Consider the following 1,153,433-nt stretch of genomic DNA (forward strand, 5'->3'; position numbering starts at 1 on the left):
AGGGCAATAAATCCCAGGCCAAATTGAATAGCTCTGAAATTTACGTGGGTAGTTTTGAAAATGGTAATGATGAATGGTGTTCCAGCACTGCTCTGACAATGAAAAATGTGACAGTGGTATTTCACAGGATGGAGCTGGGTCCCTACTGAACTGGAACCGATCACCTGATCCTGTGAAGTGTCTCAACGCTGGAACCATCAGCATGCTTGTACTTTTGTATGTTGCCAGAAGCATCAGTGGACAGATGTTTAGATGTGTTTTCTGACAATACCCAACATCTACCATTTAAAAATATAAAGAACCATGAAATAGTATGTAGTGCTTAACTTTTGGAAAACATTTGTTCTATCAGCCCTTACTACACTGTTTAATAAAACATGAGGTAGCTGAAAACATGGCTTGCAGTTATTCTCTAGCTGTTGCTGTTTAAAATTGTGAAATGTCCTGGCAGTACAAAACAAGACATAGCCAAGAAAATGCTGGGTTAATTTACCCAGACACTTACCCAATAACTCAGCCCCCTGTGTCAGGTGTGTTGGGGCATCCTGTTGGAACAGTGGCAGTCAGCAAGCCAGCCCTGGGGAAAGAGACATTGAAGCAATGCCCCCATTAGGACGCCAGACTAAAATGAATTCTTGTCCCAGAGAGAAGCAGCAGCCAGGTCATACTGCTTAGGAATGAGGATGGTATCACCGTGGGCAGGTTTGTTTCAGTTCTGGAGAAATGAACTAAAAATTTGTTTTAGATCGCCAGTGACAGACGGTTACATCCTCGTCTGTAGGAGACATCTGTCCACATCCCCAAACTCTTAGTAAGGAATGAATGAAGAGGCCAGGTGTTTTTTATATATATATTGAAAGTCCTAAATATTATCCCATGGTAAGCTTTGCATTAGCAGTCAGTAGACACTAATCTTATCGATGGAACAAAGGCAGGGAGGAGCGAAAAGAAATTCTATTTCTTTAAGTACTCGATTCATCCCAGTCTTGGTTTCCAAAGGATGCTTGCAAACTTGGAAGATTACTCTGAAATCTTCATATTCTGTGGGAGCTGTAGCTTGCTTTCTGAGCCCCCACCACTGTCCTGTATAAGCACAGTTCCTTTGGTAAAGTATGTGGGGATTAGTCCCACCATAGTAATTGGAGGTTGTGGCCCGTGGGGATTTGCCTGGTTAGCCTCAAAGGGCTTCTACACCCATTGCAATCTCCAGCTGACTATTTTAAACCTAACTCTTTCATGCAGCAGTTTTTTCCTCCCAGAAATTTAGTACTTTAGGCATGCTCTTTGGTTAACCCTCCTTGGAGGGCAAGTCCAGGAAGCCTTGGGCAGTTCATTTTAAAGGTTTGCTTGCCTAACGATGCTCAGAATTGGAAAGATCTTGTGTTCCTTAAGTTCTTGTACCTTCTTCTTAGAAGTAAGGGTAGCAAAAATCTTTCCTGGTAAGTGAAATATGAATCATATCTCAGAGCTCTGAAAATAACTTGCAAAGAATTTATGGATCCCTGAAGTTCTTCTGGGTTTTATATTGTTTATTTTCCTTTCTAAAATAAAATAATTCACAGGTGGTGGGTGAGTTTTCAGTGTGGGTAATTCTGAATAAAAATGGATGGCAAGAAGAATTCCTTCTAGAGGGTCAGTTCCACTGTGACTATCTAAGACTAATGGTACTGGATTAATAATACAGGGCTGCTTTAATATTCACAGCCTGCTACTTACATAGGCCAGAAATATTTTCACTTTTATGTGCTGAACAAAATTGTAACGAGAGGACAGTTTTATTGCAGCTGTGTGCATAATGGGTTGCACAGGAACCAGTCCTGTACATTAATCAGCATTTGTTGGCTATTTCCAGAGACTTGACCTATAGTTGCCATTGCTGCTAAAAATTCACTGATTTACTAGATTAAACTGGCGTACAGATGCAGGAATTGTAAACCACAATCTAACAGCACTGGGTGGGACTCAGAAGCCTGCAATCAGCTTCAAGCTTAATTTTTGGGAGGGTTTTTCTTTCTAAACCTCAGATAAGGAACGGTGATCACAAGTAAAATATGGAGGAAAAACTTAATGAGCCATGTTGATTTAAAATGAAGAAAGAGAGACAAACAGCTGAATTTACAATCTGATTTGCTGGATTGTATCTGGGACATGAAATAATATAGACTGGAGCTCAAATATATCCTTTTGCCACAGGGTACCAGAAATAATGTGTTCTTACTTATTAAACATGTCCTTTGCAACTTTTCTTCAAAATATATTCAGTATATGTTGACTAAAGGCCATAACCAGTAGAAACAGCAATGTGTCGAGTTGTAGGAAGGTGTCTGGTGGTATACAGCAGAGATCAATGTTAGGCTGTAATCTTACTTTAACATCTTCTCTAGTGATCTGAAAGAAAGATTAAACTGCACCTTAGTAAAATTCCCACAGAGGATATGAAATCAGGACGAGTTGTGAACACCGTTGAGACAAGGGAAATGTGAGGAGCCCTAGAGAATTAAGAAACGTAGGCAGCCAATTAAATAAGAATCCGCTAAAAAATTCAGCTGAGGAAAAATAATCCAAAGCACCCATTCTTCATGGGAGGCAGAGAGCTGTGAAGTAGTGATGCTGAAACGGACTGAGGGGCAATAGTGCAGCGCCAGGGGTGTAATATGCTTGGAGGCAACAGAGGACAATGAAGCTTTGAGCTGCATGTACACTGGCATCCCATCCCAGCAGGGGTAAACCCCTCTCTATCTAGTTATGGTGTGTTGCTTTCACTATGGGGCACCACATAGCAGAAAGATACCGAAAAGTCATCACCGTTCCCCGGGGGCTGGAGAGATGGACTTGGATGGAAAGACTCAGAGGTGAACACGTTTAGTGTCTCAGGGGAGGACACAATGAAACTGCGTGTTTGCGACGGGGGTGTGTGTGTGTGTGTAACTGAAATTAAAAAAGGGGAAAACGTAGGGCAAAGATTTAGCATTATTTCTGTTTTAATTGCATGGCAGATGCATGGATAGTCTGGTGATGGGGGCCGTGTCATTACCCCTGCCTGTGCTATACCCGCTCTGCATCTACAGAGAGGACTTCCCTTGCTAAGACTGCCAGGCACTTTGCAGCAATATGGATGGAACTCAATAACAATTAAAAAGCAAACCAGGCACCCCACTACTATAACTGCTAGGGCACTGTTAACCTTGTGAACATTAGCATTAAAATGTTGCTTTGAAGATCAATAGCAATACACATGTGGTATTTAAATATTTGTAATCAATGTAACAGCCTGAAAACATTCTTAGAGGGCCACTAGGTCTGGAGAAAAATGACAAATTAAACGTTAGTTGTATTTTTTCCAATGACTTGGAGATCAATAGATGCCAGATTCTATTTTAGTTTCCATTTAATGTTTTTATTCTTTACTCTCATTTCTGTATCTTTTTCTAGCCTATCCTGATGCATATTTACATCAACTGGCAATCTGAGGATCCTATTTGTCCAGAGACAGTGTAACAAAAACTTATAACTTTTCATGTGTCAGATCTCAGGAGAAATGTATTTATTACCTGCAGGAAGGGGAGGGAGGCGTAGAAAGGAATTGGGAGGGGGAGAAGGAAGACATAAGAATCAGTTCTAGTCACATGTCATAGTTTGAAAAGATTGTGGCACAGTGGTGTGATTTGTCAGGCGGAAAGAAACAGTAGGTGCTTTAACATTGATCACCAGAATATCATCACATCCTGCAGTCTCATCTTAAATATGCATTGACTGTAAAGCAAAAAATCAGGAAAAAGCTATCAGGGCTGAAAGCTTTGCTACATCATGCAAAGGTTTCAGCCATTTCCCTCTTTCCAGAATAATGGACAATGGAAGTCCAGCTAATTCAATAACAAACAGACATTTTCTTGTTTTTTGAGCTGTAAAGTGCAAACATTATCACAGGACGTCTAGACTAGCTGCTTCATCCTAATCCTACTTTTCATGGGGAATTTCTTCTTTTGCATCAATTCTAAATAGCTAGTTCTTTATCAGAGTCTCTCATTTTGTGGCTACCATCTCCATGCCCCCTGTAAGCTGAACTGAATACAGCTTTCTTTCAGGAGGAACAGGGAAACTGAATGTATTTCTAGACTTTGTTCTCTTTGGTCACTAGCTGCCTAGTCCTCTGTCTACTAGACTCAAGATTTATTTCTTAATTGGTTTTGTAATGGAATCATTTATAATCTTTTAGGTAAGAAGACCTTTTTAGATTGTTGATATTATCTCACTGACACATCAGGTATTGGCTGCGATTTATTTGGATTAATTGGAGGGATGTTCGGAAAAGATAGTATACTTGTTTGTTTTCTGTTTTAGTCACATAGTTTCATGATCAAGAAAAATGGCAGCAGAAGACCTTAAATGTTATTACAATGTCCATAGGGAATTTTTGGTGGGTATGTTTGGATGTTAATTACCACAGCCGCTAATTGAAGAACGTACGTAAAAGGATAAATGGACACAAATCAGGTATCAGGAATGGCAATATACAAAAACCTGTAGGAGAACACTTCAACCTCCCTGGACACACACTAGCAGATTTAAAGGTAGCCATCTTACAGCAAAAAAACTTCAGGACCAGACTTCAAAGAGAAACTGCTGAGCTTCAGTTCATCTGCAAATTTGACACCATCAGCTCAGGATTAAACAAAGACTGTGAATGGCTATCCAACTACAAAAGCAGTTTCTCCTCCCTTGGTGTTCACACCTCAACTGCTAGAAGAGGGCCTCATCCTCCCTGATTGAACTAACCTCGTTATCTCTAGCCTGACTCACTCTTGCTTGCATATTTATACCTGTCTTTGGAAATTTCCACTACATGCATCCGACGAAGTGGGTATTCACCCACGAAAGCTCATGCTCCAATACGTCTGTTAGTCTATAAGGTGCCACAGGACTCTTTACTGCTTTTACAGATCCAGACTAACGCGGCTACCCCTCTGATATGTGCGTATACAATGGATTATAATGGGTCCCTCCGATCCATTACATCGACCAGGAGCATACTGTAATACCCTTTTAAAAATAGTCTAAAAACCCTTTAAATAGTGGTTTTGGAGTTTTTGCAAAGTTCATACGTCCCAGAGAGAGCAACTATTTTTTAAAATATTCTATACAAAAACAAAAGAGAAATTAATCCATTAGCCAATAACTTAAAGTGATTCTTACTGCTTGACAAATAAACAGCGGGATTTGGAGTTTGAGAGATACTGTATTTGGTCATCACCTGGGTGGGCATGCAACACAGACACTCCAATAAATATCATCACACACTAATTATAATAGGGATCATGTGCATAAGTCCCTCTGAAGTCAGTGCAGGATAGCTCTGTAATACCTGGATGCAAGACGGCATGGAAAGCATATATTTCAGCCCTGTCTCTGAATTTCCTTTCTTTGTGGCTTCGAGTCAGACCAGCATCATCACTCTAACGTAGTTTCTGTCATGATTTAATGTGCATCTTTCTTTTAAGAAGCATTTTAATTCCCTCTTTGAAATAAAAAAAAGAAAACATAAATCACAGACAGAATCTTTTAACATTTACCGTTTAAAATGAATTCCTGTTGAGAGTCTCTTAAGCTAGATTTATATCTGATTTTGCATTGAACTGTGTCGTTATGTGGGACTGAAAAACTCTTATAAAATTAAGCATAATGTGAAAACATGCTGAAAAGACAGTTCTGCAGAAATATGGAACATTATTGTGTTAGAGAATATTGCAGTGAAAAATATGCAGAAAGGAACAATTACCATGGACATTTTCCTCTTAATGATCCTTGTATAATTCTTTGGTGGAAAGGTTTGTTGGTGTCTCCTTATCGATAAATGCAAATTGAGAAAGCATTGATATTTTCAAATCATATGAAATCAGTACAAAGAACTAGCCTTTTATTTGGAGCCAGACTAGCGGGAAGCCAGGGTGAGTTGGACTAGACACGCTGATATTGGTATCCTAGAGAACTGGAAAGTTACAGTCCAGATGAATGGGGATTTGACCCTGTTGACAACACAGAAATGAGTATTTAAAAAAAAAAATACTCAGCACAAATGCATCTTTATCTCCTGATTCCTCCCCCAAACCCTTTGACACCTACACCCAGCAAGAAGGCTCTGTTGAACATTGCATTGATGAGTTGAAGCCTTCTTTTCTAGCCAGTGCTTTATTTTGAACCAGCACTGCAATGTAATATGAAACAGTACCTGATGGCTCTGGTCCCCTTCCTCTGATTTCTCCTTTTGCAGGGGGCAGTGGGAAACAAAGTCCTTGCTAGGAGCACTAAAATGAGAAAGCTTTCTCCAAGTGATCATGTGAGGAAGAAAATGACAACATTAACTTTGCCCAGAAGCATACTTTCACGGAAGAAGGCTGTATTGGTTTTAAAAGAGACCTGATTTAGAGGGAAAGTGAAGGCAGCTATAAAAAATAGATAGCCAATGGAAGAAAGAATAAACTGATAGCAACAAATATAAATCAGAAGCTAGGAACTGTAGAAAATTGATAAGGGAAGCAAAGGGACATAAAGAGAAATCTATGGCCAGCAAAGTTGAAGGAAAATAAGGAGTTTTTCAAGTACAATAGGACCAAAAAGTTTCCTGACGGTGGCATTGATCCATTAAAAGATGGAAATGATAGAATTATCAATAATAATGCAGAAAAGATGAAAGTGTTCAATAAATAGTTCTGTTCTGTATTTGGGGGAAAAAACAATGATGTAGCTATATCATATGATAACACTCTTTCCATTCCACTAGCATCTCAGGAGGATGTTAAACAACAGCTACTAAAGTTAGACATTTTAAAATCAGCAGGTCCATATAACTTGCACCCAAGAGTTTTAGAAGAGCTGGCTGAGGTGCACACTGGACAATTAATGTTGATTTTTTAAAATAAGTCTTGGAGCACTGGGGAAATTCCAGAAAAGTGGAAGAAAACTAATCTTGTGCCAATATTTAAAAAGGGTAAACAAGATGACCTAGCTTATTATAGGCCTATCTGTTTGACATTGATCCTGGGCAAGATATGGAGTAGCTGATATAGAATTAGTTAGTAAAGAATTAAAGGAGGGTAATATAATTAATACCTATCAACATGGTTTTGTGGAAAATAGATCCTGTCAAAGTAATTTGATTTTTTTTTATTAGATTACAAGTTTGCTTGATAAAGGTAATAGTGTAGATGATGTAATATACTTACACTTCTGTAAGTCATTTGACTTGGTACTGAATAACATTTGATTAAAAAGCTAGAATGATATAAAATTAGCATGGCACACATGAAATGATTTAAGAGCTGGTTAACTAGTCCCAAAATTTTATTTTAAAGGGGAATCATCTAGTGGGTGCGTTTCTAGTCAGGTCCTGCAAGGATCTGTTTTTGGCCTGATGTTATTTAAGATTTTTATCAATGACCTGGAAGACAACGTATAAATGATCTCTGATAAGGTTTGCAGGTTCAACAAAGATTGGGGGAAAGGTAAATAATGACGAGGACAGGTCACTGATACAGAATGCTCTGACTTGCTTGGTAAGCTAGGCTCAAGCAAACAATATGCATTTTAATATGGCTACATGTAAATGTATACATCTAGGAACAAAGAATGCAGCCCTACTTACAGAATGGGGGACTCTATCCTGGGAAGCAGTGACTGAAAAAGATTTGGGGGGTGGTTGTGGATAATCAGCTGAACACGAACTCCCAGTGTGATGCCATGTTCAGTAGCATGCAACCTGGGACGCATAAACAGGGGACTCAAGAGTAGGATCAGAGAGGTTATTTTCCATCTGTATTTGGCATTGGACTCATAGACTTTAAGGTCAGAAGGGACCATTTTGATTGTCTAGTCTGACCTCCTGTACAACGCAGGCCACAGAATCTCACCCACCCACTCCTGTAACAAACCCCTAACCTATGTCTGAGCTGTTGAAGTCCTCAACTTGTGGTTTAAAGACTTCAAGGTTCAGAGAATCCTCCAGCAAGTGACCCGTGCCCCACGCTGCAGAGGAAGGCGAAAAACCCCCAGGGCCTCTGCCAATCTGCCCTGGAGGAAAATTCCTTCCCGACCCCAAATATGGCAATCAGCTAAACCCTGAGCATGTGGGCAAAACTCACCAGCCAGACACCCAAGAAAGAATTCTCTGTAGTAACTCAGATCCCAACCTATCAGGGTCAGCAAGTGATATTTTCATTATATTACACTATTGTTGTGTTCATCCCAAGAATTAAATACTATGATGGTAATTTAATAAAAACTGGTAAAAATAGAGAAATCCTGGTTCCCACATAATGCCGAAAAGGACAATTTTGGCAGTCATACTGCAGGTCTGAGTCGCTCCTAATGGCAGGATTCTAGCTTTATTTATTATTTAGTTTTACATCTTTCACCTGAGCCATGGATTGTCTTCTAGCTTGTTCTGTTCCTTAAATGTTCTCTTAGCCTGATTGTAGCTTCCCAACAGCTCTGTTGATGGAACCTCTCTGGGCACATGCAGACGCAAGCCATATGGATTTTGTTACAGTGCTCATAACCTTTCCCTTTATTCTGTATGAAGCTGTCAGCTTTCTTCCAACCCTCTGGGATCTGGATTGGCTGTAGTCCCTTCTTTAGCATGGATATGGAGGAGAGAAGATTGTCTGCACATAAGTTATGTTTCCTAGCTACGACTCCTATTCTGACCTTCCATTCCTGCCATCTTATGTCTGGGCGGTGTTGTGTTTTGATAGCAGAAGCAGAGAGCTAAGATCTCTGCACTGCAGAAATAGCTGGATTGTTCTCTCTCCCAAACAGGCCACAAGGTGTGGTGCAGCACTCCCTTTGGCAGAGAAATCAATTTCTTCTCTACCTACATCAGGATCAGAACACCAGATCTCAGTGTGACCTCAGCTTGGCTGCAAATTCATTCATCAATAATGAACCAGAGGTGGGCCCATTGCATGAGAAAGCGTGTAGCAAGGTTTGTGACTTCAACCACCTTAGCAAGTACACGCTCAAAATGGGAGACACACCCAGTCAGGTAGCAGCTAGGATTGCTTGGTCCGGTATTGGCTGGGGAGCCAGTGTAGGGACTTGACCCTCAAGGGAGGTGGGGGGTGCTTTGCCTGGAATGTCTCAGCAGGTGCCTGTTGGAAATTCCTTATGGTTGTCCTGTTCGTTCCTGGTCTTTTCTCCTCAAGACAGAGTTTTTTTGCTAAAGGAAGCAAAGTTTTTTTTGCAAAAAGAACGAGGAGTACTTGTGGCACCTTAGAAACTAACACATTTATTGGGCATAAGCTTTCACGGGCTAAAACCAAGCCCATGAAAGCTTATGCCAAATAAATGTGTTAGTCTCTAAGGTGCCACAAGTACTCCTCGTTCTTTTTGCTGATATAGACTAACGTGGCTACCTCTCAAAGTTTTTTTTGAGATTTAAAACCTAATCAATAGGCCTCTTACAGCTTCAGATTTTAAAATACCACAGTACTGCTGAGCTGTAATTTAAGATTATGAAATTAGCAATTAAAAAAAGATAATTACCACTACCCCACGGTATCTTGATGTGACTAATTTGAAGCCACTTGCTTGTGTTATACATGGAAGATGGTTTTGGGACAGATGGATCTTGGAGAAAGGTGAATATATTTCCTGTGCCTCTAGAGGGCTGTTTCAGCTGTTGGCAGAACAAACAGGAGAACAGCGATCTACAGGAAATGTTGCTCAGTCTTACATTAGCAATGGTTTAATGTATAAATTTTATTCTTTGAAATTCAAAAAGAGGAAAATTCTGCAGTTTCTTAGCCAACTGTTCTCAGCAGCAGACTGTAAAATAGCAATAACAAAACCTAATGTTTCCCAGAGCATAGTCAATCCCCACATTTCCAGACACCAAGAGTTTCCTACCAAGTGTTATTAAACTATACATATAAATCTGCTGCAAGGCGCATCAGTGGAAGAATCAGGTTTTGTGAGGGGGTTAAAGAGAGACCCTGGAGGACCTTTGCCCCTAATAATATATGCATATGTGTACATAATACACACCTAAGTGTATGTGCGTGGGGGTGTATGTATGTGTGTATAATTATTGCAGTGTGTGTGTGTGTGTACATACACAAACATACATTCACATACATGCACTGTTTGGTTAAGTCAGTGTTGTTAGAATACTAATCTCAATTTCTGCAGTGTCTGATGGATTACCTTTGAGTTTTAGGCCCCAGTCTCTCAAATACAAAAGCAGTTGTGTAACTAGACTCCCATGGAAATCAGTGGGACTACACAGGTGAAATTTACATGCATGCGTAAGAGTTTGCAAGATAAGGGCTTTACAGTGTTACCTGTGTGACTAATGGTCAAATCCTGCAGCCAAAACTTGTATCTTGGGCCTGGTCCACACTAACCCCCCACTTCAAACTAAGGTATGCAAATTCAGCTACGTTAATAACGTAGCTGAATTCGAAGTTCCTTAGCTCGAACTTACCGCGGGTCCAGACGCGGCAGGCAGGCTCCCCCTTCGATGCCGAGTACTCCTCTCGCCGAGCTGGAGTACCGGCGTCGACGACGAGCACTTCCGGAATCGATCCCAGAAGATCGATTGCTTACCGCCGGACCCGGAGGTAAGTGTAGACCTACCCTGGCCTCCCTGACTTAATTCTGTTGTGCTCTGTGGGCCTGATTCTGATTTACACTAAGGCCACAGCACAACACTAGCATGGCAAAGGAGCCTTAAGATGGAAGTAAATTATAGTTGCACACTGGTGTGAATGAGAATCAGATCATGTGACCCCATTGGGAATTTTGGCTGTTCAAGGAATGTCCAGCCAGGCCTTGCTATAATACTTAGAACTGGTTTAAATAGATATCTATTTGATTTGAAGTAAATTTATGTATAAAACTTACTTGGAAATGTGTACAGTAGTTTCCTATAAATAGTAATCCCACATCTCTTTAAATCTGAGACCATTGATGTGCTTATTGTTATTATTATTTTATTTTATTAATGAAAAGGGCTTTCTGAGGTGGAGATATGAATAACAAATTTAAACATTATGGGAGCAAAGTCTTCGATTCTAGATATGAAATTGCCTTTCACAAAAGGCTGTGCCTATTCATATTGACAGAAGTTAATGTAAATAGATTTTCAGGTTTTCCTCTCTGTAGATTTTCTCTAATATCTGCTATTGGATTGTGCTGTTGATATGGGTTTAGCATTAAGCACTTCCTCACCTGTTACCAACTCTTGCTTTCCATTAAAAAATGTAAATCAAGTGACTTTGAATGCTTCCAATTTAGATTTTTGATAGAAAAAAAGTTAAACTCAGAGCATTTGCTGATGATGTGGTACTTAAACCTGAGTAAAGTAGGAAAAAAAGATTAAATTAATAATGCAGAAACTTCTTGCAGTATTGCTTCAGTTACTGGTGTTCCAACTTAAATTAACTTCACTGTATATTTAAAAAAATTTTAAGCCAAAAAGGCTAAATGCTCAGTTCTGATTCCTTGATTGAAAAAGACAAATGGCTAAAAGGTGCTTAATGACATGGCCTCACTCCCTTAACAACTGAGCAGGGATGCAGGAGACCTACAGAAAAAAATGAAAATTAAATTGAATTTCAGAATTACAATTTTACTTTTGTACTTTCTATTTTGCAGTTATTTGTATTTTTGCTTTATGTGCAACAAATAATTAAAACCTACTTTACTGTGTTTTTCTTGGTATCAAACTGTGAGTTAGAATTAAAAATAATTGTACTCATAGAGCTTTTAATTAAAAATGGGGTAGGAGGTCTTCTGGCATGGTCCCAATGTGTTATGCAGTTACTATGTTAGGGCCTGATTCTCGGCTCTTCGTGGGCTCTGGGTTCTGCCCATGTGAATCTGATTTCAAGATTGTGGCTTTTGGTTCTTCTGTGAAGGTCCCAGCATGTTCAACAGACCTACAGAAGACCCAAGTACAAAAGTTTCCCACGCTCTGGGATGGTTGATTTGCAGAGCTAAATAATATGGCCCAGGAAACGTTCATGAATGTGTAATTTTCCCATGCATTGTTTGGTAACTACCTCACTTCAGTTGGCCAAAGTTCCTTTTTCATGTTTGCTCTGGGCCCAGGCATGCAGCCCTTTCTCAGGCAAAACTCATTCGTTTTTATTGAATAAAGGCTAAAGGCTAAGGGAGGACCTTTATGAATTTCATGCTTTTTCTACATAGCAGTGGAGAGTCTTGTTATGCCTAGAAACCTATGTTAATGCATAATGATTTATGGAAAATGTAACTGAAAAGAGGAATTGCAAAATTTCTCTGTGTAAAGTATGCCAAAATTGACTGTAGATGGGGTGTAAGTCCTACAGAAGTGGGATCCTTGAATGATAATAAATAAGTTTTACATTTCTTTAGCATTCTTCCTCAAGGATGCTAAAGTGCTTTCCATGCTTCACAAACTGATAATGCAGGAATTGGTCACCTGTGAGGTGGAAAGCAACAGTACACATGGCAGTAGGCAGCAGTCTAGGTCAGGAAGTGAAGAAGAATCCCATGTCCGATGATATGTCAGGAGAAATTTAGGAAAGTAGAATGTAATTGCTTGAGTAGGAGAATGGACTTACTGTATAGCTGGGTTATGCATCATGACTCTAAGTTATTAGGCCTATCAATGACTATGATAGGTGTGTTGCGGGGAAAAAGTAAAATGAATTAAACCTCTTAATAAAATAAACTATTCTAGGCCAAAAATCAAGGTATTTGCCACAGTGAAGTTGTTGACACAAACATATTCACATCTGGTTCCCCTTGAAAAATGAACAATGAAAAACACTTTCATTTTTGACAGAATTAATGATGAAGAGTTCATGGATTCCAAGGCCTGATGGGTCCACTGTGATCATTTAGTCTGACCTCCTGTGTAATACAGGCCAGAGAATTTCTCCAAAATAATCCCTAGAGCAGATCACTCAGAAAAACATCCAATCTTGATATAAAAATTGCCAATGATAGAGACTCTACCAAGACCCTTGTTAAACTGTGCAAATGGTTAATTACAATCATTGTCAAAAGTGTATACCTTATTTCCATTCTGAATTTGTCTAGCTTCAACTTCCAGTCATTGGATTGTGTTATTCCTTTCTCTGCTAGATTGAAGAGCCCATTATTAAATATTTGTTCTCCAAGTAGATAATTATAGACCATAATCAAGTCACCCCTTAACCTTCTCTTTGTTAAGCTAAATAGATTGACCTCTTTGAGTCTGTCACCATAAAGCAGGTTTTCTAATCCTTTAATCATTCTCATGGCTCTTCTCTGAACCCACTCCAATTCATTAACATCTTTCTTGAATTGTGGGCACCAGAACTGGACACAGTATTCCAGAAGTGGTTGCACTAGTTCCAAATACAGAGGGAAAAGAATTTCTCCACTCCTACTTGAGAGTCCCCTGTTTATACATCCCAGGATCGCATTAGCTCTTTTGGCCACAACATTACATTTGGGAGCTCATGTTCAGCTAATTATCCACCCCAAATCTTTTTCAGAGTCTCTGCTTCACAGGATCAAGTCCCCCATCCTGTAAGTATAGCCTCCATTCTTTGTTCCTAGATGTGTACATTTTATTTTAGCCATATTAAAATACATACTGTTTACTGGTGATCAGTTTACCAAGGGATCCGGATTTGCTCTATTTCAGTGACCTGCCTTCATTATTTACCATGCCCCCAACTTTTGTGTCATCTGCAAACTTTATCAGTGATGATTTTATGTTTTCTTCCAGGTCATTGATAAAATGTTTACGTAGAAAGGAATGTTGTAGAAAATGAAATACTCTTGTTTATTTTTTAGCAGTCTATAGCAGACTGGAGTCTCTTTACAGTGTTTGCCTATTGGGTCTCCAAAGTGCAGAGAGACTCTTTGGTAGTTTTAGATTGATTAATTATTCTAGTTTGAGTTATGTAAAAGAATTGATTTATTTTTACTAACTATTGTGAATGTATGTACATTAATTAGCATCCCTTATTGAATTATTTTTTTTCTCTTTTGCATGTTTAGAATATTTTGTAGTGATTAAGCTGCTCTTCTAAACTAGCAATGGAGGCCTCGTTTGTAGCTCAAACACTAACCAACATGCAGCATGTGAGGAAATGATTTAGAATTCTTTTTTTGTATTTTTTAATATTCCCAATAGGGGATGTCTGTAGCGCATCAGACTGTTTTCATGTGATGATTTGTGGACAACTCCTAGAGACTTTGAATGTAGAATCAGCACTATAGAATCATAGGACTGGAAGGACCTCAAGAGGTCATCTAGTCCAGTCCCCTGCACTCATGGCAGGACTAAGTATTATCTAGACCATCCCTGACAGGTGTCTGTCTAATCGGCTCTTAAAAATCTCCAATGATGGAGATTCCACAATCTCCCTAGGCAATTTATTCCAGTGCTTAACCACCCTGACAATTAGGAAGTTTTTCCTAATGTCCAACCTAAACCTCCCTTGCTGCAATTTAAGCCCATTGCTTCTTGTTGTATCCTCAGAGGTTAAGAAGAACACGTTTTTCCCCTCCTTCTTTTAACAACCTTTTATGTATTTGAAAACTGTTCTCATGTCCCCTCTGTCTTCTCTTTTCCAGACTAAACAAACCCAATTTTTTCTATCTTCCTCATAGGTCATGTTTTCTAGACCTTGAATCATTTTTGTTGCTCTGCTCTTGACTTTCTCCAGTTTGTCCACATCTTTCCTGAAATGTGGCACCCAGAACTGGACACAATACTCCAGTTGAGGCCTAATCAGCGCAAAGTAGAGTGGAAGAATTACTTCTCGTGTCTTGCCTAAAACACTCCTGCTAATACAGCCCAGAATGACGTTCATTTGTTTTGCAACAGTGTTACGCTGTTGACTCATATTTACTTTGTCATCCACTGTGACCCCCAGATCCCTTTCTGCAGTACTCCTTCCTAGGCAGTCATTTCCCATTTTGTATGTGTGCAACTGATTGGAGTACTTTGCATTTGTCCTTATTGAATTTCATCCTATTTACTACAGACCATTTCTCCAGTTTGTCCAGACCATTTTGAATTTTAATCCTTTCCTCCAAAGCACTTGCAACCCCTCCCAGCTTGGTATCGTCCACAAACTTTATAAGTGTGCTCTCTATGCCATTATCTAAATCATGTATCCCTCAAAGCAGATTGTTACTGAATATCCTTCAGTTTAGGACTTTGTTTAAATGTAAAGCTAAAAACCATGCAAATCCCACTGGATATTGGCTTATGTAGGACGTGATGCTGAAAACACTTAAAGATGTGAGTAAATATGCAGTTGCGTAGTCCCCTCCGTTCAATGGGACCATTGGTAGGTGTGAGCGCTTGTCTAGGATCAGGTGTAATACTTGGCTCTGTGGGTGCAAGTAGTTAATTTAAGTGGGTGTATATTTTACAAAATTTAGTATACAGTAGAACCTCAGAGTTACAAATTGACCAGTCAACCACACACCTCATTTGGAACCAGAAGTATGTAATCAGGCAGCAGCAGAGACAAAAAAGAGAGGAAATACAGAACGTAAACTACTCAAAAAATACAGGGAAAGCAGCATTTTTCTTCTTCACAGTAACGTTTCAGAGCTGTATCAAGTCAATGTTCAGTTGTAAACTTTTGAAAGAACAACCTTAACGTTTTGTTCAGAATTATGAATAACCTCCATTCCCAAGGTGTTTGTAACTCTGGGGTTTGTTACCGTATGGTTAAACATTGCCGAACAGAGCTTGGTTAATTGTGGTGTCTTTCAGCTGTTCTCTGTTTTGTTCTGTTGCAACTTACTGGAGCTGTAACAAACTCTTTGTGGGTCATTATACAAATGTCAGAAATTGCCGGAAATGCTGACTCTCAAATTCCATGTTGGTAGCTGAATTTCCTCTAGTAAGGTATTTTAGACCTGAATTTCTGTAATATTGTCACAACATGAGAGTAAGTGAGTTATCCTGAGAGAACAGCACTCCTGGGTGCACAGTGAGTCATGCAGTAGAAGTAAATGCCTTCAGTGATCCTCAGTTTGAGGAGCTGTCCAGTTCGCAGGCAGTTTGGGGGGAGTGGAGGAGGACGTTTTCTGTCACTGTACACTGGCCCAAAGGCTCTATAGACTGTTACGTGTCGTTGATGGAGATTTGCACTCCATACCTACTTTTTCTTTGAAGTTTTATGTAGGTTCCCCCCCTACTTTTAACAGCTCCTAACATTCTGCACTAATAGCATCATATTAGTGAATCGTTAAAGTCATTCTTGATTTTGCAGTTTAATTTCTCCCCACATTTTCTTGTGTTTTTAGTGCAAATCAGTTATGCCTTTCATCCAGTGACTTTCCACCATCTCCAGTTCCAGGAGCAGAGCAGTTAATTTTCCCCTTCCTATATTATAAATGTTTGGGATAGAATGATTGGTAGGGTGACCAGATGAGATGAAGAAAATATTGGGACACCAGGAGGGAGGAGGGACAAAAAAAACGGTGCTGCCGGCTGGCTGAGCAAACAAACAAACAAACCCGGCGGCGCAAAATGTCTCCTGACCAGAGATCGGTCGGGATGCGGGACAAACAGCTCAAAATCAGGATGGTCACCCTAATGATAGGGGCTAAACATAGTTTTAAGCAGTGACCACTATGCTAACCTAAAAGAAAGTCTTGTTAGCATAGTTCCAACTCTGAACTGGGCTTTAGGAAATTTGGTGGCTTAACATCAATGTTTTCCTTTTAGTGATTTAGCCTCCCCAAATAGGCTTTTAATAACAAGTTCAGCTTAAAGTGTGATTTTTAAAAATGATTTAGCCCGGTCTGAGGAAAGCCCATCGGCAGAAGGTCAGAAGCCCTGTCCCAGCAAGGCTCTTTGAAACATTTATAATGGAATAATTAATTTTGAATTTTATGTTTGAATTTATTTTTTAAAATGCAGTTGTGCTTCCCCGAGTTAAGGTATATGATAGCCAGCCTGCTGTTCCGGAACTTTTCTGTGCCAGCGAGGAAGAACGTTGAGCAGGTGGAGTTTCTCGCGAAGCCAAGCCTTTCCCTGGCTTTAGCGCAATCTAGGTAGGGCATGTCTATGCTACGGGTGCTCCCGTGGCACAGCTGCAGCTCTGCTGTTGGAGCACCAGAGCATAGTTGTTTCCTGCATTGATGGAACGGGATTTTCCATTGCTGTGGTTAATCCACCTCTCTAAGTAGCAGTAGCTAGGTCACAGATGAATTCTTCGGTCAGCCTGGCTGCATCTACATTGGAGGTTCGGTTGGTTTACTTACAGTGCTCGGATGTGATTTTTTTTTTTTTTGTCAGGCTCCTGAGTGATATTGCTTTGTCAATCTAAATTTTAAGTGCAGACCAGGGCTTACTCTGCAGCAGCTTGGTAGGGGGATATTGGAGTTCTGTATCTGCCTCTTTCCCATGTTGTCACCATTGTGTGTGACTGCTTCTTCCTTCTCGTGGCGAACTGGAGAGGTGATGCAGGCAGTTGGTGATTCTTGACAATGCTAATGCCATGAACGGGGCGGCTCTATGTTTTTTGCCGCCCCAAGCACGGCAGTCAGGTGGCCTTCGGCGTCATGCCTGCGGACGGTCCGCGGTCACGTGGATTTGGTGGCGTTTCTGCGGGTGATCTGCCGGTCCCACAGCTTCGGCATACCCGCCGCCAAACTGCCGCCGAAACTGTGGGACTGGCGGACCTCCCGCAGGCATGCTGCCGAAGGCCGCCTGACTGCCACCCTCACAGGGACCGGCAGGCCGCCCCCCGCGGCTTGCCATCCCAGGCACGCGCTTGCTGCGCTGGTGCCTGGAGCCGCCCCTGGCCATGAAGTGGCCTGGAGGAAGTGGTTGTTAAAAGTAGTATGTGTGTTCCAGGGAGAGAGGGCAGGACTGGGTTCCAGCAGGGTTCATGTTAAGGAGTGTGGTGGGTTTGTTTATTGAGAGCGAGGAAGTTGTTAGAAAAAGTTCAATCTATGGCCAAGAGGATAATAGACAATGAGAATTTTTTAAACAAGAACCAGTGACTGGAAATTGAAGTAAGCAAAGTTCAAAGAGGAAATAAGATGCAAATTTTAAAACCATGAACATAGTTAACAATTGGAAAGAGAGGTGGTAAATTCTCTATTATTTGGAGTCTTTAAATCAATGCTGGATCTTTTTCTAAAGAATATGCTCTAATTCCACCACAGGTGCTCGGGCTAGAAGCAAGAATCTCTGGGTGCAGTCTATTGCCTGTTATGCAGGAGGTCAGACTAGACCATCGGTCCCACAATGTAAGCAGGACATCCCTAGGGAAATCTGCACCATCACTGTTATGTGCCCCTTACCTCTAGCTAGTCCATGCTCTTGTGGGCGGGGACATGCTGCACACTTTGGGATGTGCTGGTCTGGGTGATCATAATGGTCCCTTCTGTCCTTGAAATAGATGTTTGCAGCTCTGGAAAAGGGTCATCAGGAAGCTGCCCAATCACCATCCTCTCTCTCATCTTCTGATTTTATAGAGTGTCTCTGTCACTCTGGCAAGGTCTAGAGACCTCATGTTTAGGGCCCTTCCTGTCAGGATTCAGGCCTGCGAGTGGTGTGAAGGCTGCGCTGGGCTCCTGCTGGTTGTGAAGTGCTGAGGAATGTTGTTACAACTGCTCAGTGCTGCTGTTCTTGGTGCTCTGGTGATAGCTGCATGAGCAGAGGACACGGCTTGCTGATTCAGCCGACCTTGACGTTACGCATAAAGAGAGACCACAGGCTTGGTTTGGTGCCGAAGGCGCTTGGCAAGGTTCATTGTCGACAAAGCACGGTCCTAGCGCCCCGATAATGTTATCAGATAGCAACTGTGAAAAAACGGGACTGGGAGTGGGGGGTAATAGGTGCCTATATAAGAAAAAGTCCCAGAAAACGGGACTGTCCCTTTAAAAACGGGATATCTGGTATGCCCGCAACAAGGGACCCATTTGGTCTGCACACCAGGATGTGGTCCCCTCAGTGAGTGCGAAGTTACCCCTTCTATAATTTCTCCTTTCATGCATAGATACAAACAAGGTACGGATTATGCTCCAGACATTGCTAGTTACCAGCCTTCTCCTTGTACCTGCTAGTTCGAACAAAACATCCATATCCATTACCCTGTCATTCCCTCCCTATCTTCAAGGTCCGTGTGTTCCTGTACCATCTCCTAAGAACGTGTTCACATAGTTACTTGAGAACACTGGGTGTTGTACCATCCTCTCCAGCCAGGAATGTGCGGACTTGGTTTGCCGATACCTAGTGTGCTGTTATTTTGCCAAGCCCAGGCCAACTCTGGTTCACAAGCCTTTGGTTCTACTATTAGTTATGTCTAAAGCTGCAGCAAGGTCTACAGAGGATGAAGTCCAAGTGTTCATGCAAAGCTTTTGGGATCTATCATTGGTCTTGTCTTGTATTTGTATTGAGGCTACATTTTTGTTTTGTTTTTTACATTCATGGCATATATTGCAAGGCCTGTTTACTCAGGTTTTCTTTGTGGGGTATTGTAGTGTGTTTGAGGTTGTTAGTTTTCTTGTGTACATTCACCAGTACTGGCTATTGGATTTACTTTGTTTTTTTATTTTGTTCTTATAAGAAATGCACATAGGCTGTAAGCAACATCTGAGTTTTTAAATAGAAAACCCCCAGACCCTGTAACTTCTCAACAGTCAGAACTTAAGGAATATTAATTTTAGGAGTACTTGATGCAATGACATTATTGTGAAACTTCTTCACAGTCAGATGATTTCATCAGAACTTAGGATTTCTAAATGTCATTTTATAATGTCTAATTAAGGTATCAGTTTGAAGACATCATGTTATTTTAATTGAAACTGTAAGAGTAATCTATTCAGTTTTTCCTGTTAAATTAAGAGCACAGACCTTTAACAGATGATTAATAAGACATTGTTATTAATGAAAACATCCTGCCATTTGAAATCTAGACTCTTGTCTTGTTGCGTAAATGGAAGGAATGAAACCTATATCTCTAAGACCAAATACATCTTTCATTTATTCTTATTTGGAGCCAGCTAGTAGTCTCAGTGCCATGAGTATGCCTCTTTTGGGAGATTTAAATGTGAAGGGATTGGGAATCTATTTTCTATTGGGCAAGACTTAGTGAATGAATTGGTAGCTGTTAATAGACCAGTAGGTCATTTGATTTATCCCTCATAAAACAAGGGAGAAAAAGGGAAAATAATAAAGAACATTTTGGACAAAGACAGATACTTTATCCACTAGGCTAACAGGCCAACAGCTTTGGTTTGAGCCTCTAATGGATGTTTTCAGGCCTAGAAATAAATACGTTTTTGTGTCATGAAAAAAAAAAACCAAATTAATAATGTAAAAGCTCCCATTTCTATTCTCCCCTTGCCTGGCTGGCCGAGTCTCCGAGATCAGCATGTCTCAGACATGCTCTTGGATACCATATTTCTCTCCAGGGCGTTGGGTTTCTTTTCCTATGATTCTTTCTCTGCCCTCTCTCCATAGAGGATTAGCAGCACCGGAGACCCTGGGAAACCAGAATATTTGTCATTTGCTGTTCTGTGTGCTTTCTGAAAGTGGCATCTAAATAATAAATCCTTGGAAGGGTCTTACACAGAAGCTAGACTGGCTGATTGTTAAAGGGGCTAAGAATGGAACGTGGAGCCTTTCCTCCTCTAGGTGACTGGTTCAGATTTGCCCAGTTCAATAGTATCTGAAAGTCCTTGCTGTCTGATAGCCATCGGGAGCATGACCTTAGTTATCTGGTGGCCTGTGTCTGTCTGTCCTACTAATTTAAGTGCCTAAACACTGCTGTGCCCACTCTCCCATTCCTAGTGGGGCAGGACAGAACTCCACCACTGATATAATTAACTGGCCCCAGCTGATTGTCTCGGTGGAGAGATCTAGGTCTGAATTAGGCCATGGGGAATGACCTGTTCCTCTCTGATTAGCCTTGGGGCTCTCCTTGTCAGGGAGGTGTTTGGGGAAGCCTGCAGAGCAGAGCCAGTGTCAGTGCTGAAGCCACACAGAGGGCACCAGTTCTATCAATCAGGCACCTTTTACCAGTGCTAAATGCTTTTAGAAAAGACCTTTATGCATTGACACTGGACTTCAGCTACCAACACTGACCCTGCTGGTAGGTTATTGATCACCATTTTCCAAACAGCTCTGTAATTTTTATGGAGCTGAAACTCCCATTAATTCCTGAAAGATTATGTGTATGAGAGGGAATTAAGCACAGGTTTTATATTTTATAATTATCCTTTTTTTCCACCCAAGGGGATAAGGAAACTGGGGCTAGTGTAAGTTTCTGACACAGGGAATAAAGACAAATAACAGAGCTCTTGTAAAATGCTACATGCAGACCAATCATTGCTGTCTTTCTCTTCTAGGGAATGGAGTGAGTCTCAGTACAGCAATGACTGTAAATGATTCAATTAGAGTTAGCTTCAGATATTGATAATAAAATCTAGCTTCCATCTAATTAGGTAGAAGATTAGTTGGTGTACCCTTACTCAATTAGAAAAATACATTTATTTTTGTCTTTAATTCAGTCACAATGGGGAAGGGAATTCAGTAATTTGAATGCTGACTTTCAGGTACCTTGCATTACCAAACCAAATGAAATAACATTCTGCTATAATGTTTCATTGCTCTCAGATTTATAGGGAAAATTAAAATGAATCCCACATTAGTATGTGGTCATATATAAAACAGCAGCAGCTAAGATCTTTGATAGGCAAATATCCTGGTTTGGGGTATTTGTAGAAGGAAAGAAAAGGAAAGTAGGCCTGTTGAGTTCCTCTGCTGGGTTATAGAAAGAAATAAGAAGAAAGAGAGAGAATCTTTATTTGGCAGCAGCTTTCTGTACATTGTGAAATGATGCAACATTGAATTGCATGATTTGAAATTTTATTACTGCCAGCCAGGATCTCTATTCATCTTTTTTTAATGTTCTTTCCCCTCCATTTTGTGCCATTTGTCAGAAGTTACCTGCTAAGGAAAACAGCCTCTTTTCTCTTTGCAAATAAAAGCTTTGCAGCTTGTTTTCAAATGCTAAGGATCTTAACCATTTAAAGCAACCAAAATTAATTGTAAATCTGCTGTTAGTTTCTGATTAGGAAAAAAATTACAGGAAATGTGTACTGCTAGACTTAAGCAATCAGGAACCGAGCTCCATTCTGTGCTTTGTGAAGTATTGAATTTGTTGCAGAATAATGTAATTTCTAGAGAAATTTGTGTAATTTGGCAAGGAGTGAGCTGTGTGCCTGAGTTTCACTGTCTGATTTTCAGGGTTTGTTTATCAAGAAAGGAACTCTCCTTTAGTTTATGACATCACCGGGTGTGAGGGCATGCACTCCCCACACTAGCCTTGCAAGAGCTGACTCTGGCCAGGAGGGCCCAATCAACTAATTAGGCTGCAAGCAGGGGACATTTAAGTTAGAGGCAGATAATTAAGGACAGGCTCACCTGTGCAGGAACAGGCAGGGCCTGTAGAACACCAGTTAGCTGGCCACAAAGAGCTGGGCTGCTGGTGCTGGGAAAGGCTCAACAATGGGAATGGGAGGCTGGCAAACGCAGAGCGGGAAGCCCAGGGAAACAGCAGCAAGAGGTAGGACTGTACAGGGACTGTGGCTCCTTGTTCGAGGGTCCCTGGGCTGGAACACAGTGTAGCAAATGGGCCTGGGTTCCCCTGCCAACCACTGGGGAGTGGCAAGGGCATTGGAGATGCCAGCCAGCCAGCAGGCCTGGGAAGAATGTGAATTCTCTGGAACCGGAGGACTTCAGTGACCTGGCCAGAGGGCCAAGCCACAGAGAGGAAGCTGCAGACATGGGCCTGAGCGTGGGGGGCAGCAGAGCAAGACAAGCCAGGAGAAGACCACACCAGAGGAAGAGCACAAGCTGGCAGAGCTAATCCCCAGGATGGCCAGCAGGAAGCGCCGCTCGCGGTGAGTGGACCCTGTGACCCAGGGGAATAATTTGAATGAAAATTATTTGTGCCATTTAGTATGGATGTGAAAGCAAAGAAAAGCAGCCCCGAATTCTAGATGAGAGCCAGGAGAATCGATGGAAAACATTTGAAAATCGGTGTAACATTTTTTGGCACTACACTTCATCCCCAAAATGTCACAAGTCTGAAAAGCATTTCCAGAAGTCAGAAAGGCCCCTACTTATGAAATGCCAACAGGATGACACAGGTGAGTTCCAGAAGGAAAGAGGAGCTTGTGGTTTAAGGTGCTCAGGAGACCCAAGTTCTAATAGTGGTTGGAGTGGGTCAAATTTTCCATGCTGCTTTCGTTTGTGAGTGTCATTTTCCACATTGTTGTTGGGTGATTTTCTGAATTCCAGAATGGTAACTTTTGTATTTAACAAAAAATAGTTGCTATGAATATTTTGGCTAGTTGTGTATCTTAAAAAAAAAAATAAAAATACATAGACAAATGCAATGGGTCCCCTTCCCAGTGCTGCATTGAGCAACAAGATTAGTAGGCACAGAGCCAAAGTTTGGTAATCTTGATGGAGAATGGATGTCTAGACAGATGAGGTGTCAGAAATCCAGCAGGCAGCATTGAAGGCTAGAGAAGTTTGAGCAGAGTAGTCCAGGTCCAGCTTGTCCTTCTTTGTTTGCTTAAATGTCTAATGCTGTTTTTTCTTTATTTGTTTTTTTGTTGGTTTGTTTTTAAAACCCTCTCTTTCTGGTGCTGAGAGTTAATGTTCTGCTGACATTTGTTCACAGAAATACAGCTTTGATTTTATTATACCAGGGCCCTTCACCCAAGTATGGTTAGGGGTCTGTCAGTGATTCTGTTATGAGCCCCTTTTTATGACTTGGTCATAAAAATTCCCTTCTGGGCTGAAAGTTGGCCGTTAAGGCCTTTTCTTTTTCCTCCCCGAAACTGGAGAAAAAACAGGTGGTAGTTTGAAATGGTAAGAGTGCAAACCCCACCTCTTAGAGGAGTTAGCCTGTTAGTCCGATGATCAAATGACTAAATACCCAGTGTCCCCTCTGTTTTCATAGATTGGAGAGTGTTCAGTCTTTCTATTGCTATTTGAAAGCGCTGTGTACCTATGGGACTAATCTGTAAGGCCCTGATCTCACAAACGCGCGCGCGCACACACACGCACGCACGCTTTCTAGATGACAATAATCCCATTGAGCTCTGTGGAGTTCTTCTCATGTACAAAGTTGAGCATGTACATAAATGTTTGCAGGGTTTGGGGCCTGAGTGATTCGAAACAGACTAGATGTCTATTGCAAGGGCCTCTTTCCTCTGTGCTGGAGATCTGGCTCCAACCTGTGCTCAGACACACTGGCTCCCTGGGCTAGAGAGCCTACTATTGGAGCTACGCTACGATGGAGGAGATCTAGGTTCACTCCCTAGTTCTGGTCTCTCATTCCACAGGCTAGCAAGGGGCTGTGGCTGCTAACTTGCTGCGCATATATGGAGATCTGTGGGTGCCAGGCAGGTAACATGCACGCTGTGCTTTGTCACAGGCGTAACCAGCATTCTTCCAATCGCTAGTGAGAGCCAAAAGCGAGTGCACACATTCCCTCTAGGAGGGTGTGCACAAATGTGGGCCCGCTCACCTGTTTGTAGATGCTGAATGAGTTATGTTGAGCAGGTGAAGTTAATTCTGTTCTGTGGGGAAATGCTTCCTCGCTGTCTCACTGGAGGAGCTAATGTAACACCGACAGACCCTGGTCATCGGTGGGCGGGATTGAACCTGAGACCAATGGAGCTTAGTGCGTGAGCCGCTACTGCGTGAGCTAAAAGCCATATGGCTCTTAGCTAAGGCTGTAGAGAGACTCCATCTCTCTCTCTCTAAGTGGTCTCGGTGCCACTAGATGGGGACAGAGCCCCACACTCAGGCAGTGTGTGGGTTACACTAGGTGAGCTGGAATGGCCTGTGGTTTAAAGCAGCAGCCAGAGCGTGCACTTCAGTGGTGAGAACCTGCTATTATCGATTCCTCTGGTGGAACAAAGCTGTGTCGTGTGTCTGGGGTCCTGGGGGCACGATTACCTTGTGCCAGTGACGTCGGTGACTGATTAAGGAGCGACCAGGGTTTGGTCTGAGGTCTTCTTTGCAGCTCACTGGGACAAGGTGGCAGCGTCAGGCCTGGAGGATGGCAGGGTGGAAGGAAAAGGGGGCACAGTTTCTTGTGGCTCCTCCTGGGGTGCTCAGGAAAATGGTCTACAATCTGGCTCCTAGGCCTGAGGTTCGTGCCTTTCCCCAGAGCGTCAGAGGCACAAGCCAGTGCCTAGTAGCTGGTCTAGCTCTGCAGGTCAGGCTATGTGTGGGCTGCAGGCCTGAGTCCGAGTGTGTTCTGTCTGCGTGGGTCAGGCTGTTGTTGTGAGCAATCGTTTCCTGGTGATACGTCTCCCAAGTCAGTGTTTCATGTGGTCTGTGTCCTTGCAGCTCAGGCTTTCGCTAACTGTTCAAGTTTTTTTGCTGTAAGATGGCTACCTTAACATCTGCTATTGTGCGGCCAGGGAGGTTGAAGTGTTCTACTACAGGTTTTTGTATATTGCCATTCCTGATATCTGACTTGTGTCCATTTATCCTTTTACGTAGGGACTGTCCAGTTTGGCCAATGTACATAGCAGAGGGGCATTGCTGGCATATGATGGCGTATATAACATTGGTGGACGTGCAGGTGAATGAGCCGGTGATGTTGTAGCTGATCTGGTTAGGTCCTATGATGGTGTTGCTGGTGTAGATATGTGGGCAGAGTTGGTATCGAGGTTTATTGCATGGATTGGTTCCTGAGTTAGAGTTGTTATGGACAGTGTGTGGTTGCTGGTGAGAATATGTTTAAGGTTGGCAGGTTGTCTGTGGGCGAGGACTGGCCTGCCTCCCAAGGTCTGTGAAAGTGAGGGATCATTGTCCAGGATGGGTTGTAGATCACTGATGATGCGTTGGAGAGGTTTAAGCTGAGGACTGTAGGTGATGGCCAGTGGAGTTCTGTTGGTTTCTTTCTTGGGCTTGTCTTGTAGCAGGAGGCTTCTGGGTACACGTCTGGTTCTGTTGATTTGTTTCCTTATTTCCTTGTGTGGATATCATAGTTTTGAGAATGCTTGGTGAAGATCTTGTAGGTGATCTGTTCAACCATAATCACTGAAATCTTAAAAACTGTGTTGCCATCTTGAAGGTTCCTGGTGTTGAACTGAGGAACTGTGAGAATTAAAAACCTGCATCCCTACAGCTTAAACTAAGAGGCTCAGTTCTAGCCCAGATGCTGTGGGTAATGGACGCTGAACAGGAGAAGCATGAGGAGGTGGGGAAAGGAGCATGTGCTGGGGAGGCAAAGTCCTGAGTTCTCTTTGTGGCAGCCGTTGAACCACTGTGCAAAATTTAATAGAGGATTATCTGCCTTAGGCTCCTTTGAAAGCCTATGGCATAAGTGCCCCATTCCCTTAGGCCCTTTTGTAAATACCAACCTGTATCCCTTCCTTCTCTGGGACTGTTCAAAGAACTGCCATTCTCTACTGAACTCTGGGTTATTCCATAGCGGGTGTCTACCTCCCCCGCAGGAGTGCCATGAGGGTTAATTAGTTTTATGTTCAACAGTTTGTATGTTCACAGTGCTCTCTCAGGGTGCAGGATTATTATTAGGTATTACATAGTGGGGGGTTTCAAAGTCTTTGCCATATCTCTGCTAATCTAATATGAAATGGAAACCCCACAAATGGCTGTGGTTACCCTAGTTTCATATTGTCAGTCAGCAGATCATAAACTTCTTCAGAGATGACAAAGCGTTGTTGGCTTCTATATAAAGACAAGCTGGCTGAATTGAAATTGTTAGGGAACTAGCTTCCGGTCTCCCTGGAGGACATAAACAACTTTCAGAATCACTAGGCTGTTGATAAATCCATAGAGATTTAGACTAGCCTTTGTGACACAACACACGCAATTTTCTGTTTAACAGAAACCTGGTCCCTGAAGGAAAGGAACCAAAAGGGATGCTCTTTGGGTTTCTGTTTGGGGGTTGGATTTTTGGTGCAATACTTTTTGTTAGAAGAACTTACATCAGAAATGAATTTGGCCCAGCACACCATTAAATTTGTCTTGTGCAGAGCCCCACAAGAAGCTTGTGCACTGCCTAAATCTCTTCGCCATGGCTCGCTAGGCTTTCTGATTTGTCTGTCTTCCAGCTAGTCAGGAGCTCTTGCCAATCGGCATCTCAGCCTGGCCCATCCTTGTGTGTTTTTTGTCACTACAAACTCTTTTCTGTTGTCACCTGGCTATGTTGCTCTTCAGTACACATGGCATGCCTTGCTGGTCACAGCCTTCTTGTCATTACTACTCTCATGATTTCAGTGTTTAGCACTTTCCCCGTCACTGCTGCGTGATGCCCACTCTGCACAGAGCGTGTCTTAAAATCATCCACCTGCTGTGTCTTTGTCTTCATGAAAGATCGTTGTATTTCACATCATGGTGTGGGTGTGTGTATATATAATATATTGATAAACACATTATATCGTTGTAACAACTTGTGTTTTCCGTTCCCTCGCTGGCATTCACATACGAATACCTATAGATCAGGTATTTTATCACTCCCAAAATAAATGTACTGTCTATGCAGACTCTGCAACAGAAATAGCTGTAAATGAAAGGTTAACCCCTGGGGTTGCAGTGTGAAAATGACACATTTTGGTATGGGTATAGGAAACAACAAACAGAAGTATGTTACAGCAGTGTGACAGGCAGAATTTAAAGTGACAACGGGAACCTAACAGCTCCCTTGCGCGCGCCCCCCCCCCCATCTCTTCCTTACTTTGCGCTGTAGGAATCAGACTTCTTATGTTGACTGAACTGACTTGAAAGCGGATTTTTCTCTCTCCCCTCAGCTGTGGTCTGTAAATAATCAGTTGTTGCAACTAGTTCAAAATAATTCTTTATTCTAAAAGTCTTCAGACCTAGAGGTATAGCTCTGTATGATGGTAAAACGGAATCCAGGTGTATGATAAAACCTGTCTAGCTGCTGTATTTCATCTTCTGCAGATGTTTGAGTTTGTGCTTTGGCCCTTGGGCTGCAGTGACTGGCTGATGCATGTTCCTTGCAGCAGAGGTGTGGAGGGCTGGGAGCATTTCACAGCTAGGGTGCTGACCCCCGCCTGCTTCTCTGGGGGTAGGCAGTCAGCAGGTCACATGAGTATAGGGGATGCTGGGCACAGGGTGTGCCTGCCATGAGTAGGTTCCTTGCTGATGCTTTGGGATTGCTTATTAAATGGGGTTGTTTTTTCCAGGGGCTATGAGGGAGTGACGAGGAAACACTCAAAGGCCTGTCCAAGCAGATGCTGTTACTAAATTGTCTAAAGATAGGGTCTATACAACTTGGCAAGGTCCCTTTTCATTCCCAACACCCGGGAAGTCTGTGTCTCTGTACGCTTGTAGCTCCGTGCTTTGTGTCAAAGCTGAAATGTCCGTGCCTCATGCTGGGTGATTGCCGCATTACTGCGGTGCAGCAAGGTGAGCTAAAGGGGGTTCCATCCTTCGCTCTCAGTGCCCTGGCTTTTCGACAGCACGGAGCCAAGTTAAGTGAGTGCCACGCTGCTGAGGATTTATATGGAAATTGTTTCCATGCTTTGTATTGCTACAGCTGCCCACACCCTTTCCTGTCCATTCAGCTTCGTGTGTTCCAGTGCCGTTTAGTAGCAAAGGCAAGGAAGAGCAGTGTGGTGTTTTCTGTCTGCATCTGGCAGCCTGGACTGCTCTGGGTGGAAGGAGCATCCCAAGTGAGTGACGCTCCCTTGGGTGGTTATTACAATAAGGGAATTTTAATTAATAGAATATAAAAATGTCTTGCTGATGTCAGCGCAGACATGGAAGCAATGAAAAGCAGCCACAATACTCCCCTGGAAATGGCCTTCGTTGCACATAAAAGTAAAATTAATAAGATATATAACTTTATGTTCACTTACAGCATTTCATTACCACAGACAGAAAGGCAAGAGGCCTGGTCCACAGATCCTGAAACCCAGACTGCACTATTCCTAGCTTCACTAACCTTTGCTTAGAAAATAAAACCATTTCAGCCTACAATACAGGGCAGGAGCGGTGACCCACTCAGAGCCCCTGCCAGTCTGACCAGTGCTGAGTTTTGCAGGCATGGTACGTGATTAATAGGGAGATTGACGCACAACACACTTAAAAGAATTTGGTAACTAACATGGAGCTGTTGATTAAAAACTACTTTACATCCATTTAATGATAATTCATAACCCTTATACAGTGGTTTTCAACCTTGAAAAGCTTTATATACATTAGCTGGTGCCATACTGCAGCTCAGAGTTGGTTACTGAACTCCTCCTCCTCTTCAATCGGGAAGAGAAAATCTTCCCAGGGAGTATCACCTTAGCCTGATCTCAATTCAACAGGAGTCAGCAGCCAATAGGAGAAATTTCAACCCAAATGATAGTTTTTGGGAGTAAAATTATAAGCCATTGAAATAGGGGTCTTGAATAGATCCCAGGAGTACTACCTACTACAGTACCAGATCATATCACTTGTCCATGTAGTCTGGCAGCTTGGCTTTAGCATTGATAAATTGGACCATGAGTCTATCTAGTTCAGTATTCCACCTTCTGTGGTACCAGATCAGACCATTGGTCTATCTGTGCTAGCATCCTGCCTCCAGCTGGAGACAACCAGGAAGATGTAAACCCACTTGTAATTAACCTCGTTGCAAAAATATCCCACATTGGAAAAATGTTCTTACCCCAGCTGATGATCATTCTTCACATTAGCATGAAGATCAGGAGCCCTTGTAATAGTTTCCTAACTAGTGCCACTGAAGGTGGCATTTCTTTTCATATACATGTCTTTGCAAAGTGTGTGGTCTAGTGTTTGTGTAATTCAGGGCCCTGTCTTAATTGACCCCACTGCCAAAATGTGTGCAATGTCTGTGCGCTGCTCAAGTCAGTTTCCAGAGTTCAGGAATACCTTAGTTTGTGTTCAGTGGTTTGCTTCAGTGTATTATCTCCTATTCCTTTCTATCTGTAGTATCTCTCTCAGAGGAATCTATTGCTACAACGTAGATTGAATGTTAGAATATATTTCTTCGTTTTTATTGTTTCCCCGATCTCTATGTGTGGCTTTAGCAATTGCATGATTTGATTTGGGAGTATTTATATGAAACTAGAATCTGTGGATGAGAGAGACCAATTAGAAACTCCAACCTGCATTCACCATGCAATGGAATAAAAAGGGTCTATCTAATGTGTGTGTGATTATTTTGTTTGGGTTGAGGGCCATCAACTTACACAGTGCAATGTCAAGGAATGTGTGTGAGGAAATCTGACTTCTACTGCATTCAGTTTTTTGTATTGGAAATCTGACCTTTCAACAGCCTAGTTTAATATACCAAGGTCTAAAAAGAGGCTTTAGAAGAAAGTTTCAAAATAAATGCCCCCATGCCTCTCTGCCTCCCCCCAAAAGCCCCCCAAATCCTGTTGTCATAGTCTGGATTTTGTTACTTTAGCAGAATACCACGTTAGGGAAATTTAAAGTTGGTGCTACCTCCTTGCAAAAGTGGCTCACTTTTCTAGCTCAGAATGTCACCAGTGCAAGTTTCTAGTTAAATGAACATTTATATATTTTTTGCAAGATAGGTGCATTGATTGCCTCCTTGCCCCTTTTAGAGAGTACAGTCAAAGTTTAGACTAAAAAATTTGCTAGGAAACATTACAGTGACAAAAATAAAATTAAATAAGAGCACTGCTAACCACAGGGGAAAATTGCATTTATATTTTAAAAGGCTGTGTGTTGTTGACAGATGTTCATAAAGCCTGACACTAACTTGACTCTAATTCTCTCCTGGCTAATGAGAAACCTTATTTGCTTCTCTCCTGCTTTCCATTTTCTCTGCAGCTTAACAAGTGTCATCTTTTTCTGTGGTTTCTGATTATTTTAGGCCAAATAGCTGATCAAATTAAATTGCATTTCATTTTTTATTCTGATGATGCTAAGCAGGGTAGCGAGAACTCTACCATCATATGACATTCAGATCAGTTTGTGTTTGTAACATCCAGAATATTAGTGGCTGTGATAGTGCACGAAACCCTCCACTCCCCCAGAGAAGAAGGTGGAAAATGAAAATGGATGGAACTGAATTAAGAGGAAACCACAGATAAAACTGACATGAATTTATATTTTAATGTCAGGCCGACAAGAGAAGGGAGCTAGATACAGGAAGTCCGCTTCCTGGACAGTGGTGGCCGAGAAGGAGGCTTTCCAAGTTCCTAATTTCTTTTATTTAGAAGAGATCCCAACCATCAGAAACAGTATAGTAAAATCCTCAAGGAAACACTTCCATTCCACACATGGTAATTAATAGTCTGGAATTCAGGCTTATTTTTAAACTAACAATTTATTACAGAAGAACGAAGTAGATAATCTAAATTGACATGCATGTATATTATGTGAAAGGAAACAGAGGCCAGATGGGAACACCTGATACATGTTGCTTTTCGGGAACAAAGCAGCATTTATTGAGATGCAAGAGCCTGTCAGAAATGTGGTGAAGTTGGGGGAGAAAGGAGCTGAAATTCAGGTTGACTCCACGCTGTATGGAATTTGAGAGCCCTTTAGGCTTCATCTCTGTGACCAGAGAGTTAGTGAATTTTGCCGCAAATGACTCAGTTCTCCAGAGCTGGTGGAGCCCTGTCTGTGCTTCTGCATCTGATGAAGCATTTAATCACAAAAATTGTATCTCTACTTAGAGTCAGGGTAACGGAGGTTCAATTCTACCAGCCCAGCCTCTGGATAACTCATGGCATGAAGTGGAGGGATATTCTTGCGAGGGATTCTCTAAAGAGTTTCTACATCTGGATAGAAGCCCCTAAGAAAAGCACATGGGCAGAGCCTTCAAATGCTATCCTCTTGTGTCATGGCTGATTCTTCTTGATGTCCCATGACTGGCTCTAAAGGGAACTAACTTCCTTGGTGTTCATTTTGTACATAGTGAGCACAGCTGAGTTTGTAAATTAAGAAAACAAAGAGGCATTTGCAGCTACAGGAGAAAGGGACACTTTACTAATTCAAAGAACGGGGAATATCTGGTCCTCTTATCAAGGACCTTTAAACATTCCCCAGTCATTGCATCTTAAATCGACCATATCACTTGTTTGTGTAAAATGGGATTTATTTGTACCACCAGCTCTATCCAAACTGGAGCCAGCTTTTTCAATGAAGGACATTAAAATCATTGTTTCGCAGTAGTTTTGGTGAACATCCAGTGTTGGCCTTCGTGTCTGCCATATATCATGGCACCAGTTATAGACTCAGGGCACAGCAGAGGCACAGAGCCTATCGTGGGGGAGCTGTATCAAAGGGCTTTGGAAGCTCTGGTGCTAATGTTTCCTTAGCAACATGAAGTTCCTGAAGTGTTTTGGTGTAATACTTTCCACTTTCTAGTGTGTTGTTACTCAGGTGCCTGGCCTGTTTCTCTGTGGCCATGCAGGGCTGAAGGCTGGTATGGCAACGCTGCACTGGCTGGACTCAGATGCAATATCAGATGGTGGCTAAAATGGATTCAAAACAAATAACCAGACAACTATACATACAATGTGATGGGGGCTAATTTAGCTACAACTAATCAGGAAATAGACCTTGGAGTCATCGTGGATAGTTCTCTGAAGACCTCCACGCAGTGTGCAGCAGCCGTCAAAAAAGCAAACAGGATGTTAGGAATAATTAAAAAGGGATAGAGAATAAGACGGAGAATATCTTATTGCCCTTATATAAATCCATGGTATGCCCATATCTTGAATACTGCGTACAGATGTGGTCTCCTCATCTCAAAAAAGATGCTGGCATTAGAAAAAGTTCAGAGAAGGGCAACTAAAATGATTAGGGGTTTGGAATGGGTCCCATATGAGGAGAGATTAAAGAAGCTAGGACTTTTCAGCTTGGAAAAGAGGAGACTAAGGGGGGATATGATAGAGGTATAGAAAATCATGAGTGGTGTGGAGAAAGTAAATAGGGAAAAGTTATTTACTTGTTCCATAATATAAGAACTAGGGGCCACCAAATGAAATTAATGGGCAGCAGGTTTAAAACAAACTCATTCAGTGCACAGTCAACTTGTGGAACTCCTTGCATGAGGAGGTTGTGAAGGCTAGGGCTATAACAGGGTTTAAAAGAGATCTGGATAAATTCATGGAGGTTAAGTCCATTAATGGCTATTAGCCAGGATGGATAAGGAATGGTATCCTTAGCCTCTGTTTGTCAGAGGATGGAGATGGATGGCAGGAGAGAGATCACTTGGTCATCATCTATTAGGTTGACTTCATCTGGGGCACCTGGCATTGGTCACTGTCGGCAGACAGGATACTGGCTGGATGGACCTTTGGTCTGACCCAGTATGGCCGTTCTTATGTTATGAAGTATCAGGGGGTGTGCTTTCACTCTATGCATCCGAAGAAGTGAGGTTTTTACTCACGAAAGCTTATGCCCAAATAAATCTGTTAGTCTTTAAGGTGCCACCAGACTCTCTCTTATGTTATGTTCACTCTCATTTAGAAATGCTTGCTCTGCTGAATGGATCATCCAGTCTGACTCCCTGCCAATGTCTTGTATCTCTTCCCTAGGATAATTATTCCACCATCTCCTGGATCTCCCTGTCCAGGGAGTTTTCCTTGATATCTACTTTAAATATTCCCCTTTGTGTTTTCACCCTTTAGTCTTGGCACTACTTCCCTTTAGCCCTTTTCCTGCTGCTCTCAAATACATTTCTTCTCCCTGCTTGGTATTGGTTTCTCAGGTATTTGCAGACAGCTTTTGTCCTCCCTTCAGTTTTCTCGTAGCCGAGGTGTATGTACTACGGCTGTTTGTCCTCTCACTTACACTGTGTGACTCCTCTAACTTTAATGGAGCTACTCTTGATTTATGCTGGTGTCAATGGGAGGGGAATTGGCCCTATTGTATGAAGAGTTTAATATTTCTTCATGCCCAGAACCCCTGGACTCCATATCTTAGCCCACACCAGAGCTGTACAGAGAAGAACTATTGCTTCCTTGCTCTGTCAAATCATGCTTCTGCATTTGCAGCCTTGTTGTCTCTACAGGTGACAGTCTCAATGCTCACATCGATATTTGTGTGTAAACCAAAGCTGACATGTAACATTAGCTCATCCCAGAGTGTACGTAGCCGTGGGTGCTCCCGAAGCATATTCACAGAAGCACTTCTCATTCTCTTGTGCCCCCAACATTGATCTGAATATGGCAATTTCATTCTTGAGACTAACTGGTGTCCGATGTATCCTGTCTGGAATCTGAAACCATGTTGCCCTGCTCTGCTGCTCTCCTGAATGTTCTTCAATAACCACTCTCAATTTTGGGGTGGTCTGTTTCATCTGATGGCAGGAGCAGGATATTATGCTGATGGTTACACCATCAATGCCTACACTGAGAGCTCTATTCCTAGGTCACCCTTGGGGCAGCGTTTAGCTTTGGAGATCATCTCCCTGCACACAGGGGGACTCTAGGCAGATTTGTAGGCATCTCATGGCCTTTCTAAAATAGCTTATCCACTGTCAGTCCTTGTAACTCTGAGTAGGATGAAGTCCGCAATCTCCCTGGAACTGTGGAAGGTTCCTTTCATCCCTGTCAAACATCCGGTGTCCCTTCATTGATGCAAGAGGAAGGAAAATGTATTTATTCAGAAGGAAATATATTCCCCATAATGGGACTTGAGCAGACCAAACAGCTGTGCTCTGATGAACTGAGAACATGGTTGGGTTTCTTCCTGGCAGGTGCAGGACTGAGCCCCACATAATCTGAGAATTAAGACCTCATTTGCTATGTACTGTGTCTGTCTAGGAGGCACTGTAATGCCATTGGAAACCGGAGGGGGGCAGTCCATCACGTTCGTTGTCTGCCCATTCTGTTTGTGTTGTCAGAGGTGCAATAAGTCACAGAGCGAAGAGCAAAACTACCTTATGCTGTTCATCGTGAGTTTTTAACTCAAGGTGGATCCAAACTCTCTGGTTTTAGTCGTTCCATTTTATTAGTAAAACGTGTTCTAAAGGATGTTGCAAAATGTAACACGAGTAAAGATTTGGCTTCACTCGACTTGCTTTAAATTCATTTCTTATTTGCTCTTCTTACTTTGTTGGCAAATAGGTAGCACGATATCAGAGTAGTGAAGTCTAGCTTCCTGATCCCTTATTTGATATTCCCAGAGAATGCAGCGTTGCAGCTGCTGCTTCCAGGAAACGTCGCATATTTTCCAGTAACTAATCCATGGAATGTTAGAGCAGGTCCTCTTGTTCAACTCTGGGTGTTTTTGCTATTATTAAATATTTAAAAAAACAGCCAAGAGGCTGCAGTCACATAGTCCTAGTTTGTGGTTCTAGTTCTTTTGCCATTGTAACCTCCTAGGCTGGCATCCTTATCTGGCACCTTGAAATTATCTGATTGCATTATAACTTCATGTTTCAGCTGACAGTATGCTCAATACAAGACTACTGAGGGAAGTAAGGGCAAGCAAGAGCAAGGTGAGATCCAATACCGGCTCTCAGTAGGCAATACGAGTGTATATGGCATCTTGGCAAGGAATGACGCAGGCAGAGCTTGCCCAGGTGCTGCGCTAGTTCTGCCTCACGGAGAACTCTGGGTCAATCAAAGACATCGTTCCCTAGGCCTGTCAGTCTGGCACCTTTCACCAGCTTTACATTCAGATTCTTTTTTTTTTTTTTTTTGCTTGTTAAATAACAACCAAGAAAACCCAAGAGAATAATGAGGCAGAGACGACATTACAACAACTTGTAATAAATTGCTCCCTTTAATCTCAAGTCTCCCAGTGATGGGTTCTGACAGCTACAAGGATTGTGTATATATGGCTGAACACAGCTCAACATAACTCCTGCTACTATTACTGTATTTCCATTCGCCATTAAAGCCGGGAATTCAGGGCTTATAGAGGCAGGTGTTTTCTGAGCCCAGTTGGGAGCAGCTCGGGGTTAGTCATTTGCCATTTTGCCCTCATTTCATGCATTCAAAATTCAGTGTGTACGTGTATCAGTTCCTCTCAGGAAATAGTTTGCTAAGATAAATTTGCTGAATATGCTTGTTGGTTACTGTATGTGCCAGTGTTAAAGCACAGCTAACGAGATAGCTTGATCACTTCATACAAACCAGGAAGCACTGCTGAAGAGGCTACCAATGGCACCATCACTTGCACAGTCAACCGGGTGCCACACGCTACACAAGCAAAACATGAATCTGCCCTGGATTCCCTGACACATCATAACTTCATCATCCACTCTAGGTCCCTACTTCAGTAATGCATTTAGGCATTAGTCCATCCTGGTTCAGCAAAGCGCCTAGTGCTTAATTTAAAGTACAGGTTCTGCACAAGAAAACATAAAATCATCACTGATGAAGTCTGCACGTGACAAAACCTGGGGCAGCAGCAAATAATGAAGAGGACAGGTCACTGATTCAGCATAATCTAGATCAGTGGCTCTCAACCTTTCCAGAAAACTGAACCCTGATTTGTCGTGTGTACCCCCCAAGTTTCATCTCACTTAAAAACTACTTGCTTACAAAAATCCGACCTAAAAATCCAAAATGTCACAGTACACTGTTACTGAAAAATTCCTTACTTTCTCGTTTTGTTTGTATGCAATTTTAGTTTTGTCCTTACTTTGCAAATGCTTTCTATGTAGCCTGTTGTAAAACTAGGCAAATATCTAGATGAGTTGATGTACCCGCTGGAAAACCCCTGTGTACCCCAGGGATGCATGTACCCCTGGTTGAGAACTGCTGACCAGCAGTTCTCAATCCTGGGGGGCCATGAGCAGGTTTCAGGTGGTCCACCAAGCAGGGCTGGCGTTAGACTCGCTTGAGCCCAGGGCAGAAAGCCGAAGCCTGAGCAACTTCGCTTTGTGGGGACCCCTATGGTTTTGAACCCCAGGCAGTTGTCCTGCTTGCTACCCCATAGTGCTGGCCCTGGCTTTTGTATGCAGAAAAACAGTTGTGGCACAGGTGCACTGTGGAGTTTTTATAGCGTGTTGGGGGGCTCAGAAAAAGATTGAGAACCCCTGCTATAGCACATTTCTCTGGCCTATTCACTTTTTGGCCTCCCAGCCAGGGCCGGCTCCAGGCACCAGCGCAGGAAGCAGGTGCTTGGGGCGGCCAATGGAAAGGGGCGGCAGGTCTGGGTCTTTGGTGGCAATTCGGCGGCGAGTCCCTCTTGGAGGGAAGGACCGTCCGCCGAATTGCAGCTGAAGAATGAAGCAGCGCGGTAGAGCTGCTGCCAAAGTCCGCTGATCGCGGCTTTATTTTTAATTTTTTTTCTTCGCTGCTTGGGGTGGCAAAAAAGCTGGAGCCGGCCCTGCTCTCAGCTACGTGCTTAAAACTGAAACATAATGTCTGGAAGACTTCTCTGTCTGCCGGAAACAGACCTGGTGAAGGAACTAAGTAGCCTTTCTTCAGACTTTGGGTGTGAGTGAGTGACTCTTGTACTGAATGGTTCCAGGAGCAGCTTTCCATTCACTTCATGAAGCTTCGACTTCTCCTGGGAGTCCATGTGGCCTCTGCGTGGCTGATCTGGCCCAGAATTCTGGCCCTCGAAGCTTAACCCATTTCCTGACATGTTTGTCTGACCTGTAAACATCACTCTCTCTCAAATTGAAGTCTCTGAAGACTCTTTGCTTTAATTGCCTTCCCTAGTAACCTGCTCCATAATGTTCTCACCCTTTGTGTCCTGCCAGAGTTCCACTTGTAGCCCTATTTGCTTGACTCTGAGCTTGTTGTGACTTGTAAGATGGTGCTGCCTGTGGCCTCTGGATGAGGTCAGGGCCCTGGTGTGCTGGGTGCTGCACAGACACAGAGGAAGACATGATCCCTGCCTGAATAACTTGTGCTCTCCCCAGTTTACTGGCCGCCTCCCTACTATGAAAAGTGAATCTCTTCCCACTTCATGGACCTTCTTAGCTCACCTCAGAGTCTCTTCTTCTTCCAGAGATCAGCAGCCTGACACCTTCAGTCACAGCTTTGATCCTGGCATTTGCCTCATATCCAAGGCAACAGTCTCCTCATGGGACAGTGCATAGGACCAGACAGAACATGGGGGGTGGGATTCAAACAAGGTCCTCATGTGCTCGTCTGTGTGTTCAACCCTTCTGCTGATACAGGCTAGTATCCAATTTGCCCTTGCTACGGCAGCCATGTTGGGCTGATGCTTTAAAGGCCTATTACAGTCACAGTTTGGACTGACCATGGTTATTAACACTTTCTTCAGGGAGGGCATTGATATGTTCTCTCCAAGTTCCCTCCCCCCCCCCCCTTTTTTTTTTTTAACTGACTGTAACAATTAAGATTTGGGGGATTGTTTTCTGCTGATGGCAGTTTGTAGTTGATTCAAAACTCTTCTTGTAATGTTTCTTTGAGGTTTTAGAAGGTGTGTGTTGTGTGGGCCAAAGAGTTTAAAAAGGGACAAGTAATGCCTCAGGCCAAAGCCCAGTGTGGCAGAAACTCACCAAATACACCAGATGGAGAAACAGGTTTAGGAAGGGACAGCTGAATGTGGAAGAGAGGAGATTGTTCATTTGCTATTAGTCAGATGTTTGGAGACTTTGGGGCTCTTCTTTCTTCATACACTTTGCAATTAAGCAGGGAGCATAAATGCAGAAAGCTGGATTTTGCAGGATTTGGGTCTTTCTCTTCTGACCTTGATGGTGACATGCTGCCTTTTGTTTGTAATCTTGGGCAAAGAGCAACTGACAAATGGTTTGATAGGAGACAAAAGCAAACAATAGACTCACTAGAAAGATACAATGAATAGGATTTAATTGAATTTTTTGTGAAGACATTGATTTGACCCTGTAGGACATATACAGTAAATCATTAGGGGAATTAATACACATTAACGTGCAGTTTATATTATCACAGAACTTTTATTATGCTTGTTTTGTTTTTTAATTATTATTTCAATGACTTTGTGTTTCAAGTAGTGATAAATCTATTTCATTTTTTTACATAAATGGGGCTAGTTTCATGCGGTGATGTACTTTGCAGAGCAGCTTATGAATACTGCACATTCATTAGTAGCAATGCTCATGCTGCAAAACTGAACACAGGCTGGTTTATACATTTCTAAAAAGTCCGTTAATCACCAGCCATTAAACCCAAATGTTACAGTTCAACCTCAGTATCTTGCCTTTTCTGTCAGGCCCCTCCAGATTTCTCTGAGATTCTTGGATTTCTAAACTAACACAGCCTAAGAAAAGAGTTTTTGTTAAACGTGTGAATTTAGTGCATTGGGGCAATTGGATCCATAAAATTAGGCCAAATGATGGATCAAGAAGTAACTTAATAAAAGTGACTTGATTTTCGAAGGTGCTGAATGCCTGCCGGTCCCTGCTTCCACCGGACTTGTGGGTGTTCAGCACTTCTAAAAATCAGGCCTCTTCTACTTACCCGCCTAAAGATGGATTTGGGAGCCTGACTTTAGGCCAGTCATATTTGGAAATTTTGGTCTGTGCAAAAAAGGAGGCGATAGTGCTGACTGTAGCTGACTCATCCCTAGGGCAGGGAGGTGCTGTGATAGCTTTGACAAGTGCACCTTCATACTGGTCCTTGGAGAACTCCTGTTTCCCACTCCCTCTCCTAGGAGAGAAACACCCTGCCCTCCCTCTGCCTGTGTATTTTGATCCTGCAGCAGCTCCTCCTGTTCCAGCCCTGGGCCTCTCTTGAGCAGGCACATCCCGTGCTGCCTTAATAGTGCTGAATGATGTGGCATGTATGTGATGGGCACAAATAGGGCCACAGGTTTCCAAACATTTCCAGTTGTGACTTAGGCTAACTCCTGAACTGTTGTGTTATCCCTACCCCACAGAACCCCAGGCCAGCTTTTGTATTCAGCAGCCCCTGCTTTCCCATAGCTTCCTTGGCAATTACAGTTTTGTAAACCTAACTTCAGTACCAGCAAATTGGTTGAAACAATAGTCATAGGTGCTGGCTTCCTCCGGGCCCAGGAGGTGTTCAACACGCCCGCTCCACCCCAGGCTGTGCCCCTGCCCCACCCCTTCTTCCAAGTCCCCATCCTCGCCCCACCTCTTCCCGCCCAGTTCCGCCTTCTCCCCGAGCATGTTCTGTCCCCGTTCCTCCCAGAGCCTCCTGCACACCGCAAAACAGCTGATTGCAGCGGGTGGGAGGTTCTGGGAAGGTGGGGGAGGAGTTGATCAGCAGGGCCGCTGGCAGAGGGGCAGCACTGGGGGAGAGGAGGGAGTTGGTTGCTGGTGGGTGCTAAGCACCCGCTAATTGTTTTTCCATGGTTGTTCCAGGCCTGGAGCGCCCACGGAGTCAGAGCCTATGACTATAGTAAAGAGCAGAATTATTAGAGACACAGAAACACAATATGTTGGAGAAGAGTCAACATGACTTTTGTAAAGGGAAATCATGCCTCACTAGTCTACTAGAATTCTTTGAGGGTGTCAACAAACATGTGGACAAGGGTGATCCAGTGGATATAGTGTACTTGGACTTTCAGAAAGCCTTTGACAATGTCCCTCACCAAAGGCTCTTATACAAAGTAAGCAGTCATGGGATAAGAGGGATGGTCTTTTCATAGATCAGTAAATGGTTAAAAGATTGAAAACAAAGCTTAGGAATAAATGGTCAGTTTTCAGAATTGAGAGAGGTAAATAGCGGGGTCCTGTGAAGATCTATACTGGGACTAGTGTTGTTCAACATATTCATAAATCATCTGGAAAAGGGGGTGAAAAGTAAGGCAGCAAAGTTTGCGGATGATACAAAATTACTCAAGATGGTTAAGTCCAAAGCTGACTGCGAAGAGCTACAAAGAGATCTCACAAAACTGGGTGACTAGGCAAGAAAATCCAAAGAAATGCACATTAGGAAACATAATCCCAACTCTACATACAAAATGAGGAGGTCTTAAATTAGTTGTTACCACTCAAGAAAAAGATCTTGTAGTTGGCCTGACTAGTTCTTTGAAAACATCCACTCATGCAGCAGAAGTAAAAAAAGTGAGCAATGTTAGGAACCATTAGGAAAGAGATTTTCTGTTTTTATTATCTATCAGAATGCCACTATATAAATCTGTGGTATGCCCACACCTTGAATACTGCATGCAGTTCTGGTCACCCCATCTCATAAAAGATAAAGTACTGAAGAAGTACAGAGAAGGGCAACAAAAATGATGAGGGATATGGAACAGCTTCCATATGAGGAGAGAGTAACAGGACTGGGACTGTTCATCTTAGAAAAGAGATGACTCAGGGGGGCGACGATAGAGGTCTATAAAATCATGAATGGTTTGGAGAAAGTGAATAAGATATCACAAGAATCAGTGGCCACCCAATGAACTTAATAGGCAGAAGGTTTAAAACAAACATAAGGAAGTGCTACTTCTCTCAATGCACAGTCAACCTATGGAACTCATTGCTAGGGGATGTTGTGAAGGCCAAAGGTGTAACTGGGTTAAAAAAAGAATTAGGTAAGTTCCTGGAGGATAGATCCATCAATGGCTATTAGCCAAGATGGTCAGGGTCACAGCCCCTGTCTCTGGGTGGGCCAGAAGCTGGGACTGGATGACAGGGGATGTATCACTGGATGATTGCCCTGTTCTGTTCATGACTTCTGACGTACCTGGTGCTGGTCACTGTTGAACGACAGGATACTGGACTAGATGGTGCATTGGTCTGACCCAGTATGGCTGTTCTTATGTACAGCAGTACTGTTGTGCCTGATGAATGTGCAATGCAGCCATATTAATGTCCCATTGCTACAGAACAGCGCGCGCGCTCTCAGTGGAAATCCTAAAAGAACAAATGGCACTTTCCTAGCCAGAGCAATGGACTGAAAAATGACATTTTCCTGCCTTCTACCTCTTCAGTTCAGCCCCTACGTTGATTTGGGTCTGTTTGTTCCCAGGAGTTGTGAAGCTGCATAAGGAGGATTTTGGCTGTAGCCCTCAGGGCTGTATACGTTGCCCTGGTTTTCTCTGAAGTTAGTTCCATTTTGTTTCTGGTGTCTGCACTGTCTTCAAAGCAGCAGTGGGTGCAGTAACTCAGCACCCGTGTTATGAACTGGGGCCAAGCTGCCTTCTGAACACAGTGCTCACCTAGCTACACACTTGTAACTCCAGCCTCCTAACCTTGGTACTGTGCATTCAAATGTTTGCCTTCTCCCAGCGCTGGCTTATCCATCAGGAACTGCAGCACTGCTCAGAAGTAGAGATCACAGCTACAAACACCCAGGGTGACGCACCACACCTTGCAATTCCACAACTGTTGTGACCTGTGAAATCCTCCTGCAAGGTTGTTTAGCTTGTCTGCTTCTCTCACTCAGGCAAGGCTCTTACGGTCATGGCAGATCCCCGGTAGCCATTCCTTCCTGATCAGAGAGAGTGACAAAGTGAGCACCCAAGAGCTAAGCCACAGTAAGTGAACTTAGGCTGGTCGGGAAGAGGGGTAGCAGAGAATAGAGACTGATCTACCTGCAAAGACTCCCTTGGGAACTGATTATTAAGCTTATTAACTCCTGACACTAGTCTTATCTGTCCCAGACCTCTCTGCAGCGTATAGGAGGAGAATCTTGCTTTCCCTGTATCACCCCCAGCTCTCAGGCCTGCTACACTCGGGTGCCATTGGGGAAGGGAAGGCCTCAAAGTCAGGAATTAGATAGTCAGGAGTCCAAAAGGCTCTAGAATTAGAAGCAGGTTCCATCTCTGGCCCTGAATAGAACTGCGGGGGTCTGAGAAACGCTTCTAGATTCCTAAATGCCCCAGGAGGAGAGGAAGACAGACAAAGCTGGCAGGTAAGAGAAGGTACTGGTCAGGTTGTGTTGCCCCCTGCCACTGCATGGGAGGGGACACCAAGTAGGTGGCAGTGACCTCCATGGTGTTGTGCACTCCAACCTTGCATCTTCGGGGGCACAGGTTGGGAGGGCTGAGCCAGTCTGGGGCAGATCTATTTGGGAGAGAAAACGCCTCCATCATCTTCCTTGCCTCCCCTTGTCCTCATCCCCTAGTATTTGAGCACTTGCTCACAGATTTCCCCTGGTCTTGGTCAAAGCCTTGTGGGAGAGTTTCTGTATGCGGTGAGGAGGGATGTGCTTTACTGTTCCCATTCTGTGTAGCTGATTCCTGCGCCTAGGAGAGCCAGTCTGTTTCTGGAAGCTTTGTGAGTTCACCCTTGCTGTATAATCATCTCTAAACATTTTCTTGCTGAAGGATGAGAGGCTACTATGTCCACAGCAGTGCCTCATTACACCAAGGACTTCACAGGCATCTTTTCTGGGACCACAGACGTCAAATGTGAGGTTGCCAAAGTAACCACGAAGTAGGATTAAAAATCAGCCAAAAGAAAATAAGTCATGATCGCTGAAAGAAAGATCTGCAGTGAGGATGCAGATGCGATTGATGATGAAGCATAGTTAACAAGTCTGTATATCTGGGAAACACAACCAGTGCTGATGCCCAACTTCCTAAGGAGATGAAAGCAAGAATTAAAAAGACAGGTGGAGCTTTTTCGAGACTGTCAAATATTTTGAAAAATGCCAAGATTCGCACAAGAACCACGATAAAGTGAACCACGTTATTGTGATGCCCACATAGTTATATGCTTCTGAAACCTGGCCAATGCTAGAAGCCCATGACAGGATACTTAATGCCTTCCATGAGAGATGCTTGCGGAGAATACTTGGTGTCCACTAAAGTAAATATTGCCGATGTGTTTCAAAAGACTGATCAACAGGCTGTACAGACAATGATTGAGGGAGATGGCTGAAGTGACTGGACATGTACAGATTAAAAAAGAGATAGTCCTAGACAAGCTCTTGACTGGACACCACTTGGTGGAAGATGGAAAAGAGGAGGACAAAAGATTATATATAAGAAAACCATTGAGAAAATGTCAATGTAATAGGAACAGATTATAAAGAAGCAAGAAACGTGGCATTGAACAGAGGGAGGTGGAAACACTGAGTTGCCTTGTGTCATAAATTACAAGAGCATCTAATCCAATAATCGGAATGCAGAAAAATTCCATGTCCAGTGGGTCTGTTACCACCATCTCCAAGCAGGGTCTGCCAGCACATTTCTTTAGCTCAAAGAGCTGAACATGGCATCTGCAGCCAGTGATGCTTTTCAAGCATTATTTATGTTCAGTCTGATTGGATCAATTATTCCGCTAGGAAATCTGCTCTCCTTTATACTTGTGTTGTTTACAACTTTGCCATTATACCCTTGGCTAAAGACCCATCGTGCAGCGCTTGGTACGGGAGGTTAATATCCATTTGTTTGTTGTACATCAGAATCAAAATACAAAAACACCAACTATGATAAAAATTAACACCTGACTAAAAGCCATAAGGAAAGCTAGGAAATTCATCGTTAAAGCTGCCACTGTGTAATTAGGATTGTCAAAGGGTGTAGCTAGGAGCAATTGCTAAGGAATTAAGAAAATGTAAATTTTTAAGTTAAATAATAGGAAAAATCTCCTAATGGTCATATGTGCTAAGAAGTGGTCATCTCATTACTTGGGACACTTAAAACTGTGTCAGAGAAAGCACTAGCAAATATGATTGGGTTCATTTATAATTCACCTCTTGCAGACAGTTCTGTGGTCAGAAAGCAAAAAGTAAAATCATTCAGGAGAAGGCCAGGAAGCTTTGTAAGGAACAGTCCTGTGCTGGCTGGCCTGAGGCAAAAGCCTTTGCTGTTCTGGGTGATTTTGTTGGTTTCAGACAGGCCCTCTGCATAATTATGACTTTTTTAAAATTTTTATTGATTTATTTGGTGTTAAACATTTAGGGTGAAACCCACCACCAGCTTTCTGCTGATGACTCCCTGCTTGTAGCTCCATTAGATCTGGTACAGTGTCAACTAACCATTCTGATCTGCAGACTGTGTTAGGTACTTGCATGAATATTGTAATGCTCCAGGGCCCCTTTTGAGATCAGCATCACCGTTCCAAAACAAAATCCAATTGAAATCTATTGCATTTAGCAGAGTAAATATCCTACCTACAGTTCTCTGAAGCCTACCTGCAAATGGCACGTATCCTCAGAAGATGTTGCCCATGATACAATGGACATTTCTTTCTGTTCAAACTCCTACTGAAACAATGGAGTTTTGTGTAGTAAGAGTGTGCTGCAGCAAGCATATGATCTAGCCTGGATGCCTACAAAGATTTTTTTTTTTTTTTTTTTTAATGTAAAGCTAAGCATCTCCAGTGGATGAACTGAAAGCTGTGAGGCCAGACACTATGTATGTTCTGCAGCTGCAAACCCAGCTACCTGTTTTGCCTCCAAAATAATGTTTCTTTCCAAGCTGCCAGAAATGATTAGTCCATTTTAAAGACTGACCATATGCAAAAGCTAACCCTGATCAGAAATGGCTTTACTGAACTATCCAGAATTTAGGAATTTTTTTTCAATTTCTGAATGATAAAAACAGCACTGATTTTAATAAATAATGTAAAGAAATTGTAGTGGAGTTGACCTGCTACAGTGCCGGCTTCTGGCTGAATGTGAGTTAAAGCCCCCTGTAAAAGGGGGGTTTAGAATGGAAACAGCTAAGCCTCTGGAGTCTTTTGTGGCTATTAATCACTTTAAGCAGTTAGTTTTTTCCCCTCTTTGGTGTATGTTTCTTTCCAATGTGACAAAAAGAACATAAATTTCTCTCTCATAACATTGATTCTCTTTATAGTAACCTTTGAAGAGCAAAATCCCTTTATATGTGTTTGATATAATATATATTGCATCAAAAGCTACTCAGCAAGATTTCTTTGATTGACTGTTTCAAGGAGCAGGCATGGATCTCCCAGTGCCATACTAACATACTTTCACACTCGTATCTTTTATTGACTGGCTGCTGTTGGAAGGAAGGAAAAAGAAGTTAAATATCTTTGTAGGTCCCTTTTTATAATGACTGGCTGGAGGATTTGGATAGCTGACTGTGGGCTGGGGATGTGTGGAACTGGGTCCAGCTCCCCTGCCAGGCACAGGCAATAGCAGCATTTTGGGAGTGATCGTGGGAAATGTTTTCCCACCCACCTTGTCTGGAATATTGGCAGTCTGCCTTGCCCTGAAGGCTGAGGTATCTACCTGCTTTAGAAAAAAGTGGTTAGGTCTGGCTGCAAGAGAAGTTCAGTTAATACTTTACCCCAGTGCTAATTGTGTGCCTTCAAATTGTCTGTCTGTTTCTGGGGGGCTGCTAGGTTTTTAGGGGCTTGTGAGCAGGGCCCTGCACAAGGCTTTCAGACTCTAGTTTAAGCGATGCACAGGCCTTGTGCAGATTCTCTGCCCATAGCTGAGTTGCACGGTCAGCGAATAAGGATCCCAAAATGGCTCAAACATTTTCCTTTAAGCAGCTGCTGCAGCATGAGACGCTACCAAGGAGCCCCTGGCCTGGCATGTCTGTGTTTTGCCGGCAGTGTTTTGTGTAATCGCATCTAAAACATTGACTCCTCAGGCTCTTTGTTTAACAATATTTCTAATTGCTGGGATTGGTCTGTTTGCAAAGGCTTGGAGGGTGGAGCCTTTATCTTATGGGACTTCCTTTGACATTCCTTTTGTTTGGAACAACAAAGAGTCTGGTGGCACCTTAAAGACTAACAGATTTATTTGGGCATAAGCTTTCGTGAGTAAAAACCTCACTGCTTTTGGAATTTAGTTTCTTTTGTAGATAATGGGATTCCATTCTGGGGTGTGAAGGAGCCAGTGAGCTGTCAACTGGGAGAGGAGATACGAGCTTTTGATCAATGGCTTCTGTTTGTTTGTATCTTGGATGTATTAATGTTCAAATTTTCTCTCTGTTTTTATTAATCTTATTGGAGGTGGGGTTATGATGTAAAGTTGAGAGAGGGCTTTTTTAAAAATGTGTTTCTTTGCTAGTGGCTGAGTTTCTGGGTTGTGAGATCTCTTTTCATTGTAGACTGTTTGGAGTCTCTTTTAGTGCCAGCAAATGATTCTAACACATCTGCCGGCTGCTTGTGCAGCTAGAGTTCTTTAGTTAAATCACACCTGAGTTTGTTTTACTTGTCACTCAATGCACAGTAAAACAGGGGATGTGTTTAATAACAGTCCTGGTAACTGGAGGCCTGTCTTTATTCACAGAACACAGATCCACTGCATGGGCAGCAGTGATACACACCACATCTGTCAATTTGCCCCTAGGATATCTCCAAGGAGTGACAAGGGAGTTCAGAGTCCCTGATCAGTCTGCTGAATGCCAGCTGCAGGAGGCCAGATAGTGGCAGTTGTGCTGGTGGGTTTTTGTTATGTAGATATGTGTATTACTGGGAACTGGGTTCAGACCCACCATCTCCTTTCATGTAAGCCAATTAACAGCAGACTAAGGGTCACTACTCACATGGGCCAGATGTTTTTCTCCTCTGCTGGCATATGATGCAGTGTGGGCACTGGTGCTGTATGGCTTATGCATGAGATGACTTGCATGTGCATTGGTAGGGGGATGTTTATTCTTAAATATATTTGTGTTTTGTTGTTTTGCTCCCCACCACAGATGCCATGGGATGTAATAGAAAGAGCGTTTGGTGTATCTACATTAGAGTTTAGCCTCAAGTTTTCTGCCGCTGTGCCAGTTGCGCTGACTCTGCATGTTTCACTGATTCCAACAATGCAGTGTGTCAGGGCACTCCTCTTTTTGGTTGGCTTTGTGCTGTGAGCGTTCACTCCAAGTACTGCTGAACATCACTGAATCACTGATTTCTTCTAGTTCTACAATTTGTTAGGTTGTAGACAAGAGCTTTCCCAGCTTCTTGTTACTGATGTAGTGACAGAAGTTGGCACGTAGGTGTCAAACTGTAATATGAATCTTTGCTTGTTTCTCTTCTACATAATGTAGAGTCGTTTGCATAGAACGACTCCTGGGCTCTTTGGTTGAGAGACTCTCCTTAAACGAAATGTTACTTTGATTTTCTATTTCATATTTGAATTTCGTTTGTGGTTGTTATGTTAGCTGCATTAAATAACTGAAAATGCTCTTTGTAAATACAATAGGAAACATTTACAAATTGCATTCAACGAAGTGGGCATTCACCCAAGAAAGCTTAAGCTCCAAAACATCTGTTAGTCTTAAAGGTGCCACAGGACCCTCTGTTGCTTTTTACAGATCCAGACTAACACGGCTACCCCTCTGATACATTTACAAACTAGTACACGAGTTAGGTTTAATGGTAATCCTGTGTGTGTTGATCTTTCCTTTGTGACATGCATACATAATATTGCTGAAGATACCCTTGCCACATCATAAAATTATGAATGATGATATTGCTGAAATGCGCTGTGATGAAGTGATATCTGGCTGTGTGAAGATTTTAGGTATCCGGCTGTGGGTGCATGCGGAGAAAGTGAAATAGATTCAGTTAGATTAGGTGGGAGAAGTTATGGAATTTATATTGGACTAGACCATGGCATTTGATATGACTTAGTAACTCCTTGATAGGTATGTTTTTGGATAGTAAAACACTTCCATCCTGTGCACCGCCAACACAGGGTCAGGAGTCATGTGGCACCCCTCAGCTGTGGCAAGGGCACGGGCACTGTCTGCTCTGCTGTTGTGGGTTTTTTTTAAGATGTGAAACATTTTCTGTTTGTGCAGTAATTATGTTATTTTAATGCACTCTGGGGGATTAGGTCACACACCCACCTGTGTGTGTGTGTGTGTGTGTGTGTGTAAGAGAGACCATTTGGGTAGTCCTCATTAATCTCTTCGCCTCCGGACTGAGGTTTGTCCTGGCACTGTAAATCGATGCTCCATTCAAATTAGCGAAAAGTCAGGCCATAGATTGCCTAGAAAATTGGGCTGCATTGGGGATGAAGTGATTGCTTTGAGGAGCCTAGTGGTATTTTTGAGAGAACCACATTTATGGGAGCTACTTTGGCCCTTAGTCTTGTTTTTCCAGTAGTCTGTTTCCAAACCAGCCAGCCAACCAACAACCTACCTTAGCTGATGCTTCCATGATGAAAGTACAGAATCCAGTTTCAAAATAGCTTTATGTTGCTGCTTTTTTCCTTGCAGTTTCAAGTGGGCTTTATGAAGTGGCTACATTCAGATCTACTCCTCTTGGTTATAAAGATGAGCGTTCTGGGACAGGTGCCTTTTCTATGCTTTGTGCAAGTCCTGTTTTGTTACCCCTTTTTTTGCAGTTTACATCCTCCTAATGCATAAGTCTTTGTAACTGTGGAGGCTTTAGTTAGTGCATGAAGTGCAGCATGGAGACTTGATTGTCTCTCCATTGTAGAGACTTTAATTTGTCCGGTTTTGTGAGATAGATTTTCCTTGTTCTCCAAAGGTATTTCCTCTGGATGAGGGAAATCAGCCTCTAATATGTTGTTAAGCAGAAAGCCCCAGGGAACTCCTATCCTAGTTGATGTGAATCCTTCCTTTATCCTCTTATAAGAATTGAATTATACTTTTAGAATTGTCTAAAGATCTATCCCTCTGAGCCTTAATTGAGCTTTTGTCTTTCATATTCTCACAGTGGGGATAAATGATCCAAGGGGGTCTGAGTGACCATGCTGAAAAGACACACTTGTTTGGCCACAGTTCTGCAGCACACTTGTCTGATGGCAGGATCCATCCCCATGAGTGGCTTTCAGAAATTCATTGCATACCTGTGGACTTCAGTCTGCAAGAAAACCATGTAATGGGTTCTAGATTATGAAGAGATGCCTGACTTCTCCATAGTAAGGGGGAAGCAAACCTCTTGTTTATAAAACCAATTTGCATCTCCCACTTCTAACACGGTGAAGAGCAAACCACACCCTAACTGAAAAAGCTGTGTTGTGTGAAATCTTGTTTGGGTGGGACATACTGCTTCCACTCCCATCGTTGTATGTAGTGTCGGTCCCAGGGTATTAGAGACACAAGGTGGGTGGGGTAATATCTTTTATGGGACCAACTTCTGTTGGAGGGAGAGAGACAAGTTTTCGAGCCACGCAGGTCTCAGGACCTGAAGAAGAGCTCTGTGTGGCTCAAAACCTTTTCTCTGTCCAATAAAGGCTATTCCCTCTCCCAGCTTACTGTTACCATTCCCCGACACTTCGTTACGAAGCATCATAGCCTGCAAGCGACCAGGAAACCCTCCACACACTCCAAGTGATAGCTTGCGGTTCCAGCACAGTCCTCAGTACACCTTCTGCATGCTAAATGCACGTGCCCATTTTTAATCTGTTTAAAAATTGCTGTTTGCCTGGGTAGGCAGGTATTTTTATGCAAGGATAAGAATAATGTACATTTTAAAATCCATTCAGCATTGGGTCTGCTGAGATACACTGAGCAAGCCCAGGACACCAGTGTAGAGGTGGTGGTACAGTGGTTTTTACCTTTTTAATGTTAAAATTTTAGACCCGTAGTTGTTTTCGCAGGTATCGGTTGTGAGGAGAGGGAAGATATTAAATATGCAATATTCAGGTAGGCTGATGGGTAGCTCAGGGTAGGACTTCAGACCCATTAGCTCCTCCATTCCACCTCCCCAAGCTGAGTTTGTTGACACTGGTTTGCCACAAGGGCTCCTGCCTCTAACCTCTGATGTCCTCATACCTACAAGGACTGCTTTATGGCAGCATCGCCTCTGGGCAACTTGCCCTAGGCAAAATCCTAAACCTGTGATCCACTGAGCACACCTCCTTTGGAGGGATCTAGAGTTCAAACCAGCTTTATCCATCTCTATATGAAGGCATTTGTTTCCTTAAATGCCTGCATGTACAAACCATCTGCCAATAGCTGCTTTAGGGTTCTGTACTAGAACAGACAATGAAACCAGATTCCAGAAGCTCTGCCTTCCTCCTCCAGTGCTGGTCGCTCCGTTCCATTCTAGGGCTTGCTTTCCATCCGAGCGTAGGATTGGGTGCGCACTATAACCTGCTTTAAACCCTCTTGTTTTCAGTTTTTACTAATTTTTACCTAAAATTTCCTGGGTTTTACAAAGTAACAGTGGGTCCTGTGGCACCTTTAAGACTAACAGAAGTATTGGAAGCATAAGCTTTCGTGGGTAAGAACCTCACATCTTCATCGTTCTTTTTACAGATTCAGACTAACATGGCTACCCCTCTGATACTAGGTTTTACAAAAACTATTATTCAGTTTTTACTGTTTTTCCCCCCCCCCCCCCAGGCAAATTTTAGACCACTCAAGTACATGAATATACTGAGTGTTAGGAAAATTCAACACCTTCTGTTAGGTAGATGTGCTTATGTTAATAATAAATTAGTCTAAGTGTAAATGAGAGACTCTTGAAGCAAGGCAATGTAGTGGAAGAGACACAGGCATGTGAACATACAGGTCATGAAATAAATAAACCACAGCATTAAGCTGCTTTTACTTACTTTCTCCATTTATTGCTTTTTTTTCTATCGTCCTAGCCCATGATTTTTATTTATCCAGAAAACTGTGAAGTTAATTTTTGCACTGATTTTTTTCAACTCTCCCCTCCCCACCCCTTAGCCTGAGTCCTGTGAACACAAGTCAGCTTGCCCACACCAGCCACAGGTGTCGGGTGACCAGACAGCAAGTGTGAAAAATCGGGACGGGGGTAGTGGAGGGATAATAGGAGCCTATATAAGAGAGAGTCCCCAAAATCGGGACATCTGGTCACCCTACATGGGTGTCTAATTGCAGCGTAGACCTAACTTCCATCTTCGTTTAGTTGCACATTGTCAGAGTTTTAGAACTTGTGCTTGTTTCACTTTATTCATCTGATTTGATTGGTTGGTAAAAGTGCAGCATTTGTTGCTTACTCCAAGGCTGTGTCCAGTGTAGCTGTTCCAGGAATTAGATTCTGGGGGGGGTGCACGACATTATTTTGACACTGCATTTTAAATGGCATCCGATCAGAAATAACGAGGGGGCATATTCAGGACCTCAGCACAGCCTTCTTCCCTTATTCATGTATGAATGGCATTGCTCAAATCTACCGCAATAGTAATTGTTTTAAAAATGCAGGCCAATAATTGTTTGTAAAATGAGTCATGCAATGGATTCTGGGAGAATTTATTTGTAGTGTAAACATGTTAGTTAGAAGTCATTAATATGACATTCACACAACTCTAATAAAGTACCTAACACAGAGAGATCTGGCACCACTGAAATACTCAAAGGACATTAAGTATGAGTCTTAAAACCAAGAGTATTGGAAACAAGATATTTTTACGTCTCGTTTGGGAGTAATATAATTGCGTTTTGTGGCTCTAGCAGATGCTTGGGCCAGCTGGTTGGAGAGCATTGTTTTTTTCCCCCCCTTAGCTTTGGTACCATACAGATAAAATCCTTATATAGAACTCTCATAAAGACCTCTCTTTTTTTTATCATCTCATGGTCGAAAGACCTATTTTTGTGTGTACATAATATTCTGGATTGTATAGACTGTAGACACTTTTATTACAAAAGCACTGGAGAATAAACTACAAATGTTTGAGTCTAATTTGAGGCAATACAACATTCAATCCGGCTTTACTGACCTTTTCTGTCTAGCTACTGCTATCCAAATCTCCCTGAGAAGAAACACCTAGAGCTGACGGAGACTTAGTTGTTTGTTTTTAGAGAGAGATTATCAATTGACATAGAGCTGCAGCAGTAAACACTTCTGAGTGCATCCTTGTGGATGGGGTGCCAGAGGGACGTTACCCCACGCTATGTTGGATTGCAGGCTCTCTAGGGAACATTGGACGGACTGAACAGCTCACTTTTGGTGTGAAACTTACATAATGAGCTCCACATTTACGTATAAGGTTCCCAATGCTGGTCATCACTACCACAGCAAAGTACTTAATGTAATAAATAGTTTATTCTTCCAACTTCCCTGTGAGGCAGAAAAGTACCTGCACAAGAGCATACTAGAGTGGTTGTGTTGGCACAAGCAGTGTTTTATTTGTGCCAGGGCTGCCCGGCTCCTCTGGGCCCGGCGGTTCAGAGCCCCGGCCCCTCTGGGCCTGCCGCATCAGTTATGAAAGTAAAAAAATTTGCTTCAGCCCCGGCACTTCTGTCATTACAAATTAAGCACTGGGCACAAGACAGCATTGGAAGCTGTATCATTGTGAACTGTAGGCAGAGTTGGCTACAGCAGATTTTCACAGTGGCTTTGCGCTAAAGCAAAGTTGGAGAATATGGCTGCCCCTGCCTTACACTGACTCTAATGGATTTGGGGTCAAACTTTGCTTAAACAACATTTCATTTTCACATTGTCTAGTGCTGAATAGTTTGCCAAGAAAAATAGGAGCAGCTGGATTGGCTGGGTGCGTAGGTCAACATGTTGCCCTGAATATGGGTCATTAATGAGAGAACATTACTGGTCGCACGCTTGCTAACACTTCATGTTGCCAAAGCTGGATTCCAGGGGGGAATATCTTATTTTTGTGTGGTATTTTTGGACAGCCTAATTATGCAAATACTATACTGTGAACCCTCTCCTTTTCCATGGGAGTTGTGCTTATGACCTTCCCGGTTTGTGCGACTTTAAGACAAATCCTTAATGGGATTTCCAGCTTTTTACTTGTCACAGTCGAGCCTTGCGTCTCACTGTTCTGTAAATAGTTGAGGTTATTTCATACATTTTCATGTGCAGTTCTGTCATCGTGCAGCTGAGACGTTCATCGGACTAGCGCAGGTTAGAGTTTTGGGGCATGGTGAGACCTAGAGGCACCATTTGAGAGAACCCGGTGCTTGCATCCAGCCCGTGAAAAGCTGTAATACTTGCGCTGTGTATATCCATGAAAAATTCTTTGCTGTCACATTTGTTCCTATGCAAAGGCCCTTTTTAAATACTAATTTTTGATGCTGCTTCTGTCATATTGAACTGTTGTAATTAGTAAGTGGCAGCCGCCCTCTTTTTTTTCCATTGAAAGCAGCTCCAGACGATGGGAATCAAAAGGATCACTGTAGAGGCTGCTGTTAACAGTGTATCAGTCGTGCCTTCTGTAAGTGTTTTTAATCTGTGGCCCCCATGAGGTGCTTATGTGAGACCAAAGACACCGTGGGAAGCTGAGCCAGGAAGTGTGTGGGTTTTGAAGACAGCATGTGTTTAGGGTCCAGAATGGCTGCCCGAGCTGTGGATTCTCCATGCGGCAGGCAGAGCAGAATGTGGCTGTGGGAGGCAGACACGGTGGTAGTAGCGTGGCTGGGTCACAGCCAGGAGGAGACTCCAGACTCCAGCATGTTTCATGTAGTGTCCTGTATCTCTGAACACTGTACAGAGTTACGCCCTGATGTGAGGCCAGAGAATGTCTAGGCAGCCCCTAACCATAGGAATGCGAAGCTCTCCGTCCAGGCTGGGGTTGGTGACTCAGGCAGCCAGTTCCTATTTGCAGTTGTCTCACCCCTAAGGGAGTGATCAGCGACCTGACCGGGCTGATGGCTGTGCAGCAGGTGATGCTGCACCCGTGCAGTGAACAGAAGACCCAGGAGCTCGAGGAAGGGAGATGGAAGGCGAAGACAGGTCACTTGGGGCTCAGGAGCAGCCAGGCACCTCCAGGCCTAGCTGGGAAAGGCAGGGAGTCGTGAGAGAGTTCTTGTTACTTCAGAGCAACTATCTTTAAGACTCCCCTTATTTACCCACAAGGAAATGTTCTCCTGGGTGTGTTTGTGGTAGAGCCAGCTTGACACCTAGTGGCCGACTTGATTTATGGCAGGTAACACAGCCTGACCTTCGCTCTTGTGGTTTAGTTAGATTTCTCCTCACTCGGCTCCAGGCAGAGTGGGGATTTATGAACCTGCATGTGCTGGTCACGTCTTCATTCTGTGTGAATCATCATCAGTCCCTTTCCTAATGCTGCCAATATAATTTAAAGAAACAGGAGTAAAAAATATCCCTCTAAACTTGTTGTAGCACATCCTGTATTGGGCTGGCAGGAACAGCAGTGATCATTAGAATATCTCTGAAAAGACATCTGCAGCTTTTTCTGCAGCCTGACCTGAATTGAGTGGTTTGAGCCTTTACCGGTACGGTAGTTATACCCAGGATACAGCTCTGTGCTGAATTAAACAGTCTCTCATGCAGCGCAGCCTATCAATCAGCAAGCAGGGAGGCATTGACATAATTTATAACAAAAAGCTAAAATAAAAATGTTCTTGTGGCTGGTTGGGATTTGAATCCAAGCCGTGGAGATTAAATGATGCAAAGATAAAGTGTCTTTGCCTTCATGTTATTTTGCCTTGTTCATTCTAGCTCACTTTACACACCAGCCCTATCGGTTTCCCAGACACTATGAAGTATGTTTGAGCTGGGTTTGTTACTTGGGAAGGAGGCCAGTGCTAACAATCAGAGAATCCTGTGGGTTACTTTGAGGGGAGTGTGCCCTGCAATGTCAATATTAGGGACAGATCTTGTCTGGGTGCTGCTGTTTTTCTCTTTGATTATTGATAGCACAAGTGACATGCTAAAAATGGCAGCTGGACTTCCTTGCCCTGTTGCCAATGCCCATGCTTCTATCTCACCAAGCTGAAATGGACACCCGCTTTAAGCAACCAGTGGCTGCTGTAGAATGAGAGGCTCTGACTGGGATCCCATATAACAATACCTCATACAGATAGTGCTTTTGGTCCATATATCTCACATTGCTCTTCAGAAACAGGCATGTGGAGGTGTTACTCCCAATTCACAGATGAAGAAAGACGACTTGCCCAAAGTGACACAGCAAGTCAGTTTTGGAGGTGGGAGCAGAACACAGTTCTCCTGACCCTCAGTCCAGCAGCTACTCAGACTTATTCCTGAAGCTGTTCATGCATTGGGATGTGCAGTATCCTGCACTGCAAATCTGTTTGGGGAAACTGGTTTAACTTGTGTGAATAAGAAATATATTATGAGGGTTGTGAGAGAGAGACGTGGCCTGAGTCCAGGACACAAGCATCTCCTGGATTCTAAGCTTCGGTCTGTCCGGGGTGAGTCATGTAACCCTTCTGCACCACCCCAATCGGAAGATTGACCCTTAGGAGTTATATCTGGCCTATAAAGCTGTGCCGAGGGAGAGCACATTCATCAGAGCGAACCCCATTAGCCCCATTCCAACACCATGCCCTTTTCCCTTTTCTGTTTGAAATGTGTAAATCATCTGAACATCTTCCCTGCTCAGTCACCTCACTAGCCCTGCTAATCTGAGTCATTGCTGCTCTATAAACCCCCATTACAGTCCCAACCCAGACGGGGCTCCATGTTTGGTAGTCTCCGCACCTGCTGGTGGTTGGACAGGAGCTCACAGCTGAGAGAGGTTGGATCCTCCCTCACACCCAGCCTCCCTGCCAGACATAGTTTCTCTCTTTTTTGGTGAGGTATTTGTGTCCTGCAGCATTTCCAAATCCAAGCATGTGGGCTAGAATATTCTTCTTCTATTTTAAATGAATGCTAAGATTCTCTCTCATTCACATGATTCCAGGAGCTGGGGCTTTAAGAAACACACCAAAATATTGCAAGACTTGCTGTAAAATCATGAGTGTAGCCAACAATGGTCCTGTTTCTATTCTACGCATTGGGAATAACATTGCACACAATTTTATGCAAATTATAATTATTAAACACAGTTCTAATGCAAATAGTGTGGGGTAGAGGCTATAGGCATGAGACACTGGGGAAGAAATGCCAAAGCAAAGCTGCTTTCATGCAGAACCTCCTGCGTTGGAGCAGTTTGTGTTTTTCTCTCTCAAGTTCTTGGAAATTTTTACAACGGTAATGTGGGATGTGCTGGTTCCCAACAGACCTTGAATGGTCTCTTGAAATATGTGTTAACTACTTATGCTAAACAATCTGTTCCACCTTGTATTTTGCTGTGATACCCTGAGTACCTTTCCCAGGCCTGAAGAAGAGCTCTGGGTAGCTTGAAAGACTGTCTCTCTCACCAACAGAAGTTGGTCCAATAAAAGATATTACCTCACCCACCTTGTCTGTCTGTAGGAATCTAGACGGTCTTAGATATTCAGACATAATTTTGACATATGCCCAGAGGCAGAGTGCTACAGCCAGTATGTGGGAAATGGGAGTTCTGCCATCTTCTACTTTTAGCTCAGGAGCAATCACCGATTAGAGAGATTTGTACAAATCTAGTAGAGTGCTTGCCTCTTTAGGATGGAATTGTTCCACAGTGGCTGGATTGTTCTCTGGATGGTTTAATGACACTGATATATGAGGAGTTATACTATCTGTTGAGGGTGGCAGTGATGGGCAGGCACTGGAATGTGCATCCTGGTGTGGTGTGCTTAGGGTGGGGCGTGCTCTGTCTGGGTGAAAGCCAAATGAACGGGACTTCTGCAGTCTCTTCTGCTGGAGTAATACTTGCTGAGGAGAGGCTTTTGTACTGAGTTAGAGCATGACAGGCTCTTTCTGGAGGGTTGTCTGGCCACATGCAGGTCCCCGTAATGAGTCTACACACTCAGCAGTTCTAATGTTCACTCTAGCATTGCTACTGCCAGTATGCTACAGTTGTAAATAATGAGGGATGAAGTGTTGCCCAGCATATTCCCTCACAGAATGCTTCATTCCTTGCTTTAGTCTGTAGCATCCTCTGAGCTGAGGCTGTGAACCTGCTCCCTCTAAAGGGCTGCCCAGAAACACTTCTTCCCTTCCTAAATCATCTTAACATCTTCCCTGCTCAGTCACCTGACCAATGGCAAGAACAGCCTGCATTTTGTGAGCAACAGATTTAAAAATAATAAAAGGAGATTTTACACATTGCATAATCAACCTGTTGAACTCTGTCACAGGATATAGAATTCAAGAGTTAAGCAAGATTCTAAAAAGGATTAAATACTTATAAGACAATGAGATGATCCAAAATTGTATCAGGCGTACTAAGATAAAACCTATTTCCAAGACGTAAACCATCTACTAACAGACAAGGTTATGAAGAAACGTCTTCTACGGGCAGGATATTGCATAATTGTCCACTAGGGGGTTTCTTACACCTTCCGCTGCATTGATGGAGCCTGGTCTGATCCAATACGGCAATTCCTATGTTCTGACAAACCAGGAGAGGAATGGTCTGGTACGTCACATCTGAAGGTGGGGAGTGACTAATCCAGGGCTATGTGGAGATGCTGTGAGCTCAGTCTAGTGTCTTCCTCTCCATACAATGCACGTGTGCATAACTCCAACTCTGGTGCGGTGCTTTGCGTCTTCTAATTGAAAACTGATCATCATTCCTATTCAGCAGCTTTTTATCAGGCTTAAGGAAGTTGATTTGGTGTTTTGTAGTAATTTGAAGTTTATGAAACACATATACCAGCACCATCTTAATTTAATTTACAGACTCTGCCAATTTCCTGTGAGCAAATCAGTTCTCATCTGGAAGTAATGGGCCGTATCATGCCTGCAGGTGGGAGCAATGACTTATGGTGATGTCACCCACTGGCTTTTCATGGAAATTATTAATAAATCCATAATTCTATCTGCAGTGATGTTGTGTGTATAAATATTTAATTTACCTTTGGGTGCCCATGTTTTCACCATCGTGCCCTTAGCTTTCTGACTTAGCTCAGAGGAGCTGCACAGTAGATGAAGTTATCAGAGCTTTCTCTGTGTAGGGAAAGGTTAATGTATTTCTCCTTTTTCCTTTTAATCTTTACACAGTTTGGCTTTGGGGGCTTGGGTCTTAGAATCCAAGCTGGCAAAATATAACTTCTCCTGCCTGGATGAAAGACTTAAAAGATGGCTCTGTCTCTGGCAGAGGCCTTCCTAACAGAGAAGGTTGTGACTGTGACTAAGTGAAGACCTGTTGCCTGCTTCTGTTGTTAAATGAATGGTATTTGGGGTAGGAAGCCATTTCTCATGTTTTCTGTTTAAGGACTGAAATATTTTGGTCCTAACTATATAGACTTGCCCTTTCCAGCCAAAGGCTTTCATCATTATAGCATGCCAAGTGGTACACAGAAGACGTTTCAAACTGGATTTAAAGTCCAGGATTTAGCAGCAAAGGCGGGATCGAAAGTATCCTACTTCAGGGTGGAGCAGATTTAGAGAAGTTCTGTTCTGTGAAACTTTCAAGTCTCCAAAACTACTATGCAAGTTAATTCTTTTTTGCACATTTTTCTTTTTCAGGAAATTGCAGCTTATTTAATAACATTTGAAAAGCATGAAGAATGGCTAACGACTTCCCCTAAAACAAGGTAACATTGCTAATATTGCAGCTTGTGAAAATGTACATTGATTTATTTTCACTGATGACTTGACTTGCTAATCAATTCATTGGGCACAAAGTGAAAACTCCAAGTCATGCTTGATAGCTTGTGACACTGAAGTCTCATTAATTGACTTAATGAGTGTTTTATTGAATGAAATCAGATTGATTAAAAACAGACCACCTGCAATCTTGACAGGTAAAAGTTTTAACCTGATGATTTAACATTTAATTGTATCCTTTCAGATAAATGCATTTAAAAGGCTTTGTTGAGTGAAGGTTGTAGGCTATTTATCTTGACAATGCTCCCTACTGTCACTAATCTGTTAGCCAGAAACTAAAAAAAAAAAAAAAAAAAAAAATTCCTTTTCACTTTTCCTGTTTAAAATGCAGACTCTAAGTTTTGTTTGTATTTTGGCATGTTTCTTGTTGGGGTTAAGTGTCTGGCGGCAAGGAGATCCCAATAAGCCAAATTAACAGGCATGTTTGCAGTTTATTAAGCAGTAAATGTCATGTATTCTTCTAACTGCCATAAATGTTTAACTTCTGCAACCCGCTGGGAACTGAGACAATAAATTAAAGACTGCAGATGTTTTCCTGTGGTGGAATCCTGATGATCATTTTATTATGTTGAGACATGAAGTTACACTACTTGCGACTGAAAACAAGAAAAGGAACTTGTGCTTACAGAGAGTGTATAAAGTTCTGGGGTGTTATCTAAAACCACATTTTTATTTTCTAAATTACAGCATCTTTCTCATTAACAATGAATGGAGCAAGGGTTTATTAGTCAGAAGAGGGTTAGCTCAGCAGGCATCTGAAGTTCTGTTTTTCTTGCTGTGTAGTTGGGAGAAACCCAGTGCATTTTCACACCTGTTCACAACTAGGCTGTTGGATCACTGGTGTGAGAACACATTTTTGTTGTATTCAATGTTGTAGTTCAGGCAAGACCTGCCCCAAAATAATACAAGAAGCTCTAGTGCTTTTCCTGGGAGGAGGCCAGAGTAGCTGGAAGTGAGGCTTTCCTACTTCTGGCCTCTGCAGTTCAATGTGCTAACAACTGCCTGGAGAGCAAAGACAATGCTTAATGCAGACAAGAGGGTACTGTAAAGCCAGAGAGTACCTTTTCCATCCCCAATTGGGGATGTCCCCAAGAAATGCAAATGCAGAGCGAGGTACAGCAGACACAGCACAAGATGAATCTTTGATCGTTTGTTGCTTGGTTTGGCATCATATTCCTTTGTAATTAGTAGGGGCAGAAATTATAGTAAGATACAAGAATGGTTATTGACCGTAACAAATAGTACAAATTAACTTGCTGAATGTTTAATAGCTCACAGCTGAGGGGAAGATTTAGACAAAGGAGGATGGTAGAAGAGCAGTTAAAGAAAAGAGAAGGGTGGCTTTCTTTGGGAAGTTAGAAAACAACTTCTGTTAAGCTTAGGACATTCTCCACCCCCATTTCTCTAGCATTCAAGCTGCCTTAACATCCTCTTACATTATTAAACAAGTTCTTCATTAATAGTTATCAAAATGGGGTGTGCGTTAGGATTGAGAGGTGAGAGATTTCATATGTTATTGCTTTTACAGGTGATACACCCAGTTCCACCAGACTCAAATGTATTACTACAACAGTTGATAGTTCAGGTTCTTGCTTTCAAGGAACTTTAGGTGCACACTGTGATAGGATCCCTGGGGTGCAGCCTGGGACTGTGGGACCTCTATGCTCTTAACTCTCCAGCCTGGGCTGTCTCTCACAATGCTTTGCTAGTGACAAGCAGCAAACCCCTCCAGGTGCTGTTACCACTCAGTACAACTGCATGTGGAGCCCCACACCCAGCTAGATTGCATGAATGTTCCAAGAGCCACTCATGAATCACACAGAGAAAGGCACCAGCCAAATCCTCCCAGCCTTGTACCTCAGGAATAAAATAATAATATACCATCTTGCACTGCTCAAGACCCTTTCTTAAGCAATGCAAGTTTATTAATTGGTTCACCACTTCATCAATGGAAAGTGGATATACACCAGCCTAAACCTGAGTAAATTTACCAAGCAATTCATGCAAACACACTGGTAAAGATAAACAGTAAAACAAGTTTACTGATTACAAAGGATAGATTCTAAGTGATTATAAGTGAGGGGCAAAAAGTAGAATGGTTACCAAAATATAAGCGCACAGTCTAAACTCTCAACCCTATTAGACTGGGCAACATCTAGATTAAGCAGTTTTTCTCACCCCACTGGATATTGAAGTTCATAGGACACATGTTTCACCTTTGAAACCTGGGCCAGTCTCCTCTGTTGGAGTCTTCAGTCTTCTGAGTGTCCTTGTTGCTTGCAGCATCGATGAGGGCAGGAGAAAAGGCCAAGCATGGGGCCACTGTATTCTGTTTTATACCCTAAGTCCATATGCTTGGAGAACACAAGTCCAAGCACGTCTGGTGGGTATTGCTGAGTCTCCAGGCTGGATTGAACAATTCCCCTGGCGTGACCTTGTGCAGGTGAGTCATTGCATTGTAGCTCCCTTGCTGGACAATGGCTGTTGATGGTTGGTTGACACCCGATTGGGCGTTGGTTACTTTCCTTGCTATTGTCTTTGGGGGAGCTAGTACCTGGGCACTTTCCAAACCCACAGCATATTTTAGTGACAACCAAACAACACAAATCTCATAACTTCATATGTATTAATGATATACATATTTATATGGAACAGTGGGTTTCAGCAGATCATAACCTTTTCCATATTCCTTACATGGCATGCTTTAGTTGCAATATCACAATTATGAATGATGAATATGGGGGTTACAGGGTGCTCCCCTGGGGTGCAGAGTGTCACACACACCTCTCCAGCCTAGCTGGGGGTCTATATTTTATCACTAGTGACAGGCATCTCAATCTGCAGTCTCTGGGTGCTGCCACCTTTTTCTTGGGGCTGTGTAAACAGTTTGTCTCATTCCACCCATTGGCTTTAGATCAATAGGTAAAACGATTGCATTTGGAAAAGCTGTTTTCTGACCTAGGAGCTTGAGTTATAGAATTAATGCAAAAAGACGTCTCTTTATGCTTTGCCAACTCAGTCTGTTGAGTGGTCAGAAAGCATATTAAGCAGAGTCGGGATATATACAGCACCATTAAATACATCAGAAATATGCATGTGTTTGTAGAAATGTTTTTAAGACTTTAAGGGTTTGTTTAGTTTGCTAAAGGCAATGCATGAAAATAGCAATTTTCCTATTAATATTACAATATCCTGCTCCTGTGTATTTATACTTGAAAGCATAATGTCCCATGAGGAGGAAAGTTGCAACGGCTGTTCAAGGACCTTTTTAAATTAGTTGTTGAGTTCATTTTGAAATTTTTTTAATATTGAAATTAATTGGTGCAGTTAAATGCTGAGTTCATACAAACAGGCCTCTTGGTATTAAAGAATTAATGACATCGATCCAGCACTGAACCGGAACATTCCCCATTCTTCGTTTGCTGCTGCAGGTGCTGCTAATTTCATCTTAGAAATTAATAAAAATGAATTGCACAACTGACACTTAGAGTTTCTTAATGAAATGATACATAGTGTGAGCTGAGGAATCGCTATGGAAATGAATCGCTGTCGTCGGCGCTCATAGAGATGTTGGGTATGTAAGTTTCAGGAAGGGGTTGACCCTTGTCTGTGCTGCTTTCTGATGGTCTAACAACACAAATAGTCCTTATTGCATCCTCATTGTAAAGAGGGGCTTGGGAGCCGGCTGTTTGTGATTCAGTAATGGGGTGCTATAATGTTTCTTTAGTGGGAGGAAAGGGGCTGGGAATGACACTTCTGCAAAAGTAGTTTTCTGTCCACAAAAAGTTGTCTGTTGGATATTTTCCCTATGAGAAGTGTGGAGTGCAGGTTCCAAACTGCAGGCTGAGTCATGTGTGCATCAAGAAGAGAGTAACTTGGTGTCCTCTGCAGGTCCTTGGCCATGATGTGTCACGTTCAGTGGTGTAACTGAAGGCTGGAGTTCAAGATCATAGGGTTAAGCCCTTGTGTGTTGAATATTGATGACAATATTTCATTACAATACAATAATGTCACATGACAAGAGCTAATTGCAAACTAATATTCATCCTGAAAGGTCAGTAATGGGATGTTGTGAATGGCAGAGATGAGACCCTTTGCAGAGTTGGCTCCAGCTAATGTTGTCTGTTCAGAAGGGAATGTGCAGAGGTAATTTGAAATATGCATGTGAATGACTTAGGAAGGTGCCGTGCCAGTTTGTCCTTTTCACGGGGTAGCACAGCTCTGCTGTCTGACACTAGAACGAAGGGCGTGTTTATAATGGAAACCTAACGCTTCTTTCACGGCTGGGGCGATTGCTCTGGCTGAAATGTGTTGAATGAGGGTTGGCCTGGGAAGAAATAATTCTACTGCACTAATATACAGGCTGGCAGAAGAGGGAGTGGTTCTAGGTTTCAGGCAGTATCTACATGCCTGGAATTTCAACATGGCTTAATATTTTCCATTTAATAATTCACTGAATTACCCTATAATAAGGGTATTAATAAATTAGAACAACTGAGTTCCCATGTTTACAAAGAAATGGTGCGCATGGATATCCTAATATTTGTATACTATCTCTGTAATCTATGGGTAAGAAAGTGCCTTATGCACGTCTATTAACAGAATCATAATGACCGAAGAAGCAATGAGAAATCTTCCAAAGTGTCAGACACACCTGATTTTATTTTTTTTTGAACGTATGAATCTATGAATTTCACAAATCTCCTAGTAAAGTGACTTTCTAGTGCTCAATAAAGATTAAATGTTGGACAGCACTGTAGTTATTTGGTTTTGTAGAACGAAGACTGTTATTTTTGCAAAATATGCTAATAAACATACTGGAGATTATTATAACTAATTAGTTAAAACTAAACAATGTATAAACATAAATTAACAAAGTACATTTGGTGATGTAGTAACCTTGATGTTTTCTTGTAATCATATTTGCTTGCTTACTTGTTAATTTGCCAACTAATCCACAATGGGTCTTCTAGTCATTAGTGAGAATTAATAAAGTTCGACAGTAATGTAGCACTAATAAAATCTTTGATGCTTCAAGATTTAAATGCAAATCATGGAAAATTACCAAACATTCCCATAGGAAATGGAATAAAATTATTTTCATTGTGAAAGGCACCCTGGTTTTCAGTGGCACAATGGATTTTCCAGACACAAACAATCTTGGTTTCTCCCTCAATACATTCTATAACTACTGATTTTTTTCATTTTCAAAGCACGTTAAAAACTTTAACCCTCATAACATCACCGGCTTCAAATCTCTCACGTCCCTGGTGAGTGCCCTAGCTACTGGGCTATTGGTTGTTCTGGGGTGAGTCTCGGTTGTTGACCAGGGGTCCCATGCTTCGCCTGCGAAACCTTCCTAATGAAACCAGTAGCTCTTCCTGATTTGGCACAAGAACTTGAACTTGGGTCTCCTACAGCCCAGGTAAGTGCCCCTACAACCAGATTAACTCTTATAATCTCTCTCTCCCTCATGGCCCAATGACTATTTATACAAATCAGAACAGCTCCAATGGGGGGTAGGGAGATAGGGGGAAGGAATGGGGAAGAGTGTGTGTAAAAGACTGACTTTATAGTCTCGTGGTCAGGGTGCTCATGTGAGAGATCGAAGTTCAAGTCTTTGCTCTGTCTGATTTAGACCAGTGACTCGAATGTGCATCTGCCTGACCACTAGGCTGTTGACTGTTCTCAGACAGTCTCTTTCTCTCTCTGATTTTGACCACAAATTTCATCCTAACAAAACTTTCCTCAACCCAGAACTGATATGATTCCATGAAAAGTTTTCATTTCCATGAAAAAAGTGTAGTTCAAAAGTTCCCAACCAGCTCTTAGTATTACCCTTGTTTCCAGCATGAGGAAACTGAGGCACAGAGCGGTTAAATGACTTACCACAGGCTCAAACCAATGGGACATTGGTAGAGTGGGGATTAGAATTGCAGGAGTTGCAGACCCATGCTCCGTGCACTGGAGTTAGCTGTTCAGTCCACTAGATCAGTTTCTCTATAAGGACTACAATTTGATTGAGAATTAAATAGTGTCTCTTCTTGCAAGTGATAAATATAGATTTTACCATCTACATCTGTGCTTTGATGCAGGGTTATTTATCTCTTTCATGCTACATTTTGTAGCATTATGTTAACCACTTTTTCTTTGCTTGATGATATTACTTATTTTATGTTTTTTATAATATAAAAATCAATTGAAGTGATTAAACAGAAAAAGGAGTCTGACCTAAGCTTACAAGAAGAGGATTTTCAGAGTACAGGTATCTCCATTTGTCTTTATCTCAGACTTTTAAGTCCTAGATGTGGCTAGACTTTGAAAAATGTGCATCAACTTTTCAGCACAACAATATAAAATACAGATTCCTCAAGAAAACTTAGCTCTGAGTCGCCTCCCTCTTGTGAATTAAGTGAAACTCTGAACAGCAGGTGTTAGTCAGCAGATCACTGGGCATGTTCGAATGGATTGTGGTCACATAAATTAGAAAAATCAAATTATATCAAATTAGAGTTTCCTGACCGAACTAGCTGCCTGACAGGTGAGGACTGCTGAGAGGATGATTTCAGGTAGACCTGTTTTAACTGCCTGTAACATTTGTACTTAACACTGTCCTTAACTTGTAACACTACTTAATTTTTCAAAGACAATATGACCGATCCTGTGCTGATCCATGTGTTCAGATATGCTGTTAGGTACCTCCAGAACTCTGCATGGACGGTGGTCATGATTGAAACCTAGAGTATTTCTGCAAATTCAGGCCTAGGTGTTACAATGGGCTACAGAGATAAAACAGGTGATACAGAATGAAATTACAGTCATTACAGCGCATCTAATACTGGGATCCTGCAAATGTCTTCCTAGTTTAACCAAATTAAGACCGCTTTAATTCTGAATGTGTGTGTCCACACAGGGTTTTAATGCAATGTGCTGAATCCACTTTAGATTCTCACCTTTAATAAATTTGGATTAATTTTCCCGAGTGTCCCTGTGTAGAGAAGCCCTTCAATAAACACACTGCTCAAACATTTGGTGCAGAGAAGAGGATGGGAGTAAAAGTAATTGTAGAAAAACTTACACCAACTACTCTGGGAATACAGCCACTCTTGACAATTATGGGTGATCTTTTTGTTGTACTGCATTAGGGGCCTGCTGTGCAATTAATACGGTCATATCCTGGTTACATAGTACAGTGTTAGAGGATTTTGTTGGTATGTCTTGCAAATTCTTGTTATGACATAAAACCTACAATCATTGGTGAAGTCTCAAACCCGCCTGAATGGCTCCACATTCCAATTCCAAGTGATCGCTTTGGCAGTCTGAGAATATGCCATTGTAGCAAAAGCTGAAAATTAATTTCAGAGCCAGTTTAAAAGTTCTGGCAAAGTCTGCTTTTCAGTTACACAGTGTATGCTTGGCCATTTCACTTCTGCGGGAGTTAGGTTTCTTGCTGCCCCTCTAGCCCGTGAGAGAGAATGTATGATTTAAACAAGCAGGCTGCTGAAACTCAGCTAATGCCAAGTCTCATTGGAAGTGGCTGTGCTTTGAATATTTTTTCCCCCCTGAGTATTCTACACAAACCTACTTTTCTTACTCATTGGGCACGCATGTCTTATCATTGCACCTTGGTGTGTTTGCTATGATCAAAGACATTGATCGGGAATTAAGAGGGGCATTCCTTCCTCTGGAAACAATCTGCCTCCTTGAAAAGCCTCTTTGTGTCTCTCTAGATATTTAAATTCCTACCATGCAGAAGCATAATGACTGAAGGCTAGAAAGGAGGGGTCTTCGAACACCAGCCTATTCTTCCTGAATTAAAGGCACTTCCTTTTGCTAGCTCTGCTGACTGTCATGTTGAGGATTTCCCTTGCTGAGACTCTGGTAATCCTGAAGGAAATGGCTGTAGTGGGATTTGCATTCTTGTGTAGTTCTTTCAGTGCCTCACAGTCCTGTTTCTGGGTGGAGATTTCACTCATTAGCTCCTGGATGTTGCTTCACCCCCTTGTCAGCAAGCCCAGAGAGAGCACAGTCACACAGCTGGATTGCAAAGAAATAGTAGACACCAAACTGCTTGACTGAGGCACAATTCCAGACAGACACGCCCTGATTTCTAAATCTAAGCACCTTTAGAAGATGTAAATGTCCCATATATGGACACTTAACATTGTAGGCACCTACAACAGTCAGTTACTTGCTGAATTACCGATGTGAACGTCCCATTTGGGAGCTGAGTGTTCCGTTAATGCCCTGCAAGTTGCAAAATTGCCCCCCCCCCATTTTTCTTTGCCCTCTTTATGTGGCATCTCGCCATCCCAAGTCTTATTTTCATTACTACCACTTGAAAGACATTCTGATATTGGGATGTGACTGGGAGTGTGGTGGGCAGGGCAGGCTCAGAGATAATGCAAAACAATTGTGCTTTGGCTCTGATACTCACAAAAATAGCTGTATTTTTTTTTTAAAGCATTTCCTTATAAATGGTTGGTGCTGTGGTGAGCTGTACTCTGCACTAATGAAAGGGGGGGGGGGGGAGGCGGGGAAGGAAGGGGGAAATCCCAGTTGGAGATTCTCAACCCAGGAAGGTGGCGTCTGGCATTTCTAGGCAGTGAGACTTGGCAGTGATTAATATTTCTGAAACTAAAAATGTTCAGTTACAATGTACTCATACAAATCAATAGCAATTTACATACAGTGTCGCTATCTATTTGTGGTAATTTAGTTTTACTTCTGCTACCTGCTGGTTTATTTTTAGCATTTTAATTTCCCTCTGCTGGGTTAGGAAAACAAGCATAGCTTTTCATTTAATAGACAAGGACAGTAGAGTGTGTAGTGTTTCCTATTGATAAATTCTGACCTCATAAATCAAAAAGTTTGCAAGACTCAGTTCATAACAAATAAATACATTAAATAAGGCCTGGTCTGGTTTGTAAAGTGTTGTTGGAAATGGAGAATGTGCATTTCTCACGTACATGCATGCGCACATGAACAATTTATAATTTCCGACTGTTCAGAAGTAGTTGAGGGCTGAATTTTTATTTCACACTTTTATATAGTGCACAGAGCTGTACAGAGAACATGGAGCCATGATCCCTGCCCGTAAGTGTTTATAATCTAAAGGTGAAATTCCAGGGTTTCTGTGGGATTTAAGTGGTGCATAGGCCCCATGCCAGCCCTTTGAATTTTGCTTTACATGAAAGACCCAATGCAGGGAAATAGAACATTGGGAAAGGGAGTCTTATGCAAAATGTCATTTTTGGAGGGAAAGCAGGAAGGAGAGAGCTTTTGGGAGGTTTATGAAGGAGGTTATGGAGGAAATGTGCCATTGAGGATCAGTGAGGATATTCAGGCATCAGGAACTGCATGAGAAGAGGCCTGAAAATGAGGGATACAGTAGGGAACTGGAATAAAAGGGGCTCAGGGCCTGAGTGAGAGATGGCCTTTAAGGTGAATAATTGCCATACCAACTGGATGAGCTGTCCCTGAGATACAGCACTGTCCACAATCTACCAAAGGAACAAAATCCCTGATCTGTGTGTGTCTGTTTTTCACACTGCATGGGTTGCAGTTAGACAAGGTCGCATGGTGTGGGGGCCAGTACTGTTACAAGTGGCTTTGCATTTTGGTTGGGGGATGACCTCTTAAGGAGTTGACTGGGCCAGAGAGATTGGGTTTTGCAATGCTTATTGGGGTTTGAAGGGATTGTGTTGCTGTTGATCTGTGAGCTAATTAGATGTGATCCGGTTTTCAAGAGAATTCAAGCCAAAGCCCTAATCAAACCCTCAGCCAGGAAGTGGGAAAATAAATAGCACTTCTTCCTGCGTTATTCAGATGGGAGTCTCAGGCTATGTCTACACTACGCAGCTTTTAGCAACACCGTCGTGTTGCTACAGCCGTGCCGCTAAAAGTCACGCAATGTAGTTGCTGTTTGTCTCTCCTGCCGACAAACTTCCACCCCCAACGAGTCGAGTTAGCTTTGTTGGCAGGAAAGCGCTCCTGCCGACAAAGCGCTGTTCACACCGGCGCGTGTTGTTGGCAAAACTTTTGTCTTTCGGGAGTGTGTGGTGTGTGTGTGTGTGTGTGTGGGTTTTTTTTTTTAATCTCTTTTGTTGTTCAATTGTCAGTGTAGACAAAGCCTCGGAAGGGCCTAGTTTGACTCTGCGTTTCTCTGGTGACTCCAGTAGCCAAAGCAAGCCATAGGGATTGTGTATTACAGAGACTGGTTTGAAATCACTTTTCATGATTTAAAACACTTTAGAGTCATTGTTTCTCTCCTCCCCTCCCCCAGTTATTTTGCAGACTCTAGAGCTTTCAGGTTTGCTGTGAAATTCAATTCCATGTGTAGACTACGGGCTTGTGCCGAGGCTGAAGAGGAAGGTACTAGCCCTCGATAAGATTGAGAGGTAGCAGGGCAAGACAATGTCATAGTTTCCTTTTCAACAAAACTGCCTCTAGGCACAAACGCACAAAGCAATGTGAAATGGATTATTCCCCCCCACGAGTGACGACACCATGGTGAAATAGCAGCTGTCCTGCGTTGGGTGGGCTAGGCCGGACCTGAGCATTGCATGGGCACTCGAGGGGTTGGGGAGATGGAGAAAGGAGCCTTGCATTGTGCTCCTCAACAGAGGCCAGCTGGGCTCCTAACCCACAGCGAAGCCAGAACCTCCAAGCAGAGGGGCAGGGGACAGCCGAGTGCACCCTGAACATGTGAAAGATGGTGATTAGCAGATGCTGCTGCATTGAGCGTGTTCTCACAGGAAAACCTTGCAGTCCTCTCCCAGGCAAGACTCCCACTGTCCCTATGTTATCCCAGACATAGAATTTTGCTGCAAGTAAGTAAAGTAAGGGGAAGAACATGGTAGTTAAGAAAACAGTCACTAGACACTTCATTTCCTAAGAGACAAGATTAAATTTTAAAATAAACCTATCATTTGAAAGTAGGGAAATCCAGAGTTTAAGGAACTACCATAACTCTAACCTCCCAAACAACATTGATTTTCTCTCTCTGTAGCAATGCAAAGCTCCTATTTCCTCCTCTTCCTTCCTTTCTTCCACACGCTCTTTGTAAGGTGTTTATTATTGGGCCTAGGACTTTCAGAAGGCCCATCTTTCCTTTGGCATCTTTGTTTTCATAATGGCTTGAAGGAAGCTGTAGTCTGTAGCTGCTCCTGTCTCGAAGGTGGAGAAGACACTAACTGTACTTGTCCAGCCTGTGTGTGCATGGCAGAACATTGGCTTTCTAACTGGCTCTGTGCCCACACATCTCTAGTGCTCTGTTGCTGTCTAGCCATCGTCTCTTTTCCTGTAAGGGCTTTGATTTCTCTTTGCAGATGTGCTAGCTCTGACACTGTGGCACATGGACAATTGTTGGAATCTCAAAGAAAAGTGGGAAACAATGGCCCTCATTAAGTGATTTGTAGGACTAATAATTTATAACATTACAGCATGTAGAAGCCACAGAAAAATATTCAAAGAGGACAGGAATCTGCACAACTGCTATAGGACTAAGAAAGAGGGACTCTCACTTTACTGGTTACTAAAGAGATGAAGCTCGTTGATACCGATTGATAGGGCTGTCTCAGGGTTTCTGGTTTTTCTGAGCATTGCTATGAGGACAGAGCTAAGGATGAGTCCTCTAACTGAATGTCCCTATTTCAAATATTTGGATTTCATTCAGTCTAACTTAATCTCTCAATTTTCTGAGTATTTAAGGTTGGTTTTGATTGAAGTCCTATTTCTTTCCCTTGACCTTCATTCTAGCTTAATGAACATTTTGTGTCTTGGAACTTCCTTAGTTGTGAGTTTATGAATTTTTGAAATGTCTGTAGGCTGCCCCGGGAGACAGGCAGCCAAATTCCCTAGGGGAGGAATGCGGCTCATCCAGCGTACATAGTCCCTGGCTCCCACGTCTGTTCCTATATTTAGAGGGAAGGCAAGAAAGCAACCTTAGCCAGAGATACTAGTGTGTGTGTGTGTGTGGTTACACTACCCCATACATACACATTACATAATCACATTATATTTCTGCTATTAGTTTTTATCAGAAAGTGCCATGGGGTTCTAAAATGTTAGAATTTTGCAGTATATTAATTTTGTATTGAATAATTAATAGTAAAGTTAATTGATGAATTATTCAATTTTCAGGTAAAAATAGGGTAATAAATATTCATAACTTATTTTATTATGGGAATTTCCATTTCCTATATCATTAAAAGCAAGATTAACTAAGGTTGGTTTTAAATGAAGATTGAAAACAATTGTGCTTTAGAATTAATTTACAGTGTTAAGGTCATTACCTTGCAAGCACAGCTCTCTAGTGCAGTCTGTGCTGAAGAGCTTGTATTTTATTGCACTGGGGATATGTTGAAATTTTCTCAATTAGCTGAGTTGATTATTTTTAAATAATAAAAAAAAAAGTGTGGTTTATACTTTGTTTATTTTTTAAATCTTTTTTTATTGTGAAAAGCTCAATGCACATTACAGTGCACAGGGTCCTTCATGCAAAACACCCTGCCAGTGGCTCTCTCAATTTATTAATTCGGGGGCTCTTAACTTGGCTGCTTCCACTGATTGCAGCTGGAGTAGTATGGCAGAGGGTGAGGGGTGGTTCCAAGGCAGGAAGGTCTCAGACCCTGTAGGCAGGTCTATATGCAGCCAAATTACCACTTTAAATTCCAGAGACCAGTTGGCAGCCAGGACAGGCCACAAAGCATTAGTATAAAGCACTCTTGGCACATAGGCCCACGTAATAAAAAGCCAGTGGCATTCTGCACTAATTTACTGGCCAGCATTGGGGGCTCCTGAGTCAACTATCATGGAAACAACTTTTGGAATTTCCTGACATTTGAATGCTTGCTATTTCCCCTATAGCTGGCTGGAAAATGGCATTTCAGTTCTGTGAACATTTTTGAGATTTTGGGAAAATTTTCTATCCCAAATTGGGATAAAAAAAACAAAAACTTGAAATTTTACCTGGATCTAAATTTCTGCAATATTTTGGAAACATCAAAACTTGCTTCCAGCTGGGACGTTTCGCTGTTTTCTAAGTGAAATATGCTTCCTCGGCTCCCCAACAGCTTGCTTAGCAGGATGCCGGGAAGTGTATGGGGAGGGGGGGGGGGGGAGCTGCAGAACTACAAATGATTTTCCAAGGAAGAACTGAAATTTTCCTACAGAAAATTTAAATTTTGCAGGAAGTGAATTTCCTGATGGAAAACTCCCAATCAGTTCGAAATTCCACCTTTGCATTGCATTCACACAGCTGTTTTGTGTTTGTCAGTGAGGTGCAGTATAATGTGGTCCCAAACTTTGCGCATAGAGCGGGGATCCCCAAACATATAGCCAGGTATTTGAGTTGATTTATTAAGACCTTCACAGTTATGCAGTGGCCAGGAATGATGCAAGTGTTACCACTCTAAAAAATCCTAAGAGAAGAGTGACACCTAATGTATTATTCAGAAGAGGGCTCCCTCTTACTCTTAATGAGAAGTTCTTCTACACATGGACAGAGATGCCGATTGTGAGTTTCTCACTCTCCAGCAGTTGCTGAGACAATCTGCTTTTAAACTCTTCATTTGCTGCATTGTGCTGAGTCCTTTCTTTTTGTATCTTTTACAACATGGGTGGTTTTCCCCTTAGTGACTTTCCTAAGCAGCAAGAAAATAGAGTTCATTGTGCAAGGAATTTAGCATGTGTGGTTTTGTAAGGGCACATGGTGGCATAGAGGTGAGAGATCTAGGAAGGGGTGAGAAGGAAGCAGAGAGGTTAAAATGTGTAGCTTTGTATCCAAAGTCCTGCTCTGGTTATTGCTCATCAAAATATTGTTGGAAACTAACTAAAGCCTCTTAGATACATTAGCTAGGGCTATAAAGAGCCGTATTCTCTCCTACACCTAACGTGTTAAAGGGGTTGGGGTCGTCAGCCTTTCCTCAAATCTGTTCTTGCCCCACCCACCTACATAGGCTGTAAAAGCTGCTTTTCTGCTTGTGCTGCTAGAATTTTTGTTTTTATTTTATGAAACGACACAAACTGCATATCTGTGTTTAGCTCAGGAAATACGTGTGCAGTCAATTTCTTTTGTACTTGGGATAGTGCTTGACACCATCCCTGCTTCATACGGCACTACTCATCTTAACTTTTAAGATCTTGACCCTTTTTTCATATTGTTTTGTATTTCCAGGTCTTTTTTTCCCCTTGAAGAGGATAAACTGTACTGAGATGGTTTAATAGCCATTGATTTGTAATGATTTTTAGCCACCGTGGTCCAGAAGAGTTGAAAAGCCAATAATTAATCCTTTCAACAGCTCATCTCTTTTGTTTTAAAATGACCTAATAGCAGAATTGCTAGAGCAGTCAGGATGCCTGACCCAGATCAGTTCATTGTCTTCAACTATTTCATTCAAATATGTTTGCCATGAATTATTCAGCAAGACAGCAGGTGAGAGCTTGTGCTACCGGAGAGCTTGTTTTATTTAATATTTAACTAGTAACTCAGAAGAATGGCATCATTGTTATAGACAATACCTGCAAACTTAGCAGGAGAATAAGATATCTATGTATCCTAAAAGGATGGGATTTAATTGGTGCAAATGCGGATATTTTCGTCTTTGTCTGAAGTGCTGTGTAAGGCAGTTCACTCTGCTTTTCATACCAGTTAATGGGTACAGCTGCTCATGAGTGTGCTTTTACTGTTCAGAAACAGAATATTAACTTCACCCATCCTGTTTTCCTAATATTGCAGATACAGACACACTTTATCCCAGAGGAAAACATAAGGGTTGGGCCTCATGTTGTCTCCCCTACCTGATGACTTCTTCAGTGGGAGCAAGTGGGGTGGGTTGTATCCCAAAAAACCCAGGCAGCCACTGATGGGCATGGCTGGGTCATTACGTTTAGAAGAGGGACGAGCTGACTGGTCCAACCTGCTGTCCTCCTTGTTTGAAATCCTCCAGGGTACCAGGCCATGGAGGCTCATGTTCTTGTGCTTCTTTGCAGCCCACTCCCAACAACAACGTCCTTAGTCCCTGTCTGCCTCTGCACATAGGCAGCAAATCGGAGCCCAGACACCATGCTGGTGCGGATGGGCGCGGCAGCTGTCAATATTATCTGTAGCAAGCAGCTCTGCAGTTTCAACCCCATCCTTCCTTTGGAAATGGAGAACCCTAGAAAATGTGGAATCATCAGAAAAAGAGTTTATCTAACAACATGTACCAATTAATTATTCAGTAAACTGGTGTCTGCTTTCACTGAGGCTTGGTAAGCTCTCCCATCAATAGATGTCAATGAAAAAATTATACTGTTCCATTTGGACAAAATTGAAATTCAGAACTTGGACTGGTTCTGATTGAACTTGGCAAGATTCAAAGGCTGCTGTGTATGATGTGTGTGTTATCAGTAGGGCCCTACCAAATTCATGGTCCATTTTGGTCAATTTCACGGTCATAGGATTTTTAAAATAGTAAATTTCATTCTTTCAGCTATTTAAATCTGAAATTTCATGGTGTTGTAATTTTAGGGGTCCTGACCTCAAAAGGAGTTGGGGGGGGGGGTCGTCACAAGGTTATTGTGTGCGGGGGTTGCAGTACTGCTACCCTGACTTCTGTGCTGCTGCTGGTGGCAGCGCTGCCTTCAGGGCTGAGCAGCTGGAGAGCGGCAGCTGCTGGCCAGAAGCCCAGCTCTGAAGGCAGAGCCAGGGCTGCCCGGGCGGGGGGGGGGGGGGCAAGTGGGGCAATTTGCCCCAGGCCCCGCAGGGGCCCCCATGAGAGTTTTTGGGGGCCCCTGGAGCGGGGTCCTTTACTCGCTCTGGGGGCCCCGGAAAACTCTTGCGGGGCCGGGGCCCCCAGAGCTGCTTCTGCTCCGGGTCTTCAGCAGCAATTTGGCGGCGCCACCAAAGACCCCTGGCTCCCTGAATCCTCTGGGCAGCCCTGGGCAGATCTGCCACCAGCAGCAGCGCAGAAGTAAGAATGGCATGGTATGGCATTGCCACTCTTACTTCTGCATTGCTACTGGCAGGGCACTGCCTTCAGAGCTGGGTACCCAGCCCACAGCTGCCGCTCTCTTCATGCCCAGCTCTGAAATCCATGCAGAAGTAAGAGTGGCAATAGTATGACACCCCTAAAATTATCTTGATTTCCCTACAACTCCCTTTTGGGTCAGGACCCCCAACTTGAGAGAGGCTGGTGTCCCCTGCAAAATCTGTATAGCATACAAAAGACCAGATTTCACGGTGGGAGACCAGATTTCACCATCCGTGACCCACTTTTCATGGCTGTGAATTTAGTAGGGCCCTAGTTATCAGGGATTCAATAGAGCTCATCTGAATAAGACATTGGCTGTTTCTGACCTGGTGAGAATGAAGAGATGAATGTGAGGAGACTTCTCCTTATATTCTGAATGATGGTTGTGGTGAAACATGACTGCTAGAACTAGATCTCTAAATGCCTAAAAAGAGTTAATGCTCTTGGATTAAAACAAATAATAAAGAAATGGGAGCATATGAAAAACCGAGGAGAGGGTTTCTCTTTCCCAATATCGGAAACTCATCGAGTTTACAGAGAAAAGCTTTTCTCCAAGGAAAGTCTGAAAATTGCAGGAGGACCAAGAAAACTTGTATTTGTTCATGGTATTTAACATGCTAATAAAATTAAAGACTTTGTGGCATTTGAAATTCTTTACAGTTTAATTTATATTCTAGTATGGTAATGAAGAAGCAGCTTTTGTCCAGGAGGTGAGATATGCAAAAATAACCTTTAAGTTGCTCATAATTAACCTTTAATGATATTCTCTCACTTTACCAATATATTGTGTACATCAGAAATGTACCATACAGGGAGAGTGGCTGCGGCTGCTTGTTGCATCCTAATGACCTGCAAAACACGGATGATTAAAAAAACCAAAACACTTTTATTGAGGTTATTTATTTGCAATGTTTTTATTCCAAGAAATCTGGCTCTGAAATTTGAATGCTGATGATTGCAGCCAAGCATCTGAGTTATTCTCCATTCTCCTATGATTAGCCAAGAGTGATCAGGACGCACAGATTCCATTCTAAGGCGTGTGTTGTGTCAGAAATGTGGATAAATGGGCTTTTATGCAATGAATGGTTTAGAAAGTGTAACATTTACCGTAAAGATGGTATCTCTATCTGTAAATTAAATTAAATTGTACTCTAGTTGCTTTGTAAACATGCACGCAGAATCTTGAGTTGGGAATAGAGTTTTGCAACACCATAACTGTTTGTATGTCAGGAACACAGTAAGGAAACTTTGATTGAAGGGAACTGTGCATAATGGAGGGCCTGCTATTCAGATGTAGTGAATACAAATTGATTTGTATAATAAACTGTTTGTCAGACGATGAAGAGCTGACTCCAGAGGCTGATTTTTATGCTGAAGAACAGCGTTTGGTGTATGTAATAAACAGACTTTATCTTTGTGTGGAATGAGAAATAATTTGCTAACCCAGTAGTTTGTGTATTTCACAGAAACACATGCTGTTCATACGCACACTCTGCTGTGGTTATACGTTATAACCGTCTTTCACTGTTTCCTTAAAGGGGCCCTTGCGTCCGCTCAGATTTAAGGAATTATGGAATTAACTGTGTTTTCTCCTAAAGCATTCTAGCACTTGAGCCAGGAGGGACTTGACTACCATTTGTAGGATAGCTTCTCTTAGTGCCCCACAAACAGAACAACTTTCTAAACCAACTTGGATCCTTCCCCAAGCCTCTGAGAGTTCTGGAGTCAAGGCAGCAAGAAAGGGGCTAATTTTTTGTATTTATCCATCCAAACAGAATCAAAGCAAGGGACTTGGGAGATACAGACCAAAGCCCCTCTCTGCTTCATAACAGCGCATTCCCTAGAAAATGATACTATCATTAGAAGAAAGAATGGGAAAATAACTGTCTTATTGTGCCGCAGTCAAGCTCTAGAGCTACAGAAGTTATGAAGCTGAATCTTAAGCCAATCTGCGTCTGTCCATCTGACTTAAATTCGCTCTGCAGCACAGATAATAAACTCTCTCAAAGGGTGAAATTCAGCCCTGTGTAGAGGGCTCTAGCCTTGTGCTGACTTCCTGCGCGGTGGTGCATTTCACCAGGTGTGACTAACACTGATAACAGCCCAACGGTGGGTCTGGTGTGGTGGTAGCAAAGGGGAGACTTGCAAGAAACATGGATGGCAGTCGCAGCACGCTTCTCTGTTCTTTGGATTTCAGAATTTGGATCTATTGGAAACTGAACGCTACGGAACTAATCCAGATATTGAGCTTTGTCTGTGGTCAGTATTACTGTTGTGTGTGTTACTGTAGTGCCTAGGAACCCAGTCATGGGCCAGGTCCCATTGCACTAGGCACTTTACAAACCCACAACAAAGACAATCGCTTCCCTGAAGAGCTTGCAATCTAAGAAACTTGCTGTAGTAACAAGGCTGCTGCTGGTTTGTGTGCTTTTTAAATCTGATCTTTTAAAAAATCACAGCATCTTCCATGGCTGAATGTGGGTCTCTCAATACTCCGTCCTCCCCCAGATTAATTCTTCATATTCCCAAGAAGCTGCACATTCAGAGTAATGCAGTTGGAAATTAACTTTCATTTGATATGCTAAGAGTTGTAACAGTTGTAAGTCTCTCTGATGTCAGACACAATAGTGTGTTTAATTGGATCAAATGCTCCATGGGTGATAAGGCTTTATTGATTCTCAAGTCTTTTGATGTTATCTAGGAAAACATTAAAATATCAGTCACATTTTTCTCATTAAGGCACCAGATAAATATTACACATTTCATAATGTTTGCAGAAGAAAGGTGACCAGCCTCCAGGAGAGATGTCAAGGATGAAACTATTTTGTAGAAATTAACCAACTATATGCAGCTTGCTTTCAAGTTACACAGCGCCAGTTAGAGCTTTATATTTTGAGAAAAGGCCACTGATTGTGCCAGTGACGGCAGAGCAGCGAAACAGTTTGATGGGTGCTCAGAGCACTGAGAAGTTCTTTCTTTCTAGTCTACTGAGCAAAATAGTGAAATGTCCAAATTTTACGTATAAAGGAAGCATCCTTTTACATTTCTGTTATGTTGATGTGGAGCTGATGTGCAACTGAGAGACTCCAGATTGGTGTCGCCACGAGGGCTGGGAAATATGAGCCTTTGTTTCCATTATTCGTATTTTCTTTTGTGAAGTTATAACTCAATAGGCCAATACGTGGCTGCATGTTATGGACCACTCCCTCAGGAATACAGTAGCCCTGTCCTACCTCAGTTGCCTGTAAGGCTGATCTAAGGATGGAAAAACAGCATTTGAAATGGGAGGTCAAAAAGCAGTGGTACTTTTCCCCAAAAGCATCATCTGCCACACCCATGTTCCCATCAGTCCCCATTTGTTACACTCCTTTGCCGTTCTCCCCCTCCCCCCCCCCCCCCCCCCGCTTTGCTCCATTTGGCAAGGAAAGGCTAAGGGAAGTTTATAAACTCCAGTCTACTAATTTGAACCACCACAGAGGAATTGTTTGAGGTGACCTGAGAGGACACAGGTACGCATACTAGATTGAAGGGAAGGAAGGGAAATTGTAGGCTGAATATGAAGAAATATAGCCCAACAGTGAGGTCTGTTAGGGTGAAGATCACTATTCCACAACCCATGTGTAGGGCTCTTTAAAAGTAGGCTGGACAAAGCACAGGAGGCAGGGGTGTATAGTGGGGGTGCGGAGAGCCACTGAGCCAAACCCTGTATGTAAACCCTGTATGTGATAGAACCACTTCATGCCAGGGAGTGCAGCAGCCCCCTCCACCCAGCATCTCTGGTTCCAGCACCTATGATCGGAGGAGACACCAAAGGCAGCAATCCTGTATCCCAGGAAGATGGAGTAGATAACCCAGTAGATCTTTTCCATTTCCATAGATTAACTATGGTACAGAAGCCTGTCAATGCGCTCCAGTTTAGGTGCTGTAGGTCAGATGTGACACATTAGTGAAGTATTTCAGCATGCATTTCAGGTGTTTAAGGAATAGTCACGTGGTAGCCTACACCAGAACACTCTGTACATTTACTATTATGATAATACATTGCCACATCGCAGGGGTTCTCAACCTCCTGGAGGCTGCAATCATTCTTCATTTTTCTCCCTTTCTGACCGCCCCCCCCCCCTTTTTTTTAAAGAGTCTCATTAGCCCTTGTGGTTGCAGAGAGACCCTTGGAAACATGAACCAAATGTAACCGATGCAGCTGTTCTGCCCAAATCTGCAGACACCCTGAAACATGTGTTCTCGGGACGTGAATGACGCCATTCATCTCAGTTAATCCCTATGGACTCTGCTATTCTGTGGCCAGAGTTTGGCACTTCCAAGATGCCAAGCCTTTCAGCATTTCTGCCGTGGAATTTTCTGTTTTACTGCAGCTTGACACTGGCATTTTGTTTTGTCTCCCTGCCTTGGTGAGACCTGTTGGCAGCTGCCCCTCGCTATCCGGCTTTGCCTTCTAGGGGGAGTTCCTTGGGTTACAGTGTGTGCTTCCATGGAACTAGGTCACCCCCCTTTCCGACCTGTTCTTCCCTCTTCAGTGGATCTGCTGCTTGCATTCATGGGCAGTGGATGAAGCTTCCCCTGTCCAGCCGCTCCTGGCCGAGGCTACGCTCCTGTTCTACCCCATACCGCCTCTTCCCCCGAGGCCCTGCCCCCACTCACGCCTCCCCGTGGCCCCGAAACCAGAAAGCTCTGTGCCCCCGCTGTGGCTTCTCAGCCCCTGGGCCACGTCTGGGGAGTTTTTTCCGGGCCCCCCCAAATCCGCCACTGCCCCCCAGCCTCCATTACACGTTGCCCATGCTTGCTGTGCAGCGACCCTCTCTGGCAGACTCTGACCAAAGCACACCCCGGATGCTAGTCAGCAACCAGGACCCATCAAAGGAGATGTTGGGGTAGCTGGCCCCGGATTCCGAGGGGTGCGTGCAGTGGTAAGGAGGAGGGAACATTGAGCCATTTGGAGCCCAAGTGTCCATCTTTACAGAGAAAACCCTGGAGTTCTTCAAGGAGAAGCAGGTGAGTTTACAAAATCAAACACTGTTTTATTCTATGGCAATGCTGCTGAGCATCAAATTTGGTGTCCTCGAGACCAGCGAAAGCTGCCTCGCCTCAGAGACTTGGGGAAACCCTGATTGCACACTGTGTATCAGATGTCATTCATGCTATATTGGTCTTTGCTGCTGCCAGTCAAAGCCACTCTCCTCCAGTGACTCAGTCAGCTCATGACAATTTATGACCTGGCTGCAGATGTTCAGGAACCCCTGTTTAGCAAAATTCAGGGGAGCCAGCACTTCTCAATGTGAGTGGATGAAACCACAGATGTTGTCCTCTGCCCAACTTTGATCGCTTGTCCAGCCAGTGGGAGTTATCTGTGCATGAGGACTGCCTGTTTCACTCTCCACTGACAGGACATGCTATGGGGGAAGCTTTCCAGCAAGCAATTCTTGCAGCTGGGTTGGATTGGCATTGCTGTGCAAACACAGTAGCCTTGTGTATTCAGTCCAGCCCATTGCACTCCAAGCCATTTGAACTCCTTTGTTCAGTTCGCTAGGAAGTGTTGGAGGCATAGAGAATGCGAGGACGAGTCCTTGACAATCCGTGAACTTTAGTAAAGGTGAGCCCACTAATGCAGGCCTCTGCATTGGTCTGTGAAGAAACAGGCACTTGGCATCGGCAGAGCTTGTTGGCTGTCTCGTGGCAGAGTTCTGGACTGCTTGTGAAGCTCAGAGACGAGGCAAGAGTTTCATGTGGTTCTACCCTGGCAGAATACTTCCTTGACCACCTTTTGGCTTACTCTGAATGCTTCTTTCCAGTCGGACAATGTGACATGGGTTCTTAACGTGGGGAGTGGGGTGTTGTGATTCCTAACAAACAGTTGGGGTTTATGACTACCCTGCCCTTCCTAGTTTGCTAAATGCGGGGGAGGGAGATCATGGCTAGAGGGGTGAGGGTCCAGGGTACTCCCAGTATGGAGAAGGATGGGAACTCTGGCTGGATGAAAATAGCTGTTTCTCTGTTCTAGCTCTGGTTCATTGCTCTCTTTGATAGACGGTTCATTAAGGCATCTCCGTTTTTGTTTCTTCTTGCTGTGGATTTTAAACTGCTCATTGATATCTTGGCAGGATTTTCAAGGTGCTGCTTTTCCTTTCATTCCTGCTGGGGAAATGAATATTTAATGAATGACTATGTATTTCAGTGGAGGGTTCTTTGCCACTGCTGTCCCTCCAGAACAGATGAAAGATTGATGCATGTTTGTTGTATGGTTTCTCTCTTTGTTCCCAGGATAAGTGTAGGAGTCCTATAAACTTTTTACCAGAACCTGCCCTGTTGGAGCTCAGAAGCCAATTGCTGCTTTAAGCGATAGAACCACCAACGTAATTTAAAGACCCATAAGCAGCGACTTGCAAACATTTGATGGGAATGTGGGGAGCTAAAATGAGCAACTGTCCCCTACTGTGTTTACCTGGGGAGAAAACATTTATTTAGCTATATTCACATATCACATCTGTTTTGCATTTAAATGGAAATATTTTCCAATGTTTTTAATGCCATGAATTGGGTTAAACATTTTAAAAGGTAATAACATAAAAAGGACACACAGAGTGCCTGCTACTCACTGGAGAGCAAGTGAGGCATGCACACAGCCTGGGCTGGCACTACTACGTTCGCTGTCTTCCCAGTCAATGGACCGGACGGGCTCACAGTGAATTTATGAGGGTTTTATTCCCAAGTTCTGACTTCCCCTTATCTCACACTGAACGCTGCATCTATGGGTGGGAGAAGGGGGGAGCAAAAAGGAAAAGATTTGCCAAACATTGTCCAGTGCACAGAAAGAAATACAGCTCAAGGGTGCTCTGACACCATTTTTTTTACATTGGTGTAAATCCACTGGTGACAGCTGTTGAGACATAAACGGGAGTAAGACAATGGACAATCAGGCCCATAATATTCAAAAAGGACTATTTAGTAAAACTCAAGAAAGCTGCCAACCGTCTCTTCCCCCACATGCTGCATGAACCTACACCAGCCAGATCCGAGGCTCCGTCTCCTGCTCACGGCTGCTTCAAGTTACCAAACAATAATCTGCTTATTAGTAATACAGAGCTGTCCCTGTGTAACTGGCCGGATTTCCAGAGCCCTTCATGTTGCGAAGTAGAGGAAAGAGGTCAGCTGCTCTTGCCATGCAACATTTCCCTTTTTTCTCTCCCTCCGCGTCCCTTCAGGAGGTGGCTGCTTGCCTGTCTGCCGCCCCTGAAATGCTGGGGGCCGCCATCCTGAGACAGCCCACATGGTATTTACTTTGCAGAGTTGAGTGTTGGCAGATGCATGGTTCAGTGGCCTGGCCTGGCCTGGCCTGGCCTTTGTGTCCTAGGAGATTACTTTCTGTTGTCGCAGAGCACAGTACTGCAATGTGCAAACAGCCCAAATAGTAAATCAAAATAAGGTGTGTGATACTAAAAAGAATATTAGACAAAGTCAAATAAGGCCTGATCTGATATTGGCTGGCTGATATTTGTTATGGAAATGTCTTGTTTTTCCACAGACATACTCACTGTGATGAGTCAATCCCACTGGTCTACTCAGTGACTAGCTTGATGAGCGAAATGATGATTTAGGATGATGCATCCTAGCGGTTTCTCCTGTGCCAGGTTGCAGTCCAGTGGCAGTGGTCCTGGGGCACTTATTCCAGTCGTCTCCTGGCCCCATGCTGCTGCGTGATGCGAGGTAGCAGTGCAGAACTCTGCAACTTTTAACTGTGCCTGATGCTGTGGCTGCCTCTGCCTCTGTTTAGTCTTCATTTGATAAAACACGGTCCTTTTCCTGACGATGTGAATGTTGCCACTGCCTAAATCTCATCACCTGAACACAGAAGCTTTAGATTTGCCTATATATGTCCCATTGTCTAGCAATAAAGAGCAAGTTGCCTTGTGTTCAAACATGCTTTTTCATCCATTTTGGCTGGCAGAGGGTTACCCATGGGCTTCAGAGCTTGAGTGGAGCCTACACAGTCATTCTGAGGGAGTCAGTTTTTCCTCTGAACACATCCTCCTGGGGAGCAGTCCCTGTGGCTTTGGCATGGAATGCAGTCTCCTAAAGTCATTCCCTCATGTCCCCTTTGTTGGCCAGTAGGGTGACCAGATGAGATGAAGAAAATATTGGGACACCGGGGAGGAGGGCGCGCAAAAAATAAAAAAAAAGCCGAGTGCTGCCGGCAGAGCAAAATATCAGGACAAATTGCATCCCGACCAGAGATCGGTCGGGACACGGGACAAACAGCTAAAGATCGGGACCTTTTCATTTTGTTTTAGTTGTGAATTATTCACTTGTGAAATAAACTAAACCAAATTAGGCCACTTTAATTCTGGAAGACGGTGTTCACACGGGTTTAATGCAGTTTAACTCATCCACTTCAAATTCACACCTTTAGTTAATTCAGATGAATTTTCCTGGGTGTCCCCAGGTAGACAAGCCTTGAGAAATAGCTGTCCCCAAATCAGCTCTCTCTCCTCCTTGCTGTCCAGATTTCATTCTGTTGTTTGTCTAATTTCATAGGGCAAGGACATTGTCTTCTTCTATATCAACTGCCTTTTATTCCTGTGATGCTATATCAGCAATTATAATAATAAACAATAACATATTCCATTATCCTAATGACTTATTTATCTGTATACCTACATATTCTTCTGCAATCCCGCCCCTTCCCCGTCTTGACACCTCCTAAGTCTTGGACATGGTGCATAAATAGATGTTTCAAAATGTTGGTCTAAATTCCATATTCTGGCATTTGCCTTTGATTCTGAGGTTCTGTGCTAACACAGTGTCCTGGATACATTTGTTTTAAAATTCATAGACAACATTCTTTATTTTTAAATACGTTACTTGCAAATTGCCAACGGTCTATTTGTTCCAGGCAATTGTGAACACAATCGGTAAAGTAAGCATCAAGTAGGGTTTAATTGCTCGCCTAATGGACAATGACTGATGAGGATAAAGTCCCAGCTGGGCTGCACCTCCGCTTTCCAGAAGAGCCACCTTCCTTGCATCAGGTTTACTCACTACACTGTACTTTTAAAAATGTTCCACAGTGAATATTTTCAGAGCTCCCTGTGCTTCCCATTTCCATAACCTGTTCGGTTCCATCCCTCGTGTGTAGAATCTCCTGGGGCTCGTGAGCCATAACTTTAATTCTTATGACAAGTTGCACTCCCATTTTTATAAGTTATTAATTTCAAAGACATGCAAGCCTTGCTCAGGCTCAACAACAACAACATAATAATAATTAATATCCCTGTCATAAAGTCACTGTAAGACATTCGGGACTTTATTCTTGCATTCATTGCAGTGCTGCTTTTCTCTGTTTTATATCCAGAATTCAGAGAATTATTTTCAGTCACCATAAATCTCTTCTATAAATCTCTGATCAACTCTTCAGGATCAGCCAGATTCGCAAGCTTGCATCTAGAACAAATGTGTTTTGTAGGAAACTTTGCAGCTGTTCTGTAACCTTTCATAATGCAGCTTTCACCGCACTACTGTGCAGTTTGTCTGTTTGAAGGCTACTGTGATCATAATATACTAATCATTGCTTTAATATCCTTGGCAATTGATCGTCTTCTAGTTTAGACTGAATTATATAACCTTTAATAATATATTCTAATAACTATTATTGAATCTATTAATCACTAGATGTCCTGTATCTTTTACTTCCATACAACACCAGAGCATGAATTTAGGAGATGCTTAAATCCCATAAAGGCAATCAGTATCAATGTTCACAATCATGATAGTTTAATTGAAGAAAAATGCTTTCTTCAGATCCTTCTTGGAGCATCCCATATAATGGTAATTCTGAGAATGTTAAACTGCATTCCATCTTACAATTTGAAACTGGTCTTGTTTTACTACAAAGACCTAAACAGTTTCTCACATGAAGACCCTAAACTGTCAGCTAAGAAGAGACACAGAGGAAAAGTCCTGACTTTGTAGATGTTTCTCATACCCACATAAGATGACAAGCCCTAAGTTGTTTCATAAGGTCTATGGTGCCTTATATTTTTAATATTTCACTGGCTCTGTTACACACGCACACACAACAATCTCTGTCAAAACTGTTTCATTACAACTACTTACTAGACACAGCTGTTCACTGGAAGTGGCTGCCTCATGCAATTGTATTTAGGAACTTGCAGTTGGGTTGAATACTTAGTTTTTTGGATTCAAGATCTGAAACTGTGTTTTGTTGGCACTTTCACAGAAGGTTAACTATTCACTTTGTTGCTTGTCTTTATTATGCAAAAGAGTCAGGGTCCCCCAGCATACCGGGACACTGCCAAACTCTTTGAATCTAATGTGCCTGTTCTGACAGTACCTCAGAGCACTCCCACCCGCACCTTGGGCGCTCTGTCGATACAACTTCTCCTCTCAACTGGTGGTGGTCTTGGTGGTGGTCTTGGTCCAGGCACCCACAGTCCCTTCTTCACTTTCCACTGTATAGATTCTTAGACTTATTGTCTATTTGAAGAGCGTCCCACACATCCAATATATCAATTCAGCACGTTGTGTGTAATCTGTTAGCTTTCGCTATGCTGTCTCTTGGCTCAAGTCCTCCGGCATTTGTTTTTGTGTATCTCCTTTTTAAGCTCTCATTTTCTTTGGCTTTTTAAATTCCATCTTCTGTTATATTGAGCCTTTAAGTGGTTCAGTGCTACGTTGTGTCTGGCAGCGCTGTGGGACATTCTTACATGGATGAAAAGAGCTATGGAAGGAGTTGTGCACACCCATCCACCCATTCTGGGTCCAATAATTGGGTGACAAACCTGATATTTACCAGGGTTGGGTTATCCAGCTCTAAAATAGGGCAAAACTACATTTTCAAGGTGCAGTATTTTGTTTTTAGAGAGGATTCCTCTTTCCCCATTCACCAAGATGTCACATTCCTGCCTGTGGAAACACTTTCATGTGTCAGAGTAGCAGCCGTGTTAGTCTGTATCCGCCAAAAGATCAGGAGTACTTGTGGCATCTTAGAGACTAACAAATTTATTAGAGCATAAGCTTTCGTGGGCTACAGCCCACTTCATCGGATGCATGTAGTGGAAAATACAGTAGGAAGACATATAGACACACACACACACACACACACACACAGAGAACATGAAACAATGGGTGTTACCATACACACTACAAGGAGAGTGATCAGTTAAGGTGAGCTATTATCAGCAAGAGAGAAAAAGAACTGTTTGTAGTGGTAATGAAAATGGCCCATTTCCAGCAATTGACAAGGAGATACGAGGAACTGTGTGTGGGGGGGAAATAAGCATGGGGAAATAGTTTTACTTGCACACTGCAAGGTGTGAGCACAGATTCTCAAATCTGATCTCTCTTGGTTTGTTGGCGCTGAGGATTTTTTCACCCAGCTCTGAACATTACTGTTGCCCTGTATGTATTCCAAACTGTATCAGTGTACAGCTTCCATGGTTTTGGAGCATGATAAGGCACAAAGAAGGAGGCTTTGTCCCAAGAAACAGTGTATATGTGGATAAAATTTTCAGATCCGAACTGGATTTCTGCAGATCCAGGTGTTAAGATGATCTTTGAATCCTGAGAAACCTAGATTTAAAAAAAATCTGCCAAGGATTTTTCTTAAAATTCTCCTTGGTTAGCATTCTTGCTATGTGCACTGTAACAATACTTTAATATAATTAAATATTAAATTCCATGTAGAATCTAGTGGGTAGGCAGATGTACTGGTATGTTAAACTTTATGTTGCTTGAAAATGGTTTTCAGGTACATCAGAGGGAGACCATCCAGCTGTAAAATTATCTGCTTTATGATGCTGCATCACAGCTTTGGTTTTCCTTTTAATTAAAAATGTACCTTAAAGTCTAGCATCCTCAGACAATCTTCACTCTCACTTTTTGTTTTGTTTAATTTACCTACAGAATATAAAATGACACAATTGTTCCATGAGCGTTTGGTATTGTTTACAGAGAAAATGCATTTCAATTCAAATAATTTTTCCATTTTGCTTGGTTGATCCAGGTTTTTTTTTTTTGCCTTTTAGTGAGGTTGTGGGAAATGCCATAACAGATCAGACCATTGATTAAAAACAAATCTGAGCTCCCAGCATTGATGATGTAATGTGATCGCTGGCTGTGACGCTTTTAAGACATTGCCTTCCCTTCCCAGACCACCTACATTTGAGGGATCAGGTGGCTCATAAGGACCATGTTGTATCTATTTGTAATGTTTGGAGAGACAGTGTGGTCCAGTGGATAGGGCATTGGACTGGGACACAGTAGACCTTTATTCTCTACCCACATATGCCAGTGACCTGCTGTGTGACCCCGGGTATGTCACTTCACCTATCTGTGCTTGTTTCTCTTGTCTGTTGAAATGGTAAGCTATGGAGGGCATGAGCTGTTTCTTGTAATGTGTTTTGCAGGGCACCTAGCACAATGGGGCCTTGATCTCAGTTGGGGCCCCTAGGCGCTCTCATATTACTACTATATTTCATGGTGCATCTATAATATTTGGTTTCACACCTGAGTGGAATCCCTCAACCTTCCCCATAGGCTGTATCTGATAGAGAGCCAGAACCTGTGACCAGGCCTGGGTGAGCTCATCTGCTGACATCCGTAGGTGTTGCAGACATGTATATCTGGTCTTGCATATCCACAGAACTTGAAGTGTTTTTTTTTATTGCCTTTGTTTTACAAAATTTACACATTTAAATGAAAAATGAAGACAATTTTACAGAAATAGAAAACAATCTTAATGCAAAAAAAGTCATCCAAATATTTCTTCATTTAATAATGTTTGAGGACTGCTGGCTTTAACAATAATATTTAATGACACTTGGCGCTTCTTTAGTCTCTTCCATCTGAGGCTCTGACTGCTTTAGGGTCCTAACGTTGACGCTAGGAAATGTTGTTAGAAAGCTGGGTTTTCCCTGCCTCTCAGTGAGCCACATCAACGGGTCACACGGAGCCACATCAATGGGTCACATGGAGTGTCACAGAAAAGTCCTCCAAGGTCAGGCCAGAGTGAATGTTACATTATCCCTGGGCACAGGCAGCAGCTGTAGCTCGGGAGCTAATTAGGAGGGAAAAGTGCAGGATGGGAGAAGCCACTACTTGGGCTTGATTCTGCTGTCTCTCCGCTATGCAATGGTGTAACCCCATTGCTTTCATTGGAGTCGCATCTGATTCTCGCAGGTCTCAGTGAGAATAGAATTGAGCCCCTTAATATTTCTAAATCTAATTTTTTATAAATGTAAGAAAATGATCATCTTAATGGGGACAAATAAGGCCACTTCCCCACATTAATTTGCAGAATTTTAATGAGGCTGGACCTGTTCTATAATTGCACTGTCTTGGAATGCTGGTTGGATCTCTCCCTCAGTCCTGCTCATTTTGCAGTAAAATTTAAAAGCTCGTGTTTGAGAAACAGGTGTTAAGTTGCACACTTGCACCTATACTTTATCATATACTAGCAGGGTTGTTGACGCTGAGTGATACAGATGACAGAAGGACACTCAATTTCACTTGTAAATAATGTTGTATATTTTAAGTCCTACTGTAAATATAAGTGACAGGCTAATGCATCACTTTGAGGTACAATGGCAGAGACAGGCAGAGGTAGGATTAAACTCTTACATGCTGTAGTCTTATTTGCAGCCCTGTTTTTGTCATCTTGATAGAGATACTGGATTCTCCTGCTGACCTCCTCACGAGCGCCTTTGCTCTGTTGCTCCAGACCCCATCACCAGTTGAAGGACCAAGCTTGTCTCAAATCTTATCTCAGAGGAAGATCTTTAAATCCTTCTCTGGTTGTGTTCCCTTTTCTTCCTCCCTTGGGATCCTAGCCCTTTAATGGTTTACATCCTCTGACGTACTAGCCCCTAGAATTAGGATGCAGAGTAAGAGTGATGTCAAATGTCAGACACTTGGCTGGCATCTGCAGCCGTGCTGTGCAAAATAGCACAATAACGGGGCGCTGCCTAGCAACTTGGGGAAACTTTGTCTCATGTGGGTTCCAGTAGGAAGCGCAGTTGCTGCTGTGGCACTGATGGATGAGCTGCAGCCTCTCAGAAACGTGGGCTTCTTGGGCTTTGACTAGGAGTCGTAGCTTGGTCCATTTAGGGTTATATTGTCCTCAGTCACCTCTTGATTCTGGAGCCATCGTTTTCTTTCCAGACCCTTTTAGCCCTTATACATGCCGCCATCAGCATTTTAGCACCAGCTGTTGCAATTTAGCCTTCTTTAAATTGTAATGCTGCTCTGTGTCTGGTGGTGATAAGAGACCCCCAAAACTCACCACTTTCTTAAACAAGGGCATTGGCTGTTCTGCTCTGTTAGAATGTAAGAGTTAGCAACAGAGAACCCGCCTTCTCCAAAGCATTGCTTCAGTGCCCCAGGTCTTGGTACGTATAAAGTTCTGAGAACCTTTATAGCCTCCATGACAAATGATTGTTTCTGGAACTACGGAGAGTGACTAGTAGCGTTGGAGTTTCCAAAAGGAAAGGGCTGGCTTCGACCCCAGGCTTGAGTGAACAGTGTGAGTGTAAGGAAAGGAGAAGAAACCATTAGCCGTGAGCAGAGCTGAATTTGGGGGTTCTATGCGCACTCACATTTTAATGCTTCAAACCTCAGAAGTGGGCTGCCCTAGGGCAACATTTTAAACCTGGTTCCCTTAAGAGGACTTCAGAATTACATGTAGGTGAATGCTGTTTCTAGTAAGCTCGTGTCATTCTTATTTTCATGGTTGGGGCAGCTTTGAGTGATCTGTATTAATAAAGAATGAAGTAGAAAAACTGGCACATTTCAGATAAAAATACCATCATTACAGGAGGTGGGGAGCATGGACTAGGTGCCTTTCATCTCCAAATCTGGCACAGGTGACCAGTAAAATGAGTTTGGAGTAGCTCAGCCGGGTCCCCGGGGAACACTTGTTTAACAGATTCCAGTTTGTGTTTTTAATGCATGCTAGTGCTGCAGGAAAGCGTAGTATCCCCTAAGATGCTGTGTGTCTATTTGCAGAAAACTGAACACCCTTGCTATGCCCCCTGTCCCGCCCCCGCTCACTCCATCCCCCCTCCCTCCGTCGCTCGCTCTCCCCCACCCTTGCTCGCTCACTCATTTTCACTGGGCTGGGGCAGGGGGTTGGGGTGCAGGAGTGGGTGAGAGCTCCAGCTCAGGGTGCAGGCTCTGGGGTGGGGCCAGGGATGAGCGGTTCAGGGTGTGGGAGGGGGCTCAGGGCTGGGGCAGGGGGTTGGGGCATGGGAGGAACTTGGGGCTCTGGGTGGCGCTCACCTCAGGCAGCTCCCGGAAGTGACAACATGTCCCTCTGGCTGCTAGGCGCAGGGGCATCCAGGGAGGCTCTGCGTGTTGCCCCCACCCTGCCCACCAGCTCCACAGCTCCTATTGGCCGGGAATGCAGCCAATGGGAGATGCGGGGGTGGCGCATGGAGCTCCTGGCCGCCCCGTCCTAGGAGCCAGAGGGACATGTCGCTGCTTCCGGGAGTGGTGCGGAGCCAGGTAGGGAGCCTGCCTGCGCCACAACCAGACTTTTAACGGCCCGGCGGTGCTGACTGGGGCCGCCAGCGTCCCTCTTCGACCAGGCATTCCAGTCAAAAGCCAGATGCCTGGCAACCCTAGGTTCTAACTGTAAAGACACTGGGATATAGTGCAGGGAAAACTGGACTTTCTATTGAGGAAAAGGAGCAGAGCTGCCCCAGAATTTAAAAGGAGAAATAGGAGAGAGAAGGTGGTGTTTGAGAGGCTCTGGCGCTCCCTGACTTAGCAGCCACCTGCCCTGCACAGAACGTGCCTCTGGCTGCCGGAAGCAGCCTCTGTGGCCAAAGGCTATTTATACTTCTTTAAACAGAAACTAGCCACGTAGGCTTGGAATTTGTCTGCGCTGGGAATGGCGTCCAATGCCAGGCAGTCAAATGCAGAGGAGCGTCAGCATGGCAGTGGGCAGCAGGGATGTTTTGTTTCAATGAGGACAAAGTGCTTCATTTCGACTCTTCCCTTTTGACAATTGTCATTTTGATATTTTAAAATAATCAGAAATTGGTTTTCATGGGAAACGATGATGTTTCATTTTGATTCGGGGTGAAAGGAAGTGTCGGAATTTGCACACAATGAAAGGTTGCGTTTTGACCAGCTGTAGGCACAAGATCTCGTTCAGGCCAAGGGTGAGATTTTGTGCAGTGCCTCTAAGAGGTGCAGCACTAAACTCACAGCCCAGGGGGAGGAAGGGCTCAGGTGTCTTTAAGCCTGGCCTACGCTGGTGGCTACAGAGGCTCTCGGCATAGTTTAGATTGCCCTGGGGCCTGCATGCTTCAGTCCTGCCCTGACACACTCCTCCTGCCTCTCACCCCCCCCCCCCCCAACAGGGACTGCGAGGGGGAGTCTTGAACGGGAGGCTTCTGCACTTTCCTATTCATATGACGTGAGACTTGGTGTGCCTGTGCAATTTCATATTGCTGCCTCCCTGAACTCTAAGGGTTGTGTCAGGCTGCAGGAAAGGAAACACCTTCAAAGCAGCTAAGAGAACAATGGTGCTATTCCAGGGAGATGCTGCTTCCAGGTGCCAACAAAGTTAATGGCTCCTGTTGCCAAGGCTGAGACCCTAAAGGTCAAAAGACCCTAGCTGATAAAAAGTGCCCTTGGAGGAAAGGAATGGTGGAAAGCGGTCAGCATGCTGTGAGCCTGACAGTGCAGGAGAGAGGTAGCATTTGCTGACAGCCAGGCCTCTGTAAGCAGGGTCTAAGCAGTTAGAAGTATAGGTAAGATCCACATGGTTAAGCCTCTTTTTTTTGTTTTTAACCCATGTCTGACTGCTGTATTCCTGTGCTATTAATAATCTGCAAGACTGCTGGAGAAGGCTATGTAGTCCCTGTGTAATAACGACTAGTGTCAGCTCCTGGGGAGAGGTCAACGGCAGGGCTCACCCCAGCCAGACCTGCTGAAGTTGTCACAGCTGGTACCCAGAGGGCCACAACCCAGGTCCTGTCTAAGAGTTCTGTTAGCTGCCTTTGTTTGATATCCACAGCGCTGTGCTTAGACTTCTCCAGCTCCAAGGACTTCTGATCCTAATTCAGCTCCTGAACTTCTCTCCCTGCTGGCTGCTCAGTATCTACATGTGCAAATGGGATCTTAATAGTTAATTTCTACAGATACAAATAAAAAAAGTTAAGAGATGAGGAAATGTGTGAAGGTCCTTTCAATTAAGAGAGACAGAAATTGTTTCAATAAAGTGTCTGGTCTAGGAGTATCTATTTCATTTGTTTAACTAGGTGGTCATTAATATTCTCTGTGAAACTGGTGCTGCGGATGCATGATTCATACCCAAAGTGGCCTTTAGTTTAAATGAAGCCAGACCACTAAGCTGTGGGATTGGAATATATTCCTGCAGGCTCTTTGAACAAGGGTTTTAAATAGTCACTATGGAATGGCTTTAGAATGCTGGATGCAAATACTGTTTTCTGATCGGCTATCCGTAATGATGTCAGACCTTTACCAAGAGCTGGGAATTGACTGGGGTTGTGTCCTGTGCTTGTTTGCTTGTTTTTTCATTCATTTCTAAGCTTTATTTTCATTGATTGTCTGAGTCATGGAGGTTTACATTTGTTACAATGGAAACTGATGATACATGAGTCACACTTAAGCAATAGATCTCGCACTTTTGTAAGATAATGGACTACATCCACCTGGGATCTGCACGAGCGTTACCTGGCCTAGGGCCCACTGTAGTGGGAAAAGGGAGGAGAATCGTGGAAATGGAAGTAGCCAGAATCTGGGCAGTGCTGGCCAGGAATGGGCCGGGCCAGGGCAGCCTGGGAATGCTCCGAATTCAGTGCTCTGTTCTGTGGAGCTCAGTGATATTTAAAGTTGACTCTAACGGCAGAAGCCCTGAGGGAGAGAAATGTTGCTTGTCATTCCCCTGCTACCCCAGGTGAATCTCTCCAGGGACATGAGGAGCAAGGCTGGTGTAATTTGGCCCAATGTTCAGATCCTAAATGTAAAATAATTCCCAGGAGCTTTTCAGGATGCACATTTATTGAATGGTTCTGGGCTCTCCCTCCTTGCACCTTGTATGACTCACAGTGTGCTGTATAAACTTGGAGAAATCCCCAGCCCATGAAGACCCAGTTATATGAAATGTCCTTCTACACGGTCCTTCCTCTTATGAGTTTTTGGAGAGACGATACATTTGATACAGTCTACCTATGACTCAAGTGCCTGAGAACAAAGGGCATCTGCTCAGCATGTAGGTCATAGAGTCGAAGAATGCAGAGAGCTGCTAGGATATCTAACCCATCTCCCTGCCAAAGGAGGATTGCTTCCTGCAGCACCTTTACAAATGTCGCGCCAGACTGCAGCCACTCAGGGAAGGTACAATATTTGTGTCCCCCCCCCCCAAAAAAAGTCAGCGAATCAGCATGAAAAACAATTTTATATCCCTAAATATTTTTTCTACATTTGATATAATTTTGTGCCTTTGTGTGTGATAAAATTAGAGCTGGGGAACAGCCTGCTGCTGCAGAAAGTTGGTGCATTTTAACTCCGTGACTAAGTGTGAAAAATTGCAACTATTGAACAGCCAATTGGAAGCTTTTCAAATACTTGTCAGGGCTGAGATGCCGATCATTCCCTCGGCAGTTACTGCCATGAGGCCAGGTGAACCGATCTGCTAAATTCTCAGATAAATGCTTTCACTTCAGTATTAAAAAACACAATGGCTAGGTAAGGTTTCCCTGCCCCTCTGCGAACACGAGTCTGTCACATTCTTGGAATGGAAAGGAGTGCAAAAGAAACCTTGTGTTTCAGGAATGTATAGGCTGGCGGGTCTGGCCTGAACAGTAATTGGCCTGAAATGACCAAAGTTGTGATTAATGTTCCGTCTGATCTGTATTTCTGTTTCCTCTCCCCAAAATACTTGGGAAAAACAGGCATTTTCCCGTGAGCTTTCCCTCTAACTTCAGCTATGCCAAGTCCAACACCGTGAGACAAATCTGGGATTGTGTAGTTGGTCAGCCTCCCACCTTGCTTGGGATGGAATCTTCTGTTGCAGGGCAAGATGGTGAGCTGTTGATCTTAACCAGTGCCAGCAGTAAACCTGTCTTCCCAACCAGGATCCCACTGTATCGGTTCCTCTCTTCTGGAATTGCTGCAATGCAAGACTGCCGTGCACCCCAAGGCCGAGGAAAGCAGAGCTAATTTGGGAGCTGGAGAAGCAGGGCAGAGGCGATGGCTGAACAATAAAGTAACCCCATAAAAGGAAGCAGGAAACCCGTCACGTTTGTGTATACTTCAACAAACAATATGATTGCTGTCCTGTGGAGCCACTGCATTTCTGAGCAGTCAGCATGGTACGAACTAGCATCGTTAGCATGTTTCCTCTCCCCAAAATACTTGGGAAAAACAGGCATTTTCCCTTGAGCTTTCCCTCTAACTTCAGCTATTTCAGGCTGTCAAAGCTCAGGAAACTAATACTTCCGATGACCTGACAAAGTGACCTTCAATATATGGAGATTTACTTGCATATTGCCTGGTCCCAAAACTGACTGTCTGAAACTCCCCAGACAGCATCCAGAAGCAACGATAGTGCTGTTGGAAAGCAGTGCTCCTGTGGCCTTTCTAGAAGAGCAGCTTCCAGAAAACTTCAGTGAATGGAGAAACTGTAACTTCTCCTGGGTGTGTTTGTTCCTCTCCTTCTTTAATGCAGTCAGTTTTCAGAGGAAGCACTCTCACCTCCACAGGCTACTGTGATTGCTGAAAAACCAACCTTCAGATACACAGAAATAGCCTCGAAAATGACCTGTTTTGGTTAGCTCAGGAGAAGCTCCAGAAGAGAGACAGGAGTCTGAAAATGCACAGTGAATCTATCAAAATGCATCTAATTGTGGAAACCACTTCTGTCCCTCCTTATGTCAGCCCCGGGTAATCTCTCTTGAACCAGAGTGTAATTTAATAAAACGGGAGATAAGGAATGAGTGTGGTAAAAAGGGACTCTTAGCACCAATAGTTCTTGTTGTGTCACACTGCAAGTGACTAACAAAGGCTTCATTGCACTCACAACAATTGCCCAACTAGTGAGTCTGTTTTCAAAGCTTACGCACAGGGGTGAGGTAACAAGGATGGGACCCTTCCATTGCTCACTGTCTTCACTGGATGGCGATTCTGGGTGCTGACATGAAAATGAGCAAACCAAGTGTGACGGGTTGGATGAGAGAGTGTTATCTCTTGCAAGTGTAGCAAGAACAACATCTTTCCATGGGGTGCTCTGGACCCCTTTGGGCACCCCACTTTCTGTTCCCAACAGGTCAGCTGGATGGACCCCCCCCCTCCAGGAGACCTGACCCCCAGGTTTCCCTTAAAACCTGATCCCCAAGAGAGGGGCTGGCATTTTGAATGCAGACTTTTCACCCTTCTCCTGGGAAAGTCCCTCCCTACAAAAGGTGGGCGGACTCTCTGGCCTCCCCTTACCTTCCATCTGGGCTTCCCTCTTTGGGCTCCCCTCTGGGTCTGACACTCTTGTGTCCCCCAAAATGGAGCAGGGTCACCTTCCCGCTGTGGACTCACTGGCCAGCAAAATCCCCCCCTTTCACTCGGGTTGGGCTGGCACCCAGCTACAGACTCCTTGGGGCCTGTTCCCACCGCAGCGGTCCCCAGAACCCCAACTTCCACCTTTGGGACACACACCTCTGTGCACCCCAGGGCAGGCCCGGCCCCCTGCTGACCTGCAACTTCCTGGCAGTCAGCAGCTGTGGTGGCCTCCTTGCTACAAGGTGGTACACCCTCCTCCCTCCGGGGAGATGATTACGGGACAGGAGCTGGCTTCGTCCAGCCCCTCCCTCTGGAACTTCCCTTGAGCCCCAGGGCTATAGGAACCGGCTACAACCAGCCCTGACCCCGAAGCGGCATCCTTTACTGCTGTAGAGGAATCTAAGAGACACCCTCCTATTCCCCCAGCAGTCCATGTGACTTCACCCCCCCCCCCGGGATTTTAGCACAAGATTCCTTCTCACTGCTAACCAACCCTGGGACAGATTCTGCCACATTAAAGAGATCATTCCCCAGTAGAAACGGTGCAAAATTGTGTGCCACCGTTGCAACAGTCAGCTCAGCCTGCAAATCCCGAGTTTGCATGTGTACTTTAGCTAAAGGTGCAAGGACTTTGTAACCCCCGACCAGCTCTAATTCTGCCATTTTACCTGGCAACAAATCCTTCTCCTAGATCAGGTCCCTCCGGACCACAGAAATCTCAGCACCCGTGTCCCTTAATCCCAGAAGCATTTGACCATTCAATTTAACAGCCTGCATATGCTCATTGCTGGGTTGTGTGGAAGCAAGCTTTACAAATCCTGTGTGGAAAGAGGCCACAGCCTGGCTCTGAGAAGCCGCAGCGTCACTCAGTAAGGGACACTTATTCCTCAGGTGCTCAGTGGACTTACAATGATAGCACCTCTTGGGCTCCTCTGCTTGCACAGGAAATTTGGGACGAGTACCAGGGGAATGGGGAGGTGACCGCCCAGCCTCTTTTTCCCCAGACCCAGGGGTAAAATGGTGATTCTGCTTTCCCCCAATCTTATACCCTTCTGCCAGTGGTCTGTGTTTGATTGCAGCTTGTGTTTGCTTATAAGAGTCTGCATACCCAGCTAATTCACCCACTGCATTTACCTTTTTGTCCCACAAATACTGTTTTACCTCATCATTGCACATATTCAGGAAGTGTTCCTGAGTAACCAGATCACACATCCCTTCAAAGCTGGTAATACCTTTCCCCCGCACCCATTTATCTACCAAATCTCTCATTTCATTGGCATAAGCCACATTACTTAATCCAGATCCCCTCTTAAGACTCCTGAATTTAATCCTGTAGGTTCCAGGTGTAACCTGAAACTGTTTCAAAACCAGTTCCTTAAATTTACCATAGTTTGAAGCATCATCAATAGGCATCTTATTAAATATGTCCAGAGCTCTGCCAGTCAATTTTGCTATCAATGTGGTCATCTTCTGATCTTCAGGGATGGCATGGAGGGTGCACAGTCTCTCAAAGGTGATGAAATACTCAGCGATGTCGCTGGACTCGTCATACTGTGGACATAGTCGCTCCCATTTGTGGATTTTTGGGGAAGTGGAGCCAGCAGGGGGAGGGTTTTGTGTCCTCGACTCCATAACAGCCAGTTCATGTATCTGGGTCTCCGTAGCCCTCTCGTGGGCAGCTGCCTCTGCCTCCATAGTTCTCTTGTGGGCAGCCTCTTCCCTCGCCTTTTCTGCCTCCACAGCACTAATTTCTAATTGTCTTAGTTCCAGCCGTCTCTTATGTTCATTTTCTTTCTCTTTTGCTTCCAGTTTGGCCAGCTTTAGTTTAGTAGTGGTGTCACTAGTACTCATTTTCCTGCTTTCTTGTGCTGGGCCACAACCCCTCTCCAGTTCACTGAAACTGAGATGCACTCAGCTCAGGGGATTCTTAGTTAACAGAGACTTTCACAGTGTTCAGCTTTTCTGGGCAATTTGCACCCTGTGCAGTTTTAGTTTCTTCTGATCTTCCTTCTTAGTTATTTTGCTTCCTTTTATGTCCCCACGTCCCTTGACCAAAATAAGCAAACAGAAAATAAACCAGTAACCACTTTCTGTTCTCCAGCCACCACACTTAAAACTCACTTAAAATCACCACCAGTATCTCAAAGCAATCAGCTGTGCACAGATCTTGCCGACTACGCCACTGTGATGGGTTGGATCACAGAAACCCCCTTGGCAGCTGCCACCTAATGTACCAAGACTACTTTTATTCCTGTTTTCCCTGCCAGCTCAGGACTCCAGCACCCTGTCTTGCTGAGCCAGACGCTCCTGTCTGCTCCAACACAGACCCAGGATCTGAATCACTTGTCCCAAAGCTGCAAGTTTACCTGAAAACAGCTCACAAAAGTGTGCTTGTCTTTAGCACTCAGATGCCCAACTCCCAATGTGGTCTAAACCCAAATAAATCCGTTTTACCCTGCATAAAGCTTATGCAGGGCGAACTCATCAATTGTTCGCCCTCTATAACACTGATAGAGAGATATGCACAGTTGTTTGCTCCCCCATGTATTAATACATACTCTGAGTTAATGAATAAAAAGTGATTTTATTAAATACAGAAAGTAGGATTTAAGTGGCTCCAAGTAGTAACAGACAGAACAAAGTAAGTCACCAAGCAAAATAAAATAAAGTGCGCAAATCTATGTCTAATCAAACTAAATACAGATAAGTTCCTCACCAGTTCCAGAATGCTCCCTTTTACAGGCTAATCTCCTTTTAGCCTGGGTCCAGCAATCACTCTCCCCCCCGTAGTTACTATCCTTTGTTCCAGTTTCCTTCAAGTATCGTGGGGTGGGGGGTGGAGAGGCTCCTTCTTTAGCCAGCTGAAGACAAAATGGAGGGGTCTCCCACGGGTTTAAATAGACTTTCTCTTGCGGGTGGAGACCCCCCTCCTCCCTCCTATGCAAAGTCCAGCTTCAAGATGGAGTTATGGAGTCACCTGGGCAAGTCACATGTCCCTGCATGACTCAGTCTTTACAGGCCAAAGCCATTGTCCACATGGTATCGTGTATGTCTCCAGGAAGACTTCTTATGTGGATTGGAGCATTCCAAGATGCATTGTTCCCCAAGTGCTTCCTGATCAGGTACTTAACCTTGCGAATTCCTTCCTAAAGAAACTGACCAAATGCCTCACAAAGCTTACTTTAGAAACCAAGCAAATATACAGCCCATATTCTTAATCTCAAGTAGAAAATGACATATATGTACAAATTGGATGAATAGATATAGTAGATCATAACCATTACGGAGATATGTTACATGGCACAGGCAGCACAAAACGTATTCCAGTTATGTCATCCATACATTTATAAGCACACCCCCTCCCCATAAAGCCTTATGGGGTTCACTGTCACACCAAGAATCCCATAACTAATGCAGCAGCCAGCTTTCAGGGCTTGACACTGCAGAGGAGAGCTGCAGATTGTCAGGCTTATAAGTAGACGGTAAAGTCCTGAGCAAGACAGGGGAATGCAGAGGACTTTGGTTCTCCATTAATGTGAGCACTAGTGCCTGGCGACTGAGTTACACCTTACCCTCCCCCACGCTTAGTCTCCATATACATCTGCACCAGAGCACAACAACCTTTTATTCCCTTGATGGCAGTATGCATGGATTTGCAAACTCGAGGCCGCTCCTTGGAGAGCAGGGGCTGCCTGGCCCAGCTGTTAGTGGGCATGTTTTATACCCTGGCAGTGAGGGTCTGTGAGCCTAGTGCAGGAACCATGAAAGTGACTTCATTAAAATAGCAATTATGAGATTATTGAAAACTCTTACTGCAGAAATGAACTGAGGCAGGTGCTGTGCTGTAGCACTCACTTCTCTCTGCCGCATAGGCCAGGTAATTTGTGTCGGAAAAAGCAGAGCTGAAAAGTGATCGTTTGACCAATTTTCAGAAATAATTCCTTTCATGTGAGATGCTGGTGGAGAACTGGCAAGCCTTGTCACTAGCTTCTTGGAAAAGTTCATATAAATATTGCTGAGGGCAAATTGGGACAGTGCCGTTAACATGCCTGGACAATATCAAACTTTAACGAGTCGCATCAAAGCGTTGAGTGTCAAATCCATTTATGCACTGTTCACAGCTTGCTTGTGGATTCTGCTAGGGAAGTGTCCTGTCAACTTAGCTTTCACAGAGTTCAGTGGCAGCACCAGAGCACCTACACCCAACGTGGAATTGCTTACTGCAGTCAGAAGGTGGCAAAGTTTTAGCTTTTCACTCATCAGGCACTCATGAGTGTGTTACATGAACTCCGTGCTAGGAACATGAATATCTGTGTGTAGGTAATGACTGATATTTGACAACACCTTTTATCATTTTTGTGACACTTCTGGAAAACAAGTTCAATCAGAGCTTGTTCTTGTGGCAAAATCTTGTCTCTGTACCTCAAGTGGTGAAACTTCACCAAGGCTAGCAATGCCTTTCGTTCAGTGACGTGTGGAGATCTGCGGGGTGGAATAGGTACCCCATGCTTTAATCAAACAATGTTTGCTTATAAACAAAAGGAGAGAGCTGATATCTCTTCCCACTTCCTGGTGCACACACTTGAGGGCCATCCATGTTTTAGGTATGTAGACCAGGAACCTGGCCACGTAAGTGCTGCATAAAATGCATTTTTCCCCTCTTGTATTCAATCCTGCCACTAGTGTAATAAAGCTAACCCTAGCTAGGCTAAATGGCAGTTAGAGAGAGCTCATTTATGGAAAAGAAACAACTATTTCCAACTGATTCAGAACCATGGAGTTGTGCATATTGGTAACTTGAATTACCGTATGCTGTTGTTACTCCTATCTGGCTAAAAGGTCAGATGTACAGATCACAAGCAGAGATCTGCTAATAGAGTTAATTGAACTGCATCCAGGGCACAAGTTTGACTTATAAATGTTTTGGAATATTTTAAGTATGCAAACTTGCATAGCTATGCTCCTAATTGCTCTCCTTGCTTAAAATCCCAAGGTGACATTAACATTTAAAGTATTTCAAAGGTTGTGCTAGGATCTTGTGGGATTGTGTGACTTTGCTTTCCCCCAAGAGTTAGCACCAGACTACTTTAGTATAGGTCATATTATATAGCATTATTACACATTGTCTGAATAAGGAATGCAAATTTCTCTGCCCACCAGCATATTGGGTGACTCATCAAATGATCTGCCTAAGTTACTGTGGTTTGTTTATAGTGAGAAAATTAATGCTACAGTACAAATGTTTACTGTATAACAGGATTTGAAAGCTGCTAGGAAAAGGTTGAAACTGTTGGGCCAGTTACCAAGAAAATATTTTTCTTTTATTTTTTTTGTAAAGGAGGTTTTGGTTCACTGAATAACATACTGCCCTAGCCATCAAATGCTAAGAGGAAACATATCCTGGAGTCAAATTGTATTGTCTGTCTCCCTGTTTCTAGTTTGCAATATTTAAAGTGACAGATTATTAGAATTCTCAATGTTAACTTAACTTGGTACAAAAGAGAGAAAACATGGGTCTGAAATATTCAGTGTTGTTTATGCCAGTTTCTTGTATTTAATTTATCTCATTGGGTTCCTGAAAGCTCTTTTATTATTATTATTATTTGTACTACCTTAGTGCCAAGCACCAGGACTGCATTGTGCTAGGCACTGCACAAACACAGACCAAATGCAGTCATTCCACAGAATAACAGAGTAAGAATCACTTGTCTTTGCTGGCCTTTGTGGTTAAGGTTGGTGATAAAAGGATTCTTGATTAGGTTATACAGAGCTGACCAATGGGGCTCCTGAGTCCTGTAACTTGAGAGACTCCTATTCCTGCCCCAAATTCTGTGGTCTAGGGATCCATGTTAGATCTCCTGCATGGGGAATACCATTTGGCTCTGATAATTTTAGTGACTGTCCCAATGACAACTATCCAAATATCTTTCCTCAAGGATTTGAGCTGATTTTTATTCCCCCCATCTGCTTTTATGATGATGTGGAAGAATAACGTTCAACATTCCTTAATGAACGCATGCACCAAGAGAAGGGAGAAGCTGAAGTTTTCTTTGTGTGACAATGAATTTTTGTTGAATTGTGCGAGATCTCCAGAACCATTCCCTTCCCCTTGTGCCCCCCCTTGTCCTTGTGGTGGTCAGACAGTAGCACAACTGCTGTATCTCACTGGGTAATAGAGAGAAGATTTTCCAAGACTCTGGTTTTCATATTGTTTTGTACCATAACCTTCCAACCCCTCACCTCTTTCATGCCAGTATTCATTAGGGATCGGTGTGGATACAGATGAGAAATACAAATACCAGGACACACACACCCATCCCAAAAAGACAGGTTAGTTAAATATATTTTTCTTCCAAGAATCACATGTAACCAGAACTGCATAGAACAGCTGTCTGACCTGTCTTATTCAGGAAGTATTTTTTAATAACTTCTCTCTTCAATAAAAATAATAATGAACAAAACCCCATTTTGTTATGTGCTTTGAAGTCATAAAGTTGAAAAGGCGGAAGGATTTTCTAATCACTTCTACATTCGTCTTTCCCCCTCCACCCTAGTGTACTAAACAGACTTTTCCAAATGCCACTCTGCACATCTGCTCTGCCATTCACCTTTTCTCTTTTTCTTTCCCTTTTTCTCTTAATTTTTTTAAAGTAATCCAGCAGTGTGCGTGCGTCAGTTTCATAACCTCAGAATTCAGGGGGGCTTACTCCAAAGAATTCCAGGTGCCAAACCAAAATAGAGCAAAACCCTGTCAAGCAACTAGCCACATAAGGTGCAAACTTGTTCAAAGAATAATTGAGAGTACAAAAGAAGTCGGTACATTTCCGAAACACAGATGCTGATTTTCAGAAGTACTGAGCCAACACTAGCTGCTGGTGAAGTCACTGGGAGTTGCAGGTGCTCAGCACCCTTGGGAATCAGGCCATAAAGCTTTCATAAATGCATCTGTGTCTCCTAGCAGTGATCTGTTCAGGGGTGCCCAACACCGTTGTACTGATCACCAAAGAAAAGGCCAGGTTCTGATGCTTTGAGTCATGTTTGGTTCCTCACCCTATAGGTGGGGCCCCATTGATTTTTATGGGAGTCTTTGTGTAGTCAGGTTTTACTTGTTGGGATGGAGATCCTCCGCTGGTACAAATGGTCAGAGCTCCACTGAAGTCAAAGCTGAGGATGTGCTGTGTTGTAAGTGAAGGTGGCAGAATCTAGGCCAACGTGGTTAGGGCACTCACAGAATTGGCTGTACTGGATGCACTCAGGTTTGGCAGCTTTCCCCTCCCCTTTCCCATTGTAGTTGTTTGTAGTGATTCCTTGGCTTGGGTTATTGTAGAAAGACTTTTGCAAGGAGGTGAGTGCTCTGAAAATGGTCAGGTTTGGGCTCATTCTTATCCCTGTGAGAGGGAATTGGTGTGACATATAAAGGTGTTTGCTCCAGATGCTTTCTTGCTTTTGCTAGCTTGTTGCATTTGTGCCAAATGGCACTGTGAACTTTAAATTCATATTGGACAAGTTAGTGCATTTTGGATATTATGTTTGATATTTGTTACAATTAATTCTGTTTCCCACAATTCAAGAGCCACTAATGCTGCGTGTTCTTTTGCTTTCAGATGAAATGGAAGTCAGGGAAACTGGTCTCTGACCTTTCTTAATTGTTGTTGCAACTTTTACTTGTAGCAATTTAGTCTCTCCAAGATCCTCTAGGTGAGAATGGGAATATAAGTGCACAGTGTTACTATTGTTACTGTATATCTATTGTTAGCTCTTTCCCGTGCCTTCCTGCATCAGCGTTACGTCTGTTCCCCATCTCAGCTAGCTGTGGTCTGATACAGCATGGATTAATATTTCTCACATTGTCGTGCATTTTTCCTTTAAACCAAATATCTCTCCTTATAGTAGATTGCTGTCCTTTATAATATGGGAAGTATTTCTCAGTCACTTTAAAAGTTCTGCTTCATTAGCTTGGTGACTGTTTGGTAATTTGCAAAGTCACTTTCACAAGTTTTAATACTGTCTGGTTGAGAGTCACAGTAATAAATGTATTAGATCTTAATAGTGTTATGATTCTGTCTGAAGTGAAAAAAATTAGTCCGTAATTAGCTCTGACCTCTAGTTAAGCCAGTGCCATGTAAAAGATTGTGGAGATTGTGTGCAGAGAGCACAGAATGTTGTGATAATGTTGGAGGGCCTGAACTAGATCTTGCTCCCGGTGAGCCTGGACAGGTGAACGGTAACATGGCCTTTTCAGCCACTTACAGAAATGTGCTGTTTCCAATTTCATATGCAGCTCCCACTTGAGTAGACTACCTAGGTAAATGACAGGGGAAGGCAAAATTAGACAAAGGAGTAGGATAGATCTCATTCAGTTGAGCAATTGCATGTACCTCTGGCCTCTTCTCCAGAAATGTGTGGGCAGCCGAGGAGAGTAGTCTGTTCCAGGCAGCTTCATCTGGTGTGTCCAGGGCAGAGCACCCTCCTATCGGATGGGATATGGGAGGTTCAAACCAAAAATCAAACAAAAAATGAAACTATCAGTGTTTGACCCTTAAACATCAGAGCTGGACTGGTGTTTTAACAGCTTCCGTTTTTTCAGGGAATGACTCGAGTTTTTCTTTAGTGTCGGGGATGTAGATCTTCTCTTTCCAGCTATAATTCCGTGGCACCTCTCTTGGTCTGGAGATTTTAAGAAAGGTTCTTGTACTCATTCCTGTTCGCTAGAGCTCTCCATCAACCCTCTTGCAGCATCAAGCTTTGGTGATGGGTTAATAGAACTGAAACTGGATCTTAATTTACCAAAAAGAGGATGATCAAAGAAGGATCATATCCTGGTACAGTGCGTTAGGACTGGGTCTGAGTACAGAAAGCAGCACACCAGCCTGGGGAAATTCTGCTAAGCCATTTTCTCCCTGGCTTTTCTTTTCAATACACTGTAAGCGTGCAGCACCCAGTATGAATTGTGCTGATCTCTCACCACCGAGTAAGAGTGCGATTTCCAGGGAACATATGTGGAATCCCATATCTCTGGTGTCTGTCTGACTCTTATTGTCTTAGTGAGCCATATGAATTTGGCACCTGTGGTGGAGCGCCGACAATTTTTCCGTGTCACATTAGCATAGACTGCTCTAGCAGAATGTATGGAGAATCTGAGAACTGCACATTCCTGTTTGGCTTTACTGCCATCCTGATAATATGCAGGTGATGCATTAATGGCCTTGTGCTGTTTTGTAATAATGGCACTGCTAATGGATTGTAAATATCTGTGCTCTTTGCAAAGAACCATGGGGAAATGCACAGGTACACACATCACCCACATCTCAGGACCGAAGGTCTGAAACTATATAATTGGATTCCTGTCTTTCCTTTGCTTTCTAAAATGGGGACATATGAGAGAGACAAATCCTTTCAACAAGGACCAGCTGTAACTTCAGTTTATTAACTCTTGTTTTACTTGTCTGATTCAGTTTTTGGTTTCCATGTTACTTTTGTGCTGTAAACAATGGTGCTTTTCCAAAAGTTTGCAAAGATGTTCTAAGCAAAGATTAATGGCAAAATAGATTTTGACATTTTGATAAGAACTAGTTCACATTCTGTATTATGAATTTTTGGTTCTAAGCGGTTTTGAAAAGTCACTGTGAGCTTAAATCTTGTTTGTAAAATCTGCATATTGCATCAGTAGCAAGAACTGTGTGAACTCAAAGGTCATTTCATATACACTTGAAACAATTTGGGATGAATGCAGAGATGTTGAATTAGAGTAGTTTTCAGACTTACTGCCATTTGTGGGTGTTGTTGTGATAGATACATAATGAATGTCTTGAACTTCTCAGTCTCTCCTGTATTTGGAATGTAAAAACATGGACCTTTAATGGAAATGTTTTATATTCATGAAAAAGACAAAGTCCCTGCTACTTAGAAAACTTGGTTACAATGTGAGAATGAATAAATACATCAAGCACAGTGTGACTGTCTGTCGACTATTGTGAGAAAATATTAAAAATTGTATTTTAAATACTACAAGATGCCTCTTAGTATCTTGGCACAAACCTGACAATTGTCATGAATTTTCCCTTCCGTCCCCTGACAGCCCCCTGAGAGTTACAATCCAAGCTTTTGAAGAAACCTCCCACTGGACTGCCTGTCTGGACCAATATTAGTGAGACTAGTCTAGCCAGTAGGTGACATTGTGGGTAATCTTCCAGGAGAGTCGATATAAATTAAACACAGGAAATCATTCAGGGAGAAAGGGCTTGGAGAAGGAAGATAATCAGGAAAAGGTTTGGGTGCCATTGGCTTAAATTTAGGATGCAACAGAAAACAATATACTCTATGGAGAACAGAATTTGCTTTTGCAGAACACATTTCAATAAGGAGTTGGGCACCAGGAGGGCAATGATCATGCAAAGCAAACCAAATTTGTCTTTCCCAGTGCCATCAGCTATAGTTCACACACAGCCTTGCACACTGGAACTGGTTTTATTGTAGAGAGATCAGGATCCTTAATTATGTTGTTTAAAATTGTGTCCTAGGGAGTGTTAACCTCCACGCTAGCAGTCCCTATTCAGAGGACTTGGAATCGCTCTGAAGGATATCACCTATAATAAAGCAGCTCTTCCTGCACTACAGGATCTGGACTGTTGTCCTGGTGTAGGACTTCGGTCTGCAGCTTTCTGATCTAGTCATAGCTGTAAGCACAGAGCCAGAATATAGAAGCTGAAAAACAAGTCTTGGTGTGTGTGTGTGTGTGTGTGTGTGTGTGTGTGTAGAATGCACTGCTGCTACACCTTCCCCTCTTTCTTTCCTCCGTCACACAGCAAATTTCCCACTAACAAGAAAAGTAGAGTTGGCAGGTCTGACAATACGACTGTTCATGTCAGATGGTAATGAAGAAGTTCTGTTGCCAGGGAGTTAATATCAAGGCAGTTTCCTCCCATGTTTTCCCCAAATTGTTAGAACTGTCCTGACAGGATTTACTAATTTAAAAAAAAAAATAAAGTTTTTGTTATAAGGGATTTTTGTAGCACTAACAGAGCCAAAAGAGTATTTCTGCTCATGGCCCCAAACCTATAGTATGGGCTCATCTTCTTTGTGTATTGGCAAAATACACAAAGAAGGTGACACCAGGCCAATCTCTTCTCCAACAGTGTGAATATACACAATTGCTAGAAACGTCTGCTGTGTAATCTGAATTCATTAGAAATTTTGGCTAATTGACTTTATCAGTCCATGCTGCTAGTTGGTTTTAATTTTCCCTTTCAAAATCTGTAGCATGTGAGATGTGCGACGTAGAATATTAATGCCCAGAATGATGCAGCATGTGATACTACAGTGGCATGAAAACCTGCCTAAAGCAAGAGAGGTCACTAACCAAACAAATATGTGCTGGCCGTGGCACTAGTTAACACAATTAGTTTCTATACTGAAGTGGAAACAGGAGAAAGACCGGGTAGGGGGAAGGGAACAAACTGGCTTTCAAAAAGCAATTATAATAGAGTGAGATATTTGTAAAAATTCTCATTAGATCTGTGAATGTTCCTTCTTCCAGAGTCAACATCATTTGCTAACATTTAAATGAGAAAGCAGAAAAAGTACATACAAATCATGGGGACTTTTTTCACTTTAAAATAATTCCGTACATTTCAGTGAATGTGCACTAAGTCATTGAACTTTGCACTGAATGAATGATTGTGACACATACTTCCTCCAGTGCAGGAGTGGCGTCAGGGTTTTTGCCAGCCTAGGTGGCAGCACTCCTCCTCTGAGCATTCAGGGGGCCTGGGGTCTTCGACGGCGGGGGTCCTTCTGCTCCGCCTCTTCAGGGCACTTCGGCGGGGGATCTTGGAGCAAGTGAAGGACCCGCCGCTGAATTTCTGCCGAGGGTGGCAAAATGCCACCCCCCAAATCCTGCTGCCTTAGGCAACCGCTTAGGGTCACCTAGTGAAAGCGCCAGCCCTGCTCCAGTGTTAACTGTAGTACAGGTTCAGTGTAGAAACCATGGACTCAGTTCTCTGAGGTGCATGGGAGCTCGCAACTCCCATTTAAGTCAGTGACTTGGAGATGCTTAGTACCTGTAAGGGCTGGTTTACAATGTTGGGTGGGGGGGAAGAGATCGATTTAAGATACGCAACTTCAGCTATGAGAATAGCATAGCTGAAGTCGAAGTATCTTAGATTGATTTACCTTGGGTCCTCACGATGTGGGATCGACAGCTGCAGCTCCCCCGTTGACTCTACTTCCGCCTCTCGCTCTGGTGGAGTTCCGGAGTCGACAGGGAGCGCGTTCGGGGATCGATTTTATCGCGTCTAGATGAGACACGATAAATTGATCCCCGATAGATCAATTACTACCCACTGATCCATCGGATAGTGAAAACGTACCCTTAGTAAAAGCTTAGCATGTCTCAGGAATAGGAGCTCAGACCACATAAACGCAGAGAGAGGAGTGTGTTCTTTTGAAATTGTGATTCTAAATTAGGGTACATCTCCTTTCCCTGTTTTGTGCAAATGTGCATCTGAATTAAGTGGCCAGTATATGATTTCAATAGGAAATGGGTGGCAGCTATACATTCTTGGCATTAGGTATATCAAAGGACGGACACACACACACACACACACACACACACACACACACACACACACACACACACACACACACACGTGTTATCTATCAATGTCTTTTTAGTGCATCAGTCACCATGATATCTAGGTATTTAATTTAGTGAGTAAATTACAGGGAGGAAGTTTCTGTGTGTGTGCTTTCCTGTTTCATTTAAAATGATTCATTATTTTGGTAGTTGTAATTTTTATTATTATTATTGTTTTATTTATTTTTACATAGAAGAGGTTAAGGAAATTCTTGGTGTAACCTTGAACCAGAGTAGAATTCTCCTGGCGGAAACCTTCAGGTGTATATCAGAAGGTTCTGTGGGTTCCCAGTTCTTTGCTGGTGAGCTGTTGCTTGAAAGTTGCAGGATCAAGTATCATGCCATCAATTAATTTTTTACTAAAGAGGGTTATCCACCCAACAGAGGGCCATGAATCATTTTGTCACTCTTTGTGCTGACTGTGCTCATTAGTATTCCACTGTCAAAAATTGGCCTAGTGAATTCAAGCACAGAGAGAACTCACAAAGACAATATCTGGTCTGGCTGTTCTGCTCCCGTCTGTCAATGCTGCAGAATTAGGCAGCAGAGTTGCACTTTCAATATTGGGCAATAGACAAGTGACAGTGATGGAATTTGTTTAATAAAAAGGCATTTGTGCTGCCACAGTAGAACCATTCTGAATGAAAAACTGGCCCTTGAGCAGATGACCAAAGTCATCAGCCTCTGACTTATTAAGAGAAGAACTCAGAAAGCCTTCTCAGGGCTTTGGAATGAAATGTGAATGCTAAATTACAGTGAACATAAGAACAATAAGGAGTCTGGTGGCACCTTAAAGACTAACAGATATCTGTTAGTCTTTAAGGTGCCACCAGACTCTTTATTGTTTTTGTAGATACAGACTAACACGGCTACCCCGTGATAGTGAACACAAGGGATCTTTGGAATCCTAAACACCTTACCTCCAGGCATCAGTAGGCCAGGGAAAAGCAAGGTGCAGTTATACACTTGTTCTGTTTCAGAGTAGCACCCGTGTTAGTCTATATCCGCAAAAAGAACAGGAGTACTTGTGGCACCTTAGAGACTAACAAATTTATTTGCGCATAAGCTTTCGTGGGCTAAAACCCACTTCATCGGATGCATGCAGTGGAAAATATAGTAGGAAGATGTATATACACAGAGAACATGAAACAATGGTTGTTACCATACACAGTCTAATGAGAGTGATCAGTTAAGGTGAGCTATTACCAGCAGAGGAGAGAGAGAACTTTCTGTAGTGGTAATCAAAATGGCCCATTTCCAGCACTTGACGAGAAGATGTGAGGAACCGTAGGGGGAAAAAATAAACACGGGGAAATAGTTTTACTTTGTGTAATGACCCATCCACTCCCAGTCTTTATTCAAGCCTAATTTAATGGTGTCCAATTTGCAAATTCATTCCAATTCAGCAGTCTCTCGTTGGAGTCTGTTTTTGAAGTTTTTTTGTTGTAATATTGTGACTTTTAGGTCTGTAATTGAGTGACCAGGGAGATTGAAGTGTTCTCCAACTGGTTTTTGAATGTTATAATTCTTGATGTCTGATTTGTGTCTATTTATTCTTTTACATAGAGACTGTTCTGAGGTCTGATTCTAGGCTCCCTAAATCTCCATGAAGAGGGAATGCTAACTCCTGTGTACAGCACAAAAGGGTGTGGAAAAGACATGCTAAGGCTAACTTTAGTATGGTCTGTGCCCTTATAAGGGAAAACCCCAGTGCTCGTTCACTAATGGAAGCTTAAACTTTGTTCACTTGATTTTATACCTAATATTTCTTCAGGATTTTGATAAATTTATTTGGATTGGTTGCAAACGTTAGAATATCAACTTTAAACTAAGGAATTCTATACTACTTTCCTGTATGGATCTAAAGAAGAGAGCTAGAAGACAGAATAGTAAGCATACCATTCTCATATCTTATTTAATTAAATTTGTCTGTTCTACTTTTAACTCATCCATTCCAATGGATAACTATATAAGGAGAAACTGTTTATTATTAAAGGAAGGTTGATAACCAAACCATTTTAAAACACAGAATCATTATCACATTTCCACACAGTCAAAAGCTTTTTCACTATGAAGACAACTTTAGCTGAAGTTAAATTAAAAATTTTGAGCAACAGTGCTGACTGTTAAAATGTCAACATTTATCCACAGTCATCACAGAATGGTATCTGGGATACTGCATCTTTTATATTATTCAGAATAGAAAATAACAGTTATCTGATTAAACAACATGGTAAATGAGAGATGAGATTATTAAATCTTGTTGCTCGGTCTGAACTATGTCTTGTGTTCCCAAAGGCAACTCTGTTTGGATGTCTCCAATTTGGAATATCTTCCCATCACAATGTGAACGTGTTTGTAAATATTTTACACTGTGAAGGATCAGTGAAATGCTCCTGCTCACATGGAAGTCAATGGAGTTTTGATGTCTAATCTAATATGCCTGTTAGTGTAGTATGAAAGCATCACTGGCATCAGTGGGAGCAATATCACACCCCAAATGGGTCTAGGATTACAGCATTGCTGGGCGTCATGTAGGGGTGTCATTATCAGAGTGCTAGGTGTTCTGAGTGCATCCCCATATTTATTATAACTCTATTCAACACATTTGGTAACCATGAGTTCATTTCACACTGAAGAGCTTATAGCCGTTTCACTTTACTGCTCCTTCTGTTCTTGCAGCTATTGATCGCTGTCATACATCTCTTGTTTTCACTGGACTTTCCAGCAATGTCACATTGTTCCCCGGGGTTCTTTTAACCCAAAGCTCTTGGTAACTTTACTCTGTGCGAGGAGGTGTCGGGAAATAAATCAAGGGAGACATGGCCGTCCGACCGATAGATGGCTGGCACAAACAGGACAACACGAGTGCTTTCACTTAAAGCTAAACTTTACTAGTCTCAAGCACTTACACTCGTCCACAACAAGATTAGTAAAACACCCCCAACCCTTGATAATTACCAAAGCTGAGTGTGGCTTTCGAGTGACACAGCGGCAGCCCATCTGCTGCTGGGGAACACAAGATGTATCCAGAGGGAGAATCCAGTCCCCAAACGAGTCCCGCCTATCTCAAGCTTTCCCCCCTTATTTATACATTAGTAATACAATGACATGTCCCTTAAAGAAAACTTGTCAAGTAAGCAGTTTCAAGCAAGAGGCTCCTTCTGATTATTGATTAACCAGGTGTGGGTTTTTCCAGAGCCCGCATCCTTGAAACCTCAATAGACATTCCTGGGGCATATCCTACTCTTTTAAAAAGCATGTATCAGCAACTTCAACACAATTCTTATCAGAAAGGATGCGGGGTCAAGCTGCCCCTTCCGTGGCACCCCAAAACCCCCTCCCCTCCTGCCTTGGTCAAGCTGAGTTTGCTGACTGGCCAATTCACAGCTTGCTGACTAGGTTGCTTTTTAACAATAAGCCATAGTGGTTTTAGGCACTTTACTGGTTTGCCAAAGTCTCCCTGAACATCATCAGCTACTGCCAGTTCAGGATGTTCATCTTGTGTCCTTTTTCACTATGAACATTATTTTACAAATGTCTAACAGGTTGCATATTCTCAGTAGTAGAAAAATCAATAAAATAACTTAAGCTAGGTATGGTGTTATAATTGTAAGGTTAATATGGTTAATTAATTAAACATAAAGCGTTGTATTCTGCCCCCAATGCTATTTAAATTACCAACAAGTAAATTACAGCTCCCCTTGGACACACTTATGTATGCTTACAAAATTGAGGTACACATCCTGCATCTTTAGAGTTAAGAATACTTTTCCTTTTGCAACATCCGCGCTCTTTAGATTTGCTCATCTGTCAGAGGTGAGGACTCTACTCGGGAAGAAAACCCAATCTCGAATGAGAACACTATATTTAAGTGGAGAAACACTCTTTCATTGCTTCCCCCAAGCAGACTTCGTTTAAGACCTGAGTAATTTTTTGTTTAAACTGGGAACCATATGTCAATTTTCAGTTCTGATGATTTAAAACTTTTAATTTCATACATCACTTCATAGGTAACCATATATAAAGGGCAAAATAATTAGATATTTGTATTTTTGTGTTTTCAAATCATATAGTTCATATGAAAGCTGACATTTAATCTTGTTTTCTTGCAACTGATTGAGTTTGACATGCCAGTGGTCTAGGCAAGTGAACACAGGATGTAATGATAGTAAAACAAATACAACTTCTAACTGGTTAAAATAATTAGGAGAATTGCTGTCTAAGTGTAGTAAATTGAAAAGTAGATTTAAAATGCATAGTTAGGATTTAATGGTACTAGGTAATAAACTATGTAGAAATAGGATAAAAAGCAGCAGACGACACAGTTTGAAGTCCTTAATATTTTTAGCCACCTCAGTAGAGTCCTGCAAATCTGTGGATATCCGCTTTATATCTGCGGATCAGATTTTGTTCCCATGCAAGGCTCTACCCCTCAGTGTTTAGGGTAAGGGTGGGGCAGGACTGGTAGGTGTCTTGCATTCACATCGCATGACGTTCCCTACCATTTAGAGCATTCAGTGCTAGACACTAGCAAGCTTGCTGTTGGAGTAAGCTGACTTTGATCTCATGGTGCAAATTTCACTCCCCCATCAAAGGAATGGTTCGCGACTCCTCTGAAATGTGATTAGAGCACTGCTAGATGCTAGTGTTCATACCTGAGCAGGCTTTTATTGCCATGACAGGCAATTTATCTACTAACACACGTCTCAACAGAAAACGCTTTAGGAAGCTTTGCCTCTTTCCATTGCCAGACCAGGCTCAGGATTGTCCCAGCTTTAGGATTAAAGTACTAATATCTGTCCAGCCCAAACTTGTAGGTGTCATTCCACTTGTGTGTGTGAACCTGAGTTATGACTCTGAGTGTGACAGAGAACTGTGCTCCTTGTCAGAGCAGTGAGTCCTGCATCAGGGTGAGATTTTTTCTTCTCAGCTCTTCATTGGCTTTGGCTTTAATTGCACAAAAAGTGGTAGCAGTAGAAAATACAAAGAAAACCAAAATTATGCCAAGGTGTGCATTCCTCACAGTAGATTCTTTAGATTCTGGAACCTTTGATAGGTCCTAGATCTCATAACCATGGGTCAAGTTGCCTAGCACTGCATAAAGAAAAATGGGGAGAATTTAACAACCAATGTTCTGAGATGGTGTCTCCCTGCAGAACTGTCCCTTGGATTGCAGAATTCGCCACCACAGGAAAACACTACCTGCTTTGTCTGCATTCTCAACATGCGCATCACTGGTACTTCTAGGTGCAGTGGCAGCTTTTCTCCTGTAAGAAGACCACCATCTCCATCCCTCTATTTGTTATGCCACTCATTTTAAGGAGGATTATTCTTGTTTGTCTCCAGAGAAATGTTGCTGGCCATTTTCCAGGCATCGGTTTTGAGGCATGGTCCATGTAAACAGATGAGTCCTATGTCATGCCCTGATAGTGACAAGGCTCAGGCCCATCTCAGTCTCTGTTGGTAGAAAGTTCCACAGCCAAGGGCCTGCCACCATGAATGAGCTATGGGGTCAGGTACAACTCACTTGCCCAGTGTTCTCAACTGTGTGATTTCTGACTAGCCAGCCCACAGTCCACTAAGAGCTTTAAGGGTTAGCACCAGGACCTTGAGGTCCATCCCTAACTGGATGAAGAGCCATTGCAGCCTGCAGAACACCATGTGATTCTCTGTCACTGGTCTGTCTTCCTAGTAAGCCAGCTGCTGTATCTTGTTCCAGGAATTCTTCTGTATTGTTTTCCTGGTTAACCCCATGGGAAGGTTATTCCCTCTCTTCCCATATGTGCCATACTTGCAGCTCAGTATTGTGCAACTTCAGCCTCCTGGCCTTTCATTCCCCAATGTTTCAGGAGCAATACACTCATTAAAATAAATAAATAAATAAAAAGCAGCTGCCTGTGATTTGTGCCTGTGTATGTGAGTACCAGTGCGCTCTGAGTTCATTGATCCTTAAATGAAGTCTCGGAGTTCTGCCTCTCGGAGTTGCTCAGGGGATGAAATCCTGGGTTGGCTTCTTCTACTCTTTTCTACAATATCTTAATCACCAACATTATTTTTTTCCATCTTGTCATATTTTATCTTTTCCTTTTCTTTGAGAAACACACCCAATAAGTTTCAGAGGGGTAGCTGTGTTAGTCTGTATCAGCAAAAAGAACGAGGAGTCCTTGTGGCACCTTAGAGACTAACACATTTATTTGGGCATAAGCTTTCGTGGGCTAAAACCCACTTCATTGGATATCCTGTTCTTCCCATATCCCAAGGCTCAGAGGTGGGCAGGATCCTGTCAAAATAATGTGGCTTTTTTTAATCTTCAGGCTCTCCCTTCTATACCCACCAATGCCTAGGAACAACAGTGAATGTTTAATGACCTTTTACACAAGTAGTTCCATCTCTTGGGAGATAAAATTAGATCTGCTTCTCCTGGCATGTGAGAAGCTGGAGCACATCCATCATCTATCACCTAAGTGCTTGCTGTAACATCCTGAAATGAGTTAGAAGTGACATCTGCTTGAGCAGTCTCTTTAGGTGCAGTTGTGTAGTGCGACACTCTGAAGTCATACTATTTCTGGCTACTAAGAACAGATGGTAGCAATCTCTCATTTAATGGATACAGTGTAAAGCCTAGGTATTAGATTACAAAAGATCTTTCCGTCTGCATGTGTTTGAAACTCAGACTTATATATGTATTTGGTCACAGTCTGGCCTGAAGTTAGTACACGAGCAGGTAAACTGGTAAAAGTATTGCATCTTTGGGTACGTCTATACTTACCTCTGGGTCCAGCGGTAAGCAATCGATCTTCTGGGATCGATTTATCGCGTCTTGTCTAGATGCGATAAATCGATCCCGGATCGATCCTGGAAGTGCTCGCCGTCGACGCCGGTACTCCTGCTCCGCGAGAGGAGTACGCGGAGTCGACGGGGGAGCCTGCCTGCCGCGTGTGGACCCGTGGTAAGTTAGAACTAAGATACTTCGACTTCAGCTACATTATTCACGTAGCTGAAGTTGCGTATCTTAGTTCGAAGTGGAGGGTTAGTGTGGACCAGCCCTTAGTAAAGTTTATACAGCACTGTAGTATTTTCCCTTCTAGGCTTTAGAGATTCCTAAAAGTAGCACTGAAGTGGATTCTTGACCATCAGAGCAGGGGACATGTCTACTGCTATCTTTAGGATGATCATTCCTAAGGTTTCTAGCATCCTTGAGAATTTACTTTGGTTGATCCCACTGACCGTGAGCTTGCACGCTGTGAAACTCTGTTTTTATAGTTGGAAAAAAGTCCCAGCTCGTTTCTAGAAATGTGCAATTTGCAGTTTTGGATACAATGAAACTCGGCTCATGGTGCCAGGCCAAGCTGAGATGCTGAAGAAATTAAGGGGAGTTTTTCCTTTGTCTTCACTGATGCCTGGGTTTGGCCCAATAAAGTTATATGGTTTTGAAATGACTTTGTTATAAGAGGTTCCAGTATATTGAGTAAGGAATAGCTCATTGTCCTCGTGGCACTTTGAATTAATCAAGATTAAAATAGATATCATACAGTGATTTTTATATCAAACAGCATAGAAATGCAGAAGAGCATGGGAACAATTCTGAATGCATCTTACTGCACAGTGTCTTTTCTTGAGGGATATAGAAAAGGTAGCCCTATGAGCCCTATGTCTTCTGGTGGCCAATGGGAGGAGGGATAGCTCAGTGGTTTGAGCATTGGCCTGCTAAACCCAGGGTTGTGAATTCAATCCTTGAGGGGGCCACTTGGGGATCTGGGGCAAAATCAGTACTTGGTCCTGCTAGTGAAGGCAGCGGGCTGGACTCGATGACCTTTCAAGGTCACTTCCAGTTCTAGGAGATGGGATATCTCCATTAATTTCATTTCATTTAATTTCAATTAATTGGAATTATGGGATTAACCACTGCTATACTATAGAGTAGTTATTGTATTAAAACTCCACGGCTGCAACTACAATCCATAGTTGTCATCAATCAGGAAAAATTATGCTTTAAATATAAAAATACACCAAACTAATGTACTCCAGTTGAAGGAAATATTCATGAGAAAAGGTTAACAACCACAATGGAATTGTAATCAAATTTCTTAATTATTTCCATAAATCTAGTGTACATACCAATACACAAAGCCTTCCTTCAAATAGTCACGGTTTACAAGAGACTTGTATGAAAAATAAAATCCCTGTGTTAATGGAAGGTTTCTAAATGAAAAAAACAATAAGGTTGAATTGAAAGCATATTACACAAATGGCAGTGGAGGGTGCATGACAGGCAAATGTTACACATGTGTAATCAGATCTAATAATATCCAGCATTAGGGGATTTTATTTTTGGCAAGAAGGTACCAAGTATGATATATTTTTTTTTTAACAAAACACCTTAAATTTCTTCTACAGTAGCATTGCTGGTGGTGGTAAGTGAAGGGCAGTAATTACCCAGCTGTAACATGATACCAATTGCTGACAAAAGAAAGGGGGAAAAGGAATAAAGCAATGAATACCAGGTATTTAAAATACCATTCTCCCACAGTATGTTGCTTATACTACAGCAAATACAGCAAGCATATATCTTAATGTCCTTTGCATACTTTACTAAATTTAGAAATTGATAGTACCACCTACAATATTGGGAGGGATACATGAAGTTTAAAAAGGATTCTTATTAATTTGCATGATCTTAAATCAGGGTATGTTGCTTAAAAGTTAGTTCAAGATAAATTCATGTGAAAATCAGTAATTTCAACTAAATGATAATCCTAAATAAACCCTACTATAATTTATGTAAGGTAAGAAATACTTTCCATTGAAAAGGTCTGGGAAAAGATGGGGGTTTGATGAAAACAATTGTGTTTATACTATAATAGATAATCAGTCTTGCATAAAACCTATAGGTTGTTAGCAGCTTTATCATGAAATGCAGCTACTGATCCTAACATAAGTGAGGGACACTTAATAGTTCAAAATATCTCAAGTTGCTGTTTACATTTAGATTTGCTTGCTTATTTGATTGGAGTTTGTGTTTTTGTATGTTTTGTTTTGTTCCCCGTGGCCTGAATTTTTTGGGAGGGGAGGAGGAAGGGGAAAGACGGAGAAGTTGTTGATTCATGTGAGAAATTCTTTTAATTTGTGACAACTTTGTATTATGGTAATTGTATAAAATCAATAATTGAGATATAAGATGAATAACATTAAAACACTTGGAATAGTCTCATGAGTGCATAAAAATTAAATATTGGAATAACATTCTATTTTTTTCTGTGTATAAGTCACCTGCTTAACTCTTCAAGTAAGCAGCCTACATACAGTATCTTGTTTGAACAGTTGGTCACATCTGCATGATAACACAATTCCATTAAGATGTTCATATATTCAGTATACAGGCAATTTGCCAAATAGGGTAGGCATGGTGTTAAACCATAATCAGAATAAAAACGGAGAATGCAGAATATTTGAAAATATTTCCTGAGCCAAATTCTCAGCAAGTATCAGTCTACTGATGGACACCGAATTCAGAAGTTTGTGTGTCAGCTTCCCTGAGTTATGTTTCTGTGTTTTTCTGTGCAGGGAGTATACTGAATAGATCAGTATTAAGAATGCTGGTATTCTGAATAAATTGCAGCATAGACTTTATCTTATGACTTTAGAATGTGAAAATGGCAAAAGAGAGAGCGAGTCATTTTAGATTTAAAATACTTTAGAACAAGTCAAAGATATTGTACAATCAGTCAGAAGTATGCCATGCTGAGACAGCTTTAGGTGCTGTTTGTGAACGTGTCTTGTGTGTTTTACACTCTGAAGTAAAAAAATACATGGATAACAAATTGAACTGATGGATACCATCTTATTTTTGGTTTGATATAGATGCCAAATGATGTGCAGAGGTAAGATTTTGGGAAGCTGGCCTGCAAGGTATCATAGAGTTTTAGTTCTGGCAAATAATAGAACATGTTTTTCACGATGTACATATGTACTTGTCAGGCTAGTATCCGTATGTCACCCAAGATAAATATTTCATTATGTCAATCACGGTAAGAAAAATACAAATAAAATACGTCCCCCTTTCATTTACTAAGACTAGTTTACTCTTAATTCTGCATGACACTGTGGGCCTTCATATTTCACAGACCATAATTAGATTACTATGTTCTACTGGAATAGTTTGTGTTAATGAAGTCTGATTGGGAATATAGAACAGATTTCCTCTAAAGAAGGCATTATGTGGTTATTTTCACTGTCTGGGATTCCAGTTAATTGCATTGTCGTCATTACTAAATTGACATAAATCGGTATCATCTTGAGGTTAATTTTGAAGATGGGAGGGGGAGGGACTGAACTTTTTTGTGAAGTTCTGATACAGGCCTTGGTTCAGCCAGGTACTTAAACGTGTGCCTAAATTATAGCCGATGAGTAATAGCCCCATTGCGATCAATGGACTGACTGGGACTGCTCATGTGTGGAGGGTTAGGCACACGCTGAATCCAGGCTGCAGTCCATAAAACAAACAGCTTAACTCCTCTGTTTAAAAGATAAATCTGTGAAGGGGGGGAGACTTTCCGTACGTTGTGAGACCCCCAGGCTCCCTTTTAGTCACTTGTGTGTGCTGTGCCCGAATGTGTATGGAGACTTTGCCATGACAACTGCTCAGTGTGGACTGCTATTGGGCCATGTGCTCCATCATATCTTTTAAATTGTGATTGAAATCTTGTATCACTGTCTGAATAAAGATGCAGAGAAAGTTCACACTGAGTTTTATGCCTATAAACAGCTGATATGTCTCGGCTGGAGGCTAGAAACACCCATCCTCTGAGCCTGATTTGTGACAGGTTGAACACCTCCTGTTCCGGGGTCAGCCCAGATTTGTGTATATAATTAGTATTAATCAACAATCAAACAAGTTTGTGTGTAAATCAACGTTTTTAATTAGGTTGCTACATTGCGTAAAATATTTTTGGACTGTGGAAAAAGAGCCGTTGAAGGTTGGTTAGCAGCACTCTGTTCTCACCCAGCGTTTTCATTAGTGCTGTGCTCATTTTCATCAGCTTTTTGCTTTGCTAATCAAGAGACTATGACTTTGGCTTTCTACATTTGCATTTTGACAGGACTCCCAGACTCGAGCTTAAGTGCTATGTAATGCCATGCACTGAAATAGGTTTCGCCAGTTCTAGTGGCTTGTGTGGAAGTAGTTTCCTTCATGGGGTTGGGGGTAAGTAAATAAATTGATGTCCAGCAGATCCTGGCTGTAAACAACTGAAATGAAAGAAGCCATCTTATTCCAGGCTAGGCAAGGAGCCTGTCCGGCCTCCCTCACAATGAAGCCAGCAGTAGTTACACTGGACTCTTAGCAGAGCTCAGCTGAGAAGATCCATCACATCACACAGGGTTAAACAGAGCGCCCATCCCAAGCTCCCTAACTTGGCATGACCAGCCGGTTGCATTGTCACCAGCTGAAGAGATGTCACCTCATTGACTTTCTTTTCTTTCCAGCAGCGTCAGGTCAAATGTGTTCATTCATTTTCTGACAGCTGCTTCTGCTGAGATATTTTGTGCATGGCATGTTGAATGCAGAACTTGTCCTCAGTTTTGTTTAGTCCCTGAATGCTTATCACCAAGCTCTCCTCTGCACTGCTCTGCGGTAGCCCAAGGTCCATCCACATTTGCATTGCTTTTTAAAACTAATTTTCAGGGGCTTGGAAGGAGCTATGGAAGCTGGTAGACAGTGGCTGTCTGTACGGTTTCATATGGAGAGAGAGAGAGAGAGAGAGAGAGAGGATTGCTCAAATAGCCATAGTGAGACAGATATACATTAAAACCAATTGTCCTGAAATGCATCCGGCTGTTATCTGTTTGTGCAGACTGTGGCAGTTCATTCCTGTCCTGTGTTGGTGTGGTGTGCGGGACATTTCCTGGGGAGGACACCCACTGCAGCATGTGTTCCCTGCCTCTGCTCCACGCCGTGGCAAGCACTAAATGGGAATGCTTCTTGCGTTCAGGAGGCGGCAAGGACTGTAATGGTGGCTGATCCCTGTGTTGTGGGCACATGGGTTAGGGGAGGCACAATCGGCACAAACATTGTTAGGCAGGCAGCATGTGCACATTCCCAGTCTCCTTTTGGACGCAACCAAGAGCTGCCTTCAGAGCTGGGCGGCCAGAGAGCCACCCTTACTCCTCCGTAAAGTTTTACCTTTGCCCTGGGTGGCTACGGGGGAGGGGGAGCTAAGGCCAATTTTGGGGTGGCTGTAGTTCCACAAGCCCTCCCCTAGTGTCATGTCACCTGTGTCTGACTGTTAATTATAAATTACTTTTTTCCCCCTGCCGATCTGTGTTCTGATTGATCTGCAGTTTAATGCGGCTCTTCAGCTGCTGAACAATCAAGTCCTCTGTTGTCTGAGTCCCAGGCCCGCCTTAGGGAAAATCTGGCGCCCTTTTTTTGGAGGCGGAGGCGGAGTGGGGCTAGATGGGCTGCGGCTGACGGGCAGAGCCCCGTGTAAGCACCCTGTGAGCCCCTGACCGAACATGTGCGTGCTATTGGTATGCCCAGTGAGGGGTAGCTACTGGTTTCAGATGATTTGTGCGTGTGCTGCTGTCATGCACTTTTCCCAAACTGGCTGGATCTCACAGGAGAGCAGTAGGAGCAGAATTGCAATGTCTCCCCTCCAGTTGGTTACGTGGGGTAAGGCAGTAGGTTGGGGTTGGTCACAGACTATGCCTTTCTGCCGGGCAGCTCCATGAGCTGTATGCAGCTTCAGAGGATGTGGAGAATCTCCTGCAGACTCTGTTGATGCATCTGTGAGTGTGGGGCCACACAGGCTAGTTACAGCTCTGTGCCCCGAGGGCTTCGTGAGATGAGATTTGTTCCCATAGCACTGCTGTGCTCTTCCCTAGCACTGTTTAGCATAGGCTTGTAAGGCCGTTTTACAGATACTAACCTGCACAAATCCTCTGCACTACATAATCTCCCATGTAGTACCGTCTCCTTTTACAGATGGAAAAGATGAGGCACAAAGCTGTTAAATTACTATGTGACTTTGGGCAATGAGACAATGTCAGAACTGGGAATAGAATCCAAGAGTCTGGATTCTGTCCACCAAGCTATGCTCCTCCTATGCTAACAGTAGGGGAATTTGGCTGCTCTTGGGGACTCAACTCCATCAGACAAAGCATTGATGGACCATTTTAGCCAGCACGGGCAGGGGGATTTTGTCCCTGGCTTCTGTTTGTTTGCCAGAAGCTGGGAATGGGCAACTTGCTGATTCCCTGTTCTGTTCATTCCCTCTGGGGCACCTGGCATTGGCCACTGTCGAAAGACAGGAGGCTGGGCTAGATGGACCTTTGGTCTGACCCAGTCTGGCTGTTCTGTTTCTCCAAACTGAAAACTGAGGTGTGTGAAACCCTCCCTATATCTTGGAGACATTTGCACCCACTATCAAGTAAACAGCTGCTATAGTAACTAGATTTCTGTATGTAAATTGTAGTCCTAATTTATTTGTATCTTAAATTAGTATAAATTTAATGAAATTTTGATCATTGGAAGTTGTTTACAGAACAAATTCCAGGGAAATTTTAAAGTGCTTTTCTTCCTTTTATTTTTGTTTGATAAATGACAAAATGATGGTCTAGTAAAATATCTCTCACTACATAAGGTTTTTAGTTCTAAATGTGAGGGTGGGTTTATCATAGTAGTGGATTATTCCAAAAGTCTTATTGAACTAATGTTTGAATTTCAGGTTGCCATTCGTCACCATATCTCCTGTATAAATACTATCCTCAGATTGTTTCAGATCTACTAGTCTGTTGTTAATAATTGTGCAACAGAAAAATCAGTTTTCAGAGGGGTAGCCATGCTAGTCTGTATCAGCAAAAAGAACGAGGAGTCCTTTTGTGGCACCTTAGAGACTAACCCATTTTATTTGGGCATAAGCTTTCATGGGCTAAAACCCACTTCATCAGATGCATGGAGTTGAAAATACAGTAGGAAGACACACACACACACACACAACATGAAAAGGTGGAGGTTGCCATACCAACTCTAATGAGACAAATCAAGTAAGGAGGGCTATTATCAGCAGGAGGAAAAAAACTTTTGTAGTGATAATCAGGATGGCCCATTTCAAACAGTTGACAAGAAGGTGTGAGTAACAGTAGGGAGAAAAATTAGCATGGGGAAATAGTTTTTAAGACTGGGAGTGGATGGGTCATTACACAAACTAAAAATTATTTCCCCATGCTAATCCCCCCCCCCCTACCGTTACTCACACCTTCTTGTCAATGAAAATCTAAAGAGGTGCATGGAAATATCACAGTCCACATTGGGAGCCCAGTGTTGGGGACAATGACTCAGGTTTTGTGTCCGGTTCATTTACATCTCATTGTGCAGATATATCCGATAATTCCATGTGAAGCTCCTGGATGTGATTCTTATTTACATTAATGTCCCTTATCCCTCTATGGCAGTGTAAAGAAGCCTTAAACTGGGCTTAAATTTTATTTACCGCGACTTGTCTTAAAGAACTGTTTGCATTGCCAGAGTGAGATAGAAGAGAATTAGGCCCTCCATCTCTTACTCTGAACTGTAAAATATGGGATGAAAAATTAGACCTCCAGGTTTCTGAGAACACTTCCTGAAAGTGGAAACAAGATGATTTCTACTGGTTGGAGCGTTGGCATATTATCATCATTTGGAACATCTGATTTTCTTTCCCCTTTGAGGACACTTGGACAATAAATTACGAAAACTCAATTTGACAAAATATTTTTTTAAACCTCAGAGAACAATTCACAATGAATAATTTATCCAATGAATTTAGCCTCCTTTTTTCTACATAAGGAATCACCGCAAGCAGATTGCACATCTGTCACCGTTATTCTTTACTTTAAAATATTTTACAAATTTTATTAAATTCTGTGGGAAACTATCCAGCATCATCCTGTGATCGGGGTTCTGGAACTTAGGGATCTGGGGGGCAGCAGCACCCCTGGCTTGAAGTGGTTTCCATCATATACCGGGTTTACAGTTTTGTTCAATGGGTTTCAGTACCCCCACTAAAAAAAATGTTCCAATGCCACTGTGAATATCTGATATTTGTTAATGAAGCTTAATTGGTTAGCTGCAATTGGTAAGATTAGCCACAAGGCACTGTTTCTGTTCCTTGATTGGATGTGCGGGCAAGGATTTCTGGTATGAATTCTCACATGTGCAAATTTAAAATTAAGTTCATACAAATACTCGTATGGGTGACTTTGAGGTTCACTTCCTACAAACCTCTGCGTCGGTAAACTCGATTGCCAAAATGTTTGTGCAAAGCAACACAAAGCATAGCCAAAGCAGTTGGTTTCACAATTTTAGCAAATAGTGACTGATGGTCTTTTGACAGTATTTACTGATTCTAAAAATAAAGTACCTTTGTCTAGGCAAGAAATAACCCCATCTCCATACTGACCATGGGAGAATTCTGGTAGCTATTGCTTTTGTTCCATCCCTCTCTTGGCACAATATTAACTACAGTGTGAGCTGATGGTTATAATGGGTACATTTAGACAGGTATTGAATGTAAGGCACATATCTAAATATTTGTGATTTTTACAGTTTCCTAAATCTTAGATTAATATCCTATCATTTTTTTGGCAAATGTATGGGCAACATCTTTCAATGTGTACATCATCTCAGGGTACATCTACACTACAGCGGGGAGTCGATTTAAGATACGCAAATTCAGCTACGTGAACAGCGTAGCTGAATTCGACGTATTGCAGCCGACTTACCCCGTTGTGAGGACGGCGGCAAAATCGACTTCTGACGCTTTTTGTCGGTGGCGCTTACTACCACCTCTGCTGGTGGAGTTAGAGCGCCGATTCGGGGATCGATTGTCGCGTCCCGATGGGACGCGATAAATCGATCCCCGAGAGGTCGCTTTCTACCCGCCGATTCAGGCGGGTAGTATAGACCAGACTCAGTCTTTGAAAGCAATCTCAATTTTAAAATGATTTCTACATATGATCCTTTATATACATTTATTAGTATAGCGGGATTATTTCCTGCTGCTTTATAGACATGCCTTGAGGATTTCTTTTTAAAAGCACCCCAAGATTTTCTGCACTAGAGAGGAATCTGAAAGGAAAGACAGCAGGAAAAGAACACCTACTGCACTTCATGTACCTACGATACATTAAAAGACACTAAAATTGCAGTGTGTTTCACTAACTGCTCTCAATGGAATTTATGGATTTGCACATAACACCTCAATGGTGTAAAGAAATTTGTACTATATTCAAATTGATGATTCTATCTAGTTCAGAGACTTCTCTTTGTAGAAAGATTATTGGAGCACTGGGGTCTAATTGTCCAGCTTCATTTTTGAAGGTTCTCCCTTTCTGTTTTGCTTTCTCCTTGAGCTATCTCAGAGCTCCCTGCAATGATCACCTAAAGACTGTTGTTGAAGACTAATCCCAAACAAAATTAACCATACCTAACAGCATTTATTTTGCGAAGTGCATTAGACATTTTTCCAGTTTGATTATAAAAAATGTGGTACTGTGTGTCTTCAATATAGAAGGAGGACACTTGAAGGCTCTAATACTGTAGCTTAAAATCTAAAAATATGTGGAAAGGATAATATTTTGAATCTTGTTTTGTGTTCTAGAAAAAGGGAAAACAATGGTGTAATTTTATGTAGAATGAGAAAATATTTTGTGTCTTCCCTCCACCCCTCAAAAACACCCCATCCATCACCCCTGGTTTTGTGTTTAAAAAAAATATATATATATATTTTTTTGGAATCCAAACAATGCACCATAATAAGATACAGAGTTAAGCCTTGTTAAAATAAGTTTTTAAAAGTTAATTGGAGCCCTAGGTCCTTGAGATAATGACTTGTTTCCATGGAGAGAGCAATCAATAACTCGAAACGACTGTTAACACAAAGAGCAGGTTTGGAAACCCTGTAGCTAAATTTGAAAATATAGATCAAACAGGGACTCTCCTAGGTGCACTAACAGATATTTGAGTGATTTATATGAAAACAATTTAAAGCATTCACTGGCTGTAAGAACTAATTTTCAATAAATCAAACCGCATCCCCATAGGAACAAGAAATAAATGAGGGCAAAAGAAATTGCTAAAGGTTGTTGAGCAATAAAGAGATGGGTTCTAGTTCTCTTAAAATTATATTTAAATGGACAAAGTTGATTTAACTGTCTTTTTTCATGTCTAGTACTAAGATTTAGGTCTATAGCATGCCATTATAACAAGAAATTATTCATCAGAAGACTTTTAGTATTTCATGTGCATTCCACTTAATGGCGATTTTAATATCCCAGCTTCAGTCCTAAATCGTTATGAAGAGGTTTCAATTGCTTGGTATACTGGGAAGTCCATAAAAATTGTTTCTAGAAAATTTTCAAACCTGATGTAAAGATACAATTATCAACATCTGATATTATCCAGTTATGGGAAAGAAAAAATGTCCATGATACTATTGTTAGCCTGCACTACAGTTGCACTAAATGTATAACCGTGGGATTCTACAAGTTTCCAGAAGTATATTCCTAGTTAGTGAGCCTAATGACAAGGTGCTAAAAACTAGTTCTGACATATTGCTTCATTAGAAAGAAAAGAGATTGCTTTTATGGTCATGTTAGGAAAAGGATGTACTTTTGTGTTCCCTTTCTAAAGGTGTAAACACTTGGTGTAATTTAATTGGCAGAAAATAACATAGCAATTTACCAAAGTTCAGAATTACTCAGATGGCAGAGACTATGAAAACCTGACCATGATTTCTCAATTTTGCTTTGGAATGGTCCAGTTCCAGAGATTGTCATTGTAAAATAAACTGTAAAAGTGGAATGTTGGCCCTCCGGATGTCATTGGGAGTTTTACTATTGACTTCAGGGGGCCAGGACTTCATGTTGAGTGGGAGAAAAATAATGGGGGGGAGGGAGGGAAAGGAGAAAATTCAAATGATGAAACATATTTTGTGTGAAGCACATGTCTGATTGCATGCCCCCTGCACTAAGGATTGTGGAGCTTTTTGTCCACTTCCTGTGTTGTGGAATTCCAAAATAAGGGATTTAGGGAGGAATTTTCAAAAGTGCTGAAGTAAATGAGCACAAGTCTGATTGAATGTCAGCGGGACTTGTGCTCCTAAGGCTGTTTCTGAAAAACCCACCCTTAAACAATTTCTTCTGGATTTAGAATCTATATAGGAAATACCCTAGACAGAGGAACTCTCTGTATGCTCAGGGTGTGGTCTATTGAAGTTAATGGTAATCTGTTTATTGACTTCAGTGTGCTTTCAGTTAGGGTCCTAATACTTAGTAACTACAATGACTGAATACACCACAGCTCCCAGATCAGTGTGTCCTTGTTATATAAGCAAAGCACATGGAATTTAGTCACATAACCAAAATGGTTAAAAATTACTAACCTAGAAACTGCAGCAGAAAATTTTCTAAGCTCTAGAATGCAAAGTTTCTACACTGGTGGATTGTGTTCTTTCTCTAAATAAGTTTATGTATGAAATAGGGTACCATGTGAAACATGATTGCTAGAGAAACATATCTGGTAAGAGGAGGCAGAAGCACAAGTCACAGATGGGTATAGAAACTGCCCTGGTTTTGCCTGTACAAGTTCTGGTAATAAGTTGAGCTGACTGGAAAATGGAATTTCTGTCCTGAGGGAAATTCTGAAAATTTTAAGTTTTGTTTTGTTCGAAATCAGAACACATCAAACCTTTGTATTTCCTGCAAAAGGGCATATTCTGATTTGGGAACATACCGGAGTCATGGCCGCCTGTCCTGGGTCTCCAAGTTCCCCAGCACGGCTCCTTTTTCTTGTGTTGTACCCTAATGCTGTGAGACTTGAGTGGGGACAGAAACCCCTGAGCTGAGAATGGGAAGGATGTCGGGGGATGAAAATGTTGGACTGACTATGGGTGAGGGGTAGGTGCTAATTCTCGGGCTGGCAACAGGAGGGAAAACCCTTGCCACTGTAACGACTCTTTCTGTTGAAATTTTTGTGTTCCCACAAACATTTTGATTTCAACAAACAGAATTTTCCTGCAGAAAACTGTTCCATCAGAATGTTTTTGACCTGCTCTGTTAACAAGAGCATAGTTAGGAGTGGAGTTAATAGGCCCATGATATGGAGAGAGATGGTGTGATTCTTTTGTGCATTCACTGACGGTTATCAAAATGTGGCACCACTGGCACTGATCCCTTTTCTTTCCCTCAACCACGATTCTTTATGTAAAACTTTACAATAAAATAAATATTTGCTGAAAAGGAAAGGCTATAAATTCCAGGGTCCCTGCACTGTTCCCTATTCGATCTACTAGTTAAATCAAGGAGCAAATGCGCAAAGCAAAAAATAAAGTTGAAATTTACATTCTTTTCAGGAGCGTCATAAAAATGGGACTTAAAATATAAATAAAACCTATTGATATCAATCAGTTTTATTATGAAATTGAAAGCCTGATCTGTAGCTGCTCCATCACTCTCTGCCTCCTTTATGTCTTGGAGGCTTTTGTGGAGATCTGTAGGCAAAGCTCTACACATACATTCATAGCTGCATGTAACTCCTGGGCGGATTTCATTCGGAAAGCAGTGCTGTGATAGCTATGGATTTATCCCGGGATCCATGGCATTGCTAGGCAGATGATGAAATTTCTGAGCTGCTGCATAGCAATTTGCTCCCCACTCACCTTGTGTTCGGACTTTAACTCATTTCTGACTAAGATAAAGAAACAAAAGCAGTAAATAAGGGTTGCTCCTCACTGGGTTTTCTTGGGGGGTGCGGTGGGATTGTGTCAGTATAATTGCAGGATAGAATATATAATGTTCCAAATCTTTGAAAGGGTGGGCAGCAAGAAGTGGAAGACCTAATGGAACATATAAACCCATGAAAAGTCGGGGCGAGAACAAATCAAGGTCTTGGAACAACTGCTCTCTTCTCCCACAGCAAATGACGCCCCTGTGTTTTCAGTGAAAATCTGCATTCGCTTACTGTAAGTGTAGAGTAATGGATAACTCTCAACGGTAAAGCACAGGCCAGGTCTCCACTCCTCATTGCTCTCTTTGTAGGTGCACCTCAGAGGCTTGCGCACCAATAGCTCAGTGGTTTGAGCATTGGCCTGCTAAACCCAAGGTTGTGAGTTCAATCCTCAAGGGGGCCATTTAGGGATCTGGGGCAAAATCAGTACTTGGTCCTGCTAGTGAAGGCAGGGGGCTGGACTCAGTGACCTTTCAGGGTCCCTTCCAGCTCTATGAGATAGGTTGCTAGTGCTGCTGTTTCTCCTGTGTTGTTTGAGTCATACCGACAGTGTGACTCTCATCACAGGGTTTGGAACCAATACAAAGTGTTCAGTTAAAGTGGAAAAAATGGAACAAACCTGCCTTTTCAAGCTTTCCAACATCCAGGTGTTGCGAGGCATTATTCTTCCCTACCATTTCCTTGTATTGCACTTACAGAGGCATCGATTCTAAGGCCAGAAAGGACCATTGTGATCATCTTGGCTGACCTGTAGAACACAGGCCAGAGAATTTCCCCAGGATAATTCCTAGAGCCGAGCTTTTAGAAAAACATCCAAACTTGATTTAAAAATTGTCAATGATGGAGGATCCACCACAACTCTTGGTAAGCTAGTCCAGTGGTTAATAACTCTAACAGTTAAAGAAAAAGTTTACATATTTCCAGTAGGAATTGTCTTGCTTCAACTTCCAGCCATAGGAGGATGTTATACCTTTCTCTGCTAGATAGAAGAGCCCATTATTAAAGATTTATTCTCTGTGTAGGTACTTATAGACTCTAATCAAGTCACCCCATATCCTTCTCTATGTTAAGATAAATAGATTGAGCTCCTTGAATCTATCACTTTATGTATGTTTTCTAATCCTTTAATCATTCTCGTGGCTCTTTTCTGAACCCTCTCCAATTTATCAATGACCTGATAACAGAAGAATGGCCATACTGGATCAGACCAATGGTCTGTCAAGCCCAACAGTGGCCAGCGCCAGGTGCTTCAGAGGGAGTGAGAACAGAAGAAGGCAGATATCGAGTGATCCATCCCCTGTCATCCAGTCCCAACTTCTAGCACTCGGAGGTTTAGGGACACCCAGAGCATGGGGTTGTGTCCCTGACCATCTTGGCTAATAGCCATTGAGGAACTTATCCTCCATGAACCTAATTCTCTTTTGAACCCAGTTGTACTTTTGGCCTTCACAACATCTGCTGGGAATGAGATCCAAAGGTTGACTGTGTGTTGTGTGAAGAAGTAAACCTGCTTCATATTAATTTCATTGAGTGACCCCCTGGTTCTTGTGTTATGTGAAGGGGTAAATAACACTTTTTCTCCACACCATGCACAATTTTATAGACCTCTATCATACCCCCCTCAGTCATCTGTTTTCTAAGCTGAACAGACCCAGTCTCTTTAATCTCTCTGTGATGGGTTGGATCACAGAAACCCCCTTGTAGCTGCCAACTGATGTGCCAAGACTACTTCTGCCCCTGCTTTCCCTGCCAGCTTGGGACTTCAGAGCCCTGCCTGGCTGTGCCAGACACGCTTGCTGGCCACAAACACCGACCCAAGTTTGAACCACGTCCCACAAACTGCAAGCTTAATTGAAAGCAACTTAAGCAGTCTTCCTGTCTTTAACATTCAGATGCCCAACTCCCAATGGGATCCAAACCCCAAATAAATCTGTTTTACCCTGTATAAAGCTTATGCAAGGTAAACTCATAAATTGTTCGCCCTCTATAATGCTGATAGAGAGATATGCACAGCTGTTTGCCCCGCCCCCAGGTATTAATACATACTCTGGGTTAAATAATAAGTAAAAAGTGATTTTATTAAATACAAAAAGTAGGATTTAAGTGGTTCCAAGTAGTAACAGACAGAACAAAGTGAATTATCAAGCAAAATAAAATAAAACACGCAAGCCTATGCCTAATACAGTGAGAAAACTGAATACAGATAAAACCTCACCCTCAGAGGTGTTCCAGTAAGCTTCCTTTTACAGACTAGTCTCCTTCTAGTGTGGGTCCAGCAATCACTCACACCCCTGTGGCTACTTTCCTTTGTTCCAGTTCCTTTCAGGTATTCTTTGGGGTGGAGAGGCTATCTCTTGAGCCAGCTGAAGACAAAATGGAGGGTTTTCCCAGGGGTTTAAATAGACTTTCTCTTGTGGGTGGAGACCCTCTCCTATGCAAAGTCCAGCTCCAAGATGGAGTTTTGGAGTCACGCGGACAAGTCATATGTCCATGCATGACTCAGTTTTTACGGGCAGCAGCCATTGCCCACATGCTATTTTGAGTGTCTCCAGGAAGACTGCTTATGTGGATTGGAGCCTTCTGAGATCCATTGTTCGTTAAGTGTTTCTTGATTTGACACTTAATTTGCACATTCCTTTCTCAAGAAGCTGACCAAATGCTTTACTAAGGCTACTTAAAAATCAAGCAAGTACACAGCCAATATTCATAACCTCGAATACAAAAATGATACATGCATTCAAATAGGATGAATAGGTTCAGTAGATCATAACCTTTACAGAGATATGTTACATGGCATATGTAGCATCAAACATATTCCAGTTATGTCATATATACATTCATAAGCATATTTCCATAAAGCCTTATGGGGTGCACTCTCACACTCTCTCCTCATATGGAAGCTGTTCCATACCCAGAATAATTTTTGTTGGTTTTCTCTGTACCTTTTCTAAAATGTCGTCTTTTTTTAGATGAGGTGACCAAAATTGCAGTGCAGTATTCAAAGTGTGGGTGTACTATGGATTTATATAGTGGCATTCTAATATTTTCTTTATCTATCCTTTTCCTAATGGTTCCTAACTTTGTTAGCTTTTTTGACTGCTGCTGTCCATTGAGTGGATGTTTTCAGAGGACTATCCATGAGGACTTCAAGATCTTTCTTGAGTGCTAACAGCTAATTTAGATCCCATCACTTTGTATGAATAATTGGGATTATGTTTTCCAGTGTGCATTACTTTGCACTTAGAATCATAGAATCGTTGGACTGGAAAGGACCTTGAGAAGTCTTCTAGTCCAATCCCCTTCACTCATGGCAGGAACTAAGTATTATCTAGACCATCCCTGACAGCTGTTTGTCAAACCTGTGACAATGACAGAAATTCCACAACCTCCCTAGGATATTTATTCCAGTGCTTAACTACCCTGAGAAGAAGTTTTTCCTAATGTCCAACCTAAACCGCCCTTGCTGCAATTTAAGCCCATTGCTTCTTGTCCTATCCTCAGAGGTTAACGAGAACAATTTATCCCCCTCCTCCTTGTAACAACCTTTTATGTACTTGAAAGCTGTTGTCATGTCCCCTCGTTCTTCTCTTCTCCAGACAAAACAAACCCAGTAGCCTTGTCTGTCTTCTGGCAAACAGAGGCTAGAGACACCATCCCTGCCCAGCCTGGCTAATACTCATTGATGGGACCTATCCTCCATGAATGTATTTAGTTCTTTTTTGAACCCTGTTATAGTCTTGGCCTGCACAACATCCTCTGGCAAGGAGTTTCACAGGTTGACTGTGCATTGTGTGAAGAAATACTTCCTTTTGTTTGTTTTAAACCTGCTGTCTACTAATTTCATTGGGTGACCCCTAATTTTTGTGTTACGAGAAGGAGTAAATAACACTTCCTTATTTACTTTCTCCACACCAGTCATGATTTTATAGACCTCAATCATATCCCTCCTTAGTCGTCTCTTTTCCAAGCTGAAAAGGCCCAGTCTTATTAGTCTCTCCTCATATGGAAGCCAATCCATACCCCTAATAATTTTTGCTGTCCTTTTTCTGAACCTTTTCCAACTCCAATCTCTCTTTTTTGAGATGGGGCGACCACATCTGCATGCAGTATTCATGATGTGGGCGTACCATGGATTTATATCGAGGCAATATGATATTTTCTATCCCTTTCTTAATGACTTGCCAGAGTTTATGCCTCTCTCTATTTTCCTCAATAGGATTTGGCTCCCAATTTTTAAGGGATGCCATTTTGCCTCTAACCACCCCTTTTTCTCTGCTGTTTAGCAATGATGGCTTTATTTTTGGGCATCATTCTTGAATTGTGGGCACTAGAACTGGACACAGTATTCCAGCATCGGTCACACCAGTGCCAAGTACAGAGGTAAAATAACCTCTCTACTACTGCTTGAGATATCCCTAGTTAAACATCCCAGGATCGCATTAGCTCTTTTGGCCACAGAATCACACTGGGAGCTCATGTTCAGCTGATTATCGATTACGACCCCCAAATCTTTTTCAGAATGATTGGTTCCCAGGACAGAGTGCCCCATTCTGTGAGTATGCCTACATTCTTTGTTCCTACATGTATAGGTTTACATTTAGCTGTATTTAAAAACCTATCGTTTGCTTGCATCCAATTTACCAAGTGATCCAGATTGCTCTGAATGAGTGACCTGTCCTCTTCATTATTTACCACTACCTCAATTTTTGTGCCATCTGCAAACTTTATCAATCATGATTTTGTTTTCTTTCAGGTCATTGATAAAAATGCTAAATAGTGTAGGGCCTAGGGTGACCAGATGTCCCGATTTTATAGGGACAGTCCTGATTTTGTATTTATTTATTTATTTATTTATTTTGTCTATTACCTCCCACCCCCATCCTGATTTTTCACATTTGCTGTCTGGTCACTCTAGTAGGGCCAGGAACTGATCCCTGTGGGACCTCTCTGGAAACAGACCCACATGATGATTCCCCATTTACAGCTACTTGTTGAGACCTATCAGTTTTTAATCCATTTGACGTATGCCATGTTGATTTTATATTATTCTAGCTTTTTAATCAAAATGTGGTGCGGTACCAAGCCAAATGCCTTGGAGAAGTCTTTTATGTCAACACTGTAATATGTAAGACCCACTGCACAACTTGCTGCTAAAATACAATGGTCACATAGGGCCTGATTCAGGAAAGCATCTCTGTTTGGGACTGCTTTTAAGCACATGCTTGTATCCAATTGAAGTCAGCAGGACTTAAGTGCTTTCCTAGATTTAAGCATGTATATCAGTGCTTTTATGGATCGGGGCTATAATAAAGTACTTAAAAGACAGACCATATGAATGCCAAATTACCTGTGACTTTACAGTAGTGGAACCTTTTTAAAAAAATAGCAGTGACCAAAAGTAACTGGTTTCAGAAATTAATCCTGCCTGAAAATATCTCCAGCAGTTGGAGAATTGCTCAGCGTTTTTTTTTTACTGTGCTTTGCATTGGATATTTCAGTATAAATTCTAAAAACAGATCTTACAAAAAAGCTTTCTTTTGCAGCACATAAACAGTCTTGTAGCATGGCATAAATGCTAAATTTGTACTGATGTTCACTTCAGTCATTTTTTGTTAGAGCTGTAGGTAATTACACCCATACTTAATGAATAGCATTAGTTTTATTGATGAACACTGAAGCTACATGCTGGCAGGAGGAGGTAAGGCTTAAGTTTTATGGCCTACTGCTGCTATGAAAAAGCATCTAGACACCAATTAATGTTTCTTTGATGGGATTAGTCACTGCATTAATTGCAACTTTGGATAAAATTTCTAAGTCTGTTCTTTTAGACTAGCTTTAAAAATATTATCAATATGGAATAAATTCCCTTTCATCTTAAATATAAAGACAAAAAATAGCCAGTGTGTTTACATTTTTTGTGTGCTTTATATCTGTTCCTAAATGGGTAAGAAGAGTATCATCAACGGAACCTTAATTTCATTATATGTAGAACCCAATGAACAGGTTAGCTTCTGGCACACACAATTCAAACTTCCTTCTCCTGCTGTATAATAATCTCAGGATTAACTAAAGAGAGCAAAGTCCTTTAAAGGCGAAGAGTAATTCAGTCTCCATGCAAGATGAAATATTGCCATGTCCCCTCCTCCCCCCCCACCCCCAAGTTCTGTGAATTTGTGTTAAGTTATTCTATTAGGTTATTTTTATTTGTGGCTCTGCTGCAAGAGGCTGAGCATAAATAAACCAGGATTGTTTTCTCTTTAGGGTAAAAGGGTAGTACTTATTTTGGGGTGGGGGAGTGATTTTTGTTTTGTATATACTGTCAGCCAGTGGTATTCCTGTGAAAGGCAACCCCACCATTCTGAGCCACGTGCCCCCTCCTCCCCGATTTAAGGATGCCAAGGAAAAGTGAGTTTGTCTAAGAGTTATTTTTAAATGGATTATGGATTGTGCATATGGAGAGCTATGATTTTAAAAAGCCATTTTCTACAGAGAAACTTAAATGAAAAGTTTGTTGGCATCGTATATTGAAATGCATGCAGCTTCGAAAGAATCCTGAGGATGCATCTACTGTAAAGTGTGTTCATTTATTTGTGCGATATTGTAAGATGGAATCGTGTGCTCCTGTATTTAATTACCCCTGATTGAAAGTTGTGACTTCTGAAATCACTAAATTAGCTTCCTTGAGCAGTGAACGCATATGGTGCCATTCAAATTGTTTGAAAGCATTTTTGTCCCTCCAAAAAGATCCTTTATATATTTTTTTTCTGTTTCGGGTAAAACTGGTCAATGTGCAGAATTTTGTTTCCTCTCTTAAAAAAGACCAGTAATATAAACAAGCAGACTTTGGATTTCTATCCCTTCTAAGAGGGAGAGGGCAACAGTTGAAGGGATGGAAGGGATAGCTCAGTGGCTTGAACATTGGCCTGCTAAACCCAGGGTTGTGAGTTCAATCCTTGAGGGGGCCATTTAGGGAACTGGGGTAAAAATCTGTCTGGGGATTGGTCCTGCTTTGAGCAGGGGGTTGGAATAGATGACCTCCTGAGGTCCCTTCCAACCCTGATATTCTATGATTCTATGAACCCAGGCTACTTGGAATTCTTCAGAGTTCGGATTCTTTTTTTATAAAAGGAATTAATTTTCTAAATATTTGCTTAGGGCCAGAAAACAGCCTGTCCTGTATGCCTGCACAACTCCTTACTCCTCCGAGAGAGCTGTCTATACTGTGCCAGGTGCACAGGTACCTCTGTGGGAAGTGCTGCGTGCCTCCCACCCCTGGCATGCGGGCAGGAGGGAGCAGGGAATGGGTATAGTCTAGGCTTCACACCAATTTCCCCCTTTCCTCCCGCTGGTTGGCACACCGAGGACGTATGTTGTGCCAGGTATTTCTCTTCCCTCCTCCACTTGCTCCCCACTCCCACCCCCAGCAGGGAGGGACCAGGAAGATAGATTGTGGCTCTGAATCAGAGTTTCCATCCCATCTTCTCCTGAGGCCGTGCAACAACATGCTGGTGAAGGGAAGGCATTGACTACGCTCTTCTGAATGACTCGGGCTGACGTAGCTGAACTTTCTTTTTTTAGCTTCAGTCTCAGGCTTGGAGCTACGGTACCAGCTTTGGATTTTAATCTTCTGATGAAGCCAGTGGTACAGTGGGGAAGAATATCAAGGCAAATGAAGACTTATGGAAGCCTGTTTCTCAATGGAGAAATAACTTCTGTCATTGGGTGGTTTCTCTCTAAATACAAGAAATAAGAAAGATGCGATATTTCTAAAATCTTGTCAGTCAAACTATCATAATCAACAGTCACCAAGCATCCTTCATCACTCTTCACATGAGAGCTGCAGTGCAAGAGCTTAGAAAAATCCACTGAGTACCGGAAAAAGAAATTAATGGGATGGTTTACGGGAAATCTATCCTCTGGAATGTTTGATAGCACTTAAATAGAGCCGAATTCTACAAGATAAAATGTCTCTCTTGGAACGCGACATCAGAAGGGTGTGGTCTGAATGGAAGGCACTTGGGAGCACTTGATCTTGGCAGTTCTTGCCACTTCCAAATTGAGCCATCCTTTTTTGTATCTGTTTTAATTCCTGCCTTTAGGACTTATGATCACTCTTTTCTTTGGGGGTGTAGTGAAGTGCAGCTTGATCCCTCTTGCTTCTGCCCCTGCTGCCCTCACAAAACCAATCAGGGACACCTCAGGTCGATGCAATCACCCGTGTATTTTATTTGTAGTCCTTTTCCACCACCAGCTTACTATCTATGTACAGGGTTTTACAGCCAGACTTCACCAGCAACAGACCAGAATCACCAGTCCCTCCCTGCCTCTGGCCTTTCTCTTCCCCCTCCCTGGCTTCCCTCCTGCCAGCCTTTATAGCCCCTGGCTAATGAGGCTGGCAGCTGTTCCTAGTTGCCAAGCAGGCAGGGCTATTTAGCCTGCCCCAATCCATTCCTCTTGATTGGGGCTGGTGTGCCAGGGGGCTGATTAAGCACTTTGTGCCCAGAACCCTGTCACAGGGAGATTGGAGGAATGGAGGGGCTGGTTTTCTCTGCAGTAACTGGCTCACATCAATCACCAACTCTGCATATTCCTTCTCCTCTTGAAGAACTAGAAAACAAATGTTGCTGTCCTAGGTGATGGGTCTTTGCTGCCGGATGAGTTCCACAGGTCTCTGATATTGTCAGATGTGGCTGGGAAATGGACCAAATGTGATTTCCAGCTAAATAAATCCAGTGACATGACACAAAACAGATGACACTTTTAAGCAAATCCACTCAGTATCAGAGATGAGGGAAATAATGGGACTGCACCATCCCCTTCAGATATCGCGTGTACAATCCAGTGTGTGTGTTTGTTGCCTTTTGTCCTTAATACAGACTAATTTCCCAACGTACTCAAAGCGCTAGATGGAGATCCCAGCAATGCATGAGCATGACGTCCTCACAGCTTTCTCTGGTCTAATCAACTGCAGTAGAGTATTTTGTAGTATTTCTCAATCTTTTCCATATTATACACTACTGCTTAGAACCAAAATGCTCTTGTGAACCCTCTTCCTCCCCTCCCCCCCCCAATCCACAATCACCCTGCACCATGGGAGAGGGGGATTTTCAAAGGCAGCAATGGGAGCTAGGCACCCAGCGCACCATGGTATTGGAACACCGTCCAAACTTAAAAATGAACAGAAATAGAAAATAATATGTGTGTGGAATGTGGTTTGAGTTAAACTGTTGGAATTTAAACTCTTTGTATTCTCTGTCAATTTATTTTAGCTGTGAAGCATTAAAATGTGTAGAGTAAACAGTAGGTTAATGGTAAGGGGTTTCAAAGAAGAAGTATGTTTTCACTGTAGCTCAGATGTTATAGGTACCACTTATGGCCTTGGTATCTGAAATTGGGTGTCTGGTGACTAATTGCCACAGGCCATTGCAGCTTTCTTACTGTGAAGGCAAGTGAGTAAATTAACCTGTAGTGGCGTTACACCCACTTATGCTGAAGTCAGTGGAATAGCATCTATTTACCCCATCAAATATTATTTTCTGCAGTTTTTCTGAGCTCAGGTTTCTTTAGTAAAGTAATAGGTTGTGGCAAGGGTGTTTTCTGTTGAAGAAAATGGTAGTATTTGATTCTTCTGCCATTATTATGAGCCATCAACAACAGTGCTGAGGAGGTGCAAAGGCACAACAAGAAAAACAGGCGCATGTTTTGCACCAGTCTGGATGTTGAAAAGTAGAAATATGATTTGACATGTGGAATAATCAAAGCTGGCACATGCTATATTGTTTGCATGCCATCATATGACAGGCCTTCAGCTACCAATTTAGCAACACAGCACGATGATAATGGTATACAAACTACAGCTAAACAACAAACAATTTAACTTTAAGAGTTAACAAATAAAAAAGCAACTTCTTTACTAAGTCCCATAGGAGGAAAAGTTTAATTAGCTATTTGGAAGCAAATCAGTACTCTTATAGCTGGTGGAATATTTCAGGTAATAGAATAAGGACCTGCTTGAGGGTTGATGAAGAGAGAGAATGCTGAACAGCCCACACAATCCAGATCCTCTTGTTACTTGCTAAAGTTAAATATTTAGAGAATGCTCAGCCAGTAATGCTTCTATGTTTTAAGTGTATTGCTATTTCGGGAGAGCAAATGAAAACCTTATGGTAACTGGCACTTTCCCTCATACCCCAGTCTCAGCCACTATGTGACTTGCTGCTCTGTTGAGAGCAGATTGGGAAGCTTAGCAGCAGTGACAGATCTGCCGAGCTGGTGTCACTCCTGCGTGTATCTTGACAGTTAAACATATTGGTCCTGGCTTAGATGCCACTTCTTCTTGAAAACATTTGCTCTCGTTTGGACACACACAGTACCTGGTGCTTTTAATGTGTGTGTTATGACACTGCTAGAGAGCGTACCTGAAGTTCTTTGAAGCTCAGACACAGCCCATGTATTTTGTTTAATTTAGGGCTGATGCCAAAATGATTGATTGTGATTTGTAAATATCATTTTCATTTGTTCTACCTGTACAAACCCTGCAGTCTGATTTACGTTATGTTCTCTAACATAGCAAAGAGCTATCCAGTATTGCCCATGATTCTGGGAACCTAACCTGGAGGTGGAAAAGCCCTAACTGTAATGAAGCCCTGAATCTGAAGGAAAAGATGCAATTTCCTTACCAAGAACAGGTGACAGAAAGTGTCCTTGACAATTTTCCCCACCTGAAAATCCAGTAGCTGGTGATCGAATGGGTCCTGTAGGTTACAAACCTTAGAAACACCCCACACTGTGAAACTGGGGTCACAAACCTGCATTTGTGTTTGATTTTTGAGGGGTTTTAGAAACTAACATTGACTAATAGCAAAAATATTGAGAAGCTAGGCTAATGAATGAAATAAGGCTCGTCCTGTAAATTGTTTGTGATAGGTACCAGTAACATCAGTCTGCCAGCATCATGGGGCAACATTTCCCTGGGTTCTGCTGTTGCTAAAAGGGGGTTCCAATGTATTGCTTTAGATACAAACTTGGGGATCTATTCTGCACGATCTTACTCATGTGAGAAATCCCATTGCCTTCAATAGGACAGTGAGGATTACTCAGGCAAGGAAAGGCGTCTTGGCTCTCACTCACACACAATCCTAGACTGCTTTTCAACTGTTGTGAGAAGGACTAATGCGAGGAATTTGTCCTCTTCACTTATTTTTAGTTTCTCCCTTTCATTCAAGTGGGATCCAAAGTTAGTGATTCAGTACAATGATTTTATTAAAACCCCATGCCTCTTTTTAGGACCTCCCTTGAAGTCTCCAGCTGTCAGTTTCTAGTCAGTTTCTGCACCAGTAGTTATGGCCTTTGGGAATGGAAATTAATTTCTGAATATTATCATGCAAAGATTTAGAAGAGAGCAGAGAGCCTCTTTTCCCCCATCCCCTAAGCGTATGGTAGCTCCAACTACAGAGAACAGCCAACAGCTTGTAGGAATAAGAAATAATGCCATCCAAACTGTTAGGAGTCATTTCTCAGTACCAGGCTTAGAAAGCCAGACTTTCAGGCTTTCCCTATGTAGTGTGTGTGAACTGAGTCTGCTTCTTGTAGATGAATAAGATATAAGAAGGTATTTCCTGCTTTACCATTGCCATAGTTAAGTTATATGGTCAGAAAAGAGGATTTTCCTGCCTATGTGTTGGGTTAAAAACCAGAGTGGAAAAACTTTCTGCCAAAGTCCAGTTCTGTCTTTATGTATTGTTCATGGATACCATTGCAAGTAAAGCATCTCAGCAGAGAAATCAAATCAAACTCAGAATCAAGATATATCCACATTCTTTCTAGTATTATACAGAATAGGCCTTCCTGTTTTGCAAAGAGAGTAAACTTTGGCACCCAGCCTTCACCCTGACAGTATTTTTTAGGAGCATTGTCAAGGTTGGCAAGCCTAACATTTGTCCTAATAGCTTTGGTTTGGTTCACATACCGTAACATCTCATTTAAAGTCATCCCGGTTAACCTTGTTGCGTTCTTACGTTGCTGATCAATTAGGGAACATGCTTGTTTAAAGTTGCGCAATGCTCCCTTCTAACGTCGTTTGGCAGCCACCTGCTTTGTCCACTGCTTGCAGGAATAGCAGCCTGTTGCAGCTAGCTGGTGGGGGCTTGGAACCAGGGTGGACCAGTCCGGCAGCCCCCCATCAGCTCCCCGCTCCCCTAAGTTCCCTGTGCAGCAGCTGCCAGTAGGCTAGCAATTGCAGCTGTCCCTCCCCCACTGCCATGTGCTGCTCCTGCCCTCTGCCTTGGAGCTGCTCCCAGAGACTCCTGCTTGCTGTGCGGGCGGGGAAGGGGGGGCTAATGTCAGGGTGTCCCCCTCCCCCCCTGCTCCTACACCCCGCTTACCCCTTCTTCTCCATAGAGAGACAGAGAGAGCCTGGGGCAGCAGCTACTGTCTCAACTTCCTGATCTATTTAAAAAGACAATGCATTTAAGAGTGGGTCATCTTACTTAAAGGGGCAGTGTGCATTTCTCTCTCTCTCTCTCTCTCTCTCTCTCTCTCTCTCACACACAAGGTGTGTCTGTCTCTGCTATGCTTTCTCCCCTCCCCTCCATTCCTGCTGTCTTGTAGAGTGAGAGGCTACATTAACAACAATGTGTTAACCCTTGAGGGCTCAGCCGAGTGCTAGTTCATCATTTAGCACAGGGGTTCTCAAACTGGGGGTCGGGACCCCTCAGGGGGTCATGAGGTTATTACATGGGGTGTCGTGAGCTGTCAGCCTCCACCCCAAACCCTGCTTTGCCTTCAGCATTTATAATGGGGTTAAATATATAAACAAGTATTTTTAATTTAGGGGGGGGAGGGTCGCACTCAGAGGCTTTCTATGTGAAAGGGGTCACCAGGACAAAAGTTTGAGAATCACTGATTTAGCAGCAAGGCATTCCCTGGGAAATATCCCACCCTCTTCCACCCTCTAACTTCACCACCTCAACCAAGCTTCACAATCATCATAGCTGTGAACAGTATTAAATTGTTTGTTTAAAACGTATTGTGTGTGTGTGTGTGTGTGTGTATGTATGTATGTATATATATATATTTTAAGCGAATCCAATTTCCCCATAAGAATTCATGTAAATGGGGGGGTTAGGTTCCAGGGAAATGTTTTTCACCAGACAAAAAAAACCTATATTTTATATATGTATGTATGTATGTATATATAAAATATAGTTTTTTTTTGTCTGGTGAAAAACATTTCCCTGGAACCTAACCCCCCCATTTACATGAATTCTTATGGGGAAATTGGATTCGCTTAACATCGTTTCGCTTAAAGTCGCATTTTTCAGGAACAGAACTACAACGTTAAGTGAGGAGTTTCTGTATCACCAGCCCCTACGTCTACCTGCTGGCTCCATTTTCCAAGACTTGGATTGTTGTAATTGTCACAATCCTTCTGGCTCACAGGAATGAAGCAGGCTGGGAGGCAGCATGGCAGGACAGCCAGATATACCTGTATGCTGAGGTTGGAAGACCATACAATGGATGATTTCATTTATGGGATTTCATTTATGCTTCAGTTCAGCCATTGGTTTGATCTTGTTGAAGTGGCCTCTCTCCTGTTCTGCATGAGCTGGAGCTTTCTGGAACATTCTCTACCTCATTTTGGAAGAGCTGTTCATAGCATTTTCCGGATCAGGAGGGAGGAGGTTATTGCGGGGGTCGTTGATGCCTGTTGACCGCAGCGCGTCCCGTTATAAAAACATGAGACCTAATTTTTATATTTGTATGGTAAAGAATTGAGCTGCTCTAAATAACTTTCACAGATGATTGAAATAATTGCAGGGTGGAATAGAAAATAATCAGTTTTAGACACCACCCTTTCTAGAAGAAGGGTTTGGGGTGACATTACTCTTTTGTCCCAGAAAACCAGCGTCATTGTTAGCTTTGCAATATTTACAGCATGCTCTCAGCCACTTGAGCTCCCTAGGCAGTAAAACGTAGTTTTCCATTAAATGATATGTCTGACATTTACCAACATTTTATGTGACAATTTAGAAGAAACTGGTTGCATTAAACAGCCTTATTAATATTGCAGTAACATGATTAGGGGAACATCCTGGTCATTTGGACCAAAGGGGCTTTAATTTATGAGTTCAACAGGGTGGCTATGAAGTGTCTATTGACCAAAATACCTTTACCACAATTCATATTGTATTTACTGTCCTAGTGTGTTTGTGTCTCATAAACACACTAAGGCCACGTTTCTTTGGCTTTCATTATCCAAACACGAGAGTTTGTTTAAAAAAAAAAGACTGGATATTAAAAACAGAAAATGAACATGTATAAATTAATTCCTGCCAACTTGGTTGTTAAGCTTGGATTTGGTCACATTTTGAAAGTATTTCTGGTTCAGTTTAGATCCCAGATCTATTGTCTCTGTTGCAGTTTATGCCACCAGTTTGTTTCATTGTTCGTGGCATTTCGTGCATTCATTGTGGCAAACCCAGTAATGGAAGCGTCTTATAAAACGCAAATGGAGATGGACCCATCCCTTTGCAAAAGTGATAAATTGCTAGGAAAGTTACACCAAAGTGGTGGTGTCAAACTTGAAAAAAATAGATTTAACTTGAAGAATTCCCTGTAGTAGAAATCTTGGGAAATGTTGAAGAGCTCATTCACAAAATTATTTTGCTGAATTCCACTTGATTTTTATGTACTTCAGTTATCTCAGAGGGGTGTTGTGAAGCTAAATTAATGTTTGCTAAGCATGCTGAGATCCTCGGATGGAAGGTGCTACAAAAGTGCAGAGTATTACTACTGTACTAGAATAAATGCAGAAGGGACATTTGCAGTATGTGTGTGTAATTTGTGAGGGTAATACAATAAAAGTTTAGGTTTAAAGAGGAAGATTGAATTTAGGTAGTTTATGCCCTGAGTATAACACACCTACATTAAAATGGGTGTTAGTAGCTAGTAAAATGTTATCTACATCCTCACTGTGTATTTTTTAAATTTATAAAAGAATCCATTGCTGTGTCATCAATGCATCAAGTCACAAAACAAGCTGGCAAACCTTGAGGAACAATTTTGTGGTCCCTCGTTGGCCATCAAATCATGTTGAATTTATCGGGGGCACCATTGTATTAAAAACACTGAATAATAATAGAGAAAGCCCCTTAAAAATGAAAGTCCATGTATAATGGAGAGAGCTGGTTGAAGATAGGAATTTCCATCCTGTGGGAAGTTCTGAGGTTTTGAAATTTGGTTTTATCCTGAATCAGGATAAAAATTCTAAATCTTGCAATTTTTTGGTTAAATACAATATTATAAAATACTTATTTTTGACGTTATCAAAATGTTTAGTTTCAGTAAGATCAAAATGCTTTGTTCTAACTTTATCATTTTGATTTTTATGTTATAATTAATGTAACAGTTGACAGGATAAAGGGCAGCATGTGTGGGAAGCTAGTGCTGCAACCACCTGAGTATTATTTGTAGTGAGGACACACTGAGGACATCAGCCTTAAGGGCTGTCAATCTGGGACTTTTCACAAGCATGGATGCACTTACTAAATGAGGTGCCATCCTGTCTATTGGACTCATTTGTATTAACATATAAACTTTCCCATAGTAATGAAGATGAGTTTTTTCACCATTTCCTTTATTAATCACTTATTGAATCAGCTTTTGAATAAGGATCTGAAAAATTGCTCAGCAGTAAACATTGGTGAAACAACCAGTTCTCTCCTGGTCTGGATACTGAGATTTAAAAGCCTATTAGTTGCATATTAGTTAATATTTTTCAACACGTTGTTGTTCCATTTTTTAGTATTTTTATCATGTAGAGTAAGTGCATGTGTCTGGCAGAAAAAATGACCCAATACAGTTCAGAGATCCTTGAACTGAGGCTGCATTACATGGAACACAGTATGCAGTGTTGGTCCCAAGATATTAGAGAGACAAGGTGGGTGAGGTAATATATATTTTATTGGGCCAACTTCTGTTAGTGAGAGAGAAATATGTGTTAACTATTTATGCTAAACCATCTGTTCCACCTTCTGTATTTAGCTGTGGCACTCTGAGTATCTTTCCCAAGACCGGAAGAAGAGCCCCGTATAAGCTTCTCTCTCTCACCAACAGAAGTTGGTCCAATAACAAATATTAACCCACCCACCTTGTCTCTATGAAACACAGTGCCGTCCTTGTGGATTGTGTCAAATTTCCCTTTTTAAAGCATATATAAGAAAAGGACCCCCAGTGTCTTTATCACCACTTTGGGAAGTAACACAGTTTGGACAAAATTAGCCCATGTGCCAAAATATCTATTTATCTGATAGCCATAATAGAGAGAGAGAGGGAGACAGACATCTCAAATCTCATGCATGCCCATGATGGAGTGTTTTCTGCTTCATAATGATTCTTCCTGTCCTCCTTCCCCCAGGCCACAAACAAGAAACCTGAGGAGACTTACAGGCAGCTTTTAAATGCCACAGAGTTATAAAAGAGGAAATCCATAGTTATAACTTAAACTTCATCCTTAAAGTACTCTGTTCTATTTCAGTGTTAAGCAAAGTGTCATACAGAGCTGATAGCCAAGCCCCTGCAAGTGGGATCGGAATTAATGATCACACGCTCTTTGTTCATGAAGAACACCACTCTCCTCTATTCAGGGCTTTTTCCCTTTTTCTTTTTATAGTTTATGAAAAAAATATTGTGGGCTGTTCTTCTGTCCTTGGTACTGATGGATTGCTGTGTGAAAGGGTGGCTCTTTCCTGATGGGAACAGGGCTCATCCTGATCTCTTGCATTAAGGAGTTCCAGAATCTAAGGCCTTCTGCTGAGACCATCGCATACCATGGCTCACAAAATGCTCACCCTAGGCTCTGATAACTACAGCATCCCCTTTGAGTGGGACTTGATGGCACGGCCATCGAGTGGGGCTCTGCTCTTGGGCAAGGGTCCATAGTAGTAGATCTGATTGCAGGGGTGGGATGTTTTTGAATCTAGGGACTCCAATGTTTGTTTATGTAAAGTATTGTGCACAGCTGTGGTGTTATTGAGTAATAATAAATAGAAATGCCATTTATGAAGTTTCAGCATTGTTATTGTTCCTGCACCAGTCCTTTCTAATACCATTTATCTATCATAAACCAAACAAAATCTTCTAAAAGATTTTTGCTGAGTGTGAAAATCTCCATCAGAACATGTGGGATTGTTCCCTTCACCAGTTTTTAGCTTATCACTGCATTTCTCACCTGCAGAACAAACACCATTTGATATGGTTAAGCCTCTTTGCTAAGAGATGACAGATAAATTTTTGTTTGTATTAGATTATTAAGTAATTATTAGAATATGACAAGTCAGGAGCTGTTGTAAGGATGAATTGTCATTTCATGGACACAAGGTTTTTTCAGAATATATGTGAAACTTGTGTTACTCAGCAGTGGTTTCCTTCAGAAACTATCTCTGGTTCATTTTCTCATTCATTTAAGATAAGGGGAAAGGTCTGACTGAAGCACACTAATGACTCAGAACTATGACTACTCCTGCCTTTTAGTCCGTTGTGCCTAGGTATAAAATGTCCAAGAAAAATTTAGCAATCTGTTTGCTTTCTAACTGTGCTGTTAATGTCAGCTTCATTAGACAGTACATTGCAGCCATCTTGGATTCCTTCCTTTTCTTATATATTCATCTTTCCTTCCTACCAGGGTAAAAATCCGTGCTCCATTCAACTCAATGGGAAAGCTCCCATTAATGTCAGTGGAGCCAGGATTTCATCCCTTATTGTTATATCACATGTCTATTACAGCACTTCGGTAACAGGCAATAAGATAGGTATTGATACTGTAATCTGGGCACACCTGATAGAAGGCAGTGATGTCAGCAGCCAGAGATTTAGAAAAGTGTGTGAAGATTTCTCAGTCCTGGAGGGTCTGTCTTCGGGGTAAGTTCTCTGCCTCAGAGTGGGCACTGTGAAACTTTGTATCCAGAGCATAAAGGAAGCTTGAAATGAGAAAAATAAGCATTATGAACAGGTGCCTGTCCCAACCTGCTATCAGTCTACACATTGTGCTGTGTCACAATTTCATTCCTTCCCAGGATTTGTTTTTATTAACATAGAAATTAACAATAAGATCATGTAAAGTTTAGCTGAAACCTTCTCACCAGATGTGGCTCTTTCAGGCATCCTCCACCTGGACTGTTGAGCCACTCTGTAGATCTCGTGTGTGGAAAGCCATATGCATCAAATCTGGGGGAGGGGGGTGGGGCGGGTAATGAGGAGGGCTGGTCAAAAGGCTTTCTGGACAAACAAAACAAAGCTTCAAAGGATTTGAATATTTTCACCCCAAAATGGTATCAATTGTCATTTTCCAGTTTTTGACAAAACAGTTCCAAATTAAAAGTTTCAATCTAATCAATTAAAAAAAAAGTTTCAATTTGAATTGTATTAAATTAAATGAAAAATATCTAGTTTTCTCCCTTCTCTCCCATTTTTCATTTGGGAGGGAGAAAAAGGTATAGAAAGGAAGAAAAATGTGTTTTTGAATTTGTTCCATTTGATTTAAATAAAAATTTAATCATTTTGAAACAAAATATTTTAAATTAACCTTTTAATTACAAATTGTTTTGACAAAAGTTTTGAACGCTTTCGAAAAATGTCATAGGAAATGAAGATTTTTTTGTTTTGTTTTGTTTCGTTTGAAATTTTCTGGGTAAAAAAGTTCCGATTTTTCAGTCAGCTCAAGTAATGAGTAAACAGTCTGTGTGAGCCAGCAGAACCCACTTACAATTACATTTTTCCTAGTAACCTGCTAAGAGGATGTGGTGTTACAGACACACACTGCTAGCATGGTCCATCCAGAGATTATAATTATTTATAAAAAGACTGACTTTGTGGGCTGAGAACACCTGTGTGCTAGATTTAAGCCCAATACAAGGGAAAGCTACCACATTGTGAGCGCCTGAAAAACATTTTATTCAGATGAAAAATTAACAGCCCTGTATTATTGGCATTGCTCTGGGCAACACAGCTGTAGTAATTATAGATAATTTTTGTTTCACTTAACACATGCTTTCAGGATTTGCATATCGTCAGGGTCAGTTTCCAGTGCCTCTCCACTTGAAGGGATACAATTAAATTACTTTATTCACCGCTGTCCTTTTGTATCTCTGATTGATAAATGTATTCAGTGTGCATGACAGTAGTATGGAAAAAAAGAAAACAGGGCTTTCTGCTGGCCTGCGATTTGATTAATGACCCGATCCAGAGGGGATAGTCCCATCTTTTCTTTTTATTAAGTGTACATTAGGGAGAATGACATCTGATATTAAATAATATACAATTAATAACTCAGTATTCAATCGCAATAAACAATAATGCATAATTAATTCCCAATAAATGTAGGCAACCTATTTCTTTAAATATGTTATAAAAATATGTCCAGACTCCTGTATTTTATGTAGTTACAATAATTCCTGTCTCCCTATTTTCTGCCCTCTTGACCAGTAGTTTACGACTATGTCTAAGGGGTCCACAAAAGGTTGTCATTACCATAGAACAGTGGTTTTCAACCTGTGGTCCATGGATGCCTGTGGATCTGCAGACTACATCTAAGATTTCCAGAGGGGTCCGCACCTCCAGTTGACATTTTTTGGGAGTCTGCAAATGAAAAAGGTTGAAAACCACTGCTCTAGACAGACATGTTCATGAAAATTCAAGATTGTACATGATGGTAGGTACTTGGAAATAAACTTACATTCTATATTTACACAACAGAATTGCAGATATTTGCTTTAAAATATTTTCCTTTTTCCACACTCCCTGTTTCCCACTCTGAAAATATACCAACCTTCCTGTCCCCAACAGATCCTCAAACCTAGGAGGCTCTGCTTTGTATTTCAAATTTCAGCCTGCAGTCCATTTTCTAGTGGGAAAAATGGTGAGCGCTGTAGCGAGAGTGTGGGGAAGGTTTGCTTGGCTGCCAGTGCAGTATTCCAGGTCAACCCTGCAGAGGAGTAAGGGACCTTAAAGGATAAATACATGTGGAAACAGAAACCGCTTTTCCATTATCCTCACTTGGCAGCAGGCCCTCTGAACAGTATCAACCAGGCCCCACGCAGCACGCTAGGCCTCAGCTCAGCATCACCAGAGCAGCCTGGGGGCCTGCATCTCACAGGCTGCACAAACCCCGTCTGCTCTGTCCCATCTCCCCTGCCCTCACATTAGCTGGGCTCAGAGCAGCTGGTGCAATTCCTGCTGCTGGCCTCTGGGGAGTGCTGGTCTGCCTCCTCCATCTCGGCTCTCTTCATGGCATCTAGGCACTTTGGAGCGCTCAGGAGGGAAGGGGACTGTGGCTAGTAAGGAAATGATGGGGAGGAAGCAGGGCCGGCTCCAGGGTTTTTGCCGCCCCAAGCAGGCAAAAAAAAGATGCGATCGCGATCTGCGGCAGCAATTCGGCGGGAGGTCCTTCGCGCCGAGCGGGAGTGAGGGACCCGCCTCTGCCGAATTGCCATGGCCTAGCTGGACCTGCCGCCCCTCTCCAGAGTGGCCACCCCAAGCACCTGCTTGCTAAGCTGGTGGCTGGAGCCGGCCCTGGGAGGGAGGAGGGCTGTTCCAGTCTCCCAGGGCCCCCACTGCCTCTCCCCACCTCAGGATCCCAGAGCCCCCCACAGGCCTAGGGCTCCTACTGCCTACCCACCTGCCCCCACTTTCCCCCTTTAGGGTCTGAGACTCCACCAGCCATGGGCTCCCCTGACTTCCCCTCCCCAAGCTCTCAGAACCCATCAGATCTCCTTATGTAGAGGAAGCTCAGGTATAAGGCATGCCAATATTTGCTTAAACATTCTCAGATGTGTATGTATATATAAATATATCCCTTTAAGACCCATCTGATGTAACTAGAACATGAGAATCAAATTTCCACTTAAAAAAATAATTAGACTCCAAGATTTCAAAATTTGACAGACCTTCTGTCACAGCTGCTTATATAGTCAGCTAATGACATGCTCAGCTCTGGGCTGGTCTATGGGTCAGAATGATCAAGGTGATAACAAGGAGATTTTTGATTTATCAGACATTTAGTGAATATATTTCATTTCTAGATATTAACTTGCACAAACAAAGAAGTATTACCTAGTTTTAATAACTGTGATGCTTTCTATTGATGGAAAGCTGGCACAAATATAGTATACATGTGTAGTTAAAGGCAAAAAGTAATTTTTGAATTACTGGTTTTCTGTAAATATAGTAATTGAGTAATTATTATCAGAACCAGGTATTCTTTTAACATACTGAAAATCACTTGTATGTGAAACATGACAAATATGTTCCCAGTATTCTTTTAATTCGCTTTACCCTATAGCAGCAGTAAAACTGCAAGAGGAGCTAGAGCTTACAGTATGTGTAGATTATTTTGGTTCATATTCTTTCCATTATGCAATAATATTAAAATACTATTTTATTATTTCCAATATAGACTTATTTTAATGAAATGAAGATGGCTCTGGAGCTGCAAACTAGGAGCTAATCAAATAAAGTAAATTGGTGTTTCCATTCTAGTACTACTTATTATTGCTATGGTTCCAGGTGAAGAATAAAAAAAAAAAGCAATTGCTTTTCATATCTGACCAAATGCAGCACAAGTTTAATTTATTTCCCTTACAAACCTCCTATAAACATAAACTAGAATAGTCCAGTAAGAATCTATGATCACAGAAGAATCTAAGTTCAGGTATGCAACTTTCTTCCTCCTAAAATCTTGAATATCCTGTAAAAGTTTGAGTGGTATTCTTGAATGTAAGTATACAGGCAAAGCCTTTAGATGAGATCGGGTTTTGTAATATACCAATTGTGCATTCTGAGGATTTGTATCAGATCTTGATCTCTTCAGCCTTGCTGTAACCATCAATTTATTACTCCTGGCTCTGTTTGTGTGAGACAGAGATAAGCACAGGAGACGCACCTTCTCTATTTTTTCTTACAACAAGAGAGAAATATAGGAACAATTTATATCAGGTTAAAATTGTTCCTCATTTTTATGAAGATACCCAAGAAACAGCTGTTTTCTATCAGCATTAAACCAACTTGAAACAGTGCTATCAAAGTGAGAGACTTTCCCAAGATTTGTAAGAGGCATTTTTTTAAGTAGAGAAAACGGGAACAGAAGGTTGTAACTTATTAGATTTTTAACCAAACCATATTAGCTGTGTGTTGTCCAGTGACATCTTATTCTGTTCCGTGCTGTGTAATAGAAGGAAAGGTGTGTGTGTGTGTGTGTGTGTGTGTGTTTTAAAGAGCTTTATTTATTTCAGCCTTGCAAAATCATCATGCAATTGTACTAGGCCAGGTACACAATCTGGTCACCCACTCATGCTTTAATGATGATGGTAATGAGAAAATGAATGGTATTCTAATCACCCATCAAAAAATTACTCAGCCCAATCAAGTGGGTGTGTAGAACTTTTCATGATTGATTTCTATATTTAGTGTTTTGTGTAGTTCTTTGTGACAAAAGTAGCTGTAACAAAATCAAAGTCAAAATGACTCAGTGTCTCACCTTTCATCAGTTCAGCATATCCCATCAAACAATACCATAAAGAAACTAAGACCATATTGATAGTGCTAGTGATAATCTGAGAAAGCAAGTAAACAGAAACATTTGGGCTGATGAAAAGGAATTGTTGTATGCACGTTACAGATCATAAGTAAGGCTACATTTATGTCACGGAGGTCATGGAAGTCACGAAATCCATGACTTCCAGAGACCTCCATGACATTCTCTGTTTCAGCCTCTGGGGCTGCAGGATTCTGGAGCTGGCAGCCGGGGGGTTCTGGCGACAGCAGTCACCCTGCAGCTCCGAACCTCACAGCTCCCAGCCACCATGGTGGCAGGGGAAACCATGGAACCACAGCAGCAAAAGTCACAGACCGGTCATGGCTTCCGTGAGTTCTTGTTTATTGCCTATGATGTATCCGTGACTCTTACTAAAAAGAACCATGACAGAATCTTATCCTTAATCATAATTCCTCACTCTCACCCAAAGACTTGCATGCACAGTGAACAGAAGGGCTGGTGGGACTGAACCCCCGACAGCCACGTATTAGAGCATTATCAGGGAAGAAGAGAAATTACTCAATGTCACCCTGTGAAATCTGAGGGAGGAAAGAGCAGAACTCTTGCAGAGCCACCCAATCCATACCAACATAACATTCCAGTCAAAGGTATCAGAAACCACTGAGACCCCTTCTGACATCTATCACTAGACGTGAATCATCAGTCAAAGATATTGATACCGTCTCCATGCAATATCCTAATCTAAATCTGTCTTGCATAGGTTTTCCTATTTCACCGTAGTATCTAAGTGCTGAAACCAAACTGATCAGGATTGAGGAGTTTTATGGACTCCAGAAGTGACTGGAGCTGCCCCATCACCACTTTCTTCGCCACCTGCCCTAAAAAGGTGGTGATTTGTGAGCCACGAGGCATACTTCAGCGGGTCTGACAAACACCAGTCTTTGAGGTTTTGAAGAGAGTTTGAGTTGACAGGTGAAATGACTAGAACTTTGTAGAATAAACACTAACAACATATGTAATATCTTTACTGAATTAATCCAGCACTATCTGCAGGTCTGTCAAATCAAGACTGTAATTTCGTTGACGCGAAAAGGTTAATTTTTCAGAAGGTTGTGTAGCAATACAGCATGGAAGCAACTTTAAGAATCCTTAGTTCTGGTCCACTCAAAAAGTGGTAGATTTGGTCTTGAGAATGATGCCAGATTTAATCCAGTTAATTATAATAGGATTATATCAAAATGTTCTTAAAGCCCTTCAGCTGAGAGATAGTCGGGGTGAAAGCTTCCTTGTGACATCCAGCTCTGGCTCAGATGCTGAGGAGTGGAAACAGGTAGCAGTTATCCTGCTGCACAGTGAGATTAGCAGGAAGGAGCGTAAGACGTTTGACATTATTCTGCTCAATTGAGATCTTATTACAAGATGCCTGAGACTCTCTGCTAGAAAGCTGATGGTGAAAAAATATTGTGGGTATGAAAATGGCCCTGTGGCATATATGAAGAGTGCTAGGAGATGCTCAGATGAAAAGGGCTATGTAACTGCCAGCTGGTGGTATTATAGTAGTGGCTAAGCAATCATTGGGCTCCTTTCTTTTATATTTCTTTTGCTGTTTCATTGGCCTTGGAAAGCACTCGGGTATCTCTTGTTAAGAATACAATTAATATTATATTTTAAATGTAAAATTGTGTATTCATGCACTGTAAACACAGAATACAAAATCAATACAAATGTCTAAGGTTCATCCTTTTCTTCCTATCCAGACCACCAAAATTCTCATCCAAGCCTTCCCCCTCTCTGATCTTGATAACTAAAACTGCCTCCTCTCTGGCTTCCCTATTCCCACTCTCCAGTCCATACAAGAAACAGCTCTGTGGATTGCCTTCCTTTTCCACTGCTCTGACCATATCACCACCTCTTTGAACCCTTCCATTGGGTCCAACTGTTTCACTGCATCACATTCGAGTTTCTTGTTTTCACCTTCGGGGCCATTCACAAATCTGCCTCTTTTTACTTATCCCTTCTTGTCACTTATTGTGTCACTCTCCCTGCGCCTCCTTCCATTCTGCCCTGTCTGCATGGAACATCCTCCCTGAACTGATCCATAAGTCTCCTTGCGCTCTTCTCCTTCAAACCTCTCCTCTATACCCATCTCTGCTGAGATGCTTAAAATCAGCTAATTAATGATGTCTTGGGGCAGATGAGAATAGTGGGCACTTAAGAATTGCACATGTATACCTGAAACTATAACCATCTCTCCCCCTGCTCTTTGTGTTACTGGCTTTCTTAGGGTTTGAACTCTTTTGGACAGAAACTTCATGTATGTTTGTACTGGGGCTGATTGTAGACTCTGGGTGCTATCCAAGTATAAATATTAACAAAGAGTAATGCAGGTGTGCAACGGAGTTGCTATGGAAACATTTCATGACCATGTGCTAGTCAGACTAAAAGCTCTTTGGGGCTGGGACTGTAACTTGTGTTTTGGCATCCACCTGGATGAGGCCTTTAAGTGCTACCAAGATGTGCGTTAAAATGTTAATAAAAGCCCAAGCAAACAAAGAAAAATACAGAGAAATGGGAGATGCTCATCTCGATGCTCCAGCCCGTCTGAGTAGCAGGTAGAGAACCATGGGTTTGCATAGCATTAATTACTCACAGCTCAGACACTGGAACAGCCACCTCAGTTCCTAGCAACTTCGCATTTGGAGAATTGTGCACGGAGGCTGTACATGATCCTTTGTTTTATTCAGGTGCTCACAGTAGCTTGGCCCAATACAAGGCATAAAGTCGTGTTCCCCACTCCCTTTTTGCAAACGAGGTGGTGATAGAATTTGGTTGGTGTATTTAGGCATCACAGAAGAAATGCCAATATGGTGAATATTATTGTTTGGCTTAAAAGTGACAGGAAACTGGCTGCTAGAGTGTCTTTTCTCAATAGTTATAAATAGAATTCAGTCAGGTTGCTTGGATATGGTAGGTTCATCTTCATGGTGAAAGAGATTTGAAGTAGTTTCTTGTCCATGTTAATTGTGTTCCATTTGGTGGGTATGATTCTGTATACCTTGCAGGGCATTATTTAGGGAAAGAGATGGAAGGCAGATTAGGTAATATTTCAGAATGAACATCGCTTTACTTACATACATGAAGGCGAGGACCAAGTGCAGAAGCAGAGAACAGGTATGTTGTTTTGTCGCAGTCTCTCCACATTGTTTATGCGCTTTGTTTTGACATACAATAAAGACAAGTATATTAGCTTAGTCTAGATCATTTCAGCTGGGGTAAGGCTCAGAAGAAACATGTCAATAGCATATGGTGTATAATGATGACCTGAGCTTAATTGAGTATTTAGTCCAGTGTTGGTGTGAATTATTACTAACCCCATTTACAACAGTTACTGTTTTGTTACTGCATTATTCCTATGTAATAAAACATTGTTACATGTAACCACTTTCAAATAGTGGCAGTCTGCATTTTTACAGAAAATGGAGTGTGAAAATCTGAATAAGATGATACTCTTCTGTTTATCTTGTTGGAATGGCTGTGTGAAGCATAAAAGTAGGGGGGGGGAGATGTTTTTCCACTGGTCTAAGTATTGCTTTTTTCACCTCTGGTGTGGCTTTGAAACCACAAGCCAATATTGTATAAAACAGACCACTTAATTTGGCTTGTTTAAAGAGCTTTCTTGGCTGGGAGCTATATTGAAACTCTCTGCTGGCACTGAAAATGTTTAGTAGCATTTGTTAGTTCCAAATAATTCTTTGCTCCTTCTGAAAATACAGGTGCCCAGACAGAAAAATGTTTTTTAAAATCGAATTCTGTAGAAATTGGTGTGAAGTATATTGTGTAGATTTTTCCTCAAAGGTTTCTGTATGTTAATTTGTTTTGTTTATACGAGTTCAGGAGTTTTACTTTATCAAATGTCGCCAGCGAAAGCTTTTCTATGAAAGTTGTTTATTGCTGCTGCTGCTGCTAATGTTGTTGTATTTCTTTCTGTTCTTGGTGTTCCAAAGCCAAATTACTGTGACTAATGTACCACTGTAAATTTTTGCAACCATCTACATTACTGATGTCTGCATGTGATGCATGGTGTCTTTTTAGTGATTTCTTTTTATGTTACAGAAAAATGGCATTTCTGCTATATCAGTTTAGCATGTGATGAAACATTTCAACAAAATATTGTAGTGTACCAAAAAGATATTAACGACTGTATATTGGACAAATAGTTATGCTTTCCTATTGATATCCCAAAACTTCAATAGATGATTCCTAAGTGGAAAATGTGTTCAGGTAGCTTTGAAGTTAAGATGATGAACAAAAATGAAAGAGCTATTTTAGGTTTAACATTGATCTAAAGTGCGTGCAATGAATACCATGTATTCTGGTATAAATGAATGCCTTTTCTATTTATTTTTTGCTAACATATTCATTCAACTGCTATTAAACCTTCTTATTACCTAATCCTGGTTGATGGATTAAAAGATGTGGTAGAAGTTCCTTTAAAATTAAATGAGAGACTGTGTACCATAAAATAACCAGCATCCTTTCTCTTTCACCTTCTTTTTCTTCTATTTTTAGAGCATAGCTCAGCCTATGGCTAATATATCATGGTCAGACAGTGGATAGTACTAACAGAATATTTTTTTATAACTATCATTGACACATTTAATTCATTAGGTACAAAATCCCAAGTAAATTTTTGCAGACCATAAAACATAGTTAATCTGGTGAGCAGCAATCAAAGGTGAAAAATTATGTTAAGCCAAATGTAGAATATTGCTTTTCTGTAGAGACTTTGTGGTCTAAATATCTTTCATCATACATTTTTCTAGTGTGTTTCTTTACATAATTCATCTGTTTCTTGTTTTCAGACCACAGAATGGTTCTATGATACTGTACAACAGGAAGAAGGTGAAATACAGGAAAGATGGATATTGCTGGAAAAAGAGGAAAGATGGGAAAACCACCAGAGAGGATCACATGAAACTGAAGGTCCAGGGAGTGGAGGTAGGAGAACAAAGGGTTTGCCTTTCAGCGGAAGGAGCAGTGCTTCCATTAATTGCTCTTGTTAACGTAAAGTTGTAAATACTATATGTATATTTGCTGAATTCCTGTTTTCCCCCTAAAATCAGTATTATAGTTTTTAGTAAAATCTAAATGTGGCTTCACTTCATCAGAATATTGCCCACTCTATAGTTAAGGAGTCAGAGTGTTGTTGAAGATATTGAAGTGTTGGAAAATGTTTTTTCCAAGGTGCACACTTTTCTATAGCAGTTAGTTACAAAGGCATGCAAACATCTCAAGCATGGGTTGCTAATCATTTGCAAGTCTTATCTCTTAGAAATGGGTAAGCATCAGTGCCTTCACGTGTATATGATTAATATGCACTTACTACTTGGTGACTGTCATTCAGAATTTCACACACATGCATACGTGTACATCCCTTTTCTAGACAGATCATTCCTGATGGAGGCCTCATGAGTGTCATTAATATATTTAAATAACCTTTATTGATGGGATTGTTTGTTTTCAGTTTATACCATGTGCCTGTTCTAATAGACGCAATGCTGCTCTCAGCTACGTGGTTATAACTCCTATTGTACTTGATGGCGGTGTATAATCAGTGTCTCTAGGCACATATAACAATGGTAAATCTATATTGACGCCCAAATCAAGTGCATTACAATAACTTCATCCAAAAGTGACACAGGTCTAGAGTACTGTGGCAAGGAATGGTCACAATCTTTCTGCCAAGTGCAGATTAAAAGAACTTTTGACCACTACAGCTGTCTGGCCATCTAGAAGCGATAAAGTTTAGTAACAAAATGGGCAGTATATTACCTGCAACATTCCCTTTAATTGTTATACCAGTGAGCCCCAAATTCAGCAAGACACTTAAACATTTGCTTAACATCAAGTATGTCAGTAATTCTGTTGATGTCATTGGGTGTATTCATGTGGGTAAAGTTAAGCACATGCTTATAATTTGCTGAATCGGGACCCTAACTAGCACCACCTCTCTTTTATCCAGATTGAGCACCAGACAGTTTGCTGCCATCCAAATCCAAATCTAGACCAGAATTTGGGAAAGCTTAAAAAAAATTGCACCATCTGTGTCTGATGAAACAGAAATACAGCTGCGTATCATCAGCATAGTGATGGTACAGCAGCCTAACCTAGTGTACTATCCTCTCCTGTTTTACTGTAGCCTTGAGACGTACTTTAGGAATGATGTGCTGAAGGAAAATGTGAGCCCAGATATTTTTTTCTGCATCTGGTATTGTGTTGCAGAATTTACTGTTTACTGAATTTACAAGACCACTTGAGTTCAATGGATTATCCTACCATACTGAAGTTTCTTCTAGGCACTTTATCATTATTACATTTTGCAATACATATTATTGAGTTTATTATGTTTAAAATAGCATAAATGGGTTTTGTTATATTACACCAGAGATGCAACTTTGCTCTATAATTTTAATGTCTAATACCAGTACTTTTTAGTATGATGAGCAAAGAAATGTTACTATAGTAGAAATTCTGTAAACTCTTTGCTCAGGTTTTTCACAGCATGATTTAATTGACTGCAATGAACATTAAAATGCAGACTACCAAAAACAGTCACCAGGAAGCCCATCTACAGAACTGTGACCATTGATTAGGACACTCATGACTATAGATAGCAATTTGTCATCAGCCATTTTTTAAAATAAACCCGTTATGTGAAAAGAGTCTACTTCAGCTATTGCATAGTCATAGAGTTTAAGATCAGAAGGGACCCTTAGATCATGTACTCTGACCTCCTTTACATCATAGGCCATTAAATGTCACCCTGGTAATCTGTTTTGAGTGCAATAATTTGTTTGACTAAAGAAAAGCCTCCAGAAAAGCATCCGGTCTTAACTTGAAAAGATCAAGTGCTGGGGAATCAACAATTCCCTTGTTACTTTTGTTTTAATGGTTAATGATCCTCACTGTTAAAAAGTATAACTTATTTTTAATTTGAATTTGTCTTGCTTTGGCTTCCAACCATTGGTTCTTGTTTTGCCTTTCTCTGCTAGACTAAAAATCTCTTTAGTAGCCAGTATTTTCCATCCATGAAGGTACTTATAGATTGTAATCAAGTCACCTCTCAACCTTCTTCTTGATAAGCTAAACAGATTGAGCTCTTTGTCTCTCACTTTGGATAAGGGCAGAGCCAGAGGTCACTGCTGTGGGTCTGGCAGGCTGATAAGTTTGGATGGAAGAGCAGGGGAAAGTTTTTTCCCCCAAATTTCATATCAGGTAAACAAAGCAATGGGCAAGCATGACCTTGGTTCCCAAAATCAAAATGGTGAAAGACTGGTGAAAATGTTCTTGGCATTAGGGCTCATAATTGGCAGAACATTATTACCATCCAAAGATATCCATTAAGTGATTTGGAATTTTCCAGACTGAGTGACTAGGAACCAGATTGACCATCTATGTACGTTGATATCATAGATTCCACAACAACTGTAGCTAGTTTCCAGACAAGGATGCCTAAAGTCTGGATAAGTGAAGACACATGGAACTGAATGAAAGAAAGGAAACCAGCCAAAGCAAACTCTTCAAAAACATGTCCAGAGAAAGGAAGCAGCAAAATGTCTATATACAAGAGGATAAAAAGTAGTATGTGAGGAGACAAAAAGAAATGCACAGAGAGGAATGCCAAAGATGCTCAACAGGTTGCTGAAAGAGGTGAGAATAAAACACTTAATCAACTCAACAAAGTTCTGACTGGCAAGTTTATGTCAGCTGCAGTGTCTGTGAAGGGTAACTAAGGAAAGACTTTAGCAACAGAAAAAGAGAGCGACAGATGGAGCACTTTCAAGAGGTACAGAAAAGACCAATACAACATAAAACACTGGCTTTGACAAAGAAATGAAACACCCGCAGTTAGAGAACACAACTAGAGTTGGGCAAAACGTTTTCATAACATTTCACGTCACAAACATAGAAGTGAAAGACTCAATAAAAAAGTTAAAACTTGGGAAAGCTGCAGATGAAGATCAAGTCACGAGGGAAGTGCTGAAAGCTTGCAATAATGAGACCATCAATGAAATTATTGAACTCTTCAACAAATATGGAAGCAGGAAAAGCCTCCAGAACAAAGGAAAATAGCATTCTAGTCAAAATACCAAAGAAAGGTGACCTAAAGCAATTGCTACAACTAGTGAGATGTTGCACTCTTTTCAGTGATAGGATAAGTTTTCTTCTTAAGCAGAATAAAGGATGTGATTGAGGCAGAGTTAAAGGAAGACCATGTAAATTTCAATTGAAAAGGCCATATCTTGCCCAGATTTTCACCCTATAAATAATGGAGGAGAACATTGAATGGCAAAAACAACTTATCATTAACTTAATAGATTTTAAGAAATCATTTGAAAGCCTACATCATGATTGACTGAGGAACATATTAAAGCAGCATGCAAACAAAAATAATATAACCAAGGCTTTGTATCAAGGTGCAGCATTCACAGTTAAAGTAAATGCAGACTTGAGAGTACGGTTCAGTGTAGACACTGGTGTCATACAAAAATGCATTTTTGCACTGCAACTGGTTGGTATTGGCATTGACATTGACTTCATTATGAGAAGAAGTGTAGACGGATATAACACAGGCCTCAACAACCGTATACTAGATTTAGAGTTTGCTGCTGATGTTGACCTTTAAGTGACCGCTCGTGTGAAGACTGAAAGACTGCAGCATTGCAAAAAAGGTTAGGAAAAAACAAATCTAACGGGAGGCCCAGCAACTCCCTACCCAAGCATTACTTTAGAAGGCAAAGGAATACAAGAAATGAGTTAATTTACATATGTTGACAGTAACATGCAAGCCAGTGGGGATGTCCGGAAGGAAATAACGTCACAAATTGGTAAGGTGACCGAGGCACTTACCAGTTTAAAGAAGATTTGGTTATCAAAAATCAGCAACTTAAAGATCAATCACTGAATCTTCAATTCAAATGTTATTTCCATCTTAACATATGGATGTGAAAGCAGGCAATAAAGATACAGACAGCCATCTAAAAGCCTTAGAAAGCAAATGCACTAGAAAAATACTAGCCATTACATGGAATGAATTTATTTGGAAATAAGGCATACCTTTTTAATGGAGAGAGTATTTAACTATTTTAACAATTTACCAAGTGTCATGGTGGATTCTCCATCACTGACCATTTTTAAATCAAGTTTGGATGTTTTCTAAAAGATCTGCTCTAGAAATTATCCTGGGGCAGTTCTCTGCCCTATGCTATTCAGGAGATCAAACCAAATGATCACAATGCTCCCTTCTGGCCTTAGATTCTATGAATAACAAAGGCCAAGAGCCATCAGATAGTTCAGTAACCCTTTATCTTTTTAAAGTTATCCAGAAAAGAGGATAGAAATATTTGGATATGTGTTAAGAATGAAGCCTGAGCATCGGTCATGGCAATCATGGCATTGGGCAGCGGGAGGAATGTGCCAAAAGATCTGACTGAAATAATCTCTTCATAGAACAATACTCAGAGAAGGAAAATTATGGAATTTAACAACATAGAGGGTATGCACAGCGTGGCCCAGAGATGGGATAGTCTTATTTGTGCCGTGAGTGACATCTGATGCCATGAGAAGGATTCAGATTCAGAATCAAATTAATCTTTCAAGTTCCTAAAGTTTCATATCCCTTCAGTAATGAAGAGCAACTTCACCCATAAAGGATGAAAATTCTTCTCCAAGGAGTCAGCACACTCGGAGCTGGATGTCGTTTAGGTCCCTACTTTGTACTAAAACAGAAGACTCATTAGACCTACAACCATTTAATCACGATTCACTTCGGGAATCCTGAATGTTAAAAAAAATGTCATTGCAAATAACATGGCTTAGATGATTAAATAGATTTCATCTAGGGCTTCCAGCAGATGCAGGATGCTCTTTCTAAGTTTGACATACCAATAGTCTCTTGTAATGCTTTATGTAGTTGGATATTGAACTCTATTAATCATTTCAAATAAGTCTGCTTCTGTATCAAACAGTGCTAGTTGTAGGAATTCATTCACTTGCTTATTTTATGTGTAAATCAGAGTTTTATCTTGTGGAAAGTATTTTGATGCAGTATGTTTCCTCTTCATGCTCAAGCAGGAACTCAAACAGCCTTATCTATAGTCATCAGTGATTGAGGATGGATTTTTTTTTTCTTCTCAGATAATTAGCTAGACCACCTTCACTTCCTGGGCCGTGGCTCCTGGGTGATTTCTAGGCCACTTGGCTGACAGTTGCCTTCCCCCCACAGTGCCTCGTGTGTGCCATGGGAAGGGATAGCTCATCTCCTGGCTACATGCATTTTGACTGTTGATCTGTTCTCCAGGCACCTAGCTTCTGGTTCCCTCACTCTCTGCCTGCAATCTGGACTCTAGTTCTGGCTCCCTGGCCCCCTGCTGCCTACTTCCATGAAACAGTGCAAGGACTATGCATTTCACACTCGTAGGGAAAGCTGGAGAGCAGTAGGCGGAGCAGGGAGACTGTAAATATAATGTTTAGCACCTGTCTACAAAAAATGGTGGATTCCATGGTATCTTGAGAGAAAAAAAAAAGCCAAATTCTGTGGCTCTGGAGTCCATAGGGCCTTGATTGAGATGAGTGGGGAAGTTGTGTGAAGCTGGCTAGTGTGTCGGTAGATAGAACTACTTGGTATATACATCGGGTGCTTAGTGTTTGTCTTAAGTGTAATGTTTACTTTGGAGTGGTGCCTGTTGGTGTGACTACCAGCACAGTGCAGGTAAATAGAATGCCCTGAAAATAGTTCTTTACGGTCCACATTCTGTCATCGTCCCTCCCTCTGTGAAGTACCTTATCCTGAAATCTGGCTGCTTTCACTGGGACAGATCATCCCCTTCTGGCATTGGTGGTGGGGTGGGGAGAGAACACAAATTCCCATGCATTATTCCATAGTGGAGAAGGAAGCAGGCAAAAGTCTGGGGGTCCTGTCCCAACCCTGGGGGATTATATAAATAGCCTTCGGCTTACCTGGGGATACCCCAGTGCCTCCTCATTTGCTGTGTCCCTTAGCTGAGTTCTTGTGGCAACAGGGATTCCCCCTGCTTGCTCCTGCTTCCTCCAGGGCCCTGAGACTGCAGACGGGCTTAGCAGGTTGCACTCGCTTTCTTGGGGACGCTTCTGTGGGGAACATTGTACATCTGGTCCGGATGCAAACCTTGCATCCTATAGCTGTGTAGCATCTGGAGCCCAGTGGGAAGTGCTGCAGGGGCATCTGAGTCCTCTGCTATGCACCCAGAGTGTCTTTGATAGACGCCACTGGGCTGCATGTGCTTTGAAGTACCACTTACTCTGACTACGCCTGGCAGAATCAGGCTATAAGCTCTTCTTATATATGTTCCCTCCTGTGCTCCTTAATTTTGCTCAGTAAAGCAGCATCATATGGATTACCATGCTTAATTTTTAATAACCCTTAGCAATTTTTAAATATTTCTGTCAGGATACTTTTTCTCAAGATTAAACAGTCCAAATCTTGCCAGTGTTTCTAACGTATTTGCTCCTCTTTTGCTTATCATTTTTTGTTGCTCTGCACTGAACTCTCTCCAATTTAATTACCACCATTTTTCTACTAGGATGACTAAATCTAGACCTTGTACTACTGCAGATGTGATCTAATCAGTTCTTTAATAAAGATATAGAACAAGGTCCTTAATCATAGGCGATACCTATCTTGATACAAGTCTATTAGCCTTCTCCACTGCTCCTGCATGCTGGGCTGAACATTTAAATGTTGGATCTATGCAGCTTACAGCATTATTACATATGGTGCTATGATTGTATTGCCCTGAGCTAATAAATGGAGGGAATCTCTTCTCTATTAAGTGCGTAGGATTAAGTATCAATATTGCTATAATTTTTTCCATTAGATGGCCTCAGTTTTGAGAGTCTGTGAGGCTCCCACGCCTGCCTGATTTTTAGCAAGGGTTGTTCATATTTTCCCAATGTAGTAGCCAAAAAAATAAAAAAAGATGTAGCCACTTGAAGTAGGGAAGATGAAGATGATCACTACCCATTTGAATCCAATCCCTCTCCTTCCCTTTCTTTTATGGCAGGGGCATGACTCTACACTCATTCTGTAGTTGGAAAAGCATCTTCATTCCAAAGGACTAAAATCATTTGCAAACCCTCTGCCTGTAAGTGATGTGTTCTGCATCTTCTAGTGGCTTTGGGAAATGCCTCACCTCTGGGGTAATCCCAGGCCCACATCATCCAGCCCAAGCACAGAAAACACCCTGAATCACTCCCTAACTAACCTCTTGTAAGACGATGTCTTGCTGCTGCCTGCCAGGTCATTTGGCTCACAATCTTAAATCTCAGTAACAACCTTCAGTCTGAACTGTAGACAAAGTCCTTCGTCATTTTTGTGACTTCTAAATGTTACCCACAGAAAATAAATATTGTCTAAAGTTCTTGATTACTTACTAGTTTAACTCACAACACCTTTTGTTGTTTGAGGCATGGAGTTGTGGTCTTACGTTTCTGATCTCATTCCAATTAGAATGAGATGTTCTTTACTTGGACACTTGGATAACAGATTTTAAAAAGCTCCTTCTAAAGTTGGGATGATATTGTAGTTACCACATTAGGAATTAACAGGGCATGAAATAACTGTCTGCCTTGTGGCACTGCCAGATCATTTCAGGTCTGCTTGCAGCCAGAAGATAAATAGGTATCATACTTTTAGCTGATGGAAAAATACTTAAAAAGAAGTCAGCCAAGAACATTGGTAGTATCCAAGTCAAGTTTTGAAAATGGCAGTTAATAGGCAAAAAGGAGAAACAAAATTGGCAATGAAATTACTGACCAGGCAAATTTTCAAAAAGGGTTTTATATTTAGTGTATTTTTATTATGAATTACTTCTTGAATGCCCTCAGCATGCTTTGTGCTGTGCTCATTTTAGCTTTTGGTTGAAAAAAAAATCTTTTGAAATGAGTTTAGATCAATTACTTATTTTCACGGTGTTGATTAACACAGTAGAGGAGAATTTGGTGCATATAGAGAATACAGGTAAAGCAACTTCAGTAAAGCTAGAAAATGGAACAAATCTTGCTTAATTTCTTCTCTTGTATGTCAGGGTGATGGTGAATAACTCCATGAGATTCTTAATCAAAAAGTTGTCTAGGTTAGCATCATTGGTCACTGTTTCTTCATGTTACTTTCTTGGTTAAACTGGCGCACCATCCTCTAGAAAATTCTGGGTAAACAGACAGTGAGAAGTTCACTTGGTCTGTCCCTAAATATCTCTTTTTAAGATCCAAATCCATAGTCCTTCTTTAATTTCTAATTAGTTAGGATCCCTGGTGATATGTTGCTAATCAATTCACATAATTAAAAAATTTAACTAATAAATAATAGTAAGTGGTGTGTTGAAATAGCAGTAGCATATTTCCCGACTGACACTGCTCTGAATTTACAGATGGTTGGTTCAGTTAATGTATTTGCCTTTCCTTGTGCATGAATCTCTCTCACTGTCTATAAATTGCATATACACCTGAATGCATAGTAAAATGTTGCTAAAACAAATGAGGTCCTATGGTCATAGTAATTCAGGAAGTGGTCTCCTAATAATTGGGAATTCTTCTGTCCTTTAATCTGCTAATAGGATCAAGGGCAAAGGGAGGAAAGAATGGGGAAAATGAGAGGAGAGAAAGATGCTGGAAATGTAGTGAGTACTACAGCATCCAAAAGAGAACAATTCCTGCATTTCTGAATCTCAGTGGAATTCTTGGCCCTAGGCAAATACTTCTCCGGGGCTTGATCTTTCGATGATGCACATCTGTTAGATAACTGGTGATGGAGCCATGCTGAAGTCCAGGACACAGTAATAACATTAAACAGTAGCAGAAGTTGAAAATCTACTTTGAGACCATTTGGTTGTATCATGCTGTGAGGCTACTTTCCATTCTGGTACCTCTGATTAACAGGTTTATCTGGAAACTAGAAGGGATAACTTAGACACTGGCAAAGGGAGCACGCTTCCCATTGTTTTAAAATTGTGAACCCCAAAAGAATGAAAGTAGAGTCAATGGTGAAACCGACAAGGAACAAGAAATAGAAACCCTGGAATTGCCAGAGCTTTTTCTGAGCTCACAAAGTCGCTTTAATGGGTCTTACTGAGCAGTGACCTTTCTAATAGCAACCAAATGCATTTTTATTTGTGACCTTAGCCAATTTGAACCCAGATCTGCAAAGATGATTAGTCAGTATATTAACCTCATGTCCCCTCCTGATTCCAAATGTAATTGGGAATGAATACTTTCTCTTGTCCTTAAATCACTTGTGTTTGGATACATATAGGTATCTGAAATGCCATGGAAGTTATGGCTATGAAACAAAACACTAACTCTGTGAAACAAGAGTTTGCTGCTAATATTTTTTTGCATTCCACTAGCTCTCTTCATCTGAGCTCTCAAAACACTTTCCAGTAATTAATTAGCTGAACAATGTACTTGTGAAGAAGGTAAGGGATATATAGTAATCATTTTACCCACTACTGAAACGCAGCCACCTCTGGGTTGATGGGAGCAGCTGTTTAACAGTTTACAATAATGCTACACAGCTGTTTAGAACAATAAAACAACAACACTACATTCAGTTGAAACTACTGGGGAGGGACGAGTATATAAGAAAGCAGAGCGTAATTACCCAAGTTGAAATTTTGCCAAGATAATGGTATTAACCCCCAAGTCTTACAAAAGTTCAATGGGATTTTTTTATTGTCATAAATGTTCAGAAATTCAGTGTAACATGAAAGATATCCCAGCTTTGGAGTGCCCCGAAACGCCAGGCTGACAGAGAGAGAAGGGTGCCACTACTGAATTGCCAAGGCCACTTTCAGCAGCACTTAGTGCTTACTGGGGGTTTCCCATCAAAGTATCAACCGAGTTTGACTTTGCTAGTTTGAGATTTGATGGGACCCTACATATCTAGAGAGTGGACCATTATCCACCCTGGATGTGTTTCATATATTACAATACGTTAAATTTTGTGATTTCCTTTTTTAAAACTTGATTTGAGTTTTATTAAGTGAGAAACTCCCTTGTGGGAAAAGAGCTGCAGAATTCCAATTGTGTATGCAGAACTTGTATTTAATTATTATCATAACAGTCCCTTAACATTATTACACATTAGCCCACAAGGACATGTATGGAAATTTTAGAGTATTCAATTTCTATATAAACTCTGAAACATCAGTGTCAACATTCACAAAAGACTTCTTTAGCATTTGGGTCCAAACATGCAGCATACACATTACGTAGGCTGTATAGCGTTGGTGATAATAGCATCATTGATTATTACAGCTTGGAAGCTGGGAATACGTGTTAAGAACAAACTACCTTTTTCTCTTAGTAAGTGACCAAATGGGCTTTTTCTGCAGTATGTAAAACAGTCCCTCACTCAGTCTTAAACTATAGATTGTTTTTACATCTTTCAGTTAACTGCCATTGTCAGTACAATTTATTGCTAATTTATTCCTGGAGGGGGAAGCAACTTCTAAGATCAAATATTCAAGCAACGCTAATCTCAAAAACCATTTCTAGGTTCTGATCCAATTCACTTTCATTTACATGAGTTTTACTCACCATCAGAGCTGCGCTATGTAGTTTGCAAACTAATTAGGATCACATTGTTTAGTCAGGCTGCTTAATGCATTCCAGCAAAATAGAGTAGGACCAGCTTGGAGAAGAAAATAGAATTGAAGGTGAAAGACTCCTGATACCATATGCACACACACGTGCGTGCCCACACATGCGCAGTGTTGCAAACAAAAAACATTCAAACTCTACCCCAAAGAAGTGACAGGTTTTGCATTAACTTATTCTGGGCGGTCGCTATTAGGTGTTGCTTTTTTTAACCTCCTTTTATTTTTCTACTTCTGTGGGCTTAACCTTCATTTGATTTTTCCCTTGCATATCCTCCCAACGTGACTCAGAGATGGGGTGGTCGCAGTCGGCCATGATTCATAGTGGGAGAAGTAGCTTTTCCCCAGCTTTATTCTTGTAGTTCGTTCTTGTGATTCTGATTTCTGTCACAAGGTAGTATTTTAGGGCTGTAGTGAACTCCTCACAGAGCCCCCTCCATCGCAAAGGGTGCTTGCTTCTCTGCCATGTCAGCTACTCCTCTTGGAGAGAGAAACAGGACTGAGGAGCGTGTTAGTGCATTTGGTAGCGTTTGAGTTTGCTTTGGGATGGATTGGGACATGCAGGAATGAAAGACAGACACCGGGATGGATTTTAAGAAGCAGGCTGCAACTTTAATTTAGCAACTGGGAGGTGTGCCAATGCCCTTCTCACTTACCTAGGTCCAATGCAGAGTTAGAGTTCCCACCATTTAACTAGAAGTTTGGGGTAGGGCCTCTTCAGCCTGTCCCTACAACCCAGCTCACTTCTGAATCCTCTCCCACTCCTTCCCTTCCACCACATAAGGAGATTAAACAGTACCAAGGGAGGCCTTGGTCTTGGAAGACTTCAGGTCTCCCCTTCTCCTTTCAGGCACAATCCCAGGCCTTTTAAAGCCATTATCTGCATGGAGACCAGTGTGAGTTGCGGCAAACTGAACATTCCAATATTTATTATCTTGTAACATTTAAACTTCCGTTCTTTCTCCTTTAATGTAACTATGCCCACCTAACGCTGCGAGGAAGGTGAAAACCTACCACATCTCTGCCAATTTGACCCAATGGGGGAAAATTCCTTCCTGATCCCCCCAACAAGACAATTGGTCAGACCCTTAGCATCCTGGAAGCTCAATATACTTCAACTATGGGGAGGCAGTGGGGTGGTTGGGGGTGGAGGGGGAGAGGAGGGAGCCAGGCAGCCATAGAGGCAAGATTGCTCTGGAAAGCCTAGAGAAGGTTTGAACTGAGGCCAGCCAATGAGAGGCAAAGAACACCTCCTATACACTGATACGGGGAGGGGCAGGAAAAGGTTAGAATGTGACCACAAACAGATTCCAAGACTTCCTGCACGATGTTGGCATTTTGGCATCTCTGCCCAGTGGCTGTGTCACAACTTTGCTGGGTTGAGATGTCCTATCCACCACCTCTCTGCTGCGTGGGGGTGGCCTGTCTGGTGTCCTTGCCGAAGAGATGCACCCTGGCTAGGGCTAAGAACCTTGTCACCTCGTAACAAATAACAAGCAATACAGACTAGCTAGAACAGAGCCAAATGGAAAGTGGATTAAAATAGCAAGTGTAACTTGGGAAAGGGAGAGTCTGTAGCAAGGGCATTTATTAACCATGGAGTATTTTGAAAGGCGCTTGGACACATTGAATTTAATAAAATCCCCATGGAATAGTTACAGTGAAGAGGACACACATTATTTCTGCATGTTTAAGTATTTACATGACAGTAGAAGAAAATTAGTGCCTGTTACTTTAATCTTTGCTGCCATAATTTACATCCATCTTTAATGATAGATTTGATGGGTAGACATTTATTACAGATGTGTAAAAATGTTGATTCTTCATGAATTGATTATTTGGAATTTATTTTATTAAATATTCTAGGTGGTGTATGATATACTGAACGTATGGTCATTACAGCATCTTAATGATTCATAGATCTATGGTAGTGCTAGGGAAATCAAAGAGCTAGTTTACAGTTTCTGAAGGAGAATATGGATTATTATTAAATCTGGAATGAGTCTCCGGAGAATCAGTTCTGAAGGGAACATAGATATCAATAATTCCTCTTCTACATTGGGATCCTAATGTATTCACTTATAGTAACATAAATTCACAGTGAATGGTTGTGCTTTCTGACAGTTTTTCCTAACACAATATACACATGAAAGGTCTTTTTTTTTTTCTTCAGCAAATACATAACCTGCCTAATCCCTTAGTTATGATAGCTTGTTTTACAGTTTATAACTTTTAACAATAAAAAGTTTTCTTAATATCTGGGTGTTTCAGAGCCTAAGATCCTGTAGAGATCGGAATAATTTTTTGTATGCATGTGATTTTTTAGTGGGAATCTTAAGTCTTCGTTTTCTTGGACGGGACCTATGATTGTTACTAAATCCACTAGGGGTCCTCTAAGTAAAAGCCCAAAGAAGAATGTATGCAAACTGTTACTAGGTTTTTAATTTGAGCAAATTATTGTGGGAAAGGTTGGTGACAAAGAGGTGTAAACTACTCTTTGTTGGGTAGAACTTCTGGTTAGTTATTTTAAACTCTAGAGATTTTTTTTTAATGCACTTTGGCCAAAATTGCATAACATTAAACAGTGCTACATCATAGGAAAGCCAGCTTTTCCTGATGTAGCTAAACATCACTTTGGTAACACTTTAAGAAGAATGCTGGCAAGTATGCTATTGCATGTGGTTGAGAACTTAGCAAAGTCTCCTTCCCAAAGAAATGGATGCAACAACATACTGGGCTTGATTCAGATTCTACCTACACTGGCTTTACATTGTTTCTCTCTGAGGACTTCAGTGGAGTTCTTTCTCCTTTGCACAAGTGTGAGTGAGATCAGAATCAGACTAAGTGAATCCACTGTTATGTTTTTAAAAAGGAAATGAAGAAATCCACAGGCTCCTTGTTTGTAGGTTAACAGGACAATGTGTGGGGATTCGATATTTGTTTATTGATATTTGCATGACATCTTAAATCCTTTGTTTTGTTTCCTGGTGGCGCAGACTGAAATGCACCTTGTTACCAGTATATTGCTCTATAATGTTCAATGCACTGACAAAATACACACTGGACAAAGATAATTTAGCAATAATCTAAATTATTATTTACTTTCCTTAGAAATATTCTGGCCTACCCTAACCAGAAATCAGGGTCTTCTATACAAAATCTCCAGGTAGAACTTATATGAAGTTGGACATTTCTCACAAACTTGTATCTTTTGGGATACTGATGTAGAGCTTATGGCATCTATATGCCCCAGATGCACGGGGTTATCAGAGTTATTATTTTTAGTCATTGGAGTATGAGGAGAAAATAGATAGCAGGCAGCACCGAAAGTCAACACATTAATGCATCAGTCTTTAGACATTTTTGGTCCAGAAGAGCAAGCTACAGTCTGGGCACAGTCAGTATTCTCAGAATTTCTCTCCCTAGCATGACTCCGCAGGGACTGATATGCTAGGGTCTTTGTGGCATGATGCTTGTTTTGCATGGGTATGGAAAAAAAGAGAGGATTGTATCATTTCCATCATTCTGAAGCCTAGGATGGCTTTCTCAATGAGTTCTCCTGATTTAGCAAAGGACTTAAGCGCATGCTGAATTTTAAGTATGTGTGTGATCTATCTCTGTTCAGCAAAGCCTTTGCACACATTCTTAAATGCTGTTGACTTAAATGGGACTTAAGTATGTGCTTAACTTTAAGCACATGATTAAGTGTTTTTTCTAAAAAAAGGATAGGATCATTTGTATGCTTAAAGTCAAGTATATGCTTAAGTGCTTTACTGAGCTGGACCCCAGGCTACTGAGGAATTCGTACGTAACTGTTAGCTTTTCGGTGTAGATCACAGTAGTTGAGATGAACTTTTAAACTGTTTGCTAAAACAGATTAGTCAATGTTCATAGGAAATGTATGAAATAGTAAGACAATGCAGTACAGCGTTTACATCACATTTTATTCAGTCTCCTATAAAAAGGCAATATCCAGTTTATACTAACTGGCTACCTGATAAAAGTTTGTTTTGTTTATGGATAGCAACTTAGTCTATAAAATTGTTACTTTGAGGCTTCCAGATGGAATCACTTGGTAAATGGAAGGAGCCTTAGAAGGAGGGAAATGAAAATGAATTCACGAAGAAATAAAGAATCTGTTTCTTATAGTTCCTTTTGCAAATAGTGCTTCCAATGACATATTGTGAATGGACTGAGTTATAACAAAAACAGAAATAAAAGAGAGCTCCAGGGTAGAAAGAACAATTGTTACACTTACTTTAACTGATATAATGCAAAGCAACGTTTTTTACACTCAATTAGTTCACATATTGTGTTGGACACAAACCAGAATGTAGAACATTTTTTGATTTTGTTTTTACATGATTAAGGGAGATGACATAAATTCAGTACATTACCCTCTGTTCTTTCTTTTAGATGCTTTAGTCTAGCTGTTGGTTTTGCATGAGTTAGTGGGTTAAAGAATTTTTACTCTGGCTTAATCTATTCCTGATATAGGAAAACTTTTGTAACTAAAACAGAGCTAAGGTTCTTTTTTCAAAGCAATTTGTTTCATTGTATCAACAACGTATTATGCTGCACAAATGTTTATGAAACAAGATTAAAAATAGGAATTTTTATATTGGTATGTTTTATTTCAAAATGTTTGTGTTTTGAATTTTAGCGAGGGATAAATAGTATGGTAGCCAACAGCTGTTTGGAAACATTTAAGCAGCAAAAAGTGTGTGGCAGAGTATTTCAAGAAACTTCGTTAATTTATTGTGCTTAATGATCTTTCCTTGCATTTTTAATGTTAATACAGTAAGGTTAATCACTATCATGTTTGATTGCTGCTATGACTATTTAATACATCCTGAGTATAGTGACAATTTTTAAAAAAAATATACATACCTTTGATAAAATTATTCTCCTTGCTGAGAATAAAAAAAAGAACAAAACCAACCAACTAAACAAACAAAAAACCAGGATCCTGTGCTGTTCCAGGTTATGTGCCAGTAACCTGTCTGGAAAGAATATGGAGAAAAATGTTGTGTAACTACTTAAGGATTTTTATGATGAAATTAAAACAATAAGTGTTAGTATAGATTTATGGATGATTTTAAACACCCGAGATCCATAAACATTTTATATATACAATATGTACATTGTCAATTTAAGTAACTTATCTAGCAATATCCATTTTTTTACTTGTGGATTCAGTTGTGAATGAATTCCCAGACTTCAGCTTAAAAAAAATCATATTTAGAGAAAAAGAAGATCAGTAAATGCAACAATTTTTTCCTTCTGTGTTTGGTGTTCTATAATGAAACTATTAATAAACAAAATAGTAGGAACCTGCTGGGTAAAAATTCCAATTACATGTTTTACTCCAAAAAGCACATCAAATAAATATTGCACTTTGTTATTTCTAGAAGATGCATCAGCTTTAGTTAATTTGCATAAATTATACAACTCATTATCTTTGTTTATAAAGCTTTAGCAAATTTTTGGCTCATGAATGCTAAGAAATCTGTTAAATTCAGTGCTATCTGCTTTACTACCTATTCACCTTTTTAATAATTTACACAAAACATATCTGTGACAGTCCAGGAAGTGCTGCCCTTTACCAGTGATCAATGGGATGCATTAAGTTTGACTTATGTTTCTTAAAACTAAAAAAAAAAAAAAAAACGCTTATGCTTTTCTCTGTGCTTTTTAAAAATTTGTTGTATTTCCATGACCCACATCCACATTTTTCTAGACTTAACAAGTTTGATGTAAACACATGCACATTTATATCATTGAGTTACAAAGGTTTAATACTGTTCATGCACTAAAAATATGGTCTATGTAGCTACACTGAAGATTTAAGAATATAAGTTAAGATTTAAGTGTATGGGTTAATAAACAGTACTTAACTCCACTATTGAGTGTGACTCTGATCACTTTAAGGTATCTTCTCTTAGTATTTACCTGATTGATAATATTTCTGGTGGCTTATATTTCACTGAACAAGTGTTTTGTGATGTGTCTGGACTCTATTTAGATTTGGAACTGTGGTCAAAGGACAGGAATATTGGAATCCTATATAGTTGTGAAGACTTCCTTCTCAATTAAATATTGTATATTTCTGCATTGACTAGACCATTCAGGATATCATCCTTAATACCAGCAGCAGGGCAGTAAACACATTTTGAATGATTTATAATAGACTGTGAAGATTAATTATGAATTGTAATAGTAAAGAAAGTTATTGTGATGTATCTGTGAAGCTGAAATTATTCTCATTAGAGGAGCAGAGACAATATTATAGGTTGAGTTTTGTGTGGAAATGCTTTTATTGCTAGGCCCTTGTGTGTCTGCAATCATGGTCTGAATGTGCTGATGTGTTGCTCAACTGCCTTCATTGGCTGAGTTAACCTTTGTTGTAAGAACACATAAGAAGCCTTGTGGGAACAAACAAATTTTTAACTGGCAGGTTGCTGTAAATCTGCTTGTTGTTTTTAATGAGTGCAGAATCACAAATTCAGGTTGTAATGAATTCATATATTCTAGGCTGGACCCTGGGGCACAATGTCTCAATCGTGGAGTAAATTTTGGGGAGCACAAGCATTCAAAACTTAATTCTGTTTGTTGATTTTCCATTAACGGGTGCAAAAATCCCTCCCCAAATCCAACAGTAGTTAGCTGGTGTACAATTTAGGTATTGTACTGCTGCAGAATGGATTTGACTTTGATTTTCAGGGCTAGTGTATGAGTGCTGACTCACTCTTTTATTACTACATGGTTCTTCTTACTGGACTGTGCTCTCATTAGGCACTGAAACTGCTTGGAGAGAATGCAAATTAGCACAAACAATTCCAGTGTAAAGGATTCTTAAATTGTGCACTTCATCAACAGGCAAAGTTGTTCTCTTCTTCTCAGCCTCCCATGCCCCTTTTAAAAAGTCTGCTGTGAAATTCAAAGCTGGTGCAGGGAAATGTTGTCAGGATCTAGGTTAGATTTAGAATCTGAACCTGAAACCCAGATGTAAATCCTATCTCATCGGATTTTGAGCCCTTAATGGCATTGAACTTCTTGTAGCTGATCCACCATCTTGGACCAGAATTGGTGAGAAAGGTACCAAAGGGCTATTGAACTTGGCTCATCATAAAGAGAAAAAGGGAAATGCGTTTAGCTAAAATGAAATGTGTGGTTTTTTTAAAGCAGCTATTTTTTTCTTTTGATCTTTAATTTAAAACAAAACAAAATGGGAAATTCAGAGCTAAAGCTGAAACTCTATGCTTACCCCTCCTGTTGTGTTCAGCTTAAGAACAGAAGAATGGCCATACTGAGTCAGACCAATGGTGCATCTAGCCAAGTATCCTGTGGGCTAGAATGCTACTTTACAAATCCCTGGTATGCCTGCACCTTGAATACAGCATGCAGTTCTGGTCACCCCATCTCAAAAAAGGTACATTAGAATTGGAAAAGATACAGAGAAGGGCAACCAAAAATTATTAAGAGTATGAAACAGCTGCCCTATGAAGAGTGATTAAAAAGACTTGGACTTTTCAGATTGGAAAAGAGGGGACTAAGGGGGGGATATAAGAAGTCTGTAAAATCATGAATGGTGTGAAGAAAGTGAATAGGGAAGTGTTATTTGCCCCTTCACATAACAGAAGAATCAGGGATCACCTAATGATAGTAATAGAGAGCAGGTTTAAAAGAAATGAAAGGAATCACTTCTGCACACAACGCACGATCAACCTGTGGAACTTGTTGCCTGAGGATGTTGTGAAGGCCAAGACTATAACAGGATTCAAAAAAGAACTAGATAAATTCATGGAAGATAGGTCCATCAATGGCTATTAGCCAGCATGGGCCAGGGTGCAAAAGCATGCTCTGAAGTGTCCCTAGCCTCTGTTTGCCAGAAGCTGGCAGTGGACAACAGGGGATGGATCACTGGATATTTGCCCTGTTCTGTTTGTTCCCTCTGATGCATTTGGCACTGACCACTGGTCTGACTCAGTATGGACTTGCTTATGTTCTTGTGGTTAATAGAATTTGATCAGCTTTAGCTTCATGGGGGAAAGGTATTATTTGCTCTTACAGTTTTCAGTATCCCTGCACTTTGAAACGTTTCCAGGAAGATTAATTTAAAAGTGCAAAGTGCTGAAGAGTTGTTTGATTGAATTGTCAAATGATATTGGGGCATTGTCTACCCCCTCATAGTGTGATGTCCCAGGATGACCGAGATTCAAAGTATTTAGAATATATTGGGCCCTTAGAGCCAGAAATCTTGTTCTTAAGATTAACTGTGGGTCTCATATTAAGCTTCTGTTTTCCATTATACAGGGTTTTCCGGCTAGCTTTACAAGTTATTTACTAGGAAGTTTAGCTTTAATATGTGCTATTTGTAGTTGTATTGACAAATAGGTATACCTAGCACTGTAGTTTACTAATGTAGCTTTTCTCTTGAATCAGAAAATGGCATGCCTTTGTCTGAACAACCCTCCAATGCTCCTGTCCTTTGGATCTCCCAAAGGACCCTTCACTTTTGTTTTTAAAACAGGGGGGCTTCGTGAGTTAGCAAAAGTATTGTGTGTGTTTTCACTGTAATAGGAATGTCCATAGGGGTAATACAGTGACTATATCCAGATGGCTTAGGTCTTGTACTCTTTAGATCTATAAGGCCAGGGGGCTTGCAGCTCCTGAAGCTGTCACAAGACATCCTACCAGGGCTGGGGCAGCTTTCTGGCAGAATCTAAAGCAGCTTTATATCGGGAAATGTGTGAAGCAGCTGTTTGGAGCAGTTTTGTGCATTTAGAAAACAACATACATAAAATGTTCAGGTTTCAGCAAAGTTAATTTTTTTGCTACAAGCTAGCTGCAGGCCATGGTTTTTCTCCTCAGTAGCCTGTTTTTAGTACTGCTGTTCATGTCCACATCATACTGTATTGGGAGCTAATGCAAGCTGCATCTTTTAATACAGGCATAGCTAGGGCTTTTAGAACAGTTCTTTGGCTTACAAGGCCTCCAGGATTCAGGGGCAGCTCCAGGCACCAGCGCAACAAGCGCATGCCTGGGGCGGCAAGCTGCGGGGGGCGGCCTGCTGGTTGCTGTGAGGGCGGCAGGCAGATGGCTTTCGGCATCATGCCTGTGGGAGGTCTGTCAGTCCCGCGGCTTCGGCGGCAATTCGGCGGCAGGGATGCCGATGGCGCAGCACCGGCGGACCTCCTGCAGGCATGCCACCGAATCCGCGTGACCAGGGCGTGCCGCCGAAAGCCACCTGCCTGCTGTGCTTGGGGCGGCAAAAAACATAGAGCCGCTCCTGCCAGGATTAAATGAATGCAGAACAGAAACATCCAATGTAAATCATTTATCAAGTGGCTGTGGGCTAGTGGGGATAGCATAATAGGACCTAGAGAAGAAATATCTTAATGTTATTTTATTGCAGTGGCCTGAGAGAGAATTTGCACAGGTGGGAAGTAAGTATGGGAAGAGGGTGTTTTCATACCATATGGAAGTTAGAGATGGAAGAACTCTGTCAGGGTATCTAGTCCCATCTCCCCGGCCCAAGTGCACATGTACTCCCTGAAGTATGTTGTGCAATGTTTTATTCAGTCTAGTTTTAAATGTCCCAACTGACTGAGCTACCACTACTTCTGTTGGGAGGTAATTCCACAATCTAATAGATCTCACCATCAGGAAACCTTTCCTGCTGTTCAGCCTAATTTGTTTCTTAATTTCATCCTGTTGCTTGGCATCCTCTCCAATAATCATTTGCAGTAGTAATTCCTGTATGTTGATGTAGAGGCCTGATACGTCAGAAAACGTTCAGTAATCTTTTCTGGTGAAAATACGATATCTGTGCTGTTGCCAGGTTCACGCAGGGGGATTTGTTGCACAAGTGTTCATTGTGCTAGTTTGTCTTCAGGATGTTTTAACTTGTGTGGCCAATAACTACAAAGTGTCGTCAATTTCTGGAAAGGAGAATAGATATAACTGGCTGATCTGGGATACTTCCTCACTTTCATTAGTTATACTGGACCCTCCAGAAACATACACACACCTACATGCACAAGCCTGGAAGATTTCTTGAGGGGGTGTCAAATTCTAAGAACAAGGATATTAGCATCACATTTCTTCACTAACGTTACACCTCTACCCCGATATAATGCTACCCGATATAACACGAATTCGGATATAACGCGGTAAAGCAGAGCTCCAGGGGAGCGGGGCTGCGCACTCCGGCAGGTCAAAGCAAGTTCGATATAACGCGGTTTCACCTATAACGTGGTAAGATTTTTTGGCTCCCGAGGACAGCATTATATCAGGGTAGAGGTGTACTTGAAATTCTGAGAGGACATAAGGGAGCTCAGAGGTTTCTAGAGGGACAAATGGTGTATACAGTACTCACTAACTCGTGACTGGCCCTCCTGAATAGAGATGGCTGCTATGGAGGCAAGTGCACTAGGTTTCTTTCCTACTTTCACTTAATCTCGGGGGGCAGAGGGGAAAGTTGCTTTCATATTTAAACTGCAGTGAAAATGTTAGCACTGTAAGTTACTTTAATGCCGGGACTGCTGGTCTTGCTCTGCAGTTGCTGGATTGCTTTGCTTTACTCCAGGGACACCCCACTGAAATCCAAGCAATGTTAGGATGCATGTACAACATGCAGCAATACAACAGGTGTCGTCTTCTTCCCGGACATATCCGGGATATTTAACAGGTAGCAAAATGCCATGGTTTAAATACTGGTAACTCTTTTTCAATGGCTTTATGCACTCCTGAAAAAAACAAATAGTCATATCAAACAAATGAGAGCGAAGAAAACAAAGCACAAACAGATGTGTTTTATTTAGGATTCTTCTGCAAATGTACTTCTGCTTGGTATTGTGCGTGGAAGTGGGATTTTTTTCCGCTATGGATAGACATAGGATCATATTATCAAGTTTAACTGCTAAAGCAAAATGTCAATAACATACAGAATTACTAACCGGCTCCTATTAGTGCATATCATCTTCAAACTTTAACACCCCAACCTAGGTTCTCCTATAGCAGCATGAGGAATGTAAATGACTTAGTTTTGCATTTTACTTTCATAAGTGTTTTATGATCGCAAAAGGCATCCAGAGAAAAACAGTTGTCTGTAAGATTTACTGGGTAGACTTTTAATAAAAAACCCATAATCTCATGTAGTTTAAGCACGCTTTCAGGTTCAGAGGCAAAATTAATCTTCTGTGTGAAAATAAGGACAGTTGCATGTGTTCCTGTAACACACTGGATCAAATTCAGCCCTAATGCAACCGCATTGAAGTTCAAGGAATTACACCAAGGATGTCTCAAGCCTAATATAAAGTATTTTCTCCTTGTTGGTCTCCTGGACTCATTCTTAGAGCCCTAGTTACCCTGCTGTAATATTTCCACTTCCCACTCTCCCTTAAAACTGGCACATCATTGCAATATTTGCACCTTTTTATTCATTTTATAGGCAGCCATAAAAATGGATGGTGCTGTCCAATAGAATGTGAAGGGCACAGCTAAAGAATAGAATCACTGCCTCAATTAATTTATTGTCTTACTGAGCTTATATTGTGTGCTAAGGACATTGCCATGCTAATTTATACAAGTAATACTAAATTTAGGAGTTGATACAGAGCAATCCATGCAATCAGTTTACAGAAAAACGTAGATTTGTGTGCTAGGTGGGTGGTGATTGTACCTGGAATGCTTTGTGGGACGGGTAAGTTTTCAGGAAAGGAGGAAGATAAGGCCTTGTGGCACAGCATGCAGTGACAGTAATTTTGGTCCAAAATGTGTGTTCCTTTTGGTGTGTGTCTATGTTTTAATAACCATTGGGATGCCGTGTAATATGTAATATGGCAAATCGGTTCCTGCCCCTTGCCTCAGGTTCGACATCTGTAAAAAGTGGATAATAATGCTTACTTCCTTTTGTAAAGTGCTTTGATAACTCTCTGCAGAAAGCACTTTAAAAGAGATTACATCACTATTCTTATACTTAGGAAGCTGGAAGTTTTACTTCTCCTGAAGTTTTACTCGGTTAAACCGCTGAAAATTTACTAAGACCATGTCTACTCTACAAACTTTCAGTCGACGCAAGTTACTTTGGCATAAAGCCATTGCAGTTAGTGTATCATTCCTGTGCGTGGGTACTTGGTATCTTGTGTCAGTGCTTCGCATACTCACCCAGAGTGCTTGTGTTGACACAGAGTGCAGTGCACTGTGGATAGATATCCCGGTATGTCGTGCACCACCTTCTGGCTCGGTGCCTTTTGGGGAGTTTTTGGATTGAATTCTGAGGCACACATGAGCCACCGGGGGTAGGAGGGACACACTGGGAGCAAGGGGTGAAGTTCCCATTATGCAACTTTCTCCATACAATAATGCCACCCTTATCCCATAATTTTCACACCTTTTTAAAAAAATCCCACAAACCCATGTGACACTTGCCAATATCCGCCATCTCTGACCAAAGCATGGAGCCGCACAGCTCTGCACAATTGTCATGAACACTGCAAACCCTGAGCTGTAGGAAGTACTCCAACAGGGGACCTGATGATGCCTTTGAGGACACATCGCTAGGGGTCCTAGTGAAAAACAACTGATGGGTGTTGGGGGCATTCAATGAACAGCTACAGGCGGTAGAGCTGTGCTTCTGGGCCTGAGAACTGAATGCTGACTGGTGGGATTATAGCGTAATGAAGGTTTGTAAGGATGAGCAGTGGCAGCAGAACTTTCCGATGCAAAAGATCATAGCCCAGCCCTCCAGCTCAGGGATACCCAAATGAGAGCTGCACAAGTAGTTGAGAAACGAGTGGCAATCGCACTGTGGAAGCTTGCAATGCTGGGTTGCTATTGGTCAGTGGGAAATCATTTTGATGTTGGGAAATCCACAGTGGGGGCCATTGTCATGCAAGTGTGTAGGGCCATTAATCTTATCATGCTACACACCAGGGTGACTCTAGGCAATGTGTGTGGCATCCTGGATGGATTTGCAGCTATGGGGTCTCAAACTACGGTGGGGTGATAGATGACTCTCACATCCACCCCTATTTTGGTCCCAGCCCACCTTGCCAGAATACATCATCAGAAAGGGCTACTTTTCTGTGGTTATGTAAGTGTTCGTGGCTCACCAGGGACGTTTCACTGATATCACTGTTGGCTGGTAAGGGAAGGTGCATGATGCGTGCAGCTTTAAGAACACAGGACTGTTCAGAAAGCTACAAGCAGGGACATTTCCCCCCTAGCCGGTGAATTACCATTGGTCATGTTGAAAGGCCAGCAATGATCCCAGCTCATGAAGCTGTACACTGGCCACCTTGACAGCTACGTGGAAAGACTCAGCTACTGTCTCAACAGGTGCAGAATGACCATTGAATGTGCTTGCAGTAAGTTGGAGGGATAGTGGTGGTGTTTACTCACTCAATTAGATCTCAGTGAGAAAAATGAGCCCAGTGGTTATAGCTGCTTGTTGTGTCCTGCATAATATCTGTGAGACAAAGTGGGGGAAATTGTTGTCAGGTGGAGGGCGGGGGTGGAGCAGCTGTCAGCCGAGTTTGAACAGTCACACCCAAGGACCAAAAGAAGAGCTCAACGTGGAGCTATGCAACTAAGGGAGGCCTGGAAAGAGGATTTTAATGGTCAGCCACAGTAATGTGCTATGTTTGACTGTGGTCTATCTGGCCCTTCAGTCCCGGGCATGTTAGAAGTTGTGTAGTGCTTGGAGTACATTTATTAATATCACACTGTCTTTTAATGGACCTAAGAACTTTGCAATGCTTACTGCACATTTGTAATTATTATACTGTGTTTTTCACTGAATCTCTGAGTTCTGTGGTCCTATTTTATTGCAAGTAATATGTGCTTTGAGTAGTGCGAGGCATTCTGCAGTATCCGTTGTGAAGTAATAAAGACTAATTGATTTCCAAAAAGTAAAAAATTATTGCATACCAAAAACAGTGAAAAAATGTGTAATTTAAAAACAATACAATGCAAACTTATAAAATAAATTAATGGAAAAGAACTTTAAAATTGGAAAAGCAGAAAACATTCCTGTCCATTTCTGCCATACACCAACCATGGCTCTCACAGGTCAGTGTATGTGAAGCTGTGGTTTTCGTACCATCCCTGGCATAGAGTGGGGAGAAAGGATGTGGCCTGTGATGCTAAATGGAATGTTGGGGGGTGTACGTAGCGGCTGAAATGGAATTCTGCATTCCCCTGCAAAGTGGGCGAGCCTGTGACTGTTGGACCTGTAGGTCAACAAGAGTCTGCAGCATTTCTGTTTGCAGCCTGGGAAGCCCCATTATGTCCTGGTGCATCTCCCTCTCCTTTTGCTGGTGGGACTCCTGGGCCTTTCTCCTGTCCTCTCTCCCCGCCTCCAGGCTGTCTGCTATATTCACCCTCCAGATGGTCCAATGAAGCACTGGCTTGTAAGATCTCAGTGAATGTGTTCTTCCTAGTCCACTTTTTTCTCCTCCCCATCAGGAACAGGCATTCCGTGGTGTGGAGGAGGCATCTCTCAAGGCCGCATCAGTAGCAGCTACAGGTAAAACAGACAGGTGTATTATTGTATTTACAGTAACAGCAGAAAGCAAAAGGTCTGTTTCAGAGCTCCCTTCCCTTATTCCCATAACAGTTTTACATAAGACATGCTTATTGACACATGAGCTTTGTAGTGCCTCTGGACCCCTCTCCCTGCTCCATGTGTCCTTCCTCCTCATTACTGTTTGTGGCAGGGATCTGTGTCTCAGTGTCTTGGAAGGTATCCATGGAGCTGTGTTGGGTTCTAGTGGGGTCTCTACCAAGTCTGGCATGCAGTTCATTGTAAAGCAACCGGTTGGTGGCTCAGCACCAGATCAACCGTAGGCCTCCCTGGCCTTGTGGTATGTCTGCTGCTGTTAGTTTCCTTAATGCAGCACTGCTGCTGATCCCAGTCGTGGCCCTTTGCCACCATCCCCTGTGCAATCTTGTAGTAGGTATCCATGTTTCCACGACTGGTCTGTAGCTGTTCCTGTATAGCCTTTTCTTCTCACAGGTCCTGGAGAGCCAATATCTCCTGTCTGTTCCAGGCAGGAGCATGTCTGGAGTGCGGAGCCAACATGGTCAGCTGGGCAGTTGTACACAGCAAGGGAGAGCTTCTAGATGTGCTCACCAAGCTCGGCAATCAGGAAAAGGCATTTCAAAAACACACTGGAACTTTAAAGGTGGGGATGGGGATGGCTTCTGCTCTCCGTGACTGCTGGGCAGTGGCTGAGTGGACACTGTCAGGCATTGTGGGACAGCTGCTGGATAACTTTTCAGATCAACAGAGGTCCTGCAGCGTCTACCCTTGCACTGCGTTGACCACAGTACATTGACCAAGCCTCAACGCTGTTCGGAAGGCAGGGTTACAGCATCACCATAACAGGCTGCTTGGGAGACAGATTTCAATGTAGACACATGCGTAGGTTGATGGAGGTTGATGGAAGGCAACTTTTATATCGGCCTAACTTTGTAGTGCAGACCAGGCCTAAGGGACTTTGACCACAGAACAAGTTTTATCCCTTATTTAAAAAACAAACAACCAAAAACTGAACAACAATAATGTGGAAAGAGAAAATTAAAAGATCAGGTGTTGAACTGAGATGTTTAAAAACTATGAAAGTGATTATTGCAATACAAAGGAATTCAGTTTGGCTTGATTGAGTATAAATGGGGTCAGGATCCATTTTGGGTGGATACAAAGTAGAGTGTAGGGAAATTCCATATAAAGTGCAATGGTCTCTTCAGTGCAAGGTATAATAATCATGGTGTGGCACAGGTTTGCAATAATTGTTCAGGTAATTGCTTTGTAATTGACTGTATCAATTTTTTCCTGTTTAATAAAAAGAATAAATAAAGCCGAATCACATGAGGTAGGATTGCAATTCAAATTCCATTCATTAAAGGCTGAACATTTGTCATTTAGCATGTAAAGTCAGTTTCTATGTAAATTATTCCAAAAGAATCTCCATGGACTAATGACGTTAGTGTCTATGGATTGAAATTGTTTGAGTAATTGATACTACAACTGCATGGCATACCTTGGAAAAAAAAGAAACTGGTGATGTACACTTCTCTGGCAGAATTAGCAGTGTGACTGCTAAATGTGTTAGATGCATGAGTACTTTACTATCAGACATCCTAAATAACATGACTTGTTAGTTTCAGTTTAAATATTCAGATTTCTTCTAGTTTGTTTTTATTATGCTATAGATGTTGTTAATAGCAAAAAAAAGTTCAATCAATGTCTAGAATACTTACATCTTTCTACTGACAAGTCCTTCAGACTTTCTTGCACCTGGGCACCTGTTCCCTCTTCCATTGTAGCCTGAGATACAAGCACCAATTGTTAGGTGAGAATAATATTACTTCCAAGATCACAATTGAAAAAGTAAACTCTTCAGTTGTTCAGAATACTTCAGTGTTCAGGTTTCTGAATTTACCTCAAGTTCTGAAGGTGAGTCCAAACCAGTTTCAACTATTTATAAATGTCATGCATCCTGGTTGAATCCAGTCCCTGAAGGGAACGTGAAAAACAGTTCATTATTTATTTAGATTGAAATACAAAGAAGACTCCTGTGCACATCAGTGGGCACCCTGTGTCAACTAGTCAGAATCAGATTCCATACCAGCCAGCAGCTTAACAAAGTCAGCAATTTAAAGCAGTAAAATATATTCAGTCCACCAAAGAGCTTCATTCCATTTGCCCTCTCCAAAGCCCTAGCAAATACAGAGTGTATTTGCAGCACATCCTATTGGACAATATACATAAGTGAAACTTGCTGTAATTTTGGTAGTTCCTAGGATTATCTTCTGTAAGTGAAAACTGAAGTGGTTAGTGAGTCCAGGAAGGAAAAGTAGGGGGAGAACCCTGCTGAAGAACCCAAATCCTTAACTACATAGGGAGAAATTGGCTTCTGGGGTGGGCTACCTTGTGGAGGAGTCTGAGTCCGAGAGGGCTGAGTTCAGTGCTATTCATTCCACCATCTAGGAACCCTTGGAGCAACCTGAGTAGAAGGCCTGGACTGGCCTTTTTGTTCAGATGTGGGTGGTTATTCTTGTATAGAATCCAATGTGTTTGTTAATAAAGTCAAACCCCAGGAAGAGGGTGAGTTTTGATCTTACACAGGGCTGTGAATTGTGTTTTTGGGCAGATGGAAGGTCAGCTGCTCACAGGGACATAGGAACAAACTAACTGTGGTGTATTTTAGGAAGACAAGATTATCTCAAATCCAGAACAGGTATAAAAGCAGGAAAGCTGAAGAACTGGTTACAACTCCTCAGCTCTTCCCTTCGATGAGTACAATGCATTCCTTGTGAATCATGCCTCTTAAATGTGACCTATATAATACCCATTTTGATTTTATAACAGTAATACTTGGCACATGCATAGTGATTTTCATCTGAGAATCTCCAAGTATTTTACAGACCTCTGCTGTATACTAATATCAAAATAACCTAAACAGTGTTTTAAAAAGTGTAAAGCTCTGGAAAGGCTGTGATAGTAACTGTGGAGGTATTCCTCTGCTGAGAAGTTTCCAGGACAGTCACCTCCTAATCAAATCCCGTGTTAGTAACATATTTAATCATAGAATAAACTTGTGTGGAAAATAAGACTAACCATGAAAGTAGATAAATTCATTTCTTTTAAAAGCCTTGAAACTCTTCTTAATTTTTTAAATTGCGCAATTACTCACACTAAATATTTAAAATAATTTCAGGTTCAATGTAGGCTTGCAACATCAATATAATCGCAGCAGCTTAATTTGGCATAAAATGTCTAATGAAATATTTTAATACAATTGTACATTCAGTTTACTAGTTTATTTCAATTTCATGGTGTATTAGTAGTTTTTATACTATTAAAAACCCTTCCAGTTGATATTCTTGTTTATGGGAAAAGCCTGGTGTTAAGAGGCTGTCTTCTGCCTGGGGTTGTTGCCTGTTCTGGGTCTGACGTTCTGACAGCCCAACCCCTCCATGTTTCTTGTTAGTCACAAACACAAAGTGAAGGTAAAAATCTCACTGAGCACAGCAGGAGTCGCCCAGCTCCAGGGGGTTGGAAACATTTGCTTCTCAGATGCTAACTCCTGCTTTGGTGCAGGTGGGCACTGGGCAGGGACGGGAAGAGGTAGAGCCCGAACAAGAAGCTGGCCAGTGCAGCTGAGCTGCCGTTGAGAGAGATGTAATTGTTGCCAGCCCTAAACTTGGCACAGATTACTTCTCCCCTGGAGCAAATGGGGAAACCAGGAACCAGATTGTGACTCTGGGTTAGTGCTGGGGCAACGTAACCGTGTGCTACCCCTTCTTGAGGCAGATTGTAAAATAACAAACTTGTCTGCTGTGAAATTACTTTGTATAATTGCATACAAAATGGCAGCAACATCCATGACATCTTGTATAGCCACAGACAGCAATACAATACAAAGCAATGGCTGATTCACCTTGGTGAAGAGGCAGTGTTGCCTAATGAACAGAGCACTGGGCTGGCTGGGATTCAGGTGACCTGGGCTTTGTTCCTGGCTCTGCTCTTGGGCTGGTGCGAGGCCTTTGCCGGTTTGTGCAGCATTTCCCCCATCTGTAAAATGGGAATAATGATACCGATCCCCTTAGTGAACACGTTGAGGTCTACGGATGTAAAGGTCTGTATGAGAGCTTATCATCATCATTAGTAATTATTGGACTCCATCGTGACTTCCCACCTTCCCCTGGGGGATCTGTTTTGAATTGGTAGGGTAATCTGGGATCATCTGTCCATGATGTACAATCATCACCTGCCCATATTACTCTTTCCCTTCCTTCCGTCTCTGTCTGTTTTGTCGTCCTAGAGTGCAAGCCCTTTAGAGCTGAGGAAAGTATCTAGCAAATTGTGGGAACTACCAGAAAGAAATAGATCATGAGTGATGAATTCCTGGGGGATTGCTGATTCATTGTGTGAAGGTCCAGTAGTTAATACGCTCTGTAACAGTGATGGTAATCCCAGCTGCCGTACACAGACAGAGGAATACGTTAATGAGAAAGGGGCCAGATTCTTTGTTGCATCTATCCTGTGCTGGACCTTGACAGTCACTCCTCTCTACTGACAGTTAGTTACCTGGATGTAACCACTCCCTAATTCTCTTATTGCTTCCAACTCTAGGCTCATGGTAGAGCAACTTGAATCTTCTGTAGTGTTCTGCTGGCAGTGATCCTTAAGGGACCACCTCTCACCTGGGGATATACTCTGGCTGTGGGGAGTGAACTATCCTCAGGCTCTGCTGGTCCATTGTCAGCTGGGGATGCCCTGAGTAGGCAGAATCCCCAGCAGGGGCGTGAGGGCAAAGCTCAGCGTCACTGGCACTAAGTGGCTCAGAAGGAACCGGTCAGGGATGAGACTGCCTGTACATTCTAATTCTGTTGAGTGCTGGACACAAGATGGAGACCTGATATCTCTAGTTAAATGAAGAAGGAACTTTCCCTAGAGCCAAGTACAATGTCTTGCCCGATTAAAGCATCTACAATAGCAATGGCTAAAATTTGTCTGAACATTTTCCGTTAGCATTACCGTGCAATTAGAGATGAGGATGAAAGTGGAAGGTGGCATATAGCATCTGGGGCCTTGTCTACACTACAGAGTTTTGTCGATAAAAGTTATGTCGACTCTCAAAAAGTGCTACAATAAAAATCAGTATTGTATGTTCACACTCCTGTCAGCAGAGCACGTCAACACAGGGCACTAGCATCAACAGCGTGAGCAATGCACTGCGGATTACCTATCCCACAGTCCAGCTCGACACTTTCTGCCACTAGGTCTTGTGGGAAGGCGGAGCGGATTGTGGCACATCTTGGGACCAGGCTCAATGTCCCATGATGCATTGCTTTCTGTCCCAGCCTTCCATGGCCTTCCGGCTTTTTTCCCTGGCATTTTTTCAACGTCCCTTATTTGCTGTGTACCCAAGCATCGTGAGAAGGGATGGATCCCGCACTGCTCTCCTATGCTCTGATAACTGTCATTAAGACGTCGCAGATGGCAGTGCAGTTAATCATGAAGTTACTAACTGAAGAAGACTCCCAGTTGCCTGACATGCTGTGTGGTATGGATAGGAGCAACTTTAGATTGCTTTTGACATTCACAGAACAGCTGCAGAGGGTGAACCATTGCTTTGGGGCTCAGGAAACAAGCACTGAATGGTGGGATCGTGTTGTCATGCAGGTGTGGGATGATGAGCAGTGGCTACAGAACTTTCGGATGCGGAAAGCCACTTTCCTGGAACTGTGTGCGGAGCTCGCCTCTGCACTGCAGTGCAAGGACACCAGAATGAGAGCTGCTCTCTCGGTAGAGAAGCGCATGGCAATCGCTGTGTGGAAGCTGGTGACTCCAGACTGCTACCGGTCAGTCGCAAATCAATTTGGAGTTGGGAAGTCTACTATTTTGGCCACATTAATGCAAGTGTGCAGGGCAATTAATCGCATCCTGCTACAAAGAACTGTAACTCTGGGAAATGTGCATCAAATAGTGGACCGCTTTGCAGAAATGGGGCTCTCTAACTGTGGAGGGGTGATAGATGGCGCACACATTCCAATTTTGGCACCAGACCACCTTGCAACAGAGTACATCAATAGGAAGGGGTACTTCTCCATGGCTTTGCGGGCACTTGTGGGCGTTACACTGACATCAATGCGGGACTGCACAGCCTCCTCTCCTCATATACTGAGCAGATCCAGCAGCTCCGCAGTGGTCCAAGCGGGAGAGCGTTTGCTGCGGTAACCTGCCATGGTCACCTAGGAAAATGCAATGAGACCGCTCCATGCCGAGCAAACAGGAAATGGGTGGTGGTTTACCTGGATGTAGGGCAGTGGAGTTCAAACTGCTGACCAGAGTGGTCATGATGGGCATTGTGGGACACCTCCTGCAGGCCAATTAAAGCAATAAAACCAAGCATGGTGTCTACACTGGCACTTTGTCAACAAAAATTTTGCACAAAAAGCCTTATGTCTTTCGTCTGGGTGGTTTTATTTTGTCACCAAAACAGGGCATTTTTGCCACCAAAAGTCACCTCGCAGTATGTACGCATTCACTGTTTTGTCAACAAGAGCTGTCTTTTGTCGACAAAATGTTGTAGTGTAGACAAGGCCTAGGTGTCATTAAAACCAGGGCGTGCCCTCTGACATTGTCACTTGCAAGGCAGAGAGATATTTGCATCTTGTCTCTTTGTAGTCAGTAGTTATTATTGTGGATACCATTGAAAAGAGATCAACAAATTGGTGTGCTTTGTTAGAGATAAAGTAAGCATTTTCTAACTCGTACCTCAACGTATTTGTCTTCTAAAAGCTGCCTTTTTTTTTTTTTTTTTTTTTTAAGTAAAAGGAATGGTCTTTTTCTTTTTCCATTCTGAAAAAAACAAAACAAAACCATTTAATGTATTTCTTAATTATTGATACTATAATTAATAAGAAAATTAGTATAGGAAAGACCTCTACATATTGTTAAAAATCCTTATTAAAGAAAATATTAGAACAAGAATACAGATTTGAAATGAGTCATTAATACACAACTTTATATGCCCATCTTAAACCAGGGGTTTGTGCCATGGGGGAAGAATATAAAGCACAAATACACAGTGACATTTATATTGACTCTTTCAGTTTGAAGAAATTTTAAATGAAATATGTTTTCCACCTGCACTATGAAAAATCCATTTATGGAAACAAAATCCAATAGGAGATCTAAAGATTGGTGGCCAGAAATGAAATATTTTGAGAATAAAATATATGGAGATTGGATTGTTCAATCTGCGGTCTCTGTTTAACGTGCCAAGGATTTGAGCTGAAGGTTGAGGTTTATTGGACTGAACTTCCTCCTGATAGTGTTTGCAAAACAGTTTTTACATCTTGGCAATTTAGAAAAATAAAGTTTAAAAAGAGCCACCCTAATTTATCAGTCAGAGACAATAGGCTGCATTCACTTGGAGCCCCTTTAGACCAACCTCGGTATACGGAGATACTTTTTGTGAGAACATGTTGGCAAGGAATGTGCCCTGAAAATCACGTCTTAATTTGGAAGATTTAAAATATTATTTTCCTGAAGGATATTTTTATGCATCTGTAGATTTCTCAGTAGAAATTGGTTTCCCCTAATTTAACACCAGAGAAAACCAGAATTGTGGATTGATTGACCAAACCAGTTAACTCGTTCTAGTAAAGTTAGTTTTTGAAATAAAAATTGATTCTTCACCGGTTCCATCTATTTTATATGGATTTCATTGCTGTGGCCCTTCTCTTATGTCACAAATCAAAATCAAATACTATTGACTATATGCCGCACCTTTCATTGTGAATTCGTAGAAATCACATAACCGCAGTGTCCAGGCTGTGCATAGACGTGGCACTAACTATGTGCTCAGCTCTAAAAACGTCTAAATAACATTGGATGTTACACTCTGTTTTTGCTTGTGAAGCAACTTGCACTCCTGTTACTGCTGATAGCTTTGTAATTCCTGCCTAAAATCTCATTCTCAACACCTGTTGAAATACCTGATCCTGACAGGTTCCATTTCCGGTCCAGTGAGGAATCGCGACACATTGTTTTTATTGCTGCATTTATCATGGATAACAACTTTAGTATCCCTCCTTTCTTTTCTTGCTGTGACCTTCACTTGTTTAACTGTAACTCATTTGAAAGGCAAATATTCTCCACCAGCTACTCAGTTTCTAAAGGACTATAAATGAAAGATAGTACTTGGACTAAAATCCATTGCGGTTCCTCATAAGATTAGCAGGTTTACTATTTCTGTCCATATGATCACACAATGTCCAGATTATTAAACAGTATGTGTTTTGTAATCTTATAATTACATTGTCAGCTGTGACTGAGATAACTTTGACAGAAAATGCTGAGTTTCTGTATGTTGTACAACATTTTTACCTGAGCTCTTTGTGTGATATCACTGTTTTTGTTTCGTTTTTTTTGGGACATTTTAGGAATTAAAACCTATTTTATTGTATACCTCCAACATGCAGATTACAATAAAGATGACTTCTTGTTATCAATACCATGTGCCATCTACTTAATAACTGTCTATACAGAACAGGTGAATTACATCCTGATTTCAGAGATTCCTCTTTGGAAGAGAGAGAGAGTTTGATTCTGATCTCATTTATAACAGTGCAAATCAGAAGTAAATGCAGTGAGATCAAAATCAGGTCCAGAGTCTTAAATGCTGTTGGGAATTTTTTGAAAAGCAAAAGTGACTCTTCTTTTATTTGGTGCACTTAGACTTCTGACTACACAGAACACAGTAGGAAGGAAGTCAGCTAACATCATTCATGCATGTAATCTTAGGTCCTAGTCCTGCAAACAGCTCTGAGTCTACTGGCAGTGAGCTGCTTGCATGACTGGGGCCTGAGTAGTTATGTTAAGATGAAGGCAACTTGTTATAGTTTCTTCATGTACAAGCAGCCATTAAAAAGTCAACTTTATCAACTGTTTACCACAAAATTGACACACATTTCCTATTCTAAGTAGAACAGAAAACTGGATTTCACTATGTGGTAACATTTAGCAAATGCTGACTTTTTAATGGCAACCACTGTGTAGGATAATGTTTATTCAACTATCATACTGGGATGATATGAAAATTAATTAGTTTTTGTATATTTTGTATGTTTTTGTATAGTTTTTGCACTTTTGAAATATAAAGCATTGTATGCATGCTAACTATTGCTATGTTGCAGAAAATATATAAACTATGAAGGTCAAAGTGGAGCTATTGGAAAATTCTTAGTGGCTAAGGAATGCCATTTCCATAGAGAGAATAAAGAGAGACACTGAAAAAAATATGTAATGATATTGCCTATATTTTCAAAAGGTCAAAGAGCCATTTGAATGCCGAGATGATTTTTACAGAGCTCTTGGGGACAGACTGCCTGGAAAATGTACATTTTCTCTAACTGCTTGAAGAACTTTAAAAGATCCAAGTGTCTGATTTAAAAAAAAAAAGGGGGGGGGGAGACTGTATAACTGTGCTCTTTTAAATTGGATATTGTGCATGCAAACTGACAATTGAATCTGTCCATTTATTAATGTTAACATCCTATTTGCATGTGCAATTGTAGAAGTTGTACTTACCAATTAGACACAAAATTGTGTGCAGATTCTTAAATGCAAGTTTTAGTCATGCATTTAAGACTATAAATGCGTTGTACGTGACAAATGAGGATGGACGCTGTGCATCTAAATAGTGGATGTTAAAACTGTAATTGTCCATTCAGCCTGCTGCTTTGTCAGTTGGTTATATACACTCTCACTTTAGTTGCAAAGTGTGTGCAAAATAATCAGTTCCTGGAAAATAACCTTGTTGTGAAAGTGTTAAATAAGCATCTTAAACACAAAAGCACTAATGAGATGTTAGACCATGTTAACAGAGTTGACAATGCCTGGGGATGTGGTGGGGTTGAGTGGCCTAGAGATGCTTTACATTCAATGAATATGCTGAACTTGAAAACAAGATACAAACAGCCATTTAACAAATTGAATATTCTATTTCTGGGAGTAAATTAGCTGGAACATTTCTCCTGGGAGTGCCTGTGAGCTGAGATTACTCAGCACTTTTCCAGAAGACACTCAGCACCTTGCAGGATCATCCTTCAACCAAAGCTTGGAAAAAATACATTGGAAGGCAGGAGGAATTAGCTGAATCAGAAACTGTTCTTTGGGTTTTCCTGGCACACTCTGGGCTGGGCAGGGCAAAGGGGATTTTAATGCACTAATTCCATAGCAAGAAAATACAAACAGCAATTTTAAATTTTATTATTTGGGGGAAAAAAGGAAAACTAGTCCTTTCCCACTGCTTACTTGTCTGAGAAATAATCTGGTTATTAGGTTACTCTTAGCAATTGCTTAATCTTCGCAAAGTCTCTGAGTATTATAATTGTATGGTAATATATTCATTCATTGCTGCGTTTTCATATTTCTACTGCCACCTTGTGGCTACCCAATGTTAACATCACCCTGTTGTAGATCTAATTTTCTTGTTGTAGGGGAACTAATAAAGTTGATCATTAGAGGCTCCTGACTTGGGCAGCAAAGGTGTGACTGATTTGTTTGAATTCTTTAATCACCTTTTCTGCTAGCCAGTCAACATTAGACCCATCTTCAGTCCTTTCCACTCCTCTGACACAGGCCTATTATCTGTCCATTCACACCATTCCTCTGTTGAGAGAGCCTCCTCCTTTGCTAGCCCCACCGACTGCAATAAGTGTCCTAATATCTCTGTCTCCATAACTCTTCATCTGATTTCAAATCTCAGCTGAAAAACACCTCCTTCTCTTGCCCTTTGTTGTTCGTTCCTCTGTCCCTTTATAACTCACTATTTTATACTTTACTTAACTCTGCAGCTCAAGAAAGTTGTATTTATTACATGTTGATTTCTATAAGGGAGCACTCGTTTGAGTTTTGACTCTCTGACAGATCAGCTTGAACCTTTTGTGATTGCTTAGTAGCTGAATTATCATGGCCTTTGGGACCCTTCCTAATGTAAATGAAAGCCGATTGCTTCACTTAATTTGGAATGCTGCAAACTTTTACAAAATGATATAAAAATACTGACTTTGCTATTGACATAAAATGTTCTACAGTAACAGACCAGGAAAAAAACCACCCCAACCTGGATGTGGTATTCAGCGGTAATTGCAAGGTCATATTTGCTTAACTGTTGTTTGAATTCAAACAACAAGAAGGGGAAATCAGCCTGAAGTCTTAAGAAATAATGGTGCATTAAGCATCTTTCTGGAATTAGAATTTCTGACTGCAGGGTGTGAAGGCTAATCCTAGGACACTGACATGGTATTGCATCTGGCTATACCGTGGGTCTCTTGGAATCTACACAGTGCTACGCATGTGACAGTGATTGTCACTGGGAGAACTGCGTCATGAAACTGAGCATTTAACTCTTCCTGACCTTCATCAACATAGCGCAGTCTCTCAGGACTCTGTTCCCACAAGTTACATTTCCAGAACTGCTTTCCCCTGTCTGCTTATAGCCAGTTCTTGTCACTTATTGCAACAAATATGGTGTATTATTCCATAAAAAGGCCCCATGCTACTAAGGACTGCAACATTTTACAGTACTATAAATATGTTTTTGAGGATTATGTCTTCTGTCTAACCTAAGTACATTCTATAATACTATGTGAGTGTTACTGTTTATGGTTGTACTTTGACTGCAATTTTTGTATTCCTGTTATCATAAACAAATTGTTAATAAAATGTAAGTGAAAAAATGTTTTATGCATAAAAATTGAAAGTTGTTCATGAAATCTATGTAGTGCGAGTGCTGTGCTTGCTAATGTTACCTTTGCTTTATCTAGCTACGCAGTGTTCATAATATAAGCAGATTTGCTCCCTTCTTAATCCTGATCAGGAAAGCTCATTGCTATCATAGTACATATGTTTCCATACAGGATATAGTATGTTGCCCCCTGTGACCAAATGTCGACAGTGTGCCCTTGTTGCCAAGAAGGCTAACGGCATTTTGGGCTGTATAAATAGGGGCATTGCCAGCAGATGGAGGGACGTGATCATTCCCCTCTATTCGACATTGGTGAGGCCTCATCTGGAGTACTGTGTCCAGTTTTGGGCCCCACACTACAAGAGGGATGTGGACAAATTGGAAAGAGTCCAGCAGAGAGCAACAAAAATGATTAGGGGGCTGGAGCACATGATTTATGAGGAGAGACTGAGGGAACTGGGATTGTTTAGTCTGCAGAAGAGAAGAATGAGGGGGGATTTGATAGCTGCTTTCAACTACCTGAAAGGGGGTTCCAAAGAGGATGGATCTAGACTGTTCTCAGTGGTAGCAGATGACAGAACAAGGAGTAATGGTCTCAAGTTGCAGTGGGGGAGGTTTAGGTTGGATATTAGGAAAAACTTTTTCACTAGGAGGGTGGTGAAGCTCTGGAATGGGTTACCTAGGGAGGTGCTGGAATCTCCTTCCTTAGAGATTTTTAAAGTCAGGCTTGACAAAGCCCTGGCTGGGATGATTTAGTTGGGAATTGGTCCTGCTCTGAGCAGAGGGTTGGACTAGATGACCTCCTGAGGTCTCTTCCAACCCTGATATTCTATGTATTTTTTATGCCTTTTCAACTAGAGGTGGCTCTGAGCTTCAGAAAGTGGAGTCAGTTAATTTTTCTTGTCACACCTGTCCCAGCTCCCTCTCCCCCCAGTTTTAAGTACAGGCATTTATCACAGGTTTTATTTACTCTTGTCTCTACCTATACAATTGTAAATTCACACTCATTCAGCTTTTTTGTAGCTTACCCATGGCTGTAGAAGTCAAACAATGCAGACTTTGATCATTAGAAAATAAATGAGTGTTATCAAGCATATCAACACTTTACTGGAATTTCCAGATTGGTTACAGTCTGGGGAAAGGATATTTACCCCCATGTTGATTTAAGAAATAAAGCTGCTATTCTTGATCAGTACCTGCTATTTTTAACTGAGCAAAAGTTACTGTTCTAGATTTCTTCTGTATTGCAAATGCAAAACTGATTAGGAAGATTGGTATAGTTTCCCCCACCTCATTTTTGCCAGTGTCCTTTTTATAATGTACCTCAGCAGGCTGTGACTTCTGGCTTTGTTGACATTCTTCCCATTACATTGGATTTCCAGATCAGCCTGTGTGTGATCTTTGTGGATCACGATGCCTGGCAGACTGGCTCATTATACTGTGACCGTGGGTAATGAGGGAGAAATATATGAAGCCCAAAACAATGGCTTAGGTTATGGTCACTTGGGATTCTTTGGTCCCTTGCCTCATTGTCTTTGCATCACAATAGAGAATATTGTGTGGCTTAATCATTATTTATAAAGGGCTTTGAGATCCTCAGATGAAAATCATCTCTATTCTGTGCAAGTACAAATGGTATTTTGTTTTTTCCCCTTAGAATATGTTGATATATTTTCTTCTGCTGTTGACGCTCATTTCTTGCACAATTTGTGCAAGCCCAAGACGATTAGCTCTTCCTATTGGTTAATGACTTGGCTGAAGATGTCAGATGGGAACATTTTCTTTTTCTAACTGTGTTTTTTATAAAGAAAATATTTTGTTAATGAGGAATTTCCACCAACGCGACTGTTCTAGAGTTGGGGAAGTTGTTCTCCTTCCTGCACAGCTCGTCTTCTTCTGATTGATTTAGCTCTTCTCTTAGGAGGTTTTTAGCTCTGCTCTCAGGAGGGGTGTCATGTTTATGCAGCTACTGACAAAACACAGCACTACCAAATTCTGCACTTGTGCACAGGTATGCAATGACTTTTGGCTTTGGTACGAGGTTTGTCTTTGTGCCCCCCATCAAAGGGCAGAATTTGAGCCTCAGTGATAAACACTTTCTACCCATGCTCCACAATAATTACTGCTTTAATTGAAAGACAAGCAGCTGAAGGCTAAAAGCCAGGTGCTGTTCAGGGGATGGTTTGAGCTTCCCAGGGTAAATGTCTGAAGTCCACCATTCTTCCCAGTGGGTTTGAGTATTATTATTAATAGGATACCATAGGTCTCCACAGACGTCCCCAAACCAGTCATGGGGAGAGAATATTGACTTTGTTGCATTCTCTCAGTCTCTCCTGAAGTACCTTTGGTGGGGTCTGCCCTACGCTGCTGGGGGAGGAGGAACATTCTGTCGTATACATCCCCTACCTCCTGAGTCTAGTGAAATGGCCAGCTGTGAGTTAATGCGGTGAACCAGCAACTTCCCTTCCTGAATCTGGAGGTGGGATTTCTGTGCAGGCAGGTGGAAATGTCAGTGGATCTGTATTGCTACACTTAGGGAATTGTATAAAGGTGCTTGTCCCACAACCCACGTGTGTCTGTTGCCAAACCCACCACCAGTCCCGTGGTGGTGTCAATGCCTTACCCTGACTTCTTAAGGGAAGATTCCAAGCAGATTATTGTGATGTTTCATTGCCGCACGTTGGAAACTTGTGCATGGAGAACATGTGGCTGAGTGCATTCTGTTACAGGTTATAAACTAGTTAGCTGGTTTAATGATCACTCTGTACCTAAGTGACAGCTACGAGAAGCACTTTTAGCATGTTCTAGATTTAAGAAAAATCTTTTCCTTGCTTGAAACAGATTTACACAATTAAGGAATTTGTTTAGACTTTAAGTACTTTTTCTACTACTGCATAATAATAATAATAATTAATAATAGAGTAATTTTGTAATTAGCAAAAAATGTGCCATTTCCAATAAGCGATCTTAGTTAGGAGAAGGAAAGCAAAATAATATTTTTCTCTCTCTCTCTTTTAAGAAATAAAATATTTTTTTTTGGTGTGGGGGTTGGGGAGAGGTGGGGAGAATGCTGACTAAGCATCTGAGTCCCTGTCAGATGGTGTGGTACAAAACCAGGACCCTTCCCATATCTCCATGCACACGGCATCCTCGGTGGGGAGAGAAATCTCCTGAGCTCTGGGGCTTTTCAATATCTAATTTGTCATACTTTTCAATTAACACTTTTTGAACTACAGTAATTGTATAAAATATATGGAAAAGTTTTGATTAAAACATGAAATCCGAAGGGTTATTAATGACTGGAGGGCATTGGAGCTTGGTGCTTACTGTGGGTTCTCTTGTCAATTTACAGCATTTAAAAACTACCACTGATTAAAATGATGCTATCTATAGCCATTTTATTTGCATAGTCTACGTAGCTTTCAAAGTAAATATTAATTCCATTATGCCATAAACTTTTATTTATCATGACAGCAAACCATAAAGTTCTCCTACTAGAATATAGCCACTAAATTGCATATCCTAGATCAGGCAGAGCACACACATTGAATTCAAGCAGCATTACCTACCATACTTTAAATAAGTCAGAAATGCATACTGTTTAACGATGAATCTTAGCCTGAGCTTATGCAGAAAATCTTCTTTCGCCATTATCCAGCCAAATAGAAATATGAGCAGAAGGCTGCACTTGCATAACAACGGGCATAGGCCAGAACTGGAGAGCAAAGTGCACAGAGCCACCAAGCAGTAATTCACTGAGTGTTCCTTGCATATTATATGTTTGACTTTTTTAATTACCTAAATTACTCATTAAAAGTGCCTTATAATTGCCTGACTCTGTGGTATTGTGAGAATTGTAGGTTTTAATTATTCTTTTTTTTATGTAATGCAGTTGACTTGTGCAGGGTGATTATTTAAAAAGATGGATTTTCGTTAACTCTTGTGCTAAATGAAAATAGATAGCTGTATTTATTAGACGTGTGGACTATTGTTAGAATTCTAGAATTTTCCATAAAATATACAAGGAATTTAAATGGGAAGCACTGCCACTGGCTACCTCCAAAATGCTCTCACGTGCTTTGTTGCCACATTTTAAAAACAACTGTAGGAAACAGAAAGAGATGAGTGTTTGTTATTTTAGCTCCATAATGCCATGTGCAGAGGAGATTTCACACTCTTAATCTCTGCTCAACCATTGTTTTGAGGCTCCAAACAACCAAGATTGATAGTACTGTCTGAGACCTATGTGATACCTACTTGTGTATTTTTAGTATTCTTTGTTGTTTTTTTGCAATTAAATTGTGTGCAAAGCTTTCCAGCAATCTTCCCTGTTCCATGTGTACTTTCCTTTTTCCATGCATCCCACCTTCCCTTTCTCCTAGTTTGACACTGGACTTTTGCAAGCCAAATTACAGTCTTCAGACTGATTCTTTATCTCAACGTTGACTACCTTCTCCTCCTGCTTCTCTCAGTCACTACTGATGCAGTCGCTACTGTGACAGTTTGTGGAACCTGTTTATGTAATTGCACGAAATTCTATTAACACTGTTTCTGACTATGACCGTCAGGGTGGCTTGCCCTACAGTGTTGATTAAATCTTCCATTTTATGGCAGAAAACATACAGAGCTGGTCTATACTGGAAACTTGCATGGGCATAGCTATGTCTCTCAGAGATGTGAAAAATCCACACCCTTGCTATGCCGACATAACCCCTGGTGTAGACAGCAATACGCTTCAGAAGAATTCTTCTGTTGACTTAGTTACTGCCTCTCAGGAAGGTCGATCACCTAGCTAGACTGACAGGAGAGCCCCTCCCATCGGTGTAGGTAATGTCTAAATTGAAGCGCTACAGTTGCAGCTCTGCCCCTGTAGCATTTCAAGTGTAGACAAACCCAGTGTCTGAGAAAACTGAACCATCAGCAATTAGCCTTGTCCTGACAAGACAATGAAGGCTACCAGCCAAAGACTATTGACTTGCTAATGACTCTTATCTGTTCCAATGACTCTCTATGCCAGCATCCCATGTTAGTGGTGGTGGCAGGGTGGAACACCCCCCTCCACCGGAAGGATTGAAAGAACGTGTTAAAAACTGCTTTTAAAAGTACATGCTGTCTCTAGTAAAAGAGAAGACCGTTGCCAGGAAGAGAAGACTGAGTAGGAGGAATGGGAAGTGTCCTGGACTCCTTGAAGGACACGAACTAAAACTCAAAGGAAACTGAGGGAGGGTTTTGCATGCAGGTGTTTATTTTCTCCTATATCTGTAACAGTGCTGCTTTGCTGTGAGGACGGTGTAGGATGTAGAAGTTCCTTGGCAAAGTTGGCGTGCTACTTGCTCTAACTATCATATAGTCCCTTAAGAGTTAAACTATAAACCAGAGTCCCACAAGATTGGACCTTTGGGAAGATGTGCTTAAGCTGTTTGGGAGACTTGGATGCTCATCGCTGGGCTTGAGGCCTAGAGCAGCTGGACCAGGGGATTCCACTTCCTGAGAAATGGTACCAGGCAGGGAATCTACCCAGTGAGAGTCCAAATTTAGAGAGAGCGTCTGGATGCTGCTCTGACCCAGAGCACACAAGATCCAAAGGTTGGGTTCAGTATAACTGGCTAGTGTCCATCCACAAGGAGAAACTCAGCCAAGGTTGTAATAACTACTTACATACAGAAGGACAGGCAAGCAGTTTTGCTGGACCCAGCAATAATTTCATTCCAAAAATGCATTGGCATGAAATGCATAGACAGTTGCTTCTTCTTTGTTGCCTATCTTATGCAATGCACCCTCCACTGGGAATTCCAGGTGAGACTCATTTGGCATGAGAAATAATAAATAATATGTCAAAGCCACAGTAGATGTCATTAACTAGCCACTAGTTGCATATGTATAAATGTTACGCAATCCTAAACAATTAATGTGGAGCATTGAAAGCGATAAAATAGGTAATTGTAGTATCCACTTTTGGAAGATCTTTAATATATAATTCACATGGCGTAAAGTAGAATGAGAGAAGAGCTGCACTTTTTCCATTTTAAGGGCACCTAAGAAAAGCTGGTAATACAACTCTTAGAGAATCATGCATTAAAAAGGATTCTAGTAGCCAAGGCCATCCTTAGGATTGATGGGGCCCTATGCAGTATTATTAAACTGGTGCCCCTGTGCCCGACAGCAGCCCGGGCTTGCAGCCTGCCGGGGAGGGGAGGGAAGGACAGACGAGGCAGTAAGGGATACCGAGCTGCCCAGCCGGCCTCACAGCGGCGGAGAGTCACATACCTGCAGAGATGCCCGTACCCTTTCCCTCATGCAGAATGCACGGCGCCGACGCCTTCGGCTCTGTGAATACGGCCCCTGCCTAAGGAGACTGCAGTGTGCACTGGGTGTGCGGGAGCTGACCCTCTCTTACCTGCTGTCATGGGCGGTGGGTGAAGCTGCCGCTTGGGGAGGCTAGCTCTCCAGCCCACCTGTGGCTCTGCCCATACTCCATCCCTGCTCTGCCCCAGGCCCCGCCCCCACTCTGCCTGGGCCCCGCCCTCTCCCCACTGTCTCCCTCCTCTCTTCCTTCCCCCTCCCTGATCACCCCCTTCCAGCCAAATCCCTGAACCCAAATGAAGCAAATGACATTTAAAAAACCCACTCTTTTGGAATTTCTTTCTAAAGAAAATGGAGCATGTTTTCGACTGCATGCCAGAAGGTGAAGACTGGACATGCAGAAGGGACCTAATTAAAAGCACTAAATTTGGGAACAAAAAATGTCAGTCACGGGTTTTTTGAGGTACCCTGAAGTTTGTCAGAGATTTATTTGCAAAAACTTTGTAGTAAGGGCAAGTCAGCTGTCCTGCTGAATACAACATTAAATATTATGGAATACATGATGCAGTTCTTCTCTGTTTTACATTTTCTTAATCAGTATTTCTAAGCTGATTTTATATTTTAAATGTATTCTTAAGCCTTCATAAAGTAATCATTCCAGATTACTACATATTTAACTCACTGAAACAAAGACATTATTTTACATTAATCAGTCACAGAGGTTTAGTGTGTTCATAACAATGTTCATTGCTTTTAGAAAAAGGGAAACTAATTTACTTTGTGTGATCTCCATAACAATAGACATGTTTATGAAATTTTAACAACTTAAAAAAATGTGTTTCCAAAGATTTAGGCATAACAAAGGATTTTATCTTACTAAGGTACTGATTTTGCTAGAAGGTTCTCTTAAAACTAGTTCATCAAATAGTCAGAAGTAAAGAAAGGACAACTAGTTTGTCCAGCTATCTTGCAGGAAAGGGGTGTTGTCCCTTTAAGGGCTCTCTTCAACAGGGTGGTTGAAGGGAGAAAGGGATGGGGACAGAAAGGACACGAAGATTTTGGAAGCAAGTTTTTTGTACTATAGTAATTAAAATTAAAATGTGTATTTTAGAGAAGGGTGATCCTTTAAAGGATTTATTTATTTAAACTATATGTCTGAACATCCAAGCATTTAAGGCTAAAGATGAATACTCTATAATATATAGAGAATACTCTATAATAAACTATATGTCTGAACATCCAAGCATTTAAGGCTAAAGATGAATACTTTTAGATTGTTCATCTAAAAATCTATAAAAAATTTTTAGAGATGTGATTTTATCGTCTTCAGCAACACACTAATGAAATATTTTTAAAGCAAATTTTAAACTAAGGTCCTGTAGACTAAAAAGTTCTGAGTAAATATTACAGTCATGCACAACTGTTTTTGTCAATAAATTCAGAAACTGACAGTATATACCTGGGGTTTGGCAAATGCCTGTTAAGTGGCTTCATTACCACTTGAATGGTTCTTTAACAGTTTCAATGTTGTGCTAATAGGTCTGGCAGGCTGGAAGCTTTTTCACTTTTACCTTACTAGAATAGATCCTCTCCAGAGTAAGAGACACCAGCTAGCTGTGGGAGCCTGCAGGAAGGGTCAGAACAGGTATAGGAAGAGGTGGAAGGGTGGACACTAAGACACGGGGGTGCCCCAAATTTTCAGAATCATCTCCTAGAACTCAGCCATGTTCACTAATGTTCCATGGTGCATTCTCTCACTCCCCAGTTTTGTGCACCCTTCTCACAGATGCTTTTAATGGTGTAAATGTGGGAGTATTCCCAAGTTTTTTCCAAGCAGTGTAACAGAGTATGTTGTATTTGTATTCAAGGTAATTTTAGACTTGATTTCTATTCTTATACTTAATCAGAGAGAGGCAATAAAGACCATTGCATTATTGTCATAGCTATTTATATCAGGCCATTGGTGTACGTGGTGCTTTCCAATCATGTAAGAAAACAAAGTCTGACTCTGAGGAGTTTACTATCCAAGGCTCCGATCTCTCAAACATTTTCCACCAGGCATGGTGCTTGCTACTGGACATAGTCCCTTTGAAGTCAGTGGGAATAGACACAGCCCAGTAGCAAGTGTTTTCAGTGAGTTCTGATGAGAGAGGTTGTTCTAGAATCAGAGAATCTCAGGGTCGGAAGGGACCTCAGGAGGTATCTAGTCCAACCCCCTGCTCAAAGCAGGACCAATCCCCAACCAAATCACCCCAGCCAGGTCTTTGTCAAGCCTGACCTTAAAAACCTCTAAGGAAGGAGATTCCACCACCTCCCTAGGTAACCCATTCCAGTGCTTCACCACCCTCCTAGTGAAATATTTTTTCCTAAAATCCAACCTAGACCTCCCCCACTGCAACTTGAGACCATTACTCCTTGTTCTGTCATCTGCCACCACTGAGAACAGCCTAGATCCATCCTCTTTGGAACCCCCCTTCAGGTAGTTGAAGGCTGCTATCAAATCCCCCCTCATTCTTCTCTTCTGCAGACTAAATAACCCCAGTTCCCTCAGACTCTCCTCATAAGTCATGTGCCCCAGCCCCCTCATCATTTTTGTTGCCCTCCGCTGGACTCTCTCCAATTCGCCCACATCCTTTCTGTAGGGGGTGGCTCAAAACTGGACACAATACTCCAGATGTGGCTTCACCAGTGCCGAATAGAGGGGAATAATCACTTCCCTCGATCTGCTGGCAATGCCCCATCTTATACAGCCAAATTGCCGTTGGCCTTCTTGGCCGCAAGGGCACACTGTCGACTCATATCCAGCTTCTCGTCCACTGTAATCCCCAGGTCCTTTTCTGCAGAACTGCTGCTTAGCCAGTCAGTGCATGGGATTCTTCCGTCCTAAGTGCAGGACTCTGCACTTGTCCTTGTTGAACTTGATAAGATTTATTTTGGCCCAATATTCCAATTTGTCTAGGTCACTCTGGACATCCCTACCCTTCAGCATATCTACCTCTCCCCCTGCAAGCTTAGCTTCATCCGCAAACTTGCTGAGGGTGCAATCCATCCCATCAGCCAGCTCATCAAAAAGATGTTGAACAAAACTGGCCCAGGACCAACCCCTAGGGCACTCCGCTTGATACCAGCTGCCAACTAGACATTGACCCATTGATCACTACTTGTTGATCCAGATGACCTAGCCAGCTTGCTATCCACGTTATAGTCTATTTATCCACAAAAAGAACAGGAGTACTTGTGGCACCTTAGAGACTAACAAATTTATTAGAGCATAAGCTTTCGTGGACTACAGCCCACTTCTTTGGATGCATATAGAGTGAAATAAATATTGAGGAGATATATATACACACATACAGAGAGCATGAACAGGTGGGAGTTGTCTTACCAACTCTGAGAGGCCAATTAAGTTAAATCAATCCATACTTTTTTAACTTGCTGACAAGAATACTGTAGGAGACTGTATCAAAAGCTTTGCTAAAGTTAAGCTGTATCACGTCCACTGCTTTCCCCGTATCCACAGAGCCAGTTATCTCATCATAGAAGGCACTGGGGTTGGTCAGGCATGACTTGCCCTTGGTGAATACATGTTGACTATTCCTGATCACCTTCCTCTCCTCCAAGTGCTTCAAAATGGATTCCTTGAGGACCTGCTCCATGATTTTTCCAGGGATTGAGGTGAGGCTGACCGGTCTGTAGTTCCTCGGATTCTCCTTCTTCCTTATTTTAAATATGGGCACTATATTTGCCTTTTTCCAATCGTCCAGGACCTCCCCCGATTTTCATGAGTCTTTGAAGATAATGGCCAATGGTTCTGCAATCACATCAGCCAACACCCTCAGCACACTCGGATGCATTAGATACAGCCCCCTGGACTTGTGGATGTCCAGCTTTTTCTAAATAGTCCTTAACCTGTTCTTTAACCACGGAGGGCTGCTCACCTCCTCCCCATATTGTGCTGCCCAGTGCAGTAGTCTGGGAGCTGACCTTGTCTGTGAAGACCGAGGCAAAAAAAATGCATTGAGTACTTCAGCTTTTTCCACATCATTTGTCACTAGGTTGCCTCCCCACTTCAGTAAGGGTCCCACACTTTCCCTGACCACCACCTTGTTGTTAACATACCTGTAGAAACGCTTGTTACCCTTCACATCTCTTGCTAGCTGCAACTCCAGTTGTGCTTTGGCCGTCCTGGTTACACCCCTGCATGCTCAAGCAATATATTTATACTCCACCCTAGTCATCTGTCCAAGTTTCCACTTCTTGTAAGATTCCTTTTTGTGTCTAAGCTCACTGAAGATTTCTCTGTTAAGCCAAGCTGCTCTCCTGCCATATTTGCTATTCTTTCTGCACATCGGGATGGTTTGTTCCTGCACTCTCAATAAGGCTTCTTTAAAATACAGCCAGCTCTCCTGGACTCCTTCTCCTCTCATATTAGCCTCCCAGGGGATCCTGCCCATCAGTTCCCTGAGGAAGTCAAAGTCTGCTTTGCTGAAGTCCAGGGTCTGTATTTTGCTGCTCTCCTTTCTTCCTTTTGTCAGGATCCTGAACTCAACAATCTCATGGTCACTGCTGCCCAGGTTGCCACCCACTTCTACTTCCCCTACCAATTCTTCCCGATCTGTTAGCATCAAATCAAGAGGAGAACGGCTCCTGGTTGGTTCCTGCAGCACTTGCACCAGGAAGTTGTCCCCAACACTCTCCACAAACTTCCTGGATTGTCTGTGCACTGCTGTATTGCTCTCCCAGCAGATGTCAGGGTGATTGAAGTCCCCCATGAGAACCAGGGCCTGTGATCTGGAAACTTCTGTTAGTTGTCCGAAGAAAGCCTCGTCTACCTCATCCGCCTGGTCTGGTGGTCTATAGCACATGCTCACCACGACATCACCTTTGTTGCTCTCGCCTCTAAACTTAACCCAGACTCTCAACAGGTTTTTCTCACGTTTCATACCAGAGCTCTAAGCAATCATACCGCTCCCTTACATACAGTGCAACTCCTTCCCCTTTTCTCCCCCTCCTGTCCTTCCTGAACAGTTTATATCCATCTATGACAGTGCTCCAGTCATGTGAGTTACCCCACCAAGTCTCTGTTATTCCAGTCACATCATAGTTCCTTGATTGTGCCAGGACTTCCAATTCTTCCTGTTTCTAGGGAAGGAGTGCTGTGAAGAAAGGCACAGAATCAGGAATGGGAGAATGAGAAGAACCTTAAGGAGAGAGGATTAGACAGAGTACAGGGAATGAGAAGTGGTGTGGAAATAGGTGGTGAGATGTTGGTGGGGCAGAGCTGGATACAGCCTTGCAGATCAGGCCAAAGTGTTCAAACTTGAGCTGGAAAGTGACAGACAATGCCAAAGGGAAATGCAATCATATTTGTAACTGCCTCAGTAGCCTGTGATCTTTGGTGGAGAAATTGCAAAATCTGGGAAGAAGGCTTAGAAATTCCTACAAAACCAGGTCCAGAATGCTTATATACCACCAGTTGTAGGACTGCTGTGAGATCTGAGAATCCTGTCAGCATACAAGTAGCTGATATTTGAATTGTAAAAGCACCTTTGAAATTGCTCAGCTCTTGATTAAACAAAAAAGCTCAAGAGGTCTGTAAATAGTTAATGTTAATGTTAAATTATCAAAATCAAAGTGGTGTGTGTAATGGCTGTTGAAAGCCCATCTAGAAGGGCACATTGATTCATAAATTCATAGATGTTAAAGCAAGAAGGGACCATTCAGATAATCTAGCCTGTTCTCCCACATAACACAGGCCTGAAAATATCTCCCAGGGATTCCTACATGGAGCCCATTCCCTCTGGTTGAGCTAGGCTGTATCTTTTAGGAAGGTGTCCAGGCTTGATTTAAAGACTTAGAGAATCTGCCACATCTTGAAGTTAAAAATGTGCACCTTATTTGCACCTGAATTGTCTAGCTTCCAGCTATTGGATCGTCTTATGCTTTGTCTAGTAGAGTAAAGAGCTGTCTACTATTAGAAATGTTCTCCTCAGGTACGGACTTATACACTGTGATCAAGTCACCTCTTAACCTTCACTTGGATAAACTAAACAGATGGAGTTTCTTAAATCTGTCTCCCAAAGGCAGGTTTTACAGACCTTCAATAATTTTTGGAGACCTTATCTGAACCTTTTCCAGTTTGTCAACATCCGTTTTAAAGTGTGAATCCCGGAAATGATCACAGTACTCCTTGAATACTCTCTCTAATGTTGTGTAAAAAGGTAATAATTTCCCTACTTCTTACCCTATATTACCCTGTTTATGCATCCAAAGATTGTATTAACTCTTTTACCTACTATAGAGCACTGAGAGGTCACGTTTAGTTGGTAATCCACTTTGACCCCTAAGTCCTTTACCAAGTCCTTGCTTTTAAGAATATAGTCTCCTATCCTGTGAATGGGATCTATGTTTGCTCCTAGATGTGTCACATCAGATATGGTTGTGTTCAAATGAGCGCAGTTTACCAAACAATCCAGAATGCTTTGTAGAACTGACGTGTTATTTACCACTCCACCAGTTTTTGCATTTGAAAAGCTAGAAAACCTGGTAAAAACGCAAGGTATCCCCTTAATAAATGGCCCTTTTGCTGATTCTGTGAATCTTAGTGCTGAGAGTCAAAAAGTTTTAAGAGAGTATTCTGAGAAAATATTTGTGCTCAGATCAACTCCTTTGAACTTCAAATAGTTCATTCTCTTTGATTACAACTTTAACAGGCAATTGTATCTGTGAAGATGTACACAACTAGGCTGATGGGGTATGTACTGGTAAATATTATGTAGATAACGAACAATTGATAAAAGCAAACCTTATTGTGTTTACAGTGAATCAATCCGATGTACATTTTCTTATGTAAAGACATTATTTCTAAGGTCATAGCTGAACTTCAGAGGAACCTGCTAACATAAGAGACAAGCCCAAACTCACTGTTGACAATTAGAGGTGATTCTCCAGTGTAATAAACTCTTATAAAGGTTACAGGAAGATGAAGGGTCTTCTAGGTCTAGAGTGCTAAGATTCTCTTTCTAAAATCTTCACACTTAGATTTGGTCTTAGGGTTAAAAATTGTCTGACATACGTATTTATATTTTAAACTTATTTCATTTTCTCTGATAGTCTGGTGTCTGCTGCAATCTAATTCTGGTAGATTACCAAAAAGAATCATGATAGAATATTTGCAAAGTGGGACAGAGTATTTATATCCCAATCAACAGGGCTGGAGAAGATTTCACCTTGTGTCAAGGGCAGGGCTAGTGATTTTATATAGAAAAGGTATAGGCTAAAGGTGCTGCAAGTCAGTCTGCAGTGCCAATGCTGATGGAGAACAAAGAACAATGACAGAAGTTGTGATGGATGAACCATCAGCCTTTCCTATATGGGGGAAAGAAGGTATTGGAGAACAGCGTGAAAGGCAAAGAGGAAAGTGGTCATGTTGTTGAGTGAATCCCCAACCTAAATGATCAGAAGTTGCTTGACATGCTGTATTTCAATATGATTTTATTTCAGTACAAATATGCCCAGATGCACTTGAAATTGAAGCAATACATGAGGGAAAATCTGAATGTCAAAAGGCCACTGACAGATTGTCTTTTGTGTTGTCAGAACTAGATATTTGACATTTGAAGGTTTGAGAGTTGAGCTCTGGTCAGTAGCATGAGTGAAGGCCATGCCCTACTCAGTCCCTCTGGCAAGAAACACGGATACTAGCTGAGACTGTCAGGTCAACATCCACAATAATCAGAATTTTAATTCAGATTTAGAGTATCTGTTAATAGGTCCATATATACTGGATCATTTCTCATCCTTCCAGATACATCCACGTGATAGTTATTCCTTTTATTTATTACTTGTATTCTAATGACACCCAGAGGTCTGACTCAATGGTGGGTCCCCATTGTGCTAGGTTCTGCACAAACATACACGTACAAGGGATAGCTCAGTGGTTTGAGCATTGGCCTGCTAAACCCAGTGTTGTGAGTTCAATCCTTGAGGGAGCCAATTAGGGATCTGGGGCAAAAATCAGTACTTGGTCCTGCTAGTGAAGGCAGGGGGCTGGACTTGATGACCTTTCAAGGTCCCTTCCAGTTCTATGAGATAGGTATATCTCCATATTATATTATATTTATTATTACACACTCCCTTGTCCCAGGAGCTTATAATTTAAGAAGATAGGTGATATACAGAAGTTAGAGAAAGGAAAGCTGCAAAATCTATACACACTTTTAATGGACAAGCCCTGAGCCTAGCTGTCGCGTTTTGGCAGATTTATTGTAGGTGTCTCAGCAGAGGGGAGAGTCTGAGAGCATTGGATCTGCTGAGACTGCTCTTTCAGTGTTTATCATTTATTTTTAATTTTAATTTTTTAAGAAGACTGCTGCAGTTATTATGCTGCATCCTGATAGTGTTCTGAGTCCAAACGCGCACTGGTTCTGTGTGTTGATTGTTCGTAGGTGCTGGAAAACTATTTTCTCACCAAATTGTATTTCCCTTTCTTGCACAAACTGTTTTTTACAGAATCCTGTCACTCGTTCTCTAATTTCACCCAAGAATGGCCTTTTCTTGCAGTTCCCATTACTAAAAGCCCTTCTCTACACTCTGACTACCAAAACCTCTTTCCACTCTCCCTGTTCCACCCTGTCCAAAACAGCCCTATCTCCATCACCTTCCTTCTTGGAATCCCATCAATGGCTTCCTGGTCCTTTCTGTATCCAATTCAAGCTCACATGTACATCTTTGTCCTCTTTTTCCCTTCATTCCTCCCAATCCTTACCAGTAATCTCTCCAGACCTTCCCCTGAACTCCTGTCTTGTATCTTGTCTTGCCCTTGTTTACCTTCTCTGTCCTACAATGGAAACTCTTTGGGGGCGTAGGATATGCCCCACTCTTTGAGGAGTGTTGTGTATATTTATAGGACTATATAATGATTAAGAACGGTGATGATAAAAAGAAGGATGATTTAGGCACGGTATTTTGGCAGCGCAGTTACATTGCTAGTAAGAATACATTTTGCTCCTAGTGTTAAGAATTTCTTTCACAGAGTAAAAAGAGCATCTCAGACCTTTATGAAAAGCCCGTTTTTATTGCAAGGAACTCACAATAACAAGCAAGACCTTGAAAGGTGCCTCATCTTTACAGGCTTTATTTTTTATTATACCAGTTCCAACTCTGGATTTTAAAATATATTTTTCGGAGTGTCTAAGTGCGGAGGGACTGTCTTTCTCTGCTTCCCCACACAAGGGAGAGGCAAATGGAGCAAGAGAGCATCTGTTTATTCATGAGGACTGCAAACTACTACTACTTAGTAGAGAAGGGCTAGAGCAGGAACCCCAGAACCACTTCCCTTTTCCCAGATCTGGGCGGGAGTACAGTGTACAACGTGAGCTCAGCTTCGGGACTAGCCTCTCTAACGTTTTAAGTCCAAACAGTGAATCTGGACACTCTTCTATTTTGGAGAATTTCAGATTCAGACCCAGGTTGTGGCTGAGCTCCATAACCAAGGATTATTTCGGCTAGATAAAATATTAATGCCTAGATTGTGGCTGGTTCTGGCTGGTATCCTTTCTAGGAAGAGAGAGTTTCACTGCAACAGGAACGTGCTGTTGAGACTGTGCAAACTTTCTTTGGTCTGGATAATTTGGGATTATAACTTTAAAATGTGAATAATTGGCTGCATGCAGAGCACTTTTTTGAGGCTGTAGAATTTGAATATTGACTTGTCTCATTAAATTTAGTAACAGAGCAACAAGCTGCAATTGTCAGGGTCTGGAATGGATTGATAAAGTGTTTTACAAAATCTGAATAGTTACAGCGTTTTAAAATGTGGACCAAGTGGCACAGCGACTCAGTTGCAGTGAACGTTCACTTCTGCTGTTCGGAGTTCTATTCCTTGCTTAAATCATAAGTGAAAATGAGCATAATGATCTCAGACTAGTCTTGGAGTGTTACAAAACCAATACATAACATTATACGGCACAGGACTGTTGACAGTATATTTTCAAGAAAGGCACCCTAGCACATTGACTTCAGGACAGAATTGTACTCTATCATCATCAGATTCTACTCAGTCCGTTCCTCTTTCTAGCCAATACTGTTCAGTCCTTCACTCGTGAACACAAACACATTGAAACCAGGGAGACTTTGACCCTGCTCCCATTGATGTTAGACTGTGCAAATTGAGTACATGTCGATGGAAAGGGTTGGAGATCTTGCTGTGAGCATCATGGATCTGTCCTGACTTTAGAAACCATCAGAATCATTTAGATGCAGAACACAGAGGATAGCCCTTATGGACACACATGAAGGATCCTGGAAATAAAAGTGAACCCTGCCTGTGCCTTTTCCCTATGTAATTAATCTACAGTTATAAGTCTGTCAGTTAGTTAAATGGGGAACAACATCTTTCTGACATTTCAGCTACTTAGTTAAAATGTTTCCCCTGAGATCATGGCGAGCAAATGTTTCTCTTCTAGGGGTCCCCTGCACACCTTCATAACCGAAGGAAACTGGGGTGGAGCTGTGATTATCATCTTGCCAGAAATAAAATGTGTGATGATTAAAAATATGGGTTCTCTGTTTGCAGAAATGCAGAAAACATTGGGTGATTTGTTAGAAGAGGTCATGGATATCTGAATTTTTGGAAAAATTAAGCTGAATGGCAGAGTAGAAAAATTTTGAAGTTCCTGTGGCAGTATTTACAAACTGCTGCATTTGATTTGATCCCAAATACTTAAAGGAAGAATTTGTCTGTACTTTTACTTTATCAGATTTAATGCATGTTTTCTCACTTATCATTGTATACTGTATTGCATTGGATCTTTTGCATGCTTTATCCTGAGAAAAAATTTTGACAGTGCAACAACTCTGGGTATATTTGCATATATATTTATTACCTTAATCTGAGAGAGAGAGGTGGATTCTCAAAGTTTTTAAGTGATTTTATTTGAATTAAGAAGAAATCTTTATTATGCAAATTTACAATGTGATCAAAGCTACAGGCAGATGTTATTGATTTCTTTTCAAAATTAGTCAAAACTGGAAAGGAGTTACCCATATTTATGGAATTTCTTGGATGGATTCTTCAGCTGAGATATCAGCCAAAGTGGATTTCTGTGTGAAAGAATTATTGTATATGACAAATCTGAAAGAATGTGCATTATTTTCTGGCTGATCTAGAGAGTGGGAAGAATATTAACCCCAAAACCTAAATTGAATTTAAATTGATAGCTTGTTTAAAATAAAAATGCTTAGGCTTTTCCTTATATTAAAAAAAATGAAAAACATTTTGTTTAGAAATTGTCAGCCAACTACCAGGAACTGTTGCCAACCTGTCAGACTGATCAGAATAGGAGAGGAACACATGTAATGTTATTTACTAAAGGAAAATCCCTGCTATCATTTCACCATCTCCAGTGTTAAAAAAGCCCAGTTCCATCTGTGACTTGAATGAATAAAGATTGTGTGACATTGCACTCCATATGATTTTATGAATATATGCTAATGAGTGTGAATATAATGTAACTGGGATATGCTTCATGCAAAAGATCTCTTGTAAGGTATCATTACAAAGCTTATAATCTACTGAGTGTGGTCATCCTATTTGTTTGTATGTATGTATCATTCTTGTATCTGAAACTAGAAATATGAAATATAACTCTGAGATCCTATTGTAATTATGCAAAGTGTGGGCCATTAATGGTGGTCTGGAATCTTGATGGCTCCCATCAACTAGGACAATTGGTTGTAAATGGCTCTGTTTACTTGCAAGCCTTCCTGTGAGTCAGACCAAGAAGAATGAAGGCTTGGGGTCTCACAGAACATGTGACCATGTCACCTGGTACTGGAATCCATCTTAAACCTGGTGCTTTTCCATTTAGAAGGAGGGGTGTGGACCCAGAGAGACAAAAGATTCCTGCCTGTGCCAAAACTATATAAAGGGGTGGAACAGAACAAAGGGGGTTCCAGTCATGAGAAATCCCCTAGTTACTACCTGAGCTGGAGGTAACAAGAACTGTACCGGGGAAAGGATTGGGCCCAGACTAGGAAGGAGTCCAATCTGTGAAAGAAGCTTATTGGAACATCTCTGAGGGTGAGATTTTATCTGTAATCAGTTTCTTAATGTATTAGGCTTAGACTTGCATGTTTTATTTTATTTTGCTTGGTAGCTTAATTTGTTCTGTCTGTTATTACTTGGAACCACTTAAATCCTACTTTTTATACTTAATTAATAAGCAAAAGTGATTTTATTAATCCAGAGTAAGTAATGAATACCTGGGGGAGCAAACAGCTGTGCATATCTCTCTATCAGTGTTATAGAGGGTGGATAATTTATGAGTTTATCCTGTATAAGCTTTATACAGAGTAAAACGGATTCATTTGGGGTTTGGACCCCATTGGGAGCTGGGTGTCTGGGTGCTGGAGACAGGAACACCGCTGTTTTCGGTTAAATCTGCAGATTTGGGGTGTGTGGTTCAGACCCTGGGTCTGTTTTGGAGCAGACTGGCGTGTCTGGCTCAACAATGCAGGGTTCTGGAGGCCCAAATTGGCAGGGGAAACGGACTCAGAGGTAGTCTCAGCAAATCAGGTGACAGTCCCAAGCGGGTTTCTGAGACCCAACCCATCACAGATCAGATCTGAGACAGTTGATCATGGGGCTTTAGTTGCTGGGCCATTCCCCTTCTCGCACCTTCTCTGAATCTGTATCAGACATAAGCTTTCACCTTTATTGAATGGGGCTGCAGACCTGTCAGATACTTGCTTTCCTATCCCATCCCTTTGGATTGCTGAGCTATTTCTGTGGAGAGATGAACCATGTTGGATGAAATGAGGGAGAACCTCCTGCCCTTCATCCAAATTCAAATGGAGCTGTATTTAAAGCTCCCAAATGTTCTGATTAATGTGATTCCCAGACCACCATTTTACTTCAGTTTCACATGTCGAGGTTCCAGCCAAGGTCTAGAATCGGAAATATAGAAATCTTGGAGAGAGGTTTTAGAATAGTCTTTCCAGCCAGAATTGTAATAGAAGTGCTGGATATTTTAGTCAAACTTTGCAAACCCGCGAGTTTTGGATAGTTCAGATTAGCTTCAACTAAGCATCCAAACTGAAACTGAACTCTGAATTCTTTGAGGTTCCTCTTCATGTTCTCTTCTGTTTGCTTGAGTTATCCAAGTGTTGTGAAATCACAGTTACTTCCATTGTGATGCACTTGTGATGTCATTATTAATTCTGGATATAACAGACCATCATGAATCAAGCAAGAGGAGAAAATGTCTTTTGTTTTCATACACAAATATGTTAGTCTTTAGTGGTGATGCGAAAGGAAACACGGATTCAAAATGTTAGAGTGAAATAGGGTTTTAGCCAAACAGGGTGTTTTTAAGTCTAACTTGGTGAGCTGCAGGCTCTTTAAAACCTTCCATGCAGATCATAAAATCATAATTAGATTGTGCTATGTTCAGCTTTAACTTTCTCTATTGACTTTAACTTGACTTTAAATGTGTGTGACTAAATGAGAGGAACTTAAAACTAGTGTCTTGTGTTCACAGAAAATGGTGGAAATTCTTTAATTTATAAATAGGAGTGTTCTGTGTTTCATATTCTGAAGCCCAGTGAGGGTAGCATGGGGGAACTGGAGGAGAATTGCTCCTTACAGCCTTTGCTCCAAATGAGAGTCACAGGAGCAAAAGAAAAGAATCAAATCTGCCTTCTCCATCTCAATTGGGAGCGTGCTTTCCAAACAACACTTGCAGTAGTGGCACCCAGTGAAGTATTTTGTGTGACCCTGGCAAGGAATTTCACTTTGTTGAACCTCCGTTTTTCTGTCTGCAAAATGACGTTAATAAAATCGACCTGCATCACCAAGGTGTTCTGTGCTGTGTTGTCCTCAGATGGAAGGTGCTGTACAGATTCCATCTTACATTATTTTTTATGTCCTGTCAGTAAAAAGGAATACATTGTAAATTATTTGCAGAGTCCATATTCTGCATGTGAAGGAAGTTGCCCTGGCCAAATGTAGCAATTCAAGAGGTTAGTCAAGTAAACACATGAAATGATGTTTTTCTATTGATACTATATAGTTGTGCATGTGTTGTTTTTGTGCCATTCCTGGGATTTTGGCTAGGTGTCGAAGTTAATCGGTTCTTTTATTTGGTAGTTCATTGTGTGTATTCAAGTTGATTTCAGCATCATTTTCACACTGCAGATTTCAATTAGAATTGAAGACGTTTAATCACACCTAGGACAAGCGCATAACTGCTCAAAAATATAAAGCAATTATTTAAACATGTTGATGTGCTAATTGGTGGTTAGGTATTGGGGCCACAGGAGCCATATGAGATTACAAGGATAGTTTATATTGTCATTTTCTTTTGACTGTTTTTCTCAATATAAATGTTTAAAGAAAAGCAGGTAGATCCTGAAACTGTATCTGCAGGGTAAATAGCACGGAGGAAATCCCTGCTTTGCTTTGCTCGTGTGCTACTAGCTATGAACAGAAGTGACTCAGTTGGACTCAGTGATAACAGGCATTTAAGAAACTTATTTGAGATCACCAAATTCTTAGCACCAGATCTGGCAAAAAAAAAAAAAGCTTAAAAAAAACCAACTAGTGAGTGAATTTTAGAACTTAGAAAGAAGTGAGATTGACGGAAGTGTTGTGTTTATCCACAGAACAGGCTCTGCCACCACAGAGGAGGTGCAAGGTCTCCCAGCACCATGTCTGAAATTGAGCATGGAAGGATCACCTCTGGGTTTCTTAGGGATTCGTCTCCATGCTCATTCAGTATGGCCTCTTGATGAGACTGCAAAAACAACCTTTCACATCACCTTTCTTAAAAAGAGATATTTCCATGATAGCGCATATCAGAGGATTTATAGATTCCAAGACCAGAAGGGACCATTGGGATACTCCAGTCTGACCTCCTGTATAACATAGGCCACAGAACTTCTGCAAATTGATTCCTAGAGCAGATCTTTTAGAAAAACATCCAATCTTGATTTAAATATTGTCAATGATGGAGGATCCGCCACAACCTTTGGTAAATTCACCATGACCCTTGGTAAATTACCCTCATTATCAAAAATGTATGCCTTATTTCCTGTCTGAATTTGCCTAGGTTCAATTTCAACATTGGATAACGTTCTACCTTTCCTTGCTAGACTGAAGAGCCAATTATTGAATATTCATTCCTCATGTCGGTACTTGTATACTGTGATCAAGTCACCCCTTAACCTTCTCTTTGTTCAGTTTAAATAGATTGAGCTTGAGTCTGTCAGTATAAGGCATGTTTTCTAATCCTATAATCATTCTTGTGGATCTTCTCTGAACCCTCTCCAGTGTGTCGACATCCTTCTTGAATTCTGGGCACCAGAACTGGACACAATATTTCAGCAATGGTTGCATCAGAGTCAAATATAGAGGTAAAAAAATCTCTCTACTCCTACTTGACATTCCTCTATTTATGCATCCCGTGATCATATTCGCTCTTTTGGCCACAGTATCACACTGGGAGCTGATTCAGTTGATTATCCACCACAACGCCCCAACTCTTTTTTAGAGTCACTGCTTTCCAGGATAGAATACCCCGTTCTGTAAATATGGCCTGCATTCTTTGTTCCTAGATGTATATGTTTATATTTAGTCATATTAAAATGCATATTATTTCTTGTGCCTAGTTTACCAAATGATCCAGATCACTCTCAGTCACCTGTCCTCTTCATATTTACCACTCCCTCAATTTTAAATGTTAAATAGCATAATTCCAAGAACCAATCCCTGTGTGATTCCACTGGAAACATACCCACTTGATGACGATTCCCTTGTTTACAGTTACATTCTGAGACTTATCAGTTAGCCAGTTTTTAATCCATGTAATGTGTGCCATGTTAATTTGATATCATTCTAGTTTTTAATCAAAATGTCAGGCGGTACCAAGTCAAACACCTTAAAAAAATGTAAGTGTATTATGTCAACACTCTTACTTTTATTAGTCTTTAGATGCAATGATTTATGTCCATTGCTATCATAATATTTTAATGTCCTATGCTTAGGGATGTCCGTTAATGAAAACAAAACATGAAATGCTCAATGGGAAAAATTCTGAGACATATGGTATTTTATTTCCAATCAGATTTCTTTCTGAAATGTTCCAGTCTTCTATTTTAAGGTGAGGAGCATAATTTGAGTCTTGCTGATTGTCTACATTATGGGGGTTAGTGCAGCTATCACAACTATGACGCTGTAACCCCATATGGGGACGCACAGTGCAGCGATGGATGCGGTTCTTCCATCGCTGTAGTAATTCCACCTCCCCAAGTGACCGGTAGATAGGTGGATGAAAGAATGCTTCTGTCTATCTACCTGCATCTATACTGGGGATTTAGATCAGCAGAGCTGCAGCACACAGGGATGTGGGTTTGTCACATCCCTGAGAGCATAGCTATGTCAACCTAAGTTTTAAGTGTAGACCAGGCCTTAGTGATGACTCCTCTAGTGTTCAGTATTAGTTGTCTAGTTATGGCCCCATGACAGCAGGAAAGTTGTCTTTTAGTATAGTGGGTTTAAATTAGAACTTGCACTCCATGGGACTGATGTGAATTTATTAATTCCTCACTAGTTAGAAATTTCTCCTGCCAACAGGCTGTGACATCATTATTGACTAAAAATGCAACCATTCATCCTTTTGGACTGGAAAAAGAGCAAGAGAAATATGAACTCATTTGTTTTAAGCAGGATATCAGAGCCTAATGTCCTTCTTTTTGTCTGGTTCAATCTCATCTTTCACTCGGGATTTTGTGGGACTCAAGTTTTCCTGTGAGCACTTAATAAAATGTAAATAATAATAATTGCCATGATTTTGCTTTTGCTTATGCTACTTTTACATTGATGTCTCTCGAGTGACTGGAAGGTTTATTCTTTATTTGTGCCAGGGTAAGTCAGATCAGATCTTATTTAAATATTCTGAAATAATGCAGAAGGAGCTAGAGATGGGAAGTCTTTAAGACCCTATTGCTTACCCATTGTAGTTCCAAACTTCACATTCCTGTGCCCTGGTAAAGCAGCGTTTCTGCTCAGGAACTTGGTACAACATGTTTATTTTATGAATGGCTTCAGGGAGAGGGGGGAAACCGCCCCCCCCTGCCAGGATGCCATACAGGAGATTGGTTTTATTATGTTTTGTCAGTAAACAAAAATTTGGTACATTTAATACTTACACAAATCCTGTGGGATTTCTCTGATGAATGCAAAATGACAGTCATCACAACGTTCCATCTAAACCCAAGTTGGTATGTAGGAGCCTATTTTATTTTTAATGTAAACCCCACCCAACCTGTTCTGGGGGAGATGAGCACAGATAATCTAGAGCTTACACTTGTATCTATCACTCATATTGTTTTGTTATTTTTAAGCATTCATGTCTTTTCTTTTTTAACTGTTATTAGTGTAATGCCATAATTGCTTTTCACCTAATTTAGCTGCCGAGTACAGATTGATAACATGGTGTTATTTAACTGATTTGCTAAATAGAGCTGCAAAATGACACACATGAGGGGTGACTTTACATAACAGCAATATACACTTCTTTTTTAGCAGATCCATTATTTAAAATCAGGTTGATGGTGCAATGTATTATTATCTTTAGTGTGACAAAAACAAGCCGTAAAAAATACACATTAGTAGGGTTGTAACCTCTGGAGCATGGCAAGTGAGTTTACATGTAATGATATATGGTGAATTGATTGTTAAGGCCATATTTTATTATACATTTGCAGACTGGTTTCTTAGCTACAGTATTACACATCTGACCATCTTTTTATGCAAACACTTTTCTTTTGTGTTCGATACCTTTGTCCCCTTGGGACAACATGAACCTTCAAGATGTTAATTTAAATACATATACATTTACATACTTATAGTTTACTTGCATACATAAGGTGTATTCTGCCATTAAGAATTGCATTTTACAATGGAGCCCTGCATTTTAATTCATCAGCATCTCATTTAGTTTAAATTACAAGGGGATTCCTAACACGAGAGAGGAGTTTGCCGCAGTACTGGATACACAAACTGTCCCACAAAAATCAGTATGGCTGAATCCAAGGTCAAGTGAAATACACCTCTACCCCGATATAATGCTTCTCCTTGGGAGCCAAAAAATCTTACCGCGTCATAGGTGAAACCGTGTTATATCGAACTTGCTTTGATCTGCCGGAGTGCGCAGCCCCGCCCCCACGGAGTACTGCTTTACCGCGTTCTATCCGACTTCGTGTTCTATCGGGGTAGACGTGTAAATGTGTAGCTCTTCTGCTCTTACCTGCAGTCCAGTCGAGCACAGGTTTGTGTTCCAGCCCATAAAACCTACATCATACCCAGACATTGGGGATTCAGTATGATTAAAAAAACTTTCTGATTTAAGTGTTAGGACGAGGTCATGTCTGATTTGTGGGCTGGAACTCCCATAGGGAATCTTGATGTGCCAGGTGAGGAGATATACTTGAATCTTAGAACCAGCATTCTCTGTCAGAGAGCTACCACGTATCAGTAACTTCAGTAAATATATAAACATAATGTTGATCTCTAGTGGAACATGCAACCTGATGTATTTACATGCGGTGGTAAGTTTAAACAGCTTTAGACAGCGTTTTCCTCTGATTTTGAATAAAGCATTCTTGTGTCCTACTTAAAATTCTCTCGCCATGTTTACGTTTTAATAGGCATTGCTGTAGAATAGATATTTTTTTTTTATTGCCTGTATATATCAGTAAGGGAAAAAAAGCAAAGCGGCCCAGCTGCATGTTTCTATAGAAAGCCCTCTCCTCCAACTAATCAGCAAACACAACAGTTCTGGGCAAAATACCATGTACATTTTAACCTGTCTGGTAGCCAAAGCAAAAATATATGCAATTGGATGATTAATATATTATACCAGGAAAAATTTGACATTAGAGCTAAACATTTCCAAAGGAGTCAGCTGGAAAAAAATGAGCAGCAAACAGAGAGAAGCTACATCTCATTGCTCCATGCCGAAAATAAATCTCTGCTGTGTTTGTTGGGTGATGGTTAGGAAATTTAAACAAAGCACGTAACCGTCTCAAAATATTTGTCCAGAATTTGTTGGAATATAGGAATGGTTTTCCTCCACAAAGGAGTTTGGTGAAATTGACTGACATTCAGAAAACTCTAGAAATAAATGCAATTGTAGCCGAGCTCTTTGGAGATGTGTGGTAACACTCTTTTTATTGTTTCCTTTTCTGCATGAAGGAAAAATCCTGCCTGCTCAGTGTGTAATAAACAACTTTCTGTTCGGTAGTTAGTCCCTACGTAGTAGCTCCGTGTTGCTGTTAAAGGCACGAAGGATCTGCTCATCCTTGCATGTAGTTAATATTAACTTTCTCTTGTGTAAAAGGTTCTTCGCATCATTGTTGATTTGTATAATACAATAAAATGAGCCAAGTCAGCTACTGTAGCATTGCACAGACCAAATTGCCAGCTCTTTCCCTAGGAAGTCTTTCTCTTTCCTCTCCTAGCATTCCCAGGAGATACCTAATTAAAAACTACAGATGCAGTTTAAAAATACACTTGCCAGATGTTTGTTTAAAATGACCTATAACTGGCAGCAGAAATAGAAAAGGCCGAACATGTTTGATGCCATAATGTAACCTTTTTGTAGACTGTCATTCTGTATGTTAATGAAGCACAGCTGAATTTAAAAGCCAGACCTGCCAAACCATAAAACAAACTGCTTTGAAAGCAATGCATCAGTAATTCTTATCACCTGGCATCTGGAGCTCCTGTGAAAGCTGACTTTCTAACTAGAACATAGCATATCATGGCTTAGGAGGAAGCTCTGATTTTGCAATTTGCAGGCAATTTAGGCTGATGGATCTGCTTGCTGAAGCTAATACAGATCTGTTAAGACAAATAATTTTGTCTGCAAAATTTCGCTTTGAAACATTTCAGCATTGATTTTACTAGTATCATATATTATGTTGAAATGCAATGTTGATAGATATCTAGATGCCAAACAAAGTTGCACAGGCTATTTAGTTAATCAGATATGTTTTAAAAAATTAAACTAAAGTTTTGAGTAGGATATGAAATGGTTATTGAAACTTTAATTTTCCTCTGGAAAAGCTGAGTGATTAGGAATATAGAACCCTTTTAATCAATTTGTTTAAAGGAAATTGACTGTCTCTTCCTTACAATGACAATTTATAGACAGCAAACGTCTATTGGTGCACTTACTAAAGAAAACATACAGGTTAAATAACAGTTAAACTAGTAGCTAGCTGTCAATATATAAGGAATTCAAACTATTTTTGTGGCTAATGTGAGGGCAGCTTTTAGCTTTCAACCATATGAAATACCGGTTTTTATTGCCTTGTACCGTTTTTTTAAGCCTGTGGCTGACATATATTGATGTGCCATATCTTGAATTAAGATACGTTGCTTGCACCTGAGAGTCATGGAAATTGGACACCAGGAATAAATTATTGCAGCTTTTCTCAGAAAAAGACAATTTGTACTCATGGAGGAGTACAAATAATATGCAAGTGTGTATGATAGCAAGAATTATGGGTTTATCATATTCTAATTCTGCCAATTAGTAAAGGATGACACATTTGTAAGTAATACTATAGGTAGACAATGTGCAATTCGAGTCTCATTGCAGTGTTTTTTCCTTGAACTTTGTTAAATAAAACTCATTTCCTAATTTTTAGTAAACGAGTCACAAGCTGTTACCCAGAGATGTTGTTTATAAAAATGATGTAACAAACTATTCAATCATTTCCTTTCCTAAGCTTGTTCATACAACAAACTATATACAGACATGTGGTTTTATTGCCTTTTTATTGCCTTATTAGAAATGTGTTGATGTGTTCCCCAAAATAAACATAACAATAGCCCAGAACACCTACCTCTGCTTAATATTTAATGTGTACGTATTCATGCTTTTTTATTAGGAATCATAAAGGCATCCAATTTGAAAATCTGAAAATATCCAATACTATTCCATATTTATATTTAGCTGCACAGTTCCTCCCAAAGTAGCTCTACTGTACAAAGCATACATAATAGAGGCTAATTGATCTGTGGAAATCCTATCCACACAGACCAGTAAACAGTGTGGCAGCTGGAAGTATTAAGTGTTCATAATCACCTAAGGACCCTCTTCTGTCCATGTATCTTCGTTTTACTCTGATTCAGTAACCATGCCTGGATGAGCGTCTTGATCAGCAACTACTCAAATTACATCACATTTCAACCTCTTTTTCAATCAGTCATCTATGGGAAAGTGCCTACCTTTCTTTGTAGGTAAGAGCTGCAAATTCACATTCAGAATTTTTACTCATGTTTCCTGCTATCTGTAGCTATGTAGAAGTGGGTGTGAAGGGGAAGCAGGAACTCTCTATCACATGACATCACTCTCTGGATGTTATTCTGTGCAGATCCAAATTGATGTGCTACCATTGCTCCTGGGAGTTTGTTTCAATATCTTGTACTTCAGATTTACTGGCTTCCTGAATGCATCTGGAGCACTGGATTGGAGGGATCTTGAAAAAGTCTTGGGGTGACTCCTTCAATTGCATTAGTTACTGTTAAAAGTAATAGTAGCTAGAAATTGCTAGGATTATGGGTCAGTAGGAAAATAAGGAGAGCAAGGCATGCTAAAGTAACAAGAGCTTTAAAATTCCGGTGGTCTTGTTGGGGAGTTTGTGTTCTATTGAATTATCGTTAATTCCTGAAATAAAAGCCACTCCCTTCCTGCTGGAATGGTGAGATGATACGGCCACAGGACTTTCTGTTCACTTCATGGACCTTCTTATCACATCTCTAGCAGAACAGGAGAGTTGGCAGCCTCTGGATCCAGAAGAACAAATACGAAATGGTGGAACAAGAAGGCCGTGGGTGCTGAGAAGAAGTGGAAAGACTGATGTCCTGTTCTTCTCAGACAATGAGCTGTAGTCAACAGGGACTAAAGAGGAGCTACACACTTTTCTTAAAGGGATGGATCATTCACAGATCTAATCTCATTATAAAACTCTGGCCATGTTTTCTCTGTGCCCCTTCCCCTCCCCTTCCCTCTCCCCCCCCCCCGCTGGCGTGTGTAGCTCCCATTCATGTTAATCAGGGCAGCACCCCGACCCTAAAGGGTTACTTCCTGCTTTTTCCAACAGGATAAAGAATGTGTTAACTAGAGAACAGGTATCTCAGGTCTGGTCTACACTAATGCTGTAAGTTGATCCAAGTGATGCTAGTTCAGTTATGTAAGTAACATAACTTAAGTCGTCATACCTTAGATTGACTTACAGCGGTGGCCCTCTATGCTATGTTGATGGGAGATGTGCTCCTTCTGCCCCTTGGTAAGGTGGATTATGCACATGAATGGCAGAGCGCTCTCCCATCCATTTAGCGCGTCTTCACTAGACCCGCTAAATCGATGCCGCTGCATCGATCGCAGTGGTGCCGATTTAGCACATAGTGTAGACAAGACCTCAGGGTGAGTTGGAGCAAGGAGAGAAGGAATTAGGAAATGAAAGGAAGCAAAGTGTTTGTGTGTTAAATCTAGAATGGAAGAGAATGGACACAAAGCATTGATAAGTATTGGGAACCATTTTCTTGGATGAGTTACTGACTCCAGTGCAGGAATAACAAATAAAAGGCCTGGGTCAGATTTCTAATTATCTGGCCACTCGTTATGTGGATTGGTACAAGTTATCGCTCAGCATGTTGACAACTCTGCGACTCCCTTCATCCCTGTCCAGGGCAGCAGGGGACACAGCCAATAGGTGCAGGTTGTTGTGGCAGAAGCAAAATATCTGCCCCCTTAGTTCCCTAATTTCAGGAACAGTGCAGTAAACCTGCTTCTGGACCATTTGGAAGGAGAGGGGGGGTGGCTTCATCTGCCTACTAACGACCATATCTGGGGAAGTGCTGTGGTTGCCCTCAACTTTTCTTTCTATCTATTTCATTTTGATGACAGAAGCCTTCCTAATTTTCATGCTTTCTCCTTCAAAGTCGTACCAATGCAGCTACCGTCAGGGATGAAGAGGTGACAGCAGCACCTGTCGTACAGGCAGCTACCCATTCATATTAGTTTAACGCTATGTGCTGGCATGACATATGGATGAGTACGTCCCTCACAATTTGTGTGTGTGGAGGGGAGAAGTGCAGCAGTTTCACAATATGTTCTGGAAGTTGTTAGTGTTTTTAGTATTGAACAGAGAGAGGTTTTGGAGATTAGCTGCAAAGTTGCACTCATTTTAGACCCTGACATGGATAGTCAGACCCTCAGCCCAATCCCCTCTGGAGTAATTGCTACACTCTTGAGACGTGCCCCAAATTGTGGAAAAATTAGAAAGAGAACACTGACTTTGTATCATTTCTGTAAAACTCATATTAGACCATTTTAAAATACTCATTCTTTTGCATAATTTTAACAGACTAGAGACCAAATAGGATCTTGAGTAAGAAGAGCAGGCTAGCACTGTTTTCTATTCTGTGTTATATTCACATTTCACGAGGTCTGAAACTAACCTGCTTTGTGACCTGTTATATGGAAAAGAATATACTAGACTATTTAAAATGGCAACATAATCTTAATCTAGCCCTGGGAGCACACCTAGATATACTATCACGTGAGCAGGGAAGATTTCATTCTGATAGCGCATCTTCTTATGAACTTCATAGGTAATGACAAATGTTAAATTGCACTGACATTACAAAATTTGAGTTGATAACTGACAAGTAAAATAGCATTGTTTGTGTGTAATAGGGAGCCTTATATTATGCTTGAAACTACCAATAGACATATTAGAAAGCAAAAGGTGAATACAATGTAAGGTGTTATATAGGAGGCCGTCCCTATAGGGCCAGTGCTGTGTACTGTAAAGGGTTTGCTCACAGGTCTGCAGGCTGGGAATGTGCTGCTTTATTCAGCTGCATCACAAACAAATTGAACGGGGAGAAAAACTGACACTAACTAAGAGGAAGTCTGGAGGCGCGAAGCATGGCTCCATTCCCTAATACTCTTGGTAACTCGGTTAACCACATCACGACCACTTTACTGTACTGTGCAAAGCACAGCATGTGGGAGACCTGGAGTTCTGGAAAATGGGAAACAATAAACTGATGAAAGCATTGCAGACTCTTCAAAACCTAGCAACACTGCACCCAAATGCAAAAGGGGAATTGTTAACATTGAAGAGTAATCCATACTAGCCCATTGAGAAAAGGTATGGCTGTATTTGAACTGAACTGTCGCCCAATTCGGAGTTGCCTTCTAGTAAATGGCTGTGAAAGAAATGCAACTGATTTAGTACTGATGAGGAGTTTCCATCAAGACTCGTTTGCCAATAGTAGCACAGCAAGAGACATGCTTATAATGAATGTGTGATTGTTCTCTCCTCTCATAAATATCATCTGCATGCATTATATTCAGGCAGCCTCAGTTCAGTAATTTGGTCAGAGTCCAGTGCCGCCTCTGCAGAATTTTAAATCGTGTCTGTCTCAGTCTGGGCTCTGTGCCCTCTCTGTGGAGTAAATAAGAACCTGAAAGGGGAAAATGCTGTGCCTCATATAGCAAAATGAAGTTAAAAATACAATAATCTAAATGTCTGTTATGAATTGTGGGAACTGTATAAAAGGCCTTTGGATACTAAGGTAGGAAATCTGTTGTATGTTAACTGCTAATGAACATGGAATCTTAAGGCTTTATTCTGATCTCTCTTGTGCTGCTGTAACTCCATTAACTTCAGTGAAGTTTCTCCTAATTTCCCATGGCAGAGCTGAGATCAGAATCAGGTTCCGAGTGGGCTGGTGTTCTGTTAACCCTTCCCGTTTGTCTGCTTAGTCTCCTGCTGCTATCCCTGGCCCAAGACTTAGTTGTTCTGTTCAGCACTAGTGATTTAGAGGGGGTGGCATGGTAAATTAAAGTCCCTGCCAGCTGCAGAGTTGGCTGCCTGGCCTTTGGTCCCTGCAGGCCTGCTGACGAGAAATCCCATCCCTATTAGGCTCTTTATGAACTGCTCTGATAAAAGCCACAATAAATTTATCTTCATTACAACTGCCAAGGCAGCACTTGAGGTACCAGGTCCACAGCAGTGGAATCCTCTGCCAGAGGGACAATGATTTACCATGGCACCCACATGAGGAAAGACAGAGCAGGGTCTTCTTCGCCAGGAGACTTAGGCAGGTACAAACACCAGAAGTAAGCCTGTGACTTAAGGGCAGAATCTAGTGATTTTCCCACAGAACAGAAACATCCTTTTTCTGGCTTCAGTGCAGTTTTGCTTGCACAGTTTCATCTGCACTCATCCTCTTCACCTATCAGTTATTTGGGATCACATACATTAACCTGGCATTCATTACATCTTTTGCCCCTACATAAAAGTTTTGGATACAAGTTTTTCGTATCTTGCAGTTTCCCAAAAGAATTACTGGTAACCTGACAGGGGTAACATTCAGTGCTGTCTGTTTTCAATCTTCTTCAGCATTTTTCAGTGTGCGCACTCCTTTTCAGTCAAGTAGCACTTCCAGTACTTTCTGTGCTTGTTTTAGTAAAACACTGTATAGCTGATGAAATGGGATTAACTTCTTTGGCCACAAGGAGGCAGCTCCCAGTATGGGTAAGTAAAACCACCAGGATTCATGGAAGATGGGTGTTTGAAGTACTTCAGCATAGTCGGATAATGAAGGTGCTCATGCAGAGTAAAAACCTGCTGCATTCACATTCTCAGCCTCTTGGACTAAGAGAGATTTTGTGGTGTAAGGACATGAGACTAGGCTGCATTTAGGTCCATTTCCTATCAAAAGAAAGGAAATAGTTCAATTATACTTCAAGAAACATGCTTAGGAAGAATTGTCTGTGTGAGGTATCCCTCCCTACTGCCTAGATTTGTGATGATTATGCAAGTTTCAGTTGCTTGGGGCCTGCTTTAAAGTCCCACATACCATGAATATACACCTCTGTACCAAAGGAGCCTGCACATTGTCCCAGTATTTGTGAACAATGTTGAGAGGAGAATGTATTTGTTTTTCTTCTCTGGGTGAGTACCCCATTTTTTGCATCCTGCCTAGAGCCTGGCGATTTTCTGGGAGCATAATATATTCTAGGAGACAAAATACTAATATCACATTATGCTCCAGGAGATCAATCTTACATTGCCTTCTCTTTAAATATATATGTTATATCACAAGAAGCTGGAAAAGGCAGGGTTCGGAGGTAGAAACTTTCTTCTGTGACTGTAGAAGGTGCAGCAGTTACTAACAGTTTGAGTTTAAAGTTGTAATCACTTATATTTCCAGCAGTGTAGTCAGCCATAGCTTTGTAGCTTCATTTACTTCCGAAAAAGATGAACAATTGATCGTGTTTTGCTACAATATACTTCACCATCCTATAGAGCACAAGATATTTGCTGGTGAAGTGTCTTTCATTAGAGTTCATTATAAATGTGACCTAATGCATGAAACAGAACAATGGGTCAAAGAGTCTTAAAATGTTTGTAAAATATTTTATTTGCATATAATTTTTAAAATATGACATGCAATTTAATTAAATTGTTTATTATTTTACTGCACCTTTAAGATTTTTGTTTTCCATTTAAACTTTTGCTGCCTTAGACTTTTGAGGATTTATTGAAGAATCTTTTTCTCTCCAGGGCCTGGAGATATGAAAACACGGGAAGATCAGTGCAGGGGGGTTAGCTGTACAACTTGCATCAATGTTAAAAGGATTTGCCCTGCTAAATCCTCATGTGCTAACCTGAAGCTGCATTCCCCTAAAAAAGACTATGCATCACTAGAAATCACAAGACCCCATTCTGATATTAACAAGTGTTGATGCCCCTCTTCCATTACAATGCAGCAACAACTACAGAAGGAATAATTTCCTTGTGGGAAAGGAGTTTATGGCAGTGCTTCTTCCTTGTGATCCTCTTCCAGTCCACAGTTCTGATAAGTAAAAAGAGATTCCTTTGAAAATGTTTTACGAATTTGATTGTGATGAGAACAGTTTAGTCTTTGTACATAGGAGGCTGAGGGGCAACAATTCTTGGAACCAAGGAGGCCAGAAACAGTGTGATTTCTTTTGTCCCATGAAAATAATTTGCATTTTTCTTGCATATCTTTCTGATTGCTTTTCTCTTGCTCCTTCCCCTTTTTGAGCCCTTAAAATGGGATTTTCCCACCTCAGTAGGTATAATCAATCAAACTCTGATATGCTATGTTATTAAGGCCTATGTTATGACTGCCCTTTGAGCATAGTGATCTTGGCTTTAGTTTTATAAGCAATGCATCACATGACAATAGCCCTGTGGTTCTTGTCCTTCTGACCTCTACATACTGCTAAAATATTGTCCTATGGATATGAAATGAAAGGGTACAACTTTATTTCTTCAAAGATCAGCCAGTCTAGCCCAGAGGTATAATAAAATTCCAAACTTTCCTTTTAGGAATCATCTTTTTGTAAGAAATAGCTTTCAGAGTTAAATGGTAGGTACACAATTGTGAAATAAAATATCAAGGCTCAGTGCCTTGAAGCTGTGTAGAGTTTTATGTTGTAGTGACTGCTCAGTTTCATTAGGAGGGCTACATGTTATAAAAGTGGTTTCTTTGCCTATGGAAGGCCGTCTGTGCAGAAAGAGTTTAAACATAAACTTACTGTGTCTAATCTTGCCACCAATCCTGTCACATTGGGAGCCTGCAAGGGCCTATGCTCGTATTCACTAAAATGTGCCTGAAAGATGCTCAGACAAATAATCAACTTGATGCTTTCTGTCTTTAGGGTGATGACTCTTTCAAGATTCATCTCCATCCATCCTCCTAAGAAATAGAACATAACTTGATTCGTTATTACACTGGAGCTCTAGTAAAGTCTCATCCGTTAGGGCAGTTCAGAGATAAATCCTGGCTTGTTGTTTGAATGGAATGTAGGATACATTGCGTCAGACATGACCTCAATATAAATTGGTAATCTGCACAAATGGACTGCCTCATTTAGGCTCCTAGATAAGAGATTGAAGTCCAGGACCTCCATGATAGTATTCTCTGAAATGTTACCAGTTCCATGCGCAAGGCTAGCTAGACAGGCCACTGCAGGGTCTCAATGCATGGATGAGACGATGGTGTAGGAGGAGGAGAGGGTTAGATTTATTAGGAACTGGGGAAACTTTTGGAAAAGGAGGAGCCTATACAGGAAGGATGGGCTCCACCTAAACTAAAATGGAACCGGGTTGCTGACACACAATTAAAAAGGTGATAGAGCAGTTTTTAAACTAAGGGCTGGGGAAAACCGACAGGTGCGGAGGGGAATGTAATTCGGACAGAGACATCCCTTGGGGAGGATCTATTAATGGAGATTCGCTATATCTAGTAAGGAGGAGAGGATGGAAGATGATAAAATATAGGTAGGATCTGATGCGAAAAAGTCAAATGAAATAGTCTCATAGGACCAAAAAAGTGCCACTGTGGCTAAACATCAAAGTAAAAAGTGATTAGAGGCAAAAAGGCATCCTTTAAAAAGTGGCAGTGAAATCCTATTGAGGACAATGGAAGGGAGCATAAACTCTGGCAAGTGAAGCGTAAAAATATAATTAGGGAGGCCAAAAAAGAATTTGAAGAACAGCTAGCCAAAGACTCAAAAAGTAACAGCAAAAAATTTAAGTACATCAGAAGCAGGAAGCCTTCTAAACAACCAGTGAGGCCACTGAATGATTGAGATGCTAAAGGAACACTCAAGGAAGACAAGGTCATTGCAGAGAAACTAAATGAATTATTTGCATCGATTCGTGGCTGAGGATGTGAGGGAGATTCCCAAACATGATCCATTGTTTTTAGGTGACAAATCTGAGGAACTGTCCCAGATTGAAATGTCATTAGAGGAAGTTTTAGAACAAATTATTAAATTAAACAGTAATAAGTCACCAGGACCAGATGGTATTCACCCAAGAGTTCTGAAGGAACTCAAATATGAAATTGTAGAACTACTAACTGTGATATGTAACTTATCATTTAAATCAGCTTCTGTACCAGATGACTGGAGAATAGCTAATGTGACGCCAATTTTTTAAAAAGGGCTCCAGAGGTGATCCCAACAATTACTGGTCAGTAAGCCTGGCTTCAGTACTGGGCAAACTGGTTGAAACTATAGTAAAGAACAAAATTGTCAGACGTATAGATGAACATCATTTGTTGGGGAAGAGTCGACATTTTTTTTGTAAAGGGAAATCATGCCTCACCAATCTAGAATTCTTTGAGGGGGTCAACAAGCATGTGGACAAGGGTGATCCAGTGGAGATAGTGTACTTAGATTTTCAGAAAGCCCTTGACAAGGTCCCTCACCAAAGGGTCTTAAGCAAAGTAAGGTGTCATGGGGTAAGAGGGAAGGTTCTCTCATGGATTGGTAACTGGTTAAAAGACAGGAAACAAAGGGTAGGTATAAATGGCCAGTTTTCAGAATGGAGAGAGGTAAATAGTGATGTCCCCCAGTTGTCTGTATTGGGACCAGTGCTGTTCAACACATTTATAAATTATCTGGAAAAGGGGGTAAACAGTAAGGTGCCAATGTTTGCAGATGATACAAAATTACTGAAAATTGTTAAGCCCAGAGCAGATTGCAAAGAATTACAGAGAGATCTCACTAAACTGGATGATTGTGAAACAAAATGGCAGATGAAATTCAATGTTGACAAATGCAACGTATTGCACAATGGAAAACATAATCCCAACTATACATATGAAATGATGAGGTCTAAATTAGCTGTTACCACTTCTTTTCATAACACAAGAACTAGGGGTCACCCAATGAAATTAATAGGCAACAGGTTTAAAACAAACACAAGGAAGAATTTCTTCACACAAGGGACAGTCAACCTGTGGAACTCTTTGCCAGAGGATATTGTGGAACGCCAACACCATACCAGGGTTCAGAAAAGAGCTAGATAAATTCATGGAGAATAGGTCCATCAATGGCTATTAGCCAGGCTGGGCAGGGATGGTGTCCCTAGCCTCTGTTTGCCAGAAGCTGGGAATGGGCAACAGGGGATGGATCATTTGATGATTACCTGTTCTTTTCATTGCCTCTGAAGCACCTGGCATTGGCCATTGTCAGAAGACAGGGTACTGGGCTAGATGGACCATTGGTCTGACACAGTATGGCCGTTCTTATGATATCAAAAACAAAACAGAAAAACAAAAAGTAGGAAAGTGATTCAATTCTGAAGTTTAAATTCAAACAAATGCAACTTTTGATCCAGTTTATTAATAGCCTACGTGGAAAGGAAATTGAATGGCCCAGCGGGGTTGTATATGAAAGTAGAGCCATTGACCTCGAGGTTGCCAGCTCAACCCTATCCATGTACTGAGGCAGGCTTAACTTGTGCACTAACACTTTACAATTCTAAAGGTTATTTTTCTTTGAGCTATTCGCACTTTGCCAAAGGCTCGTGTGTGATTTTGGGAAGTTCTGGACAGCAGTGTCCAGTGATGCTGCATGTGCAACCTACCTGTGTCCTTGTACTCCCCTACCTGAGAGCATATAAAGGTGTCGTCCCAGCTACCGCTCAGTAATCCGTTTTTTTCTACTTGGCTGAGAATCATATTACATGCACCATCACTGCAACTCAGGAGAGTAACCAGAACCCCCTAACGTAGCCAAAAACGACAGTCTGGGCAAAGAGAGAATTCCCATGTTAACTTGTTTCAGAGTAGCAGCCATGTTAGTCTGTATCCGCAAAAAGAAGAACAGGAGTACTTGTGGCACCTTAGAGACTAACAAATTTATTAGAGCATAAGCTTTCGAGTGGGCTGTAGTCCACGAAAGCTTATGCTCTAATAAATTTGTTAGTCTCTAAGGTGCCACAAGTACTCCTGTTCTTCTTCATGTTAACTTGTTCTTTGTCAGACACAGGCTAATATTCTTGTTCCTCTCCCACCCCCATCAACCCAAATACTTAGCTGAACTCCACCGCAAGATAAGCACAGAGCAGCTACCAGCTCAGACGAAGGGAGGCTCCCCCTAAACCCACCTGTTGGAGCTACTGCTTGTAGATCAGGTGAGTTCCAGGCCAGATTTTGCCTGAAGTCACGCAGAGGATGAAGACACAGGGTTCAGCAACCAGATGTTATTCAAATGTTATTTCACTTAAGTAATAGCTAATGAAATTCTTTCAAGATTTGATAGGAAAAATGGCTACCAGACTAAGCTCTGACATGCCCAGTACCATTTCTACAGGGAGGATTTTAGGGAACTGAGGCAGCAGTTCTTCAAGCAAAGAATGATATCGGTGTTGCCAAATTCTCCTGTAAATGGGTGAAATTACAGTAAAGTCGGTGAAGCTGTGGCGATTCAGACCTGTGGAGACATTAGCCCATGGAATAAGCTACCGGGGAAAACAATTGAATCAAAGAGTATAAATAAGTTCTGAAGTAATCTCAGTCAGTTTTCCAGTGAGGAGGAGAGGGAGGGGAGGTCGGTGGAAGAAGAAAAAAACATTCAAGAGCTGGTATGTTGCCTCTGAAAAGGCTTGTCCCTAAAATTATTTTATATGTGTGTTAATCCCCCCTGAAAGCTGGGCATCATGAAGGGAGATGCCAATCCCATTGTACCTCCGGTAGCTTCCGTGACCATTATGGCATCCTAACTGCTTATTAATAAGATATGAGGCCCCTAAAGGGAAGTGCCAGTTTCTGTGAATGAAGATGAGGCGTTTACAGGTTTCTGATCCATCTGTAGATACTATGGGGCATGTTCTTCCAGTGATGCAAAATAGAATTACCGGAATTTTTACGGGGAGCTGTGTGTACATTGAAGGGAGTCTGTACCTCTAAACTGGTAAAGAGGAAGCATAAAGCCACTGTTCGAGCTAACTTCAGGGCTGATGAGTTGCTGAAGAACAAAAGGTCAGTAGATAGTGTTAGCAGAGACAGAACCTCAGGCCTGTGAAACTGTGCTAATTATTCTTTGCTTGTCTCTCTTTGCAACAGACCTTGTCCAATATTTAAGAGAAAATAATAGAAACTCTAAAAATTAAAAGACACTAAGCAAATAAACATTTTTTCCTTAAAAATACATTGCTGCTTTTTTGTGAGGGCTTACTGCCCGGTTATTACAGGGTTAGTCCCTGAGCAGTATGCCTGCGAAAATGGCACTGTCGATTTTATGGTTATTTTCTCTCAGTGGTTTACAGATCATATTTGCTGAGTTGACAGAAAAAGAAAGATGTTTTTCTTAACAGCTAGTGCTACAAATTCACCTGGGATCTGAGAGTCGAGATAGGTTCTTTCTGACTCATACATTATAACTAGTGATAAATATTCAACTGGGACAAATTCTTCCCTAGTTACACCTTTGAAACCCAGTAAATTTCAGTATATAGGTGTAATTTAGGGAAGAATTAGGCTCTGAATTCACAATTTAGAGCCTGATCCAAAGTTCATTGAAGTTGACAGAGGGACCACCATTGACTTTTGGATCTGATTTTTAATGAATGTATCTGTTGATCACAAGTGAACCTAAGTAGAATCTAACTCTCTCTCTCAGCGGTGTCGGTTTTGCAAAACTAACCGGAGTAAAAGATAGTAAAGGCATTTTTGTCACGACTGATTGTGAATGTACTGTACTGAGGCTGTAGAGCTGTTGCATAAAAAAGTGTGTTTCATGTCTAGACCCAGCTACAGCAAGGTGGCTATTTCTTCTAACCATCTGATTTGCAGCCCAATCAGTGTGGAGAGGAGTTGCTGCCTTTCATAAAACTATTGCACTTCAGTCCAACTCTTTAATAGAATAACAGAAATGTATGGTGGGAAAGGACCTTGAGAAGTCATCAAGTCCAGCCCCCTGCTCTTAGGCAGGACCAAGTAAACCCAGACCATCCCTAGCAGGTGTTTGTCCCACCTCGTCTTACAAAACTCCAGTGATGAGGATTCCACAACCTCCCTTGGAGCCTGTTCCAGAATTACCTGTATAGTTAGAAAGGTTTTCCGAATACCTAACCTAAATCTCCTTTGCTGCTCCAATTACTTTGTGTCCTACCTTCAGTGGACAAGGAAAACAATTGATCACCGTCCTCTTTATAACAGTCCTTAACATATTTGAACACTCTTATCAGGTGTGTCTCTCTCCCCCCCCCCCTCCACACACACACACTTTGTCGTCTTTTCTCAAGACTAAAACCCAGTTTTCTAAACCTTTTACCATTTCTGTTGCTCTCCCCTGGATTCTCTCCAATTTATCCACATCTTTCCTAAAGTGTGATGCCCAGAATTAAACACAGGACCCCAGCTGAAGCCTCACCAGTGCCAAGAGCAGGACAATTAACTCCCCTGTCTTACATGCAACATTCCTGTTAATACAAAATATTGGCCTTTTTTGCAACTGCATCACATTGTTGACTCTTATTCAATTTGTGTTCCACTATAACCCGCAGATCCTTTTCAGCAGTACTACCACCTACCCAGTTATTTCCCCATTTTACTGTTAAGTGGGGAGTTTTTTGTGTCTGGGAAGTCTGTTGAGCTCACTGAGTATGTAATAAGGTTTGTATTAAATTGTTGTGGATGGACATTTAGATAAGCATATAGTATGTAAGTCCCTTATAGATCCTACAGGTTGGAAGATAATTAATTGGCATCATAGTTAAAATGTTAAAGGAAAATGATCGGTACAATAGGCCAGGTTTATCTCTAAAGTCAATGGAATTGCCTGAAACTTCCATCTGAAATTGTAATTACGCCAAGGATAAATGTGGCCCACTGTATTTTTAAAGAAAATAAAATGGAAAGTAAGTAACAGCCATTAGGAGAATAGGTGAGAAATGGGGGCTGATGTGCAAACAAGCCACCTTTGTTAGTAAAAAAATACACAACTGATTCAATGGCAAAAATAAATAGGAGGATTCAGTGCTAATGGTCTGAAGGGGTTGGAAGCCTCCAGACTCAAATATTAAGAGGTGGCAAAGTATTTAGTGTTCTTTATTGCTGGAAATGTTACACTTCCATTTACCTCATTTTAATTATGAATACTATTCCTCAGCACAGGGAGTGACTGGGCAATTGCATCTACTAATGGTTAGAAGAAATAGTTTAGATTTTAGCTATTCTGTTATCTCACTCTCTCATTAGGGCATCTCAGTTGCTTTTAGGAAAACCATGTAGATGTGCAGACTATGGGGTGTTTTATTTTAGGATCAGTGTTAGCTGATAGTGGTACTTTAGTTTCAAAAGTATTCTTTATACTTGATCTCTCTGTAACAGTTACATATTAATCTTACTGGAAAATGGGGCTTTGTTCCATTGTCTGTTGCCAAGCCCGAATCCTGTCATCTGCCTGTAGTGTAGGTCTTACACTAGTGGTGGGCCGCAGGGATGTGCTGGCCACTACTTCACAGAGCTCCCATTGGCCAGAAATAGCGAATCATGGCCCAAGGGAGCTGCGGGGGGCCATGCCTGCAGACAGTCAACGTCAGCAAAATGTGTCACAGGCCGCAATCAGATTACCGTGATGGGCCGCATGTGGGTTGCCCACCACTGTCTTATACCATTACCAGTTGTATTGGTTGGAGTATGTTATAACCATGCTGTGGGGTTTAGACAACAAACCCTAGCTGTGATATAAACGTAGTCATTAGTATTCTGTGCTTGTGCATGTTAAAGACACCATGGAATAGTGATAATTAGATAAAGCATCATTTAACATCATCACCAATGTACTTCACATTTATTTATTCACCATTTTTCACCATAGTCAGCAAAACAGAAACTCTCTAAAGCATCCAATAAGTATAATATCCCATGGCTGTTACTTAATTACTGGTTTATGAGGATCATAATTCTTGTTATTGTAGCACAGACTGTTTTCTGAGAGATCCACGGGAGGTGTCCATTAACTTGTCTGTCTTCCTTGTTCTTTTTGTTCATTGTTTATTTTGGCATCAGGATGTTGTAATTGCTGTTGCAATTTAGCAACTTACATACCCAGCATGCTACACTTAAGTTGCAGCACATTCCCAAGCTCAACGAGTCCAAATGAGAGACCTTTGTTTTTTACTAGGATTATTTGTCTGTGAAATGGGGTGGGGGGGGAAGTGTTTACAGGTGCATGAGAAATAAATCCCATGTATTCCCAATTCCCTCCTCCGCTCTGTTAGGGGCACTCTGCCACTGCACTCATCCAACCGCAACATGGCATAGTTGTCACTAATAGTAAGGACCATTTTCTAGTATGATCTTATGGTTCTTTATCTCTTTGTCTATGCTAGGGATGTTTTTGATTGGTTGGGGGTTTTGGGTGGAAGGAGCTATCCATGTTGTAAATGTCATTCTTATAGAGAATGGTCAGATTTATCTAACTTTCTCTGGACGTTTGTTCCATAGCCAGAACCCATCAAGAATGTTTCATCTCCTGTTCTCACCCACGTCCTCCTGGACTTTGTGAATCTAGTCCTTACAAAACTTCTTTGCCATGAAAAGGTGTGACCGAGGCTCTGGATCACCATGCCTATTTCATGGGGGGTTGTTCTTGTAGAAAATGCCTATTTGAAAGGTCAATACCAAAATGAGCTGGGGCAGAGATGTGCAAAGTGGTTTGTGAGGTGTGAGATCTTAGCTAGGCCATTAAGCCTTTGAAAGGCAGCTGCTGATCATTGCCAGGGGTCTTTGTACCAGTGGCCGATTTAGAGTTAGTAGGGCCCTGTGCGCAGCTTCATTTTCATTCTTTTTTTCTTCCTCCTCCTCCTATATTATAAGTAATGGGAAGTAAATGAAAGTAAAGTGAGGTACCTTGATTGGGGGCAGGGGGTTGGGGTGCGGGCTTTGGGAGGAAGTTTGGGTGTTGGGTGCGGGCTCTGGGCTGGGGCAGGGGGTTGGGGTGCAGGAGGTGGTGTGGGGGTGCAGGCTCTGGGAGGAAGTTTGGGTGTAGACTCTGGACTGAGGCAGGGGGTTGCGGTGTGGGAGGGGGGCAGGGGGTGGCTCTTACCTCTGGCGGCGCAGCTCCCAAAGCGATGGGCACACACACCCCTCCGGCAGTGGCTACTAGGCGGGGAGGGGGGAGACAAGGAGTCTCCATGCGCCATTGCCCACAGGCGCAGCCCCCACAGCTCCCATTGGCTACAGTTCCTGGTCAATGGGAGCTGCGGAGTCAGCGCTTGGGACGGGGGCAGCACACGGAGATGCCTCCCTCGCTGCCAGGGGTGCGCAGAGACGTACCAGCAGCTGGCTGCTTCCAGGAGTGACGTGGGGCCACCGGCCATGGCATGCAGGAAGCCAGCCTGCCTGAGACTGCTGCGCCACTGGCTGGGACTCAGGGGTGGGTTGTCAGATATTTGTCCTGCATTTTAGGGCCCCCCTGTCGGTGGGAGTCCCGTGCCACCACATAGTTTATTTCATGGTAAATCCGCTCCTGCTTTGTATCCTCAGAAACGGTGTAGAGAGAGAGCAGCAAGCGCAAATTCTGTTGTGTGCAAAGGTGGGTAGAGAAAAGTGGTTTGGACGTGGAGGTAGCAGTCATTGATCAAGGGAGGGGTTCCTAGACATACAGTTGACCCAGACAGAGGGGCCTGATAAGATACTTCTGGACACAGCAGGAAGCTAGTCTCTGGACAGCAAGTGATGCTGGTAGGCTGACCAACGATTAGTTAGAGGATAGAATTGTTTTCATGAGTTTTGATCTATTTGCTTTACTTTCTTCTCTGTAACTAAGCTAAGAAGGCTGTATCTAGTTTAAGCCCATAAGAGGTGTAAATCTAGATACGATAAGCAAATAGTTTTTCATTTAATTCTATTTTCTCTGTTTTTAATTAATCTTGTTTTTTGCTAGAGTCAGTGTGGTCTGGATGATTTCAGGTTGACGTCCCCAGAAAAAAGAGAAACTTAAGGAGAGGTGCTGAAGGAGGATAAAGACTTTCTGGAGCTTGTGCCCTCTTAGCAGTCATAGTCAAGGGGCAGAGACAGACGTGTGTGCTCCCAATGAGTTGTATTTAAATCAGGCTGCAGCAGGAGAACTCAGGAGGACAGGCTGAAATATATCAAAAAGGAGCTGAGACTTGGTGATGAGTTGGTTACAAGGAGGCAGGGCACTCTTCTTGTTTGACCCCAAGTGTTGCCAAGCAAAATTTTTGTGCATTCTGTATTGACTGACTCTGCATATTTTCACATTCTAAAGTATTTTGTCTCATGTTGCACTGTTTAACTGAAAAAGTGATTGGAAATTTGCTTACTTGGATATTTATCTTTGATTCTTATTAATAATTTTAGTAGTTACTTGTATTGTCATAATATCTAGTAGCTTCCACTAGGTCAGTGCTTCATTGTGTTCGGCACTGTACAAATAAAGTAAGCAAGAGTCTGCTCCAAAGAGCTTGCAACTAAAAGACCAGACTTAATAGGTGGATGAGGTAAACAAGAGACTGCGGGAGGGAGGATAGGTAACTTTAATAAAGAGGCTGGTTTAGTATAGATGAGCTGTGTGTACAATTCCTATATGCTCTAAGCCCATAGTAACAGCACAGCTGTCCAGCTATTACCAGAGAATAGATGTCTGGTAGAACCTGATCAGAGGTGGGCTTACAGAAGAGACTTGGAGGAGGATACTGTGATGGTTTTGTGGATTTTGACAAGTTTTTTCCCCATATATAAGAGGTGACATAGGAGAAAGCAGGAAGGTGTTTGCAGGAGAAACAGGTGATTGTGCTTAGCATCACGGACAGAGCAAAGGCAGGAATTGACATCACATCTTTTTCACAGACTTCAGGATCTGAATTTTGTTTGGTGTATTTTGGATGCCAAAGTAGATGGAGCTCATTCTCTGAAAGATATGTATTCTAACTGCTGTAGTGTGTGACTGCTTCATCTTAAACATCAATTTGTCTTGCCTCAGTGTTGTCATGGTGCTAATTGCTATTGCACAGGGGCTATGTCATTTCTTTGAAAAGAGTGTGTTTGATTTCCTAGAATTTTTATATGCAAAGATAGCATGCTCTTTGCTTCTGTTAGAATGTCTTCTAGTAATTTTCACTCTACTCAGATGCTGGGATGTTTGTCTCATAGTTTCCTTATGACTAGCATGCACTATGCTATCCGAACGCCAAGTCAGAGTAGAATACAAATTCAAGAAAATAACACCTACCAACATTAGCTTTTTCTCAGGGATCCATTAAAAATTCATTAAACTTTTCACAGGCATCAATTCTAAGTGCTGAAAAATTGCTGTGGTTTACAAAATGCGTGGAGAATGTGAAAGGTTTCTGAATCTCCTGTCTTTTGTGACCTCCCTGTAATGCTGTACAAGAGCTCAGAGGTTTCAGTCCATGCAGACAGTTGGGGTTACAAAATATCTTGGATTTTTTAACTTGTACATTGGCATCCTACGCAAATATGCTTGTTTAAAAAAGGTCATTGTTTTAATGCTTGTATTCTGTTATCTCCTACTGCTGCTACATTACTACTTAGTATGAACTTAATGTACCCGCAATATTTTCTCCTGTTCATAGAATATAGAATCATAGACAATTAGGGTTGGAAGAGACCTCAGGAGGTCATCTAGTCCAACCCCCTGCTCAAAGCAGGACCACCCCCAAATAAACCATCCCAACTAGGGCTTTGTCAAGCCGGGCCTTAAAAACCTCTAAGGATGAAGATTCCATCACCTCCCTAGGTAACCCATTCCAGCGCTTCACCACCCTCCTAGTGAAAAAGCTTTTCCTAATATCCAACCTAAACCTCCCCCACTGCAACTTGAGACCATTACCCCTTGTTCTGTCATCTGCCACCACTGAGAACAGTCTAGATCCATCCTCTTTGGAACCCCCGCTTCAGGTAGTTAAAGGCTGCTATCAAAGCCCACCTCATTTGTCTCTTCTGCAGACTAAATAACCCCAGTTTCCTCAGCCTCTCCTCATAAGTCATGTGCCCCAGCCCCCTCATCATTTTCGTTGCCCTCCTCTGGACTCTATTCAATTTGTCCACATCCCTTCTGTAGTAGGGGGCCCAAATCTGGATGCAATACTCTGATGTGGCCTCACCAGTGCCGAATAGAGGGGAATAATCACTTCCCTCGATCTGCTGGCAATGCTCCTACTAATACAACCCAATATGCCATTAGCCTTCTTGGCAGCAAGGGCACACTGTTGACTCATATCCAGCTTCTCATCCACCGTAATCCCCAGGTCCTTTTCTGCAGAACTGCTGCTTAGCCAGTCGGTCCCCAGCCTATAGCAGTGCATGGGATTCTTCCATCCTAAGTGCAGGACTCTGCATTTGTCCTTGTTGAACTTCATCAGATTTATTTTGGCCCAATACTCCAATTTGTTTAGGTCACTCTGGACTCTATCCCTACCCTCCAGGGTATCTACCTCTCCCACCATCTTAGTGTCATCCGCAAACTTGCTGGGGGTGCAATCCATCCCATGAGCCAGATCATTAATGAAGATGTTGAACAAAACAGATCCCTGAGGCACTCTGCTTGATACCGGCTGCCAATGAGACATTGAGCCGTTGATAACCACCTGTTGATCCCGATGATCTAGCCAGCTTTCTATCCACTTTATAATCCATTCATCCACTCCATACCTTTTTAACTTGCTGTCAAGAATACCGTGGGAAACCCTATCAAAAGCTTTGCTAAAGTCAAGGACTAACACGTCCGCTGCTTTTTCCCTCATCCACACAGCCAGTTATCTCATCATAGAAGGCAATTAGGTTAGTCATGCATGCCCTTGGTGAATCCATTTGGACTGTTCTGATCACCTTCCTCTCCTCCAAGTGTTTCAAAATGGATTCGTTGAGGACCTGCTCCGTGATTTTTCCAGGGATTGAGGTGAGGCTGACCGGTCTGTAGTTCCCTGGATTCTCCTTCTTCCCTTTTTTAAAGATGAGCACTATATTTGCCTTTTTCCAATCGTCCGGGATCTTCCCCAGTCGCCAGGAGTTTTAAAGATAATGGCCAATGGCTCTGCACTCACATCAGCCAATTCCCTCAGCACTCTCAGATGCATTAGATCCGGACCCATGGACTTGTGCTCGTCCAGCTTTTTTAAATAGTCCTTAACCTGTTCTTTCACCACTGAGGCCTGCTCACCTCCTCCCCATACTGTGCTGCCCAGTGCAGCAGTCTGGGAGCTGACCTTGTCTGTGAAGGTCGCCTGCCATATTTGCTGTTCTTTCTGCACATCAGGATGGTTGGTTCCTGCGCCCTCAATAAGGCTTCTTTAAAATACAGCCAGCTCTCCTGGACTCCTCCTCCCCTCATATTAGCCTCCCAGGGGATCCTGCCCATCTGTTCCCTGATGGAGTCAAAGTCTGTTTTTCTGAAGTCCAGGATCCATATTCTGCTGCGCTCCTTTCTTCCTTTTGCCAGGATCCTGAACTCTACCATCTCATGGTCACTGTCACCCACTTCTACTTCCTCTACCAATTCTTCCCTGTTTGTGAGCAACAGGTCAAGAGGAAAATGGCCCATAGTTGGTTCCTCCAGCACTTGCACCAGGAAGTTGTCCCCAACACTCTCCAAAAACTTCCTGGATTGTCTGTGCATTGCTATATTGCTCTCCCAGCAGATGTCAGGGTGATTGAAGTCCCCCATGAGAACCAGGGCCTGTGATCTGGAAACTTCTGTTAATTGTCCGAAGAAAGCCTCGTTTACCTCATCCTCCTGGACTGGTGGTCTATAGCAGACGCCCACCACGACATCACCCTTGTTGCTCTCGCCTCTAAACTTAATCCAAAGACTCTCAACAGGCTTTTCTCCAGTTTCATATTGGAGCTCTGAGCAATCGTACTGCTCCCTTACATACAGTGCAACTCCTTCATCTTTTCTCCCTCGCCTGACCTTCCTGAACAGTTTATACCCATCCATGACAGTGCTCCAGTCATGTGAGTTACCCCACCGAGTCTCTGTTATTCCAATCACATCATAGTTCCTTGACTGCATCAGCACTTCCAGTTTTTCCGGCTTGTTTCCCAGGGTTCTTGCGTTCATGTACAGGCACCTAAGATAACTAGCAGATTCCCTACTTTCTCAGTATGAATCAGGAGGCCTCCCCTGTTGCATCCTGCTCCTTGTGTTTCCGCCTGGTATCCCACTTACCTCTGGGCTTAGGTCACCATCCCCCGGTGAACCTAGTTTAACGCCCTCCTCACTAGGTTAGCAAGCCTGCCTACGAAGATGCTCTTCCCTCTCTTCGTTAGGTGGATCCACCTGCGTAACCAAGCATTTACCTCCACAAGTTGATGGTCCCTACCTGGGCCTTTTCCTTCAACAGGGAGGATGGATGAAAACACGACTTGCGCCTCAAACTCCTTCATCCTTCTTCCCAGAGCCACATAGTCTGCAGTGACCCACTCAAGGTTATTCTTGGCAGTATCATTGGTGCTCACCTAGGAATGGGTAGTGGTCTGAGGGCTTGATCAGTCTCAGCAGACACTCTGTCACATCCTGAATTCTAGCTCCAGGCAAGCAGCACACTTCTCGAGTCTCCCAGTCTGGACAGCAGATGGATGACTCCATCCCCCTTAGGAGGGAGTTCCCCCCCCCATCTCCTCCTCTTGGAAGTGGTGGTCATGGATCTGCCATCCCTAGGACAATGCATTCCATGCCTTCCGGTTGATGGGGTCTCCTCCTGATCCCTTCCCTCAAATGACTCTTCCAAACCATTCTCCGCCGTAGTACCTGTGCAGAGAGCCTGAAAATGGTTTCTTACCTTTATCTGCATTGGGAGTACATGGGCTTCTTCTCCTCTTCTTCTGGAGGTCTGTTGTGGAGCATGTCTCCATGCAGTACCCAAGTTAGATGGCATTTTAAAGTTGCCAGTTCATGTTGGTTAGGCAGTCTGCTTTCCTGGATTTGCAGTTTACTTAACCTTGCAAGCACTTAGTTCTGGACTAAACTTGAAAATAAAGATTTTTAAATTTGATATATTCCAGGTTTAAGCAACAGGATCTCAACTCCATGAGCACTTTGCAGTTTGGCATGTAATCATTCAAAAGGAGGTAGGGTGTTATAGCACTTTTTGGAGCCTTTTTACTCCACATTTAGAGCTGTGAATAAATCCTTGTGTTGCAGGATAAAATGTGATTGTAGTATATTATTTGGGCTTGACATTTATGGCAAGTATAAACAGAGTGTTATTACTGCCAAATCATCAGGCTTAGATCAAGGGAAAATGGCAAGCTGAGAGAGCACGCAAGTGAGAGGAGCTTTTATACAAAAGAGAACAAAGTGATATGCTCCAGCTTTTAATACTACCAGCTATAAACTAGAAAAGCGAAGAGCAGAAAATTGAAACCATCATGCAAGTGTCAGGTCCAGGGGCATCCAAGACAGAAGTCTCTACTGATAAATATGTGGTGCTGGCTTAGGATACAATGGACCAGCACAGGATTTTTTTTGGGGAAAAAAGAGCATTTAGTGTTGTAACCTTATTCAGTATTGATTCCCACCCATCAAGAACTCTGCTGTTACCCTTCAATCCTTTGTTCAATATCTCTGTCTAATTAGACGACAGTAAAAAAAAGTGCTGTTCACATTGGACCGGAGCCCTTCTGAAATGGCAGTAGGGGTCCTTCCTGACGGTTCCTTTGGCTAATTCTGATATAGGTCCCGCCTCAAATATCCGGCCTTGGGATGCTATTGAGGTGACCCCTGTCTTTCAAAGGTCATTGTTTTCAGTATCCGGGGTGTCATCGTTCCATCATTTCAGCAATAGAGTTCAACTGACTTCTGCCTTGCAAAAAAGATTTGAGAGTCCTTATTTCCTAGTTAGACTCCTGTAATTCACGAGCTGCCAGTTTACTTAGGGTTGTGGGTTCTTCAGCAGTCACTTGCTTATAAGTAAGGTCCAAGTATAGTGTTTCTAAAGGACGTCTGTGCTGCAGTTGGATGAGTGATTGCAGTTTGGGTAGGTATACCTGTGCTAGCTTTAATCTAGTTAGCATGACTAAAAATAACAGTGAACCCCGGCATCGGGTAGCCACAGGAGTATATACTGAGGGTCCTGGGTGGGCTTGTACAGCCTGCATTGAAGCCCATGCTGCCATATCTTCACTGCTATTTTTAGCATTGCTAACTAGATTAAAGCTACCACAGGTACGGCTATCAAAGATGTAATCACACCTGTGATTGCAGTGAAGACAAATCCTTAGTCTGTTGCACCTATTCCTATGGTTTCCCAGCAAAAGACCCTCTGAGCTTTAGGAATATGTACCTCCACAATACAATTTACAAAAGTTGACTCTATAGATCCTTTTTTTCTGGCCACTTCCTTGTGGCAACTAATTGTTGCATGTTATTTTCTGTCAATATTATTAGTTAAAGTCCTTGGAATTTATTGATCTAATAGCTCTCTAAATGGGCATTTTTGAAGCTGAGATTCCAAATGTCAGATTGCTTACTCTTTTTAAATCTATACTGACATAATGTTTGTTGTTGTCTTTCACAACTGACCCTGAGAGTGTCTCAGATGCTCTGGTGATGAGTACTGCCGAACACACATGTTGGTATTGTGGCTGACTTATGTGGTATTGCATCATTTTTAGTAGTTTTTGTGATTTAAATAAAAACAATTATCACTGGACTCCTTGATACAGGAGACTGAAGATTCCAAGAAGCTATTAGTCATCTGACCCCATAGTTAAGTGTTGCCAAGCAAAATTTTTGTGCATTCTGTATTGACTCTGCATATTTTCACATTCTAAAGTATTTTGTCTCATGTTGCACTGTTTAACTGAAAAAGTGATTGGAAATTTGCTTACTTAGTTAAATGTAGACTCCATACAACTCAAACACCAACTTTACACCTTTCTTTTTTTTTCTTTTTCAACTTCTTGTGTAAGAGTTCAAATGGGGGTGATGCAGCTGATGCATCTAAATATCCATAAATGTTATACACATTGTTTGTCAGTCACATGCATCAGCTGCCATGTTCTAACAGGATAAGAAATGTCCCTTTTAAATCTGAAAACACTGGAGTTAGTGTTTGCTTCTACATGTTTTTAGAGTATTATAGCATGTTCTGTAGGATCTATCTTGCTTGAAAACTAATCCAGCTACTCCTCTCAGTTTATATCTCTTTTTGACTGTGCTATTCTCAGTGACAACACCTTATTTGCTTTTATTGAAGATCTAGTTGCTTCTCCTGTATAGAACAATCCTCAGCACCTTCTGCCAGTGAGTGATTTGCCTCTAGGCTGCTGTCTGGGGCCATACATTGTAAGAACATTTCTCCTGTGCTTCAAATACTACGTTGCCTTCCCAGAAGTGGCAGATTCAGTTTAAAGTCCTTCTATTGACTTGTCAGTAGAGCTGAGCAAAAAAAATAAATAAAATAAAAAACAAATTGGCGGCTGTACTGAAAAAAATCAAATTGTTTAGGGTTGACTTGAAATGGAAACGTTTTGTTTTTTCTTGCTGAAATGAAAAACTGAAAAGATGTTGTTTCCAGTCAAACAAAATATTTTGTTGGAGCCAAAATGAAATGTTTCATTGAATTTTTGGGTGCTTTTTACCTTTTAAAAAAAATAAATCTAGCCAAATTTAAAAATGAAATGTCATTTTGGAGCAAAAAAGACTGTTTGCCAAATTCATCCTGAATTCACCCATAGTTTTGATTGAGCAGAAACCGCATTTTTTGCAAATAGAAATATCTGAAAAAATTTGCCCAGTTTTACTCGTCAGTGCTTTGCAAGTCCAACACTTTGTAGTGTATCTCCCTGACATTTTGATGACATAAGTTCCGGCTCATCTCTTGGAGTCCACGGATAGGATTTATGGTCTTGTTTCTGGATAGTAGGCAGATAAATGTCAGAGATTATGTCTGCCAATGGTTTTGCTCTAAGCATGAGTTATTCATTTCCAGGGGGTCTGCACCCACTCTGCAGTTAAGTAGGAGCAAACCTAAAATAGTTTCCTTAAGATTTTTACACAGCTGGTGACATGATTTAATGTGTTTTTCTTTTTGTTATTCACATGTGGATTTAGATTTCTTCTCTCTGTAATAGTGCAGACAAGTCTTAACAACATTTTCTTGAATTGTGCTATGAAAAATAGATTAATTAACTAATTTAAAAGTTTAAAGTAATTGTTGATGAATGTGATTTAATCTGTTTTGTTACTCATGTGGGTTTAGATTGCTTCTCTCTGTATTAATGCCGGGAAATCTTAATGACATTTTCTTGAATTGCACTATGAAAAATAAAGATTAATTAACTAATTTAAAAGTTTAAAGTAATTGGGATGTCTTGGCTTCTCATTCAGCAACAAACATTTCAGGGGCATTGTTGACCTCCATTCTGTCTCATGAATATGCATTTTGGTTTATTGATAATGTTTTAGTAAAGTGATAAGGTAAAGAAAACTCAATTTCTAATGTATTCACTGTAGAGTTTTATGGGGAGTGGAATCCTTTGTTGGTTTCTGTACATGTAGTTAAAATCCCTGACTTGACAAATGAGATGTGACCTTGAAGTAAATTTGCCTATTATCTAGAAGTCATGCTAGCAGATATTAAAAATTGACTTCATTTATTTTACGAGGAGTTGGGGCATGTCAAGCTGCTCATAATTAGTGATAAACTTATTTCTGCTTGACTACTTTTTACATTGTTTATATTTTTTATTGATGTACTCATGCATATGTAGCTATCATTCTAAAAAGGAAATGATCAGGTCATTTATAATGCAGTCTATGTTCTTCCAACTTGTTGCAGGAATGTCCCTTAATGTATCAGTAACATCATCCAGGTTTTATTTTGGTTTGACAGTCTTTAATCACAGCAGCTAGACAGACTAGTCATTTTTGAAGCTAGTGAAAGAGATCACACCCATTCGTTTTCTCCAAGTAAGGTAATGGGAGACTCCTTACCTGAGTATAAACAGACACAAAACAGCACAATTGCATCTGCAGGACCTCAGCTTTAAAAAAGCTGCTTGAGCTCTGATATTTATTTATTTCTTGTTACAACAAACAAGGAAAAAAAGGTCCTCCGAATGAAATAAAAAACTGTGAACAGACAACTTCATTTTTGACTCTTTGACCCTGTGTCTTAATGCCATATGTTTGTATGGTACGGCTTTGAAATAAACACAGTGGCAGTACCTGTATGTCATACAGCCACCAGAACGCTGCTTTGTTGTTGAACAACCATACTAAATAACTTTACTGAAATATTTGTTCAGTATTTTAATAACTATGTTTGACTGTCAGTTTGGGGGGAGAGGTTAAGTGAGTGCCATCAAACCCCAGAATGTACAGGGTTATCTTATATATCCATAGTCTGAGTAGCCCTTTCTATCTTTGAACTGAACATTTTGAGGTCCCAACTTCTCTCATCGCTAGTTTTCATTCACATTGATTTTTTTTTAATTTAGCAGATTTGTATCACGTCTAAGGAAGATGGAGGAAGAGCACTATGGGAGCAGGTTAGAGCACATCACATAAAAGTCTAAATCCCTTCCATGGCAGCACAAACAAATCCAAACTAATTGCCCTTCCATCTTTCTCAGGCTTCACTGTAGTTCTCTTGTAGTCTCTACCTCAGGGCTTCCCCTGTAGGAGCCTAACTTGCCCCTGTTGTGTTCTTCCTTCTTTGTTTCCTATTTGTTAAACCCTATCCCAGGGCTTCTCTCCACCAGAGACACCTGTCCCACTACAGTCTCTCCCCACCTGAGCAATCTCAGTCTACTTATAATGCCTAGCTCTGCCTCCTTTGGCCAAGAGTCAGTCAGTCATCCCTCAGGTGCGGAGTGTGACTAATTGGGCTTCTGGCCTGGCCTTGCAGGTGCTTGGGGGTTCAGTCCCATTACAGGTACATTCATAGATACAGCAGGGGCTGGTTCTGCTACACATACCTGGGGTTCTTCACCTCTCTAAGGAAAGAGGCAGGAGACATGGTGGTATGGTAGAATGTGCAAGTAGGTGCATGGAGTGCAACATGCCTTGTCAAATGAGAGCTTAATCAAAGTCCCGTCAGGCATTTCTGTTTCTGTATACTATTCTAAATCCACTCTATAGACTGGGGACAAGAGAATTTGTGTAAGTAAGTTTACGGAGAATGTGACAGGGTCATTTTTTCCTGATACATGAATCTGTGGCTCTTGGACAAGAACAACACAGGCCATTGTTAATAGGATTATGTCACTGAAAAGATTAAAATTTTCTTTTGCTATATTTGTTTTGCAACAGGAACAATTTCACATGGCTGCTAGACAATTATTTCATAGGGGGAAATCTCTGTCATTATTTTGTCTCATTCCTACATCTGTCATGTTCCTCCATGAGCTTTTCTCTTTGGTGCGCTAGATACAACCATGTAGTCATCACTATTAAAATGTGTCTCACTTATGATGGAGAAAACCGACTAGATTTCATGTTTGGTTCTGGAGCTGATTTTGGCCATGATAACAGATTGTCTGTAATAACTATTAGTATATTTATTTCTTTGTTAAAGTAGGATCTTGTGAGACTGTGCTAGGTCCTTATCAGCTAGAATACAGAAGGATGAGTTGGCAGCTGCTAGTTGCAAAATGGCTTGTTAGGGCTGCAGCTGCTTGGCTGGGAAAAAGCTCCTGTTAAAGGGCATCCCTGCACAGGGAATCAGGGAGAGACCAGGAAAAGTGCTCCTGGACTTGGGGTAGGTTTGGTGTTGTGCCTTTCACCACTGGATCACCAACTTTCTGTATCATGTTCGCTTTGTGAATTTTATGGGCATTCACCAGCAAGGTATTGTGCACTGACTGGGCTAGATGGGGACGAATAAAAGAACCTAATTGGCATTTTCCATTTCTAATTCCTATGATTCTGGACATTTCATACCAAGTTCAGTAAGTGGCTAAATGTTGGATGTGTTTATAAACTTGACCTAGCTCAGTCAAAATCTTGAAGCAGTGTTGATGTTATAATTAATTATTGCGTCACTAATTAGCAATATCTGAACATTTTCTTGAATTAAACTCAGCATGATTCTTTTTACTTTTAGTGCTCACCTGTAGCAGATCCTTAAATTACTAGATAACATGTTGGAATCACGTTTTTGTTGCACGTTTTTGACCTTGTGCTATAATATAGTATTTTATCATCTGCATAATCCTGGACACTTGCTGTAATGCTCATGTCTGAGCGATTGTTAATAAATAGCCAACAGCAGAATAAGCCAAGGATTGACCTTTTGTAGAACACCATCTGTCACAGGAGCTTTACTTTATCTTTACTTTTAACATTGATTTCTAGTTTTTTTTTTTATTCAGGATATTGTAGTTGTCAGTCCTGTAAGAGCTCAGGTGAATTTGGGAAGATCCCAACTTTGAGAGCAGCCTACAGGCGCACCAAGAGAAAGTCACTCCGAAAAGCACAGCTCTGCAAAGCCCATGTGCTCATGCAAAGCCTAGGAGAGAGAGGTTGTAATCACACACCCAAGACATGCCTCTTGGGGTCATGGTACATCAGTAGGCAGTGTGCTAGAATCCTTTCCGGCTCTTTCTTGGTTGATGGACCTGTTTACAGGAGGACAAAGGAATAGGGCCAGCTCCTTGTTGTCTCTTTTTTTCCCCAGGTTCACCAGCACAATACAGGACAGGAGCTTGTCCATGTATTCTAAGTAAATGTGTACTTCCGTCACATAATCGAAGAGGAAACCATGGTGAGGTAGATGTCCCAATTTTTGCCAACAAATTGTTAATAGAGGCCTGTTTTGAGCACACAAGTTTACTCCCCAGGTTTTTTCACTTTCACTGGCCTATTTGCAAATATGACCCAAAGGTCACTCTTTCTTAGCCTTGTTGCTGGTTGAAGAAAACATATCTTAGTCAGATCCATTTCCTTTGTGAATTCTCTGTAATCTAAGCACTCCTTGAACCAGAGAAACTAGACATGGGGAAAAACCTGTTAGGTGTAACTGTCTATCTGGGCTAACTATTTTTTTGGCCAAGGTTGGATTGTGCCCTGCAGTATGTTTTCTAATACCGTGCACAGTCTTACATGTCTCAAGTGATGAGGCTACCATCACTTCCCCAGAAGCCAATTTTATAGCCTAATAGATTTCGCTGTTTGGAAACTTTTCTTGATATTCTGCTTTAATTGTCCTTTCCTCAGTTTCTTCCCATTACTTCTTTCTGCCCTCTCCCAAATAATATCTTGCCTCCTTAGGTGTTTGATATTTTCACATACATAGACTGTTACTTCCATTATACTACTTCTTCTCTTTCGTATAATAGAAATTTTTAGCCCAATACTGTATAGAGTCCAGAGTCCTTTCCTTGGACAGAAGGGGATGTCAGAAGAGCCACAAGCTATAACATTATCTGTTTCTTTCTCCGAGTTCAAATTACACTTTCAGAAACTTCCTTTGAAAACTGTCATCCTCCAGCAGATGAGAAATTATGTATTTTGAGGCATAAAGTAAAATGCTATAGAGACTTTCAACCATAATAATAACAACAACCTTCATGGCTTACGGAACCAGGGGAATGAAAGGTGGAAATTTCCCTTTTAAATCATTACCCATCATCAAGGAGATTTTTCAACTCAGCAAACTAGGCTCAAAGGCTGGCGATGCAAGGCAGTGGGAGACACTTTTGTGCTTATGCTATGGGACTGCCCAAAACTTATGTATACATTGGGGTGAGGGAATGTTACATCTCAGCTTTGTTTTACTCATAGTTCCCATAACATATGAACAAAAGTGTTCCTCACTGTCTTGCATCTCCAGCATTGGAACCTTCCAGGAAAGCATCCCAGGGGTTTTAAATCCTCTAACATCACACTGAATGCTCTAACTTTGAGTGGCAATTGCAAATGTCTTGCTCCATGAACAGAGCTAACAGCACCAACATAAAAATGGCCATAGTAGGTCAGACCAATGGTCCATGTAACCCAATATCCTGTCTCTGTCAGCGACTGGTGCCAGATGCTTCAGAGGGAATTAACAGAACAGGGCAATTTTGAGTGATCAATCCCCTGCCATCCAGTGCCAGCTTCTAGCAGATGGAGGTTTAGAGTCACCCAGAGCATAGGGTTGCACCCCTGGCCATCTTCACTAATAGCCATTGATGGACCTATCCTCCAAGAACTTATCTAATTCTCTTTTGAACCCAGTTATATTTTTGGCTTTCGCAACAGCCCCTGGCAACGAGTTCGTTGTGAAGAAATACTTCCTTCGGTTTGTTGCTATCATTGTCTGGTAGAATAGTCTCTTGGGAAATACAAAACAAGTAAAGGTGGCAGTTTCAAGATCTGCAAACCTCTGTCGATATGGCTTAGTATGGCAGCTCTTCATGATATTATATGCAAACATAAGATGTACTATTTGCTCTTGGCACCCAGAAGAGGATCTTTTGTGTAGTAGTTACTATCTATGTATTAACTCATTATGATGTGGTCTGCTTAATAATTGTAGATTATCCTGGTCAAAGTTTCTCTCAAAAGCTGCTTGTAAGCCAGTATTTTATTTTGCTATTGAACCTCTTCTTTCTTTGTTTCCTGCAGCCATACTGCTTTTGGATGTGATCTCACAAGATCTCATCACAAGCAAAGCAGGGTTGGGCCAGGTCAGTACTTATACAGGAATTTACCAAGGAAAGCCTAGATACTGAAAGAAGTTGTCTTGGTTCTTCAGTAGGTGGCTCTTTTCCCTCAGGATGGGTGCTGAATGGGTGCTGAACTGGTGCTGCAAGGATGGCGGTGGGGCTTTTGAGCTTGTGCAGGTGCTGTATTTTGAATGACATTTAAAACAGGTGTTGGCCACTCACAGTCAGTAGGGGTGTTAATCCCAGTGTCCTGGTCAGATTCTACTTGGGGTAATTACATTATGACTCCTTAAATTCCTCTGGTAACTTCAGTTTGAAACCAAACTCTTCTTCACTTTTTGTCCTAAGGGTTGCTGTGTGCTACTTAACAGCTTCTGTTTTCCACCTTGAAGATGGCTGCATTTCAGATCTGGATTATGGAATTCTTCACCACAATGCTAACACAATCCGAAGTATTTTGTGTCTTTAGCAAATGGAATTAGTCACAACAACAATCTAAAATGCTTTCTTAGCGTATAGAAATACTGTACAGTGGTCACCATTAAAAACTTTCCAGTTTTGCCTTTGGAAGTAGATAATGTTACCAGGGTATTTGTATATTTCCTATTCCAGTTAAATGCTATTATAATCGTAGGTTTCAGAGTAGCAGCCGTGTTAGTCTGTATCCGCAAAAAGAAGAACAGGAGTACTTGTGGCACCTTAGAGACTAACAAATTTATTAGAGCATAAGCTTTCGTGGACTACAGCCCACTTCTTCGGATGCAAGAAGTGGGCTGTAGTCCACGAAAGCTTATGCTCTAATAAATTTGTTAGTCTCTAAGGTGCCACAAGTACTCCTGTTCTTCTTTTTATTATAATCATAGTTTGTGCAATGTTATTTACAGGCCCCAATTAGATATTATATTATTACCTACAGGCCCCCGGTATTTAAATGCCTAGCACAATTTTGATGCTCTGTAAATAATAATAAAAAATACATTGGTATCATTGAAGACATTTGTAAAGATGGTTCTGATCTTGCACCAGTGAAGTCAATGAGAGTTCTGCCATTGATGTAATGGGTGCAGGATTAGGACCTATCCTGGCACTACTCTACCAGGAGATACAGATTTGACATGTCTCACCCATACGCTAATTGTAGTATTCAACTCTAAAACAAACTAGAGTTTTTCCAAGAAAGTTTCTGAAATGGGGTTACTACAAATATTTTTGTTTTCTCGGGCAATTCAGCATAAGAGTTTATTGATTTAACAATAAAGGCCCTTGAAGAACAGGCTACAGACTGTGCACACAGTGCCATTCTTAGTGATTAAATTAGACTCTGATATCCAGCCAGTTTAACTGTTGGATCACTGAACTTTATCTGCAAATTACCCTCCTGAAAGTGAAAGTTAAAACTAGAAAGTGAAAACTAGAAAGTGAAAGTGGAGTCTGTTTTTCTGAAGCTGATTTATCTGGATTATCGTCTCCAGAAGTTAATTTTGGACCCAGCTGTATGTCGGTTTTGCTTCAATTTATGCAAAAAGTGACCTTTGTCTATATTTTCCTCCATTCCTGTCCTCCCTTTGCAATCTTTTCCTCTTCCAAAAAAAAAAAAAAATGCTGACAGGTGCTTTCTTCCTTGTCATTTTGGAGATAGTCAACAAATTCTATGGAGAGGTGACCTCCATTATGAGAGAGAAATCGGCATTTGGACAGAGCCCAAACTCAGGCACCGTAGTCCTCCTCTGACTGGCAAGGTGACATTGTATGTCATATCAGCATTCATGACCAGCTCCCTGCTCCTCAGAGAGTAATTATTTCTTTCAGAGCGAAAGGTCCAATTTGCTGTGAAGAACAGAGCCCCAGGTAAAACAAAAAGAGCCTGGCTGTAAGCTCCCTTGACATAAAAGAGGCACAAACCCGAATTTTACATCATAATAGCCATTCAATTTGATTTATTATGTTTGTTTTTACTTTCCTTCTGTCAGATCGTATTAGGATGTTTACACTTCAGTTTGCTCTGTGCACAGTTCGGTAGGCAAAGATTGCTAAATTACAAATGACACCAGTGCTGGGATCCTAACCCTTTGGCTCTGCTCAGGCTACTTTTTATGCCAAATCTGCACATTTTGGTACAGATTGCAGGATTTATTGCTTTGAACTCTTGCTAAACTAAACACACTAAAGACTCTTCAACTTTCTCTCAGCATGAGTATTAGAATTAGAGTAAAACTGTTGGGAGGGAACAAATGCAAATGTTACGAATGTGCTGGAGGAACAAAGGAATCCTGTAACAAAGTTTTCCAATCTAATTCAGGTAAAGGTAAACCAGTTGAATCTACGCAGCCAAGGCTGCTGTTCAGACTTATTTAAATTACATACATTCAGTTCTGCGAGTTAGCTATGGCAATGCACTTTCTAGTCCTTCCCCCTCTTCCCCCCCCTCTACCCCCTCCACCCCGGAGGAAACAGGTTCATGAACTCTGCTGAGATGCCCACAAATCCCTGAGAATCTTATTCTGTGCTTATTGTCATAACAGTAGATTCATAATCTCAGATAGATTAAACCCCTGGAGTGTGTTGCTCAGTTCATAATACATGGACACTTGCTGTGGGATTCTCAGTCTGTGATACACAAGCACTTGGCACATGGTCCTTTGTACGTTGTTAGCTGTAGGTGTAGTATTAGTATTGTTTGTTCCACAGTGGTTTTGAAAGATCCCGAGGGGCTGGAGTGCCATTGTGTTAGGGTCAGTTCAAATACATATGAAGACATGGTCCTTGCCCTGAAGAGCATACGGTTTAAGCCCTGATCATCCTATCTGATTGTGCAGGCAGACTCACACCCACATGGAGTCTCTGTGACTCAGTGGGGATTTACATGGGGTAGGGGACCACCCATGAAAAGCATTTTACAGGCTGGAGGCCTAAATTATCTAAGCATTTGGCATGTGAGAGTCAAGCACGTGTATACTCTGGGGGTGATGTGTTATGTGTGGTCCTTGGCCTGAGAAATCATACACAATAGCCTGTGCAGATTCTTAAAATCACATAGTGACGTGTGCCTCAGTGTCTGAGATGAGACACGCTTAATGTTGTTAAAGAATATGATTTTATTAATCACATTTCCTCTGGGTTGTTGAGCTTCCCCTAAAGTGCCAAACCTGCCACTAGGGCTACATCTTCATTACCTGCCTGAATCGGCGGGTAGAAATCGATCTCTCGGGGATCAAATTATCGCGTCTTGTTGGGACACGACAATCGATCCCCCGAATCAACGCTTGTATTCCACCAGCGCAGGTAGGAGTAAGCGCTGTCGATGGGGGAGCCGCGGAGGTCGATTTGCCGCCGTCCTCACAGCGGGGTAAGTTGGCTCGGATACGGATATCTTAAATTGACACCCCCCCTCCCCCGTAGTGAAGACATAGCCTAAGATTATCTCCTGCACTGTAGCACATTTGTTGTGCATGTCAATATGGCATAGAGTGAAGATTCTAGAACATTCCCATTCTGTCGGAGATGGGCACACACTCTTCTAATTGAACTAAATAAACTTCTGCTTACAAGACTGCATGCTGTAACAATTAGGTCTTCCACAATCCTTTTCTCAACTTTATTTGATCCAATGTATTTGGAGAGATAAAACTTGGAAGGCAATTGACTTAAACATGGAACAAATGCAGCCTGGTTATTATGGTGTATGCTAAATTTTAATGGCATTTAGAAAGTGTTTTGTGGGGTAGATAATAGAAGTAAACCTATCAAACCTCAACTATACTCTGTTTTATAGTGCAGAACATTTTTGTGCTACAATCCAAAGGCTTTAAAATGTAATAAGGTACATTTGAACCCACGGGTTTTCAAATATATGTAAAAATGTGCATATAAAAAATAGAATAAAAGAATCCATTACAGCATAAGTAGAATTCAAGTGAAGAGATGCATTACCGGAAAAGCTTTTAACATTTCATGTGTCACAGATGATTATTTATTGACATGTATTATTGTTCAAAGATTAAAATATTGCAAAGTTAGGGGGGGAAATGCAGTCATGGAGAGGGTTTTATTTCTGTACTATTTTACACTGGTTTTTTACTCCTAAATACAATTATCACAAAATCTACATTGCATTATTAACTAACTTCAGTGGAAAATTCCATAGGAATATCTCCTGCTTCTTTTAGTGTAAAAATGTGAACTTGAAAAGAGATACATTTCATGAGTTTGAAATATTAGTTTACATTTCTGAACTGAGCAAACTCAGTAGCTGCTGCTGTCTAGTTTTCACTTACAATTTTATTTTCATTGTATTTCTTTTTAAAACGTACTGTGCTTTTTTTTTTGTATAGGTTTATAGTCCTTTCCTCTTTGTGCCCTAATAAAGGTGTTTTCATGCATTCTCTGCAAACCGTTGCAGAGAATAAGCCAGTAAAACTCTTTCATTAACAGCAGTTGTTCTGCCCTATTACTGATTTTGGTGAGTGTTTCATTTTTCAGTGATGTCACTTTAAGGAAAAGTTACAAAATTAAGAACCTGATTTTGATCTTGCTCCCATTGGGCATTTAGAGGCTTTATTTGCAGCATGGGAACATGGCTTACTAATGGGATCCTAGGTTCAGAACCAGCCTATATCATTAGTCACCCTGCTGTCCAGTTTGTGGTGGACACTGTCCACATCACAAACCCCCCACCATAGCTGGTATCAACTGGCATCTCCGCACAATGTTGCCACTGCTACTACCAAATAATAAAAATACTCCTGTGGCTTTCCACCCTGAAAGACGGTGAAAAGATTAACTAACCTTCACTGGGGAAGAAGGTCTGACTAGCCCTCTTTTACGGATGGGTCAAGTGAATGGCTGGCAGACTGTGGATTCCTGCTGTCATAACTCTAGCCCACCGTGCCATCTATGTGTAGTGATTACACATGTTTGTGGATTAGTTAATTTTCAAAAATTAATGACTTTTAAACTCTGCTAGCTTACCACTGTCCCTTAGCTCTTGACTCCATTAAGCTGCTGAAAGCATTAGAAAACCCTTTTTTATATAATACTAAAAATGACGGGGCCTCCCCTGCAGGTGTTTTAATAAAGATGAAATGTATTTTTGAAGCTAATCTTGTGTAGGCTTCCTCCAAAGAATCTCTTTAGCATTCTGCAGCGGGCCTATTTCTGTGTAAATTGTTTTACTTGATGGATAGATGGTGATGGAGAGAGAAGGAAAAAAAATAAGAGGGGGAGAAAGCAACTCTTGCTTCACAACAGTTACTAGCCTGATCTCTCTCTGTTATGTTGAGACATATACAGGCTCCTCTCAGACATATTGGACAACCAAAGGGTGCACTTTCCGGGCTGGTAACCCCGGGCCTTACATACAGATGGAATCCGTGGCCCATCAGCAGGAGCAGAATGATGTCTTGATTTCCAGTGTACAGTTGCTATCAGACATTCCGCATTGAGAGCTTTTTTTCCTTACAAAATATCCATATGGCCTGCTTAGAGAATATTGTAAACAAAGTTTCAGACAAAAGTCATTAGTTGCAAGAATTTTAATGTACAAAAGATAAACAACAATATGTGACTGGCGTCAGCAAAACCAAAGACTGTTGAACTGAGTTACTTTGAAAGTGGAATCACAGGAGCATTATTATTTAAAATAGAAGTAACAATCAAACAGCAGGCAAACCATATAAATGTACATGGAATAGGCACAAACCCTCCAGCTTTAGGGTTTAAAGCCAGTCTTTAACTACTAGGGACTGGGATGAGATCTTCATGAAGGGCAGATTATACCACCTCTACCTCCTGCAAAGCATCTGGTGCTGGCTACCTTCAGACACAGGATACAAGACTAGATGGACTGACCACAGGTCTTCTCCAGTGTAGAAATTATTTTCCACATATACTAAAAAATACTCCCACATGTGCACAGCCACACTCATTTACTAACACATTCCTGTGCAATTTTTTACACATTTATCTTGATCCTTTTTTACACACCCACATGCACTCGCTCTCTCTTAATCCATGCTCAATTACACATGAGATATAATCATCCAGATTCAATAGAATGTGGTGATTATCTGAAAGAGGAAAGATAACCAAGAGATCCTTCTTTTAGATCTCTTTGCTTTTATTCCTAATGGGGAAAACTTCTAATAATTTGGAGAGCAGTATTAATCTTTTGCTTCTGAAAAAGGAGCCTGCATCTTTAACAGAGCCTAGTTTTGAAACATAACTCATGGAGTTCTACAAATACCCCATCAATAGTGCAGCGGCTCATTGCATTGTCCTCAGTGCATGGAATCTTCATTATTTGCACTGTTGATAAAAGGCAGCATTTTTAGCAGATCCGCACTACTCCATTTAGCTGAGAACAATGATTTATTCCCCCCTCACTAGTGGACATCCTCTGTTTCCTTGGGTAATAAAGAACTCCCACACTGATGGGGTGAATGGGAAAGAATGGCTGTCGAGGATGGGAAAAGAACAGTCCTAAAGGAAAAACTATGAAAAAAGCATTTTACTACCAGCTCTGTGACTTAAAAAAAACAAAACAAAACCTACTGCACAGGCTCCCAAACTAAACAATGGAGTCTAAAAATTGCTAGAAAGCAGCTGCACTCTCTCACTCTGAGAGGCTTCAGTTCTCTGTGTGATGGGAAGCAGGTGTGTGTGTGTGTGTGTGTGTGTGTGTGTGTGTGTTAGAGATTGTTTGCATGTACGTTGTGCAGGTGTAAGAGTGTGTGAGTCTGTGTGTGTGAAAGAGATGGGGAGAGAATGTACTTCTAGGCAGGAACACCACCTATCCGCTGTGCGTTCTTGCACAGATGCAACGTTTTATTGTACTTTCCTCACCGACAGTGTTGTGGAATCAAGTAGCTAATGCCGGCACATCTCTTGCTGATGGAAAGTACTATATTAGTAATATATTATTATACTGTTAATGCTGGATATTATTACTCGTCTTTTTATACTCTCCCCTGGTTCTCTGTGGCTGTCCATCTCTCTGTGTATGCTCTGTACTGTATATGATGCTTTTCTATATTGCTGAGAGGTGCTAAATGAATTACATGGCTTTTTTTAAAGGAATGAGGGTGGAATTCATGATGGATCTAAAAGAGTGAACACTGTGGGCCGCTGGGATAAACTGCTAAGGAAGAGAGCTGAGTTGCTGTCCTTAGAAGTGTTCGTGCGGGGCTAGATTCCAGCCATTGGTTCTTGTTATGCCTTTTTTTGCGAGATTAAAGTCCCTTTTAATACCCAGTATTTTCTCCTCTTTCAGGTATTTACATACTATAAGCAAGTCACTGCTCAATCTTTTTGATCAAACAAACAGATCGAGCTCTTTAAGCCTCTCATTGTAAGGCACTTTCCAGCCCTCAAATAATTTTTGTGGCAGTTTTCTGCACCCTCTTCAATTTTTTAACATCCTTTTAAAAATGTGGGTACCGGAACGGTATGTACTTTTCCAGTATTGCTCTCACCAATGCCATACAGAAGTAAAATCACCTCTTTACCCCTACTCGCTATTCTGCTGTTGATACATTTGAGGATCACATAAGCCATTTTTGCCACAGCTTTGTGCTGGGAGCTCATGTTCTGTTGTTTGTCCTCTACGACCCCTGAATCTTTTTCAGAGTCGCTATTTTCCAAGATTCGGCCCCCCATTCTGTAATTGTGGCCTGCACTCCTTGTTCCTAGATGTATGACTTTGCATTTGGCTCTATTAAAACACACTTGTTCCAGTTTACCAAGTGATCCAGAGCACTTTGTATGACTGCCCTGTCCACAGCATTATTTCCAATTCCACAAATCTTTGTGTCATTGCAAATTTTGTGAGTAGTAATTTCATATCTACTCCCAATCATTAATGAAAATGTTGAATAGCATTGGGTCTAGTACTAATGGCTGCAGAACCCCACACGAATCACCCCGATTCTATGATGATTCTGTTTATTTAATGATGATTCACCATCATTGACTGGGATCTGTCAGCCAGTTCGCAATCCATTTAATGTGTGCTTTATTGATATTGTATATTACAATTTTTTAATCAGAATGCCAAGCAGTCCTAAATCAAACACCTTACAAAAGTCTAAGTATATTACAACTTTGCAATTACCTTTATCAACCAACTTGTAATCTCCTCAAAGAATGAAATCAGGTTTGTTTGCCAAGACCTATTTTCCATAAAACCATGCTGACTCATATTAATTATATTCCTATCCTTTAATTCTTTATTAATTGGATCCCATATCAGCTTTTTCATTATTTTGCCTGGGATTGATGTCAGGCTAACTGGACTATAGTTACCCCCGTCATCCTGCTTGCCCTTTTTGAATAATGATGTGGTGGTGCAGATTACAGGGTAATTGCACACAATAGAACTCTTACGTGTAATTACCATGTTGTAACCTCCCTTTAGTTTAGAATGCAGAAATAATCACATATTTATTTGCTCTGTAATTACATAACAATGTACTCCCTATTAAATTAAGAGGTCAATAATTGCCACTTAAGTAATGATTCACAGGAGGTTTGAAAATGTGAGGGAATATCCACTGCTCATAAACTCAGAAAAGATTAATGACATATCAGCACTGTCTTGGGCAGAGACAGAGGGTTTATTGTTCCAAAGAAGGAAAAGACCATCAGAATTCAGTCTGACTTAACCTTTATAAAAGGTGAACACATTAAAGAGAAGGTCTTGTAAGTGGCAAATTCCTCCTCAAAATTCTAGCTAATATGTAAAATGAAAGTGTGTATGGGTTGAAATTGAGGTGTATTGGCAATGATGCATGTAACAGAGAAGACTGGAAATTTGAGGCATAAATACAGGACAGCACAAGGGTGCATGCATAGAGCTGGGGGTATAGGAGTGTTTTTTTCCTTGATTGGAGTAGCAGGGAATCCAGCAGGTCAAAACTGAGGTACATTGATTAGATTTTAGGATGGGGTGTATGTCAAGACTGGACTACTGAGAGGTTCTGAATGGAGGATTGAGGTGCATCTGCAGAGCTATAGAGAAAGCCGGCACTGTTACTCCCTAGCGTTCATGACAGGTACAGTCATTCAGAAATAAAATAAAAGGAATAAGCTAAAATAGATGAGGCACCTTGTCAGCATCCAGTAAGAGACTAGGGTAAGCATAGGTGGAAAGCTGCAGGATAGCTTATGTTTAGGAAAATATATAATTTAATGACTGGTTTCAGGTCCTCCTCAATCTCAGTTGCTCTAGTTTGTGGATAGATTTGACATTATTTACAGTCTTTTAATTATTTAGGGACAAATCCTAGATGGGTGTAAACTGTCATAGCTCCATTGACTTTAATGAAACTATGACAATTTACACTCCCTGAGGATCTGCCCCCTGGATTGCTCTCGGATGTGAAAATCAGTAGACAGTAACTTCTATGGCTGGTTTCAAAGTAGCAGTGAGAAATGAGGCATATTGTGAGGGATAAAAATGTGTGTCCCATTGATTTGTCAGAATTTGTACTGCTTGTTCTATATACCACAATAACGTTTAATGGATACTTGAACCATCTCAACTGGTGAAAAAGAAATCATGCTTCAGATAGTCACTGTTGCTATGGAAACCACTGCTGTTAGACCCTCATGGCCAGGCTCTCTCTGTGAGTTGGAGAGGTGGGGTTGTGTTATAACTTCGGGAGGGAGAAGAAAACAACACACACAGCCTTCTAAAGTCTATAAAGGGTGTTTAAAAACTGGTGTTGTTTACTGCGTGCCTTTAGATTTGGACTGAGCATCTGGCCAGCGTCTCTAAGTGCTAGTTAGATACCAAGAGGAATTAGAAATACCCTTCCTTCCAAAATGCCTTGTGTTTTACATACAGCAAAACCTTTCTTTTGAGTGTGGGTTAAATGAAAGATTACTCAGAGTGTGATGGTAAATAGTAAGTGAGGAATTCCAGGCAGAAGGACATAAATACAGATTTGCTCGGCCATCTAACATCTGGGCATTTCCTGCTATAATGGCCTTTTAATTGATTAGTCCAAATATAAAAGATTCATGTTGTCAGCTCCCTCCAAAGCTCTTCAGTTCCATGTCAGCTCAGAAGCAAACAAAAATGGCTGCCAAATTAATGGGTTTACAGTCCCAGAGATACAGAGGACGGCAGAGCTGGGCACAGAGGGTTCTGGAGGAAGGGCAGAATTTCAGGAAATCTAAAATGCAGAGTAAACATCTAGCAGTTGAAATCTCCAACTGTACAGATCAATGAATTGAAGGTGCGTTGTGCAAAATATGGTACGTGGGCAGCTGGTCTGGCTCACAAAAATACTTGTGTCCTGTCCTCCACCATAGCAAATAATGTTAACACTGGGCTATAGGATCCTCAGACTGGTGAGCGGGTTCAGTATGTTTAATGTCTGAGACGTTATTTCCACACAGGGGAAACCCTCTTTTGTGTGACCAGGAATCTGGCTGAGCTCGGATGTGCATAACATTCAGAGCTAATTGACGCAGCCTTGGTGCACTCGTTTCTGCAGCAGCTCTCACCTGAAGCTGGTTCACCTGAGTGTGAAAAGCTTTTCATCTGTTGGTAACAGACTCAACTATCTCTCAAACTCAACACTTAGTTTTTTTGCCAGTTGCCTGCGCAAGAGACTCACCGCGTGATCAAACCAGAAAAAAACCAAAAGTTCCAGTTGCTAAAGTGTTTTCCTTCCTGTTGCTCCTTCCCCAGCACAGGTGGCGTTTGTTGCCTGAGGTTGCTGATATATGAAGATTTTCATGGCTGCAGGCCCCATCCTGATACTTTCATAGCTATGAGTCCCACCTTATAAATCCCACGGTGCCTACTGACCTCCTGACTGATTTTTCTCTTGGGTTGTCACAATAGATCGTTGGCTGGTTTTCTGTGTCTACAAAGGCTATAAAAATGTTCCAAGTAAATATGTCACTGGCAGATGATGCTTGAGAGCCTGGCAGGAGTCTGGCCCCTTCATCTCGATGCACAATGCAGCTTCTGCCAGAATTTATCAGCTGGAAGCAGAAAGGAGAGGATAAGGAAATGCTTGTTTCCCTGCAGATACTGATCTAAACCCTTTGGTAGAGAAAGATAACTTCATCATGTGTGAGCCTGCAGGTGGGGCCTCTGTATGGACAGATTACCTGGGGGAAGGAGGCGAAGATTGTGTACAGATCACGTGGGGAGATGGGGATTTGAGAACAGATTAGGTGGGAGTGGGAGGGCTCTCTGCCCAGCCACCGCGCAGCGTGTTGGGGGCTCTCTGTCTGTCTGCAGTTTATCTGGGAGGAAGGTTGGGGTAGTTGAAAATCTTAATCTCCCCACCAGATTTGCCGATGGCACTGTTCTGTGAGAGTGTCTTGCAGTTAGGATGTAGGGTTCAGTCCGTTTCTAGCAGTGCTCTCGTTTCTATAACAAGAGGGGGCCTTCTGAGACCAGGTCTCAATGTCCATGGAAATGTGTGGATGATCTCCTGATAGCAGAGTCAGTGAGATTTTTACTGAGTAGCAGGAGGTATTTCCAGAGACCAGTCAAGTAAACACACTGGTCACAATTCGGAATTCATTTTCCTCTGAGACCTTTACTGAAATATTCTTCTGTTCCAGTCCCAGTCACGTAAAGGTGCCCTCGGCTGCGCCTCCTTTAGTAAGCTGCAAACTCAGCCTGTTCTTTCAGATTCAGACAGGGGTAGAAGTCCTCAGTCTGGAAGAACCTTTTTCTGAAAGGGACTATTTTTTTCCTCATCTCAGGTAACCTAGCCATGCCCCGTCCAAACCAGTGAACTCTGGAGTCAAAATTCCAACCCCTTCTCCTTTATACAGTCTTTCTCCCACCATTTTTGGAAACTAACCAAAGATTTAACAGGGAGGAATTACAGTAATTTTCCAAAAACAAATAATCTGACATATGCATTTTTCCATCAAGGTCTGTGCTCCATGCTGTCACTCTCACTCTTTGCATCCACCATTCCCATAGCACACCCATCCACATGCCTCCCGTTTAGTCTATAGATGTTACTCGTATGGAACTTGAAGATCTGTCACATGGCTCTCCAGCCCTTCATCTCTCACTCTTCATTACGTAGAAATTAAGCATCTTGCATTAGAAGAGCACTCCTTCTCAAATGTCAATTCAGGAAGTGCTGTAATGTCAATGGAAGTCAAAGTGTTGGACCTTGTTACGCACTGGAATTGTGCAGGTACAAAACCTTCGCTGTATCTATTTTGCCAGTTGGGGTTTACCCATCAAGAAGTCCCTAGGTTGCTCACACCAGGGAGACTAATTATTTGTTCATTGATGAAAGATGGTCCCAGTCCACAAGGTGTGGTTCCAAACTTTCCCAGAGTTCACTGGTGCTCTGGCCCGGCCTTAGAAGGGCTGCAGTACAATGCTGCAGCTAGAAGTTCGGTGGGTGATAGTCTCTTGGCTTTTGATTATTCTAATTGTTCCTCTTGTTATTTAAGCAGCTGAGTCAACATTTCCTCGGCGTTTAAGAAAGTTAATAGGGGAGCTGAATAAATATTTTAAGGTCATGTAAGTGCTCATAGGAGGGTTGTTTATTTTCAGGCTTGTGTAATACGATTCCTGTGCTCTTCCATGCAGAACACTTCACATTTGTGAAACTTTAGCATTCAAACTTAATATTCATAGCATTCATAAAATTTGCTGTAGCCTCCAACGGGATTAATCTTGGGATAAATAATCAGCAAACTGTGGTGGGGTACAAAGTGTTCATGTATTAGCACACACTCAGGTGAAAAGCCTGTCAGAAATACACACAAGAAGAGAGATGCTTAATTGCAGGGGGTTTCCCACCCACACCTCTGAGGAAGTTACATCCCCCTCTGAATCAGCCTTTCTCAGGCCCAGGTCCTTTCAAAACGAAAAGGTTGCATGAGTACTGTGGCTTCTGTGGAGCTTGGCTCGTTCCCCAGCATTCTCACTGCTGCTCGGTCTTGGCTGTTTCCCATCTAATGAGGACTGCTGCACACTTCTCACCTGAGAAAAGGATATTTCTCCTTAGCTGCTAATTTCTCTTATAGAAAACCTGCTTTGGTGAGCAAACTCGCCCAGTTGGTTTAAAAGAAGATGGAGGTAGTAATAAAAATTAGTATCCCTCTCACTTGTAGTTTTTTCTTTAATATGAAGTCTCTCTTTCTTTGTAATCTGGTGCTAAATGTTCTATTAATGTTGTTTACAAGTTTGGAAGGCCCCTTTGTGTGGGATTCATTTTTAGGCAGTGGTCAGAAAGTGACATGGCCCCTAACGGTTTGCTGTGTTGTTTTAGCTGTGTTGGTCCCAGGGTGTGAGCGAGACAGGTGGATGAGGCAATATCTTATTGGACCAACTTCTATTGGGTGGAACGTACAAGCTTTTGAGCTTCACAGACTTGAAAGAAAGCTCCATGAAGCTCAAAAGTTTGTACCTTTCACCAACAGAAGTTGGTCCACCTCACTTACCTTGTCTTTCTCATGACCCCTGATTGACATTTTGTCTACTGCCTCTGGGACCTAGAAGTGGACACAAACACCTTCCAGTGAGGGTTGCTGGCTAGGCTTTCTCAGAGAAGATAAATTAGTGACCAAGAAGAAATTTCCCTGTAATTCCCACAGATGAGTCTGCTAGGAGCCATCTGCTGATGTTTCTCATCCTCCGCCCGGTCAGTGAAATTTAGATATTTGCAAACCCAGTTTCCAGAAGAATGAGGGGCAGATATTGGGAGTAGAGGAAGCAGGCTAGTCTATATAGGCGGCTGTATGGTAGTGGCTGAGCATTTTACAATTTTTAGTCAATTTATTTATGAATCACAAAATGTGAAAATAAATGTAAACAAAAAATATATAAACGGGTTTAATGTACCAGGTAACAGATTTTATCTGCTCGGGTCCTAATTCATTAACCTTTCGCTTGTGCAGGCATATTGTTATCTTTGTAATTTCTCTGTTTGGCCATATGGGTTTGTTGGCTGCATAGTTTTTATCAGCAAGGAAGCAGCAAACTTGCCATCTGGGTGGTGTTCATCCAGCTACTTGAAATAGTTTTAAAAATATGGGCCTAGGGAGCCCCCATTTATCCCACATTTTGACATGGAGGGGGCACTTCCACAGTCTAATAGATCTCACTGTCAGGTACCAGAGGGCATCACTGCTCAGGGTGAGGCAGTCTGTGGACACAGGTTGTTTATGTAACTGATGCTTCTTTTACTGACACTTCGGGTGTCTAATAGCCATCACTATCTTCACAATGTGTGCTTGTGATACCACTTCAGAATCTCTGGCATTGGAGCAAAAGGGACTCCTCTGTATTATCATCATGCAAAGGTGCCCAAAAGATGGAGAGGCTAGTACTGCAGTTAATAGAATTGCCAAGTGACTTTGCAAGAGAAGATGCTCATTTTTTCTTTACATTTTACTCAGTAAACACTATGCTTTCATCTCACACTGGTATTTTACTTTATATCGGTTGCTTCATTGCTGCAATGACCAATTTCCCTCTGCCCCTCCCAAAAAACAACCCTGCAGAAATGCTCAGAGGGTCTAAGCATTTGCCAGTTACACCTGAGGGTGCACTTGGGATGTACCTCACTATTGGGGGTTCAGAGGAGCCTTCTGCTAGGGGAACTGCCTACCTCAAGTTTTCTTGTAGTTCACTCTTAAGCACCCGGCAATGGCCACTCATGGTGACAGGATACTGGACTAGATGGACCACTAGTCTGGTCCAGTATAGCAATTGCTGTAGTTCTACCATCATTGCTTGAATCGTTTAGCTCACCAATAGGAGAGTGAAGACATCATGCCATATTATTCAACGGCATCCATAACATTTCCCTTCAGTCTTACATTTGTTTGCAGCCTATGTAAAAGTACTAGTTCCCATTGCTGCCCAGTTTTTGAATTGTCAGTATGCTAAGATCTACCTTTCAGTATTTCATTTTACACACAATGCTGCTTTCTTTATATACTATAGGATGTTCCAAAAATAGCCATGTTTCAAAGAGGAGCTCACAGGCGATTTTGCTGTTGGCAGTGAAATACATTTTTATTGTGGTCTGGAGCAAAAAATGCAATGGATCCTTAATTGAAATTCACCTTTAACATTCAAGGTATTTTTATTACAATTTGAAATGCATTGTGGCAGATGATTATCTTCAGGGATTAGCTTTCCTTTGGGACTTTACTTTTTTGGTGATGTAATTTCAATGGCACCTTGGGCTAATATTAGGGGGGCAGAGGCAGAGTTGGTCAGATGATGCAGCTTTGTTAGACACCACCTCCTACAGTATGTTCTGCTGTGTCATATCTGGTACTCCTGAAAAGGCCCCTGAAAGCTTCCCTCCCTCCTCCTCCTCCTCTGAAACAATTACTTTCCCTTATATTAATTTTTCCAGTTCTACTCAAAAAGCCTTACTATATTCCGTTTCCCCCTATGAAGCACAGAATTAACTAGGTATGGTTAGATTATAAAATGGTAAGCACAAAATATGCATAGCCGAAAAGAGCAATTCTTAATCAGCTGCCATAACTTCAGTAAAAATAATGGTAATTTAATTAATCGTACAATGCCACTGCTAGTGATTGAATTTGTGGAGTTTAAGGAAATTAATATAAATTGTGTATTACACTCTTATTAAGAATACCAAATCCTAACACATTATGTTTTGACATGTCTATTATTTATATGCAAATATAGTCTTTTCTACAGAATTTCCTTGGAGATAAACATTTTATTAGAAAGTTAAGGAAGATTTCACAATGTATTAATAGAAGATAATCAACATGTAGCTTGTGACTTTGGGAATATAATTGTAAGAAGTGTGCAGACTAGCTTTTATATCATTATTGCTCTTTATTTGAGATGCATTCAGAATGAGATGTTACTTAGAAATATTGTATGCACTCTATATAAAATCTGCATAATATGCACACACATTCTGTGTGTTTGAGTGTAAGCTGAATTATGCCTATTTAATAAGAAATTATACACAGGATTTTTTTACAATTATAAACCTAAATTTTTATTCAGTGGCCATACAAAACTGCCTTTCTTCTCTGCATGCTCATGGTAATGGTGATTAACAATGATTTTAGTATAATGAATCCATTTCAGAGGTTATATACATTGGTCACCAGTAAAAAGTCAACATTTACTGTACCAGGGTACTGGAGATTTAATTGTTTGCAATTCTGGGTAGAAAGGAAACCTGTATTAGCCTCAGACACCTATGTGGTAGTTGTTAGTACACTGACTTTTTAATGCGACTACTGTATTTCCAAACCAAACAAAACTGCAGAGTCCAATCTAGAGTTTGATTAGTAACTGAGATGGGTTGTGATAATGGAAAGGGCAAAAGGCAATTTTTTACCAATCATGAAATCTGTAGCAGTTCAGCAGCATCCTTATTTTCTATGGGTCACAACAAAGGAACATTTCAGTGATAAAAACAAACCACTGTTTGTTGCAATATTGTCTACATGTGAACAGAGAGGAGAGGAAACATTCTTTATATAAAAATGGACAAATCTAGTTAGAACTTTGTGTGTATTTGTAAATTTGCAGTGCTGGTGAATGGTACTTGGCAGACTGCTCTGGAGAATGATGTGCTTTGTTTCACCATAGAACAGGTGAATACTGTGTGTTTTAGGACACACTGAAATATTCGTTCCTAGTTGTTACTCAGGTTTTACAGTGATGGATTCATTTTATAGATAGATAGATAGCAAAAATAGATCTCTGCACATGTCATTTAGGACAATATGATCCACTTTAGGAGCAGGCTTCAAAGGTTACTTCTGGCCCTGTACTTTACAATACCTCTCTAAATTAGCCTCCCCCAAGGACAGAGTTACATGTATAGACATTGTCTTTTGACGGATCATTTTGCTGACATGTTGATTTACAAGTTGAATGTTTATAGCACGTTAAGTAAATGTCACAGAAGTATATATCTTTAAGAGTAATACTCTCAGTGACTGCAAAATGATAAACTATGAGATTGGACCCCCTACTTCCTCCTGTTGGGTTTCAGTCAATATTTTATTGGTACCTGTGGAATGAGAGCATGTTATGGTCACTGCTGGCAAGGTCAAGCCCTGCTGGATTAGCATCTTTTTGTTCCAGACAGAAAAGAAGCCCCATTTTGTGGGGGTAAACATTTTATTGTGGGGAAAGGAAATCAGATGAGCAGGTGGTTTACAATAAAACAGATATGCATAACAGTTGCAAAAGAAATTCAATCTTCTGCTAGAAATAGCAATGCAATCATCAGCATTTTAAGAGTGGTAATCAACTAAACCACAGTCAAAACACTGACTCGTGTTGAGTACCACTTCCTCACATGAATAGTTCCAGTTGGCTTTGCAAGGTTGTGCAAAAATTGGTAGTTTCTTGAAGGAAGCTGTAGATAGTGTTGGAAATTAATTTGAAGAGAGGTATGGATAGATCAATGGGAGGAGTCTAGTCTGTTAGGGTATCAGGCCTTTTGTTTGTGACACCCTCCAATTTTTTCTAATTGTGTTGTGTTTGTAAAATTGTGGCATCTTAACAAGTACCTGAAGAACACTTTGTTTCCTTACATTACGTCTTTGTATGTCTCTAAATTACTGTGATTGAGCTTTAAACCTCAATCAGAGTTCATGCATCCAATAATAATAATACTTCTATAGTATTTTCTTTGCAAAACCCATTACCAATATTAACTAATTATTTGGATACCTGTAAAAGGGCAGGCTTGTATTGGTGTTCTACCTCTGAAACAAGATAATTACAGAGGCTCTTCAAATTTTAAGTATTTAGTTATATTTATCAATTATTAGTAAAGTTAAAAAACCTAACAATCTAACTGCACATGACATAATTTATAAAAATATGTATTTGATAGGTCTTCCTCATTAGCTATTGTTTTCTTTGAGTAGAGCAATCTGTACAGATATGCTGAGTTCACAGCAATGTACAAAGTCTCATGCTTCTGAGTCAAACAATATTTTTTGTAATAATTTTGTTAATTTTAATTTAAAATAATTTTACAGTAAATTTTAAATGTTTAAACCATACTTCACAAAGCTCAGTGAACCACAGTTAGCGCTATATGACACACACAATGTTTGTGAGCCAAAAACTAGAATTTCTCTTTCCATGCCCAGTTAATGAGGAGGATTGGAATTAAAACCCAACTTGGACTCAGCAGGTTTTGGAGAACTGATGGTCACTGCCAGTTGATGTTTTGTACTAGGTCTCTGAGGGACCAATTCTGGTTTCCTCATTGGAGGCAGCTGCGCTTGACATCTAGATTCCATTGACACTCGTGCTTGTGTATATTTCCTGGGCACCTAAGAGTCCCAAGAAATCCCACCTGATGGAGAAATGCTTTTGTTTTAACAGTATTGGCAGGCTACATCTTAGCATTATGTTTTTATGTATGTTCAGCTTTCCTGTCTCAGTTGATGATGATAAAGGATACAGCATCATAGTTAGGAAATCAAGATAAATATGGCTCTGGAACAGAGAAGAATGCCCCAAGGCCCCTGTTTGCCTTTTTCACTGTGTAGATTGGTGCTTCTCTTTCTTTTTGTTTGTTTGCTATTAATAGAATGTTTAATCTTAGTTGGGCAACATCAACCAATATTACTTGAACAAATAAGTCGGCATAGATATTTGCTTTAGGCTTTTAACTTTCAGTTTGAATATATTTCAACTTTTTTGTTTGAATAGCTTCTCTATAGGGATATTCTGAATGTTTAAATTTCCTCATCACAAGTGGACTGTTGAGTGAAGTAAAATAGACATCTTGGGTAATGGCTCATAAGATCAACTCCCCTTTGCATGCAAAAGGGTACACAACTTGTTAAATTGTATACAAATATTGGACTCTGAGAGAGAAATAATCATAACAGATAATAAAATGTTTTTTCTGCTCTATTTACAGCATCATTATGACACTGGCAACATCACTGTATTTAAAGCTGAGTTGGCATTTACAATCAAAACCTTGACACTGGGGCACAGGGATCACATCTTCGCCTGTATACAATTAAAATGTACTGAGATTTAACTCAGAAATTAGATGTGGAAAAGACAGCACATTAGCCTATCTAGTCCCGCCCCCTGGCAGTATAGGATTGTTCTCTACATGTATTCTCCAATGCTTTATCCATTTGTCTTAATGGCCTAAGTGATGGGGCTCCCAATTCCACAGTCTAATAGATCTCACTGTCAGGACATTTGTCCTGATATTCAGGCTAGATTTTCCTTTCCTCATGTTCAGCCCATTACTCCCATTTATTGCACTTTGGGCCATTTTAAATGGTTCTTACCTCCCCCCCCCCCCCAAGTGGTTAGACCCATAGCTAATTATCCCATTAGCCCATTCGTTATTGTTTTCAGCCTAGATGCAATGTTTATTTCGTACTAAAGATTATTCTAGTGAGTTTGGGAAGTTTATTAGTTAGGGTGCATCAAAAAAATTTGACTTCCACCTAGACGTTTTTATTTTACTAAGTTCTAGACAAGAACTCCTTTGGTTCACAAAAAAAGGAGTGTTAGAAATGGAAGAGAATTAAAGTGGGTATTACATAATTCAAAGGGCAGTCTATGGGCTGTAGAAGGGAATGGTAAAACGTGAAACTTGGAGTGTAGAAGGTTTGATCACAGGGACTCACTAAAAGGAAGCTCATGCTGTATATAATTAACCGGATAAGCCCCTGTAAACTACCCAGATATTGTTCAAGGCTCTAGGAAACCATTAATTAAAAAAATTACACCCTGTGTGTAGGGAGGGAGTAGGAAACTCTGCAAGAAGATGTTTCTCAACATGAGCTCAGCACATGGAGGACTGGAACAAAACTGTGTTGAAATGACAGACAAATATAAGTATGAAAACAGTGACATAGGCTGCTACTTTGAGCTCTCCAATTCCCTGCAGACTTGAATGGTCCTTATTGTTATCTGCTCCTGTGAATGTTAGTATGCCAAATCTTATATTGCTTCTTCAGCCAAAACCCCATTTGGGAATAAACACTCACTTGGGAGTTTTGCCTGAGCAAGGCCCAGAGGATTTAGCTGAGTAAGAGTACAACGAGATCAAGAACCTGATCCTGCTGTCATAGTCACTGGGAGTTTTGTTGACTTCAATGAGCGCAGGATCAGAAGCCAAGTTAGGATGTCAATGCAACAATAATGTTAAAAAGTGGGCCCAATCCTACAGTCCTTATGTGCACACAGCTCCTATTTCTTTCGATAGCTTCCCCCGCCCCCCATGCACATAAGTGCTTCAGTGTCAGAACTCTACGGTGCAAATCTCTAGGAATGGTTTCATAGTAAGAGAAGAAATGTTGAGTAGTCTGTAATCCGTATCCCTTTCTGAAAAATGCTAAAATATTCAACAAAGATTGTGCACAGTCTTGGAATAGTGTAAGAGTGTGATTTCACTGCTTTAGAGACTGAGTGACAAGTTTTGATCGTACTTCATCCATGCAACTTAATTGACTTCCACTGAGCTACTCCTAATTTACACTGGTGTAACTGACATGAGAAACAGGCCCTTACAGGAATATTTTTATGAGGGTTATGATCCAAGGTAAAAGAAATTGATTCTGAGCTAACGTAACATGAAGGTTCAAGACAAACCATTAAAAGCCAGTAAATCATTACTTAACTCAAGCCCATTCTGCTTATTGAGGGACCTTGCTCTATGGTCTTCCCTGTCATGGAATTATCAAACAATTAAGATTTTTATATGCCTGGTCAACTGCACCCCGGAGACCCTTGGCTCAGCAGTTCAATCTCACAGCAGGCTTCATTTAGGATCTTCATTCGTTGTGTTAGCTTGGATCTCAGCTTCAAAACAAAATACTTGCTGTCGCTTCATTCATATATACACACACCTATACATATTTACTCAGAAAGTTGAACCAACATCATCTGTCCAACGGACATGCATGAAGGAACTTGAAAAATGGATTTGCAAATGTTGATAGTATTAAAACAGATCCTGTATACTGATGGGCAGGAGGCTACGATAGAGAAGAATTCTGCAGAGTCTTAAGGTCAAAAATATGCTTATCAAGTTGGAATCTAGTTTGATGAAGTTCTTAGGTTTATCTGCCTTTCTGGAATGTTATTTCCAACACACTCGGGCTTTGGTTTTTGCTATATTTTTTTTTAAAATTTGAAATTAATATAGAGAAAGTACTATTTTATTGTAACCATTTTGCAGTCATATTTAGCTGGGATTATACTGTAAATCCGTACAGGTTCCTTTTTCAGGAGGATAAAAGATTTCTGCATGATTTCTTGGTCTTGGCAAGCCTACGAATGAGGTCAGTCTAGCTGAAAATGTCCCTCTTCCTTGTGCCTTTCCCATTAGTACAGCTGCTGTGGTGGCACGGCTGCCTCATCTGTTACTTTGAGGGGAGGATGCAGAGGGTGGCTCTGTCCTTGGTAAAAGCTGTCTCGTTAAATATGCCTGAGCAATCATTTGACAATTAACGGATGCATACGAGCCAGGTAGGATAAAAATATATATCCATCTTTCACTCCTTGCTAAACTCTAACTGTTCTTACAGATCATCTGGAAAGTAGGGTATTTAACTCAACATGAAGATTTTTTAACCTTTTTAATACTGATACATTTGTTTTGACTTGGAACATTGCCAGGTCTAATAATAAGAATGACTTCTAATGATGGGGCAACAGAGAAAGCTTGGGGGGAATATAACTCTGGGAATCTAGTCTCATTCCAGCCTAGAGTAAAATAACTGTTAATTATGAGTGTTGCTCATTAATTGGTTCTGTGGTCTTATATAGAAACAAACAGATTATTAGGGTAAGGAGTTAGGTGAAATTACACCTAACTCCTTACCCTAATAATCTGTTTTTCTTTTTAACTTTGGAAATCCATTGATTCTTATTAATAGGTGTATTCAAATTAATTTAATTTCATATTTTTCCTTCAGCTTGACTGCAACTTCTGTCTCTCCTGCCCTGCTGTATCATCAACTCTCCATCTTATTTCAGATCTTAGCTGAAAAAAATGTTCTCCCTTGTGTATACAGCTCTCTATAAGTAATAAATAATTTCACACTCATTCTATTATTTTTCTCTACAACTATACTATTGAATTCTGTAAACCAATTTCAGATACACACAATTTGTGAGAAAAACCTTGTGCTAAATGTAGTTGTATTACATTATGTGGAAGGACCCATCCTTCCTGTCTTCCTTCATTTAGAAATCCCAAATTTATCTGCATCTACTAAGTTTGGCATTTTAATAACAGCAGCATGGGACATTCTGAACTATAATTGCTTTGGTGAGCTCTTGTCTGAGAGACCCTTGGGTTATCAGTGGTTCACAAACCAGTTTTGGCTGGTGCCTTCTAGTTCAATAGATCGAGGCTGACAGCACCATGGGGGGCCAATATCCTGCTGCCTCTGGCTTGTGGTCTACCTGTGCTTGAGAGGAGTGATTGTCCTAGAAATGATTCTGAAATATTCTCTTCCACAGCATGCCATCTGGTCAGGTCAATGCATTGCTCCCGTGCAGAGAAAGAGAGAGTGAGACTAAGGGATAGACTAAAATACTTCCTCAAATTTGCCTAATACTATGCTATGTAGGAGTTAGCATTATCATTATATAAAATATAATAAACAATGGGCATACCTTGCTTCAGTGATTTACCCTTGACTGGTCCCTTAAACATAGATACCTGCAGCTACGAAACAGGCTGTAGATTAAGGATAGTTCTGCATGGGCACATAGCTTGCAAGGTAATTTATCTTACTTGCTATGCTATGTGTGGAGAGAATGAGTGTGGAAAAATGTGCAGCGGCAGCCTCTGTCACACCAGAGGTTCCGAAGGGTCTGCCAATTTGTCTGAAGGTGGCTGGGTTTTGAGTTTGTTACTCATTTGGGAAGATTTTCTAGAATTAGGGGGGAAATCTATCTTTTTAAGGCAAGAGAGTCTTCCGCTCCCTTTTGTTACGGATTGTGATACGGGAACTGGTGTCCCAATATGTATCTTAATTGAAAGGAAATGTACATGAGAAAAATGGGGACATCTACCTTGAGTAGAAAATGCTTTTAGAGGAAAACAGCGTGCTCTTCAGAATGAAGAGCTCTAATTTCCTTCCATACCCCGGAAGCCCAAGGTGTCCCCACAGCTCCAGGCTTGGCCTGAGACATCAGATCAGAGACCTGGCTAGATGAGACGGACAATTAAAATGAAAACCGAGATTTAAAAGTGCAACTGCAAGATTTTGTTTTAAAATGAAGTGAATTAACATAATATTTTATGCAGTATTTATTACCTCTACTATTTTATTATCTGTATAATAACTTTTAGAGACATATCTGTTGCTTTGCCTCCAGCCCTGAGATTTAATAACTGTTAACAGGACACTTGCATAGCTCTGTTGTCTTATCCCACATTTTAAAGACTGATGCAATGCTAAAGGCAGTTTAGGATTCAAATTCCACAGTAGGCTGCTCGTGCCCTCTCTGTATGGTGCACATGTTCAATTGCATCATTCTGGTGCATGATGTTCTAACCTATGTGGAGGGGGGTAAGTCGATTTATTTACCAATTCTGTGCTACAGAATTCCTCTGTCTGACTTAAAGTATTTAAACAGACCATGAATTCATATGCTTGCAAGAGACTACAGCTGGATTTTCTATAGGAACCCTCTAAATACTAAAAGTGGAAATTATAATAAGGTTCACTTTCTTTTTTTCTTCTTCTAGGAACTCAGTTCCAGTCTTTACCATAGGACAGTTATATCCACCCAGCAGTTTAAAATTTCTTTTTACTGAATAACACTCCAAAGACAAATCATTATAGCACAGCAGTTACAACGTGACCTAGCTAGACTAACGTCACTAATTAGAGATTTGTTATTTTCCTTTCCAATGAAAAATATAACACGGCCTAAACCCAAATATATTATATATTATTTTAAACCATACAAAATAAGTACAGGAATTAGGACTTCTGACCATCAGAGATCTTCTGCTCTCACAGAGGCTCACCCTGGGTATTATATTGGCAATTAGATAAAACATTTAGTTGTCCCCCGTAACCAATTTTTCAGCATCCACAATATTGAATGCACACAACTTTAAATAAGAAAAGCTAACAATTACTATGGCTGTTAGACTTGCATGCTGTCTGTGGTTCAATGATGTACTATGACTCATGAAGACATTTGGCTTCCAGTAAACTATTTATGATGTTTTCCCAGTCTCAATCCCACTGACTTCAGTAAAATTATACTAAATTGTTTTGCGATCCAACCGACAGATTCAGCCCGGGTTACCCCTGGCAGCTCTATCTCATCCCTGCTGAGTTGTGCTGAATCTGACCAGTGTTCTATCAGTCAGAGCACAGGGCCTTGTGTCTCAGCGATAGATACAGTCACACACATACATCTGCCCTACTTACTTACTTCTAAGCTTGCTTCTTAGAATTAGATGACCAAGGCAGCATCCTTTTAGGCAAGTAGCAGACTTCCCTATCATTTTAACTATAATCCATTGCTATATTTTAAAAATATTTTCCTTTTTGGGGCTAAGGACTTTACAGGTACCTTAACATACAAATCCTGCAGACCAATAAGGTCCAACTAACCCTTACAATTACAGAAACCTGTATTGAGAACCACCCCACAGAGTCAGTCTGGGTTACCCCTGGCAGCTCTATCTTCTCCCGGCAGAACTGGACTGAATCTGAGTGGTACTCAAAAAATAGCTGCCAGTTTTGTACCCTTGATAGAACTCGCTACTGCTTAGTCAGGCACTTCCAACTTTTAACTAAGGGTGTGTGTGGGTGTGTGTGTGTGAGAGAGAGAGATATGCAGAAATGTGCCCTTAATGAAAACACACCCAGCAGCTACTGAGCATGGTTAACACCTTCCTGCTCTCCCTCAAATGTGCTGAAATAGCAGCTACTTGTTTGTAGTTACTCAAGCCTCTCTGCTGCCACCTTGCCTGGGAATGTTTCCATAGCAACTCAGAGCAAGTAGAAACAGCAATAAGGTTTTTGACTGAACGCTAGAAAATAAGGTGGGGGGGGGAAAGAGGGTTACATGGTTACTACAGTCCACAGCATCCCTGTCACGGATGGATCTGAGCCATGGCACCTTCAAAACCAGGCAGACGAGAAACATGTGTCTTCAAAATGTATTCAGCATTGTATTTTTAAGCTGTCATAAACCGTCATCCAGAAGAGTAGCAGAATTAATTGAAAAGGAAGCACTTCCTGCTTGAATGCTTGAAATAGATGAGATTTATTTGTTAACTAGCAAATGCACTCATTATAATCTTTAGGCTTGGGTAGATAGTGTAGGATATCTGAACCTTGCATTGAACTATCCTCTTCCAAAATGACAGTATCAGGACGAGCAGGTTTAGCAATTTGCAATCATTCCTGTTTCGTTTTGTTTGTTTTCAAACGGCCAAGTCCCACCAATCTCTTCATATCAGGGGCTGGGTAATGGTGCTTACATCATTCATAGACTAGTTATATTGGTACAAATAAGCCCTGGCTGCTCAGTAAAAGCCTTTGATCACAACTGTGTGTGCAATTCAAATCCTGCATCAGGGCTGTATGTTTCATACAGAGATGTGTCCTGCTGGAATGTTTGGAACAGGGAAGAGTAGTGGGGTATCTGCTAATTCTCTATGAACTCTTTGATCACTGTGGACAATCAGATGGAGAGAACCCTTGGGTCAGTAAGTCAATATTTTAGTGCTGAATGCTTTAGGTAAGTTCTCTTAAGCTGTCAAGGGAAAGAGGAAAGAGAGAAGGGCAGATTCAGGACTTCCTCATCAAGTCAACCTTCTTGTGTGTTCCTTTCTGGACAGCGTGTTATGTCACAATACATTACTTGAGTTAGCAGAATACAAGGGCAGATTAATAAGACTCTGAAGCTGTTGGTTACATATGTTGATAGATGCTGCTAGTCTGGCGGTCAGTGCAATTAGCTGGTATGGTGCCAATATTGTCAGTTTAAATCCTGCTTGAACTGAAGTTTCAGATATTTGGTGATATAGATATTGGCAGTATAAATATAATAATAAATCTATCATTCAGATCAGTGATGCCCTCCAACATCACACTTTGCTTGGTATCATCTGATCAGCCCAGCGAGGCTGCTGAGAACAATTGTATATGAAGAGTTGGCGTAAGCAAGCATGTGAGTGATATCCACTGCATGGCGAAAGCTGTGTCCTTTGACTCAATATTGTCCCTGTACAATCTATGGGATTCTCCAGGCAACTTTTCAAAAACATTTTGGCTCAATAAAACACCACTTATAATTCTTCATTCTGTGAACCATGTTCTTTATTAACACACAATCCTGGTTGCCAGACAGTCCTGTATTGGTCATGGTTTAATACAAGAGAATTTATATGGGCAACAAGCAAACTTCTTATGCTTAGCCAGTCCAAGTCCACTAGCATGAAGGATTAAACGTCTCTTTCCTAACAGCACTTGTAACGATGACTACTGGTATCTGACCTTATTCAGAAAAATTCATCTAGACAAATTCTGATAAGAAATAAGGTGCAAGTTTTTTAACAGTGCTGGTTATTAATCATTGAAACAAATTACCTTGGATTCTCTGTCACTTGCTGTCTTTAAATCCAGACTGCATCCAGCTCACCGGAAGTTGTGGGCTGGATGCAGGAGCTGGGTGAGGTTCTGTAGCCTGGGTTATGCAAGAGGCCAGACTTGATGATCATAATGTTTCCTTCTGACCATAACGTCCATGAATTCTTCTCCCTTGCCTGCACCAAGGCCCTTCGCTTGGCGGGAAGCGAGACTATTAAGAGAGTCTCTGTCACTGTATCTCAGAGTAACCTCCTGTGCAGCATGACTGTGTCTCCGTCCCTTCACTGCCCTTCTCGGACCTTCCTGGCTGTCGCTCACAGAGCCCCCCCTTCAGCCTCCCAGTATAATTATTTATTTAAGTACATGAGGGCCTAGCAGCTAACTAAGACCAGGGTCTCCTTGTGCTAGGGCACTTTGCAAACGCAGAGTAATAGACAGTCCCTGCCCTGGAGATCTTACAGCCTACACGGGTACGACAAAGGGCGGGGGAAAGGGATATAACATACAAGCAGAGTGATAATTTCATGGCTGAATCTCCCAGTGCCCCCTTTTTCTCTCCTATGGCCAAGTCTTTCTGGAGCTTTTGTTTTAGTTTACAATCATCCAAACAGACAGCCAGACAACAGAATGAATGGAATTCATTTGGAGCAGGACCCAAATGTTCTAGGGATTTAAATAATACAGCTGCTACTGCTTGCTTCAAGCGGGGGTGGTGCATTAGGATTTCCCTTTTTATTTTCTCATAGTTCCAAAACAGTTTCAATATTTTATAAGGAGTCAGTCCACACAGAATAGAGTAATTGATATTAGCAATTTCAGTTCCCTTTAATATAACAAATCTCAAGTGTGAAACCTCCTTAGTTGATTATCAGCATAAAATAAAGGTCTTTTTAGTAGAACTAAGTTCTCAGTTCATTTTACAGTTGAGTTGAGTAAAAATATCATTACAATGAGGAGAGCATTACACTTTATACCTATTGTATCTGCCCGATTTTGTGAGCGAGAGAAGCAGGTTTCCCAGCAGTTGCTGTTTCTCCCAGAATCCTGCCTTTCTCCTCACTGCAATACTGAGAGGATGGTATAAGTGGGAGCGCTAGTGCTGTGGGGACTAGCAGCAGCCATGGGGATTGCATCAGCTTGGAGTCAGGGAACATGTAAACCATGAGGAATGGGCAGGCAAGAAAGAGCTGCCTTTGCCTGTGGGGCCAGCAATAGTTCACAAGAAATGTCATGACAAAGTAACTATTTCTCTGTATTAAATCACTGGTCTCACCTGCTACATTTATCACACAGGGCAGGACTTAAAAGTTATAGGTACAGAGAACCTATACGGAGAACATATGTGGGAGAGAAAATACATCCTGCAGGAAATACCTGTGCTGCTAAATCTTGCCATGTTTGCTTGCACAGGAAAGGTGGTAACAGGAGAGGCTTTGAACTTCATCTTAAAAATGCACATTTTGCTTAAAAATATTGAATTACAAGCAATGCATATAGTTTAAAGAACTATATTTTCTGACTGGTTTTACTAAAAGTTTAAAGAGTGAATTACACACAGGACAACTACCCATCTATGTGTTTCTCTTGCCAGTTTATTATCCAGTTAACTATAATGGTATCAGTGCATTGGTCTGAGACTGAAACCACTTAGAGACATGTAGCTAAATGAAGTATTAATTGAACTGCTGAGGCACACAAATGGGGAGCATGCAATGGCTTTGGGTTTCTGCTGTAAAAATGAGGTTGGAGCAGTGTAAAGTGTTTTCAGCACAGATTCCCAGAGAAGGCTCCGATTCTTGCGAAATTAAAAATTGCAAATAATATCTGCAGACATAGAAAAGATAATTAACATTAGAACATGTTGCACTTCCAATGTTCAGTACACGCTGGCACATGCCTGGAAATGCCCCCGGGTTGCCTACTTTTGCCATTCACTGCAGCAAAAACTCAATGTTGTTTAGCCATTCCCCATTCCATTTTCTGCAAAAATGGCTGCTTTCATGGAGTGAAGTCAGAGCCACTGAACTAGACTGAGGTATTAGAATTACAAGAGAGATTTGTCAAAAACCAATTTTTTTGGTAGATAACCAAACCTTCCAGAGGTAAATAAATATTAAGACTTGCCAGAAGTTTTAATTGCAGAGCAAAATGTTACCAAATGAACACAACACAGGGTCAGGGGGTTCTTGAGTCCCTATCAGCTCTTGAAGGAGATTAGAAAACTAAACAATTTAACATCCGATATGATGCCGCAAGTTAATGAAATTGTGCAGCAAATGCATTGTAAGATCCTCACTGGGGCACTAGACGAGCACTGCATTTTCAGGAAGAGACCTTTATCTTCTCTGCTGTTAAACTGTTGGGATGTGGGATTGGAGAAGAGGTCAGTTCAGATAGTGCCCTGAGAGATCTTACTGTAACCTCAGCTCCAGAGCAGTTGAAAATCTTGCGGGTGTGCAGGGTTAGTAAACTTACTGGCCTGACCAATTCCTGCTGCAATGCAGGCCTTGTTCTCCTTCTGTCTGTGTTATATTAGCTACCTGACAGGCTGGAGGGAATTCCATGAGTTTGCTATCAGCTGCAGAGAGAGACAGATGTTCAGACCCAAGGTGACGCACAGCAGCAAATGCCTGCAGCAAGAAACTATTAATGCTGCTAGTCAGAGAGAGCCCCACAGTGCTCCATACTGCAGCAAGACACAAAATAAATAACTGTTTGTCAGTCATTACCGCTGGAATTGTTTTTCTCTTTAGGTGGAGAGCAGCAGCGTTGTTCCTCTAGTCTAAGCAATGTTCCACGTACATTATTTACCTTTTAAGGATCCATCAAAATCCTCCAAAGATCTAAAAGTGAGTGGTGGTGATGATAAAACCTGGCACATGTCATTTTATTTTAATGCATCCAGGTTTCTGCATTAACTTTCTCTAACTCCATAGGAACTAAGGGATCTCCACCAGAAAAAACAGAGGGAGAAACCTTTGCCATATCAATAAGTTTAGTGTGTGGAGGGGCTCTCTCTCTTGCCCACTTCTCCCCAAGAAGATGCACTTGGTCTGCAGCTGTATCATTGGCAGAGCACAGGAAACTAACTCAGAAATTGGTGTAGGAACAGACCAATCTCCAAGGGTGACGTCTTCATGTGTCCTCCAAGAGCGCTTAGGTGATCCTCAGCTCAAATCCAGCCTTGGCATAAATCAGTCCCTCTGCATTCATTGACTTCAGTAGTTACACCCACTTATGGCAATGTTATATTTGGATGTGAGTTTAAAAGAAGATACTGTCGTTTGTGAGGAAACGTACTCAATTCCAAGAAATGAAAATGGAACGCCTACTTAGTTAAAAGTGAATAGTACAAAATAAATAAAGGTTTCTGATAGACAACTTTTATTTTATTGTTGCTGTATCTCTGTAGCTCTCATCTTTGGACCCAGTAAGAAGCCCTTCTCATTGATTTCAGCACATTTGGCATTGGTTCCTCTCAGGTAGACAGAATACCAGAGTAGATGGATCATTGGTCTGTTCTGACATATTAGTTCTTATCAATAAATTTTAAAAGGAAATTTTGACTTATGGGAAGACTTAGAATGTGGGGAGTATTTTAAGGACAGTTATGTGTCTCTAGGTAGGAAGCAGTATTGGTGACTCAGTAAGTGGCTGACTGTGTATTGTTTTGAAATCATTATGCAAAAATGTGCACTTTGACAAATGGATCTGCCAGTCCAAATACTACGAGAGGAACACTAATGCCCTTACCTCTTCTCCAGCAAGGAGAGAGACTGTTCAAGTATATCAGAATCTACATGGAGAACAAATATTTCATCATGGGCTCTTCAGTCTAGCAGAAAAGTATAACATGATCCAATGGCAGGAAGTTGAAGCTAGACAAATTCAGACTGGAAATAAAGCATACATTTTTAATGGGGAGAGTAATTAACCATTGGAACAATTTACCAAGGGCCATGGGAGATTCTCCATCACTAACAATTTTTCAGTCAGGATTGGATGTTTTTCTAAAAGAATTATTTGAGGGATGTTCTTTGGCCTCTGTTCTACAGGAGATCGGATTAGATGATCACAATGCCCTTGGAATCTATGAATCAATGGAATCTGTGAATGTATCAATCGGATGGTCAGTGGCAGCCTAGCACAGCCAAGGTCACAGAACTTATCCTATAGAGACAGATGGTGGAATAATGTTTAGATACAATTGAGGACATTTGACCAAATGCTAGAAAGTTCATTTTGATTAACGTGGCTCAGATTATGATTTAGGACACTTTTTTGCTGCCCAAGTCACAGTTTTGGTGCCAGAGTCCAGAGATAAACCAACAGACATGGGGCAAACTATCAAAAAGGCCTGAGTAAATTTATACTCCTGAGCTACTTTGGCACTTTAAAAAATGTTACCCATGAACATCTATTACATTACCCTGCAGCTGTGTTAAATCCACTTGAGAGACTGAATTCCCAAACATTTGTTCCTAGTGTCATAATTTATTAAGTTATTATTTATTATTGTTTTATCTTATTTTTGCTACTTCTCCCCTCCCCTCTTGCTGTTAATTGGTTTCACCCACTTAGTATGTCGTGTTGTACAATGTGAGCTATTGGAGCAGTGACTCTTATTCACTGTGTGTTTGTAGAATGCCTAGTATGACGGAGCCTGACTTGGTTGAGGCCGCTAGGTGCTACAACGATGAAAACAATAGTTATTAGAATAATGCAGTTTGAAGTCAAATAGTAATTTTCTTAAATATTTGGTAGCTTATATTAATAGTAAATTTAATATTTTCTTCTATAATAAGTTGGATGTAATGTTATTGGGAGCCTTCCAATGGTGCTAGCAGATGCTAGTTGCTAATTCAGTGTATGTAATGTATAAGCAATTAGATCTTGGAGAAATGCATAGTTAGCTGTGATGCATTTCTTTTTGGAACCTGAGCAAATCATTGAGAAAGCGTGTTTCCCTGACTGTCTGAGAATCACTTTCTTACATGTAGCTTCTGCCCTCATGCTATACTCATTAAAGTGGATAAAACATGATGAAATGCTAAAGCTTTATAGCCCCTTTATACCACTACATCAAGTATTTGATGGCACTATTGCTGGCTTTCTGTAATTCAGAAAAAGTATGAAACTGAAGTCCTGACCATGTGTGGTCATTAAAACCCTTAACCAGTTTGGTCATTCTGTCTACCGAAACACTACTTTGGTGTTGTATTCTTCATTTCCTTGTATCGTTGTATATGGTGCTGCACACTATTAAATGGATGTCCTAATTCATCCCAGATAGGATTGCATTTCATTGGTGGGCGAAGTGATTCCTATATAAAAGCTAGAGCCTGCAATGCAATGCTATTTATTGGTAGAGTATTTGAGCATTTTGGGATTATTGGATGGAACATGCTGTATATAAATGACACCTCAGGATCTCTGTACCATTCCAACAGACAAGTGAATTCCTTACTGATGATTTGCTTTATTTATTTATTTGAGGATCTTAAGAAACTCTTATCAACTGTAGATAAGGTTCCAGGTGATGGTTTGAGAGGATGGATGATCCTGTGGTTAAGGCAGTGGGCTGAGGATCAGGAGATACCTTGTTTTGCCACAGACTTCTTGTGTGACTATGGGTAAATCACTTGCTATTTTCCTGGGTACAGGAAAGCACCTTTGTTGAAATCAGTGGGACGTGAGCACATGCTAAAAGTTAAGCATTTCGCAGAATACATCTTTTGAGTCTCATCTGCTCACTTGTAAAATGGGGATGAAAATTCCTTTCTCCCATCCTTTGTCTGTCTCATCTGGGCTGTTCAGATTGTAAGCAAACCTTCAACTCCATGGGTCTTCACCTTAGACTACAGGTTGTCAGACACTTCTGTGGGGAAGTAATGTATAGGGAAATCTCCATCTGATTGGCTGCTTTTCCTCTACCTCCTGTAGAAAGGCAGCCAATCAGAGAGATTGCAGCCTGTGGAGAAGCTCTGCTTGGCTGCCCTTCTCCGGGAGGCACTTCAGGACAGTGACTGTCTCTTACAGTGTACATGCAGCTCCTACAACCTATCCTGAAAGATGATCCTTTACTCTCACAGATCTTGGGAGACAGACCTGTCCTCGCTTACAGACAACCCCCCAACCTAAAGCAAATACTCACCAGCAACCACACATCACTGAACAAAACCACTAACCCAGGAACCTATCCTTGTAACAAACCCCGATGCCAACTCTGTCCACATATCTATTCAAGTGACATCATCATAGGACCTAATCACATCAGCCATACCATCAGGGGCTCGTTCACCTGCACATCTACCAATGTGATATATGCCATCATGTGCCAGCAATGCCCCTCTGCCATGTACATTGGCCAAACCGGACAGTCTCTACGCAAAAGAATTAATGGACACAAATCTGACATCAGGAATCAAAATACTCAAAAACCAGTGGGAGAACACTTTAACCTGTCTGGTCATTCAGTGACAGACCTGCGGGTGGCTATATTACAACAGAAAAACTTCAAAAACAGACTCCAAAGAGAGACTGATGAGCTAGAATTGATATGCAAACTAGACACAATCAACTCCGGTTTGAATAAGGACTGGGAATGGCTGAGCCATTACAAACATTGACTCTATCTCCCCTTGTAAGTACTCTCACACTTATTATCAAACTGTCTGTACTCGGCTAGCTTGATTATCACTTCAAAAGTTTTTTTTCTCTTAATTAATTGGCCTCTCAGAGTTGGTAAGACAACTCCCACCTGTTTATGCTCTCTGTATGTGTGTATATATATCTCCTCAATATATGTTCCATTCTATATGCATCCGAAGAAGTGGGCTGTAGTCCACGAAAGCTTATGCTCTAATAAATTTGTTAGTCTCTAAGGTGCCACAAGTACTCCTGTTCTTCTTTTTGCGGATACAGACTAACACGGCTGTTACTCTGAAACCTCCTAATATAATGTGGCCCAATGCTAGTAAGTAATGGCCAGTTGTTTCCAACATGAGCAGGCTTGGCATATGAACTAATCTGTGTCTCCTCATATTTTCTGACTAATTCTGTCCTGTTTCAACACTTTTCAGAATAGGAGACCCAAAATGCAGTTCTGTGTCTGCATAGGGCTAGAGCAGGAGAGGGAAGAGGGAGCTACTAGATACACAGAGCTCTTCTTCTGCAAATGGACTTTGAGACCAGACTTGAGCTGGACAAAATCAGATCTGCAAATAGGTGCCAGTTATACGAATGTGCATACAGTAGCTTTCATAATAAAAAGTCTCTCTTAAAAGTAAAAAAGACGTGTTTCTCCCAGCAGAGTTTAGGTGAGTCAATCTGGATATTGTTTCAGTATCAAATCAAATCAATACAATTGGTATTGAACTCAAAGAAGCCTTCATTGTTGATCTGAAAGCTGTGTTGGCTCCAGTAACAGTAACAGGACAGGTAAATTACTGAGGAGGAAGCTCCGCGTCTCTGTAATTGTTTGCTCTCTGCCTGGAAAGGACAAGGAGCTTTGAAGGGGGCAGTAACTGTGAAGCTTTGTGTTTCTTACAAAGGACAGAGGATGTGGGTTTAGCTTTTTATCTTGCTTCTTGCCTTTCCTTTATGAAAAGTATGAAGTTTGTATTACAATTGATTTTACACTGAGCCTGGTGAGAGGGAACTTCCTGCCTTAAGGCAATATAGGTAAATGGAAACAGATTTGCTATTTTAAAACAAAACTGAACCAGGATTTAACTTTAACCATTCCAAAGTGCAGTACAGCAGCCTGGTGAATTTGCAGAAAGAAAATAAACTTGGGTGTGACAAATTTTAGTAAACAAAAAGTTCACCTTAATCACATAAAGAAAAAGGTCGAATGCACCATTCATTCCAACCCCAGCAGACAGAGGCAGCTAGGCATGATTATCAGAGAAAGGGACACGCAAGATAAGCTAATCAGGAAAAAGGAGTATTTGGGGGCAAAGGACCTGGTCTAGCTGTGGCTGGTACATATCACCCCCCAGTTTTATTGATCCCTGGGCCTTGAAACCTGTAAAGATCACTGGACTTATGATTTCGTTTGTGTGTAAAATCTGTATGGCAGAATCTTCATGTCTACATTAGGTTTTTTGTTTGTGTTAAATGCTTTATTTAGTGATGTTAAACATCACTTTGTGATTTGTGTATATTTTTAAAGTGTTTCCAAGAAAAAGGCGGCTTAAAAATCCTTTAACATAGTATTTAAAACAAAGAGAAATTGTATCTTCTGACAATATTTATGCCTTGGGATTGAAGATTTTTAAATAGATTTGTATCAGCTCAAATTGGAGAACTTATAACCTGTTAGTCCCAGTATTTGTGACATTCTGGTGTGTTTCCATGCACAGAATTGTGATGCCATAAATAAGGGCACCCTGAAGGTTTCATACTCTTTAATGTCACTGAAACACAGACTCTGTGTAAAATATGTGGAAATGTCAGAAATATAACAAAATGCTTCTCAGAGAGACATTTTTTAGTTTGTTGTGCTGTTTTCAGAAGGAAATTTATTTCTTGTCTTGGAATACTTTGATTTTTAATTCAGTGTATTTTTTTCAAACTTTGTTTTATTGAGAATCAGTGACACATACTCACTGTAAAATTGGTTTTCCAAGAAGTTTATCTTGTTCCATTTGTCAGGAGAAAGGGACAGCCCTGGTTAAAACTAGATCTTTCAGATTCTTTGCTGTCTAAGCAATCAATAAGCATTCGTAAGGGGCAGAGTCTGTGACCTGATGACAATAATTTCAGTCATTTTAAAGAAAGCACTCCTTACTTCACTCTGGCAGACAAGGTCTCAGTTTCTATCCCTTCACAACAAATGCTGAGGGCTAGGCGGCGGCACCGGGTTAGGACTGGCACACAGACAATACCAGCTGAATCTCTTTTATGCAACCACTCAGCTTTTAGGGTTCCTTGCCCTTAAAAAAACTCATCCACAAGAATGAGTTATTTATCCACATTCTGAGGTCTAAGTTAATCATTGCATTGCTCCTGATGAAGACTTTCTGAATAGTCAGGAGAACAGAAGAAAACAGCAGCCTTAAACTCAAGTATCTGATTTCAGTGAGCAGGAATTCCAACCCACATCTCTCAATATCACAATATAAAAAGGGGAAGGTATATGAGTGAGAAATTACAAGACTACACATAGCTATGAATGTCTGCTGTAGACAGGCATGTTCTGATTAATAGCTTTTATTACTCTGTGCTACATATTTACTCTATATGTACATCTATTGAATATTGCTCTGTATCTTAGTCATATTTTGAGAATTAAGTATAATTTGAGAGGCACATAGGCTTTGTGCAGGCCCTGTGATCAGGGGTAAATTTTACTGTGTAGGATCACCAGGTAGCCAGAACTGCGTACTTCAGCATCAAAGGACTGGAATGAACACTTAACTTGTCAGTTCAGATTCTCCTCACCACGATAGAACAAACAGGACCTCCTGCCCCAATCCAACATCTGAACTCACGTATGTGTGTCCTCTATGTTACTGCAGCTAAGACCTGTATGCCCTTAGTTTGCCTTCTTCCAGCTGAGACCCTAGCAGTGCTGAGTCTGTCTCAGCAAGGAATCAACATTGCCAGGCCAGGCTAGCTGGAGCTGTGGCCTGTACAGAGCCCGTCTCAGTTGGGATTTGCCTGCCTGTGGCTGGGTTAATTGGGATTGGTCCTGCTTTGAGAAGGGGGTTGGACTAGATACCTCCTGAGGTCTCATCAAACCCTCATCTTCTATGATTCTATGAAACTCTGCAGCGATTGACATGCTAGGAGTTTATGATGCCCAGCACCTTACAAGTTCAAGACCTTAGACTGCAGGTTCCTCTGAGCAATGATTTGCCTTTTGATTTGTGTATAATGTGCCATCCACTCAGAGGACACATTAGAAGTAGCAACTGGCTTCTCATCCTCAACCACTCAGAAATAAACTCACTGAATCACTCTGAGTGTTTATGGTGCAAAATTATGTTACTGCTTAGTACATCCTTTTAAACTAACTCATATAGTGATAGTAACTTGTTAAATGTTAATGTTAACATTAACAGTTAATGTTACTGTTTATTACTTATCGATACAGGTTTACATAAAAATAAAATGACAGATCTGTGCCCCCAGAATCTTTAGCCTTAATTAGACTTTAGGTAGTGAAGAATGGCAGGAAGCAAACTTTTGGGAACTATGTCACAAGTGAGAGCATGAGATGGGTTTAAGGGCCGCTTTGGATTTTTAAAGAAATACATACAAATGATTAGCTGAGTGTTTGGCCAGGTCCTGAATAAAGGCGAAGGTCAATGATGGAGGCAGAGCAGTTAATAAGCTCGAGTCTTGAGGAACGATTTGGAAGTGGAGGAAGCATTGAGAAGTCATTCTAACCTATGGTGTCCTGGCCCTAGGCAGCTTGGGAGTTCCCATTCAGCAGATTGCATCAGGGAATCCCAATCCTTTGTATCAAGGAGCTCTGGCACCGAGTGACTGTATTCTCCAGCAAGGGCTACAGGAATATGTCCATGGACCAGTGTCTGTATATTTGAAACAAAGTTGTCTTAGTCTTGTAAATACATTGTCTGGAATGTTTCAGATGCAGTTTGCTGCCTTTAGTGACTTTATTCATGGTACAGTAATAGAATAGGATGCTGTGAACAGGAGGCTCCTGGACATTCTTGCTGCATTCCAAGAGTATGTAGGGTAAGTACAAATACACCTCTACCCCAATAGAACGCTGTCTTTGGGAGCCAAAAAATCTCACCGCGTTATATTGAACTTGCTTTGATCCACCGGCGTGCGCAGCCCTGCCCCCCCGGAGCACTGCTTTACCGTGTTATATCCGAATTCATGTTATATCGGGTCGCGTTATATCGAGGTAGCGGTGTAGTTGGTACATGAGGATATCAGGACTGCAATATGCGCACACAGGAAATTTCACCCTGCTCCTGATTTACACCAAAGGTAAAAAAATGGTTTTCTTAAGACAGAGAGAGCAGGCAGTGTAAGAGATCTGTGAATTATTTCCAAACTACATAATAATTGATTGGCTATCTAAGCCCCATTATGCATTTCCCTATAAATGACATTAACAAAGTTCTTCCTGTCAGAGCCATCCTCTCATGGGGGCCTGGAAAAGCTTAACTGTGGTTCTTTCACTCCATGTTTTCACCTGAATAATACAACATCTTCATTAGCCACCCTAGCAATAATCTGCTACTGATTGAGATTAATAGAGAAAATATTTTCTGAACACTTTAGTATGCATTTTCATTAATCTATGTTCAGAAAATTAATCTTGTGGGGCGACCTGCAAAAGGTGTTAATTGCAGTTTCAGATATAAATCGATCAAAAGTTTGAAGAGATGCACTAACAACTGCAAAACAACAGCCAGATTTTCAGAAGGGAATCTCCATGTCATAGTCCTTTTGCTTTATGCCAATTTAAAAAAAAAATCTCCTCTAAACGAGGTGCAAACCTGGCTTTTTATGGGCCACAGAGATGTTTTATATTCCTGCCCATAGCAGCGTAGGAACTTTCAGTCACCAAATTATTTCCTTTATTCTACTGTATGAGTTGATGGATTTTAAACAAATAAAACAACCCAACAGCACCCAAAGCTCGTTTCCTCCCAGTAATGTGCAGTGCAGTGGCAAGCGATTGCAGGTTGAACTTTGAAAGGTGATTTTACTGGAGCTGTGGCCAAACATTGCTGCGAGCTGCAACCTATGAATGACCAGTGGTGCTGGGACTGTCTGCGTATTGTTGTGAGCGTGGAATGAGGGTGTCGCCATTCGAATTCTGGGGAGGTCACAGTCAGGCTTAGCTCAAGATGATGGGGAAGCAAAAAATGAAGCCTATTCCCAAGCCCAACACTCAATTATAATTTCTGAAGAGCATTGCGAGTCTGTCCATGACAATGACGGATGCATCCATTATCAGAAGAGGAAGGGAAAATACAGCAGAGCTGCTTGGGCCAAAGTAAACACAGAGAATCATAGAAGATTAGGGGTGGAAGAGATCTCAGGAGGTATCTAGTTCAACCCCCTGCTCAAAGCAGGACCATAAACATCTCCGCACTTGAGAATTTGCTTGCTTTGTGCACGTTTATGTTCTTGTAAAGTTCTTATATTCAGGCTTAAACAAGATTTTTTTTTCTCTCACCAGTGATAAGGAGCTTGTTTTCTTTGTGTGCAGGGATTAAATGACTGTTGTAGCCCATGGCTGAACTGTGGGTTCAAAGTTAGTTTATAAGCATGAAGATAAAGATATAATGTAGCAATGCAAGACACCTACAGGCCCAAGCCTGTAAGACATTAGCTTAAGTGCTTAGCATGAGGAAGTTAAGCTTGTAAATTAAGCATAAGTAAACTGACCAGCCGTGACCCTAAATCACAAGATGGCACAAGATGTAATTTTGCAATAAAAAGTTCTGCTGAAATTCTGCATAAAATGCTGACAGGTAACCACAAAAAATCAGTTGATGCTAGTTTGGATATTTTAGAATAGGAACATCAGCAGATGTTCAACTGCAAAATTGATATAGTTTTAACATACATGCTAATAAGTTTCAGATAATTAACCTAGAGAATAATGACAGCCCAACATTAGTAGTGAGGAAGTTAGTTATGGGCAAAGGAGGCCGAAAACATTTTTATGCAAATTCATGGCAGCCAAGAGATCTGATAACAGGCCTAACCATGACCTAGACTGCTGAGATCATCACCCTTGGAATCATTTGGCATGCCAGAGAGAGAATAGGACCCTCGTGGATTACCTCCCTACTTCTAGATCTCCACAGGGATTGTATGAGTATGCATATGACATGATGCTGGACACCAAGTTAGTATTGCATTACTGCCAGGGCCTCCGAGAGTGGGTTCGGGCCCTGGTGAAAAAAAATTTCCAGGCCCCCCCCAGCAAGGGTGGACCGGCTAAACAGGGCTGGGCCCCGGGCCCCCTTCCGGACCGCCGGGCCCCGGTAATCTGTACCAGCTCCCTCCCTTCTTGTCAGCCCTGATTACTGCCCCATACTTGTTTGGATTTGATGCGTGTGTGTTTACTAACTGCTAATAAAACTGTTACAATGCAAAAGTTTTTCTCTAAGTGTGTTTTGCAGCTGTGCATGCTGGGGTTTCCAACTAGAATTTCCAATTAGAATCGCAATTCTAGTAACTCTGGGCCTGATCTTGGAACTGAAATCTGTCAAACCTCAGAGTATTGTCTGGGAATTCTTAAGTAATCAATATAATTCATATATGATCATTAGATCAGGCAAGATCCCTAATGGTGCATCTTTCTCCGGGTTCACAGAGAACTTACTACAGAATTGATTTATATTTTATTATTCTGGCAGCTCGATGGCCAGCTTGGAGATTTATATATTAAGCAGATATAGGCACGTAGAAATGCCATAATTTGGACTAAGTAGGCAGTGTACATATTATCAAATACACTGTGCATGGAATATTCCCATGTTCCTAGCTCAGGAGCTAAGCACAAACCTAAGTGGGGACAGCATTCCAGAGCACACTCAGACTAGGAATTAAGTGTTATTGTTATACTCTAATTTTCACACTGCAGCAGACTCTTGTTTGTGTGACTTGTTTTCAGACCACTAATGCATGATAAGGCAGAAGGTGCCTTTTCTGGTTCACGTTACTTCTGGGCTCCCAGTTCCCGCAAGGTGGAGTTCACACAGGATAGTCAGCGCCCAACCATGTTTTGCAGGAAGAGAATCTGATATGGGTCACCCTTCACCTAAGAGCTAGTGTCCATGGAATGTGGAAAGGAATAGCAGCTCCATAGAGCATTGAGTTGTTCTGTGCTGAAGTGATGGAGAGGAAGATTTCGATGTTATTACGTAATGGCCCATTACTCATGCTCCACCCTGGTGAGAATAATTCTTAGAAATAGATTTATCCTGGATGAGTTCACACTTTATTTGTTAGTTAAGAACATCATTGTTTCTTTTACTTTAATGTTCAGATGGCAGATCATGCGTGGGAGGGGGAGGTGAGGCACTACTCAAGAAAGGTTGGGGTAAATATGACATTCGGAGTACATCTGTATGACTTAGTATATTGAACAATATACCTACAGTATCTGTCCTGTGAAACCTGCACTCTGTTCTCCTTGGCAAGGTGGATTGTTAAACATGTCTAGGCTGCATTAACATGGTACGAATACACAGTGTAGTTGTTGCTGTGTTGGTCCCAGGCTATTAGCGAGACAAGGTGGGTGAGGTCCTGAGACCTGAAGAAGAGCTCTGTGTGGCTCGAAAGCTTGTCTCGCTCACCAACAGAAGCTTGTTACCTCACCCACCTTGTGTCTCTCGATACAAATAAACAGTTCCAGGGAGTGGGCCTGATATGTACCTACTTGTCACCAGTACAACTCCACGGGTTCTAGGTTTACATGGCTGTGAGAACCGAATCAGACCCACACACATTTTACATATTGCGTCACGTATCCTTTATTCTTCTCATATGAATTAAACATGGAGTAATGTATTCCAAGTAACCGAACTCTATGCACCTTCTGCTGAGACCACATCAAAATGGGTGTTGGAGCTTCTAAAGAGGGGCTTGTATGGTGTGCCATTGGAACTGTGCCGAAAACAGGGCCGGCTCCAGCATTTTTGCTGCCCCAAGCGGCGGGGGGAAGAAAAAAAGCTGCAATCGGCGGCACTTTGGCAGCAGCTCTACCGCCGCCGCTTCATTCTTTGGTGGCAGGTCCTTCCCTCCGAGAAGGACTGAGGGACCCGCTGCCGAATTGCCGCCGAAGAGCCGGGCGTACCGCCCTTTTCCATTGGCCACCCCAAGCAGCTTGCTGCGCTGGTGCCTGGAGCCGGCCCTGGCCGGAAAGGATAGTGAGTCTCATGCCTGGGAGTGAGAGTAGATGGTGAATATTCAGCATCAGTTCTAAATGTGCTTTAAAGTTCTTTGGTGGCCCTTATTCTTGAGATTGTTTCTGGGACAGGGACTCACTTTTCCCTTCCAACTCTTCTCTGCTTCCTCCTCACAAGTAAGCCTGGTTCTGAGCTCCTCCTAGGATACATGAAACCTGTGCGCTCTGGAAGTCTGTATACTGAACAAGGGTGGTTCTTGGAGAAGGATTATTTGTTTACAATTACTGATAATGAAATCTGACATGGAAGTGACACTGTGCATGTCATGTGACTAGCCCTGAGATGATGATTTATGTCCACTCTTACTTATAAAAGTGCAGTTGGTAAATTCTTTGATTTGAAAATCTGCAGCCAATGTATTGGATAAAACTGATGAATTTAAGGGTTGAGGGAACAGGTTTGTGCACTCCCAGAGGACTCATTTTTAATGGTACTTTTTGTTGTGTTAACATGCTGTTTATCTTCGAATTTTCCAATTTGGGGAAGCTAGCAACACAGGATTTTCTTTTTCTTCTTGAAATCCCAAACAAACGTGAGTTGGTTTCAGTGACTGAGAAAATATTGCTTTTTGATTTACTGCTGTAGCCAGCTTAAGTAAGACTCAGTACGTGGTCAATCTCAATGAAGTATTTTCACTTGACAGTAAAGAAGTATTTGAGTATACATTCCTGCCTCTTCCCCAGGATGCTGATAAACTGCTCTTTACAAAAATGAAAATAAACAATACTTAAGTTTACAAATGCCACAATCAATCTTCCTCTGAGCTATCAGATGGTTGTTAAGGTTTGAATTATACACATTACATGCAAAAGCACTAATCAGTTTTTGAAGTTACATTTTTATAATGGAAACAGGTAAAGTTTAGATAGGGCTTCAAGTGTGTATGCATAGGGGGATTTAATGCTGGCCTTGTAAGTGGATACTGCTCCTAGAGAATGAAATGTTATCATTTAAGTCCCACTTAAACCTTGAAAACAGAGCTTACCGTAGATTGGATTTAAGTAGCACTTACTTCTTGCGCAGCACTGCAGTACAGGGTTTGTTTCACCCCTTTGGAGTTGAGCACAGTGAGCCTTTGCGTGTAGGATACTCAACATCTACAGGAGAGGGTAGATAAGGTTCTTCTACTCATGATTACAGGAGAAAGTCTATTTGTCACGCAAGTGGAAAGAGTAGGATTAGTGTAGAACGTCTACTTCTTGCAAAAATGTTGGGCCACCCGTCAGGAATACCAGCCATAGCAGAACCCAACAGATGTGCCCATAGATGCAAAGCAAATAAAAGTGCTTCTCAGAGCAGCTGCTTCTGGAGACAAGACAGAGTGCAAGGACTGATAACAGCCGTCTAGCATGTCAGTCTTGCCTCTGGTTTAAGTAAAGGGATAGCAAGGTTGTGCTTTGTGGCAGCCTTCAGGGTTCGGAAAAAGTAGTTTGGTTTGGGCTGCAGGATTGAGAAACCTAGCTGAGCAGTCTCAGCGAGGGCAAACTGTGAACGGAGCCTTTTGGACTAGAAAGAGCAGAATAAATGACATATAAAGTTCAAAAGCTTTGTTTTATAAATTATAATTGCCCCTCCCAATTGAAATTGGAAGCCTGAAAGCTAGGTTGGGATGAAGTAAGGCAAATTCCATAGTGGCCGATGTCCTGCCAGCTGGAAGGAGGCATTTCGCTAACTGTGATACCAGCAACCTGTTTGGCCAAACGTCTCTGAACTGCTGGGTTTTTAAAATAAGTGTCTAGGAGAAAGGCAGTTTGTTTTAACCCCCCAGCCAATCATATCTGACTTTCATCAGTGATTGGTGGAACCTTATTCCAGATGTATAATAGCTAGTGCTTATCTTTGGCCATAGCAAGAACTTGAAGCCCAGAGAAACAGAAAGAGGCAGGTTCATTTCAATTTGAGCAGTGTAGTTTCATGGAGTATCAATTATCTAAACAGTGAGGTCTAGGAAAACTACAATTTTATGTAGAAAGTGCAGACATGAGGCATTTTGACTCCTAGCCTATTATCTGCTCCATAACTGTATTGATTCAATTGATACTCTTTGTTAGCATTTTCTGCCTCTTAGTTATAAAGTATAAGTGGTTGAAGAGGTGTATACATAAGATCCCATCTGCAGAAGAGTTTATAAAATGAACTTGTATGAAAGCTTTGGGTTAGGTAATCCATAATTAATCAGCACAGTTCACAGGTCCATTGGATACTAGTGACAAGTTATTTCAAATAAAATTAAATCCCCTCACTCCCCACCTTTTATATGGGGGAGATTTCAGATTTGAATGCAGCGGTGTTCTGCAGTTAATCGTGTGTGTTTGGTTTGGGTAGTTTTATTGTTTATATGACAGTAGCAGCCAAAGGCCCAATTAGGATCAGGATCCCATTGTCCCAGGTACTCTTCAGAGGTAGACTGGGTTCTAGCCCAGACGAGTTTACAATCCAAGGGTCAGATTGTGGCCTGGCTTGATGTGGCTATCTGGCGTATAAGGGAGAGTTATACCTTCCCCTCATCGTTACTGCAGACATGAAGAAAAGAGCAGGGGTGGTGCGCGGTACTCTGCCTCACGTGCAGGTGGGTGAAGTAGAGAGGGACAGGGGCAGGGCAAAGCCGTGGCTCCCCCTCCCATTGCCCTGGCCAGCACAGTTCAGTCAGCATGAGATGGACGTCGAAATCTGCCCCTGGTCACACGGGGAAGAAAGGACAGTTCCTTTCTTTGAGGTACAATTTCTTCCCTGGGCTGTGGCTGGCACGATGACTACATATCGACTCTTACACAAGGCTGGGGTAAAGAAACAATCTACCTTTAAGTAAGATGCAGTTTAAGGCTCTGACACAGGAAAGCACTTGAATGTGTACTTTGGTCCTACTGAAGCCAGTAGGACTTAAACTCGTACATAAAGGCAAGCTCGCAATTAAGTCTTTCCTAATTTTTTTTACAAATAAGGAACGAACTAGTTCTTGGTCCTTGATCTTTGCCTTCCCTCCCCCTCTCCCCATTTTATCAGGGCATGTGCCAGATTTTTGCTCCTCTCTGGGGTTGAGTGTTGTATTTTCCTTACTCAACATTATAAGTGTCATAATTATGAAATTGTTTTGAACAACTCTTCAAGAAACAAAGCAATAACTTACAGTATCTTAGACATAAAGTCATCCCAGGAAGACAAGAGAATGTTTTCTGAAATTTTGCTGTTATTCATATGCCAGGATATACCGCTACTGTATATCTTGCAGTAGCAGTTCTCTTCCAGCATTTATTATCTACCATGAAAATGAGCTTTCTAGTCTTTGATGAAAAATTAATACAAGTAAAATATCGACCTTTTTGCTGCTTATTGAATGTCAAAAAAGCTCAGTTCTGTTTGCTCATTGTGAACTTGAATAAATTTAGCCACGCTAATCTTGTGATTAGTGTTTTGATGTTTGGATTTTTGGGACATGAATGAAATATTTAAAATTTGATTGTGAGCAATGTAAACTTGGTATTTCTACAATAGCTTGTCCAGAAGGACATTCTTCAATGCATACTTGTTGTAGTTCCTGCCATAGCTTGTGGACTATAGTGAAGGCTTAAGGATTTTAAATTGGAATGGTAAGATTGTGTTATTGGCATACAGAATAATTTGCTTTAAGATGTAGAAAAAGTATTTTATTCAGGGATTCATTGAAAGGAAGTTTGAAGGTCCGATCCTTCCAAGTTTTGAACACATTTGGTATATTTTCAGAATTGCAGGGCTATTTCATAACCTTAAGTGGCTTGGCATGAGAAATATTTTTTAGTGATGATGAACTGAATATTAATTTCTGAAGTCCCCTGCTTGGAATCCACTCAGGCTTTCCCCTCATTTCATCATGTTTTTTGCCTAAATATTTTTGTGTGATTAACAGGTAAAATATGACATCCTTGCAAAGAATTTAAATTGACCACACAGGGAAGACTTTTTGGGTATTGTTTATTAAATTCCAGAACTTAATCGTTTCTTGTTCTAAAGGTAATCAAGAAATAAAAAGAAACCTGGACCAATACATTTTAAGTGGCTCACATCTACATTGAATGCAGTCATTTTTAGACCAAGTCTGATGTATTCTTAGGTAAATTTCTATTCTTGTGGGTTAACGCTTTTACTAGCATGTGGGTTGATTTGGGCAGGGGGGTAAATTTGTAAAATACTGCTTTACTTGCCTGATTCTGAGAGCTGCACCATCACCTTGTGTAATCAGTGGAGTTGGGATTCTGGGAACTTCTTGGAATAAAGCTCCATGCGCTGTATTTGCATTATAGATTCTCATCAACCCAGCCCTTGATGTTTTTTCAGTAGTGCAAATACATAAAGCATATTCAATATGTAAGATAATATAGGATCAAACTAATAATAGAGGGGAAAAAGTAGCATTAAAAAGAAAACTTTATAGCAAATCAGGTATATCTAGTAGAGGATAAATTGATACATTTGCACACACTTCTCCATATGTAGTAGCTTTGAAGTTCCCATGCCATAGAACTAGGCTATCAGTTCCAGGATCCTGCTCTCCCTAATGTCAATACATGATGTTTCACAGGTGAGCGTATTTTTTTAAAGTCATCTACCAGATTGTACAATGCTATGTATATAGTGGAGGAGTTCCTTCCTGATCCCTGTGACAATCAATTTATGCTTTGAAGCATGAGATTGTATTATTAGTAATGGACAAACTCCAGTAGTTTGAAGGTTCCGAGATCCTTGCAAACTGCTTTTTTAATGTATTTGCTGCAAAACTAGGGCCAGGTCTTGTAAACCCTTATGCTCCTGCGGATTCCATTGGAGCAGTTTTGGTCTCTGTTACACTTTTGTGAATTTGAAATAGTTTCATTAACGTCCATGGCAGGGTTTCTCAAACTTCATTGCACCGTGACCCCCGTCTGACCACAAAAATTACTAAACGACCCCGGGCAGGGGGACTGAAGCCTGAGCCTTGCTGCCCAGCGGGGTGCCCGCCGACGCTTGAGGGCTTCAGCTCTGGGCAGTGGGGCTCTGACTTCGGCTCAATGTATCCTGTGCATCAGTCTTCACAGCAGAGGAGGTGAGGGGAAGTCCCACAACTGAGGCATTCTTTTTCAGTGACATGTCCCAGATTGAGGTGTCAATAGAGGACATTTTGGAATAAATTGAGAAATTAAACAGTAATAAGTCACCAGGGCCAGATGGTGTTCACCCAAGGGTTCTGAAATGGCAGAACTACTAACTGTGGTATGTAACCTATCACTTAAATCAGCCTCTGTACCAGATGTCTGGAGGATAGCTAATATAATGCCTATTTTTTTAAAAGCCCACAGAGGTGATCCTAGCTATTACAGGCCAGTAAGCCTAACTTCAGTACCAGGCAAATTGGTTGAAATTATAGTAAAGAACAGAATTGTCAGGCACGTAGATGAACACAATACGTTGGGGAAGAGCCAACATGCCTGATGTAAAGGGAAATCATGCCCTACCAATCTCTTAGAATTCTTTGAGGGTTTAAACATGCATGTGGACAAGAGTGATCCAGTTGGCATAGTGTACTTGGACTTTCAGAAAGTCCCTCACCAAAGGCTCTTAAGCAAAATATGAGGTCATGAGATAAGAGGGAAGGTCCTCTCATGGATCAGTAACTGATTAAAAAATAGGAAACAAAGGGTAGGAATAACTGGTCAGTTTTCACAATGGAAAAAGTCAAATCGCAGCATCCCCCAAGGATCTCTACTGCGACGAGTGCTATTCAGCATATTCAATAATTATCTGGAAAAGGGGGTAAACAGTGAGGTGCCAAAGTTTGCAGATGATATAAAATTACTCAAAATTGTTAAGCCCAAAGATGAATGTGAAGAGTTACAAACGGATCTCTCAAAACTGGGTGTGGGGCAAGAAAATGGCAGATGGAAATCGAATGTTGATGAGTTCAAAGTAACGCACATTGGAAAACATAATCCCAACTATACATACAAAATAATGGTGTCTAAATTAGCTGTTACCACTCAAGAAAGAAACTTCGGATTATTATGAATAGTTCTCTGAAAACATCTGCTCAATATGTTACGAAGCATTAGGAAAGGGATAGATAATAAAACAGAACATATAATGCCACCCTATAAATCCAATGTACGCCCACACCTCGAATACTGCCTGCAGTTCTGGTCACCCATCTAAAAAAAATACATTAGAATCGGAAAAAGTATAGAGAGAGGCAACAAAAATGATTAGGGATCTGGCACAGCTTCCATATGAGGAAAGATTAAAAAGACTAGGACTAGTTGGCTTGGAAAGAGATGACTACCGGGGGTATGATCAAGGTCTATAAAATCATGAATGCTGCACAGAAAGTGAATAGAGAAGTGTTGTTTACCCTTTCATGGAACACAAGAACTAGGGGGTCACCCAGTAAAATTAACAAACAGCAGGTTTTAAACAAACATAAGGAAATACATCTTCACACAGCGCGCAGTCAATCTGTGGAACTTGTTGCCAGCAGATGTTGTGAAGGCCAAAAGTATGGCTGGGTTCAGAAAGGAATTAGATAAATTCATGGAGGATTAGCTAAATTGGTCAAGGACACAACCCCATACTCTGAGTGTTCCGAAACCTTTGACTGCCAGAATCTGGGACTGGGGGGATGGATCACTCTATAAATTGTCCTGTTCTGTTCATTCCCTCTGAAGCATCTGGCATTGGCCACTGTCAAAAGACAGGATACTCAGCTAAATGGACCATTGGTTAGCCATTAATTTAATCAAGAGACCCTTTGTTGTTTTATTATACCATATGTTAAAATCGAGTGACTAAACCCTTCATATTTTTGTATGCTATACTTCAATCACAACTCTGCTCCTCTAAACTAAATAATCCTATTTTGTACATATATAAATCTATTTAGACATCAAACCATCTTCATTAATCTCCTCTGAATTTTTTCAGTCTCAGCTCTCTCTCTTATAGCTGAAGCAACCAAGGTATACATTAGTAGTTAGTACAGATTTCTATCTGATTTTCCATTTATGCTGCTGACATGATTAAAGGCTTCAAGTAAAACCTCAGTTAAATCCTGTCATACCTCAGGTCCGTTATTTTTTCTTCTATTAGGATTTTAGGCATTTCTTTGACATACTTTTTATTGTTGAGTTAGGAAAAAAACACTTGACTCATTTGCAACATTTTTATTATATTCCCTTTATAACAATTTCTAAAAGAGAATAAAATGTTTTCTGTATTGTGGCCATATTTCAGTTTGACTTTAATATGCTGCATGATTTTCCAGCTCATAGTTCTTCTAACCTTGTGGTGACAGTCAAGAAATCTTCATACCTGAAAAAAGGTGCAGCTGCACAAGTTACTGGAGATGCAATATATTGTGTGGGAAGCCTAATTACTTGCCGGCTCTGGGATGCTCTGGCCCGGAGTTTTTACATTTCTTGCTTAAGTAACTGCGAGGGAGGGTTTGTGTTTGGCACATTTTCTCATGGGAAAAAAGTAGCCTTTCCTATGGCTCTTTGTGTAATTCACTCACTCAGTGAGCTGGTTTTCTCCAGTCTAAAGACAGATGACCCTAGATTTCCAAATTAAACTGCAAACTCTGAGTCTGTCATTTGGCTTATACAGTTTTTCCTCTGGGCATGATCCTGAGATATGCTAATTGCTTGTGATCGCTAATAACTTTACCTTGCATGAGGTGGTGTATAAAGTTTCATCCCAGACTGCTTATGCATAAGGCAGAATAGGTAGTCTGTTCTCTAACCACTTATCATATACAAATGTAAGATGTTGACAAGCTAGTGAAGTAACAATCCTGATGCTTTCTGCATCTGACTGGATATATATGCTATTTGGGCTGTGATTCACATATATTTTGAGCCATCAGTGAGTTTTCTTGTCACTTACTAATTATCTTCCTCCTCTTAGTCTTGAATATTCTTTTGGACTATAATAACCTCAGAATGATTGATATTAGTTGTCAGTGCAGCCAATTCTTCTCAAGCTGAGCTGTTCTGAAGCAGTCAGTCCTGATGATGTCGCAGCTCTAATTGTGCCCTATTCTGTAGGTGTCCCAGGAGACCCTACATGTTCATTTTTAATGCTTCAGTGAGATGGATAATGCATAGATCTTAAGGCCAGAAGGACCATTATATCATCTAGTCTGTAGGGTGACCAGAGAGCAAGTATGAAAAATCGGGATGGGGTGGGGGGTAATAGGAGCCTATATAAGAAAAAGACCCAAAAATCAGGACTGTCCCTATAAAATCGGGACAGCTGGTCACCCTACTAGTCTGCCTCCTGTATTCATCCAGTTACTCCGTTATTGAGCTCAATAACTGGTGTTTTGGCTATAGCATATCTTCCAGAGAGGCATCCAGTATAATCCACCATCGGTAGTTTGTTCCAATGGCTAACGATCCTCGCTGTTAAAAAAAAGTATGACTTATTTTTAGTTTGAATTTGTCTGGCTTCAGCTTCCCAACATTGGTTCTTGTTATGCCTTTCTCTGCTACACTAGAGAGCCCCTTAATACCCAGTATTTCCTCCCATGAAGGTACTTATACATTGTCATCAAGTCATCTCTCAATTTTCTTTTTGATAAGCTAAATGGCATTGCACTGGGAATTCATGTTCAATTGCTTGTCCACTATGACCCCTAAATCCTTTTCAGAGTCTCTGCTTTCCAGGATACAGTCCCCCATTCTGTAGATATGGCCTGCATTCCTAATTCCTAGATGTGTAACTTTGCATTTGGGTGTATTAAAATGCATTTGATTTTAATTGGCCAGTTTACCAATTGATTCAGATTGGCCTATATGACTACCTTGTCCTCCTCGTTATTTACCATCCCACCAGTCTGTCATCTGGAAATTTTATCAGCAGTGATGTTTTATTTACTCACAGATTATTGATGAAAATGTTGAATGCATTGGGCCTAGTACTGCAGAAATCCACTAGAAACACCCTGTTAAATGATGATTCCCCCATGACAACTACTTTTGCAGAGCTGTGGGTTAGCCAGATTTGGCAAAGGGTCATAGATCTTTTAAAACCATATTTAGTCTCCAGGGCTTCTCTTTCAGGCCCCTTCTCCTGGAAAAAGCCATATATGGGAAGGAGGAAAAGAGGAAGACCTGTAATGTGCCGGGTGGGCAGTGGAGTTTTCCCTCAGTGCACCACATTGCTAGAGCGTGAGCGTCTGTCTGCGCACGCTGTGGGTGCTAGGCGTTTGGGATAGGGTTACTTTGTGCACTGCAGTGTGGATGCCAGAGCCCTCGGTTCAAGCAGGGGTCAGAAAATTCTTAACTTAGGGTTAAAATGTAATGGAGACACTCAAGCCCAGGGTCCCCTGACATGGGTCAGCTGACTCAGGTCCCACTCACCCTAGGCTCACATTGCAGTGTAGACATACCCTCAGAGATCGTATAGTCCTTATTCACCCCAGCTCCTGCATAGTATCTGGAACATGCTTCTGTGTTTCACATCTCCAGCTGACTCCACTTTCTGCTTCTGCTCATATGAGATTGCTCTAATCAGTTGATCACATGGGCACTGGAGTCTGTGGACATGGACGTTGGTTTCTATGCATTCACTACAGCTTTTATCTTTCCTTTCTAGAAGCTTCTGTACCAGATCAGTTATTCCCACTTAGAGATTCAAGCCTTTATCTTTGGAGTTCCTGAATCTGTGGGCTGCTTAATTCATGCAGAGCTTTGCATGCCATCTCTTTATCTGCTTGACTACCATCACCTGAGTTAATCGCTATACCACTGAACCGACCCTTGTTTTCAAAGTATCCATCAAATGAATGGATTTAAAGACATAGGTCAGAGAGAAAAAAGATCTTTAACAAGCTGGTACAATTTGTCCTCCCAGTGTTTTTAAACCTGGTGCTGAATGATTGTCCCTTTGCTTTTGTTGAAGATTATACATTTGGTCCTGTTTGAAATAAGTGCATGCGTTTGTAAGTGCTGTCACTGTGCTTCCCTACTCCTGTGCTCATGCAGAAATCATGTTTGTAGAATTTTCTTTTTCTTTCGCAATAACAAACACAGATGTGTAATGGAAAGAAACATTATGATTTGGGTCCTTGGTTTCAAGTAGCTGCAAACCTTCTGTAAGATAGAGAGCTTGTCATTTGCTAGGTTTCACTCAAATGTAACAAACATTTGCTGTCTCCCACAGAGCCCAGTATCTCTTGTTATCTCTATCCAGGGCCCTTCATCTTTCCAGCAGACCAGAGGAGAATTATTTATTATATTCTTTATTACCTTCTTTGCAGAAAATGCCTAAGCAAATGCATTAGGGAGAAAGGCTGATGCCTAGCAGGCAGATTAAGAGAAGACTTTGCTTTACCTTGTTTGTTTGGCAATTTTTTTGCACACCAGATAAACCCTGGAGATTTGCATAGCCTTTTTCTCAAGTGTGTCTTAGAGAAAGGCACAATATTAAACCACTTCTGTCTCTCAGGCATATAATCAGGAAAAGTATGCAGACCGTAAACTGTCCTCACCACAGCAATCCTAGGGTGAAAAGGCCTCAAGATGCCCAGTAGCCAGACTCACCAGGACTAACTAGGTAACATGTCTCTGCTGGGCAGCCCCATGACCACAGCACACATGGGCCATCCATTGAGTTGCTCACTGCTGCCGGACACAGGCACAGTCCAGTCACAAGTAATGGTTAAAAGGAGGATACAAGAAAAATCTTTTTTCACAGTTCAGTATTTTATGGGACAAACATTCTGTCCAGCTGCATGGGCTGTCGTATTAATTTAGATGGAATAAAGGGCCCAAAGAGGTAAAGATGTTAACATGACCCTGAAATTGTCCAACATTAAGCAGTTTTAAACGAGGTTTGGGGTTTGATATACAGAAACCTCAGCCTGCATAGTGCCATGGTAAACACACCATTACCTTTTATGAAAGATACCAAAAAGGAGGGGGAAAAGTTAAAGCATTTGAAATATAAAGTATTAAGTAAGGCTTTTATTTTAAAAACATGTCTTGTTTCCTTTCCCTTTAGCTGGAGAGAGATTTTAGAAGGAAAACCCTGCTACTTGGCAGTCTTAGATGGTAATAAGTGTCCATTTTGGGGAAAAGAAAAATAGTAATTTGAGATGGGCTGGTACTGTTGTTGTTAAAGTCCAATCTTGTTTCCTAAATGACAAAACACACACAAGAGGGAAGAAAAAAAGAACTTCAAAGATAGAAAATGCAGATTCTGTCTGATGTTGACTTTCACTTCCAATCTCGCTGCTAGAGAAACATAGGAATAGCACACAGCCTTACTAGTAGGTTAGATAAATGTCTATCAGGGATGGTCTAGACAGTATTTGGTCCTGCCATGCGGGCAGGGGACTGGACTCGATGACCTCTCGAGGTCCCTTCCAGTCCTAGAATCTATGAATCTACTAGCCACTGCAAGACCTGGCAAACGTATACTAGCCTTGGGCAGTTCAGGGCATGCCTCTTTGTGCTGCCTCTTTCTGGTCAGAGGCTCACATGCAGTCTTGGTTAGCTAAGCCAGACTCTTACTAGACAGAATGGAAAGGAGAGAGAGAGAAGAGAAGGCATAAAGTATGGAAAGAAAAGGGTGGTGTGTGTGTCAGACAAAGTCTCATATCCCAGCTGGCATTTGAGATTTAGCCAGAGCCAGTGGAAGTGGTGGTGTCATCTGAGTCGCTCTCTCTGGCTTGGTCTGGTTGGGACATCTCTCAGGATGTGAGCGAAGGCACGATGGTGTCACACTGGATCGTGGCAATTAAACTCAGTCGTGGTGAAACGCAGCCAGCACCACAGTAGCCAGCTTTTCCTCTTAGTCTTTATCTGAGAACTCTAAAAGGGAGTGATGGAATCTCTCGTTCCTTCATTATTTTGTTTATGAATCAGGCCTAAATTGTGACACACCAATTTTGGTCCATTAATTTTTGGTCCCCTCTTTTCTTGTTTACCAGGCATGATTCTAACATAGACCTTGAATTACATTAGTTGGCCTTTTTGTTTGGACTAATTCAGTAGTTGTCTTCCTTCTGCACCTTTTCCCATCAACATCTATTGTTGTAAGTTATTTTGACATTTTATGAACTTTAACTCACTTTTCACAGTTGAATGCACAATTAGGGTAAAATCGTAGGCCGCTCTGATTCCTGCCCTCTCTATTTATATATGGAGAAAAACCAGTGGTTCTTTACTCTAATCAACAAGGGGCTGCCCATTCAATCTCTCTGAACCCTCAGAGTAGTGCACAATCACCTTGTGCTGCCATTTGTGTTATACATCAAATCAGGGTTATTAGAAGCCTCAATGGGGCAAACTGGTATCCAGCACATCTCTGTATTCTAATTCCAGGGGAAGCTGCTGTTTAGAAGTATCTCTGGTTATTGTATACACATTAGGTCAACAATTAAACACATTTTGAGCGTGCTGTTGTGCACGTAATTTATGTGAACGTTTGTTGAGGTGCAAGAGAATATTGAGGCTGTGTGTTGTGTGATTATGCAGGCTGCAGCATGACTAAGGTTTATACAGTTCACCCTTTATACTCTATAGAGTACTTTTTCTAGTATCCCATTTTCATATTTTACTTAATCTAACATAGGGATTAATTTTGTTTTTCCCATCCTCTACCTTCTCAACTGTCAGTGATGCATCTTAGTATCTTAACTATAACTGTATAGCCTAATTATTGTTTGCTTTCTTAATTGGTTCTTAACATTGTCTAACATTTCATGTAGTTATTCATCGCTATTCCATGGTTCTTGCAAATTGTATGTCATTTTATACTTACTGTGAGACATATTTATAACCATTGGTTTTGCATTTATCTGTTCTATTTTACTTCAGAATGGTGTAACTATTTTAGTATGTTAACATTCATCATTCTGAAAAAATAGCTTTCAGATTTTATGTTGGAGAATCTTGGTAAGTTGTTTAGGATCAAAGTGTGATCTTTAAAGTGCAGAGATATGGCCTTCAACTCCCACAAATCTTTCCTGGGAAGGTTGTGAGAGTCCACACACATCAGTGTCCTAGGTCTCAAGGAAGAGAAAGATAGCTACCAAAGAATTAGACGAGGTCTCTATACCATTGCAAACAGTACTGAGCAGCAGGATACTAGACAGCCAAAAATGGCTGGTCACAATAGCACTGCCTTATCTGGCCTAGGAACAAGTCCTTATATTATATTCACTGCCTTCAATTTTCTGACTGGAAAGTAGAGTATGAATATGTATTATGAAGTGCTTGATTAATTACACTATTCAGAGTGGATACATCTTTTAATGATTATTTCCTTTTTAATTAGAATTTATCTGTACGCCAGCCACTGACAACTGGATTATAAGAGTATCTTTTATCTGTCTTGTAAAAAAAAAAAAAAAACCCACAGCAGGACAGAATATACAGTTAGCTTTAGTATGTATCCAGGGTTCTTCTGAAGCACAGCTACATTTTATTGATAGGTGAGGAGGTCTGGAGATAGTGTTCTTTTTCCCATTGTTCTCAGATAGGATTAGGAGGGCTTCAAGATGATAATGCATCACTTCATTTTTTTTATTCACGAACGAGCTTTATGATGCCTTAAGCTGACTGAAGTCCGATTAATGAGTTCTTTGCTACCTAAAAATACAGAGAATGAGTTTAGGTCTAACATAGATATTAGACTGGCCTTCTCTGACATTTTGATTAAGACACTAGAACAATGCAGATTCAACATGGCACACATTAAATCGATTAAAAACTGGCTAGCTGATAGATCTCAAAATGTAATTGTAAACAGGGAGTCATCATTGAGCAGGTGTGTTTTGTGGGGTCCTTCAGGGATTGGTTCTTGGCATTGTCAGAGAGCAGTCAATCAGGATCACTTGGTAAGCAGTGTGCAAGCAAACAATATGCATTTCAGTATGGCCAAGTATAAAGTCTCACATTTAGGAACAAACAGTGCAGGCCATATTTACAGGATGGGGGACTCTAACCTAAGAAGAAATGACTCTGAAAAGGACTTGGGGTCATGGTAGATAATCAGCTGAACTGAGCACCCAGTTTGATGCTGTTATCAAAAGGGCTAATGTGATCATTTGAAGTATAAATATTGAGTAGGAGTAGAGAGGTTATATTACCTCTCAATTTGGCACTGGTGCAACTGCTGCTGAAATAGCATGTTCAGTTCTGGTGTCCACATTGAAGAAGGATGTCAAAAAATTGGAGAGGATTCAGAGAAGAGCCATGAGAATGATTAAGGGATTGGAAACATACCTTAAAAACTCAAGGATCTTGATCTGTTCAGCTTCTCAAAGAAGAGGATAAGGGGCGACTTGATTATAGTTTGTAAGTATGTTCACGGGTAACAGAAATTTTGATACTAGAAGACTCTTAAATCTAGCAGCGAAAGGTATAACAAGAACATGGACGGTTTAGACTTAAATAAGGTGCAAAAAGTACCCAGTAAAGATAATTAACCATTGGAACAATTTACCAAAGGTTATGGTGGATTCTCAATCACTAGAAACCTTTAAATCAAGATTGAACATTTTTCTAAAAAATATGTTCTAGTTCAAAGATAAATTAATTCAGGAAAGTCCGCTAGCCAGTGCTATGCAGGAGGTCAGACTAGATCATCAGTGGTCCCTTCTGGCCTTATAATCTATGATTCAGTAATTAAAGAGGAAGTATAGTGTAAAAAATGGAAAAATATCTAGGCCATTTTTGACAGATTATGGCATAGTTTAAAAGATATTTTGCAGTTGAATAATTGACCATGACTATTAGCCCTGAGGAAAGAGTACCCTCTTTTCCTTTTTAACTTTGTGGGAATTCTGTAAACCTGTCAAGAATCCCAAGTACAAACTCTACGTCTTGTACTGTTTGAGTGGGAAAGATTTGACTTTTTTTTCTCCTTTTTAAATTCATCTGCATCGGAGTGAGATTCCTTCTGTAGGGTTCTCACCCAGGCTGTGGTGATTAAGCACTTAAATTGATTAATCAAATTTCCTGTGATGAGAACGACTGTCATTCATTAATCTGAGCAGGATTATAAATAAGAGATGGCAGATACAGGAGACCAACATGTTGACAGATACACATGCTGGTTTGAATACAAATTGCACTATTACATCTAGAGGGTTTTAGCTTTAGGCTGTCTAGGGATATCGCTTCCCTAAAGATAAAATTAGACTGAGATTAAAGTATCCCCATTTTAATAAAAAAAAAACGCATTTATGAGCAGGCAGCTACTGTAGGTGAGCATGCAGGTTTGCATACCAATTATTGTCTTTCAGTGATACAAGAAAATATCTGCTGGTTCTATAACAGCATCAAGCTATGGAATTTGTTTTACTTATAGTTCATTGAAGATTTTTATGCGGCTAATTTTACTCGTGTCAGTCAGAATAGAACTCTGACAGGTATTTGTCTAACCTGTATTAATGCATGCAGCAATACGAGCATTTCATAAAGTCTAAACACATTCCTATTATTCTAATACCTGTTTTAACAATCCACACACACACGTCAGCCAGACTGGTTCCAGCAATGTATTTGTCAGTGTTTGTTTGAGACCTACGGGCCAAAGTCATACTGGGTCAGACCAACGGTCCATGTAGCCCAGAATCCTGTCTTCCAACAGTGGCTGGTGCCAGATGCTTCAGAGGGAATGAACAGAACAGGGTTGTTATCAAGTGACCCATCCCATCGCCCAGTCCCAGCTTCTGGCAGGCAGAGGCTTAGGGATGCACAGAGCATGGCGTTATGCCCTTGACCATCATGGCGAATAGTCATTGATGGACCTATCCTCCATGAACTTATCAGTTGTTTTTTTAACAGTTATACTTTTGGCCTTCACAACCATTTGCTGGCCACAAGTTCCAAACAAGTTGACTGTGTTGTGTGAAGAAGTACTTAATTATGTTTATTTTAATCATGCTACCTATTAATTTCATTGGGTGACTCCTGTTTCTTGTGTTATGCAAGAGGTAACTAACACATCCCTATTCAGTTTCTCAACACCAGCCATGATTTTTTAGACCTCTGTCATAACCCCCTCAGTCATCTTTTTTCTAAGTTGAACAGTCCCAATCTTTTCAATCTCTCCTCATGTGGAAGTTGTTCCATACCCCTAATGATTTTTGTTACCTTTTAATGTACTTTTTCCAATTCTATTGTATCTTTTTTGAGATAGGCGACTGGAACTGCATTCAGTATTCAAGATGTGGGGGGACCACGGGTTTACATAGTGGCATTGTGATATTTTCTATCTTATCTATCTCTTTCCTAATCTATCTTGTTCCTAACATGGTTAGCTTTTTTGATGGCCACTGCCCATTGAGCCGATATTTTCAGAGAACTATCCACAATGACTCCATGATCTCTTCCTTGAATGGTAACAGCTAATTTAAACTCCATTGTTTTGTATGTATAGTTGGGTTGATGGTATCCAATGCAATTATTTTGCTCTTAACAACACTGAATTTCATCTATAATTTTGTTGCCGAGTCATCCAATTCAGTGAGATCTCTTTGTAACTCTTCACATTCATCTTTGGACTTAAAACCATCTTGAGTAACTTAGTATCATCTGCAAACTTTGCCACTGCCCTGCTTACTGGGTTTTCCAGATCATTTATGAATATGTTGATCTGCACAGGTCCCTGTACAGATCCTTCATGGACTCCACTGTATAAACTGACCATTTATTCCTAACCTTTGTTTCCTATCTTTTAACCAGTTACTGAGCCATGAGAGGATCTTCCCTCTTATCCCATGATTGTTGAGTTTGCTTAAGAGCCTTTGATGTGGGACCTTGTCAAAGCCTTTCTGGAAGTCCAAGTACACTGTATCCACTGGATCATCATTGTCCACATGCTTGTTTTTAAAGCCTGAATGAATTCTAATTGATTGGTGAGGCATGATTTCCCTTTACAAAAGCCATGTTGACTCTTCCCCAGCATATAGTGTTCATCTATATGTCTGGTAATTCTGTTCTTTACTATAGTTTTAACCAATTTGCCTGGTACTGAAGTTAGGCTTCCCAGCCTGTAATTGCCAGGGTCACCTCTGGTGCCTTTTTTAAAAATAGCCATTAAATTATCTATCCTGCAGACATTTAACTTCCATTGATATCAGTAGGATTTAGGCACCTAAATCTGAGCCTTCACCCATAGTGTGTTTAGTGACACTGCAAACCATTTCTTTCCTGAATGAGTGAATGCTGCAGAGCATGCTGAGATTAAAGCTATCATTTCTCGTTGAACTGGTCTCATACATTGTTTTCATAAATATTTAAAGAACTCTTATTAAAAGAATTACCATCATAAAAATTTAAGAGTTTGATAAGGGACATCCAGAATGCTACTATTTTATTTCAGTTTTTGAGAGGGAGATGAAAAGCGAATACACTGCTCGTAGTCACAGAAAGGTGTTCGTAGTTGTGCATAGTTTTAAAAATGTTTGTTTTCTGCATTCTTGCTCTCCCAGCCTTCCTTTCTTCTCTGGTGTGCTGCTGTGTAGCAAGATTGCCTTTACTTCTGCCAGCAGAATACAGGGCTCTCGTCTACTGCTGGCAATGGCAACACCCGTCCTTCCTTCACTTTTGTGCTGCATGCCTGATGTACTTCCTCCACGTTAACGGATATATAACCGATAGCTTCCCCGCTTCCAGCACGCTGCATCCTGGGACGCTGCCTGTTCGGTGATGGTGTGCTCCACCCACAGCGATTGCTCTTTCCTACATCTTCAGATTATAGATAAGTGTGTGAAAGCGACTTTGCCTATACTTGGAGAAATCTGGGGGGCACTCCACTGCTTGCCATTCTGTTAGCTGCAGAAGGAGACTCATTTCTTCGGCTGTTTATTTCTAAGGATCAAAAACCTTTCTGCTTGGCTGATTTAATCCAAGCCAATTGTGGTGAATGGGGCATCAGCTATTGCCCGTACTTGGACACCTCAGAAGAAGAAAGGATGTGGCTACTATAGAATATAAACAGCCCACTAATAAAGAGCTGACCTTGGATTTTAATTTAGTATTGAGCTGCAGGTAAGGGATCAATGGGTAGGCTCAGCAGGATTCAATAGTGGGTAAGCGAATACTGTCACTGAATGCTATCACTATTCTTATAGTGGAGGCCAATGTAAAGGAAAAGGCTATAGAAGAGAGGGGTCTCTTGAAAAGGGGCTGGGAAATACTAGAAAACCTGGTTGCTGAATTTTTTTAAACCTCATCACAATACAGAGAGTCATTCCCTATCCACATCTGCACTTCTCTGGTGCAGGTTTAGAACTGGCAGTTTTGCTAGGTGGACTACTAGTAGTTCTTTTTACAAAAAAAAAATGGAAATAGTTGTTTAATGAGATCCAATAACTGCCTAGGAAGGATACTGCAGAAAAGGACCTGGGGTTTGTAGTAGATCACAAACTAAATATTAGTCAACAGTGTAATGCTGTTACAAACCAAGTGAAGATCATTCTGAGATGTATCAGCAGGAACGTTGTAAGCAAGACATGAGAGGTAATTCTTCCACTCTACTCTGCACTGATCAGGCTTCAACTAGAGTATTGTGTCCAATTCTGGGCACCACACTTCAGGAAAGATGTGGACAAATTAGAGAAAGTCCAGAGGAGAGCAACAAAAATGATTAAAGGTCTAGAAAACATGACTTACGAAGAAAGCTTGAAAAGATTGCGTTTGTTCAATCCGGAAAAAAGAAGACGGGGGTGGGGGGAGGGAAGGGGGAGGGTGTTGCATGATAAGTGTTCAAGTACATAAAAAGGTTGTTATAAAAAGGAGGGTGATGAATTGTTCTCCTTAACCACTGAGGACAGGACAAGTAGTAATGGGCTTAAATTACAGCAAGGGCAATTTAAGTTATACATTAGGAAAATCTTCCTTAACTGTCAGGGTAGTTAAGCACTGGAACAAATTACCTAGGGAGGTTGTGGTTTTTAAGTACAGGTTAGACAAACTTACTGACCCTCCTAGCGGCATACGACAATCTTCAGAATTTTGAGAGCCGAGGCGTCTGCTGGGGGCTCAGGGCTTCAGACCCGCAGCAGGGTGCTGTGGCTAGAGGCTTCTGCCCTGTGGGGACAGGGTCTCGGGGTTCAGTCTGGCAGGGCAGCCCCGCTCCTGCTGGACCCCGAGCCCCAGCAGGTACGCCCCGCAAGCTGAAGCCCTGAGACCCCCCCACCCCACTGGGCAGAAGCCAGAAGCGATGTCACACTGATGATCCGACCCCACCCCACCAATTTTTGCCAGGGTTTGCTGGCCCTGCTTGCTCACATGGTGCCGCCAGGCCCCCTCCCTACATGGCAGCTGCGGAGAGAGGGAGCGACAGACAGCTGGGAGCTGCAAGGAGAGCTGTTGCTTTTGCTACTGCCTCTCAACCTGGAGTTAACAACTGGGAGCTGCAAGGAGGGGCTGCTGAGAGGAAAGGGTGTATGTGACTCAAGCTGTTTCCGGGGGGGGGGCCCAGCGGCAAACCTTTAAATTGTGCCCCCCCTTCTCTCAGCAGGCACCAGTCGTCTCTGGCAGAAGCCCCTAACCAAGGGTGAAAGTGGGCCGGTACAATGTACCGGTAAGAAACCAGTACCAGCCTGTATGCAGCCGATGTTAAAGCGCTTGGGAGGGGTGGAAAAGTGGTAGCTGCCCCTGGCCAGCAATTTAAAAGGGCCCAGAGCTCCCAGCCACCACTGTTGCTACCGCTGCAGCAGCCGGAGCCCCGGGCAGCACAGGCCAGGCAGCGCGGATGGGCTGTCTGGGGTAGGCTGACCCCCCAGTCCCGCCCCTTCCGCCTGAGGCCCCACCCCTTTTGGGGCCCAGGAGCCGGCCCCCATACCAGTAAGAATTTAATATTACTTTCACCCCTGCCCCTAACCTGCCACCCCGCTGCAGGGCAGAAGCCCCAAGCTCCCCTCACCCCAGTCTGGTAGGCGTAGAATGGAGGGGAGGGCATGGAGGGGCTCTGCAAACCGTACTTTAACTGTAAAAGAGCCACATGCGGTTCGGCCACCCCCGGTCTAGATAAATCTTCGACCTGTCTTGGTGCAGGGGACTGGACTAGATGACCTATTGAAGCCCTTTCTAGTCCTATGTTTCAATGATTCTATGATGTGAACTGGCCAAGTGTTAAGATGTGTAGATTTAACCCATTTCATGACCCTATTATTATTTTTCAATAACAGATGTTAGTAGCATTTGGTTTGTAGCAGGATCTGAAAAAAGCATGCAGTGATGCACAGCTGTGGAGTGAATTTTGGAAACCTGCACTGACTTTTCAGGAATATGTCAACTAAAGACTACAGCACTGATGTCCCCAAAGATGTTGCTATCCTCTGACAGCTCAAGTCCATGGTGTTACTGTCCAGAACCATTGCTGCATTCACCTTTTCCCCTGTACTTTTCCACATTGCTGCCATAAAAACCACTTCATTCTCGATCAGCCCTCAGCATCCGAGTGCTGCTGCCTAGAACTAGTGCTGCTTTCACTATTACTCGGACATCCTTGGAACCAACGTCTTATTCTGTCTGATGGGCAGTAACATTTTTGAGTTTGGGCTCTGCTGTGTAGGCAATGACGTTATTAACAAGGTTTAACTACTGAGCCTGTTTCAATAAGGAAAATTGACGGGTCTGAAAAGAGATTCAGCACAGGATGAAGCAAAAGCAGACAGCCCCACAGCTTTGGAGCAGGATGAGTCACTGAGACTGGACCCTGTGCTGTGTACTGACACCCAGAGCCTTCCAGGCAGGCTTGTCCTACCTGACATTCCTCTACAGAGAGGCGTCCGAGACTGTTCTTTGTCGATAGGTGCTATACCAATAAAAACTAGCAGGATCTTATTAAAGGGGACAAGATAAAGATGCTACATTTATGATGATGATAATTTGATTTATGACCAATAATTAATATCTTAATCCTTATACACACACATTATACCTAATACCTATATATACACACACACACACACACACACACACACACACCCCCATCAGATGTTCTGCAGCTGCTGCATAGTTAGCAGTCCTGCTTGAGTCTGTGGCTTGAGTTTGCAGCTTGGGTTCGTAGCTTGTGGCGGTAACTGGCCAGGAAAGCCGGGCACAAGGACGAGCTGGGTCTCTGTTGGGCATGCACCGATGCCCTTCCATGTTGGCAGCAGAATGTTACCCTCCTCCAAAGTTTTCCATCTCACCCATCCTTTTTGTAGGCGTTAGTTTGAATCCAGAGTCTATAGGTTTTGCTGTGTCAGGCTGCCTTCAGGTTTGGTGATTGATCACCCATCAATTGCAGACATGACTTTCAGCCTTGGACCGGGCTTTGATCTTCCTTCTATTGTACCTTTTCTTTTTAGGGTGGATTCTTTTTACTTTGTTAGGGCTCTTGTCTGCATCTTCAGACGTTGGTATTTAATCAGGACAGGCTGGTGCTGGAGGTTGATTCCATCATTCATACATACCTCATTCACACATCTAAACTAAACTAATAAGATTACAGCAGGGTTTGCAAAAATGAAGGTTGCAGCAAGCCCTTACAAAATGGAGTAAGCGTTTTAAAATGGGGTTTGAATTACAAAATGGCAAACAGTGAACAGAAGTTACACTGTAGGCAGGTGTAATAAATGGTGAACAGAAGTTACAATACTGAAACAGTGCAAGTCTTAGTGATTTAAGCAGGAATTGGATTGATAGTGAAACTTACAAAGGCAGCTGACTGAACAGCTATGGCTCTTAACAAGCATCTTAACTGCTAATTAGCCAGTTATTGGGGTAACCGGTTTTATGAATGAATATTGTTTCATTCATAAAACTTTACTTATGAAGTTACATTAATAAAGTGAACAATTAAAAACAATTTCATTCATCAGTTCTACATAGGGATCTGGTTGAATTAGATGTGCAGCCTTTACTGTGTAATATTCTGCTGTATATATTGCACAGTGGAATCCCTCAGTTTCTTCTATTGTAATTGCTTCCATAGCTGCACTAACCCAACACAACAGATCTGCTTCCTCTCCAGCACCCACAAACCAGTAGGCACTCTGGTCTTCCTGAAACTTGAGGGATCTGCTTAATTTTCCAGTGTAAACCCAAGTCTGTGTGCCCTTGTGTTTTGATATTAGGCAGGGTATCACACCAGAACTGTCTTTCTCACCACCAAGCATCTGGGCCCAAAATCTAACTGCAATTTTAAATAGATTTTCCAAGTCTATTCGAAGTACTTAGTGGTTATCCAACCTGATTTGCTTATCCCCGTCTGAGATGCGTTGTTCAAGTGACATGGGCCTATGTTTCGGGGACTGAAAGTTCTGGGTTCTGGGCCTTGTGTACCTTTGAGACACTCCCCGAGGGCACCATTCCCTGCCACTGCTATGTTACAATGTCTCTTCCACTGAAATCTCTTCTCCATGCTTCTTGCCTTGCTGGCAGCACAATTTGCCATCTTCTCTGTGTAATTACTGACCAAAGTGCCCAGTTTAGGTGCCCATCCATCCCACTCATGAGATGTTAACTGCAGTCCTAAGAATTTACACCAAACAGTGTGACTGCTTGTAAGGTTACACAAGTGAAGCTAAAGTGGCTGTAGTGTTCACAGGAACTCTTCCTTGTCTGAGAGCGAACACTTACCATTGGATAACACTTACCACTGTATTCTTATGTAAATGACGCACTGGAAATAACACTGAGCCTTCAGGCCCAAGATCTCAGGCCTGTGCTTCAGCTAATGGAGCTGCCTCATTAGCTAAGCCAGTACAGGAACCGGTTACCCATGTGAGGAGATTTGACGTTTATCCTGCCCCAGGTAGGGATTGGTACACGCAGAAACCAACCATCATATTGCCTTGTTAGATCACTGCATAGCTCATGGGTAGGTCATATGTCACTTTTAATGTGACAATGTGATTATTTTTGTAAAATGTGCCAGAATTATTTGTGGAAGATGTTGAGGGGAGGAGCATTTCTGTCCCACTCTGAGAGAAATGAATGAAGAAATGGACTGCGATGTTTAGAAGCAGGGTGAAAAAAGTTGGATGGTGACATGGATCAGTTGTGTAAATGTATTGCCATTAAAAACGAAACCAGAAGCGCTGTTCTGTAGATGAGGGTGCTGCTGTAAATGGTATCCACAATCTGGCTAACCAGAGGCAGAATTTGAGTTTCTAAAGCCTGTTACAATTAGGGTGACCAGATAGCAAGTGTTAAAAATCGCCACAGTGCTTGTGGGGTAATAGGCACCTACATAAGACAAAGCCCTGAATATCGGGACTGTCCCTATAAAATTGGGACATCTGGTCACGCTAGTTACAATGCACCTTTGTCTGAAGTGACTCTCAAGTGACCGCTGATGCACCAAACCAGCCACTCATTCATTTGAACTATGTTGCGGGCTCTGAGTTTGAGAGAGCCCTTTCGGAGCCTGTTAGGAAAGCTGCTGCCCCTATCATGGGAGAAGTGATCAGTCAGATGTGACGTTGGCTTTTCCAGTAAGACACAAACATTAGAAGTCTGAATCTTCTGAGACCTTGCCACGGAAACTGTTGCAGGTAATGATACATTCAGACTCCTTCTCCCCTTTGTCACATGCTGCTTTCTTTACTGAATAGAGAGCGCCAGAGAGAGTCTCCTCTGAGTGTTCTTTGCTTACAGAAAAGAATGAGACTGAGGACATATTATACCCTTGGCACTCACTTCGGGAGGCTTCTGGGATTGAATAGTTTGTTCTGAATTGTAATGGAGCTAGGGATAAGAAATAGATACAGAATTTTTATGGTCTAGTAGAGAACTTTTTGTATGTGCTATAAAAAAGAAAATGCAAATATCTATCAGCTAAGTATTAGGTTAAAACATTATTAGATAAACTTAACATTAGTTTTATGGCCCGACTATGTATTTGGCCCTGTACAAGACACAAATGAAGCTAGCTACCACATGAAAAACTCTCAATATAAAAGCCAGACCTAGAGAAACCGGAACTCTCTGGGAGACACCTAATTTAGATAGCTTCGGTCTCTCACCCTCCCTTCAGTCCATTAGGTTAGTGAAGCATCTGAAAGACACAGGACGATGTTCATAGAGGAAATGAGTCTTTAGGAGGGATTTGAGGGTGGGGAGCGGTTGGGATCTGGTTCACAGGGACTAGGAGCTCGTGTCCCTACATAGGTGTTCGCATGGAAGTAGGTGTGAAGATGAAAGTGGGGAAATGGAGAGGTGGAAAGGCTTGTCTCAATAACACAGGGTGTGAGTGCAGACACAATAAAAGCTGAGATATAGAATTGTGGGGGGAGGATAGCTCAGCTGTAAGGGCTTTGGGGGAAGGGCTACATCTAGGTCTGCATTTTGTTACAGGGCTGCCACTGCTGACTAAATAAAGCCCAAGATTTTGAGACACGACTGGTTATTGTGGGAGCCCCAGTTTTTAGGGGCTTGATTTTTAGAGGGCTGTGCTCAGTGCTTTCTGAATCAGGCTCCTTTAAGGTGTCTCAAGTTGGGTACCAAAAATCACTAGTCGCTTATGAGAACGTTCTCCAATTGTCTAATGTCCTCAGAAAAAAAGTTCCGGTACTGGGGGGAGTTAAAATCTGCAGCAAGTGAACAAGGACACTCGCAGTGATCCCAAACTTCCATTATAGGAAGTCAGGTTTGGAAAACAGCCCATTAAACATGGAAATAGTTCATGAAGTATCAAACATTTCAAACATTTATTTCTAACAAGAGCAGAGGTAAATAGAACGATCTTTGATAACAAAAGCTGTCAGTGCTGCCTAGGTCTTGTAACTGATTAAAAAAACCCAGAGCAAAACCCCATCTCAAATCTCAGACCAAACTGAGTGTCCAAATCATACGTAGTTCCCCTGACGCTAGTAGAAGTTGCTTCTTGTGGTAAATGAAATGCACGTGAAACTGGCCATGATGCAAATTAGAGTATCCACACATCTAAGCTTCCTTAGTGGCTTAGTACTTAGGCTGTCTCTTCATGGTAAGGGAAGCTCATCCCTGTGGAGAGGGCCAGCACAGGGTCTGGGCACCACTTAATTCCCTCCGAGATGGTCATAGACCTTGTGCTGGCTCTCTGCACAGAAATAAGTATTTTACTACTGAGTATAATTATAGTCCCTGAATGAAAGTGAAAAACAAGGTGAAAATCACAGTAAAGCCAAACCAATACACGTACCATGGGTCTGGACTTGCTCTACATTCCCGCCACCCCACCTTTCTCATTAATGGAAGTCATGACTGCTCTGTATTCTCCAGGAAAATAAAGCTTTCCCTCATGGGATTAGATTTTGGTCTGTCATCCTGTATCTTGAAGACTAAGGGCCTGATTTTCCACTGCCTTGAATCTCATGTCAGTATTTTCACCTGAGTAAAGTGAGCACTGTGGCCCGCATTCAGCAAAGCGCTTAAGCATTTGAGTGATCTCATTCCTACTCTGCAAAGCACTAAAGCATGTGCTTAAATCCCATTGACTTCCATGAGATTTAAAACCCTGCTCAAATGCTTTGCTGACTTGGGATGGGATCACTCATGTGCTGAAAGATACACATGTGCACTAGTATTTTGCTGAATAAAGACCCCCTCTGAATAATCTTGAAAAACAAATGTAAACACATTTAATGTCTGTGTTTTGCTAAGACCAGTAGTTTTGAGGACGGGGATGGGGCATGTTTAGCAATGTTTTTGTTGGAGGATGTGCTGTGTTGGGGAAATTGTGAATGCCTCTCTGTGTTATGACAATATTTTGCTTATTAGAACAAAATAAAAATCTCAAGTGCAGCCGGCTTCCCTCCTGTTGGGTTCCTTGCTGCTGCAAAGTTCAGCTGCTGTTACCCCGCAATCTCCTAGGCAGGCAAATTGGGACTGATTTTTTTAAAGGAGTGTTTAGGCTGGTTTCCGAACATGTCATTCTGCCCTATGAGACATGTCAGAAAATTGCCTCTCCTGGTGTTGCTCACTTGACCAAGCCTCCATCACCCCTTCCGCTTCCCCAGCCACAATCTAGTGTTAAGGGAGAGAAAGTAAGATTGATGGCATTGGAATCCCTGTGCATGGTACTGGCATCAAGTCGGGATTTTATAGCAGCACATTGGCTTTTCTTACTGAATTTTGATTAATGGAGCAGGCTGGAACTGGTGAAGTCTCCTAGCTATTTAGCTGACAGGAATGAACGTAATCTGATGTTTAAATGGATTTGGAACGTGTCTGTGGTTTTAGCCTGTGTGTCCTGAAGGAAAGACCATCTGCTACGAGATAACCTGATCTCAGAGGGCACTTATTTCATGTCTGTTTGAAAAGGCAGATGACACTTATATAAAGTTTTGAGATTTTTCAGTGCTTGCTAATTTGGGGGGAAATAAGCACTTGATTTTAAATACCCACAGGTTTTTTTGTTGTCCCGACTCTTTTAACCCTGCTCTGGCCTTTCAGTTTCACTAAGAGAGAATTTCCTGGGTTCTCTTTACAAACACAGATGGAAAATTGCTCCGAGGTACAAAACAAAAATTTTACTGCAAACAACCAGCAACCTGTGGTGAATATTGATAACTACTTGCACGCAGTCTGGGTAAATCAGTTTCAGGAAGACTGGATAGAGAAGTGGGCTGTAGTCCACGAAAGCTTATGCTCTAATAAATTTGTTAGTCTCTAAGGTGCCACAAGTACTCCTGTTCTTCTTTTTGCGGATACAGACTAACACGGCTGTTACTCTGAAACTTGGATAGAGAGTGCATCTGCTGGGAAATAAGCACGTTAAAACTGCTGGGGCTTTTAAAATAGTAAAATACCATAAAATGTCAGTGAAAAAACTGGAATAATTGCTACATGTGCATATTTAAATAAATAAATTAAATAAAGGGAACATTCAAGATAAATGCAAGAGAACAGATTTGTACTTTTTGATTTATGCCTCTGGAACTCAGGTTATTGTGTGAAAAGTTACGTGTTTCTTTTTCATCCTCCTCCCCAAGGAGAAGCGCTGAGGTGTCCTTGCAAGCCCGCACAGGCAGGTTGGATTAAATGATCCACAGGTTCCTAAGCACTCCACGGCACACAACTTTTACATTGTGCCTGCAAGATTCCTTACCAGAGCGGTGCTGGTTAGGGCTGTGCTGGAATCTGACTGCTCATATTTTAAATGAGCAGAATAACGACATAAAACCTGTTTCTTTCCCATTTATACGTCCAAGGAAATTTGTACCACATGCAGCGTGCATGTCATTACACGGTTTAAAATACAGCATTCCCTCTTTCCCAAGCCTCTTATATAGCAGAGTAGATAATTTGCAGGGCTGAGGTTAAGAGCAGATCTTGATTGGGCTCAGAGACTGTAGTTAATTTAAGAGACCCATATCTTTTCATTAAGAATAAAGTTAGATCCTCACTCGCTTTCCTGGGAGGTTTGATCATGGCTGCGGTTGCTGCTACTGTGAGGCAATACATTATCCCTGATGAAAATCTGTGGAGGCGCTCTGAAAATGTAGGTGTAATTACAGATGGATATACAGTGCAGTAGAGTTGTTTAATGGATGTATGATTAGTTGCTAGGCCTAAGTACACACTGCTTAACAACATGAGGCCTAACAACAGCAATGATGGCTTTTCATCCAGCATGCCTGTTAGTATCACAAGCCATTAAAACAATTGTTACCCTGTTGTCTCTCTATTCCCTGTCCCTTATTTTTTAACCATTTGCCTTTTGTTCTTATCTGCAATTTTAACTTCCCACTGTGGGCCACAAAAATGTTACTTTTAAAAGTTAATCTTAGAACAGTTAGCATCAATTACAGTGTCCAAAGAAATACAGAAGTATTTGCTCTACCTACTAAAAGAGGCAGTACAAAATGGAGCCTAGTGTGTCTTTGCAGATCTACGTAGTCGTTGGGGCCCAAGATTGTCGTTTCATTCTCTTCAAGGTGGGGAATGAGCTCTCAGTTTGCAGCAAGAACTGCTTGGCACAGGGCAGAGGCATTTTGCTTGTAGAAACTGGAGATTCAGAAGTGAAAGTACCTAGGAATGGCAGGGTGTGAGCCCTAGGTGTTAAACGCCAGTCTTGCAAAGAAACTTAACAAAGACATTTTTAATTCTGAGATTCTAATGGAATAAAAGACCAGAATATCCCCCTTTGATCTGTCTCACTTTACTTAGTGTCTCTTTGTTTTATTGTACCAGTCAGTCCCCCTGGCAGAAGCTGACACCTCAATATAATTTATTCTCCTACTGGGGGACCTATAGACCTGGACTTATAGGTGAATAGACCGTTGTGAATTACCTCCTGGGATGTGTGGCTTGAATTCTGTTATCTGGCCCATCTTGTTTCAGGGGCAGGCAGGGTTCTGTAAGAGTGCAGGATAACATGGGGCCAGGGAAGTGGTCTCTTTCTTTTACATGTTCATTCATTGACTTCAGGAGTCATTTCAGAGGGAATTTTTCATCCTATGTGGAAAGGTTTGTGCAAAGTAGATTTTCTCATTTAACTGTTTTATGGATTTAACTTGCTTGCTAATCAGATTCCTTTATTTGGGGCATTTTCGTTGTGCCATGAGTATGTTTCTTTGAAAAGACCGTTTGTTTAGGGATTTCAGTGTAAATCCCATATAGTTAGGGGTTTGGTATATGGGAAGCGTGCCCTTTTGTTAACAGGTTAATTCTTCTGTGTCTCTTCTTCTATCTGGGAGAAGCAAGAAAGGCCTGAGAAATTGGCTGTCAGGCAGAGGAGAGAGAAGGAGCTCTGAAGAAATTGCTTGTTGAATGGGGAAGGAAGGTGATCTTCTGATTTACATTTGCTGAAAGCTCACTGCCTGGGAAAGGAGCCATGGTAGGAGAATTCATGCTGGGCTGTGAGTGAGAAGATGGAACTGTCTCCTGTCTCCACTCTGGACAGGAGGCAGGAAACCCCCCATTTTCCCATTATTCTGCACTAAATGTGTCCATGATGTGTGCAAATAGCAGAGATATTTGAAAGTTGAGGACTCATTCCAAAATATTTACCCAGGTGCATTTCTTAACATTTTAGAGGTGCAGGTTTTATATGATTTGGTTTAACTTTTTATTAGGGGAATTGGGAATTGTGTGAAAATCTGAACAAAATCCATAAGGATTTTACTTTTTAAAGTAAATTCAGTGTAATTCAGTGGGGAGAAGGATTTCAAAGCTTGTCCAGCCCTATCTTGAATTTCTGGTTCTCTTGCTTTTCCATTTTCATCTTCAAGGTGTTCTTGTTAAAGAAGAGCACCTCAGACGATCTTTTTTTTTAATAGGACACAATAACATTAAGGAGCTAAGCATAAAAAAAACCCCACAAACACTGATATTTTTCCAGTTTTCAGCATGTTGGTAACATAATCTGTGAAATGCATTTAAAATGGGCAAGTCTATATGCAGAAATCGCTGTCTCTATTGGAAGAGGGCCTTTTAAGTCAACGGAACATTCATTAGTAAGGTGTTGTGGGATCTACAAGGGCCTGACTCTTAGGGAGCTGCCGGCATAGACAGGGCCGGCTCTAGGATTTTTGCCGCCCAAAGCAAAAACAATTTTGCCCCCCTCCCTTATTTAATTACCCCACCCCCAGCCCCGCCTCAACTCCGCCCCTTCCCCAAATCCCCAGCCCTGCCTCCTCCCCCCAGGCTCTCAAGCCTAGGAGGGAGGGAGGGAGGGGGAGAAGCGGTGCCGCGCCGCGGCCACTCGGAGTCTCCCCTCCCCAGGTTTGAGAGCCTGGGAGGGAGGGGGAGACTCCGAGTGGCCGCGGCGCGGGCGCCGCTTCTCCCCCTCCCTCCCTGGCTCCCAAGCCTGGGAGGGAGGTGGAGCGGCGGCGTGCGAAACGGCCGCTCGGGATCTCCCCCTCCCTCCCAGGTTTGAGAGCCTGGGAGGGAGGGCGAGTAGCGGAGCGCGAATCAGCTGTTTTGCGCGCCGTGGCAGCAGCAGCGGAGGTGAGCTAGGGTGGCCGGGGCACATTTTTAGGGGTGGCATTCTGGCGCCGGCCATGCCGCCCCTAAAAATGTGCCGCCCCAAGCACCAGCTTGTTTTGCTGGTGCCTAGAGCCGGCCCTGGGCATAGACAGAAGCCAGCTGTAGCTGAGTCTCTCTAAAGACATATACAAGTTTCACATCCAACAGGGACTCGGCAGTATTCTTCCTCTAACCGTGCACTGGGGATTCTGAGTGCAAAGACAATGGCATCGCTTTTGCAAATTGTCAGGAGTTTAACCAATCTTTGAGCTAGATTAAGTTGCTTGCACAGAAGGCATTGACAAAACGATAGCTCCGCACACCCCTGTGTTACGGCAAAGAGTTTACCATAGGAGAGGAAGGGGGGAGACCTTGATTTTTGCATATTCAGACTCCTGAATTTCTGCTCCACCAGCAATCTCTGTTTCTGGCATGATATGGAGACTGCTGGCTTGTTCAGAGAATGGAGACAGTGCCAGCTTTCACCCCGAACACTTCCCAGCTGTTAGCACGCAAATTCATTGAATCGTCTTCTTTGGTTTCTCTTCCTCAGCAGATATTAGGAGGATAAACCCCAAGTGCTTTCACCACCCTCCAGATGGGGAGAGCTACAGAAAACTAGTCTGTGCTGACAACCCTTTGGCCAGCAAAGTGTAACAGTCACACGGAGGCAGTGTCTTAGCTAGCTGGGTCATTAGCACAGAGAGGAGTCTCCTGAGGTGACAGAAGTTTCAGGACAAAATCCTACATTTCTTGCACGCCTAAAATTCCCAGCGAAGTCCATGAGAAATAATGGCAAGAAAAATAATATCAGTCCCTTTTATTTGTAGTTCCATTGGTGCCTCGGCAGGGAATTGGATAGTCTCCTTGGGCTCAGGTAGCCGATGGTTACGGGATTAACTTCTCAGGACCTTTGAAACCTTCATTCATTTATTCTAATTACATCACTGCTCTGCACTCTTCTGGCTTGTTTGCCTGACCTCCATCCTTAACACAGCCCCTCCTGAGAGAGGACACCTCTGCTGGGGGCTTTTGTCTAAGCGTTCATGCACACTTTGAGCTGGAGGCGTGATTTCCAGCTTGGGTGCATGTATATGTGCTAACTTTGATAGTGTAGCATTACAAAGTAGAGGGATGAGATGGGCGTCCTGAGTACAATCCCACCTGGGACCCTGGGTACTTACTCGGGGGCCTACCACATCCCACTGCTGGTGCCGGGGTGGCTACACTTCTCTTTGTAACGCACTAGCTCAATCAAAGCTAGCACGTGTGCATCTACCCGGGGTGGAAATCACCCCTCCAGCTCAAAGTGCAGGGATAGCCTGGGATCTCTGAGTGGGGCTAGGGCTCCAGACACCGCCACCACCTCTCCTTACAGAGGCTGTTCTCTTTGGGGGACTCTGTGAGCAATTACCCAAGCAGCAGCCTAAGACTTGCATTAAAAACAAGATTTATTGAAAATAGAGAGAAAGTGGTTGTAAAATAAAAGAAGCAATTTGGGTAACGCATCTAAATTTTAACTTCTCATAAGCTAGAGAAAGTCCTCTCAGCTTATTTACAGGATAATAAAAGGAAATGTTACATTTGACTCACTTTTGTCAAAGATCTGTTGTCAGTAACCCGTCTCCCTCCTCTGCTTTCCCAGAACACACACTCTGAGAACCTGGTTCTTAAGTCCCAGGTCCAGATCCAGTGCTTCCATATGCCTGGCATATAAGAACGGCCATATTGGGTCAGACCAATGGTCCATCTAGCCCAGTGTCCTGTCTTCCAACAGTGGCCAATGCCAGATGTTTCAGAGGGAATGAACAGAACAGGTAATCATCAAGTGACCCTGTTGCCCATTCCTGTACCTGAGTGTTTACTCATTCATTCTGGTATATCATCATACCAGACAGCCCCTTTCACCATAGTTCTTTGTAGATAGATCCACAATGGGTGTTTTTAAACATTTGGGATCCTCAGGGTGATTGTCATCTGGAGGAAGGTCTTTAGAAATGCTAATTAACTTCCTCGCCAAGCAGACAGTTTCTGGCCTGCCAGAGGTCCATTGAGCATATCTGTCTGCATTTAGAAATGCAGCTTATGGACTTTCATAACTCATTCTTAACATCATTCTATTCTATATTAATTATTTTCCTCTTGTGTGTCATCTCTATTACTGGAGGTTTGCAGCCATGGTAGCCCGTTCTGTACTATGCTCTATTAATCTCTGTGTGGCTGTATAGTCCCTTTTGATCCACCCAAAATACCACAACCTCTATCCAAGATCTTCTTTTTCTACCTTGTGTTCTTCTGCCGTTATCTTTCCCTTCCAGCACCCATAAACATGCATCACCCACTGAACACATCTAGCTATGCAGGTACTGAAGGCCAGTCAGGTGGCATAGCAGTTGAGGAATACTAGGTCAGGTAATCATGGAATAATTTGGGGGCTAATACGGCACAAGGGCCCCAAGAATCCAATGGAGCCAGTTTTTACAGACTGGAACCCTAACTTTTAGCTAAAGGCTTAACCCACAAGGCAGCAGGGATTTTAACTCATTGACAAAAACAGACCCCTCAGTCACAATTATCATCTGTTTTACAGAGGGGAGGAGGGACGTATGGGTGAGGCAGGGATTAGCACAGGGTCACACTTACTCCACTCGACCAAACTATTCCCCGTTTGTGACCAGCTTTTTCCCTTTCTCCCTCCCTATTTGTGTGGGGACGGGGTGGAATGCCTTCCTGGGCTTTTACACCCTTTGGGATGAGATGGGATCAGCTTCTGCACTGTGAGGGGAGAGGACAAGGATGGTGGCTGAGCGAGGGTTACAAAGAGACCCTGGACTTTCCTCAGTCATAGAAACACTGATCTTTTCAGACTCGGGATGGGGTAGTCTGCTGAATTGCTCACCCAGTGTGGTGCGCTGTCTGTTGCCCAAAATGCTTTTGTGGTTTGTGTGATGGGTCTCACCCCTCACATACACATGTTCTATTGTGCCTATTTTTTTCCAGTTCCTTGGGAGAATGAATTTTTGTCTGTGATGTAACTTGTGAGGAGGTGAGATGTGCATGCTGAGTGGTGACTATAGACCATTCTGGGCAGGAGGTGTCCCTGGTGAGCTGGCATAGCTCTCCGGGAGTAGGAATCAGTCCCCTTTTCCCTTGATGCATCAGGCTGCAAAGGGGAGCAGAATGCTTTCCTTGTCTTTACTGGAGGCAAAGAAGCATTTTTCCAACTCTGAACACAGAGGCAACTGAGAGGATTCCATTTAGCATTTCCCTTTAAAGACAAATTGCTGCTGTTCTTGCGTTGAATTCTCATCTGGAAGGCGACAAACTTCACATTTTCATATTTGTATCTGTTTTCAGAACAGAAATCAATAAGCTGTTGAAGTGGCTTTTCCCTTCAGGTGGTTCAGAAATGTGGCTCCTTTTCTTCTAGAGATTTTGTAAACTTAAAAGAAAATAATGAAAAAAATGTTCCTCTATGTCCAGCCCATTAATTCTGCATGCTCAGGACAGAATTAACCTTGGCAAGCCTTCTAGAGGAGAGAGTAATTCTAACCTTAAAAATCTGCTGATTAAAGCTGGTTTCAGGAATTCGATTTCACTTAATGCCTTGGCTGGGAGCCCAGCCCAGCATTAACATAGCTACAGACACACAGGCTTTGGCGTTTTTTACCTCTCCAATAAAAAAAAAAAAGCCAATGAAACCCCTTTTGCATGTTTTAAGCAAGAATTCATTTTAAGGACTCCTTTAACTAAGTGGATTGAGTATGTCATAGTTACCTAGCTCCTACGGACAGCAGGGGATGTAATTCTGGCCTCCACACAGCTAATTATATATAGAAATGTTGGTAAATTTACACCACTGATCTCATTCTAGTCAGACACATGGCAAGCAGGTTTGGGGAATAGGAGATTGTGGGAGCTTGGCAAAGAGAAAGCATCAGATTCCCTATGAGGGAATCGAGAGAGGCCAGAAAAGGTGAGTTTGCACAGGTGCGATGGTATGGCTGGTTGGTGTGAAGAGATGCACTGCTTGCTGTATGGGCCTTGTGGTTAATTAGCTTGGGTTCCTCGGTTCAGCAGATTGGTTTTTATAGGTAAATAAGCACAGGCCTCTCAGAAGAGGGAGCCATTCAAGAAAATAATTTTGAAAATAGGTATTCCCTGCATCCCCCTCATAACCCACTGCAGCTCATCCAATCCTAGCCGTGTTGTCTGTGCTGTCTTCTCTGGCTCATGTCCCAGGATCAGTATTCGTGTTCCAGCATCTACAGTCTGACGTTGATCTGGAATGCAGTTCGAGCCGTGGCTGCACAGCACTCAGAGACAGGGCCACAACGTGCCCCAGGAGGATTCCACGCAGCAAAAGAAGGGTGTGAAACACCCTCCCCACACCACACAAACTCTCTCACTCTTTTAGATAGAAACAAAGGACAAACATTAAGTAAACCTTCTTCCTGCCCTTGTTCCCAAGGGCACTTGCCACAACTTGGCACCTATGTTTAACCACATTGATTTTTAATGTAAAATGCTTGAGAGATGAGCATTCATAGGTTCTTAGGCTGGGTCCGGTACTGATATCTCGCTTTGCTTGCTGGCTGGAATGGAAACCGAGTGTAGCTGGCTTAACTTTATGGGCATCGGGTCATCAGAAAAGCTTTGACATATTCTGTGCAGTGAGCCAAACTGAGTCTGGGAATCCAGGATTCTCCCGCCTGGATAGCGTCTCAACGCTGGGGAGGTATGTGCTCTATGCAAGAACACAAAACAACATCCTGCCACTTAGGAGCCCAGCACAAATATCACTGGGCTTTCTTTAGCCGTAGGGCTACAATGCAGCCATGTGCAAAAGCAGCAAGGAGCAGAGGCTTCTGATCTCTTCCCAGCTCCACTCCTTTCCCTGGAATTCCATCCAGTCACTGCTTTCCAGTGCTCTGTGACATAAATTCCCCTCTTCTGGGCCTGCCCTTCTACCCTGCATACCCCTATAGAGAGGGGAGGCTACTGTGGTGCTTCACCCTTTCCTTGGTATAGAAACCCCATTGTACTCTGTTTTTAGCAAAATGCTCCATTCCCAAAATCCCTGTTAGCAAAACTCTTCCATAAAGTTGCAGTAAGTGGAACACAGAGCATGCACTCTGCGACTGCGAAAGTGTCCTTTGCTGTCTGATTGGCCTCTAGAACAGTGACAGCACCAGGAGAGGCTGGAGTTTGCAGTTCTGTTGCTGTGACCCATTGTTTTAAGTAAGGATTGGGTTGGGTTCATTGTTGCCCTTAAGGAAGACTGTCAAAGATCATAATTAAATCTCTCTGTCATTCATGTGTATGATCTGTCCTCCTCCAATCGCTTTGCTTTCTGGCTCTAACAACAAGCCTCAACCTCAACCCTGACTGGTAGGACCCAGCATGGATGAGGTAAAGAGGAGTTTAGACTTCATCACCCATTCACCGCTCATGCAGTCCTTGGAGTCCGTGCTGAGACTGGCGCAGGGGAGGGGGACGTTAGTGACAGTTACGTTGGTCTTTTTGTGCTGTGGTTGCCTGTGCTCTAAGAACTGGTCTGGGGCCAACAGCACATTTAACATAGGCTATTGAGCACCTGTCCGATGGGAGCAGCTTTGAGTTACTACATCCTGGCCAGATTTGAACAAGTGACCGGTAGTTAAAGGCCAAGTCTTTCACAAAATTGTAATTTTATTCTTATGGGTTCACAAGGAATTTATGAAACTCTGGAGTGAAAACGAGGTGAAACAGGGTGAGATTCACTAATGAAACTCATGTTTGCTTCCCAAAGGTGCTTACTGCAGCCTGGAATCAGCTCAGAGAAGGACTTTCCCAGTCCTTTGCAAATATTATTCATCTTCGTACAAAGAACAGTTTTACCAAGCGGTTGTGGAAGGAGTCCTGTGCTCTTTGGGTGCCGTTGCAGTGCCCTGGTAATCGTTGCCTGATCTCACTGCATGGCAGCATGCCCAGAAGAACAAACTGTGTGACAAATGGGCAGGGAATTTCAGAAATACTACAGATGCATAATCCTGTTACAAATGCAACAATATGAAAAGCCACTAATCGTGTTAGGATTCAAACTGCACAAGCATGATGGCTTTAATCCCAGTCCCAGTTGGGGGACACTGCTATAGTCTCCATTCGCCACAAGGTGCCTGGTACTTGCAACAGCAATCACATTTCATGGGGAGCAAGCTGCCTCTCACATTGAGTGACATACATAGTTCTTTGCTCTGGCCTCGGTCACCTACCTATTTTGGGTGTAGGGTCTTCTGCGATCCCTGCATGGAGTCAGCACGTCTGTCTGGCACAGGAGGGCTGGGTGTAGCTCTCTCCAGAGCCTGTACGGGGGTGAGCTCAAGGCTCCATACACTGCCCCTGTTGTTGTAGGAAGTGAGGCCCCTATTTTGTTCAATAAGAACCCCAATAGAGAGAGACACTGATAGTTGCAGTACATTGCGTTATGCCCTCCCTGTAGGAGGCCAAGACATCCCAGAGAGACCTAAAGAAGCTGTGTTATCCTGACTGGAGTCTGTCTCTGGTAGATTGGGATGGGGGGGTGGCTGAATCTGAAGCAGACTTCTCCACTGGCAAACAGGCAGAATGTCTTCCATCCCCATCCTGGGTGTTTGCCTGTATGCTTCCAGTTCTTTTCCTGAAATGGATGGCCTTGGACTGGGATAACAGCAACTGCTGGGAGACAGGGAGGGAGAATGACTGAGCTGCATGAGAAAGGATCAAGGAAAAGACCTTTCTCACCTTTGGGGTTGCCTGTCCCAGTCTCGCGTTGCACTAGCACCTTCTCTCTTAAGTCAGGTGAACTCCTGGTCTCTGGTTTATGATGAGAACTACTGTTATCTGTATTCTGACAGCAACCACGATTTGCTAAGCACTGTCTATACATGGACACAAAGGCTGATCGTACGTATGTCTTTAATATTAAGATCTGCATGAGCACACACATAACGAGTTCAGTGGGTTCCTAGTGAGGCCCAGCATAGGCTCAAGGCTAAATCGGAATAAAAACTGCATTGGTAGAAACCTAGTACAAACAATGAAGACACGGCACAACCTTGCTTTTGACACTAAACTGGGAGGAGTGGTAGATACGCTGGAGGGTAGGGACAGGATACAGAGAGACCTAGACAGATTAGAGGATTGGGCCAAAAGAAACCTGATGAGGTTCAACAAGGACAAGTGCAGAGTCCTGCACTTAGGACGGAAGAATCCCATGCACGGTTACAGACTAGGGACCGAATGGCTAGGCAGCAGTTCTGCAGAAAAGGACCTAGGGGTTACAGTGGACGAGAAGTTGGATATAAGTCGACAGTGTGCTCTTGTTGCCAAGAAGGCTAACAGCATTTTGGGGTGTATAAGTAGGGGCATTGCCTGCAGATCGAGGGACGTGATCATTCCCCTCTATTCGACATTGGTGAGGCCTCATCTGGAGTACTGTGTCCAGTTTTGGGCCCCACACTACAAGAAGGATGTGGAAAAATTGGAAAGAGTCCAGCGGAGGGCAACAAAAATGATTAGGTGACTGGAGCACATGACTTATGAGGAGAGGCTGAGGGAACTGGGATTGTTTAGTCTGCAGAAGAGAAGAATGAGGGGGGATTTGATAGCTGCTTTCAACTACCGGAAAGGGGGTTCCAAAGAGGACGGATCTAGACTGTTCTCAGTGGTACCTGATGACAGAACAAGGAGTAATGGTCTCAAGTTGCAGTGGGGGAGGTTTAGGTTGGATATTAGGAAAAACTTTTTCACTAGGAGGGTGGTGAAACACGGGAATGGGTTACCTAGGGAGGTGGTGGAATCTCCTTCCTTAGAGGTTTTTAAGGTCAGGCTTGACAAAGCCCTGGCTGGGATGATTTAGTTGGGAATTGGTCCTGCTTTGAGCAGGGGGTTGGACTAGATGACCACCTGAGGTCCCTTCCAACCCTGATATTCTATGATTCTATGGGTGTCACATCTCTGCTTCTCCCATTCCCAGGCCACAAGAGAAGAAATGCATGCCCAGTCCTACTGGCATGTATTTGAAATTGGAGTAATCAATTGCCACTGCACCTTCAGGATGACGGTGGACTAGATTTCTCTATAGTTGGCTCCAGCAGAAAAGCTGAGCCCTCTGGTGTCCTCCTCAAGATTGGTCCTTGGCAGCAGCATTATATCACACAGCCAGCTGGGTCTGTGACTAACAGTGGGGTTTATTATAGCTGGGTTTTTTTGTTTGTTTTCACTACTGTTGCTCATCCCTTGTCAGCTGCAAACTGAACTATGAGCTCTGGAATTGTTTATTATAATTTACCTATGCCCTATCCTGCAAGGCAGCTGTACATATGCTTCAAAAAATAAAGCACTAAATAAAGTGTTAATTACTGGTATGGACTTTGAAAAGAGTTCAGAGTCAGAACCCAACATCTGGAACTTTTTAAAAATCTGGCCTAGTTGTCAGTGATACAGCACTTAAAAATCTAGCTCTGAACACTATTGAAAATTAGGCTTCCTGTCAATTATAACCCAGGTTAATGGTGGCTGGAATTCGTCTTATTGTGTAAAGAAAATAAGTAAGTTATTCCTTTTTGCATGAATGGTTGGTGTCCTCCTGAAATGAATTGTCCAGTCCAATTCTCTGTGGACAGTTGTCATTGTCTCCTTTCCTGGAAGTCTCAGCAGAGAGGTCAAGGATGGACTGAGCAGGGGGAATGAACAGACTTAATGATACTATTACTTCCATAGTGATGGGGACTTAAGACATGGAAAAGACCCAGAGCAAAACATACAACAAATATGCCAATATCTTCACCAGCCTCCTTGCTGGACAAGTCGTGATTCTTAGTGGCGGTTCTTTAATATCCTTTGAACTGGGATGTTTGAGAAGCTGCCCCAAAGAATAGTCAGCACATGTTCCTGGGGATTGGAGAAGTGGAAATGACTGTGTGAATAATTAACTCCTCTTCAGGGAGTGCAGTATTTCTATGCAATCACATGAGTCAAGCTACCTTGTTAGTGTTGGTAAAACAGAAAGCAACAAAGAAAAGGCTGATTAAAATATTAAGTACGGTAAGCGAGGGACTTTCAGGCCTCCTTATATAAGGAAATATGCTTTCTGTGCACTGTTTTTCAGTTTTAAAAAGTCCCAGTTGGTCAGAGTTCTCACTTTCACCTTGTAAGTAGGTTAGAGATTGGTGCCAAGGAATATTTTCCCTTTGACAAGATGCAAACTTCCTAGGCTTTGGTCCTGGAGGAAGGAACTTTTCATTTAGGAGTTGAAGGAGCTGGCAGTAAATACACTGTTCTTGGGCACACCCTTGGCTCACTGTTTATTATTAAATCATATTAATTACATTAGTGCCTAAAGCCCAACCAAGAACAGGGCCCCATTGTGTTAGGTGCTGTGGACACAGAGGGGCAGTCTGTCCTTGCCTGAAGAGCTGCCAGTCGCAATAGACCAGACGGACACAGGGTGGGAAGGGCTGGAACACACCAGCAGGGACCTGCATGATGGCATCAAATGGCATGTCAGTGTCAGGTTTTATTGGTTTGTTCCTTTGGGGGATTACTTAGGAGGGGATCAGCTACATGGAAAGAACAGGGAAGGGAGGGGCAGGGTTGAGGGGGACGGGGCAGGGGAGAAGAGAGTAAGGGTGCAGGTGTGGAGTGATGCTGAGGTGAAGAGACCCAGGGGAGCGGGGTTAGAGCAAACGGCCAATCAGCACAGGGCAGAGAAAGTCCAGTTAAACTGTAGGAAGGTCTCTGAATGCCCAGTGGTCCCTGCTCTGGCTGGTTCTGATCCTACCAGCTGGGGCTCTGGCTGGCTCCTCTCTGCAGTTCTCCCCCAGTGCTACATGGTGGGGTACCACCAGAGGTGGGTGGTGAGGTCTTCCCTACACTGGTCTGGGTCCAGGCAGGTGTGGGGAGGAGGGAGACCCTGGCTGGGCCCCAGTTTACCACTTCCCCCAGCTTCCCTCCAGTGCAGACCCTGCTTTGGCTACTTCTAGTCATACTCAGTCTCCTCCTCGGTGTTGTATCTCTTTGCAACGCCCATGGGACATCAGCTCCAAGAACTTTTACCATAGAAGAAATTAGAATACTCTGACCTGCTAGACGCAGCATTCTAATCAACAGTGACAACTCCTACAGTTCATTTCTGTGCAGAATTTTTATATTTCAGGAAATATGAACAGGAAAAACTTTCATTGCCATTAAATATCCCTTGTAACTTTCAGATAATATTAATTAAAAGGGGAGTTCTCGTCTTTTCAACCATTAGTAACTTTTCCAATAAAAGAAAACCCTTTGGTCTGAAATCCCACCGGGCTCGTCTCAGCCTATCAGTGCATTTACATTATTATTTTTACTATTGAAAAATGTACTTTGATCAGAATTAATAACGTGCCTTTTTAATGCCTTTTTAACATGTGTAACTTGCCCTTACAGGGGAATGGGCTTTTAAAGGTTTGAGTTGGCTTACAAAAACGGAAGTAATAAAAAATTTGCAAATGACGCAAACACTGGCTAAAATTCACCCCAATGCAAAGAGCAGCAGATTCCACTTAAGTCTTCGTAAGTGACTAGCTCTCTACAGAGGGGCAAATGTAACCAGTGTGCACAGAGTGATATTTCTATATGCTTCCTATTGGAGGCACTGCACGTTAACCCATATTTTCTGGCTTATACTATTTAACATTTTAGCTATTGCTGAGCAATGTTGTCCTTTCATGACCTATCATTTGCCATCCTGGAAATCAGTAACAAACCAATGCAAGAGTCCCTGGTTTTATAAAACTCTGCTATTAGCTCTAAATAAACTATTTCAGTATTATTTAAATTGGTTTTTAAATTATATTCAGTCTAGAATTTGCTATTGTCCAGAAAACAAAAACTTGTAAGGTGACATACAGATGAGGAGAGAATCCCTTTTCCTCCTTTGTGTCCATGCAACACTTGTCTTTCAGACAGAAGCCGTGTTTAAGTGGGGAAAATTTCTCTGATTATTCACACTTACAACTTTACGTGAAGGGCACCTAGGTTAGTCACTCGCTCACTGTTTTCTTCACCCTTTTTGTCATATTATTTATCGGGTACCCTCAAAGTCTCTCAGGTCAGAGCTATATCATTCAAGAAACAGTTACTAAAAGACTCTATAGTGCCACCTTCTGTCCAGATGTATGCAAAGAGAGCCAGCATTTGATGAAAAATGACTGAAAATCCAATTTTTCAGCTTTGTTTCAGTAAATAGGGAGACACTTTCATTTTCTTATCTTTAATTCACTGTGATAAACTAATCATAATCAATTTGTTTAGTGTTAATGTGGCTGTCATAAAAATAACTAAAAGTTATTGCTTCCATTGGATTGAAACTAACTTCGGACATCCACTCACACAGGGGCCAGAGGCTAAAAGTGGAGAAAGCACATATGACACCATTCAGATTTACAAACTGGCATTACCTTCAGGGGGCAGATCTAAAATATAGCCCTTCCAAAACTCCAAAGCAAGAAGAAAGGGATAAAGAGTGGGATTGATCACAAGTTAAAAAGTGGAAATCCACGTAGTATTAATAGTACTTCTATCCTCCTAATTGCCCAGAAGAGTTTGTATAGTTTCCTTGTGATGTTTCTGTACTGCTAGAACCAGGGAGTGGTAAGGCCACATACCAATAATTCTTAGATCATGTGATTTGTGACACAGGATAGTTGTTTTAGAGTGGACACAAATGTCATCCATGGATAGTTCAGTGCTTGGAGTGGAAAATACAGTAGAGAGGTATAAACACACAGCATATGAAAAGATGGGAGTTGCCTTACCAAGTGGGGGCTATCTCTCTACTATATTTTTCACTCCATGCATCTGATGAAGTGGGTTTTAGCCCACAAAAGCTTATGCCCAAATAAATTTGTTAGTCTCTAAGGTGCCACAAGGACTCCTCATCATTTTTGCTGATACAGATTAACACGGCTACCACTCTGAAACCTATCTAGAGGATAGTTCATCTTTGTTGAATTGGTTCTGCATTTGCTTTGGTATTTTTATTAGTATTATATTTTCTCATACTGTTTCCTGATCCTGGAAATTCTTGGTTTTTGTGTTATTCCATTTAAAGGAGTCTGAAATTCTATAGGGAATTTCAGTAATTATTCATACTGACCCATGTGGTTCTTCGTGTTTTTTTCATGTAGTAAATACCAAGCTACTCCTTCAAAGCCATTCTCCTGTTAATATACAATAAAGAGCTTGAGAACTGACACCTTTTTCCTTAAGCACCCAATGCTCTCTCTCTCTTTGCAAGAGAGCAGCTAAGGAGGGCATGTCTGGTTCAGGAGTCACAGGAATCTAATATGTTTTCTAATACCTCACCTGTCACCAGGAGATCTGAACACTGATGCTGTCTACTCTGGGAAGCCTGGTTTTATGACATCCCTTCACAAAAGTCTCATGAAAGCTCCTTTGCAGGAGAGTATAGAGATCAAGTAGGGAGAGGGCAGAGCTGGGCTGACAACTGTCTGCTGGATTTTCCCAACACTCTCCTCCCCCAAAATCAATTTGGTGGACTAACCCAAGCAAGCTGCTTGAAAGCATTGTCTCAAGCAGATCTGCAGTTACTGTTGGTTGAGGGCACTGCACGCCAGGGCTCTTGCATGCAAATCTGGACTCTGATGGAAGAATTCCAAGGAAACCACACAACTTTCCACATACACACACCCTGCTGGGAATAGAGGTTGCCAGTTAAAAATGCCTTTCATTGTTTTATTTTCTCAGCTTGTTCTGAACTAAAATTCATGGCATGTCTGACTCACACTGTAAATCCAAATTTACCATCTTATCAATTTTTTAGCTATTCTTTCGTTTTATGGTGGTTAATTTATTAACCTTGGAAATCCCCCAAAACAATCAAGCTTAAGATATCCTGGCTTTTATATTTATATCTTAAACATGATTTTTATACTTTTTTATCTGAAAATTCATTTAATGTTTATTGCAGTCTTCACTCATGTCGTCTTTATTCTAGCAATTGGATTTATTAAGATTTGTTTCTTCTGCTACAGCACATTCTCCTGCAGCTGTGTTAATTCTGAAACACAAAGATATGATGTCACTGAGAAAGAGAGCTTCCCTGCTGCCTGTGCCACCCCAGATCTCTGTAAGCCAAAGGAGCTAATTCACTTCCAAACCACCCAAGTTAGAATAGCCAGGTTGACAACTACATCTCGAGATTGGGTCTCATGTCGCACCCTTTGTGAGAGAATCAATTGCATGTTTTATGTATTTTGTAAGGCACCTTCACATTTATTTTTCTATACGACATTTGAATTTTCTTAACACTCTGCTCAGATTTTGATAAGCAGGTTTATTGGGTGTGAGATACTTGTGCCTCTTTAATTATGCAGACCAAGAGGTAATGGCACGCCTAAAACCTTACACAGAGAGGTCTGGGAATGGGGCACTCTTTATATCCACAAGCTAAACAAAACGCATGCTAAAGCAGTCCCAATAGTCACCGCATCTTTGTTCTGTACTGATTTGTACTGATTTTGTGTGCTCACAAAGAGTAACTATGATAGCACAGTAAATCAGTGTAACTATACTGATTTACGCCAGGCGAGAAGCTGGCCTTCTGTGACACATTGCTCAGTATTTTGGGATTCTCTAATGAAGAATCAGGTGTTGGAATTTCTCTCTCTCTCAGCAATAGACTCATAGACTTTAAGGTCAGAAGGGACCATTATGATCATCTAGTCTGACCTCCTGCACAATGCAGGCCACAGAATCTAACCTACCCATTCCTGTAACAAACCCCTAACCTATGCCTGAGTTATTGAAGTCCTCAAATGTGGTTTTAAAGACCTCAAGGTGCAGAGAATCCTCCAGCAAGTGACCCGTGCCCCACGCTGCAGAGGAAGGCAAAAAACCTCCAACCCTCTGCCAATCTGCCCTGGAGAAAAATTCCTTCCCGACCACGGATATGGCGATCAGTTAAACCCTGAGCATGTGGGCAAGACTCACCAGCCAGACAGCCAGGAAAGAATTCTCTGTAGTAACTCAGATCCCACCCCATCTAACATCCCATCACAGACCATTGGGCATATTTACCTGCTAATAATCAAAGATCAATTAATTGCCAGAATTAGGCTATCCCATGATACCATCCACTCCATAAACTTATCAAGTTTAGTCTTGAAGCCAGATATGTCTTTTGCCCCCACTGCTCCCCTTGGAAGGCTGTTCCAGAACTTCACTCCTCTAATGGTTAGAAAACTTCATCTAATTTCAAGTCTAAACTTCCTGATGTCCAGTTTATATCCATTTGTTCTTGTGTCCACATTGGTACTAAGCTTAAATAATTCCTCTCCCTCCCTGATATTTATCCCTCTGATATATTTATAAAGAGCAATCATATCTCCCCTCAGCCTTCTTTTGGTTAGGCTAAACAAGCCAAGCTCTTTGAGTCTCCTTTCATAAGACAGGTTTTCCATTCCTCAGATCATCCTCGTAGCCCTTCTCTGTACCTGTTCCAGTTTGAATTCATCCTTCTTAAACATGGGAGACCAGAACTGCACCCAGTATTCCAGATGAGGTCTCACCAGTGCCTTGTATAACGGTACTAACACCTCCTTATCTTTACTGGAAATACCTCGCCTGATGCATCCCAAGACCGCATTAGCTTTTTTCACGGCCATATCACATTGGCGGCTCATAGTCATCCTGTGATCAACCAATACTCCGAGGTCCTTCTCCTCCTCTGTTACTTCCAACTGATGTGTCCCCAATTTATAACCAAAATTCTTGTTATTCCTAAATGCATGACCTTGTACTTTTATCTTCCTATCCCGGTCCTTCTCTGTATTAGCAATACCTCCCAGCTTTGTGTCATCCGCAAATTTTATTAGCACATTCCCACTTTTTGTGCCAAGGTCAGTAATAAAAAGATTAGATAAGATTGGTCCCAAAACCGATCCCTGAGGAACTCCACTAGTAACCTCCTTCCAGCCTGACAGGTCACCTTTCAGTATGACCCTTTGTAGTCTCCCCTTTAATCAGTTCCTTATCCACCTTTCAGTTTTCATATTGATCCCCATCTTTTCCAATTTAGCTAATAATTCCCCATGTGCAACCATATCAAATGCCTTACTGTAGATATCTTTGTAGATACCTTTCATCTAAGGATCTCAAAATGCTTTACAAATGTTAATGAATGTCACCTCATAACACTTAGGTGATGTAGGTGTTTCACCTGCTGTATAACCCATAGTACTTCTAGCAGCATCTAGATGTTCCTTGAAGAGCTCCATTTTAAGTAGTGACCCAACCCTACTAGTGAGATCTAGTGGGATCACAGCGCAGGGACAACATTGCTGCACACAGATAGACTCTCACAACATGAGTATTACCTTAAATTCCTCAAGTGGGTTTTTCGGAGCTGCACACTTTTCTTATAACAAATTGCATATTGTTTTAGATTGTATCAATGAATCCCATGGGGAATTTGCAAAATAATTGTCTGGTTAAGGAGATTCAGAAGAGAATAAGGAGATAAGCAGAACAGTAAGCCTGAACACTGCCAAACCATGCCCTTTTAACCGGGAACTCATGCTATCTAAGCATCTTAGAGCCCACTTAGAAGGAAATACTGTGGTTCAGGAAATTTCTAATATAAGTCATAAGCAACTTCATTTTAAGTTATAGGGATGTATTTTCTTCTGCCAGTTTCTGTGCTGTTTTCGGAACAATTTAAGATTATCTATTAAATGTAACCTAGATTCTGGTGCGTTGATCAATGAACAGACTAATATTCAGAATACTCTGATCACTGAGCACCTAAGGCTAAATCAAACTGGAATCCATTTAGTTAAAATTAATTTTAAAGCAATTCACTACTTAATGAATTCTATAGCCCCATCTTTTGGTGAAGGAATGGGATTTTAATTGGTTTGTCTAATCTCAGGTTAATATTAACCAATTTTTTTGACTAAGCAGGTACCACACATGATAATTTAAGCCCTCTGTCTGTATTGAAGGCAGTGACAGAACGAAGGTTGGCTTTCTGTATGTGGAATTGCTCTATGACCTTTGCTACTAACCTAATGCCACTGAAAAATAAATGCCACCTGTGATACTTCAGCTTAAATGTAGAGGTTTTTCTTTTGTGAAGTCTCTTTCCGTTTACATCCTTCATTTGGCTTCAGTTACATGAAAATAGAAGCTAAACCCATAAATATTTCCAGCCTTTGCATTTCTGCAAAATACAACAGAAGGGGGAATAAGCTACGAATCCATTGTGGAGGTCTCACTTCTGACCTTGTGATCGAGGACAAGGCATTTCAACCACTAGTTGGGGATCTGAGTGCAGGGTCATAATCTCTCTGGCCAGAATTGGAGCTACAGTGCCTTAATCTATAGCAATTCGTAAAAGAAGAAACACGGTGCTCCGTGTGTTAGCTTTCCCAAATATTCCACCAGTATCCGCCTAATGAAAGTTAAGAAACTTCCCACATAGGGCATCCAGAGACTGTACCATGTTTAAGGAGCAATTCTTTGAAGTTACCTGATGCTGACAGTGCAATTTAGATATTGTGATAATTGGCAATTTAGAAATACCTGAGATTATGTATCTAGTGGGAGGCAAAGTAGTCTTGTTCACCACTTACTTGGTATCTACTATTCACTGATTCCACACACACGGATTATGATGAAGTGGGAATGTTCTTAATGTGGTCTTTGAATACTGAGTGGGGGGAGTATTGACCTGGGAAGGTTGCAGGGGAGTTTTGCTGGGACTGTCTCCATTGGGGATGGGAGACTGGCCTTGAGGGAGGATACCTGAGCACGTAACATGAGAACCCAGGAGGGGGGTTGGAGGCCAGGTAACACCTCTGCCCGGAAAACTGGACAAAGGCTGGGGGAAGAGCCGGGGGGAGGGGGAGTGAGACGGCTGGAGGGAGTTTCAGTTTGGAGCTGGCTGGGGAAATGGAGAAGAGCCAGATGGGGCCCTGGCCTCCCTGCCTCTCTCCCTCCCCTCCACCCCCCCCCCCCAGATGGACTTGACTGACTGGGTCCTGTTGTCTGTACCTGCAAGACCTGTCTTGGACTGCGTTCCTGTCGTCTAAATAAACCTTCTGTTCTACTGGCTGGCTGAGAGTCATGGTGAATCGCAGGAAGCCGGGGGTGCAGGGCCTTGTCTCCCCCAACTCCATGACACGGATTTATCCCTAGAAAAAGACCTGCCACTGATATATTGCAATAATGAAGCCTTTGAATCTTGAAGATGAAGCATTACTACAAAGCAGATCCTGAGCATTACAAAGAGCAGCTCTATCCCAAATGGGAAGTGCAGGAGCGGTTGCCCTCCTTACATAAGAGCAAATTGTTCTGTGTATTGTGCTACTGCATTACATGCTCCTTGTTATGGGACAGGAATGGAGTTTGGGGCCAGCAAGTATCTAGGGGCACATCCGGCCTGGTGCCAGCCCATCCGCAGAACCCTGGGCCAAATTAGCATGTTTGGTTATGCAGGGCCTGGGACCAGTTAGCAGACATGCAGGGCCAAGTTAGTGCTAGTGCGTGTGTGGCCTTGGCCTAGTTCACATCAGCAATCTTTGGAGCCTGTGCCTGGCTGAGCTGATGAGTTGCTTGGCAACCATTTACCATTGGCAGGTAAACAAGGCCTAAGCCAGGTTAGTGTCAGTGAGCATGTGGTGCTTGGGCCTGGTTGGAGTTAGTGGGTCCTGGACTGGAATAATGTCAACAGTGGGGTGGGGGGACTGTCACTTAGTTAACACTAGGGAGCAGATGCTAGTTCCCAATAGCAGGGCCCATGTCTGGTTAGTATCAGCTGGCACACAAGGCCTGGCCTAGATATGGAGGTGGGCCTCAATCAATGTTGGTGGGCATTCAGAGCATGTGAGCACTGTAATTAAAAACTTGCGGCTAGCCTTTGTCAGCGGACTTAGACTCATGGGGTTGGGCAGGGCTGTTTACTGGTGGTGTAGACATTCGGACTTGGGCAGGAGCCCGGGCTCCCGGACCCCATGAGTGGGAAGGGTCCCAGAGCTCAGGCTCCAGCCTGAGCCCAAATGTCTACACCACAATTAATCAGCCCCATAGGTCGAGCTCCCAAACCCAAATCAGTTGACACGGGCCAGCCACAGGTATTTAATTGCAGTGTAAACATACCCTTAGAGCCCACGTAGCACTGATTGGTATCCTTGTGTCAGTGGGCATGTGGGGCCTGGATTTGGTGCCCAGTATTTGGTCCTGCCATGCGGGCAGGGGACTGGACTCGATGACCTCTCGAGGTCCCTTCCAGTCCTATAATCTATGAATGAATAAGGTTATCACAGCACTATAAGGGGTCTGAATAAATTGTTTGCATTGCCACCATAGAGTTATAACAATTTCTAATTCTCAGGCTTCTCAGGAAATATTGATTGTTAAATTATTGCCTGGAAACTTTTTGGGACACCTCAATTTTTTCCCCACCTGATAGGTAGGGTGACCAGATGTCCCGATTTTATAGGGACAGTCCCGATTTTTTGGGCTTTTTCTTATATAGGCTCCTATTACCCCCCACCCCCTGTTCTGATTTTTCACACTTGCTGTCTGGTCACCCTACTGATAGGCTACCGCCTGAAATGAGAAGAAGACCAATTCTGAGTCAGCATAATCATATCTTAAAAACCTTTTAATACAACATGAGCCTGCAATGCATCCCAGAATCTCTGTTGGAGATTATCCTAAATAAACAGTGTCTGTTTTTCTCCCATTCTAAATGGTGGGATTAAAATGCTAAAATGTTTAGCTTTTCTTTGGATTATTTTCTTAGAGTTGGGTTGGGTTAAATTTGTTTTTTGGGGAATTTGTTCATTTCTCATTTTTTGTCAAATTTACCCTTGACATATTTGAAAACCTTGTTAATCTTCAGCATTTGTATTTTTAAAATAACTATATGGTGGAAACTAGCAGCCCATAAAATCCTTTTTAATTCGAGTCGACCTTGTGAGTGATGATCTTGCACAGAAGAAACAACAGCCAGCCTCTTAGTACATTCACTGATAAGCATGCGTTTTTAATGCACACCTGAACCTGGGTTTTCCTTCGCACTAATCCTGTTATGGGGCATGCTAATGAGGCCAAGCCTGGCAATCTTATTGTTTGCAAAGTATTTTCTTAGTTTGTGAAGGTTCCTGCGATGCTGAAGGATTATAAATCAAGATTTGTGAAACCTTTTGTATTGGGATAAAATGGTCAATTCCTCTATTAGAGAGATTATGCAAAGAGAGAATATGTCACGGTGCAGGGTGCTATCCAGGTTTTATTGCCATGTAGATTGGAGAACCGGCATTACTCAGGCATAATAGAGTGCTAAGTAAATTATTCGGGGCACCCAAACAAGTGCAGATAAAACCTGGATTCCACCCCTCTCCGTAACATTAGTAGTTATGCCGTGATATCCATATCTGGGAGAAAAAGATATTAAAGACAATTTGAACAAGATCTAACGATAGGATTTTGTAATACCCATTTGCTTGTGTCTTAGTTAATATAAGTTTAAAATATTACTGAGTTTTACCATATTTAGGGACAGTTTTACAGATGGAAAGAAATTTTAAAATCAAGAAAAACAAATATAACCTGAAAGTTTTCTTTAATAGAAAATAGTTGAGCAACTTCCATGCTACAGCCCCCCTTTTAAAAGCACACTAACCCAACAACAACCCCTTCTCCCAGCTCAGGGACCACTTAGCCCCCACTTTTCACAGAGCAGACCCCTGAGAATGGAGCCACCTGGAAACCTTACATCTCCAGTGCTCTGGGGCATCTACTTGGACTGTTCCCATAGTGCTTGATATATTTCTGCTGGAGCTGAGTAAAATGCCAGTGGAACTGAATCTGCCACAGGAAGAGTTTTTATCTTCTTAAAACCAAAATATAATTCAGTGTGAACAGAATTCCCATTTGGTCCAGTCGTGCTTTCTAGATCCCCCTGAACTAAGTTCAGGAATGGAAATACCAAAGGAAATGTTTGAGAGAAGCAGTGCTTCTGTCATGAATCTGCTCAAGCAGGGAACTACCATTCCCATCAATGCTCTGACTACTGATTTATGATCCTCCAGGGTAGACATGAAGGCACATCCCCTTGCCCAGCCCAAATAGCAGGGAGTGAGCAGCAGGGCCGGCTCCAGGGTTTTGGCCGCCCCAAGCAGTCAAAAAAAAAACAAAACAAAAAAACCCCCTGCAATCGCGATCTGTGGCGGCAATTCGGCAGAAGGTCCTTCGCTCCGAGCAGGAATGAGGGACCATCCGCCGAATTACCGCCGAATAGCTGGACCTGCCGCCCCTCTCCGGAGTGGCTGCCCCCAGCACCTCTTGCCAAGCTGGTGCCTGGAGCCGGCCCTGGTGAGCAGGAACTCTGTGGGAAGACCTTGACCCAGGAACTAATCTGGCACTTGGTGAAGCAGTGGCGGCATGGCAAACCAGGAACACCAGGGAAGGTGGATGCACAGGGGAACCGCCAGGAAACTGTCTATTCTATTTTATTCTATTCTGTGTCAGTTTGTATACCATAGATCTGAACATCTTCCAGTAGTGCAGTAAGCAACATGACTACACGCTTGTCACATGTTGTTTTTCTCATCCTCTCCCCAGAAGGAGAAGTCTGTGCATTGGAATGTCTTGTTTAGGTATGGTTTTATTATGATGATGTCATTATTAAATAAACTCTACCTGTTGCTGTGTGTTTAGAGACGGTAAGGTTAAAGAAACGTACTTTGCACTGGGAGCGGAAAGGGGTGTGATTTGTGATGGCCCTGAGTTCCTGAGGGAGTTCATTCCGCAGTCTTGGACTGCCCCTGGAGAAGGTTCTGTCTTCCACACAGATGAGCTTTACAGTCTTTGTCCTTGACCTGCCAACAGTCTTTTAGGTATCTTGGGCCCAGGCCATGGAGTGCTTTGAAGTTAAGGACTGAGACCTTGAATTTCATTCGCAATTCAATGGGAAGCCAGTGTAGAGTGGAGGTGTGATGTACTTTGCGTTACCGAGGAGACACACTGCAGGGTTTTATACTAGTTGGAGTTTCTTAAGCACTGCAGGCTTCATGCTCAGGTATATCACATTTCTGTAGTCCAGCTGAAAGGTGACGAAGGCATGAATATCTGATACCAGGTCTTCATCCACCAGGATGGGGCAGAGTGTCACTGCTGGACATCGCTGCCAGTTTCAAGCCTTTGCAGGACTTGTGGAGAAGCAGCAGAGACGGGGCAGGGAGCCACTGTGGAGTGGTCCCTATCAGACACACCACTAACTGATCCTGGACAGGAAACCTCCAAGTTCCCATTTGCTTTTAATAGAAGACTGGATTAAAGAGGGCATCCCAAGCAGTAGGCCTGTAGAGCCCTAACCCTCAACTGGAGTGCTCCCCAGGGGCCCAAACAAGAAATGTTATTTTTCACTTTGAGTTGTAACTGTTTAAGCTACTATTCCTAGGGTATTTGAACCTTCCCCTTTCTTGCCAGCCATAGTAAAATACCATTTTACTTTAGCCATGTGTCTGAGTGGTTAGTGGGACCCACCAGGGTGGCAGTGTAATTTGCCCAGCTGGTGAATTTGGTTGGCAGGGTTTAGGGGTAAGGTGCCATAGTGACAAGGTGTCGGAGGACTACTTGGTGGGCAGAAATTAACAACCCTGTTGACTGACGTTTTACCCCTGAGCCCCGAGAGTGGAAATAGGCCCGTGGAAGCAGAGAGCTATGGCAGCCAATCTTCATGCCTGAAGCATAGAGAGGGGGTGGCCAAGGCTGTGCCAGCTGGATCAGCCATTTTGAATGAGCTGCCTGACTAGATGGCTGGAATGAGGCCACCAAGCTGGATTTTTGGCCCGCTGCTGCAAGGCAAAGCCCAGGAGGTGTTTGAAAGATGGACACACGATTCCCAAGGCAAATACACCTCTGTCAAGGCTGCCCTGCAAAACTCTGTGGATCAAACCACAGATGCAGAGTGGAACTGAGCAGCCTTCAATGGCTGGACACAATGAAAAGGAGACTCTCTCAGCGATTTTGGCCGTTTACCGATGCCTCACCACTTCCCAGACTGCGAAGACTAAATGCAGGATTCAGTGGCCCATTCGGCTGGGAGAGAGATCTGGGTAGCACATTAGAAGGAGAAACCTGAAGAACTGGAAGAGGCCATTAGGGTTGCTGCAGAGCTAGAACTAGCCATAAAAGCAGCAGCAGGAGGGGGCCCAGGTGCACGGCACTGAACTGGAAGTTACTGCTGCTACAAGAAAACAGGAATCAGACTTCGGAGAACTGACGGCGGGCATGAGAATGATGCAATGTGTTCTTAACCAGCTGAAAGCAGAAAGGGAGCCCTCTAATCCTGAAAAAACTGGTGGAGAAGACAGGGACATAGGAAGCAATTAACTGTGACTGACAGACAACTTCTGGTAGAAATGCCCACAGCAGGATAGCTCCTGGAGGCAGGGAAACAACCAAGGGAAAGAGCCAAGGCCAGGCCCCTGTCTGCAGATCAGTAAGCTCAAAATGAGAGACTCTAGCAGCCAATAAGCTTGGGCCCAAACTCTAGATCATGGGTGAGATCAGTGGATGTGCATGTACAAGTCTGGTAGACTCTGGGGCACAGGCTTCTATTGCACACTCATGATTGTGGGATTCGGTCACTAAGACAGACTGGGGTGGTCCAGGTTGCAAACCAAATTCAGCTCAAAATCATGAGAATATGGCAGGTGCTGGTGTGTTGGAGCCGCTGGGTGGAGCCTTCTACTGTCACTAGAACTTCTGGGGTGAAGGAGCCTGAAAGAGAGAGAAGAGGCAACTATTTAAAAAGGAATTAAAAACAAGCCCTGTAAAGAAGCTGATAACTTACTCAGTTCTGATATTTATTTCACCATTATAGAGATGATGCAAATGTTCAGCGAGTGAATTTGCTTTCTCTTAGTCCTTCAGTTTGTCATCCAAATGTTGCTAATATTTACATGGGACTGCTCATTTTAAAATATTTATAACATATAGTTTCTAACAGTTTTAATATTTAAAATGTTTTGGCACTAAAGGGAGCTAAGCTTGTTTGCCAAAACCGTTAAAAGAACCCAAAGTGTAGTAACCAAAATCCAGGCGTCTGCAGCATTTGTGCTGTCTTCTCAGCTATTGTCATTCTTTGTAATCTTGGTGCAAAATCCCTCCCTTTAAACATAGCCAATCTATACATATGTATGTAGCTATTATTCATACCTTGATGTCTGAACTGTAGCTGGAAGGCAGAAGCCAGTGCTAATTCTGTTGTATAGATCATCTGTCACTGAATACCACATCCCTTCTTCTCCCACCTGGCATGCACTCACATCAGTTCCTTCTCAGGATTTGAGTGCTTTGCTGTTACAGCCTTCTTTTCTCTAACACAACATTGCACAGGGCAGAAATCCTATTTTTCATTAATTGTTGAGAAATTAGGACTAGGAAAATTTAGAACAAAGCTATATGCTGGGAGGTCTCATGTTGCCAATTGTAGTTAAAGATAGATATTTACATTTTAATAAAAAGACATGAAAATAATTAGGAAACTAGAATAAATTATCACGACGTAGGTACCCCCAACCCCAGGTGTTAGAATCACTGACTATTATTTCATGGCTTAGTGTAAGATCCATGGCGTTCTCACTTTATGGCAGCATGGCAGGAGCACAGTTCTATGGGTCAATATGGATTCTTCTAAATTAATCCCGTTTCGGTTCTTCGTCTCAACCAAGGATATAAACCAGGATTTATTTGCAAATAAAAAGAGATACCATTCAAGCTCATTATCTCCTTATATCAAATGAATCAATAGACTGAGCTGGGGACTCTTCTACTCATTGGACAGTGGGACACACTTTGGGCCCAATCCTACAAGTTGCTGAGTACCCCTCCACTCCCATGACTCCACAGGGTACTCAGCAACTGCAGGAGCAAGGCCACGGTTAGCCTGTTACACTAATCCTACAGAAATTCTAGTTCTCATTTTGTGTGTCCCATTAAAGGGCCTTGGGTTTTCCCCAGATGTTAGATGTGTTAAAGAGAGTACTGTAAAGCACTTGGTCTCTTCTTGATGTTCATAAAAACCTTCCCATGTTATTGGCATCAGGCAGAATGAGCTTTATGGTCTTAACGAACAGACAGTTGCATTTTCTGTTCATGTGTCAGTGAGATGGGCTAAGTGTCAGGGAAGCTGGAGCTTAGAGACAGGGCAGGGAGTGTTCAACAGTATTTTTCAGTTCAAGAAGATCTGATATTCTCTAACGCTGCTGATTTACTCCCCTTCGGTTGGTATATTTATTTCAGACTGAAATAAGATCCTGCTTGCCTTTTGTATGCAATTTCAGCACCATCCTCCCGCAAAACACAGCACCACAGAGGTGACTTTGAATATCTGCTGTAAAGAGGAAACTCTTCCTTGCCCTGACATTACATTAAAGGGAAGCTGACAGGCTTTTATTCTCCTATCTTAAAGTTTCTTCTCATTTGATGGGAAATGTTCGCTGGATTCTAAATATCTCATTGTTGGATGACTCCATCACTGAGTAAATAAAAAGAACAGCCCGAGGGTTAGTATCCCCTATGAAAACAATATGGTGTGCTCCTCAGCAGGGTCAGCATCATTAAATAACCAACAGATGCTATTTCAGCCAAGTTTCAATCTCACTTCTGGGAGTAGTGGTGGAAACCATTTTTTCTCCTTTTTCTCCTTTTATAATAGCAGTAAAACTATTTTCATTACCTGTGTGAGGGGGCTCTTGCTGACAAGAGTTTCCCACTGTAAACTGGGCTAACCTCAATGAGTCTCAGTTCCTTATATGATGGGGACTATTAACCCTCAGATGTGAGAGTTAATTAGTTAACATTTATCCAGCACTTGGAAGAAGTAAAGTGGTGTATAATGGCTAAGTATTATTCTAGTCAACACAATCTGTAGAATAAAATGCAAAAATTAAAAATTAGTTTAAAAAAATCCACGACCAGGAGAAATTGGATTGTTCCCTCCCCTCCCCCCCCTTTAGTTGTAGAAATACTGATACTGCTGAGAGGCACATGACCACTCAAGGGAAAATAGCTCATGAAATCTGCAAGCAGGTTAGTCAGTGGTTGCAATCTACCATTTAAGGGAAAATGTCAGAACAAGAATCTTCTTCAGTAGGAGGGAGTGTAATATCATACTCCCTCTCTCCATTAAAAGCCAAAGACGCCAGAAAAGAATATTGCTTTCTTAATAAATACAGTTTGGACAGGAATTGTACAGGGATCTTTGAAATTAATTCAGCTTTGGTTGGTTAGTTGGTTTGTCCTGGGTTTAGCTCACAACTGACAGCGATGTTAAAAGTTCTAGCGTATTGGAAATCTGATTTTCTTGCAACCAAAATCCCTTAGCCTCATTGATTCCCATTCACATACAAGTAGGATTCAAATCAACTTCATTAACAAAATGTCATTTTGGCATTTTATGTGTAAAATAAAGTATTGTGAAATTTTTAAAGCCAAATCCATTGATTTTTTTCTGTGGGATATGTTATGAAGCAGAGTTTAAAAAAAGAATAATCTTGAAACAAAAGATGGAAAAATACAGACCAAACCAGCTTCTTTGTTGCGTGCCTGGAGTCATGGTAATACAGTGCAGTGTTATTTGCTCTGACCTTGTCTAGATGTCTGAGCTTTGAGTAAATACAGTAGCTTATCACTTAAGTGGTTATTAGGAGAATCTAGGTAGTTTAATAAGTGGTTTTGAAGGCAATGGCTCCAGCTTTGTGATGCTGATTTAGAAAATCAAGTCATTTGATTTCAGTAACATATCTGGTAATAAGCGTGCATCTCTGAGGGGTTTCTGTGTAGTGGAAGCCAAAGGAAATGGTCATGTAACATTTTTATTTATTTATTGCTTCACTCAACCCTCCCTAGCGCTTTGGGTGCAGGAACAATGTTCAACATAAGGAACCCTCTCAAGTGAACGTAACCAAAACCCTCTCTTCACCCCAATCTCCACCTGCCAGCCCTATCCAGACCCTGCACGGAGAAGCACGTCTTGCTGCATGACCTGATGGTTAACAAACGTGGACATTGGAAAGCCAATGAAGGCAGGAATTGAGCTCTAGCGCCAAGGATCCTCACCTCACCAATGCTGAAATCCTGGCCTAACTGAAGTCAATGGGATTTTACTATTGAGTTCAATGGGCCCAGGATGTCTCCCAAGAACACCCTTCTTCTAGCTCCCTCCTGATTCACCCCGGGGGCCTGTCACATGAGGCTTTAGCGGATCCTCTGGGCCAGTGTGAATTTAAATGGCATGTTTTGGCCAGCTTATAGATTCCTGACCAATGGAATTTAGAACTGGAACTGACAACCGACTCAGAGCCCCAGGGAGGTGTTAGCGAGGAGAGCTTGGTGTGAGGTTTGCAGAGGGTTTTTACTTGGCTCTGTTAATTGTAACTGAACGATGCCGTGCCTTCCCTGGCCTCGCTTCAAATTCCCATTTATTGTAGGAACCTGACTGGAATTCTTCTAACAATTGGTTGTTCTCTACAGTTTGGGGGAATTCAGTTCTTATGAAGATGAGGCACGAATAACTTTTCTGTGAGTCAGTCAGTGCAGGCGGATGTAGCACAACCTTTTTATAGAGCACTTTGCACCAGCAGGTCGCTTTCGCATCACCCCCATTTTACAGAGGGGGAACTGATCCACAGATAGTGGAGGTGACTTGCCCAAGGTTACCCAGCAGGCCAGTGGTAGAACCAGAAATAGAGCCCACGTCCCCTGAATCCCAGTCCAGTGCTCTATCCACTACGCCACACTGCCTCCCTAGTTGTCATCTCATGTTGATTGTTTCTACTTGAAATAATCTGAGAATTCTATGCCACAGGTTCTCAAAGTGTAAAGCAGGGAGGGATGTAAAACTCTAGTTTATTAATGCTTTAAACCTGTGTAAATGTTAATGAGGTACCATTCTAAAGTATAGGTGTAATTTGATCTGGTATTCTGTTTTACGAGCAAGATCTATTCAAGGTATTGATTTTAGTAAATACCAACATAACATAGCATATAATGTACTGTAGCTACCAGGCCAATCCCTGGAGCAGGCTTACCTTTCTTCTAACCTTTGGTTACTGTCTGAACAGTGATTTCCTTCAGTAACGCTGTATCTCCTTTTTCTCCCTAGTGCCTATACGGCTGTTATGTCCATTCGTCCATCATCCCCACTTTCCACAGAAGGTGCTACTGGCTTCTTCAGGTAAGGTGACGTGACATGACATTTCGTACTGTGTTTTGTTCTATCGAGATTTGTATGGCTCTGGCTTTCATTGCCTCTAGAAAGTGATCTATAACTTTCTCTGCTCTTTGTCTGAAAGTGACGCGGATGTCTTCAAATTAATAGGTATTTATTCAGAGCTGTGAGATGATTTTTTTTTCTCTCGATAACTGTTCAGCAACATAAAGGTGATAACTGTTTAAACATCCCCTACACCCAGAGACAGCTAATGAGAGTGAGATTTCTTAGTGTTTCCTGAAATGAGATGATGTTTTGGACATGAAGCTATTCACAGGCAGTGAGGAGCAAAGAATGCTGACTGCTACATGAATATGGGATGTCACAGGAGCGAAAGAAATCCTATGTTGATGATTAGGTTTTTGTTTGAAAATATTTCAGTGCAGAGTATGTGGCAAATCATAGTCCAGGAAAGTGGGGTTCAACCTTTGTCCTAGAACTCCTGTACAGTTTTCAAATATTTCATCTTACTAGTGTATGCTTAGTAAAGTCCCTTGGAAGTTTCAAACTGAATTCTCATCACATTCCTAGAATGTGCAGTGATATTAGTTGGCTGTTAGAGGGTTTTTTAGAACAGTTGGTCTGTGCATGCTGGTTATTTATGGTGGGCTTGCACATGAGTGCTGGATTGTATGTGATAGTCAAGGATTGCTGGCCTTTTTATCCTGGTTCATTATTGTTGGGTTGTTCAGAAGTGCTAGATGGCGCTAATTAATTTTCTTCTTCTTTTTGTGTGTGTTGTGTTGTGTCTTTTAGCAAGTCAGAATAAAGTTAGACAGAGAGGCACGATGCATAGTCAGTGCTTGGCATATCCGATCTGAGTCGCTGCAAACTGCATTGAGCTGGGGTTTGGTATTCGCAAGTTATTAGCCCAGCTGCAGAATTTTTCATTATTGTTGTTATGATGTATAAACACATGCCTTCTAGCAGCTCATTTGATCAGTGTTTGGAAGATCTCAAGCAGCCTTGTAGCAGATTCTCTTCCCTCTCATCCAGTTTTCCCTCCCACAGTTTGCACATAATCTCTGTGCTTTTATAATTGTTTCGTTCAGACCTTTGAACTTCATTTCCCTCCTTTAAATTTGCTTACTATAAATAAGTCAATAGAGTCTGGTAACAGCATATGATGAAAAAATATCCTTGCAGCCTGAGCCCGAATGCCACCTGCTTGAGACTGCAACCTAATATAGCACCAGCTAGATCCATGCTACCGGAAAGAGCTATTGAACACTAGTGGGTTTTACGGTGCATCAGCTCAACAACAGATAATACATAGTGCAGCATTTCCTGTAACTCACAAGGTTTTTGCCTCCTGTAGCTGGAAGGAGCTGCAAAGAAGCCGGTGTTACTGTTGCTTAGCTGAAAGGATAGTGCTTCTGCTTTGAGATCCACAGACCTTCCGTTCATGTCCTTTCAGGGACAGAGACTCACTCACACAGTGCCCTTTGAATATACGTCCGGTATATGTAGTAGGATACAGCTGGCACTTGGAAGGAAGGGGAGAAGCCTTTTGTTGGTACGGCTAAAGGAGCCATTATAAGGTCGCTGTTCAGTGCACTGGTCTGAACAAATCGCAAACTAAACTTAGTAAGAGTCCAATGTGCCTTAGGCAGCAGACAGCTGTTTGTTTTATTATTTAACTTCCGTCTCTGCTGGTGTCTGTGTGATGGATGATGTGACACAAGAATCCAATTGAAATTCTAAATTCAGTCAGAACTCTGCACAGCACCAGTATTTGCATTCACTTCCCCCTGCTGCGCTTCCTTCTGCGGCACTCTGCTTTCCTTGGGTTACTCAGGTGCTCCCTCCTGGCAAAGAAGGGGCACAGTGGCAAGAGAAGCAGCCAGATCTGTCCCTGACGGCTCTCACCAGGGATGCTCTGGGGGTCTGGTGGGATGGTTCAGTACCTTAGGTTTTCTTCACAGCCCTTTAACTTATTCATCTCTTTTTTTTTATCTGCTCCTTTGTTGTTGTTCCCCTGTTTGCCATTCACTCTCTCTTCCCCTTCCCCTAACTCCCAGAAACACAGGGAAATCTGCTGAAAGAAATTGCTGTAAAGAGTGAGCGAAGTAAATGTACGAGAAAAAACCTGTAGCTTGAATGTAACAAATGTAAAAAAGACTATTTTCTATTAATGTCTCTGTGTAGAGGCTTACCTCCCATAGTCCAATATAGTGCTAGTGAGCGAAGATATTACAGAGTTTACTCTGTGTTCAGAGGTGCATAGTTGTCAGCCATTCTGTTACTGGTTCTGCACATACCCTGAACCACAGACCGTTCCTGGAATAATTAGCCTCCTCCAGGCAGTCATTGACTCTTCCCCATTAGCACTCACCCTTCCCTCCTTCCAAATCAAATCGCCTGCTGTCCCCAAAGCCTGACAAGTCCAGAGCTCTTCTCTGTCCCATTGCTCCAAAGGGTTTTTATTTTCCCTGTCGGTCTACACCAGCCCTGTGAACCCAACTCCAGTGCTTTGAAGTACCTAAAGCCTTACCAGCTCACTGGAGTCCATTTCTATTTCATGAGCGTTTCATAGCAACTGAACAATCTTGGGGAGGAGTCCTTGTCTTCGAGGAGAAATGCACAGATTAGGAACCTGAATACATCCTTTATCCTGTGCATTGTAGAAAATGACTCAGAATCCCAAGTACAAAACTCCAGTCCAAGATTTATCTGTGACTTTTGCGGGTGGAAGGTGCTAGCTAATGCAAGGTGCTGTAGCATCATACTGTCACACCAAATGGGTAGGGGACTGGGCTCTCCCCGCACATTGTTTGTCGTCTTGAAATAATCATAGCTTCCTCATTAGGGAAGTTAGGGCATGGCGAGTTTGACTGGATCGTGGCCTTATCCCTCTCAAGCACCTCTGGGGCCCTGCAGGATTATTCCATGTCCAATACACTATTCTGTAGTTTTTCTTGTCCAGTGTGAAATGTCTCAAGCCATGAAGCTTCCATCATTGCCTTAGAGAGACTATTTTACACCCTCACAGATCTCACTGTCAGAACATTTTCATTAAGCCCTAATCTACCAGCCTAGACAATTCCTGTTCCCTCTCGGTGTTCGCATCTTTCAGACACTTGTGCACAGTGTGTATGTCCACCGTTACTCACTGTTTGGCCAACCTGTATTGGTTCATGTTTAGCTCCTTTCCTCATAGGTCAGTCCCTCCAGCCCCTTAATCACCATTCCCATCTTTTTCTGTATTTCCAATACTTTTGTCTGCATATTTCTAGTGCTGAGTTGCCCAGCACTGCAGACAGTATATTCTAGGGGCAGTCTTACCACCACCACATAGAGAAGGGATTCACCTTCTTGGTCACCCAGGAAGCCACTGCGTATGCTACCCAGAATCGCCTTTGTTATTTTGCTGCCCTATCATTAGCAAACTCCTATCCAATTAGCTGTATACGAATACCACAGGTTTCTTTCAGCTTCACTGAGTTTCTCTCTCCCATTCAATAGGGGTGTGTGCTGACTTTTAGACAATCCTCCTTCAATCTGATAATTGATTGGGATTGAAACAAGTGAACTGGAAGTACATTTCTTATTATCCTATTTATAAAATGTGATGCAGTACATTTTGTTGTGAATGTTGTATGCTCTTATTCATAAACAAGGACACATTGTGCCTTCATTGTATAAGGAATAGGAGTTTGTGATTCATTAAAGTATCTTCCAGATATAAATGGGCATCCTTCAATCATGCTCTCAAGGTTGTGCAACTCTGTAAAAGAAAGGAGTTAGCCAAGAATGGATGACCCTCATTCTAATAGCTACACAACGCTTCTCTTCAGCTCCAGGATGAATACAGGGACAAGCAAGATCAGAAAGAGAGAGATGTTATGATGCCAAGAGAAACTTTGATGAGTTGAGCCCTTTTTATCCCTATTTCAAAGTTATGACAAGGAAGTTGTTTTTGGGTTGGAATGTAAATGACTCCATAGCACTCCTACACCTCATTCATCATTTCAGATTTTTAACCAATAGGCAAATATGTTTTCAGATTTGGAGGCCAAAAGTTAGGTGTCTAAATCCTGAATAACTGGCCTGATTTTCAGAGAGGCCAAGCACCTGACTTCTGTTGCAGGTCAGCAACCCTGAAAATCAGGCCCCAGAATAGGGTGTTCATGTGGAGTTAGTTGCCTGTCTTTAGGTTGCTGACAATGTTGGCGTCCTCCTCAGACAGTTCTTACATTTCCATACTGATAGAAACCAACCGTTCATAACTGTGCAGCCATCTTCCTTTCTATGTAGGTGCTGGGCTTCTCTCAATCTACAGATGGGATCATTGCCACTAGAACAGTTGGTTTAAATGGGAAATTAGAGAAACGGCAAACATGACTATCCCTGCTCTTCAAGTTTAAACATAGTAACTTATCTCTCTGTTAACTTTGATTGTAAGGATACTGCCAAAAGTTCCCCAATTTTTCATTTCTATTGGGAAGTTTCTTCTCCAGTTCTCCTGCTTCTTCAGAAGGGCCTGATGCTGTTTTCCATAAAGCCACGTGGCTGCACACAAATAGTAAATCTCATAGTGAAAGAAAACTTACTTAAACTAAGTATCTTTTTAACTTTCATCACATGCTTTGAAATAAACAGATATCGATGATAAGGACTTGATGGCTTAACAGGACTGGGAATAGGATACAAAACTTTTCATTTCTAGTTCACAGGTTTAAATATGGTACAAGATGGTAGCAATAAGTCAAATACAAAACAGTGGGCAACAAACATACGGGCTAAAGGAATATAAGAACTGCCATACTGGTCAGACCAATGGTCCATCTAGCCAAGTATCCTGGCTGTGACAGTGGCCAGTACCAGAGCTTCAGGGGATAGGGGGAACTGTCCAGAGCAGGACAGTTGGAGTGATCCACCCCATCCACCTTAGCCTGTAAGGATAGAACAAGAAGCAATGGGCTTAAACTGCAGCAAGGGAGGTCTAGGTTGGACATTAGGAAAAAGTTCCTAACTATCAGGGTGGTTAAACACTGGAATAAATTGCCTAGGGAGGTTGTGGAATCTCCATCTCTGGAGATATTTAAGAGTAGGTTAGATACATGTCTATCAGGGATGGTCTAGACAGTATTTGGTCCTGCCATGCGGGCAGGGGACTGGACTCGATGACCTTTCGAGGTCCCTTCCAGTCCTAGAATCTATGAATCTTTCCCTCCCGGCTTCTGGCAGTCACAGGTTTAGGGTTGCCCCAAGCATGGGGTTTTACCCCTGACCATCTTGGCTTACAGCCATTTGATGGACTGATCCTCCATGAATGTATCTAGTTCTTTTTTGAATCCAGTTATACTTTTGGCCTTCATGACATCCCATGGCAATGAATTCCACAGGTTAATTGTGCATTGTGTGAAAAAGTACTTCCTCTTGTTTGTTTTAAACCTACTGTCTATTCATTTCATCGGGAGACCACTGGTTTTTGTATTGTGGGAAAGGGTAAATAACATTTTTCTATTCACTTTTTCTACTCAATTAATGATTTTATAGACTTCTATCATATTGCTTCTGTAGTCTCTTCTAAACTGAACAGCCCCGTAATATTTTTAGTCTCTCCTCATATGGAAGCCCTTCCATACCTTGATCATCTTTGTTGTCCTTCTCTGAACTTTTCCCAGTTCCGCTATATCCTTTTTGAGATGGGGTTATCAGACACAGTATGCAAGGTGTGGGTGTACCGTGGATTTAAATAATAGCATTATGATATTTTCTGTTTGATTTTCTATCCTTTTCCTAATGGTTCCTAACATCTGCCCATTGAGATGAAGTTTTCAGAGAACTGACCATGGTGACGCCAAGATCTCTTTCTTGGAATATGGAGGATTCACTTCCTGACAGTGAAACTTCCCAAATTTCCCAAGAGAAACAAATTCTGCAATAAGACTGAAGTAGAAAATTACAGGCCCATTAGCTTGACATCTCCAATACACAAAATAATGGAAGCTATTTTGAGGAACAGGTTAAGTGGGTATATGTACTAATTTAATAAAGGACAATCAGTATGCATTAGACTGAAAAGACCCTGTCCAACCTCTTCATCTTCTGAAGGGATCATAGACAACTCTGATAATAGCAATGCATGAGATGAGATGTCATTTATTTACATTCCCAGATAGTTTTGGATGAAGTTTTAAACAAGGCCTTTGCTCCAGTTGTGGGTTGTTTTCAGATGTTGGCTTCAGCCTCAGAACTTGAAAACAGTGAAGACTGCTGAAAGAATGGTTAAAAATGTTTTTAAACAAACTATTTCAGTGAAAAGCCCAGTAAGGTTTCTTGGACCTGCAGTTAGTACAGCAACTTTTCACCTCTGAAGTTCTGAGTCCAGGTTCTCACAAATTCTGGGTTCAAACTCACAAAGGACATTCATTTGGAAGAGAGGTCTAATCTGTATCGCTCATAAAAATGCAACAACATTATAAAACCACCTCAGCACACTGCAGATATCTCTAGGATCACCCCCTAATCCACTAGGGATTGGAAACCAAACAAGGCTTAGAACCCACTCAGACTTGCTTTTCTCAATAATAAAAATGTGGGCACACATTCTAAGTTCTTCGTCACCTCTCACAGGTGTATATTTTTTGCTGCTTTTGCCAGGTGATGTTTTCATCACAGTTTTTGTTGCCATTAGTCAATACAATGACAGAAACAGGCTAGTGATCGATACGGGGATGAGCATCAGCGGAACCTAGGCCTTGTTCCAGCTTCTTGAGATGCCTTTTGTTTGTAAGGGACCTCGGTGACTGCTGAGTGGGCTGACTCAGAGGCAGGATCTGAATAGTTTACACTGGTCCCAACTGACAGTTCCCTCCATTCACATTAAAAAGACCAGGTTCTGCAAAATTCTATCCTAGCTCCGCTCAGGAGAATCTTTTCACATAAATAACTTGCTTTCATTATGTAATATAAATTGCTTCTTCCTGTTTATAAGCAGGCTGGGGCTTCATACTGCTGCCCCCACAGGCAGAATCGACTGAAAGAGGCATTTGTGGCAATAACATATAATAAGATAAGATAAGATTAATCTGTTTGCAAATTTCTCAGAGGAGGGGAACTGATGCTAGACACAATTTTCTTTGTTTGTGGGGTAGGTACTCAATTCCCTTAACACCTTTTCATTCTGCAAAGGATGCCGTCTGCAAGGGATGCCATACTGAGACCCATCCAGGCGGATGGTGGATGGAGATAACATGCTGGAATTCTCCATGCCAAGAGGGGTTCTGATGATGACAGCGATGCTACCGGGAGGATATTGTGGGACCTGCTCTATTCTGACATTTTATAGCTTAATGCTGAGCAGGTTAATGGGCCAACTAGTCCTCTGAACCATGGGGTTGCCAAGTCTAGGAGGGGAAAGAACTGCGGTTTATTGGCCAAGACATCTGGCTGTCAGTGGAAGGCACCACGACCTTAACCATCGGTCAGAAATATTTTAGCATGCTGCATACATTTTAGAAACTGAATTACACTTTCACCAGAGAGGGTACAGAAGTCTTGGCAGCCCTAGGGCAGTAGCTACTCATTCACCAACTCTTCTGTTGGCTCAGGTCAATAGAAAGCATGCTCATCACCATGGTCTGATTGCAGGGCATATAGGTTACTTATGAGCAATGGTGTGTTCTTAAAGAAACATTATTTCTCTTATAAAATACATACACAAATTGTTCACATCTTTTCCCACCCATTCCACTTCCACACTCATTAACTATATACCACATGTCCACCTCTCATTTATACTCCCAAGGACTGTATACTGCACCACATTTTGAGCATTTTATTTTTTTCTTCTTTCACATTTTAATAGTATTTAATGCAGTGGTGGGCAACCTGTGGCCTGCAGGCCATATGTGGCCCATCAGAGTAATCCCCAGCAGGCTGCGAGACAGTTTGTTTACATTGACGGTCTGCAGGCACGGCCGCCCACGGCTCCCAGCGGCTGCAGTTTGCTGTTCCCAGCCAATGGGAGCTGTGGGAAGCGGCGGCCAGCACGTCCCTGCAGCCCGCACCACTTCCCGCAGCTCCCATTGGCCAGGAACGGTGAACCGCGGCCACTGGGAGCTGTGGGTGGCCGTGCCTGCAGACCGTCAATGTAAACAAACTGTCTTGTGGACTGCCAGCGGATTACCCTGATGGGTTTCCCACTACTGATTTAATGGATTATTTTCATGCCACAAAGCAAGTATATAAATGGCAACATCTGGCATTCTCCAGTGAAGCAGTACTGGGTTGGGTTTTTTTTTTTACTGTCACACAACTACAGCAAAGTTAGTTATTTTCATATTATTGGGAAAGGAGCCATAGAAGGGGTTATTTTGGGATATGGAGCCTATCATCTCTGGGGTTTGTCCTCAGGCCAGGTCAGTACCAGGTGATGGTTGTTCTGTGGCACACAGTTTGTGAAATGAGTTGGTGGATCACAGTCCAGTTCCTGTTGTCACTGTTGACCTCACAAAAAACACCATGAGGCAAACATGCAGTCAAGCCAGGGCTGCTTGCATCTGCCCAGCAGTGGGTGTTGTCCAGGGTTCTCCACTCGGTGCCCCCCCTCTGACTTCCTGTTTTTGACCCTGTGACCCTCACTCCTGTCCCTGTTTTTGCATTTGTTTTTCTCCAAATTCAGCTGAGACCTGGATCCATGACTCCTCCCCTTACCCTGGGGGAGGGACCTTTAGGGGTGGGCAGGCTTGCACCCCCCCAGACTCCCGACAGGTGCCCCTGCAGTGGAGCTGAGGTGAGTCAGTACTCAGGTGTGCAGGAACAGCTCAGCTGCATGGACTTACCCTCTCAGCAGAGCCTATCCCTGAGCCCAGCCTGGCTCAGGTATTTCCCCAACCCCGCCAGAGCTGCAGATCAGTCTGTGAAACAGCACTACAGCTGCCTTGCAGTGGAGCAGACTCTCGAGACTCTGGTCTGCTCTTGCTCCTCTTCCTGCCCCAGCCTGGCCTGAGCCCTGTCCCACTCTTGCCCTTGCTCTACGCTGACATTGCTCCAGCCCCGTTACTGACCCTCTCCAGCGTGGCCTCCGCTTTGACTCTCCCTGGTCCCTCGAACTCTGACCACCCGCCTGTATCTGGACCGTGCTACAGTACTGACTTGGCTTGTCACTGGACTCTGACCATCCAGCTTGTCTGACTTGGCTTGTCCCTGGACTCCAGCTATGGTACTGATTCTGGCTTGTCTGTGGACTCTGATCTCAGTTCTGACCCCAGCCTGTCCATGGATCTCGATTCCAGTGACATCCTTGGCCCAGTCCCGACCCTATGTCTGACTTCGACTTCTGCTCCAACCACTAGAGCTGACTATCAGAGGTAGCACCTGACAAACAGTCTTTTGCCCTTCCTTCTTGGAATTCCCAGCATAAAGGCCTAGGTTTGAATGGGCCATGCAGGCTGAAGTCCCCCTTATGCATATGCATTACACTGCCATCTTCAGGTATGTGCTTATATCCTGTATCTCTATTAAGATACTATTTATTATATGCACAGCCACCCAGATTCTTTTCTCATGCACTGCATACAGTGCAGTGCAGCCAATCTTCTCTCCAAAGAATGGTAAAAGTAATTTAAAAATCCACAATTGAGCTCTGTACAAAGTGCAATTTTCAAAGACTCTTATCTAGACCAAATTCTAGCCAAGATTTGCAGGTTTGGCATTCCTTCACAAAAAGAGATGTTTCCATACAAAGCTTTATCTTCTGACTACCAGCTATTTCAGCACAGGTGCTGTTTGTAAAAGTTGCATGAATGGTTTATAATGGAAAAAGCCTTGACATTCTCATATGGGACATGGTCCTGAAATACCCCCCTTTCTCTTTAGTCCCCCCAAATTCTATGTATTAGTTTGATGTATTTTTAAGGATTCTGAATGTTAAACAATTGCTTTTCTGCACTAGAGGACAGTTCTCTAATTGCAGTAATGTCATGTGGAAAGGCAGCACTTTCTTCTCTAGTTGCATTTGAGCTGGGAGTCAGCCTTCAGGCTGCTGCAGAGTATTAGACTGATGCTGCAACATCTTTGAGAAGTTAGAAATGGGTGTTAATTTACGCAGGCAGCTTTAGTGTGTACCTGTAGGGCTGAGTGACAGCCAGCTCCTAACAAAAAGATGGGTGGTGATCAATGAAATAACAGCCACAACAAACAAGGCACTTTCATCTTCCCGGGTATTTTCTTCCAGGCCCAGGCCAGCAGATTCATACTAATAAATGTTTTCAGCGTTTGATGTTGCCAAAGAGAAATTGCCCCAGCCTAATTTTCAGGAAACATCATTGTTGTTATAAAGTGGTGCTAGAGAGCTGTGATCGCAGGTTGCCTATAACACATGCAACAGCCGCTGATTAGAGGCAGTAAATAAATCTCCCTGTGTGGAATCTTCTGTTGTTTTCTGAAGGATTCCCGCTTTTTTCAGATGTTTTAAGCTTTCTTGATAATGCTGTGTTTACACCCTTAATTTTTAAATAGGTTTTTGTAATTGTAAAACATACATTGTAGTTTCTCTGCCAAAGATATTTACCTTCCAGCCTCCATGCACTGACGACCTCTCATTTACTTGTTGGATGCAAATGAATGAACCAGGACAAAGTGTTATTTTACAACATTTTTTCATATTTTTGTTTTAAAATTTTCCCATTCTAGTAGAATAAGTTCATGATTTGTACAAGAAACAGATAAAGCAATAAGGCTGATTGTGTTAATTCCCGTTAGTAATTGTGCTTGCTGTGGATGAATCTTTAATAGCACCTTTAAGAGATGCCACTACAACGCCCTTTAGACCTTTAATTTGCCATATTAGTTATTAACTAGTTGGGAATGTCCTCCAGTGTCCAAGTATCTAACTTAAACCTCTACAAGAAAATAAAACAGAAAATTAAACTGAAACAGCTACTAATATTTGAGGTCCCAAATCAAGCCAATATCTTGTCCTTTTAACTTCTCATACATTGGCTGTGTACAGATGACACCTAGAAACACTTCCAAAACAAACAAGCAAAGTACACCAAAAGCAGCCATGTTGGTCCCTGGTGTACTGAAAACTAAGGAGAGCTGTCTCTGCAGTGCTACCCTGACCCATTTCACCACATCCAGATAACATAGAACATGCCCAGTGGTCCAAAAACAATCTCAGAACCAAACTACCTATAACTTGATTTTTTTAAACAGAAAAACCAATTTAAAAAAATCTGCAGGCTATTGGAGATGAGCATTTCATTGTTACTTTAATTACTTTGGGGTAGCTGACATATCTCTAGTGTTCATCTTTCTTCATGGTATCCAGTGAGGGAACCGGCCCCTGGAAAAAGCAGATATTCTGCAGTTCTTGCAAATTCTCAGCAAACAAATACAATTTCAGCCTAGATTGCTTTGAGACATTTTCTGTGTGCCCCTATGAAATTTGCACTACACCTAATTTAGACGTGGACAGGAAAGCTATCTGAATGCTGAAAAAGCTGATACTGCATGACAAGGCTGCCTTCCTTCAGAGGACTCCTCTAGGCTCACATGCACTGAAGTGTCAAACCAGGTGCCACACATAGTAGAATATTTTTTTTTTGGCAGTACCTATTAGTTTAATAAAAGAAACAGAAATTCAGCTGTTTGCAGTTAGTCAAATAAAGAAGCAGTATTGCTTAAATCTTTTCTTGGGTATGAATAATGTCAGGTCCTCAGGCTCATGAAAAGATTACAACAGTTAGCTACTGTAACTGAATTCATTGGCTTGTTTGACAGTAAAGGGATTGTGTAAGAACACAACTGCTGTGTATGTTTAGATTTTCAAAATGACACCAGATTTTCTGTCAATGGAAAACAAGTCTGTTTATATTCACTATGACTAATGCTGCAGGAAATTTAGATTCTTGGCCACAGTCAATTTTTAAACATTGGCATAGTTCAATAACAAATTATAGAATTCCCGTCTGTCTATTGGTAATTAGCACCCCAGGAATTTAAAATGCTGCTAGCTGCCAGGCTCCTATGGCTGGCTGCAGTTTGCAAAGATTATTGGAAACTCTCACCATCCTTTCCTGTTAATGCTGATGCATCTCCTGCCTTTTCCACTCTCACATGGCAAATCTACTTGTTGGATACTCTGAGCTTGTTGGATACTCTGAATTGTTTGTGTTCCATCCTGACGCCAACAAATTAGTTTTTCCCATTAAATGAGATTTTCCTGATTTACTTTAATTTGATTATGTTAAAATGCTGTAAATGGGGGAAGTGACATTACAATATGGATAAGGTCTCCATTTCTCTTAGACTCAGGGTCAACAGGGCCACACCAGGCACATGAAGTCTGTCCTAAAGGGTCATCCTAAAGGACCTTGTGAACTTCACTATTGGTTAAATATTGTCTCTTTCTTGAAAGATAGAGTGCGTTCAAATTGGTGCCTTTTCTGTAAGTGTTGACTTCACAATATCTTAAATGGAGCTAACTTGTATATTTTATTTGCTTCCCTTTATTATTTGTCTTTCAAAATACCTTCCTCTTCTGCTTCAATAAGTGGATAAGAAAACAGCTACAATCTTGACAAACAGAGGTCAGTGACCCATCATAGGGCAGAATACAGCTGACTTGACAAAAATATCCAGCAATAGAGCTGGAGACAATACTGCAAAAAATAAAATGAATTGTGAACATTCATTCAAATGAAACCTGCACGTTTGCTCAGAGAATATTCATCATTTTATTCATTTTCTATTAACACTTGTAGGAGTGAGTTTTTGTTGGCAAACTTCTTTGTGGAAGGAGACAGTGTCGTGAATACCTGTAAGAATGGGTATTCCTCGTGGAAGTGTTTACATAGCCATCTTGACCGGTCACACAGGACAGACAGTGAATTAGTCATAACCAGTATTTGAAGGCAACATGTAGGCAGATGTCTCTTCCCATCAACTGTTCACTGAATAATTTCAAATGATGTGCCAATTTGTAAATGTCAGAATTTGTTCATAGGTAATTCACAAAGTGGGGGCAGGCTAATTCATTGAATTATGGGTTAGCTGGCTATAGTGTGCCTAGCCCTGCCCAGCAGATAGCAGAAGCCTCAACAGTGGGTGGATTTATGAGCAGTTGTCAGACAGTATCTAACCATGGGATGCAGTGATCTGTCCAGTATGAAAGAACTTGTCGTGCTCAGTGTTGGAAGGGAGCGGGGTCCATGCTCTGGGTCACAGGGATGTTGTCTGCAGAGGAGTTGCACAATTCCAGAGTGCCTCCAGCCACAGATTTCTTTGGCAATGAAGTCAAAGAAGTTTTGCCATTGGCAATGCAGATTTGTACAGCATTTTTTAGGAAATCTGTACAATTCATGTGCTCCCATTTGGGCACAATTTGTGTGGATCATATGTGCCAGCATTGACATGGTATAGTTTTCTCATGCCCGCTAGTGGATTAGAGAACATAATGTAAAATGTATGACAGATACCTGTGCCACCACAGGAAGTTCTGAAAAGTGAATGAGGAAAAATAGGCTCAGCAGAAATCTAGGAACTCTATAATCTAGTGTATAAAACAGTCTCTGATGGACCTCTGCTCTTTGGCTGTTCACCATGGACGTTGTAAAGAGCCACAAGATTTACTGCAGCACCTACCACAACGGAGTAAGCTTAAGTGACATTCTACGGCAATGTTGCACATCTGTAGCACCATACAGATGCTGCTATTCTGAGCAGGCATAGTGTAGCCTATAAGAAGCAAGGGAAAGATTCTGAAGGAGAGATTCTAATTATCTAATCATCTACTAACAATATTAAAACAAAATTTCATTCAGTTGTGCATGTTTTAGCCATCTGTACCTCTTAGACTATCTCTAAGCAGACTCTAAAAATCAGAGACTCTAAATTTGGTTTTTTTGCAATATATGTTTCTTTAAACTTTTTTCTGGATTTTCTTCTGATACTTGAATATGTATCTGTTATTATTAATGCCCACATTATGCTACATGTTTCCCAAACATAAAAGAAATCATGGTCCCTTCCTGGAAGAGCTGCACATCTGAATGCTGTAGGCAAAAGAGAATCAAGGCTTGTAAATCCAGTTCAGATGTTTTCTTATGCACAGGCTGTGGCTGTCCTCAGAAATATTTCCTATTTCTGCTGTCACCTTTGCATCAGACATCCCTTCACATTCTGGGCATGAGGCAAAATAGCTCTTTCCTTTGAAAAAGAGTCTTGACAAATAAGCATCTCCTCGTTATCTCAGAGCTTTTGCCTTGCTGCGTTCTACCATTCTGTCCTAAGTAACAAAAGACCGTTTCCAATTTTTGTTTTATATAAATTGGGAATATTAAAGCCTCATAAAAAATCTTGAGACTTTTTGCACAGTAACAGTTTTTATGTTTCATTGGGGTAAAATAGAAATGACTGGGCAATAAAGCATTAAAGAATGTGCACTGTATGTGGGCACGTTAAGTGTGTCCTACATTATTGAAACAGTGACGTATTCATCTAGGCACTCAGCATAATGAGCCTTTGCAGTTTTTTGTTATAGGGATACAAACTGTTGGCATTATACGAACACGTTTTCCCAAAGTGCGAGTTTTAACCTATATGATCAAATGATGAGTGTATTGTAGGATAACAAAGGAGGACACCAAGACTCTAACTGGAAGCAGTGTGGTCTGGAGGTTTGAGCACACAATTGGGACTCAGGAGGGCTGGTTTCTATGCCCCATGAAGTGGATTTGTTGTGTGATCTTTGGCAAATTATATAAGCAATCTGAGACTTGACTTTCCCCATCTGTGAAGCGGTGGTGATAACTTCACTCACTTTGAGTGAAGCATTTTGAGATCTGTTGTTGTCATCTATATTACCAATAGCATCCAAAGACCCCATCATTCCAGTGTTATTCAAACACACATCGAGGAACAATCCTTGCTCCTAAAAGTTCACAATCTAAGAAAATCTACAGATGAAACTATAAGTGCAAAGTATTATTATTGATTCCAATGCGTTATTGGAGGCTTCAGGTATTAATGGAGTATGAATTCAGGTCTGAGTACTGAAACCATTAATTGACTAAGAAACTTCCCTTACGGGGAGGTTACTGCCCATTATGAAGTTTTTCACATATTATTCTGAAGCGTCTAGAAGTGGCAGTTGTCACAGACAAGATACTGGGTTAGGTGGACCCCTGGACTGATGCAGTATAGCATTTCCTGAGCTCCTAAAATGCTGTGAAAAGTGAAATCAGAGCCTAAGGTTTTACAAGTGTTGTCTTGTTTGTAATTTTCGGAATTTCTAAGGACTCTGAGTTCCTGGTTCTTGGGCATGCTGTTTAGACTGCCTAGTTCTGACTCAGCTTCTGGCTTTTCATTTTACAGCTGTGCTGACCAACTCGTATAGGAAGTTAGGCGAATTTGCCTGAGATCACATAGCCTTTGTCTCCTCAGAATTCGGACATATTTAGTACTTACCTTGGGCAGCAGCTCTTTATATCCTTGAAATTCTGAACACACACTAACTATTATAGGCCCAGCCTGGCTCCAACTTTTGCCGTGGCCACTATACTTCATTGCCCCATAAAGAGAATATGGTAAATAGCAAATAGTGCAACATCCGTTGACCACACCGCAGTTCACAAGATACTATGGAAACTGTCATTTTTGCTGGGGATAACTACACTGATTGGAAATGCTTATAGATGGATATTTATAGTAAAGGCACGTCAAGAGGCCTGATTGAATATCCTTAGAGTAACGTTTTTAATTTAAAGATACTGTTGACTTGACCATAGGACTGTGTATTTTGAGAGTTTTACTAGATGCATTCCTGGATATGGAACTAGCTTACAGTGCTGAAGGACTTGTCTTTGACATTGGGCTAGCGATGACTGGCATCTTAAGAGTACTTTCAGCACCAGCTCTGGCCATCTTTGTTGTCAGTGGAGTACATTAAAATCTATCCACAGTCCTATACCTCTTTGCCATGTTTCACAGCTCTCAACTATATAAAAGCAAGAAAGAATAGCATGTAAAAAGATCTGTCTTCTATAAGCATGACCTTATCATACATGATGAACATTTTTATTCTATGCAAGTTGTAGATACCCCTAGTGAGCTTCCTTATATTCCTTTGTACTAAATTACCTGTAAAAAAGAGATTAAGAATCACTTCTGCTTCTCATGTAGTCCCTTTAAAGACACACAATGCTTAAGCCACTGCCATGATCTAGTTTTCTTTTAACCACACATTTAGTGACCCTTGAATAACAGGACTGAAATATAAAAAATATTCACAGAATGTATGGACCTGGGCAGTCTCATTAAGATTACAGGATCTAGTCAAGACTTTTCAGCATAGTAGATATTCCTGCCTTCTGCACTTCTACCTTTGATTTCAGTTTATTCTGATGAGTCAGATGTTGTAATCATAGTGTTTCGTTTGTTAGTCTCTGCAGTTAGTCATATTAGGCCAAGTTATGTTCTCTTTGGGCATCAGATTAATATGTAAGAATGTTTGCAGTAGCTTTTCTAGAACACTGGAAACTGCTTGTAACCAGGACTTCCTATTCTCATAAATGCCCCAAAGGTAATTTTAAACAAGCATCAGACCTTGTTTTCCTGATATTAATTCACTTTTGTGCTCTATTGTACTTTAGTGTTCTGTGCTGATCCCTTTGGCTCTCAGTGGGCCAGAAGCCTTACCAGTTGTGTCATTTGTTTCAAAATAGAGTTGTGTGTGACATAAAACCTAGTGTGCAATATCACTGTCCGCGTTCTCATGTTCCAGTTGTCTAGAAAAGGCTGCCATTGTTTTTTATCTTCCACCTCATTCTGAATGGGAAAATTTCCTTTGTGGTTTTTGTCTTTCCTCTTTATTCAAGACCAACTATGAAATTTGCCATTTGTTTACTCTGGCCAATCCTTGAAATCTGCGGTCATCTGTCATAATTTACAGGACCTGACTGTTAAACCTGAAGATAAAGGGGAAAGACAAATGAAGCAGAGTGAGAAGTAGTTCCTCAGAGATGGAAATTATTAATTAGTCTTATTATCCAGAACTTGTCAGTCTGCTAATCCTTCACTATGCAGAGTGCTTTATGCTTCCAATACTCTGTTCTGTCAGCTTTGCTAAACAATTGCTTTGAATACAAAGACTAAGCAAAACAGTTTGGTTACCATCTTTATTTGTCACACCAAACAAATGCTGTTCTCCGTTGCACGTGTCAACTTTGAAAAGGCAGAGGGAAACTAAAATCTCCTTAATTTATATTCTATATTGTTTATAATTTGGGGCTTTTATCCAGTTATGCATGTTGTATAATCTTCTGTTGACACTGCACCCCTAATAAAATAATCTTCTTTAAAGCAAAGGGGGATTTGATCTTTTTCAGAGCAAAAGACAAAAGTTTGCCTCAAGGAAACATTTCCTTTTTTGCCTTTGAAAACAAAGAAAGAATCAAGAGTAAAATATGAGTCAGAACTTGAAAACAATGAAAAAATAAAACCAGCATCACCAAAACATAGATACTTTTTAGATCTCTCCTCTTTAAAATGGACTGCTTGTGAAACACCACTGCCACAGAAGCTGGGCTCTGGAAATGGGTCCTTGGGAGCTCCAAATTAGAGACGTTCAGTATTTGACATTTTCACTAGAACAAACTAAAAATGATGCAAAGATTGAAAATTGAAGGAAACAACAAGTGAAAGGGAAGCAAAGGAGCTAAGCAGACAATAGTGAATTTGGTGCCCATACTGAGTGATCAGCACTACTCAGTATTATTTATGGTGTCTCATGCTTGCTGTCCACTGCCCAGCTCTGTGCTGCATCATTACCCAAGTTCCCCACTTCCATCTCAAATTCCTTCCCACTCCCTGCTATTGCTGCCAGAGTTTGTTCACTGTTCATTGACTCTCTGAGACGAGTACGGGTGTTGACAATATTAACTTTTAGCCCAGCCAATCTCAGTTAGGTTCCCCACCTTTCTCTCTTGGCAGAACAGTGATAAATTCCCTATTTTCCTAGACCAACCTGGATTTTAAAGTCCTAGAAATGAAATCTAAGACTCCTTCACAATATGCCGCTGAAACATCTTTTACAGTTGTCATTAACATCAAAAAAAATGAAAAGCAACCAATTTCTCTTTGAGAGCATTCAGCTGCTGCAGGTCTGCTATTTGTCATCCTCTCTTTCGATCATTTTCTGCGTCTCCCGGAGGCATGTCAGTGCAATCGCATCTCTGCCATGAAAGGGAGGAGGAAGGAGGCCTACTGTCGCTGCCAACACTCATGATAGGCATTGAAAGTCACACACTGCGACAGCTGCTCTTGTTCTCTCTGACACTCTCTCCTGTTTGCCTCCTTTTAAACAGTCTCCTTTATTTTGCAGCTGTATGGCATGAATGCAGAGAGAGCTGCTGAGCCTCTGTGATGCACCCTAACCTTGACAGGCTTTACTTGACCTCTTGGATTCTGAATCTCACCAATGTTCATTGTAGCTGGAAACATTTGCAGTTTATGTAGGAAATGTGGCTTTATGTTTGTCTCTCAAGTATTCAAGTATAGCTGTCGGTGCTCTTCCTACTGGTGAAGGTCCCAGTCTAACAGTGACCCTTTAATTCATGTTGAATCCCTGGCAGCCAGACTGTGCCCTGCGGAGAGTGCATGCTTAGGCCAGACTGCCTTGGTCAAGGGCAGGTGCTGTGGGTAGAGGTCCTACAGGAATCTTTGATAGATATGTAGATGGAGAGATGCTCCACAGATAACAGCAGGCATCTTATGAACACAGGAGTGGCTTATGAATACAAAAGGGCGGGTTTGGGACTCTCTCAGTCAAATCGAATTTCCTATTCCAGGGGTCCGTGTCCAATAATCTCATGGTAATCTGTTGTTTTGACCTTTTCATGTGGTGAGCCATGTAAATCAGGAGAGCTGAGAGTGAGCAATGAAGGATGATCTAGCAGTGAGCATCAGGCTGGAGCCCTTAATGCTCTACGGGGCACACTCTCTAACCCAGGTACAATCTTTGTCATGAAAGTGCAGTATTGCTTTGGGGGCTAGCTGGACTCCACTTGAAATACCTTTGTAGCTTAACTCTCTTTATTTAAATTAAGATTTTTTACAAATTATTGTTGTCAAATATCTGCATTCTCTGATGCAGTGATTCCCCCAGGGAATGAATGAATTTACTCCCCAGTGGTTTATCTGTTTGAGAATGTTTAGACTCTCTTACAACTTTGTCATCTCCATCCATTTGACTAAAACTGAATTCCATCTGGTCATCTCTGGCCAAGATAGTTACCTGGCAATAAGCTCCTTCCTTAAACTCGTCTGTCTTATTCTGATGCTATTCTGTAAAACATATTCCAAAATCACCTTGCTTAGTTTTACAAAAGTAAGTCCCCTCGGTGGATTTAGACTAAGAAATAACCTCACCTGAATATCACACTGCTCCATGCTGTCAGTATTCATGGAGATCTAGCAATCACTGTGTTGTCGGGTAGCTACTCAGTAGTTATTTATTTTCACCCAAGTATTCTCTCCTGGAAACAGGGAAGCTTCATATGTCCCTCCCACAAAGCTTTCCCAGCTACTTTTTCCTCGGGCATAAGCCCATTCACCAATTCCAAATTCCCTCAAATTGGCTTAACTCTCAAAACCTTTTTAATCTGAGTGATGATTCCATGACCCTCCCTAAAGGCTGAGCTCCATAATCTTGACATCTGGCCCTTTGACTCATTCAGAGCGTTTCCTGCCTGTTTCCAAGCTGGAATTTCACAATGCAAACCTGTGTGTCAGGAGCAATTTATGTCATCTTCAGATCTTCAGATTTTTTTACTCTCCAGTCTGTTGTTTTTCTGTAGAACTTTCTCACAGCAACAAACTGTGCTGGTTAAAATTGGAACTGCAGCTCAGACTAGGACATACCCTGCTCCTTTTATAAGTCAAGATATCTTCACAACACAAGATGAGTTTTGACACCTGCAGGATGAGTTAAATGGAGACTGCAGTGAAATGCAGCAATAACCCTCTGCTGATGTTCCAGTGTAGGGAAGACAGCAATGATTTCATTATCTAGAAGACTGGAAACATTTTAGCAGGAATGGGCTTTATCTTTTGTAATGTTTTTATAAATAATTTATTAATATACTTGCTGCATTTTTCTGAGAATATGGATAGGAAAGCTAAATGTATAGAGGGCAGCCTATATTCTGAGAGAGATGTGCCAATGGCTTCATGATTAAAAAACAATTTCCAACCATTTTGAACACACAAACTTTATTTTAGCTGAGATTTCTATTTTTGTATCACCCCCACCTTTTTAAAAAGAAAATCAAGGATTAATTCCCTAGATATATGAGAAGACTGACATTAATGCAAGCAAACTAAAATGAAATCAAAGTACTTAGGTTTTGCTTAAATAATCTGTTGTCATTTCTAGAAGAAGAGATGCATTTCCCAAACTGTTTTAGGACGTGTGCTGGTTTCTAATCAAGAGGCATTATTATAGGGGCAACATAAAAAAGTCCAAAACATGGATGATTCCTGCGAAATTGGAAAGCAGATTTTATGCTTTTGGCTCTTTGTGGAAACGATGTACCATTTGCACTTTACATCTGACTTGGGAGATTGAAAGCAGCGTATCTGTCACTTTATAGTTGCTGTAATACTGCCATGTGCTGTTGGCTCCGCTAATGTAACAAAGGATAGCAGCACATGACAGAACCAACAAAATGTTACCATGCAGCCATTTGTTTAAATTCTGGCAGGTCTGATGTGACACTGGCCTTATGCAAACAGACTATTTGTCTATTTTCAGTAACTTATACCATGAGCACCTGCACTGTCTAAAACATATTTTTCCTCAATAGCTATGAAGGGACAGGAAACAAGATTAGTTCAGCAATGTCAGGGACCCTGCTGAGATGTGGTGTCTGCATGGGGCAGATTACAATTTTAAAGACTGTATCCAGGACTGGAAGTGAAGTTTGGGACCTGGTTGCTCACATGGACCTTCCACCTTCTTGTATAGTGGGGTCTCACATGCCGGGCTTGTGTATGTTTTCAGATTCTGCTCTGCTTTCTGGATCTGTGATGCTATCACACAGTTTTTCTCACTGCGGGAACCAAATTGTACAACAGCACACAGCTCCACTGGAAATGGAATCAAACTAAAGACTCCAAGGCCTTTATTACTATTCTCTGTATATTGAGGATTAGGCTTTTGGTGACATTCAAATTGAATCCTAATGCTATTTTGAAATATATAATACACTAAATTAATTCCACCTCAAGTTTGAGCTAATGGTTTATTAAAATTATGCACGCCACTGTAACAAATCTCTGCTTCCTAGAGCAGGATATTTAGACTTAAGAATGTGATGATTTTGCTGTTCTCAGCTGCACACTGGCAGGGAGATTACTGTAGCAAACTTTTAGATCTATGGATTTCTGAACATATTGTACTGTACACTTAAACTCCACCTTCTCTGGAAAGAAATCATCTGGGATTGAGGTGCAGAGTTTGCAGTGAGTTAATGAAGGAGCTTCCAACCTGTATGTCTTCAGGGCCCTTATGTCCCTCAGTGCCCCTGTTGCAATGAAAGTTGGTGTTTATAAGCTAAAATTATATATTTATGTGAATGTTTGTAAAATATTTTGTGTTCTCACACCTGACTAATGTTGTACATACCCCTTTCTTCTCTCTGACCTGCAGGGTAATGATGAGGAGAATGGACTGTTGATACTGAGTTTTTGGCACTGTGTAGTTTGGTTCAGTGACAAATAAGGTCATATGATCCCTGAAAGAGGTCATATGATTACCAAACAAAGGGCAAAGCCAACTGTGCTATGATAAAGAAAACTGATAACTCATAGGGAATAAAGGAGCTGTCAGAGACACTTTGCTGAGGAAATGTACTAGATTGAGTGAGGAAAGGAATTTCCTTCACCGCCTCACAGGCGATTATGCTGACGTGTTTAGTTCAGTTAGAGTAGATACATCAGCTTCTCTGCCAGATGCTCTGACTGTGTTGCTGCTCTCTTTGAATCCCGTCACTGGCTTCAGGTTCAAGCTTCTCATCTTTGTCCTGAAGGCCCTACACAGCTCCACTGCTATCTTCATCTCTGTTCTCATTGCCTTCTGTTCCCCTGTCACTCTTTCTGCTTCTCGTAAGCCGCATTCCTAACTGTCCTGACTCTCACGGTCATTTAAATGTAAGGGAGCGTGTCCCAATTAGCTACTAGAGTCTTCATCTTGTTGAGGATAAGGAGGGAACAAAACTATCTAAATATGTGACGTGCTTTCCTGGATCACAAAGATCCCGGAGGTCATTGGAGTCCCCCGGCCCAACTCTCCTTTACACCTAAGTTATGCCCTCTTCAAACTGCATTACATTGCCAGAGAGGCATAAAAGGACCTTGGTAAAGGAGAATCAGACCCCCCACACACACAAAATTGTACAGAGATTTGTCTAGGTGTCAGACAGCTTTAGTATCCTCCTCCTTCTGTCAGCTTCACTTTTTTTTCCCCGAGTCCCCATATGCTTGGATCATCTCCTTCCTATACGCAAGTCAACCATATTATTTTCATGCAAATCCCAATTAAAAATACTCTTCTAATACAAAATCTTTCAGCAGTCATCTTTCCTGGACGTGGGCACTGCTTTGGTCTTGCACCATCACCCCGTACAATATAGTAGTCCCTGATGGCTTTGTGTATTTTTATTAATGTTTGAATACCAAGGGAATTACCCATTTGGTTACCCAAACATCACTTCGCGGAGGGAAGACTTCCCACCAGATGGCTGCCATGACGCTTGCTGTTAAAAATCCTTGACTAGACTAAAAGCTTCTTACCTGCCATTTGCTTTATTTTAGTATCAGATGGTGGGAAGGACACCAGATCTTCTGGCTCTAGCAGAACCTGTTCATTTGTTCTCTCTTGTAATACATAAACAAATTGCCCTTTATTCACCTCTGACTGCTTCCTATATGTAAATTGGAACATTCCTTAAATGTAATGTTGATTTGATATTCCACATATCTCATGAGTAACATGAGCTTGTTAAATGTTGAGTTGCTATATCTGCTAGATGAGAATTGATAGCTTGCACTTGGAGTAGGCAGGTCGAGAACTTTTGGAATTTGAACCTATAGGCAGAAAGAAATGGATCTGTTTATTTAAAAAAGTAACAAAGTGCACCTGCATCAGGATTCTTGTACTAGCTTTTCATGTGTTGAACATTGCTGTAAACACTTATTTGCAACCTTTTGGCTAAGCTTGACTGTGCAACATCAGTGTGAAATACGAATCGTCCTCTGCCCAGAGAATTCAGGCCTCCCTTTGAAAAAGGGTGAATTCAAAATGCGAAAAGGTCAGAAAAATGGAGAATTGTTTTTATTTCAGTGCAGCAGCCTGGTTATGATGATTCTATTATTCTTTCCTTTTTTTGTAATTTTAAGTATTTGTCAGAGACACTTAGTGTTTTCAGACAGGTACCTCTTGTTAATTGATATCTCGTGTGATTATTTTAAACTGAAATCCCAAGCTTTTTCTAGCCCCTGCCACTGCACTCTTGAGAGCTTCCCTTTTGGTGAGCACCAGATGGGAATTATTTGAAGTGGATACATCAGATTCTGCCTTTTTTTCCTTACTGTTGCCAAATTCATTTCAGGAAAAGGCAGAACTGAACTGAGAAAAGTGTTTGCTAATGAATTCATCCAACTGAGTGAGAAGATGAAGGAATGTTCTGCCAGTCTGACATAAATGCAAAGTTCCTTAGCCAGCGCTTTCCATCTGCAATGGGCATCAGGAAAAAATAATAGATTTGTAAAATATAATGCCAGAAGGAACCATAGGGATCATCTTGTCTGACTTCCTATATAACAAAGGCCATAGGACTTCTGCGAATTAATTCTTCTTTGAACTAGAGCAGATCTTTTTGAAAAACATCCAATATTGATTTAAAAATTTCCAGTGATGGAAAATCCACCATAACCCTTAGTAAATTGTTCCAATGGTTAATTACTGTCACTGTTAAAAAAAATTGTGCTTTATTTCAAGTCTGAATCTGACTCGCTTCAACTTCAAGCTGTTGGATCTTTGTCTGCTAAATTAGAGAGCCCTCTGTTACCAATTACATGAGGAACAGAACAGGCTGTAATCAAGTCATCCCTTAATCTTCTCTTTGACAAGCTAAATAGATTTAGCTCCTTGAGTCTTTCACTATAAAGTATGTTTACCAATTCTTTAATCATATATATGGTTCTTCTCTGAATCCTCTCCAGTTTTTCAACATCCTTCTTGAATTGTGGACACCAGAACTAGACACAGTATTCTAGCACTCGTTGCACCGGTGCCAAATACAGAAGTAATATAACCTCTCTACTCATACTCAAGATTCCCCTGTTATTCATCAGCGGATCACATTAGCCTTATTGGCCACAGCATCACAATGGGATCTCATGTTCCTCTGATTATGCACCATGACCACTATGTCTTTTTCAGAGTCACTGCTTTCCAGGATAGAGTCCCCCATCCTGTAAATATGACCTGCACTCTTGGCTCTTAGATGAATGACTTTCTATTTAGCTGTATAGAAGCACGTATCGTATGCTTATGCCCTGCTTACAAAGCGATTCAGATCACTTTGAATCAGTGACCTGTCCTCTTCATTATTTACCACTCCTTCAGTCATCGTGTCATCTGCAAATTTTATTAGTGATGCTTTTATATTATCTGCCAGGTCATTGATAAAAGTATTAAAAAGCATAGGACCAAGAACTGACTAGAAATGCACCTGCTCAATGATGATTCCCCATTTACAATTACATTTTGAGACCTATCAGTAGCCAGCTTTTAATCCAATTAATGTGTGCCCCATTGAATTTGTATCATTATAGTTTCTTAATCAAAATATCCTGGTGTACCAAGTAAAATGCCTTACAGAATTTTAAGTATATTACATCAATGCCTTTAACTTATCTCTTCAGAAAAAGATGTCAGTATAACAAGATCTGTTGTCCATAAACGTGTTGATTAGCATTAATTATATTGCATCTCCTTTAATTCTTTATTAATCAAGTCCCATATTAGCCCCTCCCCCCCCCGGATTGATGCCAGGCTAACTGGAGTAAAACTACCTAGCTCATCCTCTTTAGCCTTTTTAACTATTGTCACCAGATCAGCTTTCTTCCAGTCATCTGGAACTTCCCTGTGTTCCAAGTCTGATGGAAAATGAGCAACGATGATCCAAAGAGCTCATATGCTACTTCTTTTAAAATGCTCAGATCCAAGTCATCCCACCTGCTCGTTTAAAAATGTTGAACTTAAGTAGCTGCAGTTTAACATCCCTCCTGAGTTACTGATGGAATGGAAAGTATTTCATCATCATCGTATGATATGAAAACATCATGTAACTTTTTCCCAAACACACAACAGAAATATTTATTGAACACTTCTGCCTTTTCTGTATTATTATTGACAATTCTACCATTTCCATTTTTATGGACCAATACCATTGATAAGAATCCTTTTGTTCCTAATGTACTTTTAAAACTTCTGGTAGTCCTTAACTTCGCTGGCCAACAATTTCTCCTTGTGTCCTCTTGCTTACCTTACCAATTTTCTACAATTTCTAGTTTCTAATTTATATTTATTACTATCAACTTGATAGTAATAAATTGATAGGTGTTTTCACATCCCCGATAAGCTAGATTGATTTTTTTTTTTAACGAGTATAGTCTTCTTTCATGTGTATTTTGGGCATCTCGTAACAATTCCCCATTATTAACATTTTCTGATTAAATTATTTCTTCCAACTCATAATTGTTTTTAGCTTGCTTGAAATTGGCCCTTTTAAAGCACCAAGTGTGTGTATATATATATATTATATATATATTATTCTGTTTGCACATAATACATATGATCAAGTTGTGATCACTTGCACCTTAGCAACCATTAATTTTTAACTATCAAGATGAGGTCCAACAGAATATTTTTGAGTTAAGAAATCTTGATTTATAATTTTTTAAATCTGAGGATATTTTAATACTAGCAGCAAGAGACCTCTAGCATATGTCACTCAATTGAAGTCCTCCATGATAATGCAGATTTCCCCCCCCACAGGTTATAGATAGGTGCTTAAAAATCTGGTAATCCTGTTCTCGTGTGTGATTTGGTGGCAGACACCAACTAGTACTCAGTCTTGTGCTTTATCTGTTAGTACATTGGTCTATAGGCATTCAAGATTATTTGCTTCTGAGTTGTCCATTACTCAGAAACAGGTGGTGCCACTTTTGGCATTAAATGCCACTCCCCATCCCCGTTTTCCCACTCGAGGCTTCCTAAGCAGGGCATAACCATTGATTTTCACATTCCAGGCATACCGGTCTCCCCATCAGGTTTCCGTAGTACCAACTAGGTTGAATTTGTGCTCATAAATGAGAAATTCCAATTCCTCTTGTTTAATACCCAGGCTTCTAGCATTGGTGTATAGACAATTAAAGAATTTCTTCTTTTCATGTCCATTAGTGCTATGATTACTTTTGTTTTCAACATCATGGCTTACTTCTAAATGAGTGCTCAGTTGATCCCCCTTTTTGTTGTTAGTTTAGTAACCTCATGTCCTGCTTAGTCTAGCCAGCCAGTTCCCTAAAAGTTGGTTCCCCTTCTTCTGAGATGAAGGCCATTCAGACTCTACAGTCCCTTCTCCCATACACATATGCTTAAAATGGAGCTTTAAAAGTGCCTAGCTGCAAACTTGAAATTCTCTCTAGAAAGAGCCTGGACTTGAGACATAACACAACATTGGTAGAGTCGTTATCAGATTCAGCAAAATAAATTAAATGTTCTTGCTTAACAATAAAAGGCAAGACCCTATATACTATCTCATCAACTATCCCTGGCCCTGTAATGCTACGTGTGTCACCCCCACTCTGTGCAGTGTCCGCCAAATGAATGATGGTAAATTATAGAAGAGTCAAGGAAGGCAGATGAAGTTAATCTCAAACAGCTCTCAGGCTGCCTATCTTTGTTGCCACCTACAAATCTCCTTCTTCATGTCACTGCCCCCTCAGCTCAGTTAATGAAGTTCTGTTTGTACCTCTCCCCCCTCCCCATTGCTGCCACATGTGGAATGCCCTCCTTAAACTGGTTTGCAGGGACACCACTCCTTCCTTGGTCAGATCACTCTTGAAGGTCCACATCTACAGCAACCCCTATATGAATGAAGAAGACATTTATTTGTTTTTAAAATTGCCCGGTACTGTGTCTATGCTTTTGTTGAACATCCACATAATCTTAATCACTGTAACCCCTGTCAGTCCTCCTCCATCCCACCCGACTTTTGAGTCTCCCCTTCATCATGCCTTGTCTGAAGCTAGATTGTGAACTTTGGAGCACAGCAATTAAACATGACAGTCAGGGGCTGAGCTGGAGACACGTGAGAAGCCATGAGAGTAATTTGCTAGGTCTGAGGGTCATAATTGTATTTTGGCATGGAGATTATATGCCATGTAATCATAAAAAAGAGACTTTTAGTTAATGCAAAGGAACTGCTTTCCATGATGCTAACAGATCTTATAAAAGAATCTGAGGATTTTTAATGTCAAGCAGGGATATGTAAAGTGGCCTTTGTGTATGTTAGGCAGGGTATATATGATATACCATCCTTAGTGAAGATTGGTAAAGGCTATTAAAAATGCCCAGAGATCATATTCTGCTCTCTAGAATTATGTGCCTACCTGTGAAGCCATGGGAGTGACATGTACAATACACCATAATCTGTTCTGTTTTTGTTGCTTTGCAGTCCTAATTATAGGACTTTCAACAGCTACATGAGGATCTAAAAATCCCATAGGAATATGCATTCACTTGGATATTTGATCTCAAATACAAGACACTGTCTTGCTTTTGAATCTAAATATAAAGCCTGCCAAATTCAGGAAGAGAATGAACTCCAACCTCAGTCACCTTCATGCCAGTGTTGTTTTGTGCCAGGTTATAGTTTAGTCCTCTTTAAGTGATTTGATGGTTCTGTTTAATGTCATAGTGAAAGGGCAAAAGCCCGAAGAGAATGCAGTAAATGGCTTTTTCTCTAGACCAGGCATCATACCTGAGGGCATAATTTTCTGAGTCAAGGAAAAAGTGTTAGACTTCCCTTATCATAAATTTGTTTCTGAGTTAAACATCAGCCAGTTTTGCTTCTGTTTCATGTGATAGCCTTCAGAATGCACCAGTACTTCTGCTGCATTGATTAGACTAGCAACCAGATTTATTAACTATCTGCAGTAAGGAAACCATGATTTACCGAGAGTGAAGTTAAAATTCATATTTTGTCCGTCAGATCCTTCCAAAATGGGACAGTCTGAGATCATGAAATCAGGTTTCCCCAGAATATTATATAGTAGCACAAACCAGCTCTATCAAATTAACTGTATCTGCGCCACCTTCCCCTTTTATAGCCATGTATTCAAACCCATTTTCGGGGAGAGGGTGGAAATTATCTGGGATCCTCACCTTCCTGTAGTGAGGGAAAAGAATGTATTTAGCAAAGACCCATCTAATCTGGTGTCCTGTCTCTGGCAGCAACCCATACTAGATACTTCAGAATAAGACCTATCCTCCTCTGTAATGTTCCTCACTCAGATTTGCTTTCATAGAATATCAGGGTTGGAAGGGATCTCAGGAGGTCACGGGCAGATTTTTTTTTTCACACCACGCACAGTCAACTTGTGGAACTCCTTACCAGAGGGTGTTGTGAAGGCCAAGACTATAACAGTGTTAAAAAAAAGAACTAGATAAGTTCATGGAAGATAGGTCCATCCTATTAGCCAGGATGAGCAGGGATGGTGTCCCTAGCCTCTGTTTGCCAGAAGCTGGGAATGGGCAACAGGGGATGGATCACTTGATTCCCTGTTCTGTTCATTCCCTCTGGGGCCCCTGGCATTGGCCACTGTTAGAAGACAGGATACTGGGCTAGATGGACCTTTGGTCTGACCCAGCATGGCCATTATGTTCTTATGATTTCTTCCTGACACTAGTGATAAGATTATGGAGTTGAGAGCACAGGCCATTTCTATGCTGCCCAGAGTGGCTGCATGGAAGCCTGGTCATGTGTGTCACCACACAGCAGCATCCTCAACAAAACAAGCTGCAGCAATCAGTCTCTAAGGGCCTGGCTACCTATGAGAGAAACAAAAGATGTCACTGGACAGCAGCAGGATCGTGCCTCTTAGTTCCCCATGACCCGCCCAGTAAATAACAACACATTGGCCTGTACAGCCTGCAAGACAATCATGCATGCCCACAAAAAGAATGCTAACTGTCCGAGGAATATAGGCGATCCTAGCTGGAACTTTGATATTCAGAAGATTGCAGATAAGGTTCTGAAAGGGATATGTAGGCAACAGGAGGGTGTTCTATCCACCTAGAGCCAAGAGGCAAAATGTGACTCTAAGAATGGATAGACTTAAGTCAACAGTTACATCTATTGGTGATGGTAGATTTCAGCACTAAAGATTCGGCTTCCTGGGATACCTCACAGCTTGTTGATGACCTAAGGGGGATTTTGAAGGATGCTGAAGGAGAAGACTCTCCAAATGACCCTCTCAAGATTTGTCCTGTCCTGCAGGCAAAGGCAGGCAGAAGGTAGAAGATTCTGGAGGTGAAACTTTGGCCACATAGAGGGTGAAATGTAGAGGATTTTGGTTTTGTAGAATGTTGGCCCAGCTTCTGTGGGGAGAGGGGTCTGTACAGTTTGGATGGCCTTCATCTCAGTAGAAGGGGAACCAGTCTTCTAAGGGACTGGCTGGCTAAACTAGTCAGGACAGAAGGGTGTTAAGGGGTGAAAAAGGGAGGATAAGATGAGCACTCATTTAGAACTAAATATTAGGTATTTCAGAAACCAAAGGCTTTAAAAATGAATATGTTTAAAATGAATAGTACAAGATCTCTACAAGGCAAAAATAGTTAAGGGGAGATGTGTTTAAAATGATTTCTAAGCAACTATAATTTAACTGCTCCTATGTCCTTTTATCTTTAGCTTTGAAGTACTATAACTTGTAAAAAGAAGCCACTCGTATGATTTTCTGTATGAAAGCCAACATTATGATGGGCAGATGTTTCTCTGGGTTTATTTATTTTCTCTGGTATGGAATAGCATAGAAAACGTGATGGGATCACCTCAGAGAAGCTTTTTTGCAGTAAGACAAAACTAAGTATTCTAGCATAATCCTGCTGTAGTTTCAAGTAACAGAATTCTTGCTTTTATGTATTTATCTGAGAGTATCACAAAACTTTTGTTTTTGTCCCATCATTCAAATTGACCCTTTGTTACAATGATAGGGTAGGCACATGTTACTATCTACTGTGAGCTTATGTTGTAATATATTAATATACTAAGCTACCTTTCAGGAAACACTTACTGTCACTTTGTAATAAAAAATGTTGAGCTTAAAACAACTTAGTGATTCCTTTCATGTCTTACCGGCATCCTCTCCCTAGACCATGCTATCATGGAGAACAAATATTTAATAATGAGCTCTTCAATCCAGCAGAGAAAGGTCTAATACAATCCAATGGCTGGAAGTTGAAGCTGGACAAATTCAGATTGAAAATAAGGTGTACATTTTTAACAATGAGGGGAATAAGCCATTGTGATTATTTACCAAGCATCATTGTGGATTCTTTGTCACTGACAATTTTTGAAATTAAGATTGGATGTTTCTCTAAAAGAATTGCTCTAGGATATCTTTTGGGGAAGTTGTGTGGCGTCTATTATACCCAAGATCACACTAGATGAGCACAATGGTGTCTTCTGGCCTTGGGATCTATGAATCTGAGAAAGGCAATTCAAATCAATTATTGAGATTTGCTGGGATACATTGCCAGGCTTTCAGACATGGACAAAAGATGGTCTTCTGGTTAGGGAATGAATTGGGACTTTGGGTTCAATTCCTGGCCCTGCCACAGACTTCCCCTATGATCACTGTATCTCAGTTTTCCAGTTGTTGTGAGGATAATAAATTCATTGACGTTTGTTAGGTGCTCTGTGGACATGGCCTAGAGAAGACAGTAGGTGATGGGGCCATATGTTATAAGTAGAGAAAGAGCTGGAGAAAGAAACTAAATTCTGCTTTTAAAGAAAACAGGACATTGCACTGCTCCTGGGAAGTAGAGTTATAAATGGGCCCAGAGAGTTAAAGGTGTTAACATGACTTGCTTATTGAAAGGGTTTTAAACAAGGTTTGGGATTTTGAGTACAGAGATCTCAGCCTGTTTAGTATCATGGCAAACACACGCTATACTTTTTAAATCTTTTATTAAGGATGCAGAGAAAAAGGGGAAAAGTTAAAAGTTTTGAAATCTAAAGTAATATAAAGGTTTTTTTCAATGACATTTTTATTTCCTTTCCCTGTAATTATAGATACCACCACCGTCACTCCATTTGGCACTCTTTTAAGTGATCTTAAAGATGGTAGTATATGTCCTTTTTGGAGAAAAGGGAAGAAGTTAGTTGAGATGGGCTGAGGCTGCTGCTGCTGTTAAAGTTTGATTCCATTTTCTAAAAGACAAACCAGACACACAAGGGGACAGGGAAAACCAGTGAAGACTGAAAATGCAGCTTCTGTCTGTGTTGCAGCCAGGGCCGGCTCCAGGCACCAGCCGACCAAGCACGTGCTTCGGGCGGCACCTTGGGCCAGGGCGGCGCTCAGGTTTTTATTTATTTATTTATTTATTGGTTCGTCGGGGCTCTGGAGGGGGTTTTTTTGTTTGTTTCAGTGGCACGGTGCTCAGGGGTGGGGCTTCGGCCAGCACGGTGCTTGGAGGGGGGCGGGGCTTCAGGCGGCGCGACGCTCGGGAGGGCAGGGGCTTGGCGTGGCGCTTGGAGGGCGGGGGCTGGCACGGCGCTTGGAGGGGGCGGGGGCTTGGCGCTCGGAAGGGGGCTGGGGCTTCAGGCGGCATGGTGTTCTGGGGAGCAGGGCTTCGGGCAGCGTGGTGCTGGGGGGGCGGGGATTTTGGCGGTACTGGGGGGGGTACGGCGGCGCGGCGCTCGCAGGGGGACGGCACTCTTCTTTTTTGCCTGGGGCGGCAAAAAAGTTAGAGTCGGCCCTGGTTGCAGCCTTGCTGCTAGAGAAAAACTGGCCCAGCATGTGGTCTGATCCGCCACTCTGAGACCTCCCAGACTTGTACCAGTTTCGGTCTGTTCAGGGCATTGCTTTTAGCTTCCTCTCTGGTCGCAAGGTTACAACAGTGCTGCAAAATGTAAAATCTTGGTCAGCTAAGCCAGACTCTTATTAGACAGAAGGCAAAAGGAGGATGATAGGAAAGAGAAGAAATAAGGTGGGGCGGGGAAAGGACACATAAGGGTTGTGTGTGTCTGGGGAGGAGAGAGGGGGTGATGAAGTCTTGCACCCTAGGTGGTATTTGGGATTTAGTCAGAGCCTGTGGAGGTGGCAATGTCATCTGGTTCCTCTCTTCAGCCCAGTGTGGTCAGGTCATCAGTCAGAACCTTCACAACAAAGGCCCAATGGTATTAATGGCAGATCGCAGGCAATAGGAGTGGTAGCCAAGATAGTGAAGCTTGCACCTTCCAGCTCTCAGCCAACAGTTGGTGGTGGTTAGCCATCTTGCAGGTAATTTGTAATCCCGTGTGTTCTTTCTTGCCCTTTTTTTTTTTTTAAACACCCCCCCCAAAGGGGAGTGATGGGCAGAATAGCCCCAACCTTTATTAATTTATTTACCAATTAGGCCTAATTTTTGACACACCAATTTTTGTTTATTAATTGTTGGTCCAACATTTCTTTTATTTACCAGGAATGATTTTAACAGAGTTCTTGAATTATTAGTAGGTCTTTCTATTTGGACTAATTTAAGGGGTTTGGGGGTTTGCATGTTTTTTCCTCTTTTTCTACTTTTTCCCATTAACATTTGTTGTTAGAGGCTGTTGTGGCATTTTACAAACATTTACTTACAGTTAAGCTCACAATTAGGATCAATTTGTAGACCCAGTTATTACCACAGTGCTGCTCCTGGGAGCTGAGCTCAGATCCCAGGCCTAGAAGTGCAGGGTGCTGCCTCACATCGTCCTGCTCAGCAATGTAATGTGCTGTCCATGAGTGCAGAATTCAGAATCCTTGGGTAACATCCACTAAACAGCAATCAGTCAATAAAACAACAAACCCCCCACACAAACTCTTACCCTCCCAGAAAAAAAATTGTGCGTGAGCAGCCAACTTACCTAGATTTCTGTAGAACATGATGATGGCTAAAAGAAAATATATTGCTTAATGTTTATCTCGACTAGGGCATGAAGTCCCAGAGTTTCAGTTTAAAGGTACAACATCAAAAGAGTTAATTAAACCATCATTTGCAGCAGAGAATTACACTTGTAAATGCTGAAGCTTCATCTAGGAAAACTTGAAATCTGTAGAGAAAAGAGAGACACAAGATTGTTGAATTATATACTGTTGTCTGCAAAATAAACTACAAGGTACTATGTCTTGCATCAGACTATAAGGCTGAATTCAAAGCAGCAGATTTATTGGGCTGCTACTGAGGAATGAGAGATACAGGCCTGTAGATAATTGAAAAATCAAATCATTGTATCCGCCCACCTGACAAACTTCTCTCCTTGTGAGTGACAGAGGCTTCTGTTAATGTCCCAGCTACAAGGATTGCAAACCCATCACTTCTCTCTGCTGCCATTTTGTTTGTCATTTGTGATAATTGTCATCTATAATTCAGCAAACAATTGCAGTCATGTGTTGTTGTGTAGGGGACACAGAAGGTTTCTGGGATTTTTAGTGTTCTTTATTAAATGAAAGCTCATTTAATTTACATTTTTCCTGCAACCCTTTAAAAGCCATTTGGGATAGATCCCACAGTAAATGAGGCTGCTTGCATTGCAGGCAGAAACTAAATTTTGGCTTATTAATCACACAGAATGTTTCCCTTTTGTCTTTGCTAACCTCACGGGCGGCACTGCAGACATATCAGAGTCCAGTCTGAGCTCAGTGCTGCTTCATCACAGTTACAACACATCTATAACCTAAGCGCATAGGTGGTCCCCACATCCACAGGTCTTGCAGTTTATCATTAGTTGCATTTTTGGACTGATAAAATGTACCCCCCTATTCTGGGCCTCCTGCTTCCTAGAAAAGTATCCACAGATTCGAGGGGTGGAGGGGTGTAGAAAGAGCTAGTGTTTCGTCCGCTGCAATGCTCCCTCCTTCCCTCAACCCTCCATTGGGAAGAGTCGGGAGGAATTTGGTAATCCCTGCTGGCGGATTCCCACTCTCGAAACCCACAGGTGAATCTGGTGCAAGTGACTGCAGTATCTGTGCTTGCCAGTGACTAAAGGGAGGTGGGTGGGAGGAATGTTTTGTGTGTGTTTTTTCAGTGCCTAGTGCAATGGGGCTGGGGCTGCTAGGTGGGACTGAATACAAATTAATAATAATCATCTGTAGGACTTGAGATAGCACCCTGGGCTCTCATCCTGATGGAAGAATTAAAAGAAAACCCCACCTGAAATACCCAATGCAGAAATAACACATGTATAGAGAATTTGATCCTAGGGATGTCTTTAGCTAAGGACAGTTTTACTATGTAAAGCATCTCAAGGTATAAGTTTATGTGAACTATAAATGACGACAATGAGCAAATCTCCATTAATAATTTACTCGAGCTCTTAATCTGCCCACTGGAAAATACACTCTGGGACTTGGCAAGTGAGTTAAAAGTCACAGAGACACCTCAGTAAATGTGTTTATTTTTTTACGTTTTTAAAAGGTGGTTAAAGTCCTTACATTTCCCTTTTCCCCTTTTAATCCACATATTAGTAATTGAGTCCTCAGCCATTTCAACTGTTCTGAAAAACCATGTGGGGAATTACACATGGTTATATGAGTAATGTGTCAGATGTCAGCTTGTCGTTGACTATTTGTGATTCTGGTGTGCAATCTCTCAAAAGAAGCTTGACTCTGTTTAAGTTTTGGAGTGCTGCACTGAGGGACAGGAGGGGCATGGAGGTTGGTTTTGATGGTGGGAAATAGATCTGCTGTTTTTCTCCAGTTTTTTAATTGTTTGAGCTTCAAGGCCAGGAAGTGCCTAGTGGGCAAATGAGCAGAAGGTGATCTTAGAACTTACCCGATGGCTGCAGCATAAATCAAAGCAGCTTGGGGAGGTGGGGCCTGCACCACACACTGGTTGTTTTACTAAGTTATGTTGCTCAGGCGAGAGAGGAGAATAGGAGTTGCTATTTGCTGGGAAAAGATCTTCCTGTTTTCCCATGATCTCCGCCACTTATCCTTTCCCTCCTCGGCCCTCAGTCTTAAGTCCAGGGAATGCCCATTCACCTGGTTATATTTCCCTGACTGGTGAATTTAAGCCAATTGACATGAGAGATTTGAATCAAGTGTGTAACCATCAGATATTCAGCAGTACACACCACGGGCCGGCCAGCCCCACCACTAGTGATAGCCATCAATTTCATAGCTGGCTTGCTGGAAATAATTTTCCTAATCAGTTTATTAAGATTTACCATGACTTAGTTTCCACAGAAGCATTCTTTTAATAGTTCAAAGGCCACTTGATGTTACATCCAAAATACAAATATAGGCATGTACACCTGTATTCTATACCCTAGCAACAATACTGTTATAATATTTGCTGAATATTCACAACTGGATCAGGCCCGGGAGACACCTTCCCATCATGGCATGATTCCAGAGAGGTAAGGAAGAGCTCTGGCAAAGCACCCCTAGTAAAGCTTGCTTTTCTATATACTATAACAAACAGGTGAAGTCAGTGCTGGTGGTTAGACCTTTGCTAAAGTCAGCAGAAGCAGTTTAGGGCTGCACTCTGACCTCTTCAGTTCTTTCCTCATCACACTTTCCAATATTTTTCCCAACTACCAGACTAAGCCTTTCTAACCAGTTATTTACTGTACCTGGTGTCCAATTAAACATGTTTTCTTTATTTCCCAAACCTCAAATAAGATTACACTGGCATTCCAAAAGATCACTCCAGGTTTAACACACTAAATTCTTCTTTCTCATGAGTTCATTCTTTTTGATCACATGCTGTGGGCCTATAACTCATGCTAGAAGTCTAAATACGAAGATGGGTGAACTTGAGTGCCTGATATTAAGTACGGATATTGATTAAATAGGCATCACCGAAACTTGGTGGAACAACAATGGGACAGGGTACAAAACATATATAGAAATGACAGAGTAGGTTGCTCTTTAGTGGAGGAGTGGTGGTGGCACTATTTGTGAAAGAAAACAGTCAAATACAGTAAAAATCATACCATAGATGTACCACATGTTACTTGAATAGTAAGAGTATAGCAGTAGGAATATGCTACTGACCACCTGTCCAGGATGGTGGGGATGACTGAAATGCTCAGGGAGATCAGAGAGGCTACAAAAACAGAAAACCCAATAACAATGGGGCATTTCAGGTATACCCATATGGACAGGATCCAGAGATAACATTTCTAGACACCATTAATGACCGCTTTTAGAAGCAGTTAGTCCTGGAACTCAGAAAGAGAGGGGCAGTTCTTGAATGGAGCACAGAATCTGGTCCAAGAGATTAATATAGTAGAGCATCTCAGTAAGAGCGACCATAATGTAATTAAATTTAACATCCTTATGGGGGGGGGGGGAGATACCAAAGAAACCCACCACAAAACACTTAATTTCAAACAGGGGAACTACACAAAAATGAGGATAAAATGAAAATAAAAAGAAACAGTCAAAACAAGAATAAAATCGCTGCAAGCTGCATGGAAACTATTTAAAAACACCACACTAGAAACTCAAACTAAATGTATACCCCAAATTAAAAAAAAAAACAGTAAGGATCATAAAATGATATCATGGCTAAATAGAGTAAATGAGGCGGTTAGAGGCAAAAAGGCGTCCTTTCAAAATTGGAAGTCAAATCCTAGTGAGGAAAGGAGTATTACACTCTGACAAGTCAAGTATAAAAGTATAATTAGGCAGTACAAAAAGGAATTTGAAGAGCAACTAGCAAAAGACACACAAACTAAAAACAAAATGTTTCTAAGTACATCAGAAGCAAGAAGCCTGACAAACAATCAGCGGTCTACAGGACAGCCAAGGTGCTAAAGGAACACAAAGTACAAAGAAACTAAATAATTCTGTGCATCAATCTTCACTATAGAGAATGTGAGGGAGATTCCCACACCTGAGCCCTTCTTTTTAGGTGACACATCTGAAGAACCATCCCAGACTGAGGTGTCAATAGAGGAGGTTTTGGAACAAACTGGGAAATTAAGCCGTAATTAGTGACCAGGTCCAGATGGTATTCAGCCAAAGATTCTGAAGAAACTCAAATATAAAATGGCAGAACTATTAACTGTAGTATGTAACCTATCACTTAAATCAGCCTCTGCACCAGATGTCTGCAGGCTAGTGTAATGCCAATTTTTAAAAATGGCTCTAGAGATGATCATGGAAATTACAGGCCAGTAAGCCTAACTTCCTTACCAGGCAAAGTGGTTGAAACTATAGGAAAGAACAGAATTGTCAGACACATAGATGAACACAATATGTTGAGGAACAATCAACATTGCTGTTTTTTTTTTACAAATCATGCCTTATCAATCTATTAGAATTCTTTGAGGGTTTCAACAAGCATGTGGACAAGGGGGATCCAGTGTACTTGGACTTTCAGAAAGCCTTTGACAAGGTCCCTCACCAAAGGCTCTTAAGATCAGTAACTGGTTAAATGTAAGTAACTGATTAAGCAAGATAGTTAAGTCGAAAGCCAACTGCGAAAAGTTACAAAGGAATTGCAAAAAACTGGGTGACTGGACAACAAAATGGCAGATGAAATTCAATGTTGATAGATGCAAAGTAATGCATGCAGGAAAGCATAATCCCAGCTATATGTACAAATGAGGGCTTCTAAATTAGCTGTTATCACTCAAGAAAAAAGATCTTGGAGTCATCTTGGATAGGTCTCTGAAAATATTTGCTTAATGTGCAGTGGCAGTCAAAAAAGCTAACAGAATGTTAGGAACCATTAGGAAAGGGATAGATAATAAGACTGAAAATATCATAATGCCACTATATAAACCCATGGTATACCCACACTTTGAATACTGCGTGCAGTTCAGATTGCCCCATCTTAAAAAACTGATATTAGAATTGGAAAAAATACAGAGGACAACAAAAATGATTAGGAGTATAGATCAGCTTCCATACAAGTAGAGATTAAAAATACTGGGACTGTTCAGCTTGGAAAAGAGACAACTAAGCGGGAATCTGATAGAGGTCTGTAAAATCATGACTGGTGTGGAGAAAGTGAATAGGGAAGTGTAATTTACCCTTTCACAACACAAGAACCAGATGTCACCCAATGAAATTAATAGGCAGCACGTTTAAAACAAATATAGGGAAATGCTTCTTCACATGATGCACAATCAACCTGTGGAACTCGTTGCCAGGGGATGTTGTGAAGGCCAAAAGTATAACTGGGTTCAAGAAAGAATTAGATAATTTCATGGAGGATTTGTCCATCAATGGCTATTATCCAAGATGCTCAGGGACACAACCCTTTAAATATCTGACTGCCAGAAGCTGGGACTAGATGACAGGATCACTCAATAATTGCCCTGTTCTGTTTGTTCCCTCTTGTGCATCTGGTATTTGGCCACTGTCGGAAGACAGAATTCTGGGCTAGATGGTCCTTTGGCCTGACCCAGTATGCCCGCTTTTATGTACTTATACTAATATCCAAACTCAATTTTAAAACCATAATTCACTCAGATGTAACGTGGGCCTATATTCCTACATAGACTAGGTGCTAGTGCTAGCATCAGAATGAAAATGTTGACACTCTTAAAGATAGCAATATCAAAGGCTCCTTGGAATAATTATGTGTAGGAAAGTTCTGGAAGTACCTTTTAGACAGGTATCCCTTCTACATGTTGGGATATATCATTGGAAACCTATCCAGACTTCTCTTGCTAATTATGGACCTGATTCTGCTACCTTTACCCCAAAGTATCTTACTCTGTAAACAGACCCATTGACATCTGGGGTAAGGTGAGAGAAAGAGGCCATATCTATTTACATTTATGAAGGGTTTTCTCAAGAAATACAATTTTAGGGGACTTTCTAAAATATCTCACATCTGTGGATTTTGTGTCAGAGTCCTTATTGAAATTTTAGTCATATCAGTTTTCTTCCATGTATTTCTCTCTGGTTTACACCGCACCTCCTGGTTGTACCTTAAACTCTGTCACGTAGATTTTTCCCCCCTTAAATCAGAGAATATTTCATACTTCTCCAAAACCCATTGCTAAAACTTTACACACTGAAGTATTCTGGGGAGTGTTTGGGTTATTTAGCTGATTAGTTGTTATTTGAGGTTTGATGTTCAGACAGCATCACAAAACAATTGTGGTTTCTCACTGTAGTTATCATGCATTCTGTGTTTTCTTTAGCCATGTTACTATATTTTTAAAGATAAAACATAAATGTATATAATGCTTTCGGTCTGTAAACAGGAACCCCAGGTCTGCAGTGTGGTCATGGAAACATGCACTCCAATTCAGCAAAATACTTAAGTGCATACCTATTCCCCACTGACTTTAAAAGTTAAGCATGTGCTTAAGTGCTTTGCTGAATTGTGGCCTTAGAAAGGGTTCTTCTCAGAATAGCCATATCAGATATTTAATATTCCTGAGCACTGCTGCTATTCTGAAACATTACAGCCAAAGCCTGCCCAGTTCCTTGGGATTTAATCAGCATTAATCTCAAATCAGGTTTTGCTCATCTCATGCTTACAGTAATTAAAAACTAGATGTATCTGAGAATAAGAAACAAACTAAGCAGCAGATATGTTGCCTCATCTGTTCTTTTGGGGACTTGCCTTATATGCATCACATGAACTCTTGTAAAAGAAGGAGCTCATGTGAAAAATAAATTTCCTCCTCAGATCAAAGGAAGGAGGACAGAGCTACTACATCAGTCTTGATGTGAGGGTTGAGCGAGGTGCAGAAATCAGCCCTGAACTCTTCCTGCAGCATTTGGCACCTGTACAAATAGCTTGGGTCTCAAATGCTGTTATTCTTTCAATTTTATTGAACATTAAATCCATCACCAAAATATGCAGAAAGAAAAATGAATGCAACATCTCTCAAGGTCACTTATGTGGATTGTTTCCGTGGATGTACTGTAGTGGCTTTGGGCTTTGTTGTAATAAAGCAGCATCAATTCAGGAAGCTATACATTTCATAGCATGAGCTCCAAATCATAGAGCAATGTTCCTCTTTTTACTGAAAAGTATAGTACAAATATACCCTATATATATAACAGCCAACCTGTTCAGTGAGGCACTCAGATTAAGGGAAATTATACTAATTCCGAAATGTCACCTCCTATCTGCCATGTACTAACCTGTACATTAGTACTCTTTCTTCTCAGAGCCCCAGTGACCAAGTGACACAGGAAGGAGTCGCCATACAAGTAGGACAAGTTCTAGCATCTGTGGCACTTCTGCAGCTGAGAGCAATCCATGCACATGAACCCCAAGTTCACAATAACATTTAATTTTTAATCCATTTAACTTTTATTTTCTGTCTTAACTTTATGCTGAGAAATTGGAGAAAGTTTGGGGGACAGGCAGCGGGAGGAAGGGGACCGGGTTTTGAGTCTCTTATGTCTTCTCCATTAACATGAATTATTTGTATTGTCCAGTGTCACCTCCCAACTGTATGGTGTCCAGTGTAGCTGTATAGTCACACATCAGATTTCCCAGTAAAAGTGAGCCTACCCACAGGAAGCTTAGAGTTAGATGTGACCTGTTTTGGTGGACACCAAGTAGGAGATAGTTCTTAGAGAAAGGGGAGGCAGTTGTACCAGCAGCGCTTTTTGAAGATTGAACTGCACAAGGCAGTGGGCAGACAGCGGTGGAGCTGGCCAGCACAATCTCTGTGTGGAAAAAGCTGTCACAGAGATATCTGGACCAAATGGGAAAATAAAAGTAAAATAAATGTGTTTTCCTCCCAATCGTCTCTCCATTTACAACTTCACTTGCTTGTGCAGTTTCCAGACAGAAGATGCCTGTGAAGCAAGTGCTCCCCTGTCCCAACAACACAGCACTTTCTCTGCTAGGGGCTCCATAGGACATATCACAGGTCAACACACCGGACTGAGCAGCCTGGCAGCCCCAAGCCCGTACCGAAGAGCACTTTCCCCCTTAAGGCTTGTGCAGCTCCAGCATGCCCCACAGAACTTAAAAATCTGACCTAGAACTACCATAGTTTTGGAGGTACATGGACTCTGGGCTGTAGCAGTGGACTTTGCTAAGAATGGGGCAGGGAAATGAGAGGCCAGAATGAAATGGAAGGTTTTAAACCTTAATCTCCCTCTAGTTCAAACCATCCTGTAAGGATGGAGTCCAGGTTCTCATTTCTTCTTCCACTCTCCAAAAAAAAGGAAGCATTCACACACAAGACAACACTCTGAGTTATACGTCCACAAGAGAACCTTTCTAAATAAGTAAAGCTGACATTTTTAAAAGCCATTTTCCCCCAATCTGTTTGCATTTGCTTGAGCTTGACATGTATATATTTATCCATTGCTTAAGCTGTTAATCAGGAAACGGGAGCTGAATAAACAGATCCTTGGGCATTCTTCAGAGATGGGTCTTGGGCTGAGCTTCAGCATTTCCTCAAAAATGTTGCTTTCGCTTTTCGCTTTTCAGTCAGCAATAATTTCAGCACAAGGCGTCAGTCTGATAAAAGGGTGGAAATGAATGTGTTTGCAAAAGTAAATTACAAGCTCTGGGCCACTGTGTTTGGAGTAGAAGATGAAGGGAGAGGTCTAAACAGAGTGATTTGTTACTACTTATGTCCTGCCAACTTCCTGATGGTCACCCTTTGAATTTTTGCCTTTATGTCACCATGGGGAAACTGTCTGTGTATCTATGGAGAATTCATGGTAGGGTAGCATGGTATAAAGGTTTTATCAGCATGAGAATGAGATTATTTTTACCCAGAAGTGGGTCATGTAGGTCATTCCAAGTGAATGACAAAACCTCTACACCTCACCTCACCATCATGCATTCTACATATGCCACATTGAACAGAACATTTTAGAAATGTTTTCAAGGGTTTTCAGAAAGGTTAGTAGGACTATTTTTCATTTTTCTCTAGCTATAAATCTTAGTGCCCTAGTTACTGAATGCAGCTGTGCAGATTTAGATGGAGAGAAAAGTTATAACTCATAGATATTAGAAACCTAAAAAGTTACCTAAAATAGCTTTTCTATGCATAATAAAGTCTGATATCTTTGGACTTCCCAGGGCTAGAAGTGGCCAGTATGTGTTTGTTTAAACAACTGGGAATGTCCTCCCTCCAGGAATAGAAAGAATGTCGGCCATACTTACCAGATGGGGGAAGCAGTGACTCTGAAAAAGATTTTTGGGAAAAGTGATGGATAATCAGCTGAACATGATCTCCCAGTGTGATGCTTTGGCCAAAAGAGCTAATGAGATCCTGGGATCCATGAACAGGGGAGTCTTGAGTAGGAATATAGGTTACTTTACCTCTGTATTTGGCACTGATGTGAAGCTGCTGGAATACTGTGCTTAGTTCTGGTGTCCACAATTCAAAAAGCATGTTATTAAATTGGAGAGGGTTCAGAGAAGAGCCATGCAAATGATTAAAGGATTAGAAAACATGACTTACAGTGAAAGACTCAGAGCTCGGTCTTTTTAGCTTAACAAAGAGAAGATTAAGGACTAACTTGATTATAGTATATACATATCTATATGGGGAAGAAATTTTTAATAAGAATTATAGACCAGTCAGCTTAACATCAATACCTGGAAAGATTCTGGAACAAATTATTTAACTATCAGTCCCTAGAGGATTATATAATAGGGTTAAAAGGAATAACCAACATGGATTTGTCAAGAACAAATCATGCCAAAACAATTTAATTTCCTCCTTTGACAGGGTTACTGGTCAGGTGGATGGGGGAAACAGTAGTCATGATATCTGTTGATTTTAGTAAGGCTTTTGACACAGTCCCACATGACATTCTCATAAGCAAACAAGGGAAATACAGTCTAGATGAAATTTCTATAATGTGAGTGTACAATTGGTTGAAAGATTGAACTCAAAGAGAAGTTATCAATGGTTCGCTGTCATGCTGGGAGGGTGTATCTAGTGGGGTCCCACAGAGGTCAGTCCTGGGTCTGATACTATTCAATATCTTCATTAATGAGTTGGATAATGTAGTGGAGCATTTGCTTATAAAATTTGCGGCTGACCCCAACCTGGGAGTGGTTGCAAAAGCACTTTGGGAACAGGATTAGAATTGAAAAGGACCTTGATTAATTGGAGGATTGGTCTGAATTCAATAAGATGGAATTCAGAAAGATAAGTGTGAAGTATTTCACTTAAGGAAAAATCAAATGTGTGAGTACAAAATGGGGAATAACTGGCTAGGTGTTCAGCTAGTACAGCTGAAAAGGATCTGGGGGTTATAGTGGATCACAAACTGAATATGAGGCATTACATTGTTGAAGTTGCAAACAATGCCAATATTCTATGGTGTATTAACAAGAGTGTTTTATGTAAGATAGGGGAGGTAACTGTCCCGCTCTACTCAGCACTGGCGAGGCCTCAGCTTGGATTACTGTGTCCAATTGTGGGTGTCGCACTTTAGGAAAGGTGTGGACAAACTGAAGAGAGTCCAGAGGAGAGCAACAGAAATGACAAAAGGTTTAGAAAACCTGACCTATGAGGAAGGTTTAAAAAAACTGGGCATGTTTAGTCTTGAGAAAAGAAGACTGAAGGGAACTTGATAACAGTCTTCAAATATGCTAATGGTTGTTATAAAGAGGATGGGAATCAATTGTTCTCCATATCCACTGAAGGTAGGACAATAAGTAAAGGTTTAATCTGCAGCATGGAAGGTTAGGTTAGATATTAGGGGAAGTGTTCTCACTCTCAGGGTAGTTAAGCTTTGGAACAGGCTTTCAAGGGAGGTGGTGGAATTGCCACCATTGAGGGTTTTTAAGAACAGGTTGGACAAACACCTGTCAGGGATGGTGTAGGTTTGGTCCTGCCTCAAGCAGTCATCAATTCCAGCCACCTGATCTAAGATCCCTTCCAGCCCTACATTTCTAGGATTCTAGTAGAAAATGTTCAGTTCAGCCAAGCAGCCAGAAGCTTGTTGACTCCTGTGAACCTTTTGAAGCTGCCCCCTTACAGTGGCTTTCACGCAGCCCCAGGCTCAGTTTCTCCCTGTGTCTCCTCTATGACACTGAGCACCCCTTATTCACAGGCTACACACTATTGTAATAGTTTTTGTACAGAATATGCCTAGTGAGGTATCATTTGAAATCTAATAACTCAGTGATCAATAATAATCTTGCATCATGTATGTACATGATGGGTATTAAGACATATGGATGTATGCTGAATTTATAACTAATGTGAGTGTGAACCAGTTATGTCGGCGGAGTTGTTAAGCGGGATTATCCAAAACAAAGGAATGTGTATTTATTTCAATTTACAAATAAGCAATAAACAGACCCATCAAGCTAACAAGGGGTGGAGGCAAACTTCATACTAATAAGTGGGGGGAAAAGACAGCATGGTATCTACACCCAATAGGGGAGAGAAGCTTGGCCTGGGTTTTCTTATTCAGAAGCAATCATTTCAAAGATTTACTGCTCTGTAAAGAAATGGGGTCTAAACCTCAGGTGATAAGTTATTGAATCAACTGATTGTATATAATATTACTGCATTGTAAGCATGTATAAAGTGAGGTCTTTTCTGAAAGCTTATGACATACTGGTGATTAATATCATTGTGAGATGTATGTATTAGCACTATTTAAGGAATTGTGAGTACTCATTGATCTTAGGCTGTACAGTCAGCCCCAACAGCAGGGAACGTCACAGCTCTCTACCTGTCTCCTGTGTAAATTAAGCAGGGTGGAATGAGAAACATGGAAGCTCCATTTACACAGAAATTATACAGAAGAATGGGAAGCCCACAGAAAGGCAAAAACAGCATGAGGTCATCCTGCCTCTTGAAACAAGTTAATTGAACTTTGGAAGATATAAGCAAAGACAGAAGCCAACTTTGGCATCCATCACTAGACAGACACAAGGGAACCGAGCCCTTGCAAGCTGAGAAAGAGAGTTCCTTCGACCAAGGGGGAGTTGAAGCGTCTGGAACTGAGTATAGGTGAGAAACCTGCTTAAGCAAAGGTCTTTCACCTAAGAAGACAAGAGAAGCCAGCACCTTGTACTTTTGTAAAAGGCCTTGATGGAGGGAAAGTCATCTATGGCTGGGAAGAAGAATGACTGGTGAGAGAAACCATGCTGAACAAAGTCTTTTCTTGCTAGATTAAGTTTTAGACCTTAAGAAGCCTATTTTGTTTTGTTTTACTTGTCATTATTCTTGTCTTCATTCCTTATACTTAAACTCACTTAGGCCTATGTATATTTTGTTAATAAATTTATTTCATTTTTACCATAAACCAACTCAGTGCTGTGTTTAAAAGGAAGAGTGTATTCACCCTAGTTAAGTTAATATGCTGTGATGTGTTTTGTCTTTAGAGGAATAAATGAACCATATGTTTTCTCTGAGTTGTCCAGGAGAGGGCTGGACATTGCAAACCACATGGTTTGGAGAACATTTGGGATGGGGAGTGTGTTGGGGTCACCTTGCTTTTGTAACCAAGGCTGGTGGGAGCCAGGAGGTGGGGCTGTGGACAGGTTGCTGGGGGCAGAACTGCTGGCCCAGGGCAGTCTGGTACACAGACACTCAGGGTATGACCTGCACGCTGGTAGGCTGGTTGGGAGCAGCCTAGGTTGGGAGCTACAGCAGCAAAGAACTGTGAGGCACCCAGGGTTACAGGGCAGGTGGTCTGGCTTGCACCCCAGAATGTGACATCCTCCCAATGACCTCTGGCTCCCTCTGCCTTTGGTAATTTAGTGACTAGGCCTGCACTGTCCCCAGTTCCAGCCTAAAGCTCCTGTTTAGGGGAAGGAAGAATAAGGAAAGGACTTGATTAAAAAGTGCATTTGCTTTTTTCTCTTGAATGATATTTGCAGTGAAAACTGTGCATGGAATTTATACTTCTTTCATATGATTTTGACTGGTTTTAGTACACAAGTTCCGAGTAGAAAATGTAGGCAATAAAAATTTGATGTGGTACTGTATATAGCTAAGCAGAATCTTTTTAAGAATTCCAACTCTGGAATATTTATTTTGTGTCTAGCTTCAGTTTTAGTGCCTATTTCTATTCTGCAGATGCCCTCTTTAGCCTGTTAACCAGTTTATAAAGAAATCATCAGCCTCTCTGACTCATATTGAATCTGTCTGCATCACAGAGCAGGCATGAAATGTTTCGTCAGTCACTGGGAGTGAAGTTTCCAGTGGAAACCACAGCTGCCTAGAGTTCTCCTTTAGTTCTGTCACAAGAAAATCAGTGCTTTGTTTAAGCTTAATGAAGAGGCTAGAGGTCTTCAGGCTCACTTGAGCTAGGTGAATTAGGACCATAGGGAATAAGATATTATCAAGTTGTTGGGCAGTTCTGTAGCTGACAAGAAGATGGTGCACTTGATTTATATTAAGTTGTGAAGTCTATTGAGAAATAGAAATAAATTTACTGAGTTTTAGTAGGGAAAGTGTAATAAATTTTGATTTATTATCCTCTGATGCTTGCACTTGCTTAGCATGCAAAACAAAACCGTGTAGGGACAATAGAAAATGGAGCTGAGATGGCTAGGATGAAAATTCACTATCTAAAGCTGAGAGTTGTCAGCTCCTGAATAGCTGTTTTTTGCGGTGGAGAGAACAAGTGTTTATGCTAATCACGGCTTCTAACGGTCAATGCACTGGGCAGTGGTTGACAAAAATGATCCTTCCCCTTTTCAAGGCAAGCTGGAATATTATTGTTCTTTCCATGAAACAGTTAAATATTTCTGGTTCTGCCCATTTCCTTCTGTGGCTTTGGCGAAATCATTGAGACAAACATTTTTCCAATATAAAACAATAAGAATTTGGTACCTCTGAAATCCAGGTCCAAAGCGTCCAATGCTTTGCTAGTGACAAGCAGCAAGCCCTTCCAGGCGCTGTGATCACTCAGCACAACCATATGTGGAGCCCCACACCAGGCTAGATTGCATGAATGCTCCCAGAGCCACTCATGAATCACGCAGAGAAAGGCACCAGCCAAATCCCCCCCCCCCAGCCTTGTACCTCAGGAATATACCATCTTGCACTGCTCAAGACAAGCAGTGCAAATTTATTAATTGGTTCACCACTTCATCTATGGAAAGTGGACATACACCAGCCTTTGCAAACCTGAGCAGTTTACCAAACACTTGAAGCAGATTCACTGGCAAAGATAAACAGTAAAACAAGTTTATTGACTACAAAAGATACATTTTAAGTTATTATAAGTGATAGGCCAAAAGTCAGAGTGGTTACCAAAAGAAAATGAAATATAAGCACGAAGTCTAAACTCTCAGCCCTATTAGACTGGGCAACAACTAGATTAAGCAGTTTTTCTCATCCCACTGGATATTGCAGTTCATAGGACACAGGTTTCACTCTTGAAACCTGGGCCAGTCACCTCTGTTGAAGTCTTCAGTCTTCTGAGTATCCTTGTTGCTTACAGCATAGGTGGGAGAAGAAGAAAGGCCAAGCATGGGGCCCGTGTTCTATTTTATACCCTCGGTCCATGTGCTTGGAGAATACACGTCCAGGCATCAAGGAGCCCCTCTGTGCTTCCAGGTATATTATACAGCTGCTGCTTTATTTATCATGGTAAAATGGCACAAGATGTCTGAGGAAATGTTTCTGTGAGTTTCTGTCTGCAGGCACAAGGACAATGTGCTGCTTGTCAGCACAAGCCTCTGCCCTGGATACATTTTCCTTTTAAACAAACTCTTAAATGAAATGCGTCTCTAAAAATGGTTTCCAGGCCCTCATGCACAGACTGATTTCCTGATGCCTCCAGACTTCTTCTCATGAAACTATTCTTCAGCTGATACAGAAGCAAACTGAGTTTGCTTGGAGAGCTCTGGTCTACACTCGAGTGATTGGAGTGGTCCCCAGCTAACCATACGCTCATATGTAATAGGAACTGGCATGGACATAAATGTAATGAGAATTTTTTTTGATTACACAGTGGTGTTTTCAGTATGACTATTATTGTTTCCTTTGTCTTTGCTACACATCTATATACTCTATGAAGGACTTCTTCATGAAGACTCAATAATGTTAGCAAAGTGACATACAAGGTGATATTGAAAATAGCATGCTGCAATGGAGGGAACTTGCTGTGAAGGTAGCAAACAAAACCTGTGCACAATCGTATGTTGATAGATTCCAAAGACAGAAGGGACTATTGTGATCATCTAGTGCAGTGGCAAGGTAGCGTATGGGTCAGTGTAGTGCCTGAAATAGATTCATTTCTCTCATTATTATTTCACCTTAATGAAGTTATTTTCTTTTTTGCACAATTATTCTTTAGCTGTTGCTGTTATTGGGCACTTTTACTGAGGCTGTGCACTTGGTCTCGGCAGGTTAAAATGAGATACCGAGGCCCATTTGGCTCTTACCTGTGCATTCTCCCTGTGGGATGTCTGTATCTTCTAGCGTAAAAGGGGACAGATTGTTTCCACTCTTGTGAAGCAGTGAAGACCCCACTTTGGGACAAGGAAGGGTTATAAGACAGTGATTGTCAGTATAAAGCCTTCATTCTTCAGCTTTATTTAGATATCTTAGAAGGCAGCTTATTGTTTGGACCTTTCCATACTTTGCCTGTCAGGCCCTATGGTTTCCCCAGTGTGATTTCAAGACTCAGCTGATGGGTTTAGAGTCTGTAGAAGCTATATAATTGTTTGAGGAATGTCAGGTCTTGGACATTGCCAGTGGTGGATACTGGGCTAGTGGGACCAGTATGGAAGCTTTAATGCTATGTTTCTAAATATTAGGATAATGACTGATTAGGAGCTGCTCTGTAACAATTATAAGGAATTGTATATTCCGTATGTTTGTCTAGATAGTTCTAAGAGATTTTTATTGTATGAATATGTTGTTTTGGTGTAATAGCGGGCCATTGGAAAAAGCACGCAGGAAGGCAAACCAGTGATTCTAAATAAGACATTGCTGAACAAGCACTCGGATATTGTTACAAGACAATGGGAGGACATTGTCTCAACCTCCCTGCAGAGCTCATCAAACTGGTTTTGGGCAGCAGATCCAAGCCCAAGAAAAACTGGGAACAAAGACTTGTGGCGGGATTAAAGACGCTCTCTAAAGGACAAAGAGCGAGAGAGTTGAAGAGAAGACAGACCCAGTTAAGAGTCGGGAGTAAGATAGGGCTTTATGTAAGATAAACATGCATGTAGACTTTTTGTTTTAAAAAATCTAGGTCTGTTAAACTAATTATCATGCAGGTGGAATGAAAAGTGAACAGGGTACCCCTGAACTTCATTATCCCTACCTGTATTGATTGTTTCCTGTCCTTGAGCAGGAACCTTTTGTATGGTGATCCAGTGGACAATAGCATAGGTTCAGTGAAGTCAGTGGAGGTAACTGATTTATACCAACTCAAGATCTGGCCTGTTATGTCCCACTGATAGTCAAATTGATACTGTCTGTCTGCAGAGGCAGCTGAACTTCTTAATTCCAGTTATTCCCATCCAGTCACTGTACTGGTGAGAACAATAAATTTTGCAGCCTCTTGCTGCTTAACTCATTTGCTGTAGTCACTGTTTAATAAAACAATAGATGTCACCAAATATAAGAACTCAAGAAACATAGTGAAAATGCCTGAATAAGGATAAATCCACAAACTGTTCACATCAAGTGCTGCCTTAATCATTTATCTGGATTTTCGGAAAGAATTTTGACAACTGACCTTGGCAAGCTCTAGGTGGCAATGTTAACTGTCCAGAAATTCTGTGGCATGCTGAGCTAAAACATCATTTTAGCATTTTAATTGAAAATTATAGAAAGGCCACACATTATTGTGCCTCGTGTAGGCTTGAAACATGCACTATGGGATGGATGCTACCCAGCCCAGCAAATCAAACCAGCTCCTCTCTATAATCTGTTAACAGGAAAATATTTTCCAGTCACATGTTGTTGTAAGGAAACTTGCTGAAATTTACAGCAGGCCTTTTTCGTCACTCTTTGTAAAGTCTCTGTCTCCCATGTGACGCTCCAAAGGAGGGATTTGTTTACATGGCTCACTAGAAAAGAGAGAATCTTGCTTGACATAGAGATAGGCCAGATGTGCGAACATCTTCTAATTCATCATCCATTCTGTTTCTGATCAGATACTTTTAGCTGGGGACCTCAACACACCAGTGCGGTGGGTAAGTAGTGGTATCCCAATATTTAGGGTGAGTAATCTGAGACACACACAGATGAAGTGACTTGCTTTAGGTTACACAGCTAGTGAGGGAGAACTATGATTAAAACCCTTTTCATTCCTGTACTCTTATTTTGTACCATGGGACCAAAGTCTTCCTATGTTTTGAATTGTAAGTGAACCTCACTTTATTGCACTATAATTTGTGAACATTATATTGTGGTAACTTGATTGAAACATGAATTTCCTTTTCAAAGGAAATAGAAATGGGCTGTGTGGAAGTTTGTGTTTAAATTTACATTAACTTCTGAGCAGAAACCTCAGTACCAATGCAGTGGCTCACCTCTCTTCAGGATGAGAAGTAAAGCTGGGGGCATTGGTAGGGTTGCCAACTCTCCAGGATTGTCCTGGAGTCTGTAGGAATTGAAGATAAATCTTTAATTAAAGACTGTCATGTGACGGAACCTCCAGGCAGATGTCCAATCAAAATTGGCAACCCTAGGTAGTTTAGAACTACCTTCCTAAAAAGGCAGCTAATAGTGTTAGTGCTAGAAAGGGAACAGCTCTCACTCAAATAAAGGGAAGTGGAAGTTCCTTTTTTTGCAGTCTAAATATCTTCTACTAGCCATGTTCCCATCCCAGATAGCTGAACAAGTTCAGCTGTTAATGTAACAAAGTGAAAAGCATCACGATGGAGGGATGAGAAATCAAGTACAAAACAATTCTCCAAACTTAAAAACCAAGTTTGGATCCATGTTTAGCATCTCAGGGTCATTGTAAAGCTTTTTAACAAGGTTCTGGTATAATGTACTGTAGAAAAACAGATTTTGTGGTCTTCAGCAGTAGACTCCACTGCATCCATGAGTTATTGTCTTTTCAATGCATTTTAACACAGAGCTGGAGGCTCAAAGCATTGAGAGCTTTTTACTAACATTTAGTGATAAATTTTTGTCTCCTGTGAGTAAACAATCTGCTTCTTAGCCACTTTTTTTCAATTTAAACGAGAGTACATTGAAGCCGTCTTGCACAAACATCTATTTCTGTCAAACAAAACTGTAGGGTTTGGGTTGTTTCGGTTTTTTTACTTCTAGTGTTCTCATATCAAATCCTCACTCAGAAAATACTGCTCTGAGGTGGGTGGAATGGCATGTTGCTGTATAAAATATACCTGTGCTTTTTTAAAGCCCATGATTTTATGTTGTGGTGGGCTGGGATTTGGGGTAGGAACGAAAGATTGTGGCATCGTATTTGATTTCTGAATCATTAGACCAGACATCATAGCTCATGGACATTCTGACCATTTGTCCTTCTGGTTTACTCTTTCTGGATTATTGTCCATCAGTTACCAAATGGAACAGGATTTCGGAGTGGCTTATAAATTAGGGCCATGTTACAGCAGCACCCCGTAGTGCTGCTATATTTTAGACAATGTCAGAGTTTCTATTATAAACCCCATTTTTCAGAGGTTTATAGCTCAGCCACAAAAATTCACTGTGTGCTGGGATTTTGAATATACCAGCCACATCCTGGCCAGGTAGAGGATTCCTTCGCATTTTTTTTTTTTAAATAAAAATATTTTGGCCTTATTTAGAGAGAGAGAGAGAGAGAGAGTGTACTCTCGTGTTTATAAAGTTTCATAAAAAACCCTATGTTAAAAGAAGGTTATTTATGTTGCAAAGTCAAACACTTGAAGGTTTGGAAGTACCAAATTTATGGTTGCTAATGCAACCTTAACTCTTCCCCTTTGTATTTCTGTCCTGCACACTGGATGAGACAGGGCTCCTGTGAAAAAAATGTGATTTTGTAATTAAAGGCTGTATCATAATTTATATGCACAAGGGAGACAAAAAAAGGTTACAATGAAGTATTTCAGCACAGACTTTTGGTGTTGGGGAGCTCCAGCCAGATATGGTGCCTCTATCAGTGGCAGATTCGCCACTAGGCTGAGGGGGCCCATGCCCAGGGGCCACGGCAAAAATCCACCACCAGTGGCAGAAGCCTGGCACCCCTGCCACCGGATGGGCAAGGTGAGGGAAGCCCCCGTGACCCAACCCTGCTCTGCAGCAGCAACCCTGGGTGGGGAAAGCCCCCGCCAGCGGTCCCCGACCCTGGCCTCGGTAGCTGCTGCGGACAGGAGAAGCCCCTCCTCCCCTGTCCACAGGACCCCAACCCCATCCCCAGCAACAACCACGGCCAGACCCCATCCCTGGCAAAAGCTGTGGGGTAGCAGGGCAAGCCCCCGCGCCCGACCCACTCTCCGGCAGATACGCCGGATGGGAGAACCCCAGCACCCTAACCCTGGTCCCTGCGCTGCAGCCCCAGGGCCGTGGCGCGGGGACAGAACTTCTCCAGTCTTGGGCCACAGTGGGCTGGGCGCAGAAAGCAGGGTTGCGGGGCTGTAATGCCGGGGGGTGGAATGGGGAGGACCCTGGATGGAACAGGGGCGGGTCCCAGGGAAGGGTCAGTAAGGGGTGGGGCTGTGGATGGGGCCACAGGCAGAAGGGGTGGAGAGGGGTCCCCACATGCTCTGGCCCAGGGTCCCAGTAAAATTTAATCTGCCTCTGGCCCCTATGAAAGAGCGGGGAGGAGAATATGTGGTTTTCCCCCTACCTAAGATCAACATCCTGCCTTGAACAACGTAGGTATGAGAGCTTCTCAAAGAAAAAGGCTGCAAGAATCTTCAGTAATGGAAAGTGTTAAGCAGTATAAATATAGGGGTCTTTCCAGGTCCCCCTATTTTATTGGTTGAAGTTTCTTTTTCATAGCTTAAATAATGAGAAAAAGACTTCATGGTAAAGAGTAGAATCTGACAAGCTTGCTACTGGCTTTTGTTAGGCTAAAAACAATCAACTGTTCGCAATATTAACCCTAAAGGCTTGGCTATACTTACGTGCTGGTTCGGCGGCTGGCAATCGAACTTCTGGGTTCGATTTATCGCGTCTTGTCTGGATGCGATAAATCGAACTCAGAAGTGCTCCCCGTTGACTTCGGTAATCCTGCTCGCCGCGAGGAGTACGTGGAGTTAACGGGGGAGCCTGCCTGCTGCGTCTGGACCGCGGTAAATTCGAACTAAGGTACGTCGACTTCAGCTACGTTATTCACATAGCTGAAGTTGCGTGCCTTAGTTCGAATTGGGGGGTAAGTGTAGACCAGGCCTAAGAGTGGCTCTTACCTATTGTAAGTTAAGTACAATGACTGCTGCCCAGTTCTACTACACAAAACCTAAGAGTGGCTCTTACCTATTGTAAGTTAAGTACAATGACTGCTGCCCAGTTCTACTACACAAAACCTCCTAAAATCTTATATATAGTACAGTTTTAATGTCCTGTGTTAGATCTATGATCTGCATGTTTACGTGCCTTTGAATATGTATTTATAGTATTCTTTTAAAAATATATGTAGATAAAATAATTATTTCCAAGATGGGTGTTAACTGTAGGTCTTACCTGCAGCTTGTCCCTGCTCCATTGCTGATTGCTCTATCAAAACAAAATCCAAGACAAGTGAGAAAACACAAAAGAAAGACACATTTTCCACAAAGTTGTGAGCACTTACACGTAAATCAAATACAAAGAGACATTAGTGTGCATACACAAGGCACGCCCTCCACCAGGATGTGCATTTGTGTGTATACACATTCTGCATGCACCTCCATCAATAGAGGGATCCTGGCAGCACACATACACCTGCACACATAAAGGAGGGGACACACGTGAGGCTATTTACACACACTCCATTCGAATGTAAAGAATGAGAGAGAAACAATACTGCAAATTGGAGTTAAAGCCAACTATTGCTAATTAGTTCTTTTTTGGCTTGTATCGCCGTGAGTACTAGATATATTTCATAGGATCACTCATTATTGGGAGACTCCCTGCAATCCAAAAATATACAAGGCTTATGGAGGACAGAGATAAATAGAAAGATGGGATCAGTCTTAACTTTTCTTTGTGTGATTTGCTTTATATGGGTCTTAACATTCTTCCATGTACTGTGTGTGCGCATCTGTATGTTAATGCATTTTAACTTTATTACTAGAATGCTGCATTAATTTTCCTCCTGAATTCTGTCTTGTAAGAAGCACCCTATAAAATTTCTTTTCAGGTGCTGCAGTAGCAAGAATACATTAAAAATTGGTTTGTTTTATGTGTCATATTGAATTATAGTCTGCATGGAGCAAATTTCTACCATCTCTTTTCTCCTGTGCTACCCAGTATTTCTAAGCAAAGTCCAACCCTAAGTAACAACATACTGTTCCAAGCATAATACCTAATGACAGTGGATTTCATAGTGTGTGATGATATGATTCTTATACTAAATCTAACCCTTAATCTGAGAATGGAGGTGGAATTCTTTCATGAACACACTTGCATCGTCTCATTAAATACTCACATCTTACATTTTTCTTCAAATTGTGTCCTTATGGGATATATGCACCTTTTATCACAGATTTTCAGTACCAGTGCCTGTTTAGCCTGTGCATGTACTCCAGACATCCTCATTTCCCATATCACGGATACATAGAGCTGTGTGGGCAAACCACCCAACAGCCTGAAATGAAGTGTTTAGCATGCCCACTTCTGCTTTGGTCTAGCTTAGCTTTGAATTCTCAATTCTAGTTTTAGTTTAGTTTAATTCTCTAATCAAATCTCCTTAGTTTATTTGGAAGTTTTCTTTTTAATACAGTGAGGGCTGGGCTGTGGGCAGCCTGCATGCACCAGCCAGTTACCAAGTTGCAGTCAGGAGATGCGAAGTGGGGTGGGATCGAGCCAGGTCAGGATACCAGGGAGACAAGATCCAGCACCAGGTTACAAACAGCAGGCAAATAGCAGAGTTGGGGACATACCAGGGTCAGCAACAAGAGTCTAGGGGCCACAGCAAACCAAGGTCTGGAGCAGAAGCAAGCAGGTGCTCTGCATCATTTCTCATATACCTCCCCGTGATGGCTTCCTAGTTTACATACCAGCATCAGCCAATCAGTTGGCTGCAGGGGGCTGCCACTCAGGTCCTGCTGAATGGTACTTCCTGGAGTGCCTACCTTCAGAGGGTCCTCCAGCGGAAACCCAGTCTAAGCTTCCAGTGGCAGACTTCCTGAGTTTTCATTTAACTACTCCCACAATGGCAAGTTTAATCAAAGAATTGTTTAAGCTTTTCCCGCTAATCAGAGAGCTGACTCCTGTATGGGATTTGAACTTGGTCCTTCATTGTCTTATAAAACCTCCCTTTGAACCTCTAGCTAAGTGTTTTCTGCTGCACTTACTTATGAAAACAGCATTTTTGTGGCCATCACTTCTGCTTGTAGAGTCACAGAATTAGGAGCATTAATGGCTGATCCACACTTTGTTTTTTTTTTAAGTATAAAAAATCATTTTGCCCAAGTCCATGCCTAAAATATCCTCTGATTTCCACTTTAACCAAGTTATTGACCTTCCTGTGCTTTTCCCAAAGCACAGCAGACTAGAGAGGAAGCTGCTCTCCATACTTTGGACATTAGAAGGAAATTAGCCTTCTATTTGGATAGAACCAAACTACCTAGAAAGTTTTCCAGACTGTTTATTTCAGTTACGGACAGATCTGAATGATCCACAGTCTCCACCCAAAGACTTTCAAAGTGGGTTTCCAGTTGTACACTTGTTTGCTAACATTCAGCCTCCTTTGAGAATAACAGCCTGTTCTACAAGATCCCAAGCCGCCTCCGTGGCACTGTTAAAACATTTACCAGTTGCTGAAATTTGCGAAACAGCAACCTGAGCATCAGTGAACACTTTTTCCAAATGCTATGCCCTGGTACACGCCTACAGCTCAGATGCTGCTGACGTCATGGTAGTCCTTTCTTCAGTATTGGATCTAGTTCCAAAGCTCCATTCTTCTTCAGGGGATACTGCCAGTGCTTGGGAGTCATCTGCAATGGAGCACCTTTAAGGGACACTACTCAAAGAAGGAGGAGAGATTATTCACCTTGTGCAGTAACTGCACTTCTTCGAGATGTGTGTCCCTATGGGTGCTCCAGGGTCCTTCCCCTCTGCTTTCAAGTTTCATCTTGCGGGACATCGCAGTGGAGACTGCAGTCTGCCTGGAGCATTACTCCTTTTGCTTGTTGTGAGGATATCTGGATTTCGGTCTCAGGGCGTGTTCTCTAAGCTGGGAGAGTTGAAGGCAATCCCCCTAGCTGATTTAGAAGAAGTGTTAAAGGAGTGAAAAGGTCCAGCATGTGGCACTGAGAGAAGGTGGAAAGTATGTAGAATCTGAACTACGTAGACTCAATTAAAGGAAGAAAGGTGATGAATGGATAGTTACCTATTTATTTATGACTACAAAACGAGCCATGTAGGTTCAGGCAGGCCATCCAGGGCAGGCGCTGATAGTCCTGCTATATAAGGCTCTAGTTTGACCCCTCCTAAGATACTCTCTTCAGTTCATTATCAGAAAGTTACTAGTAAATTGAAAAGAGTTCACAGAAGAGCAACAAAAATAAACAGGGTCTGGCAGGAATAGGAATATAGGAAATGTCATTTTACATCAGACCCGTGAAACATTTAAGAATTGATAGGACAAGTACTAGCAAATGTGCTTCAGGAAACAATCCTGTACTCATAGGTAGATAAACTGGGTGCCTGAGATGAGTATTTTTCATCTATAATATTTATTATTGTGTTTATGCAATTTAAACAGCTTCTTCTACGTACTCAGCAACATGCCATCTGCACCATGAATATTAGCCTTCCTGCTGTGCTATGGACAGAATATTTCTTATTTGTGTGATGTGATATGAGACCTGTGAAAATTGTCTGAACCAACTAGAAACTAGCATACTGGACTTCGTTTTAAAATACCAGCTTTAATGGACAACACTCTTAATAATTCTCTTGAAGAGTCTGTATTATCCAGCCCGCATCCGATGATACCTTCCCAAACGTGGAAAGACGGACTGGAGCAATCATATTATCACTAACTTTCATCCTCCTTCAGCACAGAGCTAGGATCATGAAGGGCAGCTTTGCAGGGAATGTTCATTTTTATTTTTCAATACAGGACAATTTTCTGATACCCCACCAGCTGGTAATCACCTACCTTCCCTTTCAGAAAGGTCACCTAGCAATATCAATTGTCATGTACAATTGCAAAGTAATGCTATAGTTAAGACATAGTTAGAGAACCAAAATGAAAGCCGCCTTGTCCTGCGATGATATGTATTGGTCCCGCTGCTGACTAGTGACTCCTGCTATTTCCTGATCAGTGAAAACATAAATTCTGCCCTCCTTGGATATCTGATACAATTTTGCTAGAGCTGGTCCTATTAGTGAGTTGTACTCTGGATCTGTGCACAGTGCACTTTTTTAATCAAACTCAAGACAGAGAAGGCTTTAGTGGCTGTGTCAGAAATGGTTACACTTGAAAGTGTATGAGACTGCCTGACCCTCCTGGAAGAGTTTGTTCTTATAGATTTTCCTATTGGATCTTTCTAACCCTTGTAGGTCCTGCAGAGCTTTTGCGTTTCCACTCAAGCCTCCCTGTCTGAGGACCCTGATTCAGAAAATAAGTGGCTACCATATAACTTGGCTGCAGGTCTCTAATGTGCGCTTGGGACTGGAAAAAATTGAACACACAGAACATGCTGTAGGCTGTGTACTCTGCTCTGTCCCATGCATAGCTTCACATCTATGCTGCAGAGGCCATTTTCTCAGTGGTGACTTGCTTCTGGAAAGGTAGTAATGGGCATAAGTGCTGGAACTAGGGATGCTGGGGGTGCTTCTGCATCACCTGGCTTGAATTAGTTTCCATCATACACAGGGTTTACAGTTTGGTTCAATGGTTCTCAGCGTACACCCATTGTTCCAGCACCCCTGGTAATGGGCCAGGGAAAGTGATTTGCCCCTCAAAGTTACATAGCTCCTTCAATACAGCACAACCCAAATGTTCTAGAGTTGCATTTTACGACTCCACAGGGCAAGTCCTGGTATTTGATTCTTTCCTCTCCCCCCCCCATCTATTTTACCATCCTCTGGGTTCATGTTATAAAGCTTTGGGTGTGTGTGGAAGCAATGCCAAGGGAGATATATGTAGCTGGCTGCTGCAAAACCAAGATTTCTTTTTTTAAAAAAGCAGGAAAAATATATTGTCTGCTTCTAAAACATATTTCCCTGTTATAAAGCACCAGTCTCCAAAAAGCTACTGCATCAGTAGCTAGTGAGAGAGACTGGATCAGTCTAGTGTGCATATAAGGGATTGTTACTTAGAGCCATGATCTTAAATAAGCTACGGAGTTTGGGATGCTTTTGCAACCTAAAATACTTGCATTGGCAAGAAATAAAGCAAAATATGTAACATTTTAGATACATTAATGACATTGGTTTTATAGAGATATTTTAACTAAATATAAGCAAGATATATCCAACTGCTCCAATCTAGAGATAGGAAAGGAAAATTAGGGGCTCCAGTTACACCCTCTCCGGAATTGCCTCTCTGCATTGAATAAAAGCATCTCAACAAGAAGAGTTAATTGAGTCATATCAGAATTATTTGTAAATTTGGAAACTAATTTTATTTTTTCTTTGAAAAAACGAGTTTGAATAAAATCACATAACGCCAGCCCAAGAGGAGTGTCTCTGCTCCCAGATTCTGGTGCATCTCTGACCTTAGGGATGCTTATTTACTAGCTGTATAGCAAGAAGATTGAAATGCATCATTAGCAAGCAGCATTATGTATTATCTGGAGAAGATCCTAAAGGAGTAAATTAGGAGAGAAACATCTGTTGCTTTTTCTCTTTGTTTTAGTGCTCAATCTGGTGCTAATTGTGGCCTTTCATGACCTTTTTATGTGTCCCCTCATCCTAAATATTAGACGTGTTTTGTTCATTAACTTCTGATGTGTTGCAACCTTCTGGGTGAATTGGTTCAGAGATCCTCTCTGACATATAATCTGACATACAAAAGAGATTTGTTAATTTCTTCTTTTCCTTCACTCTGTCAGACAAGCTCTCAGAAATGGGGAGGACGGGGTATTGGGGTAGGAGGCAGGGAGCACCAGAGCAAAGGGGGGATTGGTACTGTTGAGCATTTCTTCCCTAACTTCACACATACTCGCCCTTTATTGCAGAAGAATAGACATTGTTTTGAGTTTCTATAGAGTTCTGTGGGTGAAATCTTTCTCCTGGCTCTATGTACGAGTAGCCACCGTTGGTGCAAGAAGGTGCCACAGGAATAGGGGTGGAATTCCCTACCCAGACCCAGTGAGTCTTAACTCGCTGCCAAGGAGCCAGTCAGCTGCTGTTCCTCTGCCTGGGAATAGCAATCGGAAGGCATGTCAAAGGAAGGAGATGGTGCATCCCCAGCTGCTCCTGGGTCACCAGGTAGCAGCCATGGAGAAGCATTTTCTCCAGATGACCAGAACAGTGTTACCTTCTGTGTTTGATGCAAGACCTTGGCACACTTATCTAAGCCTTTATGGCCTCAAGATTAGCCACTGCAAGGTGCTCTGCATGGGGCTGCACCATCCAGGAGCTATACAGGCGAGTCTCATTTTATGCTGGGGTTACGTTCCGCTGTCAGCGCGTAAAGCGAAAATCGCGTATAGTCAAAATTACATTGAGTGTAATGGCGGGCGGAATCGCCCGCACTACAGGTACAGTATACAAATTGTTAATTTTCTCTTTGTTTTGTGTTTGCTGACCGTGCAAAGCTGAATTCGCGCATGTTAAATGTGCGTAAGATGAGACTCGCCTGTAATAGTACGGAATACAGCTGCTTGCTTATCAAACAGTGATGTCGGTAGGGAGCTCCTCACACTGCTGCTCCCTGGCCTGCACTGGTGCCTGGTCATCTCTGGGGGAAGCCATACACTGAGATAATCAGAGGTGCTCCTGCTGCAACTCCCCACACCTGCTCTCCAATAATCCCAGTCTGCTGAGCTCCGGTCTCTTTGAGCAGGCTGGGTTGCGGACGTGCTGGCTGAGGTGATTGGTGGTGGAGATCTTTAGATGGGTGGGGGAGTTTGAGCTGTAGTAGGTTTGCTAGCTGGGTGGTTGGTATGTGATAGAGGAGGGTAAAACATGCAGCAGATTTGGTTTTGCATTGATATTGGTAGGGTGTTTAGAGTCTGGGTTACGCCACGTGATCACACAATTCAATTTCAAGGCCGAACAGCCTTTTTAGGGTGTGTCCCTTTAAAGTTTTCTCATGCTCTTTCTCCCACTTGCTCTTTCTCTTTAGAGCCATTGTTCCACCTGACTGCCATTTCTCTCGGCCCCTGGCACTGGGGAACAGCCTCAATTGCCCATACAAACCCTTCTCACCAAAATGTTAATATGGAAGGAGGCATCAAGATTTTACTTTGAGACAAAAGCCACTTACATTTAAAATAAAGTATATCCCTTTGCTCTCCAAACAGACCCCTCTCTCCTCGTACAGAATAGCCTAGCGTCTTTCAGTGCCACTTCTAAGTCGAGCTGACACACCTTCAAACTGACTAACCAGCCTGCTCCGAGTGGGTCTAGAGTAGACGCCTAAGTCACCGTAGTAACCGGTCTGCCCAGGGAAGGAAGCCGCCTCAAAGGCTTGCCAGAGGGTGAGTATGAAGGCCTCCTTCCTCTGGAGCCTCTCCAGTCAGAACTAACTTACCAAGGAAGTGCATGAATGCTGTGGTGATGGGATAGACAGACAGACCCTCTGCTGCCAAATGCCTTGTTCCATTACTGACAGTAACGCAAGGTGGTGTAAAAAATTTGTTTTGCCCCATTCTGAATGATGAAACTAGGTGCCCAGCAGTAGAGAATCCGCTCCTGACTCTCTAGGAGGTAGCTAGTTGAATCTCACATTCTGTGCTCCACACAGTCGAATCCAGCGTCAGGCATTTCATTCCTCTGCTATCCCTCGATCTTCTGCGCAAGCACTTAGAAATTCCTTTAGACGATGATGGCCGTGGTTCATCTTCCTGAAATAAAATGAAGGATTTATTCCATCTCGTCTGTAGAGATTCTCCTACCTCTGGAAAATGGGCTTCTTATTTTCACATCCCATCAAATAACAACCCGAGACAGAAACAGAACAGAGCAAAAACTGTAGCAAGTTGTGAAGGTAATATAGAGATGTTTCGTGTTGTCATAGCAAAGGAAGTTTAACAGTTGACATGGAGACAAGCGGGACAGTTATCGCTTCCTCCCTGTCCCGGGATTTCCAGGATTTGTGCAGTTCTAATGAATTCAGCAGAAGCTGCTGCTGCTTTCTTTCACCGTGGTGGAAGGGTTCCCCTCGTTTGCAAGGAAGGTGAGCTAGGGAACGGAAGGGTGGTTGTTTTCTCGAATGTGAAATCCCCATCTGACCTGTTCAACTCTCCTGGCAGACTTTAGAGAGCGTGTTGATTTGGTAAGTCTGTGCCATTTAACACCAAGTTGCAGCAGCAGTCACAGTCACAGAGGGGTTTTGTTCAAGGCTTAAAACACTTGCTCAAATTAATGACCAAAAATGTCAGATGTGTCCACAGCTAATTATTCATTAAATGTGTAATTAGTGTGGGATGATCATGACATTTTATTATTATTAATTTTTATACTGGAATAGGAATTAAATTAGTCTGCAATCACAGAACCCAAGCGTTAACTCCACATTGGGGATGGTTGTGTTGTGTGGGGAAAGCATTGGCCAAAGGTTGTGAGGTTAAACCCGTGAACGGAATTACCCTGTTTTACGTGGATGTGTAAAATGGATTGCATGGCACTGACGTAGAGGCAAGGAGAGTATGTTAACAGAGGAGACATATTTCAGCCCTCCTGCATCTCATGGAGGCCAGATTTGAACTGGTTACAGGTGAAGAAGTTCTCTGATTAAACATCAGCATTTTGGGGATTGCAGTGCTGATCACAGGACCAAATTAATGCTGGCATAGTAAGCAGAGAGGCTGCTGGATTTAAGAAACATGAAGAGTGAATTAACCTTTCTCCCTACTATAATGGGGTTCCTGTAACACAGAAAAGGAGAAAGGATGAAGCTTTGTGAAGAGATTTACCCTGCAGCTAGCTACTGTTGCTATAGTTCATTCTTTCTTAAATGGAAAGATACAGTCTTCATTGCTCTTCATCTCTCACTCTTTAGAAGCCAAATGTTACAAAAATTCATGAAAAACATAACATGCTGTTGGCTTCAGAGAGCACAGAGAATACAAATCTGTTCTCTGGTATTGTAGACAGCGGACTCCTCATTAAATGTATGAGAAAAACGCTCAATGATCTCCCTGCTTGCTCTGGTGGCACTGAGACTCCAGGCTGTAGGAAAGAATACTGCATGGTTCACAGCAACAAGTCATAATGGTTTTTAATTTCTACTTGTGGTGCTGAACTTCTGCACTTCTAAGAATTTATCAAAATCACGACTTCTCCCCCTTCCCTCTTCCCCATCCCTCTGTTTCCTTGGGGCCCATGATGAGCACGTCTCTAAGTGAAAAAGGGAAAATGAAGAAAAAAAATATTTGACTATGGCTGAAATGATAACTAGATGCTTGAATTAGAAACCCTCTCAAATCATCAGAACTTCATTTAGAACAGGATACATCAGAGGTGCTTTGGTTGCTTCTATGGTGAAGCAATCTCAATTCCTGTTGAGTTCAGTATGAGAGAAGTTAAAATTGCTGACAGATCCCATGTGGGGGTAAGGGCTGTCCCGTCACAGGAATTCGACATAGAACACCCTGTCCTTTATATTAGTCAGAAACTGTTCTCTAGAGAGAGGGCATGTCTAGTCATTGAAAAAGAGGCCTTAGCAGTAAAGTGGGCTGTGCACACACTGAGGTATCCTCTATAAGAAAACTCCTTTTCCCTGGTAACTGACCAGGCCCATCTATGAAGGTGGAACGCAATGAAGGACACCACCCAGTGCACCATATAATGCAATCCAGGTACAGCACCGAGTGGCACAAAAACATTTAAATGATGCTTTTTTCCTCCTGAGGAGGAGTGTCCTAGATTTAACTCTGAGTACCACAATCCCATCTTGAGGGGGAGGTATGTGACTAACCCTGCACCAGGAAAGAAGGGGTTAAAAAACAGCTTTAGGCCTTGCCCCGCCACACTTGCCGAGTGGGCCAACCTTGGAGGAGGAGCCCAGTTCAGAAGGACTAAGGCGTGGGAGCTGGACAGACCTCTCTCCACTAGCTATCTGGAGGGAGACCCAAGTAAGGAAAGGCTTGCTGACCCCTCTGAACCTGGGGACTAATTGAGGAAAAGAAGCAGTGGACTGAGCCCTGTAGCTGGCCCTAGTGACAAGTCCGTCCATAGAGGAGAGCTGGGTGACTCCTGCCTTGAGGAGAGTGACTGAGGGACTGTGAACCCAGCCCCAGGAGCCGTCCTGGGGAGACTGTGTGAAATATACCTCGGCTACTGCTGGTGAGGATGGAAGCAGCTTTACCGAAGCTCCTCGGTAGCCAGCTGGGCAGAAGCTATTAGGCGCCACAAATCCAAAGGGAATTGAAGGAGCAATCCGTAGCTGCCTAAAACAGGGTCCTGGGCTGGAACCCAGAGGAGAGGGCGGGTGGGCGGGCCTTGGCTTCCCGAGCTGACCCCTAGACCCAGGGGAGAAGGGCAGACTCCAGACTGAAAGAGGTCAAGAACGATGAGCCACAGATAGGGGCCTGGCATAGAAGCTGCTAGACTTTGACTTTTTCTGTCTTATTGACTGGACTCTGAATGACCCCAAAAGGGGTGACACTCAAGTGTGACCTAGCAGCCTGGGACAGCCAGTCAGCAGAGCAATGGTGGAGAAAAACCCTGCAAGGCCGCACCTAACTGCGAGGGGGCATCCTTTCTGCTGGGTCACTTTGCCGCACTTCCATTTTAAGGGTTGTTCCCTGAGTCATCTTACCGTTCTTAGAACGAAACATGGCCTGGAAAATCCAGATCTTTATTAATACATAAGGAGGTGTTTTGGTGCAACAAAGCACTCATTTTCCATCCCAATTTAGCTCAGGCGCTACCATGTCTATTCAATAGAAGATACATACATTGGTTAAAAGAAGAACAGGAGTACTTGTGGCACCTTAGAGACTAACAAATTTATTAGAGCATAAGCTTTCGTGGACTACAGCCCACTTCTTCGGATGCATATAGAATGGAACATATAATGAGGAGATATATATACACACATACAGAGAGCATAAACAGGTGGGAGTTGTCTTACCAACTCTGAGAGGCCAATTAATTAAGAGAAAAAAAACTTTTGAAGTGATAATCAAGCTAGCCGAGTACAGACAGTGTGATAAGAAGTGTGAGAGTACTTACAAGGGGAGATAGAGTCAATGTTTGTAATGGCTCAGCCATTCCCAGTCCTTATTCAAACCGGAGTTGATTGTGTCTAGTTTGCATATCAGTTCTAGCTCTGCAGTCTCTCTTTGGAGTCTGTTTTTGAAGTTTTTCTGTTGTAATATAGCCACCCGCAGGTCTGTCACTGAATGACCAGACAGGTTAAAGTGTTCTCCTACTGGTTTTTGAGTATTTTGATTCCTGATGTCAGATTTGTGTCCATTAATTCTTTTGCGTAGAGACTGTCCGGTTTGGCCAATGTACATGGCAGAGGGGCATTGCTGGCACATGATGGCATATATCACATTGGTAGATGTGCAGGTGAACGAGCCCCTGATGGTGTGGCTGATGTGATTAGGTCCTATGATGATGTCACTTGAATAGATATGTGGACAGAGTTGGCATCGGGGTTTGTTACAAGGATAGGTTCCTGGGTTAGTGGTTTTGTTCAGTGATGTGTGGTTGCTGGTGAGTATTTGCTTTAGGTTGGGGGGTTGTCTGTAAGCGAGGACAGGTCTGTCTCCCAAGATCTGTGAGAGTAAAGGATCATCTTTCAGGATGGGTTGTAGATCTCTGATGATGCGCTGGAGAGGTTTTAGTTGGGGGCTGAAGGTGACAGCTAGTGGTGTTCTGTTATTTTCTTTGTTGGGCCTGTCTTGTAGGAGGTGACTTCTGGGTACTCGTCTTGCTCTGTCAATCTGTACATTGGTTGTGCATCTTGAGTTCTTACTGCAATAGGAAGGTAGGATTATCTATCTGATATAAAGATATAGAGGCCCTGATGGTAAAGTTATTTGTTTATTTTATTAAGCCCGTTTGGGCCAAGGTGCTGTTCAGAGTGCCAGATCCTGTATGCTCTTTTTCCATAGGAACATAGCAATGGTCATATCAGAACAGACCAGGGGCCCAGCTATTCCAGTATCTTGTGTGATACCGGTCAATGCCAGCTGCTTCAGAGACATATGTAAGAATGCCTGTAACAGATAATTATGAAATCTCCTGGCAAAAGGGGAAGTTTCTTCCTAATCCTCTCTCAGTGGCTGGCTTATGCCCCAAAATCTGAGTGTTTCTGTTTCTTATCAGGTATTGGTTTTATCCTCTGTAATATAATTGTGGGTGATCCCATTATCAATATAAAAGTCAAATCCTTTTATATTCTCTATTCTAGAGACCCCAAGCAAAACCGGGCCCCCAAAAGATTGGCATGATCTAGATGCACATAGTAAGAGACAGACGTTGCCCCACAGAGCGTGCAGTCTAAACAGAGAAGACAGACAAAGGGTGGTAGAAAATGAAGATCATCTCCTCCCTTTTACAGATGGTGAACTGAGCGTTAGGGAGAGAGTGATTAAGGGCCAGATTTTTCAGGAGCCCAGCAGCCATGATGGGAACTAGATTTTCCAGAGAGTTCAGCTCCCATCTTGGTCCAGTTTTTCAGAAGTGCTCAGTGCCCAGAAACTCCTGCTGTAATGCTTATTGACAGAGTTGGAAAAGAGCTCACCACCCAGGCTGCAGCCAAAGAGCTGAGCTTTTCTGAAAAGCTGATCGACTATTTTGATGCTAAATGGGAATTGAGGCTTTTGGCAAACCCAGCCCTGAGAGTGGATGCTGAGCTCTTTTTCAAATCTTCCCCAAATGATGTGTCCAAGGTCCCAAGGAAACCTGTGGCAGAGCCAGGAGTTGAACTTAGATCTTCTAGGTCCCAGTTCAGTCCCTTAACCACAAAACCATCTTTCTTCTCTATGTAATTTTTAAATTCTACTCAGTCTTTGCCCTTAATGCTATCTTGTGTTAATGAATTCCAAAGGTTAAGTATACAGTGTGTAAAACCTGCATCGTTTTAAATTTGTTGCCTTTCCATTTCGTTGCCTTTCCCTTTGTTCCTATCCACCCTTTCTCATAATACAGGAAACATCTTATTAACTTCTGTATGTCATTGATTATTTGTACACCTTTGTAATATGCCACACCTTGTTCATCTCAATTTTAACCTAAACATCCCCAGTCTTTTTACTCTCTCCTCCGATGGAAATTTTTCCATATATTTGTTCTTTTTAGTCACCCTTCTCTATAACCCCTCTGTTTCTTCTATATCCATTTTGAGAGGGGATGTTCAGAATTGAACCCAGTATTCTAGGCGTGGGCATTCCATTGATTTATATAAAAGCATTCTAATATTTTCAACATTTGTGTTTTCTACTCCATTATTTATACATCCTAACATTTTGTTTGCTTTTTTGATGACCACTGCATGTAGAGCAGAGGTTTAAACTGAGCAGTCCTCAGTGATACCTAGGTCTTTTTCTTGAGTAACTATGGTTAATTTAAAGTCCAGTGATTTGTACAAGTAGTTGACACCATTCCTTTTAAATACCCTGCATTTGTCATCATGTTGCCCTTTCACATAGATTTGTTAGATCCCTCTGAACATCTGAAAAAGTCTTGATTAACCTAAATAATTTTGTGTTATCTGCAGATTTTGCCACCTAACAGTTCACCATCTTTTCCATATCATTAATAATAGTATTAAACAGCATCGATCTTGGCATGGAATCTTTAAGCACCTTGCCGTCAGCCATATGCCTTGTTTAAAATTGACCATTTAGCTTTCTGCCTTAGCCGGACAGTCCACAACAATAGTAATGTAAATTTTCCTCCAAAAATTCTTTTTATCATTTTCCCAACCTCAAACTGGAATATCTCAGTCCTCTAGTAATGTGGCATGGTATGAATGAGCCAAGCAAATTAGAGATAAGTGACCTCATGTGCTTAGTCAGCCAGTTCTCAGTATAAAGACAAAGAGCCTTGTCAGTGACAGGGAACAAATAATTATTTTCGCAAATGTTGATTTTTATGGCATGTTATTTTAGGAGAGTAGTGACGAGCCCTTAGCTTCTTATATAATCTTGCTTTAAACTTAGGGTTGCAGGATGCAAGAAATAAGGCTGCAGCCTCCTAAATATCAAGCCTAGTTGTCTTCATTAAAGTAACAATAAACTTGAAAAGAGCAAAGGCAAATACATTGGGTTCTGTTCATTAAGAGACTGGCTGGTTTCTGGCTTTGTTGTCTTTTAATACACCAAGAACAGATGCAGGTTGACAAGTGGCATCAGCCAAGGGACATGGCTTTATAAGGTTCTGTTGAAATAGGGCCTGGAAATAGCCGACTGAAATCTAATTTGTAGCCAAATGGAATAAATTGGAACTGATAGTTATTCAATTAATGGCATGGGCAGCAAGGTGAGGTCTCCTCTCAAAATAGCAGAATAAGGGTTTCTTGACAAGGAGGTTGGGGAAAACAGGGCACAGCACCAGGTTTTCAATCAAATTCAGCCATTAATCATCAGAGCAGCAGGAGGGAGATGTGATTACTATAGAAAGAGTCAGCAAAGTGGTTTAACTGAAAGCTTCTCTACAGTGCAATGTGTGATAGAATCTAAAACCAAATCACTACTGGATACACCACAGATTCTACTTTGAGTAAAGTGCCCCCGATTCAGGGCTGCACCAGCCAATAATATAGGTATTGCCCCTGTGTGTCAATCAGGCCAAAAATAGTCTGCTCATGTGCATTGTCCCTTTCTCCTGGATGCACTTTATCAGCACTGATGGGTAAGCTCTCTGGAGGACTGAGATACATTTCACTGTCTTGGAGCCTGAAATTCCTCTTCAAATGATTTAAATGGGGATCCTGCTAAGCTAGTTAGCTGAGTGGTCTGAAGTCTGTTGTTTCTGAGGGTCACATTTGATGGCCACCTACAGTGTCTTCACTCACATTTCTTGGGTTCTGTTTGCATTAAATATCTTTCAGGTCTTGAAAGATGGAATCATGAGGTTAATGCATCTGACCCATTGTCCTATTTCTCATTTAGCGAGAATATTTATGTATTCCTTCGGTTAGACTGAACCTATCTGCATGCATTTTCTTACAACAGCAGGAATATGGATTCTCTAACCATTGTAAAATTGGCAGTTTTTCTCTTGATCACTTTGTGCTGAGCCTTCAGAAGTATGGATGTTGAAGGTGAAAAACTACCAACTACTCAACTCCACTTCCAGTGAACAGCCCACGTACCCAGGCGTAAATTTCTCAGACAGGAGATTATTACAGCTGGCAGGTGGGGCTATCAGTGTAGTCACCAAGCTCCTTAGAGTGTTCTGCACTGCTATGAGAAGTTCTGCCTGGGTATTCCTGCCGTTACCCTTTTTGCATATAAAGAAGAATGGAAACTTGTCAGTGGATATGAGGGCTCCGCTTAGAAAGGCAGCAGGAGATTAAAGGCTTTCTCAGGCAGTTTAATGAAATGTACAGGACAGTCATGGGGGAGCGAGCCAGACAGTGGGGCGGACTGTAGCTCTCCCAGAGGGCGGGAGCTGGCCGAGGGCTGGAGTGCGACACTGACCCAATATAGCCCACCTGGTCATTTAGAAATTGCGTCATGTCTCAAAAACCATGAGATTGGCTTAAAAATCATGAATTAAAAAAATTATAGTTTGTGTTAATCTGTCCTTTTATCCTGTGGAACCCAAATGCACAGGTCTGGGTGTTTCTACTTTTGCTATCTCCATGCAGGCGAAGCCTCTCCTGTATCTCACATGCTGATTTTAGAAATTCCTTTTATCCTTGAAGAGTTGGGTTTCCTTGCTGCAGGAGTTTGGTATGAATGGACAATTTCTGTGTCCTTTTATTGTTCTTGTATGGAATGAGAGCACAGAGTAGGAGGTTCATTAATATATTCACTAGCCTTCTAGAAGACTCCTATGGTGCAGTGTTTCAGATGTTTGTATAATTTGCATAGTGATGAAGCTCCCATAGTTCTCTTCACCACAAGGAGACCAAGAAATATTGAAGTTTTTTTTATCAAAAGAACAATTTCTCCCTATGCAAATGGCTCAGTAATAATATTATCAGTGCAGCCTCAGGCATAGACAAGCTGAATGGAAGAGAAGCTGAGTTTATGGTTTTCAGCATAATGATTTTAAGCTTTATCAGTTCAGTATATAACTAGGAAAGGGAGACTCATTTTACCTTGAATAATATGATTCCTTGGGTAGAGGAACAGACTTTCATTTAGGGACATGCCAAAAAAGTTACCTAACTAGTAAATTCTTAATTCAATGTCAGTGGCTAAAAACCTACTGGATCTTCTCTATGCTCTTAGGTCATTATGTGGAGAGAGCCTGGAAGGGTAACTGTTAGTACTGCGTGTGCCCTACTCTGTGTAAACCTGGTTCTTTCTGTGTTCCCCGCATGGAGCAAAGGTCTGAGTTTTCCCCTCACACATTCATGCTTTCTGGGCTGCAAGGGTAGTCTCTGTGAACTCTTTCTGAAGCAGAGCTGCTCTGCATGCCCTTCATTTAGTGCCAGCCCTGCTCTCATTGGAGTTACTGGGAGTGTTGCCACAGCCTTCAGTAGGACCAGGATTTAGCTCACAGTGCAGGAAGCTTGGAGCTTGTCTGCAGCAAAAGACTCAGTTAATATATTACCACTGGGATTTTAGCAGGTCCATGGAAAAGAACTCTGCTACTGTAAACCTCCTAATAGCAGAAGCGGCAGGAAGGGGGAGGCTTGCACAATGAAGCACCTCCCTGACTGAGCCAAACTAACCAGCTATCTGCTAGAGCACAAAACGAGGCCTTCCCTCCCGCACTCCTTGGCAAATCTCCAGCTCTGACCAGCCTTTGGAGTTTTACACAGTTGTGTATTATTTGGCATTATTCGCTACCTTGCCTTGTAATTGAAGACTGTGTTGTACTGCCCAGGCAACCTGACCGTTGTCAATTCCTGACTTTTCCATGCATATCTGTGCACCCTTAATGGTCTCCTAATGCAGGTTTTTAGGACTAATTATTATTTTCATACATGTGTCTTATGAATTTTTATGAGCGTGTCCGGGCACAACACGTGTGTGTGTCCCCTGGGGAGGCCAAGTCAGGGGTATGTTTGTACAATCTGTAGATAACACCTTTGAGTCTGTTCCATATCGGGAGCCCCATGCCTCATGAGGGGGTTAACCTGCAAAGTTTCTGAGACCCTCGTAGCTCTACAGGTTCCTCTTGTTTCCATGGTGTTTACCACAGACGCCATCTCATCCCGCGCGATAGCTGCTTCTACTTCACCTGCCTTACAAACCTGTAATGGGCCTTTCCTTCAGAAAGAAATGGGTCACTTAAGTTTTGGACATGGAGATTCTTCTGGCAATGAACTAATGTGATTGAAAAGTTAACTTAAACTACATTGGCCCTGGTGTTTGCTCCAGTTGAATATTGCTCTGAGGTCTGGGAATGCAGTCATCACGCTGGCTTGTCAACATTATGCCACTTGTATTGTTATTAGTGGCTGCTTGAATTATGCACCAACCTCTAGTCTGTTTGTGCTAGTGCACTTCACTCCACCGGACCTTTGACGAGATGCCATTATTGTTAAGTGTGCCTGGAGAGTTGTGATAGATGAAACCAACTTATTACATCTCCTGTTGACTGATGCCCCATTCTCAGACAGGAATCAACACACAGTGCCAACTGGAAGGTCTGCTCGTATTCGAGGGAGGAATACCACTCCTGCAGACTGGGGTGTGACATCACGGCTGCTCTCTCAACCCCCCCTTTGCTACGGCAACTCACGCGTTCTTGGAGAAGAGTGCTACTGGCCCACTACCAGACACAAACTATCCGTGCCGCCGGAAGTGGAAGCATCAGTGGAAAAGAGAGTCTAACACAAAGTAAATGCAGGAGTTCATCACCACACCTGTCTCCTTGTCCCCTTAATAGTAGCTCCTAGACCAGCCCCAACAGGCTACTCTCTCGCTTGTCCAGAGTTGCTGCAACAATGTACAGACATGGCCTGGGTTCCTCCCCACTCTGTGACAATAACTCCTGTGGTGGAAGAGGGCTCAACCCAACATCTGGAGGGCAGTCAACACCACCTAGCCTCCCGTGATACAGCGGTTATCCTCTCATTACAGAACCTGGACATCAAGCTCTGACGTCTGCACAAGAGAAAAGACTGAAGAACTGGTGCTTGGGACTCAACCGAATACAAACACTGTGGTCAACAAACGATGAAACATGCACAAAGCCTGGCCTGGGAATTGCATCCCAAATTTTAATACGAATACAGTCCAATGTACTTCATAAAATCATAATGTGACATTTGATCAGAATATTTATGATCCTTTAATAAAAAGGAAATAATCTAAGGGTGAGATTTTACACAGTGACATTGATTTGATACATGTGGAGTCATTAGCAATTTGATGCTGTAGCTTTCTCATTATAAACTTCTGTGGAAGAGGAAAATTAATTTTTCTGTGCTGTCAAAAGTTCTCTAAGCAGTTCCTTTCCCTCCTGGATAACCAGATCGTAAATTCCCTGCGCACATGCATTGACCCCCATCTCTCTGGACGATACAGTAGTTTAAGTTACATTCTAATTAAACTTGTTTTACAGAGGAGAAACGTAAAGAGTAATGTAAAATAATAGAGGCATACCTACATTGGTTTATAATGAGTATAAAACAAGACAGAAGCTAGTATAACAGAAGACTCCCAGAAGGGGGCATGGATTGGAAGGTTTGGTTAGGAGGACAAATCTTTTTAGCTTTTATGTGGAATAATTTTTGCAAATAGGAATAAAAGAAAAATCACAGGGAATATTCTCATTGTAACATCTTTAAAATCTTGAGATGCCCCTGTGTGTGCAAGCACTGTATTATCTGGTGGGAGGCATAAGGAATTGCATCAGAGTAAGAAGTAGTACCGTAATTTCTCTTCCTAATCAGTATCTATTCTCTCTGAAGCCAGTAGCCACGTGCACGATGGATCCCTCCACTGCTGTCACCCATGCCATTTATTTAGTGCAGTTAGAGACAATTTTCAGAGCACACGACTATAAAGCACACCTGAGTAACAGATGAATCCACTTACTTATTTACCTAGGTCTCTATCTCACTTAGATTAAAGTGTTTTCAAAGAGCATCATGAATTTGACTTACCAAATCCATCAGGTAGATTCCCTGTCCTTCCAGCCATCCACATCAATTAGCCCCAATTCCACAGACTGGGGAGAAAAGCCCTTTTCCTTCAGTCCAGCTCAATGGCAAGTCCCTGGCAAACTCCCCTGGGGTGCAGGCTTTCATACACAGACGTGCTCCAGTGATACTTCCACCCGCATGATCAGGGATTCTCCACTTACTGGGGGCGCTTCTCATCCCCAGAGCAAAGTCAAGGTTCAGTTGAACTGCAGCTGTGGAACTGGGGACCACAAGAATACAAATAATAAATAACAATTGTTTTCAGTCCTGGTGCTGCAGGATGGGACACAGGGAGGAGGGCATGTTGCCCACCCCCAAAGGTGTGTGCATTGGGCAAATGACAAGCATGCGTAGTCATCTGTCTGTGGTATGGGGAAAGTAAAGGGTCTTAGGCAGCCTTCCCAGAGACAGGTTAAAGATTGGGTGTAGATCCCAGTGCCTCTTGTGGGGAGAGTAGATATGAGCGGATTTCATTGCTTTCCATAAGGAAACTAATATGACTCGTTATGGTTCAAGGAGGTTTTCTCCAGTGTAAGGATTTGGAACAAGCTCACAATAAGCTTTGCAAAATACTAGATTCCCTGAAACTCAGGCAAACAAAAACTTGCAGTTTTCACACAGCTTCAGTGTTGTTGAAAATAGAAGAGGGGATGAGGCACGAGCTGCTGTTTATGGTTCAGGATGGTGAACAGTAAAAGCATTAACTGCTGTAAAAGTTCACAGCTGAGATGTGAAGAAAATCTTGTAAAGCCAGTTGCTAGAAAGACAAGAACTTTGGAAGGAATCAGGAAAAATAGGTAAAGACTTTAAAATGTTTTTCTTTTGGACAGACTGTCTATGCTCGATCATGATTCCAGGTTACTTACTGATAAGGCTTTAAACTTAAAGCAGATTTTTTCAAGACTTCCAGAGTAAAACTTACTAGAGATTTCAACCTATTTTAAGTCTATGAGCTTTGCATGATCATGCCTTTAGGTCGGAACATGGGTCTAAAATCTCTCCCAAGAATAATCTTTCAGAATTAGAACCCTCCCTGTAGCTGTATGGACACGTGTAGCCATCTTGGAACTCTGGCCAGACTCCTGCTTTCAGAAAAGGGTCCTATATCCACTTTCCAAAATCATGTGGTTCATGAGCTAACACTTCCAGATATTAGGAAGCCAGAACAGTACATGTGAATACCAAATTTTTAATTTCCTCATGGACTCGTCTGTGGTGTTCTCGCCATAATATCTGTATCAGAGGGGTAGCCGTGTTAGTCTGAATCTGTAAAAAGCAACAGAGGGTCCTGTGGCACCTTCAGTTAGTCTCTAAGGTGCCACAGGACCCTCTGTTGCTTTTTACATAATATCTGTGTGCTTCATAAACATGAATGCATTTATCTTCACCTCTGTGATGTGAGGTGGAATTATTGTTCCCATTTTGCAAACAGGGAACTGAGGCACAGCAAGTCAGGTTATACACCTCTACCCCGATATAACATGACCCGATATAACACGAATTCTGATATAATGCGGTAAAGCAGCACTCCAGGGGGGCGGGGCTGCGCACTCTGGCGGATCAAAGCAAGTTTGATATAACGCAGTAAGATTTTTTGGCCCCCGAGGACAGCGTTATATCGGGGTAGACGTGTAATTTTCAAATGCTCCGCTTACTTTGGGTATTCAGCTTGAGACACTTAGGCCCTGGTTTTTCAGAGTACTTAGCATTTATATAGCATGTCATATGTTCAAAGCACAGCTCCAATTTACTGCAGTTACAGTTGTGAGCACTCCGCACTTCAGCAGATCTGGGCTCAGGTGTCTCAAACTGATCGCCCAGAAATTGAGGAACACACAGTTAGTGGCCCCCTGTGAAGTTTTTAGAAGTAATTTGCTAGCAACACACAGGAACTTTGTGACAGATGCAGGGATAGAAGTCAGCTGCTTTGACCACAAGACCATCCTTTCTCTTCCTGCATTCGCCTGCCTCGTTCACTACACACCTTCCAGCTTCTTCAGCAAAGGAGGCATGGGTCCCACAGAAAACAGCATCGTTTATTACTCAACCTTGTTTCATTCCCAGAGCACGTCCATCCTGTGTACTGAATGAGGTAGGGTCCTGTGGAGAAATAGTATGTGATCATGTAATTAAAGACTAAATCATAATGCGTATGCACAAGGAGGGCTGAATTACGGTTAATTCTGGATTTCCTAACTTTTGAATGTTTGACTTTATAACAATAACATTATTTAAACATGAGGTTTGGATGTAATTTCCTCCATTTTTTAAAAAGCAAACTGAACCCCCTCTGCCCTGTCCCCGGAATTCCATCTTGTGAGTCACAGGCAAAAATAAGACCTTTAGATTCACAGCGCAGACCTGTAACACTTGAGCTAACAGAGTAACTGTTACCAGGAGTACACTGTTATCCTCTATATGGCTCAGTCTCTACAGAGGGATGAGACACATTTTGCCTGTGGGTTTTCCAGCTATTTGCTGGACAGTGGAGGAATGTTGAGACTCAGGAATCCTGGATTCAATTCCAGGTTGTGGAGGGGAGTGAGCGCAAGTGCTTACAGACTGGGCTGTCCTTGTTATCCCTCTGCTCCTACACATTCGCCGGTCTTATCCCTGTGCCTGTCCTCTGCTCCTATACCCCTTCCCCACTCACTTCTGTTCTCTTATCCCCCTGCACTTGTCAGGTTGCTTCCCCCTTCTTCCACATGATTTTTTTCAGAATATCCAATTCATGAGAAATTTAAAAAAAAATTGGTTTTGTTCCAGGTTCTTCCAACAAAACCAAATTACAAAATGCTAAAAATTCTATGACCCCCAAATCCCGAGTTTTGGCCAGTTCTAGTGGCAGTGAAATGGAGGTTTGGAACATGACCCCCTATCTCAGTATTATTTGTTTTAAACATTGACTTTAAACATTAGTTACAGGATTTAATCCTGTTTCTTCCCACTGTCCCCTTGCACTGAGTGCCTCCGAAATGCCAGTCTGTATATCTACCTGAACATGTAAAAGAGCCCCACTCCCACAGTAGAAGGTGGGTATTAGCTCTGCATTTTACAGATGAGGAAACGGAAGCAGAGAGGAGTTACATGATCACCCTATGGCAATACTGCTTTGTAATGAGTCTGTGACAGTGCCTGGAATCTAACCCAAATCCCCCACTCACTCCTGTGCTTTGACTACAAGATGAGCATTCTCCCAATTGAGGAGCTTGGCCTTACTTTAAGATGCCACATAAAACCTAATACATATTAAGTTTCATTTTTAAAATAAAATAAGCAAGACTCCATTTTAAACCAAGCAACTGGCTTAAATCAAAATACTTAATTGAACGGTAGGGCAGCTTCACAAGCATAGGTATCTGTCTTCCAAAAGACAGGCAAAATCTGAATCCTTGACAGAGTTGATCTTAATATGATGAAGAAGAAATGATGACTGTTTCTTTTTGCTAGGTGTGATATTGACAGCAGGGGCTGAGATCTTGTAAGGGCTCAGGAGAACCCCAGGTGCTCTCTGGTGTTTAATATTGCATGATAGCCTGATGGTTTCTTGCTGACAAAACTTCTATAGTTCTTAATATCAGCCTGTCTGCATTCATCAGCTACAAAGCTTTTCTCTCCTGTTGGGCACTGGAATAGCACTAGACAGCAAGTGGAGAAAATGTAGGAAGCTAATATGATCATTTTTTAATCTGATCTGCCATACACAGGAGGATCAGTTATGCTGTGATAACTGAAAGTTATGATGTAAAATAGAGAAACACTAGATTTTAGTGAGGCAGTAGGAAATATATTCCCAACCACTTAGCTGGTCCAGCTGCAGCATTTGCAATAAGCATGCTGGTTCCTGTTACCTCTTCCCAGCCTGGTGGAGACGGGGCTTTAGGAGTGCACAGCATTATTATTACTGTGTGTAAAGGGCTAGAACCTGCAGCACTTACTCACATCAAATGGTACTTTGCTCCCAACTAGTCCATGGGGCTCAGTGCCATCCTGATCCTGAGATTCATCGAAGGTCAGGAACATCCATGTGCTTTTGTGTTTTCCCCAACAGTCATTGCCCCAAAGGTCAACTCACTTGCCAGTTTTGCAGGCCCTCATCCCATCTACCAAGGGAACGTCTTTCAGAACCCCTGAGTGCACACTGGGAATTTCCCATCTCCGATCTGGGAATATTCCATGTGCACTAGAGCACTAGTTAGTCCTAAACAACATAAATATCCCCTGCTTGTTAACATATCAACAGGCTTCCCTTTCTCGTGGACAAGGATTTGGCATGTTTACAGTCAGGCTTGTCGTAAAGGGCAGTGCATTCCGTACCATGTGTGCTCTCTGATATTCCCTTCTAGTTGTCTTCCCATCAAGCTCCATAAGCTTCAGTGCTGCTATAGTCTCCTGGAGAGGAGTTTCTGAAAGAATGGACCCTCACAGACTGCAGTAAGCTGCCTAATGCAGTCAGGGAATGGTTAGATTAGAGATGCACAACTTGAAAGGTGATTTAGTGCCTATATAATTTTAGGTTACCCATTAAAGTATACTAATTCCCATCCATGCTCTGGGGTGTTCAGCATATGTTTAGCGAAGTAGTAGTCCTAGGGCCGTGTGACATATGCTGTGCATTAGACCAGCCTCCTCATTTTAATGACTTCATCTAAAAAAATGTGGCCCTGGGCATGCCAGGGAACATCACACTCAAGAGCTTAATCATAAACAAAGTAATGCAGCAGGGTTTCATTGGTACTGTAGGAGCTGGGTTTGTACTGAACACTTTACCCAACATATAAAAGAGACAAATGACATAAATGTGCCAATGCTTAGCAGTGGGACTTCGTGTGTCCAAAAAGAGGCACTCTGTATGGAACTGAACTGGGGTAAGAACTAAAACAATTCCTTTGTGGCCATAAAGGAAATAGCCTTGTTGGTATCTGGTAGAGAGGAGTCAAGCCTGAGCAGCTGCCTTTTTTGCTGCACATTGAAAGTATCATCCAAATATCAGTACGTTACGCAAATGACACCTGACCCTCCTATTGTGTTCTTCCCTGCTCAGAATGAAAAACATCACTGCTCTCCGGCTTATTTTTATATTTTCATAGGTGGTGGGTTTCCCTGGCCATCTCCCGCCCCTCTAGGACAGCAGCCTTCTCATGGTGCTAGCTAACACAGTAAGTCCTGGAGGTTTAGGCTGGATATTAGGAAAAACTTTTTCACTAGGAGGGTGGTGAAGCACTGGAATGGATTACCTAGGAAGGTGGTGGAATCTCCTTCCTTAGAGGTTTTCAAGGCCTGGCTTGACAAAGCCCTGGCTGGGATGATTTAGTTGGGATTGGTCCTGCTTTGAGCAGGGGGTTGGACTAGATGACCTCCTGAAGTCTCTTCCACCCCTGAGATTCTCTGATTCCAGGTGGTAGGAGTCAGTGCTACACTCCTGAAGTTTCAGGATTCAAACCCTGATAATGCAGCATATTTTTTGGTGGGAGAGGGAGAGTAAAAGTAAAGTTATACATATCAGACTTTGTTTTTCTACCTTTTTGAGAATTAAGGTTGCGTGGGCACCCATAAATCTGGCATTTCCTAACTTTCAAGTGCTTGAGTTTGCAACTTAAATAATTTTCTTTTAATATAACTTTTGGATGTATACACACAAACACACACGCACCAAAGTTAGGAAATGACAGATTTATGGGTGCCCCTAATTTTAATTCTGAAAAAATTCAAAAACAAATTCTAATATGTGTAACTTTCATTCCCTTCCCCCATTCCCCCAAAAAATTATCATCAACCGTAGGTTTTGAACCTAGAACATTCAGCAATGCAGCACAGACTCCACACGCTTCAACTACAGTACTAACTGCATTAGCTAGTAGCATAAGAAGGCTGCTATCCTATAGGGGGACTATATGAAAAAGATAGTTCCTGCAGGCCCTGCATTCAGTCAGTACACTGGTAAGTGTGGGAGAGACCTAAGGGAAATCAGAGAAATTAAGAGTCCAATTTTCCCAGCATTAATCTTAACAATTAGACATATTGCTCAAAAACAAGCTATCTGAGTGTGAGTGTCGCCCTTGGAATGAGGCCAGGGCCAAGAAGAACTCGTCGTCTTTTCAGTGTAAGTCCAAGTTAGCTAAGGACTACTGTGTATGCACTACTGGAAATGATGAGCCCGGCTTCTTCATTTGTGATGGCTCCTCTCCTCCTCCCCTCTCCATCATGTTTCATGCCCCCAGGCTGTACTGTTGAATACAGCTTTCTGAGTCACTTCAGAGTGAGAAGCATGTAAAGAATTTGACTTTGTTACCACATAATATTCTGATTAAAAACATGGATTAAGAGCTGGGTAACTGAGAGATCTCAAAACGTAGTTGTTAATGGGGAAATATTAGCTAGTGGTGGTCCCGGATCTAGTGTGTCCCTGTAAGGACTGGTTTGCAGAGTTATAAATAATGAGGAGGCAAATCACTGGTACAGAGTAATCTGGACCTTTTGACAAAGATCAATCAAACAACATGTGCTGTAGCAGAGCCACATACAAGCGTGTACCTACAGGAGCAAAGCACTGTACAGATTTACAGCATCCTGGCTAGCAGTGACTCTGAAAATGTCTTCGGGTTCATCGTCAACGGAACACGAGCTCCCAGTTTGGTGCTGTGGCAAAAGTGCTAACAAGAAAGTGTGTCCAGGTCCAGTTCCCTCACTGTAAAGGGCACTTAGAAAAACTGGACAGAGTTCAGAGAAGAGCTGCAAGAATGATTAGATATCAGGAAAACATGCCTGACAGTGAAAGACTAAAGCAGCTTACTCTGTTCAGTTTTTCAGAGAGAAGGTTAAGAGGCAACTTCATTGTGGTCTATAAGAACCTTCCAGGTGAGACGATCCCTGATACAAAAGGCTGTTTAACCTAGCAGACAAAGGCAGAACAAGATCCAATAGCTGGAAATTAAAGTCAGCAAAGTGAACACTAGAAATAAGATACACATTTTTAACAGTGAGGGTAATTAACCATTGGAGCAAATTACCAAGGGATGTGGTGGATTCTCCATCACTTTGAGTCCTTAAATCCAGATTGGGTTTAGATATGCTCTGCTTCAACCACAAGTTATTGGCAGGAATCCTTGGGTGAGATTATATGGCCTGTATTATGCAGGAGGTCAGACAAGATGAGCATAATGGTCCCTTCTGGCCTTTAAATTCATAAATCCATGAAAAACCCAAAGGTAAAAGAGGAAGCGCGAAATGCTATGTGTCACTATAGACAATGGGAGCTGACGGTTCTCAGGGTTCGTGGACCACCCAGGTAAGAGATAATTGGTGTGTGTGTGATATTCAAATTGCACATAAAGAATGTGTGTCCAGGGATTTCTGAGGCAGTGGCACTGGGGAGCCTGTCAGCCGCAGAAAGCTGCACATTTCACCTCACTCAAGAAAGCGTCCAGGAGATTTTAGTAACCTTTGCTCTCAACAAACTGCCTGCTTAAAAAGAAAATATCCCAGCAAAAGTGAAGCCACCCATTTGGAGTGACTCTGCAAAACAGAAGCTTCTGTTGATAACTTTAGACTGTGGGTCAGAGATGCCAGATGGACAGTCTCTAGTGCCTGTGGTGAATGAATCACCAATAGCCAGGCTGTATTCGGAGGATCTGCCTATATACGTGTGCTGAGTCATCTGGCAGCTGCACCTTCGGAGAGGACATGTTAACACAAACTGCACTTTCTGTGTGGCTGGCAGAGAGAGAAGGGCGGGGCTGGGGGGAATATGGGGCTGGGAGATATTTTAAAATGGAAAGACTATCCGGACTAAAAAAGATGAAAATCTGTTTTGCTCTCCCTGGACTCCTAGCTTCCTCCCCTCCAGCCAGCTGGCAGGACTTCGCTAAATATTTGAGATGGTAAAGGACTTAAACGGGATTACTTCTGGATATGAACAATTAGAATTGTAAATGAACTATCATCTGAATGCTCTCCTGATACTGATTCTGCAGTGATGTGTGACACTCCATGACAGTGAGGCTAAGAAAGTCAAGTGCAATGTAAGGAGAATCCTTTCTGGTACCTAGTTATGTTGTAAAGCAGATATGACCTAGTGTGAACCACACCTGGTAAACTGTCCCTTCTGCATGGTCAGGAAAGCTGCATGAAGTTCTCTCATATGCCTCAGACTTAAGTTATTTGTGTTTATTGCAAGTGTAGTTAATAAATGGGGAAAATACAAAGTAGGTATGAACAAATATAAAATCAACCCATTTAACGATGTATCAGTTTTAATTAGTTACTGTAATATATTTTAATAAGGTTTAGGGCACATTCTTTTTAACAGTGTCAACTTCAAAATCTTTTGTTTCTTTAAAGTACGGTACAGTATTTTAATACCCAAGGAATACAACTCAACTAATATTAATGTAAAGGGACAAATCTGTATTAAGGCAGCAAATGAATTTACTGCACAATAAATGTAAAAATATCCATTTAGCTATGCACATAAAACAAACCCTTGGCAAGTCACACAGCCACTCAGTAATCATGATTTATCCTACTAACTGCCAGTGCTCCAAGTGCATGCAGCTGTGGACTGATGGTCAGGAGGAGAACACTGCCCTACAGCAGTTTGAGGGGTCCCACTCACTGGAAATGAAGTGAATGGAGACAGCTCACACCTTTTCAGGGTGAATCCTTCTTAGCCTGGGAGGGATCTCTTGTTATTGCACAAAGGGTGCAGGGTCAAGGTGGGCTTTGGAAAGCTCAATCAGAGGATGCACAATCCCTTTGCGCCAAGAAATCCAGCTCTGCACTGGAGACTGGGTTAGTGGACATATGCACGCACACGCACGCTTGAAAAATTTTCTCGTGAAAGGCTCTAACCATTTGAATGAAATTAACCAGTGTGTGTTAAAAGCCTCCAGCCTGACGTTTTAAGGTGGTTTTTATTTGTGTTTTACTGATGTGTTGAACTGATCAAAGTGACTGTCAGTGAATTATTAAATATGAAATCAACTGCTTAGGCACAAAGCAATCTCCCTGTCCCTAGCAGTGAAGGAGATGTGTTTAGAGGGAAGGGACCACACAAAATGAAACATTCACCAGAACCTGAAATTGCTTCCCTTTCTGGAGCCAAGAAGATCAGAAATTTGCTCCCTTTCTAGTTTCAAGAGGAGAGATTGTCTAAAATGCTGTTTTCTCACAGCAGAGATCAGAGAGAAAGTTTAGCAGAAGCTTGGGGAGCTTCATTCCAGGAAAACAGCTGCCTTCAGTTTCCAGTAATACAAACACTACAACTTTAAGTACCACATTTTTCGCAAAAGGAAAGGAAAAATCTGATGCACAGGATTATCCATCCAACCAAAAAGAGTTTAGCATCCCCAGTTGTTTCTAGGGGATATGGTGGAATCCTCTTTGACTTAAACTAAGGAGCCACATTGTTTTCCACATGACTTCTGCTAGTTTATGATAATGACTTAAGGGTTCCATGTCTATGCTGAAATTGCTTTCTGGACAGTTTAAGGTTAGACCTGGGCTATTTAATTAGCGTTAACAAACATAGGAGACTACCAGTGCTGCTGACAGGGAGGATTTATTTATAAATATACATGTGTTTATTTTTAAATTAACATTATAAATGATTTATGCTCTTCTCTGTTACGAGTTGGTGCCCTGGAAGCACAGTGGGTTGCTCTGAGCAGAGCTTTTTGAAATGTGCTTTTTTTCCCCCCGGATCCTCTGTCCTGGGGCTACCTTCTGCTCCTCCTTTGTGTGCAGTTCTACTCAGAGACATTGTTAATTAGAGGGGGGAAAAGAGAACAAGCAATAAAATATGCAAAACTTGCTTACCTTTCCGCATCTGATCCTTGCACCAAGGGACATTTTCAACAGGTGTTTGTGTGAGGCTGGCCTCAGTTTCTTCCATATTAGATTGAAGCCCATATTGCTATACAGAAAGGATGTGAAGAATCCAGCATTGCCTTTTGCAGTCCTCTTTGACAGGTGGAGTGGATGTGTGTCCTGGGTTTCTACACACCAATATTCATGCTTTCTCTGTGGTAAAGTGGCTTTGCAGGCAGAATGCTGGGTTTACGGCCTCGCAAACCCAGCCAGAAAAAATGCCATAGGGGCCTTATGCCACCTATCCCATCCCAACATTTTATGGCAGTCCAGTGAGTCTGCATAGGCCTGCTTTCTGCTGTTCCAAAATAACCACCCCCAGCAACAGCAAACCCATTATGAGATGGAGTTCAAGTGCCCCTGGCAGAATCTTTTGCTTGTTCTGCCCTGCCCCAGACCTCTGCTGCGACCTGCATTGTTTAAAGAAGTTTATCAAGAACAATGAGGCCAGAGGGCTGCATTTGACAGCAGCACCATGAATGATGTCAGCTAAGGTATTTAGGCTGAAGCTTACCATATGCACAGTACAAAGGAATTTCCTTCATGGGAATATTTGATTAGAATAAAGGAAAGATACTTTCAGCAAGTCCCTGTGAATATCTAGTGATCTGTCTTGCTTCACTTTGTATCTGAAAATGTTCTGAAGTTGAGATGTCGATAAAAAGAAAGCTTCATAAAACAATGCCAAAGAAGAAATGAAACCCTTTTATCTGGTTCCTAGCCAGTCCCCTGAGGTTCCTGAGACATAGGAGAGGGGGACTGCAAGGTCATCTGATGAGAGCTAGCTTAAAAAGACTTTTTTTTTTTAATATTTGCATGAACAGTTAACTGGAGCAATCCGCAGAATGTTTATGGCTGGATTTTGGCTTCAGAATGGATGAAAAAAAAAAATTTTTTTAAATCCATCTACAAAATGCCTTGAACTTTAGTATTGTTGTGTGCTCAAAATAATGTCAGTCTTTTAATGTTTGATGCATTGGGTGCCTGCAGGGCATCAAAGGATTTTGAAATGGCAGGAGAAGGGGAGGGTTACTGTGGGCATTAACAAGGATCCTTTTGATCCATGAAAGGGGAACACCTGCTCACTACCAGGCAGAAATTTCAGTGTAAGCTTAAGAATCGTCAGGGCAGTGTCATATCTTGAACAACAGTTGGGAGCTGCTATACATTGCTTAAATATCAACAATACCCAAGCCACCTCAACAGCACGGGGTAATCCAACCTGCCTTGTACCTGAAAAGTGTGGGCTGCGTGTTCCAAACCAGAACGGAGGCCTACTTCAGTGGGATCTCCTACTGACCAGTGCTGGTACCTGTTACATTCCTGGTCCATGTACCACCTCCTAGCTACTCGGTAACTTCACTTTCTCACAGGCTTGCAGAAGCCATGCTTAGGTAAGGTTAAAGCTAGTTTATTAATATAAACCCAATTTCCAACCTTATTTCCAACTTCCCCCAAAAAGAAACCAATCTCCTTGAATTTCCCAATGCTATATTTTATCCCAGGGAAGAATTTTTCCAGGAAGCTTTTAAAAAAATCAGAAATGGAAGTGGGGGAACTACAAAATTATATGTCAGGAACCTGCAATAGGGTGTATACGTACCCCCGGCCATAGGATGTGTATGTACCCCAGGCAGAGAAGGGGCTCTATAGTTCAGGGATCTAAAACAGAGGAAGAACTTTTTCTATCTAGCTCAGCCTATGTGTGAAACAAGGTCAGGAAGCCAAAGGAGGGAGGACTAGGAAACTGACAACCTTGTTTACAACAGACTTTGTAAATTAGGGACTGTGTGTTTTTATGCTGCTTAAAGCAGGCCATCCTTTACTGATTGGTCTTTTTGGACCAGGCTGGAGAAAACCCCAATCCTGACTTCTCATATATAAGTCCAGGATAGAGAAATGCTCCCGGGCAGAGGAAAGTGTACCTTAAAGCTTCTGGACACAGTATTTTGTCTCATTTTTTATTTCCTAGTGATATTGTGCACAGCTAATGTCATATGTAATTAATTCCATGTAGCTCCACCATTCAGAATCTTTGATATCAAGAGTGTTTGTCTTGATATTTGATACATTTGTTCATTCACCTTGTACCCTGTCCTCTCATCATTAAACTACACTCACCTAATCACCTTCCAGGTGACAAGCACTCATTGGATATTTTCTGAATACTAGATTCAGAGAGTAGTTTCAGCTCCCCAGCCCATCACAGGGGTAAATGGTCAATCAGTAGAAAACAAGTTGGGCAGATTTTAACAATGTTGGTGTTTTTCCTCTGCTTTGAGGTCTATGCCCCTTTTCCATAAGGTTCTCCCCTGAGAGCTGCTTTGTATCTTATGCATGTTGGATACATGCGAGCTGCTGAGTGCCATGGTCTGGGCCTGTTCCTGATTCTTGAGAACAAGCTGAACTTCGCTGTCAGTTCTTGGCGTCTCTTCTCTCTCTGTCAGTGGTACAGCAGAGTAATATCTGCTGATACAAAGCTATGCATCTTGGTGTGTGACAAATCACTTTTTAATTGCTTGAAGGAAGAAATCCATTAGTCTTCCCTTTACGTGAGAATAATAATAATAATCTGCGAAGCATGAGCCGGATGAAGTAGGAATCTGTGGGCTCTGCTGCTGTTTTCAGTTTGTATCAATGTCCGGGCTCAGAGTATTAAATTTCAATATGACAAAATTGAACTGTCTGACACCTCAGAGTGGTTTGCATGCATGAATCACAAGGGGAACAAGCACTATAGAAACAGGGAAGAGCATTTAAATGGTGCATTAATTCTCCAAATGAATTTGTCACGTTTCATGAAAAATCCATCTCCTCTTAAACAAGTTCCAGTAATCAGTCTGCTCGGCAGCAGAGCAGAATAAAAGCAAGTAGATTTGGACCCTTCTGGGCACAACATCCACCAGCTTCCTTGCATCTCATGGCTTCCCACGCAGAAAACCTCAGAGCGTTTCTTCATGTTAAATTATCGTCCTCTATCTTCATTTAAACTTATTGCTATGAAAAAACGTTCAAAAGGTCTCTGCTGAGCTGTCAACAGCTGTGGTTTCACTGACTGCCTTGACTGGAGTTGATGGACATTTCAGACAGATTTGGAGTTTCTTTAGGTATCTTTTATTGGAGGAATCCAGTTTATGGCAAAGACTGAATCCCCAAGTACCTCTGTTATTAAATTTGACATCCCTACTGCATCTAACTAAAGTATCATTAATACAGAACCCTGCTCTAGCAGATCTGTCAGTAAGATACAAATTCTCTTTCTGGGCTAGCAGCATAGATAATGCATTTGCAAATGTCCCTTAGTTAAAAAGAAGTGGATTAGGTCATGATGTTCCAAAGCTATTTTAAAAAGATGTTAAAGCCCCTGAATAATTTAGTTGTTTTGTCACCATTATTGTATTTAATGAAAGAAAAACAATAAAGAATATTCTCCATGTGATTTTGATCCATGAGATACAGAAACTCCATTTTTAACAAGCATCTGCAATTGTAACGATCGCTGTGCTCAGGATGAAGCTAGAAGCTCATTATGTTTTGAAATATAGGACAAATTACATTTTTTAGCTGATTACCTTAAGTGATTAGGTTTATAATATCCCTGATTAGTCTGAAATTTAGGAATCATGAATTTTAGATATGATAATTGACAACTAATTTTCCTCCTAAAGATGAATAGCTCCTTTCTTTTGAGAGACTCAGTGTCCACTAGAATCTTCCTGTTATGGTGCTAGATGAAGTAGTTGTGAAGTTCTAAACTGATTAAACTGGAGTCAAGCTGTACGGATCACCAGGAAACTATGAAATATTTAACCATGTGATGTATGGCTAAGAAACCTCCTGGGCACAATTTGAGATTCATGTGAGACCCATAGGATATCACACATGCAGTTCGTTTTCCACATTACAGCAGCCAAGGACTGCTAAAGGGAGAGCCAGTGCCCAGTATGTGCTTACGCGCACATTCCCGTTGGCATCATTTGTCAAGCAAAGAGCCCCCAAATCTCTTTTTGGGGAAATAAAGAAAGCGCCTGTTGCTGTTTTGCTCTTTTGAGAACACGAGAGTGACAATTTCCTTTTATCTTGCTGTACCAGGGTAACCTATACTTGCCTGATAAACAGTGATCCAAAGCGGCCACAGATTACTATGGGACAGGCTCACATCCCAGAGGCACCCCCACTTGGTTAGTTTCTCTCATTATGTTTTATTAGAGCTCAGAGTTACGAATCTACATAAAAAACACACCACCATGATCTGCTGCTCCGTCTCTGCTTTCACCCTTTGAAAAGAATTCCTGGTGTTCTCTGGGGGAGCATGTCCCACTAGCATCCCAAGTGGAACATTCAGGATTGAACAAGATTTATATGAATTCTGGGTAACGGGAAATGATTTGACATAGACCTATTTAGAAGATCATGTTATTAAACTGATATAACATTATCACTGTGATTTCAAATCTATAACTTTGTTAAAAATAATTAAACCTTGGTACTGAGGTAGTTAACAAATTTAAACTTACGATACAAACTATTGATCAAAACAAGGAGAGATTATCTGAATTGTATGCTATATTAATTAATTAAAGAGTAAGACCCTCAAATCAGATATATTGACCGTGGGGAGACTGATTTCAGAACTGAAGAGAGCTGTCAAAGGAGTATAGCGGCAAACCTCTAAAATGCCTGTACTATACTATGAGGCTCTTTTAACATCTCAAAGATTATATTGAAAGGGAAGACTTTATGCAAATGATGTAATTTAGCATTTGGTGATTGAATCACAGATGATAAAGATTTTGAGGGAACAATTAATGAGACAAATTGATGGGATTTTGGGGCCCCTATACAAAACGATTTCATTATCTCCTTTACCAGTAGTAAAAAATGAGCATCTAGCAAGAAAAGATTACCCTCTTTATGCTTTTTGCTAGTTGCTACTCATCTTACAATAACAGCCCATTGTCACACACGCCACACTCCAAGTCCCATATTGGACAACTGGCTTTTGCAGACCTTGGGATGTTCTTGCCATGGGTAAAGCCTACTAACACAAAACTTGGTGAAAATAATCACCGATATGTTGCTGTTTAACTTCTCTTCCTTAAGCACACTGAACCTGATACTCAAACAGCAATACCATCCAATTTACTGAACTTGGGACCATGTTTATTTTCCTTGTATTATATGTTAATCAATACTAAATGTATTATGTTAATTTATTTAATCTATGATTACTTTTAATTATTATTTATAAGTGAGGTTTATGTTCTTTAATTGTGCTTTCAAAACAGAATAACTACTGGTTTCAGTGTCCACAACAAGTGTACAACAGTATTGCAGTTTGCAGTATCCAAAGATAAACTAAAATGGACCAAATCTATGTTATTCCAGAACTTGTCAGAGACCAGAAACGATCTGTATTCCTAGCATTTTACCCATGCTATCCCGGAGATGTGCCCACTCGTGAGATAATGCACAGAGAGTAGCGTGTGCAGCCTGCTGGATGATGTTGTGAACTGGTGTGACCGATTGGGGAGATGCCCATGTCAGGGTGAATTCCCTGTGGTTTTGTAAATCCCATTTTGTGTCAGGGGCTCTACTTTGTATTGTAACCTTTGTGGAGTAGAGCATTCATTTGGTGTAATGGGGACTTGATGTCTGCGAAGCTTTGATAGAGCCATCAACTTTGAATGCCGGCCCCGGCCCCCGGCCGACCACCCCCGGCCCGCCCAGCACTGCCAGCCGGCCCCCGGCGGCCCAGCGCACCCCCCGGATCCCGGCCCCGGCGGCCCAGCGCACCCCCCAGATCCCGGCCCCGGCGGCCCAGCGCACCCCCCAGATCCCGGCAGCCCAGCGCACCCCCCGGCTCCCGGCCCCGGCGGCCCAGCACACCCCCCGTCTCCCGGTGGCCCAGCGCACCCCCCGGATCCCGGCCCCGGCGGCCCAGCGCACCCCCCGGATCCCGACCCCGCGGCCCAGCGCACCCCCCCGGAGGCCTGGCTCCCGGCCCGACCCCCCGGCTCCCGGCCCCGCGGCCCAACGCACTCCCCCCCCCCCCGGCGGCCCGGCTCCCGGCCCGACCCCCCGGCTCCCGGCCCCGCGGCCCAACGCACACCCCCCCCGGCGGCCCGGCTCCCGGCCCGACCCCCCGGCTCCCGGCCCCGCGGCCCAACACACCCCCCCAGCGGCCCGGCTCCCGGCCTGACCTCCCGGCCCCGCGGCCCAGCGCACCCCCCTGGCGGCCCGACCCCGCTGCCCAGCGCAGCCCCCGGCGGCCCAGCGCCCGGCCCCGCGGCCCCGCGCACCCCCCCGGCGGCCCGGCTCCCAGCCCCGCACACCCCCTCGGCGGCCCGACCCCGCGGCCCCGGCCCGGCACCGTGACCCCGGCCCCGCGACCCCGGCCCAGCCCTCCCTCCCGATTTTCCCGGACATGCCCGGCTTTTGGGGGATTTCCCCCCGGACGGGGATTTGAGCCCCCAAAAGCCGGACATGTCCGGGAAAATCCGGACGTATGGTAACCCTAGAAAATCTTCATGTTCAGAAAACACGGGTATCAAAATCTCCTGCGGTCAAGTTAGTTCAGTGCACCTGAACTCTACCTTCTATTTCCAGCAGAAGAGGGAAGGCTAAAAATAGAAAGTTCAAAGGCAAGAGAATAAAGTGGGAAAAGTGTTGGGTTTTTTGTTTTGTTTTTTTTTCTCCTAATTCCAGTTAAGTCTTTTTGTGGACAACAACTGCTTTAAATAAAGCAGAATGTGGCTGGCGTGACTCATAGCCCCTAACTTTAAAATAGAAATCTCTCAAAGAATAGGGGAAATTAACAGCAGGTCCTTAATCCAGTTAGGGGATATGACTGGACTGGGGTCTAGGAATCTGAAATACTGCCCTGGTTGTACTGGGAGCTGCAGCAACAGTGTAGAATTCTGCTTCTCTAGCAGTGGGAAAGGCAGTAGAAGTGGACAGAGAAGGACAAAATATTATTATATTAGTAATAGCAAGTAGTGTCTCCTGTAGTTAAAGTAGACTGACACTTTCCATTATAAGACTCTGATTCCAATTGATTATAACTTTCTCAGACTTTAACTGTTTGGGCTGAAATTTTACATCCTTGATGTCTGCCTCTGCTTATATATTTTTAGAAAAATTCAGATAAAATGGTACAGCCATTTTCAGGAATCAGATTAGGGGAGAATGTTATTTTGCCCATGTTAAATTTTTTTACAACTATTTCATTGAGAAGCTCTAGCATCTCGATACTTTGACACAAGAACTTGAAATTGGAGGGTTTGCGGGGGCATATGGCAAAGATGTCCCTTTTGTCAAAATTTGGCCAAGTTATGAGCCTCTGAAAAATCTCAGTTTGCACATATTGAGTGGGGCCTTACTGGAGTTTGGCAGCTACATTCTCCAAAGAGTCCATGTGCACTGAGCATGCTCCATCCGCTCACAGTTCCAATGTGCTGACAAGACTGTATGTACGCTCCCCACAGAGCAGCTGAGCATGCTTTCTTCCCAGTCACCCTGGGCCACTGTGGAACTAGGCACCAGAACTGGGAGCAGGGAGACTCTCTCGTGCTCTCAGTGTTCCTGTTGCTGGCACCTGGGCAGCATGGAGTTGAAGTAAGAAGCAGCCTGACAAAAATGCAGAGGGGTGAGGAAAGCTGGAGAAGGGGGCAGGAGCCCACAGGTTCCATAAACACTAGAGCACTCCTCCCCTCTCCCCCCCAAAAAATCTGGAATTAACCCAGCAGTTTCTAGTCTCTACTTTCCAGTACTATCAGCAACTATCCAGGAAACCCACTGGCAAACTCTGCATCTCATCTCCTTCTAATGGTCGGTGCATGTACAGGATAACAGTCTACTACTTCTACCAATTATTTCATTAGCTCAAGTAGTAGATGTCTGTGCTGTTGATCTAAAGGTATGAACCCTGCTGATGACCCAAGTTGGGATCAGAATGGTTCCATGTGATAGAATTTGTGCTTTTTCAGTTTTTATTTTCTTAATTAGAAATACAACCAAAAACTATGTGAAAAGAATATCAGGTTGCATGATTAAGCACTCAAAAGCTAGGAAATGCCAGACTTAAGGTTATCCATGCATAAGAACATAAAAATGGCCACACTGGGTCAGACCAGTGGTCCATCTAGCACAGTGTCCTGTCTTCTGACAGCGGCTAGTGCCAGATGCTTCAGAGGGAATGAACAGAATAGGGCAATTATTGGGTGATTCATCCTCTGTCATCTAGTCATAGTTTCTGGCTAATAGCCATTGATGGATCTATCCTCGTTGAATTTATCTAATTTGTTTTTTACCCCAGTTATACTTTTGGCCTTCACAACATCCCCTGGCAATGAGTTCCTCAGGTTGACTGTGCATGGTGTGAAGCAGTACTTCCTTATGTTTGTTTTAAACCTGTTAATTTCATTGGGTAACCCCTGGTTCTTCTATTATGGGAAAGGGTAAATAACATTTCTTTATTTACTTAACGCCATTTGTGACTTTATAGATCTCTATCATATCCCCCTTTAGTCAACTCTTTTCCGGTCCCAATCTTTTAAATTTCTGTTCATATAGCCCTAAAGCAATAATAATAATTAATAATGCAATAAAGCTTTCCTATGCATAGGCATTATGATGCAGTCTTTAAACTCATGACATGTACCATTTTTCCACAGGGACCCCATTTTCTACAGACACTAAGGAGTCTAAATCACGCTGAAAGGCAATGGGACTTAAGCTTGAAGTCACTAAGGTGCTTTTGAAAATTTTATCTTAGAACAAAATAAATTAATATAGTATAACTAATACTTAGTCCTGCCTTGAGTGCAGGGGACTAGACTAGAAGATCTCTCAAGGTCCCTTCCAGTCCTATGATTCTATGATAGCTAGACCTGCCATATTCAAATAGTGTTTGAAGAAATCAGTAGAGTAGTAAAAATAATGCTGATGAATACACAACATGTGCTATTTCATGGTCATAACATAATCTCTCTTTATCCAAGGAACAATATAACTGTCTATTAAATATTAATTAATATTGTGTAATCGCTGTAAAGAAGTCAAATTCAGCGGTCTCTTTATAGTGTGCTGGATGCAGATTACCAAAAAAATTTAGATCATGTGCATTATCAGGTCAGCTCTCCAGCCTGGGATAATAACGACTTTTCTTCTGCTCAGAGGTGGTTTTGGCTATTTTGCCAGATCAGGAATTTTATCTTTAATGAATATTTCAGTGTAAAAAGAAAGCTAGGACAGCTTGTCTGTGGGGTGAAGGTTACCCCTGAAAAGAATCAATGTTTTAAGTGAAATTCTAGTGGTACCTAGTCATTGTGTTGGCCCTTTGTAAAGGGGAATTTCACTCTTAACGCTAACCTCAATCCGAATGTGATGTGATAGCGATAAATCTTTCCTCCTATTTGTACTCTATTTTTATAAGGAATATTCATCTTTGCAGTTGGGGATTAATTTTACATCTGAATTTATGGAGACTGTGGTATGTGCAAAGAAATTATACTAGTATAAACATTTCTGATGGAGTTTAATTGTTCAGATTTTAGTAAACAGTCCCTAGTTCACTATCCAACCTGTAACATGAAACACTTCTCTGGTCACAGTGCTTTCTTGCTTATGGGACCAATAAATGAATTCACATTTGCAAGTTAGATAAACCATTTGAATGTATTATTGATGCAAACAAATGAGGGTTCAGGCTCTAGACAATAGCTAATGAAGCTGACTTGACACAGGCTGTTCCCGCTGAAGGGTGCCAAGTTTCAGTGCAGAAAGATTGATGCCAGTTTTATCCCATAATTATCCTGTGGCTTACACTCTTTTTATACTTTACTTGCCTAGGCACAAGACTTAAAGACACCACAACAGGTAATTAATTATTGGCAATCCACTGGCAGCTATTAAAAAAAAAAAGATCATGCACAACTGATAGCATGTGGCTTGTCTGAGCTTTCATCTTTATATTGACTCAAAGCCCAGGGATTCTGGATTTTTTCTAGTGAATTTTGCTATTCAGAATGTCTTTCAGAAAAAGTTGAGCCATATGTTATCTTTTCTGAATGAGAAATGTGTTTTTCAGCTGTGGATTTCACCTACTGCTAATAACCTTAATTAACAATCCTTTATGTATAGATCTGGATTATAAATAGACCTTTCAGAATTAAAATAAATACCAATTCAAAGGTCGGTAGAGACATTGGGAAAATACCTTCAGATGGCTTGTAGCTTTACCTATCACACATGTGAAAATGTTAGTTTCCTGATTAGATAGTCTCCTTTCCCTTGAGGGCAAATGGTTTCCTTGCTATTACATCTCTGAGAGGTATATTCCAAGGTCTCAGTTTAATCCAGAAAATACATCTTGATGCTGTATGGCATAATGCAGGACAAATCTGCCATGTACACGGCGAAATCATGCTAATTGGAACTAGATAACAATTTCCATTTTGAAAATGAGTGTTTATGACCCTAAGAAATGGATGTAACCCAAGTGAACAGTATTGTGTCTTTTCTGCAGATATTTCTGATCTTGGCTAAGTGCTCCAGAGATTGTGCACATCCTCACAAATATATGTGTAGTAACAACGAACAGCACACCCTTAACGACACTATCCTATCATAACAGTGGTGGATATCCAATAGGTAGGATCCTCTGGTATCTTCACGGTTCTTTGTGAAGCCTCCACTGAAAACTGCTGGAGGGTTTTACAGTTAAGGCGCTGGTTTGGGTGGGACTCAGGAGATTGGGGTGCAATTCTCAGCAGTGCCACAAATTCCTTGTGTAACCTTGAGCATATTACTTAATCTCTGGTTGCCTCATTTCCCCCATCTTCAAAATGGAGATAATGCTTCCCTAACTCACAGGGGTGTTGTGAAATACAGTAATGAATGATGGTGAGACATTTGAATTCTATGGTGATGGGGCCATACAAATACCTCACTAGATAGATTTATGGGTTTAGAGAGCCTGAGGCTGGAGGATACTATAAAGTTTTGTTGCCACAGGTTTGAGATAATGACATTACCATTAAGATCTTCCCAAAGAAGTGGCTATAACAACACCCAGAGCAGCTTCCAGGATTTTTTTTTTTTTTTGTCCTCTATGGGGGAAAAAGCCAGAATCCAAATGCAAGTGATCAGATCACAGCCCAACTCACTGGCTGGCAAAGAAAAATGCTGAATGACTCGGAAATGGGTTTTGTCCTTACAATTGCTGTAGCTTTGCCTTTTCATTAAAACTATTGTTTCCTGGCAGCGCAATCCAGAAAGCCTAGCAGATTGTACTTTATACAGATCAGCTTGGATCCATTTCCATAGATACTTGATGGTATGTTGAAACACATTTTGCTTTTTAGATATAGCAGAAAAGTGGGTTCTTATTCCTATTCTTCCCATTGGTCTGGCATGGCTGCCTAGAGAAAGTAGTAGAGAAATGCACAGTTCTGCCACTAACAGTGAGAAAGTGACACCCAACATCGCATCGGGCAAAGAGAGCAGGGAAATGTTTTGCTTCAGTTGTCTGGGATGTCACCAAATCTTGCAGCGGAAATGCGGCGCCCTGAGGCTAGTGGGTACAAGCAGAGAGAACGGGTGCAGTGTTGGTATAGATTCTGTTACTGATTGGGGACCATGCAAATTTGTTTTGCAACAGCATTCTAGTTCCCTTCAATGGATATTAGTATCAAGAGAAGCATCAGGGCGATTTCACTGCAGTGTCCTGCTTACTTTTCTCTACTTCAGTCATTTCCTTAATTTACTTTCGAAATGTCATTAAGCTGTACGTTTAAGTTCTTCTAAATGTAATAATTTGTTGATGTCTGTGCCATTGGTCAGGAAGACAGAATTAGGCAAGGTTAAGGGAGAGCATTAGGTGGTACCTTCACTCCTGGACTCTGGCTGCATTGTTATTCAGTCAGCTCTGGTTATTTTCAAAGATGAGGCAAGAAAAATGAGTGGGCTGAAACCATCAGCATCTCCTGCTGCCTAAGAAATTATCATTCCATTGTGTAGCAAGTGCTTACAGAGACATTTCATCTCCAAAGTTCATAGGATGAAACAAGATTAAAGGGACAGTGTGTCAGGACCAAGAGCTCCAATATTTACTTTGCTGTAAAGATGACGTGATTCCATCATACTCCTCTCCTCTTCTCTAATAGAACAAGGCTTCATATAGGATTCTCAGACCTGTACTGAAACTGCTGGGACACTGGGGTGCTGAGTGTCTGGGACTGTGCACCTTACAAAGCCCTGTCCAGTTCCTCCAGCTTGATCCCTGTAAGTAGGAATGGAATGGGAGTAGTTAAGGATCCAGGGACCTGATTCTCTCCTGCCTTGCACCTTGTGCCATCATTTATGTCTGTGCAAATTGAGTGTAAAAACATGATCTCTGGTGTGAGTGAGAAGAAAGTTCTGATTTGGTGTTTTACACTCACTTTGCTCAGCAGTAAATTAGGGCACAAGGTCCATGTCATGGAGAAAATGTTCCCTGATCACTGCATTCTTCAGCAAGATCTGGAGTATTTGAGTCCTTGCATGCTTGTGGGAATAAATCTGGAAGTGCAGCATATGGTCATAGTTCAAAGGACAGCTAGCAGGGAAGTCTCATTTCAGACCTCCAGACATTTTTTCGAGAGTGACCTTCTCTTTGTTGCTTAGATTCGTAGATTGTAAAGCCAGAAGGGACTGTTGTGATCATCTAGTCCAGTGGTTCCCAAACTTGTTCCACCACTTGTGCAGGGGAAGCCCCTGGCGGGCCAGGCCGGTTTGCTTACCTGCTGCATCCGCAGGTTCGGCCAATCGCGGCTCCCAGTGGCCGCAGTTCACTGCCCCTGGCTAATGGGAGCTGCTGGAAGCAGCGCGGGCCACGGCAGGTATACAAACCGGCCCGGCTCATCAGGGGCTTTCCCTGCACAAGTGGCGAAACACGTTTGGGAACCACTGATCTAGTCTGCTCTCCTGCACATCACAGGCCATAGAATCTCACCCCACACTGCTGTACTAGACCCATAACCTCTGGCCAAGTTACTGAAGCCCTCAAATCATGATTTAAAGACTTGAAGTTACAGAGAATCTGTTTTATAGAGTCCGGCCCTAAGGCTGGCTTGAGTGGAAGTTCAGTGCTCCTCACCAATCTTGACTGAACACACAGACCTTAATAATTTTATTTTAAAACAAAGGATTGAACAATATTTTCCCACCTGATGCTGAAGACACTGGGAGGAATCTGGTTAATTAAAACCTAAACTCCTTGGCCATAGAGAAATGTCAGAATACCACCAGGAGCTTTCATATAACTTAGGATCTATGGACAAATCCATCTTGGGAGCAGTGGGAAGAGCAGGGAATCTATTTATAAGCCAAGGGCCAAATTCTCTTCTCAGTTACACCTGTTGACTTCAGTGGGCTTGCACTGGGATAACACAAAAGGAATTTACCCCCAAGATGTAGGTGAAACACTGTTAGTGTTTTGAATATAGGTGCATCTTCATTAAAATGTTTATTTCCTTGGGTGGTCTGACTGTCACCAGCAATGCAACAAGCCAGGAGCCTTTCAGAATGAGCTGCAGGGCTAGGTACAATGGGCAACACTTTTTTACTTTTCCTGCAAGTCCTCACTGATGAATCTTATCACTTCAGTCCCAGACAAATAGATAAATTCTCCAGCCCAGTGACAGAAATGAGATTTTAATTTGTATGGTTTTATTCAGTAAATGCCCCAAAACCGAGCACTTTTCAAAAGGAAACTGCAGATTTACTCTAACCTTTTGGGAGAAGAAGAAAGACTTTTTTTTTAACAGTTCAAACACAAAGAAAATCTCTTCCTCTCTATAGAATCGTTTTCCAAAGAAACCTCCCTCCCCCACTACCGAAAAGATGCCCCCCCCTTGATATACCTGTTCTGATTTTTTTTTCCTGTGCTCTACAGTGGATTCCTGCCTAATAAATTTATCATGATGAGGTGGTGGTGTTTTATTAAAGAGCCCTACAGCTAAAAGTGGCAGGGTCCCTTAGCACCCTGTAATGAGAAATGGAAATCCGCATCTTGATGTGGTACACCCAGCCTGCATTCTTGTCAAAGCAGATTATCACCACCTCAAAAATGTCAGGGAAGAATTTGTACATGTACATTTGACTCTTCCACTTTTAACTTCCTTTTCTGCTGCATCAGAATTCATGTACATCTAAGAGACTACATCCTAAATATTATCCCTTTATAGATCACATTGGGGCTCCCTCTAATTATGGGATATGCAGCATGAAAATGCATTCCTTACAGAAAGACATTAATGTTAGGGGCACGGAGGAAAGGCATCAGATTCATTGCACCTCCTTTGACGGACTTGTTTCTTTCCTGAGATTGCAGAGCAATGTGATAGTCCCTGTGTGTTCCGGCATATTTAGAGTTACACCAGTGTAAAACTGGAGTAATGCAGTGGGGAATCAGCCTCACAGTTTGTGATTTCAGGAATCCTGACTCCAGGTGCTCCATGGAACACTTGAGAGCATTGTCAGCAACTGCGAACAACCTCCTGACTTGGGTGTGTACTCCCAAACTCTTCACACCAAACAAGAAGGGTGTGAAGAGTTTGGGAGTACATCTCCGAATTCATCTTTGGCCTTGGCTACACTTGCAGATGTACAGCGCTGTGAGTTAAACCTGACTTCGTGCAGCTGAGTAGGGAAAGCGCTGCAGTCTGTCCACACAACAGCTGCCAAGCGCACTGTCGTGGCCACATTTGCGGCAATTGCAGCGCTATTGGGAGCGGTGCATTATGGGCAGCTATCCCACAGAGCATTTTTTCCCATTCTGGCGCTGTGGGTTGTGGGAAGGGGGCAGTAGGTGCGGGGCATTCTGTGTCCTGTCCCATCGCTCCGTGATGCATCGCTTCGCATCCCAGAAATCCCTTTGTTTCCGTCCACCTTTGGCGCCATCTTTCAACGGTTTCTGTGCAGCGCAATCTGTCTGTGGGAAATGGAGCCCGAACTGCTGAGGCGTATGCTGACGAGTCTCGCCAGCACATCACGTTTGGCTGTCGAACTATTCCTTAAGATCCAAAGTGACAGTGAGAGTGAGGGTGAGGAGTCCGACAATGCTATCGAGCCGCGTACGACATGAAATTGCTTGTGGCATTCACGGACATGCTCAGCACCGTGGAACGCTGCTTTTGGGCTCGGGAAACAAGCACCGAGTGGTGGGATCACATCGTCATGGAAGTCTGGGATGACGAGCAGTGGCTGCAGAACTTTTGGATGAGAAAAGCCACTTTCATGGGACTGTGTGAGGAGCTCTCTCCCACCCTGCGGCGCAAGGACATGAGATTGAGAGCTGCTCTGCCAGTGGAGAAGTGGGTGGCTATTGCAATCTGGAAGCTGGCAACTCCAGACAGCTACCGGTCAGTCGCAAACCAGTTTGGAGTGGGAAAGTCGACCGTTGGAATCGTGTTGATGCAAGTTTGCAAGGCCATTAATCGCAAGCTACTCAGAAGAACTGTGACTCTGGGTAACGTGCAGGAAATAGTGGATGGCTTTGCACAAATAGGGTTCCCTAACTGTGGAGGGGCGATAGATGGGACGCACATTCCTATTCTGACACCACCCCACCTAGGATCCGAGTACGTTAATCGGAAGGGGTATTTCTCTATGGTTCTCCAGGCGCTTGTGGATCACCGTGGGCGTTTCATTGACATTAACACAGGCTGGCCCGGAAAGGCGCACACATCTTTCGGAACACTTGGCTGTTCAGGAAGATGCAGGCCGGGACTTTTTTCCCAGAGCGGAAGATCACGGTAGGGGAAGTTGAAATGCCCATTGTGATCCTTGGAGATCCCGCTTACCCGTTAATGCCGTGGCTCATGAAACCCTACACAGGGAGCCTTGACAGCAGCAAGGAACGGTTCAACTACAGACTGAGCCGGTGCTGAATGACTGTGGAGTGTGCCTTTGGACGTTTAAAGGGCTGCTGGCGATCTCTGTATGGGAAGCTGGACTTGGCTGAAAACAGCATCCCCGCGGTTATATCCGCGTGCTGTGCCCTCCATAATATTTGTGAAGGGAAGGGTGAAAGCTTCACTCAGGCATGGACCTCCGAGGTTCAACACCTGGAGCTGAATTTGCACAGCCAGAGAGCAGGGCTATTACAGGGGCCCAGCCTGGGGCTGCAAGGATTAGGGATGCCTTGAGGGAGCAATTTGAGGCTGAAAACCAGCAGTGATATCTGGTGCCCTGCACGGGAGTGAAGTATAGTAGTTCCAATCTTTAGGAATCAGTGTCTGCTAAGCAGAGAAGCAGACTTGCAGTGCCTGTTTATTTCCTGGGCTAAGGAGTCTTTTACTTTATGCAATAATAAAGAATGTTTTCAAAGCCACTTCAGGACAGCTATACTGCATGGTGATGGGGGTTGAGTGCAGAGGGTAAGGGTCATGGTTTTCAGGGCTGGATGGTGAAGATACTGGTGTTGGAGGCAGCGGGTGGCGTGAAGAACACGGAAGTTGGGGAAAGTGGGTTGGAGGTGACAGTGGGGCACAACGGAAAGAGTTTTGGGACAAGGGCTGTGGGGGGGGTGGCGTTTGCGGTACTGCTCCTCTTTCTGCATGGCTACCAGCTCCTGGATAGCATCTGCTTGGCGCTCCAGGATGCTTATGAGTCTATCAGTGCTTTGCCGCTGGTGCGCTGCGTTTTCCTGGTGGATCCTGCTTTCTCTCTCCCTCCAGTTCTGTGCTTTCTCATTCTCTTTAATAGATTGCCGCATCACTTCTTGCAGCATGTCTTCTTTGCTTTTTTGCGGTCTCTTCCTGAGTCTTTGCAGTCTCTGAGCAGGCAATAACAGGGACGGCTGAGGTCTCAAGGTTGATGCAGCTGTATAGGCAAAATGCAACATTTAACAGAGGCAGCATTGTTTATACCAGACAGAGTAATGATTCCTCCCGCACTTAAGGAGTAGAAAACACACAGGATCTACACAATAGCATAATTGTCCCGTACGAAACAGAGCGCGCACATCCCACGGGAGCCTCAAAATGGTGAGTAAGGGGGACTGATTGTTTCAGGGCTGCACTGTCCTCTGGGTTTCTGTGCTTTGGGGAGAGCCAACTGCTTCAGGGGGCACCTACACTGAACACTGTCCCAACATTTTCCACAGGAGTTCGTCCTGGACGATGTCTCGCTGCTGAGGGTGACCTGGGAAGCAAGGGAGGGTCTTCTACTGCAATGCGGCTTCCGCCCTGGCCCATATGCAGCTTGCCTGTGTGTAGCAATGGTCCCCCCGCCCCTTGCGGCACAGTGGCGCGGACATGTTAGCCTGGCTGGGACAAGGACCACGGTGGTTCTACCGATAAACCTGCGCAAGCGCATTGCACACGTTCTGGATGAGACATTCGAGGAGATTACCGAGGCCGATTACCGCGATGTGATAAACTACATCAATGCACTATTCCATATCTAGGCATGCCTAACCCTCCTCTCCCAAAGAGCCCGCACCGAAAAAATTCCTTCCCGAAAAAAAAAGCCACTTACCGGGAACCTGCTCTTCTGTTTGTCCTCCACCAAGTACCGGCCGCTGCGACTGGCTACCTTCCTCCTGGCTCAAGAAGAGCTCCTGGCTGCATGGCTCCAGGGATTCTGAGGTGTCTCCATCCGGCCCACCACCATCACTCCCGTTTTTCTCCTCTTCCTCCTCTCCCCCTTCTCCCCCACCGGCTCTGAAGTGTCCATGGTGGTGCTCGGAGTGGAGGTGGGGTTAACTCCAAGTATCGCATCCAGCTCTTTGTAGAATCGGCAGGTCGCGGGGGGAGCACCCAAGCAGCCGTTTGCGTCACGGGCTTTGCGGTAGGCACTCCGCAGCTCCTTGACTTTAATCCTGCACTGCAGGGCGTCCCAGTCATGGCCCCTTTCCATCATGTCCTTTGATACCTTCCCGAAGGTATCGTAATTCCTACGGCTGGAGCGCAGCTGGGACTGTACAGCTTCCTCCCGCCAAACACTGATGAGGTCCAGCAACTCGCCATTGCTCCATGCTGGGGCTCGCTTGGCGCGTGGAGGCATGGTCACCTGGAAAGATTCGCTGATAGCACTCCACACCACGCCGGGCTGAGCAAACAGGAAAGGGATTTTTTAAATTCCTGGGGAATCTAAAGGGTCGGTGACATGGTTGGTTACCTGAGGCCAGGGCAGTAGAGTTTGAACTGATGACCAGAGTGGCTAGAACAGGCATTGTGGGATACTGACGAATAATTCTGGAGGCCATTCACAGTGCATTGGGCGGCCACACTGGCGCCGCAGCGACAGCGCAATACTCACTATTCCTCTCGGAGAGGTGGAGTATGTGCAGCGCTGCAACCACGGAGATACAGCGCTGCAAATACCTTGCCAGTGTGGACAGAGAGTGAGTTACAGCGCTGGGGGCGGCTTTACAGCGCTGTAACTCGCAAGTGTAGCCAAGGCCTTTGAAAGGTTTGCTAGAACATCACCACAGGAACAGAAAGAGAGAGAGGGTTAAGCTCCATACCCTTTTGCTCCTTGTGCTAGTTAATGTAATTGAACTGAAAGTTGGGACTTCTTTCTCCACAACCATCCCCAATACACTAAAGGTGAAATTCATTCCAATGAGGGGACCAGCACAAGGGTTCTGCATCCCTCAATCCCCAGGTAAAACTGGCATGGCTTTGTGCAGTTCCTTGCATGGGGTGAATTTCACCCTGATAACCCTGATTACATTGTCTGGCTTGTTGATTGTACATTGGTGTGGAATTTTATCTTGTTGCTTTGAACGGCCTCTTAGAAAAGCTTTTATGAGAGATTTAAGGGCCACACAGGAACGTTCAAATGAAAGGAACATTGTTCTCCATTGTCATTAGTCCTGTACCCTGGCAGGAACTAGTGGATCTCTCTGAAAGTAATATGGCACATTACTCTGATATTCAAGAGTGAAAGCTCCTCCTCTCCCCCTCCTTCCCACCTCAGTGGTTAGAGGAAACATCCTCCTGACAGAAATAAATTACAATTAAGTAACCAGTGAGCTATTGGAATGACCTAGAGACCCGCCACATGGGAGGAGCAGTTACATGGCATTGAGCTGGACTGTCTTTTCTTGGGGAATGTAAAAGGGATTCCGGAGAATGTATCAAATGCCTTCATCTAGAAGTCACAGCTGGAATTTTCCTGCTTTCAGTTCTAATTCTCACTGGTGCCAGCTTGAATTCATAGATCTAATTGCTGGTCCTTCACCCTGTGCAGGTGGCAACCAATTGGCCAGTTGGAATGAATAATGCATCAGGTTAAAGGCTTCCGGGGGATAGTTATACAGTCAAAAAGGTTACAAAAACTATTGTTAATGCCTAAACACTGAGGTAGAACTATAGCAACTTGATTAATTGACTAAATCATACAGACTTTGACCTACCTCTCAGAAGTTTAATGAATTAGTTGATTAGTTACAGAAAGTTGCTTTGCCACAGAAAGGCAGAGAAGGTCGTTGGTTTTAGAAAATGACCCACGCAGCTGGCTGCCAGGATTCTGCCTTTGGCAGATGCCAATTCTGTCCACATTTCCTTACAACTTGGGGGTGAATGAGATCCCTAGACACTATACTGAACCCAGTGAGAAAGGAGCATGTTCCACAGACCTCAGTGCATGTGACCTTCCATTGCTTATCAGCATCTTTACCCTGACAAAGCTTGCTTTATTTATTCATCATTCAGTTGTTTCCATTTCCTTCCCTCCTCCCTTTCTTTTTATCTCTTCCTTTTATGTTCTGATGCATTGAAGGGAAATTGGTGCTTTCCCTTCTTGTTGTGCTCAAGTCGTGTTTTGTATTCTGTATGAAAGCATGTTCTCCATGTGCTACTTAAGGATAACCTGGACAAATAACTCTCTGGCCATGTGATTAAACGTGGTTATATATCCAAACAGTTCTTATCAGTAGCAATCTTCTTCTCTTAGAAGAAAACTGAAAACCTTGTCCAAGTTACTGATGTGGGCAGAAATGTTCTGAGTTGGGGGCTGGGATAAGGGTTGGTATAATGGCCACAGGACATGATTTAGTCAATAAAGCAAATTGGTTTAAATGAAAATAGAAAAGTAATTGCAATCTGATGTGAACCTAATATAAATCCCAGTTTGCTTGGAATTATTACAATATATTATTTATTACATTAAAGCTACAGTATCAGAGGGGTAGCCGTGTTAGTCTGTATCCACAAAAACAGCGAGGAGTCTGGTGGCACCTTAAAGATTTAAGATTTATTTGGGCATAAGCTTTTGTGGGTAAAAAAAAAACACTTCTTCAGATGCATGTTTTGTTATCCCATTTTTTCAGTTTGCATTGTACTAATGCATAACTCTTTGTAATTGTGGAGGCTTTAGATAGTGCATGAAGTGCAGCATGGAGACTTGATTGTCTCTCCATTGTAGACTTTAATTTGTCCAGTTTTGTGAGATAGATTTTCCTTGTTCTCCAAAGGTATTTCCTCTGGATGAGGGAAATCAGCCTCAAATATGTTTTTAAGCAGAAAGCCCCTGGGAACTCCTATCTTAGTTGATGTGAATCCTTCCTTTATCCTCTTATAAGAATTGAATTATACTTTAGGTCTGGGAAAGGTACTCAGGGTGTCACAGCAAAATACAAGGTGGAACAGATTGTTTAGCATAAGTAGTTATTGGGAGTAGACCACATCCACCCTGACTGAATTGGCCTTGTCAACACTGGTTCTCCACTTGTAAGGTAACTCCCTTCTCTTCATGTGCCAGTATATTTATGCCTGTATCTGTAATTTTCACTCCATGCATTTGAAGAAGTGGGGGTTTTTTACCCATAAAAGCTTATGCCCAAATAAATGTGTTAGTCTTTAAGGTGCCACCGGATTCCTCATTGTATTAAAGCTGCAGTTTTTCCACTTACATTTTATTCATTTGTGATATGTTTAACACCTTTTCCATGGTACACATGCATACTCAAAAGGTACAGGTTAGATATGCATTCACTGTTACACAGTCAGGGCCGGTGCAACCACTGGGTGAACTAGGCGGTCGCCTAGGGTGCCAAGTGGTTGGAGGCATCCAAGATTTTTCTTTTCTTCCCTCCCCTCCCACAGAGTGCGGCCTGATTTAGCCGCTCACATTGGCCTCCAGCAGGCAGAGTCCCTCCCCTGCTCCCCCCCTCCTCTTGCCTCAGCATCGCATCGCCAGCACGCTGCAGGGGAGGCGCTGTGTGCTCCACAGCCTGTTTGTTTTGGCTCCACGTGGAGCCAGCGGCTGGAGCGGCATAGTGATAAGGGGAGTCCCAGGGGGCTGTCAGGGGGTGGGGGGGAGGGTTGGATGGGTCGGGAGTTCTGGGGGGGGGTCTCTCAGGGGGCGGGGAGCGGTTGGATAGGCGTGGGAGTCCTAGGGGGCGGGGGTGTGGATAAGGGTTGGGGCAACCAGGGGACAGGTAGGGGATAGGGTCCTAGGGGGGCAGATAGGGTGGGAGGGTCTCAGGAGGGGGCAGCCAGGGGACAAGGAACGGGAGGGGGGGTTGGGTGTTCTGAGGGGGGTGGGAAGTGGGAGAGAGTGGATGTGGGTGGGGCTCTTTTTTGATTGTTGAAATATGGTAATCCTAAAAAAGTGGTGCCCTGGCTGCCCCTAAAAAAGAGGAGGCACCGGAGAGCCAGAGCGGCGGCGAGCCCCAGCCATGGAGGAGTCGGCGTGGCACAGGGGGCAGCAGCCCTGCAAAGGTGGCGGCACTGCTAGCGGGGAGCAGCCGCACCCCCTGTCCCTCCTGCCCAGGCTGCCCCTCCCCCAGGGGCTGCTGCAGGCTGCAGCAGTTGCATGTGGTCGGCGGCCCCTGTGCACCCCCCAGCTCCCCCCTCGCTGTGCTCGGGCTCTGCGGCTCCCAGGCATGTGAGCTACCGGGGTGCAGGGCCCTGAGCCTACCCTGGGAGGGGCAGCGCCAGTGGCGGCTCACGCTCCCGGGAGCCGTAGAGCCCAAGTGTGGCAGGGGGGAGCCTGAGCACGGCGAGGGGGCAGCTGGGGGGCGCATGGGGGGCCTGCATCCGCTGCAGCCTGTAGGAGCCCCCAGGGGGTGCCCGGCCACAGCCTGGGCAGGAGGGGCGGGGGACACAGCTGCTCACCGCAAGCCGCGCCACTGCTTTTGCAGGGCTGCTGCCCCCCTGCGCCGGCTCCTCCATGGCTGGGGCTCGCCGCCCCCGCAAGCCGCTGCTCTGGCTCTCCGGTGCCTCCAGAAGGCGGCTCCTCCCTGCCAAGCTGCTGCAGCATCCCAAGCCCGGCAAAGCCAGTGAATGGACTCGGGGCAGGGACCCCCGGGCTGGGGTGGGGTGGGGAGGGCTCGTGGGGGGGCTGTGCACCCTCCAGGGGAGTTCAAAGGGCAAGGAGGGGGGAACCTGGTCTGGGGAGCAGCCCCTGGGCATGGCTGGCCCCTGGGCAGGCTGGGCCCTGGGGTCTATAAAGGCTCGTTGGGATTTGCCCTTCAATGAACCAATGTTACGGGGGGGGGGTGCAAGGTGGAAGTTTCACCTCGGGCGCAAAATATCCTTGCACCGGCCCTGTACACAGTTACTGTACTCATCCACACAATAGTGTAACGGTATTTCTGTGTAGATTTATAAACCTAATTCTAATCTACACCATACAATGGCACTAAATGGTGCAGTAACTCTGATTTTTGGTTTGTTTTACTGGAAAGTAGCTGCTGGTAACAGTCTGAGATTATCATGCTTTATCAACAGTTTTACATGGTTATGTTAACCTAAAATGGGTCTGAGTTTGAGCTTTCTACCTTAAGGGGAAAAAAGTGAATTTGAGCACTGAAAGTGTGCTGCAAATTCAAATGGAAACTCAGCAAGAGGACTACAAAGAGAACTTGAGGGAGGACTGTAACACACAGTCCAAATTTGCAGCTAAGTGCCTTCATCTGTATCAGCAAATGTAAAGCTTTCAAGGTTTGGAGTAGAAGAATGCCAGAGCCAGTTGGGAAAGCTGGAGTTCTAAAGGGCACTGGGAAAACCCTTACATGACTTGGAAATTGAACAATTTAGACTGCCCCCCAATTTTGCTTTATTGAACTCAAGAACTGGAGAAGCTGATAGCAAGGAAAGATACTGAGTCAGAGGAATGGGAGGAGAGAGAATTTAATCTGACTGACTTTAGTGGGAGTTGAGAATGCTTGACACCTTTCAGGATCCAGAGAGTATCAAGACACCTGTAACACACCATTAAACCAACAGTGATGGGCTAAAGGTGTGTGCAGGACTTCCTCCAAAATACATTGTCAGACAAGGGGCTGCAGGTTTTACATACGGTTGAAAAGGAAACATTTCAGAGGCATTCCCTGGAAGAGAAAGCAGGTGATGAACATTCACATTTTGGATTGCCAGCTCTGTGTAAGTTGCTGTTTTTTCCAGGTATAGTCAATTCCTTTGGAGTGCTGTCTCTGTGGCCGTTGCATTGTAAGCTCCCTGCTGGCTTTTTCTTAGGCACGTGATTTAAGTTGCTTGTTTTGGTTGGTTGCACTCCATTTTGATTGATTGCAGACCCTTTTCTGGGATGTACAGCACCCCCTCGAATAGCTGTCAAGGTCTCAGAGAGGCATGGTACGCTCGAGTGCAACTGCAAGTTTTCTGTTCCCTTTGGGATCCTAGTACACCATATATAATCAGGGGGTGGATAAATGGGGACTGACGGTATTAGCATTTGGGGGGTTGCTAATTATACTAGTAGTTGCACTTCTGAAATGAGTTTCTACTTACAGTTTGTTCCAAAGGCAGTTGTGTAAAAGCCGTCAGACTAAACTAGCTCCTTAGGGGGCAAAGCAACCCCCAGTTTATTTTAATGGGTTCTTGTCAAATAACTGATTGGAATAAATGAAAGAGCTCTTGGAGCCTGAATATTTCATGTAAAACTTTCCAATAAAGAACAGGATTGATTTGGAAATGTCACTTGTGATCTAAACACTTTAACAGTGAAAATATCAGGCTATAATTAGTAACAAACCATTTTTCTTTCATTTAGTCTTAGGTTTTCTGAGTTCTTGATTTTCTACTTGGTGTTAAGACTAACCAAATTGGTCATAGAGTCATAGCCCTGGTCTACACTGGAGGGGGGTTGGGGGGGATCGATCTAAGTTACACAACTTCAGCTACATGAATAACGTAGCTGAAGTCGACATACTTAGATCTACTCACCGCGGTGTCTTCACTGCGATGAGTCGACTGCTGTCGCTCCCCCGTCGACTCTGTCTGTGCCTCTCGCGGCGCTGGAGTACAGGAGTCGACAGGAGAGCGCTCGGGGGTCGATTTATCGCGTCTAGACAAGATGCAATAAATCGACCCTTTCTGGATCGATCGCTACCCGCCGATCCGGTGGGTAGTATAGACATACCCATAATGTTTAAGGCCAGAAGGGACCAACAGATCATCCTGTCTGACCTCCTGTATACTACAGACCACTAGCACCACCCATCACCCGCATACTAAATCCATATCCCACACAGACCTGTGCAAACCGTCTGGATATTGCTGTTTCTGACATTCTGAATAAACTCATTCCAAGGAGCAAAGGAAATGCAGTGTCAACTCCCTGATTCAAAATGCTTGGCCTGAGTAGAGGCACCATCCTAGTAACATGCTGTTATCTTCTTCACTTCCTTAGCAACTGGCTCCAGCTGTCAATGGGCCCCAATGTCTCAAGCTGCAGAAAGTGCCAATTCTTTATTTGCTTCTATTTTCACTCATCCCTTGATCTCCCAAAATGCTGGGACTCAGTTATTTAGTCTCCTTGTTTTGTCTCATACTGGTGAAATTCACCCCTATGCAGAGATCCACCATGGAGTATGTACCATATAGCAAGGTATAAGTTAAAGGAATTAGTTAGGGAAATGGACTGCACCGAAGAACTCAAGGATCTGAATGTGGAGGAGGCTTGGAATTTGTGGAGGCTTTAAGTCAAAGTTGCAGGAAATACCTATATCCCAAGCAAGGGGGGGGGGGGGCGGGGGGGGATTGTAAGGAAGAGTTGCAGACCGGATTGGATGTACAAGCATCTCAAACAGGTGATTAAGAAAAGAACAGCCCACAAGGAATAGAAGATGGGATGGATCAGCAAGGAAAGCTACCTCTTGGAGGTGAGAAAGTGCAGGAAAAAAATGAGAACTGCCAGAAGCCAAGCGAGTTGGGCCTTGCAAAGGAAATAAGAACCTTTTACCATTGGTTTTATAGCCCGATAAATAAAAAGAAAACGGGGAAAGAAGTGGGACTGCTAATTACTGAGGATGGGGTGGAGATTAAAGATAATCTAGGTATGACCCAGCATCTAAACACATGCTTTGTCTCAGATTTTTATAAGGGTGAACTTGTCAGGCTGGAGGGAGGGTACCAGTGGATTTCCTCAGGGATTGGTCTTGGGACCAATCTTACTTAACATTTTCATTAATGACCTTGGCCCAAAAAGTGGAAGTGTGCTAATAAAATTTGCAGATGACACAAAATTGGAAAGAATTGCCAATATGGAGGAGCACCAGGGTATCATACAAGACGTTTTGGACCGACCTTGAAAACTGGAGTAAAAGAAATGGGATGAAATGTAATAGTGTAAAGTCATGCACATAGGGACTAACAACAAGATTTTTTGCTGTAAACTGGGGACATATCAGTTGGAAGTGACATAGGAGGAGAAAGATCTGGGTGTTCTGGTCGGTCACAGAATGACTATGAGCCACCAATGTGATGCAGCAGTGGAAAAATGCTAATGCAATCCTAGAATGCATGAGGCAAGCTATTTCCAGTAAAGATCGGGAAATATTAGTATCATTACATAAAGCACTGGTGAGATGTCATCTGGACTACTGCGTGCAATTCTTGTCTCTCATGTTTAAGAAAGATGAATTCAAACCAGAACAAATCCAAAGAAGGGCTATTAGGATAATCAGAGGAATGGAGAGCCTACTTACAAGATGAGATTTAAGGAGCTTGGCTAGGTTAGCCTAACAAAATGAAGGATGAGGGGTACTTCCGAGGGATAAACACCATGGAGGGAGCGCAGTTATGTAAGTTAAGGGCCAATGGTGGTATTATGCCGACAGACACTGGTCAGCAGCAGCTGGGATCAAACCTGGGACTTCTGGAGCTTAATCCACGACCCTTTGCTCTCCTGCATGAGCTAAAAGACACATCTCTTAATCAAAACAATAGCAGGCTCATCAATCTTTAGTTGATCTAGGTGCCACTAGAAGGGGGACAGAGTGCCACAGCAAGCAGGCCTGAGTTGCAGTCACACAAGAACAAATGGATGTAAACTGGCCGTCAGTGTGTTTAGGCTTGAAATTAGATGGAGGTTTCTAACCATCGGAGGAATGAAGTCCAGGACCAGCCTTCCAAAGGGAGTAGAGGGGGCAAAAAAATGAACTTGTTTTAAGACTGAGCTTAAAGGCGGGGATGGTGTGACGAGATTGCCCACAGTGACACATGGCCCATCCATGACCACTATAAGCAAATATCTCCAATGTCTAGGGAGAGGTCTGAATTTCTGTAGAGAATACTTTCCCATGTGTCTGTCTGGTGGGTCTAACTGATCGCCATATTTGGGGTCAGGAAGGAATTTCCCCCCAGGTCAGATTGGCAGAGACCCTGGATTGGGGGGTTGCCACCTTCTTCAGCATTGGGTATTGGTCACTGGCTGGTGTGAACTAGAGTAAGTGGTGGTTTCTTTGTAACCTGAAGTCTTTAAATCAAGATTTGAGGATGTCAATAACTCAGAAGTTCTGGGCTCACTACTGCAGGAGTGGGGGAGGTTCTGTGGCCTGCGATGTGCAGATGATCATGAAGGCCCTTTCTGGTCTAAAGTCTATGAGTAAGTGGGAGTTAATTGGGGCATAGGCCTTATGCTGGCCCTGTGCATGGAGGTGAATTTCATTGATGAGCAGAATTTGGAAAGTGTTGTGGTGAGCTGAGAGTCATGTTTCCAGGCAGGAGAGAGAGAGAGAGCATTTGTGGTGTTTTATTTTCTTGTAGTCTAGGTCCACGTGCTCTCCTGGTTCTTAACTAATGAGGGCTGTACAGTTTATTTTATTTTATGTTTTTCATAAGAGAAATGGACTGACAGTTGTAAACTCATCTTCCGGAGGAGCGTGAAGATTTCATAAATCTGGTGTTTGATTTAAGTGGTGATGATGATGCCATGTGAGCAGGCTTCTCTGTCCTTATTAAATTCTGATGCACAATACAAGGCCAGGTCATTCCACAAAGATAAAATAAAGCATGTAGTATGTCCATCAAAGAGAGTTGTGCAAACAATGGCCCAATTTCCACAAGCCTCTAGAAAATGGCTTCCAGTATTTTTCACTTGAAAATAGTCAATAATTTCTGTGAAGAAGCTTTTCTAGCTGGGCCATAGAGCTGAAACACAGTTTTTGATAGAGTAGCAAATGTGGTGTAACCTGATACCTCTAGGGGAGAGACATGCAGAGCTGGTCAATAGGAAAGAAGGTGGGAAGGAGCAAACTATTAGACAATGGCAATGCTCTCTCTGGTATTAGCATGAATCTTGAAAGTGTTATTGCACATGAAAAGCTATTGCAAATGCTGATCTAGTCATTAAACTGTCCATATATGTATTCTACCAGACTAGTACACTTGACTTCATTTTAATGATTTCCGACTGCTTGTCAAGCGGCTCAGAAACTTTCCTATTTAACTAATAGGAAGAAGGTGTGTTGGAGTTCTGTAGCATTCTCCTGTAAATCCAAAGTCTCCTGGAAAGGGAAAAGCCATTAATGTTGCCTGACGGTGCACTGCAGTAAAACAGCAGAGTCAGAATTAGAGAATAATTGCTGGAGAAAACACAGTGACAGTTCAGAAACTGTGAAAAGCGTATTTCCTCAGAATCTGTTTTCTGAAAGTCGTAGCGCACATTTTAGTGTTAGGAGTGAAATCAAATAGCTCTGTGCATTGTGAGTAGCTCCCACTGAGTGTCACATGGCTTGAGTATCTCACTTCAGGGAGGGAGGGCACTACCATTTTCAGTTCAGCCACTTTCTATTTTTAACAATGTTTACAGGGTAGACTTTCAAACTAAGATTTCAGAATAGCTGAACGATCAAAACAGTCATGCAATAATGTCAGAATTGGAGCTGTAGAATTATTAGCTGCATGTGTCAGAATTGTATAATTATATAGGAATAATCTCAGCACACTAAACCTGTAAACCTGTTAAGAGTTAATGTTAAAAACCATACAAGCATGTGTGTGTTCGCCTCTCTAACAAATTAATTCAGCTTCCTGACTCAGAAATCCCTCCCAGATTGGCAGAGCTGCCTCCGATTTACTCTGGGGAATGTATTAGCTTTTTAATTTAGTCTTCTATTTATAGAAGAACCAACAGGACTGTAGTTTGTTTAGAACTGCAGAAAAATGATGGTTTTGCTTGACACTCAGTTCCATACAAAATAGCAAGAAAATGTCTCATTTTAAAGAGCCCCATATCTGCTCATGGGGCTAGCGTGAGTGCTGTAAGGAAAAGGTCAGAAGTATATTCTGAGTTTATGGATAATGAAGTTGCCCCATGCAAAAATAATAATATGCCTCTTTCTCATGTTTCAGATGGGGTGTCTTCAGGCAGACTGAAGCTGCCCCAAATCAATACACTTCCTTGATTTTCTTTTTCCCACCTGAACAATGGAGGGTTCTCCCACTATGAGGGGTCCAGGCAAGGGGCAGTGCAGCTCCCCTCCTCTTCTACAACAGGAGGGAGAGTCTTCCTTCACTCCCTGTCTCTAGATTAGGAGAGTGCTACCTTTCCTTCCTCCCATCCCCTCACTGGTAGGACTCACCTGATGAATCTCAAGTGGGAGCAGCAGAAGATGATGGTGCCTGGCAGGATTGTTCAGGCTCCCTTCCAGGAAGTGGAATGAGAGAAGTGAAAAACTAAGGAAAATATCTTGCATTTAGCTGTGATGCTGGGAGTACCTTTCCCAGACCTGAGGTTGAGCTCTGTGTGGCTCAAAAGCTCATCTCTTTCACCAACAGAAGTTGGTCCAATAAAAGATATTACCTCCCCCACTTTGTGTGTCTATGGAAAACAGAGGCAGGCATGAGGACAGGAAAAAGTGGATGACAAATGGAGAAGAAGAATAAATATGGGGGAGACAGACAGATTCTGATCACCTTACTCTGCAAAAAGTCCTACTGCGGTCAGTGACACAGCTTGTGGAGTAAGGGTGTCGGAATGTGAGCTACAATGCATGAGCACCCAGAATAGTGTAGAGACCTGTACTAATATATTGCGCTAAAATCCACAGTGGGGACCCTCCCTCACAAATCCCTGCGTGCTTATCCCCGTGCAGGGACAGGAACTGTGGCTAGATACTTGCAACAAATAAGAAATGGAAAAAAAGAAATGGAAAAAATTATACATGCAGGTCATACACATGTATCCCTGCACCATTTATATGACAATGACATACACAACATAAATTCCATTTGACCAGCTCCAGTCATTTGCCTCTCTAAATCATCTCTACCTGAGTTTCTTTTGACATTTCAAGCCTCTGCATAGCTTTGAGATGGTCTCCATTTGAAAAAAAAACCCTATTTCAACGTTTCCTTCTTTCCCCAGAAGTGTGTGTCGGGGATTGAAAATGACACTTGCTATAGACAATCCTGCAGCAATGAGGTTTAAGGTCTAATCTCTTGCAAACTACCTCAATTGGACTGCACCGGATTTCTCTCACAGAAGAGCTGGAACCCATAGGTTGCATTGAATGAGAATTGGTGAGCAATCTGGGCCATAGCAGATCAGTTCTTAAAATAACAATAGCCTGATTTATAGAAAAGCTGCCTTAGATAATTTCTCTAGAAGTTTTCTAAACAATTACTCTAATATTTCTGTCACTCAGATGCTTGTATGTGGTTAAGACAACCTTGGAAACTAACAGTATTCTAAAATAACTTTCATTTAAGGTTTCAGAGTAGCTGCCGTGTTAGTCTGTATCCGCAAAAAGAACAGGAGTACTTGTGGCACCTTAGAGACTAACAAATTTATTAGAGCATAAGCTTTCGTGGACTACAGCCCACTTGCATCCGAAGAAGTGGGCTGTAGTCCACGAAAGCTTATGCTTTAATAAATTTGTTAGTCTTTAAGGTGCCACAAGTACTCCTGTTCTTTCATTTAAGGGTTTATCTACATGGGGACACTTAGGAAACTTATTCCGAATTAACTTAATAATGCACCAAACCATCATGTATCTTGATGATGTACTTAGCACTAGTCTACATGGAGACACAAGTTAAACTGAATTAACTTGCAGAGTGGATTTATTAAACCATACTAAATCCCTGTGTCTGGATGCTTTTATTCAGAATTAATGTGTCCTTAATTCAATTTAACTTCCGAAGAAAATGTTTGTATGTGTGTTCACACATAATTTACTCTGAATATATGTGGCAATATCAAGGGCTTTTTTGGCCACATTACTTAAGAGCATCCACACAAGGGTTTTATTTGGTTTAACAAGTCCACTTTTCTAGTTAATTCAAATTAACTTTCCTAAATACATCAAACAAATGCATGATGGTGTGGTGTACTATTAAGATTTTGTCAACGTTAATTTGGTGTGACCTGCCTATCTTGCCTGAACTTTTCCCACGTGTGACTAATGTGGTCAGGAAAATCATTATATAACCACATATCTACGGTGTGTGTGTGTGTGTACATATGATCAACTTCCCTGTGTTGCACCACGTATATCTAGCCAACTCCTTCCCTTTTTCAAACACCCTTAGTCCTTTCAGTTGTGGGCGGTTTCTTATCTCAGGCTTTCAGAAATCCGCTCTTCCTTTGTTCAGAAATGTCTTGCTTTGCAGCCTATGTGGAGCTGTTATGAATTAGGGCCCCAGTGGAATGATTATTTCCCTAAATTCCCTTTCTCTTCCTAACTGCTCAGAAGTGGGATAAACTGGTGAAATGGCTGGGGAGTTCAACCTGACACCTCTGTAATGCTTAATTTTGGAGTTTAAATAAGTAAAAGAGAGAGACTCCTAGGTCTTTAAGGGAATATCCACCTCCATTCTGCTGCTCTTGTTGTTGTTGTTTGTTGTTGTTTTAGAGAGAGTAATGCTGAATGGCAGGAACTCCCGACTGAGGCCCAGAGAATGAGCTCAGCCATCACTGCCTCTTGATGTCAGACTGCTGTTCCCTTTCGCTAGGAAACGCATCCACGTGGATTCAGGGACGCTTGTTCCTCCCAAGCTGCACATACAACAGTAACTCCATCCTTACTAAGTGACACAAAATGTAACACAAGGTGACAGAGTGACTGTGGTCTGATTCACGTTGCCTGTTTAGGAAGCTTACATCTGACCCAGTTCACTAGGTTTGTCTCTATGAGGTGCAATACCTGTTGAGAAAGCATCATGTTTTCTTTCCTCTTTTAATCCAAACTGTTGAGATCAGCAACGGTCACTTATTGTCATATGGCAACACTAATGTTCTCTGATACAGAGTAAGGCAGCAAAACAATACATTCCGAATTGTTAGTATGGTATTGCCACCCTTACTGCTGCGCTGCTGGTGGCGGTGCGCTGCCTTCAGAGCTGGGCACCCAGCCGACAAACGCTGCTCTCTGGCCGCCCAGCTCTGAACGCAGTGCAGAAATAAGGGTGGCAATACCATGAGCCCCCTAAAATAATCGTGACTCCCCTGCAACTCCATTTTGGGTCAGGACCCCCAATTTGAGAAACACTGGTCTCCCCCGCGAACTCTGTATAGTATAAGGTAAAAGCACAAAAAAGACCAGATTTCACTGTCCATGACATATTTTTCAAGGCCGTGAATTTGGAGGGCCCTACTTATTTGGTTCTGATCATTTAATTGGATTTTTTTTTTAATTACAGAAAAGAATCCTAATCCTGCAACAGTCTTACTTTTAGCATTTCGTAGAGGAATTATTATTGAAAGCCTCTAATATTCCCTCCCCAAAAAGGGAGGGGAGCATTTTCAAAGGAAATAATATAAAACTTTTCTCTGCTGGGAGAAAAGGCAGGGAGCCTGGGGTGGAGGGAACTGTTATGCTCCTGTTGTTAAAATAGCTCACTTAAATGTGCACCTAGTAGTTCTCCTTATTTAGTGCATTGAGACACCTGGAGCCCTACAAATATTTTGCAAAGCATAGTTCCATTTCAAGTCCTGCAAAATGGTAACAACTTCACAATTTCAAAATTGTTTACAAAATTATGTTTCTATTTTGCAAACAGCTCCGTTTATAATCCTGTCTCTTCCCTTCCATTGACTTGTGTTAACTGCTTTTTAAAGAGGCTGCATGTGCTGTTCATGTGAGGCTTTGTTTGTTGTTAGAACGCCACTGAACAGGCCCCAGAGACACTCCCCACGCAGGGAGTCTGGGACAACAGCCCTGACTGTATGTCTACACTGCAATGAGAGGGGTGACTGCAGCATGGTTAGACATACCCGTGCTAGCTTTAATTTAGCTAGCTCCAATAACAGTGGCAGTGAAGCCCCCAGCATGGGCAGCTGCCTTCCTGAGATCCTGTTATGTACTGGAGCGACGAGTCGCATGCTGCCTTGGCTTTGCCTTGTTGTTCTAGCCCATCTAGATCAAAGGTAGCTTGGGTATGCTACGTGTGCTGTAGTTCTGCCCTGAGTCTTGTGTCCAGCCGTGGCTCATGCAGTATAGCTACACCATGAGGGCAAATGAGTTGCGGTGGTGGTGAGGCGGGGTCAGGGTGGGGGTGGGGGATGTTTTCCAAGCATTAATTGATGGAGTGCTGTCGACTTCTTCCCCCTTCTGTTGTGTAAGGAAAAATCATAAATGTGCTACGTTTCCAGGGAACAATGTATAATATTTTAGAGATTAATTCTCCTGAAAAATGTGACCTTTCATTGCATCAGGGATTCTTTTGAAATAAACTCCTTTTTTCACATAAATAGAATGTGAGCCTATAAGTTTAAATCACCATATGAATTCAAATTTAAATTGGAATCACCAAATACAAAGTACTCAAGCTGTAGTCTTGGAATCTTCTGATTGCTAGAATCTCATTCTTGGTAGGACTGTATTTTCCAGCCAAAGGTAGAAAAAGCCCTGTTCTCCATTGTTTTAAATACACTAAATGTGGCAGTTAATCAGAACTAAATGTTCCTTGGATGCAAAAACAACGAGGCGTCCTTGTGGCACCTTAGAGACTAACAAATTTATTTGGGCATAAGCTTTCCTGGGCTAAAACCCGCTTCATCAGCTGCATGGAGTGAACAGTCAGAGGCCATATACAAAAGAAAAAAATAAGTCCATGATGATACTGTATTAGAAAGGGGATCACTCATTAAATATACAGCAGTCAATATATGAGTTCTTCCTGAAAGTCACTGCTGAGGCACTATAGAGATGAATATTCTGTGGAAATAAGTCATAAAGCCAATTATGTCTAAAGTAAAAATGGGCTACAGTAAGCAAACCCATTCTATAAGGACCAACCATAAAGTCTGGGATCTGAATCTCAGCATGTTCATATGCAGGGGAACATTCCCCATCCATCCTTTGATACTACGTTACATTATGCTGGTTCATTTTCATGTCCTCCTTTTGACTAGATCCTATGTGCTTCATTACTCCTTTCCACAGACGTGGGCTTATCCTTTATGATATGGACGAGTGGGATTCGACCTGCTGGAGCACATTGCTCTTTTCCTCCCTTGTTTGTGGGAAATGGGGATACAAGAATGTAAAATGGCATTCTTAAAGGCAAACTGTAGAGCTGTCCTGGCCAAACTAGACAACATTAGCTGGGAAGGGGCATTCATAGAAATGAGAGAAATGTGTTATTTTAATAATCTATTTCCTGGAATGTCTGAGTCATTCCTCATACCAGAGCATGTCAGGCACTGTTAAGAAAACTGAATTATTTTTATGTGACATTATGAGACAAACCATTTAGCCATAGAAATGTCTTTTTCCATGAGGTAGGAGCTCCCGAGGTTACAGGTACTTGTAGGGTGAACAGGTGCCAACAGGGCTGCGAAGCACATATCAACCTTGTTTATTTTTGTTCTACTCCACTAAGTTAATTGGGCATCAAATACCTTTCAACTGAGTACTTAACGCAGGCTGGGAATTTCCACAGCTGTTTCAGATGCACTATTTGGTTGACACCCTGAAAATGAAATTCATTAAACGACATAGCTACTGCCTCTTGGGGAAGTGGATTAACGACGTCGACAGGAGAAGCTCTCCCATCAGCGTAGTGGCATCTTCACTAACGTGCTACAGTGCTGTACAAGAAGACAAGCCCAGGAGATGAGTCCCTTGGCTGGACTGCAAGCAGGACCTATCTGAAGAAGTGGGTTTCAGTTATATATAGTCATAATTTTTATATTTCCCCAGGCATTGCTCTGAAAATAAACCAGCCATTGCTATGATGTGAACTTGTGACACTGAACAGTGACTTGAATGAGACTATGTTGGGAAACAGCTCAGCACGCTGCTCTGGCAGAATAAATGGGCCTTAAGTGGGTGTAAATTGCATGTACACTGCTAGAGTAAAGTAAAGGGACCTTCGTGTAAATTAGAATAAGGCCCACTGACTTCCTTTGACTCTCTAAGCTGAATAAGAGAGCCCTTCCTGTAAGAGAATGGCAGGTGTTACAGGAAAGGATCTTAGTGCAGACAGCACTTGCTGTATTTTACTCATGTGGAGGGGTATGGAACAATACCAAGTCAGTAAGATCCTGTGAGTAGAAGGACTCCAACCTCAATAAGAATACCAAGGAAGGAAACCAGGCTGAAGACTTTATGTAGGAGAATAATTCAAATTCAGTTTTAGGAAGCTTCACGTTCTGCAATATTGGTCTAATCTTGGGTTGGCTGTGTAACACCAGCAGAAAGCAGAGGCCCTGCAACACCTTCATTAGAAATTCTGCATCACTTTGCCCGCTTTTGTAGCCTTGAGAAAACCGCGTCCAAGCCACTAGTTGCTCTGTTTCAGAACAAACTCATTTAGGAATGAGTGCCATTCTCAGTGGTAGCAGATGACAGAACAAGGAGCAATGGTCTCAAGTTGCAGTGCGGGAGGCTTAGGTTGGATATTATGAAAAACTTTTTCACTAAGAGGGTGGTGAAGCACTGGAATGCGTTACCTAGGGAGGTGGTGGAATCTCCTTCCTTAGAGGTTTTTATGGTCAGGCTTGACAAAGCCCTGGCTGGAATGATTTAGTTGGGAATTGGTCCTGCTTTGAGCAGGGGGTTGGACTAGATGACCTCCTGAGGTCCCTTCCAACCCTGATATTCTATGATTCCCCCACCCACCCCCGCACCAAACAGTTTTCACATTAATGGTTTTTGTAGTGACACACTAATCCCCTGTGTTACTTTCCTTGCTGGATTTGGACTATGAAGAGCTGTTCATGTCATAACACAAATTTTAAAGAGTGAAAGGTCACTGGGTTCATTTAAATATTGGCATGTGAACAGGCAATCAGATAGTTGAGTATATGCTATGAGTGCAAGGTCACAGCAGGATTCTGTATCTTCTCATATGCTAAACGCAGCTTGGAGAACATGCTGCTCTGTGTATTAGAAAGTTTGAACAGAAACTGCTTGTGGCCAGCATGTTATAGGGGTTGCATCACGTATTGGGACATAGGCACTGATGATTGTGGCATATTGGTTTATGCTGAGCTTGAGCCGAAGAGTCATGAGACGCTCATTGATCCCCATGGGAAGCTCCAAAAGCTGACTGGTGATCTTATTTTTGATGGCAAAGCCAATCCCGTGAATGCATCTCTCTTCAGGTGGCTTTCCTTTCCGAAACTAATGTGTAACCACCTCCATCCTCACTAAGTGCAGCAATGTCAATATTGAGTCTTGCCAGTTCTTTCTGGGCATGAGTCCATAAGGGTACGGACATTCCAGGTGAGGAAATTCATTGTCATATCTCTTGTGTCGGCTGCGGAATTGAGTGATCCCCCTGGATCCAGTCGGAAGAGTGTGAAACAGCCCATGTCGGGGGCACCTTTTCTACCCCCCTCCCCATTTGGGGTGAGCAGAGGGGATCCTCAAAAGCCCTGCTGAGTCACAGCCGCTGCTGCGGAAATGCACGTCTGTCTCCTCCAAAAACAAGATGACTGTTACCTGGCTGCCACCTGCGTGCAGATTGGTGACTAAAGACTCCCAGAGATCATTGCTCCTGTCTTCACCGCCGCTCGTCCATTGCCGCAGGGCTTTGTGTGGGTGTGAGCCCTTAGGCTGCACGTGAAATCTTTTAACGTGGGGAAAACAGTGCGCAGGCGGTGACCACATGAGACTTGACAGGAGGAAAACCCTGACCCAGCGGCAAGGAGATCCAAGACAACCAGGGGCCTCCCTCCTGCTGCAGCCCTCATCCGCCTTCCCAGCCACAAAGTACTAAAAGATCCTCGATATGCACCCGATCCATCATTGAGGTCCTGTGAAGTTTGGTCCTCGGTTCGTCAGGAGCCTCGCCTCAGACTTGCTCACCAAGGGGGACCCTACCAGGAGTATGAAAGCTCTGGACGATGTAGCTCTGAGGGTCTTTAGCCCACGCAAGCCTCTCTTACCATGACAACATCAGGAAAACCAAGGTAATCTACCAGTCCTCACCTGCACAAACTACTCTTCATACTCCACAAATCACCATCAGTGGAGAATGCCTGGAAAATGTGGAACTGTGATAGACCCAGACCAGTTGGGAACAGCAGAGTAGCAGAAGGGAGATATACTGGCCACTGGATAAGTAGTTTTCTGTTCCCTGAGTGACCAGAGCAGGGGCTGCTCCAGGCTAATAGACCACCTGACTCCAATTAAACTGCTAAGAGTCAGGTGAGGCAGTTATGCACCTGACTCTAATTAAGGCCTCTCTGATGCTATAGAAGGGCTCACTCCAGTCAAGCTAGGGGGAGCCGGGGAGAGGAAGTGTGTGTGAGGAGCTGGGAGCAAGAGGTGTGCAAGAAGCTGAGAGTGAGTAGGCGCACTGCTGGAGGACGGAGAAGTACAAGCATTATCAGACATCAGGAGGAAGGTCCGGTGGTAAGGACAAAGAAGGTGTTGGGAGGAGGCCATGGGGAAGTAGCCCAGGAAGTTGTAGGTGTCGTGCAACTGTACCAGGAGGCACTATAGACAGCTGCAGTCCACAGGGCCCTGGGCTGGAACCCAGAGTAGAGGGCGGGCCCGGGTTCCCCCCATATCTCCCAACTCCTGATCAAACACAGGAGGAATTGACCTGGACTATAGCTTCTACCAGAGGGGAAGGTCTCTGGACTGTTTCCTGACCCACAGGGTGAATCTGTGAAGGGAGGAAATCCGCCAATAAGCACAGGACCCACCAAGGTGGAGGAGGAACTTTGTCACAATACCTTGGCAGCTACCTCTCCCAAACAGCCAGCATTGACACAGAAATTGAATACAGGATCCGCTGTGCCAGCCCATCTTTTGGAAGTCTACTCAAATGAGTCTTCAATGATAGAAATCTGCAAACAGGCACCAAGTTCTTGGTTTGCAAGGCCGTTGTCATCCCCATCCTTCTCTATGGGTGTGAGACCTGGGTAATTACAGACGACATCTCAACCAGCTGGAGTGGTTCCAGCAGCGCTGCCTCAGGAGGATTCTCAGGATCAGCTGGGAAGACCGACACACTAACATCAGCGTTCTCTCTGCTGCCAACATCAGCAGTATAGAAGCGCAGGTCATGAAACACCAACTCCGCTGGGTTGGCCACAGTGTACGTATTCCTCGCGAAACAAGTACTCTTCTCTCAGTTAAGTCAGGGAAGAAGGACTCGCAGAGGACCGCAGAAGTGCTTCAAAGACACGTTGAAAGTACACCTCAAAAAGGGAGGCATCAACCCAACAAACTGGGAGGACTCAGCATGGAACAGAACATGGTGGTGTCACATCATACACTACACCACAGCTCACTTTGAGGAGAACAGAGGTGCTCATGAGACAGAGAAGTGACAAAAGAGGAAAGAAAGGGCACAACAGTCCGGCCGACAACTATGTCTCCTCCAAGATTACACCTGTCACTTTTGTGGGAAAATCTGTAGGTCACGAATTGGGCTCCTCAGCCACGTAAAACCCACCAATGAACCCCCTTGGCAGACATCATCCTCGCAGTGAGGGATAGCTGAAGATAGGGGTTGCAGGAGCAGGCGGGATTATGGTTTGCCCACCACTAGCATAGTAGAGCTTTTCTAGTAAGAGTCCGTGTACATGGGGATTGGTGTGGTATGTTGTATGCACAGTATGCTTCACCAGCAGTTCAAACGTGTTCAATCGTAGCTTCCTGCAGGACAGTTTACATGTTGCTCTCTGATATGGGCATTCTCTGAAGGAGTGTCCATAAACGGAACGTCAGGAAATAAACCAGCAGCGCCCAGGGAGGAAGGGGGTGCCATGCACGTTGCACAGATTGCTTGGCATCCTTCAGATGTAACTCTTGTGCTGCATGGGTGACTCTGCACTGGGAGACCAGTCATCACCTAGGCAAGGCAGCAAAAGGTACCAGGCGCTCACAGGATGGGGGTTTAGGTTTCCTTTATGTTTATGCCTGTTGAATGGTGACATATAATATTGTATCACCCTCTCCTGCTCGGGGTCCAGAAGGGAGCTATCGTATTTGTGCCAGTGGAGCAGGTGTGGTTCCTATGCCATATCTGTGCTGGTAGGGACAGGGGGGTCCTACTGTATCCATGCTGGTGGGGGTAAGAGGGCTCCCATATCCATGCCCAAGGGCATAGTTCCTCTATCTGTGCAGTCAGAGGTGGGAGTGGGGGGCAGGCCGTGCTCCCATATCTGTGCTGGTGGGATGGCTCCTCTAGCAATGATGTCGCTGACAGAAAAAGCTATGCCATTTCCAGACTGTAGAGAAATTCATCATTCTCCAGCTGTCTGCATGCTCCAGCCCAAAATGAAATATTGAATAGAAAGAACTGAGTTGACGAGGTCTATGCCAGACCTTCATACAGATTCTGTGGGTTGTTTTCTGTCCTGTTGCCTCTACACTTGTAACTTCAACTAAATATGCAAGAGTAATAACCCTCACCTGCACCTTAAACATTGGTAAGTGAATGAAGTGTTTAGGTCACATACCATACACCAGTCAAGCTCGTTCGAACTGGCAGGCCTTGAGAGGCCAAGGATAAAAAGGGTAATGGAGCCCACACTAGCCTGCCCTCTCCAGCTGCTGACCCTGAGGATCTCCACCTTAGAACCTCAGGCCTGGGACTCCCTGCTTAGCATCTGTCACTATCCTGAAATGCAGTGTTGGGTGGGGGAGGGCATGGATCTAAAAAGCATTTCAAGTGAGTTTGGTTGTTTTATTGAGGAGGGGGGTTAATTGCATGTTTGATAAATAGGGTAATTCCCCCCTTGGATGAGCTATTGATCAGAGCAGGACTGTAAAACACAGTTGTCTACCTGGCAATGTGGCTTGATCAGGTTTTAATGTGGACAATGAAACCACGTTCTACAGCATTTGAGTATTGATGGCTGGAAGCAGGTTTCTGCAACTCAAGGAATGCACACTGCCATTTGTTTAATTTGTGGGCTCCTGTCTCGGGTCCCTCAGGGAACATGTGTCTTCTGAGAGTAAATCCAAGTGATTCCTGGAAAACCACATGTCAGTTTGATGGAAACGGCTGTGAAACCAGTAACAGTGACGGTAAGCTACAGGGGGAAATGTTAATGCTTTTCTCATGGGAGTAATTCAGCATATGGATGGTGTGGGGCTCAGGTCACCTGCTGGGAGAAGACAAACAATATTCATGCACAGGGCCAGCTCCAGCAATTCTGCCGCCCCAAGCGCAAAAAAAAAAAAAAAGCCGCAATCGGCGGTGGCAGTTCAGCGGCAGGTCCTTCACTCCTAGAGGGAGTGAGGGACCTGCCGCCCCCGAATTGCCGCAGCTGCCGCCCCTCTCCCTTGGCCGCCCCAAGCACCTGCTTGTTAAGCTGGTGCCTGGAGCCGGCCCTGTTCATGCAGTCTACGTCAGCTAGTGTAATCACTGAGAACGCTCATGCTTGAGAACTCACTTGTTGGGCAAGGCAAGACTGATTCATTGAGGGGGGAGCATTAGAAGGTATGTGTTGTGTAGCAGAGCTTCTCTGCACTGGCTGTTGGCTCTTTACTCAGACTTAGCTCTGTAGCTGATGCTGTCAAAGAACCCCAATCCTTCTACGTGCCAAACATGGTAACTACAATTTATTCCCAAACTCCCACTGTGCCTCTCCCCCTAAAAACAAGGTGAAAATCTTGAATCCAGCTCCCAGCCCTAGTGCTACTGATGTTGTACTAAATAAATAGGAATGCTGAGCTCTGCACCCAGCTCTCACTACAGTGTTATGTACCAAGTTAAGGCTGTATTCTTTGTAGTATGGGACCCTCCTCTTTATCTGCCACACACACCAATCACATTATGTAGTCTCTGAACCAGACTGCAATCCACTGGTGAATTCTGAAAGGACATTTCTGACACGATTGGTTGTCATCACTTTCCTGTCTCATGTCCTTCTTTCTTCTTTCTGCACTTCATTCTGCAGTCTCCCAGTGAGATGTATAAACATTCTAAAAATGTCCATCAGCGTTCTTACTCCTGTACTGTTTTTCCGGTGCAGTTCCGAAATAAGGCGCCTTTACAGGGACAAGATGGGGGAGGTAATACCCCTTATTGGACCAACTTCCATTGGTGAGAGAGATGAACTTTTGAGCCACACTGGGCGTGTCTGCACAGCAAAGAGAGCCTGCGGCTGGCCCATGCCAGCTGACTTGGTCTTGCGAGGCTCTGACTGCAGGGCTGTTTCATTGCTGTGTAGCCTTCCAGGCTCGGGTTGGAGCCCGAGCTCTGGGACCTCCCCAACCCACAGGGTTCTAGATCCCAGGCTCAAGTCCAGGCCCAGAAATCTACATAGCAATGGAACAGCCCGAGCCTGCAGGTGTCTAGCTGCTGTGTAGACAGACCCACAGAGCTCTTCTTCAGATCTGGGAAAGGTACTCCCAGCATCACAGCTAAGTGGAAGGTGGAACAGCTGGCAAAAGTAGTTATCGCATACTGTAAGGGACCATTCAAGGAAGAGTGGCTCATTAACACCTCTGCAGTCATAGGACAAAAAGAGGCGGTTAGGAGTAGGTTACAGATTGGATTTATGTCTGTAACCCACAATCCCCCCCTCTTTGTGCTATGGTGATTAATTCTGAGAAGCGTTTTCAGTTTATCTGAGTGAAAATTAATGTTCTAAATACAGATGTCTGTTCTCCCTTTGATACCTGTGTAACTTCATGTCAAGAGAAGACTCCAGAGTAGAAACATACTTGGGTACACCGGCCAAACCTTTCTCCTATGTAGTTCACACATGTGCAGCCAAATTTTCAGAAGCATTCACTAATTTTGTGTGCTTTGTTTCTGAGTGCTCAGCATGAGACACCAGGTACCCAATTTCCAGAGGTGGTGAGCCCCCCAGTCTCTTTGCCAGGTTTGTTGAATCAGGTTAATAGTATTTTTCTAGTTACAGCAGCCTTTTGTACTTTTATAGTGTCATCCATCCAAGGGGCTTAAGCATCTCCAAAAGGGAGTATATGGTGTTATCCACATTTTCTAAATGGGAATTCAGAGGCACAGAAAGGTTAGAGGGATGCTGATGACTTAAAAACTTCTTCCTGAAAAGGTTTTAACTAGTGTCACAAGTAACACCTGAGAATCTTCTTATTGAAGAAGATGAAAGAAGGAAGTTTCTTCTGTCTTTGCAGTTTATTTGCTGCATGTGACAGCACCTTGAGTGCAATCACTTGCACCGTTTCCCCTCTCTATCCTGTTAGGCACTGATCCAGCAGCTTGTTGCGTGTGGGCAGACTCCCATTAAGAGCCCCCTTTCCATCAGCGGGGCTCTGGGTGGGTACAGCATTCTGCCCATGCACTGCAGGTGGTAGGATCAGGACCCTGGTCAGTGCTCCCTGTTGGGTGAGTCTGTCACACATCAGCAGGGGACAGAAAAAGCATATTTTAAAAATAAAGAAGAAAATGTGATTGTAAAACCAGCAAAATAATGAAGCCCACCCAGGGAAGGGGTGATATCTGAACCTGTTTGTGACACTTTAAAAAAACAGACTTGATCTACAGTTGTGTGTTCTCGTAGTGACTTGCTCACTGGCACGCTGTGACTTTGGAGGAACCTAGGGGAGTGGAGACGAGGGGACAGTTTTCAGAGGCGCTCAGCACCAAGGTGCACCCAAGGTGCTGTCCACTTTTGCAAACTTGGTCACAGGAGGCTTAATTTTCACATTTCACTTACGCCAGTGCAAATCTAAGTAATTCCATTGATGTCAATGGGACTGCTTATATGCTTAAAGCTCCCAATCAGTACATTGACCGCCAATCAGTAAGGGTCAGATTGTGATAGCCTGAATAGTAGCATGTACCAGAAACCGTCCCACTGAAGTCAATGGGGCTTCTTGCGGAATTAGGTACTATTAGCATGAGTGAGGATATTGCTTAGTACTGAAAGTTTCCCCGTTGTGGATTACACCAGGAGGGGCAAGGGCTAACTACACAGTGTCATGAAGAGGTGAACTGATGAGGGAAGAGTGAACACCAGCCGTTCTGTCACTATAAAGAGCATTCAGCAAACAATAAAAACACAAATATAACAAACATTCCAATCTGGCCATCTGCAATCTGTTTCCTCTGCCTCTTTATTCCAGTGTTCTTGTCTTTATTACAAACTTCCATGCAGTTTCAGGGAAAGTAAATTCTGAGTGCTCACATTACTAGGTTCTGCTGCTTTAGCCATTTTTTTTAAAGGAATATACATTAGACAACTGTTGTTCGGCATATCTTATGGTATTTTGCCTGGGTTTGAATATGTAAAATTACTAAGCTGTTTAATTCAGCACTTTCTGCATTAGTTTGAAAACATAACTCTGATTCTGGCTTCTTGTAGCAGTAGTGTGGAAAAATCATTGCAGTTTGAATAATTTAAGCTCTGTTTGTTGATAATGTGATAGAAGTTCCATATCTGTAGCATTCATCTAACAAGTTAGCTGAATTGCTTTGCACTCCTGTGTAGTGCGGGACCTGCATCTGGACATTTGTCAGCTCCTTTCTGACGAGTTACCTGTATTCATCTGACAAGTTGCTGTAATTCCTGTCATGTTACCTACACTTCCCAGAAATGTTGTCTCTTTCCTTTCTGAGATGGCACCTGCAGCCGTTGAAAAGATAGCTGAGTTCTGCTATGTTACTAAGACATCCTATCTAACTAGCACATAGACTCTGTGCAGATGAAGAATGACTTTATTTTCCTTCAGTTAACTATTAACCTTAAATTTCTCCCCTAAGCTCTTGCTGGTTTACTGGCACTTCATTTTTTAAAAATTCTCTCAGAAAATGAGTGTAGCTGCTAGGTATTAATGTCACCGTCTGGTTTGTTTACAGGAAGTCTGGGAATAACTTTGGCTATGGTATGTCTTCCTCATGGCACCAATATGGTATTTAGCAAGAAACAAGGGATTCCAGTGTTTCATCCATCTCCTACTTAGTGCCCATCTCTATTCTCCATTGTGTTTCTAACCCTCACAATGAGGACAATAAAATCTGTTCTTTATATTCAAATGAACACACATGGCTCCCATTGTACCACCACCATCTTTCCAGACTGACGCATGCATCCCAGGAACAAGCTATGTTTTTAAGAGACTTTTTCCCCCAGGGTAAGTAGAAGGGAAGCTCTGAGTCTATCTTGTTGAAACTGTCAATAATATTTTTAGTTTTTCAAATCTCAAGCATCAGGGCAGGAGTTGATTTCCACATGGCTCAGGGAGGGAACTTCCTTTCACTGTGTCTAGCATTGCACTGAAGCATTAGGAATTAGCCACTGCTGGAGTTGGAATACCAGACGTGATGTATTCTTATGACTTATTGATTTGTTTGTTCAGCCCTGACAATGTGCTCAGTGCTGTAGTCAGCACAGAAATAAAGGTTCCTGGCTCCCAATAGCTTATAGTATAAAGACAGATCATGGCAAGACAGAACAGTGGGAAAGTGAGAGGTGGGATCATATACAGCTTTTGTTGTTCCTCCCTTGGTATCGTATCTATAGGCTTGTTTCTTGAAGACATCATGGAAGAACTGTATTTTGAAGCAGCATGAGAGCTAGGAAAAAGCAGCGATTAGGTGAGCCAGGAAGGTCGTTCATTCTACATATAAGCAGCAGCAGCATGCAAAAAGGAATGGGGAAGGAAAGACATGAGGCCTCAAAGCTTCCATGCTGACCAATATGGTCCCCTCGGTGCCACGGTTCCTTTCCAGGCTGAGAGATTCAGGAAGTTTCATTGATTCATTTTTGTGGAAAATGTACCTTTTCACTCCACCTAACAGCAGTCTGACACCCTGAAGTGTTGGGAAGAAAATACATTTTATTTCTTAGCTCCATTGACATGATCTGTGCCAAGGTGACTTGAATACCTCTGTCACATGACTGCGGTTAGTATCCTCTGATTCCATTGGTTACTCTTACAAACATGTTTTCTGGAAGATCTTTCCCCCTGGGCATTTGCCCTGTCCTGCTTGAAACTCCCAGCTCCCTCGGCTACATGAGATTTGGTTCTCTCACTCACACACAGTCTGGCATTTGAGGAGATGAGAGGTGAGGCTGCCCTGATTAAAGTTTAATGAGGCGTGGTATTATTGAAGGCCCTTTAGAGTCCGTGCTGCATTCATCAGTGGATGTCTCAGCGGGTTTTGCGTGGGTGAGTCCCATCTCTCCTAACACGAGGTCAGCCTCTCTTACAGCCTGCACATGGTGAGTATGTGACTCAGGCCGAGGTGGGGAAATGGGGAGGGAATTAATTTTATCTCCAGCAGCTGGAGCAGGGGTTCCCTTTTAGTTGTTATTTGCATACTTTAGCCATTGGAATTGAATTTGTGCCCATTAAAACTAAATTAGTGCTGCCCTATTAACTCTATCCCAGCCCTCTCTCCAGATCCTCTGTCCCTGAAACACAGACACACAATTTGTGCTGGAATCGGCTGAAAAATTCTGATTATTTTCATGTTTCTGAGAATAATCTGAGTGTTGGTGTTAATGATAATATATTTTCAGGGGTTGAAAGCCAGCATAGTGCAGCTCAGAGCTGGTTTAACTTTCTGTGCTTTACAGCAGGCATGATGTAAATGAGTAAATAATCAACTTGCTTTACAGGCCTTTTAGCTTTATCAGCCACAATTCTGTCAATTTGTCCCCACTCTCATCTCTTAAAATCTTTGTTTCTCTCACCAGATTGCTCATCCTAATCACACTTTCCATTCTCTACTGAGCCAGAATCAGTAATAAAAACAACCCACCCATATAATACAAGTCTATGGAATTTAATAGAACCCATAGCATTGTATGGAAGTCAAATAGGGCTCTGTAGAAATTACTCTAAAATGCTATAGAATTCAATATAGAACAAAATATTTTCTATAGGTTTTTTTTAACCATCCTGTAGAATTTGTTAGCAAGGTTATAATCTTTATTCTAGGATCTAGTCTGGTTTTTAAAAATGTATAGAAAATTTCTTTTCTAATAAATTCTGTAGGATTTTCCATAAGGGTGATTTCAAACTGTAGTCACCAGTCAAACAATAAGTTCTTTTTGTACATCTGGGATGGGGGGTGTTCTCATTTATGGTGGATTTTTTTAAAGATAGCATGTCCTTTATTTTGGGAGGGACCTCTTTGGAGGAGAGAGCAGAATATCCCTGTATTCAGGGTGACCTTTGCAGCAGTCACAAATCGGGGAGTCGGCTGTTTGCTGGCTCTCATTCTCTTAATGGGGAGGATCCTTCCTAGTTTCTTCAGTTTAAGAAAAAACAATTGTGTGTCTAAGTAATCATTAAAAGGTAAGAAAAGATGTTCTCTGCGTGTAACAGAGAACATAGCTCCCTCTGGTGCCCACTTAAGAATATTGAGGTTAATGGGCAGAAGGCACAATGTTAATATACATTTAGAAGTCTAAGGGAGAGGGAAATCCCTTCCTGAAAAAAGTAGCTACAAACAGTTCAGTGCCTTTTTGTGTCTTGGCTCTGACAGCCTTGATTTCTTCTGCTGAAGGCAGCACAGTCCTATTCAGAGGGCTCTTGATTTCAGTGTGTCACAGTTCAGAGACCTCTGTCTGTGTCCCTGCTCCCTTTCTTCCCTGGCTAGTAGCTGAAGATACTAATGTGAAGGAAATCAGGAGGTTTTTCCTTAGGAAACCGCTCACCTTTTGGTTGATACTAAGACATGCTTTCATTCAGTGACAATACAACCAATTACTGTAGAGTCTGCATGTCTATGCCCTGATTCTGAGCAGAGGAGCTGCTCCGTATGAAGTGAGACAGGCCCTCAGCAGAACAACACACACAGCTGGATAACATCTGGGAGTATAGGAAGGAGAAGCAACCTCTCTTCCTTCCAGTTACCTGGAAAGAGTTTTGACTTGACTTACGCCTCTCTGTTTCCTGCGAAACATAGGGCTTTCACTAGTGCCTTCCATTTTTGGTGGTCTCTTGCTGCAGTTTTAGTTTCTTCCCCAGGTCATTTTGTTAGCTTTCAGTTTTGCTTCTGTTGTACATTTCCAAGTTGTCTTTGGTCTATCACCACCTCTTGCCCTGGGGATTCCAGTCCAATGCCTGTCTTGTTGTGATGTTCATTTCTAGCCATCTCCATTTTCATTCCATAATGTCCTGTCTTATCAATTTCTGATTTGTCCTATCAAACCTCTTCATTTGTGATTTGTTTTCTGGCCATCTGATGTTGAAGATTTGTCTAAGGCAGCTGTTCGTAAAAACTTGATGTTTAGATAGCAAGGTCTTGTTAAGTCTCCAAGTTTCAGCAACATATGGTAAGACAGAGTTTAAATGGTGTAAAAATATTCAAAGTTTAGTTCACAGGGCAAGGTTTCCGTTTTTCCTGATTGGCTTTGGGGTTGCAAAGGCATGTCTGGCTTTGACTATTCTGCCTTTAATGTCTTCATCTGTTCCACCTGTTTTGCTTATGATGCTGTCAAGATATGTGCAGTGTCGGACCTCTTCTTTGTCAGTCCCAGAAAATGTTATTGGTGTTTTGTGTGTATTTAGTCTCATGGTTTTAGTTTTCTCAGAGTTGATTTTCAGCCCTACTAACTGCACAGGTCTGGAGATCATTTGTTTTAGCTTGCATATCTCTGTGGGTATGGGACAGCAGATTGATGATGTCTGTGAAGTCGAGGCCTTCTAGTTTGTGTGTGAAAGACCATTGTATACCACTTGGTTGTTCTGTGATCTTTCTCATTACCCAATCCATTACCAGTAAGAAGGTCATGGGTGACATAAGACATCCTTGACTGATGCCAGTAGTTAACTCAAATGGCTTAGTTTGCTGTTGTGTATTACTTGGTATGTCATATTTTCATGGAAGCTCTGAAAGTGTGGAAAGAGCTGTAAGGGGATTTATTTCTATTTTGGTATTTTAACTACAGAATTTTCCAAACTTAAACATTAATCTGGAAATATATAACTGATCCTTTGTATAAAATGACCTTGAGGGACAAGAAATGCATTCTTCTGAGTAGTTTGGAATCCAAAAACCTCCTGACTTTTCAGTTTATTTTCACATCTTCTTGTTTGTGTTTTATTTTTTTCTAAGGGCATTTATATAGAAATGGGAACTTTATTTCTTAGGATTCATCTGCTGCTTATTCTTCCCCTGATGCCATACCTATCATTTGTGATAACACAATCTTCTCCATAGCAACTGACTAAAATGTCACGGAGAGAAGACAATGGTGTTCAGTGTGGAATTAGCAGAAAGAAGAGATCAAACCTGACCAAGCAAAGAACCGGTTTTTGTTTTCATGCACATGCCCTCAGCTATGAAAGCTGGGGCAGGAAGAGGAGACAGCTGAGTATTCTATATTGAGCAGGTGAACAAAAAGTTTTCAGAGTTTTCTAGGGAACATCAGTGATGCACTACCAAAGCTGGGCAGGTGAAGACTGGTGTTATTATCCTGCCAATATTACTCAGAGGCATAAACAAGGAATCAACGTTTTAATTTTTAAATCACATTCATGTCTACAGTTTCAAGTAGAAATCCTGAGACAGTACGTAAAATAGTTGCACTTGACCCTGTGTCTGTGGTCCCACTGAGCAGAGTGCAGCTTTGTGTTAAAGTAACCTGCCATTCAGGTAAATGCAGTTCCAGACAGCAGCATCTTCATGGCAGCTCTGCAGGTAAATGGGGCACTTATCTCTTGGATTGTTATGAAAATAATGCCATTTGTCTGATAACCTTGTGATGAGAACAGAGCAAATGGGCATCTGAAGGAAATGGTGCATCTCATTTACAGAAAGAGGAATTTAATTTAAAACTTAGTCTGTGTAGAGAGAAACATGTTCAACCAGCCAAAAGAACCACGGCAGTCAGTGCATAAAGCAAGGCGTGGCCCAGGCAGCTCTCAGTCAGTTTTTCATCGGACCCTTGGTTTTGGATTCACTCTTTTCTGACAGGATAATGGGGATCCACATGGGGCTGTTAATTGGTAATAGAGTTGAGGAAACCCCCTACATGAGTTGTTATGGGTCAACAGAAAGTCTCAGCAATTATACCAATTTATTTCTCTGGTTCAAGCCTATTCTCCTCTGGTTCCTAGCATGGGAACTGCCAGCCTATCACCAAATGCTTTGCTGGCATCCAGGTAGAGGAAGCCCACACAGAATATGGGTCCCTCTGTCACTAAGTACAAGATGATGACTATGGATGTCACCTCCTAGCACTTCCTCCAATAAATCCTAGTGTTCTGAGAACAGGCACAGGGCACACATAGCATAGGCTCAGAGAGTACCTGATTATCCCAGGCAGATAACGCCCACCCTCCAGTCCTTCGTCACATCACAGCCTCTGTTGACTTCAGTGGGCACTACATAAAGGATGACTTTCACCCAGTGCAAAGGGCCTACGCACCACTTAAGTCCCAGTAAGATTTAAGTGGTGCACAAGCTTTGTGCTGGCCCTCTGAAGAGGGGTGAATTTCACCCAAAGACTGCACGACTGGGCCCTTAGAGATTTTTACCAGCATGTGGGGCTGTGTGCCTGGTAGCCCAATGGGTTTGTGTGACAGGTTGGGACTCACCACCTGGCGCCTCTTATTGGTTGTCTCTGGGAATTAGCTCTGTCCAGTGGAGCGCCCCCTCCTGGTGGTGTCCCGTTTGTTGTCTCGCACTCGGTTGGTGTCTGAGCCCGCGTCGCTCACCAGTTCACGGCGTCCTTTTCGAGCCACTGCCCTCCGGCAGTGCCCCCTACTGGGGGGGGGAGGAGAGTCAATCCGCTGTCTCTCTGCACCCTGGCCAATGTGGGCAACTGCACCCCCAAAGTCACACCCTTCTTAGCAGGGGGTTGGTGCAGCCCAAGACGACCACTCCCCTCGGCCGGATGTAAGGCAAGGGGGAAGGGGGGGGACCCAGGCCTGCCCACTACTCTGGGTTCCAACCCAGGGACCCTCTAGTGGCAGCCATCTGTCCACTTTTCTCCCTCAGTCTGTCTGCTTCCCCTACGGCCCCTTGCACCCACTAGGCCCTTCCCTTCAGGGCCTATAGCCTGGCAGGCTACAGGCTCGAGCTCCCTTCTGCTTCCTGAGCCTGGCCAGCACTGTGCTATCCAGGTGCTAGGCTCCCAGCTCTGGAGAGAGACCTTCCCCTCTCGAAGGCCTGGGACAGACTGCCTGCTCCCTCACCGAGCAGCCCTTTTATAGGGCTGAGCCTGGCCCTGATTGGCTGCCTCCAATCTGGGCTCTGATTGGCTCCCAATAAGCCCTTCTCTTATTCGCTGTCTGTCTGCGCAGGCCCACTGGCCTGCTGCAGCCTAAATTCTCAGGGAGTGGGGCACCTGCCCCACTAAAGTTTGGAGTTTCAAGAAGGAGAATGAAGGGGGCCTCTACACTTTGGAATATTAATCACTGTAATCATACATGTTTTGTTTGTCCAGCACCAATACCCAGGTAAAAAGCTCAGTGCTCCAAACTTGACATGTGGTGTGAAGATGAGAACTTTGGTGCACAGACCAAACATTTTAGGAAATAAGGGTGAATGATCTGAATCAAGATTCTTCCTTTGCCTTAGTGTCTTCAGGAGTGTAGGGTGCTCTCCCTTAGCGTCTCTGGCATATGAATCTGTATTTAAGAGAAGACAGGAGGAGCTGAATAAGGGAGGGTTATGCAGCATATGGCGGACTGATAAACAGAATTCTTTAAAGTTTGATTTAAAGTGGGCAGGATAACTCTTATGTAATTCCTCTGAATCCAAGTAATGCTGCTTGCAAATGGATGTTGAGAATTATTCAGAAGAACATGACTCTGTGCTTGTCATCTAAACTATGATAATATTCCTTCAAAGGAGGCACATTTGCAAACATTATTAATTATCTGGGGAACAGCTCAGTGTTGAAACTGAATTAAGGGGGAATGGCTTATATCTGGCTTAGGTTTTGATTGAGAGATGGATTATAATGTTCTAGAACAAACGGATTTTCTTCCCTATTACAGACCCGGCAGTGAGATGTATGGAATGAGTCTCACTCTGCAATGCGCTTCCTCTGGAGCAATTCACCAGAAAAAAAATTACGGAAGGGATTGGCTGGGTGCTAAGGAGCCCTTAGAACTGTTCCTGGATGGCTGGCTAATCAGAAATAGCTCTAGATTTGTATCTAAGAATCAGCCTTTTCGTTTCCAAGAAAGGCACTGTCCACTTAGCTGCATTAAACAAACAGATGCAGCTAGCAGGAGCTTCAGAGGGAGTTTAGAGAGGGTGTGTGAGAGGCTTTCCTTCCAACTCCAGCTCTATGTGTGATTTTTAAGATGGCCAGCGAAGGAACAGTGGTGGTGACCTGCAATGGAAATGTCATGTTTTCTTTCCTGCTTGAAGCCAGAAGGGATTTCCCATGCATAAAGTGCAAGTTGGTCGCTGTGCTGGAGGAAAAGAGCATTGGATTGGAGGGGCAAGTACAGACACTACTGAAAATGAGAGGAGCTGATTTGAGAAACATCAATATCCCAGGTGCACAGGGAAAAGGAGCAGGCCACCAATGAGTTGGAGAGAGAGGAAGTCAGAGAGGGGACCTGGCAGTTCATAACCACCAGAGATAAGGTGGCATTCCACACAGCTGGAGATAGACGAGGATGGGCAGGCTGTGGCCACCAGAGAGAAGGGGGCCAGGAGGAATTCCACATAGCTAGAAATTTCTAATCAATACAAGGTCCTCAGCATGGAAACTGAAGAGATCTAGCTGGTCCAAGGGAACAGAGATGTATAGGACACACCTGTGGATGGCAGCTTGTCCCAAGCTGTAGGAAAATCAAGCTTGCCCACAAATTGTTCTCCAACTGCCAAATAAAGAAAGACAATCTTTGTTGGGGATTCAGTACTCAAAAGAATTGAAAGAACATTCTGCAAGGGACAGCAGGATGGTATGTTGCCTTCCCGGAGCCAGGACACAAGATGCCACCCTAAGATTAGATAGGCTTCTGAAGTTGATGGGCAAGGATCCATTGGTGATGGCTCATGTAGGCTCTAATGATGCTGCATCATGGAATATCTCAGATAATAGATGACTTCAGGGAATGTGGAAGTCTGCTGAAGACACAGTCCAAGCGATCTTCTTTGAGATCCTTCCTGTCCCATGAGTGAAGGAAAACAGAAGGCAAAAGATTCTGGAATGAACCCGCTGGCTAGGTGAGTTGTGTAGCTGGAGGATTTTTGGTTTCGTGGAACATTGGTCCATCTTCTCTGGGGATGGGGGCTGTATAATTTGGATGGCCTCCACGTCAGTAGAAAGGGAACCAATCTCCTTGGGGACAAGCTGGCCAGAGTAGTCATGACAGCATTAAACTAATAACAAACAGGGAGAGTAAAAAGAGGGAAGATATGTGCGTTCATTTAGCATAGAATTGAGGTTTTTGAGAACAAAATTAGCCAAGAAAAAGGACATGAACATTGCCCATGAACAGTGCACAGAGCCTGGGTAACAAACAAGAGGAATTGGAATTGCTCATTTATGAGGATAAATTCAATCTAGTTGTTACGAATGGAAACTGGTGGGTTGATTCGCATGACTAGAATGTTAAAATCAATGGTTATAATCTATTTAAAAGAAGGATCAAATGAGCAAAAAGGGAGGGGGAGTAGCAATCTCTGTCAAAAATGGCATTATCTGTTTCTGAGTCACGGATAACTTGACAGAAAATGATCTTGAATGCTTATGGATCAATGTCCTAACAGATAAAGCACAAGATGGGGTATTAATTGGTGTCTGCTAAAGACCATCAAATCATAGTAGGGAACAGGAGGATTGGCTTCTTATGCACATGTCTATAATGTGTGATCATGGAGGACTTCAGTTTGAGTGATATATCCTGGAGGTCTCATGCTACCAATACAGAATTTTTAAAGATTATAGATGACTATTTCATTACTCAAAAAGTGTTATATCCAGTATGAGGGGAATTCTATATTAGACCTAGTCTTGACAGATAAAGAGGAACTGATCACAGAACTAAAGATCAATGGTACCTGAGATACAAATGATCGTGACTTGATCACATTTATAATGGTGCAAACAAAAAAAGTCCCAGCCAGTAATGTGTGTGTTTGGTGCTTTAATAGGGCCAATTGCATAAAACTGAGAACAATTATGAGCCAAATCATCTGGAAGGAAGAATTTAATCAGAAAAATGTAAATGATAATTGAGAATTGTTTAAAAACACTTTACTAGAAGCCCCCAAAGCCACAATTGAGAGAGAATGCCATATTGGTTATAAACTCAACCTGGTTTAGAGGGAAAGTGAATGCAGCTATAACAAACTAAAAAATATTATATAACAAACGGAAGAAAGTAGCTGATGATAGTAATGAATATAAATCAGAAGTTCAAAACTGTAGAAAATTAATAAGAGAAGCAAAGGAACACAGGGAGAAATCTGTGGCCAGCAGAGTTAAGGACAGTAAGGAGGGTTTTTTTTAAAGTATATTAGGAACAAAAAGAATCCATTACTAGATGAAAATGATAGACTCATCAATAACAATGCAGAAAAGGCAGAAGTGTTCAATAAATATTTCTGTTCTATATTTGGGGGTGGAGAGGATGATGTAGCTATATCATATGATAACAGTCTTTCCATTCCACTAGCATCTCAGGAGGGTGTTAAATAGCAGCTACTAAAGACACTTTTTACCATATAACTTGCATCCAAGAGTTTTGAAAGAACTGGCTAAGGATCTCATTGAACTGTTAATGTTGATTTTAAACAAGTCTTGGAACACTGGGAAGTTCCAGAATAGTGGAAGAAAGCTAATCTTGCACCAATATTTAAAAAGTATAAACAGGATGACCCAGGTAATTGTAGGCCTGTCAGTCTGACGTCAGTCCTGTGCAAAATATAATAGAGTATCTGGTATGCGACTTGACTAATAAAGAATTAAAGGAGGGTATTAGTTAATGTAAATCAACAAGGGTTTGTGGAAGACAGATCCTGTTAAAAAACTGGGTATGTTTTTTTCATGAGATAACAAGTTTGGCTGATGCAGGCAGTAGTGTTGATAGAATATACTTAGTCTTCTGTAAGGAATTTGACTCGGTACCACATAGTATTTTGATTAAGATTGATATAAAATTAACATGGTACACATTAAATGGATTAAAAGCTGGCTAACTGACAGATCTTGAAATGTAATTGTAAACAGGGAATAATCACCAAGCGGATACGTTTCTACTGGGGTTCTGCAATGATAGGGCCAAAAACCAATGCTATTGAACATGGAAGAAAACAAAATAGTCAGTGATAAAGTTTGCAGATGACAGAAAAAGTGGAGGAGTAGGAAATAATTAGGACAGGTCACTGATTCAAAGCCATCTGAATCGCTTGGTAAAGTGGGTGCTACCAAACAGTATGCATTTTAATGCACCTAAATGTAAGTGTATACATCTAGGAACAAAGAATGTAGGCCAAACTTGCAGGATGGGGGAGTCTAACCTATAAAGCAGTGACTCTGAAAAAGATTGGTGGCGGGAGTGATGGATAATCAGCTGAATATGAACTCCCAGTGCAATATGATGGTCAAAAGGACTAGTGCGATCCTTCTAAGCATAAACAATGAAATCTCAACCAGGAGTAGAGTGGTTATTTTACTTCTATATTTGGCACTGGTGTCACTGGTGATGGAATAGTGTGTCCAGTTCTGGTGCCCATAATTCAAGAAGATTGTTGATAAATTGGAGAGGGTTTGGAGAAGAGTCACAGAGTGATTAGAGGATTAAAAAAGCTGTATTATAGTGATAGACTCAAGGAGCTCAGTCTATTTAGTTTAGCAAAGAGAAGTTCAAGAGATGATTTGATTGTAGTACCTACATGGGGAACAAATATTTGATAATGATCTCTTCAATCTAGCAGGGAAAAGTATAATATGATCTAATGCCTGGAAGTTGAAGCTAGACAAATTCAGACAGCAAAAACGGTGTAAATTTTTAATCATGAGGTTAATGAACCACTCAAACAGTCCTTGGTCTCTCCACTGCAGATTGAGATGATAGGCTAGGCTGCTTACTAGTGCCTGTTGTGATGCGATTTATTGTGGACATTGCATGAGTTGAGGCCCTTGTTTTAAATGCCATTTGGGAAGTTCCAGTTAGGTGTGTGTGTGTGTGTGTTTGTGTAGATTATCATTGAAATGTTCTGGCTTTAAACACAAGGTCATACCAAATAACTACAGTGATAAGGGAGAGGCCAAGGCACTCAGCTAAACAAAGAGGCCACCTAGTTCAGACAACATTCAAGACCTCTCTAACCAGCCGTGGTGATACATGAATGAGACTCCATTCCTAAGTAAGCAGGCCATTCCTCCACTCTTGTTCTAGCAATCTTGCTGTCATATGTCAGTGTGTCAGGCTGGTGGTGTTCGCTCTTAAACCAAGGACATATAAACACAAACTAAAGAAAGAGAAATATTTCAAGACTGTTTGTTTCTGGGGAAACTTTCTCCTGGCCCATGGGACCTCACCGCCTGGTAGGGCGCAGCCTGAAACGTCCTTGGTGCTGGTTCCTGGGACCCCACAGCCTCCTGGGGCACAGCCTGAATGGCTCTTGGTGCTGTTTGGAAAAGGCACTTGCAGGGCTCTGCCGACAGCCACAACTGAAATTTACAAGAATTCTAACGACGCGGCTTCCAGCCGCTGCTCCTGTTTCTATGGCAACGGATGTCGGAGCAATGAAAATGGGGCAAAGGGCTTTAAAATAATCCCAGTGATTGATGTCCTGCCTGTGAATCTGAGGTGGTTGGTGGGAGTGACGACATGCCTGGGTGAATTATGGGCGCTTCTGGGCGCATGGATTGCACTGTTGAAGTCTCATAAATATCTGTCAGTGTGAACTTTCAGCAGTTCCCCTTGCCCCATCACACTGGCCTCTCCTTGTGCACTAAAGGGACTCTGAGCCCTTTAGAAGGGCTTCTTGAGCCCTGAGATACCAGGATAATGAGCACAGTATGTGAGCCTAGACAGACACACCCAGGTGTATGAGCCTCTGTTATGAAGAATGTGGAATGTCATTTTGTTGCTTTAAGGAGAGGGGCAGCCCAGTGGAGAATGGTGGTGCTCTAGCTTCCTTTCCAGTTGTTTCCCAGGAGGGAAGCTGCTCTCATGCTTGCAGAGGCCAATGTAAGAGGCTACTTAGGATAGTGGTCAAGGGACCCTTTCCTCTGCCTTTCCACACTGTAGGCCATTGGACATTTAAGGCTTGAATCGCCTCTCACTCATCGCAAAGTTGCCAATCCCTTGTGTTCAATAACCATGAGTCTGCCCCAACCAGTTTGGCTTTAAAATCATGTATGGCGCCCCCTATCCCCCTGATTACCTCCTTTATTGCCAAGCTCCATACACGTTTTGATGGACGGCCCTGGGTTCTTCTGGATCCCGCCTTTCACTCAACCAGGTGTAACTTTTTTATTTTCTTCCCATATGAATGTATTTGTTTATTTTCCTGGCAGGGTCACCAGGGGCAGCTTGGAAGGGAAATTCTAGCCTCAGGGTAACCCCCACTTACTTGCCAGATAGTTGGAGACTCTGAAGAAATATCACAAACATATTCAACACAGTAATTATATTAAACAGGAAGAAAATATGACATAAGACAGCAAAACACTACTCTCAGGGTCACCCGTGCCCATGCTGATAATACCCATGCATTCTCCCAGTCACATGACCTGATATAGCAAACATAAAATTAGAGTCCCGTTGGTACACATACCTTTTAGGGGCCCTTGATGACCTGTGACCACAATCTCTTCTATGTAGCAGTTAGCAGCTTGGCTGACTGGGCTCAGTACAGCTCAAATGACTCACACATGGGATAACGTGGTAAGGCCCTCTGCCGTCTTAACAGGCAGCAGGTAATAAAATCCCCAAACCCTTCTCCCAGCCTTGAGATCATAGTTCAGGGAGAGGGATCTCCCGTGCAATTTCCCTAAAGGATGGTGACTCCAACTCCATGACAGATCCTCAGGTTCATAGGTAGCTCTGGACTCCTCAGTCACTGCAGAGGGCTGATGATCACTGCGGGCAGGAGTCAGGCTGCTGCTCTTCCCAGGATTTCCCCTCACCAAACGGGTTCAGGGCTCTGGGTGCAGAGTACAATAACTCTTCTAAAACTCTATCTTTACTCTCCTCCCCCCACCCTCAGACACACTCCCAGCAGCCAGGAGCCCTGAGGTAGCAGCCAGCACAGCAGGGCCCTGGGGTGACGGATCTCACCTAGGGAGCTGGAGGGCTAACTCAGCCTGGCTCAATTCAGTCAAAACTCTATAGCCTGGGAGTCGTCTTGAAGAGGGAAAGGCCCAAGCTGAGGGATTTTGCTTCCAGGCCCAGAGGCCAGTTCTCAGAGGGATCCTACATGCAGAACTGGGCCTCACAAGCCCCCTCAGCCAGTCCTGCCTTTTCTGTGGCTGGCTCCAGACTGCTCCAAAAATGGCTTCTCCCCGTTCCAGAGCTCCATGACTTCCTATGGATCAGGCTAGCTCTTCTTCCTGGGCTTTCACGTGTCAGTCATGTGACTCTGCCCCTCTTTTCTCTCAGAAACTGCCCCTCCCCTGAGTAGGCGCCCTGTTATCCTCCCCACGCCGACAGGGCCCTGTGGCTGTCCTCTGGGTTGCCCAGCAGACTGTGAGTCATCCCTTAGCCCCCCTTCCTCCCAGGGACAGCATCCCTCCCTGAGGTACAAGCCCCAGAGCCCCAAGGACCCAGGTCAGCAACTCAGTGGTTACTCATGAGATTTTTAAAAAGAACAAATGTTGAGTTCTGTCTCTTTGCCTTTTTGTGTTTCAGCTTTTAAGATTTACGGTTTCAAACTTTGCTCCACAATATTGAAGGCTAGAAATTTACTTTTTTTTTTAAATAGAAGCTGAAACTCCCATGTAATTCCAGGACTCCGGGAGCTGGAGCAGTGAGAAAGTCGCCAAACATTGCGAGATTCACAATAAACTCAATAGCGTTGGCAAAGCTACTTACATCCCTCTTATGCCTGTGGAAACCCATTGATCTCAGTGGCGTTACCCTGGCTTACAAAAGCAAGCTAGGAGAATCAGGCCCTTTATCTCTCTAGGGAGCACATTATCCCTGCATGTCTTCTGCCACAGACTCTCTGGGTATGTCTCAGACACAGGTAAAGATGTCTGTAAAGATGCTGTTTGAGTCTGCAAAGCATTAGGTGCATCACCAACCAAAGTTACTGCTGTTTAGATGAGTACATAATACTGATCATTCATTTTAGTCAGGGTTAAAAAAGGCTTTTGCTCACACACTAACCTGGTAATTCACCTGCTTGAGAAGAGAAATTGTCCAATAAGTTTCTCAAACATCCTAAAGAAGCAACCACTCCCCCTCCCCACCTTCCTTGCTCCCCTGAAAACTCTGTAACTTGCATCTTCCCTCATTCTTCCTTTCCCTGTGCTCTCCCTAAGGCACCAGCCAAGCACGTGCGTTGTTGTGCTGTGTTCTGCCTGTGAGTTTGCCTCACTTTGCCTTGTCTTCTGGGGCTCAATGAAGGCATGTTCTGCCTGCCAGGTGAGAGCAGATGTAACTGGGAGGTGCCCAAGCGATTTCCACTCAGCAGAGCTGTTTTGGGAAAGGGAATGATTCTCTTCAGCTTGACACTTTGCCGTGATGCCTGCCATGCCAATTCTCAGGATTACCACAGGGTCTCCTAAACCCAGGGAAGCTGGTGTGTTGTGCGATTTTCTTCCTCATGCTGGGGGCAATGGGTGTGCTTCATGAGAAGGGAGGAGCAGCTCCCTCTGTAGAGTACTTCAGTGATGCCAACTGCTTCCCACTCTGCAACCCAGGGGAGAGCCAGCATGAATCTGTAGAGATCTGATCGGCAATCAACTGCCAGGCCCAATATCAGATGGGCATGCAGCTAATAAAGGGCCAGCAAGGCTGCCCACATTGTAGGCAGTAAAAAGCAAGGAACCCTGTAAATAACCTGGACCGCAGGAGGGTTTAGGAACAGGACTTGCATGAGAGGGAAGGGCTACATTCGTGTGGTCCAATCAGAGAGGACAGGGCCAAGGGGACACTGCAGAGTCAATGTCAGACAGTAGTTATGGTCTAGCATTGACTGTATTGTAGCTGTAGCTAGTCCTGGCTCAGTTTGTCCCCCTGGGAATCATTTAGGGACTGGGCTGGAATGATATCAGGCACCTGCGAGTCTTTGGTAGGTAAGAGGAGCCCGTGTGACACAAAGAGGAGAATGAAAAGTCAGGCCAACTTCACGTCTCAAGCCTGCTCCACTAAGGAGAACAACACGCGCAAAATAAGCCTAAAGAACAGTATAGTAGTAGCCATAAGGAGTAAGAAGACCAGACCCCCTCGCAGGGAATTTAGCCCAGGTTCATTTTGGCCCAGGGCCTCCTTCCCCTCTGAATTCTGCATGAGAAAGTCCTCAACTCATTGAAATGAGTGACCACATCCCAGACAAAAAACACTGGGCCAGTTTCTGGCCTGCATTCAAGCTCCACTCAGTGGGGGGAGGGCAGATGGTGTCAGGAAGCCCAATGCTGTGGGCTCGTCTGCACCAGCCCTAGAGAGAATTAGAGTAGCTGAAGGGGTGTTCTAGCTTACGCCACTGCAGCTAGTGTTGTATGTACCCTGTCCCAATGAGGAGAGACATAGTGGAGTTCTACTCCACTACATCACCTATGCTGGGGTGGGGAGCCCTCTGCACCAGATTCATGCCAGCATGCAGTCTGCTCTAACAGTACTGGTATGGGAATGCAGCTGTGGGGGAAGGATGGTGCAGGGAACTGAGATGGGGGTTCAGAAGACAGATGGGGGGTGGGCCAGCCTTGGAAGTTGTGAGTTTAATAACGATACATAGCTGCTACATTGAGATTTTCACCTTGAAAAATATTTACAAACAAGATCCATGGGTGACACCATTGCTTCCACCAGAGCTCAAGCTGGTCTACAAATTAACCCTCCCCAAACCCCTGTGCAGTCAGTAAGCTGTCCATTAAAAGAAATCCTCCCATAATGATTGACAGTCGATGTAAGCTATGGTGTTGTGGACAATTCCTGTAGAATGCAGTCGAGTTTTTGTAAGGGTATTGTCCCCATTTACAGTGACTGACACACACAAAGATTGTGACTGGCACAAAGTTATACGGGTGACTCAGTGGCTGAGCAGTGAATAGGGCTCAGGTTTACCCGTCTCTCAGTCCTGTGCTCATAGGACTTATTGAAAAACATACTGCAGAACAAACCATCTGAAAGATTGGTCTCTTCTGTGGCTCCCATGGATTTTGAAAATACAGTCAACTGGTATTTACCATTGTGCTCTGCAGTGAGCTGGTGATGTGACTCAAAGGGATTTCAGGGGATTTATCATAGAAATAGCATCCTTCTTTGGCTCTTGAATTGCTGCTGTCATTAGAATGTAAGTTTTGTTTTCATTCTAATATGGCACAAGCCTCAGCAACTTTTGTAGCTTTCTTGCTGCCTGTGAGGAGCCTGCGATAATGTTCTTTGAATTGCTAAGCAACCGCAGCCCATTCTCTCACATGGAGCAAATTGAAACATTGATTTATCTATTTGTTTTGCAACTAGCACTAGCGGCTTCATTACTCCATTCCCTAGGGACACCCTCCTACACGCTCGGATTGGAAATTAACTCTTTTTACTGAAGAACGTACATGGATTTGTTTTTAATTTGAAGAGAATCCAGAAACAATAGTGCTTTCTGGCTAGGCGTGTGCGCGTGCGTGTGCACATACATCAGAAAGAAAGCAGGGAGTCTCCACTTTCCTTGGCTGCATGCTGCCTGCAGTGCTGGAGATTGGTTTTGTGGGACTGACCCAACAGCAGTATGTCATTTGAACTTTATGTGCCAAGCACAGGTATGTGGTTTATGCTCATCATACCTTTACCACAGCACCTCCAAATCCAACTAGTGACCAAGGGACACATGGACAGATGCACACACAAAGCCAGAGTCAGCAGCGATGTAAACAGTGATTTGAGATGCACATCAAATGCAAGTGACAAAGTCCAGTGACCCAAATCTCTGTGGGTGTGCAAAACGAGGGGCAAGTTAAAGCAAGGAGAGGAACTGTTCTGATGCTGCCAAATTTTGTGCAGCTCCACATGTGATGTTTTATACAAATTGTTTAATGAATTAATTTACAAACTTGCAAATAATTTGGGTATAACCATAAACCTCAGCATTAGAAAAGTCTATGAATTTAGTGCTTGTGAAAGGAGTGACAGCTCAACATATCTACAAGCTTCTGCATATGATCCAGACCTGATTTGTGCAGGGGTGGATCTTACTGTAGGGGCAACATGGGTAGTTCAGTCTTCATGGCCCAGCAACCTCTCTGCTGAGTCTGCCAGTTAGTTCAACGCCTGGTGGTGAATTTGTCATGGGGGAGCTGGAACTGAGACTTGCCATAGATGGGATCAGCTCTTAATCCCTGTTGAACTGATCTGGATTAAAACTAGTGACCTGCCAGTGTGATGTAGCCCATTAGTAGTACCTTGAGACATCCAGTAGCCCAATCACTGCTAACTTAAAAGAGGCCTCTCTCTCCATCCACCCCTCCCACCCCCATCAAAAAAATGATAAAGTTCAAATCAAGGATTCAAAAGTTAGGAAATGCGTGAATTAATGCCTGACTCCTTGTGCTCATTGATTATGATACAGTCTTTAATTACATGGTCATGTTATGTTTTCCAGCATAGGATTTCTGCAGGGTTTGAATGCCTGAGCACTGAAATTTTCATTTGAGATAAAGGAGTAATGTGTATCAGAAGTAAGTATTGTTCTCCATGTGAACCAGCCCCAAGAGGGGACCTGGCACATGCTTTGCCAGTGTGTTGCACTACTGTGTGTGGGTGAGCAGTGGAATATTGGGTTTCGGGATTCCTGGGTTCTATTCCTGATTCTGGGAGCAGAGGGTGGTATACAGCAGTGATTAGAGACAGCATAGCCAAGAATAGATTTGGCTCATTCATTCTGAAAGACAGTACAGCTAAGTGGATGGGTCTGTCATATTAGAGAGCTGGGTTCAATTCCCAGCTGTGCCTGAAATGAGTTTATGCAAACTGTCAGATACCTGATTTGTAAAATAGGGGGAAGCTAGTTTCCTGACTCCTAGGATAGGGGTCTGAGGGCGCACATCCTGAGCAGGAGATTTTACCTGACAGGGCTACCAAAAGCTTAAGTGTCACATGAGATGCATGGCACTTGGCAGGGCTGCTGTTACACTTCCCTGCTATTGCTTTTCCTGCTGCAGCCTCTCCTACACACGGTTTCATTGACACCACTTGGATCTAAAACAGAAGATGAGATGTTTCAATCAGTACTACGTAGCAGCTGCCCTTAATGATTTTAAAAATAAAATACGATAAAAATAGAATATTTCAACAATTATATTAGGTCATCGTAGTGCATGTTATAGACATGCTTATTATTAACTACTACTGGCATGTCATTAGATAATGTAAACATAATATACAAATTTTAAAAAATAAAATAAAATTCAAAATGAAATGTAAAGTTTCCCAAAACAAACATTATTTCACCCTCAGGAATTTTTGTAGAAATTAACATTTTTTTCCTAAACCTCATTTCAGACAAAAATGGCATTTTTCATCACAAAATGTTTGACAACGTATATCTGATTAGCTCTACTCTTTACCTAACCTGCATTTGTCCATGAGTTTGGACACTTGTTTTATTAAGTACTGAAGATTTCCATAAGCAGATTTTGGCTCAGGGCATTGAAACGGGGTTTACAGTGAGTAGAAGGCGTAGAGTGCTCCTCGTATAACGAAAAGGGTGCTGCACAACAATGGCTCCTAGATGTCATGTCCCTTCACAATGACTTTTTCCTTTTTTTAACTGGCATCTGGACTCAAATCTGTTAGCTCCAAAAATTACGTGGCAACATGACTAAGAACCTGTCTTGTTCTTCACCGGATTCTGTAGCTGAGTTCTGGGTCCCTAGAACTCTGGTGCTGTGCCCTGTTCCCCACTGGTCTCGCTGGACCAAATTGTTCCTCTGCTACATAAAATCCTTGGGATAGGGCAGGGGCGGAAAACACAGAAGATTCTGTGGAGAGGGGTCCAGATTGTAGGAACTTTCCAGTTAATTCCACTTGAGCTTGGCAAAAGGAACAATGTATGATCCCTTCAGCCCTGCTCTTAGCATGACCCCTCTCCCCCAACACTTTGGAGAGTTCTGGGGATGGGGGATATGATGCCATGGAGACAGTCGATGCCTCCTTCCACTCATGGTGCCAAATCTGTTGGCAAGGGGGAGCCTCTGCTTGTGGTCCGGGAAAACCAACTCCCCTGCACTAAGTACTGGTTTCCAGTTAGAAGTGGGGCCTTGGTGCCGGCTCCTCCCCTGCCCATTGATAGCTTTGTGGCAGGAGAATGACCACTCCATCAATATGAAGGGAAGTCATAATAAGCAAGACATATGGAGAGTGGAGAAAGTGGTGGAAGGACAAGAAGTGTGATGAATCAAATTTAATAAACTAGCAGATAAGAGGCTCTATTGATTGGATCCTCTGGAACTCACACCATGTCAACAAACAAAAGGAATAATTGCTCATTAAACCCAAATCAGGAGCCCGATTATTTTCAAAAAATCTCCAGGAAAGTAACAGTAATTAATAGTCTTTAAACTGCAAGCTGGTGCTGCTCATCCTCCGATTACCTCTTGGTCTAGCTGTGCGTTCCAGCTCTCAGGCTGCACTCCCAATGGCCGTTTCTCACATGTGAAATGCATTATTAAAATGCACTTAAGAAAAATAGCAGCAAATGCCTTCCCTTGGAAGAGCTGGCTGCCTCTGCTGCATCAGACAGTTAGCTGCTGAATGAAAAGAAATGATGAAGTGTGAGGTTATTTAGAGGCTCAGTTTGGCAGGGCAGGATGTGCTTAAAATGAAGATGTTGCTGACTAATAGAAAAAGAAAAGAGAGAGCAGAGATAAAGAAAAGTGTGGAATGCCCTGGGTCATCAGTACTTGTGGTGTGAGCTAATTGTATCTGCTTACACTTTTCATAACCAGAGGCCTTAGCAGAGGAAGGCGCCAAATGGGCACCTAGAGACAGCAGGTCTGAGTTGTTTGATCACTGGACTAGGAACCAAATGTTATCCCTCGTACAGACTGCCTCTGTGACATGGAGGAAGTTGACTCACTTCTCTGTTCATTTCCTGTCTGTGCAATGGGATGACAGAATGCACTGTCTCACAGAGGGGCTTTGCCTCCTGGCTTGCTAATGTCTGCACAGAGTTTGGAAATTGTAAATGTAGTTGTCATCTTCTCTCTGGGTTAGAAGAATGGTGTGATGGAAGCAAATCTGAAGATCCAGTATATGCTGGGGTTTAGTGTTATTTAGAGCTGTTTCATGTAGTGACGGCAGATGGTGCATGGTGTGTCCATCTCTGAGTCCTGAGCAGATGAAGTTCAGGTTTCTGTGACACAAGGCTGTGAACTTCCATGCCTGAAACGCTACGGCTGGGACATCCAGTAATTCAAGTAGAGGGCTCACAGGGAACCATCTATTTCATCTGAGGATACAGGAAGTAATTATTCAAATACATTTTATTTAATTCAAACTAAGGCCATTTTCTTAACTTTTACTACAGGCTTTCTAGTGGGTCAGACTCACTGCAGCATAATAGCACCTCAGCATGAGGGCACCTGCGGGCAAAAGAGTGATAAAGCCTCTGGGACACTCTGTGAGTCCAAGGATTCAGCTGGCTGAACAATTCTAAGGGCTCCTATAACAACCAAAACACCGAGCAGGCAGTATCCAAACTGGGCCTTTTGTACTGAAAGCTAGTGCCCCCTGAAGGAGAGCTGAGCCTGCCTTCCCTCCATCAGTTATTTTTTAATTTAAATTAAAAATCCCTGTTTTAATTAACGTTGTGTCCTATCACAAGGTGCTGACACCCCAGCCCAGCGCAGAGGGGCTGAGTGTCAGAGGACAGTTCTCGCCTACCAAGGGTGGAAGAAGTGATGAGATCTCCCACTTGCTGCTTTCATGAGAACATGCGGATGTTACACAGCTTCATAGATTCCAAGGCTAGAAGGGACCGCTGTGATCATCTAGTCTGACCTCCTGTATAACACAGGCCACAGAACTTCCCCAGAATAATTCACAGCAGTTGCTAGGTTGTTGGGGAAGTTCTCTTCATATTGTGTGTTAATCACAGAGTCCTGGGTCTCACCTACCTTAGATGCTGAAGAGATGAGCCCGTCTCTGACCCACATAGTGAAGTAGCATTCTCGTGCAGTGTGTAGAGTTTCTAGCTGTGACCCACCCCCAAAAAAGAAAGGCCATTTTTACTGTCCATCTAGTCAGTTATCTGAGTTTGAATTCCAACTGGGAAGCTGGGACAGCAGAATATGCATCAGCACTGCACAGCTGCATTCTAAATCAAAACAATCAAGTTTAAATTTCTGTTTTATTCTTCACCATAAAGGTGCCTAAAGTGGGTTAGTGGATCAGAGCAGATTCACTCGGTATTATTTATGGAATGCTTCCTTTCAGCTCTTGCTGCTTGACTGGATGCTGATAAACTAGACTCCATATTCTAGCAGCCTTCTCTTCTCTGTCTCTTTTAACTACAGGAATTCCATCTCCCCTGTCCCCTTCTCTGCTGAAATCTGCACATGGATATTACCATACAAACTGCCCACCATGGCCAAGATCTGAGTATGGCAATGCAAGTGGCCTTTCTCCAGCTCTGAGCACGCCCAATGCCAGAGTCCCTCACACTACTGTCAGTGTCAGAATGTGGGCAGTGACACAACATATACATGTGCACACACACACGCACAATTGTTGTCTGAGCATGGACAATGTTCTGTTCTGGGGAAATCCATTCATCCCTCACATCCTCTCTTTACTGCTGAAATGGCCTTTATTTTTTATGGAAAACAGCAAGAATGTCAGGGCACATACCAAATACTGCCTGTACATGGTGTTTTTCAGTAGCTTCAGAATGGTTTTGCATGCCCTCTGCTGGAAAAGCACCAGACAGTCAGGAACCCTCAGGGGCAGAGAAGGACAGACTCTTTAGATCCCAGATTCTGCCCAGATTTCATGTGTTAAAGCTGACAGGTTTGTGGCCTGGTGCTCCTCTCTCCCCACAGCATCAACACAGCAGCTAACAGTGAGAGAGGGGCTCAAGCTGCCTCTCTGTAGGGTCTCATCACTTCTCAGAGGAGGCAGGAGGAGGAATTTCTGATGGTGGTTTTGGTATAAAACCTTTGAGAAGAGTGCGTTGTTTGTGACTGAGATTCTGTGCTCGCAGATCATGGGTCAGATTCTGCACCAAGGCTCAACCCTTGGGGGGCGCCAAGATAGGTTTAAATCACCTTTGTGTCTCCCAGATTCTGGACTGCTGGTGTGGCCCCAGAATAAGGTAAAGCAATCCAGGGCTGCACTAATTTACTGCAGTCTCCCCATGGTTGTCAGCAGGTGATCTGCAACCCGGAAGTGCAGCAGTACAGGATGCTCCAGCCACTCCCCTTCATGCCCCGAGCCCAAATGCTACACCCGGGGCTGTGAAGAGGGACGGTGTAGGGCTGTATTGTATATGCTGGCTTACATTGCCCTTTTCCTAGGGGAATTCCTCTGCCCTGTTTATAGCCCATGGGTGCCACTGGAAAGAATCTGGCCCCATCCTAGGAAATCCCCTCCCATAGATGACTGCTGCTTATTCCATTGTTCCGGTTTGAGGAGAAAACATGTTTGCTTTTTCTTTTCATTCCCCCCTTTCCTGTGGGCAGGTGTTTGAGATTTTGGTGGTGATGCTGGGTGGAAGCCAGCAGGAAAGCTGCTGCTCTGCAAGGAAGCTGAAGGGGAAACGCCTTGTTTCATTTCCATTTGTATTTGAACTGAGTGCTGGAGTTTGTGGGGGAGAGAGCAGGGAGATTAGAATGGTGCAAGTAATATGATTGAAACCCGCTTGTTACCAAGATGAGCTGTGCTGATGCTGGACGGAAAGGGACACCTTTGTGCATCTCCTGTCTTTAGCATTGGTCATGAGCCATCAGCAATGTAACATGAAAGCCATGTCTTGTCATAATAAGGTACATTAGTACAGCGATGTCAGCCAGTAAATAAGACCTCATATCCAGTGGTGAGCTGGAGCCGGTTCCCACCGGTTCGCAAGAACTGGTTGTTAAATTTAGAAGCTAGTGTAGAACCAGCTGTTAAAGGGGAAAGCCAGTGCGCCATACAGGGGCGGCCCAGCTTCCCCAGGGGGCAATTTAAAGGGCCTGGGGCTCCCAGCAGGGGCTGGAGCCCTAGGCCCTTTAAATTGTCACCAGAGCCCCACTCTTGGAGCCCTGGGGTAGGGCTGCGGGGCTCTGGGGGCTATTTAAAAAGTCCAGGGCTCCCGTTGCTTCTACTGCCCCGGCCCTTTAAATAGCCACTGGAGCCCTGCTACTACTCCATGACTCTGGCAGCTATTTAAAGGACCGGGGCGATAGAAGCTGGGGCTCTCCGGCCCTTTAAATAGCCCCCAGAGCCCTGGGGTAGTGGGGGGCTCCGGCAACTATTTAAAGGGCCAGGGCTCCAGCTGCCTCTGCCGCCCTGGTCCTTTAAATAGCCGCTGGAGCCCTGTCGCTTCCCCAGGGCTCCAGTGGCTATTTAAAGGACGGGGCGGTAGAAACCGGGGAACCCTGGCCCTTTAAATAGCCCCCGGAGTCCAGGGCTGCTGCTGCTACCTCAGTGGCGGAGGAGGGGAGGAGAAACTTGTGGGTTGGGGGGGAAGTTGGGGGCAGGATGTGGGTTGGGGTCGGATGTGGGGGGAGAGACAGCCACGTGGGGCTTGTACTTATCCCGCGGTTCCCTACCGGGTCTTCCGCGGCACTTCGGCGGCAAGTCCTTCACTTGCTCCCGGTGAAGGACCTGCTGCCGAAAACCCAGAGCGAGGGGACCTGGCAGAGAACTGGTTCTTAGGATTTTGGGAGCTCATCACTGCTCGTATCTGTTTCATCTAGTGTTTCAGAGTGACTACGCCATGTGGCTATAAACAGGACTAGTGCTTTGGCATGGCATAACCATGGAAACTCCTATTCTGGCCATGAAGAAAGGCAAAAGTGGTGAATTTTCTGCCAAAGTGCCCCAAATCCTGGACCAAGTTATTTCAGCCCCAATACCCTTCCTTCTGCAATAAAACCCACTGTAAACTGTTCACATTCACTCCTAGTTATAAAACATGCTGATCTCCCATCTGGTGCCTGCCTGCCGTAGCATAAGACGACCTGCCCACTGAACCTGGAGGTGGGGGAGAGAGCACCTCCACTGGCCGTTCTGGGGCGCTGCTCCCCAGCCCCCTCCTCTGCGGAAGCAGCAGGGGCAGTGGCAGAGCTGTGCAGATACCTCTCAAACCTCTCTGTAGAATCATAGACCTGTAGGACTGAAAGGGATCCCAAGAAATCATCAAGTCCAGCCTCCTGCGCTGTGACAGGGCCAAGTAGACCTAGACCATCCCCAACAGGGGTTTGTCCAACCTGGTCTTAAAAACCTCCAGTGATGGGGATTCTACAACCTCTCTTGGAAGCCTGTTCTGGAATTATCCTTATAGTTACAAAGTTCTTCTTAATATCTAACCCAAATCTCTCTCGCTGCAGATTAAGCCCATTACTTCTTGTCCTACCTTCAGTGGACATGGAGAACAATTGATCACAGTCTTCTTTATAAAAGCTCTTAACATATTTGAAGACTGTTAACAGATCCTGCCCCCCTCAATCTTCATTTCTCAAGACTAAACATGTATTTTTAACCTTTCCTCATAGATTGTTTTCTAAACATTTTAACCCAGTCTGTGAAATGGCTGATACAACCTGTGTTTCTCCCCCCCCCCCCCCCCCAATGTAAGGTGAGGATGTCACTCAGTGCATAAAGGTGCAGTGAAGATGAACAGGGGCTAAGTGTTATCAGCATGTCTTTTGCAGTCATGCTCCAGTTCTGCTCAGGAAGGTGAGAGACTAGGAGGATCGGGTGTCAGAAAGGCCTATCCTGCTCCCAGCCTCTGTGGTGTCTGAACGTGAAGAGGGAGCATACAGCGTTACCAGGCCTACATCTGCTTTGTGATTCCTGTGTCTCAAGGGGCCATTTCACATGCAGGCAATTCCCTCTGTGCTCCTCATACCCACACATACCCTTCTAGCATTCTTGGAGGCCTCTCTCTCTACACCGGTGCCTGCTTCTCTGAGCTATCCCCATGTTCAGTATCCTCTGTGGGACTCTTCCCTCTCTGTTCCATGTCCCTGATTTATGTATGTATTGGTTTAGATTTCAGACTTATACAAAGGGCACCTATACAGCACTCTGGGTCTGTGATGTACATCAGAGAGAGAATGTAAAAACTAACCAAAGAAGCAGCACTCTTTCCTCCCAGCCTCCTATGCATCTTTTCATCACCAATCATGTGTCCAATGCAGCGTAAAGCCCCCATCACACTTCCATCCCTTCTTGCATTGCAACCTTTGAAAGGGTAGAAACTTCAGCTGGATGCATATTATCTCTCCCCGTCTGTGTTTAGAAAGTTGTCAAGTGAAATGTGTGTGAAGTATCATTTTCAGTAAAAATTAACACATCAGCCCAACTGGTTCTATCTTTCACTATAGATACAGGCACCTACTATTTGGAGTGTCAGGGGCACATTGGTTTTGGTACTTTGGTTCCCTTTTTTGATCTGATAAGTGTATGAATTTTACTTCTATACTGTTTGAGGTCAGAGAGGCTGATTTCCCCAGCTCCCATTAATGTTTTAAGGATTTGGGGGATATATTGATATTTTCTGAAGATAAGCTGCCAGCAATTGGGAAAATGTTATAAAACGGTGGCCCGTGTTCTTGTTCTCTTATCTGACTCTGAGCCTTATCAGGGCTTTAAAAAATATATGTGATAAAGCTCTTCCAAAGCAGTCAGAGCAATAATGCATCGTCTGTGAATGTATGCTAAGAAGCGTCTCCCGCTCCTTACAGAACAGGTAAGCAGTCACTTGACTCAGAATCAGAAGAGCTGTGTCCTTGGAAGGGGAAACTGCAGCTCCTCCATATCGCACTGGATTTGAAGCATATGTGTGTAGGGGGGGAGGTTTAGGTGCAGCGCTCTTCTCCTGTGGGGCTGCCTGGAGAGTGGGTCAGGTCCTCACACAGTATTACCACAGGTTAGCTCCCAACACTCCCATAGTAAAGTATTCAGAGTAGACTTGTGCAAATAACTTACTTTTTTTCATTTGCTGGCAGTTCCAAAAAATCAAAAAAAGAAATTGATTGGATCTGAACTGAAAGTGCCATTTTCAGAATTTTTAGCAAAACACAAAGGAAATGAAAGGCTAGACTAACAAAACAGGAGGAGGAGGAGGAGATAATGTTGCCCCACCCCCATTATACCAAATAGCTCAGTGACTAGGGCACTGAGCTGGGTTGTTGGGAGGCTTGGATTCAAATCCCTGCTCCAGATTAATCCCCAGCCTAAAGGGTACTATGGGTGCATCTCTCGATCTCTCCTGCTGAAGCTGTTCCACTTTGTATAAATATATATTCATTGGGGCAGGGACTGGAACCAGGGTGTCCTAATCCCCAGGCTACTGAGTCATTCTCTTGCTGGCCCACTGACTAGTCACGAATGTTACACAAAGTGGAACAGCGTGAACAGGAGAGATTGAGAGACAGCCACCTCAGGAGGGGCACTGGTAACCTCATGAGTCAGTCACATCCCATCCTGAAAGGGCTAGTGGGGTTTTGCTAGGAGAGGTGCAAGGTGTTTGCAATTTTGTGGCAAGTTGGGAGTGATACCAAGAGGGAGATGGTTCTGGCACTGAATCTGCACAGAAAGTTAAAAGCTGGGCTCACTGCAGCCAGCCACTGTTTTGTCAGTGTTTCTATTAGTGGGCAGTAGAGATTAAAAAGCAAACAAGATGTTAGCATGCATACGGAATGAGAAGGATAATAATATGGAAAATATTAGTACCACTATATAAATTAATGGTGCAGCCTCATCTGAAATGCTGTGAGGAGTACTGATGACTCTACCTCAAAAAGCATATTGCAGAATTAGAGGGTTCAGAGCGGTACAATAAGAATGATTAAAAGTACGGAAAACCTTTTTACCAAGAGAGATTGAAAATACTGGGATTGTTTACCTTGGAAACAAGAAAAATAAGCAGAGACATGATAAATATATAAAATAACTAATGTGCTAGAGGTGCTACATGGGAGCATTTGTTTTTCCTATCTCATCACACAAGAACAAAGGGACATTCAATGAAGTTAAGAGGTGGCAAATTCAAAAATTAAAAGGAAATACTCTTTCACACAATGTATATAATTAGACTGTAGAATTCACTGCCACAGAATGTCATTTAGGCCAAGAATATAGTAAGATTCAAGCAGGGACCTATATATAGTTAACGACTATCCAGAGCTACCCGATATAACACGACCCGATATAACACGAATTCGGATATAACGAGGTAAAGCAGTGCTCCGGGGGCGCGGGGCTGCGCACTCCAGCGGATCAAAGCAAGTTCAATATAACGCAGTTTCACCTATAACACGGTAAGATTTTTTGGCCCCCTAGGACAGCGTTATATCAAGGTAGAGGTGTAATTAATGCTAATAACAATACTATTGGAAGGTGGTAAAACCTCATACTACAGGATTTAAATAAATCTCTAGTTATCAGGTATTAGGATCAGCCCTTCTTGGGTGGCAGATTTTCTCACATTTGCCAGCTGTGAAGTTTCGTGAACCTTCTTCATTTGAGGCATCTGGTGCTGGACGTTGAGAGACACAGGACGATGGAGTAGAGGGATTTTGGATCTGATTCAGTCTGGCATTTCCTATGTTCCTGTATTAGGAATCACCACATTCAGGTGATTTAACTCCACTACAGACATGTGGCAATGAGGAAATCAGAAGGCATACAGAGGTGACTGATGTAGTGCAGGTGATGTACGATGCAAAGCGGAGATGGGCAGGTCATGTAGTCCACAGGCAAGACCATAGTTGGACAACCCGCATCAGTGACTGGGTCCCCAGAGACCACAAGCGACTGCTGGGAAGACCAAAACTGCACTGGGCTAATCCCATGACAAAACTCTTTGGCCAGAAATGGAAAGAATGTGCTCGCAACAAAACGGAATGGTGTAGCATTGACTTGTGTTTGTGGAGGGAGGGACGAGGACAAGCTGGACAAAGATGTGACAGACATGTGCCTAGTGGCTATGCAAGAAGGGCACACCGTTGGCTCATATCCAGCTTCTTGTCCACTGTAACCCCTAGGTCCTTTTCTGCAGAACTGCTGCCTAGCCACTCGGTCCCTAGTCTGTAGCAGTGCACGGGATTCTTCCATCCTAAGTGCAGGACTCTGCACTTGTCCTTGTTGAACCTCATCAGATTTCTTTAGGCCCAATCCTCTAATTTGTCTAGGTTCCTCTGTATCCTATCCCAACCCTCCAGCATATCTACCACTCCTCCCAGTTTAGTGTCATCTGCAAACTTGCTGAGGGTGCAATCCACGCCATCCTCCAGATCATTAATGAAGATATTGAACAAAACCGACTCCAGGACTGGAGGCACTCTGGTGCCTTGGGGCACTCTGCTTGATACCGGCTGCCAGCTAGACATGGAGCCATTGATCACTACCCGTTGAGCCCGATGATCTAGCCAGCTTTCTATCCACCTTACAGTCCATTCATCCAGTCCATACTTCTTTAACTGGCTGGCAAAAATACTGTGGGAGACCGTATCAAAAGCTTTGCTAAAGTCAAGGAATAATATGTCCACTGCTTTTCCCTCATCCACAGAGCCAGTGATCTTGTCATAGAAGGCAATTAGTTAGTCAGGCATGACTTCCCCTTGGTGAATCCATGCTGACTGTTCCTGATCACCTTCCTCTCCTCCAAGTGCTTCAGAATTGATTCCTTGAGGACCTGCTTCATGGTTTTTCCAGGGACTGAGGTGAGGCTGACTGGCCTATAGTTCCCCGGATCCTCCTCTTTCTCTTTTTTAAAGATGGGTACTACATTAGCCTTTTTCCAGTCATCCGTGACCTCCCCTAATCACCATGAGTTTTCAAAGATAATGGCCAATGGCTCTGCAATCACATCCTCCAACTCCTTTAGCATCCTCGGACGCAGCACATCCGGCCCCATGGACTTGTGCTCGTCCAGCTTTTCTAAATAGTCCTGAACCACTTCTTTCTCCACGGAGGGCTACCAAATTGTGTGCTGTTTTTTCTTATGTGGCCTGATGTCCACTAGAGACTGAACTGAGTTCACTAACTTACAACTGCAGTGAACTATGCAAATCTAATTCAAGGAGTCAGCTCTAAGGAGTCTTCCGCTTCCTTGGCGTTCTGCCAGTAAAAAGCTCAGCTAATCCTGAACTGGCACCGGTGAAGAGCTCAGAGAAACTTGAATAAGCACCATAGACGGTCCAGCCACACTGGCCTTTTCCTTGCAGCTTGTCACCACCGTTCACTGTGTGGTATTGGGTTATCGTGCTGGAAACAGACAATAGGTTGGAACTACCCAGCCAGATTGTCTCTGAGGCCAGCACATTAACATGGCTTCCCTAATTTATCACAACATGTGTGTATTTTTCTGGGCTGCAGTGGTGATTCCACCAGGTATGCTCAAAATCCCTCATGCTGGAATTCAGATCATGGGTAGCTCTAAAGGGACACTTGCAGCAGGGTCAAGGGCTGGGGAGATTTCCTGTGTAAATGCCTCCGCTTATTAGGGAAAGGTGCTGGATTGACAGCCCCAGAAACCAAAGTCCACCATATGTTAGGACGGGAGTAGCAGACAGCAGCAGTGCTATTCTCCTGCACACCCCCACTGCCTATGCCAACATGCCTCCTGTCTGACCTGGAGGCAGGGCCGGCACCAGCTTAACAAGCAGGTGCTTTGGGCGGCCAAGGGAGAGGAGCGGCACCTGCGGCCATTTGGGGGCAGCAGGTCCCTCACTCCCTCTAGGAGCGAAGGACCTGCTGCTGAACTGCCGCCCCCGATCAAGGCTTTTTTTTTTTTGCTTGGGGCAGCAGAAATGCTGGAGCCAGCCTTGCCTGGAGGGAACCCTCCACCCCCTTATGAGTGAGAGAATAGACCAGCGTCAAAGCACATTTCACACTGGACACTGAAGTAAAGGTCTCTTCTAATGACCTAGGAATGAAGGCTGAAACTCAGAGCCTTTTCTTAAAAAATCTTTGTGCATTTTCCCCTGTGATTGGCTGGAATGTTTTACTGGTATTTGAAGCTGGTGATACCTCCTTTGAGATTATTAATACTCTTTTAGCACCTGGGCAGTTGCAGAGAGTAATGTATACCACCTACTAGCAGGGCAGGTGCAGGCTCCTGGCATTGATTGCCTGGTACTCTCAGCCGCAGCCAGGGGAATCACATCTTTCAGTTTTTGATGGCCTTAGAGCGTCAAACAGAAAGGTTATCCTTATACTTCATGTGATAATGAATAAAAAGCCTAAATCTGGCCCATGAAAATGAATGAGTTCTCTCTAAAGTGCTTCAATATTGGGATGCATCTAAATCAAATTATTCAGTGTGGGGTAAATTTCCACCACTGGGTTAGCAGCTTTTCCTAAATATTAACTGTGTATGATTCCGAACTGAATACCCTTCAGAGTTATTTAAGAGGTTCTCATGTTTCCATTTTGATTATATGTTTCTAAATTATACATTAAACTTCTCAGGGTGAGTAATGCCTCACAGCTTCCCCATGTCAGACTTAATGTTACTTACTCGACTGCAGCTTCATGTTTACATGGAGAAGGCGAACACACTGCTTTTCTCTTCCATTTATCTTCACATTCAGTGCTAGGATAGAAACAAAAGCCTGAGACATGTAACCGCTATTTGTGTTCTCTGGTGTTTCCAAGGCTTGGCACATGTTACTGCTTAAGTCGCTTTGCCACCTGTCCTATCCCTGCTCTGGCTTTCGGGTTCTCATCCAGTTTATCCGAAAATTTGTCTTAGGGGAATCAGAGTTATTTCTAATATTTGAACTAACCAGCTCTGTATCCCAAGACTCAAAGGCCCTGGTTCTCCTCTCACCATCCCTGGTGTGAATCAGGGGTAATTCCACTGAAGTCATTCGAGTTATATGAGCATAAATATGGTGTATGTGCAAAGAGAATCAGATCCACAACCTTCTCTTGTGTGGAAGCAACAGAAATTCTCTGCATTAGAACTAAAGAAGTGGAGACAGGGAGAGCCAGGGCCGGCTCCAGGGTTTTTGCCACCCCATGTGGCGGGGGGAGTGCCTGCAGATGCCAGGGCAACGTGCGGTTGTCCCCGTGTTCTTTTTTTGGAGCTGGAAGGAGTGGTGCAGCCACGGCACTGTCCCCTTCTTTGTGTGGGGAGTACTGGGTTTGGGGCTAAGGCAGTTATGCCACTCGCCTAACGATGGCAGCTGGGTCAGGCTGCAAGCTCCACGTGTGATTCCTGGAGATGGAGATGAAAGAAATCCCTGATAGTATTTACCTAAACCAACCCTATGCTTGGCTGTCAGCAGAAAGAGGTTTGCATGAATTTTACCCCAGGTGGTGATGGCTGAGTGGGGCTGGGGAAAGCTGTGCTTGAGTGGGCTTTTCTTCTGTTCTCATTCCAGACATGCTGAGCTTGGAACTGAGTAAATGCTAGTATCTCTGGCATCTGGGTGAAGGAGTGTTGGCATATCTCACGCTGTATGTTGCTAGCAGCATCTCTAGCAGCTGCATTAGGTACAAGCTGTGGCAGTTTCCATGGTCATTGGCCCTTGTCCAAGGCAGGATCCTATGTAAAGTGCAATTTGTACTGTTCCCATCATCATTAGCATAAACTAAACTGTGCCCCACATCCTGAAAACAAAAAAGGGTAGGTATAGCCTGACCATGCAAAGCATTCATGGGGAAAAACAAGAACAAAGCCGGTGAATCCAGAGAAATGCTTTAAGACCCTCATCCAGTTCTCTAGACAGCATGAGACTTAAGGTATGTCTACACTACGAAATTAGGTTGATTTTATAGAAGTCTATTTTTATAAATTGATTTTATACAGTCGATTGCGTGTGTCCCCACTAAGCACATTAAGTTGGTGGAGTGCGTCCTCACTACCGTGGCTAGTATCGACTTACGGAGTGGTGCACTGTGGGTAGCTATCCAAAGTTCCCGCACTCTCCGCCGCCCACTGGAATTCTGGGTTAAGCTCCCAATGCCTGATGGGGCAAAAACATTGTCGCGGGTGGTTTTGGGTACATGTCGTCAGTTGCACCTCCCTCCGTGAAAGCCACAGCAGACAATCGTTTTGCGCCTTTTTTCCATAGGTTACCCGTGCAGACACCATACCATGGCAAGTATGGAGCCCGCTCAGCTCACCATCACCGCTGCTGTTGTGGGCAAGTCTACTGTGGGGGCTGCTGTGATCCAAGTAGCCAATGCAATCATTGACATTCTGTTATCAAGGGTAGTGACTCTGGGAAATGTGTGGGCCTTTTTAGATTTTAGGTGCATCATATTCCTGTCATTTGTCGCTGGTGAAGAAGTCTTGCAGCCGTACATTCCAGTCCAGTCGGCGCTGTAACACTCCATAGCACTTCTGTGGTTGACACATGTAATAGCTCCAGGGCTCTTGCTCTTTTGCCTTATCCGAGGTGCCTTGCCCTACCAGGACCTCCAAGCATTCGACACAGACGCACCTGCAGCAGCTGGCATTGCTACACAGCAGCAGCTCCTTGCCTTTGCAGCAGACGGTGCAGTAGGACTGGTACCCGTCCTCATCGAACATGTAGCTTGGCTGGGGTTTCTGGGAGCGTCTTCCCTGCCCGGCTCCTAGCAACCTCCAGGGCATGGTGTACGTCTCCACCACTTCCCCTGCAGCTCTGCTCTTCTGCTTCCCAGCGACGAGCTCGGGGGATCCGTTCTGGTCCTCCTACGTGCTGCTGGCAGACGTGGTGCTGCTGCTCTGGGAGGACTCCTTGGAATCTTCTTCAGTGAGGTCAATCAGGGGTGCCTGGACAGACATGGCCATCCTCCTCTTAGAGCACCGAATGGGAGCCAGAGACTCCAGCATGGGGCGGGGGTCGCTAGCTGGAGGATTCTCTGAGACTTGAAGTCCTTAAATCACAGGATTTGGAGACTTCAACAGCTGAGTCAAAGGAAAGGGGGTGGGTCAGCTTTTGTGGCCTGCATCATGCGGGAGGTCAGACTAGATGATCATACTGGTCCCTTCTGACCTTAAAGTCTATGAGTCTAGGTCATTCTCTTCTTTAAGTTTTGTCTCATGGAGATTCAGTCCTGTCTGGAATATCATGCGAGCTGGAGGATTCTGCTTCAGGCTGCTCTCCCAGCCGGCAGCACCACGCGGTCGCACCTACCCCAGGAGGAGGGAGCGATATGGTCTACTTACTGGACCTTGCTGCACAATAATTCTGTTTTGGAAATCACTCCGATTCTTGGGTGATGGGCACCGTAAGCACCTAGAGAGAGGGATAGAGAGGATTGGTTGTAGGTACAACAGGGCATGCTTCAAGTGTATCTTGTATGTGTGTTTGTGTATATATGTAAGCAGGGTCTGAATGAACTCTCCCCTGACAGCTAGCTGGGATGGGGAGAGACTTCAGGAGCAAACCGTTATTTACATGAACACACTTACTCTGCCAAGATATCCAGCAGATAGAGCGGTGTTGCTCAAAGTGATCAACTTTGATTGGTGTTGGGTTACAAATCACTTTAGTACTGAATGTAGGAGTAGTGAAATGCTGTTATCAGTGTTGTTTTTATTGTATGGGAGCAGAACTGTGCTTAACCTGTCCCAAATAAGGGGGTCACCCTCAGATGAAAGGACCTCGTTAAGCTGGGGGCTTGAATGCCAGCCCCCTGTGAAAGGAAGAGGGGGAGAGACAGATGTCCCATCCAGGAGGTGTGGACTCTCCCTAAGGGTCCCCAGTCTGGTTTAACTGACTCCTCTCCACTGTCCTTCTGTTCAAAAACAGAGCTAAACAGGCTTCATTAGGAGCCTTTTGTTATGTTAAGTACTCAGTGAGAGCTGAAATCACTTGTGGTGGGGCAGTGTTTCTGTTCAGCCTGCTGAGAGCTAAAAATCACTGAGGCTGACCTACAGAGGTCACAGCAGAGAGGCAAGTGGCAACATGAGGTGACAGACGGGCGGACAGTGAAAAAGTGGCGATCAGCCGGTGATCCGTCATCAGGGTGGCCAGGAACAGTGGCTGGCAGGGCGGCCAGGCGGTGAAGAGCAGCGGCCGGTGAGGTAGCCAGCCAGAGCAAGTGCTCAGATGGTGGAGCAAGCCAGGTATCTTCTTCCCTGAATGGGAGGTGAACTCACACAGGTACACTTCTGGACACTGGGTCCTCACTGACCAAGGACAACCACTGCGAGTTGGGTGTGGCAAGGGGGCAGAGGGCACAGTTAAGGAACTTTTGGTTATAGAACTCAAGAACATAAGGTAGAAGACTATTCAGTGTATATGAAAAAAGGTCCTCAAAAGGCTTTTCATACAAAAAAATGATCACAGCAATTTATTATCTCTAAGTGTTGTCTTTAGTTGACAAGAGGCTGTTAGGGTGTTTGTTGTGATTTTAGGTGCTAGAGACCTCCAAATGTGTAGCCTTTTTCCCCCCTGCCATTATATCTGGAGACTGATGGTGTTTGGTTAAGTGCAGCTTTAAAATTGAAAACCAAGCAATTTACCTTCAATGGCTTTTCAGAATTTTGTGCGACAAGACACCGTTAAGAAGAAATAGATCCCTTTCCATTTTAAGTGCTACATATTAACGTTGGTTTCCTCAGTGAGATTAGTGGGTTTAGCTGTTGGAATTCAGCTACTGCTCTCGCCTTACAAAAACGGCTTCTTTTCTCTAGGTACTCATGGTGAGCTTGTTTCTAGGGCTACATCAATTTGTTCTGTAATGTTGGTGTTACACAAAGATGGGAAGGAAGAAATTCCTAACTCTAGCTTTCTGTCTTCCAGCCTCCTTGTGATGTGCTTCCTTTTTTATTTCTTGTACTGGGTTTTAAATAATTCAGTCCCAAGAAACCTAGTGAAGTTCCCTGTGTTCCAATATTGCTGCTGTCTACCTGTGGTCTATCTGCTTCTTTGGCCCCATTACTTTAATATACAGATGGTCTGTAATCCTGATGCTGTTTCAAGTACCATTTGCATTATGTTGAACTTCATTTTCCTCTGATGTATAAATGATTTGATCCATTTTGTAGGGTTCAGTGCTGCTCACTAGCCATGCTCCCACTATTTTTCCTTTGCTGTTTTCCTTTGTAGAAATTAGTAGATATGGGAATCAATGCTGCTCTTTCACTAAATGCAACCATTCAAACTCCAGAATCTGAGCGTTTTCTTCTGAGCTGCAGCGTGTTCCTACTATTCGTGTCACCCCAGCACCTTGTTATGTTTACATTCCTATGACAAAACACTGTATGTTTTCAGCAAAATTAATCAGTGTAATTATGTATGATTTTCAATGTCGGGTTCAGCTCAAATGTTGATTTGGAATGGTGATTAGCCCCCTCAAAGTCAATGAGAATGGAGAACTAATCTGGTTGTGCTCAGACTGGTTTTTTTTAAGGTTTTGAAAGATGCCATTTCTCTCCATTGATGAATTTAACTTTTGCTGTGAAACCCCCGGTATTAACATTGAATTGAGACACTATTGGGATAGTATTTAAACTAGCCTGCTGGGCATTGGTTTGTTTTAAGTCGTCGTCTCTTTGCTCTTGTTTGCGCACGCTGCCATTATTCAGACAGGGTAAAGCTGTGCTGTGTGATGTGATTTACAGCACCTCTGCACCTGTCTGTTTGGCCAACGTTACATGAAGTGAAATCTTGAAATTAAGCTTCAGTCTATTCTCTGGTCCTTGAGCCTTCAGCTTCTAAATTCTCCTAAAAAACTGTCACCCATTCTTCTTGCAATATATGTAAACACTAGAGTTTCTTGAAACAGCATCCACCAACTGAAAAGCCTGCCTGCGCATTCCTCTCTCATTGCAGCCCCTGCCATAAAGTCATTGCACATTTGCAAGGATTAACCAGGCTTGACAGGCTGTGCTCATAAAAGGACACAGTGGAATGAGTACTGAAACTTACTATGCTCATCATCACATCAGTAGCTATTGTCTGCAAGTTGCTGTATTGGAGCTTGCTTGTAAATCACTAAACTACAAATTGGGAACAGTGCATAAAAATCCTAGACAGAAACAAAAAAACAATTCAGGAGCTGGAGCACCCGAAAATGGGATGACTCTGAAAGCTACAAATAGCAGGGAGCCTGATCGGCACAAGGTCTAACAGAGCGTGCACCAGGAAGCGCTGACTCCTGAGGCTGCATTAGCAGAGCTTTGCATGGGAGTTGCTTGACAGCAAGCCAGGAAGGGAATGCACTTGTGTGTGGCCATATGGTCATCCACACAATCCATTGTGCCTGATGGATTTACAGTCGGTGAATGGATTAACTGGGTGGAAAGGGAGCAAAAGCAGGAGATGATACAGGCATGTATGCACCAATACTTCTCAATTTTAAAACTGGGTCGGCAACTACAAAAAGTCACGTGCAATTATAGGTGAATGAAACATCCAGTAATTAGGTACAGTGTCCATATGGATTAACCTAGAGCTCAGAAAAGAGAGCACTGTCTTGTGACACAGGGAACTGGATGTTGTAGCAATGGAGAGAACAGTCATGCCTCTTGCATTCATGTTAACGGCTCTCAGTCTATATGCAGCCCGCAGCCCAACACTGGAACAACCTCACTATTGGTCTAAGTGGCCCAAATCTATTGATTTTAAAGTTGAGTTTTCCCTATTTATTAGCCCTTCCTCGTTTTTCTCTGCTCCTTCTTTCCCTAGTTCAGTCTTTACTTTTACTTTGCTCTTTCATTTTAGCTGTTTTAATCCTTAAAATTAATCACAGGTGCCCTCCAAAGGGGTGTTCCCCTGACTACATACATACAACTTTCAGTGCTTGAACTGGGGGAAAATGTGATAGCAATTCTAACTATGGGGCCTGCCATAACATTACATCAAGAAAAGAAAAGCTGTAAATTGCAGAAGGGTTTCTCATTTTCCAAGGATTTATAGCACTAGGAGTTTCTCTCTCTCACACACACCCCTCTCCTCCCACCCCTCAAACACAAGAACAGATCTGCTTCATTTGGCCTCTGAGAAGGTCTTTCTGCCTTTTTCAGCTTTGATGAGACTAGTTTTAAACACAGATTTCCTTTCTTGCTCTGAGCCAAAGCATTATTGTCAATAGGGTTGCCAACTTTCTAATTGCACAAAACCGAACGTCCCTGCCCCGAGGCCCCGCCCCACCCCTTCTCCGAGGTCCTTCCCCCCTCCCTCTGTCACTCGCTCTCCCCCACCCTCACTCACTTTCACCAGGCTGGAGCGGGGGGTGAGGGCTCTGGGGTGAGGCCAGAGATGAGGGGCTTGGGGTGTGGGAGAGGGCTCTGGGCTGGGGCAGCAGGTTGGGATTCAGGGGAGGTATGGGCCCTAGGCTGGGGGTGCGGGCACCAGGTGGGGCCAGAAATGAGGGGCTCTGGGCTGGGGCAGGGGACTAGGGTGCAGGGGGTGCAGGCTCCCTCTGGGGGTGCAGGCTCTGGGGTGGGGCCAGGAATGGGGTTTGGGGTGCAGGAGGGGGCTCCAGGCTGGGGCTGAGGGGGTTGGAGTATGGGAGGGGGTGAGGACTCTGGCTAGGGGAGAGGGCTCTGGCGTTAGGCTGGGGATGAGGGGTTTGAGGTGCAGGAGAGGGCTCCGGGCTGGGGCAGGAGGTTGGGGTATAGGGGGCAGTGAGACCCTAAGCTGGGAGTGTAGGCTCTGGATTGGGGTCAAGGGGGTGCAGGAGGGAACTCAGGGCTGGGGCAGGGTGTTGGGTGGGTTTGGCGTGCGGGATCCGGGAGGGAGTTGGGTGCGAGAGGGGGCTCCGGGCTGGGGCAAGCGGTTGGGGTGCGGAAGGTGGTTCGGGGTCCCAGCGGCGCTTACCATGGCTCCCAGGAAGTGGCCGCCAGATCCCTGCGGCCCATAGGCAGAGGCGCAGCCAGGGAGCCTCCGCACGCTGCCCTGGCATCTGCAGGTGCTGCCCCCGCAGCTCCCATTGGTCGTGGTTCCCGGCTAATGGGGGGAGCTGCTTAGCCAGCACTCGGGGCGTGGGCAGCACGTGGAGCCTCCCTGGCTGCCCATGTACCTGGGGCCCACAAGGACCTGGCGGTTGCTTCCGGGAGCTGCACAGAGCTAGGGCAGACAGGGAGCCTGCCTTAGCCTCCGGCTCCCGCCGCATCACCGACTGGACTTTTACCGATTGGAGCCACCAGGGTCCCTTTTCGACCGGGTATTCCAGTCGAAAACTGGACGCCTGGCAAACCGAATTGTCAATATTCTAGAACTGAGTGCAGTAGAGCTACACTGATTTACACCAGCTGAGGATGTGACACAGTAAAATGGGGTTTAACCCAGATCCCTGCAGTATCTCACTAGATACATTCCCCTACTTCAGGACCGAGCCATTTATCATTATCATTTGTTTACGATTTTCCATCCACTTTTCAATCCATATAACCTTGTTCATATCCAAGTCATTTTTAATTGATTGTGTGAGGCCTCATAGCAAATACTTTCCAGTATCTCCATATAGTGCAACTACTGGGTAACTTCATCTGTTTATTTTGTGATTCTATTAAAAAAGAAAATCAAGCTTGTCTGGCACAACTTGTAAATGTGGGGCTGTGGCAGAATGAGGCCATATGTTCAGTACCGGTGTTTGTTTATGTAGTGCAGTGATAGTCCTATCCAACACAATGGTTTTGTTCAAAGGGGAAGTGAATATGGGAGGTAGCATTCTAAAGTAGAGCATTGGGGAAGCTGTTCAGTATGTTCTCAACTGATAGACCTGCAGTGTTACACTGGCTAGTGAACATATGGGCAAACAGCTGGTCCCTGAAAGATCTTTTCTATACTGGGCAAAAGCATCGCTGTCGGAAACACATTCACTAAAACGATGCTGAACATAAGTGTGAACAAGGGGTGTCGGGTTTAAAAACACATTCACTGTTTGTGCTTCTCTCTCAGCTAAAACATGTTAATATGTTTTCTTACACGAGTGTGCCCTAGGGTCAGCCATCAGCTACTGACACATTTTTAAAAAGGATTGTACTTACACACACCAAGGGCAAAATCATGTTTACCCCTGGTGTTCTAGTTAAAGCATTTTCTGACCTGATGCATTTCCCAGCATAGATAATGCCCAGCAGAACTTTCTTATGAACAGCGCTCTTGAAATTCAAGTGTATACTAACTTATCTGCTGCTTGCCATCTAGGACAACGAACTACAGTACCAAGCTTCCTGTCAGCCATGGAGCTCCCAAACAGGCAAGATCCAGAGACCAGGGCATGGACCCAAGACTGATCATTCTACTTTTACTGCCAGCAACCTTCCCCTAGAGAAAGTTTTGTTGTGGAAGCAAATTCTTTCAGCCCCTTCCCTAGACTTACCTCCAATCTGGGATCCATTTCTCACCCCAAATGCACACTTACTGCCCTGTGTCACTGGGAGTGAGCCCTCAGCTGAGGAACAATGGATCGGATGCACTTCCAAGCTCATTAGTACAATTAGACAGTGGGAGCACGTCAGAGTGATAGACAGGCTTTCCCTCTCCCCATGTTAAATGTGCATCTTCTTTAGCACTCCTGACCCCTTGCCCCAGAAACAAAATACTAGACCAAGAGAATGACAGGTGCCTTTAAATCTTGTGTCCTGAAAGTGTTTTACAACCACTAGCCAATTAAAAGTGGAAGGGTATGTGAACTTGTCCTGGGATCAACAGAGAACAAACTTCACACTCCCTTTGGAGCCAACTGTTCTGTATTTCAGCAGAGAGGAACTTGCGAAGTACTTAGCCCCCTTACTTTAGCAAGTTTTTTTCCTGTGAAGCTCTTCAGAGCAGGGAGCACTTTAAAGATGACAGGATTCAAGAGAGATTAATTTGTTATTGTAGTCCTTTGGAAAGTGCAGTTGCGCAGAAACGAAGCTCCTGGGTCGTAACGAAGTTCAGATCAATTAAAACAATTTACTTTGTTGCTAATGATTTCAGACCATTGTAATTTATTGGTGAGTAAATGACTTCAAAAGCACATTCATTCAGTGACTGCACAGAGGGAATTTTAACAAGTTCTTGGATAAATTAAGTCTAGAATTTGGTAACAGATTTTTATTGTAAAACATTTAAAGTAGGCCTGTCACACAACTTTAAGGCTTCAAAGTTTCAGAAAACAATTACAACTTCTAATCAGTTCTTCAGTGTCCAAAGAAATGCAAATAGTAAGGGTAGTTATTGGGCTGGACTTGTAAACAGCCAACTAGTTAAAAACAACTCTTGTTCCTTGCAGAAGATGAGTATCTGATCTCCTCACTCATTCCCTGCCAACCGGAAGCAACACAAGTTGTGTGTGACTGACACTATTATGTCATAGAGTAAATTACATTTAGGGGGTTTCGATTTGTAATATTCACTAGTGCTTCCTTATGTAATGATTTTTGACATTATTAGATGGCATTGAAGTGACTTCAGGCTTTGTTGAGCCTTAATCAGGACTGACAAGAAAATTCCAGTACTGAACCTTATTCCCTGAGAAACTGTATTGAGGAAGTTTATCCTGACTTTGTTACTGAAGTTTCTTCCTACCCACCGTTGTTGGTGCTGGCTGAGTCACTTGCATGCTGAATCATTCTACAAGGAGCCTGAATCTGACTCATTCTGTAGGTGTGTCTATACTGCAATTAAATACCCAGGGCTGGCCCCTGCCAGCTGACTAAGGCTCTCACGGCTTGTACTAAGGGGCTGTCTAATTGCGGTGTAGGTGTCTGGCCTTGGGCTGGAGCCTGGGCTCTAGGACCCTGCAAAGTGGGAGGATCCCAGAGAATGGTAAAGTTCCTGAATGAGGAATTTAAAAACTTTAAAATATAAATATATTAAATGGAGCACGTTTTTGAATGCATGAAAGTGAAACTCAGTGAAGTGCAGGAGCTGCACAAGACCCTAGGCACCAGTTAAGACCATTCCCGAAAGCCTTGTGCATCACATCCATACTGGGGTGAATTCACACTGATAGTGATTCTAAGTGACTCCAAATAGTTCCTGTTTTAAATAAAATATTTTAAATTAATTGTGACCTCCTTTCTTCAGTCCAGATGTCAGTTCAGGAACTTGTGCTCCCCTTTGGAAGCACTGATGACACTACAGGCATCTAATGCGAAGCATTTTCATGCTTTGTTCTGAATATTTACAATCTCATTGACTCCAGCGGCGGATGCACAAGAACCAGATCCCAGACTTTGGAAATAGTCCGGTGCTTCTTTTCTAGCAGATATGCATCTGTAACTTTGAAGCCTACATGTTCCATAGCGTAGATGTTTATTTTGACATACTTTCTGGTTTGTCTTTGTAGTACTGGAGCAGTTGTCCCTCACCCTCTGGCTCATGGGGACGCTACCCCGCCTCAGTATGTCACCAGCATCACGGCCTACTGTTGGGGGAATTAGCAGAGTAGGTGCAGCGTCCTGGCCTTTGTACCAGGGTTAATTCCCAATGGTCAAGAGGCCCTAGGCAGGGTAGAGCCGGTAAGCAGTCTATAGCGCTAACCCGTAGGCAGGGGAGCGCTGGCAAGCAATGGCCACATGGCCTATGGCAGGGAGGCTGCCACCCCAGGGATGAGGGGCGGGCCTGCGTTCCCCTACCCCTGGCACAACTCCACTGCGTTCCAGCCCAGGGCCCACCATCGGGTCAAAAGGGATCCTCCCGCAACATGCTGACCAGCTGTTAAGCCAAACACCATCAAACTAAACCCCTGCGCTACTTCCTACCCGAGTTCCAGATCCGGCTCCGTGGTCTCTGGTTCCTCAGGTTCCTCAGGATATTCGGCCGCTTGCAGTCCCACCAGCTCCAACTCCTTCTCGGGCCCCTCCAGCTCCAGGCCACTGCATGGCTGGGCAGCAGCAAGCAGGATGTGTCCATCTCCTTCCCTGGCTCGGCCTCCACTGGGCTAGGGGCTCTGCCTTTTATACTTCCTGCCCCGCCTCTCCACTTTTGGTGGGAGGGCCGGGCCTGGCCTGACTCCACCCAACTAAGCGGAGAGAGTGGTCCCTTTCCCTCTGGCTTGGAGGGAGGCCACATCGCCTTACTACAGAGTTTAATTATTTTCTTAATTAGTTCAGTTGAAGAAATAGTTTTCCTCCTGGCTAGCAATTTTCATTGCTGCATTACAGTGGACTGTGGTACTCCTACCACTTGGGATGTATCACCTCCCTTTATAGTGATTTTTTCCCATGAGTAGCCTCATGACTTACAACTGTGTTTCTGCGGAAATTACAAAGGAACGTGTGGTGGTTGTAGTGTAGTAGGGCACTGGAGAATGTTGGCAACTGAGACTGCCTGTGCACATCACAGACTGCCCTACGTGAGGTCATGGTACAAAGAAAGAGGCAAAATCACACTTTGGGTTTATTCAAAAGACAGCACTATCCCAGTCAAAAGATCAACGCCTGTCAGATAGAGTCAGATTCACCTCAACTAACCAGCTAAACCAAATGACAATGCTTCATTTCTTTTACTTGGCATCACTTTCAGTATTTACTTAAAAATTGTAGTTTGCTATCTCTAGCTACCTGCAAGAAGTGTGAGGCATCAGGCTGTGTCGCAGGGCAGCATAGCAATGAGGTGCTGAAGCAGTGTTGAAGTGTCAGGGCTTCACATAATGGGCTTAAGGTTAAGGCAGGACTTCTCAAACTGTTTCCCAGTGTGAACTGCATCATAATAAAGAGATCAGCTCATGCACACCTCAGCTCCCATATACAGTCACGTGGACTCTTTCTCCCATTATTTGTCAGATAACATCTCTGTGGCATGTACAGCAATTGCTTACATGGAAAAGTGATATTAGGAAGTGGATATATTTTTAGTCCCTGTAATGCAGACTGTAAGAGCCAGCACCATGTAAATAGCCAGCTCTCCACAGACGACCACAAGTTGCAAGTTGGGAACCACTGGGTTCAAGTGTCTAAGGTGAAGAGAAGCCGACAGTGCGTCACTGAGAGAATTGCAAAACCAACTCGGTAGATTGTTCTGCCATGTATCTTTAGCAGAGGTATAAAATAATCATTAATAGAGAACAGGTGGGATCAGCATTTTGAGGATTTTGGATGGAAAGCCACTATATCTATGTAGGGATTAACATTATTGTTCGGCATGGTGGTTAAAGAGCATTTAATGAGCAATTATTTCCTTCTGTGTTAAATAATAATTATTGGGTGCAGGTTATTTTTGTAGCTATCTTTTGAAATAGTCCTTTTATAGAGGGATTTAGCAAAAAACATAAAGCTTAAAATTAAGAGTCAGTGCTAGTTTTCTCAGGGTCACTTATCCTATGGACAACCCTGATACAGCTTCAATTTGCCCACTTGGTAAAATTGGCTGTCACATGCCAGGGACAGCCAGATTTGTCAAGCCCCACACAGTTTTCCTTTATTAGTTCTATTGGTTTTATTGCCTTTCTGGAGCTCCAAGGGTTGATGGTTGTTTAGTAACAAGCACCTGGAAAATCATTCAAGTTGACAGTGCACTTTTAGATTCCATTTTTTCCTTGTTTCTGTATCTATAAAAAAGGATGACTAGATGACACAGTGAACTTGGTGGGGAATTTGTGATACTGAAAACAATGTCTGCCTTTCACTGTAGTCCAAATATCATACACAATAATATATTCACTTGGGATAATTTTACGTGTAATTCTGCAAATCTCAGCTATTTGAGGTGTATTTAATACCTTCTTGTCTTGCATGTAACAGCAATATCATTTCTGTGAAATGTGGGGATTTCAGACTTGGTGATGGGCTGGGATCAGAAACACCTATCCTGCCCATACAACATCAAAATGATGGTTCGGGCTGGCAAGCTTGGCAGGGATGATGTGATAGATGCATTCCTGGGATCCACCAAGGTCCGGATCTTGCCTTGTTCATTGTGTTATGTGCAGTTAGCACCATGCCAGAGAGCAAAAGAAAAAACACAGGAAAGGGGAAAGGGTCCTGCAGAGTCTCCTTCATATACATGCCCTTTTCAGCCAAACAAATGTGGTGTACAGCAGTAGGGAACTGAATCAATGACAGCCTCACAAATCCTATTGAGGAACATAGCAAGAAGAATGAACTCTGGCAAGTGTTAACATTATAATTAGGTAGGCCAAGAAAGAATTTGAAAAGCAACTAGCAAAAGACACACAAACTAACAGTACAAAAAATTTAAAGTACATCAGAAGCAAGAAGTCTGTCAGATAATCGGTGGGGTCACTAGAGACTATCAGTGTTAAAGGAGCACTAAGGGAAGACAAGACTGTTGCAGAAAAGCTAAATGAATTCTTTGCAGCAGTCTTCACTGAAGAAGATGTGAGGGAGTTTCCCACACTCTGCCATTCTTTTTAGGTGACAAATCTGAGGATCTATCCTAAATTGAGGTGTCAAGAGAGGTGGTTTGGGAACAGATTGGAACAAACTGATAAATTAAACAGTAATAAATCACCAGGACCAGATGGTATTCACCCAAGAGTTCTGAAGGAACTCAAATATGAAATTGCAGAATTACCTACTATGGAATGTAACCTATCTTTTAAATCAACCTCTGTACCAGTTTTCTGGAGGATAGCAATGTAATGCGGATTTTTTTTAAAAGGCTCCAGAAGCGATCCTGGAAATTTCAGGCCAATAAAGCCTTACTTCAGTAGCAGACAAATTGGTTGAAACTATAGTGAAGAGAAGAATTATCAGGTACATCCATGATCACAGCATGTGAGGAAGAGTCAAACACAGCTTTTGTAAAGGGAAATCAAGCCTCGCCAGTCTATTTGAATTCTTTGAGGGTGTCAGCAAGTATGTGGACAAGGGTGATCCAGTTAATACAGTGTACTTGGTGTGACAATGCGGTTCTGGCGGAACCCAACTGAGAGTGCCAACTCAGGACAAATTGCTAAAACAGGGCAGTTACAGCCCAAGGCCGGGGTTTTTCCACCTCTAAGGCAAACCAAACCAGCCAGACTAAGACTTCGGTCTCACCCCACTGGCTAACCGCAAGTCTCACAAGCAATCTCCTTAGACGCTCCAGTTTCCCAGTATTACCACCAGTGCCACACGTTATGGGGACAAATGGTTATAAAAACCAATACCCCAGTAAAAGAAAAAGGTTCTCCTGATCCCAAAGGACCAAGCCCCAGACCCAGGTCAATATACAAGTCAGACCTTACCCACAAATCACGCTACTGCCAATCCTTTAGAATCTAAAATCTAAAGGTTTATTCATAAAAGGGAAAAGATAGAGATGAGAATTAGAATTGGTTAAATGGAATCAATTACATACAGTAATGGCACAGTTCTTGGTTCAGGCTTGCAGCAGCGATGGAATAAACTGCAGGTCAAATCAAGTCTCTGGAATACATCCCCAGCTGGGATGGGTCATTCAGTCCTTTGTTCAGAGCTTCAGTTTGTAGCAAAGTCCCTCCAGAGGTAAGAAGCAGGATTGAAGACCAGATGGAGATCAGGCATCAGCCTTATATAGTCTTTTCCAGGTGTAAGAACACCTCTTTGTTCTTACTGTCGAAAATTACAGCAAAATGGAGTCTGGAGTCACATGGGCCAGTCCCTGCATACTTTGCTGAGGTACAAGGCGTATCTGCCTTCTCTCAATGGGTCCATTGTATAGCTGATGGTCCTTAATGGGCCATCAAGCAGGCTAGGCAGAGCTAATCTCAGCTTGTCTGGGATGTCACCCAGAAGCATAGCATAAGTTTGCCATACAGACAGTATAGAGCCAATATTCATAACTTCAACTACAAAACTGATACATACATATAGACAGCACAATCATAACCAGTAAACCATAACCTTGTCCTAGACACCCCATTTGACCCCCTTTATACAAGATTTGGGTGCCACTACCGGACCTTGGTTGCAACGATGATCTATATGGTCCCAGTTTATGTCAATAACGTCACACCCCCAACGCAAAATTGATGCAGGAAGGGATGACACAAACATCACTGACTGCATCCCAAGAGCTCCCCATCCTGGGTTCTGTCTCACTACAGCTAGTATTGGGTTAGAAGCCGTACCAGTGTATAACAGAAACGGTTTATCAAAATCATGTTCAACCACATGATTGAACCTCTTTATAAACTCAAGGTAACACTTAGTTAGAACAATAGTGGATTGGATCTGCTCTGGCAGCATGGTTCCTGTATGTGCCATGTGATCTTGCCAAGAGCTAAAGAAAACTGCTACTTTATCCATACCAGCTCGGGCAAACGTTTGGAACCCAATTAACATCGAATACATGCAAATATTGATGTTCTTCATAGTCCAGGAATCTTGGCATTTAGCCATGAAAGCAATATGGTAGTGTGCCTCAGTCTTCCTTTTCATACAGCACATTAGATCTGGAATGTCTTTTCCCCTGTGAAAAGTTCCCATAATGTTCATAGGCATTACCTGTGAAACCCCAGTGTAACAAGGCCTTTTAACATAACGTGTGTTCTCATGTATTCCTTTTAACATGTTCAAGGGATTCTCCAAAAGATTAGGCACATTGTTAATTACAAAATTTAGCAATAACAACAAGTTCATTGCAAGTGTCCATCTACAGTCATGTTTGTCATGCCACACCTTTGGCTCAATACCATTGGAGTTTGGGCATTTTAGGGTTAACCTGTGGCTTCCCTTTGCAAAATTCAGTGTTCTCTTTCCTCCTTGTCCTGCAGGATCAAACCCCGATTTCTCTTGCTTAACAGAATTCACTGGCTGATGGGGTGGGCCCTCTGTGCTAACAGCTATTAGCAAGTCCTTCCTTTCCCAGCCAGGCAAGTAATTTGCACTACCCCAGACCAGAGCCAGTCCACCAGTTTTCATATTCGTAACTGCTATCATCTCCAAGGCTGGACTCTGTCTTAAAGAGATACCACACCAATCCAAAGAGTCTGCGGGTGAGAGTTTGCTTGCTCTCCCCCGCATCCTCAAGCATTTAGCCATAAAACTGCTCTGCTCTGACACATCAGTAACCAAATCTGTCCTCAAACCCTGAAGCACAAACTGCTCATTTAAAGAATCAGAAAGGAGACATTCCTGTTCCAACACCATTGTCTCCCCAACAAGTTGGCCCCACACAGCCACTTGGTTATAGGGCTGCCTCAATTCCTTAACAACTTTTACTTCCTCTGAAACCTTCTCAAAGCTACCCACACTGGATCTTTTAAAAGGAAAGTCAGAGGATCCATTCACAACAGACAATTTTTGGCTGCTAGGAACTGAAACTTCCTTGATTAAATCACTCTCACACCCTTCAGTTGCAGGGAACTGCTTGCACCGAGTACCATGAGGATTCCTTTCTCCAGGAGCTTTTCTAAGCAGCAATTCACCCCTCACAGAAATTCTGCCCTTACCCTCTTCACCTAGGGCTTGCTCTAAAGGCACACTTTCCTGAGCAACAACAGACTCTGTCTGGGACTTACTTACATTCAGGATCACCTCTGGCCCATCAGGCAGATCTCTACACAATCCCCTTTCAGGCGAACCCATAGACTTCCTAGATAAAAGGTTAGAAATATTTCCCTTCTCTTTGCCACACACCAGCTTAGAAATTTTTTCCTTTTTGCTACAAGTTGTTAAACTGTCCGTAGGTAACACAACCAAATTACCTTTCTGCTCTTCTTGTGCCCTGGCTAGGGTATCACCCTGATCAGACAGAGTTGTTACACCCTTCTCCAACCACACATGAGCAACAGGCCCAATACAAGCATCAGAATTGTCTGGTCTCTGGGATTTTGCTAAGACACTAACTGGATGCAACCTAGTTACGGTGCCATTCTCCCCAGCAGATGCAAACTTAGGACCATTCCCTTCCTGGGCTTTAGTTGAATCCAGAACCAACTCTGAGACAGCTAAATTACTCTCAACCATCACAGGCCGAAAGGCACCTTCTGTCTGCTCCACAGACAAAGAAGAGTTGGAGACACATTTTCCTTTACCCGACACACAGTTTGGGATTTCATTTCCCTTGTCCCAGCACACCGGGCTGTTCACAGACAACTGCTTGGAGACTGGGGTAGCTTCCTCCATAGGCAAGTCAATACCCCTGACAGACACAGGCACATTTCCTTCACTATCACTATTCTTCGCACAGGAAACAGATAAGGTATAGGGACACTCATCTTCCACTCTCCTTGCCTTCCCAAACTGCTGACTAGATGAAGCCATCAGCTCACATGACTGCCTAGGCTCATCCAAAATCTCCTTGTTCTCCTCTCCCTTCGCTTGATCTAATTCCAGATTTACTTCTGAGACATTAGATAGACATTCAGAAACTTCATTCACAGCCAAACCGCTACTTTCCAAAGACAAACCTTTGGAGAAACCCTCCATAGGCACAACCTTAGGATCAATCCTCTCTTGTGCCTGGTTTGTATTAACTTGACTGACCATAGCTTTAATATCATTTCCAATCATAATATCCTTAGGGATTATGTCTTTTACTCCCACAACCACAGTGCCCTCCAATCCCTTCCATTTCAGGTGGATCTTAGCCAAAGGCACCCTGACAAAATACTTAGATAAGGCTACAACAGTTATATCTTCACCTGGCAAATAATCTTCCTTCCTGACAAGACTTGCTTTAACCAGAGTAATATCTGCTGCGGTGTCCCTCCATGCCATACACCGGACTCCATTAACTTCTGCACTGCTAATAAACTCTGCATTATTTCCCCCATATTTAGCTCTAATGTGAGTTTTAAGGTCAAATTCTTCAGAGACCACAGAAACAGCATTTGCACACAGGGCACCAATGCTGGGCTCTGTGTGGCTTGCCTGTGAGTTTACAACAACAGGGTTAGCATTTGCCGTGGCATTTGGGGCTGCTGGTTTTGGGCTGCCCTTCAGTGTCGGGCAGTCTGGTCTCATGTGACCCAGCATACCACAGTGATAACATGTAACCTGTTCCGTCCTGGGATGTGAGTTCCTACCCCCCGGGCCCCCTTGAACTCCTTTAGAAGAGTCAGGTTTACTTTTAAATCCTTCCCTCCTCTTGAACTGGGGAGAATGGTGATCAGTTTTCCCCGGGGTTTTACACCCTTCTCGAGCCCTGTTTTGGGTATGGGCATCCGCAATCTCTGCTGCCCGTAGGACTGACTCAGGGTCCCTGTCACACACAGCTGCTCTCACATTGTCCGGCACAATGTTTAAGAACTGTTCCAAAGTTATTAAATCCAGCAGTTTTTCAAAACTCCCATGAACCTTGGCTCCCATAACCCACTTTTTAACAAAACCCATCAGCTTATGAGCACATTCTACAAAAGTACAATCCTTAGACATTTTAAACTCTCTAAACTTAACTCTGTAAGATTCAGGAGTAACCTTGAACCGCCTTAACACAGAATCCTTAAACCGCTCATAATTTAAGGCTTCTTGTTCCCCCAAGTCATTAAACACCTCCCTGGCTTTTCCAGTCAGTCTGGTCAGCAGGACAGGCATTCGCTGACCCTCAGGGATCTGGTACAGATTGCAGAGGCGTTCAAAGGTAGACAAAAACTCCTCTATATCCTCAGTATCATTGTAAATGGGACACATCCTTTCCCAGTTTTTCTCATGGTGGGGGGGAAGTGGAGTACCAGGTGGGGATGACTTTCTCCGCTCTTCCATTACTTGGAGCTGAAGTCTGGCCGTCTCCTGTTCAGCAGCGAGCAGTTCTAGACGTCCCTTACGAGCTCTCTCTTCTCTCTCAGCAGCCTCTTTCTCTCTCTCAGCCGCCTCTTTCTCTCTCTCAGCAGCCTCTTTCTCTCTCTCAGCAGCCTCTTTCTCTCTCTCTCTTTCTAACTCTGCTATTTTTTGCCTCTCCAGCAATCGAAGATCTGCTAGCTTCTGTTCATGCTCAAATTGCAGTTGACTTGTCACCCTTTGCATCCTAATCTTTTCTGCATCTTCTGCAGCCTCAGGTAAGGGCTGTGCTCTTGCCCCCTGATCACTGGCTATTAACAGATTTCTCAGTTCTTCCTTTGTAGCTTTCTTTCTAAAGCTTATCCTCTTTTCTGAACACAAATTTTCCAGGGCTTTTTTGCCAAGTCCCTCATATGCTCTTTGCTCAGCCATTGCAGCAGCTCTTTAACCAACAAAACTCTCAATCCCAAAATTCAAATTTGGATAGCGTGGGGTTCTGACCCAAAGCTTAATTGACCTGGTTCTGTGGATCCAAGCACGACTACGCCACTGTGACAATGCGGTTCTGGCGGAACCCAACTGAGAGTGCCAACTCAGGACAAATTGCTAAAACAGGGCAGTTACAGCCCAAGGCCGGGGTTTTTCCACCTCTAAGGCAAACCAAACCAGCCAGACTAAGACTTCGGTCTCACCCCACTGGCTAACCGCAAGTCTCACAAGCAATCTCCTTAGACGCTCCAGTTTCCCAGTATTACCACCAGTGCCACACGTTATGGGGACAAATGGTTATAAAAACCAATACCCCAGTAAAAGAAAAAGGTTCTCCTGATCCCAAAGGACCAAGCCCCAGACCCAGGTCAATATACAAGTCAGACCTTACCCACAAATCACGCTACTGCCAATCCTTTAGAATCTAAAATCTAAAGGTTTATTCATAAAAGGGAAAAGATAGAGATGAGAATTAGAATTGGTTAAATGGAATCAATTACATACAGTAATGGCACAGTTCTTGGTTCAGGCTTGCAGCAGCGATGGAATAAACTGCAGGTTCAAATCAAGTCTCTGGAATACATCCCCCGCTGGGATGGGTCATTCAGTCCTTTGTTCAGAGCTTCAGTTTGTAGCAAAGTCCCTCCAGAGGTAAGAAGCAGGATTGAAGACCAGATGGAGATCAGGCATCAGCCTTATATAGTCTTTTCCAGGTGTAAGAACACCTCTTTGTTCTTACTGTCGAAAATTACAGCAAAATGGAGTCTGGAGTCACATGGGCCAGTCCCTGCATACTTTGCTGAGGTACAAGGCGTATCTGCCTTCTCTCAATGGGTCCATTGTATAGCTGATGGTCCTTAATGGGCCATCAAGCAGGCTAGGCAGAGCTAATCTCAGCTTGTCTGGGATGTCACCCAGAAGCATAGCATAAGTTTGCCATACAGACAGTATAGAGCCAATATTCATAACTTCAACTACAAAACTGATACATACATATAGACAGCACAATCATAACCAGTAAACCATAACCTTGTCCTAGACACCCCATTTGACCCCCTTTATACAAGATTTGGGTGCCACTACCGGACCTTGGTTGCAACGATGATCTATATGGTCCCAGTTTATATCAATAACGTCACACTTGGACTTTCAGAGATCCTTTGACACGGTCCCATACCAAAAGCAAAGTAAGGAGCCTGGGATAAGAAGGAAGGTCTTCTCCTGGTTAAATAACTGGTTAAAATGGGGCCAAAATTATAAATGGGTTCAAAATAAGATTTAGATAAGTTCATGGAGGATAGGTCCATCAATGGCTATTAGCTAAGAGGGTTAGGCATCCAACTCCATGCTCTGGTTGTCCCTTAAACCTCTGACTGCCAGAAGCAGGGAATGGATCACTCAATAATTACCCGTTCTGTTCATTTCCTCTGAAGCATCTGGCACCATCCACTGTTGGAAGACAGCATACTGGGCTAGGTGGACCATTGGACCGAACAAGTATGGACTTGCTTATGTTCGCGGGTGTGTGTGTGAGAAGGTCTTGGATATAGTGGCTTTAGTTTATTATCCTGCCAACCAGCAGACTGACTTGAGAAGGAAATAAGCACCAATTGTTTGAGAGAGAAATCTAGCATTAATTTATTAAGTCTTGGGTACCTTTCTGATCACTTACATACTTCCAGGTGTAAGTCAGAGGCAAGTTTTCCAGATTCATACAGTATTGAATAAGTTGAGGTGCAGTATGCATTGAGAGTCCTTCTGACTGTAACAACAATAATCATTCTGTATATCTTGAAGCATGGGGAAGAAAGGATCAGAGCTAGCTATAGTAGGGGATCTTTCCTGACACTTGTAGGTGTTTCATCATTAAATAGCCTCCACATATCCAGAGAGATACTGAGTTTTTTCACATAATACTTTCCCTATAAGCAAAGCCCCAAGGTATCAAAAGCAAGCGGCATAAGTATTTTTGCTGCTTCTGGCATCATTGTGTTGCTTACACTTTTACAGATCCCGTTAGTATTCCCTGATGTGGTAGAAAGAGAGTATGTAGAATGGGAAGTATTTCCCCTTAAAGTTCACAGGGGAGGAGGAGGAATAGGATGACATGGTCTCCCATCACTTTTTAATAATACAGCTTGTTTGGTAACGTTTGAGAGTACAGTGTCGATTCTGCCCTCAAGATGTGAATCAAGACAAGCTGCTAACTCAATTATCTGATTCTGGCATTTAAGGACCCATTAGTAGTGAGTTTTTGCTATGTAACTGCAGGAGAACATTCAGTTTTATATTCACTTTGCATTTTTCACTTTTCAAGAACACTGGGTATCAGAAAAGTGACAGTACTGGGCTTATCCCAGCATTATTACTTCTGACTTCCCAAGTAACCGTTTCAAATGGATGGCGGACATTAACTAAGCTGGCAATATGATTTCAGTGGGTTGAGGTGAACATAACAGCTGTGCATGCCAGCAGCAGCATGTAAAGATTTTTGTTGTTACAGAAACCTCTGAAGCAGATAATACATGGAATTCCAGTGAGTTGAAACTTCCTGCTTTATCTGATGTTTCTGCAGTTTCCTTTCACTTTGAAGCCAGAGGAGAATATTTCTGGCTCTGGAGGAGTAGACAAAGTAACACTGGCTCTTATATGTCACTTACACCTGTAAGACAAGAAGTCATTCACAACCATGTTTAAGTGGTGAGAGAAGCCCAATATGTTTATAGAGAGCCTCCATTCTGTACACCCTAGAGGATGTTAGTGCTATAAATCTTCACTATTTGCCCACTCTGGCAATATCATAGTGCAGTGATTTATGACTGCACACATACAGACACTTATGGTTGATAGCTACCTGTATATAAAAGGTATCTGGGATAGAATGCATGACCTTTCACTCCAAAAGCATAGGTCTTTGTCCGGTGAGCTAAAAGAGCATCTCAGCCAGGAAAAGGAAATGATGAAACATGTAAGAATGCCTGGCCTATATTCTGGTACCTTCCTATAGGGCGTTGTGTTATGTGTTTATATACACAAGACCTAGTGCTGAATTCTGCTCTCAGTTACACCTGTATAGCCTTTGTGTGTTGAATTGGGTTGCACAGGTACACCAAGAGCAGAATTTGTCCCTCTGAAAGGAAATGTGAAAAGTTTGTGATCCAAGCAGAACATAGGTAAATGATGAACCACCTTATGATGAGGAAGGGTCCAGCAATAGCAGGGAGGTTAGATATTACATAAGGACAAATGTAACTGTAGCTTCAGTAATGTGACACATCTAACAATAGATACTCAGATCAATTCTCTTGCTTTTATCTTTTCTTGAAGCTCAGCATGATGAAAAGTGACCTATATATATGGCTGATAAATGGCCAGAAACTTGCTGTATCTACTTTCTTTTGATATTCTTAAACAATTACTGCTGGTACGTTGCGAATTCATGGTCAAGAAGCTTAAGTGGTTAGTGAAACTTCCCAGTCAAGCGTTAAGGGGACTGGGTTGATCTGCCCTTGGGTTACCTCGCCAGTAAGAGTAAATACACTTTACAATGTAAGTGGAAGCAGCAGCATTTTCTATTATGATGGTACATCAAGTTTCTCTTTTTTCCTTGTGTTCTGGGGTATTATTTGGTGTCTGCTACAGACCACCAGGTCACACAGTGTATCTGCAATGTATCGGGAAAAAAAGCTGCGTGATCATCGGGGACTTCAATTTGAGTGACATATGCTGGAGGTCTTATTCTGCCTGTACTAAAACATCCTCGGAATTTCTAAAGAGTATAGATGACTATTTCCTAACTCAACAAGTGTTCCAACACAATGGAATCCTATATTAGACTTTGTCTTGAAAGATAAAGAGGAACTGATCATAGAACTAAAAATTAATGGTAGCTTAGATACAAGTGATCATGATTTGATTACATTTATAAGGTGGAAACAGACTAAAGTCCAGACCAGTAATATACATATTTGGTGCCTTAAAAGGGCCAATTTCACAAAGCTGAAAACATGAGCCAAATCAGGTGATAAGAAAAATTTATCATAAAAATGTGAATGATAATTGGGAATTGTTTAAGAATACTTTACTAGAAGCCCCAAAAAACAAAATCCTACAATCGAGGAAGAAGTCCGTATTGGTTAAAAACTAACCTGGTTTAGAGGGGAAGTAAAGGCAGTTCTTTATATATTATATATACACGCACAACAAATGGAAAAAAGAAAATGATGGTAGTAATTAATATAAATCAGAAGCTTGGAATTGTAGAAAATTGATAAGGGAAGCAGTGACACAAGGAGAAATCTGTGGCCAACAAAGTTAAGAACAATAAGAAGGTGTTTTTAAAGTATGTTAGAAACAAAAAGAATTGTAAAAATGGTGTTCATCCATAGAATGGTAGAATTATCAATAATAATGCAGAAAAAACAGAACTGTTAAAATATTTCTGTTCTGTATTGGGGGGGGAAGGTGATGAGTCATATGATAACACTCTTTCCATTCTTTAGCATCTCAGGAAGATGTTAAGCAACAGTTAGTAAAGTTAGACATTTTCAAATCAGCAGGCTTGCAGCATCCAAGAATTGTAAAAGAGCTGGTAGAGGAGCTCGCTGGACCATTAATGTTGATTTTTACTAAGTCTTGGAACACTGGGGAAGTTCCAGAAGACTGGAATAAAGCTAATGTGTCAATACATAAAAAGGGTAAAAGGGATGACCCAGGTAATTATAGACCCATCACTCTGACATCAATCTGGGGCAAGATAATGGAGCATCTGATATAGGACTGAATTAATCAAGAATTAAAGGAAGGTAATATAATTATTGCCAATCAACGTGGGTTTATGGAAGACAGGGCCTATCAAAGTAAGTGGGTGTTCTTTTTTTATTAAGGCTACAAGTTTGATTGATAAAGGAAATATTGTGCTAATGTAATATACTTAGACTTCTATAAGGCATTTGATTTGGTACCACACAACATTTTGATTAGAAAACCAGAACAATATAAAATCAACATGGCACACATTAAATGGATTAAAAAACTGGCTAACTGATAGATCTCAAAATGTAACTGTAAATGGGGAATCATCACTGAGCAAGTGTGTTTCTAGTGGAGTCCCACAGGGATCTATTCTTGGCCCTACACTATTGAAAGTTTTTATCAATGACCTTGAAGAAAATATAAAATCATCACAGATAAAGTTTGCAAATGACACAAATTGGGGATGGCAAATAATGAAAAGGAGAAGTCACTGATACAGAGTGTATTGTTTTTTAAATTGGGTGAAAGGCAACAATATGCCTTTTAACATGGCCAGATGTAAATGTATACGTCTGGGAATAAAAAATGTAGGCCATACTTACAGGATGTGTGGAAGCAGTGGCTCTGAAAAAGATTTATTTTGGGGGGATAGGGGTGTGGCTAGTGAGCTGAACATGAGTTCCCAGTGCAATGCTGTGGCCTAAAGGGTTAATGCAGTTCCTTGATGCATAAATGGGGAAACTTGAGTGGGAGTAGAGAGGTTATTTTACCTCTGTATTTGGCTCTAGAATACTGTGTCCAGTTCTGGTGCCCACAATTCAAGAAGGATGTTGATAAATTAGAGAGGGTTCAGAAAAGAGCCATGACAATGATTAAAGGATTAGAAACCCTGCCTTACAGCGATAGACTCAAGGAGCTCAGTTTGTTTAGTTGAAAGAGAAGGCTAAGGGGTGACTTGATTGCAGTCTATGAGTATCTACCTAGGGAAGAAATATTTGAAAATGAGCTCTTCAGTCTAGCAGAAAAAGGTATAAGATGCTCCAGTGGCTGGAATTTGAAGCTAGACACATTGACTGCAATAAGGCATACATTTTTAACAGTGAGGGTAATTGATCTTTGAAACAATTTACCAAGGTTCGTGATAGATTCTCCATCACTAACAATTTTTAAATCAAGACTGGGTTTTTCCCCAAAAGATCTGCTCTAGGAATTATTTTGGGGAAGATTTGTGGCATGTGTTGTACAGGAGGTCAGATTAGATGATCACAGTAGTCCGTTCTGGCCTTGGAATCTAGGAATCAGTGTCCAAGTTCTGCAGGGGGAACTTTTAATTCTTACTCCTAATATTTCTCTTTGACTCTGCAGCACTGAAGGACTTGTCACTATGAAAGAGAGAATCTGTACAATGATGTATTTACAGACTTAAAACATGTTTAAGTTGCAGAAGAAAAACTAGTTTTTCCTTGTAGAATGTGCAAGAAGACTTTTGTCACCATTTGTCTCCCATGTTCTGTGCACCGAAGAAAAGTGTGAAAGAACAGTATGTTTGGAAGGGCACAAAAAGGCACTGAGACCCTGACAATTAGGAGAGCAGCCAGTCTCTGGCCTTCTTGTTTGAGATAGAAAGCCTTCAGGATGCCAGCTGGCTGCAACCTCCATACCATCAATGCCTGGAGGAGTCCTTAGCACCTTCTCAGTTATGTACATTGATTTGGTTGTGGTTTTTAAGGGAACCCTGTTCTTGGTTCTCAGTGCAATAGAAGGTGACTGAATGTGCAGCCAGTGCAATGTAAGGAGGAGTCTTTTGGCTCCTGGAATTTCTGTTGTTCTAACCTAGTGGTTAAAATGAGTGGTGGTTTGCATGTTATCTTTAAACAGGAGAGGTCAATTAGTTGGTCAGTGAATTATATTGATAGATCTAATTATTTCTGGGCTTGCTAAGAAACAACAGTTGTTTGCTAAGAAACAGCTTGGATAGCTGTTTATTCCTTGGAGTGACCTATTTCTTAGATGTTACTTTCGATTAGAGTATGCTGAAGCCTAAAGGAACCCTTTGATGTATAGTCAGTTTCCTCAGTGTTCACTGACTTCAGAAGTTCTTCTGTTAAAGTTTAAACATTACCATGCTAAACTCTCAGTGTGTTGGTTGTGGTTAGATGTTCGGCTGCATGTGTGTTCTCCCTGTGTGCTGCCCCAGCTCTGCGCAGACAGCTGGCACAGCAGATCTCGAGCAAATCGCCCAATGACCACAAGATCCATGAGGGTACGAAGGCGCCAGACTAGGTTTATTGTCAACGAAGCACGGTAATAGCACCTGGCAGACTCTATGAGGATGCTAAGACGTGTATGCCCGTGATAAGGGACACAGTTCAGTGAATGGCGGGACTTTCCACTCCCCCCTTGGTCAGACAAAGATACTCCCTTTGAGATACATTTTCATACCCTGATACAAACAAGTTATGTACTGCCTCTGACCTACTGTCCCCCGTCATGGCTAGTTATTACCCATCACCTTGTACATGTTGGTTCGATCAAAACATCTCTATTACGTACTGTCATCCTGATCTTATCTTTTAGGAGGGGTCAGTGTATTCCTATTATCCTTGGGGAATGTTTTTGTACCATCCTTGATATCGGGATGTTCTGGTACCACTTGATAGCAGGATGTGTTTGCGTGAGCACGCTGTGCGTAGCACTTCTTAGGAATGTGTATTTCTGCAATATCAGCCCTGTTCTTGCCAGAGTCTGTGAGCAGGTCCTGCCTCATACCAGGCCTCTGACACAAGGACTGATGTCTCAGGCTCTCTTCCTACTACACTGGTTACTGCTCCAGTTCTGGTTGTCTCATAGGTTAGCTGTGCATGTTGTTACTTAAGTAGCTGATCAGTCAAAGAAAAAATTGCGTGTGTTGTTTAACGGTTGAGTCTGCAGCTGTTACTGTGGTAAGGCATGGAACTAGGACTTGCCACTTTAAGCTTTGTAGTGTATACCACTGAGACAGGTTGGACCCCCTGGGATGTCACCTGGTGTGCTGGGATGCCACTGAGGCAGACTATTCTGCCAGCCTTAGCCCCCTTTTACCTGGTCTTGTTGGGCCAGCCCCCCAGCACACAGGCAGTGCCACCCCAAGCTGCACAGAGAGACACAGATCCGCTCTGGGAAGGCTCAGCTTAAGGGGCTTGCCACAGCACCCAGATGTCCACCCCCCCTTGAAGTACAAACCCAGAATTATATGAAATTCACCTCTTCCCTCTATGTGGAGCGGGGTACGCACAACTCCTCTGCCCCCCTGTTAGAAATCACATAAACTGGGTTATATTGTAAACCAGAAATAAATGTATTAAGTATAACAGGTGTATTTTAAGTAGTTAAGAAGGTAGCAGACAGAACAAGGCAGATTACTAAGAAAATAAAACAGCACGTAAACTAAGGTTAATACACTAAAGAAACTGGTTACATGTAAGTTCTCACCCTAAATGTGGTTCTTCACATGCCAGACGCCCTTCCAGACTGAGTCCAGTTCTTTCCCACAGTTCAGTCTTAGTTGTTTCCAGCCGTCATCTTGGGTGGGGCAGCAGGGGAGAACTGACGACTGGGATGACCTCACTCCCCACCCTTATATAGGATTTGCATAAGGTGGGAGCTCTTTGTTTCCTAGTCTCCCCCCCCTCCCACCCCCAGCATCTCATGAAAAAGTACAGAATTCAAGATGGGTTCCGGTATCAGGTGACATGGTCACATGCCTCTGTAGGGCCCCTGTAGCCATTCTTCACAGGCTGACCGACATGTTCGCAGGAAGACTAAGCTCTTTTACAATCCATTGTCTCTTGCTGATGGGCCGTCAGCACTGTTGGGCTTTCTCATTATTGTACCTGAAGTGTTAGCAGAGGGTGTCACCCAAAGTAACATAGTTGAAATACAGATACATAGTCAATATTTGTAATTTCAGATACAGAAATGATACATGCATACAAATAGGATAGTCAGATTCCGTAAATTACAACCTTTCCAATAATACCTTACAAGAGTTATCTTGCATAAAAATGCAAGCGGCAGGGAAACAAACAAAAAAAGCTGCGATTGGCAGCACTTCAGCGGCAGCTCCACCGCCGCTGCTTCATTCTTCGGTGGCAATTCGGCGGCAGTACTTCCCTCTGAGAGGGACCGAGGGACCCGCTGCCGAATGGCCGACGAAGATCCAGACGTGCTGCCCCTTTCCATTGGCCGCCCCAAGCACCTGCTTGCTGCGCTTGTGCCTGGAGCCGGCCCTGCGTCTTAGTTATGTCATATTTCTATCACAAGCATATTTTCATAAAGAATATGGAATATAATGTCACAACCCCAACTAACACCATGTCATTTCTCCCAAGTTTTCCAGAACTGCCTTTACATTCCACTTAAAAGAACCTGTAAGACTCTCTGTAGTACTGCTGTGTGCTGACTCCCAGTAACCAGTTATAGGGAGTGAAGTGGTTATCAGCCAGGCAGCTAGTTGGTGCATCCACAAACAAAGGATTCGGGGTTTCTCACAGCTTTTTGTGATAGTGGGAAGCCCCTATTTGCACATTAGGTAGTCAGCGTCAAATGAGCAGAGCTAATCCTGGGATAGAAACAGCACAGCTGGAGAGTAGCATGGTGGCAATCTCAGTGGGATGGCCTTTCCCAGGATCCCAATTGCTTTATACTCACAAGAGAGGAGAGACAGAATCAAGGTGGAAAGCCAGGAGAAAACTAACCAAAAGCCAGAAGAGAACATGACCCAGGTTAATTATATAGGAAAATCATGACTGACATTGTAACCAGATAGAGGCCCAAAGACTCATCAGAAAGAGTGAAGTACTAGGGAACATGGCATTGGACACTGCACTACCTGGCCATCCCGCATACTGACTGGTGTGTAGAGTCACAGACTCTGCCCACAGGCAGGTGTATTGATGGCCATACAAGCATTATACTGCCACTCCCAAAGGAGTGTGCTCCCCAGAGGTACAATGTAGCCCAGCCATGCAGCTCTGATCAGAAGCAGCGATAGATGGGCTGGAATGTACATGCCGTCTTTTATGTAGAAATAGTTTGACATTCTTTTTGCTGCCCATGTTCTGGGGTAGAATGAACACTGGTTTTTGAAGTAACAAGCTTCTTTCTGTGTACAGGGTTCAGTCAAATTTCTTATACACCTCTACCCCGATATAACGCTGTCCTCGGGAGCCAAAAAATCTTACCGCGTTATAGATGAAATCACGTTATATCAAACTTGCTTTGATCCGCCGGAGTGCGCAGCCCCGCCCCCACGGAGTACTGCTTTACCGTGTTATATCCAAATTCGTGTTATATCGGGTCGCGTTATATCGGGGTAGAGGTGTATCTCTAACCAAAACCAGAGGGTTCTCCATTTTGAAGAGAGAAAAATACATGGTCGTGCCTGCAGATTTGTCTCTAAATCAGATATTTTCCAGGAGAGGTCAGAAACTCTTTAATTTCGTAGTACATTCTGGTAATGATGATAGCAGAAGGCCAGAGAGAAACTGACTCATCTACACAAACTCACCGCTCTCAAAAGCAGAGAACAGCAGTTCACAGACAATGCGGAAGAGCGTTTCCATGTGGCTAGTAGATATTGTAATGCATGTGAGACCATCACACAGGCCTCTAAATATCCTGAGTTTTGTTAGTCGGGCTAGAATCACAGGCCAGCACTACACAACTGGCATGCTAAGCCTCCAAACAGGCTTCTGATAGATTCTCTCGCCCTCTGTTTACAAATCTAATTGGTTGTAGCTTCTACTTTTACCATCCATTTGACCTGAGCCCAAGGGCTAAACAAAGGCTCACCTTGTTCTGCTTAAATAATACAGGTACTGAGGTTATCGGCATCCTGTCATGTGCTAGAAGATTACCAAGCTGCTCCCATACTGCAGCTCTGAGGCTGCAAAATGTGCTGAAGGGCGGGTGTTTTTCCTGGGCTGGCCTAATGACATCAGCTCTTGCTAACTACAAATAATAACAGTACACCCAGATAGCAGCTGGGCTCCCTGCTCCAATTCTGGGGCTTGATACAGGATAGGATTCTTTTATCAGCTTCAGCATTTCCCTCTTTCAGTGCCCAAAAGCCAATTTCATTCACTACATACTTGCCCACACCTGGAAGCAAGTTAGCATAAATTCCACTGTGGAGTAGGGAGACACCCTGACCTGTAAAGGAAAATGTGAGCAGACAGTAGCCAGGAAAGAATCTGTCCTGCCCCTTTGAATCCACTGAGCTGCAAGGGCATTAACCAGGGCATTAACTCAGAAAACAATGAGTCAGCACTCCTGGCTCTTGGCTGCATGAGAGTAGCTCTGGTAATTGGGCTGAAGCTTTATGATGAGTTTGCTGATCTTCCTGGGGGAATATTTATTTTTACTCTGTGTTAACTGAGGCTGCCTGCCAGGTCGGTCACTCTGGCATCCTATCATCAGAAATTGCCCCTACCCATCACATGCTGTTTTTCTGCCACTCAGCTCCCAAAATAATGATCCTGTTTGAGTCTCCTGCATGCTGCCTCAGCTCCGTTTTCGGTGTTAAAACAAATAGCACATTTTCTCCGGTGGCAGATATACAGAACAAATTTAGCATTGGGATTCCATTAGCCTCTTTTCTTTCTGCAAAACCACCTTGTGGGCGAAGTGGTGCAGCTCCCTGGGGAGCTGAGTTTGGCTACTGATGCTGTTTGCTGAGAGTTATATTTTCTCCTAGGTGCACACATATAACACCAGCGTCCTATTGATGCCGATGGGAGTTAAACACCTTCACTGAAGTGAATAAAGAGCCCTGATCATTTATAAATGTACCTGTTTATTGCCTGATTCTGCAGCTGGTTTCCACACACAATTCCCAAGGGCTTCAGGGGAGGAATCCTCATGATGAGACACTGAGGAATCTGTAGTTGAGAATGTAGCACAAACAAACGAGGTACATCTTAGGAATATAAATTTGGTTTTTAGTAGGGTTTGTGGCCCAGCTATTCGGCAAGGTGGAATATAGCAGTACAGAGCAGAGAGTTTAGAGGGTTGATTTCATTAGCTCTCTTTTTTTAATGTGAATTTTAGTACTAGTGAATGGTGTAGGATTGATAACCTCCTGACCAGCATAGACCCCTCTTGGAATCAGTCGCCATGGCGCACTCAGTTGCTGATCCCTCTGCTGAGAGAGAAAGTAAAAACCGCTGTTATGCAATCACTATGTCCCCCATTGTCTAAAGCTGCTGTGTAATACTTGTGTTAGCATGATATGTGTGTGTGTGTATAAGAGGAATGTGTGTTAGTGCACAAGAGGGAGCAAATATGGGAAGTGTGGGAATAGTATTTATATTTATTTATCACATGAGCATCTAGCTGAGATGCTCAATATACATTCAAAAAGAACAATCCTGTATATGGCTTATATTATGGAGTATAGTATCAGAGGGGTAACCGTGTTAGTCTGGATCTGTAAAAAGCGACAAAGAGTACTGTGGCACCTTATAGACTAACAGACATATTGGAGCATAAGCTTTCATGGGTGAATACCCACTTAGTCAGACACATGTCGTGTATATGGCTTACATTATGGAGTATGTTTGCTTCTGAGAGAGGAGAGCCGTCGTGTGTTAGGATGCGTTATACAGGTCTGTCTCGTCTTATGCTGGGGTTACGTTCCGCAGTCAGCGCCTAAAGCGAAAATCACCTATAGTCAAAATTACATTGAGTGTAATGGCGGGCGGAATCGCCCGCACTACAGAAACAGTATTTAAATTGTTATTTTTCTCTTTTTTGTTGTTTTGGTTTTGCCGACTGTGTAAAGCTGAAATCGCACATGTTCAATGCGACTAAGATGTGACAGACCTGTAACCAGTAAGAAATTGGAGCAGGATTATGAGATGGATATGACAGAGACACGCATACAGTAACTCTCATTTTCATTAACTAGCAGCACCAGCCTCTCTGTTGTTGCATTGCTAAGGAGAGAAGGTCAATTGCTTCCAGCTTTGGCACGAAGTCAGCATCCCTGTTGCTCTCTTGATCATTTTGGTGTCAGGGCACCTCATTTCCAACTAATTGAAATAGCATATTTTTCTGGTGACAGTGCAACATCCTCAGCCTCAGTTGTGTCATCTGTGAGACTAATTAATAGATACCAAGCAGGGGACTTTAATCTGATCCTTCACCCTTCAGGAGAGGGCTTGAGAGCTCTGAAGTTACTTCTCTTCAGTAAGATTTTCAAACTATTTGCCCCACTAGTATCTCAAATGTAACCTTTCATCAATAATGATGATAGAATATTGACTAAGCACTAATGCTGGATGAAGCAGTCGTCATTGTGGGATAAATGACCATGTTGGAAGGTTAAGCTGCCTGAGGTAAACCTGGGGGCATTTGACATCCGGAAGGTCAATTAGTAATTTGAGGAGTGTGACTGCCATTTACAGACTCCTGAACACCCAAATAATATTCTGTATAAAGACAGAGTGTGGACTCTATATTGTAGGTACAGTATATGCAAAGGTAATTGACATGCTGCTGACCACGGGGGAATGATTTTTCACATTTGTTAATTCACCTCCAAGAAGCCCTTGCTAAAGTCTCTGGAATAAAATACTTTTAGAGCCAAGCAGTTAGAGAAGGGGGTTTTGGTTCAGGAAAGGATATTTCTTTTAGAAAGTGATCAACAAAATGAGAATGTTGGAAAACCACTGGTTTGCCAGCAAGAGTGGGAAAGGTTTCCTGTTTCTACAAGGTCAATTTTCAGTGGACCTCTGCTTGACCTGAGGAGTTAGGAAACTAAAAGCCAGTTTGAGCCAAGAGCTTTTTATCATACTCCATCTGGACAAGGCCTCCACAGCTATATATGCCAAGAGGTGACATTTCCTTTCACATGAAACAGCAGAGGAGTAACTCCATAACCTGGATGGATGTCAGATGAGCTCAGAAAATCTACAGCAAACCTCACCACTAAGAAAACAAACAAAACAACCTGTACTATACTGAAGCCTCCAGGAGGACCAACATGGAGTTAAATCTACTGTCACCAGGTGGATCACAGAGGAGGGTATTGTAAAACCTCTCTGAGCAGCAGAGAAAATGAATGTGTTAAAGTTATTGATATAAGTGGGGGTGGTAGCTTCATGTCTTCTCTGGTAGCAATCTACAAGACAACCAGTTGGGGGTCTATGGTGGTAAACACTGCAGGTTAGACATCCAAGTATATCCTGACGCAGCCTATGGCAAAAGCTGTAAGGTCTGGGGCACGTCACAGCTTCAGGACAAGGCACCAGCAAGCCCCCCCCCCTTATGTAAGCATGACATCATTCAAAAGCTTACTTGCACTGTCTCCACCTGCTGGCTGGGAGGAGCTATTCCGAAGTGTCTGCACAGGGTGAGAAAAACTACCTGAAAGAAAAGGATCAGGTAAGACATTATGAACATTGATAATGCATGGGGATTAGGAGAGCCCTTTAAATTAATATTGAATGATAGGAGGAAACGAATTAAAAAAATTCTTGTAGGTTTCATATCAGTAAATTGAATTCTAAGGAAAATAAGCTACAGGAATCTCACATCTAACAACTAGCTAGCTCTCCTTACCAAGAAATAAAATGCACTCTTAAAAATTGCTTCAAATGCTGCAATGTTGTATCTTCTCAACGCACCTTTGATTTAGAATCTCACATGTTTATAGACGCTCCCTTTTTCTGCCAAAAATGAAGCTTGACTTCAGAGAGAAAAAGAAATGTAACATGGAAAGGGAAAGAGAGTGTCAGAATCACTGAGACTGGGTTTTACTCTTTGCTGGAATGACTAGAGAGTCACAACAAGATCTTCAGATAATGTGTAAGTTATATAGCAGTGATACAAGGATTACCCTATTGGATCAAAAGTTTCACAAGACTCTCAAAGCCATCATTCTGGAACTGTTTCAAATATTATTAATGTTCTTCCTCTGAGATTTTTATTGCTAGTCACTGATATCAACAGTAACAAATTTAAAGAAACTATAAATGACAGAGCACCCAGAGATAGGGTAAATAAAACAAAATAAAATAAAAAGACTCTTTTACCATGCACCGTACAATGAACATCAAATATTAAACAGCATTTATCTGATGTATCCCCAAGCACATCTTCTCAGCAGGCAACAGACTGACATTCACATCCTTTTCAGTAACCTTGAACCCCACAGTCCTGTGCTTACTGTATGGTGTTGCTAGCAGTAATATTAGAATGAATGAGAATGTTGGGGATAGATTGCATCCTGGTATGGGGATAAGTAACAACTCAAAAATACAGAAAACAAAAAACATGTTTGTGAGACTTAATAGAGGTCACTAATCTGACTAAGTCATCATCCAAAATAACAAAAGACAGGAAGCAGCCATTGGAGTAATAGAAAAAAAATCTCTTCCTGTGGCACCTTTGTTGTTGTCCTGGGTGCTCAGATACCATAGTGACAGGCTCAGTATAAGAACCAGGCTCAGTATAAGAACCAGAATAGAACATCATAGCCCACCAGGCAAGGTTGTTAAGGCTAAAGTATGGATTTATTTCAACACCTGCTGTAGATGGCATCCTAAGAGACGAGCCTGCCAAAAATAACATGCGCTTTGATGAACTTAAGGATCTTTCCTCACTGCCACATGTGGTGCTCTCTGCTGGGAAGTATTCAGTCCCAGGCGCATTTGCCTCAGCAGCCCCCCATGGCTAATATAAGAACGAATATAAGAGATGCTACTGGAAGAAAGCAAATACTGGGTCAGGGAAAACTTAGTCTCTTCAATGATGGAGAAATTTGGACCAAAGAGTTTTCCATAGCTGAGCATAGATGGAGTGTATGCACAATTGTCCTGCTCTCTTCAGCACTGATGAGGCATCAGCTGGAATATTGTGTCCAATACTGAGCACCACACTTTAGGGAAGATGTGGACAAATTGGAGTGACTCCTGAGGACAGCAACAAAAATGATAAAAGGTTTAGAAAACCTGACCTGGTTACAAAAAAATTGGGAATGTTTAGTCTTGAGAAAAGAAGATTGCAGGATGACCTGATAACAATCTTCATATATGTAAAGGGCTGTTATAAAGAGGACAGTGATCAGTTGTTCTCCATGTCCACTGAAAGTAGGACAAGAAGCAATGGGCTTAATCTGCAGCAAGGGAGATTTAGGTTAGATGTTAGGGAAGTTAAGCTCTGGAACAGGCTTTCAAGGGAGGTTGTGGAATCCCTGTCATTGGAGGTTTTTAGGTACAGGGTAGGCACACACCTGTCAGGGATGGTCTAGGTTTAGTTGGTCCTGCCATATTGCAATGGCAAGACTTAATGACTTCTTGAGGTCCCTTTCAGCTCTACATTTCTATGATTCTGTGATAATGCTGGACATGGCACATGGGCAGTTCAGGAGAGACTTAGAAAGGGAGGGCTTTCTGCTGTTACTGATGTTTCACAAAGCCCTTTTATTGGTAACCGTGTGCCAGTAATTCAGAGATATTTCACTGATATATGGTGCAACTGTGGGCAGGGAATCCATGGTACCATCTGACTGGCTGAAAGCTGTTCATCTTCAGAAAGGACAACACACACACCATCGCACACTCTTACCCACGTACACCCTTAGTCACACACAGTCTTACACACTCACACACACATGCTGCACTGAGTTTTTGTGCTGTGCCATCAGGCTGGAACTATTCTTACTGTATTTGCATATACAGAGAAATAGCTTAAAGCCTGACAGAGCTTAAAGAGCAAGACTCGGCCACAGCAGGTCTCTGAGCTTATCATGGGCTCAACATACTTTCTTTTGCGTTTTTCTCATTCTCCCCTTGGAAATGACAGCTTCCTATTTCTTGGCCAAACTATAACACCAGCAATAAAAAAAATAGAAGCAAAGCATCTTTAGCTACATTTTTGATTGTTCATAATGTCTAGCAATATATTAAAATATAAAGGTTAACAACATTCCTGAGAAAAACTAAAACACCAGCATATTAGAGAAGAGATTGCACAAACTGAATTCAAAGTGGAATTTCAAGCAGTGCATTCTGTTGATATAAACCTTGAGAGCACTTGGTGAATGTCAGCAGAGCTTTGAAATTAAAATCTCTCTCATTTCATACCATCTATTGTTGCATCTATGGCTTGGGTTAGTTGAGGAAGATAGAAGCCACTTGGGGCATGCTTTATAATGTTGGCATTTCTAAGAGATGATGAGGACAGAAGTGTTTTGAATTTAGCTCTGTCTCTCTGAGCCTATTGAAATGCAAAGACAGAATTTTGTTATAAAGTGACAGAGAGAAAATTCTGTATCTGTGAGCAATGAAAACAAAAGCAGAGTCCTTGTAGATGTGGGCCAAGGGGGCTGTGGTTTAGGCTTGCCCCTTGAGTAACAGGAAAAAATGAGACTGAAAGCAGTAGCAAATCTTTTACAAAATAACACCGAATGAAAAATGAGGTTTACATCATTTTCATCATATACAATATCTAGTGATTTACATTGACTTACACATGAATTGTAAATGATTAACTCATGTATTTGTAATTGCTGTCGGGCTGTATGCGTAAACCAACATTGTGAATCTGTTTATACAACTCTGGAAGTATAATATGTCAATGTTAGTGTGAGTGTGTGAACGTTTTGCTGCCTAATTTGTTCTAGATTTCTGTCAGGTCTCAAAAGCTAAGCAGGATCCAACTGAGTCAGTATTTGGTTGGGAAATCTGGAAAGAGCGCCTGTAGTAAGTCCCAAAGGGGATTCATTGGGTTGCATTTTTCCTTCCGAGTCAGCACTGAATTAATGCCCCTTTGCAGTGTTGGTGACATTGTGCTGCTGGATATGCTGTCTTCTGGAGGCAATGCAAACTGCTGTCATTAAAAAATCAGAGAAATTTTCGAAAGAGTCATGATGTTAATCCTAGAGCCTGGTCAAATTTTAGTTTGGGAGATTGCATTCTGCCTCCCAGAATTCCCCTGCAGTTTGGTGGACAAGAGATTCTTCACTCTTTGCCCTGTGTGGTGTTAAACAGTTGCTGTGTTTCATCCCAGAATTAGCTGCATTTCAGTGGTACATTAATACCTATGTGCAATATAGTTTGTATCGCTTTGTAAATTCTTTGGAATCCTATGAAATGAAAAGTACTATATAAACTTAAGACTTTTAAAAATGTCATGGGAGTTCATCTGATATTGGCACTAATTTACCCCACTTTACTGGTTCAGAGATTGACACTACTCTGTAAATGATACCATTATGCTGAACTTGGTATAGAAACTTAGCCAATCTTGAAAGGACATCTATGCCATATTTACATATTCATGGACAGTATGTATATTGAAGTATTATAATGCAACTAGTTTGCACACACATTTAAACTAAATTTGTCATGCAGTGCATCCAATAGTGATTCTCACAGAAATCCAAAGAAACCCTTCACAATTCCTTCAGAACCATTATATAAAGAATCCCAACCCCTCTGCACACTGAGGTTTAAAAATTGGATTCAGTCGTTGGATGGTCTCAGAGAGACACTGACACGAGGAGAGAAGGGAAGGCATGGCAGAGGGACTGCAAAGGCAGCGGGAGGGGGAATGTGAATGCTGAAACTGGAAGGACAGGAAAATAAAAGAGAGATTCATTGGGTGACAATTTACTTCATTTGTCTTACTGCTATGTGAGTGGGAAATGCAGTACTATTCAGTTTTCCAAATCTCTCTCACATTTGGGGAGAGTGTTTGATATTTAAAATTGCTAGTTACAGGGATTGCACATGTTCAAGCTACAGCACATATGTGTTCTCAGGAGCTCAGCATCCTTTCCCATCCATAATTTCTCTTTGCTTGTTCAATCAGTTTTGGCAGCTGAATACATATGTGGCTGTGCTAAGAGGGGAAATTGTGCAGTTCCAGACACTCTTTTTGTATGTTTAATGGGTGGTGTGACCTCCAGAGATGTGAGTACAGACTTGTAAATTCCGAATAGCCTGGAACATATACCTGACTAGAGAGTGCCTGGTAGGGCACTGGCTTGTGGCAGAAAACATTTGCTGAAAAATATAGGCAGTGGAGATCCTGGTGAGTATTCCAGGTGTACATGGTAATAAGTTTGATTTCCTGATCAGGGATACTGAATTGGGTTGACAAACTTGAAAATAAGGTCTGAATTAAAATTCTGTGAGTTCTTGGTGAACTGGGGAGAAGACAGTTAGGAGATACAACAGTGACTCTGGCCTACTAAGACTAACTGTAGCTAGTGACCCCAAATAAAGTGCCTCTCCTCAGAGGCTACCACTTAAAAGTTCTTAGTTTCTGTCCAGCAAAGAACACTGTTAATTGTTCTTTAAAATGTTTATAGAAGTTTAACTTGCACACAGTGCAAAGTAAAAGCCATATAACAGGGGTCGGCAACGTTCGGCACGCAGCTCGCCAGGGTAAGCACCCTGGCGGGTAGGGCCAGTTTTATTTACCTGCTGACACGGCAGGTTCGGCCGATCGCGGCCCCCCCTGGCCGCGGTTCGCCGTCCCGAGCCAATGGGGCGGCGAGAAGCGGCGCGGGCGAGCCATGTGCTGGCTGCGGCTTCTCGTTGCCCCCATTGGCCCGGGACGGCGAACCGCGGCCAGTGGGGGCCGCGATCGGCCAAACCTGCCGCGTCAGCAGGTAAATAAAACTGGCCCGGCCCTCCAGGGTGCTTACCCTGGAGAGCCGCGTGCCTAACGTTGCCGACCCCTGCCATATAAAATGCTTTCCTGTAGACACATCAAGAAAGAGTGCACAACAAAGAATACCTTATACAGGAGCTGTTGGTTTTTGAGTTATTCACTATGTAAATTCAGAAGAGATTCATAAGATAATTTTCAGTTAGTGTGGCAAATAAATAAGTAAAAATGTAAGACTTATGGGCCTTTTTGTTTTGGAGGTCCTTATCCAAATAAATGATGAAAAGCAATATTGTGCTTAAGTATTTTGCATATGAAGTTCTTAGAGAGAGTCATCCAAGAACTACATAGTCTAGAAATAAGATACCAAAGACATCTGCAGGTCACTGGAACACCAAGATTTTATCATGCAGTTCTACTATGAACAACGACTCTGTGAAAATGGCATTGTAGGATCCCATGTTTATGCTTCAATTATTTCCAGAACAAATTTGCCCAGTTTAGAAGTAAAAGGATTTTTTTGCGAATTGCCGGCCCCGTAAATTCAGCCTGGACTCTGACGGTAAAGCACTGCTCTTTGTGAGATAGGTACGTAGGTATTGCTGGATACGACTAGAGCTGGTTGGATGTTTTCCGACAGAATATTTTTTGTTGGAAAATGCTGATTCATCAAAATCTAAATGTTTCAGAAGAATGTCTGTTGAACCTGCTGATGGTTTCTGGTTTCCTGTCAGGTTGCCCATTTTGCAGACTGCCACAGAGCCAGGATCCTAGGAGCCCTGGCTGGAGGGAGGGCTCTCAGGGGCAGGTCTCCCTGCTCTGAGTGGAGGACAAATTACAGGGATGGGCTCGGAAGGGTCAGAGAAATCGTTCACTTCTGCCGCATTCCGTTAGCTTCTCTGACAAGTTCTAGGTTTGGAAATTTAAACAAATGGAACTTTTCTCCTAGAAAAGCGATTTTGAAATCTCTTTCCATGCAGGAGTTGAATAGTGGAGTGTTAGAACATAGTCCAGCAGAAATGTCTTGCCTGGCTATAACTATACTGGATATTATAAACTCAGTAAAAGTCTTATAAATACAAGAAGCCTTCCCCATCATTTTCCCTCCCCTGGTCCTATTGGATACCATGCTGCTCATGTCTCTGGCATTTGCACTGGGCACTAATGTGGTTTCGGCTCTTCTCCTTAGCAAAGCCTTCTTGCTTTTCTCCTAATCTTGGCTCCTGCGCACAGCATTGGCAGCATAATGCGTATATCTCCTTCACTTTAAATGCTTCTGCTGGAAGTTTCATAGAATCCTAGAATCTCAGGGTTGGAAGGGACCTCAGGAGGTCATCTAGTCCAATCCCCTGCTCAAAGCAGGACCAATCCCAACTAAATCATCCCAGCCAGGGCTTTATCAATCTGGGCCTTAAAAACCTCTAAGGAAGGAGATTCCACCACCTCCCTAGGTAACCCATTCCAGTGCTTCACCACCCTCCTAGTGAAAAAGATTTTCCTAATATCCAACCTAAACCTCCCCCTCTGCAACTTGAGACCATTACTCCTTGTTCTGTCATCTGCTACCACTGAGAACAGTCTAGATCCATCCTCTTTGGAACCCCCTTTCAGGTAGTTGAAAGCAGCTATCAAATCCCCCTTCATTTTTCTCTTCTGCAGACTAAACAATCCCAGAAGTCTGGCTTCTTATGACTGATTCCAGCAGTTTCCTTTGGTATTTTATAGTGCTTTCCTAATTTACTGCCTTTTTATGATGATAATAAAAGGCCACACATCAGGGAATGCCATCAAAATTGAAGGAAACTTCCTCTCTCTTTGTCAGCTCAAGTTGAGCATTGTAATTTACATGATAACCTTTTGGCTTAGGGTGTTTACCTCCCATGGAACAAGTTTCTTCTCCCCTTATGACAATGAGATAATTAAAATACGTCCCAGTTTCTTAAGATATTAAATTAGGATAGACTGTGTCCTATTGCAAATGCCAATGTGAAGCCAGCTCCATTATCAGGATTTCAGTTTAAGAGCATCCATTTTTCTTTGAAGGGCATATATTTTATCTCTGCCTTTTCCTTTGTTTAGATTTTGTTGTGAGATCTGCCGTTTAAACTGATGCAGGTTTATTCCATTAATCATAGAAAGTTTTTTTTGTATATGAAAACAGAAATGTGTGTCCTCATTCTTCTCAAGTACTACATACATGGGTTTTTTTAATGGAAATAATCAGCCTTTCCTCCCTCACCACCTCAATCTTCCAAGCTTCACATGCTGAAAACCAGTAGCTGTGTGATTGCTGCCAAGGTTGTCTACAAGCCGTAGACAAAGTGCCATTAAAAATCCAACTCTATTCCTCTCCTTTTTTCTTTAATTCTGGCTTGTCCTATACAGTGCATATTCCCTGTGGTATGCTCCCTGCACGTCTGATGGGATGTAGAATGAAACGGGGAATGAACAAAGCTGGGTAATGTATAGCAGAAATGTTCTTTATTCATTCAGAGTGATCCTCAGCCTTCCATTCCAGAGAGGGTCACAGACCGTGGTGCTGACCTTTCCTGACATGTTCAGTAAGCATATGTCTGGACTGAGGAAACTGTTATTGCTTTGCTTCCATAAGTTGAGTCACAGATACTAGAACAGGGAGTGGCGTCCCCACATAAACGTTCTTGCACAAAGATAGTTCTTCGGGTAATTCACATGTATCAGAACTGCTCATCAACGGGCAAAACTATCTTTATTCCTGGCACTGCGTCCAGGGCTCCCACAGCCCCAATTATATCTATAGCTCCATGGATGTTTTTCAAAGCTTGTGCAAAATGATTGCAGAGTATTAATGTAATTCACCCTGAAAAGTCCTTCCGCTCTCATCTGACCCCTCAGAAAAAGGTGCTCAGTTGTATATAGACCATGATAAGAGATGGCCTCTTATCTATTGGACTATAAGGTGGATAGAAAGCTGGCTAGATCGTCGGGCTCAACGGGTAGTGATCAACGGCTCCATGTCTAGTTGGCAGCCGGTTTCAAGTGGTGTGCCCCAGGGGTTGGTCCTGGGGCCGGTTTTGTTCAATATCTTCATTAATGATCTGGAGGATGGCGTGGACTGCACTCTCAGCAAGTTTGCAGATGACACTAAACTGGGAGGAGTGGTAGATATGCTGGAGGGTAGGGATAGGATACAGAGAGACCTAGACAAATTGGGCCAAAAGAAACCTGATGAGGTTCAACAAGGACAACTGCAGAGTCCTGCACTTAGGACTGAAGAATCCCACGCACTGTTACAGACTAGGGACTGAATGGCTAGGAAGCAGTTCTGCAGAAAAGGACCTAGGGGTTACAGTGAACGAGAAGCTGGATATGAGTCAACAGTGTGCCCTTGTTGCCAAGAAGCCTAAAGGCATTTTGGGCTGTATATGTAGGGGCATTGCCAGCAGATCGAGGGACATGATCATTCCCCTCTATTCGACATTGGTGAGGCCTCATCTGGAGTACTGTGTCCAGTTTTGGGCCCCACACTACAAGAAGGATGTGGACTGAGTCCTTTGACACCCACACCATGGGAACATGTCTTGCTAACTGCTTCACGCCCACCCCTTCCTTACATTGGCTCCAGTCCCACTGCCTCAAGTGGCTACATTCCTTCTAGACCATCAGTCATGGTGGAATGAAAAATGTTCTCTGAAGTATTTAGAAAGGACCTATGACTTTGGTAGCCTAGAGACATTTATAAACAGAAGCACATGAAGAGAGGCCTGAAAAGAGATTTTTCTCTTCACTCTCTGTATTCTGTATATTGTATAGGGACATTCTGCAGTACTGGGAGTTGCTTGCCGCTACCGTTGCTATGGGCCTCAGACAGCCTGAATGACAGTTAGACTCTGTGGGTATCAAGTCATAGAGCCTCGATGTCAGCACCGCCTGCGGAGCCAGGCTTTCTAGATGAACAAAGCCCTTATACTTTACAGTTCCAAATCACGGCAGAAATCTCTAGTCACTGTCAGCTGCCTGTGTAAGTTAAAGTTTCCAACTGGGGATAGTGACACAGATTAACAGAAATTTCCATTATCATCACAGATTTATGAAATTGTTACAGTCTTTGAAAATACCAGCATGAGGAAAAGGTAGTGGAGATATGCTATTTCTTTCATTCCATCTTGGATTTCTGTTAGTGACATACCAAGCAGACCCAAAGTAATTTGTCATATTTGTTAATAGCACAAGAGGCAGTTCCTTTAAAGTGAATAAGCAGCTAAAAATTAATTTCTTCTTAGATTGCCCCAGTCATGACAGCTCTGCATTTTTATGTACCTTTCAATGTTTAATATAAATAAGGGGAAAAAATAACCAGACATCAGTGTCCAGAGGCAATTCTTGGTATACATGCTGCAAATAGACACTGCTTTCAAAAATGTGAATGCATATTTGATGATACATGAGGGAGGAGCTGATACTTGTTTTATACTGGAACTCTGCCTTGCTTTCCAAAAGCCTATTCTACTGCCACTCATACTGTTTAAATGCAGAATCCTAAACGCTGCATTGCACAGTGTGAGCCGAGCTGTGGGTTCCTTCACTTGCAGTGAAGAAAACATGACAGAAATGCAATTAAGGTTGAAAATGATGTTTGCGTGTGTCTGTGTGACCTCATGACCCACTGCTGTGCAGGTGTCTCTGAGCTGGAGACATGTCACTGCCTCACAAAGAAATGCACAACAGAACCTGCTTGTCACCTTTACAGTTTGGAGCCTGGTTTACCTCTGTTAGAACTAAAACAGATGAAGGAAAGTAAGTAGGAAAGTAGATCCCTATTATTCATACCTGCAGTGTCAAAGTTTGGTCCTTCTTCATTTAAGGATGTTGCGAGCTCTAGTTCAAAGTTAACTTCTGACCAGGATTTTAACTAAAGCTACGCATACATTTTGAAGACAGTGTTCAGTAGTTGGAGCTATGCACGCACATCAGAGAGAAAACAAACACCATAAAAATTTCAATAGTGATTGGACGATACAGGCCACTACAAACGCATATTCTTCAAGTGTCTGAAAATGTATGTGTAAGTCACATGCACACCGAGTGGAATCTGATTGGATAGCCATATGTATTGAGAGGAGTGTGCAATGTAAGCAGGACCCACCCCGTTCAAAAAGTAGAGAGAAGAGGTACTTCAAGCCCCTAAAGAAGATTTTTGTTAGTAATGCTACTCCTGTAACCAGGACCATTTCCTAGGTTAGCTGGTCAGGTACTCATGGCAAAATGTTGCTTTCTGTTTCAGAGATTCAGAGACCAAGCAGAAAGCAAAGGATATCAATATATATGATAGTTTCAGCCAATTAGGACAAATGGCTCTTTTCTAGTCGTTCAGCAAGACAAGTTCCTTGGGAGAATTATTCTTAGCATGTCTGTGTCATGTATACTGATGAAAGGCAGTAAATATACCACATCCGTGCTGCTAACCTATCATTTTTACTCAAGAAGAATACCCTTGCTGCCAGGCCAGTGACAGAGAGTGTCTGTCTGTCTATCAGTACTCATATGACCTCCATTCTGTAGTATCTGAGTACCTGACCAGCTAACAGTCACATAGATTCATAAATCAGAAAGCCAGAAGGGTTTTTCTATGTAAAATAGTCCATACATCCCACTCAATAACTTTTCACGGAGACAGCTGTTATTATTTTTATTTTTTATTTGTATTACCATAGAGCCTAATCAAGGACCAGGACCCTGTTGTGCTGAGCACTGTACAAACAAGTCTGTGCCCCAAAGAGTTTATAGTCTAAAGATAAGACCAGAGACAACAGATGGGTATAGATAGGCCGATGGGGGAGTACAAGGAAACACTGAGACAATATTGGGCCATGTAATAGGTTGTGGTCTCAGTGCACCAGCAGCCCAACTGATGTGTGTGCTACCATTACCCTCTGTTGGGTGGATGGATGTCAGGCTTGAGTACAAAGAAAGACTCCCTCAGGGATCCCCTGACTTTTCTCTAGGCTGGTACTACTCATTCATTTGAAATGGTGGGGTTGTCTTTGGTCATGGCAGCTCAAATCACTGCTACATCCTGGAGGCCACCTTGGGCCTTCTCCAAGTTGTTTAGGAGAGTCCCCTGGCATTTCCCAATGTGAGTTAAATGCCAGCCATTCTCATTTTCACCACCTCTCATTTCTCATGGGTAGTTTTAAATGATTTGTCAGGGTTTCAGATCTTATTTATGTTTCCTCCTGGTGTATTTGTACTTAAGGTGAAGGTGATTTTGAGGTAAAGACAAAAGCAGCTTTTAATCAGACACTGTAGATGTTAAACCCCCTGCAATCTGGGACTGACAGCAGTGTCTCCTTCATGATGTGGATGCCCTTAGGATCACCTGCTTGCTCTGCAGTGGGGCTGAATGAACTGTTCCTGTCTAGATCTGTTTCCAGTATCTCAACAGAAACAGAAAAGTTTTGAGGGGCAGAGAAAGATTTAAAGACCATTTCCTTATTGCACTCTCCTAAGGTTGTCATGTTTGAGGCTTTGCCGTTAGGTACTGTTTGGGATCTTATCTACAGGAGGTGCCTTTATAGCCATAAAGGACAAGGTATTAGAGATTGGGATTTGATTCATGTTAGTATTCAGAATGTCTTTCCAGGCAGGTTGCAGGGACAACTTGGTATTTCAGGCAAGGACATTGCTTTGCAGCCTTCTTGTTTAGGCAGGTGAAAAAGAAAAGCATAAAAAGCATCTGGAATTTGTCTGTGTCATTAATGTAACAGGTACAGTACAGGCAGAGTTCACCTGCAAGCTTCTTCCCCATACTATCAGCCAACCCCAGAAGCTACTGGAGGATGAAAAAAGATAAATAGGGATTAAGAAAGGAAATAACAAAAGGAAAAACTGTATTTTCTAATCCAAACCTTGCCCTGCAGTGTCTCTGTAACCCCTAGTCATTCTTTTGAGACATAAAATGTAGAGCACTACAATTACGTTAGTGATTACACTTTATCTTTTCCTACCAAGGTATTAAAGAGGAACTGGGGAGCACATTAAAAAAACATACAGCCCTATTTAATCATGATTCCCTCTAAAACAATTGCAGGAAATCTCACTATTATAATTGCATGATCATAAAAATCAGTTTTAAGCTTTTCAAGCTTTGCACAGTTCATCATTTGCCTGGTTTGCAGTCTGGAGCTATGTCAGTTTAGTGAGCCTTGGATTGTTTGTGTCTTTAACTGTACTTAATAGAGGAGCACCCCCTGGCTGCAGTAATGCTATAGGGAGAGCAACAATGGTCCAAATTTTGATGCTCTTCCCTGATTTAAATGAGCCTTTGATATTACAAACCAAACCACACCGCAAATGCCTTATAGCACCTTCTTCTACTAGGACTGTGACAATCTCAAAATCCCAACTTCTGGGCCAGACAGTCCACAAACAAGCCCACAGATTGCTGGGTCTGCTGGGCTTATTGACAAAGACATAGACATGGTGGAGTCACCTGTTCGTCTTGCTGCTTTCTAGGTAATTCCTGCACTGCAGAGCTGAAACATGCTGACCTCTGCTACTTGCTTCCCCAACCCAGAGGGACACTTTAATCAGGAGACCACATACCTTGTTCTGCAGCACAGAGACACCTAGGCTTTTTGTAGGTGTTCTAGGGCAGTCTCTGGGGGCACAAGAGGGCAGAGCCATAAGGAATGAATGTGTCACAGCAGAAAGTAGTTGCATCATGAAATGTCACCCCTGCTCGGGGCATGTTACACTTCTGTACATTCCCCCCTTTCCTGTTTTGGTGACCACTGATTTGTCCACAATCTTCCCTTGGTAGTTTTATTCCAGGTGTTGCAGTTCTCCTTCCCAACTGGATCCGACCTCTCACAACTTCTCCCTGGTGTTGCTATCATGGAGCTGAGATGTGCACTTTTTAAAGTAAATGGCAAGAAGATACTGTCTTGAAATAGTAACAACAACCAAATATATGATATCCACTTTCAGCACCCCATATACAAAATTGTTCCAGCACCTCTGTCTAGGATCCCGTATGGCCCTTGTCACTGGAAGTATCTGATCCCCGGCATCTTCCTTCCTGAATATGGAGCCTGCCATCTCCTCTAATCCTGAGATTCAAGGTCCTGAACTTGTCCAGTTTGGCCCTACACCTGATGCATTGCCTTGCTAGTCCTCTTAGCCATGTTTAGTGCTTAAGCAATTTGTAGTTAGAAGTTGACTCCACCCAGTTTGTTTGCTGATGAGCTCGTCATATTCCTCAGTAGAACATGTACCCCTGAAACAAAGGTTTGTTTGCTTTGCATTTCCCCTTGATTGTGTTGTGCAGGGGTAATTCCCATTCGTGTTTAGAGAAGTCACTCTCTCCCACCACCCGCAGTTATATTTCCTTAATTATTCTAATTCATATTTAAAATCTGTTTGCAGTGAACTCACTGTGTTTGACAGCAATGCAGGATTCTTCGTCCTTGGTCTGAGCTTGGAGCCTCTAGCAGTTTGATCATGAAGGGAACTTTTAGAACTCTATTTGTGGTGTCAAAAACACTTCCATGGCAACAGACTGAGCTGTCACTGCACTAAAGGATTCTTTAGTGAGAGAAGGGATTCTCTTACCTTTCATTAACAGCCAAGACAGGGAAAATACCAACAATTCATGAAAGGGGAACCAAAGTAAATGTACATCAGATATTCTATAAATGTTACTCCACGCAGCAAAGAGGCAAGAGCTAGGTTAGAGATAAATAATTAGCAGAGCAGAAGATAGAGTTATAAACGGAGGCAGTTGCAGTTTCTCATGCGTTTAATCCTTAGGAATTAAAACCAGAGGCAAATGGCTGTGGAAACTATTTGTACTCCTTTCTCATCCCTCCAGCTTTTTCTTCTCTGTTGTATGGACAGTCATAATTTAGTGGACACTAATCTCAGGAGCTTCGTAAAGCTGGTGAGATACAAATAGGAGATTTGATTTCCTAAATGTTTAATTTGAACATTTTTATAAGAACATAAGAACAGCCATACAGGGTCAGACCAAGGTCCATCTAGCCCAGTATCCTGTCTTCCGACAGTGGCCACTGCCAGGTGCTTCAGAGGGAATGAACACACAATGAAATGAGTCTCAATGACAGCAAAAGAGATATTAGAGTCCATTAAATGCCCAGTGGCTGCTTAGCGCAAGCATGGTAATGCCCTTTTGCCGCTACGTAACTTGGTGACCTGCCCCTGGTGATAGTGAGTGAAAGTTCAGTGGCCTTTATGAAATGACCTGGAAATCTCAGTCTAGTTCCCAGTAGAAAAAATCCTCAGGACAACTGTCTGTAATTGGCCCCCATACTGCACTCTCATCAGAGGGGCCAAGCATTGAATGGGCTGTAGACCTTGAACTTCCCTCTTACTCCTAAAGGTAGCCTCTCTGTGTCATGAGAACCACAATCCAAAACTTGTATTGTGGGTGTCCTGTACCTTTTCTGGGCTAAATTGGGGGCTTCTGTTCCAACTGATACTCATTTAACACAGATGTCACATTCACGGGTGCCCCATGGTGCCTCAGTAAATAATCATGACTTTTGCTTTTCTGAGCCCAATAAAAGCATCTCACAGAAACTTACGGATTTCACACATGCACCAGCAGGGTGGGCTTAGCCATCTCACACCCGCAGGGCCCCAGCAGGTCAGGAAATGAAGCAACTGGGCTTACGGCTTCTGGAGAACACAAAGAATAAACTCATGAAAGCCACACTCCAAGGGTTCTGGGTAGAACTATCAAAATCAGATTCTGGAATTACTGGTTTAATAATCTGTAAAACCCTGTAGGTGTTTTGTGGCTTTTCACAATGTAACTCTAGGAGCTACAGATACAGTCAAGGCAATGATAGTGTTAAAACCAGAAGGAATGAGGCAGTTAAGGTTAGTACCACCTACAGAAGAGAACCCACATATCCTCCTTTCTGCTGAGTCTGTTTGCCAAACTTGGGGAAGGAAGAGACGGTCTCTTATCAGGATTCCTTGGTTCCTCAGAGCTGCTTGAAGCCTCTGTAACACAGATGGGCACTCTTAATATGGGTCTCTGGGAAGATTGTTTCATGGGTCTCAGAATTATTGCAAAAAGCCAACAGAGGTGAATATTTAGAGATTTATTAATACATTAAAGCTACATGTTTAATATATCTCTTTCTGTTCTGGTGACCCCAGTTGTCCTTTGCTCCTGAGAAATTTTTTGAAAGAAAATAAGATTCCACCTTCTCTGTTAATGCAATTTGAGTCGCAAGATGGAATTTTAATTCAGGGATCTTTACAACCTAAAGTTAAACCCTTAGTCTGATTTTAATTAAGAAATCTTATGGTGGTGCTGGCTAGAATTTAATGCCAGAGAAACTATTGAGAGCTTCTGGGGTGAATTAAGCCCTTAGAAGCCAAGAATGGATGCACAGACATATATTCTCCTCCCAAATCCAATTTACAAACAGCTAATCTGACTCCTTTCCCAGCAGCTCAACATTCCCATAACACCCCATGCTCTGCAGCCCACCCACTCCCAGATCTTCCTTGCCAGCAGGAATTATCCTTCCTGTTGTCAGCTGTGGAACCCTCCTGCTACCCCAGTTTGACAAGCATCTGGCCTGATCTCTCATTTCTAGTTAAAATGCTGCCCATAACACATACAGGATCCAGCCCTCCACCCAAACAGTAAATCCTGAGTCTACTTCCCAAACACCTCCAACTCCACCCAGCCATTGCAACGCCCTCCAAGCACTCAGTTTCCAGTCTCCCGCCCAGCTTCAGAGTCCCCTTCTCTGCATTCCACCACAGCAGAGCCTCCCCATCTACCTTTCCTTCCAGGCCTCTGAACACTCCCACTTCCCTGGTGCTCAGCTGACGTCTTTCAGCTATGGACGACGGGGATGTGGCTACTCTGAGTTATGGCTATCTTTCTTTTTGTTGTTGCAGCCACTCTCCTCAAATGTGCTCAGCCCAGAATAATTTCAGGCACCAGTATGTGTCTATAAGGTAAACCTGAGTTGTTTTGGCTTTGATTGTTATCATGAGAGACTAATATATTCCAATACTACAGCTGCCAGGTTGGCTAGCAGTAGCATGACCTCAATTAGAAATTAGTTCAGGGATAAAGATGATACTGGGATTCAAACCAATAATCTTGTCCAAAGCCAGGGCTCTGCTAGTTGAAAGGAGAAATCCCATTACTTCAGTGTATGTGTGTATTTGTGCACTGTCTAGTCTGTGGCCCAGATTCTACTCTTGATTTGACCAGTATAAATCCAGAGTAACTGTTGTGACTTCAGTGGACTTACTCCAGATTTACACCACCAGAAATTATGGCAGAATGTGACTCTGTCTGTCTCATGTATTGAAAGATAATGGAATTTTTTGCCAGGATGTCTGTGTACAGTATCCTCCCATCAATTTAGTGTTTGTATCACCCAAACTGCAGGAGGCCTTTTAGAATAACCATCTACGAAAACTGTAGAAACTTTACTTTTTTATGCTGTGTTTCCCAGGTGACATTCTGTGAGGTATTAATCCTACCACCACAGTGGTGTATGTGAAATATTTTCAATCTTTGCAGAAACCTGATTGCACCTTTCACCCTTTTGAATGATCTGAGGAATATAAAGCAAACCTCATTAATGAATTGTTGCCAAAAAACCCTCTAGTAACTCGGAGAGATAGTGAAAGGAATAGAAAGTTGTACTTATTGAACAAATGAATTCACTTATTCATAGCAAGTGGCAGAAATTATAGAACAATTTCCACCTCTGGGTAGTTTCTAATCATTGGATTTATAGACTGTATTGAAAATAGCAATGATTGTATTTCCTAATAACCCATTGTGCACAAAGGGAAACCCTAATAGCTCATTAGCACCAGCCTTTTAGTGAGAGAACTGGTCATCTGAATGACCTTTATTACGAGCTTCCCCTAGCCGGACGGCCTGGCCATTTCAGGATGATGGGAAGTGGTAGTTTTTCTTTGACATGTCCGCACCCTGGGGATCTAGTAGGATCTGTTGCCTGCTTTGCAAATGATGTTTTTAGTTTATATTTGTTACGGCACACAGGGGCTTTGAGGCATGAGTGCCCCTCAAAAAAAAAAACTGTTAGTTAGTCCACATGGGGCAGCTAAAGACCTATGTCTATATCCAGGAGATCAACAAACTTATTCCCACTGATAGGTAAGAATGGGTCTGAACTTTGCTAAGCAGCAGAGGGGCCCCACAGATTGGGCACTTCCCTGTAAACACGGGTACTATCTAGAAATCTAACAACACACACAGTTTTATTGTTCATGTAGGAGCAAATCCTTCCCTATCCTCCATGGGTATGGAGAACTCCTTACAGCAGAGTCAATGGAATACTTACTGTGTGTGAGAAGTTTTAGGGAGGCTGCACAGAGTGTGCTTACTGTCTGCATGGCACAGAGCTAAGTGCCGCAGGACATATGCAAACACTTGCACAGGAGGGATGTGGGGGGGCAGGGTAAAGAGAATGCACCGTCTACATTGCAGCACTATTTTAGCCTCAGTGTCACAGTCATGAGCACAGAGAAAATGCACCACTATTCTGTGGTCTGAGGGAGGAAGGAGGCCAGTGGCCAAGCGGTGGGCTGATTCACAGAATTGGGCACTTAACGCATGATGGATTTCCCAGATTAACTCTTTCTGCTCTCCAGTACTGAACTAACAATCCCAGCATTGCCACAGGATCTTCCTGGGGCTAGAGTCTGGGGCTGATGCTGCAGGGGTGGGGAGGAGTGGGTTTAGCAGGTTACTAAAATTACATTTGCATCCTTCACACTCCTCTACCCCATACATCAGTAGGGAGTAAACCCCAGACTCAACCGCGTAATTAAAGCTGCAGGTTGAAGTTAGGTGGCTTTACAAAATATGAGTAAACTCTGATAACAGAGAATTTTAAGAGAGAATTAGGCTGTAAAAGCTCTAGGAAGATCATGCTGGGCTGCAGAAGATCATTAAGTAAAATTTATGATTTAAAAATAGTAAAGGTCCAGAAAAGGGCAATGAAAATGATTCGAGGCACCTGAGGGGAGGGCCTGTGTTTTTATGAGGAGAGCTTTAAAAGCCTCTGGACTATTTGGTTTGGAAAGTAATAGGAGGTAGGATAGAGCCATAGCAATGAAGGGACTAGAGAAGCCAGTCTGGATTGCTAACTACCCTTTCCCATAATACAGTATTGCAGGTCCGATAGGGCAATGAATATAATTAAAAAGCACCAGAACTTTTTATGCGATGAATTATTAATTTGTGAGATTTACTGCTGCAAGAGTCAGTATTTGTCTCAATAGAAACAAGATTCAGATGAGACTCAGATGTTCAGAAAAACAAGAATAGAATCTACAGTGGTGCTGGTTAAGATACAACGACCGGGGCTGTACTCCTCACTTTTCATGGTATAACTGATCCAAGCTGATCACAGCTCAGGACTAGAAGAAATACTCCCGACCTGTAGGACTGAGGTGCACTGGGCTGCGCCATTGCCATCCTCTGCAGCACCTGGTATGGCATTGGGTGGAGTTATGATACGATACAGCTGGAGACAGACCATTGCTCCGTCTGCCGTGGCATTTCCTACATTATAGACTAAGCCCAGGAATGCTCCCTTGTATGTCAGTGGGAGCAAGGCTGCACCCAGAAACAGGTTGGCGTGAAATCAGCCAGACAACAATTGCATGAATTAAACCATATAAACAGCGCCTTGATGGCCCAGCATAGCTCTGCCCCTCCTTGCTTAGCCATTTTTGTCTTTTTCGCATTGTCCCCCATCGTCTTCACTGCCAGCAATGCTAGTCTTGGCACACCATGGATCCATTCCTTCCAGGCCTGTCTCTGTGCTTTGTCCTGCATTGCTCTTTACAAACACCCTTCCAGAGCTAGTCCACAAAGCTCACTAACCTCCTAGGATTAAAGTGCCTCCTGGAGAACGCTTCTAATGTAATGCCTGGAGGGAATGCACTGGCTAAAAATGGCCAGATAAAGGAGTGATGATATTATAGGATAACTGTAGCATAGGAAAGTGTTGTATCAGGGTGTAGCCCTCATTGTCTGACTGCTCCTTCTACCTGCCATTGTCTGTCTGTCTCTGTTTTACATTGTAAGTCCTTCAGAGCAGGAGCTATTCTGTGCCACTTCCTGTGTTTTTACAGTGCTTCATAGATTATGGGCACTACTGGAAACAAATAATTATTTCTGGTAGAGACTAAAATGACAGGAGTGCCATGCTCTTGTATTGAGGATGAAGGTAAATGGCTGGTGTTCCTGTAGACTGATGCTATCTTTGATTAGAGTTTTTTTTCCGCAGGTGGCTGGGGTGAAATCTGCTGGTGTTCATCCTTTTAGAAGATAGCATTTATTCCCCTTCCTGATTCTAGTGGTGGGTTTAAATGCCAGACCTTTCTCCTCACTCAGAGGTTATTTCTCCAGAAACTATCACCAACCCTGATCATTTGTGATGCAGAAGCCAGCTGCTGGTGTGGCTCCAAGCCTTGACCTGATTGTCATTGCTGGGGAGTGAAGCACAGTCTCTCAGTATATGACATTCTCACTAGCTGCAAATGTTGCATACTAGGGCTGCCCAGAGATGAGCTTTGATTTTCCCTTTCTTTCTTTTTTTTTTTTTAATTGCCTTTTTTGTTGTGGTGGTGGTGGTGGTGGTGGTCATTGCCTTTTCTGTCTGACTGCTGGAGACCTCCCCTCACACGGAGCTTCCAAACTGTAAGTCTGTCTGGTAGGAAGCAAACATAGGGCTATTGTTACAGGTGAAAAAATATTTCCCTCCCCTCTCTGCCAAGCTTCTGATACAAAAGCTATGAAGTGCTGGTATACCCATCATTTCTTCATTCCATAATATATCATCCTCTTTTGCAGCTTTGTGGCTCTATTTTATGTGCCTTTGCCCCTCACTGTTTATTAAAATCTGAGTGCAGGAAAAGCTTTGCAATTGTGCATAAATAGTGCTAATATGAAAAATATCATCATAAAATGGGCTGGTTGGAACAAACAATCACTGATTTACTTTGCTAATTTAAATTGTATGTAACCGTTAGAATTGGGAGGCTATGCCTCTCCTCCAGCAACCATGCTGGGAGGTCTGCAGCACCATTACACGCTATTATTAGTTTCTGGATAATGTATATATTTTCACTGTAACACAAGCCTTTCTCCTTCATTTTTCATGAGAACTGGCATTAGATTAATGACTAAGCCACAGAAGAAACGTAACACCATGCCAGTCTGATTTATTGACCACTTAGCGTTGATGAAGCTGCAAACAAGAGTCAAACAGATGTTGCAGCTGCATTTTTCTTTATCAAAACTAACAGCCTTTTGCATTTTTAACCATTTCTTGTAATGTGCTCCTGCTTTTAGCACAAAACCAGGGATATTGCCACAAATAACCCTCCCCTTCCCCAGAGGGCCCCCATCTGGAACTGCAGAGACGGCGGCAGTGTGTGTGCCAGACTCCCAGTTGCCAGGCAGACTTACTGCTCTGACATGGCAAGTGGCAGAGGCTTTGTGACTCCAGTGAGTGGAAAGCTGTGTGGAGTTGCTGACATACATAGCATTAAGATCAGCGAATACGCTGTGCTATGTATCTATTTCTAGAGACTTCTAAATTCCTATTGATGTAAGATTTCCCTGTAGACTGGATCGAAGGCTTCTGAGATGTACATGGCAGGACTCTTTTCTGGCTGAACCCTGGTGTGTTTCCTGCAGGTGAGTTGTGACTACAGGTGGAAAACAGTTTTCCTGAAGTTTTGTAAGTAGTGAAATGGTCAGAAATTAACCCCTTGGTCCTGGAAGAAAGAGGAGCCTGGGATTTTTTCATCTCATAAACAATCTATGGTTCATCTGGCTCCAAGAGAGCCAAACCACCATGTGCCCATCCACTGTCATTGTCTCACTGGTGCTAGTGGTGATTTTGGTCTTTGTCACATTTCTTCTTGCCACTGAAGAAAGCAGGATTGATATTTAGCACTTTACAATGTAATCCACAGAAAAATAGAAGAGGAGAATATACCTCCTTGGCTTGATATTAACAACTTGAGAACTGATCGGGTTTAATTTGGAGTATATGTGGGGGAAGCATAAGAAGGGAGGGGATTGTTTCAGAAAGGACAAGGAAGTCGTGAGTGTACAGACAGTGACTCAGTTTTCAAAGCTTCTTGTTACTCAACACAAGGTTCTGAAGAGCTTCTCTGGGAAAAAGAAACCTGCCACATCTTGGAAGCTAAACTTCACTAATGACTGAAACTTGACATTTAGTTTCTGATGGTAGCAATAAAGTAGTTCCAGCTCCTAGGCATAATACAGATTAAATTATTAGGGATAAATGCACTATTGTACTATACATCAGTCACTCCTAGCAGCTAGTGCACCATCTGATCCCCCTATTGGTTCAGTTGCCTTTTCATCCTCAGACTAATGGCTTCTTGTTTTTGACTTGTCAAAAGTTATTTCTAAATTTGCATTCACTTCACCAGAGTCTATCCTCCATTCCCATTGCTGTCAATGGAAAATTACCATACAGCATTCAACGTTACAAACTCTTCTCCCTTACCTTCATAGACTCCTAGGTTCATAGATTCCTAAGCCAGAAGGGACCATTGTGATCATCTAGTCTGACCTCCTGTATAACATAGGCCATAGAACTTCCCCCAAAACAATTTCCAGAGTATATCTTTAAAAAAATCATCCAACCCTGATTTAAAAATTGTCTATGATGGAGAATCCACCACAACCCTTGGTAAATTTTATAAATGGCTAATTACGCTCACTGTTAAATGTTTATGCCTTATTTCCAGCCTGAATTTGTCTAGCTTCAACTTCAAGCCATTGGATTGTGTTACATCTTTCTCTGCTAGATTGAAGAGCTCATAATCAAATATTTTCCCCTAAATAGATTCTTATAGGGTATCTCTACACAGCAATTCCACAGTTGGCCTGTGTCAGCTGACTCAGGCTTGCGGAGCTTGGGTTAAGGGGCTCTTTAATTGCAGTATAGATGTTTGGGCTCAGGCTGGAGCCTGGGCTCTGGGACCCTGCAAGGGGGGAGAGTTTTCATATTATATGATTACATCATGCATTTTTCCCAAATACAGGACAGAAATATTTATTGAACACTTTTGCCTTTTCTGTATTATTATTGATAATTCTACCATTTCCATCTAGAAATGGACCAATGCCATTGTCAGGATTCGTTTTGTTCTTAACATACTTTAAAAACTCATTCTTATTGTCCTCAACTCTGCTGGCCATAGATTTCTTCTTGTCTCTCTTGGCTTCCCTTATCAATATTCTACAATTCTGAACTTCTGACTTATATGCATTATTATAAACTTCCCTTTTTTTCCATTTGTTATATTTTATTTTTGTATAGCTGCCGTCACTTCCTCTGTGAACCAGGTCAGGTTTTTAACCAATATGGTCGTTTTCTTTGATTATGGCTTTTGGGGCTTCTAGTAAAGTGTTCTTAAACAATTCCCAGTTATCATTCACATGTTTCTGATTCATTTATTACTTCTAGCTGATTTGGCTCATAATTATTTTCAGCTTTATGAAATTGGCCCTTTTAAAGCACCAAATATATATAGTGATTTGGACTTTATTCTGTTTGCACGTTATAAATGATCATTTGTACCTAAGCTACCACTAACTTTTCATTCTGTGGTCAGTTCCTCTTTTTCTGTGAATATATAATCCCCCCTTGTTGGTTGCAACATTTTTTTCAGTTAGGAAATTGTCATTTATAATCTTTAGAAATTCTAAGGATGTGTTAGTACTGGCTGCATGACACCTCCAAAACATGTCCCTCAAACTGAAGTCCCCCATGTTCACACAGCTTTTTACCTACACATTATAGATAGGTGCATAAAGAATCAGTCAACCTGTTTCCAAGTGTGATTTGAAGGTGTGTAGCAGACACCAGCTAATGCTCCATCTTGTGCTTTATCTGTTAGGACATTGCCTGAGCATGTCTGAGCAATATTTTTATACTCCTCCCTGGTCATTTGTCCAAGCTTCAACTTCTTGTAAGCTTCTTTTTTGTGTTTAAGATCAGCAAGGATTTCACTGTTAAGCCAAGCTGGTCACCTGCTATATTTACTATTCTTTCTACATATCGGGATGGTTTGTTCCTGCAACCTCAATAAGGATTCTTTAAAATACAGCTCTCCTGGACTCCTTTCCCCGTCATGTTATTCTCCTGGTGGATCCTGCCCGTCAGTTCCCTGAGGGAGTCAAAGTGCTTTTCTGAAGTCCAGGGTCCGTATTCTGCTGCTCTCCTTTCTTCCTTGTGTCAGGATCGTGAACTCGACCATCTCATGGTCACTACTTCCCAGGTTCCCATCCACATTTGCTTCCCCTACTAATTCTTCCCTGTTTGTGAGCAGCAGGTCAAGAAGAGCTCCGTCCCTAGTTGGTTCCTCCAGCACATGCATCAGGAAATTGTCCCCTACACTTTCCAAAAACGTCCTGGATTGTCTGTGCACTGCTGTATTGCTCTCCCAGCAGATATCGGCGTGATTGAAGTCCCCTATAAGAACCAGGGCCTGCGATCTAGTAACTTCCGTTAGTTGCTGGAAGAAAGCCTCATCCACCTCCATCCTCCTGGTCTGGTAGTCTATAGCAGACTCCAACCACAACATCACCCTTGTTGCTCACACTTCTAAACTTAATCCATGTAAATTTAATGTCCTTTGATTCCTTGATGGATTTTTATCCTCAGTATTTGATCCTGTGCTAAATGAGTGCTCCTATCTTTCCCTCTTTTTATCCTCCCCTTTTGTTATTACTTTAATGCCCTCCTAACTTCTCTAGCCAACCTCTCCCCAAGGAGATTGGTTCCCCTTCTACTGAGGTGGAGGCCATCCAAACTATACAGCCCCATTTCCTCAGGGAAGGTGGACCAATGACCAACAAAACCAAAACCCTCCACAACACACCACTTACCTAGCCAGCAATTCATTTCCAGATCTTCTGTCTTCCTTCACTCAGGGGACAGGAAGGATCTCCTAGATTGCTTGGACATTATTATTCTTCAACACACTTGCGATTTCCCTGAATTTATCTATTACCTGTGAGATATGAACCATTACCAATAGATGCTTGTGGCTTAACAGTTGTTCTGCCACTTGGATTTTGGGTGGGTTTGTTCCTTGTAGTTTCAGGAGCTTTGGGTGAGGATTTGATTAGCTGCTGAGGTTTAATTTTTGTAATTCTCTTTTGTTGTTGTTTTCCCCCTCAAACATGAGTGTCTTAAAGGGTTAATTCTAGCCTAGCTGGATTTTAGGCCAGTAGAATTCTCCCCACTTGGATGCAAGCTTGTCAGAGGAGACCTCTCTAGCACCACTACGGCATTCGTTTCAGAAGAGGGGTGAATTCGCCATAGGCATGAAGTAAACATGGTACTTTATGTTCAGCTGAAGTTGCTGTATGTTAAGCAGATTGTAGGTGGCTTGTGTTAGCTGCCATTGGCCCATGACTCTCTCTCCACCTCCAGCTGTCTAAGATCTGAACACATAAAACACTCACTGAGATTGCTACGCTTTATTGTTCAAAGGGATTTTATTTTCTCAAATCCCAAGTCTCTTGTAATTATGAAAACTAAATCATGCTAAACCAATACATTCTTCAGCATTTTCTGCTAACGTCGCTCATTACGCAGCCTCAGATGTGCTGTTTCCCTGGCAAGTCAGCTAACCACCCACATAATCCGGATCCGAAGTGGAACAGGTTCAAGCATCCCAGCGGGACTGACACATGGCTCTTCTGGGCCTCTGGTAGGATGCTGCTGCTAGTAGTGAGCTGAGGAATTAGAGCAAATATTTTCAGTATTGCTGCAGACAATAAAAATGCCGTGGCACCTTTCAGAAAGAAAACAGGAAGCTTAGTTTGGATGGTAGATGGTAGCTGGCGTTGTCTTATCCCTTCTTTGTAGATAGAATCCAAATTTTCAAAAGAAATGTGAATATAAACTTAAAGAAGGGGAAAATATGGTTGTTCCTATCAATTCCTTTAGCTAGGGGTAATTGATTCATAGATTCATAGATTCTAGGCCTGGAAGGGACCTCGAGAGGTCATCGAGTCCAGTCCCCTGCCCTCATGGCAGGAACAAATATGTTAATCCATGACTAAGAGGATTAATGATGGAACATGGGCTGTGGTGTCTTCAGTATAGTGTTGATGCCCAGTTGCATATCACCATCTCATCCATTGGTTGGGATAGCTGAATGATTCACTCAGTGCATGAAATGGGGCTTGGGGGAGGATTATCTGATCAAGACTCAACCCAGACAAGTCTGATAAAACTTGCAGGTTGAGGAAGCAAGTGGAGGAAATAGCCTGGACTTCACTGGGGAAGTATTCCATGGCAAGTGTTCACAAGCTGAGGCTCTCATTGGCTCTCGTGGTGTTTCTGGATATCCTGGTAGCACCCGTGGCTAAAAGTTGTCTTCCTCCCTCTGTGCTTGGCAGGAAGAGTGGATCCTTAACTTAGGAAGCACATTACACCTGGGCTCTGAAGTCTACTCTGGCTACCAGTTCATTTCCACGTGTGTGTTGGGCTCTAGCTGTCTGAGAGATGCCCCTTCTTGTGGGATGCTGCACCAATTGAGATTAGCTGGGACCACTTGAGCTGACACTTCCTTGGTTTAGCCATGAAAGGAGCAGGAGGGAGCATGTTCTCCATGAAGGGAGCATGACTCGCTCTCCCCACCGTTTGGTCTGTCAGACCCCCAAGACTGATGACCTTCCATCTGTTTTCTGGGACTTTGGAGAGAATTTGGTTTAGGAGGGCAGTGTGGTTATTGAGGTAGTTATTGATTACTGTTTATGGAAAGCCCAGATGGGTTAAACAGAGAAGAGTTTATCACTTATTATTAATTTATTTTGTAAGGTTGAGTTTTGTACGTGTGCCTTGATCAGTGAGTTAGGGCCATTTAAAACAATAAATAATAACTCTGAATGGTAATTGCCTGTCTTGGGTGCTTTCTTCAGCACTTAGCTCTCCTTAAGCTGTATAAATTGGTGCTACCTAGCTTGTGGCTTGAGAGCTGTGTGTGGTTCACCAAGGCTTCCACATACAACTCCCCTGGAGTCCTTTGGTTTGCTGGAAACTCCTCACTCTGCGGGTGATACTGTGGTAGAGCAGCGATCACAGGACCGCATCTTACAATGCCTGCCACCCGGTGACCACACTTAACAAATGGATCAAGCCTGCCAGGGTGTGGGGGCAGTATCAGTGCCCAGTGAGGCTGCATGAGGATGCCACTCCACTATGACTTTGTGGATCCCAGCAGTTTCCATACAGTGACAGAGTGATTCTTCATCTCTTCGAGGCTGCGAGTCACCGAGAGAACTGCCTAGGTAAACATCTCATCCCTGTATCTCTCCTGACATCTGTGGTGTCCTGAGAGCTCCTTGTTTGTAGTTTGATTTTTGATAGATGGCTGACAATAGACTGAGACTCTCCTTCAGGAAACCCTGAATCCTATGGCCTGATTCTGATCTCGCAGTCTGTGGGGAAGACAGTTGAGTTACAAAACCAGAGAAAGCAAGAACCAGGTCCATAGGCGCCTGGTGGTGATTCATCTTTCATGGCAGGTTAATCTCCATCAAGAGCTGGTGGCACAGACTGAGATTCCTCTGTTCATTAGAAAGAAGATCCCACCACCGGATGCACAGTCCATTTTATTTGCATTCCTTTCAGTGGCACCTCCCAGCCCATTTGTCATTGGTTCAAAATGACGGGTTAGTCTAGTTGGTTGTATGACCATCAGAACAGTATATCTGAGGATCACTGACACTATTATAACTATCACATACAGCTGATAGAGCAGCTCTCAATAGCTACTAAATGCCTAGGGAAAAAACAGTAAAACTTTCCATTGATAACTAACTGCATAAAATTGCCTTCAAGTGATTTATGATAAAAATCACCTCAAAAGAGCCAGAAACCTTGAAATCAGCAGCTGGTTGGGCAGCAGGTCATTAAAGTACTACCCAGGTTTGTAGGCTGAGATGCTTGAATTCAGCAGATATTGGAATCAGTCACTATCTTCCTATCTAAAGAGACCTTTCTGCTCTTGTTCTGCAGGGCAGAGCTTTGGTGATAAAATCTTCACTGAATTATTGGCGTATAGCTTGGATCCCAAAACACTAGTGTGCATTTATATCTTATCTACATTTCATCAGCTGTCCTAGTGCTTACCTGAAGGTCAGGGGCGGCTCTAGCTTTTTTGCCGCCCCAAGCACGGCAGGCAGGCTGCCTTCGGCACCATGCCTGCGGGAGGTCCCGTGGCTTTGGCATACCCGCCGCCGAATTGCCGCCGAATCCGCGGGACCTGCGGACCTCCCGCAGGCATGGCGCCGAAGGCTGCCTGACTGCCATCCTTGCAGGGACTGGCAGGGCGCCCCCCTCAGCTTGCCGCACCAGGCATGCGCTTGGAGCGCTGGTGCCTGGAGCCGCCGCTGCTGAAGGTCCTCCAGTCATGAGGCGACTTGTCATTATTCTAAAAACAAGCCTACTTGACCCACATTCCAGCTTCCCAGAGTGCTCAACCTCAGCATGCTTCCAATAATCTCTGAAGCTGGAATTTTGTGAATTGCAGTGGTAGCTCGTGTGGCTGTCTTCACCACAGTGTCATTGCACCCCGCTGGATCCCTCTCATCTTGTGATGTGTCTGATTTCACTGGTACTTGATGCTTTAGTGGTGATGCTACATGGGGTGAATATCACAGAGAAACAACCTTTGCGTGCTGTGTAAATACAGATCACACATGACCCTTTCCTGACATTATGGCTTGATGTATGTGAATCTTGAGTCTAACAGCTGTGCCAATATATCTATGCCACCTAACAAAGTTACACACACAGAAACATAGACAGTAATCATGGATATGGCTTGTCATACACCAGCCAATAACTTGATAGAGACACAGCCTGTCAGCACACAGCTAGTGACGGAGGGTGAGATTTTTCAGAAGTGCTCAGCATTGACCTAAGTCTGCTCCTATTTAAGTCAATGGAAGTTTGACTATATAACACAAATTTTAAAGCATTTAAAAATTCGTCATTCCAAAACAAAAAATTGAAACATTTCATTCCAAAAATGTTGAAATGTCCCATTTTTCCTGTTTTTCTTCCCAAATGAAATTTTGCCAGAATTAGCTTAATTTCACAACGTGCTTCCATTTTAATGAAACCACATATTACGATGGGATATGATTCAGTCACAATTTCTCCCATCAGCTCTAAGCCTGGGTAGCACAAGAGATAGTAAACTACAGAGACTTTCACTGCTATGTCACTGGCTTCTATCTGGCACAGACAATTGGTGACTGAAAGTCATCTTTTAACAGGGCTGTTCTCAGTGGCTGCATGAATTGCAGTAGTGACCTTAGTCCCAGCTCTGTTGGACAGGTGGCATCCTTGTTTGCTGTCTCAGCAAAATGGCAGGAAATTAATAGTGCGATATCTTGAGCATCTGCAAGATATCACAAGCCTGCAAGATTCTTGCCCATCAGAGGGATGAGAACTTATTTACTTCATGGTCCATTTTCAAGGCAGGTTCATTAGTAAATTGTCATTTTGGTACTGGAGTCTATTTGTTGCTCTCATTCTTTCTTCTCTATTCAGTAGGAAATTGACTCCCATTAGTACAGCCTTTGCAGACATGTGGCAGTTTGTGTTCCTGCTCCAATTTGGAGCTGGTCTCTAACAGCATTAATGAAACATTAGAGTTTTAATTAGACCATTATCCTATTTATTTTTATAAATAATTCCAAAGTAGTCATTAAAGTTTGTGAACTTAAGAGTAAATGACTTTAGGGAAAGAAATCAAGTTTTCAATCTTGTTATTATCTATTGTACAATCTCCCTGGGACATTGTGGGGAAACTACAACGGTTGTTTGTGTTGTTAAGATGATTCATTTACCCACATTGTAATAAACATTCTGTTAAGTTTCCTAGTTGGAAAGTCTGTGTCACTGCGGCAGAACTGCAGTGCATCAAAGAGGGGTTGCATTTTCTTTCTTTCCCTCAATTCCTATGGGAAGAATATGAGCTGAGAAAATGGATGGGGCATTAAACAAACCTGCAGGAGTGGGTACCCTGTAGTTGTTCAAAAAACTCCTAAACAGAAGCTCTGCAGAGTTGTTCTCTATTCCGATTCCAAATTTCTTCAGCTTGATCTTTTCATCACAAGCATGCAAGATTCTTCAAAAGGCAAGAAATTACAGGCCTGGCTGAAAGGAAGCTATGCTCAGGGGCACTGTTATATTGTCAGTTTCCTTGACTTTCTCCCTCCCTTTTCCTGCAAATTTACTGAAAGTGTGGCTCTTACTGATGTTCTCATGTATATTTCCATATATTTCAAATACTCTAATGTGAACCAGAACTGATCAAAGCATTTGATCGAGCACATGATTCATGTGCCTCTTAAACCAAAGCAAATTCTGTGGCAGTTGTGACTGGTGTTTGGAGGAGTCTGCGGTTGTTGATACTGTAGTGACTTGAAAAGGATTTGTACTAAGCAAACAAAGATAACAGTGAGACTGCAAGCAAAGGGACTCAGGAGGGAGGCTGCAGTGTGCAAAGAACTCTATCTCATGTGTTGTCATTTGCAACCTCTTATAGAATGGCTGTGGTCTCAGGGAATTAATGTACAAAATGGGAATGAATTCTGGCTTTTTTCTGAGATTGAATTTTGAATAAATAATAGAGTGACGATAAAGCTACCTACTCTCAAAGAGGGAAAGAAGACAGAAGTGGCCCCAGGTATTTATAATCTTTGTTCTCCTGTTCTCCCTATAGAACCCTGACATCGTATTGGTGCACTACCTGAATGTACCTGCCATAGAGGACTGTGGAAAACCATGTGGTCCCATCCTATGCTCAATAAACACAGACAAGAAGGAGTGGGCAAAATGGACGAAAGAGGAACTCATTGGACAGCTCAAACCGATGTGTGAGTACTTGAGGATTTCCAGCTGCACTGGGCAGAAGGGGGCTTGTTTTCTGTATGTTCCTGCAGAAACACCAAGTGTGGGAGCTGTTGCAGATAGTGATCTGGCTCGGCCTATTTAAATATCGAGCGTACTATACACATTACAGGATAAAGGACAATTTGGAGGCTATTTCCCCACGTTTAGATGTTTTATGTCCAGCTAGTCTGAGGCCTGGCTGGGCTTCCCTGGCTGGGCAGGTGCAGCTTGCGTCCACAGATTTTGTACCCATAAAATGAATTGCGGGCACTAATCTGAGCACTCACTCCTTGAACTACATGATCTGCAACCATGCTGAGACTTGGGCCTGCAGTTCAGTTATACAATTGGTGCCCACCTAAGGGAATGGCGCCCTTTTGATAACTTCCCCTGAGTTCTCCTTTGTAGTAACACTGTTTTGGTCCAAACTGCCTGGCCTGGGCACAGTGCCTTCTGATCAATCACAAAATAAACTTGGACACAAATTTAAAAAAATTGAGAGAAAGCAAGTCCCAGTGTCCTTGGAAACTTCAGAGTCTTTCCCATTTTGTGCTCCTCTAGGGAACTGCACTTTTGAAAGCCTGCTCCCTGGGCTGGGGTATTTTGGGATGCTTGCTTGAGGTATTTTGAGGAATAGGTTCAGGATGTTTCAAAGTGCAGTGTCTGTGCAGACCTCTGGTGTTCAGGCTTTTCCGGGCAGGGTCTATGTATGTCGTAGATATTAACTTACAGTCTTGTGACCTCTCCATGACAAATCCTCTGTCCATAGCACCCAGTCCCAACCCCTCTTACCATCTATCCCCACCCGATGAACCCTTCAGAAAGGCATCCCAGACCTTCCCAAAAGTATCTGGTCCTGTCCCCCTCTCCACACAGTTTATCCTAGATACAAAATTCACCCATTACCTTGCCTCCCTGCCCCTACCAACAGGGACCTAGTCGCTACCTCTAAACCCTTACAGTTCCCCTACTTTACAGGTGTCTTTCCCCAAGAACGACTCAGCATTTGAAGTGTTTTATATGTACGATTGACGTGGATTGCTGTTGCATACAGATAGCTTTTATTGAACTGACTTTAATTTTATCAGCAAGGAGCCCCATGCAGAAGCATCTTTCAGGTGCAAATTTTCTGATGTAAACAGCTATTAAAATAAGAGAGATTCCCATTCCCTCAGTTATCTGCATTGAAAAATATTTGAGTCAAATTCCTTGGTGATTGAACTCTATTGATTTCAGCCCTATGACACTTGGGATGGGATGGACTTGTCCCATAATCTATTGCTCATCTCCATTGGAGACTTTGGTTTGAAACTAGTTTTGAGTTTGCAAGCTCCATTGTAGAATTCTGACATCTCTCCCTCTTGCCAGCTGAACAATAACTAGAAACAATTGTTTTGGGACGAGTGTCAGTAACTGTTTTTCAGACTTCTGCAAGCTAAGGAAAGAGCTGCTTAGGAGGCTTGCAGTGGTACAGAGAAGTGTGCCCTGCACACAGGCAGCTCCATGGAACCCTCTGCAGCACTGGAATTGCCCTGAAGTAAAATATCTTCTTCAATAAGAACAGGAGTACTTGTGGCACCTTAGAGACTAACAAATTTATTAGAGCATAAGCTTTCGTGGACTACAGCCCACTTCTTCGGATGCATATAGAATGGAACATATAATGAGGAGATATATATACACACATACAGAGTATATATATGTGTATATATATCTCCTCATTATATGTTCCATTCTATATGCATCCGAAGAAGTGGGCTGTAGTCCACGAAAGCTTATGCTCTAATAAATTTGTTAGTCTCTAAGGTGCCACAAGTACTCCTGTTCTTCTTTTTGCGGATACAGACTAACACGGCTGTTACTCTGAAACTTATCTTCTTCAATGGCTGCAATTGAAAGGAAAGTGCCGTCAAGTAGAACCTGACATGTTTTTAACACGTGCTGTTGCTGTTTGCTGGTAACTAATGTTCACTGGAGTTGAGAGGTTCTGTCCTGTAAACATGGGCTGAGGGATATTTTCTAACCTGTCACTCTAACAAGTGGAGATTGAGTCACAGTCTGTGTACAGACCTCACTTGCAGGGCTGCAAGCCGGTTTCCTGTCCTGTACCATTACTAATGACTGCAATGGATAGGAGTCTAGTGAAGGGACAGTAATACTCTGACAGCTTCCTGTGGGACGAAGGAGTTAGAGGGTACTCAGCAAAGCCGAGATGGAGATCGATTTGGTGCTAGCACTGGGGAGTTCATTTTCAGGAGTTTGTGATGAGACTTTTAATTTTCTCTGAAATAAAATCTGGCAAAAGTTCTTAGCCCAAGTACAAAGTAATAATGATAAATTAGTAAATACTTTTCTGACTGGGCCTTCATGTTCATCCATAAATTTGCCCTGTTATTGAGTCCAGAGCTGGTAGATAAAGTGTGGGGATTGTCTTGGGAGACAGTGTGCTCTGGAGGGAAGAAGAGCACGAGAGTGCAGTCAGGAGGACTTGGGTTCGGATTCTGGCTCTGTGGCAGACGGTCTGTGTGGCCTCACAAAGTCACTTCACCAGTGGGGATAATGATAATCAGTGACGACATGAGTGTAAAGCTCTGTAGGAATTAAGTGCCACACCACTGAATTCATTGAGTGAGCAGAGTGATCTATGTATTTGCAGGAGTGTGACTCTCACCTAAGTGGTCAGGTCAGATGGGTCCACTAGTTCAGTCCTCAGTGCCCTGCAGGAGGTAACCTGTAATACACTCTGCATAGATATAGCCAAGCTTGGCTGAAAAGCCCAGTATGAATAGGCTATAACTACTCACTGGGCAAACTGCTCTGCTCTGGCAGGCTGCTGTCCAAAGTCAGGAAGGGCACCATTTGAGCAATCAGGCTAAAAAACAGGGATGCTTTTTTTAGTGTCAGAATATTTTAACACCATTATCAGGAATCACTTGATTTGGAAAGACAGTACAGTACAGAATAGGCATAGAAGGTCAAATTCTGCTCTCCATTACTCTCATGTGAATCAGGAGTAACTCCATTGGCTTCAGGTAGACTCTTGATTCTCCTTGGTATTACAGAGCAAGCTCTGTCACTTCATGCAGATAATCTGTCTATCAAACAGTACCTCACACAGACAAATGTCTGAGTCATTCAGATTCAGCTGGAAATGTTTCTCTTTCCCATCGAGATCATAAATTTCTCCTTTCTCAATAATAGAACAGCAGAGGTTCTGTTTAGATTGTATCAGGACTAGACAGCCTAGGGACTAACTCAGCATCACTGAGGACTCTTCTTTTTCTTTAATTAAGCAAATTAAATACAGAAATCTATGGCAAGGGAACTGAGAGAGATCAGTTCTGTTTTTTCTTTTTTGTTCTTTTTTCTGGTTTGCGTCTTTTCAGCCCTGATTCACCCCTTTAGCAGGGTATTGCAGGGGTCTATGGATAAGTGTATGATAGTGAATACAATTAGCACTGCACTATATCTGTGATATACAATTTAAACTTCTCCTGCTAACATAGGTTACGATGTTTAATGTAGACTTGTGTTTTGTGTGTTCTGCAAACTCCTAAATGTAGAGAGATCAGGTCAGTGGGAATCCCAGCTACCATGGCACAATGCTCTTATCTTCAGATATTTATACTGATAAATTGTATGCTCTGTGCCACCCACAATACAAGCGTATTCCACAGGGTGCTGAAGCAGCTGTCACTTGAGAAGATTACATTGTGTCCCATTCTGAGGAGTATATGTCCCAATATACATATAAATGATTTGTTTGCAATCAGAAAGAGAAATTAGGTATAAGGTAGAACCATAGAGGAGAAAATGAATTCAACAACCATAGTACTGAAACTAAGCACTAATGTCTGACTCCGCAGGTACCCAGTCCACTATTTTTGATTCCTCCAATGGGGTGCTGATGTCCTGACAGACCCAAAACAATCAGAGGGAAAATGTATGCTAAACGTGAAACAAAAGATGCAGATTTATGGCTTAGCCATCAGAGATATTCCTTCCTAGCGTAAGTGGCCACACAGTGATCTTATCTGGTCTGCATCATTATTGACTCTAGGATTGTGCAATTTCTTCATTACTTTCCAAACTCTGAGACCATTTTGTTACTGTGGGGAGGATAGGCAGGTGGGTTCTCAGCAGTCCATATCAGGTGGGACAGAGATCTCTGCAGTGCTTCAGCCCTGTACCTATGAGAATAGAGGCCAAAAAAGAATATGGGGGGAGGTTGTAAATGAGTGACTTTGTCCCAGGTGCCCCCTCATGGCAGCCCTGCAAGTGGCCACTCACCTCCGTTCCCCAGTAACTCCATATGAGCTTATAGCCTAGTCCATAATCCATAGTTTATCAAAACACAGTGAAAAAGTCTATAACACAACAATCACAAAACATAGTCCATATCACACCCACCCACCCCCGTGCATGTAATCTTTAAAACCCAGCTTTGTTCTCACCATATCTGGACTCTTTCTCGGTCCTCCTCTGCCAGACAGCCACCCTGAGCCTTCCTTTCGGGATGCAGCTCCACTCTATCCAGCAGAACCCCCTACAGCCTCTCTGCTAGGACCATCCTTGCCAGGGGAGAATCCATCACTCCCTCTGGCCTTCTCATGGTTCCTTTGGGGCCCAGCTCTCTGGCAAGAAGACATCAGTGGGTAAGCTGCCCCACAGCTGCTCTCTAGCTTAGAGCCAGCAGGCATCTCCTTCTGCTTCTCTCTGGCCTTCAGCCCTTTCCAGTCCTGGCTCTCTGGCTTGGGAATGTCAGCCAGCAAACCCCTCTTTTGGAGCCACCCTCTCACTCTGCCTTCAGCCCTCTCCCAGGAGCCACCTTCTCACTTTCACACCTCTCCTTTCCTGCTCTTCCTGACTGAACCAGTCTGTTCTGACTTTCCTGGTCACTTTCGCACCAGGACTCTTACACCCCTCAGGTGCTGCCCCACTGTCTTAATTGGTCCAGCTAGGAGCACCTGGACTGGAACAGGAGAGTTGAGTCCAGTTTCATTTAATGGACCAGCTACCCTGTTACAGAGGTCATGGAAAGAAAAAGGCCCATGATGCCTTTAATAAGTTCCTGTATATGTCAGTACAATCACTCAATCTAGTGTGAGTGCCAGTCAGCCCATCTTACAGCTGCTGCTTCCTTTCATACTCCAAAGAGACAAGAATGTGGTAAGTTGCTCATTTGACCCAGTTCCTTCCCTTTCTTTGCTTTCTTTTCCTTAGTTTCTCAAAGCTAGCTGTAGAGGCCACAAATTACAGGATGGAAAGACTAGATATGCTAACAGAAGACTCCAGGAACTGATTAAATTGCGCTGAAATTCAAGGTGTGGCTGAGATCAGACTAAAAACTTAATACCTAACAAGCAGGGAATGTGGCAGCCTGTTCAAAAATCTGCAGTGCATCAAGAAAATTATGTGAAAACTACGACAAACTAGCCATAAATCTAATAATACTTGGCTCTTTTATGTCTCAGGAGGGAAGAGTGAAGTTCTGCATGATTATTCAGTGTGTATGCATATACACGTCTCTGCTTATGGATGCACATCCTGGGAAACGCATCCTTGGAAATGTAGCTAAAATAAAAGCTTTTGATTCCGATCAGACTTGGAAAACATAGAGGGCCCAGCTAACTATGTTCAGGGAATGTAGAGGGGTACTTGTTGCCAAGACATCAGATTTGGCTCCAAAATTGAGCATGCCATGAAATTTTGATGCCAAACCCATTAACTTCATCACATTTTCACATAAATCATAGTCTTTCAAAGACTTCACAGTTTGATTTCCTGATGTTTCCAAATTCCTCTGCCCTAAAGCAGATTTGTCAGTGATTTAATCAAAATGTTGTGCATAGTATCAGTGGTGAAGTGAGAGTCTTAATTTGCAGTCACCTTTTTACCTGTTGCATAATGCAGATCTTATTGTTTTATTCCTTTGAAACTCAAGCTTCTATGATGAGCTTTGATTTTATTAAATCCCACATTTAAAACAGCTCTGTTCTGACAGAGCTTGGCTGCACTCGGAAGTCTGAAGTTTAATTACTGAGACTATGTACCATCTCCACAGGGATGTTTTGGGTAGGATTTTATAGTACCTGTAACTATGATTTTACTTCAGAGTTATGAAGTGAAATCACACTAGGGAGAACTCTCCTTCCTAAGAAAGAGGGCTGTTCCAGATCATAGACAAGTGGAAAAGGAACATTACAATTATGCTTGATGACTCTGTAATGAACATTAGATGGTTACCTGTTGGCCCTTTAATACTGAGCTCCACGTAGCTGACCCTGTTCAGCCCCCACCCCTATGGAGAAATCAGAGTGCATTAATGCAAACTAAAGCAGTCAATGCTACTGCAGCTAGAGGCCAGAAACCTGTCCTCTTGAGGGATATGTGCCGGGGGAGCTGCAAATAAAGTGGCAGATGGCTGCTGGGGAGGGAAGGAGAGAGGGTTAGAGAACATCAGCCAGAACAATGAACCATTTTCCCTGAAGTGCCCTGTGAGTCTCTTTGGGATGAGGATTTTGGCAGGAGGGTGTTCACTCAGGTTCAGTCTTTTTGTAATTGACTTGGTTCCTCTCTCTTCCCTGTAGTGACATTCCTACATTCAGTCAGGGCAAAAGCAAGGACAAGAACTGGTGTTGCTTCGGTACACACAAACTCCCAGCCCTGGACTTCACATCAGCTGTCTGATTCCAGGGACACACTGTGACCTTGGCCACTGTGAAAAGATCCTTCTCGCTGGCCCCTTAACAATACCTCTCTCAACAAAGAGCTCCATACAAAACTGCAGAAATGCTCCTCTCCTTGTTCTGCATCTGTGCTTGAATCTTAAGGTTATGGATGAAAAATGGCCCTTTCAGTACCACCCAGCAGCTCTGAGAGCTTTGTGGAAACATCATTAACTTGTTTTAATCTAGTTGGTCTGTGAACTAATCAAGAGATTGAAATTAACCCATCTGAACATCCATGAAGGGTAAATACTCGCTTGGAAATGCTCTGAGGATTTTATTTCCATTTAAATCTCCAACTGATTTCCCTTACTAAAATTACTGAGATGAGACTGTACACACTGAAATAATCAAGCTGACTTCAGTTTTTATTATTTGGGATCCCGGGCCTAGTTCTGATAGTTGAGTCATCTGCATTTGCAGCTGGACACTCATGTTAGCTCATGGTTGTTCAATCAAACTGGATTATCCCTAGTGATGTGTTAGGTCTCATCCCAGTGACTGTCTCAGTATTTCCCTCTGGATTACATCACTTTGCAAAATCTCATTAAGATAAATGCAGGCAAGTTTGGTGGGGGTGGATCCACTATTCAAAAGCTTTAGATGGATGAATCCATCTAGAGTTAGGAGATCAGAAATACAGGTGCTGTTCATATCATTTAAAAATTCTGGTATTAAAACTGCAGTGAAATGTTAACATAGAAAATATAAGGACATATTCTAAACTATATACTAACGTCATTTTATTGGTGATAACACACCTGTTGTATCTTAGAGATGGCAGAGTACAAGTTGGTCTCCTGAACTGAAAGTGTCATATAGAATGTTTTGCTTCTAAAGAGACCTGTTGGAATGAGACCCCTGTAAGACATTTATACAGAATGAGAACTGATAATGTGTCAGGAGATTTCTCTGGGAGTTTTGTTTCTGAAACACCTGTAAGTCATTTCTGCATGTCTGTGATGAAGCCTGGCCCTCAACTTTGGCATTGCCCTTAATTGTTTTCCTCTTGTGCCCTATTATCCTTGATTTGAGGATTTTCTGAACAGATCAGCAGATGTCCTTAGAGGCATCTGGTGCTACAGACAAAATACTGGGGCAGAATTCAACACAGCAGAACTCTGTATATATACACACCATATGATCAGCAAATCATGGGCCAGCTCAGCAGTGGGGGGTCTCTCCAAATTCTCCTCCCTTTTGGCTTCCCCTCTCTCTCAGCCAGCAAATCATGACCTGAAGGCTTGCAGCTGGTGATTTCTGCGTTCTGATCCTTGTTTCATGTCCACTATAACTAAGACCTAAAATGTGGTCTCTAAAATCAGATGTTTCTATCCCTTAGCTGACTATTGTGGTGATAATTAATAACAGCCTTCACACAGTCACCGCTGGAGAAACTGTAGGCTGTACATGGAGCTAGTGAAACTTTATTTCTTTGAGCATGAAAAAATCCCACTGTTATACAATCAAACACACAAATATCGGACTCATCCCCACATGCACCCATTCTCTCTGGACATGCTCAATTCTGGCTCTGTAAATGAAATACCCCAATGCTTTTGATAGTGACCTGAGACCCACCACAGGCTGTGCTGTCTGTGCTATCATATCTGTGTTGGGGCTTACAGACTGAGGGCCAGATCGTGGGACTACCAGTGTCAGAGTTGAATATTAAATAAAAAGCTTAAGTTAAATTCAGTTTCAAAACTAGATAATTCTGACAGCCAATGAGTATCTGTTTTCTGTGGACATCCATACAAAAGCCTGCTGGGGTATTCGCATTGCCTCTTGGTCACTACATTTTATGAGGATGCCATATTTAAAGAGCCACTGTCAAGTATTAGGCCGCAAATGTAGGCTTTCTTCAGTTGATCAAGAGGGTGGTCTTGCGGTTTTACAAAACTCTATACAAATAGAAATGTTTTCATGCTTAAAAACCCCAGATCTATTAAAATAGAGTATGGGGGCATTTGAAACTTCCCCAGCTGCTGTGCTGGAAATCTGAAATGCAGCTACAAAAATTTCTGGAGAACCAGAAAGTGACCATAAACAGAAAGTAAAGTATCACAGAACTGATATTTTTGGTTGGCCTAAGTCTTACCTGTTTGTTATTGTAATTAAATTTGTATTGTTTTTTCATAAAAATACTTGTTATTCTATTCCACATAGGTTCTTATGCAATCCTCATTCCTGTAGCATCTGAGCTCCTTCCAATAGTGTGACTAATATCTGTCACATGCTTGTTCTTTTATTCTCTCCCCGGGGGAGATGTATGCAGTGGAGTGTTTTATTTTGGAATATTTTTAATCTAATATAGATACGCATGAAGCTGTGTGTATAGGTTAGAGAAGGCAAGGCCAAAGACATGTTCCTTTTACTTGGAGCCGAAGATGAGGGCTGTGAACTCCTGAGGCAATTCATTCCACAATCTGGGATCAGTCCCCAAGGAAGCTCTGTCTCATGCACTGACAAGCTTTATCCATATTGTAGAAAGTTCCCTTGTCCCAGAGGAGGGAAATCGGTGAGCACAGACTTCATCCCAGGGTTTTAGGCAATCAGTTAGCTATATTACAATGTAATAAACCTAATGTATAAAAGTGGGTGTTAATAATAATGAAGCAATACCACCAAGAACACTAGACCAAACAGTCCCCAAAACAGACAAATATTAGCCCAGTATCAGTTATTGCAAAGTCTTTTGGACATGGGTGCCAGTATTATTTCTTTAGTTTGAATATTGACTGTATTTGGAAAGAGTTTAAATTATTCCTGTTTCTTGTTAGCCTTGCATTCTGGATTGTGGACTGCTATTGAATACAGAGTGTCCCCCAGATGGTTTCCTAGATAATTCTAGCTACAGATGCTTATAAATTAGCTGTTGATTTGGATTATGTCCTGAGTTCATGATGGCTTCACTCAGTAAAACACAGATGGGACCTTTGAAAGAGCTGGTGGAATATATTCAATGTGTGGATGTTGGTGGTGTGAGGAATGGGCAGATGGGGTGAGATATATAGATCTTGTGGTTCTTTCACTCTTCTTGTGTGTCCTCAACAGCTGAACAAGAAAGCCTGATGTTTTCAATGAAACACACTCTATATTAATAATATTTTAACAAACCTGTCTTCTGGCAGTATGTAGTTAAAAAGCATTGGCCACTGAAAATGTTATCAAAAAGTTATTGTCAAAAGAAAATCCACTAACACAATCTCTGACATTCTTCATTCAGTTCTGGTATTACCTAGGTACAATACCTCATTTGACAATTAGCTCACATTACTTCCCATGTGCCTGGTACTTACTGGACACTTACACATCCCGTGACTAATGAACAATTACTGTGTTGGGGAGTCTTGTTTTCTCTTAATTATTCAGGTCAAAGACCAAAACATCTATATCTATTGGGGGGGTTGGGATTTTTGTTCTTGAACTGTAATCTTGATGATTATAGAATATCATGAAGCAGAATCAACAACGGCTTTCATTTCCCATGAAAACAAGGAGGAATTCATTTTCTAATCAGTTAGTGCCACCTGGTGGCCAGTGCCAAAAAATTTCCCATTGGCTGGAAAGAGCATTAGTGGGACATTGTGCTGTTTGGAAGCACTTTAAGGAAAGGCTCCCCAGAAGGTTTAATAAAATAGTGTGTGTGATAAATACCAAATGCCTAACTCTGCTCTGTTCGGCCACTGCAGTTCACAGGGTTTGCACCAGTGTAACTGAGAGCAGAATTTGGTCTCATTTGTCTAGGAAGTCCATATTTCTTGAGGGTTACCATTCCTGTCTGCCGGTATCACTTTGACTGCAAAGATTTGAAAGCCAATAGAATTCTGGAAATCCTTTTATAATTTACATAGCTTTGATTGTTTTTAATTTATGGAACAATATTTTAATATTAGGATTAATATAGGATGCTAACACTATTAGGATTTCTTGACAGAAAGCTTGCCCCTCTCACTCACTCTCTCTCACACACACACACACGTTTTTGGAAATCCATTATTTTAATAACACACTATAGAACGTCCCTCTCCTTGGGGGCCTTTAATAGCTGAAGTGAGCCTCTAGCTTAGACTCTGAAGAACTTGTGGATCTAAAGGCGGAGGAGGCCTGGAATTACTTCAAGTCAAAGTTGCAGAAACTATCAGAAGCCTGCATCCCAAGAAAGGGGAAAAAATTCATAGGCAGGAGTTGTAGACCAAGTTGGATGAGCAAGCATCTCAGAGAGGTGATTAAGAAAAAGCAGAAAGCCTACAAGGAGTGGAAGATGGGAGTGAAAGCCATGTAGAGTTGGACCTTGCAAAGGGAATTAAAACCAATAGTAAAAGGTTCTATAGCTATATAAATAAGAAGAAAACAAAGAAAGAAGAAGTGGGACCACTAAACACTGAGGATGGAGTGGAGGTCAAGGATAATCTAGGCATGGCCCAATATCTAAACAAATACTTTGCCTCAGTCTTTAATGAGGCTAATGAGGCGCTTAGGGATAATGGTAGGATGACAAACGGGAATGAGGATATGGAGGTAGATATTACTACATCCGAGGTAGAAGCCAAACTCGAACAGTTTATTGGGACTAAATCGGGGGGTCCACATAATCTTCATCCAAGAATATTAAAGGAACTGGTACATGAAATTGCAAGCCCATTAGCAAGAATTTGTAATGAATCTGTAAACTCAGGGGTTGTATCATATGACTGGAGAATTGCTAACATAGTTCCTATTTTTAAGAAAGGAAAAAAAGGTGATCCGGGTAACTACAGGCCTGTTAGTTTGACATCTGTAGTATGCAAGGTCTTGGAAAAAAATTTGAAGGAGAAAGTAGTTAAGGACATTGAGGTCAATGGTAATTGGGACAAAATACAACATGGTTTTACAAAAGGTAGATCGTGCCAAACCAACCTGATCTTTTTTGACAAGGTCACAGATTTTTTAGACAAAGGAAACGCAGGGGATCTATTTTACCTCGATTTCAGTAAGGCATTTGATACGGATCCACATGGGGAATTATTAGCTAAATTGGAAAAGATGGGGATCAATATGAAAATTGAAAGGTGGATAAGGAACTGGTTAAAGGGAAGACTACAAGGAGTCTTACTGAAAGGTGAACTGTCAGGCTGGAGGGAGGTTACTAGTGGAGTTCCTCAGGGATCGGTTTTGGGACCAGTCTTATTTAATCTTTTTATTACTGACCTTGGCACAAAAAGTGGGAATGTGCTAATAAAGTTTGCGGATGACACACAGCTGGGAGGTCTTGCCAATACAGAGAAGGACCGGGATATCATACAGGAAGATCTGGATGACCTTGTAAACTGGAGTAATAGTAAGAGGATGAAATTTAATAGTGAAAAGTGCAAGGTCATGCATTTAGGGATTAATAACAAGAATTTTCGTTATAAACTGGGGATGCATCAGTTGGAAGTAACAGAGGAGGAGAGGGACCTCGGAGTATTGGTTGATCACATGATGACTATGAGCCGCCAATGTGACATGGCCGTGAAAAAGCTAATGCGGTTTTGGTATGCATCGGACGGGTATTTCTAGTATAGATGAGGAGGTGTTAGTACCGTTATACAAGGCACTGATGAGACCTCATCTGGAATACTGTGTGCAGTTCTAGTCTCCCATGTTTAAGAAGGATGAATTCAAACTGGAACAGGTGCAGAGAAGGGCTACTAGGATGATCCGAGGAATGGAAAACCTGTCTTATGAAAGGAGACTCAAAGAGCTTGGCTTGTTTAGCCTGACCAAAAGAAGGCTGAGAGGAGATATGATTGCTCTCTATAAATTTATCAGCAGGATAAATACCAGGGAGGGAGAGGAATTATTTAAGCTTAGTACCAATGTGGACACAAGAACAAATGGATATAAACTGGCCATCAGGAAGTTTAGACTTGAAATTAGATGAAGGTTTCTAACCATCAGAGGAGTGAAGTTCTGGAACAGCCTTCCAAGGGGAGCAGTGGGGGCAAAAGACATATCTGGCTTCAAAACAAAGCTTGATAAGTTTATGGAGGGGATGGTATGATGGGATAGCCTAATTTTGGCAATTAATTGATCTTTGACTATTAGCGGTAAATATGCCCAATGGCCTGTAATGGGATGTTAGAGGGGGTGGGATCTGAGTTACTACAGAGAATTCTTTCCTGGGTGCTGGCTGGTGAGTTTTGCCCACATGCTCAGGGTTTAGCTGATCGCCATATTTGGGGTTGGGAAGGAATTTTCCTCCAGGGCAAATTGGCAGAGGCCCTGGAGGGTTTTTGCCTTCCTCTGCAGCGTGGGGCATGGGTCACTTGCTGGAGGATTCTCTGCACCTTGAAGTCTTTAAACCACGGTTTGAGGACTTCAGTAGCTCAGACATAGGTTAGGGGCTTGATACAGGAGTAGGTGGGTGAGATTCTGTGGCCTGCGTTGTGCAGGAGGTCAAACTAGACGATTATAATGGTCCCTTCTGACCTTAAAGTCTATGATTCTATTCTTGGGGTAGTTTCAGACCTAGCCTCTATGGTCAGGGTGATACCCAACAGCTCCACAGGCATAAAGGCAGAATTGTCACAGATGCTATGGTGATTTGGGCCTATTGCAAAGACCAGCTGAGGGAGTCAGTTTCTTCCAGGAACCAGACCTCCTTTGGTTTGATTTAGCTAGTCATGGATTCCTCTCTTACTATAATTTATGTCTTCTATGTATGAGGCTCAGGGTCCCAAAGGCAAGGCATTTCTTTCCAGCCTGGCTTTGCTGCTATGATTAAAAATCAGAACCTGAGTGTCTAGTAATGGGGCAACTTCTCACTTTTGCTGATACTGTGTTTATATTTGTGCTAGACTGTAAAGGAGAAGGGGCTTAGAAACTGGAATCAGTGGAAGGAGGAAGACATACCAGAGCATTTTATAACATTCAAAATCAACATGTTGTCAAGTCAGTAGTTCACATGTGTGTGTATTCAGCATCAGTGAAAATACAGGGGAGAGAGCAAGATTGAAAAGTTGTCAGTGAAACCTCTGCGTTGTATGGTGCGTGCAAAGCTATATCTCACAACAGACTGATGAGCATTAAGAACATAAGAATGGTCATACTGGATCAGATCAATGGTCCTATCTTCTGACAGTGACCAGTTCCAGATGCATCAGAGGGAATGAACAGAACAGGGCAATTATCTATTTGTTTCATCTTCTGTCGTCTAGTCCCACTTTCTGGCAGTCAGGGGTTTAGGACACCCAGAGCATGAGCTTGCATCCTTGACTCTCTTCGCTAATAGCCATTGATGGACCTATTCTCTGTGAACTTATCTAATTCTTTTTTTAACCCAGTTATGCTTTTAGTGTTCACAACATTACCTGGCAACAATTTCCACAGGGTGACAGTGCACTGTATGAGTAGTACTTCCTTTGTTTTTTTTAAACGGGCTGACTATTAATTTCGTTGGGTGAAGCCTGATTTGTGTATTATGTGAAGGGTAAATAACACTTCCTTATTCACTTTCTCCACACCATTATGATTTTATGAACCTCCATTACATTGCCCCATAGTCATCTCTTTTCTAAGCTGAACAGTCCCAGTCTTTTTAATCTCTCCCCATATGGAAGCTGTTCCATACCCCAGTCATTTTTGTTGCCCTTCTCTGCACTTTTTCCAATTCTAATGTATCTTTTTGGAGATGGGGCGACCAGAACTGCAGGCAGTATTTAAGGTATAGGCATACCGTGGATTTATATAACAGTATTATCTATATATCGGTCGTATTATCTATCCCTTTCCTAAAGGTTCCTAACATGTTACTTGTACACACCATTCATTTATATTAGGAGTGTGAGCCAAGCCCACGAAACATGTGTAGTGTTGGAAAACCCTGTTTTTTCAGTAAAAAATATAGCATCTTGATTGTATACATGGGCCTGTTTGGCCCAAGAGCAGTGGGTACTTGCGCATTGTATCTGCTGGCACAGCCAGAATGAGTTTTGCTCTCAGTGCCTGGATACCATCATGCAGAGTTGTTTGCTCTCCTTTGCTGAGTCTTGGGGAAAATCCCTTTCCAAGGGAGGTTTCAAGGGGTAGCTGCTATGGGCCTGATTCTGCTCTCAGTCATGCCTGGGTCAATCAGGAGTAACTCCATTGAGATTGCACTGAAGTAAAACTGGTGTAGGTGAGATGAGTAAGGCCCAGCACTGGCTGCTGGAGAGCTCCAACCCAGCTTCCTAGAGCAGCTCTCCTCAGCCATAGAGCAAAGATGGGCATTCTCTAATGGAAGTACTTTAAAAACAAGGAGTTGACGGAAGTGGTAAAGTCTCTTCAGCTGAGGGAATTGTACAGGTGACAAAATAAAAAAATGGGTTTGTTCCTTGTTATTTAATAAAACGTTGGTTTTCTGCTCACTCGCTCTCCCTCTTTTCCCCCTTTTATTAATTCTCTCTCGGCTCTTACTGGACACCACCTTGTACGGCTCAGAGAGGTGGATCGGAGCTTTCTCAGCCCTTAACTGAAGGAGGGGGATTTTGAACCATTAACAAAACACCTTTTCCTCCAGCTGTTAGTCAGGAATTTGAGTTAACACCAGTTAACTCAAATGGCACCCAAAAAATCATTTCCCCCTCCCTCCTCAGTCATCTTCCAATCATGTTCTTCCAGTAATGTCATAAGAGGGGAGAGAAGAGCTGAATTTCAAAAATTAAAATCAGGCAGAACCCCTCTCCTTCATGTTCCTCCCCCCCCCCCCCCAAACAAACAAACAAACAAACAACTACCTTTCAGGCCTTCCTTGTCCATCACAAAGAAGGACACGATACTGATTTTTTTCCTTTGCATGGGGCAATTGCATTGTTATTACCTGTTCATTTCTCTTTCTTGCTGTGAGGTTCCCAGTTAGACCTCAGCAAACAAAAGATCAACTGCTGAGTATTTTGTATCAGTGTTGAATATACCAGGTTCTAGTTTTGTCAAGTTTGAAGCAATCAAATATATAAATAAGCCAACCTCAGCTCCATCAACCCTAAATCCCTTCCTATTCTCCCCCATTGTGTGATGTTTGTAGATTGCTTGCCCTGAAATGAGCTCCCTTGAACCTTCCTGGACAGACCTCCTCTCCCAGGGACGCCAGCCTCTAGTTTCGGTAATGCTGCTCCAGTGAAATTTTCCATAGGTAACATCCTTGATGGGTAATCCCACCTTTTAGCATAAAACAAATAATTTCTGCCATATTTAATGAGCTCAGAAATTGTAGTTAGGAAGGCTGGTTTAGGATTTGAATCCAAATGACGTGAGGAAATTAGGACCGTTTATGAAGCTGATCAGGCCTACATTTGGTGTTGTAATCATAAAGTGCTTGGAAATCTGAGCCTTCAGATGCGGGGGCCAGGGGAGCACCCTTCTTCAGGCAGGCATGGTTTGGGTCAGAATTTTCAAAACAACTCAGAAACAAGCAGCTAGCATTGTTCTCAATGGGGTGACAGAGCGGGAATTCCATTGTTCTCAATGGGGTGGCAGAGCGGGAATTCCATTGTTCTCAGTACGGCAGCAGAGGGCATTCTTGGACACTGAGCTCTATTGAAAATCTGCTTCATGGAGCAGACAGCACTGGAAATTTTCCTCTTAACCTGATTTACAAGACACAAAGAGTTAAAATGCGCCATGCCTAGGAGGCACAGAAGAGGTGCTCTGTCCCATTCCTCCTTGCCTGAGTTGTTGAGGCCAATCGACCTGATGACACTCTCCTCCCTACACCCAATGCTGATGAGAAGCACATTTGTTATTATTCTCAGTTGATAGCTTCTTATGCCAGCTAGAGAAGTCACTGATGAGAGAAATAGCACTCTAGCAACTGAGCTGAGACCAGCGAAATCATTCCACCTGATCGGGAGAGACGGGCTTGTTCAGACTAGTTTTTGCTCTCATTTATCTTTGCTGAGAGATACAGTGCAATAATCCATACTGGAGGTGGGAATGAGCCACAGAGATCAGGTCTGGTCCTGAACTGCCCCAAAGTCTTTCCAGGGCCCCAGGTTTATTTTAAGTTTGCCACTAAATGAGGCTTTTAAAAATATTAAAATATTCATTCTGCTGTAATGACACATGCTGCTATGAGGAAAGCCCATAGATTCAGCATCAACAGCTTGGAGTACAGTGCTACTACTCATAGTAGTCAGCCTTTGCATCCAACTTCCCTCTTTCCCCTGTGATCCTGACACACAGGGCAAAGATGGATCGGAGATTATGCCCTGTGACGCTGGCAGCTAGAGGAGGGGTGTAGCCTCTTGTGACATTCACTACTTGATGCAGGCATGGGTGGGAGCACGAGCAAGTGATGACTGTGCTGGGAGCACCAGGGCCCCTCATAGTTGTCACTGGCACATGCACAGAGTATATGCCAGGGTCATGGTGCCATACATGGAAATAGAAGAAGCCATGAGATTAAGCTTGATGATTTATTTGGGGTTCTTGGATAGAGCAGGAGACGGGGTTTATGAGAAAAGGGAATACATGTTTGACTATAAGGAGAGAGAATGGTGAGCAGGTGGGAGGTGGATTCAACCAGTATGATTGCACTAGAGCCAAAGGTGGATGACTACATACAATTTAATGACTTGAAGAGGTATTAATCAATTTTGTGCTTGAGTACAGCTATGGGAATTTCAGAGAAAGCTTTGGCTGATGAAGCTTTCTCCTTCAGATGTGCGGGGGGCTTTTTTCTTGGGAGGGGTGGGGAAAAATTTCTATAAAAAACATTTTTTTAAAGTGAAAGCTACAAAATATGTAGGGTAGCATGAAACCAGTTGAGACCTAAATGATCCTTGGCTTCTGTGTCACAGTGAAAAGGTGTATAATCCCCCTTTCAGCGCTGGCTTAGTACCTGTATGATGTGTGAACAGGAGAGGGGTACCTCACAGACTTCGGACAGTTCCAAAGTTTCTGTGCCGTGGGCTCATTTTGCGGTGCTCCTGGTAGGTGCCCAATTCCGCCTGGTGTGCCAAAGACCACAGCTACTTGGCAATACCTCCAGTGAGACAAGGGGCTAACCACACTAAGGCTATGGCGACCACCTTGAATTCACAGATAATTCAGACTCACACGAACAAGTTAAACAATAAACTTTCTATAAAGGTCTGATTAAGTAAAAGTATATACCCAATAAGAATATTCACTGATTAAAATGACTGGAGATATTAATAATACTTTTTTATTACTAAAAGCTATGCTGGCAAGCATGCTAGATCACGTGACCACAGGTCTGCCAACGGGGAGGGGAGCAATTGCCCAAGGGTCTGGGCGATTTTAAAGGGCCTGGGGGCCTCCAGCTGCTGCTGCTGCTGCCAATCCTTTTCCTCTCTAATGTCCCCAGTGAGCTATCACACCAACTTTATCTACTCTCAAATGCCAGCCTGGCATTCCTTGAAAAATGCCCTTGTGCTGTGTAGGTCTGAGAAGCAGATATGAAAGTTAACTGGCTGTCCCAGAACAGGAAGTTTGGTCAATCGTAAAATACTAGCTAAGTAGTTAAAGTTTTGTTCTCTTCTTGTGAGCAAAGTGTAAGAACATTTGTTGTGTCCCTGCCAACTGAGCTTTAGCAAACCAGATATGAAATTCTGAGTATTGAGAAAGGGACTGGCTCAATGATAACAACTTTGTCCTGATTAACGTTGATAGAAACAAGAAGTCTTAGTAAGAATTACTTTTTATTATAGGTGAGTATCCTGCAGATTGCTTAGGAGAACAATTTAAGGCCATGATCTAAGGTGCTGTTCTCTGAGCAGTTCTTGAACTTCCAGTGTTAAATGTAAAAGTTGCCATAGCACTCAGTAAAGCTGCACAAGTCTCAGTTCCCGAACTTGCCCCCTTGGGCTAGCAATAATCAGGCTTTGTCCCTTTTGACAGACGGGAAGAATGCACATGCCCCACGGGTCCGTGCTGCTCTATGATCTAGGTTATAAGAAGCATTGCAAAGGTATGTGATGAGCACCTTTCCATTGCCCCATGCCAGTGAGACAGCAAGCACATCCTCTCTGTGCTGAACTCAGGTTTCATGCCACTCTACCACCAGCCCAGATAGTGTGGGGATGTATCAGGAGCACTGGCGGCCTGACTGGCAACACAGGTACTTCAACAAGCAGTTCCAAACTGGTTGCAGTATGTGCTAGTGCTGCAGATTTCATGCTTGTAAGACTACAGCGATTTGCTCTTTACCTGGCATGGGCTGATCATCTTATCATAAGAATAAACGTCCCTTCCATAATAGATCACAACCAGAGCAAGGCAGAGTGCAAACGTTTGGCTTTGATGATATCCTCCTGATAGTTGGAATCCCTGGTTATGCACCAGAAGGGCACATTTAAGTAGTTTAAAAGCCAGACATTTAGGGTGTTAGGTCAGGTTTTATCAAACAGCAGAACATGTTCCAGAATGAGGATTTGGGAGCATTCTTACCTGCAGTAAACAGAGATCTGGCCTTGTTTATTACAAACTGTCCACCTTTTTCTGGTGGCTATTTGATAAGTGCCAGCAGTGTACTCAAAACTTGTCAGTGCAAAAATAAAAATAGTCCCTTCCCTGAAGTGATTACAATTTAAAGGACAAATGGGCAGAATGCACTCTGAGAAACCCAGACAGGAGAAGACTTTACCTATGTAATGAGAGAGGTTCCAAATCTAAATCACTTCTTTAATGTGATGTTGTGGCAGAGGGGGGATTTAGCCTGGGGTTAGTATTTGGTAGCATTGTAGAAGAAGTGAGTGCTCAGGTGGGATTTGAATCAGGAAAGGGTGGGGGCCTGTGGTGAGCAAGGGGAAACTAGTAGTGCAGTCAAAGGGGGTGACATAATCAGATTGAAAGGTGAAGAAGGTAATTTTAGCAGCTGGATTTTGGATGGCCCCAAGGAGAGATGTTGCTCAAAGAGGCCAGAGAGGAAGAGGTTGCAGTAATCAAAAGGGGATATGATCAGTGCATGGATTAATGTTTTATCTGTCAGGACAGAAAGAAATAGGTGGGTTTTCAATCTTTTGTGGGGAGGATGTTGTAAGATTTGGGGGCAGCATGGATGTGAGGGGAGGGGACAGACGCATGAAAGACAACCGCAATGGTCTCAAACCTAGATGTGTGCTGGGGATGGGAAGTAGGCTTGGTGGCATAGTCAACAGCAGCGAAGGAAGGTGGAAGTTGCCAGGATTTAGGGTGAAACTAGGAAGCTAAGTTCTGTCCCTATTTAAATTTCCTTTGGCTTCTGATCTTCCTTTTTGCCAGTTATTTGTTTCATAATTCACTTCCCTGTGCTGCTGCTGATCAAAGAAAGTCCTGACAGTGCTAATGAATGGGTAGCTATTGAATCAATACTGGAAGGTCATTTTGATTCTCTCCTTCCCCACAACAGAAAAGGCAGATGCTTGGAGGAGTGACCCCTCCCTCTTCCAGAACAGGCCTGAGGCATTTCTGCTAGCATCTCCATTTGCAATGCTTAATGATGAACTTTCCACCAGCCCCAGTTCTCTGTTTCTCAAAACACCACTCCCTTATACATCTTTAGCCACTTTGATTCCACAGGTTTCTAACATGCTGTACAGAGGCAGTGTGTCAAAAAACAGGACACTCACCACTGAAAGGACACATTTCACAACAGCACTTTTTGGAGAGAAAGGGAAGAATATTGGAGTTGTTTGCAGGATTTATTTAAATTATAAATAAGTGCAGAAGGAATCTGCATAGAAATTAGAATTAAAATACTTTGCAGCATTTATCTGCATCCTTTTTGATTTCCACATTCTGACCTTAAATTTAATCAAATATGCTTTTAAAGTGGTTTAACTTTTTAAGCCTTTAAGAAAGGGGAGGGACATGTGTTGTTTTTTTATTAACCTTTCTTTCACAATGTACTTTTTTCCCTATAGAAATCTCCTTTCCTGCTGATTCATTATGTGTCGGGAAGCCGAGCGTGACATGTTAAAAGCCATCTTGATAGTATTTGATATTCAGTACTAACAGCTCACCATCTAATAGGAGTTTTTTCTTTAAAGGGGGAGGGAGACAATCTGCATATTGGATATGCCAAGACAGTAGGTAATTTAAATTAGGCATCCAGAAATTCTCTGCTTTCAATCTGTCACCCTTCACTGGCTTTTCATTTTATAACCTTCATAACAGAAGGGGGAGTATAAGCACCAGAAGAGTCACACCACATAGACAGAGTCTGGAGCTGGAACCTTGCTCAATCAGCAAGTGCAAAGCTAGAGATGGAACTTTTCCACTAAATGCCACCTGTCAGCAGAAGCCTGAAGCCTCATTGGCTTCTCGAACAGCTAAAGATCAGAAAATACAGCCAATGAGATCGCTGAGAAATGCAACCACAGAGACACATGTAGCCTCTTGATATGATGATGTCAGACTATGGAATTTGGATGTTTCCCAGGAAAGCTCAGTGTTTGGAGATCTCACTTGAGAATGCTACAGATATGTTCAAGATCAAAAGCTTCAGCCCCTGCCTGCTTCCTGCAGTAGATTCATGTTGTGAGTTTATTATAATGGAAGAACCTGAACTAGGAGGCTACCATATGTATCCAGCTATAAAGCTGTCTGTGTTCCTTAGCTTGCAGCTCACAACTTGCTTGATTCAGGCTTCAGACAAATCATTATCTATACATAAACCATGAGACATGATTCAGGTATCAGACTTTCGCCCTGTAATACCTTGCTCATCACCGGATTTAGCGGCAGTATGGAACAACCCTGACATAGTTCTGCAAAGCAGACCTTTCTGTGGGCAATAGTATACATCCGCTTCACTGCCATCACAAGGAATTGCGGGAGAAACTGAAAATATCTCACTGCAAAATAAATTTCTCAATATAACTACAGAGCAGGAACTTTTTATAATTAAATTAAATTAATGGAGATATCCCATCTCCTAGAACTGGAAGGGACCTTGAAAGGTCATCGAGTCCAGCCCCCTGCCTTCAGTAGCAGGACCAAGTACTGATTTTGCCCCAGATCCCTAAGTGGCCCCCTCAAGGATTGAACTCTCAACCCTGGGTTTAGCAGGGCAATGCTCAAACCACTGAGCTATCCCTCCCCCCTAGAAAAAATCTCAGACATCGAGGCATACAAGTCTACCCATACCTTGATGATTGACTGATCAAAGGCCACTCACGGGCTCAGAGGTGTGACACCTCAAGGTGAATGACATGCTTCACGCAGAAGTCCCACAGTCAGAGGGCCTCTTGACAAGGCTGAGGATCGAGCGCCCCCTTTCCTGTTGATGTGAAACATCAAGACTGTGTTGTCCATCAAGACCAGCATGACCTTGCCTGAGAGCGGGGGAAGAAACATCTGGCAGGCCAAGCATATTGCCCTAAGTTCCCTGACGTTTACATGCATGGAGAGTTCTTCCTGGGACCAGAGACCCTGGGTCCTGAGTCTGCTGAAGTGGGTCCCCCACCCCAGGTCTGATGTGTCCAAACTAAGGTAACTGTCGGATAGGGTGCAGTGAAAGGCACCCCCTTCATTACAGAACGTGGGTCTCTCCACGAAGTCAGAGAAACTAAGACAGGCAACAGAATCATGAGAACAGAGTCCAGGTGGTGTCTGCCCGGGGAGTAGATTGACGCCTGGCACATCTGAAGGGGTATGAGGCGTAGCCATGTGTACTGCACCACATAGGTCACATGGCAGCATGTACCTAACAGCTTGAGGCACACCTGGGCAGTCGTGAGTGGGTGAGCTGTGACCCAGGCAATTGGATCGGACATAGTTCAGAACTTGGCCTCAGGATGGTAGGACTTGGCAGAGTCAAGCACTACCCCAATAAACTCTATTCTCTGCACCAGGACCAATGTTGATTTCTGTTTGTTTATTAACAGATCCAGCACCCAAAAGGTGGCCCGAGCCACTAGCACTCCCACCCCGTCCGGCCATGGTCTTACAAAATCAAGTCCAGTTGCCTCATCTGAACCTTGACTCCCTACACGTGACTGCATGGCTGCTGCATGGCTGAATCCTGAGGAGCAGGCCTGCTCAAATCAGGTTCAACAAGTCTTGCTAGGTAACAGAAAACCTTCCACCAGGGCTACCTACTTGGCTAAGTGGAAATGTTTCACTTGTTGGGCCCTGAATGGAATCTTTCTCCATCTTGGTCTTCCTTGAAGTCCATCTTGGACTATCTGCTCCACCTGAAACATCAAGGTCTGGCTCTATCATCTGTTAAGGTTCACTTGGCAGCCATCTCGGTCTTCCGTCCTTCAGTACAGGACAGGTCAGTCTTCTCCCACGAGATGATGGTCAGGTTCCTCAAAGGCTTGGAAAGACTCTGTCTGCAGGTTCAGAACCCAATTTCCCCTATGGGACTTAAACCTGGTCCTGTCAAAACTCATGGGGCCCCCCTTCAAGCCATTGGCATCTTGTTCCTACAGCTCCTCTCTTGGAAAGTTGCCTTGCTGGTGGTGATCACTTTGGCCTTTGGCCAGAAGAATCTCCAAGATCAAACTCCTGACATCAGAAACCCTTTATATGGTGTTCTTCAAGGATAAGGTCCAGCTGCACCCCCACCCAGCTTTCCTACCAAAGGTAATGTAGCAATTCCATAACAATCAGGAAATTTTTCTGCCTGTCTTCTTTCCAAAGCATCACACAGCTCTGATGAGGAACATCAGCTCCATACATTAGAGGTTAGGCAGGCCCTGGCCTTCTGTATCAAGAGGACTAAGCCCTTCTGCAAGTCTGCGCAACTTTTTGTTGCAGTAGCGGAAAGGATGAAAGGACTACGAGTATCATCCCAAAGAATCTGGTCCTGCATCGAAGCTTGCTACAAATAGGCCAAGGTTCCACCGGCCGTCATTGTGACTGCTCATTCCACGAGAGCCCAGGCTTCGTCAGCAGCATTCCTCGTGCAGATACCAATCCAGGATTTCTGCAGAGCTGAAACATGGTCATCGGTTCATACCTTCATGTCCCACTACACCATCACCGAACAGTTTCAATGCCAGTTTTGGGAAAGCAATGATGCAATCAACACGTCCATGAACTCCGAGCCCACCTCCGGGGGCACTGCTTGAGAGTCACCTAGCATTGAGTGGACATGAGCAAGTACTCAAAGAAAAAAATGGTTAATAAACTTCTGTAACTGTTGTTCTTTGAGATGTATTGCTTGTGTCCATTCCATCACACACACACACACACACACTATCCCTCTGTTGGAGTTACTGGCAAGAAGGAACTGAAAGGTGCAGAGCCGGCGGCAACCTTTATACCAGCGCATGAGCAGGGGGATCCAGGGAGTGCTAGGGCTGGTCCAATGGACATCACTAAGGGAAAAAATCTCCGGCAACTCGCACACCTAGCATGGAATGGACATGAGCAACACATCTTGAAGAACAACAGTTATGGAAGGTTAGAGTAATCATTTTTTCTGTTTAAAAAAAAAAAGTTTTCTGGACTTGTCATTTCCCCATTTGGGGTATTTCTATTCACAGTACCAAGGTATGCCCTGGTCACCAACTTTCAAGCATTGTGCGCCTTTCTCCAGGCCTATGTTAGTGCGTGACCCACACAATATCTGCCGGAAGTGCTTGGGAGAGCCACACATGAATGACAGGTGTCAGATTCGCAGGGAGTTCAAGCCTAGGACAAAGAAGAATAGGGAGGGTAGGCTGAAATTCCGGCTGATGGAGGCAGAGCTCAGGCCATGGTTGGAGCCATTCTGGTCTGACTTGGTGCTGAGTGTTTCAGCTTCCGTGAGAAGCACAACTTCAGGGTTAGCAGAATCCCGGCACCATTCTCCCTTACCTTTACTGAGGAAGAAGTACAAGGCTTCCAGACAGGCACCTGCCAGGGGAAGATATCTGCCCCCAAGTCTTGTAAGAGGATAGAGGAGTCCAGCAGAGTGCACCTGAAACCTAAGCAGTCGTCCTTCAAATGTACGCCTAAATTGGCAGTCGGCTCCAGTGCTGCAAGGAGCACCGTCAACTTCTTTGGCACCACAAGAGACCATCTTGGTGCCAGTTACCCCGGAGGTGTTGTGGTGGCAAGAAACCTATTTTGCCTCTCAGTGCTGGTGTCTCTGTCCTTCCAAGAGTCCAGTCTCTTGGCACCACTGCCAGTGATTCCACCTTCGGTATTGCATTTTCCTGCCTCCTGGACAGGCGGTCTCTCAGTACCATCCAAGGAGAAGCCTGTACTCTGTATGTGTGTGTGTATGTATTCACACAACTGTGGCTCTTTTGGATAACATTGATCACTAATTTGGCTCCTGAACTGCTGAGATCAGAGTATCACTGCATTATGTGCTCTCCCAAGGTTTTGAGTACCTCTATAGTCATCCACCACCAGCCTCATTAGTTGTGACATCAGTTAATGAGAAACAGTGTTAAGGGTTCCAGCCTGTCAACCCCAGATCAAAGGATGCTAAAAAGATGGACTTATTTGGCAGAAAGATTTATTCGGCGGGGCTTTGCAGCTGCATATCACTAACCAACAGGCTCTGCTGGGCAGTATGATTTTAATTTATGGGGCTCTGTGGAAAAGTTCAGAGAGCTGTTTCCAGAGAATGCTAGACAGGAGTTCCCTTCCCTCGTTAATAAGGGCAGACTAGTCACGAGAACATCGCTGCAGGCAGGGCTGGACGCAGCCCACGCAGCACCTAGAACCATGGCTGAAACACTAAGGTATGGCATTGAGTTTCATCAAGGTATATCTGTCTGCTATTTCAGTGTTCCATGCTAAGGTGGAGAGTCACTCTGTTTTGTCCAATGACATCATGTCCATAAGGTTTTTAAAGGCCTTAGTCAAATTATACTCTTAAGTGCAAGACCCCATTCTCATGTGGGATCTAAACCTAGTGTTGTCATTTGAACTGTTAGCTACCTGCTCTCGGCTGCTTCTGTCAACGAAGTTGGCTTTTCTGATGGTCATTACCTTGCACAGAAGAGTTGGGGAGCTGGGAGGATTAATGTCAGGACCTCCAGATATGATCTTTCTTAAGGACAAGGTTTGCTTGCACCCTCATCCAAAGTTCCTCCCAAAGGTGGTTTTCTCTTTCCACATCAAGCAGCCTATTTATTTGTCTGTTCTCTGCCCAAAATGACCTACAAGCATGGAGAAAGAGCCTTGGCATTTTATCCAGATAGAACCAGACACTTTTGTGAATCTTTCCAGCTGTTCATAGCAGTGGCTAATATAGTAAGAGGTCAATGAGTCTCCACCCATAGAATTTCTTCCTGGATCGCGTCCTGTATATGCATGTGCTATGATTTGGCTAATGTCACTCTGCCCATCAGAGTTACAGCTCATTCAATGAGGTCACAATCAAACTTGCTGGCCTTTCTGGCACAAGCTTCAGCTGCAGACGTGTAAAGCAGCAGCCTGGTCCTCGGTCCACAAGTTTGCCTCCCACTCTGCTGTGGCTCAAGACTCCAGAGATGATGCTAAAGTGGGACAAGTTGTTCTTCAATCTTTATTGAAGTAGACTCTGATCCCACATCCTTTTTTACAGCTTGTGAGTCACCACGAGTGGAATGCACATGACAATCACTGGAAGAAGAAAATCAGTTACTAACCTGTTCCGTAACTGTTGTTCTTTGAGATGTGTTGCACATGTCTGTTCCAGGACCCACGGCCTTATCTCTCTAGATCAGAGTTATGGCAAGAAGGAACAGGGAGGGCTATGGGGGGCTCCCTTCTTTATACCTGCACACAGTGGCATGCACCAGCAGAGGGAGCTTGAAGAAGTTTCTGTCGGCTGTGCTCTGGGCACACAGATACCAAGAGTAGAATGGACATGTGCAAAACATCTTGAAGAACAACAGATACAGAAGAGGTTAGAAACAGTTATTTCTCCATGTCCACTGAAGGTAGAACAGTAAGTAATGGGATTAATCTGCAACAAGGGAGATTTGGGTTAGGTATTAGGAACACTTCATAACAGGGGTCGGCAACGTTCGGCACGCGGCTCGCCAAGGTAAGCACCCTGGCGGGGCCAGGCCAGTTTTATTTACCTGCTGACGCGGCAGGTTCGGCCGATCGCGGCCCCCACTGTCTGCGGTTCGCTGTCTCGAGCCAATGGGGCGGCGAGAAGCAGCGCGGGCGAGCGATGTGCTGACCGCGGCTTCTCACCACCCCCATTGGCCCGGGATGGCGAACCGCGGCCAGTGGGGGCCGCGATCGGCCGAACCTGCTGCGTCAGCTGGTAAATAAAACTGGCCCGGCCCCACCAGGGTGCTTACCCTGGCGAGCCGCGTGCCAAACGTTGCTGACCCGGGCTTTATAACTAGAAGTATAGTTGTGCACTGGAACAGGTTACCAAGGGAGGTTGTGGAATCCCTGTCACTGGAGGTTTTTTAAGAGCAGCTTAGACAAACCTTGTCAGGGATGGTGTAGGTGTACTTGGTCCTGCCTTAGTGCAGGGGGATGGGCTAGAGATGACCTCTCAAGGTCCCTTCCAGCCTGACATTTATATGATTCTATTAATTCAGTGATTCCAGGTTAAGGCTTTGGGGGCTTGAATCTGCAAGGAACCTTCTTTGCTGGAGTGTCCCAGAGTGCTCGGCACCTTAAAGGACAAGATCTAGTGCTTGAACCAAAAATTGCAGAAGCTGAATGGACAAAGTTAAGGGGGAAAGACTGTGATTCACCTTGCAGATGATCTTGCCAACATATAGGGCTTCTGAGAATCTAAAAACACATTCTAGAGCACACAAGGGACATTAAACAAAAATATATATAGCAGAAGAAGGCATAGAGGAGTACTAGAGGAGATAAAATGAACATAACTTTTGTAAAATATCTTTCTCTAGCATATTTCACTGAAAGTAGCTTCTCATTTTGTTAGGTTGAGAAAAGCTATTTTATATGAGATTCTGCACCTGAGAAATTCCAGGATGAAGCCATAATTCTAAGAGTTAGCTTCTATGTCAACAATTCAGCCCTCCCATTGGCCTGACTAGCACACTAGCCAAGGGAAGTTCATCAAAAAAGCTGCCCTCAACTTTTCTACAAATGACTTAAAATTTCCTATTGCATTAGTAAATTGATGGTTGGTGATTTTATATAAAACTATTTAACTCCACTTTCACATTATGCAATCAACCGATAATGCCGCTCTAAAGCCTGCACAGTTATGTGAATCAAACACAGATACTGTCATCCTCCATCTTTGCAGCTTACTAGTTTCTAATAAATGTTAAATACATTGTCAGGAGAGTTCTCACCAGTATTTTTTTTTATCACTCACCTTGTTTAATGACCCCTGCCAACAGGAAACTGAAATCCATTTCCTGCTGAAATCTTTTTTCTCCTTGGTGTGTGTTCACTGGTTTATTATTGAAAACTTGCTCATGGCATTAGGAAGAAACCATCTGTACAAATACCATGGAGTTTGCAGACAGATGAATGCAAAGAAGGTGGGTAAAATTTGCAACCTCATTCCCCGGACCAGGCCTTTATTACACCATAGTTGTTGTTGTTGTTGTTGGGTAGTACACTTGTATCAGGTGTTTTAAGGTATTTAAATAAATATCTTACTAGGCAATTATCTTTGCCAGTTCTTCTGGAGCTGAATCAGTTGTGCTGTATATTCGTTTTCTCTCTCTCTCTCTCTCTCTCTCTCTCTCTCTCTCTCTCTCTGTGAGTAGTTAAATAGAGAGCTAGGCAGATACCACACTAGCAACTCTGGAACCCTAGAGGCTCCTATAGAGATATCTGAGAGGCGGTGAGGCATTAGAGAAGTGGGCTTTAAGTCAGGGTCCCTTGGTTCTGCCTGGCTCTGCCACTAATTTTCTGTATTACCTTGGGTAAGTCACTTTTTAAAAATGGGAGTAATTATACCTAACTCACAGGCCTAATCCATGCATTGCTTGTTAAAGCACTTTGAGATCCTTGAATTGAAGTATTAATATTGTTCTTTACTATTATCCTGCAGATCTGACAGCACTGTGAAGCAGAAGAATAGCCTCACACGTGTTTTTGGAGATAGGTCTTGATGATTTGCTGCTGTGTTCTGACTAGCCTCTGATGGATGTTTTCTGCTGTTCTCTCCACAGTTCATGGCATTAAGTGGACATGCAGCAATGGGAACAGCAGTTCAGGGTTCTCTGTGGAGCAGCTTGTACAGCAGATCCTTGATAGTCACCAGACCAAACCACAGCCTCGGACGCACAATTGTCTCTGCACCGGCAACTTGGGTGAGTAGCTGATTATGGCAGAGAGCAGACAACAGGGCTAAGTCCCCTTCCAAATCAAAACTCTCATGCATACCAAGAGACCCATCTGCATACAGAGATCCACTTCAATTTCTGATTTCCTATGAATGGAACTTGTGAGCCGCTGCTAAGAAACTACTGCTGATGTCTTCAAATAAGAGACAACATAGAGAAGGCTAAATGGGATCTTCACATATTTTTCTGTAGTTCAACAGGGCCGCCCTGTTCGGCAGCTGATTACGCTCTTCAAGGTGACTGCTGATCTCATTCTAGGTGTTTCCTGGAAAGGATTTTCCATGCTTCTGAATGTGGATTTGGGAGTCCTACTGTGTTACTAAATATTTCTGTCGTGTGAGAATGACCCTTTTAGCAAAGTAAAATGACCCTTTTTTGATGGAATAAAAATTATGCTAGAATAAAAACCCCACTGGGCAGCTGAGTAAAAGTCTCTGGGAAAATCCATAAATAAGATGTTATCTGCTATGAAATGCTGAACTTCTTTCTGTTTCCTTTTTATCTTCATGAGCTCTCAGATTGCAGCTTTAATCTAGGCTCAGTTGTTACGTAACCATTAAAAATATTTTGCCACAAATTTTGAGATACAGTTAGTCCAGGAGTAACTGATGAAGCCTCAAACGTAATAAAGATGCAACATGGGGTTTTGAAAAATATGGAGACTGTAACATGCGAGCTCTCAGAATTCATCAGTGCCCTCTACGGATGGCTTCCTCTAGAAGGCATGTTGTGTCCTGCAGCTCGCTCAAATTGTGTTACTCACATTTCTGGGCACCATAAGCCTGACAGTGCACTGTGTGCCCATAGGGCATTTCAGGTGGTTAATTACAAGATAACAAAGAGTGAAAATAGTCCTCGGGTTTTTTTAGTGTTGATGGAAATAGTGAATGAAAATTCCTTCCTGTTGAGAAGAGTTCTGCTTGACTGAGATTGCCTGAAACAGCTAGGAAAGGTACATCCTCTCTCGTGTTAGCGCTTTATAATAAGAAGTGAGAATCTGAGTGATTCACTTTTCCAACTCATCTACCTCATCCCTACCCCTTTTTGCTATTTTGGTCAAGTAAAATGTACAATAAATTAATTAGTCCTTAGAGAATTTGTCAAAGAAAAATACTGTCTGTGCTTCAGGTTTTTCCCCCCCAGTCTTCTTATACAATCAAGGTTTAAGTAAGACTGATGACCTCTGAAATACCTAGGTTTGGATTAAAATTCAACCCCTAAGGATCAGCACTTGATCCAGGCTTGCAGATCTGAACATGAATTTTTTTATTCTTCCCTTTGATGTTTTGTCTTATGCTAAGTCTACTGCTTGCTTTGTAACGTAACAGTATCACTTTGCTTTACAGCAGCTTGCATCCTGACACACGCATCCCCAACTTATTACAGTCCCACTCAAAGATTGCAACTTGGAAGCCTCTCTCTAGTTCTTGTTCAGCTCCGTTCCTAAGAGAATGGAGAGATTTACTATTACATTTAGTTTCAAAAGATTTGTTCTGAACTACTTTAGGTGACCTGATTCAGATCTTGCACATATAATAGAGAAGTTTCCCTTCAAGGGCAAGGAACAAAAAGATGTAGCAAATTATAGCAGCTACACAGCCACTTTATGATACCCAGAAGAAGGAAGTTGTAATTGTAGCCATTAGCTATGAGGAGAAGGTTTCTTTACCCATTAGGTCATTATACTGTACAATAATTAAGGTTCTTACCTCATTCTGGGAAAACTGAATCAATTAGAGGAAGAAATATCAAAAATTCATGGGGCTTTCTTCTCAGAAAAAGCAGTCCCAGTGCCAGATTTTGTGGTCAAGAGAGTCACCGAAAGAATCGTTTACTCCAGCCAGCTTAATTTTGCAGCTTCCGGAAACAAGTGATACTCATTCCATGACAGGCAAATAAAGGCATGACTGGGCTAACCTCCTATCCAGAATTGCTTTCTGGAGACCTTTCCTCACTGGTTTTTCATCCTGTCTGGCACTAATCACCAGTGTACAAAACCTTTCAGGCTCCAAAATGTTTTAGCTGTCAGCCTGTTAACTGAATGCAACTGATATGAAGAGCTACATATTACAGTACTTCTGGGAGGGGAAAGCTTTCTTTGTTCTAATTTACTTTCTCTTTAATAATTTGGCCAACAACTGTAATTGGACAAGATAATAAGAAAAATAACATAGATGACTGGATGATGTAGGGAAGGGAAGTGGGATATGGAGCTTTCAGCTCTAGATCATCATTTGGAACTCAATCCACATGAGCAGATACCAAGCCATCTGACAGCTGGCCTGTGTGAAATGAGTATGTGTTGCTTGTGTTGGAGGGGGGTTTAGGAGTCTTTTCCTAGTTCCTAATGGAATGTGGCCCACATCACACCAATCCATCACCACAGCTGGCAGTAATAGGGGCCGGTCTCAACAGTCCCAACAGGGAGACTTGAGCACGTACTGAACAGCCCCGAGAGTGGGCGTAGAGCCTGAACTCTCCATTTCGAGAGGGGGTCTGATCAGGTTGGGGTGGTGCTGGCAGTGTGTGCTGTGTGCTCTCAGAAGGAAGGGGAAGGTGGTGTGGCTTGCTGTCATTGCACATAGTGTGTGTGTTCATGGATGTAAAAGGAAGTTCAGCTTTCAGAGCTGTCAATCTGACACTGGTAAGAAATTAACGTTATTTAAAATCTGTCTCTCTCACACTCCCATTCATACACACACTCTCAAGTACAGTTATCCCATGCCATAAATGGAAAATAGCACAATTAATGTTATCTTCATTGATTAGTTCATTAATTACACACGTTGTTTGTGTTTTGGAACAGGAGCAGGTAGCAGTGTGCATCACAAGTGTAACAGTGCCAAACATCGCATCATATCACCAAAGGTCGAACCAAGGACAGGTGGGTACAGCACTCACTCAGAGGTACAAAATAATGATGTCTCTGAAGGCAAGAATGAGCACAGTCATGGCAAGACCTCCAGCCGGGAGAAGAGGAATGGCAAAGTGGCAAAACCTGTGTTGCTCCATCAAAACAGTACTGAGGTCTCTTCCACCAATCAGGTGGAAGTTCCTGACACTACCCAGAATTCTCCTGTGTCCATCAGCAGTGGATTAAATAGCGACCCTGATATGGCTGATAGCCCAGTAGTCACTGGTGTCTCCAGCATGGCTGTTGCCTCGGTGATGGGAAGTTTATCGCAAAGTGCCACAGTATTTATGTCAGAAGTCACCAGTGAAGCCGTGTATACCATGTCACCCACCACTGGCCCAAATCAACACCTCCTATCCTCAGATGCCGCTGCTCAAGGACTGGTACTGGCTGTGAGCTCAGATGGCCACAAGTTTGCTTTTCCTACACCAGGCAGTTCAGAGAGCTTGTCTATGTTGCCCACCAATGTCTCTGACGAGCTTGTGCTCTCTACAACTCTGGATGGTAGCAGAAAAATTCCAGAAACCACTATGAATTTTGACCCAGACTGTTTTCTTAATAATCCCAAGCAGGGACAGACTTATGGTGGAGGAGGCCTAAAAGGAGACAGCATTAGTACCAACATAAGACAGTCGCCCACAACAGAACGTGGGTTCAATTTCAGTGCAGCCCTAACTAAAGAGATTAAAACTGAGGACACTTCTTTTGAACAACAGATGTCCAAAGAAGCGTTTTCCTCCACTTCTGCATCTAATTCTCTCACCCTTACTACAGGGTCAGGTCTGCTTCCATCTGGAGGTGGACTGAGCCCAAGTACCACCTTGGAGCAAATGGACTTCAGTGCCATTGACTCCAACAAGGACTATTCTTCCAGTTTCAACCAGACAGTCCAGAGTCCTCATGTTCACCAGACCCCTTCCCCTAGCTTCTTTCTGCAGGATGCCAGCAAACCTCTCCCTCTTGAACAAAACACCCATAACAACTTGAATGACACAAGTGGCTCTTTTGTGAACACTTTAGGAATCCCCAATGTGAAAACAGAATCCTCCCAAACAACCTCTAATTGCAATGGCACAGTGGAAACTAGAATAGAGTCCACCTCTTCTCTCCAGCTCATGCAGTTCCAAGCAAACTTCCAGGCTATGACTGCAGAAGCTGAAGTTCCCATGGAGACCTCCCAGCAGGCAGAAGGGAATGAAAATCTTCTTAAATCAGGGGATCTTCAAGCCTGTAACACAGAGCACTACATGCAGCCCGAGGCCAATGGTGGTATCAGGAATGGGAATAATCTCCCTATTCTCCAAGGAAATATGGTGCAAGGACTCTACCCAGTGGCCCATCCCAGCTTAAACAACTCCTCCAACATGGAGCTTAATTTGGACCATTTTGACATCTCCTTCAGCAACCAGTTTTCAGATCTTATTAATGATTTCATATCAGTAGAAGGTGGAAGTAATGCCATCTATGGGCACCAGCTGGTGTCCGGTGACAGCGCCGGGCTATCTCAGCCTGAAGATGGCAACAGAGCAACCTACAACCAGGCTGAAATGTGCATCCCTTGCTGCAGCCCTCAGCAAGCCAGCATGCAGCTCAGCAGTGCCGAGAATGGAGCCAGCACCATGGCCTACATGCATGTTGCTGAGGTGGTCTCAGCAGCCGCAGCACAAGGCACCTTGGGGATGTTGCAGCAGAGTGGGCGCTTGTTCATGGTGACAGATTACTCACCAGAGTGGTCTTACCCTGAGGTAAGCTTCCAGCTTTTATTCATTAACAGTTACTCACCCATCTTTAATTCCTTAGTTAATAAGGGCTCCAGGAATCTTCTTGTTTAAACTTTGACAAGGCTTTTAAATATCTCCTCTTAGAAATAAGAGCATTTGAGGTCATTTTCATGTCTGAGTGATCTTTTTATTAAGCACCTCATTACCCTGACAAGGCTTCTTTCCTCACTTACGAAGCATCAGAACAGAACTGTTTTGTTTCACTATAAAGCAAAGTATCTCCAATGTGATGCCGTCCCAGTGTTGCCTAGTTTATGTAGAAAAGTTGTGCATACAGCACATTGAGCCTGACACTTAAATCTGCACTTGGTTTTAATGTTGCCAGTAGCTAAATATCTGGCCAGGAGTTCCTTTATTAGGTTCAGTACTTCACTTGGTTCCATACCTTATACCAGTGGTTTCCCAAACTTGTTCCGCCGCTTGTGCTGGGAAATCCCCTGGTGGGCCAGGTCGGTTTGTGTACCTGCCGCGTCAGCAGGTTCGGCCGATCATGGCTCCCAGTAGCTGCGGTTTGCTGCTCCAGGCCACAAGCAGCGGAACAAGTTTTGGAACCACTGCCTTATACAGATACAATCACTTGCACCACAGATTGGAAACGCCAGCACACAAACTCCTGTTTACATGAAAAACCTTACTGTTGGATGAAAAATATTCAGCCTTGACCATTGTAATGAATAGACATGATCAGACTGGGTCAGGTGTAAAGAGAAATTGTCCTTTAGTAGTTTCTGAAGCCTAGACTTAGAAAATTTTCTTATGGGCTCATTATTGGGATAAATGCAGCAGTTCAAGAAAAAAATCAGCTGTGCTGTAATTGTTCAGAACTCTCTGGTGAATTGTATGTCAGTTATTGCATGTCCATTGTTTCTGTGATCTAAACCCACTAGAGTGCATCTAGACTCTGAAATCTCTTGACATGGAATTGTGAGTGGGCAGGAGGGAACACATCTGGGGTGAGGAGCAGAGTAGTTTACCTAGCTTTCAGTAAAATGACCATCTGATGACTCCAAGACAAAACTGTTAAGGGAACAGGTAATGGATTACTTTCCTAAAGCCTTAGAATGGCACCTGTTGGGTAAGAAGGGATTCAATGTAATACAACAGCATTCATCCTTCAGAGAAGGAGGAGCTTTATGATTGCAGACGGTGCGAGTGGTCAGTCAACATTAAATAGATGGCTACTTTGGGGAACTGTCACATTCCATTCAGTCACACTTCTTAACCTGCCAGTTCCCATCCTGAGAACAGCCGATAGTGGCAGTCCAGCTACAGGTCAGTGTACAGCTTACATGCATAATACAAATGTAATCAACCACTTAGTACAGTTCAGCCCTAATGCTGTACAGTACATCACAAATGTTGCTAGGGAAATCTGGAACTTTCTAGAATAGGAGATGGATGCCTGTCAAGGCCTGAGGCTACGCTTCAGTCAGTGGGGGTTCGGAATAACTCTGCTTCTGGGATAAACTAATCAGCGATTGGTCATTGATTACCTACCATGTTCTGTTAGTGGTAATTTACCATCAACCGGTCCCCAGAGAGAGATTGGAAATCCAGCATGTTTGTATCAGGATGTTGGGTTTTTTTATTCTCTGAGAATCATCCCTCGTATCGTGATAAAAAGCTGATGTGGCAGGGCCTGTGGTGAATATTACTGGTATTTAAAAAAAAACTGGTTATTTATTGGTTTAATACTGTACAAAAGCACAATAACATGTTGTGTAGCAACTAAACCCCTCTGAAAATCAGTGCCAATAAATAAAAGCATCTGTCCTTTTGTTTATCTTTAACCAACAGGTAAATAGCTCGGCTTCCAAGGGAAGTGTTTCCTTTCCACGCTAACCAAACAGTAACAGAGTTTTAGCCCCCTATTTGTGGGGCAGGCCTGGCAGTCAGGTACAAAAATACAATTGTCCCTCCCTTGTAAGCACCATCATCATGTTCCCATTGTGGTGAGAGCTGCCAACTGTGCATTTGACCAAAATAGAATCTGGGTTCTTCCCAAATGAAGGGGACCAGTGTGAATGGAGCCTGCCTTGCACAGGAGAGACGAGGGGTAGGTTGGAGATACCAAGCTGTGGTGCAGGCAGGAGCAAGAGGCAAGGCCCATGCAGATATGCCAGAGGTAAGTGTTTCCGAGAGTCAGCAGTGCTACCTAGTGTAGTGAGACCTACACCTGCACAGCCTATCTGCCTTAGCTTCATGAACATTTATTAATCCTGAAGAGCCCAATGATCCTTAGCCATAAACTTTAATGGCGGACAGGGGGGCTACCTGAAACTCTGAGCCTGCTGGGAGAATTATTCTACCTTGTTCAAAAGACTCTCTTGTAATATATTGTTGCTGCTTTTCTGAATCTTCATTTTCTTTTTGTTATTTCCTTTGATGTTAGGCTTGTTTTTTGGCTCTGAACTGGCCCTTTTCTTTCATTTTGATTTCATTCTCTTTGTTTGTCTTTGACTTGATTTCCCCATTCTTTAGCTCAGAACTGACCTGAAGAGCCAATTAGCCATTCAGAATATCTTGACAAAAGGGACCAAACAGACTTTTCTCTTCTGCACCTTTGGATTTGTCAATAGTGTTACTATTCATCTCATTGTGGATCCCAGTTTGGACCATATGAGGTCTTGGTCTATGGAAAGGAAGATAATTCTCGTTGACTTCTGCAGCAACAGCCTGCAAAGCTGTCTGATGAGCTGGGACTTTTAGATGCAGAGTGTAACCACTGTTTTTGCTGGTAGTCTCCAGTTTGCATTCCCCAATGATCTAACTTTGTTTTCATCTGCCACAAGTTCCATGCTGTTGGTGGCTGTCAGATCTTTTACATTTGCTGCTGAATCCATTGCTATGATTACAGTTTTCAGGGAGCTGCTCCTCCTAGCACCTGGTGGCAGAGGAGGAACTTAGTTCTCAGCACGACAATGACCAGACATTGGCAGCTCTGTCACTGTATCTAGTGTGAGCCTTTTCTTTTTCCACGGTTTTGTTTTCTATAGAGGAATTTCATTCATTCTTTCTTTTTCTCTTGCTGTCACCAGGTTCTGTTCTCTCGATGGAAGTGAGAACAAGGGGGAAGTAGCTTCTGGCACTGTCATGTTGTGCCAGGCAGGAGCAGGGCACACACAGAGGCCCATGTGGCCACACCACACAGGAAAGTGCTTCAGTAATAAACCCAGAGTGAGCAATAGTCAGAACAACTGCCAAGCATAGTAGATCTACAAGCCTAACTCTAAGGGTATGTCTACATTGCAGTGTGAGCCCAGGTTAGTAGAACTCGAGTTTGCAGACCTCAGGTTTGTTAACCTAGGGCTTGAGCATCGCATCTATATTAATTTGTGACACTAGGATAGGAATTGTTGAACCCTGGGTCAACCTGGCGCTCCAGCATTATACAGGCCTGAGTCTGACCATCCATATCCCAGACTGTCCTTGTGCCCTTCCAAAATGTGGCCACTCAAACCTTTTGTTTTCAAGTGCAGTGTGGGAAAAATTGACAGCCCAGAGGACAAATAAAGGCACCCCGTGGGATTGTGGAATACTTTTGGTGGACTCCCAGAGCACGAGACCAGTGGGACACTGCGAACCAATAGGGCTTGAACCCTGGGTTCCAACTTGACTCGGGATTGGACCCTCCACCCCTGTGGGGTCCTGGGGCCCTGGGTCCAAGCCCTGGTTTGCATGTAGGTGGAAGGATGGTTAGGCTTGAGCCTGAGCTTACACCGAATAGTAGACATATCCTAAGTGCCTGCCCGCTACCCCTGCACAGGCAGTCGGAACAATCCCGGTCTTGTGCTCTGTGATCTCTCCTGTCCTGGCAACAGCACTAGTAGCCATCTAACAGGACGCTGCAACCTTTCAAAGGGATATGTTGTATCAGTGCTCAGGCACAGTATCTCTAGGAGCTCTCACCAAAGAGGTGCAACCCTCAGCACTATACCAAGGACTCATAATATACATGAATAACATTGAAATCCTTCTCAGACCATTCTCCCCATTGCATGTTCTGAGACTTTCCTCCATTCTTTCAGCTCAAGTCCTTCATGCCCTGATCTATGTGTCCCCCTGCTTTTCATTTTTTCCAGTAGGATTTCTGTGGATTTCACATCTCAGAATGTACATTGTTCACTTTTGTCTGAGCTGGAGGAGGGCCAACATTCTTCTCTGCACCTGCTCTCCATACTGGCAGACCGACTCTTCTCTCGGCTTATGTAGAGGGCCTAAAAGCTCAGAAAACTGATCTCTCTTTCGTTGCAAATCCTTCTTTTTATTCTGCTGTCATGGAAACCTTTTTGTTATCTAATTGATTCACTAAACCATCAGTCATCTCTCTTCCTCTCACAGAATTTGGTGTTATTTTCCTTTGAATGATCCTCTAGGTCTGATTATTCTATGGCCAGAATCACTGGGGACCAGTTTTCAAATATAATATTGGGTCCAGGATTTCTTCTTAATTGGGTAGATCCAAAGCTGGAGTCTATGGTCACAAATCTTGATTCCCAGGCAGCTCAAAGCATCACCTCAGATGTTCATTTTCTTTACTGATATACAATATTTGTTATATACAACTGCTGAGATATGGAGAGAATTTTTTTTCTTGCATTTGTACCACTGGGAACAGGCATCAAATTGCTATTCTATTGCTCCTGTGCTGCTTTTCTTGTGTTCCAGATTTGTAGGGATTCCGCAGAGTTCACCTTCTGCGCTAATTCTAGCACAAAGCTGTCAAGAATCTCTCTTTCTGCTGTTTCTGAGGACATTCGGAAAGACCCGAAGCCAGAATTTGTGTTAGTTCATGTAACCATGGTGGCACTATTCTCCTAAGAAAGCCTTGTTGGGTTTTCTTCGTTTTAGGCAGGTTTTACTGAGGGTCACACAGACAGGTGTGCTGTGTGATCTTGGCAGTGGGCCCAGACCACTATCCCATTTAACAAAGAATGCTCAGAAGTGCATCTTAATGCTGTCCTTCTGGTGAACTTTACGTTTTTGCTTTCTGGTGTTCTGGCTGCCATAATCACATCATAAAAATATTATGTACTGTGCACTTCATATTTATCAGCAACCCATTAGCAAGTTTTCATTGTGAACTAATCAAAGAGTGAGAAAAGCCATAAAATTAACTTTCTGCATCTGCGAAACATACTCTGCTTTGGTGCTTCAGGATCCTAGGAATCTAGGATTGTTGGGTTCATCACAATAATCATTTTTGTTTTGTTTTACCATTCAGTTTGCAATTAATATTTGCTTGGAAATGAGTTTCCACAGACACTGAAATGACTGTGCTTCAATGTGTGTGGTAGGATTTGCCTTGTTTGGATTCTCAGTGGAGCTGGAAGAGTTGTCAAGGTGAAAATCATTTTTCCCTGAAGACAAATTGCCGGCAACAAGTTTTGATAATAAATGTTTCTATTGGCATAACACAATAGAAAAAATGCTTTGCTGTCAGAGCCCTTGCTTCATAGCTTCAGTGAGATTAGTCACCCATGAAAGGAACTCTTTAAACATCGGGAAAACTCAAACCCTAATGCTAATAAAAAGTGTAAACAAATACCTTTTTTTTTCTTATGGCCTGTGTGTCCCTCCTGGGGATTTGATGATCCATCTTGTTCTTCCCTTGTTATTCCTCAATTCCTCTTTCACAGGTGCCTTCTTCCAAAGCCCTCTGAAGTTGGGGAAAGACTCCCACTGATTTCCATGGGTTTAGATTGAGGCCTCAGGGAGGAAGTATTGAGATATCACTGGCAAACGTATCAATCTCAGGCTGTTTGATGGGGATATTATTACAGTCACAGAAACCCCCCACATTCTCCTTTCCTTTTTCTACTGTCATTGTTTGTTTTAAACATATGATTCTCCTGTAGTTACCAACAGCCCAGCAGTAACAATGAAGAGTCGTGTAGAAAACATATTGCAAAGTTCAGTTCAGGTGGATTAATTGTAAATAAATGGACCAGTTACATTATTTTAGCTGAGTTAAAAATCCTCCAAAGTCTCTTTCTGTCAATCCAAACATATGTACAGGAGCTCCTAGCATCTCAGTCACTCTTTGGTGTGTTCAGAAGTGACATGCCTAGAGTTGGTTTGGCCTGTTATCCAAATATTTGGGGGGGAAAGCTCAGAACATGAGAGTCAGGGAAACCCCCAGAGTGAACTGCGCAGATGCTTTCTGTTTAGACTGGCAGCAGGGTCCAGCAGAGATGCTTCTGAGCTCTTTAGCCAGACCCATCAGTGTAGGCCAAGAGCTATGGAAAGGGCTGAACTCATCTGAACCAGAAGAAAGGTCCTAGGTCAAGTCAGGCTCACTTGATCATCTCCGAATACGAATTCATATTATTGCCAGTGCTTAATTTGTGCTGGAGCCCTGGCACCTCTAGCCTGGCAGTTAATAGCCCCGGCACCTCTGGACTTGCCGCATCAGTTATGAAAGTAAAAAAAAACTGATTGAGCCCCAGCACCTCTTTCATTAAAAATTAAGCCCTGGTTATTAAGGTACTTTCCTTACCTGCAATTTTTTTGTGAGCTCTGTTAAGAATGAAGCCAGAGCATCTGTCATTCTGCTGGGCAGCTGGAAGAACACGCAAAGTTGCTGATTGAAACAATCCCTCCTTTGAACAGCACTTAGAGAGGGAAAACTTAGGGGACTTAACAACATAGAGGACATGTAAACAGGATCTCAGGATAGACAGGGATAATGGTGCCTTGTTTGTGCCCTAAACGTCTCTGATGATGCAGCCTGCTGTGAGCCCATCACCACTCTGTTATAAAATGCTCTTTTGCTGTAATTAATTTAAGAAAATCAAAAAACTTCTAACATGAAAAGCCATTTAGATCTTAGCAGCCACCAGCCAGCTGCACCAATGGGTAAGATGCATCGCTCTGGTAGTTCAAAGGACCCTAGGGAACCCTCCTCCACTGTAAATGCTGTCTGTTCTGTCCATGCTGAAAAGGGAAATTGTGAAGCAAAGACGATGGTAGGTGTTCTCATTTACCCAGAATGCCCTTCCAGCTATCAGCTGTGTCCCAGCAGTGCCAGTGTCTGGGCTCTGGATTCAAAACTGAAAGAGCTGGCTACGCTTGTGGACAAACAGAATCCCCTCTCCCTGCTGAGCTAGATGGCCACTCACCCAGTGTCATGCTGTGTGTTATATGTAACCTCGATTGTAAGCTCCTTGGGGAGGGACTATGCCTTATTCTCTCAGTAAAGTGCGTTCTACAGTTGTGGTGCTGAATACAAATACTAAATAGTAACTGAGCACCTTTCAACCATCTTAGAGAGTCTCTCCTGCAATTTGCCACTGGAGGGCAGCACAGAACAGCTAAATAAAGCAGTATCTCCTTGGAAAACAAAAGCAACCATACCTATGCATCTGATTACTAAAGAGCTCTTCTGATTTTTACAGGAGGCTGTTCCTTGTCCCTGCCTCAGTGTGAGAAGGATACAGATACTCCCAGTTTCTGTTCATCGGAACCCAAAGAATCTGAAGGGAATCTCTCTTTAAAAACACAGTCTAACGCTGAGGAAGGACTTGGGGATTTTTTATAGAGGGTCATTGACCCCTGGCTCAAGCAGCAGGCTCCTGTACACGTTCTGCCCCCAGAATGCAAGGTCTCTATAGACCCTTCCCTAATAGAACACAGGTAACGCTGTGCTCCATGCTGCTACCTTAAACCTAAAGCTGGAGTGGATGGGACTTTGTTGCTCTGTATTTGCCAGCTGTTTTAAAAACTAAGCGGAGTTAGGACAGGCTGGTGCCTGAATGGGAGACTTCTAAAGGAAAAGGGAGTTTATTACACAAAAGATGTGTGTTCTACAGACTTGTATAGAAGCTTCAGCCTTCAGCTATGAGTGATAGAGAGAGCAGATTCTCCTCCGGTTTGATAGGAAGTCCAGCTGCACTGGGCTACAGGGATCCCTGCGTCATTTGTTTGCTGGAATTCTCCTCATCAAAGTAATCCTTCATCTGACTGATCTGAAAACCTTTCTCAGACATGCTGCTAATGATTATTTTAAAAGCAAAGATTAAGTGCAGAAAACTTCAGTGCAGTATTGTTAAGGCTGAGAATGCAAAAGCATAAGAATCAGGAAATTCAAAAGTTGAGGTTCGCACAGCAACCTGCTCTCAAGCATATCACACCTGGGACATCTATATTTGTTTGGGTGACTGTTAAATGTGTGCCTTGCTATATTTCTACAATGTATTATTACTTGTTATGTGTACTGGGGTAGTACCTAGCCGTCCTCATCACAGACCAGGACCTGCTGTGTTGGATGCTGTGCAAACACCACAAAAACACAATCCCTGCCCCAAAAGAGTTTACAAGGTAACCCCTTGCAGTTGCTAGAGGAACTTGAACTTTTGACTATGTTATTTGTAAAGTGCTGAGACCACCATCTAACTGGAAGAAGCTATTGCAATGTCATTTTCTCTAGAACTCAGCTAAATCTTGCCCATCACAACCAGCTCTGGGAAGAATATTTTTTCTTAGGTTGATTAGTAACACTTTTCTATCTCTGACTCAGATCCAGTCTCCCACCTTTACAATCAAATTCTGCCTCATCTGCACATGAAGGGCTTCTGTTGAAATCTGTAGGTGCTTGGCCCTGAGACCGGAGATACTGTTGCCAGGCTCAGTGCATGGTGTGGTACACCGATTGGCCACTCGATGTCACTATTGCAGCTCACAACTGCAGCCAAAGCCTGATCCCTTTTTCAACAACAAATATGCTGATTTGAATGCAGTGAACATTATTGTGAGGGTCGAAGTACTTGGTGTGGCTTGGTACATGAACGTTTGGAATCTGTTGTGGGACTGACGAAAAGGCTGGCAGAACACGGGCCGGCTAAGGAATCCTGCTTAGCTGAGTTGATGGGGTGCACTGCCTGTCTGGGCTGTGAAACCCCTGAGTAGAGCCAATGGTAAAGCCCATTTTCCAGCCATGGACACGAACAAGGAGGGTTTATGTGGCTAGGAGAGGGGGTTCAGCTGGTGCTTTCAAACCTACTTGGCCCAGATGAGACGTAACAGAAGGAAGAGGAAAGGAATGACTGGGCCTAATGCTGCTGCCTAGCTTACGCCCTCAACAGGGAACCCCATTTGCTGATGCTGAGGGAATGTGGAGGTGGTATGGCCCCTCCCAGGCGGGAGCGCTATTTGTGGCCCATTTTAGAGCGTGTGTGATGGAGTGTGACCTTAGTCTGGGGCTGCAGGATCAACAGAGGAGGTGCTTCCCACCGGAGCACAGGAGGGGGCAGAGAAGATGCTCCCCTGGAGGTCAGTATGCACTTTGCTTCTCTTTGTTTCTGGTTGCTGTAGTAGTTACACAGTAACTGCTCCTTCCCATGGGTCCCAGTGGAGTTTTCAGAGAGGTGGTCATTAGGGGCCATTACTGGGTCCCCCCTGCAGCAGTGTGTGTGTTGGGGATGAGGGAAGCACACATCCTAGAGGAGGTATTTAAATGTGCTGAATGCACATAAGGCATCAGTAGTAACCCTTCAGCCCTGTCCTGGGCCAGGCCACAATGACCCCTTAACATGTCTGAGCTTGTATAGCCAGACTGGGCCCTTTAAAGGGGCCCATGCATTTTACTGCCACTAACACCAAAGGGGAAGAAAAGAAAAGCAGACTTGTGCATGGCTCAGGACAGTGAGTGCGCTCTGGCTGCCTTCATTCAGGGGGGTCTGGCTGTCAGCTCCCACCATCCATGACCTGCGTCTGTCTGCTGTATGTCCTTCCTCTACACCCTTGGCTCCTGGGAGCCACTCACCCACCCATATGGACTGTGACCTGAAAAACCTGTGCCCCGGGTCTCTCTTCAGGGGTCCCACAAACCCTATATCGTTTCTTGGGAAATAAAATAAATAACTATAAGAAAAGGAAGCAAAGTTGGGAACAAGGCAGCTAATGATTTCTCCCAAAGGATTCTGGGATGATTTATACAGAGAGGTCTGCAAAGGGAGTAACTCCTCCAACAACCTCACACTAGCCCCCTACCCTCTTGGCTCAGCAGAAGAGCAAAGATGGGAAGGTAAGTGATTTGATTTTGTGGGTGGAGGAATGTAATAGAGTTGGATGTTGAACTACTGAAAATGTGTGTGCAGGGAGCAAGGAAAGGCGTGTTTCTGGGAAAGGTGAGAATGTGAATGGAAGGGATTCTGAGACTCAGGTGAGTTCTTAAGTGCTCTTCCAGGACCAAGAAAAGAGAAGAGGAGTCAAAATTCCCCTGCCCCTTTCCTTCTGCTCTTCTGCTTCCTGCTCCACTCACTTCCCTTTGGCCTGTTCTGTGCTTATTCCACTGAGATATACCGCACTGAAACTTTAGCCCTGTCTTTGATGGCATCCTTTCCTGGGCAGAATGAGCTAATGGGTGTGTGGTGGAGGTGGAGGGACCTCTGGAGTCACTAAGCCTAAACTGGAGGAGTATGAGAATACACAGTGTGTTTTCTAAGGACCACATTATTTCCAAGATTCTTGGTGTTCTCAAGTGGTGATCCAAGGGGCACAGTTGCTTGGGTGCCCTTGGTAACACCTTTGCCATTGCTCCTTTCATTGAACCTTACATTCAGAATGTCTGGACATTTAGTGATTTTATATAGAGAGAGAAAACCGAAACATTCTCTGAAGAGATGAAAGGGTGGGCTGGATTCCTGAAAGGCGAGGTGAATTTTTGTTTTTTAATTTTCAATTTTAACTCCAGATTAATGACATTTCTTGCCTGAAAATTTCCTTAGGGTTTTTAAAACATTGAAGATTTGCTCAATGAGGGGATCCTGGCAAAAAGAGGTTTCTAGCTATCTACACGGGATGTATTATTATTCCAGTTTATAGCTGGCGAAAATGAGAGACAGAGAAAGAGCACTGACTCAAGCAATTTGCTTGGCACCTGCTATGCTGAATCTGGGCCTATTCTCAGTTTTCCTATTTGTAAATACGAGGCAGCAGTACAGTGCTTGCCAAATACTTCCCTGGCGCAAACTACTCCCTTTCAGGTTGAAGCCATTACAAATACACTTGGGGAATAAATGCAAGAAGCAAGCTCACCCCCAGACACTTTGACTAAACATTTCCAGAAAAATATTACATAAGAACAGCCATGCTGGATTAGTCCAATGGTCCATCTAGCCCAGTATGCATCTTCCGACAGTGGATAGTGCCAGATGCTTCAGAGGGAATGAACAGAACAGGGCAATTTATCAAATGATCCATCCCATCGCCCAGTCCCAGGTTCTGGCAGTCAGAGGATTAAGGATATCCAGAGCCAGGGGTTGTATTCCTCACCCTCTTGACTCATAGCCATTGGTGGACCTATCCTCCATGAATTTACCTAATTCTTATTTTGAACCCAGTTATACTTTTGGTGCCCTTTGTCATCGCTTATCCATGCTGAACAGTCCCAGTCTTTTTAATCTCTCCCCATAAAGAAGCTGTTCCATACCCCAATCATTTTTGTTGCCCTTCTCTGTACTTTTTCTAATTCTAATATATTTTTTGAGGTGGGGTGACAAGGTGTGGGTGTACCATGGTGTGATTAATTGGAGAAACTGCCCACCAGCCTGGCAGAGATAAAGAGATCCCTTTGGCCCAGCTAGCCCCGTCCTATTATAGCTGCAGCCAATGCCAGGCCTGAAGAGTGTAGAAAAGGAGAGACCGGGGCCAGGTCAGTGCTGACTAGTGAAGAGGCAGGAGCTAGCTAGCACATTATCTAATAGGAAAGACCAGTAACCTGCCGGCCAAGGCAGCCACCAAGGAGCACGTTCTGTCTCCCAGTGTGGAGGAGACCTAATAGCCTCTGACAACTGAGGTAACTAGGTGACTGCAACCCAGAGACATTGTGGGGTTTGGATGCACCAAACCTACAGCTGCCCTGCCTGAAAGAGATGGTCCCAACAGCAGGGCCCAAGATCCACAAGAGGGCACCAGGGGAGGCAAGCCACACCAGCACATTGGACTATCGGGACCATTCCCCAAACTGAAGGGACTCTGGTAGGAAGTAGCCCAGGGCAGTGGATTTAGAATTCCTGCTTGGAGTGCCCCCTGTTCAGGGGTCATCTCACACAGGGATGAGACCTGGTAGAGTGGGAGGGCCTAGGACCTCCTAGCCCAGGGGTTCTCAAACTGGGGGTCGGGACCCCTCAGGGGGTCCTGAGGTTACTACATGGGGGGGGGGGTCGCGAGCTGTCAGCTTCCATCCCAAACCCTGCTTTGCCTCCAGCATTTATAATGGTGTTAAATATATAAAGAAGTGTTTTTAATTTATAAGGGGGGTCGCACTCAGAGGCTTGCTATGTGAAAGGGGTCACCAGGACAATAATTTGAGAACCACTGTCCGAGCCCCACTGCCTGAAAGACTGAGGCACCTTGACCAGGGAAACAAGGGGCCATCAAGCATGCCAGCCACTAGGCCACCTGGGCCTCCAAGCACTCTGTTACATACAGATTTATATAGCAGCATTATGATATTTTCTGTCTTATTGGCTATCCCTTTTCTAATCATTCCTAACATTCTGCTAGCCTTTTTGACTGCCACTACAAATTGAGCAGACATTTTCAGAGAACTATCCATAATGACTCCAAGATCTCTTCTTGAGTGGTAACAGCTAATTTAGACCCATCATTTTGTATGTATAGGTGGGATCATGTTTTCCAATGTGCATTACTTTGAATTTATCAACACTGAATTTCATCTGCCATTTTCTTGCCTAGTTGGCCAGTTTTGTAAGATCCCTTTGTAACTCTTCACAGTCAGCTTTGGACTTAACTATCTTGAGTAATTTTATGTCATCAGCAAACTTTTCCACCTCCGTTTACCTCTTTTTCCAGATCATTTAGGAACAGCCCTGATCCCAGTATAGATCCTCGGCAGACCCTGCTATTTACCTTTCTCCACTCTGAGAAATTACCATTTATTCCCTACCCTTTGTTTCCTATCCTTTAACCAGTTACTGATCCATGAGAGGACCTTCCCACTTATTCCTTGACTGACTACTTTGCTCAAGAGCCTTTCGTAAGGGACCTTGTCAAAGGCTTTCTGAAAGTCCAAGTACACTGTGTCCACTGGATCACCCTTGTCCACATGTTTATTGACTCCATCAAAGAATTCGAATAGATTAGTGATACATGATTTCCCTTTACAAAAGCCATGTTGATTCTTCCCCAACATAACATTCATCTATGTGTCTGATAATTCTGTTCTTTTCTGTCATTTCAACCACTTTGCCTAGTACTGAAGTTAGGTTTACCAGGCTGTAATTTTCCGGATCACCTCTGGGACCTTTTTTTAAAATAGGCATTACATTAGCTAGCCACCAATCATCTGGTGCAGAATCTGATTTAAGCGTTAGGTTACATCCCACAGTTAGTAGTTCTGCAATTTCATATTTGAATTCCTTTAAAACTCTTGAATCAATACCATCTGGTCCTGGTGACTTACTTTTTAATGTATCGGTTTGTTCTAAAAACTCCTCTATTGACACCTCAGTCTGGGACAGTTCCTCAGATTTGTCACCTAAAAGGAATGGCTCGGGCGTAGGAATTTCCCTCACATCCTCTGCAATGAAGACCAATGCAAAGAATTAATTTAGCTTCTCTGCAATGGCCTTGTGTCTTGCTTGAGTGCTCCTTTAGCACTGTGATCATCCAGTCGCCCAGCTGATTGTTTGGCGGGCTTCCTGCTTCTAGCATAAGTCCACAGCGATGCCATTTCCAGCAGATTGGTTTGGTTTGGCAAAGTAAGGGGTCACAATGGGAAGCTTATGTCAACCTGAACTGTGTCACAGACTAGGTTCTCCATCGGTATTTCAGGTACCCTGGTCTTCAACTCCACTTTCTTATATTGGGGAGGAAACCCTTTTCATAAGAAAAATGTCTGGATGCAGCAGACTTAAAGGTATTTGCTACACAGCACTCCAGGCAGGTCATTAGGTGGCAATGACACCCTGATTTTGTTAGAGCATCTCAACTTTTGGATGGGCTCCCAGTCCCCTAAATATAACCTTGCCTTCTCTGCAGTATTTTTTCTACTGGATAGGTGTGAGATACTTTGCAAGCTGAATGTCCAAGAGGAGGGAATTCTCCTTTCTGCCCTCTCCCCGTAGCCTGTCCAAGCTGTTCCCCTGGCCTCCAACAGAGGTGCAGCTGAGGAACAGAACCAGTGCCGTTCCCTCAGGGCAGCTAGGAAGCATTGAGCTCCTGAACCAAAAGGACCAGGTAAAGAGAAGAGCCCTATGGCTCTTCTTGAGGCCTGAGCCACAGGCAGATGGCTCCCTCTACTGATTGCCAACCCAGCAGCCCTGAAACAGACAGAGATCCAAAATTGAAACTCAAGCGCAGTGCTTCCACGCCTGGGTCATCAGGAGACTCCGCCTCTGGCACCAGAGAGGATTGTTGTGCTCTGCTGGCCATGGCAGATGCATGGAGATAATACCTCAGAGAGAGCTACATTCAGTCCTTGCCAGAGGATCTGTTGCCTTGAACCCAAGGGCATTGAGAGCTAGGGAGTGGGGGATGTTTGAGTGAAAGCTAAAGGGGCTGCTTTTGGATCAAGCTCTGCCTGGCCCCATGGCCCAAGATAGCTGGGGAAGTTGCCTGCTCTCTGCATGGTGCAGCAGTGCGACTGTGCACTTGCAAGAGATGTTTAGATGCTTAGAACAGGGGCTTGGGAATCCAGACTCCTGGGTTCCAGTCCCAGCTGTAGCAGGGGAGTTTGGTTTGGTGGGTTAGAGTGCCAGGAACAGGGACCATGGCTTTAGTCTGTGTTTCTAGAGCACCTTGCACGCACTCCATGACTGAGGCTCCTTAGGTGCTACTGTGATATAGATGATAATACATCAGCCTCCTCGGTTCTATTACAAACTTTGCCACTGTTTGTCCTTGGACACATCTCTGCCTCTCTGTGCCCCAGTTTCCTTATTTGTACAATGGGGATTGTACTGATGTCTTAAAGGGAGTTGTGATGCTGAATTAATCAATGTGCCTAAAGCACTTTAAGGTTCTAGGCTGAAAGGACCTGCAGAAGGACAAAGCCTTGTTGTTACTGGGGCTACGTCTGAAACAGAAGTTCAGGCTGCCTGGAGCTCACTTGTTCCTGGAGAAAGAGCTGGTTTGCTTTGCTGAGCCATTATCATTTAGTGCCATGTGTGCTGCTTACCTGTTACATTTTATATACAAAACCTCCAATATCATTGGCAGGTGCTTCAAACTGCAGCTGATACGGTGCCGCAAAAAACAACTCAGTGTCCCAGAAGCCATTTGTTCTCTGCAGAGTTGCCCATAAAGCTGTCATTTTTCACTAGCAGCATTATCTGTGAAGGGGTCAGTGCGGCTTTTCTCTGGGCAGAGTTAATACAGTGTGGTTGAAAGATCAACACTGGTGCCTCCTTTCACTTGTGAGCATTACAAGGCCACATCATTAACTTGAATGTTCCCTCCCCGATCAGATGTGTGGCATAGACACAGAGGTCTCTGGAACCCCCTACAAGGAAAGCGGAAAGGTCTGAAATACGCTTGACCCAGATTTCTAAAGTCCCTGGTGGGACACACCACTGCAGCATATTTATCTGTCTACTTGTTTGTGTGTCTAGATACTTACACACCATCTCTGTGGAACCCAAGTGTCTTAGTATCTGTGTCCTTCCTTATCCAGCTGCATCAGCTGCATCCCTAGTTCCAGGTCTGATGGAAGCTCTTGGTGATTTGCACACACATCCTGCCCCATAAATGAGCCAGATTTCATTTATCCTCCCCCCAGTCCGCTCGAACTCCATGATCTACCCTCAATTCTGGTGTGTGGCATGGCTTAGGATGTGACATGTGTTGTGTGCTCTACTGTGTTCGGTGGGTGACCTTCCACTAGCATTAGGAGGGACTCAAGGGTTCCCTGTTGTTTCTGCAGAATAGATGGTGGCAGTCAGGGCAGCCAGTGCTTAAAGTCGTCCGAAAAAGCTGGGAGTCCATCATTTTCTACAGAAATGAAAGCAAATCACATCTGCCTGTCTCCCCCCCCCCCCCCCCCCACCACCCCAAAATCAATTCTGCCTCCAGCCCCACTTCTGCTTCTCCTACAACTCCTGGGGTCTGTGGGGCTGCAGTGGGGTCCCCGCTCCCCTTCTCAGGCTGAGTGTTGCAGGGAGGGAAAGAGAAGGGGAGGGGATAGGAGCAGAAAAGCCCTCCCCTTACGCATAAAGGGGAAGGAGGGAGCAGAACTACCCTCAGCATCTCTGCTCTGTTTGCTCATGCCTCACTCCCTCAGCATCTCTGATTGGCTGCTTTCATCTCAGGAGGCAGGGCAAAAAAGAAAGCTGCCAATCAGAGGGGTTCCTCCCCATCCCCCAGGCAAGGCTGAAATGTATGCTGCTCAGCCACCTGACTTGAGTTGTAGAAGTTTTGTTTGTGTGTCTGCAACCCATTTCAACCAGGGGCACATGGAGTGCCGAAGGCAGCAGAATGCCGCGCAGAGTCCGTTGTGGTCAAGGCAGTGACGCACAGTACATGGTTATACCTTTGGGAGAGGGTGCAGGAGGAGCGAAGAAAAGGAAGTTGCTAGGGGAACAACCCTGCACCCCAGGGTGAGATTTAGAGGCCCAAGGGTACTCTAGACAATCTGATCATGACACTATAAAGGCCTGAGGCAATGGGGCCCTTGCTAACCCATGCAGTGATATAGCCAGAGCAATGTCAGTTGCAGAGACACTTAGCTAGTGACTTGGCAACACTGTGAGAACCAGCACTGGACGTCAGCCTGTATTGGAGGATTCCTGCTTCCTGGCCTTGGTTTTCTGTTGTTTCTCATGATGCTCTTTTTGGCCCATGGTTCCAAGTTTAAGTGCATGCACCGCCCTGGGGAATGCTTCCTTTGTAACGCTATTTCTTCTCTTTCCTGTCCTTTTCCTTGTAGGGAGGCGTGAAAGTCCTAATCACAGGCCCCTGGCAGGAAGCCAGCAATAACTACAGCTGTCTGTTTGATCAGATCTCAGTGCCTGCATCTTTAATACAGCCAGGGGTGCTGCGCTGTTACTGTCCAGGTAAGGTATGCCCATCTCATGCAGCTGGTGATATAATGACTGACCTTTCAGCAAGAATTTGAGAGAGGTGCAGGTGGGACTGGAATACTCACCCCAATAATATGGGACGGGTGGAGTTGACCTGTCAGTGAAATGGGGGTGATCTAGCAGGGCAGTGCTGGCAAAAGTGGTGTCATTAAGGCCACCCGGGCAGCGAGTATCAGGGCACGAACCTAACCATGGGTGTTCATGTTAGCATTACTCAGCAGAGAGCTGAGCCAAAGTATGTGTTTACCCAGCTTACTGAAATGAATAGGAGAAATAATGACACAGTAAATGTTCTGGGGAGCAGCAGGTGGAAGGTGGGGTGACGGAGAGGATGTACACCCAGGTCACATTGCAGAGCAGTCACAATAGCTGTGGACTTGTACATATAGTGCAGCAGTTCTGTGAACAATCCTCTGAGCCCAGTACAGCGCTCTCGTGCTGGGTAGCACTTACCCATGTGAGGGGTCTCTTGCATTCAGTTACAGTGCCTGGCCCTCGCTGCGAGCTACGGCAAGTCCTGGCCAGTGTACAGTGTGATGGGCCTAATGTGACAGCGCTGAGCCCCCAACACTGTCCTGACTGATCCAAGCACTGCCAGTGTGGTAAGTGCTGCACAGGATACGGAGATCAAGGCAGTCCCTGTGCCCAGGGCTTATTGTCTAAAGCAGACACATTGAGGACAGATGGACCAGGAGCCCTGGGGAGGCGTGTAACCCTTCTTTAGCTCTGATCTAACTCTTCTCCTAGTGTAACGACGAGGGAAGAAGCATTTCATGTGGATTATAGTGGGGAGCATCAAAGAACTGACCTTTCAGCAAGAATTTGAGAGAGGTGCGGGTGGGACTGGAATACTCACCCCAATAATATGGGACGGATGAAGTTGACCTGTCAGTGAAATAGGGGTGATCTAGCAGGGCAGTGCTGGCAAAAGTGGTGTCATTAAGGCCTGGCACTGATCCATCACGTTCTAACTCCACGAGTGTGGCTGCTTCATCTCTAGATGTGGGGCCTTCTTTGAGACTCGCCCATACAGCCTGGCTTTCTTCGCTAAGGGCTTCTCTGCAGCAAGCCAGGGTGTGTATGCACAGCATGCTAGCCTGCTGTGCACCAACTGACCATGTACGCCAGCACTAAAGTCTTGGTGACCTCAGCTGCTTCCTCTCCTCCCAGATGTTCCCCTTCCCTGGCATTGGCAGCCATCCTTGATGCATCTCTCACTTTCTCACCCAACTGTCTCCATCTTGTGGCACCAAGCTGTGTGTGAACTAGTAAGATGGCGAATTCTGTGGGTTAGGGAACTGTCTTCTCCTGCATCGTTAAAGCACTTCACTCATATTATAGCTAAAAAATAAGTTTCTCCCAAAAGACCGGGGTCTTCTGCTTCTTGTGCTGCAAATGGGCAGACATCCTGACTCACTCTAAGGGGAGAGGCCAGCAAGGATGATTTCCCTACATTCTTCCCTGATGTGTTACATGATAGATTGTGTGTCATTGCAGGGTATGCCTCAAACTAATCTATCACAGGGCAGGAGGAATGAAGAAAACCAGAGACTCTGTGCACTTGGAATGGAATTAGGGTACTGGTATCCCAGCCCTGGGATTCATCCAGGGCTGTTTCCCCCATTTCTGCATGGCAGATTGTGCCCCATTCAGCTGGAATTGCGTTTACCTTTGATGAACGCATTGCATCTCCCTCTGGCTCTAACAAGTGACAAAGCTGGATAAGCAAACTAAAAAATCAGAGTATGATTTAATCAGAAAAACAGAATGGTTAATCCTAGAACACAACTACTTTCACGTCAAGTGGGGGAGCTTTAAAGGAAAGTAACAGAGATACAGACAAATAGATTGAATACAAATAATAAAAAAGTTAATTAGAATAGAGCGAATCCATGTTTTAAACCCTAACAGCAGAGTGCAGATTTAATATATGCTGCAAAATGTCCAAACCACCCAAACAGGCACAGTTTATAGTGATTAGACAAGAATTGCTTTTTCAGGGTAAGAGATCAAGAAGAAGAAAAAGAAAAATATTCAGCAAGTGAAAAGACACAAGATATTAAGATCATTAATTAAGAAATAAAGTGTAGCAAAGCAAGTGCCTGCAGAAGGAAATAAAAAACTGGCAAGATAAAATATCACCAGCATGACCAAAAGAGTATCAGAGAGAGAGAACTTCCATGTCATTTGTCTTCTGCATTACATTAAAAAAACAACCAAGCCATTGAGTTTAAAAGATCATAAGAAATTATGGGAAAATTAAAGTCTCTGAAGACTTCTGAAGTTTAAGTAATATTATTAATAATTGCCCCTTATATGGCACTTTCCATCTTCTAAGCACTCTACAAATGAATGTTAATTAATGAATCCTCATAACACCTTTGAGAGGCAGGTAAGTAAGTATTATCACCCACATTTTACTGATGGGTCAACTGAGGCAGAGCGTCATGTCTTATTGAAACCACAGAAGGAATTAGGTTCAGAGCCAGCACCTAGCTCCTAGCACTGTGTTCAGACCCACCTTCCTCTAAGGCTCCAAAAAACCATGGGGAAAGCAGCAGTCAAAGACAAAGAAGATGATGCCAGCTAAGGACCCCTCTGACCCATTTGCACTCAGGGCAGCAGCAGGGCCGGTGCTACCATTAAGGCAAACTAGGTGGTTGCCTAGGGCACCAAGATTTGGGGGTGCCAAAAAGTGCCCCAATTTTTTTTACAGCATTCCTGGGCTGGGCTGCTGGCGGCGCGCTCACACGTGCGGCTCAGACTCCCTCTCCCAGCGCAGCGGCCACTCCACTTCTCCCACCTCCCAGGCTTGCAGCACCAATCAGCTGTTTGGCGCCGCAAGCCTGGGAGGGAAGGAAAATTAGAGCAGGGGCGGCATGCTCGGGGAGGAGGTGGAGCAGAGGTGAGCTGGGGTGGGGAGCTGCCGCACGGCTCCCCGGGATGGGGGGGTGGGGAGGTGCTGCGGGTGGGGGTGCCTCGGGGGGGGGAGGGGAGCTGCTGCAGGGCTCCCCACCCCAGCTCACCTCCGCTCTGCCTCCTCCCCGAGCACGCCGTCGCTGCTCCACTTCTCCCGCCTCCCAGGCTTGTAGTGCCAATCAGCTGTTTGGCACCACAAGCCTGGGAGGGGAGGAGAATTAGAGCGGGGACGGCGTGCTCGGGGAGGAGGCAGAGCAGAGGTGAGCTAGGGTGGGGATCTGCTGTACAGCTCCCCGGGGAGGGGTGCCTCAGGGCGGGGGGGGAGCTGCCGCGGGGGGGGGGGCCTCAGGGCGGGGGTGGGGGTGGGGAGCTGCCGCAGGGCTTGTGGGGGGGCGCAAGGTGGAAGTTTCGCTTGGGTGCAAAACTTCCTTGCACTGGCCCTGGGCAGCAGGAAAGATGCTTGGAAAGGTACCAGGAGAATGAGCTGATCAGAGAGACCAGCTGGGACTGGGAACTACCTTAATCAGGATTATTCTTCAGAAGCAGTTAACAGCTCTGGTCCTGATGCTCCTCTGCCTTGTACCTTGTGTGGTCATTTCTGCATAAACATGGTGAATATAAACAAAATCAAATGAAAACTTTTCTCTCTCTCACATTGGTGATGGTGTCTTACGTTCAGCTGCATCAGGTGCAAGGCAATAGAGAACTGAACCCATGATGTATGACATGGGTTTTTATTCTGTTTCCCAAATCTCTTGTGTGGTTGTTTTGGGGAGTATAAGAAAGAGTCACTGGCAGTACTTTAAGATGACTTATATCCAGCTTGGAGAACTATTAATTAAAGTTGTTTAGGGATCAGCAGTCTTGCTTCTGTGATTTTAATCTATCTAAATTACCTGGACAGAGCCCAGCTGTAACTTGTATACTTTTACTAAGAGCACCAAAACTGAGTAAATTGTAAATCTAGAGAGTGACATGAGGGAAGCACCAATTAATTAACTGCTGTTTTGATACCTACATGCAGTAAGTTACACACAAGATCCTGAGCTGTGAATTCGTCTAGGCCTGGAGAATTTCAAAAGGGAGCTGAGAATTGGTGTAAACTGCTCCATAGAAATCCCTAGATCCCCAGCAAAACAGATGCAAGTAACACCTACCATGGCGGTTTTTCCACTGTGGTGACTAGAGTGTCCTGTCTAAGCTATTAAGTCAGTGGAGCAGCTCCCTCCACGGCATAGCTAGAATGGCAACGGCAATACACTTTTGTCATTAGATAGCTATTTTCTAAAAGAATATTTAAAACCACATTGAGCCCAGGTAGTGCTTACTCAGACAAAACTCCCAGTGAAGTACATGGACAGAGTGTGCCTGTCCTTCATGAGCCCGGATGGAGAACTGACCTCCATGTTCCTAGTAAAAACAAAGACAGGAAGATTATCAGGATCAGCCCCTTTCTCCAGACCTCTTGCCCAATCAGCCGTGGAGCTTCAGCCCTCAGCATCATTCTTTCCACTTTTATAAGCAGTTTGTTCTTATGTAAAGTTTCTGTATAAGTTTTATATGTAATAATAGCAAATAGAATATCAAGGAAGCTCTCCTCACATGTACAAAGCTATTTCTGTTAATACAACAGAGACACCCCAGAGTATCCATAGGAGAGCTTCCTTGTATTCTATGGGCTGCACCACTGTGTGTGTGTTGTCCCATAGATTATTCGAACAGCACTTTGGAGAGTTGATGTGCATTAGTAAACTCATATCCCAGTTTTCATTTAGAAGCCCTGAATTAATTAGTTTTAAAATAATGTCTTGTTTTTTCCTTTTAACATAGAACATTAAACTTTAACTGGAACCAGGAGCTGCACTTACTGTCCCTTTACATCTCCCATGGAGATGTCATAGTTTCTGTACCTTCTCTTTGGTCTTAATCAGGTATGGCACTTTCAGGATCTTTGCAGAGGCTTTGTATGGCCTTGCACTGGAGCTTAGTATTTGGCTTGATGTGCACGAAAAAACAACTTCACTGTAGCGTCAGATGAAAGTTTGTGATAACATAACACTGAGTTATTTATTAATCTTTTAATCACTCCAACATACGTGCAATCTGTGTCAATCTGCCAATGGAGTCTGCAGTTTACAGCATATCTCCAGATTAGATAAACCTGGTAAACATCTTTGACTTTCCAGCTGTGCAAAGCACAGAAACACTGTTCTCAGATGCTCTTTCTGCTCTTGCTCTCTCCCTTTGCATATGACAAGAGCCATAGAACAAAACTGAATCATGAATTCCTGGAGAGAAATCCCTGTTCTTACCACTTGTTCTTTGTTTTTAGCTCATGATACCGGGCTCGTGACTCTGCAAGTTGCCTTCAACAATCAGATCATCTCCAACTCTGTGGTGTTTGAATATAAAGCCAGAGCTCTACCAACCCTGCCTTCCTCCCAGCATGACTGGCTGTCCTTGGATGGTAAGGAGTGTATTCAGTGTCCCTTAACAAAGTTTACCACACGTGGGTACAGTGGAGTAAAGAGAGCAGCTCCTCATGTGGGGGTGGGGAAAGGAGGTGAGTCTTAGCTGTACTGAGTTTCTCTTGCTCATTGTTTCAATATTACTCCATTTCGGAGAACATTTGCTGAAATTTCTCAGTGTCTTTTTGGTGTGAACAAAATATTTAGCTGCGGAACCTGTGGCCCAAAGTTTGATCCATTTTCGGCGGGAGGGGAGGATGCTTCCTGTGTAATAGCAAACTGACTGTCCCAAAGAAAGGGGCCTGACTGGTCACCACTGTCAGGGCCAGCCCCAGGCATGCTGCTCCTTCTGTCAGAACTCTGAGCTTCGTCTTGTCAGGGAAAATTCTAAAATGTCCCATTTGTTCCCCCTTTCTGTGCTAAAAAAAGTCTGTGTAACTAACCCAGTGGTTTTCAACCTTTTTTTCATTTGTGGACCCCTAAAAAATTTCAAAGTGAGGTGCAGACCTCTTTGGAAATCTTCGACATAGTCAGCAGACCCCAGATTTGAAAACCACTGAACTAAACAAAATACAGATGGGAAGATGGTGAGTCTAGTCAGTGCCTGGAGAGACAATCTCCAAGAGCAAGGCAGGGCTGATCCACACCTTCTGAATGCATTCAGGACCTGCAGATACTACAATCTGTGGTATTTATGATGTCCAAATCTCACTTTAAAATCGTGATTTATTAAACAGTGCAGCCATAGGTTATGCCCAGCAACTGAGAGTCTCGGATCCCATTGCAGTCTAATTCTCATGGGCCTGCACAACATCTGTGAGCAGGGACGAGGTAGATGTTTTTTGGCATGTATGGTTCAAGGACATGCTTTTTTTCTCAAAGATGCTAAGATGCTGCCTCATCCCCCATTCTTAATGGGAATGGGGTACAAACGATAAAATCATTAGTTACTAGCCAGGCAGTCTGAAGCCGAGTCCATCTCTCTTGCCCTGATTTGTCTGACCACAATAGAATGTGGTTACGTTTTGCTAGATGTCAGAGCTGATAAATTATTGGCAACCTCAATGGGAATACGTGCTTTACCCTTAATATTTATCTCGTAATTCTGTGCCCCTCAAAAATTCTTTTAAAAGAGACCGATTGCAGCAGAACAGGGTTGTAAGAAGTATAGAAAGGGAAGCAGGCGAGTTCTCTACTCTCAAGGGTTCAGCATACCTGCCAGGGAAAACTGAGTTGCCACATAAAATACATGCTGCCAGTAGGTGTAAAACCTGTTGAGAAAGAAAGAGAAGAGATTTGCAGCTGCTATTGAATGCACCCAGGAAGCAACTGATCCAGTGACTGGTCTCAAGTTATTTTTGTAAAACATTGACTGCTGGAAGTTTATTGGTTTTCTCTTCAGCTAAGCAGTAGGCAAGTTGCCAACATTAACTAACTGGACAGCCACTTCATCTCTCTTCCTGTCTGTGATTGCCAAGGAGATGTGCCTTCCAGCTCAGGCCCTGGAGACCTGGGGAAAGTAACTGATTTGTGTTAGCAACCTTGACAGTCTGGAAAGAGACCATGGAAAGGTTACCATTTTTTCATCCCTTAGTTCACGAGAGAGTCTTGATTTGCTAGGCACTGCAATGTATTCTGTCCAGTTTTAGAAAAAGTCCTAACATCACTGTTTGTTGATCCATTCATTTGACGATTTTTGTATTCTCATATAATACATTGGGCAAATCTGATTTAGCAAAATCCCCACTATCCAGAGAACCAGTAGCTAATAAAGAGAGAGAACTGATGTAAGTTATATAAAAGAAGTCAAGGGAGAAGTAGCTTGTACGTCTGCAATATATGCCATATTGGAGACTGGAACATGGAAAATAATGGGTTAATATACTGGTTCTGTTAACTCTTGAGTCCAGTGGTTTTCAACATTTTTTTCATTTGCAGACCCCTAAAAAATTTTGAATGGAGGTATGGACCCCTTTGGAAATGTTAGGCATAGTCTACAGACCTCCTGGGGTCCATGGAGCACAGGTTAAAAACCATTGCTTTAGTCAATTAACCTCATACTATTCTGTCTGTCTGCTAAAGATGTGGCAATCATTACACAACATTTGCTTTTGGAAATTCACCTTTAGAGGCATCTTTATTGGATATTATTTTAAAAAATAAGAGAGTTCTTATAATTAAAACAGTCTGAAGTAGAATACGTTTACTAGTGTGATAGGATGTATAGTACATTCACATTGGACATGACTAATAATTAGAACTGTTTCAACTCAAACTGCAGAAGCACTTGAACTCAGCCTCAAGTCTGATTCAGACTGGCCACAAACCAGCAGGAGCTTGTTCTTGGAAATTGTCCATAGAAGCCTTTGGCAGGCTTCTCTGCTCTATCTGGATAGTCCCAAACTTTATCAGGTTCTTTCTTTATGGTGTATGATGAGTCTGAGCTTGATTAGATGGGACAGTCAGATGGAGCAAGTTGCCTAGCTCTGGTGTCTTGTAATGGCAGAGCATATATTATGGCACCTAGAGACTATCGTGGTTGATGCATTACAAATATCTCAGACAGATAAAAATGAATGCAAGAGAAAGCTCAGTAGGAACCACTTTAGGTTGCTTTCTGAGAGCGTGATATGTATGTATGTGCTCAGGGCCGGCTCCAGGCATCAGCTTCTCAAGCAGGTGCTTGGGGCGGCCACTCCGGAGAGGGGCGGCACGTCCAGGTTTTCGGCGGTAATTCGGCGGACGGTCCCTCACTCCGCCTGGGAGTGAAGGACCTCCCGCCGAATTGCCGCTGCAGATCGCGATCGCGGCTTTTTTTTTTTTGGTTTGGTTTGGTTTGTTTTGGCTGCTTGGGGCGGCCAAAACCCTGGAGCCGGCCCTGTACGTGCTGCATTTGAGCCAGAAAAGCCAAGAAAAGATAATTCCTCTGAACCTGTGTGTGTGTGATTTTGGTGGTCTATTACATTATCTTTCTATGATTCCCCATTATTATAGCAGTATACTGGCCACAAGTTCTGTCTACGTACCTACCCACCTGTGATGGGTTGCCCCCCCTTCTGGAGTGCTACTTGATGTACTGGGGTATCACTGAGCCCGCCTGTTCCACCAGCCTGGGCTCCCTCACCCTGTCCTGCTAAGCCAGGCCCTCAAGCCTCCTCTGGCACACACACAGGTAGGGACACACTCAACTGCAGAAAGACACAGACACTGGAATCAGCTAGGCATGGGAAGGCTTTCACCTAAGGAATTGCCCAGCATGCAAGTGCACTCCTCCTCTGGAGAGTAAACCCCAAAATTGCATTGTCTTGCGCTGCACAGAGAACTGTACAGCGTGAGCTCATTGAAATTCACCCCCTCCCTCAGTGTGGAAAGAGATATTCACCGCTCTTCCCCCACTCCCCCGCCCAATTATGAATTACACAAACTGGGTTTAAAACAAAAACAAGTTTATTAAGTACAAGAGGTAGATTTTAAATTCTTATAAGGGATAGCCAACAGATCAATGCAGATGACCTTAGTAAACAAACAAAAACCGCAAACTGAGTTTAACACACTGGATAGGTAGGATATAAATTAGCAAATTCTCACCCTGAGTGATAAACAGGCTGGCAGACTCTTTAAGACGCAAGTTGCCTTGGCTTTCCCAGGTTTTCATACACAAGCTAAAGATCCTTCTAGCCTGGGACCATCTCTTCCCACAGTTCAGTCTTTGCCCTTCAGGTGTTTCCAGGTGTGTTGTTGCAGGGAGAGTGAGGTACTTTCATGATGTCCTTGTCTCCCTTTTATATCTTCTCCCCACTTGCTAGAAACCTCTTTGGCTGTGACCTGGGTCAAACAGTTCCCATTGTGTAGTGCTATCTCTGAGAGGTTTCTATTGTCCACAGATTCTGGGGTAATCCTTGTGCTTGTGTGCATTTCCTTAATAAGTCATTAACATTGTTTGGCCTTTTTACTGTTGTACCTGAAAGGTTGCTCATGGGTGTTCCCAACCTCATAATATATTTCAGTAACCCATACATAGCAAAACTTCATAACTTCACATACAGAAAAGATACATACATACAAATAGGATAATCATATTCAGTAAATCATAACTGTTCCACTGATACCTCACTTGCATAGAACACATCTTAGTTACGCCATATTCATATCAAAACACTACCTATATGAAGAATGTGGGGCATAGGGTCGCACAGTGTACTGGTCACAAGTTCTGTCTACCTACCTACCCAATCACCCACCCACATCACCAAACTATCAGAGTACTCATGGTTTCAGTTTCTCATAACTTTCTGATGCGGGGGGAGGGGCTACATTTTCGAGGTCTTGTCTGTACCCAAAAGCAACTTTTGGGAAGTCTTGGCATTACTGGATCAGCCATTTTTGAGCAGGGTGAGCATGTGGAAAAATCACTTTTTCTGTGGTCGGAATGCAAACATGCTTATGACCTTTCCATGTAGAGTTCTATCAGCAAAACAGTTTGGGGCCGGGAAATAGCCCTTGATGAGGAGCCGTGTGTGACCATGTGCCAGAGGAGGAAACTGAGTTTGATTTTACCATGTTCTGAGCATTTGAAAATCATGCAGTCAGCATGTGCTGTAGATATTTTTCACTGAGCTGGAAAAGGGTGCCTGTTCCATGTGGATGGCTGCACTGTACAAGGAGAGATTTGTAGGCATCAGGCTATCACTGGTGCTGATGAACTCAGGTAACGGGTTGGTTCCTCAGGATTTTGCCATGTGGCAGAAGATTCTGTAGGGTCATGGAAGGTGTGAGGAGAAGAAGGAACCCCACTGTGCTGCACAGGAGGAGCATTTAGTGTCCTCGGCAGCTTGGCTCGTGCTCATCTGTTCTGTCTGAGATGGACATCACTGTGCATGTTACTTCTTGCTGATTGGTGGTGCAGTCTTTCCTTTTTGTCTGCTCTGTCTGATTCTCTTAGCTGTGTTAATCATCTCTCTTCCTTGGCAGGATGAGTCATATATTTCTGATGCACACACATGATTTATTTATGGGCTTGTCACGCTCTATCTGTTGGCTGCTCTTTTGTGTCTTGCTAAGTTATTGTCATTATGTTGAAATGTGTGGAAAGATCCTGTCTCGGGGGTCCCCATAGTGTGAAATCCCTTCACCCAAGTTTAAGGGGCACCTAGTGCTAAGAGCTGTATGATAGCTGCAGTGCAGGTTCTGGAAGCAGTATTGTTATCATCATTATGGATACTGTAGTAACACCCCAAGGACCCCATCAGAATCATGGGCCCATCCCATGGTACTGGGAGTTGTACAAACAGAAAAGCAGAAAAATCACTGCCTCAAAGAGCTTAGGCCCAGGTTTTTAAATGTATTTAGGCATTACTCCACTCAGCATTGCAAGGCCTCGTTGCTTAGGAGTATGTCTACATTGCAGCTGGCCGCTAGTCTCCCAGGGTGAGCAGACAGACTCTCACGAGCTCGGCTCGAGCCAGAGCACTGAAACCAGCAGGGAGGATGTTGCAGCTGGGTGGCAGCTCAAGCTGTCAAGCCCTCCAGACCCCCTCGGTCTGAGTTTGGGTGGCTAGTTTGAGTCTCTACTGGAGATGCAACATCTACACTGTTAGTTTTAGTACGCTAACTCGAGCTGAGCTCGCATGAGCCTGTCTGTCTGGGCCAGCAGGCACGCTCCCAGCTGCAGTGGAGACAGACCCTTTGTCTGATTTTCAAAAGTGACCTAGGCTCCTAAATCCCATTGACTTTTACCTGGAAGAGTGGATGGGAGAATTCACCCACAATGGAGCAAGCTGATCATAGGTCAAAGTAGCACTCAACCTTCATAGTATAATCAAATCCCTTATGTACATGTTGGTTGCTAAGATTGTGCATCTGTTTTCTTTCTTAGATGGGCGTATTGCTTTCATTGAATTTTAACCAGCAGGCATCAGGTTAGATTTGGGGGCGCTGGGACGGGAACCCAAATGAGTGAATGCTACTTGAGCTGATTGCCCCTTTGGTTGCAGTGGAAGTTAAATGATTGGAGACTCTGGAGAGCTGAAGATGGGAAGAGGGGATGTTCAGTTCCTTCAGAGGCTAAGCATTTACCTTCATTACCTTTTAAACTGTCCTGCTGGTACATCATTCCTGTGACTATCAGTAGATCCCAGGTTAGCGAGAAAGGATCTGGGCAGAGGTAAAGGGAAGAAACTTGGCACAGAGGAGGAGGCTCTTGCTGGAAATAGTCCCCAGGGCGGAGCCAGACCTGGAGCCAAGACTAAACCTAAATAAGGATATGATGAAAAGAGGTGCAGAGACAAGAGGATAGGGTCAGGAGGGAGATGGATAGAAATGAGCCGCAGTTATTACACTAAGACTAAGAGCATCTAGTTCAGTTTCTCGCTAGCATCTCAGCTGAAGAGTTTGGGTCCTGAGGCCAAGAGTGGAAAGGGGGCCAGATGGCAGGGTCTGAGCACATTGCTACAGCAAAGGACAGATCCATTTAGTTCAAACAGAACAAAGAAATTCTAAAACCTCTTATAGCTATTCCAGCTTTTCTGCTGATCCCAGCACATGATCTGAATGAGGTTATTAGAGTTAGTCTTACTAATCAAAGGTCTCCAATCTGATTGTTGTACTTTTAATAAAAGTTAATTTATAAGGCTCACTTAATCTTTGCTGAATTATAATTACAGAAAATTGACAGCTCTGGCTGGCTTCCTTCTGAGTGTGAGCTGTGCTTGCCAAACTATAAACTACCAGGTCTAAGTTTCTACCTGTGCCAGATTTTGAATGTGTGTGATGCGAAGGAATTAACCAGGGAATGAAGGTTCCCAGCATCCCGGTCACACCACTTTGCTCATGTGCAAAGAGAGGCAGAGCTGTTGAGCGATAAAAATTCTCTGGACTGGCTGAGAAGTAGTTATCCAAACAATCAGTTTCTTGATATTTCATGTTTTGACCAGTCATTAAAAAATGACTGTGTAACCATGGGTTAGTCAGAATGAGCCTAATTAACTTGCAGCAGTGGTCAGCATATCCATTTACAAGGCTGACATATGCAAGAGCAAATGTATACTTTGGCCTCAGGCTTAGTAAAACTGAGAAACAAGCAGGGAGAAATGGAAATTGTGAATCAGGGGACCTGAAAGGAGAAAATTTGCCAGGGGGAAAACATACCTAGAATGGAAACTTGGACAAAACTAGCCTTCATTGGCATGTATGTGGATTTAAAGCTCATGAAAGCAGGAGGCAAATTGCTCTGGAAAGAGCCAGGAAGAGTGGGAAGGAGGATTGGAGCCTTTAATAACTGCTGCACATATTTGTGACTTAGCACTAGACTGTACAAATTCTGATTTACTATGTTTAGTAGTGCTACAGTATTGGCACACCTTTATCTGCACAGTTTGTGTCTTAGATCCCCTGGCCTCACTTTCTTGTAGTGCATACATACCCTCCAGTGTTGGGCACTGCGACACGTGTCCCAGCACAGGGTACCTACTTGGACAACAGTTCACAGCAGTTTAGGGCAGGGAGGTGAAGAATACCATATCCAATTGAAACTGCAGGGGGGATGTAGGTTGGCAGATTCCTTATCAGGAAAGTGGTTGGGACACTAGTATTGTAAGGGTCCATCTACACTAAGAAGATGGGTGTCAGCAACAAACTCCATTGGTCTCTCCTCAGGTGGAATTAATTAGTTTAGCTGCTAGATTAGAAAGAGCAAAATCATTTCCAACACTAACATTATGGACCATTATGTGTTTATCAGGATACTCATAGTAAAAGTGCAGAATCCCTTCCTTTTATTTCTTATGGTTTTTTTAAACTAGTTCAGCACACAAATTTATCTGAAGTCTCTCTATCAGGTGCACAGAGTAATTTTGTGAATGTGCCAATGTCTCAGTGCAAGTGAAACCCTTAAGAGACCTCCCATAGCAAATTAGACCAAAACACACACAGGGCCGCCCAGAGGGGAGGGCAAGTGGGGCAATTTGCCCCAGGCCCCGCAGGAGCCCCCACAAGAGTTTTTCGGGGCCCCTGGAGTGGGATCCTTCACTCGCTCTGGGGGCCCCGGAAAACTCTCGCGGGGCCTGGGCCCCTAGAGCTTCTTCCGCTCCGGGTCTTCGGCGGCAATTTGGCTGCGGGGGCCCCCCGCCGCCGAAGACCCCAGGTCCCCTGAATCCTCTGGGCGGCCCTAAACACACATGCACAGAGAACTGGGACATCCCACCCTATATGTCCCCACCAAAACAGGCATCCTTGTACAGACAATCTTGATATTGAAAATAATCTCAAGGAAAACATAGTCGTCTTGTCCTGGAGTATTTAGGGAAGATTCTCTGTTAGTGATGAGGAACAGTGCTCCTGAGTTGCCCCTGCTATTCGTATTAAACCAGAGACATCTTTGCATATAGAAACCATGCAGTTCACTGGTGTTAGAAAATCCTGATCTGCCAAGCAGTGCTTGGGATAATGCCTGTAGCTGTCTTTGCCAGCAGGAGCTGCTGTGATGAAAAGCTCAGTCCCCTGCAGCCATTAATCATCTTTTCATTACAGAGAAAGGGGGAGGGAAAAATTTAAAAATCCCGCTGCTCAGTTCCCTGGGAATACTAGTGAATTTAGATGGCAGAGGGGTGGAAAATGGCCATATGACTGGGAATGCAGTTTCCTTTGTCCTGTAGCTTGTCTGTGAGCCCAGGGAGCTGGCTAGTGGGCAAACTCTCAATTAGAACTCCTTATGAAATGGAAGTGTGTGTGATGTGGAGATGTGGGGGAAGTGGAGGAGGGGGACTGCAGCAGAGAACAAACTAGGGCATTGCTAACAGCAAAAAAAAAAAAAAAAAAAAAAGACAGCTGCAATGCAGAGGCCCTTCAGGGAAAAAGATTGAATAATTACACTAACCATGGCTTATCAGAGGCCTCTGCCTTCATGCACAATACTCTGAATGCAGCAAAACACCAGTTTATTTAAAGGGCCAGCAACTTTTCCCAGGGCTTAGAAGAGCAAATGCTAGCTTACTATAATAAGGTCTAAATCCATGTGGATTCATTCCATGGATAGAACAGATCTGTGATTTCCTCTGCATGTTCTTTTCTCTGTTTGCCTTAATTGTACTGCTCTAAATCCTAGCCCTGCTGTCAACTGGGGGAGAAAGATTTCAAGGGGAATTTATAACTTGAAAATATTCACTTAGTTTAAACTTTGATTTGAATTCAACTAATGCAGAGGAACATTTTGGTTTACACTACATTGTTTAACACCCTTGATGACTCCTGCTACAAATACTACTGGAGGAAGAAGGCAGGGTTAATAAAATCTCTCATATGCCAAGTAAGCTCACCAAAGGGAAAGTCCATTTCCAACTTATTTAGTCACACAAGGATCTCAGGTGTGAGCAATTATTCCCATAATATATCTCTTATTGGCAGTTTTAGAATGGCTTTAGGATTTCTGTCTCCTAAGCAGCTTGTATTCAGCTTGGTAAAATCTAAAAAGAAAAACAGAACAGATTTAACCAGTGCATATGTTTCCATTGTGCAATCCTGCAGATGCTTGCAAACCTATTCCTATTTGTGTCTTCAATCACTTTTCTTAAGGAGATGAGTCTCTGGTTTTTGGCCATGCCACAAATCAGAAAATGATGGCTCAAATGATTCTATGATTGTGTTTTGAAGATTAATTTTCTAATGATGGGAGTCATGCAGTTCTCACAGGCTCTGCCCTCATATGCTGTAGAGGCTGAAACTAACACGCAGGCCTCAGGGAGCAGAGAATACGCAGTCGGATATTCTCTATGGGGCATAGTGAGTACCAGGTTGTGGAATACATATTTATGTGCAGAATTTACTGGGAGTCATCCACGTCAACGGGTTGCAAAGATTGAGACAAGGGACAAGGTGGCAATCCTGCCTCTGTGCCCAAAGGTTTGAACCAAACTGGGATTTAACAGAGAAGACTCTGATACTGGCTGTGCATGTGAAAGTGAAAATCCCACTGCCACTATCAGGAAAAATTAAACACAAACTTCTCCCCACTGCAGCAGCTTCTCAGGCAGAGCCGCTGCTCTCTGAGGGCTCTTGCTTGTGCTCCTCCTGCATAATGGTTGTCCAGTCTGAGAGCATAAAACCATCTCTGGGCCAGGAAACCTCTTTGAAAACTGCCATCAATGGAAGTTATTGTTTAAGTAAAATTATTTTGTCCTCAGACATCAAGTTCTGGGGCTAAGTGTGTCTGCTTCCTTGGGTGAGAGAAGGGCTCTCAAACCCCACACAAGGCACAATCTGAACCATGTAATTCTTTGGAGAACCTGTTACAGCTTCTGTGTCCCCAGGCTCTCAGCACAGTGCCAGTGCTGGTCACAGGCAGCATCCCATCCTCCCACTACTCTCACACATTGGGAAGAGTTTTGTCTCCCTCGCTCTGTCCTTCGTTGCTCTTCAGACTAATGCTCCAGCTCCCTTTCTTACTGTGGAGACCAGTGAGACCTCAGGCATCTCTTGTCTAATAAAAAAAGCTGGGATCCCATCAAGATCAGGGCCTGGAAATCATGAACCCAGACGCTGGGATCCAACGAAGACTCAGCTCAGGGCCAGGAGACCATGAGCCCAAACACTGCAATTCCACCTGAGACCGAGACCAGATCATGCAGTTTGTGCTCCCAAACACTGCAATGCCCCGAGACTAGTGAACTACAGACCTTATGCCCAAACACTGTGATCCTCCTAGGATCAAGATCAGTGCACGTACACAGCGCACCCCAATGCTGGGATCTCCCCAGAACTGAGACTTGTGCACAGGGATCTCTAGACCCAGAGAATGAACAGTGCTGTAGTAATATGGGAAACTGAAACTTAAGACTCTAACCGTCTTTATTAGAGCAAGCTACGCTTGTTATTCAGACCCCGCTCCTGTAAGAAGGACTTACATAAACAGCGTTGCATTGTGCATCTCACTGACACATGACTAGTGAGAATGCTCTAGGAATAGGTCAGTAATGCCTGAGTCTGGACAGTGTCCCACCACAATTATTTACTCTGCTTTGGTCGCTTATTCCACTGTCAGGGACTCTGCACTTGAATCCTGCTGAACACAAAGCTGCTAGTGCTAGATGAAGCGTTCTTTAACTACTCAGATGATATATCATTAAGGAAAACTCCACTCAGGTTGACGACTTGTCACTGGTGGATGCTGCGTTCAAGGCAGATGATGATACAATTAACTCTGAACCTGCCAATGATTGGTTTTGCTAGTTGGGTCTCAAAGCAGTGGAAGGGAGTGCAGCTTCACTACATAAGCTTTCCTCCCCAAGGAAATCTCCATGCCCGTCAGGATAATAGTATATAAGGTTTAGCAAAAGATCATGTCACATCTTGGATTGTAGTTTTGTGTTCCAGGAGACAGTATCTGGCTTCAGTTTCTGCCTGTTAGGACGTTGGAGAGATGTGAATTTTGCAGAGAGTATTTACAAACATTTAATATCACCCAGCAAAGTTAATTCGAAGGAAGCACTCAACAGAATTTGATGTAAACATGGCAGAACCCCCTTCCCCTGGCCACTTCTTCTCATGGCAGTTAAGAGATTGGCACTTGTGAAGTTTGGTGGCTGAGCTGAAGCTGACATCTACCTGCTCTTTGAAGAGAACCTCTGCCACCATGCACTTGCGAACTCTGCACTACAGTTCCTAGGTCGCTTATCCTTGCGCTGAAAGTTCTTTTTACTGATCCACTACCAGATGGACTGGACTGTTTTTCTCTAGCCATTTTGAAATAGCAGCCCCCAGCTACATTCTGCAGCCCTCTCTGCAAGCTGGCCTGCTCACATCTTTCTGATACCAGCAAAGAGCTCATCTGGTCCAGTGTAGGGAACCAGAAGGGGTCTCAACTGTGTTTCCAGTTGTCCCTTTATCCCTTATGAGCTGTGTTTCTACTCTCTATTATTGTGGTATTTAATGTGCACTTGGTTTTTATGCACTGTTTTCAAGAATGCCTTATTTTCACGCCTTCAGCTTGAGATGCAGGATGTTAAGGCACCTCTCTCTTGTTGTATGGTGTGGCTGTTGCCTCAGAGAGTATTTTACTGAGAGTCATCAGTGTGCTTGCTGTGATAGGTTCCCTGCAGTGCAATCTGGAACTGGGGTGCTGCTGAGCCTCTGTCTTAACAACCTGGGCTCCCTCTCACACTCTGATTATGTGACAAGCTGCAACCCCCCTCCAGGTCCTGCACTCACACAAACATTCACAGGCAGGGACACACCAGCTGAGTTACATGAATACTTTTGCCAGCAACTCATGAACCAATAGTAGAGAGGTCCCAGCCAGTTTCCCACAGCTCCCCAGCCTAGGACCCCAGAACTGGACCGTCTTGCCCAGATCAGAAGCCTGACGGGTGTAAATTTATGACCCAGTCCGCCCCTCCCTCAATGTGGAGAGGACAATGCACTAGCCCCTGTTCCTAAGGAGATTTTCCTTTACACTTCAAACAACACAGTTTTAGGTTTTATAGACAGATAGATTTTAAGGGATTATAAGTAATAGCATACAGTTGGTTACCTAAGAAATAAAACAAATTTGCAATCTGAGTTCTATTAACTAGACAGGATTTGAATCCTCCATACACAGGTTGGAACTCCTTTCCAGGATGGGACAACCCTCCCCCTTCAAAGTCTTTATCCTCCAGACGTGCTTCCAGGTGTTGAGGGGGGAATAGGAGTGAAGCCAAGTGATGATGTCACTTCCCCATTTTATAGCTTCTTCCAGCTTATTGGAAGGATCCTTTGCTGTGATGTGAGTCCAACAGCCTCCATAGTGTCCATGCTCTCTCCAAGAGGTTTCCATTGTATAGTTCCTGGGGTAATCCTTGTGAGTGCGTGTATTCCTCTTAATGGCCATCTACATCTCGTGACCCAGTTGAAGAAAATTGTTGATACCCGTGACCCAACATAATTATATCTTTTGACTAGAGTTTTCAGAAAATCATAATATTGCAAAACATTCCAGCTTAATCCACTTTACATAACTAACCACTAGCCTTAGTAAGCCTAGGGTAAGGAGTGTGGGAGATGGCCCAGGAGAGGGCAGAGGGTGGGGGCTCTGGCTGGGGGTGAGGGCTCTGGGGTGGAGCTGGGATAAGGGGCTCAGGGTGCAGGAGGGGGCTCAGGGCTGGGGCAGAGGGTTGGAATGTGGGGAGGGAGGGCTCTGGCTGGGGGGAGGGGTTTGGGAGGGGGCTAAGGGCTGGGGCAGAGGGTTGGGATGTGGGGGGCTCTGGCTGGAGGTTTGGGCTCTGGGGTGGGTCAGGGGATGAGCAGTTTGGGGTGCAGGCAGGCTGCCCCAGGGCTGGGGCCAGAGGACTCCCCCCAGCCCTCTCCCCACCAGCAGCAGCTAGCTCCGGGGAAGGGGCCTCTCTCTCCCCCTCTGGCAGGCAGCATGGAGCTCCGGGGGAAGGGCCTTTCTCCCCCTCTGCACGGAGCTCCGGGGGAAGGGTCCCTCTCTCCCCGCCAGAAGCAGTGAGCTCTGGGGACGGGGGAGAGGCCCAAAGCAGCCCTGCAAGATCCAACTTGCTCCCCTCCCAGTTCCCACCCACCCCTACCTCTCTCTCTCCAGGTCCCTGCTGCATGGCCCTTTAGAGCTGCTGTGCAGCAATGGTCGTTATAATTTGAATCAAGAAGGCGACCCAGTGCCTGACATTCCGCAACCCAGTACTGGGTCATGACCCGTACTTTGGAAAACACTGATCTACACTGTCTGGTGTCTTCATTATTGTACCTGAAAGGCTGCATATGGGTGTTCCCAACCTCAGTAACACATACATAGCAAAACTTCATAACTTCACATCATAATTTTGTACAAAACACATCATAATTATATCACCCTGGTGGATGTGGGAGGTGCCAGGGTGTTGCTTTAGGGTACAGAGTGTCAAACTTGCAAACATAGAAAGTCATGATCCCTGACCCATGAAAGTTACAAAAGCAATCAGAAGGACTGTCTAAGTCAAATGCATCACATAAGGGACATGGTGCAGGGTTTTCTTTTAAATCAACTTTTGGTGCATTAATATTGAAAGGTTTTATAGATCAAGTGTGTGTTTTGATTAAAAAATGAATGATTCAATTTAAAGAACCCACAAGATTTGTGGAAGGTTGTGGAATCCCCATCATTGGGGATTTTTAAAAGCAGGTTGGACAAACACCTGTCAGGGATGGTCTAGATAATACCTAGTCCTGCCTTGAGTGCAGGGGACTGGACTAGATGACCTCTCGAGGTCCCTTCCAGTTCTATAATTCTAAGATACTAAAATGCTATAGATAAAGAAACAGATGTGTTAAACTCTTCCCAATAGATGGCCTAGAACAAACCGTAGGCAGAGGCAAGGCTGTAGTGTAGCTGAAGAGAAGAGGTAAGGAACTATTTATTTCTTTTGAGGTGATCTATTTTGCTCATAACAGTGTAACTGAAGATGAGAGAACTGACACTCTTTGAGGACAAAGCCACCGTTGTCCTGCACAATATCCTTATCCATGTGTTGACATTTGGAATTTGTTCCAATGTTGCAGGATTTTGATTTGATGATTAAAAAACAGCTGCTTTCTGCACTTGACTGAGCCCAAGTTCTAGGACAGCAGTCCCCAAACTTTTGAGGACCACACCCCCATGCCCCTGAGCTAGGAGCAGGGCTGTGGGGCGGGCAGGGGAGATGCAGACAGGGGTAAAGGGGCTACAGTTGGAGGTGGGAGCGGAGACAGTTTTTCCTTTTCTGTATCAGTCCTGGCTTCTTCCTGAGATAGCTACACATCAAGACTGTGACATGCGTTCAGTCATTAGGACACTGATGTTCCATTACAAAGGCCTTCTTCAGACATGCTGGGGCGGGAGGGCTTAGCCTTAGGCTCCCCTCAGTCTGACACCCTGGCAGCGCTGACGCTTGCTTGCACTGTGATATGAGCGTTGACGTTTCCCAGACACCTTTATAGTAGTTATATTTTGCCTATGTCTGAAGTTAGCAACGGAACTTGGGAACCACTGAAATGCCTCCGTTTGTCTGTGCAGTGTCACTAAGCTGTCTCCTACAGCAGGACTGTGGTGCTGGCAAAGAACAGAATTACAAACCCTTTGCTTACAGGCAGCTCAACAGGCCATCAGTTCCCCAAAAGAAGGGGCTAGTCCTAGAACACAGTTAAAACAAGGAATGACACTTGCACCACATGGGGAAAAGGAAAGGACCAATTTCCTCCCAGCTGGGCACCTTGTACTCTTCTCCTACCTCTATGTAGGGGAGTGTGACAGGGCCCCTTTGCTTCTGTCTCTGCTGGGCTCACAAAGTCACTCGAGACCCTGGATTTTGTGACCAGTGATGCACCTTCTTCTTAGGCTTGTTCCCACCACTGTTTCACCACATACAAATAACCCTTTACCATCTGCAGACAGGAGGGGAGAGCTACCACCCTGCTTCCATCCCCTGCCTTTTCTCCTGTCCTCCCCGGCCTCCTTCCCCGAGGCTTTTATGCAGTCCCAGGCTAACTAGGTAGCAGCTGTCTCCTTCTCCCCAATTAGGGCCAGGTTATCTCCAGCCCACTCTAATTTGTTCCCCTAACAAGGAGCTGGCGTGACTGAGAGCTGAATCTGTCACCCTTTGCCCAGCACCCTGTCACACACTAGATAACCAATCCCTGTGCCTGTTACAGGCAATATAAACTGTTGAATGAGAGGTTCCCTTGTAAGGAGAGTTTACCCACTGAATGTCTGAGATATGGGGTGGGGGGGAGAACAAGATTGAAAGTGCATGTGGTGAAAAAGAAAGAGACTATGTGCATTTGTGCCTGAGAGACCATGAAAGTGTGCTAGGTAGCACTGCTCATGGGGTAGCTGAAGCAGCACCCTGTGGTAGCAACTTTGACATTTCTTAGCCAAACTGGTGTGGCATTACATAGCTTGATAATAGTGATTTGTGTAATGTATCTGGTAATAACACTGGTGAATGTTCACCTCAGTAGTCATTCAGGAACTGCTTCTCTCAGTAATATGTTTGCACTCTTGGAATTCAGATGGCATTGCCTTGTGGAGCATGTATGTACAGCATTGAGCGGTTTCTCTGAAAGCAAGAATATTCACTGAATATACACTTAGCATGTAATCCTATACTGGCTCCTGGGGATGGTTATGGGACCCTACAAAGTGGTGTTTTGGGGCTCTGGAATAATGGTAACCTCTGAGTTTGCTGTTTGGACTCTTAACTGATTACAGATATTCTAGATTCAGAATTCCTGCTCCCTTTATACAATGGAGTAACCCTGCTCCCCTGTTGCCCAGCAAACTTTGGTTTGACACACAAACCTACTATCTGTCTAACACATTTGAAATGAGCAGTTGCTTTTGTGCTGTCAGAATCCGCGCTCCTCTCTTCATGTGGATGGATGCAAATTTCACTTTATACTTCTAAATCTTAAATTTTGTAATTTAATTGGTTCATCTTATGCACTTGCTGAAAATTTGATGTCTGTACAACAGGGATACTCCTTATAGGAATGTAATGTATATATTTTATGTAAATATTGCTTTTTGTTATGGAGCTACTGTTAGCTGTAGTATGCACATGAGATTCATATAAAATATTAAGTTTAAAACAGCAACTTTTTGTATTCATGCCATTCTGCTTGGTATTTCCATTTTATGTCAGGTCAGTCGGCGTGGATGCTCAGTGTTTATTTTTCTGCTAAGATCCGTATTGTCTCTTTCATTCTTGTGTTGTTTGTGATCTTTTGGGGGCATGCGGCATGATAAGGTGTTTTTTTTTCTGGACATCTTTATATTATTTATTTTAATGAGTTTTCTGAGTTGACTTTTTTCTATTTTTCTAAGCAAAGGCTATGTGGCAGAGTTGCAGCATGGAGTATTTCATTTTGTATCCTGGATTTTGTCTTGTGAGTTTGTTTTGCTTCATATTCAGACATGATTTCCTCTGGAAAGTCTGTGTTTATTCTATGATTGATGATTAAAACATGCCACACTATTTAGAAAGGAATCTTTGCTGGAGCTGATCACATTTGTCCTGTCCTTACTGGTAATTCCTTTTTGGATTAACTAATGTGCTCCATATCACATTCCTTGGAATTTGCCCGTAGGAGCTTAATTATGTCAGGAGATACCTAACATAGATCAGCTCTGTACCACAAGTCAGTGGGAGTAGTGTCATTGATATCACTGGGAGCAGGATGAGATTCTGAATGCCTAAGGAGATAGACATAGTACAATAATCAAATGTAAGTATGTATTGCTGGGCCTGTTACTGTAAGTGAGTTTGGGGATATGAAGGTGAACAGGAATAATTTAAAGTGTGGTTATTTTTAAAGCACCAAAGAGATTGTCATCTCCTCTTTGTGAATCATTCTCACTCACTCAAGCATTCATGTAAGTTCAAAAAAATTGTATGATAAGAATTATCAACAAATACTTTCTCCAGAGATCCAGTGAATGCAGGCAGTCTGTAAATGGGAGGCGAAAGCAGACAGGACTAGGGAAACGGGGTAAGAAGTTGGATTTTGTGTGTTTGCTTCAAAAGCAAAAATCTGCCAGTTTTACTTTTAAGGTTTTAAGTGGCGTGTGAGACTTTCTGCTGACAGTAATACAATATGTGACACCAAAAATGCTTTTTCTGAGAGGGTTCAATTGTTTGTGGGAGTGATATTGTCCAAAGAGTCAGTCTACGCTAAGGACACTTTCTGAAAACATCCCAGTAGTGTTAGCAACTAAAGGATTTTTTAGAAAATGTCCTTAGTGTGGACAAGGCCTGGGGAGGCAGGGCAGCAGGCACCTGACGTACTTTCCTGGTTGAGCCCCTTCGTCTTACTAAATTTTACACTAAGATGTTTGGAAAAAAATCTTCTGAGTTTTTAAGCTATAAACAACTGTTTCCTTATTACCTGTTTGTAGATTAAACCAGCCAATTTACTTTTTTGAAACAACTTTCTCCTTACCCCGTCTGGCTAAATCAAGTGATTTTCTCTGTTCAGTATGGTGTCTCATAGTAATAATCCCAGAAGCACAGGAAGTTCCCACTAGAACTGGGAGCTGGGGCAACCTACAGCCACAGCCAGGGGGTGAATCATCCTTTTCATAAGCAACATTGGAGGGGCCTGATGACTCAGCTCTACAGAAGACGTAAAGAGAGACGGTCACTCACAGCTCTGTAGGGCACAGAAATAAGATCATGTTTTAGAAAATGTTCACTCGCCCTTCCTTTGCTTCTCCAAAATCACATTTAATAAAATAAAATAAACCGATTGTTGTTATTAATCCCAGTACTACCTTACACATATATGGGCTTCCCAGCCATAGAACGCCACAAAGAGCATCACTGCTCAGAAGGTTGAATATCAGATCAAATGAAATCACTTGAAATCATTGTTTGTATTCACCTTTCCTGGTCGTTTATGCTCCTCTCTAGTTCTGCTGGTGATGGCTGTTCAATAGAGCAGATCTGAGGGTGGCTGTGCAGAAATGGGAGAGGGCGGGAATTTGATGGAAAGAACGAGGTTCTGTCATGCCTTCCTTTTGTCCTAATGATGGGGAAGCTCCTCTGTCTTGAGTGTGTGGGGCTGAGAGGCTCAGAGGCTGTGGAGGAGAGCATGCTGAGGATGAGTCTGGCATTGTCTCCCATGAAGCGGCAGGAGAAAATAATGCTGACTCTGCTGGCATTATTTTAGGCACTGTCTACACACACAAAAATTGAAGTTGTAATTCACTCCACAACTGATAGCAACAGTGAAAGCTGTAGTGTAGACAAGATGCAGTTGGTCAGATGACATGATGGTGCAAACACCTACATCCTGTTTATGCTATGTAGTACTACCACTTACGGTGAACTGTGTGTCCAATTTTTGCTAGTGGAGATACAGCCCCACACTGATTCCTCCTCCATGTGGATTTGGAGCAGCAGCCACTGGAGAGAGTGCTGTGCTGCATGGAGCATTTTAGAGACTGTAAACAAAACCCTCAGGCCTCTGTAGGTGCCCTGGGATTCACAGATTTGGAGGGGCCTCTGCCCTCTCTACAGGGAAGCAAACTATGCTTCCCACGCTGCCTGGTTGAGTAGGAGGGAACTTGCTGAGTTGAAATTCACTAATTTTCCTGGCCTGACATGAGGGATGGTGTGGGGCATATGTGTTCTCCTCTTTCATTTAGAGTCATAAAGTCTTAAGAGTTTAAGGCCAGAAGGGACCACTAGATCAGTCTGACCTCCTGTGTATCCCAGGTCACCAACATCACCCAGCACTCACCCAGCAACACGTGCAGTACTACTTCTCTTCTTTCCTATTTACTCCTCTTTCCCTCATTTTTAAATCATTCACCCGGGTATTTTAAATAGAGGCAGGCCTATTCACAAATATCCAGAAACCCATTCATACACAGTTCACGTAGTGGATGATTAACTGATGACATAAAAAATTGTTAACCAAGTTGAGTGAATTTAATGGCTGGTACCAGCTGACACATGCATTACTTCGATTTATGTCTTTTTAGAAAAAAATAAGTTCGTGTCAGTGTGACTCTTCTTAAGTAAACATGATCATGCCTGACATGAAATACATTTTGCTACAGTATCAGAGCGGTCGCCGTGTTTGTCTGTATCCACAAAATCCACGAGGAGTCCGGTAGCACTTTAAAGACTAACAGATTTATTTGGGCATAAGCTTTCGTGAGTAAAAACCCAAGTGTGTTAGTCTTTAAGGTGCCACCGGACTCCTCGTTGATTTTGCTGCAGTTAACTCAGTTTGAGGATGAGTAATCATTAGAGAAATTAAGTTTGAGGAGAAGTGGGAATCCATTGTCTTATCTCTTTAGTATGTAAAGGCTCTTATGTCTTGAAGTAGTCAGTCTCGTATTTCTTGGAACTAGTTTAGCAGTTTGAGTGATATCTCACCACAGCACATTCATCTATGGTCACAGTGTTAATGACCTGGGTAATAACTAGAAATTATTATAACAAACAATAGATTAGGAGAATTACGAGGGCATTTCAATGCTGATTTATTTATTCAAGCAAGTAGATTCCATCAAACAACAAATACCATTTTAGCATTGATTTTATTAAGAGTAAGTACTGTTGCTAACTCTGCATCTTTGTGCTTTAACTATCCTCCTACCAACAGGGGTATCTGTGTCCTCAATTCTTTCAAAGATCCATGCACATTCTGAAAGAAGCGATTTACAGTAATGGTGATTTTCCCAGATGGATCTTGCAGGAAAAATAATGGTTTTAATAAAGATAGAGATTAGATGGTTCTTCCTTTCTTTTAGTCTATTGATAACAAATACAAATACTTGGATGACACCAGTTGCATAAGCACCACATCCAAGAGGGACCCCTTCCACATCATAGTCCTTTGTCACTTGGCCCCTTATTTGTGATGTGCTAATTTAGGGGTGGGAAAACTATGGCAAATTGGAGATTGATCCTGCTTTACTTTGGGGCTGAATTTGGCCTGAATTGAGTACTTGAGCTATAACAAGAAACTGTCAGAAAAAGGAAAATTCCTTCTTTCCCATTTTTCACTGTGTGCCGGATGCTAGAAAAGAGAAGTAGAATTGCACAGGAAGGGAAGCATCAAGTGGGACCATGTATTTATTCTCCAAGTGTTTATTAAAATCATAAATTTCCTGCCAGATTGCTCTAGGATAATCACCACTGTGAGCTAACACATAGAATAACTAAATCCAGATCTAGTTTAAAGCAGCTTTAAAAGCTTCAGAGAGCTGGTACAGGAGAGTTTGGTTTGCCTTTTTCCTTTTCACTTGAAGAACTTGTCTGTCTGTCTCTCCTCTCACCCCCACTATCTGTAATTTAGGCTGTATTAAACATGTAGTCTGAAGTGAGTTGTCATTATGTGAACACTTTTAGTTAACTAAGGGCGGGTCTACACTACAGCTGGGATCGACACTCCAAGATTGATCCACTGGCGGTTGATTTAGCAGGTCTAGTGAAGACCCGCCAAATCGACAACAGATCGCTCTCCAGTCGACCCCTGTACTCTACCCCCGACGAGAAGAGTTAGGTAAGTCGATGGGAGAGTTTCTCCCGTCAACCCCCTGCAGCGTAGACCCCGCAGTAACTCAGCCTAAGGAGTTGCGTAGCGTAGGTCGACTTACTGTGGTAGTGTGGACATAGCCTTAGACTTTATAAAAATTACGATTAGCAAGTCTCAAACTTTCACAGTGATAGCCCACATTCCCTCCCACCCACTGTACGTTAAAGCAATCTCACATGGAAAAGGAAGATTAGGAAAGTATTGTATTTTTATCTGTCCTGAATATGATTTAGCAGCCCCTATCATATTAACAGCCAGGTCTCCACACTACAGAACATGAGAACTACTGCTTTCAAAAACTGTCAGGGAATTTTCCATTAGCTTAAACTAATGGTTTCCAAAGAAACATGGTTTGTGTTTTTGGAAACTGTTGGACTTATATTGTTTGCTCCCAGTTCTAACAACTTTATTACCTAATAAAATAGAAATTAAATGAGCTGCTGGGACTAACTCTGGTATTTTATGTAGAAGCACTTTCTATATCTCCCCTCAGGTGAGCCCACTAATGGGTATCATGCCACATATTGACTGTTTCTACAGAAGCACAAATTATATTGCTGAGTACCTAAAACTGACAATACCTACATTTGGTGGTGGTCTCATTTTAAGGGTGTGTATGGGGCCTAATGCAAAGCCCATTGAAGTTAATGGGATTCTTTCCATCGACTTCAGTGGGCTTTGGATCAGATCCATAGAGACAAAGGCCAGGTACTACCTAAAACTTAGCTATGTCACTCAAGGGAGTGGAAAATTCACCCCCCAAGAGACTTAGTTAAGCTGATGTAAGCCCCGTGCAGACACTGCTAGGTCGACGGAAGAATTATTCCATTGCCCTACTGCCTCTCGAGGGGGTGGGTTCATTACAGTGATGGAAAAATTCCTTCCATCGCTGTGGTAAGTGTTTACCCTACAGCAGCACAACTGCAGTTGTAGCACTTGTTGTGTAGACGTACCCTAACACTCCTGTTTATCTAGCAGTATCTGCAGTATGTTCCATCTTTCTATCTGAGACGGATGAGACATTTTCAAAATGTATGGGGAAGGAAGTTAGTAAACATTTTAATTCGTGATTTTTAGAAGTGAAATACAATACAGCTACAAAGAACCACACATATAGACACTAATACACTAAGACAGCAAGACTGGCGTTCCAAGACATGTAAGAGGTATTCTAGGAAGAAGGTGTCACAGTTTGGGGTAACTGCACCTGTATATTCCCCTTCTGTGGTCCAGAAAGGGCACCCATTTATAGGCTTCCAGCTCCCTAGCCATCACCTCTCTTGGGCAAAGACACGTGTCTTTCTCCCTCCTGACTGGAGCATTCCCAGGTTGCACAGTTCCCTGCCTACACTGTGAATTCCCCGGCAAGTCAAACAGCCTCAGTAGGCCTGCTTTGCCTTCTCCTCAGAGGCTATAAACACTGTAAGGCAGAACCTCAAAGTTACGAACACCTCCAGAATGGATGTTGTTTGTAACTCTGACATGTTTGTAACTCCGAACAAAACATTATGGTTGTTTTTTCAAAAGTTTACAACTGAACAGTGACTTAATACAGCTTTGAAACTTAGTACTAAGAGGAAGAAAAATGCTGCTTTCTCTGTATTTTTTTTAGTAGTTTCTGTTTAACACTGTACTGTATTTTTTTTTGTCTTGTGCCTCTTAAAGTACAGATGAAAATGGCTAATATAGCCCCAATCCTGCAAACACTTATGCATATGTTAACTTAACTGGTTAAGACTAGATAATATAATAGTCTCTTCTGGCCTTAAACTCTATGAATCTGTGAAACTTTACTACCATTCTTCTCAGTAAAGTTAAACATGTGGGTGTCTGCAGGAGTGGGGCCTAGGTCCTTATGTCCCCCAGTGGCAGAGCTGCCTTCCAGCTCAGTATCTCTTAGAATACACCTCTTCTACCCCGATAGAACTCTGTCCTCGGGAGCCAAAAAATCTTACCGCATTATAGCTGAAAGCGTTATATCGAACTTGCTTTGATCTGCCGGAGCACACAGCCTCGCCCCCCTGGAGTGCTGCTTTACCGCGTTATATCCAAATTTGTGTTATATCGGGGTAGAGGTGTACTTTTCCCGATCTTCAGCCTGAATTTCCCCTTTCTTCATTTCATTGTATTCTATATAGCATCTTATACTGTGCTCATCACTGTAGTATCTGAGGACTTTCTGATAGTGCATGAAGCAATTGACTACACATCTAAGGTTGGGTTTTTTTCTCTCCCCAGGAAGAAGGATGTGGAGTGGAGTGTCCTGTTTTAGCAGGGTTTTAAGGGTTGGATTTTTAAAAATGTGTATGTTGCTATTTATATGTTAGAGCAGTTAAGGACAAAGAATTGCACCTTCCACTTGGAGTGGAAGGCGATGAGGTTGGTGATGGCACTTAGTTCCTGGGGGAGTTCATTCCACAGTCGTGGACCAGCCCCTGAGAATGTTTTGTCTCCCACTGTTCTGTCTTCCTCCTATTACTCCTAGTTCTATCTCCTTTTCCTCTTTGGGGTTTGCACCGTCTTAGAGGTAAGCCCCACCTCAGCTCTCCTGCAGCCCAGCAATACAGCTCTGGCTCTTATTTTCCCAAAATCAATGTTTGTTGTGCTACTTATGATCAGGGAGTGATAGGAGTGCGAGATGGAGATGCTGTATTTGGGTCAGTCTGATGACAGAGCCAGCCTGGGATCTTCCCTTGCTCACACTGTTGGGGATGGTGTCTCTTATAGCTCCTATCCCCCTGTAAGAGCTGTGTGTGGACTTAGCTAGGAGTTTGAGCAGGTAACTGATGCGAAAACAGGCCATGGGAGAACTGAGGGGAGTTCATGGAGTTTAAGGTCCGCAGCCTCTGTACTACACTGAGTCAGGGGAGACCTGGCTATTGCATAATCACAATGTGTAGTAGAGATGGGACTTTAATCAGTTCCTGGCTAGCCCAGCTTGCTCCCTGCCTATAGGTGGGCTGTGCAAACAGACAAAGTCAGAGTTTCCCGTGGGTACAGCAGCTGGAGCAGTACAGACAGCCCTAATTTACACCATACATATCCCTGTCCCTTCACTCCCCAGGGCTGTTCCTGTTGCTTGAATGTCTACACTCCAAAAAAAGGTGTACTTAACTCAGGTTAAAATAGCAGTGAAGACAGGCAACTCGGCTGAGCAGCTCCCATTAAAGCCTATCCAAAGGGTGGCCAAAGGGTGGCTCACTAGCCCCATGTCTCTCTTCTACCTTTCATGTGTGGCTGGCGCAGCCCCCATTCTCCACCTACCAGAGTGGAGGGGGGGAAGCTTAGGACCTCTGCCTTGCAGTGGGGTAGGGGCTTCTTGTCACTGGGGAAGGGGGTGTGGGGACCTGCCAGGACTTGGGGCTTCAGCAGGAGTGGGGCTGAAGCCCCCTGTGCTGATAGGTGCCTCCTGTGGGGATGAAGCCCTGAGCCCCAGCACATGTACACCGGCTCTTAAACTTCTAAAGATTGTCATAGGAGGCTCCAAGGGCCAGTATGTTTAGACACCCCTGGCCTATACTATAGGAGAGCCTGCAGCTGAATTTGAGTGAAAACTGGGTTACCTTCTTGCTGCCATGTTAAGGAGTTGCCCAGAGGTGCTGGAACAGTTTCTATTGGGGGGGGGGGGGGGGGAAGCTGAGAGCCCTTGAACCAACCTGTAAACCCCTTATCTAATGGAAACCACTTCAAGCCAGGGGGTGCGGCCCCAGCACCCCTCCTTCCAGCACCTCTGGAGTTGCCGATGGTGGCTTAGCCAGCCCCTTACAAACACGCTTTCCTGGCAGTGTAGACATAGCGCCATGTGCCCAGCCAGAGCAGGGCGGGGAGTCCCGGGGGCGCTGGGCTGGCCCCTGGCCCAGCTTGTCCTGGCGGTGCGGAGAGGGGGCAGCGGGGGGTGCGGGGTTTGGGAGCTGCAGGCAGGGGCTGTGGAGGGGCGGGGTGGGGTACGGACGGGAGGGGGGCGGGCAGGGCGTGCGGGAGGTAGCGGCGGGTGCGGGGTTTGGGGGTTGCAGGCAGGGGCTGTGGAGGGGCGGGGTGGGGTACGGACGGGAGGGGGGCGGGCAGGGCTGCGGGAGGTAGCGGCGGGTGCGGGGTTTGGGGGTTGCAGGCAGGGGCTGTGGAGGGGCGGGGTGGGGTACGGACGGGAGGGGGGCGGGCAGGGCTGCGGGAGGTAGCGGCGGGTGCGGGGTTTGGGAGCTGCAGGCAGGGGCTGTGGAGGGGCGGGGTGGGGTACGGACGGGAGGGGGGCGGGCAGGGCGTGCGGGAGGTAACGGCGGGTGCGGGAAGCCCCCCGGCGCCACGGCCAGGGTTTGTCATAATGCGGGCGGGCCCGGGCGGCTGCATTGCGGGCTCGCGGCGGGGGCGGCCGGGGGGGGTGTTTACCTGGACACGTGCGCGGCGGCCGGGCATGGGGCTGCCGGCGGCTCCGCGCGGCGCGGCGCGGCGCGGGCCGGAGGTGCGGGGCGGGGGCAGCGCGGGGCTCTGCGGCAGGGCTGGTGCAGCGGGGGGAGCAGCGCGCCCCTCCCCAGCCCCGCCGCGGCTGCTCCCGGAGGTAGGTGCGCTCGGCGCGGCTCCTGCAGCCGCCAGCCGGTCGGTCGGAGGGACCCGGAGCCCTGTGTCTCGCCGGGCGCGGGGGAGCCGGAGCGGGGAGCGGGGGATGGAGCCCGGCGCGCGGGGCGAGTGAGTTGCGCGGGGCCGGGCGATCGTTGGTCCCTACGCCCCGTTTTGCCGCGTGCCGGGGCCTGTCCCGGGGCCGCGGGGGCGTTAGACGGACCCGGGTTTGAGTCTCGTGGGAGACCCCGGACCCGCGGGGGCCGCGCCGGGGATCGGGGCTCGGGGCCGGGACCCACTTGTTGCGCGGGACGCGAAACACGCGCGGCGCCGCCCGAGTGGCCGCAGCAGCGTCCCGGGGCTCGGCCCCGCAGGGGGCTCGGGGAAGGGCCGGGGCCGGGCGGGCGGCGGGGCCCCGATCCCGGGAGCGGTCACTGCCCTGCCGCGGCAGGTTCGTACCACGCGCTTCCCTCAAACTTCCCCGCGTCGTGGCGCGTTTCCCCCGCCGGGCCGGGCCGGGCCGAGCCGCTCCCCTCCCCGGGCTGGACACCGGCCCCTGCGCTGGCGGGCGGCGGAGCTCGGGAGCCCCCGGCCCGGCCTCTCACCGTGGCCCCGGGTTCAGCCCGACTGTAAACACGGCGAGGTGATGTCATCATTCCCGCTCCTGATTGGCCTGAGCTGCGCACGTGAGCGTGGGGCCGGGGGGCGGGGGCGGGTTCGGGCTGTCGCGGCTTCAGGCGCTCGTCGCCCCCCCGCCATGAGACGCCGCGAAGCTGAGGCCGCCGCGCGCTCCCCGTGTGGCGTCCGTGTGCGGGTTTGTCGTGTGTGTGTGTGTGTGTGTGTGGTTGTGTGGGTGTGTGTGGGGGGGACAGCAGGGGTCACAGCTCCCGACGGGGCGTTGCCCCGCGCCCTGGTCCCCGGCCCGGCATTTTAACGGGGAGGAAAGTCGTGGGGCGGCGGTGCGGGGCAGACAGACGGGGTAGGGGCTGCCCCATCCGCCCGCCTCTGGAAACCTCCCCGGGATGGTGGCGCTGGCTTAGTTCCGTTGTGGTGGACTCCCTGTGGGGTAGTTAAGGATATAACCGAAGGGTGTTTAAAAAGTCTCATCTAAGGTACTGGTCTGTCTGAAAAGAAAATAAACTTGATCTCTATAGCTATCTGTGTATAGCAACAGTGACATGTTTGGTATCCAAGTTAAATTACCAGCGAGAGCTGAAATACAAACGAACTGTGTTGTGGGACCATAGGTGAAGCTATACAACTCTAAGTAATGTATTCATTCTCAGATTGTACCATGTAGCTTTTAAGTTCAGTTGTTCAGTATTAGTCCTCTTGCATTTTTGATTCCTTTTTAAGTTGCCAGTATTTCCCCAACACATTTGTTGTGGGAATGCCCTTGGGCTCTTGTCTTTAAGAATATTTCCTTACCCACAATCACAAACGGAACTGAAGCTTTCATCCTGAACTAGAAATGCTGCTACAGATCACTTTATTAGGGAACACACATTATTTAAATACTTTTAACTTGCTATGTTATTTGATATGGGTTCTTATTTAAATAATATAAGCTAGAAAAAGCTGCCTCAAACACCAGTATGGGAGACATCCAGTAGTCACTAAGACATGCCCCCTATATGTTTAGTAGTTTGTATCATTTTTGTTTATATAGCGATGCTAAAGTTTGAAATAATGAAATTAGTGTTTTCACTACATTTAAATGTGTAGCACTTTAATGGCTTTTTTGGGTGCATGAATGAATCCTGAATACATGATGGTGCATTCAGACATTTTGTCTGTTTTTTGTTTAATGCTGCTTAAGAGTCTGCTGAATTTTGAGGTGTTTAGCTGACAGCATTTGTGTTTTTCATATTAGGGGTGTGTGTGTATTGGAACGATGTTCTGAAGTAGTTTAATGTATTAGTTTACCAAAATTAGAACAAAATTTGTACAGGGAGAGATAGAGAGACTCTGTGTTTGCAATCTCCTTTATATTATTTTGAATAATAAACAAAGACCATCTCTGGAAGGAGGCAAGTATTTATCATGTTCTCATTGCATTTGTGTAAGAAAACAAAAATTGTACAAGAGAACTTCAGTGTCAAATGATGTTGGGTAACCATGAGCATCTGTGTTCTTCTTTTGCATGAATAGGAGGAATAAGGAAACCTCGTGTATATTTTAAATATTTTTTCCAGGCCTGCCCCTTGCCGTTTTGTTGAGTCACTGCTGGTCTCACATTTTTAAAGGACTCCATCCTACTTTGGTGTTTTTGTCTGTTGATATTGTTCATTGAATATTTATACTTTGTGAAACTTGTACAAAATTCGTAGAAAATATTCCCTTTCACCAATAAATATAGAGCTACACAATTTATTTTAATTGCTTTTAGGATTTTAAGACATGCACTGAATAGAGCTAGAAATTTGGGATTTCCCTCTAATAAAATTGCTCCTTACAAACCACTTCCATTTGAGAATGAGGCTTAAATTTCAAGAGATTAATAGAAAAATTGGTCAAAATATTTTAGTGATTTCACACAACATATTGTAGAAGTTAGTTGGTAAACTTTGTCAGGTGTAAAACTGCATATAGGACTCCTGATTTAAATATTTATATTACTGTTGCACCCATGGGCCCTGATGTGAAATAAAGAGCCCTGGAGGAGAAGACTGAGCACCTGTAGCTGTGTGGGGCTGCCAGGACAATCACGCAACAGCCTAATACACAAAAGAAAGCTCCCTGCAAATGTAAATAACTGAGTTGAGTGCTCTGGAAAACTTAAATTGAAATCTGTAAATAAGAGATGAAATCCTGGTCCCATTGACTTTCACCAAGGAGTTTAGACTCTTTCAGCCTATAATAAATTCAGGGCAAACTTCCTCTCAGGCTCTGTTACCCAATGCAAACATCAGCTTTTGGTGTTAAACAGATTATTTTATATAACGGATTATTCAATCCTTTCCAAAATATTTCAAAGTATAAAAAGTTAGTGCTTGAATATTATGCTCTAGAAACATTCAAAGCACTAAAAGGATAGGGATGAGTAATATCCCTCACACTGTTTGGTACACTAAAATATAAATGTTTATCAAAGCTACAAGCTGAATATGGAGAAGTCTCCTAATAAGACACAGACCTACAGCCTCTGAATTTGTGCTGGTTTTACCATCCTCCTGAAATAGTAGGCAGCCACAGTTTTGTTTTCACTGAATAGTCAATCCGCTCCTTCTAGTCGTAGGCACAGATCTGTAAAGGTATTTAGGCATTACTGCACTCAGTGTCGCAACTCCTAGCAGATTTAGGAGCCTAAATCTCATTTTAAGAAGTCGACAGTTGATAGTATTTAGGCTCCCAAGTGCCTAAATCCCTTTTGATAATGAGATTTAGGTTCCTAAACCAGCTAGGCCTTGCATCTTTGAGTGCAGCAACTCCTAAAATCTGAGCATTAGTGCTTTAAGGTGTAAATAGGTTGAAGCTGTAGCAGGTACCTGCTTACAGCAGCTATGAACAGCACAACTAAACTTCTCTTCATTATGTGGTGTAAGCTGATGGGCTGACCATCACACTCCAGACAATGGCTGAGTTCCAGTTCCTTTGCCCAGGGCTTTTCATAGAATCATAGAAATATAGGGTTGGGAGGGACCTTGAGGGTCATTAAGTCCAGCCCCCTGCACTGAGGCAGGACCAAGTAGACCTAGACCATCCCTGACAGGTTTTTTGTCCAACCTGTTCTTAAAAACCTCCAATGATGAGGATTCCACAACCTTTCTTGGAAGCTTTTCCAGAATTACTTTTATAGTTAGAAAGTTTTTCCTAATAGCTAACCTAAATGTCCCTTGTTGCAATGCAGACTAAGCCCATTCCTACTTGTCCTACCTTCAGTGGACATGGAGAACAATTGTTCACTGTCCTCTTCATAACAGCCCATTAAAATATTGGAAGACGGTTATCAGGTTGCCCCTCTGTCTTTTTTTCTCATGACTAAACATGTCCAGTTTTTTCAATCTTTCCTCGTAGGTGAGGTTTTCTAAACCTTTTATCTTTTTTGTTGCTCACCTTTGGACTCTTTTCAGTTTGTCCACATTCTTCCTAAATTGTGATGCCCAGAATTGGACATGATATTCCAACTGGGACCTCACCAGTGCTGAGTAGAATGGGACAATTACATCCTGTGTCTTACATACAACACTCCTGTTAATACGCCCCAGAATCATATTAGCCTTTTTTGCAATTGCATCACATTGACGACTCCTATTCAGTTTGTGGTCCACTATAACCCCCAGACTCTTTTCAGCAGTACTACCACCTAGACAGTTATTCCCCATTTTGTAGTTGTGCATTTGATTTTTCCTTTCTAGGTGAAGTACTTTGCATTTGTCTTTATTGAATTTTCATCTTGCTGAATTCAGACCAATTCTCCAATTTGTCATGAATTTTAAACCTGTCCTCCAAAGTACTTGCAACCCCTCCCAGTTTGGTCTCATCTGCAGATTTTATCAGCATAGGTTGTTAACTTAGAACCTAAGATTCAAAACAAATTAACCCAAACAGTCTCGCGGCCCCTAGGACCACGTCCAGCCCTTAGTTGGGAAGGTCTGTAGAGCACTGGAGACAAGGCTTCTCCCTCCTCTCAGGCCTTGTGTTTGACAAGTGTAGAGTCCCTTCCCTGATCCTGAGTCGGTTCTGTCTGCTCCCCTTCCGAAAGGTATGTCTGTCCAGCAAAGGAAGGTGTGATTATAGCAGGAGTAAGCTAGCTTTGCTTTGATACCCCCAGTAGCTAGATTAATGAGGATATGGCAGCAAGACTTCAGCGTGGGCTAGCCACTCCAGTACAGCTCCACCAAGGAACCTGCGTACGTACTTGGGTTGCTAGCTTGTGCTGTAGCCTCTGCCGCTACAGACTAGCAACCCGAGTATGTACGGTACCATGGCTCCTCAGCAGGGCTGTACTGGGGCAGCTAGCCCACACAGAAGTCCATGCTGCTACATGTTCACTACTACTGTTACCCATGCTAGTGGGTGTGCCTACTCACTCTGCAGTCACACCTTCACTTGCAGTGTGACATACCTAAGGCTATGTCTACCCTGCAATTAAAAGCTGGCTGGCCTGGGCTAGCTGACTCAGACTCATGGGGCTTGGGCTGTGGAGCTGTTTAACTGCAGTGTAGATGTCTGGGCTTGGTCTGGAGACCAGTCTCTAGGACCCTGAAAGGTGGGAGGGTCCCAGAGCTCAGGCTGCAGCCAACCCGGATTGTCTACATCTCAATTAAACAGCCCTGCTGGAGTCCAGCCGCCGATGGCCAATTGCAGTGTAGACATACCCTAAGACGCAGAAAAGCCATATATGAAAATTCCTGTTAGGCACATGACTAGGAGCAGGTGACCTACAACTACAGTTCCCAGTTGTAAAGGGATGTGCACATGTGCCCCAAGGCATTTCTACACTTAGATTTATATACCTATCCAGACATGTTGACAGTTGGAGGTTCGCTCAGATCTTAGAATCTGAAGTACAGAATCCATCTAAATTTATTCTGTGTGATGCTGGGGAATACTGTCCAGAGGAGCAAATACTTGTGAAAACTGTTCATTAACTATTAGTATTATCCTATTGGTATCCCTAATTCGGTCTTGTTAAATTCTTTTGCATAAGACCTGGTGATACTAATATTGTGCTAACACTATTGCTACTGTTCTCTTCACAAGCATTTGTTCCTCCAGAGAGAATTCCTCAAGGACAGTCCGTCCAGATAGAATTCACAGGGATCGTATGACTGTATAGAAGTGTTTTGCAAGTCTTTTAAGATAAATTGCAGGGTAATCTATCATTAGGGCCCTACCAAATTCACGGTCTATTTTGATCAATTTCATGGTCATAGGCTTTTAAAAATCCTCAGTTTCAGAGTTGCAGGTATTTACATCTGAAATTTCATGGTTATAGCCATGGGGTCCTGATCAAAAGAGTGTTGTGGGGGAGGTCACGTTATTGCACCCTTCTGTGCTGCTGCTGATGGAGGAGCTGCCTTCAGAGCTGGACAGCCAGAGAGAAGCGGGGCATGGTATACGGGGTTATTCCTTTTTGGGCAGGAGCAGGGCCGGCCTTACGAGCGGGTGACCGCCCAGGGCCTTGTGGCCAGGGGGTGCTGTGGTCCCCCACCGTCCAGCCAGTCCAAGGCACTTTAAATGCCTGTGCACTGGACCCAGAGCTGGGGCGGGCAGAGCTGAGGGCAAGGGTGACAAACCTTTGTAGAAGTGGGAGGGGGGGTCACTGTACAGGCAGTAGCCACAGAGCTGCTTACAGCCCAGGGAGGTTCCCAGAGGTGGGTCTGACCTGGCCCAGAGAGTGGCCACTGCAGGAGAAGAGGAAGTCAGGATTAGCAGCTGGAGCCCGGCACATGGTAGGAGCCCTAGCTGGCGTGCCCCTGGTCCTGCCCCTCCCCAGCAGATTTCACAGTGAAGACCAGATTTCACCATCTGTCATGTGTTTTTCATAGCTGTGAATTTGGTAGGGCCCTATCTATATTATAGGAGCAAAGACTGAGTAATATTGTAGTAAACTGTCCTGCATTGGACTGAGTAGTATCTCTGAGCTCTGGTCAAGTGAAAAAAATTCTCTAAGTTATAACTGTCCTGCATTGGCCACAAGTGTGTATTAGATGATCTAATGCTGCATGTCTTGACCTGTTTGCTTTATTAGTTTCCGGAAAACAGGGGGGGGAAAATTCTTATGTCCATAAAAGAATGGTTCTGTGATCAAACCCCAGTTACCACTGGTAGGTTCCTTTGGCTGCAGAATTTGAACACGAGCATTTGAGTTGCTAGTTGGCAGCAGTGTTCCCTTTACATTTTTGTGATGGTTGAACCTCAAACCTGAGAGATTCTCCTGTGGAAAACTGTCGATTCTAATAATCCAAGCTCCCATCAGGAGGAGTGGTGCCTGTACCTTAATTTGTACAAAGTGCTGTTTCATAGCTTCTGGTTTGAGAGGAACTGCAGAAGGTTTCCTCATTTTTTTTAATGAAATTATAGGTAGCCTTCAGGACAGAAATAGCATACTTAGAATGTTGCATTATTCAATCCCAGCAGCTCTTTCTTCCAGTGCAGGTGAGTGAGACATAGATTCATAGACTCATAGGACTGGAAGGAGCTTCAAGAGGTCATCTAGTCCAGTCCCCTGCACTCATGGCAGGACTAAGTATTCTCTAGATCAATGCTTCTCAAAGTCAGGCTGCCACTTGTGCAGGGAAAGCCCCTGGCGGTCTGGGCTGGTTTGTTTACCTGCTGCGTCCGCAGGTTTGGCTGATCGCCGCTCCCAGTGGCCGCGGTTCGCCGCTCCAGGCCAATGGGGGCTGCGGGAAGGGCGGCCAGCATGTCCCTCGGCCCGTGCCCCTTCCTGCAGCCCCCGTTAGCCTGGAGCAGCGAACCGCGGCCAGTGGGAGCTGTGATCGGCCGAACCTGCGGACGCGGCAGGTAAACAAATGAGCCCGGCCCACCAGGGGCTTTCCCTGAACAAGCAGTGGACCGGCTTTGAGAAGCACTGATCTAGACCATCCCTGACAGGTGTTTGTCTAACCTGCTCTTAAAAATCTCAGTGATGCAGATTCCACAACCTCCCTAGGCAATTTATTCCATTGCTTAACCACTCTGACAGTTTTTCCTAATGTACAATCTAAACCGCCCTTGCTGCAATTTAAGCCCACTTCTTCTTGTCCTATCCTCAGAGGTTAACAAGAACAATTTTTCTTCCTCCTCCTAGTAACAACCTTTTATGTACTTGAAAACTGTTATGTCCACTCTGTCTTCTCTTCTCCAGACTAAACAAACCCAATTTTTTTCAATCTTCCCTCATAGGTCATGTTTTCTAGATCTTTAATAATTTTTGTTGCTCTTCTCTGGACTTTTTTCAATTTGTCCACATCTTTCCTGAAATGTGGCACCCAGAACTGGACACAATACTCCAGTTGAAGACTAATCAGTGCGGAGTAGAACGGAAGAATTACTTCTCGTGTCTTGCTTACAACAGTCCTGATAATACATCTCAGAATAATGTTTGCTTTTTTTTTGCAACAGTGTCACACTGTTCACTCATATTTAACTTGTGATCCACTGTGATCCCCAGATCCCTTTCTGCAGTACTCCTTCCTAGGCAGTCATTTCCCATTCTCAACCTTCTTCATAACATGGATCATATCTTAATGAGTGTCTATCGGCCAACCCTCATCCAGTTCACAGTTCCACAGAATCCCTGTAGCAACTACAGCAATTGCTTTTAAATGGAAGAGTAGCATTAGAAAAGTTTTTAAAGTGTTTTAGCTACCTTTAATGCAGGGGTACCTGCAAACAGGAAGGATGTGACCAGTTCTTTTCAGGCATTGGAATAGGCAGTTTGACAGTAAATGTACTTTCACCATCTTACCTGATACCTTACTGCAGCTCTTTAAACTGGCTTGTGTGGTCACTGCACCAGAGGTGTCTTTTCACACCCTTGAGTGAGAAAGTTGCAGCGCTGTAAATTGCCAGTGTAGACAAGCCCTTACTCTGGAGGGGATCTAGTAACTTAAAAATGAAAAAGCCTGCCAGACCTATTAGCACAACATTGAAACTGTTAAAGAGCCATTCAAGTGGTAATGAAGCCATTTGCCAAATCCCAGGTATGTACTGTCAGTTTCTGAATTTACTGACAAAAACAGTTGTGCATGACTGTAATATTTACTCAGAACATATTAGTCTACAGGACCTTAGTTTAAAATTTGCTTTAAAAATATTTCATTAGTGAGTTGGTGAAAATCATAAAATCACATCTCTTAAAAAATTCTTGCATCGATTTTTAGATGCACAATCATCTTTAGCCTTAAATGCTTGGATCTTCAGACATATATTTTTTTTAAAATAAATCCTTCAAAAGACCACCCTTATCTAAAATACACATTTTAATTTTAATTACTATAGTAAAAAAATTTGCTTCCAAAGTCTTCCTGTCCTTTCTGTCCATCCCTTTCTCCTTTCACCTCTCCCCCGCCCGGTTGAAGGGAGCCCTTAAAGGGACAACGCCCCTTTCCTTCCAGATAGCTGGACAAAGAGTTCCCTTTCTTTACTTCTGACTATCTGATGAACTAGTTTTAAGAGAACCCTCCAGCAAAATCAGTACCTTAGTAAGATATAAAATCCTTTGTTATGCCTAAAATCTTTGGAAACTTTTTTGAAGTTGGTGAAATTTCATAAACATGTTTATTGTTATGGAGATCACACAAAGTAAATTAGTTTCCCTTTTTCTAAAAGCAATGAACATTGTTATGAACACACTAAACCTCTGTGACTGATTAATTTAAAATAATGTCTTTGTTTCAGTGAGTTAAATATGAAGTAAGCTGGAATGATTACTTTATGAAGGCTTAAGAATACATTTAAAATATAAAATCAGCTTAGAAATACTGATTAAGGAAATGTAAAACAGAGAAGAATTGCATCATGTATTCCATAATATTTAATGTTGTATTCAGCAAGACAGCTGACTCTCTCTTACTACAAAGTTTTTGGAAATAAATCTCTGATGCTTCGTAGGGCCCCATAAATCCTAAGGACGGCCCTGTTCTCTTCTGAATCAAAAAACAAGATTCTCTTATCATGCTCGACAGCAGAAGAAATAGGTCATTATATATTTACTGTCTAATGGTGAAGTTTAGATTATTTCTGTAAAATACCTGCACAGCCTCACCTGGCTACGGGGTCACATTTCTAGAGCACCTTCTAGTGCGAAAGGAACTGCCCACCTACTAAGAAGTTCCAGTGAGGCAAGTTTCACTGCATTCTCCAGGTCCGGTTTTTTGGCCTCATTCTCCTAGAACTACATTTATTCACCAAAGGCTCAATCCTGTGACGTGTTAAGTGCCTCAAACTCCCATTAGAGACAATAGGAGCAGAAACAGTTCAGCATCTTGTAGAGTTCAGCTCCAAAGTGTGTATTTGATCCAAGAGTTAAGCACTTGCCTTCAGGATATCTAGAGTCCAACAAAGAATGTAGTGAGAAGGGATGAAAATGCATGAAAAGAGCAGGCATATGGTGTCAGAACTCCCCAAGGATCTCGGATACATTGGGATGTATCTGCCATGTACATTGGCCAAACCGGACAGTCTCTACGCAAAAGAATAAATGGATACAAATCAGGCATCAAGAATTGTAACCTTCAAAAACTAGTAGTAGAGCACTTCAGTCTCCCTGGACACTCAATAACAGACTTAAAAGTCACCATTCTTCAACAACAAAACTTCAAAAACAGGCTTCAACGAGAAACTGCAGAACTGGAATTAATTTGCAAACTTGACACCATCAAATTAGGCCTGAATAAAGACTCGGAGTGGCTGGGTCACTACAAAAAATAATTTTCCCTCTGTTGTTATTCACCCCTTCTTGTCAACTGTTGAGAATGGGTCATATCCACCCTAATTGAATTGGCCTCGTTAGCACTGACCCCCCAGTTGGTAAGGCAACCCCCATCTTTTCATGTGCTGTATATTTATTCCTTACTGTATTTTCCACTCCATGCAGCTGACAAAGTGGGTCATATCCCATGAAAGCTTAGTCTCTAAGGTGCCACAAGGACTCCTCGTTGTTTTTACTGATACAGACGAACACGGCTGCCACTCTGAAACCAGACACATTTCGGTTTCCAGCAGATAAACAAGCTGTCAGTGATAAGCTCTTTCGGGCAGGACTGTCTCTCATTGTGTATATTTACAACACCTAGCACAATGGGCCACTAGGGCCTTGGCTACACTCGCGGATTCACAGCGCTGCCGCGGCAGCGCTGTGAAGCGCGAGTGTAGTCGCGCCGCCAGCGCTGCAAGAGCTCTCTCGCAGCGCTGCAAGTACTCCACCTCTCCGAGGGGAATAGCTTGCAGTGCTGCGAGCGAGCGTGCAGTGCTGCAGGCGCTGATTACACTGGCGCTTTACAGCGCTGCAGTCGCTGCGCTCGGGGGGGGGTGTGTTTTTTCACACCCCTGAGCGCAGCAAGTGCAGCGCTGTGAATTGCCAGTGTAGCCAATGCCTAGGCCTGGTGACAATACTAAGAAATAATGGAAAGTAATTTCAAACCACTTTTGTCTAAGGTTAAAGAAAATAAATGCTTCAGCAGAGAGACTAAACTTCCAGAAAAAACGGGAGAGCTAGCAGTGTCCAGCACGGGGGTCTATGAGGAGATGAAGGGAACTGACCCCATTTCAGTTTTATTTATTTTAGAAAATGGGTACCACCTCCGCATTTAGATACCAGGGTGATAGCTTAAATACCTTGGATAAACAACTGGTATCCCAAATAGGGACTCAATTACATGTTGACTGAAACTGCTGAATCCCTAACTAGACAGGAGACCCTGTGATCCAGAGAGAGAATGAACCCTGGCATTCACTCATAAGAAAGAGAACATGCTAAAATTCCCCTGCCTGGAACCAAGCCCAAAAGGAAAGAGGACCAGGAAGGGACACGCATGTTGCAAGGCTGTGGCGGTGTGGCTTGGAAGGATTCAGTTTTAATCTGTAAATGTTGAGAAATGTCATAGAATCATGGAATATCAGGGTTGGAAGAGACCTCAGGAGGTCATCTAGTCCAGTCCCCTGCTCAAAGCAGGACCAACACCAACTAAATCATCCGAGCAATGTCTCTTTCACTGTTCACATACAAACCGACCAATTTCCACTGATGATAATTGAAATGTACAGCTAGGCCAAGTAAGAAAAATTCTACTTGAGAACTTACTAGATTTTGATTTAAGGCTATTTACTATGTGTATATTGACATGTGATGTTGACAATTTGTGTTTTAACTGTTTGTTATAAAGCTTTAACTTTTTGAATCGCAGTGGTTACTGTCATTACATAATTATAGTCTGACACCCCGTCCCCAATTGTCTGACTCCCTCTCCCATCACTTCCTGCAATTCTGAAAATTTAAATTGATAAAAATTGAAAAAACGATTAAAAATAAACATCTGTAGCCATCGAAATTATTTAAAAAAAAAATCAAATTCTGCCAAACATAGTTATAACCAGTGAAACTTAGAATATGGTGTGATGGAAACAATACCCATGTGGGATGCTGAGAGCACAAGACTTTATTGGACCAGAGAGAGAGAGCACAGATTTATTTGAGTTTTTGGGAGGCTCAGACAGGGAAGATACAAAATGTAATTGTTCTCATCATTTTCCATTGAGGTTTACTTTAAACATAAGTGCATATATTGCTCTGCAGTACTGTTAAGCCTGCAAGGAGCTCTCTTATATATGCCAAGACTTTGAGAGTAAATCATCCCTGTCAGAGAACTTTGTGGGATTTTATAATCTGTAATCTGCTCTAGTTTTTCCAAAAGAATGATAAACCACAGTGAGAACAGATTTGACAAAGGAGAACTTGGTATGCCAGTGCCGTTTCCCACACAAAGTGGAGAGGTCGGAGAATAGGTCTTTTAGGACTCTGACTGTTGTGTATCTTCAGATTTCAGAAAATATATCAAGTTCCTTGCTTCTCTTGCAAAAGTTTAGCCAGATGTCTCATTGAGATGGGTGAGAGCAGTGGAAGAACTCAGTTTGCGTTTGTTAAAAGACTAAAAAGTTTAAAGTCCAAAAACTAAGACCTAGGATGCACTAAAGAGGCTTGGGGAGTGTTAGCTATCAAGCCTGTGCCTGCCTGCCTTTGCTGTGTTCTCAAAGAGATACATGGCTGCCCAGGTAAGTCTCTTGCACACTGGGCCTGAGTAGCTATACTCAGGACTGCATAGTGATATAATAAACACATAGCTTCACTTATCAGTTTAATGTGTGCGCTGTTGGGTTTTTGTACTGTGAGATGTTTAGTCCTGTGATATTGCATGAATATAACAGACCTGAGCATGGTCTCCAAGTTCTTAGTGCTCACTGAGCAGGCAACTATACAGAAACCTCTGAAGTGAGGAAGACAGGAGAGGTTTTTAATAGCAAAATAGGAAATAGCACAGGATTGGTGGACTTGAGCTTCTGGAGTGATGCAAAGTGTTGTGGCAGATCCTGTCAGGCGGCGTCACTCATGAAGAAATGCAGGATACATTATGTTAAATTTTGACAAAATTGTTTTTAACTTTGACTCTCTCTCTCTCCCGTGTTTGTATTTGTGCTTCACAGCATTGATTTTTTTTTTTTTTTGGAGGGGAGGCGGGACAGTAAAGGTTTTCATCAGAGCTCCAAATAAAATGCCTAATGATTGAGCATTACTGCTTAACTCCTTTGCATCCAATGCTGTTGCTTCTCTCTGCTTGATAATATTTTGACTAAATGTCTCACAACTGTATCTGAAGGGTCAGCAGAACAGGACCAGTTTTTATCATCTTTTGGGACTTCCCTCCAACTATCTTATATTTTCCTGTGTCCATTGTGAAGATTAAGATTGAAATCAGTTGCCCAAAAGATGTGCTGTGGCTCTGGGGAATTTTTTTTCTTGTTGGGATTATGTATGTATGCATTTATTTATTTATTTATTTATGGGTCTCGGTTGTATTTGATACAGTACAAAAACAGATACATCTGTGTCCCAAACATTTGGAAGTCTGCCAAACAAATCTTCAGTACTTGGGTCATCAATAAATAAAAGAACCTGTATGAGCAGAAAATGTGATGTTTTCTATTTTCCTGATTTTTAATAGGTGCTATTATAACTACCTTTTTTACATCTAGAAAAGTTTAAAATGGTTGAGAAATACACTGGTTTAAAGCTAAATTAGCTACAAGGAGAGAAAAAGTTATGTCTGGTTAGTTACAATGAGCAGGGCAGAGCTCTTTACCCAAAGCAATGTGTTCTCTTGGCCAGGGCCGGCTCCAGGGTTTTGGCCGCCCCAAGCAGCCAAAAAAAAAAAAAAAAAGCCACGATCGCGATCTGCGGCGGCAATTCGGCGGAAGGTCCTTCGCTCCGAGCGGGAGTGAGGGACCGTCCGCCGAATAGCTGGATCTGCCGCCCCTCTCCGGAGTGGCCGCCCCAAGCACCTGCTTGCCAAGCTGGTGCCTGGAGCCGGCCCTGCTCTTGGCATCTTTCAGTGAATGCATACTTGCTACTGCTTATTATCTGTGGAAACTTTGCCTTTTCCTGAACCTGTTCAACTTGAAGACATTAAAGAGGAAAGAAAAACACTTAAACATCCATTTCTGTGGTATAGAATCTGTGCATATTGCGTTTCCCATGGTGATGCTATTATTGTTACATGTAACATTGGATGAACTGTGTTTATAACAAAGAACTAGTGAAGTTGTGAGACAAACTGCCACAATCAAAGTAGTTCAAAGTTAAGAGGAACTATCGTTATCGTGGTGCCTAGGGTTTGCATATTGTCCTGTACAATATATTACATGAGATCTCACAGATTTGTTAGGCCCCTGCAGAACTGGGATAAAATGTATCATTTAGGGGTACAGCATCACCCTTCCTTTTTTTTTTTTTTTTTTTAATGCAGCTTCCAAATTGCAGGAAGCAGCACCGGTCTGGCAAAGTGGTCAGCTTATTCAAACATGTGAGGTGAGACTTTCTGGTGTGTGTCATCTTCCTGAACCCAATCTTCTTTTAAAATTGTCAGTGAGATTGAGGTTGCAGAGATGCATTAAAGGTAAAACTTGTAGAAATCTAGATTTCTATTTTAAATATTTTATATTTTATTACTGGGTTCAAAAAAGAATTTGATAAGTTCGTGGAGGATGGTCCATCAGTGGCTGTTATCCAAGATGGTCAGGGACACAACCCCATTCTCTAGGCATCCCTAAGCCTCTGACTGCCAGCAGCGGGGACTGGACATCAGGGGATGGATCACTTGATATTTACCCTGCTCTGTTCATTTCCTCTCAAGCATCTGGCTCCAGCTACTGTCAGTAGACAGGATACTGGGCTAGATGGACCGTTGGTCGGATCCAGCATGGTTGTTCTTGTGTTCTTATTTTATGCTATAATTAGAAATATGGTGAGTTCCATTAGGCTATCTTGGGTACATTGAGGATATGGAATGTCGGGGGCTGCTATCACAAAGGTTCTTGAGTCAGTTGTCTGCTCCTAAAACAAAAGTACACACATGATCCTCCATGTAATACAAACAAGAAACGTATGTCCTGTAAGGCAGGTAAGCTCTGCTTAGGTATATTGACGATGTCCCTCCAACCACGACTGCAGCCATATCCCAGTGTAGGGAGTTAGCAGCCTTTCATTTCATTTCTGTTGTCAGGAGGAAATCACTGGTGTAAGTGCTCCTCCCCTTGTTGCATTGACTTTTTTTTTTTTTTTTTTAAATAAGTGGTACCCTCCCTTGCAGAACAGCGAATTGCTATACCCTTCTGTGCTGAGATTCCTAGAACGGGGCAGCTGGGTGCCGCGTTCGTACAATCAGAGGGAGATGGGCTGCTGACCTTTGAGACTGCAGAAGGCAAGAAGCCTTCACGGCAGGTTGGTCAGGCTGTACTGGAACTTTGATTCTTAACCAGCCATTTCAATCTGTCTGTGGCCACATGAGCCTGCTGCCTGATTACAACGACGTTACAAGTAAGGCATTTTGAAATTTCCACTAGGTAGGAGTTTCATTATGGCTATTTAAGTGACAAAATTATTCATCTGGAAAAATGACTGTGTGGAGGATGGCACCCATGGTTCTCTGTTAACTGTTAATGATACCTAATTAACATGGTTTCATATCAATATTGCCAGTGACCTAGAGCTATTGGAAGGTTTAATTCCACTTCCTGTTGTACTCAGGAAATTTAATGTTTCTGAATTGGCAACAAACTAACCAGTATTTTGCAGCCATCGATGAACACAACTAGCCAGAGCCCTGGTGAGACACTAAAGAGAATAGCAATCACCTCGGCCAGGAGAAACAGCAGCTCTGATGGCACATCCCCCTATACAGTATTCTCTCAGGACAAGGTTATGCTCAGGCTACATCCAAAATTCATCCCAAATGTAATCTCCCTGTTCCACATGAACCAATTGATTCACCTCCCAATTTTCTACCCCAAGCCTCACTGCGACAACAGGGAGGCTGTATTACACACAGTAGAGGTCAGGAGAGCCCTAGCTTTTTACCTGGATAGGACAAAGGCTTTCTGGAAGTCTCCTAGGCTTTTCCTCTCTCTTATGGAAAGATCCAAGGGCACAGCACTATCAGCCCAGAGGCTCTCTAAGTGGGTCTCGAACTGCATTAGGCAATGTTATTAGGTTCACAATATGACCTCTCTAGAGAGTATTGGCGCACAATCCACGAGGTCGATCCCCTCCTCGTTGCCTTCTCCAAGAATGTCCCTATCTCAGAAATCTGTAGCACGGTGACAGCTGTCAGTCCACACCTTCGCAGAGCAGTATGTGATCACTGGGGACTCCGCCTCCAATGCCATCTTCAGCTCCACAGTACTGTCACCTGTAACTGACCCGACTCTGAAGCCCCAGCCCTCCAGTAGGGATACTGCTCGGGAGTCACCCACAATGGAATACCCATAGGGACACCACTCCAAGACGAAGTTGTTCACCTTGTGTAGTAACGATGGTTCTTCAAGATGTGTTCCCCTATGAGTGTTCCACAACCCAGCCTCCTCCTCTCTACTTCAGAGTTCTTGTCAATGACTCTGCTGTAGAGAAGGAACTGAGGGGGGTTAGTCTGCATATGTTGACTAGCTTCGTGGTGGGGCACAAGAGCAGACAGCGCATGTGCAGGCTTAACGGACACTGCTACCAAAGTTCTCCAATCAGCAGTGCAGGGACACAAGCACCCCTGCAGTGGAGAACCCATAGAGAGAGACATCGCAAATAACCATCCTCACTGCACAAGGTGAGTAACTTCTTCATCAGGATACAGTTCTACAATCCATACTTCAGGCTCCTGATAAGTCAAACTGTGGCCTTGAGCTGTGCAAATGTTGGGTGTCCCTGTGGAGCACTGTCCAGAGATCTGAGTAGAGGCCACTTGGGAAACCTGGATACTATTACAGAGATTGCCGCTTGCTGTCTGTGGATATGTCTACACTACAAAGAAAAACCCATGGCTTAGACCGCAGGGCTGTCTCATTGCTGTGTAGACTTACGGGCTCAGGCTGGAGCCCAAGCTCTGGGTCCCTCCTACTCTGCAGGCCACCCACGGATGTCCAGTTGCGGTGTATACATACCCTGTGAGACCTGGGAAAAGCCACTTCCTCTCTTTGTGTCTGTTTCCCCATCTGTATAATGGGGATAATGATCGTGACAGCCCTCCCCCTTTATAAAGTGCTTGCAGTCCGCAGATGAAAGATATGGAAGAGCCAAGTATCCTTATCTGACGGATCAGGAAAGGGGTGGGTTAGGATCCATTTTTTTTAAGAAGACACAGGATAAATTCTTGAGGAATAGTGTAGAACCTAGGATAATTAGCTGCATGCAGAAAAGCCCAGGACACTCATTGCTATTTTTGACAAACCCGTCATGTAAAAATACATTTCTGTTGAAACTCCAATACAGTGAGAGATCTTCAGGGTCAGAATAACCTGATCCAGCTTTCACCTGAACAGTTGATTCATGCAGTTGTTGTTTGTAGGATTAGACGTAATCCTTCCGTACAGCTACATGCAGGGAGCTAGTGTGATCTGTCAAAGCTGTCTGCGCTAAGTCTTTCAACGCTTTGCTTTTTAAATGTTTTCCTGTGTTGAATGGCTGTTACTTTCTCCCATTTGGAATTGGAGGCTCAGAGAAATGCTGCTAGAATGATGTTCATGAGACTGTTCATTGAGCAGTTAATAAAATGAAGGTGCTGGCTGTACGGCCAGAGGGAGGGTGTTAAACATGCAGACAGTGGAAAGCCATTAACCTCTGCAGCAAATATGTGGCTCTCTGGCTCTTAGCAAGTTACAGACATAGCTGTGTTTGACACAGAGATGTGGTGAGAAGGGGCTGGCTCAATGATGTCAGGTAGTTTCAGTCTCTGCAGTGTACGTGCTCTGCATGGAAATGGGGAAGGAGGAGGAAATGACATGGACTGCACTGCAGCACACTGCAGCACTGCCAGAACAAAGCCTTGTTGGAAAAACACTACCTAAGGAGAGACTGTGCGCTGACCACTGTTTGGGAGCAAGGTGTGGAAATGTCACCTGCTTTTTAGAGAAGTCTGTCTCCTCATTTGGAGAGGCAAGATGGGTGAGGGAGTATCTTTTACTGGACCTACGTCTGTTGGTGAAAGAGAGAGGTTTTTGAGCTACCCAAAGCTCTTTGTCAGGTCAGGGAGAGAAACTCAGAATGTCACAACTAAACAAAGGTGGAACAGATTGTTTAGCACAAGTAATTAGCACATTGTAAGAGACCAAGGTGAAGTGGCCAGTTAATACATCTGCAGTCATAGGACAAAAACGGGGGGGAGTGGGCTAGCGGGTTACAGGTTGTTGTAATAAGCTATAAATCCAGTGCCTTATTTAGGACCATGATTTTTAGGTTTTGGCCTTGGCTACACTTGCAGATGTACAGCACTGTGAGTTAAACCTGACTTCATGCAGCTGAGTAGGGAAAGCGCTGCAGTCTGTCCACACTGACAGCTGCCCAGCGCACTATCGTGGCCACATTTACGGCAATTGCAGCGCTATTGGGAGCGGTGCATTATGGGCAGCTATCCCACAGAGCACCTTTTCCCATTCTGGCGCCGTGGGTTGTGGGAAGGGGGCGTGTGTGCAGGGGATTCTGGGTCCTGTCCCAATGCCCCGTGATGCATTGCTTCGCATCCCAGAAATCCCTTTGTTTCCGTCCACCTTTAGCGCCATCTTTCAGCGGTTTCTGTGCAGCGCGATCTGTCTGCGGGAAATGGAGTCCGAACTGTTGAGGCGTATGCTGTCGAGTCTCGCCAGCACGTCACATTTGGCTGTCAAACTATTCCTTAAGATCCAAAGTGACAGTGAGAGTGAGGGTGAGGATTCCGACGATGCTATCGAGACGCGTAATGCGTACGACGCAAAATTGCTTGTGGCATTCACGGACATGCTCAGCACCGTGGAACGCCGCTTTTGGGTTTGGGAAACAAGCACCGAGTGGTGGGATCACATCGTCATGGAAGTCTGGGATGACGAGCAGTGGCTGCAGAACTTTTGGATGAGAAAAGCCACTTTCATGGGACTGTGTGAGGAGCTTGCCCCCACCCTGCGGCGCAAGGACATGAGATTGAGAGCTGCCCTGCCAGTAGAGAAGCGGGTGGCTATTGCAATCTGGAAGCTGGCAACTCCAGACAGCTACCGGTCAGTCACAAACCAGTTTGGAGTGGGAAAGTCGACCGTTGGAATCGTGTTGATGCAAGTTTGCAAGGCCATTAATTGCATCCTACTCAGAAGAACCGTGACTCTGGGTAACGTGCAGGAAATAGTGGATGGCTTTGCACAAATAGGGTTCCCTAACTGTGGAGGGGCGATAGATGGGACGCACATTCCTATTCTGGCACCACCCCACCTAGGATCCGAGTACATTAATCGGAAGGGGTATTTCTCTATGGTTCTCCAGGCGCTTGAGGATCACCGTGGGCGTTTCATTGACATTAACACAGGCTGGCCCGGAAAGGTGCATGACGCACGCATCTTTCGGAACACTTGGCTGTTCAGGAAGATGCAGACAGGGACTTTTTTCCCAGAGCGGAAGATCACGGTAGGGGAAGTTGAAATGCCCATTGTGATCCTTGGAGATCCCGCTTACCCGTTAATGCCGTGGCTCATGAAACCCTACACAGGGAGCCTTGACAGCAGCAAGGAACGGTTCAACTACAGGCTGAGTCGGTGCCGAATGACTGTGGAGTGTGCCTTTGGCCGTTTAAAGGCCTGCTGGCGATCTCTGTATGGGAAGCTGGACTTGGCTGAAAGCAGCATCCCCGCAGTTATATCCACGTGCTGTGCCCTCCATAATATTTGTGAAGGGAGGGGTGAAAGCTTCACTCAGGCATGGACCTCCGAGGTTCAACACCTGGAGGCTGAATTTGCACAGCCAGAGAACAGGGCTATTACAGGGGCCCAGCGCAAGGCTGCAAGGATTAGGGATGCCTTGAGGGAGCAATTTGAGGCTGAAAACCAGCAGTGATATCTGGTGCCCTGCACAAGAGTGAAGTGCAGTAGTTCCAATCTTTAGGAATCAGTGTCTGCTTAGCAGTAAAGCAGACTTGCAGTGCTTGTTTATTTCCCGGGCTAAGGAGTCTTTTACTTTATGCAATAATAAAGAATGTTTTCAAAGCCAAAGAATCCATTTATTGAAAAGGAAAAAGGGGATGGAGTGAGGAACAGTACAATCACAGATTCGTGTATGTCCTGTCTGGTGTGCTGTGCAGTGAGTGCTGCACTTCAGGGCAGCTATACTGCATGGTGATGGGGGTTGAGTGCAGAGGGTAAGGGTCGTGGTTTTCAGGGCTGGGTGGTGAAGATACTGGGGTTGCAGGCAGCGGGTGGCGTGAAGGAACACGGAAGTTGGGGAAAGTGGGTTGGAGGTGACAGGTGGGGCACAACGGAAAGAGTTTTGGGACAAGGGCTGTAGGGGGGGTGGCGTTTGCGTTTTCGGTACTGCTCCTCTTTCTGCATGGCTACCAGCTCCTGGATAGCATCTGCTTGGTGCTCCAGGATGCTTATGAGCCTATCAGTGCTTTGCTGCCGGTGTGCGGTGCTTTGCCGCCGGTGCGCTGCGTTTTCCTGGCGGATCCTGCTTTCTCTCTCCCTCCAGTCCTGTGCCTTCTCGTTCTCTTTAATAGATTGTCACATCACTTCTTGCAGCATGTCTTCTTTGCTTTTTCGCGGTCTCTTCCTGAGTCTTTGCAGTCTCTGAGCAGGCGATAAGAGGGACGGCTGAGGTCTCAAAGTTGATGCAGCTGTATAGGCAAAACGTAACATTTAACAGAGGCAGCATTGTTTATACCAGACAGAGTAATGATTCCCCCCGCACTTAAGGAGTAGAAAACACACAGGGTCTACACAATAGCATAATTTTCCCATCCAAAACAGAGCACACACATCCCACGGGATCCTCAAAATGGTGAGTAATAGGGCCTGATTGTTTCAGGGCTGCACTGTCCTCTGGGTTTCTGTGCCTTGAGGAGAGCCAACAGCTTCAGGGGGCACCTACACTGAACACTGCCCCAACGTTTTCCACAGGAGTTCGTCCTGGACGATGTCTCGCTGCTGAGGGTGACCTGGGAAGCAAGGGAGGGTCTTCTACTGCAATGCGGCTTCCGCCCTGGCCCATATGCAGCTTGCCTGTGTGCAGCAATGGTCCCCTCGCGGCACAGTGGCGCGGACACGTTAGCCTGGCTGGGACAAGGACCACGGTGGCTCTCCCTATAAACCTGCGCAAGCGCATTGCACACGTTCTGGATGAGACATTCGAAGAGATTACTGAGGCTGATTACCGCGATGTGATAAACCACATCAATGCACTATTCCGCATCTAGGCATGCATGCCTAACCCTCCTCTCCCAAAGAGCTCGCACGGAAAAAATTCCTTCCCCCCCCCCCCCCCCCAAAAAAAAAAAAACGCTTACTGGGAACCTGCTCTTCTGTTTGTCCTCCACCAAGTACCGGCCGCTGCGACTGGTTACCGTCCTCCTGGCTCGAGAAGAGCTCCTGGCTGCATGGCTCCAGGGATTCCGGGGTGTCTCCATCCGGCCCACCACCATCACTCCCGTTTTCCTCTTCCCCCCCCTCCCCCACTGGCTCTGAAGTGTCTATGGTGGTGCTCGGAGTGGAGGTGGGGTTAACCCCAAGTATCGCATCCAGCTCCTTGTAGAATCTGCAGGTCGCGGGGGGAGCACCCGAGCGGCCGTTTGCGTCACGGGCTTTGCGGTAGGCACTCCGCAGCTCCTTGACTTTAATCCTGCACTGCAGGGCGTCCCGGTCATGGCCCCTTTCCATCATGTCCTTTGATACCTTCCCGAAGGTATCGTAATTCCTATGGCTGGAGCGCAGCTCGGACTGTACAGCTTCCTCCCGCCAAACACTGATGAGGTCCAGCAACTCGCCATTGCTCCATGCTGGGGCATGTGGAGGCATGGTCACCTGGAAAGATTTGCTGATAGCACTCCACGCCACGCCGGGCTGAGCAAACAGGAAGGGGATTTTTAAAATTCCCGGGGAATGTAAAGGGTCGGTCACATGGTTGGTTACCTGAGGCCAGGGCAGTAGAGTTTGAACTGATGACCAGAGTGGCTAGAACAGGCATTGTGGGATACTGTCGAATAATTCTGGAGGCCATTCACAGCGCATTGGGTGGCCACACTGGTGCCACGGCGCTGCAGCGGCAGCGCTGCACTCGCTATTCCTCTCGGAGAGGTGGAGTACATGCAGCGCTGCAACCAAGGAGATACAGTGCTGCAAATGCCTTGCCAGTGTGGGCGGGGAGTGAGTTACAGCGCTGGGGGCGGCTTTACAGCGCTGCAACTCGCAAGTGTAGCCAAGGCCTTTGTCTACACTGCCACTTTACAGTGCTGCAATTTTCTCGCTCAGAGGTGTGAAAAAACACACCGTCGAGCGCTGAAGTTTCAGCACTGTAAAGTGGCAATGTAGATAGTGCACCAGCACTGGAAGCTACTCCCCTCGTGGAGGTGGCTTTTTTACGGTGCTGGAGCGTTGGTACCACGACTACACATCTACATTAAAGCGGCAGCACTTTAACATTGCTAATGAAGACATGCCCTTAGTGTCTAGCAAAGTTATGAATTTAAGCTCCGAAGCTCATCTTTCGAAGGTGTGCAGATTTCCTTTGAGGATGAGGACTGAGAGGTCAGATACTTATGAAAAGTGTTTGCCCACAAGGGATATGGTGTTTTTATCTTTTATCGTTTTTCTGTGTGAGTTCATTCGAGAGCATAGTGCTTTCACCCACATAGTTGTTGCCGGGGCATCTAGTGCACTGGATGAGGTACACCACATGTTGTGATAATCATGTGTAGGACCACATGGATCTTGAATGATGTGTTGTGGGGGGCATTTATCGTTGTAGCAGTGGAGTTATGTCTGCAGGCTTTCCATCTGTTGTTATGGCAGGGCCTGGTGCCACTTTGAGTTGGTGGGTCTCCTCATACAACTGCCTGCCAGTCTCAGCCCCTGAGGCCTTGGATTGATCTGAACAATTAGTGAGACTCCAATTTTCTATTGGCAAAGGAAACCAATGAATGGGCCCATCACTATCTTAAAAACCTCTAAACCCTCTGAAATAGGGTTGGAGGTGACTGGCCTCCCTCATTAGTAGCAGAGATACTTTGTAAATTGATCTTACACTATTAATTAGTATGTAAAGCTGAATTCAAATATCCCTGCAGGAGAGAGTCCGGTCTGGCAAAGGGGTCAGGTGAGATCTTTATCTGCTGTCAAACTTCAGGTAATTTCTAGTGACGGGCAAAAGCGTGATGTAAACTTGGAGCTGCACTCTGACCCAGTAATATTCTCTCTCCAGTTAATGGCCTGCAAATGGTCTCGGGCTCAGCATAGCACATAAGTTTGTGTCTCAGGTTTGATTTCCTAATGAAGAATCTTGCATAGCTGTATCGTATGGAATCCTGTCCTGTGCCAGGAAACTCAGCAGGTAAAGCATACGTGACATTTCACTGGCAAATGATTAGAGAAACACCGCATTTGCCACCTTTCAGATTACAGGAATATTCCCTCTAAATCTGTACATTTTAGAAAAGGGCAGTGCAATTCTGAGACACCTGACTCCTGACCACGTGTCCCAAGGAAACTAATTACTTAGTGCCAGCGTGCTGGAATTGCACTGTGGGGATGATTTTATTATTTATTGTTTGTATTGCAGAATTCTCGAGGAGTCCCAGACATGGATCAGGGCCTCAGTGTGCTAGACACCGTGCAAGAGAACAAAAAGATGGTTGCAGTATTATGGCACCGGAGACTGCCAGTGAAATTGCTCTAGCGCAAGGCAGTCCTGCACCCAGTGGTGCCAAAGTACCATAGGCTGCAAAGCTAAGGGGGGCCCTGGCCTGACCACTTTTAAGCAATGATCCTGTACTAAATCAATGCAGCTGCTGCCAGAGCATTATTCCAGCTGCACGGTCACACCTGGCCCGGCCATCCCTCTGTACAGACGAAGGGGTGGCTGGGCCAGATATCAGTGAGTGGCATTATGACCTAGGGTCACAACACCACTCAGATTTGGCTCAGACACCCTTCTGTGGTGCTGGGCCAAATGGTGTTGCAACCTGGCCCACAGGGAGCTTGATCCTGGGTCGTGAAGCACCGGGGAGTACACTGAGAATCCAACTCACGGTAGCTGTGGGGGTAAGAGAGAGGGGAGACTCCCTGGCTAGGGGAGACTAGGGGTACCTGAGGGAGGAGGAGGAGAGGACTATGGGAACCAGAATGGGATCCCTGGGAGTGGGATGGGGTCCATTATTTTCCCACCCACCCCTCCAAGCCTCTGGATTGGCACCACTGCTCGCATCATCTCTGTGAGGAAGTGCATGTAACCAAGTCATAGAGCACTGCTCCTCTTTTAGAGCCCAATCCAAAGCCCATTTAAACCAATGGAAAGACTCCCCCTGCCCTCAATGAGCTTTGAATCAGACCTTTCATTTTATGGTCTGCAACAGCAAACCACGTTGCCTGGTACCTAAAGCCCAAGCAGAGTAATAATCTGCCAGGACGGGGCAGCATGGGAGTTAGACACTGCACTTCTGGAGGCTGGGTTCTGACTGGCTTGATCTTCTGTAAGCACCTTGCACGCTTTTTAATCCTGGGACCTGAGTCTGGGTTATAGGGCTGGCTCCTGCTCTTTGTTTCCATGGGCTCGTTTTTGCCCAGAAAAGCCTAAGCCTGTAAAAGCCCCTGGGGAAGAAGAGAAGCCAGCCTGGCTGCTTCCTTCTGGGGCCACTGCTACATGAGAGGGGAAGAAATGGGAGTCCCCTTATCACAGGATGCTCCAGAGAGATGGCTTCCCTGCCAATTGGTTGCCTGTACAATAGGAGGGGAAGGGGAGGAGCAAGAGACAGGTAGGGGAAGAGACGATGGAGCACATGGGAGTGTGATGAGTGAAGCGCAAAATCCAGCCATGTGATTTCCTTTTCAAAAAGCACAAAATGTTTATTGCATTAAAGCCAAGTTAAAAATGTACAAGTCCCCCTCATCCCTCCTTCACCCTGCCAGTGTCAATTCCCCAGAATGGCGATTGCTGTCGGTGCCACACGTTTCTGGTGCCATCACATGCGGGTCCGTGGGTCATTCTCGCCATTGAGATGCGCTTGTGCTGTGGCAGTCTGAGGATCCCGGCCTCATCATTGGAAGTAAAAGTAGCTAAGTGCAGGCTGGCCTGACTGTTCTTGCAGCCTCCTGGCTGGCATCCATAATCTGTCTCAGTTTAATAATAATAATCTATGGTTCTAGACACCTGAACACGTGGTTAGGGTTACAGCAGAATCCCAGCATTATTAAAAGTTAATTCATATAGGCGCTTGCCCAACCAGCCACCTACAAAAAGGCTCTTTTCTATCCTTAAATCATTCCGGAAAGCACATTATCAGCTCCCTCCAAATACCATCTCAAAAAGGTAGCTTTTTGAGTGTGCCAGAAGGTCACCATATTTGGGCTTTTTCAAAGCAAGGGGGGCAGCAAGTTCCAGAATCCTGGAGCCCTCACAGAGAACACAGTCGCCTCTCTTCAGGAAGGGATTCAGCTCATGTTCCTCTGCTGCTCGCGTAGAGCATAAATCCCTTCCCTGGCAATTTACTGCTTCCCTTCTTAGCACCATGTCTAAAAATGCCCTGGGCTTCATGAAATTACCCTGAAGATCAGATTTGATGTGGGTCAGGAAGAAATAGTCGCTAATCACTTCTGTCCTTGACGCAACTACATAACTTCTATTGAAGCCAGAGCAGACCCTAGCAGCTAATGCAGGAAGGTCCAGAAAACTGAATGACCTCTGACCTTGTGCACTACAGATACACTGCTGCACAACCAATGAGAGTACTGAGAGGGAGACCCGTCTGTATAGACATTCAGTTGACCAGAGCTATCCACCTCTTCTCACTATACTGATTTGACCTAGATACGGAGCACAGGACAGGTTTATCTTCATAATCTTGGTGAAGCAACATGCTTATGTTGGCTTCCATCTCTTAGGTCATAAGACCGGCCATACTGGGCCAGACCAATGGTCCATCTAGCCCAGTATCCTGTCTTTCACCAGTGGCCAGTGCTCCTTCAAGGAGAATGAACAGAACAGGGCAACTTTGAGTGATCCATCCGCTGTTGTCCAGTTCCAGCTTCTGGCAGTCAAAGATTTAGGGACACCCAGAGCATGGGGTCATGTCCTGACCATCTTGGCTAATATCCACTGATAGACCTATCCTCCATGAACTTATCTAATTCTTTTTTGAACCCAGTTATACTTCTGGCCTTCACAACATCCCCTGGTAATGAGTTCCACAGATTTACTGTACGTTGTGTGAAGAAGTATTTCTTTGTGTTTGTTTTAAGCCTGCTGCCTATTAATTTAATTGGCAGACCCCTGGTTCTTTTGTTATGTGAAAGGGTAAATAATAGGTTCCATGATTTTAGCCCTAGTAGCTGCTTCGTCATACTGGTTTGCAGTTCAGGAGGATGAGAGTAACCAGTGGTGCCTGCCGGCTCCCAGAGAGATCAAACCCAAGTAAAATAAGCATTTTGTAAAGAATCCTTGATGTGCCCAGATGCTATCCACGTAGTTGGCAGCTCCCACCAGCCTGGGGGAGTGGAGGAAGTTTGTCTTCTGCCTTATTTTTCAATAGCATTTAAAGTAATTGTTACTGACCCCTTATGAGTTTGCAGGTAACTAGCACATTTTATGGGCTTTGTCCATGTTAATTTCTGAGAGCTGGGATCTGGGTCTGGGCCTAGGAAGAAGGGAATTTGCTCCTTTACTGGCTCCTTGTTCCAAAAGAAATAAAAAGCCCGAGGTAATCTTGTTCCTGTAGCAAAAAGAACAGGAGTACTTGTGGCACCTTAGAGACTAACAAATTTATTAGAGCATAAGCTTTCGTGGGCTACAGCCCACTTCTTCGGATGCATATAGAATGGAACATATATTGAGGAGATATATATACACTGTAGCAGTCATTCACTCATGGTTCTCACCAGGTAAATCATGCCTTTGTAAAATGGGGATGATGGCAGGGCTGCCCAAAGCCAGCTGTTGCGTGGAAGGAGGTCAGCTCGATAGGAAGCCATAAGATTTTGGAGATGGGCAGAGAAGGTGAAGTCATATCTCTCTCTTACATATTTCACGTATAACAATTTTATTGTAGATTAGTCATAAAATATCAGCTACCTTCTCTTCCCCACCACTTGAGGAAGCCAAGACACTGAATTGTTTGACACTTGAACGTAACAAGCAGAAAGTAGCAAGGAAATGCAATAATGGGACAGAAGCAGGTGCCCTTCTACTCTTGTGATCTAGAGAAGGGCAACTCGGCTCCACAGCCCCCACCTGAACAGGAGGTGGGCTCCGAGTGCAGCATGAGGACTGTCCAGAGTTCTTTCAGGAAATCTCCAGTTCTCACTGTCTTTAATCTTTACTTCCTTTTGCTTTGGAGATGTTCACCAGCTTCCCTGATCAGACAGCCTGTCTGAGAGAGGGAATTATTCCAGGATCCTGCTTCCGACAGTATGAATTACAAAACAGAGCTCGCCTTCTGCACATCTCCAACTGGTGCCAGGTCCCTTTGTGATTTTGTACAGGAGGTCACCAAAAGCTTGCATTTGTCTTCCATGGAAATGTCATAACTCTGTCTGTTTTGACCTAGATAATCAGTTCAGGATGTCAATCCTGGAACGACTTGAGCAGATGGAAAGGAGAATGGCCGAGATGACGGGATCCCAGCAGCACAAACAAGGAGTAGGAGGCGGGGGCAACGGGAGCGGGAATGGAGGAACCCAGACGCAAGTATGAGTCCTTCGTCACTGAATCAGTTTTGCTTTATAGGCGTTCCTTCTGGAATTAGCTTTTTGGAGGTCGAGGGAGCTATCTTTTAAACACCATTTGCCTCTTGAGAGCCTTTTTAATACAACCTCCTCTCAAAATCTCCATATTTTCCAGCCCTATAAATAGTGGTTCTCACTTCTTTTAGGGATTGATTGTGAATCCATTAAGAGATGCGTATCTATGGTCTGTGGAAGCCTGCTCTAGTGATCTAGAAACCCAAATTCTGTAGCCTGACTTTGGAGATGGGCACATAACAAAGAATAAAGACAACTTGGCATTGGCTGGCCCAACAGATGTAAGAAGAAGGGACTTTGGACGCATGAGGTTCTGTCAGTGCGACGCTCCGGAAGGCTTCTAAATATTTTACACCTGTTAGTGCTACCTGATTCCCTTGTTACATATTAGTTGAATGGTAGAATGATAGCTTAACTCCCACTGAGCTCTTGCTGGGGACCATGTAGATCTGCTGCTGAAGGTTGGAAATGGCACCCAGGGCAGGTAGTTGTTCGATGTGTGCTCGTAACAGAGGGTGCGAGCTGCTATACACAACCCCACTGGCTTCATATTTTCTGTGTGATTAATCAGAACGATAAATCACTTTGTTAGTAATATAGTGCAGTGTAATATGAAAGAACAACATTTCTCATACATTTCCATAGTTATTTAATAAATATCCTAGAACCACGCACTGCAGAACAGAAATACACTGTCTCCAACATCTGTACTGGCCTTGGTCCCAGGAGCCAAGCAGCCAGGCAGACTCTGTCATCCCAGGGACAGCAGCAGGGTAGGCTGTAGTGGTATCAAACAGCAACAATAACCCACTAGCAGGTAGACACTCATCCCCCTCTAGGGTGCCCGTCCCCCTCCCCGTAACAGGCCTGCATCTCCCAATCAGATCTGGGAGATCTCCACAAGCCAACACCTAGGTTCACTCTGCTTCCCTAGCCAGCATGGCCCTCCCACTGAGCAGGTCCATTTCTTAACGTCCACTGAAACAGCTCCTGCCTTTAAAGCAAATAAGCAATGTTATGATATTGGTGCCTGCTGAACAGGGGCCATTTTCTGCTGTATTACACACCAGTGCAAGTCAGGTCACTGGAGTGGCACAGATGTAATCGAGCATAACTTGCTCCAGGGGACTTATAACTGGCTGGTAGACTTGAGGCGTCTCAGTATCCATACGCTTTTTGTGAAGCTAAAGGCTGAACCAGGACAAAGTTTTATTATTAATGATAACAAAGCTATCAGCTGCACAGCTTTTAAGTTGGATATATTGTTATATCTTGTATCGAAAGACTTATACAGAATGTTCCTGAGTTAACTGATTGGCCTGTAATGGGGCATGCTTTGGTGTCTTGGAATGACAGGAAAGCTGAGGTGTTTAACTGAAATATCTTCTTTGTAGGGGTCATTATTTCTCATAAGACATAAGCCTACAGAACAGATAAACCAGGGAAGGGGCTGGCAGGAAACTCATTGGTAATAATTGCATATTTAGGGGTCTGTCACCTTGTAGTCACTGAGAAAATCAAAGACATTAGCTGGTCTAGGAGTTCTGGGTGACCAGAGAGAACGGTGCTTCTTCACTGCTACCCAAGGCAACTCATAACAGGAGTTTTTTGAACTCTGCACACAGTATCTAGGCTTTCTAATTGTTCAGACTCCTAGATCTCTATGGCTCCAGAGAACTCGCAATCACAGTACCTGTTGGCACTGCTACAGTTTTGCTGTGGGCGGTAACACACGTTACCTCCTGTTAAGAGGCCCTTTTGTGATTTAATTCTTCTTAGGGGTGCGATACAAGTGAGTGAAGTCATCTTTATCCACAGATATGATAGAACACCTGCAATTCTGCTTCCCCAGAATCTTTCTGCACAGCTGTTGACCAGCCATGGCTCTTGGCTTTTGGTCATTGCTGCTATTCCCTGTTTAAGTAGTCTTTCCAGGTCCGGTTCTGAGAGGCACTGGCTTTGGTGGGAGTGGAGTGCCCAGCGTCTCCTCCTAGGCTCAGGTAGTCCATGAGAAGGGCACCCTCTTGTACCCAGTGTGCCACTTGTAATGGATTGCAATGACCTCCCTAATGTGGAAAGTTACCCTAGAGAGTTGATTGTAAGTACAGGTTAGTGCAAATAAATGAGATAACCTGTCAGCTTTTGTCTTGTTCCTCGTGTCACATTCATCCCCTTCTGTCACTTCCCTATCACTCATTATTTTTAAAAGCAAATGCACGCAATGTCCTGCCCTGTGCAGGATGTGAGTCCAAGCCACCCTCCCAGATGACAGCTTCTGAGATGTGCATATTGCTTTCAGTGTGTGTCTGGGACCGGGACGTTGGGCAGCTGCTTTGAAAGCCGTGTGGTGGTGGTGTGTGAGAAGATGATGAGTCGTGCCTGTTGGACAAAGTCCAAACACCTGATCCATTCCAAGACTTTCCGAGGAATGACCTTGCTACACCTTGCTGCTGCTCAGGGCTATGCAACACTGATCCAGACCCTCATCAAATGGCGGTAAGACCCAATGCTTCAGACTTCTGACTCGTCAATGTAGAGGCTGCAGGAAGCAGGTATAAACTCTGGCTGGCCTGAGTTTCTGGGTCTCTCTTGCACTTTGCAGAGGATGCTGCCTGTTGCAACGTGCTCCAGGCCCCCGTTGTGCATGGGTACCGTCTGTTGTGAATGGACCCAACCGCTGGATCCCACATGCTTCTAAGCCCCCTGGGTTTGGATAGTTGACCGGTCATTGTTCCTAGCGCTGGGGCTCTCAGGTGCACTCCCAGGACCATCCCCCATGTCTGACACCATACACGGATCCTGCAGTACAATCGGAACCAGTACTCCAGCCCTCCTGAGACCCCCAATTGGTTTTATCCATTCTCTGAGATCTACCTTGCTGTGGATGCTCTGAGCCTCTCAATTAATCCCTTGGAGGACAACATGGAAGGCAAGTAAGGAACACGACCTTAGGAAAGGGGTTTCCTAATGAGAGAAACTTTACTCTTGAAAGCACTGGGGAGTTACAGATTCTTGGAAAAAACAGTCCTGAACTCCTGCCTTCTCTCTCCTCCAGCCCTTTCTTCTGATGTGGCGATCATGATCTCCCTTCACACAGTAGATTCCCCCTTAAATGTAGACTCTGACCTCTTTGGCCACATGTCCAGGTTGAGAAACTCCAGCCTCTGCTCCCATCCGAGCTACTGTGTAGAGAATTAAATGTTCCTATGGTTGGCCTGCCTTTGAGAGACATCAGTTGATGGGCCTGTGTTGCTCATCTTCATAGATGACCTCATTTAACTAGGTGTCAGGCCCACACTACAATATGGATGCTCTAATCCACAATAGAGATTACAATAAAGTGGGGCCCCTGGAACAAATGGCATTCACAAAACAAGATGGAGTTCACCTTTTCCACAGACAAATCCCCAGTCTGTCACATGGCTTTCTTCTCTGATTTTAGGGGATAAAATTATCTCCTTGTTGTGGTTTCCCAGGGCCAATTGCCTCAGCCTTTTACATGGAAGCTAGTAACCTGCTTGGGTTGGCATGTATGTGCTGGCCTGAGCTGGCATTGTGCTCACCTGGGAAGTGGAAGATCTGGGCACTCCTTACATTAGTGGTATATGTTTGATGTTTTCACTGCTGGCCTGTCTCCATCTTCCGCTTCATAAACAGAAGCTGATTTAAACTTGATTTACTGTGGATCCCAATAAGCCCTCTAGATTATCCCCATCCATTTGTTCTGGAGCCACTATTTCCCTTTCCCCTCTGTGTACTGTTAAGTGTTTCACTTCATTTAGCCTATTTTTTTTTTTTTTTTTGTGAGCAGCCTGTAAGGCTCTGCATGCGGTATAAAATAACAGCCTAAGTGTTTGTCACCAGAGTTTATGGAGCTGAAGGCCCCAATCTGTGAGGCAGATCCTGAACTCTTTGTCTAGATACTTTATTGGCCCTCATCACGGTAATATTTGAATGCTGCAGAATGATTAATGGAGTTATAGGCAGCACTGCTGTGAGATAGGGAAGGATTATGCCCATTTTTCAGGTGGGGAACAGAGGCCTGAGGTAGATCAAGTGTCTTGTCTAGGGTCACCCAGGAGATCTGGGGTTGAGCTTGGAATGGAACCCATGTTTTCATCCCAGTCCAGTGCCCTATCCACTAGACCATCCTCCTCCCTAACCCAGGCCACCAGCTATAACAAGTGTGCATTGTAGTCATGCAGGTGTGCTCAGCGCTTCTTTTTGTGGTCAAGTCTTGGGGTGTAAAGCTGTGGTTTTGTGTAAGGATCTTAATCAAGCTACAGAACATCATTCCTGCTCTCATTTCCTGTGCAGCACCAAGCATGCAGACAGCATTGATTTGGAACTGGAAGTTGACCCTTTGAACGTGGATCACTTCTCCTGCACTCCACTGGTAAGTAGCAGAGCATTCTTTCTGAGCCAGTGCCTCAGTCCACTGAGACAGTAGAATGATCCTCCTCTGAGGGGTGATGAGCTCCTTCTTTGCTGCCGTTCCCAGTCCTCTTGAACTTTTGCAGTCTGATGGAGTAGATGTATCTTGCATACTGCTATGCTGTATAAATAACAACATGACTCTAGCAAGTCTTAAATTGTTTTGCTCTGAGAGAAACCAAAATAGTTATCCCAATTTTTTGAGAAGTGTGGGGTGGGTTTTCTTGTTTTGCCCAAGCATCTCTGCTTTGCTGCCTTGAGGAAAAAGAACTTGTCTTTTTTTACTAGTTGGTCTGTTTACATGTTTTCCTGTCTGTGGAGGTCTCAATCATCCTATTGTGTCAAAGCCAGTGAATTCACAGTTACATTTCCTGATAACCCAGAAATTCCAAATCATCCAACATGCATGGAACCAAGAATAGGTCCAAATGAAAACTAATTCCCAAAGCCAGGTGGTAACTTTTTAGATGAGCATATCCCCTGTGAGAAGTTGGAGTGACACTCTTAGGGCTGACAAGGTACTTGAGGTAATATCTTTAATTCTACCAACTTCTGTTGCTTGTCTGTCTCACTTTTTGAGCTAACACAAAGCTCTTTTTCAGGTGACGTGTGTAAGCTCAAAAGCACGTCTCTCTCACCAACAGAAGTTAATCCAATAAAAAAATATTACCTCCCCCACTTTGTGTCTCTAATATCTTGGGACCAACACGGTTACAATGACACTGCAAACACTGTCAGGGCTGGACTACCCACAGTTTGTTCATTGATAGAACTAGGTTTAGAATCCATTTAGTTCAATCAGTCTGCAACCCCCTAGTGTGCACTGGTTTGACTAAACTGATTTACAGTAACACTTGCAGTCACACCCATGTAATTCTTAGAGAATGTGTAGACAGTGTCTTAGCAAATAATTTTGTAACTCTTGGCTCTTCTGGGATGCTGCTGCCCAAGATGCCAAGCGCTGTTTAGAGTATTTTTCTCTTCTTATTTTTAATAACAATTATTCAAGTCTTAAGTGTGTTAATCATTGATACAAGCTGACAAGTTAGAATGGACAACTGTTAGCAGCGATTCAAGGCCACTGTGAAGAAGGAGTAAGTTTATGGGCCAGAGTCAGCTCTGGTATAAGCAGGTGCCATTTCTTGGGGTTCAGTGTTGTCGAACCTCTTACACCAGGGCTGAGCTGGTCCTGTACCTGCTGGCCTGTTTAGACAGGTGCACGTGTGTATGTGCTCAACCATCTCTTTAGTTGGTAGACAGACAGGAATAAGCTTTCATAAAGCTGTAATGTGCACAGTTGCAGTCTCTGTGACATTGACAACAAGCAGTGTTTGAGTGCAAAGATGCTACTGCCAACCTTAATGAGCCACCAGGCCTGGGTCCTTTATTGATAGTCATTTGTGTTCTCTTAGCTCCCACACTATATTAGGCACTGTCTCCGAGACAGAGTTTTAAAACTTGCCCATTTGTTATGGTCCCGAGAATACTTTCTTATTAAGAATTGTGTAGTTGCTGGCTGCTTTTAACTTTTGTACAGAGGTCGTTCTAGGTTCCTGCTTCTCTAGCATTGTCCTAAATGTTTGATTTTTTTGCATGATTAAATACCAAATATAACAAGTCCCAGCTGTCCATGCGCCTGCCTCACAGTTTGCTTCTGACTGACCCTTTCCTACCATGTCACAGCTCGTTGTGCCCCCTGTGTGAGCCGAGTCCCAAAGCAAGCATGGCATGGCTGATGTCTCCCCATGTAGCCACTTGGTCCTTTGAAAGCCAAATTCAAAATTAATGTGAAATGTAAGGTCCCCTACATTTCGCCCTTTCCTAGCTTTAATCCTGCTGCTCACATGCTCATCTGTCTCTAATTCACGTGTGTATGCAGTTGAGCTCTTCTGCCTCTGAGGCATTGTTAAGATTTATGCCTATATGAAAGTTTCACTTACTACCCAATAAGAAAATTTCACCTTAATTTATTATAGATGGACAGGCAACTACTTCTCCCAGGAAGTAGAGAGTAGGACTTGTCTAGTCCTCCGTAATGACCTCTTATTCAGATGTGACACTTATAAAAGCTATCCTTTGGTGTTGGAGCATTTGCCAAGTTCTGCTGATAAGAGCTGTTTGTCAGTGATCTGAGAGGAGAACAAGAGAGGACTCCATTGCCTTAGCCAGAGAGTGAAGCACCTACAGATGTGTCCTGGGTTAGCCAATTGTCCTTTTCTCTTTCAGATGTGGGCATGTGCCCTGGGCCACATGGATGCTGCCATTGTGCTGTATAAGTGGGACCGCCGAGCCATCTCTATTCCTGATTCTCTTGGGAGACTGCCACTGGCTATTGCTCGTTCTCGAGGTCACGTGAAGTTGGCAGAGTGTCTGGAGCAGCTACAGCGAGATGAGCAAGTTCAGCTTGGGCAAAATCCCAGAATTCACTGCCCTTCGAGTGGGGAGTCCAACACCGAGAGCTGGGTTGCCCAGTGGCAAAGTGAAATCATTACTTCTCAAGAGCCTCAGAAGGGTGTCACTGTTATGTCCAGTTCAAATACAGGTAAAAACAAAAAAAAACCTGACTGTAGTGTATGTCTACCACTGCCCCTGGGAGGTGTGATTCCCTGTGCAGGTAAACAGACTTGCGCTAACTCAAGCATAGCTAGTATGTTAAAAGTAGCAATGTGGATGTTGTGGAATGGGCAGCGGCTTAGGCTAGCCACCCAAGTCCAAACCTGCCCAATCCTGTGGTTCTGAGCTCAAGTGGGTAGCCCAAGCTGCTGTCCATGCCGCAGTGTCCACACTGCTATCTCTAGCATGCAACTAAAGCCGAGCTAGTGTGAGTCTGTCTGCCCATGCTGAGAATCACAACTCCCAGCTGCAGTGTAGACATACTCATACTGGCCTGGAGCAGGCAGTTTACTTGGGGGAGGTGGAGGGGATGTTAAGTGAAGCTGTTCTATCTCTGCCCTGTTTCCTTGCTCCCAGCTCCCTGTCTCTCTCTCTCTCGCATTCCCTGTATTTGCAGGAGCATTGGCAAGTATGTCAGTGTGTGTCAAAAGGTACAGAATCCTAGCTACTTGGAAAGGAAGTGTGAACCACTCATAGGGGTGGTTCAGCTTAGCATCCTCCCAGGATGACAGTCACTCCTCCTGCATAAATTAGACCATGGTGTCCCAGGCATGGTCTGAACTGTTACCTGCACTCCTGGGAGGAGGGAGGTGTTATAGATGACAGGAGCACTTTCAGCAGTTATCACGTCAATTGTTCAGTCCTGACTGATGGTTTCTTTGCTTCCAGAGTTAAGACGACCAAGGTCTGAGCCCTCCAACTACTACAGCAGTGAGAGTCAGAAAGATTACCCAGCACCCAAAAAACATAAACTGAACCCTGAGTATTTCCAGGCACGCCAAGAGAAGCTGCTTTCCACAGCACTGAGCCTGGAACAGCCAAGTGTCAGGAAGCAGAGTTCCAGCTCCAAGCAATCCATCTCTGAGACAATCAGCCCCAGTGAAGGGATAAGGGACTATGGCAGGGAGCTCTCCCAGCACATCCCGGAAGTTGCTGGGTACCGGGGCTCTGGTGGCCAGGCAGGAATCAAGTGGAACCCAAAAGACATTTATATTGGTGTGTCTGCAGTGCAGGTGACGGGAAGCCAAAAGGGGCTTGCGTTGGGGAAGGACACCGTAGCCCACCGGCTGCGTCAACGAGAGCAGATGAATGTGCTGATGATGGCTAACAGGGAGATCGTGGATGGGGAGCTGCTTTCCTACAGGGACAGTGTGGAGAATGAGGACTGCTTACAGCACATGGATGATTTGCAGGTAAACATATATAACATGGCAGCAAGGCCAGCTGAGGCAAATACATCCCTCTGTGTCAGCCTCTGAGACTGTACCTGACTGACCTGTGTGCTGTGGTGGGAGATGTTCTTGCAACTGTAGAGCCCCCGAAGCATGCTTTGCAGAAGTTCATGGTTCTTGCAAACTGTGCACATTCCCCTCTGACAGTAAGTGATGGCCTTTCAGTCCTGCTGTGAGAGTGACGGTTAGCATGAATGGTTGTGCATTGCATTGCACTGTATTAGTTGGACAGTCTGCTCCTTTGAAAAGTTCTGCCAGCTATAATGGAATTTTCCATCTTGAAATGAATGGAACCAAAGCAGAGGAATGTGCTAAGGGCCCCTGCTCTGGGTAGCCAGTGCTGTGCTATCTTCTATACAGAAGGGCAGCAGAGAGGTGGGGATGGTTCTTGCCTTTTTACCCATTTGAAAGGTTTCGTGTCCACCTCAAGCTAGGCTGTGTGAAGCTTGAGAGCTGACTGTGCTCTGAACTCAGCACCTCCCATCAGTCACTCCCAGGAAGTGCTGTTTCAATGTAGTGGGCAGTAAGTTCATGGTCCAAAGGATAAGGAAAAGGCAGTTTGTTGGCATCGCCACTAATGTAGATGGCAGGTACTTTCCGAGGCCTCGCCACCACTCACTCCATCCTTCTCCTTCCATTGCTTGCTCTCCTGCACCCTCGCCCATTTTCACTGGGCTGGGCAAGGGATTGGGTTGAAGGAGGGGGTGAGGGCTTGAGGGTGGGGCCAGAAATGAGGGGTTTGGAATGTGGTCGGGGCTCCGGCTTGGAGCAGGGGGATAGGGTATGGGAGGGGGTATGGGCTCTGGGCTGAGGCCAGAAATTAGGGATTCAGGGGGCAGGGGGCGGGGCTCTGAGCTGGGGAAGGGGATTGGGGTTCTGGGTCGGGGCGCAGGGTGCGAGCTCAGGGAGGGAGTTTGGGTGCGGGAGGAGATTCCAACCTGGGGCAAGGGGTTGGGGTGCAGGAGAAGTTTAGGAGTGCAGACTGTGGGTGGTGCTCCCGGAAGCAGCCAGATTTCCCTCCGGCAGCCAGGTGGCTCTGTGCACGGCCCCTATCCGCAGGCACCACCCCTGCAGCTCTCATTGGCCGCAGTTCCTGGCCAATGGGACCTGCGGAGCTGGCGCTCGGAGTGGAGACAGCACACGGAGCCCTCATGGCCACACCTCCATCTAGGAGCCGGAGGAAATGTCGGCCACTTCTGGGAGCCGTGCGGAGCTAGGGCAGCCAGTGAACATGCCTTAGCCCTCCTGCACTGCCGACTGGACTTTTAGCGGCCCGGTCAGCAGTGCTGATCAGAGTCTCCCAGATCCCTTTTCGATTGAGCATTCCGGTCCAAAACCGGATTCCTGGCAACCCTATGAGGTGGAAGAAGCATTCTAGCCTTGTACGAGTGGAGGAGACACAAGAGATGCCAGTACTGCAGCTGAGCTCCTGCAGAGATTCCAGGTGGTCACATCTCCTTCCTAAGTGGGTTACTTTGCATTTGTCGTTATTGAAATAGGATGAAATTCAATAAGGACAAATGTAAAATACTCCATTTAGGAAAGAACAATCAGTTGCACATATACAAAATGGGAAATGACTGCCTAGGAAGGAGTACTGCGGAAAGGGATCTGGGGATCATAGTGCATCACAAGCTAAATATGAGTGAACAGTGTAACACTGTTGCAAAAAAAGCAAACTTCTTTCTGGGATGTATTAGTAGGAGCGTTGTAAGCAAGACATGAGAAGTAATTCTTCCGCTCTACTCCGTGCTGATTAGGCCTCAACTGGAGTATTGTGTCCAGTTCTGGGCGCCACATTTCAGGAAAGATGTGGACAGATTTGAAGAAAGTCCAGAGAAAAGCAACAAAAATGATTAAAGGTCTAGAAAACATGACCTAAGAGGGAAGATTGGAAAAAATTTGGTTTGTTTAGTGTGGAAAAGAGAAGACTGAGGGGACATGAGAACAGTTTTCAAGTACATAAAAGGTTGTTACAAGGAGGAGAGAGAAAAATCATTCTTATTAACCTCTGAGGATAGGACAAGAAGCAATGGGCTTAACTTGCAGCAAGGGAGGTTTCGGTTGGACATTAGGAAAAACTTCCTAACTGTCAGGGTGGTGAAGCACTGGAACAAATTGCCAAGGGAGGTTGTGGAATCTCTGTCATTGGAGACTTTTAAGAGCAGATTAGACAAACTCCTTTCAGGGATGGTCTAGATCAGTGGCCTCAAACATGTGGCCGCCTGCGGGGTTCTTCCCCGCTGCCCCCCCCACCCCCGGTCCTCTCCCCAGTGCACCACGTACTCCCACCCCGGGCCGGATCCAGCCCCTCAGGGCTTTGGTTCCGGCCTGCGGATTTGCCAACCCCATGGTGTTGAGGGCCACGCGCTGCTCCGGGAAGCCGCGAACACCGCGTCCCTGCGGCCCCGGGGAGGGGGGCGCAGAGAGCTCCGTGAGCTGCTGTTACCTGTGGTTACATCCCCTGAAGCTCCCATTGGCCGGGAACAGGGAACCACGGCCAATGGGAGCTTCGGGGGAGGTACCCCTAGGCGAGAGCAGCGCAGGGAGCTCTCTGCACCCCCTCCCCCTGGGGCCGCAGGGACGCGGTGCCCGCCTCTTCCCGGAGTGGAGCAGCACAGGGCCGGGGCCGGCAGGGAGCCTACCCTGGCCCCGATGTGCGCCCCTGCCATCCCGGAGCCACTCCAGGTAACCGGCGCTGGGCCAGAACCTGAACCCCTCCTGCACCCCTCCGGCCTGCCACACCCCGCATTCCCTCCTGCACTCCAACCCCCTGCTCTGAGCCCGCTGCCACGCCCTGCACCCCTCCTGCAACCCAACCCCCTGCCATGAGCCCCCTGCTGCACCCCACGGGCAGGGGTGGGGGTGGAGTGGAGTGGCGGGGTGGGGACAGTGGGAGGTGGGTGATGGGGCCCTCGGGCCAACGTACGAGTCCTCCTCTCGCCCTCCTGGTGATTCGAGTTTGAGATCCCTGGTCAAGGTAATACTTAGTCCTGCCATGAGTGCAGGGGACCTCTCGAAGTCCCGCCCAGTCCTATGATTCTGTGATCTACAGACGCAAGCTAGTCTGATGCTGTTCTGCTCAGGCAGCTTGTATTTTGAGCGCTGGAACTACAGACTAATGTCCTTGTTCATGTAACAGGGGTGTAACAGCCTGGCTGCTGAACACCTTTGAGTTTACATGTGCATGATACCAACCCTGCAACATCACTGAAGAAGCATTGCGGCAGTGAGCAGCTACAATGACTATGTGAAGCTGAAGGTGGTGCCCATGGGCTGAAGAGCAAATCACTGCAGTGTGAAGGAAAGGGCATTCTAGATTTGAGGAGGAAAGGGAGAGACTATATGGATAGTGTTTTGGGAAGAGAAATATACAAGATATGGTGTAGGGGACAAAATAATACCCAGCAAAAAAAAGAAGGTGGGGAGAGGAGAGAAATGAGTAGCTTAATTTTTAGGGGAGGAAGATTCTATATGCTTTCTGATCTAACGAGGGGTGGTAAGTGAAGTGGCAGCTATGAGAGTGGAGCCTCAGAAATATACCCACCCACTACATCTGGAGATTCTTCCACACAGCCAAAGTCATAAAGGGAAACAAAACCCTTGCAAAGCAGGGATGGATCTGCTTGGTGTTTGCAAAAGATGCATTCATGTTTCTGGAACTGCCTTGGGTTCTAAATTATTTGAGCCTCCCAGATCTAACAACTGTACAGGCCCTAGTCATAGGAACAGAGATGTCATGCTGAATGTTGCCAACAGCAAATATTTAATATTGGGAGCGATGTCCCAAACCTGCATCATGGGCTGTTTTCTTCACTACAGGAGAGGATCACCTGATGCTTGGAAGCATTCCAGTACAATAGTGTTAGATACTGTATAGAAACCAGAGGGAAAGGAGTCAAGTCTAGCAAAAGGAAGAGTGAAATACAAAACATGAATATTTATTTCTAAATAAAAAAATACCTAAGGGAGCAATAAGGGACGAAATATAGCGGGAGACCCCCACCAGTGTGGGAAGTTAATTGGAATGGGGTTGGAGGTAAAGTGGCACAAACTGCATGAACTCTGAACTTGTGTCCTCTTCCGCTGTCTTTTTCACGGGAACACAGGTATGTTCTGGGTACTGGATCAGCCTTAGAAAGTACGCAGCAGTGATGCTAAATGAAGTTGTAATGCTTTCGTTCTCCTGTCTCTCCTCCATCGGTCAGAAACAAGGCCTCAGTCTATGGAGATCTCTAGAATTGTAAAGGAGAATCCATGCTTGTTAAATTTCTGTTCCTCTTTGTTGCTGACAGCATAACCAGTGCAAACCACTCAAAGCCTTTCTCTCTTTCCTAATGATCATAAGTTATTCACAGTCCCCTCCCAGCCATCCAACACTGGCCTTTGGGTCTGGAAAAACTGTCACTCATAATCATAAGGCTATGTTTACGCTACCATTTATAGCGGTATAACTTGTGTCACTCAGGGGCATGAATAAGCCACCCCCCAAGCGACATAAGTTACACTGATCTAAGCGCCGGTGTGGACAGCGCTCTATTGGTGGGAGAGCTTCTCCCGCCAACATAGCTACTGCCACTCATTGGGGGGTGGTTGGGGGGTGGATTAATTATTGTGTCAACGGGAGAGCTCTTTCCCGTCACCATAGAGCAGCTACGCTGGAGATCTTACAGCGGCGCCTGCTGGTAGCTTGCTAGTGTAGACGTAGCCTTAGATTGAAGCCAGTGGCATTTTTGCCTGAATGAGCTATTCAGGATCAGGTCCAGTGAGTAACCTTCGCTTCCCACACACTTGGGCAGCCCTTGCCCTCATCCTGGGGTAAAGCTGTGAATTGTTTCACCACAAAGGTGTTGGCAGGAAGTTGGCAAACATTGCTCTTGTCTGCCCCTTCCCAGGTGAACATGATGACACTTGCAGAGCACATCATTGAAGCAACGCCTGACAGGATCAAGCGGGAGAATTTTGTGCCAATGGAGTCACCGCTGGTGGAGAGGACAGACACTGCTGCCATTAGCACCACGATGAGCTGGCTGGCCAGTTACCTTGCTGATGTCGATCATATACCAAGTGCTGCACAGATAAGGTCAGCAACACTAACTAACCACAAGACAGGTTTGGGCATGTCCCCGTTTCACTGCAGATTTGCTGCTCCGATATTTTGTGTGTGTGTGTTCTTTGACCTTTTGGCTTTGCTTTTTAATTGGGTTTAATGCAGGTAATTCTAGGACAGGTACACTTGGTCTCGCACATGCAAACATCAAGCAATATAAGCAACTGTCTTCACGCTTTCCTTTGTTAGGTACAACTGTAAATTGACGGAAAAGTGCAAACCCCTGCAATAAAACAGACGCTTTCAGACCAACCGATTCTTGTTTGAGACCACAAGGAAAGTCCAGCTGGTTAAACAACAGAGTCTGTTTGGCTCTACATCTGTAATTATTGGGGTTATTCTGTACCCCGACTGCTTGGGTGCCCATAGCGTGCCTGGCATACCATGTCTCAGAGGCAACCGCTGTAGGCGCTTCAGCGGAAGGGGCCAGATATGGTGGGTCCCTGTAACCACTCAGGCACATGGCTAAGGGAATGTTTTTATTGGGGCTGCAGGAAAGGGGAAAGGTTGCAAATACACTAGGTACAGAGCTTTAAACAGCTATACAGTAGAACCTCAGAGTTACAAACTGACCAGTCAACCCCACACCTCATTTGGAACCATAAGTACATAATCAGGCAGCAGCAGAGACCAAAAAAAAAAAGCAAATACAGTACAGTGCTGTGTTAAATGTAAACTATTACAAAGATAAAGGGAAAGCAGCATTTTTGTTCTGCATAGTAAAGTTTCAAAGCTATGTTAAGTCAATGTTCAGTTATAAACTTTTGAAAGAACAACCATAATGTTTTGCTGGTACTGAGTATGGGAAGGCTCTTGGATGACATCTGAGAGGATGTTAGGAAGAGTTCCTTTTAACTTCATGTTATACTGCAAAGCTCACTTCCCCTCATTGAGGCTGGCAGGAAAGGGGAAAGAACCCATTTTCCCAAAGTATGGATCAGAAGATAAACCCCAGCACTGGTCACAAAGGCAGAAGCCAAGTGCCAAAGCAAAAGTAGGATGGAGGGTTTTAGTGTCTATCTGTAATCCATGGCAAGTGCCTAGTGACAGGTTTTTTTAAAATGCTGATGGGTTCACCCACAGAATCCTCCAGATCTGACCCAGCCACGATTGTCAGGTTATGATGATTAGCAATATTAATCCCACACACTCACTGATTTTGCAGATAACTTCTGCAGACTGTCTGTTCTAAATAGTAACTTCCATCATAATTTCACATGCTGAAGATGAACTCAACTGCTGCAGATGTCATGAGAATTTCTGTGTCTTGGTTGAGGCTACGGGAAGACTTCCGTTGGGAAAGCAAGGCGACATTAATCCCTTACCCCTTGCCCTCTGCATCAGAAAGGGAGAAGTGAGCAGCGTAACATCCCATAAGAGTTGCATGCCTGTCTCATTTTACCCAATTTGTTATGTCCTATGACATTCCCCTTTGGGAGCTGCTGGGATTCTTGCCTTTTATTATAAATGGTGTGTGCAGTAACATGAGGTTCTGAAGTTGGATCACAGTGCAGAGTGTAGCTAGGCCATGAAGCCTGGGGCCTCCAGCAGCACAGAGAAATGGAAGACAAGGCAGCCCTAATGAAACTCATTTCACAGCACTGGAGTCGGAAACTCAGGATTATTCAAAAAGATTAAAATGGATTTTAGTCTGTTGTTAAATCCTAATCTGAATGTAACAGTCCTTATCTGAACAGCAAAGAAATTAACTTCCACTTATTTTAGAGCTGCCCAATCCCCAGGAGAGACCACAGGGCTATTTAAAGTGATAGAAGCTCAGCCACCTCTGAGAGCTTCTGCCTCTGAATTCATCTGCCTCTGCATTTGTATCTCTGACTGATCCACAAATATTTGAGATTAAAAATAGAAATCAAGTTACTGGAACAAATTGGGTTCTTTAATTCTTCCCAGAGGCGCACTCTGTGTTTGGGCACGGTTATATCTGCATGGCAGAGCTGTGACTAGACATTTTATCCTCCATGGCATGCGAGCATATTTGTACCCCCTGCCAGGGTTATTATGGCATGTCTCTGCCCCATTTTTCTGCCCCCCACAGCTTTGCGCCCTGGGCAACTGCCCCACTTGCCCTGCTCTGGTTATGGCCCAGTTGCATGGAAAGGGCTGAAGCAATTGTGCTGTTCACATGGTGAGTTCATGGCAAACAAATATCAGAATTCAAGATAGACCTGAGACATTGAATTCCCAGAATACTATGCATTAGATGATGGGTGGAGAAAACCTTTCCAGCCTTGGTACCAAATCTAAACTTAGGAGAAAAAGTAAATTGACCCAGGCTAGACGCCAGGAAAGATCAACTCCTTCTTAAGTGTTTCAATAGAGACAAATTTGTTGCTTGTTTTGAAAAATCCTTTCACACAAACCTTTTTATAATGACAAAATAATGATTAGAAAGAATAGAGAAATGACACTGTAATATATGTGGAGCATTCAGTTCACTGTGAGCTAAATCCATGCTTGGGAGAAATCAGGGGAGTTACACCAGAGATTAATTTGGCTCTGTGCCTTTTAAAGATGGAGGTGAAACCATCATACACATGAGTCATGTAAAAGGTGAGGGGGCAAAAATATCTCAGATCATGGAACAGAATCCCAAAGCCAGTGTTCAGCCTGCAAATTCCATTGCAGCCAGGTGCATATTCAGCATGTCACAGGGCATGGACCTCCTGGGGCTTTGGGTTGTGCAGTATAATTTGGAAAGGTAACTTTGCCCTTGCACATAAAAATGTAATAAGCTACTAGTCGTGCCAGTCCGGCTTCTCTGTGACTAAATGTTCCTTTTGTGCCTCTTGTTTCAGAAGTCTATACAGTGAACCCCTGACCCCTTCTTCAAACACCAGCTTGAGCCCCGTAGGCTCACCAATCAGTGAAATAGCTTTTGAGAAACCCAGCCTTCCTTCCGCAGCAGACTGGTCAGAATTTCTGAGTGCATCCACCAGCGAAAGGGTAGAGAATGAGTTTGCACAGTTAACTCTGTCTGATCATGAGCAAAGAGAACTCTATGAAGCTGCCAAACTCGTCCAGACAGTGTTCAGGAAATACAAGGTAAGTAGCAGGAGCATCCCACCTCTTTGCCTTGGGCGTGTGGAAGTAGAATCCATTAGAAAATAAAATGTAGACTATATATTTCTTAGACAAAATAATTTTCCCAATTTGAAATTTGTCTAACAAGCTAGCAAAGGGAGACAAGTCCATATTTTAGCATGTGGCAATGCTTCCTCTGCAACAGTATGGCAATCCACAAAGCATGGCAGGAAAGTACACATCAAAGTCTTTGTTCAGCTGCCTGTTTTCATTCTCTCCTGCAAACTGTCAAACTCATTGTTTGTAGATTCGAGGGGTGTTCCATCATCTTCATAAATTACTAATAGAAACCCCTTCTTTAGAGACCGCTGGCTAGAACTGAAAAGGAGGGTGCTACAATGGTAAATGGAAACCGGGAGTCATACTCAGGCTGCAGAGAGCCATTACCTCTCATCCTCTCTCCTGTTTGTTCAGTGCGATTTATGCTGACTTATAACTACTTCCCTTTTTGTTACAGGGCCGTCCTCTCCGAGAACAGCAGGAAGTGGCTGCTGCTGTCATTCAGCGTTGTTACAGAAAATACAAACAGGTAAGCGAAGAATTGAGTTTCTGTGAAATAATGTGCACCTGTGAATACTGTCAGCAGAGTCTACATATATTGGGAACTGGCCCAAAGAGAGAACCTCCAAAGTGTGCTTTTCAATATGCAGTGATAAATATGCAGAATGTGTTATGATTAAGCTCGAAAGGGGAGAAAAATCACATCGTAAATCTAATTTCACAAGCTGTTTCCTTGACAAGATTTTAATTTCTGTATTTTCCCTGGTTTGTTATATACAGTGTTATCAAATAGTCCTGCAACTTATCTCTCAACACACTAGTGATGACGTGGTCTGAAACTAGAGCAACTGTGTGTGTATAGCTGCACATTTGGAGTGAGGAACAAGCTGTATTTCATATTTACCTGTATATTAATATATTATTATTTATCAAAGTGATGACATTGTACTTCTTACTAGCTGCTTTCCAAATTTCATTGTGAAATTTAAGATGGTTTTGTGCTAAAGATGAGTTGGACTGCAGAGCGGGAGATGGAAAACACATGTCAAATTTTAAAATATGAAAAATCCAGTTTTTCACTTGATATAATTTGTCCCGGGACTGAAACCTTTCAGCACACTTTCGTTTGGAGCCAAGTTTCAGGCTGAGTTCTCAGACCCAGAAATGAGATTTTTTTTTTTTTTTTTTAAATGGGAACAATGGGGAGTCCATTAGCACCAGTTCAAACACACTTCTCCCCCCAACTCAGACAGACCAACATCTAGGATGACAATATTGAAGAGAGACCCTTACATAACATTCAGTTAGAAACATTTATTTGGGAAAATCTAACTAGTGTTAGATCATCATCAGAGTGACGTTCTAGAATGATGCTTTGTATAATCATAGTGTGAATTCCCTTTCAAATCTTGCTCCACAAGGTTTGTCTTTGACCCTGGAGCCATTTCTTTTGGGAGAAGATGGTCTGGTCAGGTGTTTGGTTTTTGTTTCTCAGTTCTTTATTTGGCAGATCTAACATTAACCTTGTATTTTCTGTTTTTCCCCTAAGCTTACTTGGATAGCCTTGAAGGTAATGAATCAACAAACACTGCCTTGGAAACTGTTTCCTTTGGGTTACAAACTTTCACATTCAATACAAACCAGGAAAACCTGGTATTCGGTGAAATGATTTGATAATGCCCAGCAGTGAATGTATGTGTCAGCAAGACTGGTCTGTGACAAACACAAATCCCCACTGTAGGACAGAGACGGCGCTGTGTTACCAGAAACGCATTACATGTTAATATAGAACCACAATTAGTATTTCTAAATACACTTATTGAGCAGTGAAGGGCTGAGATGAGGGAACTGTATCAGTGCTAACTATTAATGAAGAAACATTTTGCTCTGCAGCTGTTCTTAGCATTATCTTTATGAGCAACAAGAATCTTTACTGTCCGCAGTGCTCTGGGTCGTTAAATTGCTCCCAGTGTTGCTGAGGTCTATTAGGTTCCATTATTTGACTCCATGGTCATGGACAATATGAGGGAATATTGATCTGAACATCTACACAAACAATGACATCGATGCTCTGTCTTTATCCATGAGTATTTTTAATTTTCAGCTTTAAAAACCTATGCACTGAATTCCCAATTACAGTGCAACTTGTGTGTTACTGCTAATACAGTCAGTGTCATGTTAGAATTGTCCTGTGACAATATGCTGTGAGCGTAACAGCCTGTCTCCTACCTGTGCAGCACCCTGACCCTGGCAGTTGTCAGTATCAGTTCAGCGTTTTCCAATGCTGTCAGGGTACCTAAGACACAAGAGTGCATGTTGTTCTTTCAGGGGAGATTTAATGTAATACGAAGATGGGTGTGTCCTCCTAGAACTGTTCTTCCACCCCCAGCTTCCTTCTTCACCAGAGACTTCAGATTGGGCCAAAGCACTATTTTGTCAAGGAAGGTGAACGTGTCTGTCATCATGCACCTAGATTGGCTGGAGATACTCACTTGACTAAAGCTAACTACTGTTTCCCTTGGTCTCCCAGCTCCCACCAGCCTGAGGGGAGGGTGCGGGTGTGGGGGAAGTTTTGAGAATTTGGGCTGGACAGAAAATTTTAATGCATAGGCAACAAGACAGCTGAGTGGATCTCACAAGTTTGGATGCAGACCTGGGTGGTATCTTAGAGCTATAATTCTCTCATCTCACATAACTTATTACTATATTATATCACTGTATTATTTACATCAATGACTGCAGGCTTAAATAGACATAGCTTGAGTGTCACTGTTCCACTTTTAGCCCTCTGTTCAGGGTGTTGTAACTCAGCCACAGAAGTCCTTTCTGGGCTCAGAATTGGAAAAGAAAAGATCAGCCCGAGAGTGAATTTTTTAAAAATAGCTAATTTAAAACCAAACTTTGGTTCATCTAATTATTGTAAGAGTTTATTTAAAAAAAAATCAGAAAATAAAAAATGACAACAAAATGTACCAGCAACCCACAACTGCTTCAGTGCCAAAGAGTGAAATTTGGTAAATGTTGGTGTTACTCCATGATATGATGGGTTGGTTGGTTTGTTTTTAAGAAGAGAGAACTCTCTGAAGTATGATGTAAAACTGTCAGATATAGAGATGGCTGCTGCCCATGTGTCACATCTCTCCTGTAATTAGATGAGCAGTGAGTCAAAGGCTGGCAAACTGTCTGGGGATATATAACACTTTATGACATATTCTTCAAAAGAAGACCAACTCACAGTAAAAGTCTGCTCTACACATCAGTTCAGACTGCTAAATGTGACCTTCACATATCAGTCCAGGTCTGCATTTACCACTTAGAAAGTAAATTGTGTGCAATTTTAAATATTCCTGAATGCAGATGACTTCCATGTACCAGGGAGGGCTGTCTTACATTGGTTATTTTGAAGGGAGAAAATGTAAAAGAGATTCTTGCCTTTAGAGAGTTGCTTCCTCTCCTCGTTACTGACTGCTCTGCTGAAGGCTAGGTAATATATGTCTTTTATTATGCAAGGTAAACCTTATTATAGAAATCTACTCAACAGAATGCAATAGCTGAGAGCAGTGTACAACTCCCATTTTCAATTAATAGACCCAGGCCATTGATGCTGGGCTGTGTTCAATGCAGGGAGCTAAACCATGAGGTTCTGAATGAGGAGCAGTCTGCCCATGTTTAGCAATCTTTCACACAGGAACAAGCCAGAAATAGAACGCTATTGTTCAAGCATGTCTCAGAAGGCAAAAGGACCCTAAGGGAAAGCACCTCTTCATTGGTTAAGTTTTACAGATGGAAGATTAGAGGCATAAAAGATTGCTGGTCTGGAAATAACCCAGTACTGGAGGGGGATTTTTAGTGTATGTGAGCACTAGTGCAAATTTAGTGCATGGTGGTTATAACTTTATAAAACACAGAAATATCACTCTCATGTATAATGATTAAAGGGGTACTCTCAAATAGTTTAGGCCCAACGTTAGGCTTGGTTTAATACAAATGATTCTGAGAAAATCTTAGTAGTATCAAAAATTATTTCAGTCAAAATATTGTTTTTATTCGGATGTAAACTATATGAGCAACCCAAATATTGTCTTCATTGCCTAACCAGCATGAACTGCAAATGGCATGAATATTGAAAAGCAAAATAGTTTTTAAATGATCTGTTTAAAAGTGACATTTTTATAACTGAGAAGTATTAGAGACAAAATGTTTTTTTCAACATACTTACTTTGTACATTTATCAGCACTTTGTGTTTAGTAGGTTACGTTGTTTTTTCATTATAGTCTGCTAGCTAGACATAGTCCCCTCTTGTTTGTGCAAATTTTGACACAGCAACAGCTGTGTGTATAGAAGAACCAGAGACCTTTACCTCATAGCATTTGTCATCTTGTAATGGTGAATGTTGTTGCTGTACCTGTTAAGAGTAAATACCAGTTCTTCTGCAGTTGGATTACTTTTGTACTAGAATGTATGTGCACTAGAAATATAAGTACCTACTACTGTAGACTAGACACAAGATCAGAACAGGTGTTCGTGACTCAAAAGTTAAAACATTTGTGCCATGTCTATATTAGTACTTACACCATTGTTACCAATTAGAAATATAAATAAATAAATTCCCCCAGCACAACTGCACCATTGCTGGCAGAGGCTGTACTATAGGTACTAATTTTTCTAGTGTAGACTAGACCCTACAACTGCACCAGTTTGTCACGGGGCCATATTTCAGACAGTTTCTGCTCACTGAGGAGATACTAAGTTTGGCCTCTACTCATAGCAATAAGAAGAGAGAGTATCCTCCCCCATCACATTCCAGTGGGGCGAGAGTCTTGGAAGCCTGCTTTCTGCTGGAATGCCTTAGCCTCTCTTTGTCTCCTTTGCAGTATGCACTTTATAAAAAGATGACACAAGCTGCCATCCTTATCCAGAGCAAATTCAGAAGCTATTATGAACAGAAAAAATTCCAGCAGAGCCGACGAGCCGCAGTGCTGATCCAGCAGTACTATCGCAGCTACAAAGAATGTGGGAAGAGGAGACAAAAAAGTCGAGCAGCTGCCATTGTACAACAGAAACTTAGGTGGGTCTGTGGTAAAGAGCTGAAAATTTACTCTTGTAGGAAAGAGAGGAGGAGAGCTAAGTTAGCATGTAGAGGAAAGGAGGCTCTCAGGCTTGGTCCACACTGGGGTGGGGGATCGATCTAGGAAACGCAACTTCAGCTACGAGAATAGCGTAGCTGAAGTCGACGTTGCCTAGATCGAACTAAGTTTTCTTACTGCGGCTCCACGCGGCGCAGATAAGCTCCCCCGTCGACAGCGCTTCTTCCTCTCGGCGAGCAGGAGTTCCTCAGTCGACAGGGGAGCGCTTCTGGGATCGATTTATCACGTCCACATGAGATGCGATAAATCGATTCCAGAAGATCGATCTCTACCTGCTGAATCAGGCGGGTAGTGTGGACCTAGCCTCAGTCAAACTGAGCTGTCCTGCAAGAGCTGAAGTGCAGGAACAACCTAGATATTCTTCTAATAGTTACTCCTGTTGATGCAGTTTGTGAATCATGGACACTGGCATTACAAGTGAAAAGACCAAAGCAAAAAATAAATAAAACTGAATGATGATGCTTTTGAAATGAGAGCAGCATCCTGATTTCTGAATGGAGATCCCCACAGCAGGATTAGCTAACGGGAACATAGTAGCATGTGTGCTAGTTCTGCTGGCTTTGGGGTTCCTCCATAAGTCTATGTTAGAAAGAACAGTTCACTTGGTTTATTCTCTCATCTTGGATTGCGAATGGCCTCATACAGAAAGCAAATTAATAAGCATCTTAGGGACTCCGACAGCATCATCAGCAATGCATAAAAATCAGTTTTAAAATTAAGGAGCTGATATACACATCAAAGGAGCATTTAAGGGACAGTAAATGCAGGTCATAAGAATTTTACTGTCCAACAAATGAGATGAGGCAGAGGAAAATGTAATAAAGGTAGCGTGTAAGGTTCTTAAGGGCTTATACTGTTTGTATGTTGGTATCTAACAGCCCTGGACTGTGCCACATTTTACAGGTAAGCCAGGTTAGAAATGCACAGTACACATAGAATGATTATTCTCCTATTTAGTACCCTTTCTCCTCAATATTGCCCATGCCCTGATGTTCCTTCCTTTGTGTTTAGAAGCAGTTTGCTCACCAAGAAGCAGGATCAAGCTGCTCGCAAGATCATGCGGTTTTTACGACGCTGCCGCCACAGGTATGACATCACTTTTATATGGATTTTCCTTACCTTTCAGTCCTAGGGCATCCGCAGAGCATTGCAATGGGTGCACTATAAGAACCTGAATAGAATAGATTAGAATCACTGCAAATCACTCTCATCATCAAGTAACAAAGCCCAGCTGCTTACAAAAAAGCACTATGAAAAAATCTCCAGATTGGGACTGTCACTAAGACACATTCAGCTGCATTGCAGATATGGTAAAAGGCTGTGATAAATGGAAGCAGAACAAAGAAACTCTTAGTTATACTCCTTACTTTACTGAAGTTGGCCTTGAGGAGCCCTGGAGGAGAGTTCAGTGGAATAATAGATTCCCCCCCCCCCCACACACACACACACACACACTACATAGACTATATCCTAACTGCTTCACAGACTTTTTTTCTTTGCACCTTAGGGTACGTAAACACCACCCACCGGATCTATTGGGGATCGATTTATCGCGTCTCGTCTAGACGTGGTGATCCCCGAACACGCTCCCCATCGACTCCGGAACTCCACCAGAGCGAGAGGCGGAAGCGGAGTCGATGGGGGAGCCGCAGCCATAGATCCCATGCCATGAGGATGGGGGCGTAAATCGATCTAAGATACGTAGACTTCAGCTACGCTATTCTCGTAGGTGAAGTTGCGTAACTTAGATCGATTTCCCCTCCCCCCTCCCCCCAAGTGTAGACCAGCCCTTAGCCTCGTAGTGCAGCATGTCACAGCATCCACTATACCTTGGAAGCATCTCTACTTAAGACACAGGTCTACATTTAGTGGCGTCACAAGAATCTGTTTATAATCTAGATAAATTGAGCCCCACAGCCCTCTAGGAGGGGAGAGACTCAACAGCAAACAAGTCAGTGCAAATGTCAGCCACGCCACATGTCTAAATAAACATTAAATTGGAGAATAAATACACAAGGCAAGAAGGGTCTCCTAACAGTACCAGGAACTCAGGACAACACTGATTCAATTGTTTGCCTGCAACATGTGGCAGCTGGAGCTCCCATAACAGTACTATACTGTGTTCAGGTGACTTGCTTTCATTAGTTAATGAAAGGATCTTGTTGGTGATTAACTTGTCAGCCAGAACATTGTCTTGACTAGTAGAAATGAATTCAGATCTTTCTGCATATGCCTCCTCCATAATAACCACACACTTATCTCGTCCAGTAAGACAAGGTAAAATACTTGAAAGCTAGTCAGACCAAAATATGTTTAGTTTAAGCCAATGCTGGTTCAGCAAACTAAACTCTGAAATGGAAGGAAGCACATGGTGTTACTAGTATTTTGGTACAAGGTTTTAGAAATAGTCATCTTTGTATGAGGTCAGAGATACAGACTGGGATGAGCTGGCATAGCCCGAGCAGTGGGCAGACAACTTGCCCTGCAGGTTCACATGGCAAGTAGCAGATGCAGCCCAAGAGAGGAGCTACTCTAGTTTCTAAACTAGCGCCAAGTGCTCTTGACGTTGACACAGCATTTTGTCAGAGTATGGCTGGCTTGTCCCTCACTACAACAGGGCAGGCAGAAGTGAACTCAAAGGTTCACCTGATCATTCTCCATACAGGTCTACCCCCATAGAACAGGTACAGAACTCAGAAACTGTAGATCCCCTCAGATCTCTTAGAAGGCAGGGCAGTCCACATTGAAGCTTTATGCCCCCTTTCCTATGGCCAATGGAGCAGAGCTGCCAGGGACTCTTGTATTTGGCTGACTTTGACACCCACATAAACATACTTGAACATACAAAAAAGGTCCCCTAAAATTAGCCATAGTGCAGAATCTTCCACCAGTGAGCCAAATACTTGGACTACACCACAATTCCCAGGCTTTTCAATAGGCCAATCTCTTCCTTGACCTATCTGATGTGCAGCTTTTGCAGCTTCTCCTGTCCTTGACCTTTCTCCTTCTGTCAGCCTCTCCTCAGTTTCTCGTTTCCTTAAAGTAAGGCTCTGCGCGCTCATATGAACCTTAGGCCTATGAAGGAGTAGACCTTTCCTATGCCTTTGGCTCAATTCCTTGCAATACCTAGTCAGGTGGGGTCACTATAGCTGTGTAGAGACAGAGGGAATTAGGTCTTGTTGCTTTTTAAATCCGGGGGTGGAAAGCAAGGGGAGAAAGCACTGTGACCCAGAGAATAAATCTCTTCCTGCCTCAGGCACTTTGGCTGTAGCTCACTGCTCTGTACTCATGTACCATCTTGAGAGCAATTCCTTCTCTGAGTTCAGAGGGCTAATGCACTGCTTCGCAAGAGATCAGAGTTGTTTTGGAATGCATCCCTAATTCTAGGCTGGAATTAAACAAAAATAAATTCTTGTCTCCATTTCCAAGGAAGAGCTGATCATAAATCCCAAATTACCATGCTTCCCCTTCTAAACTGAAAATGTGCCCACATCCTTTGTGTGCTATGTACGTGTTTCTACTGCAGAATGTGCATGTGCTTTACTTGGGCAATTGCAAAGGTTTAACACGGATATTTCCTTATTACTAATCTTATCATTTACAAAAGAGTTTTACCTTGAGGCATCCTGGCATTGGAGAAAATTACAAACAAAAGTTTCAAAATCTCATTACTCAATGAAGCAGCATAAAGATTCCGCATAAAAACTGTGGTCTGAAAAGGTCACACAAAGAATGGCACAGTGGGGATGTTGGGTATTTTTTGTGTTGAATTTGGGAATGTACCAGATTTATTAGTAAAATTATTAGAGTAAATTTGATTGTATTCCCTTAGAAATGTAAAAGTGAGCACACCAATAGCAGAAAGCTCCAGTGACAATTTCAGGGGGTGAGCCAGCGCGTTCTGAAGTCTAGACTTGACTTACTGCTCTGGATGTTCTGGGGGCTGGGGTGGCAAATGTGACTAGCAGCGCCTCTGGCTCTCTAAAATTACACGATGGAGCTACTTCTTTCGCCTCTGAAAATTCGCATCAGCACGCAAGATAGTGTGATGATTGATGCACTATGAATAGCTTAGAGAGAAAGAAAAGAGTGATAGAAAGGAACAGAGAGAAAGCTTAGCAGTATAAGGAAAGTGAGACTAGTTAGAAATAGACCTATCAGCTAATGGAGGGGAGGGGAAAAAAGCAGAAGAAAGAAAGCCAGTCCTTGGCACAGACCCATCAAACTAAGTGTAAAGCCAGTGAATTCTTCAGCTGCAGAAGTTTTAACGTGTAACTTGTGAGTGAACATTTGCTAATTCTACATTTTTAAAATTTGCTTTAACCTAGTTCTGTTGGCCACATCTAGATATTAGAACTGGATCCTGGAAATAATTCTTACTAAGAGATTATTCTGTTCCCTTTATGCAAGATTCAGTTGTGTGCTTTCCTTGGGCTTTTTCCTGGTAACCATCTGACTTATATTTTGTCTAAATCTGTTTAAGTAAGTTATGAAAAACCCCTTTCTGTCCATATCCAAAACAGCTCTAAGGTACCTCTCGTGGTTTGTAAGATCTACTTATTGGCTCAGATCTTCAGTGGAGCAAAGCTGATTTATATCCACTGAGGATCTGACCCAGTGTGTTTAAGGACTGTGCTAGTTGGAGCTTCCTGTATTCATAAATTTTCACTTACTGCAGTATCAGAGACAACAGTTCAGATGCCATTGGGTCAGTTCATGAGAGAGACCTACAGTTGGTTTGGTTACCTTGGTAACTGATACATGAACATTGCATAGGATAGAAAGAGAGAAATGTGAATTTCAATTAAGTGTGCATTGTTGGATGAGGGCAGGATTTTTTGGAGCTGGAGCTCATATCTGCTAAGATATATGCATCTGAATATGGGCAGACATCATGTAGACAAAAATAGACCCCCATAAACAGATTCAGTACACTCATCTGTGACAGTAACTCTTAAGGTAGGAGATGCAGAGATTACTATAGATCTTGGAAAAATATCTATTTGTCCATCTGTTACGTATCCCCAGGAATGTGAAGAAAAACATGCTACCATATCATGGTATCAGCATGTCTTACCTTGAAAGTTTTATTATAGAGCACGAGACAGAACAGGCCATTCAAGAGATGCACAGCTGAATAGTTCTGAATGTGGATAATGCTCAGGCCTGTTAGCCAGTGACTGACTCTTAAGTCTAAAAGTTGCAGTAATACCTTCTGCTTATTGACCTGCCCTCCAGCACAGTGTCCCTGTGTGAGACCAGAATTAAAGGTTTGCATATTTAATGACTCGCCAACTATCCTCAGCTAGTCAGTGGTTCATAAATAATATTGATTTAGAGCTACAGGGAAAGGTGGAACCAATGTACATTCTAACTGGGCCTGGTTTAACTGAATCGACACCCACTTGCAATCCACACAGTCAGCTTTCAGTAAACTGATAACATTCTATTTCCTTTCTTTTCCTTCGGTTTATATTTAAAATTTTATCTTCTTGAGGTATTTCTGTAGTATTGCTAGGCTGTGGTTATCATCTGGATTATAGTCCTGTTGTAGCCAGTGAAATTAGGACTGAGATAGAAGACGGCCTATCATGCAAGGGAAGATAGGTTGGGGCTGGAAATGCCACCAGAACAACTATCTGTCTTCATTTTACTTCATATTGCACTTTACTATCCTAAAATGTTTTGAACTCTGATCTGCTGCTGCCTGGTGAAGAGAGGGAATCACACAGGCAGCATCTGGGAGTGGGCCCTTCTCTCTCCAGGCAAATAGAAATACTTTGTCTTCCCTCCATTGAAGTGAAACTATTGTAAGGTTTCTTTGATGCCATGTGTATGCTAATAGCTCTTTGGTATTGTTTTGCTATCTGAAGCCCTCTGGTGGACCATAGGCTGTACAAAAGGGTGAGTTAGCTGCCTGCTAGCCAGTTTCTCTCTCTATTCCATTTTAAATATTTTGCTTTCTGCTTGCTTGCATGGGGCTGCAGCCTAGATATGCCAGTAAGTTTCACATCCATTAATTATATGAAACAAAATACTGTATAAACTAACCCTATTGCAATTACTAACACTGCTGCTTTTCACAACAGGACAGAACTCTGCAGTAGATGTTACAAATGCATGAATAAGTGGGGGAAAAAGGACTTTTATATCCATCACTGGGCATGCTTAGAAAGTGCTATTGGTGGGAACTTAACAGCCATTTTGGATACTGTAAACAGATTTATTTTAAACTGGAATGGGTCTGCACTGGCACATGCTAAATGGGTAATGACTTCCTTCATAATTAAAATGTTGCAGCATTAATATTAGATTTTAGCATAAAATAAAATAATTTCCTTGTCATGTGCTCAGCAGGAGAGACTAAAGCCAAGCACCAGGCACTCCATCCTCCCATTAGAGTTGGGAACAGAATCCAAGAATCCTGCCTTCTAAGGCCTGGTGTGTGTGTTGCATTGGTGTAAAATGTCACAGATCAGAATAGCATCATTTTATATTCACTTTACACTGGTGTAAACGACGGCACCTGGTGCAGGGCAATAAGATTCAGACCTCCAGTCTGCTGTTCTCCACAGATTCCCTTCTCGAGCTTAGAACAGAACATGGGCATCCTGACTCCCAGTCTCCGCACAGTGTCACTGCTGCCTGATGGTTTTCTGAACAGCTACCAGGATGCTCCATTACAAGCTTGTCAGTTTCACTGTGCTACTTCTGAAGGCTCTTGCTGAGCAGTAGTGCGAGAGGCTAAGGAAAGGAGACTCTTCTCCTCTCTCCCAGCAGCAACTAAACACTGCATCTGTGTTTCTGAAGATGCTCAATACTTTTCAGAGAAACAGCAAACTTAGGAGAAAAGAATCCAAAAGTTGGAATTCGGGAAGAGACAGGGAAGTGGCTTTACCCTTTCTCCCAGTGGTGGGAAGTGAAGAGGGTTCTAGACTTATCACCTAGAAAAGGGTCCAGAGACAGCACCCTAATTGGAATCCTACTAGCTGGAAGCTGGGACACTCTGTTTCTCACCAATATGCTGTCCTGAATTAAATGGGGGACCTCCCCATTTTTCCTATTTAATGTCTATTTAACTGAGTTAGTAGTCATGAGGCTGGTAGGTGTTGGGCCTGTGCAGGTGTTTGTAGCTATATATCGATGTGCTGCTTGCCACAAAGACCTGTGTTATGAGACTGCAGTGAAAATGAGCATAATTGCAAATTAACAATTCATTATTCAAAAACCTATGCTGCTTCCCCTCCAAACTCCTCTCCCACCATCACAGTTTTGCCATTGCCTTTCACAGTCCTCATCCTCTTCAGTGAATTGCTCTTTAACTCCTCTGTCCCCCCCATACAGTTAGCAGTTACCACTCCAGTCCTCTGCTGCTTCCCTTGTCACCGTCTGCCCTTTCCCTTCACCTGGAGACAAGAAGCAGCACAGGTTACCTGCTAAATTCACTTGCTCAACTATTGCAAACTGCACTTCTTCCTACAGGACAGGCTATGAAGCGCTGAAAGATTTATTTCCAGCTTCCCAGCCATGCACGCAGGTAACACAGAACAAAAGTACTGGATTTGTAGCTGAAATTCTTAATATTTACTCACTCCTTTGTTCTAGAAATAATAAAATGATGAGACTTGCACTTTAATGTCTCAGAATGAGCCAGTCAGGTTCAAAGCTGAACAGAAAAGCGTGAGAGGGCACACATTAGGAATAGAGGAGAGAACAAAGAAATTGTGCCATCATGCCTTTCCTAAAAGAATACATGCGTGCTGTAGTCTCAAGATTACCTGCAATCGATACATCTTTCATGGTCTGCACTCTTAAAAGAGCCTGCTGAGAGGACTCTATAGGTGAGACTTTTGCATTTTGGAAACTCGATAGTTTCCTTAATGCTTGTGATGTAATAATGAACATTCTGTAAACAACTATCAGCATCATAATGAAGTGCCCTCTATGTAAAGACTTCTTTATTCTTTTGTCAAGATCCACATATGGAAACTTGAAATTGGAGCGTTTGTTAGGTTTCTTCTTTGCGAGATGTCCCTGTGGGTGCTCCACTCCAGGGGAAGGTGCGTTCCTGCGCTTTTGCTCTGAGAGTTTTGCAGCAGTGCCCGTATGGGTCATGCACGCGCGGTGCCTGCCTCACGCACCATTGGCTCCTAATAGCGTGTGCGCGACCAGGACTCTTCAGTTCCTTCTCAACCATCCCCTGCCTGAGACGGAGCTCAGCAGTCCCAGTGAAAACCTTAATTTTTTCAAATAGATAGTAGGTTAAATTAGGTTAGTTTAGACAAGTTAAGTTTCAGTAGTTACCTTTTTGTCCCATTTCAAAAAAAGAAAAATTTATATCCTGTAGCTTAGAGGTACTTAAGAAAATGCCTGGTTCGCCAGGTTTTAAAAGATGCACGGCGTGCAGAGAGGGCGATGCCTATCTCAGATGGACATGCTCAATGTGCCCATAATCTGGGGGAATCTAACCTTCCCCAGAAATGTGCCCATTGTAATAAACTGAAAGCTAGGGCACGAAAAAATAAAGACCTGAGGCTTACACTCATCCTAATGGAAAAGTCCCTCAGACCAGTCTCTGACCCTGGACAGGAATCTTCTTCTTGCCAAAGGGCACCATTCTCCTCACCGCCTAGATCAGTGGTGGGCAACCTGCGGCCCATTAGGTTAATCTGATTACGGGTTGAGAGACATTTTGCTGATATTGACCGTCTACAGGCACGGTTCCCCGCAGCTGCCAGTGGCCACGGTTCACCATTCCCAGCCAATGAGAGCTGCAGGAAGTGGTAGCCAGCATGTCCCTGTGACCCGCTGCTTCCCACAGCTCCCACCACTGGCCTGGCTCCTCTAAGGACAAATAAAATGGTGAAAAAGCGGCCAGCTTCCTCACCTCATAGAGAGCAGACCACCGCAAAACGGTTGCAGACCAAATTGCTCTCATCAGTGTCAGCCGCTCTGTGGCTCAGCACTGTCCGTGCTGCAGCCAGCACCAACCGCTCAGGTGCAGAGGTTAATGGCTCTAAGTTGCCTGCTTCCACCACAGCACTGTCAATAGCACCGAAGGAGACGGTACTGACAACTACTCCTAATCCCATGCTGCAGGCTAATGCTCCTAACATGACGGCGCCACCTCAGTTTACTTCAGCACTGACTTAGCGCACTGCGCCACCACTCTGATTGGCACCCTGCCCTCGGAACTGATGCTCTCAGCACCATTCTGTTCCCAGCATCATAAAGATTTGGTGGTCTCCTCAACTCCAGAATCCCCTCTATTAGGCACCAGTGTCTCACCAAGGCCCACAGTACTGCTCTCTCCGATACCATCACTGTTTTCCAGGGATGAAGATGACAAGGTTGAAGGGGTATTCTCCTCACACCATTCTTCCCCAGTCGGGACCCTGATTATTGCTGGACTACCACAGTCCTCCTATTCTCATGATCTACCACCCTGGTATGGTCGCCCATGGATGGGACCACCAGTGCCCTTCCGCGGTCACTGGCCATACTGGAGTCCCTGGGGTCCCTATAGAAAGAACCATAGCAGGTGCCACAGTCCATGTAGGGAAGACACCAGACCCTCACCTACACCTTTGGAGGCTGTAGCGGTGGACACAAGAGAGGAGCCCATGATTCAATAACAAGAGAACACGGCTCCAGACACCTCTCCAACCAATAATAATTCATCTTCCTCACCAGATGAGGCTATTATGTGTCCACCACCAACCATTGCAGAAGACTTTATCAACTTTTAGGACCTGTTCAAAAGAGTGGCTAACGAGCTTAAGATTGCTCTGGAGGAAGTGCTGAAAACTCAGCATGACTTAACCGATATCTTGCAGATATCTGCCTTCTCCAAGATAGCTTTGCCCATTAATGGGGTCATCATGGAACCTGCCAAGACAGTGTGGCAAACTCCAGCTACAATACCCCCAACCTGAAAGAAGGCGGTCCAAAAATGTTATGTTCCCTCGATCTGAGGTCCTCTTTTCACACCCAGCACCAAACTCGCTGGTAGTGAAAGCGGCCAATCAAAGGAGCAAACAACAACACTTTTGGTCCACTCCTTCTGATAAGGAGAGTAAGACGCTGGATCTATTTGGCCGCAAGGTATACTCTTCTTCTACACTACAATTTCGGGTGGCGAATTACGTGGCATTACTTGCCAAATATGACCACAGGAATTATGGCAAATTTATGGAAATTATTAATGACATTCCTGAGGGAAAAGAGACAACAATTCAAATGTCTGGTCTGTGAAGGACAGATGATTTCACACATGGCTCTATAGGCCACACTGGATGCTGCTGATACGGCCGCCAGGTCCACTGCTACAGCTTTAGTCATCAACTGTATCAACAACCTAGATACCCGTCTTACACACAGCAACACCAAAGACCATGCAACCAACATAGGCAGAGACCACAGTGACAACGCCCTCCACCACCAGCGGCATCTCAACCTAGTTTCTCCAATAAGCAAATTTGAAGTCTTGGTCGAGGGTCAGGAAGACCTCTCACCCCTTTCAGCACTTACACCATTCATCCAGCTTTTTGGAGACTGTTTGCTCCCATTCTATCCCAATTGGGTGGCTATCACCACAGACAAATTGGCCCTGGAAATTATCAGATTGGGCTATACCATTCTTTTCCTGTCTATACCCCCCTCTTAACCCTCCTGCCTCCCTCTTCAGGGACCCCTCTCATGAACACTTGTTACGCAAGAGGTACAACATCTCCTCCAACTAGGGGCAGCGGAGACTGTCCCTGTTCAACACAGAGGGAAGGGGTTTTACTCCCACTATTTTTTAATACAAAAGAAAAGTGGGGGGAGGCGACCCATCCTCAATCTCGGGCGTCTGAACACGTTTGTGAGAAAGCAAAGGTTCTGAATGGTCACTTTGACAACAATACCACTGGCTCTGGAGCAGGGGGACTGGCTTTCAGCCCTTGACCTGGAGGATGCTTATTTTCATCTTATAATACACCCTGCTCACAGAGGTTTTCTCCAATTTACTTTGGGCACAGACCACTATCAGTACAAATTTCAGCCTTTCGGCCTGTCAACAGCACCTCACGTTTTCTCCAAGATCCTTGCGGTAGTAATGGTGCACGTCAGAAAGCAAGGAATAATAATTTTTCCTTACCTGGAAGACTGTCTCCTGAAGTCGCATACTCAATCAGATGCCATTCGATCCACTCAAGCGGCCATGGATTGCTTCCAGAGACTCGGACGACAAATAAACATGAAGAAATCTACAACAGAACCAACTCAATGGCTGGAGTTCATCAGCGCTTACCTCGATTCGAAAGCGGTGAAAGCGTCACTTCCATGAGACAGATCCAACACCATAAGATCACTCATATTAATGATACAGAACAGTCCATAGACCATTGCCCATGAATGCTTACAACTGTTGTGGCACATGGTGGCATGTATATTTGTGGTCAAACATGCACACTTGCACATGCGCTGCCTACAAGGATGGCTAGCAACCATTTACAAACGAAACAAACACAGGTTAAACATGTGACTAAATATGCCACCCAAGGTCAAGGACTCACTGACCTGGTGGACTCAACCACACAACCTGTGCTCGGGTATCTCTTTAACACAGGATCCTCCATTAATCATGATCACAATGGATGCATCCGTTATCGGGTGGGGGGCTCACATGCAAGAGCGCACAGCTCAGGGATTATGGTCCACAACAGAGACAAGACTACATATAAATCTACTAGAATTTCACTCCATCCGCAATGCCTGCCTCTGCTTCCTGCCACTCATAAGAAACCAAAATATATGAGTAATGACTGACAACATTGCCTGTATGTTTTACATAAACAGACGAGGAGCCTGGTCACATTCACTATGTACCGAGGTGATGAAACTCTGGAATTGGTGCATCCAACAGAATATACATATCTCAGCCTCCTACCTCCCAGGATGCCAGAACACCACGGCAGACAAGCGCAGCAGATATTTTCCCTTCGATCACGAATGGGAGTTAAACACCACCATACTGGGGGACATTTTTCAAAACTGGGGTCACCCGCAAACGGATCTATTTGCGACGGCTTGCAACACAAAATGCCCCAAATTCTGCTCCAGAGCTGGTCTGGGGAAGCGATCAATGAGGGATGCATTCATGATCATTTGGAACACAGACCTTCTAGACTCGTTCCCACTAATACCATTACTACCCAGAATAATAAAGAAAATAAGGACCAACAGGCTCAAGGTCATCTTAATAACACCCCCCCCCCCCCCCCCCCGTGGCCAAGACAAGTATGGTATCTGTACATTACATGGATGTCGGCATGTATCACAATCACACTCCCTTTCCAGACAGATCTACTGACACAACAGGAGGGCCAATTACAACATCCCAACATAGGGATACTACATCTGAACACCTGGTTCTCTAATGAGGAGCTAGTTTGCTCTGAACAGGTCCAGCGGGTGCTACTATACAGCAGGAAACAGACTACATGCAACACTTACCTCCATAAGTGGAAAAGATTTACTTCATGGTGTGCCGCTAGACAAACGGTTGCAACATCTGCACCTCTTCCAATTGTATCTGAATACCTCTTAGAATTGAAACAATACACTCTATCCCTCAGCTCAATTAAGATACATCTTGCAGCTATCTTCGCCTTTCACCAAAAAATCGGCAACACTACAATCTTTGTTCACCCAATCACAAAACAATTCCATCTACGCAACCATGGGACTTAAACTTGGTCCTAACAGCCCTCACACATAAACCTTTTGAAACTCTAGCAAACTGCTCCCTACTACACCTCTCCATGAAGGTGGCGTTTCTAATCGCTATCATATCAGCCAGACAAGTGGGAGAAATCAGAGCGCTTATGGCAGACCCACCATATACCATCTTTTGTAAAGATAAAGTAACGTTACGTACCCATCCCAAATTCCTTCCCAAAATACATTCCTCCTTCCACATCAATCAGCCGATACAGCTACCAACCTTCTTTCCTAAACCACGCCAACAGTTTTGAGGCTATGATGCACACCCTCGATGTTAGGAGAGCACTGTCTTTTTACTTGGACAGGACCAAGCCATTTAGAGTCTCACTGAAGCTTTTTATCTCCATAGCAGAAAGTTCTAAGGGTAACTCCATATCCACTCAAAATATCTCTAGATGGATATCTGGATGCATCCAATTATGCTATCAATTAAAAGGCATACAACCTCCAGCGGGGATGAAGATGCACTCTACTAGATCCATATTGGCATCAGTAGCATTCCTACACAACGTTCCCCTTATAGACATTTACAAGGCCTCCACCTGGGCCTCTGAACATACTTTCGCTAAACATTATGCTGTCACGCAAGGCCCTCAGGCAGATACTTGACTTGGTCAAACTGTGCTATCAGTTGTTTTTGTGCCAACTCCAAAGCCCCTACCATCCTAGGCGGGCAGTGCTCTTCAGTCACCTGGAGTGGAACACCCACAGGGACATCTCTCTCGAAGAAAAGGTTACTCACCTTGTGCAGTAACTGAGGTTCTTCGAGATGAGTGTCCCTGTGGGTGCTCCACTACCCACCCACCTCCCGTCTACTTCGGAGTTAGGGGCAGACTCCAGGGTAGAGAAGAAACTGAGGAGTCTGGATCGCGCATGTGCTATTGAGGTGCCAACAGCGTGCTAGGTAGGCACTGTGCATGCGCAGCCTGTACTGGCACTGCTGCAAAACTTTCTGAGCAAAGGCTCAGGGACGCATCTTCACCTGGAGTCGAGCACCCACAGGGACACTCGTCTCACCCGTTATTGCACAAGGTGAGTAACCTTCTCGTCGCATTCAATAATGAAAATAAAGACCCAGGTAATTTTGAAGGGAGAGAGATTGGGGAGGACAGATCATTGATTTCAGTGGAGCTATGGCAAGTTATACCAGCTGAGGATCTGCCCTTGGGATTTTAGTGTGGTGCTCTGCAGCGGCTAGAGAGTTCAGTGCTACCTGTGAATGGAATTTATTTAACATAAGAATTCTCTTGTTATTGTTGCAGTTTAAATGGATTGTAGGGCATATCAGAAACTACAGGAAGCAATTTCTGAAGGTGCAGTACATGTGCAGGTTTCTCCATAGGCTAAACACAGTAGGATGGATGGGATTCAAATATCTTGTAGTTACTCACTGGTATGAAATATTTAAATGGCTTGATTAAATGACCAAAAAGCAGCCAGGAACATCAATCATTTTGCTTTTATTTGAATTGTATATGATTTCACTGTCTCTCTGCATCACAGTCTGATATATAGTAAAACACTGATTCCTCAAATATTTAAAAAAAAAGTGCTCTGAAGTTTCACTGTAAGTAGCTGAAATTTAATGAGAAATTGTCTAAATGAAATATTCTATTCTGTTACAAGAATGTATGGGGAGCACAATTTAACACTTCCCACCTTTTAATGTAGAGCAGACATGAGTGGATTTTTTTGTCCATTTGCCATTCACTGGCTCATCTCTCCCTCTACCGCTAAGCTCTACAATGATAGTTCTTAGCCCACATGATTTTCCAAATAAAACAAAGGAATCTACTTATACAATAGATGTAAATGGCTTCATGTAGGGGGGAGGGATAGCTCAGTGGTTTGAGCATTGGCCTGCTAAACCCAGGGTTGTGAGTTCAATCCTTGAGGGGACCACTTGGGGCTCTGGGGCAAAAATCAGTACTTGGTCCTGCTAGTGAAGCCAGGGGGCTGGACTTGACCTTTCAGGGTCCCTTCCAGTTCTATGAGATAGGTATATCTCCATAATATGTATATTATATAAATTAAATAAAATATAACAATCCCTGACATCTGAGATGGTAAGGGAGCAGTAGATGTTCAGAGATTTTTCTTAAGATCTACCTTTAATATGACACGTATAAGGAACTAACCACTATGTGATGTCTAGTTTGAGGTGCACAGGGGAGACTTGGCATTTCATTTATAATAACTGAGGAAAAAATATATTGCAAATGGAGACATGTATGTAAAAATGGTCCACATTTGATTGTGTTCCCTCTGCCCAATATGTCAGTTGTCTTGTTATTTTTGAGGCAGTGACTGTGTCTTTATACACGTTCGCATAGTGCCTAGCTCAGTGGGACCCAATCCTTGATTGGGACCTTTGGGCTCCACTGTAATACAAATAATTAAAGAATGTGAATCAGGGAAGTACAGCCAGTGACTAATGACTTTAAATCAACCAGTTTTTCAATGAATAATGGGTTATGTGCACAAGGGGGGTGTAAATACATTTTAGGATGATGCATCAGAAATCATTCCAAGTGCACAGTTCTCATTTTCACAATAAACCACAGTTTCTGCTTCTTACTCTCTTAACCTGTACTACTATTTTTTCTGTATATTTGGAAAATGTAAGTGATGAGCTGCTGCAAGGTGTATCACCTGCGACTTTGCTGAAGCATAAGAGACTGTACAACTACTCATTCTTTATTGCTGTAAATGTGCATGTATCAACATGCACACAAACCTTGTGTGTGCATGTACACACCACACAGTGCACCAACACTTGTATACACACTGGATTAAAAAAATTAATCGCAATTAATCACACTATTAAACAATAGAATACCAATTGAAATTTATTACATATTTTTTGATGTTTTTCTACATTTTCAACTATATTGATTTCTGTTACAATACAGAATACAAAGTGTACAGTGCTCACTTTATATTATTTTTGTTTACAAATATTTGCACTGTAAAAATGATAAAAATAATAGTATTTTTCAGTTCACCTCATACAAGTACTGTAGTGCAATCTCTGTCATGAAAGTGTAATTTACAAATGTAGATTTTTTTTGTTACATAACTGCATTCAAAACCAAAACAATGTAAAACTTTAGAGCCTACAAGTCCACTCAGTCCTACTTCTTGTTCAGCCAATCGCTAAGAAAAACAAATTTGTTTACATTTACGGGAGATACTGCTGCCTGCTTCTTATTTACAATGTCACCTGAAAGTGAGAACAGGTGTTCACATGGCACTGTTGTAGCTGGCATCACAAGATATTTACATACCAGATATGCTAAACATTCTTATGTCCCTTCATGCTTCAGCCATCATTCCGGAGGAAATGCTTCCATGCTGATAATGTTCGTTAAAAAATAGTGTGTTAATTAAATTTGAGACTGAACTCCTTGGGGGAGAATTGTATGTCCCCTGCTCTTTTTTACCCACATTCTGCCATATATTTCATGTTATAGCAGTCTCAGATTATAACCCAGCACATGTTGTTTGATTTACAAACACTGTCACTGACAAAATACAAAGAAGATATCAATGTGAGATTTCTAAAAATAGCTACAGCACTCGACCTAAAGTTTAAGAATCTGAAGCACCTTCCAAAATCTGAGAGGGACGAGGTGTGGAGCGTGCTTTCAGAAGTCTTAAAAGAGCAACATTCTGATGCGGAAACTACAGAACCCGAACTACCAAAAAAAAAAAATAATAATCAATCTTCTGCTGGTGGCATCTGACTCAGATGATGAAAATGAACATGCATCAGTCTGCTCTGCTTTGGATTATCGAGCGGAACCAGTCATCAGCATGGATGCATATCCTCTGGAATGGTCCATGAAGGGACATATGAATCTTTAGCGCATCTGGCACATAAATATCTTGCAACGCCGGTTACAACAGTGCCATGCGAACGCCTGTTCTCACTTTCAGGTGACGTAAACAAGAAGCGGGTGCCATTATCTCCTGCAAATGTAACTAAACTTGTTTGTCTGAGCGATTGGCTGAAGTAGGACTGAGTAGACTTGTAGGCTCTAAAGTTTTACATTGTTTTATTTTTGAATGCAGTTATTTTTTGTACATAATTCGACATTTGTAAATTCAACTTTCATGATAGAGATTGCACTACAGTACTTATATTAGGTGAATTGAAAAATACTATTTTTTTTGTTTTTTTACAGTGCAAATATTTGTATTAAAAAATAAATACAAAGTGAGCACTGTACACGTTGTATTCTGTGTTGTAACTGAAATCAATATATTTGAAAATGTAGAAAACATCCAAAAATATTTAAATAAATGGTATTGTATTATTGTTTAACAGTTCAATTAATTTTGATTAATTTTTTTAATTGCTTGACAGCCCTAATTTTTAGTTTATATTGTGAAGTTTCAATATTTAAAAAAAAAAAAAAAAAGGCGAAGGGAAGAAGGTGTTCTCCCAAAGAATTACCTGGATTAAATATAACAGATTTCTCAGTGCAGGTTAAGATTTTTTGGATGGGATTTATGTAAGAAAGCTGCAGATCTCAAAGGGCCTTATTTTGTCACTATTAATTGTCTACATTTCTGCAGCAGTGATAACATGCTATTTCAGAAGGAACTGGTAATAATAACGCACAATTAGTAGATCCTTTCATCCCAAAGGAACCTTGGAGAGATTTCAGCTATGCTGAATCTCTATTTCTCTCTCCTAAACATATAAAAGGTTGACCTGCTCCTTTGTTTAAACTTCCTATTAACCTCCCACGTGCAAGTTTTGTTCAGAATACAGATGCAGGGTGCAGCTACAAGACACTCAGAGAGAGATGTGTGATGTTCCAGTGACCCCTTCTCCCATAACTCTGAGGAGCTGGTATTCATAACAATCAGGTCTTCCTGAATTGCTGTACTGGTTAAACTACTGTCTGCTTACAACAAAGGTTCTAGCCTGTTTTCTTGGGCAGAACAATCAAAGTTACCATAGGAAACAAGCAATAATAAAAGGAATAAATTCATTTATGGCAGCATCCTTTTAAAAACTTCATCCCATTGGTTATGTGTGGTTCTCTGCTTTTGGGAGGGTATATGTACCATGTGATGTCAATTACTCTGGTAAGTACAACTTCTTTATTTCATACCTGAATGAACAACCCCATAAAATGTACTCTGTTGCTCTCTGCAGGCCAGTTCTTCCCCCAGCAGTTCAAAGATACAGCCTCTCCCACTCTTGTACACCAAGGTTCTTTTAATAAAAGCAGGAAATGTCTGATATGCAGCAGCCATTGCATTAAATACCCAATTTCTTATGTGTCTTGTAGTAACATTAAGAATGGGGAAAATGTTAGGGTGAGGGGGCAAAGCCCTCTCCTGAGTAATCCAATGTAAGGATAATGGGAGAAAAATGTCATGTGGGGCGTGTCAAGGTGGCTGCAATGAAAGTTTCCAAAGTAATTTTGTTTCGTTTACCTTTTGCAGGGACTGAATGTTTTTGGAGCACAAATGTGTGTGTTAAATTGCAGGCCCCATGCTCTGGGGTGTCATTCTTATTGGGCCTTTCTGTCTCTTTTGTTTTGCAATCCAAATGAGATATCTGGAAAAAGGCAAGAGCTCCCATTTCCTAAATTTCACACAAGCCAATTCAGCTCTCAGAGCAACAGGTAACTGACTAAAAAGCCTTCTGTGGCTCTAATTCACCCTGTCCTTTATATTACTGACCTCCAGCATTGCCAGAACTTTTTTGCTATAAACTCACTGACTCATTGAACATTTCCCTGGCTGAGCATTATAGAGTAATTTTTATGAAACAGCTTTGCCTTACGCTTTACCCATGAAGCTATCGTCTGCTGTAACTTTTCTAAGTAGGCCTAATTCATTTGCTCACAAATACTCATTTGAAATTTGAGGGAAATAATACAATACAAACTGCTGCTGGCTTTCAGGGCTGTTGCTTACTACATTGCTTCAGCATATAACAATGCAACTTCCTTAATGGTATTTGAATAAGTAATAAAATCCAAAGGTCATGAGAACTGTCTAGCTGGGGCACTTTAGGAGCTGTAGGATTGTTTGTGATCTTTACACTTTACAGGGTCACAGCTCAAAAGCTCTGTTCTTCACATTTAAAAGGACCAAACCTCTCAGTTAACTTATTAGAACACCATAAACGGGAGGGGGGCAGTGGCAGTGATACTCCCTGTCACTCTGGCTTACTCAATCCAGCTGCCCGCCCTTCGCTCACTAGTGAAGAATGACCCTGTACCTGGAGCTGGCCAGCATGGCCTCTGGCCAAAATGTATGATTCAGAGCTCTCCAGTGGAGCCTTTGACACTGGAGCTTACCTCACACAGATACACGAGAAAATAAATTCACCTTCTTCCCAATTCTGTGCACCTTTCACACGGGCCAATGCAACAGCAAACAGCTCTTCTTGATGAAGGCCACATGTGGGGCAGCGCTCCAGTGCCTCAGGCTACAGAGTTCACATTTCAGCACCAGCAGGACTTCACTTGAACAGCCCTGTCAGCCACATCACAGTGCTAAGAGGCACTTTCAAAAGTGCCCTTAACTAATGAGAACATGCATATAGAGCTGAGACAAGCTACAGCCCCCACCTAAAACTTTGGCCTAGTGCTACTTCTGCCTATGGCTGCACTGACTTAAGGTGCAGAGGCAGGTGTCAGTATTCGGAGTCTGCTCAGACCCAGATGAACAATCCATTCGGAGAGCTGTCATTTTCTGGGGCAAATGCCTTCTTCGTTTTATAAAAATCTGGCGCAGTCTTTTACTCCTGGCAGGTTGCTAATGCTGGCAAAGGAAGGGAGCCTCCACAGACCTCCGCCCCCTTCCCCACCTGAAATTCAAAGTGGAAAGAGATGAAACAAGGTGCAGAAAATGTCTTGGCTAGTTGCAGTAAGGCAGTGCCAGCTGTCGCTCTCTTGTGAGCTGTGTGAGCAGCACTGCTATTATGAATTTCTATTTATAGGGGATAATTTGTCCAGGAATCCATCTTGGAATCACATTGTTTCATATTTTGAAATTTTAGTTTGTACTTTTTTTTACACTGAGTCTAGTAAATGGAAGATAACTGGCCTGTTCTCCTGTTCTAGCGTATATCACTGTAAAACATCACCAGATAAAACTGGCACTGATCAAAAAATGATTTTTGTTTAATTTTGGAAGTATTAAACTGGACTAAAGGCTGCTGCTGGTGACAAGAGTAACTACTTTCCAGGAGGGTTTCTGAAGGACTTGCATTGTGCACATTTTATGTGACAAACTGGCAAGACTTCTGAATGAACTATTGGACACAAAAATAATCAGTTCAAAAACATTAACTCAGGTTCACTTGAGAGCAATTCAGAGCTATTTGGTAATTAGTAAATATTTTAAATTCTGTATAGAAAAATATGTATATGTTTTGTCTCAAACATAATTTAAAAACAACTCAGAATGGATCTAAAGAAGACCTTGACTGATTCTGTTTCTTCATTCTTGCACTTGGCACAGGGTTGGAGAAAAGAGAGATCTTCGTGCCATCTCTGTTCCACCCAAACTCACAGGGCCTGCCCAGTCCCCACTATAAAAAAGAGCAGCCTCAGAGGTGCCTCAGTTTACATTCTAGCTGCACTGAGCCAGCCAAGAACAGCCAGAGCCGCCTCCACTACAGCCAGACCCCTTATCCTGAGGAGCAACGAAGAGTACAGGCAGAGCCATTCCAGTAGCTCTTTGTCAGCCAAGGAACCCCCTTGTATTGGGATATTTCACTTGTGCCCTTCATTTCTAAGTACAATTCAAAAATAAAACATCATCCTTAGATTTAATCTTCTTGATTGCTGTCTGTGTCACCACAATTTTGACACTGTTTAGGCATATTCTTTGTATTAACATGAAGTACATTATAAAAATAAATGACTACCTGTACAAACATACTCTCCCCTATCCCCCTCCCCTCCTCACTCCCCTGCACACACGGCTATTGACTATGTGGGAAAAATTAACAAATTCAAAAAGTATTAACTAGCATCATCTTTAAGTCATTTTCCAAATACTGTGGAATACAAGGTTGTGAAGCACATTCGGTCTGTGAATGTAATTATGCACACTGCAGCATCTTTCACTTATGTTCTTATGTTTAAGCAACAATCAACACTGCAGTTCCAAAATTTGTACAAGCCTACAAACCTAGTAACTAGTACAGGACTCATTTGACCGAGAAAGGTGTTGCATATTTGTGAACAGGATCTGTACTAGTGCAAATATTGAATGCTACAGTAATCAACTTGCATTAGCATGCATATTCCAGTTAAACAGGTATGCACCAGTACAGATGTTGCATGTCCTAAGTTGAAGTTGGCAGCAAAGCATGTCTTGCATTTTTCCAGCAAAAGTGTGTTCTGTTAGTGTAGAACTTGCATGTTGAAGTGCTAAACATGGATACAGCATGGATCAGTAAGAGCCACAGCTTACCAATCGTGCATGTTCTCAATGAGACCTATAGTAATAACAGGTGAATTTTATATTACAGTAAGAGGTGCAACTGAAAAATGCACAAGTTGCACTACCTGTCCTGCATCGTAGGTGATATCTTTTGCATATGTGTGATTAGTTTCAACATAAAATGTGAACTAGTGCACATCTAGGGAGAAGTAACTTTTCACTTTCCTGCTGCACGGAAAGAGAGCTTAAGTTTTAACAAATTAAGAATATTCTGAGTTTGTGTTTATTGTGCGTAAGTACAGAATTATAAATTCCCTCTGTTTCTGAATACATATATCCTGTAATACAAGAACAGGACCACCAGATAATTAGCAGAACAACCACAGTGAGCTGCAAAGAGGGAGTAACCTCCATAGGATACAGAATGGAGAATTCCTCCCAGGCAACTGGAGTGAAATTCTGTATCCGTTGAAGTCAATGGGAGTTTCGCCATTGACTTCACTGGAGCCAGGATTTCACCTTAGCTCCCTTACAGCAGAAAAGAAAAGCTAGCCTTTGACATGTCTTTGACTGCAATGATACTTTGACTACACAACAAAATTGAATCATTGTTTTACAGCAATGGGGCTCCCTGACTCTGTACTGGGTTTAAATCCTAGTGTCAGTCAAAACTGCTTAGTGTTTCAGAAAGTGGGAGTGAGATGCCACTTTCAGCTATAGTTGATGTTGTTAGTGTAGCCAGGGCTTCAGAGTCATGCCACACTGCAGACCCTATTTTCATGTTTGATCAGCAATATGCACACTCTGTGTCCTCCCTATCATGGAATTCTCAAACACTTCAGTAAAATAAAGACAATTAGTAATGTTCTAAATGCATGCATACTACCCGTGTGATCCATTCATTCATTGCTGGAGCCCATGTCCCCCAGTGTCACAAGAGTACAGGATGTCCTGAATGCTAGAGCTTTGATTTAGCTGAAAGACAGTTGAAAATAGTCACTGGGCCAAATTCAGAGATGATGTGTAAGTTTGTAGTGATTTCACATCAATATGTAAGTATAAAGGAGTCCCTTTACACAGCGGAGCAAAAGATAATGTAGTGGTGGATACCTACTTTAATTTGCACTCTATTAGTTGCTCTTTCTGCTAAGTGCCTCTGTTCTATCCCCATAGCATCTAAATTATGCTAACCTATGGCTCTGTTACATTCATTCAGATTTAGTTGGATGCCCTTATGCCCACTTACAGATGTGAAACTTGAAATACTTTTTAAAGCACCTCTGAATTTATCCCCTTGTTGTGTTTCTAGGTCAATTTGCTTAAGAAATTAATATACTAACAAGTGTGGATGTGCTCTGCTAAATCCTTCTACTTTGGGTCATAATCACAACCTTTTGGAGGAAAACTACCCTCAGAGTAACTGAGCAAGGACATTCAGAGTCAGGCAGGTTTTTTTCACATAGATGTGATTCCATATTCCATTTTCTCTGCTTCCACAACATATAGTAGCTTATTCCAATACACTGCATCTGAAATCAGATTTAACATGCTGTTCATTCTGAACTGGAGTTAATGCATTTTGATGGTTCATAGAAATGAGTCCATGACTAGCTAGAATGTCTAAAATTATTTTACTAAGTTGTGTATATTGTAACAAAAAATAGCCAAAATCATATGGGTTATATAGTCCTAAAGAGCTACCTCAACTCCAGTACAAAAAAACTATGCAGCTCTTTTGTGACATTGAGTGCTTTGTTTGACCAAGAAGAGTTAGATTGAGCTATACATAGTGGATACAAAAGCAGAGGTATACAGAACTGCATTAACATCTCATTCCCTCCCTAATGATGACTGGGACCCCAAACTCTGTCCCTTGAAGCTAAGTTCATTACTAAGCATCTTGATAAAGCCTTGACAGTGTGATAGCCTAGATCAATTCTGGATGGCTGCAGTTGTTCATTTAGTCACTTCAAGGAAGCCTTGGTGAAGTGACATAACAAGAGTATGTTAGCCAAGTAGCGGCCTTAATGGGTTTCTAGGCATGACCCAAGTCATTTAATTTGTTTAGTTTTAAATTTCCCATACTTTCATAGTTTTACTTAACTAATGTACTACAGCTTTGTAAATAAGCACCTAGATCCAATGGTGATAGGTGCTACATAAATCTATGAATGCACTTCCATTTCTAAAGTTCTTGCAACTGTAGAATCTGAATGCTCTTTACAGAGTTAGTACTCCATGGAGAGACTGTGTCCCTGACTGGGGATTATGAAGATACACATAAATATATCCTACAAGTAACCAGACTGTGCAGATGCTGACAGTGAGACTGAGATAATAAGTTGAAGTAATGTATCTGCTTACATTGATGCCAGTATAAATTCTACTAATCTAAGGTACTGGATAAATTAAGTAAAACTTTGCCATGGAAGTCTGGAATAAATCTGTTCTCCCCACAATGCTGGATGTAGAGCATCTGCCCATGTTCAGTGAAAAGGGGCAGCATAGAAAGTGCATTTTGCTCAAATTATCTGGTACATGAGGCAGCAGCAGAAAAGCAGTTGATGAAAAGCAGTCCTAAAAGACAATTAAATAAGATGATTTGATAGTAGAATGAATTTGGGTATTAAATAAAGATGTCCAGAAATGGGTTGCGAAAGGTGAATTCTTCCTTCTGAATGAGTTTTTTCTCCCCTTCCCTGGCTCCCAATTGTTTACTGTATCAGGAGGTTCTTTCTTATTGATACTCCTGAGTTTTCTTAAGGTGATGGCTACTTCATACTGGAAGTTGTAGTGAGGGATCCCTTTGACTTTTGCCTGTTGAAATTCTTTTGGAATAGAAATGTTATAGAGGGCCTTTTTATTGTTTCAGAGTGAAAGAATTGAAAAAGGCCAAGGAACCTGAAGATACACAGCAGCATCCCGTAGCAATGTGACATTGCTTTTCAGACTGTTTTCATTTTCTGTTTTTAGCAGAGACATGCAACAACAACAAAAAACCCACTGCAGTTCTGGGAATCTCAGCTGCAGGATTTTAACAGTAATGTTTTGGTCATTGCATTTGCACTTTCATGGACAACTTTTAATTTGTTCAGCAAGACATCTTGGAACTCAATCTTCTGTTGGATCATGGGAAAAAAAGACACCAGGAGGAATTTGTGAGTTGCTTCATTCTCTCCAAAAGAAGCGATTAATTATCCTTTTCATATAGGGCTGTATTAAAACGTGTGGAACTGTACAAATATTATACCAAAAATATTGTTAAGAAAAGGTGGGAATGCACAAGCAACACAAGAATGCTATTCCTGCACCTGTCAATCATCTCCAAGAAACTGAAGCTTCAAGAGTCAGTGGAGGGGCTTAGATCAGTAAATCTTTATTGGGTACATGCATTCTCATTTCCTTTGCACTTCTGTCCTTTCTTTTTATTTGAATCTCTCTACAGCACACTTAATGCAACTTTTTAAATCTGCAGGTTTTTAATACATCCCCTGGAAATTTACAGAGTGGGTTGGCATAAAAGGCAAACGGGTAATGCATGGGAAATAAAGAGAGCAGCTTGAGCAAGTTTTTAAAAGTTCCTTTTTTGGTATTTTTTCTAGAACCTGCAAGTATTTCAAGTGTCATGTACTTATTCTCATATTCAGCACTTTATTTTTTGGCCTTACTTTTAATTATTTACTTAAAATAGTTTGTAACGTATGTAGCGCTCTTTTTTTTTTTTAAACAGTAATTTTGTTGTTCTGAGCAGTCACGTACATATGTTGCCTGGACATTTATACCACCTAAAGATCAGAGTGGTGCTCCATCCTGGCCAGTAAATTTCTTATTTTGGCTATTTCATCAAAATCTGGGCAGTTTCTGTATATATAGAAGGTAGAAATGGAAAATGAGAAATAATATTTGAAAGGGAATATATTGATTAATTACTAAATATTTTATTCACAAAGGGTCAATAACTTGGCAAGATAAAATTATTATTTGTATAGTTTTGTCTGAATGAGCGAAAAGAGTGTGGATGTATTGTTTGTACATATTGTATATATTAAAACAGAGATATGTGCATGAATTCAAGAAAAAAGAAATGAAAAAAGCAAAGCATTAGTGGCTATGGTCTGTAAAATGAAACAAAAACTTTATTTCACTATAAGAAACTTTATTTTAAATGTTCATTAGAAGAACATTTTGCTAAAGCATGACTAAACTGCAAAAAAAAAAGAGCTACTGTATTTAGACTTAGGAAAAAAGGCAGAGTAACTTTACTAAAAAAGGATATGTTTACATTTGATTTTGGCTACCGGGAGGTTTTTTTTATTTTATTTTATTTTAATTTTTTGCCAATGGTGCCAAGTAATGTGAATGCTAATATTGCTTAAGAAAATTAAGTTACTTTTGCAAAGCAGATAATCATAAGAATACAAAAACGTATCTAGCTTAACACCATACACTCACTCCAATAAAGAACACTTAGAATGAACATAAACTGAAAAAAGAAATAGTATGAAAGTAGAAAATATGTTTCACATTTTCATATCTCCTGCTGGAAGTCAGAAAATGTAATAAAAATGCACAAAAATTAAAAAAAATAAAAAGTAAAACTTAAAAGATGCAAACTGGTCTTGTAGGGGTGTCATGGTATATTGCTATTTCCACATAGTGAGGAGCCAAAGAAATCAGATACTTTTAAAATTGAAATACTAATTAAATTGTCATGAAGTTTAGACGATAGGGGACTGATCTTAATTACACTAGTCTATATCAGGAGTAAATCTCCTGAAGTCAGTGCAGTTACTCTGGATTTACACAAGTGTAGCTGAAATCAGAAATTGCTTCTGTGACTTTATGTTGCTAGTACCAGTTTAAAATTTCCAAATGGTTGGTGTAAATTTTACATAGTTTTGGAATAGTTGCTCTTACTTGATCCTGGCCACCAACTAAAATGTTTAAACTCCAGGCTTTTTGTGAAGCCTAAAAATATTCACAAATGAGAAGCTTTTAAACTGGTGTCTTTAAAAGAAGGGTAAACACAAAGATTGTGGCAAAAAACTTGGGTCAGTGCTCTTGGTGCCTTTTCTATAATTGTACCTGGTTTTTAATTACTTCCTTCCACTGCCAGCATTGAATTACAATATATGTGCTATATAGCTCTTTATCAGAACTCTGTACATTTGTGAACTGCTGCTTTATGACCTGATTCAATAAAAAAAAATTGTCTGGCTCCCACACTGTGGCTGTGGCAGCCTCATAATCTCCATATATTTTATTGAAATGGAACCTTATACATTAACTATTCCACACACAAATAATCGGAACAGAATTTGAAAATAAACTCCTTTGGAATGAACTGGAATGCTCTGTATTAATACTGTAAATACTCTGACATTTTGAAATATAAATGTTTGTCCCATTGACTGGCATTATGACAAATATAATTGATCTTTTCCTAACAAGAATAATGACCTCAGTGGAAACATTTTAACCCCTTATATTTGTACTTAAATTTTCAGTAAAATACAGAGCTATTTCAAGTTACCCTTCCAGATCCATGGGCCTGGTGGTGTATCTACTGATAAAGACCTTGATACAGCAAAATATTTACACACATGCTTAATGTTAGCCATATGAGTAGTTCTTTAACTTAATGGGACTACTCACATGCTTAAAGTTAAGTATATCCTTAAGTACTTTGCTGAACATGGTTGTAACCTTTCAGTGAATGTGACCACTAAAAATGCTCCCCCATTGAAAAAGCTTTTTTGCTTACCCCTTTCTTGACTGTGGAACTTATTTCTGATAGAAGAGAACGTAAGTGCAGCTTTCTTGGATAATCGGGATTCCCAAGTGCCAGGAGCAGGACCTTCTTCTGCCTCCTGAATATGGAATTGCTCCTTTGTGTAACACGTTTGACATAAGTAATACTGTGTGAAAGAAATAAAGACTATAACATGACCTCCCTATGTGGTTGCACGCTTACAGCAGTTCCACACAGTAGTTGGTGCCCAACAGGGGGTCCCCAGGACTTGCATGTAAAATTAGTATAGGTGTCTCTTTTTTGTAAGTTTTATTTTTGTAACTGTGCATGTAAAGCATCACTGGATCAATGGATCTGTTGAAGAACTCAGCTGCTGGAACCATGCAAAATGTTTTGAATTGCCCTTAAAATATGGAAAATGTTTTCTGAATGCTTTATATTCTTTCTGCTGTAAATTAAAAACAAAAAATTTCCCCATACTAAGTGTATTTCTTTTAACATTTTCTCTTCCATTTTAATCAAGAAGGAGCTGAAGATTCCTCAAGTAATTATATATATCCTTGTAAAGTATGGATCTGTGTCACACATTTAGAAGACCTACTTGTAAACTCACATAGTCTCTTAACTGACTGAATTTCAAAGGCAGACATAATTTTTTAAAACAAATTCTGCTTCTAGTGTGTGTACAGTTCCCATTGGACTCAATGGGATCCATGTACTCATGTGAGAGGAGAATGTGGTCCTTAAAATCTATAGTTAACAACTATTTCAAAAGAGGGAAGCTAGGAAATAGGAAACATTTATCTAATCAAAATTATCAATAAGAGAAAAACTTGAAGTCACTTGGACCTCTCAGCCTGGGTACTGATGATGTACATTATATAGTCACAGGCCTGACTCTCTTTTCTGTGGTTTTTAATGTATGCTCTTCATCAGGCATATTTCATAGAAGGGACCAAAATAAGTTCTAGACCACATCTTTTAGAAAAACATCCAATCTTGATTTTAAAATGGTCAGAGATGGAGAATCCACCACAATCCTTAGTAAATTGTTCCAGTACATTTCAGAGCTATATTTGCACTTCAAATAGTAAAACTGACTTAGCCTTCAGATTCAGGCCTTCATGATAACCCCAAAGTGTATTATAATTACTCAGAAATGCACTGCCTATCACAGCTTATTGTTTTAGTTTAAGACATTCGAAGTTCAGCTCAGAGACCCTCATCATAGTGTTCTGCACCTACCACGTGGGAGACTCAGGTACGACTCAGTGGTTCCGGCGTCTTGCTTCTGAGTCTGGCAGCAGGAGGCAAATGCTATGTGAGGCTCATTTTCCTCTGGGATAAGGAAAGAAAAAAAGGGAAAAGAAATGTTCTTATGACAGTTAAACCAGATTTTACAGCGGAAAGGTAACCAGTTTCTCTGACTCTAGGCTCCCCTCTTGTTCACGTCACAAATGACAATTTTTAGCAAGGTGGATGCAATTCACAGAAGCTTAGAAAATCCAACTGTATTTAAATTTGTGGGGCAAATTCCTCCCCTCTCTAGCTCAGTGGTGGACAACCTGTGGTCCATATGGGTAATGCGGCCACTGGGAGCTGCGGGCGGCAATGTAACCACTGTCTCGTGGCCCGCCAGTGGATTACCCAGATGGGCCATGTGTGGGCCACAGGTTGCCCACCACTGCTCTAGCTCCTCTAAAGCTAATAAAATTCAGCGGCGCCTTATGCTGAGATTAGAATCTGTCATAATTTAAATACTTCACAAAATGCCTGGAATAAATCATCAAACAAATACATTTGTGAATTATTTGACCAAACGTGTAAGATGACAGAATACCAGTAAAAAAGATGTTTAATGTTTTTGGAAAATAACTCAAAATTGAGCAAATAAATTATTCAGCTTATATTATGATAAATTCCACTAGGGATGAATTTGGCCATTTTTCCCGAGTATCAGAGTCGTACTGAGAAGTGCAATTCTGTGTGCACTTACAAAATGCTGACCAGGGGAATAGTGAGTTTTCCATTACACAACAGTGCTCCTCAGAAAAAAGCAATGAAATGTTATATCCAGGAAGATTATAAATGCACAATTTTTATAACTGAATAAAATTAAACAGAAAAAAGTAGAAGAACACAAGAAAGTAGGAAGAAATATTTGACCAGCACTTATCTCAATCCTGATCAAGACCTCTAGACGCAACTGTAACACAAATATATAATAAAATATATTTCATCTAGCTATTTTCAACTTTCTGAGAGCACAATACTTTCTGTACTTCTTAAATAAGGTACTTTCTGTGAGGGCAGAAACTAAGTCCCAAGTTTCCAACAGAATCCATGAGGTAGTGTCTAATAAATTCCAAAACTCTACATAGAGGAACAGAATAAAAAGTAATTTTAAAAGTTCCGTGAGGCCTTTAGAAACAAAATCCAAAAAATCTGAATACTGCGTACAGATGTGGTCTCCTCATCTCAAAAAAGATATACTGGCATTAGAAAAGGTTCAGAGAAGGGCAACTAAAATGATTAGGGGTTTGGAATGGGTCCTGTATGAGGAGAGATTAAAGAGGCTAGGACTTTTCAGCTTGGAAAAGAGGAGACTAAGGGGGGGATATGATAGAGGTACATAAAATCATGAGTGATGTGGAGAAAGTGAATAAGGAAACGTTATTTACTTGTTCCCATAATATAAGAACTAGGGCCACCAGATGAAATTAATGGGCAGCAGGTTTAAAACAAATAAAAGAAAGTTCTTCTTCACACAGTGCACAATCAACTTGTGGAACTCCTTGCCTGAGAAGGTTGTGAAGGCTATAACAGGGTTTAAAAGCGAACTGGATAAATTCATTGAGGTTAAGTCCATTAATGGCTATTAGCCAGAATGGATAAGGAATGGTGTCCCTAGCCTCTGTTTGTCAGAGGGTGAAGATGGGTGGCAGGAGAGAGATCACTTGATCATTACCTGTTAAGGTCATTCCCTCTGGGGCACCTTGCATTGGCCACTGTCAGTAGACAGGATACTGGGCTGGATGGACCTTTGGTCTGACCCAGTATGGCCATTCTTATGTTCTTAAGTCACATTTAATAACAATGCAGAATTAATTTCTGGTTAATGCATTTAACAGGCATATAAATGGCTTTGAACCAGAGCTGGATACTGTTGTAATATAGTAAATAATTTGTCCTGTCTTTATAAAGCTATTAGAGCACACACACACACACAAAATCTATCTGTTGTGTAAAAGTGTGTGTCATTAATCTCATGATTAACCCATTCAACATATGATAGTAATCAGAGTAAGAACAGTTCCAGGTCAGAGTGTGGCATTTGGATTCTACATTTACCCTAAATTTGCCAACCATCATAGGGGGAATGCAGGGTCCAGTCGTGTCCATAATAGTAAAGAAAGCTTTGCCATTAACATCACCAGAAACAGGAGCAGGCCCTTAATGATGCAGTGAATGGGACTTAGGCACCTTTGAATATTTTACCCCATTACAATCCATATCCAGCACAAAAATGTAGAGGTCAATAATAAAAGCTACAATTAGTTTGTCCCAGAAAGTGAGTGAGTGAAAGTCCCAGCCTCATCCCTCACTTCCTGAGCTGACAGTCTGTGTTCACTCTGGGGAATTGCACAGTCAAACTCATGAGTGGTAGCTGGACGCCCTAAGTCAGCACCCACCAATTTTTTGAGGTAGTGGCCTGAAGCTGAGGGATGCCGCACGCCCTTCAGCTAAAATCAGAATTTGATTTTATGTTGCTATTTGCCTATTGCGGTTAGCTCCAAAACACTTTAAAAAGTCAGTGACAAAACAGGAGTGTATCAGCAACTTGCTCCAGATTTTGTGTGTCATTTCACCTGTCTGTCCCTTAGCCTCTTCAGCTATAAAACAAGGGTGATAATACTGTGCAATGGGTGTTGAAGCTTACTCAATTAGGTATAAAGCACTTTTGGATCCCCAGATAGAAGGTGGACAGGAAACAAAAAAATCTTTACTTCCTCATGCTGTGCACTAGCCTTCTCTATGGAACTGTTCTCTTACTGATGTTGCCCCATCCTTCCTCCTCTACCATTCTCTTATTAACATCTCCTTGTGTCATGTTAAAAATTAGTCTGTAAGCTCCTTGGGGCAGGAATCATATCTTTTGACTGAATTAAGAGGTGCCTAGTACACTAGTAGGTGCTGTCAAAATAAATAATGGTGATTCTGTGCTCAGCCAATCTCTCAGCCTCATATAATATCTAGAATATTAGCTTTCTTGAGTGAAGAATTAGGGGCCAGTATCCCAGAGTTATCACTTACTCTTTCTAAAAAAATGACTGAACAAACCAGCTCAAATAGACAACAAAAAAGCACCCACCTTGCTTTACTGTCTGGTTTAAATAACCTAGTAATGAAAAGCTTACAGTGAAGTCAAAAGCTTGATAGAATGCAAAAAAAAAAAAAAAAAAAAAAAAAACTGATAAAAGAGCATGGAAAATCCTGAAGTTATATGTTTCAGGGATCACAAAATCATAGAAACGTAGGACTGGAAAGGACCTCGAGAAGTCATCAAGTCCAGTCCCCTGTGTTGTGGCAGGACCAAGTAAATCTTCTAGACCATCCCTGACAGATGTTTCCAGATGTTTACCCTAATAGTCAGAAAGTTTTTCCTAACATCTAATCTAAATCTCCTTTGCTGCAAACTAAGCCCATTACTTTTTGTCCTACCTTCAGTGGAGCTGGAGATTGATTACTGTCCTCTTTATAGCATGCCGTAACATACTGGAAGCCTATTACCAGGTTTCCACCCCCCACCCCCCCATTCTTCTTTTCTCAAGACTAAACGTGCCCAGTTGTTGTTTTTTTAATCCTTTTCTAATAGGGGAGGTTTTCTAAACCTTTTATCGTTTTTGTTGCTGTCCTCTGGATGCTTTCCAGTTTTGTCCACATCTTTCCTAAATTATAATGCCTGGAATTGGACACACTACTCCAACTGGGGTCTCAGCAGTGCTGAGTAGAGCAGGAAAATTACCTCCTGTATCTTACATACAACACTCCTGTTAATACACCCCAGAATCATATTAGCCTTTTTGCAGCTGGATCAACATATTCAGTTTGTGGTCCACTATAACCCCCAGATCCTTTTCAGCAGTACTACCACCTAGACAGTTATTCCCCATTTTGTAGTTGTGCATATAGGATAGGATGTGCTCTTAGAATGTAAAAGTCTTCTTTTGACTGCAACCAAGATTGAAGTCCTGTCAGCACCCTTTCTTGTAAGGTGAGTGATTACTCAGTTACATGAACTGGGATGAATCTTAGTCCAGTAGGCTAGCCTAGCATTTATAGGCACATCCAATCATTTGGAATGACTAAATAAATAGATACAGTAGATCAAGAGAAGAGTTACCGAGCCATGGCAGGTAAATAGTATAATGGCTAACAAGGGTCAGACTGGAGACTCTTGCCTACATGCTCGGGGTTTTACTGATCGCCATATTTGGGGTCGGGAAGGAATTTTCCTCCAGGGTAGATTGGCAGAGGCCCTGGAGGTTTTTCGCCTTCCTCCGCAGCATGGGGCAGGGATCGCTAGCAGGAGGGTTCTCTGCCAATTGAAGTCACTAAGCCACAGGATCTGGGGACTCCAACAGCAGAATCAAGGGAAGGGGTAGGGACGGCTTTGTGGCCTGCAGCATGCAGGGGGTCAGACCAGATGATCATAATGGTCCCTTCTGACCTTAAAGTCTATGAGTCTATGAGTTAGCTCTGAATTAGACAGTTGGCAAAGAATAATTCATATGATGAATTAACACAGTGGGAAAGCTTCAGCCAGTAGCCTGGAATGAAGACAGATGCCTACCTACAGCACAAGCATCATGAACAATCTCTTCATTTGCTGTTTTGAGAAGATTCAGGTCAGGAGAGAAAATTCTGCTGTTGTAACTCGTCAGTTACTAGTGCTTTCTTTAGAGGCATGTCCACTAGCAGCTGCCGTACTTGGAGAGGATGGAGTCTGGGCCTGACTTCTGGAAATAAGAGAGGTAAGAGAATGGTTTAGGCATCAGCATGATGTAAGGTTCAGATGCATAGCTGTGCAAAGGCAAGTGTCACTGTAGCATAACTCTGTCCCCCTCTATGCCCATGAGGCCTCACTCCAACTGTTGTCACTTCCTAGCAGCCACTCCTCAGAAATGACCTGGATCCGCTGGATGGAAGATGTCAAGCCTGGCCTCCGGTAGCAGGTATGGAGGGATTCAGGTTGCCCTGCTGTGGCTCTCAGTCCCCCCTCCCCACCACCCAGAGTAACTTTTATAGCCCTAGGCAAAAGCCATTTATGGATTATGGAGACTGCCCGATAGGCCAAGCACCCAGAGAATGCTGAAAAGAGGCAATAGGTGCGACATGGCACTTTGGAACTAACTCAGTATGGATTTATTTTCAGAGCGCCAGAGAGTGACAGGTTTCCCACAGGGACATGCAGAAATCCACCCTGCCACAAAAATACACAGTCACCTGCCCTGGAAACCTGCAACACCCTGTCCCTAGGGAGGCACAGGTACCTGCCCTCCAACCTGCCCCCCTCCCCAGGAACACCCAGGAACCTGCCCCCCAACCTGAACCCCCTCCCTTCCACAGGAACACCCAGGAACCTGCCCCCCAACCTGACCCCTCCCCAGGGACACACAGGAACCTGCCCCCCAACCTGCACCCCCTCCCTCCCACAGGAACACCCCCCAACCTGCACCCCAACCTGCACCCCTCCCTCCCACAGGAACACCCAGGAACCTGCCCCCCAACCTGCACCCCCCCCTCCCACAGGAACACCCCCCAACCTGCACCCCAACCTGCACCTCCTCCCTCCCACAGGAACACCCAGGAACCTGCCCCCCAACCTGCACCTCCTCCCTCCCACAGGAACACCCCCCAACCTGCACCCCCTCCCTCCCACAGGAACACCCCCCAACCTGCACCCCAACCTGCACCTCCTCCCTCCCACAGGAACACCCCCCAACCTGCCCCCCAACCTGCACCTCCTCCCTCCCACAGGAACACCCCCCAACCTGCCCCCCAACCTGCACCTCCTCCCTCCCACAGGAACCCCCCCCAACCTGCACCCCCTCCCTCCCACAGGAACCCCCCCCAACCTGCACCCCCTCCCTCCCACAGGAACCCCCAGGAACCTGCCCCCCTCCGCAGGGACACAGAGGCACCTGCCCCCTAAGCCCCGCCCCAACACACCTCGCGCCTCCCCCAAGCAGAAGGCGGCCGGCAGAAGCGCGCGCGCCGTTACTCAGCCGGGCGCGCGACGCGCGGGAACAGGCGGGGTGGGCGGGGCCTGGCCAGGCCCCGCCCCTGGCCCGTCACATCCCCGCAGCAGACTGCGCGAGTTGCGGTGGTTTCCGGTTCAGGGCTCGTCGCACCGCTTGGTCTTGTGCTGCCGGACGGGTCCCCCAGCCCCCTCGGAGCCTCGGACAGCCGCCGCCATGTGAGTGCGGGTCCGGGAGCGGCCCAGCGCCAGCTGCCGTCGGGCCGGGCCGGGCCTGCAGGGAGCTCGGGGGTCGGACAGCGGGAGCTGCCCGGGCGGGAGGCTGCGGGCGCCGGGTGGGCCTGGGGGCGGGGCGCGGCGCCGGGGGCGCGGCGCCGGGGGCGCGAGCGGGCGGGCGGCTGCGGCGGGGGGGGAGCCGCTAGTGTCCCCGCGACAGGCCAGGCCTGAGCGTGTCCCTGGGCCGCTGCTCCGTGCACGGGCCTGGGCCTGGGCCGGGCAGGGTGTGGCCGGGCCCGGCGGTCACGTTCTGCCCCGTGGGGACTGAGCCGTGGTACCCGCGGCGTTGCCCGCTCCCGCGCTGCCGGCCGGCCGGTGTAGCACCACAAAGTGCTCCCCTCCCCTTTCGCTGCACACCAGTGTGTCCCACATGATCCTACCACCACAGCCGGTCTCTGCTGTCTAACGTGGCAGCTGCTGTCACCCACTTGTTGTGTTTTGTCTTCTGCTTCTGTGCAGGAAGCCTTACATACAGCATTAGCTTCATTTACCTCGGTGTTCCTTAGAGTAGTGATTGTTGAGTCGCAAGGGGTTTACTAAGTCACAGAAAACTCCTGCTTTCTTGCTGTATGCCTCTTAAAGGTGGTGATAGATGTGACTTCTGTAAGGGCTGCCTTTACAGAGTAGGAAAGAGTAAAATACGAATGGCATTAGATCTTTTAACTTTCTGTGAGCAGTGTGGTTGGGGATTTTTTTCCTGTCAAATGACAAGAGTTTTTTTTTTAAAAGGCTTAGCACCAGTGAAAGGAATCTGGGAATTTATATATTCCTGTCTGTTCACAAAAATGGTAAATCATGCATTGTGACTCTTACAGACAGCTTGATGCTGTGCTGTTAAACGACTTCTATGCTAGCCAGTTCATATTAGGTTGACAAAAATTAAGCAAAATGTTCTTTATTTCTAGATTATAGTGTGCAGGTATGGTAAGCTCTGTGATTCTGCTTAGACTCCGATGTTTTAAAAATGAACATAGGCACTCTTCTGAGCCACTCGCTAGCGATTCAGGGAGCCTTTTATTTCTTTGGCCTTACCAGTTGGGAGGGAGGGGGAGGTATTGTGGGATTGTTTATTTTGTTTTGGTTTTGTACAGTCTTATTTTATGAACTAAAGGAAGCTGGTTATTTGGTGCTGTTTTTAAAAGATGACATATATTGTGATGGAGTTTTCATTCTGAAAATTGGCCACCAGAGGGTGTTTATAGTGACAATAGTAGTTTGAGCAGTGAAAAAAGTATTAAAGCATTTTAAAATGAGAGAGAGAATCAGGGGATAGGTCAAAGATTTCTCCTAAAATAGCTGCTACAACAAACACGATCTTGGTCCAGAAAGGACCATTCTAATCATCTAGTCAGACTTCCTGCATTGTACTATCCAAAGAACTGCATCAAGTCTATAATTTCTGTTGGAGCTACAGCATAAGAATGACCACACTGGGTCAGACCTATGGTCCATTTAACCCAATATCCTGTCTTTTGACAGTGGCCAGTGTCAGATGCTACAGGGAATGAACAGAACAAGGCAATTGCAAGTGATCCATCCTATCATCCATTCCCAGCTTCTAGAGGTTGGAGGTTTAAGGACCCCCGGAGCATGGGGTTCTATCCCTGACCATATTGGCTAATACCCATTGATGGACCTATCCTCCCTGAACTTACCTGATCCTTCTTGGAATCCAGTTAGACTTTTGGCCTTCACAGCATCCCCTGGCAATAAGTACTAGAGGTGGAGTGTGCAGTCTGTGGAAAAAATATTTCCTCTTGTTTAAAACCCGCTGACTATTAACTGGATTGTATGACTCTGGTTCTTATGTTGTGTGAAGGGATAAGAAGGGATAACACATCCTTATTCACTTTCTCCATATTATTCATCATTTTATAGATATCGGTCATATCTCCCACAGAATCATAGAGCTGGACAGGACCTCAAGAGGTCATCTAGTCCAGTCCCCTTCACTCATGGCAGGACTAAGTATTAACTAGACCATTACTGACAGGTGTTTGTCTAACCTGCTCTTTAAAATCTCCAATGATGGAGATTTCACAACCTCCCTAGGCAATTTATTCCAGTGCTTAACCACCCTGACAGGAACTTTTTCCTAATGTCCAACCTAAGCCTCCCTTGCTGCAATTTGAGCCCATTGCTTCATGTCCTATCCTCAGAGGTTAAGAAGAACAATTTTTCTTCCTCCTCCTTGTAACAACCTTTTATGTACTTGAAAACTTTTATGTCCCCTCTGTCTTCTCTTTTCCAGACTAAACAAACCCAATTTTTTTCAATCTTCCCTCATAGGTCATATTTTCTAGACCTTTAATCATTTTTGTCGCTCTTCTCTACGTTCTCTCCAATTTGTCCACATCCTTCCTGAAATGTGGTGCCCAGAACTGGACACAATACTCCAGTTTAGGCTTAATCAGCGTGGAGTAGAGCGGAAGAATTACTTCTCGTGTCTTGCTCACAACACTCCTGCTAAGACATCCCAGAATGATGTTTGATTTTTTTGCAATTGGGTTACACTGTTGACTCATATTGAGCTTGTGGTCCACTCTGACTGCCAGATTTCTTTCTGCGGTATTCCTTCCTAGGCAGTCATTTCCCATTTTGTATGTGTGCAACTGATTGTTCCTTCCTAAATGGAGTACTTTGCATTTGTCCTTATTGAATTTCATCCTATTTACTTCAGACCATTTCTCCACTTTGTCCAGATCATTTTGAATTTTAATCCTATCCTCCAAAGCACTTGCAAACTCTCTCAGCTTGGTATCATCCGCAAATTTTATCAATGTACTCTGTATGCCATTATCTAAATCATTGATGAAGATATTGAACGGAACCAGACCCAGAACTGATCCCTGTGGGACTCCACTCGTTATGCCCTTCCAGCATGACTGTGAACCACTGATAACTACTTTCTGGGAATGGTTTTCCAGCCAGTTTTGTACCCACCTTATAGTTGCTACATCTAGGTTGCATTTCCTAGTTTATGAAAAGATCATGTGAGACAACATCAAAAGCTTTACTAAAGTCAAAATATACCACTTCTACCACTCCCTCCCCACCCACCCACAAGGCTTGTTACCCTGTCAAAGAAAGCTATGGGGTTGGTTTGACATGATTTGTTTTTGACAAATCCATGCTGACTGTTACTTATCACCTTATCTTCTAGATGTTTGCAAATTGATTGCTTAATTATTTGCTCCATTATCTTTCTGGATTCAGAAGTTAAGCTGACTGGTCTGTAATTTTCTGGGTTGTCCTTATTTCCCTTTTTATAGATTGGCACTATATTTGCCCTTTTCCAGTCATCTGGAATCTCTCCCATCTTCCATGACTTTTCAAAGATGATCACTAATGGCTCAGATATCTCCTCAGTCAGCTCCTTGAGTATTCAAGGATGCATTTCATCAGGCCCTGGTGACTTCAAGACATCCAATTTGTCCAAATAATTTTTATCTTGTTCTTTCGCTCTTTTAGCCTCTTCTGATCCTACCTCATTTTTACTGGCATTCACTATGGTAGATGTCAAATCACCACCAACCTTCTTGGTGAAAACTGAAACAAAGTAGTCATTAAGTACCTCTGCCATTTCCACATTTTCTGTTATTGTCGCCCCCTCATTGAGAAACGGGCCTACCTTGTCCTTGGTCTTCCTCTTGCTTCTAATGTATCTATAGAATGTTTTCTTGTTACCCTTTATGTCTCTAGGTAGTTTGATCTCATTTTGTGCCTTGGCCTTTCTAATTTTGTCTCTACCTACTTGTATTTGTTTATATTCATCCTTTGTAATTGACCTGGTTAAAAGATGAGGGGAAAAAAGGGTAGGTATAAATGGTCAGTTTTCAGAATGGAGAGAGGTAAATAGTGGTGTCCCCCAGGGATCTGTACTGGGACCGGTCCTATTCAACATATTCATAAATCATCTGGAAAAAGGGGTAAACAGTGAGGTGGCAAAATTTGCAGATGATACAAAATTACTAAAGATAGTTAAGACCCAGGCAGACTGCAAAGAGCTACAAAAGGATCTCTCAAAACTGGGCAACAAAATGGCAGATGAAATTTCCTGTTGATAAATGCAAAGTAATGCACATTGGAAAGCATAATCCCAACTATATATATAAAATGATGGGGTCGAAATTAGCTGTTACCACTCAAGAAAGAGATCTTGGAGTCATTGTGGATAGTTCTCTGAAAACATCCACTCAATGTGCAGCGGCAGAATGCTGGGAATAATAAAGAAAGGGATAGATAATAGGACAAAAAATATAATGCCTCATATAAATCCATGGTACGCCCACATCTTGAATACTGTGTGCAGATGTGGTTTCCCCATCTCAAAAAAGATGTATTGGAATTGGAAAAGGTTCAGAAAAGGGCAACAAAAATGATTAGGGGTATGGAACAGCTTCTGTATGAGGAGAGATTAATAAGACCTGGGACTTTTCAGCTTAGAAAGGAGACTGCTAAGGGGAGATATGATTGAGGTCTAAAATCATGACTGGTGTAGAAAAAGTAGATAAGGAAGTGTTGTTTACTACTTCTCATAACACAAGAATTATGGGTCACGGAATGAAACTAATAGGCAGAGATTTAAAACAAATAAAAGGAAGTATTTCTTCACACAATGCATAGTCAACCTGTGGAATTCCTTGCCAGAGGATGTTGTGAAGTCCAAGACCATAACAGGGTTCAAAAAAGAACTAGATAGGTCCATCAATGGCTATTAGCCAGGAGGGGCAGGAATGATGTCCCTAGCCTCTGTTTGCCAGAAGTTAGGACACCATTCCTGCCCATCCTGGGGCACCTGGCACTGGTCACTGTTGGAAAACAGGATACTGGGCTAGATGGACTTTTGGTCTGACCCAGGAGGGCCATTCTTATGTTCTTACGTATGACCTAGTTTCCACTTTTTGTACAACTCTTTTTTATTTTTAGATCATTGAAGATCTCCTGGTTAAGCCAGGGTGGTCTCTTGCCATACTTCCTATCTTTCCTATGTGGTGGGATAGCTTGCTCTTGTGCCCTTAATAATGTCTCTTTGAAAAACTGCCAACTGTCTTCGCTTGTTTTTCCCCTTAGACTTGCTTCCCATGGGATCTTACCTACTGACTCCGAGTTTGCTAAAGTCTACCTTATTGAAATCCATTGTCTTTATTTTGCTGTTCTCCCTCAATGAGTCTAAGGCAGAAGTGGGCAAACTATGACCCGCAGGACCCTCCTGCCCAGCCCCTAAGCTCCTGGCCCGGGAGGTTAGCCCCTGGCCCCTCCCCCACAGGCTCCGCTCACTCCGCTGCCAGTGCAATGCTCTGGGCGGCGAGATCCTGGGGCGGTGCAGCTGCAGAGCCCAGCCCGACCCAGTGCTCTGAGCTGTGCGGTGGCGTGGCTGGCTCTGGCCAGGCGGCACGGCTGTAGCGCCGCCATCCACCGCTGCTCCAGGCAGCATGGTAAGGGAGCAGGGGGGTTGGATAGAGGGCAGGGGAGTTCGGAGGGGGGCTGGTCAGGAGGCAGGGGTGTGGATAGGGGTCGGGGCAGTCAGAGGGCCGGGGTCCCAGGGGGGAGGGGCGGCAGTCAGGAATGAGAGAGGGGTTGGATGGGGTGGCGGTGCGCCATCAGGGGTGGAGGTTCCGGGGGTGGTCAGTTTCATGATCACTTCAGTCATCTCTTTTCCAAGCTGACTAATCTTCTTTTTTTTTTTTGTCTTTCTTCATATGAAAGCTTACATACCTCCTGATCATTCTTGTTGTCCTTCTCTGTACTTTTTCTAATTCGAATATATCTTTTTTTTGAGATGGGGTGACAGTAACTGCATGCATTATTCAAGATGTGGGCATACCATGGATTTATATAGCAGCGTTATGAAATTTTTTCTTATTGTCTATCCCTTTCCTAATGCTTACTAACACGGTTAGCTTTTTTGTCTGCCACTGCACATTGAGCAGATGTTTTCAGAGAACTGTCAATGATGACTCCAAGATCTTTCTTGAGTAGTAAGAGCGAACTTAGACCCCATCATTTTGTATGTATAACTGAGATTGTTTTCCAATATACATTTATCAACATTGAATGTCATCTGCCATTTTCTTGCCCATTTACCCAGTTTAGTGAGAGCCCGTTGTAACTCTTCACAGTCAGCTTTGGGTCGTCTGCAAACTTTGCCACCTCACTGTTCACCCCTTTTCCGTAGCATTTATTAATATGTTGAATACCACTGATCCCAGTAAAGATCCTTGAAGGACCGTGCTTTTTACCACTTTCTATTGTGAAAACTGACCATTTATTCCTACCCTCTATTTCTATTTTTTTAACCAGTTTCTGCTCTATGAGAGGACCTTCCCTTTTAAGCAAACTAAGCAGTCATGAGATAAGAGCCTTTTGTTGCAGGAACTTATCAAAGGCTTTCTGAAAGTCCAAGTACACTGTCAACTGGATCACCCTTGTCCATAGGCTTGTTGACTCCCTCAAAGAATTCTAATAGATTGGTGAGGCATGATTTCTCTTTGCAAAATCCATGTTGATTTTCCTCAACATATTGTGGTTATCTAATGTATCTGATAGTTCTGTTCTTTACTACAGTACCAAGCACATTGGTTGAAACTAAAGTTATGCTTACCAGCTTGTAATTGGCAGGATCACCTCTGGAGCTGTTTTAAAAAATCAGTGTTACGTTAGCTATCCTGCAGTCATCTAGTATAGAGGCTGAGTTAAGTGGTAGGTTGCATACCACAGTTAATAGTTTTGCAATTTTATATTTGAGTTCCTTCAAAACCATCTGTTCCTGGTGACTTACGTCTGTTTAATTTCTCAATTTGTTCTAAAACCACCTCTATTGACACCTCAATCTGGGACAGTTCCTTAGATTTGTCATCTAAAAAGAATGGTTCAAATGTGGAGATCTTCTCCACATCCTCTGCAGTGAAGACCAATGCAAAGAATTCCTTTAGCTTCTCCAACAGCTTTATCATCCTCTAGCACCCCAATTGTCAAGTGACCCCACTGACAGTTTGTTTGGCAGACTTCCTGCTTTAGAAGTAGTTAACAAAAACAACAACTTTTTTGTTGCTTTAGCTAGTTGCTTTTCACATTCTCTTTTGACCTGTGGCCTTATACTTTTACACTTGATTTGCCAGAGTTTATGCACCTTCCTATTTTCCTCCGTATGATTTGACTTCCAATTTTTAAAAGGATGCCTTTTTGCTTGTAACCATGTCCATGCAGTTTTCAGGCATTTCACCTTTGACTTTTCCTTTTAATTTCCATTTAACCAGCTTCCTCAGTTTTGTGTAGTTCCCCTTTTTAAAACATATCCAGTCTTGATTTAAAGACTTCCAAGAGATGGAGAACCCACACATCTCTATGTAAGTAGCTTTGTTTGACACCTGAGGCCCAGTTGGTGTCCTGTCCAGTGTCCTATCTAGAATTGTGTTCATAATCCATATTGAATGGTGGTACAGCAAGCAAATGATAAAAGGCCAAAATACAGGAGATATATATTGTAGATCAGGGGTTCTCAACCTTTTTCTTTCTGAGGCCCATCCAACATGTTATTAAAACTTCATGGCCCACATGTGCCACAGCAACTGTTTTCTGTATATAAAAGCCAGTGTTTTGCTGCATATAAAAGCCAGAAACAACGTCGGGTGTAGCAAGCAAGGCAATTGCCCAGGTCCCCATGCCACAGTGGGCTCCCACCAAGCGAAGTTGCTCAGGCTTTGGCTTCAGCCCCATGCAGTGGGGCTTTGGCTTTCTGTCCTGGGCCCCACAAGTCTAATGCTGTCCATGCTTGGCGGACCCCCTGAAACTTGCTTGCAGTCCCTCCAGGGGCCCCAGACCCCTGCTTGAGAACCACTGTTGTAGATGTCTTATGTGCCCAAACTGTAAATGTGCCTGTTCTTCTTCTTCCTCCATTAAGGGTACGCAAGACAAATCAGACTCCTGAAAGGTGTACAGTAGTTTGGAAAGGTTGAGTCCCACTGCTCTACAGGGCTTCTTTCACCTTCTTCTGAAACATCTGGTACTGGCCACTGCCTCTCTATTCTGTGATGAACTTTTAGGAGAACAAGCAGCGTGTGTGTTGCATGCTTCCAGTAACTGACACAATCTTTTTCTGAGTTCAGTAGCTTCCAAAAAGAATTTAAATTCCCAAGTTCAACAAAGGGAAAAAAGTGCACACAAGCTCATGTGCTTTTTATTGCAAAGAGGCGGGGGGGAATCCCTAAACTCATGTTCTTGGCCAATCAAGAGCAACTATACACTAAGCTCTGAGCTGTAGTGCCACTCTTCTCTCTCCCACCTGCTTCTCTGCTCTCTGATGGCATTGCAGCCATTCATTGGTGGCAAGTTTGGAACAGCTGTCTGAATTCTATGGCTAAAGTTTGCTGCTAAAGCTTCACTCCTCCACTGCAAAAGAAATCTAACTTTCTTCAGCTGCATTTTAGCTCCTTAGGAATGTCCTGCCTTACTTTGTTATGACCATTGGTATTTACATTTATTTTCACTGGTTTGTGTACCCTTTGTTTGCAAATTACCAAGCATACTTCTAGGTGGTATATAAATGTAATTAACTATATGATATCATAGTGTAACTGTCTCTACACTGCAGGTCAACAAGTGGCCCTGGAAGCTCAAGTAATGCCTCTGGCAGTAATCGTCGCCTTCAGCAGACACAACACCAAGTAGATGAGGTATGGCTCTTGTATAGAGCAGCTTTACTATTCCTTTGACCTTGGGAAATCTGACAGAGGGAAGACATATGGAAGTGTTGTGTGGGCAAAGTTTAAAGTTGTCTGCTTCAGTGTATGAACCAAAAGCTAGAATGTTTTCATCATTTGTCCCTCTTGCAATCTGAACTGTCATCTTGAGACTCATTGCAGGAAACCTGTGATACTTTCCAGGTGTTGACCTGCTCCTGCAAAGATGAATATCTTGTGAGCCAATGTGTTAGCTACACAACTCCGGTTGGTTTCTGACAGCGAATGAGCTTTGCTATTTGGAAATCCACAATTGCCAGGGGTTTCTAGTTGTGTATCAAAACTATGGCAAAACTTCCTGTGTGAGCCGAAAACCATCCTTGGCTAAGACAGGGTAGCACATAACTTCCTTTTCAGAAGTCATAGGTGCTTGTAGTTATGTTCCTGAAAATTCTACTTTAAGCGAAACGATGTTAAGTGAATCCAATTTCCCCATAAGAATTAATGTAAATGGGGGGGAGGGAGGTGTTAAGTTCCAGGGAAACTTTTTTTGCCAGACAAGAAAAATACACTCACTCACTCTAGAAGTTTTAAACAATTTAATACTGTACACAGCAATGATGATTGTGAAACTTGGTTGAGGTGGTCTAGTCAGAGGGCGGGATATTACCCAGGGAATGCCTTACTATTAAATGATGAACTAGCACTTGGCTGAGCCCTCAAGGGTTAACACATTGTTGTTGTAGCCTCACATGGTACAAGGCAGAACGAATGGAGGGAGGAGACACAGCATGGGGGGGGGGGGTGTGAGACACACAAACATTGCCCCTTTTAAATACACTGACCCCACTCTAAGTACACAGCCTTTTTAAGTAGATCAGCAAGTTGAGACAGCCTCTGCTGTCAGCAAGCTCCCTCTATCCTGAGCCCTGTCGTGTTCTCCCCCCCTCCTACCACACAGCAAGCAAGAGGCTCCTGGGAGCAACTCCAAGGCAGAGGGCAGGAACAGCACATGGCAGTGTGGGGAGGGACAGCTGCCACACAGGGAACTTAGGGGAGCTGTTGTGGGGCTGCCGGTCCACCCTGGTTCTAAGCACCCACCAGGTAGCTCCAACAGGCTGCTCTTTCTGCAAGCAGTGGACAGAGCAGGTGGCTGCCAAACAATGTTCTAAGGGAGCATTGCGCAACTTTAAATAAGCATGTTCTCTAATTGATCAGCAACGTAACAACGTTAACTGGGACAACGTTAAGTGAGGAGTGCTGCCAATGTTAAGTAAGTTCAAATGCCAGTTGTGGCCTCCATAACTGAGTTTTTCTTATACAGTTCTGACCCTTTTCTAACATGCTAGATTATTAGTGGAATACTTTTGTTTCAGTAGGAGTAAGTTTATAAACAAAGTTTCTGTTATTGAAACCCCAAGGCAGGCACTGGGAATCTCCAACTCAATTACTTTGGCCTGGTCTATACTGGCGGGGTCGATCTAAGTTACGCAACTTCAGCTACGTGAATAACGTAGCTGAAGTTGAAGTACTTAGATTGACTTACCGCGGTATCTTCACTACAGTGAGTCGACTGCTGCTGCTCCCCTGTCGACTCTGCCTGTGCCTCTCGTCGCGCTGATGTACAGGAGTGGACGGGAGAGCACTTGGAGATCCGAAGAAGTTTTTACCCATGAAAGCTTATGCCCAAATAAATCTGTTAGTCTTTAAGGTGCCACCAGACTCCTTGTTTTTGTAGATACCGACTAACATGGCTACCCCCTGATACTTGACACCATGAAGGAATGAATAACTTACTGTGACTATTAAATCACTGTAGGTGGTTGACATCATGAGGGTGAATGTGGACAAGGTGTTGGAACGAGATCAGAAGCTGTCAGAGCTGGATGACCGTGCTGATGCACTGCAGGCAGGAGCTTCCCAATTTGAGACCAGTGCTGCCAAGCTGAAAAGAAAGTATTGGTGGAAGAACTGTAAGGTAACCATGACTCGAGTATTTCCAATACAAATTAATGTTACTAAGAACTATAAGTAGCTGAATACTACATAAAGGGGAAGAAATCTAGGTGACTTTAACCATGAAAACACATGGCCAATTTCTGTAGCCTTTACTCATGGTGAATAGTAGTATTTAAGATTACAACATCTGGTCCTTAATGAGCATCTTTCTTAGGGTAGGTCTACACTTACCTGGTAGTTCGGCGGCAAGCAAATCGAACTTCTGGGTTCGACTTATCGCGTCTTGTCTGGACGAGATAAGTCGAACCCGGAAGTGCTCGCCGTCGACTGCGGTACTCCAGCTCGGCGAGAGGAGTACGTGAAGTCGACGGGGGAGCCTGCCTGCCGTGTCTGGACCGAGGTAAGTTCGAACTAAGGTACTTCGAACTTCAGCTATGTTATTCACGTAGCTGAAGTTGCATACCTTAGTTTGAATTGGGGGGGTGGGTTAGTGTAGACCTGCCCTTAGTAAAGTAGATGAACTGGCCAAAAGTTGGGTGGCCTGGCCACATTCCTTTACACAAAACAATCTCCAGGACAGAAATGTGGCCAAGGATAAATGAATGTACTAATTTTAAGGTGTTGGAGATGGAGGAGGAAGAAATTCAGTGATATGGATTGGATGACAACACAGACACAGCACTACAAAGAGCCTTTAGTCTCTTACAATCATGTCAGCTAATTGCAGGAAGGCCTGGGAGCACACCCTTTATTTGCTGAGAAGCCAAGACAGAGTGTAAAACATTAATTGTAAGGCAGGGGAGCAGTAGTTTGCCCTCTTTTCAAAATATCTAAGTGAGTTGCTCGTACTAAATGATGTGCTTTTTTTAACAGATGTGGGCAATATTGATAGCAGTTGTTCTCATCATTATCATCATCATCATTGGTAAGTGTTTAGCTAAAGCACCATTTTGTCAGTAGGACTAGCGTACATGGGGCATAAGACTGTAAATCGAATGCAAAAAGTTGTTAATGTAATGCTCTCTGGGTGTGACTGCTAGTACATAGGTCATAATATTCAAAAGTTAAGGTTCACACAGTAACGCTAACTTAGCCATATTGCATGCTTGACATATGCAGTAGTCCAAAGTAATACTTACGCTGCTAAATTAATGTTTGAACGTAATCTGTGTGATGTGGTGAAGTTTTATGGCTTCTGTGGGAACCTTAACTGTTGAATCTCAGGCTCTTACGCACTGAGTAGAAATGGGATCCCGCAGGAGACTGGGACCCCTGAGTCCCAATCCCAACTCTGCCAGTAACTGTGAGAGTGGCCATGTCACTTGATCACTTCTTTGCCTCAATTTCTCAATCTTTAAAATGGGGATAATGACGCATACCTCACAGGGGTTTCCGAAGAGTAACATGAAATACATTAAAAGCAACAGAGGGTCCTGTGGCACCTTTGAGACTAACAGAAGTATTGGGAGCATAAGCTTTCGTGGGTAAGAACCTCACTTCTTCAGAGTGAAGAGGGAGCTTATGCTCCCAATACTTCTGTTAGTCTCAAAGGTGCCGCAGGACCCTCTGTTGCTTTTTACAGATTCAGACTAACAGCTACCCCTCTGATACATGAAATACGTTGAGAACCTTAGGTTTCAGAGTAGCAGCCGTGTTAGTCTGTATCCGCAAAAAGAACAGGAGTACTTGTGGCACCTTAGAGACTAACAAATTTATTAGAGCATAAGCTTTCGTGGACTACAGCCCACTTATCAAACTGTCTGTACTGGGCTAGCTTGATTATCACTTCAAAAGTTTTTTTCTCTTATTTAATTGGCCTCTCAGAGTTGGTAAGACAACTCCCACCTGTTCATGCTCTCTGTGTGTGTGTGTGTGTGTGTGTATATATCTCTTCAATATATGTTTCACTCTATATGCATCCGAAGAAGTGGGCTGTAGTCCACGAAAGCTTATGCTCTAATAAATTTGTTAGTCTCTAAGGTGCCACAAGTACTCCTGTTCTTTTTGTTGAGAACCTTAGCTGACGGGAGCTGTGGACATACACATTTCTCAAATTCATCTTTCATAGTATTTCTACATTTATTAATCCTTTAGGCTCCAGGTTCAATATCCTTATGTCACTTTTCTTTCTTGCAAAGCAATCTAGCCCTCTTCTATTGGGTCACACCCTTTTCCTAATCCCAAAATGGGTACTCCAACCAATCAGACTCCCTTTGCTGTCTTCCAGCCTAGAAGTCAGGCAAAACAAACAACAAAAAAAGTAGGGAAGCTTCATATGAGGTTCCTCCTCCAATCCTCAATAGTGCTTAGATAGCAAGGTAGTTAGGCCAGGTCTACACTGTAAACGTGCATATTTATATCAATGTTGTGCAGGGGTGTATAAAATCCACAGCTGTGAGCGACGCAGTTATATCTACCTAACCCCTGTTGTAGACAGTGCTATGTTGACAAGAGAGCTTTTCCCTTCAACATAGCTACCGCCTCTCGTGGAAGTGGATTAACTATGCCAATGGGAGAAGCTCTCCCATCAGTGTAGTATTGCCTGGACTGTAGCGCTTCAGTGAAGACAAGAGCCTTGATCTGCCTAGCCTCACTTGAGTGCAAGAAACCCCACTGACTTCATGCACTAGCTCTCCTGCTGTAGCAGAAGCCTGGGGGAGGAGGAGGACAGTCAGTTCTCAAGGATTCATCACTGGTGAACAAGCTGTTTTAAACAGAAGTATATTGCAGTAGAAGTTTTAAGAGGAAAGAAATTCATGCTCCCTTGTTTGATATCCAGATTTTACTTTTCCCAACTTCTGAATGTTGCCAGATGTACCCTTGTGTATACGATAGCCACAAGCCCTTTATTGTAACTGGTAACAAACCTATAAATACAAATGCAAGTGGAGATGTTTCTGGTGTGTGCAGGGAAGACTGTGGATTCATACTCTGGCCATAGTAGAGCTAGGGAGCTTATAACTAGTTACACTGCTTGGTGTTCAGCTGTTTGAATTTGTGATGCAGCTGTTAAAAAGCTTTCCAGCAGGATTCATTTACTCTCGAGCTCTGACAGCGTATTCATTTCTCCCCTTTGGGCCTCTTTGTACCACAATCTACAGCAACTAATTGTGATGCTACAAACAGAATTGTGACCATAGGTGAGAAATACCCGGTACATGAATTCTAAAAGCGAGTCCTGTGCAAGAATGAAACGATCATAAAACAAACACAGGAAATTATTTAGAATTTCCTTATGTTGAATATTTTGAGTGTTCAGTAGCTCAGGTCATTAAGTTGCAGGATTGTTTTATGCCTCTTTGATGTGGGAGGGTGAGGGGAAGAGAACTGTTGCTTTTCCAATCCTTATTTTTCTGTTATAGTCTGGAATGTGTCCTCATGAGTTACAAGAAGAAATGCAAACCAGCGGAAGCCATCTCTCTCCTTCAAACCTGCTGTATTCTCAAGCTCTCACCTACTGATGTATAAAACAAAATTATTTTGATTAGTCATGTGTTAACTTTCTCTGGTTTATAGGAAATGTGCCTTTATTTAAAAGTTACACTCCTAATTTTAAAATGCTAATAAGCACAGCCCACAACTTGCACAGTGCCTTGGTTATCTTGAGTATGAGCTGATGAAGAGGATTTCATGTTTGCATTTCAGAATCTAGAAGCAATGTATTGTTGCCAGTGACTACTGCATTCTAGATAAATTTGAAGAGTATGTTTGGGTATCTGTCCTTTTCGCTGTCTCTTCCGTGCCCCCAATTTAAACGTGTCTTTTCTGACACCCTACTAAAGGGGTGGGAACCAAATCGTAAATTTGTGCCTTCTTGGAAGAAACTCTTAACACCTTTGCCATTTGAACAGACTTTGCCTGCCTTGTCTTACTCCATTAATGCCTTCTGACTGGTTGTGGAAGAGCCTGCCACCCTTGTAAACACTACTTGTCGTTCACTGCTGTTTTATGAATATGCAGTTAAATTCTATTATTGAAGTTCTAAAGATTTGAGCACTGAACCATTAGTGCTGCCTTGTGGTATTCGTGATTAAACACTTCTTTATAAGGTGTTTACATTGTCTTCAAAAGACAGTCTGTCACTTTTTGGTGTCAGTTTAATCTAAAAGAGTACCTTTAAAAATGTTAAGTGTTTGTCATGTATACACTTACCAAAGTTGGTTTTGTTTGGGGTTTTTGTCTTTTGCCAAAAAGTAGTTCAGTGAAGGCTTTTCTCTGCAAGCCAGCAAGATGTTTCCAGTGTAGAATCAGTGCCAAATGTAGTTTAAAATTTTATATATATATTTATATGTAAAATGTTTGCATTACTTCACAAATTGTCTTCCCTCTAAACTAGTCCTCAGGGTGAGTGTTCCTCTAGGACTTCAGGAAAGGCTGGTAACAAATGCTGTTGCCTCTTCCCTCTTATTGCCAAACTTTGTAGGTATGGGTGACTACTCTCCAGGAGGAGGGAAAGAAATAACTTGGTGCTTCACCCATTGAGTCACCACTGTGTGTACTGTGTCTAATCTGTCTGTTTCTAATTTCTTCCCAGTCCTTGTTTCTACTTGTCTCTTTTTTCCTCCCTTACTTTTCAGGGTAGATTTACAAGTAGCTACACTGTGAAATTGATTCACGAACCTAATCAACATAGCCTACTTCTCTGAGTGTTGGATGTTGCTTTGGCTGTTATCATAAAAAATGAGCCAGACTCTTGATGGACAACTACCAGAAAGATGTGACTGAGCACTCAGAGGGTGGCTAAGCCCAATGGTGGATCTGCTCTCTAAGCACCTAGGGAGAAATATTGACCTCTTTACCCCAAAGTACAAGATGCTTTAGAGTGAGTGTGTAGAGTGAGTAGAGTGAGTGTTGTGGAAAGTTGCTCTGTTGGCTTATAATTAACTATCTAAGGCCTTGACTGTTTCTCTGAGGATGAAGAGGGAGAGAGGCAAGGATTTCTGTGCCTACTGAAGTACTTTAATTTCTGCTCTACCTTCATCACTGTAGTGACTAAATGTACAAAGTCTCTTAAAATAACTCTACTGTATAAATGCACCATGGACCAGTAACAAAGCTAACTGTACAAACTGAAATCTTATTAACTCACAATTAAGAAAATTTTTACTATTATGTTTATGCTGCAGCTTTTAAAGGAATATTAACTCTGTGTACTAGTTCCTACACTTTCAGAGGTTTCTAAGTGTATGTCATCAGGCAGGCCTGGGTCCCTGCACTGGGCTGGCAAAGAGGCCTTTGTAACGTTTAATAAAGTGGCTTTGGAAACTTCCTCGTGTTCCCCTGTGTGTGTGTGTGGGGGGGGGTAGGGAGCCAGGGCTCTGCCTTGCGCGGCCGGGGGGGGGGGGGGCGGCTGCGCCTCCTGGGGGGCGGGCGTTGAGGGCCGAGTGGGCCAAGGGCGGTTGCCGAGCTGGGGCAGGCGGAGCCCCGCCCAGTGTGAGAGGGACGTGGGGCGGGGCAGCTGGGCGCTGAGGCGGTTGCGGCTCGAGCCCGGCCAGTGGCGTCACGTTCTGGCCCCTCGCGGGTTGAGGGAGGGACCTCCTGACAGCCGCTCTCCCGCACCGCCCAAGTGAGTCCGCTAGGCTCCGCCCCCACTCCTATTGCCCTGTGGGAGCGCGGGGCGGCTGGCCCGGGGCCCAATGGGAGGAGGGGGCGGGGCCTACTCGCGTCGGGATGGGTGAGTGCGGCCGGGCGGAGGCAGGGGGAGAGACCCCGCTAGCGGCTTGAGCCCGGGAGTGAGGGGAGGGCCCGAGCTCTGGGGGCTATAGCTACCGAGCCGCCGGGCTGAGGGCAAGGGCTGTACTCTCCGACCTTGGGGGCTCTATGACCCCCCCGAGCTGGGGCAGAGGTGAGGGTTTAGGGGGCTCTGTAAACCCCCCTGGGCTGGAGTGGAGGTGAGGGGTTGGGGCGCTCTATAACACCTCCCATTCTGGGGGGGGGGGTCTCTATAACCCTCTTTTGGGGCAGGAGAGATGCTAAGACTGTATTTCCCCCCCCCACCCCCAGCTTAGGGAGCTGTATAATCCTCCAGATTTGGGGAGAGGAGAGAAGGTGTTTGGTGGAGGACTGAAAGAGGTTTTGGAGGAAGCGGGAACCCTGTAGTTCACTGGTCTGGGGAGGAGGAAGAGGAGTGGATTTCAAAGGAAAGGAGTATGTAACACCACCAACCTGACCCCCCCCCCCAGCTACAAGGGAAGAGGAGTGTGGGCAGGGTGTTATACAGAGCAGAGTGATTGTGAATAATAGATTTTTTTTTTTTTTTTTGGTTTGGGGGCCTAACAGAAAAATCCGAACAACATTTGGTTCAGTTTGAACTGAAAATGGACTTCTGTTTTTTTTTTTTTTTTTTTTTCACCAAACCTCATGGAGGATAGGTCCATCAGTGGCCATTAGCCAGGATGGGCAGGGATGGTGTCCCTAGCCTCTGTTTGCCAGAAGCTAGAAATGGATGACAGGATGGATCACTTAATGATTACCTGTTCTGTTCATTTCCTCTGACACACTTGGCATTGGCCTCTATCAGAAGACAGGTCCATCTAGCCAAGTATTCTTTCTTATATTCTTAACCAAACCAAAAATAAGTTTCAAGTCAAACAAAATGTTTAGTTTGACCTGGAATGAATGTTTTTTTGGTCTCAGGTTATTTTCAGGTTGGTTTGGGATTTTTTGTTTGTTTCATTTTGTATCAGTTGTCTTTTCAAAGAATGCTACTCTGGAGGTCCTGGACTTCAATCTCTTACCTAGTAGCCTAAATTTGGCCTCCAGAACCTCTCGCATGCCTTTCCCTATGTCATTGGTACCTACATGTACCATGATCATCAGCGCCTCCCCAGCACTACACATATGTATGTCCTAGATGTCTTGAGAAATCCTCAACCTTTATACCTGGCAGGCAATTGCCCATGCAGTTCTAGTCTGGTATCCATCCTACAACAGTGATCTATCCCAGATGCTTCTAAGAGAGCTGACTCTTCACCTGCCTCATATTCTCCCCAAAATAATGCATAGCTGAACTTATGCAATTGTGTATCTTGGAGTAGGAGAAAAATTTCCCACCCCAGCTGGTGAGCATCTTATGTCCTGAACTATGAGCAGTAGTCCTTGTAATTTTTTTATCAAGTCATGAATTAGCCCCCATGTAATTGTGTAATTTATAGCATTGCTAATTTGATTTAAAATATCCTATAGTCTGTGTTTCAACAGATGAGTCACATATGCTGCTTCTATTAGTGTCTATACTGGGTTCACATGTAATGTCTTGCTTTAAAAAATGTGCCCCTCCTGGGCCAAAATATGATGCTTTATTGTCTTTTGCAATAAATAATAAAGCTCAGATGTTCTTCATAGTGACTCCTATGCAACTGAAATGCCTATGTTGGGGTTTAAATATTGTGTTTGGATAACATGCAATGGACTTAAATTACAGCAAGGGAGGTTTAGGTTGGACATTAGGAAAAACTTCCTAACTGTCAGGGTAGTTAAGCACTGAAATAAATTGCCTAGGGAGGTTGTGAAATCACCATCATTGAAAGCAGGTTAGACAAACACTTGTCATGGATGGTCTTGATAATACTTAGTCCTGCCTCAGTGCAAGTAACTGGACTAGAAGACCGCTCATGGTCCTTTCCAGTCCTACAATTCTATGCATTAGTCTCTTGAATCCTGCATGTGTCTCTTTTGTGTACTGTGGATCTGCACAGCCTGACAATCATGTAATTTGCATAGTGATCTGTGCCAAGGCACTCAGCCTTGTGTGGCCATTGGGTACAGTGCTTCATCACTCCCTATTAGGTAAGAGTAGAGCATGTCCCCTTAAGCTGTTATGTGATGTGTGTATGAAATGGATTAAACCGGGGTAGGCAACCTATGGAGCTGATTTTCAGTGGCACTTACACTGCCCGGTCCTGGCCACTGGGCTGGGGGGCTCTGCATTTTAATTTAATTTTAAATGAAGCTTCTTATACATTTTTAAAACCTTATTTACTTTACATACAACAATAGTTTAGCTATATATTATAGACTTATAGAAAGAGACCTTCTAAAAACGTTCAAATGTATTACTGGCACACAAATTAGAGTGAATAAATGAAGACTCGGCACACCACTTCTGAAAGGTTGCCGACCCCTGGATTAAACTTTCAGAATAGGTCCTGTACTTATTGCTATCGGTTCTGGTTTGGTTTGGGCTGTTCATTGCTGCATGATCACCTTGTTAGCACTACAGGGAGGATCAAAGATTGAGTCAGTGGTTTGAGGGATAGCTTAGTGGTTTGAGCCTTGGCCTGCTAAACCAACAGTTGTGAGTTCAAACCTTGAGGGGCCCATTTAGGGATCTGGGGCAAATTGGTATTTGGTCCTGCTAGTGAAGGCAGGAGACTGGACTCAATGACCTTTCAAGGTCCCTTCCAGCTCTATGAGATAGGTATATCTCCCTATATTTTAGAGGGGAGGGATAGCTCAGTGGTTTGAGCATTGGCCTACTAAACCCAGGGTTGCGCATTCAATCCTTGAGTGGGCCATTTTTGGATCTGGGGCAAAAATCCATCTGGGGAGTGGTCCTGCTTTGAGTAGGGGGTTGGACTAGATGACCTCCTGAAGTCCCTTCCAACCCTGATATTCTATGATTTAAAAGTCAGGATTGTAGGAGCTGTTTCCAAAATCCTCTTCTCATTGACATTTCTTGTTTATTTTGTTTTCCTCTGTTTTTCAGTCAGGAAACGGTTCATTTTTCCAAGCCATGAATGACTATGGAGTATTCCAAACAGACGTAACAACATACAGCATTGAGGAGCTGGTAGCAGTTACATCTGAATGCACCCCAAAAAACACAGTAAGTTCAGCTGCAAATCAGAGGTGTCCTTCATCCATTCTGATTCGGGAAACGCAAGACTAACAAATGCAGAAAAAAGTAACATTTCTTTTCCCCTTTGCCAAATGTAGTCAAGGTCTCCTTCAGAATCCCTTAGTTCTCTCAAATCACAAAAAAGTTTGTCATTTCTTGAGACAGCTTTGGTAAAATAGCTCCAAACCTGGAGAAGCAGTGTAGTTCGGGATGGCTTCTCTTTGGTTCATATTTGTACTTCAGGAATAAATTATTTCTACTTATTTTCTTCCTGATATACAGCATGTGCTGTGCTCCCTGGCTTTGCTTGGAAGAATGAAGGTTTCTTGAGATTATTTCAGTACCATTGGAGAGAGAGGTAGAGAGAGATGGAATTGTCTTGAGTTTTCAGTGGTGTCACACCTCGATGTTGGTAATGAGGGCCAGGTCCTGTTCATAGCAACTTCTGTGTGGTCAGAAACCAGCATGTTCCTTGGGTAGGCTGATGGCCACAATGGGCCCAATTTGGAATCATGTGCCCTATTGTGTTAACAGTAGGAAGCCAGGAACAATCTTATAGAATGAGGAATTGTGATGCCTTGAATAAAATAAGATTTTGAACCCAGCACTCTAGTTTGAGCACAGATTTCTGAAGCTTTGTCTCAACCAATAATTTTGTACACTTATGTCACTGCTGGTGTGCTTTGGAGGAAATTACTTTTAAGAAATGCCTGTTTTCTAGGACACGTTTGTGGCTATATTTTCCTTGCTTTCTGGGCAGATAGTGCATCTCTGTGAGCAAGCAGCCTCCATTCTGAACTGTAAGAAGAAATTTTTGGACTCCTCCCAGTTTGTGGAGCTGCTGGCCCCTCAAGATATCAGTGTGTTCTACACACACACTACCCAGTCCCACCTCCCACTCTGGAACATGGAAACGCAAGCAGGTGACTTGGCAACACTCTTTCTTGCTTTGCACAGAAAATGGTTTGTCTTTGCAGCCTGAGCACAGAACTGCCTATATGCCTTGTTGTACCCCTCCCCATCTCAAGCATATTAGTTTAAGCTGCCTTGCAGATTGGCTGCATTTTTCATGTATAGAAGTGTTTTAACAACAGTTTTTCCTTCATACTCTGACCAGTTGCACTTCGATTCCATATGAATTGCTTCTAGTTGCACTGCATATAGGATGCCCTTTCTCTTGGTGCCTCTCTGGGGGCTCAGATTACTGTACACATAGTTTCCTGGTTTCTTAATTCTTAGTTGGAAAAGTTCAACAGAAAGTGTTTAACTTACTTAAATACTTGCTTTTTCACCCCAAATACACTTGTTCAGGAAGGAAATTGTGTGCTGCTGCCAAGGAGGACCCAAATAGAAATAAGAGCCAAATTCAGAGGTGATTTTGGGTGAGTCTAAATTTGTGTAACTCACATGTTCCAGACCCCTCAGCTTATATGTTACAGATACTAAGGCTATGTAACTTATGCCCCACCAACACATCACCTTGAAATATGGCTCATGGACTTGTAAGTCTGAGTCTGAAGTTATTCTTAGTTGGTGTAATTTACATGCCAAGGAGTCAGAAGAGAGCAAGCAGGAAAAGCAACAAACAGAGCTGGTAAGAATGCTTAAGTAAAATGTTTAAATTACATTATCTTATACCTTCTAGCTCCTGGGTTTGTAAACTATTCCCTGTTATGCTCACTCATTGGTAAAGGATTTACATCACACTTCACAGCACCTCTGAATTTAGCTTTAAGTCTGCAGTTTCTCCAGGAGTGCTTGGGTTGGGGAAGACAAGAAAATACTGTGAGGACATGTTACAGTATCCTTAACTGATAAGAAGTGGGCTGGGTGGCTGGACTCTCGCTCAGAAAGTAAACTGGGGGATACTCAGTTTAGAATAGTTCTGTGGGCGTGGGAGATTTACTAAATGAACAGTTGTTGCCTTTTGTATTCTTTACTTTCCTGTTGGCTTCTGTGTATGAATATGCCCAAGTGAAATCCTTTTTCTGAAGGATCAGGCAAGTATATCATTAAAATTATATGTGGGGGTAGCAGCAGAGTTTATCCTTATTATTGGCCATTAAGGGCATGCTGAACTCCAGTGTGAAATGGTTTTTCTTACATTTAAGCTGAATGTGGGGAGTCTAATCCATCCCTCTGCATTTGGGCAGGATTGACTTTATTCCAATACCTTTCTCACTGTGCTGGTTGATCTTTTCTGGGGATGGATGAAAATCTGGCATTTGTGTTGATTCTCTTTAATCTTATTAGCATCCATCAGTACCATTGATCAGGAAAGGAAGAATGACCTTGGGGAAAAAGAGGTATCCCTGTTTTACCGATTGAAAACTTTAGCACAAATGGACTGATTTGCCCAAGGTCATACTGGAAATCTGTGTCAGAGCTGGGAATTGAAACCAGATCTCTTGAGTCCCCAGCCAATGCCTTAATCCTGAGGTCATCCTTCTCTCACTGTGGAGTCAATACTATTATAATCTTTTATGTTTGTGTGTTTTTATATATATATATATATATATATATAAAATTTAGTTGCCTTCTTCATATATGTATGTATAAGATGATCTCATGTATAGCTGCACTCCAGTCTGTGGTGTCTTGTGAAGTGCATTGGTTGCATCAGAGGCTGTGCACCTGTGTGATCTAGTGTATTAGCTTTCCCAGATTTCTCTGAATCATTGAGAAATTTAACTACATTCCAGAAAATTGAGGTTCCAAGATCAGCTTCCATTCTCTGTAATGGCAAAAAGGGCACTTTGAATATAGAGCATAACATTTATGTTTTTAAATCCAGAAATCACTTATAAAATCCCCAAATCTTTGTTTGTAGTACCTGTTTCTTCAGAATTTTCTAAAGCACCTATGCTCCCCTTGGTTATACTAGGCCCATTTGACTCCAAGAGATTCATGGAATAGTGATGCTTTCTAGCAAGTGCACACTGGGCATAGCTTTGAAAATGTTTTTTGTTGTTGTGTTGTTACATTCCCAGTGTATCAAACTGGATCCTTTAGGCTCCACTTCTTTCAGCTTAACCCAAAGAGAGAAATTGCTGGAAGGTATTGTCATAGCATTAACTTATCTCTAAAATTATTTTACTAAATTCTGTGTGTGAAACACCCCAGTAAACACACACTTTAAGTCTTGATATTAGAAATCCAATACAATCCCTTCAGCCAGAGTAAAATGCAATAGATGCATTTGAAAGCCTGTTTTCTTTGTTTAAAAATTGAACTTGTGCAGACACCAGATAGTGTATGTCTTCCTTTCAAGGACCTGCGTTATTGTTACCACTCAAGAAAGGGATTTTGGAGTCATCATGGATAGTTTTTCATAGATTCATAGATTCTAGGACTGGAAGGGACCTCGAGAGGTCATCGAGTCCAGTCCCCTGCCCGCATGGCAGGACCAAATACTGCCTAGACCATCCCTAGTAGACATTTATCTAACCTACCCTTAAATATCTCCAGAGACGGAGATTCCACAACCTCCCTAGGCAATTTGTTCCAGTGTTTAACCACCCTGACAGTTAGGAACTTTTTCCTAATGTCCAATCTAGACCTCCCTTGCTGCAGTTTAAACCCATTGTTTCTGGTTCTATCCTTAGAGGCTAAGGTGAACAAGTTCTCTCCCTCCTCCTTATGACACCCTTTTATATACCTGAAAACTGCTATCATGTCCCCTCTCAGTCTTCTCTTTTCCAAACTAAACAAACCCAATTCTTTCAGCCTTCCTTCATAGGTCATGTTCTCAAGACCTTTAATCATTCTTGTTGCTCTTCTTTGGACCCTTTCCAGTTTCTCCACATCTTTTTTAAAATGCGGCGCCCAGAACTGGACACAATACTCCAGCTGAGGCCTAACCAGAGCAGAGTAGAGCGGAAGAATGACTTCTCGTGTCTTGCTCACAACACACCTGTTAATGCATCCCAGAATCATGTTTGCTTTGTTTGCAACAGCATCACACTGTTGACTCATAGTTCTCTGAAAACATCACCTCAGTATGCAGCAGCAGTCAAAAAAGTTAACAGAAAGTGAGAAACCATTAGGAAGGGGATAGATATTAAGAGAAAATATAATGCCACTATATAAATCCATGGTACACCCACACCTTGAGTACTACATGCATTCATGGTCACCCCCAGCTCAAAAAAGATATATTAGAATTAGAAAAAGTACAGAGAAGGGCAACAAGAATGATCAGGAGGTATGTAACAGCTTTCATATGAGGAGAGAGAAAAAAGACGGAGTGGTCAGCTTGGAAAAAAGATGGCTGTTTGGAAATATGATACAGGTCTATAAAATCATGAATAATATGGAGAAAGTGAATAAGGAAGTATTATGTATCCCTTCACACAACACAAAAACCAGGGGTCACCCAATGAACTTAATAAGCAGCAGATTTAAAACAAACAAAAGGAAGTATTTCTTCACACAACGCACAGTCAACCTGTATCCTGTCCATGACTTTTACTAAAAATACCCCTAACTAAAGCGCTGGGGAGGGGGGGCGCTCCCATGGACGCTGCTGCTCTGGGGGGAGGCTCTTGGTTACACTGTTGCTCCTGGGGTTGGGGCATTCCAGGACCCCACTGCAGCTGCGGGAGGGCAGCCCGGGGCCCTGCCGCTGCTGCTGCTGGGGGGCGGCCCAGGGCCCCACTGCCATTGCTGATGGGGAGGGCAGCCCGGGGCCCCACGGCCGCTGCTGATGGGGGCGGGGGCAGCCTGGGGTCCTGACGCTGCTGCTGAGGGACAGCCCGGGGCCTTGCCACCACCGCTGCTCCAGGCAGAAGGCGGTGGCCTGGGGCCCCACCGCTGCTCTGGGCAGGGAGCCGTGGCCCGGGGCTCCGCCACCACTGCTGCTGCTGGGGAGAGGCAGCCCGGGGCACTGCTGCTGCTCCTAGATCATTGCTCCAGGGCAGCACTGTCACGGAGTGTGGGGGGGACACAAGGCCCTGCACCCCCAGCTTCCTGCAATTCACCATGACTCTCAGCCAGCCAGTAAAGCAGAAGGTTTATTTAGACGACAGGAACACAGTCCAAGACAGGTCTTGCAGGCGCAGACAACAGGAACCCCCCAGTTAGGTCCTTCTTGGGGTCCCAGAGCACCACAGCCCCCTTGGGAGGTCAGAGCCCTGTCTGCTTCCCAGCCATTCCACCAGCCAGCTCTGAAACTCTCTCCCCAGCGTCCCCTCCCACAGCCTTTGTTCAGTTTCCCCGGGCAAAGGTGTCACCTGGCCTCTAACCCCTTCCGAGGTTCTCACATTACATGCTCAGGTATTCTCCCTCACGGCCAGTTTCCCATCCCTCAATGTAGACCGTCCTAGCCAACCTGCCCTGCCTTCCCAGCCAACACTCCCCACTCAGCCTTCAAAGACCACATTAAGAACAGTCCCAGTTCGTCACAAGCACCTGGGCGCAGCTGCCTGGGGCTGCCCAAGCAGCAGCCAGTATGGCTGGCCCCGGAGACACCCCAGCTGCTCGGGAAGCCCTAGGGTCAGCTGCACATGCCGCTGCAGAAGTCACATGAGGTCCCGGAAAGTCACGGAATCTGTGACTTCCATGACCTCTGTGGAAGACTCACAGCCTTAGAAATGATATATGTGGATCTCGCTAACAGGACAGGCTAGTATGAATGTGATTGCTCAGCCTCTGCCCTTTGTAGTGAGTGGCATTATGTTAGGATTTCAGAGCAGTCCCTTTGTTGGGTTACCTTCCTCAGGATTTGATTGGAACATCCATCTTGATGTATTTGCACCCAGAAGATCACCCCCTTATGGTTACCATTCAGCATAAGATTAAGTCCACAATACTTGTAGGGAATTTCTACAATTTTATAATGTCCTTTCAGACTTGTGCTGGTCTCTAGCCTGGTCAACAATGTGGTGAATTCAAGCATCTGATTTAAGTTTAAAATGTTTATTCTTAATCTGCTTTGATAGATCCCAAGCCTTGACACAGCAGTATTATGATGTAAACCAATCCTCTTTGATTTCCATGCAGTCCTGAAGTTTGCAGGCCAGCCTTCATTTGAGCATTCGCCCATCAGATTTTGTACTCAGAATGGAGATTATGTTATGTTGGATACCAGCTGGTGCAGCTTTGTGAACCCCTGGAGCAGGAAAGTCGTGTTCATCATTGGCCGGCACAAAGTCCGAACGTAAGTCAGTTGTGGAACTGAACCCCTCAGAGACTTTCTCTTTCCCACTAAACTCTCTGCGTAGCAAAACCACTTTCTTTACTATATCAGAGTACTACCACTAGTAATGCACTGGAGAGCAGCTAGCTGGCATGTGTGCTTCGGCCCATTTCTCAAAAGAGACAGCCTGGGTTAGCGAAGGAGCATAACAGTAATGAAATATTGGACAAATGGAAGCCCAAGCAAATTTTATTTGTGTAATTGTTTTAACATCCAGCTACCATGGTGATCATTATGTATAAACACCTAGACTAATTTGATCTTCTAAGTGAAAACTGAAGAGGTGTGTGAAAAGTATAGACCACAGTAAATAATTGTTCTTTGGCGTTTAATCCTCATTTGTTTGAGTGAAAGTTAAATGATCCTGAATATTGTATTCCCAAAAATAGAGAAATGCATAGCCTGTGTCCCCCAGCCAACAACTGCCTACAGAGCTGTTGCTTTCTGTTGGGAAGCAGGGTTGCTTTAATTCACTTTGTAATTGAAAACATTTAGTTTCTGTTTAGTCTTTTAATGCTTTAAATTGGGTAAATGTTGCTCTTCAGTCTGCAGGGTTCCCCTTTAGTTCCCAGCAGGGTTGGATATATGACTTTCTGCCTTCTACAGCTTATATGTTTGGTTTCCCATAATAAATGGCTTTCAGGATACGTACTGACTTGCCAGAGTTACCTTTCATATCAAAATCTTTATTGGTTTTGAATTTTTCTCTCATGAATGAGAAGAGTGCAGAGGAGTAGATGCTATGCAACCTTTATTCGTGCTAGTCTGCTGGCTGCCATTCCAGACCTGGGTCCCTGCACAGGGCACTACTGGGGTACCTAAATCTTCCTTTTCTTGTCATGGGCCCTAATTGAATAGAGACTATCACTTGCACCAAGTTGTATGTTGGTTTAATGAAGCAAATGCCCGCAACAGGTAAGAGAAGTCACAGACACTCATTTTATTTGCAACATTTTCCAAGTTTGACCCAACTCATGTTAGGCAAAAGCTCATTGTCTTTACTCCCCTCCCCCAGATAAAACTCAGTGCACTGACTGCCAGCAATAGAGTCCCTGAAACTCCTTCCTAAATATTTTATTCTGGTGACTGCAGATTTCAGCCAATCAGAGTACTCTCTGTACCCCTGATTATTCTTGCTGACTAAGCTGGAGATGACATCAACCCGAGGTGACCAAATCAGGGGTCAGTGCATGCTCATTCATGCCTCCAGACAAAAACACTTCAGGCTGTCAGACATGTTAATTATCTTTCTATCTATCTGTCTATATCAGGGAGTTTTATAGCATCCATCATGGTATCCATGGATTTACTACACAGACTAAAATTATTGCCAGTGAATGTTCTTAAAGGTTAGCTATAAAAACAGAATTTTGATTTAACCCTTTGGAGACTGAGGCAGAGGCACAGATACATTCCCCAAGAACCTATGTACTTAGCATTTTGGAAAGACCTGCTGGTAGATGCCTAGCAGTACAAGCCTCAGATGCAGTGATATATAGAGAAGTATTTCAGCAACTGTTGTTTTCAAAGCCAAATCATCTGTCTTTCAGTCTTAAAAATTAATTTAAATTTAAAAAAAATATATTAGTAAGTCAAGAATCATCCTAGTCCATTAAAATGTCAGTGGGGTGGAGAGTTGGGTTTTGGTTTTTAAATTTGGAAAATGAATATAGTAGCTGTCACAGCAGAAAGAGGAAGAGAGATGTTATCCTCTGGAATGGCACAGTTTTCAGACCTAAATGTGTTTTGTACAAATATTTAAAATGGTGATGCCCCTGTAAAACAATAGGGCTATGGGAAGGAACTGTCACTTTCTTTCTGGGTAGTAATAATCCCTTGCCTGAATTGTTTCTGATATTTTCCCTCCGAGTGTACTATTTGAGGACCAGAATAGCACCTCATAAAGCAGCAGAGTTAATACCGTTCCCTAAAAATCTGCTCTGTAATCTTGTTTATATAGATCTTTCTTTAACTAAATTAGGTTTGACTTGACATTAAACTTTCATTGGTATTTCACAGGAGCCCTCTGAATGAAGATGTTTTTGCTGCAAGAAGCAAAGAGATGAGCAGTGTCAATAAAGAGATAAGAGAATTGCAAGGACAAATATACAAGCTTCTCCTGCAGGTAAAGAGGATGAAGGAAAATCTGAAAGTCTCACAAAATAATGAAGATTCTTCACTTACATTTCTGGAGTCACTAGAAATTTTGTGTTGCTAACTGCATTATCTCTTTTTACTGTTAGCTCTAAGACAATGAATTCTGCCTTTCTTACAGCCAGTTCATAGCAATGATTCTAGTGGTTATGGAAGACTTGGTAGCAATGGGTCTTACGAACATTACATCAGCATAGCGTCCTCTAGTGACTCCAGTGGGAATTGTGCTGAGGAAATACAGCAGAACTAGTAAGTCTATCAATATGACATTGCCCAGGTAACAATAGAAATATAATAATAAAACTGAAAATTCTCATGGCAGACATACTCCATGCATTGCGAAATTATATTGAAGTGAGAAGATACAACAAGACAAATCAAGAGCTTGAGTTATATATACTTGGAATGGTCCAACATACAAAATTTTTAAATTGCCAGAGTAAGCATTTACCTGACTGGAATTGTCAGATACCTCAAACAAAGTTATCATGTGAAGTAAATTACAGACATATAATGATATATAGTGACTTCTTTCAGAGAACTGGCAGACTTGACAAAATAATGGGGAAACCAGGTTAAAAAGAAATGGCATCTAGGGTTAAAAGAAATGTGCAGGGTACCCCTATCAGAATACATATGTGAACAGACATTCTGTGAATACAAATTTTAAATATAGTTTCCTAAACAATATCCTGGGTAAGTCATTAACTTGTTCTATCCTTTCATCTCTGAAGGCTTATATCAATTCAAGAAAATTATTCAAAGGCAGAGGTTGTAGACTTTACCATAGTGAATCTGAGTGATAAAAGTCAAGACATGCCAAGCTCAGGCTGACAAGTCCATCCCTCTATGCTAGGTTGGATTGAGGTACCTTAGCACATTATTGTGCTTATGTTTGCCTGTGTTTACTCATGTTTCCTCAGTCTGACTCCTGTAATTTTCTCACACCCCCAGATGACATTGCAGCAGGTCTGTGCCAATGTGAACTGAATAAAGAATTTGGGTCAACAGCTGCATACTAAATCACAGAGCAAACTGCAGAACAGAAAGGATCCAGTCCTAGATACTGTACTGCAGGGAGGTGAGTTAATAGAATCCTGATCCCTAGATGAAATGTGAATTCCCCATGATCTGTAGTCCTGCCTTTTAGACTTGAGTGGCATACTGGCTCTGACAGCTTCGTGTTAGAAATTCTTACATCATGTAAAATAGTTCTAAGTGTTTGCTGTTCTAACCCATTTTATTGGAGAAGCAGGCTATGGTTATCAAACTCTTGTATTGCAGTAGTGCACAGAGTCCCTGATCAGGACCCTTTTGTGCATAGGCACTGTGCAAATACGTAAGAAAACATGGTCCCTACCCCAAAGAGCTTGCAATCTAAGATTAAAATCCTCCACTAAAATGTTTAGGAATTTGAAGTCCTGTTTCATTACTAAAGTTAAATTAAACTTCTAGGTGTGTTGACAGCAAGATTCTACTATGAATTGTGAGACCCAGCATTAAGTCCACTGTGAACAGTGACTTGTGCACAGCCTCAATGAGGAGAGCTCATATCCTGTGATCACTGTGCTACCTTTTAAGCTAATAGAATAGTTTTAACATCAATACTATGAGTTGCCATAGTTTCTCTTGGTTTAGAGGTCAGATGTTGTGATTTGTAAATAGGGATGGCGAGCAGTAGAAAGTAACTAAAAGCTACTTTTAAAATTGGCAGCATTTGAAAAACTAATTGATAAACCTACTTATGTGATGGGAAGGCTCAGTATCTGGGGTTTCCATCCCATCACCAAGGATACTTCAGTTAGCCTGCTGGTGTTAGGGTAGGACAGGGGTCGGCAATGTTTGGCACGCGGCTCGCCAGGGTGAGCACCCTGGCGGGCCAGGCTAGTTTATTTACCTGCTGACGCGGCAGGTTCAGCTGATCGTGGCCCCCACTGGCAGCGGTTCGCCATCCCTGGCCAATGGGGGCGGCGGGAAGTGGCGCGGGCGAGGGATGTGTCTCCTTTGTGTTCACTAAGATCTTCTGGAGTGGATGTTTCATCTTAAGCTTGTAATTTTTTTTCTTGTAGACAATACATTGTTTCAGCAAAATGTCCTCATTTGAGCTCACAGAATTAGTTAATTTATGGGAGTGATACTATCACAGGCCATGTACCCTCATAAAGACTTACTTAGGGGGCAGCTCTAAGATGCTTTTGGAAGATGACGATTTTTTTTCTTTTGTAGGCAACCAGAACACTGCTTCGTATATTCTCCAGGCACTGAGAAGTAACATCACTGAAGGCCCAGAGAGTTCATCCTGTGATGATTCAAGGAAGATACAACATGTTCTAGCCTACCAGCAGGTCAGCTGTGAGGACAGTATCATCATGTGGTAAACTTGCTCTAGAATTATTTTGGGGAAGTTCTACAGCCTGTGTTATGCAGGAGGTCAGACTAGATAGTCACAATGGTTTGTTCAGGCGTTTGAAACTATGAACATTATAGCATTCTGTTAGCACAGGAGAATCAAAAAGTGAAACTGTCAAGAAATGAAAAAGTCTTGTTTCACGGTCAAAGTACAGTGAATGTAAAAAGTAAACAGCATGAACAGTTAGTCACAATTATTTTTAAGTATTTAAACTTTTTTTTTCATATCAGTATCTTATACTACAACTAAGTGCCTGAGCAACCATCAAACAAAGATGAAAATTCTCTGACAAACTTGGAACTTTCCCTTATAGAATTGACTAGTCTGTATCAGGCTAAAATATAGTTAATGCAAAACCCAATGTTAGTGATGCATGTAGGAGCCTGTCATATGCTTGATTTGGCCAGGATTATAAAAGGAAAAGGAAAGGTAGTGCAAAAGAGACCCATAGGGGAACATTCCTTTCTGCTCCCAGCTGGCTGAAGCTGGACTGGCCTCGGGGGTGTATTTCCCAGTCGTTTGAGTTGATTTGTACTGGTTTTGAATTGGTGCTTTTGAGAATAAAGCCAGCCCTGAAGACGGGGATGTGAAGAGTCCAGCAGTTGGGACTTGGTTTTTCCTTCCCCTGCTAGTGGGTCTCCCCCCAGCTTACAGTTAGTTTGAAAAACCAAGCGCTCAGCTATTGGAATTACTTGATGTTTAAGGTTGAATGCTCATCCTCTACTTGCTTCCTTGTGCATATGCATTCTGTATTGTGTATATTGTATTCATTGTCAAATAATACAAGATATAATTCAAACTGGAATCTCTTCTATAACCTTAGTACTGTGAACACTCTGTACTTAGCTGTATTACTGAAAATATGACTGCATCCTCTGCTAAATAGTCACCCTGATGTTACGCTTATGGTTCGGTATAGACTATAGTATATAAAATAATAAGATACTATCACCTTACTTCTGAGGTTGAGTTCATGTCTGTCTGAGCAAATGGAGTAGAAATTGCTTCCATGATTATAGCTTTATAGGAACTTCACTAGATGTGCACTTATGCTATAGATCTCTTGTGTTTGACCTTGCTTCCATTTATAAAGATGGACTGGCTGGTACAACCACAGATGATACAAGCTCAGATAGAGCTTGCACAGTTAGTTCCAGTGAAGGATGGACAGGAACCTAGTGCTGTTACTGTATCATTCCTGTGCACCTCAGTCTCCGTGGGTGGGATATCATTCACTCAGCTGCTGTTATATGAATATATTTGAGTTGTGACTTATGTTGTTCTCTCTCCCTCTGCAATGTCACGTGAACCCACTCAGTAGCTCAGATGAGATTGTTTTCTGAATGATCATTCATTGAAAGGGGGAGCAAACCCCAGGATGCCAGGCCAAAGAGTTACTTGTTTTCCTTCTCTTTTGTAGAAGTGACTGCAATAGAAGATGCCACTGTAGAGTATGAACAAATTGAGCTGCCTCCTCTGAATGCTCAGAGTCCCACTGTGGTTCTTGAGAATTTAAGCAAGTTGGACTAACAAAGGAGGTTTTGTCAGCCCACACTCTGAAAGAGGAGCAGAACTACATTGACGGGCTCCACCAGAGGATATTGTCATCTCTGTATAGGTCCTATCTCTATCAAGGGAGCAGAAGCAACAGTGGATTTTCCTATGGTCAAGGTAGGCACCAGTTGTTCTGTGTGGTAAATGAATTAGTAATTGAGTCTAGTTCTGCATCTTGTGACCTAATCAATATCTTACTAGTCCTGCAAATCCGAGCAGGATGTTTTCTTCTAATTGCTGGGGCTTAATAGTAGTCACAGCACAGAAGTCTCTACCCAGTCCTAGATACTGCTATCCTGGACTTGTATCAGGACATGTAACTCTTACAATAAACGCTGCAAAAGGCCACACAGCAGAGTAATGCCTCCTATTACTAGGACTCCAATACTCTGAAAGAATAGGTCGGGGTAAGCTTAGGAGAGCAGTAAGAGGGGCTGATGAGATATAGAAGAGGACTGTCTGAGCCTGCTAGCAAAAATTTTCCTACCCTGACTGGAGAAACTGTCCAGGGGCATATTCTGCTAAATTAACTTTCTGAATGTGTTGCATATTCTCCATTATTTCTCTGAAGGCCTGTCTCTGTCTCTCCATACCTGCTGCTTCAGAGAATGACTATTTTTCCTGTCTTTTAGGAGACTCCTCTTCAAAGCAGACCAGCCCAGTTAGCTGTAGAAGAGGCAAATGTGGGAAACTCAAGTGCCAGAAACCACTAGAGCCCTCATACAGGCATTCATCTAATAGAAATGATCTTCCACACAAGAAGAGAACAGCTTCTGGGAAACAGTTCTGCTCTCCCTCTAAAGCAGTGGTTCCCAAACTTGTTCCGCCACTTGTGCAGGGAAAGCCCCTGGCGGGGCAGGCCGGTTTGTTTACCTGCCGCGTCCGCAGGTTCGGGCAATCGCAGCTCCCAGTGGCTGCGGTTCGCTGCTTCAGGCCAATGGGAGCTGCTAGAAGCGGCATGGGCCGAGGGACGTACTGTCTGCCACTTCCAGCAGCTCCCATTTTCCTGGAGCAGCGAACCGCGGCCACTGGGAGCCGCGATTGGCCGAACCTGCGGACGCAGCAGGTACACATACCGGCCCGGCCCGGCCCGCCAGGGGCTTTCCCTTCACAAGCAGCGTCCCAAATTTGGGAACCACTGCTCTAAAGCATCACATCTGGAACCCCCACAGTGTGACCTTCCCTCATTCCTTGGCCCTTCCCATCCATTCTTACCCAGTGTCTGGTTTTCCTATCCCCCCTTCATGACCCCTATAGGAGGTGATTGTGCCACCCACTCAGTAAGACCTGAGTCCATATCATCACATCTGCCCTACAACATGCAACCCCTACCAGCCTTCCCTTTTCCATACATGGACACAGTTATGGCCATGTTGTTTCACAGTTTCCCCAGATATACTCAGATACCTCAGCCTTTCTTTCTTGCTCAGTATGCTTGCTCCTCCTCTTTAAATCCATGCTCCACAATGCCCCCAGGCCCTCTCTTCAGTATACCATCAAACCCTGTGGCGCAGCCCTCTCCAATATCTACACCCATGTCTGTTGAAGAGCAGCAAGAGACCCAGAGTGATCAGCCACCACAGTTCAGTAGCTTCAGTTGAACCTGCTTCAAGAGGAGCTGCAAAGCCTTTGGAACCTCCCAGTGGAGCTGGAGCACATGTGGAAATTAAATGTGTAAGTAATGCCAGGTATTAAATGCAAACAAGGAGCCCTATAGGAAACCTGACTTTTGTGGGGTTTGATCAGCAGACACTGATACTGTTCTGTGTTCAAGCATCACAGCAGGTTTTTTATCACTGACTATATTTTACAGAATGAAAGGTACAAATTGCTTTCAGGCTCTGACCAAAAAAGTAGTTTATATTCAAGTTCTTGGAATCTTCTTACAATACAATATTGGCAGCTATAAATGTCACAAAACAGTGCCCTTCCAGTCCAGGCTACCATGGGTTGCCTTTGCTCTCTTAGGCAGTGGTGTTTTAGTTCATGCTGTCTACCAGGAATGTTGGGTGGGCTTTCTGTATGTGGAACCTGGCTAGGGCTGCACAACTCACTTCCTCTCTGAACCAGAGTCCTTCAGGCTTTGTGGAAAACCAAAACAAAGGGAAGACATCATTTTAATTAATTACCCCCTTTGTCTCCCAGGGATGCAGCTAATGAATGAAGAACAGGGAATCTGTGTGGGTCAGTTTCCATATGGGGCATAGAAAAAGCCTTTCTCCAACTTCCGCTGTATACTCAGAGGCAGGAATCTGAGGTCTGTAGGCAAGGAAAAAGTGTTGGCTCCTGAATCCAGATTGGGCTTTAACCACTGAATCTTTGCTGGGTAGGGCCCTGAAGGGGAGTGACATAGCCATGGCTGCAGAAGCTGAGAGTTTCAGATAGTGAATCGGGGGACAAGAATACTTAAGCTTCCTTGTAGTATACCGTTATGCTTGCTTGATATCCATGGCTGTGTTGACACAGCATAAAGAAGCAACTAACTGATTTTTGCTGTCTTGTCAGCAGAAAATCTTGAGTTTACAGCAAAATTATAGTATCTTGAAATAAATCTGATAAAAAGGGTCCACAGCAGAAACCAGTATGATGAAAGCCCAGAGGGTTGCTGGCTTCACCATGAGTGTTTGTTTATCCTGAGCTTCAGGGGCAGTGATTTATTTTCAGACCTGTAAACTCCATATTAATCTGCTGAATTGATGTAGGAACTACTAGCACTTCTATTGCACTGCCCACCAAAATCAGAAACTCCCCTTTTTAATCATGAAGGTAACTTCTGTGGATAGATTGTTACATTCTCTTTCCAGGGCATTGATCTGGAGAATAGTGAAAGCCACTCTGTTTCCAGTGAACTGTTTGACCTTTTATTGTGAGAGGGCTCTCAGATGTGTACAAGTTCAGCAACAACAGGCAATGAATCAGCTGAATCTAGCTCTATAGGCTCTTGTTCTAATGGTTCTAGCACCAACGAGGTTTCTCCTTGTGGCACAGGTAGGGAAGCTTTGGGATTGGGGTGCCATTGCTATAGTCAGATGTCCCTAAACTGTGGGCACACCCCCATAGGGGGGCACAGAGGAACTTTCGGGGGGGCCCAGCTGGGGCCTGGGCCAGCCCCCACGAGGGGTGGGGAGGGGGTACCACCCAGCTACGCTCCTGGCTGCTGACTTGGCCCTCCGCGCCCGGGTACCCAGCTGCCAGCCCAGGGGACCGGATGAGGCTCCGCCCCAGCTGTGGCCCCAGCCTCAGCCCCCTTACCCCTGTCTGTGTCCCCCGCTTCACAGAGCCACAGCCCTGGCTCGGGCAGGGGGGGCACAGACAGGTGGGGGGGGCACAAGGTAAAAAGTTTGGGGACCACTGGCTTAAGTCATGGATGGCGTATTGTAGTACTGAACCTACCCTGTTTCCCCGAAAATAAGACATCCTCCGAAAATAAGGCCGACTTACAGTTTTGCCTCTCGTTGTAATATAAGGCATCCCCCCGATAATAAGACCTCCCCGATAATAAGGCATCCACTGATAATAAGGCATTTTTCATTTCTGAAAAATAAGACATCCCCTGAAAATAAGACCTAGCGCATCTTTGGGAGCAAAAATTAATATAAGACACTGTCTTATTTTCGGGGAAACAGGGTATTAACTGTTTACAGCTAGAGGTTATGTTGGGTGTGGGAACTCGCCACTGAAAGGGGTGGTGGTTGTTTTTTTAAACCAATTGTCAAAGTTAATTATTTGGGGGCAATTATTACTCAATGTGCTTTAGACAGGGCCGGCTCCAGGGTTTTGGCCGCCCCAAGCAGCCAAAAAAAAAAAAGCCGCGATCGTGATCTTGGCGGCAATTCAGCAGGAGGTCCTTCGCTCCGAGCCGGAGTGAGGGACCGTCTGCCGAATTGCCGCCGAATAGCTGGACGTGCCGCCCACCTCTGGAGTGGCCGCCCCAAGCACCTGCTTGACAAGCTGGTGCCTGGAGCCAGCCCTGGCTTTAGAGTTAAACAAAACAGGAATCTGAAATGTCTCTATTTTTCCTTGTACATCAAGCCTTTCCATGCTGTTTTGTTGCGTTTGGTTCCACACATTGATCATAGCCTGCATCCCACTTGACCCAGGGTGAGGCTGACGAGAGGAGGGTCTCTTCAAACAGTCACTGGGAAAATAGGACAAACTCATTTTGAAGAAGGGAAGGAGTTGTGTGAGGTGTGGATTGTGTGTTTGTGGGAATCTTGAGATGCTCAGTAGAAGTAGAGTTATACTTTGGATTCCTAAGAGTCAGCAGCAGCTTGTAATCTCTTGCCATAAGGATCATCTGAACAGTTACCTGCGGTCCAAGTGTAGAATCAGCCCACAAGGGGCTTGCAAGTTAATTCACTGCCTGTGCTGGATTTTGAGAGATTTTTACAGGAAACTGTTGACTTAATTTTCTGCAATAATTCTCAGCAGGCAGTCAGTGTGAGTCAGTCTGGAAGATGATGGATTGTACACCTGAGCCTGTACTAATGACATATCAACTACCTGACAGGTGAGGAAATAGTAACATTTTTCTAACACTGTGTTCAAAATTATGCATAGAAGAATTATAGAATTAGAAATGAGGCTATAGGAACTCTACAGGCTTCATCCAAGAAGACAAGCATGAGCTGTCCCTATTGTTCTGTATGGTTTAAAAAAAAGGGATGCCTGGGGGGGATCCCAAGTTGTCCTAGAGGTTGGAGCCAGAAAAGCAATCGTTTGTATCCTGTAGCCTTTCATGCTGCATGTCATTCCCATTAGTATGATCTAATATCTCCTGAATCTTCCAAAGATGGCCTGTTGCTTACAACTAAAGATGCACAAACCCATGTATTGTAAGACACAAAAGGAGAAAATTTCCCACATTGAAGTCCATCTAAACTGCTTCAGCTCACTAAACTTCCCTCACAAGGCTAGTTTTTCTCCTGGGTGCTGTAGTCTCCAGGATTTTGGATCCATGAAGAAAGGGACAATTAGAGTTGGCTTTTGGTGGGTTATGCAAGTTTAGGGTGCCATCTCCAGAGAATCACAATCATGTTCTCCTTTGGCGTTATCATAATCATTTTAAACACCTAGAACCTAACGACTGTCATTTTGATCATCCCTTCCATACAGAGCACTCTTCACTTATGTACAATAAAGATTTTGAATGTAACCCAGTTTCCAAGCCTGCTACATTTCTGTTGTGTTTCCACCTTGATTTTCCAAGAGAATTAAGTGGGCACTGCCAGGTTTTAAAAACCAGATTTAATTATTGCTGTTTTCAATAACACGTGAGATTATTAAAATAAAGAATTTTAGAATCTTAATTTACTGTTCACCATTTATGCTGTTTAATTTTAGCTTTTCTCCCATCTAAAATGACCCTGACCCCCTACAAAAACTTAGGTACCTGCTTACTGATCAGGGCCTACATTAGCAAGAGGTGACAGACAGGATGAGGAAGTAGGTATAAGGAGAACCAAGACCACAACAGTTAGTCTTGTTGTTTGCAGGGAGGGAAAACTCAGATATTGAAATTCAGTGATTTACTCAAGGCTACAGTTTCACTGACAGAACCATGATTAGAACTAAAACATACCTGGCTTCCTAGCTCCATACTCAGTCGACTTAAACCACACTGCTTCACTGTGGAATATCTTACCACCTATGCAGAAAGCACCTTTGAAAACCTTTATTTCTCTTACTTTCAGGAGTTAATATTTTCCCTTGGTTTAGATTAACGTTTCTACTTTTGTCCATAGTTTGCCTGTGTGACTTAAGTGGAGATCCAGTTCTGATCTGAAAGGTAGGCAGAGTATATTTTGTAGCTATATTTGCACACTCTGCGGCTTCATCAAACTGGAAATTTGGTTGGTGGAGCTTATGAATCTTTGTTACATGCAAAACTGGATGTTAAAACAAACTGTTGTGTTTATGCTAATATTTGCCCAACATTGCTATAAATGGAAGGTACCCCAGTGGTGTTTCTGTGACGTAGTGAGAATTCATCAAAAGGAGAAAGGTGCTTTGCCTGTGGGGTAACTCCACAATTGCATTAAACTTTATTACAAATCACCTTTTGAATAAATTTTACTTGAGTTGAATCTGTGATCAGCTGTGGTTGAATTTACGCATACAATTTTAAATGTATTTTTAAACAGGTGTTCTGTTTTTTTATAAATAAACTGGAAAACATCCTGTGAAGAACTTCTAGACGTGTGTTCTTGTTTTGATTGTTTTTGTGGGTTTTTTAGAAAAGTAGCCCCTTACTCTATTCTTTGTCAATGTTATTACACACTTAGCTGGAGGGAGTGACTACAATAAAGATGGTCACATAGCATCAAGCTGTTTTATTTTTCTGTCTCACTTTGTACTTTTCACCAATTCCAACGAATGTTGTTTGCCATTTAACACAGTTACAAAGTGGCAGGATGGAGTCATATTTGCTAAGTATAAAAGCTTTTTGGGTTCAGCGTGCAGAATTTCAAACTTGCATGTGTATTGGATGAGTCAGAAAGACAGGTAAGTGTGGAAAACAGCCTGAGAACTCCCCAGGCCCAAAGTGTCTAAGTTCCCTATCTCAGAGAAAGAACAGTCTGTGCAGTTGCAGTGGCAGCTTCCCCAAGTGGGCCCTGTATCTGGAAGGGACCCCATCTGCAGGGTGGACCAGTGATTTCATCCTTCATAGTATCATCAAAAGTGATTACTGACAGGATCCTCAATTAGAATAAAACCATTTCTATACACTCCATTGAGAAACATTTTCTATGTGAGTTGATCTTTTCCTGGTTCTGGATTTTTAGACAAAACCTCTCATCCAAAGGGAATCGGTGACATCAGTAATAGCTAGAGAAGTCTACAGGAAAAAGACAAAATCTATTACACTTCCTTCAATGACAAGACAAATGTTTTTTATTGCAGTTTCATTAAAATCAGAAGTGGAAAAGACAATCCTTGTTAAACATTCAGCTGAATAGGCTCCTGGTGCTGCAGCTGCTGCAGTTCCACTAAACGTAGAGACCTTGTTTTAGCCATAAGAAGTCTTTTCTTGCCTGTTTATTCAATGGAGGTTTTGGACACGCATCTAAATGGAAAAGGAGAGTCTTCTTCTGTGAGCAGAGTCATGCCACGACTCTGTTTCATATAGTTGAAATATGTTCCATAGGCAACAGACTGTAAGTCCTTCACTATGCGATTCATCCAGGACTGTCTACAGGTCTTCCTGATGGAGCTAGTATGCTAGCTGTGTGCCAAACCACACACTGGAGCACTTGTCACAGGCCTCTGACACTTAAGATAGGCCGAGAAAGACTTGAAGGCTTGCCTGAGAGCAAGACTCCCATGATTCTTTGCAGTTAAGATAGAACTAGCTTTAGAGTGGAATTTTACTGAGAAGTAACATTTAGCCTATTTTGAAAACTGTTGTAGGAGATATTTTAGATATGAAATGAATTCCAGTGGAACAGGGAACCTTGCAAATAGCCTAAGATAAGAAGTGGGTACCACAAAGTGGAAAGAGATAAGGACCAGAATTATACACAGCAAGGAACATAAAAGTGTAATTGCCCCTCAATTGTAAGGGAAGTAGCTGTAATACCATCCAGCTGCAGCTGTTGGTAACTGCACACCTATCAGGATTAATTAATTGTTAATCAGTAAATCCAACCAAAACTCACTTCTCCAAGATTTGTTGTTGTTAAACTAATCCAGACTCGAGAGAACCCCTCATGCAACATATAACCAATAATTGATACAAATTATAATCGTCTATCAATCAATTGGTTGATTTTTGAAAAATTATTAATGATCAATTATTAGTTATTAATGGTGCCCAAGATGGGAAGGTACATGTTATGGTAATATATGTTTGTGTTTGCTGGTAAATTGCTGCTACTCCTTCATTATCAGTCTGACAATACTATACGCCTGCTTTCAGTAGCAGTCTTTCTCCAGTAGTTCCATGCTCCAGCTCACAGCTGAAACTCTCTCCTATTGCTTTGGCAGGAAAGTGGTGGAATACAACCGTGAGGCTTTTAATTCCTATCCTAATAATCTGTGCAGTGGGGAAATGCCCAAGGGCAGGACTGGTCTACAGAACTGAATAGGGAAGGATATAATTTCCTACAGCAGGGGCCAGGGCCCTGAGAGTGAAGCACTGGATGTTTGTGCCAATATCACAAGCTTTAAAATCCTGTCGCTTCTCTTATCCTGCATACTTTGAAGGACACAATATTTGACTTATGAAGTGGCAGGCAATGAGAGATTTCATGAATGAACTCTGCCTTGCCAAACTGTGTCAGATGAGGACTAATTTTTACTCTGTCTAGAAGATTTAAGATGGCTGCATTGTACATCCAACTGCTCAACATTTGTAAGTACATTTTTCATTGCTGTAGCTGGTTCCATCTGTCATAAGCGTCATGAAAAGTGAACAAGATTTATTTGACGTGTCGGCTGCGTTTTAAGCAACCTAGTCAGAGATTTATGATGTACATCAATGAGATTGATATAACATGCATCCCTGCTAGCTGTAGCTTTAACTCAAGATTTACTGGAGCTCTATTTGTGCCTTTTATACGAAACATCTACTAAAGAAGGCAGGGCTCCCTGAAATCTTTCTACTGGACTCACAGACAGCACCCACAGTGCACACATCCAAAGGCAACTCAGACTTTGTGCTCTGAAGACACAGTTAGACAAAAGCACTGCCAAGAAATAGCTTTCAGCAGAAAAAAGCATTCTGGGTACTAACATGCAAATAAATTGTACAAGAAACCTTACTGACTAGGAACAAGACATGGCTGTGGGACACTACCATAGCTTGGGTCCTAAGTGTTCTGAACAGTGGCCCCTTCTTCCTAATTCAATGGAAGGTGTCAAGACATGCCTTAATGCACAAAACCTGCATATTGAATCACCAACATCAAGGGGCTGAAGGTCAAAGCTAACTTTCATCCTAGTGGGTTCAGTTTAGATACTACAGGAGAAACCATAGCAGAGCTCCAGTTGGGTTTTTCTGTGGAATAATTCCTGCTTTAAGGAAGGGTCTGAGTTCTGCAGTGCTCGTCCTGTTTACTAATAAGATTACATAGCACTTTTCATCCTCAAGGTTCACTTCAGGGCACTTCACAAACTCTGCCCACGAGGGCTGCTGAAATGCAGCCCTGTGCAGCGCATCAATAGGATTATATATTGTTTGTATTGCAGACATACCGAAATGTTAAACGCTCTCCAGACCAGAGCCAGAATCTTCCCAAAGAGCTTAGTGAGATGAAGGGGAAGAGATACAATACATCAATATAGTGATCTGGAGGGGGCAGGGACATGTTTTCTTAGCCCTGGAAGTTATTTTAATGTGGTTTTTGAACACAGTGCTCCCAAGGGAGTGAATTAAATGAGGCAAGGGTAGAGGACAGATGGACAAATAACGTCGTGAAAGTCATTTCAGGCAGACGGTAGCCTGGACTCTGGGCTTTTCCTTTCATAATAATTGCTGTGCCTAAGAGCTATTGAGATCTGTGTCGTCAGCCTGAGGAGCGGATGTGAAATGAGCTCAGGTGGGAGATGGGAGCAGTGGCTGTTCACATTTTATACGCAGGGCAATGGAGACCCAGGAGCTTCTAGCTTTCCCCGTGAACACCCAAGATATTCCCCCTCGGCCATGGCATCTAGAACCTCCAGAGGAGATTGTGGAGGACGAGGAGGGTGGCACTGAGGAAGAGGTGACTCTGAGAACCAACATCTCCTCCTCCTCCTCTTCCTACCTAGATGAGGCTGTCATGCCTCCGCCACTGTCCTTGGCCTATAACTTGTGGCTTTTTCAGGACCTAACAAAGCAAGTTGCAGATACCCTTGGAAGAAGTCAAGGACACCCATCACAAGCTCCTTGACATACTACACTCCTCCTCATCCTCTTAAAATAGCCCTCCCTATTAATGAGGCTCTCTTGGATCCTGCAGAAACCATATGGCAGACCCCAGCATCAGTGGCACCTACTTTTGCATCTGATGATGTGAGTTATATCCCACAAAAGCTTATGCCCAAACACATTTGTTAGTCTCTAAGGTGCCACAAGGACTCTCATTGTTTTTACTGGCACCTACTTGCAAGCAAACCAATTAAAAAAAAAAAAAAAGTCTCAGCTACGGAGAGAGAATTCCTCTTCTCCCACCCTCCCCCAAACTCCAGTGTCATGGACCCTGTGAACACTTGGGGCCATCAGTGCCAAATGAGGTTCACTCCCTATGACAAAAAGAACAGGAGTACTTGTGGCACCTTAGAGACTAACAAATTTATTTGAGCATAAGCTTTTGTGGGCTACAGCCCACTTCATCGGATGCATAAAATGGAACACACAGAAAGAAGATATTTATACATACAGAGAACATGAAAGGGTGGAAGTAGCCATACCAACTGTAAGAGGCCAGTCAATTGAGATGAGCTATCAGCAAGAGGAAAAAAAAAAAAAAAACTTTTGAAATGATAATCGAGATGACCCATAGAAGGTGTGAGGATACTTAACATGGGAAAATAGATTCAATTAGTGTAATGACCCAACCATTCCCAGTCTCTGTTTAAACCTAAGTTAATTGTATCTAATTTGCATATTAATTCCCTATGACAGGGATTGGAAACATTTGGACCTATTTGGTAGGAAAGCCTATTCCTTGGCTATGCTACAGTTTCGAATCACTATCACAATATCAAGCCTTAACTTTGAAATATGACTATCAACTATTCGAAACTTAGCAACTTTATTGCTCAGCTTCCTGAGTCACAGAGCGAACAGTTCAAGCTATCATCCAGGAGGGACAGCTATTAGCCAAGACAGCGCTACAGTCTGCCCTCGATGCAGGTGACACAGTGGCCCGGTCCATCTCCACAGCGATAGTTATGTGATATGCATCATAGTTACACCTTTCAGGCTTCCCTAAAGAGGTGCAGTTGACTGTCGATGACCTTCCCTTTGAAGGCACCAAGCGCTTCATAGCAAAGACGGATGCCTCTCTTTGTATCCTAAAAGACTCTCGGGCTGCTTGCCACTTGCTGGGCTCTATACACCTGGACAAAAGAGAAAATTTGGTCTGCAGCCCCAACGCAAACCACTCACCTTCTAACACCCGACAGAGTACTAATGCAAACCTCAGAGGAAGAAATCTAAATTTCCTAGGCAAAAACCATCTGACCCATCTCCAAACACCAATTTTGACATGTTGGTCGAAGTATTGAGAGACCACTATAGCTGACCACTGTTTCCTATGCATTTGGCTACTGCCTTGCAAAGTTCCACAGCACCTGGGAATGCTAAACATTGGAACAATAGGTCCTGGAAGTTGTTCACAATGGATATTCCATCCATTTCACCTCCCTATCGCCTCCATTAGGGATACTGCTCCGGAGTCACCGACAATGGAGCACCCATGAGGACGCTACTTGAAGAAATAGTAGTTGTTAATCACCTTGTGCAGTAACAATTGTTCTTTGAGATGTTTTCCTCTATGGGGAAAACAACCCACCCTCCTCCACTCTACTTCCGAGTTCTTGTCAATGACTCTGCAGTAGAGAAGAAACTGAAGGGGTTAGCCCATGTGCTCTGGCTAGCCTTGTGGCAGGGCACGAGGCGAGAGAGCGTCTGCAGGCATAACAGACACTGCTACCAAAGTTCTCCGATCAGCAGTGCAGAGACACAAGCACACCTACAGTGGAGCACCCATAGAGAGATACATAACAAAGAACCATTGTTACTGCACAAGGTGAGTAACTTCTTCTCACCTTGGGGTTTGAACAGTACTTTTCTCTACATAACACCTGATACAGGTGACAAGCATTAAAAGAAGACAAATGCATGGAGCAGTTCTCTAGAAGATCTTTCGCTAACAGGCTTCCCTGCTGTGACAATTGGAGAACCACCCATGTAATTCAGTGAATCTTGCCACTGTCAAGGCTGGTTGTGTCCCCAGACACAGCCTCTCCAGCCCTTCTGTAATCAGCAGCATGGGGGAGGGGAGTAAGGGGCTGCTGTCCAGTGGTGTTGGTGGGATCTCATGCAAGTCAGCTATTGTGTTATACAAAATCCAGCAGAGCCAAAACTGAAATGAGGCTGCATAAATGTCAGGCACCATTTTAATACCTCTCTCCAGTGAATGCTCCTTACATCCCGAGTGTACTGGGCAGGGGTTAGTGTGTGTGCTGGGTAAGTGAAGCAGAGAGGCCTGGAAGGCAAAGAAATTGCCTGCTGTAAGAAATTGTTGTCTAATATGCATTAGGTCAGGCTCCCATGTCCCCCACCTTTTCATCAGTTCTCCTCAGCTCTCTCCCATCCCCACCACTTCTGGTAGTCTGCTCCCCATCAGATGATTCCTTTTTGGGGCGATCAATATAATTATTATCTCTCTTTGCTATTACTGATCTGTTACTATATTAACACATTTGGAGATACAATTTGCATAAAAGACTATGCAAATTAGTGTGGCATAGTGCTGGTTCATCCATCCCTCTGCTTAGAGAGACAATCCTATAGAATTCCTAATTTCCCAGACTGGTCTCTCTTGCCCACATCACTTAGTGTACTCAAGAGGAATGGAATCTCTGAAGGAAAATAACTCATTGCTCATGGGTTATTTGCAAAACATAGAGGATTTATTAATCTCCAAACAGCGTGGAATGTAGAATTAAGAGTCAGCTTCACATTTCTTTATTCTCCTCATGTTAAAACAAGCAAATCTATGTACATGTTTCCAGGACAGTTATTAACATCTTTATAAATTAAGCAGCCAGGATGAGGAAAGAGTTTGTCCCCCACCCCACCACCCCAGGTTACACACAATATTTCCAGAAGCACTCAGAGAGGTTCCCACGTTTTTTATTCTGTTTCCTGTCTTTGGCCAGCAGGCGGCTCAGCAAAGCAATTCGAGGGTGACTTCCATAGAAAGCCTAAAATCAAGCAACAGCATGCAGGTTAGTGAGGGGGAAATCAGATTAATCCTCTGAAAAATGCTTACAATGAGATGTAGTCCCTCTGCCATCTCTGATTGGGCCCTGTGGCCCCATATTCCAAGTACCCCAGAGAGCCAGACAGACCAGTATCCATCTGTGATCCAAAATGCTAATCAAACTCCCTGCCTTAATCTTTAAAGGATCAATATATGGTAAATATTAATGATTTTGTATTATCAATTAGCCCATTATCATTGTGCTAGTGTTTCACACATTGCAGTGGGAAAAGTGACATACTTATTGAATCCTTATTGACTCTAACCCATATCCATACACACTCTTTAGCCAGGCCTGTGGAGGCTGGAACTGGCCATTTATTTGGAAGGCAGTTTTTCAGGAGCGGGCTGGAATTTTAAAATTATGCTAAAATGCTCTCAATTTCTGCCAAATCTGTGTTACTATGGCCTTGAAAATATTTTTAAAATTATGCAAATTAGCAGTTTTCTGCCATAATCTTCCAACATCCTTTTTCTGCTATAGAAAGGTGGGTCATACTTTGATCTAAACTATTTTTAAGTTAAATGGATCTTTAAAGGGTGTCTTATTATCCACTTCTCCTTAATCTAAAATGTGGGTTTTCAGTTTCTTATTTTGACAATAGCTAGTCGTTCACTTACCTCTTTCACATTTTCCCTTGGATTGTAGCTGCTAGGGCTGAGACCTGGAAAAACAAGTATGAAATGCTTCTTAATTTAGAAATGGAGAGACTACCCGTGTCACTTCTGATTGCCAAAATATAACCCACAGAGGTAAAACAGAAGTTAAGAAGATCAAATACCAACTGTCCCTTCTGATGTAGGGGCAGTCCTTGTCATAGCACATTATTCCTGATGGGTGTTTGATAGTGGGGCTGCAGCTCTTACCTCTAAAGACCCTCTCTCCCGCATAAGTCATTGTATCATGACATTTATGGCTGTAGATTCTGCATTTTCTGAAAATGCTGATGCATTTCAACAGACTGTGACATTTGCAAGACCCAGTTACCCACTCCCAGACCAAGTCCCTGTCTTGCCTAGAGGAGTTCCTTGCCTCCTAGTCATCATCAGCCACTCAACATCAGTATGAAGTTCAACAGACTTTTTTTCAGACTCACTGACTTAGAGGGCTGCAACTTCCTTTCACTGTTAATGAGTTCTTAATGGGATTCTACCTGATGGTTCTTTGATTCTCCCCCCGACTTAAAATGTTCCTGCTGGTGGGGTTTGGGTTCTCTGCAGACAGTGAACTTCAGCTGCTTTGACAATGTGCACCCTCCAGGCAGATTCATATTGCAAGATGTTTCTTATTTCTTGCGACTCAAATCCCAGCTGAATTTTCAGAAGGGACCCTTGGCATTTTGTACCTTGGAAAATCTCCATGTGGAAACTGCGTGGGAGAGCTTTACCTTCTTTGCTGGGACTGTCCTCAGTTTGTGCCCCCAGGAGCCTTGGCAGAGTCTGCAGCAGAGATGCTGTCCCCAAGCTGTCCAATCGCTCCACATTTAATCTTGTATCTTCATCTGCTGTTGGTAGAAGAAGACATTTAAAGAAGACATCAGCGTCTGTATGGGATGACACCTGCCTCAGGACCCTGTTTCCTTTTGGGTAACATCCATTCAGTCAGATGGCTCCTGAGCAGGCCTGTGGGCCCATGTTTTGAAGACGTCAGCAGGCACCAGTAGTTAATCACTGACCTTTATTTAATGAATGTGAAAAAGGTGGTGCTTGCTTCTTTGGGCACCTGAGTGACCCTCCTGATGTTACATCTATACATCTCTCTGTTCTCACTGTTCTAACAGATCTACCCAATTCAGCACAGTAAGTCACCCATTTGTTTGGGGCCCGGGCTACCTACAGCCCCAAGCACAGAAACTACTGCTCAGAATGTCTGCAATGCTAAAAGAAATACAATGTGAAAGTGGCAGTCTTCCAAATGATTACATGGAGCAGCATGTGGCTCACTGCTCAGATTAACTGGACAGGCTACCAAAACAAGATCCGACTGTCTGAAAGGAAAGAAAGGTGGGATTTAACAAGATAATGATTTCTAGAGCTTTGTGATACCATTTCAGGAGAACCTACATGAATACAAGCTGGGGTCTTTTAGCACCCTGAAATAGCTGGCTGATTTAGAGACAATATAATGGAGCATAGGTATCATTTATCTGCTTTTGATTTCCCCACAAATCCCTTCTTTTATTTAAATTAAACGTAAAACATTTTAATGAAAACAAAATATGGGGGGGGGGGGATTTTTAAAAAATCCTTGGCCATAAGCAAATACTGTAATTTGCCTAGTAACTCTGCAGAGGGACAGTTGCAGAGGTCACTGGGAAGTTTCAGAAATGAGTCTTTGCATAAGACAAGCTGCTACCTCCATGTGCAATATGCTGAGACATTTCACACAGTTATTCTAACATACTTTGCCTCTCCCTATCAATGCTGATATACACCTTTGGTTTGAGATAAAAGTATATATTTGAATATAGACTCTGATTTTGTCTTTTGTTCTCTAGAGGGTGCTTTTTTATTAGTAGAGAAGATTTAATAAGCTTAATGCATGCCTCCAGACAAATGCAGTTGATATTAATGGTTACTGCCAGCTCGTTCATCTTATCATACGGTGAATGATGTCTGGATTGAATGACAGCTGGCTGTAAACTGACTGCAATTACACAGTAGAAGGTTTGTAAAGACACTTGTTTAAATTTTGGACTTACTAATATTTAGAAAAACATTTTAGTGTCTATCAGACTTTGTAAACTAATATATCAGCCGTGTCTCCAACAAAAGAACATGAATTACTTAAGTAGAGGGCAGGTAGGCACAGTCCCTTCTTCGTGCACAGCTCTCTGACCTGCAGCACTCCCTGATCTTCCAGCCTGAGCCCTGGCTCAGAGTTCTGTTCATATACTTCAATCCTGACTATATGGTATCCTCTCTATTCCATTTTTGGACCCCTGTACTGTTTTACCTGTGCCCCTCAGTCCTGACCTACTGTACCTCTACTTTTCTAAACCTTGGATTTCCCAAGCAGAAACTTCTTCTCTTTGTAAACTGAATGAAGTCTCCTTAACGTGAGCAACTCTCTACCAGGATACTAAATGTAAAATGGCTAAACTCATTTTCATTGTTGACTTAAGCCAAAATTGGACTGTCCTCAACTCCAACAGAAGTGGTTACTGCATTAATTTCTGCAGTACCTCTCCCACTTCTAGATATTTTTTAATTTTAAAAATAATGAATAAGAAGTCTTAAAGTACAGCCAGAGGAACTGTCCATGCAGCCAGGCTACTCTAAATGGAGAATCAAATGTCAGCTAGCTCACATTTCATGTTGCAGGGTTCAGAGAACTTGCATTCAGGATCTGAAGGCAATAGCAAGGGATATTTAGGGCACCCAACCTCTCCATTTTATGAGGACTTACACTGAACTGCTGATTCCAATTGTGCCTCTAGCATCATGAAGAAACATCTGCTTTTTGCCACAGCTGAAGAACACAGATGAGAAAAGGTCCTTTCTGAAAGAATTTCTTGGTTACTTATTCAGCATTATTGTCCAGTGCCCTACTAAGCTCCTGACCACTAAAAGCAAAAAAAGTCTTACCTGAGAGCTGATAGGACACCTCCCTGGAGTCTATAATGGGGAGAGACGAGAGAGGACATGAGAGGCTGATAATAAAGAGACAGCAGAATACTAGCCTATGCATTGTTGCTGCGTGAATATAATTAGTCTTTGTTGACCCCGTCGTGCAGAACCGCTATCTGACTGGTGCTTCTCCTCCCAATTTCACCCATTATATAGCCACTCATGACCTCATAAATATCATCGTCCAAAAAAAAAATCCAATGAATTTATTGCCCATTGATTCTAAATGGAAATCACTTTGCATTGATGTCATTTTTCAAGGTAACAGTTCATAGCCAATAAATTTACTGTCTCATTGCGTGGTGTACAAAGTGGATATTATATCAAACCAGGCACAGTAAAGTTTATAAATCTGGCATAAAAAATAACTTCCAGTTATAAATCATGAGTTAACGAAAGGGTCAGACGTTGGTTGAAATGACCAGGGCAGTGAGATGGCTGATTTATGAGCCTTAGCAAGCTTGACGCAGAGCATCTGATATGAAATGTTGTTTTTTTTTTCCTTTTGTGAGTTGGATGGATGAGTTGTCATGTTGTGTTGGGGGTTCTTGTGCCAGGAGAGTGAGAGGAGAGGAGATTAAAACTTCCATCCAGTTGTTTAATTTGCAAAGAAAAGCTGAGCTGAGTTCAAGATGCTGGTGTTTTTCCCATAGATTTCATGTCTGTTTATTTTTTCCCATTTGCAAAGGCCTTTTCCAATATTGCCCTAGAGAATTGCCTTGGCAGCAGGAGCATGACTTTGATCTTCCTTTACAGTTAGGTGAAGACTCACTCAATACATATAAACTAGTTTGGGAAGTGTTAAATATAGGCCTTTTACTAGCCTGTGAGCAGCACTGACCTCCTTTCTAGCTTACCTACCACCTGTTTCCCTCCTCTAAAGAAATTTACTTGATCTTGTATTAGATAATGTACTACTCTCTAGCTGGCTATCTTTTTTTCTTTTTAAAAGAAATCTATGTTAGATAGCAAACTAGACACCTTTGAAAATAAGTGCTTAAGAAAAATTCTGTACACTGGATGGACAGACTTCATCACCAACAAAGAGATCTGATAAATCACTAACCAGCAGTTCATCTCCCCTACAATTAGAAGAAAGCAATGGACAGATTTGGCACATACACGCCAGATGCCAACATACAGACTCCCACATGAAGCTGTCAAGTGAAAACCAACTGGTGTGAGGAAACATGAGCACCCAAGAGAAACCTTAAGAAGAACCCTTTGCAGGGAGGACAGAAGAATTGATCTCAACACTATAGAGCAGATGGAAGCAGCAGCTAATGGCAGAGATGGATGGAAGAGAGTTTCCATCCTGTGCACCAACACTGGCACAAGAAGGATGGGGACATTCCATGTAATGCATGTCTTACATACATTGAGCTACATCTGTAGTAGTGTGTGAGTAGGTGCATATAGGGGCCATATATCAATTTGTAAAACATCTGTTGTAGGTGCCTCAACTGTGTGACCCATTTCCTACTTCCTGGACTTGCCTTTGTTTGGGTGGGTGAGTGAGATAGAAAAGAGTTCGACAAAACTAAATTAACAAATTCATGTACCCTTCTCCCCCTCCACAGGGAATGCAAGTGACTGAAGGAACTCTTCCCTCCATCTGTGACTCATACACCTTTTCATTCCAAGATTGCAAACAGCAATTAGGTCTGATTTTTGCTGCATGACCTCGTTGTTTAAGATGGTGCTGAATGCTCAGTACAAACACTTCTCCTTCAGTGAGCTATCAATGACAATGGCATCATCAACATTCACTCAGCACATCCTCTAAGGAAAGCTAATGAAGGAAGCACTCTACATAAGCAATTTTTGTCCTTTGTCTTCCCACCAGGAAGAGTGCAGCCTCTTATAGCAATCATGAAGTGCGTCATGTAGAAATCGGGCATCTTGCCCATATCTTATTGCTTTCTACTCAGGTCTTGCATTTGTCACCTATAAACTCTCCTTTGCTGGGGTGCCAAAGGCATTCAAGAACAGGGTGCACGTCATCATGCAAAGCAAGGAAACAACTTCTCTAATGAGGATACAAAAACCCAAGCATGTGGATGGCAAAAGTGGATGTGAAATGTCAGTTTAAAAATTTGGGGGATTCTTTTGGGAGAATTTTTAAGCTTTTCCAAAACCATTATTCAAAACAAAAATATTCTCTGAATCCTTATTATGTTGGTAGATTTTGCTTCCAGTGGCAATACTTGCCTATGCGATGATAAGGCAATTTCAACCCAGTTTGATTATTGAACTTCTTGTGGAATAACAAGGAAGAGTAACCACATTACTGACTGTACTTTCAATATTTAATAATAATCTTTACTAACCAGGAGGAACCATTGTAAACGAGTTTTCTTATACTGTTGACCAGGTTTGATTGCAAACTATAAATTACTAAGGAGGTGTGGAATCTCTGTCATTGGAGGTTTTAAAGAGCAGGTTAGACAAACACCTGTCAGGAATGGTCTAGGTAATACTTAGTCCTGCCTCAGTGCAGGGGACTGGACTAGATGACTTATCGAGGTCCCTTCCAATCCTAAATTTCTAGGATTATTAAATCCTTTTATAAGTCGCTTATCTGGGATGGTCACTTGTTAGGGTGACCAGATGTCCCAATTTTATAGGGACAGTCCCGATTTTTGGGTCTTTTTCTTATATAGGCTCCTATGGCCCCCCATCCCCTGATTTTTCACACTGGCTGTTTGGTCACCCTTTCACTTGTTCAAGTCAAGCACACTAAGTTGTATTTCCAGTCAATTATATTTCCATCCATATACTGTATCCATTTACTGTTGTAAACCTGAGCATACAAAAGGAAGTAGTAAAGGAACTGAGATACTGAAAATTGGCTATTCGGAGACTTACAAGAGCAAACAAAAACCTAACCATAACATGGACACTTCCTGTTAACTTTCCTTTTTCTTAGCTGCTTGTTAGCCCATTGAATAGGCAGTAACAGTAATATGGCATGTGTGGTGTGTCCTGTGTATAACCAAATAGTATTTCTACTCTTTGAATCTGAGAGAAAAGTTGTAAGAGATGAAAGTAGGCTTTTCTCTTAGCTGGGTTGCTGAAAGGCATGCATGTGTGCATGCATATGAATGCATGTTTATGTGAGTGAAGATGGCAAGGAATTAAATGCTTCTGCAGACTTTTTTTTTTTTTTTTTTTTCAGATAAATGGGAAACATTCCCTGGGACCTGGGCTAGTATCAGATCCCAGCTGCCAAAACACTGCTCCTTTGTAGGGCAGTTTCTACCCGTTCTGAGAATATCCTCTTTGAAGCAAGTCCTGCTGGGCTGGCACACAGTATTCTGGGTTTATTCTCTCCAAGTGAAGCCTTACAAACTGGCCCTTATTTTCCTTGTCCACCCAACACTAGAGAATTAACAACTAAAACCTTCACATGTTCAACATGAAGGACAGCAAATCTGGCATGACTGGGGCTTGGAAATGTTACACATCAGCCACCTATGGGATTCAGATTCCATATTATGCGTCTACTGGAGTACAGTCTTCAGACTCAGAATGAGGTTATTTTTGTCCCATGGGAATTAAACTTGTTCCACACAAAATATCATGGAGCCAACTAGGAAATTATAGTTTATTTTTGAAAAGTAAAATGGGGAACCAATACAGTTGGCAGAAGGGATAAGTAAAGGGAATCCCCTTCATTCCCCAAGTGTCCCCAAATAATCTGCTTTAACCCAAGTGAGAAAGTCTGGTCTGAGGAAAGAGTCTTGTACTGAACCAAAAGACCAACAGCAAATGCCCCAGCAGCAAAAAAGTGAATGGTCAGAGTTACTCGTAGGAAACTAAGAAAAACATAATATCTTACTGAAGTAACTTCTCCTACCTACACCTGGGTCTCTCTATAGCTGCAAAAACATACACAATTCCTAAGAATTTTCCTTTCTGTCATGTTACTCATCATGTTCTCTGTTGAATGACTGCTGCAATCATAGCATTTTCATCACTGCAGTATCTGAGCACCAGAAGAATTTAGAGCAGTTTAGTCATCTCTGTTTCTGCAGATGGATGGGTTTTGTACCAGGTGCCTTTGTCTATATGTTAACAATTTTGGGGAGTGCTAGCAACAGTGCAAGTGCTAGTGTAGACAGGTCACTGGCATTTTTACCACAGAACTGAGTGCTGATACCAATCTCTTTTGTTATGAGGAAATGTTATGTTATGCTGCAGAGAAAAATCAAGTGCATTCAGACTGAATGGACAGACCTGGGTGCCTGTACTCTGACCTTTGATCTGCTGGTGGTGGATAAAGATCAGGAGTCCATATTGATCATGTTGGAGCTATTGGCTGCCTTTTATTCTTCTGATCACAGTTGTTACCTGGATTGCCATTTCACCTGGTGGCACCCATTGGGAATCAGGGCCTCATTGTGCTAGGCACTGCTCAAATATATACAATGAAAAGATGCTCCCTGCCCCAAAGAGTTTACAATCTAATTGGTAGTGTTGATTCACCTGCAAACCCACCCATCCAGGAGAGGTTACGTTGCCCTTTGGTTACTTCATTCGTATCTCTTAGAGAGATCCCTGAGTGTAGTTTTGGTCAGTTCTGTCCCAAAGCTGTTCTTTTTAGGGCTCCATCTCATTTCCTTCTCATTTGGTGAATATATGGGGCTCCTAGGAAGGTTAGTAAAGAGGCATGGTCTGCAGTGCAATCAGTAAACCCACCTATATACTTGTATTTCATCTGGCCCGGACAGAGCTATCAAATGTTTTACCCACTGTTTGGTAAAGAGTGAGTCACAGATGAGAGATAATTGGATGAAGTTCAATCTGGGTAAAAGTGAAGTAGTGCAGGTAGATTTGGGGAAGCACTTGGAAGATATGGAAAGGATTACATCACTTCCTTTGTTGAGGATGTTTGCCTGTCACTAGCTTTATAATCTGGAGGTGCTGTTGGATCCCCAGCTGCTATTCGTTGGCTCATATAGAAGTCCTGACAAGGACAGCTCACTTCCACTTACAGCTAGCCAAATGGCTATGACCATTTCTCTTTGATGCAAACCTTGTTACTGTGATCTGTGCTCAGCATGTCTGCAGTGCAATGCTCACAGCACTCAGATCAACCTGATAACTGCGGATGATGCAAAACACTGAAGCTCACTTATTCAGTGGAGTTTCTTGTTGGGAGCACAGCACCTGGTATACAGGCTCCACACTGGCTGCCTGAGGGTTTCTAGCTAGAATTTAAGTTATTTTGGCCTGCTGCCTCTCTCATGTGCCACAGGCTGCAATTGTGAGAAGCCAGGGTTCTCAATCTGGTGCTCCTTTAGTATGAAAAACAGGCACTTAGCAGGGTGCTGTCTTTGAGGTGCACTGAACTCTGGAGTTCATTCCCACTACTACCCAAAATAGCCCAAATCTGTTGCCCTTCTGGGCACACTGTGAAGTCCCTCGTTTTCCCTAAGATTTAGGAGAGGGAGGAGTTTGTAGGGAGAGCTGGTACTGGTAGATGGCTTTTACCTCTGTTGGTTGTGTGGAAGCTGCTGGATTTACTTCTGTTTGTAGTAGTGTGATTGAATTTTTGATCATCTGGCTAAGGTGCCTGGAGCTGTGAAGGGGCACTTTGTACTATTCGTGTATAAATTCAAAGAAAACAAAATCTCCTCCTTTCCCTCTCTTGTCCTGTTTTTAGCTAAGTCTTTCTTGTACTTTGTATCCCTAATAGAGATTGGAGGGTTAGTATCCCTTCCAACATTTTTATTATCATCTTCTTCGTGTGGCTGATGTAAATGTAGAGCAACAATTATAATTTTACGGTTAGATGGTTAAGCCAGATAACTGTGTCTGGGGTAGCAGAGTGTATTGCTGTGATGCCTCCTTCATATTTGTAAAGTGGGCATTGAGTTGTTATATGTTCCCTGGTCTGTTCTGGGTGACCACAGTTGCAAGCAACTAAGTATCCGCATCTGCCATAATTTGTGCAGATATGGTTTAGGGTTGCCTATGAGGTTCATGGGAGATCAAAGCCAGGGATCTTTATTATCATTAACTATTATAACTCTAGATATTTCATGTTACCCATATGGATATCCAGTCTCTTCTACATCACATCCTGTTGTCAAAGTTCTGCCATGCCTTCTTGCCAAATCCTTCTTTTTGTCTCTTCATTCACTTTTGCCTCTTTTCCTTCCTCCACACCTGGAATGGCAACATCCACTAAATGCCCTCACTTTTCCTTCCTCAAATCACCCCTAAACCATATTCATGTGACCTAAGAATAACGTTGACACAAAACTCTTCTTTCTACTACTTGTGTCAGCTGTTCTATATTCACTTCTGCCTTTAGTGTGTACAGTTTTGTGGGAAGAGATTTTGTTCATTTGTTACATGCATTTTTCCTTATGTAAGATATGTCATAAATAAATGACATCTGACACTCACTCATAGCTGATTGGTGTGGGTGTGAAAGGAAGGGAAATTCCTTTCTGGCCCATGTGGCAACCAGCTCACAATTTGAAGGATGAGATAGCATTATTGTCTCTTTAGCCTACAGATCTATGCATTGTTTTTGTCTAAACTATCCAGCTGTTACTAACCCCCTGACTCATAGAGGTTACCCACATGCTGGGTGAACTGATACAGGAAAAAAGTGTTTGGCTACACAATTTCTGCCACAGTTTAGCTGAACTAGTGTTTCTTCTGGGGTTTTGCCTTTATAATTCCAGTAGCTGGGATGTTCTTTTCAGATGTAAGATGCACTTGTTAATTTTGTTACATGTTTTCCATGCAAACAGGGAAAGAAAGTGATTCTTGTAAAACATCTCTACAAAACTCTGCATAGTCTGGTTACCAGCACTGTGAAAACCACCCTATTATATCAAGTCCTTTATCCCAGTCCCTCTCTAACCCAGCCCCAAGGGGACATCAGAAAAGTGATCATGCCAGAAGCTGAAAATTATGGGGATTATTTAAATTTTTTTTATAACCCGAAGTTAATGATTCTGGTCATTAGAGGCTGGGAAGGAGCAAGGGCTCTTCTGCCTGTGAGCCTCCCCCGGGCTCCAGCGGCATTTCTCCATGTCTGCTCCAGGTAGGGTTGCCAACTCTGACTGAAGCTATTCCAGGAGATATTTTTCCCCAACATGACATAATGTAATTTTCTTAAAATATCCTATTAAAATGTCCCAGATTGCTTTCAATAGTCACCAGGAGATCGATGCTGATTCTGGGAGACTCCAGGCCAATCCTGGAGGGTTGGCAACCCTAGCCCCAGGACACCCACTGAGCACTGCCAGGCTCGCCTCCCTCAGACAACTGGGTCCCCGCAGAGCTCTCCCCGGCTGCGCTCGGGCAGGAAGTGCATCTCCCAGCCGGGACTGGCCCGTAGCCGCCGCACGGAGGAGGCGCTGGGCGGCCCCCACAGAGCAAGCCGGAGCTGCAGCTGTGATGGGGGGAGTGTGGCTGAGGGGCCCTGGGTGGGGCAGTGCTCACTGCGGCCCGCCTGCCCAGTAACAGGATCCCTCGTGGGCCGGAGCCAAGCTGCAGGCGCCAGCTCCCCTGTGGACAGAGAGACAGACACACTGAGAGCTACGGGCACCTACAGACATGCAGGACAGACACACACAGATACTGACAGGCACGCAGGGATCTACAGACACCCAGGACAGACAGACACACACAGATCCCTATTGACACCCAGGACAGAGACATATAGTTACCTACAGAGACACACAGGTACCTACAGACATGCAGGATAAACACACACAGGTACATACAGACACAGAGAGGTATGGAGACACTGAGGCTTTGGCTACACTGGCGCCGTACAGCGCTGCAACTTGCTGCGCTCAGGGGTGTGAAAAAACACACCCCTGAAAAAACACCCCCCCGAGCGCAGCGAGTGCAGCGCTGTAAAGCGCCAGTGTAATCAGCGCCTGCAGCACTGCACGCTCGCTCGCAGCACTGCAAGCTACTCCCCTCGGAGAGGTGGAGTACATACAGCGCTGCGAGAGCTCTCTCACAGCACTGGCGGCGCGACTACACTCGCGCTTCACAGCGCTGCCATGGCAGCGCTCGGAAGTCCCGAGTGTAGCCAAGCCCTCAGATGCAGCCACAAATACATGGAGATAGGCGCATAAATAGACATTAGTACACACACAAACACACACAGAGGGATATCTTCTGTTATTGTTTGCAGTGTTCTTATAGCTGTGTTGGTCCCAGGATATTAGAGAGATGAGGTAATATCTTTTACTGGACCAAGAGCGTGTCTCTTTTGCCAACAAGAGCCATGAAGAGCTCTTCTTCAGGTCTGGGAAAGGTACTCCCAGCATCACAGCTAAATACACAAGGAGGAACAGATTGTTTAGCATAAGTAGTAACACGTTTTGTAAGAGAGCATTCAAGGTGAAGTGGCCAGTTAACACCTCTGCAGATATAGGACAAAAAAGGGAGATTAGTGGGTTTCAGATTGGTGTACTAAACCAGTATTTCTTAACCAGGGGTACATGCACCCCTGGGGGTATACAGAGGTCTTCTTGAGGACACATCATCTCATCTAGATATTTGCCTAGTTTTACAATAGGCTATGTAAAAAGAACTGGTGAAGTCAGTACAAACTAAAATGTCATACAGACAGTGACTTGTTTATTCTGCTCTATATACTATACACTGAAATGTTAGTGCAATATTTATATTCCAATTGATTTATATTATAATTATATGGTAAAAACAAGAAAGTAAGCAATTTTTCAGTAAGAGTGTGCTGTGATACTTGTATTTTTATGTCTGATTTTGTAAGCAAGTAGTTTTTAAGTGAGGTGTAACCTGGGGGTAGATCAGACAAATCAGATTCCCGAAAGGGGTACAGTAGTCTGGAAAGCTTGAAAACCACTGTACTAAACAATAAATCCAGTGTTGTGATTAAGTCTATGATTTTTAGTGTCTCTCAAAGATATGAATTTAAGCTCCGAGGTTCATCTTTTGATAGTGTTGTACAGGTTTCCTTTGAGGATGAGGACCGAGAAGGCATAAGAATGGCCATACTGGGTCAGACCAAAGGTCCATCAAGCCCAGTATCCTGTCCTCTGACAGTGGCCAATGGCAGGTGGCCCAAAAGGAATGAACAGAACAGGTTATCATCAAGTGATCCATGCCCTGTTATCCAATCACAGCTTCTGGCAGACAGAGGCTAGGGACACCATTCCTGCCCATCCTGGCTAATAGCCATTGATGGACCTATCTTCCATGAATCTGTCTAGCTCCCTTTTGAACCCCATTATAGTATTGGCCTTCACAACACCCTCTGGCAAGGAGTTCCAGAGGTTGACAGTGTGTTGCGTGAAAAAATACTTTCTTGTGTTTGTTTTAAACCTGCTACCTATTAATTTAATTTGGTGGCCCCTTGTTCTTGTATTATGAGGAGGAGTAAATAACACTTCCTTATTTACTTTCACTATACCACTCATGATTTTATAGACCTCTATCATATCCCCCCTTAATCACCTCTTGTCCAAGCTGAAAAGTCCCAGTCTTATTAATCTCTCCTCATATGGAAGCCATTCTATACCCCTAATCATTTTTGTTGCTCTTTTCTGAACCTTTTCCAATTCCAATATATCTTTTTTGAGGTGGGGCCACCACATCTGCACGCAGTATTCAAGGTGTGGGCATACCATGGATTTATATAGAGGCAATATGATATTTTCTGTCTTATTATCTATCCCTTTCTTGATGATTCCCAACATTCTGTTTGCTTTTTTGACTGCCGCTGCACATTGAGTGGATGATTTCAGAGAACTATCCACAATGACTCCAAGATCTCTTTCTTGAGTGGTAACAGCTAATTTAGGCCCCATCATTATATATGTATAGTTGGGATTATGTTTTCCAATGTGCATAACTTTGCATTTATCAACATTACATTTCATCTGCCATTTTTTGCCCAGTCACCCAGTTTTGTGAGATCCTTTTGTAGCTCTTCGCAGTCTGTCTGGGACTATCTTGAGTAGTTTTGTATCATCTGCAAATTTTGCCACCTCACTGTTTACCCCTTTTTCCACATCATGTATGAATATGTTACATAGGACTGGGCCCAGTACAGATCCCTGGGGGACACCACTATTTACCTCTCTCCATTCTGAAAACTGACCATTTATTCCTACCCTTTGTTTCCTATCTTTTAACCAGTTACCAATCCATGAGAGAACCTTCCCTCTTACCCCATGACTGCTTATTTTGCTTAAGAGCCTTTGGTGAGGGACCTTGTCAAAGGCTTTCTGAAAATCTAAATACACTATGTCCACTGGATCTCCGTTGTCCGCATGCTTGTTGACCCCCTCAAAGAATTCTAGTAGATTGGTGAGGCATGATTTCCCTTTACAAAAACCATGTTGATTATTTCCCAACAAATTATGTTCATCTATGTGTCTGACAGTTTTGTTTTTTACGATAGTTTCAACCAATTTGCCCGGTACTGAAGTGAGGCTTACTGGCCTGTAGTTGCCATGGTCACCTCTGGAGCCCTTTTTAAAAATTGGCGTCACATTAGCTATCCTCCAGTCATTTGGTACAGAAGCTGATTTAAATGATAGGTTACAGATGACAGTTAGTAGTCCGGCAATTTCACATTTGAGTTCCTTCAGAACTCTTGAGTGAATACCATCAGGTCCTGGAGACTTATTACTGTTTAGTTTATCAATTTGTTCCAAAACCTCCTCTAATGACACCTCAATTTGGGACAGTTCCTCAGATCTGTCACCCAAAAAGAATGGCTCAGGTTTGGGAATCTCCCTCACATCCTCAACAGTGAAGACCGATGCAAAGAATTCATTTAGTTTCTCCGCAATGGCCTTATCATCTTTGAATGCTCCCCTTTAGCATCTCAATAGTAGATTATCCCTAAATTTGACCTACATCTGAGCTGAAAAAGTTCCTCTAGATTCTAAATATCTGATATTAAAATTACCCTATTATATGTCACTGAAAAACAAAAATCAGCCACTGAGATAGTAGTGAATCCTTCTAAAAATGCGTTCTACTCCTTGGACTGGCTCTTCAGCAGAAGTTAACTAGCAAACTTAGAGGCTCAGTTTCTATAGTTCTGGTGTCTCGAAGAAGCTGCACAATGCAGAAAGGAATGTCTCTGAAAGAGATATGTTCCAAAGAGATATTATGCACTGGCTTTACTGGATCCTAGGTTTCTCAAGAAAATTAGGGCTTCCTCCGATCTGGGCTGGTTAGATTGTTGTCCCCATTAGGGTCCCTCTCTGGCCAACCCCCCAGAAGAAGCTCTCTGAGGATTATGTTATACCAGAAGACCTGGTACCAGAATGTGGTGCTGTTCCTCAAATATTGCCTCATAAGATCTGTCAGCTATAGGACGTGGCTTTGGTGTTCTGACCCAGCAGGAATGCAGATTACTTGAAAATGCATGAAATCTTGGTTGTTAATTGTTTCCCAAGTTAAAGCCATTTTGTAAAGATGCAAAGGTAGCTGTTAAATCCAGATGTACTTCTCCATGAGAAACAATCATTGCCAAAATCTTCTTTAATTATTTTAATGCTAGTATGACGTATAAATGCTCTAACATGGTCTTGAGGTTATGTCCAAAGGCACAATCAGTGACGCCAGTACTACATGCATGTCCAGTAATTATTCTTCACAAATAAATGTTAAAAGGCACCAATCAAACTCTTTTAAAATTGCCCATTTATGCATTTGTGCAGCCACACAATAGTAGCAGGCCCATTACTAGTTAAGACTTCAAAGCAAATGATTGCTATAATCAGATTTACAGTGGTGGGCTCCTTACCTCGGCAAGTGATGACATAGTGTGGATTTTCTGCTGTAGTAGCAGGTTAAATAGCACAATAAACAGTGTGAGCTAAAGAAACAAAAGGGAGAGAAAATGAAGTGTAAAAAGCAGTGGGAACAGTAATAAAATTATTTTGATCTGAATCTTATCTGAATGAATCAGTTTGTTGAAATGTCTTTAAAATGGCAGTAACTTCCCAATGACCAGAGCTAGCATCTCACTGCCTTAGGGATATGCTTGGCAAGGAGCTTTGATAAGAGATTTTTGTGATGGTGGTGATTTTGATTATCCATGTTAAATAAAATAATTTGTCTTTCCTAGAAACTCTATTGGTTTCTACCATGAAGCATCTTATCTGACAGTTGGAGAAGTAGAGGAGGAACATTGAAAGGCACCATATGTTTTCACTTTAGCCTTTATAACCATTTGGGATTTGAAAGAGTTATTTTTGAAATCCTTATATAAATTTTGTAATCATAACACTGCAAAATGTTCTTGTCTGGTGAGCTGTAGTTCTTGAAAGCAAATGGCCTGATGTATAGATTGTGCCGACATGTCCCTCTCGCAAACTGATTAGGGAATTGAAGTAATTGATTCTGGTCATGTGTATATGGTGAGATGCAGCTCTTTCCAGACAAATACAGCAATCAGCTAAGTAGGGAGAGCCACTATGTAGTGGTGTAAAAGAAAATCATCTTCTCTGGGAGCTTCACCCAGATCTTGTGGGGGAAGGATGACATGCAAGGTATTAAAGGTGCTCACTTACTTTATGGTTTGTCTCCCCCATATGCAGTAATTTTCACCGTTTTTGTCCCCCTCCAACGTCATATCCATTTCCTATGGGTGACCTTTCTCTAGGGGAAAAAACATTGAAAGGTGATAGCTTAAGTAAAGTTAATTAATTTATGGACTTTGTTTATAAGCTAAGTTGTAGCATTTCTGCACATCTCCTTGATCATTTCCTTTGTGGTGAGTAACCTTATGTTACAGTTTTGTAGCTATCTTCTGTGGTTGGGCCTAGTTCCAGCACATAATCTGGGGCACAACAGAAATTAATTGACTATAACAGTGTTTAAAAGAGAACTGGATAAATTCATGGTGGTTAAGTCCATTAATGGCTATTAGCCAGGATGGGTAAGGAATCATAGAATCATAGAATATCAGGGTTGGAAGGGACCTCAAGAGGCCATCCAGTCCAACCCCCTGCTCAAAGCAGGACCAATTCCCAACTAAATCATCCCAGCCAGGGCTTTGTCAAGCCGTCTGCTTCTGTGCATTGGTTGGAGCAGGGCAAAATTTGCACAAGCGCCTCAGTGATTTAGGACCCTCCACCCCATTTTCAAAAGCGACACACATTTCCTAGCCTCTGTTTGTCAGAGGATGGAGATGGATGGCAGGAGAGAGATCACTTGATCATTGCCTGTTAGGTCCACTCCCTCTAGGGCACCTGGCATTGGCCACTGTCGGTATACAGGATACTGGGCTAGATGGACCTTTGGTCTGACCCGGTACGGCTGTTCTTATGTTATGTTCTTAATTAATTTCCAAGACTTCATAAACTTATGTGGCCCTGGATGATATACATATGCTATATAGTCAAGTAACTATGTATAATTCTTTTCATTGTCAGCTCTCTAGCAGTTTCTTCTCTTCTGTATATCATCAATCTTGAAGTCCTAGTGGAGTTTACAATCAGATGGCCCTTTCTTCTCCTTCATCTGGTCCAGCAGCCCTTCTGTTACTTCCTGTTCTAAACTCAGTTTGTAATGGGGGACTTAAAGCCAGTAAATTACATTAACAGTCATAAGGTTTGCTTAGATGATGTTTTATTACTGTTTTCTGGCTGATTGGCCACTTCCCCTGCTGTCCCACAGGAGAGATAAGGACTGATTGTTTTCTACTTCACTTAAAACAAATCTCCTAAAATTGCACCATTTATTCTTGAAAGGCCACCTGTGCCATCTTGCAAATATTCTGCTTTGAATGTATCTACTTTTTGCCTTTCCCCATCCTCTTATTTTGAGGTTATTTGCCTGCAGACAGGATCCTTGTTTCCTTAAACTCTAGAGCATCTCCTGCTCATTCCCCTTAATGTGAGAATCCCGTTTGTGATGTCCCAATTGTTTGATATAGAAAGAATTTTGATAAGTCTAAGGAGTCTGAGTTCATGTGAGGAATATGCAGCAGCAGCCTCTGTTTAGCACAAGGCACATATAAAAATGTTAGGTTGTATCTCGACTGGGCAATTAAAGGTTGCCCAACTTTATAAATATTCTTTTGCCATATTTGTCAATAGAAAATTGAATTCTAGCCCATCCTTCAAACTTTAGAATAATGGACACAAACAGTGCCTGGAAATTTGTCAGTATTTGGATCTTACTCTCCCTGGAGCAAGGGGACTGGAGTATTCTGTTTCCAGCAAGGGGGCAGTGCACAGAGTTCCTGAGCTTGACTGTCAAATTTTGATGTGTCTGGGATACCAGGTTTGAGCACCATACTTGGGGTTTCTCCAACTTAGGTCTTGTGGTGAAGCAAGAGCTAACTGTTGCAAGTTGCACATAGGACATCTTGTTTGAAGTACAGCTGTTTCCATGAAAGTATGGGAGATCAGGAATAGTTATTTTGATGAAAAGGAGTTGCTAGCTGCTCTATATGCTTACATTTCATATCAGAGGCATCTGTACCCTGGCTGACTATTTGGAATATCCTGGCTTGTATGCCTTCTTTCTCTTTGAGCAGTGTAGCTGTTTGAAAGATTCTCTCACCAAACAGCTTCCAGTTGTTCTTTGCCTGTCTGTTCTGTGCTCATTCCTGTTTTGATGAGAAGATGCCACTCTAAACCCACAGAGCAGTATGTAAAAATATTCCTTGAATGTACTTGTTTCACCTGTGGGGGAATGGGGAAGCATGGATTCTGACGACATTCATAACAAATTATAAAATGAAGGAGCCAAACAAGTGGCTTTGAAGCTGTTGTTTTGCAGGGTTCAAATTCTCTTTAATTAAGTACCTCTCCTTAATGTCCAGGTACCCTTCTCCTAAACTGTGATCGTCCCTCACCCTGTCAGTATAAATAAAAATTACATGCTATTTTTAAACTATCCATCTCACTATAGAGAGTATATAGACATACTTTCTCCGTAACTCAACAGAAAGAAAGGCTCTCCTATGTCTATAAAAAAATAGCTGCTTTTGTGTGATCCTGCAAGTAGAAACGACCATACAAAATTCCAGTTGGTTCTACTTTTTAGTATGTACATTTGAGTAAATATAGTTAAAATGTATTTTGAAGTACTACATTTGAACAGGCGTTTTCCATTCTTCTCCTAGAGGCAATTTTCCAGAATTGCTTATAAACCAGATCAGAAAGCAGTACCACATAGCCCTAGTCAGAAGGCCCTAATATCAGCCACAGCACTTGAATTACATGGAGTGACATGCTCTTTAAGCACAAACAAAAAGTCAATACAATGTATAATGTAGCCTTCTACAGCACAGGTTTTCCATGAACAGAGACACCTGACTTAATTGCTGCTGCTGCCTTATTAGCCTGCTCATTAGTAAGTGTTGAACTTTATGCCAGTGTGCTAAAGGGAAGCTACACAGCTTGTTAGTTGCCTCCCCCTACTGTGCCAGGTGATCATAGAAACTTTATATATGCCTTAAAAACTGTCAAAGTCTAGTGAAATCCTCGGAGTTCATTAACTTCTTCTCTAGTCTTTCACTTGGGGCTGGTCTATACTGGGGGGGGGGATCGATCCAAGATACGCAACTTCAGCTATGCGAATAGCGTAGCTGAAGTCGAAGTATCTTGGATCGAATTACCTGGGGTCCACATGGCGCAGGATCGACGGCCGTGGCTCCCCGGTCAACTGCGCTACCGCCGCTCGCTCTGGTGGAGTTCCGGAGTCAACGGTGAGTGCGTTCGGGGATCGATATATCGCGTCTTAACAAGACGCGATATATCGATCCCGGATAAATCGATTGCTACCCGCCCAATACGGCGGGTAGTGAAGATGTACCCTTGGTGTTACATAAACCGTGCAGGTAACCCTAAGTACAGATAACCAAACACATAATTTCAACACATAGGTAAGAGTAAAGTTTTGGCAGTTGAGGGCTGCAGCTTCTCCGGCTGTGGAATGCAGTCATGTAGCTTCGTATAGCTGGGGAGTGCTGTTATCTTGGTTTTCAAACACGCCCAGTTTCCAATTGAGCTGGTGTTAGCTGTGTCTGACAGATTGCATTCTTAGAGAGGGTGTTACTGGATGAACTTCTGATAGCTCGTCATTTCACTAAGTCCTTGTCTATACTACAGAGTTTTGTCGACAAAAGGCAGCTTTTGTCGAAAAAACAGTGGATGCGTACATACTGCGATGCGACTTTTGCTGGCAAAAATACCGTTTTCATGACAAAATAAAACCACCTCGATGAGAGATACAAGGGTTTTTGCACATTTTTGTCGACATTGTGCCAGTGTAGGCACCATGCTTGATTTTATCGCTTTAATTGGCCTCCAGGAGGTGTTCCACAATGCCCATCCTGACTGCTGTGTTCAGCAGTTTGAACTCCACTGCTCTACAGCCACGTACAACCATCTGCCCCTCCCCCTTAGAAGCCCTGGAAATTTTTGAAATTCCATTTTTTGTTGGCTCGGCATGGAGAGGTCTCATTGCCTCTTCCCAGGTGACCATGGCGGGTTATCACAGCAAATTCTCTCCCGCTTGGACCTCTGCGGAGCTTCTGGATCTGCTCAGTATATGGGGAGAGGAGGCTGTGCAGTCCCAGCTGCGCGGGAGCCATAGGAATTTTGATACCTACAGGCAGATTTCTCGAGGCTTGTGTGAAAAGAGCTATGATTGGGACACACTGCAGTGCAAAGTGAGGGTAAAGGAGCTGAGGCAGGTGCACCATAAGGCCAAGGAAGCAAACCGTCGTTCCAGTGCTGCACCTAAGACCTGCCAGTTCTGTAAGGAGCTGGACGCTATCCAGCTCTCTGGCAATAAGAAGCAGGAGAGGAGACACCTGGTAAGTGGCTGTGGTTTGTGTAGCACAGAGGTGGGTTCAGGGTATAGAAATGTACATGTCTGGCTATGTTTCTGTGTGCTGGATATTTCCCTGTGCAGCTAATCAGTTCGGTGGAACAGGATGTTGATGCACACCAAGATCTCATGGGAATCCTCCGGAGAGATCTCTAGGAAAGTTTCTTGGAGGTACTCGGCAATCCTCTGCCGAAGGTTCCTTTGCAGAGCTGCTTTGTTCCTTCCCCATGGTAGGAAACGTTTCTGCACCCATTCGGCAATCACTTGTGCAAGCAGTAGCATAGCTAGCGGGGTTCAGGGGAAGCGGCTGCTTGAGAGCATTGCCGGGGGTCTCGGTGCCCCGGACAGCGCTCTGGATGGGGAAATGGGGCGGCCCTGCACATGCGCCGCTCCATCTTTCGGCGGCGTTTCGGTGCATGCGCAGGGCCATTTTCGCCGCCGCTCCTCCTCGGCTGCGAACCTGGCTACGCCACTGTGTGCAAGGACCAAAGTGGTACACAGGTGAGCAGCATAGGGACCAGGGCAGAAGCCACAAGCGTGTAGTAGATGTACCTTCACTTCCCTGCTTACCCTCAGCAGTGAGATATCTGCTATGATGATCCCTGCCTATGGAAAAGTGTGGGAAAATTTTAGAATTTTTTTCCTAGTTGGCTGCACCGTAACCCTTGCAGAGTGCTCTTTTCCCCATGTAGAGTGCCCCCTCCCCAGCCAACACTCGCCAGGCTTTGGGTGTTTGTCAAGATGTGTGCTTGCCAAGAGTTGGTGAGAAACTGATTGTTTGGTTCTAATAAAGAAAAAAGGTAATGGTAGCTTCTTGCAGCCTGTGCCCCATAACAGGGAGGGCTGGTAGTGCTGTTCCCTTGCATTCTCTCTGCCTCTAAATGAGGATTAGTAAAAATGAAGAATTTCCAAATTACAATTAGCTTAGTGAAGCAAAGGAAGAGAGTGCCTCCTCTTTTGACAGCAAGCTGGGTGGGGATGCATACTTTACTCAGTAAATTGGACTATGTTCCTCATACATTTTTTGTTTTAACCTTTTTGATCTGCAGTTTGTCGAGGTTTTGCTGTCCTTGAAGACGGTGCACTGGATCACTGTCTGCAGAAACAAGAGAGTAAGAGCTGGAATCCACAGTAGGGAACGGAGCAGAAGCAGTTCTGCCATGGCAGTCCTTATCCCTTCTCTCCCCCCGACCTATTTCCAGGGGCGAAAGTAAGGCGGTACGGGCTGGCACAGCGTACCAGTAAAAGGTAGCCACCTGTACCGGCCCATACCGCTGATTTTAAAGTGCTGCCGCGGCAGCGCTTTAAGGACTCTGCCTAAAGCACTGCACAGCAGTGCTTTAATGCCGCTGGAGCCCCGGGCAGTGCGGGCCAGGGAGCTCAGATGGACTGGCTAGGGGACGCTGACCCCCCCCCCCCCAACCCTGCCCCTTCCACCCGAGGTCCCGCCCCTTCGGGGGGGACAGGACGGGGAGGAAAGGGGGACAGAGTGTCCCCGTACCGGAAAAAGCTCCATTTTACTTTCAACCTTGCCTATTTCCAGGTTTTATACGTGTTTCCTGCCTGCTTTTTCCACAGACACTGAAGAGCAGTGGAAGGGTGAAGCTGCTCCAGTGTGCATTTCCTCCAGTCCAGCTCGTTGCTGCAGAATAAAGCAGTTTGTTAACTCTCCCAGAGTTGATTTTAGAGGACAAATGTGAGGCAGTCTGTAGCACCCAGACCTTGGACAAGAGCCACTGACTGATTAAAGAGGCCTCCTAACGGTCACTGGAATGTATCTGTCCTACTTACCCTGGGCAGCGGATGAATGGCACATAGAGACTGATTTTAATTTTGCATTTCGCTATCCAAGTGCCTAATCCCTTTAATCCTTCACTCCATGGATGATGTTTTTTGTTGCTGTTAATTAAATGGAGTCTATACAGCCTCAGTGACTCAAATTTTAGGACAAATCTGTGCACTTAACGAGAGGCAGGTTGGCCCAGGTCTTCTCAGGCAACATGACATTTAAAGGGACACTTTCAAGGTTATTGCAAAGATGAATTGGCCTTTCCTGGCAGCCATCCATACAGAAGCTTCCCTTCACCATTCCAGAAGTGGATTCTTATTTATCAAATAATTCTTAGTACTACAACAAATACTAATAAATCCTCCCTGTGATGTCTGATTTACTGCAGGGCTGATAGTGATTGGAGTGGAAACCCTGCCTCCCTGAAAGGGAGGAGATAAACAAGAGTAGGGACTGAACCAGGGTGAAGAGAGAAGGTATTTGTACATCGGTTTGTTTATCATGGGGCACACAGCAAACTGAACTTTACCTGCTGGATCAGGGACGCAAGCATTAGCAAAGAGTGAATTTGGATTCGAGGGACAGGGACACATACACTCCTGGAATTTTGAAGGGGAGACTTACAGTTCAGGATCACTCCCCAAGAAGTCAGTGTTTGGCCTCCTATCCTTGTCCCTTTAATAAATATGTAATTTTTTACTAAAGCTTTTAACACAGACAACACCAAATGGAGACTATTAACACGAGGCTGGAAAATGTTAACTGGGGAAGGCCCACAGAGATGAGGTATGGGAGGCTTCCCACTGCTCAGGTGTGGGGAGATGGGTCAGAACAATATTGTAGCTAGAAGTGTGTATTGTCCTGGTGGGGACTAGTCTGAGCAGCAATGCCAGATATTGGGTTGTGGCTGGCCAGCCTTTTTCTTATGGGTTTGTAATAATGGAAACCAGTTTTACCTTTCTTTACTTTTAGATTTTTATAAACCGGCCCCATGGTGATCTCTGTGCATAGTCATTATATAAAAACCCAGCTGGGATGATGCACAGGGAGACCGTTGTCTCTAAGGCAGCTAGGACACAAGATGTGTAGGGTGGTCTAGAAGTTAGTTAGGAGGGACATGTGGTTTTCTTCAGGGAATATTAGCTTTTAGTCTTCCATGTCATTGGGGCATAAGCAACATATTTTTACTTGGGGGTGGTAGAGTTTTGTCCACATTTAATAAAGTGAAATAAATGAATTGATGTTCCAAACTCAGTGATTCCTTTATTTATTAATGCAGTCCCTAATTGTGTGTGTGGAGAGAGGGGGCAGGAGCCAAACCAGCCACTAAGCCCCCAATTGTCTCCACCCATTATTATTATTATCTAGCACAATGGTGTCCTGGTCCGTGACTAGGGCTTGCAGGTGCTATGGTAATACAAAATCATCATCATCATAGTTGTTGGTGTTCTTATCTAAATCTAGATTTGGAAGTTGGCTCATTATGTCAAACTTTTGCTTCCTTATCCACTTGTCAATGGAAAGTAAAGGGTGTTCCCTGAGCCTCTCTAGGAAAGTGACTTTCAGTTTCAGCACTGTGAAACCACTGCCCAAAAACCAACTTTCACTTGAATATCCCTACAGTTAGTGGTAGACCACAGCTTGGAGGAAAAATGCTAGGCAGCAAATGATGTTCTGCTACAAGGAATATATTTAAAAGCATAAAGTGAATAGTTTAGTGGCAGATAAGGTTAGCCTGGAAGAGAGGTTAGGAATCTCTCTTAAACTATTAGTTTAAGCCAAGAAACTGAAAGAGTGAGAGCAAAAAATTAATCTCAAGTATCTAGTTGAGGGGTCTGTTCTCCTGACAATGGTGAAGACTAAAATTCCTGTCTTAAATTCCATGGAACCTCCCTGAACATGCTCAATCATCTTATGTTTAAAAAGACAAGCTGTAACAATAGTTAAATTGTTTTTAGTGAGATGTATTTATTTTTTTGCAAGAAGGAGAGATTTTTTTCAGGAGGGGCTTGGGTGACAGGAGTTGCATGTGTTAATTGTGGCCACAGTGATTATGTATGATTTTTCCTTTTCTGGTCTTGTATACCGCATGGGATGGTTCTTATATGATTCAATATAGGAAGCTTCTTTTCCTCCACTCTTCATATTTCATAATGTGACTCAGAAGGCAATTGTATTTGGCTTTTTGGTGGGATTTTAACTTCTGAGACAATGGTGTTGAACTGAAATGCTTCTGCCCCTGTGTGATGAAGGACTTGCCCCCTCCCCTTGTATATTCCCTTCTTTTTTAGGATCACTGTCTTTGTTTCACACTCTGATTTAAGAAAGTGAAGTTGTGCTTTAGAGGTTTGTGTACATTTTCTTCAGAGTGAACTTGTTTTTTCAACTCCACTTCAGGTGGCTCTGGGTTTGGAACAACAATCTTGTAAATTATACTAAAAACCTTGTGTTAAAAGTGCTTAAACTACTTAGGAATCTAAGAGTAAAATTTTCAAAAATTTTTAGTCCTTAGTCACTTCAGCACTTTTGAAAATTTTATTGAATTTTTTTTGGTATAATTTATGGTCTACCATGTCTGTATTTCACTATGCTTCCATTGTTCATTCTATACATCATGCAGTCTCACCATAGATTAAGAGTGAATCCAGGCATCCTAGTGTCTGTCACTTTCAAAACTGGGACTTAACTGCTTTTGAAAATTTTACCTTTTATCTTGAGAGATAAGTATTGGCAACATTTCAGTTATATTCAAAAGGTAGATATCAAATTGAAAATTTGGTGCAATGACTTTTATGTTAATCATTCAATATTCAGTACAATATATGAGTTCTTGTCACTGTGTCACAAAAACACAGTTAAATAAATATAATTGTAATGGTTTATTTGTCTACTGATGGATTTTCAATGTACAATATTTGTCTTGGTTTAGGATCAGCTGTACTTTTGACTCTGTCCCAAGCTAGGGAGTCTTGTGTATGTGATTTGGAAGAGACAACTTCTAAGGCCTTGACACCTGTATTGTCAAATAAGAACCAATGATTGGGCTAAGTAAAGCCATTAACTTTGGTTCCTGCAGACATACAATACTACCCAAGACTGATGTAGCCCCTTATTTTCCTTTAGCACGCAACCTTGTGACCATCATACAAATAATATACATTCTTCACAATATTTCTCATTTCTATGTAAATGTGTACTTTACTTTTAAAAAGTTGTTTTGAAATTGCATAATCAGTAGAAATAATCCCTCTGTATACTTACAAACCAGTCTAATGTTAACTTTAGGTTAAATATCATAACATTTTCTGACTATAAAAGAGGCACAAGTGTAAAGACATATACAGTGCAGTGAGAAGTTGATGGAATTATAAAAACTCATAAATCTTCTCCAGATGCACGTACTGTAGTGTAGGCTAAGGCAAACAGTTTTATATCTGTACCTATTTTCTTTTTTCTCAAATGGTCATTGTCCAAAGTCTATTGAAGATCTTGTCTAAGCCTAAGGTGTGAATTTAAATTGATATAGTTAAACTGCCACAACTGCCTTTATGGCCACTCTAATTTCAGTTTACGCATGGCTTTTTTCCATGTAGCTTCAGTTATTAGGGAACAGGTTTAAAAGTTTAAGATAAATCAATATAATCTACTCTTAAACTGAAATTAGAGTGTCTGCACAGGGACACTGATTTACCTAAATTGGTTTAAAAACTGGTGCAACTTTTCTGTATAGACAGGCCAAATTAAATGGCAGCTTGGTGTCTCCTATTCTCTGCCTGTGGCATACAAGTTAGTCTCATGAGTACTGAAATGGTTTAGTCTTTCTAAAATCTTTGGGCTTAACATCGGAGGGAAATTTAATGGCCTGTGATACAGCAGAGGTCAGACTAGATGATCTAATAGTCCCTTCTGGCTTTAAACTCTATGAAACCTATGATATGGAAAGATTTGTACTGATTTCAGTGGGTGTTAAATCAGCCCTTAAAGAGAGAACCCCAAATAATTATTTCTGAAATCAGTTTAATTCACTCAGGGCATAATGAACCTTCCTTCTTCTTATCCCCTTATTTGTGTTTTTGTGTAAGCCCAGATCTGCTCCTCCCTGCCATAAGAACGAATAAGAGGACATTAAAATACTAAATATTGTATATTGTTGTTGAAGTTTTTTGTTTTGTTTTGTTTTGTTTTTTACAAATTCTGGCTACCCTAAAAGCAACATTGTTTGTCAGGTTCATTCCATACTTAAATTTAAAATCTGTGCTGATTGTAAGGTAAATTTTGATCTGTCTTGTGACAAGAAATAAATCCAATATGCCTACAGTGATTGTGGGATTAAGCTGCTGCTTTGATCTGGGGGCATCCAAAATTTAGAGGGCAGAAGGAAGTGCAGTAGGTGATCCCATTATTAGGTCTTGTGTTGAGATTAGAAGGAATTTCCATTTTCTTTGTAGATGGTACAAAAAACTATTATTTACAGTAAGGGCAATGACTGTATCCAGTTGCCTTCTCTGTGCCAGCTCAGAGGCATAAAATGGTGCTCCTCTGACTTCCACCACTAACATACGACCATCAGAGAGGAGGACTGGCAGACTGAGAGCCAGCACTTTCTAGGAGTGAGACTGGGAGTCTCCACAGAGCAGAGTGCAAGCCCCTCTATTTCACATGCCTCTGATTTATATGATGAATGGCACTTGTATCCTCCTTAGTGGGGTAAGTTTGTTGGTAGCCCGTAGTGGTGAAGTGAGGTGGACTTTGATGACAAGATGGGACTTTGTGACATTTTAGAAGAGAAATTGGTCTTTGCTCTCTTCAATCTGTAGAAGCTGCAATTGTGTAGTGCATGTTGTTTTTAACTGGCTGGTAACTTTCACAATGGGCTGTATCCCTTCATGTTCACTCTCCTCCAGCCAGGCAGCTTCTGAATGGCTGTCAGCAAGGGCTGCTCATGAGTGCTGGGCTGGCACATGTGCTGGCTCATTATTTTAGAAAAAATGAAGCGACACCTTTGTTTTGAAAAGCTGCACACATGGCGTTGTGCCGTCTGGGCCAGCAAATATAGTGCACAAGTGAAGTGCCTTTTGAAAGCATCTCTTTAAATAATCAAAGGATTCAGTATTGAAGATCTTTGTAGTGTGCATTCAGCCATGCTGGCTCCATGTACACAGCTACTAGACACGCTCCTGCTTGGAGCAGAAAAGAAGTCATGGGTTTCCTGAGCTTGTGGGGAGAAGAGGTTGTGCAAGCACAGCTATAGAACAGCCATAGAATTAGCAACATCTGTGTGCAGATTGCATGGGGATGCTGAAACTGGGGCATGGCAGGGATGAGCAGCAGTGCCATGTGAAAGCCCAGGAGCTTTGCCAGGGATGCCAGAAGGCCAGGGAGGACAACAAGAAATCTGGTGCTGCCCCACCGGCCTGCCACTTTTATAATTAACTGCTTGGCAGTAACCCCAACAGCACCCAACATTTCTATGGTGAATGTGACAGGTTCCCCAGGGTGCAGCCTAGGACTGTGGGACCGCTGTGCCCCCTGAATCTCTCCAGCATGGGCTGTCTCTCACAATGCCTTGCTAGTGACCAGCCCCAAACCCCTCCAGGCGCTGTGATCACTCAGCACAACAGCATGTGGAGCCCCGCTCCCAGCTATATTGCATGAATGCTCCCAGAGCCACTCATTAATCACACCGAGAAAGAGGCACCAGAGCCAAATCCCCCCAGCTCCCCAGCACTGTACCCCAAGAATATACCATCTTGCACTGCTCAAGACAAGCAATGCAGATTTATTAATTGGGTCACCATTTCATCAGTGGAAAGTAGATATACACCAGCCTTTGTCAAACCTGAGCAGATTTGCCACACACTTCATACAAACTCACTGGTAAAGATAAACAATAAAACAAATTTATTGACTATAAAAGATAGATTTTAAGTGATATTAAGTGATAGGAAAAAGTCAGTTAGTTACCAAAAGAAATAAAATATAAGCATGTAGTCTAAACTCTCAACCCTATTAGACTAGCAACTACATTAAGCAGTTTTTCTCACCCCACTGGATATTGCAGTCCTTACTATACAGATTTGTCCCTTAAATCTGGGCCAGTCTCCTCTGTTGGAGTCTTCAGTCTTCTTCTCAGTGGGTTTATTGCTTGCAGCACAGATGGAGAAAAGGCCCATTATGTGTCCACTCTGTCTGTTTTATGCCCTCAGCCCATGTGCTTACAAAACACAAGTCCAGGCATGTCTGGGGGCATTGCTGAGTTTACAGGCAAGGTTGAGCAATTTCCTCATGTGGGTGAGTCATCGCATTGTAGCTCCCTGGCTGGACAATGGCTGTTGATGGGTTGATTGATACTCCGGCCAGGTGTTGGTTACTTTCCTTGCTGTTGCCTCTGGGGAACGAATATCTGGCTGATTCCCCAACTTACAGCATGTTTTAATGACAACCATACCACACAATTCTCATAACTTCTATGCATTAATGCTACACATCTATGGATAGAGAAATTACTTCCAGCAGATCATAACCTTTCCCCTGATACCTTACAAGGCATGCTTTATATGTAAGATCATGATTATATAAAAATGAGGAATATGGGGGTTCCAGGATGTTCCCCCAAGGTATAGAATGTCACAGTGGACACTTCACAGAGCCTGAGGCAAAGATCTCTGCTGTGAACAGTGGGGAGAGTGGGGGGAAGCAACTTGGCAGGGGACTCACTCTTTCGCAAGCCAGGAGTGATTTAAAACTCTGCTTGAGTCAAACCTGTCCTGCCAGGTGAATGAAGATGTGCCCGCTGATGAAGAGGAAGGGAGCCTTGAGTAAGTGTCTGCATGAATTATTCTTTGTAATCCTTTTTTCTCCTTTTTCGTTGCCTGAAACCTCACTTCCCTACATTTCTCCATCCCCCCGTCGCCCTTCTTCCCCATTTAAAAATGGCACCCATCCTCACCTGCTGGTTTAAAAAACAAAGGCATTGACTTTGGTTGCCTACTTGGTTATGTTAGAAAATAAAATATTAGAAACTAAATTCAACAAAAGTAGCATGGCAGTCCGATTTCACCATCCACATCTGATCAGTGTCCTGTGCTTGGATGGAGGTAGAGCAAACAGAGGTAAACTTGGCATCTGCTTTCCAACGCTTTGTTTTATGGACTAGGCAGGGGGCCATGCAGAGTACTTTACCTGCCTGAATGGGGATGTCTCTTATCCTCCTGAGAGATCTTGATGAAACTTCCATGGAGATACTCTGCAATTCTCTTCTGAACATTTCTAGGCATGGCAGGCTTGTTTCTTCCCCTGCGATCGGAGACTTTCCCACTCTGCAGTGAGCCTGGCTGGCTCCGTTGGAGTAAACAGGCTATAAGCATGTGTGCTTGTGTGGCTTTGGGGCACAACTAACAGCTGGGTTCTCTGTGCCTTTGTCACCCTCAAGCATCAGATAGCCAAAATCACCACTGCCTGTGCGAATATTCCCAGTTTTCACTGCACTTTCTGGATACCCATACCCGATGAGCCTAGCATTTAAAGTTTCCATACAACAGAATACCCCCCTTCCTCTCCATTAGTGTAGGCCATACTCACCGTAGTATGAGCCTCAGAATGGTGCTGTAATTAAGCACTCCAAAGCTAAGCGACAATTATCATTTCTTATTAAAGGTATTTATGAGAATAGTGTATAGGAGTTTGGAGACTTATATTTCCCTTTCTGTTGTGACTAAATCTAATGGTGTATCTGGCTGGATATTAGCAGCCTTTGACATGGTAGCCTTGAGGGGTGCCCCCTCCATGTCTGGTGAACATCTGATGCTGGACAGGAGGAGAAAGAAGAGGACTAGGTAGGATATGTTCTGCAAGATTCTCCAATTCTTTATGGCCTTGGACAGTGAAGAGAGGGCTTAGAGGGGTTCTGCAACCATGATCATGCAGAAGGACCAAAAATGGAGACAGTGGTTCTGCAGGAGAAGGAAGAGGACCGAGAGGTACATCAGGAAATGCACTAGGACATCATGGGTTTGTTCAGGCCACAAACTCAGATGTTGCTGAGCACTATTTACCAACATGCCCAAAGATCCTGGAGTCAGCAGCTTTTCCAATCCTTAGAAAACTCCACGGTCAGTGCTCACTGCATCCCCCAACACAATAGTTGACAACATGGTGTGCATCCTTACCTCTGCCACTCCATGCTGGGGGAAAACAAGGAGAATCATAGCTACACATACACCGAACTGTGAAAACCACAGGATCAGAGTCAACCTGCTATAGACATACATGAACATAAATGTTCACTGTTTACTTCTGTTTTTACTTGGTTTTAAAGTAAGTTTCACCATCTTACAGTGCTGCTAAGTGGTTTTTACCTTGTGTATTTTCATGTGTTTTAATTTTGCTGTCAATATCTTTGCACACAATAAAGTTCTGTTTTTGGAAACTCGGAGTATCTTTATTAGTTTACACCAACCATTACAGAATTCATAACAGGAGCCAGTTACCCACCGTATTTTACCTCCATACACATGAAATATTATTTCATAAAGCATCAGACAACACTACTTTGGCTGACTGCTAAAAGGGTCTCTGTCAGCTCTATAGCACCACAGCTGGGTTTTCTAATAGCCCTTGTGTCTGGCTGTTCCAGTTCAGCAGACAGCTGCTCCGCCTTGTCCCTCCACCCTGGGGGTAGCTTTTCCTCCTTCGCCTCACAGTTATTGTGCAGTACTCAACATACAGCTATAACAATGGAGATGTTTGCTCACTGAGCTCCAGTAGTGAGTAAACAGCAACAGTGACCTTTCAGTCTACAAAAAGCATGTTCAACAATCATTCTGCACCTGCTGAGCTGGTAGTTAAATCTTTCTTTGGTTCTGTTGAGATGGTCAGTGTACAACTTCATGAACCAGGGGTAGACTTGGTCCCCCAGAATCACTGTTGGCATTTCAACATTGGCACTGGTAATGTGTCAGGTGGGGAAGAATGTTCCTGCTTGAAGCTTTCTGAAAAGTCCTGTGTTCTTAAAGAATTGAGCATCAAGCACTTTTCTTGACCAGCCCACATAGTTATAAGTGAAGCATCTCCACTGATCCACTAGTGCTTGCATAACCATGGGAAAAGTACCCTTTCAGTTTATATGTTCACTAGCAAAGTAAGATGGTGCCAGAACAGGGAGATACATCCTGTCTCCCACCTCACCTCAGTTTGGGAACCCCACTGCAGCAAATGCACATTACTGAGAGTCACAGTCCTGTGTAGCAGGACATGCTTAATGGCCTTACACAATTGGATGACAATGGCCCTACCAGGGACGGTGCTTCCACTAGGCGACCTTAGGCGGTCACCTAGGGCAGCAGGATTTGGGGGGGCGGCATTTTGCCGTCCTGGGCGGAAATTCGGCGGCGGGGGGTCCTTCCGCTCTGGGTCTTCGGCAGAAATTCGGCAGCGGGTCCTTCACTCGCTCCGGGACCCACCACTGAAGTGCCCCGAAGACGCGGAGCGGAAGGACCCCCGCCACCGAATGCTTAGAGGAGGAGCGCCGCTCCCTAGGGCGGCAAAAACCCTGGTGCCGCTCCTGGGCCCCACTGTGGTTTTCCAGCGCCAAACTGATTACCCACTGACTGATAGGAATGCGGCATTACAAGCTTCCAGAGCATGATTGCCACTTACTTCTCCAGTGTCAGCGCAGCTCTGATTTTGGTGTCCCTGCCTTGGAGGTCTGGGATGAGCTTGGCACACAGATCCAGGACGTTTTGCAGCCGAAAATGATATAGCCATTGCTTTTCATCCCAAACCTGCATTATGATGCAATCCCGCCAATCAGTGCTCGTTTCTCAAGACCCGGAAGTGGTGATCTATCATGTGGAGCTGCTTCATGAATGCCAGCAGCAGCCTGGCACTATTTTTTTTCTGCATCCATCAGCATCCAGATCTTGTGCTTGAACAACTCTGCATCTTCCTGATTGCACTCCTAGTTGCAGTAGGACTTGTTCAAGTTCTGCAAATACAGGTGACTCATGCATCTTCTATTAGCAATGCTCATGAGAAGTGTGCTGAGCTGTGCAGGGTCCATGCTTCTGCCAGCGAGATGGCAGAGACCAAAAAGCAGTACATGGGACTGTAGGAGTTTTTTAAAAGGGCATGGAAATTATGGAATGGGGAAAGCATTATGGGATGGAGAAAGTGGCATGGTGGAAACTTGATCTCTGGCTCCCAGAAAACATAAGAACGGCCGTACCGGGTCAGACCAAAGGTCCATCTAGCCCAGTATCCTGTCTACCGACAGTGGCCAATGCCAGGTGTCCCAGAGGGAGTGGACCTAACAGACAATGATCAAGTGATCTCTCTCCTGCCATCTATCTCCATCTTCTGACAAACAGAGGCTAGGGATACCATTCCTTACCCATCCTGGCTAATAGCCATTAATGGACTTCACCACCATGAATTTATCCAGTTCTCTTTTAAACGCTGTTATAGTCCTAGCCTTCACAACCTCCTCAGGTAAGGAGTTCCACAAGTTGACTGTGCGCTGCGTGAAGAAGAACTTCCTTGTATTTGTTTTAAACTTGCTGCCTATTAATTTCATTTGGTGACCCCTAGTTCTTGTATTATGGGAATAAGTAAATAACTTTTCTTTATCCACTTTCTCCACATCACTCATGATTTTATAGACCTCTATCATATCTCTCCTTAGTCTCCTCTTTTCCAAGCTGAAGAGTCCTAGCCTCTTTAATCTCTCCTCATATGGGACCAGTTCCAAACCCCTAACCATTTTAGTTGCCCTTTTCTGAACCTTTTCTAGTGCCAGTATATCTTTTTTGAGATGAGGAGACCACATCTGTATGCAGTATTTGAGATGTGGGTGTACCATTGATTTATATAAGAGCAATAATATATTCTCAGTCTTATTCTCTATCCCCTTTTTAATGAGTCCTAACATCCTGTTCACTTTTTTGACTGCCTCTGCACACTGCGTGGACATCTTCAGAGAACTATCCACAATGACTCCAAGGGAGGGATTGCTCAGTGGTTTGAGTATTGGCCTGCTAAACCCAGGGTTATGAGTTTAATCCTTGAGGGGGCCACTTAGGGATCTGGGGCAAAATCAGTATTTGGTCCTGCTAGTGAAGGCAGGGGGCTGGACTCAATGATCTTCAATGTCCCTTCCAGTTCTAGGAGATAGGATATCTCCATTAATTTAAATTTTAAGATCTTCTTCCTGACTTCTTGTAGCTAAATTACCCCCCATCATATTGTATGTATAGTTGGGGTTATTTTTTCCAATGTGCATTACTTTACATTTATCCACATTAAATTTCATTTGCCATTTTGTTGCCCAATCACTTAGTTTTGTGAGATCTGTTTGAAGTTCGTCACAGTCTGCTTTGGTCTTAACTATCTTGAGCAGTTTAGTACATCTGCAAACTTTGCCACCTCACTGTTTACCCCTTTCTCCAGATCATTTATGAATAAGTTGAATAGGATTGGTCCGAGGACTGACCCTTGGGGAACACCACTAGTTACCCCTCTCCATTCTGAGAATTTACCATTAATTCCTACCTTTGTTCCCTGTCTTTTAACCAGTTCTCAGTCCATGAAAGGACCTTCCCTTTTATCCCATGACAGCTTAATTTACGTAAGAGCCTTTGGTGAGGGACCTTGTCAAAGGCTTTCTGGAAATCTAAGTATCAGAGGGGTAGCCGTGTTAGTCTGAATCTGTAAAAAGCAACAGAGGGTCCTATGGCACCTTTAAGACTAACAGAAGTATTGGGAGCATAATCTTTCGTGGGTAAGAACCTCACTTCTTCAGATGCAAGACTGCATCTTAAGGTGCCACAGGATCCTCTGTTGGAAATCTAAGTACACTATGTCCACTAGATCCCCCTTGTCCACATGTTTGTTAACCCCTTCAAAGAACTCTAATAGATTAGTAAGACACGATTTCCCTTTACAGAAAGCATGTTGACTATTGCTCAACAGTTTGTTTTTCTATGTGTCTGACAATTTTATTCTGAACTATTGTTTCAACTAATTTGCCCAGTACCAACGTTAAGCTTACTGGTCTGTAATTGCCGGGATCACCTCTAGAGCCCTTTTTAAATATTGGTGTTACATTAGCTAGCTTCCAGTCAATGGGTACAGAAGCCGATTTAAAGGACAGGTTACAAACCTTAGTTAATAGTTCTGCAACTTCTTATTTGAGTTCTTTCAGAACTCTTGAGTGAATGCCATCTGGTCCCGGTGACTTGTTAATGTTAAGTTTATCAATTAATTCCAAAACCTCCTCTAGTGACACTTCAGTCTGTGACAGTTCCTCAGATTTGTCACCTACAAAAGCCAGCTTAGGTTTGGGAATCTCCCTAACATCCTCAGCCGTGAAGACTGAAGCAAAGAATCCATTTAGTTTCTCCGCAATGACTTTATCGTCTTTAAGCGCTCCTTTTGTATCTCGATCATCAAGGGGCCCCACTGGTTGTTTAGCAGGCTTCCTGCTTCTGATGTACTTAAAAAACATTTTGTTATTACCTTTGGAGTTTTTGGCTAGCCGTTCTTCAAACTCTTTAGCTTTTCTTATTACATTCTTGCACTTAATTTGGCAGTGTTTATACTCCTTTCTATTTGCCTCACTAGGATTTGACTTCCACTTTTTAAAGGAAGTCTTTTTATCTCTCACTGCTTCTTTTATATGGTTGTTAAGCCACGGTGGCCCTTTTTTAGTTCTTTTACTGTGTTTCTTAATTTGGGGTATACATTGAAGTTGGGCCTCTATTATGGTGTCTTTAAAAAGTGCCCATGCAGCTTGCAGGGATTTCACTTTAGTCACTGTACTTTTTAACTTCTGTTTAACCAACCCCCTCATTTTTGCATAGATCCCCGTTTGGAAATTAAATGCCACAGTGTTGGGCTGTTGAGATGTTCTTCCCACCACAGGGATGTTGAATGCTATTGCATTATGGTCACTATTTCCAAGCGGTCCTGTTATAGTTACCTCTTGGACCAGCTCCTGCACTCCACTCAGGACTAAATCTAGAGTTGCCTCTCTCCTTGTGGGTTCCTGTACCAGCTGCTCCATGAAGCAGTCATTTAAAGTATCGAGAAATTTTATCTCTGCATTTCGTCCTGAAGTGAAATGTTCCCAGTCAATATGGGGATAATTATCATTAATAAAGATATTAAACAAAACCGGCCCCAGGACCGACCCTTGGGGCACTCCGCTTGAAACCGGCTGCCAACTAGACATGGAGTCATTGATCACTTTGATAAGGATGGTGCTATCCGACTTCTATCTGAGATGGGGACTTGCAAAGGGAGAGGTAGTTTTATAGCTGAAATCCCTGAGTACTATACATGCATGTCTTGAAGGCAATCACATGCACTGTTTAATGTAATAATAATACTTATATATTTAGTGTGCTTAGGGTGACCAGACCTCAACACTAAAATATCAGGACACGTTGGGGTGCTGTCAGCCCCGCCCACAGTCCACCCCTGCTCCTCCCAGGCTCCGTCCCCCCGCACTCTGCCCCAGGTCCTGCCCCCTCGCCGCCGCCCCCCCCACGTCCTTCCTCATCCCCCGACCCCCTGCTGGCTTGCTGTGCCCCTCCTCAATCCCCCACCCACCGCTCGCCTCCTCACCCCGCCCGCCAGCCACTTGCTCACCTCTTCACCCTCCCCGCCTGCCACTCCCCTCTTCACACACACGCCCCGCCCGCCCACCACTCACCCCTACGGTGCCGACTTCCCCTCTGCCAGGTGGGTGTTCACCCACCCCTGCCTCTTCCCACCCAAACATCCGCCCTCACTCCACCCCCATTCCACCACCTTCCCCCAAGTCCCCGCCCCTGCCCTGCCTCTTGTCCCCCCTCCCCCCAGTGCGCAGTGTCCCCGCTCCTCCCCGCGCCCAGCGCTTCCCGCCACCTAACAGCTGTTTGGCATTGCTTAGCACTTTCCAGGAGGGACAGGGAGAGGAGCGGGGACGCGGTGCACTGGGGGCGGGGGGGGAGGAGGAGGGAGGAGCTTGGCTGCAATTTTTCTCTGTGGGTGCTCCAACCCTGGAGCACCCACGGAGTCAGCGCCTCCTTCCCACTCGCCTCCTTACCTGAATATCAGGACAAATGGCATCTCAATCTTACATTCCCAATTTTATTGGGACATCTGGTCACCCTAAGTGTGCTGCATGTTCAGAGCACTGTACAGACTTTAAACCTCACACCACCCTGTCATGTGTGGAATACATTAGTGTATTCAAAGATTTACGCTGCATCTTGTTTAGGTGGGTGGAGGATGTGTGGGGGATGGGGACAGTAGAAGTTATTAATAGATTTTGTGGTTTGCTTATGAATCAGTCTTTTTTCTATGGTCTGTTTCTTCCACCTGAGTAACTCTCTTTGGTGACTATTCATACGTTTAAGACTGTTATTACTATCTAATTAGTACAAGCCTTTATGGCAATGGCTTCATACATAGAAAATATTGTGTAAAATAATGTGATTGTACCAAAGCAAACCCAATATCCATAGTTTAGTTGCTATGAAAGGAATGAAGTAAAGACCACAGTACATTCAAGGAGAATTATTTTTTTAATTATTTGCTCTTTTATTCTAGCATGCTGAAATTGCAGAAATTTTCTTGGTTCTTTTGATATTTTCACTGTAGATGCTGCCATTCTCTGCATCTGAGCAGTTCCGCTAATGCCTTTAACTTGAACCTAATTTGCTTGCTTGTTTGTTTTCTTTTGTCCCTCTTAAAAATACAAAATAAATAAAATATTTCCTCCTCTTCTTGTTCTAAGAAAATGATTTCCTCGCTTACCCACAGCAAATTGTAGAATCCTGTATAGACTGGACTGGTGGCATAGACACATAAGAGCGGGTTGATCTGGATCTGCTCTCTTGGCCTTATTCAAGCAGCTTCTTCAAGTTAGGAGGAGGAGAGCCATGTAGAAAATCAGACCAATCCCAACAGTTGTCTTGCTTTGCTTGATGTGAAGAACAAGGCTGTTGTGAAAATTTGTTTATATCTGCCGTGTAACCCTTACTACCCTCCACTTTATATTTGCATATACACCTCTACCTCAATATAACGCAACCCGATATAACATGAATTTGGATATAACGCGGTAAAGCAGTGCTCTGGGGGGAGGGGGGGCTGCGCAGTCCGGCGGATCAAAGCACGTTCAATATAACGCGGTTTCACCTATAACGCAGTAAGATTTTTTAGCTCCCGAGGACAGCGTTATATCGAGGTAGAGGTGTATATACAAGGGCATGCCAAATTTTCATGTCATTGGTGCAACCAAAGAGCAATCGACAGTGAGGAAAAGAAGGATTATTGCTTCAACCCCAGCACTAATACTAACAGCCCAAATGCAGCTGATGGCAGGGGAGGATGGTGCAAACCAAAACAATACCATAGCTGGAAATATTCAAAAGAGCTTCTCAGTAACATTAATTCAGACTGTGCTAGAAACCTGAAACGTGCTTAGGGAAAGCTGCCATTACACTAAACCAGTGGTCTCCAAAGTGGGGTGCGCAAGAAGATCCTTGGGGGTGCGCGGCAGGAGGAGCGCCTTTTTTTTTTCTTCGTCAGGTGGGAGTCCGAGCGGCTTTTTATTATTTTTTTTGCTTCGGCAAAAATGGTAGAGGCTGCGCGTCGGGGTGCATGCTCAAAAATTTTTTACTGATAGGGGTGTGTGATCAAAAAAGTTTGGAGACTACTGCTCTAGACACCAAGCACCGTTCAGGAAAGCCTTTCTGAAGAGGACTAGAGCTGTGAAACAGCTCGGTGGAGGGGCTCCAGAAACTCTCCTTGTGGCGGAGACAGGGAGATTGGGTTCAACTGCAGTAGGACAAGGAATCAGAGAACACAGGGAAAAAAGGTACATAGGAGACATTTCTCTAAATGTCCTGGGGAAAGCCATCTCAGACAATGAGGACTGTCCTGAACACAGCTCCAGGGACAGAAGGTAGGTCTCATAGTCAGAGCCGTCCCTTGGGTAGGGTGAATCAGGGCGATCACTCTGGGCCCCGTACTTTGGGGGGCCCCTGCGGGCCGGCGCAATTGGCCAGTGTGGTTGGTGCCAGAAGAGACGAATCCATCACTTCCGCCCTGGGCACTGTGCTCCCCGAGGGATGGCCGTGTTCACAGTAGAGCCAAAATAGGGTCTGTCACTCACAACTCCCCTTTAGGAAAGGAAACCCTGGTCTCAGATCAGGTACTAGTAATTAGACGAATTGGAGTTTAACCTTATATGGGATTGCTTATTAGAAAATGCAGCCTACAAGTATAACTAATGCTACCCATGCAAAGACCCAATGGTAAAAGAGTTTGACCAGCAAATAGTGTATCTCAATGGGAATAATAGTTTTACTGTTTATTATTATTCATATATTTGTATTATAGCAGCACCAACAAATCACAGGAATTAGAAAAGGAAAATGCCATTTAATACACTCTTGTAGACCATTTCCCTTCGGCCATGTTAAGATTATTCCCTATGTATATTCTTTGTCTAGTCTTGTTTAAAATGTACCAAATGATGATGCTTTTGCCACTTACTGTGATAGACAACTCCACAGCATAATAGATCTTGGTGACAGGATTTTCCTTTTAGTCATCAGATGTTCAGTAGCAGGGGGGTGTATTGGGCTTTGGGAACCCTATAATGAAGCAAAAACAACAAGGAGTCTGGTGGCACCTTAAAGACTAACAGATTTATTTGGGCATAAGCTTTCGTGAGTAAAAACCTCACTTCTTCGGATGCATCCGAAGAAGTGAGGTTTTTACTCACGAAAGCTTATGCCCAAATAAATCTGTTAGTCTTTAAGGTGCCACCAGACTCCTTGTTGTTTTTGTAGATACAGACTAACACGGCTACCCCCTGATAATGAAGCAGAGCATCTTGAGGAACTGAGTTCAGTGGAGACTGAGGGAAGAAAATCAAGTCAAAAACTTCCTTTTCTTTAATTAGAGGAACAAAAATATCATCACCGCTTCTCTCTCTGCTCTTCTTGATTGATGGAGGGCCAGTCCTGTTTCGCTGTGTTTATAAAAGCTTTTGAGAGAGTCAACAGATGCTAGATTTGGAAAGCCAAATACAGTGTTTGTTTTGGAAGGGAGAATTTTTCCTAAGGCTGGTTGACTTGTGTTACTTCTCTTTGGGAGCTTTCCCCAGTTTTGTCATTGTTGATTATTCTTTGATCCAGCATGCTGAGATTGGGAAGTCTTGGGATTCCCATTAGCAATAGCTTCCTTTTTGACCAACTCTGCTTTTCTGATGGACCCACCTCAGGTCTCTTTCAATCATGTCTGATACTTGTGATTTTGCAGTTCTGTTCAGATGAGAATCCCCAGCAGCCTTGCAGCACTAACCCCCTGAAATGTCAGATGGCAGAACTAGAACTTGGGAATCAGGAGCAGTTCCTACAAGAGGAAGAACTGGCTTGGAGACTGCAGGAGGAGGAGTAGACTCATGCAGTAGGTGAACCTTGGGCAGAAAGGGAGCACATTACCTCAGCAGAGGTGTTTCTCAGATTGGAAGTTCTAATTTGATTATATTTTTCTAGGGGATTGTGTACTACACACAATCCTATCTCCATTATCTAAGGTTCACATGCCCGTGAGTCCATATCCAGGCCATCTTGACAGGCTACTGGTTAAAACAACTTCAGCATCTCAGCATATTAAGATTTGTTTTTAATAAAACCAAAAAAAGTCACTTTGCATAGAAATAGCATAGATTGCTCTCTTTGCCCCTTAGAACTGTTGCTGCTTCCTGCTTTCCATTAGTATCTCTTACTGTTGATTCTCAATAAACTTTAATCTATTCTGCAGAGAGGAAGGTGGAACCAGGAACGCAATGACAACTGTCGAGCAGCCCAGGTGGCTCAGGATGAGGTAACAGGCTAGATGTAAGCGGTTCACATTTCCCTCGTTTGTTTTTCTTGGCAGTTAGAAAATGGCTTCCTGGCCCGAGTGTGTGTGTATAATGTGGCAGATATCAGGGCAAAATTCCAGGACTGTGGAAGAAGGAGGTGGCTCTTCCTTAAAAATACTTCAAAAAAGGGGAAACCCACTGCTTTCTTTAGCTTCCAAACCCAATGCCACTTCATGGCCCAGTTGTTGGCATCAGAATGAATAAGCACCAAACCCTTGAAGACATATATGTTGCCCCTGTAACGTGCTGTCACTTCCTGGATGAGTCAGGCAGCAGATTAGGAAAGTAAAAGCCTCAGTTCACACACACACGTCCAGACCCCGTGGTAACTGCAGTAATAGGGGAAAACACACAGCACACTATGACTGTAAAATGGAGTTTGAATAAGATGTGAAATCTTGTAATGGTTGCCCAAATCTGGTGCTGGCTTGAGATGCAACATGTTCCTGGATGTCCCGGCAGCAGCAGTTGCCAAGTATCTTATATCTTCTTATTATCTATTCTTTGTATTATTGTAGAACCTAGGAGTCCTAGTTCTAGACCAGGATCCCATAGTGCAGGGGTGGCCAACCTGTGGCTCCGGAGCCGCATGCGGCTCTTCAGAAGTTAATATGTGGCTAGAGAGGTAGATCTGTGAGTCATCTCCATAGAGATGGTAGTTGAATTTATGTTTGTGGATAAGATTTGCCCTTGGGAAGCAGGTTATGTCCTTTCCTTTCAGATCCGGAGCTCACCATGGTTACTTATGCCTTGTCATCTCAAGGCTAGTTGGGTGTAATGCTGCCTGGATGGGGCTTCACACTTAAACTAGTTGGAAGTAGGAGCTAGTGAAGAATCAGCTCCCCACTTATTAAGCAATGTGTTTCCTGCTAAGAGCACATCACACGTTAGCTCTGCAAGGTGCACTGGCTGCCAGGTGACTTCTGATTTGATGCTATTGGCTTTGATCTAAAAAGGCCTAAATGGTTTGGATCCTACCTGCCTGAGACCTCCGCTTGTGATAAACCAGTAGTTACAGTTGCCCAAGACATCCAAGCTAACAGCCTCCTGGTTTAAATGGGATCAAACTAGTGGCAGGGTGTTTCTCAGTGAGAAGTCCTTGACCCTATAACTCACTTCGCACCTTGGGTCACCAAAGCCTGAATTTGGTGACTTTATGCGAAAAGTCATGTTCCTGTTGGGGTGAGAAGATTTTCAGAAAGTTTGTTTGTTTTATAGCTGTCCATGAAATCCTGTGTAATGCACCTTGACCTGTGGTAGATGCAGGGCTGTCTTTCTGTTGTAGGCAGTAGTTAAGGACAATCCCTTAGTGTTTGAATGTCTGTATCTCTGTCCATGATGCTTCTGGACCTTTAAAACCATGTTTATGTGCTCAGTGAGAACTAACATTCTCTCACATGCTGTCTCATGACACTCCAGGAGATTGCTAGATATATGCAGAACCAGGAACTGAAAGCCCAGTGGAGATCCCATGAGACAAACCTGGGGACAGAGAACAGTGATGAGGGGAGCAACTTATCTGAGCCAAGGAGAAGCAAGAACAAAGAAGGTAACATGTTAAGTATCTACCACTTGGAGAAAATATTCCAGGTCACAAGAAGACCTAGCTAATGAGACTGAAGACAGTACATAGAGTCCTCTGTGCTTTTATAATTACAGCAAACAAAATAACTTGGAAATCTGTCACAAGGGTTCTATCCTATCTGTCCCAAAAATATTTTTGTAAGGTAGGTGCTGGAAACAAAATTCCCCTAAGGGCTTACTGACCAGAGAAGAGGAGATGCCTGACAGATCAGGGCATCAAAACAAGCTGTGGAGGTTAGTATAGGAAAAATATAAATTAAAAATAAGCAAAATGCTTGAAAGTTTCTCTGCTCCTCACCAGTTCAAAAATAAAATAACCAATTCCCTTCATTTCCTACAAAGCAATCTCCATATTCTGGCAAGCCCTGGTTTTGGTTTTGCAGCTTCAGTGCTCAGTTGACACAATTACCAGCACAGCTGTTCACAGTAATCACAAAGATGTAATTCACATAATCTCCTAGTGCTGTCCATGCCAAGTGGAGTCAAGCTTCAGTGCTTCATTCACTGGAAGAATTGATGATGTTCTATTCTAAAGGAGCTCATGGGAATATATCATCAGCTGATGGAACCAAAGACTCGGGCAGAAGGGACCCAGCAGGAGAGTGGGGTAGGAAAAAATGAGGAATTAAGAGAAACTTCAGCCAGATGAGGAGCTGGTAATGCTTACTGCTGACCCTTTTCTCTCTGAGGGCTAGTGAGGAATCCAAGCAGCTGATCTCTGTTCAAAGTTCTCCAGATGTACTGAAGCAGCAAAGAATGGTGTGTGTTTCTTCGAGCTGTGGCATGCATCTAATTGTCTGGTTCAATAAGTAGAGGCCTGGACACTTCTTACATGGAACTGGAGGAGAGAATAGGAGTTGAATTGGTCAGCCTGGTTAATGGCTACAAATTTATTTTGATACCTCAAATTCTCCTATTCACGAAAAATTCTGTTTCAAATTAAAACCTTAAATTGGTGCCAGCCATTGAACTATGCCACCCTAATAACCTTCAGGTTAGAGGGAGGGCTGTTTAACACCCCTAACATTTAAAGGTCTAATGTGGATGTCACAGTAGTAGATAGAGAGGTGATTGCAGCTGAGATCATAAGGCTGTGTGCACTTGTAGCCTCTTGCACACACTTGCTCTCTAGCTGTGGTGGTTAGCTAACAAGCTCACTGGTCTGAGCGATACCACCCCCGGAAGGAAAGATTTCATCACATAGTGCTATTGGGCAGACACCTACCAGAGGATCAAAACACCCACATTGAGGGAGCAGCAGTGTAAAGCAACCTGCAGCAATTTCCATTATGCAGTCAATGGCTGAAATGAATTCTAATATTAGCTGTGGGATGAAAGAAATATTGTCTAAAGTATAACGGTAAACTCTATTTATTTGAATTAACTTAGAGGCATTAATTCAGAACCAGCTCCGAATTTTCAGACCCCTTTAGTCTCTGGCAAAGTTGCTAACATTATTAGAGTTGAGCAATTCCTCTGAATTACATTAAGGTTAATTTCAAGAAAAGTCCCATGAAGTATTTATCTTGTAAGGAAAAACTGTTCTTTGTTGTATCATTACTTGGGAAAGGTAGGGGATCTTTCCCTATTCCCTGCTTTGTTTGGGATGAGCTCAGACAACGTGAATTTCAGCTACTGAATTACAACTTCCTTAAATGAATAAATAACAAATGAAGTTGGTCCAATAAAAGATATTACTTCATCCACCTTGTGTCTGAATAAAAAATGAAACTATAATGCTGACAGCCAAATGCGGCACAGGACAAGGAGTGTCTACCCTGAGCATCCAGGGGATTGTCCCGGGCATTGCTGTGAGTAGCCATGTGATTTAAAATGGACAGACAGAACATATGCCACAGGCCAGTGCTGACCATGGTTTGCTCCTGGGAATGATGCACTTTTGGATCTGGGGTAGCATGTGTTTATGATCCTTTGCCTTTTGAATAACAGAAGCCAAGTCACACAACTGTGTGGCAGAAGGGAAGGAGTATCATTAGCACAAAAGTCAGTTTGCACCCAGTGCCTCTACTTATTGTACTGTGCTGCTGTTTGGGGTACCCCAAGGGACTCAGTAACACTGACATTTTTCCAGTACATCAGAAGTAACAAATGCGGCTGAAATGAAATTCTTTGCTAGCTCTCAGCCTTTGGCTCATCAGGGAGGCAGCATGGTTTCATAGGCTGCTGACTTGCTGTGTAGTGTGAGACAAGTCTTGAACCTCTTAGTATCCATTCCACCAGCTATAAAATGGGGATAATAATCCATCTCTCACTGGGATGTCATGGCGATTATTAGCTAACATTTATAAAACAGTATACGTAACATAGGGTCAAAAGCTTACCTTCAAAGTGTTGGCAGGTTACAATTCAAATACAATGGTGTGTTCCTAATTATTCAAGCTTGGTCTCACTATAGATCTTAATAACTTTCCTCCTTGGTCAGTGTACACCACAGAGCTGCCTGTCTGTCTTCTGTCTTATGGGTCAAGTCAGCATAAACTCTTGTTATTGTCTTAATATAAAGAGGTATGGCTAGATGCTGAGGTACCTGGATCCCCAGTCAGAGGTCAGACCCTGGAAAGGTCAGACTTCCCAACACAAGGAGGCAGCATAGACAGAACAAAGTAGGTGTCTTTATTCAGACTAGTAATCTCTTATATGTATATATTCTGGACTATTTTAGGGCCTTGTATACTTGTGAGGGAGTAAAGTTTTAGAGCCTTGTGCAGAAGTTATTTTCCAGCTAGTTAAATGCTCTCTCTCTACCGCAGTCTCTTTTCATGTAATGGGATCTCAGGTTCATAACAGTTCAAAGGGCAGTTTGAGGAAATAAAGATCCAAGATATTCAACGATTTTCCCAGTACTTTCCCTATTTAAGCTAATGTAAAATGTTGATATATCAGTCACTCAATGTAGATAAAAGAACAAGAAATACATGCTACAATGTGTCCGATACTTAAAGTTGAAGCTGAAATGTGTTCTTGTAAACTCCATCTGAATGTTGTTAGGGGACAAATCCAAATCTTGATATACCAGCATTCCAATTTCAGGAGATGCTTCTGAATTCTGAATCAGCAAAGTTTACCTTAAATAAATTAATCTATATTATAACCCACCACAAAACAACCTGAATGCACTAATAGGGACATACATAGGACATGGTAATAAGATACCCCTGAATGTTCTTCTAGGAGGTATGAGGTGGGAATAAGAGTTACTCTTGCTGTAAGAGAGGACTGAAATGGAACAGTACAAGTTTCAGATCAAGGTTGCCCAGATAAGAAATGACTAGCTGTCTTAGTTCTGTAAACATGTAAGCTCAGAAACTGTCTTCAGACATTTGAAGAAGAAAACTTACAAATATGAAATCCTAAAGATGCAAATAAAAAGGCAAAAGTATGTAAATCTGCTGTAACATTCAACGTTTCCACAGGCAACAGTTTCCTCAAAATACTATTGAAGATCTGGACCCAACTTTTAAGTCAAAAAAGAACCACCTGCTGAAGTGTTTGCATTCTGCTCCCAAGGTAATAATACCTAGCCATGCTTAGCTCCATAAGCTAATGCTTAGTAAAACCATCTGTCTTCTCACATTCCAGTCCATGCAGCTGTGGTGTTGGAGTCTCTCTGATATTTTCAAATTTTTTCTATTACCAATATAAAGTGAAATCTGAGCCCTCATTAATCTAATGTCCGAATATCCCACAAGTGCCATAGTTTGTGGTAGGTCCACTTATGTACAAAGTCCATGCTCACAGGTCTCTTATGATGGGGTTCCTCATCAGCACTGGATTGCTAATGTACATTTGGCAAATTTGAAGACATTATATATGGGGTAACAGGAACTCTGCCTGTAAACAATGACTGGACAAAAATAGGAGGAGTGATAAAGAGGATATGTGATTTGGTAAACTGTGCAAGCAAACAATATCTGTTTTAATATGATTAAAGGTAAATGTATATATTTAGGAATAAAGAATGTAGGCCATACTTACAGAAGGGGGAGGACTCTACCCTGGGAAGCAGTGACTCTGAAAATGATGTGTGGGCTGTGGTGGATAATCAGCTGAAAATGAATTCAATGCTGTGGCCAAAAGAGCTAATGCAATCCTGAGATGTGTAAACAGGGGACTCTTGAGTAGGAGTTGAGGTTATTTTACCTCTGTATTGGGCCCTAGTGTGACCACTGCAGGAATACTATATTCAGTTCTGGTGTCGTTAATCAAGAAGGATGTTGATAAATTTGGAGAGGGATCAGAGAAGAGCCACAAGAATGATTTCAAGGATTAGAAAACATGCCTTATAGCGATAGATGCAAAGAACTCAATTCTATTTAGCTTAACAAAGAGAAGGTTAAGGTGTGACTTAATTACAATCTATAGGTTCCTACAAGGGGAACAAATATTTAATAATGGGCTTTTCAGTCTACCAGAGAAAGGTATTACGACATGTGCCAATAGAAGCTGAAGCTAGAAAAAATTCAGATTGAAACATAAAGTATAAATTTTAACAGCATAATTAACCATTGGAACAATTTATGAAGGGTCTTGGTGGATACTCCATCACTGGCAATTTTTAAACCAAGATTGGATGTTTTTCTAAAAGATATGCTGTAGAAATGATTTTGGGTTAGTTCTATGTTGCACAGGAGCTCAGACTAGATGATCATAGTGGTCCCCTTCTGGTCTTGGAATCTCTCCCATTCTTTCCAATAACACTTTTTAAATGAGGAATTTACACCTATAACCCCTGACACCTAGTGACTCAGCTTAGTCCTCCTGCCTTTTCTATTACAGCTGGAGTTACTCATTCTATTCCTTCTTTTTGCAGCTGCCCAGTCACACACTGTCCCAGTTGATGGCCTCTTTGATTATATGGATACCACCATCGGACCTGCCTTTATTCACCGACCAAACGTCAGCCTAAAACGCTAGGACGCCAAAAATCCAGGGACAAGAAGGAAGGCTGTAAGCAGCAGTGAATCCTAGAGTCTTCACCTACAGCCTACTTCTTCTAGCAACAAAATATATTTATTTGCCATAACTGTGAGTTGAATGATGACTCCTTCTTTCTGGCTTAATTACCAATGGCTAGATCTACATAATGCAATTCCTTCCCTGTTCAAGGTTTTCTTTATTACTTTGATGGTGCCTTTTACTGAACTCAGGTGAATGCACAGTAAGGTTGCTATTCCTCGGTGTTAATGAATGGATAGTCTATCGACATAGTTGCTGTATATGAAAATTTAGTTTTAGATGAAAGTTTAACTCTGAGAGAAGTAATTTGTCATGTTGTTGTTAATACAATCAGGGATGAACCCAAAAGTCTGCGTGGCACATTTTTCCAGGAGCTTTAGGGAGCAAATTGTTTCAAACAATTAGATGTGCCATCATGAATTATTGAGTCAAAACGCGATGCTACTATTGCAGTTGACATTCAACTGTACAGTATATTACTTGTTTACCTGCCGATGGGATTAGATCTGAATTCCTTATTTCATTTTGTTAGAATTAAGATTTCAGCACAGCTGCAGTGAGACTAGACATGTGTGACTAATTGCTCATTATATTTTCCTCAAACTGCTTGGACAAACTTATCTCATTTTTTTCAGAAGAGGAGAAAATAATGGCTTGAAAATATTTTCCAGAAAGTATTGAAGAAACGAAACTGGAAAAGATGTGAACAATAGCTTAACATTTCTCTTGAAGACTGATGTAAATTGAGGAGACTGCATGTGATACTGCAAACTGCAGCAGACATTTCTCTGACATGCTGCAAGGGAAAGGAGCTGTGTCTACTGTCTACGTGTGAAATAATGGCACTTTTGAACAACCCCCATTTATCATCAAGAACATGTGCTTATCTGGGATCTAGAGTGGGAACAGGCCATTCATTGTGAACGTAGTAAAGGCAGGTACTACTGGAATATGTTCTAGGAAGTACATGAGCCCATGGCTAAGACTTTAATATTTTATAAAGACACTTCACAGATCACTATTGATAATTCAAATACTGTAAAAGTTTTGAGATATGTTAAATAGATTTGCTACAGACATTATTCACTTGAGATTACCTTATTTCCTATAGAGTTGTTTTTGACATGGAGCATATTGAAGTGCAAAGCACATTATTTAAAATTGGTGCTAATGTTTTTAGTTTTACACTTTCATGTGTGTTCATTTTCTGCTCCTTGCACCTTCCATAAAATACAGTAGCACAGGCTACTGTTCAGCAGTTCTGTTGGCAAATAAGAACTGTGTCCCTTGTAGGAAATGCCCTGGTAGTGTTCTGAACCTTCCTTTGCATTTGTACCATGTGTTAATTTCAGTGTGTATTTCAAGCTCTGTTTATAAACCTACTTGTAGATGTATGCATTATGCCCTTCATATTCCAAGTTAAATAAAATAGCAGTTTTTTAAATGGAAGTTAGCCCGAAGAGGCTCACAGCTGAACTCCTTGGCCACTTGTTTCTTTTATTGGCTCTGGCTTTCATTCTTTTCCATAGCACCAGAATTGACTGACTAAATGCCCCACATACTAGCCTTTAATTTACTGGAAGAATACTTATGTCACATAAAGTAAGCATAAGTAATTTCTTTGAATGTTTATTCCTAGTAATACTTTCTACTAGAATCTGCCCCCTAAACTGTCATAGCCCTGTTCAGTCAATTTACGAGCTGAGGATGTGCCCCAAGGACTTTATATTTCAATTCAATGGAATTTTATATGGAGCTTAAATGCTCAGCATAACATACAGGACACAAATTAGGTGTGAGAAGTAAATGTCATTAATGCCAAATCAATCATACGTGGAAATGAGTTCTGTGAGCCCAAAAGATTCTCTCTCACCAACAGAAATTGGTCCAATAAAAGATATTACCCCACCCATCTTGTCTCCAAAAATCAATCCATCAAACAGATTGGAAAAAGTACTGTAGTGTGTGCGCAGGGAAGGAAAGGAAAAAGGAATAAGAATTTCAAGTTCCTGAAGATATGCAGATTCTGTCTGAGAGTGATGCAAGTGTTTTCAGGGAAAATACCACTGCTGAGGTTCTAGATTAGAAACTGATCACAGGGTAATCTGTGACATTCTGAACTTCTTACAAGAACCAAATGTTCATTTATAAATAGTGAAAAAACCGACCACCCTCCTTGATCATTACATCTTAAAACTTGCAAATATTACATTATGTAAGGGTCACTCATTCTCCTGTTTGAAAACACATTAATTGAGAGGATTAAAAAAAAAATGTAGGAAAAGTTTTACTTTATTTTTTTTTTAAATCTTATTTAAATAAATGTAAATATGTAACTTTACAGGCAGGGCTACAGTCCCCACTCTTCTTTTCTTACATTTTGCTTTGTAATCAATTATATACAAATTTAATCAAAACCAGCAAGCATGAGTTTGGTAAAAAATTACTGCTACATAAGGCTTATGTTGCATGGAGAGAGTGACTGGGCTCTCATTCATCTGCTAGACGGAATGTACCTTGCCTAGTTTAAAAAACACACCCACCAAAACCAGTCTTTACATGACATGTTGACTTTCATTATATTTTTGAATAACACTTAATGATAAAATATAAAATACGTTTATAGTGCTGTAAAAGGGTACAACTATCACTGCCAATGCCATGACTCAAACATACACATTCCCATTCTTATTCAAATTAAAAGCAATAGTGACTGATCAAGGCAGATATTTTCATATCAGAAAGTGTATTTCTAACCTCATAGTTCTACCTATGAAATTAGCAACATAGTAAGTTATATTTTACATGTACTGTACCTGCAATGTATGTACCGTATTTAACATATCCAAAAATCAGAGGGTAATATTTTAAGATCAAAAGGATGATACAGTCCAGTTGCACTAATCACATGGTCTCAGATCAAATTAGCTTGTCACAGTGTAGCCGAGGGGTGGGCAAACTTTTTGGCCCAAGGGCCGTGTCTGGGTATGGAAATTGTATGGTGGGCCATGAATGCTCATGAAATTGGGGGCTGGGGTGCGGGAGGGGATGAGGGCTCTGGCTGGGGGTGCAGGGTCTGTGGTGGGTCCAGCAATGAGGCGTTCAGTGTGGGGGAAGGGGCTCTGGGCTGGGGGAGGGGATTGGGGGAGAGGAGGGAGGAGGGCTCCTGGGGTGGGGCTGGGGATGAGAGTTTGGGGTGCAGGAGGGTGCTCCAGGCTTGGACCAAGGGGTTCAGAGGGCAGGAGGGGGATCAGGGCTAGGGCAGGGGGTTGGGGCATGGGAGGGGGTCAGGGGTACAGGCTCCAGGTGTTGCTTACCTCAAGCAGCTTCCAGAAGCAGTGGCATGTCCCCCCTCCAGCTTCTACACAGACAGGCAGCTCTGCATGCTGCCCCGTCCGCAGGTGCCGCCCCTGCAGCTCCCATTGGCCAATGGGAGTTGCAGGGGCGGTACTTGGGGTGGCCCCGGTGTTGCCACTCCAACTATAAAGCCAATCAATGTAACAGCTATTGGAAAGCACGGAAAAGGTGTTCTGAGGCATTTGACAACCCTGAGTTACCATATTCCTTTTAACTTCTACCTAAACTGGAATAGGAAAGCATTCTGTAGGGCAGGATATAGAAGTTCATTCTGGCAGTTGAAATAGTATCAGTCTAGGATTTTATACCACACCCATTAGTGTGATAGCTGAGCATGAATTAGGAGGGGCTATAGTTCCAGACATGAAAAGAGCAAGGTGGTGGAAGCTTGTATGCTGGCTGCCTGCACTGTACCTAGCTGTATTCAGTGTTTAGTCTGTAACTTCAGGAACATTATTCTCACTCCCAAACTTGAATAAGTAAGCTATAGCATAGGCATCTCCTACTAGAGGTAACAGAAGACCAGTCTGGCTTGTGGTTCCTGTCTTATTGATGCTTTTTAGTCTCTAGGGCAAATCATAATATATTAGAAATATTAGTCCCACCATATGAAAAAAAGTTAGTAAGTTGGCTTTCATTTTAAAGATGCTGCCCAGAGAGTTTCGTTAGAATTTGAGATGTTGGCAAGGGTTAATTTTTAAAGAGGTTTTTTGTTTTTTTGTTTGTTTTTTAAATAAAGGACCAACTCTTCTGTCTGTAGGACAGTGATGTACTGAGAAAGACCTGCTTCATCCACCACCGACTGCATTGTTCAGTCGGTAAGTTTTAAAATTCACTTAACCTGCATCTACTCCTCCCCCCCACCCCAATTATGTAACCAGGCTCCTGTCCTGTGCTCTCAAAGCAAAGGAAACCACAATTGGCTTCCTTAGAAAGTCCAGTTTCTAATGCACCAAGGAATCCCTGAATAGTTTGGATTTGCTACAGTCATCACAGTCTCCTTGTTCTTCCTCTGGAAAGCGGCAGCTGCAGGCATCCTCCTCTTGAGTCGATTGCTCAGGTGTTACATTCACTAAACAGAAAGAGATGATTAACTTGAATTACATTTTTTATCACTCATATCATTTTCCCTCAGCAATGACTGCATGGTGTTAGGAAGTTCTTCAAAATTGTACAGTTATTTGACCTGAAATTGCCTTTTTCTCCAAAGATATTTCCTGGCAAGTTAGTCTATTGTGCTTTGCTTTCCCCAACGCACAGGAGGCTCTCATTGAGGTGAGGAGAGCTGGCAGCATGGAATCTCCAGACTTCAGAGAACAATATTGCTTTCCCCTGTAGATTGAAATACCACTATTGGCACCAAATAGGTTTCATATATGGATTAGAATAAATCCACGTATCAGTTGCAAGGTTGATTTTACTCGTAAACAGGGCTTTGGAGCGGAGCCCGGAGCTGGAGCTGCAGGTTTTTGCCTGGAGCTGGAGCGGAGCCGGAGCACAGCTCCAAAGCCCTGCTCGTAAACCAGTTTCTTTAATGAAATTTCTACTAATGGAAATCACCAGCCTCTACTTACACAGCCTAAAATGCCATTAGCCTTCTTGACAACAAAGGCACACTGTCGACTCTCATCCAGCTTCTCATCCACTGTAACCCCTAGGTCCTTTTCTGCAGAACTGCTGCCTAGCCATTCAGTCCCTAGTCTGTAGCAGTGCATGGGATTCTTCCATCCTAAGTGCAGGACTCTGCACTTGTCCTTGTTGAACCTCATCAGGTTTCTTTTGGCCCAATCCTCTAATTTCTCTAGGTCCCTCTGTATCCTATCCCTACCCTCCAGCATATCTACCACTCCTCCCAGTTTAGTGTCATCTGCAAACTTGCTAAGAGTGGAGTCCACGCCATCCTCCAGATCATTAATGAAGTTATTGAACAAAACCGACCGCAGGACCGACCCTTGGGGCACTCTGCTTGATACCAGCTGCCAACTAGACATGGAGTCATTGATCACTACCCGTTGAGCCCGACAATCTAGCCAGCTTTCTATCCACCTTATAGTCCATTCATCCAGCCCATACTTCTTTAATTTGCTGGCAAGTTATATACACAAATATATACACACACAGTCAACTGCTGTTTGACTACAACAGAACATGTACATGCTTAATTCTACTTTTCTTACCCATCCCATGAACATCTCATGGTTGAAATATCTGATTTTATTTTCAGCTGATGGCTCTAAACTGTGTGTGTGTGTGTGTGTGTGTGTAAACACACACATAGTTTAGTGCCAACATAGTGTACACAGGTTCTGCACTCCAAAGACCTTACAATTTGAATGGACAAAAAATATAAACAAAGGAATAGGGAGCAGAAAACAGGGAGATTGTGGAATCAAGAGGAGGCAGGAGAGTGTCACCCTTCAATTTGTTTAAATTTAATGTTTTGGGTTTTCAGCTAAAATGTTAACGCCTCTCTCTGCAGGTAGGGTTTATAGGCTTTTTGGAGGAAATCCATTTTCAGGAAGGGCATGAAGGGGAGGACTGAAGCTTGCCAGACCAAGTCAAGGAGGGAGTTCCAGCTGCAGGAAGCTCCACAGGAAAGGGTGTGGAGAAAAGGATGGGTTTCCTTCCCTTTTCTTCCTTTCATGTCACTTGAGAAACACATTAAAAGATTAGCCAAGACACACTCCAGAATATCTCCAAGGTGCATAAATACATAGAACCATGAGATACTAATTAAACCCATGGAGGCAGTAGTCTTAACATGTTGTGACTGGCATTCTGTTGGGAGTTAAAAACCCAGATCGAAGTGGAATGTAACATACTGTGTTCTTAGCTCATGCCTGTCTAAGTGAACATGTCCTTCCCCATACAGAAGCAGAGATACTGAGGAAGATAGGAGGTTTCTCTACCATTGTGCAGGTGATGTCCCATCGGTACACCTAAGAGTGTAATTTCCTGGGAGCTTCCTGAGGTTTCATTTGTTGTCGGTCTTAGAAAGGTAGGAACCTGTCAAATATTGTATCTTTACAAAATTGTGTCACTTCTAGAGCTGGGTCACATTTTTTGGCCAAATAGTTGGCCAAAAAAGTGCTGTTTCGATGAACCTGCAACTATTCACGAATTTGACCCAATTAGTTTTGGCTGGGAAAAACTTTTTCAGCACCAGCTTCAGAAACCCATGTGTCTCTGTATGTCATCCTCCTAATCTTTTGCCCAGTGGTTAGGGCACTTGACAGACCACTTTGAATCATGCGGAGGGATGATTCAAGTTTTCATAGCCTACCTCCCAAGTGAGTGCCTTAATCACCAGGCTATGAAGTCATTTGCACTCTCTTTGGCCCAATTAATATTTAAGTAGTTAATACGGAAATGGAACAACTTCAACAGGAGAGATTGAAAGCAACCCACACAGAATAGCCTATAGCCTGGGGCTTCAGATGCTCATTTGGGAGGGAGGAGATGTGAGTCTGAGTCCCTGCTCCACAGTTTGGATTCAAATGTGGTTCTCCTCCATCCCAGGCAAGTGCACTAAATCACTGGGATAAAGGTTAAAAGGGGACAGACATGGATGGACACACACACTTTTTATGACTGAAATGAAACAGATGATCCAAAATTGACTCTTCCAATTTTCATACAAAGTCTGAACATTTTCTGAACGGAATCCATTTTTTTTTCTGATTTTTAATTTGCTGGCTGACTCCCAAAAAATAAATTACTCTCTCGGCTTCAGTCACTACCAAATTCCAAAGGGCCACGGGAGACCTCCTTTGTAACATTTCTAAAGCCAATTTCCTCCCAATAGCCCGATTTTTTTTTTTTAAATAATAAAAATCTAAAACCTGATTTTCTTTTCATAGTATAGTGACGGACTTTCAAAGAACACATTTTTAAGTTCAACTATGCTGCTAGCTTTCAAGGAAACTCTGAAACCTGGATTCTTGCCTGCTTGCCCACCACTAGGAAAAGGAAGTTTGTAGGTTGCATGTCTTACTTTTCTTGAACATGGCAGGTAGTTTCTTTTTGTCGCAGATGCTGAAGCACACATACAAAGGCAGCAGAAACATTATGCATACCACCACGGCCACAGTAACAGCGATCCCGACGGTGACCACCTGAAGATCCTTCCCTAAGAAGCAAAAACATTCCTTAAAAATGATTGTAGAGCAAAGCTCCCCTGCAATGGAAGCAGCTGGATTATTTGTCCCTAAACAACAAAAGCTACTTTTCTTTTTGCTTTTACTGCTCAGAGTTGCTGCTGCTGCACCAATCTGTGAGACTGGAGACAAATAAAAGGACCCTTAAGTTCAGTTATAAGCATGAGAGCCTTAGTTTATTTAATTGCAAGGCAAGCTGTAACTATTTCACTCTAGCGAGGAATTATTAGGCAATAACTCACCTTGTACATGGGTAGAGACTACGATGGAAATGGTGGATGGAGTCATAGTTTCTGAAGCTTGTCCGCAAACCACATCACTCCTATTAGTCCCATTCACCAGGACCTTATCTGGAAGGCATCTTAAATATGTTTAAAAAAAAAATAGATGTATGAAAATGAATTAAACCCAGACCCAAAAAGCTATATCACTTGTTTTTTAAAAAAGTACTTACTTTGTCCATTGTCTGCAGGGACCATTGGTCTGATTGTTAAATGTCCCACTGGGACAAGTCTGGCAAGCTTTGAAAAATACAAAAGAGTTTTACCATTTATATAAATTGAAGTTTAAAATGGTGCAAGAGACATTACTGTACAGCTGAGCAAAAATAATTTAGCATTTATATATCAATTTTCATCATCAGTGGCTTGTAACAAGGATCAGTAAAGGTCTTGCATTAACTAAGTGAATATTTTAATAAGTGGCTTTCATTGTAAACAAGTTGCTTGAGGCCCCTGAACTTGAGCTGACAGGACTAATTCTGTTAATGTATTTCCAGATACTGAAGAGTCAACTGTCCTCCTATGAACTGTGCCCCAAGGCCAGAATGTCTCTGTTCTTGTTATTCCAGAGTTCTGCGGGTATCTTTTCTTTGTCACTCGTATCCCAAAGGAACAAGGCCTATGTTTAGGGCCCTACCAAATTCACAGCCATGAAAAATATGTCATGGACCGTGAAATCTGGTCTTTTGTGTACTTTTACCCTATACTATACAGATTTCACAGGAGAGACCAGCCTTTCTCAAACTGGGGATCCTAACCGAAAAGGGAGTTGCAGGGGGGTTGTGGTATTGCCACCTTCACTTCTGTGCTGCCTTCAGAGCTGGGCAGCTGGAGAGCAGCAGCTGTTGGTTGGAGCCCAGCTCTGAAGGCAGCGCACCTGCCAGCAGCAGTGCAGAAGTAAGGGTGGCAATGCCATACCATGCCATTCTTACTTCTGCACTGATGTTGGCGGCAGCTGTGCCTTCAGCGCTAAGTTCATGGCCAGCAACCGCAGCTCTCCAGCAGCAGCACATGTGTAAGTGTAGCAGTACCAAACCCCACCCCCCACCTACAATAATCTTGCGACCCACCACCACAACAACTCCATTTTCAGTCAGGACCCCTACAACACCCTGAAATTTCAGATTTAAATAGCTGAAATTATGAAATTTATGATTTTTAAAATCCTATGACCATGAAATTGACCAACTTGGACTGTGAATTTGGTAGGGCCCTACCTATGTTAATGGAATTTTACTGAGCTAATGAACCAGCAAGTACTACAATAAGGCCCCAATTCTGCAAACAGTCACTTGGACTTTTCTACTGTTATTGGCACCTAAGAGTTTTACAGAGAGTAACAAGACAAAGGCAGCCTTACCTTCTTCAAGAGGTTCCTGACCTACTCCACAGTTTTCTACACATTTAGAACAGTCTTTTCCAATACAGCGATGCCCATCCTTACATGCACATTCTGCATCCATTGTTGGAGAACACTCCCTTTTATATTTGAATTTTCCTGTAGAGCAAAAACAGATATCCCATATTGGCACTCATTCCTCAAAGAATCTGGGACAGAAGTGAGCTCATCCTAGTAAAACATCATAACAGGGCTGTGATGAGTAGAGGGACCTCCTGCCTGATTTTCTTCAGAGGATTCAAGCTGAGAGTGCAGGCCAGAAAAGTGCAATGGATGCACCAAACAGATTTTCACTTTGACAATTAAATTTTTTTTTAAAAGTGAACTTTTTTTCCTTTTTGTTTCAGAGGGGTAGCCGTGTTAGTCTGAATCTGTAAAAAGCAACAGAGGGTCCCTTTACTTGCGTCTGATGAAGTGGGCATGCACCCACGAAAGCTTATGCTCCAATACTTCTGTTAGTCTTAAAGGTGCCACAGGACCCTCTGTTGCTTTTTCCTTTTTGGTAATACAAGGGTATCCAAACTGAGGCCAGCTGAGGGCCTTATTACAAAAGCCCTTATGACAGCTAGGGATCAAATTTTTGCTTACATACTGAATACAGTCACAAAAATACAGCCATGCACTGCTGACTCACACACAAAACAGGAGCTGGGGTATATTAACATATCTACCTTTGCACAATTTTATTTCCAAGCGAAACTTTGGATGGGGGGGGGGAGGGGGAAAGACACAGCATACAGAGATATGCTGTTTAAAAGGCCCATGGATCTAGAGATTATTAATCATGTACCAACAGTAGGCTTACCTTAGCTTCCAAGGCTGAACAATTCCATTTACAGCTCAACGTCTGTGTATACTACATCCTGCTATGCTAACACACCTACTAGATCAGGGATGGGCAAACTACGGCCTATGGGTCGCATCCGGCCCGCCAGCAGGGGAACGGGGTGGGGCTTGCCCCACTCCAGCGGGGGAGCAGGGTCAGGGGCTGCTCCACATGACTCCCGGAAGTAGCGACATGTTTCCCCCACCCCGGCTCCTACACGTAGGGGCAGCCAGGGGGCTCTACTCCACATGCTGCCCCCGCCCCAAGTACTGCCCTGCAGCTCTCATTGGCCGGGAACTGCAGCCAATGGGAGTTGCAGGGGCAGCATGCAGCAGAGCCTCTTGGCCGCACCTCTGTGTAGGAAGTGGAGGGGGAACATGCTGCTGCTTCTGGGAGCCGCTTGAGGTAAGCTCCCAGGGCCGACCTTACCCATATGCAAAGTATGTAGCTGCACAGGGCACCAGGAAACTTGGGGCACCAAATTTCCTGGTGCCCTGCACAGCTGCATACTGCTCCAGCCCCTGCCCCACCTCTTCCCACTCCTACTCTGCCCCAGTCCAGCCCCCAGTCCACCCCTTTCCCAAAGCCCCTACCCTGCTCCACCCCTGCCCCGCCCCTTAAGACTGCAGCAGGGCCAGGGTTGCACTCAGCAACAGGGGAAGTGCAGGGACCTGGCCCCAGCCGTGTTGCCAGGGAGTGCTGAGGGGGGCTGTGTAGGACCCCAGAATAGCTACGGATGGCCCTGTAAGCGCTGCCTAGAGCCTACACCTCCTGAACCACCCTCCTGCCCCAGCCCTGATCCCCCTCCCATGCTCCGAACCCCTCAGTCCCAGCCCAGAGCACCCTCCTGCACCCAAAACCTGTCAGCCCCACCCCAGAGCCTGCACCCCAACCTGGAGCCCTCACCTTCCCCGTGCCCCTGCTCCATCCCTGATCCCCCTCCCGCCCTCTGAACCCCTCAGTCCCAGCCCAAAGCACCTTTCTATGCCCCAAACCCCTCACTGCACCCCTCCTGCCCCAGCCCAGAGCCCCCTCCCGCGCCCCGAACTCCTCATTTCTGGCCCCACCCCGAGCCCACCCCCCCAATGTCGTGAGCCTTCATGGCCCGCCATACAGTTCCCATACCCAGGTGTGCCCCCGTCTGGGCAGTAATCCCGGCAGCACTCACCTTCACACCTGCGGCACCTGGTGCACGTCTCCTGGGCACTGGCCGTGGCGGAGAAAGTGCCCCTGGGGCACGCGAGACAAACCGCCTCGGGGCTCGTCCCACAGTCCGCGCAGCTGAGGAACTTGCCTGCGAAGGAGCCAGAGAGAGCGGCTAGTTCCAGCGCTGACCAGCGGGGCCCGCTCGGTCCCCCCCCCCGACCCGGCCCCGACCCGCTCGGTTCCCCCCCCCGGCCCCCGCCCGCTCGGTCCCCCCGACCCGGGCACTCACCGGGCGGGCAGCGCGCGGGGAGCGCGGGCGTCAGGGCGGCCGGCCCCAGGCTCAGCAGCAGCAGCGCCGCCGTCACGAGCGGCGAGTGGCCGCGTCCCATGGGCTCCAGGCGAGGGGCTGCTCCGGGCGCGGCGCGGCGCGTCTCCCTGCGTCTGAAAGGCAACACACCGGCTGGAGCCAGGCCGCACCGCACCCCGGCCCGGCCCCGGGCGAACCGCCGGGAGAGCCCGGACCCGCCGGAAGCCCGCCCCGACCCCGGATGGAGCCAGCCGCCCTCCGCGCCACGGCCACGGCCTTACCTGCGAAACTGCCGCGTCTGCTTCCCGGCCGAGCGCCGCACGGACTCTGCCTGCGCCGGGCCCGGCGCGGCCCTTGTCTGACCGCCCCCGGCGCGCTGAGTCACCGGCCAGCGGGGGCGGCTCGCGGGAAACCCCCACGCGCCCCTGAGCGCGAGGCCGGGGTCGCACCCAGCCCACGCGCCAGGCCGCGCTCCGGGTCTAGGGAGGGTCTCGGGGGCCCGTCTGCGCCCCTCCGCTGTCCGCCCGCAGATCTCAAAGCGCTCCGGCCCCGCTCGCCTTCCTGGCACTCCGGCACACGCCGCAGTCTGGCCTCCCCAGGGGGTTTTCAGATGAACCAGCCTCAGCCCCAGTGGGTTTTTTGTAAAATTCCCTAGAGTGGCCCATCTACACAGAGGAAGGGCCCAATGGCAGGAGGCTCCGACACCATGTCCTCGGGCTTCAGCTTACCACACCTCAACTTCAGAGCACCTAGGCGTCTCAGTCGTAGAGCAAGTCCCCATTGTGCTAGGTACTGTGCCTTTTTTATTTTGTTTTGTAATCTTTGCCTTGACAAACTGGCCCTCCCATACACTGGGCCCCTAGGAAGCTTCCCTAAACGTAATTGAGATCCTGGGTTAACTAAAAGCTGCAACTTTGCCCCACTCTGAAGTACTTGCCCAGATGCATTTACATATATCAGCCAATATTTTTACAAATCTCTTCCTAAAGATAGGGTCCTAAATACATATTCAATAATTCATTGATGTAAAAATTCATTAATGCAGCTTTAAGGGTGCCTGGTGGTATCCTGTGCCTTCTACAACATCAAGTTCAGCAAAACTCAAAACTTCTGAAAACAAGGAAATGCAGAGTTAAGGTATGTGCCCATAACCTTATCTCTGCCTCCCTGGAGCTGGCAATAGCTCCTGGAAATCATCTGTGTACATGACCGCTGCATTTGCTATAGTAGGGATAGTTGTATTGACTAGTGGAAGGATTAGTTGTGAATGTTATATGAAGTGATCTGGGAGGGTGTGTGTTTGAGCCCCTTTCCTGATCCATGTCTGTGTGATCAATGGAAAGAAGTGTATGTGTACCCTTAGGGCGTTCTGAAGACCTGCTCTCTAGGCCACATACCAAGGACGCTGGTTCCTCCAAGGGCTCCCGAGCCCGCCTAGGGGAAAGTCCCCGGACCCCAGGCAGAGAGTGCCACTCGCTCCACAGCGTGCAGTGACCCGCCTCACCTGAGAGATTCAGTATGCCTTACTTCAGCTGTGTTGTGTAGGTTAGCAGCAAGGCACAGGGGTCTCTGTGCTGGGGAACTGTCAGCAGTTGAATGAGAGATAAGTGAGGTCTGTGATTTTAATGAAGGGTAAGTGAATATAGTGTTAGATGGCATTGTAGGTAAGGGTGAAAGTGTTGATCTTTCGATGGAGTAGGTTAAGTGTTTGAGGGTAGGGCAGGTATAGATAGCTCCTGTACAATGTATGTGTATGTGAGTATGTGTATGTGTATTATCGATTTAGTGTAGCATCGCTCAGAGATGGCAGAGTTAAAGTTGCATGGGTGTTAAACTTTGTATTTTCTGGTTTTCAAAACTTTAAGATAGAGTTCTGCTGAACTCGATGATCTGGAAGGGCATGAGAGACCACCAGGCAACCTTAACTCAGCATTAGTTACATTTTTTGTCAATGAATTTCTAGTTTGTTTTTTTTTAACAGAAAGAGAAACGTTGGTAGGAGTTAGTGGTCATTTAGGCAGTTGTAATTATGTAGGTGTGCAGTTCAGTCACTACTGTGGCCAAGTAACAGTAGTAATAATAATAATTAATACCTAGCTCTTTCATAGCTCTTTTCATCAATACGTCTCAAAGCATTTTACCAAGGAGGGAAACCTCATTATCACCATTGTACAGATAGAAAAACTGAGGCAGAGAGAGATGAAAGGGCTTTACATAGCCATCTGCAGCATAGGAAGCTCATAGAGATGTGAAGTTGCTCATTCATCTCAATGTGATGAGAACGCTCCAGGTAGATAAATGCAGCCCGAAACAATAGCTCTGAAAAATGTGAGCTGTTCCACTTATCTCAGTGGTGTTCTCATATCTACTCCCCCATGCCAGTGCTTGAGAACCTGTGAATGCATCAAGTGTGCCCATTCTCAACTACTCACCCCAGTCTCAGCAATGTGTTCGTGGCGCATGCTCCCAGCATGCCTGTTCTTACCTGGAGGCAGAGCGTCCCCGGATACCAGCTCACATAAGGGGACAGGGAGAGGAGCTCAGAGCCCTTTAGAGCAAAAAGGGCCCCCAGCTCCTGATTATCACATGGGGGACCAGAGCAAGGGGCTCTGATCCCGAGCGGGACGGAGCCCCCCAGATACTTGCTATTGCATGGTGAGGGGCAGGAAGAGGAGCTCAGACAGCTCCAGAGAGGCAGGGAACTCCCCAGATCCTAATCACCTGAGAGGATAGGGAGAGAAGCTCAAACACTCCAGAGGGGCAAGGTTCCCCAAGATCCCAGCATATATACAGGAGGGGAGAATATGAGGCTGACAGGCACCATTTGCCCCAAACCCTTCTGCTCTTCCTGCCACTCACCTCCATGTCACTCCCCCCAGTGTCCCACCTCTGCACTTCCTCTGACAAGAGCCCCCAATCCCAAATTTGGATCACTATGTTGGGGAAGAGCCAAAATGGCTTTTGTAAAGGGATAATGTGGACAAGGATGATCCATTGGATGCAGTGTACTTGGACTTTTGGGAAGGCCTTTGACAAGGTCCCTCTCCAAAGGCTCTTAAGCAGATTATGCAGTCATGGGATAAGAGAGAAGGTCCTTTCATGGACCAGTAACTGGTTAAAAGATAGGAAACAAAGGGTAGGAATTAACAGTCAGTTTTCAGAATGGAGAGAGGTAAATAACGGGGTCTCCAAAGATTTGTACTGGGACCAGTGCTGTTCAACATATTCAAAAATAATATCGAAAAAGGGTAAGCAGTGAGGTGACAAAGTTAGCAGACAATACAAAATTACTCAAAATAGTTAAGAGACAAGGTGGGTAAGGTAATATATTTTATTGGACCAACTTCTGTTGGTGAGAGAGACGAGCTTTTGAGCTACCCAGAGCTGAACCTCAGGTTTGGGAAAGGTACTTAGAGTGTAACAGCTAAATACGAGGTCGAACAGATCATTCAGTCTAAAGATGACCGTGAAGAGTTATAAAGGGATCTCACAAAAGTGGATGACTGGCCAAGAATGGGCCAATGAAATTCATCGTTGATAAAAGCAAAGTAATGCACACTGGAAAACATAATCGCAACTATACATACAAAATGATGGGGTCTAAATTAGCTGTTACTGCTCAATAAATAATCTGTTAGTCTTTAAGGTGCCACCAGACTCCTCGTTGTTTTTGCTCAATAAAGAGATCTTGAAGTCATTATGGATAGTTCTCTGAAAACATCCGCTCAATGTGCAGCGGCAGTCAAAAAAGCTAACAATGTTAGGAACCATTAGGAAAGGAACAGATAATAAGATAGAAAATATCATAATGTCACTATATCAATCCATGGTGTGCCCATGACTTAAATACTGCATGCAGTTCTGGTCAGGGATGGCCTTACAGGTGGGTGCCGTGGTCAGGGGGGCACCGTCTGAGTGCGGTAAGCTGTCGGGCCTGGGCTGCCAGAGCCAGGGGTGAGTGCAGGCGAGCCAAGGGCTGGAGCCCTTGGCCAGCTGGGCCGGGGGTGGGTAATGCCTCTTGGAGCTGCCGGCCTGGCGGGGATGTACAGCCAGCAGGGCTTGCCCTTTCTTGCGGGCACAGGTACTGGCAGCACACCTGCTGTCCTGCTCGGTGTTTGGGGATGTATGACCAGGGGAGTCCCCAGGCTCAGAAACTCCTCATTGTGCAGCCTGGCTGGCTCCGAGGCCAGGAGCTGGTCCTCACACCCTGCACCCCACACTGCTGTTCGCAAACTCAAAGAAAGGGTGCCAAAATACAAATTTGCCCAGGGCACCATTTTTTCCTAAGGCCAGACCTGGTTTTGGTCACCCCATCTCAAAAAAGATGTCCTAGAATTAGAAAAATTACAGAGAAGGGCAACTGAAATTATTCGGGGTATGGAACAACTTCCATATGAGGAGAGATTAATAAGACGGGGAATTTTTATTTTAGAAAAGAGATGATGGGGGGAGGAATATGATAGAGGTCTATAAAATCATGAATGGTGTGGAGAAAGTGAATAAGGAAGTGTTATTTACCCCTTCACATAACATGCAAACCAGGGGTCATCCAATTAAATGAATAGGCAGCAGTTTTAAAACAAAAATATTTCTTCACACAACACATAGTCAACCTGTGGAATTCCTCACCAAAGGATGTTGTGAAGGCCAAGACTATAACAGGGTTTAAAAGTGAATTAGATAAGTTCATGGCGGATAGGTCCATCAATGGCTATTAGCTAAAATGATCAGGAACGAAACCCCAAGCTCTGGGTGTCCCTAAACCTCTGATTGCTAGAAATTGTGACTGGACAACAGAGTTTGGCTCTCTCGATAAAGTGCCCTGTTCTGTTCACTCCCTCTGAAGCATGTAGCACTGGCCACTTTTGGAAGACAGGATACTGGGCTAGATGGACCATTGGGCTGACCCAGTATGACCATTCTTATGTTTGTATACTAACCCTACCCCATACCCCACAGGAGTCACAGCAACTTTTAAGGATATCTGAGGGAAATGTGGATTTTAGAGCACTTAGAAATCACCTGTTAACAAGAAAGGAGTTCTTAAGCACATCCTTAAATCTTATAGTTATAGTTAAGGATAAGTGCTTTTCTGAATCCAGGTTTATGTGGTTTGTCCAAAATTAAATAGCCAATTGTAGCTGTAGAAAGCCAAGAATAGAATCCATCTCTTGAGTATCAGCTCAGTATCTTAACCAGAAGAATACCCCTCCTCAAAATATTTGCAGGAAATAGGAAGAAGTGATAAATGATCATAGATTACATAGCACTTTAATGATGTTGAAGTGTTTCATGGAAGGTGGCTTTATACCATCTCTTGATTTTGTGATAAAGTCAAACAGGGTTTTTCTAATTTTCACAGTGGATTTCTGTTGCTTCATATTCTCTGTACTTTACATGCTCTTAAATATCAATATAAATATAACGGGGGACTTTTTATTATTATTCATTTCCAGGCACTACCTGGTGTGACCCAAAAAGAATTAGCCATTCTTTCTTAATTAAATTATCCAAGTGTATGATACTTTTGATGGTGAAATGTCAATCCTTCCTTTGTCCAGTGAAGCATACTATTGTGCTAAGGATGTAAATATTTTCTATAATTTGAACCTGTTTGTAAATGCCCTTCTTATTATGTCATTTACAATGACAAATCAGGCACAAAAGTATAACATTAGTAAACTTTATGTTGAGATTTTTCAAAGACTCAGATTCAGAGTAACAGCCGTGTTAGTCTGTATCCGCAAAAAGAAGAACAGGAGTACTTGTGGCACCTTAGAGACTAACAAATTTATTAGAGCATAAGCTTTCGTGGACTACAGCCCACTTCTTCGGATGCATATAGAATGGAACATATAATGAGGAGATATATATACACACATACAGAGAGCATAAACAGGTGGGAGTTGTCTTACTAACTCTGAGAGGCCAATTAATTAAGAGAAAAAAGAAAAAAAAAAAAAAACTTTTGAAGTGATAATCAAGCTAGCCGATTATTTTTTTTTTTTCTCTTAATTAATTGGCCTCTCAGAGTTAGTAAGACAACTCCCACCTGTTTATGCTCTCTGTATGTGTGTATATATATCTCCTCATTATATGTTCCATTCTATATGCATCCGAAGAAGTGGGCTGTAGTCCACGAAAGCTTATGCTCTAATAAATTTGTTAGTCTCTAAGGTGCCACAAGTACTCCTGTTCTTCTTTTTTCAAAGACTCAGGGCATTTGGACAATCAGTTTCCCAGTAATTGGGCATCCAAATTCATTGGGTGGCTTTGAAAATACACATTTTTAGTAACCAGATGCATGTATAACCTGCCTATCGGTATTATATATAGGGTACTGCCAAAATAAAGTAGCTTCCAGGCAAGAACAAGGTACGATACAATACACATCGCTTATAGTTAATACAGGGCAGTGTTTTGCTATGAGTGTTTAGCAGATTGTGCAGACTGGGAAATCCCATGAACTGCATCACAGAAATTCAGCTGTGGGAGTGTTAATCACTGTATAGGTTGTTAACAGCCCCCATAACATTAAAATTATCACCATGAATTCTAATCTGTCCTCAAATGAAAAAAAGTGAATACGTCAGAACTATGATACATTTAACTACTACTGATCTCAATTTCTGAATGACATTTTGTGGGCTGCAATGTGACCCTTCACGCAGAAGTGAAGCAGCTGATTTCCCATCACTAGATTTAGCACATTTTTCTATGCAAGGCAACAGTATGGCAGACTTAAGTGCACTGTGACAGCAAAAGAAAATCTAATAAGATTAATTTTATTAATTATATTTACATATTAACTAAAGATAGTTATTACAGAACCATCACTGTTCATCATGTTTAGATTTACAGATTTTGTATAGCTTAATATGAATACTAATCATAATTTACACTTACTAGTGCGCTTTGTCAGAATTTATTCTGAGCAATAATACTTTCCAATTACATAGTGCTCTTTAGGTTCAATTCTGCCCTTATTTTCAATGGTGTTGGTCCAATAAAAGATCTCTCACCTATCTTGCTTCAATCAATGTGGTGTAAGTCTGTGCAGAACTTGGTCCTATATCTTGAAAGTCCTAAGCGTTAGCCAACTGAAAGGAAAACTTGAAAGTGCTGTATAAATATTAACTAACTTAAAAAATTTCAAGTAATTGATTTTCTAGGAAGCTTTTTAGCAAGTTCACTCTTCTTTTAAGGAACTGAGAAAGGGGATGCTCCTTAGAATTTCGGAGCTAAAGTAAAAACATTATTTAGCAAGTCTTCTCTCTCATAAAACAAGCACCTGATTACACACAGAAAAATTTGGATCCATCATGTTGTTTGTTTTCAGCTCTTATTCTGAGCTCAATTAATGGTTTTCAGACTATTGATCAATTGGAAGATGAAAGGGATGGTACAGGGTAATAAGGGAATGCTTACAGAAATACTTTAACTGAAGAGAGGAGAAAGTCTGCTTCAGAACAGAAGAAACATTAGCATCAGGTTCCCGGAGGGGGCTGGATAATGCTATATTGATACCTTCTCTGGAAGGAAGGATTGGCACTGCCCCTATATTAATTCCCCTGGGGGGAGATTAGTTCTGTCTCCTATTAATCCCCTGCTGGAGTGTGTGTGGAGGGATGGGTTAATATCGACCCTATTAACGCCAACTCCAGGGTGGTGCATACCGATCCCCTATGGATTGGGGGGGTGCTAACCGAAAATGATGCCAACTTGGGGGCAGTACATACAGATCCCCTATGGATTGGGGGGGTCGTGCTGATACTGATGCCAACTGGTGGGCACTGTGGACTGATCCCCTATGGATCCTGGAGGGGTTGGTGCTCATTGATGCCAACTTGGGGGCAGGGCATACCGATCCTTTGTGGATTGGGGGCAGGGGTAGTGCTGACCCGTAATGATGCCAACTCGGGGGCGGTGTGTACTGGTCCCCTATGGATTGGGGGGGCGGGGCGGGGGGCTAGTACACTATTGATGCCAACGCGGAGGCCGTTCGGCCCGGTCCTCTATGGGTCCGGGGGGGGGTTAGGGCCGCGGGCTCACCGCCCAGCGGGAGGGGTTGCGCCCCGGCTCTCCGCTGGTGAGCGAGCGCCTCTCCATGCCCCGCCCCTCGGGGAAGAGGAGGCCGCCGTCAGCCCCGCGCGAGGCGGCCCGCCCGTTGCAGCCCCCATTGGCTCTCGGGCCGTGGGCGGGGCCGAGCAGCGCCCGCCCTGACTCAGCGCTGACCATCAGCAGGGGGCGGGCCTGCTGCTGCGGAGGTGGCGTGACTCCCGCCGCGCGTGACGTCACCGCCGCCCCCCCCCCGTGCCTCAGCCGCGGGGCGGCCTGGGGGAGAGGCTCGCGGAGCCACTTGTCAGCGCCCCCTCCCCTCCTAAAGGTCACGCCCTTCCCGCCCAGCAGCCCGCCGTTATCGCCCGCATCCGTAAAGGTCACGAGCCAGCAGCACCGCGTCACGCGTCCGCCTGAGGCATAGCTCGCAAAGCCCCTCAATCTGCCCCCCCCCCGCGCCGGGTGAGGGTGAGGCCCAGGCCGGGGGCGCGCCCCCCCCCCCGCCCGCATCTGTCGTAGGTCCCTCCCTGGCAGCACTGCCCGTGCCCGGGGTAGCGCCCCTCGCTGGTGCGGCTCTCTTGGCTGGAGGCATCGGGGCCTGTGGAAGGTGACACTACACCCAGCGCCTGGAGCAATAACTCAGGATTTGACCCTGAGGCGTGCCCACTATCGCCACTAGGCCCTGGCTGGCAATCCAAATAGTGCTGGTTAGAGCCACGCATCCTGGGCACGGGTACCACCCGCCTTTACCAGGGTAATGGCCTACCAGCGCCGGTAACATTTCTCCCCCTTATGCCAGGTTATGTTAAATTCTCATTTCTTTTCATGTTGGCATGGATGCTGGTATGCATTTAATACAAGGTTTTCACCATTTCCATGGAACACTTTTGATACGGGTTTGAGGAGCTTAGTGTTTTAGGAGTTTTATGTAATGTCTTATCAGTCTCTTTGAAGGCCTTCCACAACTTTTGGAGACTGTTTCATTACCGTGCAAATAGAAATAGCCCCTTTTCAGGAAGCCTATTAGAAATACATCAGTCACAAAGCATAACTATGAAATATGAAATATTAAAATCTATAAAAAGAACAGGAGTACTTGTGGCACCTTAGAGCCTGTTCTTCTTTTTGCGGATACAGACTAACACGGCTGCTACTCTGAAACCTGTCATTAAAATCTATATTTATACACCAGATACAATTCATAGAATCATAGACTATCAGGGTTGGAAGGGACCTCAGGAGGTCATCTTGTCCAACCCCCTGCTCAAAGCAGGACCAACCCCAACTAAATCATCCCAGCCAGGGTTTTGTCAAGCCTGACCTTAAAAACCTCTAAGGAAGGAGATTCCACCACCTCCCTAGGTAACCCATGCCAGTGCTTCACCACCATCCTAGTGAAAAAGTTTTTCCTAATATCCAACCTAAACCTCCCCCACTGCAACTTGAGACCATTACGCCTTCTTCTGTCATCTGCTACCACTGAGAACAGTCTAGCTCAGTGGTTCCCAAACTTTAACAACTTGTGAACCCCTTTCACTAAAATGTCAATTCTCACGAACCCCCTCCTAAAAATGAATATTTCCAGGGATTTTCTCCTTTACCTGAGTATAAATTATAAAAGCAGTGATCTTGGAAATATAAAATTTGTTTTTATGACATGCTTATTACACATTATTTATTATTATTACACCTCTACCCCGATATAACACAACCTGATATAACACAAATTCGGATAGAACGTGGTAAAGCAGTGCTCTGTGGGGGGCAGGGCTGCACACTCTGGCGGATCAAAGCAAGTTCGATACAATGCGGTTTCACCTATAACATGGTAAGATTTTTTGGCTCCCGAAGACAGCGTTATATCGAGGTAGAGGTGTATTAATCATTACAGTATTTTTATTACATTATGAAAACAGTAACACTCTTCCAAGATCTCACTTTTGTAGCTTGTATCACTTTGAATAAGCCTGTTACAATACAAGACTCCTATGTTTCATCAAGGAGTATCAGATGTGAAACAGCATGAAGGTATTTAAGAAGCCAACTCAAAGAGTTCCTCCTACATAAGCATTCAGGTCTTGAGCAGTCCAGGCAAACAATGCACATTACAACAAAGCTTCAACTTGTTCTTCATCATAATTTTAAAAACAATACTAGCTGCCTATTTAATTTTAAAAAGAGCAAAAAATATCCACCTACCTTTCCATTTCTTATAAGGAGTCTTGACATTTAAATCTCCTCAGTGTGATAGATATGCTTGCTTTGATCTGCTTAGCTCTTGGAAGTCCAGGGGCTTCGGGCTGCCAGGGATCCCTAAGGACAGTTTTGTCCGCCATTGGGGAATTTTTTCCTGAGAACCTCCTGTAACATTTCATGAGCCCCTAGGGGTTCACGAACCCCAGTTTGGGAACCACTGGTCTAGATCCATCCTCTTTGGGTCCCCCTTTCAGGTAGCTGAAAGCAGCTATCAAATCCCCCCTCATTCTTCTCTTCTGCAGACTAAACAATCCCAGTTCCCTCAGCCTCTCCTCATAAGTCATGTGCTCCAGCCCCCTAAGCATTTTTGTTGCCCTCCGCTGGACTCTTTCCAAATTTTCCTTCTTCCACACTACATCTTTCTTGTAGTGTGGGGCCCAAAACTGGACACAGTACTCCAGATGAGGCCTCACCAATGTCCGATAGAGGGGAATGATCACGTCCCTCGATCTGCTGGCAATGCCCCTATTTATACAGCCCAAAATGCCTTTAGCCTTCTTGGCAACAAGGGCACACTGTTGACTCATATCCAGCTTCTCGTCCACTGTAACCCCTAGGTCCTTTTCTGCAGAACTGCTGCCTAGCCATTCGGTCCCTAGTCTGTAGCAGTGCATGGGATTCTTCCATCCTAAGTGCAGGACTCTGCACTTGTCCTTGTTGAATCTCATCAGGTTTCTTTTGGCCCAATCCTCTAATTTGTCTAGGTCCCTCTGTATCCTGTCCCTACCCTCCAGCGTATCTACCACTCCTCCCAGTTTAGTATCATCTGCAAACTTGCTGAGGGTGCAGTCCACGCCATCCTCCAGATCATTAATGAAGATATTGAACAAAACCAGCCCCAGGACCGACCCTTGGGGCACTCCGCTTGATACCAGCTGCCAATTAGACATGGAGCCATTGATCACTACCCGTTGAGCCTTGCGATCTAGCCAGCTTTCTATCCACTTTATAGTCCATTCATACAGCCCATACTTCTTTAACTTGCTGGCAAGAATACTGTGGGAGACAGTATCAAAAGCTTTGCTAAAGTCAAGGAATAACACGTTCGCTTCTTTCCCCTCATCCACAGAGCCAGTTATCTCGTTATAGAAGGCAATTATTTTAGTCAGGCATGACTTGTCCTTGGTGAATCCATGCTGACTGTTCCTGATCACTTTCCTCTCCTCTAAGTGCTTCAGAATTGATTCCTTGAGGACCTGCTCCATGATTTTTCCAGGAACTGAGGTGAGGCTGACTGGCCTGTAGTTCCCCAGATCTTCCTCCTTCCCTTTTTTAAAGATGGGCACTACATTAGCCTTTTTCCAGTCATCCGGGACCTCCCCCAATCGCCATGAGTTTTCAAAGATAATGGCCAATGGCTCTGCAATCACATCCGCCAACTCCTTTAGCACCCTCGGACGCAGCACATCCGGCCCCATGGACATGTGCTCATCCAGCTTTTCGAAATAGTCCTGAACCACTTCTTTCTCCACAGAGGGCTGGTCACCTTCTCCCCATACTGTGCTGCCCAGTGCAGCAGTCTGGGAACTGACCTTGTTCGTGAAGACAGAGGCAAAAAAATCATTGAGTACATTAGCTTTTCCCACATCCTCATTCAGTAAGGGCCCCACACTTTCCTTGACTTTCTTCTTGTTGCTAACATACCTGAAGAAACCCTTCTTGTTACTCATAACGTCCCTTGCTAGCTGCAACTCCAAGTGTGATTTGGCCTTCCTGATTTCACTCCTGCATGCCTGAGCAATATTTTTATACTCCTCCCTGGTCATTTGTCCAGTCTTCCACTTCTTGTAAGCTTCTTTTTTGTGTTTAAGATCAGCAAGGATTTCACTGTTAAGCCAAGCTGGTCGCCTGCCATATTTACTATTCTTTCTATACATCAGGATGGTTTGTTCCTGCAACCTCAATAAGGATTCTTTAAAATACATCTCTCCTGGACTCCTTTCCCCGTCATGTTATTCTCCCAGGGGATTCCACCCATCAGTTCCCTGAGGGAGTTCATATTAGGAAAGGTAGGCATTGTCAGATACAGTTCTACTTATTTAGATAGACTTATCCTTGGTTGTTCTTTGTGCATCCTCCTCTGTGTTTAGTATCAGAGGGGTAGCCGTGTTAGTCTGGATCTGTGAAAAGCAACAGAGGGTCCTGTGGCACCTTTAGGACTAACAGATGTATTGGAGCATAAGCTTTCGTGGGTGAATGCCCACTTCGTCAGACGTCACCCACGAAAGCTTATGCTCCAATACCTCTGTGTTTACTGTCTCATTGGGTTTCTCATTTTTAATTCTAACTGGGAAAGGAGTTCTTGTGTGTGATTGGCTTGATGGCTGGGGCGTTTGTCTTTTTGCACATTCTCTGATAAAGATTAGCTGTATGTTGACAAGTTAAAAAGAGAAAATACTACTATATGTTGTTTCCCATTTCCCCTAATTTCTGTCTACATATACATGAAATATAATAATAATAGTTGTAGTTAATATTTAGCCTGGTAAGTGCTTTATTCTTCGCATTTATTTTATTGTGCTGTGCTGAGATGTCTGTTCATAGGTACCTTTACATTGTATTAAATAAAATAAATGTTATCGTCATTAGGGAAAGAGTATTTCCAAACCCTGACATAATTATGACTGATATAAGCATCAGTAAAATGCCTCCTCACTTCTGAGCAAAGGAGTGAAACATTTTCATTCCTCGTGCCAAATTTGTCTTAATTTGTCCTTTCTCCTCTTCCCAGCGTTTCTTCTCTAGGTGTAATCTTCTACTTTTCTTCGGGCACTCGTTTTGATTCTTTTACATGGAAATATTGGTGATTTGGAAGCCTGTAGTACTTAGTCAGGTTTCCTTATGACAGTACGTACCTTCCTTTCTGCTGTGTTTTGGCAAGAAATGGGTTAACAAGAAGAGCCTGGGCTTTAGGGGGTGGTGTAGGGCTGTTCCGTTTAGCCTGGAGGGAGGACGGAGAACTTCCAGCAGAAATTACCGATATTGAACTATTTTAAAGCAAAATGCTGAATGACCAACGCATCTGCCAGAGCACGGCGAGGACGGGGAAGGTCTGAACGCACAGGCACTAGCACCAGGCGGCCTGCCAGCCCCGTGACAGCGGCGTGCTTCCTGCGGCAAGAAAGGCCGCTCCGGAGGGCAGCAGCCCCGGCCCGCCCGCCCCACAGGTAAGGGGCTGCGGGGGCGGCGGGCTCCCAGGCTGGGCCGGAGGGTCTCTTGGGCTCCTTCCCCGCCACTAGCCCGTTCTGGCCGCCCGCACTGTCCGAGCCGCTGCCGGCCCCGCGGCCAGGCCCGTGGGACGCCAGGATGTGAGCCCGGATCCCGGCTGCGCTGCCAGGGGGTCTGGGGCCTGAACCAGCGGGGATGGGGCTGGGCTCCTTGCCTGCGACCTTGCAGGTTCAGGGCCTGACCCTCTGTCGTTTCAGCCGCATGCCTGTGGCGTCCAATCTCGTTAATATCTCTTCTTTCTGGCACTGTGGTCTTGATCACTCTGCAGTATATTTTGTGCTATTCCTCTTCCTATGTTTTGTTTATAAATTCTGAAAAATAATCTTGTGCATTCAAATGCCCCATCCCCTAAGTTTAAAAATAGCTGTTGGGACATAGATATTCTGTCTAGCTTGGCTGAGTTCACAAGCCACTAAAATGTATTTATTTTCTGGCTCACGTATAGTATTTTTCCCATCTGCATTTGAGTTCGTGCCTTAAAAGGACACCATCTTGTCCCCAGCTTTCTAGGGGCTATCTTTCCTATTTGCATCTGTCAGCAGTCATTGATCCCAGAAATGTGCATTTACCCATAGAGGGAGGATGATCTTAATTTACTGGCTGCCACTGGAGTAGTAGGATGTGCCTGCACAAAATTGGCACCATAAGACTACAGAGGGAGCTGGATAATAGGAGATTTATTTGCCATGCATAGTCATCTGCTAAATCAAGGACTTGTTCTGAGTAACTTGGCTCTGCAATCTCCTTGAATAATGATTATTTTTATTCTGGTAGCACCCACAATGTGCTAGGCACTGTACACAAATGCCCACAGAGGAGGACATAGAGCTTACTCCAAAGAATTTACAGTCTCTGAAGATAAATGTATAAAGGGCAGAGAGGAGGAATACAAACAAAATGTGTACAGCTTCTATATTTAAGTCATGTGTATGTATACATGAATCATGCTTGACAACTCTTCAACCTATTAGTTAGCCAATTTCTTGTGAAAATGAGTTTTGCAGATTCTTATGGATCTTTTGAAGAAAAGTATCAACTCTTTTATTTTAGTACTCCCTTAGTCACACCGTGCCTGGAAGTTCTTGCTATGACTACATGAGTCAATTTACTTGCTCAGTGGATTTGGTATTTAATTGGCAGAAAATAAAACTCCTAACAAATTAGGAGTTACTATACTAGATTAGACCAGAGGTCCATTTACTGTAGTTTAGTATCGTGTCTCTTGACAGTGGCTGGATACCACATACTGTACTTCAGAGGAAGGTGCAGTGGACAATTATTCCCTAAATCTGCCTATAGGGGAAGCTTTTTCTTAATCCCATCAACTGGTGGCTGGTTTATGCCCTGAAACAGGAAGGTTTTATATCCCTCCTATTCTGTCTATTGTAACTGACCATTCTTATGCATATAAACTAATCTAAAAAATATTCTACTAAACTGTTGGCCTCAGTGGTATCTTGTGATAGTGAATTCCGTAGCAGAAGTATGCAATGTGTATTTTAAAAAGTATTTTTATAGGCTCCTATGTAAAGAGGTAATGGTAGTTAAGTCCATAGCAGAGTAGAGGAAGAGACAGTTCTTTGGCCACGTCTTTTGTGAATGTGTACAGAAAATGGCTTGTTGCTCACTAATTGCTGCTACTCCTGAAGAAATAGCAAAGCAGAGAACAATAAAATTAAGATTAACAAATCCTATTCCCCCAGCCTCCAAATTTGTCTAGGTGACTGTGTGTAACATTTTTTTTTCTTATAAAGAATGCCCAGACTGTATGTGCATTTTTGGGTGGAAACCCCCTTACTGGAAAAAAATCCCTGTTAAACAGAGTGGGTGAGTTGTGAAATGCCTCCATTCCCAGTGGTCATCAATGTTACCATCTTACAAGTGACTTTTGGGTCATCAGAAAGTTGTGTTTAACAAAAGATTTGTCACAAAAACATGAATTTAATATGTACTTTATGTGCCACTTAATATTCTTCATTTAGATTCTCTTGAAAATCTGGCTGCTCATTTAGTCTTAAATTTCTATTTTGGAGCCTAACTTTTTAAAAGAATCTTCCTTTGTTCTGTTCAGTCACTTCAGGGCAGTTTCCCCACCCTCCTCCCCACAGAGATTGGGAAATGCCAGAAATCATATTAATCAGACATGTGAAGACATAGGTAGAATCGTTACAAATCACAGGAAACTCCTCCTGCAGAAATTAAATACCAAATATGGGTTTAAAATCTAGTTAAACCCTTCTAATGAGAGTTGTAAACAAGACCTCAGGTGGGAGTCATAATCTCTCTCCCCATCTCTGTGGGTGTGCACTCTGAAAGCAAATCTGATGTTCACCTTAAACATTAACACTGGCAAATATATATTATGTAACATTCTTGATTAGACCAGGCTTCTCTTCCTATCTCTGGACTGATGCACTGTATCCTGTTGGACAAGTTGTTTAACCTTTCTGTGCCTTAGTTTCTCTGTGTAAAATAGTGGTGGCATAATTCACAGAATTGTGACTGTTTTGAGATCCTTTCGATTAAACATGGTATAGAAGTGCAAAACAGTATTATTCTGTGGTGCATTTTGCTATTGGGCAACATTTGAATAAGGCACAAGAATTGCCTCTTTAAGAAGAGGCTTTTATTGTAAATAATCTGTTTGAAACAAAATGATCTAGGTCCTTCATAAATTTCTTATGATGCAGTATGGTAGAAATAATGGCTTCTTACAAAACTCAATCACCACCTCATGATGAAGTCTAGGGCAGTGGTTCTCAACCAGGGATCCGGGACCCCCTAGGGGTCCTCGAGCAGGTTTCAGGGGGGCCTCCAAGCAGCGCCAGCATTAGACTCGCTGAGGCCCAGGGGAGAAAGCCAAAGCCCCACTGCATGGGGCTGAAGCCCAGGTCCCTGATCCCCGCCACCCAGAGTGGGAGCTGAAGCCTGAACAATGTAGCTTTGTGGGGGCCCCTGTGGCATGGGGCCCAGGCAATTGCCCTGCTTGTTACCCCCTAACACTGGCCCTGGCTTTTACATGCAGAAAACCAGTTATTGTGGCGAAGGTGTGCCGTGGAGTTTTTATAGCAGTTATGCGCGGGGTGGGGGGCTCAGAAAGAAAAAGGTTGAGAACCTCTGCTCTAGAGGATTTGCCTTCTAACAGTCTCTTTTTGTTCCTTGAGCAGACTATTTGCTCTGTGGACTCTGGAAGCTTCAGCGTAGCGGTGGGGCCCAGTGAAAATCAGGAGTACACCTTAAAGCTATTAAAACATGGCCTCAAAAAGAGCCTTAGTGATTCTGGCTAAAGGAGCAGAGGAGATGGAAACGGTTATCCCCACTGATGTCATGAGAAGGGCTGGAGTGAGTATGAAAACCACTAGAACTTTTTATGACCATTTGTTGAAACCAAAAGTATTCTCACCTTGAATCAGTGATGGAGAGATTGTTTTATTCAGTGGCCTCCTGGATGAACATGCACCTGGGCCCTTTTATTTGTGGCGTGAAAGACAAATGCTCACTCATCCACAAGTACTCATTGCTGCAGAATATGAATTCATAGATTCAATAGGCCATAAAATGCACCTTTTAGAAAAAGCATCCAATCTTGATTTAGAAATTGTCAGTGATGGAGATTCAACCATTGGAACAATTTACCAAGGGTTGTGGTGAATTACTCTCATTGGAAGTAAGGTGTAAATTTATATCAATCTGAATCTGGCTAGCTCCATTTTCCAGATATTGGATTGTGTTACATCTTTTTCTGATAGATTGAGGAGCCCATTATCAAATATTTTTTCCCAAGTAGGTACTTACAGATTGCAATCAAGTCACACCTTAACCTTCTCTTTGTTAAGATAGATTCAAGTAGCTCAATCTATTTATTGTTATAAGGCATCTTTTCTAATCCTTTAATTGTTCTTGTGGGTCTACTCTGAGCCCTCTCCAATTTATCAACATCCTCGTGAATTGTGGACACTAGAACTGGACACAGTATTCCAGGAATAGTCACAGCAGTGCCAAATACAGATGTAAAATCACCTCTCTGCTCCTACTCAAGATTCCCCCGTTTGTGCAATCAGATTGCATTAACCCTTTTGACCACAGCGTTGCACTGGGTGGGATTATCCACCACTGCCCCAATATCTTTTTCAGAGTCGCTGCTCCCCAGGTTGGAGTCTCCCATTGTGTAAGTATGGCCACATTCTTTGTTCCTAGATGTATTCATTTACATATAGCCATATTAAAATGAATGTGTTCCAAACAATGTAAAGACATTTAAGTTGTGAACCTAGCAGTGACTAGGGCAGGTTTTTAGGTGTTTATCATCCCCTCAAAATATGTGCAACTCCTGTGTTAGTGGGGAGAGTTTTCTTTTTTTCTTGGGAAGACTAGACCCCTTTGTACACATCAAGCTAATGACCTTGATCATCTCACTCAAATCTCTCCTTGAAGCTCTGCTTTCATCTAGCAGTTTTCACTTACTACCCTTAGAGTGCTCCCTATTTATCACCTGTGCACCTGCAAGTATAGGCAATAATCCGATCTTGATCAGGTGCAAGAGTGATAAATAAGATTTAAAAATAAAAACTGCAAAGTGAGAATTTAAATGACCAGAACCCCAAATCTGTGCACATGAAACAGCCAAAATAAAATCCTACCTTTCCCCTTCTTTTTCATTCCATTACTTTGTTCACTCTCTTGTCCTGGTGCTCCCTGGGGCACAGGTCTTTCCTTATTTTATACCTACAGAGTTCTGTGCATATCTATGGAACTGTGACCAAGTAGTAGCTGAGAGTAAGGAGTCTGGAGCTGAATAAACCGATTTAGAGAGAGTCCTGTGCACCAGGCCCAAATTGATAATGGATCATTTAGCAGCCTCCTTAATCTGACACTACTTTAATCTAGAAACCTGTGGAATGCTGGATTATGTGATACATCTGTTAGACTTTCCAGATTCAAATAACTAATCTTACTGCAGGTACTTTTCATTTAATTTTACTTTTGAGGTGGGAAACTTTTGGTTTTAGTCTGATTCTCTACAGCTTCTACTATTGCTTGGTTTAAATAATCTTTTAAACAAAATACACTTCTGCTTACTATTTCAGAATTGTCATCTGCATCCCCTTAAAGCAGTGCATTTTCCTGTTGTAATGGTTTCTGTTTTTCTGTCAGATCAAGGTGACTATTGCAGGTCTAACAGGAAAAGATCCAGTGCAGTGTAGCCGAGATGTCTTCATTTGTCCTGATGCCAGTTTAGAAGATGCCAGAAAAGAGGTTTGTCATACTGACTTAGCATAATGCTTTACAGGACCTTCTTCACAGGTTCACAGTGGACTTGGAAGGTTATTAGTAACACCCAGTTTGACTGATTGCAGCAGCATTGCACGAACCCAGAGACACATAATTTAATTCTCTCCCTTCAAGTGTTGTCCTGCAACACAGTATCTTAGTTTTGCACAATTTTTAACATTCTGTCCAGGTATTTGACTTGGTAAAATGTTTAACTCCGAGCTTTACTGTGCATGTTACCCAGACTCTCTGACAAAATAGCATAATTGGGAACAACAGAAAGTTTCTGTTCAGGAAGGAAGTGCTGCTTAGGGAGCTTTGCAGCATAGCACCTATCAGCACATTGCAGAGCTGTCAATCACACTCTGGAGCACTTCAACTCCCCCATCCACAAAGACTTATTGTGTAGGCAAAGTTTGCTTCAAAACAAGTTTCTCCAGCAGTTCTTGGCCTGGTGTACGGAAAACGAAACAGTGTTTTTCTAGTAGCTCCATTAGGTGAAATATTTTGGTCGCTCATCAGACCTCCTTTTGAGTAAAGAGCCTTTTAGAAGCAGAAAAGTTAGAATTCCTCTGCTTCTCATTTTAGTATGTTTTAACAGTCATAAAGACAAACTCCTGAGTGAACTTGTATGCTCTTCTCCTGTAGAATTCTGCTAAGTAAGCATTTCTTTCTTTGTTTAGGGGCCTTATGATGTGGTGGTCCTGCCAGGTGGTAACCTAGGAGCTCAAAATTTGTCCGAGGTAAAATCATAAAACCTGAAGATAATTCAAAGGCCTGCCCATCTATCTGTAAGTGTTGCTTATATTCTCCGGCTACTGCAGCAAATTCAATCCAACATTTAACAAAAAAAAAAAAAAAAAGGTAAGCTGTACAGCTGCAGTCTTAACCGGAGTTCTCCCGTGTAAAGTGGTGACGTACTTGTCGTGTGGAGATGCGACGTGTTGTTGTAAATGATCATTGAACCGGATATGAAGTATTTTGATGCCATAAGAAATTAGGAATTGCCGTACTGGATCCAATTTAAGGTTCATCTAGTCTGGTATCCTGTCTAGCAGTGGCCAGTAACATCTCCTTTAGTGGAAGATATAAAAACTAGGGCTGTCGATTAATCACAGTTAACTCACGCGATTTAACTCAAAAAAAAATTAATCGCGATTAATCAGTTTTAATTGCACTGTTAAATAACAGAATACCAATTGAAATATGTTGGATGTTTTTCTACATTTCCAAATATATTGATTTCAATTACAACACAGAATACAAAGTGTACAGTGCTCACTTTCTATTATTATTTTTATTACAAATACTGGCATCTGACTCAGATGATGAAAGTGAACATACGTCAATCTGCTCTGCTTTGGATTGTTATCGAGCAGAACTCATCATCAGCATGGACGCATGTCCTCTGGAATGGTGGTTGAAGCATGAAGGGAGATATGAATCTTTAGCGCATCTGGCATATAAATATCTTGCAACACTGACTACAACAGTGCCATGCGAATGCCTGTTCTCACTTTCAGGTGACATTGTAAACTAGAAGCGGGCAGCATTATCTCCTACAAATGTAAATAAACTTGTTTGTCTGAGCAATTGGCTGAACAAGAAGTAGAACTGAGAGCACTTGTAGGCTCTAAAGTTTTACATTGTTTTATTTTTGAATGCAATTATTTTTTGTACATAATTCTACATTTGTACGTTCAGCTTTCATGATAAAGAGATTGCACTACAGTATTTGTATGAGGTAAATTCAAAAATACTATTTTTGTTTTTTTACAGCAAAAATATTTGTAATAAAAAATAAATATAAAGTGAGCCCTGTGTTCTGTGTTGTAATTGAAATCAATATATTTGAAAATGTAGAAAACATCCAAAAATATTTAAATGGTATTCTATTATTATTTAACAGTACAATTAATAGCAATTAATTTTTTTAATCACTTGACGGCCCTAATAAAAAACCCTCATTAAGCAGATGTGGAATAATTTAACCTAGCAAATTGATCTCGTTGTCTCTCATAGGTAACAATTGGCTTAAGCCCGGAAGCATGAAGTTTAATATAACTTCCAAAATGTTACTTATGTTGATAACGCTGGATATTCTTAATATCCAGTCTCATTTTGAATCATGTTGAGTTCTTGGCTTCAGCTACTTCCTGTGGCAAAAGTTCAATCACATGTTGTGGGAAAAAGCATTTCCTTTATTGGTTTTGAATTTTTCACCTTTTGATTGACTGTTCCTTGTCTCATAAACTAAAACAAAAATTCCTGATCTACTTTCCCTACATAATTAACTATTTTCTGTATTTATTACCGACAGTGCAGCATGAGTTGTGGGTGGGTTTTTTTTTGTTTTGGTTTTTTAAATAATTACTTAATGTTATGTTATTTCTTTGTGCAGTCTCCTGCTGTGAAAGACATTTTAGTGGACCAGGAGAACAGAAAAGGCCTAATTGCTGCTATTTGTGCAGGTACAGTAATGAACTATCTTGTATTGTAACCTACTTGGCTGCTTTAAAGGGTTGTCTGGGCAGCTACGTCCTTTAGCAACCTCTTTCAGTACTGTTGTGTCTCAATAGCTCAGTAGCAAGAGTAAATGTAACATGCATAAAGTTCAAATGAAGGGGGGAGAGGAGCTATAATCTAACACGAGGCACTCTGTAAAACAGCGTGAAGCTTAACTACAAGTTGCCAGCACTCCTGATTCCGCCTCTTCTTGTCAAAGTTACTGGTGTGGGGTTAGCTGCTGTGAAATGCAATATATAGGGCCCGACCAAATCCACGGCCATGAAAAACACATCACAGCCATGAAATCTGGTCTTCTATGTATTTTTTAGCCTCTACTATACAGATTTCATGGGGGAAACCAGTGTTTTTCAAACTGGGGGTCCCAACCCAAAAGCGGGTCACGGGGGAGTCACAAGGTTATTGTAGGGGGGTCATTGTATTGTCGACCTTACTTTTGCACTGCCTTCAGAGTTGGGTGGTTGGAGAGCGGCAGCTATTGACCAGCCACCCAGCTCTGAAGGCTGTGCCGTGCCAGCAGAAGCACAGAAGTAAGGGTGGCAATACCATACCATGCCATTACTTCTGCGCTGCTGCTGGCGGTGGCTCTGCCTTCAGAGCTGGGCTCCCAGCCAAGAGTAGCTGCTGTCCAGCTGCCAAGCTCTGAAGAAAGCACTGCCACCAGCAGCAGTGCAGAAGTAAGGATGGCAATACCATGACACCCCTACAATAACCTTGTAACCTCCCCACAACACCTTTTTGGGTGTTGGGACCTTTTTGGGACCTCTACAGTTACAACACCATGAACTTTCAGATTTAAATATCTGAAATTGTGAAATTTATGATTTTTTTAAAAAATCCTATGACCATGAAATTGACCAAAATGGACCATGAATTTGGTAAGGTGCTAGCAGTATATTAGGGTGTTCTATAAAATATGTGCTTACGCTAGGAGTCTCTCTGCTAGGAGCTATGTGCTGGCAGTACACAGTCTATATAAATTTCTTAGACATAAAATAACCCCCTCTGTTGCCCTTTAGTTTTGGAAGAAAAATTGTAAATATAAGATTACAGGTTCACCATTCCTCATCCACATGGCAATGGTAACGATCATTATTCTGGCCTGGCCTGTCTGCCTAGACAGACTGCATGATCAGGTATCTTATTCGTTGCTTTATAAAGAGCTTTGAGGTGTCTGAGATATAAAAAGCCAGCTCTACCAGCTGGACTCTAGCCGAAGTGGTCGGGAGAAGGCTTTGATAAGTGATTTCCTTCTGCCCATTGACTTGTATAAAATGTATTTATTTAGTCTAGTCATATGCATTTTTGGAATGCCTCTTTCACTTTTGTTTCTGATATATCTTTGCTCTTTTGAGTGCTGTGGAAGTATACGTCTGATACGTCTTTGCTCATTTAATTTGCTATCACTAGATTTTTCTGATGGCTTAGCCCAGGGACCTGCAGAGTTCTGAATTTCCTCACACTTGAGGGATAGTAGTTTTCTATTTATCCTCCTGCTTTTGCTACAAACAATCAATATGAACTTTGAACAGTTCTGTAAAGGAAACCTTTCATAATAATGGAAGTTCACTTGAAAAGAGTCACTGATTTAATTATAACTGTTTGCAAAGCAAATTTCTAGCTGAATAACACAAAAGTTGTTTCTTTCCTGGAACTGGCCCATGAATGAGTCAAACTTGAACAACTAACAGAAACTGGTAAATTAGGCAAATATTATTTTCTGGAATTCCCATAATGGTTTTTTCCAGGTCATTTGTTATATAACTTTCTGCCACATTCCTTCCTCAATTTAGTTCAAATGGGAAGTGTTATCTCCTCTAAATGCTGTTATTACAAATAAAAAAGTTACAGCTGCTAGCCCATGATTTGGCTAAGATATTGTATGTTAATACCCTTCCTTGGGCACTTGGCACACAGATGACTGTCAACTGTGAGGTTTTCCCCAGAATATTTGTAATTAATCCTTATTAGCAGGTCTCTGTTCAGTGTCACATTCTGCCTCTTTTCCCCAAGTTAACAGATATCCTATCAGTATGACTGACTTGTTGTAGAAGATGGGAGTCAAATACAGTGATCACTTAATCTGCAAGACAATAGTTTTTATTCAAAGATTTAGAACTAAATAACTTTCTGGTTTTTGATATACGTTCTCTCCCATGGGGGATTGATTTTTGTTTAAAGGAAATGTAGGACACCATGTACCTGTATCTCTCTGTTGGGGCCTTGCATTTACTCTTATAGTTCTCATGTGGGCCTAGACTGTGTATACATCCATGCTAGGCCTCTCCTGGGATTTTGTGAGGCTCGTTCTTTGAATGTTTGTTGACAAGTACTTGTCTCCTATGGAGTTTACACTAGTGACAGGCTCACTTTGTATTACTTGCAGGTCCCACTGCCCTGATGGCACATGGGATCGGGTTTGGGAGGAAAGTTACAACACACCCTTTGGCCAAAGATAAAATGATGAAAGGAGGTAGGTATAATTATTAAAAGGCAAATGGAGGTGTTAAACTTTTAGCATTTGTCTGTCCTGAATACTGTGGAGGAAATGGATCCACAGACCCATGCCCTTCAGTATTAACACCGGCCAGAAAGAAGGGTGGTGGGGGGAGGAGAACCTCAACAAAATACTTCTAGGAGCATTTTCCTCTGCTACTTGAGGCCTGCCAGCTTTCCCCTTTCTGAATTCTTACCTAAAAAAACCCAGCATCCAAACTGAAATGGTACCCTTCTTACCTTCCAGAAACCCTAGCTGTCAAAGGTTGATATTTTTCTCCTATAGTAAAGTGCTGGGATTTGGGGAAAGCATGTCATGCACGTTTCTCATTTCACTTTCTCACCATGAAATGGAAGGAGTGGGAGAGAGTATAGCAGAAAAGGGGAAATATGGAGGTGGGAAGGGTATCTACCACTTCCCTCCCAGAGGGAGCTTGAAAATCTCCTAACAGCAAGTTTATAGAGGCATTCTGTGATTTCTAGAAATACCCTGAGAATTAAGAGGCACACTAAATCTTTCTCAGAGCTGATGGTTTTTGTTATCAGGATATATATTGGTTTGGGGTAAGTATAAACTTATTAGACTTTAAAAAGTGACAAAGAGTCCTGTGGCACCTTATAGACTAACAGACATATTAGAGCATAAGCTTTCGTGGGTGAATACCCTCTTCATCACATGCATCTGACGAAGTGGGTATTCACCCATGAAAGCTTATGCTCCAATACGTCTGTTAGTCTATAAGGTGCCACAGTACTCTTTGTCGCCTTTTACAGATCCAGACTAACATGGCTACCCCTCTGATACTTATTAGACTTTGTCACTCTGGGATAGTCTTTTGTTTTATTTTCCTTATTGACTAATGTTGCAAATCCATACATCACTATAGCGCTGATTAAAATATTACCTGGTGTCCTGTCTAAGTACAATAAGTTATAGTCCTGGTCAATTTGAACCATGTCCCTTCCTCCTCCTACAATGAGGTCCAGGTAAGGTCATAGTCTTCCATCTGGCACTAGCTGTTGGCTTCTCCAACCTGGGATTCGTTTCCAAGGTGAGGCTTAGTGGCATGTTTTCACCTGGAGCCAATAATGGCCACTAATTCCTAAACTCTTAAGAATAATGGCCTATGCTGGAAAGATGACCTGCTTTATGCCAACATTCAATATGGACTTTGAACTGGAGCTAGCACTACTATTGCTAAGGGCCACATACAAGATATACATCCCTTTCACCTCATTGCCTTGCAGTATCAAAGCCATTCCCTTCACAGACAGTATGAAGTGGATACGTGAACCTTTGTGAGGGATTGCAGATTTAAATGGAAATCACTGTAGCAGATTCTATTGTGTAATATGATGAATTTCCAAGACCCTATCTAAACGCATAGTGTAATACATCAGAGCTTTCACAAAAAGCTGATAGGTTTGCAAGCCACAGGCATTAATTAATGAAGCACATACTGTCTTAATTAGCAGTACAAGTGTTGTCCGCTCTTGGGGGAGAAGGAGAAGGGTACTGTGAGGTTTTTATTGTGGGTTTTTCTTAAAGCACTAACCATAAGCATGTGATTGGGAGAGATTCACAGCTTTTATTTAAAAAAAAAAAATCCTAGCCTCATGATAATAAACAAAAGCTTTAAAGATTTGAAAGCCAGAAGTTAGAGAGAACACAAAATGTATTTTTAAAAAATCTCATGATTTTGGTGGACCTGACTCATGATTTTTGAACACTTGGGGCTAACAGTACTGTGTAGTATAGCAGGTCTGGAAGCATTTGCTAAATTGCTACTGGACTTGTGCATGAGCTGCATCAACGTGAACGTTTTCTGTGTTCTGTTTTCCTCTTTAAGAACACTACAAGTACTCTGAAAGCCGTGTGGAAAAGGATGGGAACTTTCTCACCAGCCGTGGTCCTGGCACCAGCTTTGAGTTTGGCCTGGCTATTGTTGAAATACTGATGGGGAAGGAAGTGGCTGATCAAGTGAAGGCTCCTCTTATATTGAAAGATTAGTACAAAAATCTTGATGAAGGGGAGGAGAGGGAGAACACAAACTGAGATGGAAAGTTTCTTGTTTCTCTTCTTAAGAATAACCAAAAAGCTATGTTCTGCATCAAATATATTTGTTTAGCACAACATTGATGTGACTAGCAGTCACGCTTATATTAGGAACTGGAATAATTCACAGGCCAATGGTTTTTGTTCTTAAAGAAGCTGACTTCAATGGATCTGGTAGCTAATGAATCTTCTGCCCTAGAAAGATCTGTGAATGTAAACAATAGTGTTATCCGTTTAATAGTTTTTGTTCATCTGATTCTGAAGCTTGTTTGCTTGCTTAAATAAAAAGGAAAGGAAATCTGTTAAAAAGTGGATTGCTGCTTGTGTTTTGTTTCATTTTTGAAACTATGCCAGAATTTCTATTACCAGTTTGGTTAGCAATGTTGTGATCTTAATTTCCATAGAAATTTAAACCTAGAAATGTGGGCATCCTTGTGACATTACATGTGACATCTTTCTTGTGTCACAGTTCTTGTGACATCCTGATAAATGCCAGATTAAATTGTTTATCTCCATGTTGGGCACTTTTACAATAAAACAAAACTTACTTTTATATTTTTGACAATGTATTGAATAAATAAGGAAGCCTTAGTTAAATCAAGCCCCATGCGAACTATAATTTTTTTTTTTTTATTTGTAAAAGACAGCAGGTGCCTGCCAACAATCAGAAATATCTCACTTTCATGGCATCCCTGAGTTCTTTCAGATAGTGGCTTATTTGGGATGCTGTTTGCATCTGCCCGAGACTTCACTTTCTTTATAAAAACAAAAAAAGTTATTGCAAACTAATTTATCACAATGCTGCATTTATACGGACAGCTGCTAAAATCATATTTATTAATAAAGCAATAAAAATAAGGGGGTTAATGCTCAGACCTTGCACCACTGTTGGCGAGATTCAGTCTTGCTTATGTCAGAAACCTTTGCTGGCTACCATTCTAGTCCCAATTGAATGTCTGCCTTATCTAGCTGGCAACATATAGCCTGGTGACAGCATGTGTGGGGAGGAGTTTTGTAGATTAGGGACTTGATTCTTTCTTTCTTTCATGCCTATAACTCCCTGACTCCAGGGACATTGCTTCTGATACATACTAATATAACTGAATGCATAATAGGGTCCTAGGTCCAACATGCAATGGCAGAGCTGTGTAGAAATGGTTACCCCGAAGAGGGCTGCCTTATAATCTTTTGCTTTTAATGAGAAACAAATTCATTCAAACAACTTCTGTACTGTAGAAGAATATATTTGTTTAATGCTTAAACTATGTACCTGATCAAATTCAGTAAAAAGCTGCAGGCTCTACAAATGCTGAAGTCTCTTGCTGATTCTGAGAGTTTGGTTTTTAGAATCAATGCTTATATGGTAGTTCTAGTGTTCTCTAATACACACTCTTCTTGTCACTCTTCTTGGTGAAAGTAGCACTGGCAAAACCAATTAATTAAGAACCCCCTACACTTGTCATATTTGTAAGGTTGCAGCTAAATGATCCTTTCACGTGTGCTATTCAATCATAGTGACTTGGTTAATGAAATGTTAAAATAAAATTTGTCAGAAATGTTTTGTGCAATGTTTCTGAACAATGTGCACAAAGAGTCCTAGATCAGATTCTCCCATGTCTTTACCCCCCAACGTAGTTATAGAGCGCAGTCCTATACTCCCTTGGTCTCAACATGCTTGTTCGTTTGCTTACCACCAGACAATTATTCCTAGTTATACCTTCATTGTATTCCCCTAAATAATTTTGCTCCCTCATGGTGGCTTACACCTGTCAGATTCTTGTAGATAGTTATGTCTCATTTAATGTTTATCTTTCTTTCCGTTTGTCAGTAAGGGGCATGCACTGGAATCAAATTAACAACAATTGTGCAAGGCCACACTTGCTGTTCTTAGGCGTTAGCTTTGGGTCTGTGTTCAGAGTCTCTGGTGATTTACAGCTTTCCGTGCTGAAGGTCCTAAACCCTAACTCTGGCTAACATCCAATCCAGTTTTTTTAAAATGGCAAATACGGGGAAATATCTTTGTGGGATCCAAACATTAATAATAATCTAAGTATAGACAGTAGACAAGTCAAACTGACATTTTAAAATGGGATTTTTCTGCAAGGAGGGGAAGCACGTCCAGCATGCTGTGCTTCCTGTGACAAGCTCTGTTGAGTGTCTACACTACTGACTGCCAGTGAGACTAAAAATCAATATGAGCACTGACAGTCAGGCTACATCTTACCAGTTTGGGTCTGATTTGTAATTGTATAAATAGCATTCAGCCTTCGGCTTTAATAAAGGAATTTATGGTTAAATTAGTGTCATGCTACTTCCCTGCATAAATAATAATGCCAGCATTGGTTAAAACATCAGCTAAACATCAGTGGTGTATCTGAACCAGATGTGCTTAGTCTCTGTGTAAAATTGAGTAACCTTTAAAAGAATAATTTATAGCACCATGGAGGCTCAGATGGTTGGGTAGTGAGACCCTTGACCTCTCTGTGCAGAACACAGCGTATCAGCCATGTTTAACAACTATGCCCCTTTCATGCCACTGACTATTCTTGATACAATTTGCTATTCCATTGAAAATGGTCACAAGGGCAGAAGCATTTCTTATCAACAGTGGCATTAATTGGAAGCACAACAAATAGTTCATCCTTCATTTTTTCACTAAACCTTTAATACTTTAAATATAAAAGGCGTTTGGGCTTTTCAGCTTAAGAAAGCTGTTGCCAGACCATCACTAGCACTTTAAAATGACAAAGTAAATAAAAGATCGGGAATGAAAGTTAAATTCATGATGAGAGTGTCTGCATTACTGTAGTATGGGAATAGACTCCTAGATCTGGACTATTGTAAAGCAGAAATTAAAATCAACACATGAACCATGAGGTCACATCTGATTAATTTCTAAATCACTGACACATAATTAATTTAAAAAGTGAAGTTCAGACTTGTCATTACATTGCAAAATGGTATTACTCTGGTCAAGAGAGGAGTTAAAACAATCACTGAATTCCTAGCATGAATATTCAAAGAAGGCATTAACTGAGAAGTTAACAAATTCACTTTGATCTGTTATAGTCATTCTGAAACATCATTGTGTTCTACCTTGTGATCTGGTCTTGTTCACTGAATTTGGGTATCATCAACTTTCAGTTTTCCTATAATGGTAAGTGCCATTATTTCAATTCCAGGTGACACTGTCATAGCCAAGAGAACAGTCTTCTTGTGTATTGAAGGAAAGTGAGTTGTGCTCCCGAGAAAAGGTCACCTCTCTTCCAACTTTTCAAGAAGCTAGACAATACAAAGTACATGTAACAGAATGTGTTTCAGGAGGAAAAAGTAAACTGGGGAGTGAGCAATGAGATAATGGAAGCAGTGGTCAGCTTGCATAGAAACGGGACTGATGTTTGTTAGAAACCGCCTAAGTCCTTCTAAAGAAGAGTTGTTCACTATATACGATGACAAGTTGTGGGTCTATAAAGGCTATTTACTTATTCAAGAGCTAGTGCTTGCTGTGAGTCAGAACCACCAGTGCTACCCATTCAGATTGCTTATCCAGGCTGGGCAGCTGTTCTGTCTGGCCAAACTACTCGCAGCCAATACCTGCTAAGCAATGGTGAGAAGGATATTAGCATCAGCAGCAGTGGCAAGGCCAGACTAGTATTCTGCTGCCCCATAGCAGGGAACATTTCCTGAGCAGTTGTCTCTGGAGCCATCGGCTCTTTGGCACCATTTAGTTACTTACCAGCCGTTAACTCTTGTGTGCTGAAAGTATTACTGCCACACAGCCACAGTGACTCTCCCTTCACCCATCTAGTTTAGAGTCCAGCTCCAAATGCTGCTTTTAGAACTAGAGAAGAACTATAGGGTGGTTAGAGGGCATGGGCTATTTATACCGTAGGCCTATGGACTATAGGACTCGATGTTATGTGTACATCAGGGCAGTGGTTTGCAACCAGGGGTACATGCATCCTGCAGGAGTACATCAGCTCATCTAGATATTTGCCTAGTTTTACAATGTTACATAAAAAGCGCTAGCAAATTCAGTACAAACTAAAATGTCATACAGACAATAACTTATTTATGCTGCTCTATATACAATATATTGAAATGTACATACAATATTTATATTCCAATTGAGTTATTTTATAACTATATGGTAAAAATTAGAAAGTAAGTAAATTTTCAGTAATAGTGTGCTGGGACACTTTCATATTTTTATATCTGATTTTGTAAGCAAGTAGTTTTTAAGGCGAAACGTATCAGATTCCTGAGAGGGGTACAGTAGTCTGGAAAAGTTGAGAGCCACTGATTTATACCGCTCTATATACTATACACTGAAATGTAAGTACAGTATTTGTATTCCAATTGGTTTATTTGATAATTATATGGTAAGCAAGTTGTTTTTAAGTGGGGTGGAGGTAGTACACAAGACAAATCAGACTCCTGAAAGGGGTACAGTAGTTTGGAAAGATTGAGAGCCACTGCTTCCGCTTCAGAACACAAGCCAGCCACTAACAGGGGTTAGAAACACACACCCCACCCCCCACCCTAATCAAGAGGTTATTCCTTAACTTAAAATTAATGGAGATATCCCATCTCCTAGAACTGGAAGGGACCTTGAAAGGTCATCGAGTCCAGCCCCCTGCCTTCACTAGCAGGACCATATACTGATTTTGCCCCAGATCCCCAAGTGGCCCCTCAAGGTTTGAACTCACAACCCTAGGTTTAGCAGGCCAATGCTCAAACCACTAAGCTATCCCTCCCCCACTAAAAAAATGACTGCCATTACCCATTGCTTTAAATGGAGCTAAAGACAAATGTCCCTCAGCCTTCATAGCCATCACTTCACACAGGCTATTGTCCATGATGAAGTTTCTTGCACCTTCCTCTGACCTTGCCATTATCAGACACAAGCCCAGGAGGTCCATGTAGAATCATAGAATCATAGAATATCAGAGTTGGAAGGGACCTCAAGAGGTCATCTAGTCCAACCCCCTGCTCAAAGCAGGACCAATTCCCAGCTAAATCATCCCAGCCAGGGCTCTGTCTGTAGGTCAGTTTCCTATTTGGTATGCAATCACTACGTTCCTAAATGTGAATGGGTCAAGGATGGTTAAAATGCCAAGTTGGCTACCGTTGAGCAGTTTGAATAGCTACAGAGATTTTTTTTTTTTAAATGAAACCACGTCTCATAACAGCTTTTGTTCGGCACAGATGCATTGAGTGGGTATCCAGGAGCATTTCACAGTTTGAAGGTAGTGGAAACACCAGAATTTTGAATAGTCAGAAGAAACCAATATTAGCAAGTATTGCTGGGCTTTTTCCTGCTACTTTCAATCAGGGATACTGAACATTTGTCACTGTCATATAATTTGTTTAAAAGCCATTTTAGTTGCCTTCTTGCTCCTTTGTTTTTGAATAAATAGCACAAGACATTAGCACCAATAGCCTGAAGATGTGACCTAGAGTGACAAACACCTTGAAAGGTGAGGTTATACAATAGAGCCTTAAAGATACAAATACCAAAGTTATGGATTGACCAGTCAACCAGACACCATGCGAAACCAGAAGTAACCAACCAGGCAGCAGCAGAGACAAAAAAAGCAAATATTGTACTGTGCCTGTATTGCATCTGAAAGGTAGGCACAGCTGGGCTGCCTGTCCCCACCCTTAACCCTCCCCCTCTGCACAGAGCACCCACTCACAGCTAGGAAGTGAAGCTGCTGCGATTCCCAGGCAAAGCTGTGTGTCCCTGCTGCCAGCCCAAGGCAGCTGGCGCAGGAGCAGCACTGGTGTCTGCACTGCTTTCCGATAAGCTGTGGGTACTATTTTCACCACCACCCCTGGCTGGGGGAACGGAGGGTGCTGTTTTCACACACCCCAGCTCCACCGGTAAGAGGGACAAACTGTTTTCACTCCTCCAGCCCCCTCCACCCTGGCCGGAAGTGAACACAGGCTTGCCTGGGCCAGGGAAAGAAGCTGCCAGCAAGGCCGCTGCATAGCTGCCTCTGGAACCTGGTCCCGAGTGTGAACTGCTGGAGCCGGAATTGCCTTTTGTTCAGTTACAAACATTTCACAGTTACGGACAACCTCCATTGCCAAGGTGTCTGTAACTCTGAAGTTCTACTGTACTGCATCAGTCCCTTGTGCTGTTGCACCTAAGGATATGGAAATTCACGCCATGTCTGGAGGTCTCTTCCATCCGTGGGCCTGTAACTATATAATTCTAGAATTGAAAGCCTTGTAGCACTTGTACCATTTGCAGAGGCGAAGAGCTAAAGGGGCTTGGCTGATTTAGAAGATTGAAGAGAGGTGGAAAGACCCTTTTGCTGGAGTGCAACGAACAGATACCATCCATTAATCTCGCCAAGTGCTGTGTCTAAAAGATGATTCTCTTGGCAAGGAGCAGGAGGGGCTTGTTTTAAGGCTGCAAGAACCAGCAACCCTCTTGACATAAAACTGAAAGGCCATGAAATAACAATACTGACCTGGATTGAATTTGCACTGTTTTTGGTTTTATGAAATACACTGTTGAGCCAATTCCAGTTCATAGAGTCAGATATTCTCCTCCAGGGTGGGTCGCCCGACTCAGGAGCACCAGGGGCAAGGAGGTGCTGTGCAGCAGTGGAGAGTGAGCACTGTTGGTGCAGTCAGAAACTGCTCCCAGCTGGCAGGGGCACACGGTGTGTGGGAGGCACCCAGATTTCTCCCTGCTTCCTCCCAGCAGGGGGTGCGGGGGAGGAGTGAGCACCTAGGGGGCTGTGAGTGGAGGAGTGAGTAGCAATGCCGGCTGCTCTGTGCATCCATGTCAGTTGCCCTATGTGGGTGAAGGGGGCACAGTGCAGGGGTTAGGCAAAGAGGTAAAGTGCAGGGCATGGTGCACAAGAGTGGGATGGGATGCCTGAGAAGCCAGGGACAATGGGGGGAGGCACCACGCCCGTAAGGACCAGGGCACCAAAATATAAGTTTGGGCAGGGACCCATTTTCCTCAAGGCCAGCCCTGTTTGTTCTCACAGAAACCACGAGTCCCTCCTTGCTGACCAGATTATGTGGATGAGAGATTGACCGCTCCTATGGGCAGGGTTCAGGCCTGGGGCAGCACTATGCTGCTGCCTGTCAAGTACGCTTTGCACTAGGGACTGACAGTGACAGACCTGTGGCATCTCCCCAGCACTACATTGACCCTAGAAAAATTTTCTAAATTACTTATGCAAAATGTCAGCTCTTTTTGTCCCAGTTTTCAATGGTTGGTGAATCCTCTAGGTTTTTTTGTTACGCCCCCTGGCCTGGCCTCTTTTGCTAGGGCTTTTCCAAACCTACGATGTAAACTATGCTTTGGAAATATTTTATTCCCCATCTTATATAGAACGCCCTAGTAACAAGCTTTGCCCGCATCAACTCTTGGGTTTGCCTTGTAAGTAATACTCAGAACACTGTTAGCGCCAAGAATGAAACTCAAATTGGTAACAACGTGTAGATGCTGATAGTGTTATGCCACCTTGTGGGATATGATAGTTACAGCAACATTGCACTAGCATAAATGACCTTCAGGATGCATCCCCAGTGAAATGTTAGCATAACTGTGGTACACCCACTGGCCCTGCAGGACTTAATTGGAATCCTGCACTTTCCAGTGCAGAAGGCGTATGTGTTAATGTTTGATCATTATAAAACAAAGTACTGTATTTTAAAAATAAGTACAATAAATAGCTAGTCATTGCCCTAGCTCCCTGAAAGGGTGGGAGGGCTTGCAACTTGGGGATCAGCTTACACAGAGTATAGGTAACTAGCACATTTATTTCAAAGTAGTCTTGAATGCTGCAGTATTAGAATGCTCTGTGCAGGGCAGGCTAACGTTTAAATTAAAAACAACATTCAGTGCTTAAAGGTGCGTAATTCCATTACCTGATTAAAACAAAGCCACATGAGTGATCAGAATCAAATAAAGTGTTTTAACCTGTGGATAACTGTTTGAACTCACAGCTTCCAACTGGAAGTAAGATGGGCTAGAAAATGCATCAGACCATCTCCCAGATCCAGCCCCACTGCTGCTCCAACAACAGCCTCACATCTTTCTTCAGCTGGGCTTTTTCTTAGGTTCCCTACACTGACTAGCTTTACTGCAGCTGGGTTTATTCATGGATGGAGAGAAATCATTGGCTCTGGGGTGTTGCCTGGGGAAGGTTAGCACAGCCAGGGCATCACTGAAATGGCCCATTGGCTGCTAGCCTAACACAGAACAGCCCTGAGGGTACTCTAATTTATGCTGGGCAGAGCCCCGTGGCCAGACAGCCCAAGGATTGGGGGGAAATGCAGAGGTGATTTTAAACCAGTTTTGTACCCCTCCCATACAAGATGCACAGTGCACCCTGCCTAGGACTCAGGATCAGCCTGTATGTCCCAGGCAGAACTTTGATAGAGTCATGACAAAAGTCCCTGGCTTCTCCTGAGGATTTAAGGCAGCATGTTTGTGGCACTTGCACGCACCACAAGCTCAGAATGTTTCTGGAGTAGGGGGTTCTGAACAATAAAACCCCATCTAACTGTAACGGCAGAACCTTTGCTCTGACTGGTTTTGCAGAGAGCCTGGAAAATACTGGGCAAAATATTTACCAAAGAGAAAAGGGGTTTTCTGCAAATGAAAGAAGTGTAGGCTATTTTAATCCTCTTGTAAGTACAACAGAATCCATGAGGGTGTGCTCCTCCAGCATCATCTCCGCCCTGGGTCATTAGGCCTGTGGCAGTGGAAAGGCCTCTGTCAATGCACTGGAATTATGCAGATTTTATGGCATAATAGAACATTGTCCATTCGTATTGCTTAAGCTTAGATGCAACTGCTTACAGAGTAAGGATTCCTCTTATGCAGTACTGAACACTGTCAGTCTCTGCCCAGGTGAACACATGCTTAGCTGTGTGACCAGGACACAGGCAACATTTTCTTGACTAACTTGTCAACATGATAGACAGCAAAAGGATGATAAATCACCAGGTGTCACCTATTATGCTTATAGCCTTGTGCATTCTCTAAACTGTCACAACAGCCACTAAACAACCATGCCCAAATTACAGGGCAATGTAATTTATAGGCCAACTGCTGGGGTCACTCACACTACTCTACTCCTTACGCCTTAGTATGCAAAGAAGAATGCTTGAAGTGGCAAGGGGACTATCAGCAAGGATGCGACATGTCCCATCTATCAGGGTTTTGTGAAAAAAAGATGTGGAGAAAATGTGGCGCTACCTTTAATTTTTCTGAGCATATCCCATGTATATTAGGATGTACTCCTCACCCCCGCATGAGAGAGATGCTTAGACCATCCCTCGTATGTGTGAGAGGAGGAAGGGTGCCGTGAAAGAAAGATGGTCCAGAAAAGAGCAATACTGAGGCTTGCTCCACTTGCGAGTTACAACACCGTAAAGCCACCCCTAGCTGTAACTCACTCCCCATCCACACTGGCAAGGCATTTGCAGCACTGTATCTCCGTGGTTGCAGCGCTGCATGTACTCCACCTCCCCGATAGAAATAGTGAGTATCGCGCTAGCGCTGCACCGCCAGCGTGACCGCCCAATGCACTGTGAATGGCCTCCAGAATTATTCGTCAGTATCCCGCCATGCCTGTTCTAGCCACTCTGGTCATCAGTTCAAACTCTACTGCCCTGGCCTTGGGTAACCAACCATGTGACCCACCCTTTACATTCCCCAGGAATTTTAAAAATCCCTTTCCTGTTTGCTCATCCCGGCATGGCGTGGAGTGCTATCAGCGAATCTTTCCAGGTGACCATACCTCCACGCGCCAAGCGAGCCCCAGCATGGAGCAATGGCGAGTTGCTGGACCTCATCAGTGTTTGGGGGGGAGGAAGCTGTCCAGTCCCAGCTGTGCTCCAGCCATAGGAATTACGATACCTTCGGGAAGGTATCAAAGGACATGATGGAAAGGGGCCATGACCGGGACGCCCTGCAGTGCAGGATTAAAGTCAAGGAGCTGCGGAGTGCCTACCACAAAGCCCGCGACGCACTGATTGGCTCATAAGCATCCTGGAGCGCCAAGCAGATGCTATCCAGGAGCTCGTAGCCATGCAGAAAAGGGGAGCAGGACCGCAACCACCCCCCCCCCCACAGCCCTTGTCCCAAAACTCTCTGTTGTGCCCCACTGTCATCTCCAACCCACTTTCCCCAACTTCCGTGTTCTTCCTGCCACCCGCTGCCTCCAATACCAGTATCTTCACCACCCAGCCCTGAAAACCACGACCCTTACCCTCTGCACTCAACCCCCATCACCATGCAGTATAGCTGCCCTGAAGTGCAGCACTCACTGCACAGCACACCAGACAGGACATACGCGAATCTGTGATTGTACTGTTCCCCACTCCACCCCCTTGTTTCTTTTCAATAAATAAAAAAAATCCATTTATTGAAAAGGGGGAAAATTGACTTTGAAAACATTCTTTATTATTGCATAAAGTAAAAGACTCCTTAGCACAGGAAATAAACAGGCACTGCAAGTCTGCTTAGCAGACACTGATTCCTAAAGATTGGAACTACTGCACTTCACTCCCGTGCAGGGCATCAGATATCACTGCTGGTTTTCAGCCTCAAATTGCTCCCTCAAGGCATCCCTAATCCTTGCAGCCCCGCGCTGGGCCCTATAATAGCCCTGCTCTGTGGCTGTGCAAATTCAGCCTCCAGGTGTTGAACCTCAGAGGTCCATGCCTGAGTGAAGCTTTCACCCTTCCCTTCACAAATATTATGGAGGGCACAGCACGCGGATATAACCGCGGGGATGCTGCTTTCGGCCAAGTCCAGCTTCCCGTACAGAGATCGCCAGCAGGCCTTTAAACGGCCAAAGGTACACTCCACAGTCATTCGGCACCGACTCAGCCTGTAGTTGAACCGTTCCTTGCTGCTGTCAAGGCTCCCTGTGTAGGGTTTCATGAGCCACGGCATTAACGGGTAAGCGGGATCTCCAAGGATCACAATGGGCATTTCAACTTCCCCTACCGTGATCTTCTGCTCTGGGGAAAAAAGTCCCGGTCTGCATCTTCCTGAACAGCCAAGTGTTCCGAAAGATGCGTGCGTCATGCACCTTTCCGGGCCAGCCTGTGTTAATGTCAATGAAATGCCCATGGTGATCCACAAGCGCCTGGAGAACCATAGAGAAATACCCCTTCCGATTAACGTACTCGGATCCTAGGTGGGGTGGTGCCAGAATAGGAATGTGTGTCCCATCTATCGCCCCTCCACAGTTAGGGAACCCCATTTGTGCAAAGCCATCCACTATTTCCTGCACGTTACCCAGAGTCACGGTTCTTCTGAGTAGGATGCGATTAATGGCCTTGCAAACTTGCATCAACACGATTCCAACGGTCGACTTTCTCACTCCAAACTGGTTTGCGACTGACCGGTAGCTGTCTGGAGTTGCCAGCTTCCAGACTGCAATAGCCACCCGCTTCTCCACTGGCAGGGCAGCTCTCAATCTCGTGTCCTTGCGCCGCAAGGTGGGGGTGAGCGCCTCACATAGTCCCATGAAAGTGGCTTCTCTCATCCGAAAGTTCTGCAGCCACTGCTAGTCATCCCAGACTTCCATGACGATGTGATCCCACCACTTGGTGCTTGTTTCCCGAGCCCAAAAGCGGCGTTCCACAGTGCTGAGCATGTCTGTGAATGCCACAAGCAATTTCGTGTCGTACGCGGCTCGATAGCATCGTCGGACTCCTCACCCTCACTCTCACTTTGGATCTTAAGGAATAGTTCGACAGCCAAACGTGACGTGCTGGCGAGACTCGTCAGCATACGCCTCAGCAATTCGGACTCCATTTCCCGCAGACAGATCGCGCTGCACAGAAACCGTTGAAAGATGGCGCCAAAGGTGGACAGAAACAAAGGGATTTCTGGGATGAGAAACGATGCATCACGGGGCATTGGGACAGGACCCAGAATGCCCCGCACCTACTGCCCCCTTCCCACAACCCATGGCGCCAGAGTGGGAAGAGGTGCTCTGTGGGATAGCTGCCCATAATGCACCACTCCCAATAGCGCTGCAATTGCCGCAAATGTAGCCATGACAGCACGCTGGGCAGCTGTCAGTGTGGACAGACTGCAGCGCTTTCCCTACTCAGCTGCACTAAGTCAGGTTTAACTCACAGCGCTGTACATCTGCAAGTGTAGCCAAGGCCACAGGACACTGTTAGAGCCAAGAATGAAAGATTGGTAACAATGTGTAGGTGGTAATAACATGTTTGGGGCTCAAAGGGAAGCTGCAGACTTTAAGCAAAGAAGCGCCTCACGTTGCCTGAATCATTCTGTGTAAAAATGAATAGTGTCAGTGTTTCCAGAGTTTTGATGACAGTTGCTATCTGAGATTTGAAGCAGCTAACACCTTTGCAAAATTAACCACAGCTAGATTTAGTGCATCCCAGTGTTTAAGTCATCCAACAACATTTTATGAGCAACCAGAGGTGTGGCTTTCATGTATGACTCACAAAAAAAAAAAAAAAAGTTGTGTGTGGATGAAAATAGGCATTTTGGGCAGGGATTAAGCAAGGCCAGAATTACAATGCCGGATGGGTGTGTGTGGCGGGGGAAGGTTAACACCTCTTTCAGTCTATACAAAGGCTAATCACAATGTTACTAGTTAGAATTCTTTGCAATTATAGTTGACCAATATTAAGTACATATGATAGAATTAAAACCATGCACTAAATTTCCTGTGGAAATAACAGCTGAAAAACAGCTGCCAAAAACAATAGTTCAATACTATGTTTTGTTAATACTACCACTTAGAAAATGTTATCAAGAACTGAACACAATGCTTCCAGAAAATGAGTCAGTTTTACATAGAACATGCCACATCATCTTTTGCTATCCTCTGTTTAAGCTTTTTCCTCTTGACATTTGCCTGAGGGAGATAAGCATTCATGTTGTGCTGCAAGCTCCAAAGGAACATGATCCTTGTACTCCCAGTTGTCTGTGCGTAGCCACCTGTTGTCTCTTCTCTTATATTTAGTTTATAAACTCTTTGGGGGCAGGAACAGTCTTTTTGTTCTGTGTTTGTGAATAATCTAGCATGGGAGGGGGGAGGGGGTTGTGGTCTAGGACCAGGACTTTTATGCACTCTGTTAATATAATTATTACTCCACTAGAAAGAAACACACCATGACCAAGCTTTTAGCCTGTGCATAACCCCGAATTCTTGACAAGGCTGCCTTGATACATATACCACAGGAATCTGCCACCAATTAGGGTATGTGCCCATCCAAATGGCATCTTTGTGCAAGGTGTCATTTCTCTCTCATTTCCAACCTGGATTTGCATCACCAAATCTTTACACAGGAATACAACCGAGGTTGATACTACAAGAAAATGTGAACTCCAGGTATGGAGGCTTGCAGTAATTGCACTTCCATGGGACCAGTGCCTGTTGCCACCTAGGAATTCCTGGGAACACTAGTATCAGAGGGGTAGCCTTGATGGTATATATAACATTGGTGGACGTGCAGGTGAATGAGCTGGTGATGTTGTAGCTGATCTGGTTAGGTCCTGTGATGGTGTTGCTGGTGTAGATATGTGGGCAGAGTTGGCATCTAGGTTTGTTGCATGGGTTGGTTCCTGAGTTAGAGTTGTTATGGTGCGGTGCTTGATTGCTGGTCAGAATATGCTTAAGGTTGGCGGGCTGTCTGTGGGCGAGGACTGGCCTGCCTCCCAAGGTCTGTGAAAGTGAGGGATCATTGTCCAGGATGGGTTGTAGATCACTGATGATGCATTGGAGAGGTTTAAGCTGAGGACTGTAGGTGATGGCCAGTGGAGTTCTGTTGGTTTCTTTTTTGGGCCTGTCTTGTAGCAGGAGGCTTCTGGGTACACATCTGGCTCTGTTAATTTGTTTCTTTATTTCCTTGTGTGGGTATCATAGTTTTGAGAATGCTTGGTGAAGATCTTGTAGGTGTTGGTCTCTGTCTGAGGGGTTGGAGCAGATGCGATTGTACCTCAGTGCTTGGCTGTAGACGATGGATCGTGTGGTGTGACCGGGGTGAAAGCTGGAAGCATGAAGGTAGGCATAGCGGTTAGTGGGTTTTCGGTATAGGGTGGTGTTAATGTGATTTATACCTGTCTCTGGAGATTTCCATTACGTGCATCTGAAGAAGTGAGGTTCTTACCCACGAAAGCTTATGCTCCCAATACTTCTGTTAGTCTTAAAGGTGCCACAGGACCCTCTGTTGTTTCTTGGGAACACTAGGTTATTGCTAATTGTTAATGGTGCTGTAAATTTTTAAGATGTTGCAGAAAGTTTAGAACAATGTCAGTTGGCACTCCCAAAATCTGATTTACTTTCTGCTTTGGTTCAGTTTCAGGATGTTAAAAAAAACTCCAAAACCATTGGTAGAAGGTGCCTAACATTGTGACCAGGTAGTAGATAATGTTTTCACCCCTCAGCTCATAGAGAGCCGAGAATTCACAGCATCATCTGCTTTATGACAAATTATACAGTTGGGAAAGGGCTCATAGTTAAGTGAGAGCAATATGTCACCTGGTAGGCAACCCAGTCTCCCTCATGGATGAGGCAGGGATTCTGGAGGAATGGCAGAAGCATTTATTATCCCTCAACTATAGACATGGAGTCTAGAAATGTTAAATCACATCTAATCCATCAGAGGGGCCAGTGCAGGAGAGTTCCCTTTTCTGATTTCAAATCCATCAAGCAGTGGGGCTTCCAAAACTTCCACTGGGAGATTATTGTATAGCACTTATGTATCCATAGAGAAGACCTTTTATAAGGTTACCCCAGCTATTGAAGAAGCTGTCAGTGGTATTGATACATACTCATATATCCCCCCTCCTTCCATTCTAAAATGCACCTTGCTCTAATCTGCATACTCCTGAACTGTTAAGAGGACTCTATTTCTAGGCATGTCTACTTTGCAATCTGCTTGTCCTGACCAGACCTCCCGTCTAGCAAGGGGCTTCCTTTTACACAGTACTGACCTCTGCCAATCTCTGCCCTGGTGAACACATGCTGCCCAACCCCTGCACATTCAAACATATGATCAGAAACTCTTATCAAGGCATCACATCTTGCTTGTGCAAGTCTTATGTGCCAGTGGATGAACAGAAGAACCTCTGCTGGCTGGAGCCTGCAGAGCTGCCCATGTAGCAGAGAGGCTGATTACTCATCGGGGTAGCTGGAAACATGACTTGCGACCCACCCAGGATTTATCCCTGAAAATATAGAGGAATCCTAAACAGTCTGGGGATGTACACAAGATTTCCCTGCTTCCTTGGCCAGTGCCCTCCTAAATTTGCTGCTAGGGAGAAGCATTAAGCCATGGAATAGGTTCAGGGTACCTGGGGAAACCCCGCTGTGACAGTCCACGCCCCTACAGTTGCGAGCGGCGTGGACTATCCGCCACCGTCCGTCAAATAGCCCTTCAGTCCAGGGCAGTATGGCCTAGCGGCCAGTGTCTATGACGTCCCCTTTACCTCAAGGGGACGTGGCCTGACGGCAGGAGTCTGTAACACAGCCCTCGGTTACCGGGCAGTAGGGCCTATCGGCCAGAGTCCCAGAAGCAACCCTCGGGTGGATGGTAGCATGGCCTAGCGGCCAGAGGCCATGTCATTGGGGCGTGACTGCCCCAGTAGGGGGACCCCGACCCGGGGCCCTAACAGTAGCGTAGTGCTTTTCCACCAACTCAGCAGGGGGATCCGACCAAAACACGCTGAGTTTCTCCGGGGGGGGCAGGTACCACTCTGTCACCCTTCCAGGGTCCCTTCCTACCAGGCTCTCCATTGGGGTCTCCCAGGAGTCATTGGGTCCTTGGTACTTGGCGAATTCGGTCGTCCCCTGGGTCTCCTCCAACTGCCGGGCTGTGGATGGTGCCTCTTCCCGGTGCAGCCAACGGCTGTGGCTGGTCCGCCGCAGGAGCTTCCCTGGCAGGTCCTTCTCCTACAGGCTCCAACCCAGAATGAGCTGGTCTCCCTCCCTTTATACTCCTATAGCACTTGGAGCATGCCCAGTCCGCCCAGGGAGGCGGGACTTCCGCTACCAGTCCCTGGGGCTTAACTCCTTCCGGGTTAAGGTGGGGTAGCCTGGCCCCACCACACCCACCATAAGGCTTTTTAGCAGGAAAGTGGTCAGCACTGGAAAGCATCCCGTATAGAACAATCCTGCACTGTCCTTGATGAAATTAAAAAAAGCTCATTAGCTCACGCAGTTCAGCTCCAATGTCTATGCTTCAGTTGACAAACAAGAATGGTAGCAGTTCAGGAGAGAAAGGGTTTGCACTATCATGGAAAGACACCAGTGATCGTAAATTGAGTCACACAGGCTTGTAGTGTGCAATTCCTGTTAAAGCCAAGAGGAATTAGGTGACTAAAACCATGCAAAATTTTGGAAATTGGGGGGGTGGGGGGGAGAAAAGGAAAGCGAAAGGAAGATTAGAGAGTTTAGATGCACAAAAATCAGGAACTTCCCCCAACTTCATTACTAAGCAAGTGTAACAGGCCCATACACAAAGCCTCCAGCTTGAGGAGGAAAATTGACATGGCTACATGAACAGAAGACATTTCAGCCCAGAGGATAAAGGACTTCTCTGCCTTCCCCATCCTTTCCCTCACCCCCAAAAAACAAAGTTATAAGCACCTGAAAATGAACATGCTTCTGTCACCATAATAAAAAGTTTATGACTACCATGAAGGACACCACATAACATTATAATGTTGGCCTCTGAGTCCACACTTTAATTGCTTGATTAAAATTCAGCATCCTTCTTAGCAGAAGTTATTTCTCGTACCCCCTATAAAATAGAATTACTGATGCCTAGGCTACCCCTCTCAAAGTAAGTTAAGGTCACTCTGTTAGTGTGCTGGACACTTTAGGTCAGTATTAAGACCAAGTCTCTGTCCTGCGGAACTCATAAGTCAAAAGAGATAGCACAGCCAAAGACTGGCATGACAAACCGCAGTAGTATTATGAGTGAACAGAGATATCTGCTTCTTAATTTGAGTTTTACCTTAGTTTTGTATTTTGTTCATCTGAGAAAGCTCTGCTGAAGGCAGCGCTAAGGCTCTCAAACCTTTCAGGAGCAGAGAGCTTTAAAGGAGAGACTTGAAAGAAAAGGTGAAGGCATGACGGACTGGGTTAGGGAGGGGTTTCCAGGCACCTGGGGCCACATGGAACAAGGCCTGGAGACAAGAGTGGGAGGAGGACATGAAGGGGGTGGTTAGTCATGCAGCTTGGGTGGAGCAGACAGGGTGAGGGGGTGAAGCAAAAGGAGAAACATTTCTAGTGAAGAGACACCCATTAGGCTACAGCATGGCTGATAATCAGCACTGAAAACCGGCTGCAATTTAGTGTTGCAGCTGGTTTGTCAGCTACTGCAAGAAGATACGTGAGAACGTGTGGTGTGTTCAGGCAGGTGATTAAATACAGCTCCACTTTAATGACAGGCTGTAGCGGCAATTCCTAAATTCATACTCTACCTAAGAGGAATTCACAAAAGCCCCAGTGCTCTTATAGACTGTATGAAAACCAAGCACAGGAATACTGCTGAGATGATGTATTCCAGTAGATCTCAAACTAGCGGGGAAACAGGCTCACCTGGGTGGGTCCAGAGCAGACAACGATAGGACTGGAAAAAGAGGCAAGTGGTTACCTGAAAGCCACTTATCTTTCCTCTGGGCTTCCACAGCAACCCTCACTGCAGAGGGCTCTAAGGACAGCACAAGCCCAGCGACCCACATTTCTCTTCACTGCTCCACTGGTACTCAGTGATCCTGCAAGTACATATGCGACTAGCCTGATGATGGCACCAACAGCTCTGAACAGGTTAGAGGAGATTGTGGTAAAATCACTATGCCACCAGAGCTACAGCAATTTTTAAGAGAGCTTCATGCAGGTTTCAGAGTAGCAGCCATGTTAGTCTGTATCCGCAAAAAGAACAGGAGTACTTGTGGCACCTTAGAGACTAACAAATTTATTAGAGCATAAGCTTTTGTGAACTACAGCCCATTTCTGTATCCGAAGAAGTGGGCTGTAGTCCACGAAAGCTTATGCTCTAATAAATTTGTTAGTCTCCAAAGTACCACAAGTACTCCTGTTCTTCATGCAGGTGTACACTAGAGGTCTCTCTAATCATAAGAGCTAAATAATTAGCTTTTGTTGCAAAAATAAAAAGCCCTAGGTGTGGAAATTCAGTGGATATGGAACCCCTATAAACACGGGCCCTACTTATCTTGAAATATCACTAGCCTACTTCACAGGGTTATTTGGATTTAATAGCTAAAGTGCTTAGATTACAAGATCATTAAGTCAGGGACTATCTGCATGCTTGTCTATTCACTACTTGCTATGTACTTTCTCGAATATCTTTTCAGGGCTCATGCACCAGGTAAGTATTGTGTTGTATAAACAATGCTGCCAGCTTCTTTCCTATTGAACAGAAAAAATTAGTTCGATTATAGAGTTATACTTTATTTCACCTAGAAAAAACATCCCTTCCCCTACCTTCCCTCTGTCCACTTTTGAGCTTTTTAGCCTCGGAGCTTTTCAGGTCAGGAACACTGCTGAGCTCTTTTGTGTTCGCTACAGTGGGTAGCACATTGTGGGTGCTACCGGAAACAATCAATAATAATAGGTTTACTGATCTTGATAGTCTGTGTATCATGAATTTATGGCACATCTTATTGGCCAACATAAGTTAGACACACCCTAAAATAGGCTGGCAAAGCTACACAATGAAATGAAACCAGAACAGAAGATGGTATGCAACGTGAATGAGTAAACACTGCTGTAGGAACCTTAAGATTAGATCAAGAATTGCAAAGTTAACTGTGAAGCCTTAAAATGTTGTATTAACATTGCCTGCATTTATGCAAATTTTAGAAAAAACACACTGAAAACTAAAATGCATGAGACTTATATAAACCACAAATAAATCAAGAAACATTACATGTATCATAAATAAGTATATTATAACTTTATTAGATTCAAGACATGACAATATTCAAAATAAAACAAAGTGAATAAAATCCTTTTGTTCAATACTGTACACATGATGCAGAAATATCAGTGCATTTTCTATAGCATGTATTTCACCTTCATTTAGTTTGTACTAAAACATAAGTAAGCTTTAAAATAGCTCAAATAGCTCATTCAGCAGTTTAAACTGTAAACAGCTTGTTCATTTCTGTGAGGAGGAGAACATTATAGTAATGGACCTCCATTAATGAGCACCTCTTCTCCTGTGCTTATCTATAAAAGGATAAATATGTGGAAGTATGCACAAGAAACAGCTAATGCACAAGTGTTGCATCTCCCCGGACCTAAATGGAACAGTGAGGCAGACTATGCGGGTTGGGTGAAACGGAAACAGAAAGAAGCAGTATTTGAAGCAAAGGTAGATGTGACTGACACGGTTTGTAAATGGAATCATGTTTAATTTACCAAAAAAAAAAAAAAAAAAAAAAAAAAAAAGACCACACAACCAGAAAATACTGAATAGAAACCAGAACACAAGACCAGCTTGTGTTGTGTTTCTGTTTATAATACAGTCAGGAATTTGTATACTAGATAAGGATGTAGTCATTGCTGTCCATTTACTAGCAATTATGGATAGATCTCTTTCCCCTGTCAATTTTAGGACACTAACATGCATTCCTTGGACCTCTTAAGGAGATAACAATGGGTGAAGGTTAGCAGTAGCTGGTCCAAGTCTCTGCTAGGTAAATCTGCCGAATTCTACCACGTGCCTGTTAGTGGGTGAAAGAATCCAAGAGGCACCATAAAAAAAAGCAGAAGTCGAAGCCCTGTTGGAAGCTACTTCACTAAATTCTACTTATATCCTACTAAGTTTTCAAAATATTGGAGACATTAAAAAACAAGTATAAACACTTTCCAATACACTTCCAAGTCTTTAAGTAGATGTCAATTTCCTTCTAGCCAGGTTAGCACATCCTAGCTAAAGAGAACAGGGTTTGTTCCCAGCAATGCCATCTTCTGCAAGAGATTTTAAAATGCCAAGCCTATCATTTTGGAAATGCCTGTGATATAACAAAAATACTGTACTGCACTTTCTTCCCTGATTTCGGTTTTAGACATCAAAACTGGATTTTTTCTTAATATGCCTTTACAAAATATATTACTCTAGGATAGCGTATAACTGGCCAATGTGGCTATGGTTACTCCATATGTTTGTATAAACACTTTACAGTCTTCATTATACAGACCAAGACAGGCTTAGTCCAGACAAACAATTCAGAGAGATATGCAGCATAACATAAGATGACTTTACCATTAATACCCCACTTTTCTGCTGAAACGGGAAGAATTCTATTACTTCATTATTTGAGAACCTTTCCTTGGATCTCAAACTTAGCAACATGGTTAAGATCTACTCCATCCTAAGCAACTATTGTGAATCATGTTCCAAGAATCTATGGAGAAACCACATAAGACAGGTGTTTTTGTTTCACGGGGCCAACCATGTCCATTCTAGCTTCTGAGTCCTGCTTTGCTGTGGCAATAGCTGTGGTGCAGTCACCAGACCAGGACTTCACTTCTGAGTTTGAGCTGATTTCTTCTGCTTCTCTGAAAAACTTCTCATACTTGTCCAGATATGAAGGCCTTTCAGGCAGCAGATAGTAGTGTGTTGAACTGGCCTTCTTACCATTTTCAATAATGGGAAGAATGCAAGGGACCCTGTTCGCAGATCCATCACTGTTTTGTCTTTGTAGAGCTTTGCTGCTGACATACTTAGGATCTGGGGCAAAGCTCTGTGTGGGAGGCATGACCCCATTGAGGTACAATGGCAGACTTTTAGGGCTCGGTGTACGGGAATTGCTCCGTGATAAAGGTTCTCTCGGAGGCACTTTGGGAGGCCTGTCTTCATCACTGTATGCACTAGAAGCGACTTCTGCTGACCACCTTCTATAATCCGGTTTGAGCGCCCTAGGAGGTATGGGAACCCTAGGGGGGACCTCTGGTTTGTCTTCATCAGAATTGGGAGAAGCCCTATTTAAGTGGCTAGATAGTCTCACTATTGGTTTATTAAAAGATCCAGCTGGCCCCGAATGAGACCTTCGTAAACGCCGATGCTGCTGTTGTGGAGGAGGACATGGGGTTTGTGTACATCCATTTAGGTTAGTTGTAGAGTTGGCATCTTCTGATTTCGGTCCTGCTGGGGCATCAAAATAGGCATAATTGATCTGTCCGCAGCCCCTAAAGCTCCGCCTACTTGGAGCACTGGATTTAAAAGGAGGAAGTCCATAATCATCTAACAAAAAGTCAGTGTCTGAACTCGTTAAGAATTCCACCTCTCTATCGACATCATCTGGAGAGAGGTCCTCAGAAATGGGCAGTGGAGGTAGTGGTCTAGAGCTGCGGTCATTGGAAGATGCAGAAGAAAACTGAGGTGGCCCACTCTTTGTTGGTGTATGAGGAGGCATCTCATCAGAAACACAGCCCACAGTTACCGACAGTTTGCTGAAACTAGGAACAAGATGATCTTCATGCTTTGAACTAAGCTTCTCACTTTTGGGACTAAGAGAAGATGGGCTGGATTTCTGAGGTGGGACCCTGACACAGCTTTCAGTAAAGCAGTAGCCATTTGTTGGTACAGGGTTTGAAATGTGCCCTAGGATGGGAAAATAAAGTTAAGAATGTCCATCTACATCCCCACCATGAATTTATGGCAGACGATCTAGCCATTCATTTGCCCCCAATTCAGCAGTAGGAAAAATGCACCCTTAAGAGTTTTGTTAATTAAGGTATTAACTACAGTAATCCTGAAACACACCTGCATAACAATACATTTATGAACAGCCAGCTGTTGTCCCCTACATATAGCTTGCCTTACACAGCACACTGCATCATTCTTAAGCAAGCTTCACAGCATGCATCCTCAGAGTACTCCTGGAGGGATTCTGCAAGACTGTGCACCCACAGAAAATGCCCTTCCTCCCCCCGCAGATTTCCTGTGTTTCCCTACAGAAAACGGCAGGGAAGCAGGGGGGAGGGAGAGAGGGTGACAATGGTCACAGTTTTGGGGGGGATTGCCCCCCTCCAAACAGAGGCGAGGCATGGGGGCACACAGGGTTAAATGCCACTGCCCCACCCCTTGTTCTGCAAGCGCAGAGCTGCCCAGCTGAAGGAGGCTGTGTCTCGGCTCTGATGACTCTGCAGCTGAATGCTGCCTCCTGCGTCCTACTGCCAGTCGTGCTCCCCTTCTGTGTGCTGGGAGCCTTCCCGCTTTCTATTATGTGCAACGACATGCAGTGTCCCCTCAGCAGCAGCTAGGGCTCCCCCGTTAAGCAAGCCCATCGAACCCTCACCCTGACAAGCCCTACCTCCCTACACTCGGATCCCTCCAATGAGTCCCCCACACCCAGACCTCCACCCCACTGATCCCCCACCAGCTGCACCTGGACCTCCACTCCATCAAGCCCCATCTCCCCACATCCAAACCCCCCACTGAGCCCCAACTACCTTCACCTGGATCTCCTGCAGAGTCCCATTGCCCCTGCAACTGGAACATCTCAACGAGCCTGTGCATTCAATTCTTCCACTAAGCCACCTGCACCCAGATTGCCCCACAGAAACATCACCTGGATCCCCCCACATTAAGTCCCTCCACACTTGGATCCTGCTGGGCTGAGCCTGCCCATCCACACCTGGTGCACCTGTCACAAGGGAAAGGGCCCTGGGGCATTTCTGGGGCAGGCCCAGTCCTTGCACTGTGTCAGGGTCAGGTGCAGCCTCTCACTGCCAAGTTTCTGTACTGGGGGAAGGTGGGGGCTTCAGGGTGATCTCCCACTTCAATGCTCCTCCTGTGCGCCCCACTGCCATGCCAGAGCCACATTTATTTATTGACAAATAAAAATTTGCTGAATTTTGCAGAATTTTAAAATATTGTGTGCATAATTTTTAGGCACAGAATTCCCTCAGGAGTATCAAAGGGAGTATATTCAACACTATGTAATATATATAAGACTTGTATTATAGCAGTGCTCCAGTTAAGTAAGACAATTAGAGACCCAGGGCACAACTTACCTATCCTGGAGACAGCCCTGTTTTAATGTGTTTTAACATGCAGTTGATTTGCCCCAACCACTTTGCAACTATTTCCACAGAGTTCTATCCTTGTGAGCAAGTTCAGCTAAATATCTAACAACACTCAGCTTCTTACACACTTACACTAAATATTTTCCTCAGAACAAATAAAAGTATACTATTAAGATACTAGGCAAAAAGTCAGAAATACATTGGAAAGAGTCAAAGTAGTGTTTAAATTCTGTCACTAGAGGGCAGCCTGGTGTCTAAATTCAGAAAGTCTCCCCTACTGTAGATATTAAAAGGGACAGATTGTCTCCAAAACCACTTCCACTAAACAGTTTATATCAATACATCTCAAAATCTTCAGTGTACATACCAACAGATGTACAATTTTGCTGTGCTGATGGATTCAGATTATATGCCATCGCTACAGGTTCCACATTAAAAAAAGTCCTGAAAAGAAAAAAAAAAAAATATATTCTGAGTAAGTGAACCAGTTATTGGGTCCACCTATGTCACATGCTTGGTAAGAACTCTCAAATCCATCTGCAAGGTTAATTCTCCCCACTTACTTTTCAAACCCATTGTGGCCACTCCAGCAGGTTTTCAGACTCCCTATGCCTTGGCCATTGTGAAGAAATCCAGTCTTTAATGGACCGCTCATCTCCTGAGCAGCAATTCCTGCTGTTGACATTGTGCCTTGCTCTGCAATGTTGCCAAACTTTAAAAATCCACAGTTCTCGCCAGGTATCCTGCAGCTTTCATTCCCTTTAGAGGAAAAGAGGGTGTAAGTACCACTAAGCAAACATGAGTGAGTCTCCCATTTTAAATGCCACCCAACTCTCTGAATTACAGTGACTCCTTTGTGCGAGGGCCCCTCTGGCCCAAACACCTGCTGAAAAGAAGGAAATATTTCACACATCACAGAAACAGAAGGGCAAACACTTTTGACTGTAAAAACAAATCCAACAATTAGAATAAGTTCTGTAAGAGTTCATTTTTGGGGAAACATCAATCCAAAGATTTTCAAGTTTCAGTAAAACAGGTGATGAATAGAAGTTTTATGCCAGCAAATTCAGACCTTGTACACATACCGACAGTTACTCAGACACACCAATTTTGCCAAAACATACAAATCTTTGTATAACATTGTATTAGACAAACCTCCCTCTGTATTATTGTGATAAGGAGTCACTTTGCCAAGGGTTTTAACCTAAAAGGAAGCCGAAGCACAATAGCCTGACTTCAAATGTAATCTTGTCAAAGACTCATTCTAATAGACTGAATATAAAGTGACTGCTTAAATCAAAGGTTTGATCAATTCACAAGTGTTTCAGATAAGATCATTATATTGAATAATCACTTTAAGTGTTAGCTACTAGAAATTCATTTGTCGGTCTCACAAGGTTTCCTGCTAGCATGTATCCCACAACAGTTCCAAGCTATGGGGTTGAGCAAATCTAAACAAAGTAGAGTCATCCTTTTCTATGAAGCCTGTTTTGAATGTGTGCACAATAGTTTAGTAGACACATTCACAGTGGGAAACAGATGTTCTGGCAAACACTTGAAATTCAATTAGAAATTGTAATGTATGGAATATGCTGCTTTACAAGGTTTTGCTTGTGTGAACCCACCGACTCTCCCCCCCAATTGCTGAAAGAACAGCTGTACATTCTGGACAGTGGAGAAACTGCAACTCAGTGGAACAAGACTGCATAAAGTGAGGAGGATTAAATATAACAAGGCAGGAGAACCTCAGTCTCCTCACCTGAATACAGACACTAAATGCCCTAAAAAAATCACTTTAGAACAGACCCTTTACCTGCTCAAGGAGTACAGTGTACTGTTTAGGGAAAGATAAAGATGACATTTACATGATCATGAAGAGATAGATGTTTACTGAACATGATCTATCTGTTACACTCCACATCACTGGGTACTTGAAAGGAAATTCTCTCCAAAAAGTAAAACCAGACATGGGTTAGGGACCAGATCATGTTCTGGCATGCTTTTTAAGGGATACACAATGAATACCCTGTACTGTTGATTAGTTTGGTTCTCTCCCACCTCCCCTACCTTTCATTATTCCATCCCCTAGAAAGCGTGTTCAAGAATAAGTAAGGAACCTGCCTGTTCTCTGTCTAGAGAAAGCCAGTTTGTGCACAAGTTTTTACAAACCATGAATAGCCATGCACACATTTGCATCAATGCAATCAGTGCAGGTTGTTTCTGTCTTTCTCTCTCAACCCAAGCGTTTCTTAGTCAGACATGTTGCCAGAATTTAGAAGGGAGAACATCAGCTTTGCTGGAATTGTGCAAGACTCAAACTCTGCCATTTTTTCTATGACAGGATCGCACCATGGTCTTAAAAAAAAAAAAAATATCTTTATTTCAATAGAGTATCTATGAAAAGGGAAAAGCTGAAATAGACTATACACTTCTTAACTACGAGACACTACAAAGCAGCATTTATTTTTAACTTTATCTAGTTAATTCTTACACCACTAAATCAAGTTAGACACACTCCTCAAACAATGGAAGCTAGGGTGGATAAAAATCTATGATTTAAAAATAAACAAAAATGATTTAAATACATTTTTGTTTTTAAAAGTAAACCAATTTAAAATTAAATTTGAAATTATGATAACTTACATTAAGGCATATATTAAAAAAAGTAAAAGCTATTAACAACCTGAATAAAATGAGTTACGCTGCTTAAATAAACTTGCATTGCTACAGTGTATCCTCCTGGTTAGCAAAAAGTACCAAATTTAGCATAAAGGCTATATTTAGTTCCAAATCAATATGTTTGAATGGTTACCAACCAATAAGATTAAAATTTTCTTTAAGAAATACATGGATATGTAATTCCAGGAAGTGATTAAAGCCATTCTATTAGCTGATAACTAGCAAATGAGTTGAAGATAGAGGAGACCCCAGTTAAAGTATTAACCTCTCATTCTTTCAGTTGTACAAGGACAGACAGGGCTATCCACTACGGGGCTGAGACTGAAGTAGGACACTGATCCTCAAACTCAGTTTCATGTAGCATTAAAGACAGACATCAATCCAGGCCAATTTATATCACATTGGGCAAGTGTCCTAAACTAGAAATGTTTGTTCCAATTGGAGTTTGACTGCTTATGTCATGAAGATGTGTCAACATTTTAAGTCTTCACTTGTTGCCTAGAGGACAGGTAAGGGCTCAATTTACTAGCTACTTCACACTTGTTAAGTTGTTAGAAGTGGCAAGAATTAGAAAATGCAGTTTAAAAATAATCCGTAGGCTAAAATACTAAGAATGGGTCCAAGCATTCACACTAGATTTGATTTACCCCAGTGTTTTCACCTTATTGTGCTTACAACAACCGGCAAGACCACAGAGAAAGTGTCTGTTGCAGTATTAAAAAAAACAAGATGAAATAGGAAGGAGACTGGTGTTTAAATAGTTTGAAAGCACATGTAGAGTAGAGTGCTTGCTCCGATTACATGAAAAAGCCTGCAGGGATTGTAAGAGGACCAGCCTCCACCTGCTCCCATGCCAAAACCACTAGTAGTAATTAGTGTGTGTGTCAACCTCCTAAAATGCTGTCTAAATCTCAGCTTTCAGAGTGATTGTGCAACTATTGCCAGCTCTGAAATCCCCTTGGAGTTCTAAGCTTCCATTTCAATAGACACTTAAATATTACACTCAAAAAGGTACTTCTCATTGTTTCCATCACCTAGTTTTCTGAATTAAAAAAAATTTAGACAATTTGTGCGTTCATTAAGCCTACTCACTTCTAACAATAATCTCTTTGTGAATTCACAGAAGGTGACCTGCCTCTACATTTCAATAGGGAAATGTGAATGGACTGTTATGAAACTGTCCCAGCTTCCTACGTTCTTGAAGTGGGAGTAGGAGGGGAAGCAAAGGGCAATATAACTGTTTTACCTTTTTGCACCCTGGGTTTAAAGAGTTTGTGCTACTATTTTAAAATACGTAGCAAACTGCTTAGCATTGTGAACTTGAAGCTTAGTAAAGAGCAAGCCCTGAGAATCTATGAAAGACAGCTGCATTAACTCTTGCTTTTGGATGGTACACTCTCAATAAGGTTACTGAGGAATACATTTGAAAGTCAGTATTGTTCATTGATTTATGAACATCAATTTGCAGCAGAAACTCATTTTACAGAGAAGGTGGGGTTATCATGTGACAGTTACTGAGTTTGTGCATTAGCAAAGATTTAATAAAGTATTGTACTGTCATGAAATCACATGACAATTTAATTCATTTTTACAAAATATAATAGGATATACTATCCATACCATAAATAAAGCTAAACTGCACTTATCAAAGTAACCAAACTACCATTTCCTTGGTTTATGATGTTTGTTGTGCAAATGAGTGAGTTAGGAAGTTAGGTTTTCACAATGGGTTTCCCAGTTATGCTGATAAACCCTACTTGCATAGACTAAAGTGATTAGAAAGATACACAAATTATTATAATTTTCAGGTCCTCCCAGGCTTTTATCTAGTCAAGAAGCTAAATTACTATGAAGGAAAACTACAAATTAGTTCTTGCTTCAATCACTAAACTCAGCAGACCCAAGCTAAAGCAATGCAAAACAATGAGTTTGTGGCAGTTTGGTTAGCAATGTAACTGTACAAGGAGAGAATTAAATTTAAAAAACATTCATCCCAGACCATATTGCCACAAGTATAAATATTTGGATGTTACGATAGCATACAATATATGGCATGCCCTATGTAGATTTTTTTAGCAACTCTCCTTCTGAAAAAAATAGATCTATGCACATACTACAATTATATTGCAGCTACAATTTGTTTTTCATATCTGATCAGAAATTAAAATGTGAATTTCCATTTCTCAGCTCCAACTCAATCTACTGTTGTGATCTTGCAGCAATGTTTTATCAGCCATTTTTTCTGAAAGCTATAGAATATTTAGATACCTCAGTTATTTATTTACTGGCATTACTGTCAGGCAATCATCATCACAGTACTCAAATTACTCCTGGGTGAATTCTGTGCCACTGTGAGTGCACAGAATTCATGACCCCCACAGATTTCTTTGCTTCCCCACAGAAAAATGACTTTCAGACAGGGAAGCAAAAGGAAGCTGCAAGAGCAGTCACGCACCACTCCTTTGCAGCACAGGTACAACATTTCAGGCACCCAGAGCAGCCGACTGAGAGGTAAATCACCGCGGGACTGGGGCACCCCACCCAGTGGCTCCTACCCTGAGCCAGGATCAGCTGCTAGTCCTAGCTTGGATGGAGGCAGGAGAGGACAGGACTTTCTCTTCCCTTGCAAGAAGTAGCTAGGGCTGTGTCAGACCAACCCCCAGAAACCTCCCCCAGCTGCAGGAAACTCAACATCCTCCCCTGCTTCCTGCCCCCATCACTCCTCAGCTATGGTGGAGGGGTCACTGTACAGGGAACTGCTCCCACATCCACTCAACCCCTGTGCATCCAGACCTCCCATACTCAGACTCCCCTGCCAAGCCTCACGCGGTACATCCAGAACCCCGCTGGCCCTCCATGCCCAAACCCCACCCCACTGAACCTCAACCCCTGCATCTGGAGCCTCCCTGAACCCAGACTTCCAGCCTCCAGACCCGCACCCCTGCACCCAGATCATCCCACACTGAGCTCCCTGCACTCAAACCATCAACCTGAGCCCCCACATCCAGACCCCACCCCACCAAGCCCCATTTCTCCAGCACTCAGATCGGCCCCCCTCCCACCGCTGAGACCCCCACACCCAGACTCCTCCGCTGAGCCCCAACAACCTTCATCTGGAAGCCCCAGCACAGTCCCATTGCCCCTGCATCTGGAACCTGCTCCCCCCCCCACCCCCATGAGCCTCTGTGCATCCAGATCCCCCCACACCTAGACCCCCCACTGAACTGCCTGCACCCAGATTGTCCCATACGGAATCCTCACCCCACACTGAATCCCTCCACACTTGGATCCTGCCTGATTGAGCCTACCTGCCCCACACCTGGCACAGAAGGGCATGTCCCTGGGTGTTTCTGGGGCAAGCCCAGGCCTTGTGCTGTGTCAGGGTCAGATGCAGTCTCACCGCTGAGTCGTGTCCCAGGAGTGGGACGGCTGCAGGGTAATCTTCCACCTTCATGCAGCCAGTGGCCTTGCTCCCCACTGCCATGCTGGAGCCTCTGCATTTATTTATTGACAAATAAAACTGGTAGAATTTTAAAATATTGTGCACAGAATTATTAATTTTGTTATCACAGAATTCCCTCAAGAGTATCAAATTATTCTGATATGCACAGGAGGTCAAACTGTGCCTTAAGAATGCACCACACGTAATGGAATTGGATGCAATTTGCAGTGAAAATTGTTGAATGCCTACAAAAAAACTGGACAGGGATTACACTCTGTGATGCTACCTGCTGATCATGCTCTATGACATAAGGAGTTAAAAGCTGCATCCATCTATTATACAGTCTCAGAAGGAAAAAAATTGCTCCTTTAAAAGCAGTAAGAACACATGTTCTTAACCTAATTTTGCTCACCTTGCCACCACGTATCATTAGCGAATCTCAGAAGCAATTCATAGGAGGGGCACATTTTTGTCATACAAGTCATTCGTTCAGCTTAGCTCTTCCTTATTTGACAATATGATGTAATTTCCTCCTAGAATATACTTTTAGAAGGGGATTTCTGTTAATTTGGAATGATAGCTAAGCCTTTGTGCTGTTTTTTAACATTTAACCATTTCAGATCCTAATTAGAAAGCCTATTGCTGTTACTATTTAATCTACTTCCTGAAACTCATGGCATACTGTAATTAGGCTTTGAAAGTCTAGTTTCTCCAGTGGTCATTATATAATGCCAAGAAACCCACATCCGGCAAACAATCCTAATAACAGCTTATTTAAAACTATTTGTTTTATACATAATTGTATCTTATTTGTAGAGCACCATAAGTGTCCTCAGTGCTTTTCAGAATAACAGGACAGTCTCTAATCCACAGCTGTGATCTAACTCAGAGTAAAAATTCAAGCCTTTATTTGGATTTTTCAACTCTGAGCATCAATCTTTAGGAACATTATATAAACAAAACAGACTTAAAATATATTGGATAACCCTTGGACAAACTGATCTCTCAAGCACCTGCTTTGTCTCATCAATCTTGAAAAGCTTCATGGATGAATCATGTTTTAGGGAGAGATTTGAGTGAAGAGAGTGGTAGTTTGGTGCACACAGACAGGAAGACTGATCAAAGCATAAAGGGCAGCAAGTAGGGTGAAGATGACAAAGGAACAAATAGCTTGGAAAACTATGGACAATAGGTAGAAATAAAAGCAGAGATGGGCAGAAGTGGAGTTGTGCAGAAGCTTGAAGTTGTGGCAGAAGAACAGCTAAAGCAACTAGAACAGCTGTGGGAGAAAGTGATTTTTGGATAGATTGAAGGGACTTTTCTATTTGCCATCTACAGGGGACTTAGCCCAGGTTTAACTGTACTTAATTTGGTGATTCAAAAACAGTATTTTGGGGAACTTCTAAACTGTAGACTAAAAACTAACAACTAAGTAGTGAAATGACTGCCCTGCCTCTGCTTGTCAGATTTCAGTCTCGTGCTCAGCCTTGATATACAGCAGTGGTTCCCAACCTCTCTCAACTACTCTATCCCTTTCAGGAGTCTGATTTCAGCTCTGCTTTCGGCGGGGCTTTCGCTGGAGCTCCAGGAGGCAGGGCTTGGACTTCAGCATGTATCTTAGCTTCACGGGGCCCTTTCTTGCCACCCCCTAATGCAGGCCCTGCATTTGCAGCCGCCCTAAACCCATCCTCTGGTTGAGAAACATTGATACTGTAGATAGAGCAGTATAAAGAAGTCATTGCCTATATGAATTTTTAGCTTGTACTGACTTCGCTAATGCTTTTTATGTAGCCCGTTGTAAAACTAGGCAAATATCTAGATGAGTTGACATATCTCCTGGAAGATCTCTATTGCTGCCCCCCACTCCACTACTAGGGTTATGTGTACCCCTGGTTGACAACCACTGCTATATAGTATCATGAAGTCTTACAGTGGATATAGCCAGCTCGCATTTAAAAAAAGAAACAAAACAAAAACAAAACAAAACAAAACCACCACAACTTAACACCTAAATAACTATACTAAATTTGATAAATTCCACATTACTGTACCAGAAATTCAGAATTCAGAGTTTTCACTTCTACAATACCTTATGTGCTGGGAAGGAGGGAAGGTGAGGGTCTTGAATCAAAACTTTAATTTCTCTCTCCAAAAGAAAGGTGTTAACTAAGCCCTAAAGAAACCTGTCAGCTTTCTGTCCAGGGCACACTTGATGAAAGCCTATTAGATTATTTGAATTTTAAAGGCAACTTGCAAAGGACAGACAAATGGGTTTTGTGGCCTTTTTAGCTTCTTTATGGTACATAAAGGCAGCCTAAGAGGCTTGGTTAAAATATTCTGCTTGTTTTCTACATGAGAAATGCAGACTACATCTGCCCTGGAGAACTCTATGGTGGTGGTAGAACTACTAAAATAACATCAAAAGAGTCTAAAAGTGGGGAGACTTCAGTTTGGCTATTTAAAATGTAGGTTTGTTTTTGCTACTACCTCTTTTAACTCCTGTGTCTATTCAGTATTTGGGACAAAGGCTGTCTTTGTTAAAGATTCACACTCTCCTCTTCCTCCCTTTTCCCCCGCCCCTTCAATTAACGTGTATGAGCTCACAACAAGTACCGGAGGCAAGCCCCCACTCCCCTGCCTCCCTGTGCCAAGATTAGGAAAGTCAGATCCAGCATTTCCAATCTTTTCAAAAGGTAAAGGCCGTCTACATTGGCAACTGAAGGACAAAATAGTGTTAAAAAAAAACCCCTCGAAAGACAAAAGTTTTGCCAACGAATAGCGCTTTGCCTGCAGAACTCTCCTGCTGACGGGGGTGCGAGTTTTGTCAGCAGAAACAGACTTTTCACTGTGCCGGGGGGGGGAGGTGCTCGACCCCCCCAGCTCTACCCTGGCCCCGCCCCCACTCTCGCCCTTTCCTCAAGGCCACACCCCACCTCTTCCAACCCCCTCTCTGGAGGGGACCATGTTCTCCTTCTCTTCCCCTCCCCTCCCAAACAGCTGATTGTGGTGGGCAGAAGGCACAGGGAGGAAGGGGGAGGTGCTGATCCATGGTGCCTGCCAGTGGGCAGGAGGGGAGGGGAAGGTGCCGATAGGTGCTCAGCACCCACCATTTTTTCCCCCCCGTCAGTGCTCCAGAGCACCCACGGAGTCTGCGCCTATGGGTGGGAGAGCTCTCTCCTGCCAACAATCAGCAGCTACACTGCGCGCCTGTTAGTGGCGCAGCTGTAGCAGCACAGATGAGAACACCACTCAGAGCTGGTGGAAAGAGTGCCTCTGAACACTGGTTTGCATCCTTCCAGCATTGTACCTTGGAATGACAAAGATTCAAAAGTCTGCCAGTGACCTTGTCCCTCAGGGCCTTTGCCGTCCAATATAGTACCCTTACCTGCAGACCAGGAATCACAGATCCTGGTTAAAAAACAAGAACCCTCGAGCTGTGGATAAGTTCCATGAGACCACTGAAGTTTCAAAGCCACTATACACCATTCATATTGTGCCATTAGAGTAGCGAGAGGTGTTCGACACAGTGTCCGGTGCGGTCTTTGGTTCTGACCAGTACAAACGGGCTATTTCGAAAAACCAAAAACAAAGCCATGAGCCCATGTTAAGAGCTAGAGTGAGTAAGAAAATTTAAGTCATCTTAAATTAGTATGTAAAGAGATGCATCTGAACCCACAAAGTGCTTTCAGTTTATTTAAACGTTAACAAATCAACTAGAAGGAAAAAGTTGCCACTCCCCACTCTGATGGTTCAGTCCAGGGGGAAAAAATTATGGCAGTATTATAACTCCTGAAAACAGAAGTGTGTAATGGAAATACTAGACCTATAACTAGGCACATTAAAGTGTGCTGCAATAAGTTAGACCGTAAAAGTGTGAAGTGTAACTAGTTTTTATAAAACTAAATTCCAAAAAAACTTCCTTTCTATGGTGATTACAAAGTGTACATATTGGTGCAGACTTTTAAACTATACATTGGTTTGCTCTGCAACTCCTACAGCTTGGTGATCAAGTGGTCAATTTGCAAATTCATGTAAAGCTGTACCTGCAATTTCAATTACTAGCTTTCAAAGAAACAAAAATAAATTATCTTTTTCTGTCTCAGTTTCTTCATTCAGAACAAAAGGTTTTGTTAATGTGCCAACAACATTTTAGGATGAAGAACGGGGGCCTCAATGCTGGTGCAATACTTAAGCACATTGAAGTCACTGAGTACTGATGTGAGTAAAGTTACACATATGCCTAGGTGATATAAGATCATGGCTTAAAATTGGAACTTTTATATATTGTGAATTTTACTACTTGGCAAAAGTAATTTAATTAAATTGCCTGCAGTATGCTCAAATAGCACTATAACATCCAGTATGAGGCCAGGTTAAATAATAAACATTTTCAGGAAAATGTCTCCCCATCCCATTCTAAAATCCAAATAATTTAGTTAACCATTGCACTTGAATACCTTATTAAATAATAAGTTAGAGTAATAATTATGACCAAGAGAAGCAAGGGTAGAAAGGAGACAAGCGTCATCTTTTTTGGATCAACAAAAGTAAAAATCACTAATTTTTGGACCCAAATCATCTTGTCTTCAAATACTGGCAGGTGACTCAAAAGTTAGGTAATTTTGTAACTTAGTTTGTCCTATAACCTATCGTTACAAACTTAATTTTTTTCTTTCAGGACCACTGTGACTAGTCTGAAATAAGGTAAACAATTAATGGTTAAGTGACTAAAAAACTTCCCTTGCCTTCCAGAGAACTTGGAGCTAAAGTTTTAGTCACAGGCAGCAAGCTGTGCTATGAGCCCAGTATCTGTAATTGAACTTAGGGAAGCACTTAAAGCAGGAGTTCCCAAACTGTGGGTCAGGACCCTAAAGTGCATCATGAACCCACTTTAATGGGGTCCCTGGGGCTGGTGTTAGATTTGCTGGGGTCTAAGGCCAAGCCCTGGGCAGGAGGCTAAAGTTACATGCCCCCTGCCCAAGGCTGAAGCCTTTGGGCTTCAGCTTTGGCCCCTCAGCCCAGGGCGGTGGGGCTCGGGCTCCAGTCCTCCCTCCTGAGGTCATTAGTCATTTGTGTTGTCAGAAGGGGGTCTCGGTGCAATGACATTTGAGAACCAGTGACTTAAAGTACAACTTAAACAAAAAGTCACGCGCTCCGGCATCTCTAGACTCTCAGCCCTAGACGCAGTCCAGCCTGCGGGAAGCCAGACAGCTCTGCTAGAGCCTGGATCAAAACCGACGCTGAAGAGCCCCCGCGTTAAAGGGCCCCTGACCCGCAGCGCCGAGCGCCGCCAGTCTCGGGGGGCCCGGAAGCCGCTGGGCACTTCGGGCTTCAGCCTCCCCTCCCCCGACAGCCGCCTGGTCACCAGTCCCGCCCCACCGGGCTGGCAGGTGCACCTGAAAACACCCAAACGCCTCCGCACGGCTCCGGCCCCAGCCCGAGCCACGGCTGCGTGACTAACCCGCCAGTCACGGGCCTGCCGGCCCCGGGAGCCGCTCGGCCGGCGCCGCGGCTCGCCCACCCCAAGCGCTGGCATCGCCCGGCCAAGGCGCGCAGCCCCTGCCAGCCGCGGGGCGCCTTCGCTCCAGGCCCGCCGCGCTGCGGAGCGGCCTCTCCCCGAGCCGCCACCGCTCAGTCCCGGCGGCCGCAGGCTCGAGGCGCCAGAGGCCCCCGCGCCCCGCAGGAGGGCCCGGCTGCCATGGCAACGAGCGCTCCCGCCAGGGGGGGCTGAGCCCGGGGTCGCTGGTGGGGCAGCCCTGGAGCGCCCCGCGCGGGGGGGGGGGGGGGGAGAAGGGGTCTCGGCTCCTCCCGCCGCAGCCCGGCGGCCACGGGAATCACTCACCCAGACGGGGCCCCGGCTCCGCATAGCCCTGCCCGCCTCGGGGGACACTGCGCGTGCGCCGCACTCAGACCCCAGCGCCCCGCTAGCAAGTTCCAAGTCAGTCCTGCCCGCCCGGGGCTCGCCGCCGCCTCTTATACTGGCCCAACGCTGCAGGCCACGCCCCCGCCGGGCCGCGCCCCCCGCCGTCACGGCTCGCAGATAAGATAAGCCTTAAAGGGGCGATGGCGGCGCCGCGCGGGGGGGCGATTCCGAGGCGAGCTGACGTGCGCGAGACAGGGTCACGTCGGTGCGTGGTCGGCCAGTGGCACGTGCAGCTGCGCGGGCGGAGGGTTGCGCTGGCAACGGCGCCTGGCGTGCAGGCGGCCTCCTCGTCTGGCCGTCTGCCTCCGCTACAGCCCTGTCCTGCTCGGCGCCAGGGCTGCTGGCACGGACCGCCTCTGTGCAGCGCCCTGCACAGCCGGCCCGCGGGTGCCACTGCTGGGCAAGGGATTAATGCTCAGAGCGCTGCCCCCGTGCTCCGTGCCTATGGGGCTAGAGGCAGGATGGGCTGGTGGGTAGGGGAGAAGAGTGGGGTTCAATGCTCTGCTTTGCCACAGAAGCCAGGTGACCTTGGGCAAGTCACTTAGCCTCTCTGTGCCTCCGTTCCCCATCTGAGGAACAGGGTTAACAGCAGTGCCCCATCGGACAGGTGTTGAGTGACCCTCCGGTAGCCTGTGGAATGCCCAGCTACAGCATTCCTGAGGATAAAGACATGGATAGAATGCACCACTTTTGTTCATAAAAACGTATTTCATAAATTTGACCCTGTTAACATAGAATTGTAGCACTGGAAGGGACTTAGACAGGTCATCTAGTCCCAGTCCCCTGCACTCATGGCAGGACTAAGTATTATCTAGACTATCCTTTACAGATGTTTGTCTAACCTGCTTTTAAAAATCTCCACTGACGGAGATTCCACAATCTCCTTTGGCAACTTATTCCAGTGCTTAACCACCCTGAGTGCAAGTTTTTCCTAAAGTCCAACCCAAACCACCCTTGCTGCAATTTAAGCCCATTGCTTCTTGTCCTGTCAGAGGTTAAGGAGAACAGTATTCCTCCTGTATTTAAAAATTTGTTATGTCCCCTCTTGGTCTTCTCTTCTCCAGACTGAAGAAACCCAATTTTTTCAATCTTCCCTCATATTTTCTAATAATTTTTGTGGACAAATTCAGAATCAATAGTATGTTGATAATTCCCATCTTAACATCTGTCTTTCTACAGATATGACCAAGATCTCATAATGCCTTGAAGAAAAATAGATTAATAGATTTTAAGTCTAGAAGGGACCATTAGGATAATTCCATCTGAACTCCTGCATAACACAGACCGTAGTACCTAACGCCCCAAAAATCTGCATCAGTCCCATAATTTCTGCTTGAGCTACAGCTAGCATATCTTTTAGAAAGCTCTCTAGTCTTGATTAAAAGACTTAAATAAATGGATGAAAAACAGCTGACTCAAGCCTAAACCAGGTAAGACAGAATTGATATTGGTAGGAAGAGACAGACATTCTGGAGAGGTGACTGAAACCTTGTCCTCAATAGAGGATAAAATTCTAAGTCATCTGCCCATCAAGTAGGTGTGCATCATACTGTACTCTTCTCTGTTGCTGGACAACACAGACTGCAACAGCGGTGAGGATGACCTTCTCCCATCTCCAGGTGGCCAGAATATTCTGCCCTTTGAGACAATGACCTTTCCATCATGATCAATGTCTTTCCTCAGTTCCAGTTTAGATTTCTGGTGGTGAAAAGGCATTATGGACATTCAACATGTATAACATATAGCCACTGGCACATTAAGAGACTGAGAGCACATCACTCTAAGCACCACATGATCCACTGGCTTCCTATTTATTTCTGGGTCCACTTTCTATTAATGTCATACCAAATTGAAATCCTCATCCCAATCTAGAAATCCCCTAAAACACATTTTGCTATCCTTACACTGTGTAGTACCTTAGTATTGCTTTCAGTGGCACTACTTACTGTGAATAAGGGGGCAAAGTAGGCCATGATTATTAGAGATTGCCTCTCCAGTGCTACCCACTGAGAACATTGCATTCTGGAAGAACTTTGCAATTGACAGAGCCAAGATGAGACTCTTGGGACCCTGGGACAGAGTTTTCTTGATGGTCATTTAGACTGCAATCTCTGTAGGGCAGGGATTTTTTTATTTTATGTTTGTATAGTGGCAGCACAATGTGGCCCCAATCCTAACTGAGGCAATAGCACTGTAATATAAATAATAAGTAGTAAGAAGATTCCTGACAATGGAACTCATAACTGCAGGAGACCAAACAGTGTTTTCAGAACACAATGCAATTTTTGGAGAAAATGCCCCGCTGTCCTTTAAACTACATTTTTTTTTTCACATGACCAGATACGGAGAATAAGGTGGGAAAAAATTAGGAAGAAGATGATGAATAGAGAAAAACAAAATGAAAGAAGCATGGAGGATTGGAGAGGGTCAGGTCTCTTTGGACAACTTTAGCTTCTAGATATCATGGCATACCCTTTATTCAGTTACTACAAGCCATGGCAATGGGAATGTTAGAAATAGAAAGATAACCAGTGGTGAGCTGGAGCCGGTTCGCAAGAACCGGTTGTTAAATTTAGAAGCAGGTGTAGAACCGGTTCCTAAAGGGGTTGGTGGGTGAGCAAACTCCGGTCCGCAGGCCACATCTGGCCCGCGGGCCGTCCTGCCCGGCCCACCTGAGCTCCCAGCTGGGGAGGCTCCCCTGGCCCCTCTCCTTGCAGAGCCACAGCATGCCGTGCTGCAGGTGCCAGCGCTCTAGGCAGCTCAGCAGCTCCTGCTGCTTTGAGCGTCATGGTAAGGGGGTAGGGCTGCGAGCTCCAGTTGCTGCGCGGCATCCTTACATAGCAGCATGGTAAGGGGGCCAGGCCGGGGCTGGGAGGAGGGGTTGGATAAGGTGCAGGGAGCAGTTGGAGGGGGCAGAGGCTCTGAGGGAGGCAGTCAGGGGACAGGGAACGGGGAGGCAGTTAGGATGGGGAGTCTCAGGAAGGGGTGGTCGGGGACAAGGAGCGGAAGGGTTGATGGGTTGCGGGTTCTGAGGGGGGCAGTCAAGGGCAGGACGTGGGTTGGGGTCGGATGGGTGTGTGAGAGACAGGCATGTGGAGCTTGTACTCACCGCGCAGTTCCCTACCAGGTCTTTGGCGGCGGGGGGTGGTGGGTCTTCACTCGCTCTGGGGTGAAGTACCTGCCGCCGAAATGCCGCTGAAAACCCAGAGCAAGTGAAGACCCCTCCCCCTCCCGCCACCGAGGACCCAGTAGGCAACCGTTTCTTAGGATTTTGGGAGCTTATCACTGAAGAGCACTAGTATCACATTAGCAAAAAATATACGCAGGAACAATGGATAGAGCCACAAGAACAAAGTAGAGACTTTCTAATTTAATAGTCTTGGCTATCATTTTTAATTTTCTTCCTTTGGGAAGTCAGCTGTCTAAGTTCCAAGGGGTAACTGCATCATTTGTTGCAGCAGGTGATGGTTTATTAGACCAGGCCTTGAATCTAGGTTTTGTTTTTCTTTTTTCTGTAGATGCAAGTGAGTAGCTGACTGAACTACTGTGACAGGTTTCAGAGTAGCAGCCGTGTTAGTCTGTATCCGCAAAAAGAACAGGAGTACTTGTGGCACCTTAGAGACTAACAAATTTATTAGAGCATAAGCTTTCGTGGACTACAGCCCACTTCTTCGGATGCATATAGAATGGAACATATATTGAGGAGATATATATACACACTGAACGCTTGAACTACTGTGCAAGCTCATTTCAGGAAAACCTGCATGAGAAGGGAATGTTCCATGAAACCCAGGGAACAGAAGCCTCATTGTTCCACTTTGAGGATTTTTCTTCATTTACGCTATCCCCTTGATGTGCCTAGCACACCTTGATTGTCCATTGATACTAATAAAGGTAGTTAATCCTGCTTTAGACTAGATAAACTGTTGGTCTCCTAGCAGACTGGCATGCATGCAACTCAGGGGTACATTGAGAGAGCCTGGATATTTTAAGAAAACATCTTCAATTTCTTGTATTGACCTTGGTTTACAATTTCCTCTACTCAGCTGCACTTTATACAGTCATATTTTACAGTCAGCAGCCTTCAATAGCTGCTAATGTCCTGAGAATTGTCCCCTAGGGCAACATTAGCTGCGTCTTTTCTGAACATAAGAACTAAAATGATTAAAGCTTCTAAATGTCAAGTTTAGTAATAATGCTCTTCTATTTCAATAGCTCCTTTCATCCACTAGGATCCCAAAGTACTTTACAAATCTGGGTGTGATCCTGCAGTCCTTACTCAGGAAAATTTCCTGTTGAAAGGTACCATATTTAGGAATCACTTCTCTATCACTGTAGGAAACACAGCAACACTACATAACATGGTAGGGTAGGGAATGAAGGACAACACAATATCCAGTTGAAATTCACAGAGAATTTCAGATGGGCAAAATAATCTTGGTTAAACAACTTTTTTTTTTTTACTTTACAAAAAAAGTACCACATCAGTTTTAATGACCCCAGGTGGCCAGGACCTAAGTTTTATGTCTCATCTAAGAAACACTGTTAAAAGGGTTTTTAATATTGCAGTGGGGTGTTCTGAAATATTTTGACATTTATAATTACTATTCACTGCAACTGAATCCACATTAATCAACAATGCTAGAGAAAGATGCTACAGTAAATGTTTAAAGAGGTTATTAAAGAAATAGGTCAAATAATTCTCAAACTTCTTGCAGGTTGTTTGAGTTAACACTTTTAATTATGAACTAGTTTGTGTGTTTCCAGCTGGTTTTTGAGTATATATACACACAAGAATACCCACACTTACAGAAAAGTCCTCTGGAATTTAATGAACTATATTACACAGAAAATTATATCCCTTCTACAGATTTCTATGAAATAATTAACAAACCTAAATCAAGGTTAGCATTTTATATTAAGTTCTGTAGGAAGTTCTAAAGTTGTTTCTGTAGCACCTATTACATTTTTATAGAATCCTATTTGTTAAACCCTACTAAATTCTACAGGATTTTTTTTTTATAAAAGTATGGAGAGCCACAAATATGATTTTAAGTTTATGTGCTTATCTCTTTCATTCATAAGGCTGTGGGAAGGGACAGTGCCCTACCTCCCAACTTGTTAAATTGTGTTAAAAATCCCCCTTCACTGTTTCTGTGCCACAGCTATATGCTTAACTGAGATGACAACTGTCACCTAAATTAGAAGGCATCACCAAAGACATATGTGTAACTATTTTGCTACTTCCAAACCCGGCTGCTCCTCTCTCATGATCTGTCCTTGAATCCTCTGTTCAGTGAAGTCTGTCCCAACAGACAGAAAGCAATTTGGAACTGGATTAATCATTTGTTTGATATTTCTCCTTGTGTTTCTCAATTGTCTTTATCATTTGCTTCCACTGTAGCTTCAGTTCTCTGGTTTTCCTTTGAGGCTTATTTCTTTACTCAAATCCAATTCCTGACTTCTTCCTAGTGAATATTGCCAGATACCAAACACATATTTCCTGGAATTCTCTCTAGTTCCTAATTTCACTTCCAGAACTGTTTTTTCCTGTGTTCAACTTAATAACCATTATTAGTTATTATGGGGAAATGCAGAGATTATTTATTGATGGCTCTGTAGATTCATATTACCCCCAAAAATCCAAGAAAGTAATTTCTGTAAGTCTCATTGCAAAAACAGTTAGTATTTCTGCCCTCTAAAAATACTTAAACTATTTACTCAGCATCTTTCCTGAAGACTATTCGGAAACCTGTATTGTGACTCATTAGTTAAGCCACCAGGGTGTGCTCACTCTCCCTAAGTAATGGCAAACCCTTCACTAGGAGATTCCAAAAATTCCAATCTCAAGGCCCACAATGCAATGGAATATATACACAATGTAATCTGTCTGTCCATCCAATCTAGAGGGGAATGTTATATTTCTCTTTACTGACCTCATCACAAAAGGGATGGGACATTTGTGAATTTCATATGCTTTGTCCACAGTAACAGTTGCTTTATCTTTGGAAAAACTGATTTTGTTCATTTAGAATAATTTGCTTTTTTCTCTATGCAATAAAATATAATTCTGAAGGGTCCTCTGTTTTCTTCATGCTACTGAGACACTGAAAATGAGAAGTTTAAACTGTGGTTACTAAACCAACAAGGGCCTAAACTCATGGGACTGAAGTATGTTGAGGATGCTCTCAATGTCTGTCTCCTTTCTCCCTCTTTCAGTGATAGTGAGGAAAGCTTAGGTTATTTCTTCTTACAGTTAAAGAAAACCAAAGGGTTTTATTCTCAACTAATTTTCTGAAACTGTGTGCTCATAAAGGTTTAATCAATTAAATTTCCCCGTATTGTGTTTCTTTTGTCCATGGAATGAGCTCCTTATTAAGGAATTGGAAGAAATCCAAGGCTTAAAATGTCTAGTTAACTAACCAGCATCATAACACTTACCGACCAGGAATGTAAATCTTAACTGTGTTGGGGCCACAGTATGTAAAAGGGATTTTATTTTTGGGAGGAGTTAGGAATCTTGAGCACTCAACACCTCCTGGACTTTACCTACATAGTAACTTGCTGAAAACTGAACTAGTTTTGGCTGGTACACCCTATTTGTTTCATACATATCTATCTATTTTTTGAATGAGTGGTATGCTGCCTAATTTTACATTTAACAATTAATTTGAGCATACCTTTTGTACATGCAGAAAGTGAGCTAAGGGAGGAAACCATCCTAAACTGTTTCTTTTGTTAATTTGCCATACCCTGAGTGTTGCCATAACAGAAAACACTATTTGTTTTTAATGGTACCATATAAGTTCCTGAAAAGGAAAATGCATGTCGCCGGATCCCATCTGTTCCTGGATTTTTGAGAGTTCTGGCTTCACTGCCATGTAGAGGCTACCCTTGGGAGCCTTCCACAATCATTGTAGTGGCTTGCTTGGACACCACTTCCCAAAGTCTCATGCAATGATTAATCCATACTGACATGGAAAGTTTTGTTGGAATTCTTTTTTATTGAGAATCCTACAGGAATTCTCAAGAATGTTGTGTCAACGTTCTTATATGGCACATTAGGATGTCTGTGTAGACAGACCCAGTGGAACAATGATTAATGACAACACATTGCGTTTCTACAGCAACTTTCATCTGAGGACCTCAAAGTGCTTTACAAATATTAATGAATTGGATATTAGTAGTGATGGCATTTGGAAAGCATTTCAGCAAATAACAGGTTGGCCATTTCCTTGTATAAAGCCAAATGTATGTGAGGGTATAAAAGGTAGCACTCACAAAATGGTATCCACCAGCAAGTGCTGCTAGCTTCTATTTGATCCAGAGAAAACTCCAAATGGTAATAAATACCCCCTGGAGGTAAGACTGCCTGATCTCCTTTTGTAATATAAAGGCAAGAGGAACAATGAAACCAACTTTATTGTGCAAATCTGCAGTTGGTTTCTCTTTGATCATCTTCCTTTTGGGGCATCTTATATAGCAGAGGTTGGCAACCGTTCAGACGTGGTGTGCCGAGTCTTCATTTAACCACTCTAATTTAAGGTTTTGTGTGCCAGTAATACATTAACATTTTTAGAAGGTCTCTTTCTATAAGTCTATAATATATAACTAAACTATTGTTGTATATAAAGTAAATAAGGGTTTTTAAATGTTTAAGAAGCTTAATTTAAAATTAAATTAAAATGCAGAGCCCCCCAGACTGGTGGCCAGAAACCAGGCATGAGAGTGCCACTGAAAATCAGCTTGCGTGCTGCCTTCGGCACACGTGCCATAGGTTGCCTACCCCTGCTATATAGCTTCCCTTCAATGGAAACACACGTCCTACTTGGACTCTCATTTTTATTGGTGGATGGCTCTGTTATAGTCCTTATCACATAGATCTGCTGCTATGGCACCATAAAAATAAAGTTATTAATGAGACGGGGGGGGGGGGGGGGGGTTTGCGGGAGGGTTTTTCTTCAAGTTAGTTGGATGCATGTGAGAAATAATGAAGAATTTCTCTAAAGCTGGGTGTGTGCACGAGCAAGCGAACTGGTTTTACTTTATGAAAAATGAAAGATGGGACCTAACAGAGAAAAAGAACGGTGAGGCAAGGCATTCAGTTGTGTTTGTGCACTGCACTATGGTGAGGTGCAGTGGGGGTTGGTCCACTGCACTGGGTTGAGATTCTGCAGTGCACTGCATTGCATGGGGGTCAGTTGTATTACAGGGAATGTAGTTAGTGATAGTACATTGCAGCAAGGTTTGGTGCACTGCAGGAATTGTATTCTATTTACTGCTGGTGCACTGCACTTGGATTGCAAATAATTCTGTTATGAATGGAGCATTGCACTAAGGTGTGGTGCACTACACTGGGGGCTGTCAGGTGACTACATGTTTCTGTTGAGGGGGATTTGAGTAATCTGAAATTCACTACTAGGAATTAACCCCACCCAACCCCCAGTCTGCATATATGCATTAGGCAAAGAGTTGTAATGTGTACTTGCTTGCATATGGTGCTAATGGCTCAGAGTACTATTATCAGGGATCAGTGCAAATAGAACATCTTAGAACTTCAGAGTGCTGATTTTACCCTGATAGGACTTTCTCCTGGATTCATCCCTGCAAGGTCTCCATACCTTTTTCAGTGGGTCCACTCCCCTTTCTAAGCCATTTTAGAGGATAGTTTAGGGTTACCATACGTTCGGATTTTCCCGGACATGTCCGGCTTTTTGGGCTTCAAATCCCCGTCCAGGGGGAAATCCCAAAAAGCCAGACATGTCCGGGAAAATCGGGACATGCGGGGCCGGCGGTGCTGAGCCAGGGGCCGGGGCGGCGGTGCTGGGCCGGGGGCCGGCACCCCAGGGCCTGAGCCGACCCAGGCTGGAGATGCCGGGGGGGGGGGGGGCCCAGACTGGGCCATGCCTCCTCCCCCCACCCCACCCCTTACCTGCTTCAGGCTTCCCGCGAATCAAATGTTCGCGGGAAGCAGGGGAGGGAGCGGAGTTGGGGCGGGGCCGGGGCCCCGTGGAGTGTCCTCTTTTTGGACACTCAAAATACGGTAACCCTAGGATAGTTAGGAGCCAACTGGGTATGGCCTTAAATTTCTCTGCTTTGGGCCCTCAATATCTTTAACAAAGTCCTGATTACAGGTTTGTGGCAATGGGCTTTGGGGGCTTTTTTTCCATTTTACTGGATTATGACATTTGGTGATGACACCACTTATTGTTGGAACATACAAGTAGGGTTACCATATGTCCGGTTTTTCCCGGACATGTCCGGCTTTTTGGTAATCAAACCCCTGTCCGGGGGGAATTGCCAAAAAGCTGAACATGTCCTGGAAAAATACCGCCGGACGGGCACTTCCCCTCCCGCGGCTGCTGTGCTCCTCCCCTGACTCTTCTGCTCTGTTTAAGAGCCGAGCTGCCTGAGCGCTACCGGCTTCGGGCAGCCCCCATGCCTCCGGATCCTGAGCCGTCGGCCGGGCACTTCCCCTCCCAGGCTCCGGGGGCGCAGGGTCCAGAGGCATGGGGGCTGCCCGAAGCCGGTAGCGCTAGGGCAGCTCGGCTCTTAAACAGAGCCAAAGAGTCAGGGGAGGAGCACAGCAGCTGGAGCCCGGGAGGGGAAGCATCAGCCGGGGGCGCAGGGTCTGGGGGCTGCCCGGCAAACCGTGAAGCCGGTAGCGCTCGGGCAGCCCTTTTTGCATGGCTGGGAGGGAGGAGGGGGAATGCGGGGTGCTCAGGGGAGGGGGCGGAGTTAGGGCGGGGACTTTGGGGAAGGGACGGGGAATGGGCAGAGTTGGGGCGAGGAATGGGCCCCCATGGAGTGTCCTCTTTTTTTATTTTTTAAATATGGTAACCCTCATACAAGAGATGTCCACTCTTTCTGAGTCACCATGGTTATTGTGATGCTTAAGAATTTGCGTGTTCAGATGAGAAAGTTAAGAACTGTTGTCTCTACTGCATTTTTGCAATGTAAAAATACTTCAAGACTCTTATCTTCCTCATAACTCTATACATATTTATAAACCACTTATCACCATATTATCAAATTATGTTAGGGGCAAACCCAATGGTTATAACTACTCCATATTTCTATAATTTCCCTGTCTCTTGAACTCTGCATTAAGTATGTGAACAGCATGGTTTGTTAATGCTGTTAATGACAGTTTCTGATTAGCAGTTTGATAGTGTAAAAGGAAGCTTTAAGTCCCATATCTGGGTTATTTTGCAGTTACTTGCCTTTTAGTTAAAATTCACAGGCATTTTATTATTACAAAACCTGGCAATATCCTGGACTCCCATTTCTGCTGAAGAGGATGATAATGTCCCTGACCCTAAGTGTTGTAATTGCTGAAGATAGTAGAAACACTGTTTCTGACCCTCTACTTTGATTAGCCATGCTCCAGATTCATTTCATCACAGTCAAATCCTTGCTGTTTATTCCCTAATTTTTACTTTCCTGACTCACTAACGGGGCAGATCTTTTCCATTTTCTAAGTGCTGGCTGTAAGCAGAATTTTCATGTGCCACTTCTAGTCATTTCTGATGACTCATGAATCTGAACAGCACTCTTAAGAGCGTTTGAAAATAAATGCTAAAATCTCTTTTAAGATTGCAACATGATGAATCAAAGCCAATTTTTCTACCAGATTACAGTTCTTTAACATGGGAAGTAGAAAGCTTTATATTTCTGACCTCATTTCTCTTTTTAAAAATATAGGATGTCTCATATACCTTATTGCACATTAATTCTGTGGATGACAATTTCCTTTGTGATCAAGCCTCTATCAATAGTAATCTCCTTGTTTTGCAATACTGGCTGCTATAACATTTCTGAGCCTTGCATGGTTTGTTCATGGGAGATGTTGTCCTTGAACAGGGGCTTGGGGCTTTATTTCGGAATCTTGGTGAGTGTGAATTATGGCTGGTTACTTATTTAAGCAAGGATAAGCAGCTTAGCCATTCTTTACTCTTTCTTCACCACCTTCTTAATGACAAGAAAGGCTGCCCATGATAAGTCATCAGTGAAGAAAACTAATGAGAAATTGCCCAAATGATAAGAAATGGATACAAGTTGTTCCCTGAGTACAGTTATGCTGCAACCCTTGGCACCTTTATCTTTATTACCAACCATGTACACAGACACTTTCACATTTACATTAGGGGGAGGGATAGTTCAGTGGCTTGAGAACTGGCCTACTAAAACCCAGGGTTGTGAGTTCAACTTGAGGGGGCCATTTAAGGATCTGGGGCAAAAATCTGTCTGGGAATTAGTCCTGCTTTGAGCAGGGGGTTGGACTAGATGACCTCCTGAGGTCCCATCCAACCCTGAGAGTCTGATTTCATTTGAAGATCCTTTTGCAAAGTAAACGTGTTGTCTTTTTAGTTATTTGATATGCTCCCTTTATAGTTTTTTTTAACAAGAACAGAATCAAACCCAATATGGGACAATATAGCACAAAACCTTTCCCATCATCTAATAGACAATACTGGCCCAACTCTGAAACCCACCTTTTTTATTGTTCATCAGCCTGAAACCACACCCATTTGTCTTAGCCTCAGACCCCAAAGGAAAAGAAAATGAGCCAGCTCACATACCTCTACCATAAACAAAATAAGACTGTTATAATACAGAGGAGGATTGTCTGTACCCAATTCAGGGATTCTATTCTAGTCACATACTTGGGCAGCACCATCAGCCAGGATGGTGGAACAAGCCAGAACATCCGGAACAAAATCAATAAAGCCAGGAACACCTTCAGAAGCTTAAATACAGTCTGGAAATCATCAAAATACAACACCAAAACCAAACTCAGTATTTATCAGAGCTGCGTACTTTCAACACCACTTTATAGTGCAGCATGCTGGGGAATGAGAAAGTATGACATGTCCAAACTGTCTTCATTCTATATAACTTGCCTTAGAAAAATCCTCCGTATCTTTTGCCCCAGAACAATCTCAAACCAAGATCTGTTGACACAGTGCAGCCAAGAGGATCTGAGCACCATCATTGCCAGAGAAGCAATAAGATGGACACCTGAAGGCAAGCGAAAACTAGATCGCCTGAAAACATGGCAAAGAGCTGTGGAAGCTGACCTGAAAAACCTGGGGCACAGCTGGGGAACCATTGAAAGACTTGCCAGAAAGACAGGAGTGGAGGAGCTTCGTCACTGCCCTAAACGCCAGAGGCGTAATAGGAACACGATGATGATGATGATTCTATTTAGGTTCCTATACTGCATGTTTCAGTGGAGTATCCTAATGCCAACGATCTCCACATTTCATAAAATCCAAAGAATGCCTTTCTTTCTAGAGCAGAGCTCCCAGGCATACAGAAGGGAGTCCAGCATAGCGGATCTGCTCATGGACATTGAAGATGGAGAGATGTATTTGGCCTTTAGGTACCATGGTGATGGGAGCCGTATTAAGAACCTGAATAGAACGGAGTATACAGATAGTAAGATACACTCCCTAATCACATACAGGTCCAAGCTTATACTGCTCTGAAGTAAGGGAGATCAAACAGGGGCACCAGTATTATATTGAAATCATGACGTACAAACACAGGAAAATACATCTCAATAGAACAGCTATAGTGGTGGCAGGCCATGGTGTGCCATGAGGGGGGGCTTTGAACACCATGGAGCAGTGGTGGGTGGAGGAAGTTACTGTAGCCATGCAAGAGGGACTGTGGACCTAGCCAATTGGTCTGAACTATGCACATCCATGGACCAATAACCTGGCACAGGGAGAGTGCAGGTGCCCCTGGCTGTGCCCAGAGCCTGTAGCAATGGCAATGGCCTGGCTGTGCCAGTGTGCTGCTGAAACGTACCTTCACACAGAGCCCACAAGTCAGGCTTTGCATGTATGACTAATATTTCCCCATAAGGGTGTTGAAGGTGTTCAGATAATCTGGATCAACTGACACATCATATTCAGTAGTTGGTCCACAGAATTGATTTCTGATACAGTACAAGCTTGCTGCCCAAAGGCTACCTGGTTTGTGTGAGCTCCCTCATACTATGCACCTTGATTACATCTCAGGTGTTTGATGCTCATTAGTATTCTGCTACAGCTGACAATCTCTCTCCACACACATCCTCCCATCATCTTCGGGTTTTATCACAAGATACAGATCTGGCCGACCCCTTATATATGATGCAGGTCAGGCCTCTGTCTAAACCAGGTGTTTGCTTGCCTAAAGCAGACCCTGCTTGTTTTACAGATTAGAGAGCCAATATTTTAACAAGTAAGTGGGCAGGATCAGCAGAAAGTGGCACTGATGACAGTTTCCTTTTAGGATTAGGAGTCACCGTCTCTGTATTTAAGGAACATGTATACTTCACTGGCCCGGTGTAATTGCATCCACAAGAATCTGACATGCATTGGGCAGAATTAGCATGCTGCATTTCCAGTCTGTCTATCCAGAAAACCCACAAAACAAAGGCAATACCTGGGTCAAGGAAGAAGGTTAAATTAGAGAGCAGCGTATGCAATTGTCTAGACAACAAATACAGACACACTTTAAAAGCCAGTCCATGTCAGGGAGTGGAGAATCTTGATTAAAAAGTAATTCTAAAGATATGCTGCCTGGCTTGGTAATCACAGACTCAGACTTTTTCAGTCCTGGCATGAGCATTAACTCAAAGCAACAGAATGAAAAAGGACACAGAGCAAGATTTAGATTCAGTGAACAGCCTAGACCAGAAGAGGAGGTTACTCACCCTGTGCAGTAACTGACGTTCTTCGAGATGAGTGTCCCTGTGGGTGCTCCACTCTAGGTGTTGGTGCGTCCCTGCGCCTTCACTCGGAGACTTTTCTTAGCAGTACTCGTACTGGCCACACATGCGCAGAGGCTGCCCCCCGCAGTGAGTCTAGGATAATAGTGCGCATGCGTGGCCAATCTCCTCAGTTCCTTCTCTACAACGGAGGCTACCCCAACTCCGAAGTAGAGGGGAGGAGGGTGGGTAGTGGAGCACCCACAGGGACACTCATCTCGAAGAACGTCAGTTACTGCACAGGGTGAGTAACCTCCTCTTCTTCTTCGAGAGATGTCCCTGTGGGTGCTCCACTCTAGGTGACTTAAAAGCCGTGTATCTTAAGGAGGTAGGGACTTCGGATCTGATAGGAACGCCGTTGATAGTACAGCCCTGCCCAAACGTATATCAGATAGAGGGCCTTGAGTAAGGGTATAGTGTTTAACAAAAGTGTGCTCAGAGGACCAGGTAGCTGCTTTACAGATATCAGCCAGGGGAACTTTGCGTAAGAATGCTACAGAGGCAGCCATAGATCTAGTGGAGTGTGTTCTGATGCCGTCTGGAGGTGTAACTTTCTTCATCTGATAGCACAACCGGATGCACTGAGAAATCCAGTTCGAAAGTCTCTGGGTAGAAATAGGTGTACCTCTGGAACGCTCCGCGATGGAAACAAAAAGTCTGGAAGAATTTCTAAAAGGTTTGGTTCTATCCAAATAGAAGGACAAGGCCCTGCGTACATCTAGTGTATGCATTGAGGCTTCAAACGAGTTCGCATGTGGCTTCGGGAAAAAGGTTGGTAAGTGAATTGGCTCATTAATGTGGAACGAGGAGTGTACTTTAGGAAGAAAATTGGGGTGTAACCTGAGGGTAACCTTGTCTTTGAAAAATATCGTATATGGTGGGTCTGCCATAAGAGCTGCTATTTCTCCTGCCTGCCTGGCGGAGGTAATTGCCACTAAAAATGCTGTTTTCATCGAAAGGTGTAAAAGGGAACACGTGGCTAGGGGTTCAAATGGTTGTTAGGTTAGGCAAGAGAACTAGATGAAGGTCCCACGGGGTGGTGGGTGGTTTTATGTCTGGGTATAGGGTTTGGAGTCCCTTGAGGAAGCGCTTGGTGATAGGATGAGCAAATACGGAAGTACCCTCAATTTTGTCATGAAAAGTTGTAATAGCAGCTAAATGGACCCTGATGGAACTGGAAGAAAGGCCGGATTGCTTAAGGTCCAATAGGTAGTCAAGTATGAGCGGAAGAGGTGCTGACGTGGGACTAAGTTGTTTAGTTGAACACCAGTGTGTGAATCGTTTCCACTTACATAGATAGGTGGTGCGAGTAGATTGTGTTCTGCTATGCAGGAGCACTCTTTGAACTTGTTCAGAACAATCTAGTTCATTTTGGGAGAACCATGTAGGAACCATGCTTTGAGGTGGAGCATGGATAAGTTGGGGTGGAGAAAACGGCCGTGTTGTTGTGATAGGAGGTTCGGAATGAGAGGCAAGGGGATTGGTGGTCGAATGGACATTTTGGTGAGAAACGGAAACCAGGGCTGTCTGGGCCATGATGGGGCAATTAGGATCACTTTGGCTCCATCTGTTCGTATTTTTATCAGGACCCTGCTCAGAACCGGTATCGGGGGGAACGCATACAGTAAGTTTTGGTGCCATGGGATCATGAATGCGTCTCCCAGGGAATGTTTGCCTAGCCCTGCTCTGGAGCAAAAATTGGGACATTTCTTATTTTTTGCAGTTGCAAAGAGGTCTATTACTGGGTAACCCCAAATGCAGAATATGTCGCGAATGATGTGCTCGTTTAATTCCCATTCGTGATCCCACGGGAAACGTCTGCTTAGTTCGTCCGCTGTGGTATTCATTACTCCAAGAAGGTAGGCCGCTGATACCCGGATGTTGTTCGCAATGCACCAGTTCCAGAGTTTCATAGCCTCTGTGCACAGGGACTGGGATCGAGCTCCCCCCTGCCTGTTCACGTAGAACATGCATGCAATATTGTCTGTCATTACGCGTACGTGTTGGTTCTTGATCAGTGGTAGGAATTGACGGCACGCATTGCGAATGGCTCGAAGTTCTAGGACATTTATATGGAGAGAGGTCTCGGTTGAAGACCAAAGCCCCTGGGCTGTGTGGTGAGATATGTGTGCACCCCATCCTGTCAGAGATGCATCGGTCGTCAGTATGAGGGATGGAGCCTGCTGAAGAAAGGGGACTCCAAAGCAGAGGTTGGAGTGAATTGTCTACCACTGTAGAGAATCTTTGACTCGGGCACATTTGGTCTGTACACCGTGGCCAACCACGCTTGGAAGCACCTCATATATAGACGTGCATTTTGAACGACGGAGGTGCACGAGGCCATGTGACCTAGTATTTGTAGGCAGTCCCGGACAGTCACCTGGGGACTGTTGCGAATCCTTGTGGCTAGTTGACCTATAGAATTGAAGCGAGCTGGTGGGAGAGATGCCAACCCCGTCCGGGAGTCGAGGTATGCCCCTATGAACTCCAGATGTTGGGTGGGGTATAATGTGGATTTGCTTTTGTTTACTTGCAGGCCTAAAGATAGGAAACAAATAGATGGTAAGCCGTATGGATCGGAGAGCTTCGTCGAACGTTGAAGCTTTGAGGAGGCAATCGTCTAGGTAAGGAAATATTATGACCCCTTGTTTTCTGAGGTAGGCTGTAACTACGGCTAGGATCTTGGAAAAAACATGGGGGGCCGTGGACAGTCCGAAAGGGAGAACCCTGTATTGGAAATGTGTGGAGCCGAGAGTAAAGTGTAGGAATCGTCTGTGGGATGGGTGTATAGTCACATGAAAATAGGCATCCTGTAGGTCGAGGGCTGAAAACCAGTCGCCCTGCTCCAGCGCTGGGATTATAGTGGTGAGAGTGACCATCTTGAACTTTTGCTTTTTGACAAATTTGTTGAGCCGCCTGAGGTCGAGGATTGGTCGCCATCCCCCATTTTTCTTCTCTGTTAAGAAATAATGGGAGTAAAACCCCTTCCCTCTGTGTCGTTCTGGCACAGTTTCTAATGCTCCCAGTTGAAGGAGATGCTGCACTTCTTGGAAGAGTAGTTGCTCGTGAGATGGGTCCCTGAAGAGGGACGGGGAGGGTGGGTGGGTGGGAGGGAAGGAGAGGAAGGGGATGGCGTATCCAATTGTAACTACCTCTATGACCCATTTGTCGGATGTAATTTTCTGCCATTGATGAGAGAATGGTCGTAGGCGGTGTCCAAAGATAGGTGTGCCGGCTGAAGTGGGAACGCTGTTTTCTAAACCCTCGACCAATGCTTCAAATCTGCCTATTAGTTGGAGGGGGTTGCAGCGCCCCTGTAGAATTAGGACGACGACGCTGGAATCTTGGTCTTTGGCGTCGTTGTTGCTGTTGTTGTTCCTGTGGTCTATAGGAGTGTTGTGAAAATGTGGGGTAGCGTGGTCGGTGATAAGGTTGATATCTATATTGTCTTCTTCTGGTCGCAGGTAGCTGGAGGCCTAGGGACCGGAGGGTTGCTCTTGCGTCCTTCATCAAATGCAGCATGTCGTTTGTGGTGGAGGCAAAAAGTTTTTCCCCATCGAAGGGAAGATCTTCAACGGTTCTCTGGACCTCTCGAGGGAAGAAGGAGGAAGAGAGCCATGAACCTCGTCGCATGACCACTGCTGTGGCGGTCGACCTTGCTGCAGTGTTAGCTACATCGAGGGCCGCTTGGAGAGCGGTGCGTGATATGGTTTGTCCCTCAGAAACCAGAGCTGTGAATTGTTGTTTCTTCTGTTCTGGGATGTGATCAATAAAATCCATGAATTTATTATAGTTTTTGTGGTCATATTTTGCAAGGACTGCGGTATAATTAGCTATGCGAAATTGTAGCGTCGAGGATGCATATACTCTACGGCCGAAGAGGTCCAGGCGTTTACTGTCCTTGTTGGCTGGGGTGGAGCGGGCGTACTGTTGTTTGGCCCTCTGGTTTGCTGCGTCCACTACCAATGAGTTTGGCGCTGGATGGGTAAAAAGGAATTCAGAGCCCTTTGAAGGAATGAAGTACTTCCTGTCCGCTTGTTTACAGGTAGGTAGGCTAGTGGTTGGATTCTGCCAGATGGATTTAGCGGGTTCTAAAAGGGCTATGTTGATTGGTAATGCCACTCTAGAGGAAGAAGAGGGCTGCAAAATGTCTGTTAGTTCATGCCGTTGTTCAGTGACTTCCTCTAAGTTAATTTTCAAGTCACCTGCAGCTCTTTTAAAGAGGTCTTGGAATTTGGCATAGTCATCCGACGGGGTTGGAGGAAGGGGAAGTAAGGCTTCCTCAAGCGTTACGTCGGACTCTGCTGGAATAGGAGCAGGACTCAGTTGCTCCTGGGAGTGTGACGGTGCTGCCTGGTATCTTATGTCACTGGCAGGTCCGTCACGAGGCAGTGCTAAACCGGTGTTGCGCCTGGTCGAAGTGCCGTAGCGCATGTGTTCTCGGGGTTACGATGCCCATGGTGCCCAACATTGCCAAGGTGGTGGGTAGGGCATAGGTGTTGCCATCCAAGGGTTCACTCCCCATGGGGCAGGATACTGAGGACAGGCTGAGGTAGATTTTTTGTAACCCCTGTTGATCTGGGTCTGGGAGTCTTGAGAAGGAGAAAAAACTGCCTGTGGATCAGTTTCCTCCTCACTGGAGGAAGGTTGTTCTGATCCTGAATCCAGCATTGGAGAAAAACAGGCATTTATCAGGGGAGACTGCAGAATAGGTGAGACCAATAGATCTGCTGTCTGAGTGAATTGAAAAGGTGAGGCTCCTGCATGAGGTGAAAGCTGCGGAGGAGGAAGTTGCCCTGAGGGAACATTCCTCTGAGCAGGGGTTTTTCCTTTGATCTCCCTGTCAGCCTGAGCTGCGATTGCCGGTGCCAGTGCCGTGGTAGGTGCCGGGGGGACAACATCAGCCCACACAGGGTCAGGCAAGGCTGGAAATGTCGGCACCGTGTTCGTCTCGGTGCCGAACGGTGCCATAAACGAGGCAGGCAACTGAAAGCCTGAAGCCTCGGCACCGGAGCTTCGAGCTGCCGCCACAGCCTGAGGCGGCTTTCCTGCGGTGCCTGAGGAGCCCGGCTCTTCAAAAGTGCTGAGGCGAGGAAACACAGGCAGGGAAACTGTTGACCTGCCTGAGGCACTTTTGTGCCTCACCAACTTCTTTGCTGGAGAGGGCTGCCCCTTTTTTGTAGCTTTCTTCAGTTTTTTTGAAGCAGGGGGGCTGTGGCGGGCAGTAGAGCTGGAGTCGGCTCCTGGGTCTGAAACTGACCCGATAGACTTCTGCAGGAGGAGCAGTTTCAGTTTAAGCTCCCTGTCCTTTCGTGCCCTGGAACTGAGTTTGGTACAGTGGGCACATTTTTGGGGAATGCGTGTTTCCCCCAGGCATTTTATACAATGAGAGTGGCCATCAGAGAGCGGGATAGCATCCTTACACGTAGAGCAGCGCTTAAAGCCTGTGGAGCCAGGCATGGTAGAAGCGGCTGCGGCTGAGAGAATTTTTTTTTTTTTTTTTTTTTTTAACAGATAAAAGAACTAATGAGCTATACTAACAAGAACTGACAACAAACTAACTACTAGAACAGGTAATAGTAACAAAGTAAGGGATTTCCTAACGAGTCTGCTGAGCTCCGTCTCAGGCCGGGGACGGTAGAGAAGGAACTGAGGAGATTGGCCACGCATGCGCACTATTATCCTAGACTCACTGCGGGGGGCAGCCTCTGCGCATGTGTGGCCAGTACGAGTACTGCTAAGAAAAGTCTCCGAGTGAAGGCGCAGGGACGCACCAACACCTAGAATGGAGCACCCACAGGGACATCTCTCGAAGAAGAATGAAGCTTTATAAATTATCTGCAACCTGTTGCAAAAAGATGGCTCTTGCATGTGATCTGAAAGGAGAGAGCTTCACAATCGTTTTAATCTCTTCTAGGAGAGAATTTTGCAGTCATGGTCCAGACTCTGCCTCTGTTCCCTGATCGCTCAAGTCTCAATAGTTTTCGTCTCTCAAAAAGTGAAGCTGTTGTAGTAGGTCATGGCTGTAAGGAGTCAGTCCCTGCAGTAACCTAGGCCCATCCCACAGAGAACCGTGAACATTTTTCAGCACAAGGACTATGAATTTGGTCAGATATTGGATGGGAAGCCAGTGGAACAAGGAGATGACCAAAATAATCTGATGCTTAGCAAGTGCACTGCAGTATGGTGCACTAGGAGAAGCCCAAAATCCATTGAATTAATCTGGAGGCAGTGTATTGCGATAGCCAAGCTTAGGAGTCTCAGATCTATGTATTACACTGTGGCCATGTCCATGGCTGTCAGCATGGGGCACAGACTCCTGGCTAGGAAAAGGAAAAGAGCATTTTCAGTTTGGGCATCTGTGACGGGCATGAGCAGTGCCCGTAATAGGCGGGGAAGGCTGTGCCTGGGTCCCACTATCCTGGTCACCACCTGCCCTGGGTGAGTACCTCAGTACTACTCACTGGCCACTAGTCTATACTGCCCTGATAGCAGGGGCTGGGTTATAGACTCTGGCCACTAGGCCATACTGCCCCAATAGCAAGGGCCGGGCTACTGACTAAACCCAGAGGGCCACTCAGCCCCGAGACTTGGGGCAGTTCTACAGACTAACGGTGGTGCTGTAATGCACCTCTCCATTGCCCCCAAAGGGTTATGGGGTGTATCAGCTCTGTGGCAGCATCGCACATTAGCATGAGTCCAGGAGGACCCCAGAGTTGCAAACTATTTTCATAACTGGAGAGCAGACTTGACTGAAAGTGGATTGATGGTGCTAGCCAGATCTACTCCATGCAACTTGTGTTGTTCATTTATAAAGTGCCATCAATGCACATGGCATGATAGGCTATAAACTCTATCTGCTCATAGTTTAACTGAACAGCAGCTGCAAGGGTATGATAAACTATAAACACAGGATGCTCAATGGGCATTATAACCAGACCGTGTCATGGATTATGGGGGATTTAAAAAAGCTGTTTGAAAGAAGGAAGGAATGGAGCATGGCAGACATTAATTGGGAGAATGGTGCAGGTGCATAGAGCAGCATGAAAGACGACATGAAGTTGGGAATGGATGAAGGAGCCAAAAACCATGGATAGGTGAGCAGCATAGGGGGAGTATATTAAGCAGGAGAAGGTGTCAGAGGAGAGGAGGTCAAGATAATTCTCATTGTTTTATACAGAAGTAGTTAAGTGATTTACTAAAGGACAGTGGCACAGACAATAATAGAACCCAGAGTCCTGACTCCTGTTCCCTATTCTAATCACTAGACCACACGCCCTTCCTTAATTAATTAACAGTCAGAGGGACAATAGAAGTTTGAGTGCTAGAATGTGTCTGGTGAAGCCCATTGGCTCCCTCCTGGACTGAGTCTATTGAGATTGTCTCCGGGCATTTCATATTCTGCAGTGAGGAACAGAACAGATTATTAATGAAGTGAAGCAAACTATCAGGGGTGGCATAGTGGCATTTTTGTGCCTAGGCATGAAGAATGATGCTGTCCTTAAATGCAGAGGGGCCAGTTTTGACCTTGCAGAGTATACTAACTTGCTGAGCATCCATTTCCTATCCCTTCCTCATTATCTCCTTTGTGTCCTCTCCTTTGCCCTCCATGTTTCCTCCTCCACTCTTGAGCACGTATAGACACTGGAGGAGCAACTTGGTACTTATTTCCTTATAGGTTAACAATGAGGAATTCTCTCCCTGAGTGACTGATTTCCAAGCAGTCTTGGATATTTCTCTTTAAAACATAATTCATTTATATGTGTTTTCCTCTATCTGATTGGCACTTTCTATTCTAATAAACCAACACCCACATATTATGCAGCCAAATGGCCCTTTCAGTTAGTACAAATCATCATTTACAGTCCAACAAACTCAGTTGATTGTGCAAACCTGCAGTACATCCATAAAGCTTCTATCTTAGTTTGTTATGCAATGGTGAATCATGAAGGAAATGCAGAGTGTAATTAAGAACAGTGATGCAGAGATATTATTAGTGTGAAGCTAGAATCAGAGCATAAGTGATAATAATTTAAATTAAATAATCATCTGTATTAAATGCTTATTTCTATGTGTTATTTTCAGAAATTACTCAGATAAGCTGTCCGCTCCACAAATGCCAGACTTGTGTTTGGACAAGCTAAAAAAAACCCTGAAAATAAGTTGAACTGAGAGTCCACTATTGAAATAGTCAAGGGAACTGAGGTGGAGAAATAAGTCTAATAATTTGGTACATTGGGTATTTCTATTCTTGGTGCCAAGTACCTTCATTCTTGTTCTTCCTGAGATCACCAGGCTCAGCACTAATACTTCCAGGAAACTATGTGCTGTGATATAAGGCCTAGAAACACATTATCTTCTGTGCAGCAGAAGGGAGTTGGATAAGTGTTTAAGGTTACCTCAAGACTAGGCTCTCACATGACAGGGAATCCCCCTCCCCTCTTAAATCCAGCTGGTATAATTTTAACAATAACCTTATGCACACATAGAACAGGCCTCTGAAAATATTTCTGCTGTGTTTAGGGCAGGGCTAAGGTGAGCTGGCTAGTATATATACATAAGGCTATACTGCCCATTCAAATGGTGCACATGTCACAGTGCTCATCATTACTGAGGAGTAACTGGAGTGCTATCTATTAGTTTGACTAGAACCCATGTTTAATCTGAAAACAAAAGCAGGAACAGTGCTATCTACAACAAAAGTGACACCAACCCAATATTGACAGGTTTCAGAGTAGCAACCGTGTTAGTCTGTATCCGCAAAAAGAACAGGACTACTTCTTGAAAGAAGAACAGAAGGACTTGTGGCACCTTAGAGACTAACAAATTTATGGGAGCATAAGCTTTTGTGGGCTTTCATCCAAAGAAGTGGGCTGTAGCCCACAAAAGCTTATGCTCCCATAAATTTGTTTGTCTCCAAGGTGCCACAAGCCCTCCTGTTCTTCTTTCAACCCAAAATTAATTATCAAAACAAATGAATGTCTAACTAGTAAACATGGCCAGAGTTAAAGCTATGAGTTTGTTGTTTGGGAGAGGCCTGGAGATCTGTGGAGGATGAACTATGGGTGTGTAGAGGAGCCAACTCACCCCTGCAGCACCTCCTGCTGGTTACTTCCAGGAATTAGCTCTTCCAGCATCCAAAGCAATCCCTGCAGGCTGGTTATCTGCCTTACCTGTAGCCCCGTGTCCCTCCCAGGACCCTTGTATCTAGGGTGCTGCCCCCTGGCAGTAACCCCTCAGTCTTAGGGTCTCCCCTCCCTGGGGAATCCCCACCCACTACCCCGACTTTGCCTCAGTCTTGGCTACTGCCTAGTCTCCATCTAGCCCCATTCACTAGGGCAGACGGCAATATCAGCCATGCATCACAGGCAGAGGTTGGGTTTGGACCTGCTGCCTTGGCCTACCCTAGGCTGCCCTCTGCAACCCCCAATACCTGTTGGCCTTATGCTCAGCCACAGCCTGGGGCTTTCCAGGCTGGAGCTCCCCAGCCCTACTCCACTCAGGTACCCTGTCTCTAGCTCCCTGCAGCCAGGCCCTTCTCTCTCTGAATGCAGAGAGACACTGTCAAGCTCCTGGTTCCCAGCCTCTTATATAGGGCCAGCTGAGGCCTGATTGGGGCATGGCCCAGCTGCAGCTGCTTCCCCAATCAACCTAATAGCTGCTTCCCCCTGCAACAGCCTTCTCCCAGGGCTGTTTTAAGCCTTTCAGGGCAGGAGCAGGTGTCCACCTCACTACAAGGTGGTTGAGAAGAGGACTTGTTAGTGGAGTGTAATGTAGTGTTGAACGACTTAACTGCTTATCTTCTTGATTTTTATGGTTTGGGTTGGTGAGCTGTGCAATTTAGCAACCTTACACCAAAATTAGGAAAGATTTTTTTTATGTGGAAAATAAGCATTAAATTTAAAGTAAATATAGAACTAAACTTTCCATAGTTATAGGAGTAATTTTTCCAACTATTAAAGATAACTGCTTGTGAATGTTTCCATAATTTCCCCCATTATCTAAATTGGTTGATTATGATTTCTAAGTTGCTCATCTGTAGGGTTACCATTCGTCTGGATTTACCTGGACATGTCCTCCTTTTGTGTGCTAAAAATAGCGTCCGGGGGGAATTTGTAAAGCACTCACAATGTCCGGGATTTCCCCCTCCCCTGGCAGAGCAGAGCGAGCGGCTGGGAGGGCTGCAGGAAAGTCCCGGGCTGGACTCCGGAGCAGCTTCCTCCTCCCACCCCCCCCCCTGCATTCTGAGCCGGCCGGCAGCTCCTCCTCCTGCAGCCCGCTCCGGCAGCCCTGTGCAGGGCCAGGGACCGGGTTTTGTGTTGTGCTGGGGAGCTCAGCCATCTGTCCGGCTGGCACAGAGCCCAACACCCTGTTCTGAGCAGCAGGGTAAGGGGGGGCAGGAGAAGGGACAGGGAGGTTCTGGATGGGGCAGTCAAGAAACGGGGGGGGGCTTTTGGAGGGGAGTGGAGAAAGTTTGGGGCAGTCAGGGTACAGGTAGGGGGTAGGGTCCTGGGGGGCAGTTGGGGGGGGGTCTTAGGAGGGGGCAGTTAGGGGACAAGGAACAGGGAGTCTTAGGTAGGGGGTGGGGTTCTGGAGGGCAGTTAGGAGCAGGGGTCCCAGGAGGGGGCAGTCAGGGGACAAGGAGCGGGGGGTAGGGGGCTGGGAGTTCTGGGGGGGAGCTGTCAGGGGGCAGGAGTGGGGAGAGGGATCGGAGCAGTCAGGGGACAGGGAGCAGAGGGGTTTAGATGGGTTGGGAGTTCTGGGGGGGCTGTCAGGGGGTGGGGAGTGGTTGGATGGGGCGTGGGAGTCCCAGGGGTCTGTCTGGGGGTGGGGGTGTGGATAAGGGTTGGGGCAGTCAGGGGACAAGAGGCAAGGAGGCTTAGATAGGGAGTGGAGTCCCGGGGGGCAGTTAGGGGCAGGGGTCCCAGGAGGGGGCAGTCAGGGGACAAGGAACGGGGGGAGGGTTGGGGGTTCTGGGGGGGCGGGAAGTGGGAGGGGCAGGGGAGGGGCTAGGGCGGGGCTCCTCCCATCCTCTTTTTTGCTTGTTGAAATATGGTAACCCTACTCATCTGGGAGGAAGCAAACCCTGCCCCTTTCAAACTGCTGTACAGTAGAATCTCAGAGTTATGAACTGACCAATCAACAACACACCTCATTTGGAACCAGAAGTACACAATCAAGAAGCAACATAGATAAAAAAAAAAAGAAAAAGCAAATACAGTACAGTTCTGTGTTAAACGTAAACTACTAATAAAAAAAAAGGAAAGCAGCATTTTTCTTCTGCATAGTAAAGCTTCAAAGCTGTATTAAGTCAATATTCAGTTGTAAACTTTTGAAAGAACAACCATAATGTTTTGTTCAAAATTACGAACAAACTCCATTCCCAGGGTGTTCATAACTCTGAGGTTCTACTGTACTTTTATTTTAAAAATTGTTTAGCTTTCCTCTGTGAAAAGAAATCTCTAAGGAACAACAAAGTGCCTCATTGACAGTGGAAGATCAGTATAAAAGTGTATACTAACTAGTTACTGAATATGGCCCTAGATTAGGACTTCTGCTTTGACCAGCAGAGTTTGTCCTTCCAGGAAAAAACTGGAGTGTTTTAGGCTACGTCTATACTGCATTGTCTTCGGTAAAACTTTTGTCGGTCAGGGGAGTGAAAAAAACACACACCCCAGACCCACAAAAGCTTTACTGATGAAATGTGCTAGTGTGTACCGTGCTTTGTCGGTGGGAGGCTCTCCTGCCAACAAAGCTTCTGCCCCTCGTTGGGAGTGATTTTATTTTGTCAGCAGGAGAGCTTCAGTTCCTGCCAACAAAGAGTGGCTACACTGCGTACCTTATAGTGGCACTGCTGTAGCAGCACAGTTGTGCCGCTGTAAGGTGTGCAGTGTAGACATAGCCTTAGTTTCCATCCCTGCAGTCACCATCCCAATCATGAAAAAGCACTCTGCAAAGTTACACTGTTCACTGGTCTGTCAGTATGGTCACCACAGAAAATTTCCAGGGGAAAATTGAGCAACTGCTGAACTTTAGTTTATTTATATTTTCTTCTTTCCCCATTTTAAATTGCCCAGTAATTTCTTAAATTTTGGATATCTCTGAAATCCCCATAACTATCTTTGCATCAGACAGAAATCTCTGTGACACAGAAGACTTCAGACTTAAAAATTAGAAGTTATGTCAAAAAGAAAGGACATAAGAGCTCAAGCAGGAAATCTCCACTTCTGCCAAACACCCATAGACTCTCTTTTCATATCTCAGGAACAGCTTTTCAGCTAAGATGGATTCTGCATCATTTCTAAATTATGTATTTACTCTTATTTCTTTGTCACACCCACCATCTGTAGTTCAATCACCTAAAATAAAAATAATATCTAACATTTCTATAGTGCCTTTCATCCAGAAGGAGCCCAAAATGCTTTACTAACAAGACATAAAGGAACTGTTTCACCCACACTGATATGCAGCCTCCCCTGGAGACAAAGGTAGCAACTGTTTAACAGCATGTAGAAAAATGACATCAGATTCAGGGAGGAAGTGGAAAAGTCTAGTTGAAACAACATGAGAAAATCAACTGAGCATGCTGCCTAATGCTGCCCATGCTTCTGCTCCTATCCTACATCAGAATTATAAATTTTCCATGATCTTCTTTCATGAACTTCTTAGAAAACCCTTGCAATAATAAGTGAGTCTAACCTAACAATCTAAATTACATACCCTTCAGTTCCTTCCTTCTCTCCAACTCCCATGTTGTCTATAACAATCCAAGTTAGATTGTACATTCCTCAGGGCAGGGATTGCCTCTTTTTATATACCTGTAAAGTGCTACCTACACCTATGGAACTGCATAAATAATACCCAATGTGGAACTGGGGCAGGAACTTCTTGTGATTCCAGTTGTACTTAAGTATTTAAAAGTTTCTTCCTCTTTGTGTATATGCATGGGATTATGGACAACAGCTCACTAGCGCCTTCTTACCATTAGCGCCAATGCAGACATAGGGACCAAATATTCCTGTGACAGTTGTCTTTTCAAAAGGAACTAGTCAGGAAAGATCACCAATTTCATGTAGTGACAATTGGATCCTTGTGAACATACTGTAGACAACAATTCTTCAACTCAAGGCAACGCAATAGACTTGTTCATCTATAATATCCATGATGACCCACCTGGCTGGTATCTAGTATTATACAGATATCATTAAGCTTGTTTTGTATCTTTCCTCAGTCTAAATAATCTGGGGCTGTGCTCCCCACACAGTATCCATAAAGGCACCTTCCCCTGAAAGAGGCTGTTTGACTTGCTCTGGTTTTTAATCTTGGCTTTCTTTTAATCACTTTTCTGAACTTTAGCTTTTCAGCATTCATTTGCCAGAGGGAAACCTGTCTCCCCATTTCCACACTAGTGGGGTCTTAGTCTTTCTTCTCCACACCTCCAAATATCTCTCTCAGCAGTGCAGGGACATGGTCATTCCTTTTCATCTGCTCAGTTCAGTTCTAGTTAGTGACAAATATGGGAGTTCCAAATACCTACAAAAACTCCATGTTCAAAACAGAATGAGACTGTTTAGCATGAAGAGTAAAATCCCTCCTGTCTGCCATAGGTGGCGGGTATAATAGGCCAGGGCAGGCTAAGCCTCCCCTAGTGCACCTGCGGCCGCCAGATGCCAGTTGTGGGGTTTACAGGGGAAGTTTTTGCTTATTACGCACCATGCAGGTTCCGGGGCAGTGAGAAGGAGGTATGTGCTACTAGCTTCCTGGGGTCATCAGTAATCTCCCTACATGGTGTAGTGCAGAACTGTCAGACTAGGTTTGTACATTGCACACTCTCCCCTGTAGGATCATTGCAACCTGTGGGATCAGAGTATAACTGAGAGCTAGTCTTGTAAAATCACCTGTGTGTGTCACTTGTATAATCAGTTATTGTTATTATTATTTACATACAACTGGGCATGTTCCCTGCTATGAGAAGCTTACAGACTGGAATACACACAAGGCTCAGAACAGCAGCTTAGCTCAGTAAGAATTTGGAGAGTTTACTGGTGGGAAGTGTAGGGTACCATAGGGAGGCGTCCTGGAGAAGAGAGAGGGATCTTACTAGATAGGAAATGGGAGACTGCTTCAAGTGTAGGAGGTATCATGGAGGAATGTGCAAAACCAAGAGTTGAAGGCAGATGAAAGGTGCAGTAAAAGGAGAGAGGACTGGGCAAGTGAAGGGAGGAGGAAGATGAAAGCAGAATAGATGCAGAAGTGATGAGGCTTTGTGTAGCCTTGAAGATGTGGTTGGGGATGTTTGGATCCACTGTTGTAAAAGACAGGAAATCAAGGAAGTGGAAAGACAAACAGACAGAGAAGTGGGAGAGGAGGATTACTTTTACAGTGGATTTTGTGTAGGCTGGAGGGGCATAGGAGGAGGCAGGGAGGAGCAGGTTCAAACTTATAGATATGACGGTAGAGATGATCAGGACATTGACAAAGATTTCTGCAGAAGCCAGCTCTCTGCTGCAAATTCCAGATATCCCGCTGGAAATTAATTTCAAATCCCAGCTCAGCCTCTCATCTACCAAGGGACCTGAATTCCGTCTATTCAGGAGACCCAGTACAGCATGTGCATATGTGGTTTTGGGTAGGACACGTCCTCTGTTTAAATATCTGTAAACAAACTGCACTATTACTTTTAGAAAGGTCTCTTCTAAAAGCAGGGCCGGCTTCAGGCACCAGCTTGGCAAGCAGGTGCTTGGGGTGGCCATTCCGGAGAGGGGTGGCAGGTCCAGCTAGTCGGTGGCAATTCGGCGGACGGTCCCTCACTCCCGCTTGGAGCGAGGGACCTTCTGCCAAATTGCTGCCGCAGATAGCAATCATGGCTTTTTTTTTTTTTTTTTTTGGCTGCTTGGGGCGGCCAAAACCCTGGAGCCGGCCCTGTCTAAGGATATGTCTACACTACGAGAGTACTTCGATTTCACTTAAATTGAATATGTGGAATCGATATTACAAAGTCGAACGTGTGTATCCACACTAAGGACAGTAATTGGACTGTGTGAGTCCACACTAACGGGGCAAGCGTCGACATTGGAAGCGGTGCACTGTGGGCAGCTATCCCACAGTTCCCGCAGTCCCCACTGCCCATTGGAATTCTGGGTCGAGCCCCCAATGCCTGCTGGGGAAAAAATGTGTCGAGGGTGGTTTTGGTTAACTGTCATCATCCAACCGTCACTCCCGCCCTCCCTCCCTGAAAGCACCGGCGGGCAATCAGTTCGCGCACTTTTCTGCTGAGTGACAGCGCGGACGCCACAGCACTGCAAGCATGGAGCCCGCTGCGACCATCGCTGCAGTTATGGCCGTTGTCAACACCTCACACCTTATCAGCCACCTTTCCAGAGGCAGATTCTGAGAAATCGGGCGAGGAGGCAACGGCAGCGCGATGAGGACATGAAGTCTGAGAGTGGCACAGACCTCTCGCAAAGCACGGGACCCTGCGCCGTGAACATCATGGTGGCACTGGGTCATGTTGATGCCATGGAACGGCGATTCTGGGCACATGAAACAAGCACGGACTGGTGGGACCGCATAGTGCTGCAGGTCTGGGATGAATCCCAGTGGCTGCGAAACTTTTGCATGTGGAAGGGAACTTTCCTTGAACTTTGTGAGTTGCTGTCCCCTGCACTGAAGCGCAAGGACACCCGGATGCGAGCAGCCCTGACTGTCCAGAAGCGAGTGGCTATAACCCTATGGAAGCTTGCAACACCAGACAGCTACCGGTCAGTTGCGAACCACTTTGGCGTGGGCAAATCTACCGTGGGGGTTGTTGTGATGCAAGTAGCCAACGCAATCATTGATGTACTGCTGTCAAAGGTAGTGACCCTTGGAAACGTGCAGGTCATCATAGATGGCTTTGCCGCGATGGGATTCCCAAACTGCGGTGGGGCTATAGATGGAACTCACATCCCTATCCTGGGACCGGACCACCAGGCCAGCCAGTACATTAGCCGAAAGGGCTACTTTTCAATAGTGATGCAAGCAATGGTGGACCATAGGGGACGTTTTACCAACATCAACGTTGGATGGCCGGGCAAGGTTCATGATGCTCGTGTTTTCAGGAACTCTGGTCTGTTTAGACAGCTGCAGGAAGGTATTTACTTCCCGGACCACAAAATAACTGTTGGGGATGTGGAGATGCCTATAGTGTTCCTCGGGGACCCAGCCTACCCGCTAATGCCCTGGCTCATGAAGCCCTATACAGGCGCCCTGGACAGTGAAAAGGAACTCTTCAACTACCGTCTGAGCAAGTGCAGAATGGTGGTGGAGTGTGCTTTTGGACGTCTCAAGGGGAGATGGAGAAGCTTACTGATTCGCTCTGATCTCAGCGAAACCAATAACCCCATTGTTATTGCAGCTTGCTGTGTGCTCCACAATCTCTGTGAGAGCAAGGGGGAGACCTTTATGGCGGGGTGGGAGGTTGAGGCAAGTCGCCTGGCTGCTGATTACACCCAGCCAGCCAGCTGTGCGATTAGAAGAGCCCAGCGGGACGCGCTGTGCATCCGGGAGGCTTTGAAAGCTAGGTTCCTCAGTGAGCAGGGTAGCCTGTGACTATTTAGTTTGTTTACAGAGAAGCTGAACCTGCCCCCGTTTCTTTACCCAGTGAATGTTCACTATCCTCTCCAGTTTCATACCCCGTTCACCCCGTTCACCCCCTTCCAACCCACGTTTAATAATAAAATCACTGAAAATTTGTTAACGAACAACGTTTTCTTTATTACTGTTTTCGCGGTAAAGTGTTGAAACTGGGACACAGACTGCGGTGGGGAGCGGGTGTAGTGTAGTGATGCAAAGAACGCTTCTAAACTCGAGGAATGACAGGCTCCTGCTTCTACAGTGGTCCGCACTGGTGGACTGATTGTTTCAATGGAGCCTGCCACCCCTCCTGTTCGGGACTCTGTCTGTGGGGGCTATGTGACTTTGTGGCAGGGGGAGGACGGTTACAGATCCCCTGCTGCGTGGCTCTGTGATCCAGGATAAGGACCGCTGCATAAGATCTCTAACCGCCCTCCCGCACCACAAAGTCACATAGCCCCCCCCACACACAGACAATGAAAACCACCTCCCAGACTGACCAGGGTGCCTAGTGACTGCACTGTGTGTGTGACCTGCTGCTGAACCTGCCCCCATGTCTGTACCAACCCCCTTCCCCCCCTTCAAACAGACTGTCCTCTAAAAAAACATGATGGAAACAGTAATGAACAGAAACGTATTTTTTATTAGCAACTGGACAGTTAGGGGATGAAACTGGGATGGGGGCTTGGGTGAGGCGGGAAGGAAAGGAATTATCAAATTTTGGGGAATGACAGCCTTCTGCCACTTGAGCAGTCTACAGGGGTAGAGTGACAGTTTTCACGGACTCTGGAGCTCCTCCTTCTTGGTACTTTGGGTGAGGGGGGTATGGGACTTTGTGGCGGGGGACGGTGGTTACTGATAGAGCCCCGCTGCAGTCTGTCCTCCTGCCTCCGGTCCTGCAGAACATTCACAAGGTGCCGGAGCGTGTCCGTTTGCTCCCTCATTAGTCCAAGCAGCGTTTGAGTCGCCTGCTGGTCTTCCTGCCGCCACCTCTCCTCCCGTTCGCTGTGTGCTCGCTGGTACTGGGACATGTTCTCCCTCCACTGAGTCTGCAGGGTTGCCTCGGCTCGGGAGCAGCCCATAAGTTCTGAGAACATGTCGTCCCGTGTCCTTTTCTTTCTACGCCTAATCTGCGCCAGCCTCTGGGAGTCTGATGACCGGGTAGGTCGGGAGACAGTCACAGCTGTGGGATTAGAAAAAGGGAGTGAATTCCTCAGAAAGATAAATTTTTTGGTGAATAAAGAAAATAGTCTCTCTCTGTGAACAAGACCATGCACAGCACCTATCACATGCGCACTCAGGACAAGGTCGAATTTTCGGCCTTCGCATTCAGTCCCTGGGGTCTTGCAGTGCAGATCACAGAAGCGGAACAGGACAGCGGAATTTGGGTAGCGGGCTGACATGGTAAGCCGTAGATTTGTGGCAGCTTAAAACTTTAATAATAGCACTGCCCTACTTTCACGTTCAAAGCAATGCTCCTAGCATTGCCCAGTTCCTGCTGCCAGCAATCCGGCAAGCATGAACTATGCCCCTGTCCCACCCCCTCGCGGCTGTCCCCGGGAAAGATCCCTCTATGCTGCCCCTCTCCCGCCTCCACCGCATGGCTGTAAACCTCCAGTTACAGTTCTGTAAAGGAACAGGCAAGCAGTCCCAATACTAACATTCCCGTAATTCAAAGCAGGTCACCATGAGCGACATCACTCTGATGCGGATTTCAGACAGCGACAAGGAACGCATGCTTCGGGAAAGCCTGCAAAGACCAGGGCCCTATGCCGCCATGCTGTGCAAGGCAATGATACCTGAGTACTTGAAGATAGCCTGGCGCGGAAACGTTTCATACTACGGAGGACACAACAAGGCCGCTCTCCCAAGGAACCTCATGCAAAGGCTTTGCAATTACCTCCAGGAGAGCTTCATAGAGATGTCCCATGAGGATTTCTGCTCTATCCCCAGACATATAGACTGAATTTTACTGTAGCTGCACTTGCAAGGACTAAACAGTAGAGCGCCTAGGGCAAACCAATCAAGATATACCGGACATTGTTAGATTTTTTTGCAGCAGTTGTACTGCCACAGACTAAACCTTTAAGTGCCTAGGACAATCTAATCATGAAAAACCCACAGTTAATATTAATGTTCTGTTTAAAATAAATGTTTACATGTTTAAAACACTTACCGGCTGATCCTTCCCCTGATTCTGGGTCCGGGTTAACAGCTGGGGACGGTTGGTAGGGGATCTCTGTGAGGGTGATGAAGAGATCCTGGCTGTCTGGGAAATCAGCGTTGTAAACGCTGTCAACTGCCTCGTCCTCCTCATCTCCTTCCTCATCTTCCCCGTCCACTACCATCTCAGAGGAAGCGAGCGTCGACAATATCCCATCCTCAGAGTCCACGGTCAGTGGTGGGATAGTGGTGGCGGCCGCACCTAGGATGGAATGCAGTGCCTCGTAGAAACGGCATGTTTGGGGCTGGGATCCGGAGCGTCTGTTTGCCTCTTTGGTCTTCTGGTAGCCTTGTCTCAGCTCCTTGATTTTCATGCGGCACTGCGTTGCATCCCGGCTGTATCCTCTCTCTGTCATGGCTTTGGAGATCTTCTCGTAGATCTTTGCATTACGACTTTTCGATTGCAGCTCCGAAAGCACGGACTCATCGCCCCACACAGCGATCAGATCCAAGACTTCCCGATCAGTCCATGTCGAGGCCCTCTTTCTGTTCTGAGATTGCATGGCCATCTCTGCTGGAGAGCTCTGCATCGTTGCCAGTGCTGCTGAGCTCGCCACGATGTCCAAACAGGAAATGAGATTCAAACTGCCCAGACAGGAAAAGGAATTCAAATTTTCCTGGGGCTTTTCCTGTGTGGCTGGTCAGAGCATCTGAGCTCGGACTGCTGTCCAGAGCGTCAACAGAGTGGTGCACTGTGGGATAGCTCCCGGAGCTATTAGCGTCGATTTCCATCCACACCTACCGTAATTCGACATGGCCATGTCGAATTTAGCGCTACTCCTCTCGTTGGGGAAGTCGAATTTAAGAGACCTCTATGTCGAACTAAATAGCTTTGTTGTCTGGACGGGTGCAGAGTTAATTCGATTTAACGCTGCTAAATTCGACATAACCTCCTAGTGTAGACCAGGCCTAAAAGTGAAGAGCTGTGGAATTAAAACTGACACAACCAGTTTCCTCAGCATGAGTAAAGTAATTATTTTGTTTCAGAAACAAGCAACTGACTTAACAGAGAGCAAAGGACAAGGATTCAGTAAGGTCTGGGATTTATAGACAAGGGATCTCACTACTGCCAGGACAAGTTGTTGGGATCATTCAGAGACAGGCGATATGTATCGTCCGTGCTCTGCTTCTCTGAAACAGTCTCTGTCCTGAGGGAACTAAGCGTGACAGACTGTTGCTGCTTCTAAGATAAGTTTGTAAAATAACAGTTCAGAGAAGATCACAGTAAATCTATCCGTTAATTACATAGACATTCCACTGTCTTAGAATTGCTGAAACCTGGACAAATTTGAAGTTTGCAAAGTCACCAGAAGCTCTATAAAAAATGTGGGAGAGTTGATTGCTGATGCTGTTATTACTGGTTGCATTTTATTCAGTTACTTAAGGATCTTGATGTGTATGACTATAGCTCATAGCCTGATAATTGTTCAGACAGTTTGCTTCACTAGATTCATTCACACTGGATGTTTAGTTCCCTAAATGATATATTATTTCTGCTCCCTGACTGGAGGGCTGAAATATTAAAAGCATAATAATGAATAGTAAATAGCATACACATATATACAGTGAATACTGTTGTTCAAACAGATATTTGTATAAACATGAGCCTTCCCAAACATTCATGTGAACAAAACTCCATTCACATACATTTGTAATAACAAGGGTTCATGGACACAGTCAAACAGAACAGCCATTTAGCTCTTACCAACACTGTCTTTTGCAAATCAGTGGAATACTGCAATTGTTGCCATTTCTTCCACTGATCTGGATCCCTTTTTATTCTGCCACAAGACATGTTTGCAGATCCTGATTTCTGGAGAGCGGGGTGTGATGCTAACAACTTAGCTCAGAGCAAGTGTGTGGGTAGAATTGCAGTGTTCATTTTTATTTGCTATTTGCAAATTTCAAAATATCCTTTGAAAACGAGTAAATACAGAATTAGCTGCCACAAATAACACTTGCTACCAGGAGAATTCAAGACATAGAACCCTAGAATTTTCTAGTTGGCAAGCTATCAGGATGGTTAGGGAGATGTGTACTTTTATATAAATATCTGCAATCACAAATTGAAGTATAAGAATAAGCCTGTCAGGAAAACATTGATCAGATTTATGTACAAATACTGCAGTCTGTTTTCATTCGTATTGAGGCTAGAATCCCACTAAGTCAATGGAGTTGCACTAGTGTAGCTGAGTTCAGAGGATTGCTCACTGGGACTTGGTTGAATAAAGACTGCAGGACTTGGCTCATATGATTATCATTTTTAGTATGAACTGAATTTGTTATATAAATGTTAGCAAGTTTAATATTGTGCCTGAAAGTGTTTTTGCAGATAGCAGAGAGGCACTCCTAAGGGAGGATGTTTACTCAGACACAGAATGGGGTGTGGAGACCCTTTCCAAAGAGCCAAAATATTAAAGATAACCATTAAGTCCTTCACTGTGGGGCTGACTTTGTTTTTGGCCGTTTGTGTTTTCAACCATCCACTTACACAGATTCAAAAACATTCTCTAGGATGGGTGAACTTAAAAAGTGTACAAAAAATATCAGTCAGGCACTCCAAAATCATTAGATTGACTTAAATATAATCAGATTAAAAAAAAACCCCATAATATAATATATTAGGTTCCCTAGTTGCCTTTAGTTTTGAGCTTTGAGGGCTGGAAACTTAATATATTAAAAATAAAATCTGATATTCTCACAAAAGCACAGAATTCCAGGTGCTCTGACTGAAAGAAAAACATCAAATATTAGGAGACTTGTGATGAAATCATGAAAGGTGACAACACTGCAAATAGTTTTTGAAATGCAACACTATGCACCAGTCTAATAAGAGGGAAAATAACAGAGTTATGGTGTGTGAATTCAGTCAAATAGGCCACAACTTACAAATTATTTTAGTTTTATATTGAAAGCTATTTTCAACTTGATCCATCTGGTCCTTCAACCCTCATATAGATTGCACTGATCACAACACATCTTCCATTCTTCTCTTATCCTGGCCATTCTTCTCCATATGCGGCCATCTCTTTGGAGGTCGGTCGAGTGGTCGTTTCAGTTCCCGTGGGTACCACTTGGCGGCAGCTGTAGTTCATTGATTGTCAGCGAGGCTAGTTATATGCTCGGCCCATTGCATTTTACTGTACCTGCTTCCCACAACGACGTCCTGTAATCCACTCTGATGTCTGATCACTTCACTGGGGACTCAGTCACAGATTGAAAGAAGAATTCTGGGGATTTCAATCCGGGACCAAAACCTATTGCAGGGGTAGGCAACCTATGGCACGCATGCTGAAGGCGGCACACGAGCTGATTTTCAGTGGCACTCACACTGCCCGGGTCCTGGCCACCGGTCTGGGGGGCTGTGCATTTTAATTTAATTTTAAAGGAAGCTTCTTAAACATTTTAAAAACCTTATTTACTTTACATAAAACAATAGTTTAGTTATATATTATAGACTTAGGGCATGTCTTCACTACCCGCCGGATCGGCAGGTAGCAATCGATCTATTGGGGATCGACTTATCACGTCTAGTGAATACGCAATAAAATCGATCCCCGATGGCTCTGCCGTTGACTCCGGAAATCCACCATGGCAAGAGGCGGAAGCGGAGTCGACAGCGGCGTGGCAGCGGTCGACTCGCCGCCGTCCTCACAGCCAGGTAAGTCGACCTAAAATACGCAACTTCAGCTACGCTATTCACGTAGCTGAAGTTGCGTATCTTAGGTCGACACCCCCCCCCCCGTAGTGTAGACCTAGCCTTATAGAAAGAGACCTTCTAAAACGTTAAAATGTATTACCAGCACGCGAAATCTTAAATTAGAGTGAATAAATGAAGACTCGGCACACCACTTCTGAAAGGTTGCGACCCTTGACCTATTGTATTGAAATGAAAAGTGAGGTAAAGTCTAACATACTGATTAGGAAGTTTAATACCTTGGCTGACAATCTTACAGCGTTATAACCAGAGGATCTCCAGTTACACAGCAACTGGTCTAGACACAGAGGAGTGGGGAGGAACAAGTGATGCTGCTGTAGAAAGAGACAGAAAACTCAGTGCAGTGTAAGGGTCCATCTTGCTGAACTGATGGTAATTTAGGTCAGGCCCATACTGGCACTCCAGCTTTGATTTTATTCTGCTAATTTTTAAATTGCCTTTTTGCTCTCTATTTTCAGTCCCATGGCAACTGAGCTTTGCACTGGATGTTTGGATGCTCCTGAGGCAAAGAACCTGATCTCCGGCCTTGGAGGAGGTTGAGTCAGGAGAGAAATAACAGACTGAGCATTTGGTCAAAGGTGAGGAAACTGCAGGGATCCTCCTCAAAGGAAGCTGGCATAGTCCTGGGTGACCAGAGAAGTGTGCAGCATGTCCCATTGTCTTACTCAGAACTCAGAGCTTGGCAAGGATTCTATTGACTGCATTGGCTGGAAAGCATTATGTGAGTTGTGGTCAGCTAGGGAGGAAAATATTAATTCTTCGTTGCTAAGATTTCAAACCTGTGCAATTAATTCTGGCAGCACAAGAGGAAGTGAAGTGGTTAAGTGAAGGCGCTGCATGTGGTATGACAGTTACAAGTGCAACCTCAAGCAGGCCTCTGCCAGCAGATCCTGTATTTCAGGTTGGGCTGGAATCCGGGGAGGCTGCTTCTTTTTTAAAGTACTTTAGATCTAGGCTGCCCTCCCTCCAGAAGAGGCCCTTTTGGAAAACAAATGTGTGTATGAAAGAGAGTGAGCTCGATGGCCTGGCCATGACCCATACAGTAGCCTGGCCGTGAAATAGTTGAGGTCCAGTCTATACTTAAGGTTGGACCCATGCTATAACTGGGTTAGGGGAAACTGTGGTGTAATCATATTCCCAGATGTTATTGCATTTGTGCTGTGGACAGACCCAGGGCATTTACAAAGGTACAAAGGCTCTCATTGCCCTGTTTGGCTGCCAGCCCGCCCCAGAGGTGAGAATCTGCTATGCTCTCTGTGCTGATGACCATACAAAGGTCTCTTTGCATATTACCACTCCCACAGGTTTTTCTTCCAGAAGGATGAGTACTAGACCTAATCCCTACTTGATACTTTGTATAGTTCCACCTTTCCAGACCAGGATCATAATACATACAGGTCTGTCTCATCTTACGCTGGGGTTACGTTCCGCAGTCAGCGCCTAAAGTAAAAATCGCGTATAGTCAAAATTACATTGAGTGTAATGGTGGGCGAAATCGCCCGCACTACAGAAACAGTATTTAAATTGCTATTTTTCTCTTTTGTTTCGTTTTGTTTTTTGTTTTTGCCGACCGTGTAAAGCTGAAATCGCGCATGTTAAATGCGCCTAAGATGCGACAGATCTGTATGTATAATTAGTGCATCAGTCACCATGGTATCTAGGCACCAGAGTTCCTGGAGGAATTTCCTGCCTTACAGATAGGAGAACAAACTGGTTTGCAAATCAGTATTCCAATCAGTTAAAATCCTGTCTGACACGCATAATGACAGAGTGTAATCTAAAATATTGTTATTCAGGCTTTGGCACTTCCTTAGGCTACTTTCCCTCCCACCAATCAGCTCTCCCAACTCATTCACAGAGATTCTCCTGCTTTGGAAACTTGTCCTTACCCAGCCACAGCACTGCTTGTGTCAGCTGCCCAGACTCTTGCAAAGGCTTATAGGAGGAAAGGTGACAGTCAAATGAACTTTTTCTGGGTTGGGAAGGGCATTGGGAGAACGCTTCTGGCCTTTTCTATGGTGCTGCTCACTGCAGCTGATTCAGCACCTTCCTTGGAAGATTCAGAGGTAATGTTTTCAGCTTAAGAAAGTCTGAGGCAACAGCCCAGTCTGCTTGACCAGTGTCTGTAGTGAATGCACTGCAGGAGTGAGCTTCCCATAGTATTAGGGTTACCATATTTTAATACTCCAAAAAGAGGACACACGATGGGGCCCTGGCCCCGCCCCAACTCCACCCCTTCCCCGCCCAGCCCCAACTCCGCCCCTTCCCCAAAGTCCCCGCCCCAACTCTGCCCCCTCCCCTGAACGCTCCGCCCCAGGCTCCTCCCCCTCCCCTGCTTCCCGCGAATCAAATGTTCGCAGGAAGCCTGAAACAGGCAGGCAGCAGGTAAGCTGGGGCTGGGGCGCGGCCTAATCCGGCCCCCCCGGCCGAGCGGCTCCCTCCAGTGGCTGGCCCCGGCGTCTCCGGCCTGGCTCGGGCCCTGGGGCGCTGGCCCCGGCCAAGCGGCGGCGGCCCACCCCGGCGGCTCCAGCCCCAGCCCTGGCCCTAGCAACTCCAGCTCGGCTCAGGCCCCAGGGCACCAGCCCCGGCTGAGCACCCCCAGCCTCGGTCCCAGCAGCTCTGGCCCCGGCCCTGGCCAAGCGGCGCCGGCCGGCGGCCGAGCACCCCCAGCCCTGGTCCCAGCGGCTCCGGCCCGGCTCGGCTCGGGCCCCGGCCCCAGCCGAGCGGCGCCGGCCCAGCCCTGGCCCCGTCTAAGCAGCGCCGGCCGAGGGGTGCCAGCCGGCGGCCGAGCACCCCCAACCCAGGTCCCAGAGGCTCCGGCTCGGCTCGGGCCCTGGTTCTGGCCGAGCGGCTCCGGCCCAGCCCTGGCCCTGGGTGAGCAGCGCCAGCCGGCGGCCGAGCACCCCCAGCCCAGGTCCCAGCGGCTCCGGCCCGGCTCGGCTCGGGCCCCGGTTCTGGCCGAACGGCTCCGGCCCGGGCCCGGCCCTGGGTGAGTGGCGCCGGCTGGTTGCTGAGCACCTCCAACCCCGATCCCAGCGGCTCCGGCCCGGCTTGGCTTGGCTCGGGCCCCGGTTCCGGCTGAGCGGCTCCAGCCCCGGCCCCGGCCCTGGCTGAGCGGCACCGGTCGGCGGCCAAGCAGCGCTGGCCCCAGCGGCTCCGGCTCCATTTCCAGTGGCTCCAGCCTGGACCCAAGCCCCACGACCCCTCCCTATTTTCCCGGACATGTCCGGCTTTTTGGAATTTCCTCCCGGACATGTCCGGGAAAATCCGGACATATGGTAACCCTACATAGTACAGAGGGTGTACTAATTGCAAAGCTGACAGTGGTTTGCACCCATTACATTATATAAAAGAGTCCATTACTCCTTCAGCAGGATTGAGACCTGGAGGATTGAATATTTGACACAGCATTGTCTGGTGGTCTGAGAACAGGATTGGGAGTTTAGGAGGACTATGTAATTCCTTTCCTATTTCACAGATACATTGTAAAGAACAGTTATTGCCTGTGCAGAGCTTTGAAAATGCAGTGTGCTGCAGGTGATCTAAGTGGTGACATCAGTACAGAAAACTTCCTGCAGATTTGTGCTCCAGTGAGTCGCTTTACTGGATTATGAAACAAGATGGAACTTCTATAATATGTGTTCTGTTTTGTTGCACAATAAGGGGCAAAGGGGCCACAGTTGGTCGTGACTCTCTATTTGTCACTTCTTTGCAGACAGACGGTCACTCAAATCTGTGCTAAACTGGCTGAGTGCTCACCCAGGGCTGCTGGATTAGATGGAACCATGCTTTGGTCCAGAATCACAATTCCTATATTTCGTCTACCAGTAATGAACTTTTCTTCTCTGTCTGTGCTTTAGACAGTAACTGACATTTTTTAACATGCCTCTTATAGAAAATTGGTGCAGGTATCTGCTGTGTGTAGTTAGAACTGAGTATATGCACTTCAGGGCTTTCAAAGTGGGGAAGAGTCCAACAAAAGTTCTCTTTGCTGCTTGCATTGATTATCACAGATATTTGTGTTTTAATCTGCAAGTTTCTTCCCCACAGCTCAGTCTCTCTTTTCATTTGATCTTTGAGAATTGATGATGAAACTGACATTAAAATAATTTCCTTGGCTCCAGACTCTGACTACACCATGAAAGAGGAAGCAGTTGCTCAAGGAGAGGCCTTATCAGTAACAATGTAGATGACACCCACAAAGAGAGACACTTCCTGTATGTTGCTTTCTGAATAAATACTTCTTTAATCTGCAGAAGCAAGAAAGTCCCTTACTGTGTCTGATTGCTTCTTTTAGCATTCTGAGTAACTTTAGAACATACAGAATTTTGTTCTTCATCAAGAAAGTAATCTGCACCAGCCTAGAAAAGCAGAGTCCAAATCCTGTGGGATATGAAATGAGCTAATGGGATCAAAGGAAAATTGGAAGCATTTATTTAGCTATTCAAGATACTTTGAACAAATAATTTCAATTTTCTGTTTACATGCCAACAACCTCTAAGGCTGGGGAAATGGTATTTTATGCAAGAAACAGACAGGGAGGCTGCTAAATGCTTTGTTGCTTTATCAGAATTTAATGACAGTGAAGTACTATACTAATATCAGGTTCCTCCAGCCCCTAAGAATCTAAGAAATGGAGGATTCTGGGAAAGTTTCTCCCGTACATCTGCGTCAAGAAAGGAAAATACAAAGCCCTAGAGACCAGACTGCATGGATTGATCTGTAAAGTTGAACATCAATAGGAATTAAGTTAACAAAATGGGCCCCCAGGAAAGAAAGACCAAGTCTTTTAAAGTCACCAGTGCGGAAAATAAATTGAGAGACATGTAAAAGAGAAATATAAACCAAAGAAGAGCAGACTCCAGGTGAAGGAGGAAGCCACAGTATTCACAGGGCCTCCTTTCTTTCCAGGGTAGGAGGTGATGGATGTAGTCCTTTGGATACTGATCAGAAGGGAATTCATTTCCCATCTGTTTTCTATTCTCCCTTGTTAGTTTTTTCTCCCACGGTTCTGTAGCAAATACCGGATCTTAGCGCCTACAGTACTGTGAAGGAACTGCAGCTTTACTCATGTGTGACTCACAGGATACTGCAAACCACCTACTGTAACAGCTGGCCAGATGTCACTGCAAAGAGCTACAGAGCATAAACTGAGCCTAAATGCCATTTAGATTTATTCAGAAGCAAAACAAACTGCCTGCTGCCTTCATGAGCCTAGAGTTTGCATTTTAAACCCATGAGGAATGGTTGTTCTTTGTTTTCTTAAGATGTTTTTAATTCACTGTACAAACATTAGAAAACCATCAGCACAAAACTTAAGCCCTCACAGAGGCAAACTCTCAACTACATAATTAGTAATATACTAGCAGGAGCCTTCTCTAAATGTCCTTATCTCCACATCACAAGCATCAGCATGTAGGATTAAATCTCTGGAAGAGTGTGACTTCACAGGCCAATTTGTGGGGCCAGGGAAAAGCACAGTTTGTGTCACACCTCTGCACTTGGCAGCTTTTAGGAAATAACTAAAAACAAGAAGGAAGCAGGAATTTAGCTAATGCTGAGACTTTTCTTTCCATCCCTTTTCAAGGTGAGCAGTTTATGTGGTGAGAACTTGCCTCATGTCAGCACCAGCTCTACATTTCTATGATTACTCCGCTGGGACTCTGGGAGCTTTAGGTTTATATAGACAGGAGGAATCCCCTGTTATTCTCACCAAGTCCCTTTAAAGCTTAAGCAGCCCAGGTACAGGGATTCCTTGCTTGTTCATGTGATGAACTTCAGTTATATTCCATAAATGAGTTTTCCAGCATCTTTGAGGCTGTGCACAGGTTGGTCAAGAGACCCCAGCTATTTCCCTGAAGAATGGCACACTATTAATGAAGGGAAAGGCAGCAGCCACTCAACGTGAAGGGCCTGTGGGACCCATTTGTCTTCCTTGCTGTTCTCAAAATGGGGCATATGGAGCTGTAGGTGCTCAAGCAGATTTTTCTCCGTTTCTTTAGACTGTAACCATGGTCCTGAGCAGCAAATGATGATTCTTCAGTTCTGAGCACAGAATGCAAAGAGTAATTCACTAACACTATGGAGACTCTCAGTAATGATGTGCAGTTTGGGACAGAAACAGCATGGCAAAGACTGGGCAGAATAGAGGGGGGAAATAGCATTTCTCTTCTAGCATCTCTGTTCCTGAAGCTGTGAGGAGCCAGAGAGAACAAGGGAGTGGGCAGAAGCAGATTCTGATTCCACTTCCCCAATAAGAGGGTGAAGTTAAGTGTCCCTACATGTCACATTGAGGCATTAGAAAGCTTATATAGATGAGTATTCCAGTGCTTGGCCCATGGGAAGTGCCACTTAATTCCTTACTAATCCTGGAAAGGGATGGGAGGACAAGAAGCCATGGGACTTCTGCCCTGGTCTTCTTCTTTAGCCACATGCAGCTCCTTAGGTGAATGATTAGAAAAGTGTGTGAGAGAGAAGCAAATTATCACAACTGGAGTGTGATTATGATCATTGGTATATGCTGATCGCAAGTACCAATGTGAGCTCTCAGAGGCACAGCTAAACTGTCTACCTAGGCATATTACTGCATTGCAAATAGTGTAACAGGAAATCCTCATTAAAGCCAGTGCCTTAACTCTCTTAATTTATATTGGAATTTGAAGAGGAATATTGAAGTTCTATTCACAAAGAATCAGATCCATGCAATGCAGGTCACATAGCTGAGGATTCTGTTTGTCCTGATTACATGTTACACGTCCTTCTCCATTCTGCCTTATGTGTATGACCCCATTTGCACAGAGTTACCTTATACTAGAGCCTTTGTGGTAGGATGCATATTGGAGTGGGGAAGGGATAGCTCAGTGGTTTGAGCATTGGCCTGCTAAACCCAGAGTTATGAGTTCAATCCTTAAGGGGGACACTTAGAGATCTGGGGCAAAATCAGTACTTGGTCCTGCTAGTGAAGGCAGGGGCAGGACTCAATGTTACCTTTCAAGGTCTCTTCCAGGTCTAGGAGATATCCTATTTCCATTATTTAAAAAAAAAAAAGGACAGGACTGCTCCTATCTGCATGGGAATTTGCTGTAGGCTCACCTCTGTTTCCTGATTGCCTCTGGTTTCACATGCTCATTATCAAATTAGGATCTGACACAGCCCCAGTAAAACTGGCAGAGCCATCTGATCATTTCCTATAATGGTTGCTGAGATGCAATTTTATTACTGAATTTGTGTTCCATAGTTTCATACTCCTTTGGCATATCAAATGACATATGCCATGTGCAGTGGGTTGGATATGCTAATTATAAACTGAATAGTGCTCAACTGGCAGAACTGCTCAGCGATTCTATCTGGAATAATTTTCAACCCAGTGCTTGGTAAATACTTAGTTTGTGTAAAATAGTTGCTTGGCTCAGAGACTGCACTCAGAGCATCAGGCCACTTATTCTTGGGAATTAAATTCCCTCATGCTCTCATCTCACTGGTGGGTACCATATACAGCCTGTGCAGTTTTATTGACCTCTACCCTTCAAACATATCAACCCTTATATAAGTATTGGCTGAAACCATTTCTGTCTAGAGAGATAAAATAGAAGACACCTCCGTGTATATTTTTCAATGGCTTAAGTGTCAGTCAGTTACTTCTAACTGCAGCAGATTGCCTGCAAATTGCACCAGGTCATGGAGTTTTGCTTCTGCTAGAAATTCTCTGACTGAGGCGTTTAAGCACAAAGTAAAGAAAGCCAGAGCAAAGTGAAAGTTGGATGTGGGGTTTGAACTTTGTATAGAACACTTTAAATATGTTCACAGTTGGCATTCTTCTGTAGGAGACAGAAAGAAAAAGGTGGGTGTGTTCCCCTAACATCCAAACCCTTCAATGAGTATATCCATAGACTACATTTAGAAGAGCTCTAGAAACCAGGACTGACCCCTCTCCCCCAAACCAGCACGGTCTGTACACCCTATATGCTTCCCCCCTCAGAAGAGGGAGTCTGCAGCTTTCAGAATGATCATCCAGGATGCTGTTGTTAGAAGAGCTCTGTATAAGCTCAAAAGTTTGTCAATCTCATCAACAGAAGTTGGTCCAATAAAAGAATCCCTCATCCACATTGTCTCTCTAACATCTAGGCTATATCAGTAGTATATGAATCTATTGAAGGCACAGAGCCACTTCTCTTGCTTCTGAGTCTACAAGGAAGCTGCATGCATTTCATTTCCCTCTTCCAGAGCAAACATGAAGGTTACTGCTGTGCATTCAGACAGAACACCAGAAGTTACTAGTTCATATTTATTACACATTACATCATTTTATTGCAGCAACTGACTCATTAGATCAGTTTATTTAGCAATTAAACAATATTAAATGAGGAAACTGTATCAGCTACACCAGCCCAGGCAACAGCACAGCCTACTCCCTTTTCTAATCAGCACCTGACACATTTATCTCCACTGCCAGAGACAGGGAGACTTTAAAAGTCTGTAACCTTTATTACTATAATGATTATTTATTTGTATTATGGTAGTACTGTACCTAGAAGCCCCCATCAGGGCTCAAGATGCCATTGTGCTCAGTGCTGTACATACAGAGCAAAAGAGATGGTCACTGCCTGTCACAGGACGGGACTCACCCCTGCGGTGCCTCCTCCTGGTCATCCAGGGAATTAGCAATTCCAGCCTCTGGAGCGCCCACTGCAGGCCGGTGTCCCGCTTGCCGCTGGGCCCGAGTCCCTCCTGGACCCCAGTGCCTCTTTCAGGCTGGGGTGCTGCCCCCTGGCAGTACCCCCACAGATCTTGGTCTCCCCTCCCTGGGGAACCCCCACCCTCTATCCCCACCTCACCTCAGTCTATGGCCACTGCCAGTCATCACCTAGCCCCCGCTCACTGGGGCAAACTACAGTGTAAGTGCCACTCATCATTGGCAAGGGGGGTTTGGACTTGCTGCCTCTGCCTACCCTTGGGCTGCCCCCTCTGCAACCCCAGTACCCTTTCTGGCCTTTAACAAGGCCTGTAGCCTGGGGGGTTTCTAGGCCAGAGCTCCCCAGCTCCTCTGGCCTCCCCCCAGCCCTACTCCAGTCTCTGTACCCTGCTCAGCTCCTAGCAGCCAAACCTCTCCATATCTAGAGAGAGTCTTTATGTGTTCCTGCCCACTGCCCTCTTATAAGGCCAGCTGGGACCTGATTGGGGTGTGGCCGCATCTGTGTCTGGTTCCCCAATCAGCCAAGCCTTGCTGCTTTTCCTAGCAGCAGCCTTCTCGCAGCCTCAGCCCTCTCCCAGGGCTGATTTCAAGCCCTTCAGGGCAGGAGCAGGTGACCACCCCACTACACTGCCCCAAAGAGCTTACCATCTAAGTAATAATGAATAATATAATCAAATAAACTTGGATGTGAAGGCAGCAGGCTTTATATGAACTTTGCACTGGTCCTGAGCCTATCCACTCCTATCCCTAAACTTTGCTATTGCATCTTTCTCCTGACCGGCTGCAACTCCATTCCTGACCCTGATGCCCAGTTCTGCCAAAGCACTTTAACCCTGCCCAACAAAACCCCTTCTGCTCCACTTCCACTGCACTAATCACTGGCAGTTGTACCTGATACCAGAGATAGTTTTCTGATGTATATGAAAAGCCATTGGAGGAGATATTGAACTCACTATACTCCTTTCATTTGTGAGTTACCTCCTCACTTCAGATAATGCAGTCAGGTGCAGTGAACTCGTGGGTCATTGATAAGGCTATGATTTTTTCACAGAGGTTGCAGAAGTCACAGACTCCCTGACTTCCAGCAATTTCCATGAATTCAGCCCTGTAGGCCAGGAGTGGGCAGCAGGGGGACCCGGGAGCTCTAAGCCGCTGTGGGCGGTGGGGGTACCCTGAAGCTCACAAGTTGCCATGGGCAGCAGGGGTACCCTGAAGCTTCTGGGTAGCAGTGGTACCCCGGAGCTCTGAGCCGCCAAGGGCAGTAAGGCCCCTGGAGTTCCAAGCCGCTGCGGGTCCCTGAGGTCCTTCAAAGCTCCCGGCCACCGTGGGTGGTGGGGGTACCCTGGAGCTCCAAGCCCCCACAGCCGGTGGGGGTCCCCAGACCTTGGAGTGGCCCCCATAGCTGCCCAATCTCTGCAGGTGGTGTGGGGACCCCGCAACTGGGCTCCCCATTCCGTGAATTTTTCTTTATTGCCTGTGACCTGTCCGTGACTTTTACTAAAAATATCCCTGACAAAATCTTAGCCTTAATCATTGAGCCCCCACGCCCTGCCTATGTCTGTAATTGTACGTGAATGGTTTGGAGAGTCCTTACAGACCCCACTAGCACCCCCCAGACTCAATAGAAAGGAGAATTGGGTATGCAAGGATAGAGAAGATGTTACCAAAAACATTTTAAAGAAAGAGATTGTATTTTTATGGATCAGAAAACACATTATCGTTTAGAATCTTATTTTGAGTGACTGTTTGTGCAGTAAACCCTGGAATATCTGCAAAGCAACATGCTGTGGGTACCAAACAGGAAAATGACTTTCTCGCATTGGCTTGTCTCTAAGTATAAGGGCACGTATCCTGCAGTCTTTTTTACTGTTTCAGAATGCTTCATTCTTCTGTGTGCACTACATGCTCTTTATTGGAATCACTCACCAGTAGCAAATAATTCTAGTCATCACGGAGTTTCACACAACTACTTGGTCTCTTCTAGGCATTTCTGTCACAACTGAGTCTTTTCAGAAACAGATCGCAGTCTGTAATAGTAATAAACACACATATCATAAGAGGGGCAGTTATTTAGGGGGTACATATTTGAAGAGATGTGTAGTTGGCATATGCATAGGCATCACAATAGAAAAGCCCAGTGCAATATCAGATAAATACAATACAGCTACACAATTAAGCTGAAGTTTTAGGGCCAAATTTTCATATAGACCTTTATGCAGAATAATTTAATAACAATCCTACTCCCATAGAGCAATTTATATTTTCACAGCACTCTGTAGGTAGAAACTGAGTTACAAGATGTACAAATGTCCATTTTACAATCACAAAAGGGTGACAGCACCAAACTGGCAGGTGCACCTTGAGATGTTTGTTCAAAAGTGGGTCCCTCTTTGAGCTCGATTATTATGGCATAGCTGACACAGTGTATTTAAATAGCAGACAGCTTTAAAGAGCCTGGTCACTTGAGGTTACCAGCATGAGAAAGCAGGTCCTCACACAGCTTACAACTGAACATAGCTTATGCCACCCATCATAACACACGTGTCTGCAAAATCATGGGAGGGATGCTCACTCCTAAGACAAAGATAATATCCTTTCCTTTTGAATTTTGACTAGCAATACACAGACTGAGTTAATTCTGAGCAAATAAAACTCATTCTTCGTCCCATTCTGAACTGAACACCCTTTCCCTGCATCTCTCCAGCTCCCAATAGCTGGGTGGCAGGACATTTCCATTTCCCCAGCACTAAGTGACTTCTACAGCTGGCAATGAAGCTACCTTCACCTCCACACCCCATAGGAAACTGAGGCCTTGGCTACACTCAGGACTTCACACGCGCCGCCAGCGCTGCGAGAGAGCTCTCGCAGCACTGTATGTACTCCACCTCTCCGAGGGGAAGAGCTTGCAGTGCTGCGAGCGAGCGTGCAGTGCTGTATGTACTCCACCTCTCCGAGGGGAAGAGCTTGCAGTGCTGCGAGAGAGCTCTCGCAGCGCTGTGTGTACTCCACCTCTCCGAGGGGAAGAGCTTGCAGCGCTGTGAGAGAGCGTGCAGCGCTGTATGTACTCCACCTCTCCGAGGGGAAGAGCTTGCAGCGCTGTGAGAGAGCTCTCGCAGCGCTGTATGTACTCCACCTCTCCGAGGGGAAGAGCTTGCAGTGCTGTGAGAGAGCTCTCGCAGTGCTGTATGTACTCCACCTCTCCAAGGGGAATAGCTTGCAGCGCTGTGAGAGAGCTCTCGCAGTGCTGTATGTACTCCATCTCTCCGAGGGGAAGAGCTTGCAGTGCTGTGAGAGAGCTCTCGCAGCGCTGTATGTACTCCACCTCTCCGAGGGGAAGAGCTTGCAGTGCTGCGAGCGAGCTCTCGCAGCGCTGTATGTACTCCACCTCTCCGAGGGGAATAGCTTGCAGCGCTGTGAGAGAGCTCTCGCAGTGCTGTATGTACTCCATCTCTCCGAGGGGAAGAGCTTGCAGTGCTGTGAGAGAGCTCTCGCAGCGCTGTATGTACTCCACCTCTCCGAGGGGAAGAGCTTGCAGTGCTGTGAGAGAGCTCTCGCAGTGCTGTATGTACTCCACCTCTCCGAGGGGAAGAGCTTGCAGCGCTGTGAGAGAGCTCTCGCAGCGCTGTATGTACTCCACCTCTCCGAGGGGAAGAGCTTGCAGTGCTGCGAGCGAGCGTGCAGTGCTGCCAGGGCCGGCTCCAGGGTTTTTGCCACCCTAAGTGGGGGGAAAAAAAAGAAAAAAAAAAAGCCGCGATCGCGATCTGTGGCGGCAATTCGGCGGGCGGTCCTTCGCTCCGAGTGGGAGTGAGGGACCATCCGCCGAATTGCCGCCGAATAGCTGGAGGTGCCGCCCCTCTCCAGAGTGGCCGCCCTAAGCACCTGCTTGGCAAGCTGGTGCCTGGAGCCGGACCTGAGCGTTGCAGACTCTGATTACACTGGCGCTTTACAGCGCTGTACTCGCTGCGCTCAGGGGGGTGTTTTTTCACACCCCTGAGCGCAGCAAGTTGCAGCGCTGTACGGCGCCAGTGTAGCCAAGGCCAGATACTCACTGGGCCTCTCTACAGTTGGAGGATAAAGTCTCCTGTCTAATAGGGCTGATTGTGGTCAGCTGGAACAACATCAACCTGGTTCAGTCTCTTGGCTGAGAGCTGGGAGGCTCCACCCTCTGCATGAAATCCTGGCCCCATTTAAGTCAATAGGAGTTGTATCATTAACGCCACTGAAGCCAGGATTTCATTCTCTTTCCTACTGTATTACATGCTTTTGGGTCCCACACAATAAAAGACACTAGAGAAAACTACACCCCCCTCCTAATTCTAACACAGTGTGCCTGTGTCTTTGTCAGACACAGTGTCTTTCTTTTGATCGGGGAGAGAAATGTTGTTGAACAAGAGCCTGCTGCTTGCCAACCCCAAAGGGACGGCACTGATGATCCATTTACATTAATCTCTCTACCTTTTGCACTCTGAATCCATGCAGACAATGCAGGCAAAATTTTTCCTCTGCTGCCTGCCCTACCCTACCCTTGCACTCCTAGACACTAGCCTGTTTTCGAAACAGTCTCAGTCCTGCCTTTAGCTATTAATTTTCAAAGCGCAATAAAGGAGTTATGACCCTTTTTCTGCTACCACGTGAACAAGTTAGTTCACAGCAATGTTTCCTTACATTTTAGAAAGAGGATGTTCTCTTAGCAGTGCTGCTGAGTGAAAAGTAAAGTGGGCCTCAACTGGGGCAAGATCTATGAAAAAATTCACATCTTCTGAAGTACCATTTAAGCCCCTGAAGCCTGAACTGTCCCATCATATGAACAAGGCCAGATTAATCTTTTGCGGGCCCTGGCACCTGGACCATGGCCCCACCCCACTTGGCCCTCTTTCCCCCAAGGCTCTGCCTGCTGCTTGCATGGGGGAAGGGGGAGGAGAGAAGTGAGCAGGGAGTGAGACTGGAAGGGGGCAGAGAGGACCGAGCAGTGGGCAGGCCTCAGGGAGAAGAGACCGAGTGGGGACAGGGCCTTGGGGCAGACTGTGGGCAGAGCAATAGGGTGGGGCGGGGCCATAGTCCAGGCCCCCGACCCTCCATGTGGGCATGGCCCCCTTGGCACCATTGTTCTGGTACTGCTTATAAATCCTACTTGCATGGCAAGAATGATCATCAAATGCAGTGGGAAATTAATAAGGTTGAATATCTTCCCAGAGAGAAATTCTGTGCTCTGTGTGTGTATGTATGTTCACGTGTGTGTGTGTGTGAGAGAGAGAGAGAGAGAGAGAGTACATGCTGTGAATGTGTGAGTGAGGACCATATCGTGAAGTCCTTACCCTGGTCAGAGTCTCTTGGAAGTGAATGGAAATTTTCTGTGAGTAAGAACTTCAGCATTTGACTCTCTGCATTTTCAGGCATGCACATGACTCACAGTAACTGGGGAGCGCATTGGTCTATGAATAGTAGGATCTTTGTTCTCTGGATTTGTTTGGCTTAGAGTTGCCAACCCTCCAGGATTGTCCAGGAGTCTCCAGGAATTAAAGATATAATCTTTAATTAAAGATAATTAAAGATTATGTCATCTGATGAAACCTCCAGGAATACATCCAACCAAAATTGGCAACCCTATTTTTACCACATCCCAATCATGTGAATGGGATGCCTGCCCTACAGGGTGCACATGGGTGCCTCTATTTGGAGTTCATTAGAAAAGCTCTTTGGGTTTCAGTGAGAATATGTGTATGTAGTGTGAAGAATCTGGACTGGACCACTGAAAAAAGCACGCACAGAAGAATCACAGTAAAGGAAATAACACAGAGAAGCATTGCTATTGGTTCTTACATTAAGAGAAACCTGATTGTGCCAGGACTTTGTACCTCATGTGTTATGTATGAGGCACTGACAAAGGAACATATGGGCTACAGTAGCTAGGCACAACAGAAAGGCATCAGAGTGGAGATGCAGTCTTCCTTTTGCGTGTTCTTGAAAATGTTTTGGCTTCAGCTATACTCTGACAGTTACTGTATTTAAGGTGCAGGTATTTGGGGTAGGGATGTGAGACTTTAACAATTATTGTTATGATCAGTGTTCTGAGTAGCTGTGTAATTTACAGGGATTATTTATTGCTCTTCAATCTTTTCTCTCTCTCTCTGTTGGCTGAAGCATTTATATCCCATTAGCTGCTTTCTATTTAGCAGGCAGGGGGATTTTTTATAGCATCCCAAAGACCTAGCAGTCTCTCACTGGAGGAGGATTGGTCATTTCCTTTCTATAAAAGGTGGGTTCATTGGATCAAGTGACTATTAAGCACCCACACTGGCTGCCTGGAGAGTAGGAGAAAAATGAAGAAACTGGTTCCTGTTTGACTCTCAGTCTGAGCCTGTTTCCTAACCCAGCTAATTAGAGGCATGCTTCCAGAATTTCTGAGTCAAGCACAGCAATGATACACATCTGGGCTATGCTGCTTCTGCTGAATCCCAGAGCTGCTGCAAGTTTGTGATTTCGAGGGAAAAAATCCTTTATACTTTTAAACAAAAGGAAAAATCTACACTAAATGTGGAGCATTCCTTAGCAATTTTGCAATACATTCTTTTAATACATGCAGAAAATATTTTCTTGTAGACAAGTTTAAGTCTTGAAACATCTATTCGCCAGGGCAGGATTTTCCCTTCTGGGTTCACTGTGACCTACTTCACTATGGGAGAACCTTGTTTGCAAATTTGTTTAAATGCAATTCAAATCTAGTCCTCAGTAACTTAGTCTGTAGTAGTTTAAAGGGCAGGGTTCAAAAACAGTTGACAGAACTGGAACCTCTCTGAAACTAAAAAGAACGAGGAGTACTTGTGGCACCTTAGAGACTGACACATTTATTTGGGCATACGTTTTCATGGGCTAAAACCCACTTCATCAGATGCATGCAGTGGAAAATACAGTAGGAAGATATATATACACAGAGGACATGAAAAAATGGGTGTTGCCATACTAACTATAACGAGAGTAGTCAGTTAAGGTGGGCTATTAGCAGCAGGAGGAAAAAAAACTTTTGTAGTGATAAGCAGGATGGCCCATTTCCAACAGTTGACAAGAAGGTGTGAGTAACAGTAATCAATGTAGCGCAAGTATATTAGGGGCGTTAGGGGACGAGAGCTGAGGAAGCGTTGTTCTAAGTCAGTCATAAAAATGTTGGCATACTGTGGGGCCATGCGGGTACCCATAGCAGTGCCACTGACTTGAAGGTATACATTGTCCCCAAATGTGAAATAGTTGTGGGTGAGGACAAAGTCACAAAGTTCAGTCACCAGGTTTGCTGTGACATTATCGGGGATACTGTTCCTGACGGCTTGTAGTCCATCTTTGTGTGGAATTTTGGTGTAGAGGGCTTCTACATCCATAGTGGCAGGATGGTGTTTTCTGGAAGATCACCAATGGATTGTAGTTTCCTCAGGAAGTCAGTGGTGTCTCGAAGATAGCTGGGAGTGCTGGTAGCGTAGGGCCTGAGGAGAGAGTCTACATAGCCAGACAATCCTGCTGTCAGGGTGCCAATGCCTGAGATGATGGAGCATCCAGGATTTCCAGGTTTATGGATCTTGGGTAGCAGATAGAATACCCCCTGGTTGCGGTTCTAGGGGTATTTCTGTGCAGATTTGTTCTTGTGCTTTTTCAGGGAGTTTCTTGAGCAGATGGTGTAGTTTCTTTTGGTAACCCTCAGTGGGATCAGAAGGTAAAGGCCTGTAGAATGTGGTGTTAGAGAGCTGCCAAGGGGGTGGGGGGGGTCGCACTCAGAGGCTTGCTGTGTGAAAGGAGTCACCACTACAAAAGTTTGAGAATCACTGGTCTTGTCCAACCAGTGAGGAATCAGTGCAGCTCAACAGAACCCAGATGCACTGGGTTATCAGAGAGAGTGATAGTGATAGTGCATTTTAACTGAGCTCCCAGATGCAGGTAGAAAAGTCAGAATAGACATTTTCTCTTGACCCTTTGCCAGCCTTGTCTTTGGCAAATTATTGGCCTTGTACATGATAATATCGTCTGTAGTTCTCCCAGTTATTGGGCACTATCCATTACTATTTGTCTTACACAATAATTACACTCCAGGGTTAGAATGAAAAATTTCCCTGGACAAGGCCTGCTATTGCATCAGAGTTGAGGCTCCTCGCCTATGAACATTCTGGCAGAGCCATACAAGCAGTTGACTGCAGTAACCTTTTACCCATTAAAAAAAAGCCAACACTACACTGCAAATTAAAATTGATCATTTAGATGTAGAGGGCTTCTACATCCATAGTGGCCAGGATGGTGTTTTCTGGAAGATCACCAATGGATTGTAGTTTCCTCAGGAAGTCAGTGGTGTCTCGAAGTTAGCTGGGAGTGCTGGTAGCGTAGGGCCTGAGGAGAGAGTCTACATAGCCAGACAATCCTGCTGTCAGGGTGCCAATGAAAAACAACTGAGGAGAGTTGGCAGTTTTTCAAAGGGACACTATTAAGGGCCAAAAAGCAAGCTATTCCGCTGGTTAGGAAAGATAGAAAATGTGGCAAAAGACCACCTTGGCTTAACCACGAGATCTTGCATGATCTAAAAAATAAAAAGAAGTCATGTAAAAAATGGAAACTAGGACAGATTACAAAGGATGAATATAGGCAAACAACACAGGAATGCAGGGGCAAGATTAGAAAGGCAAAGGCACAAAATGAGTTCAAACTAGCTACAGGAATAAAGGGAAACAAGAAGACTTTTTATCAATACATTAGAAGCAAGAGGAAGACCAAAGACAGGGTAGGCCCACTGCTCAGTGAAGAGGGAGAAACAGTAACAGGAAACTTGGAAATGGCAGAGATGCTTAATGACTTCTTTGTTTCGGTCTTCCACGAGAAGTCTGAAGGAATGCCTAACATAGTGAATGCTAATGAGAAGGGGGTAGGTTTAGCAGATAAAATAAAAAAAAGAACAAGTTAAAAATCACTTAGAAAAGTTAGATGCCTGCAAGTCACTAGGACCTGATTAAATGCATCCTAGAATACTCAAGGAGCTAATAGAAGAGGTATCTGAGCCTCTAGCTATTATCTTTGGAAAATCATGGGAGACGGGAGAGATTCCAGAAGACTGGAAAAGGGCAAATATAGTGCTCATCTATAAAAAGGGAAATAAAAACAACCCAGGAAACTACAGACCAGTTAGTTAGTTTAACTGCTGTGCCAGGGAAGATAATGGAGCAAGTAATTAAGGAAATCATCTGCAAACACTTGGAAGGTGGTAAGGTGATAGGGAACAGCCAGCATGGCTTTGTAAAGAACAAATCATGTCAAACCAATCTGATAGCTTTCTTCGATAGGATAACGAGTCTTGTGGATAAGGGAGAAGCTGTGGATGTGGTGTACCTAGACTTTAGTAAGGCATTTGATATGGTCTCGCATGATATTCTTATCGATAAGCTAGGCAAATACAATTTAGATGGGGCTACTATAAGGTGGGTGCATAACTGGCTGGATAACCGTACTCAGAGAGTTGTTATTAATGGTTCCCAATCCTGCTGGAAAGGCATAACGAGTAGGGTTCCGCAGGGGTCTGTTTTGGGACCGGCTCTGTTCAATATCTTCATTAACGACTTAGATATTGGCATAGAAAGTACACTTATTAAGTTTGCGGATGATACCAAACTGGGAGGGATTGCAACTGCTTTGGAGGTCAGGGTCATAATTCAAAATGATCTGGACAAATTGGAGAAATGGGCTGAGTTAAACAGGATGAAGTTTAACAAAGACAAATGCAAAGTGCTCCACTTAGGAAGAAAAAATCAGTTTCACACATACAGAATGGGAAGAGACTGTCTAGGAAGGAGTACGACAGAAAGGGATCTGGGGGTTATAGTGGACCACAAGCTAAATATGAGTCAACAGTGTGATGCTGTTGCAAAAAAAGCAAACATGATTCTGGGATGTATTAACAGGTATGTTGTGAGCAAGACACGAGAAGTCATTCTTCCGCTCTACTCTGCTCTGGTTGGGCCTCAGCTGGAGTATTGTGTCCAGTTCTGGGCACCGCATTTCAAGAAAGATGTGGAGAAATTGGAAAGGGTCCAGAGAAGAGCAACAAGAATGATTAAAGGTCTTGAGAACATGACCTATGAAGGAAGGCTGAAAGAATTGGGTTTGTTTAGTTTGGAAAAGAGAAGACTGAGAGGGGACATGATAGCAGTTTTCAGGTATCTAAAAGGGTGTCATAAGGAGGAGGGAGAAAACTTGTTCATCTTAGCCTCTAAGGATAGAACAAGAAGCAATGGGCTTAAACTGCAGCAAGGGAGGTCTTTGGACATTAGGAAAAAATTCCTAATTGTCAGGGTGGTTAAACACTGGAATAAATTGCCTAGGGAGGTTGTGGAATCTCCATCTCTGGAGATATTTAAGAGTAGGTTAGATAAATGTCTATCAGGGATGGTCTAGACAGTATTTGGTCCTGCCATGCGGGCAGGGGACTGGACTCGATGACCTCTCGAGGTCCCTTCCAGTCCTAGAATCTATGAATCTATTCCTCAGCATGTAGCAACCGCACAGATTCTGATAGATGGGGGAAAATAATACTGCATTACTGGGGAAAATCAAATACTTCAGAGAGATTTTGAATTGCTTGTCCTATCCATTCAAGAGCTGCTGCTGTGGAAAAAGACAGTATGAAGACATTTGATTATCTTAAAGACATCAGGTAGGGTGTGTGTGTGTCACTACCATTGATGTTGTTAGGAGTAAGGTATAGGATTCATTAAGGGGAGGTGGCATGCTACAAAGTGAAAGGTTATGGCAGCTGCCCTGTTAAATACACTGACCATGTTTGTTTGCACTAGTGGTTAAATGTGAGTGAAAAATGGCTTGAGAATATTCCTTCCACAGACTGATATAAGGAAAATCTAAATAAAATCCCTTAGGTCCTGGCGGCAGGTATTGCTGATCTTCCCACAGGGTAAATCTCAGACAGGGCTTGGGCTCTAGCACAGCCCAGTGACATGCAGGCCTTGGTGTCTCCCTGTGGGACCGTCCAGAGACAGGAGCCCTCTGAGACTTGTTAACATGCGGTGTTTTTTTCTATGTGAATCCTGCTCCTCTGGATTATTTGACAATGTACCAAATCACAAATGCTGGGAAATACTATTTCAGCATTTGTTTTGTGTCGGGAGAGCAGACTGACAAGATTATTGGTGGCATTTTCTGTGTCAATTTGCACTTGTGCCTATATTGTTCAATTTCACGTCCGTTTGCCTTCAGCAGCAAACACACCCATTAGAACAAGGAAGCCATCTCAAGAGCATTGCTCAGTATATCAGCTGTGGCTATAATTGTAGCATCTACTTTTAAACCAGATGTTTTCTGGTGATTCATGCTGAAAAGTGTAGCCAAACTTGGCAGTTTAACAAATATTGTCAAACACGAGGTTTTGAAAAATGTGTCATATTACGCCAATACCACATTGTGGTTACTAGAAGCAAGATGAGTAAAAATATGCTAATTAGTGGCATACGTGAGTTAGTACAGTAAGACTCTAGTCTAGATCCCAGAAACGTCAGAATTTAGGGCACTAAAGCTTTTCCTCCATGAGTCATAACTATCTTTTATCATTTGAAAACCAGTTTATGAATCATTCATGAATACTCCTGCTCTTATTTGGCTAGATGGAGGTTCACTCCTATGTCAGCTTCTGATGGGCTCTGACAGCTGCACTTGGCTCCTCCTTCCTGCTGGCAGGAAATAACCCTATCTGAAAATTATAAAAGAAAGTCTATTTTACAGTCATGCCCATGCTCATCCAGCTGCTTCCGGGCATGCATGAATGATTAAATGAATTGCACAACACACTGTGTCCCCATGACTAAGAGACTGCCTTTCCTGTCCAGATTCCATCCATGGGTTATGATGTTCCAGAGGTCATAACTGGTCTGGTTGTTCAACTCTCTGACCAGGCAGTCAAACTCTCAGGGAGAAATGCAGTTTACGTAGAACTTGTTTATTGATCGTGAACTGATTATGTACTGTAAAATACTAGCAACGTATGTGCTGTCTATGACTTCTACGTAGAAGGGATGATACTCAACCTACTATTGCAATGCTCAACACGGAGAAAACAATCTAACACTGAATATTTCTTTATTAATACACAGATCAGTTACAGTAAAAAACAAACTAAGAACATGAGGAAACTTTTAATATCTATTAAAAATATATCTGTAAAGTTATTTTACCAAGCACTTCTCAATTACTTATGAAACACTGGATATTTTCCATCCTTGTAATATACAATTTTGAGAGGATTTATGTTTACAAACAAACTGGAGCCTTCACTTAGTATCCTGACACCAGTGAATTATTACTTTAATTAAAATAAATAAGCAATTAACACTTGGTATTTTACATAAATCTATAAAACCAAATATGGATATTTATGCAGCACATATGTGAACCAGCCCCATCCCACCTTCTCTCATTACATAACATATTTATCTCTATATATTTTCTTTTCCATTTGTTTGCATTTTACAAAACAAATTTTTAAATTTAACAAAGAAATAAGGTTTAGAAACAGCATTGGCCTTGGTATGAAGCCCAGTGACTAGAAGATGTCCTGGAAAGTCCAAATGGTTGGAGTCATCTAAGTGAGTCATGTCCCAATCTTCTGACTGCCCATCTCCAGTAAATGAACCACTTTCCAGTTTCTAGCAGCTCTTTTTTAATCACATGAAGGAAAGGAGCCAGCATCTTTTCTGTAGCCCATGACTGGGTGTTAATGAATCATGAATGAGGGAAAGGTGCATTTACAAAAACATCTGTCGGAGCACTGGGTGTTGAAGAAAGGTACAGAGGGTGGAAGTATCATGGAAAGAGGAGCATGGAAGATCAAGGGAATGGTACTGGGGAGTCAAACAGAGATAGAGGACCATGGGACAAATTAAGAAACCTAGATCAGGGCATAGGGAGCATGGGAAAAGGGAGTATATGAAGGTGGTGTGGAAGAGCTTCAAAAAACTAGGCAACTGCAGAAACGCTTGGTGAGCTCCTGGAAGTCATTGGAGGATTTGGAATTTACTTTTCTATGCATCAAGCATCAAACCCCTGTGACTCGGAAGTGTTTGCTAGAGCAGAGGTTCTCAAACTGCTCCATGGAGAAAGCTGGCTGGTCACACTCTGCTGTCTCCTCCTCTTCAGTTCCAAATGCACATCATCATCAAGACAAACCCAAAAGGGACGTAACCTCCTTGCAGATCGAGCATCACCTGAATTGATCTCTAGCTAGGTCCTTAAAATGGTCTGTCTGGCTGTTCAGTCTACCTCAGTCATTAGTGAGCTTAGCACACCTTCAAGACTTTTGGCAATAGTATGATTGTTGACTGCATAGAGGCTTTCCTTGGCAAATGCACTTCATAATTCATTGGTCTAGTAATATATCCATACCAAGAAAGTTGGTAAAATTAAACCAGTGCTAATGGAGATGGTTGCTGGGTTTGGCTATGAATATCCTCATTGCTGATCTTGTCCTACCACTTAATATGGAGCAGCTGACAAAAACAATACAAACTGAAAATGTCAATTCGTTGTTCTTTAGTGTTTCTTAGCACCCATGTTTCACTGCCTTCCAAGAGAATTGGTATAATCGTGGTTCTATATATCCACAGCACTGTAGTAAACCTGATGTTCTGACATCTCCACAGAAGCTGCAGAATATGGTGCAGAAGCTGCTATATGAATATCCACATCTTTCGAACATATCCCAGCCCTGTCTATGATGCTACCCAAGTACTTAACAGCTGCTACCTGTGCGATATCCTCTTTGGACAGGTTACTACTGAACAGGTTGTAATCTAGCATTGGATGCTGCTTGATGGTAATGGTCAGGGACTTAGTTTTGTCCAGATTAATAATCTGACCAATGCATGCTACTTCTTTCCTGACCAGATCAGCCATCAGCTCCAGCAGTCACCCACCTGAGCCAACAAGGCAAGGTCATTAATGCATTTCAGGGCTCAGAGTAAAATGGTGTTCAGTTCATTGCCACCAGTAGCTGACTCCTCAAAATTATTCATCAACCAATACATGCCAATATTGAACAACAGTGGAGCTGAAACGCAGACTTGAGGAACTCCTGTGCGGCCAGAAACCATGCCATGTACCATTGACTCAAACACTGCTTTCTGTTCCATTATAGAGCTCGTTTATCAAGGACACTATCTTCGGATGGATGCCAAGTTGCCACATCGGATCCAATAAACTTGCTCCATGCAGTGACTCAAAGGCCTGAGGAAAGTCTATGAGTGCTTTGTACGGCTTATTAAATTCACCCTTCTTCTCAAAAAGCTCTCTCAAAGAAAAGATTTGGTCGATAGTGGAATGGCCATGTCTAAAGGTGCCCTAAGCCACACTTTGCCATGAAGTGCAATACTGATTCGAGACATTATCTCAGAAATAAAGGTTTTCCCTAGGACCAACAACAGTGCAATACCTGCCTATTCCTGTTCTTCTGTCCCATACTAAACTTCCTGAGCGTATTTACCCAGGTGGCATTATCCTTTCTTATTTGTGCATTAATGTTGCTCACTGTTGTGACAATGTCTTTTATCAAGATTTCATTATCAATTGTCAGCAATTGCTGATAATTATTTGCAGCTGTATCTTTGATCTTGGTGTTGGTGGGACCATAAACAGAGATGATGGTATGATGCCTGCAGCCAGTACAGAATCAGACACTGATAAATTGCTCATGAATCATGTGCCAATCCTACAATTCTTCTCTGCCACTGGGTGAGAGTACCATAATCTACACTTGCTCAAGGAATCTAGCAGGGTTGCCTGAGAACAAAAATGTATAGTACTCAACTTTGTTTTCTACACTTCCTGGCCAGTGCAGCTCAGATAAGGCACAGATATTGATGTTCAGGGTTTTCAACTGCCTGATGAGGAGGATAGTTTAAGCAATTTTGGACAATGTTTGGACATGCCAGGCACCAATTTTACATTTACCGCTAACATACAGAATACCAAGATAGCCTTTTCACAAGTTTTCAGTGGTCATTTCTCCCTCAGTTGCAGAAACAAACTCTTGGCCATTTTGACTTCAAGAGCAATTAACTAGATTGTCACAGGTGATTGGCTTAATTAGAAACACTCTCATGAGATAAACCCATTGATCCTGGAGGATATTTCCAGATGCTAAATTGCATTAAAAGCTAAAAATAGATTATATGTTTCCCGAATGTGAGTTTTCCATGAAAGCAATTGATGCAGGTGCTACAGTGATGTAACTATCAGTGGGAGTAGCTGAGTCTGTGGTGTCCCAAATGGGAGGGGGCTGTTACTCCATAACAAGCTCTCAGTTGGGATGTGGTCCATATTGTTAATTTCAGTTTACATGTTTGCCAAATTATTATGTATAAAAGTTAAAATAAGTTCTGTAAATCAAAAGGCCATTTTGTTTTGGTAAAAGGATAAGGCGACCTCCATTTTGGGTCAGGTTCTTGTTCCTCGGAAAAGGCGGGAAAATGGAAAGAGCAGGAATCTGACCTTGCCCAGCAACAGCTCCCTATAAAGACCAGTGAGGGGAGGGGCCAGGGGCCCTGGCTCCGAGATTTTGAGTTGTCAGAGGTTCAGGTGTCTAGCTCGCTCTTGTAGTGCAGTACAATCTTGGCACTGGCTATTGACCTGCAATAGTTACTTACTAGTTAAGTTGGGGTTGTTTGTTTGTTGTTTTGGGAAAGCAAACTTGCATACACGGATCTGGTCTGATTAGTTAGATCAATCGTGCACTCAGGACGACGCAAATCGGGTTAGGGTGGGAGTTAAAATAGGGATATGTACCTATCTATTTCATCTGTTGTCCACAGTCGGTTTTCATCGCTGGCTTCTGTCATCTGGATCCTGCAGCCCCTTTATCGCAGACGTCTGTAAAGATAGAAGAACAGCTTGTATTATAAGTGCATGTGTGTGCCTGTGTATTATTCCGAATCTCCAAAATCATTAATACATTCCCCTTTCCCTTCCTTCCTCTCCCCTTAGCAAATAAAGTGTTGTTGGTTGTTTTACATTTGTGCGTGTGTTATTCATTTGGAGTCAGCTCTGATAGATGGGCTTAAAAGGGGGACTCAGCGGGAGGTAAATTGTAAGGCTCCCCGAGATCTTCTGATCAGATCGGCCTAGAGAGATAAAAATCCTTACAGATTTGGCGACCACGAAGGGATCCCTAATACATTTGTTTTGGGATTCCTTGTTTTCCATCAGTCAATAGGACTCCCTTTCCCTTATTTCAGTTGTCCCTGTTCATTTTATTTTATCACTGGAGATTCGAGACCCCCTTGGGCTGTGTGAGTTAGTGAGTGCGAGGAGAGTGAGAGTCCCATTCCGCAGCGCACGTGGAATTTGGGAGTGAGTGGAAGTGGCAAGGCAGCTGGTGGCAGTGGCCGTTGAATCTGCTCGGGGTAGGCCACAGTGGGTGGCAGTACGGAGGGGCAGTAAGCAGCTTGGCCGCAGGGAATCGCTGTACTGTTGAGACCCCATTGAGGTGATTCCACCTTGGGATCTTCCCCTCTGAAACAGTGCTGGGAGAGTAGATCTGGCACAGCGACACCATTTTGAGACTTAAGATCTCAACTTCTCGGCTGGGTTGAGGCGCCCAGGAGATGGGACACTGTGTGAGGTACTGCTGATCAGATTAGCTACCCAGGACGCAGCTTCTCTGCAGCGACAAATCGCTAAATAGCGGTTGACTGTTGGAGGTTTGAGTGAGCGTATCCTCAGGAGCATGTGTACTCTCTGGCGGGGAACCGGGAGAGGTCTCTCGCTCCCAAGGAGGGGTGGTGAGGGTGACACCTCATTAACACAGTGCAATACTAGCGCAGGGTCCAGTAGGGGGCGCTCAAGGGCAGCACAGCGTTGCTGTTGCTTAGTTTGGGTGTGAGTGGGCATTCCCCAACGCACTAAGCAATCCCAAAGGCCTGAGAGGAGGAGAACCTCTCTCATATAGCCGCAGTAACAACAAGACCTGCTGGGAAGGAACCAAGGTTCCTTTAAGGGGGTGGTTAAACACTTCACCAGAGTTTACCTGATCATTAACTAAGATGTGCACTTGGGTAAACTGTTTTGGGTCGCGGGTAACATCAGAGGGAGACACACCCATTAGGGCGGCAGTAAAAAGACTAGTGAAGGGAAATGATCCCTGGAGGCTAGGAGTGTTCCAGGGGTGGGAAGCCTGGAATACTTCACAACAACTTTTGGTGGGTTTTGTCGATGGACGACCAAAACCATCTCACAAGAAACAGAAACAAGCACTGCTGTTTGGACTCCTAGCGGTGACTGAGGAGTTGTTAGTCACGGCGGCTGCGCAGGACAAACAAATAGCAGATGCTAAAGCTCAGACATCAGCACAGGAAGCTGAAGTAGGTGGGCTGTCCTCCCGAATTGAGACGCTAAACGATCAGGCCTCCGTGGGAGTGACACAAGTAGGCAGATTAACCGGTCAAATTCAAGACCTGACCAATTGTTTATCTAGAAAAGCACAGGAGGTTATATTAGATCATGTCTTCGGTGTGCGGAGAACAACATCGATACCAGGCCCATCAAGCATCTCATGTATCACCATCTGGCGGACAGTCCCTGGTACCGCCTTCAAATTGATTTAATAGGGCCACTTTCTCGGTCCAAAAAGGGTAACCTGTATTGTCTAGTAGTGGTAGATGTCTTTACACGCTGGATGGAGGCCTATCCTACGAGAAATGCAATGGCTTTGACCACCACTCGTGTTTTACTGGAACAAACCTTTTCTCGATTTGGTATCCCATCAGAAATAGATTCAGACAGAGAACCACACTTAGAGAGAGAAAAATCCTTAACAATATCTCAAATGAGTTTGAGAATTCCTGTGCTAGATTGCTTTGGGGTTTCTGCAGATCCTTCACAAAGTTGAATTTATACTTGTTCTGTTCTACTACAGATGACTCTGCAGAGAAAATTATTCCCAAATCCCCTTTCTTGTCTTGTCCAGAAGATCAGGAACAATTTCCTGATGGGGAGGAGCTCATCTGGGTCATTGATGCTGCCTTTTGCAATAACATCTGCCCATCCATATTAGGCAACATGACCAGCGTGAGAGGCATTCCTTTTTCATTCAGTGTCACTGAGCTGTAAGTGACTCAGTTCTGATGTATTATTTACACTGCACTGTTATACATACAGCCAGTCACACTGAACATACCCCTGTACATAAAGCAGAGGGCTTGGCCTTCTAATTTTTGCACAAACTACTGGGAGCATATTTTAAAGAGCAATATGGAGATTTCCATTTAAATTCTGTACTAGCTGAAAGGCTGCGTCCCTTCCAAATCTCTTGATTAGTTTAGTAAAATCCCTATGTCATCAGTTAGGACTGTCTGTCTGAGAATGGTTTAACTGTGGCACAGGCAGGTGGTTTTCTGAGTCAGCTGGAGAAAAGTTGAGATGTACACTTCATGTTGTGCACAAACTTTAGAGACTTAACAAGTCTGAGACAATGACCTCCTTGATGCAAAATGTAAATTCCAAACCCAATTGCTTCATCTTTGTGACATGAGCTTATTTCCTTTTTAAGTAATGGAAGACTGAAAATTCAATCATGTAAAAACCATTCATGCAGGTCACTTAACGCCTCTGCATCTCAGTTTCCCAGTCTGTACAATGGGAGTGATATAGTGGGGTTGAAATGGTTCATTAATATGTTTTTAAACCACTTTGATATCCTCAAATGAAAAGTGTTATAAAAATGCAGCGTTGTTCTTTTCAGGCCTCAAAGACAGCTTACAGAGTAACAGCCGTGTTAGTCTGTATCCACAAAAAGAAGAACAGGAGTACTTGTGGCACCTTAGAGACTAACAAATTTATTAGAGCATAAGCTTTCGTGGACTACAGCCCACTTCTTTTGATATGCATCCGAAGAAGTGGGCTGTAGTCCACGAAAGCTTATGCTCTAATAAATTTGTTAGTCTCTAAGGTGCCACAAGTACTCCTGTTCTTCTTTTTCCTAAAGACAGCTTAGCACACCGAACATAAAAACTTTATGAATAAAGGAAGAGGTGTTGTCTTTGCCCACATGGTAATATTGACTTGGAAAGACAAATCTTGTCTCAGGAGAGCTGCTTTGCCAAAATATTTATAGAAGGTCAAAGATGATTTTCTTCCCCACTGAACTGAGCAGCAAAGCTTATTTTGCAGTAAGCTCAGGAGGAGCGCCAGGGTTTTTGCCGCCCTAAGGCTTGGTCTACACTAAACCCCCAAATCGAACTAAGGTACGCAACTTCAGCTACGTGAATAACGTAGCTGAAGTCGACATACCTTAGTTCGAACTTACCGCCGTCCAGACCCGGCAGGCAGGCTCCCCCGTCGACTCCGCGTACTCCTCGCGGCGAGCAGGATTACCGGAGTCGACGGGGAGCACTTCTGAGTTCGATTTATCGCGTCCAGACTAGACGCGATAAATCGAACCCAGAAGTTCGATTGCCTGCCGCCGAACCAGCGCGGTAAGTATAGACAAGCCCAAAGCGGCAGCACTCCTCCTCTGAGCATTTGGTGGTGGGTGCCGGAGCGAGTGAAGGACCCGCCGCCGAATTTCCGCTGAAGACCCGGAGCAGAAGGATCCCCCGCCGCCGAATTTCCGCCGAGGATGGCTAAATGCCGCCCCCCAAATCGTGCCGCCCTAGGCGACCGCCTAGGGTCGCCTAGTGGAAGCACCGGCCCTGAGTAAGCTGCAGGTGTGCATGGTAGCCTAGCCTGGCTCATCATCATTTCCTTTCTGAGGAAAGTGGGAAGGACCTGAGCTGAGCCCAGCATACTGGAGAGGAGTCAGGTCTCTCTGCAGAAGCCTCTGAGAAACAGTCTGCTTACAAATTCTAACAAGAGACAGGGGCTGAGGGCTTGGAGAGGAACATGAAAGCTGGAGGAACCCAGCATGACTGGCCAGGAGCCATTAGATACAAACCTGCAAGAGGGAGATGCCCCTAACTCCCAAACCAAGTAGTTTTGTACATATGCTTAATTTGCACATCTTGCCTATTTCAGAACTGAGCAATCCCTGAACACAACCCTCAAGAAGCTTGTAATTTTACCAGTTGTGTGCCAAATCCTGATGACATGGAAGTTAATGGTACAGGTCTGTCACATCTTAGGCGCATTTAACATGTGCGATTTCAGCTTTACATGGTCGGCAAAAACAAAACAAAAAACAAAGAGAAAAATAACAATTTAAATACTGTTTCTGTAGTGTGGGTGATTTCGCCCGCCATTACACTCAATGTAATTTTGACTATATGTGATTTTTGCTTTAGGCGCTGACTGCGGAATGTAACCCCAGCGTAAGATGAGACAGACATGTAATTCTTTCACCAACTTCAATGGGACCAGGATCCGACTATGTCTGTAGACTCAGAATTATGCACTGGTCATTTCCCTGCATGTGTGTGGCCTCCAAGACTTAAATCTGTCACAGAACAAACAAAAACAATGGTTCCATTATGGTTCTATCATGTGAGTGAGAGTTTTCATCTTCCAATTTCAGAATTTCTCTGTGTGTATACAGCAATAACCCCACTTTGAGCGGTGAAGGGATATGCTCTGTCAAATAGATCAAATTCCCCAAACTGGAGAGGTCTGATATCAGTTACTGGTATCCTGGTTTCTTGGGATCCTGCAACTGACTGATTCCTGAACTGCCCTGCACTGGATGTCTGAGGAAGGACAGCTTTATTGGCCAGGGGATGTACAGGAGACTTTCAATTCCTGTTCCTCCTGTCTGGAATGTCAATGGGTGGAAGCTTCAAAGTACCCTTAGTTCTTACGCTCCTGGTCGGCCTTACGGGTGAACTTGTATTTTGGTGCCTTCCTGCGAGTTTGAGAACAGCAGCGTGCAGCACAGGGAGGACCAGCACCTGGCCTCAGAGCCTGGCCAGGCTGCACAGGGAAGAGTTTCTGAGCCCAGGGGCTCCCCATCCATATACCCCTTGACCACCTACCTGGAGGAAAGCAGATGCATGGCCACCACCCATGCCCACAGGAAGGGGGGACCCAGGGACTGGGCTGCTGGTTCCGCCAGGGCAAGCCCTGCTGCCTGCACTTCCCCACCAGGCTGGCAGCTCCAGGTGGTATCACCAGCCCCCCACCTAGCTGGCCAGGTGCTCCAGCCCTAAGCTCACTTGCATTCATAGGCCCACCAGCTTACGGCACTCAACAGCATCCCCTGACCATGGCGCTCTGGGCAGTCACACACATCACCCACCCATAGGGTCGGCCCTGCCCCGGTTAATACCCAGCTTCAGTGAGACACAAGTGGGCCCTTGGAGAAGAGTGCAAATGACGGCACTAATACATTCTAGTTATAATAGATTATAGCAACCTCTATCCTGAGGCAATGCCTCACTCAGACTATGATCAAGGAATTAGTCCAGGTTTCACCAGAGTTGAACTCCCTACTGAGAGCATCACAGAGCAAAGAACAAATTTCTTGTCCTGCCTAACACAGAAGGTTTGGGATCCTCAAAAATCAGTTCCTGCTTCTGTTTATTACTCCAGACAGATGGCTCAGTTGAGATTTTTAATAACACGCCCCCCCTGGCAAAAAAAAAAGTATATTGCATAACTTAATGATGACAGATGCAGGAGACTGGGACTGGTACTTCTCCCTTGCTGCCTCTTTGTGATTCAGGACATTCCACACACTGGCAAAATCTGAAAGTTGTCTCCTGTACTTCAGCTAAACTAAGTTAACTGAAGGTGAATGGAAGGTTCCTTTTGGTCTCTGTAGAGCCCAGCTGCAAGTTAATCATCACATTTAAAGTTTTACTGATACTCTCTTTTGTACAGCACATTTACAAATGATAAATTATATTTTTCTTCCTCCTGTCTACCCCATACAGACATTCACAGCCACACTATACAGTCTGGGTTCTCACCACCATGCTGAACCATGTGTTTTCAAATTACTGGAGAATCACTACTAGAAATTACACAGTCCCAGTCTGTCTAATAACTACATACACCGCTACCTCGATATAACGTGACCCGATAGAACACGAATTCAGATATAACGCGGTAAAGCAGTGCTCCAGGGGGGCGGGGCTGCGCACTCTGGTGGATCAAAGCAAGTTCAATATAACGTGGTTTCACCTATGACACGGTAAGATTTTTTGGCTCCCGAAGACAGTGTTATATCGAGGTAGAGGTATACTGTATATCCTCCCTCGGAAACACCTTACCAACCATGCTGGGAGGTCATCAGTAAACTAAATTAAATTATTTTCTCTCTTATCTGAGTTCAGTTGGGAGAGAGAGAGAGAGAGCGCTCTTTCAGATCCATGTGACTAGACTAGTTGTCCAAGCAGTTTGGCTTTGCTCACGTGACTGCACAAACAAATAGGCAGCTTGATGAATGTTTCAAGTTCTGCAGGAGCAAAAAGCAATTAATTATCTCATAACCAGTGGGTAGGCCATGGAGTCCCATTCCCAATGAGCCTCTATTGCTGGTCTCATTTGCACTTGGTAGATGTTTGTAAATTCCACTGGGAAGGAGTCTGAATTTCTGTGGGTAGAATTTTAACCATTGTGACTGGCCAGGGGAAAGTTTTATCTCGGGTTGTGGAAAGCTTTGCATGTTAATAGCTTTTATCTTTGCTAAAAAAGTTTTTTCAAGTGTGGGCCAAAAGGTCAGCCCTGAGGGGCAATTCCAAGAGGTCAGAGTTTCTCCATTAACAAACCCTGAGGCCCGGCTAAAAAGGGGAAGGATTGAAAAAATATTCCCATAATTCCTCTTTATATAATCTTGTCAGAATAGTTTCAGATTTCTGAGATTTCTACAGGAGTGCAAAACTAGGCTGGAAGAACTGTCTGAGTGTTAATTTACTATCTGATGCCTCAGCCTCCTGGAAAAGACTGGAAAGCAATGGTCTCCTGCTGGAGTCTTGGCCAGAGGTGAATAGATGAATGAAAAAGGCATTGCACTGCATTTGGGCCTCTCTGACCTTTCACTTCTTGTTCAGTTGTGAAACAAAAAAGTAAACATTTAACTGAATGTGGTAGCCTGGGACAATCGGCCTTATTGTGGGATGAATGCTAGTCTCGTCTCTCCCTGCATAAATCCTCTTCACTGGCAATGCTAATGGATCTGCTGCAGAAGAAAGCCATGCCCTGCAGAGGGCAAGACCTGCATCTAGTCAGAAACACAAGTAGTGTGTTGTTGGGTCCCTGGTAATGTCCTGTACGAAGTAGAATTGTTACATGGGATGTGCAGATCTCTCACAGTCAGAGAGCAGAAGGACTCTCAAGTACTTACTTAATTTTCAATATAGAGTATTATGAGTGAATTTTTAAGTCACCAACATTACCACGAGGTTTGACTCCAGAGTAAACTGTGGAAGCAGTTAGACTTCAGCCCTAAAAATGTGCTGTCACAGTTATTGGGATAACTGTACCTGTAGCTCTGACTCCTTCTGGGGGTCCGATCGAGAGCACCACCTTTTCCGGTCTCATGACTCAAACCATCACCTGGCTCAGCATGGAATCATGTGATTCCCTCACTTTCAGACTGACCATGCCTGGCACTCCCCTGGTACGACCCACGAAAGTCTCAGCAGGTTTGACTTAGGCTCAGAAGCTGCAGTTCTGTTCCTTTTGGGGCAATGATGGTAGTAATCAAAGTACCATTTATTTAGGACAAAAGCATTTAAGACAAAATATCTCTTAAACACAATAAAACAGACTGTATGAATATCTAGCTTTATCCTAAGGCTTACCATTCTCTGGATCTGGGAAGGCCCAATTTCTTTGCATAGTCTCCCTCTGTGTCAGCATGTCCCACTAGACAGCTTTGGACATGTAACTCTCCATCCTCAGAGACTTTGAACTCTTTAGTCTCCTGGGAAAACAGCTTGCTGCTTCCTTGGAGACAGGAGGTAAAGTCCTTGAAACTGGTAGTTTTGTCCATGGTCTTTCAAGTGCCTACAGCCGCACCCCTTTCTGCCCCTTCCCCAGGGCCTGCCCCTGTTCCACCCAGGGTCTTCCCCATTCCATGCCCCCACCCACCCCACTGCAGCCCCAAGACCAGAGACGCTCTCTCCTCATGCCCCGGCCCCGGGACTTCAGTGGGGAGTGAGAGCTCTTCCAGTCCTAGGGCCGCAGCGGGGTCCAGATACTGGAGCTTCCCCTATCACCCCCGTGCTTCTGCGGGGGACCAGGGTTGGGGCGCTGGGGCTTCTCCCGCCTTGCCCACTTCATGCTTCTGCTGGAGAGCAGTTGGGGCACGCGGGCTTGCTCTGCCCCCCTGCAGATTCTGCCAGGGATAGGGTTGGGGGCCACTGCTGGGGGCTTCCCCTGTCCCGCACTGTCTGCCAGGGACGGGGTTGGGGGCTGCTGGAGCCCCTCATCCCACGGCTGCTGCTGGGGATGGAGTTAGGCGCTGCTGGCGGAGGGAGGCTTCCCCTGTCCCACGGCTGTGGCGGGGGATGGGGTCAGGGTTGGGGAGCGCTGTAGAGGAAGGGGGCTTCCCCCATCCCATGGCTGCTGGTCAGGGGCCACTGGGGAGAAGGGACTTCCCCCACCCAGCACTGCTGCTGGGGCCGCTGGGGAGAGGGGACTTCTCCCCAGCACTGCTTCCCCCGTCCACCTGGCAGCCCAGGCTCCGGGCTTCCTTTGGCAGTGGCAGATTATAGGGCAAAGTGACCGAGGCATTTTAAAAAATTATTATTGTTTGTAAAATTGGAGTTTGCAAAATCAGAGTTGGGGTGAGATTCTCAACCTCGCTGTGTATCTGTGTGCTGGGTAAGACAGCTGGAGAGATGTAAAGGGGGTAGAAAAGCCTTTGATACACCAGGAAAGAGTTCCCCCAGCATAGGAACTGAGAAGACAGCTGCAGGATGTCTTTCAAGGACTCCACCCTTCCCCAGCACAGGTGGTATGAAGGGAACATGTCTGAGGGGAGAGGGTTACATCTGTGGGAGGTCTGCAGATAGTCCTGTGGAGACTCTGTGCAGTACTGTGTCCTATAGACAGCCAGGAACAGGCTGGATAACTTTGGCAGCCCTAAGTTTTGCTCGGGGCTGTGCGAGTCCCCAGAGCAGCCCAGAACTGGAAGGGAGGTTACAAAGGTGGTTTAAAGCTACTTCAACCCCACTCTTCCCCTCCTCCTGAACTGCGCGTTCTGTGCTAAGTCTTTTACAAGTACAGCACAGAATCTCAACAGTAATCTCCGAAAGAGCCCCTGGGTTCTGTGAAGTGCCCTTGATTGTCATGCTGCCAACTGAAATAACTCTAGCACGGAACACCTCTACGGAGATCCTGGATGGGCTGCACAGTGAGACTTCACAAGAGACTTGGAAATTGGAAACAAATTTTCTTAGACTATTAACAGAATTGCGACTGCTCAGAAATCTTAACTGCCAAATGTTGTTAACATCTTTAGAATTCCCAGTAATGATCCTTCTTAGTTTTTTTAAAAAATCGAACTTTTGAGTTCCTGGGGAATCATGAGGCATGGCTGAGATTTGGAAATCTAGAGGAAATTTGGTATCATATATGCAGGTACACATTTTTCATTATCTATGGACTACACAGGTTAGGAGGAAAAAATGTTAACTCGATGGGCTCAATTCCAATCTTTGTGATACACTCCTTCTGTACTAATATGTCTTACTTCATTATGATGCTAAGGAATTTTTGGTTGTAAAAAAAAAATATCAAAGAAAGGGAATGACCAAGATGAATAATGATCTGCGGTAGTTTGTGAAAACATGAATGAGCTGGAGGAGAACACATAGGCGATCCTATATTATTCTGAATACTCCCTTCTCTCACTGCAGTAGCGTACAATGTGTACAATGACCAGATATAGGTGTATGGATAATAAGGCCCATCATTGATGTGACAGTTATCAGTTCATTTGGCAACATTACCTTATGCGAGCCATTTGCAGCATTAGTAAATTGGTGTTAATTTTTCTCATAACATATTCCACCCCTCTCAAATATTATGTATTATAAATCTGAGAGGTTTAGAACAAATTTTTAGTAGCCAGAAATACCCCCAAACCATATATCCTGGGTGTATAACTCAAGTTATGCCACTCAGTGGTCTATTTAACATAAATTTGGGGATGAAATATTATTGCAGTGAAGACAATGTTGAGAATACAGTAAATAAAAGTTAAAATGAACTGTACCAACCAGTTTAGAACTGACATACAATTTCCAAACCAAAACATACAGTATATATCTGGATTGAGTCCAAAATACCTTCCCCTCCAAACTGGTTTAGGCCGGACAGACAGGATATTCTATAGAGCAACAGATCATGTGATTAAAGAGAGTGAACAAACATATGGTGTATCATTAACAAAACGCCAGACTGCATTTCATAGTGCTCTTTTGTGATTAGTGACCCATGCAATTTGCTAAAAAAAAAAAACACCACAAAGGGACAAAGGTTCATTCTGTTCAAAATATACCCAATCATCAAAAAAAGAACAAATGAAACCGTTTTTGTATAGCAATGCCAGAGCGCTATCACTGAAGTATAACCGCAGAGAACCTAGTGTAAACCTCTACATTTTGTACTACACTATGAGAAAGAGTTTAGACAAGTATTGTGCCCCAGTTCTGCTGATGTCCTTTAATACTGACTCTCAGCCTCCCCAGACACATACCTTTGCCAATGCCCCTCTATCCAGGTTCCCTATTTTAGCCCATACCTCCCTCTGCAAACAACTTGGCCAATGCCCTTCAATCCTAAACCACAGACTCCTGCTATTCCAGTCTTGGGGCCCTTCTGCATTCTGCCAATACCTGTCAATCCTCATCTGCAGCCCTCCAGATAACCCAGTCCATGGACTCTATTGAGCGGACTGCCATTCAAACTAGGCAGTAGGGTGATCTGGATTAATGTACTGTAGACACAAGGATGAGACACCCCCCCCCCCCCAAACTCACTTCTTTTGTGATCTGAGCCAAGAATTGAACCATTCTCCAGAGATGAAAGGCGAGTCCCTCATCCTCTACCACTATTTTTAGACAATTTTACAATGCTCAGAATATGGGGTAAACACCTTTCATCTAAAACTTTTGCCTAGAACAAATGGCTGCTGTTGGTTGGATGGCTGTGGCCCTTTGAGGGCTGCTCGGACTTGAAGGCTAGGGCACCAATGGGTTTGGAGGCTGCTCAGGTTGAAAGGCAGATGACATTTGGAGAATTTTAGAGTACTTTATGGCCAGCTGGTTGGCACTTGATTTTGAGTGAAGATCAGACAAATGAGGTTGAGGTGCCTTGGCTGGCAGCTCAACAGGAGGAGAGTGGAAAATCCTGGATAATCTAGGCAGTAATTCAAAGAAGGGGAAGACCCTATTCTTGGAGCGTTTAAGGGTATTGTGACACAGAGACTCATTTGTGGTTCACTACTCTGACAACAATTCTTGTCAGGTCTGACATACTCCTTACACTCAAAAAGTTGCATGTAATATATCATTAGAAAACTAATAACTCATTGATCATTAATATTCTTATGTGCTGTATATATGTGATGTGTACAAAGAATTATGTTCTTAAAATGTGTTTGGCAAGCAATACATAAGCACAATCTGCTTTGGCAAAGAAATGGGTTTTTGCTTGTCTGACCAGCCTGGTCAACAGGCAGAGACAATAAAGGTACATTTACATAAAAGGTAAACAAAACCATCAGACTAGTAACTGGGGGGAGATAGCCTCTTAACTGTAAAGGCAGAGGGTAGAACTTCAAATGATAAGCAATTGAAGCAACATTGCCATATAGATGTGTATCAAGTATGGTCTTTTATGAAAGCTAGTGACACACTGCTGATTGAGATAATTGTGAAATGTCTGCATTAACACGATAGGAGGAATTGTGGCTACTCACCGATATTACGCTTTAAAGGCTGACCATACACAGGGAGAAACAGGTTCTCTCTCAGACAGGAGAGAAGGCAGCTATCTACCTGTCTCCAATGTAAATTAATCCGTGTGGAATCAAAACAACGGAAGCCCAATTTTCATATGAATCAGCAGGGGGATTAAGGTCCATAGGAAAGGAAGAACAGCAGGAAGCTTCCTTCCCTCTTGAAACAGAGACAATGAACGTTGGAGCGATATCAAAGAGGCAAAAAGTGGAAGGGACAAGAGCTTGTGAAATCACAGAACCTTTGATCTTTCAACCCAGGGGATTGAAGTCTCTGGATACTGAGTTAGATGAGAAATATGCTTAGGCAAAGATTGTAACTTGCTGAAATTATGTTTTAGTCTTAGAAGCATATTGTTACTTTTGTTTGCTTGTAATCCTTTCTATCTTTATTCCTTATACTTGGTATCACTTAATCCTATGTCCTTTCATTAAATACACTTGTTTTACTTTTACCATAAACCAGTTCAATGCTGTAATTGAAATGAGTGTTTGTCAAACCCCAGTTTAAATAGACTACACACTGAAGATCATTAATTTAAGGGGCAACAAACTTAACTTCTGTGAGTGTTCCAGGAGAGGGCTGGCCACTACAAGGAGACATCTCTGGGACACTCGGGAGTTGGGGTTCACTGTTTGTTACCTGCAAGGCAAGGTTTGGATGGGCAGAGTCCTGAAGAGTTTACTGATGTGGCAGGGAGTTGCTACACAGCAAAACTCTTACTTGCTGAGGCTGAGAATAGTTCACAATTCTGGGAACCTCAGCAGATGGTCACATGGGCAGGTGGTTTGGGGGAAATTCAGGACTCTGAAGGTATTGGGGTCACTCTGAAAAAGTAACCAGGTGGTGAAAGCCAGGGTATGACCTGCATGCTTGTTTTCTGGCTGTTAGTGCTGAGCCACATCAGCATAGCATATTGAAGGCACCCAGAGTTGCACAGTAAGGGAGTGACAGAACCCATTACTAGTCTGGGTTGACCCCCAAGTGTCACAGGCATAATTACACCAGGAGGCCTGAAGACACTTATGAATCTTTAAGGCTCAAAGTTTAGGAGATTGAGAGAAAAAAATCGTGTGGAAAAATGGTATATTCCATGTTGTGATCCTATGTACAACCTTTCCAAAAGGGGCAGCATGCTCAAATGAAACGTAGCTTCAATATCTCAATCCAGAAGGGGAGAAAGTGAAGTGCAGACTGTACTCAGAGTTGTTCTAGCACAGAAAGAAGCATGTGTTGTTCCAGTCACATTGAGGTGTCAGAAGATCTCTGAGGGTATGTCTACACTGGCAAGTTTCAGCGCCACAAATTATACCACTTTTATTAAAACGCTGGAATTAAACCGTTGTTCATGTCCACACTGTGCTCTGTGTGATGTTGGAGCACAGCCACATTAGCAGCTCTTGCAACGGCAAAGACAGCAGTGCATTGTGGTAGCTATCCCACTGTGCAACTGGACGCAGGGCGCTTTGGGAAGGGTTTGCAAGGCCTCATGGGGCAGGCACAGTATCACATGATGCAGGGTTCCCAATCCCGTTGTTCCAGGGGCATTCTACTACATTGCCAGCTGCTTTTCAACTGAAGGGGTGGGGGTGGAGGGAAGGTTGTGTGACAGGTGTGTGTATGTATGAGGGGGGGAGAGACTGTGTTTTGGGGGACAGAGTGTGTGTCAGCATGCTGTCTTGTAAATTCAGGCAGCAGCAGGAAGAAGCCAGTAATGAGGTAGGGGGCGGGGGAACTCCGACATCAGCCCTCGCCTCCCTCCCTGGGCTCTCTGCACAGCACTCTCTCTCTCTCTCTCTCTCTCACACACCCACCCACATCCCTACACCTGCCTCTGTGTTCAACAGCATGAGCATTCCACATTAATGGTTTGCTGTATGTCCCCGAGCAGATCAGCACAGCACCCAACAGCTGTCAGAAAAGGTGCTTTGAAAGGGAAGAGGTGCATGTCTCCAGGGCAGCCGAGTTCAAAACAATGACCAGAGCGCTCATTTGAGGCATTATGGGACAGCTCCGGAGGCCAATTACAGTGCAGAAAGCAACCAAGTGTTCACACTGACAAGAGAGTGCTGGAGCCTCTGCACAAATAGCCTTACGACTCTCGTCAAGGTGGTTTTTTGCAGCGCTGCAACTGAGGAGTTTCTGCGCACAGAGTGGCTTGGCAGTGTGGACACGTCTGCAGTTTGAACGCAAAAAGCTGCTTTACTGCGCAGAAACTTGTTAGTGTAGATAAGTCCTGAATAGCAAAGGTGCTGCTATTTGAGACTGCAGCTTGCTGCCAATACCAGTGCTTGTCCCTCAGACACCACTAGCTGTCTTCCCTTTCCTTGCTGTTAGTTGGCACATAGCACCCTATTTCTTGCTGACTCCAAACTGGAAGGTATTTCCCCATCCTTCTTCACTAACTAAAATATCTAACTAGAGGAGCAGGGATTTTCTAAGGCACTTGGGGGATTGCATTGTTTTGGATTAGAAGATATTTTTCTATTGAGCAGCATGTATCAAAGCTCCAAATGAAGTGCCTGCCCCAGAAATGTTGTGAGTGACTTGACAGCATTAATCATAAGCTGCAGAACCAGGAAAGCAGGGGTGGCAACATGATTATTATTTGAATAACTTCCTACCCAGCAGCAGGTCAACCTAGTGAGCAGCTGCAGCTCAGAGCAAAAGCTTGTTAACTTTCCAGCCAGCAAATAGCTCTGAAAGTGGAACATGTAATGAATGGCTTCATTTCATCAGCCTATTGTACTGTCTATATGTGTAATCTGGTATTCAATTTCAAGTAATTATCGGTGTTTCAGTTTCCTGGAGCCTTCTGTTTACATATTTGTGTTAGTTCAGCTAACCTGTTTCATAAATACTGGAAATGCCTTATGAATCTCAAGAGTTTGCAACATTAAAGCAGAGTTTAAATACTATTCCTGAGATTTAAATGTGATGCTTTACAATAAATAATTAAAACAACAATAAATGGACTCCCTGGATATAAAAATCAACCCAGGGAGGGAACATAAAACAAATTTCACGGGCCTTGCTTTGAACCCAGAACACATATTTCTACACACTGTGAGGAGGAAATTAGAGAATATAAAGATGTTTAAATATACAAAAAAATTCTTCTGCAGTATAGTGGCTACCAAGTGACCTCCTTTACCCCATTCAAATACCTTCCTAAAACTGACTCCTAGAGACTACCCAGTAATAAAGCATCAAGCCCAGAACACAGAATTTACTTTTAAAAATAATTCACTGCTGCATGAATTTTGCCCTTCACCAGTGTCCCTTGTATGTAGGACTGTATTTGGACTGTATTGTCTGTGTTTTAGATTAAGGTCTCCAGATTTTTGTTTCATACAGTCCCAAATAAACTATTAGTACTGAACAAAAATAAATAATGGCAACTCCCTGCTGCAATGCATGACAAGGACAGACAGAGAATCTATACAACTAAGGCTTTAGCTGTGAAGTGGTTAAAAATGGCCAGAACATGTTATGCAGAACATGATAGGGCTTGTGTCAGAAAAATTAGGGCAAAATTTAGAGCTGGAGCCAATAATTAGATATTCTTGTTCAGCTCCAGAAGAGTGATTATTGATTGAACTGGGTGAATGTTAATGAACAAAACAGAGAACAGCAAGTTGTTTAACAGCAGCCCTGAATTTTGAAAGGATGGAATATTCTATACTGACCTGAAAAGAAACTGAACATCTATGCAATAGAAATTTGGGGAGTGTATTTTTTAGCCTTGGCTAGAACATTTAATTATTGTCACTTCCCTCCTCCCCCCAAAAAATGTCAAAAGCACACATCAAAGGCAATTCATAGCAGACCCATAACAGGGAGGCAAATCATGATTCCATGGAGTCAATTGCCCTAGAAACTGTGCTGCATGTAACCTTTATGAGAAAATTAACAGAAAGTTTCACAACAAAACTGCAAATAGAAACTCTCTGTGACCTATTTACTAACCAGGGGCATAGATTAGATGTGAACTGATGAGAGATGTCAGAACATTTCCCTAAGCAAATATGGCACAAGTTTTCTGCCCAAATTCGGTGTGGTTAGTTCAGGTGACTTTAGCCTGCTGAAACATTACATCATTGTTTCTTCTCCATAGCTCACATGATGAAATCTCAAAGAATGAGGCAGGAGCTGTTTACATGGGAGGGCATGTAAGTGTTTCCCAAGTCATTCCTTTAAACAGGATTCTAAATTTATTAAAAGAAAATCTAGACACTGCCTGCTTACATTTTTTCGTGCTGCCTTGCAGTGCTAATGAACACATAGGACAACTGCGGGAGGCTTTGCCTTTTGGCACTCACACACACACAAAAAAATCTATTAGAGGAAGTGGCAGGCCTTTTCCCATAGAGCCCATTGGGTGCAGACACAATAAAGCCATCTATGCACACCACATCGTTACCCAGTGGGAACACAGACAATAGCTCAACATTATTATACTTACTTTAAAGTGTATTGATGCTTTTCTACTATTTTATTTTTGTATAGCTTCTCCCATTACTCAGAAAATTAAAAGCCAGATTCCAAGGGATATCTAACCTTGCCCTATAGGGTCATAATTTGACATTCTTAAGGCTGTTGAGCTCTTACACTAATCTGTGCAAAGCTATTCACACACAAATATATTTTATCTTTTTGACATTTGGGATAAGCCAAACATTCTGGCTTTACTTTTTATTATGTTTTCCCAAAACGCTTAGGCATCTCACTCTCTTTCTCCTTGCAGTGAAAACTACATCCTGAATTCTTCTATGTGATACTGATTCCAATCCAGAATAACTGCACTAAATCAAAAAGATTACTCTGATCTAACCAGTGGAACTGAAAATAGAATTTGTATGAAGCACAAAGCCATAGATTCAAGGCAATTGTGCTGATGGGATTGTAGGAGACAGGTGACTAGTAAGATAAAGCAAAACCCTCTGGCTGCCATTGACCTCGTTGGATTTAGCGCAGTTACACTTCTAGACAGCAAATTGTTTTCATTTTCTTTTTTTAAAAAAGCCTAAGACTGCCAGTTCTAAACATGATGGACAGGACTTCATAGCAAGATCATGTGTTCTTTCTCAATATCTGACTAGTTTTTCTTTGGCATTCACATAATGTGAATACAAATTTTCTGGTTTGATCTCTCAGTCAGCTGCTTCTCCCTCCAAACCAAACTACCCTGTCATGGATCAACTGCAGGTCAGCAGTATGATTAGGATGACCAGATAGCAAGAGTGAAAAATTGGGACAGTGGGTAGGAGGGGGTAATATGAACCCATATATAAAAAAAACCCAAATATCGGGACTGTCCCTATAAAAATCGGGACATCTGGTCACCCTACGTACAATGAACCACCCTTCAACCATGATTATGTGTTCCTGGGAGGGTAATAATGGTAAATAACCTTGTAAAACCCCAACCTAAAATAACTTTCTTCCTGATCCTGTTGTATCCCTCAGTGGTGACAGGACAGCACAGATTTACTTGAATGAGACACATTTTAGGAACAGAGCTCAGGAACACACTCACTCCCATGCAGCCTTCATTGTTTCCTCTCCTTATCTTCTTGGCCAGAAGGAAGCTGCTGGGATGAAAGTCAGATGAGGAGGCACCAGCTGTGTATGAAGCTGTTGCTGTTATGCTCCAATGGGTCAGGTTGTCAGTGATGTGATGTAAATGACACAATTAGCCCATGTCTCTGCAGAGTGAAGTGACTTGTCTGAGGCACACTCACTTTACAGCATACAAGCCTGAGGCAGGCAGTGACCTATTCCATTATCCAGTTTGTCAATCTCACTGACAGAGACATGAACTTGTGCTTTTCTAACCTATTCATTCCGAGTTAAGACACAGACATATCGAACCAAAGAAAAGTCACATGTGCAATCAAAATATTTTCCTACATCAGTCATCTGTTCCTATTTACCAGTGATTTCTAAAACAAAAGAACCTTTTTTTCAGAAAACGAATCAGTAGTAAATAAGGCATCAGCCTTTTCAGGCAGCTTTTCTCATTGATATACTGGCTGTTTTTCTTAAAACTTTAATTTATAAGCAAATCCCTTACTGCCAGAAGGGGATTTTTTCCCCTCACTCTAAAATTTCTTTTTTTTTAAGATGTATTTCCCAAAAACTGATACTTATGTAGAAACTAATCAGAGAACTCATTTCCTAACACAGTTTCTGCACATGCTACTTTCTGCACATGCTCACCAAAGGCTCTTAGGCAAAGTAAGCTGCCCCGAGATAAGAGGGAAGGTGCTCTCATGGATTGGTAACTGATTAAAAGCTACGAAACAAAGGGTAGGTATAAATGGTCAGTTTTCAGAATGGAGATAAGTAAATAGTGGTGTTCACCAGTGGTCTGTTCTGGGACCAGTCCTATTCAACATATTCATAAAGGATCTGGAAAAAGGATAAACAGTGAGGTGGCAAAATTTGCAGATGATACAAAATTACTAAAGACCCAGGCAGACTGCGAAGAGCTACAAAAGGATCTCTCAAAACTGGGTAACTGGGCAACAAAATGTCAGATGAAATTTAATGTTGATAAATGCAAAGTAATGCACATTGGAAAGCATAATCCCAACTATACATATAAAACGATGGGGTCTAAATTAGCTGTTACCATTCAAGAAAGATCTTGGAGTCATTGTGGATAGTTCTCTGAAAACATCCACTCAATGTGCAGCGGCAGTCAAAAAAGTGAACAGAATGCTAGGAATAATTAAGAAGGGGATAGAAAATAGGACAGAAAATATCATGTTGCCTCTATATAAATCCCTGGTACGCCCACATCTTGAATATTGTGTGCAGATGTGGTCACCCCATCTCAAAAAAGATATATTGGAATTGGAAAAGATTCAGAAAAGAACAAAAAAAATTATTAGGGATATGGAACAGCTTCCATATGAGGAAAGATTAATAAGACTGGAACTTTTCAGCTTGGAAAAGAGACTGCTAAGGGGAGATATGATTGAGGTCTATAAAATCATGACTGGTGTAGAGAAAGTAGATAAGGAAGTGCTGTTTACTACTTCTCATAACACAAGAACTATAGGTCACCAATGAAATTAATAGGCAGCAGGTGTAAAAACAAACAAAAGGAAGCATTTCTTCACACAATGCACAGCCAACCTGTGGAACTCCTTGCCAGAGGATGTTGTGAAAGCCAAGACCATAACAGGGTTCAAAAAAGAGCTAGATAAATTCATAGAAGATAGGTCCATCAATGACTATTAGCCAGGATGGGCAGGAATGGTATCCCTAGCCTCTGTTTACCAGAAGCTGGGAAGGAGCGACAGGGAATGGATCACTTGATGATTACCTGGTCTGTTCATTCCCTCTGGGGCACCTGGAAGACAGGATACTGGGCTAGATGGACGTTTGGTCTGACCTAGTATGGCTGTTATGTTCTTATACACATGTGATTCTAAGAGTTAAAAGGCCTTCATTTCCATATCACATACATATCTCTATAGATTAGAGCAGGGGTCGGCAACCTACGGCCGATTCTGAGTGGCACGCTGCCTGCCCGGGGAGGAGGAGGGGCCGGAATGCACCACGCTGGGGAAAGAAGTGGGGGAGGAGGGAAACTTGGCTGCCGCAGGACCAAGCTTTTGCCTCCTGCCCCCGCAGGGGAGAGCGATGTGGGGGGGTCCCGGCCCCCCGCCCCACTCAGGCCCCCCGCCCACCGCTCTCCCCTGCGGCAGCCAAGATTCCCCCCTCCCCTGTTTCTTCCCACAACGTGGTGTATTCCGGCCCCTCCTCCCCCTGCCGGTGATGGCCCTTGCGAGCGGGAGCCAAGCCGAGCGCAGGGTGCTCGCTGCTCCGTAGAGCCGGCAGAGAGAGGTAGGGACGGGCCTGGGGGAAGGGGGTGGAACAGGGCATATCCCTCCCAGCCCCCTGCGCTGACCTCCCCCCAACACCCTGCCTTCTGCCCTGACCTCCCCGCAACACACCTCCCATCCCTCTGCCCTACACCCCCCACACACACACCCCAGCCTTCTGCCCTACACCTCCCCACCCCAACACACACCCATCCCTCTGCCCTGCACTCCCCACACACCCCCAGCCTTCTGCCCTGACCTCCCCACCCCACCCCAACACACACCCATCCCTCTGCCCTACACCCCCCACTCACACCCCAGCCTTCTGCCCTGACCTCCCCGCAACACACCTCCCAGCCCTCTACCCTACAACCCCCCACACCCAGCCTTCTGCCCTACACCTCCCCACCCCAACACACCTCCCATCCCTCTGCCCTGCACCCCTCACACACACCCCAGCCCTCTGCCCTGACCTTCCCCCAACATCCATCCTTCTGCCCTGCACATCCACACCCCCCCCAGCCCTCTGCCCTGACCTCGAGTCGCCCCACTCAGCCCGCTGCAGGCCTAGGTGAACAGAACCCCAGGCTGGAAGCGGGCTGAGCAGGCTGGTGGCGTAAGATCAACATTTTAATTTAATTTTAAAGGAAGCTTCTTAAACATTTTGAAAACCTTGTTTACTTTACATACAACAATAGCTTAGTTATATAATATAGATTTATAGAGCGAGACCTTCTAAAAAACGTTAACACGTATTACCAGCACGCGAAACCTTAAATTAAAGTGAATAAATGAAGACTCGGCACACCACTTCTGAAAGGTTTCCTACCCCTGGATTAGAGTTTTAGGATGAATATTTCACTGAAAATTGGTCAGGTAGATGCAGTTCAAGAATTTTTAAAATCTCCATTCAATATGTTTTTGACAGAAGACCGAAATCACAATTCATTCAATATGGTTTTGTAATTACGCAGCAAGAAGTCAGGAAATCACTTTTAGGCTACTCCTTCAGCAATGGCAATCTTGAACAAAATGCTTCTACGTATTTGTCCCAGTTACAAGGTTAGCTGCCCCTCTATTACTCATCTGGGCTCTCTGAGCTCACACCCTCAAGTTCCAAGCCCTGAGCCTTCACCTCTCTGTGGAATCCTGCACTTCTTCCACTCTTAGGCCAGGCCCTGGGCCTGCAGTGCACTATGCATGCACCATGCTTACCTGGCAGGTGTGAATGAGTTCAGCACCTGCAGTTCTCCCCTTTGATGGGGAGGGATAGCTCAGTGGTTTGAGCATTGGCCTGCTAAACTCAGGGTTGTGAGTTCAATCCTTGAGGGGGCCACTTAGGGATCTGGGGCAAAATCAGTACTTGGTCCTGCTAGTGAAGGCAGGGGGCTGGACTCAATGACCTTCCAAGGTCCCTTCCAGCTCTAGGAGATAGGATATCTTCATTAATTTATTTATTTGGGAACTGGTGACCAGTGGTAAACACAGTGACGCAGAACAGACTTCTTAAAACAAAGTATTGTCTAGATCTAGACTTTAAAATTAGGTACAAAGCATTACATAAATTCTCTTATGTATTTAAAAAAACTATAAAAGGTCTATACACATATCTTCCTTACCTAAGGCTTGCCATACCACCAGGCTGCTTAAGAAGGCCTCACTTTTTCAGATTCTCAAGCATGTGTCAGACTGTTCTCTGCAAACAACTTCCTGACAACTGCCTGACCTCTGGTCAGAGAGAGCCTTTCTAATTCTTCACTGTCCTTTTGATCTGTTCAATTCCCAGCACTAGCAAAAACATGTCCCAGCCAAGTTAAAGCTTGATCTTCACAGTTAACAAATGACTGCTTCTTGGAGCAGCTAGTCCTGGAACCCACAAGCAGAGAGGCAATTCTAGATCTAGTCCTAAGTGGATCTAGTCCAAGAGGTGAATATAGCTGAACTGCTTGGTAATAGTGACCATAATATAATTATATTTAATATCCCTCTGGTGAAGAAAACACCAAGGCCGCCTAACATGGCAGCATTTAAATTACAGAAAGGGGATCTACACAACAATGAGGAAGTTAGTAAAACAGAAATTAAAAGGCACAGCACCAAAAGTGAAATCCCTGCAAGCATGGAAACTTTTTAAAGACACCATAATAGACGCTCAACTTAAACGTTTACCCCAAATTTAAAAAAAAAAACATAGGAAGGAAACCAAAAAAGTGCCACTGTGGCTAAACAATGAAGTAAAAGAAGCAATGAGACACAAAAAGGCATCCTTTTAAAAGTGGAAGTTAAATCCTATAGAGGAAAATAGAAAGGAGCATAAACTCTGGAAACAAAGGGTAGGAATGGTCAGTTTTCAGAATGGAGAGAGGTAAATAGTGGTGTTCCCAAGGGGTCTGTGCTGGGACCAGTCCTATTCAACATATTCATAAATGATCTGGAAAAAGGGGTAAACAGTGAGCTGGAAAATTTGCAGATGATACAAAACTATTCAAGATAGTTAAATCCAAAGCAGACTGCGAAGAGTTACAAAGGGATCTCACACAACTGGGTGACTGAGCAACAAAATGGCAGATGAAATGCAATGTTGATAAATGCACATTGGAAAACATAATCTCAACTATATATATGGTGGGGTCTAAATGAGCTCTTACCACTCAAGAAAGATCTTGGAGTCATTGTGGGTAGTTTTCTGAAAACATCCACTCAATGTGCAGCGGCCATCAAAAAAGTTAACAGAACGTTGGGAATCATTAAGAAAGGGGTTGATAAGAAGACAGAAAATATCATGTTGCCACTATCTAAATCTATGGTACGCCCACATCTTGAATACCGCATGCAAAGATGGTCACCCCATCTCCAAAAAAGATATATTAGAATTAGAAAAGGTACAGAAAAGGGCAACAAAAATTATTAGCAAAAAGAACAACAGGAGTACTTGTGGCACCTTAGAGACTAACAAATTTATTAGAGCATAAGCTTTCGTGGACTACAGCCCACTTCTTCGGATGCATATAGAATGGAACATATATTGAGGAGATATATATACACACATACAGAGAGCATAAACAGGTGGGAGTTGTCTTACCAACTCTGAGAGGCCAATTAATTAAGAGAAAAAAAACTTAAGGTGCCACAAGTACTCCTGTTGTTCTTTTTGCGGATACAGACTAACACGGCTGTTACTCTGAAACCTGTCAAAAAATTATTAGGGGTCTGGAACAACTTCCATATGAGAAAAGATTAATAAAACTGGGACTTTTCAGCTTGGAAAAGAGATTACTAAGGGGAGATATGATAGAGGTCTATAAAATCATGACTGGTATGGAGAAAGTAAATAAGGAAGTGTTATTTACTCCTTCTCATAACACAAGAACTAGGGGTCACCAAATGAAATTAATAGGCAGCAGGTTTAAAACAAACAAAAGGAAATATATCTTCACACAATGCACTGTTAATCTTTGGAACTCCTTGCCAGAGGATGTTGTGAAGGCCAATACTAGATAAATTCATGGAGGATAGGTCCATCAATGGCTATTAGCCAGGATGGTGTCCCTAGGCTCTGTTTGCCAGAAGCTGGGAAGGAGCGACAGGGAATGGATCACTTGATTTCCTGTTCTGTTCATTCCCTCTGAAGCACCTGGCATTAGCCATTGTCTGAAGACAGGGTACTGGGCTAGATGGACCTTTGGTCTGACCCAGTATGACTGTTCTTAATGCCCGAGGTATTAAGAACATAAGAATAGTCATAGTCTCTTAGTTCTCTTCAAGTGTTTACCCAGAGGTGTTTTGTTTTCAAACAACCAGCTATTTAATTAAACCAATATATGCATACAATAAACATCACAATAATCCAAGATAGAAGAACAGGAGTACTTGTGGCACCTTAGAGACTAACAAATTTATTAGAGCATAAGCTTTCGTGGACTAAAGCCCACTTCTTCGGATGCAGAACTTTTTACATACAATAGTTTAGTTATATAATATAGACTTATAGAGCGAGACCTTCTAAAAAATGTTAACATGTATTACCGGCACGCGAAACCTTAAATTAAAGTGAATAAATGAAGACTCGGCACACCACTTCTGAAAGGTTGCCAACCCTTGGTCTAAACTGTTCTTTAAAATCTTCAATGATGGAGATTCCACAACCTCCCTAGGCAATTTATTCCAGTGCTTAACCACCCTGACAGTTAGGAAGTTTTTCCTAATGTCCAACCTGAACCTCCCTTGCTGCAATTTAAGCCCATTGCTTCTTGTCCTATCCTCAGAGGTTAAGAAGAAATTTTTTTCTCCCTCCTCCTTGTAACAACCTTTTATGTACTGGAAAACTATTATCATGTCCCCTCTGTGTCTTCTCTTTTCCAGACTAGACAAACCCAATTTTTTCAATCTTCCCTCATTGGTCATGTTTTCTAGACCTTTAATAATTTTTGTTGCTCTTCTCTGGACTTTCTCCAATTTGTCCACATTTTTCCTGAAATGTGGCACCCAGAACTGGATGCAATACTCTAGTGGAGGCCTAATCAGAGTGGAGTAGAATGGAAGAATTGCTTTTCGTGTCTTGCTTACAACACTCCTGCTAAGACATTCCGGAATGATGTTTGTATTTTTTGCAACAGTGTTACACGGTTGACTCATATTTAGCTGTGGTCCACCATGACCCCCACATCTCTTTCCGCGGTACTCCTTCCTAGGCATTCATTTCCCATTTTGTATGTGTGCAACTGATTGTTCCTTCCCAGGTGGAGTACTTTGCATTTGTCCCTATTGAATTTCATCCTATTTACTTCAGACCATTTCTCCAGTTTGTCCAGACCATTTTGAGTTATAATCCTATCCTCCAAAGCACTTGCAACCCCTACCAGCTTGGTATTGTCCACAAACCTTTTAAGTGTATTCTCTATGCCATTATCTAAATCACTGATGAAGATATTGAACAGAACAGGACCCAGATCTGATCCCTGTGGGACCCCACTCGTTATGCCCTTCCAGCATGACTGTGAACCACTGATAACTACTCCCTGGGAACGGTTTTCCAACCAGTTATGCATCCACCTTAGAGTAGCTCTATCTAGGTTGCATTTCCCTAGTTTATGAGAAGGTCATGCAAGACAATATCAAAGGCCTTACTAATGTCAAGATATATCATGCCTACCGCTTCCCTCCTATCCACAAGGCTTGTTATCCTGTCAAAGAAAGCTAGCAGGTTGGTTTGACATGATTTGTTTTTGACAAATCTATGCTGACTGTTACTTATCACTTTATCTTCTAGATGTTTGCAAATTGATTGCATAATTATTTGCTCCATTATCTTTCTGGGTACAGAAGTTAAGCTGACTGGTCTGTAATTCCTCGGGTTGTCCTTATTTCCCTTTTTATAGATTGTCACTATATTTGTCCTTTTCCAGTTGTCTGGAATCTCTCCCATCTTCCATGACTTTTCAAGATAATCGCTAACAGCTCATATATCTCCTCAGTCAGCTCTTTGAGTATTTATACAGGCTTCCTGCAGCTTAAGCCCCTGTTGACTATAGTTGTTTTGGCTGAAAGGTCATTTTTCCTTACAATCAATTTTAAAGTTTCTACTATTAGTTTAAAGAGATCTGAATTTAATTCAATCCTCTTAACACTATAATTACTGTATAGTCTCTTTATGGCTATGGTAAGTATCCCATTAGTGCCTGTAGCAGCACAGAGATCTCAAACCTTTGGGCATCAACACAATTAAATTAAAAAATTAAAATTGTAGTTTGAATTTTTATATTGTACAGTTTGAAAGTTGAAACATTTACTGTGCTGTTTGCGATTTTCTGGTCTTCGTTCTTCTGTAAATGACTGAGGGCCCCTTTGACCTGATCCCCTCCCCACTGTCAGCGGCACCAAAACTATGGCTACTGAAAGCCACTAAAGAATCAACCCACCCCAAATAATCAATAGTATTTGCTCAGCTGGCTATATGCTTTACTATAACTAGATGATATATTGTAGAAGGACTCGTCTCCCCACAAAATGGGAAACTCACAAATACCCCCTTCTTAAAGATTCAGAGGACCAAGTTCAGCTCTCATTTATACCACTTGACATCTGGAATTACTCCATTAAAGTCAGTGACTACTCCAGATTTACAGTATTGTAACTGAATAGATTTCAGCCCAAAATGTTTGGTTACCTGATGTGATATATGTACCAAATTGCAGTCAACTGCATGGCATAGAGTCGCAGCTTGCAATGTCTGACGTTTGTTTATTGTGTTGAGTTTTATTCATAGGTAATTAAAATGTTATAAGTGTTAATACAGTGTAAATGGAGTTCACAACATGGGGACTGAACAGTGACTGTGGTGAGAAGCTTAATATAGGGCAAATGGGTGTGGGGCTCAAAGGGCCATGGAGGATCCCCTTCTCCTCTTTTTCTAGTGAACGAGGTCTGCTTGTTCATTATAGCACTGAATGCCTCAGAACACCCAATAAATGAATTATACACTTGCCAAAGAGCACTTGTGCGTCACCACAAAAATGCAGAAAACCAGTGGCAATGGAATGTATGGTGGATGCCTCCTTAATGCGCACCGCAGAAAGATTACCTAATGACATGTGCAGAGTCCAAATAAGTGGATTAGCAAAATAAAGACAGACAGATTGCAATGGATTAACTTTAACCAACACTACTTTATTGCAAGGCAGCCACTATAGCAATCAAGGGCACTTCCTCTCAGACTTCCCCCAACTTAATTTCCATACATCTCACAGGGAAATTCTACCTAGTGACCTCACAAGAAATCGCCATTTGGCATCTGTTTTTAGGACACAGCCTCCACCTAGAGCAACTTTCTGGTGTCATTATAAGCTGTCAGAGTCACTCGTTCAGACAGAAATTGCTAAACCAGTGGGGCCATCGAGTCCAGTATCCAGACTCCAACAGTCATTAGCACCAGCTGCTTCAGAGGAAGAAGCCCTGCAGTAGGCAGCTAGGAAATGAGAAAATGGAGTAGCTTCTAACCCCCAATACTTAGAGGTTGGCTCGTACTTTTAAGCAGCTGGTTTTAGATCCTTTTAAAAATTGTTTAATTTTTAATATTTACAGTTATAATTCTTGATATTCTTGTTATCCATATAAATCACAGACACGTAGGACTGGAAGGGACCTCAGTAGATCACTTAGTCCAGTCCCCTGAACTCATGGCAGGACTAAGTATTATCTAGACCATCCCTGACTTGTGTTTGTCTAATCCGTTTAAGGTGCCAACCCTCCTGGTTTTGCTGGAATCAAGCCTTATCTCCCAGAGGCTACTGCAGACAAACCGGGAGATTTTTGGTGTAAACAGTCCAGCAGCACAGGATAGTTAAGCACTGGAAAATGTCTAATCACTTTTTGAATCCTGTTAAATAAATGTCCTTTATCTAGCAGCAATGAGTTCCACTCTCTAACAGTCCACAGTGTGAAAAAGTATTTCATTCCATCTGTGTTGAATTTGCCACCTTTCAAATAAATTTTAATTGACTGTCCATGCTCTTGTACTATAAGCCAGGGCAAATATAAATTCCTTATCTATCCTTCTCTACAGACCAAAACTCTCATGATAAAAGATGGACAAGATCTGAATTGTCCGCTGCTTCTATATACCCACTATAAACAGATGCCCCCAAATTCCTGTGAACCCTCCAGCTCCCCTATTCTTGAGCTACTGATCCTGTAATTTTCCCAGAGATAAATTCAGTTGCATTCTAATCTTGAATAAATTATCCAGTGGTCATTGTGTGATTATTAACCAATTCCACAGTTTAAGATTAAAATCTTATTTTCTAAGAATACTTGGACTTTGTTTATTGCTCCATTCTAGAAATATTCATGTTAAGAGAGATTTAACCAGTTTTTCAATATATGATCAATAAAACAGTCATAATAAAAAGGTACAAAAGTTTGTACTTTACAAACTGGAAAAGGTAATTTCAAGCATAGATTTCACTAGTCTGTCTCCACCACTGGGGTCTAGGGGCTGTGGAAAAATTTCTGATGTGTTGCATTGGTGTGACAAAGTGGGTTGATTTAAGATTTAGCACCGTTTTATCATAGCAAAATTCCTGCAATACACAATTTGACAGAACCGAGGAGTGTTATACAAGATTGTAGTGGAGCAACTCCCATCAGTGGGGCTGATGGGGCAAAACCTCATGCAGCATTGTGAAAACATCCATTTTGTTGTTGTGTTTGGATTCAATTGTGGTGTCACTACGTTGTCCTACATCTCATTTTGGGGTCCTAATTTTGCTGTAAAAAGCTTAGTGAATTTAGAATAAGTGTATAGAAATCTTTTTTTAAATCCTTGTTCAGATTATATATTTAATTTGGGATACATAATGTCTTGTGAACTTTACTTATACTCATCCGACATCTCCCCTCCACCCCAAACAATGGCAGATTACCTTGAAATGTAACACACAATATAGACACTTTCCAGTGCCATGCACTGATTTTACGGTTTTACTATTTCCAGAAAAATCTATGTGTAATCCTGAAACTTAGTAGATTTGAGTCAGACATCATATATTAATACAGGGCTAAATTCTCTAACCTTTACTCATGTGAAAGCCACTTACTCAGATAAACCATGTGTTACTCTTAATCTGAAAGGGCTGTGGAATCTGTTCCACACTTGGGAAATGTAAAGACTATCTCCCTCTAGTATTTTAACCTCAATAGTAAAAATACCTTACCTATATGTAGCTATAATATAATAGGCCTTTCCCCTCTATATTCTATCATTCTGGCAGCACCTTTCATCTCAGGGGGATCCCAGAATACTTTACTCTACATACGTGATTAGCTTTATCTACAACTGAAATACAGCTACCTCTGGGAAGGAACATGGCAGCTCTCCAGTATTGCACAATGACACCATACAACAGTTTAAAATAGGAGTAAAGAAGACTCCTGCATCAAGCTGAAACTTCAGGATAATGCAGGGAGGCAGAATGTATTTATCCCAATAAAAATTTGGCCAAGACAATAGGATTAGCATTCCTATTTTTGTTAAAAGTGCCATTGGATATTTATTGACATCCTCTCCACTTTTAAATCTCTCAAAAAACATCTTCCACTATCCTGATGATAGTGACTCTTGGTCTATACAGAAAATTCCTTTTGTTTTTTCCTTCAGACTGAACTCCATCTGTCTGGTTGGCTGGCAAAGGAGCACCCTCCAGACAACAAGGATCCTGTCCTATAAATTATACAAAGTACAGCTACTGGGCTGCATGACTGGTGATTTATTCCTGTTGAATGTAGCAATTTAATAATTTTTACAGTAAATTAATTATAGTTCTATATCCTCACGCATCCTCCAAAAGACTCTGGAATGTACGTGTTTCTTCATTCACATATACTTATCCATGACAAGGACAGCTTGAAAGATTAATCTTCAGATGCCATCTAGGAAATTCTGGTAGGGCCTTTGGGTGCAAAATGAGAAGTGTCAGCTTTTGTAAATTCACCTCAACTGTTGGACACCAGGGTCTTGTTTCACATTACACTGACTAATTCTATTGGAATGAGCCATTGATTGCCCTTTTAAGATACAGCGACATCAATGAGTGAAATGGAGCTGAGTATTTTAATTAGTAGCATGTAGCAGTGGGTGTTAACTTCAGCCTTTCCCACCCCCTCTTTGCTGATATTCAGAGCAGGCAAGGCAGTGAGAGCATGAATCAGTGGAAACAGTCATACAGGAAGTGGATTCAGTAAAGCCTGTGTCATGGACTTTTCCTCAAGATCCAATTTCAATTCCTTTCTGGTGATCTGGCCTTCAACATGCACTTATCAATTGTATTTTTATGCATTTAGATTTTTTTTTCTTTCAAGTGAGCACTTGTGCTACTTGAGCATTTCCTCGTGCCTGTCTTGCACTTTAGAGACCTCCACATTTATTTATAACCTGTATATATTTGCTACTTCACACCTGAAATTTGTCTCTCTGTATAAAGTAATAGACAATGACAAGTATCCAAGTATAAAATACCTCTTAGAGAGTTACTGCTTTTCTGAAGTTGCTGAAATATTTGGGCTCTGTTTGCATGTGGCTAAAAATAAGTGCATTTACCATGTAACCAGTCACATTAACATATAATTAGAAGGACAGGAAATAATGTTTTGAAGTTTTAAGGAAACAGAGTGACAGAGACTTGTAAGAAGGCCAGTTTATGCATAGACAGTAGCACAGTTGAGAGATGACCAGACTTCCTGTGCAATGCCCAATTGGTTGAGTCTGACTCCACAGGTATTCATGATGGCTCCATGCGAAAGCCTTCACTCTGTAGGGAGGTGAATTACTACAATGGACTGGAGTTCTCATACTTTAAACTGTTAAGGAAAAAAATCCCAAAACAAACAAAAGAAAACCAACTTATTTTTAGACATTTTTCTTCACTCAGCCTGTGATCAGAGCCCATTAGCAATGAAGTCTGACCACATGGAGAAGACCACAGGTAGCAAAATTAGCAAGTTCAATGCACACTGATGTTTGTAATAATATAAATAAATATTCTAAATATTGTAGTATTCATTCTAAAATAAAAACTACCACAATTTCTGAACCTACACTAAGTTAGTTTAAAATTGTCCTGTTCATGAGTGCAGCACCAAAGTGTCCAGAGACAAGCCCATAGTAGACATGTATCTTATTTTTAATTAAAAAGATGAATAATTTTCATTACTCTGTTTCTGTCAGGATGATTGTGCCATGTCACATGCAGAACTGTATTGATCAGGATTCCTGACACATTGGGGATGACACAGGCTCTAACCCATTGACTGCTTCTGTATTTCCTTCCATTTTGACAGTCAGTCACCACAAAGTTTCACAAATATATATGTGACAGTTAATTTTCAATACACCATAAACTAAGAATAGTTAATTTCATGGATATGCAGCCTGACTTTGGGAGGTGATGAGTGCATACAACTCTGTTGTTTCAGTGAGATATTCAGACAGATAATTGGTAATTGTCAGAGTATGTGATAATAAATGCAAAAAAACCAAGGAGCCCTTGTGGCACCTTAGAGTAACATTTATTTAGACATAAGCTTTCGTGGGCTAAAACCCACCTCATCAGATGTATGGAGTGAAAAATACAGTAAGCAATATTATATACACACACACACCACATGAAAAGATGGGAGTTCCCTTACTAAGTGTGTGGGGGGGGGAGGGGTCAGTGCTAACAAGGCCAATTCAATTATGGTGGAAGTGGCCTATTCTCAACAGTTGACAAGAAGGGGTGAGTATCAGCAGAAGGAAAATTACTTTTTGTAGTGACCCATCCATTCCCAGTCTTTATTCAGGCCTAATTTGATGGTGTCCAGTTTGCAAATTAATTCCAGTTCCTCAGTTTCTCATTGAGTGTTCAATCTCCCTGGACACTCAATGAGAAACTGCAGAACTGGAATTAATTAATAAAGACTGGGAATGGATGGGTCACTACAAAAAGTAATTTTCCCTCTGCTGATACTCAGCCCTTCTTGTCAACTGTTGGAAACGGGCGATGAATTGAATTGGCCCCCTTAGCACTGACTCCCCACTTGTTAAGGCAACTCCCATCATTTCACGTGCTGTGATATATCTACTGCTTATTGTATTTTTCACTCCATGCAACTGATGAAGTGGGTTTTAGCCCACGAAAGCTTATGCCCAAATAAATTTGTTAGTCTCTCAGGTGCCACAAGGTCGCCTCGTTGTTTTTGCTGATACAGACTAACACGGCTACCACTCTGAAACTTGTCATAAATGCAATAGGTTTCAGAAAGCTGTGAGGGAAGATATTGTAATGCTAACAGACCACTCTATCAATAGTTCAGTGGGCAACTATAATGACCTTTTATCCAAGCACTGTTGCTAACATTTAACCTGCAGCAAATCAAGAACACAGCTAGAGTGCCAGCAGTGGGTCTCATGATAGGTGACTGATTACAGCCTATATAAAACTTTTAAGCCTGTATACCAGGGGTCGGCAGCCTTTCAGAAGTGGTGTGCCGAGTCTTCATTAATTCACTCTAATTTAAGGTTTCGCGTGCCAGTAATACATTTTAATGTTTTAAAAGGTCTCTTTCTATAAGCCTGTAATATATAACTAAACTATTGTTGTATGTAAAGTAAATAAGATTTTTAAAATGTTTAAGACGCTTCATTCAAAATTAAATTAAAATGCAGAGCCCCCCGGACCGGAGGCCAGGACCTGGGCAGTGTGAGTGCCACTAAAAATCAGCTCACGTGCCGCCTTTGGTGCACGTGCCATAGGTTGCCTACCCCTGCTGTATAACATGGCTGTGCAAAGGACAAATTAAAACAGGGTTGATCTAAACTGCTGCCATTTAGTTACAGAACTGAGTGTCTTGGTGTGGGGAATTTTCAGTTTACTTTGTGGATAAAATCTGACCCAAACTGAACTTTCTACTTCCTTGGGACCCGACCAATATCTCATGGGTAGGGCCCTACTAAATTCAGGGTTCACTTTGGTCAATTTCATGGCCACCCAGTCTTAAAATTGGTCAATTTCGCTATTTCAGATGCTTACATCTGAAATTTCAGTGTTGTAACCGTGGGGGTCCTGATCCAAAAGGGGATTGTGGGGAGTGTCCTAAAACCGTGGGGGTTGCAGGATTGCCATACTCACTTCTGTGCTGCCTTCAGAGCCCAGCTGAGTTTCCTGCAGCTGGAGGAGGCAGGTCCAGTCTCCCCAGTGCTGCTGGAAGCGCCCCAGCTCGGGGGCTCCTAGCTGCTAGTCAGGGCCAGTGGTGGATTAACGCATGGGCCCATGCAAGGGATCCTGAACAATTTGAAAAATGGGTGCCCCAGCCCAGGCAGGATCCAGGAGGGGTGGGGGGAAGCCCCGAGCCTGGGTGGCCCAGAGCTCAGGCACTGGCAGGAGCCGTTGGGGACAGCAGCCCTGAAACCAGGCACCCAAATCCCTGTCTCGAGCCATGGAGTAGGGCGGCAGCCCCGAGCCTGGCCCCTCGGGTCTGGCCAGGAGCTGCAGGGAATGGCAGCCCCCAGCCCAGGTCCCTGAGCCCAGGCAGGAGCTTCGGGGGGTGGCAGCCCCAAATAGGGTGACCAGACAGCAAATGTGAAAAATCGGGATGAGGGTGGGGGGTAATAGGAGCCTATATAAGAAAAAGACCCAAAAATCGGGACTGTCCCTATAAAATCGGGACATCTGGTCACCCTAGCCCCAAACCCCGAAGAGCTGCATTACCCTCACTTCTGCGCTGCCTATGGAGGTGGGTCTGATCTCTCCCCATAACAGCCATGCAGGGGAAGAAGAAGTCCAGCTGATTTGGGGGCGATCAGATTTCACAGGGCAGGGCTTATTTCACGATCTGTGAAATTGGTAGGGCCCTACTCATGGGGACACATACAACTTTCAGTGCTTGAGTTTTGGTCAGTTACACTAAAGCCAGCAGCTATTAGACCCATGTCCTTCCCAGTTGGTTACAGACAGTGGGGAGACATTGAGGCCATGAATGGTTGAGATTCTCAGTATCACCATGTGGGAGGAGCAGGGCACCAGAGGTTCTGAAAGCAAGCACTGGCCTATGTTCAAATCCTTGTTGGATATTGATGATCTTGTAAACTATTGACCTGTGTCAAACCTACTGTTTTAGGGAAAGCTAATGAGGCCCTAACAAGTGGATGGAGTTGCTTTAACACAGCTCTGTTCCTTTTTGACCAAGAACCCAGCAGATAATTATGGGTAATTGTCACAGTCTGTTCTCTCCCTTGTGCAGAGTCTGCTCCCCAGTTACTGTATTTGAGATCTATGCAGAGTATCAGTATCCAATATCCCTGACTCATTAGGCAGCGTGTTGCACACACAACATTTAATTCACTCAAGGCCAAGCAGAGCACAGCTGTGGAGTAAACAGAGCCTGGCTTGTCTGTGTTTGGCCAGAACAGACAGTTTTAATCTCCCTCATGAATCATGGTCTCTTGAATTTATTTTACATGTTCTGGAACACCACAGTTTTCCTCAACTCAGTCAGCTGGCCATGAAGCCTAAGGGAGAAAACAGAACCATAAATACTTTTTTTGTTTGTTTTTTTTAAAGAAAATGGGTTTGTGGGTGGTGAGTGGCTTGATTACAGATGAACACTTTGTGTCATTAAACTGTACAGGAGAACTTCAATCCTCCTCCTCAACAGGGTTGCTGCAAAACACCTTGAGTGGGAGCATTATGGATTTGACTACTGCCAGTCTGACTGATGTTTTATTTGTAGGTTACCAGATGAAAGGATGACTATTTGTGTGTATGTGCGCACTTATTAGGAAGAGGGTGGGGGAACTGCAGGCATGGGAATGTGATAATGATACTTGCTCTTTTCTCTGAATTGATTCCCAAAGACTTCAGACTCCGAAGAACCTCAGCTTATTTTAATGTATTTTTCCTCATCTTTACTCATGTTGGTTTTGTGAACAGATCCTTTAGGAAAATAACATTTATTATTTAGTATCTATTGACATGGTCCCTGCCCCAATAAAACAATAGTTTAAATTAGACCCAAACAATACACTAACCCACAGATTAGGGTGCTGGTTTGCAGCAAGGCAAATATTAAATATGTACTTCAAAGAGAATTGCGCCTGACCATAGCGTGTGAAGATATATTTGATCATATTGCTCACAAATGAATACCAAGGCCAGACCATCATGATGGGTGGATGAATGCAGTTTTTCTAAACTCTAAATCTGTGAAATTACTTCCCATTCCTGTAATTATATATAGACTGTGATATTGCAGCCTGAGACCAGTGTGGTGCAGATGCACAAAACTAAAAATAACATTCTTCACTTAGATTTCCTAAGTTACCTGGGGGCAGGATCAGTGGCTGCTTGTTGGAGGGGGAAAGCTACAGTGAAGGTGAGTCAAAAATTTAAATACTGAGGGAAGATCAGTGGGAAGTTGTAGGATGGGCAGAGGTAGGTGCTCCGATACTATGGTGATGAGCATAGTATAGACCAGTGGTTTTCAAACCATGGGTCGCGAAATGTAAGGCACGGGTCACAGCGGCTCTGGTCAGCACTGCCAACCGGGTCATTAAAAGTCCCGTTGGTGGTGCTGCCCGGCTAAGGCAGGCTAGTCCCTACCTGTTGCGCCACTGCGCTGCATCAGCAGCAGGTCTGGCTCCTAGGCGGGGGGGCCCCCCCAAGGGACTCGGTGTGCTGCCCCCGCCCTGAGCACCAGCTCCGCAGTCCCATTGGTTGGGAACTGGTCAATGGGAGCTGGGGGGAGGCAGCACCTGTGGGTGAAGCTGCCTGGAGCTGTTTGTGAGCCTCTGACTAGGAGCCGGACCTGCTGCTGGCTGCTTCCAGGGCATGGAACAGTCTGCGGTGTCAGGACAGGCAGGAAGCCTGCCTCACTGACGAGGAGCTGCCCAAGGTAAGCCTGTGCCCCAATCCCCTGCCCTGAGCCCCCCAAAACCCAGAGCTCCCTCCTGCACCCCAACTCTCTGCCACAGCCCTGAGCCCCCTCTGCTCTCCAACCCCCCCATCCCCACCCCAAAGCCTGCACCTCCAGCCCAGAGTCCTGACCCCCTCCATACTCCAACCCCCTGCCCCAGCCTACACCCTGAACCCCTCATTCCTAGCCCCATCCTACAACCCTTACCCCCACACTCCAGTCCTGAGCCCCTCCCATACCACAAACCCCTCATCCCCAGCTCCATTGGGTCATGGACATCAACAATTTTCTTCAACTGGGTCACCAGAAAAAAAAAAAGTTTGAAAGCCACTGGTATAGACCTGTCTCTAGGGTGCAAGAACGGGGGGGGGGGGGCTAAGGGGCCATGGCCCCCCACTTTTTACTGGAGGTAAGGGTAAGTGACAGGCAGGAGGAGGCACAGAGGAGCGAGTGGGGGGCAGGGTCTAGGGGGAAGAGTCGATATGGGAGCGGGTCTTTGGGGGAAGAGGTGGGGTGGGGGCCCAGGGAGAAAGGGTTTTCACTTTTATCCACATCTTAGTTTTTTCTGAATACTTAGTAGAAGTTTCTGTTTTTCTAGCTGTACACCAATAAATCATATTCTGGGGGCGGGGGGAAAGAAAGAAATCAAGCCTCCTAGATCATTACTTCATCCCGTTTCAGGTTATTTACTAGACATGACACACCTCTTGGCAGAACCACGAGCACAACATAACATCCAGCGACTCAACAATAGCACCAGAATCCGTAGCAACAAGGACACAATCCTACTGATCCCTAAAGAACCAGATATATTACAGGGCTTCCAAAATACAAAGGTAATATATTATCTTAGCCTGGGTCAAGTCTGCTAAAGAAACAATGGGAATATACTTTCAGACACAACCCCTCTGACATTAGGTTCTGACTAGCAGTTTCATGGTCTGTGTTTACCAGCCCAAAGGATCAAATCAATGCAGAATTAGAAAATAAATCTGAATGGTATAAAATGCTTGTGGTTCTGTACTGTTGGAAGGATACATCATCATTTACTTTTGCATTGTTTACCCACCTCCTGTGTTTTCTGATTCACAGTGACCTGCAAGGGAACATTCCTACACCAGAGCCAGAGCACTGAGGTGTAGCTAATTGAGCAATTAAGTTATCAGGTGATGGAAGTAAAAAAAAAAAAAAAAATCTCATCAGCACAGCTAGATGGATTTTGCTAGCCAGCTCCTTTTTGTTTATTACTTGTTATTATGTAACATGCATGTATAGCTCCATGGGTGCACTTAGTTTGGCACAAAGATGTAATCAACCACTCTAAAGTAGACTCTAGCTGGCATCTGGGGTCAGGAGTTCAGTCAGCTGACCACTGGAGGAAGGATAACGGGAGTTTCTTCCCTATTGTTTAGATTTGGAAAGCCCATTTTTAAAGACAATCCCCCCCCATTCCTAATAGAGTTTTCTGTTAGGCATTGACTTCTGATGCTGTTGACATTTAGAAGGGACTATTGTGTCAGTCTTTTTTTCAGTCAGTAGCATTTCACCTATATAAAGTTGCTCACCATAAAGTGCAGGAAAATGGGGAGGTATAAGGTGCTAGTGGATCCACACACATTTGGAGAGGGAGGGAAGGAGGGAGATCAAACCCCATTTCAGTGGAGAATGACAAGTACTACCTAAAACCATAAAACCTTGAGGACCCCTCAGTACTTCAGATGGAGGAAATGCAAGATAAAGGCTCTCCAGAAGCACTGTTAAGTCGTGCTGATGGGTCAAGGCAAACTTCCCCAAGTCAGTAACTTTGGAAACAATAAATGTAAACCAGCATTCTTGGCCCCTTTGTCTGCCATGCACAGGACTGCATCAACAGGAATGCTGGAACAATTTTTATAGTGGGGGTGGTGAAAGCCATTGAACCAAACTGTAAGCCCTGTATATAATGGAAACCACTTCAAGCCAAGGGGTGTGGCAGCACCCCCAGCTCCCCTAGTTCCAGTACCTATGCAGCTGTGATTATTTTTAAGAGGCCAAGTCAGTGAGGGAACAAAGGATGGAGTTTCTGGGTTAAAAATGTATGGTCTCTTGTATAATTTTTCATGAGTGGTGTACCCAAATATTTGGATGCTAATATCTAAACTGTATAGTTAAATATAGTACATAATCAGCAATAATCCAGATGTAGATTAATAAATTTATTGTATGACTTTTAAACCAAACTTTGTACTTTGGGATAATTTAAGCACTATACCCAGATGTACAGACACTATTTCCTTAACCTGTATATTATATACTTTTTATATTGACTGTAATAAAAAAATTTATCACACTGCCCATCTGAACCCATCACTGCTTTGCACCTTTGACATAGTAAAAATGCCCAAAGAGCTGGAGTGGGCACATTTCCTACCTAACAATGTCATGACTGCAGGAAGTCAGGTGGCTATGCATGTGTGTCAAATGTGCATGATGCTCAGACAAGATTTCTAAGAGGGGCCGACTTAGATGAAGTATTGTAGTATTCTTTGTGGTGAGATAGGCAGGAAGGCACCAAGAAATTGGTCTCATTATCTGCACCAACTCAACCTATTTTAGCTTACTTGGTTTAGAAATCAGGCTGAGAGAGCCTTGCAGGACATCTTGGTTTCAATATTTGTCAAACCAAAGAGTATCCAAAAAAATCATTAGTCAGGCCCTCAAAATTCAAGAGAATGGCTTAAAAAAAATCATGACATTTAAAAATAATACATTGTGGGTTCTTTTTATTTACCAACTGGTTTTGGAACTGTGCACTGGGGTGACATTTTCTAACTTTTCTCCACAACCAGGATGGTTAGAAACCTTTATTTTTTTTTTAAATGAAAGCTGACATAGTTATGTATTCACACAATTCCTGGAGCTGAGGCTTTAAGAAAAGTGACAAAAATTGTGAGACCCAGAGTCGCAAGAGTTGGCAATACCGTGTGGGAAGATTGCTTGCTTTTTTGACTGTGCTCTTAAAAGCCCATATGTATGTTACTTGAGCTTCTTGAGATGCCAATATCAGTCCCCTACCTGACTGTGACCCGTCCTGTCACACCTAAATTAACAGTACTTGTCATTTGGAGGGTGGTGAAGGGGAGGCATGGATCAACGTTCATGTCACACTCCCCATCAGTACCTGGCCCAAGCCAGGGAAGCTAATGATCCAACCAGTGGGCCAAATTTGGTGATGACTCCTGGTCACGTGCAACCTGAGGTATGTTGTGCATATGCTAAGAAGAAGATTTGGAAGGGCCCCAAACTGCTTTGTAAACTATATTTTTTATATTCAACACAAACATGAATAACTTCACCCATTGCTGAAAAATCGCTTCCTCTGGAATAGAACAGGGTAGCCATTTAACATAACCAACTGTCAAACAAGTTTAAGACAGGGTGGAAAGAATGCTATTTCTGATAGAAATTGTTTGGGGACTTTAGGAAGGCAGAATGTAAATACCCAAATGGGAACTTGGCCACCACACCAGGGCTCGGCTAAAACTCCTAATCTTGCTGAAAATGCCATGGAATTTTTAAATAAGTGGCCAGATCCTTGGTTTTATGCCTGTCTGAAAGATCATCTTGAGAAGCATATGCTGGGACACCAGCTCAGTATTGATCTAGAGAGAAGTGTCACCAATACCACTTAATACACTGCTTGTAAACCAATTATTGCTGCGGCAATTTATTAAGCTGCTCATAACTTGCATAGATTTACAGTGATTAAATTATGTGGTATCATCCATCCCCTGCCTAGAGCACTGAACAAATAAAGAATAGAATATCTCAGCTAGAAGCTACGCTATGTACCACAGGCTATATTTACTAAAAATAAATTTGTCCTGAAAACTGCCCTTTAATTGATTAATGTTGCAGAACATCATTGATAGCAGCACCTACCCCCACCCTCTAGAGTTTAGAATTTAGAAATATTTGCTTTAAACACTGCTTAGAGAATTATAATTAAGCAACACATATCCCAGGTCAAATTTAGCCCTAAAGAGACTTAAAGAGGGGATCATTTGTGTATATACATTTCAAAATTATATATAAATAGTGTTGGTTTCAGATGCCGTTTTATTATGTAATAATGGTGTTTCATTAGAAAGCAGACATCTGTCTAAAACCCTTGCATCCAGTATGTAGGTTCTTTATGTCCAACCCCCAGGGCTCCATCTGAAATGCCCCCCTTAAAACTATAAATCAGAGATTCAGACAGACTTAAAACTTATGGCTAGAATTCCCCAGAGATCCAGATGAAACTTAACCCCAGAAAGAAAGCTCTTGTGATTAAGGCACTGGACTGAGATATAGAAGACTCACAGATTTTAAGGCCAGAAGGGACTATTAGATCATCTAGTTTGACCTTCTGTATATCACAGGCCATAGAATTTCACCAAGTAGCCCCTGCATTGAGTTTAGTAATTTGCTTGGCTAAAGCACCTTCCAGAAAGACATCCACCCTGAATCTGAAGACAAACTACCTCTTTCCTTGGTAGTTTGTTCCAATAGTTAATCACACTCACTGTTAAAAATGTGTACTTTATATTTAATTTGAATTAGTCTGGCTTGAATGTCTAGCCATTGATTCTTGTTATGTCTTTCCCTGCTCAATTAAAAAGGCCCATTAGAATCCAACATTTCCTCCCTGTGAAGATACTTCTACACTGTAATCACACTTTGATAAACTACACAGATTGAGCTCTTAAGTCTGTCACTGTAAGGCATTTTTTTCCCTCCAGCCCTTGACCTGAAATTCAGTTCCCTTCTCTTCCATAGTTTTCCTGTGTGATTTCAAACAAGTCACTGACCTCTCTGTACCTCTGTTCCTGATCTGTACAATGGGGCAATAGCACTATTTCACAGGGGTGGTGTGAGAAGTTAATTAATAGATGTGAGGCACTGAGATACAACAGGGGTGGACACAAAGAACCGAGACAGACTGCTCCAAAACTTTGGGATCCAGAGGAGACCTGTCTCCTAAGGATTGTACATTTTCTGTGATTCAGTTAAAACGTGATCCTTTTGCATTGCATGGTGTGGGACTGTTAGCTGCACTACACAAATCAATCCCTGAATAGTCTTTGGAAATGTATGAAACAGCTTCCAAACTTAAACCAGGTCCATGGGAGCTTTTCTTCTAAATCCATCACACTATCATTGGTATGTTTATTATGACAACTTCATGTTTCCTGCATGTTTGGTACAAAGGGGCTGACTGAAAAAATACCTTTATAATGATTAAACCGAAACTGCTACCTGTATAAGATCAAGCAGACAAAACAGTGCAGAATAAAATCCTCTTGTGGTCTAGCCACCAAACCATAAGCTAGCAATACCTGTAGGTACATAACTAGATCCCCTTGAAAGACACAGTACTAAATTGTTTTCCATTACATTGAGTTCAAGTGCCATGTGTAATGATATGATTTTATCATGGATTCCATGATTTTAACAAACCTCCATGACTTCCAGGTTGGTCAGACAGGCCCGCCCTCCCCCCTTCTATGCAGCAGTAGGGCTCTGGCAGTCAACCTCAGGCAGCAGGTCTGGGGTTTCTGTGATTTATAGTTTATTGCCAACATCCTGCACGTGAATTTTAATAAGAGTCCCTGTACCAAAATCTTAACCTTAGCAATGTGTATATCCAGGTGTAACACACTGCTGGGATACCCAGAGCTGTGAGCCACGGTGTTACCTCTCTGACTCAGCAAGAGTGAGTCTTGCTGGAGATCAGATTAGATGTCAGCTCACTGCTACACCAACCTGTCTTCCTCACCAGCAAACTCCGCAAGGCTCTCCCCGCCCAAACCTTGCCTGACAAGTAACAGAGAACTCCAGCCCGCAAGCGTCTCAGCGAAGTTTCTTTGCAATGCACAGCTACCACAGTGGATACACAGAATATACTAAGTTGGCTGCTCAGTCAGTACATCACAGCTCATTAGTTTAACTGGGGTGAAAACACCCTTCCCTTCAAACATGGCACTGAATTTGTTAATAAACATGTTTTACTTTACATAAACAAGAAACCCACACATCACCCCACCTATCTTCTCAGATCCTATAACCACCTCAAATACCAAGATATCTGTTATCTATAGCCAGGAACTCAGATACCACAGAATATGGTCTGAGGAAAAAGGTCTGGGATATATACCTTAACACTCTTAAGAATGTCTTTACCAAACAAGGACATTCCGCTACTATATTAATAAAAACAACTTCTACCATTTCTCCTAAATCTATTTAAAGTATAATTGCCAATTACATTTATAACCTTGAAGTAAGTTTACAGCAGTAAAAGAAATTTAAGGTCATATTCTGGTCCCTTTGAAGTCACAGAGTATTGCCAGGATTCTGATGTGACAGGCATTTGGTCCTTATAGTAGTGCAGGTTTATCAGTGTTCCTAGCAGAATTACTGGATATTTGTTTACAATTGCTTTGAAATTTGCAAATGTAATTGTTGTACAATCACTTTAAAATGTGTCTGTACATCTGTTAGTTTTGGGAAAGAAATGCTAGCTACTATGAGTTATCACAAGATTCCTCAATAATATCTGAGCAGCCAGCCCCTCATAATTCAGACGCATCTGGATCACGTATTTAGAACCCAAGACACCTCCATTATCCCAAAATAAGTAGAGGTTAGAGCAAACATTTCCTGAATGTCATTCAGCATCTTGGCCATTACAGAGGTTTTGGGATCTAAGACCCTCTTAGCCCTTTGAGGAAACCAATTGAACCAAAAATTACTTCCCTCTGATTAAGAGACTACTAGATTTTTTTTTACCCTTCTTGGCAGGGGGTTAAATTGGATACGGTTGTGCAACTGGGCTGGGTATAATTCCCCTGTATTTCCTGAGAGTTCCTTAGCTCTAGCCTACCTTTCTCTCTCAAGAGCAAAACAGTCAAAAGGGTTTAGTACAGGTAAGCCATTCATAGATTTTAAGGCCAGAAGAGGCCATTAGATCTAGTCTGACTACCTGTATAACAAAAGCCATAGAATTTCATCAAGTTATCCCTGTATTGAGTCTAATAACTAGTATGTGACTAAAGCATATCTTTCTTAGAGGCATGCAATCTTGAAGACATCAAGAGATGGGGGAATTTGCCACTTCCATTAGTAATTTGTTCCAAATGTTTAAAATCACACTCACTATTAAAAACTCAAATTAGAAATAAGGCACAAATTTGTCTGGCTTTAACTTCTAAACCATTGATTCTTGTTATGCTTTTCTCCAGTAGATTAAAGAGCCTTTAGTACTGGGTATTTTCCTCCCTTTGACAGTACTTCTATACCATGATCTTGATCTTTTTGTTATTCTAAACATATTGAGCTCTTTAGGTTTCCCATTGTAAGGCATTTTTTCCAGCTCTTGAATCATTAGGGTGCAGAGAATAGACAATTATTTTTCAAACACTTTTAAAAGGTCGACACCAGAACTGTATGCAGCATTCCAGTGTCGGCCTCACCAATTCATCATATAGAGGTAGAATCACCTCCCAATTCCTAGTCCCCTGTTTACACATCCAAGGACTGCAGCCATACATCCCTTCCTAACCTGTCTCACTGATGTGCCTCCACCCTGATTGGAGGGACAATTTAGAGGAGGGATTCCATGGCCTATTCTCTCTTTGACCTCTGTGCTAAGACTGCCAAGGTTGATGATTGCGGTGGTAGTGTCTGTGCAAATAGGATCAAACCAAACCACTGTCAGGGAGGTAATGATTTTCAGACAATACTGAACTGAGCCAGATTTGGATGGATAATTTTACAGACCATACCCTACTCCTAAAGAACAGAAGATTCTACCAAGAAACTGATTACACACCCGTGGATTCTCTCCACACAAAAACAATTTCACTCATCCAGCAGGCTGATTTTAGTTCCTGAGATTAATTATAGCACCTGCAGGATTGGCCTCATATTTTGCATCCAAAGTTCATGGTTCTGATCAGGGAAAATCAGTTAGTACATCCAAGCATCAAAATCAGCACATAAGTGTTTATCAAACAATGGATAGATGATATTTGTGCATTGTTTGTTTATATTAGCTAGCAGTTTACCTGGGGTTATGAGTTCACGGTTTGTTACCTGTTCCAGTCCTCTTACTCAAGAGCTTTGGCAAATATTTACTTGACAGAACATACTGTCCCATTACTTTTTTCTAAGAAAATGCACTCAATCCCTAGAGAAACACTATCTACTCACAGGGCCGCCCAGAGGATTCAGGGGACCTGGGGCAAAGCAATTTCAGGGGCCCCTTCCATAAAAAAAGTTGCAATACTATAGTAACATGTATTTGGAAATGTAAAAAATGACCAGTGAAATACATTCAAAAATTAATTTTTAATAATTTGAAAATACACTAAATACATTATTTAAAACCATTAAATGCTTTAATGGTATGTATACATTTGCAATTACATATGGGCTGTCGCTGGGTGATGGTTGGTGCCAATGGGTTGTCGCTGCCTGGGGGTGGCACTACTGTTGCTCAGGGCTGAGTGGGGAGCTGGGCTCTGGGTCGGGGGGTGCCCGGCTCAGAGGCGCTGGGCTTGGAGCTGGGGGTCAGGGCTACGCGGGGATGGGGTCAGGGGATGCCTGGCTCAGAGAGGCTTACCATGCCGCTCACCCCCGCCTCCCCCCTCTCCCAGAGCCTCAGTGAGCTGCGTCCAGGAGCTCCTGCCGCTCAGCCCGCCGGAGCTCGCAGCCCCGCCCCCTTACCACGCGGCTCCGAGCGGGAGGACCTCAGGCCCCGCCCGGGCCACGCTGCTGCAGCACTGTCCAGGGCCGCTCCTGGACACGGCGTGCTGTGAGGCCTGGGGCAAATTGTCCCACTTGCCCCCTTCCCGGGTGGCTCTGTCTACTCACATGTTCCACTCTGGATTCTAGACAGAGTTTTACTGGGGAGAGCAGAAAGTGGCTCAGACATGAGAACAATCTCATGCTGACCTAGGTATAGGGACCTATTAGAGAGGGAGTCAGGGGAAAGGAAATACATGTTTGAACACTTTCGTTTATTTCTGTTAGTGGCTGAAATTCTCCTCTGAACTTCTGTGAAACAGTGTGTAGAGTATATTGCAGCCTGAAAACAACTGCATAAACACTGAGACTGGTCACCTTCATAGGGACCACAGGTGTGTACATAAGGCAACCAATTTGGTCAGACTAGCAGGAGCAAAAAATCATTGTGAACAGTAAAACTGCAGTGGAAAGAATTCACTCTTTGGTACCCTGGGTCAGCGCTGAGGCCATGGCTTTGCAGTGTCCTAATTAATCAATGTTCTGTAATGCAAATTGTTTGGCACTGTTTGTGCAAAGCTTTGAAGATATAAAACACTGCACAAGTATGTACTGTTACTCCATTTGCTTATTTATGGCCTGGAGCAAGTGATGCTGGTTGAGTGGCAAAGTTTGCTAATGCCTTAAGTGAAGTGTCCTCAAGAAGGGTAGTAACCTATGAAGTGGCTGCTGGATTTTAAAATAAGTGAAAAGTAAAGTGATGCATTTTGGTTTTAAAAATCCTAAGGCGCCATATACACTTCTGAGTAAAAGGAATTGCTATTGACCAAGATGTAGGCATTCAGGTACCTGTAACATGAAGATGCACTGTTCAGTTGTAGTTGTGAACGCCAAAGGATTCTAGGCTGCATAAGAAGAGCTTATGAACAAGGTAATGGAAACTATTATCCTCTTGTAATGGACAAGGTGAGGTTCATGTTCAGTTGTACAGGCCATAGTCAAGAAGTTCACTCATTGCCTCCTCTGTCTGCCCCCAACTGGAATCCCACCTTGCTCCAGCTCTTCCACCTGACCCAATGAAGGTCCCACTCCCCTCTCTCTGCAGAAGGAGCTTGTATTGAGCTATGTTTTAAGCTACTGTTGCAGCAGGATCACAGGCCTGAGTTTTCACCATAGGAGGGTGGTGAGGGTCTATTTGATCTTTAGAGTGATTACTACATTTTGATTATATTGAGTTAAGTCAATAATAAAGAAACAATATCACAGAAAGTGCTCTTCCTGCAGAAGGTTCTGGGACAGGTTTTCATACATATGACTGAGCTGACAGGGTAATTAACAAGGCCCAGATCTTGTGTTGATTTATTCAGTGAGTTAGGAGGGGATGGACATCTTATTTATGGCTCTCTCCATGCCTGGGCAGCAATTCACCTAGACTCACAAGATAAACTACCGTTATCTAAATGCAGACTTGTATCTGTAAGAAAAGAAGTCTCACAGGGTCAGTCATTTTTACTTTATTGGTGGGAATCTATGCCTTTAGCAATCCATTTGCTCCTGGGTCTCATGACAATCTATAACCAAATACACCTATTTTGACAGCATTGTGTCCATTGAGCAGATGTACAGACCCTTATCCTTAGGGACAAAGATTAGATACCTAATGCCATTGTCTGCCACTCAACAGCAGCCAGATTGGTGCCAAAGAGCTCTCTGAAAGAGGAGGAAAGAAAGACACAAAGCACATGCCAGGTAAGCCAGTAGCCCTCAGAAGAGCTCCTATGGAAGACACTTTGGGGAGAGAGTAGTTCAAATCTGCCCTAGGAAGTAGGGTAGCTGGGTTAAGGTACATTAATCTAAGTGGTTGAAAGCTGTAGTCTCATAGTGGTAAAAACCAAGGAGACTTTGCACATATTTGTGCTTCCTGATGCGCTCTAAAGCTAGAGATAAGCACATAGGATGGCGTTTCAATTTATATCCAGCCATGGGAAAGAAGAAAACTGGCCGGTCAGGTTATTGTTATGAGCTTAAATTCTAGAATGTATCAGATGTCATGTGACGTGAGTCAGAAACCAGAACCATGCAAGTTTGACCATCTGCAGTGATGTGTCCAGTCTATTCCCAACAACAATCCTCTGTGCAGTTCAGTCTGGCATCGTTAGTGAAGGATCTTTCCATAGAAGAACATGGGGATGCCTGGGAGAGATTTTCTGCTCTGTCCGGTAGGTGGATGGGAGGAGGATGGCGAGATGCATGAAAACAGAAACCTTGTTATCAGTTTATTAATCTAAGAGTCTGCAGTTAACACTCCCTCATTAGGGCAAATGGTTTCTGTGTCCAGATTTCATACAATCTGAAAGTTAAACATGGCCAATTTTACAATCTTCCAATTGTATTCAGCATTAAATAAGATGAACCCAACAAAAGTAATGGATACAGTCATTTTAGGAGAATTTGCGGACATGATTTCCACTGACTGTCCTGGTAGAAGGCTTTCCTGTGAAGCATCTCTCACTAAAAAGAGTTTGAGCCAAATCCTTGGGTTCAGCCAAAATGCACACAACACAATCCAGGAGTGATAGAAAGGTGGCCTAGTGCTCACTTGTGCTTCCCCAAACCTGAACCAGCTCTGTGCCAGTCTCCTCTGACTCTAGCTGCTGAAGGACCCTAGGGGCCAAACCATAGTCCATGATGAGCTGGGCATAAGGGTATCCCATGCAAGCTTCTCTACCTAATCTGTGGCCCTCTGTGCCAGAAGCAGGGAGAAGGGTAGCATAGGAACCACTGTGCTCTCTGTCCACTGGGGAGCACCTGCACTGAGGTGATGATCCTCATGTGTCCAGTTACATCGGGTCTATGGCCAGTTGACAGCGATGTCTTCACAAAGCGGCCACATGCCACATCTGCCGGTCTTAGAGAGAAGTAATTGTTAGAGATGGCACATAGACATCTCTGTTCTTTATGGCTACTCTCTTGTCACTGCACACTTTGGGACAGGGAGGGGCCAACATCCCCTGCCTCATCTGTCTGAAAGACGCTCTTTACTAATGGACGAGAAAGTTAAACACAGGAGACGTGGACTTTCAGGTTTTTCCTGATGACTGGTGTATAGGAGAGGAGGGAGCAGTCTGAGCCCTGCAATTAAATCAAGTGCTATTGCATCCCATCCTGTAATAGGATATAGATGTTAATCTGAGCAGAAACGCATATAGCACTAAATCAGAAATACAGGGGAATGCTAGGTTTTGAAGGAGATAATTAGGCCCAGGAATTTGGTGGTTTCTTATTTCTATGTTAGAGACGGGGTAGGGACAGTACTTCCTATAGGTTTCTTTGGTCAATTGGCTATTAATCGAGATTCCACTGCTGTTTAAAAATGTTTGGGTTTAGGTAAACAGTAAACTGAATGAGCTCCCACACAAAGTCATGCCCCATGTGGCCAGTCAGCACCTCAATCTGACATGTTTCACCCTGTGCAGTACTACACCTTTCCTCCACCTACCATACTCAGGGCCGGCTCCAGGCACCAGCTTAACAAGCAGGTGCTTGGGGCGGCCAAAGGAGAGGGGTGGCACCTGAGGCAATTTGGGGGCGGCAGGTCCCTCATTCCCCCTAGGAGCGAAGGACCTGCCGCTGAACTGCCGCCGCCGATCGCGGCTTTTTTTTTTTCCCCCCCAGTTGCCACCGCCGATCGCGGCTTTTTTTTTTTTTTTTTGCTTGGGGCGGCAGAAATGCTGGAGCTGGTCCTGACCATACTGCTTCTCAAAAACCCACTACCATGTGTGGTGCCACTTCCCTGCTCCCTGCCACACTTCACTAACCAATTCTGTGAACTCAGCTCCCTGTGCCGTATCGCACCACCCCTGCCTACAGCCACATGGGGTACCACCTCCTGGTGCCATACTTCATATTCAATAAGGTGATCGGAGAGGACTGGCTTACAGGCTATAAGACATCTGACAGCGATCTCTTTAATCTAGCCAACAAGAGCCAATGGCTGGAAAATAGACAAATTCATACTGAAAATGCGGCATAAATCTTTAACTGTGAGGGTAATTAACCCCTGGAACAGTTTATCAAGGGTGTGATGGAGTCTCTGACTCTTGACATTTTTAAAATCAAGATTGAATGTCTTTGTAAAACTATATGCTCAAGATCAACCTGGAGTTAATGGGCTGGATACAGGAACCACTGAGTGAGATTATCTGGCCTGTGTTATATGGAAGATCAGAGTAGATGATTGTAATAGTCCCTTTTGGCCTAAAAAAAACACCCCTCTACAGATCTATGACACCACTACTGTTTTAGACGTTGCTAAATCTCCTACCATTTGCAATGTTGTCACCAGCTCCAGTCTTCCACCTCTCCTCATTAAAAGCCCTCCCAAGAACTCACCTTCTGAGATGCCCTGACAGTTAACAGCCATTACCGTACATCTGTACAGTGCTGTTCTTTGTATTAATAATAAAGAACTGAAACAATGATAGGTCCATGCCTATACTGTTCATGTAATTGTATGGCTGTGACCCTTGTCCTTCCTCCCCACATTCCCTCCATACTATTTGTCACCTCTACTTAATTTGGCATGTCTACTATTTAGATTGCAAACTCTGTAGGACAAAGATCATGTCTGTCTCCTGTACACTTTTTGGGTATCATAATAATTTGACATTCTCTATCTCAGAGAGCTCCACAGCCTGCCTTGTACATTCCTACCTCTTTGTGCATCAACTCCTCAAGCCCCCCACTCATGGTGCCACACTGCACCAAAGTGTCAAACATTAGATCTTTGCTTGGTTGATTTGTTCAGAGCTTCTCCCTCCAAAAGCTCACAGGGAATATCAGCCTAGAAGATATGCTGCTTTGAGAGAGAACTGTCCTTTTGTTCCCTTTGTGTTAAAGCAAAACAGACAGTAAATTAAGTTGGATTTCCCTTATGTGAGATCTTCAGAGTGGTTATGGGAACTGGATATGAATTAAAGAACATGCTTTCCTTGAACACTGTAGTACTTACATAAAACACTGTATGGCAGTATGCTCCCATCGCATTTACTGGATTCTGTTAGTGCCCTCTAGTGACTAATTTTACATGAAGCAATTTTGTTTTCAATCCCCAAACTTTGCCTATGTAGTCAATATATAAGGAGCTGATCAGTTAATCCTAGTCTAGATCTTGTATTTCAATTAGTTTTATGACCAAATCAATTTTTCTCTCAGTGGGAAATAAAGGGTGCGCACTCTCAGATGCTGAATGAAGCTAAACAGGGGTCACTTAGTGGACATCAAGCAATTGCATGGAAGTCGAATGACTGCACTGAAGCAAAGCCTAGCCAACTGGACACTAATCTAATGCAATGCAGCAGGCTCTTGCTGCCCAGAACCCAAGTGACTGCACAGGAACCAGAACAAGTTTGGCATGTTTTCCTGAACAATTGCTTTCTAGAGGTTGAGGACGGGCTGGCATTTTACCTCAGATGAGTCAGCACAGGGCAGAACAGTCACTAGTGTTTCATGTGCTGCACACTGAGTAACAACACGAGGATTCCATATTCTAAAACTAAACTAGCTGCTTACAGAGATCACTATTTAAAGAGAGGCTGCAGCTTCATATCATGTGGAAACAGACTGACTTCTTGGTGCCTCTTACGAACTCTTCTCTCCTGCAACCTGTCTTCCTCCTTCCTACCTCTATACAGGTTGCTACCTTTTTCCTTTTAAGAATTGTTGTTGTGTCTTTTGTGCAAGTGTTTTATGACTTACTAGTAACATCGGGCCCCAGCATGTAACTCATCCTAGGCACACAGCCTTTACCACCAGCAAATTGCAGCCTGTTAGGCCTCACAGACCTTCAAGCGTACTGCTCTTCAAACAAGTCTCCCATTTCTGGTCTGTGTTATTGCTGTTGGTGGGGAACTTGCCCTTGTTTCTCTGCTTACCCTTAGCAGCTAGATGTTTGCTAGAATGACCCCCACCTGTGGAAAAGCATGGGAGAATTTTCAGTTGTTTTCTGGAGAATGCTGCACCATGACCCTTGCAGAGTGTGTGCGCTCTTCTCCCCATGTGGCGTAATCCCCCCGCTAACACTCACCATGCTTTGGTTGTTTGCAGAGATGTGTGGCTGGCTAGGGTCAGTGAGAAAGTGATTGCAATGTTGCAAAACGTGTATTTAACTGAAGTGTTACAATGCTGTGAGTGAATTTAACAATCACGCTTCTGTGCATGTCCCCCATGCTTCACCGGCTGTGGCCTTCAGGAACACCCCACAAACCCTGGCCGAGCGTCCCTGCCAGATAAGAAAGCGCCCAAAATGCAGCAAAGAAGGCATGTTCGGGAGGTACTTCAGTCTCCAATGCAGAAAAAAGGGAATGTAATGAGTGCTGGGAAGCCAAATGGCAGGACATAAAAGAGAATCAAGCGTTTGTTAAGAAGGCAACTGAGAGGATGATTAAAGTAATGGAGGAGCAAACACAGATGCTGAAGTCCTTAATAGTGCCACAGACTGAGCGGATCCGATCCCGCCCTCCCCTGCAGCACATTCAGAACTCTTGTCCATGCACCCCCCCCAAATTCCGCCCACACATTCCTTTCCACTTTCTGGGAGTTCTTGGTTTCCCCTTCACTTCACCCCCTTGGACAACTTTCACAATAGCTGTACCTACACACAGCTGTGAAAGTCTCTCCTTCCCTGGTTCCACCTTTCCCATCAGGCATCTCTGTGTTTGTGCATGCTGTTTCTTGTTCAATAAAAGCAAAAGTTCTTTAATGGTGAATCACCTTTATTTTTTTCCCTACAAATTGAGATTGCAGGCACTACCAACACACACACTATCATCATTATCTTACAGGAACATAAGGCCCAAAATGACACCATTGCGTCCTAGGAAAACTAGCACCTCTGTCCAAGATCTACATTACGGGTGCTCATTGTCAAAGGGCTGCCTCAAAGCCTCTCTGATTCGAATTGCGCCCCGTCTGGGCTCCTCTGACAGCCCTAATATCTGGCTGCTCAAAATCAGCGGCCAAGCAGTCTGCCTCAGCACTTCATCCCTGAGCAAACCTTTCACCCTTTGCTTCACAGAGATTATGCAATGTACAGCACAGGGCTATGATTATGGGACTATTATCCTCAATAAGGTATCGCCTGCCATAAAGGTATCGCCAGCGCACCTTTAATCTGCCAAAGGCACATTCAACTGTCATCCAGCACCTACTGAGCCTGTTGTTGAACTCCTCCTTACTGCTGTCCAGGTGTCCCATGTAAGGTTTCATGAGCTCAGCTGTAAGGGATACGCCAGGTCTCCCAGGATCACTATGAACATTTCAACATGCCCCCCTGTAATCTTCTGGTCTGGAAAGAAAGTCCCCACTTGCAGCTTTCTATACAGCTTTTTGGTGTTCCTGAAGATGTGTGCATCATGCACCTTCCCAGACCACCCCGCGTTGATGTCAGTAAAATGCCGTCGGTGATCCATAAGCACCTGCAACACCATGGAGAAGTACCCCTTCCTATTATGTACTCTGTTGCAAGGTGATCTGGTGCCAAAATTGGAATGTGTGTGCCATCTATCACCCCTGCACAGTTAGAGAGCCCCATTTCTGGGAAGCCGTCCACTATTTCACGCACATTTCCCAGAGTCACAGTCCTTCGTAGCAGGAGGATGCAATTTATTGCCCTACATATTTGCATGAATGCAGCCCCAACTGTGGACTTCCCCACTCCAAATAGATTCACGACTGACCCATAGTAGTCTGGAGTTGCGAGCTTCCATACAACGATTGCCATGTGCTTCTTACCAAGAGGGCAACTCTCACTCTGGAGTCCTTGTACCACAGGTCTGGGGTGAGCTCCACACATAGTTCCAGGAAGATGGCTTTCTGCATCTGAAAATTCTGTTGCCACTGCTCTTCATCCCACGCCTGCATGACGATACGATCCCACCATTCAGTGCTTATTTCCCCAGCCCCAAAGTGACGGTCCACCATCTGCAGCTGTTCCATGAATGCCAAAAGCAATCTAAAGTTGCTGCTAGCCATATCAAGCAGCATGTCAAGCAACTGGGAGTCTTCTTTAGTTAGGAACTTTGTGATTAACTGCACTGCCATCCGCGATGTCTTAATGACAGTTATCAGAGAATAGGAGAGCAGTGCAGGAACCATCCTTTCCCCACAAAGATGCCGGGGTGCACAGCAGAGAATGGCCGTTGCAAAAATGCCATGAAAGAGAGCTGGAAGTCCATGGACTGCTGGGACACAAAACAATGCATCACGGGACATTTAGCCAGGTCCCAAGATGCGCTGCAATCCGCTCCGCCTTCTCACAACACTTAGCGACAGAAGGTGTGTCGAGCTGGCCTGTGGGATAGGTACCCACAGTACAATGCTCACACTGTCAATGATGGTAACCCCCACTGTGGACGCGATCTGCCAACAGAGGGAGCAAGTGTGGACATGAGATTCTGATTTTTATTATGTTGACTTTTGGATGTCACCGTCACTTTTGTCGACAAAAATTGGTAGTGTAGACATAGCTTGAGTGGTGTGTGAGTGAGAAAGATATAGGTGTCTAAGCATCTGACTCATCAGTTATGCAGCATAAAGCCAAAGCAAGTGGGGGACATAATGCAATATTTTAGCAATATTCATATTCTGAAAGCAAATGGAAAAGAGATACTATAATAGGCCAGTTCTGGTATTGAGGCTGTCTAGACACTGCACGGTAGCTCATTTTACAATACACAATATGCCCATTTCAGAAAAGGATTAATAGCCATTCTATTTGTGAATATCCCAGTTCACCAGTAAATCTGATTTTTAATTACCTGGAGATGCTAAGCTCCAGATGAGAGTACCCAGCATGCTTTCTGGAGTATAATTATTATATTTCCACTGGTAGTTTGGGCAGCAGTGAGGTGCTGAATATATATCCCAGTAAGTCAAGTAAAACTACTCAGCATTAGGCAGATGTGGAAAGAAATCTACCCACCACAACCAAATTAAGTCTCATCCTGATCTCTTATAGTTGGAGACTTGCTTAAATCTTGAAGCATCAGGCTTCATGTACCTTTCAAATGTTTGTAATATTAATTATGATATTGGATATTCTTGTTATCCATATGAATGTCCAGCTCCTCTTTCAATATCACTAAATTCTTGGCTTCAGCAATTTCCTGTGGCAGTGAGTTCCATAGTCTAATTGTGAAAAAGTATTTCCTTTTATCAATTTTGAATTTGCCACATTAAATGTCGACTTCAGTTACGTTATTCACACAACTGACGTTGCATAAGTTAGATCAATTTATCACGATAGTGTAGACCAGCCCATAGAGTCAGAAACTCAAGAGTTCAGATGATCTACTGGCCCCTTGTGGCATTAGTGTGATCTATATATAACACAGGTCATCAATACCATCCAGAACTCTCACACTACATTCAGCAACCAAAATATTTTAGCACACAGGAAACTAAACTGTTACATGGCACAGATAAAGAATAGGAGGGGCCGATGTGCACCAGAACCTGAGGCCCCACAAGGACAGAATTAATTGAGAGAGATACCCAGATGATCCCAACAAGTGACCCACACCACATGCTGCAGAAGGTGAAACCCTCCCCAAGGTTCCTACCAATCTGATCTGGAGGCATTCCTTCCCAACCCCACACCTGGCTGTCAGTTAGAGAAGTGATTCTCAACTTGTGGCTCAATCAGCACACAGCTGTGGCCCATGTGACATCCTCAGGGCCAGAGAGAGAGAGAGTGTGTGTGTGTGGGGGGGGGGGTGGATGTAGCCCACATAACACAGAGAGCTGCATATGTGACCCACAATGGTAAATAGGTTGAGAACCACTGAGTTAGACCCTGAGCATGAGAGAGAATTTTTAGAGCCAGCTCAGAGCATCAGCTCACCAGCCATGCCATCTCTGATGTGGAAGAGGGGAGGGATCAGCAAGGAAACCTACCTTATCGAGGTCAGAGCATGTAGAGATGGAGTGAGAAAGGCCAAAAGCCGTGTAGAGTTGGACCTTGCGAGGGGAATTAAAACCAATAGTAAGAGGTTTTATAGCCATATAAATAGGAAGAAAACAAAGAAAGAAGAAGTGGGACCACTGAAGACTGTAGATGGAGTGGAGATTAAGGATAATCTAGGCATGGCACAATATCTAAACGAATATTTTGCATCGGTCTTTAATGAGGCTAATGAAGGGCTTAGGAATAGTGGCAGCGTGATAGAGGGGAATAAAGGAGGGGGGATTGACATTACCATATCCGAGGTAGAAGCCAAACTTGAACAGCTTAACGGGACTAAATCGGGCGGACCGGATGATCTTCATCTGAGAATATTGAAGGAACTGGCACGAGAAATTGCAAGCCCATTAGCGATAATTTTTAATGAATCTGTAAATTTGGGGGTGGTACCGTTGGACTGGTAAATAGCTAATGTGGTTCCTATTTTCAAGAAAGGGAAAAAAAGTGACCTGGGTAACTATAGGCCTGTTAGTTTAACATCTGTAGTATGCAAGGTCTTGGGAAAATTTTTGAAGGAGAAAGTAGTTAAGGACCTTGAGGTCAATGGCAATAGGGACAAATTACAACATGGTTTTACGAAAGGCAGATCGTGCCAAACCAACCTGATCTCCTTCTTTGAGAAAGTAACAGACTTTTTAGATAAAGGAAATGCGGTGGATCTAATATACCTCGATTTCAGTAAAGCGTTTGATATGGTACTGCACGAGGAATTATTGGTTAAATTGGAAAAGATGGGGATCGATATGAAAATCCAGAGGTGGATAAAGAACTGGTTAAAGGGGAGACTGCAGCGGGTCATACTGAAAGGTGAACTGTCAGGTTGGTGGGAGGTCACCAGTGGAGTTCCTCAATGTTCAGTTTTGGGTCCGATTTTATTTAATCTATTTATTACTGACCTCGGAACCAAATGTAGGAGTGGGCTGATAAAGTTTGCGGATGACACAGAGTTGGGAGGTATTGCCAATTCGGAGACGGATCGGGATATCCTGCAGGGAGACTTGGATGACCTTGTAAATTGGAGTAATAGTAATAGGATGAAATTTAGTAGTGAAAAGTATAAGGTGATGCATTTAGGGATGACTAACAAGAATTTTAGTTATAAGCTGGGGACGCATCGGTTGGAAGTAACAGAGGAGGAGAGGAGGACCTCGGAGTCCTGGTTGACCGCAGGATGACTATGAGTCGGCAATGTGACGTTGCCGTGAAAAAAGCTAATGCGGTCTTGGGATGCATTGGGCGAGGTATATCTAGTAGGGATAAAGAGGTGCTGTTTCCGTTATACAAGGCATTGGTGAGACCTCATTTGGAGTACTGTGTGCAGTTCTGGTCTCCCATGTTTAAAAAGGATGAACTCAAACTGGAACGGGTACAGAGAAGGGCCACTAGGATGATCCGAGGAATGGAAAACCTGTCGTATGAAAGGAGACTCGAGGAGCTCGGTTTGTTTACCCTAACCAAAAGAAGGCTGAGGGAGGATATGATTGCTCTCTTTAAATATATCAGAGGGATAAATACCAGGGAGGGAGAGGAATTATTTCAGCTCAGTACTAATGTGGACACGAGAATGAATGGATATAAACTGGCTGTGGGGAAGTTTAGGCTTGAAATTAGATGAAGGTTTCTAACCATCAGAGGGGTGAAATTTTGGAACAGCCTTCCAAGGGAAACAGTGGGGGCGAAGGACCTCTCTGGCTTTAAGATTAAGCTAGATAAGTTTATGGAGGGAATGGTTTGATGGGACAATGTGATTTTAGTCAATTAGTCAATAACGTGCCATCGCTGGTAAATAGTATCAATGGTCAATGAGGGTCTGGCTGGAGAATCTTGCCTGCATGCTCGGGGTTCTACTGATCGCCATATTTGGGGTTGGGAAGGAATTTTCCTCCAGGGTAGATTGGCAGAGGCCCTGGAGGTTTTTCACCTTCCTCCGCAGCATGGGGCAGGGGTCACTAGCTGGAGGATTCTCTGTGACTTGAAGTCTTTAAATCACGATCTGGGGACTTCAACAGCTGAGTTAAGGGGAAGTGGGTGGGTCAGCTTTTGTGGCCTGCATCATGCGGGAGGTCAGACTAGATGATCATAATGGTCCCTTCTGAGCTTAAAGTTTATGAGTCTATGAGAGAAAGGAGACAAAATAAAATAAATAAATCCAGAGTACATGGGGGGGGAGGGGGAAGAGAATCCCCTTCTGACCCCTGCAGGTGATCAGCTGAAATCATGAAGCATGAGGTTTTACAAATGTAAGACATAAACCAAAAGGGATCCCCTCAGGGCTGCCTAACTCTGCCCCCTACAATCACAAGCAATCCTGTCATACAATCCCCTCATTGTGTGAAGTATCCCAATTCTCTCCGCCCCCTTCCCCCCGCAATCACTTATCATATGAGAGTTCTTCCAGGCAGGCCCCTAATCACTCGTTGACCTTCTCTGAATCCCCTCTAATTCTGCAATATCCTTTTTGGTGCCCAGTACAACAAACAATTTTACAGATGAAACAGTACCATTGATTTATATAATGGCATGAGAATATATTGTGCATTATTCTCCATCCCATTTCTTATGTATTCTAGCATCTGGTTTGCTTTTCTTGACCGGAGCTTATACTGAGCAGATGTTTTCATTGAACAGTCTACAATAGTGTCAGTCCCTTTCCTGAACTGAAAGATTTATATTAATGAGAGTTAACTGCCTAATCTGCTTAGGTGCTTTTGAAAATCCCACTCACTACCTATCTGCATCTTTAGGTGCCTAAAATCCTTTGAAAATCTGGCCCCTAGTGACTCTCTTTAAATTATCAATTTGCTCAAGCAACTCTTCTTTTGACACCTCAATCTTCATTACTGCCTCATCTTTATTAGAAAAGGGCAGGTCTGGGGATGGAATTTCTCCAACCATCTCTGGGGTGACTGATGGAAAGAGGTCATTTAGCTTCTCAGCAGTCTCCCTAAATTGGTCTCTTTAGCCACTGGTGATTCAGCAGGCAGGCTGCCTTCTAAAATATATTTAACCCCTCACCCCCTTAACTATTTGCTTGAGGGGACATAATTATGTATTCATTGAACAGGTACAGCCTCACAGCCACAGCAAGCTTCCCATTCCCACATTGTTCTTGGCCAGCGTGCCTCACCCCAATAGCGAGCATGATCAAGGAGTTCAGTGGGCAGCTACTCTGGGCCACTGTTAGGTTCAGCAGTACATGTGCCAGTGTGTGCCAATAAGGGAGATTTTTTTTTTTTTTAATTCCTAGATAGGAATTTGAGTAAGATCAGGAGCTAATTTCATGTAGTCTGTACAAGAGCCTTATACCTTCCCATACTGCAGGTATAGAGTAGAAGCTTAGACACCTCAGCCACTTGGGGAAATTAGGTACATTTACATGGTTTGAAACAAGATGCTTATTGTCTTTATCACTTGCTTGTATCTATAGCTGGGTAAAATGTTTTAACTGAAACTTTTTGACCAAAAAGCAGTTTGGGTGACATTGACATGTTTTGCAAATTCATGTTAGTTTTGCTAAAGTGTATGGGTAGAATGGTTTAGATTTTTTCAGTTTTAAAAGGAAAGTTGTTTCAATTTTATTTTTCAAAATTAAACATTTAAACACCTTAATTCAAAGCTAAAAAATTTTGAGGCTCAAACAATGTTTAGTTAGACTAAACTGAAGCTGGAGCCAGCAGCCAGGGCCCCAGGCCAGGAGCAGGGTAATGTCCGGTTTTCAACCAGAAAGCCTAGTCAAAAAGGGACCCTGGCGGCTCCGGTCAGCTGTTAAAAGTCCAGATGGCAGGGCTGGCAGGCTCCCTACCTGTTTCCTAGAAACTGCAACATATCCCTTGGGCTTCTAGGTGCGGCCAGTGGGAGCTGCAGGGGCGGCGCCTGCAGGCAGAGGCAGCATGCACAGCTGCCTGGCCTATCTGCCTAGGAGCCAAGGGACATGTCACCACACCCAAACTCCCTCCCGGAGCCTACACCCCATCCACACAGACCCCCGCATCCCCAATGCCCTGCCCAAGCCCCCCCCACATTCCAAACCTCTTGGCTCCACCCCCCAGCCCAGAGCCTGCACCCCTACCCAGAGCTCCCTCCCATACCCTGAACCCCTCATTTCTGGATCCACCCCAAAGCCCACACCCCCAGCTGGAGCCCTCAACTCCTTCTACACCCCAACCCCCTGCCCCAGTCTGGTGAAAAAGAGCGAGTGAGTGAGGGTGGGGGGGAGTGAGCAACAGAGGGAAAAGGGGGAAAATGGAGTGAGCCGGGGGGGGGGGGGTAGGACCACCGAGAAGGGGCAAGGCAGGGGTCTTTGGTTTTGTGCAATTAGAAAGTTGGCAACTCCATGGGGGCTGGCCTTGGCCAGCAGCATCCCCAAAACCTTCCTCCACCCACCACCCCCCATATTTGAATTCTTACTTCATTAATATCTGCCATAGTTTATCTACTTTTAATTTCCTCTTGTAGCTTAGAAATGAGAGTCCTGCTGACAGTACTTAAGTCTGTGGTGTGTTTGGGGAAGGAAGTGCAGCAGTACTAGCAGGGCCGGCTCCAGGGTTTTGGCCGCCCCAAGCAGCCAAAACAAAACAAAACAAAACAAAAAGCCGCGATTGCGATCTGCGGCGGCAATTTGGCGGGAGGTCCTTCACTCCCAGGCAGAGTGAGGGACCGTCCGCCGAATTGCCGCCGAATACCTGGACATGCCGCCCCTCTCCGGAGCGGCCGCCCCAAGCACCTGCTTGCGAAGCTGGTGCCTGGAGCCGGCTCTGGGTACTAGCACTGCCTGATACCTTAACAGACAAGTGAATAAGCAGCAGGTTAAAGAAAGTTTGAGTTGGACAGAGCCCCATTATTAAGATGAATGGGAGATGGAACAAACCATATTTAAAATATACATATATATTTTAAGAAATGTTATATGCAAATATGGTATTAATAGGAAGCAACTCTAGGATCTTCTTTTGACCAGATCGGTCAGTTCCACAGCTCTCCAGTGTCCTTAAAATCTCCCAAAGACTAGACAGATTACATTTTTTCCAAGCAGATTGAGGGTGCAAAATATTCTTTGTTCATCTGATAGCAATGCTCTTGTTTCAGGGGCTGAGGAGCTGAGCTGCTTCTCTGGAATTATAAACAGTGTATGTCGAGAGAATTAGGGTTTCAGTTGCCTAAACGTTTCCATTCTAAAGGGTCATATTCAGTTAATAACTTTCTTCATGTTTTATCTGTTGGCTGAAATTTGACACACTTGCTCTGTCTGAAATTTTCATCAGAAATGGCTGAGCCACTTTCAACCACAGACTGTATAAAGAAGTGGTTCTCAAACTTTTGTATTGGCGACCCTATTCACACAGCAAACCTATGAGTGATCTCCCCCACCTTAAATAAAAAAAAAGTGTGGTTTTAATTTATAACATTATAAATGCTGGAAGTGAAGTAGGGCGGTGGCGGCTGACAGCTTGTGACTCCCACCTACCCACCCCATGCAAGAACCTTTCAACCCTCTGAGGGGTCACAACCCCCAGTTTGAGAAACCCTGTTATAAAGATGTGCTTTTCTGCTAACAAGGAATGTTGGTAACTTTTTTTCCTGAATAGCTTTAGCATCTCATCAGCAAGTGAGGAAAACTTGAAATATGACAGGGACTTCACATTGTTAGATGTGCCTGTAATTGGCTCACTGAAAATCAGATTTGATTTAGCCAAGTTACAGGGATTTAAAACTGTACTTTGCACAGACACACGGAATTATGTTAAGTGATTAAATTAATGATCAACATTCTATTAGCACTGTGCATGCCTGTAAATATAAACTGAAAAATTATTTTCAATAGATGTTTAAGGTCCCTACCGGTTGTTCACATACATGCAATATTAAGTAGAGTGAAATTTCAGGTTTAATAGGTAGAATATTGTGGGACATGCTCTGTAAAAGTGTGTTGTGAAAGAAGGCAGAGCTCAAAAGGAATAATAAGGAGGCAATAAACATATCAGTAGAAGTAGTCTTACCCTGACAGCTGCTAAGCCCTTATCAGCTGTTAGTGTTCTTTAGGCATCATGGTAGAAACGAACCTTAAGATGATATTTGAAAGCAGATAGGCCAATGGCTTTATGTATATTCTTTATGAAATATATTTTGCATAATGGAGAACATGAGAGAAAGCTCAAAGGTTCTACACTAATCTACATTACTGAAGGAAAAATTCTGGTTGCTATATTTTTCAGAAAGATACAGGCCACTGAGGGAACAGGCAAAATATTATTCTGTAATGTGCAAGTTTCCTGGAGCTTTATGAGCTTATTGTGAAAGTTGCAGTAGTCATAATTTGAGACTGCCAGGCTGAGCCGGTGACTGATGCTTCTAACACGGCAAATGTTACCTCTCCCCTTCAGCACAGGCAGCAGTCTTCACTCGGAATTCCTTGGCTTTTGGATTATGTTAGTATCTCACTATTATGCAGAAAAGAATATTACCCCCCGCCCCGCCCCCAAAAAAAGTCACTGAAGAAAGTCTTCCTTTGATGCAGAAAGGTCTGCTCGATGCCAGGTGCAAGAGTCCAAAAGAGTCCGTGCTCTGACATCTCCACAATTTGTGGCTTCTTTGAATCTGATACCTTAGTGCAATCATTCCATATTTTGACAGAGCCATCTCAGATGTGCATGTTACACTGGAACATATGCCATAGGCAAAAAACTTTTAAGAGCTCTCATTTTCAACGTTTCAAAAGTAAAAATAAAACTGCAGTGTTTCCACTGATCACTTGGCACTCTCAAGTTGTATATCACTGATTGTTGTCTCTTGCTTTAAATTAAGTCTTGGTGGGTTTTCTGTAACTTGAAGTCTCTAAAACATAGATTCATAGATTATAGGACTGGAAGGGACCTCGAGAGGTCATCGAGTCCAGTCCCCTGCCCGCATGGCAGGACCAAATACTGTCTAGACCATCCCTGATAGACATTTATCTAACCTACTCTTAAATATCTCCAGAGACGGAGATTCCACAACCTCCCTAGGCAATTTGTTCCAGTGTTTAACCACCCTGACAGTTAGGAACTTTTTCCTAATGTCCAACCTAGACCTCCCTTGCTGCAGTTTAAACCCATTGTTTCTGGTTCTATCCTTAGAGGCTAAGGTGAACAAGTTCTCTCCCTCCTCCTTATGACACCCTTTTAGATACCTGAAAACTGCTATCATGTCCCCTCTCAGTCTTCTCTTTTCCAAACTAAACAAACCCAGTTCTTTCAGCCTTCCTTCATAGGTCATGTTCTCAAGACCTTTAATCATTCTTGTTGCTCTTCTTTGGACCCTTTCCAATTTCTCCACATCTTTTTTAAAATGCGGTGCCCAGAACTGGACACAATACTCCAGCTGAGGCCTAACCAGAGCAGAGTAGAGCGGAAGAATGACTTCTCGTGTCTTGCTCACAACACACCTGTTAATGCATCCCAGAATCATGTTTGCTTTTTTTGCAACAGCATCACACTGTTGACTCATATTTAGCTTGTGGTCCACTATAACCCCTAGATCCCTTTCTGCCGTACTCCTTCCTAGACAGTCTTTTCCCATTCTGTATGTGTGAAATTGATTTTTCCTTCCTAAGTGGAGCACTTTGCATTTGTCTTTGTTAAACTTCATCCTGTTTACCTCAGCCCATTTCTCCAATTTGTCCAGATCATTTTGAATTATGACCCTGTCCTCCAAAGTAGTTGCAATCCCTCCCAGTTTGGTATCATCCGCAAACTTAATAAGCGTACTTTCTATGCCAATATCTAAGTCGTTGATGAAGATATTGAACAGAGCCGGTCCCAAAACAGACCCCTGCGGAACCCCACTCGTTACACCTTTCCAGCAGGATTGGGAACCATTAATAACAACTCTCTGAGTACGGTTATCCAGCCAGTTATGCACCCACCTTATAGTAGCCCCATCTAAATTGTATTTGCCTAGTTTATCGATAAGAATATCATGCGAGACCGTATCAAATGCCTTACTAAAGTCTAGGTATACCACATCCACTGCTTCACCCTTATCCACAAGGCTCGTTATCCTATCAAAGAAAGCTATCAGATTGGTTTGACATGATTTGTTCTTCACAAATCCATGCTGGCTTTTCCCTATCACCTTACCACCTTCCAAGTGTTTGCAGATGATTTCCTTAATTACTTGCTCCATTATCTTCCCTGGCACAGAAGTTAAACTAACTGGTCTGTAGTTACCTGGGTTGTTTTTATTTCCCTTTTTATAGATGGGCACTATATTTGCCCTTTTCCAGTCTTCTGGAATCTCTCCCGTCTCCCATGACTTTCCAAAGATAATAGCTAGAGGCTCAGATACCTCCTCTATTAGCTCCTTGAGTATTCTAGGATGCATTTCATCAGGCCCGGGTGACTTGCAGGCATCTAACTTTTCTAAGTGATTTTTAACTTGTTCTTTTTTTATTTTATCCGCTAAACCTACCCCCTTCCCATTAGCATTCACTATGTTAGGCATTCCTTCAGACTTCTCGGTGAAGACCGAAACGAAGAAGTCATTAAGCATCTCCGTCATTTCCAAGTTTCCTGTTACTGTTTCTCCCTCTTCACTAAGCAGTGGGCCTACCCTATCTTTGGTCTTCCTCTTGCTTCTAATGTATTGATAAAAAGTCTTCTTGTTTCCTTTTATTCCCGTAGCTAGTTTGAGCTCATTTTGTGCCTTTGCCTTTCTAATCTTGCCCCTGCATTCCTGTGTAGTTTGCCTATATTCATCCTTTGTAATCTGTCCTAGTTTCCATTTTTTATATGACTCCTTTTTATTTTTTAGATCATGCAAGATCTCGTGGTTAAGCCAAGGTGGTCTTTTGCCACATTTTCTATCTTTCCTAACCAGCGGAATAGCTTGCTTTTGGGCCCTTAATAGTGTCCCTTTGAAAAACTGCCAACTCTCCTCGGTTGTTTTTCCCCTCAGTCTTGATTCCCATGGGACCTTACCTATCAGCTCTCTGAGCTTCCCAAAATCTGCCTTCCTGAAATCCATTGTCTCTATTTTGCTGTTCTCCCTTCTACCCTTCCTTAGAATTGCAAACTCTATGATTTCATGATCACTTTCACCCAGGCTGCCTTCTACTTTCACACTCTCAACGAGTTCCTCCCTATTTGTCAAAATCAAGTCTAGAACAGCTTCCCCCCTAGTAGCTTTTTCAACCTTCTGAAATAAAAAGTTGTCTCCAATGCAGTCCAAGAATTTGTTGGATAGTCTGTGCCCCGCTGTGTTATTTTCCCAACATATATCCTGATAGTTGAAGTCCCCCATCACCACCAAATCTTGGGCTTTGGATGATTTTGTTAGTTGCTTGAAAAAAGCCTCATCCACCTCTTCCACCTGGTTAGGTGGCCTGTAGTAGACTCCTAGCATGACATCTCCCTTGTTTTTTGCCCCTTTAAGCCTAACCCAGAGACTCTCAACACTTCCGTCTCCTATGTCCATCTCTACCTCAGTCCAAGTGTGTACATTTTTAATATATAAGGCAACACCTCCTCCCTTTTTCCCCTGTCTATCCTTCCTGAGCAAGCTGTACCCATCCACACCAACATTCCAATCATGTGTATTATCCCACCAAGTTTCAGTGATGCCAACAATGTCATAGTTGTATTTATTTATTAACACTTCCAGTTCTTCCTGCTTATTCCCCATACTTCTCGCATTTGTATATAGGCATCTAAGATACTGGTTTGATCTTTCCTCCCAGTTTTGTCCTGACTCTCCTTTCTCTCTGCCAATATAGCCCACACTCCCTCTCGTTTCCGACCCATCTCCCCGGTCTCCATGTTCCCCACTTACCTGTGGGCTTTGCTCACCTGTCCCCGTCGAACCTAGTTTTGAACATGATTTGAGGACTTAAGTAACTCAACCAGAGGTTAGGAGTCTATTACAGGAGTGGGTGGGTGAGGTTCTGTGGCCTGTGTTGTGCAGGAGATCAGACTAGAGGATCACAATAGTCCCTTCTGACCTTAAAGTCTGTGCCAATGAAGATGAATCCACCACCTGAGGAAGAATTCAGCATCAAAATCCCCCCAAAAACCTATTTAGTTAAGAATGTGTTGTTGTAATTGGGAAGAACCTTTTCTCATAACAACTTCAGAACAATATTAACCAAACTAGTTCTATTCTTCCATGTAAAGGAATGGTTCTATCTGTATGAAGCTTTGTGCTCATGGCATTGGTCATTCTGTATATGCATTGCATACTTTTTAAACTTTAGTAATTCTAAGTAGTAACCAACTGAGGCACACACTCAGAGGATAGGGTGACTATTACGCAGTGAGTGGGCACTGCAAGGAGACAGAAATAGTATGACAACTGAACGGAGATATTAAATTAGAATCTAAAACTGGAGGAGACCGTCCACTATGGCCTAAAATCTTCCATCTCTATAAACAGTTAATTGAAGAGGGTTACAGTTACTCATTCTCATGTTAGCCACCTGCTCTTTTGCACGTATAGCACACTGAGTTATTGCAACGTGTACCTTAGCACTTGTAAACATCTTTAACCTTGGGAAAAGGTTTTGTCATGTAGTTTCCTAGCACCATGGAAAGACGGAATGTTTTCAGTAATAATTAACAGCTCTCTAGAGGTTAATGAACTGCACAGAGCAAACAGCCTTTTTACAAACAAATGATTGTTTTATAACTTTTCTTAAAAATCACAGAACTGATACAAAGGGGGTGGAGAAACTCTTAAGTCAAGTTTAGTAAAATACAGCCACGTTGTCTCTTTATAGGCCTCAATCCTGAAAAGCCCTGCATGCGCTAGCCCTGATCCAACAAAGCATTTAGGCACATGATTAATGTTAAGTACATGTAATAGCAGAGCCTGCTCCAGGGTTTTTGCCACCCCAAGCAGTGTGGGGGGGAAAAAAAGCCGCAATCGCGATCGGCGGCACTTCTGTGGCAGCTCCACCGCCCCGCTTTCTTTTTCGGCAGCAGGTCCTTCCCTCCAAGAAGAACCGAGGGACCCGCCGCTGAAATGCTGCCGAAGAGCCGGATGTGCTGCCCCTTCCTCTTTGCCACCCCAAGCACCTGCTTGCTGCGCTGGTGCCTGGAGCAGGCCCTGTGTAGTAGTGCCACTATAGTGCTCAGAACCTTCTAGGATTGAGCCCCTAAGGAGTAAGAACTGATACAGAGTCATAGAAATATAGAACTGGAAGGGACCTCAAGAAATCATCTAGTCCAGCCCCCCCTGCACTGAGGCAGCATCAAGTACCCCTAGACCATCCCTGACATATTTGTTTAGCCTGTTCTTAAAAGCCTTCAAAGATGGGTTCCAAAACCACCCTTGAGCTGAGCTACCCTCATGGTTAGAAAGCTTTTCCTAATATCTAACCTAAATTTCCTTTGCTTCAGATTAAGCTGGTTACATCCCATCCTACCTTCAGTGAACACATAGAGCAATCAGTGACCATCCTCTTAATAACAGCCCTTAATACAGGGGTTCTCAAACTGGGGGTCAGGACCCCACATGGGGTCATGAGCTATCAGCCTCCACCCAAACCCCACTTTGCATCCAGCATTTATAATGGTGTTAAATATATATAAAAAACGTATTTTTAATTTATAGGGGGGGGTCACACTCAGAGGCTTGCTATTTGAAAGGGGTCACTAGTACAAAAGTTTGAGAACCACTGCCTTAATATATGTGAAGGCATATCAGGTTTCCTCCTCAGTATTTTTTTTCCTCACTAAGAAACATGGCCAGTTTTAATTTTTCTTCATAGGTCATTGTAGAAGGCACCTCTGCTCTGCCCTCTATTCTCCTGCCTCCAGGCCCCTTTCCTTCACAGGAACTCCCCACAGTTGCTTGTCCAATTGCCACTCTTTTGGGAGTTGGGGGTGTATACAGACAATAACCCAAAACAAAACTCGGAAACTCCAAAATCTGTTTTCCAAGGCATAGCACTAACCTTAGAACCTGGCTTTAGCTTACAGCTAGCCTACTCAGAGAAGACTTCTTTATAGACTTCCCAGGGTCAGTTCTCCCAGACAATTACTTCAGCTGTCTTATAAGGAGACAGCTGCTTGAGGTTCCCTCCCCACATCAGGTGTCTCTGGTTAGTTTATTTAGCATGTCTGCTCCAGGCTCAAGTCTCCTGCGGACAGCTCCCTTGCTTCCTCTTACTCCCTTTGCTCTCTCTCAGTCACATTTTCTAAATCTTTTGTCCTTTTAGTTGCTCTCCTCTGGACTCTCTCCAATTTGTCCAGATCTTTCTTAAAGTGTGGAGTCCAGAACTGGCCACAGTACACCAGTTGAGGCCTCACCAGTGCCAAGTACAGTGAAATGCTTACCCAGAGACAACGTGTAACTGTTGGGGGGGGCATAATTTAAAGGTTCTGATGGTATGCAACAGAGTTCAGGGAAGAGCATATAAACCCTGGTAGAAATCTAGTGGGAGAGGGGGCATATGACCCTGTTGTCTCTGCACTTACTTATGTCTTACATGCGACATTCCTGTTAATACACTTCAGAATTATTAGCCTTTTTTCACAATCGCATCACATAGTTGACTCATTCAATTTGTGATCCACTATAACCCCCAGATCCTTTTCAGAAGTACTACCACCAAACTATTTCCCCATTTTATATTTGCCCATTTGATTTTTCTTTCTTAAGTGTAGTGCTTTTCACCTATCTTTACTGAATTTCATCTTGCAATTTCAGACTAGTTCCCCAATTTGTGAAGGTTGTTTTGAATTCTAATCCTGTCCTCCAAAGTGCTAGCAATTCCCTCCCATCCCCCAGCCTCCCCCGCCATTTGGAGTCATCTGCAAATTTTATATGCATTCTCTCCCTAGTCTAGTTAGCCATTTCCTTGACAGGATGCATTTAATCAGGCCCTGCTGACCTAAATCTAATTTATCTAAATGTTCTTTAACCTGTACTTTCCCTATTTTGGCCTGTGTTCCTTCCCCCTTGTTGATGATGTAAGCAGTCAGGATGAGCTGTACCCTGACATCTGGTGGTGAATTATGGCGAGTGTGGAAAAGAACTTCAGGGGCTGATCTTGTTTGCATAGGCACATCCACCCCACCTAGCATGAGCCCACGGCAGCACAAAATGGTCACTTTGGCTGTTGTGGGATTCCCAGTTTCTCTGTTATTGGGCAGGAGGAATAAAGTGTTGTTACCCTGATTATGTGAATCAAGGACAATGAAACTGTTTTATGACAGAGAATCTCACCATCACCTAAGTAGCACTCGCTAGACAAGGGACATGGGTTCCAAAACCTAGCAAATTGAGAGGACTTGGGAATAGTATTTGTGCCTAATAGTAATGGGTGGCCTTTGAGGGTCTAAAACATCAATTGCACCTACCTCTTCTCTCCACTGTTGAATAGTAGAGCTAATTTTGATTCCATTAAGAGTCTAGTTACAGACTGCTATGCTGAATTCACTTTGGGCCAATGGTACACCAGCACTGGGGCTCCCTAGTACAAGCTGGAATCACTGAGTGCTGTGTTAACTAGTGGGGGAGCCTAAAGATTTATTTCTAAGCAGCTGGTGGAGTGGTGCAGTTTGTGGGGCGGTTGGTGTGGCCCACAGGACAGCCAGCCGAGCTGAGCAGTTTGCGGGATGGTTGGTGCAGCCCATGGGATGATGAGTGGAGCAGTTTGCGGGATGGCTGGAGGAGTGGAGCAGCTGGTGGAGTGGAGAGGCTTGGCTTGTGATGAAGGCTGAACCCCATGGAGAGGTGGGGCAGTTGGCCTCAGACCATGTAAGGTGCCCCTTAATACCCTGTGTGCCCCTTTCTTCCCCTCACCCCATGTCCACCCAGGCTGGGGGCGAGGGGAAACTCTGCAAATAAACTTTTGAACTCTGGGGCTGCACTGACCATGGACAGAGACTTTTGGGTGATTCTTGGGTTGCTGGACTCAAGAGACTTTTGGGGTTTTGGACCTCATGTTATTAAACATTTTCTGCTACACTCAGACTCCGTGCTTGCGAGAGGGGAAGTATTGCCTCTTAGAGGCGCCCAGGGGGTGGTATGTAATTGTCCCAAGTCACTGGGTGGGGGCTTGAGCCAGTTTTGCATTGCGTTATTGAAACGGAACCCCTAGATACTGAACCCGGCCCTTGTTGCTGCGAACTCAGATGGGCAGAAGAGTTACACTATATTAATTGTGTTAAGTATCTGGTCACCATTAACCTTTTTAGTAAAGACTGAAGTAAAATAGGTATTCAACACCTCAGTATTCTTGATGTCATCCATTATTAGTCTGGTTTCCCACTAAATAGTGGACCTACATTTTCCTTCATCTTTCTCTTGCTCCTAATGTATTTGTAGAACCTCTTATTGCTTTTTATGTCCCTTATTAGGTGTAGCTCATTTTGCTCCTCGGCCTTTCTGATTTTGTCCCTACATACTTGTGCCATTCTTTTTACATATCCTTAGTAATTTATCCATGTTTCCACTTTTTGTGAGATTCCTTTTTGGTTTTTGACATGTGTTGTGCTGTTCTACTTCCCTTTGAAAATGGAGACAATATCATAAAAATTCCCCCTGAAGGGGATGTTTCTCAGAAACTCTAACAGTAGGTATGCCAGTTAGGGCTATATTTTAAAAAATGAGTAACCCTTTTTGTTTGGGATTGTGTCTGCAATGGTTGCCACCTTTCTAATTGCTGGTAACTGGATACCCAAGGCCCTGCTCCCTCTCTTCTCCCCAAAGGCCCCGCCCCTGTAACTCACTGGATTATCTCAAGGAGCCTGCCTGCAGGTAGGACACAGCCCTGGCTGAGCAGGGGCTGGCGCAGTTAAATGACCCAGTGCCTCCCCCAACCCCGTGATAACCAGGCTTTTAGTTCATGTGCCATTTTCGACTGGACTTTCTGGTCGAAAACTGGGCATCTGGCAACCCTAATTTTATGGCACCCGGACACAGAAGCCAAAAACTGGACTGTTCATGTAAAACCTGGATGAGTGGCAACCTAGCACCAGGTTGGGAGAATGGTGGTGCAAGACAACATGCCCACCCATTGGAATTTAAGAGAAGGTGGTTTGAGATTATGCATAGCAGGGAGGTTTGTGCACCTTTGTGATGAGAAAGTTATCTGATAGTTGAGGCCAGAAGATCCTTGTTGAGAGGGGTCCTCCCATCTTATCTCCTGAAGTGGGTGCTTAAGAGCCACACTGTCATCAACGAGGATGCACCTAGATTCAGCTCCACCAGCGTTAGCAATGTCAGGAATCCTAGGTCATGATTTTTCTCCTACATGTATCTATTTTGAGTGTGGTGACAACTGATTTTAGTAGAGTGACCATTAATTTACACTGGTGTCATTTGACATTAGAATTGGGTCAGTAGCTGCCATCAGGTTTGATCACAATGTCAACTCACTCTGGTCAGAGCAGATCTGCATGTCACAGTGCTTCAAATACTAGCAGCAGCAGCCTGTGGCTGGTATACACCCTGGCTTGTGACATGGTTAGTGCCAATGGAACTGAACCACACTTAGTGTAGACAAGGTTTGTCACTCTACTCTCATTTATTCTGTACTTCAAACATGTCCACTTTGTTATCAAAATTACCTCTCTCTAGGCTACACCACACGTATGAAACAGGATTCTAGTACAGTTTGAACCTATTCACACTGGCTGACCATATCATGTTACAAATCAGTTTAGCCGGAATCACTTTAAAATGGGGTTTAAACACAGTTCCTTAACTCCTTTGATGGCCTGTGAAAATAGGTTAGAGAAGGCTTCATTCTCATTTTAGCCCTGCAGAGAGGATAATTCAGTTTTGTAACATTCTGACATAGCCATTCATCATCCATGCCTCAGTTTCCCTGTTGTACTTATTTTCCTGCTTCTGTGCCTTACTTTCCCTCTGCTAGTACAGTCTCCAGCCAGACTAAGAGTCCTTCCATTCCAGGGTAAACAAAACAAGTCCAAACCTTCATCCTTCTGTATAGGGGCTCCACTAAAAGTCCTTCAAAAATAGCCAGAGCCCTGTGCCTATGTGACCTTAACCTCCTACCTTTGTATCAGGACTTCATGACATACCTGCCAAGAGGTGCCATTCAAATAGTCCTCTGGTCTGAAAAGGCTTCTAGAAAACAATCCTCATTGATTTGTGTTGGATTATTATCCCTAGTACTATTTAATTTTATGATGGTAGTCTGCAAAGGCCCCAATCAGGATTGAAGGCCCCTTTGTGTGGGGCATTGTATAAACACATAGAAGACGGTTCCTACTCTGAACACCTCACAATCCAAAATAACAAAGTACAGAAAGGAATGGGGTGTGTGTGTGTGGATGAGTCACAGCAGTAAGAAAGTGTTCACGTTGGCCAGTTATGTGCACAACTAGATGGTTTTGAGACAGACGTACATGATTATAAAAGAGTCTACTTTTAATTAGCGCTATCCTAAGTTATCCTCTGTAACAGTGAGTTGGAAGCTAAACCAGTCTCTCTGCTTTCCCACGAGAACCAAAGCAGCAATTATTTAGAATTGAAAAGCTACGTTTGGTGTTCATGATCAGCCTGGGCTGCTGGTGCTACTAAAGTAATGATAAATTTTGTTATATTCAGTCTCATTAACTGAACCAAGACCGAGAAGTGAAAAATATGGTACTTCCCCTTCAGACATCTAGCACTTCTGCCATGGGATAAGTGTTACACTTTTTGATGGTCAAATTCATACACATTGCAGAGTTCAATTAGAAGGCCTCAACTTTATCAGAGTTCACCATTAATAATTTCAATTGGTTATATAGTCCAAAGTACTGTGCTGCAGTTCTGGTAATATGTTAGTGCATGTACCTGTAGGGAAGGCAGTGTAGTAGATCTCGAATTAAATTCTTAGCTTGGCCACAGACTCCCTATATCACCTTGGACAAATAATTTAATCTCCCTCTCTGGGCTTCATTTAGCTAAATCTGAAATGGAGAAAATAATCCTTCCTTTGGCCCACCCATCCTTTGTCAGTTTTGTTTATTTGGATTGATAATGGTTCTGGGCATGGGTTGTCTGTTACTATGCATTTGTACGGTGCCTTTTTGTAATGGAACCCTGATTTTTGGTTGGGGCATCTAGCTGCTACCATGATACCAATAATAAGCAATATTTATATAAACTACCAGTTTATCAATCTGATTGAAAGCTCAATAGGCTGTTTATCTATCAGCAAATAGCAATAATTGTTTTAGTTTTCCCCCATCCTGTAACATATAAGCAATCTATGTTGATGAGAATTGGTATTCATGGGCCATCCTTCATATAGACTACTTGTGGGGCACCTGTAGAGTTAGGCTTTTTCCACAATAGATAGCTCCATCTACACTAAGCATGCTGAATAAGTTTTACAAAAATTCCATCTGCCCCTGGTATCTTCAGCTGATCCTTGGCACTTTCCTGTTGCAGAAAGGTAAACGCAATTGCTTCTACAATTACACACAACTGCTGCTTCATAGGTACTAGGGAATGCACTGCATGAGGAAACTGCAGCACCTCCTACAGACACTAGTCATTCTGTAACAAACTGAACCTCTGCTCGCTTGTGTCACTGAATCCAGATTCATCTTTGCACAAGGGTCTTTTGCTTGGCCTCTAAGTATTCTGTAGCTGCAGTACCTGACTATTAGACAATTTTTTCAGTCTATGGAGCTGGCAGTACAAACATTTGGTCTCCCAGTAAAGAATCTAATTTTGCTTGAAAGAGAAACTGCTGCTTCCAGGTGGCTCGTGAATGGAGGTCTCAGATCCATTGATCTTAATTGAAAAACATGTTAAATTAAGTTTAAAAAAAAACTTTAAGAGAACAATAAATTCTGTGTTGTTGCCTGAAGCGGAATTTTGCTCAGCTGGAGCTAATGTTTTCCTCAGAGAAAGGATTATGGAGATCCTGAGAGAGGTTTCCAAGAAACAGAGAAATAGTCTTGATCCAAGTTAGGCAAATAATGCTGTGTCTGTCTACTGGCAAGTGAAACACTGAGCCTAAAACGAAGCTGTAAATGAGGGAAGAGATGAATACGCTGTCAGAAGTTGTTTCACAGAAGGACCAAACAAAGGGTTTTAAATGAATACAGAACATCTTTCTCCCAGAGAAAAGATCATGGTAGGAGGGAACAGTGGAGATTCACAGCAATATATATTCATCACCAAAACTCACCCTTTTGAGCTCTGTTGAGTTAAACTAGAACAAAGTAAACTGGAGGCTCCATATCTTAACAATTTATGTGTACATTTACAGCAAAGAAATTAGAAGAGATTTGTAACTTCTGTCCAGACCCAGAAAGAATGCATAGCAGGAATCAGGTTAATTCTCACCATTGTTATTACCCTGGGAAGGAATATAGGCTTCTATTCCACAATCCCAAATAAACAAGCTACATTAAATGACACAAAACTCTTAAGGGTGGGTACCTCTTGGGTGGATAATTGTATCTACTTTGGCTAATGTCCTGAATCTCTCCATAGTTGGTAACTCTCACACAACAGTCATCCATATGATTTTCTGGGAAAGAATATTTTAACACTGACAGACCACAGTATTAAGGGCCAGGTGGAACATATAATTTGTTTTCCTTTATTGATAGTAAGTGGCTCCTAAACATCGTTGTCCCCTGCCTTATCTTCATAAGTCCCCATAGTATATAGATATCTTCTGTAGGCTGAAATGGAACAGAAGATGGCTAGAGCATAGATCCTGGAAATCACATCCCAAATCACTTCGTCTGTAGGATAAAGAATTTATTAAATGACTGTAGAGTTGGAGACACCATAACGTGCCCATAATGGTGATATGATAAATACAACAGAGGGTCCTGTGGCACCTTTGAGACTAACAGAAGTACTGGGAGCATAAGCTTTCGTGCATCTGAAGAAGTGAGGTTCTTACCCACGAAAGCTTATGCTCCCAGTACTTCTGTTAGTCTCAAAGGTGCCACAGGACCCTCTGTTGCTTTTTACAGATTCAGACTAACACGGCTACCCCTCTGATATGATGATAAATACAGTAGAACCTCAGAGTTATGAACACCAGAGTTACGAACTGACCAGTCAACCACACTCCTCATTTGGAACCGGAAATATGCAATCAGGCAGTAGCAGAGGGGGAAAAACAAATACTGTACAGTACTGTGTTAAATGTAAGCTACATAAAAAAGAGAAAGTTTAAAAAATATTTGACAAGGTAAGGAAACTGTTTCTGTGCTTGTTTCATTTAAATTAAAATGGCTAAAAGCAGCATTTTTCATCTGCATAGTAAAGTTTCAAAGCTGTATTAAGTCAATCTTATAAACTTTTGAAGAACAACCATAACATTTTGTTCAGAGTTACAAACTTGCTCTGGTCCAGATCCACATAGAAATTGTTAAAAGCCAAAATTCTTTATGAACTCCTTAAAAGGAATAATTTTGGTATTAATTTGCTCCCAAGTTGTATTGCATTAGAGATGCATCAGACCTAATACAATTTAAGTGCTTGCATTTCAACTCTAACTTTGATTTTTTTCTGGATTTGCCTTAATCTTCTCTTGATCACATGCCCTAAGGGCTGAAGTTGTATTTAGCTTTGCATTCATTTTTCTTTGTATAATTTTAGTCCAGCAGTCTCAGTTGCCTTAAGAATGTTATGTTCTTCCTCAGACTTCTCATAAACTTGCAGAATCTCACTTATTTTCCCCTGGAAGTTTCCTGGGATGTCTATGATTCTGAATGTGAGGTGACAAAAAGCAGTATTTTCTGAACAGCATCTTAAAGTTGTTGGGTTAGCATTGTCATATGGAACCGATCATGTCAGAAGCTATAAACTGCATTTGCTGAAAAAAATAACTTCCACGTTGGAAAGCCTTTACCGTTCTGATTTTACAGTGATGCTCTTTAGGTCTATGCAGATATGGATGGATCAGTTTTTCCCCCACAATGGGCACTGAAGGGTATGGCACGTCACTCTGTCTCAGTAATATGTTTTATTACAGTATCCCATCCAGTTCTTCCTTCACTTTGAGAAAGAATGGGATTGTGAACCTCTAGGCCATGCTGAGGGCATAAGTCATGGCCTCCTCTTAGACCAGAATCTGCACTGTTTCTTCTTTAAGCGGGCCATTTTTATTGTTCCAACTTCCTAAGCATTTTATTGAGGTCTATCTTGATGATTGCGGTTTGGTCCAGGAGGTGGACCAATTAGTAACAAAGGTTCCAACCACTTCCTTGCCTTGTAGTTTTTGCTGAAATGTTTAAAAATAAAAAAAAAAAGTCAGCTTGAGCAAGCACTCCGCATGGAAAATTTCAGCCTGAATGCTTAAAGTTTGGCAAAGTTATAAGCAACAGAAAACAGGGCCTTATAATGGATAGTGTTAGGTAAACTTAGCTATTGGCATTGCTACCAGCTTGCCTATAGTTAGGAAAACTATATCATTCCAAATTTTTCTCTCTATGCCTAGAACATTCCCCAGCCTGCTGCTGCTTGGTTTCTTGTTGGGTGTAATGTGCCCACTGCGACAGGGTCAGGCCAGATGGCTATAGGAAAGCGCTCCTTGTAGCAACAAATGTTGCACCCAAGGCATTTCTGGAAACCAGGCGGGCCTGCCAGGGCAATGAAAGGGCAGCAGCAGCCACGCGGACTGAGAGCATCTTGCTAGGCTGGGGGTGGGAGGTGTCTTCTGCAGCTGCTGCTGGTACCTTGCACACTCTGCACAAAGGGAGGTATATTAGCCCCAGGATAAGCACGTCCCTTTTCCCTTTGTAGCTGAACAGGGTTACTCTAGGTTAATTAGGACACCGGGGCCAATCACAGGCCTGCCATAACCTGTTAAAAGCTTCCCCTCCAATCAGATAGGGGCATGCGCTAGGAGCTGTGGGAGGAAGGTGAGCTACTGGGGAGCTTGGTGGTGCAGATGCCGACAAGCACCAGGAAAGAAACCCTGCACATACAGAGATGAAGGGTGGGAGAATATCTGCCCAACCGGAGTCTGAGGGAAGAGACCCTGCCCAAGGAGAGAGACTGAACCAGGTGTCTGGTCTGTAGCCATCATGCCCGCAGGGGCTACCAAAGACTGATAGGCTATCTTGCCCATTCAAGGAGGCCGGGAAGAACCCTGCTCCAGCAGGGCATTGGAAGCAAGCCCAGGGGCATGGGGGAAACTCTGAGGGAAAGAGGAATACCCTAGCCCACCACTAAACAGAAGCACAAGACCCACCAAGGTGGAGGAGAAGCTCCATCACACCACATATATTTTTGCAGCTGGGCTGATGTGCAGAAGTTTACGAACAGGGCCCTAAGAACATATTAATTATACACAGTTATGTATTACTTTTGTTTCCATGAATATCAAGATTTATTGACATGTAAAATGCTACCTGGAAGAAACATATTTAGGTTGAGATTAAGAGCCTAAAGAAGGATCTTTCTAAGTCACCTAACTTCCATTAGGCTTCTTTGAAAATCCCAGCTTTAATCATCATATAACTATTTTCAGTTTGTACTCTTCTTATACTACATAGAATCATAGGTGTCTATGATACATTTCACAGAAACTCAATCCCTGTTCTGAGAAGTTTATATTCCCTGTTCTTATTGGTCTTGTGGTGGGGGTAGAACTGTTTGTTCATGCTCTTTCCTCATTGATTGGTGACAAACTCCTGTGACCGATGCACTGTAGACATAACTGTGCAATGCAAGGCCCTCTTGGCTCTCTTCCCTTCTGTTTTTGTTCTTTTGGGGTTTTGGCACACAAATGCTTGAAACCATGAGCTAATATGGTGATGTGACCAGGGTCCCAGTTGCGGTCATTCAATTAGAGTGAACTGCAAAGAATGGGGTAGATAATCCCCAAAGCTGGTAGATATTTTCAATACTTAGATTTACCAAGCCAGCATAAAACAACTTCTTTATTACCTCACTGGTCGCCCAGAAGCCAACAACACAGTTCTCTTCAAGTAACCTAGCCTCAGGCCTCCATCTAGATACCCACGTCAAATATGATGAAGATTTCTGAAACATCTTATTTGATCATATAAAAGAAAAGGTTCTACCAATCCCAAAGGATCAGACATATTACCTCCCAGGTTCTTGAATATTCCATACAGCCAATTCTTAACTAAAATTTATTTAAAAAAAAAACAAAAAAAGCGAGAGTATGGTTAAAAGATCAATATACCCACAGACATGAGTTCAATTCTGGGAAGCTATTTAGTGTGAGCATGGAAGGAAGAGTTTTTTGAGAAAGAACTAGAGCCCCAAGATCTGCTTAACCTGGGCCTGGTTTTAAACATGCTTCTAGCAAATAAATATAATTGCACTCTAAATGAACAAACACCACTACTAGAAACGGGGCCTTGGCTTGTCATGGCCACACAAACATTTTAAGTATGTTTATGTTGATCTGTTGTCTTTCATTTATCTAAAGAACAAAAAAAAAAAAAAAAGGTCCAGATCTAATGCCAGGCAACCTCTTGTGACAGGAGACCTCAAAGGCTTCTTGTTCTTGTCTGTGCTGGAGGGATTATATGGCTCTCAGTCATAGTCCTAAGGCTCTATATGAATTTGCAGACTGACAAATTCACCAGCACTGAACTGTTCTCTGTTTAAAAAAAAAAAAATCTTCATGTGTTACTGTTGCACCACCTAGTGTGCAAATGAGTTGTACCTCTAGAGAGAACTATTTAAATAAAACCTTTGTTGGCGATTTCCATATTGTGAAGACATTCTGTTTCAACAAATACTGAAAAAGATTACTCTTCATTAAACATAATCACAAACCAAATATATTATCTTCACGATAAACACACTGTTCACCAAACCAGGCACTGAGAGGTGTTCTGGCAAAAAGGCAAATTTCAATTTAAATGTGTGTAATATGACAATCACAAAGGGTTCAGTGTGATGTTACAGCCATCTCTGTAAATATATATTTACATAATGCAAAATGTTAGAGATAAAATTAAGGATTCTGGATTAAGTTCTATATTTTTTTTTATTTTATTAAAGAAAAAAATTACTATGGGTGAATTAAATAACCAATGGCAGTAATTCCGGGCCCCAGGGCAGAACAGTCAATGGGCCCCAAGCCCGCACAGAAGTGGTCCGTCTGACATTTGGGCAGTGTTGCACCTGCACTGGCTGGTGCCCCACAAGATGCTGGCTGCGCTGCTGGGCATACTTTTCCTGCAAGGCCAGGGCTTCCACATGGCCACCCGGCTGCCTTCGCCACCATCAGTACCACCCCATGTGTGCCTAGGAGCCCCTGCCCTGTGGTCCACCCGGGCGATTTAAAAAGGCCCGGGGCTCCAGGACCCTGGGCAATTCTTCCTCCCCCCCCAATCAGTGGGCCTGTGTAGCAGGGTGGTTACCCGCTCCTGCTCTTTGGGGCTTAGAACAGCCCAGGGGAGGGCTGGGGCTGGGGCAAGAAGCCTGGGCTGATTAGGGAAGGTAGGCTCAGCTGTAGGGTTACCATTCGTCCGGATTTACCCGGACATGTCCTCCTTTTTGTTCTAAAAATAGCGTCCGGGGGGAATTTGTAAAACACTCAAAATGTCCCGGATTCCCCCCCTCCCCCGGCAGAGCAGAGCGAGCAGCTGGGAGGGCTGCAGGAAAGTCCCGGGCTGGACTCTAGAGCAGCTGTAGAGGAGCCGGATCCGCCCTGCATTCTGAGCCGGCAGCTCTCCCCTGCAGCCCGGTCCAGCAGCACTGTGCAGGGCCAGGGACCGGGTTTTGTTGTGCTGGGGAGCGCAGCCATGTGTCCGGCTCGGCTCGCACAGAGCCCAACACCCTGTTCTGAGCAGCAGGGTAAGGGGGCCAGGGAGGTTCTGGAGGGGGCAGTCAAGAAACGGGGGGGGGGGCTTTTTGGGGAGAGTGGAGAAAGTTTTGGGCAGTCAGGGTACAGGTAGGGGGTAGGGTCCTGGGGGGCAGTTGGGGGGGGGTCTTAGGAGGGGGCAGTTAGGGGACAAGGAACAGGGAGTCTTAGGTAGGGGATGGGGTTCTGGAGGGCAGTTAGGAGCAGGGGTCCCAGGAGGGGGCAGTCAGGGGACAAGGAGCGGGGGGGTGGGGAGCTGGGAGTTCTGGGGGGGGGCTGTCAGGGGGCAGGAGTGGGGAGAGGGATCAGAGCAGTCAGGGGACAGGGAGCAGAGGGGTTTAGATGGGTTGGGAGTTCTCGGGGGGGCTGTCAGGGGGCAGGAGTGCGGAGAGGGATCGGAGCAGTCAGGGGACAGGGAGCAGAGGGGTTTAGATGGGTTGGGAGTTCTGGGGGGGGCTGTCAGGGGGTGGGGAGTGGTTGGATGGGGCGTGGGAGTCCCAGGGGTCTGTCTGGGGGTGGGGGTGTGGATAAGGGTTGGGGCAGTCAGGGGACAAGAGGCAGGGAGGCTTAGATAGGGAGTGGAGTCCTGGGGGGCAGTTAGGGGCAGGGGTCCCAGGAGGGGGCAGTCAGGGGACAAGGAACGGGGGGAGGGTTGGGGGTTCTGGGGGGGCGGGAAGTGGGAGGGGCAGGGGCGGGGCTCCTCCCGTCCTCTTTTTTGCTTGCTGAAATATGGTAACCCTACTCAGCTGAGGCCAAGCCCCAATCAGGTCCAGCTGGCCCCTATAAGAGGCTGTGAGCCAGAAGCCCAGGCAGTCTCCCTCTGCATTCAGTGAGAGATGGGTCTGGCTGCAGGGAGCTAGAGACAGAGTACCTGAGTGGGGCAGGGCTGGGGAAAGGCAGAGGAGCTGGGGAGCTCCAGCCTAGAAAGCCCCAGGCTGTGGCCTAGTATAAGGCCAACAGGTACTGGGTGTTGCAGAGGGTTGGCCAAAGCAGCAGGTCCAAACCCAGTCTTGCCAGTGATGAGTAGGCTGATACTGCAGTCTACCCCAGGGTGTGGGGCTAGAGATGATGACTGGCAGTAGCCTTATAGTGAGGTGAGGAGGGGATAGTGGCTGGGGGTTCCCTGGGGAGGGGAGACCCTAAGACTGAGAGGTTACTGCCATGGTGCAGCACCCCAGACAAATGAGGCACCGGGGTCCTGGGAGGGACACAGGAGCCAGCAGTAAGGCAGATCACTGGCCTGTGGAGGGTGCTCCAGGCTGGAAATTGAGCTACTTCCCTGAGAGACCAGCAGGAGGTGCTGCAGGGGTGAGTTCCTATTGCTACAGCCTGGCAGTCTTTGTTTAGTGTGAGCTGTAAGGAAATGCAAAAGCTAAGAGAATAATAATAATAATAATAATGTAAAACAAATTCCTAGAGGAATGAGAGACTGAGCAAGGCTGTTGCTTAAATAAAAATGTATCTGTGTATAACAGTGCACAATTATTAGAAGCATCAGTAGACATGTACATAGATGCTTCAGATTACACTAAGAGACAGGCTTGCCAAAGAATCTCCCACTCCAATTACACATTCTCAAGTTTTCCTGGTTTTAAAGGTGATTTTGGTGAGGAGCAGGAAGCAATTTGAAGAATTTGCTACCTCCATAATATGACCCTCTACTGATGGCATCTGTCCTCAGATCAATAAATTGGCCCACAGGCTGTGTTGGCCTGGACAGATAAGGGCTTCTGGATACCCATGTAGTTAAAAATGTGAAAGATGCCCATTTCCATCTATGACTAGCCAGGATAATGTACCCCACCCTGCCTCAAACTCTGTCATCATGATCCATGCATGCGAGACCTCCAGGCTTGATTATGGAAATTCTGTCACAGTTCAGGGCAACTGTATGTATATGTCCCCCTCCGTAGTCCAGCAAGAGTAGCGTATCTCACAGGCCTGGGGAGGCTAAGCTTCCCCAAACAGCCCCATGTGGTCCTGCCCACGTAGTGCCCCCAGGTCCCCTCTGGCTTACTGCTCTCCCCCCCCCCCCCCCCACTGGGATTAGGACAACTTGCGGTTGGGACTTGAGGCAGCTCGGGTCAGAGCTCACACAGCCTGGTGCTGTGCTGCCCACCCAGCATTGGGGGGGCCCCTCGGGGTTCCAGTGGGGGAGGGGCAGAGCCTTGGGCAGAAGGGGTCAGCCTGGGGGCTAGCCTCCCCCAGTGGGTGGATCACACAACCCACATGAGTGAAAGCACCTACTCTAGGCTTCCGGTTCCTCAGCTGTCACTTTTCTTTGGCAGAAGAGTGCCATTCTGAGTTGCTAACCCTAACCCAGACTCCAACCCTTTGCCCAAACTCCCACCCCACCTTTTCCCATTGCTGCTCTGCCCAGCCTCTTCCTGCCCCATTCCTCCCCCAAGTACACGCCATCCTCGCTGCACCTCCTGCATGCCACTGATCATCGGCAGGCACGAGGTGCTGGGGGGAGAGCGAGGAGCTGATCAGGAGGGCCGCTGGTGGGTGCTGAGCACCCAATTTTTCCCCCCCGTGGGTACTCCAGGCCCAGAGCACCCATGGAGTTGGCATGTGTGGCGGAAACCCATGTCTCCCTCCCACCTCACCAGGATTTTTCCAGGCTGCACAGTTCTTTGCCTACATTGATATTCCCAGCAAGCCAGACTGCCTAAACAGACCTTTCCTAACCTTCTGGCTTGCCCTTGCTTCTCTGGGTCTGCCAGCTTCACCACTCCCGCCTCCCAGAGAGCAACTGCAGGCTACTCACCGCTACAGCCTCCAACACTCCTCCTCCTTCCCAGAGAGTGACTGCAGTCTTTCCCAGCAACCCAGCACTTCTGGTGCCAGTTTCCTGGCTTCTATATGTGCCACCTGTTCCTGCACAGGAATTAATTAAAGCTTCTCTTGCAGTCTTAATCTCCCCCCCCCCCCACCCTTGCCAAGTAATAGGCTAATTGGCCTCTCTGGCTGCCTTAACCCTTTCAGGGCAAGTGTGGGGACAACTCCACACTGCTCTTAGTTCCTAGAGGAACTGTGGTCACCCTCCCACACAGAATTATGTACAGTCCCTAGCCCACAATGATACACATGTAACCCTTCTGCCTGTCAGAGTTGGCAGCAACAAGGGCCGGGTTCAGTATCTAGGGGTTCCATTTCAATAACAGTGCAAAACCGGCTCAAGCCCCCATCCAGTGACCTGGGACAATTACATACCACCCCCTTGGGCCCCTCTAGGAGGCAATACTTCCCCTCTCGCAAGCACAGAGTCTGAGTGTAGCAAAAGCCTTTTAATAAAGGAGGGAAACAATGTGGCATTATGTTGGGGAACCACCACAAACAGGATTCATAACACAAACCATGAGCAAAAGACCCGTCCCCAAGTAAGTCTGGCAGTGTCCTTTCCCCCTCAGGGTCTTAAGTCCAGCAACTGCACAGTCACCCCACCCACAGTTTCTGACCTTGGTCAGTGCAGCCCCCAGAGTTCAGAAGTTCCTCTGCAGAGTTTACCTCCCAGCCTGGGTTGAAGTTGGGGGAGGTATGGGGAGCTCTGCTGCTCAGGTTGACAATTGCCACACCTCTCCATGGGGTTCTGCTGCAGTCTTCACCACTAGCCACTCCTCTCAACTAGCCATCCTACTCACCAACTTGTCTTCAGGCCCCCTCCTTAACAGCTCTCAGCAATCTCTGCTCTTAAAATCACTGAGAGCTGAAGTTTCTAGCTGGTAGTAGGGGAGCCTCAGTGCTGGTACACCATTAGCCCAAAGTAGGTCTAATGCTTAGACCTAGGTATCATTACATGCTGCAAAGCTGAATTCACTAAGACTCTTAATGGAGTCAAAATTAACCCTGTTCTTGCACAGTGGAGATAAGTGATATTTCAGACAGAGCCATCCCACTCCCTATACATGTCTGTCCCTACCCTCTCAATTTACTGTGTCTTGGAACCCAAGTCCCCTGCCTAGCAAGTGTTACTTAGTTGAGGGCGAGTCCCTCCTTCTTAAAATGCCAAGTATAGTTCTACTGTCCTTTATTCACATAACCAGGATAACAACCCTCCATTACTCCTGCCCCAATAACAAAGAGACTGGGGATCCCACAGCAGCCAAAGTGACCATTTGAGCAAGCAGTCCATCATGCTAGGCAGGGCCTATGCAAACAAGATCAGCCCCTGAAATCCTTTTCCACAGCTCACCTCCAGATGTCAGGGGAGAGCTCATTCTGACTGCTTACACCTAAACTAATACAGTAAGATCTCCCAAAGATAGTGGCAGGAAACTGCTATATCTGTCACACTCTAAGAATGAAAGTGCCAACCTTAAAAACAGCTCAAGTTCATTCAGAACATAGCAGCTTGTCTGCTCAGAAAGACAGGCCACTGAAAACACATTAACATGGTGTTCTGCTGTCTTTGCTAAACCTCTCTCCCCTTTGAATCGTTAGATTCAATGTTTCACTCCTCTTCAAAGCCCACCCCGAGAATGGCCCAAGTTACCTGAGGGACTCTCTCTGTGCGTACAAGACCTCCCATGACATACATGTTCTACTTCACACATACTGAATTTAAATAGAAGTACTTCATTTTGCAGCTACTAGCAGCTGCAGATAGGGGTGTACTATGCCTGCTTGTTACAGTTAAGAGTTTTATAATAACTAATTTTTCCTTCTGATCAATTTCTGCCCAATCAGAGAGTGAAATAAATTTCTGCTTAATGTTGTTCAGAAATTCTCAATATATCTGGAAGAGCCATGCACCTCCTCGTCAGCTGCAACTGACACTATCTTTGAATTCCTCCATACAACATTTCAAACCAACTTTGAAAAATTTCCAGAGCATGTATTGCTTAGGACTGGTCATACACAGTATCTTTCTGGAGGCCTGTGTAATGTTGAAGATTCATATTCCTCCCTGATTATAGTTGCATCTGTTTCTGCCCAACTATTTCTTTTCCTTAGAGCTTCCCTTTTCTTCCTTCTCCCCTTCCTAACGCATGTTCCACACTTAGATCAAATGTTTTAATTTACCATAATCTGTCATTCTGGGTGCCCTCAATTGAGGATTGAGATCATGGTCAGAGTTGAGTTGATGTTGGCACACATTTTTTGCTTATGTGTTATTTCATTTCCATAAAAAGGTGGATTAAGTGGTGAAAGAATGCTAAATTAGCCCCTTTCCTTGGGTCATTCCTTCCTGGGCAACTTTTTTCCTTCAATAATCATAAGTAGTTATATTAAAATTGAAGAAAGGTTTTTGCCCCTCCCACTGAAGCCCCTTGAACATCTGATGTCTGTTGTATGCTTTTGGGGTGTTTGCAGATTCTTCCCCACTTAACCCTGGTTTTATTCCACAGGCCTGTCATGAGTCCCTGGTGAGTGCTGGGAATCCAGGGAAGTGTAGGAAAACTCTGTCTATTGGCACCTAGTGAATATAGCAATATCTGCCAAATTCTGAAACCAATTACACTTCTGTAGGCACAGGACCACAACAACCCAAGTGCCCTCTGAAACATCCTTGGTCGTCTTAGGTGTCAAACGTTTTCAGAGAGGCTCGCTAAAGGAAGCTTATCTGTATTACTGTAAATCAGGGGTCGGCAACCTTTCAGAAGTGGTGTGCCGAGTCTTCGTTTATTCACTCTAATTTAAGGTTTCACCCGCCAGGAATACATTTTAATGTTTTTAGAAGGTCTCTTTCTACAAGTCTATAATACAGAACTAAACTATTGTTGTATGTAAAGTAAATAAGGTTTTTAAAATGTATAAGAAGCTTCATTTAAAATTAAATTAAAATGCAGAGCCCCCTGGACCTGTGGCCAGGACCCGGGCAATGTGAGTGCCACTGAAAATCAGCTAGAGTGCTGCCTTTGGCACGCGTGCCATAGGTTGCCTACCCCTGCTGTAAATAGACAGCACTTCTGAAAATCTTGTTGCACACAAGTTAAAATTGCCAGTCATTTGTTTTTAGGACATTTTAAAACCAGTTGATCAGCAAGGTGGTAAATCTTAGGCTTGGTCTACACTAAACCCCCTAATCGAACTAAGGTATGCAACTTCAGCTACGTGAATAACGTAGCTGAAGTTCGAAGTACCTTAGTTCGAACTTACCTCGGTCCACACGCGGCAGGCAGGCTCCCCCGTCGACTCCGCGGTACTCCTCTCGTCTAGCTGGAGTACTGCAATCGACGGCGAGCACTTCCTGGTTCGACTTATCGCGTCCAGACAAGACGCGATAAGTCGAACCCAGAACTTCGATTGCCAACCGCCGAATTAGCGGCTGGGTGTAGACATACCCTAAGTAGAGGGTAACTTCAAAGAGACACTTAAAAAGCCATGTGATTAATGCAGTGAGTAATTTTGTTTATATAGATTTCTTATTAAATATACAACTCTTACTTTAGAAGCCTTTGATATAATAAACTATTAAATTGAAACAGCAGTTAACACACCAGCAGCCTCCGAGTAAAAACAATCCTACTTGATTACAAACCCTTTGTGGGGTAAAAAAAATTCTCTTATGAAGACTGGAAATATTTAACAATAAGAGAATGCAGGTATTTCTCCTCTTAGTTATGCAATACAGGCAGCTTGTTCTTGTAGCCTGCCGCTTTAAGAAACAATAGCTGAGGTACAGAGAAAAGCTGATGCTTTCTGCAGAGCCCCAGCAGGCTGGGGAGAAAGGAGAGCGAGAGTAGTGATGACATCACCATCTTCCCCAGCCAGAAGGCAGGCGCCTTATGCGGGGAGGGAGGATTCAGCCACAGCAGCAGTGACTAGGAACCTGTACCTCGGATAATCCAGGCATAGATAAGCATTTGAAAAAGGATGTTCCTCCAGCTGTAATTACAGGTAACTATTTCATACTGAACAAATGCAATGCTTTCTGGGATCCAATCCATTCTCTTAGCGCTCTGGGCATTTGCTCTGGGGCCCTTTGACAGGAAGGTTTACAGATACTGTATATGGGGTGACATTTTAGAGGAGGATGGGAGGGAGAGGATGATACCTTTTGTTCTTAGTTGCATCTCTTTCTGCAGTTAGCAGTCAGATCACTGTGCAGTTCCTTGGATAATACTTCTCCTGCTGTGGGAAATCCAGAGAGAATGAGCCTTCAGAAGACAGAATGTCCTGACTTTCATTTAGTATAAATGGAGGATGGCCATTACTGTGAAAATTTCACAAGGGCTGATATGATTTGTGGTTTTCTGCTTCAAATGCTTCATGTTAGTTAATAGGTCACCTGGGCTCTAAATTGCCTTCCTGACAATAGACAGGGTGACAGAATGGATTTTATTCATACATTTTGATCAACAAACCTTGTATTTCAGAACATTTGGGGAAAGCATCAAGAACCCTTGTATATCTTATACAAGGTGCTGGGAAATTATATATTTTATATTTGCAATTCAAAGCTTATCTTACACGATAAACAAAAAAAAATGAATGAACTCTGAAGTCTGGGCAAATCTGCTGTTAGACTCATTTGCCTTCATCTCCCGCACTAGAGTGATGGTTTCTCCGCATTTCCATTGCTATATCATGGATAGTAGATTTAATTCTTGGCTGAAACTAGAAGCAAAGGGAAATTTTCAGCCCATGGCACAGAGTTCTAGACTGACATTTTCATGTGAAAATTAAGATTAGTTGCACATTCAGTGCTTTGAAAATTAATCTCAAAGTCTTAGTCCAAGAGAAGTTTCTTTTTCTAATATTTTTTAAAAAAATCCCGTTTTGGTTAATGAGGGTACTAAGAGCTTAGGTATATAATGTCCATGCATGCATCCTTCTGACGATTCATGAGCCTGGTTGACAGGACAATGGCTTGGTTCTAAAAGGTAAACACTTATTACATTTGTAACACTAAAAAATTTCCAGTTTAAAAAAAATCTTTAAAATTAAAAGTGAAATGTAACTAAGAGTTATATACTGGTTGCTTTAGATACAGTAACAGTTTTATCCCTCAAACTGTTTAACTCCCAGGGAGATGTTACCTGATTTGCTACGTTAGGGAAGTTTGTAATTTAGCGGAGGGCCCCTGTGCTAGGAGGATGGGTTCTATCCCCTGCGAGGTGGAGCTGAGATGAAACTCTAGGGAAAAGCAATCTTACTATTAGTGTTTAGACTCAACCTCCCAAACCCCATAAGTAAAGTATACTCAAAATGAAAGCTGCTCAATTCAATAATATCTCCTTATGCAGAACCTCTCAATCCAAATGATCTCAAAGTGCATTACATATTTTTTGAGTTATATACAGGAATCTCTTCATAGAATCATAGGACTGGAAGGGACATCGAGAGGTCATCTAGTCAGTCCTGCCACGAGTGCTGGGACTGAAGTATTATCTAGACCATCCCTGAAAGGTGTTTATCTAACCTGCTCTTAAAAAATCTCCAATGATAGAGATTCCATAACCTCTCTAGGCAATTTATTCTAGTGCTTAACCACCCTGACAGTTAGGAAGTTTTTCCTAATGTCCAACCTAAACCTACCTTGCTGCAATTTAAGCCCATTGCTTCTTGTCTTATCCTCAGAGGTTAAGAGCAGTAATTTTTCTCCCTCTTCAAGTACATAAAAGGTTGTTATAAGGAAAACTGTTATCATATCCCCTCTGAGTCTTTTCTTTTCCAGACTAAACAAACCCAATTTTTTCAGTCTTCCCTCATAGGTCATGTTTTCTAGACCTTTAATAATTTTTGTTGCTCTTCTCTGGACTTTCTCCAATTTGTCCACATCTTTCCTGAAATGTGTGCCCAGAACTGGACACAATACTCCAGTTGAGGCCTAATCAGCACGGAGTAGAGCAGAAGAATTACTTCTTGTGTCTTGCTTACAACACTCCTGCTAAGACATCTGTAGCAAAGCAAAGACTCACTGGCACAGCGCCTCCTGCTGGTTGTTCTGGGAATTAGCTCTTGTCCAGCCCAAAGCACCCTCTGCTGGCCAGTGTCTCACCTGGTGCTGGCCCCATGTCCCTCCCAGACCCCGGTGCCCCTTTACGTCAGGGTTCTGCCCCAGCAGTACCCCCATACTCTGGGTCTCCCCTTCCAGGGGAACCCCCAACCCTCTATCCCCATCTTGCCTCAGTGACTACTGCCAGTCATCATCTAACCCCTGCTCACTGGGGCAGACTGCAGTCTGTAATGGCCACTCATCATTGGCAAGGGGGTTAGGACCTGATGCCTTTTCCTATCCCCAGGCTGCCCCTCTGCAGCCCCAGTACCTGTCCAAGGCTTTCAGCAAGGCATGCAGCCTGTGGGTTTACCAGGCTGGAGCTCTCCAGCTCCCTTTGCTCTTCCGCAACATTGCTCCACTTCAGGTACCATGTGTCCCCCAGCAGCTCAGCCCTCTTCCTCCAGAGCTGGAGAGAGACTCCCCCAGTGTCTGGCCCACAGCTGGGCCCTGATTGAGCTGGCCACAGCTGTGGCTGCTTCCCCAATCAGCCCAGTTTTTCCCAGCCACAGCCCTCTCCAGGGTCTTAAGCGGCAATTCGGTGGCGGGTCCTTCACTCTCCCTTTCTTCCTCTTCTCACTGAAACCCAAAGAGCTGAAACTGAAGCTGATTGCCAATTACTATGTGAAAAAAATATGATTATGGGCTTTCCTGGGTGGAAGAAGTAAATTCAAATGTTGCTGCAAAAGGTGAATCTCAAAATGAAGTTGAGGAACTGGAAGAGGAGATGACGAACAGGTGCATTCTGTCATAATCGACACATAGTCCCATCTCAAAAATAAACTTAGATTAATAAACCGTGGTCTATGTTTCTGCTATGATTTTATTTTCTCTGTACTGAAGCTGTATATCACACTGTCAGTTTGTGAGGCAAAAGAGATCCTGGACTCTGATGAATGTTACTTTTGTCCTGTCTTTTTGTTTTTCTTAATTTAAAATAAAAAGGCCTTTCAAACAGCATGTGAGAGAGAGAGAGAGAGAGAGAGAGAGAGAGATCTAAGGAAGGCAGCAGCGTGGGCCTGCTGCCCTAGACTTCACAAAATGCCGGGGTGGAGGAAATTAACAACCTCTTAGCTTTCATGATAACCACAGCAAATAGCTCTACTGCACATGATCGAACTGGGAACTTGTCCTTCATCACTGGCACTCTAGATTCCTTCCCTCTCACAATATTGGTTCCATGTCATCCATGAACTGTAGTGACCTGCAAGGGCATTATGAGAGGGAAAGGCCCCTAGGGGCCAGTGTGTATCCTATTAGGTTATTAGCACAGAAAGTTCTTGAATCGACCAGCATTCATTTTCTACATTAAAATCTTATGTTCTGTGAAAGGCTGAAGCATTCAATATGCTCCATGACCAGAAATGGGCTAGAACTTCAGCAGCTAAAATCAGGTGACATTTCTCTTTCATAGTAATACTGAATCTCAGCTTTTTTCCTCCCAGGAATATCCACGATGATCCCTTCAGCTGCAGCAACCCCTCCCAGCGACGTGCTTTTCCCCAGCCTGTCTTGTCAGGAATTCTGGAGGTCACAGATCTCAGGCTATTCCGGATCTGTCACTCGCCACATCAGTCATCGTGCCAACAACTTTAAAAGACACCCAAAGAGGAGAAAACACATCCGCCCCTCCCCTCCACCACCCCCAAATACACCATGCCCTATTGATCTGATTGACTTTGGGGATCTCCACCCTCAGAGATCTTTCCTAGAACTGCTGTTTAATGGGTGTATTCTCTTTGGGATCGAGTTCAGCTATGCCATGGAAACAGCCTATGTGACTCCTGTATTGCTTCAGATGGGGCTGCCGGATCAGTTGTATGGAATAGTGTGGTTTATCAGCCCAATACTAGGTAATTTTTTTATGCTAATTTTACCCTCCTGCTTTTCCACTTCACAAGGGATTAGTTTGACACTGAGTTCTTTCTTTTTTTGCTATTTAATTTACTTTACAGGTTTCACACATGTGATGTGGAAGTTGGAACCACTACCCATAATTTTAGAGAACAAAATGGAGAATATACCTCACTGGCCCTGGCGAAGGAGGGCGAGATGTGACCAAAGAGGGATTTCTCATTACTGATTTCTGAGTCTATTTTTTATTTGCAGCCAACATACTTCCAGGATTTTGGCTACTCCATTTGTATATTTAAAAATTAATTTAAAAAAAGTCAAGGAACTAACTTCTATTGACCCAACAGAAAGAGGGGGAGAATATGGAGACTAAACCTCTCTGGGCCTGTCAGCTAGCTGGGTGGGAAGGTGGGGGTAGCTTTGAGTTAAACAAGGCATCCCAGGGATGAAGTAAATCTACTTGAGTCCAGAGTTTTGCTTTCTGTTGGGGTTGTGGCATATTCCTCTGAACAGACATGGGGTGAAAGGTGTATTCTTCTGTAAAGGAAGAGTAACAGAAAGTATTATTCCACAACTTGGGTAACATCCTTCTGTCTCTTTGTACTTTTAAAACTGATTACAGAAGAAGAGAAGAAATAATTCCTTTCCTCAGTCACTGAATCCCTACCTGGCCCAGGATAATCCAGGCAACATTCAGATTTACACATTGACTTACTGCTAGCCTCATAAGGAAGTTCCGGATTAAGGCAGTAAAGTTGTTCATACAGAACAGAGCACTTCATGGGATAAAATAATTGCCCATTCATTTTACACTTTTTGTCAAACTCCACTGTTATTTTGAAGTGGATTGGATTGGATTGTGTCAGACTGGTACCAGCTGAGAATTACACAATGTACTACAGTTTACAGCTTCCACTCCAGGAAATTCAAAGAAGTAAATAGTGCAAAAGCCTAGGGTCCAGATTTTTTATGGTATTTAGGTCTTGCTGTACTCAGCATTGCAACACTTAACTGATAAGGCGCCTAAATCTCATTTCCAAAGTCATGTAGGCACTTAGGAGCCAAAATTTCAAGTGCCTATGTCCCTTTTGAAAATAAGTTTTAGGTTCCTAAATCAATTAGGCATAGCAACACAAAGCACAGCAATGCCTAATACTTTTCAAAATCTGGGCATAGATGACTACTATTGATCGAGAAGGTCACATTCTGCCTTAATGATGCAATTCCTGCCTTTTAAACTTCCCATTATGAAGTCTTGGTGAAACAAGATGGTTACAGAAATGTCCATTACTTATGAGTCATTTTTGTTTCAGGATTCCTGCTGCAGCCTTTGCTGGGGGCCTGGAGTGACAGATGCACATCAAGATTTGGCAGGAGGCGACCCTTCATTCTGGTCCTGGCAATAGGTGTGTTTTTCTTTTTTTAAATATAAAAGCAAAATAACTTTAAATCTCAAAATATGTAAAACAGACAGTGAAAACCTCTTCTCCCAGGCAGTGTTCTCTTGTTCCCCTCTCCTCCCTGTGCAATGCTCTGACCTGGAAAGCCCCATTCCCCTTCCCCTCAACTGTGCAGGGCGGTGAGTGTCACAGCTGGTGAACAAAGCATAGGACTGGGGTCCAAGACCTTGACTTCTAATTCCAGCCCTGACACTTGCCATGTGGCTCTGGTAGACATCAGCACCAGCCTGGGCACCAGCAATATTCAGAGCCCAGGAGCCCAGCTCCACCAATATTTGGGGCCGGGTATCCCCCCCCCCCGGCCCCACCTGCCGCCTCCCCTGAGTGTTCCCCGGCCCCCTCTTGCCTTCCCAGAGCCCCTGGAGCAGAGCCTCCCTGTCTCTCCCATGCAGCTCCATGCTGCCTCCCTGCAGCAACTGCTGCCGCAGGGTCCTAATGCCCCCCATTCTCTTCTGCCAGGGCAGACTGACTCTGAGCCTGCCCTTCCCCCTCAGACCCTTCCCTTTTCCGGCAAGACCTTCTACCAGCACAGGCTCCCCTCCCCCACCGCCCACAGTCACTGCTCCTGCCCCACGCTGGGCAAGGGGCAGCCCCATCCCTCACCCCCAATGAGGCTACAGTCAGGGGCAACAGCTGGGGAGGAGGTGCACGCAGTATCCCCCAGCACCCACCACGGGAGAGGCGAGGGAGATTCCTGGACCCAAGAGGGGCCCTAGGAGCACATGCAGTGACAGTGGTGGGGGTGAGTGTCCTGCTGGGGGGGCGGGAAAGGGGGGTTCCTCCCCCAGAGCTTGCTGCTACTGGCAGGGAAAGGGCTGGGGGGAGTCCTCCTCTCTGGCCCCCGTCCCGGAGCAGCCTGCCTGCACCCCAAACTCAAACTCATACCCAGCCCTGCCCCACCCCAGAGCCCACACCCCCAGTCAGAGCTTTCACCCCCACACTGCACCCTCAATCCTCTGCCTGAGCCCTGAGCCCCTCCAGCACCCCAAACACCTTATCCCCAGTCCCAGCCAGAGCCCTCATCCCCCCCACACCCTGACCCTCTGCCCGAGCCCTGAGCCCCTCCCACACCCCAAACACCTCATCTCCAGTCCCAACCAGAGCCCTCATCCCCCTGCACTCCAACCCTCTGCCCCAGCCCTGAGCCTCTCTAACACCCCAAACTCCCCAGCCCCAGACAGAGCCCTCACCCCCACACTCCTACTCTCACCCTGAGCCCCTCTCGCACCCCAAACCCCTCATCTGCAGCCACAGCCCTCTCCCCACACCCCCTCCCCCTGCACCCCTTCCCTTCCCCAAACTCCCTCCCAGAACCTGCACCCCCTCCCTCCACACCCACTCCCATCCCCAAACTCCCTCCCAGAGCCTGCACCCCAATCCCCTGCCCCTGCCTAGGGCCTGCACCCCAGATCTCCTCCCCCACCCAAAATCCCTCCCAGGGCCTTGGGCAGGTGGGGGGTGGAGTTGGGGCGGGTTCTGGGCACCACCAAAATTTCTACAAACCTGCCATCCCTGCTGGTAGAATCTCTGGCCTTCATTACACCAGTTTCCTTTTCTCCATAAGAGAGGTGCTATGAGCTTTAGCTGGTTAGTGTTTGAAAATGAGGTGTGTGTGCAATGCTGTTTGGGTTGAATTTTACACTTAATCCCATTTGCTGACCTCAGCTTTTAGTTTCCTCAAAAGCAGAAGGGATTTATAGTTGGTCAGAGAAATACATAGACTATTGCCCATATAGCCTTTACCAGAGTGAAAGCCCCAACATGAGGGGGCCAGAGAGGTTCCCTGCTCCAGGGGAGAGTTATGGGGCTCTCTAGAGTTTGCTGGGGCTGACAGATCCAGAGAGGCAGGAGTCTTCTAGTTTGCCTCTGGCTGAGTCTCCCTACTGTTGTGCAGTAGCCCGCAGGAAGGGGAAGCAAAGGGCAGTTAGTGTTTCAAGCAGCATTCCCTCCTATATCTGCTGCACTTGCAGTGGATGGTGCTGTTGAGTGTGGACAGTCTATTCCCCACACCCTACCATGAAGCTCCTTCTATGTGGAGCTCCCGGAGAGGGGCATCTATAGGGTTTCAAGGAGGGTGGAACGGTGCTACATCTAATCTTTGAGCTATGTGTGTGATTCACAACTCATGTACGCATACTCGCACCGGTTCTCATTGAGCTAGCACAAGTCTAAATAGTAGTGTAACCATGGTAGCATGGGCAACAGCAGCAGAGGCATGGCTTAGCTATACTAAGTACAAACCTGTGGGAAATTGGTGGGTATGTACTCAGTAAAACTAAGCCATGCTGTCACTGCCTGTGCTATTGTGGCTACATTATGATTTATAATTGCAATAGCTTAATGAGAGCTAGTGTGAGTATATGTATGTTACCTGGGAACTACACCCCTAGCTTGTAGTGTTGACAGAGGGCACTCTCCCACTGCCTCTTGTGTGGGCAACTAGAGATGTATATGCATGGAAGCATCCTGTCTGCTCAAAGATCTGGAGAGATCTAGGCCTATGTGAAGGACTGTCAGCAGAAAGGAAATGCTACAAACAAACAAACAAACTATGGAAAGTGCTCATTAAATTTTGAGGTTGGATCTAAGAAGAGCAAATAATTCAGTTAATTTGGACATTGTCGGGAACAGAGATCCAAAATCTTTCCATAAACCACACAGAACCCCTGGTCTGTGGTGATCTGACTGTGAATGAGGCTACCTGCTGTACTGAGTTTAGTGTAGAATAACAGTTGGAGAGCAGGGAAGGATGGGCCTTCATAATTTTTTCCTCCCGGTTGATCTAATTTAATTCCTTGTTCCTAGGAGCATTATTGGGGCTCTCACTTATGCTGAATGGAAGGGACATTGGCAGCGCCTTAGCTGACACTGTGAATAACCATAAATGGGGGATCATTCTCACAATCTGTGGGGTGGTCCTAATGGACGTTAGTGCAGATTCAGCAGACAATCCCAGTCATGCCTACATGATGGATGTGTGTAGCCCAGTGGATCAAGACAGGGGGCTTAACATCCATGCTTTGTTAGCAGGTATGCACTTTTATTTATTCTTGCATGGTATATAGCCATTTAGCTATGAGCAGACAAGATTCAATATAGAATAGCATGGCACAAATGTGTGTATATACCAGGGGTAGGCAACCTATGGCACGCGAGCTGATTTTTCAGTGGCACTCACACTGCCTGGGTCCTGGCCACCCGTCCGGGTGGCTCTGCATTTTAATTTAATTTTAAATGAAGCTTCTTAAATATTTTTAAAAGCTTATTTACTTTACATACAACAATAGTTTAGTTATATATTATAGACTTATAGAAAGAGACCTTCTAAAAAAGTTAGAATGTATTACTGGCACGTGAAACCTTAAATTAGAGTGAATAAATGAAGACTTGGCATACCACTTCTGAAAGGTTGCCAACCCCTGGTATATACCATAGGTCTTTGAACTGTAAAGATACATACAGCTTTGGGTTGGGGAACTGTCTCTTTTCCTCTACTATAAGCATAACTCAATAGGTAAGTTCAGTAATTTAAAAAATAAACAGTGTATAAATTATAGTAAGTTTGTGATATTTTGCCCTTTATCAGTTTGGGTTTTATTGTCAGAGTTTCACAACAAATGTAAAAATAGAAATAAACTAAATTCTTGAGCAGCTCTTCATGAGACCCCCCTCAAACAGATGTGGTAGCAATAATATTCACAGAGAGAGGAGATGAGAATACTCAGGCGAACATACCATTTTTATTGGCTTTATTGGAGGCGGCAAATCCTGCTGGGTGCCCTAAACCAGCTGACCCTTATTTTCATTGTTAGCTGTCGAACTCTGCAGTCTAGTTTTCCTCTTTCAACAGATTTATAAAACATTCTTCTGCATTGCCCTATATATGTGTGTGATGAAAGAAAGGACATTGGCCTAAGGCTGTCACCACATGAATGGCGCTTGTATAATTTATATATTTTATATAGTGTTTGTTTTAAACAGTGTTGCCACTTCAAATGTGTATCCAGCTCATTATTCAGTAAATTGAGCTAATCTGACTCTGAATACACACAGGGAAAAGCTTCCTATTGAGATGAAGGATCAATTTTAACTTCTCCACTTTTCAGAGGAGAAATGCACTTTAATCCTAGAGCTATTCCATAAGACAGGTAAGCATCACTGTTGTCATTTTACAGGTGGGGACTCTGACACATACAAAGGTTAAGTGACTTGTCCTAAAATGAACTGGCAAATCTGGGACTAGAGCTGGCTTCAAGTTCTTTATATCAGTTACTTGTGCAGCATCAACCCCCTTGTCAAGGCTCCTTCCCCATTCTGAACTTTAGGGTAAAGAAGGGGGCCTACATGAAAACTTCTAAGCTTAACTACCAGCTTAGATCTGGTCCGCTGCCACCACTCCCAATGTGCTAATTCCCTTCCCTGGGTAGCCTTGAGAGACTCTTCACCAATTCCCTGGTGAATACAGATCCAAACCCCTTGGATCTTAAAACAAGGAGAAATTAACCATCCCCCCTCCTTTCTCCCACCAACACCTGGTGGATCAAGATCCAACCGCCTTGGATCTAAAAACAAGGAAAAATCAATCAGGTTCTTAAAAAGAAGTCTTTTAATTAAAAGAAAAAGGTAAAAATCATCTCTGTAAAATCAGGATGGAAAATAACTTTACAGGGTAATCAAACTTAAAGAGCCCAGAGGACCCCCCTCTAGCCTTAGGTTCAAACAGCAAACAGAGATAAACACCCTATCAAAAGGTACATTTACAAGTTGAGAAAACAAAGATAAAACTAACACGTCTTGCCTGGTTGTACTTACAAGTTTGAAATATGAGAGACTTGTTCAGAAAGATTTGGAGAGCCTGGATTGATGTCTGGTCCCTCTTAGTCCCAAGAGCGAACTCCCACTAAAACAAAGAGCCCAAACAAAAGCCTTCCCCCCACCAAGATTTGAAAGTATCTTGTCCCCTTATTGGTCCTTTGGGTCAGGTGTCAGCCAGGTTACCTGAGCTTCTTAACCCTTTACAGGTAAAAGGATTTTTGGAGTCTCTGGCCAGGAGGGATTTTATAGTATTGTACACAGGAGGGCTGTTGTCCTTCCCTTTATAGTTATGACATCCCTTCCCCTCTCTGTGTCATCATTAATGTGCTTTTGGTGCAGGCTATTGTATTGTTTAGTATTGTATTTAAGAGAGAGAAATCTTTAAAGTGATTAACTAGGAATTGGGAATGTAGCTCAGAACTCATGATTCAAATGTTGCTGTGTTTCATTGCCTTTTTTCTTTAGGGATTGGCTGGGGAAGGTAATCTTAATCTATTTTCCCCACCAGGTCTTGGAGGTGGCTTTGGTTATGTTGTTGGAGGAATAAATTGGGATAAAACCAGTTTTGGAAGAGCTGTGGGAGGGCAGCTCCGTGTCATCTATGTCTTCACAGCAATAATATTGACTATCACTACTGTCTTGACTCTAATTAGCATTCCAGAAAGACCACTGCAGTCTTTTAGCAAGAAGAAAAAAGTGATGAAGAGTCCAAGTCTTCCTCTTCCTCCTTCTCCACCTCTTTTGTTTGAGGAAGGTGTAAATGAAAATCTCAGTTTTACAAGTCCAATTTCCCCTCTGAGCCCACTCACACCTAAATATGGCAGTTTTAACAGCAGAGACAACTCCTTGACAGGAATTAATGAATTTGCATCATCATTTGGGACCTCAAATATTGACAGCGTACTCATAGACTGCTTCACAGGAGGGTATGATGGCTATTTAGCAATCCCAGCTAGCTTGCCGAGACAGGCAATCAGTGTCAGCTTTCCCAGGGTGCCAGAGGGCTTTTACTGTCAAGAAAATGGAATCCTGGACCAAGGGGAGAATTCTGTAAATCCAGGGCCAGATGGAGATGCACTAAGGGTGGGTTCACTGGATGCAATAAAGCCACGATCAATAGGGATTCTGAAAAGGCCTCAGACCTTGGCCATTCCAGATGTTGTCACAGGATATTGTCCAGAAAGTAGCAGGAGAAGAAACGTAACCTTCAGCCAACAGGTAAGGGGAGAAAATATCTCCAGAAACAATGTCATGACCGTGTAATTTGAACATTCATTTAGTCTTGTTAGATAGTTTTACCTTTTATTTTAAAATGCCTAAATATATACTTTTATCATAATGACTGACTTTTTTTGTTTGTCTATGCACACCTGTGATTAAGGGCTCTTTGTAACAGCTTGTTTATGAAAGCTATGATGGGAATACAATATAAGAACTCATAATATGAGTCTATTAATAAGAGGGAGAGGATTTCGGGAACAAAAATTAGTAAGAGATTGCAGGAAATTATTTATGATTTGGACTCTCTGCCAGGGAATAATGTGGGCCTTTTCCCACCCCTCAGACAACATAACACAAGGTGCAGAGGCAAATTATCTGCATCAGCATTTCTGAGGTTAATAATGTTAGCCACAATTGTTTCACAGCCCATGAAATGATAATCAAAGTAATGGTGGGTGGGGGTGCGTTTTGCTATGAGCATCCTCTCATGAAGATTACTACCCATGTTCTCATCAGGAAAAATGAGATTTTCCAGCTCCTGGGAAAAGGCTGGCCCCAAACCTAGTGGTTTCCTGGGAATCTGCAGGAGGCCAGGGACCTCTATGCTGGTACATAACGGGAGCAGAAATGAGGCAACTGTCCCGTTATGTATGTTTATTTTGCTGTCTTTTTACCCATTTATACATTTTGTGTTTTGAAACATGTTTAACATAAATATTTTTTGCCATCATATTTCTGTTTTCAGGCTTGTGAATGAGCTCATTTTGTATAGGGAACACATTCGGCAGCCCTTTGTAAACATGAGCCAACCGCAGCCAAAGATAGCCTGATATTAGCAGGTGCAACACCCATGTAAATCTTTTAGCAAAATTCAGGAGTGAAATAAATGGTAGTGTAAATTACATGCTAGGTGTAAGTTGGTCTTAAAAGGTGCAGGAGGGAATAGGAAGTACTTTAACATGCACCAACTAGACATTCAGTAGCTGTGCAAAATGAGTGTAATTTACCACTATGAGTAAAATCCTAGCTTCCCTGACTTCAGTGGGGCCAGGATTTCACCCCATGTGTGTATGGAATAGTAGGAAAAGCAACTAACATAAGTGTGTAAATTAAAGGAGGTCCTTTTGTCTGCACCACCCCTAGTATTCCTGCGGCCCAAATGTACCCCTGTTATGAGTACAGCTCCTATTCACTTCAATTGGATTCATGTCCACTTATGCCAGTGTAACCCTTCTGCCCATCTAAGTTGGCAGCAACAAGGGCCGGGTTCTGTATCTAGGGGTTCCGTTTCAATAACACAGTGCAAAACCGGCTCGAGCCCCCACCCAGTGACCTGGGACAATTATATACCACCCCCTGGGCGCCTCTAAGAGGCAATACTTCCCCTCTCGCAAGCACAGAGTCTGAGTGTAACAGAAAATGTTTAATAACATGAGGTAAACGACATCAGCGTTAAATTGGAAAAACACCACAAACAGGCTTCATGAGCAAAAACTCACCCCAGCAAATTGGGCTGTGTCCTTTCCCTTTTGGTTCTTGAAACCAGCAACCCAAGGATCGCCAAAGTCCCCAAAGTCCAACAACCCCCCAAAGTCTCTTGGGTCCAGCAACCCAAGGATCACCAAAGTCCCCAAAGTCCAACAACCTCCCAAAGTCTCTGTCCCTGGTCAGTGCAGCCCCAGAGTTCAAGCGGGGGGGGGGGGGGGGGGCACGCAGGGTGTTAAGGGGCACCTTACGTGATCCAAGGCCGACCGGCTGCCTCTCCGTGGGGTTCCGCCACAGCCTTCTCCACGAGCCGCTCCACTCCACCAGCTGTCCCATGAGCCGCTCCCGCCGTCCACGAACTGCTCTGGCAGCTGCTCCGCTCTGCTCACCGACCTGTGAGCCACTCAGCTCTGCTCCACTTTAGCCGTCCCTTGGGCCGCTCCTACAAGGCTCTGCTCTGCTCACTGCTTCTCCAGCCGCTCCTCCCTGCTCACCGACCTGTGAGTCGCTCAGCTCCGCTCCAACCGTCCCCGTGAGGCTCCACTCTGCTAGCTGCTTTGCCAGTCGCTTAGCAATATAGCTTCAGGCTCCCCCACTAGTTAACACAGCCTCAGTGATCTCAGCTCTTTTGTGATTTCAGCTCATAGTAGGGGAGCCCCAGTGCTAGTGCACCATTGGCCCACAGTGAATTCAGCTCAGCAGTCTGTAATTAGACTTCTAATGGAATCAAAGTTAGCTCTGACATTCAACAGTGGAGAGAGGAGGTAGTGCAATTGGTGTTTCAACCCCTCGGGGAGGGGGCCATACCATCAGGTACAAATACCTGTCCCCATCCTCTCTCCTTTCACTGGGTTTTGTAACCCATGCCCCTTGTCAAGCAAGTGCTACTTAGGTAATGGTGATGGACTCACTCAGTCCTTCTGTCATACAACAGGTTCACTGCCCTTGATTCACAGAATCAGGGTAACAAAACTTTATTCTTCCTGCCCCAATAACAAAGAAACTGGGGATCCCACACCAGCCAAAGTAACCACTTTGAGTTGCTGTTGTTTCATGCCAGGCGAGTGGGTGTGCCTATGCAAACAAGATCAGCCCCTGGAGTTCTTTTCCACACTCGCCATAATTCACCACCAGATGTCAGGGTAGAGCTCATCCTGACTCTGCTTACATCAGTACTAAATTTGGTTCCCAAAGAAATCCAGAAGAGTGAAAGATACTTGTTTCAAATCCACTGAAATCCAGAACAGTGCACAGAACACTACTTTGCATTTTATGATTAACTTATTTACTCCATTGCTTGCATCCCCACTGAATCTAGACTCATCTTTATTCTCAATGTTTACTTTTTATGGCAACACTCTCAGTGACCTCAAAGAAATGTAATATAACACAGCTTTGTTTTTATATTGTTTTCTGATTTGGAGTTCTTATGGTGCAGGTTGCTAATATTTTGCTGAATGGTGTGAAGTATGAGAGTGAGTTGAATGGATCAGGTGAGATGTCTGAGCAATCACTTTCCATGAAACTTCTTTGTTCAACCATCTGCCACATGCCCAAGACTCTGCGTAACCTCTGCATCAACCACTTCCTAGGTAAACCTGCACAGTGTCATGTTGTTTTCACCATGAAAGTAATCCTATTTTCCTTCAGAAGAAAATGGTTTAAGAATCAGTTTAGATTAATATTTTAAAGTGTTTGATCTATTGTGGTTGTCCCTTGCTTAGGACTACTGACTAACTGGGTCTTAATTTTCTCCACGGAGGTGACTGATAGTATTCCAAACTCCAGAAAGTCTCTTCTGTTTCTTCTATAACTAGATTATTTTCTGCCATAAATAAAGAATACATATTTATTTTTATCAAGAAAATAATTCCTTGTTTATATCGGCACTAAGGAAACCTACCTCTGATTAGGTTGAGTATATGTACTGGGACACACAAGAAACTGAATTAGGAGCAGAATTTATAAATTGAAAATTCTATCATTAAAAATTATTTTACAAATCAGCCTCCTTTGACATTGTCCTCTGGTACTGGACTTCTTACTGAATGAGTGTTTATCTGCTAAGAGGATGAAATCACTGTGCAGTAAACTGGCGTGTTAATCTTCAGAGCTCCAGTGTGCTATCCACTACCTGTCCGTTCCCTAGGGAACTCTTCATGTGGACTCTGCGCACAGACTGTTAATGTGCAGTATGCTGGACCTCTGTAGATTTATACCTTAGCTTACCACACAGTGTGTGTTCATTTAGACATGCTGTAAGGATAATGATGGGTGATATTTTCTTTTATTTGTGCCAGGGACACTCTCATTTGAGTCAACACAGGGTTAAACTCTTTTTCTACTCCTGTTCCATGTGTACATGAGGCTCCCTAAGAAAGATTGTAAGAGACATGGGTTGTGGTGTTTTCAGTATTCTGATGGCAATCAGCTCTACACCTCCATCACCTTCCATCTATTAATGCAGTGGCCAAGTGACTGTCGAAGGCTTGATGGGTCAGGCTCAGTTTAGAGAAGACTGAGTTAATATTAATAAGTTGGCAGAAGGAACCAGATTAACTGTTGTATCAGCATCCTTGAGCGAGGGAGTACAGCCACTATTTGCAACATGCATTCGCTGCTACGGAATTTTATTGAACCAGAGGATGCTGCTGGAGTCCCAGGTAGTCGCCATAACTAAAAGCACTTTTCCCATCTGATTTTGAAAAGATCAGTGCAGCCATTTCTCTCAGACCTTGCTACACTAGTCGATGTCTTTGTCATCGCAAGACTAGACCACTATGATGTGCTCTGTGAAAGCTACATCTTGAATCCATTCAGAAACTGAAGCTAGTTCAGAATTCTGTAACCCATTTGCAGTTTCTCTTGCTCTGATCAATGCTCTGACCAGTGCAGTCTGCCTTTGGTGATTCCAGGTGGTGTTCAAGGGGTAGGTTTTAACCTTTAAAATGCTGACTGACTTTGATGCAGATTACAGTACAGTATAGAGAGAGAGAGAGACAGTGTCTCAGGTAACTCCCATGATGATAAGGGCAACCTGTGGTGTATATTATAGACTGTTACACAGTTTGTTTACTGCTGGGACTTCTAAAATATGGAAGAGCATCCAGAGCTTGGAGTGGGAGCTTAAAGATGCCATTCAAATTTAAATAAATAAATATTGCTTCTGGCTTCTTCTAGGTTGGCTCTCGTTTGAGGGAATGTTGCTGTTCTACACAGACTTCATGGGAGAAGTGGTGTTTCAAGGCAATCCTAAAGCCCCTCACAACTCTGATGAATATCAAAAATACAATGCTGGGGTCACCATGGGCTGTTGGGGAATGTGTATCTATGCATTCAGTGCTGCATTCTATTCAGGTACTAAGCAGAGCTTTTTCCCATACTGCTGAGAGAAGAACAAATTGCCTCTGAAAAGCTGCTTCTGCAGTATAGAATGTTGTTTTGGGCTTGGCATTTATATTGCAGATTAGTGTGCTACTTGAAGGTTTTTCTGCCCTAAAATCTTTTTTTTTTTAATTAGCAGTTCTTGTCTGTCTATATACTATTTCTGTTAGTTAATACTTGTTAGCATTGACAGCACAGACATCCAACAGTCTAGTCACAATAAAAAAGTTGTCATTGTATAGCACTGTTCATAAAGTAATCCACAGCTTCACAAGACTGGTTTCTTTTAATACACTCATGTTTATTATCCTCTTGTCTTGAGTCTAAAAGCCACATATTTACATGTTCTCAATTCACCCATGAGAACACATGCTTTTAGGGTAAGATCTAGTACTAATATGGTGTCTTACATGTGCAAAGTGCTTTACATTATTGCAAGACTTGGCAATACTGGCAGATCAGCAGGCTTGAATCAGCCAAGACGATTAATTTTCATACTGTCCATACATGGGAGGCAGTGTGATCTAGCGATTTTGCACAGAACTGGAAGACAGGCAACTCTGTATTCCAATCCTGGTTCTGCTGCTAATTGACTCTGTAATCTTTGGGCACATCATTTAATCTTGGTGTGTCTCAGTAACCCCTCTGTAAAATGGAGGTAATTATGCTTTCCTACCTAAGACTGTTAGTGAATGATCTTTCATATTTCCTATGGGATATGCTGGATATCCTTTTCTCACAATCAGTAGTATGTTACACTACATGTAATATCATTTAAGTCAATGGGACTATTTGGTGTAGGCTACTAATTGATATGAGTCACAGGGCACAGCTCTCTCACCACTCTTGACACAGTACTATGTCACAGTTTCCTTTCCTGTGCCCAGAGCTATTCAGCCATTGCACAATAGGCGATTCAGTTAATGTTTCCCCTCTTGGGGTTTGCTTTGTTTAGCCCAAACCAACCTTTTTACTGGCCCACCCACAGCACAATCAGTCCTTCCCTAGCTAGCCGGGTTTCACAAATCAGTCCATCTGCCCATCCCAAGGCTCCCACTGTCCTTCTAGCCCTCAGAAAATCTCCCAGCATTTCCTGTTCTTTCTAGGGTTCTCTCACAGACTTCCCACATGGCTATGGGGAGAACGCCCCTCCAGATCATATCCTGACTTTCAATCTCACCTAAACTAAGACTAGGCAACCCCTCCTTTTTAAAAAGCAGGTGAACTTCAATCTGTATTCATCTGATCATAGGCCTATGATCTCACCTTGTTTACATGCTTCCTATGGTCTAGATTTCATCTACCATTTCTGTCCCATGCATCAGGGGAAAACCAGACACAGGTGGAGCTGTGTCCATACTCCCTTAAAGGGGCCTTCCCACCCTGTGACATTGAGTAAGGGTAATCTAGCCCTATAAATTACTTACCATGTGAAATATGTATTCTTTTTGGTTACTCACATGCTTGGAAAGCCAAGCACACTTTGGGACAGCTTTCCTATATGCGCAGTCCCATTAAATAAGAGAATTGATCTGTATATCACTTATTACAAGTAGAAATAGTCCAACATAGCACATTTCAAATTAAGTGCTATTCATGATACTAATTCCTCTCAAATAATCTCTTAAAGCCCAATTCTGCCAACCTTTTTCAAACTGAGGAGTGATAGCACGTAACCCCACAAGAAGTGCCACTGATTACAACAGGACTACTTGCAAAGTAAGGCATTACTCAGCATGAAGAAAGATGGTGGAATCTGGCCCTTATTTATCAATCATTTCTCCACTAAAGATCTTACATTTCAGTCATAGTCCTGTTAAAGTTGTATCCATAAACCACAGATTAATAATAAACAGGATTCAGAAAACATGGGGATATACACCTTAAAAGCCTTAATGTGGGTAAAGGAAAGATAGACAGGCCATTCTTCAGTTCATAATTACCTTCTTAACATGCTCTGTGTGAAAGGTCTTATTCTGCGTGACTTGAAAAGCTGACCGTACCAGGAGCTGATCACTCCAGCCTTATACAGTATCACATATGCTAACTTTACAAGTATTTGCATTAAAGTAGACTTCAAAACAATTGGCAAAAATAAAAATTATGACATCAGATTAAGAAAAAGAAATATAATATCTCACAAGTTTCCTTTATTGTTTGTGGAAAGTTATTTTCCATAATTAAATAAACCAATAATTCTAATGCTTTGAGAAGGTTAAAGACCAGGGCAACTGGGATGTAATCACAACAGAAGGTTAAAAAAATAAACAGCATCTGTTTATATATTTCTGTGCAATTTATTTTCTTAAATTCTATTTTACAGCCGCACTAGAAAAGCTGGAAGAATACTTCAGTATTCGCACCCTGTATTTCATTGCATATCTTGCTTTTGGACTTGGTACAGGCCTGGCTACACTCTCCAGAAATATCTATGTGATTTTATCTCTATGCATAACTTATGGTATTCTGTTTTCAACACTCTGCACACTCCCTTATTCTCTGTTGTGTGATTACTACCAGAGTAAAAAGGTACGTTTCCTACTACTACATGTTTTTAAATCATAATGTGCAAAAGTTTCTACAGTACCCACAGCTAAGACAACCTTCTGCCAAGACAGATCATGTTAAACTAGAAATTTTCACTCCTTTTCTTTTTCTGCTGCACATACAATCAGTTAGAATTAACTTGTTTTAAAAATCTCTTTCTACTATGTGGACAGCCATGGGTAGAAAGGGAACTGAATCTTCTTCATCTCTATTGATTTTCCTTTGCCCTTCCCCCCTTCCCAGCCTCTTTATGCTTACTTCTTTTTCCTTCTCCTTTTCCCTCTGCTGCATATTGCTGAGAAGCTGAAGATTTATTTTAAGTTATTTTTTCATAGCTCAGTCTGTGCTGGCCTGGACACTATTAATGCTCCTTTACTGGTGTTTGGCAGAATCTGATCAGGAAGCATAAGAACATAAGAACAGCCATACTGGGTCAGACCAATGGTCCATCTAGCCCAGTGTTCTGTCTTCCGACAGTAGCCGATGCCAGAGGGAATGAACAGAACAGGGCAATCATTGAGTGATCCGTCCCGTTGTCCAGTCCCAGTTTCTGTCAGTCAGAGAATTTGGGACACCAAGCATGGGGTTGCATCCATGACCATCTTGGCTAGCAACCGTTGAGGATCTATCCTCCATGAACTTATCTAATACTTTTTTTTAACTCAGTTATACTTTTGGCCTTCAGAACATTGCTTGGCATGGAGTTCCACAGGTTGTTGATTTGTTGTGTGAAGTACTTCCTTATGTTTGTTTTAAACCTGCTGCCTATTAATTTCATTGGGTAACCCTGGTTCTTGTGTTTTGTGAAGGGGTAAATAACACTTCCTTATTCATTTTCTCACCACTTATGATTTTATAGACCTCTATCATATCCCTGCCTTAGTTGTCTCTTTTCTATGCTGAACAGTCCCAGACTTATTTAATCTCTCCTCTTATGAAAGCTGTTCTATACCCCTAATAATTTTGGTTGCCCTTCTCAATACTTTTTCCAGTTATAATACATCTTTTTTGGGATGGGGCAACCAGAACTGCACACAGTATTCAAGGTGTGGGCGTACCATGGACTTATATAGTGGCATTAAGATATTTTCTGTCTGATTAGTTAGCCCTTTCCTAACGGTTCCTAATATTGTTAGATTTTTTGACTGCCACTGCACATTGAGCAGATGTTTTCAAAGAACTATCCATGATGACTTCAAGATCGCCCTCGAGTAGTAACGGCTAATTTAGATCCCATCATTTTGTATGTATAGTTGGGATTATTTTTCTAATATGCATTCATTAGTTATCAACATTGAATTTCCAAAGCCACACTGAGCACAACAGAATGGATGAACTAGAAATACTACAAGCAGTCAAAAGTGAGGGTGGGATCAAAAAAGATACATATGCACCTAGATCCTGTTTTTCGGTGCCTGAGTCCCCTTTTTAGAATCATAGAATATCAGGGTTGCAAGAGACCTCAGGAGGTATCTAGTCCAACCCCCTGCTCAAAGCAGAAGCAACTCCAACTAAATCATCCCAGCCAGGGCTTTGTCAAGCCAGGCCTTAAAAACCTCTAAGGATGGAGATTCCACCACAATTTAGGCACAATTGCGATTCACAACCTCCTATCCACTGCCGCCTAACTTTGTAGGTACCTAAACTTGCTCTTTACTAAACTTTACCGTTAACAATTTGCGTATTTTGCTCTGGTTTGCTAAACTACTCTCTCTCTTTCTCCTATGGTTTTCTTTCCCTTTGAACAGTTCGCAGGCTCGACTATCGATGGTACCAAGCGGGGGATGGGCGTGGATCTCTCTCTCCTGAGCTGCCAGTATTTCCTAGCTCAGCTTCTCGTTTCCATCGTGATGGGACCCATCACTTCCATGGTGGGCAGCGCTAACGGGGTGATGTATTTTGCCAGCCTCGTGTCTTTCATTGGCTGTTTGTTTTCCTCCCTGTGTGTCATATACGAGATCCCAGCCAACGAGGAGCTGGCGGAGGAGCAGCAGCCGTTGGTGCGGAGCGCGTGAAGGGCAGGATCGGCCGGCGGCGAGGGGCCGGGGGGCCGGGGAAGCGGCACTAATCGTACGAGACACGTTACAATAAAAGCAACTCAGACGAACGGTGCTTGTGCCTCCGTATCCCTCCGGGCGGCAGGTGCCGCGGTCCCCCCGGGACGCTGCGCAGGCGGGCGGGGGAGGCGGAGTGGGGCTGTCCCGGAGGCCGCCCGGTGTCAGGGGAGAGGGGGAACCCCCCCATTTCGGCCACATCGGACCCGACTGATTAGCACCGCCTATTATTCGCTGGTAGCCAATAGATTCCGAGTATCAGAGGGGTAGCCGTGTTAGTCTAAATCTGTAAAAAGCAACAGAGGGTCCTGTGGCACCTTTGAGACTAACAGAAGTATTGGGAGTATAAGCTTTTGTGGGTAAGAACCTCACTTCTTCAGATGCAAGACTCCAAGAGTGTTGTGACGTCACCTCTGATTGGTTCCTGAGATTGCGAGCCCTCCCTCAAAGGGGGCGGGGCGCTGCACTTACTCTGTCTCTCCGCCCCCCTCCCATTGTCCTGTTCGGCAGCGCCCGCCCCCGGTCCCGCCCCTCGTGTCCGGGCTCCTCTCGTAGCGCTTCGCAGGCGCCGGTGTCGAGTGAGTCCGCGGGAGCCCGGAGAATGGGGCTGAGCTCCCAACGCTGCCTGGCCTGAACCGCCACTGGGTTCCTCCACCGGCTGCGGGCATGTGGCCCCGGGGCGGGGGTCTTCAGAATTCATACCATGAACACAGGAGCTTCGGTCCTCCAAGGATATGGGGGATCGCAACAGAAAACCTGCTGTCTTTTCAGAGAACATGTGTTTCAGTGCAAACTACTTGGTTGTTACCTAGAAGTTTTTCAGCTGGTTTGTGACGTGCTCCAACCAATCCAGTGTTTGAGTCTCTCCGTGTTCAAACCAACAATGAAAAATTGCGGCTGTTTGGGAGTGGGTCATAGCAGCCCACTTGCTCTAAATACTTGCTGTCCCCTGTTCGTTTGTTCTATGCAGCCACTATACAAAAGTAGGGTTTGTGGCACAGCCACCAAAGGCAAGCCAGATCGCTTCATGCCCTCCGTGATCATTGTTCATGAGCAGATGTGCTGAAGGAAAGAGCACATACCGTCCTGTCATAATAGTTTTCAGATGTGCTTAGAAGTCTAGCCAAATACTCCAAAGGCATCAGGGAAAGGTTTTGGTTTCACTTAATAAAACTGCAGTAACCTGCTCTTACACAGCAACAATAGATGATTCTTTATGATGGAATCAAAGTCTGTACTCTGCCATGACATAGCTGTAAGACCTTCTCAATGTATTTACATTATTTAAGTCGGTTTTGCTCTACCATCATTAAGGGTCTTCAGTAAAGAAGGCTACGCATTCTGCGCTAGCTGTGATTGAGGGATGCAGAAACTAGGAGTTTGTTAGTGCAACGTGGTGTATGTGCAACACTTAACCAGCCCTGTCTGCACTTACCGAGGTGTACCATGGTATCCTCTATCAGCACCTGAAAGAGGCAAAAGACCATCAATAAATCCCCTGCTACTCCCAGCAACAGAGCAAGGGGCCACCCCATTGCAACAAGTCCCGAAATACTGCATGGAGTAGGCCCTGGAGGGGGCTGGGATTGTGTGAACAGCACCTCTTGTGCTGGTGGAGACACATTACAGCAGCCCCAGGCAGAGGGTAGTTTATCAAGGCTATATGCCCATAACTCTAGCTTTAAAACTCCAGAGCATGTGGAAGGTGGGGCCCTGACTTAGTTGACAGAGATGAGAATCTAAGAGTTGTAGTTTGAAAACCCCAAGGGAATCACAGGAGCTTAGTTGCAAGACCTGCCTCACTTCTTCCACCACCCCCTGCCCCAAATCAGAAAAGATGTAGATTCTTTCCCTCTCATGAGCCTCTGCACACCTCCCCTATCCCCACTGGCCAAGGGTATCCTGGGACCTGAAGTTTCAAAGCATATTCCCCCCCGCCCAAGAGCGTCGCCAAATTTTCTGATACCCTAGGCGGTGGAAGGTCCTGACCCGAAATGCCCCCCCCACAGAGGCAGCGGATGGTCCCACCGCCGAAATACCGCTGCGGTCGCCGCCCCCCAAATCGCGGCAACCACCTAGGTCGCCTAATGAGTTGTGCCTGCCCTGCCCCCGCCCCCCCAAAACCAAAATACTTCCCAGGGGATCAGGAGCTATGGTCTGGGATTTAGGTAACATTCAACCTCCTAGAACCTCAGGTGAGATCACCTGTGTAAATTATTTCCGGTCACTGTTCCCCGTGGGATGCTGTTAGCGTACTGGGGCAAGTAGCTTCCAGTCACTGTTTCTGGTCAGACACTATTACAGTGAGTACCAGGACAAATAACTTCCTGTTAGTGGTTCTAGTTCAGTGGTCGGCAACCTTTCAGAAGTGGTGTGCCGAGTCTTCATTTATTCACTCTAATTTAAGGTTTCGCGTGCCAGTAATACATTTTAACGTTTTTATATAAGTCTATAATATATAATTAAACTATTGTTGTATGTAAAGTAAATAAGGTTTTTAAAATATTTAAGAAGCATCATTTAAAATTAAATTAAAATGCAGAGCCCCCTGGATCGGTGGCCAGGACCCGGGCAGTGTGAGTGCCACTGAAAATCAGCTCACGTGCCGCCTTTGGCACGCGTGCCATAGGTTGCCTCCCCCTGTTCTAGTTGAATACCATTAGAGCTTTTACTAGAGTAACTTAACTTCTGCTCGCTGTTTCCCAATCCGTAGGCCAGTAGGAAGGGAAGTGGGGATTGCAGTGACAGGCTGTGCCCTGAGTGGGTGGTGCTGCTATTAGGCAAAGATCGTAGGAGGAGGTGACGCCCGCACTGGCACTGGGAGACACTGATTTCACAGTGAGAGGGTGAAGACAAAAGATTAATATGGTCTTGCCTGCCATGCTCTGACGGGCCCTGTTGCATCATGGGCATTGTAGTCCCATTCTCCTGTGTGTTCCAGTCCCCACCCTGTTGTGCCTTGTGACCTTCCTGGTGATCTCCAGTGGGGGCACTGGGTTATTTTGGGTTTTCCAGATTCCAGCCCAGAGTCACTCCCTGGAGTGTTGCCTTAGCCCCCGACCCCAGCTGCAGCCTGCCTCTCCTCTCCCCAGGTACCCATGTGAACATCTCGCTTTAACGCCGGTCCTGGGCCTGGAAACATCCAGTGACTGCATGTGTTCACAGGAGCAGGGCCAAACTCTTTATGGGTCCAGGTGTAAAGGTCAGATTTCTTCCTTTATAAATCAAGGTTCTTTGAATTGCTGAACAGAAGGTCTGCAGCATAAACAAATTTTCCAGTAAATGCTAATTAATATATGATGCTTCTAAGTGCACCAAGATAAGTAGCCTTCAAAGGTGTTTGTGAGAAACTGGGGGTCATGTGTTAGCATAATCAGAGTAGCTTGATTAGCTCCTAGGCAGGTCTTTCTATTCACAGATTCAAAGGAAGGAGTGTGTCTTCGGGTAGTGAGTCTGTGGGTGCTCCAGGGCCCAAACACCAATGGAAAAAAAATAGTGGGTGCTCAGCACCCACTAGCCACAGCTGTTCGGCGGCTGGGGGAAGCGCTTGGGGTAGGGTGGAGAGCAGCGGGTGGCAGGCAGCAGTGGCCTCGGGGGAGGGGTTGGGGCGGGAAGAGATGGAGTGAGGGTGTGGCCTTGGGAGCCGGGGCCAGGAAGAGGCGGAGGGAGGGCCTTGGGGAGGAGCGGGGTTGAAGCACCCCAGGGAAAAATAACGCTTAGTGCCTATGACAGGTGGGGAAAACAAGCACAGGATTTTTTCCCACAGCCACTTGCTAGTAGGTGGTGTGTGTGATGGAGACTTTATGGAGTGCACAGCAATTTCATTGCCTCACTGGCTTTGATTTTTTATTTCAGTAATTTTTATCCCTATGGTATGGCTTATAAATGCTACATAACATCAAATCACTTATTTTGTAGTAAATATATATAAAGCAGCCAAAAAATCCTCATGAATCAGGATAATAATATGGAAACTAACACTTGACATTAAAATGAAGAGATTGGGTTTTATTGGTAAATATTCATGCCGCTCAATAATAAAAATTTTCAGGGAAGCTTCAAATAATGTTTATAAAATACCTTTCAAACTAAACTTGTTTTCAAGCAATAGCCAAAGGTCTCTGTTTATGCATTTCAAATAATAATTACCCAATATTTAACTGATGCCCAATGTGAGGCTTTAAAATGGCTCTTTGAATTAAAAAGCAGTCTCCCATGCTCCAGGCAGGAGCTAGCTGCTCTGGGAGAGGCTCTGTGTGCCCCCATGTCACCCAGGGGAGGGTCCATGTCACCTGTCATGTTCAGAGGCATGCAGCCTCCTCCCCTGCACTCCCCCCCTTTGGTCTCCCATGTCCTAAGCAAGATCTATCTGCCTATATCATGGTCCCTGCCATACTGGAAAGGATCCATATGGCCTGCTAGGCTCAGGGAGCCATTCCTCCCACCCTCCATCTTCATAGAGAGTTTGGGGAGACTTTACTGCTGTAACTGGGTCACAGTGTGAGTGGCCAGTCGCTTGTCTATGGGGCCGTGAGGTCTGGGATCAACAAGGATGGACTCCTGGTCATAACTTTGGGCTCAGAAGAAGTGGGGCTGGGACTAGAGATTCCTAGACCCGCACTATCACCCCACAGCTCCCTTACTGCAGCACCCAAAATCCTCACTCAGGGTCCAGTTCTCATTGTGCTCGGCACTGCACGGACAATCAGAGAGACAGAGGGATGCGTATGGAGCTAGATGAGTCTGTAAGGCATGCGGATGGGTGCAGGGGTGTTTATGGCATACAGCGGGACGCATGGAGGGCTGAAGGGTTGGGCAGACGGCTGAAGGGATGGATGGTGACGTCACAGTCCGGCAGCTTGTTGGGTTTAGCTCATGGCTGCTGGCCCCGTCACCTCCGGGCCCCCATTTCCTGCACCATCTCTGACTCTCCCTCTAACTCTTGCAGCCCACACCCAGCAGAGCCTGGCTCTGCAGCAGTACACTGGTGCTAGTTCCAGTGCATACACCCGTTGCACAATCTGCTGCTCGGGGATGGACAAGGATGCAGGCTCCCAGCTGCTGAGCCACCTCCTCCAAAGCCTGCCGTAGAGGAGCAAGACCCTTGGGCAGCAAGACCCTGGCTGGGGGGGGGGTCCCTCATCCCGCCTCACGTCCTGCAGCCAGAGCCTGCTCAGCACAGAGACTGAGGCCAGCAAAGCCCCCCTGCCTCGACCCAGCCTCCAGCTGGAGCCGCAGCCCGGGGCCCAGCTGAGCCTGGCAGCCAGTGATCCAAACACGTAGAGACCCTGGTGGCTCAGGAATGGGAATGTGCCCCCATCTTCTCTGTAGCACCATGGCACTGTTACACCATAGTGACTACCTGCAGGGCACAAAACTGACTCAATGGGGTGGGCAAAGCTGGGACAAGGATGTAGCATCACAAACTGCTCGACGTACCAATTTCCTACCGCTAGTAGTTACTGATACCCAGTTTTGTTTTGTTTTGTGTGTTTTTTTTTTCTGTCCTGTCACCATCTGCTACACCCACAATTTCCCATTCCTGGGTCTAGGGGTAGGGATTTGTGGCAGATGAGTTGGACCTTGTCACAATTTCGACTTCTGTGAAATCTTTATTTTAAATTGGGACACTCATAAAGTTAGATTTTTTCTAATTGAATACATTTTTTAAAATTAGAACAATCTTTGTTTTACTTGTATCCAAATTTAAAAAAGATTTCAGAGGAGTAGCCAGTTGTGACAGGAGGAGCCACTCTCAGCACCTCCCCGGTCCAGAGGTAGCCATCTGTGACAACCAGCAATTCAGGCACCATTGAAAACATATGATCATAAAGAATAGACTTCATCGAGTGTTTTTAATAATGTGTTAAAAATAGTAAATGACAGTCACAATAAAAACATAGGAAATGTTACAAGAGTAAGGAGACTAAGGTTTTTTTTGAAAAGTAAAGAATGAAAAGGTGTGAAACTACATTTACAGGCAATTACAGGAAAGGGTGGCAAATTCAGGCAATCAGAACAGCAGAGAAGACCAAGTTGTGACCATCTCTATGGTGATGTATCACTCGTATGTAAACACCTCCTGAATAAAGACAGAGTGTTTAAGGACGGGAGTGATGCTGCAGGCTGACAGGTTTGTGGGTTTGGCTGGTGGCTGATTGCCACAGCAACTCCTGGCTCCCCATTTGCTGTGCTGTTTCTGACGCTGACCCATCTCTTGCAGCCACCACCAAGCAGAGCCTGGCCACAGAGCAGCGCTACAGCAGGTGCAAGGACCAGCTGCACACTGTGCTCCTCAGCTGCTCAGGACGGACAAGCACATGGGCCAGCTGGAGCCCCAGCCCAGGGCTCAGCTGGCCTGGTAGCCACTGACCCTAATGTGGAGAGCTTTATGGGGGACTTTAACTTCCCAGATATAGATTGGGGAACAAATGCTAGTAACAATAATAGGGCTCCGATGTTCCTAATAGGGTTCCGATGATGCTTGCTGATCAATTCCTTCATCAAGTGGTAGCTGAACCGACAAGGGGGGAGGCCATTTTGGATTTGGTTTTGGTGAGTAGTGAGGACCTCATCGAGGAAGTGGTTGTAGGGGACAACTTGGGCTCCAGTGATCATGAGCTAATTTGGTTTAAACTAAATGGAAGGAGTAACAGAATTAAATCAAAGACTAGGGTTTATAATTTTAAAAAGGCTAATTTTAACAAATTAAGAGGACTGGTAAGGGAAGTGGATTGGGCAAACATATTAATGGATCTAAAGGCAGAAGAAGCCTGGGATTATTTTAAGTTAAAGCTGCATGAGCTGTCGGAGGCCTGTATCCCAAAAAAGGGAAAAAGGTTATTAAGCAAGAGATTTAGACCTAGTTGGATGAGCGACGGTCTCAAAGGGGCGATTAGGAAAAAACAGAAAGCGTACAAAGAGTGGAAGAGGGGAGGGATCAGTAAGGAAATTTACCTTAGTGAGGTCAGAGCATGTAGGGATAGAGTGAGAAAGGCCAAAAGCCGTGTAGAGTTGGACCTTGTGAGGGGAATTAAAAGCAATAGTAAGAGGTTTTACAGCCATATAAATAGGAAGAAAGCAAAGAAAGAAGAAGTGGGACCGCTGAAGACTATAGCTGGAGAGGAGATTAAGGATAATCTAGGCATGGCACAATATCTAAACGAATATTTTGCATCGGTTTTCAATGAGGCCAATGAAGGGATTAGCAATATTAGCAGCGTGACAGAGGGGGATACAGGAGGGGGGATTACCGTATCCGAGGTAGAAACCAAACTTGAACACCTTAATGGGATTAAGTCGGGCAGACCGGATGATCTTCATCCGAGAATATTGAAGGAATTGGCACAAGAAATAGCAGGCCCCTTAGCGATAATTTTTAATGAATCTGTAAACTCGGGGGTTGTTCCGTTAGACTGGAGAATAGCTAATGTGGTTCCTATTTTCAAGAGAGGGAAAAAAAGTGACCCGGGTAACTACAGGCCTGTTAGTTTAACATCTGTAGTGTGCAAGGTCCTGGAGAAAATTCTGAAGGAGAAAGTAGTTGAGGGCCTTGAGGTCAATGGCAATTGCGACAAATTACAACATGGTTTTACCAAAGGCAGATCGTGCCAAACCAATCTGATCTCCTTCTTCGAGAAAGTAACGGACTTATTAGATAAGGGAAATGCAGTGGACCTAATATACCTTGATTTCAGTAAAGCGTTTGATACGGTACCGCACGAGGAATTACTGGTTAAACTGGAAAAGATGGGGATCGATATGAAAATCCAGAGGTGGATAAGGAACTGGTTAATGGGGAGACTGCAGCGGGTCGTATTGAAGGTTGAACTGTCAGGTTGGAGGGAGGTCACCAGTGGAGTTCCTCAAGGTTCGGTTTTGGGACCCATTTTATTTAATCTATTTATTACTGACCTCGGAACCGATTGCAGGAGTGGGCTGATAAAGTTTGCGGATGACACAAAGCTGGGAGGTATTGCCAATTCGGAGGAGGATAGGGATATTCTGCAGGGAGACTTGAATGACCTTGTGAATTGGAGTATCAGAAATAGGATGAAATTTAATAGTGAAAAGTGTAAGGTGATGCATTTAGGGAAGACTAACAACAATTTTAGTTACAAGCTGGGGACGCATCGGTTAGAAGTAACGGAGGAGGAGAAAGACCTCGGGGTCCTTGTAGACCGCAGGATGACTATGAGTCGACAATGCGACGTGGTGGTGAAAAAAGCCAATGCGGTCTTGGGATGCATTAGGCGAGGTATATCAAGTGGGGATAAGGAGGTGCAGGCTTCCGTTGTACAAGGCGCTGGTGAGGCCTCATTTGGAGTACTGTGTGCAGTTCTGGTCTCCCATGTTTAAAAAAGATGAACTCAAACTGGAACGGGTACAGAGAAGGACCACTAGGATGATCAGAGGAATGGAAAACCTGTCGTATGAAAGGAGACTAGAGGAGCTCGGGTTGTTTAGCCTGACCAAACGAAGGCTGAAGGGGGATATGATTGCTCTCTTTAAATATATCAGAGGGATAAATACCAGGGAGGGAGAGGAATTATTCCAGCTCAGTACTAATGTGGACACGAGAATGAACGGATATAAACTGGCCGTGGGGAAGTTTAGGCTTGAAATTAGACGAAGGTTTCTGACCATCAGAGGGGTGAAATATTGGAACAGCCTTCCGAGGGAAACGGTGGGGGCGAAGGACCTGTCTGGTTTTAAGATTAAGCTAGATAAGTTTATGGAGGGAATAGTTTAATGGGATACCGTGATTTTAGTCAAAGGAACAGCGTGCTATGGCAGATAAATAGTATAATGGCTAATGAGGGTCAGGCTGGAGAATCTTGCCTACATGCTCGGGGTTTTACTGATCGCCATATTTGGGGTCGGGAAGGAATTTTCCTCCAGGGTAGATTGGCAGAGGCCCTGGAGGTTTTTCGCCTTCCTCCGCAGCATGGGGCAGGGATCGCTAGCAGAAGGATTCTCTGCTAATCGAAGTCTCTAAGCCACAGGATTTAGGGACTTCAACAGCAGAGTCAAGGGAAAAGGGTAGGGACGGCTTTGTAGCCTGCATCATGCGGGAGGTCAGACCAGATGATCATAATGGTCCCTTCTGACCTTAAAGTCTATGAGTCTATGAGTCTATGAGCCTGATGTCTAGTGGGGGGAAACATCCCAGCATTTCCTCTGTAGTGTCAGGACGTACTGTTACAAATTGCTCCCTGTCCCAATTTCCTACCAGTTGCAGTTACTGACATCTACATAGCACGTTTTTGCTGTCCTGCCACAATTTGCCACCCCCACAATTCGCCAGCCCTAGGTCTAGGAGTAGCGATTTGTGGCAGATGGGGTATGCCTTGTCACAATGTGCTACTTCTGGGAAATCTCTATTTGAAATTGGGACACTCATAAAATGAGTTTTCTAAGTGAATACATTTTTCTAAGTTACAAAACATTTGTTTTATTGAGGTCCAAATTTAATATAGCGATTTCCTGGGGGTAGGAAACTGTGACAGGGCAGACACCATCCATCACAAATTGCTACTTCTGGACCAGGGCTGAGGCAACCAAGGAAATCAGGCAGCATTGAAATGATATGATTACAAATAATACTCTGACATTATTAAAAAAAAACACCTTGAGTATTTAAAAAAAACCCTGTAATTTACTGCGTCACAATAAAAACATAGGTGGTGTTATAATAATAATAACGAAACTAATGTTTTTGAAAAGTCAATAAAGGGAATTAAACTACATTTGCAGGAAATTATGATACAGAATGGTCAATTCAAGCAATTAGAAGAGCAAAACAGACAAACCCTGAGCCCTCACTTGCTAACCCTAATCCCAAATGCTAACTCCTGTTCCCCAGTACTCTAACCCAACTCCTCCCCCTAACTTTTGACCCTATCCCACACCACAACCCAACCCTAAATCCTGACCCCTCCCTTCACCCTAGACAACCCAACCCTGACCCTTGCACCCTAACCCTTCAACTAACCCTGATCCCCGACCATCACCCTATTATATCATAACCCCCACCCTGACCATAACCCTAACCCCTTAACTCTAACCCACCTTTGAACCCAAACTCTTACCCAACCTAATTCCTAAAGCTAATCCTAACCCTCGCGTTAAACACAACCCTCAACCCTGCCTCCCAGAACCTAACCCCTCCCCTCCCCTAATCTAACTCTCCCTCTCAACCCCTAACCCTTTCCAAACCTAATCCACACCCTAAACCTAACTCCCCCTTACCGTCACCGTAATCCAACCCCTAGACCCTGACAATGTAATCCCAACCCTAAACCCTCAAACCCCAATTTCCCCCCTCAATCGGTGGCACCATCCTCTTTCCAGTGGCGGGGGGGCTGAGGTGGGCTAGACAGAAAATTGGGGGGGGGGCTGCACCCCACCCTTGCCACAAGGCCCCACCCATCTCTATGGCTCTGCTCCTCTTAAGTGCCAGCCCTGCCTCCTGCCCCGTCCCCCCCTTGCCCTCCTCCTGGCCAGGTTGGCGGCTGGAGCCGGCCGGTGGGGGATGACTGATGCGCTGGCTGGTGCCGTGGGATGGGCAGCTGGGGTGCTCCCCTGTCTCCTTCTCCTGCTGCTGCTCTTTGCCCTGGGGATGCGGCTGCCCCTCCGCTTCCCGCCGCCCTTCGACTGCTTGCAGCCCCCAAGAGCCACCGGGGTGGGGGAACCTGGCTCTCGCAGAGCCCTCGGGGAGCATCAACCACGGGCTGCAGGCCCAGGAGCCTGGGGCAGAGTGGGGCTGTTGGGTTGCTGTGGGGCACCCTGAACCCTCTGCCTGCTCTGGGCAGCGCATAGTTCAGTGAGGACTTCTGCACTGCTGCTGGTGGTGGCACTGTCATCAGAGCGGGGCGGCCAGAGAGCTAGCCAGGTTGGCTAATGAAAAGTGTCTCTCCCATGGAGGAGCAGTGACACCCGGCGGCCAGTTGGGGTAATGCACAGTGTGTGTTTCCGTTGCAGCGACAGTGACACCTGGTGGTCAGTCAGGCTAATGCACTGAGCACATTTCTTTGGAGCAGCAGTGACACCCAGTGGCCAGTCGGGATAATGCGCAGAGCATGTTTCCCATGGCACAGCAGTGACACCCGGTGGCCAGTCTGGGTAATGCACAGAAGGTGTTTTCCTTTGAGCAGCAGTGACACCCAGTGGCCAGCCAGGGTTACACAGAGACTGTGTGTCTGCCTTGGAGCAGCAGTGGCACCTGGTAACCAGTCAGGGTAATGCAGAGTGTATCGCCCATGAAGCAGCAGTGACAGCCGGTGGCCAGTCAGGGTAATGCAGAGAGTATGTCTCCCTTGGAGCAGCAGTGACAGCCGGTGGCCAGTCAGGGTAATGCAGAGAGTATGTCTCCCTTGGAGCAGCAGTGACACCCGGTGGCCAGTCAGGGTAATGCAGAGACTATGTCTCCCTTGGAGCAGCAGTGGCACCCGGTGGCCAGTCAGGGTAATGCAGAGACTGTCTCCCTTGGAGCAGCAGTGGCACCCGGTGGCCAGTCAGGGTAATGCAGAGAGTATGTCTCCCTTGGAGCAGCAGTGACACCCGGTGGCCAGTCAGGGTAATGCAGAGACTGTCTCCCTTGGAGCAGCAGTGGCACCCAGTGGCCAGTCAGGGTAATGCAGAGTGGCCAGCAGGTGTGGCATCAGTCTCTTGCCGTTTGGTGGGTGGGGGGTGAGGTGGGCTAGAGAAAAAAATTTGGGGAGCTCTTCATGACCTGGCTCCATCCGTCATGGTGGCAATGCCTCTGCTCCTTGTTAAAGGCCAGCTCATCTCCTCTCCCCCCAGCCAGGGTTTACAGCAATATAACCTTTATTAAAATAAAATAGTAAACAGGGATTTACTCCAAGTCCATCTAAATAATCTAAATCTGTCCAAATTTTAGTATTAAATCCCAAATCCTCTTAAATAGCCCATCAGAAACCAAAAATCTAAAGCAAAATTTGAAACTGCAACCAATGCTTAATTTAAAACCCAAACATTAAGAAAAGCTAATTTTGTTTTTAAAAAACAAAAAATAACAAATGCCATAAAATATCAAAAAAGAGTGCTACAGCAGGATGATAAAATGACAAAATAAATAAGCCCTACTGTGACGTTGTGCAGTCTATATGGTTTTATAAAAACTTGATAATAAGTCAATATAATGTAACTGAGCTGGTTTTAGAGAAAATACGGTAATAAGTGAATGTAACGTAACTGGGATATGCTTCATGCAAAAGGTCTCTTGTAAGGTATCATTACAAAGTTTATAATCTACTGAGTGTGATCATCTGATTTGTATAAATGTACCACTCTTGTATCTAAAACTAGAAATATAAAATGTAACTCTGAGGGCCTATTGTAATTGTGTAAAGTGTGGACCATTAATGATGGTTTGGAATCTTGATGACTCCCATTGTCTGCAGATGGCTGTATTTACCTGTGAGTCTTCCTGTATATGTGTGTGCTGGCAAGTGAGTAATGAAGTCTTGCAGTGACATGTGATCATGTCACCTGAACTGGAATCCATCTTTAACCTGGTGCTTTTCCAGTGAGGGGGGGTGGAAACCCAGAGAGACAAAGAGTTCCCGCCTTATGCAAAAGATATATAAAGGGGGGAAGAGAACAGAGAGGGGAGGAGCCATCATGAAGAATCCCCTAGCTACCACCTGAGCTGCAACAAGAGCTGTACCAGGGGACAGGATTGTGCCCAGGCCTGGAAGATGTCCAGTCTGAGAAAAACTTACCGAAACATCTCTGAGGGTGAGCTTATCTGTATTTAGTTTGATTAGGCATAGATTTGCGCATTTTATTTTATTTTGCTTGGTGATTTACTTTGTTCTGTCTGTTACTACTTTGGACCACTTAAATCCTACTGTCTGTATTTAATAAAATCACTTTTTATTTAGTAATTTACTCAGAGTATGTATTAATACCTGGGGGAGCAAACAACTGTGCATATCTCTCTATCAGTGTTATAGAGGGCGAACAATTTCTGGGTTTGCCCTGCATAAGCTTTATGCAGGGTAAAACGGATTTATCTGGGTTTAGACCCCATTGGGAGTTGGGCATCTGAGTGCTAAAGACAAGCACGCTACTGCGAGCTGTTTTCAGGTAAACTTGCAGCTTTGGGACAAGTGATTCAGACCCTGGGTCTGTGTCTGGAGCCAGACGGGAGTGTCTGGCTCAGCAAGACAGGGTGCTGGAGTCCTGAGCTGGCAGGGAAAACAGAAGCAGGGGTAGTCTTTGCACATCGGGTGGCAGCTCCCAAGGGGGTTTCTGTGATCCAACCCGTCACACTACTATTAAAACCACCTATAAAGCAATTGAATAGTTGAATACTGGCCAAATCTGTATAAAAATATGCAGAATTATGTCAAAACTGGTATTGCATGTCAGACATTCCAATCCTGCAAACGTCAATTAAAAGCTCCACTTCAACTAAAAAAAAAACAAAAAACCAAAACACAGTCAATCTTAAAAAACCTGCACATAAGCGAAATTAAACCTGTATCAGCTTTGGAACAAACTATGTAATTTTCTAATTCTAACTTCTTGTTTCACCCAGGAGGGAAAGTGTTTTGTAGACCCAGTGACCGTGCTGTCACTCCAGCATTTCTTTCACTAAATAAGGTTTTTACCAAATATAAATTGCTCTTAAAATTGTCTAACAGAAATTCTAATTGTATCTTTGCAATAATATCCCAAGTATGCAAGTACGTCCCCTCAGAGCAGCACCACATTCCTCAACTGCTAACCCAAGTGAGTAAGTGATATTCTGCTAGAATCCCACATGATTTATGCATTTGTGAACCCTGGGGCCTAAGCTGACGCAAGAAAGGTAAGTGACAAAGCTCGGAGCTCTCTGATGTCACCTGCTGGAGAGCAGAGAGACTTGACTGAGCGACGTACTAACTCATTTAAATATCAACATTGTTCTCTGGCGGCAGGCTTCTCCTGGAAAGCAAAGGGAGTTGACTGAGCGCTGCAGTATCTTATATGCATATTAAAAGTCGGCAGTTTGGGGACATTGGGGTAAAATTTGAGTAAGTTTTGGGGTTGGGACCCATACTTTTAGTATAGCTTATTGGGAGCCTGCCTAGGCAGAGTGTTCCCCTGACTGGGTGTCTGGTCACCCTGACCTGGAAGCCTGTTGCCCGACATGGAGAAGGAGCGCTGAGCTCTTCAACTCCACAGGACGGGAGAGTTTTTGCAAGACTGGGGCTATTTTAAAATTGTGTCTTCTGTGTCTTAAATGAGCTGTTGAGGGATGTTATTGCCCGTGTCTTATGTGCATTATTGTGACTGCGGCTCTGGGTGACTGACCGCAGGACGGAAGAACGTGGGAGAGCGGTCGAGGTGCGCGGCAGTGCCTGGATTGGAAGGCAACGTGGGGCCGCTTAGTGCCCGCTGGTGAGTGTGAGAAGAGCAGCTACATGGCAGGGGTGAAGTGCCGCTTTCTAAAAGAGCTGATCTCCCATTGGGCCTGGTGAGGTGAGGTTTTTCTGAAAGCTGATCTCCAATAGGGCCCTCACTAAATGACGTTTTCTGACAGAGCTAATCTCCTATTGGGCTGTCAGGTGACGCTTTCTGAAAGCAATGCTGGGCGGAGCTGTCAGGGCCTTGTGCAGTCAGAGCTCAGGGAACGCCTGCGAGTAGGGTGACCAGACGTCCCGATTTTATCAGGACTGTCCCGATATTTGCTTGTTTGTCCCGTGTCCCGACCGATGTTAGGTCGGGACACTGGACAAACAAGCAAATGCTCCGGAGCCTGGAAGTGCTCGTCGCCCCCCCCCCGGCCCCTCCTTCCCACATTGGCTCTCCCAGCTGGTGCAATCCCACGGCGGCCCGGGGCGGAGGCATCGGCAGCCAAGCCCCGTTCGTTCCCCTGCAGGACCCGAGCGGGACGGGGGGGCTAGGGCCTGCTGCCCCCCACTCCGGGTCCGCCACGGGATTGCACCAGCTGGGCAGCAGCCCAGACGCGACTGGCCAGGGGCTGGGCGCAGTGTGCGCGCTGGGTCGCCACAGCAGGCCTGGGCTCGGGGGGTTCGGGCCCGGACGCCAGAGCCGCAGCCGCTGAGCTTGGCCATCGGCCGCTTCCTCCCCCCGCGGCAGTGGGAGCTGCAGCAGCAGCTGCTCCCGAGTCTAGGGTTACCATTCATCCGGATTTACCCGGACATGTCCTCCTTTTTGTGCTAAAAATAGCGTCCAGGGGGAATTTGTAAAGCACTCACAATGTCCGGGATTTCCCCCCTCCCCCGGCAGAGCAGAGCGAGCGGCTGGGAGGGCTGCAGGAAAGTCACGGGCTGGACTCCGGAGCAGCTTCCTCCTCCCACCCCCCCCTCCCTGCATTCTGAGCCGGCAGCTCCTCCTCCCCTGCAGCCCAGCGCCCCGCTCCGGCAGCACTGTGCAGGGCCAGGGACCGGGTTGTGTGTTGTGCTGGGGAGCGCAGCCACGTGTCTGGCTCGCACAGAGCCCAACACCCTGTTCTGAGCAGCAGGGTAAGGGGGCCAGGGGGCTGGAGAAGGGGCAGGGAGGTTCTGGAGGGGGCAGTCAAGAAACGGGGGGGAGGGTCGGGAGTTCGGGGGGGGGCTTTTTGGGGGGAGTGGAGAAAGTTTTGGGCAGTCAGGGTACAGGTAGGGGGTAGGGTCCTGGGGGGCAGTTGGGGGGGGGGGGTCTTAGGAGGGGGCAGTTAGGGGACAAGGAACAGGGAGTCTTAGGTAGGGGGTGGGGTTCTGGAGGGCAGTTAGGAGCAGGGGTCCCAGGAGGGGGCAGTCAGGGGATAAGGAGCGGGGGGGTGTTTGGGAGTTCTGGGGGGGAGCTGTCAGGGGGCAGGGGTGGGGAGAGGGATCGGAGCAGTCAGGGGACAGGGAGCAGAGGGGTTTAGATGGGTTGGGAGTTCTGGGGGGGGGCTGTCAGGGGGTGGGGAGTGGTTGGATGGGGTGTGGGAGTCCCAGGCGTCTGTCTGGGGGTGGGGGTGTGGATAAGGGTTGGGGCAGTCAGGGGACAAGAGGCAGGGAGACTTAGATAGGGGGTGGAGTCCTGGGGGGCAGTTAGGGGCAGGGGTCCCAGGAGGGGGCAGTCAGGGGACAAGGAACGGGGGGGAGGGTTGGGGGTTCTGGGGGGGGTGGGAAGTGGGAGGGGCAGGAGCGGGGCTAGGGCGGGGCTCCTCCCGTCCTCTTTTTTTGCTTGCTGAAATATGGTAACCCTACCCGAGTCCCGCTGCCCAGGCGGGGAGAACAGCCGCCGCCTGGCCCCGCGGGCCGCCCCCCACTCTCCCTACTGCCCGACTGAGTCCTGCCTGCTCGGGGCCAGGCCGGACTCTCACTCACGGCACCCCGCTCCCCCCGCGTCTCCGGGGCCTCCCTCCAGCGCTTGTGGAGGAGGGTTTTTTTTTGTTTGTTTTTTTGCTCTGCCACCTTTGTTTTTGCCACGCCCCCCCCCGCCACGTCCCGATATTTGACCTGGGTGATCTGGTCACCCTACCCGCGAGAAGCAGGACAAGGCTGAGCGGCACCGATTCCGGCTGCCTGGGTGGAGGAACGGAGACCCCCAGCAGCGGGTGCTGTCGTCCTGCCTGGCGAAAAGCTGCAGGGGGGTGTTCACAGGTCGCGCCCACTTGCATGCGCTGTTGTTTTTGGCAGCCAATGGGTTGTCGCTAGGTGACGTTTTCTGACCAAGGTGGCAGCCAATGGGCTGTCACTGCCTGGGGGCGGAGATCGCTGCTGCAAGTGCCCCGGCTTAGAAACATCTCAAAGCCCCGGGACTGTTTGGAGTCGCTGAAGGGAGGTGGGAAATCACCAGGCTGAAGCGCGAGGATCCTGCGGGCAGCGAACCAGCCGCAGGCCAATGGTGCTGCAGTCGGGGGTTGGACCGAACTCCCTGCTCTACAGCGGGCGCGCGTGCAGTGTTTGTAGCTGGAGAATCCGTTTCTGTGTGTGTGAGCGAAGTCCCTGTAGCCAGGCGGCCTGTACGAAGCAGGATTCCTGGGGGGTTGCACAGTGTGGGAGTAGGGAACTGGGCTCCGGTGTCTGGAGTAGAGGGGTTGGGTTCGGAGCTAGAGTTTTGGAGTTAGAGGATTGGGCTACAGTTTTGCTTAAGGGGTTTAGGGTTGGGGAGCAGGTTATAGGGTAAGGGTGAGCAATTTTTGGTTCAAGTTGGGTTCCGGGTAGGGGGTGGTGTTTAAAATTTGGGGTTGGGATTTAGATTTTGGGGGGAGGGTTTGGCCATCAGCAGCATAGAATGCTGGCAATGGGGTGTCAACCAATAGTGGCAATGGGGTGTCAACCAATAGTGATTTATAAGTAGAGGTTTTTAGGTCGTTTTAGTGTCAGTAGCACCCTAGAGAGGGGGTAGGGTCATGTTTACTACAGGGGGCTAAAATGTTGGGAAAGGGGGTTGCTAGTTGACCCATCATTGTTAAGGCTAAGATTTTTCTCATGTTATTTTTATTAAGTCATGGACAGGTCAGGGACATTAAACAAATATTGATGGAAGCCCTGGGGTTCCATACCCAGGGCTGTCCATACCCATATGCAAAGTACACAGCTGCGTAGGGCACCATGAAAATTGCATGCTGCTCCAGCCCCGGCTTGTCCCTGCCCCTGCTCTGCCCTGCCCCTGCCCCAGCCCCACTCCTCTGAGCTCTGCAGCAGGGCCGGGCCTGCACTCTAGCATGGATGAGACAGGGAAGAAGAAGCTGAGACCCCAGCACAGGTCTGAGCAGCGATGGCTCTTGGGTTATTTGCTGTGCTTGCAGAGGACTTGTCAGGCCAATGGAACAGCCCAGCCAGATGAGGGGCTGGAAGAAGAGGACTTGAGCAGCCCAGACATCCAACTTGGCAGGAGAAGCCCAAGAGTTCTGTCTGGTGATGGAGGAGGAACAGCTGTGTATTTTTCTGAAATGATGTCTCTCTATCCAGTGTCTGAGTAGCAAGGTGCCTCCCTGAGAGCAGAGAGATGATTCTTGTTTGCATGGGATGGGTCCTGGGGAGGTTGGAGCCCTGCATTTGGCTCTTAATGGGCTAGAAGCATCACCTTGCTCCCCAAGACTGAATGTGAAAGAGGAAAACCTGCTTGCAACCTGGGACGCTTTGTTATTTCTTGTCTGTCCTTCCAAGTCACTGGGTGTGAGTCACTGGACACACTATCAAGTACAGCCAAAGAAAACCATCTTCTGGTCCTTCAGAGGACCTGAGCATCCTGGCCAGGCATGGGCTGGGATGGCGGTAGGGAGAGACCTGCAGGACTGTAGTCCCTTACCAGAGCTGATCACTTCAAGCACTGGCTAGGCTGGAGGGGACTAGGGAAGGGGGCTCCAGGAAGCAGAAGCCAGGTGACCTGATTGCCCATGTCTGTCCTCTACATGCCAGTGCTGGCCTACGTTCTCTTTTCAGTTCCTAATGACATTGGGAAGATGAGAGAATGGCCAACCTGGAGGAGAGACCAGGAGAAGAAGCAGCCACCCTGAGCCCATTCAGAGGAATGGAAACCAGACAGCGAGCTGTGGAGTAGGTGCAAATGGAAATTTGCTTAAGCTAAGTATTGAAAGAGTGCTGCAAACACTCTCGTCTATGGAGAGAAACATGTTATGTTAGCATGGGGTGGGTCCATGAGAAAAAAGTCCTCGAATCTAACTGGGGCATGTGAAGGTTGCGGGAGCCCTGGCTTCCCACTCAGGGAGTTGTCATGGCCCAGGGAAGGGAAAGTATTAGTTTTCCTGAATTATGGTTATCTTCCAGGAGGGCAAATTGCCTGTAATCAGAGATGCTCAGGCCTCAACTCTCTGCCTTCCACAGCACTGGGTGTGAATAATCAGTCATTGCACTCTGCTCCTTGTCTGTACTGACTCTAGCTTCCTTCAGAGGATGTGAGTATTCTGTTTAGGTACAGACCTCTTTGGGATAAAGGCAAGGGGAAGGGACAACCACTGAGCTATCCCACTGCTGGCCCTGTCACCTCCGGGCCCCTGTTTCCTGCACCATCCACCCAGCAGAACCTGACCCCGCACCGCTTCACTGGTGCTACATGCAGTGCCCAACCTGCTGCTCAGGGATATACAAGCATGCGGTCTTCTTGCTGCTGAACCCCCTGCTCCAAAGCCTGCTGCAGGTCTCACCTTCCTTGGGCAGCAAGACTCTGGCCAGGGGGGTCCCTCTAACCTCCTCACATAACTTAAGGTAAAACTTGGTTAGCACCATAGTGAATTGGATTTGCTCTTGCAGCATGGTTTCTGTATATTTGATGTGATCTTGCCAAGAGCTAAAAAAACTAGCTTAGGGTTACCATATCCAGCAAATAAAAAAAGAGGACCCTCCATGGGCCCTGGCCCCGCCCATTTCCCCAGCCCCGCCCCAGCCCCGCCCCTTCTCTGCCCTAACTCCGCCCACTCCTCCCTCCCCCTCCCAGCCACGAGGAAAGGGCTGCCCGAGCGCTACCGGCTTCACGGTTTGCCGGGCAGCCCCCAGACCCTGCGCCCCCGGCCAGCGCTTCCCCAGCGCAGCTGGAGCCCGGGAGGGGAAGCGCCCAGCCGGGGGCGCAGGGTCTGGAGGCTGCCCGGCAAACCGTGAAGCCGGTAGTGCTTGGGCTTCGGGCAGCCCCCTTGCCTCCGGACCCTGCGCCCCCAGCCAGGCACTTCCCCTCCCGGGCTCCAGCGGCGCAGGATCCGGAGGCATGGGGGCTGCCCGAAGCCGGTAGCGCTCGGGCAGCCCGGCTCTTAAACAGAGCCAAAGAGTCGGGGAGGAGCAGAGCCTCCAGCCGCGGCGGCTCTGCTCCTCCCTGACTTTTCAGCTCTGTTCAAGAGCCGGGCTGCCCGAGCGCTACCGGCTTCAGGCAGCCCCCGTGCCTCTGGACTCTGCGCCCCCAGCTGGGCACTTCCCCTCCTGGGCTCCAGCGGCTGGAGGCTCTGCTCCTCTTCGGCTCTGTTTAAGAGCCGGGCTGCCCGAGCGCTACCGGCTTCAGGCAGCCCCCATGCCTCCGGACCCTGCGCCGCCGGAGCCCGGGAGGGGAAGTGCCCGGCAGGCGGCTGGGGTCCGGAGGCAAGGGGGCTGCCCGAAGCCGGTAGCGCTCGGGCAGCTCGGCTCTTAAACAGAGCCGAAGAGTCAGGGGAGGAGCAGAGCCGCCATTTTCCCGGACATGTTCGGCTTTTTGGCAATTCTCCCCGGACGGGGGTTTGAGTGCCGAAAAGCCGGACGTGTCCGGGGAAAAAGAGGACGAATGGTAACCCTAAACTAGCTACTTTATTTATACAAGCTCTGGCAAATGTTTGGAACCCAATTAACATTACATTAATGTAAATATTAATTTTTATAGTACAGGAATTTTGGCATTTAGCCATGAAAGCAATATGGTACTGTGCCTCAGTTTTCCTTTTTATACAGCACATCAAGTCTGGAATGGTTTTTTGTGTGTGAAAAGTTTCAATACTGTTTACAGGCATTAACAGTGCAACATTAGCATTACAAGGCCTTTTAACATAAGGTGTGTTCTTATGTATTACTTTTAACATGTTTAAGGGATTTTCCAAAAGATTAGGCACATTGTACATTTTTACAGTTTTTGGTAATAGCAACACATTAGTTACAAAAATTATTAGCAACAACAAATTTATTGCAAGTATTTATTTACAGTTATGTTTGTTATGCCACACCTTTGGTTCAGTACCATTGGAGTTTGGGCATTTTAGGATTAACCTGTGGCTTTCCTTTGCAAAATTAACTTTGTGTGTTTTTTTTTTTTGTTTTTTTTTTGAAGGATTAAACCCTGATTTCTCTTGCTTAACAGAATTTACTGGCTGATGGGGTGGGCTCTTTTTGCTAACAGCTATTAGCAAGTTTTTTTTCTCCCTGACATCCAAGTAATTTGCATCAACACAGACACTAAGCTTTTAGATTTTTAGCTGCTACCCATTTTAAGGCTGGACTCTATCTTACAGAGATACCACACAAATTCAAAGAGTTTGAAGGTGAGAGTTTGCTTGCTTTCCCCTGCATCCTCAATCATTCGGCCATAAAACTGTTTTGCTTTGAAACACCAGTAACCAAGTTTGTCCTCAGACCCTGAAGCACAGACTGCTTACTTAAAGAATTAGCATGGAGACAGTCCTGTCCCAACACCATTGTCTTCCCAACAAGCTGGCCAAACCCAGCCACTTGGTTATAGGACTGTTTAAATTCCTTAACAGTTTTTACTTTATCTGACCTTTTTAAAGCTATCCACACTGGATCTTTTAAAAAGAAAGTCAGTGGATTCATTTACAAAAGAAAATTTTTGGCTGCTAGGAACTGATACTTTCTTGATTAAATTACTTTTACACCCGTCAGTTGTAGCAAACTGCTTGCACAGATTATGACTATGCCACTGTGACCGTGCTGCCGGTGGGAGCCAGCTGAGGTCACTTGATCAGGGTGAACTGCAAACAAAACGGGGCAGACAAACCCCAAATGCTGGTGGATATTTCAATACATAGATTTACCAAGCCAGCACAGAACAGCTTTTATAGTACTTCACTGGTTACTTAGAAGTTCAAACAACGCAGTTTCCTTAAAGTACCCAGCTTCAGGACTCTGTCCAGACACACACGTCAGATATGACAATTCCTGAAAATCTTAGCTTATCATATAAAAGAAAAGGTTCTTCCAATCCCAAAGGATCAGCCACACACCCTGGTTTAATTATAACTTAGATCTTACCCAAAATACATGCTTATAGCCAATTTTTATTAACTAAACTAATTTTTTTTTTAAAAAAGGAGTTGGTTAAAAGATTAATATACATACAGACTTGAATTTAATTCTTGAGGTTCAGATACATAGCAGAGGTGAGCTTGTAGTTGCCAAAAGTTCTTTTAGATATAGTCCATAGGTTATAGTTTAATGTTTATATTCAGGGTGACTCCAGTCAGTGACTGGGGATCTCAATCCTTGTGGCTTAAGGTTCCCCCTATTGAAACCCAAAGCAGATCTGAGATGCAGAAGGATTGTGTCCCAAGGTTTTTATACATTTCCAGCAGCCTTTTGGCCTGAGAAAACAATAGGCTCAACTTTCTTTCTTCTAAACATCATGGCAATTAGCACAGGATCATTTATCCATTAAACAGTTTAGATATAGGTTACCACAACCTTCAAAGAGACATATAGACAATAATTCTATTTTACTTAAGTATCATTATAAACGTTAATATTTCTTTTTTGATCTTTGAATTAAAACTATAGCAATAGACAAGACTTGTTTGCCTACATCACAAGCCCTGAGCAAACATCTACCCTTTTACCTGTAACAATACAGACTTACATTTCAAAGCTCTATGCATTTACCTATCTTCCTAGCCAGTCTCTAAAGTTCACCCATGGGTCAGGTCAGTCGGTGAGTTAATTAACTTTTTCTGGCCCTGTCATCTTTCAATGAGATATTACACTCATAACGTCACAAAACTACAATATGGAACCGTATTTCCCGCATCCCTCAGAAGCAGTGCAAAGGCATAGGGAAGTCAGGAGTAATGGAGGAGCTGAGGGAGAGGGAAGTAATTGCTGGGAAGGAGCCTGGATGTGAACTTGGAGGGATGTTGAGTATGTGTGGAAAAAGTATGGAACAGGGTGTGTGTTTGGTTTTTTTTGTTTGTTTGTTTTGGGGTTAAACTATTAGGGAGCTTCCCCCATGCAGACTGTGGCTGACCCCTAGCCTCTCCCATTCAGTGAGGCAGATCTGCCCCTGCACCCCCATGTTTCTGTGCACCCCCACTCAGACACCCACTCGCCCATCCCTATGTGTCCTTGCACTCCCTGTCCACATGTGTCACTCCCCCATCTGGCCCTGCACCTCCTCCCCATGTCCTCATGTGTGTCTGTGCACCAGCTCAGCCACTCCTTCCCCCTGTAGCTCAGCTCTGCGCTTCCCTCCCCCTCTGCCCATGTGGCCCTGCACCTCCACTCCCATTCAGCCGCTGCCCCCATCTGTCCTCCCCACTAGCCCTTATGAGACCGTCTATCTGTCTCCCCATAGCCCCTGTCTCCTGACCTGCCCCAACATGTGCTGTGAAAAAGGCTGGCTGGGAGTGGCTACTGTGTTCTAGCGCCACAGTGCCCTCTGGTGGGCAAAAGGTGGAACTGCAGAAGTTTTCTCCTGGAAGCTGCTGCTCTGGTCTAGTGCCACAGAGCCCGGGGAGGGGGAGGAGGAACTGCAGCAACTTTCCAGAAGTTTTTTTCTGAGCAAAAAATAAAAAATATGTGCAGCTTATTAATTATGAACATGTACAGTGGCACAGAATTCCCCCAGGAGTAACATATCATCCTCAAGGCTACCAAACCATGTCACCTTCAGCCAAAGACCACACCCCACCCCAAGGGAGCAAAAAAACCTCTGTGAACTCAACACACCCAAGACAGGAAGGGATTCACTCCTGCTGATTGATGGAGAAGTTTGATAGGCAGTGGAGGGCCCATGAAGCATGGCTCAGGTGTGCTTTCCATTTCACAAGGGGGCTGGACTCTGACCCTCAAACTTATTTTCCCTTGGTTCTAAGCACAACCCAAGAAGAAATGTGAAAGTTATCATTGGAGTTTGCAATGCTGTGAAGGCTCTCGACCACAATCCCCTTTCCCATTACACCATTAGGTACACCACAGGTGCAAGGCCTCTGCCACCTCCCCCTGCAAGGGCCTGCACACAGGGATCAGCTCCCTGTAAATGGCCTCTCACTGCTCTCTCAGAGGGCTCTGACTACCCAAGCACTTAATACATTATTTCAGGGAAGCAGACAGGTCCCGTCAGCTCTAGATCGCATTCACTAGACTAGAGACAGCAGCAACAATAAGTCACTTCCTTTCATGCCTCTCCACCTGTAAATCTATACCTAACATGACCCATCTAGGCACAGAGCTATTGACACCTAAATCTGCATCCCCCATAGGTTTCTACACCTGCCCATATCCAATGATGGGAGATAGCAGAAGTGTCCCCCTTGTCCCCATAACTAAATGTGAAGGAGGGTGACCTGCGTGCAAGTAGAGATGTTCTGTAGTTTCTGGTCTGTCCTTCCATGTCATCTGGTGAGAGTCACTGGAGACCACATTGTTCTCCAGTTCCATACTCAACTGTTCCTTTCTTCAGAGAACCAGAGCATCCTGGGCAGGCCTGGGTGTCGTGGACTGAGGGTGTGGAGAGACCTGGTTGGTTATAGTTCCTTAGGAGTGATGAGCATTTTAGGCCCTGGGTAGGCTGGAGAGGTATAGGGAAGGGGGTCCAATGAGCAGCAGCCAGGTGACGTGTGTGTGTGTGTGTCTGTCTGTCTAAGTCTTCCATGCACCAGTGTTTGCCTAACTTACAAGTGTTTTCTCTCTCTCTCTCTTTTCAGTTCCTATTGATTTTGGGTAGATGAGAGAATGACCAACCTGTGGCAGAGAGCAAAAGGAGCAGCCACCCTGAGACCATCCAGGGAGATGGAAACCAGACAGTGATCTGTGGAGTCAGAACAAATAGAAATTTGCTTAAGTTAATTATTGAGGGAGGACTGCAAGAACTCTTGTCAGTATGGGGTGGATCTGAGAAAAGGCCTTTGCATGTATGTGAGGCACAATAAGCTTGGGGGAGTCGTTTGTCCCCTCTCAAGGACTTGTCTGGTGCTATGGAGTCTTCCTGAAGTACAGTAACTGTGGAGAGCAACTTGCTCAGTCCTCAACTCTCTTCCTTCTACATCACTGAGTGAGCTTCCCTGGTCACGCCACTCTAGTCCTCCTCCCTGCCAACTCTGGCTTGCTTCAGAGGACGACCTGGGGGACCGAGAGTAGCCCTTGGCCTGTGTGTCCGCTCACAAAGGTGCATCACCCAGGGCAGGTGGAGGGTCCAAGGCTCAGCACAGCATCCTGGACTGATGTGCTCTGGCCTGGGTTCCTGAATCCTGCTCCCCGAGGGCTGTGCTGGCCCCGTAGCTGGACCCCGCACCAGGGAGGCTCTTACAGGCGGTGAACGGTCAAAGGGCAGTAGGGAGCTGAGGAGCAGCCATAGCCCTGCGGTCCCAAGGAGGACAAGATGGGGAAGCTCTGCGGCTGCCTGCACTCTGACATCAGCTAGCGCGGCAGCCGCCTCACCCTGCCTGACTCTGGCTTCTGGCCTCTGACATGGCCATGGGCCAGTGCCTTGGAAGAGAGGAGGCGGGGCTGGCACTTCACTGAGGAGGAGCAGGGGGTGGAGCCACAAGAGGGGCAGGGCTTCATGGCAAAGAGGGTTGCAGCTGCCACCAGAAGAGGCTGGCGCTGCCCATGGCTGGCCACGGTGTGTTACTGTTTTTTTCTGAGAAACACTCTGTGCATTACTTTGAGTTGCCACTGGGTGTCACCACTGCTCAATGGAAGAGACAGTCCATGCATTACCCCTGGCTAGCCAGCGGTGTCACTGCTGCTCCTGAATAAACAGTTTGTGCATTACTCTGTGTGTCCACTGGGTGTCACTGCTGCTCTGGGAACATCACCCGTGCATTACACTGACTGGCTTCTAAGATAAATGTGTGGTAAAGGCTGAGTACAGACTCCTGCTCCCTCTAGCTGCAGCTTAGGCCTGGTCCCCACTTAGTCCGGACTTCGGACTAAGGTACGCAAATTCAGCTACGTTAATAATGTAGCTGAATTCGAAGTACCTTAGTCCGAACTTACCGCGGTCCAGACACGGCCGGAAGTCTCCCCCCGTCGACGCCGCGTACTCCTCTCGGCGAGCTGGAGTACCGGCGCCAACTGTGAGCACTTCCGGGATCGATCCCAGAACATCGATGGCGTGCCGCCGGACCAGCCGGTAAGTGAAGACTAGGCCTTAGTTTCTAATAAAAGGTTTCAGAGTAGCAGCCGTGTTAGTCTGTATCCGCAAAAAGAAGAACAGGAGTACTTGTGGCACCTTAGAGACTAACAAATTTATTAGAGCATTTAAATAATAAATTTGTTAGTCTCTAAGGTGCCACAAGTACTCCTGTTCTTTTTTCTAATAAAAGGTTCCCTGCTCATTCCGGGTGCAGGAGAGAATTTCCCCCTTCTTGGGAGTTTCTGACCTCCCAGGGCAGGGAGAAGCATGTCCTCCTGAGCAAAGGCCTGGAACCAGGCAGGTGACTACAGGTGTTGAGTTTGTTCTTCCTTCATTACGTCTCTCTAAGGTGTTGGCCAACATGCTCTCTCTCCTTGCCTGTTGGTCTACAGCCTCCCTTCATAGCCATGTTCACCTGCATGTGTCCAGTGGTGATTGAGACATAGACATCTATAGCTCTCTGTGCAGATCTATTCAGTGTGTGTGTGGGGGGGGGGGGAGGGGGAACAAGGACTTAAAGCTGCTGCTGCTTCTCATATGTGCTTCTAGTGCAGTGTGTCTTGATGCAGCAGGGGAATTGTAGTCTCTTACCTTTGTTTGCAGAATGTGCTGCCTATGTGCTATTTGGTGCAGCTGGAGGTGTGATTAAAAGTACATAAATACATCATATTGACAAGTTTGCAAAGACCCACTTGGACATTGAAAATTTATTCCCCAGAATGCCTCCCTTCCTGTTTCTTCCACTATCCCACCCCTACTGTGTTATGCTTATATAAGAAGCACACAGGATCTTTTTCAGGGGAAAAGGCAAGACGCTGCGTTTATTGGAGATACAACACTTAGCATATGCATTCAATCACACTCGCACTGTCCCACCAGTAGATGTAGTTACCAGTACAGAATCCGGAGCAACCTAGTGGCCAGCTAGGTTGATCACGGGTAGGGAGGAGCCAGGTTCTGTCGGATGTGACACAATGCTCCAGGGAAGTCTTGGCAGGACACACCCAAAATTTCATGGCAAAGCACCCTGTTTATATAGTGATCTTAACTTCATTGGGACTAATGAGTTTTGTATCGTCATGCTGTAATCAATTGCCGTTTGACGAGTGCTTGTTTTCTAAAATTATTCTTATTTTATTCCTTCATCAGTCTCTCGGGGACTTACCCCATGCTGGTTTTGATCACAGCTGTCTTGTCCCAATTGATAGGTGCTTGCCTTATTTTTTAGAGTCGTCAATCTGCGTTCCTTTGACATCTCAATAGGGGCATGTTGTAATCTCCTAGGCCTTGGCTACACTTGCGGATTCACAGCGCTGCCACGGCAGTGCTGTGAAGCGCGAGTGTAGTCATGCCGCCAGCGTTGCGAGAGCGCTCTCTTAGCGCTGCAAGTACTCCACCTCTCCGAGGGGAATAGCTTGCAGCGCTGCGCGTGAGCATGCAGCACTGCAGGCGCTGATTACACTGGCGCTTTACAGCGCTGCACTCGCTGCGCTCAGGGGGGTGTTTTTTCACACTCCTGAGCGCAGCAAGTGCAGTGCTGTGAATTGCCAGTGTAGCCAAGGCCCTAGAGCCTTTGTCTGTCCTTCCTAGAACATTTGGTCTGGTGATTGCCTTCACACTTATCTTCTAACACACACACTCCTCATTCATGCACAAAACAGGATTGATTTACACAGAATATTTGAACAGGAACATCAAATTGCAATGCAAGAGAAAACAATTATTTCATTCTTTTACTTATTTCAAAATGCTAATTGTAAACCTACAACAAAGCAGTGACCCTAAAGGTCTATTACTGCCTTGAAATCTGCTTCAGACATAAGTTTCTGGCTGGCAGGAGGAGGATGTAATCCTTAACCCTCTACAGATGGGGAAACAAGCACGGTTGAGGCTGAACCATTACTCCATGGAACAATACAGACAATTTTAACTACATATAACTCTGAGTTCTTTAGTATCTCAGTCATGCTTATCACACTGGCAGCCTACTCTAAGGAGTAAGGATGTATTCTGATAGGTTGGTAGTGTTTTTTGAAATAAAAATGTGTGGTAGTGGACTATGCATTCTAGCATCTCTAACTCCAACGCACCTTTGCATAACAGTGCCACTTAATCTCTGTAATAATGTATAGGAAGATCTGTTTCTCCATTTGTACCGTCACAGCAGGTTTTTTTACATCACAAACTACTAAACATGTGGGAAGAGGGGGCAGGCTACTCCCCTTTCCCTTCACTCTTAACCACATGTACTGTGCTGGAGGGGAGCTATCCCAGGCTTTTGCCCAACTCTATGCTGAGATGTCATAGCAGGGGCAAGGCACTAAGCAGGGGGTTGGATCGAGGAGAAAAAGGTTTGGAGGTGGCATGGGAGATGGGAGTGTCTTATGCTTTCTCCCACCATGGAGTGAGGAGCCAGAAACTTCTAACTGCCATGGGGTGGTGAGAAGCACAAGCTGCTATGAGACGTGCCCTCTATATGTGCAACAGCGAGTCACAGAGGGAGCATCCCAGAGCTGTGCTGCCAGTGGAAGCAGCCAACTTTACAGTGAGGGGATGGGTGACCCCTCCCATGAGTGGGGACAGTAGGTTACAGTGGGGCACCCTTAGCCACCCCCCCCCACCCCCATCAACTTTGCTTTCCCTCCTTGGCTTATGTTCCCCAGTTTCGTCCTCTGAAACCACTTCAGCTCTTGCGCCTACCCCCCCAGCACTCACCCTCCTCCACTCACCTAGATAAACCTCTCATTCCCTGTACTCCAATCCTCCTCATCCAAAATCTTCTTCTCTCCCCTATCACCTGCATCCCTCCTACTCCTGCCCATCCCCATGCCCCCTGAGCGGGTCCTAAAGCAACCTGTCCCGACTTCAACCCAGATGGGCCTAGCCACAACCCGACACCCCAAAACTGCCGGAAGCCCCGAATCCCTCTGTTTATCTCCCATCTCCCACCTGCCCCCCATTGCCCCTCAGCCTCAATCCTCCTCAGGACCCACATCCCCCCCGCAAGACCCCCACCCTCGGCGCCCATCCACAGCCCCCACTATTGCCATGTGCCCAGCTAAGCCCCGCTGGGGGGTGGGGGGAGGACTGAAGCAGAGGCTTGTGGGAGATGTAGTGCACCCCGGCCTACAACTCCCATCAGCCACCGCAGATCCAGGGCCCTCTGTTTGGGAGACAGGCGCTTTTGGCGTTACACCTTCCGTTTGCAGAGCGGGACCGGAAACGGAAGTTGTCGGAAGAGGAAGTGATATCAGCGGTCTGGACGCCAACCGTGGTAAGCGGGGGAACCCGGCTTCCGCTCTGCGCGAGTCGCTTATGTCATGAGCGACGCAACCTGGGAGTTGTAGTTTTTAGAGTGCAGCTGTCTCGGGTATGTTTGGTACCGGCCCGTCTCAGCCACTGACCCCAGCGCGCCACAACCTTCTCTAACCTGCACCGCCCGCCCCCCACATCCCCAGCCCGCCGCACCCCCAGCCCGCCCCTCGCATCTCTTTCGCCCCCCCGCACCCCCTGCCCGCCCCAACCTCCTTCGTCCCCCCCGCACCCCCAGCCCGCCCCGACCTCCCTCGTCCCCCCGCACCCCCAGCCCGCCGCGACCTTCCTCGTCCCCCCCGCACCCCCAGCCCGCCGCGACCTCCCTCGTCCCCCCCGCACCCCCAGCCCGCCCCGACCTCCCTCGTCCCCCCGCACCCCCAGCCCGCCGCGACCTTCCTCGTCCCCCCCAGCCCGCCCCGACGTCCCTCGTCCCCCCCCGCACCCCCAGCCCGCCGCGACCTTCCTCGTCCCCCCCCGCACCCCCAGCCCGTCCCGACCTCCCTCGTCCCCCCGCCCGCCCCCCGCACCTCCAGCCCGCCCCGACCTCCCTCGTCCCCCCCCGCACCCCCAGCCCGTCCCGACCTCCCTCGTCCCCCCCCGCACCCCCAGCCCGTCCCGACCTCCCTCGTCCCCCCTCGCACCCCCAGCCCACCCCGACCTTCCTCGTCCCCCCCGCACCCCCAGCCCGCCGCGACCTTCCTCGTCCCCCCCGCACCCCCAGCCCGCCGCGACCTTCCTCGTCCCCCCCGCACCCCCAGCCCGCCGCGACCTTCCTCGTCCCCCCCGCACCCCCAGCCCGCCCCGACCTCCCTCGTCCCCCCCGCACCCCCAGCCCGCCCCGACCTCCCTCGTCCCCCCCCGCACCCCCAGCCCGCCCCGACGTCCCTCGTCCCCCCCCGCACCCCCAGCCCGCCGCGACCTTCCTCGTCCCCCCCGCACCCCCAGCCCGTCCCGACCTCCCTCGTCCCCCCGCCCGCCCCCCGCACCTCCAGCCCGCCCCGACCTCCCTCGTCCCCCCTCGCACCCCCAGCCCACCCCGACCTTCCTCGTCCCCCCCGCACCCCCAGCCCGCCGCGACCTTCCTCGTCCCCCCCGCACCCCCAGCCCGCCGCGACCTTCCTCGTCCCCCCCGCACCCCCAGCCCGCCCCAAACTCCCTCGTCCCCCCCGCACCCCCAGCCCGCCCCAACCTCCCTCGTACCCCCGCACCGCCCTCCCCCCGCGACTTCCCTCGTCCCCCCGCACCCCGAGCCCGCCCCGACCTCCCTCGTCCCCCCGCACCGCCCTCCCCCAGCATCTCCTTCGCCCCGCCCGCACCCCGAGCCCGCCCCAACCTCCCTCGTCCCCCAGCACCGTCCTCCCCCAGCATCTCCTTCGCCCCCCCCGCACCTCCAGCCCGCCCCAACCTCCCTCGTCCCCCAGCACCGCCCTCCCCCAGCATCTCCTTGGCCCCCCCCGCACCCCGAGCCCGGCCCGACCTCCCTCGTCCCCCTGCACCCCAGCCCGCCCCGACCTCCCTCGTCCCCCCGCCCGCCCCCCGCACTCCCTTCGCCCCCCCCGCACCCCCAGCCCGCCCCAACCTCCCTCATCCCCCCCGCACCCCCAGCCCGCCGCAACCTTCCTCGTTCCCCCGCACCCCCAGCCCGCCCCAACCTCCATCGTCCCCCCGCACCGCCCTCCCCAACCTTCCTCGTCCCCCCGCATCCCGAGCCCGCCGCAACCTTCCTCGTCCCCCCGCACCCCGAGCCCGCCGCAACCTTCCTCGTCCCCCCGCACCCCGAGCCCGCCGCAACCTTCCTCGTCCCCCCGCACCCCCAGCCCGGCCCAACCTCCCTCGTCCCCCCGCACCGCCCGCCGCAACCTCCCTCGTCCCCCCGCACCCCCAGCCCGCCCCAACCTCCCTCGTCCCCCCGCACCGCCCTCCCCCCGCGACCTCCCTCGTCCCCCCGCACCCCGAGCCCGCCCCAATCTCCCTCCTCCCCCCGCCCACCCCCCGCACTCCCTTCGCCCCCCCCGCACCCCGAGCCCGCCCCGACCTCCCTCGTCCCCCCGCACTGCCCTCCCCCAGCATCTCCTTCGCCCCCCCCGCACCCCGAGCCCGCCCCAACCTCCCTCGTCCCCCAGCACCGTCCTCCCCCAGCATCTCCTTCGCCCCCCCCGCACCCCGAGCCCGCCCCAACCTCCCTCGTCCCCCCGCACCGCCCTCCCCAACCTTCCTCGTCCCCCCGCACCCCGAGCCCGCCGCAACCTTCCTCGTCCCCCCGCACCCCGAGCCCGCCCCGACCTCCCTCGTCCCCCCGCACTGCCCTCCCCCAGCATCCCCTTCGCCCCCCCCGCACCCCGAGCCCGCCGCAACCTCCATCGTCCCCCCGCACCCCGAGCCCGCCGCAACCTTCCTCGTCCCCCCGCACCCCGAGCCCGCCGCAACCTTCCTCGTCCCCCCGCACCCCGAGCCCGCCGCAACCTTCCTCGTCCCCCCGCACCCCCATCCCGGCCCAACCTCCCTCGTCCCCCCGCACCACCCGCCGCAACCTCCCTCGTCCCCCCGCACCGCCCGCTGCAACCTCCCTCGTCCCCCCGCACCCCCAGCCCGCCCCAATCTCCCTCGTCCCGCGACCTCCCTCGTCCCCCCGCACCCCGAGCCCGCCCCAACCTCCCTCCTCCCCCCGCCCACCCCCCGCACTCCCTTCGCCCCCCCCGAACCCCTAGCCCGCCCCGACCTCCCTCGTCCCCCCGCACCGCCCTCCCCCAGTATCTCCTTCGCCCCCCCCGCACCCCGAGCCTGCCCCAACCTCCCTCGTCCCCCAGCACCGTCCTCCCCCAGCATCTCCTTCGCCCCCCCGCACCTCCAGCCCGCCCCAACCTCCCTCGTCCCCCAGCACCGCCCTCCCCCAGCATCTCCTTCGCCCCCCCCGCACCCTGAGCCCGCCCCGACCTCCCTCGTCCCCCCGCACCCCAGCCCGCCCCGACCTCCCTCGTCCCCCCGCCCGCCCCCCGCACTCCCTTCGCCCCCCCCGCACCTCCAGCCCGCCCCGACTTTCCTCCTCCCCCCGCACTGCCCTCCCCCAGCATCTCCTTCGCCCCCCCGCCGCACCCCGAGCCCGCCCCAACCTTCCTCGTCCCCCCGCACCCCCAGCCCGCCCCTACCTTCCTCGTCCCCCCCGCACCCCCAGCCCGCCGCAACCTCCATCGTCCCCCCGCACCGACCTCCCCAACCTTCCTCGTCCCCCCGCACCCGAGCCCGCTGCAACCTTCCTCGTCCCCCCGCACCCCCAGCCCGGCCCAACCTCCCTCGTCCCCCCGCACCGCCCGCCGCAACCTCCCTCGTCCCCCCGCACCCTCAGCCCGCCCCAACCTCCCTCGTCCCCCCGCACCGCCCTCCCCCCGCGACCTCCCTCGTCCCCCCGCACCCCGAGCCCACCCCAACCTCCCTCCTCCCCCCGCCCACCCCCCGCACTCCCTTCGCCCCCCCGCCCCCCCAGCCCGCCCCAACCTTCCTTGTCTCTCGTCTCCCCTCCCCCTGCAACCTTCCTCGTCCCCCCGCAACCTCCCCAGACCCCGCATCCCGCCGCAACCTTCGTCGTCCCCCCCCGCACCCCCAGTCCGCCCGAAGCCGCTTCCCCGGTCCCCCAACCCACCGTAACCTTCCCCAACCTGCCCCCCGCACACCCCGCCCGCCGCAACCTTCACTATCCCGCCCCCAGCCTGCCCCCCTCCCCCCGCAATCTCCCTCGCACCCCCAGCCCGCCACGACCTTCTCTAATCCTCATCTCCAGTCCGCCGCAACCTGCTTTCCCGGTCTGCAACCCACCGTAACCTTCCCCAACCTGCCCCTCGCACCTCCAGCCCCCCACAACCTTCCTCGTCCCCGCCGCACCACCAGCCTGCCGCAACTTTCCTGGCCCCCCTGCACCTCCAGTGGGCTGCAACCTTCTCTAACCCGCACCCCCAGCCCGGCCCCATCCCCCCGCACCCCTAGCCCTCTGCAAACCCTCCCCACCCCCAGCCTGCTGTGACCTTCCTCGTCCCCCCTGCACCCCCAGTCCGCTGCGCCCTTCCTCGCCCCCAGCGCACCCCTCGCACCCCAGCCCGTCGCAACATTCTTCCCCCCCAGCCCATCGCCCGTCCCCCCACACCCGGAGCCCGCCACGACCTTCCTCACCCCACTGCAACCTCCCCCCCCGCATCCCCAGCCCGCCGCGACCTACTCTAATCCGCACCCCCAGTCCGCCCCAACCCACTTCCCCGGTCCCCAACCCACCATAACCTTCCCCAACATGCCCCCCGCACCCCCAGCCCCCCACAACCTTCCTCGTCCCACGTGCCCCCCCAGCCCGCCCCGACCTTCCTCGCACCTCCCGCACCCCCAGCGGGCGGCAACCTTCTCTAACCCGCCCTCCGCAATCTCCCCCCTGCACCCCCAGCCCTCTCCCCGCACCCCCAGCCTGTTGCAACATTCTTCCCCCCCCAGCCCATCCCCTGTCCCCCCACACCCCGAGCTCGACACAACCTTCCTCGCCCCCCTGCACTCCCAGCGGGCCGCAATCTTCCCCAGATCTGTGGGCCCCCTGGTGCCCTTTTCTCCTTTCTCCAACATATCCCTACCCTGCACCCCAGTTCCACCCTCTACCCATGGGGCCCCTCAGCACTTATCTCTTCTTCCTCCCCAACACGAACCCCTTGTAGGACATGGTCAGGCGTGCTAGGTGTGCATCCCCACAGGCCAGGTCTTGGGAGCCATGGAGAAGTAGGAGAGGACGAAAACCATATGCGGCAGTGGGCACCGAAGTGGAGCTGTGACTGTGTTTACTCGGTCTCTGTTCATCGAGTGGGGCTGATGTAGATGGGACTGGAGAGGGAGGCAGGGATGAGGGCAAAATTCGACGCACCCATAGAACTCTGTGTAGTGATAGTTCTTGCTTGGCTTTATTAGTTTGCAGAGGAATCATCCAGGAGCCCTAGCCTGACAAGAATATGGCAGAAGTGGACCTGAGCGGCCTGGACATCCTTCTAAGGAGACATGAATAGTCCTCACGTTTCTGCCTTCTGCATCGCTGGCTGAGAGTAAGAGTTGAGTGCTTTGAATTCCTCATCTGTAGTCGCTGTAGTTTTCTTCACAGGCCATGTGCTTCCTTGTTTGGTACAAGGCTCTGGGATTAAGGCTGGGGAAGGGACGAGTCTCCTGAGGAAAGTCAGTATTTTGGGTGCTGTTACAATGGGTGCCTTCTAGTTGCAGTTGTAACGTTGTAATGGGAGATGGGTTGAGGGTGGAGCTGTGGGATATGGGAGATGTGAAATGAAGAGTATGCGGCATTGCAGACGGAGATGCTAATCCCGCCCTCTCCCACCCCCCGCTGGATTTAGTACCAAGGAAAACGAAGTCACGCGTCAGAGTCTACTGCCCTCATGCAATGGAACGCGAGCGAGAGCGTTGAGACTCTGAGCATTGTCGATGCCACTCAAAAGCCGTCCATCTGGGAGCTGTGGAGACGCCGCTGTCAGTGAGATAAGTGTCTGGTTTGGTGAGGGCTCTGCTCACGCCCAACCTGAGTCCAGGTTGGGAAGCCCACTAAGTTGGGGCTGGGTTTGTATGAAAAGGTTCCTGACTAACTGTGGTTACGAGGGGGAAAAGGTCCCTATTTTCAGAGGTTGCTCATTTCTCTGGTCAGGAATGGTGTCTCCTCTGCAGCGGAAGGTTGGATTCAGAAGGATGACTCCAGGTGGTCAGTTGCTTGCTTTCCTCCAATGTTTTTCTTTCTCTCTCTCTCTCTCTTGTCTAGTATGTTGGCCAACACACACCCTCTAGCTCTCGCTGTCAGTCCTTGCCTTTCCTCGTGTTGTCTCCCTTCGTAAGACACAGGCAGCCGTGTAACGTGTGTATCCCCACAGTCTATGTCTCGGGTGCCATGGACAAGTAGGAGGGGACGAAAATCATGCACGGCTGTGACTGTCGATGTTATCTCCGTCTCTGTTTGTCGAGTGGGGCCGAGGTAGATGGGATTGGAGAGGGAGGCCAGGAGGAGGGCAAGATTTGAAGCAACAAATAGAGGTTTGTGTAGTGATGCCTCATGCTTTGCTTTTGCAGCTGCGCTTCCAGAGGAATTTTCCAAGAGCCCTATCCTGAGGAGAAAGTGGCAGAAGTGGACCTGAGCAGACTGGACATCCCTGTAAGCAGACATGAACATCCTTGTCAGCAGACATGAACAGTCCTCAACTTTCTGGCTCCCGCATAACTGGCTGTGAGTAAGCAGTCAGTGCTTTGAATCCGTCATCTGTGCTCGCTGTAGTATTCTTCACAGGCCGTGTGCTTTCTCATTGGGTATGGGGTTCTGTGAGATTACGGCTGGGGAGGGGCCAGAGTCTTCTGTATTGAGTTATTATTTTGGGTGCCATTGCAAGGGCTGCGTTCTAGTTGTAATGCTAAAGGCGTAATGTGGGGGAGAGTTTGGGGCAGAGCGCTGCCGTGTAGGAGAGGGGAAAAGAATAGCCTACGCGACGCTGCCCACTGAAGTGGTAACTTCATTGTTTTTCCTTCTTGTGCCAGATTTAGTACCGAGGGAAAAGAAATCAAACGTCAGCGTTTGCTCCCCTTGTCGGATGGAAAGCGAGCAAGAGCAGTGAGCCTGCGAGCATTGTTGATGCAAGTCAGGAGCCGTCCAGTTGGCAGTGGAGCAGTCGCTACCTTCAGTGAGATAAGTGTGTGGTTTGGTGAGGGTTCTGCGTAGGGCCCCAATGGCTCCAGGTAGGGACGCCCCGTTAGCTGGGGCTGGGTTTGTAAGAAATGGTTCCTAAGCAGCTGTGGTTACGAGAGAGACAAGGTCCCCATTTTCAGGGACTGCTCATTTCTCTGCCCAGATGCGGTGTGTCCTCGGAAGCAGAAGGTTGCATCCAGGAGGATGACTCCAGGTGGTGAGTTACTTGCCTTCCTCCCATTTTTTTCTCTCTCTCTCCTCTTGTGTGTTGGCCAACTTTCTCACTCTCTTTCCTCTCCTGTCCTCGTGCCGTCTCCCTTCATAGGACACAGGCAGGGGTGCTAGGTGTGCATCCCCGCAGGCCAGGTCTTGGGAGCCATGGAGAAGTAGGAGGGGACGAAAACCATGAGGGGCAGTGGGTACTAAAGTGGAGCTGTGACTATCTGTGTTTACTTAGTTTCTGTTCATCGAGTGGGGCTGATGTAGATGGGACTGGAGAGGGAGGCAGGGATGAGGGCAAGACTCGACGCCCCAATAGAGCTCTGTGTAGTGATAGTTCTTGCTTGGCTTTATTAGTTTGCGGAGGAATCGTCCAGGAGCCCTAGCCGGACAAGAATATGGCAGAAGTGGACCTGAGCAGTCTGGACATCCTTCTAAGGAGATATGAATAGTCCTCATGTTTCTGCCTTCTGCATCGCTGGCTGTGAGTAAGAGGTCAGTGCTTTGAATTCCTCATCTGTAGTCGCTGTAGTTTTCTTCACAGGCCACGTGCTTCCTCGTTGGGTATGAGGCTCTGGGATTAAGGCTGGGGAAGGGACAAGAGTCTCCTGAAGAAAGTGAATATTTTGGGTGCCGTTACAATGGGTGCCTTCTAGCTGCAGTTGTAACGTAGTAATGGGAGATGGGTTGAGGGTGGAGCCGTGGGATATGGGAGATGTGAAAAGAAGATACTACGCGACATTGCAGACGGAGATGCTAATTTTTTTGGCTCCCCCCCCCCCCCCCCCGACCGTTAGGTTTAGAGCCAAGGAAAACGAAGTCACGCGTCAGAGTCTACTGCCCTCATGCGATGGAAACCGAGCGAGAGCGTTGAGACTCTGAGCATTGTTGATGCCACTCAAAAGCCGTCCATCTGGGAGCTGTGGAGACGCCGCTGTCAGTGAGATAAGTGTCTGGTTTGGTGAGGGCTCTGCTCACGCCCAACCTGAGTCCAGGTTGGGAAGCCCACTAAGTTGGGGCTGGGTTTGTATGAAAAGGTTCCTGACTAACTGTGGTTACGAGGGGGAAAAGGTCCCTATTTTCAGAGGTTGTTCATTTCTCTGGTCAGGAATGGTGTCTCCTCTGCAGCGGAAGGTTGGATTCAGAAGGATGACTCCAGGTGGTCAGTTGCTTGCTTTCCTCCCATGTTTTTCTTTCTCTCTCTCTCTCTTGTCTAGTATGTTGGCCAACACACACCCTCTAGCTCTCGCTGTCTGTCCTTGCCTTTCCTCGTGTTGTCGCCTTTCCTCGTGTTGTCTCCCTTCGTAAGACACGGGCAGCCGTGTAACTTGTGTATCCCCACAGGCTATGTCTCGGGGGCCACGGAGAAGTAGGAGGGGACGAAAACCATGCAGGGCTGTAACTGTCGGTGTTAACTTGGTCTCTGTTCATCGAGTGGGGCTGATGTAGATGGGATTGGAGAGGGAGGCCAGGATGAGGGCAAGATTTGAAGCAACGAATAGAGCTTTAAGTAGTGATGGCTCATGCTTGGCTTTTGCAGCTGCGCTTCCAGAGGAATTTTCCAAGAGCCCTATCCTGAGGAGAAAGTTGCAGAAGTGGACCTGAGCAGACTGGACATCCCTGTAAGCAGACATGAACATCCTTGTCAGCAGACATGAACAGTCCTCAACTTTCTAGCTCCCGCATAACTGGCTGTGAGTAAGCAGTCAGTGCTTTGAATTCGTCATCTGTGCTCGCTGTAGTATTCTTCACAGGCCGTGTGCTTTCTCATTGGGTATGGGGTTCTGTGAGATTACGGCTTGGAGGGGCCAGAGTCTTCTGTGTAGAGTGATTATTTTGGGTGCCATTGCAAGGGGTGCGTTCTAGTTGTAATGCTAAAGGCGTAATGTGGGGGAGAGTTTGGGGCAGAGCGCTGCCGTGTAGGAGAGGCGAAAAGAATAGCCTACGCGACGCTGCCTACTGAAGTGGTAACTTCATTGTTTTTCCTTCTTGTGCCGGATTTAGTACCGAGGGAAAAGAAATCTGACGTCAGCGTTTCCTCCCCTTGTCGGATGGAAAGCGAGCAAGAGCAGTGAGCCTGCGAACATTGTGGATGCAAGTCAGGAGCCGTCCAGTTAGCAGTGGAGCAGTCGCTACCGTCAGTGAGATAAGTGTGTGGTTTGGTGAGGGTTCTGCGTAGGGCCCCAATGGCTCCAGGTAGGGACGCCCCGTTAGCTGGGGCTGGGTTTGTAAGAAATGGTTCCTTAGCAGCTGTGGTTACGAGAGAGACAAGGTCCCCATTTTCAGGGACTGCACATTTCTCTGCCCAGATGCGGTGTGTCCTCGGAAGCAGAAGGTTGCATCCAGGAGGATGACTCCAGGTGGTGAGTTGCTTGCCTTCCTCCCATTTTTTTCTCTGTCTCTTTCTCTCTCTCCTCTAGTGTGTTGGCCAACTTTCTCACTCTCTTTCCTCTCCTCTCCTCGTGCCGTCTCCCTTCGTAGGACCACGGGCATCCGTGCTAGGTGTGCATCCTAGCCAGGTCTCGGGAGCCATGGAGAAGTAGGAGCGGACGAAAACCATGCGGGGCAGTGGGCACTAAAGTGGAGCTGTGACTGTCTGTGTTTACTTAGTTTCTGTTCATCGAGTGGGGCTGATGTAGATGGGACTGGAGAGGGAGGCAGGGATGAGGGCAAGACTCGACGCCCCAATAGAGCTCTGTGTAGTGATAGTTGTTGCTTGGCTTTATTAGTTTGCGGAGGAATCGTCCAGGAGCCCTAGCCGGACAAGAATATGGCAGAAGTGGACCTGAGCAGTCTGGACATCCTTCTAAGGAGATATGAATAGTCCTCATGTTTCTGCCTTCTGCATCGCTGGCTGTGAGTAAGAGGTCAGTGCTTTGAATTCCTCATCTGTAGTCGCTGTAGTTTTCTTCACAGGCCGCGTGCTTCCTCGTTGGGTATGAGGCTCTGGGATTAAGGCTGGGGAAGGGACAAGAGTCTCCTGAAGAAAGTGAATATTTTGGGTGCCGTTACAATGGGTGCCTTCTAGCTGCAGTTGTAACGTAGTAATGGGAGATGGGTTGAGGGTGGAGCCGTGGGATATGGGAGATGTGAAAAGAAGATACTACGCGACATTGCAGACGGAGATGCTAATTTTTTTGCCCCCCCCCCCCCCCCCCCCGACCGTTAGGTTTAGAGCCAAGGAAAACGAAGTCGCGCGTCAGAGTCTACTGCCCTCATGCGATGGAAAGCGAGCGAGAGCGTTGAGACTCTGAGCATTGTTGATGCCACTCAAAAGCCGTCCATCTGGGAGCTGTGGAGACGCCGCTGTCAGTGAGATAAGTGTCTGGTTTGGTGAGGGCTCTGCTCACGCCCAACCTGAGTCCAGGTTGGGAAGCCCACTAAGTTGGGGCTGGGTTTGTATGAAAAGGTTCCTGACTAACTGTGGTTACGAGGGGGAAAAGGTCCCTATTTTCAGAGGTTGTTCATTTCTCTGGTCAGGAATGGTGTCTCCTCTGCAGCGGAAGGTTGGATTCAGAAGGATGACTCCAGGTGGTCAGTTGCTTGCTTTCCTCCCATGTTTTTCTTTCTCTCTCTCTCTTGTCTAGTATGTTGGCCAACACACACCCTCTAGCTCTCGCTGTCTGTCCTTGCCTTTCCTCGTGTTGTCTCCCTTCGTAAGACACGGGCAGCCGTGTAACTTGTGTATCCCCACAGGCTATGTCTCGGGAGCCACGGAGAAGTAGGAGGGGACGAAAACCATGCAGGGCTGTAACTGTCGGTGTTAACTTGGTCTCTGTTCATCGAGTGGGGCTGATGTAGATGGGATTGGAGAGAGAGGCCAGGAGGAGGGCAAGATTTGAGGTAACAAATAGAGCTTTAAGTAGTGATGGCTCATGCTTGGCTTTTGCAGCTGCGCTTCCAGAGGAATTTTCCAAGAGCCCTATCCTGATGAGAAAGTGGCAGAAGTGGACATGAGCAGACTGGACATCCTTATAAGCAGATATAAACAGTTCTCAGCTTTCTGACTCCCACATAATTGGCTCTGAGTAAGCGGTCAATGGTCTGAATTTCTCATCTGTGCTCGCTGTAGTATTCTTCACAGGCCGTGTGCTTTCTCGTTGGGTATGGGGCTCTGTGAGACTACGGCTGGGGAGGGGCCAGAGTCTGCTGTGCAGAGTGACTGTCGGGTGCCGTTGCAAGGGATTGCTTTTTGGTGTTAATGCTAAAGGTGTAATGGGAAGATGTTTGAGGGAGGAGCCCCGCCGTGAGGGAGAGGCGAAAGGAGGAGCCTACGAGATGTTGCCGACTGAGATGGCAACGGATTTGTGTTTTCCTCTTGTGCTGGGTTTAGGACCGAGGGAAAAGAAATCAAACGTCAGCGTCACGCCTCAGAGACTCAAGCCCTCATGTGATGGAAAGCAAGCCGGAGCGACGAGACCATGAGCATTGTTGATGTCACGCAAAAGCCGTCCAACTGGGAGGGGAACGGCCGCCACTCTCAGTGAGATAAGTGTCTGGTTTGGTGATTGTTGTGCTCATGGCCCACCTTTCTCCTGCTAGGGACGCCACGTTAGCTGGGGCTGGGTTTGAAGAAAACGTTCTTGACTAGCTGTGGTTATGAGGGGGACAAGGTCCCCATTTTCAGGGTCTGCTCATTTCTCTGGCCAGGAGCGGCGTCTCCTACGCAACGGAAGGTTGCATCTAGAAGGATGACGCCAGGTAGTGAGTTGCTTGCTTTCCTCCGATGTCTTTCTATCTGTCTGTCTCTCTCTCTTCTCTAGTGTGTTGGCCAACTTTCTCGCTGACTCTCCTCTCCTCTCCTCTCCTTGTGCCGTCTCCCTTCGTAGGAAACGCGCAGGCATGCTAGGTGTGCATCCTAGCCAGGTCTCGGGAGCCATGGAGAAGTAGGAGCGGACGAAAACCATGAGGGGCAGTGGGCACTAAAGTGGAGCTGTGACTATCTGTGTTTACTTAGTTTCTGTTCATCGAGTGGGGCTGATGTAGATGGGACTGGAGAGGGAGGCAGGGATGAGGGCAAGATTTGAAGCAACAAATAGAGCTTTAAGTAGTGATGGCTCATGCTTGGCTTTTGCAGCTGCGCTTCCAGAGGAATTTTCCAAGAGCCCTATCCTGAGGAGAAAGTGGCAGAAGTGGACCTGAGCAGACTGGACATCCCTGTAAGCAGACATGAACATCCTTGTCAGCAGACATGAACAGTCCTCAACTTTCTGGCTCCCGCATAACTGGCTGTGAGTAAGCAGTCAGTGCTTTGAATCCGTCATCTGTGCTCGCTGTAGTATTCTTCACAGGCCGTGTGCTTTCTCATTGGGTATGGGGTTCTGTGAGATTACGGCTTGGAGGGGCCAGAGTCTTCTGTGTAGAGTGATTATTTTGGGTGCCATTGCAAGGGGTGCGTTCTAGTTGTAATGCTAAAGGCGTAATGTGGGGGAGAGTTTGGGGCAGAGCGCTGCCGTGTAGGAGAGGCGAAAAGAATAGCCTACGCGACGCTGCCCACTGAAGTGGTAACTTCATTGTTCTTCCTTCTTGTGCCAGATTTAGTACCGAGGGAAAAGAAATCAAACGTCAGCGTTTCCTCCCCTTCTCGGATGGAAAGCGAGCAAGAGCAGTGAGCCTGCGAACATTGTGGATGCAAGTCAGGAGCCGTCCAGTTAGCAGTGGAGCAGTCGCTACCGTCAGTGAGATAAGTGTGTGGTTTGGTGAGGGTTCTGCGTAGGGCCCCAATGGCTCCAGGTAGGGACGCCCCGTTAGCTGGGGCTGGGTTTGTAAGAAATGGTTCCTAAGCAGCTGTGGTTACGAGAGAGACAAGGTCCCCATTTTCAGGGACTGCTCATTTCTCTGCCCAGATGCGGTGTGTCCTCGGAAGCAGAAGGTTGCATCCAGGAGGATGACTCCAGGTGGTGAGTTACTTGCCTTCCTCCCATTTTTTTCTCTCTGTCTCTTTCTCTCTCTCCTCTAGTGTGTTGGCCAACTTTCTCACTCTCTTTCCTCTCCTCTCCTCGTGCCGTCTCCCTTCGTAGGACCACGGGCATCCGTGCTAGGTGTGCATCCTAGCCAGGTCTCGGGAGCCATGGAGAAGTAGGAGCGGGGCAGTGGGCACAAAAGTGGAGCTGTGACTGTCTGTGTTTACTTAGTTTCTGTTCATCGAGTGGGGCTGATGTAGATGGGACTGGAGAGGGAGGCAGGGATGAGGGCAAGACTCGACGCCCCAATAGAGCTCTGTGTAGTGATAGTTGTTGCTTGGCTTTATTAGTTTGCGGAGGAATCGTCCAGGAGCCCTAGCCGGACAAGAATATGGCAGAAGTGGACCTGAGCAGTCTGGACATCCTTCTAAGGAGATATGAATAGTCCTCATGTTTCTGCCTTCTGCATCGCTGGCTGTGAGTAAGAGGTCAGTGCTTTGAATTCCTCATCTGTAGTCGCTGTAGTTTTCTTCACAGGCCGCGTGCTTCCTCGTTGGGTATGAGGCTCTGGGATTAAGGCTGGGGAAGGGACAAGAGTCTCCTGAAGAAAGTGAATATTTTGGGTGCCGTTACAATGGGTGCCTTCTAGCTGCAGTTGTAACGTAGTAATGGGAGATGGGTTGAGGGTGGAGCCGTGGGATATGGGAGATGTGAAAAGAAGATACTACGCGACATTGCAGACGGAGATGCTAATTTTTTTGGCTCCCCCCCCCCCCCCCCGACCGTTAGGTTTAGAGCCAAGGAAAACGAAGTCACGCGTCAGAGTCTACTGCCCTCATGCGATGGAAAGCGAGCGAGAGCGTTGAGACTCTGAGCATTGTTGATGCCACTCAAAAGCCGTCCATCTGGGAGCTGTGGAGACGCCGCTGTCAGTGAGATAAGTGTCTGGTTTGGTGAGGGCTCTGCTCACGCCCAACCTGAGTCCAGGTTGGGAAGCCCACTAAGTTGGGGCTGGGTTTGTATGAAAATGTTCCTGACTAACTGTGGTTACGAGGGGGAAAAGGTCCCTATTTTCAGAGGTTGTTCATTTCTCTGGTCAGGAATGGTGTCTCCTCTGCAGCGGAAGGTTGGATTCAGAAGGATGACTCCAGGTGGTCAGTTGCTTGCTTTCCTCCCATGTTTTTCTTTCTCTCTCTCTCTTGTCTAGTATGTTGGCCAACACACACCCTCTAGCTCTCGCTGTCTGTCCTTGCCTTTCCTCGTGTTGTCTCCCTTCGTAAGACACGGGCAGCCGTGTAACTTGTGTATCCCCACAGGCTATGTCTCGGGAGCCACGGAGAAGTAGGAGGGGACGAAAACCATGCAGGGCTGTAACTGTCGGTGTTAACTTGGTCTCTGTTCATCGAGTGGGGCTGATGTAGATGGGATTGGAGAGAGAGGCCAGGAGGAGGGCAAGATTTGAAGTAACAAATAGAGCTTTAAGTAGTGATGGCTCATGCTTGGCTTTTGCAGCTGCGCTTCCAGAGGAATTTTCCAAGAGCCCTATCCTGATGAGAAAGTGGCAGAAGTGGACATGAGCAGACTGGACATCCTTATAAGCAGATATAAACAGTTCTCCGCTTTCTGACTCCCACATAATTGGCTCTGAGTAAGCGGTCAATGGTCTGAATTTCTCATCTGTGCTCGCTGTAGTATTCTTCACAGGCCGTGTGCTTTCTCGTTGGGTATGGGGCTCTGTGAGATTACGGCTGGGGAGGGGCCAGAGTCTGCTGTGCAGAGTGACTGTCGGGTGCCGTTGCAAGGGATTGCTTTTTGGTGTTAATGCTAAAGGTGTAATGGGAAGATGTTTGAGGGAGGAGCCCCGCCGTGAGGGAGAGGCGAAAGGAGGAGCCTACGAGATGTTGCCGACTGAGATGGCAACGGATTTGTGTTTTCCCCTTGTGCTGGGTTTAGGACCGAGGGAAAAGAAATCAAACGTCAGCGTCACGCCTCAGAGACTCAAGCCCTCATGTGATGGAAAGCAAGCCGGAGCGACGAGACCATGAGCATTGTTGATGTCACGCAAAAGCCGTCCAACTGGGAGGGGAACGGCCGCCACTCTCAGTGAGATAAGTGTCTGGTTTGGTGATTGTTGTGCTCATGGCCCACCTTTCTCCTGCTAGGGACGCCACGTTAGCTGGGGCTGGGTTTGAAGAAAATGTTCTTGACTAGCTGTGGTTATGAGGGGGACAAGGTCCCCATTTTCAGGGTCTGCTCATTTCTCTGGCCAGGAGCGGTGTCTCCTACGCAACGGAAGGTTGCATCTAGAAGGATGACGCCAGGTAGTGAGTTGCTTGCTTTCCTCCCATGTCTTTCTATCTGTCTGTCTCTCTCTCTTCTCTAGTGTGTTGGCCAACTTTCTCGCTGACTCTCCTCTCCTCTCCTCTCCTTGTGCCGTCTCCCTTCGTAGGAAACGCGCAGGCATGCTAGGTGTGCATCCTAGCCAGGTCTCGGGAGCCATGGAGAAGTAGGAGCGGACGAAAACCATGAGGGGCAGTGGGCACTAAAGTGGAGCTGTGACAGTCTGTGTTTACTTAGTTTCTGTTCATCGAGTGGGGCTGATGTAGATGGGACTGGAGAGGGAGGCAGGGATGAGGGCAAGACTCGACGCCCCAATAGAGCTCTGTGTAGTGATAGTTCTTGCTTGGCTTTATTAGTTTGCGGAGGAATCGTCCAGGAGCCCTAGCCGGACAAGAATATGGCAGAAGTGGACCTGAGCAGTCTGGACATCCTTCTAAGGAGATATGAATAGTCCTCATGTTTCTGCCTTCTGCATCGCTGGCTGTGAGTAAGAGGTCAGTGCTTTGAATTCCTCATCTGTAGTCGCTGTAGTTTTCTTCACAGGCCGCGTGCTTCCTCGTTGGGTATGAGGCTCTGGGATTAAGGCTGGGGAAGGGACAAGAGTCTCCTGAAGAAAGTGAATATTTTGGGTGCCGTTACAATGGGTGCCTTCTAGCTGCAGTTGTAACGTAGTAATGGGAGATGGGTTGAGGGTGGAGCCGTGGGATATGGGAGATGTGAAAAGAAGATACTACGCGACATTGCAGACGGAGATGCTAATTTTTTTGGCTCTCCCCCCCCCCCGACCGTTAGGTTTAGAGCCAAGGAAAACGAAGTCACGCGTCAGAGTCTACTGCCCTCATGCGATGGAAAGCGAGCGAGAGCGTTGAGACTCTGAGCATTGTTGATGCCACTCAAAAGCCGTCCATCTGGGAGCTGTGGAGACGCCGCTGTCAGTGAGATAAGTGTCTGGTTTGGTGAGGGCTCTGCTCACGCCCAACCTGAGTCCAGGTTGGGAAGCCCACTAAGTTGGGGCTGGGTTTGTATGAAAAGGTTCCTGACTAACTGTGGTTACGAGGGGGAAAAGGTCCCTATTTTCAGAGGTTGTTCATTTCTCTGGTCAGGAATGGTGTCTCCTCTGCAGCGGAAGGTTGGATTCAGAAGGATGACTCCAGGTGGTCAGTTGCTTGCTTTCCTCCCATGTTTTTCTTTCTCTCTCTCTCTTGTCTAGTATGTTGGCCAACACACACCCTCTAGCTCTCGCTGTCTGTCCTTGCCTTTCCTCGTGTTGTCTCCCTTCGTAAGACACGGGCAGCCGTGTAACTTGTGTATCCCCACAGGCTATGTCTCGGGAGCCACGGAGAAGTAGGAGGGGACGAAAACCATGCAGGGCTGTAACTGTCGGTGTTAACTTGGTCTCTGTTCATCGAGTGGGGCTGATGTAGATGGGATTGGAGAGGGAGGCCAGGATGAGGGCAAGATTTGAAGCAACAAATAGAGCTTTAAGTAGTGATGGCTCATGCTTGGCTTTTGCAGCTGCGCTTCCAGAGGAATTTTCCAAGAGCCCTATCCTGAGGAGAAAGTGGCAGAAGTGGACATGAGCAGACTGGACATCCTTATAAGCAGATATAAACAGTTCTCAGCTTTCTGACTCCCACATAATTGGCTCTGAGTAAGCGGTCAATGGTCTGAATTTCTCATCTGTGCTCGCTGTAGTATTCTTCACAGGCCGTGTGCTTTCTCGTTGGGTATGGGGCTCTTTGAGACTACGGCTGGGGAGGGGCCAGAGTCTGCTGTGCAGAGTGACTGTCGGGTGCCGTTGCAAGGGATTGCTTTTTGGTGTTAATGCTAAAGGTGTAATGGGAAGATGTTTGAGGGAGGAGCCCCGCCGTGAGGGAGAGGCGAAAGGAGGAGCCTACGAGATGTTGCCGACTGAGATGGCAACGGATTTGTGTTTTCCTCTTGTGCTGGGTTTAGGACCGAGGGAAAAGAAATCAAACGTCAGCGTCACGCCTCAGAGACTCAAGCCCTCATGTGATGGAAAGCAAGCCGGAGCGACGAGACCATGAGCATTGTTGATGTCACGCAAAAGCCGTCCAACTGGGAGGGGAACGGCCGCCACTCTCAGTGAGATAAGTGTCTGGTTTGGTGATTGTTGTGCTCATGGCCCACCTTTCTCCTGCTAGGGACGCCACGTTAGCTGGGGCTGGGTTTGAAGAAAACGTTCTTGACTAGCTGTGGTTATGAGGGGGACAAGGTCCCCATTTTCAGGGTCTGCTCATTTCTCTGGCCAGGAGCGGCGTCTCCTACGCAACGGAAGGTTGCATCTAGAAGGATGACGCCAGGTAGTGAGTTGCTTGCTTTCCTCCGATGTCTTTCTATCTGTCTGTCTCTCTCTCTTCTCTAGTGTGTTGGCCAACTTTCTCGCTGACTCTCCTCTCCTCTCCTCTCCTTGTGCCGTCTCCCTTCGTAGGAAACGCGCAGGCATGCTAGGTGTGCATCCTAGCCAGGTCTCGGGAGCCATGGAGAAGTAGGAGCGGACGAAAACCATGAGGGGCAGTGGGCACTAAAGTGGAGCTGTGACTATCTGTGTTTACTTAGTTTCTGTTCATCGAGTGGGGCTGATGTAGATGGGACTGGAGAGGGAGGCAGGGATGAGGGCAAGATTTGAAGCAACAAATAGAGCTTTAAGTAGTGATGGCTCATGCTTGGCTTTTGCAGCTGCGCTTCCAGAGGAATTTTCCAAGAGCCCTATCCTGAGGAGAAAGTGGCAGAAGTGGACCTGAGCAGACTGGACATCCCTGTAAGCAGACATGAACATCCTTGTCAGCAGACATGAACAGTCCTCAACTTTCTGGCTCCCGCATAACTGGCTGTGAGTAAGCAGTCAGTGCTTTGAATCCGTCATCTGTGCTCGCTGTAGTATTCTTCACAGGCCGTGTGCTTTCTCATTGGGTATGGGGTTCTGTGAGATTACGGCTTGGAGGGGCCAGAGTCTTCTGTGTAGAGTGATTATTTTGGGTGCCATTGCAAGGGGTGCGTTCTAGTTGTAATGCTAAAGGCGTAATGTGGGGGAGAGTTTGGGGCAGAGCGCTGCCGTGTAGGAGAGGCGAAAAGAATAGCCTACGCGACGCTGCCCACTGAAGTGGTAACTTCATTGTTCTTCCTTCTTGTGCCAGATTTAGTACCGAGGGAAAAGAAATCAAACGTCAGCGTTTCCTCCCCTTCTCGGATGGAAAGCGAGCAAGAGCAGTGAGCCTGCGAACATTGTGGATGCAAGTCAGGAGCCGTCCAGTTAGCAGTGGAGCAGTCGCTACCGTCAGTGAGATAAGTGTGTGGTTTGGTGAGGGTTCTGCGTAGGGCCCCAATGGCTCCAGGTAGGGACGCCCCGTTAGCTGGGGCTGGGTTTGTAAGAAATGGTTCCTAAGCAGCTGTGGTTACGAGAGAGACAAGGTCCCCATTTTCAGGGACTGCTCATTTCTCTGCCCAGATGCGGTGTGTCCTCGGAAGCAGAAGGTTGCATCCAGGAGGATGACTCCAGGTGGTGAGTTACTTGCCTTCCTCCCATTTTTTTCTCTCTGTCTCTTTCTCTCTCTCCTCTAGTGTGTTGGCCAACTTTCTCACTCTCTTTCCTCTCCTCTCCTCGTGCCGTCTCCCTTCGTAGGACCACGGGCATCCGTGCTAGGTGTGCATCCTAGCCAGGTCTCGGGAGCCATGGAGAAGTAGGAGCGGGGCAGTGGGCACAAAAGTGGAGCTGTGACTGTCTGTGTTTACTTAGTTTCTGTTCATCGAGTGGGGCTGATGTAGATGGGACTGGAGAGGGAGGCAGGGATGAGGGCAAGACTCGACGCCCCAATAGAGCTCTGTGTAGTGATAGTTCTTGCTTGGCTTTATTAGTTTGCGGAGGAATCGTCCAGGAGCCCTAGCCGGACAAGAATATGGCAGAAGTGGACCTGAGCAGTCTGGACATCCTTCTAAGGAGATATGAATAGTCCTCATGTTTCTGCCTTCTGCATCGCTGGCTGTGAGTAAGAGGTCAGTGCTTTGAATTCCTCATCTGTAGTCGCTGTAGTTTTCTTCACAGGCCGCGTGCTTCCTCGTTGGGTATGAGGCTCTGGGATTAAGGCTGGGGAAGGGACAAGAGTCTCCTGAAGAAAGTGAATATTTTGGGTGCCGTTACAATGGGTGCCTTCTAGCTGCAGTTGTAACGTAGTAATGGGAGATGGGTTGAGGGTGGAGCCGTGGGATATGGGAGATGTGAAAAGAAGATACTACGCGACATTGCAGACGGAGATGCTAATTTTTTTGGCTCCCCCCCCCCCCCCCGACCGTTAGGTTTAGAGCCAAGGAAAACGAAGTCACGCGTCAGAGTCTACTACCCTCATGCGATGGAAAGCGAGCGAGAGCGTTGAGACTCTGAGCATTGTTGATGCCACTCAAAAGCCGTCCATCTGGGAGCTGTGGAGACGCCGCTGTCAGTGAGATAAGTGTCTGGTTTGGTGAGGGCTCTGCTCACGCCCAACCTGAGTCCAGGTTGGGAAGCCCACTAAGTTGGGGCTGGGTTTGTATGAAAATGTTCCTGACTAACTGTGGTTACGAGGGGGAAAAGGTCCCTATTTTCAGAGGTTGTTCATTTCTCTGGTCAGGAATGGTGTCTCCTCTGCAGCGGAAGGTTGGATTCAGAAGGATGACTCCAGGTGGTCAGTTGCTTGCTTTCCTCCCATGTTTTTCTTTCTCTCTCTCTCTTGTCTAGTATGTTGGCCAACACACACCCTCTAGCTCTCGCTGTCTGTCCTTGCCTTTCCTCGTGTTGTCTCCCTTCGTAAGACACGGGCAGCCGTGTAACTTGTGTATCCCCACAGGCTATGTCTCGGGAGCCACGGAGAAGTAGGAGGGGACGAAAACCATGCAGGGCTGTAACTGTCGGTGTTAACTTGGTCTCTGTTCATCGAGTGGGGCTGATGTAGATGGGATTGGAGAGAGAGGCCAGGAGGAGGGCAAGATTTGAAGTAACAAATAGAGCTTTAAGTAGTGATGGCTCATGCTTGGCTTTTGCAGCTGCGCTTCCAGAGGAATTTTCCAAGAGCCCTATCCTGATGAGAAAGTGGCAGAAGTGGACATGAGCAGACTGGACATCATTATAAGCAGATATAAACAGTTCTCCGCTTTCTGACTCCCACATAATTGGCTCTGAGTAAGCGGTCAATGGTCTGAATTTCTCATCTGTGCTCGCTGTAGTATTCTTCACAGGCCGTGTGCTTTCTCGTTGGGTATGGGGCTCTGTGAGATTACGGCTGGGGAGGGGCCAGAGTCTGCTGTGCAGAGTGACTGTCGGGTGCCGTTGCAAGGGATTGCTTTTTGGTGTTAATGCTAAAGGTGTAATGGGAAGATGTTTGAGGGAGGAGCCCCGCCGTGAGGGAGAGGCGAAAGGAGGAGCCTACGAGATGTTGCCGACTGAGATGGCAACGGATTTGTGTTTTCCCCTTGTGCTGGGTTTAGGACCGAGGGAAAAGAAATCAAACGTCAGCGTCACGCCTCAGAGACTCAAGCCCTCATGTGATGGAAAGCAAGCCGGAGCGACGAGACCATGAGCATTGTTGATGTCACGCAAAAGCCGTCCAACTGGGAGGGGAACGGCCGCCACTCTCAGTGAGATACGTGTCTGGTTTGGTGATTGTTGTGCTCATGGCCCACCTTTCTCCTGCTAGGGATGCCACGTTAGCTGGGGCTGGGTTTGAAGAAAATGTTCTTGACTAGCTGTGGTTATGAGGGGGACAAGGTCCCCATTTTCAGGGTCTGCTCATTTCTCTGGCCAGGAGCGGTGTCTCCTACGCAACGGAAGGTTGCATCTAGAAGGATGACGCCAGGTAGTGAGTTGCTTGCTTTCCTCCCATGTCTTTCTATCTGTCTGTCTCTCTCTCTTCTCTAGTGTGTTGGCCAACTTTCTCGCTGACTCTCCTCTCCTCTCCTTGTGCCGTCTCCCTTCGTAGGAAACGCGCAGGCATGCTAGGTGTGCATCCTAGCCAGGTCTCGGGAGCCATGGAGAAGTAGGAGCGGACGAAAACCATGAGGGGCAGTGGGCACTAAAGTGGAGCTGTGACTATCTGTGTTTACTTAGTTTCTGTTCATCGAGTGGGGCTGATGTAGATGGGACTGGAGAGGGAGGCAGGGATGAGGGCAAGACTCGACGCCCCAATAGAGCTCTGTGTAGTGATAGTTCTTGCTTGGCTTTATTAGTTTGCGGAGGAATCGTCCAGGAGCCCTAGCCGGACAAGAATATGGCAGAAGTGGACCTGAGCTGTCTGGACATCCTTCTAAGGAGATATGAATAGTCCTCATGTTTCTGCCTTCTGCATCGCTGGCTGTGAGTAAGAGGTCAGTGCTTTGAATTCCTCATCTGTAGTCGCTGTAGTTTTCTTCACAGGCCGCGTGCTTCCTCGTTGGGTATGAGGCTCTGGGATTAAGGCTGGGGAAGGGACAAGAGTCTCCTGAAGAAAGTGAATATTTTGGGTGCCGTTACAATGGGTGCCTTCTAGCTGCAGTTGTAACGTAGTAATGGGAGATGGGTTGAGGGTGGAGCCGTGGGATATGGGAGATGTGAAAAGAAGATACTACGCGACATTGCAGACGGAGATGCTAATTTTTTTGGCTCCCCCCCCCCACCCCGACCGTTAGGTTTAGAGCCAAGGAAAACGAAGTCACGCGTCAGAGTCTACTGCCCTCATGCGATGGAAAGCGAGCGAGAGCGTTGAGACTCTGAGCATTGTTGATGCCACTCAAAAGCCGTCCATCTGGGAGCTGTGGAGACGCCGCTGTCAGTGAGATAAGTGTCTGGTTTGGTGAGGGCTCTGCTCACGCCCAACCTGAGTCCAGGTTGGGAAGCCCACTAAGTTGGGGCTGGGTTTGTATGAAAATGTTCCTGACTAACTGTGGTTACGAGGGGGAAAAGGTCCCTATTTTCAGAGGTTGTTCATTTCTCTGGTCAGGAATGGTGTCTCCTCTGCAGCGGAAGGTTGGATTCAGAAGGATGACTCCAGGTGGTCAGTTGCTTGCTTTCCTCCCATGTTTTTCTTTCTCTCTCTCTCTTGTCTAGTATGTTGGCCAACACACACCCTCTAGCTCTCGCTGTCTGTCCTTGCCTTTCCTCGTGTTGTCTCCCTTCGTAAGACACGGGCAGCCGTGTAACTTGTGTATCCCCACAGGCTATGTCTCGGGAGCCACGGAGAAGTAGGAGGGGACGAAAGCCATGCAGGGCTGTAACTGTCGGTGTTAACTTGGTCTCTGTTCATCGAGTGGGGCTGATGTAGATGGGATTGGAGAGAGAGGCCAGGAGGAGGGCAAGATTTGAAGTAACAAATAGAGCTTTAAGTAGTGATGGCTCATGCTTGGCTTTTGCAGCTGCGCTTCCAGAGGAATTTTCCAAGAGCCCTATCCTGATGAGAAAGTGGCAGAAGTGGACATGAGCAGACTGGACATCCTTATAAGCAGATATAAACAGTTCTCCGCTTTCTGACTCCCACATAATTGGCTCTGAGTAAGCGGTCAATGGTCTGAATTTCTCATCTGTGCTCGCTGTAGTATTCTTCACAGGCCGTGTGCTTTCTCGTTGGGTATGGGGCTCTGTGAGATTACGGCTGGGGAGGGGCCAGAGTCTGCTGTGCAGAGTGACTGTCGGGTGCCGTTGCAAGGGATTGCTTTTTGGTGTTAATGCTAAAGGTGTAATGGGAAGATGTTTGAGGGAGGAGCCCCGCCGTGAGGGAGAGGCGAAAGGAGGAGCCTACGAGATGTTGCCGACTGAGATGGCAACGGATTTGTGTTTTCCCCTTGTGCTGGGTTTAGGACCGAGGGAAAAGAAATCAAACGTCAGCGTCACGCCTCAGAGACTCAAGCCCTCATGTGATGGAAAGCAAGCCGGAGCGACGAGACCATGAGCATTGTTGATGTCACGCAAAAGCCGTCCAACTGGGAGGGGAACGGCCGCCACTCTCAGTGAGATAAGTGTCTGGTTTGGTGATTGTTGTGCTCATGGCCCACCTTTCTCCTGCTAGGGACGCCACGTTAGCTGGGGCTGGGTTTGAAGAAAATGTTCTTGACTAGCTGTGGTTATGAGGGGGACAAGGTCCCCATTTTCAGGGTCTGCTCATTTCTCTGGCCAGGAGCGGTGTCTCCTACGCAACGGAAGGTTGCATCTAGAAGGATGACGCCAGGTAGTGAGTTGCTTGCTTTCCTCCCATGTCTTTCTATCTGTCTGTCTCTCTCTCTTCTCTAGTGTGTTGGCCAACTTTCTCGCTGACTCTCCTCTCCTCTCCTCTCCTTGTGCCGTCTCCCTTCGTAGGAAACGCGCAGGCATGCTAGGTGTGCATCCTAGCCAGGTCTCGGGAGCCATGGAGAAGTAGGAGCGGACGAAAACCATGAGGGGCAGTGGGCACTAAAGTGGAGCTGTGACTGTCTGTGTTTACTTAGTTTCTGTTCATCGAGTGGGGCTGATGTAGATGGGACTGGAGAGGGAGGCAGGGATGAGGGCAAGACTCGACGCCCCAATAGAGCTCTGTGTAGTGATAGTTCTTGCTTGGCTTTATTAGTTTGCGGAGGAATCGTCCAGGAGCCCTAGCCGGACAAGAATATGGCAGAAGTGGACCTGAGCAGTCTGGACATCCTTCTAAGGAGATATGAATAGTCCTCATGTTTCTGCCTTCTGCATCGCTGGCTGTGAGTAAGAGGTCAGTGCTTTGAATTCCTCATCTGTAGTCGCTGTAGTTTTCTTCACAGGCCGCGTGCTTCCTCGTTGGGTATGAGGCTCTGGGATTAAGGCTGGGGAAGGGACAAGAGTCTCCTGAAGAAAGTGAATATTTTGGGTGCCGTTACAATGGGTGCCTTCTAGCTGCAGTTGTAACGTAGTAATGGGAGATGGGTTGAGGGTGGAGCCGTGGGATATGGGAGATGTGAAAAGAAGATACTACGCGACATTGCAGACGGAGATGCTAATTTTTTTGGCTCTCCCCCCCCCCCGACCGTTAGGTTTAGAGCCAAGGAAAACGAAGTCACGCGTCAGAGTCTACTGCCCTCATGCGATGGAAAGCGAGCGAGAGCGTTGAGACTCTGAGCATTGTTGATGCCACTCAAAAGCCGTCCATCTGGGAGCTGTGGAGACGCCACTGTCAGTGAGATAAGTGTCTGGTTTGGTGAGGGCTCTGCTCACGCCCAACCTGAGTCCAGGTTGGGAAGCCCACTAAGTTGGGGCTGGGTTTGTATGAAAAGGTTCCTGACTAACTGTGGTTACGAGGGGGAAAAGGTCCCTATTTTCAGAGGTTGTTCATTTCTCTGGTCAGGAATGGTGTCTCCTCTGCAGCGGAAGGTTGGATTCAGAAGGATGACTCCAGGTGGTCAGTTGCTTGCTTTCCTCCCATGTTTTTCTTTCTCTCTCTCTCTTGTCTAGTATGTTGGCCAACACACACCCTCTAGCTCTCGCTGTCTGTCCTTGCCTTTCCTCGTGTTGTCTCCCTTCGTAAGACACGGGCAGCCGTGTAACTTGTGTATCCCCACAGGCTATGTCTCGGGAGCCACGGAGAAGTAGGAGGGGACGAAAACCATGCAGGGCTGTAACTGTCGGTGTTAACTTGGTCTCTGTTCATCGAGTGGGGCTGATGTAGATGGGATTGGAGAGGGAGGCCAGGATGAGGGCAAGATTTGAAGCAACAAATAGAGCTTTAAGTAGTGATGGCTCATGCTTGGCTTTTGCAGCTGCGCTTCCAGAGGAATTTTCCAAGAGCCCTATCCTGAGGAGAAAGTGGCAGAAGTGGACCTGAGCAGACTGGACATCCCTGTAAGCAGACATGAACATCCTTGTCAGCAGACATGAACAGTCCTCAACTTTCTGGCTCCCGCATAACTGGCTGTGAGTAAGCAGTCAGTGCTTTGAATCCGTCATCTGTGCTCGCTGTAGTATTCTTCACAGGCCGTGTGCTTTCTCATTGGGTATGGGGTTCTGTGAGATTACGGCTTGGAGGGGCCAGAGTCTTCTGTGTAGAGTGATTATTTTGGGTGCCATTGCAAGGGGTGCGTTCTAGTTGTAATGCTAAAGGCGTAATGTGGGGGAGAGTTTGGGGCAGAGCGCTGCCGTGTAGGAGAGGCGAAAAGAATAGCCTACGCGACGCTGCCCACTGAAGTGGTAACTTCATTGTTCTTCCTTCTTGTGCCGGATTTAGTACCGAGGGAAAAGAAATCAAACGTCAGCGTTTCCTCCCCTTCTCGGATGGAAAGCGAGCAAGAGCAGTGAGCCTGCGAACATTGTGGATGCAAGTCAGGAGCCGTCCAGTTAGCAGTGGAGCAGTCGCTACCGTCAGTGAGATAAGTGTGTGGTTTGGTGAGGGTTCTGCGTAGGGCCCCAATGGCTCCAGGTAGGGACGCCCCGTTAGCTGGGGCTGGGTTTGTAAGAAATGGTTCCTAAGCAGCTGTGGTTACGAGAGAGACAAGGTCCCCATTTTCAGGGACTGCTCATTTCTCTGCCCAGATGCGGTGTGTCCTCGGAAGCAGAAGGTTGCATCCAGGAGGATGACTCCAGGTGGTGAGTTGCTTGCCTTCCTCCCATTTTTTTCTCTCTGTCTCTTTCTCTCTCTCCTCTAGTGTGTTGGCCAACTTTCTCACTCTCTTTCCTCTCCTCTCCTCGTGCCGTCTCCCTTCGTAGGACCACGGGCATCCGTGCTAGGTGTGCATCCTAGCCAGGTCTCGGGAGCCATGGAGAAGTAGGAGCGGGGCAGTGGGCACAAAAGTGGAGCTGTGACTGTCTGTGTTTACTTAGTTTCTGTTCATCGAGTGGGGCTGATGTAGATGGGACTGGAGAGGGAGGCAGGGATGAGGGCAAGACTCGACGCCCCAATAGAGCTCTGTGTAGTGATAGTTCTTGCTTGGCTTTATTAGTTTGCGGAGGAATCGTCCAGGAGCCCTAGCCGGACAAGAATATGGCAGAAGTGGACCTGAGCAGCCTGGACATCCTTCTAAGGAGATATGAATAGTCCTCATGTTTCTGCCTTCTGCATCGCTGGCTGTGAGTAAGAGGTCAGTGCTTTGAATTCCTCATCTGTAGTCGCTGTAGTTTTCTTCACAGGCCGCGTGCTTCCTCGTTGGGTATGAGGCTCTGGGATTAAGGCTGGGGAAGGGACAAGAGTCTCCTGAAGAAAGTGAATATTTTGGGTGCCGTTACAATGGGTGCCTTCTAGCTGCAGTTGTAACGTAGTAATGGGAGATGGGTTGAGGGTGGAGCCGTGGGATATGGGAGATGTGAAAAGAAGATACTACGCGACATTGCAGACGGAGATGCTAATTTTTTTGCCCCCCCCCCCCCCCCCCGACCGTTAGGTTTAGAGCCAAGGAAAACGAAGTCACGCGTCGGAGTCTACTGCCCTCATGCGATGGAAAGCGAGCGAGAGCGTTGAGACTCTGAGCATTGTTGATGCCACTCAAAAGCCGTCCATCTGGGAGCTGTGGAGACGCCGCTGTCAGTGAGATAAGTGTCTGGTTTGGTGAGGGCTCTGCTCACGCCCAACCTGAGTCCAGGTTGGGAAGCCCACTAAGTTGGGGCTGGGTTTGTATGAAAAGGTTCCTGACTAGTTGTGGTTACGAGGTGGAAAAGGTCCCTATTTTCAGAGGTTGCTCATTTCTCTGGTCTCCTCTGCAGCAGAAGGTTGGATTCAGGAGGATGACTCCAGGTGGTGAGTTGCTTGCTTTCCTCCCATTTTTTCTCTCTCTCTCTCTCTCTCTCTCTCTCTCTCTCTCTCTCTCTCCTCTTGTGTGTTGGCCAACTTTCTGACTCTTTCCTCTCCTGTCCTCGTGCCGTCTCCCTTCATAGGACACGGGCATGCGTGCTAGGTGTGCATCCCCACAGGCCAGGTCTTGGGAGCCATGGAGAAGTAGGAGGGGACGAAAACCATGCAGGGCTGTAACTGTCGGTGTTAACTCGGTCTCTGTTCATCGAGTGGGGCTGATGTCGATGGGATTGGAGAGAGAGGCCAGGATGAGGGCAAGATTTGAAGCAACAAATAGAGCTTTAAGTAGTGATGGCTCATGGTTGGCTTTTGCAGCTGGGCTTCCAGAGGAATTTTGCAGGAACCCTATGCTGAGGAGAAACTAGCAGAAATGGACATGAGCAGACTGGACATCCTTGTAAGCAAACATGAACAGTCCTCCGCTTTCTGACTCCCGCATAATTGGCTGTGAGTAAGCAGTCAGTGCTTTAAATTACCAATCTGAGCTCGCTGTTGTAGTCTTTGCAGGCCGTATGCTTTCTCGTTCGGTACGGGGCTCTGCGTTTACAGCTGAGGAGGGGCCAGAGTCTGCTTTGCAGAGTGATTATTTCGGATGCCGTTGCAAGGGGTGCTTTTCAGTTCTAGTGCTAAGGGCATTATGCGGCGAGGGTTCGGTGCAGAGCGCTTAAGTGCGGGAGAGGCGAAAACAATAGCCTCCGCGACGTTGCCCACTGAGATGGTATCTCACTTGTTTTTCCTCCTTGTGCCGGGTTTAGTACTGAGGGAAAAGAAATGAAACGTCAGAGTTTACGCCCCTTATCGGATGGAAAGCGATCGAGAGCAGTGAGCCCGCGAGCATTATCGATGCAAGTCAGGAGCCGACCAGTTGGCAGTGGAGCAGTCGCTTCAGTCAGTGAGATAAGTGTCTGATTTGGTGAGTGCTCTGCTCACGCTCCACCTGAGTCCAGGTAGGGAAGCCCAGTAAGTTAGGGCTGTGTCTTGTATGAAAAGGTTCCTGACTAGCTGTGGTCACGAGGGAGAAAAGGTCCCTATTTTCAGAGGTTGCTCATTTCTCTGGTCAGGAATGGTGTCTCCTCCGCAGAGTAAGGTTGGAATCAGGAAGATGACTCCAGGTGTGGTCAGTTGCTTGCTTTCCTTTCATTTTTTTTCTCGCTCTTCTCTCTCTTATCTAGTGTGTTGGCCAACTTTCTCACTCTCTTTCCTCTCCAGTCCTCGTGCCGTCTCCCTTCGTAGGAGACGGGCAGGGTTGCTCGGTGTGCATCCCCACAGGCCAGGTCTCGGGAGCCATGGAAAAGTAGGAGGGGACGAAAACCATGCAGGGCTGTAACTGTTGGTGTTAACTCGGTCTCTGTTCATCGAGTGGGGCTGATGTAGATGGGATTGGAGAGGGGAGGCCAGGATGAGGGCAAGATTTGAAGCGACAAATAGAGCTTTAAGTAGTGATGCCTCATGCTTGGCTTTTGCAGCTGCACTTCCAGAGGAATTTTCCAAGAGCCCTAGCCCGAGGAGTAAGTGGCAGAAGTGGACATGAGCAGACTGGTGGACATCCTTGTAAGCAGACATGAACAGTCCTCAGCTTTCTGACTCCCGCATAACTGGCTGTGAGTAAGCGGTCAGTGCTTTGAATTGCTCATCTGTGCTTGCTATAGTATTCTTCACAGGCCATATGCTTCCTTGTTGGGTATGGGGCTCTGTGAGATTACAGCTGGGGAGGGGCCAGAGTCTACTGTGCACAGTGATTATTTCGGGTGCTGTTGGAAGGGGTGCTTTTTGGTTATAATGCTAAAGGTGTAATGGGGAGGGTTGAGGGTGGAGCCACGTCGTGTGGGAGAGGTGAAAAGGAGAGCCTATGAGATGTTGACTACTGAGATGGTAACTTGTTTCCCCCCCTCCGTTCATCCCCCCAGGGGTTTGTAAGAAATGGTTCCTACCCAGCTGTGCTTAGGAGAGAGACAAGGTCCCCTTTTTCAGGGGCTGCTCATTTCTCTGGCCAGGAGCGGTGTCTCTTCCGCAGCAGAAGGTTGCATCCAGGAGGATGACTCCAGGTGGTGAGTTGCTTGCCTTCCTCCCATGTTTTTCTCTCTCTTTCTGTCTTCTCTAGTACGTTGGCCAGCACACACCCTCTCTCTCTCTCTGTCCTTGTGCTGTCTCCCTTCAGAAGACACGGGCAGGCGTGCTAGGTGTGCATCTGTAGAGGCCAGGTCTTGGGAGCCATGGAGAACTAGGAGCGTACGAAAACCATGCAGGGCTGTAACTGTCAGTGTTACCTTGGTCTCTGTTCATTGAGTGGGGCTGATGTAGATGGGATTGGAGAGGGAGGCAGGGATGAGGGCAAGACTCGACGCACCAATAGAGCTCTGTATAGTGATAGTTCTTGCTTGGCTTTCTTAGTTTCCGGAGGAATCGTCCAGGAGCCCTAGCCGGACAAGAATATTGCAGAAGTGGACCTGAGTAGTCTGGACATCCTTCTAAGGAGACATGAATAGTCCTCATGTTTCTGCCTTCTGCATCGCTGGCTGTGAGTAAGAGGTCAGTGCTTTGAATTCCTCATCTGTAGTCACTGTAATTTTCTTCACAGGCCGTGTGCTTCCTCGTTGGGTATGAGGCTCTGGGATTAAGGCTGGGGAAGGGACAAGAGTCTTCTGAAGAAAGTGAGTGTTGTGGGTGCCGTTACAATGGGTGCCTTCTAGTTGCAGTTGTAACGTAGTAATGGGAGATGGGTTGAGGGCAGAGACGTGGGATATGGGAGATGTGAAATGAAGAGACTACGCAACATTGCAGACGGAGATGCTAATTTTTTTGTCCCCTCTCGCCCCCCCGCTAGGTTTAGTATCAAGGAAAAAAAAGTCACGCATCAGAGTCTACTGCCCTCATGCGATGGAAAGCTACCGGGAGCGTCGAAACTCTGAGCATTGTCGATGCCACCCAAAAGCCGTCCATCTGGGAGCCGAGGAGACGCTGCTGTCAGTGAGATAAGTGTCTGGTTTGGTGAGGGCTCTGCTCACGCGCAACCTGAGTCCAGGTAGGGAAGCCCAGTATGGTAGGGCTGGGTTTGTATGAAAAGGTTCCTGACTAGCTGTGGTCACGAGGGAGAAAAGGTCCCTACTTTGAGAGGTTGCTCATTTCTCTGGTCAGGAATGGTGTCTCCTCCGCATCAGAAGGTTGCATCCAGGAGGGTGACTCCAGGTGGTAAGTTGCTTGCTTTCCTCCCATGTTTTTATTTCTCTCTTTGTCTGTCTGTCTGTCTCTTTCTCTCTCTCTCTCGTACGCTGGCCAACACACAGCCTCTATCTCTCCCTCTCTGTCTGTCCTTGCCTTTCCCTGTACTGTCTCCCTTTGTAGGACACAGGCAGGCGTGCTAGGTGTGCATCCCCACAGGCCAGTTCTTGGGAGCCATGGAGAAGTAGGAGGGGAGGAAAATCATGCAGGGCTGTGACTGTCGGTGTTATCTCGGTCTCTGTTCGTCGAGTGGGGCCGAGGTAGATGGGATTGGAGAGGGAGGCCAGGAGGAGGGCAAGATTTGAAACACCAATAGAGGTTTGTGTAGTGATGGCTCATGCTTGGCTTTTAGCTGCGCTTCCAAAGGAATTTTCCAGGAGCCCTAGCCCGAGGAGAAAGTGGCAGAACTGGACATGAGCAGACTGGACACCCTTATCAGCAGACATGAACAGACCTCGGCTTTCTGACTCCCGCAAAACTGGCTGTGAGTAAGCGGTCAGTGCTTTGAATTCCTCATCTGTGCTCGCTGTAGTATTCTTCACAAGTCGTGTGCTTCCTCGTTGGGTACGGGGCTCTGTGAGATTACAGCTGGGGAGGGGCCAGAGTCTGCTGTGCAGAGTGATTATTTCGGGTGCCGTTGCAAGGGGTGCGTTTTAGTTGTGCTAAAGGCGTAATGGACAGGGTTTGGGGCGGAGCGCCGCCGTGTGGGAGAGGCGAAAAGAATAGCCTACGCGACGCTGCCCACTGAGATAGTAACTTCATTGTTTTTCCTCCTTGTGCTGGGTTTAGTATCAGGAAAAGAAATCAAACGTCAGAGTTTACTCCCCTCGTCGGATGGAAAGCGAGTGAGAACAGTGAGCCTGTGAGCATTGTTGATGCAAGTCAGGAGCCATCCAGTTGGCAGTGGAGCAGTCGCTATTGTCAGTGAGATAAGTGTCTGGTTTGGTGAGGGTTCTGCGTAGGGCCCCCCTGGTCCAGGTAGGGACACCCCGTTAGTTGGGGCTGGGTTTGTAAGAAATGGTTCCTGACCAGCTGTGGTTATGAGAGAGACAAGGTCCCCATTTTCAGGGACTGCTCATTTCTCTGCCCAGATGCGGTGTGTCCTCGGAAGCAGAAGGTTGCATCCAGGAGGATGACTCCAGGTGGTGAGTTGCTTGCCTTGCTCCCATGTCTTTCTATCTGTCTCTCTCTCTTCACTAGTACGTTGGCCAACACACAGCCTCTATCTCTCCCTCTCTGTCTGTCCTTGCCTTTCCTTGTTCTGCCTCCCTTCGTAGGACACAGGCAGGTGTGCTAGGTGTGCATCCCCAGAGGCCAGGTCTCGGGAGCCATGGAGAAGTTGGAGTGGACGAAAAGCATGCGGGGCAGTGGGCACTAAAGTGGAGCTGTGACTATCTGTTTACTCGGTCTCTGTTCATCCAGTGGGGCTGATGTAGATGGGACTGGAGAGGGAGGCAGGGATGAGGGCACGATTCAACGCACCAGTAGAGCTCTGTGTAGTTCTTGCTTGGCTTTATTAGTTTGCGGAGGAATCATCCAGGAGCCCTAGCCGGACAAGAATATGGCAGAAGTGGACCTGAGCAGTCTGGACATCCTTCTAAGGAGACATGAATAGTCCTCATGTTTCTGCCTTCTGCATCGCTGGCTGTGAGTAAGAGGTCAGTGCTTTGAATTCCTCATCTGTGCTCGCTGTAGTTTTCTTCACAGGCCGTGTGCTTCCTCGTTAGTTACGAGGCTCTGGGATTAAGGCTGGGGAAGGGACAAGAGTCTCCTGAGGAAAGTGAGTTACAATGGGTGCCTTCTAGTTGCAGTTGTAACGTAGTAATAGGAGATGGGAGATGTGAAATGAAGAGACTATGCGACATTGCAGACAGAGATGCTAATTTTTTTGTTTTTCTCTCCTCTGCTTGGTTTAGTACCAAGGAAAACGAAGTCACGCGTCAGTCTACTGTCCTCATGTGATGGAAAGCGAGCCAGAGCGTCGAGACTCTGAGCATTGTTGATGCCACGCAAAAGCCGTCCATCTGGGAGCCTAGCAGACGCTGCTGATAGTGAGAAGTGTCTGGTTTGGTGAGGGCTCTGCTCAGACTCCTCCTGAGTCTATGTTGGGAAGCCTAGTACAGTAGGGCGGGGTTTGTATGAATGGTTCCTGACTAACTGTGGTTACGAGGGAGAAAAGGTCCCTATTTTCAGAGGTTGCTCATTTCTCTGGTCAGGAACTGTCTCTCCTCTGCAGCAGAAGGTTACCTCCAGGAGAATAACTCCAGGTGCTTCCTTTCCTCCCATGTTTTTCTCTCTCTCTCTCTCTCTCTCTCTTCTCTAGTATGTTGGCCAACACACGCTCTCTCCTCTCCTCTCCTCTCCTCTCCTCTCCTCTCCTCTCCTCATGCCCGTTTGTAGAACACTGGTTGGTGTGCATCCCCACAGGCCAGGTCTCGGGATCCATGGAGAAGTAGGAGCGGAAGAAAATCATGCAGGGCAATGGGCGCTAAAGTCGAGGACTGCCCTGTCACCATTTGCTATACCCACAATTTCCCATTCCTGGGTCTATGGGAAAGGGAGTTGTGAGAAATGGGTTGGATTTTGTCAGAGTTTCAACCAGTGTTCCCTTCAATTTTTCCCACTCATGTGTGGAAGGAATTTTGTTATGTGCACCAATATGGAGGTGATGTGTCACACATTACCTTCACATTGGTGCACGTAACAAAATTCATGTGGCGGGTGTGGGGCCGAGGCGTTCGGAGTATGGGACAGGGCTCAGGGCTGGGGCAGAGCGTTGAGGTGCGGGGGGGGTGAGGGCTCCATCTGGGGGTGTGGTCTCAGGGCTGGGGATGAGGAGTTTGGGGTCCAGACTGCCTTGGAACTACAGGAAGTGGGGGGAGAAGACTCCCCGCAGCTCTCTCTCCCCGCAGCAGCACCTGGGCTGGGGGGAGAGCACCTCTCCCTAATGCGGCAGTTCCAGGGCTGGGGCCACAGAATCGGTGCTTCTTCCCCGGCCGCAGCAGGTCCGGGGCTGGGGGAGAGGCATGTCTCCACGCCACAGCTCTGAGTTCCTGCACAGTGCTTAATATGCTGCTGCGCAGCTTAGAGGTAACTTAGGTTTCAACTTGTGTGAAATCACTATTTTAATACCTTTTTTTCTAAATTAGCAAAATCTTGTTTTACTTGTGTGTAAATTTTAAAAAGAGGTTTCACAGGAGCAACGGGTGTCCACCTCTCCCTTGGTCTAGAGGTAGCCATTCCGGCCAACCAGCAATTCAAGAACCAGTGAAGTCATGTGATCATAAAAATAGACTTGATTATGTTTTGTTTTTTAATAATGTATTAAATATGGTAAATGAGAGTCACTATAAAACCCTAGGAAGTGTTAGAAGAAGATATGAAGGTTTCTTGAAAAGTAAAGAATTAAAATGTATGAAACTCCATTTCCTGGAGGTAATGGGAAAGGGTGGCCAGTTCAGGGAATCGGAACAGCTGAGCAGACCAATTTGTGAACCTCTCTGTGCAGATGTCACTTGTATGTAAACACCTGAATGAAGACTGTGAGTATTTAAAGAGCAGGGTGTATGGGGGGGAGAGGGAAGGTGTCAGAAACTCACTACATCATTTCAGAGAGGGAAGAGCAGCCTTGTCTAGACCTTCCCCGCTCCCCCCGCCCCCACCTTCCTTTTGCCCCTGTTACTGTACATGATCAGCTTGCTCCAGCATCCTCAACAGCAAAGTAACCGATTCTGCTGGGGAGTGTTTTATAACACTACAACAGCTAGGGGGGCTCTTGCTTTGGCCCAGGTATGATGTTCCAGGCTGTAATCCTGACCAGTGTGGGGCTATGTCACCTGACCTGCAACAGGGGGGTGCCTCACCGTGCTTCTCTGTTATAGCTCTGACTTGGGTAGCTCACAAACAGCCTGTCAGCGTGATGCTCCACTCCCACCCCCAAGTGTCTGTGTGTGGCTATGACTCTGATCCCAGAGCTTGTCAGCACTCACCAGTCACACTTTGGCTTCCATCAGACCTGGGCTACCACATGCAGGGTGACCCCAACACACTCCCTGTCCTGAATTTTACCCCAAAAACATGTTGTGCACTGTCCAGCCCTCTCCTGGACAGGCCAGATAGATTAGGTCTGTTGTACCTCTAGGAGGTCAATATACAAAAATCTGCCACCTTGTGGATAATTCCATTTACAGTTCACAACACTGGATTAGTTTTGGTTCAAGAATAAAACAAGTTTATTTAACTACATAGAGAGGTTTTACGTGAACAAAAGTAATAAGGCATTAAAGAAGAAATGGTTACAAGAAAAAAATAAAGATAAAATGCTTTCTAAACTTAACAAACTAGGCTTGTGAAGTCCCTTCCCACAGGTTCCAGTAATATTGCTGCCCAAACCCTCAGGCCAGTATCTGCTTCCAGGGTCCAGCAGCTGTTTCTCTGATCATCTTAGGTGAAAGGGAGATTAGGAGGGAGAGAGAACTTGGGTGTTTTTGCCCTTCCCTTTTATAGCTCGGTCACCATTTGAAAAACATTTTCCTGAGTGTTCACCTTAGGTTAAGTGTTTTCTTGCTGAGAGCATGGAGTTTGGTGGAAGAAGGAGGCTTTGTGCTGTTTCTGTTCATCCGTGTATACTGCTTCTTTCTTCCCTCTCTTATCCTCTGTGGAATCTGTTTACAGCTGAAATGCAAATTGAGGCAAACGCACATCCCTTTCTTTAGGACAGGTGTGCTTGATCACTTCCACCTAATCAGGCTATGTGAATTGGAACTTGTGCTTTTAATACCCTATAGGTGGAATTTCATAACTTTACACAGACTGTTGCTACCGCCATTTCACCAAAATAGTATTGATCACTGAGTTTCAAATGCTACCTCACAAGGCATATTTTGTCCAAAGATTGTTACAATAGTGTGTAGGGTGTGAATACAGGGGTGCATTTGGCCACTGTGGGTTGGGAATTATCCATTTGTGAAGGGCTCGCTAACCTTACCCTTCCCTGGAAATTGCCAGACAATGAAGGGAAGTGGAGAATTCTTGCTCCAATCCTGAATTGCTGGAAATCCCAGGCTCGCTGGAGCTGGTTTGATTTCCCAGTGGAGTCAGTTTTTCTCCCTGGTGGATTATGATTTTCCCCATTGTAGTTAGTTGCAATTTGTCTACTTCCCCACAGATCCTCACTAGCTTCTCTAGGCGTTATCTCATTGCTTCAAATTAAAACTGCTGCCCTTTGGGTCTGTATGTTCTGGGGTATTTGCTGTCATGAGTGACTGTGCTGGCTTGGGCAGGTGCTGGGCAAGGTGGGGGTTGTAAGTTTCTGATGAAGAATGTAAATAAAATTACCCTGTGACAAACAGTGGCATTTGGCTCTTTTCTTAAAGTGTGAAATAGCAACCAGGGGTCACTGCCTAAATGGGGGGGAGGGGGATGGATGGACACACATGGCACTGTCCCACCTGTGACACCTCAGCACTTTGAGTCCCCAAATCCTTGTACCTGCCATCACTCATTAACAGTGCCTCCCTCTACTCCTTACAGCAATCCAAGCTGTAGAAAGTTGGTGTGCTGAGAATACGGTGTAGCACATGGAGAGCTTGCAACAGAGCAAGACCCTGGGAAAAGACTCCCTGGCACTCTGTAATCTCCCTTGGGTTGGGGAAGATCCATCTCGGGGGTGGGTTGGTCTGCCCCAATGCAACCCAGAGGGAGGGTCCACACCTCCTATCAGGATCAGTGGGATGCACTCTCTTGCCCCCCGTGGTCTCGTATGAGTCATATAGGATCTGTCTGACCCAGGGATGATCCATGCCATGCTGAGGAGAGTTCATGCTGCCTGCCAGGCTCAAGGTGTCACTCCTCCTCCTCTTCATGGGGACTTTGGGGAGATTCTTGTTGATGTAACAGGATCACAGAGCACGAGTGGTTGGTTGAGTATCTTCGGGACTATGGGATCTGGGCCCGAGAGGTGTGAACTCAGAGTCATTTATCCAATTTGTATAAATGTACCACTCTTGTATCTAAAACTAGAAATATAAAATATAACTCTGAGGGCCTATTGTAATTATGTAAAGTGTGGGCCATTAATGATGGTTTGGAATCTTGATGACTCCCATTGCCTGCAGATGACTGTGTTTACCTGGGAGTCTTCCTGTATATGTGTGTGCTGGCAAGTGAGTAATGAACTCTTGCAGTGACATGTGATCATGTCACCTGAACTGAAATCCATCTTTAACCTGGTGCTTTTCCAGTGAGTGGGGTGGAAACCCAGAGGGACAAAGGGTTCCCACCTTATGCAAAAGATATATAAAGGGGTGAAAGAGAACAAAGTGGAGAGAGGAGCCATCATGAAGAATCCCCTAGCTATCACCTCAGCTGCAACAAGAGCTGTACCAGGGGAAAGAATTGTGCCCAGGCCTGGAAGGTGTCCAGTCTGAGAAAAAAATTACTGAAGCATCTCTGAGGGTGAGATTATCTGTATTCAGTTTGATTAGGCATAGATTTGCGCATTTTATTTTATTTTGCTTGATGATTTACTTTGTTCTGTCTGTTACTACTTGGAATCACTTAAATCCTATTTTCTGTATTTAATAAAATCACTTTTTATTTAGTAATTTACTCAGAGTATGTATTAATACCTGGGGGAGCAAACAACTGTGCATATCTCTCTATCAGTGTTATAGAGGGCGAACAATTTCTGGGTTTGCCCTGCATAAGCTTTATGCAGGGTAAAACAGATTTATTTGGGTTTAGACCCCATTGGAAGTTGGGCATCTGAGTGCTAGAGACAAGCACACTTCTGTGAGCAGTTTTCAGGTAAACTTGCAACTTTGGGACAAGTGATTCAGACCCTGGGTCTGTGCTGCAGCAGATGGGAGTGTCTGGCTCAGCAAGACAGGGTGGTAGAGTCCTGAGCTGGCAGGGAAAACAGGAGCAGAGGTAGTCTTTTGCACATCAGGTGGCCAGGGCCGGCTTTAGCAAGAGCGGGGCCCGATTCCTGGGGGCGGGGCTTGCTGCAAGCCCCGCCCCCAGGAATCGAGCCGCGCTCCAGCCGGGGTTGCCGGGCTTGGGTCCGACCCGGAGCCGCGCCGCGCTGCGGGTGGGACGGGGGGACCCGAGCCGAGCCGCGCCACGCCACGGGGGTGACAGGGAGACCCGAGCTGAGCCGCGCCGCGGGGGGGACGGGGGGACCCGAGCCGCGCCGGGCCGTGGGGGGGACGGGGGGACCCGAGCCAGGCCGGAGCCGACCCGGGCCGCGCCGCACCGCGGGGGCCGAGCCGGGCTGGAGCCAAGCCGGGCCAGAGCCGCTGGGGCCTGCGGGAATGGACCGCGCCTCCCCGGAGCCCTTCTCGCGCCCCCACCACCCTCTCTGATTCGCGGGAAGCAGGGGAGGGGGCGGAGCATTCAGGGGAGGGGAGGAGGGGGAAGTGAGCTGCGGGCGGGGTGGACAGCTGCAGCGCGGGGCTCTCTTGGCGCGGGGCCCAATTCAGCCGAATCGGCTGAATCGGCCTAAAGCCGGCCCTGCAGGTGGCAGCTCCCAAGGGGGTTTCTGTGATCCAACCCGTCACAACGTTAATGCACAGTGTATCGCCCATGAAGCAGCAGTGCCACCCGGTGGCCAGTCAGGGAAATGCACAGAATGTGTTTTTCTTTGCATAGCAGTGACACCCGGTGGCCAGTCAGGGTATTGCACAGAAGGTGTTTCCCTTGGCACAGCAGTGACACCCGGTGGCCAGTCGAGGTAATGCACAGACTGTATCTCCCATGAAGCAGCAGTGACACCTGGTGGCCAGTCAGGGTAATGCAGAGTATGTCTCCCTTGGAGCAGCAGTGACATCTAGTGGCCAGTCAGGGAAATGCACATAGCATGTTTCCCTTGGCATAGAAGTGACACCCGGTGGCCAGTCAAGGTAATGCAGAGTATGTCTCCCTTGGAGGAACAGTGACACCCAGTGGCCAACCAGGGTAATGCACAGAGTATGTTTCCCTTGGCATAGCAGTGACACCTGGTGGCCAGTTGGGGTAATGCACAGAAGGTGTTTCTCTTGGGGCAGCAGTGACACCTGGTGGCCAGTCAGGGTAATGCAGAGAGTATGTCTCCCTTGGAGCAGTGGCCTGTCAGGGTAATGCACAGCGCATGTTCCCCTTGGCATAGCAGTGACACCCGGTGTCCAGTCAAGGTAATGCACTGGGGGTCTCCCATGGAGCAGCAGTGACACCCAGTGACCAGTTGGGGTAATGCAGAGTGGCCAGCAAGTGTGGCATCAGCCTCTTGCCGTTTGTTGCAGGGGGGGTGAGGTGGGCTGGAGAAAACATTGAGGGGCTGCGCCCCCCTCATCACCTGTCTCCACCCGCATTGGGGCCAGGCCTCTGCTCCTCAGTTAAAGGCCAGGCTCATCTCCTCTCCCCCCTGGCCAGGGTTTATAGCAATATCACTTTTATTAAAATAAAATAGTAAATAGGATTTAGTCCAAGTCCATATAAATAATCTAAATCTGTCCAAATTTTAGTATAAATCCCAAATCCTCTTAAATAGACCATCAGAAACCAACATTTGAAACTGTAAACAATGCTTAATTTAAAACCCAAACATTAAGAAAAGCTTATTTTGTTTTTAAAAACAAAAATTAAAAAATGTCATAAATTATCAAAAAAGAGTGCTACTACAGGATGATAAAATAATATAAAATAAATAAGCCCTACTATTAAAACCACCTATAAAGCAATTGAATTGTTGAATACTGGCCAAATCTGTATAAAATATGCAGAACTATGTCAAAATTGGTATTGCATGTCAGACATTCCAATCCAGCAAAAGTCAATTAAAAGCTCCACTTCAGCTAAAACAAAACAAAACAAAACAAAACAAACAAACCAAAACAATAAACCAAAACAGTCAGCCTTAAACAAACCTGCACATAAGCGAAATTAAACCTGTATCAACATTGGAACAAACTATGTAATTTTCTAATTCTAACTTCTTGTTTCACCCATGAGGGAAAGTGTTTTGTAGACCCAGTAACCGTGCTGTCACACCAGCATTTCTTTCAATAAATAAGGTTTTTACCAAATATAAATTGCCCTTCAAATTGTCTAACAGAAATTCTAATTGTATCTTTGCAATAATATCCCAAGTATGCAAGTATGTCCCCTCAGAACAGCATGACATTCCTCAACGGCTAACCCAAGTGAATAAGTGATATTCTTCTGCTAGAATCCTAGAGATGCGTTTGCAAACCCTGGAGCCTGAAGCCGATGGGAGAAAGGTAAGTGAGCGAGCTCAGAGCTCTCCAACATCACCTGCTGGAGAGCAGAGGGAATTGACTGAGCGATGTACTAGCTAATTTAAATATCAATGTTGTTCTCTAGTGGCAGGCTTCCACTGGAGAGCAAGAGGAGTTGACTGAGGGTGGCATATCTTATTTGAATATTAAAAGCTGGCAGTTTGGGGACACTGGTGCCAAATTTGAGTAAGTTTTGGGGTTGGGACCCATATTTTTAGTGTAGCTTATTGGGAGCCTGCCATTGACTGGGGGTGTGGTCACCCTGAGCTGGAAGCCTGTTGCCCGATGTGATGAAGGCGCGCTGGGCACTTTTAATAAACTAGAGAAGAGAGATTACACAAGATTACACAAATGTGGTGTTGTGCCAAAATTATGTTTCCTGGCGGTTTTGAGACTAAACCGCTGAGTTTTTTCTTCTTCTCTTAACTAAGCTGTTGCCTGGCTTTGTTGTGGGGTGTTATTGCCCATGTCTTAGGCACGCTATTGTGACGGTGGCTCTGGGTGACTGACCACAGAACGGAAGAGCATGGGGGAGCGGTTGAGGCGCATGGCAGTGCCTGGATTGGAAGGCAGCATGGGCCCATCTAGTGCCCGCTGGTGAGTGTGGGAAGAGCTGCTACGTTACGGGGGGGGGGCGAGCCGCTCACTGTCTGGCAACTTGAGAAGAGCTGTGGTGCCAGCCTGCCAGGCGTTTGCTGACAGCTGATCTCCCATTGGGCCTAGTGAGGTGAGGTTTTCTGAAAGCTGATCTCCTACAGGGCCCTCACTAAGTGACGTTTTCTGACAGAGCTAATCTCCCATTGGTGACGCTTTCTGAAAGCAATGCTGGGTGGACCCGTCAGGGCCTTGTGCAGTCAGAGCTCAGCGAATGCCCGCAAGAAACAGGTCGAGGCCGAGTGGCGCCGATTCCGGCTGCCCGGGCGGAGGAACGGAGACCCCCAGCAGCAGGCACTGCCGTCCTGCCTGGCGAAAAGCCGCAGGGGGGTGTTCACAGGTTGCGCCCGCTTGCGCGCACTGGTGTTTTCTGGCAGCCAATGGGCTGTCGCTAGGTGACATTTTCTGACCGAGCTGGCAGCCAATGGGCTGTCGCTAGGTGACGTTTTCTGACCGAGCTGGCAGCCAATGGGCTGTCGCTAGGTGACGTTTTCTGACCGAGCTGGCAGCCAATGTGCTGTCACTGCCTGGGGGTGGAGATCGCTGCTGCAGGCACTGTGGCTCAGAAACTTCTCGAAGCCTCGGGACCGTTTGGAGTCGCTGAAGAGAGGCAGGAAATCGCCAGGCTGGAGCACGAGGATCCTGTGGGCAGCGAAACAGCCACAGGCCCGTGGGCGCAGCTGCTGGTGCTGGGGGTTGGACCGAACTCCCTGCTTTGTGGTGGGCGCTGCCAGTGAACGTGCGCAATGTTTGTAGCTGTAGAATCCGTTTCTGTGTGTGTGAGCGAAGTCCCTGTAGCTGGGCGGCCTGAACGAAGCAGGATTCCTGGGGGTTTGCACAGTGTGGGAGTTGGGCGGGGAGGGTGTCAGGCTTAGCGGGGTTGGGCTCAGAGCTCGCGGTTAGGGTTGGGGGAGGATGGGGCTATGGTTTGGGTTAAGGGGTTTAGGGTTGGGGACCAGGGTGAGCAATTTTTGGTGCAATTTGTGCTCCGGTATGGGTGGGGGGTTTAAAACTTTGGGTTGGGGGTTAGATTTTGGCAGGAGGGTTTGGTCAGCAGCAGCATAGAAATACGGGTGGCAATGGGGTGCCAACCAATAGTGATTCATAAGTAGTTTTTTTTAGATTGTTTTTGTGTCAGTGACACCCTAGAGAGGGGGTAGGATCATGTTTGCTACAGGGGTCTATTTGTAATGACGTGGGGCTGTGGGGTCCCCAAGCCATCAATGGCTGTTTGGAACTCCTGGGTCCACCTGCAGTGGCTGGGAGCTCTGGGTTCCATACGCAGTGGTGTAGGCCTGTGGGGTTCCCCCGCTGCCTGCTGAAGCTGTGGGGCCCTGCCCCTGCCCACAGTGGCTGGGCGCTCCTGGGTCCCGCTGCGACATGTGGCAAATGGGAGCTTTAGGGTCTGCCTGTGATGGCTGGGAGCTATGGGCAGGGCCGGCTCTAGGCACCAGCAAAACAAGCTGGTGCTTGGGGCGGCACATTTTCAGGGCGGCATGGCCGGCGCCAGAATGCCACCCCTAAAAATGTGCCCCGGCCGCCCTAGCTCACCTCCGCTGCTGCTGCCACGGTGCACGAAACAGCTGATTTGCGCGCCACTACTCGCCCTCCCTCCCAGGCTCTCAAGCCTGGGAGGGAGGGAGAGCAGCGGCGTGCGAATCTGTTGTTTCGCGCGCCGCGGCGGCTCGGGGTCTCCCCCTCCCTCCCAGACTCTGAAACCTGGGAGGGAGGGGAAGATCCTGAGTGGCAGTTTCGCGCCTGGGAGCCTGGGAAGGAGGGGGAAAAGCGGCGCCCGCGCCGCGGCCACTCGGAGTTTCCCCCTCCCTCCCAGGCTCTCAAACCTGGGAGGGAGGGGGAAATCCCGAGCGGCCGCAGCGCGGGTGCCACTTCTCCCCCTCCCTCCCTCCTTCCTAGGCTTGAGAGCCTGGGGGGAGGAGGCAGGGCTGGGGATTTGGGGAAGGGGCGGAGTTGAGGCGGGGCCGGGGGTGGGGTAATTAAAGAAGGGGAGGGGGCGGCCAAAATTGTTTTTGCTTTGGGCGGCAAAAATTCTAGAGCCGGCCCTGGCTATGGGGTCCATCTGCAATGGCATGGGGCTGCGGAACTCCAGTCTGCCTGCAGCGGCTGGGAGCTCTGGGGTCCATCTGTTGTGGCATGGGCCTGTGGGAGTTCCCCCACCACCCATGGCTGCTGAGAGCTGAAGGGGGCCCCTGCCGCCACCGGTGGCTGATAACTACGGGGCCCCCAGCGGCTGACAGTTCCAGTGTCGCTGCCCCAGGGCTGAGGCGGAAAATGTCACTGAATTCTGTGACCTCCGTGATATAATCTTAGCTTTAATCATTGTTGACTCTCTCTCTTAATCTAGGTCTGCTCTAGTGCAGGTGAGGCAGGGAAGATAGAAGTTCACACCCCAGCACAAGTTCAGGCAGCGATGGCTCTTGGGTTATTTGCTGTGCTTGCAGAGGACTTGTCCAGGCCAGTGGCGCAGCCCAACCCGATGAGGGGCTGGAAGAAGAGGACCTGAGCTGCCTAGACATCCTACTTAGCAGGAGCTGAGTAGCCAGAGAATTCTGTCTGGTGATGGAGGAGGAGCAGCTGTGTATTTTGCTGAAATGATGTCTCTCTATCCAGTGTCTGAGTAGCAAGGTGCCTCCCTGAGAACAGAGAGATTCTTCTTGTTTGCATGGGCTGGGTCCTGGGGAGGTTGGAGCCTCGCATTTGGCTGTTAATGGGCTAGGAGCATCACCCTGCTCCCCAAGACTGAATGTGAAGGAGGAAAACCTGCCTGCAACTCGGGACCCTCTGTTATTCCTTGTCTGTCCTTCCAAGTCACTGGGTGTGAGTCACTGGACACAATATCAAGTACAGCCAAAGAAAACCATCTTCTGGTCCTTCAGAGGACCTGAGCATCCTGGCCAGGCATGGGCTGGGATGGCGGTAGGGAGAGACCTGCAGGACTGTAGTCTCTTACCAGAGCTGATCACTTCAAGCACTGGCTTGGCTGGAGGGGACTAGGGAAGGGGGCTCCAGGAAGCAGAAGCCAGGTGACCTGCCTGCCCATGTCTGTCCTCCACACGCCAGTGCTGGCCTACGTTCTCTTTTCAGTTCCTAATGACATTGGGAAGATGAGAGAATGGCCAACCTGGAGGAGAGACCAGGAGAAGGAGCAACCACCCTGAGCCCATTCAGAGGAATGGAAACCAGACAGCGAGCTGGGGAGTAGGTGCAAATGGAAATTTACTTAAACTAAGTATTGAAAGAGTGCTGCAAACACTCTTGTCTATGGAGAGAAACGTGTTATGTTAGCATGGGGTGGGTCCATGAGAAAAAAAGTCGTTGAATATAACTGGGGCATGTGAAGGTTGTGGGAGCCCTGGCTTCCCACTTGGAGTTGTCAGGGCCCCGGGAACGGAAAGCATTCGTTTTCTTGAATTATGGTTATCTTCCAGGAGGGCAAATTGCCTGTAACCAGAGATGCTCAGGCCTCAACTCTCTGCCTTCTACATCACTGGGTGTGAATAACTGGTCATTGCACTCTGCTCCTTGTCTGTACTGACTCTAGCTCCTTTCCGAGGACATGAGCATTCTGGTTAGGTACAGACCTCTTTGGGATAAAGGCAAGGGGAAGGAACAATAGTCTGCTGTGCAGTGTGATTGCTTTGGGTGCAGGAGCAGCCAGATGCCTCTTCAGTTAGCTGTTACTGTCTCAAGGGGTGTAGAAAAAATCCCTCTGGAATAGCAAGAGCCAGAGCTAAATACCATTGCTGTCTCTGCCACTAACTTTTTCTTCTTGGGTTGTGTTTTCTGCAAGGGAACACTTGTAGCAGAGTAGTTCAGCTCTGTCCTGAGGTGGAGAGCAAAACTAGCCTGGCCTCAAGACAGGGGCCAGTCAAGACCAGCGGGGAGCAAAGCAGCTGTTGTTGTCCTAAGATAAGTGTGTGTCTCCTAAAGGCTCTGGTGACAGCTCAGATGACTAGAGAGAGTACTTCCCTTTGGCTGGGGCTAATATCCAATAAAAGGTTCCCAACTAGCTCTAGGGGGAGGTGGAGAATTTCTCCATCTTGAGAGCTACTGATCTTCCTTGGCAACATCTAATGCAGGAGTCGACAGTCTTTCAGAAGTGATGTGCCGAGTCTTTATTTATTCACTCTAATTTAAGGTTTTGTGTGCCAATAATACATTTTAACATCTTTAGAAGGTCTATTTCTATAATATATAACTAAACTATTGTTGTATGTAAAGTAAATAAGGTTTTTAAAATGTTTAAGAAGCTTCATTTAAAATTAAATTAAAATGCAGAGCCCCCCGGATCGGTGGCCAGGACCCAGGCAGTGAAAATCAGCTCGCGTGCTGCCTTCAGCACGCGTGCCTTAGGCCTGGTCTACACTACGACTTTAATTCGGATTTATCAGCTTTAATTCGAATTAACCCTGTAACCGTCCACACAACGACGCCATTTAATTCGATGTAAAGGGCCCTTTAAATCGATTTCTGTACTCCACCCCAACGAGCGGAGTAGCGCCAAAATCGATTTTAGCAATTCGAATTAGGGTTAGTGTGGCCGCAATTTGATGGTATTGGCCTCCGGGAGCTATCCCACAGTGCATCATTGTGACCGCTCTGGACAGCAATCCGAACTCGGATGCACTAGCCAGGTAGACAGGAAAAGCCCCGCGAACATTTGAACTTCATTTCCTGTTTGCCCAGCGTGGAGAGCACAGGTGACCACAGATACCTCATCAGCACAGGTAACCATGCAGGCTGATAATCGAAAAAGAGCACCAGCATGGACCGTGAGGGAGGTACTGGATCTGATCGCTGTATGGGGAGAGGATTCAGTGCTTGCAGAACTTCGTTCTAAAAGACGAAATGCAAAAACTTTTGAAAAAATTTCCAAGGGCATGATGGAGAGAGGCCACAATAGGGACTCTGAGCAGTGCCGCGTGAAGGTCAAGGAGCTCAGACAAGCCTATCAAAAAACAAAGGAGGCAAACGGTCGCTCCGGGTCAGAGCCGCGGACATGCCGCTACTACGCCGAGCTGCATGCAATTCTAGGGGGGCTGCCACCACTACCCCACCTTTGTTCGTGGATTCTGGGTTGGGGATAGTCTCGACGCCTGAGGATTCTGCCGATGGGGTAGAGGAGGAGGAGGAGGAGGAGGATGAGCTTGCAGAGAGCACACAGCACTCCATTCTCCCCAACAGCCAGGATCTTTTTATCACCCTGACTGAAGTACCCTCCCAAGCCTCCCAAGCCAGTACCCAAGACTCTGACCCCATGGAAGGGACCTCAGGTGAGTTTACCCTTTAAAATATAAAACTTGTTTTAAAAGCAAACGGTTTTTAATTATTACTTTGCCTGACTTTGCATTCGCGGTCAGTTCAGCTACTGGAAAAGTCTGTAGCTACTGGAAAAGTCTGTTAACGTGTATGGGGATGGAGCGGAAATCCTCCAGGGACATCTCCATGAAGCTCTCCTGGAGGTACTCCGAAAGCCTTGCCAGAAGGTTTCTGGGCAGTGCATCCTTATTCCCTCCTCCATGGTAGGACACTTGACCACGCCATGCTTGCAGCAAGTAATCTGGTATCATTGCCTGACAAAGCCTGGCAGCGTATGGTCCCGGTGTTTGCTGGCATTCAAGCAACATCCGTTCTTTATCTTGTTGTGTAATCCTCAGGAGAGTGATATCACTCCTGGTAACCTGGTTGAAATACGGGAACTTAATTAAGGGGACAGAGGTGGCCGTTCCTACTGGGCTGTTTGCCTGTGGCGGAAAATAAATCCTTCCCTGCAGTTAGCCAAGCGCAGATGGGAAATTGGCCCTGAGTTTTTCGCGTTTGGCTAGCAGGGATCTTCCCTGTTACCAGCCACGCGGTGGGGGGAGGGTACCGTGATCATCCCAGAGAATTCATGGCGAGGGGGGGGGGTCGGCGGCGGGGGGGGGGGGGTAGTTTGGTGCCTGCAGGGATCTTCCCTGATACCAGCCATGCGGTGGGGGGAGGGGTACCGTGATCATCCCAGAGAATTCATGGCGGGGGGGGGGGGGGGGTTAGTTTGTTTTCTGGTGCTGCTGAATGTTAACAGAAAAACCGCAGCACTCTACTTGCCTGAAGGGGCCCAGACAAGCCCCCCCACACTGCCCCCCCCCCAACTGGCTGAGATTGGCCAGGCTTCTGCAGCACTCTACAGGCTATGCTTGGTATGTGGGAAAGGAGGGTGCAGAAGCTGTAAAACAATGGCTTACCATGGCCGCATGCAAGCCGAATTCTGTTGCCCAGACCTGTGATCTCTAGCAGCAAAGCCACAGGCACTCAGCATTAAGAGGCAAAATGCGACCTTGCACAGAAATCACATGTGCTATGTAATGTGAACAGTGTTGGTCACCGTGAAAGAGTATAAGCATTGTTCTGCAAAATGTAGCTTTTAAAACAATTCTCTCTTTTTTCCCCTCCCTACAGCAGCTGCAAATTCCTCAAGCCTCCCTCCTCCATCCCGAAGGTTATCACAGATAAGGCGTCGTAAGAAGAAGACGCGGGAGGACATGTTTTCTGAAATTATGCAATCCAGCAGGAGTGACAGAGCTCATCTGAATGAGTGGAAGGAAACAGTTTCAAAGTATAGGAAAGAAGTCAGTGAACGTGAGGAGAGGAGGGACCAACGTGAGGAGAGGAGAGACGATCGAGATGAGAGATGGCGGCAGGAAGACCAGAGGATGAAGGATGCAACGCTGGGGCTGCTCCGGCATCTGGTGGAGGTTCAGGAACGGCTGCTGGAAAACAGACTGCCGCTTCAGCCCCTGTTCCACCCTCCCCCCTCCCCATGTTCCGTATCCTCCTCACCCAGACGTGTAAGAACGCGGGGGGGGAGGCTCCGTACACCTTCCCATTCCACCCCAGTAGACAGCCCAAGCAAAAGGCTGTCATTTTTTTAACCTTTTCTTTGTGGCTTTTTCCTTCCCAGCAATCCTCCTCCCAAATACCACCCGGGTTCCCTCCCTCTTTTTCTAATCTATTAATAAAGAATAAATGATTTTTAAATGATAGTGACTTTATTTGGTTTGAAAGAAAGCTGGGGGAAGGGGCAGGGTGGGTTCCTTACAGAAAATCAGTCAGTAAAGGGGGAGGGTTTTCATGAAGGAGAAACAAACAGATATTTCACACGGTAGCCTGGCCAGCCATGAAACTGGTTTTCAAAGCTTCTCTGATGCACAGCGCTTCATGGTGTGATCTTCTAATCGCCCTGGTGTCTGGCTGCGCGTAATCAGCAGCCAGGCGATTTGCCTCAGCCTCCCACCCCGCCATAAAGGTCTCCCCCTTACTTTCACAGAGATTGTGGAGCACACAGCAAGCAGAAATAACAATGGGGAGATTTCTTTGGCTGAGGTCAGAGCGAGTCAATAATGAACGCCAGCGACCTTTTAAACGGCCAAATGCACATTCTACCACCATTCTGGACTTGCTTAGCCTGTAGTTAAACAGCTCCTGACTCCTGTCCAGGCTGCCTGTGTATGGCTTCATAAGCCATGGCATTAAGGGGTAGGCTGGGTCCCCAAGAATAACTATGGGCATTTCAACATCCCCAATGGTTATTTTCTGGTCCGGAAAGTAAGTCCCTTGCTGCAGCCCTTTAAACAGAGTAGTGTTCCTGAAGACGCGAGCGTCATGAACCCTTCCCGCCCAGCCCGCGTTGATGTTGGTGAAACGTCCCTTGTGATCCACAAGTGCTTGCAGCACCATTGAAAAGTACCCCTTGCGGTTTATGTACTCGGTGGCTTGGTGCTCCGGTGCCAAGATAGGGATATGGGTTCCGTCTATTGCCCCACCACAGTTAGGGAATCCCATTGCAGCAAAACCATCCACTATAGCCTGCACATTTCCCAGAGTCACTAACTTTCGTAGCAGCACCTGAGTGATTGCTTTGGCTACTTGCATCACAGCAGCCCCCACAGTAGATTTGCCCACTCCAAATTGATTCCCGACTGACCGGTAGCTGTCTGGCGTTGCAAGCTTCCACAGGGCTATCGCCACGCGCTTCTCAACTGTGAGGGCTGCTCTCATCTTGGTATTCTGGCGTTTCAGGGCAGGAGACAGCAAGTCACAAAGTTCCATGAAAGTGCCTTACGCATGCGAAAGTTCCGCAGCCACTGGGAATCGTCCCAGACCTGCAACACTATGCGGTCCCACCAGTCTGTGCTTGTTTCCCTTGCCCAGAATCGGCGTTCCATGGATAGAATCTGCCCCATTAACAACATGATCTCCAAAGCACCGGGGCCTGTGGTTTCACTGAATTCTGTGTCCGTGTCCATGTCCATGTCCTCATCATGCTTGTCGCTGCGCTGCCGCCGCCGCTGCCTCCTCGCCTCGTTTTTCTGGTCCTGGCTGAGCATAAACTCCACGAGAACGCGCGAGGTGTTTGCAATATTCATGAGTGCTGTCTTGACCTCAGCGGGCTCCATGCTTGCCGTGGTATGGAGTCTGCAGTGTTCACCCACCCAGGAAAAAAGGCGCGAAAATGGTTGTCTGCCGTCCGTTGCTTTCATGCAGGGAGGGAGGGAGGGAGGAAGTGAGGCTGTACCCAGAACCACCTGCGACGATGTTTTTTGTCCCATCAGGCACTGGGATCTTAACCCACAATCCCAATGGGCGCGGGAGACTGCGGGAACTATGGGATAGCTATGGAATTGCTACCCACAGTGCAACGGTGCAGAAATCGACGCTAGCCCCGGTACTTGGACGCACACCACCGAATTACTGTGCTAGTGTGGCCGCACTCATTTCGACTTTATACAACCTGTTTCTCAAATCCGAATTATCTAAATTCGGATTAATCCCGTAGTGTAGACATACCCTTAGGTTGCCTACCCCTGATCTAATGTGTATTTCTAGTGCAGCTCCTCACCGGCCCTGATACCTCATGGGAGTTGTCTTCTCTGGCCTGTGTTTCTAGATTGTGGTGACCTGGGCACTGCTTGGGGCAGCTGGATGTCTGTTCAGTGATTGATCAGTAGGGTGTTTTGTGTGTGTGTTTGTGTGTGCGCAGGGGTGGGGTGGGGGGGTGGGGTTGTAACTTTGCTTTTGCAAAGACTCCAGTCAGGCCTAAAAATTTGTTCCCTAGAAGTTACCCTAGGCTCCTCCCATCCCATCCCTGTTGCAGCAGCCTAGTCCCCAGTAGGAAAAATTAGCTTAATGAATACTTGACTTTAACTGAATTTTGTGTGGTGGCTACTCTAGTCCTCCTCCCTACCAACTCTGGCTTGCTTCAGAGGATGTGAGCGGGGCATAGCCCTTGGCCCGTGTGTCCGCTCACAAGGGTTTACCACCCAGGGCAGGTGGAGGGTCCAAGGCTCAGCACAGCATCCCGGACTGATGTGCTCTGGCCTGGGTTCCTGAGTCCTGCTCCCCGAGGGCTGTGTTGGCCCCCTAGCTGGACCCCGTACCAGGGAGGCTCTTACAGGCGGTGAGCGGTCAAAGGGTAGTAGGGAGCTGAGGAGCAGCCACAGCCCTGGGGTCCCAAGCAGCAGGAAGACAAGATGGGGAAGCTCTGCGGCTGCCTGCACTCTGACATCAGCTAGTGCAGCAACTGCTTCACCCTGCCCGACTCTGGCTTCTGGCCTCTGACATGGCCATGGGCCAGAGCCTTGGAGGAGAGGAGGCAGGGCTGGCACTTCGCTGCGGAGGAGCAGAGGGTGGAACCACAGAAGGGGCAGGGCCTCATGGCAAAGAGGGTTGCAGCTGCCACATTTTTGTCTATTCACCACCACCGGAAGAGGCTGGTGCTGTCCCTGGGGTGTTACTGTTCTTCGAGAAACACTCTGTGCATAACCTTGTCTGGCCACTGGGTGTCACTGCTGTTCCATGGAAGAGACAGTCCATGCATTACCTCTGACTAGCCACTGGTGTCACTGCTGCTCCAGGGCAGATGCACTCTGTGCATTATCCTGACTGACCACCAGCTGTCACGGCTGCTCCAGGGGAAATAGTCTGTTCATTATCCTGACTGGCCACTGGGTGTCACTGCTGCTCCAGGGGACACCGGTGCATTACCCTGACTGGCCTCTAAGATAAATGTGTAGAAAGGCTGAGTACAGACTCCTGCTTCCCTCTAGCTGCAGCTTGTTTTCTAATAAAAGATTTCCTGCTCATTCTGGGTGCAGAGGGAGAATTTCTTCATCTTGTGAGTTTTTGATCTCCCTGGGCAGGGCGAAGCATGTCCTCCTGAGCAGAGGCCTGGAACCCGGAAGGTGACTACAGGTGGTGTTTGTTCTTCCTTCATTACTTCTCTCTAAGGTGTTGGCCAACATGCTCTCTCTCCTTGCCTGTTGGTCTACAGCCTCCCTTCAAAGCCATGTTCACCTGCATGTGTCCAGTGGTGATTGGGACATAGACGTTGTCAAGGCTGCTTCCCCACTTTGAACTTTAGGGTACAAATGTGGGGGCCTGCATGAAGACTTCTAAGCTTAACTACCAGCTTAGCTCTGGTCCGCTGCCACCATTCCCAAAGCTTATTCCCTTCCCTGGGAAGCCTTGAGAAACTCTTCACCAATTCCTTGGTGAATACAGATCCAAACCCCTTGGATCTAAAAACAAGGAAAAATCAATCAGGTTCTTAAAAAGAAGACTTTTAATTAAAGAAAAAGGTAAAAATCCTCTCTGTAAAATCAGGATGGAAAATAACTTTACAGGGTAATCAAACTTAAAGAGCTCAGAGGATCCCCCTCTAGTCTCAGGTTCAAAGTACAGTAAACAGAGATAAACACTCTAGTAAAAGGTACATTTACAAGTTGAGAAAACAAAGGAAAACTAACACGCCTTGCCTGGCTATTTACTTACAAGTTTGAAATAGGAGAGACTTGTTTAGAAAGATGTGGAGAACCTGGATTGTTGTCTGGTCCCTCTCAGTCCCAAGAGCTAACGAGCTCCCAAACAAAGACCACAAACAACAGCTTTCCCCCCCCCCCAAGATTTGAAAGTATCTTGTTGCCTTATTGGTCCTTTGGGTCAGGTGTCAGCCAGGTTACATGAGCTTCTTAACCCTTTACAGGTAAAAGGATTTTGGTCAGGAGGGATTTTAGAATACTGTACACAGGAGAGCTGTTACCCTTCCCTTTATAGTTATGACAGACGTCTATAGCTCTCTGTGCAGATTCTGTGTGTGTGTGTGTGTGTGTGGGTGGGTGGGTGGGTGGGACGGGGGGGCGGGGGAACAAGGACTTAAAGCTGCTGCTGCTTCTCAGGTGTGCTTCTAGTGCAGTGTGCCTTGATGCAGCAGGGGAATTGTAGTCTCTTACCTTTGTTTGCAGAATGTGCTGCCCTATGTGCTATTTGGTGCCGCTGGAGGTGTGATTAAAAATACATAAATACATCATATTGACAAGTTTGCAAAGACCCACTTGGGTGTTGAAAATGTATTCCCCAGAATGCTTCCCTTCCTGTTTCTTCCACCATCCCACCCCTACTGTGTTATGCTTATAAGCACACAGGATCTTTTTCAGAGGAAAAGGCAATATGCCGCATTTATTGGAGATACAATTAGCATATGCATTCAATCACACACACACACACACACACTGTAGTTACCAGTACAGAGTCTGGAGCAACCTAGTGGCCAGCTAGGTTGATTATGGGTAGGAAGGAGCCAGGTTCTGTCGGTTGTGACACGATGCTCCGGGGAAGTCTTGGCAGGACGAACCCAAAATTTCATGGCAAAGCACCCCGTTGATATAGTGATCTAACTTCATTGGGACCAATGAGTTTTGCATCGTTATGCTGTAATCAATTGCTGTTTGACGAGTGCTTGTTTTCTAAAATTGTTCTTATTGCTTATTTTATTCCTTCATCAGTCTCTCGGGGACTTACCCCATGCTGATTTTGATCACAGCTATCTTGTCCCAATTGATAGGTGCTTGCCTTGTTTTTTAGAGTCATCAATCTGCGCTCCTTTGACATCTCAATAGGGGCATGTTGTAATCTCCTAGCGCCTTTTTCTGTCCTGCTAGAACATTTGGTCTGGTGATTGCCTTCACACTTATATTCTAACACACACACTCCTCATTCATGCACAAAACAGGATTGATTTACACAGAATATTTGAACAGGAACATCAAATTGAAATGCAAGAGAAAACAATTATTTCATTCTTTTACTTATTTCACAATGCTAATTGTAAACCTACAACAAAGCGGTGACCCTAAACTTCTATTACTGCCTTGAAATCTGCTTCAGACACAAGATTCTGGCTGGCAGGAGCAGGAGAATGTAATCCTTAACCCTCTACAGATGGAGAAACAAGCACGGTTGAGGCTGAACCATCACACCCCGGAACAATACAGACAATTTTAACTACATATAACTCTGAGTTCTTTAGTATCTCAGTCATGCTTATCACACTGGCAGCTTACTCTATAGAATAAGGATGTATTCTGATAGGTTGGTAGTGTTTTTTTAAATAAAAATGTGTGGTGGTGGACTATGCATTCTAGCATCTCTGACTCCAACGCACCTTTGCATAACAGTGCCACTTAATCTCTGTAATAATGTATAGGAAGATCTGTTTCTCCGTTTGTACCGTCAGAGCAGGTTTTTTTACATCACAAATTACTCAACATGTGGGATGAGGGGGCAGGGTACTCCCTTTTCCCTTCACTCTTAACCACATGTACTGTGCTGGAGGGGAGCTATCCCAGGATTTTGGCAGGTACCCTTTTGCCCCATCTCTATGTTGAGATGTCACAGCAGGGGCAAGGCACTAAGCAGAGGGTTGGATAGAGGAGAAAAAGGTATGGAGGTGGCAGGGGCGATGGGAGTGTCTTGTGCTTTCTCCCACCATGGAGTGAGGCGCCAGAAACTTCTAGCTGCTAGGGGGTGGTGAGAAGCACAAGCTGCTATGAGACGTGCCCTCTATATGTGCTACAGCGAGTCACAGAGGGAGCATCCCTGAGCTCTGCTGCCAGTGGGAGCAGCCAACCTCACAGCGAGGGGGATGGGTGACCCCTCCCCTGACTGGGGACAGTAGGTTACAGTGGGGCACCCTTAGCCATCCCCCCCATCAACTTTGCGTTCCCTCCTTGGCTTATGTGCCTTAGTTTCCTCCTCTGAAACCACTTCAGCTCTTGCTCCTACCACCCTCCCCCCCGGCACTCACCCTCCTCCACTCACCTAGATAAAGCCCCCTAATCCCTCTCATTTCCTCCCCTGGGGCATCTGAACCCCCATCCTCCTCATCCAAAATCTTCTACTCTCTCCTATGCCCTGCATCCCTCCTGCTCCTGCCCATTCCCATGCCCCCTGAGCGGGTCGTCCTAAAGCAACCTGTCCCGACTTCAACCCAGATTGGCCTAGCCACAACTCGACACCCCAAAACTGCCAGAAGCCCCGAATCTCTCTGTTTATTCTCCATCTCCCACCTGCCCCCCATTGCCCCTCAGCCTCAATCCTCCCCAGGACACACACACACCCCGTAAGACCCCCACCCCCCGGCGCCCATCCACAGCCCCCACTATTGCCATGTGCCCAGCTAAGCCCCGCTGGGGGAGGGAAGGAATGAAGCAGTGGCTTGTGGGAGATGTAGTGCACCCCGGCCTACAACTCCCCATCAGCCACCGCAGATCCAGCGGCACCGTGGGAGAGGCGGGGGCCGGCTCGGGGGCCCAGCGCTCTCTGTTTGGGCGGGAGGCGCTTTTGGCGATACACCTTCCGTTTGCAGAGCGGGGCCGGAAGTTGTCGGAAGAGGAAGTGATATCATCGGTCTGGACGCCAACCGCGGTACGCCGGGGAACTCGGCTTCTGTTCTGCGCCAGTCGCTCCCGTGTCAACACGTCTCAGTTTTCTCTAGCCCCGGCCCCCGTCCGCCCGCCCCCCAGCCCGCCACGATCTCCCCCCCTCGGACCCCCCAGCCCGCCACGATCTCCCCCCCGGACCCCCCAGCCCGCCACGATATCCCCCCCCCCGGACCCATCAGCCCACCACGATCTCCCCCCCGGACCCCCAGCCGGCCACGATCTCCCCCCCCCGGACCCGCCACGATCTCCCCCCCCGGAACCCATCAGCCCGCACGATCTCCCCCCCCCGACCCATCAGCCCGCCCCCCAGCCCGCCACGATCTCCCCCCCCCCGACCCCATCAGCCCGCCCCCCGTCCGCCCGCCCCCCAGCCCGCCACGATCTCCCCCCCCCGGACCCCCCAGCCCGCCACGATCTCCCCCCCGGACCCATCAGCCCGCCACGATCTCCCCCCCCCCGACCCATCAGCCCGCCCCCCCGTCCGCCCGCCCCCCAGCCCGCCACGATCTCCCCCCCCCCACCCCATCAGCCCGCCCCCCGTCCGCCCGCCCCCCAGCCCGCCACGATCTCCCCCCTCGGACCCCCCAGCCCGCCACGATCTCCCCCCCCGGACCCCCCAGCCCGCCACGATATCCCCCCCCCCCCGGACCCATCAGCCCACCACGATCTCCCCCCCCCGGACCCCTAGCCCGCCACAATCTCCCCCCCCCCCCCGGACCCCCCAGCCCACCACGATCTCCCCCCCCGGACCCCCCAGCCCGCCACGATCTCCCCCCCCCCCAGACCCATCAGCCCGCCACGATCTCCTCCCCCCCCGGATCCATCAGCCCACCACGATCTCCCCCCCCCGGACCCCCAGCCGGCCACGATCTCCCCCCCCCGGACCGCCACGATCTCCCCCCCCGGACCCATCAGCCCGCCACGATCTCCCCCCCCGGACCCATCAGCCCGCCCCCCAGCCCCGCCACGATCTCCCCCCCCCCGACCCCATCAGCCCGCCCCCCCGTCCGCCCGCCCCCCAGCCCGCCACGATCTCCCCCCCCCGGACCCCCAGCCGGCCACGATCTCCCCCCCCCGGACCCCCCAGCCCGCCACGATCTCCCCCCCCGGACCCATCAGCCCGCCACGATCTCCCCCCCCCGACCCATCAGCCCGCCCCCCGTCCGCCCGCCCCCCAGCCCGCCACGATCTCCCCCCCCCCGACCCCATCAGCCCGCCCCCCGTCCGCCCGCCCCCCAGCCCGCCACGATCTCCCCCCCTCGGACCCCCCAGCCCGCCACGATCTCCCCCCCCGGACCCCCCAGCCCGCCACGATATCCCCCCCCCCCCGGACCCATCAGCCCACCACGATCTCCCCCCCCGGACCCCTAGCCCGCCACAATCTCCCCCCCCCCGGACCCCCCAGCCCACCACGATCTCCCCCCCCGGACCCCCCAGCCCGCCACGATCTCCCCCCCCCCCCAGACCCATCAGCCCGCCACGATCTCCCCCCCCCCCGACCCATCAGCCTGCCACGATCTCCCCCCCCCCCGACCCATCAGCCGTGCCACGATCTCCCCCCCCCCGGACCCCCCAGCCCGCCGCAACCTTTCCCAGCTCGCCACAATCCGCTTTCCCCGGTCCCCAGCCCTCCGCAACCCCTCCCCCGTCCCCCCGCACCCCCAGCCCGCCCTGTCCCCCCACACCCCCAGCCCGCCACAACCTTCTCTAACCTGCACCCCCAGTCCTCCACAACCTCTCCCCCGTTCCCCCGCACACCCAGGCCGCCCTGTCCCGCCACACCCCCAGCCCACCACAACCTTCTCTAATCTGTACCCCCAGCCCACCACAACCTCCCCCCCCGCACCCCCAGCCCGTCCCTGTCCCTCCGCACCCCCAGCCCGCCGCAACCTTCTCTAATCTGTACCCCCAGCCCACCACAACTTCCCCCCTGCACCCCCAGCCCGTCCCTGTCCCCCCGCACCTCCAGCCCGCTGCAACCTTCTCTAACCCGCACCCCCAGCCCTCCGCAACCTCTCCACCGTCCCCCCGCACACCCAGCCCGCCCTGTCCCCCACACCCCCAGCCCACCACAACCTCCCCCCCGCACCTCCAGCCCGCCCTGTCCCCCCACACCCCCAGCCTGCCACAACCTTTTCTAACCCGCACCCCCAGCGCGCCGCAACCTTTCTTGCCCCCCCAACCTTCTCTAACCTGCACCCCCAGTCCGCAACAATCCGCTTCCCTGGTCCCCAACCCACCGCAACCTTCTCTAACCTGCACTCCGCACACACACACACCGCAATCCCCCCACCCTCACACACCCGCCGCAGCCTTCTCTAACCTGCACTCCCAGTGCGCCCCCCGCACCCTCAGCCTACCGCAACTTTTTCTAACCTGCCCCCCCAGCCTGCCATGACCTCCCCCCCGCACCCCCAGCCCGTCGCAACCTTCCCCAGCTCACAACAACCCACTTCCCCGGTCCCCAACCCTCACCCCCAGCCCGTCGCAACCTTCCCCAGCTCACAACAACCCACTTCCCCGGTCCCCAACCCTCACCCCCAGCCCGTCGCAACCTCCCAGGGCCGCCCAGAGGATTCAGGGGGCCTGGGGCAAAGCAATTTCGGAGGCCCCTTCCATAAAAAAAAGTTGCAATACTATAGAATACTATATTCTCATGGGGGCCCCTGTGGGGCCTGAGGCCTGTGGGTGGCCCTGCAACCTTCCTCGTCCCCCCCCGCACCCCCAGCCTGCCGCAACCTTCCTCGTCCCCCCCACACCCCCAGCCCGCTGCAACCTCCCTCGCCCCCCCATCCCCCCACACCCCCAGCCTGCCACAATCTTCTCTAACCCGCACCCCTAGCCAGCCACAATCTTCTCTAACCCACACCCCCAGCCCGCTGCACCCTCCCTTGCCCCCCTGCTCCCCCCGACCACCCCCCCGTCCCTCCGCATCTCCAGCCTGCCGCAACCTTCCTCAGCCCCCTGCACCCCCAGCCCGCCGCAACCTTCTCTAATCTGCACCCCCAGCCCACCACAACCTCCCCCCGTACCCCCAGCCCACCGCGACCTTCTCTAACCCGCACCCCCAGCCCGCCGCAACGTTTCCCCTGTCCCCCCGCACACTCAGCCTGCCCTGTCCCCCCACACCTCCAGCCCACCACAACCTTCTCTAATCCGCACCCCCAGCCCGCTGCAACCTTCTCTAACCCGCACCCACTAGCCCGCCGCAACCTTTCTTGTCCCCCGCCCCCCCCGCAACCTTCTCTAACCTGCACCCCCAGTCCGCCCCAACCCGCTTCCCCGGTCCCCAACCCACCGTAACCTTCCCCAACCCGCCCCCCACGACTTTTCTCGTCCCCCTCACACGCCCCAGCCTGCTGCAAATTTCCTAGTCCCCCCCCAAACCCCCAGCCCACCCCAACCTGCTTCCCCAGTCCCCAACCCACCCGCGCCGCCCCCCATGCCTGCAACCTTCTCCAACCCACACCCCCCTTCCTCTAGCCCAAACCAACCCGCTCCCGTCTATTCCCTCCCCATCCGTTGGGCCCCTCAGTCCTCCTTTCTTCTTCCTGCAACACCTCGTAGGCCACCCCAAACTGCACTCCATCCCTACCTTTCCCCCATCCCTGCCCCTCAGCCCCCCTCCCTCCCCAACACCCCCCAGCCTGCAACAACTTTCCCCAACCCACATGCCTGTATTCCTCAATTCATTCCTCCACTCATTCCTCAGCCCTCATCTCTCTCCAACATTCTCCCAGCTCGCCACAACCTGCGCCTCCATCCATGCCTCCACCTGTAGGGACTGCTCAGCCCGCCTTCCTCCCCAACAGCCCCCCAGTTCATCCCCCCATCCGTTGGGCCCCATAGCCTCCTTTTTTCCTCCCTCCCAACACCCCCAACCCAACGCAACCTGCACCCCACTCTGTCCCTAGATCTGTGGGCCCTCCAGTGCCCTTTTCTCCTTTCTCCAACATTCCCCAACCTGCACCCCTATCCCTACCCTTCCCCCCAGTCCCTCCCACCACCCATGGGGCCCCTCAGCCTTTCTCCTTGCTCCCCAACATGCACCCTTCGTAGGACACAGTCAGGGGTGCTAGGTGTGTATCCCCACAGGCCAGGTGTCGGGAGCCATGGAGAAGTAGGGGTGTACGAAAACCATGCGGGGCAGTGGATAGTAGAGTAGAGTGGTGACTGATAGTGTGAGCTCAGTCTCTGTTCCTCGTCTGGGGCTGATGTAGATGGAATGGGAGACAGAGGCAGGGATGAGGGCAAGATTCAACGCACCAAGAGAGCTCTGTGTAGTGATAGTTCTTGCTTGGCTTTATTAGTTTGCAGAGGAATCGTCCAGGAGCCCTAGCTGGACAGGAATATGGCAGAAGTGGACTTGAGCAGCCTGGACATCCTTCTAAGGAGACATGAATAGTTGTCGTGTTTCTGCCTTCCACATTAGTGGCTGTGAGTAACCAGTCAGTGCTTGGAATTCATTATCTGTACTCACTCCAGTTTTGTTCAAAGGCCGTGTGCCTCCTCGTTGAATATAGTGCTCTGTGGGATTAAGGCTGGGGAAGGGACCAGAGTCACAGTTGCCAACTTTCACTGGGTATATAAGCACCCCGACTTTCATAAAAAGTAACAGAGGGTCCTGTGGCACCTTTGAGACTAACAGAAGTACTGGGAGCATAAGCTTTCGTGGGTAAGAACCTCACTTCTTCAGATGCAAGTAATGGAAATCTCCAGAGGCAGGTATATATCAGTGTGGAGATAACGAGGTTAGTTCAATCAGGGAGGGTGAGGTGCTCTGCTAGCAGTTGAGGTGTGAACACCAACGGAGGAGAAACTGTTTCTGTAGTTGGATAGCCATTCACAGTCTTTGTTTAATCCTGATCTGATGGTGTCAAATTTGCAGATGAACTGGAGCTCAGCAGTTTCTCTTTGGAGTCTGGTCCTGAAGTTTTTTTGCCTTTACATCTGCTATTGTGTGGCTAGGGAGGTTGAAGTGTTCTCCTACAGGTTTTTGTATATTGCCATTCCTGATATCTGACTTGTGTCCATTTATCCTCTTGCGTAGTGACTGTCCAGTTTGGCCAATGTACATAGCAGAGGGGCGTTGCTGGCATATGATGGCATATATAACATTGGTGGACGTGCAGGTAAATGAGCCGGTGATGTTGTAGCTGATCTGGTTAGGTCCAGTGGTGGTGTTGCTGGTGTAGATATGTGGGCAGAGTTGGCATCGAGGTTTGTTGCATGGGTTGGTTCCCGAGTTAGAGTTGTTATGGTGCGGTGCGTGGTTGCTGGTGAGAATATGCTTAAGGTTGGCAGGTTGTCTGTGGGCGAGGACTGGCCTGCCTCCCAAGGTCTGTGAAAGTGAGGGATCATTGTCCAGGATGGGTTGTAGATCACTGATGATGCGTTGGAGAGGTTTAAGCTGAGGACTGTAAGTGATGGCCAGT

At 44.1% G+C, this 1,153,433-nt stretch overlaps 9 protein-coding genes and 4 long non-coding RNA genes across 33 annotated transcripts; 10 read left to right on the forward strand and 3 right to left on the reverse strand.

Annotated features, from left to right (window-relative positions):
- Window positions 1–58,995: 58,995 nt before the first annotated feature.
- On the forward strand, window positions 58,996–727,547 carry CAMTA1 (calmodulin binding transcription activator 1). Of its 8 annotated transcripts, XM_054008955.1 has the most exons (22): window positions 58,996–59,059; window positions 155,509–155,644; window positions 348,024–348,095; window positions 568,742–568,895; window positions 597,644–597,784; window positions 600,624–602,476; window positions 619,401–619,527; window positions 624,806–624,940; window positions 678,293–678,432; window positions 680,785–680,981; window positions 682,803–682,881; window positions 685,146–685,461; window positions 686,202–686,725; window positions 691,660–691,847; window positions 694,691–694,937; window positions 695,434–695,505; window positions 696,526–696,546; window positions 699,852–700,045; window positions 701,139–701,210; window positions 705,998–706,028; window positions 718,356–718,537; window positions 720,387–720,671. In XM_054008955.1, exons 2-22 carry the CDS (start codon window positions 155,525–155,527, stop codon window positions 720,460–720,462), a joined length of 4,941 nt encoding a protein of 1,646 aa, XP_053864930.1. In that variant the 5' UTR covers window positions 58,996–59,059; window positions 155,509–155,524; the 3' UTR covers window positions 720,463–720,671. The 8 variants fall into 8 exon arrangements, with proteins under 8 accessions (XP_053864930.1, XP_053864935.1, XP_053864931.1 ...); XM_054008960.1 differs by lacking the exons at window positions 718,356–718,537; window positions 720,387–720,671 and adding an exon at window positions 724,189–727,547 and having other exon boundaries at window positions 701,136–701,210; XM_054008956.1 differs by lacking the exons at window positions 705,998–706,028; window positions 718,356–718,537; window positions 720,387–720,671 and adding exons at window positions 707,607–707,661; window positions 724,189–727,547 and having other exon boundaries at window positions 701,136–701,210.
- Window positions 727,548–734,401: 6,854 nt separating this feature from the next.
- Window positions 734,402–750,514, forward strand: VAMP3 (vesicle associated membrane protein 3). Its single transcript, XM_054009209.1, has 5 exons — window positions 734,402–734,548; window positions 743,199–743,280; window positions 745,106–745,264; window positions 746,119–746,170; window positions 748,608–750,514. Coding segments are annotated over exons 1-5 (315 nt in total). The 5' UTR covers window positions 734,402–734,546; the 3' UTR covers window positions 748,628–750,514.
- Window positions 750,515–753,968: 3,454 nt separating this feature from the next.
- PER3 (period circadian regulator 3) lies at window positions 753,969–767,999 on the forward strand. The gene is given in 11 exon segments (XM_054009534.1): window positions 753,969–754,072; window positions 754,806–755,007; window positions 760,085–760,241; window positions 762,300–762,405; window positions 762,556–762,711; window positions 763,389–763,515; window positions 764,661–764,808; window positions 766,206–766,351; window positions 766,354–766,515; window positions 767,031–767,277; window positions 767,783–767,999. Coding segments are annotated over 11 exon segments (1,761 nt in total). The 5' UTR covers window positions 753,969–753,979.
- Window positions 768,000–779,196: 11,197 nt separating this feature from the next.
- UTS2 (urotensin 2) lies at window positions 779,197–783,166 on the reverse strand. Its single transcript, XM_054008977.1, is given in 5 exon segments — window positions 779,197–779,313; window positions 779,994–780,037; window positions 780,761–780,877; window positions 782,961–783,072; window positions 783,074–783,166. Coding segments are annotated over 5 exon segments (483 nt in total).
- Window positions 783,167–828,382: 45,216 nt separating this feature from the next.
- TNFRSF9 (TNF receptor superfamily member 9) lies at window positions 828,383–837,972 on the reverse strand. Its single transcript, XM_054008875.1, has 8 exons — window positions 837,863–837,972; window positions 837,564–837,715; window positions 837,297–837,422; window positions 835,264–835,401; window positions 834,077–834,143; window positions 833,865–833,983; window positions 833,460–833,594; window positions 828,383–830,537 (listed from the first exon to the last, which is right to left on the reverse strand). The coding sequence occupies exons 2-8, from the start codon at window positions 837,661–837,663 to the stop codon at window positions 830,410–830,412; spliced, it is 813 nt and encodes a 270-aa protein (XP_053864850.1). The 5' UTR covers window positions 837,664–837,715; window positions 837,863–837,972; the 3' UTR covers window positions 828,383–830,409.
- A 307-nt stretch (window positions 837,973–838,279) lies between these two features.
- On the forward strand, window positions 838,280–863,784 carry PARK7 (Parkinsonism associated deglycase). Of its 2 annotated transcripts, none has more exons than XM_054008877.1 (7): window positions 838,280–838,370; window positions 854,291–854,465; window positions 856,278–856,379; window positions 857,078–857,137; window positions 858,796–858,865; window positions 861,307–861,393; window positions 863,267–863,784. In XM_054008877.1, the coding sequence occupies exons 2-7, from the start codon at window positions 854,376–854,378 to the stop codon at window positions 863,425–863,427; spliced, it is 570 nt and encodes a 189-aa protein (XP_053864852.1). In that variant the 5' UTR covers window positions 838,280–838,370; window positions 854,291–854,375; the 3' UTR covers window positions 863,428–863,784. The 2 variants fall into 2 exon arrangements, with proteins under 2 accessions (XP_053864852.1, XP_053864851.1); XM_054008876.1 differs by lacking the exon at window positions 838,280–838,370 and adding an exon at window positions 850,854–851,062.
- An 18,624-nt stretch (window positions 863,785–882,408) lies between these two features.
- ERRFI1 (ERBB receptor feedback inhibitor 1) lies at window positions 882,409–981,035 on the reverse strand. Of its 6 annotated transcripts, none has more exons than XM_054008975.1 (6): window positions 980,945–981,035; window positions 959,375–959,458; window positions 945,494–945,594; window positions 887,078–887,273; window positions 886,882–886,958; window positions 882,409–885,087 (listed from the first exon to the last, which is right to left on the reverse strand). In XM_054008975.1, exons 4-6 carry the CDS (start codon window positions 887,197–887,199, stop codon window positions 883,889–883,891), a joined length of 1,398 nt encoding a protein of 465 aa, XP_053864950.1. In that variant the 5' UTR covers window positions 887,200–887,273; window positions 945,494–945,594; window positions 959,375–959,458; window positions 980,945–981,035; the 3' UTR covers window positions 882,409–883,888. The 6 variants fall into 6 exon arrangements, with proteins under 6 accessions (XP_053864950.1, XP_053864947.1, XP_053864949.1 ...); XM_054008972.1 differs by lacking the exon at window positions 980,945–981,035 and adding an exon at window positions 971,448–971,719; XM_054008974.1 differs by lacking the exon at window positions 980,945–981,035 and adding an exon at window positions 970,363–970,428.
- Window positions 912,407–1,065,134, forward strand: SLC45A1 (solute carrier family 45 member 1). 6 transcript variants are annotated; one of them, XM_054008965.1, is made up of 13 exons: window positions 912,407–912,564; window positions 917,835–917,893; window positions 935,334–935,453; window positions 994,165–994,229; window positions 995,451–995,605; window positions 1,047,707–1,048,114; window positions 1,049,429–1,049,521; window positions 1,052,381–1,052,605; window positions 1,054,899–1,055,608; window positions 1,058,535–1,058,688; window positions 1,060,277–1,060,453; window positions 1,062,804–1,063,009; window positions 1,064,776–1,065,134. In XM_054008965.1, exons 6-13 carry the CDS (start codon window positions 1,047,718–1,047,720, stop codon window positions 1,065,040–1,065,042), a joined length of 2,229 nt encoding a protein of 742 aa, XP_053864940.1. In that variant the 5' UTR covers window positions 912,407–912,564; window positions 917,835–917,893; window positions 935,334–935,453; window positions 994,165–994,229; window positions 995,451–995,605; window positions 1,047,707–1,047,717; the 3' UTR covers window positions 1,065,043–1,065,134. The 6 variants fall into 6 exon arrangements, with proteins under 6 accessions (XP_053864940.1, XP_053864941.1, XP_053864939.1 ...); XM_054008964.1 differs by lacking the exon at window positions 912,407–912,564 and adding an exon at window positions 917,185–917,199; XM_054008966.1 differs by lacking the exon at window positions 917,835–917,893.
- A 40,979-nt stretch (window positions 1,065,135–1,106,113) lies between these two features.
- LOC128826111 (uncharacterized) lies at window positions 1,106,114–1,108,008 on the forward strand. The gene is made up of 3 exons (XR_008442797.1): window positions 1,106,114–1,106,322; window positions 1,106,633–1,107,482; window positions 1,107,784–1,108,008. It is a non-coding gene; the product is annotated as an uncharacterized LOC128826111 (long non-coding RNA).
- Window positions 1,108,009–1,109,567: 1,559 nt separating this feature from the next.
- On the forward strand, window positions 1,109,568–1,111,507 carry LOC128826112 (uncharacterized). Its single transcript, XR_008442798.1, has 3 exons — window positions 1,109,568–1,109,828; window positions 1,110,127–1,110,985; window positions 1,111,291–1,111,507. It is a non-coding gene; the product is annotated as an uncharacterized LOC128826112 (long non-coding RNA).
- A 5,110-nt stretch (window positions 1,111,508–1,116,617) lies between these two features.
- On the forward strand, window positions 1,116,618–1,118,452 carry LOC128826113 (uncharacterized). The gene is made up of 3 exons (XR_008442799.1): window positions 1,116,618–1,116,847; window positions 1,117,153–1,118,033; window positions 1,118,332–1,118,452. It is a non-coding gene; the product is annotated as an uncharacterized LOC128826113 (long non-coding RNA).
- On the forward strand, window positions 1,118,453–1,129,642 carry LOC128826110 (uncharacterized). Of its 3 annotated transcripts, none has more exons than XR_008442796.1 (8): window positions 1,118,453–1,119,208; window positions 1,119,519–1,120,368; window positions 1,120,669–1,122,676; window positions 1,122,983–1,123,123; window positions 1,123,467–1,123,604; window positions 1,123,900–1,124,778; window positions 1,125,084–1,125,952; window positions 1,126,211–1,129,642. It is a non-coding gene; the product is annotated as an uncharacterized LOC128826110 (long non-coding RNA). The 3 variants fall into 3 exon arrangements; XR_008442795.1 differs by having other exon boundaries at window positions 1,120,669–1,121,988; window positions 1,122,542–1,122,676; window positions 1,123,900–1,125,952; XR_008442794.1 differs by having other exon boundaries at window positions 1,123,900–1,125,952.
- A 9,558-nt stretch (window positions 1,129,643–1,139,200) lies between these two features.
- Window positions 1,139,201–1,141,175, forward strand: LOC128826109 (uncharacterized). Its single transcript, XM_054009206.1, has 2 exons — window positions 1,139,201–1,139,514; window positions 1,140,680–1,141,175. Exons 1-2 carry the CDS (start codon window positions 1,139,241–1,139,243, stop codon window positions 1,141,150–1,141,152), a joined length of 747 nt encoding a protein of 248 aa, XP_053865181.1. The 5' UTR covers window positions 1,139,201–1,139,240; the 3' UTR covers window positions 1,141,153–1,141,175.
- The last annotated feature ends 12,258 nt before the right edge of the window (window positions 1,141,176–1,153,433 follow it).

Source organism: Malaclemys terrapin, chromosome 19, assembly GCF_027887155.1.
Source record: "Malaclemys terrapin pileata isolate rMalTer1 chromosome 19, rMalTer1.hap1, whole genome shotgun sequence".
NCBI classification, from domain to species: domain Eukaryota; kingdom Metazoa; phylum Chordata; order Testudines; family Emydidae; genus Malaclemys; species Malaclemys terrapin.

Coding starts and splice junctions, on each gene's coding strand:
- CAMTA1 (XM_054008955.1), top strand. CDS start 155,525: ATGATACTGTACAACAGGAAGAAGGTGAAATACAGGAAAGATGGATAT. Junction 597,785..600,623: donor TCTCTGCACCGGCAACTTGG/GTGAGTAGCTGA, acceptor GTTTTGGAACAG/GAGCAGGTAGCAGTGTGCAT. Junction 619,528..624,805: donor GCTGCGCTGTTACTGTCCAG/GTAAGGTATGCC, acceptor CTTTGTTTTTAG/CTCATGATACCGGGCTCGTG.
- VAMP3 (XM_054009209.1), top strand. Junction 745,265..746,118: donor ATTGGTGGAAGAACTGTAAG/GTAACCATGACT, acceptor TTTTTTTAACAG/ATGTGGGCAATATTGATAGC. Junction 746,171..748,607: donor CATTATCATCATCATCATTG/GTAAGTGTTTAG, acceptor TTTCTGTTATAG/TCTGGAATGTGTCCTCATGA.
- TNFRSF9 (XM_054008875.1), bottom strand. CDS start 837,663: ATGGGACGCGGCCACTCGCCGCTCGTGACGGCGGCGCTGCTGCTGCTG. Junction 834,144..835,263: donor TCAGGAACCTCTTGAAGAAG/GTAAGGCTGCCT, acceptor TATTTTTCAAAG/CTTGCCAGACTTGTCCCAGT. Junction 833,984..834,076: donor CCCTGCAGACAATGGACAAA/GTAAGTACTTTT, acceptor AACATATTTAAG/ATGCCTTCCAGATAAGGTCC.
- PARK7 (XM_054008877.1), top strand. CDS start 854,376: ATGGCCTCAAAAAGAGCCTTAGTGATTCTGGCTAAAGGAGCAGAGGAG. Junction 856,380..857,077: donor TAGAAGATGCCAGAAAAGAG/GTTTGTCATACT, acceptor TTCTTTGTTTAG/GGGCCTTATGATGTGGTGGT. Junction 858,866..861,306: donor AATTGCTGCTATTTGTGCAG/GTACAGTAATGA, acceptor TATTACTTGCAG/GTCCCACTGCCCTGATGGCA.
- ERRFI1 (XM_054008970.1), bottom strand. CDS start 896,135: ATGGCACAATATGAATGGTGTATAGTGGCTTTGAAACTTCAGTGGTCT. Junction 887,274..896,020: donor CTGTGATTCCTGGTCTGCAG/GTAAGGGTACTA, acceptor TTTCCTCTAAAG/GGAATGAAAGCTGCAGGATA. Junction 886,959..887,077: donor GGCCACAATGGGTTTGAAAA/GTAAGTGGGGAG, acceptor TTTTCTTTTCAG/GACTTTTTTTAATGTGGAAC.
- SLC45A1 (XM_054008965.1), top strand. CDS start 1,047,718: ATGATCCCTTCAGCTGCAGCAACCCCTCCCAGCGACGTGCTTTTCCCC. Junction 1,049,522..1,052,380: donor CATTCTGGTCCTGGCAATAG/GTGTGTTTTTCT, acceptor CCTTGTTCCTAG/GAGCATTATTGGGGCTCTCA. Junction 1,052,606..1,054,898: donor CATCCATGCTTTGTTAGCAG/GTATGCACTTTT, acceptor TTTCCCCACCAG/GTCTTGGAGGTGGCTTTGGT.
- LOC128826109 (XM_054009206.1), top strand. CDS start 1,139,241: ATGCCGCTACTACGCCGAGCTGCATGCAATTCTAGGGGGGCTGCCACC. Junction 1,139,515..1,140,679: donor CCCCATGGAAGGGACCTCAG/GTGAGTTTACCC, acceptor CCCTCCCTACAG/CAGCTGCAAATTCCTCAAGC.